This window comes from Bos taurus, chromosome 29 (assembly GCF_002263795.3).
Source record: "Bos taurus isolate L1 Dominette 01449 registration number 42190680 breed Hereford chromosome 29, ARS-UCD2.0, whole genome shotgun sequence".
Taxonomy (NCBI): domain Eukaryota; kingdom Metazoa; phylum Chordata; class Mammalia; order Artiodactyla; family Bovidae; genus Bos; species Bos taurus.
Genome location: NC_037356.1, coordinates 16,504,985 through 17,453,602, shown reverse-complemented (window position 1 = coordinate 17,453,602; position 948,618 = coordinate 16,504,985). Strand labels below are relative to the sequence as shown.

General features: G+C 46.9%; 2 protein-coding genes, 1 long non-coding RNA gene and 1 other non-coding gene across 13 annotated transcripts; 1 reads left to right on the top strand and 3 right to left on the bottom strand.

Moving 5' to 3' along the window:
* Nucleotides 1–31,219: 31,219 nt before the first annotated feature.
* Nucleotides 31,220–47,250, bottom strand: LOC100126230 (JY-1). Its single transcript, NM_001110098.1, is given in 3 exon segments — nt 31,220–32,619; nt 34,187–34,278; nt 47,226–47,250. Coding segments are annotated over 2 exon segments (255 nt in total). The 5' UTR covers nt 34,254–34,278; nt 47,226–47,250; the 3' UTR covers nt 31,220–32,431.
* A 2,324-nt stretch (nt 47,251–49,574) lies between these two features.
* Nucleotides 49,575–900,895, bottom strand: TENM4 (teneurin transmembrane protein 4). 8 transcript variants are annotated; one of them, XM_024987529.2, is made up of 34 exons: nt 900,604–900,894; nt 729,188–729,243; nt 640,136–640,237; nt 562,006–562,102; nt 496,053–496,340; nt 491,978–492,247; nt 374,558–374,767; nt 311,167–311,422; nt 301,391–301,489; nt 299,559–299,794; nt 269,278–269,448; nt 262,058–262,272; nt 260,196–260,406; nt 214,823–214,924; nt 212,721–212,915; nt 206,401–206,601; nt 183,705–183,890; nt 167,226–167,372; nt 154,744–154,960; nt 130,065–130,184; nt 124,388–124,649; nt 121,572–121,839; nt 119,447–119,590; nt 117,085–117,334; nt 114,831–114,851; nt 107,210–107,442; nt 102,912–103,066; nt 95,558–96,435; nt 79,430–79,602; nt 73,592–73,827; nt 69,982–70,278; nt 64,919–66,533; nt 58,036–58,178; nt 49,575–55,120 (listed from the first exon to the last, which is right to left on the bottom strand). In XM_024987529.2, exons 5-34 carry the CDS (start codon nt 496,273–496,275, stop codon nt 54,362–54,364), a joined length of 8,493 nt encoding a protein of 2,830 aa, XP_024843297.1. In that variant the 5' UTR covers nt 496,276–496,340; nt 562,006–562,102; nt 640,136–640,237; nt 729,188–729,243; nt 900,604–900,894; the 3' UTR covers nt 49,575–54,361. The 8 variants fall into 8 exon arrangements, with proteins under 8 accessions (XP_024843297.1, XP_015316629.2, XP_015316632.2 ...); XM_015461143.3 differs by lacking the exon at nt 562,006–562,102; XM_015461146.3 differs by lacking the exons at nt 301,391–301,489; nt 562,006–562,102 and having other exon boundaries at nt 900,604–900,895.
* Nucleotides 802,709–817,919, top strand: LOC132344250 (uncharacterized). 3 transcript variants are annotated; one of them, XR_009493439.1, is made up of 7 exons: nt 802,709–802,932; nt 803,034–803,124; nt 803,225–803,400; nt 803,501–803,604; nt 803,732–803,886; nt 809,629–812,709; nt 813,979–814,242. It is a non-coding gene; the product is annotated as an uncharacterized lncRNA (long non-coding RNA). The 3 variants fall into 3 exon arrangements; XR_009493440.1 differs by having other exon boundaries at nt 802,719–802,932; nt 809,629–809,707; XR_009493438.1 differs by having other exon boundaries at nt 802,720–802,932; nt 809,629–817,919.
* MIR708 (microRNA mir-708) lies at nt 857,433–857,541 on the bottom strand. The gene has a single exon (NR_030987.1). It is a non-coding gene; the product is annotated as a microRNA mir-708 (primary transcript).
* Nucleotides 900,896–948,618: the final 47,723 nt, after the last annotated feature.

Below are 948,618 nucleotides of genomic sequence, written 5' to 3'. Positions count from 1 at the left end.
GCCCAACGCAGGAGGCTCAGGTTCACCCCGGCTCAGGAAATTAGATTCCGCATGCAGCAACTAACGATTCTGCACAGTCGCCAGCGGCCACTAAGACCCAGCGCAGCTAAATCCATAAATTAAATAAGTAATTTTAAAAAAAAGACGTTTTACTCAAACTAAGTGAAACACTGATTTCATTTTTAAAAAAATAAAGCTTCCAGCTGATGCTTAGGAACGCAAAGTGGAAGACAAGGAGTGACTGATGGAAAAAGAAAGTGGACCAGAAGACTTGAATTATTGAGAGGATTAGCGTGACGGTATCAGTAGCTGAGCACCCAAGAATTGATGCTTTTGAACTGTGGTGTTGGAGAAGACTCTTGAGAGTCCCTTGGACTGCAAGGGGATCCAACCAGTCCATTCTGAAGGAGATCAGCCCTGGAATTTCTTTGGAAGGAATGATGCTAAAGCTGAAACTCCAGTACTTTGGCCACCTCATGCGAAGAGGTGACTCATTGGAAAAGACCCTGATGCTGGGAAAGATTGAGAGCAGGAGGAGAAGGGGACGACAGAGGATGAGATGGCTGGATGGCATCACTGACTCGATGGCCATGAGTTTGAGTGAACTCTGGGAGTTGGTGATGGACAGGGAGGCCTGGCGTGCTGTGATTCATGGGGTCGCAAAGAGTCGGACACGACTGAGCTACTGAACTGACTGAACTGAACTGATCAGTTCTGAGAACAGAGAAAAACAAGACAGAGCACCTGCTCAAGTTACAGATGGGTGGTATCAAACATCTAAATAGAAAACTGAATAAAAGGGTGATCAGTTCCCTGACTGCCTTAGCGTGCGATGCTAAAGATGGCTTGCTGGAGCTGGTAGCCCTTTGATGGGTAAGAGTAAGTGAAGTCTTCAGACAGGGTAGTCGGAGAAGGCATGACAGTGTGAAGCTGTTGGACAGTGTGTGGAGGAATTGCTGGGCACTGCCTGCCAGAATCATCAAGCCTCTCTCTTTCCTTTTTCCAACACAGTTATCTGCATTTGTCTGACCTGAAAACGACTCTTTCCTATATTGTCACCTTTTATTTAAACCTACACAAACACACAATTTCCCCCAGATAACTCACTGATACTCATGAATTAAGTTTTTCTACATAATTAAAAGACAGAAATAAGGGCTATTACTTAAAACTGCACTACTACTATGCCCATGTTTACAGGTAAGAGAACTTATTAGGCACAGAAAAGTTAAATGACTTACTCAAAGATATATGTCATATAAGTGCGAGATTTAAACCTGGAAATCTTGGCTCCATTATTTCAGTTCAGTTCAGTCGTGTTTGACTCTCTACATCCCCATGGACTGCAGCACGCCAGGCTTCCCTGTCCATCACCAGCTCCCAGAGCCTGCTCAAACTCATGTCCATCAAGTTGATGATGCAATCGAACCATCTCATCCTCTGTCATACCCTTTTCCTCCTGCTTTCAATTTTTCCCAGCATCAGGGGCTTTTCCAATGAGTCAGTTTTTCACATCAGGTGGTCACAGTATTGGAGTTTCAGCTTCAACATCAGTCCTTCCAATGTATATTCAGGACTGATTTCCTTTAGGATTGACTCGTTGGATCTCCTCGCAGTTCAAGGGACTCTCAAGAGTCTTCTCCAACACCACAGTTCAAAAGCATCAGTTCTTCGGTGCTCAGCTTTCTTTATGGTCCAACTCTCACACCCATACATGACCACTGGAAAAACCATAGCTTTGACTAGATGGACCTTTGTCGGCTAAGTAATGTCTCTGCTTTTTAATATGCTGTCTAGGTTGGTCATAGCTTTTCTTCCAAGGAGCAAGCATCTTTTAATTTTATGGTTGCACTCAGCATCTGCAGTGATTTTTGAGCCCAAGAAAAGAAAGTCTGTCACTGTTTCTATTGTTTCCCCATCTATTTGCCATGAAGTGATGGGACCAGATGCCATGATCTTCATTTTTTGAATGCTGAGTTTTAAGCCAGCTTTTTCCCTCTTGTCTTTCAATTTCATCAAGAGGCTCTTTAGTTCCTCTTTGCTTTCTGCCATTAGGGTGTTGTCATCTCCATATCTGAGGTTATTGGTATTTCTTCCGGCAATCTTGATTCCAGCTTGTGCTACTGTTAATGTATAATGTTAATATATTCTTCACATATTCACTCATTCATTCCTCACAATAACTCTCTAAAGTAGGGCAGAAGCATCATCTCCAGTTTCCAAAGGAGAATCTGAAGCTCAGAGAGGTTTCATAGTTTGTTCTAAGTTACACCAGCAGTTTGGCGATATCCTTTCCCTGGTTTCTTCTCTTTGCTTTCAGGAGTCCCTTACTTTCTTATACTACATGACCACAACAAAATAACCTAAAGTCCAGGCTGCCTTTCAGGTTTAGAGTGAGGAGGCATCAGTGGGTGCAGTGGAATATGACTTCAGAAATATAGAAGGAGCCTCTTCCTCAGCTGGCTCTGTTGGGACTTCAGGCCCTTCCTAGGCTTACCTCTTACCACTCAGCCACATCTCACCCCTCCTGGGCTAGGAGCGTGTTAGGAGCCTCCCCTTCTTTAGACACAAGGGCTAGAATCAAACTGGAGATAAGACCAATCTCCCTTAAACCAATGTTTTCCAACTGTGGTCATGGTGCAGTACGCTTGCATATTTAATAGTAAAACTAATGATGATTCACAAATTAACTTAGTAGGTTTCAACCAGAAGAATGGAAAGGAATAAAAAAATATCCATGTGTGCCTAGGCTAATAAGTAACATTTTGTGAAATTTCTAAGATGTAAATGAATTTCCTGGTATAGATGGGCAAGAAAGAGTTTAAAAACCACTGTCCTGAGCCCTGTAATGTAGGGCCAGTGATATGAATGGAATTAGGCCCCTGCCTGAGTCTCTTGTTAGTCCCCCAGAGAATGGTTAATTCCAGATGTTTGCTGCAACTTTTATATACTGCATATTTAAAGTTTACCATGAAACAGTGTCAACAATTTTTATTACTACTATTAAGAAAACCTAAGCACAAACATGAAAAAAATTTTAGGCAGGAACAAATGGTAAATTGAAGAAAGCAGGGAAAACCACAAGACCATTCAGGTATGACCTAAATCAAATCCTTTATGATTATACAGTGGAAGTAACAAATAGATTCAAGGGAGTAGATCTGATAGACAGAGTGCCTGATGAACTACGGACGGAGGTTTGTGACATTGTACAGGAGGCAGTGATCAAGACCATCCCCAAGAAATAGAAATGAAAAAAGGCAAAATGTTTGTTTGAGTAGGCCTTACAAATAGCTGAGAAAAAAAGAGAAGGTAAAGGCAAAAGGGAAAAGGAAAGATATACCCATTTGTATGCAGAGATCCAAAAACAGCAAAGAGAGATAAGAAAGCCTTCTTCAGTGATCAGTGCAAAGAACTAGAGAAAAACAATAGAATGGGAAAGACTAGAGATCTCATCAAGACAATTAGAGATACCAAGGGAACATTTCATACAAAGATGGGCATAATAAAGGACAGAAATGGTATGGACATAACAGAAGCAGAAGATATTAAGAAGAGATGGCAAGAATACACAGAAGACCTATACAAAAGAGATCTTCATGATCCAGATAACCACGATGGTGTGATCACTCACCTAGAGGCAGATATCCTGGAATGTGAAGTCAAGTGCGCCTTAGGAAGCATCACTACAAACAAAGCTAGTGGAGGTGATGAGATTCCAGTTGAGCTATTCCAAATCCTAAAAAATGATGCTTTGAAAGTGTTACATTCAATATGCCAGCAAATTTGGAAAACTCAGCAGTGGCCACAGGATGGGAAAAGGTCAGTTTTCATTCCAATCCCAAAGAAAAGCAATGCCAAAGAATATTCAAAGTAGCACACAATTGCACTCATCTCACACACTATCAAAGTAATGCTCAAAATCCTCCAAGCCAGGCTCCAACAGTACATGAACCATGAAATTCCAGATGTTCAACTTGGATTTAGAAAAGGCAGAGAAACCAGAGATCAAATTGCCAACATCCATTGGATCATTGAAAAAGCAAGAGAGTTCCAGAAAAAAAAAACATCTATTTCTGCTTTATTGATTATGCCAAGCCTTTGACTGTGTGGATCACAATAAACTGTGGAAAATTCTGAAAGAGATAGGAATACCAGCCACCTTACCTGCCTCTTGAGAAATTTGTGTGCAGGTCAAGAAGCAACAGTTAGAACTGGACATGGAACAATAGACTGGTTCCAAATAGAAAAAGGAGTATGTCAAGGCTGTATATTATCACCCTGCTTATTTAACTTATATGCAGAGTACATCATGAGAAACGCTGGGCTGGAGGAAGCACAAGCTGGAATCAAGATTGCCAGGAGAAATATCAACAACCTCAGATATGCAGATGACACCACCCTTATGGCAGAAATTGAAGAGGAACTAAAGAGCTTCTTTATGAAAGTTAGAGAGGAGAGTGAAAAAGCTGGCTTAAAACTCAACATTCAAAAAATGAAGATCATGGCATCTGGTCCCATCACTTCATGGGAAGTAGATGGGGAAACAGTGGAAACAGTGACAGACTTTCTTTTCTTAGACTCCGAAATCACTGCAGATCCTGACTGCAACCATGAAATTAAAGACGCTTGCTCCTTAGAAGAAAAGCTATGACCAACCTAGACAGTATATTGAAAAGCAGAGACATTATTTTGCTGACCAAGGTCCATCTAGTCAAAGCTATGGTTTTTCCAGTAGTCATCTATGGATGTGAGAGTTGGATCATAAAGAAAGCCGAGTCCTGAAGAATTGATGCTTTTGAACTGTGGTGTCACTGAACTGAATGACTGAACTGAACTGTGGTGTCGGAGAAGACTCTTCAGAGTCCCTTGAACTGCAAGGAGATCCAACCAGTCCATCCTAAAGGAAATCAGTCCTGAATAGTCATTGCAAGGACTGATGCTGAAGCTGAAACTCCAATACTTTGGTCCCTGCTGTGAAGAACTGACTCATTTGAAAAGACCCTGATGGTGGAAAAGATTGAAAACAGGAGGAGAAGGGGACGACAGAGGATGAGATGGTTGGAGGGCATCACTGACTCAATGGACATGAGTTTGATTAAGCTCTGGGAGTTGGTGATGGACAGGGAAGCCTGATGTGCTCCAGTCCATGGAGTCGCAAAGAGTTGCACAGGATTGAGTGACTGAACTGAATGGAACAAATGGTGTATCTATAAAAAAATCTCTCCAACCACCCTCTTTCCCTATACCATCCTCAGTGGTAGCTACTATTTTTCTGTACATACATTTTCTAGGCATAAAATTATATATTTTTGTAAAAACATATATGTATGTATATACATATATATGCAATTAAACAGTCCTTGTTCTATACTTTCTGCCTAATATGAAGATATTTCTACATAATTTACATAGAACATCTATATGACCTGTAATGGAATCATGTGACTCTACTTTAAGGCTGAATTATAGTTAAACAATTTTCCCTATTGTGTATATTTAAATTGTTTTTGATCCTTTTTCTCATGTCCTATGTATATAAAAATTGTATATGTAGAGGATAAACTCCTAGAAATAAGACCAAAAACTTGTTTTAAAAATACCTTTAATGTCATTAACTGTGTCCAGTCACTCTCTCCACCCCAATTTTGAGATCTTTCCCACCATGGTTTTACTAGTTCTGGTACTTTCTATGTTTTTGGTCAAGAGTTTGTGGAAAATTTACAAAATAAATTCCTGTAATGCTCTGTGACCACATTGCAGATTAAAGAAAACATACTTACCCCACAAAGTGCCTAAAGGGTGCATGACTCTGTAAAGTTTAAATTTAGCAGAGATTGGACACAGCCTGCCACTAGGTGGAGTGCTACAAATTCTGATTTTTCTCCACTGCTACTGTTGGAGTTTAATATTTGTTTATTGGCTGACCCACTGGTAAATGTTTGCATTTCCTAAAATGGGGTGGAAAGTAGATTGTAACAGCCTTTGCAAATAGGTAAATGGGTGAAGCATACCAATTTTATGCCATATTCTAAATCTAAGTCACTTCAGTCGTGTCCGACTCTGTGCAACCCCATAGACGGCAGCCCACCAGGCTTCCCCGTCGCTGGGATTCTCCAGGCAAGAACACTAGAGTGGGTTGCCATTTCCTTCTCCAATGCATGAAAGTGAAAAGTGAAAGTGAAGTCACTCAGTCTATCTGACTCTTAGCGACCCCATGGACTGCAGACTACCAGGCTCCTCCATCCATGGGATTTTCCAGGCAAGAGTACTGGAGTGGGGTGCCATTGCCTGGGGTCATTTGGCTTACAGGAATTGTCTGGATTTTTACTACTGAGGATAAAAGGTTTTAAAAAAAGTTTTTGTTATGAATCAAATAACAGAGCAATGCACAGATGTGTAGGTAGGAAATGGTTATAAAACGGACACCATCCAGGTTATGAAGAAGAGCACTGCCATCGCTTTTCTAGCCCCAGCCCCTTCTCCTTCATATCACAACTTCCCTACATTTCTGACCTCTGCAGTAATCTTTTCTTTATACTTTTACCATTTCAATATGTAGCCTAGACATTATCATTTAGTTTTGCCTGGTTTTGAACTTTCTGGAAATAGAAGCATACAGTATGTGCTGGTTTATGTATGGTTTCTTTTGGTCAATACTGTTTTTATCAGAATTAACTATATCATTGCTTGCAGCTATAGTCTGTTGATTTTCAGGGCCCTGTGGTATCCCATCTTGTGACTATAACTTATTTATCCATTCCGTTGATGAATTTTTAAAAAATTTAGCCTGAGTTTTTATTTGGATTTCCTGTATCATACATTTCCACATTACAGAGTAAATGCCAGAGTTTATCTTTTTTCTTGGATTATTTTATTTTTAAATTGAATAGTTGGTTTCTAGTATTAATTTCAGGTGTATACGACAGCAATTCAGTATTTTTATAGATTGTTCTCCATTGTACGTTACTACAAGATAATGGCTATAATTCCCTGTGCTGTATACAATATATCCTTGTTGCTTATCTGTTTCATCCATAGTAGTCTGTGTCTCTTAATCCTACACTCCTAGTTTGCCCATCCTTCCTCTTCCCTTCAGATAACTACTAGTTTGTTTTCTGTATCTGTGGGTCTGTTTCTGCTTTAAACCCTACATGCATTTGTAGTATTTTTAGACTCCATATATAAGTGATATCATAGTATTTGACATTTCACTAAGCACAATATTTTCTAGGTCCATTCATGTTGCTGCAAATGGTAGGATCTCATTATTTTCTATGGCTGAGTAATATTCCATCGTATAAATATCAATCACATCATCTTTATCCATTCATCTGTTGATGAGCATTTGGGTTGCTTCCATGTCTTAGATAGTAAATAGTGCTATATGAACATGGGGGTCTATGTATCTTTTCAAATTAGTATTTTCATTTTTTTCCAGATAAAAACCCAGAAGTGGAATTGCTGGTAGTTATATTTTTAGTTTTTTGAGGAACTTCCATTCTGTTTTCCATAGTGGCTGCACCAATTTACACTCCCACCAAGAGTGTATAAGGGATCCATTTTCTCCATATCCTCACCAACATTTTTTGTTTGTAGACATTTTTTTAAATGTATATATTTTAATTGGAGGCTAATTATTTTACAATATTGTGGTGGTTTTGCCATACATTGACATGAATCAGTCATGGGTAAACATGTGTCCCCCTGTCCCAAAACCTTCTCCCACCTCCCTCCGCACCCCATCCTTCTGGGTTGTCCCAGTACACCGGCTTTGAGTGCCCTGTTTCATGCATCGAACTTGGACTGATTGTATATTTCACATATGGTAATACACATGTTTCAGTGCTATTCTCTCAAATCATCCCACCCTTGCCTTCTCCCACAGAGTCCAAAAGTCTGTTCTTTATATCTGTGTCTCTTTTGCTGTCTTGCATATAGGGTCATCGTTACCATCTTTCTAAATTCCATATATATGTGTGGTAATATACTGTATTGGTGTTTTTCTTTCTGACTTACCTCACTCTGATTAATAGGCTCCCGTTTCATCCACCTCATTAGAACCGACTCAAATGTGTTCTTTTAAATAGCTGAGTAATACTCCACTGTGTATATGTACCACAACTTTCTTATCCATTTGTCTGCCGATGGACATCTAGGTTGCTTCCGTGTCCTGGCTATTATAAACAGTGCTGCGATGACCCCTGGGGTACACGTGTCTCTTTCAGTTCTGGTTTCCTTGGTGTGTATGCCCAGCAGTGGGATTGCTGGGTCGTATGGCAGTTCTATTTCCAGTTTTTCAAGGAATCTCCACACTGTTCTCCATAGTGGCTGTACTAGTTTGCATTCCCACCAACAGTGTAAGAGGGTTCCCTTTTCTCCACACCCTCTTCAGCATTTATTGCTTGTAGACTTTTGGATCGCAGCCATTCTGACTGGCATGAAATGGTACCTCATAGTGGTTTTGATTTGCATTTCTCTGATGAGTGATGTTGAGCATCTTTTCATGTGTTTGTTAGCAAAATGGATTAAAGATCTAAATGTAAGACCCAAAATTATAAAACTCCTAGAGGAAAACATAGGCAGAACACTCTCTGACATAAACCACAGCAAGATCCTCTATGACCCACCTCCCAGAGTAATGGAAATAAACAAATGGGACCTAATTAAACTTAAAAGCTTTTGCACAATGAAGGAAACTATAAGCAAGGTGAAAAGACAGTCTTCAGAGTGGGAGAAAATAATAGCAAACGAAGCAACTGACAAAGAATTAATCTCAAAAATATGCAAGCAGCTCATGCAGCTCAATACCAGAAAAATAAATGACCCAATCAAAAAATGGGCCAAAGAACTAAACAGACATTTCTCCAAAGAAGTCATACAGATGGCTAACAAACACATGAAAAGATATCTGTTGACATTTTGATGATAGCCATTCTGATGTGTGAGCTGATATCTCACTGTTGTTTTTATTTGCATTTCTCTAATAATTAGTGATGCTGAGCATCTTTTTATGTGCCTGTTAGCCATTTCTATGTCTTATTTCAAAAAGTCTCTTCAGGTCTTCTGCCCATTTCTTACTGAATTTTTTTATATTGAGTAGTATGAGTTGTTGATATATTTTGGATATTAATCCCTTTTTGGTCATATTATTTGCAAATATTTTCTCCTAGTCCATAGGCTGTCTTTTCATTTTGTCGATGGTTTCCTCATTAAGCTTTTAATTATACCTCACTTATTTTCTGACTCTATTTCTTTTACTTAGGAGACAGATCCAAAAAAGAAAAATATTGCTGGTTTATGTCAGTGTTCCACCTATGTTCTCTTCTAGGAGTTTTCCAGTTTCAGGTCTTACATTTAGGTCTTTAATCCATTTTTATTTTATTTTGTATATGGTGTAAGATATGTTCTAATCTCGTTGTTTTACAGTAGGTGTCCAGTTTTCCCAGCACCACTTATTTCCAAAGAAAGAACAGATATTTTTCCAAAGAAGACATCCAAATGGCCACCAGGTACATGAAAAGGTGCTCAATATCACTAATCATCCGGGAAATGCAAATCAAAACCACAGTGAGATATCATCTCATACCTGTTATTATGGCTATTATCAAAGAATAAGAATTAACAAGTGCTGGTAAGAATGTGGAGAAAAGGAAACTCTTGTGTACTGTTGGTGGGAATGTAAATTGTTGTAGCTACTATGTAGAACAGCATAAAGGTTTCTCAAAAACTATAAATAGAACTACTATATGACTTAGCAATTCTACTTCTGGATATTTATCCGAAGGTAATAAAGAGATTAACTTAAAAAGATATCTGAATCCCCATGTTGACTGCAGCATTATTTGTAACAGTCAAGACACGGGAGTAACCTAAGCGACCATCAAGAGATGAATAAAGAAAATGTGGCATACACACACACAGACACATTTACACATACATATGTATACACATATATTGGAATATTATTCAGTCATAAGAAAGGAAATCCTGCCATTGGTAACAACACACATCAACTTTGAAGGGATTATGTTAAGCAAAATAAGTCATACAGGGGAAGACAAATACCATATGACCTCACTTATATGTGGAACCAAAAAATAGATATAATTTTTGGTTCCAAATATAAGTGTGTATATATATACACACACACATATACAAATACATCATTGTCATCTAATCATTAGTACAGAGGTTAAGGAAAAACATACCCTTGAGCAAAATGAGTTGTTCTGTTGTGTGATCATTAGCTCTGAGCCCAAAGAAAGTTAGTCTTGAACACTGTTGTCATAACAACTCAGTTTAAGAAAAAAGTGCCTTATGTGACTAAGACAAAGCAACACGGAAAGAACACTTTTGTCCCTTTCTCCTCCTTGAGGGCACCGGACTCCTTATCAACTGACCTAAGAATTAACTCTCGCATTCCCCCCTTTTTCTTTTAGGAGAATATGGCTGCTGAGGGAAAGGGGGCTTGCTCTCATTCTGTAGCTATTTCCTGCTGGCTTGGGGAACACACTCTAAATTGTCGAAGCAGCACATTCTCCTTACCCTCATACTGAGGGTCTCTGATCCAGGGGCCCCAAGTAATAGTTGGAGGAGGCTATAGAAATTGTAGGGGCATGAACAATCATTTGTAACCTAAAAACTTTTAGACAGAAACAAATCCCATTATACAATTCCAGATATAAGGCAAAATAGTCACTAAACCAAGTTGAGATAATCAAAATTATAAGTCACATTATGTCCATAGTTAAAGTACAATGTGTTATACCAGTCCATCTTAGAATTGTTAGATATCATCAGCTCATGAAGAGACATCACATGTGATTGTTGTTGATGAAGGTATTCACACAGGTGAGTAAAGCCCTGTCCTTGAAGTGGAGAAACGCACCACGTGAAGCCATCCATTGATGAACCCCCCACCATGGTAGTGGACCGAGAGGAAAGTGGGCCAGGGGCTGCAGGGAGCACAGAGAAAATTGCCCCAGCGCGTCCAAAAGGAAATGGACGGACTGGCCTTCCACAGTTATTAATACCTGGGGTTCCTCAGGTGCAATTAGGACCGGAGCTTGTGTGGAGACCCCTGGGCACCTTCAGTCCCGATTGTTTTGAGAGTCCGACCCCTGGGGCCTAGGCCTTGGAGGGCAGTCTCTTCTCCAGCGTGGGCCTTTGCAGGACATGGAGCTGGGGGTGGCTTAGGTGCCTGAGGGCAAACCCGCTGGAGATGCCCCTCCTTTCCACAGTAGTAACAAGTCCCTCCCTTTTCACCTGGGTCCCTCTGGGCGTTTTTCCCTCAGGCTGTTTCTTGGCAGTGCTAACAGCCATTATTGAGGCTTCAGTCTTCAGCCTAGTTCTTTCCTATCTCCTAGTTTCCTCCTCGTATGCTCTGCCACAGTAAACTGTCTGATCCAGTTGCAACAGTGTTCTAAAGACTAATTTGGCCTAAATGCCTGTTTTTGTAACTTATGGTGAATATCTGGACTGACTGAATGAGGAATTTATCTTTTAAGATCATTCCTCCCTCTGTACTTTCAGGATAAACATCAGTATACCTGCAGAGAACCTCCAGGAGTCTATCTAGGAATTTACCAGGAGCTTTCTTCTTTTCTTGTTCTATGTCAGCCAGCTTAGCATAGTTTAAAGTCTTAGTGCATGCTCACTTGAGTCCTAAAAGAATACATCTGGCAAAGTGGCTCTTTTATGGGACCTGCTCAGCTCCCATCAGATCAGATCAGATCAGTCGCTCAGTCGTGTCCGACTCTTTGCGACCCCATGAATTGCAGCACGCCAGGCCTCCCTGTCCATCACCAACTTCCGGAGTTCACTCAGACTCATATCCATCACGTCAGTGATGCCATCCAGCAATCTCATCCTCTGTCGTCCCCTTCTCCTCTTGCCCCCAATCCCTACCATCATCAGAGTCTTTTCCAATGAGTCAACTCTTCGCCTCAGGTGGCCAAAGTACTGGAGTTTCAGCTTTAGCATCAGTCCTTCCAAAGAAATCCCAGGTCTGAACTCCTTCAGCATGGACTGGTTGGATCTCCTTGCAGTCCAAGGGACTCTCAAGAGTCTTCTCCAACACCACAGTTCAAAAGCATCAATTCTTCGGCGCTCAGCCTTCTTCACAGTCCAACTCTCACATCCATACATGACCACAGGAAAAACCATAGCCTTGACTAGACGGACCTTTGTCGGCAAAGTAATGTCTCTGCTTTTGAATATGCTATCTAGGTTGGTCATAACTTTCCTTCCAAGGAGTAAGGGTCTTTTAATTTCAGGGCTGCAGTCACCATTTGCAGTGATTTTGGAGCCCAGAAAAATAAAGTCTGACATTGTTTCCACTGTTTCCCCATCTATTTCCCATGAAGTAATGGGGCCAGATGCCATGATCTTCATTTTCTGAATGTTGAGCTTTAAGCCAACTTTTCCACTCTCCACTTTCACTTTCATCAAGAGGCTTTTGAGTTCCTCTTCACTTTCTGCCATAAAGGTGGTGTCAAAAAAAAAAAAAAAGGGTGGTGTCATCTGCATATCTGAGGTTATTGATATTTCTCCCGGCAATCTTGATTCCAGCTTGTGTTTCTTCCAGTCCAGCGTTTCTCATGATGTACTCTGCATATAAGTTAAATAAGCAGGGTGATAATATACAGCCTTGATGTACTCCTTTTCCTATCTGGAACCAGTCTGTTGTTCCATGTCCAGTTCCAACTGTTGCTTCCTGACCTGCATACAGATTTCTCAAGAGGCAGATCAGGTGGTCTGGTATTCCCATCTCTTTAAGAATTTTCCACAGTTTATTGTGATCCACACAGTCAAAGGCTTTGGCACAGTCAATAAAGCAGAAATAGATGTTTTTCTGGAACTCTCTTGCTTTTTCCATGATCCAGCGGATGTTGGCAATTTGATCTCTGGTTCCTCTGCCTTTTCTAAAACCAGCTTGAACATCTGGAAGTTCACGGTTCACATATTGCTGAAGCCTGGCTTGGAGAATTTTGAGCATTCCTTTACTAGCATGTGAGATGAGTGCAATTGTGCGGTAGTTTGAGCATTCTTTGGCATTGCCTTTCTTTGGGATTGGAATGAAAACTGACCTTTTCCGGCCATGTGGCCATTGCTGAGTTTTCCAAATTTGCTGGCATATTGAGTGCAGCACTTTCACAGCATCATCTTTCAGGATTTGAAATAGCTCAACTGGAATTCCATCACCTCCACTAGCTTTGTTCGTAATGATGCTTCCTAAGGCCCATTTGACTTCACATTCCAGGATGTCTGGCTCTAGGTAAGTGATCACACCATCGTGATTATCTGGGTTGTGAAGATCTTTTTTGTACATTTCTTCTGTGTATTCTTGCCACCTCTTCTTAATATCTTCTCCTTCTGTTAGGTCCATACCATTTCTGTCCTTTATCGAGACAATCTTTGCTTGAAATGTCCCCTTGGTATCTCTAATTTTCTTGAAGAGATCTCTAGTCTTTCCCATTCTGTTGTTTTCCTTTATTTCTTTGCATTGATCACTGAGGAAGGCTTTCTTATCTCTTCTTGCTATTCTTTGGAACTCTGCATTCAGATGCGTATATCTTTCCTTTTCTCCTTTGCTTTTTGCTTCTCTTCTTTTCACAGCTATTTGTAAGGCCTCCTCAGAGAGCCATTTTGCTTTTTTGCATTCTTTTCCATGGGGATGGTCTTGATTCCTGTCTCCTGTACAATGTCACGAACCTCATTCCATAGTTCATCAGGCACTCTCTATCTATCAGATCTAGGCCCTTAAATCTATTTCTCACTTCCACTGTATAATCATAAGGGATTTGATTTAGGTCATACCTGAATGGTCTACTGGTTTTCCCTACTTTCTTCAATTTAAGTCTGAATTTGGTAATAAGGAGTTCATGATCTGAGCCACAGTCAGCTCCTGGTCTTATTTTTGTTGACTATATAGAGCTTCTCCATCTTTGGCTGCAAAGAATATAATCAATCTGATTTCGATGTTGACCATCTGTTGAAGTCCATGTGTAGAGTCTTCTCTTGTGTTGTTGGAAGAGGGTGTTTGCTATGACCCATGCATTTTCTTGGCAAAACTCTATTTGTCTTTGCCCTGCTTCATTCCGTATTCCAAGGCCAAATTTGCCTGTTATTCCAGGTGTTTCTTGACTTCCTACTTTTGCATTCCAGTTCCCTAGCTTCCCCCAAAACTTGAGTTTTCAAGTCAAGAGTCAGTGTCTGTCCCAAGACATACATTACATTTCTCCAAGTAACATCATAAAGTAAAGTTAGTCCCATAAAGGCTTCTATGTACTTTTTGGATCCTCTAAATAGTCTCCACCGCAATTGGGAACATTTGAACTTCTACCGAGACTGAGGCAACCCCTCCTGGAAGGGTGCCCTCTCAGCCTGTTCAGTTGGGAGCCCTGGATATAGCAGAAAAGAGGACAGGAGGGAGCTGAAGTTTTCACACCCAAATTGCACCCTTAGGAAACAAGTCTGGCATGTCTCACAGAGATATAAAGAGCAACAGATATGGCACTTCTACCCATTTCTCTTGTTTTCTACAGATCCAACTTAAAGGGAGTGGTTCTTAGAACTGCTAGCTCCCATCTGTGAGAGAGAAAAAAGTGGCATCTATAGCCGTGACTTTTTTCCACTGGAGGTGTCCTTCCCTGCTCTAGATGGGGGTGGAGACAGACTGTTCACTGAAGCTTTCCTTCCCTGGCCAGACTAAGTCTGTCCCTGTGGCTTACTCACTGCCTTCAGCCCTCCTTGTAATACTATCAAGGTGGGGAGGAGACACACCAGGGGTGGACGTCACGGCAACCCAAATAGAGTTCTAGTTCCTACTACCAAGATCTTTGATTTACCTTTTTTCTCTGATTCCACCTGGGATGTAACAGTCATTTCCCAGAATGTTTCCCAAACTAGGACTGCTATGGGAAGCATCTGTCTTCCTGCGCCTGTGCATATTTCTGAGTACAGCCCTGACCGCAGTAGAAGTGGTGAATCATAAAGAACCACCACCAAGATGCCCCTTCTGAGTGCAGCAAAAGAGGTGCTGAAGGGTCGGCCAGTGAGGAAAGAGTGATTTTTGTCCTTGAGCTACTAGGGCCAATCCTTCCAGTTCATTTCCACAGATTCCACAAAAGGAGTATCTGGGGACGTGAGATAGAAGCCACTGGAGAGCTTTATCTAGTCCGCTAAGAGCTAGCACTACATCAAGGAGGAAGCCCACTGTACTTCCAGTTTGGGATTCCTGACCTGTGTTCTTAGAAACCTCATGCTTATTAGCAGTGCTTCTATCCACATAGTTTGGGGGGACAGCTATAACAAGGACCCTAGCCCCCAATGGGAACAGCCGAGAGAGAGATGCTGCTGGAGCTAGAGTTCCACCTAGTCCCCAAACGTGCTCTTAGCAAGTCTGGGTATCTCATGACTACCAAGCTTGGGGTCTCAGTAAAAGTACACTGTAATGGCGTGGATCACAAGTCCCTTCAAAGTCTGTGATCTGACAGATTATGTCAGTAGTTCTCATTCCCTAGGTAGTTACGAAATGGTCAGAGACCAGGAAAGTGACTGAGAAAGGGAAGTTCGGTCCACACGCTTCACTCATTTCTGGCCGCTCCCCTCCCAGGGACGCTGGGTGCCTCTTCACACTGGCAGGTCGGTGCAAACCCCCACAAGGCTCCTGTCTTGGGGCTGCCTTCAGCCATTACCAGGCACCTTGAAACTGCGGAGCAGGGCTCAACACTTGCTTTGTACTTGTTTCTGTATGTCTCTTTCATACGACATTCACACAGACGGGCACACCATACAGTTGGTAAAGTAAAAGGAGAAACGTGTGTATACTAAAAGAACAGACGCGTTAGAGCTCTGAGTGTCCTTACTTTATCTAGAAGATTCTGTATGAGGCCCCAAGATGATAGCTTATGGTGAGCGATGTCGGATTTCTGATTTCCAAAGGGAAGATTTAGCTTTGGGACCAGAGACCAAGCTTCAGACACTCAGAACTTCGTGTGTGGCAGAAGTCTTTATTACAGAGAAAAAGGACAGAGAAAGTTTCTGACATAGACACCAGGAGGAGGCAGAGGTCTAATAGTCATAGCCTCAGTTCAGTTCAGTAGCTCAGTCGGGTCCGACTCTTCGCGACCCCATGAATCACAGTACACCAGTCCTCCCTGTCCATCACCAACTCCCAGAGTTTACCAAAACTCATGTCTGTCGAGTCGGTGATGCCATCCAGCCATCTCATCCTCTGTCGTCTCCCTTTCCTGCTGCCCCCAATCCCTCCCAGCATCAGGGTCTTTTCCAATGAGTCAACTCTTCACATGAGGTGGCCAAAGTATTGGAGTTTCAGCCTCAGAATCAGTCCTTCCAAAGAACACCCAGGACTGATCTCCTTTAGATGGACTGGTTGGATCTCTTTGCAGTCCAAGGGACTCTCAAGAGTCTTCTCCAACACCACAGTTCAAAAGCATCAATTCTTCAGCGCTCAGCATTCTTCACAGTCCAACTCTCACATCCATACATGACCACTGGAAAAACCATAGCCTTGACTAGATCGACCTTTTTTTGGCAAAGTAATGTTTCTGCTTTTTAATATGCTATCTAGATTTCCTTTAAGGAGTAATAACTTTCCTTCCAAGGAGTAAGTGTCTTTTAATTTCATGGCTGCAAGCATCATCTCCAGTGATTCTGGAGCCCCCCCAAAATAAGTCTGACACTGTTTCCACTGTTTCCCCATCTATTTGCCATGAAGTGATGGGGCCAGATGCCATGATCTTCGTTTTCTGAATGTTGAGCTTTAAGCCAACTTTTTCACTCTCATCTTTCACTTTCATCAAGAGGCTTTTTAGTTCCTCTTCACTTTCTGCCATAAGGGTGGTGTCATCTGCATATCTGAGGTTATTGATATTTCTCCCAGCAATCTTGATTCCAGCCTGTGCTTCTTCCAGCCCAGTGTTTCTCATGATGTACTCTGCATGTAAGTTAAATAAGCAGGGTGACAATATACAGCCTTGATGTACTCCTTTTCCTATTTGGAACCAGTCTGATGTTCCATGTCCAGTTCTAACTGTTGCTTCCTGATCTGCATATAGGTTTCTCAAGAGGCAGGTCAGGTGGTCTGGTATTCCCATCTCTTGAAGAATTTTCCACAGTTTATTGTGATCCACACAGTCAAAGGCTTTGGCATAGTCAATAAAACAGAAATAGATGTTTTTCTGGAACTCTCTTGCTTTTTTGATGATCCAGTGGATGTTGGTAATTTGATCTCTGGTTCCTCTGCCTTTTCTAAAACCAGCTTGAACATCTGGAAGTTCACAGTTCACATATTGCTAAAGCCTGGCTTGGAGAATTATCAGCATTCCTTTACTAGTGTGTGAGATGAGTGCAATTGTGCGGTAGTTTGAGCATTCTTTGGCATTGGAATGAAAACTGACCTTTTCCCGTCCTGTGGCCACTGCTGAGTTTTCCAAATTTGCTGGCCTATTGACGGCAGTACTTTCACAGCATTGTCTTTCAGGATTTGAAATAGCTCAACTGGAATTCCATCACCTCCAAACTAGCTTTGTTCATAGTGATGCTTTCTAAGGCCCACTTGACTTCACATTCCAGGATGTCTGGCTCTATGTCAGTGATCACACCATCGTGATTATCTGGGTTGTGAAGATCTTTTTGTACAGTTCTTTTGTGTATTCTTGCCACCTCTTCTTAATGTCTTCTGCTTCTGTTAGGTCCATAACATTTCTGTCCTTTATTGAGCCCATCTTTGTATGAAATGTTCCCTTGGTATCTCTAATTTTAAGAGGTCTCTAGTCTTTCCCATTCTGTTGTTTTCCTCTATTTCTTTGCACTGATCACTGAGGAAGGCTTTCTTATCTCTCCTTGCTATTCTTTGGAACTCTGCATTCAAATGGGAATAGCTTTCCTTTTCTCCTTTGTTTTTCACTTCTCTTCTTTTCACAGCTATTTGTAAAGCCTCCTCAGAGAGTCATTTTGCCTTTTTGCATTTCTTTTCCATGGGGATGGTCTTGATTCCTGTCTCCTGTACAACGTCATGAACCTCCGTTCATAGTTCATCAGGCAGTCTGTCTATCAGATCTAGTCCCTTAAATCTATTTCTCACTTCCACTGTATAATCATAAGGAATTTGATTTAGGTCATACCTGAATGGTCTAGTGGTTTTCCCCACTTTCTTCAATTTAAGTCTAAATTTGGCAATGCCACCTTCCTGCAGTCATAGTCTAATCAAGGCTTTATATACTTTTAAGAGACCCTCTCCCACATAAGATAACAGGATTAGTCAGAGGGTCCTTGTTGACAATCATTAGTAGAGAGCTTAATGATCTGATCTGATATGAGAGAACTTAAGGAAAAACATACCCTTGAGCAAGATGAGCTGTTTTGTTATATAATCATTCAGTTCAGTTCAGTGGCTTAGTCATGTCCCACTCTTTGCAACCCCATGAATCGCAGCACACCAGGCCTCCCTGTCCATCACCAACTCCTGGAGTTCACTCAGACTTACGTCCATTGAGTCAGTAATGCCATCCAGCCATCTCATCCTCTGTCGTCCCCTTCTCCTCCTGCCCCCAATCCCTCCCAGCATCAGAGTCCTTTCCAATGAGTCAACTCTTCGCATGAGGTGGCCAAAGTATTGGAGTTTCAGCTTTAGCATCAGTCATTCCAAAGAACACCCAGGGCCGATCTCCTTCAGAATGGACTGGTTGGATCTCCTTGCAGTCCAAGGGACTCTCAAGAGTCTTCTCCAACACCACAGTTCAAAAGCATCTATTCTTCGGTGCTCGGATTTCTTCACAGTCCAACTCTCACATCCATACATGACCACAGGAAAAACCATAGCCTTGACTAGATGGACCCTTGTTGGCAAAGTAATGTCTCTGGTTTTCAGGGCTATCTAGGTTGGTCATAACTTTCCTTCCAAGGAGTAAGCGTCTTTTAATTTCATGGCTGCAGTCACCATCTGCAGTGATTTTGGAGCCCAAAAAAATAAAGTCTGACACTGTTTCCCCATCTATTTCCCATGAAGTTATGGGACCAGATGCCATGATCTTCGTTTTCTGAATGTTGAGCTTTAAGCCAACTTTTTCATTCTCCACTAATATAATCATTAGCTTTAGGCTTAAAGGATATTAGTCTTAAAGATTACTGTCAAAAGAACTCAGAGTTTAAGAAAAAAATGTCTTATGTGATGAAGACAAAGCAATGTAGAAAAAAAGATTGTCCCTTTCTCCTCATTGAGGGCCCCAGACTCCTTATGCCTATGCTAGAGCAGCGAGCGGCTGTGAGGAGATACCCCACATTCAAGGTCTGGAGCGGGGCCGTGAGGAGATACCTCATGTCCAAGGTCTGGAGCAGGGGCCAAGAGGAGATACCCCACATCCAAGGTCTGGAGCAGCAAGTGGCTGAGAGGAGATATCTGACATCCAAGGTCTGGAGCAGCAAGTGGCCGAGAAGAGATACCCCACGTCCAAGGTCTGGAGTGGGGCCAAGAGGATATATCCCACATTCAAGGTCAGAGAAACCCCATTAAGATGGTAGGCGTTGAGAGAGGGCATCAGAGGGCAGACAGGCAGAAACCACAATAACTGAAAACTAACCAAACTGATCACATGGACCACAGCCTTGTCTAACTCAAGGAAATGATGAGTCACGCCATGTAGGCCCCCTAAGACAGACGGGTCATGGTGGAGAGGTCTGACAAAATGTGGTCCTCTGGAGAAGGGGATGGCAAATCACTTCAGTATGCCTCCCTTGAGAACCCCATGAACAGTAGGAAAAGGCAAAAAGATAGGACACTGAAAGATGAACTGCCCAGGTCGGTAGATGCCCAACATTCTCCACTGGAGATCAGTGGAGAAATAACTCCAGAAAGAATGAAGAGACAGAGCCAAAGCAAAAACAACACCCAGATGTGGATGTGACTGGTGATAGAAGCAAGGTCCAATGCTGTAAAGAGCAATATTGCATAGGAACCTGGAATGTTAGGTCCATGAATCAAGGCAAATTGGAAATGGTCAAACAGGAGATGGCAAGAGTGAACATCGACATTTTAGGAATTAGCGAACTGAAATGGACTGCAATGAGTAAATTTAACTCAGATAACCATCATATCTACTACTGTGGGCAAGAATCCCTTAAAAGAAATGGAGTAGCCATTATAGTCAACAAAAGAGTCTGAAATGCAGTACTTGGATGCAAGCATAAACATGACAGAATGATCTCTGTTCATTTCCAAGGCAAACCATTCAATATCATGGTATTCCAAGTCTATGCCCCGACCAGTAATGTTGTAGAAGCTGAAGTTGAACAGTTGTACGAAGACCTGCAAGACCTTTTAGAACTAACACCCCCAAAAGATATTCTTTTCATTATAGGGGATTGGGATGCAAAAGTAGGAAGTCAAGAAACACCTGGAGTAACAGGCAAATTTGGCCTTGGAGTACAGAATGAAGCAGGTCAAAGCCTCATAGAGTTTTGCCAAGAGAATGCACGGATCATAGCAAATACCCTCTTCTGACAACACAAAAGACTCTACACATGGACATCACCAGATGGTCAATACCAAAATCAGAATGATAATATTCTTTGCAGCTAAAGATGGAGAAGCTCTAGACAATCAGCAAAAACAAGACTGGGAGCTGACTGTGGCTCAGATCATGAACTTCTTATTGCCAAATTCAGACTGAAGTTGAAGAAAGTAGGGAAAACCACTAGACCATTCAGATATGACCTAAATCAAATCCCTTACTATTAAACAGTAGAAGTGGGATAATAGATTTAAGGGATTAGATCTGATAGACAGAGGGCCTGATAAACTATGGATGGAGGTTCATGACATTGTACAGGAGACAGGGCTCAAGACCATCCTGAAGAAAAAGAAATGCAAAAAAGCAAAATGGCTCTCTGAGGATGCCTTACAAATGGCTGTGAAAAGAAAAGAAGTGAAAAACAAAGGAGAAAAGGAAAGCTTTTCCCATTTGAATGCAGAGTCTCAAAGAATAGCAAGGAGAGAGAAGAAAGCCTTCCTCAGTGATCAGTGCAAAGAAATAGAGGAAAACAATAGAATGGGAAAGACTAGAGATCTCTTCAAGACAATTAGAGATACCAAGGGAACATTTCATGCAAAGATGGGCACAATCAAAGACAGCAATGGTATGAACTAACAGAAGCAGAAGTTATTAAGAAGAGGTGGCAAGAATACACAGAAGAACTGTACAAAAAGATCTTCATAACCAAGATAATCATGATGGTGTGATCACTCACCTAGAGCCAGACATCCTGGATTGTGAAGTCAAGTGGGCCTTAGGAAGCATCATTATGAACAAAGCTAGTGGAGGTGATGGAATTCCAGCTGAGCTATTTCAAATCTTGAAAGATGATGCTATGAAAGTGCTGCCCTCAATATGCCAGCAAATTTGGAAAACTCAGCAGTGGCCACAGGACGGGAAAAGGTCAGTTTTCATTCCAATCCCAAAGAATGTTCAAAGTACTGCACGATTGCACTCATCTCACATGCTAGTAAAGTAATGCTTAAAATTCTCCAAGCCAGGCTTCCACAGTACGTGAACCGTGAACTTCCAGATGTTCAAGCTGGATTTAGAAAAGGCAGAGCAACCAGAGATCAAATTGCCAACATCTGCTGGATCATTGAAAAAGCAAGAGAATTCCAGAAAGATATCTATTTCTGCTTTATTGACTATGCCAAGCCTTTGACTGTGTGGATCACAATAAACTGTGGAAAATTCTGAAAGAGATGGGAATACCAGACCACTTGACCTGCCTCTTGAGAAATCTGTATGCAGGTCAGGAAGCAAGTTAGAACTGGAGATGGAACAACAGACTGGTTCCACATCGGGAATGGAGTACTTCAAGGCTGTATATTGTCACCCTGCTTATTTAACTTATATGCAGAGTACATCATGAGAAACGCTGGGCTGGAAGAAGCACAAGCTGGAATCAAGATTGCCAAGAGAAATATCAATAACCTCAGATATGCAGATGACACCACCTTTATGGCAGAAAGAAAAGAAGAACCAAGGAGCCTCTTAATGAAAGTGAAAGAGGAGAGTGAAAAAGTTGGCTTAAGGCTCAACATTCAGAAAACTAAGATCATGGCATCTGGTCCCATCATTTTATGGGAAATAGATGGGGAAACAGTGGCTGACTTTATTTTTTCAGGCTCCAAAATCACTGCAGATGGTGACTGCAGTCATGACATTAAAAGATGCTTACTCCTTGGAAGAAAAGTTATGACCAATCTAGACAGCATATTAAAAAGCAGAGCCATTACTTTGCCAACAAAGGTCCGTCTAGTCAAGGCTATGGTTTTTCCAGTGGTCATGCATGGATGTGAGAGTTGGACCATAAGGAAAGCTGGGCGCCGAAGAATTGATGCTTTTGAACTGTGGTGTCGGAGAAGACTCTTGAGAGTTCCTTGGGCTGCAAGGAGATCAAACCAGTCCATCCTAAAGGAGATTGGTCCTGGGTGTTCACTGGAAGGACTGATGTTGGAGCTGAAACTCCAATACTTTGTCCACCTGATGCAATGGATTGACCCATCTGAAAAGACCCTGATGCTGGGAAAGATTGAAGGAGGGAGGAAAAGGGGATGACAGAGGATGAGATGGTTGGATGGCATCATTGAGTCAATGGACATGAGTTTGGGTAAACTCTGGGAGGTGGTGATGGAAAGGGAGGACTGGCGTGTTGCAGTCCATAGGGTCGCAAAGAGTCGGACACCACTGAGCGACTGAACTGAACTGAAGAAGAATTAACTCTCAAACTCGTAGATACAAAGAACACATTGGTGGTTGCCAGAGATGGGGAGTAGGTCCATGGGTCAAATGGATGAAGGTGGTCATAAGGTACAAACTTTCAGTTTATAAGATCTGGGGATGTAATGTATCCCATAGTTACTCTAATTAAAAATACATTATTGTATATTTGAAAGTTGCTAAGAAAGTAGGTCTTGAAGTTTTCTTCATAAAACAAAACTTCCAACTATGTGATGATGGATGCTATTCAAACTTATTGTGGAAATTAATCATTTAAAAATATATATTCAATCATACTGGGGAAAAGGCAATGGCACCCCACTCCAGTACTGTTGCCTGGAAAATCCCATGGATGGAGGAGCCTGGTAGGCTGCAGTCCATGGGGTTGCTAAGAGTCGGACACGACTGAGCGACTTCACTTTCACTTTCCACTTTCATGCATTGGAGAAGGAAATGGTAACCCACTCCAGTGTTCTTGCCTGGAGAGTCCCAGGGACGGAGAAGCCTGGTAGGCTGCAGTCCGTGGGGTCGCACAGAGTCGGACACGACTGAAGCGACTTGGCAGCAGCAGCAGCAGTACACTTAAAAATGCTATATTGTTACATGTCAATTGTACTTCAATAAAACATTTATAATAAGAAATCAACACCAGTTTAACCCATAACAAAGCTGAAATGTAATATACTGCCAATAGAAAATATTCTTGAAAAACAAGTCAAAACAAAAAAGAAATCCAAGTTCAAATTGCTCTTTAGGAATAATCAATAGCTTTTGACATTTTTATAGTGAAGAGGAAAATTTAAAACTTACAGCCAGCTAGAATGCTGGGCTTGATGAAGCACAAGCTGGAATCATGATTGCTGGGAGAAATATCAATAACCTCAGATATACAGATGACACCACCCTTATGGCAGAAAGTGAAGAGGAACTCAAAAGCCTCTTGATGAAAGTGGAGAGTGAAAAAGTTGGCTTAAATCTCAACATTCAGAAAACTAAGATCATGGCATCTGGTCCCATCACTTCATGGGAAATCGATGGGGAAACAGTGGAAACAGTGGTTGACTTTATTTTTCCGGGCTCCAAAATCACTGCACATGGTAATTACAGCCATGAAATTAGAAGATGCTTACTCCTTGGAAGGAAAGTTATGACCAACCTAGATAGCGTATTAAAAAGCAGAGATATTACTTTGCCAACAAAGGTCCATCTAGTCAAGGCTATGGTTTTTCCAGTGGTCATGTATGGATGTGAGAGTTGGACTGTGAAGAATGCTGAGCACTGAAGAATTTATGCTTTTGAACTGTGGTGTTGGAGAAGACTCTTGAGAGTTCCTTGGGCTGCAAGGAGATACAACCAGTTCATCCTAAAGGAGATCAGTCCTGGGTGTTCATTGGAAGGACTGATGTTGAAGATGAAACTCCAATACTTTGCCCACCTCATGCAAAGAGCTGACTCATTTGAAAAGACCCTGGTGCTGGGAAAGTCTGAGGGCAGGAGGAGAAGGGGACGACAGAGGATGAGATGTTTGGATGGCATCACTGACTCGATGGACATGTGTTTGGGTAAACTCCAGGAGTTGGTGATGGACAGGGAGGCCTGGCGTGCTGAGGTTCATGGGGTTGCAAAGAGTCAGACAGAACTGAGCGACTGAACTGAACTGAACCATTTAGAGCCCAGCAGTCCCTGTGAATATGAAGTGTTCGTAAGTGCTGCAGTGATATAAGAAATAGTTTCCTTTTGAGTCCTTCTCTACTCTAACTGTTCCTGATCTACAGTCTGCATTGATAACTAAGTTTCCTTCTTTTCAGAAGACTAACCTGTTAAGTAAACTATCCCGCATCTGTGTGTGTGTGTGTGTGTGTGTTAGTTATCAGTCGGAGGGCTAATGCACAATGATTTGCCCACACTGCTAAGGGAAAACAAAGTGATCGATATTAAGTTCAATTATTTTGGGATAAGAAATTGTAACAACTACTAAAAAGGAGATAGATTTGGCAATCAGGGGCTGAAAAAACAAACAGCAAAAAGGCACACGTGTTTTTAGGAAGTCTGCCACTAAACTGCTGGCACAGCGCACGGCACGTGGTGCAGCCATGCGCTTCCTCCCCCTCGAGGAAGATGCTGAGCAGCAATCCATCCATTACTAAGGCACCCAACTGCGATTCTTCCACTCTGAAGTCTGAGACTCTTTCCATTAGTGAACCACCAAAGCTGTTACTAGTACAGCTGAAATACCCCAGCAGCTTCAAGGCTACACTTCTTTCATTTTGACTATGGATGTAGGCAAAAAGTTTCTAGAAGCTGAAAGCAATATAAATGGAGTCTGAGAACAGCCTTGTTCTCATGTTTTTATTTATTGAGAATTTAGGGAAGGGAGACTTTGTAATGAGAATAAGGTTTTTTTGTTTTTGTTTTTTTTTTTAATCAAATCAGCCTCGTATAAAAAAGCCAATGCTCTCTAAAGCCTACTTGTGTGTGCAAGCTCTGTCATGTCCGATCTCTGTGACCCCATGGGCTGTAGCCCACCAGGCTCCTCTGTGCATGGAATTCTTCAGGTAAGAATACTGGAGTGGGTTTCCATTGCCTCCTCCAGGGATCTTCCCCACCCAGGGATCCAACCTGCATCTCCTACACTGCAGGTGGATTCTTTACCACTGAGCTACCGGGGAAGCCAAAAGAGACTACCGATGAATAGAACCCAGGAAGAAGTCAGTTACAGTCCCTACCAAAGTACTATCCTATACTCACCCTCTTCCCGTTTGGAAAGTCACTATTGATGTAGATTAGTAAGCATATTCATGCAGAGGAAGTAAAATGTTTCATAATAACAATGTTAATACCAATAATTACCACTCACCACACTAAAGGCTTCAGATGTAGTATGTCATTTAATCCTCTCAACAACTCTAGTCATCTACTATTTAAAAAAATACGATGTGCCAGGTATTCTTACAGGTAATAGAGATACAACAGTGAACAAAACTAGACAAAAATCCCTGTCCTCATAGAGTGTTAACTTCTAGTAGTAGAGACAGGCAGTAAATACACAAATGGTTTAGACTGTGTGGATAAGAACCGAAGCAGGGGAAGGGCTTGGGGATGCTGGGGATAATTACAATTTTATATACAGCGGTTGGGGGAGCTCTTGTTAAGAAGGTAATACTTGAGGGAGGTGTAAGCTTTGAGGATATCTCAAGGATGTGCTTTAGAGGCAAAGGAAAAAGCAATTGCAGAAGTCCTGATCAGGCAGTGTGTCTGGCAGGCTCAAAGAACAATAGAGGTCTGTATGCAGCCGGAGTGAAGTGGGCAGGAAGACAGGGAGGGGGTCAGACAGGTGAGCAGGAGCCCCAGGACACGGGGACTTCTATGTCAGAGGATAGGCTTTGTCTTTTACTTTGAGAGAGATGAGAGCCACCTGAAGGTTTTCAGCAGGCAGAGAAACATCATTTGGCTTATATTTTAATAAAAATACACTGCGACTGTATTGAGCATAGATGAAAGTGGGAGGGGGCAAGAAAAGAGTCAGAGAGCAAGGTTATGGCTATAATCCAGAAGAGAAATGACCCTGGTTTGCACAGGGTTGTAGGAAAGATGCTTTAAGGAGTGCTCTGGGGACTTCCCTGCTGGTTCAGTGGTTAAGAATCCACCTTAAAATCCAGGGAAAACAGGTTTGATCTCTGGTTGTGCAACTAGGATCCTACGTGCTGTGGGGGCAGCGAAGCCCACGCACCTCAACTAGAGAGCCCACACACAGTAACAATTACAGGAAGGTCACACACAGCAACGAGCGGTCCTGCATGCCACAACCAAGAACTGATGGAGCCATGAATACACACTTATTTTTTAAAAAGTGCTCTGATTCTGGATATATCTTGAAGTAGAGCCAACAAGATTTTCTAAAGTACGTGCATGGAAGGTACGATGTTGAGAAACGGGTCAAGGATGACCCCAGGATTTTGAACTGAGCAAAGGAATCATGAAGTTGTTATTTACCAAGATGAAGATGACTGTGAGTGAAGTAGGCTTTTGTCGAGGGCGGAGGCTGGCAAGATTAGGAGCTTGCTTTTACATATGTTAAGTCTGAGATACCTTTATTTACCCAAGTGGAGAAGTTTAATAGGCAGTCGGGCATATAAGACTGAAATTCAGGAGATAACTTTAGGAGTAACTGGCATATGCTGCTGCTGCTGCTAAGTTGCTTCAGTCGTGTCCGACTCTGTGCGACCCCATAGACAGCAGCCCACCAGGCTCCCCCGTCCCTGGGATTCTCCAGGCAAGAACACTGGAGTGGATTGCCATTTCCTTCTCCAATGCATGAAAGTGATAAGTGAAAGTGAAGTCGCTCAGTTGTGTCTGAAATCACAAAACTGATGACATCTCAAAGAAAGTATAGCTAAAAATGAAAAAGGATTCAAGGACTCAGAATGAGGGCAGCCAATATTAAGAGGTTAGAGAGATGAGAAAGACCCAGCAAAGGAGACCAAGGAGAAGAGCACTGAGGAGGAGAAAGGAGAGTGAAGTGTTCTTGGAAGTCAAGTGAAAAAAAGTATTTTCAGGGGGAATGAAGGATTAGGCATGGGTCAAGTCAGATGAGAACTGATAGATGACCACTGGATTTAGAAACGTGGAATCTGGTGACAATGACAGGCTATTTTAGTGGAGTGGAGGTGGCAAAGGCCTAATTGGAGCCACCAATGACACTATGGCTGCTTGAAGAAATGATCAATTCCAAGTCTCAGGCAGAAAGTGTACAAAAAGAGACAGCTTGTTGTGCCGAAAAGTGAGGAAGCTATCACACTCTAATGAGGTCTTATCCAAAGAATGTGAAAAACAAATTTAAGGGGCTCCCAAAGGTGGAACACTATGCATCAAAAATAATACCTACAGTTTTTGGAAACATATCAAATATGTAAACCTCGAAACATCATAAATATAGTATATTAAAAACAAGTGGGAAAAAAGCCCTATTGGCCACCTCTGGAGATTTCAGAACACCAATTTATTTTTCTGAAAATTGGTAAATAATAAGAAAGGAACAAGCATTTGTCCTGCCTTTCCTGAACTGTGTTTCAGGGTAATCAAATAGTTATAAGAGAAAGTTATTCTGTATTGAAGATCCCCAACTAAAAAATGCAAAGGGGAATGAAATTAGATAACCAGCATTTTATAATCATTAATGAAATATCTTGGCAACAATCACCAATGGATGCTAAAACAATTAGGGGAAATACTGATAGGGAACTGTATAAGAAATGGATCAGACTGACACCTCCGAAATGACTGATTAATCTAAACACCATTTAAAGTGTGACAATGAGACATTATATGCCTCAGTAGGAAATAATTAGCATACTTAGAATACTATGTGAAACATCCTTGCAAATATAAACAAACACATAAATAAAACAAATTTGATGGGAATCTCTAAATCAGGGTGAGCAAACTTACCTTGTAAAAAGCCAGCTAGTGAATATTCTAGGATTTGTGGCCACATACAGTTTTTACCATTTATCCTTCTTTGTTTTTCTTATTTATGTGTTTCTTATTTATGTACAACCCCTTAAAATATAAATGATCATTCTTAGGTTTCAGGAATTACAAAAACAGGTCTGGACTAGATTTAGCCTGCTGGCCTTGTTCTAGATCAAATACCAGTTTATATGGGAGTTAGAGGAACAAATGAAAAACTATGATAAAGAAGAAACAAACCTCGTCCAGAATTGAGGAAATTCTGTAGGACAAAGAACATGTTCCTTCAACAATAAGAAACATTAAACATGATGAAGGGAAATTATGGATTAAAGAAAAATTGAGACGTATCACCCAAATGCACTGTGTGGGTCAGTATTTGGGCTCTGATTTAAACAAATCAGATGGAAAAAGATTATATATAATATGTATATGGCGGGAGAGAGAAACAGAGGCAGAAATTTCAACAGGCACAGGGTATTGTTTTTTGAACTTTTTTGTGTAAGATCGGTATTATTTATTCCTTAAATGTTTGACAGCATTCACTAGTGCAGCGAAGAAGGCCTGAAGCTCACCTCATGAGTAGGTTTTAAATTACAATTTTTAAGGCTTCCCTAGTGGCTCAGTGGTAAAGAATCTGCCTGCCAATGCAGGAAACACAGGTTCAATTCCTGGTCCAAGAAGATCCCACCTGCGGCAGAGCAATTAAGCCCGTGCTCCAGAGCCTGGGAGTCACAATGACTGAGCCCACATGCTGCAGCCACTGAAGCCTCTGCCCCCGAGAGCCTGTGCTCTGCAACAAGAGAAGTCACCGCAAACAGAAGGCCACGCACCGTAACAGTAGCCCTTGCTTGCCACAACTAGACAAAGTCCTTGCAGCAACAAAGATCCAGTGCAGCCTAAAAAATAATCAACTAAGTTAAAAACCTCCAATGCAATATTATTATAAAAAAAAAGACATTTCCTAGCTTCCCTTGAAGGTAAGCATTGTTATGTAACTAACCAGTGAACCAGTGACGTTGCTCAGTCGCGTCCAACTCTTTGCGATCCCATGGGCTACAGCCTACCAGGCTCCTCCATCCACGGAATTTTCCAGGCAAGAGTACTGGAGTGGGTTGCCATTTCCTCCTCCAGGGAATCTTCCTGACCCATGGATCGAACCCAGGTCTCCTGCATTGCAGGCAGACCTGGTAACTAGGTAACTAAATTCTGGATAACAGAATATAAGAGAAGAGGTTTGTATAGCCTCTGGGCATAATCAGAAAGGAAAGGGTTAGGGGTTCATCACCTGAGTGTAAGGATGGAGGAAAATAAGGATGATTGAGAGAGGAGAAATTGTGAAAAAAAAATTATTTGGGAAAGTGGAAGGGCAAATGCATTAGAGAACTATGTTATGATCATTACAGAGCTTTAGGGAGTTCTCTTGTGGGTTAGTGGTTATGGGATCTTATCTTATACATGGAAATACCAACACTTAGACTGAGATGGACTCCCAAAATCTCACATTGGGTGGCAATGATTCTGAAACTTTCTAGGCATATCCCCCTGTATTTCGGCATAGACAGTGGAAGATGCTGCTTATCTGCAAAGCACACCATGTGTCCATTCATCAGTAAGCAAGAATACATAACCCCTGAGTGAGCACTCACACAGTAAAGCTGCAGTTGCTATTGCAGGCCAGGCTGATCCCATGAAGCAGTCAGCAACTATCTCAGGGCACCTTCTACATGCTTGGTGAAGCGCTTGGAACTAGAGCTACAAAAGGGAAAGGCAGGCAACTAATACTCTTGTGCAGGTTTCTTTTGTGCCTGTCATATGCAAGAATACAAGCATGCATTCCAGTTATTATTATTATTTTTGTATTTCCTAAGTACTGAACTGCTTCTCTGGTGGCTCAGTGGTAAAGAATCTGCCTGCCAAGTAGGAGATGTGGGTTCCATCCCTGGGTCGTGAAGATCCCCTGGAGAAGGAAATGGCAACCCACTCCAATATTCTTGCCTGGAGAATTCCCTGGACAGAGGAGCCTGGAGGGCTACAGTCCATGGGGTCGCAAGGAGTTGGACACAACTGAGTGACTAAACAACAATAACAACAAGCACTGAGCTGGGCACTGTCATAGGTTTGCGGGATATAACACTGAACCCTTTGGGAAATTGATTTTGCTGGATCCTGTCCCCCAGCCCTGTTCTGATTCATTAAATAGTTCTTTCTCTTGATTTTGCTGGATCCTGTCCCCCAGCCCTGTTCTGATTCACTAAATAGTTCTTTCTCTCCTGGGACTGCGAGTCCTAAGTGGGGAAAAGAAAGAAGAAGGTCATTTTCCCTCCAGTGCTGTACTCTGATAGCTGAATAGCTCTTGTCCTGGTTCTGGTCCAGGTTGTAAGCCTGCTTCTCCAGCCTTCCTGTTGATTTGCAAAGTTCCAAGATTATTTCAATAAATCTATTTTTTTCTTTAAAGATCTTTTAAAATTTGAAATTATTTTAAATTAATTTAGAGTAATAAGAACAGTTCAAATAACTCCATACCCTTTACCTGGGTTCTTTAATTACTAATATTTTACCATATTTACTTCGCTGCACTCTGCGTTTTACATATATATTATATACATGATATATAATTTTTCCTGAACTATTTCAGAGTTGCAGACATCATGCTCCCTTACCCCCAGATCCTACCTTACTTATTTCCTCAGGACAAGCTGCTTCTCTTACATTACCACAATAGAATGATCAAATTCAGAAAATATAGGATTAACATACACTGTTTTATAATATACAATCCACTTTTCAGATTATACTACTTGTCCCAATAATATCAATTTCTATCATTTCTATCAATTTCCCTTTCTGACCCAGGATCCAATTCCAGATTATACACTGTATTTAGTTGTTACGCACTTCCCCCGCCCCAAATTAGCCAGTTATATTTGTTGCTTATAAGCAAAGAATCTTAATGATACAGCTTCTTTCTGTTAACAACCAAAGAACCTTTATAATATAGTAGATTACATCACAGTGCTAATGAACTCTTCCAGGTAGGTATTAAAATACCTAAAAACAAGGGTTTTACAGAAATAGATCCACAGACATAGAAAACAAACCTATGGTTACCAAAGCGGGAAGGGGGGATGAGAGATAAATTAGGAGTTTGGGATTAACATATACACACGACTATATACAGAGCAGGTGACCAACAAGGATCTACTGTATAGCACAGGAAACTGTTCACTAGGGAAGAAGAATCCGAAAACTAATATATATAACTGGATCCCTCTGCTGTGTACCTGAATCTAACACAGCATGGTGAATCAATGATACTTCAATTAAAAAAATTCCTGTTTTCAGATTCATATTATGAGGTCCAGAGTAGTTAATTTGCCCATGATGATACACAAACTTCTCGAGCCAAGATTTAGATCCAAATCGTTTTTTACTCCCAAGCTCCTACTTATGCCATTGTAGGCCTGGCAAACAGTAATAAAGCACAACCCCAGCACAGTCTTACAGGCTAGTATGGAACTGGTAAACAAATAATTAGAATAGAAAGCAGTAAATCCCAACCACAGAAGTATATACAGGGTGTAGATGGAACATAATCAGTGAACTTATCTCAAGTATGACAAGAGATACGGTCAGGGCTTCAAGAGCAATAGCAGAAAATCAAATCAGTTATTTTCTTTGGTGTCAGCTGGGTGTTTACAGACTGTCTACTGTCCAAAGTATGATTAATATCAGTACTGATCAGCTAACATCCAACATATGCTCAGGAACTGATATGTCTCGTTGGCTAACATTGTTAACTGACATCTGCTCATGGAATATTACCTCTTGAATGTTAGGGACCCAAGTAGTTCCTACATCACTTCAGTTCTTAGTTGGTCATTCCGATGAGAGCTGACATCATCTAGTTCTGATATTTAGCTGCAATGTATTGCAATGATCCTAATCTGTAAGCCTACTTAAAATCTGCCCTGTTCAGTTTGATAGTTTTAAAATGTAGACATTACAAAAAGGCATTCTCAAGGTAGAAGGGTCCGATCTCTTCAAGAAATCTAGAGCCCTTTTCTCTTCTCATTTTGGAAAAAGTCAAATGAAAAACAAGCACCAGGCAGGAGGAAAACCAGAGCGGCAAAGTCAGAGTAAATAGCATGTTTCATTTTGTGGCTTCCATTCTGAATCTAGTGACAAAGAGAAAACATGCAAAGGTCAGGAGCTGGGATGGCATTCAGGGAGCCGAGTCTTGGGACAGTTATGAGTATTCTCAGAGGACAGGACGGTGGCAGCAAATCAATGGACTCCTGGGCCCAATCAGGGAGCTGAGTATTTGCTGGTGATCCCAAGAGGGACCTGGGTGGTCTGTGAAGAACTGGAAAAACATAATAATAACATATTATCAATTATATGTTATTGATAAGAGTATCTTACTTGTTATTTAGCAGAGGTTTTCTTTTAAAAAATACTTGACTTTCATGTGAAGTTGGTCCTAAGTACCTTGCATAAGTAGGTGCTCAAGTAGTGTTGAACTGGATTAAGCTCAAAGAGGTGAGACTAGTGTACACACAAAGCTTTATGTTACTGGCAGCTCTTGCTATGCAGCTCCAGCCTGCTGTGCGTGTGCTCAGTGGTGTCCGACTCTGTGACCCCAATGACTGCATCCCGCCAGGCTCCTCTGTCCATAGGATTTTATGGGCAAGGATACTGGAATGGGCTGCCATTCTTTTTCCAGGGGATTTTTCTGACCCAGGGATGGAACCCACGTCTCCTGTATTGCAGGCAGATCCTTTACCCGCTGAGCCATCGGGGAAGCCCCCATCTTCAGCTTCAGTTCAGTTCAGTCGCTCAGTCATGTCTGACTCTTTGTGACCCCAGGAATTGCAGCACGCCAGGCCTCCCTGTCCATCACCAACTCCCGGAGTTCACCCAGACTCACGTCCATTGAGTCAGTGATGCCATCCAGCCATCTCATCCTCTGTCGTCCCCTTCTCCTCCTGCCCCCAATCCCTCCCAGCATCAGAGTCTTTTCCAATGAGTCAACTCTTCGCATGAGGTGGCCAAAGTACTGGAGTTTCAGCTTCAGCATCATTCCCTCCAAAGAAATCCCAGGGCTGATCTCCTTCAGAATGGACTGGTTGGATCTCCTTGCAGTCCAAGGGACTCTCAAGAGTCTTCTCCAACACCACAGTTCAAAAGCATCAATTCTTCGGCGCTCAGCCTTCTTCACAGTCCAACTCTCACATCCATACATGACCACAGGAAAAACCATAGCCTTGACTAGACGGACCTTTGTTGGCAAAGTAATGTCTCTGCTTTTTAATATGCTATCTAGGTTGGCCATAACTTTTCTTCCAAGGAGTAAGCATCTTTTAATTTCATGGCTGCAGTCACCATCTGTAGTGATTTTGGAGCCCCCCAAAATAAAGTCTGACACTGTTTCCACTGTTTCCCCATCTATTTCCCATGAAGTGATGGGACCGGATGCCATGATCTTCATTTTCTGAATGTTGAGCTTTAAGCCAACTTTTCCACTCTCCACTTTCACTTTCATCAAGAGGCTTTTGAGTTCCTCTTCACTTTCTGCCATAAGGGTGGTGTCATCTGCATATCTGAGGTTATTGATATTTCTCCCGGCAATCTTGATTCCAGCTTGTGTTTCTTCCAGTCCAGCGTTTCTCATGATGTACTCTGCATATAAGTTAAATAAGCAGGGTGACAATATACAGCCTTGATGTACTCCTTTTCCTATTTGGAACCAGTCTGTTGTTCCATGTCCAGTCTAGGCTATCCCAAACAAGGATACCTGTGACCTCCTACCAGCAACCTAAATCCCTGTTGCTGGGGTTGACTGATTTAATCAATGTTTACTGAAGAGGTGTTGTGGATCACACCTTGTCTCAGGTGCCAGGGACACAAAACAAAAACATCTTTATCCCTACCTTCAAGGAGCTTACTAACAAGGGCGCCCACAATGATGACTGCCAGCCGTCCAACCTGTCTCCTCATGGGTCGTCCATGGAAGTTCCAAAATCTGAGAGTACAGGACATCAGTTCAGTCGCTCAGTTGTGTCCTACTCTTTGCAACCCCATGGACTGCAGTATACCAGGCTTCCCTGTCCACACATAAGCATCAGTATAAACCACTGAGATAATTTCCTTCAACCCCTGCCCCGTTTTGCCACTCTAAGTTTAACCTAAACAATAAGGAGGCAGGTACTCCTTTTTAAAGCTCTCCTAAGCTAAGAGTCGGACATGACTGAGCGACTTCACTTTCACTTTTCACTTTCATGCATTGGAGAAGGAAATGGCAACCCACTCCAGTGTTCTTGTCTGGGGAATCCCAGGGACAGGGGAGCCTGGTGGGCTGCCGTCTATGGGGTTGCACAGAGTCGGACACGACTGAGGCGACTTAGCAGCAGCAGCAAGGTAACAATGAATTTACTGTGTGATCTAGTCTAGGGTCTCACAACTCACTGTGTGGAATTCCTTCCACAGAATAATGATGCTGATGCAGTGATGACAGCAACCACTATTGATCACGCACGTGGTACATTCCAATTCCTGTGCAAGATACTCTATGCATTTTGTTAGTGCATATTAATTGCATTTATTTTTGAAGCTAAAAGAAAATAGATGATGTGTAACTGAGGACTAAGTATCTAAGACTCCTGAATGTTTATAAGTGTATCATATTTTACTTTTCATAAAATATATCTTAATTTGATTAACAACATTTCCAACTTACTTGAAACTTACAAAATGGCACTGAATGTATCACATACTCTACACATCTTATCTCAGTTCAAACTCATAACAATTCTGTGAGCTAGGAACACTGTTCCTAATTTATATTTGGGAAATTTGAGGATCAAGAACTTAAGTGGCTTGCCCAAGGTCACCTATCTCGTGGGCGGCAGAACTGGTTTTCCATCTCGGGCCGTCTAGACTCCATGAAGCACTAAATCTCAGCATTCTTCCTCCTCGTCTGTGGTAGAGGTGCCGCTCGCCTCCCCATTGCACACTCTGATCACCCTATTGGAGCATGTGAACTGGCACTCTGAAGGCGGGTGCCAGGGTTGGGCAGTGTGGGTGGGTGTGGCCCAGGGAGGAGGGAGGCTAACTTCAGATCCCCAAAACTGAAATGTGGTCACACACGTAACACCCTCATCACAGCCCCATCATATCTACAGGGCTGTAAGCTGACTCCTGTGACACTGAGATAACTCAGGCCTTTTCTGGAATTTCTTTGTCTAAATTGTTTGAGGGTGTCCCTGTCCTCAAGGGTTACTTCAGCGAGAATAAACACTTACTGGAGGGCTCCCAGAGGGCCAGCTTCAAAGTAGCGACAGAACAGAGTTCGGTTTTCCGAGCTCACGGTGTGCCGCTGAGGGCACGATCACAGATGCTCAGCAAGAGTGAGGCCGGGAGGCCACAAACACCTTATGAGCTCACTGTCCTGAGCTCCCCGCCGCCTCCTCCACAGTCTCCCTGGTCCTCTGTCTCCTAGAGGCTCCTTGTTTTGGTTTTCCAGCCAGCTACCTGGGGCTTTACTTACCCTGCTTCTGCCATGCCCTTCCTGCATTTATAACACCTGTGTTGGGGCCATCTGGTGGGAAGATGGAGAGAAACAAAGGAGCAGAGACCCTTGAGACCATTACTCCTCTATCAAAGGGGGACAGTTCCCCTCCCTTAAGAGGCTTAGGTTTCTGTGGGTCTCTATAGTCAGGACACCCCTTTCTCATCCCTCCAGCCTGCCGTAGAGGGTTTCTCCTGAAGTGAGAAATGGGCACCTGAAGTGAGAAATGGGCATCTCCACACTGATGTCCATTTCTGAGTCTTCAGCTGTCTTGAGTCAGGTTGGCAGACACCAGAGGGGAATAAAAAAGATGAACTCACTGCCTATTCAGTGGCACCCCAAATCCTAGTTTTCCCCTCCCAATCCAGCTGCTGCTGTTCACTTTCCAGCCCTCAAGTACCTCCGCGCATTCCGTCCAGATTCTGTGGTTGTTCCATCTTACCTGAAGCCAGAACCTGAAAGGTCCTCTTTAGAGACCAGATCCAAAATAAAGAGAAAAAAATAAACACCAGGCCCATTTAATAAAGGAATAACAGACTCAGACAGTCAGCACTTTTTGTATTGCATTAACATCACTCAATCTCAACATCACAAGAAGTCAGACAATCAAACTTTAGGTGCCTCTTGATGGGATGGGATATAAAGCATACAGGAATTAGTCTTGCTGGAAGCAACTGAAGTGGGATTCCATTAAGCCTTTAGAGCTTCATGCCAGCTAATAGGAGACATGGAGTCAAGTGTAAAATGACAGTCTGAAGAACCATCACCCAAATCCGGGTTGTGAGACCTTCTGTAGTACAGTGACCTGGTGTCTCCAACAAATAAACAGCACGAAGAAGGTGAAACTATTACAGAATAAGGCAATTTCAGAGGCACGACAAGTAAAAGGGGGATAAATCTCACAGGATTCCTGAGACGATTCAAGGAGATAATTAACATAAGGTGCTTAGCAGAGTCTGCTGCTGCTGCTAAGTCACTTCAGTCATGTCCGACTCTGTGCAACCCCATAGATGGCAGCCCACCAGGCTCCCCCATCCCTGGGATTCTCCAGGTAAGAACACTGGAGTGGGTTGCCATTTCCTTCTCCAGTGCATGAAAGTGAAAAGTGAAAGTGAGGTTGCTCAGTTTGTGCGACCCCATGGACTACAGCCTACCAGGCTCCTCCATCCATGGGATTTTCCAGGCAAGAGTACTCATTGCCTTCTCCGTAGCAGAGTCTGGCAAGTGGTAAATGAGTTATTACTATCTCCTGTCAGCTCTCAAGAGTCTCAGCCTCTTCATTCACAAAACAAGGGAGATGACAGCCCTTCCCTCTCACGGCTGCTGGAGGACCAAAGGGTTCAGGTCCCTTTCCCTCTGCACCTGGGCAGGAAGGTCTGACTGCAGCACTCTCCCATGCAGTGTCTCCCGTTAGCCAGTAGATGGCAGCCCAGGCACGTTTATTTGGAACCCCGGGCTGACGCGGGAGCTAGTCTTTTGCTCTAAGAAGCCGGGTCCTGCCTCATCACCAGTATTCCCCTTCTCTTAGGTAGGAGGCCTAAAAATGATGAGAGAGAATCGGAGTTTCTGAGATACAATTAGGGTTCTAGTAGCAGTTTGCTGAGGATTCAGTATCTGCTGGACAGAGAGGTATTTCTGACCCAGCTGGATCAGAGTTCAGGCACTACTTGGCTGGCTGCGCCTGGACCCTGCTTCCTGTCCCAGTGCCATTCTGCTCCATCCTGAATCACCTGTGCACAAGTCCAACATGGTTTAGTTTCTCTTCCCCATCAGACTGGGGATAGTTTAAAACTATGCTCCTACCCACACCTGGAGCAAGATGTCCTTTGGGAAAAGTTTGTCAAATGAGTAAATATGTATACACACTCTGGAGATGTAATCACATATCCTCCTTTCCCAGAAAACTCCATATACCACAGGGTGTATGCATTTTCTTTTTGTCTATCAGTTGAGATAACTGGGGTTGTGATTAAAAGTGCATGCCCTGGAACAGGATTTGTTGTTGTTCAGTCACCAAGTCGTCCCAACTCTCTGTGACCCCATGGACTGCAGCACACCAGGTCTCCGTGTCCTTCACTGTTTTCTTAATCCACTTTACACACCACCCTTGTGGCCAGGGGGCTTGCGTAACTCAGTGAAGCTACAAGCTACACTGGAAGGGTGGTTATGAGCCACCAGAGACAGACGGTTCATAGTGGAGAGTTCTGACGAGATGTTATCCACTGGAGAAGGGAATGGCAAACCACCCCAGTATTCCTGCACTGTATTGCGGTGTTCATGAACTGTATAAAAAGGACCAGCAGTCCTTAGGTTCAAATCTCAATTTCTCCACTTACTAGTTGCATGTCCTAGGAGAAGGGCCTCAGTTTTTCTACCAGCAAAATGGGATAGGCAATAGTATCTTGTGGGTTGTTCTATGGTGAGGACTAAACAAGCAAATGCATTTTAAGTGCTTAGGAAAGTGCCTGGCACACGGTAGGCACCCAATGCATATTAATTACCATTTGAACACTGCCTTCCTCTGGGACAGATGGAATGCACCTGCAAAATAGGCGCTCAAGGAAGATATCGAATGGCCTGGGGTGGCTCTCTGGCGTGAGGTGAGGAATGGCTCTCAAGAAACAGCAGTACTGCTTCCAGCTCCCCCACCCCTTCCTCTTGTTATTGATGGTATCATTATTAATCATTTGACGAGGCCGAAGGGAAGTCTCCAACCCCACAAGTCATGAATGCTGTTTTGCTCACCTTCCAAACCCAAGCTCAGCAGTGGTGTCTGCAGTTGTCTGCATGTTGCTGGGGACAGCACGTTCAGGACTGAGGGACCCCCCTCCCTGTGGCCCAAGGCTGAGAAGGCACTGACTGAGGCAGAGGAGTAAGGGACTTCCAGGGCTATTTCCTATCTCTGTCCCCTTTCTGGGGTGGGTGGGTGGGTGTGTGTGTGTGTATGTGTGTGTTTGTGTGTGTGTGTGTGGTGCTTTGGGGAGCATCTTCCAAAGGTCCTTGTTCAGCTCTGGAGATGCTGTGTAGCTCAAAAGGATTCCTATATGATGGACATCTGTACCACACAAAGAGCAGGAGCAGGAAAGGGATTACTATGGTCCTAAAGGTTCATCTAGTCAAGGCTATGGTTTTTCCAGTGGTCATGTATGGATGTGAGAGTTGGACTGTGGAGAAGGCTGAGCACCGAAGAATTGATGCTTTTGAACTGTGGTGTTGGAGAAGACTCTTGAGAGTCCCTTGGACTGCAAGGAGATCCAACCAGTCCATTCTGAAGAAGATCAGCCCTGGGATTTCTTTGGAAGGAATGATGCTGAAGCTGAAACTCCAGTACTTTGGCCACCTCATGCGAAGAGTTGACTCATTGGAAAAGACTCTGATGCTGGGAGGGATTGGGGGCAAGAGGAGAAGGGGACGACAGAGGATGAGATGGCTGGATGGCATCACTGACTCGATGGACGTGAGTCTCAGTGAACTCCGGGAGTTGGTGTTGGACAGGGAGGCCTGGCGTGCTGCGATTCATGGGGTCGGAAAGAGTCAGACACGACTGAGCGACTGATCTGATCTGATCTGATCAAATCACTTATGATTATACAGTGGAAGTGACAAATAGTTTCAAGGGAGTAGATCTGAAAGAGTGCCTGATGAACTATGGATGGAGGTTTGTGACATTGTACAGGAGGCAGTGATGAAGACCATCCCCAAGAAAAAGAAATGCAAAAAGGCAAAATGGTTGTCTGAGGAGGCCTTACAAATAGCTGAGAAAAGAGAAGCTAAAGGCAAAGGAAGGAAAGATATACCCATTTGAATGCAGAATTCCAAAGAACAGCAAGGAGAGGTAAGAAAGCCTTCCTCAGTGATCAGTGCAAAAAAATAGAGGAAAACAATAGAATGGGAAAGACTAGAGATCTCTTCAAGAAAATCAGAGATACCAAGGGACGGTTTAATGCAAAGACGGGCACAATAAAGGACAGAAATGGTATGGACCTAACAGAAGCAGAAGATATTAAGAGGAGGTGGCAAGAAAACACAGAAGAACTGTACAAAAGAGATCTTCATGGTCCAGATGACCACGATAGTATGATCACTCACCTAGAGCCAGACATCCTGGAGTGCGAAGTCAAGTGCACCTTAAGAAGCATCACTATGAACAAAGCTAGTGGAGGTGATGGAATTCCAGTTGAGCTATTCCAAATCCTGAAAGATGATGCTGTGAAAGTGCTGCACTCAATATGCCAGCAAATTGGGAAAACTCAGCAGTGGCCACAGGACTGGAAAAGGTCAGTTTTCATTCCAATCCCAAAGAAAGGCAATGCCAAAGAATGCTCAAACTACCGCACAACTGCACTCATCTCACACACTACCAAAGTAATGCTCAAAATTCTCCAAGCCAGGATTCAACAATATGTGAACTGTGAACTTCCAGATGTTCAAGCTGGATTTAGAAAAGGCAGAGAAACCAGAGATCAAATTGCCAACATCTGTTGGATCATTGAAAAAGCAAGAGAGTTCCAGAAAAACATCTATTTCTGCTTTATTGACTTCGCCAAAGCCTTTGATTGTGTGGATTACAACAAACTGTGGAAAGTTCTGAAAGAGATGGGAATACCAGAACACCTGATCTACCTCCTGAGAAATCTGTATGCAGGTCAGGAAGCAACAATTAGAACTGGACATAGAAAAACAGACTGTTTTCAAATCGGGAAAGGAGTACCTCAAGGCTGTATTTTGTCACTCTGCTTATTTAACTTCTATGCAGAGTACAACATGAGAAATGCTGGGCTGAAGGAAGCACAAGCTGGAATCAAGATTGCCAAGAGAAATGTCAATAACCTCAGATATGCAGATGACACCACCCTATGGCAGAAAGTGAAAAAGAACTAAACAGCCTCTTGATGAAAGTGAAAGAGGAGAGTGAAAAAGTTAGCTTTAAACTCAACATTCAGAAAACTAAGATCATGGCATCAGGTCCCACCACTTTATGTCAAATAGATGGGAAAACGATGGAAACAGTGTCAGACTTTCTTCCAAAATCACTGCAGATGCTGACTGCAGCCATGAAATTAAAAGACATTTGCTCCTTGGAACAAAAGCTTTGACCAACCTAGACAGCATATTAAAAAGCAGAGACACTACTTTGCCAACAAAGGTCCATCTAGTCAAGGCTATGATTTTTCCAGTAGTCATGTATGGATGTGGGAGTTGGATTATAAAGAAAGCTGAGCGCCGAAGAATTGATGCTTTTGAACTGTGGTGTTGGAGAAGACTCTTGAGAGTCCCTTGGACTGCAAGGAGATCCAACCAGTCAATGCTAAAGGAAATCAGTCCTGAATATTCATTGGAAGGACTGATGCTGAAGCTCCCATACTTTGGCCACTTGATGTGAAGAACTGACTCATTTGAAAAGCCCCTGATGCTGGGAAAGATTGAAGGCGGGAGGAGAAGGGAACGATAGAAGATGAAACAGCTGGATGGCATCACCGACTCGATGGACATGAGTTTGAGCAAGCTCCCGGAGTCGGTGATGGACAGGGAAGACTGGCATGCTGCAGTCCATGGGGTCACAAAGAGTCGGACACGACTGAGTGACTGAACTGACCGGTCTCACCGTGTTTTTCTGCATGTCAGTTTGGACAGACTTGAAGATGTGACAGGCGACCACTAGGTGGCATTATCAATGTGAAGGTGCCATCTGTGTGAAAACGCATCGGCTGCCTTGTACAAGGAAAGTAAACCTCTGTCTGGAGATTAGACCCCCTCATCTCAATAAATTTCAGCCACCTGGTAAGACCTGGGTGCAAACGGAGGCTGTTCTAGGACAATGTACAAGTACAGTCAGTTCAGTTGCTACAGGAGGACAGAATTTGAAGGGGGGTGGGCGGAGAGGAATAGCCTGGCTCTGCCCCAAGGCCCACGCTGGATTCCTGAGGCCCCGCCCCTTTCGCCCAGGAGCCACGCCCAGCTGCTGCAGGACCACTCAGCACCCCTACCTCACCAGGCGCTCTGCCTGCTGTTCCCTACTTTCTTCCCTTGTTTTCAAGTCAGTCGAGGTGCTAGCTTCCCTGATCCATGGATGGAACTGGCTCGTGGCTTCTTTGTGCCCCACTGTCTCTGCACCTGCTTCTTTCCCGGGTCTTTGCCGCTTTAGTGGACGGGGCTGTTTTCCACTGACTGGAGATCCCCTGGCTTGGTGCTGGGAACAGGTCGGGCTGCTTCTCTTCAGTCCCCACACTCCCCCAAAAATGTGGCTTTCTCACCCACAGCACCCCTTGGGGGTCCAGGGACCACCCTCTGTCTTAGGGGTCCTAAGGATGCCCTAGAACACTGAAAGTGTGTCCACACCGGGCAAGCAGTTGTGGAAACAGAGGGCTGGTTATATAACCTGCCCTGCCCAGTGCATAATGAAAACACAGGACTCCTGATTTTAGAATTTCAAGATGGTGACAGCAGAGCATTAAGCGGGCTCTTCTGAGTACAGGGCCCAGGATGACTGCACCATCTGCATGCCCTGAGACAGTCCTGAGTTTGGAGTTGTGTCAAGGGATGGGGTGGCGGCTTGTGTCTGCTGAAGAGTTATCAGGGGACCTGCTGGCTACCTGAGAGGTGGCTGGCCATCTGCAGTCTTCACAGGAAGCCCTCACTCCAGAAATTCCCTTGCTCCCCAGCTTTAAGACATCAGAGAAACAGCCATTAAGCAAACCTAGATTCAAATTCTGAATCCATTTCCATAGCAGAAATCATGAACGTCTCCAGGCTTCACATGCCTCATCTGCAAAATGGGGGGTGGTAATACTTACTGTGAATACCACCATAGGCTCTAATGAGATCTAACAGGACAAGCCCTGGGTCTAGAGCCCACACCTACTGCACTTCTCTGAGCCTGCCCCTGCCCCCGCCACTAGCCAGCACTGCTTGTCCTCAGACGCACCCAATCAGGACAGAACAGGGGCAGACATCGGGACCTTCCAATTTGGGGGTGCCTGCTCAGTGAGGAGGTTTACCACGTGGTGAGGTTTACCATGTGGTGAGGTCCATGGAGCTCCTCCTGGGTGCTCCACGGGCCTCTGGCAGCATCGAGTAAGCAATGGAAGGGAAAACCCAGAAGACCCTGGAGCAGCTCTTGGAGCATAGGATCACTGTGGAGGAGTTCACTCATCACTCTCCTAACAAATGTGTATGAACACTTCTTGCGCCAGGTGCCAGGGGTATGGTGGTAAGCAGAACAAGGGGGGTCCTGCTTTCTGTCAGCCTAACGCTTGCATGAATGTGTCCCCTTCTCCTCGATGCACCCCCTCACCAGCCAACCATAAGCTAGCATTTACGAGGCGCCCACGGTGAGGCAGAAAATGAAAGCACAGCAGGTGCTGAGACACTCTACCAACCTCCTCTGATCGAATGAATAAAAGCTGTGTGCTTTGCTTCCAACAGCCAGCACCTGCGACTCTTTGTAGGAGGGCTGTCCTCCAGTTGCTGGGGCCCCCTTTGCTGAGTACACAGAAAGCCAGAGGTGCCTGGGAAATGACATCCCCAGGGACAGCCCTTACCCGATCTCCACCAGGCGCAGATGTGTAAATACTCCAGCCTCTGCCTGGCTGGGGACAACTCTCGGGTGTGACTTAGACTGTTTCCACAACCCCTCCCCCTGGACTTGGCCAGATTCCTCTCCTGGGACCCTGCCTGAGCTCACACTCTTGATGGTCCTCTTCCCTTCCTTGTCCCTCTTCTTCACGCATCCGTTTTTTCCTGAGACCCCTACATGATAACTTCAGACAGATCTTGGTGCAGGGTTTCCTTATGCAGAACTCCCCCACTCAAGACACAAAGAGAAGCAAAAAGGAGGTAGTGATCCCTCCTGGTCTTTGTGTTACTACCCACAGTGATGCAAGTCAGCTGTCAGTCATTATAAATAATAGAAGAATAATTCCTTTCACAATAAATTTGAGTGCATTCAAAATTATCCCTGTAATACTATGATCAGTCTCCCCTCACTTCAATTCTGGTTACTTTATGAGTGTGGAGAAAGAGGAGGCATTCCTGCTTGCTGGGGTTTGTACCTAACCTACACTTTTATTATTACATCAAATCTAGATAAATCCATGGGATTGGGTCTTGAACGTAAACATCAACCATCGGGTGTTTTGCTGTGTGAAAGACGTTGAGACTTCCGGGATCAGATCCCTGGGAACCGGGGGGCTTTTTGCCTGCCTGGACTAGGTTCATGGGAGTAAGTCTTGGGGGCCCAGGCTCCCCCAGGACCACGTGAATAGCACACCTTCCTCCCACCAGAAATGTCTTCTGCTGTCATCTAATAGCTTCTCACTAAAACCTCTTGCAGGAAATTCTGATTCTTCCCTCGTTCCAGCCAGCGTACCCTGGGATTTCCTTCTTTGGCACTATGGAAAATGGTTTTGCTGCAACCATGGTCTTAGCACTTGGCTCACCCCCCTTCCCTCCCCTGAAGCTAGCTGGAGTCTCAGCTTGTAGGCAAAAATCAGACTGTCAGGCAAAGGGTGCATGAGGGGCCTCAGTCAAGGCAGGAGGTGGGAACCAGGGCTGGTCTTGTTGTCACAGCATCATGATTAAGGCAGAGGGGGAGCTTAAGTTCCCCAGCCCTTGGTTCCTCCTACAACCAGATCTATGCCAGGAAGTGTGGATGCCAGGGCATCTGTCCAGCCCACCTGTCCAGACCCAGACACCTCCCTGGAGGTCTGGATCAACCCCTTGGACACTGATGGGGTTCTGCTCCCAACAGGCCTACACCATCCTATTTATATCCCCACACACCATAGTGTCTGGAACCCCTGGCTGCTTTGCTGTGCTTCTGGCAACTTCCTATCCCCAAAACTGATCTTGAGCTTATGGTGACTCTTGATTCCAGAGACTGGGCCCTGGTACCTGCCTCAGGGCAAAACCTCTAAGATTTCTGTTCTCCTTTACCAGACCTCTGAGTTCTAGCAAGCCTGGATGCTGAGGCTGCTGGAGTAGTGATAGAGCTTGTTGGTATCACAATCTAGTTTCTGAATCTTTCTAGACTTTCTGACTGGGTGGTGGTGTTTATAAGCAAAGGGTCCTGTGTTACATCTTTATGTCCTCTAAGGCTGCTTACATATGTGAAAGAGAAACATTGTCTGCTATAAGTAAATAAAGGCTGTTGCAGCCATCAAGCCATCGCATTACAGCTGCCCTGAAGGTGAACGCTGAGGGAACTAAGAACAGAAATAGGGTGCCTGCCATCAAGCAGCCGCTGCAGCCAACCCCTCCTTCCCAAAAGATGCACCCTGAGGAGACAGGAGACAAGGCACAGGATACTGGCCTCAGAGAGCTGAGGTGCTCATCAAAAGAATGATTTCATTGAGTCCAGACCCTTGCATATTCTCATATATAGAGAAGCGCTAAATTCCTTACTTGAGATATCTAGTCTTTAACAATTATCTTTTGATGTTCCAACTACATAGTTTTTGTTGCAAAAACTCCTATATATTCTGGCTCCCCCTACTCTTTACAGAGCGGTCTCTCAGAATTATTTGAAAATGCTGTGCCCCGGGCTTAAGTCCTCAGTTTTGCCTCCCAGATAAAACATAACTCATCCCTTTCAGGCTGTGCATTTTTTTCCCCCCAGTCAACATGCACATTAAATGCTCATTAAACATTTGCTGATTGACTCAATTTTTTCTCTAGGCCTCTTCAGGAGCCACCATGGCATTCATTTATTTAATCATGTTATCTTTCCATCCACCCATCTTATAACAAACATCTGTGTCTGAAAGAATGATTCCCTCTGTCCCCATCTCACAAACTGGGGAAGAGATTTTTACGCTACAAACTCAGTCCTGGGAGTGTGGAATAGGTATATTTTAAAGGTGTGGGAAGGGATGACAAAGCCAGGCCCAGATGCTCTGCATACAGTGTCAGGTGCTGACTTCTTCATTGGAGAAGTGGGCTTGCAGATTATAGAGTAGGAAAAAAAATGCTTCCATTCTTCCTGGTAGGTTTAAGACTCTACTGCCCCTAAGAGTTGATGTCAGTCCTTGTCAAACAGGAGGGAAAGAGGCAGGGTACAACCTTTTAAAAAATGACATAGCCACTGAGGATATGACAAAAACTGATTAGAACCAACCATCCAAGATGGCAGGAGATCTGACTTCCAGTAGACCTTGAGCCTCGTTATATGCTCATTATAGAATATCAGCATATGCTAAATGACACACCCACAGGCGCCATGACAGTTTAGAGGCTCATCATAAAATGCCAAAAGTGGCCAGTGGCCCAATTCTTGAAATCTCTGCCCCTGCTCAAAAATAGTTGGAATAATCCTCCCACTGATAGGCTCAAAACTCCCAGCCTGTAAAGACTAACCATGTCGTGTTCTGGGGCCTCTGGCCTTCTGAGATGGCCCACAATCTGTCTCTGAAGCGTGTGTCTCCCAGGGGCACTCTCACTTTCCAAGACCAACCCCTGACCTGGGGCTGTGCTCACCTTTTAAAAGGGGCCACATTCTGCCTGTGGAATGTGTCAGCTCTCCAAACAAATTCACTTCTTACCTATCACTTGGTCTCTCACGAAGTTCTTTCTGTGAGGAGATACAAAGCACCTGAGCTTCATTACGTCCTAAGACCAGGTGCCTAATCTCAATTAAAACATGGTGAGTTCTAGGGATTTCCCTTATGGCGGTTGACTCCGCGGTCCCAACGCAGGGGGCCCGAGTTTTGCCGCAACTAAGATCTTGTGTGCCATAGCTAAACAACCCTGAGTGCCAAGCAAGATCCCGCCAAACACCCTTCACAGAGAAAGAAAAAAAAAAAAAAGACTGGGTTTGAACCCCAATCTGGGTTCTCACTGGGTTCCAATTCTGGCTGGTGGGTTCGAGTTCTAGTCTGACTTGCAGGGTTTCACCTGCAAGGTGGGTGGGTCTTCACAAATATGGTTTGGGTTCTTGAAGGATTAAAAAATAATGTAACTTTAACTTCGATTACCCTAAGACTCTGAAAAAGGGGACTGGCTTGGGAATGGTGGCCAGAGACTACCATGGGGCCATTACTGATAGATTTGGACTTGAGAAATTAACGCTGGATGGCCTGATGGGGGCAGGGTGGGCACTCCTGCAGCAGGGCAGCTTTCCAAGGCGTGGAGAGGGATTGCCAGCGTGGGGCTGGAGAGAGAGATGCCTGCTGAAACGCCAGCATAAACCGGGTGTGAGGGCAGGGTGGGTAAGACTAAAAGCAACACCCTGTAAAAGGCTACACCCTCCTCGGCTAGATAAAGAAAAGGCTAATACTCCTCCATGAGTTTGAGTAAACTCTGGGAGTTGGTGATGGACAGGGAAGCCTGGCGTGCTGCAGTCTATGGGGTCGCAAAGAGTCGGACATGATGAGCGACTGAAATGAACTGAACTGAACAGTACTCACTGTAAAGCCTTTCTCCTCCCGCGTCGTGGCTTTTTCCACCACCTCCCCTCTCCGATCTCCCACACACCCACGAGGGCACGGTTATAGATCTCGGCAAGCACGTGACACTTAGGAGAGGAGACCCACCGCTCCCGCCCACTGCTTGTTCCTAGAGGCCCTCCCACCTGCAGCTAATTCAGAGGAGAGGCGGCCCCTTGCCTCTAATCAGAGGCACAGACGCCACACCCTGCTGTTTCTCAAATACATGAGAGAGGGTGGACCCCTGCGGCAAAGGCAAAGCTGAGCTTAGGGTGACCCACAGCTGGGCAGCTGCTTTGGGCTCTGGGGACGCACAGCGGATCAGATACACACAGGTCAGGCTGGGGATGCTCAGCCCAAGTCGAGTCCATCCTGAAGGTGCGTGGCTCATGGCATGGGCGCGGTGATTGCCTTCTGAGAGGAAAGGAGCTACCAGAGGGCTTCGGGAGCACGTTTCAGCTGGGCTTGAAGAAGCGCTGAGTGCAAAGGCCTGCAAGGTGTGAAAGGCTGGGTATCTCACGGAGGGGCACTCTCCCCTGCAACTGACTGTAGTGTGGTGGCGAAGAGGGAGGGGACGTCGCCGAGGAGGACATGATACACTGATACACTGGCTCTGCTGGCTGTAAGTGGTAGGTCTCCTTGAGCAAGGGCATCTGAGGGTCAGGCTGAATAGCTTATGGTGTCCACAGTGTAAAGAGTTGTTGGCAGCAGTTCTCAAAGCGTGGAGATTCTCATCCACATCATCTGAGAATACGTTAGAAATGCACATAGTGGGGCCCCATGCAGACCCAACCAATCCACCCTAAAGGAAATCAGTCCTGAATATTCATTGGAAGGACTGATGCTAAAGCTGAAACTCCAATAATCTGGCCACCTGATGAGAAGAACTGACTCATTTGGAAAGACCCTGATGCTGGGAAAGATTGAAGGCAGGAGGAGAAGGGGACGACAGAGGATGAGATGGCTGGATGGCATCACTGACTTGATGGACATGAATTTGAGTAAACTCCAGGAGTTGGTGATAGACAGGGAGGCCTGGTGTACTGTGGTCCATGGGGTCACAAAGAATCGGGACACACCTGAGCGACTGAACTGAAGCAGACCCATTGATTCAGAAATTCTGGGGGTGGGGCCCAGCAATCTATGGTTTGAGAAACACCAGCTGAGTCTGATATAAGCCAGAGTTTGAGAACTATTGGTGCAGTGGAAAGAGTACCAGACTTCGCAAGGAAGGTGGGGAGGGGCCTGGGGAGAGAGAGGTGAAGGGGAAAAGCTGCAGTCGGCCAAGAGCTGTTGTTCAGAGAGCAGCGGGCCACAGTACATACCTGCTTCTTTAAGGCGATCTGAGGAGGAACTAAGGTATGGGCCGCCTTGTTACAGATAGAAGACTGAAGCTTAGAATTTAAATTACTCACCTAAGATCAGCCTCCATCCCTGGCACCATGGAAGAATGGCAGCCTGGACATCGGTGCCTGGTCAGCCCATGGCTGCCCGGGTGGAGGGAAGAGGCCTGGAGCTTGAAGCTCCTTCCTGGGGGGCCTGGTGGTAAGCCAGACCCAAGGCTAATGGGAAGCAGTGAGCCTTCTGTTCTCACTCTTGTCCTCAATTATTTGAATTTTCATAAGGTTCACCATTCACACTAGGGAGCTGGGCTTAGCAAATGTATTTTCCTAAGTGACCAGCTGTCATCCCTGACTTCTGGACCTGAGGTTAAACGCGAGGTTCTTTGAAAAAGGCAGGGTGAAAAATTACCCGTCTGCGGTGACTACACCTACCTTAGATTTCTTTTTTTTTTTTTCAGAAAAAAAATACATATCATAGAGCAAAAAACAAAAATCCAAAACAATGCTAAAGGAATTTTCCTCCTTTTTCCCCCAAGTTGTATCATGTGGCTATAATAATTTGTATGATGAATATACATTTATTTTTGAAAGTGTAGCTAGTGACACCCCACGTGGAATGCAGTGACGTGACCCAGTGAACAAGTGGCAGAGTGTAGCTGTCTCCTTAGGGCAGTGTCGATCTGTCCGGCCACTTGGAGTCTGTCCCTGAGGCCAGAAAGAAGAGCCGCTGGGATATGGCCCCGGGGAACAGTGGGGCGTAGCTGGTGAAAGAGTTGCTTTGGCATTTGTGAGGTTAAGGCCCAGGGTCTTTGTGTCCTCTGGAAATGCCTGGCTATGACAGGCGTCACCTGGAGGGCTTAAGGGGGACTTTGGGGCCGAGGACCAGAGCTTTGGCAGTCCTCCTGAGAACTGAGCTTGCTTCTTGGAGTGCAAACTCAGAGCTGGCTCAGGCAGCCACCATTCTCCAAACAAAAGGCCACTAGACACCTTTAAACACAAAATATTCTTTTATTTGTCAACGAAGGCTACACAGGGTCACTTCTGGTTTTGTTTTTATGCCTTTTTCTTTTCTTTTCTAGAAGGTATCTACATCTGCATTTATTTACAGCCTTGTCGGTATTTACACAGTCAAGAATACAGTGTTAGAAACACAAAAGTGTTGAGAAAAAAAACTTCTCAAAATTAGTTCCAGACTTCAGGAAAATTATTTCCACATGGTAAGGCCAGAGTCTCCAGTGTTGGTCGTCCAGAGGCAGCTTGGGAGAGTCCCGTTGCCAAAGCTGCGGGTTCAGAAGTCTTGAAGAACATCAGGCGGGTCTAGAAAAGTGGGATTCTGGTGTTGGTGAATCCAGGGCTGCCGGGCACCACCAGACATCTGTGACTCAGCTTCTGCCAGGCTAGCGGAGCCTGCTGGAGCGTTCGTTCTCCATTGGCAGTTTGCCCTCAGAATCAAACACATGTTCCTGGGGACCGTGAGGTCACCTGGTATCATGCCTTTGGCATTCCAGAGAGGGTAAGAAACCCAACATCGGCCCGCTGTCTGGGGCGGTCGTGTACACAAGGCTGGTTTTTTGAGAATGTAAAGGTTGGAGAGGATCAAGTTTCTATCACCTGAGCAATGAGTCTTTAAAATGAGTTTGCTGTTTTTCGAAGGCTAAATGAAAGGGCCTTGAACTACAGAGTTCTTTAATTTCCTCCTGTCCAATAAAATACAGACAAGTATATAAACCTACCTGGGAATTATGAACCTTCAATAGAGGGCTTTTAGTCCTAAATGAGGATCCCAAGGGGAAAAGGAGACTGGGTTCTTTCTGGGAAGGAAAAGGAGATGGGCCCTAGCTTGGGACGGGAAGCCATGCCTGGGGCATTAGTGGCCACTGTGAGGGGGTAGAGGATAGATTTGACTTTGAGCACCGGGGGAACAAACCCCAAAATCTGAGACCCTGCTGAGGCCTGGCCGACTCCTTCCTCCTGGGCACCTAGCTCAGTGTCACGGTCCTCACCATGTGGCAACTGCAGGTACAAGGTTACCAATGTAAAACTATTCTAAGATTTCACGTGGAAATCTTGTCTTTGCATTTTGGAAACCCCTGCCATTGTTAAAGGTGGTACTTAAAAGTCATAGCTAAAAAGGTTATTTAAAAAAAACAAAAACAAATCTGATTCCTTGTTGTGCTAAGTCGCTTCAGTCGTGTCCGACTCTTTACGAGCCTATGGACTGTAGCCCGCCGGGCTCCTCTGTCCTTGGGATTCTCCAGGCAAGAACACTGAAGTGGGTTGCCATGCCCTCCTCCAGGGGATCTTCCTGACCTAGGGATTGAACCTGCATCTCTTGTGTCTCCTGCATTGGCAGGCAGGTTCTTTACCATTATTGTCACCTGGGAAGCCCCCTGTTATGTGTCTATGAAAACACTGCCCCGTTTTATTCACCTTCCTTATCTACATCACCTTCTGCTCCCAGCCCCACCTCATCCTGATTCATTAGAATCATATCCTCTGGCCATTTTCAACTTCTGGTCAGTTTCTTAGAAATGGTTTCAAATCCTCCATCCCTAGGTAGAAATCAGGTACTGGTCTGTTCCGTGGTTTAGTTCTCAGCAAACAGTTCTGAGTGGCAAGCATCAGGGGTCATTTACCATGGAGTTTCTTCGCCTTCTTCCTGTTGTCATAGGTCCCCCCTCCAGTGATGTCTGGCTGGTGGGTGGGTGACAAGGAAATCCCATCCTATAAAACCAAAGTTGGGGAATCACTGAAGTCCTATTTAAGGTGATGACAGAGAGGCAGCTGTGGAGGATACAGGAGGAAGTAGGAGCTCTTCTAAAGGAGCTTCCACAAACAGCTCTTCTGTCTTCTTGGGACAGAAGCTGTCATCCTACAGAATAATGGACCAGGGCCAGGGAGGGAGGGCTGTCTCTCAAGGGAAGGGACACATTTTGGCTGGTTAATGTCAAAAGGGCAGGTGCCATCAAAGATGGGATTTGATGCCTAGAGGCCAGTAGGCTGGCACTGGGAACGCTGGCTTATGCCTTCAGACTGTTGCTGTGACATTGGGACTGCTGGTCCCAGCGGGAAGACACTGCGAGGAGAGGCACTGAGTCACCTGCTGGCTCGAATGCGAACAACTCACAAGGGCTGAAGCCAGAAGCACCGTCTCCAGTAGCAACCACACAAGGCAAAACCGAGGTGCACGAGGCTGCCTGCCCCACACTTGAGACCCTTTCTCTACAGGCTGGGGGTGCTCCCATTTCCTCCCAGACAGCAGCTAGGCCTCCTTGGTGGTGTGTAGCCCAGGAAAAAATAGAACATCATTCGTTTAAAGAAATGGAATGTTCAGTAATTTTCCATGACTTTGATCTTTAAGAGTCACTATGACTTTGGGGTTGGAGAGTCAGAGGGTTGGGGAGGTACAGGGAGATGGTTCATTTGGCTCTGACCTCCAAGTTGACGTTCCCAGCAGGTCTGGACTGATGTCAGGAGGTCAGGGTGGAACTGATTATCTAGGCCAACGTTCAGGGCCCCATTGCTCAAGGACCCCTTCCATCAAGATGACATTTGAGAGGCATGTCTATTCTGGGTTGAAAATAAAAAACAAAATGTGTTCTTCAGGCCCAACTATCTTCCATCCTATTCAAGAAGGATCCTGCCAGATGGGCGCCGCCACCAGCCCCTGCCTCACACGGTGGGCGCGGAAGCCCTGCCATCTGACTCAGCTGAGCTCTGGACGCGGTGGACAAACAAGGCCAAGATGCACTGTCACGGCAGTGTCACTTTTTTTTTTTGGAAACAGGAAGAGCACTTAGCGAAACGCATCCTCTCGTCCCAGTGGAACGACGTCAGGCGAGACCTCCTCTCCCGAGCAGCTGCGGGGGCCTCCCTCTGCCAGGCAGGCTCCCGGCCCGCGCGCTTCGCCAATTCTCACGCGGCAAGAGACCGTCTCGGTTTCGTTCACTGCTGGAATATTCTGAAGACTCTGTGAGTAAGGCTATAAAGGTGCCGTGAGCTTGTCAGTCCAACAAGGTTTCCACGGGGAAAGAGCTCAGACTCAGAATTCATTTTCCACACTTAATGTAAAATGTAACCCATAGAAGTCCCATTTTCTAAGAAGCCCAGCTTAAAAGGGAACATTTGGCTTCCGCTCCTGGTCTCCCAGAGCCTCCTGTGAGAGGTAATGATGATGGTAATTAGGCAGATGAGACAGGAGCAAGGAGCCCCAGGCGCTCCCCTCCCTTCAGTACTCCCCTCCAGCCCAGTGGGGGCTGCCTCTCCCACAAGCCTTGCAGGTGTGGGCTGGCCACAAGCCTCTACCCACTGCCCTCAGGCGTGGGTCTTCACAGGGGCAACTGCAGCCTGGCTTCCTGCGTCTGCCGGCACTGCCCCCAGTCCTGGAGGGGCAGCTTGATGCTGCCAGGCCACACCAAGTTCTCTCTTCTCTCCTCCTTGCTCCTTCATCTCACTTTAAAACCCTGGCTGGGCTCCTCTAGAGGGGAGAAGCTGTCATCTGTTTTAGAAGAACTTCACAGAAGGCATTTCCTGCATCCCAAGCTCTGCAGTTAGCCCGACACTAACAGGGAAGCAGAGGTGCCTTCGGGAGCTGGTTAGAACCATGCTTGGTTCACGCCTTCCTCTCTTTGGCTGACTTTTCCTTAAACCTCTTTTCCGGAACCGAAGGCCACCAGGCACCTCTCTCCACACTCCTAGTTCTCAGTGGTGGCAGCTGAGCAATGGAGGGAAGATGCCCAGGGTCCTGGGGGAGAGGGCTTCACCTCGGAAGGCAGGCTGGTATCCTTGCCACCAATGCCATCCTTGTGCTGTGGGTGACCTTCTCTTCCGGGCATGGTGCCCACACTCAGGGCCGGCCGTGCAGTGCTGGTTCTCACATCTGGCTTTGGGAGAGAAGAGGAGCTGAATAAGGAACATCACGGGAGGACTGATCAACCACAGACGCCCTGGGTACCTCTGCCTCTTAGCCCCAGGACGAGGTTGCCAGACTGGGAAAAAGACCCAGGAGACACATGCTCCGTCCCAGCATGGGAGTGGCAACTGACAACTACACAGGGTTTGCAAAAGGGGTTGGGGGTTTCGTTTAGCATCAAAATATAAAGCTTGGACAGGAGTTTGGGGCAGCTTGAAAAAGGTGCCGTGAGATCATGAAATTCCCCAGAGCAAGATGAAACCATCCGTGGTTCTCCGGGGGCATGGAACACAGTGTTAAAAAGCGCCCCCACCTATCTGCGGGAGCTTGGCCAAAGATCCTTGGGTCCTGCAGACCCTCTTTCCAGGCCCTCCGGAAATCTGCTCCCGGCCCATGACTCTCCGCACCCTTCACTCCTGCCCGACCCCCGTGGAAGATAGCCTTGCACGTGGACAAGTTAGCACAGACACTCGTGTCTCACATCACACTGGGGACCTGGGGACAGACGAGGACACACCCCAGGGGCTGCATCTCAGGGAAGAGAAATGTGCCCCAAACAACAAGGAAAACTCCTCAAGGAAAAGGGAACAAAAGACAGTCAAGTTTTCATTGTGATCACACTACAGAAAAAAAAAATACCCTCTGTTCTTTGCAAAAAATGTGTGAAGGCCAAATCTGTGTTTTTCTTTTCTTAAAAAAAAGGATGTTGCATGAGTTACAATGCAACCAAGTATCTTTTTTGTTGTTGTTTTTTTGCACTTGTTAAAAAAAGGATTTTTTTTTTTTAAGTACAACACAGTCAGGTCCGCGGCCACAAAAGAGTAGCTGTCTTTGGCAAGAAGTCCCGGCCGTGGTCCTCTCTGTCACCTCCGGCCCATCTCACTCTGTCTCATGAAGTGGATGTTGTTGGCGCTGTCTGACAGTTCCGGGTACTGCTCGACTGAGATCACGAAGAAGCCATCGTAGCCTTGAACCCGCCCCGTGTTCAGCACCTGCTGCTTCTCGCCCTCGGTCCAGGCCCGCAGGCCCTCCTCCCCGTCCCGAAGTCGCTGCTGCTCACGGGCCCAGGCCTGGCGCACGGCTCTCTGCCGGGCCATCTCCAGCACCCGCGCCTTCTCCTCGTCCAGAGTGGTCCCGTAGCGCGTGTTCAAGCACAGAGCCCCATACTGGAGCTGGATGTCTGTGTAGCGTCTAGTCCTGCCGTTAAGCATCGTGTTGATCTGGGAGACGGTGACGTTGACCCCGTTCTCCAGGGTCCGGCGCCCGCCGCTGAGGCCCAGGATGGCCAGGTCACCTTCTGAAGGCCCTGGTTTCACGAAGTAGTGGGTGTCCACCCCGTCGATGGTGAAGTGCAGGTTCTCCAGGTAGTGGGCGTTGTTCAAGACGGCAGCCACCCGCCGCCCGTCCTCGTTGGCCACGCTGATGATGTCTGTGGCCACGCGGCCATCCTTCAAGGCGAACTTGACCCCCTTGCCGAACACGGAGCCGCTGGATGCAAACTTCTTTGTCTCTGGGGCCTGATGGCAGCTGGTGATGGTGGAGCCATAGAGCTGGTCAAAACGTTCCAGGGTGACGAAGGCCTTGAGCTGCTTCTGCACTTCACATTGCACCCCGAGGATAGACTGAGGTGGGGAGGAGAAAGAGAGAGTGAAATAAAGTGGGGAAACCACCAGGGAACTGGAGAACCAGCCTGCATGACCAAGTCTAACTTATACAAATACACTAACCTGTAGCACCTAGCTCTACTGCTGACCACCAGGACGCCCGGCCCCTGTGCGAGTAGCGTCTAGTCCTGCCGTTAAGCACTCTGTGGGTCTGGGAAGTGGTGACGCTGAACCCATTATCCAGGGTTTGCCGTAAAAGCACCCATGTATTTAACCCTTCCTTCCACTCAGAGGCTGCTCAGGGGGCATCTACTCTGAGCTCACTTGCTTTCTCGGCACTGAGGTCAGAACAACGAAGCAGACATCATCCCTGTCCTTGAAGAACTCCTTGTTTCGTGGGGAAAGACAAATGTACAGCGAAGAACTACAATCAAGTGTGAGGACTGGTGGCCTAAGAGAAGTGACCGTAACGGCTATAGCCAACACGTCTTGGTCTTTGAGCTGAATAGTTCACATTCGTTCTCTGTTGGATCTTCACAATAGCTTTATACAGTAGGGGTGTTATTATTCTGGTTTTACGTCTGAGAAGCTAAGGCTCAAAGAGGTTGAGACTGGCCCACAGTCATTCAGTAGTAGGTATTCAAGCCAACATTCGAACCCAGGTCTTTCTGATTCTAGAGGCTCAGTTCAAGGGCTACTGGAGTCGGGAGGAGCAAACACAGCTCAGGACACCAGTCTGGAGGCAGAGAGGCGAGGTGGAGAAGGCGGGGTTCAAGGACAGGCTCACACCTAGGTTGGGACTGGGAGGATGAGGGGGTGATGTCAGGTGTGGCAATGACGAGGGTGTACTCTTGGCTAGGGGCTTAGTAAGATGGAAAGCGGTGGTTTACGTGACCCTCTGTGTGCGCTAAGTCCTTCAGTCGGTGCAGCTCTTTGTGACCCTGTGGACTGTAGCCCGCCACACTCCTCTGCCCGTGGGATTCTCCAGGCAAGACTACTGGAGTGGGTTGCCGTGCCCTCCTCCAGGGGATCTTTCTGACCCAGGGATCAAACCCGCATCTCTTGTATCTCCTGCATTGGCAGGTAGGTTCTTTACCACTAATGCCACCCGGGAAGTCCATGAATCCTCTTAACCTGCTTTATTGCTCTCCGCCACATTTAGAAATGGTTTTCAAGGATGGCCTCTATCTCTACAATGCTTCCTGGAGGCCCTTTACGTGCCCCTGCTCTTGGCTACTTTAGGGAACAGGTTGGGCCTGTCTCCTTGGCATACCTGTCCCTCCCATGGCTCAGGGAGCTATGGGAAGCCACTCTCAGGCAGGCTGCACGGCCTTGTCAGCAACTCAGGCAAACAGCTTTAGAAACAGGTCCATCAGCTTCTCACTGAAATTAAGTCCTCTTTATAATTAATAGAACCCTGTCTGTGAACAATTATTTCCTAGAGTTTCGCGAAAGCCAGAGTGCTCAACAACAAAGATCTCCGATGCTTGCCAAGGGCAGAAATCAATAATTCATTGACAAGAGAGGCTGGCAAAGGGGCCGTCAGGGATTGTGGCTCTGGGAGTGGGTGGTGGAGGGAGCCTGGAGTTGGGGCGCAGCTGAGAGGCTGGAAGCAGCCCTGGGAAGACCGTGCCATGGGCAGCTGGGGGGACCTGGAGGGGAGGGACGGTGGGGCTGGAGAGGGCAGGCGAAGGCCATAGAGAGAGAGAGGCTTTGCGACCAGATGGGCTTGGGCTCTCATCGCCTTCTGCTACTTTGCAGCTGGCCTTGGACAAGTTTCCTCTCTCAACTCTGGTCTCTGTAAAGCGGGGGAAAAGACTGAACTCGCAGAGTTGTTTACCTCTTTCAACTATTTGGTCATTCAACAAAAAGTGTTCCTTCCAGGCACCTGAGAAATATGCAAGGTGGTAGGCCGGGTACCAAATAAGACCCACTACTTGCCCCCTTGGGGCTCAGGGTCTAGTGGAGATACAGAAAAGAAAGCAGAAATGAAAATAGAGTGTGGAGAGGAAGTTGTAGGTGCCATCAGACAACAGAGGTCCAGCACCATGTTCTCCAGAGTCTAGGGGAAGGGAACAGCCAGGCTGAGACCTCACGGAATCTGGCTGGAGTAAGAGATGCGGATGCGTCAGTTTCTGATTGCCAGCCGTATGCCACCTGCAACCCAGACTTCCTCCTGAGTCTCTTGTCCCCTTGGACAGGGGTCCCCTGGAAGGCCCAGTCTCGGCCTGATTCATTCCTGCCTTCCCTGGGCTCCTGCAGCATGGGGTCTGGAAGAGCCAGCTCCTTGTACAGATCTTATGAATGAGGGGGGCAGTGGGAAGAAATGAACAAATGGATGCAGGAAATGAGGGGGTGGGGTGCAACCGCTTTTATGATCTTTATAACCATGAAATTCTATGAGTCTTTGTGTCACGAATGGAAGATGGAGAGAGCAACACTGTTTTGAGGACCTACAGAGACAGATCTGAGTTTGAATCCCACGCTACTCCATCTTTGGTGGGTGGCATTTGAAAGCCTCAGGCATTAAATCTGTAAAATGACAACAATGATGCAAGGGGATATTTTTGTTGTTAATTTATAAAGAACACCTCACACAAGGGCAGGGGCATGTTGAGGGTGCTCAGGAAATATTACATTTGTATTTAGAACGCACCTTTCCTCCTTGTACTTTTGTTCTGGGTTGGGACAAAGGCTCATTGTGCAGAACTCCAAACTCAGTGTAACATACAAAACTCCTTAATTTGGCTCATGAGGATCTGTGTGCCATTATGGCTGTGTCCATAGTGACTTGCCGGGGTCACTAAGTTTTTTGCTCAACAGTTTCTGGTAAGCACTGCAAACGTACCACGTTGGTTTCTATTACTGGCCTAAGCTTTTCTGAAAAGCTGGTGGGACCCATCCTTGTAATGTCAGCCATGTGCGTGAATTACCTTGCTGTTGTCCCACTCCTGAGTTTTCATCTGTGTGTGGACGAGCTCATAGGATGGTTCCATAGCATCCATGTCTGGCTTGGGATAGCCGGGGATCACGTTGTGAAGCTGGAATCCGAAGGTGAGGAGCCAGCTGTTGACATCTGGGTGGGAGAGAAGAAGCAGAAACATCCCTGTGGAGTCAGTGGACCTCAGATGTGACACACCCCGAGAAGGCGGCCTAGAGTAAGGCTGCTGGGGTGGGGTGAGGATGTGGTGGGCAGCTGGTGGGAGAGTCAACAAGCACGCCGGAAACTGTTTCATAGCATGGAAGCCGAGTGTGCTCTTGGGACTAGTGATCCCTCCTGTGGATGTATCTGAGAGTGATGTCACACATGTAGAACCTAGGCTTCCCAACTCCTCTTTCTACTGTCACTCTACCCCAAGGACCTTCAGCTTCACAGCCTGGGGCAGCTGTTGATGGATGAAGACCGCTCTGCATCTACCTTAGACATCAACAGAAGACACGGAAGACAACCACACCCAAAGGGAAGATTTTAATGAATGACTTTCAAAGAGAAAATTCACTTAAGAAATAAACTCTTAAACCCTTTCCCAATCCTTTCTGCAGAGATTAGAATCTCAGGGCCAAAGTGCATTGGCCTGTGCTCAGTTGCTTCGGTCACATCCGACTCCTGCTCACTCTATGGATCATAGCCTGCCAGGCTCCTCTGTCCATGGGATTCTCCAGGCAAGAATACTGGAGTGGGTAGCCATCTCCTCCTCCAGGGGATCTTCCTGACCCAGGGATCAAACTCATGTCTCATGCATTCAGGAAGATTCTTTACCGCTGAGCTACCGGGGAAGCCCATGGAGATGGCCTGACCACAGATCAAAGAGTTCCCCCCACCCCCCGATCCTGCGTTTTACTTGCTCTGACAGCCAAAGGAAGTCACCTAACTTCCTGTGCTATCATTTCCAGTCTCTATATTGGGTTTGATGATCGAGCCCCATAGGCATTGAATTTATTGGTTTTTATAATATTCCTGGGGGGTTATTAATTAGAAAGTACTCAGTATAGATACTCAGCTGGGATATTGTCATAAGCATTTGGCTCACTGAAGAATGGAATCAGGAAGTCAAGACTTCAGGGGAAAAAAAAAGACTTGAGGAAAAGAAAGAGGGTGTGCCATCAGTTACTTGGCCCTCTGTGGCTGAGGGTCTTTTCCGTGCCCAGCACTGGTGTCACAGACCTTCAGCCTGCACCCTCAGGACCCTGGAGGGGAGACGAGACACAGGGCATGGATAACTCTGACACGAGAAAAAGGCCGAGCGGAGGGCAGAAGTCTTTTGGTCCTACAGGCTGACAAGTCTTCATGAAGAAGGTAGCCTTTAAGCCGGACACTGAAAGTTGTGTAAATTTTGTCAGACTTCAGTGGAGATGAGGGGGGCACTTCAGGCAAAAGCTGTTGTGTAAGGCAAGGCCTGAGTGGGCAGGTGAGTATTGGGAACTTTCGGGTAGCCAGACAGCAGTTCAGCAGGGCAGAGAGAGAATCAGAAAGGAAAATGGTGGCTGGGGCAGGAAGAGCCTGAGGTGGCAGGCCGGAGATGATCTGGGGTCTACAGGAGACAGACAGGGTTTCCTTGGTGGCTCAGATGGTAAAGAGTCTGCCTGCGATGCAGGAGACCCAGGCTTGACCCCTGGCAAGGGAAGAGCCCCTGTAGAAGGGCATGGCAACCCACTCCAGTATTCTTGCCTGGAGAATCCCCATGGACAGAGGGGCCTGGTGGGCTATAATTCATGGGGTCTCAAAGAGTCAGACACAACTGAGTGTCTAACACACATACACAGGAGACAGACAGACAGCCTGTGTCCCAGCATGGCTCAGCCTTCCTTGGGAAGGGGCAGCCGAAGATGCCAAGGCAGTTGGTGACCAGAGACTTGAATCTGAAGTCAGGAGAAGGCAGGATTCAGAATTTAGTCTCAGAGCCAGCAACTCTGGGCAGTGGGCATTCAGGTCTGCTTTTGGCTTCTTCCCAAGCAGACAGATCTCTGGTCAGGGAGGTTCTTAGGGTCCAGGCATTGGTGAAACAGTTCATCCCAAAGATGGGAGTGCCCTTTGGTGGTCAACAACCTCATCCCGTGTTGCCTGTACCCTAAAAGCCTCATGTTTGCCTTTTCGGGGCGGGGGGTGGGGCTTGTTTTTGCATTTTGGATGTTACAGAGTCCATCTCTTGGGTTTGAAGCCTGGAGGTACTGAAGCGAAGGGGTGGTAGAAAGAAGATTGGAAACCCAAATTCTACTTCTAGAGAGATCACTTAAGGGAAAGAATATGGTTAAGGCAAGACAAAACCCAGGTCCAAACGCTGGCTCCCCAACTCACAAACTGATCTTGGACATTTTCCTTAATCTCTCTAAGGTTTAGTTTCTTTGTCTGCAAATTGATGGGAGAAATAGTTTTCACCAAGTCATGGAGAAGAATACTAACAGTGTTACCATTTGAATTGGCCATCATATAGCAGGAACTGTTCTGTCTGTTATATAAATGATTGAACTTACTGTATTTTCAAGTGTTCAGCGTGATTCTGGCTCACAGAAGGTTTTCTGTGTTTCTTCTGTGTTTGAAGAAGAAACACCTATGCCTCCAAGTGCCTGGACCTTCATTTCCTCATTTGAAACACGAGGCGCTTGGATCAGTTTTCTCCAAAGTCCCTATATTCACTGAGTTTCTAAGTATCTCTGATTCTATGAATCATGGCAGATGGTTCTTTGGGAAATTAAAACAAACAGAATGGAGAGGGAAAAAAATGGCTACAAAGCCATTTTGCCTCAGGCTTAGAACTTGCATCTGAATTTGTAGTTGCAGAGGAAAGTTTCTATCAGGAGTACTGAGGATTCCCAGGAAACCAGGGGGCTGAAAAGAGGCCTGGGCCTTAATTATAAGTGATGGAAGGTGGGAAACTTTCCGTTATGCCTTTAGGAAAAACGCTGAAAACTGATTTATTCATTGGTTTTTCTACTGTGCTTTTCTAAAGAGTTGGGAATGTTCCCTTTCTTTCCTATGACATCAGAGGTAGATGTTCCCTCACATTAAATAGCTCTTCACCAATCCGTCTCAGACCTCAGCATGGCTGCCTGGAACAGTGATGGAGAATAACAATCCCTTTTACATGAACACAGCTGTGCACTTTACAGAGAGAACTCACCTAAGAATGAGGATCCTGGAGTCAGACACAGCAGCGGTCTAAGCTCAGCCTCGCCCCCTCTACCTGGGCTGGTTCCTTTTCTTCTCTGACCCTCACTTTCTGCCTCTGTAAATGGCATCAGTACTCCCCATCTCACAGGCAACAGGGATGGTCAAGTGCAAAGGTGTATATGAGGGATCAGTGGTGGACATTTTAAAGTTGCGTTCCTAGCATCCCATTCTGCCTTTTCTCTCTTTTTGAGGTACGCGTGTATTTTTAGGGATGCTGACTCCACCTAAGGATTCCTCATTGGAGCATGCGAATGACCTAGGCTAAGCCAATCAATCAGTACATTCTATCTCCCCAGCCATAGTGGCTGATTCAGAGGTCATCATGTGATATAAGTCTATCCAATACAGGCTTAAGACCCTATGCATCCATGTTCAGTTGCTAAGTTGTGTTCGACTCTTTTGTAACCCCATGGACTGTAGCCCACCAGGTTCCTCTGTCCATGGGATTCTCCAGGCAAGAATACTGGAGTGGGTTGTCATTTCCTCCTCCAAAGGCTCTTTCTGACCCAGGGATCAAACCTGTGTCTCCTGCCTTGACAGGCAGATTTCTTTACCACTGAGCCACCTGGGAAGCCCTAAGACCCTATTTTGGAGTCTATCTCAGGACCCTTGAAGACATTTTTGGAAAAAAGATGCCCTTTTTATCATTGTCATTGCTAGATGTGAATGAGGTTGCAGGTAGCCTATGTGGAAGCTAAATGTTTAGGTCTAATGAGAACTCGGAGAAGGCAATGGCACCCACTCCAGTGCTCTTGCCTGGAAAATCCCATGGACGGAGGAGCCTGGAAGGCTGCAGTCCATGGGGTCACTGAGGGTCGGACATGACTGAGTGACTTCACTTCACTTTTCACTTGCACACATTGGAGAAGGAAATGGCAACCCACTCCAGTGTTCTTACCTGGAGAATCCCAGGGACGGGGGACCCTGGTGGGCTGCCATCTCTGGGGTCGCACAGAGTCGGACATGACTGAAGGGACTTAGCAGTTAGCAGTGAGAACTAGTTGCATCTTGGCTTTTGGTAGTAAAATGGTTTTTCGCACCATTTTTTCTTCAGCTACAGTAACCTGCCAAGTCATCTACCAGGAACCTCACTGGAGGATGAGGCACAGGGCAAGCTTAATCCAGACAGATATAAGTTGAACATCCTCACAACCCACTAAGGTGTTCTAGGGCTGGCAGCGAGCTGAGCAGGGTGAACGATGGGCAACTTTGTTGGGATATTCCTGTGCATCCTCAGGTCCAAAGGAGGTTTTCATCTCACCTGCTTACCACTGTGTCCTCTCTTCCTGCCCACTCTTGGGACTCTAGCTCTCTAGAGGACCATCTAGAATTCTTCTCTGAATGAAGACTAATCCTCTAGGCCTCTGTCAGCAGAAACAGGTCCAGCCTGAGCCACCAAGTTTGGGGCCCCAGGAAGCCACCACATGCCTAAGGGGCTCTCGTGTAGGCTGTACACGCTGCCTTCTGCACTTTGGCATGCGCGGCCCCCTCTCCCTGGATCATCCTTCTTCCCGTCACCTGGTGGAAGTCCATTCGTAAGTGGACCTCATGCATCAGGGGTTCCCCGGGCAGAGTCAGCCATGTCTCCTGACATGTCTCCTGATGCTTTCACTGACCATCACGGCAAACGTTCACCACGGGCCTCTCATACTTCAGAGTGCGTGTCTATCTGGCCTCATGCAGGGTGAATTTCTGGAGGGCAGGGATGGTCTTTCTATTCCCAGTGCCTAAAACAGTGGCTACACAGAGGAGGCCCTTGTTGGATGAAGGAAACGGCCTTAAATTATGGGGCAGGATGGTGTTATCATGGGACAAAAGAGGGGGAAAGTTGGCATGCCCAACTTTTTGCCCAGTACATGTACTCTTCTATAAAAAGGGCTGGTTTTAACCAGACCTGAATCCCCATAGCCTCTCTGACTTGTGAGGTCTGACCTGGCTGTGGCTGCTTGCTGGGAGGAGTCTGCTGGAGGCATTTCTGGCATGAGTGACCTCTGGGGCACTTTACACTCAAGTTGGTTTCACAGTAGTGAAGACCAAAGCCCGCTTTTAAAATTGGATAGTAGAGGAACAGGAATGAACACAAGCCATAAGCTGTGCTAGGCAGATTGTCAAATGTATCTTGTTTTATCCCTGCAACCATCCTACTGAGAGGGTAACAGGCAGGAAAGCCAGGGGTCTCTAAACAGAGGAAATAGGGCTGCACGTGTCAGATTTTTTTCTCTTAAAATTCTGTGTTGCCATGACGACACCTGGTTCCACCCGAACTTAACTTTTCTCAAACCTTGAGCTCACCAATGCCTTTTTCTTATGGAAATGTTTCTCTTAAGCTATGTTAATGAAACCACGTATTTGCTTTGGAATTTGCCTTCAAAATGGTTCCACCTAAGACTAACTTTTTTTCTTTTCTCAAACCTTGGGCTGACAATGACTCAACAAACCAGTATTCGTATCAACTGCTTTATGGCTGGGGATGACACACCTCGTGCCATCCTATCTCAAAAATGCATATTGTGGGCGAGGGGCCGGTGAAACTCCGTCAGCCTCGAGGTGTCTCTCTTATCTGATTAACAGCTTCCTAACAGACATGAAACATCTGGCTAAAGACTAGCAGGGGGGCACTCTTTCTACTCCCCTCTGATGTCTATGTTAGAAGCTTTCTCTATCTCTCTTATACTTTAACAAAGCTTTATTACACAAAAGCTCTGATTGATCAAGCCTCATCACTGGCCCCGGCTTGAACTCCTCTTCTCCGGAGGCCAAGAATCTCAGCATCTTTCACAGCTCAACAACAACCTTTCACTACCAGGGTTTTTTTTTTTTCCCATTTGTCCATCTGTTCTTTGTTCCTTTTGCTCCCTCATCCCCTCCCCTCTTTGGATTATTATTTTAGTCTTCATTTTATCTCCACTATTGACTGATAACCTATGCCTCTGTTTTACCTTTTAATAGTTGCTCTATGATATACAATGTGCATATTAACTTATCAGAGCCAGGGTAGATATTCTAACTTCAATTTGTAGATCAGGAAACTGGAATTCAAGGGAAGTTAAGTAAATTTTGTGACTGTCATAGCTTAGAAATAATGGATCTTTCCTCTAGTTCTGTCTCCTAAGTTTGAATTTTCCATTCATATCATCCCAAATAAGACAACTGATTTCTTGTTTCTGATTTTTTTTTTTTTTCGGTCATACCTTCACTCAGTTTATCAGGGACACATAACCAGCTTGATCTTTGGGTCAGAAACTCTCAGAATACATCCCAAGGGATGCATCCAGTGAAATATTAGGGTTTCATGGTAAAAAAAAGGGGGGGTTCATGGTCAAACAAGTTGGAAAAACAGTGGGTGATTATATGAAATTATATGAAACAGTTCCCTTTGCTACAAGACTTCATACAGCCTTTCCTAAGCTGAAATGGATCATGAAAATTTTGGAATGGTGGTTATCCTATCAAACTGATTTGATGCCAAAACCAGTTTTTACAGAGCATTTCTCTTAACTAGTGTTTCTTCAAAAATACTTTGGAAAATACTACTCTAAGAGAAAGTAAATGTTTCCCATTATACCATACTGGCTTTGTCAAGAAAGATGGTCCAAATGACCAGAGCAATCGAGGTCCCTGCCCTCTGAATGAGCCCTGATCCTCACCTGTCATGAAGCACTTGATGTCCTGAGAGTTGCTGATGGGGTTGTTGTTTTTAAACATGTAGAGATTAAAGGGCATGATGTTGCTGCTACTAAGGTGCTTCCACAACTCGTGGTCTGGGCTAGTCCAGCGACCAGCCAGCACGTCGTAATCCCGCCGGCCCATGTGGACAAGCTTGGTGAGTGGATCATAGAGGCCGCCATGGTAGCCAATGATGATCTGGAAGTTGGGATTGGTGTCCATGTAGATCTCCCCATAGGCCGTGTACAGGATCTGCTTGATCATTAAGCCTGTTCCACTGAAGACAGCAAGAGGGGTCCCGATGTTGTCGCAAGCTATATAAAACTCATCTCCGCTGCTCAACTCCATGGCAAAGAGGTGCCCTTGCAGGTCGTAGTAGAGGGATGTGATCTCAGAGCTGGAGTGGTTGTAGAGGTGGGTGACCTTGGTAGGGTTGGTCAGGTCTGCATAGAAAAACTGCAGGTGGTGGCTCTGGCTGCTCTTGCTAGACACCCGTCGTCCCAGGCCATCGTAGCGGTACCTGACACTCCAGCCACCACCCCGGTTGTAGGCCTTGATGAGCAGGCCGGCTGAGTTGTACTCAAAGATATCGCTGCCCCGCTGCCTCAAGAAACCGTCCTCGTCCATCTTGTACTGCACGTCGCCCAGCCTGGTGATGCGGTCGCGGAGGTCGTACCGTAGTGGGGTAAGCCGCGCACTATTTCCAGGGCTCAGTAAGTGCAGGTTCCCATTGAGGTCATAGCTGTATCGCCAGAGTGGCTTGTCATTGATGGAGACAGTCTGCAGCTGGCCATCGGCGTCGTACTCATAGGAGTAGCGGGTGGTGTTGGCGTAGGGTCCCACCTTCAGCTCCTTCTTCACCACTCGCCCCATGTTATCATACTGGACGGTCATCCAGTACATGAGCGAGCGGAAGATCTCATATTGCACTTCCTTCATCCGGCCGTAGGCGTCAAAGTGCTTGGTGTGGGTCATGACTGTCGTGGTGATGATCTGGTTAATGTCATAGTAGATGACACCAAACTTCCCGAACTGCTCTGTCTTGCCCGACACGTCATCATAGCGATACAGGTCAATGGGCAGTGGGGTCTCATTGATCACAGCCTGCATGCTGGTCACCCGGAAGCTGTTGTCATAGTTGTAGTCAAAGCGGGCATTGACCATGCCTTCCTCGGTGAAGCGAAAGATCTGGCGGTCGATCAGGGGCCCGATCTGACGGTAGCGGATAGTGCAAGTGAAGCCCTCATTCTGTAGGTTGATGGTCTTTAGCATGCCAGCAGTCTCATCGTAGGTGAAGCTCACCTTGGTGGTGTCATACAGCAGCTCGGCCAGCTTGGACAGCTTGCCATACTTGTATATCACCCTGCGGCCAGTGCCCAGGTAGAAGGTGTGGAGGAGGTGCCCATCCTCAGTGAAGTCCTGGATCACTGAGGCATTGCCCTCGGGGGGCTGGTAGATGTTCCTGTAGTAACCCACTGAGCGGATGGTCTCCAGTGTCTGCCGAGCCACATTGGGCATGGTCACAGAAGAGAGGTGGTCGTTCTTGTCAAACTCAAAGATGTATTGCCTCTGGCTGTGGAGGAGCAGCACCATAGACTGGAGGGAGAGGAAAACCGAGAGGTGAGAGGAGGGTGCTGGGGAGGAAGGAGAGGTCTGTGAGCCCCAGACTTAAAGGAAAAGAATGAAAGGCCAAGGAAGCCAGTGGTTCTTCTAAGTTATGCCCAAACCAGAGCTTTCCAATCAGTGTGCCCTAGGATAATGCAATGGGGTATAGATGTGCTAAGAGAAGGCCTTCTTGCCACCCTTGGCCTGCCTACAGTGAGCAGCGTTGTCTGTTTGCCCCTTTGTGGGGTATAGAAATGATTTCAGTGTGGGATGGGGTTGAGAGAACTGGCCTAAAGTATAAATATTTGCAGCAGCCTCTCTCTTGGCTCCCTTGCTCCAGATTCCTTCTCAATCTTCCTACCCAAGCAAGAATGATTAAACACAGTCTGATAATGTCCATGTGTGTGCGTCACTTCAGTCGTGTCTGACTGTGCAATCCTATGGACTACAGCCTGCTAGGCTCCTCTGTCCATGGGATTTTCCAGGCAAGAATATTGGAGTGGGTTGCTGTGCCCTCCTCCAGGGAATCTTCCCAACCCAGGGATTGAACCCATGCCTCTTATCTCTAACTGTATTGGCAGGCAGATTCTTTACCATTACTGCCACCTGGAAAACCCCTGATAATGTCTATTGCCTGCTAAACAGCTTCTGTTGACTCCCTATGGCCTATAGGATAAGACCTGTCTGAGAAGGACATTTAAGGTTTTGCATAATTGTTTATGTAGTAACAGGTCATACACCCCCCCAGGGGTAGGGTGGGCTGTGATGGGAATGGGGAAACCTGGTTTCTAATAACGGACTCAGTGTATGGCCGTGGACAAATTCTTTCCCTCTGCGTTCAGATTTTCAGGTCATGTTGGATGACCTTCAGGGTATCTCTTAACACTGCCACAAATAATACTCTTGCAGATGTGAATGCTGCTGGTAGGGGAGACGGGTCACAGATCAAGCAGAGCCTGGGCCTGGACAGCTGACCAGGTGTAGAACACAAAGCCAGGATCTGGGTATCAGAACTGTGGCATGAAATACAGACTGTTTCATGAATAAGTCAGTAGGTAACAGGCCAAAAGACATCTGGGCATCAAAATTACCATTTCTCTTCTTTGAGACCAACTTTTGATTAGAGGCCTTTTCTGATTCCTAGTTCCTAGGATGAAATGAATGCAGAGTTCCAAAGAATAGCAAGAAAGCCTTCCTAAGTGATCAATGCAAAGAAATAGAGGAAAACAATAGAATGGGAAAGACTAGAGATCTCTTCAAGAAAATCAGAGACACCAGGGCAACACTTCATGCAAAGATGGGCACAATAAAGGTCAGAAACAGCATGAACCTAACAGAAGCAGAAGATATTAAGAAGATATGGCAAGAATACACAGAAGAACTGTACAAAAGAGATCTTAATGACCCAGATAACCATGATGGTGTGAACACTCACCTAGAGCCAGACATCCTGGAATATGAAGTCAAGCGAGCCTTAGGAAGCATCACTATAAACAAAGCTAGTGGAGGTGATGGAATAGCTCAAATAGTTGAGCTATTTCAAATCCTAAAAGATGATGCTGTGAAAGTGCTGCACTCAATATGCCAGCAAATTTGGAAAACGCAGTAGTGGCCACAGGACTGGAAAAGGTCAGTTTCATTCCAGTTCCAAAGAATGACAATGCCAAAGAATGTTCAAACTACTGCACAATTGCACTCATTTCACATGCTAGTAAAGGAATGCTCAAAATTCTCTAAGCTAGGCTTCAACACTATGTGAACCGAGAACTTCCAGATGTTCAAGCTGGATTTAGAAAAGGCAGAGAGGAACCAGAGATCAAACTGCCAACATCTGTTGGATCATAGAAAAAGCAATAAAGTTTCAGAAAAACACCTACTTCTGCTTCATTGATTATGCTAAAGCCTTTGACTATATGGATTGCCACAAACTGCAAAATTCAGAAAGAGATGGGAATACCAGACCACCTTACCTGCCTCCTGAGAAATCTGTATGCAGGTCAGGAAGCAACAGTTAGAACTGGACATGGAACAACAGACTGGTTCCAAATCAGGAAAGGAGTACTTCAAGGCTGTATCTTGTCACCCTGCTTATTTAACTTTTATGCAGAGTACATTACGTGAAATGCCAGGGTGGATGAAGCACAAGCCAGAATCAAGACTACTGGGAGAAATAGCAATAATCTCAGATATGCAAATGATACCACCCTAATGGCAGAAAGCAAAGAGGAACTAAAGAGCCTCTTGATGAAAGTGAAACAGGAGAGTTAAAAAGTTGGCTTAAAACTCAACATTCAAAAAATGAAGATCATGGCATCCGGTCCCATCACATCATGGCAAATAGATGGGGAAACAATGGAAACAGTGAGAGACTTTATTTTCTTGGGCTCCAAAATCACTGCAGATGGTGACTGCAGCCATGGAATTAAAAGATGCTTGCTCCTTGGAAGAAAAGCTATGACAAACCTAGATAGCATATTAAAAAGCAGAGAGAGACATTAATTACTTTGTCAACAAAGATCTGTATAGTCAAAGCTATAGTTTTTCCAGTAGTCATGTATGGATTTGAGAGTTGGACCATAAAGAAGGCTGAGTGCTGAAGAATTGATGCTTTTAAACTGTGGTGTTGGAGAAGACTCTTGAGAATCCCTTGGACTGCAAGGAGATCCAACCAGTCAAGTTTTAAAGTCAACCCTGAATATTCATTGGAAGGACTGATGCTGAAGCTGAAACTCCAATACTTTGGCCACCTGATGCAAAGAGCCTACTCATGAGAAAAGACCCTGATGCTGGGAAAGACTGAAGGGAGGAGGAGAAGGGGACAACAGAGGATGAGATGGTTGGATGGCATCATCGACTCAATGGACATGAGTTTGAGCAAACTCTGGGAGATGGTCAAGGACAGGGAAGGTGAAGGACGTGGCATGTTGCAGTCCACAGAGTCACAAAATGTCGGACATGACTGAGCTATTGAACAACAACAGGATGAAATGAAGCCTGATTTGAAGCAGAAAGACTTCCTAACGCCACTCTTAGCATGTGACATGCAGGATTAAGCACCTCTTGCTTAATACTGATCCCCTGGCCTCCGTCTTGTTCTCTGTGACCAGGTCACACCAGGTACCCTAGACCTGGGAGCAGACTCCAAATCCTGCTCCATAAGTCCAGATAGTGTTTGGGCCTAGCTCCCATCTATCAGGTGAGACTTTTACATTCTCCCACCCAGAAGCTTCCATATGTCATACCCTCACCATAATCCATCCAGACTCCACCCAGGAAGCCCCTGACCCTCTGATCCAGATTTTCCTGAACATTTCCTTTCGGAGACCACATGGGTCAGATTTATCCCATTGAGGTCAGCAGGCTGGGCCTGGGCTTAGGTTGAGCAGAACGAAGATCTTCTATATGGCAAGGCCAGTGATGGAGGGAGACAGACACCTGCCTTCTCTAAGTAGGTGTAGCTCCATGTCTTCCCGTCAGCGAAGATCCTGGATGTGATGCGGCCCGCCTGGTCGTATTCCATCCTCTCAGACATGATGCCCCTCTGGACACCGGCGATGTGGCCCCCCGGGGAATAGGTCACGTTGACGCCGTTCAGCCTGCTGCTGGGTGACCAGAGGCTGGGCCGCCCTGTCTGGTCATACAGGATGCGGAGGGTGAACTTGCGGTGGTCGTCATAGATCTTCTCCGTGCGTGTCACGCGGTCAAAGTCCAGGGACAGGAGGTTCCGGTTGTGAACCTGGAGAAGGGGTAGGCGGACACAGAGTCAGTCTAGACATCGAGAACTCGGTCTGAGAAGCCGCTGAGCAGAGGAGGCGGCACAGGTCTTGGGTGGCAGCAGACAAGGGTTTGGACTGTGGCTCTGTCGCTTGTCAATTCCGCCAAGTTTCCTCATCTGTAAAATGGGAACAGTCGTGCCAACTGCACAGGGCGCTTGTGAGGGTAAAGACAATGCAGAGTCTGGGTAAATAGTAGCACATATGATGCATGTAATTTCCTAGTGCGATTCTCCTGATGAGGAGACAAAGGCAGATCCTTCTTAACTCCCTCCTGGAAAGGGAGTGGCCATGTGGGCCCAGTAAGTCAGTGCCTGACCCCATATTTTATGTGCCCGGCGCTGCTCTTGTGTTTGACACCAGGGAGACCACAGTCAACAACAGGGCTCCAGACCCCGTGACTGGTGAGTGACTGGGCCTGGATTCGACTCTCACCACTGCAACATGCCAACGTATGATCTGTGGTCCTTCTTGGGGCCTTGGAGTCCCCATCCCCTCTGGGGTCTCTCCTGCCCTCTGCCACCACAATCAGGGCCTCCTGGTCATCTCAAGGCATCTTCTTCTTTCTGGAGGCCCTGGGAGGCAGTGTGTGTGTGTGTCTGGGATGCCTTCTCTGGCTGTGGGTCGCCTGGGGAACACTGTCCTAGGTTTTGGAACATTTGCTCCCGGCAGGTGGCACAGTGGTAAAGGATCTTCCTGCCAATGTGGGAGACATGAGTTCTATCCCTGGGTCAGGAAGATTCCTCTGGAGTAGGACACGGCAACCCACTCCAGTATTCTTGCCTGAAAAGTTCTACGGACAGAGGAAACTGGAGCCATTAAATGACAGCAAATGATCGTGGTAATTCTCAGAGGAAGTAGAGACGTGTGTGTCTCACCCTTCTCCCCAGACAAATTCTAAAGCCTTGAAAATCAGGATTTATACTGATGGTGCTGAGACGACTTTAGCTGTGAATGGCCTGGTTATAATAAGGTTGCTTTCCCAGAGGTAATCAAACACAATTGCAGAAGCAAAAACAGTATGGCAGACAATTTCCATGAAAAATCAGAGGTGTTGTTCTTTGCAGAGAGGGCAGAGGGAGAAGCAGCTTCTATACCACCAACGATGATGGGGGTCCTACAAAGCATCTTTGGGAAGGTCCCTTGTGACTCCCCTACAAGGTGCTACCACCTAGCCAGTTGTCCCCCTCTCCCCATGGAGGGCCCCCAGTGAAGAGAAGCTACAGCTCTGCAGCAAAATTAATAAAATTGAATTAAGCAGCTCACTGAGGAACTGCCTAACGCTTCCTGTGCTCGGCAGTGGCGGCAATGAGATTTTACATCTTTCTTTATGAAAAAAGTTCCCAGTTGTATAAAAAATGAACTGCATTACGGGGAGGTGCACCCAGCTAACATTCTCATTCCGTATGCCACCACTGTGGGTGGCCATTTATTTTGGGAGGACTTGGAGGTGGCGGCCACCCAACCGGAGCGTCATTCATCTCAGCCTAGGAGAGGGACCCATTAATGGCTGGGAAACTTTTGGTCCAGTTCGTGCGGCAGAGAGGAAATCCTAACAGCAGTAATGGCAGCTCTTTATTGAGCACCTGGGGTCTTCCAGCACTGGGCTAGGTGCTTCAGAAATATCATCTGGTTTCTGCAGAGGAATCTGAAGCTTACAGGGGCTGCTCAAGGCTACATACATGGCCCCCAGGCAGGACTCAAACCTGGGTCAAGCGTTCTACGTAGCCCGTTGCCTCCAATGTGTGTGAAGGACTCCGGGAGAATTCACACAGGGGGCTCGGTGAGTCTGCAGACAGTGTCCTATAAAGAACAAAGACAGCTAGACCTTCCTTGGGGAATCAGTGGAAGGCTGTTTCCTACATCAGATAGATAGCTGTTGAATTCTTGAGGACCACAGGAAGCCCTGTTTTCTGGGCTCCAGTTATGTGATACTGAATCAGGCACATACTTGTCTGCTACGAGAAAGGCACCATGAGACAGTGTGTGTATTTCCAGTGACTGCCTAACTATTCGAGTCTGGAAAACTCCCTCCTCTCTCTGGACCCTGGTTACCTCCTACGTGAAACAGGGCCTTAAATGAACTTTCTCTGCAAGAAATGGCTGGGTGGGGGTGGTGGTGGGTGGGATGCAGTACAAGACAGCCCTGGCCAGGTTGCATGAGGATGTTTCTGCAGCTTTGAGGAATCAGGAACATGTGGCCCAGTCCTGGGGTGCCCTGCAGCTCAGCAAGGCTGCATGGAGCACCTGTGTGCGGTCTGCGAGGCGCTGTGCTGAACGTCAGGACCCGGCCTTCCATTTCCCTCTCCCCATTGCCTGCCTTTTCTGAAGCTGGAGGGAACTGGAGCTAGGTAATCTGGCCCTGGGGCAGAGGCCACACTGCAAAGACATGTGAGTGAGGCAGTGAAAGTGCTCGTTCTGTGCATCCACATGCAGAAAAGTGCTCTGAGATGCCAGACTCCAGAAGCCAGCCCCCTGGCAGTGACAGCCATGGTGGAGTTGTTTTGCTCACTAAGGAAGGATAACTCCGCCTGGAAGGAGAATGTGGCTTAGGGTCCAAAGAGCTAAACTAAATCTTCATGCGTATTAGCAATGCGTGATAAGAATAACGACGACAACTAGAAAAGGTATTACTGACTACTTTTATGTGCCAGATTCCATCAGTTCAGTTCAGTCGCTCAGTTGTGTCCGACTCTTTGAGACCCCATGGACTGCAGCACGCCAGGCCTCCCTGTCCATCACCAACTCCCCGAGTCCACCCAAACCCATGTCCATCAAGTCAGTGATGCCATCCAGCCATCTCATCCTCTGTCATCCCCTTCTCCTCTTGCTCTCAATCTTTCCCAGCATCAGGATTCCATATGAGACACTTTATGTACTATTTCTAATCATTACAGCAACTTGTAAGTTGGTTTCATTGTCCTCATTTTATGGATAATGAAATTGAGGCTTTACGAGGTCATGGATTTGCCCAAAAGTACTCAGGAAACAGCAGAAGCTGGAAACCCGACTCAGAACTGACTAACATCAAGCCAGTGATCCTTTCTCTAGCACAAGTGAAAATACACGAGACTCTGATTACGTGCGCTTGCTTAACGTGTTCCCTTTTGCGGATGAAGAAACGGAAGCCCGGGAGCGCCTTCTCCCCTCGAGCGCCTTCTGCCCTAGAGCGCCTTCTCCCCTAGTGTAGCTTCCAGACCAGAGCCCAGTCCTCAGAGTCCTCCTCCTCCCTGGCCCCCCGGGACTCAGCCACCCCTGCTGGGAGGCCTTGCTCACCCGAAGCCGGCGCCCGAAGACGGTGACCTGGCCGCGAGCCTGCTCCTTGCGCTGCCGCCACTCCACCAGGTTGAGGCCGTTGTCGATGGGCAGCGTGACGTTCCTCTTGCCCACAGTGGGGTTGACGGTCCCGGCCAGCAGGTGGGGCTCCGTCTGCAGGGCCACCTCCATGCCGTTGGCCAGCAGCAGCCGCAGGGAGCCGTCGGCCCCGATGAAGTAGCTATTCCGGACCTGGTCTGAGGGACAGATGAGGGGAGACTCTGTTTAGGAGGGCTGAGGAGGGACGGAGCTGTACAGCAGAGGCAGAGGTGTGGTCTTCAAATGTGCTTAATGTTTCTGACCACAGAAACCAAACACTGTCATTGAAGAACACGAGAAAAATATATGGAGGTCCGTGAGCTCAGTCTCCAAAGGAAACTACTGTAAATATTTTGGTATGTTCCCAGATTCCACAATATTTCTGAATACATTTATGGTTAAAAATGGCTGCTTATAGAGTTCTTACTGATCGCTGTTATTATATTGTTGAATATGTTCATAACATTTTTCGTAATGAGTATATGCTATGCCATTATATGGAAATAACGGAACTTATTCGATTGGTCCTCATATAGATATTCTGATTAGTTCCACTTTTGCATGATTACAACCCTGCAAATAAATATCTGTTAATCATTATGCTAAAGTGAAAGAAGTCAGGCACAAAAGGCCTGATATTATATGAATCAGTCCATATTTATGCAATGTCTGCAAAAGGCCAACTTGTAGAGAGAAAGTAGTGAGGGAAAGGGAGAAAGGGGATATGACTGTTAATGACTATGGGGTTTCCTTTTGGGGGTGATAAAAAATTTTCTGAAATTAGATAGTGGTAAAACATCTATTTCTGCTTTATTGACTATGCCAAAGCCTTTGACTGTGTGGATCACAATAAACTGTGGAAAATTCTGAAAGACATGGGAATACCAGACCACCTGACCTGCCTCTTAAGAAATCTGTATGCAGGTCAGGAAGCAACAGTTAGAACTGGACATGGAACAACAGACTGGTTCCAAATAGGAAAAGGAGTACGTCAAGGCTGTATATTATCACCCTGCCTATTTAACTTATATGCAGAGTACATCATGAGAAATGCTGGACTGGAAGAAACACAAGCTGGAATCAAGATTGCCGGGAGAAATATCAATAACCTCAGATATGCAGATGACACCACTCTTATGGCAGACAGTGAAGAGGAACTCAAAAGCCTATTGATGAAAGTGAAAGTGGAGAGTGAAAAAGTTGGCTTAAAGCTCAACATTCAGAAAATGAAGATCATGGCATCCGGTCCCATCACTTCATGGGAAATAGATGGGGAAACAGTGGAAACAGTGTCAGACTTTATTTTGGGGGGCTCCAAAATCACTGCAGATGGTGACTGCAGCCATGAAATTAAAAGACGCTTACTCCTTGGAAGGAAAGTTATGACCAACCTAGATAGCATATCTAAAAGCAGAGACATTACTTTGCCAACAAAGGTCCGTCTAGTCAAGGCTATGGTTTTTCCTGTGGTCATGTATGGATGTGAGAGTTGGACTGTGGAGAAGGCTGAGCGCCGAAGAATTGATGCTTTTGAACTGTGGTGTTGGAGAAGACTCTTGAGAGTCCCTTGGACTGCAAGGAGATCCAACCAGTCCATTCTGAAGGAGATCAGCCCTGGGATTTCTTTGGAGGGAATGATGCTGAAGCTGAAACTCCAGTACTTTGGCCACCTCATGTGAAGAGTTGATTCATTGGAAAAGACTCTGATGCTGGGAGGGATTGGGGGCAGGAGGAGAAGGGGATGACAGAGGATGAGATGGCTGGATGGCATCACTGACTTGATGGACGTGAGTCTGAGTTAACTCCGGGAGTTGGTGATGGACAGGGAGGCCTGGCGTGCTGCAATTCATGGAGTCGCAAAGAGTTGGACACGACTGAGCAACTGAACTGAACTGAACTGAATGGTTGCACAACTTTGTACATATACTGAAAACCACTGAATTATACTCTTTAATAGTATGTTACAATAATATGTAATAGAATTATATATTTATTAAAAATATACTTTTTGGATAAATCAGTGTCTTCACTTTGGGTTATTTAATCAAAGTTGACTCCTAAAAGTAGGAGTCCTAGGGCAAAGGGTTGAACATTTTTAAGGCCTTCCCACTATGGTAACAACACTCTTTACAATAAGGTGAAAAATAGCTCCAATATGTAAATCAGTGACAGAATGCCAAATACACACGTTTTAAATCACTGTCATGTATATACATATATGACACATATATGTATACATATGACAATGAATTAAAAGTAGACTTAATTTTGAAATTTTAACCTGATTTTTAATTAGGATCTTTAGCTAATAGAACCTTCTGGATAAAATGTAAATTTCAGTTGTAAAATGCACACTGTGTTCTTTTCTAAAAATGGAAAAACCTGAGTTTTTACTGCAGTCACCTTCCTCTTGCCCATGGTCAGCTGCTGCTTCTGTCTGCACTGCCCCTCTGTTTAATAAATGCGAGCCCAAGCCCTTCCTTCAAGGCTCTGTGTAAACGTCATCTCTTCCCAGAAACTTCCCTTGTTCCTCCTTAGCCTCTTTCCAGGTCTCAACAGTGGTCCTGCAGCTAGTGGTGCAGAGGTTCACCACTCCGTGAGTGAATGAACCCTCAAACACTTCAGTGCAGTCGCTCAGTCGTGTCCGACTCTTTGCGACCCCATGGACTGCAGCACGCCAGGCCTTCCTGTCCATCACCAACACCACAGTTCAAAAGCATCAATTCTTCGGTGCTCAGCTTTCTTTATAGTCCAACTCTCACATCCATACGTGACCACTGGAAAAACCATAGCCCTGACTAGACGGAGTTTGCTGGCAAAGTAACGTCTCTGCTTTGGAATCTGCTGTCTAGGTTGGTCATGACCCAGCGGACAGTGAAACGCACTAGCACAGAGACTGAGGGCACAGACTTTGGGCCAGACCTCCTGGACTCAAGCCCTACCTCTGCCGCTCTCCTCCTGCAAGACCTTGGGCAAATTCCTTAGGCTTTCAGGCCTCTGTTTCTTTATCTGTACATTAGGGATAACAGCTGTACTGTTAGCTCTCGGGATTAAGTGGGAGGATGACCATGAAGATCTGAGAAGCGCTCAGCCTCTCGCGTGAGTCACGTAAATGTCAGTGACCACCAGCTGCGTGTGCCGGGCGCTGTGCTGGTCACTGTCACGTCTGTCTTTCGTCATCTTTCCTCCATCTCCTCTGCCCCATTTCACATACTTGTCAGAGTGAACTGTAGTACCAGTATGGTCCTTCCATAGCCCCCCCTTTGCCTGCGGATTCATGCTTAAGAGAATGTATCCTAGAGCCTATTTGTCTGGGTCCAAATACCTACTAGTTGTGTGACTTTGGATAAGCCACTTAACCTCTCAATGCCTCATTATCTTCATTTGGAAAAATGGAGATATTAATCATACCTCAGAGGGTTGTTGCGAGGATTTAAAAAGGATGATGAATATAAAATACTAAAAATATACTTCACACAGAATAAGTGCTCAAAACGTTAGCTCTCGTTGTTATTATTGCATGTGCTCAGTAAACATTTGCTGGATCAGACCAGATATACCCTGGGCTGTGTCAAGCAATGAGGATACAGTGGTTTCTACAGGGAACCCTCACTGAATCTTTCCTGTGAGAATGGCATCAGATTGGTCTCTCTCCCTCCCTCTCCCTCCCTACACCATCTTTCTCCCCTTCTCTCTCCCACACACGCAGAATTCTAAAATCTGCCTCAAACTTGCCATGCATTATTCACTGACAATCTGTATTTTACTCCCTTTGAACAGTGAAAGCCTGTGTCAATTTATCTTTTAAAGCTGTTCCTTGCTGAATCCACATATGTCCATTAATGGTGCCTGCGGATGGAACAGCATCTGCAGAGGCCCCATCTCAAACGATTCCCGTTTAATGTGAGCTGTGACTTCCCAAGGCTGCCGCTCATTAGAAGCTGCTTCTTATTTCTTCCCATAGTTCAGACATAAGATGAAACCGAACGAGCTTTTTTGACAAAGACTCTACTGAAGCAGCTGCAAAACCAAGCATCTGAACCTGGTATGAAATGAGGAAAGAGAGCTTGGCAGAGGTACCAAAGAGGATAAAGAGGTATCAGCTTTCCTGGTTTCCGAGATGGACTTTTCACATTTTAAGGTTTCTGAAATTGGAATGTGTCTTAAGTCCTCGTATGGATTTTGAGCAGTGCGTCTCCCGACTCCCTCCACCTGGAAAGTTGTTATTAAATTGATGGTACATTTTAAAACTGAGGAGATGTGTCACCTTTGAATTTTTAGAAGTTGTCTAAATATTAGAAGGCTTGCGTTAACTTTTGAGAAAAACGCTGCAAGCCGGCTTAAACGTATGGAGCAAAAGAGGCAATTCTTAATCATGGGGAAGAAAACAGGTTTGAAGGATAAGATGTTTGTATGTCATCAGCTGCCCTCTCTTCCTTGGTCGGCCAGAACCCTGGCTGGCTAGGAACTGCTACCTTTTCTCGGAAATAACCCAGTTGGCGCATAAATACCTAGGGTCTGTCCCAACCCATTGCTAAAGGTGCTTGGTGGAGAAGGAATTCCAGGGCTTGATTTCTCTTTCTTTGATTGAAAACTGATATTGTTCCTTGAGTTTTGTTAAAGGCATAGGACTACAGTTGGCGTAAAATGGTTGTGGAAATACATGGTCCTTCTCTTATGGTAAATCAAAGTGCCTGTTAATTAATTAATCCAACAAGCACTTCCCAAGCAGTACTATGTGCTGGCCCATGCCAGTCCCTCTGCTTGTTGTCTGAAGAAACTGTCTGAGCAACCCTAGGAAGCAGGACTTGTAATTCAGCCCCACTTTCCAGACCCAGAAACTGAGGATCAGAGAAGAGTGACTCCACCCAGTCCACTCTGGAGCTGGCACAGCAGGTGCAGAGGCCGGCGTGTCTGCCCTGGAACTGCAGGGCACCATCCACCACGGCTCTCGTTTGCCTTCTTTCCCCAGAGTAGAAACTTGAGTGCCACGGTGATGGGGTGGCAGTCAGGACTAGAATTCGGGGCTTTGACTCTCAGACCAAGACCCTTATTACGGCTTTGTGTCAAAGCTTTGGGGAGTACGCCAGGGAAAAACATCAAATAAGTCTTTCCCTAGTGACCCCTTCTTTTCTTTCATGCTTACCAAGCCCAACAAAGCGACAAGCTCCACTTTGGGTCACCATGCCCCGTGAGAACAATTGTGGCAAACAATTCACAGCAAGGTTACTTCTTTGTGATTTATCTGAAGCTACAAGATCAACTCATATCAGGGTTTATTTGATGGACACAGAGCAGGGTCTCTTCTCCATAGAGTCCTAGATGAGGAACAAGGCACTCTCACCCGAGATTCAGGGAGGCCTTCTCCAAGGCCCAAATCCCTTTCATAATTAGGTGTAATTATTCTTGTCCTTTGTCCTCGCCAGGCACCAGAGTGAGAGTCGGTCTTTAATCTGGGAGCCACTTGTATGGCCGAATAGCGAGGTCACCTGGATTAGCAGCTAATGGATTGTCTACCCTTTGTTCTGCTGATAATGGGATGAGACAATGACTATTACTCTGAAGCTTGGGGGAGAGACTCTACAGGGCTCAGGCTGGTGTGTTTTGCAAATGAGGTGGTGATACAGTGAGAAAGCAGTTGTCACGCTTTTCTGTTCTGGGCAGCTGCAGCAGTAGCAGCTTGTTTCTCATGTCATCCTTCTTCAAAGGGGGCCTCCCCACCCCACTGTCTCCAAGCCCCCAGGCCCCCGGCTGGCTTACCTTGCAGCAGCGTATAGAAGGCACCGGAGGCAGACAGGTTGGTGGTTATGGTGACGTCGTCCTTGCTGGAGGTCTCCACCTGGACGTGCACTGAGCTGTCTGTATCACTTCGGAAACTGCTCACCTGGCCGGTTGGGAAGGTCACATTTGTCAGGCGGCCAAAGCTGTCGTACCTGAAAACCGAGGAGTGGCTCTGAGTAACAGAGATATAATGGTGCCACTGCTGCAGCCTGGCATGTTCTACCTGATGGCATGGTTTTGCATGGTCCGCTTTTCTTTCTGCTCGGATACATTTCCACGTCTCCAGCATCTCCTTGGACACAACTCCACCTTCTGATATTCAACTGCAGACAGACAACGTCTCTCTCTTGAGTCTTCCTTCCTAATTCTGTAGAGTGGAGATACCCTCCTCACCCTCCAGGATTCCTGTGAGCAATGTGTGGAAGTGCCCTGTTGCTATGAACTAATACTCACTCACTAAGAGTCAGATGATGGTGCCCTGCCAATGCAGGAGACCTAAGAGACGTGGGTTCAATCCCTGTTATCAGCAAGATCCCCTGGAGGAGGAAGTGGCAACCCATTCCAGTATTCTTGCCTGGAGAATCCCATGGATAGAGGAGCCTGGTGGGCTACATACAGTTCACAGGGGGCCACAAAGAGCTGGACATGACTTAGAACGTGCATGTGTGCACACCCACACCACACCCACACACATTCACACCCGAGATGGATGATCAGAGGGAAGGAGTCAAAGTGGATGCTTGAATACCTTCTCAAACCTCCGCCCCCGCCCCTCTGCCAAGAACTGGTTAAACAGGTTTCTCCTGACCAGCACTGGAGATGGGGCTTCCTAGGAAGCCACAGAGCCTGGGAAAAGGGGACTTTGAGTTCAGACCAGGATTCTGCTGCCACAGAAGGGGGCTAGACAGATGGGTTCCCGTAGCCCCTTCACAACTGGATTTCACATCTGGCACCGAGCAGCGCTCAACACCCACAGCTTTGCTCTGGTGTGGTCTTTGTAAAGCATCACATGTGAATCTTAATTCTCTTTCCCATTCTCCTGAGGATAAAAGAAATAACCTAAAATTTTTCAACACCCACAATATGGCATTCAGATACGGTGCTAGTGCTTTTCATACATTCTTTCCCTTAACCCTCACAACTAGTCTAAAAGACATATATTAGCTCTTTTTTGGAGGACACTCAGAAAGTGAAGTCACTCGCTCCAGGTCACACAGCTAAGTGTGATAGAGCGAAATTCAAACTTAGATCTCTCTGCTTCCAAGCTGACCCTTGCTTCTCTGTCTTCAGAGTGTTTCCAGACCATCTGTTTGCAAGTGTCCACGGCGTGTGCTATCCTACCTGCTACACAGTGGCTGGCAGATGGCAGGGAGCTGGCTACTAACAGGTTTGAAGAGCCTTTCTGGACTTGCGTGTGAATGGGGATGGGTGTCTCAGGTGGTGCTAGCAGTAAAGAATCTGCCTGCCAATGCAGGAAGCACAGGTTAGATCCCTGGGTGGGGAAGGTCCCCTGGAGGAGGGCATGACAACCCACTCCAGTGTTCTTGCCTGGAGAATTCCATGGACAGAGGAACCTGGCAGGCTACAGTCCGCTCTTTCTGTCCTCATGGCTGGCTGGTACTGATCACGGAATGATAACAGTCCCGGGCACAGTCTGCCACAGAGGAGGTGTTGGTGAAGGTCTTTTGAGTGAATCATCCCAGTCCTCGACTCAAGACTGACTTTAGGGGGAGGGCCAAGGGGCTTTGGGAGAGCTGAATCTTTGGTGCTGAGGTCTGAGGAAGGCAAATGGATGCCCTTTCCATGACGGTAAGAAAAGCAGGGGTTGCAACCGTATACCTCAGGCCTGGGGGTGGTGAGGCAAGGCTGTACGGATGTATCAGTCCTTTGGGTTCTAGGAGAGGCAGTTCCCTGGTGGCTCAGCTGTTAAAGAATCTGCCTACAGTACAGGAGATCTTGGTTCAATCTCTGGGTTGGGATAATCCCTGGGAGTAGGGAAAGGCTACCCACTCCAGTATTCCGGCCTAGAGAATTCCACAGACTGTACAATCCATGGGGTTGCAAAGAGTCGGACATGACTAAGCAACTTTCACTTTCAGAGGCAGTTAAAGGGTTTGGAAAACTGTTTCCTGTCATGATTCTCTCATTTTTCTCTCTGTACCGAGTCAGGTTCTTGTAAGGGGAGGTCAGTCTGGCTCAGTGGGAAGCAGCGGTGAGCCCTGACCGGGAATGGAGGGTGAGAGGTGCAGAGTGCCCCTCAGAGTGGGTGAGGGCACGACTCTGAAAGACCACTGAGGGCGGTCTCGGGTTAAAGATCTGGGCTGTCTGTCTTAAGGCCTCTCTCTCCTGGAGGAGCTCACAGCTCTGCTCCTGTTAACTCTGGGCGAGGCTGGTGTGCTTTTTAGCCCTTTATGGCTGCTGGAAATTTGAACAGGAAGGAATTTCACAAAAATGTTTACAGCAGCTATCTCTGGGAGTAGAATTACAGGGGATTTTAGTTGCTTCTTTATATGCATTTTATAGTCTCAAGATTTTGAATAATTAACATGGATGATTTTCATCATTAGAAAAGTGCTGTGATGGGACTTCCCTGGTGGTGGTAAAGAATCTGCCTTGCAGTGCAGTGGATGTGGGTTCCATCCCTGGTTGGGGAGCTAAGACCCCATGTACCCAGGGGCGACTAAGCCCACGCGCCACAGCTACTGGGCCCGCCAGCTCTGCAACTAAGACCCCAGCCAAATACATATATTAAAAAACGAAGAAAAGAAAAGTGCTGTGACAAGGCAAGTATGCCTCATGAGCATGGTCACCTTGGGGAAGAGGACTTTTTTAATTGCTGGTAATTTTAGAAGTGTCTCATTTAGAGGACATCTGCCAATAACAACCTGTAGGCCAAATATCACTAGAGCATCCCAAATTTTTGAGCCCCAAATCAAGACTCCCCGCTCTCTAACTCCCCATCCCCCACCCCAACAAAAACCCCATTCTGTCCCTTTAACTGCAGTCTATGAATAAGCTGAGTGCTGTCAGATCCCCAGTCATCTTGGAAGGTAACAGGAAGATCCGTTTCAGTCTGACAGTTTCACGGGATGGGCATGCTATTCTAGTCTGGTTCTTTGATCACCTATGATCCATGTACACACTCTTTATTAATCTAATTTCCTGGCCTAACTGGATAAAAAAGATTTTATTACACCATGCAAAATACTTAAAAAGGAGTTCTGGAGTCTTACAATTTTGACTTGACAGATTATTCACTGGACTTCCCTGGTGGCTCAGATGGTAAAGAATCTGCCTACAATGCAGGAGACCTGGGTTTGATCCCTCAGTATGGAAGATCTCCGGGAGAAAGGTATGGCTACTCACTCCAGTATTCTTGCCTGGAGAATTTCATGTCACCTTGATGCTACTTCTGTCAAGGCCCTGCTCAAACGCCACCACTTCAGGTCTCCCCATCCATTCTTCTCCCAGTAATCCTCTGGAATGTGCCCTCTGCATCACAACAGCTGATGGACAACCTGTCTCCCGCTTTGGCCTTGGAGCGCCTGAGTTAGGACAGGATCGTGAGGTCAGACAGTCAGGCTGGGAATCTGGATTCCAGCATCTGCCAGCCACTGGACCCTGGAGGACTGGCCTTCAGTTCATCTCAGCTTCCCTAGCATGGGGACTGGGAGAGAGAAGATGATCAGGGGATGGTGGCTGAACAGATAAATGAATGCAGGACTGCACGTGCAAGGCCTCTTCCCTGCTTCTTCAGAGAAGAGAGACCATGATGCACTCACATGCCACTCCCTGCAGACCTACAGAGACCTGACACACAGTAGGTCCCTGATAAACATCTGCTGAATGCACAAATACGGAAACAACCACTTTCACTAAACGATACTTGAGCAATCTCTGTTGGCATCTCCCCAGAGTTTTAGCTTCCAAGCTAGAAAGAGGCTTTGCATAAAGGCAGACAATTGTAATTATTATCGAAGGTGGCCTGTAATACATAATTAAATTGAGCCTAAAGACGATACGATGAAAAGGCCGGATGCCGTCAAGATCTGGCTTTCTAGGAGATGGCCAAAAAGCAGTAATTTCCACTCTTCATATTTTCCATTAGAAGGACTGAATGTCTTAATTAAATGAACATCAAACAGCACAGCCCATTTATAGAATTTTCTTGTCTCTTATTCACTCATTTCACCGCTTTCTGGAGCTTGAGAAAGGCCACTGGCTCTCTCTGCCACCTGATCAATTCCTGTGATTATCCCATCCGAACGCCGCTGCTTCTGCCTCTGCGGGGAGGAGCTCGGGCTACCCATTCTCTGGACCTTGACCTTTGCCCTGTGGCCACCTCGGTGTCCCTTTCTCTTCCTGCTACCCAGTTGCTAAGGGAAAGGATGCGGGTGCTTCCCAGCAGGATGCTGGAGACAGGTCTCTATCTGCAGTACCTGGATTCCGACCGCATGAGGGACGACTTCTGGCCAATGGCTTAGATACATCTGTCGCAGCTTTACTTAAATTACTGGCCAATTTTCTTCCTCTCTATCACAGGAGGACAGAAGGAACAGGTCCTTGTGGGAAGGTCCTTGGAGCCAGGTGGTTTAGGCTTTGAATCTAGGCTCTACACTTGCCAGCAATGCAACCCTAGAGGCAGGCATTCAGTTCTGTTCCCTTGTTAACCATCCAACCCCCACCACGAATGCTATTATTTCAGGCAGGTTATACAGCATAACCTTCGTGTGCCTCTGAATTCTCCTCTGTAAGACGTGGGTAATAATACCTGTCTCAGGGAGATACTGTGAAGATCAAACAAGATAACATATTTCAATGCCAGTTCCTTCCAGCGACTGCGGGACCCCATGAGATCACCCTCACTAGACTGTCAACTCCCTGAGGGAAGTGCCTTTGTTCAGTCACTGGTGTATCCCTAGCACTTAGGGGAGTGCCTGGCATAGAGTTCAGTTCAGTCGTTCAGTTGTGTCTGACTCTTTGTGACTCCATGGACTGCAGCACACCAGGCTTCCCTGTCCATCACCAACTCTTGGAGCTTGATCAACCTTATGTCCATCAAGTCAATGATACCATCCAACCATCTCATCCTCTGTTGTCCCCTTCTCCTCCTGCCTTCAATCTTTCCCAGCATCAGGGTCTTTTTCAATGAGCCAGTTCTTTGCATCAGGTGGCCAAAGTATTGGAGTTTCAGCTTCAGCATCAGTCCTTCCAATGAACACTCAGGACAGATTTCCTTTAGGATGGACCGGTTGGATCTCAGTTCAAGAGACTCTCAAGAGTCTCTGCCAACACCACAGTTCAAAAGCATCAATTCTTCAGTGCTCAGCTTTCTTTATAGTCCAACTCTCACATCCATACATGACCACTGGAAAAACCATAGCTTTGACTAGACGGACCTTTGTTGGCAAAGTAATGTCTTTGCTTTTCAATATGCTGTCTAGGTTGGTCATAGCTTTTATTCCAAGGAGCAAGCATCTTTTAATTTCATGGCTGCAGTCAGCATCTGCAGTGATTTTGGAGCCCAAAAAGGTAAAGTCTGACACTGTCTCCACTGTTTCCCCATCTATTTCCCATGAAGTGATGGGACCAGATGCCATGATCTTCGTTTTCTGAATGTTGAGTTTTAAGAGGCTCTTTAGTTCTTCTTCACTTTCTGCCATAAGGGTGGTGTCATCTGCATATCTGGGGTTATTGATATTTCCAGCAATCTTGATTCCAGCTTGTGCTTCATCCAGCCCAACATTTCGCATAATGTACTCTGCATATAAGTTAAATAAGGAGGGTGACAATATACTCCTTTATGTACTCCTTTCCTGATTTGGGAGCCAGTCTATTGTTCCATGTCCAGTTCAAACTGTTGCTTCTTGACCTGCATACAGATTTCTCAGGAGGCATGTCAGGTGGTCTGGTATTACCATCTCTTGAAGAATTTTCCATAGACTAGATGCTCAATAATGTGAATGAGTGAGTGTAGGTGGAATGATCTGCTCATTCTTTTTTTTCCTGCTTTTCCCAACTTTACCTTGAAGCCTATTCGTTCATACTTTCTGCCTTCCATTCCATTTGCTTCTGAACACGTGAGTTCAAACTAGGCTTGGGGTGCTCGTGCTGACTGTTTTCTTTGCTGGGAATGCTCTTCCTTCTAACCTTGATAGGGCCAGTTCCTTTTATTACTCATGTTTTAGTTCAAATATTATTATTTCAGCAAGGCCTTCTCCGGTCACCCGTTCTGATGGGTCCTGCCATCTTGATCACATCAATCAGCAATCCGCAACCTTTTCAGCACGAGGGATCAGTTTCGTGGAAGACAGCTTTTCCACAGACTGGGGGCAGGGGATGGTTTCAGGATGGTTCAAGCATGTTACACAGATTGTGCACTTTATTTCTACTATTAATACATCAGCTCCGCCTCGGATCACTGGGCAATAGATCCTGGAGGTTGGGGACCCCTGCATTATCTTATTTTACTGTTTTCACTTTGCATCTTGTTTACCTGCTTACCTGTTTTTTGTCTCTTTTCCCACTAGAATATAAGTTCCATGAAGGCAGGGACCTTGTTTGTATTCTTAGTGCCTGTTGCAGGACCCAGCATGTAAAAGGCACTCAGTACATATTTCTTAGATGAGTGAATGAATAGTAGATATTTTTATTTTTTCAAGACCTAGGGTGAGAATAATTAAGCACTCCACCCCTGTTACCCCTCACCTTCTGTATGAGGAAGGGAAAGTTCACTAATACTCATATAGTACATTTTAGGTATGGAGCACTGTGCTCACAGCCATCTTTGGAGGTGAACATGATTATCATCATTTCACAACCAATGAAACTGAGGCTCAGAAAGATAAATAACTTGCTTAAGATCACATGGTTAATAGAGGCATATAGACTGTGTCAGGTCTGATCTTAAAGCCTGTGTTCTGTCATCAAGCTTCCTGGAAAGATGGTGCCGTTACAAATCAAAACCTTTGTGTTCAACTCTGGTAAAGAAAAGACTGCACTTGGAACTCTGAAGTGGGTAGAGAAGAGGGACAGCTTTCTCTTCGAGACGCTTTTCTTTGCTTCCATTACAGCTGATTTTACAGTGATGCTCAGCCCCCACCTGGGGGGTGTGATGGAGACAGCTAGGTGATCGGTTTCTCACTATTTCCCCCCACCGGCTTTTCTTCACTTGTTTTTCCAAAGCATCTTTGGATTACAGAGAATGAACACACACAGAAGATTCATAGAGTGGTTGCAAACTTGGCTCAGAAGAGGACCACTAGAAGCTATCTTCACACATACTGCAAGCGTTTCTTCTTCGCACTCGATACTTCACACCTTGATCCACTTCACTACACGCGCTTGGTGAGGAAAATGCCACACTGCCTTTCTGAGAGTAAACTTTTTGCTGATTGGGCACTTTTTAGTTGGAAAATAAAGATTTGATTTTTTAGGGCTTTCATCTATGATTGTTCCAAACACCACCATCATCAACAAGAGGAAATGGCCACTGTATTCTCTGTGAATAATTACAGTTCACAGCCCATGCACACCAACAGATCCCTTGACCTTAGGTCTCTGTAACAGAGCGGCATCTCTAAACAGTAGCTACTCCAAAACTGCAGCAGAGGCAGGCTCCTTGTTGGCTCTGCAATAAAAATTTGTCTTTGCTGCCCATTTCCCATAGAATTAACTCCCAACAATGAATTGTAGCCTTCAGCATTTCTAAGAGCTGGCCCACCCTACCTCTGTAGGTCTGAGCTCTCATTGATGTTATATTCGAGGCCATGCATCTGCTAGAAAGTTCTTAGGTAGATCTGGGATTGAACGCTGTCTGCTCTGCCATTCCCTCCTCAGATTCATTTTCTACCCTTCCCTGTGCCCTGACAGGCTGACCTCTGCAGACTGCATCCCTGGGGCCTCCCTTGCGGGCTTGCTTCTGGTTGGGTATAGCCAATGGTAGGCAGTGGTGAGAGACTGCAGGTCAAGAGGAGAAGTTTTCCCTACTCTCTCTCTCTCTTGGTCCTGTATTTCTAATAATGGGTGCATCCACCCCGAATTACAGCTCCTACCAGACGCCTTCTACATGGCTGCAACTCCCACTGGGCTTTAGTAACAATATCTTGTTACTTCCCTGCCTTGCCCTTCAGCCCGAGGGTTGGTAATGGTTGTTCAGTATGTTTAGTGCCTGGGTGCCTCACCGTCCTTCCTTGGTTACCTTATTCTTGCCTGTACCTCTACACCATTTTTTCATTGGAAAGATGTTTTCTTTGCAGGATATAGAAATCTGAGTTGACAGATTTCTTCTTTCTTTTAGCATTTCTGTTTTCTGCTGCTACTGCTAAGTCGCTTCAGTCCTGTCCGACTCTGTGCGACCCCATAGACGGAAGCCCACCAAGCTCTGCCGTCCCTGGGATTCTCCAGGCAAGACCACTGGAGTGGGTTGCCATTTCCCTCTGTTTTCTAGTTTATATGTATTTCTCTTTCCAAATTTCTTCTTCTGATGAGAAGTCTGCTATGATTCTTATCTTTGCTCCTTTGTAAAAAAAAAAAAAAAAAAAAAGCCCTGTATGGCACTGCTTTCGGGATTCTCTTTTTCTTTTGTATTCAGCAGTTTGAATATGATATGCATAGGTATCTGTGGGTGTGTATGTACTCATTTTGCTTGGTGTTTTCTGAGATTCTGGGTCTCCGGTTTTGGTGTCTAATTACATATGGATAGTTCTCAACCACTATTTCCTCAAATGTTTCTCCTGCCTTGCTCTTTCTGTCTTCTTCTGGAATTTCAATTAAATGTATACTAGAGCGGTTGATGTCCCCCAGTTCTTAGATGCCCTATTCTATATTCTTTCTTCTTTTCCTCTTTGTGTTTCAGGTTGGATAATTTCTATTGATCTATCTACTTTCCTCAGCTATCTCAACTTTACTGACATAAAAGACAATTTTCACCTCTATGTTCTTCATTTCTTGCATTTCCAATTGATTCTCTCTTACAGTTTCCATTTCTCTGCTGAAATAGCCATCTGATCTTGCATGCTGTCCACCTTTTCCACCTCAGTATTTTATTTTAGCTGCCTGGCATGCAGGGTATTAGATCCCTGACCAGGGGTTGAACCTGGGCCCTTCATAGTGAGCATGAAGAATCCTAGCCACTGGACAACCAGGGAATTCTCTACATAATCTTCCTTAAATTCCTGAGATACAGTTTCAACATCTGTGTCACATCTGAGTGTTCTTCTGATGATATCTTTGTCTCCTGGGAGAGTGCTGCTTTTTCTTGCCTTTTTGTAGATTCAGTTGAAAGTGTGACATCTTGTGTAGCACAGTAGAGACTGAGGTAGTAGATTTTGGGTATGAGTTTTCTCCTGCTTGTACTTTAGTGAGAGAGTTTAAGTTAATTTAGTTAGGATTTGGGCTGGCTTTGAAATGTGTTACTTCTACGGCTAACCCTAATGCATCACAGGCTTTACATTCCTTCAGCAATATCTTGTATTTAGTGTGTGAAACTAGTTTGCCAGAGGGTTTTTTTCCCCAATGTGCCTACTGTATTCTCAGTTTTAGGTCCCATCTTTGTGCCCAGCCTTAGAAAGTGTCTCTTTTTAGGCTCCTGTATTCTTCTTATTGGAGAAGGCAATGGCACCCCACTCCAGTATTCTTGCCTGGAAAATCCCATGGGCGGAGGAGCCTGGTAGCTGCAGTCCATGGGGTCGCTAAGAGTTGGACACGACTAAGCGACTTCACTTTCACTTTGTACTTCTATGCATTGGAGAAGGAAATGGCAACCCACTCCAGTGTTCTTGCCTGGAGAATCCCAGGGACGGGGGAGCCTGGTGGGCTGCTGTCTATGGGGTCGCATAGAGTCGGACATGACTGAAACGACTTAGCAACAAATTCTTCTTATCTCCTTCCCAGTAGTATTTCACTTTTCATTGTTATGTTTAGCTTTTTAGCTAGCAGTGGTGGGTGGTAAGCTTGAGAGAACTCTCTTTTGTTCTCATTGAGCCTCAAACTTATATCAATATTTGCATGTATCCCTGAATCTCAGGAGTGTGGCCTCTTCAGTGCTCCTGCCCTCTTTGGGCTGTTCTTCTGGGCCCATTAAGTATTCCTGCTTCTCTTCCAGCAGTAGTTAGAATTTTTCTTCCCTTAGGGCCTAAGTACTAGCGTTCACTGTCCTCTCCACAGATTAAGGCTTTTGTTCCATATGGGAGATCAGGTGAGAAGGATCTGAGTGAAGCAGGTAGAAAGTTGCACCCCCTCCCTTAGCAGCTGCTGTACCCCTCCTCCAGGTCTACCACAGGGATTATTTTCCTACTTTTTCTCTGTACTACCTGCTGGGGTTTGTGGAGAAAAGTTTTGGAGAATGTGGACTCTCCCAATTTCTGCAGCCTCCAAGGGCTACATACTCTCCTGCCAGGACACATTCAGTCTTCATAATTTCCCCAAGCTAAACGCTTTTTTTCCCCAGGGACTAGTTGCAACCCGGAGAAGGCAATGGCAAGCTACTCTAGTACTCTTGCCTAGAAAATCCTATGGATGGAGGAGCCTGGTGGGCTACAGTCCATGGGGTCGCTATGAGTCGGTCACGACTGAGCAACTTCACTTTCACTTTTCACTTTCATGCAATGGAGAAGGAAATGGCAACCCACTCCAGTGTTCTTGCCTGGAGAATCCCAGGGACGGCAGAGCCTAGTGGGCTGCTGTCTATGGGGTCACACAGAGTCGGACAAGACTGAAGAGACTTAGCAGCAGCAACAGCAGTTGCAACCACCCCAGGGAAGCTGGCACCCACATCTTGTCTCTGATGTGACACTCTGTAAAAGGCCTGTCCACTTGGCTGCCCTGTGACCTCCGAGAAGGAGTTCAAGGAAAACTCATGCATTTGCCATTTGTCTGGCTTATTTTCACTGTAAGGATAGGAACAATGCCTTTTCTGGCTCTTCTGTCCTCAAGCAAAAACAGGAAGCCAGGTCTCCTCACTGGAACCATTTGAACTGAATTCCGTGCCCTGCTAGGAGCACTGACAGTACTGTAGCTGCGATGGAAACCCAGCATTTTTCTCAGGACAGCATGTTTTTTTTTTTCTTCCCTTCTTGATTTCCCTTCCCTCCCGAATGTAAATTTCACTCATAAAATAATTACTGAGCACCTCCTAGTTGGCAAACCCCAAGCGTGTACAGAGAGGCATTAATTAGGGTCTCAGGGTAGAGAGCTTGAGCATAAGGGTGATGGGAGCTGTCACAGGGCTCTGAGTGCCACAGCCACTTGCCTTATGAAACTTACTCACGCCCATCTAATAAGCCAATTTTGGAACCTGCCTCCTTTTGTCAGGCTGTTTTCTTAGCCAGCAAATGCCACCAGCCCAGAAGCCCAAGTCTGAAATTAATGTTGCCACATGCTAGAGATGAAAGCATTACAGACCCCTTTTAGGTTTCCGACCGGCAGATCTCTGGGTTGAGGGAAGAAAAGGATCCTCGATTCCCCAGAATTATAAACACTTTAAGTCAAACTGCTTGCTCTGACACGTGAGATGTTTATGTTGGATGTATTAATCTGTTGAGAGGGTCGATAAAGCCAACTTAAAATTTGTTTCAGTAATAGCCTGTGTTATAGGCAAGACTGGGCTGATTTTTTTTTTTTTTTAAGTATTAGAACATTTTGGTTTGGAATCCATTAAGCTGCCCCATGGACCTAAAAGTAGGAAATTCACTGGAGCAATGTGCACTGGCAAAGTCTGTCCAAATCTGTATTGAGAAATACCATAATGATAATAATTTTGATACCATAACTTCTTGGGAGCAACAAAGGTTGCAAAGCATTTTCACTTTCAGCATGTACTTAGTCTTTTGATCCCTCTAATAGCCCTAAAATGGGGTAGGTCAGGCATTATTTCTGTCTGGTTGAGACATGGGTCTGGAAGCCAGCCTGCTCCTGAAATCACATGGCAAATGTCCAGTAAAAATAAGTATCTGGTATCCTTGCTATGTTCACAACCTGAATTGAACCATTCTTCCTGGACCCATCCTGTATAACTCTTTCCCGTCCATTTTGGGTATTCTCAGGAATCTGACCCCTTTCCTGGTTCATACCTTCATCCCTCAGACTTGACACCTGAGTCTGCTCTTCTGATCTGCCCTCTAATTCCTGTGTGTGTGTGTGTGTGTGTGTGTGTGTGTGCATGTGCGTGCACATGTGTGTGTTAGTCGCTCAGTCGTGTCTGACTCTTTGTGACCACATGGACTGTAGCCCACTAGGCTCCTCTGTCCATGGAATTCTCCAGGCAAGAACACTGGAGTGGGTTGCCATTCCCTTCTCCAGGGGATCTTCCCAACCCAGGGATCGGACCTGGGTCTCTTGCACTGCAGGCAGATTCTTTACCATCTGAGCCACCAGGGAAGCCCTCCTCTAATTTCTACTAACTTCAATTACAACTTTGGTCTGTTTGTTTGATTAGCTGACTTGAAACTGCTGCCAGGTAAATACCTTACATGCCCAAACAACATCTCTGCAATTACTTAATACTATGGCAACCCATTCCAGTACTCTTGCCTGGAGAATCCCATGGACGCAGGAGCCTGGTGGGCTGCTGTCTATGGGGTCGCACAGAGTCGGACATGACTGAAGCAACTTAGCTACTGCTTGAAATGCTAATACTAATGTTACTTGAAATAATAAAAACAACAATTGCTGTCATTTGAGTACTTATGATGAGTCCGATATTGATTTCCATATTTTATCTCACTGAAAATTTGAACCCCAGACTATCCCTATGAAACAGATACAACTTTAGTCCTTAACATACAGATAAGTTACAAAGAATTTAGGTGAACCCAATCAGTGTAGTTGAAAGAACGTGGGCGTATGTTCTGGTTCTGCTCAGTTCTCACTGTGTGATTTTAGACTAGTTACCTACTCTTTCTGTGCCTTGGTTTGATCATCTGTAAAAAACAGGACTGATAATCTCTACCATCTGAGGTTGCTGTGAAGATTAAATGAGAAAGAGCCTGGTACACAGTTGGATCTCAAAAAAAGTGACTTTCACTTTTTTCTTTTAGGGCTTTTATCTTCTGCTTCTGAATACAGCTATGAAGTAGATACTTTGGAATTCCAAATGCAATTTTCTAAAAAGTGATGGTACTAACTTTTCTTTCTTCATAAACCATCAAATATGGCTGTATAATTTCATCAAGGAAGACCGGGAGAGGGGCAGGGGATCCTTGCTGGTAGAGGTGTAGGAAATGCTTTTCAGTTTCAGGGCTGGTTGAGAGTAAGGGCTGCAGTGATGTGTAAGCATTTGGTCTTCGATTTGAGAGAGTGACCTTGAGAATGAATCGAGGGCACCGACTTGCTCTGACAAAGAAACCCCTGTATTGGCTAAATAATGTATAAGGGATTTCCATTGGGCAACTGGGGGAAAATTGAATTATTTAATGTATTTCCATTTCGATGAGTTAATCAAGATAATTGCTGTTTTCCTGGATTTTTGTCTTTTTTTTTTTGTAATTAACAAGGTGCCCGTATGGAGAAGGGAATTTAGCCAGTGAACTTTGTACAAACTGCTGTGACTTTTTCTTTTTTGGTGCAAATTGTATTCAAAAATCTATGATAGCTCCTTTTGTTTGGGAGCTATCTCTAGGATTGTGAGAAACTGATGCTTGATCAAGGTTGAGAAAAACTTAGGGTTCAAAGATTCAAGTTCATTTGGGATTAACAAACTCCGCACGGGGCAGCAGGGCAGAGCTGCAGGAGCATGAGCTCTGGTATCAGACAGATGTGGGCTGTGACCCCTGTTCTGTGAGGTCTCACTAGACAATAATGAACAAATGAGCCTCTCTGAGCCTCAGTGTCTCCATTTCTGTTTCTTCCAGAGATGATTCGTGGCCTGAATGCAGTAATACAGTTCCTAGCCCATCAGTGATGGGCAGCTAGGCTAGTTCCTTCCCTGTCTCCCATGTACTTGTCTAATATTTGACAGTCTCAGTTGTGTGGAACACGGCTAAAACCTCAAAAAGAAGCTAAAAAAGGATCTAAGTAGAAATAGATGTTACAAGTCTATTCATTAAAATACCTCATAGAGGAACACCCTGGAGATATAATATACATATTTAATTTTGGTGAGGATTATAATAAGCTTGAATGTCTGGTTCTCTGACTACACGTACATTTAAGAACCCCTACCCTGGATGAAGAGAAGGGAAGCGAGCTACTGAAGTCGGCCGAAACGACGATACGATAGCGCCACATGGAGGGAGGAGGTGGTAAAACTAAGGATTAGGCCCAGGAGCAAAGAGCTGTTTAGAATCACTTCAGGCAGGAATGGACGGGTCTATAGCCTCATTTCCCGGGAACTAGCTTCATATCGAGGTAGGAGACAGATGGGCCCCCGGGACAGACACCCGCTATTTGTCGAGTAGAGTAAAATTCAAGCTTTGTTTTCACCCAGACACTCCAAGGACAAAGCTAGTGGCAAAAGCTGAGCTCTGCTAAAGTAAAGTGGTAAGAGGCCCACTCCTGAGGCCAAGGACGACCTCCCTGCCTGCCCACGCGCAGGGAGGCTCCTCAGGGGTCGAAAGGGAGGGGACCCTACCCCGTAAGTGTGGATATGCACCCACAGGCCTCTGTGGTGGGATCCACCTTAGCGAAAAGTTGTGCACGCATCCTGGGGAGGGTCCTAGGACCGACCAGTCAGGGGTGAAGAAAGAAACTAGACAATCGGTCAAAAGTAAACAAAGACTAGGAAGGATGATGCTAGATAAGTGATTTAAATACCTTCTTACTGTGCGCCTCCTCATTCAGGATGCCCACACTCATCTCCGCATGTGTGTCTCTGAATTACCGCATTCCTCTTCATTACAGAGGATGACCATACCCTTTCTCTCTGGGTGTGTATCTCTGCCCTGCTTCTGAGTCAGATAAACAAACTCTTTTCCTGTGTGCTCTCCCAGACATTATGTTGTGTCTCTAATAATAAACTTTCTGTTTTTATAGTTTTTGCCTCCTTGAAACATTCTTGCTTTCAAACTGCGGCAAGAGTCAGGGCCACTGTACTTCTAGCCTCTAATCCCTGATTTTCTAGTGACTAGGATTCCTGGTTTTCATCCAGGCTACCCAGGTTCAATCCCAGGGCAGGGAGCTGAGATCTTTCTTCAGGACCTCACACTGCTGTTTCTCTGAGATCAATTTGGCAACATCAAATGCCTTGTTTCTTATTAATGACCTTGACTCATAAAAGAAAGATTTATGCCTGTATAATGAGAAGGGAGGCGTCTAATGCACTTCATAAATTCCATCCAAAATGTTAAAAGTGAAAGAAAAAGTTTTGAATCATAAAGATGTGGACGTGTGAAGTGAGTTAGAAAGAGAAAGATAAATACTGTATTCTAACACATATATATGGAATCTAGAAAAATGGTACTGAAGAATTTATTTACAGGGCAACAGTGGAGAAAGACATAGGGACAGACTTATGGACATGGGGAGAGGGTGAGATGTATGGAAAGGGTAACATGGAAACTTACATTACCATATGTTAACTAGATAGCCAACGGGAATTTGCTGTGTGTCTCAGGAAACTCAAACAGGGACTCTGTATCAACCTAGAGGGGTGGGATGGGGAGGGAGATGGGAGGGAGGTTCAAGAGGGAGGGAATATATGTATACCTGTGGCTGATTCATGTTGAGGTTTGACAGAAAACAGCAAAATTCTGTAAAGCAATTATCCTTCAATAAAAAATAAATTAATTTTAAAAAAAGATGTGGACTTGGATCATGTGGACAATTGCTGACACTTAACCAAGTATTTTCTATCTATGTCACCTCCCTGTAGTGAGTCCATGGGGGAAGGTTTCCATTTTACAGAGGTGGAAGCTGAGGCCTAGGGAGATTAAGTCCACAGGGAAAGCTGGATTCAGGCCCAGCTTCTCTGACTTCAAAGCTCATGCCTTTCCTCCTACACCATATTCCTTCCTAGGAGTAATCATCTGGGTTATTAACATGCAGAACATGTAATTGGTCATGGTTTGCATCTCAAGTGAATTAAAATAAAAGACATCCATAAATGAATGCTTCATCAGTTTACCTCTAATTCTACAGTGCAGCCATGAAGCAAAACCACCAAATACTTACTCATAAAACGTTGTCCATCCATTTTCATTGCTCTTGGTGGCTAGCAGGCCAGAGTTGCCATGGTACGTCATCATGGCCAACTCGTGTCCTTGTGTGGTTACACTCTTGAGTGCGCTGTTGGTGCCCATGGTCACCCAGTACACCTGGCCATCCGGGACCACCAGCCAGAGGGGCATCCCCGTGGAGTCTCTGCGGACGTTGACCATGTTGCCGTTGTTGTCTGTGATGAGCGTGACGTCACCATCTCCGGTGTAGGTGAAGTTGTACAGGTAATCTCCCGTGGGGAGGCTTTGGGTGTACAGATGCTTGCCACTGGTATCAAACAGGTAGAGCTCCTGGTCGATCGGGGAGGACAGCTCATACATGTTCTGGGTGTTGAGGAAAGGCTTGTTCTTCCTGATAAACCGGATTCGGATATTCCCAAGGTCGGCCACATAAAGCTCCCCGTCAGCACACACAGCCAAGGAAGATGGGATATTCAACTTCGCGTCTTTGGCGTAGCCATCATCTCCAGAGAAACAATCACAGTTGGCATCATTTTTACAGTCACAGCCACTGGGGGCCCCAGCAACCAGTGAGATTTCTCCGCTGGTGGTGACCTGCCTGATGCGGTTGATCTTCTTCTCGTCGGTCTCAGCAATATACAGGACCCCATTGTGAGAGACGGCCAAGGCAGTGGCCGACTCCAGGGTCGCGTGCACGGCCACCTTGCTCAGCAGGAAGTGGTCGATGCCGGGCACCTGGCAGTGCATGGGCCTCCCGGCGACGATGCGCACCTGGTGGTTTTCAGAGATCTGCAAGACCACGTTGTTGTCCAGGACGTAGAGGGAGTTGTCCATCGGGTTGACTGCTAAGTCTGTGGGCCATTCCAGGCGAACCTGATGATGGAGACACAGACACTCAGATGCCTGGCGAGGTGCCCACCACCGATCATCCCACACCCTGTAGAGCCCTGGGTCGCTGTAGAGTGGACCAAACGCCAGCACAGGCAGTCCTGCCTGATCAGCAGGCAGCAGCCTGTTATCACCCGCAGATATCAGCCCCTGATCAGACAGAAACTATGCGAGAGCCCCACCGAGACATCTGATGGTCTATGTTAGACTGACAAAACCCAGAGAAGGGGATAACAAACAAACAAACAAAAGGAACAGGTGAGAAGAGAGACTTCCGAGTCAGACACGCCTGGATTCAGATCCCCGTTCCCTCACTTACAGCCTTGGGCAAGTTACTTTGCCTCTCTGAGCCTCAATATCCACATCTGTGAGATAAGTAATGGCAATAGTCCCGAGGGTCTGACCCCCTCAGAAGTTCTCAAAGAATGGCAGCTAATGTTACTGAGGTGGGAGGGGAAGGCAGATGGAGTCTGGAGGCTGAAGGAGAAGTTGTTTAGAGGCTTAAGGAAGATCTTACGTGAATTGTTGCTAAACTCATAGCAGAGGATTTCTCAGTTCATGGAGTAACACATGGCTAGGGGCTGGGGATGTAAAGTGAATGCAACCCTGGCCCCTGTCTGACATAGTTGCAGACCTGTGATTCTCAAATCTGGCTACACAGGAAGGACCCGTGGTGATTTAAGAAAGTATTGACGCTAAAATTCCATCTCTGATCAATTAAGTTAGATACCTGGGTATGGAGCTCTGGGAAAGGCACAAAAGCATCCTGGATGATCCTAATATGTGCCTGGGAATCAAAACTGGATCTTTCTCCTTCAAGGGTGATCTCTGGCCTGAGAGCGTTGGCATCGCCTGAGAGCTGGTCAGTATAGCAGAATGGTAGGCCCCACCCCAAACCTACTGAATCTGAATTGGCATTTCAACAAAATCCCTCGGAGGCTGCTGCACATGCATATTGAAGTTGGTGATACGATGGTTTCTAGTACCTCAGAGAACAAGTCCACCTGGGAGAGATGAACAACGTCAGCTACGGGAATGGAGGGGTCCTGCGCCCCAGGTCTGAGCCTCCTCTGAGCCAGGCCGGGATGCCAGCAGGGATCACAGCGGGCTGGCCTGCAGGTGGGCACGCAGGGGACTGCAGCCTGGCAGGTCTAAGGTCAGGATACTCTTTCTTGCCTTGGTGGCCTTGGAGGCTGGGATGTTGGGTATCTCGCCCTGGGAGGTGCTGGCACTAAGGGAAGCCCTTTGCCAGCTGTGTTCCCCGAGAGATCCAGCCACAATGCATGTAGGCGGACAGCTGCTGCCTGCACTTGCCTTATCCACCCCACTGCTGGGGACTCTTCGCCTTAGGATCCTGAGCCTCCAACAAGTCCTTGACATTCCATCCAACTTGGGGCTTATTTAAATAAATGTTACACATTTGAGTGAGCAATTTCTCTTCCAGAAATTTACACTGTACACCCCTGACTACAGAGGTGCTTATCACAGCCATTTTTAATAACGCTGAAAGGCTGGAACCAACCCAGATGCTCGATGACAGAGACCTGGCCGAAGAAATTATAGTCCATCTCACGCACCCACAGGTTAGAGCACTCTGTGCAGCAGTTAAAGTGACGTCACAGATGGATACTTAACGACACGGGAGGATGTTTGCTATGTATTAAGTAGAAAGAACAGTTTGAAGATCTGTAATCACAGTGTGATCCCAACTGGGGGAACCAGACAACAATAAAGTAGATAGATGATGGACAGAAGCGGGGTTAAAAGCTTGAGGGTTATATACGGAAATGTTAACCGGTATTGGGAGGAGAGGGAATTTTAACTTTCTTCTTTGTCACTTAAAATTTTTTATATTTCCTGCAATGTGCAAGTGGGAGTTGACTATAGTGAAAAGAAACCCCAGAAGACAATACACCTCTGAGACGTGGCCACCTCCATCTGGCCCTTGAGCTCAGGGCCCTTCTCAGCACGGAGCAGGCCCTGCCAGCTGCACTGCTCCGAGGGTCTGCTTGCTCCCTCGTCCCCGGCCTGGGCCCCCTCTGCCCCACAGCACAGGGGGCGCCAGGCAACGCCAGCACCAGCGGCTGGGCTGCCTCCCTTCACACTTCCCAGCACTCCCCAGAGCACAGCTGCCTTCGGCTGCATCAAGAACACAGTTTACTCTCAAGTGACAGGGGAATTTTCAATTTCCTAAAGCCCATTTCTTGTCAACACTGGCTGCTAAATATTTTATGCCCTCTGGCCCTGTGGTGCCTTGGGGACATGCTTGCCGAGACCTTTCTGCCTGTCATTATGATGAAAAGACGGCTCCTTGATGGGTGGGGGAACCTGGGAGGGAGAGGGAGAGGAAGCGGGGAGGAGGGAAGGACAAGCCTCTCCTACTCTCTCCTGCGTGCACACGTGCACATAGCCACCCAGGAAAGAAGGCGAAAGAAGTGCGCTTGGAGTCATGGTGCGTGTGTGATGGTTCTGGACCAAGTACCTATGCTGCTCTGATTTTACCTCCCTGTTAGCGATGACCCTGTGGAGGCTTCATTTCCCATCACCAGAACGGAGGGACATTACAGTTTCTGAGGTCCCTCCCCTCCAGCTCGCACTTCTGTCATCCTGAGATGGAATCAAGCTCCCTCCCCCTCCCCCAGAGCATGCTGTGCCTTTATTAAAGCTCCCTGACTTGACTGCCTCATTGCAGAGTCATTTGCAAAAACGGATCATGGAATGGATGGACGAATGACTGACTGGTGAATGGCATAGAGAGAGGGAGGGATTGGGGGTCTGGATACTTTACTTCTTAGTTTAGTCCACCAGTGACCACAGGTGTGACCTTCCTCAAGTTACACAAGTGCTTTGAACTTCTTTCCTCATATGTAGATGGTGCTAATAAATCTTATATGAGTAGTCGTGAGGATCAAACGAGACGATGCACAAGGACATTCTTTGTAAATTACAAAGAGAATGAATACTTACAGCCCATTATTAGCTGCCAGACACTGTGTGGGGCTCTTATGTAATATTTATTACCCCCTTCTACATACGGGAAAGAAGTTCAAAATGCTTTACATGATATCATGAAAAAAAATTTCCTTTCTGCACCCCTGAGGGAACCTAGCACAGAGCTCTGCATTTATAATCACATTTTCCTTCACCAAGTCTGTTTCCCCATCTATAAAATGGGGTATGCAATACCTACCTTGAGGGATTATTGTTGTTGTTCAGTCGCTAAGTGGTGTCCGACTCTTTGTGACTCCACGTGGGATTACGGTGACAATTAAACAAGAAAAGTTGTCATATCCATCTCTGTGTCCCCATTTGTAAGAGTGCCTGCACACAGTACGTTCTCAGGAAATCATTTTGGACTATGGACAGGGTGATGATACTCAGTGTCTGTGGTGGCTGCAGGCTGCAGAGTTGAGAACTCATGCCTGGTTCTGAATGGATGCTCCGGACAGATGGCAGCACCTCCCATTACGTCTCTACTCTCTGCCTCCCTCTGTTTTCTCCTACCACCTGGTCTTCAATCCAAGAGAGCTCCCTGGTTCTCCTCCTTGCATTCTTATTTTTAAACTTCTGCTCAATCACTTTGATTTATTTTAAAATTCATTAAAGTACATGAAAAGTTTTCTAATTTATGGCTTTTTTTCCCCCCAAAATTTAAAGTTAATGCCATTTGCCTAATTTTCTTTCAGCCATGAAAGGTTTTCTTCACATTTCTAACAAGAATTTGTTCATTCCATTAGTTTTCTTTTTTTTTTTTTGTACACGTGTTCCCCATCCTGAATCCCCCTCCCACCTCCCTCCCCATACCATCCGTCTGTGTCATCCCAGTGCACCAGCCCTGAGCATCCTGTATCATGCATTGAACCTGGACTGGTGATTCATTTCACATATGATATTATACATGTTTCAATGCCATTCTCCCAAATCATCCCACCCTCGCCCTCACCCACAGAGTCCCATGCCAGTCAGAATGGCTGCTATCCAAAAGTCTACAAGCAATAAATGCTGGAGAGGGTGTGAAGAAAAGGGAACCCTCTTACACTGTTGGTGGGAATGCAAACTAGTACAGCCACTATGGAGAACAGTGTGGAGTTTCCTTAAAAAACTGGAAATAGAACTGCCTTATGACCCAGCAATCCCACTGCTGGGCATACACACCACGGAAACCAGAATTGAAAGAGACACGTGTACCCCAATGTTCATCGCAGCACTGTTTACAATAGCCAGGACATGGAAGCAACCTAGATGTCCATCAGCAGCTGAATGGATAAGAGAGCGGTGGTACATATACACAATGGAGTATTACTCAGCCATTAAAAAGAATACATTTGAATCAGTTCTAATGAGGTGGATGAAACTGGAGCCTATTATACAGACTGAAGTAAGCCAGAAAGAAAAACACCAATACAGTATACTAATGCATATATATGGAATTTAGAAAGATGGTAATGATAATCCCTTTGCATTCTTACCTCTGAGCAGTTTCTCATTTCTCTGCCTCACCTCCCTGCTCCACACAGCACAGTAAAGCAGCTGCGTGTTTGTGATAGAGGAAGCTCTGAGGATGAAAGCCAGGCCCCTTCCCATATGCATGTATAAGAGTTTATGGCTATGTCAGAGAGTGTGGTAAAAAGAATCCTGTGCTTCAATTCGGATGAGGGCGGTGAGGACCAGGGACATGGAGATTTCAGTCCAGGATTTCTGAATTTAAGCGTGGATTTTTTTTCCCCCTCCACAATATGCCAGTTGTCTTCCAAGACTTTGATCTGGCTGCTTGGCAGCACCTCCAGCTAAAGCTACACAATTTTCCAACGTGTGGATTGAAATTTTTCGGCACCCTGTGCTGGCTGGTGGAGGGCCCATTTGGAGAACTGAAGAGACTTGGACGTAACATCCTCAGGCTGTGGCTGCTTCCTGACGGGGTAAATCAAGCTTGCTCACAGACTGGAGAGGGAAACCCTCGAGCCAGAAAGGGGAAGCCTGCCAAATTGGAAAGACGGGTGGCAGAGAACAAATTCCCACTCGGGAGCATAACAATCAGTAGCTGGTGCAGAGGGAAACCACACCAGCACCGGACAGGGAAGCACGCAGCTGCGGGACGGCCGGCAGCAGCCCTGAGGTCCGGGTGAGGGGCTCGGCGACACGCTGGGAGCAGGGGCGGGCATGAGCCGGGGAGCCTCCCAGCCTCCGTCACCTGTTGAACCCAGGCAGCAGGTTGGCAGTGAGTGGCAAAGGGCCTGTATGCAGGCTCCCCTAGAAGTGAGGGTGTTTAAAAAGCCAAGTGTGCCCACTGCTAACACCAAATCCAAATTTAATGTGATTTGAACCTCCTTGTATCTCTGGCTTTGCTAATCTTGACAAGATGGATATTCACTGATTCAGCGCCAGCCAGGTTCTACTAAAGGATTGAGCAATAAAGGACACATCCCTTCTCAAGTCACTGTAGGACAAACTAGGGACACGCAGAACAGCAGCCAGAACCTTGTGTCTCTCTTGGGTCTACATGGGGCTCCTGGAGCCCACTCACTGAGGTTCAAACCCTGGTGTGGTAAGGTAAGTCCTTTCCTTATTGGCTGCAAAACACACTCCAGTTCCAACTCCTGCTTCTTCCTTCTACGAACCCTGTCCTCAGTGCTCAATCTTCCAATGTTCCTTGAATGTTTCCGGCCCACTAACACCTTTGTGCCATTGCACACGCAGTTTCCATTGTGTGAAATGTCTCCTTTCTTCCTGCCACCCAACAAACTCCTATTCAGCCTTCACAAGCTAGCAAAGTCACCTCCTCTGTGAAAGCGGGACTAGAATTTCTGTTTAGTGAGCCCTTCCGGAGCGCCGAGTGGTGCTCGGAGCTCTTGCATACATCGTTTCCGTATTCTCAAGGCAATCCTGCCAGGACAACATCAATTACTCCTATTTTAGAGACATGAAAAGCGAGGCTCAGAGGACCTCAGCAACTTGTCTAAAGTTATACAGCTGGTGAGTGGCAAAGATGGGATTCAATCAATCCACTAATGAATTAATCAACAAACGAGTATTGGGTGTGCTCCTGTGTACCAGGCACCCTGGTTACAGCAGAGGAAAAGATGGACAGAATTCCTGTCCTCACGTAGCTTACAGCCTAGAGGGAGAACAGGCAATATTCAAGTATCTGTGAGTTCATGAGGTTACGGATTTAAATTTACACTGTATGAGGCTCTCCTGCCTTCGAGGGCTGCATGGGGCAGATTTCTTCAGTCCTCTGGGTCTTCCTGTGTCACCCACTTGTCACCTCTGATGGTGACCATCCAGAGCCCCACACTGTGCTGGACTCACCTATGCGTCCTTAATGCTCTTAAGAGGCCCTGCACCAAGAGTGTGCTCACAAGCCTTGTGCAACATAAAGACGAACAGCCAGCAGGCAAGCCAGGTGCCCACAAGAGGACAAGCATGCTGACCCAGGGCCCCAGCAGACAAAACCTCCTTACCTGAGAGATATCCATCACAGAGTCACAGCTCAGGGGCCGGGCCGAGCTGAGATCGTTGGAGCCCAGCAGGGTGGAGATGACCCCGTTCTGATCAATGCGTCTGATCATGGTGCCGTCCACGAAATAGATCAGCCCCGACTTGTCCACTGTGATGCCTGGGGTGGAGAAGCCCAAACAGGACATCCAGCCTTAGAGGTGGTTAACAACCCGTGTACTCAGGGAAACATGCAGGGTGATGGGCACATCTCCTCTATGATTTGATTAGATCTTCCCCACGACATTCATCCCCTCTCTGAAGACAGCTGCCCAAGGGCTTGTAAAAGGGGATCAGCACAGGCCTCTGGTTGTTCTACCTTGCTGCCTCTGGAGATATTTACCTATCATCTCAGTCATCCACAAAACCTGGACTCATAACTGCCGGGAGTTAAGCACTAGAGGTAGTGGCAAGGAGGAACATTTTCAATGTCAAATGATGGACTATGTAAATTAACCTACTTCTGAAGACCTGAAATTATAATCATCAAATCCCTTTGATTGCAGTAATCTTTCTTTTCTTCCAGGACAATCATCCCTCACGCTTTTCTAGTCTATTACTATTTGATGTTATTCTATTCTAATTTTTAATGTCTTTGGCCACACCATGCAGCTTGCAGGATGTTAGTTCTCTGACCAGAGATTGAACCAGGCTCCCTGCAGTGGAAGTGTGGAGTCCTAACTACTGGACCTCCAGGGAGTTCTCTATTACTATTTTAGTTTCGTTGGTTATTTTCGAATTATAGAGCCTAAAAAAGAATCCTTTGGATTCGTGTAGGGAATACTGGTGAATTTAAAGTCTAAAAAAGGCACAATGAAAGGCACAATGAATTATCCAACGTTCCTTTCCTCCAGTTGCTAGACTATCCCGCCTGCTGACTTTCTCCAGGGCCACCTGTGTGACCTCAGGCAAGTCACTGGATGTCCTTGCATTTGTTTTCTTAGCTGTGAAATGAAAAGACTGTTCCAGATCTGTATTTGTCACGTTTGGATGTGTATGACAATCACCCGGGAGCTGGCTAAAAGGCACCATTCCCCTCAGGCACCTGGTTCACAAAATCTCAAGTGCAGCCTGAACATCTGCCTGTATTTTTGACCAGTGCCCTGGGTGATAATGACGTAAAAAGATATAAATCAAAGTTTGAGAACCACCCTAGTAAGGGAGGACTTCTTAACCAGTGATATGGATAAGAATCGCCTGAAGAATCTTTAAATACATGTATTTATACACACCCCTCTGCTTGGTCTCACTCCCAGAAACACCATTAATCAGTCACAGGTTGGCTGGGACTAGGACCAAGGCTCAGGGGTGATACTGACACTCCAGGTCTAGAATCACAGGAGTCAGACATACCCTATAGAAGTGTGAACCGCTGAGGGGTCCTGGGGCCGAGAGACAGACAGGGTGTGCCCCTGAGGAATTCTCGGTCTAGCTGAGGGAGCACAGGAATCACTTTGGACCCAGGGAGTGACAGAAGCCACAGCGGTTCATGGGGAAATAAAGGAGATTCTGGTCAGTTTCATCTTGTTTTTTCTGGGGCAGGAACTGAAAGAAGGGGTCAGGAAAAGCTTCACAGAGGTGGAGATGTTTAAAGTTAAAAATTCTCCCAGTTATATAACCTTGGGGTAGTCACTTCACTTCCAGGATAAACTTCACTTCACTTCATGGATAAAATGCGGGTAATAACATCTGACCTGTAATAGTTAGCCCTTGATTATTGGAGCGATTTAGAATTATGAGAACACGAAACCCACCCTGGGCTTGCTCTCAAGGGCCCACAGGTCTATGACCGGTCAGGAGGGTGGGGTTAAGACAGCCAAGGGCCTCTGCGTGGTGAACACCCACGGGAGCTGGGCTTCCTCCTGCCCGCTGCCTTAGGCTGTTCAGGGCTGAACACTGATTTCACGTGGAGGACTGGAGGCCTTAAAGCGGGGGCCGTCCTCCTTCTGTCCCTGCTTAGAATATAAACTAATTTCATTTTTCAAGCCTAGGAGCTTAAGACAGGCACTTTCTGTCTGAGTGGCTGCTCTTGGTCTTTCTCCTCCATCTGCTGTAGGACTGATGAATGCTCCGGGAACAATTGGGTTTCTTGTTTACAAAGTTGGCTGCACAGGCTAATAGAAGGGACATGCGCCCTGATTAATGACTTCATTTTTTTCTCCTTTTGTTGTGCTAAATAGATGGACATCTTTTCTCCTCCCTGTTGCACAGTGTCTGCACATCCTGGCACCCTTGTCATTTCTATCTGGGTTAATTACAGGCTTTGGGGCAATTTCCCTGTCACTACATCTGTGTGTGTGTGTGTGTGCGTGTGTGTGTGTGTGAGAGAGAGAGAGAGAGAGAGAGAGAGAGAGAGAGAGAGAGAAAGAGTGTGTGTGGAGGGTGGAGAACACACGTGTGCGGAGCAAATGAGAAAAGATCTTGAGAGAATAAAAATTCTCAGGAAAAACTGTTTTAATTTTAAGAGAATAGAACCTTGCCACCAAAAGGCTCTCACGGACCATTTAGCCCAATCTGCACGTTTACGAAAGGAAAACAGGCCCACAAGGGGAGGTCCCAGAGCCGGGGGTTGCAGAGCGAAATCATAATGCAGGCTCCCTGAGTGCAAGTGTAGTGTTCTTTCCACTCCAGGCTACTCTCTCAGTATTAGGATATTGTAATTCAGAAGGAGATTAACCACAAGTGTCACAAACTTTACCCCATGGAGTTACTACCTGATCACTTCAGGTATGTGGTAGAGACATACAAGTAATGATACATGATAGTCTGTACATACAATAAAACAGGAATAGGAATTACCATTTATGAGATGTTTATCATGTGCCTGGTACCACTGTCCTAAGCAAGTATTTACATTCCTGATAACAGTTAATCTGGATGACAACTGTACAGTGTATTTCTATTTAGAGGAGGAAAATGGGGCTCAGAGAGGTTAAACAACTCACACAAAGTCACACAGCTATTAGGCGGCAATGGCATAATGCTGGTGGTTTAGTCACTAAGTTGTGTGAGGGGTCACTCTTTGTGACCATGGACTGTAGCCCTCCAGGCTCCTCTGTCCATGGGATTTCCCAGGCAAGAGTACTGGAGTGGGTTGCCATTTCCTTCTCCAGGGGATTTTCCCAACCCAGGAATCAAACCTGCATCTCCTGAGTTGCAGGCAGATTCTTTACAGCTGAGCCCCCAGGGATTCCCATTAGGTAGCACTGTCTGAATGTAAATACAGGACTGCCTGACTTCACAAGTCTACAGCTTACATTTGAAACCAAGCCCTGAAATCTGGCTCTACTTAAGAAAATATCGCTCATGACATTTTTATAGGCCATCATATGAAACATATTAATTTTGACTCTCAGCACAATTCTAGGAGGTAGACACAGAAGATATTGTTACTCCTATTTTATTGATGAGGACCCTGTGGCTTAGACACCATAGGTCATTGGCTTTAGGGCCTACAGCACGGTGAACATGTGCCTATGGATGTCTGCTGACAACGATGGCTTCTCCTCCAAAAAGCCTTCCCGGTCTCCTGGGCACAGGGGCCTCCTTGGCTCTGGACTCTCAATGCACAGTTCTTTCTCCTTGCACCGCAGGGAGCACTTCTCCCCCTCTCCCATCTCCATGATTCACATTCAAGTCTTATTTTTATGCGAAAATGAGCTTATCTATGTACACACAGTACACTGTATACTCAGCAAATACTTGCTGAATAAGTGAATGGAAAGTAAGTGTGGGTGTGAAGAGGTCCAGTTTTTTGAAGGACTCAAAATTGAAGCTTAAGAGTTAACCCATCCTATAGGACATGAACATGTGCAAAGATGATATACTGCCACTTTTTTTTTAAATCAAACAATGACATGAAAGGCAGCATATATATCCAACAGGAGGGGACAAATAACAAGATATCCATTTGGTAGAATACTATATAGCCATTAAAAGCAAATTCATAGAAGACTCTTTAGTGACATGGAGAAATATTTGTGATATATCACTTAGGAAAAAAAAAAGTAGGTTACTAAAACAACTTGTTTAATGTGACTTAATTTTGTTGGTTTCTGGTGAGCATTAGAAAAAAGGCTAGGGGGAAAGACAGGAAATATTAACTGGGAATATTTCTGGCAGGTGGAATTATGACAGCTTAAACTTTCCTCAGTAGAGTTCTTAGCATTTTCCAACTTTTTTGCAATGATAAACAGGTTCACCTTTTGGAAATGGAACTACCCCTATGAATGTTACTGAGAGAGTTTTGAAAGCCAAGCCTTACCCCTGGGGTTGGTAAGTGTGGCTTCCGTGGCTTTTCCACCATCCCCACAGCGAGTGTCATCGAAGGGGAGGCACTGGTCACCTGTCCCCGCCACCACCTCAGAGTTCTTGACAAGGTCTTTCACCACCACCGTGGACTTGATCTTGAAGACCCGCCGGCTGGTGGTGTCCGAGAGGAAGACGGCCCCACTCATGGGGTCTGTGGTCAGGTAGTATTTGTGTGCTGGGCTGTGGCTGGAAAACAAGGACACGCCAGTTGGTGAGCACTTCCTTCTTTCCTGACAGGCAGCCAGAGATACAGAACTTGAGATTAAGCCAAAAAGGGGACAATGTCCCTCTTTGGGGTGATGGTTCCCCAATTTTTCTGACCTCTGTGGTTGGCCTTTGCTTCTCACCCAACTATGAATGCAAGAGGTTCTTGTTGATGACTGTCATGCCCAGCCAACAGTGCGATGCCTGTTTTCTTTAAAAAGATTATCCGTTGAGGCTGACCAGAGGTGGTCTGTAAATCCAGACCAGAGACACGAAAGGATCTGACTTTAAAAAACACTTCAAAACTAAACAAAACAACACAGAAGCTCTTCCCCCATGCAGCTTTTACAGCAGCTCCACCCCCTTCTTGGGACTGACTGCTAAGGTCCCAGCCACACTGGACCGCAGCCAGTGTCAACGGCGTCTTCTTTTGACACTCATATTACACTTATCAGGGGCCCCGTAGTCTCCTTCCTGCAGCCAGACCCAAATGAGCCACATGATTAGTCTGTGATTGGCAGCAACAGCCAAGGAAGAAGAAACAAAGAGGGGAGCTGTGCTGGTGATGGCTCTGTTTCTGCAAAACAGCCGCAAAGAGCAGGATGCACTAATGGAGGAGAGTGAACTAGACAGGGACGGTACAGAGAGATGACGGCGACGAGGCCGAATCTCCAGGCACAGGGCAGGAAAAGTCGAACAGGCTTTGGGTTCAGATCAGTCTGGGTTCCATGTCTAGCTATGCCATTTTGTGGTTCTGAAACCTGGGCAACTGACCTGGTCTCCTGAGCCTCACGTTTTCTTCATCTGCAAAATGGGCGTGTGAACCTTGCTGGTATATTGGGAACATTATATAAAATGTTACATAAATTATATGATAAATACTCAGCATAGTGCATGGCACACAGTGCTGTGTGTGCTGTGCATAGTCGCTCAGCCGTGTCCGACTCTTTGTGACCCCATGGACTGTAGCCCACCAGGCTCCTCTGTCCAAGGGGATTCTCCAGGCAGAATACTGGAGTGGGTTGCCACGCCCTCCTCCAGGGGCTCTTCCCAACCCAGGGATCGAACTCAGGTCTCCAGCATTGCAGGCAGATTCTTTACTGTCTGAGCCACCAGGGAAGCCCACAGTAGGCACTTGGTAATCATAATTATTATTTTAATTACTAGTCATTATGTCTGTTTTTGCCTTTGGAGAGGACTACAGAGTAGGTATCTCTTATTAAGCCTGAATTTTGCTATCATGTAGTAATGATTTACAATTTCTTCCCAGTCTAGGGCATTCCCTCACCACTTGTCATCAGCCATCCTGACAACTTGTCCCTCAAACATGTCTTCACACCTCTTTGCATCTGCGGTTCCTGCTCTGGGGACCATCCTGTACCCTCCCGTTCTCAGCCTCAGTTTCAGTTCAGTTGCTCAGTCGTGTCCGACTCTTTGGGACCCCATGAATCGCAGCACGCCAGGCCTCCCTGTCCATCACCATCTTCCAGAGTTCACTCAGACTCATGTCCATCGAGTCGGTGATGCCATCCAGCCATCTCATCCTCTGTCGTCCCCTTCTCCTCCTGCCCTCAATCCCTCCCAGCATCAGAGTCTTTTCCAATGAGTCAACTCTTCGCATGAGGTGGCCAAAGTACTGGAGTTTCAGCTTTAGCATCAGTCCTTCCAAAGAAATCCCAGGGCTGATCTCCTTCAGAATGGACTGGTTGGATCTCCTTGCAGTCCAAGGGACTCTCAAGAGTCTTCTCCAACACCACAGTTCAAAAGCATCAATTCTTTGGTGCTCAGCCTTCTTCACAGTCCAACTCGCTATTCACTCTTCAGGTGTCAGCTCAAATGGCACCTTTTCTGTCAAACCTCCTCCAGCTTTTCTTCCCTATGCACTGAGATTCTTATCTTATCATATCTGGGTTACAGGACACTGAACATAATGCTCTGGCTATTTACTTATGTGTCTGTCTCCCAGAGTCTTCCCTGGGGGCTCAGGTGGTAAAGAATCAGCCTGAAACTCTTTGTGTTGCAGAGAGTCCAGCATAACTGAGCAGATAACACGTTCACTTTCCACTGTCTCCCCAATTCTGTCCCCAATAACTACTTGATGGGAAGAGATGGGATTTTATTCTTTTCTGTGTTTCCAATGTTCAGCTTGATGCTTTTCTAGCCCACAGCAGGCATTAAGTGCATGAGATCTCCATTTTTAGTTTACTTAAACAGTATTTTCAATCAAATTACTTAGCTTTCTTGTAACTTCTCTCTTAGGAGTGGTGGTAACAGGAGAGATGTCCTATTTAGCTAGACATGTCCCCTTTGACTTGCCCTATAACATGTGACAGATTTAATTTTCCCAGATGACACTGATTCCGGCTAAATAAAATGCAGTGACCTTAGATCCTACTCTGCAATGCTGGGGCAGCCTTGAGCTTTCTGATTCTTGATGACAGCTGGAGGTCAATTTTTCATTTCTTTTCGTATCATCCATGATAAGCAGGTGCTATTCACCAAGGCAGAAACTGGGTCCTTGAGGAATATGGTGGGGTCCCTGTCCACTGAGAGTAGGCCCCCCATCCCAAGATTTTGGCTTATGTCTTTCTGCATCAACCCAGAGAAGTGCCACTTAGGTGACGTTTCTCAGATTGGTGAATTCCAGATGAGGGTGGCATTTGGCAGACTGTCCAGTGGCCCCCTCTTTTGTGCCCCAGAACAAATTTGAGGTTGGGGTTTCGTCAGCTAACCATAAGGGAAAGAGCACTAGTTTTGAACTGAGAGAATGTGGGTTCTAGTTTGCACAAGCCACCTAAATGTTTCAAGCAGTAGGTTCCTCAGCCTCAGATGATGGCGTCCCTGCCCTGCTCTGCTCACAGGCTTATCATCAGGATCAAATGAAATGATCCAGCTCAACGGCCCTTTCCAGTTGGCAGAGCTCTTGGACAGTCTTCCGCTCACTTCTTCCTCGGGCCACCTGCACTGGGAGCGGCACCCCGACCTCTCCCAGGAGATGCATCCTCAGTCCTGGGGGCAGAGCTGTGGATGCACAGGCTGCTGGTATGGAAGCATCGGCTGCCACCTCTGGGCGCCAGTTTGTCCCAGACATGGTGCCAGCCTTTTATATGCACAACCTCCTTTTCATCACAAATGCCATAGAAGGCATTATTAAAACACAACAACAGCTTTAGAAACCTGAGATGAGAGATGTTTAGAAAGCTGAAACTTGAGCAGGGCCGGAAAGTGCTAGGTGGCAGGATGGTATTTATCTCTGATCTGCTGGATGCCAGAGTCTGTGTTCGCTCTACTTCCCTGGGCTGCTCCTCAGGGCCTAGAAAGCTCCTCTGCCTTTCTCGCCCAGGGCGCCTGCTCATCTCTTAGGACTTAGCTCCAACATCAGCTCATCTGGAACCCCTACCTCTCCTGGATTCTGGGGTCCCTGCTTTCCCCTCCTTCTTCTGTTGTCTCCACCAGACCCTCCAGTACCCTTTCAGTACCTCCAGCACCGTAAGACCCTTTTCTGCTTGGCTGTCTGATTCCTCAAGGACATCTTGGACTCTTTAGGGGCAGGGCCAGGCTTCAAGTTCCTGGTGCTTAGCCCTGAGCTGGTACAGAGTCAGCGTTCCAGAAAGGCCTGCTGACTTTATGAATCGGTGAGTAAATGCCTATCGGCTTCTCTGGGATTGCAGACAGGAAACACCCACTGCTAAGGATCGTAGGGTGATGGTTCTCAACACGGCTGCACATCAGATTCACCTGGAAAACTTTTCTGTTTTTTGAAAATCCTCACCCATCACATCTGAATGGCCTGGGTATCTGTCCCTTGAAGATCACTTGGTTGCTCCTGAGGCCCAGCTGGCTTTGGAAACCATGCCTTCAGAGCAGAGCTTTTCAAACTTTGACGTGCTCATGAATCATGTTAAAATGAAGATTTCAGCTTTGCAGTTCTAGGTGTGGTCCGAGAGTCTGCGCTTCTAACGAGTTCTCAGAGGATGCTGATGTTGCTTATCTGTACTCGGAGGAGTGGGGCCTTCCTTAGAATACTTTGCAAACCATAGATGTGAGAGATGGGAGATGGCCTCCCGCTGAGACCGCAGGCCCGGTGCTGTGGACAGGGACCCTGTCTGATCTGGTTCTGATCAGCAGGATCCTGGGCAGGGCTGGGCACAGAGTGGGCTCACAGTTCCACTGCCGGAGTCTGCACAGGAGTTCCTGAGGACCTGCATTCTTTTCCACTTCCTTAAACACAACCCCGGTGCCTCTGGAAATTATGCAAAATCTTAGGGACTATAAGGTATTAATCCTGAAGTAAATGAGCTGCAGTGGGCCTCACTCTGACCTCCATCTGGACAATGTGGGGAATTTCCTAGTAGGAGCTGTGAGCCCAGGAGTCTGTTGGCACCAAAGGCAACCTATTGCCTGTTCTGAGTGGGGATTTTCCTTCTCCTTCAGAATAAGACCTGCCTTGTGCAAAGGGGTGTCCTTTGACCACATCAGGTAGCAGCCTTGGCAGACCTTGATCCGCTGGTTCTTGGAACTAGTAGAAAGAGCTTGAGCACTGGAACCACACAGACAGGGGTTCCAATACCAGCTCCGTCACCCACGTGATAGGTGACCTTGGGCAAATGATTACTCTGAGCCTCAATTATTTGTCATCTGAGAAACAGGGATAATCATAGCTGCTTCGAGGACAAAACTGTATGAAGGATGTAAACCTTTGAGGATAGTGCCCGCTCCATCAAAAAATAAAAAAGTCCAATTAATGGCAGCTGGTCTCCTTGAGAAACCTCCAGAACATTTATGTTACTGCACAATGAAAAACACCAGTATGTCATACTTAATACTGTCTGTCTAACCTGTTTTCTGAGGCAACTAAGGGCTCTCTTCGAGTTAACATAGCATGTGTAGCTGGGTTTGATGGAGATTTGAGTTCAGATGTACTTCTGAACAAGACTTCAAACATTCCTCCATGACCCTAGAGGAGAGATCTGGGAGGAGGTGAGGACCCTTAGTCCCTCAAGGAAAGCAGGGAGGACGATGCCCAAGGGACTGGGGGGTCTCTGTGCTGAGCATGCCCAGTGTGGTGGGCTGAATTAAGGTTGGAAAGGCAGAAGAGAGAGACACACACACAGGCTGAGTCCTAGCCTGAGCCTCTAGCTTCTCGGAGCAGCAGGCACAGTAAATGCTAATGGACTAAGAGGACGGAGTTTTAGAATTTCTTTATTCCATTTCTGGCATTTACTGATGGGAACACTAAAGCTCTGAGGGAGGGAGGGATTTGCCAATATCCAGGTGCCAGTTAAAATCAGAGCTGGAGCCCAGGTCTTCTCCCTCCTGACTGTCCTTAGAAAACTGGAAGGCAGAAAGAAATTCCATTTTTCCCTTCTACTTTGGTTCACTTTCAAAATAGGTTTTAGCACCTGAGAAAACAATGAATTGAGAGGGGGCAGGAAGCCAGCTCTGAAATCATACCATGGGTACATCAAAAGATCACTAACAGCACAAACAGGAGGTACTGAAATCAAGACTCTCAATTCACAGATGATGCCACCGGAAACCAGAAAAGCTGTGGGACCAGCCCAAGGCCACACGAACATGCAGCAAAGCTGGAAGAGCACCCTGGCTTCTGACTCTTGCCAGCTAGGTGCCCCCGTCTCCTAGCTGCGACCCAGGCAGTCACCACCACTGACTGGAGGTGTTAATGGGAAGTGCTAGGTTTCCATCCAAGATCTTCATATGAAAGGTACTATGTTTGCTAAAAAACCAAACTTGAGGGCACAGGTCAGTTCATAGTTCAGTAACATCCGTACTAAGCTCTTTGGATATCTCTCTCCTATTTCAGTGTCAGGAAAAATACTCCTCCTCTGAGAAGGGGGCATATTTTCCCATTTCTGGTAACGTAAACCCTGAAAACAGTTATGCTTCTCTGTTTAGTCTGACTGCTAGGAAGCTCCGAGTCTGATCTGATGTGTAATCACATGTATGTGTTTTCTCCTTTTTTCTTTTGTTCCCAAATTCTATTTAATTTACTTTAATACATGTGTCTTTGGTTGCAAGAACACTGAATTCCTTTTCAGGATAGACAGCGACATAATCATCATCATCTAATTGTTATGATGATGATGATAATAATAGTAAATAATAATAATAAAAATAATAACTCATTAGAGTGCCTGGCACAATGCTAGATACTTTATAAATATCCTCTGTATCCCTTATAACAGAGATTTTATTATCTTCAAATTAGAAACTAATGCTCAGATAGATTTAAACAGTTTTCCAAGGCCACAGAATTGAGAGCTTCAGTTTCCTCATCTGTAAATTGGATGTATCATGAAGAACTACTTCAAAGGCGGTCTGGGGGTGCATTGCTATAATCTGTAAAACGCTTAACCTGCTTTCCACTACACATTAAGTGCCCTCTATATACTACTATTATTATCTTAAAAGAATACATATGATTTCCATGTTATTACTATAATTATACAGACATGGACATAATCGCTGTTGGATTGGGATCTGTCTGACTCTCTACTGAACTTATCTCCAGTAAGTGCCCACCCACGTGCCAGTCTGATCTGCACCCACACAGGTAACCGAGAGCCACGTGGGTAGCAGTGCAAGCCACCCTCCATGTGCCATGGCTGCTGTCAGGCCACCCAGATGTGTGGGAGGCGGAGGGACTCTGAGGTGACCGTCCCCTAGGAGTCGGACGAGCGCCACAGCCCGGGGATGTCAGTGTGTCTGAGGAGGACCACTCCTGCTTGCTGCAGGGTCACTGGGAGCCTACGTAACAGATCTACTCTGTGCCAAAGTTCCTGTTTGGGGGCTTCTCCCTGTGGAAGGTGTGTATGGCCTGAATATCCTCCCTCATTCTGTCCTTGCTGACAGACCTCCTGGAGCGGTCCCTTGGCGTCCCAGCCTCCAAACCCAAGGCACCTGGCATGCCCAGAGACAGACGAATCTGAAGCCTGTTTTCTGCCAGGATCTCTGCCTGATTGAGTCCTTCTCACGGCCTTCCCACTGTGATCCTCCAAGTCACTCAACACGGTGGGGATAATCTCTTCCTTCATTATCAGGATAATCAGACTAGGGTGTGCAAATTACTCTGCCAAGGTTAAAATTTCCCCCTATTACTCAGCCTGTCATGTCCACAAACTACCAAAATAAATGCTGCACTGTGCCAGAGATGAAAGGAGCTCAGGCTCTCCCTACCCGTCTTCACCATTATTAATGACTTTCTTTCACTGTAGCCGAGGTACCCCCAATCAGATCCAATCACAGAGGAGTCATTTGCCACCGAGTGATCTGAAATTGACACGTGCAGCTTACCATACAGCATGCAACAAGGCAGGCAGAGACAGGAAATTCTCCACTGGTTGGCTTACCTATGTCTGAAATCTTTATTTCTGACAGAAGACAGGAGAGCAGGGAATAGAAGAAAGAATGAAGTGTTAGCAACAGGGTTAGAAGCATTATTAGCAGCCTGAAAACTTGACAGCAATGGTTCTGTACAATACTGTAATAAATAAAGACTTAGCAGCTCTGACACTGATATATTTCATATTGGATATTACTTGTCAGTGAGCTCACTTAGAAGCAGCTACATATCACGGAAGCAGCATGGTCTCACCTGCACCAACACTGCTGACTCTAGCAGAAGAGGATGCGGTTGACCCGGGTGGCTGCTTGCACCAGGGCTAAGCCAGAGGCTGGCACGGTCGATTCCTCCCCTGCCCAGAGAGGCGCTCTCAGAGACATGCTCACTGCTGTGTCTCTGTGTGCACGCTGCCCTACCGAGAGTGGCCCAGACCTGTGTGGCCCACCACGATCGTCCTCCCAATAGAACAGAGAATTGGAGCTACATTCTACTTATAGGGGAGAAGGTGACAGAGAAACAGTCCTGGGAAAGAGGACGGGAAGGAAATACACTGTGATGATAACCTATCAATAAATTATTTTTTCCCCTAATGTAATTTCCTCCTCCCTTCCTTACACACTATCTTCCATGATCTCTCTACAACTATGGCAGGGAGACAGGGAAAGTGGGGTCTCTAATTTAAAAGATGTGAAAATGGAAGTCCAGAGAGGGTAAGTGGTCCAGTTTTAGTTTCTCTGCCAAGGTGGGCTGACCCCGAGCCTATGACTCTCTCTGCATTAAGGCATAGGAAAGAGAAAGATAATATGAGCAGTTAGTCGACTAAAGCAAATACACTCAAGGGTTCCCGTTTCCCTGGCAGTTATCTATGATGGTCAAACTCATAAAAGAGAGAAAAAAAAAAACGGGCAGAGACTCTCCTGTCAATGGCCTGGTTCTCATTCCGCCTGATGTCTGATTTCCTGTGAGTCCACAGAATGTGAGCTTCTGCTTTTTTTTCATGGCCAAAGACCCTTCCCTTCCTTTGTCCCCCTTTGGTTGGGTGGGTGAACACAGTGCCCTCATCTGCAGGGCAGTGATGGCTGTGGCCAGCCGGCCAGCCGGCCGGCCTGCCCCGCCTCTCCCATGTGCCCTGCAGAGAGGGGTTCTCAGCGGGCACTCATCTCCGGGATATGTAAGCATGGCGCTCAGCCAAGGTGGTCCCCACTGGGCCCCCTGATGACACTTTGGCGAGGCAGAGCTGTGTGGTGGCCTTCTGGGTTTGGGTCTGCCAAGCTGGACCCTGGGCAGGTTCCTTAAATTCCCTAAGTCTCCTTTATCTTATTTGTCAAGGGCAATAGTAATAATTAATAGTAAATAAGAGCCAATAATAATAGCAAAATAATCTTGCAGAGCAGTCATATTAACACCAGGCAAATAAAAGAGGCCTTGCAAGAGAGAGTTTCCTTTTCCCCTGGTTACTTCCCAGCTCAAGGGCCCATCCTGCTCACATGGACCCCAGCCCAGGAGATGGGCAGAGTCCACTCTCTAAAATGGTCATGAGAAACCTGGTACAGTTTCTCCTGAAAGGGAGGGTGGGGCTCCCCCATCTCTAACCAACCACAGCTCCCCTGGAACCCACCCTGTGACAGGCCTCTGCTTCTGAAGTATCTCGTCTGAGGGGGTGTGGAGATGTCCAACACACCAGGCCCCTCCCTGTGCAGGGAGAGTGCCTGTGCTCTGTCCCTCATGGTCAGGATGGGGACAGGGAAAGGTGACAGCTGGCTCTGTCATCTATATACACCCGAGGAGCAGCCATGGGCCTTCTCTCAGCACCGGGCAGCTGCAGAGAACTGCCCCTAAGTCCCGATGCCAGTTAAGTAACAGGACCAGGCTTGGTAACATCGGCACTGGGGCCTAGTTCGTGATACCATCCCTTGTCCTTATAAAAAGACTCATGTGATGCATGTCAATGGGTTTGGTGCCAGGAAGCAGGAAAAAGATTGAAGGGCTTCCAAAGAGTCTAACTCAGTGGCTGGCCTCCTTCTCCATCATCTGACAGCAAGGGTGTCTCCCCATCCCCAGGGTGGTTTGTCTGCATCTCTGTGTCCCGTGGAGAGCGGCGTTGGCTGCCTCAGAGCCTCCAGCTCACAGGTCAGCCTCTGGGAAGTGACCGGGGAGGCTCTGTTCTGTCCCCTTCTCGGGCCAGTGGGTCCTGCCAGGTGGGCCCGTAGGGTGGCAAAGGGACATGCTAGGAACCGCTGGGGAGGCCTCACCGAACATACCTCAGCTCCAGGATGTTGGTGACGTTCCCGGAGGGGAAGATCCTTCGGATGTAGTTGAAATCTCCCACGTAGAGGCTGCCGTCGGCGCCACACGTGAGGGCCACGGGGGCCAGGAGCTTGTTGCCGTCGGCGAGGCCGTTGCAGCTGGGACAGGAAATGCTCCTGCGGCGCCCATTGCCCATGATGCTCCCGATGACGGGCGGCTGCTGAGACACAAACTGGTTCTCCCCGTTTCCCTTGTGCAGGATGCCTGGGACAAGGGCAGAGGAGCGGAGTCACTGATGGCGCTGGGGGTGGCTCTCCCTGCGGCTGCAGCGTTGTCCTGGTTTTGCAAGGGATGCCAGATCCCTGCCTACTGCTTCCAGACCCAGCTCCCAAGGCTGCCTCACCCCACAAGGAAACCCAGGCCATCCTGGACAGGACACGTTGCTCTGCTGATAGAATTCCCACGGCAAGGCTGTAAGACGGGTGCTGTTACCCTCCCGGTACTGACAGGGGACCCCTGACATCACGTATTGACGTACTGACATCACACAGATGACAGGAGAAGTCCCGGCTCTGAACCATTCAGCTTCACTGCCTCTCAAATAAACTGGACACACTGCGCGGGCCGAGTTTGTGTCTCCATCACAGCACAGAACTGTTTTTTTTTAAAGTGTGCAAATAGCTTTCTGTCTTAAAAAACCCAAAGTTACATACCTTATTTTAAAAAAATAGTTTACTACCAAAAAGGTAAGCATCACTGTATACTTCAGAAAGTAGTAATTTTTTTGTAGGTGGAGGCTCTTGGCTCGGTGTTAATGGCACAGCACACAATTCTTTATTGCACTTATCTGTCCTCTCTTTACCATTTCAGGTGTGGAGACAGTGTCTTCCCCACTCTGTATCTCAGTGCCTAGCACAGAACCTGACATAGAGGAGATATCGAGAGATGTTCATAGAAATGCATGAGGGAGACTCAGTCTAAAGTAGCCCTGGACTTCATTCACCTCCAGACTGCTGTTTGCAGTTATTTTGGCTTTTCTGACACTCATGACCAAAGCAAGTCCTAACTACGACTCACAGGTCAGTTTCTGGATGCCTCGTTCTATCCTATGGAATCTATTTATCTGTTCCTGTGACAGCACTACAGTTTTAGGTATTATGGTTTTCCTAAGATAGCTTAACATCTGGCAAGTGCCTCTTTTTTGTTCTTATTTTAAAGAGTGCCACAGCTATTTATAAATATTTATTTGATTACAGACTTCAGAATTAGTTTGTCAATCCCTGCCCCCCAAATGCAGTGGCTTTGATGGGCATTCTTGCATCTACAGATTAGGTAGGAGAGATCTGACATCATCCCCATATTTACTTGTCCAATCTTGAAACACAGTCCCAGGGAGCTGTCTAACATACAGCTCTGGGATTTCCCTGGTGGGCCAGCAGTAAAGTGTCCGTCTGCCAGTGCAGGGGACACAGGGTTCAGTCCTTGGTCTGGGAGGATCCCACATGCTGCGCGGCAGCTAGTCCATGTTCCAAAACTACTGAGCTCGTGAGCCTAGAGCCTGTGCTCTGCAACAAAAGAAGCCACCAAAATGAGAAGCCCGTGTGTGGTAGCAAAGAGTAGCCCCAGCTCGTCACAACTAGAGATAGCCTGCAGGTAGCAACTCAGACCTACTGCAACCGAAAGGAAAGAACTTTTAAAATACAGATCTGACAGTGTCACTCCACGCTGTAAACCCTTCAGAGGCTTGAGATTTGCCTCTGGGTGGAGTCGAAAGTCCTAATCTTCCTACCTGGGACTCAGGCTGCTCAGGCCCCCCACTCCGGCTTTTGCTACTCCCTTCATTTCACCCTTTGCTCAAAGCACAATGATCCTTTCTCTCCAATCACTCCTCTTTCAGGTTTCAGTGCTTTGGCACGGACTGTGCTCTCTGCCCAGAATGTTCTTCCTGCTTGATATACACGGCTAATGCTGTAGACCCCTGGAGACTCAGTTTGGAAGTTCTCTCCAAAGAGACAACCTGCTGAACCAAGAAGCTGAGTCAGGGGCTTCTCTTCTGCGCCCCCACAGTGTTCCCAGCTTCCCCCTGTGACGGCACCATCCATGGCATGCTGTGAAAATTGCCTGAGAAGTGTTTGTCTTGCCCAGAGTGTAAGCTCTTGAAGCCCTTCACTTCTGTATCCCCGGTGCCCAGTAGTGACGAGCACAGAGCAGGTTGCCAAGGACTATTTGTATTAACCCTTCTGACCAGTGGATCACACATGAGCCTATGGAATTTGAAGTGTGTGTGTATGTGTGTTTTTGCCTCACAGGGAACAAAGCACATGAGACAAGACTCACACCATGGCCTGGCTCCTGGAATTCTACTAATCCGCTCACCGCTTTGGATGTTGAGGGCATGGTGCTTGTCCAGGCTCCATCCTCCCAGCTTGGAAGCATCGATTTCATAGCCCTGCAGCACTGCGGTTCTTTTCTCCCACAGGATCAGATCTGGGCAGGATTCATACTCATAACCCACGGAAACTGTAGGGAAAAAAAGGCACAAAATGCACATGTGAGCAAAGCCTCTTCTTTGGCTTTAGATCTGCATGCAAGGCCCCTGCTTGTCTTTGGTTTGAAAAGAAAGAAGGATCAGATTCCTAAGTGGCAACAAGATCTATATGCAACACTAACCTAGGGAGGCTGAGCCTGAACATCCTTTTTTGGGGAGCGATGGTACATCATTGTGAAGTGAAAGTGTTAGTCGCTCAATCACGCCTGACTCTTCGAGACCCCATGGACTCTAGCCCGCCAGGGTCCTCTGTCGAAGGAATTCTCCAGACAATATCGGAGTGGGTAGCCATTCCCTCGTCCAGGGGATCTTCCCGACCCAGGGAACGAACCCATGTCTCCTGCATTGCAGGCAGACTCTACCATCTGAGCCACAGGGTAAGGCCTTGGTACATCATTAGGAAATGTTAAACAAATGTTCTAAATATTTTAAGGACCCATGTCAACTGATTCCAGGGAAATGATCTTTAGTATGCAAAGTACTTTAGGTACTAAAGTCTTCATGCACTGTTATTCGTAATAGTGGAAAGTTGGAAGTAATCTAAAGGTTGGAAGGGGATGAGAGGTTGAGCAAACCAAGTGCATGCACTCGAGGGATATGCAGCCACCGGAAGTTGTGGTTATGAAGATCATGGGTGACATGGAAGGTGCCTAAGGGGTAATGCTGAGTTAAAGGCCTGGTTATATATGGTACTAAATCTATGTTAAAAAACTATACATGAAAAAAGAAAATAAATTTTAATGTTAAGAAGTAGTTTTATTTGCTTATAGGACTATGCATAACTTTATTTCTATTTTTTGGCCCATTTATCACATTCTTATTGATGAACATGGAAATACTTGAACAAAGAAAAAAAAAATCCAAAATCACTGATAATGAATACATGGAAAAGGAGCTCCTTCAAGGTACTCTGAAAGCTGGAAGTTGCTTTGAGGTCTCAAAACTTGAAAATCTCCGGTTTCACTTCTGTTTCATGGATCCAGGCCTCCTTAGGGGATCACTGGAGAGCAGGCTAACCATGGAGGACTCCCCAAGGCTGGGTTTGGGAAAAGCCCTGTGACCGCCCTATAGGAAGGGACTGGCAGAAACAGGAATGCTGTTTCTTCCAAGTATCTTTCTGGGCAGACACTGCTTTCCAGGGGGCAATACCCTGCCACATGCTCAAGACGGGAATTAACACCTGGGCAGCTCTTTAGAGCTTCCTTTAGGTGCCAGGAGAGACTGCTGGCTCCCCATGGCAGGACGGAATGTGCTGGAACGTGCTTCTGTGGTCTCTTCCCTGTGACCTTGAGCCCCACAAGGAGCCACTCTCTGCTTTTTCATGGTCGCCAGTCATCTCAGGAAAGCAAGCCTCAGCCCCAGTGCAGAGAGGCCTTGACGGGCTGGAGAGCACTCAGCGCTCTCATATCACCTGAAAGAGGTGGCAAGGCTTCATTGCTTCTGAAGAGACCACAGAAGCAGCTTGGTTTCCAGAAGGGACTGTGAACAGCGAGGGACAGCATCTTGGCTCCCAGCGTGCCCAGTGGGGAGGAGGTGGAACGCAAAACTGCAAGGAAGCTCTGGGGAAAATCCGGCCCAGCTCCTTCCCTGTGTGGCCCTGGGAAGTCCCCTCACCTCTCTGGGCCTCAGCTTCCTCGTGCAGAATACGAGGATGCTTTCTGACTCACAGGGTGGTTGTGAGGATTAACTGAGATATCAACATACAGAGAGTTCACCCTCCGGAGCAGATTCTCAACAGACCCTCTTCTTGCCTGCCTGCCTTGCTTCCTCTCCCTTCCTCTCCTTTCTTTTTACATTACTTCTTCTCTGCCTCCTCACTCTGCCTTTGCTGAATCTAGAAAGGGAATGAAACTGGAGCAAGGATCAAACAAGGGAAGAGGACCAAGAGCCCTGTCCCCCCAAACCTTCCTGTCTCCTGAGGACGGCGCTGGGCCCTGCGGTGGGGAGGCTTACCAAAGGCTTCTGAGAGCCCGAACACCTTCTGGTTGTAGACGTCCGTCTTGTCCCAGATGAAGTAATAGGACAGGTCTGGGGCGGCAGCAAACCACTTCCTGAAGAGGCGGCCCTCAACCGCCACCATGAGGTGGACCTTCATGAGGTTGAAGGGGATGGTGGGGTGGGTGAGGCTGATCCTCAGGACAGATTTGTAGCCGGGGGTCCGGCTGCTCAGGTAGCTCAGCCTCATCTTGCAGCCGGAGATGGCGATTTCCTCCTGCAAAGCCTGGAGAGACAGATCACAGTGGGTGACGGTCACGGAATCACTGGCAGAGGGGAGGCGGCTGCAGCCTCACAGACTCTGGGTGTTGGAGGGGCAGAGGAGGAAGAGGGGGAAGGGGGAGGAGGAGAAAGCGGACTGCAAAAAGGAGCGGGAGGAGGAGGAGGGAGTGGGGGAGGAAGACAAGAGCCAGAGGCCTGCTGTCCGGGGCGCACTCTCAAGTGGCACATCCCTGCCTCGTTGAGCCTCTGGCTCTTCCCCCTTTCAACAGGGATGACGATGTTCAACTCACTGCATTAGTGAGAGGATAAGATAACGTGTGTAAAAAATACTTAACATCACCTCTCATTCACCTGCTGTGCCATCCCAGAAGACCCAGAAGAACCTCAGCATTGCAGCTTCCCCACTAGGTTAGCTTGCGGACCGGGAAGGCCACATATATAAATGGCCCAGCATATAACGAATACCCAGTAAATGTTTCTAAGCAGGATGATGGTACTATGGCTGTTGTGGCTGCTGCTGCTGCTGGAAGCAGGGGGCATTGTGAAGACAGACCTTGCCCTGGGATCAATGTGGAGAGCTGTCTCAACTAGAAGAACTGCTACTCTCTCAAAACCTTCCTAAGGTAAGATCTGTTACAAGTGACTTTCCTCTTCAGGAGGGTAAACAGAGGCTACAAGATGTTGATGGAGCCATTAGGCGGGGCTGGAAGTACAGGCTGCCAGGGACCGGGAGCGAATGGCCCCCAGCTCACCAGCAGAAAGAGGGCAGACGGGCTGCTCGGAGCCTGCGTGCTCCAAGGCTGTGCTGGAGGAGCAGCCTGGTGGGGAAGGCAGTGCTTCACCTGCTGGTTCAAAGGGCTTGGCTCCAAGACAGGACGCTGAAAATGAAATGCCAAGATGCTGAGGCACGTGGCTGAAGGGAGAACTTTTATCGGCTTGATGCTCTGGGCTCTGTTTCAAGAAGGGGACGTCAAATCAATTGAGGCTAACATATCCATTAAAAAGACAGTGATTATTTTACTCTCGTGTTCACGGGGGAACTGGGCCTTCACAAAGAAAGGCCTCTTCCTTTCTGTCTATGTCATAGACCGGAATGAATTCTCACTGGTGCTCCGTTCTCCCGAACACATGATGTTTCTGGGATGGGGCCTGTATGACAGCAATCTTCCCCAGCTTCGGCTCATAAGTTCTAGGCAAAGCAGGGCTCGAGTGCCATCCTGATGTGCTCATACATATTTATTAATACTTTCCTTAACACACCCTTTAAAATGCACATCTCCCTGTACTTGCAAAGGCTAGCCAATGACAGGACTGGGGAAACCAGATATCATGTATTTCATGATATCTGATAATAAGCAAGGTTTGTGACCCAGCCAGGCTTGTAGACATTCAGCCCAGGGAGCACTATAAAGAGGAGGAGGACCCTTCACCTCATTTGTTCCAAAGTCCCTGCTCCCGGGAAGCTGTCTTGCCGGAGCCAAACCAGGGCTGAGTAACAAACCACCCCTCTCCAGCAAGCTCCAACTCCACCGACAGCCATCTCCTAAGAAAGGTCAGCCTGGTGGTGGAGACAGGTGCTGCATCTCTGAAAAGGAGTCAGGTTTCAACCTGAGGGTGCAAGGAGAATTCCCAAATGGCTGCATTTCCTTCCTTTGGGCTGTGTCTGAAGCCACTCACCAGGGCACAGCAGAGAAGTGTGCCTGCTTAGCCAGGCAAGAAATACACACACGAACATGTCTAAACACCCCGTTGCCCTGACACTGGAGATCATTAAGGTGCAGGTCGCCAGAGCTCTCGTTAGGCTGGTGGGACGGCTGGGGCTTCTCCCCCAGCTTTCGCACCGTCATCCCTTGTCCTCCCCAGCCTTCCTTTCGGCCATGAGAAACAGGGCCTGGATGGCCAAAGAAATTCAACTCCACACAGCTATGTGAGGCAAAGAATCTATCTCGATTTCTATCAGATTAAAATGCATTTTTCCAAATTACTTCCTTTTAATGATAACGGAGTAAAGAACTTACGTGCATGGATTTGAGCCACAGCACTCACTAACTGGCCTGAAGGTGGAGCGTGTAAAATAATCTTCATAATAATACTGGTTAAAATCTGTCGAGCACTTAGTAGGTGCCAGATACTGTGTGAGGCATCTCATACACGTTTTCTCATTTAATCTTCAGTGTGATGTGAACATTTGGGACCTCCTGTCTCACTCCTCTTGGTGGAAATTATCATCACTATTTTTAACAGAAATAATGAGAGAGGGGAGACACTGGAAGTTGGGGAAAGGGGACGTAGAATGAAGTGGATGGCAGAGTGGAGAGGGCGTGGGGATTTATTACATCTTGGAGGATGCCAGGCACTTTAAAGGGCTCACGTGTATTAAATGTGTAAGGTGGTGGTTGTCATAGCCCGACACCACCCCGCAGTGGGGTCTTGGCCCTTGGGTTCCGGGTCGTGGGCTGATGGCTGTCTCTGTCCCCTGTCTCTGAGATCCTCCCCCACCCCCTAAATGAAATAAAAGCATGGAGAAATGCAACTCAGAAACCCGGGTGTACCTGGATTTCCGGGACAATGGGGCCCTTCTCTGCACAGGAGCTGGCGAAGGACGTCAGCGGGGAAGGAGACACGACAGGGTTGGGGCGGGCGAAGCTGCTCAGGTCACAGCTGGGGATCTCATTCTCCTCGTGCCGCATGACGATGGTTTCCATGACGAAGAAGCGATCCCAAGGCAGCCAGAGGGTGTGCTCCTGTGCGATGAAGGGGGCCCGCTCGAACCGCAGGATGATGGAGACGCCGCCGTTGGTGACCAGGTCAAAGCTGTTTGGGAGGGGAGGGTGAGAAGGAGAGGAGCGGCAGACAAAGAGGAGAGAGACAGAGAAAGGAGGAAAAATTACACCAAAGGGTCTCAGCACTTGCTGAGGGAGATCCTAACACCTCAAAGACCTGACCACAGTCACGCACAATGACCCAGATCCCGGGAGGCATTATTGTTTTGAAAGTGATTCACCACAGAGAATTTGCCAAGATCAAATAATAACCTGCTATGGAGAACCGTTTTCCAGGACACAGGACTGCTGATGAGCCTCTGCTGTGGTGCTTCAGCAGAGCAAACCCTGCCCTGGCGTTAGGAACCCTAAGCTTAGTCCTGGCTCTGCCATGGGCTACTGTGTGATCTTGGGTAAGTCACTTAGCCTCTCTGATTCTCAACTGTCTCATCTGTAAAAGGCAAAGGTTCCAATAAATTCTTCTTAAGTCATTAAGATTCTATGACTCCTCAGTAATTTTAGGGCTTCCCTGGTGGCTCAGTGGTAAAGAATCCGCCTGCCAATGCAGGAGACCCAGGTTTGATCCTTGGGTCAGGAAGACCCCTTGGAGGAGATAATGGCAACTCACCCCAGTATTCATGCCTGGGAAATCCCATGGATGGAGGAGCCTGGCAGGCTACAGGTCCATGGGGTCGCAAAAAAAGTTGGACGTGACTGAGCAACTAAACAACAATAACAATAATAGTAACTTTAACTCTGATTATGATACTCAACCAGGCTTCTGGAGTTACAAAACAGTGAAGTTTAGAGAAGGGTGCGGTTAGAATCACCGTAACTTAAGTGAAAGGGGAACCAGAAGACGGGGTCCCAAACTCTGAGATGAGATGAGATCTCTGCGGCAGTATCGCTGAGAGGTGGTCACCCAGCCCTTGTTCATCGCCCCTTGGGGATGGCCGGGCACTTGTTGCCAGCTCTGCTTTTGGCTCAAGCATCTTAATTCTCATCACCTGCAGACAGACCTGGCAGGGTACTTGCCCATTCAAGCCTTGGCATGGAGCTTTTTTTTTTTTTTTTAAATCCCAGGAAACTGAGTTCCCACTTGTACCCCATGTTTCTGACACTGCCTCATACAGTGTCTGAGCTGGGGGCTCTGCAGCTTTGTGGCCAGAGACCAGGCGAGCTCACGTTACAGAAAATGGCAAAGGAGGCCCAGCAGCAAGCCCAGATACATCCCTAGCTCTGCAGGCGGCATCTGCTTTGTCAAGTAGAGTGTGTGGCTGCTTCTTAAGACCTCACGTTCAATGTGCAACAAGATTAATTCAGACCCACCCCCATCAAAACAGGAAGTTCAAAATCAAGTAACAGCTGACTCAATGGAAGCGAACTTCACTGCCATCGGACCTAGTCCTCTCTCTGAATCTGATGTTGTACTTCATTCTACAGAATCACCTGCAAGGAGCCAAATTTCCAGTGATGATATGCTCTGCCCCCAGGAGGACTGTCTCGTCTCTGGTTAGTTCTGGCTGTTAGTAGACTTTTCGGGGGGTGCGGAGTGAGCCTGGCTCCCTCTCCTTATGGCGCCTTAGCCACTAGGCCTTTTTCTTCCGGCTGCAGTGACTTCAAACTAGTCTGCCTCTGCCTTGGACAGTCCTCTAGGACTTGGAAACGTTGATTCTGTCCACCTGCCACCTCCCGGCTCTGATGTCTCCTTGGACAGAGCCCTTCAGCTCTTACTCTCAGGATGCATTTCCAAGGCCTGTTCTCATCTTGCTCTTTTGGATGGAGGGCTTCTGCTAGCTCCTGGCCCCCTCAGGATTCCAGTCCCCTCCCCGGGTCCCCTCTGCACCATCACTGTGCACTGGGATCCCACATTCACTCTCAGACCCAGGGACACCGATCGCGCTCAGTCTCTCCAAACTTAACCCAGTGTTTCATGGTTATATGAATAGTTTATAGAACGAATGCATGAGTGAGACTGTCAACTTCTTCTGAATTGACTGTACACTGAACACCCTAAGTTCTTCCCTCCTTTGGCTATTACTCTAAGTCAATCCAACGTTTACCTGTGCAGCTGGTTTTTGGGACCCTACCCCAGGACCTCATTTTCATCCCAGATAAACGGCCCTGGCAGGATTAGCCTCATTGCTCCAGTTTGCTCTTCCCTCTTCTAGAAGCTGCAGGGGTTTTGCACTGAACTAGCATCAAATCTTGCTCTTGGTAGATGGTGCCCTTGGATTTGGGTTCCCAAGCTCCAAAGCCTGACTCTTCCGTGTTATGCTAAACCTTTTTATCTGTTTTGCCTGCTCTTCACTGAGCCCCTTCTAGGTTCATGTAACCTCTGTGTAGAGGAAGCTGGGTACCACCATCCTTTGATATTTGATGATAGAGAAAAACCAGGGAAGGTGTTTATTTTCAGCTAAGAGTTTAGGTGTTGGCTTTGTTTGGGGAAAACACCCAGGGAACAAGTTTTCTGTCATAGAAATGACAGCATTTGTACTTTGACAGGACATTTTTTTTTAACACCAAAAGCATTTTGTATTGGGGTGCAGTCGATTAACACTGTTGAGGCAGTTAGTTCCAGGTGAACAGCGTGGCGGAACATTTTTAACTGTCAAGCAGGACTGTGGCCTGACTTACACGCTCCCTTCACATGAGGATGAGTGTGCGGAGGGAATGAAGACAAAATGAAAAGACGCTTTCTCAAGGCCCTGAGCCGGCTGGGGTGGCTGCTGCTAAGAGCCAGGCCCGCTCATCTGAAGGGAAACTTTGCTGCGGACACGGCTGTGATTCTGACCTCAAAGGGAAGGCCTGCTTCTCACATGAAGCCCAAACTTAGTGATGGCTGGTCAGAGCACTGCTACTTAGCCCACAAGTGACTGACATCGCCTGTCTGAGCCTAATCTCCTCATGTGAGATGAAGTTGGTGATCACTGTTACTTGGCAGAGTTATTAATTAGATAGATGAGATAATGGATGAGGAAAGCGCTGGGCTCCATTCCCTGGGCTTTGTGCTTCAATGACTCTGAGCTGCTTCTCTTGTCTGCTAATTCCTCTAAATTTTTCTTCATGACTTCTATTTTCCATCTTTCTAATCATCTGTTTGGCTAGCTTCCCTGCTACTGTCTTCTGTTTGTGAAATCTTATGACTTGAGGTCTGGCATTTCAGCATGGTGTGTGTGTGTGTAAGTGTGAGGGTGTGTGTGTGTATAAGTGTGAGGGTGTGTGTAAGTGTGAGGGTGTGTGTATGTAGTGTGAGGGTGTGTGTGTGTGTAAGTGTGAGGGTGTGTGTGTACGTGTGAGGGGGATGTGGATCTGGGTATAGGCAAAGGGCCTGCAGAACAAGTGAGGAATACAAAGATGAATTGGACCCGGTCCCTGGACTTGCATACACTATTATCTCCAGGCTGTGTCTGTAGCCTTTCAGTTTCTCCTGGGTGTGAGAGGTAATAGAAAAGGTGAGTCAGGAAAACATGGGAGGGAAATTGGCAAGATGCTCCTCATTCGCATATAACAAACAGGGCTCTTCAGAGAATAAGTAACGCTTAGAGAATAAGTAATGACTTTCCCATGCATTATCTAGTGTCTGAGATGGGAAGAAAATGTAAGCCCCATAAATGCACTGGTAAGAACTGTTCTGAAACTCAAGCTCTAGATTATGGCAGAGTCTGGCCACTATGGTGTGATTTAGTTGGCTGGTACAGGACATACGACTGACACTTACCACCCAGGACGACCATGCTCTCATGCAGAGACTGCAGGGACAGCACAGCAGGAGGAGTCAAAGCGTAGAGGTGCTAAGCAGGCACTGCCCAAGGCCCACTAAACTTAGTGGACTCTGGTGTGTCTTATGGATCCATCCTAACCAAGCACAGTGAGCCGAGGATGGACGATTTGCTATCTCACAAGAACGATGGACAAGCTTTTTTTTTTTTAATTAAAAAAAAAAGTTTTGGCCATTCTGTGCAGTATACAGGATCTTAGTTCCCTGACCAGGGATTGAACCCCTGCCATCTGCAGTGGAAGCATGGAGTCTTAACCACTAGACCGCCCAGGAAGATTCCTGGACAAGTTTTATGGCAAAAAAAAAAAAAAAAAGCAGTCACCATGACTCCTTTTTGATGACTGTTTCACAGCAGGTAATAATGTGGTCAGGACACCTGTTACCTATAGTGCTCACATCTGCCGTTTCCATAAAGCAGGCAGCCCAGAGGTGGAAGGTGGGGAAAACACCAGGAGGGAGGAGACGTCTCTGTGCTGTAGCGCGAGTCTACACTGGGGGTCAGTGGCCTGGCCCGGGGAAGACGGCCCCTGGGGACTGGCCGCCAACCTCTTCCATTCACAGGGAGGGGGAGGAGGGGGAGTGGGCCTCCCATGCCGAGCATGCCAGTCCCATCTAAGAGGCACACATGTCTACAAACAGATGAGACTCTACTTCATTATCACCTCGACCAGGGCACGTTCACATCTGAGATTGGATTAAAGAGGTGCTAAAATCAATCAGGCTGGAGCATAATTTCCAACACAGAGTGAAAATCAACCTTATGGGCCCACACTTAGCCAGATGGACTGCCACCACCTGATTTTATTAAAAATAGAGGACTTGTCACCACTGACAGCCTAAATATCCCACTTTCCTCCTTTCCCTCCCCTTCTCTCTGAAATAGTCTTATGGCTTGCACTGGAATTATCACCTTCCCAATTTGTAATTTTAATAAATAGCTAATATTTATTGTATACTGACTATGTGTTAGACCCTGAAGATACAGGGTGAACCAGAGTGGGGCAGGGTACTAAAATTTATTAAACACCTAGTATGTGCATGGCGTTTTTCTATCAAAGAATTGAATACTTACCACGCCACTGGGTAAGACTGATAATATTAGGGACCACTTAACAGAGCAATTGATCTGATCTGAACAGATGAAGAACATGAGGCCAAGAGAGGCTTGGAGATAGGTCCAAGAACACATGGCCAGCAAATGGGGGAGCTAGAGTGATTAGAGAGACCTGACTTCATTCAGGCTGGTAAACTAAAGGTCCTCACAGGGATCTTAAGGTCAGAGCTCAGTTATCAATCAGCAGCCTCCATAGACCTAGGTGGTTGCAGATGGAACCATGCAGCAGGAATGCTAAGACTTTAGGAGCTGTCTGGTCTATAGAAAATGGTCCATGTGACAGTATTTTATATCATAAGCTATGAAACAAGAAAATATATATAAGGTACCTAGTGGTTACTCTGAGAACCAAATAAGAAAAAACTGCTTAATTTAGAGCCAAGATGACTCAGGACAGAGTCAGCTACAAGACCTCACTCACAGCAAGTGAGCTGCAGGGTTGAGCACGTGGATGCAGGTCCTCTGACTCCAGGTCCCATCCTCTCTGCACGATGTCATTCCAGCAGCAGCTATGTTGGCAAGACCATGAGTACAGGGTCTTTACTAGCTCTGGTTGCCAAAAGTCCTCTTACCTGCCATCCTGCCTGCTGATCGTGTATCCAAAGAGAGGGTTATTGACAAAACTGATATTCACACCAACCAGTGGGGTCCCATCTGATGTCATGACTTGACCACGAATGACACATGCATGCCTGTGGGTAGAAGAGAGAGAATAACATGACCTACTTATGATGGTAGAACCCTGGCTAGCAGGTAAGAAGACAGAAGGCAGGTCACTCAGATATATCTTGGCACCCAGGGCTCATGGTATCCACTCAACATGAGCACTACTTTTTTATTTACTGCCTCAATCTTTTTTAGATTAGTACAAAAGTTAATGTGGCCTCTGTCTGTGAATTTTAAATCATTATAACTAGGCTCAAATACATCTTTATTAATCAAAATAGGAACCATTACAATGAACACGTTTTGCTAATGAGAAATAAGTTTGTTTATTCCTTAGAGTAAAAATCTGTGCTTTGGGATTCGATGAAATATTGGAAAGCATTTTCTGTCTCCTGCTGGTTGTGGACGTGTTTTCCCTGCAAAAAGTTGTCAAGATGCCTGAAGAAGTGATAGTTGGTTGGCGACAGATCTGGTGAATATGGTGGATGATGCAAAACTTCACAGCCCAATATGTTCAACTTTTGAAATGATAGTTGTGCAATGTGTGGTCAGGTGTCATCATGGAGAATTGGGTCCTTTTAGTTGATCAATGCTGGCTGCAGGCATTGCAGTTTTCGGTGCATCTCATTGGTTCACAGAGCATACTTCTCAGATGTAATGGTTTTGTAGGGATTCAGGAAGCTCTAGTGAAGCAGACAGACCAGCAGCAGACCGTCACCAAACAATGACCAGGACCTTTCTTTTTCGGTATAAGTTTGGCTTTGGGAAGTGCTTTGAAGCTTCTTCTTAGTCTAATCACTGAGCTGGTCATCACTGGTTGTCATATAAAATCCACTTTTCATTGCACGTCACAATCTGATTGAGAGATGGTTCACTGTTGTTGTGTAGAATAAAAGAAGATGACACTTCAAAACAACGAATTTTTTTATTTTTTTTGCAGTCAGCTCATGAGGCACCCACTGATGGAGCTTTTTCACCTTTCCAACTAGCTTCCAATGCTGAATGGCCATAGAATGGTCAACATTGAGTTCTTTGGCAACTTCTCTCGTAGTTGTAAGAGGATCAGCTTTGATGATGCTCTCAACGGTCATTGTCAACTTCTAATGGCCGACCACTGTGCTCATCTTCAAGGCTCTTGTCTGTTTGCAAAACTTTTTGAACCACCACTGCCCTGTACATTTGTTAGCAGTTCCTGGGCCAAATTCATGATTGATGTTGTGAGTTGTCTCTGCTGCTTTATGACCCACTTTGAACTCGAATAAAAAAAATTGCTTGAATTTGATTTTTGTCTAACATCATTTCTACAGTATAAAATAAGGAAAAATGAGCAGCAATTAATAAGTCAGGAGCAAAATAATAAAGTGAGGAATATGCATTAAAATGATGTATAACAAGCCACTTTTATTTCAGAATGTATTCTAATATCAAATGGCAAAGTTCAACAATGTAAAACCCCAACTACTTTCACACTAACCTACTAAGTCATCAAACTTTCTCTAAAGAATTATTATTGAGAAAAATTTTCAGATGTCTCACTTACAGGTTATGTTCTATGGATACTGTACAGTGCTGTAAGGAGACGAAACTGATCCAAGGGACCCATACAGTACAGTTGTCTGTGTTGCATGATTGCTCAGTCATGTCCAACTCTTTGTGACCCCATGGACTGTAGCCTGCCAGACTCCTCTGTCCATGGATTTTTCCAGGTAAGAATACTGGAATTGGTAAATGGGTTACCATTTACTTCTCCAGGGGATCTTCCAGACCCAGGGATAGAACCCGGGTCTCCCACATTGCAGGCAGATTCTTTTACCACCTGAGTCACCAGCGAAGCCCTACAGTATAGTTATGCATATAAATTTGCAGTCATGTGACTTGGGTTCAAATCCTGGCTTGGTCACAGCTCTTTGATTCTCTGTTCTTCATCCATGTTCAGAGTAACTCCATACATGGCATTATGTATGGCATACATCCTGGCACAACAGTCTCACTAGAAGCAGACACTGAAGAAAGTGACCAGGATGGAGAGCACTTCCTCTCATCTGGCACAGGAGACAGGAGGAGGGCAAAAGCTGAGGTCCCCTTGGAGCGGGTTCTGGAACCCGGCACCTGTCCCAACACCACCTCCCTACTCTCCTATATTCCAGGCAACAAGCCATCTGCTTTTCCCCAGCTTGTCAGGCAAACGTTTAAAGCCTCTGTGTCTGTGCGATGTTCCTCCATCTTCCTCAGATGTCATTATCCTGCAACCCTCTCCCCACTTTCTCATCCTTAAAGACCCAGCTTCAAACAACACCTCTTCCCTGAAGCCTTTCTTGATGCCCGTAATTAGAACTGGTCACAGTCTCTTCCAAAACCTGGCACAAGCCCCGTGATGCCCTGCCACACATACACGTTTCTCCTCTCCATGGATCACCACCTCTTTTAAGGCCACGGTCAAGGTCTTTTTTTTTTTTTTTCCTCTCTCTAGAGAACCTGGAAATGCCTAACTAGTACTAGGTGATTGCTTGCATGTGTGCTAAGTCGCTTCCGTCGTGTCTGACTCTTTGTGACCCCATGGACTGTAGCCCACCAGGCTCGGGACTCTCCAGGCCAGAACACTGGCGTGGGTTGCCATGTCCTTCTTCAGGGAGGTGACTGTAAACAAACATAAACAGTGAACTGAGTAAATAAGTGGGAGAATCATAGATCATCCAAAATGATGTTTTTCAAATATTTCAGAAACAGTATCTTCTTAGCAGATGATATTTTATAAGGATCCCCAAGTGGAAAACCATTAAAAACAAGATCTCCGGATGAAGTAGGGGTGGGGTCCCCTTTTCTGCTTGGGATGGTCCTGAAGGCAACTCTGTGGAGTCTTACTGTTTGGAGAAGCCAGAGGAAGGCTAGTTTGAAAATCGCTGAGTTAGCGGAAGAGTAGGAAACTCGGTCCACAGACGTCATGGTGTTTGCTCCAAGCCACACAGGGAGGTAAGGGCAGAGCCAGCCCTGAAGTCCAGGCCTCAGCTCTGGGTCCAACTTTAGACCAGTCTGCACACCACTGCCAACGGGCGCATGTGGAGATGCTCACAGGTGTCAAGGTCCTAAGGGATCAGGACGCTGGGGAGACAACCTTAGGGAACAAGACAAATCTTAGGCAAAGATATAGGCGCTGATGTCCAGACCACCTTCTCCATTCACCTCAGTTCGGAAGGCTTTTTTCTGACCTGGGGAAGAGCTAGTGATGAGGCCTGTGGGCATTCATGAAAAAAAAAAAAAAAAAGATCTTAAACTCTGCCTCTGCTTTATTAGGTACCTACATCTCTAGCTTCCTGGAGTGATAAACTTTTCTCTGTTTGATGAGAAAAGCAATTAACACCAGGCTTGTAAGCAGCTGGGCTCGCCGGTGTGAGCTTGTCCTTTCTGAAGGCAGGGATGACTACCCACAATGCACTGACAGCCCCCGCCCCACCCGGCTCCCTCCCCTCCCCCCCACCACACACAATCTGGTTAATGTTAATTCAGTCAGTGGTTTCCTTCTGAGGCCCTTGGTCTAAATGCAATTACATGGCAAGCAAGTTAAGCAGGTGAAGCTCAGCAAAGACTCTCCGTTCCTGTTCTGAAGGTCTCCCAATATATTTAGGTAAAATTATCTCTCCGCTAATGGGAAAGATTTATTCCATCAATTGTATTCAGCCAGTACTGAGAGATGCTTTCTCTAATGGAGGAAAATTGGATTTCTTATTTGCTGGAACTCTGTCCTTCTAGAGAATTACTAACAGATCGCATCTCCTGGTGCTGGCTCCTCTCCAGCCTCCCCCTGACATCTGTGACTTCTGAGTCTGTCTGGACGATAACCAGCCCTCTGGGGATGGTTTTCTTTGGGGGGCTGCCCCGGCTGCTGCCCGTCATCCACAGGCAGGCCGGCCGCCTCTGATTTATCTCCCTTCAGGGATTTCCTGATAATTGGGCAACATTAAATCAGCACCATTTGGCCATCACGTCACCTCCACCTCGGCAAGCCCGAGCAGATGTAATTTTAGCCTGGGCTCCTGTGGATTGCCTTGGATTCTGGAGAAGATTAAGTGGACTCCCTGTACCCCAGTGGGCCACAGAGGCCTCCTGCCAAAACAGGCATTTGGCTCAGAAATTGAGTCCTGGAGAAAAACACTTCCATCCTCCTTCCATTTGACCATGACTTTCAGTTGTCACGAAAAACCCAGTTCAACACAAAGTCTTCTGTGGAACAACAGAGGCTGGGGGAGTCTGCTCCAGGGATGGTTCTTGGAAATGTGTCTCCTGCCATGTGTTTTTGTCTAGGGAGGTCTGAAGAGATGTGTGTGTTGGGCTCCCAAACACTTTCCTTCTTCATCCAGGTATTTATCAGATACCACCAGTGAGGCAGTGGCGAATGTTTAACAACTGGCTTTCCAAAGAACAGTGACTTTAACTTGCAGCATTTGCCTATTTCTGTGGTGTAAAGACTTCCACCATAGCCGATTCCATACTACCGATAAGATGTCACCATATCCAGAGTTGGGAAGAGATGGCCAATAGCATACCATGAGATAGCAGTATTTCCATCATAGAGACACAGGAGACCTAAATAAACTCTAGAACAAAGGTGATGAGAAAACAGTGAAATAACTAGGAAGTGGTAAGTTTTGATTATTTATTACCTTTGCTTTTAATATAATTTGTGATGTTATGTAGTTTTTTAAAATAATTATTGTGCTTAAGAACTAGCTTGCAGAATTCCTGAACACTTAATAAACAGTCCCCGTGAACTGGTATGAGCCAGCTTCGTCCACCACTGGAAGACTGACTCTCATACTAAGGATCAGTGCATCTCAGAAATAGGTGCTGCTCTGACTGTGAAATTCTGTAATGGAAGGTCGCCTTGGTGAGAAATCACTAATGCAGGGTACAAATCAGTGCCACCAACTTGGCTTCTTGGCTGGCTTATCTGATCCTGCCCAGACAGTGACCACAGAAAAGCAAAACACGTCAGCTCTAGGTCACTGTCTGGGCAGAACGGGGTTATTTTCTACTCATTCTTGGGGTCCCATCTAAGCTGTCATCACTTCAGTGAGGCTGTTGCCAGCTCTTCCTGGCACAGTTAATAACCCCTCTGCTAGGCTGCTCTAAACCTTCCAAGTATGTCTCCACGACGTGGCTGTCATCCAGTGATACTATTCACATTTGTACAGCTATCCCACATGCTTCCATCTCTGAGGGCTGGGTAAGCATGAAATATTCTCCCTGAGTGCTTATTAGGTGAGAAATGATCAAGTAACTGAAGTTCAGAGAGAGCAGACTTGCTCAAGGTCATATAACAAAGAGCTCAGCGGGCTCAAAGCTAGGTCTCCTAATACTTCCAGGTCCTTCTTCTTACCACTGTGTTATTCACCTGCGCTCACTGAAATTCACATAATTTAGAACACGAGGCATCTACTCAAAGCTAGGCACTGTGTTAGGTGCTGGGGTTATAGAAATACATGGATTATAGTCCCCAGTTGCTGGCTGGAGCTCAGCAAGGCCAATTTGAAATGTTTGAGTATAGTTGTCTGACACCAGTGAGTCAACACATGGGTTTGGCATATGTCAGGCAGCTGGGATACAAAACAAGCAATTAGGCTGGGTGAACTCTGCCAGAAAGGCATGCTTGTGCCAGGCCAAGGGTGGGGGGGTGTCAAACACTCTGGCATTGGCCCAACCATACACTCTGGGCCTGATTGAGGTGCCCTGGCTGATGCCAGTGATGGGGAAGATCTGCCTGACTGCTTCCCAGGGGACAGTGGCCAGGTTTGGATCATGAGAGGAAAGTGTTGGAGAGACAACACCACTGTGAAATAGAACCAAGCAAATACAAAGCTCATCCGAGCTGCCCATCAGGGAGAAGTGGAGGGCTGTAGTGAAAGAGCCCTGGGCAGGGCGTCAGATCTCGGCCCTGACTCTGGCATGACCCTGGAGTGCACCCGGTCTCTCTGGACCTCCATTCTCTCATCTGTTCACACAGGCTGAAGTTTTTCCCAGCCGGATGTAAAATGGGATGTATGATGGCTTTAATCTGGTGCTACTCAATCCAGCTCAAGCAGCCCTACTACACATGGCTTCAGAATCCTAATGGAGCTCATACAATGCTTAAACTTATTTCTAAATTTTTCCCCCTACAAGGAACCTTCCACCCATTCTCTTCACCTAAAAACCACCTGCTCATCCTCAACCCCACCTGGAGTGGTACCCTAGCACTCACATCCCTGGGCTGTCTCTGCTAATGTTGTCAGGCTATCGGGCAACCTTGTGATCTCCCAGCAGATCACAAGCTCCTTGAAGACAGGGACCACAGCGTCCTCACTGTTGGATTGCCAGCACCCAAGCATGGGTGATGCTCATTTCTGAGTGGGCAAAAGAAAGCCTCTGCCAACACAGGGGTTTGCCCTGGAATTTGAATGCATGGAGCAGAGTAAGCTCTTGATAAATTATTTACTGAATGAATAAAGAACTGATGTGTTTCTGTAATTGAAGGTGAGGGAGAGACCAAAGAACTCTAAGCTACATGACCTTGACAGCGATATGGCTAGGGCACAGAGGGCTGCTGAAGCTGGGCTTCCAAGGTGGTCACAAGTTAGCTGCGTCCCAAGGCCTGGTTCCCTCACGGAGAGCATCTGCCCACCTGTGCCTGCAGCCCTACTACTCTTCTGTACACTTACAATTTTGCAAAATTAAAAAAAAATGCTGGAAATTCAGTTAGATTTCTTATTCAATGTGTATTATACAAGAAGACAGGCAAAAGCAAAGGAAGAAAAACTGCAGCTTGATTTTTTGTTGTTGTTGCTGTTATTAAATGGAAACAGCTAATGAAGTTGGTATTCAGGAAAGTGGAATCATCATTCGGGATCTATCCAGGTGCAAAGACAACTCTGGCCTTTTCTCTGCTGTGGAGCGTTTGCTACTGTCTGCCACTGCTGGTTATGCAAATCACTCCTCTGCATTACCTACTTTAAACAGATTTATATGCTTGACTTCTACCAACACTTTAAACTGTTTTCTCCTAACTCATGCTGACTGATGGGGGATCTTTCCAGCACCCACTACACTTCATCTACCCTCTTGTAAGAACCTTGAAAAAAAAATGTGTTAGTTGCTCAGTCATGTCTGACTCTTTTGTGACCCCATAGACTGTAGGCTCCTCTGTCCATGGGGATTCTCCAGGCAAGAATACTGGACTGATTGCCATGCCCTCCCCTCCAGGAGATCTTCCTAACCCAAGAATTGAATCTGGCTCTCCTGTATTGCAAGTAGATTCTTTACTGTCTGAGCCACCAGGGAAGTCCTGTAAGAACCTTATGTGGGCCCAGATGAGAAGCCCCACCTCACAGCCTATCATATGACCTCCATCAAGGGGGTTCCCAGTCAAAGCCTGACCCTGTCCACCTGGTAGCCTCTGAGACTTCTTTCCAGGCTGGCCACATGGGCTGCTCTGCAGTTTTCTCTTCTGATCTTTCCATCTTGGGGCTCTGCCTCCATTTCTTCAACCAGCTTTTCTAGCCTGATATCTTCCACCTAGTCATGTGAGAAGAAACCATCCTGATCATCTCCTTCACACTTCTTATTGCAGAAGTGAGGAAATAAAGTCTAGGCAGGGGATGGACTTGCCCCTTCTCACAAGAGTGGCTGAAGAGCCAGGATTCAAATTCAAGACTTCATTTATGGGATTTCTCTGGTGGTCCAGTAATTAGGACTCTGTGCTTCCAATGAAGGGTGTGTGGGTTCAATCCCTGGTTGGGGAACTAAGATTCCACATGTCATGTGGTACGGCCAAAAAATAAAAAGTACATTAAAGAAAATATTTCATTTACTATCCATGAGGACTCAGGAAAGTTACTTCAACTCTTAGGCTACTCACCATCTGACACAGACACACAACTAAAAACTGAGAATCTCAATTTGTTTTAGCTGCCGAAAAAATCAGAGTTAATGTCATCAGAGCAGGGCTCTGAAAGCCCTTTTTGATCACATACCTTTTCTGTAAACATCTAGTGCAGGCTCCATGGATGCATTTATATTTATTAATAAGTTGTACACACGTGCTACCATCATTAGTTAATACTGGAAAGCATAATATATGCTTGGTACAAGGTTTAATGCACAAAAATGAATATTTCAACTAGTCTTGACAATTTTGAATCTTCTGCTTCCCTTTTTGTTAGATCTAATGAGAATGATCATTCCTGTTTTTAATGATCCTTCATAGTGGAGTTGAGGCAGACTTTGTACCAGGAGTAGCAATATCCGCTCTGCCATCTGACTGCCAGCCGGTATTAGGTTGGTGCAAGAGTAATAGTGGTTTTGGACTGTGAATTTTCAACCATTATAACCAGGTTCAAAAGTGAAAGTGAAAGTGAAATCGCTCAGTCGTGTCCGACTCTTTGCAACCCCATGAACTGTATCCCACCAGGCTCCTCTGTCCACGGGGATTCTCAAGGCAAGAATACTGGAGTGGGTTGCCATTTCCTTCTTTAGGGGATCTTCCTGACCCAGGGATTGAACCTGGGTCTCCCACATTGCAGGCAGACTCTTTACCTGGGAAGCCGAAGCACTAGGCTCAAACACATCTTTATTAATCAAAATAGGAACCATTACACTGGAATGTAATCAATAGGAATCAATACATTTTTGCCAATGAGAAATAAGTTCGCTTATTTCTGTAGCATAAAAATCTGTGCTTCGGGATTCAACGAACCCTTGGAAAGGATTTTCTACGTCCTGCTGGTTGTGGAAGCATTTTCCCTGCAAAAAGGTGTCGAGATGCTTGAATAAGTGGTAGTCAGTTGGTGAGAGGTAACCTGAATGTGGGATATGAGGCAAAACTTTGTAGCCCAATTCATGCAACTTTTGAAGCATTGGTTGTGTGACATGCAGCTGGGCGTTGTTGTGGAGAAGAATTTGGCCCATTCTTTTGACCAATACTGGTTGCAAGAATTGCAGTTTTTGGCGTATCTCATCAATTTGCTGAGCATACTTCTCAGATGTGACGGTTTCACCAGGGTCCACAAAGCTGTAGTATATCAGACTGACAGCAGATCACCAAATAGTGACTATGACCCGTTTTCTGGTGCAACTTTGGCTTTGGCAAGTGCTTTGGAGCTTCTTCTTGGTCCAACCACTATGATGAACCACTAATGATCACTGGTTATCATATAAAAGCTACTTTTCATCGCATGTCACAATCTGATCAAGAAATGGTCTGCTGTTAAGTAGAATAAGAGGACACTTTAAAACAATTTTTTTGCTTTGTGGTCAGCTCATGAGGCACTCACTCACTGAGCTTTTTCACCTTTCCAATTTGCTTCAAATGCTGCATAGAATGGTTGATGTTGAGATCCTGGACAACTTCTCACTTAAGGGTAAGAGGATAGGTCTCAATCATTGCTCTCAGTTGGTCATGGTCAGCTTCTGATGGCCGGCTACTATGCTCCTCATCTTCAAGGCTCTCGTCTCCTTTGTAAAACTTCTTGAACCACCACTGCACTGTAAGTTCATTAGCAGTTCCTGGGCCAAACGTGTTGCTGATGTTGGGGGCTGTCTTTGCTGCCTGATGACCCATTTTGAACTCAAATAAGAAAACTGCTTGAATTTGCCTTTTGTCTAACATCATTTCTATAGTCTAAAATACATATAAACAGCAAGTAATAATTCATTAGCAAAAACATAAAGCTAAGAAATGTATATTAAAATGATGTATAACATAACCACATTTAAGAATGTATTCCAATATCAAATGGCAAAGTTCAACAATGCAAAACCAGCAATTACTTCTGCACCAACCTAATATTTGCACTTAGCATCTTACTCTGCAAAATTCTCTTATGTCACTGGACCCCATTTTTTATGGAAGTTTGGTTTTACAGACACACACACACACCCACACACACACCCCCACATATACACAACACAATTATGGTATAATTTTGTTGTTTGGTGCTCAGTTCAGTTCAGTTCAGTCACTCAGTCGTGTCTCTTTGCAACCCCATGAATCTCAGCAGCCAGGCCTCCCTGTCCATCACCAACTCCCAGAGTTCACTCAGACTCATGTCCATCGAGTCAGTGATGCCATCCAGCCATCTCATCCTCTGTCATCCCCTTCTCCTCCTGCCCCCAATCCCTCCCAGCATCAGAATCTTTTCCAATGAGTCAACTCTTCGCATGAGGTGGCCAAAGTACTGGAGTTTCAGCTTCAGCATCATTCCTTCCAAAGAAATCCCAGGGCTGATCTCCTTCAGAATGGACTGGTTGGATCTCCTTGCAGTCCAGGGACTCTCAAGAGTCTTCTCCAACACCACAGTTCAAAAGCATCAATTCTTTGGTGCTCAGCTTTCTTCACAGTCCAACTCTCACATCCATACATGACCACTGGAAAAACCATAGCCTTGACCAGACAGATCTTTGTTGGCAAAGTAATGTCTTTGCTTTTCAATATGCTATCTAGGTTGGTCATAACTTTGTTTCCAAGGAGTAAGCGTCTTTTAATTTCATGGCTGCAGTCACCATCTGCAGTGATTTTGGAGCCCCCACAAATAAAGTCTGACACTGTTTCCACTGTTTCCCCATCTATTTGCCATGAACTCAAAAGCCTCTTGATGAAAGTGGAGAGTGAAAAAGTTGGCTTAAAGCTCAACATTCAGAAAACGAAGATCATGGCATCTGGTCCCATCACTTCATGGGAAATAGATGGGAAACAGTGGAAACCATGTCAGACTTTATTTTTTGGGCTCCAAAATCACTGCAGAGGGTGACTGCAGCCATGAAATTAAAAGACACTTACTCCTTGGAAACAAAGTTATGACCAACCTAGATAGCACATTCAAAAGCAGAGACATTACTTGGCCAACTAAGGTTCGTCTAGTCAAGGCTATGGTTTTTCCAGTGGTCATGTATGGATGTGAGAGTTGGACTGTGAAGAAGGCTGAGCACTGAAGAATTGATGCTTTTGAACTGTGGTGTTGGAGAAGACTCTTGAGAGTCCCTTGGACTGCAAGGAGATCCAACCAGTCCATTCTGAAGGAGATCAGCCCTGGATTTCTTTGGAAGGAATGATGCTAAAGCTGAAACTCCAGTACTTTGGCCACCTCATGCGAAGAGTTGACTCATTGGAAAAGACTCTGATGCTGGGAGGGATTGGGGGCAGGAGGAGAAGGGGATGACAGAGGATGAGATGGCTGGATGGCATCACTGACTCGATGGACGTGAGTCTCAGTCAACTCCAGGAGTTGGTGATGGACAAGGAGGCCTGGCATGCTGTGATTCATGGGGTCGCAGAGTCGGACACGACTGAGCGACTGATCTGATCTGATGGGACCAGATGCCATGATCTTCGTTTTCTGAATGTTGAGCTTTAAGCCAACTTTTTCACTCTCCACTTTCACTTTCATCAAGAGGCTTTTTAGTTCTTCTTCACTTTCTGCCACAAGGGTGGTGTTACCTGTCATGTCCAAATCTTTGTGACCCCATGGACTGCAGCATGCTAGGCTTCCCTGTCCATCATCATCTCTCAGAGCTTGCTCAAACTCACGTCCATTGAGTCAGTGATGCCATCCAACCATCTCATCCTCTGTCATCCCCTTCTCCTCCTGCCCTCAATCTTTCCCAGCATCATGGTCTTTTCAAATGAGTCAGTTCTTCACATCAGGTGGCCAAAGCATTGGAGCTTCAGCATCAGTCCTTCCAATGAATATTCAGGGTTGATTTCCTTTAGAATTCACTGGTTTGATCTCTTTGCAGTCCAAGGGACTCTCAAGAAGGAAGTTCTCTTGAAGACAGTTCAAAAGCATCAATTCTTTGGTGCTCAGCCTTCTTTATGATCCAACTCTCACATCCATACATGACAACTGGCATAACAATAGCTTTGACTATACGGTAAAACTCTATTATTTGTAAGAATAAACCAGTAAAGCTCTGTAAAGAGTAGATCCTCACCTGCCTCAGAAAACCTTGTGTGCTGGTTCAGACATAATCAACTAACACTGGTAGCAAGCAAATCAAAGAAAACCCAGTGTTCCATCCAAGGAAACATTTATACTTACTTTTAAAGGTAAGTAAATGTGGACAGATGTTCTAATATTTTCTTCATGTACTTCATGGGCCATGTTGGGTAGCCACCCTGGGACTGCTGTACAGCACTCGAGTTACAATGGTGTGAGTCTGCTTTCTTTGTATGAAATAAGCTCTAACATACTGTATAGTACTGTATGCAATAACTCTGGGTCCCTCCTGGTGGTCCAGTGGTTAAGAGCCCGCCTGCCAATGCAGTAGACATGGGTTCAATCCCTGGTCTGGCAAGATCCGACTTGCTGCTGGGCCACTAGGCCCATGCAACACAACTACTGAAGCCCACGTGCCTAGATCCTGTGCTCAACAAGACGCCCCTGTGATGAGAAGCCCTATCATTGCAACAAAGATAGCCCCCACTCGCTGCAACTAGAGAAAGCCTGTGCACAGCAATGAAGACCCAGTGCAGCGAAAAATAGATTGATTTTTTTAAACAGCTAACTTCTAGCTGTGTTTCATTCTTTAATACTTATTTCAATGCTCTTCCTGGGTTTACTATGTATGTCTTTCAATTAACTTGGCAGGCCCAAACCAACAGAACTTGATTTGATAAAATCCACACTCTTATAGCACATCCGCTGCTGCTGCCATGTTAAATTACTTCTCATACCCTTGTCTGGGCAAGCACTTCCCTGCCTCCCTGACTTTGTCTACATTGGTTCCTTTGCCTCAAATGATTTCTCCACTTTCCTGCTAATCTGTCCTTTAAGGCCTGCCTCTCAATAAAGCTCTTCTTGACTTTCCAGGACAAAGAACCCACTCCCTCCTTTTGTGAAGAAAGCACAATGTACTTATCCCACTGAAGTGTATTCATCTGTTCAAATACCTTATCTTCTCTAGATTGTGAGTTCTTTGTGGGGAATAACTATGTCCTTTTCATCTCTATAACGCCGTGCTTAGTGCAGCAGCAGCTCAATTAGTGTGCATTCATTAAATGTTAAGTAAAAAGATAAATGGAGATCACATTAATGGATGAAAAAATGGAAATGAAATATGAATAATATCAAAATATGAGAAATACGAATATAACTATTCCACATAGCCCAAAGTGAAAAATATATATGTGGGTTGTTTTTCTTGTTGTTTAGTTGCCAAGTCATGTTTGACTCTTTTGTGACCCCATGAACTGGAGCTCTCCAGGCTCCTCTGTCCATGGGATTTCCCAGGCAAGAATACTGGAGAAGGCTGCCATTTCCTTCCCCAGTGGATGGGTTGGGGGAAGAGAATCATAGACAAAAGGCCAGGTAAACGAGAATAGGGTTCAGTTGCTGGAAATTTAATTGAGCAGCTACTTTGCGCTATACACGGTTCTGGGTGATAGGGAAGATGCTTACGCATCCATTTCCTTTCCTGTGGACACTACAGCACTGCAGTGCCAGTGGTTTCTGGCTCATTTCCCATGGCATTCTAAACAGTTACGTTACTAACAGCAAATGAGACAAAATCCCTTTGCATGAGGAGCTCACCTTCTGGAATGAATACAATTTGACTTTATGAACAATCCTTGTATCTAGAAGTGAAGCTAGCATGGGGTTAAAAAAAAAAAAAAAAGGGAGCTGCCCACCAGGTCATTCTAGTATGACAGACAGACGCACCACAGCTAGCATCAGCGCCAGGCCCTGCCCAAGTACCCTGACTCTGTTCTTTCACTTGGACTTGGGCTCAGTTCAGACTCCACCAGAGGCTCCCAGATCACTTGCTGGGTATGTGGGTTGAATGTGATAGGGGCGTACTCCAGTTCAAGACAGAACATGTTTTTCCTCTTGGACTTTGAGTATGTCTGGGGAGAGCAAAGAAGAAATCCACAGACTTCTTCAGATGAGTTGGAATTTAACTCTGAATGAGAAGAGTCCTTTGGGTGAATGGGCCCAAGCCCCTCATTTACAGGTGAGGGACACAATCCCTAGAGATGGGCGCAGCTCCCCCTTCATCACGCACTGAGGCTGGGGCATGGGCAGGTCTGCTGTGATGCTCTGAGCCCACCTGAGGGCATCCGATGACAAGACGGCCCTGCAAGCACGCGTGTCTTCTGGGCCTTTAGACCTGCCTCCTGCAGAGCCCAGAAGACATGGTCCTGTGATCTCCTAACTTTCTGTGGCTGATGAGCTACTTCAGACACTCAGGGAGTGTGCGCTCCCAGGCCACAGATCTGATCACTCAAGCCTGGGGGTAACCTGGCTGTTGAAAGCTGATACTTTGGGCTGCGTCACCCTTCACAGGAATCCTCTGGAACAGTTCCTGCTGGCCCACAAAGGTGCTCACAAGAAGAGAGCCCTTGACTGTTTTCGACACTGTACTTCCAGAGAAGTGAGTCCTGGTTGTGGCAGAGGATGGGCAGGATGGAGAGAGACCGGCCAGTGATCACTTTGGAGGAGCAAGGCTCCTGATGCTGGGTGACAGGGCTGGTCAGGCAAGGGGACACGACTCAGAGACACCGGCCACGTGCCCCTGGGGTCAGGGAAGGTGAGAGCGTGTCCAGAGGGCCTGTTCTCTGGGCCATGTAGCTGGAAGCCTGCCTCTAAGAGGATTCCTCAGGAGATGGCTTGTGTTGCTAGAAAAGCTCGAGGTAGCTCTGCCTCGAGTCTCAGTGGACAAGGTTGTTTCATGACTTAGTGTCCTGTATTCCTGTCTTCCAGGACAGGCCTTGCTTCCCCTGCAAAAGGGAGGCTTTGCTACTTTACCCCGAAAGGAGAGACTACGATGGAGTGGACATTAGATCCACTTCCTGAGGTAGGACGGGGGCTGGGCAGAGACACGGGAAGGGGCTGCAGAAATCAGCTCAGCCGGACCTGAGGTGCAGAACCACACACAGGCGGCATTCCAGGGAAACGGTCCTTCTGGGGTGGGGCAGAAGATCAACAGGGCACAGGGCGTGGTGAGGGGCCCCCAGGGCCAGCTGGATGTGAGTGCCCCGTGCACCAGGGAACAAGGCCCAGGTTCCGACACAGAGCAAGGGAGGAGCTCCAGGCCCAGACGCGGCAGGGGTGGGATCCAGCCCAGGGGAAGCAAGACTCGAGGCGTCAGGGGTGGGAGGGTTGGGGGCTGAGCAGGGCTGCCAGGCTGCTTACATAGGAAACTTAGGGGTAGGAAACGAGGTTGGAATTCCGGGACCAGACGGAAACCCCTTGGGGAGAGCTGGCACATAAAGGGTCAGGCAGAGGAACAGTAGAAGGACTTGAGGCTGGGCACCTAGGCTTGCTGCAGGTCAGTCTCCTCAGCTTGGGGTTGATTCTAGACGCTGCAGGGTAGACCCGCAGCGGGGAGTCGCAGGACCCGCAGGGGTGGAGGGAGGACGAGGAGGAGGAGGAAGAGGCGGGGGAGGTGGGCAGAGCTCCTTCCTCTGTGAGAACACGGCCCACAGGTGTTGGGTTGGCCAGAACGTTCATTCAGGCTTTTCCTAGAATCTCACAGAACCAACCCCGTAGCATCTCCTCATCGCAGCCCCACACTGTGGCGCTCACTAAGAGCCAGCTCCCCACGCCCCCAGGACTGCACTGCAGAGCTGACCAGATTCACTGCAGAGACATCTGTTAAGTCCTGACCCTGTATTCTCCAGGGAGGACAATATCAGTAATGTGATACATGTCCCGCCAATATTTTAACTTCTCTGTGCTTGGAGCTTATAGTCTTGGATGAAAATGCAGACAGTCCCTGGTAAAGAACCTGCCTGTCAATGTAGGAAACGTTAAGAGATGTGGGTTCAATCCCTGGGTTGGGAAGATCCCCTGGAGGAGGGCATGGCAACCCACTCCAGTATTCTTGCCCGGAGAATCCCATGGACAGAGGAGCCTGGTGGACTACAGTCCATGGGGTTGCGAAGAGTTGGACATGACTGAAGCGATTTAGCACGAATACATGCCCTGACTTAACAGACACAGGAATTATTGCCTGAGAACCTCACTGAGGACTCGGTTCACCAGGACTCAGGCTCTGCTACTACCTCGCTGAGCCAAGGGTTTCCTCCGGCCTCAAAGGTTCCTTTTCTACCACAAAGGACTGCTGATCTTAAGGGTCCCTTCACCTCTGCCTGCTGCAATGCTCAGACCCTTGCATCAGTTATATAACCACATCAGCGTTTCAGGCTAAGATTTTCATTTCCCTCCCAGTTCTCACAGTGACACTGAAACCTATATGAATACAAAAGTCCTTGCCAATGTTCACATCGGCTGTATCTATGCTAACGCTTGCTCTAAGTGATAATGGCAATGAGCACTCATCCAATGCTTACTTGCTCTGACACATAAGTGTTTTATATCTCCTTTAATCCTCAGACATCCCCACGAGGTACCAATTATTGTCCTCATGTGACAGATGAGGAAAGTGAGGTCATGCAGCTGGCAAGGGGTGGGGCTCACAATCAAGCCCCGCTGCCTGCCTCTGAGGCCACACTCGGGAGCACGGAGAGCCGCTGCACAGTAGCCTCTGGTTGTGCTGCATGGGAGCAGAGAGAAAGGGCCAGCTGGGGTTGCAGAGTTGCAGCGGCCCCACCTTGTATACACTTCCCGCTTGAAGATGTGGAGGTGGGAATATGCAAGACCCAGCAGAGGAGAACAAAGGCTCGGTATGTGGGCTCCAGAGCCACTTGCCTTGGCTTCAAAGGCTGGCTCGGCCACTTACAAGCTGTCTGTCCTGAGCCAGGCTACTCACCCTCTCTGTGCCTCAGTTTCCTATCTGGGAAAGATGAATTCCCTAAGTCACATGATTTCAGGGGAGATGTAAAGATGTTTCCACTCACGAACCTCACCAAGCATTTCAAACAATGCCTGACACATAGAACATCCTTGGTAAATATTCGGTGCTATGACTGAACGTGTGCTGTGCACCAGCTACAGGGCTTCCTGGGAATTTTCTCTCATTTACTCTTCCGCACAACCTGCAGGGTGAGAATGAATAACCCCACATTCCAGATGAGGACGCTGAGCCTCGCTCACCCGTGGTGGCTTGCTCTCACTTGCCCAAGGGCTTGAACGTACGGCCTCTCCCTCTAAACCCCGCGTGGCTCCTGCTTTGGCGCAGCATCATCGGCTAATGCTTCCTGTGATGGACAGCTAGGAAAACGCTCAGGCTACAAAGCAAACAGATCGTAATTCGGTTTCGGAATCAATAAAGGGATGATCAAGTGGCAGAGGAAGAGTTGTTAGCTGCTTATCAGGATGATGTGAGAAGCTGCTGCCTGCATCCTGAATTAAATTCACCTAGTTGCTTTATCATCATAAACAGTCATTTCAATGTGGGGAGGGATTTGTTTTTTTTTTTAAACCCAACATGAATAATATATAATGGCTGACATTTTGGAGGAAGCAGGATCTTTACCTTCTTCCATCCGCCATCAGGGTAATTTATCATTGTCTTTCTCCCTGCCCCCCACCCCCCCACCCCCCACCCCCCACCTTTTAAACTGATGGGGTAGCCTGTCAGCTCAGCTTGTTCTGAAAAGGCAGGAGTATAATTCAATAATAAATTCGCTCAGAGGCCAGCTGTCAGGAAGCTGGTGTTTATTTGAACTCCATTAGATGATCTCTACTGCTCAGACTCTCTGAGGGCTATCTGAGGGACGTCTGAGGCCTGGGGCGGGGGAGGGGGGAGGAGTGGCCTGCAAATGCATTTCTGGACCGGCTCTGTCACTGACACCTGCATATGGCTTTAGATCTGCAGAGGGCTGACAAAAAATTGCATCACATGCATGATCTTTCCTTCCTTCTTTCCATTATTTTTTCCTCTTCTAACCTCTTACTTCCAAACTATGTGGCAACTTTGTGCCTTTATAAAGGGTCTGAGAGGAATTCTGAAGCTTTTTGTGGTATCAAAGTTATTTTACTTCTGTTTGTAGAAGTTTTACCTGAGGCGAAATGCCCCGGTCTGGTTTGTGAACCACCGAAGGGTGGATCTTTCTCAGTTCCTGCCCCAAACTGCTCTTCTTGCCTCAAAATCCTGTTATTCCTTTTCCTCCATGGCCTCTAAGACAGCAGGTCATTCACCCCGGGTTTCTTAACACTCTCTTGATTTCAAACACTGAAGCATGTCTCTTGACTTTTGACTTGGAAAATACTATCACTACAATTATGCTCCAGCCACATTAAAATTCTCTCTGTTCCCTGATCATCATGCAAAGCCATGCTGGTTCCTCAGTCTAGAATGCATTTCAAAATTCTGTTCAACAGAAACCCATAGTAAGCAATATAGCTTATTCAAGAGTACGCACATGCACACGTGCACGCGTGCACACACACACACACACACACACACGCACAAAGTGTCACGAAATACATATCCTTTCAGAGTGCTCCACTGATACTTTCTACACCATTGTACCCCTTTCTATTTAAATTTACTTCTTTATTCTTTAAAAAATAGTTTTGACCGACTACATTGATTCTATGATGTGCTAATGGGCTGTTGTGACCTGAAGTGGGATAAATACCGTTTCAATGGTCAACCCTCCTCACTGAAATCTTTGTCTCAGGCCACAGACCATGTCCTGCCAGAAGTCTTCACTCGTTAGTTCATTTGTTTGTTTGCTCATTCACTTGCAAAACCAGTCACTGCTGCCTGCTCTGAGCCAGGCCCTCTGCTGGTGCTAGAGACACAGAGGTGGGCCAGATGCAGACCCTGTGCTGTGGAGCTCAGGGACCTGGATTTGCACTGGGAGGGATGCCCCTGCCTTTGAACTCTGAAAACACTTTCTGCTCTGTTCAGGCATTCAGCAGTAGCTGGTTGGCTGACTCCCTGACTCATCTACCATTCAACGTGGTTTAGTCTATACCAACCCCTGCAGAAGCGCAAATACTCTGGCTACCTGATACGAAGAGCCAACTCATTAGAAAAGACCTGATGCTGGGGAAGACTGAAGGCAGGAGGAGAAGGGGATGACAGAGGATGAGATGGTTGGATGGTATCACTGACTCAATGGACATGATTTGAGCAAACTCCAGGAGTCAGTGAAGGACAGGGAAGCCTGGCATGCTGCAGTCCACGGGGTCGCAGAGTTGGACACGACTGAGCAACTGAACAACAACAACCCCTCTGCTAGGCACTAGAGGTCCAGTGACCAACGAGGCATGGGACACACTGGAAGCCCCAGTGTGATGGGGTCAGAGGCATATCTTCTCACAGGCCTAGTGCAGAACAGGTGTTGCTTAACAGTCAGCAAACAGAGCTTGGCAGTTCTGCCCCTCTCCATGCCTGCCCATTCTCTCCTCTCCATGGGATCTGACCCTCTCTATACAATATGATCCTCTGTCTCCTTTGGGATGAATGCTCTCATCCATCCCTACTTTCCTAAAGCTGCCCTGACTCCTGAAGTCTTCTCTCTTTGGGTTCAGTGTGTTCCGTCAGCTGACTTTCATAGAACCTGTCTTCGCCCAACTGCTTGCCTGAGTGAGTTGATAACCTATCAGGTTTTGAGGAGCCCAAGAAGGCAATGGCAACCCTCTCCAGTACTCTTGCCTGGAAAATCCCATAGACGGGGGAGCCTGGTGGGCTGCAGTCCATGGGGTCGCTGAGAGTCAGACACGACTGAGCGACTTCACTTTCACTTTTCACTTTCATGCACTGGAGAAGGAAATGGCAACCCACTCCAGGGTTCTTGTCTGGAGAATCCCAGGGACGGGGGAGCCTGGTGGGCTGCCATCTATGGGGTTGCACACAGTTGGACACGAGTGAAGTGACTTAGCCGTAGCAGCAAGAAGACTTAATGGCATCACATTCTTCCTCTCACCAATCCAGCGTTCTTGAACATATTCTAAACAGCTAGTCAAGTAACTTGGCGGTGGTTCTTCCTCTTCCCATAATCTGCTAACCTGTCCAGCAGCAGCAATCCACAAGTATTTGCAGAATTGCACTGTCTGCCCTGTGTCCAGTCCTTTTGACCCAGTCAGTCTTTCACAAGCTAAGGGATACAATCAAAGTTGTGTCGCAGGGAAATAGCTGCCTCAAGTGCTCTTAGAGGAGGAATTATCTCATGCTGTCCTCCCCTTCCCAGCTGTCTGATCCCCAGGTACTGTTATCCGCCCTCCTTGTATTGACGATCCAGCTAGGGATCCTTCTGCCTGCAGACCTGAGTGGCTCCTTCCTTCCCACAAAAGTCTCTATACAGGGCACCCTGCACTTTATTCTCCCCATGAGTCCAGGGGAGGGACAGGTGATCCACTAGGCTGAAGGGCCCCAGGCATCCAGGCCCAGATGGAAAGATGGTATTCAAGCCACCTAATCTGCTGAAGGGGGTTCCCCAGCCTGATCTGGGCCCTCCTACTATAGACCTACTTGAGGTCAGCTGAAGTCATTGATACCTCTCTCACTTAATATGGAGCTGAACACAGTGGAGGCAGAGTGTCAGTCTGAGCTACTGTACTCATAAAACCTGTAAGAAACACCTGCTCTGGGCCCGGCGTTGTGCTGGGCTCTGGGGATACAGATGAGCGAGACAGGGGCAATAGGCCTTCCTCACTCCCAGTCCATCTGGCAGCACTTCCACTTCAGTTCTGAGTCGGGCTCTGCGCTTCCCTCCAAGGAGACCAGCCCGGTCCAGCTCAGCATCTAGTCTGTTTGGCCGGGCCCCTCCTGTCAGTCCCCACGGGCCGCCCCTGTTCCTATGGACCAGCTGGGGCACTGTTCAGAGGCATGAGGAAGCGCCCGGGAACTCCTGGTGTCATCTCTGCACTGCAGCCCCTGTGGTTCCTCATCCCTGCTGTGGGCAGGCCTTGAGGAAAGGCGTTCAGGGGACAGCCCCGTGTACTGACGACTGGCTGGCTGGCTTCTCCCACAGGACGGTGTTCCTGTCAGTTCCGACCTGGCCTTGAATCCCTCTCCATCCCATAGTCCCAGCAGGCCTCATACTTGGATCTCCCAGAGTCAGTCACACAGCAGTGAATCTGCAGAGTGAAGCTCCTGTACCTCACAGGAAACAGCTGAGGCTCCTTGCCAGGCTCAGAAATGCCATTAGGTCACTGGGTGACAGCCTGTTTCTTGGAACCTCTTAGACGGGCTCCCGTTCAGACTGTACAAAGTGCAGTGTAGCATACGGCTTCCCTGGTAGCTCAGCTGGTAAAGAATCTGCAATGCAGGAGACCTGGGTTTGATCCCTGGGTTGGGAAGATCCCCTGGAGGAGGGCATGGTGGCCCACTCCAGTATTCTTGCCTGGAGAATCCCATGGACAGAGGAGCCTGGTGGGCTACAGTCCAGGGGGTCGCAAAGAGTTGGACACGACTGAAGTGACTTAGCACACATGTGTGCTTTGTGTTTGTAGGTTTCCAGTCACTTAGATTTGTTTTACATAAGAATCTGGGGATACTTAGTGAAAGTAGTGAAACATAGGAGCTGTTTCCCGCAAATCTAGATGAGTGAGGAGCTGGGCATGATGATTTAGGCAAACGTTAGGTAAAAGGAATGTTTGCAGTAACATTTGGAAGCTTCCATGATCCATTCATTTTAGAGCAAATACTCTATTCCAGGACCTGCCCTAAGTCATACAGGTTTGGAGAGATGAATGGTCTCTGCTTTCAAAGCCTCTGCTATTTAACTGAAGGTGACAGATACATAAACAATGACCTGGGAGCTGACTTCTACTCCTGCTTCTGCTACTAACTGGTAATGTGATTTCAGCAGATAATTGAACCTCTCTGGACTCTTGAATCCTCAGTAGAAAATTAAATAAAACAGACAATATATCCATTTATTCTCCGTCCCACTATCCCTCCCCACTCCTCCTTTTCTCCTTGTTTCCTTCCATCTTTTTCTTGTTCAAGGTAATATATATGCATATTTATCTTGAGCAGTTACCAAATGTGAAAGTGAGTAAGATGTGGTCCTGTCGTGGCAGACTCAGTGTAGAGGGTTGGCAGACATTTACATATTCACTATATTAAGCCCTTGCCCAAAGCCACGTGCATTCAGCAGTGGCAGAGCCCGGATCTGAGATACAAGCTGGCCTTGCTCCAAAGCCCATGCTCTCTTCTTTCTGCTGAGCAGCCCATCTCTTCCAGTATAGGTTTCTCAAGTTCCCCACTGGACAGGCTCCTTAAGGGCATGTCAGACTGTTAGAAATGATACCCAAATTCCTGGGTAGGTGCCACGTGATCTGTGACAATGTAAGCATCAGGCTTGGTGAAGCATCAGAGCACGTGGTCCCCACTGGCACTGATCAGGATGGCATGGTGAGGATACCCCTTAATCAGAAGAGCCATCAGCAGCCAACCAGTCAGAGCCCTAATCAGATCCCATGACAGTCCAGTAAAGAAGGGCTGAGCAAGTATTAAATAATATCCCCCTTGGTAGGAGTAATATTCCTACCTCCAGTTGATTAAAAGAACTCATGCCACGGGAAGGCCCACAAGCTTACATACAAAATCACACAATTGAATAAAAAGAGCAGAAAGCTTTGTACCTGGAGACAAAAGCAGAATTCCTGGCCAAGATAAATGAATAGCTTTCTCCTCACTCTGCTTCTGCTCCTGGCTCTGCCACTTCACTGGCCTATGCATTGGGGAAGATCACTTAACCTCTGAGGCTCTCAGTATTCTCAGGGTGAGCTGAAGGGGACTCTCACATACTTTCACCTCTAAGAAAGTTAAAGTTCAAATGCTCTGACACACTTGTATGATGCCGCGATTATTGGGCTCAGGGCACTCCCCTGACTTCTCTCTTCCCATCTTGTCGTTGCTCCCTGTGTGGAAGGGCTGGGGCAGTCTAGGCTTTGGAGTCCCAGGTCCATCACATCCCAGGAGAGGGCCTCCTCCATGGATTCCCAGCTCCTCTCTAAGGATGGTTAATACCACTTCCCAAGGTGACTCCCCAGGAGTCCATCTTAGGTCCCTGCTCCTCCCTCCTGCGACACTTTCCTGGATCACACACCTGTGTGTTCATGGTTTCATCTACCACTTGCTTGCTGACGGCACCTGAATCAAGATCCTCAGCCCTAACTTCTGTGTGAGTTTCAGGTTTGCTTCTGAACTACAAACAGACATTCTGGGTGATCTATTGAGGTGAGACTCCTCTTTGCCCTTGCCAGCCATCTCAGTAAGACAGTCCTCTCTCCAGCATTCCTCAGACCCCGCTGACGATGAAGCTGATGACCGGCTGTGTTGACTTCCCTCTTTAAATAGAACTGGGGGAATGTCATTCATTCTTCCTGTCTCTCCTCCCTACCCTTACCCTGTTCCCTTAGGGCAGGAACTCTCTGGCACAGAAGGCATGAACACAGAAGGCACAATCTGTGACTGCTGAGCTGAACTGGGCTGACGTTTTGAGAAAGCTCTGTGTGTATCTGGCATCACTACCTTGGAAGACATTCAAAAGAAATGATCACAATTCCCTCCTGCTTAGATATCTTTCCCGAGGTCAGAGACCCTGATCTGGGGAGCAGAGCACAGAGCGCTGCCTTTTGCTGGCTCCTGTATCCTTTCCTTGGAGAAGGAAATGGCAACCCACTCCAGTGTTCTTCCCTGGAGAATCCCAGGGATGGGGGAGCCTGGTGGGCTGCCGTCTGTGGGGTCGCAGAGAGTTGGACACGACTGAAGTGACTTAGCAGTATCCTTTCCTGGGCTTCCCTGGTGGGTCAGCAGTAAAGAATCTGCCTGCTAATGCAGGAGACCCAGGTTTGATTCCTGGGCTGGGAAGATCCCCTGGAGGAGGGCATGGCAACCCACTCCAGTATTCTTGCCTGGAGAATCCCATGGACAGAGGAGCCTGGCAGGCTATAGTCCATAGGGTCACAAAGAGCTGGACACAACTGAGCATGCGTGCATGTACTCTTTCCTGCCCCTGGGTCTTTGCAGAAGCTGTTCTCTCTCCCTGAAAAACTCTCCCTGGCTGAGCTATTTGTCATCTTTAAGACTCAGTTCTTAAATCTCAGGCTTCCCCCGCCCAGAAGCACCTTCTCTGTGCTTCCAGAGTATCCTGTGGGCACATATCTGGCCTATCACGCTGGAACAACTTTTTGTCTCCCTAGCGGACTGTGAGTGACCAGTGGGCAGGGACTGTGCTCCACTCAAGTCTGCAGTTCCGGCACAGTGCAGACCTCGGTACCAAACTGTCCAGTAGACGAGACACCACTGAACACTGGTGGAAGAATGCCTGGGCGTGTGCCTGGGTGCCAGCAGGTGCAGCCCCACCCCCGAGCCTACTAAAGTCTCCCAGCATCAGCTCTGAGGGAGAAGACTGTCAGAGCCTTCAGCTCATCTGGAGACAGTGGCATCAGTAAGAGCGGACTGCAAAGTGGGTATTGATCCAAGATTCCCCTTGGACCTTTGATTTCTTACTCTCTCCATCCATCACCCAGCGAGGACAACACAACTCTGCTCATAAAATTCCAGATGCCTTGGAGAGCAGTTTTCTAAACGTAGGTACCTGAGACTGCTTCCCTGCCTCCCCTGATGGTCCACCCAGAGCCTTCAGTGCTGTGTCCCCCTCCCAGCCTCCTCCCACTCCCAGCCACACAGATGGAGCCCTGGAAGTGGCTCATTCCCCTTTCTGAGAGCCACGGCCAGAGCTGGACTCACCCTCCATCAAAGGGGTTCTCCCCGGGGATGATGTGCGTGCTGTCCCTGCCCACGAGGAACTTGATTCGGTCGTAGAAGGAATGCAAGTTCTGCTGGGACACGGGGGCCTGTGTCTCCTGGATGATGTCCAGAGGGTCGGGGGAGCCCAGGCACAGCGGGTTGACGTGACAGAGGGGCTGGAGGCAGCAGTCGGGGTCCATGCAGTCCACCAAGGCGTCTGCAGGGGTGACAGAGCAGGGTGTTTGTAATGTTGTGTGCAATCCGCATCGTTTGTTCACACTGCCTTCATTCACTTCTCTACTTTCCACTCACTGAATGACGGTATAAAAGTGCCTGATACAAGCTGAGGCCGCTGCTGGGTGCCAAGGAGATTCAGGGGCTCCAGGTCCCACCCCCCTAGTCTAGTAGGAGAGATGGACAAGCAGTGTGCAGTGTGACGTGTGACGTGTGTTATTTCTTTTCTTTTCAGAGAGACAGAAGGAATGCTGTGCGTGGGGGCCCTGAGGTGACAGTTTGGATCACTAATTTCAGATGCTGGGCTCAGAAAGGGAGAAGAGCACAAGATCAGGCTGCGAGTTTTGCAGGAGCCGACAGCTGGGCCTCCCGGGCCAGGTTGGGGAGTCTGTATTTCACCCTCTGGACAACAGGAGTTACTGAAAGGTGCTAAGCAGGGGATGACTTCACTTGAAAGTCACTGTATTGCTGAAAGCACATCTCCTGCATCAAGGACAAAGGAGCTGTGGGAGCCGGGGGCTCCATGCAGCAGGAGAGACAACGGCCCCTGAGACTAGAGGAGGAACAGTGGGCATGAGGGAAGACGGTGGTGTGGAGAGACAACGGAGAGGTAAAAACGGGAAGATCTGGTGACTGATGGGATTTGGGGGTGAGGAAGGGGCGGCCGAGTTCCAGCCTCTCCCCCAGCTGCAAGGCAAGTGTGTGGGGAGCCACCTCTGCCTTCTGTGAGAGGGGCTTTGTGAGTTTGCTGGATGGTTTCAGGTCACTGACCAAGTTGTCATTAGTAGAGAATTCTCTTTACCACATGGGTGGATTTCTTTAGGAGTGAAAATTATATTGCAGCTTCCAGCTTCTCGAAGTGCAAAGAAAGAAATTCCACCAGACCACAGATTTTTGGTCTCGTTATCCCAAAGTGCTTTTACGTACACCCAATAGAATGGCTTAAAATAGACAAGAAGCCAATTGTAGGCAGCCTGTGCGCTCTGTAGGCAGAGAACAGCCTGAGCACATGTGTTCTTCTGTAGGCTGGAATTCTGCGTCTCCTGCTTTCAGCGATTCTGGGCAAACTTCCCCACCACCTTGAGGGCGTGGGTCCTGCTCTGGTTGTCTCTGATGTAGCCCCAGCCCTTAGCACAGGTGTTTAAGACCTGACTGTTAAATAAATGAGTGACGATGGAATGAGTTAAATGACATTTGAATCAAGTCCATAAAAGGCAGAAAAGCATTATCTTCACTCAATTCGCTTAAATAGTGTGGTATGGTGGGAGGATCCTGAGGCTCAGAGACTGAAGTGCAAGCCCCAGAACTGCCTGGAAGAATGGCTTTGAATGAGCTCCCATACTTAACCTCTCTGAGCTTCCGTCTCCTTAACACTGATATACTCCCTCACTTGTCTCTGTGGGTCTACAGTATAGAGGCTGGCCATAGGGTTATTGCACATACAATATGCACCCTTAAGCCTCTTTACTAGTTAGTCTCGGGGTGTTGTGGCCTCAGGCAAGCTCCATGACCTCCCTGAAACCCAGTTTTTTCCTTAATAAGTTGGGACAAAAAAATCCCTTGTCCTTCTCTCCCAACTTCGGCATGGTGTCTAAGGTCCATCTGCTCTGCCCTCCTTGAGGGCAGCACAGTGGTGCAGAGAATGGGCTCCAGAGGTCAAATCCTGGCTCTGAGACTTACTACTGTGTGGCCTTGGTCAGGTTCTTAAACTCTCTGGCCTCAGTTTCTCACATCTCTTACTGTGATTTATAAGAGTGTTACTAATGTAATTTTTATTTATGTGAAAAACACAGTATATGTCCTCAAATCTGGCAGAGTACCTGATACATCATAAGTGCTTAATAAGAGGTGGGCTTTCCTGTTAGCTCAGATGGTAAAGAATCCGCCTGCCATGTGGGAGACCTGGGTTCAATCCCTGGGTTGGGAAGATCCCTTGGAGGAGGGAACAGCCCACTCCAGTATTCTTGCCTGGAGAGTCCCATGGACAGAGGAGCCTTGTGAACTACAGTCCACGGGATGGCAAAGAGTTGGACTCGACTGAGCAGCTAAGCACAGCACAAGAGGTAGTTCCTCTTCCTGACCCTGGAACATGGCTCCCCAAACAGGGGAGCCAACTGTCCTGTGTGTGCCCACCAGCCAGATCCACCCAGAGATGCAGCGGAAAGGCCTCCCCTCACTTGGGCCGGGTCCTGGGTCCAGCTCCCAGGTCCACCAGCTAACTGCCGAGCCAAGCACCTGTCTTCTCCTGCAGTCGGCTGGCCCCATCACACATTCTCAGGCTGCCCCTGTCAGACATTGCTTAAACACATAATTACAGCCCGAGCTGAGGGTTATTTGCATTCTGCTATTGATGTTCGCATGACAGATTCAGCTGCCGCATCCATAACTCTGCAGAAATGCTCCATTATTCAATCCCAGTGAGCAGGGACGCTGACCATTAAATCAGCCAGCACAATTGAAGGGCCGTGAAAAGTCATGGCTAATTTGAAATTTTATTAGCTCTGCCTGCTCTTGTTTACCACCGAAGCAGTCCCTGGAAACCAGTCTTTCACCTCTTTATAAACACCCTGCTTCGTGGCACCTTGGAAGAACGGTTTCCTGTCCTCTGGTCCTGGCTGGAAGGTTAGACAGGAATGACTATTATTAATTTTTGTATTAAATGACGATGATGATAATCACAGCTGTGCCCTACTGAGGGCCAGGCACGGTGCTAAATCCTTTACAAGGAATGTTTTCAAGAAAAATGTCAGTGAATCTTCCCAGTTTTGTGAAGTAGCCACTGTCACCACCATCACCCTCATTTTCGACGAGAAGGAACCAGAGGTTCCAAGAAGTAAGGTAACTTGGTCAAGATCACACAGTTGGTCAGTAAAGAAGCTGAACTCAGTTCTTTGTGAAATAGAAAAAGGTTCTCTGTCCCTGAAGGGATGTAGGAACTATTTAAGTGGAAAACCCGACTTTATGAGTCTTGCTGGGCTCTTCCAGCGCCCTGGTGACCTCCACCACTGCACTCATCTCTCTGTATTGTAATTCTCATGTTCTCTGTCTCCTTCCCCACACAGCGAGCTCGTAGAGGCCAGGGCTGACTCATTTCAGGGTCCCCCCCCTGCCCCGGCTGCCTTAGCTTCCAGCTTCATCCATGCCTCTGGAATCTGGGCTTTTCCATACCCCTTACTTCTTTCCTTTAAAAAAACAAATTCAGCAATGAATCTTAAACAAAATTGCTGCTTCTTGTGGTGAGAGGGCCCTGGTGATGATCTAGTTGACTATTCAGGTAGAAATTTTAAAGTCTCCGTGAGGGCTCTGAGCTTTAGTTTACCTGTCTGTAACATGAACCTAGCTCAGAGGGACGCTGGGAGGATTAGGTGAGATCATGGACATAGCACACTTAGCGTGAAGGCCAGCACCTGAGTAAGGGTTTGACAGACATGAGCTACTACTCGCCCCTGGCTGTGTGCTTCCCTTGAACAGGGATCCCAGTAACAGAGCTGCCCTCCCTATACCCGCGTTTCAGGGCAGCTCTTTCTGCAGATAGTCTGGCCTTGGAGAACTGAAGCAGAGAAACACAGCCACAGCAACACACCTACGAGTTAGGGAAGCAGAGACCCCAGGGGACTTGAAGATTGGGGTTCTCCGAAATGGGGACATATCACACACTGTGCTCTTATGAGAGACTCTGGGACTGTGGAGTTGCTTATTGTAGGCTTCACAGCACACAGTGATTAATGTCTGGCCAAGAATGCTGCCTGCCTACACCTCCCTATGTGGAAGCTCCCTCATCATTCAATCGGCAAATATTTGCTGAGTTGTAAATGTGGGCTAAACCCCGTTAATAGAGACCATCACAGTTAAAGGAGATACATAACAATAGTTTTAAAATGAGCAGGGCCCACGAGATTCTCATCAGAGCCACAGTTTATGAGATCGGCTTCCAAGCAAACCCTTCTCTGTATTTTCAAATGCAGCGTACGGCAGCCTGCAGCAGGGTGTATAGCTGCTCACAGTAACCGAGACTCTTGCATGGTTTCAGCTTCTTCGGCATGGATGACAAATTTTAGAAGTCATAGTAAGAGGAAAAAGTATATTGTGGGGACAGAAAAGTGAATTTGGGGGTAGGTTAGAAACACAGCAATATATGGTTTTCAAGGTTCTCTGGTTTTGGCTAAAGACATTTAGATTTTCCACGCATTTCTTATCTCACTTAATTGTATGTTACACACATTGGTTGACTTATGTCCATGCTTCCTGCATTGCCTGTTCTCCTGGAGAGACCCTTGTGATCATAGCAGCAAAAGCAAAACTCCCAAACCCATCGGGAAAATAGGGAAGATTTTCCTCTACTTCTTTCAAATTCTTCCATAAAGCCCTCCTAAATCCTAAAACTCCAACTTGGGGGAAATTACACGTTTCCTCCAGAAATTCCCTTTACCCATATAGTCCTAAGGCCTCCTCTCTCTCCTTATATGGTGGAAGTTAAGAAGGGCAGATGAAGGGTCAGAGGCCGTTCAGGCTCTGGTCATTCAGCAATGCTGCTCCCAGCTGTGGCCTCTGGTGGGAGAGAGGGGTGCAGGGAAGGGAGAAGGAAACAGCTAGAAAAAAGGCAGAATAGAGATTAAAAAGACAGGCAAGAAAAAAAGGGAAGGAAGGGTAGGTTGGGAAAAAAAGAAAAAGGCGGCCACGTCTCCGGGGCACTAAATGAACATTCCAGAGTAGTTCTTGTTCTCCTGACCCTCGAACATGAAGTGCCATGGTGATGAGACGCCACGTGGGGACGAGACGCCACGTGGTGTGTGCAGCGAGGCTCTGCTAACACTTCCATGTATGTCCTGCGCTATCCCCTGGAGGATGGGGGCCGTGCTATCTCCTCTTGCATTCCTCCTCAGTGCCCAGCCTGCCATGGGTGTCCCTGACCTTGGAGAGGGGCAAGTGGAGAGAAAGAATCCAGGCTAAGAAGCCTGAAGACAGGGCTCCTTCCCTGTCACTTCCCATGTCCTTCCCATGTCACTCTCCAGCCATGAGAACGTCAATGAAAAAAGCCTTGGTGTCCATCACCCTCTGCAGAGAGGGGTGCTGCCCACAGGAATGGGTGAAGAGTTGTGCCATCAGTCGGAGTCCTGACCAGCAACGGCTCCCCGTTTGTGTTGTGATCTTCACAGCTGCCAGGGCGCGCTGTGACCTCAGGCGACCACGTCCCTCTCCGCTGTCAGTGTCCCCATCAGCTGCGGGGGCAGGGAGCGGAGGGCAGCCCCTGGGGTTAACCTGCCTAACAGTCACTTCATGGCCTTTCTATGCCACAGGCCCATCTCCCCTGGTGGCCGCCTGCTGGAACATTCACAGAAAGCGACAGGCGCTGAGGGTTCTGTAGAAGGTGGTGACGGAGCTGGCCTTCTCATCTTTACAAAGAGGATGCTGGGGTCAGGTTAGCTGATTTACCCAAAAATCATACCGCTAGTGCAGTGGCAGCTGGGGCCCTGGTCTCTTCTCTGTCTCCCAGTTCAGGCCCTACTCCACAGTCTGCATCTCTTTCTCCATCGTTTCTTGGACATCCTGGCTCCCCCGGCTCTGTTCCCCTTGTCCACAGAGGGCAGACGTGACTTGTTTCTTATCCCAAATGCATATAGCACAGTGCCCTGTGCACCGTCAGAATGTTTGTTGAATGAATGAAAAAATGAATAATGAATGCGTGAGGATCCCAAGTCAAACAGCTCCATCAGTTCGACTGGGCCCCCTGAGGGCTACGGGGTGTGATGGAAGTCACCCCTCCTCCCCCTCACCACCCACCCCAGGAAGAGCTTGTTCCTCTCCTTAGAAAGCAGGCACACAGGACAGGTCTGCTCTGACCCTTCAGCGTCTGTCCCATGGCTGGCAGGCCCTGCGCCAGGCACTGGACAGACAGGAAGAAAACCGTCACGCCTCCAAAGGACTCCCAAGTGTTGCGAGTCAGAGCGAGATAACCATGTGCAGGGGAAGAAGGAAGCGGGGGTGGGGGCGCTGTGGAAGCCCAAAGCGGGGACCCTAACATGGGGCTGAGGGCTGGAATATTTCCTGGAAGATGGAATGCTTAACTGAGAATAGAAGGATGGGCAAGAAGAAGCCGAAAGGAGAGCAGAGCTAGGGGCGGGTGTGGGCAATGCATGGCCTAGCAAACTCTTTTCATCAGAGTTGGCTGCATGGTCCCTTAGCCCGATGGGCCTGTGGACAGGGTCTAACCAGTCCAGCCAGCTCTCTCTGCAGGCTTAACTCCTCCCACCCGCCGACCTCATCTCGCGGCTGCCTGCAGTCTGGCCCGAGACGTGTTTTATAGCAGGCTGTAAGCAGCATCTGGGGAGGCCCCAGGGGGTGGAGGGTGGAATGTGCCTCCCTGTCTGTACACATCTGGGAGAAGTTTTTGTCATCTGCTGTAATAAATTCTGTGCCTTTGGTGAAAAGGCTTGCAAAATCTTTATCTGCTCCTCAGAACGCAGGATTTTTAAAGGTCAATTTCTCTCTTGTCTCTTATCACAAGAAACATGGTTTAGAGATAGTCTGAAGTGTGGCCAAACTCTATGGCTTTATGTGCCAATGGTGGGAGATGAGAAGGAGAAGGGAGGACAGAGAGCTTTGTTCTCAGTTTTCCTGAAATGTCTCCTTCCAGGTTGCATCTATCAATGCTCTGAATTGCAATCCATGATTGTTTTACAGGGCCAACAGAGTCTAAAGAGATGAACACACTTTGAAGCTGCTTAAAGATCCTTTATCACAAGGGGTATGGGTGCTTAAATTCCCGTGAATGTTTCCTTTCTTTGGCTTCTTTTTAAGCACGGCTTCCATTCGGATCCTAGCTTTCCCATTGATTCACGGTGTGACTTTGGGAAAGCCTCATCAGCTCAGTGAGCCTCAGCTTCCCAGCCTGTAAGCGTCTGCCTTTCAAGTGTATTGCAAGGGGCTGGAGTTTATGGACACAGAGTGTCCAGCCCAGCCCCTGGCCCTTAGAGATGCTCTCTAAATGATGGCTACTGTTTTCCTTTATGTATATTTGATTTTTCTTTTTTCCTTCTAGCAGTAAGCATGTAACAGTTTGGAATACAAATTTTAACTAAAAAGTGAAAAAGGTCTAGATACATTATGATATGGAAAAATACAATCTAATCATAATCCAAACAGAAGACTGTAAAATTTTATAGAGAATATAATTCTAATTTTTAAAAGTGATTTATATATGAATATATATTTATTTTATAATAAACATCACACTTCTGTGATTACAGGTGGAAAGGAGCAAGACAAAGAGAGATGACATTTTCAGGTGACGATCTGAGGCTCAGAGAAGTTGAATAACTCACTCAAGGTCATACAGCCAGCAGACTGGGGAGACAGGATTTGAATCCAGACAGTCTGGGTACAGATCCTGCTTCTAATCACTGTGGTATGTTGCTTCTCAGGCACTTTAAATACACCCTCTGTAATCCTCACAGTAACCCTGCAAGGTAGGCCTTATTATTCTTATTTTATAGTCACTTAGCATCTTTGGTAAACTCCAGAAGGTAGCAGAGGACAGAGGAGCCTGGCCTGCTTCAGTCCATGGAGTCAAAGAGTCGGACACAACTTAGTGACCGAGCAACAACAGCAAGCGTCTTTGGGCCACAGTTTTTCCATCTCTGAAATGGGCACAAATGCCCCCTCGAATGGTCAGTGAGAACATGTGAGAAGGTGCATGGGACACACGTCACAGGGGGCTTTCTGAAGGGCACAGAAGCATAGGGCACATCTTCTTTGTCAAACGTACCACAAGGAGGGACTGCCTTTCATGGTGAGTCAGGGTCTCTGCTTGCCAGCCTGCCCTGCTGTTGCCCTTCACCAACCAGGGCTTGGAGTGAAATCTGGAGGCAAGTTAGACTGACTGGGCAGCCCTGACAGCGGATTAAGAGACTTGGAGTCACTAACTCACATTCAGGATCTGTTCTCCGCTTTAAAATCTAGACAACAACCATAAGTGAAAACAGAAACAAACCAATAAAGCTAAACCCGACTCAGCCGTACAGTGAAACACGTTTTTTGGGGTCTCAGTTAAAAAACACTGCAACAGCTTTCTTAATGAAGCCTGAAGTTCAAATTTCATTTGTAAAGAATTGCGTTAAGCCTAGCAAATTGGGAAAGAAGAGAAGCCAGGAGTTTTCAGATGACTTGCAGGGCCATGGTTAGGTTTATGATGGAATCGTGAGTCTGAGGTCCAGGCATGCTGAAAAGCTCTTGTGTGGCCAGACCCCAGGGACTATACAGTTTCTGCCACCTGCCAGCTATGTGACCTGAGCCAAACGCTTCCCTTTGCTAAGCCCTAGCTTCCTCATCATAAGGACATAGTGAGGGTATCGGAATACCAGACGCCTCCCAGAGTTGTTGGGTGGGTGCACGATTGCTTATATGAGCTATCGCTGTCATCCTCTGGTCTTCTCTACGGCACTACTGTAGCCTCCTTAGATTGGACTAAGTACTCACACTACATGCCTGGGAGGAAGATGAAATACCAGGGGGCGGTGGTCCACGAGACCACACAGAAAGGCTCAAGGGTCTCGGGTCCGAGTCCAGCCGTGTTAATGACTTTCTGTGCGAATCTGATGTGTATGACATCACATCCCCGCTCCAGGCCCCAGCTTCCCTGTCTGTAATGGGCAGGGCAGTAGGAGGGAGCTCAAGTCTATGTTCTCTGTCTCCTCCAGTCCTGTTACTCACATTAACCACTGCGAACTCCTTCTCCAAGCCGCTGAGTCACATCAGCCAAAAGCACTCACTAAGCGATACTCTAACATTTTTTTCCCTCCACCATGGCTTATTGAGGGATTCCTGATGGCTCAGATGGTAAAGAGTCTGCCCGCTATGTGGGAGACACGAGTTCGATCCCTGGTTTGGGAAGATCCCCTGGAGAAAGAAATGGCAGCCCACTCCAGTATTCTTGCCTGGAAAATCCCATGGACAGAGGAGCCTGGTGGGCTACAGTCCATAGGGTTGCATAGTCGGACGTGAGTGAGTGACATCATTTTCACTTGCTGGCTTATTTATCTGAGATCCTACTGTGTCCCACATCATGACTGAAATAGAGGTGCTCATTTCATTCTGCCTCCATTAGATTTGGTTTGTGTGAAAAACGATTTCTTACAAATAACTGTGAGCTTCCCAAGGGAGAATAGGCTGGGCCATGTTCGCTGGTCTTTATATCCTCTGAGAAAGGAGCATGAGACCTGGGAGATAGCAGGAGCCCAACGAATGTGTGCCTGACCAAACCTCAGACAGCCAAGTGCTTACTCTGGCTCACCCCATGTTGCTGGGTAAAGCCTGCCCTGTTTCTCCCTCCACTAGGACTGCCCCTGTTTGGCCAAGACCCAGAGGGGCCAGTGAGGACAGTCTTGCCCCCTTCAGCACCTGGGGACAGCCTAACTCCTGCAGTTGCTTCATCTGTGCCATCTTTCAAAGCGGGGCAGACCCTTGCCCTTCCTGTTGGCTCCTCCAATGGGTAGAGAGCCCACCAAGCTGAGAGGGTCCTGAGGTGGGCTGCTGCCTCATTTCGCAGTTCAGAACCCAAGGCCAAGCTCCCTCAACAGTGTGCTCCCCCCAGCCAGTTGTCTTCCCAACCAGGATGATCCATGGGTGTCTTCCTGGCTGGACTGGAAGCCATGGGACATCACAGTTCCCAGGAGGGTACCAGGCATTTGATAACATCAGCTGCATGAGGGATGCTTCTTTATCACTGCCATGATTCTACTGCATCTGTGACAGGTGCTGTTTCTCTCTCTCTCTCCAGACTGTGAACATCACAAGGGTAGGGACTGTGTCTTACTTGTCTCTGAAGTCTCAGAACCCAGGAGAGGGCCAAATGCAGAGGAGACGTTCAGTTAATGTTTGCTGAGTGAGTGACCTCATGTTACAGCACTTGTGTGTGGCTTCACTAGAAAGTATGTAAAAGTTCACTCCAGTCCAAACATGCTCTGCAGATGGAAGAGGTATATTCTCCTGCACTTGGCGATTTGTTGACTGTTCTTTTCCACTTCCTGCTGGTTTGCCTCCACGACAGCTAGAGAAGGCTCTGTTCCCCTGGGGTCTGGCTCAGCCCCGTTTCCAATGATGAGACGCTCTTCCAGGGCTGTGGGGCTCTGGGCTCCTGTGTACCCACCCACCTTGTCAACCCTGGGCAGTCCGGGCCCTGGGAGGCTAGCTCTGCAGGACGGTGAACAGAGGGTACGTGGGCACTGTGCTTCATGTGAGGGAGTAAACGGACCTTGTTTTATGACCTATTCTGGGATGTGCATTTTGTACACCTTCTCCTGGCATTTTTCAAGGACACCCAATTCTTTTGCTGCCTGGATATTCAACAGCCCTCTGAAGGCTTTGGCCAAGACCCTGGATTCCTGAAAAGGGAATGACTTCATGGTATGGCTCCTCTCCCTTTCTTTCCTAACTACACGAATGTCATTGCTGGTCATGGACTTGTCTACACAGGCAAAGTGAAGGGGGCAGTTAGGGAGATAACCAGGTTGACATCTCCTTCCTATGAAAAGCAAACATGATTGTCCTTTATCTTCCCGGAAGGCAGGGCTACACGGTGCCCTTGCTCTGCCTGTGATGTTTTCTCCAAATGGAAAGCCCTCTCCTTTCCAATAAAGCCTGCCTACTCAAGCATGGCCTTCTTGATGAGCGTTTTCCTACCCCCACGACAGTCAATATGGAACTCTGCACCAGCCCGTCTCACCATCCACTAGCATTTCACTTTGGCTCTTGCCCTCATTTGAGTTCCTGGAGTGTGGGGACAGGACTTATTCATCCCCGTGCCTGGCCCCCAAACAGGGAACTCTGGATATTTATGCAGCAGAAGAATTAATGAGCTTTGCACGTTTCGGGTTAAGGGACATTTCAGTCCTGTGAGGTCTCAGGAGGACAGCATGGACCTGCTGTCTCTGCCTGTCTACCGTGGCCCAGCCCCAAGGGCTCCTTGTGGAAAATTACTCCACGGGGCCGAGGACTGGGTGCATCGGGTTTGGCCTCCTCCTGGATTCAGGCAGCAGATATAAGGTCTGAAAGCTGGGGGCTCAGACAAAGACCAGTGGTCTGAAACAGCCCAGAGCTGCTGGAGCCAGCTTAAGGCAAATGAACCAGAATAATCATGACAGCACACATTGGCCTTTCAGTCCTCTTGCGGCTCTGAGATTGTTGAACTGCACTAAGTAGAAGCTTCCCCAAGGTTGGGATGCTGAGTTTCTGGCCTTGGATTTTCTACTCTGTGCAGTTTTAGGCCAGAAAAGTCCCTTGGCATAAACATAGAAGATGCATAAACACATCTTTTTGATGAGGTCAACTGTTAGGCCATCATTTGAAAGGAAGGGCTAAATGTTTTGATCTTTTTATTTTTTTTTTCCCGTATATCTTTTTATACTCCAAATAACCCCCTGAGATTGGTAGAGGCATGAAGAATCATCCCATTTTCCAAGTAGGAAATGAAAGCACATTGCGGTTGTATTTATCCAGGTTTCACACAACAGATAGGCAAAGGCTAATCCTAGCACTAAGATAAAGACTGGAAGGGCTCTTATGATCCAAGGGCCTCATTTTGTAAGTAGGGAGTGTGAGGCCCACTGACTCAAGCAGCTTGCTTAGTGACACACAGAGGGCCAAAGACAGAATTGGGATTAGAACCTTGACCTATTCGTTCTCAGCTAATACATGTTCCACAAGAGAAGGCCTCTCTTCCTCAGGGTTCTGACTGCCCAGCACTTGAAAAAAACAAAAACCAACAGCAAAGATGAATTCTACTACAAACCCACAGGGACAGAAGGTGTGGGGGCAAAGGTGGCCCCCAGGACTCTTGGTGAGAGTTACCACCAGAACCAGAGGAGAAGGGACCTTGACCAAAGGTAACTCAACCTCCCTCCCCCTGGAGAAGCATCCTTTCTGGCACTTTCTGTGCTACAGAATTGGGGTGGCCTCTTCTTGTCCATTTCCAGTGGGGGAATCTCATAACTTTGCTAGGCAGCTCACTCCATTAATGCACTGTGAGGAAATTCCTTCATTCATGTGCCTTCTCCTCTGCACTTGCTGTCAGATGGCAACGGATTTTGTTTGCATCAGTTAAGTTTAATTAATTCCAATGGAACAACGAGTGATACGTGCTTATTCCTTAGATGACAGGTGCTGTTTTATGCCTACCCTGAGGGCCCCACCCTCCACTCTGCATCTCCCACTGCCCTGGAGACTCGCGGGCCCCTTGGGTGCCAGAGCCCTACCTCCATCGTTGTCTTTGCTGTCGCCACAGGCGGTTTCCATGGACGTGTCGCAGCCAGCTCCTCTCCAGCCCAGCTGGCAGACGCAATGCCACCCGTTTAGGTCCAAGGTACATCTGCCGTTGCCATTGCACAGGCCAGGGCAACCCTCTGCAAGGCAAAGCAGCCAGAATCAGGGTCTGATCAACCATGGGCACAGACTGTGCTCACACACACTCACACTCGACCTGTCAGCTCACAAAAGGCCTTCACATTCGTCAGCACACTGATGCCCTCGGTACCTGGGGGTGCCTATAGTTAGAACTGCCCCTTACATTTAAGGCTACTGAGACTCAGAGGTGGAAAGCCTGCTCAGACCACATGGTTAGCACGCGGCACTGTCAGGAGGTGGGGGGGCTAGGCCTGAAGCCCACACCTTCTGTACCCAAAACCCTCCCTTTCCAAAGTGATCAGGATTCTAGAGCCAGAGTCCACGGATGTGGGCTTATCCAAATCTGGCCAGTGGAGCTTTGGGGCTGATTCTTCACTCCTTGCTTACTCTTGCCGGTTGTTCCTGCCTCTGTTTTGTTTAAAACAAAGGAATGATCATCTCTCTGTTTACTCCTCTTGTCCCCTCAGCACACCTGGGTCTCCTTCTAAAGGGCTGTACTTTTCTCAGGCCTTGGGACTAGGTCCATTGCATGGGTCCTTAGGCTTTGCATTTGTTTTGTCCGATTTCCTCCTGAACAACTGTCTTTGCTTTGAGGAAGAGTCCTGGGGTCTTTTTCTTCCCATCTGATCCTCAACCACTCAGAGGAGCCTGGATGACTGCCACGAGAGCGCCTAACGAGGGCTGTCTGGGAATGCCAGTGCAGGTTCGGGCAGGCCACTCTCCCCTAATTGTGTTCATCTGTACATCTGTCTGCCCGCCTGTCATTTATTAGGCACCTTCTCTGGGCTAGCACTGGAGGTACAGACATGAATAAGGCCTAGTTCTTATTCTTGAGGAGCATGCAGCCTATCAAAGGAGACAGATTTGTATGAGTAAAATATTTCACTGCTAAGTGCCCTGAGGGAGATGTATAAAATATGGTGGGAACCAAACACGGGAGTGCCCATCTGTCTGCGAGGGCTGGGATGATTTAATCAGGGAGGGTCAGGCAATATTTAGACTCTGCCTGAATTCTGCTTTGACTAGATCATAAGGTGGGAGTTATTATTCCAGTAAGCTTGCAGATTTTTGCTTACCACCTTCTCAAGAATCTGTTAAGTTACATGCTTCACTCCTGCTTCTATTTTGCTGCTTGGTTTTCATCAAGTCCTCATTTTTAACAAATCTGCCAACTCCTTTCTTAGAGGGGCCATCAAAAAACACCTCACCAGGATGCCTTCCAAAGCTTCTTTCTGGCCCTGCTCAGTCTCAGAGGAAGGTATGGATGTGAAAGCACTCTGCAATCTATAAAACTTGTTTTATTATTAAGAGCAGCAAACTGCTACAAATACAGCTATAAACTGAATTTTCTATCATGAAATAACTGAAAACTGAGCCATTACTCTTAAATGAAACAAGTATGGATACGGCTGTCTGGTACAAGGCCTAGGCCAAGGCAGGCACTCACTAAATGGCAGATCAACTAGAATCTAAAACTGTAGTGTTTCAAGGCCTTTTTATCCTTGACTGGTATTACAAGGTAGAAGAAAAGAACATGTTCATTTATACTTGAGATGTTCAACACAGCCACCGGTCAATCTGGCCACTGTGTTTTCCATTCAAAGGAAGAAACATTTATTGAGTGTGTGCTCCCAGCCCAGGAGGGAGTCCCGCAGAAACTTTGAAGCAAATGTAGACTATGGGGGTTGCTGCCTGGCAGAAGCCTGTTGGGGGAAGCAGGACGACACCAGCATGGTCACCCCAGAAGAAATCGAGACAGCAGCTGAGAAGTGCAGGAGCAGTGCTGTGACATGCAGGCACTGTCTCAGAAGCTGACCTCAGCCACTCCTGATCTAAGCACCTAAAGGCTCCCTCTTTCTCCAATGAGTCCCATTTAAAATTTTGTCCATCCAGCTGAGACTTGCTTTAAATTAAGCCTCATATGTTGAAATTAGTCTCGGAGGAACAAGGGTCCAATTGTTAAGGATAGTAGTAGACTGCTTTCTCTTGCTCCAAGGTATAGCCACAAAGAATCTCTCTTGAATAAGAGTACAAGCTTGGGCTTCATATCAAAGGCTGGTTGTGTCATTCAGTGGCTGTAAGACCCAAACACCTTATTTAGTTCCTTTGAGCCTCAGTCTACTTATAAAATGGGGTTGTTGGGAGGCTTAAATAAAGTATGCATGATGCACAAAGCTGACAGACAGCTTGAACACAATATCTGAGTCTTCTACATGTCATGACTTTCTCTCTAGTTTGAGTAGAGGGACTATCATATCATAAGCTGTAACCATAACCCCAGATAGGGGCCATAGAAAGGCAAAAAGAAAACTGAGGCAATTACCTAGATCAAAGTCAGTAAAGTATTTTGTAAAGGTCCAGCTACTGAATATTTTGCCTCGTGAGCCATATGGTCTTTGTGGCTCTGTTATTACCAAATTCTGCCATTATAGCTTGAAAGGAGCCACATACAATTTGTAAATCAATGGGCATGGCTGTGTTCCAACAAAATGTTATTTATAAAGACGGGATGAGCCAGATTTGGTCTGTGTTCTGTAGCCTGCCAAACCCTGATTTAGATGCTTCAGGACAGTGACGACAATGACAGTTGCCATATACTGAGGGTCTACTATGGCTCACCACTGTGCTAGGCATTCTACGTATATTATTTCCAAAACTAAGTACCTTTTGGTTGTATTTTTCAGATCCTGATTGTCTAAGGCAGTGTCAGTTTCACACCATTTAATCCTAAATTTTTAATAAAAACCAAATCTTAGAATGTGGACTTCGGAATGGGACAGAACAGTTCAAATCCCAGTGCCACGATCTTACTTTGTTGTTGTTGCTAAGTCATGTCTGACTCTGCGACCCCATGGACTGTAGCCCGCCAGGCTCCTCTGTCCATGGGATTTCCCAGGCAAGGATACGGGAGTGGGCTGCCATTTCCTTCTCCAGGGGATCGTCTTGATCCAGGGTTTAAACCCGTGTTTCCTGCACTGGCAAGCAGAGTCTTGGGGAATCCCATGTAATGTTTGGCAAATCATTTAACTCTCCAAGTTTAGTTGTGTTATCTGTAAAATGGAGCTAATACCCAATCCACAGAGCTGTTAAGAAAGTTAATGGGATAATGTATACCAATTATTTAGCACAGCAGATAACACAGGTAGGCATTTAATAAATGATAGCTGCTATTATTATTATTGGACTTCTTTGTTTTAACATTGTATTGGTCCAACTTCACTACGAAACTCACGAATCAGAAAATAATACTTTGTCAGTCCAAACTGTTCAGCATTTGGGTCAAAAGCTATGGTCCTCATAAATACAAACCTCGCCAGAGAGAGCTGAAACAAACCCCATGCTGTGGTCATGGGGCCAACACGCCGCTCAGCAGGAAGCAGTAAGATAGATGGGTTCAGGGCCCCCGAGTCCCAGCCCAGGCCCGCCTGACTTCCCTAGTGCTCTGTCCTTCTCCTTGAGAGCAACTGTCCCAAGCGCACTTAAATAATTCATTTTGCAATAATTTAAGGTCTACTCCCTCCATTAGAATGTAACCTCCATAAAGGTAATTTTGGACCTAAACTAGTACCTTGCACAGAGCCAGTACTCCATATATTTGAGCTGAAATGGATCAATGGATGAGGCGGGAGACCTAGGTTCTGCCTGCCTAATTTGTGGCATCTTGGCAAAGTAATTTGTCCTTTCTTGACCTCAATTTCCTCATCTATTGGAGTGGCCAAAAAGTTTATTTGGGTTTTTCCATAACATCTTACAGAAAAACCCCAATGAACGTTTTGATTAACTCAATACGAAATGAAGGTTTGGATGAGATGCTCTGTTAGGCCCTTCCAGTACCACCACCCAATAGAGAAGGTCAAAATAACCTCAAATTGGATAATTCTGTTCTTAATTTCAACAAACTTTACTTAACACCTACTGCATACCAGGTATGCGTTAATTCTGGGGTATACACAGATGAGATATAGCCTCTGCCCTCAGTATTTTTATACTCTATTTATCTATACCTTTTGTTCCAAGACAATTTAAGACAGGATGGGGCTTCCCTGGTGGCTCAGATGGTAAAGAATCTGCCTGCAATGCAGGAGACCCAGATTCAATCTCTATGCCTGGGTTGGGAAGATCCCCTGGAGGAGGATATGGCAATCCACTCCAGTATTCTTGCTTGGAGAATCCCCATGGACAGAGGAGCCTGGCGGGCTACAGTCCATGGGGTCGCAGAGAGTCAGACACAACTGAGCGACTAACACTTTCACTTTTGTTCCAGGACAATTTAAAATGGGTCTTATAATCGCAAACAATGCTTCTCAAAGTGAATTCTTTGAACTACCAGTTCTATGAGTTCCTCAAAAACAAGCCTCTATAGTTAAATAAGTTTAGGAAACAATATATCATATACTCTCATCCTAGAAAGTCACATTAAACACAGTAAAGCCTCCGGGGAGTCTTACAACAAAGAAACCTGCGTATTTGATTATTGGAACATTTTCCAGTTTGACCTCAGAACTCCTCGCTGCCACCCCAACCATTTATAATCATGTGGAACATTCTATTCCACGAAACCCTCTTCGGGAAGCCCTGCTCTATTGAGCTCTGCTTAGCACACGGGGCCTGGTGCACACATTCTGTGCAGCTCCGAAACTGCCAGGAGGAGCCCGTGTTCTCAGGGAGGGTCCACTCTACGTGCAAAACCACAAGAACACTCTCCCCATGGTCAGTTTCTTTAAATGGACTAGTCTCTATCCCGAGGGTCTGCACTGTCCAGCTGGTTTCAGGGTTTCAGAGACACCTGGAGTGCCTGTGGCTTGAGTGAGGTTTGCTCTCATGTAACAATTTGCTTCTGAGATCATCACACCTCCCATTAGCCATTATGAAAAGGCCTCCTCTGGGGGGGAACCTGTTGACTTTCTTAAAGCAATATGCTCTTCCTTACCTGCTACTAAAACTTATTAATTCCACAACCCTGAAACACATCAATAATTCAGAGAGCCCAAGTGGCGTTAACAATCCCCTCTGGAAGGATTCATACTGGGTATTTTCCAGAGCCCAAAATAATATAATTTTAAGGTTTAGAGAAGGGCTAGGCTTTTCAAAAGAAAGAATGCCCTTTAAATGACAAGGGACTGCTTTATTTCCAACCTCCTGTTTAAGCCTACAAAGAAGACTCCTTTGAAGTTAGAAGACTTTCAGAATCCTTGAAGGTATTTAGTTTTTATGTGGTAGAGGAGCTATACAACATACCCATCCCATTTATGTTTCTCATTCTGGTCTTCTCGTATGTTTTCATTCCCACAGGCAGTTCTCTAGACAAGGGCACCGTCATCTCCTACCTAGATGACAGCAACAGCCTCCTAATTGGTCTCTTTGCCCCTAAATGTTCCTTCTCAACTTTTCCCACCATACGGCCAGATCCATCCTTCCAAATCACAAATGTCATCAAGTCATTTGCATGCCGTTCAGTCGCTCACTCATGTCCGACTCTTTTGCGACCCTCATGGACTGCAGCCCACCAGGCTCCTCTGTCCATGGAATTTTCACAGCAAGAACACTGGAGTGGGTTGCCATTTCCTTTTCCAGGGGATCTTCCCAACCCAGGGATAGAACCTGCATCTCCTGCATTGGCAGGCAGATTCTTTGCTGCCTGGGAAGCCCCATCAAGTCAGTATCCTGCTTTTAAAAGCCTTCAGTGGCCTCTTGTGTTATGTTACGGCCCACAGTTTGGGTCTGTGAGGCCCTGCCTAGGCTGGGGAGGCCTCTCATTGCTAAGTGGCCACGGGATGTCCTCTATGACAATCCTCATCATGTTTTGTTGGAACTATTTTTAGTGTTTTAGTGACAATATATGTTTACTGATTTCTCTGGGAGGCTGGGGCCTCTTCTGTCGTGTGGCTCCACATTTCCTCACACTTAGGAGGAGGTCAACATACTTGGTGAGTGGCTGTTGTTTCTTCAGTGTCTACCAAGGCAAGTGGACAGAAAGAACAAAAGCTGGCTTGTCTCTGAACTGCAAAATACTCTACTCTGAAAAGTCCCAGGCTTACATATATCAGCCTCTGAATTCTTTTTTGGGAATTACTAGCACCCATTATACCAGAGAGCCAGTCCGATGGGGTGCTTGGTGGAAAACTAGATTTTTGGCAAGAAACATTTGTCTTTTAAAGTGACTTATGATTCATTGACCTAATCTAGCTCAAGATTTGGTGAATATTTTCTGAACTACAGATCAGAACAGGTGGCTTGAGAGAGAATGTGGGTTACTTCCTGGTGAAGGTGTCAGCTTGGAAGATGAGGTTTGGAGGAAGAACATTGGAAATTAATGGGACATTCTTCATGACTATGACAGAAGAAAGAATATTGGAAATATGGGTTAGGCCAGGAAATAAAAAATCCTGGTTCTGCTACTTACTACAAGTGTGATCCAGGCTGGGACACTCAACTTCTTCAACTTTAATTTCCTTTTCCAATCAAATGAGTATAATTCTATCTGTTCCCTTAAAAAAAATTCACAGGACTCACTTAAGACTCATGGATGTGGAAAAACTTGACATAGTGGGAAAAACATTCACCAAATAGATGGTGACATTATTAAACTTAATCCATCTTGAGGATTCCCCTGATGATGATCATGTGTGAAATGCCTATTTTAAACAGGCTCAGAGGTGTGACTCTTTCTTGCTGCAATAATTTTATTCTTGGTTGAAGGCCAGTATGTAAAATTCAAGGAACCTTGCTTCTCAACACCAGGCATCCATTGGATGGGCCCCACAATCACCTTCGCTGTATTTGGCAGAGATATCCCAGTTGAAAAGCGTTCAGTCATTTAGGTTGCCCTAAAATCCTTTCCATGAATTTTTAAACAGCAGTTGCTATCTCTTATTAAAAGCCAATTTAGTCTTTTTCTTTACAGTTTCAAAAATTAGCCTGGCTAATGAAGTCCTTCTTCAAATTAAGGGCAAGGCTAAGAGTATGATGATAAAACAGCACAGCTAACATTTACTGAGCACCATTCCTGCCCACGTGCTGAACACTTTACATTCACTACTTTACTCAATCCTCATGCCAACCCTATGAGGCAAGTTCTGTTATCATGCTTATTTTATAAGGACTCTTGAAGTGAAGGGAGGGAGGTCGGTCATTGAATTCATTAAGTGTTGGAGTTTAGATTCAAACTCGGGCAGTCTGACCCCAGAGTATGTGTCCTTAAGCACTGAGCATATATTTGGTACCCAGTGCTGTGTGAGGGCTTAAGGATAAAAAGATGAAGATGGCACAGTATTTCTCCCCTGGGAGCTTGGAGCTTTTCTGGAGCACACGTATCTGATCATTCAGACTTCTTAGAGCTGCTGCTGCTGCTGCTAGGTCGCTTCAGTCGTATCCGACTCCGTGTGACCCCATAGATGGCAGCTCACAAGGCTCCCCCGTCCCTGGGATTCTCCAGGCAAGAACACTGGAGTGGGTTGCCATTTCCTTCTCCAATGCATGAAAGTGAAAAGTGAAAGTGAAGCTGCTCAGTTGTGCCGACTCTCAGCGACCCCATGGACTGCAGCCTACCAGGCTCCTCCGTCCATGGGATTTTCCAAGCAAGAGTACTGGAATGGGTTGCCATTGCCTTCTTCCCTTCTTAGAGCAGTGAGGCCTTTTTGCAAAATTAGGTACCATCAACTTAATGTAAATGGCAAGAATTACTTTGCCTGTAGGGAACACTCCGCAAAGATAAAACTTAACTAAGTCAGGCCTTCTCTGAAGAGGGGGAAAAATAAATCCAAACAAACCAACCATTTACTCCCTGAGGTCAGAGGTCTGTTTTCCCCTCATTTCTCCAGAGCCTGGTACAGTATGTAGTGGGAATGGAGTTCTTAAGATTTCTTAGGTGGCTCCAGGGTCTCTGTTGCTTCCTGTCTAAGACCACCCACCCTGGTTCCCAGCAACTTAATCCTGATGGACCAGGGGCCACAGGGATGGGCAGGGTGACATGAGATGGGGCAGAAAGGGTGTATGGGAAGGGAAGGATAACAGCACGATGGCAATGTCACAAACAGATTGAGCACTTGCGGGCAGGGAAGAAGGACACTCCAGGTATATCAACCGTCTCGTTATCAAAACCCTGCCCCCGGGGCAGTGGATGCTGTGACAAGTCCGGGATGTGGCAGCCTTGGGACGCCATGCTTAGAGGGTACATGTGTATTTCTAGATGTACATTTCTTCTGTTATGCCCATACACAAACACACACACACAAACACAACAGGAAAATAGAGGAAGACCATACCTTTAACTACCCTATCCAGATAGTGCGCTTGGAGAATAAAAGACAGCACATTTAAGGTAGGATCCAGAAAGTGCAATACTGCCTGTCATACAACCATGCCAGGTGCTAAGGAGACAAAGGGGCCACACCCCACATCTGGGACAGACCTGCCAGGGAGAGGAAAATAAAACCAAAGACAGGACAACACGAGAGAGCAGGAGGGAGAGCAAGCGCATTCTCCAGGAAGGGCCAAAAGGAACGTCAACCCACTCTGGGATCCAGGCGTTTGGAAATGTGATCATATAAACAAGAGGACATGTGGATAAGGAAATCGGGAGGAGGAGGAGGATGGGAAGCTGCGAAAGTGGCCATGCTCCTGATCTGTCAGCTTCATGGAAAACTAGCACTTTGTCTGCCCAGAGCATCATCCATCTTCCCTTTGCTGTGGGACGAGAGCGAGGGAATCCTGTCTGGGCAGAGGTGCCCGCAGAAGGTTGGGGTTCGGAGACAGGCAAGATGTGAGTTATCTCTGATATGCACTAGGGGACTGGGTTGAGTCTTTGGTCAAATATACTGCTAGCCTATATGCTTGCCACTCCTGTATTTTCCATGGACACATGTGCCCAGAGGAATGCAGAATGCTTGGTGTCCTAAGTGAGATGCGTCTCTCCTTTGTGCCTCTTACACAGAATGTGAGGTGCAGGTCAGTGGAGGTCGCTGTGAAAGAAAAGAAACCCTGACCCCTTCTCAATTCCGATAAACTCAAAAAGGTATTTAGAATGATGTATGCTTTGTTTTCCAACACATACGCCATTGTTACAATCATACAGCACCACTGGGGGGTTATATTCAAGCAGTGAATCATTTGGCAATCTGAGGTTTTGCTTATTTGTGAGTGTGTTAAATGTTAGTTGCTCAGCTGTGTCCGGTTCTTTGCAACCTCACGGACTGTAGCCCACCAGGCTCCTCTGTCCATGGAATTCTCCAGTCAAGAATGCTGAAGTGAGTTCTGTGCCCTTCTCCAGGGGATCTACCCTACTCAGGGACTGAACCCGAGTCTCCTGCATTGCTGGCAGATTCTTTACTGTCTGAGCTACCAAGGAAGCCTATTGGTGAGGATGGGTGTCCAACGAGGCTCTGAAATAAGCCTGCTGTGCATATATGTGGGTGCCTGGCTGTGTGTCTGGAGCAGGGCAGACCTCTTCATCCCCAGCACGCATCAGTCACAATATCTCACCTTCCCCATTAGGCTGTGGTCACAGCCTTTGGAGGGGCTTCCCTCACATCTCCCTCTCTACAGCTCCCTCACAAGTGCTCCCAAGAAACTTGGGGAGATGGCCACCTCCTGAAGGGTGGATGTTTTCAGCCAGGCTGGCCCCCACACTTAGCTTGATTTCACACGTGAACCAGAAGTCCATAGAGAGGGCTCAACTGCAGTGGTGAGGCCTTATCTGGAAGCCCTAGGGTTCTATAAACTGTAAGAACATTCTTACTCTCTTCATAAAAAAAAAGGCATAAATTTTATGTTTTCAATCCTCTGGACAGGACAGATACTGTTGCTGTTCATCAATATATATTTGCCTCTAAAGGCTCGTGGATGAAAGGCTATGTTCTTAGTTCAGGCCTCCTTGTGGTCTGTGCTTCAAGATGAAATACACTCCCAGAGGCTGCAGAGCCAAGTGGAAAATTGGGAAGAGGAGTTTAAAGGGGTCTGTGTTCTTCCCCCTTCATTCTCAAAGATCCTGCAGAGTCCATGAGCTCACAGGATGTCAGGAGGAAATGCGAAGGGGAGTGGTGTATTACGCAGGACCGAACAAACAAAACTGAGAACGGACAGACGGTGAAAAACAGGATCAACCCGCATGGAAAAACAAGCCCAGGAAGCTCCTCTGGAGAAGGTGAACTCTTTCTTGATGTTTGGTGCTTCTGCAACCTTCTTCTTAGTCAAGTTTGTTCATCTAAGTTTGCAAAGTGACCCAAAATTGCTTAGAGGTCATCTCCCGGGATACGCCATTAGAGAGCCATAACATACAGGATTTCTTGGCTCAGCTGGTGTTCTTAGCTTTCTGATCTGCAGAGTTCTGTGAAGGGTCCTAATCATATATTCTGGTCATAACTCTGAACCCAGCTACAGATGAGATGGAATGAGCCTAGACTTCTCTCATAGGGCTGGCAAGGATGACTCAGCTGGATGAGACACCACTGTTGGGATCCAAATGGCTATAGAGCTGTGCAGCATCCATGTGGAGGGAGCTCTCAGACCATGAAAAATGTTGTCTCCAAACTCAATGGTGATGTTGTGGCTCTGGTGATGAGTCAAGATTATATCCACTATGCAGACTAATCTCCCCAAGTTCAGGGGCTGACCTCAGAGAGCTCTTGTTCTCTCTTCTAATGTCATTTCATTTATAAGAACTATTTAGTAATAAGGTCCTCTATTAAGCGTGTTTTTAGTACCTTGAACAAATGCTTACTAATTTCTTAGATACAGGCAGGAATGGCAGCCGGTGTAAGTGACAGAGGCAGACTTAGGTTGCAATCAACATTGTGGGTTTCAGGAGACAAAAGTGGGCTCCACAAATCCTGAGATTCCTTCCCTACAGAGATAGAGACCTCAAGCCACACTGTGAATCCAAATGCTGATAACAGCCAGTCAACACCAGTCCAAGGGATGCAGAACAGAGCTTTCTAAATGAAAGTGGTACCTGGGTCTTTGAGGTCCAATGTCATTTACTTATAAAAGGCTTGTGCAGAAGTCCACGCTGTTGTTTCTTCTACTGTTTGAAAATCTTGGCGCATATGCCCTTGAAAAGAGTTAATTAAAATTTCATTGTGATTTTAAAGCACTAACTGTAAGAAAATATGATGTCAAGTCCCTAGGCTTGCACTATGGATGGTGGATTCAGGGCTTCCCCAAATTCCTTCATCTTTTTCTTCCAGATTTTAGGATGAAGACGATGGGAGTAGAATCAGTTTCCTCTTGGACGATGATTGTCTTTTCAACATTGCACACGATTCTCAAGCTTCTGCTATATTCCTGTCACTATGCAAAAAAACTGGAAACCGTGGAAGCACACAGTTATTTATAAAACAAGTTCTGGGCCTTTGACAGGCGGAAAGTCTGTGAGGTCTTAGTTCTCTTTAGTATTTCTATGACCTGTGACATGAAAGCTTCTTTCCTTTGCTTGCTTGTACCAATGGAAGTTTCTAAACATTTCTCTTGAGATAATCCCAATAAGCTTTGGGGCCCCTTATCAAAGGCTGTGAAGAACATGGCAAGAAGCTTTTTCACTCTTATCCTCCAGGAGCCTCAGCTGACTCTAACAGTTGTATTGTGGGTACGTGTTAGGTCAGATGAAACAAGGATCACTGTGATAGGTGATGACAACTGGGGTGGTTATAGTCATCTGAACTTCTTTCAGATGGATGACAGATCATCCAAGAGATACTCTTGTTAAGTTCTTGGATACGTTAATGCTCTTCTCTCTTTGGATAAAGGATCAGTGAGGAGTAAGTAGCGCATGGCACCTGCCCTGAGAGGGACTCACAGAGCTCACTAATTGGTCTCCAGTTTCCCACTCCTATCACGTGGGGGCTGAGAGCTCCCAGGAGCATCAACTAATCAAGCTCCTCTGCTGACAATGTGGGGGCAGATCCCTGTCCATGTCCTCTTTCTCCTTGTCAGCATTTGTCCTGCAACTCCTGGGTCCTGATGTGAGAGCATGCCTTTGAGGAGGCAGAAGGCAGGAGAAGAAGGGGACGACAGAGGATGAGATGGTTGGATGGCATCATTGACTCGATGGACATGAGTTTGAGCAAGCTCTGGGAGTTGGTGATGGACAGGGAAGCCTGGCATGCTGTAGTTCACGGGGTCGCAAAGAGTCGGACATGACTGAGCGACTGAACTGTAAGCACAGGATTATCTCACAGACGCAGAAATCTTATGAATGCTTGTGAGTCCTCTTGCTTGAGGACTGTCTGATAACACAAAAGAAACTCAAGAGCGAGCATTAAAAAATGGACAAAGGACTCCAGAAGATTGTGTGGCCTTCCTTTATAATTCCTCTGCATTGTGAAGTCTGGCTTTGTTCACTCCAGTAATTGCATCATCACAGTATTATTTTGATCTTTACTCCCAGAGGAGGATTTGTTTAAGAATCAGGATTTATAGGACTGGACAGCTCTCCTGAAGCCTAGTAAATAATTCTGTATATCTGGCATTTTGAACAATCACAGCTTTGGGGTCAAGGTTGGAATTTTACAAATGTAATCAGAAGCTAGCATTTCCCATATGTGTTTTGGGACTTTATAGTCAAGGGAAATGAATAAAGTAACCATCACAGAAGTGATCCAAAATGTTGATGTTTTCAAAGAAATAGGAAAAATTAAACACCTTCTTAAATTTAGCTATGATTTTCATCTTTCTCTAATGAAATAGGAGGTCAAGCCCCAGACTTAAAAGATCCATAAAATTCTTGGAAAAGATGTCCAAAAATATGTTTTTGATGACTCTGTCTTGACCACATACTTGAGAAATGAATCCATGTCACATCCTACCTTAACTTCTGGACTAGGGAAACTGGGTTCCCTTTACACTAGGGTGTGTTAGAAACAAGTAAGTGAGAGTGAAAAGGAAAATACCTCTTTTTATTTTTAGGAGCAGGTGATGCTGGATGTGTAGGTCTGTGGGCAGTGGAGGAGGGGCTGGAATATCAGTGTCCCTGCAGGCCTCCCCCAGTCCCCTGCATCCTGAGATCTGTGATTTGTAGATGGAGAAACTGAAGCCCCCAGAGACCATGCGGTCTGCCCATGGTGCTTCTTCACCAAGACCTTTCTTGAAGATGCAAAGAGATGGATAATTCCTAACATAAAGAATTAAGATTCAAAATACTCTTGTTTTCTGACAAAAATATAGTCATTAAAGAGATTGCCACTGCCAAATTTCCTTTCATTCTGAAACTAATCTATTTTATTAAAAAAAAAATCAAGTAGTTTCCATAAAAGAAAAGGTGTACCCAGATCTCCAAAAGGAGATACTTAATTCCTGCTATATAATCTACTCTGGGAAATGTCACTGGGTTAAGAAGGTTCTTATGCTGGGGACTTGTCACAAGGAGTTCAGGCTTGTCTAAACTCTTTTACGCTGGTTATTAGATAATCAAGTCATTCTTTCCTGTTTATGGAAGGCAGGAGTGTGCAAATAAACAGCTCTGCTCTCTCTGGCGCCCACTGCATGGAGGTGTCTGAATCAGCATTGTGGGTTCTGGCATTTTCTCTTGTATAAGACAAAACCACATTGTAACATAGGAACTAGCTGAACTATAATCAACCCTCATATAATAAGGAAGCCTGATTACAAGAGAAAATTTAACATTTTGAATTTCTAACTTCGCAGCAGTAAGTTTTTGCTTTTCCTAAATGATCCTCACAGGGAGTGTAGTTCCCTAGAAATAGAAGAAAGTGCTTCTTGCTGCCATTAAAGATTAAAGAGAGGCTTCTCCTTCTCATTTCTGTTCTGAAAAGAAAAAAGAAGGCACCACCATTGTTTCCCTCCTTTGTATCTCGCAGCCCCTTCCCTTCTACCGACAAGGTTACTGGAGGGTTCCTTTGGCACTACGGTGCTGAGTTTCTGGCAGGAATGCAGCTGGCCACAGGCGAGACGCACAGAGGGCAAGCTGCCATGCGGGGAGACAAGACAGGGACAAAGGAAACGCTCACCACACAATGACAGGTAATAGAATTCCGGGCCAAAGTCCTTTCATCTGAGCCACTATGACTAGCCCATTGCTTCTTCAATGTCCTGTGACATTTTCTGGTATTTATGACTGTCAACCTTCCTCTTGAATCGTGTGCACTTTTACCTTGATGTATTTCTTATCTGGAGGGGAAACAGCATCTGCAATCCCAAGGTGGAATTTGCTCTTACAGAGTGACAGCCGGGTGTGCAGGGGAGGTGGGAGGGCCTGCTTTGACTTCTTGGCATCCAAACAAAGGGATGCTCTTCAAGGCGGGCTGATGATCATCCACGAGACGCTAGACAGAGCACCGCTTGCCCCCAAGCCCTGCCATGAATCACCTGTGACTGGACGAGGGGAGACTTTCCCCAAATCCCTCGTCATTTGACTCAGATGAGATACTTTAATCTTATAAAAGTCTGACATCCATAAACCCTGTGCAACTTGGTGGGGTGAGCTGAGGACTCTGTAAGCAAGTGAGAGAAAACAGAAGGGTCTTTCTGGGCTCTGATTTTGGTTTTAATAAGCACGGGTCCCGTTCTGGGCTGGGAGCCTAAGAGGTCAGCCTGTCCTTAGTCATGCAGAAAAGCGAAGGTGAAGGGGGAGCCGAGTTTAAAGAAGCGGGCGGCCCTCCTGAGTGACTCGGGCCGCTTCTCTTTCAGGGGGTGTCCAGGGCTATCATGAGATAGGATGACTCTGACAGAAAGAAGCCACCCAGAGGCGCATAGGGTGGTAGCGCGGCACATTCTGCTATGGAAAAGCAGGCCGGGCTGCTGGCGTTGGTGGGAGCAGCTTTGCGCGCTGGTAAGAGCACTGGCTGGCAAACTAACCGTGGGACTCTGAGCGCCACTGGAACAGGAGGGCCCCAGCCTCTGGGAAGGACAAGAGCTGGAGGCCTCTGCAAAAAACCCAGGCTTTCACTGTGGCTCAGAAAACCAAGCCTCAAGTTCCCATTCTACTTCTTAACGGTTAAGTGACTGTAGGCCTCGGGTCCCTGAAAGAAGGGGATAATACACGTGCCTGCATGGGGTGACGGCTGGGTGTATGAAATGATGCAGTCAAAGCCCTTAGCACAGAACTGGCCACACTGTAAATACTCAAATATCAGAAGCCATTATTATTGATGTTAATAAGTATAAGGCATTCCAGACCCATTTATAAACAGAACGATGGGGTGGGGGCAGACATGATCAATAAAAACTAATTTCAGGCTATAAAACAGAAGGAATGAAGCTGTTAAAAAAAAAAAAACAAAAAAAAAAACCATGAAATAAGAGGGAGCTCCATTTGTTCAAAATTCCTTCATCCCTCAAAATCTTTGGGGCTTGCCTCCCAGTTTCTGTAAGACTCAGGAGGGGACTTTCAGAGCTGGAGAGGCAGCCAGCGTCCTGCCTCCTAAAGCCATGTGCTCACCATCTGATCACAGATCCTTTCTTTAAAAAAAACACACACACACACAAAAACATGGAAGGGGAAGAAGTTGAAACATACATACACAAACCAGTTGATTCAATAAAGACATTTTGGTGAGTGTTCATTCCAGGATAATAAACCAAGCAAACGTCTGGCTGTGTTTAAAATCAACAAAACCAGCAGGAAAGGCAGAAAGAAGGGAATGGAGTGATCAGCTTGTTTTAAAAGCTGCAAACAGTGCTGCTTCAGCAGGGGCTGGTGCTGAGGAACCCCCTGGAGAGGGGAAAGGAGACAAAGGCAGACAGGACGGAAGCCGAGGACAGGAGTGAGGGGGAGGACCCCAGGCCTAATGGGCTGCAGATGTGGCCTGGGACCTGCGGGAAGCTTCCTCCAGGACTCCAGGCCTCTCTGGGAGTTCAGGCCTAGGAGGCCGTGGTGGGGAGGGGTCAGTGCTAGAACCAAGACCTCCCAACCAGACCATAAATTTGATTGAATGGGCTACATGTAATAAGCAGTATGATGTGCCAGCCTGTGCTAAGCTCTTTACGTGCATGCTTGCCCCCATTTCATAGGTGAGCAAACTGAGGCTCCCAGAGACACTTAGACCTTGCTCACAGTTGCCCAGTGGTAGAGTCATCTGCCTCATTCTTCAACCCCAGCTCCTTAACACAAAGCGGTCATCCATTTGGCCTGGGCAGGGCGAGCCTCAAGGTATGCTACCAGCTGGTTGAGACCCGGGAAATGCAGGTTGGGAGGGAAAAGGTTCTGAATCCCCCGACTGTGAATTCAAATCCAACTGCTGTCTAGGACACGCTGACCATAATGTCGTCGGATGAAAGGACTTTCGGCCCAGCTCCCGCATGCAGTGGGGGCCCCCCAGAGTGCCCGGCAGACGCAGGCAGCGTGCAGCCCCCGGGGAGGCCCGGCCCGGCCCGCGTACCGATGGTGCAGTGCTCGCCGTTCCAGCCCGGGCTGCACTCGCACTTGCCGTCACGGCAGGTTCCGTGCTCCGCGCAGCGCGGGTGGCAGGCGCGCTGGTCGCAGGCCGCCCCCATCCAGCCGTCCTCGCAGCGGCACGTGCCCCCCACGCAGACGCCATGGCCCCCGCAGTCGGCAGCACAGATCTCTGTGGGGCGGGGGGAGAGAAAACAGGCACTGAGCAAGCTTTTCTGGGGAACAAGGGTCACACTCGGCTCCCCTCCGCAGGGCTCCATGAGCTGTCAGGGTTCCAAAGGCTCAGGGCTAATCCCTGCGGACAAGGACCCCCTGAAAGAATAATTCTCCCTGCGGAGGCCTGTCCCCAGCCCCCCTCCTCATCAAAACAGGATGGATTGCAGGCCTCTCCTCTCTTTGCTTTTCCCGGTGGCCAGCCTGTCCCCACTTTTGTGCTTGCCGCTTCCAAAAGGGACCGGCCTTTGGAACAGATGTGACGGGAAAGTCAGATTTAATTAAAACCCAGTTACGTGTGAAAACAAAGCGAGGATGAGTCCCTGATTGCCAAGTCAAGTGCTTGTGGGTTTGGCTGGGGTGTGTGAGGGGTTCTGGGCTTGTGTTTCACTCCAGCCTTGACTCTAACTGAGATGGGATGAAAGGGAGGTTGGCCCTCCAGCACCCCATGGGGGTAATTCTGGGTGGCTGTTCTGGGCTTTTGCTGGGTTTATGCTTTGTCCTCTTGCTCATGGGTTCACCCCAACTCCAAGTGCCATCGAAATGGCCTTTCCCATTCAAAGCAATACTGGCTTGGGGGTGGGGGTACTTCACAGCCAGAGTGGAGTTGCCCAGCCCTTCACAAAGGCCCGATTGTGAGATAGTGCAACACACACACACACGACCTGATTCACAAGCCCCTCGGGCTTGGGGCCAGTGACATCTTCACGGTTACGCAGGCAGAGGCTGTGGAGGCTCTGAAAACAACTGCTTTTTAGGAAACCGGTTGAACAACTGGAGCCCTTGATGCTCTTGGCCAGGGCTGTGAATGGAGACTCTAATTAGATTCTGTGCCTTGTGGCCCAATGTTCTTCAAAAGAAAATCCCAACACCTTAAATTTCTTTCCAATTAGACTGATTGACACCCACATCAAGTTGCATTTGCCTATTACCCCTTCCAAGCTGTACTTCTGATTTCAAAGTTACTAACAGTTTAAGTACTTTTGAAAAAGGAAAGAAAATAAAATTAGATCTCAGAGGCTCAGAACTTTCATCTTAATCTACGAGGCAATGGCTAAAATGTTCAAGTGAAAAGGAGAGTGAAAAAGCTGGCTTAAAATTCAACATTCAAAAATGAAGATTATAGCATCTGTTCCCATCACTTCATGGCAAATAGATGGGGAAACAATGGAAACAATGAGAGACTTTAACTTCTTGGGCTCCAAAATCACTGCAGATGGTGACTGCAGCCGTGAAATTAAAAGATGCCTGCTCCTTGGAAGAAAAGCTATGACCAATCTAGACAACATATTAAGAAGCAGAGACATTACTGACAAAGGTCTGTCTAGTCAAAGCTATGGTTTTTCCAGTAGTCATGTATGCATGTGAGAGCTAGACCATAAGCAAAGTTGAGCGCCGAAGAATTGATGCTTTTGAGCTGTGGTGTTGGAGAAGACTCTTGAGAATCCCTTGGACTGCAAGGAGATCAAACCAGTCCATCCTAAAGCAAATCAGTCCTGAATATTCACTGGAAGGACTGATGCTGAAGCCGAAACTCCAATACTTTGGCCACCTGATGTGAAGAGCTGACACACTGGAAAAGACCCTGGTACTGGGAAAGATTGAAGGCAGGAGGAGAAGGGGACAACAGAGGATGAGATGGTTGGATGGCATTACTGACTCGATGGACGTGAGTCTGAGCAAGCTCTGGGAGTTGGTGATGGACAGGGAAGCCTGGTGTGCTGCAGTCCATGGGGTTGCAGAGAATTGGACATGACTGAGTGACCGAACTGAACTGAAAAATACCCAAGAGTTAAAAAAAGAAAACAATAGTAAGAGTGTCTGTATCTGAGGTGTTCCTACACCTGACATCTTGGCCAGCAAACTAGCTAGACAGGGAGGGCGTGCCTACGGTACCACGCCAGGTTTCTTGGCTACCCAGAGGAGAGAGAGGCTGCTGGGAAATGTGAGGAGAGAGCCCTGACCTGGAGCCAGGGGATTTGGTCTCTACGCCAGGTTCAGGAGCAGAAGCTCTGTGACCCTGGTCAGGTTCCTTGACTTTGCTGGTGATGCTGCCTCTCAGCATTTCTACTGCCCATCAGGGCCAGTAGAAGTGGATAATGAGAAATGGTGTGGCAAGATCACTAACTCAAGAAAGATTTCTCAGGACAGTGATGGATGTCACTGGATGTCCAAGGACTGGGTTTGCAAGGTTCATGCCTGCTCAGCCACTGATCTGCTGCGTGACCTTGGGGAGGTCACCTATCATCTCTGGGTGTCAGCTCCCTCATCGACTGCAGGGGGAACCAGATGGCAACTGAGACCTGGGAGTCTCCGATGTAAACATCCTCCATGTTGCACAGCATCATCCATCCCCAGGGCTGGGCCCCTCCTCCTCTGAGAAGTCGCCCACGATTCACCCAGCAGCGGCTGTCTTGCTTCGATGCCTTTCCAGATGACATGGTAGACTGCTCTTCCATTTCTGTGTGTGTCACTGTCAGACACAGGACACCCTGAGGCTGGGTGAATTCTGATCGCCTCTGGGCCTGATACCCAGCATGGTTCTTGGCACAGAAAGACCCTTAATTAAGGTTTGTTGGATAACAAATCCATGAGTGCCTGTGGTTACTGGTGCCAAAGAATATAAAACAATTCAGGTGCACCCTGCTCAGCCTGGCTGTCAGTCAGCCCAGGCCTGTCTGTCTGCTGTGAAAACGCCCCGAGTGAGGGTGCGGCTGTGGAGCAGTGTCAGGACAGCCAGCAGCCCTCCAGGAAGGGGGATTTCTCAAGGTGTTCTTCAAGCTTCCTTCCCTTCTCGCTCCCATGGACAGCGTGCTGGACTTCCCTTAAGATGAAGACCAACAGTCTCAGGTCCCTGGGCCTCCCCATGTCTCGAGTCTGAAATTTCTAGCCCTACGGCACAGCGCTACAAGGACATCCACCCAGGTGCCTCTGGAGGCGGGCCCGTACTCAGAGACCTCCACCTGAGACCTCCACCTGAGAGCTTGAGGGAAGGTCAGCTTAGCCTTCGTTTGGGTTTACTCAGCGCATCTCCCAGGCGGCAGTTTATGGTGTGAAACTAAGCTGCAAACAACGCGTCTATTCACTGAGGTGTGAGCCTGGAGAGGGACAGGCTGCATGGGCCAGAGCCTTGGTGCTGGGGGCCGTGGGGCACTTGGGGTTCATAGTCTCGGTGCTGGGGGTCATGGGGCACTTGGAGGTCACGGGGTTGACAGCAGAAGAGGCAGGTCTTCCCCATCACTTCAGGTCCTCACAACTGGTTAGTTCATTCTTTTACTAATTAACCTGGAGGCAGTGTGCATGAAAGACCTAAAGACTTGGGATCAGGTATGACTCCAAAGCTTGGTTCTGCCCACTGTGGAATCTTAGACAGCAGATTCAATTGCTCTGAGCTTCACTTCCTTCCTCTGCAAAATGGGAATGGTGACAGCACCCACTCCAGAGGGGACACAGCCCTGATAAACTGATGTACAGTTTATCCTGATTTAGTCCACGCCTGCCTGCTTTGTGCCAGAGACTGTGCCTGGTGCTAGGAACACAGAGCTTTATAGGACACAGTCTCTGCCCCCAGGAGATCGCTGAGCAGAGAAAGCACAAACTGATTGCTATGATCATCTGAGTGATTTACAGCTGTTACTCACTTCGGCACCTTTCTGCTTATGTGCAATGAATAAAGAATCCTGGATCTTAGGATCAGACAGATTCGGGATCTGTTCTTGGCTTTGTCCCTCACTGGCGGGGTAATCTTCAAGGTGCCAGTTACGCAGTTCACTAAATCTCGATTTCATTTCTGTAAAATGAGGATAAATAACTCCCACTTCACCAATCTTATAGGCCTGGTGTTAGATCAAATGAGATAATGTGGGGGAAAGTCACTTCTGCTTAATACCGTAGCACTTAAATCAGGTTTCACAGTTCACAAAGCCCTTTTCACGTACAGTTCCTCAATTAACTATCACAGCAATGCTGTGTGAACACTTGGCTATTATCCTTCCAAGAGGTGAGGCTCCCGAGACCCAGAGCACATAAGGGATTCGACAAGGTCGAGTGTTCCTCTGGTCCTTTCGCCTCATTCTGACAATCCTCAGCACACCACTGCAGGACAGATGTTTCACAGACGTGGTCCCAGACTGGACAGGGGCGGGCTCTCCTCCAAGCGAACCTTCTGGTTCTTCCAGAAGATGTGCCCCTGTTTCTGGTCTTGTTGCTTATCCTTCGTTATGTTTCAGGTCAGACCGACCCTGGCTGTGTGTGAAATGCAATGAGATTCTTTACACAGAGTTTCCCCCATCAGTCGAGCCTACTTTTCTCCTCTGGAGACCGCAGGGCTGTCCCTCCAAACAAAATGGTAAACATCCGTTTACCACCAGTTTACACGAGACATGCTGCCCTGGCACGAAGCTGAGGTTGCCTGGTGGCTGGGTACCCCTCCATCAGTCCTTTTACAAGCTGGGCTGTGAGCTCTTGCACATTTTAATGGAAGGGGCCTGAACGGGGTGACCGTGATGTTTATGGGGTGCAACACAGTCTGTCGGTCTGAGGTTCTCTTCTGAAGATGCACTTCCCGCCTGAGTGCAGGAGACACGCTGCCTCGTGGAGGGAGCGGAAGCCTGAGACTACTTTCGTTCAGCCACAAGAGGCAGGCCCATTGTTATGCTTTTATATTCCTCAATTATTATTATTTTTTTCTCCTTGAAATAAAAGGAACTGCTTTGTTTTTCCTTTTTTGATTCTGCTTTGGCATTAAAGCAGATGTAACTTCCCGGAGTGGTTGGTGAAAACCAAACAGAATGATGCGAAAGAATGTGCTTTGAGCTCTCCTGCACCTTTTACATAATGTAAGTGGCACTCTGTGAACGTCCGGTCAGAGCTCCTACAGCTCAAGTTTCCTCAGTTGTAAACTGTGGATGACACTGACTACTGCAGAGACTTGTTTGCCGAATTTCTTTGCTCCCAGCGGGCACTGGGGGATCCCATGGTGAGCATGACAGACACGGCTCTTTCCTGACTCTAAGAAGTGACATCCTAGCATGGCAGATGCGTGTAACCTAATGCAGTTAAATGAGTTAAGATGAATGGAAGTGAAGCTTCTAGCGTGGAGCCTGGCACACAGTCAGGATATAAACTGCACACACATATTCATATAAGAAAGGAAACGGGGTGTGGTGCAATGCGGTTCAGATGTGAATTCTGACTTATGTAACGTATCTGACACAAGCAAGCATGTGATAAAGGCTAGGGGACAGTCACGTGATTCACATCAGTACTTTCTGACAAAATGCTGGAAGGCTGGGGCCTGGTGGAATCCTTTGATGTACTATAGGGTACACAATCCACAGAATAGACTTGGGTTCAGACTTCGGCTGCCCAGTCTCCTTGGGTTCTCGTGGAGTCCTTGGGAGAACTGCTTAATCTCTATGCATCATATATCTCCCCCTAAATGGGGAGAGCAGTAATGGTCCCCTACTGAGTGAGTGATAATGGAAGGAAAGGGCAAATGTGTAACTTGTTATGAAATGTGCTCTGTAAACTGTGCCATGTACATTCTGTTATGCACACAACTGATTGATGGGGACCCAAAGGCGTCCTGTTTTTCCAGTAGTCATGTACAATTGTGAGAGTCGGACCATAAAGAAGGCTGAGTACTGAAAAATTGATGCTTTTGATTTGGGGTGCTGGAGAAGACTCTTGAGAGTCCCTTGGACAGCGAGGCGATCAAACCAGTCCATCCTAAAGGAAATCAGTCCTGAATATTCATTGGAAGGACTGATGCTGAAGCTGAAGCTCTAATACTTTGGCCACCTGATGTGAAGAGCTGACTCATTGGAAAAGACCTTGATGCTGGGAAAGATTGAAGGCAGGAGGAGAAGAAGATGGCAGAGAATGAGATGGTTAGATAGTGTCACTGACTCAATGGACATGAATCTCAGTAAACTTTGGGAGACAGTGAGGGACAAAGGAGCTGGTGAGCTGCAGTCCATGGAGTTGCAAACAGTCAGATATGACTTAGCGATTGAACAAAGTCAACCAGACACCCAGTATCAGTCAGCTCTGAGTCGCCTGGAAGGGGTGCACCTCCCTCAACAGCAAACCAGTCTCTAGCAGGGGCCTCAAACTTTGGGTGTGAAGTTACACAGCACAGCACCGCCAGCCAAGACAAAACAGCCTTCAAAACCATCTATGCATGTCACTCGGCTTCCTCTTGAAATCAGGTGGAAATCCCTAACTGTCCCAAAGTTCTCATTCCAAGTCTGTAAAGCTCTTGACTCAACTGTGCAGGGCCTTGGGGACAAACCAGGTCAGGCCCAAGAACACCTTAGCTTTTCTGCTGGGAAAAGCCACACCCAGAGCACCTCCCCTTCCCCACCTGGCCTGTGCCCTGCCTCACTGGCATCTGTGTCTATCTCCTCTTTAGACTGGAAGCCTGCCTGCCAGCAGGCTCTAGCATTTATTCAATCTTGGGTCCCTGGCAGCAGGCACCAGACCTGGCACAGCATGTGCTTTCAATAAATATTTGCTGAAAGAACAGATGAAAAAAAAAAAAAAAAAAACTCATGGAAGAGATGTTATATCAGTTGGCTCAACTCTACCTCAGCACCATATTGTATCAAATTTACTTGGTTAAATATAGTCACACAGGGGTTCAGTCTCCTTTGTATTTAACTTAGAAACTTATCTTCTCCAACATCCGACTGGAGCTTGCAACCTTAAAGTGTCTCAGTTTTTACACGCTCACTCACATCTTCCTTCACACCAATGCCCACACCCATCCCCTTTCTATGATGCAGAAGCAGGTGGACACATGATGAAGAGGTTGGGGAAATATATATGGCTTGGCTGTTGGTTAACTGTGCTCCAAAGTGTATACATGAGAGAAAGGCTGCCCCAGGCTCCTCTCATTAAATGTTAATCCCCATATGAACCTGGACAAAGCCTGGGACCTATCACAGCTATGTTTTAATTTGTCTGGATTTACTTTACAATCCTCTTCATTAAAATAACTGGCAAGGGAAACTGTGTCTTTCCTCCAAAGGGAGAGACTTATATATAATTTTCCTGTAAAATTTTCTTCCACTTGGAGAGATGCTCAAAATTGACAAAAGGGGGAGATAGAGGGGACCTCATGCAATGATCTGTGCGCCTTCTTCCTGAGCAAGGAACAGATGTAGGTGAAGCTGTCTTTAAATTCCAGGGATGTGAAAGTAGAGCTGTGACCTCTCGGGAAGACTGTAATAAGTCTGTATGTGGCATTAAAAGGGATAATAGCGAGAACTGTTCTATTCTGCTTAGGATCTGAGTTTCTTAGAGTGATCTTAAGAAATTTTAGTAAGCGTTAAATAATTTTAAATGGCATCACTGACTCGATGGACATGAGTTTGAGCAAGCTCTGGGAGTTGGTGATGGACAGGGAGGCCTGGCGTGCTGCAGTCCATGGGGTCGCAGAGAGCTGGACATGACTGAGCGACTGAGATGAACTGAACTGAACTGAATTTTAAATGGTTTCCACTAGGACTTTCCGTTGCATCACTAGCTCATCTGGGTTAGTGCACAGTTTGGGGAATTTGTCTGAAATCCTGGTCCTTGAAAATTCCTTAGGGAATTTCTCATGAAGTCCTTGGATACTTTAAGTGTGTCCCCACACTAAACAGCATTTGGGGCAAAAAATAAGGGCAAATTATAGAACCACTGTTGATGGCACACAAATAGCATCTCACTAAATTCTCACAACACCCCTGCAGTTATATTTGTACTCCCTTATCATCACTGAGCAAACAGCTTGGAGAAATTAAGTGACTTGCTCAGAGGCAGTTAGCTAGAATGAAAGGTGACTATGATTAACACAACTCTTTTGGTCTGTAAGCAGCGGGATCTGGTTTAGGTAAAACCTCAGATATAATGTGACATATGTCCTTATTAATTACGTATTATATCATCACCCTAGCTAGACTAGCGAATCTCTGAAATCAGAATCTGAGTCTCCTTTTTCACCCTGACTCAATGTTTACATTGTGTTCAGTACTCTTCCTTTTGTTTGTCTATCTGTCTTTTCAACCTCCATTCATCTATCTGCCTGTCCATCAGCCCATCCAACTGTCCATCTACCCATCATCCAATCAGCTATTCAGTCAACAGGCCATCTAACTGCCCATTCATCCATCCATCTTCCATCCATCCATCCGTTCACCTATCCACCCATCCATCTATTGTGTGACATGGGCAAGTTACTCCAACTTTCTGTGCCTCAGCTTTCTCATCCGCAAAATAGAGACACCAACATCTCAGGCTCACATGGGGCTGAAACGAACATCATGTAATGCGCCTAATGTCACACACACCTTTTGTAGAGCAGCAGTAGTAGTAGTGTTAGTCGCTCAGTCGTGTCTGACTTTGCAACCCCATGGACTGTAGTCTGCCAGGCTCCTCTGTCCATGGGATTCTCCAGATAAGAATACTGGAGAGGACTGCCATTCCCTCCTCCAGAGGATCTTCCTGACCCAGGGATCGAACCCGGGTCTCCTGCATTGCAGGCAGATTCTTCACCGTCTGAGCTACAGGCAAGTTCTGAATATGGCAACTATTTTATGTTTACGTTCTAGAAGAGCCAGGGGAAGGGGGTGAAGTTTGAAAATACTGGGGAAAGCAAGTGGAGGGTGTGAGCAACTGAGGTGCCTCTCAAGAACTGGAGAGGACTGGACGTGGAGCCTAATCAGGAGGACAGGCTTCCTGTGCCTCGTGCCCTCGGGAGAGGTGAGCAACAGAGACCTGTGTGGGGCACAGGCAAGGATGATGAGAGAGCCTTAATCCATGGCCTCAGGATTCTCAGTGAAGGAGGACCCTCCACTGAGCAGGATGCTAATGGAGAGATATGGACATTTGAAAGAGCCCCTTGGGGACTGAGCACAAGAACTCACAAAGTACAGGATGAACTGCAGCTGGAAGGGCTCAGGAGAGGCTAAAGAGCGTGAGCACGACGTGATTTGGGTTGCGGCGCTCTGAGGCCTGGCCGTAAGATCAGGGACAGTGAGTAGCTGGAGTAACCCTGGGTTTTGCTAGGGGGATGTGGAAGACAGGGGCAGACATGGGGAGCTGAGAGTGATGGAAGAAGGCAGCTAGAGATGAAGGACCAAGGGGGAAACAGACGGGAAGGAGGGTGAGCCAGGAGATGCTGGGCAAGAAGTGGCTTGGACGTGGCCAGGGAATTGCCTTCAGGGGGGGTTAGGGGTAAGAGAGAAAAAGAGGAGGAAAACTTAGAAGGGCGGTTTTCACGGTCAGAGCATGAGAAGGCATCTTCAGTTCAGTTCAGTTCAGTCGCTCAGTCATGTCCGACCCTTTGCGACCCCGTGAATCGCAGCATGCCAGGCCTCCCTGTCCATCATCATCTCCCGGAGTTCACTCATACTCATGTCCATCGAGTCGGTGATGCCATCCAGCCATCTCAGCCTCTGTCGTCCCCTTCTCCTCCTGCCCCCAATCCCTCCCAGCATCCGAGTCTTTTCCAACGAGTCAACTCTTCTCATGAGGTGGCCAAAGTACTGGAATTTCAGCTTTAGCATCATTCCTTCCAAAGAACACCCAGGACTGATCTCCTTTAGAATGGACTGGTTGGATCTCCTTGCAGTCCAAGGGACTCTCAAGAGTCTTCTCCAACACCACAGTTCAAAAACATCTATTTCTGCTTTATTGACTATGCCAAAGCCTTTGACTGTGTGGATCACAATAAACTGTGGAAAATTCTGAGAGAGATGGGAATACCAGACCGCCTGACCTGCCTCTTGAGAAACATATATGCAGGTCAGGAAACAACAGTTAGAACTGGACATGGAACAACAGACTGGGTCCAAATAGGAAAAGGAGTACGTCAAGGCTGTATATTGTCACCTTGCTTATTTAACTTATATGCAGAGTACATCATGAGAAACGCTGGGCTGGAAGAAGCACAAGCTGGAATCAAGATTGCCAGGAGAAATATCAATAACCTCAGATATGCAGATGATACCACCTGTATGGCAGAAAGTGAAGAAGAACTAAAAAGCCTCTTGATGAAAGTGAAAGAGGAGAGTGAAAAAGTTGGCTTAAAGCTCAACATTTGGAAAACTAAGATCATGGCACCCGGTCCCATCACTTCATGGCAAATAGATGGGGCAACAGTGGAAACAGTGTCAGACTTATTTTTGGGGGGCTCCCTTTCACTTTTCACTTTCATGCATTGGAGAAGGAAATGGCAACCCACTCCAGTGTCCTTGCCTGGAGAATCCCAGGGACGGGGGAGCCTAGTGGGCTGCCGTCTCTGGGGTCGCACAGAGTTGGACACGACTGAAGTGACTTGGCATAGCATAGCAAAATCACTGCAGATGATGATTGCAGCCATGAAATTAAAAGACGCTTACTCCTTGGAAGGAGAAGGCATCTTAGAGATCCTCTAACCATCCTGTGGACAACATGGGCCAAATACAGAAGTGCAGAGTGACATGTAGGCTGGTACTTGAGCAAGAGCTTGATGGCTGCCTTAGGAAATGCTCAGGTATGGGGCCAGCCAGACAAATGCCTAAAAGAGGGGGTGGGCTCAGCCCTCTGTGGCCTCTCCTCTGTGCCTCTGGACAGGCTGCTTTCATGGTCCAGGTGCTCCTTTCCCCCAGTCTTCACATGTTGAACCGGGTTCCAAGGCTACCTCTTCCTTGAAGCCGCCTTCCCATTTCCCAGCTGGAAGGGGCTTCATCTCCTGCCTTCCCAAAGCACTCTATGCAAACCTTCCTTTATCAGGGTTATCAGTCTACCTGTCTTACCTCCAGAACCCTCCCATCATCAGATTAGTCTCTGCATCCCACACTGAGTCTCATATAGAAAATGTATCCTTAGACTGCATCCATCAGGTTCCAGTGCCCTGAGGCAGGGTACTCCACGTAACAATTCAAGGCCCTGTGATTTTGCATAGGACAGAGGCCTTGATTTAGGCAAGCTGGGTATAAAAGCCAGCTCTGATACTTCCCAGTGCTGGGAAACAAACATTGCACATAGCTAAGTCTTATTTTTTGTCATTTCTAAGACAGCAGTAAAGACAGAATCTGAAAACTGAAAATATATTGAGCATCTACTATGTGACAGGCATCCTTCGATGCTGGGGATTCAGAAATGGTATTAAATTACTTCAAGGAACTCAAGTCTATCTAGGTGTATAAATGGGCAGAAAGCTGGCCACCATGCCTGGCACACAGTAGGCTACAATTTAACCTTCTCTTCCACAGGCCAGAAATCCCTGCATTTTGAATGACTTGGCTTAAATATAGCATCTCTCTCCCTCTTTCCCTCCCCCACAAAATTGGGCAGATGGCTTTTTAGTCTCAGTGCAGGTTTCAGGAAGCAGCCAGAAGGGAGGGAGGCACAGGAAAAGGGCGTCGGACTCCTTCACAGTAATTAGTCTCCTTTTGACATTGAGGCCAAAGCCAAGTCACTCTCCTGTGCCTGTCACGGCAGAGGCAGAGCGGCTCCAAGCCGCACCTCGGCTCCTCAGGTCTAGATGGCAGGAAGCTAACGAGCCTTGGAGACCACATGGCCTTTCACCTCACTCAGGGAGCTCGGGAAGCTCTCAAACCAAGCAGAAAAGTGGATTCCAGTATGTCAGTGCAGAGCAGTCTCCAATCTATTCTCCCAGGACCAGAATTTCAAGCTTTGTGAAGCACCTATCACAGGAAGTAGGAAGCCACCACTACTCATCGTAATTGGAGGGTATCTGGCTTCCTGATTAGGGGAGTCTAAAGCTAGCACAGGGGAGGACTTCAGATAGTCTGACTTAGCTGAAGGATAACAAGCCAGGACTGGAGAGCAGAGAAGCCAAAAACGGTGACTGGGGTGTGGTTTTTTTTAGCTGGGGCTGAAACAATGCCCACGTAAAACGGCCCAAGTAGGTAACCTGAGAGACATCTGGTGTTGAGACCTCCAGCCCTGACACCCTTTTGTGAAGGCCTGCCTCTCCATCCAGTCATGTGCTCATCCATCTAACTCTGTCCTGATCATCTCCTCCTGGAAATCCCCTAGGCACCTCCAACTGCATGCCAAAATTAGAGAAAGCATGCTAAAGCCAAACCTGACCGTGTTGCAGATCTGCCTGGAACGTCCCAGTGGCTTCCACTGACAGACGAAATCTAAACTCTTTCAAGGCCATTCATGATCTGATGCCTGCTAACTTCCTCACCTCTGACTCCTCTCACTGCTGTCACAAACATCCTAAGCTAGCTACTCCAAGTTTCAGCTTCCCGGGTGGCTCAGTGGTAAAGAATCTGCCTGCCAATGCAGGAGATGCAGGTTCAGTCCCTGGGTTGGGAAGATCCCCTGGAGAAGCAAATGGCAACCCACTCCAGTATTCTTGCCCGGGAAGTCCGATGAACAGAGAAGCCTGGCGGGCTGCAGTCCACGGGGTCACAGGAGTTAGACATGATATTGTGATAAAAAAGCGGCAGCAAGCTACTCCAAACCACTTCTCTTTCCTAGAAAAAGCCACGATCTGTCTCATCTATGTACCTGCTGTAAATCTTTACTTCCACAATGGGCTGCTGCAAAGTGCTAGCCTTTCTTCCATCTCTGTCAACTCAAATCTAACCTCCATACCCAACTTAAATCTCACTTCCTCCAAGAAGCCACCCTGATCACTCCAGCTGAAAGCAACTGCTCTTTTCCTGAACCCCGGTAGTATCACCAGGTCCGCACTGGTCATGATCCAATTTATACAGTGTCACCAGATGAAGTGGCACCTTGTCAACCTGATACATGATCCTCAGACAGTATCAGTGTAAATCTTCGAAGAAAGGAGAAAGTGTTAGTCACTCAGTCATGTTCAACTCTTTGCAACCCTATAAACTGTAGCCTGACGGTCTCCATGGCCATGGGATTTCCCAGGCAAGAATACTGGAGTGGGTTGCCATTTCCTTCTTCAGGGGATCTTCCCGACCTAGAGATCAAACCCAGGTCTTCTACATTGCAGGCAGATTCTTTACTGTCTGAGTCAACCTTGGTAACAGCCAATGGCAGAGTTATGCAGGGGATAAGCGTGGGCTCTGAACCCAGAGAAGTCTGGATCTGAATCCTTTTTTTCTCCAAAGTGCCTTTGGGAAAGTCACTCAAGCTCCCTGAACCCTGGTTTCCAGAGAATAACACCATCTGCAATGTCAGAGGCTTATGTATTTGTTGTTGGAATAAATCATGAAGCACATACATGGAGAAGCTCTGTAAAATGTAAATAAAATTTCCATTCAAAGAATAGTCAATATTTTAAAATTACAAGTTACCATACCAGCAGTTTGATTTAGGAAGACAGCCAGAGATTCTGTACAAGGTTATCAGCTTGGGCATCCAAACCGAAACCTAATTCTGAAGCCCAATTTCAGGAGGGCTTATATTTGGATACTGAAGAGCTCCAACTGTGAACAGAAATGTTCCCGGGCTGTTGGGAAAAATTCTACTAAATTACTAAGCTGCCAGCTTCTGGTTTATCAACCTTTACCTCTGGCAGTATTTAGCAGCACACCTCTTCGGGCCCAATTTCCCAGTCTTTGGTTAAATTTTAGGAACCGACCATCTCCTTGTGTCTCAGCATCCACACTACTTCCCAGACGACTGGTGGGCTCTTCTCTGCCTCCTTCCAACATACCCTCTGCTTTCTCTGCTTCACTGTCAGTCTCTTGAATATTTACTATTCTGAACTTCAATTTTAGACTGTTGGGAAGGGGCACGGGAAATGTCAAGTCTCAACGGATACGATTCCTTGGGTGAAATTCTAACCTTGGGTTTCCCCTCCTATAACATACCTATACAGAAATAGCCCAGCCTGATCATTTCCTTTGGATGTTTAATTGGATGTCAGTGCTGTGCTTTCTAGGCTGAGAAGCTGATGCGTCTCAGAGAGGGAACAATTCCTGCTACACAAATGAGACTTGTAACTGGGGAGAATGCTCAACACTGAATCTAATTTTCTCTCCCATCCATGAACAGAAGACAATTTCTCTGGCATTAAAGCATTTCACTCAATCTTTCTGTCATTAATAAGAATTAAATTCTGTTCCCTCAAATCTAAACGTAATTATAGTTTGCCTCGTAAATAAAATTGAATTACCTTTTTCAAAATTTAGCACTAATGCAACTGCTATGTTTAGAGCTTTATTTGTTTTTTTTAAACTCTGTTGCTACTTTCAGCTTATTTTTTTTTTTTAAAGCATTGGGCTTATTTTACTGTTGACTGTGACTTGATTTGGTAACAGAGCTTTTCTGATCTGTATCTATCTGGTCACTATTGTTATTAATTATGCTTTCTGTTTTGCTTATCTTTTTGGTAGGGGAGGACAGTATTAGAGAAGAAATTTGAAACTCAGAGGCTCTGAATTTGAATTCTAGAAAGTCCCTGTGAGTTGAAGTAGGACCTAGGCTAAGCTGCACTGACAGAGTTCTAGAAAGAGTCTTGACGTGGAGTCTGCAAGGAAAATCTTCATTGGGAACTGAAACAGTTTTCAAACTGAGATTCACAGCAAGACATTCAGTGGACTCTGTGAATGGGACCCTGCCTACCTCTCTGGCCTCACTTCACCGTCTACCCCCAGGGCTCCTAGTCTCCAGTCAGGAGAGGAAGGACCAGTCTGTGCTTCTGCACAGGCTGCTCCCTCTGCCTGCACAGGCCTCCTCTCATTTGCCAGCAGGAGCCCTGCTTTGGTCCCCTCTGCCATCTGGCTTACAAGTCTCCATCTTGGGGAGGACCTTCCCAGGTGCACATGCCTGCCCTTGTGTGCCCCAACCCCGCCGCACACATGTCGGTCAGAGGTCTTAACGCCGTTTATCTAGGTACTGCCTCCTGAATGGCTTGAGGAAGGCTGAGCCTTGATGCCTAGGCCCAGCACGAGTGCAGGGCCTGAGGAGTGCGGATCCTTGAGGCCCAGCACTCGGGGAGGCCAGGAAGGGCCGCGAGAGGATGGAGCGGACGAGTGTGCCTCTCAGCAGTGGGCGTCCATTGGAGCTCTGCTGGGATGCTCCGCGGGGGCTGTGCTCCTCTCTCGGCCCAGTCCCTAGGCAGAGCCCGATGCTAGCACCCTGGCGCCCTTGTGCTGGGGTTTGGGGATAAATGTGTTGGCATCTTAGCGACTCCTTGTTTAGACTTGATGATCAGAGTGGGGCAGGGGCTGGGGGAAGCCGAGGGTAGACAGTTTCAGAAACCACAAGGAAACCAAGCTTCTGAGAAAGAGAGGTGTTCAAGGTCCTATAGACTCCAATCAAGGTTTGGCTCCAAACCTTCAGCATATAAACTTTCCTCAGACTTCAACAGTTAGTGTCAAAGGACTATTTGGCTAATTTAGCTTTAATCATGCATTCTAAAAATATACATTAATACTTTATTTATTGAGCACTGAGTGCCAGCCACCATGCCAGCTTTTTATATATACAAATTAAAGCTAATTTGAAAAACAGCCCTGAAAGGCAGGTATCATTAGCCATATTCTTTGGATAAGCTGGATCTTAAAAATCTAGCTTGGTCCCACTCCAAATCCCATGCAATTCTTTCTGAGTGTACATGCTACCGCCAAATCCGTACCACTGAATCTCTAAAAGATCCCCACCTGTTATTCTATGAAACTCAATTGCAATGAAATGGTAAGAATCATAAACCACCAGCATGAGCATTTTACAATCCGAATCTCTGCCATGTACGGCTTCTATGAGCCAGCAACCCAAAGGAATAAAATGTAGCGAGAAGGCCCTCTCAAATAAAAGTCATTTATGGAAGACAAGATTGGAGTGAGCCCACAGAGCAGTGGAAATGAGGAATGAATTTATGAGGCTGAGGACTGAGATGACTGGGCTGGGGTGTCGGGGAAGGAAGACACGAGGGAGAGCCGGCAAAGGGGCAAGTGATGGGTTTAAGGGATCGAATCGGAAATGATATTCTGGAAAATGCCGCAGAGCCTGAAATCTTCCTTAGGAGCTGTTAGGCTCCGAAAGAAAGGTAGGCTTTTCCAATTTCAAGGACCATCTCAAAAGAGGTTAAATTCCTCCCCTTTTAGGAAGCAGCTCTGAGCCAAGAGGCTGAAAAGCCAACTAAAGCACTTGGGGGTGGGGTAGGGTAGGGAGGGAGTCCTTCTGCTCAGCGGGGCTGCTCACTGTACCCCTTTATGCAAAGCTGAGGAGGCATCCAGCCCTGCAGGGCTGCTCCCTGGGGAAGAGGGCTGGAAGGAGGTCAGATGATGCCATTCTTGTCCAGGATGGGTTCTGCCTGGCTGGCCCTGCACATGAGTGAGATGAACGTGAGCTAGGTCTGGAAAGTGAAAAGGGGCTCAGGGACTTGATTTTAGCCTTGCCGAGTGTAATGTGTGTGTGTTGGCGGGGTCGACGGGTGGGGGTGGTGATGGAGCTCTCGTCGAAGGGATTAGACTGTCTGGCTGGTAGTGTGCTGGGATCTCCTTGGGCAGAGCCTTGAGAGGAAACTCCTCACTCTTCTTTGATAATTCCCTGCATGAGTCACTCATTCAGCAAGCACTGGAACCTATTGGCTGTCAGGCTGTGCACAAGCGAGAACCACAGACCTTGCCTTCACAGGGCAGACGGTTTGGCAAGAGAGGCGCATGTATAATACATCTCTCAGCACACAGAGGAGCTTAGGAGAGGCCCTGGAGCCGGATCTGGGTTGAATCTGTACCGTACCACTTACAAATGAGGGGGTGCTGGTAAGGAATTTAACTCAGTTCTGAGCTTCAGGTTCCTTATCTGGAAAATGGAACTACTGCACTGACATCAGAGGGTTCTTATGAACCTTAACCAAAATCATGGTTGAAAAGCACTTAATTCAGCAGCTGGTAAATGGTGAGCGTTAGTAAACCAATGACTCTTTAATTAATGCTTCATCCTGTGGCTTCTCAGGGGAAAAGACAAGATTAATTGCAAAGAAACCTCTTTGGATAGAAATAAGGCTTGACGTAAGAGCTGAGGACTTAGAGGGCCTACACTTAACTCAAACTCTGCCATGGATTAGCTGAGTTACTCTGAGCAAGTCATTTCCTCTCTCCAGCTCTTTCCCATTTGTAACACAATAGCAGTAGGAATCATCATCACATAATCATCACTAACCTCATCATTACCATCCTCATCATCACCATCACCACCACCACCACTGCCATAACCACCAACACCTCCATCAACACCATCATCACCATCACCACCACTAACACCTCCATCAACACCATCATCGCCACAACCATCAGAACAACTGCTCCCAAAGACTGAGGCAGTGAAGTCCCACTGGGCCCAGAGTTCAGGGCGGAGGTGTGTTGGGGGTAGGGGCTGGGACATATAACTTGTGCTCTTCTAGGCCACAGGGATCGATTTAAACAGTTATCTTATATGGTTTGTCAGGAGGGAAGACCACAGCAATGAGGCAGGATTTAAGGGTGAATTTCTGAGATGAAATGGCAAGCCAAGCTGCTGAGAACCCAGGGGCCTGAGTAAACACTTGTATAAAATCTGACTTCACTGTTTCCACAAACCTAACTGAAGTGCTGGGAAACTTGTCAGCTCACATTACACTACAGGCTGGTTGCTGAGTGCAGGGCGTGTTGATTTAAGCTGCTTTCATTAAATCCTGTTCTCTGTGCCAAACAGGCAAGACACTCATCTCAGGCACAAGATGGGTTCTCCTTCCTCGGGGGGCCAAACAGCGGGGGCTCACTTCTGCCAGCCCCACCACCTAGAGCCAGTCCTTCAGGATGCGTCTCCCGGCCTGCGGCTCCTGACGGAAGGGCTCCGGGCAGTGCCTATGTGGCCTTGCAAATAACACAAATGGAGTGACTTGAGCTACCCTTGTCGCGGGTCTGAGTTGTGCCAACCATGTGCTAACCATTTGCCCTGCGTTTTCTCACTTAATCTGTACAATAAGCTCATAGGTAATTTACCTAAAAGGAAACTTAGGGTCAGGGAGGTGAAGTGACTTCCTGAAGCCACTCAACTAGGGGGGACCAGGTCCCTTGAAACAAAGTTCAGTGCCTATTCACGGCCCTGTGGCCAACTCCCTGAGCACAACGAAGGCAGTCCCTCGGTCATGGGGCATCCTCTTAGTGAGGCCTGCCCTGTTTAGTTGTAGGGCCCAAACTCCATCGTTTTCAAACAGCTTCCACTCGGTGGAAGTGCTGGTGGAAGGGAGGGAGGCGGCGGCGTGAAGTGCCCCCTCTGCAGGCACTGTTCTTGTGCGCGCCTGCACTGCACAGCTTCATCCCTACATGGCCCTCCGAGGCAGGTATGGTACTATCTCCATCTTTTCTAAGGGAGTGACAGGCATGTCAAGTCCTTTTCCAGCGGCCCACTGCTTAAGACTCTGTACTTCCATTGTAGCACGTGCCGGTTTGATCCCTGGTCAGGGAAATAAGATCCCTCATGCTGCACAGCATGGTCAAAGGAAAAAAAAAAAAGTCAAGTCCCTTGCTAAGGTCAGGCAGTTACCATGTGCAGAGCCAGGATGGAGCCCAGGCATGTACGGCTGGGACAGAAGGGAGAGAGAACCACTGGCAACATCAGTTTCACTAGCCTTCAAACCAGCGTCTGTCAGGAAGTGGCAGCCGTGGGAAGCGGTGTGAGGTGCTGGGCAGCAGGGGCCAGGCTGGGCTTGGACTCCCAGCTCCCGCTGGGCGCCTCACATAAGTTGCTAAGCCTCAGTGTGAGGATGGGGACCATACCACACCTTACTCTGCCTCACCAGCTATTGCTGCTTCCGTGGGGGGGTGTGTGTGTGAAAAAGAGAAAGACAGAGTGATCTTGGCATGCTGTGAAGCACTCAACAAACAAATTGTTATCACTACTTCAAGGGAAGAGGGGAAATCTGAAGTCATCTTTTAAATCCCCAGCCTCGTGGCAATCATGACACTGTTTTAGTCAGTTATAGGTCAGAGATTTAGAAACTGTCATCCGCGTTTCTGAAAGGCCACATTTCATCTTGCCTCATTAATATCGAGGGCTCTCACCACCGCGTGTTTTAATCATACCCGTAACATAGCTGACCTTAACTGAGCCAATATCATGTGCTAAGTGCTTGTATGCATTACCTTAAATAATCCTCTGAATAATGATTTCCCAAATACTAACCCCACGAGGTAGGTACTCTCGTTATCCCCATTTTACAGCTTGCAGGGGTGAAGCCACCTGCCCAAAGTTACAACCAGTAGGCAGAAGGGCCGGTGTTTGAACTCACGGCCGTCAGACTCGGGGACTCCTCTTAGCACACGGAGCTCCATGCCTCAGATTGGAGGCCTTGTACTTGATACCAGCGGTGGGGAGCAGGAGGCACAGAGTTTAGGAAGACGGGCCCCCACAGCTGTATTCAAGTTCTTTTCAGTGGGATCTTCTCTCTCCCTCTAAGGGGCCAACGAAAAGAATCCTTAGTGATCTCATTCAAAGTTAAACCTGCCTCCATCAGATGCCGTGGAGTTTCACTGGGGATTAACAATGCACGGACGGTTATATTTCTATCATAAATTAGCTCTGTGGCCATATAATGAACAATACAACCCAGTGTAGCTGTAAGAGGAACATTCATTATATTGCTATAAACAGAGCTATATAAAAAGAATTATTCCTAAGACTCCATGCATCTGCATTTGTGATGTCTTTACATGAGCTTTGCAAACAAAGTCCAAATTAGACTGCATGTGTGTGTATGCCTGTGAGTGTGCTTAAGTCGCTTCAGTCATGTCTCATGCTTTGCGACCCTATGGACTATAGCCTGCCAGGCTCCACTGTCCTTGGGATTCTCCAGTCAAGAATTCCAGAGTGGGTTGCCATTTCCTCCTTTAGGGCATCTTCCTGACCCAGGGATGGAACTCACAACTGCTGTAGCTCTAAGACTGGCAGGCGAATTCCTTACCACTGAGCCACCTGGGAAGCCCCTTAGATTGCATTTTAAACAACAGTTCTTCATTCACTGGGGAAAGGGAACTCCAAGTATCCCAAAGGCTTGAATGCTGCACAGGATCTCATCTTTACAAAGGTGTCAACCCATCTTTCCTGACCACTATCAAAAGTGTTAGTACACAAGATGATGAGCTGATCTGACCTTCACTTTGTTTAAACAGTGTGGTGTGGTGGGGAAGGTGATTTAGGGTGAAGAAATTGATCAATACCCACAGCTAACTTCAATCTAACTTCTCACCTAGATAATTAAAGGTAATGATATACTCTTTAACAAATCTAGAATACCTATGACTAAAAACAATGGGGTGAATTTCAGTTAAATCATTTGAGTATAAATAAGTCAAGTGGGCCTTAGAAAGCATCACTACGAACAAAGCTAGTAGAGGTGATGGAATTCCAGTTGAGCTATTTCAAATCCTGAAAGATGATGCTGTGAAAGTGCTGCACTCAGTATGCCAGCAAATTTGGAAAACTCAGCAGTGGCCACAGGACTGGAAAAGGTCAGTTTTCATTCCAATCCCAAAGAAAGGCAATGCCAAAGAATGCTCAAACTACCGCACAATTGCACTCATCTCACACGCTAGTAAAGCAATGCTCAAAATTCTCCAAGCCAGGCTTCAGCAATATGTGAACTGTGAACTTCCAGATGTTCAAGCTGGTTTTAGAAAAGGCAGAGGAACCAGAGATCAAATTGCCAACATCTGCTGGATCATGGAAAAAGCAAGAGAATTCCAGAAAAACATCTATTTCTGCTTTATTGACTATGCCAAAGCCTTTGACTGTGTGGATCACAATAAACTGTGGAAAATTCTGAGAGAGATGGGAATACCAGACCACCTGACCTGCCTCTTGAGAAACATATATGCAGGTCAGGAAGCAACAGTTAGAACTGGACATGGAACAACAGACTGGGTCCAAATAGGAAAAGGAGTACGTCAAGGCTGTATATTGTCACCCTGCTTATTTAACTCATATGCAGAGTACATCACGAGAAACGCTGGGCTGGAAGAAGCACAAGCTGGAACCAAGATTGCCAGGAGAAATATCAATAACCTCAGATATGCAGATGACACCACCCTTATGGCAGAAAGTGAAGAGGAACTAAAAAGCCTCTTGATGAAAGTCAAAGAGGAGAGTGGAAAAGTTGGCTTAAAGCTCAACATTCAGAAATCTAAGATCATGGCATCAGGTCCCATCACTTCATGGGAAATAGATGAGGAAACAGTGGAAACAGTGTCAGACTTTATTTTTTTGGGCTCCAAAATCACTGAAGATGGTGACTGCATCCATGAAATTAAAAGACCCTTACTCCTTGGAAGGAAAGTTATGACCAACCTACATAGCATATTGAAAAGCAGAGACATTACTTTGCCAACAAAGGTCCATCTAGTCAAGGCTATGGTTTTTCCAGTGTTCATATAAGGATGTGAGAGCTGGACTGTGAAGAAAGCTGAGCGCCAGAGAATTGATGCTTTTGAACTGTGTGTTGGAGAAGACTCTTGAGAGTCCCTTGGACTGCAAGGAGATCCAACCAGTCCATTCTAAAGGAGATCAGCCCTGGGTGTTCACTGGAAAGATTGATGCTAAAGCTGAAACTCAGGCACTTTGGCCACCTCATGCAAAGAGTTGACTCATCGGAAAGGACTCTGATGCTGGGAGGGATTAGGGGCAGGAGGAGAAGGGGACGACAGAGGCTGAGATGGCTGGATGGCATCACTGACTTGATGGACGTGAGTTTGAGTGAACTCTGGGAGTTAGTGATGGACAGGGAAGCCTGGCGTGCTGCGATTCTTAGGAGTTGCAAAGAGTCGGACACGACTGAGCGACTGAACTGAACTGAACTGAACTGAAACTGAGGGTGCTAACATATTATCCCTTAAACTTTGCATGTGTAGACTCTGGGGTGAACCAAATACCACAACAAAGCGTGCACTCAGTCATGTGTGTCATTCATTCATCCATCAGTGTTTACCAGGCAGCTGCTGTGGGCTAAGGGTATGCTGAATTGTGGGGATGTAGGGGTAAGAGATGTTTGCTATCCTCCTGGAACTTCCCGTCTCGTAGAGGATCTGATCAGAAAGACAGGTGGGGGCCATATCACTGAGCGCCCTAAATATTATATTGAATCTGGACTTCATCCTGGGACGAGGTGAAACCAAAGGCCCATCCCTGCAGGACTCAGGGAGGTACACTGTTCCCTGTGGCCTTGCCTCTAAGATGGCCTCTGTGATGTGAAGGTGAGAAGTCAGTGAATCGCATCTACTGTAACTAACATGGTTAAGGGGAGACACTTTGACTTTCAAGGCCATCGCTATGAAAGGAATGGTATGAAGATATGATGGATGAATCCTCTGTTCACCTAAGAGTAGAAGTGTTGAGGCTGGAGTTTAGAGGAAGAAGAAAGCATTCAGGGATTTGGGTAACCACCTGCTGCACGACCAAGGTCAGGGTCAGGGCCCTGAACAGGACTGAAAGGTGCACAGGTCATAGTGAAACCTCCTCCCTCTCCATCCATGCTGCTCCCTTATTCCCCCCACACTTACCGATAGAACAGTCGTGTCCAGTCCAGCTTGGGTCACAGCTGCAAAGCCCGGTGTCTGGGAGGAAGGTTCCGTGGCCTGAACACTGGTCCAGGCAGGTGGCCCTGGGCGTCTCGCAGTTGGTGCCTCCCCAGCCCACAGAGCAGTGGCACTCGCCTCTCACGCAGACGCCTCGGCCCGAACACGTGGGGTCCATGCAGTCCACTGTGACACGTGGGGAGACAGCACTAGTGAGTACTGGACCGACCAGGCTGGAGGCTTCTTTAAACAAACTGCTCAAGGAGAAGGACCCAGATGTCCACGGAAGTGTTGATAACACTTGATAACAGTGAAGCAAATGACTCTAGCAACAGTAGACCTGGGTTCTTGACTCCACCCAGTGGTCAACTGTTTATCTCCCGAGTCTCAATTCCCATGCCTGTAAAATACGGATACATAGTCCCACCTCTTGGTTTGTGGGTGCAGAGAGGAAGACATATATGTCCCTAACAACTGCAACAATGTAGAGAAAGACTTTGTTTCCTTCCCTTCTGTAGCTCTGCCTCCTAGAATACCGCCAAACACAAGGGAGGCCCTTGAAACGTCATCAGAGAACAAACTATTTGTGTTTGCCACATTACGATGCAGTTTTATTTCTTTGAATGTGGGACTAAAATAAAGAAATTCCTTAATTTAAATGAGAATTTATTTTGCACTTAAATTCCCTTAGCTTGTGTCATCTTCCCCAGATTCTGGTGATTGAGACGAACTTTCAAGCCTCACTTCCCACACACATATTTGTCTGGAAGTGCATCCAGGCAAACATTTCAATGATTATTCAACATTACATACAGCGGCTGTGTTTAGCTTCTCCTCAAGTTGGGGGCGGGGCGGGTGGGGAACTACAAAGCTGTAGCTCAAACCAAGCAACTCCCCACAGGGCTCTTAGGGTGCAAGGCCTAAGGGGTCTCAAGAGACCTCCCCACCCCGGAAGGAGGGAGGAGAATATTGCGAGTTACCTGCTCTTTGCCAGTGTGCTAGGAAATGCTTCATAAACCTCATCAGGTTCCGTTTTCTCAGTGAGATAAATGATTTATAGGAGGACTTCCAGAGCGGAATCTGAAGACACGTCTGTCTGATTCTGAATCCAGTGGTAGCCCTGCCCCTGGGACTAATTTTCCTAAACCAAAGCTTTAGTTGTGGAGTTACACAAAGTTACCAGAGACCATTAATCCTCCGCAAAGCATTTCACAGAAAAAAGGAGAAGAGGCATATTAGGGGCTAACTTAGCATGTGGCTCCAGCGCACGTGAAAAGTGCAAAAAGAAGTAGAGATGAGACAGAATTGGCTAACGGCTGGTCCGTGTTCTCTAGTCAACCAAAGAGCTGTTAGATCACCCGTGCACTAGAGGGAGGGAGGGGATTCGATCTGTTTTGCAAGTGGAAGGGGAGAGTGAGGTCCCGGAGTGCGGTGGGGCTTATTGTGCAGCTGTTGTTAAGAGTGTTGATGGAGCTGCCTCTATGAATGTAGTCAGATTCTTCCTTACAGGGCTCATGAGAAAGCCATATGCTGCAGAGGAAATAATGTAGCCTTTGACCTCTGAAGTCCTAAGGTCAAAGGTCACAAGACAAACGGAAATGGGTCTATGACTATGGCTGTGTCACATATCTGCTTTGGGCTTCCATGCATAAAGCAGGTTTGGTAAAATTACCTACCTCTCAGGTTGCTATGAAGACCAAATGATACTGAGGCTTTGAAAGGGCAGTATAAACTGTAAACTGTTTCAAAGAATTTACCTGTCCACTCTACCAGGACATTCAGTAGCATGACTTGGGCAGATGGTGGTTAGCACTCATTTATAATTCAGATGTGCTTTTACTTCATCTATCAAGGGAAATTTTATAACCCTATGTACCTGACTTTTCCACAAGAGTCAGGAAATCAGCCGGAGTATATTAGAGTCACAGACACACGTGGACAGAGACTTTACGAAGAGCAGCATTCTGGGAACAGGTTGTTCATTTTGAGGGCTAGCTTATTAAGAAAGCTCTTTCACTGGGTTTTTAAAGGCACTCAGTGCAACTACTTGAGTGATAGGTAAGAAGATCAAAGGTCTGGAGCAACCACGGGATTAAAAACATGGCGACAGTAATAGCAACAGTAACAACAGTAATTAGTGTTGAGTGTCTCTTCTATGCTATATCCTACTATTAAACCTTTTATATACATTGTCTGATTTAACCCTAACAACAACCTTTTGAGGTAGATACCACTGTTACCCTCGTGTCACAGATGAGGAAACTGAAGCACAGAGAGGTTAAATGACTTGTCCAAGATTACACAGTGGTTAAGTGGAGGAATTTAAATTTGAAGCATTCTCTCCTGGTACAAATCTCTTGCTATTTCCTTTGCAATCTTACTGGTTCCAAAATACATGTAACGCATGAATACAGACACAAGCACACAAAATGGTTAAAAATAGAAATCAAAAGAAAACGAAACAATGAAAGAAAGGGGCAAAGTGGAGAATTAATAAAGCCACAGGAAGGCAAAGAATCCCTTCTCTTGCAGTCTCTGGACACCACTTAATAATGGTTTACACATGACCTGCTGCAGTTTCTGTTAATTAAAAATGATAAAAATAATAGCAGTGATAAATTTTCATGACCTGCCTCAGATCCCAGGACCTCAGAAGGATTATTCTGGCCCATTAGGCTGCTAGGATAATTCCCCAGACCCAGAGAATTTTCCAATTTGACGGGAAATGACTCAGCAGTTCCTATCCCGAGACCTGTAAAGGTATTTCCCGTTCTGTGAGTGCCCGGACCCCAGCGTGGGGTTGAAGCTGTCTCTGAGGCGCCCTTGAGGTCGAATCTATAAATCTGCAATGTTAGTGGAGCAAGCCGAGAGGGTGCCAAGTTCAGCAAGAGGCCCTTGGCGTCACAGTCCTGTTTCTCAGACATAATAAGTCTGATGGGGACCCAGGAACCAGCAAAGTGAATCTGAAGTTCTCAGAAGCTGGTCCAGGCAGGGAAGAAAGAGCAGAAAGAACTGATGAGGGGCTACCTCCAAGCAATTCATCATCAATTAATCATTGCTTCGGGAGGTCAGCTTGGTAAAGCAAGTGTGGAGCAGCACAAAGGAGTTCTAAGGAGGCCTGCACCAAGGGGGCATAGCGGCTCCAGGAAACCTTGGCTGAACTGACTGAGGTTCCTGCCAGAACACGGGCCCAAAGCCAGGGTGGTTATCTATGCCACGGTGACTCTCTGCCGAAGGTCCCACGTTGACTGTGCATCTGTGTACCCTGTCTGGGGTCTCTAGGGAAGCAGGAACCTTAGGATGGAATTAAAATGATCTCTCTCCATCACACTGGGATACTTTCCCCAATACTATTTATTTGGTAGGATGCTGGGTATAACATGGGAAGATCAGCAGGCTTGGGGTCGGGGAGATGAAGAAATACGGGAGAAGCTGGCAGGGAGGTGGGCTTGGCTCTGGGCAGAAGACAGTCTAACTTAGTTTCTTCTTAGAAGAGGAGCCAAGCAGTCATATTTTGTTTTCCCCTTTGCAGAGCCTGCCATTCAAGCCAAAATTTCTGGCAGATGCTTGGCTTACAAATGAGATGATGGGGCCTGCATGGCCAGGCCACAAACACAGCTCTTTTCCCCAAATGTTCCACGCTTCGGTGGCCACACAAGCTACCCGAGGCACTTCAGGACCCGAAACACAGTGGCTCACTTTTCACAGTAAAATGTTGAGGTCTGGCCCCTCTGCCCTTCCCCCAGGCCCCTCTAAGCGTCCTCTCGGTGCAGTTCAGGCTTTTTTAAAAAAAATAATGGGACGATAAACTTCAAAAGAAAGAAGGAGAGAGCGAAAGAAGTCAGCTTGTTAGCTGATGTTTTATAAACACAGTGAAACCTATTAGAGCAGACAGGGGATTGGGGGATCGGACGAAGGCCCAGGAAACCCCCACTCGAAACACAAGGAATCTGCAAGGATGCTTTAGCAGAGAAACAGAAATAAGAGGAATCAGGACCAGATGGCCCTTCTCAGAACAGAGACCAGGAGTGAAAACCCTTCTTTTCAAACAGTAATGTAAATCAAATTGCTAAATAACTTCTATCTCTCTGTAAGTGACCTGGCCCTCCAGGGCACTGCCCAGGGCTGGCTGATCAGGAGAAGGACAACTTCTCCTCCTTGACCCACTCGACACAGTGGGACCCAGGGTGGGACGGCCCCACGTTTCAGGAGGGATCTCTTCTTTGTTTCTCTTTCCTTCACAGCGTCTTCGCCTCAAGGGATGAAAATGAAAAGGGGAAGCAGACGAAGGTCAGCGTCATCAGGATGAGAAAGCCAACGCCTTTGTTCAAGGGAACCAGGCCCCTGGTTGAGCTCAGACAGCCCGAGGTAATCCGCATCAAAGTTAATAGGTCTGAATCAGGATCTCCAGTCACACTTGGGGAGCGCAGACAGCCTGTCTCTCAGAGGAGACGGATGCTTTCCAGACACTAATCCCTTCCCGCTCCCTGTTCTTTTAACATGGGCCCATTATGTTCTCTCATTTTAGGGGAAATGATGCTTTGAGAGGGGACTACTTATTATATCCCCAGTAGATTAGAAGACTAGCTCTCCCTGGAGCCTCTTGTACCCACTGGAGAAAGTGCCAGGGCCCTAGACAGTAAACAGTAGGAGGTTATGACCATTAACATCGCCCATCGGTTTCAAGGTCCATCCATTTCAAAAGGCCTTGGATACAGTGAATGGAGTGAAACAGGAAGCATGCTTCAGCTGTCTCCAGAAAGCTGCTAATGATATAGGAGCTAACGTTCAGGGAGCATTTCCTGTATGTCAGACACTGAGCTATGTGCTTCACATGAGTCATTTAATCCAGTCCTCACAATGACCTTCTGTGAAAAGGAATTCCCATTTTACAGATGAGGAGTCTGAGGCTAGTGAGTGTGGCAGAACCAGGACTCAAACTCACATCTAACGCCAGAGTGTGTACTCCTGACAGCTACTCTCTATTGCTCGTGATAAGACCCCTCCTCTCATCGGGAAATCCCATGTGGTAAGGAGGAGAGAGTACAGGGTTTGAGGTTGGAAGACCTGGGCTGAATTCTGGCCCTGCCATCAGGTAATGTTATGACCATGGGCGTGTTGATGCCCTTCCCCGGGCCTCAGGGTTCTCATTTGCGAGACAGACCAGTTTGGCTTATCGCAACTCGTTAGGTTTTCTGGGGAACAACTGACATCACTGTTGAGTTAGCAGTTCACTTTTAAACCTCATTCTGTACAGGCGTGTATTTACTTTATGAAGGAGGGAGACACGCCTATGAATACCTAGGAGCTACAGACAAGACCACACACACATATACATATTCACACGTGCAGAAGGGTGTGACAATGGAAGGCAACCTTTGGAGGTCTACAAGAGACTCAAATTCAGAAATGGAGAGCAAAGATGCTTAAAGGGGAGGAGAAAGACCTGAGACTGTGGAGCCAGAGAGACTGGGCTCAAATCCGGCTCTGCCATCCACCAGCCGTGGGACCTTGGGCAGGTCATCTGTCTCCCTGAGTCTCAGTTTCCTCAACTATAAAATCGAGATGATTACCCCTCCCTAGTAGGCATGTGTGCATGCTCAGTCAGTCAGTCATGTATGTCCAACTCTTTGTGAACCCATGGACTGCAGCCCGCCAGGCTCCTCTGTCCACTGGATTCTCCAGGCAAGAATACTAGTGTGGGTTGGCATGCCCTCTTTCAGGGGATCTTCCCAACCCAGGGAGCAAACCTGTGTCTCTTATGTCTCCTGCATTGGTAGGCAGGTTTTTCTTTTTTCTTTTTTTTTTTTTTTTTTACCACTAGCACCTGGGTGGCTCAGATGATAAAAGAATTTGCCTGCAATGCAAGAGACCTGGGTTCAATCTCCAGGTCGGGAAGGTCCCCTGAAGAAGGGAATGGTAACCTACTCTAATATTCTTGCCTGGAGAATTCCATGGACAGAGGAGCCTGGTGGTCTACAGTCCATGGGGTCGCAAAGAGTTGGATACGACTGTGCTTTCACTTTCAGCACCTACTAGTGCTGGAAGTTAAATGACACCAGGCTTCTGGCCCAGAACCTTGCACATGGTTAGTGCTCAATACACACCCTTCTCTTCCCCTCCCTGAGTGGGACCTGTCCTCTCGCTTTAGGTTAGTGACTGCTGCCAGTGACGTCCTGGCTTGGCGCGGGGGTGGCGGTGGCAGGCCTGCTCTGGAGGCTCCCTCTGCTCCCGGGGAGGCCCGCCAGCCATCTCTGTCTCACGGGCAGGAGCCGAGCTGCCGCCCCCCGGACCTGGGGTCCTACCTTCCTCGCAGTTCTCGCCCTTGTAGCCGGGGTTGCAGATGCAGGTGCCCATGATGCAGGTGCCGTGGTGGCTGCAGGCCACGTCGATGCACTGGTTGGTTGGCACGTCGCACTCGGCACCCTTCCAGCCGCTGTGGCACAGGCACCGGCCCTTCATGTACTGGCCATTCCCACTGCAGAGCACGGGGCAGGAAGCTGCGGAGACAGCGCCGGGAGCCTGGCGTCGATGTGCGCCCTGGTATACTCCGTCTGTCCCTTTCCACCCCGGGCTTCAAGTACTTTGCCATAATTCCCATATGTGTCCACCTGTCTGCTTCTCTTGCTTTACTTCATTCCAGTTAAAACACGTCTGGAACTGTCAGTTAAAGTATAGAGTGCAGGGCCTAAAGAATACAGCTGGGGCCCACTGAACGTTGCTTTCTCCTGTCCCCCTCATTACTGGTGACTGCATGGTGGTCGCCAGGCTCCTTAGACAGGAGGCTTCAATCTGTTCCTTGGGCTGGCTGCAAAAGACAGCTTGGCCTGCTGCTCGCCCCGCACCGCTCCAGCAGGACTCTCCTCCTAGTAGTGCTGCGTTTCGCTTCCTCCATCCTCACGTGCTGGACCACTTCGTGTCACCTTTAACCCAGCCACTCTCCAGCTTTCCCTGTCTTTCCAGCCTCCACTGAAGCCCCACACGCCACTGCTCCAAGAAGAGAATAGCTGAGCCCAGTGTGGGTCTTTAAAGTGTTATCTTTCTACTCTGCCACTTAGCGTAAAAGGTTTTGTGATCATCTGTACGAAGGACACTATATAAAAATAAATTACGTTGCATTGTGCTCTAAGTACCGACAGCCTTACCGAGATACAATAAGGCTGCTTTACACACGACTCTTAACTTTAAGTGCATATGGGATGAGACAGTAATTCATGTTAGGAGGAATGCCTCATTTTCTCTCTGCGCCACCTTCTCCCGGCTCCCACCTGGCCTCCTTCCTTTTTAAAGCACTCAGCAGGTAATCACTATGCTTCCTCAGGTCTGCTGGCTCTGCTGCGTCAGCCTGAGTCTATGCTGTTTCATGATAGGAAGAACAAGTAGAAGCCCCAGAGCAGCATCACGGCATGGCATTTGGAGGGCGCTGTGTCCTCAGCTTGGAAAGCCATCTCTGCCTTCCGCTGATGAACAAACTCAAGGATCTGGTCTGCGTTTCAGTGTCACTTCACCTGGAGAGCCTTTCCTATTCCTCATTCCACCCAAGCTAGGACCCTTCCACGCTGACAGATGTTTCTGCATCTAACTTGCTCTAGTCTGCTTCACCCGTCACTGACTGCTTTGTGATCATCATCTGTTTCTCTGTCACTCTCCCCGACTGAGAGGTCCTGGGCTTGAGTCTTGCTCAGTGTTGCAACCTTGGTGTCCAGCACAGGACCAAGTCCTAAAGGGCGCTAAGCAAACACCTGTGGGATGAGGCAAGAGGTGGAGAAACCAAAGGAAGGGGACTTTTCCTTTCCCCAAGAGGAGTGCCAAATTCTCAGGACCACCGATCATCCGGTAGCATTTTTCTTGTTAATTCTTCCAGGACAGAAATGGAACCTGAATGCTCAGGCAAATCACAGGCAGCCTTTAAACGCTCCCCACAGTGATTACCATTAGCATCGTACATGCCTGAAGAGGAGGCAGCATTAGGGTCCCGTGTGAAGAGAAGTCTCGCCTCCCAGTCCCTCCCCTCGGTGGTCTCTGCCAATACTCCGCTTGCGTTGTAATAAGACAGCAACGGAGCAGCAGCTCAGGCCCCTCCCCAAGGACAGAGACAAACCACATTCGCTGGAGATGCACGTCAAAGACGCTTGGCAAACGCTGATTGGTCCTCCAAGGGGAAATCTATTTTTGCAAAGGACCCCGTGTCCAGTTCCCTGTGGCTGCCCTTGCCTCCTGACCTCCCCGGGCATGCACAGTGGATAACACGACTGGGACAGGGCTCTGCTTGCAGACCTCCCCGCCAGGGCCCCGCCGGACCGGCCCCTGGGAGCCCTTCTCCCGAGAGGCGGGAGCTGGCCGGGATTTCTGCCCTTGCCCTGAGGATTGGGACCCGCAGGCCCACGGGGTGGGGCAGGGCTCTCACCTCGGCCGCAGTCAGGGCCCAGGAAGCCCAGGAAGCAGTGGCAAGTCCCAGAGATGCAGTCCCCATTGCCATAGCAGTTGCTGGGGCAGTTATCCACCGACTCTGTGGGAGAAAAGAGAAACAAAGCTGCAAACAGAGGCTTCTTTACCCAAACAGAGGGCCCGGGAATCCAGCCTCGGGTTAACCACGACCCACACATTCGAGCGCTTTTGACGCAGTCACTGAAGAGTCAATCAAGTTAAAAATGTATGTTCTGTTTACTCTTGCTGAGGTGCATCTCAGCTGACATTAAGAGATGTGTTTGGGGAAATGTGTCCCTAAACCAATTTTTTATAAATCAAATTTGTATCTACAAATGCAGAGAAATTTTTCGGCTAAAAACACTGGGAGCAAATGCATGGTTTAACTCGTTAGTGGTTATCTTTGGAGGCTGGGTGATGGGGTGATACCTATGGTCTTCACACTTTTTTGTGGTTTATATTTTTCTCATAATGGGCTGATAATCTGTGAATCCAGTTTGTTTGTTTGTTTGTTTGTTTTTCCACAAAGTTACTGGGGATTTGTAAATCGGTCTCTTCCCACCTCTGATTCTCCATCTCTCAGTCCAGACGCCACCATCTCTCACGGGGGCTAACACAACAGCCTCATGGTTGGCCTCCTCCTCCCACCCTGATTCATTCACCACCCAGCAGCCTGAGCCACCTCTCTGAAACAGATCTCAGCCTGTCCTCCTCCTAAAAACTCTTCAGTGCCCCCTGCCCCCCATTTGCCGAAATGAAAAGAGCCAAGCTCCTTCAAAAGGCATTGGGATTTTCCTTCACGCCCCCTCTGCCCTTCCCATATCCCCAGCCTCTGCAATGAGTGCCCACTTTCTGCAGGGCTGCTCATTTCTCTAACGCATCCTGGTACATTTGGTATCATCTGTGTGACATGTCAAGGAAATACAGGCTTCACTGCAGGAAGCTTTTAGTAAAAAAAACTAATCAGTGGTTTGTAGCTCCAGTTAGTACACATGCTATATAGAAAATCTGTTTATCTGGATTAGCCCGTTTCTCAATCATGCTAGATATGGCATAAAGGAAGAAGCCACTGTATTTTGAATGGCTTCTTTGTGCCACCTATTTCCACAAAGCTTATTTCATCTTGCTGCCACCAAATCTTCAAGTGTATCAATATTCCTACTTTACAAATAGCAACAACACCACAAGGAGGCTGACAAAGAGATGAAGGGACTTGCTGAAGGCCTCAAGAGATACTAATTCATGGATGCAGAATCTGAATCTAGGCCTTTGGACCCCAAGCCTGCTGTGTCAAGGATGCTGTGTCATCTGGACCTTGAAGGAACTTCTCAGCCACAGCCAGGAATGAACGAGGCAGATCTGTGACTCAGTGAGGCCAGTCCTGATGACAGCAAGGGACCAGTTGGAAGGCAGTGAATTCTAGGACTTGCAGAGCTTGAAGGGATCTAGGGAGACCTGATTCTGGGGCCCATTTTTCCAGAATCATGTTGGGAACCTAAAGCAACTTCCTCCCCACCCACCATTTCTGGGCCTCATCTTCCTCATATGTGAAATGAAGGCGATAGCAGAGATGATTCCCAGGACTGTTTCCTGTTCTAAAATTCTATAAGCTTCTGTGCAGAAAAGACATCCTGACAAGGGCAGCGAGTCTTAAATCACCAGGAAATCACTTAGGACCAATGCAACAGCAGCTGATATGGGGCAAAACCAGTGGAGGAAGGCTTCTGGGAGGAGATAAGCGTGAAGGATGTCTTGAGTACAGGTAGATGGTGGAAGGTGGGAGATGTTGAGGAGCTCATGGCACAGTGCGTTCCCCAGAAAGGTCTTTTCCCAGTTGTCTGCCATTACCAACTGGGAAATGACTGAAAAGGGGCTCAAATGTGCAAATGAGTGGGAAATTTCCTTCACTTGCTGTCCCTCTGATAATATGAACAGCATACTACACCAACACAGAGTTAAGAACAGGAGGGTCTAATCTAGTCTGTATTCTCAATTCAAGGATTCGGAAGCCATTTGGGACCCGGCAGAGCTGAGCATCTCAGCTCTCCACTGGCTTTGCCTGGAAGAATAATGCTTAGTCACTTGCGTCTGACTCTGCGACCCCATGGACTGTAGCCCACTGTAGGTCCACAGGATTCTCCAGGCATGAACAATGGAGTGGGCTGTCATTTCCTCCTCCATTTGGGTTGGGATCTTCCTAACCCAAGTCTCTTGCATCTCCTATATTGGCAGGTGGATTCTTTACTACTAGCGCCACGTGGGAAGAATCTACATGCCTTTAAGTTAAGCCTCTATGTTAGGAGGGGCTTCTTAAAAACTATTTTTTTATAAAGGATAACTTAGGATGTTTTCTCTTTAACATTCTTTTTAAAATAAGAGAGGCTTCCCTGGTGGTCCAGTGTTTTAAGAGTCCACCTGCCAATGCAGGGGACATGGGTTCAATCCCTGATCCAGAAAGATTCCACATGCCATGGGGCAACCAAGCCTGTGTGCCCAACTACTGAGCTCACACTCTCTAGAGCCTACGTCACAACCTAGAACCTGTTCTCGGCAACAAGGGAAGTCAACACAGAAGCCCGTGCATAGCGGTGAAGACCCAATGCAAACAAACAAAAACATAAATAAAAATAAGAATTTTAAGTAAAGTTTAAGGCAAGATTGTTTTCACTTTAAACTTCAGGCTAATGGTGCAATTTGAGGGTGGGTTCCATCTGCAGTCTTGCAGAAGGAATAAAGGACAGAGAGCCAAAGGCCTGCTTCTACCTCTTGTGCCACTACGGAAGGGCTCCAGGACCTTGGTCATGTCCCTTGATCTTCCTGCACCTGTGTCCTCGTCCTTGTGTTTGCTCTCCCCTGTTAGGCGACTCCTACTCCTACTCAAATCCAATTCATATGTCACTTCTTTGGACAAGTCTTCCTCATTTCTTCAACAGGCTAAGTTACTCCTGGGACTTTTTCTGTAGCTCCTATTGAAGGACCAGGCAGCCTACAGGGTTGACTGTGTACTTCTTGAGGACAGAAGCCGAGTTTATTCACCTATGCATTTACCCTGGTTTCCAAAGAAGGGCCTCAATGAACGTTTGCTGCTGTCCCTGAAAGAATTCAGCTAGATGATCTCAGAGATCCCTCACAGGTCTAAAATCCTATGGTCCAGGTCTGCTCAAACCCAGTGGTATAACATCTATCTCCCAACACCGTGGCCATAATTCCCAGCTGTGCTTTTAACAGGGTTGGCTGCAGGTAAGGGTCACAGACTTTCTAAATTTTGATTTATGAAGTCCGTAAGATACAAACCTGTTAAATCCAAAATGTCTTCCTAGTGAAAAGGTGTGTTTTCTGTGACTGAATATTGTGTTGGTTGCTGAATCTGACAGACTAGAAGCCTGTTTGCTACAAAACTTGCCGCAGGCTGTTGGTGTCAGCGAAGGCAGGAGTTTTAGGAGACATGGAGTAATTTTACGATGGCAACACGGAAGTAGAAGCGAGACATTTGGAGACTATTTCTCCTTGATGAAATGTTTATGTATACAGTCTTTCTTCTGCTTGGAAGGATTTCAACTACTTGGGGTCCACTTGGAATCCTACAGATAATGAGTCTCCATTGACCAAATATCTCTAAGCTAAACGCTAGTGCAGAAGTGACACCCACTGGCTTGGGAGAAGTGTGAACTTTATTGCATAAACATGTTGCTATGTTTCCAATTAGTGTCTGGTGAGTTTTCCCCCCTACAGTCCCTTCCTGCTTTGCTCACATTTAAACTGCAGTGGCCTTCATGTAGCAGAAGGTGTACCTTAGGTCTGCTCAGATCTGAATTAAAAGTTCAGCTGCCTGTACATAACTGATTTTCATAATTCGGTAGATGGTATGTTGGAGAACAGGGAGCTTTCTCCTAGCTTTTGCTTTTCTATCATAACAGTGGGTTCTGCTAGAAATGTGATTTTCAGGAACTTGTTTTTCCTTCCATCAATACTGGAACGCAGAGTTTAAATGTTTCCTGAGCTTGTTCTCTGGACATGTGTTCTGAGTGGGCGTGCTCTCTGAATGTTGAACAAAATATTGCTCAAAATACAAAGGGGCCTTTGCAGAAGGACAAAAAGACAACGATGCTCCTTCCTGGAGAAAACACAGGAGACGGGAAAACACAGAGGCCTTAGTGAGCCCACAGCAGTGCCTCATTTTGTCTGTTCATCTCCCTTTTCCATGGATAATCCAGTAGCATCACCATGTCAAGGTGAAAGATGATCACAGTTGGTGAGTATGTCTCCCGAGTCTAAGACTGATGCCTGGGAAAGCCTGCCTTCAGTTGCCACTTGTCCTGCTTTTCTCTTTTGAAATCCTGGAGCCTGATTTTATAGGAAACAAGGGGAGACCACAGGGGAACATCCTGCCTGTCAGAGGGCTACTGGGCGGCCTGAGCCCTGCTGTTTCACAGGGGGAATGGAGGGGAGAGGAGAGGAGGCCTGTCTCCTTCATTGGCTCGCTTCAGGCTCTGCTCTGAGCAGGCAGACCTTTGCGGTGACTGGGGCCTGAGGCTGGACCCCAGCACCAAAGACAGAAGGAACCAGCTGTGAACAAGGTCAGAGCCCACTAGTCATCCTTGTCTCGCTCTTCTGCTCACCCAGCACTTATCCCTCCCGCCCAGCACCTCCTCCATGCATTGTTCACCTGGGATATGTCCCAGCTAACAGAAGGCCACCCTTGCCGACAGCAGCTCCTTCCTCTACTTCTCTTGTCTCTGCTGAGGTTGTAAAAGTGGATGTTGGCAACTCTTTGAAAGCACTTGTCTAAAGAGCCAAGGTCCACCTACTGCCCAAGAGAGGTGTACTCTCTGATGCCTCCTTCTCCTTAGGAGTTTGGATGCTAATGCTTCAGGCAAGAGGGAGGGAATGTAGACTACAAAACACCCAACTGGATGACTGAATACATCACTTGACTACAGCTGGTGAAATATATACTCCAAGTTCCATCTATTACATCCTCTTTGATCCTGAAGAGGGGTTGGATTTATTACTGACAACCAAAAAAGGGAAAAAAACTAGATAGCACAGGCAGAGTGTTAATTCTACAGTTACTCTAATAGAGACCCTCTCATTCTGTCTCATGGAACTGGGAAAGGTCTCTCATATATTCTAATTTATTCCTTATAATTATGAGAAATTGGTACCTTTGCCACCATTTCACAGTCTGAGATGGAGACCAAGAGCTGAAGTCACAGAGCTACAAGGGTGAATCTGGTAGGTGAATCAAGTTTAGTCTGAAGTCAAAGTTTATGGTAGGTGGCCTGGACCATAAGTGTGGGCTTTGGTACCATACTAGTTGGACTTCCCAAGTGGCACTAGTGGTAAAGAACCCACCTGCCAATGCAGAAGAAGTTAAGAGACCTGGGTTCAATCCCTGGGTCAGGAAGATCCCCTGGAGGAGGGCACAGCAACCTACTCCACTATTCTTGTCTAGAGAATCCCATGGACAGAGGAGCCTGGCGGGCTGGGTCGTAAAGAGTCGGACAGACTGAAGAGACTTACTGGGTACGCATGTGCCATACTAGTTAGAAGCCCTTTGGCAAAGTTGTCTCTAAACACGTTTCCATCTGTGAAATGAGGTTAACGATAGCACCCACCTCAGAGGGTTAGTCTGAACAGCAAACAGTGTAACACTGTGCATGGAAAGAGGTTTGCCCAGCACTTGGCAGAGTTGGTATTTTGGTTTTAAGGGAGGGTCACACATGTCTTCTATTTCTGAACCAAAGCAACACACGGACTTGGTCTAATGGATCCAGAGAAGGCAACGTGGGTTCTTGGGGGTGAACACGCACACACACATAAAACACACAGAAACTCCCCATAGGAAAAACAGGAAAGCAGACAGGCAATGTGCTGAATGTGATGAAGGCAGGGTGTTTGGGTAAATTTCCTCCTGGGGAAAAGGACTGTCAAAGCAAATTAAACCTGCTGTCTCCCAGAAGCCCAAACACAGGCCAGCTCATGCCAATATCTGAGTGAACCTTTCTCCCTGAACACTCCAGACTGGCACTGGGCAGGTGCCAGGTGCTGGAAGGCTGTTCCATGGGCCTTGGAGACATCAGTCTCTGTAGGTGTCCCAGCTTTCTTTGCAGATGATGGAACTCAAAGGCCTCAGTCTGCAGCAGTCAAGGTCAAGGCAATGACAAACATTTGACAAAGCTCCTGATAGGCTGGGCTTGAAGCCAGTTCTGCACTGGCATTTGAACTGGGAGATCTGCTTTCAATCCTACCCAGAAATCTACCAACTGCTATTATTAGCAGCTCCAAGGAGGGGTCCAGAGGAAAGACTGTTCCCTTGATTACATTCTTTATTAATTATTTCTTGGGAGGCAAACCAAATTTCACCAATGAGACTGTGACTCCTTGAAGACAATAGTTCTCCAAAGAGGCTGATGAGTGTGACACCCAAAGCGAGTCCTCAGTAACGTTAGTTGTATTGAGCAGCTGAGCAGAGTGCAAGGGGGAAGTGGAAGAAAGAGGTCAGGGTCACGGGCATGGCACAACAGTCAGACTCAATAGAACAGTTGGTGGCCAAAGCAACTACTGTTTCCTTGCTCTAATTTTTAGATGTGTAATGCCTAGAAGAATGCAGGGAGTGACAGAAGTTCAACTTTGTATTGTACCCTCAGTCCGTATATGGAGCCCAGTTGTTCGAATCTAGAAGGACATTGAAGAGAGCAATAGCTGGAGCATGTCCACTGAAGAGCAACCAGGGGGTTAAGAGAACTTCAAATCACATTTCAAATAAAGAATTCTTGAGGGAATTGGTAGTTCAGCTGACTAAGGGAGTATGAATCCTGCTTAAAAATACCTAAAGCACTTTTATGTGAAATAAAGATTAACCTTTTGTTTTGTAGCCTTAATAACTTGGCAGAGGTCCAGTACCTGAGGATTATCAGTTCAGTTCAGTTGCTCCATCGTATCTGACTCTGTGCAACCCCATGGGCAGCAGCACATCAGGCCTCCCTGTCCATCACCAACTCCAGAGTGTACACAAACTCATGTCCATTAGATCGGTGATGCCATCCAACCACCTCATCCTCTGTCGTGCCCTTCTCCTCTTGCCTTCAATCTTTCCCAGCATCAGGGTCTTTTCCAATGAGTCAGCTCTTCTCATCAGGTGGCCAAAGTATTGGAGTTTCAGCTTCAGCATCAGTCCTTCCAATGAACACTCAGGACTGATCTCCTTTAGGATGGACTGGTTGGATCTCCTTGCAGTCCAGGTACTCTCAAGAGTATTCTCCAACACCACAGTTCAAAAGCATCAATTCTTTGGCACTCAGCTTTCTTTACAGTCTAACTCTCAAATCCATACATGACCACTGGAAAAATCATAGCTTTGACTAGACAGACCTTTGTTGGCAAAGTAATGTCTCTGCTTTTCAATATGCTGTCTAGGTTGGTCATAACCTTTCTTCCAAGGAGTAAGTGTCTTTTAATTTCATGGCTGCAGTCACCATCTGCAGTGATTTTGGAGCCCCAAAAAATAAAGTCAGCCACTGTTTCCACTGTTTCCCCATCTATTTGCCATGAAATGATGGGACCAGATGCCATGATCTTAGTTTTCTGAATGTTGAGTTTTAAGCCAAGTTTTTCACTCTCCTCTTTCACTTTCATCAAGAGGCTCTTCTTCACTTTCTGCCATAAGGGTGGTGTCATCTGCATATCTGAGGTTATTGATATTTCTCCCAGAAATCTTGATTCCAGCTTGTGCTTCAACCAGCCCAGCATTTCTCATGATGTTCTCTGCATAGAAGTTAAATAAGCCGGGTGACAATACACAGCCTTGACGTACTCCTTCCCCTATTTGGAACTAGTCTGCTGTTCTATGTCCAGTTCTAACTGTTGCTTACTGACCTACATACAGATTTCTCAGGAGGCAGGTCAGGTACCTTTGGTACCACTCCAGGATGTCTGGCTCTAGGTGAGTGATCACACCATCATGATTATCTGGGTCATGAAGATCTTTTTTGTACAGTTCTTCTGTGTATTCTGGCCACCTCCTCTTAATATCTTCTGCTTCTGTTTGGTCCATACCATTTCTGTCGTTGTGCCCATCTTTGCATGAAATATTCCCATGGTATCTCTTATTTTCAGGTATTCCCATCTCTTTCAGAATTTTCCACAGTTTGTCATGATCCATATAGTCAAAGGCTTTGGCATAATCAATAAAGCAGAAATAGATGTTTTTCTGGAACTCTCTTGCTTTTTCAATGATCCAGTGGATGTTGGCAATTAGATCTCTGGTTCCTCTGCCTTTTCTAGAACCAGCTTGAACATCTGGAAGTTCACGGTTCATGTACTATTGAAGCCTGGCTTGGAGAATTTTGAGCATTACTTTACTAGCATGTGAGATGAGTGCAATTGTGTGGTAGTTTGAACATTCTTTGGGACTGGAATGAAAACTGGCCTTTTCCAGTCCTGTGGCCACTGCTGAGTTTTTCGAATTTGCTGGCATATTGAGGGCAGCACTTTCACAGCATCATCTTTTAGGATTTGAAATAGCTCAACTGGATTTCTATCATCTCCACTAGCTTTGTTCGTAGTGATGTTTCCTAAAGCCCACTTGACTTCACACTCCAGGATGTCTGGCTCTAGGTGAGTGATCACACCATCGTGATTATCTGGGTCATGAAGATCTTTTTTGTACAGTTCTTCTGCGTATTCTGGCCATCTCCTCTTAATATCTTCTGCTTTTGTTTGGTCCATACCATTTCTGTCATTGTGCCCATTTTTGCATGAAATGTTCCCTTGGTATCTCTGATTTTCGGCATTTCCCATTCTATTGTTTTCCTCTGTTTCTTTGCACTCATCACTGAGGAAGGTTTTCTTATCTCTCCTTGCTATTCTTTGGCACTCTGCATTCAGTTCAGTATATCTTTCCTTTTCTCCTTTGCTTTTCGCTTCTCTTCTTTTCACAGCTATTTGTAAGGCCTCCTCAGACAACCATTTTGCTTTTTCACATTTATTTTTCTTGGGAATGGTCTTGATCCCTGTTCTCTGTACAATGTCATAAACCCTCATCCATAGTTCTTCAGGCACTCTGTCTATCATATCTAATCCCTTGAATTGATTTCTCACTTCCACTGTATAATCGTAAGGGATTTGACTTAGATCATACCTGAATGGTCTAGTGGTTTTTCCTACTTTCTTCAGTTTAAGTCTGAATTTGGCAATAAGGAGCTCATGATTTGAGCCAGAGTCAGCTCCCAGTCTTGTTTTTGCTGACTGTGTAGAGCTTCTCCATCTTTGGCTGCAAAGATGTAACCAATCTGATTTTGGTATTGACCATCTGGTGATGTCCATGTGTAGAGTCTTCTCTTGTTGTTGGAAGAGGGTTGTTATGACTAGTGTGTTCTCTCGGCAAAACTCTATTAGCCTTTGCCCTGCTTCCTTCTGTACTCCAGGGCCAAATTTGCCTGTTACTCCAGGTGTTTCTTGACTTCCTACTTTTGCTGAAAAGGACGTCTTTTTTGGGTGTTAGTTCTAGAAGGTCTTGTAGATTTTCATAGAACCATTCAACTTCAGCATTAGTGGTCGGGGCATAGACTTAGATTACTGTGCTATTGAATGGTTTGCCTTGGAAACAAACAGAGATCTTGAGATTGCATCCAAGTACTGCATTTCGGACTCTCTTGTTGACTATGATGGCTGCTCTATTTCTTCTAAGGGGTTCTTGCCTACAGTAGTAGATATGATGATCATCTGAGTTAAATTCACCCACTGCAGTCCATCTTAGTTCACTGATTCCTAAAATGTCGACGTTCACTCTTGCTATTTCCTGTCTGACCGCTTCCAGTTTGCCTTGATTCATGGGCCTAACATTCCAGGTTCCTATGTAATATTGCTCTTTACAGCATTGTACTTTACTTCCATCACCAGGCACATCCACAACTGGGTGTTGTTTTTGCTTTGGCTCCATCTCTTCATTCTTTCTGGAGTTATTTCTCCACTGATCTCCAGTAGCATATTGGGCACCTGCTGACCTGGGGAGTTCCCCTTTCAGTATCCTATCTTTTTGCCTTTTCATACTGTTCACAGTGTTCTCAAGGCAAGAATACTGAAATGGTTTGCCATTCCCTTCTCCAGTGGACCACATTTTGTCAGAACTCTCCACCATGACCCATCCGTCTTGGGTGGCCCTACTTGGCATGGCTCATAGTTTCATTGAGTTAGACAAGGCTGTGGTCCATGTGATCAGATTGGTTAGTTTTCTGTGATTGTGGTTTTCAGTCTGTCTGCCCTCTGATGGAGAAGGATAAGAGGCTAATGGAAGCTTCCTGATGGAAGGACTGACTGAGGGGGAAACTGGGTCTTGTTCTGATGGGTGGGGCCATGTTCAGTAAATCAGTATAGTGAGGACTATAGTCCTTGGGAAATGGAGTTGGTTCAATACAAGAACCAATAGAGAACACCACTTACGCTGTTGGGTTATATTCTATTGCTGTGTATGTATCTGCCCAAATATTGTAAGCTTTTGAGGGCAGGAAATGTGTTATTTATCTGAATCTCCAGTAAATAGTACCATCCTTGACTCATAGCACATGTTAAATGAACGTTAGTTGAATGACCAAATGAATAGACTAGGTGAGCTATAAGGTCACACATTTTCAGTCACTGATGTACTGAGGGAGGGGGCAAATGCATGACCAGGATATTGCAGGGAGATTAAGACAGACCATATGATATCTTCCAAATCCAAAATTTCATGATGCTATGAGTCATGGAGTAAGGGAACATGCATGGATTGGGTCAAGAAACTTGGGTTCTCTATTTACAAAACAGAAACAGACTCACGTATGAAAGGAACCTAAATGTCCATCAACAGAAGAACGGATGAAGACGATGTTCACGTGTACAATGGAATATTACTTAGCCATCAAAAAGAATGAAACAACGCCATTTGCAGCAACACGGATGGACCTAGAGATTGCTACACAGAACGAGGTAAGTCAGACAGAAAAACAATTGTTATATGATATCACTTACGTGTGGTGTCTAAAAAGTGGTACCAGTAAGCTTATTTACAAAACAGAAATAGAGTCACAGATGTAGAAAACAAACTTGTGGTTACCGGGGGGGAAGTGGGGAAAGGATAACTTGGGAGATTGTGATTGACGTATACACACTACTAAATATAAAATACATAACTAATAAGGACCTACTGTGTAGCACAGAGAACTCTTCTCAATACTCTGTAATGACCTAATAGGAAAAGAATCTAAAAAAGAGTGGAGGTGTGTGTGTGTGTGTATATATATATATATATATATATCTCTCTCTCTCTTCAGAGAAGGCAATGGCACCCCACTCCAGTACTCTTGCCTGGAAAATCCCATGGACGGAGGAGCCTGGTAGGCTGCAGCCCATGGGGTCGCTAAGAGTCGGACACGACTGAGCGACTTTCACTTTCACACATTGGAGAAGGAAATGGCAACCCACTCCAGTGTTCTTGCCTGGAGAATCCCAGGGACGGGGGAGCCTGGTGGGCTGCCGTCTATGGGGTCACACAGAGTCGGACACGACTGAAGTGACTTAGCAGCAGCAGCAGCAGCAGCAGCATATATATATCTCACTGATTTACTTTGCTATATAGCATATCTGCTATATAGCAGAAACTAATACAACATTGTAAATCAACTATACTCCAAAAATTTTTTTTAGAAAAGAAATAAACTCACAGACATAGGAAACAAATTAATGGTTACCAAAGGGTAAATGGGGAGGGATAAATTAGGAGTTTGAGACTAGCAGATAGAAACTACCATACACAAAACAGCTAAACTTTTAACAAGGATCTACTGTATAGCACAGAGAACTGCATTCAGTATCTTGGAACAACCTATAATGAAAAAGAATCTGAAAAAGAATCTAGATACATGTATATACACAAACACACATATGTATAACTAAATCACTTGGCTGTACACCTGAAGTTAACAAAACAGTGTAAACCAACTATACTTCAAAAAAAAAAAAAAAAAAAAGACAAAGAAACTTGGGTTCTAGTCCTACCCCTGCCAGCAGCTTCTCAGGCAACCTTAGCCAAGACCCTTTTACTCTCAGAAACTTTCTTTTCATCTACAAAATTCATTAAATTTATTCAGCAAAATTTATTGAGCATCTCCTCTGGCTTAGGAAGTTACCCAGCGCAGTGGATGACTTATATGATCTTTCAGGTCAAACATCCTGTGATCTAATGAATCAAATCAAATCGTCAGTATTTAGACAACTACACTAACAGATGAAAAAGATGAGAAAATAAATCATCATCATGATGTTTATGGCCTGAGGGAGGGAAAGGAAGTTTGCTCTTTTAAGAGCAGACCTCATGTTTTTAAACCTCTCTGCTGTGTCCTCAAATAACTAGCTTCACATTTTAATCTACCATGTGAGAGGCGTCTCCAGTGAGTCACTGAGGAAGGAGGGCCCAGGGTTGGGAACACAGAGCAGATGCCTCACTGGCTGCCTCTGGCTAAGAGCTCCCACCTCTGGCCCCCGGGCTGTTGGCAGGAACCTTCCCAGATGCCAGGGCCTGCAGATGGCCCGCTGCCTTTCCCAGGGAACTCGGCCCATGCGTAGTCTGCTGCCAGGCTCTGTGAGCATATGGCAGGGAGGCCAGCGAGACACACGGCAAGCAGTGATGAGATTGCCCAGTGCCACGCTGTTCAAGAGCACAAGGACCTTCCAAGGAGAGGTGCACGCCCTTGTGTGTGGATCCATGTTTCCTTCCTTTACAGATTTATCCATCCTTCATCCACGCCTCCTCCTGAGGGGCCATGCTCTGCCCCTAGTTCCTGCCTGGGCTGTAGGCACAGGTAGACCAGATGACTGGTCACTGCTGGAACCCAAGGAGATTCATTTTCACAGGCTGCTCAGTGCTCTCAGACATGGGCTGCTGCACAGAGGTTCTGGCCGGATAGATTCCCATTCTAGTATTTGAAATCAAATCTGCCCGGGGAATACAGCAGCTGGTGATGAGAGTGGAAGCCAAAAGACATGATCAGAAGAGAGGGGCTGGGGAGGTTTTCCTGGTCAGGGGGGAGCCCATGATCAGAAGCAGCAGTCATGGGTGATCAGAGGAAGCCAGCCTGTTGGCTGGGAGAGGTAAACAGAGTGGGACTTCAGAGCCAGGCATGAGTCCACTCTGCCCCCGGGGAGAGCAGGATGGGGCTGGGGAGCAGCCTGGCCTCCCCACCGCGTCTCAGAGCCTGTTTTAGTCCCAGGCCATGTGAAGCTTTTTGAAGCTACTTCACCACCACACCTGCCTTTCCTTGAGGTGCCCTGAGAGTGTTTTTGCTTCTGGCAACTGAAAATACCCTGATACATCCATTCACTTTGGACTTTATGATGAGCTCTACCTGAGAGTTATCAGGCTTCGATGATAACTGGTAAGTGCAGGGCATGATGTTTTTAAAGCATTTCTGCATACAGTTGCTCACAGTTTCATTTGAGCCTTACAATAACTCTGTATGCAGGAAGGGAAAGTGCTGTTTTTTATTCCCCATTTTGTAGATGGGAACACGAAGGCAGAGAACTCATTCAAGTTCATGTAGCTAATAAGTGACAGGGCTAGTATTAAAATCTGTATTTCTCCTCCCAGCTAAATGAGGGATTCTTCCCTACACCATAACTGCCAATTCAATAAGAAAACGTGCCGGTCCCACTCTCTTCGCCTCTGGTCTCAGTTATTGAGTGAGGATGACATAAGGGTGTTGACAGGACCAGTAAATTCCAAATGGTACTGATTTCTGGTTTTGTTCATCGAAATTCTGGTGTTAAAACATACCTGCCAGCATTCAAGACTCAGAATGTGGCTCCTACCACTCACATTGTAGCGTACTTGGACAACAATATGGTTCTGTCATTTGCTCACTGATCATTCACTCATTCATTCAAACAAGCTGGTTGATTCCACTGGGCTGGTGCCATCAGGAGGACCTGAAGAGTGGTCCTTGTTCTCAAGGAGAAGGAAAAAGGCTCCAAACAAGCCACTGAAGTCAGGCAGATCTGAGTCTAAATGTCAACTGGTGAGACTTACAGAAAGTCGCTGAATCTCAGTCTATTTATCTGTGGAAGGAGAAAACCGTTTGCCTTACACAAGTGTCTATATTATATAAAACTACTGTGTGTGTGTGTGTGTGTGTGTGTGTATAAGCACACACCTGGTACTTTGAAGGTGCTCAGGAAATACTGCTTTCTCCTGTACCTGCCGCTGCTGCTGCTAAGTCGCTTCAGTCGTCTCTGACTCTGTATGACCCCATAGACGGCAGCCCACCAGGCTTCCCCGTCCCTGGAATTCTCCAGGCAAGAACACTGGAGTGGGTTGCCATTTCCTTCTCCAATGCATGAGAGTGAAAAGTGAAAGTGAAGTTGCTCAGTCGTGTCCGACTCTTAGCGACCCCATGGACTGCAGCCCACCAGGCTTCTCTGTCCATGGGATTTTCCAGGCAAGAGTACTGGAGTGGGCTGCCATTGCCTTCTCCGTCTCCTGTACCTAGCACAGGTTTTTTTCTAACTTCATCCTAGATTAGTTCCCTCAGGGGCTTGTTAAAACATGGACTGCTGGGCCCTATCTCCAGAGTTGCAGATTTAATAGATCTGGGGTAGGGTCCCAGGTGACGCTGATGCCCATGGCCTGGGTACCACTTTGAGAACTACTGATCTCGAAGAAAGGCTGGGACTTGACACACAAGTTTATAAAAACAAGACCAGAGGACACAAAGATCTAAACTATGCAAGAATGCAAAAGAACTCGTGGACCACTTCCAAAGAGGAGGGCTTGGCCCTCCAGGAGGGAGTGTTTGAATAGCTCTTAAAGAATAGGCGGCCTTTTGAAATGCAAAGCAGTCCTGGGCAAGATGGGGCTCGGGTGAGAGCTGGATGGAGAATAATCATCTTTGCTGCTCCCACGCAGTGACCTGCTGATCATCATGCCAACTTCATGTCAAGTCTGTCTTTGGAACAAATTATTTAAGAAATCAGATTTTTTTTCCCCTAGTTTTTTAAAAGCTCAACTTGGCTGCTGGCTAGAGAGTTCCATCTAATGAGCATCACTTTGTGCTGAATTATGCTGTGATGACAGACAATGGAGGAACAGAAAAAGGCTCTGAGGAGGTGGGGGTGGGGGGAACTGTTAATTATTCTTCAATCTTTTATCCAGGCTTGTCACCAAGGTTGATACTGCTTATAAACCACACGGAAAACCAATCCCCTCCCGCTCTGTTCATGTCAGGATAGTCACGTCTGAAAATGCACAGAACTATGAAAGATGACCTAGACGCCTGCAGGTTAAAAGGTCCATGGTGGCCAGGTCTTGCTTGGAAAATGCCTGCCTGGCATCACCTGTGGCCTGAATCACTGCATCAGCCCTCCAAGGGAACTTCTGCCTCCAGCCTTGTCCCTGTCAGTCTGTCCTATACCTGGAGGCCCAAGCTGTCATCCTGAAATTGAGTCTCTTCAGGCCCCCGACAAAGACGCAGTTCCTTGGCATCTAGAATCACTATCAGAGAGGCCTATGAATGCTTTTGTTTGCGCGGTGTTTCAAAAAATTTGAATTAGTTGCCAGAATTTTTCAAAAAGGAGAGTTCACAGAAAAATCTGAATGGTGGCTTTTCTTTAAAAAATTGGAAGATCCAGCATGGCAGAAATCTCTCTTCTCATTTAGGAGAGGCCCAAATACTGAGATCACCCCCAACCCCAGACTATAGCTTCCACACCTCTGCCACCTGCATGGGCCCCACCCGAGCCGGGAGTCTCGCTTCCAAACGTCACTCACTTGGGTACTGCCTTTATGTTGCTGCCATAGCCACACACCAGCTGTTCTCTGAGTCACTTCGTATTTTTAGACTCATTTATCTTCTGAAACAAATTTACTTAAAAAAGAAATCCAGAATAATAGTTCGAGTTACCTAATTATATTTTTTCTAGTTGACTAAAATAAAAATACAATTTTTGAAATAGAGTCTATGTACAATATAAAATAATCTTGAAAACTAAGGTCTAGGAAACACCGGGGAGGAGAAAGCCTGAGTTTTTGGAACCAAGAGTTGACTGCTCCAGTTTCCCTTCCCAGCCTAAATCCTTTGCCACAAGGTTCCTTCTCACGTCCTCTCTGGGATGCAGCCAAACTACCCCGCTCCCCTCCTCAACCCACACCCCCTTGATGACTTCACCTGCAAAGCCTTCCCCTCAACCCCCTCCACTGTCCAAGTCCTACTTAACCTTCAAAGCCCCATTTAAACACCACCTCTTTCGTGACACCTCCCCAGATCCCTCCTAGCAAGAGTGATCTTACTCTCTCTCATATGAATCCAAACACCCACTTATAGCTACTTTTTGCTTATTACCTACGGCTGTCTACCTTGCAGTCTAGTTATTTATAAGCACTGGCTAGCTCCTTTTCTCTAGTAAGCAACAAACTCCTCTAGAGGAGAGAAGGAATCCATTTCCCATCCCCTTTCTTGTCCGTATCTCCCCAGTGGCTGGCACACTGCCTTGTCCAGAGTGGCTGTTCAGTCAACACTTGCTAAATATCAAAAGGCCATGTATGGTTGACTTCACGTCCTCTGGTGTGTTTGGCCTCAAATCCTAAGGCTGGGCTGCTTCTGTGGGGCTTGGACTGTTTATTTCCTTGCTGATTTCTTCTTTTTTTTTTTCATTTATTTTCAAATTTCATTTTTATAAATTTTTCCCAGACCCATGGCCTCATTTTCATTTCTATTCCTCTGGGCCTATTCCAGATACAATACTGGGGCTTTCTACCCCTCAAAACAGCACTACCCATGTGTCTGGGGAACATTTGGTAATAAAACTTTGTGGGGCCCCCATTCTTCTTTCCTGCAAGACCTGTCAAGATGGCATCTGTGAATTATGTGCTAGAATTACTTCCATTAGGACACAACACAAAAAAATGATTATTGACAAGATGGATACATTCTCAGACTCTGGTGGATTTTTCTTTACAATAAATATAATGCATGTTGGCCAGTCATGTCATGATTGGGACACTATTTCTTTCTTATTTATCTAGTGGGTAACACTCAGTGTAATAACTTGGGTCTATATCTTTGGGCCAGAGGCCAAGTTGGAGTTCTGCTTGACACCAAATCCTATTAGAGATCATGGTAATGTAATTATATGTTCAAGCTAAATATTTTATAGCTGCTCTAGCCACCTAGATATTATCACTCCCTCAGCCCCTGGGCAGAAACTGCCCGTGGCAAAAGTAAAAGCTACATGTCTTGCAAGGAAATGAGAAATAGTTGCTGCTGTTGAAACTTTATGGAAACTTCTGGCCACCTCTGATTCTCTGGCAACAGCAGGATTTTAAGCCACCTATACACTAGGCTATGCACTTCCCTGGTGACTCAGATGCTAAAGAATCTGCCCGCAATGAGGGAGACCCAGGTTCGATCCCTGGGTCGGGAAGATGCCCTGGAGAAGGGAATGGCTACCCTCTCCAGTATTCTTACCTGGAAAATTTCATGGAAAGAGGAGCTTGGTGGGCTACAGTCCACAAGATTGCAAAGAGCTGGACATGACGGGGCAACTAACTCACACATATACTAGGCTATAACACAAATGTTAGCCCCTGTCTGGGCCTGATGTGGAGGGAAAGTCTCTCAATTTCCCTAACGAAAGAAGCACTGCAGGCCATGTGCTAGGCTGTCTGCATGCCAGAGCACTAGACCACAACCCCTGTGGCTGGCCAGCCTTCCTCCCAGGTCCCAGGTTCCTCTCACTTGTCCACTGAACTGGAGTGTGAGCACTGCCCAGATGTGGTCGGCCGGGCCCTGACTCCCAGGCTGAGTCTCCAACCCTTCTGTTCCTCAGAGCTGGATCCCACCTCTGGCATAATTTTTCAGGAGCTCCCTGACCCAGGACTGAGCACAGACCATATAATCAGACAACCTGGGTATGATTTCCAGATCTGACTCTCACCAGCTGCACATCCCTTGGAAAACCATATAAGGCCTCTGAATCCTGGTTTTCTTACTTGCCTATTTCATAGCAGGGTTGGGGGTTAATGAGATAACCCATGTAAAGCAATTAGTGGGGCTGGCAGTAAACGTCTCATCATTCTGCGTGTGTGTGTGTGAGTTGCTCAGTTGTGTCCGACTATTTGTGACCCCATGGACTGTAGCCTGCCAGGCTCCTCTGTCCATGGAATCCTCCAGGAAAGAACGCTGGAATGGGTTGCCATACCCTCCTCCAGGGGATCTTCCCAACCCAGGGATCGAACTCATGTCTCCTGTGTTTCCTGCACTGCAGGCAGGTTCTCTACCACTAGTGCCACCTGGGAAGCTCCAAATGTCTCATCATTGGGAAGTAAAATGTAACCAAGCTAAAACACGTCAAACAAAGCAAACCCATTTTTGTTCAGGCCAAGTCAGAGGCTGAGTGCCACAACAGAGCGAGCCCAGACTTGAGAGTGAGACCCCTGGCATTCTCATCCACTCTGCCTCCTCCTGTGACCGTAAGCAAGTCACTTGGCCTCTCTGTGCCCCAGTTTCCTTTTCTGAAAAATGGGCATAGTCATACAGACCTGAATTCAATTCTCCTTCCTGCTGCACCTGCAGGTATGTGCACTTTATACCAACAGGACAAGAGGAACCTGGACCTCACCTTGGGGTAGCAGCAGTCCCTGCGCTAACGTCGCCTCTGCACAGGACGGGCTGATCAGGTTAGGACACAGTTATGTTTCTCCCACCTGCATGGCACTGCAGCCTATGGGATGCACCCACGTGGGGGAACGGGGCGCTGAATTCTCTCTTCCTTTCAGCTTATACCTCCAAAGTATGGATGCACACCCCACAGAAAGCATGCCCACTTTCTGTGAAAGATGAGTTGTAAGGGTCTGGTCTCCCCTAGAACCCTAGAGGTATTTCCTGGGAACCCCTCACTTCTTCCCCCTGCTATTCCTCACTCTGAGGACCCTGGCCGTGCCCACAACAGAGGAGGCCTACTCTGCAGACTGGCGTGATCCATTGCTCTAGCCTCGGTGTGAGTCTAGTGACCAAAGGCAGGATGTGTGGACACACACGTGTACAGACACACACATTGCATGTGCAAGTCCACACAAGAAGCGGCAGGAGCCGCACCTGCTCTCTGTTAACCTGAAGGGGCTGAGGGCTGGGTCTAGAGGCTTCCAAAGGAGGGAGTGGAAGCAGCCATAAGAGATCATCACCCTCCCAGGGCACAGACTCCCTCTGCTGTCTCCCGCCTCCTTCTGGGGTCGGGGTACAAGACCCCCTGAGCCCGAGTCCTGTGCCTGTGGAGGCTGCACCTCTGGCTGCAGAGCCCTCTGTCGCTCGGCCCTCCCCTCCTTCCTGGTGGCTGGCCAGGGGGACACCGGCGCGTGTCCTCTCCAGAGCAGTCTGCTTTGAGGGGGCGGCTGCTCTAGCCAGCTGATGCTTTGGGAGGCTGAGGGAGAGCAGCTTTAATTCACGAGGGCTGACTGTAATTAGCCTTCCATCCCAGACCCTGGGGAAATCCCAACCTTCACACTCAACTGCCCGGACAGCAGCTGAAGAGAAAGACATTGAGCAGAGAACACTCTCAAGGGCATCCTCTGAGAGTCCAAGATGGGCTAGCGCAGCGGTCCCCAACCTAATTGGCACCAGGGACCAGTTTTGCGGAAGACGGTTTTTCCACGGACCAGAGAGGGGGCTGTGGATGGTTTCAGGAGGCTTCAAGCGCATTATGTTTATTGGCACCTCATTTCTATTGTGATGATATCAGCTCCACTTCAGATCATCAGGCATTAGATCCTGGAGGTGGGGGACCCTGGGCTACAGGACTTGGCCTCTCTTTTTCACATCTAAGCTTCTTAGATTTCAAGTACAGATACAGCTTTTTAATAATAAATAAATTTAGACACTTAAGGTAACAATACTAACACTAGTCCTCACCACCACCCTTTACTGAGTCCTACTATGTGCTAGGCATGGCCATAAGCATGCTAATCTCATACATTATATATTGTTCTCATTCCTATCCAAAGGAGGGCAATGCCAAAGAATGTTCAAATTACCACACAACTGTGTTCATGTCATATGCTAGCAAGGTAATGCTCAAAATCCTTCAAGCCAGGCTTCAACAAGTCATGAACTGAGAACTTCCAGATGTACCAGCTGGATTTAAAAAGGCAGAGGAACCCAGAGGTCAAATTGCCAACATCCGTTGGATCACAGAAAAAGCAAGGGAATTCCAGAAAAAAACACCTATTTTGCTTCATTTACTATGGTAAAGCCTTTGACTGTGTGGAACACAACAAACTGTGGACAATTCTTCAAGAGATAGGAATACCAGCCCACCTTACCTGCCTCCTGAAAAACCTGTATGCAGGTCAAGAAGCAACAGTTAGAACGGGATATGGAACAATGGACTAGTTCAAAGTAGGGAAAGGAGTACATCAAGGCTGATTATCGTCACTTTGCTTATTTAATTCATATTCAGAATACATCATGTGAAATGCCAGGCTGGATGAATCATAAGCTGGAATCAAGATTGCTGGGAGAAATATCGATAACTTCAGATATGAAGACGACACCATCCTAATGGCAGAAAGCGAAGAGGAACTAAAAAGCCTCCTGATGAAGATGAAAGAGGAGAGTGAAAAAGCTGGCTTAAAATTCAACATTGAAAAAATGAAGATTATGGCATCCGGTCCCATCACTTCACAAAAAGTAGATGGTGAAAAAATGGAAAGAGTGACAAATTTTATTTTATTGAGCTCCAAAATCACTGTGAACGGCACCTGCAGTCCTGAAATTAAAAGATGTTTGGTCCTTGGAAGAAAAGCTGTGACAAATATAGACAGAGTATTAAAAAGCAGAGACATACATCACTTTACTGACAAAGGTCCATATAGTCAAAGCTATGGTTTTTTCCCAGTAGTCATGTATGGATGTGAGAGTTGAACCACAAAGAAGGTTGAATGCCCAAGAATTAATGCTTTCGAATTGTGGTGCTGGAGAAGACTCTTGAGAGTTCCTCAGACAGCGAGGAGATCCAACCAGTCAGTCCTAAAAGAAATTAGTCCTGAATATTCATTGGAAGGACTGATGCTGAAGCTGAAACCCCAATACTTTGGCTACCAGATGCAAAGAACCAACTCATTAGAAAAGATCATGATGCTGGGAAAGATTAAAGGCAGGTGGAAAAGGGGACGACAGAGGATGAAGTGGTTGGATGGCATCACCGACTCAATGGACACAAGTTTGAGCAAACTCCAGGAGATAATGAAGGACAGGGAATACTGGCATGCTGCAGTCCATGGAGTTGCAAAGAGTCGCGCATGACTGAGCAACTGAACAACAACAATATCTCATTTAATTCTTATCCTAAGACGAGTAAGAGACTGGTATCATTATCCCAATTTTTCAGATGAGAAAAGGGAGGCTGAGAGAAGTGAGATGCCTTGCCCAAGAATGCAGAGCCCAAAACTGTTAGGTCTCCCAAACAAGTAGTTACTGAAAACCTGCTACGTGCCAGTTGCTAGAAATTAATTGGTTCAACTGCTCCCCTCTCCACCCCTTTTCTCATGCTGTTCCAGCTATTGTGTGGTTCAGGTGAAACTGCACTGCAGTTGTCTGCACACCTGTCTCTTCCAGTGCGATCACAACTTGGAGTGCCAAGGTGGGGTCTAAGCTCCTTTGGAGCTCTAGCACCCAGTTCACGGCTCCGCGAAGGGCAAAGGCTTGATAAGTGGTTAGAGGAGATAGAATGAAGGCACAACCTCTGTCCTCATTTGATCCAGGTGACAAGAAGATGGGTGACCATGTGGTAAGTGCCTGCAATGGACAAATGTGTAAAGCCCATTGGAGGAGGCAGCAACACCTCTGGGCCCCTCATGAAGCACTGCAGCTCAGCTCCGAGGGCTGGGCAGACAGTCTGCAGGCAGAGATGGGCTCTGGGATTATTTAGAAAGAGAGGAATGCATTCAAAGGCAGGTGTTTTCAAGATCAGGTGGAGCAGCAGGGCTGAAACGTATGATGAGTGGCGGAACTGAGGCCCTGAAGGGCCGTCAGCTGATGGATGCCGATTACGGGGACCAGAGAGACGCCCCACAGTCCAAGCTGCAGGCCTGGAGGAGCTTTACTCTGGGCAACTCAAAGGGCCGGCTGGTGTTGGCATTTCTCCTCTCAAACTTATCCTCCCAACCATCACACCGTATGGAAAGGTTGGTCTATTTCTTCTAGAATTTACTCTAATATTTCTAAATACTGTGCTTATACAGCTAGTTTTGACTTATATTTGATGTCGTCTCCTACTACTGTTACCCACTACTTCTGTCCAGTATGCTATGCTATGCTATGCTAAGTCACTTCAGTCGTATCCGACTCTGTGTGACCCCAGAGATGGCAGCCCACCAGGCTCCCCCATCCCCGGGATTCTCCAGGCAAGAACACTGGAGTGGGTTGCCATTTCCTTCTCCAATGCATGAAAGTGAAAAGTGAAAGTGAAGTTGCTCAGTCATGCCTGACTCTTAGCAACCCCATGGACTGCAGCCTACCAGGCTCCCCTGTCCCTGGGATTCTCCAGGCAAGAACACTGGAGTGGGTTGCCATTTCCTTCTCCAATGCATGAAAGTGAAAAGAGAAAGTGAAGTCGCTCAGTCGTGTCCGACTCCTAGCGACCCCATGGACTGCAGCCCACCAGGCTCCTCCATCCACAGGATTTTCCAGGCAAGTGTACGGGAGTGGGGTGCCATTGCCTTCTCCGTCTGTCCAGTATAATCTGATGGAAAAAGCATTATTTCTTGCTGTCTTAATTTTCTGTGTTCTTATTAATGATTCCGTTCACATTAGGCAAGGAACTAAAGTGAAAGTCACTCAGCTGGGTCTGACTCTTTGTGACCCCGTGGACTATATAGTCCATGGAATTCTCCAGGCCAGAATCCTGGAGTGGGTAGCCTTGCCCTTCTCCAGGGGATCTCCCCAACTCAGGGATCGAACCCAGGTCTCCCGCACTGCAGGCAGATTCTTTAACTCAGAAACTGAGTTTCCCATGTGGTCAAACACACTGCATAGTCAGTTGGGTCCACTGTTTTCTTTCTGCCTGGAGACATCCCTCCTGGAGCCCTGTGCCCCGCTGTGGTCTGGCCTGTGTGTGTTAGGCCTGAAACATACCCATCACTCTGGGACTTCTCTCTCATTCACTGAGCCCCTTGCTTCCTGTCCTGCTCTTTATTATTTTGGTGGAGTGCATTTTCTAGAAGCTTCCTGAGAAAAGGTGGACAGGAGGTAAGGTTTTAGGACCATGCATGGCTTAACAATCTTTACCCCAACACTGGATTGGTGTTCTGATGGACTGTGTGAGATGAGGGAGGGAACCGCAGGGTCTCGCTGCTTGTGGTCTAGCTGCTCATGTCAGATGAACGCGTGTCCAGCCATGCTTGGCACCGGGCCTCACCCCTATCCTCTGCAGCAGCTGGTGCCTTGGTCCTGAGGTTTCCTGGGGCCCTGCTCCTCACTGACATCTCAGCAGACGCTCAGTATTCAGCTTTCCCCACACTGCTGACTCAACCTGCTCTCTGTTTTCCAAAAGCCTGCTGACATCTCTTGAAGGCTACCATCTCCTATTTTTTTTTTTTGTCTTTGGGGGTTTGTTCCTTTGTTTGTTTGAAGCCATTGTCCTTACCACGGTGGGACTCCAGGAGGGAGTTAAATGTGACACTCAACCACAGGGTCTTCTCAACAGCATCTGAATTATTTTCTAGTCCCTTCTTCCTAAAGCTTTCCCCCTCCTACACCTCTGGAGATAGTACACCTCAGATTTCTGCCACTCTACTCACTCACCCCGTCCCCTCCACTTGCCTGTTCTGACTCTTCCTCCAACCACTAAATGCTGGTGGTCCTCAGGCATCTGTCTTAAATCCTCATCCTTTCTCATCACTTGCCACTCACCTTGCTCTCCCCCTGTTTGATTCTTTGAGGTCTCAGCTTAGATGTTGTGTACTCAAAAGCAGCCTTCCCTGCCCCCACCTTCCATTAGGCTCGCTCCCCTGGGCAAGTGCTGCCCATGATCTCACCCTTGGTCTTCATAACTCATCAGGTCCCAAGCGCATCAGTGTCCTCCTCCCTGCTGCCTGAGGGAGCCTCCCAGCTCCCTGTCTGCCGTGTTCACAGCTGTCAGCACTGCCCAAGCAGAGTGCATGGCATATAGAAGGTGGGTAAGAAACATACTGGATGAATGCGTGCTTACAAGGATAAATGGATGCACGGGTCAATCAATCAAACAGGAGCACTGGATTCAAACCCAGGCTTGTCCATATACAGCCTGTGTGATCTTGGACCAAGAAAAGAGTCTAAAAGAGCTTGAACTTCTGAACCTCAGCTGCTGCTTCTACTATACAATAGGGACAATAATTCGAGTGCCATCCTGCCTCACTGGGTTGTAAAGATCAAAATAAGGCTGGAAAAACTGTATGTCATCATGCTCAGTAAGCTAGAAGTCCTCCACGACGTAAGGGATTATTACTGTCACAGGAAACTTTGCTACACAGAAAATTCTTGTCTGCTTTGCGTATAGAGGGTGTAGGAAACAACAGCGGGCTCAGGTTTCTAAATCTCAGGATTCCACAATCCACTTTCTTTCTTGAAGTGAATCCCACTAAACCCTCTCCAGGATCCTCTAACTCTAGGCATTCAGGATGGAGGGACCACCTGGGGTCTTGTCTTTCACTTCAAGCAAAGCTGATTTAGAAGACTGGGATGCCTTCACGGTTAATGGTTTTAACTTAATGCATTCTTTAAAAAGCAGAAACAGAAAACAGTGAAAATATTTACATACACACAGGTGCGTAATAGAGACCTGAAGACACACGTGTCCTGACACCTGCAGGGCTTAGAAATGACACTGGCCCCAGATTTAGTTCAACTCAAGTGCTTTTTCTGGCACTCAAATTTGCCCATTTTATCACTTGTATCAACCAGGGAGAGGAGGAAACTTTTAGAAAACTCTGGGGCTTAGAGTCTATAACAGAGACAAAAGTCTCTTCTTTCACAGCCCCATTGACTACTGCTTTGAAATAACGCATTAGGCTCAGTTTAAAAGTGCACCAGACTCCAAAGGCTACCCTGACAGACACTGCGATCGACACCCTCTAAATGTCACACTGATACTGCGCAGGGCCCCCTGGGGCTCCAGGGCACAAAGACTTTATGTGCCCCTCATTGCATTGATTATGGGAAACAGCCTTCATTCAGCCTCCATGACCTTCCCTGAGTTCCAAGGGGCAGATTCAAGCAGTTGTTAATTAGGGAAGGGAGGGGATACAGGACTGAGGAGAAATAAAACACTTAAGAGCAGACATGGGGCAAGGTCCTGGGTCCCCATCGACGGACACACACCACAATATCTTTGAGCTGTTTTGCAGATGCTGAAACCCCCTCCAGGTGGGAGAAGTTAACAGTTAGCGATGGTAGGCTGCCCACAAGCATGGAGACCCCAGACCCGTTGGACCTGAAGGTTGATGATGCTGACTCCTACTCACCTCACCGCCAGCCCATCAGAAAATGTCCAGGAGCTCATCACGCCCTTCTTGAACAACTACTATAAGTTTTCTTGCTGTCTTCCCCAATTGGGGACTCACAGTTTTCAGGGCATTAGCCCACTGTGGCCCCCTTTGCCCGGCAAAGTAAAAAGGCTGTCCTTTTCCACTTCACCCAGAACACTGCCTCTGAGATTTGATTCGGCACCAGTGTACAGAGAAGCTGAGCTTTCAGCATAAGGAGTACGTCAAGGCTGTATATTGTCACCCTACTTATTTAACTTATATGCAGAGTACATCATGAGAAATGCTGGGCTGGAGAAAGCACAAAATAGGATCAAGATTGCAGGGAGAAATATCAATAACCTCAGATATGCAGATGACACCACCCTTATGGCAGAAAGTGAAGAGGAACTAAAAAGCCTCTTGATGAAAGTCAAAGAGGAGAGTGAAAAAGTTGGCTTAAAGCTCAACATTCAGAAAACAAAGATCATGGCATCCGGTCCCATCACTTCTTGGCAAATAGATGGAGAAACAGTGGAAACAGTGTCAGACTTTATTTTTTTGGGCTCCAAAATCACTGCAGATGGTGACTGCAGCCATGAAATTAAAAGACGCTTACTCCTTGGGAGAAAAGTTATGACCAACTTAGACAGCATATTAAAAAGCAGAGACGTTACTTTGCCAACAAAGGTCCATCTAGTCAAGGCTATGGTTTTTCCAGTGGTCATGTATAGATGTGAGAGTTCGACTATGAAGAAAGCTGAGTGCCGAAGAACTGATGCTTTTGAACTATGATGTTGGAGAAGACTCTTGAGAGTCCCTTGGACTGCAAGGAGATCCAACCAGTCCATCCTAAAGGAAATCAGTCCTGAATATTCATTGGAAGGACTGATGCTGAAGCTTGAAACTCCAATACTTTGGCCACCTGATGCGAATAACTGACTCATTCGAAAAAACCCTGATGCTGGGAAAGATTGAAGGCATGAGGAGAAGGGGATGACAGAAGATGAGATGGTTGGAAGGCATCACGGACTCAATGGACATGACTTTGAGTAAACCCTGGGAGTTGGTGATGGACAGGGAGGCCTGGCATGCTGCAGCCCATGGGGTCACAGTCGGACAGGACTGAGCAACTGAACTGTTACTGTGTTGGTTCCAAATCAGGAAGTAGGCAGGTGGCAATAGCTGTGGTCTCAGTGTTGAAAGACTTGAGTTCAAGTCCAAATTCTGCTGCTAAACTGTGGTGGTGGCTTAGTCACTAAGTCGTGTCTGACTCTTGGAACTCCATGGGCTGTAGCCAGCCAGGCTCCTCCATCCATGGGATTTTCCCAGCAAGAGTAATGGAGTGGGTTTCCTTTTTCTTCTCCAGGGGAATCTTCCCAACCCAGGAATTGAACCTAGGTCTCCTGCACTGCAGGCAGACTGAGCTACCAGGATTAGCCAAACTGCACTGTTATTAATATATGTGTTCATTTTGTAAACATAACTTCCATGTCTAATTTGTGGGGCTGAAAATTACAAGCATTTCCCCATGTTTCATAGTCTTGATAATTTTTAATGGCTGAATAATATTAAGTGAATACTGCATAATTTTCTTATATGTTTTCTTATTATTAGACATTGGATTTTCTCCTAAATTTTCACAATTGTAAGCAGTGCTGAGACAAGAAAGCCATTTTTTCCCTAGTCTTCTAAGAAAGACTCTCAGAAGTTGAAAATAGGACTATTTTTATGATTTAATACGAAACCTTCATATGCTTTTCCAAAGGGTTGTACTGATTTACCATGAAGGTAGTAATATAAGTGGGCACAGTTTCATTGCAGTCCTTTTGGGGCTGGGTATTAACTTATTTGGGGGATTTCCTAATTTATTAGGTAAAAAAGATGCAAAATTATTTTAATTTGCCCTTTTTAGATTACTAATTAGGTTAAAAATATTTCACATATGTTGATAGTATACTACTGGGTGGCCAAAAAGTTCATTTGGGTTTTTCTCGACCATATTATAGAAAAACCCAAGAGAACTATCTAAACAATCCAACATATATTTTTGGAAGCTTTCCTACAGGAGTTTTAGCCATATATCTATGAAATCATAATTTTTTCATAGCATATGCATCTTAATATATATACATATTAACCCTTCCTTGGTCTCTCATTTTTACTGCAAGTATTTCCCCATTTTTCTTCTTATATTGAGGTCTTATAACACATATAGAAGTTTTACATTTTTATGTGAACATTTGCTAGTCTTTTTCCTTTGTGATTTCTTCACTGACTTTTTAAGCTTAGAAGTCCTTCTTAAGCCAGAGATATGCAAATATTGGGTTTTACCCTCTTTGAGTTTGACTTTTAAATATTTACCTCTTTAATCCATCTGGAATTTATTTTGGCATATGGTGTGAGATGAAGTCTGAATCAGAGGGTAAAAACTCAAATTCTTCCCAGGGTCCAGGCAGGTAAGTTAAAGAAGTAAAGCAGGTCAGGCAGAAGAGAAAGAGGGAAGTGGAGACTGGGGTGGAAAGACAGTATTTGAGGGGCAGAGGCTTGTTCCTGCAGGAGATTTGGCCTTCTAACTTTTCAAGGTAAGCCATAAACCTATAGTTTCACAGGATATCATCCAAATTTTAAATCCTGAGCCAACACTGCAGATAAAAATCTTCTTCTGGGTCTACTGAGCATGTCCATCCCTTTAAACGCCACTTGGTAGCCTCTGGTTGAAACTGATATTTTTTTAAAGTTATTCCAACAACATTAATTGACCAAGCATTTCCTTCTCCATTAATTTGAAGTTCTTTTGTTTTTTTGTTTTTTTCCTCGCACACTAAAATTTTACATATAACTGGTACTATTTCTAGGCAATTTTATTTCACAAATCTGTTCGACTCCTAAGATCTTTTATTTTAGATTTAGGGCATGTTAATATCTCTAAAGATGAGTGCCCTTTCATTATTCTTTTTGGAATCTCTTTCATACTCTCATCTGTTTTTTATTCCAGGTGAAGTCTTAAACCCTTCAATCAAATCTCCCAAATTCCCTTTAGGATTCTGTTTGGCATTTCATTAAGCCTATAAATTGACAGATTTAGAGTAGTTCACCTTCTCATCTAGGAACATGTTATATTTCCTAATTATTCATGTCCTGTTTTATAGCCCTCAATAGAATTTCACAGTTTTTGTCACATAGGTCACATATAATTCTCATTAAGATGATGTTTTAATTTTTATTGATTTTTTTTGACTGGGACATTTTTCATTATATTTCATAACTGGTTATGGCAAGTATATGGGAAATCTATTGACTTTTGAAAAGCTTTTTTGTACCCCAGTTGCTGCTGCTGCTGCTGCTGCTAAGTTGCTTCAGTCGTGTCCGACTCTGTGCGACCCCACAGATGGCAGCCCAGCAGGCTCCCCCGTCCCTGGGATTCTCCAGGCAAGAACACTGGAGTGGGTTGCCATTTCCTTCTCCAGTGCATGAAAGTGAAAAGTGAAAGTGAAAAGTGAAAGTGAAGTCGCTCAGTCATGTCTGACTTTTAGCGACCCCATGGACCGCAGTGCACCAGGCTCCTCTGTCCATGGGATTCTCCAGGCAAGAGTACCGGAGTGGGGTGCCATTGCCTTCTCTGGTACCCCAGTTACAAACTCTGAATTCTTATTAGTTTTTTGACTGATGTTCTTGTATTCTTTGGGAACACAAACACACCCTTTACAAATAATGAGAGCTTTGTCTTTGTCTCTTTTTTCTGTTTTTTTTTTCATTGCAATTTCCTTTTATTATTATTTCTGGTTCTTAGTGTCATTTTCTCAGCTTTTAGGATGATGATTTCTGTTTCTCCCTACACCTGCTATATCTTTCATAGGTCTCTTTCTTGTTATTTTTTTTTAATTTTATTTTATTTTTAAACTTTACATAATTGTATTAGTTTTGCCAAATATCAAAATGAATCCGCCACAGGTATACATGTGTTCCCCATCCTGAACCCTCCTCCTCCCCCCTCCCCATACCATCCCTCTGGGTCATCCCAGTGCACCAGCCCCAAGCATCTAGTATCGTGCATTGAACCTGGACTGGCATCTCGTTTCATACATGGTATTTTACATGTTTCAATGCCATTCTCCCAAATCTTCCCACCTTCTCCCTCTCCCACAGAGTCCATAAGACTGTTCTATACATCAGTGTCTCTTTTGCTGTCTCGTACACAGGGTTATTGTCACCCTCTTTCTAAATTCCATATATATGCGTTAGTATACTGTATTGGTGTTTTTCCTTCTGGCTTACTTCACTCTGTATAATAGGCTCCAGTTTCATCCACCTCATTAGAACTGATTCAAATGTATTCTTTTTAATGGCTGAGTAATACTCCATTGTGTATATGTACCATAGCTTTCTTATCCATTCACCTGCTGATGGACATCTAGGTTGCTTCCATCACTTAAGCCAGAACTTCTAAAATAATGCTAATAGATATGCCCTTATTACTAGCTTTAAAAGGAATCTGTCTAATATTTAACAAGGAAGCACTGACTTTTGATGTGAAATCAATGTTCTTTATTACACTAAGTATTTTTTTTTTTTTGTCTTTCTTTTTTTAATATCATTATGACCTAGTATCATGATCAGGGGTATTTTTATCATTTATTGAACACAAAAGGCAAACCTCAGCACAGTGTATTCAAAAAGTGTTGGAAATTTGCAAAGTAAGTGTGAATGAAATATACATGGATCTGAATCTTAGCTCTGATTCTAGGTGACCTTGAACGCAATCTGCTGCCTCATCTGGAAAATGGGGATAATGACTCTGATGGCACAGGTGGGTTCAGTTCAGTTCAGTTGCTCAGTTGTGTTCAACTCTTTGTGACCCCATGGACTGCAGCACACCAGGCTTCCCTGTCTATCACCAGCTCCCGGAGTTTACTCAAACTCATGTCCACTGAGTCGGTGATGCCATCCAACCATCTCATCCTGTCATCCCCTTCTCCTCGCACCTTCAATCCTTCCCAGCATTGGGGGCTTTTCCAATGAGTCAGTTCTTCACATCAGGTGGCCAAAGTATTGGAGTTTCAGCTTTAGCATCAGTCCTTCCAATATTTAGGACTGATTTCCTTTAGGATCGACTGGTTTGATCTCCTTGCAGTCCAACGGATAGGTGGGTTATGGGAATTAAAATGAGTTAATGCAAATAAACTGTGCTTAGTGTACTACCTGGCACCTATGAAAACTTCAGAGAGATTCACTTTGCCCCTCAGTCATTTAAAAGACTGAGACACAGTGGCACAATTTCCCAAATGAAAGCTTCCTAAGGAATGGCTTGCATTTGTAGGGTTGAGAAAACTCAAACTCTATTTGTGAAAAATGTCACCCTAGTGCCGAGGACTTTTTCTCACTTTTCTAAAATATACCGCCTATTCCTTGCACTCGTGCATGGATTCCTTGGCCTATGACACAAATGAAAATAAAAAATGTGGCTGACATGTAATGTGAACCAGGAATGAAACAAACCGTGCTTCTATTAGCCCTGAACACGAATGCCGCTCAGATAAAGGCATGAACAAGCAGCTACTCAAAGTGAAACCAGATGTGCAGAGGTTTCTGGCCTGCACTTTTTTTTATAACCCTTCATATAACACTCACAGTCCTGTCATTTCAACAGAAGGTCCTCTGCTCTGTTTAAGCAGCAAGAAACCCTCCCAAACCTCTGTTAGATTTGCATTCACTTAAGCCTGTGCTTGACTGTGGAGAAAAGAGAGCTCCTTCCCTCAGGAGAGAGCCTTAGGTGCAAAGTATTTGGCCCAGACGAACACTAAGACCTAACAACACACACACGCTGCACTGTCCTTCGAGCGGAGCCTCCGCTGCTTACTTGTTGCCACAGGAAATGGGACCCAAGCAAAGTGTAGAGAAGCCTGTGCAGAAAGAGTGTAGATTTGGAGTCTGATTGTTCTAGATTCAAACCCTCGCCCTGCCCTTACTCCTGTGTGACTGTGGGCAACTTCTCTGGACCTTATTTCTTCATCTATGCTAAGCAAATCATTTCTCCTGCTTCCCTGAGATTGTCACAAAATTTAAGTTAGATAATGCATGTACCACACACAGCTCCCTCCTGGAACCCTGTAAGCACTGAAAACTATTAGTGACTATTATTGCCAATAACAATGACATACCCTTGTATAGCACGGATAATGAGGCGCACCCTGTTCTTGGTATTTAACAAATATTGTTTCTTCTGAGAGTATTAGTGGGTATTAATATTATCACCGTTTGTCAGATAAGGAAACTGAGGCACTGATGGGTTATGAATCCTGCCCAGGGTCACACTGCTAAATGTGGATGCAAGCAAGGCTGTCTGGCTTCAGATCCGATCTCTAACCACTAAGCCACGCTCCCTCCTCGTTCCTGCTCTGTGATACAATATAGCCGATTTGATGCAGTGCCACCGCGAGGCTGCATTGGCATGGAAGGGAACACACACAGCGCAGGCCAGAGAGGGCTTCCCGCCCTGCCCTCCACTGAGCTCCACCTGCAGCCTTGTCTCGTCTTCACGGCCCTCTCCTTCCCACCGGAAGAGGCGTGTCTCCGCCTCTTCTCGGATGAGCCTTCTGCGTCTGCCGTCCGTTCGGTGCCTCCTGCCCCGCTTCCTTCCTTCATCATCTCCCCTCTCTCCTGAGCCTCCCACCTTCTCCCCTGGCTCCTTTCCCGCAGCTGACAACACGGGCTCCCCCCGCCTTGTGTAAACCTTGCCTTGAACCTGCCTCCTCCTCAGGTTACTCCCATCCGTCTCCTTCCCCGCTCTGTCTAGAAGAGGTCGTTTCTCCTCCACGCCGCTCGCTCGCTCCTGAACTCGCGGTGACCCTGCTTTTACCTGCACGGGGGTGGAAACGCTGCCACTGAAATTCCCAGTGACCCCCAAGGGACCGGTTTGCTGTCATCAGCTCCCCAACTTTTCTGGAAGGCAAATCTCTGTGTCTCTCTCTCCGCCGCCCACCCGCTCAATGTTGGGGTCCATGCTAAACTCCCTTCTCCTCGGGCCTCTGCCTTCTCATATTCACACCAAGGCACCTGTGGGGTCCATGTTTCTGGGTCAGGGGTGCCCCAAGTCAACACCTATTTATTTATCTGACCACTGGCCAACTGCAAACTGACCCCCACTTGGAAATTCTATGAGCAGCTCCAATCTACTGTGCACTGACCATGTTCCCACTTCTTCTCCCAACAAGCTCACATCCCCTTTTTATTTCCTAATTTAACTGACGGTATCACTAGGTACCTATTCTCCAAGGCTGACACTTCCTGCCTCTCCCTGACAGTAAAGTAGTCAAGAAAACTAGTCCATCAGTTCAGTTCAGTTCAGTTCAGTCGCTCAGTCGTGTCCGACTCTTTGCGACCCCATGAATCGCAGCACACCAGGCCTCCCTGTCCATTACCAACTCCTGGAGTTCACTGAGACTCACGTCCATCGAGTCAGTGACGCCATCCAGCCATCTCATCCTCTGTCGTCCCCTTCTCCTCCTGCCCCCAATCCCTCCCAGCATCAGAATCTTTTCCAATGAGTCAACTCTTCGCATGAGGTGGCCAAAGTACTGGAGTTTCAGCTTTGGCATCATTCCTTCCAAAGAAATCCCAGGGCTGATCTCCTTCAGAATGGACTGGTTGGATCTCCTTGCAGTCCAAGGGACTCTCAAGAGTCTTCTCCAACACCACAGTTCAAAAACATCAACTTTCTTCACAGTCCAACTATCACATCCATAAATGACCACAGGAAAAACCATAGCCTTGACTAGACGGACCTTTGTTGGCAAAGTAATGTCTCTGCTTTTCAATATGCTATCTAGGTTGGTCATATCTTTTCTTCCAAGGAGTAAGCGTCTTTTAATTTCATGGCTGCAGTCACCATCTGCAGTGATTTTGGAGCCCAAAAAAATAAAGTCTGACACTGTTTCCACTGTTTCCCCATCTATTTTCCATGAAGTGATGGGACCGGATGCCATGATCTTCGTTTTCTGAATGTTGAGTTTTAAGCCAACTTTTTCACTCTCCTCTTTCACCTTCATCAAGAGGTTTTTAGTTCCTCTTCACTTTCTGACATAAGGGTGGTGTCATCTGCATATCTGAGGTTATTGATATTTCTCCCGGCAATCTTGATTCCAGCTTGTGTGTCTTCCAGCCCATAACGTCCCTTAATATATCCTTTCTTTTATATAATACAGAGGCATTTGGCCCAATTCAGGCCCTACTCTCTCATCTAACCGTACTGGATACTGAAACAGTCTTCCAATTTGTCTCCCTACTTTTAGCCTGAGAAAGTAACCCATTTGTATATACCACCGCCACAGAGATGGCTCCATGGCACAAATTAAGTTACATCTTTGCTTACAAACTATCTCGTGCTTCTCACTGCCTTCAAAAATCAGACTTTCAAACCGGTCTAAAAAGTTCTTTCCAGGTTGGGCCTGAACTCATTTTCGAGGCTCCAGGCACCATCCCATCCATGCCCTCTGCCCACCTCCAGTGCATACACCAGGCCCTCTCACGACAAACGCCTGAGTGACAGAGAACAAGAGCAAAAGTGGAGGCATCGCAGCCAGAGAGACCTGTATTCAAACCCTCGCTGTTTCGCTGACTGGGTATGAAACTTCTGCCTCATCATCTAAACACGATAAATCCCACTTTTCTCTGGAGGAAAAAATACCTACTTTGCATTTTTTACAAATACCTGTTGTAAAGGGTCTGAAACAGTGTATCTAAAACATCCAGGATGATACTTTGATATACTATGCAGTGGATAAACAGTAGCTGTTAACATGAATTTTGCCAAATCCTTTCAGAGAGGCAGGAAGGAATTTATAAAGACTGACAAAACTTGAACCTAGAATGTGACATTTGAGAGGCTTCCTACTAAATCAGGGACTTCCCTGTTGGCTCAGACGGTAAAGCATCTGTCTACAATGCGAGAGACCCGGGTTCAAGCCCTGGGTTGGGAAGATCCCCTGGAGAAGGAAATGGCAATCCACTCCAGTACTATTACCTGGAAAAATCCCATGGACAGAGGAGCCTGTAGGCTACAGTCTATGGGGTCACAAAGAGTTGGACATGACTGAGCGACTTCACTTTCACTTTCAGTACTGAATCAGAAGACAGAACTTATCAGAGCAAGTAACAGGTTAGACATCCCTGGTGGTACACTGGGTAAGAATCTGCCTGCCAATGTAGGTGACACGGGTTTGATCCCTGGCCTGGAAGATTCTGCATGTCTAGGAGCAACTAAGCCTATGAGCCCCAACTACTGAAGCCCGTACACCTAGAGCCTGTGCTCCACAACAAGAGAGACCACAGAAATAAGAAGCCCAAGCATCTCAAGAAAGAGTAGCCCCCACTTGCGGCAACTAGAGAAAGTCCATGCAGCAATGAAGATGCAGTGCAACCAAAAATTTTAAAAATTATTCAAAAAATGAAATAACAGTTAATGCATTGGAATGTTCTGGAACCCGCATTTCCATTTTTGAGCTGCAATAAGGTCCAGCACAGAAAGGCTGCAGACTTGAACCCATTTCAGAGTTGCTATAGTCCATGGGGTTGCAAAGAGTCAGACACGACTGAGCGACTTTCACTTTCTTTTACTGAATCCAGCAGCCATGAAATGCATGAACTTCCCCAAACAGAAAGAACATTCTTCAGTGAAGTGCCTAGCAGTGCCCTGAACTGGCAGATGTGCCTTCTTTCCTTCAAGCTGTTCAGAAGTTAATGTCCACAGAAGAAGGCTCTAGGTGGCAAGAAGTATCTGTGACCTTTGACCTTTCACTTGGTACTCATTGGCCCTCTGGTGAGGGTCTGCCTTGTTCAGGGACCTGTGCCCACATCTGGGCTCCAGGAGAAGTCTTCAGATTGGATTCAGAAGACCTGGCTCCGTGTCCTGTGAGTCACTGCTCAAAGGCTCTTTCCTCTCATCTCTAAAAGCTAACAGTGGTTGTTTTCTGCCTGGTCCACAGTGACCACGTCTGTCACTGAGCAGAGGTGGTTACCATTTCGCCTTTATTATTATTATTCTTGAGTAACTCTTCAGAATACCTTTCTGGTTCTCACTTCGGCTCCAGCCCTAAGTTGGTAAATTACTGAGTATTTGTACACTGCCTTCCAGCTCTCTAAGCACTTTTCTCACAGTAAGTCCTTTATGCCTCCAACTTCCTTCTGCACCCCTGGCAGAGGTAGCTGCCTGCCTCTCTGCCCTCATGGGCGCTCGCCCAGAGCTCTCGGTGGGCACAGACCACATTCTGTTGGAATTATTTATGAGAGGGTCAGGTCTCCCAGGGGACTACAGGCTCTTCGAGGCTAAAGCTTGTTTTGTTCACTGATGAGTCTCCAGCACTTAACCAAGTTGAGGTTCAGCAAATGTTGAATAATTAAGAGACACTTAAAAACGTGCTGAGAATTTGTCATGAATCACCCAGCTTCATGTCACCGTCAGACTCTCTAAAGTGGGTTTTATTACTAACAACAGGTGAGGCTCAGATGTACCCAGCATCCGACAGCTCATAGATAGTGCAGTCAGAACTCAAACCCAGGTCTGTTTCACTCCAAAGCCTCTGGCCTTTTTCTGGACCACACTGTCTCTCCAGCCACAGTGACAACCTCAGCTATCTAACACCAATGCCGAGTCTAGTCGACCTGGTTGGGGGCTATTTCTCAGAGGGTGCCACAGAACAGGAGGCCATGCATTTAATCATGTCCCTCCTATCAGCCATTCCGAAAAGTGAAAGGAAAGGGTACCAGGTGTAAGAACCCTCTTAAGGCCACTGGTCTGTAATGGTAAAGCTAGCTGGCGATATGGGGAGGAGCAGCTGCCTTCATCAAATGAGGGAAAGGAGAGCTCTCAGAACACAAAAATTAATCATCTGTTATATAAAAATTAAACCATCGCTGCTGAAATATTTTCTATTGGAAACCCCACCTGAATGGGGGTGGGAGTGGGGTTCCCTCAGCAGGAGTGAGCACAGTATCAGGATAGTTTTCAGGACCAGGCAGATGAGAACCCTGTAGCCTTGGACAGTAAGCCCACTGCAGGCACCCTGTGAGCCTAGGAGATGCAAAGGCCATGATGTCTAAGACCCCAGCTACCTCGATGGTTCTCTGACTATGAGAGTGTATAAGGACACACACAGACGTCATCACACACCAGAAACCTGGTTGCTAAAATGTAAGAGAAAGAGCATGGGCTCTGGCTTGCTAACCCAGCTCTATTTCCTACTTATGAGATCTTGGCAAATAGCATCGGATCTCTGAGCTTCGGTTTCTTTATCTATAATGTGAAAACGCACGTCCTCTAACTTCCAGGGTGTTTGGGAACTGATACTACATCCTGTACAGTGCCTGGCATGGAGTCAGGGCTCAGTCAACAGACTGCTGTCATTACGATCTTGGCTTGGCCCCTTGGTGGCTGTGTGACCCGGGACAAGTCGTGTGACTTCTCCAAGCCTTGGTTTTCTTACCTTTAAAAAGTATGATTTAGATAAAGAAGAGGTTTGTGGAGGCTCCTGCCAGCTGTATCCCAAAGTGGTAGAAGCATAAACCAAAAGTGAAATGGAGACTCTGGGTGGAGGAAGAAGGCTGAAATGCTGACATGCAGGAGCCTGGATATATCTAAATTCTTTCTGTTGGCCCTCACCGCACTGTTTCTCCCAGTCACTTTTCCTCAGCTGCCTGTCTTCACGCCTAAAATGTTGTTGTTGTTCAGAGTATGTCATGACTGACTCTGCAACCCCATGGACTGCAGCACACCAGGCTTCCCTGTCATTCATTATCTCCCGGAATTTGCTCAAACTCATGTCCATTGAATCGGTGATGCCATCCAACCATCTCATCTTCTGTTGTCCCCTTCTCCTTCTTCCCTTCTCTTTCTTTCCCAGAATCAGGGTCTTTTCCAGTGAGGTGGCTATATGCATCAGGTGGCCAAAGTGTTGGAGCTTCAGCTTCAGCATCAGTCCTTCTGATGAATATTCAGGACTGATTTCCTTTAGGATGGACTGGTTGGCTCTCCTGGCTGTCCACTCCTAAAACAGACCATTCCTAAACCCTTTTCTCTTCTTGCCTTAATCTTTTCTCTTAGGAGACAGTATCCTACCAGCTGGGGTCTGCCAATAATCTCTAAGAGCAGGTAAATAACACAAAAGGATTCATTTATCTCCATTTCCAAGGCCCTCCATCCTGGCCCAGACCAGCCTGAGCCTCTGCTGAGACCTCAGACACAGCCCCTTAACCGGAGTCCCAGTTCTACAGCTTGAGAAACTTTCCAGTATGTAGATCAAACTAGGTCACTCCAGCTCAAAATTCCACAATGGTTTCCTGCTACTGTTGTTGCTGCTGCTAAGTAGCTTCAGTTGTATCTGACTCTGTATGACCCCGTAGATGGCAGCCCACCAGGCTCCTCCATCCTTGGGATTCTCCAGGCAAGAACGCTAGAGTGGGTTGCCATTTCCTTCTTCAATGCATGAAAGTGAAAAGTGAAAGTGAAGTCGCTCAGTCGTCTCCGACTCTTCACGACCCCATGGACTGCAGCCTACCAGGGTCTGTCCATGGGAGTTTTACTGTCAGGATCAATTAAAATACAAAACAAAATGAAACTTCACATGCTGTGTTAAAGCCCATACAACCTGGCTGCAGTATCTCTCCAGGCTTACCTGATACTACTCAGCCCTCTGATCCACATCCCATGTGTGACCATATCACAGTTCCTTGAACTCCCAGCTCGTGTCTGTCCCAGGGCCTCTGCACATGCTTTCCCCTCTGCTGGGTCTATTTTCTCCCCAAACCTTTATCTAAACAACAACCTTCCACCCCTGCTCCAGCCATCTCAATGAGGTCCCTTATTTGTTTCCTTAGGGCACTCTCTTCTCTTCTCTACCACAGTGAATGTATACCATTTACAAATGGCAACCCACCCCAGTATTTTTGCCTGGGAAATCCCACGGACAGAGGAACCTGGCGGGCTACAGTCTGTGGGGTCACAAGGAGTCGAACATGACTTGGCAACTAAACAACAAAAACAAATTATATATTTAGATGTATACTGGATGGTTGAAATTAAACTTAGTCTACATTACACTGTCTCAAGCAGGTCTGTAAACTCCAGAGGGTAAGAAGCATGGCTATTTAATATACCACGGACACCAATGCCTGCTCAGGACATGGCATGTAGAAGACAAACCAGCAAACGCTGGTCAGATGAGAACATGAACAGCTGTAGTGTCCAGATCTGCCTGCAACCACCCTGGACCTCCTGGCCAGCCTGCTGAAGGCATCATGCAAAGGGCTTTGAAGCTCTTCTTAATAAGAAAGTCCTTGCTGCCTAGGATGCTGTAGAGACTGAACCAAGTCTTTTTCCCTCCTCCTCAGGTACTAGGTTGGCCGAAAAGTTCGTTTGGGTTTTCCATAACATCTTCCAGAAAAACCTGAACAAATTTTCTGGCCAACCCAGCATGTAGGCAGCTTTGCCTTCCGCTCAGCCTCACTAACTAGCCTGTGAGGATGTCAAAGGCAAGCACCAGGTCTGCTTCATACTTTCTCTGTATCTCCGCCTTGGGAAAGCGCATGATCATTTGGGAATGCAATCACTGCTAGATGAAGAAAGGAAGGCAGGAAGGAGGGAGGGAGGAAGTGGGGGCGACATTTGCTTCTAGTCCTGGACACAGAATAGATCAACTTGCAGCAGCTGCCTGGGCCTGAACAAAAGGACTCTCCTCTTTAATGAGCATTAATGTCCTCAGACCAGGAAGACCAGGGCATGTGTCTCATAAATTACCAGGGTCTATATTGTCCAACCGGAGAAGGCAATGGCACCCAACTCCAGTACTCTTGCCTGGAAAATCCCATGGACGGAGGAGCCTGGTGGGCTGCAGTCCATGGGGTTGTGAAGAGTCAGACACGACTGAGCGACTTCACTTTCATTTTTCACTTTCATGCATTGGAGAAGGAAATGGCAACCCACTCCAGTGTTCTTGCCTGGAGAATCCCAGGGACAGGGGAGCCTGGTGGGCTGCCGTCTATGGGGTCGCACAGAGTCGGACACGACTGACGCGACTTAGCAGCAGCATATTGTCTAACAGTGATTCTCATTTCTTTTTTCTGGGTTTCTTAATCCACTGTTGGGCAGCTCTGTTATTTTTCAACTTGGCTCACACTGTCACAACGTCAGGGTGATCTGTCCTCTTATGCTTCAGCATCAACCAAAATGAAAAGATAAGATGCTCTCTGGAGACCTGAAGCACTGCAACACTGACTTGTCGTGTCTTAGGGTTGCAAGCAATGCATATGGAGGTGTTTTTATTTTTTAAGTTTTGGATGTTGTGAGATTTTTTTCCATTGTCTTTTTAATGACTTTTCAAGAAAGCTTCCTGTGTTGATTTACGATGCATACTTATATTAATAAGGGGAAGTTATAAATAATAAAGGGAAAGTTATATAAAGGGGAGGGGAGTTAATAAAGGGGAAATCATATTCCATATAATACAAATAGAAATAAAATATTTAATAGCATCAGAGCAAATAGTAAGACACTCTGGCATCATGGAGAGAACACAGGATTTGGAGACCAAGTTTCCATCCTGGCTCTGCCCTTAATAACTTTGGGCAAGTCAATCAAATTCTCTGAGGTTCAATTTCTTCATCTGTAAAGGTGAGATCAAAAGGCAAATTGTCTAAAGTTCTCGTGAGGTTCTTTCTCACATACAGAAAAAAGCTAAGCATGGTCCGCAAAACACAGTAGGCGTTCTCTAAATGTCTATTGAATGAACAGATAGAAAAAAAGTGTAATATCCAAAAAAGGAGGCTTGATCTTGGAAAAGAGGCATATGGCTAAAGAAGGAAGATCATGCGCTGTGGAGTGAGACAGATACAAATTCAAGTCCTAGCTTTCCTCTTAACATGCCTGAATCTCAACTCCCTCATCTACAATAGGGGGTGAAAATAAAAATAATCACCTTATGGAGTTACTGCAGGGCTTCAAGAAAGTATTTCAAGTCCTGTGTAAATGGTGATGGTGAATTATAGCTACTGGTATAATTCCCCTGGGCTTACCAGGTGGCTCAGTGATAAAAAATCTGCCTGCCAATACTGAAGACGCAAGAGACATGGGTTTGATCCCTGGGTCAGGAAGATCCCCTGGAGAAGGAAGTGACAACCCACTCCAGTATTCTTGCCTGGGAAATCCCATGAACAGAGGAGCCTGGCGGGCTACAGTCCATGGGTTCGCAGTTAGACACAACTTATCGACTAAACAACAACAAATAATCCTCCTACTTCATTCAGTACTTGGGGTCAGCAAGGTTACCTATCTCCAGACAGGAGCAGAAACATTGCCTTCAAATTATCCATCTCTGCATGTAGGGAAACGCCAGTCTTTCTGAAAACAGCTGCCATGTCTTATTATAAAACTTGCCTGGTGTCAGTGGTTTGTGTGCCTGTGTGTGTGTGACAGACAGAAACACATCCAGTTCACAGGGGGCTCTGTCAACAGCGTGTCTCCATATGTATACATTTGTATACACAATTTGTAAAGTGCTTTTAGAATTTTTTCAAGGCAAAAGATAAACTAATATAAAATCATCAGCTGGATTGCATTAAATGGAGGGAAAAGCAAAAACGTACACAATACAGCCATTTGTTAAATTAAACACAATTATTTCTCCCGCTATTTAATTACAAACAGATATAAATAATCTGGATTCTGACATCTCAAATCTTCTTAAATTCTAGCTCTGCACTTCAGCATGTAATGAAGGGAGGGTCGTTTTCCAGACTGTGTGTTAAGCAAACCTGAGAGTTACAATTGTATACTGGGACCATAATAACTTCACTAAAACAAGACCTAAACTTTTAATTAAGCTGCCAAGACAAATTACAACTCACGGCCCACAGGTAACGACCACAGACAGCAGAGACTCAACGCCAGGGAGTCTCAGGGAGAGAGGGATTAATAGCAACATCGGAGTCAGTCTGTTTCTGCATTAAAGTAAGAAAAGGTATTCATTAAACAATCACTGTAGCTTGAAGGAAGACAGACAAGTCAGCAAGGCAGCAAGAGAAAGGTGGACTGGGAAAGCAGCCGGGGAGAGAATGTTAACCACTTCCATGCATGGAAGCCTGGACTGGGCACTGTATATTCACTGTCTCCAATCGTCACAGCGGGGACCGCCAAGCACTATTACTATTTCCCTTTCTAGATAAGGAAGATGAGGCTCAGAGAAGCGACGTGACAGACTACATTCGCAGAGCTAACATGGATCAGTGGGAGAAGGAAGGAAGAGAAAGCAGAGCTCAGGAGGTATTTGTTTTCATAGCTAAGCTGACAGACTGCCCACCAGAATCAGGATCACCTGGGCTCTGCCTTAGGCCTACTAGGGGAAGGCCCAGGAATCTGAATTTTAGACTCGCTTCCCAGGTGACTGCTTTGCACAACAATATTTGAGACCCCCTCCATGAGATACTGTAACCCCTTGTTACTCAAAATGTGGGCCACAGATGAGCAGGATCTCACTGGGCACTGCACCCCAAATGCTTATTGCAGCACTGTTTACAACAGGCAGGACATGGAGGCAACATGAATGTCCATCCACAGAGGAATGGATAAAGAAGATGTGCTATATATACACAATGGAATATTACTCAGCCAAAAAAAGAACAAAGTTGGGTCATCTGTAGAGATGTGAGTGGACCTAGAGTCAGTCATATAGAGTGAGGTAAGGTACAAAGAGAAAAACAAGGATCATATATTAACGCATATAGGTGGAATCTAGAAAAATGTGCTGATGCACCTGTTGCCAGGACCTCCCGGATGGCGCTGATGATAAAGAACCCACTTGCCAATGCGGGAGACATAAGAGATGTGGGTTTGATCCTTGCGTCAGGGAGATTCCCTGGAGGAGGGCATGGCAACCCACTCCAGTATTCTTGCCTGAAAAATCCCTACGGACAGAGGAGCCTGGTGGGCTAGAGTCCATACAGTCACAGAGTCAGACACGACTGATGCAACTTACCACATACAGACCTATTTCCAGAGCAGAAGCAGAGACACAGACATAGAAAAAGGACATGTAGACACAGTATGGGGGAGGGGAGCGTGGGACAAAGTGAGAGAGTAGCAGTGACATAGATACACTGCCATGTGTAAAGCAGATCGCTGGTGGGATCCTGCTGTGTGACACGGGGAGCTCAGGGCGCTGCCCTGCGGTGACCGAGATGGGTGGGGTGGGGTGGGGTGGGAGAGAAGCTCAGGAGGGAGAGGATCTATGTGTACAGGCAGGGGATGCACTTTGTTGTACAGTAGAAACTAACACAGCATTGTAAAGCAATTATACTTCAATTAAACAACACCAAAAAGGCAGACTCTAAACATCTACCCAGACTGACTGAAGCAGAATCTGCATTTTAACAAGACGCCAGGTGGTGCCACAAAACTCTGAGAAGCACGGTACCACCTATCTGCTCTGAAAGGCATCACAGGGTAAGGAAGGTGAAGAAATTTCATCATTTAGGTGAGAATGGGAGAACCAGAGGGAAAAGCAGGACCGTCTCCTTAATTATGGCAAAAGAGGTCAGCAAGTTCTGACAAGCCAAGAGTTGGCAAAGGTACCTACCTGTACGACATTTTATTTCTCTGAGAGGCACTTCCTAATTAAAAGTAGTTTTCTTTGGGGGTTTGTATTAATATCCTTTCATATTTGTGCTCAGTTATTAAAAATATAGAATCCTGATTGGAGGAGACCTTAGTTCTGAGCAAGCGTGATGCTGCGCCTAAGAGGAATCAGGCTATGAGACTATGAAGCCATAACTCAGGGACCACTAATGACTTGAAAATCATGTCTCTGATCTGAAGCTACCGAGTCCAGAAAGAGAAAAGAGAGAGAGTCTGGAGCCGGGCAGACCCTGCCGAGTGTCAGCCTAATTGATGGTGAGGACCACGGCCGACCACGGCCGACTCGTCCATGACGGGGAAAGGGGTGCTGAGAGGCTTTAGGTCACCATTAACCACCAGGCTGGAGCCTCCAAATTCCAGAACCTCAGGCAACCAGGACCTGGAATTTGTGCAGGGCCAAAACTGGCTGGATGGCATCACTGACTCGATGGACATGAGTCTGAGTGAACTCCGGGAGTTGGTGATGGACAGGGAGGCCTGGCGTGCTGCGATTCATGGGGTCGCAAACAGTCGGACACAACTGAGCAACTGAACTGAACTGAAAAAACAAATTAGTGGTGGGGATTCAGAAGTGAGCACAGTTTCCACTCCACCTCAAAAGAAGGCATTAACGGAGGAAACCAACAACACAGCAGCTGCCAAAACTGGGCAACTACCAATGGGGGCCTGAGGGAAGCCCACCCCAACTCCCTCATGCGCTGAGTGACGCCGTGTGGGCTGGGCTGAGGGCTGGGGCAAGGAGATTACGTCCAAGTCCTTGCCCTCCAGGTACTCAGCGACCAGCAGCTAGGGCAGACAGGTGGAAAACAAGGACAGCACAGTCTTATTTCTTACCCCAGGGCTCACGCAATACAGCCCCACTTCCCTCATTTTGCCAAGAGGGTAGAATGTTGAGCCTGCAGTCACAGTCGAATCTTATACATTGTTCACTGTATTTAATGGGAAGGTATTCACTGCCTTGATGCTAAGGGCAAAATTGCAAGTAAGAGGAAAATGGCCTGAAAATGCTACTGCTGTTAAGATGGAAGTACCAGGGTCTTGCAAGAGTTTTAGGGACTAAGGACCAGATTTGGAGATTTTTATTCAAATTCCATTTCCCATATCAGATAGACTCTCAGCCAAGGACTGAGAGCTTTGAGGAGAACTCAAAACTTCATGGAAGTTTTCATTCAGCAGAAAATTCAACACCAAGCGTTCTGGTTAGCAGAGTTTTGTCTTCTGGAAGTTTTATTTTCCTGTAGGGGATTTTTATCTCCAGTCTATGTCAGTGAGCTTCTATATGAACTCAGATAAAATTTTTTCTGACCTGAACCAGAGACCACCATATCCTACATCACATCATGGTGGTTTGATGAGGAGGCAAATTCTTAGCAGCATGTGGGTACAGAAGAGAAATGCCTTAAAATAAGGATGCCAGGCTCCCGGGACACCCCCAGGCTTTTGGGGTGGCCAAGGGGCTTGCTCTGAACAAGAGCTCTTCCACTGCAAGGGAGATGATGGGGCTGAGAGCTCACTTAAATCATGGGGGCTCACTGTCCACCAGAGTTCAGGGCATCTCAGTATCTCAGTTCTCAACAGAACCCCCATCTGACCGAGCACACTGTTTATCCAGCCCTTTGCATGGCTATTCCCACCCTCTCTCCAAGCCTTTATCTATCTCTTTTTTTTTCTCATCTGCCAGGGGTTATTGGCTCTAAAAGCAAAATAATCAAGCAAACAAAATCACACATAAAAAAAAAATCCAAATAATACGTCAGTGATTTGAACCAAGATAGATTATGAGGATGGATACCGGTATTGGAGGGAAGTGACAAGAATTCCTGTCTCCTTGTCAGTTTCACCCTTCGGTGTTTAAATGAAGCAGCTGGTCTGCACACCAGGCCACTGATCAAAGAGAAGGATGGTGGGCAGTAGTATTGGGCACCCACACAGCCTTACAGCTCCTCCTGCCACTCCCTTCATTTCCCCGCATCTCACTCCTACCCTTTGTCCAGCAAGCCCGGTCAAGATGGCCTCATGCTGGATCCAGCTGGCCTCTGCAGCCCTGGACAGTATACATCCCGCTGTCAGCTTCAACCCCTAAGACCCCTGGTGTCCCCTCATCCAGGGAGACAATACCCCACGTGCCCCAGAGCGGCGGAGGTTCCTTACCGATGGCAGTAGTGAGAAAGGAAACCACTTCAGACTCCTTCCCGTCATTATAGAAAGCCAGGTGCCAGATTCCTGAATCCAAATACTGGATGAAGCCGGTCTCGTGGCTAGAAGGGGGGATGGCTCCCCGAGACTGGCGCTGGGGTCCCTCCAGGCTCCGTGCCTCCTGGGTCAGGAGCCTCCTTCCATCCAGCAGCTCCACAAAGTCAAACTGAAGCACAAAGAGAGCATAATTAGCAGCGGACCTGCTTCACCACCATTCTAAGTTCTTCAGGCTTCTCCCAGGGAGGACGCAGGGAAACACAGATGAAACAGGCAAGAGAGGCCAAAGCGATGCGGAGGTTGACCAACCCACTCCAACTCCTTCCCAGACCCCATTTTGCAAGGTGGGAATCTCCTGATCCGCTGGTGAGGGCAGCAGAATTAGTAGATTATTTTTAAGTGCCAGTTGGCTGTAATTTGGGGTGTGGAGAGTCTTCCTCTGGCTGACTCTACACCTCTACATCAATCAGGACAGCCATGCTTTTTTAAAAAATTTTTTTTAAGCTATGCTTTTCTGATGGGCATGTGATTAGAAACCCAGTCACTTTATGACTGAACTCCTCCAACTCCACGCAGGGGATGGCGGGAGGGAACCCTGGGGATCTAGGATGGGGCCCGGAGCACTCACTGGGTGTGCCTTAAATGTCAGTCAAGTGCAAAGGAAAATTTGATTTATATCTATCTTCCCTTTGTCAACGATCCTTTCTCAGTGCTCCAGTTTCAGGGAGCGGTTTTAGGGGAACTAAACTGGATTAGCACAAAACTCCATCAATAATTACATGCTGTGTCAAATAATACAATTTCCAATTGATCCAAGCCTGCTAGCATGAGAAACTCGAGGGAAGATAGTCACGCGGTGCTAACAACAGGCAGGTGGTGAAGTCCTGCTGGTGAGCAAACCGAGCAACTGTCTACCTATCTATCTTTTAAGAAAAAAAAAAGGGTATTTATCCTGTCTCATGTGACAATGTCTAGGGACAGGAAACCCAGGACCAGTAAATAAAGAAATCAGGGGTCCAGGCTCTCTCTACTATTCTGCAACTCCGTCCTTAGCAGATGTCTCTATCTAGCTTTTACCTAGAAATTAAGTACCTGCTGGGGGTCACAAAGGCTACATTTGGCCAGGGAATGTCTGAGGACGCCTGTGACTCATGTTACTCCAAGCCCAGGGCAGGGAGGACCTCACGCAAGTCTGCTTGTCACCCATCATGACTGGCTAAGTGTCAGTCATCCTGCTTGAGTTTTAAAGGTTTTCTGGTGCACCTGTGTCCGGGTAAATGTGAAACCCTGAAGGAGAGAAGGGATGCAAGAGATGAGGCGAGGAACCTTTATTCTGAGCCAGGTCCTGCACTAGCTGTCTTCTAGATGTGGTTATCCACTGTTCACAGCAGCCCTGCGCAGTGGGTATTGTTAGCAGCATCTGCTAGACTAGGAAACTTGTTCCAAGAGGATGTTACAGGCTCGAGGTTACACAGCTGATAATGAGAGGATTCAAACCCAGGTCCGTTTGACTCCAAGGTGCATGCTGTGCTCTCTGGATTGCATTTCCTGGATAATTTAACTTAGGAGACTGGGTACTAGTAAAAAGGCTATTGAGAGATTCCCTAGAATTCCTTCCTCTTAAAAAGCTCCAAGGATACAGCCCTACTCATCTGAAAGGCAGGGTCTGAGAGAGGGCAAATGGATGAATGGACTATAAAATTTGTGAAACTCCCTCCAAGCTCAGGGATCCAAGTTTCAGCATCAGGTTTCTTGACTTTGGTTAAGATTTGAGGTGGGAGCCCCTGGAGAGGAGAAGGGTACATAGGGTTCTGGTTTACCTGTGTGTGTGATGGAGGAAGGCCTTTTCTGCCATAAATGCCAACCAGAGCCGCCTTTCCCAGAGACACATTGAATTTCAGATGCACAGGATGGTCTATGAACACCTGAGATCTCCAGAAAGTGCCAGGAGGAATCTTCTGGGAAGCCCGTCTCCCCACGTCGATTTCTCCAGAGTCTATAAAACTGTCCTCTGGAAAGAAACTACTGGGCTTTCCTACCAAGACACAGGGAAGGGAAGACAAAAACATCACCGTTAGCCACAAGTGGAACCAGGGATCAGAGTATCTGAAGGAGCAGGGCTCTCCTCTGCCTCCCACCTCTTCTCTGCAACATTCCAGGGCCAGCCCACTCCCTGCCCTAGACTCCCCCATTGAGGAGTTAGAATGTCCAGAACATTTTTTTTCCCCAACGATGCTCAAATTGTTCTGCTAAAAATATGCATTCTTCCAAAGCAGAATGGGTCCTCTCCAAGGGCCATCTGTTTACTGCATAATTCTAGAGCTTGTTAAGATATATTTTGATCCTAAAAATAATCACTTGCAGTCATATGAGAATAACTCTGCACGTCTGAGCACCCGCGTGTGTGTAAAAGCATGCATGCTAAAAAAGAAAAGATAGAGGGAATGAGGTGCTGTTAATTTTTCAACTTAGAATGGTTTCCCTAGCAGTGGGAAGCATGACCTGAGCGGAGTCAGGTATTTTTCAAGTTCACTAGGATCTGAGAGACCAATTCTGGGGCTCAGACATGTGGATGAGGGGTTGTGTTGGGAGCAGGGGTAGGGATGGGGGTGGATGAGGAAGAGGGTACATCTGAACAGAGAAAACACTTCTGAAAAACGCTTCTTTGTCTGGGATGTAGGGCAATGAGTATCATTGTGCTGAAGGTGGGTAAAGCTGGGGAGATTTTTCAAGTTTAGGCACAAAACTTTTCACATACTTAGATTTCAACTCAGGCCGCCAACCCTGCAGGCCACAGGAGTGGGGGCTGGTTGAGAATAAGATCTCTCGCCCAATTCTGTCACCAATCAAGAGAGTGACAGCTTTCTGGGGGCACCTCAAGTGCCAGGAAGGAAGGCTGCTTATCAAACTTCCTCTACATAGTAATTAAACACACTCACAAGTGAAAAATATAAACCCTAACTTCCTGCCAGACATCAGCCCTCCGAGGAGTTGGCAGGGGGCAGGAGGAGAGAACGGGGCATTAGAAGACCACCCTTAGGACATGAACAAGCCAAAATCAAGTCAACAGGCTCCATCTTATTTGTCATCAGAAAGCACCCCCTGGGCATCCTAGTTTCAAGGTTTGTTGTGTTGCTAGAGATGCTGGAAGAGGCACTTTCAAGACCAAGAATCCATCTGTAAAGAAAACACATTTGTGGGAACTTTTTATAAAAAGCATTTGGGGAATAAGAAATTAAAGTGTCTTTTTTTCCTCCCCCAGCTTTGTAAGATTCCTTACAAAGCACATTTGATGCTGAAATGGAGCTTGGCAGGGCATTGTTGTAGTCATAAAATATTTTACTGTTTGAAATAATAAAATTCAATTTATATGTTAAACTTCTCCATATGTTATCATTCCCTTATAAACTCCTAGGCAGAAACATCAGGTTTTTAGCTTCAAACCGTTAAATGTTATTTTAATTAAAAATATGCCAACAGAAAAGTTAAAACGCACGCTCTCAGTAAAAGTACCAGTAGTATTCTGTCATTAGCATGGGAAAGAGCTTGCATTTAATTCCTTAATGGAAGGAATGTGCCCCAGACTTTTACCTTGAAAATGCAGACACATGCAAGCCACCACACTGTGGTTCAAAGTTCAAAGACAGAAGCCAAATTCACAAAGCATTAAGATGGAAGAGAATCATTTTCACATTCTTCCTTATCTGACTTTGGGGTTCCTAATTCCACAATCCTTTTATAGTCCAGGTAGAAAAACAGTTTACCCTTCAGCCTATAATTCTGTTAGGGAAGCAGAACTAAGAGGGAGTTATGGCACAAAAGCAGGATGAGTTCTGAGCTTTTTACTCCTAGAAACTGCATAAAAATAAGCCGGAGACTCCTAATTCCAAGACCTCATCTCCTTTGTGAGTGGGTGGGAGTCAGAGCTGATGGGATTTGAGAATTGTCTGCATTCAAATAATTCCTGTGTCTGAGAATAAAGAATGAAAACTTCTCCCACTTTTTGGCATGCTGTTGGAGAGCCCTGTAGTGTTCATTTCCCCTCCAGTGAGCATGTTTTTCAGAGACAGCTATTGAATTAGCCAAGCTTTTAGTTTCACAGGGCAGAGGTCAAGTCCAGAGACTCTCCAGAGGTCTGCAGGCCCAAGAGGCATACATAAATTGGCTCTTACCCCCAGAGGAGTGGCAAAAAGGGAATAGTCTTTTCTAGCACTCAACTATTTCACGAAAGCTGGCCAAAATGGGAACAAAAAAATTTACAAAATTTATATTTGGTGTGTATATCATGTTATAAAAACAGTAAATTCTGGTCTAGGGCACAGCACCCCACCAGGACCCTGACTTTCTTGGCTGAAAGAATTAGGAATTAGGAGTCTTGAGCTTATTTTCATGCAGTTTCTATGATGGAGCTTAGAATCTGGAGCTTAGGTTCAAAAGCGAGGCCTAGAAGTCACCCTGTCCAGATCCTTAGGGAAGGGGCCATGGCCCTAGTCTTTTAAGGAAAAATTTGAGAGGGGAAAAGACCATGCCCATCTTGGAAATTTAACCTTTATCATTCTTTCCCATCAGTGCCCAGTGGTCCCCACATTGACTAGGGATGAGATGAAAGTTTCTAGGAGGAGGGACCTGGAGCCTGCCGAGTACCTGTGGCTGGAGGGAAAGAGGCATGACACTGGCTGGGCTAAGTCAGAGTGAAACCACCTTCATCCTTTTCTGTCTTTCAGAAACCCTTACTGTCTTTCTCCAGATCTTATAACCTAAGAGTCTTCAGTCTTAATTCTGAGCACCAGTATGTGAGCACCAGGATAGAAAATATTCTACGACATGGCAATACCCACCAGTGGTGGTGTAGGGAGAGGGGGCAGAGGGTAGAGGCAGGTGGAGGTGAAAAGTCCTGTGTATATAACTCTTTTTATCCGTACCTATGTTCTGGAACACAATAATAATAACAAATATCAGTAGTAGCAATAGCAGTAAAGATAGAGGTAGCAGTACTAATGGTATTATCTATCATTCATTAAATTCCAACTATGTACCGGGCATTTTTACATATATTGGTACACTTAATCCTCACATTATTAAAATGTATATACTGAGGCTCAGAATGCGAAAGAAACCATTCAGAGATGAAGCCATTTGGGGTGCCTCTTTATTTATTAGAATATGGCTTCTCAGAACATCAAATTGATAAATTATTAATTAAAACTCTTCAAAGGTCTTTTCAATGGTAGCAGAGTATATTAACCCTCTTTAAGAGTAAAGATCTGATTTAATTCACAGTCTTAGAAGGCTAGATACCAAGGCTAGACCAGGAAGATCCAAGGCTCACTGGAGCACTTCCTGCCATCCTGGGATACAAAAAATTGACAGTTTTTATGAACTAGGATCCACACATAGACCCCAAAGTTAAAGGGAAACTATCTCAAAATATTCCTAAGGACACTATACAATGAGTGAGTGCCCCAGAGGCTTAACAAAGTACAAAGAGCTTAACTCAGAATTAGGGACCCCCAACAGCACAAGCTTCACAAGGCAGATTCTACTGGTAACCGTCATTTTCTTTACAAAGACATACAGATTCAGGCTTCCCAGAGCAATGTTCTGGAAATAAACAATCATGTCTAAAAGAATTTTCTCAACAAATTGCTGAAATGATTGGCTAGCTCAGTCAAAAATAAGGGAGAGTTGGAAGAACTAAGATCCCATGCACTTCCCAAATTCACAGTCTTTATTTTCTTGAACTGAGATTTATCCATATGGAGTCTAAATTCCTAATCAACCAACATTCTCCCCCTCCCTCTACCTTTTTTGGTTCTTTTCAATGCAATAACTCGCACAAAGAATTCTTTAGTTTCCTTAGCAACTGTTTGAAATTTATTTGGTTATCAAAATAAGCTGAAAGCCCAGCTGAGCCTGTATGCAGCAATTTGCATGGTTCAAACTGATGGGCAATTTTGATTTCATTGCAGAAAGAAGAAAATGCTAACCTAGCCCCCCAATTAAACCATCAGAAATGCTTGTTTATTCAATGCTTTTCCCCCTTTCTCCATTAATGCATAACATAAGTTCTTGTGGCTTTACTTCAGAAAGCTGCTGTATTTGGTTTCCATCCCATGACGGCTCTGAAATGGTTATAGCCACTTTGAAAGTACAGAATACATTGCAGTTTGATGTTATTCTCAGAGACATGATGAGCCTTTAAAATACTGGGTTCATCATATACTTCACTTGTAAAATTAAAAAATACACACCCTTTAAAAATATTCAAGCATGCCCTAAACTCTGTAGAATCTTTGAGGAAAGAATATTAATTAGTCTGGAATTCTGAGATTTCTAATGACAGACATGGAATGGCTGGGGATTTAAATGAATAAGAAGAAAAGGAACTCACATTTATTGAATACTTCCTCATAACCAGTCTTTGGAAAGATAGGTATGAGCCATCCTTGTTCCACAGATGAGGAAACTAAGGCCAAAGGAAATGGAGTGGCAGAGCCAATAAATGGCCAGACCAGGACACAAAGCCTGGACTGTCTGGCTCCACGGCCCATCTGTCCTCTTCCTACCACACTGCTTCCCCTATCACTGTGCAATGGGGCTCTACTCTTCATTCTGGAATCAGCTCTCTTCTCTGATACCCTCAGAAAGGACAGGAAATGTGTGCTCACATCAGGGTTAGAAGCTTTCCCCCTTGAGATATGTCTAAGGAACTAGATTTTTAACATCATAGTTAAAAACATAAACTGAGTAGACACTGCTTTGACCAAGGCAAAAGAAATTAAGAACCCTGTGACAGTCTCACATAAACTCTGGGAAGCTTTGTCCTCTGTTTCTCCAGACGGATGTATTTTTTTATCACAGTAATTGCTTTTGATGCTGACCACTTTACAGCATCACACTGCATTTTGGGGGTTTGTAAACAGGATTTCCAATTGCATTAGTAATGACAGATAATCCCTTTAAGCAAAAATATTCCAATGAGAGTAAACCAATAAACTGGTGCAATTTTATCTCTTATCTGCACCTCCTGCTCCTTAGGAAAAACAAAGCAAAATCCAAGCAATCCGCAAACTAATTTCATTAGAGTGGGAGATTTTAGATAGACCCAGGTCCTGTTTAAAGAAAGTTTGATAGAGATCATACAGAAAACTCACATTTTTCTAAATGAGATCTTTGAGGGTTACACATATCTTAAATCTGCATTGGTTGATACTAATCTAAAGACAGTTGTCATTTACGTATTCACCTATGGCATCTGACACTGTAAGCTGACATGGGAATCACAAGGCGACAGGCAGGACCATGGACAGAGCCAACCTGAAAAAACTTCTAAAGAAGAATCTGGTTAATCATGTGATGATGCTATTACTAATTTCACATGTAGAGCTTGTGAATTAGAACAGACTTTAGAGATAATATAGATCAATCACCTCCTTTTAATGAGGAGGAATATGAAGCTGAGAAAGTCTTTCAAGGGATTTGCTTAAGGGCATCATGAGTGGCAGCAGCTGAACTTGAACTCAGGGTTCTAGACTCCTAACCCAGAGTTCTTCCCATGACCTTATCCATGCTCCCTCCATATCCTACTAAGGTGCAAAGCAAGTGTAAGTTATTCAATGTCTTAAGTCTGAAAATCTTTATAAAGGAGAAGACTGGCTTTGCCCATCAAAATAGCAGGCAGAGGTTCTGATTTGGCTCTGTGGAAATGCCCTCAGTTTCCTTAAAGATGGTCATTGGTTAAGAGTTGATTTTGGACTTCAAGACCATTCAGAGGTCATGAATAACTGCTGTGACTAGCCATATGCTACTCTGTTAACCACACTGATCACTAGAAGACAAACTCTTAAAAGGACAGGGAAGCTCAGGAGCCACAACCCAAAGTTAGCTGAGATAAGAGGAAAGGCAGTGAAGGCTGGTGGCAGCTGTAACCACTTTGCTGACTAGGGTAACACCAGAAAATAAAAAGTGGTCACATGAGAAGGGATGGTCACATTCCCTAGAATGACAACCAGCCTGGCTCATGAGCTCAGACCTCCTCGCTAGTGCCAGTTCTTGTGGATCTGCCACTCCTGGCTGACAGTGACAGAATTTACCAATAAGTTGGTGGCATGTTAGAAAGACCCCTAAGAAATTCAAAAAATGGGTCTATGGATGTCCCATTCAAGAATGCCAAACCCCAAATGTCACCACCACTTCCATCATTAATACAGAAACATCTGTATCTCATTGTACAATGGGGTTCCTTATTCACATCTCCTTCAGGGTCTTATAACCATGAGGTGAGCCAGGTAGGGCAACTTATGGAGACAGCAAGAGCCCTGTGGACCACAGACCTGGGCCACGTCCCAAATTCCACTGGCAGTGTGACTCTGGCCAAGTCACTTAATCTATGTGGTCCTTAGTTTTTGCATCTAAAATGGCTGTAAACAATTATACTTACTTCACAGGATCTCTGTGAGGATTAAACATGAAATGTTCTTCACAAAAAGCTTTGAACAAACATACTGAACAAACACTAACAGTTACTGCGCCTGGAGATGAGGAAACGAGCTCAGGAAAATTAAGTGACTTGCTCAAGGCCACGTGGTAGGAAAATGCTAGAACAGTGGGAGTGGTGTTTCCCCTGAACCACAAGGTCCACGGGTATTTCATGTGCACCACACCCTCTACCCACCTTGCCACACACCCCACTCCAAGAGACGCCCATTCATGCCACGAGGCTGCCCCGGAAGGCGTATCATGATCCCACACCATCAAAGACGGCCGCCCAGCAGTGTGAAAGCCCACGATGCTTCCCCTGAGGTATGGGATGGGATGCCGCTGAGCACCATGAGCCCTGCCCAAGCCCCGCGATGAGCTCACAGTGACGAGGAACTGCGATGAAGACATGGGTGGCCCGGCAGCGGCGTGGAGTGCGGGGGGATGGAGGAAGCACCAGGGCATGGAGCTGTGAGTCAGGCACATGGCGCGCAGGATGGCGGTCTCCTCGCTCAAAGGCAGACACAGAGGACTCACGACACGAACAACACAGCGACCCTACCTTCTGCGGCTCCTTTGCCTTTCCTGTCAGGGATCTCTAACCCAGTGCCCCCTGAGGGATACAGGGAGACGTCCGTTGGCACAGGCCAACTGCTGGCTGTGTCCTCCGTGATCTCATACATCTGCCCCTCCATCGGCTGCAGGTGCCAGTTTAGGCCAAACAGGTGCATGGCTGTGGTGAGCAATGAGAAAAGTCATCTTTTTCTGCTGGAGGCGGAAACGGGACTCCCAAGCCATAGGGGAGGGCAGGTGGGGGTGGGGAACACGGGAATTCAGTTCAGTTCAACACAGAGCCCCTGGAGAGAGCTCTGGGTGCCACGGAGGGGACTTGGCCACAGGGATGACCCGGGCACGGACCCTGCCCTCAAGAGCTCACAGTGTAGGGGTGCAGGGAGAGGAGCAGGACGGGGGGACTTTCAGGAGGTCTAGGCCTTTTGCTTTAAAAGACTAAAAATAACAATCTACAGGGGAAAACGGCAACTTGTTTCATCAAGGCTTAATTTCCTTAATATAAAAATAATGCTTACAAATAATAAGCAAAGTCCAACCACCCAGTAGGAGAATAGGCATAGGAGATGGGCAGACAGTTTATAGAATAAGAAATGCACCCGGCTCTCGGCTGTATGAAAGGACTCTCTACACATTACTCAGGGTAGAAGAAATGGAAGTTAAACTTTAAAATACGGTTCTTCATATATGGTTTGGCAAAGATTTTTAGAAGGCTGAAAATATACAGTATTGGAAGAGAACAGGAAACAAGCACTCTCATACTCAGCTGGTTTGGTGTGAGCATAAGCTGGTACAGACCTTACAGAGAGGGCAGTTCGAGAAAAGCTATAAAATAAAATACCCATACCCTTTACCCTGGAACTCAGAGATTCCAATTCTCCTCCAGATATGCTCACATTTACACAAAATTAGGTTTGTGAGTGCATACAAGGTTATTCACTACAGCATTGCTTGTAATAGCAAAACATTGGAAAGTGAAAGTCGCTCAGTCATGTCCAACTCCTTGCGACCCCCATGGACGATATAGTCCATAGAATTCTCCAGGCCAGATCACTGGAGTGGGTAGCTGTTCCCTTCTCCAGGGGATCTTCCCGACCCAGGAACCAAACCCAGGTCTCCTGCATTACAGGCAGATTCTTTACCAGCTGAGCCACCAGGGAAGCCACAAACACTGGAAACCAGTCCACAAACAAGGAGCCAGATAAGTTACATTCATCCAATACACTGTGTGTGTGCTTAGTCACTGAGCTGTGTCCGATTCTTCTCGACCCTATGAACTTAGCCCACCAGGCTCCTCTGTCCATGGGACTTTCCAGGCAAGAATACTGGAGTGGTTGTCATTTCCTCCTCCAGGGGATCTTCCCCCACTCCCACCCGCCCCAGGGATTAAACCTGCAACTCCCGTGTCTGCTGCACTGCAGGAGGATTCTTTACCTGCTGAGCCACTGGGGAAGCCCATACAATATACTGTGCAACCATAAAAAAGAATGAGAAAACTTTTTTATACATTTTTTGGGAAGGAAAATGGTAACGTGCAGAACAATAATACACCGCCAGTATTCCTGCCTGGAGAATCTCATGGACAGAGGAGCCTGGCAGGCTATAGGCCATAGAGATGCACAGAGCTGGACACAACTGAAGCGATTTAACACATGCTCAGGACAAAAATACAAATGGAGGGACTTCCCTGGTGGTACAGTGGATGTGAATCTACCTACCGATGCAGGAGACGCAGGTTTGATCCTGGTCTGGGAAGATTCCACATGCTTGGAGCAACTAAGCCTGTACACCACAGATACTACAGCCCGAAGGCCTTTGCTATTCTACCTTTGGGTTAAGGAAAGGATTCTGTATATAGAGTCGGAGAGGATATGAAAGACACTGGTAACAGTGGCAGCCCTCTAAAGGAAGAGATGCTAAGGGCCTGGGAAAGGGGACTGATTCACATTTTACATTTCATCACATATCTGTTGCACATTTAGATTGTCTGCATTTTTGTGATTTGGGGGAATTCTGTGATTTTGATTCACGTGCATGCATTTCTGTTTTAAAAATATCTTTGCAATGTAGTAACTGCTAAATAGTCTTCTGCAGCAATCTAGAAGAGATCAGTAGACACTAAAGAATGGATACTGCGCCTTGAGATATACAGTGCTCTAGGCAGCATGTTTCCAAAAAGGTTTGTGATCTCGTACAAAGTGAAGGCGCTCAGTCATTTCTGACTCTTTGCGACCCCATAGACTGTAGCCTACCATAGACTGTAGCCTACAGGCGTCTCCATCCATGTGATTTTCCAGGCCAGAATACTGGAGTGGGTTGCCATTTCCTTCTCCAGAAATGTGTGCCTAAATCCCATTCAGGATCTAAAACTTGAGCCTTATCAACGGTCCATACTTACCCCTTCTGGGAGGCCTTCTCTGATCCCCTACATACAGAGTTAAGTACTACTCCAGTCCCTGACTCCACAGCACCTTGTGCTCAGTGTCCCTCCTTTGCTCAGTTGATGAACATTTTCTAAAAGCCAGGACCCGTGGCTGACGCTGAGAGCCAGAACCAAATCAGATACTCCCTGCTTCCAAGAGTTCAGAGGTAGGGGAGATGGACAAGCAACAAAGTACATTCAGAAGGACTGGAAGGCCCAGAGGCGGCGGTGGCTGACCCAGTAAGAGGGCCAGAGGAAGACAGCAAAGGACCAATCGACAAGAGATATGAAGGCCCACTGTAATTGTTTTCACAGAGGACCAAGGGCTTGCTAGGCAGTGTCCTGGGTAATTTGCATACATTACCTCTAATCCTCACCCAACTCAACCAGACCCAATTTACAGATGTGCATACTTAATTAACTCAGAAGGTTAATTAAAATTACGATAATTATGAAACTATGATTCCTTGAGTGTTTTCCATGTGCCAGGCATTGTGCTAAAAGCAGCAAATACAGTATTTCCTTTCATTCTCACAACAGTCCTAGAAGGTGATAATCCCATTTTTGCCGATGAAAAGACACTAAGACACAAAGACTTCAATTTACATGGCTAACAAGTGGCCTCGAATCCTAGCCTAGAATCCCAAACTCTTTGAATCCTGAAATCACAAACCATTTCCCTCTCTGGCTGGAAAAGTCAGGCTCTCCCGACTCTGCCATTCTGCCTCTCACTAGCTTTATCCAACAAGGTGGGTGGGCATTATAAAGACACCCTCCTTTACACAGGAAGCTGACTCTAAGCCTCTTACATGTCTTTTTAAGGCAGCAACAGAGGATCCTGTGAAGTAGACAGAAAGTTGTGTTATTTAGCCCCAGTTTGTGGAATGGTCACTGATGGTGGTCTTGAGTGGTTGTGTGACTGTCTTCAAGATGCAAAAACCTGTAGAGAAGAGCGGAGCGCAGCACAACCTTCTGACTCCTGGTCCAAACAAAACCCACTGAGGACGCACACAAGTTCGGCTTAACCAGGACCGTGTACACTGGTACCAGAGATGCGATCTGACCCTCTGCTTTCTCTTTGGTTACTATGACACAGGGGAAAGTGTCCTGGACTGACGGCAAGAAAACTGGCTTTGAATCCTAACTGCCACTTCCTAGCTAAAGTATTCTTATCTGAGAAGTGAGGATAAAAATATTTCAAAGAATTATTACATCATATGTGGTCATATAGGGCTTCCCTGGTGGCTCAGATGGTAAAGCGTCTGCCTGCAATGCGGGAGACCCGGGTTCAGTCCCTGGGTTGAGAAGATCCCCTGGAGAAGGAAATGGCAATCCACTCCAGTACTCTTGCCTGGAAAATCCCATGGATGAAGGAGCCTGGTAGGCTACAGTCCATGTGGTCGCAAAGAGTCCGAAAAGATTTCACTTTCCCTTTCTTCTTTCTATGTGGTAATATGGGCTCTCGGGTGGCTCAGATGGTAAAGAATCTGCCTGCAATGCAGGAGATCTGGGTTTGGTCCGTGGGTCGGGAAGATCTAGAAAAGGAAATGGCAACCCACTCCAGTATCTTTGCCTGGAAAATCCCAAGGATGGAGGAGCCTCGCGGGCTACAGTCCAGGGGGTTGAAAAGAATCAGACACGACTGAATGACTAACAATTTCACTTTGGGTGATAATATATGGCAAAGCATATTATAAACTGTACCCATGTGTGATTGCTGTATTTTATAACCATTATATTCATACTGTTGATGATACTGATAAAACAGTAGCTCACATTTATAGAGCACTTTTTAGGTACCAAGCACTCAATGAAGTGCTTCAGACTGCTCCTTACTGTCCCTGTGTAGTTTCCAATAATAATAAAATTCACCGGCCTGTTAGAAGTGACTATGCTGCTACTTCTGGGGCTGAATTAGCTCACAGTTCTGCTTACCTTCTTACTGTTTCAATCTATTTACTGGCAACTCCAAAGGTAGTGGAAAAATTGCCTGAACTGCGGACAACTCAGATATATGCAGTTAAATGAGCAGGGCTTCGTTGCCTGTTAGAATCAATTATCTCATCTAAGTGTGCAAAAAGAGCTGTCTTGTTAAAAGGTCAGGAGAATTAACTAATCCCACGATGAACAGACTCTCACAGCTTTGTGAAGAGAAATATTTTTATTGTCAAAGCTACCTCTTATTTTAATAAGATGCAAAAGCAAGTTCTTGCTTTAAAAAAAAAAAAAAAAAGGCGGAGGGGGAAGAAAAGCCAGTGAAAAAAGTATTCCAGGTGAAAACGCTAACAAGATCTGGCATTCCAGGGCAGTTAATTAGGGCACAGCAGCCCACCACTGGACGAGGGAGGATGTCGGCTCCCCTGCTTCTCAGCCTGGCCCCCCACCCCCCACCGGTGATCATAAATAGGGGCCCCCACAGCTGTGAGGCTGGCGGGTCTCTCGGTCAATCTGCAGACGATGTGCTCCTGGAAACCAGCAAGGGAAGCCAGGTCTGGATCCAGCTGTAACTGGACTCTCAGGAGACCCAGTCCTCCAGAAATAATTCTGGAGGCTGGCGGTAGGCAAGTGAGTATGGGGCCACCAAAACTGGGCTGAGAAATGGCCGGCTAGAAGGTAAGATATAGAGAGATAAGGATGCAGAGTCAGAGAAGCCAAGTTCCACAGGTAATGTCATCTTAGCGCCAGAATGAAAGGGACCTTCAACCTGCGATCCAGTCTTAAATATGTCATGCTAGGGGCCCCTCAACTCTTCTACTGTACTGTTTGATGGGTGGTCAATTTTACACTCAGTGGAAAGACAGAAGGAAGGAAAATGGTTTGCTCTGTTCTCTTCTCAAAGCACACAAAGCTTACTTGGTCAGAGACTGTCCAAAGAAAACAGAAGCTCAAGCAACCATTTTTCTTTGTCCTTGAAAACAATAACAACAGTAACTCAAAACCTGGTATAAACTGGAGTGCATACATGCATGGATGCTAAGTCACTTCAGTCACGTCCGACTTTTTGCAACCCTATGGACTGTAGCCTGCCAGGCTCCTCTGACCATGGGGATTCTCCAGACAAGAATACTGGAGGAGTGGTTTGCCATTTCCTCCTCCAGGGGATCTTCCCAACCCAGGGATCAAACCTAGGTCTCTTATGTCTCCTGCATTGGCAGGCAGGTTCTTTATCACTAATGCCACCTGGGAAGCCCACCTGGACTGCATCAGTTCAGTCACTCAGTCGTGTCTGACTCTTTGCAACCCCATGAATCGCAGCACGCCAGGCCTCCCTGTCCATCACCAACTCCCTGAGTTCACTCAAACTCACGTCCATCGAGTCGGTGATGCTATCCAGCCATCTCATCCTCTGTCGTCCCCTTTTCGCCCTGCCCCTAATCCCTCCCAGAATCAGAGTCTTTTCCAATGAGTCAGCTCTTCTCAGCAGGTGGCCAAAGTACTGGAGTTTCAGCTTTAGCATCAATCCTTCCAAAGAAATCCCAGGGCTGATCTCCTTCAGAATGGACTGGTTGGATTTCCTTGCAGTCCAAGGGACTCTCAAGAGTCTTCTCCAACACCACAGTTCAAAAGCATCAATTCTTCGGTGCTCAGCTTTCTTCACAGTCCAACTCTCACATCCATACATGACCACTGGAAAAACCATAGCCTTGACTAGACGGACCTTTGTTGGTAAAGTAATGTCTCTGCTTTTGAATATGCTATCTAGGTTGGTCATATCTTTTCTTCCAAGGAGTAAGCGTCTTTTAATTTCATGGCTGCAGTCACCATCTGCAGTGATTTTGGAGCCCCCACAAATAAAGTCTGACACTGTTTCCACTGTTTCCCCATCTATTTCCCATGAAGTGATGGGACCAGATGTCATGATCTTAGTTTTCTGAATGTTGAGCTTTAAGCCAACTTTTTCACTCTCCTCTTTCACTTTCATCAAGAGGCTTTTTAGTTCCTCTTCACTTTCCGCCATGCATACTACATGCCATATTCTTAATTTATAGTAATCAATGTAATCCTCATGGAAAGATGGGTTGAAAAACCACTGGCTCACAGGTACAATGGAATTGAGTCAGGAGACGGACAGACTCCAGGCTGCTCAGCTTCTTGCCTGTGGACAGAAACTTCCTAATAGCAGAAACTCCGCAAAGGCAGGATGATGGAGGAGGCTGGGCCCTGACTGGATAAGAGATAAAAGACCACATATTCCTCATTTTCAAAGTCAAGGAGACCGTCCCACTACACATGCACAGAAGGGCTCCTTGAAGGTCAAAAGAGAAGGGGTGCTACCCCATAGTAAGTGATGTCAACTACCCATAAGTCTCTTCGCTAGAGTCCATCTTGGTTAAGGGATGAGTATGCACACAGAGGAGGATCCTGAGACACACCAAATACAGACTCAGAGCCAGGCAAAGCAAAATGATGGGCCAAAGGAAACCAGGAAGGCATGCCCCATAAAAGTGATTCAAACCACCACCAGGGCATGACTCTCTCTCCGTATGTGTCTATCTGCACAGACTGTACTCTCTTTTCCTCCTAGTGAATGCTTGTTTCACTACTTTCCATCTTTGTGGGAGTTCTTTTTCTGCAAAGCTGAAGGGCCAGGGCCTTGTCACCATGGGCCTAGTGGCTAGGATTTGGTGCTCTCACTAACGTGACGTGACCTCAATCTCTGGCCAGGAACCCAAGCCCTGCTTCAAGCCACTGCAGGTTGGGACCACCAGAGATCAGAACTGAAAAGAAACTGAGCTATGGGGATATATTTTTGATATACTTCAGAGTAAGTTACCTAACACCACAGAGCTGGTATAAGTTTGAGGTGAAATTTCAAACTCAGGAGTCTGTGTTCCCCAGCCAAGATTCCTCTTTTATATAGTTTACTTTAAATAGATTAAAATGGGTAATAAAGGCTGAAATGAATCTGTGGGGGTCCCCATGGTGATAATATTTCTTACCCCACAGCAGCCCTCATTTGCAGCTGTGGACAGCAGTCAGTGCATGCTATCCAGAGGACTTGGAAGTAACCACCAAGTATCCCAAAAGGCTCAGAAGTATACACGGTCCTCTTCAGTCTGCTTTAAGACCAGGCCACTGAAACAGTATAAATTATAATCATCGTAATCCCCTTTTCCAGAGGAATTAATGGTAACCATCAATGTACATCACAGGATTATCTAAATTATACTCTGAGGTATTTATACAACTGTGTGTACAAAACTCTCCCAAGTACATGGGAAGTGATCTAAATAATGAACGTGATACTGGTGTTCCCTTTAAACTAGTTTGTAATTAAATAAAAAGGTGAAAAGATGTTAAAGAGTTCAGAAAAAGGCTGTGGAAAGGTAGTGAGTTCACAGGATCACCCACGTTGAAATGTTAATGATTTCTAAAAGCCAGGAGCTAGGGTGGGAGAATTCTCTTATTCCCTCAGTTGTGATCCCTCTGATCCCAGGGCTGACATTTTCCAGTCGCCTTTTCCTGCCCAGCAAGACATGAGAGAAGGCTGGGAAAGTGCAAGCTCCATCTTGACATTTTTAAGAAAAACGCCCAATAGATGTTCAATGTTGACAGTTCCCCCCTCCCAGCACCCAGCCAGCAGGAGGCAATTAACAAAGTCATTGTGCAGGAGTCACCAGTGTGCACAGGAGAGGTTCTACCGTCACATGACGCTTCCCTTCCCCAAATCGAAAGCACAAAGCCACTTGCATTTGTGAATCAGCAGCTCCAGGTAGTGATTAGAGATGAAGCTCTAATCAAGAAACTTGGCTCCAGTGGCATTTTTTTTTTTGGCTTCAAAAGGCAGCGGGACCCAACCAAGGTGCACGGCTACCTGCTTTTCTGTTTAAGTTAGTGCCCAACTGCTTGTTGCATCATTTCTGTAAGATATAACTCATTGGAGTTCGCCTATTTATGGTCCTGTAAGGTGGAAAGCACAAAGCAGAAAGGCGAAACAGTAACAACCACAAAATGACAGTTTCCTTCCCCGAGTTCTACCCCTGGTTTTGCACCAAAGCCACAACATTCAAAGGCTTCAAGCTTAGAAGTCATATACACAGAGCTGTACACTGCAGTGCATTATTAAGAAAATCAGAAGCAATGTAGATGTCTTAAAACAGGAGAATGACTGAGCTATATTATGATACAGGGACTGGATGGAATGTAAGCTAATCATTATGAAAAATAACTGATACTCCTGAAAGATGATGCTGTGAAAGTGCTGCCCTCAATATGCCAGCAAATCTGGAAAACTCAGCAGTGGCCACAGGACTAGAAAAGGTCAGTTTTCATTTCAATCCCAAAGAAAGGCAATGACAAAGAACGCTCAAACTACCGCAAAATTGCACTCATCTCACACGCTAGTAAAGTAATGCTCACAATTCTCCAAGCCAGGCTTCATGAAAATGAACTGTGAACTTCCAGATGTTCAAGCTGGATTTAGAAAAGGCAGAGGAACCAGAGATCAAATTGCCAACATCTGCTGGATCATCGAAAAAGCAAGAGAGTTCCAGAAAAACATCTATTTTTGCTTTATTGAGTATGCCAAAGCCTTTGACTGGATCACAACAGACTGGAAAATTCTTCAAGAGATGGGAATACCTGACCACCTGACCTGCTTCCTGAGAAATCTGTATGCAGGTCAAGAAGCAACAGTTAGAACTAGACATGGAACAATAGACTGGTTCCAAATTGGGAAAGGAATATGTCAAGGCTGTATATTGTCACCCTGCTTATTTAACTTCTATGCAGAGTACATCATGTGAAATGCTGGGCTGGATGAAGTACAAAGCTGGAATCAAGATTGCCGGGAGAAATAACAATAACCTCAGATACACAGATGACACCACCCTTATGGCAGAAAGCGAAGAAGAACTAAACAGCCTCTTGATGAAAGTGAAGGAGGAGAGTGAAAAAAGTTGGCTTAAAACTCAACTTTGAGAAAAATAAGATCATGGCATCTGGTCCCATCACTTCATGGCAAATAGATGGGGAAACAATGGAAACAGTGACAGACTTTATTTTGGGGGGCTCTAAAATCACTGCAGATGGTGACTGCAGCCATGAAATTAAAAGACACTTACTCCTTGGAAGAAAAACTATGACCAACCTAGACAGCATATTAAAAAGCAGAGACATTACTGTATCAACAAAGGTCTAGTCAAAGCTATGGTTTTTCCTGTGGTCATGTATGGATGTGAGAGTTGGACTGTAAAGAAAGCTGAGCACCGAAGAATTGATACTTTTGAACTGTGGTGTTGGAGAAGACTCTTGAGAGTCCCTTGGATTGCAAGGAGATCCAACTAGTCCATCCTAAAGGAAATCAGTCCTGAATATTCATTGGAAGGACTGATGCTGAAGCTGAAACTCCAATACTTTGGCCACTTGATGAGAAGAACACTCATTGGAAAAGACCCTGATGCTGGGAAAGACCGAAGGCAGGAGAAGGGACAACAGAGGATGAGATAGTTGGATGACATCACTGATGCAATGGACATGAGTTTGAGGAGGCTCCGGGAGTTGGTGATGGACAGGGAAGCCTGGCGTGCTGTAGTCCATGGGATTGCAGAGAGTCAGACATGAGTGAAAAGCTGAACTCAACTGACAATGAGCAATGAGGGCAAATGCTTATCATGTAATTTTAAGGGGGAAGAAAGTAGGACACAGAGTTGCATGTTTTTGCGTGCATAGTATGTTTATAAAAAAACATCTAGAAAGACATATGTAAAAACGACATCAGGCTTTGAATCACAGTGTAGGATGTGTGACAAATTTTCTGCACTGATTTCCAAACTCATTTCCATGCTGTTTACCTTAAAAAGGAAGTTCTACAACCCAGTCTCAGGAGGAGCAAGAGTACAAAAACGATGACAGAGCAGAGCGGGGAAATTCTGGTTTTGAGTCTATGCCACAGGTCAGACGTTTAGGCAAGGGGAATTCCATACGCTATTTCATTCAGTCCTTACATAAACTTTGAGAAAATGATCAGTATTCCCATTTCACAAATGAAGAAAGGGGAGGCTCATAGAGGCTTCATGATCTTCCCAAAGACACCTCCCAAGATACTTTCCATGTTTACACCCTGACTGCCATAGGCATGGCTGACCTCCACAGTCAAAACCATGCAAAATCAAGTGACTTTGGCAGGATCAGTTGTCAAATGGGGGTCTATCTGGAGCCTTCAGAGCTGTATCATTTCCTAGGGTCCTGATTCTGGATAAATGACTTTGCCTTTCTGAGTCTCAGTTTCTCTATCTGTAAAACAGATAGCAATATTACATTAAATGATTAAATGGAACAACACGCATGATTTGTTTAGAACTGTGCCTGGCACACAGTAGGAACAAAGCAAACGGCAGCTGTCATCATCGCTGTCATTTTGCTCTGATTTTCCTAAATTCAAGATCCCTTGAAAGACCTGTTTAAGCCAACTCTGCCCATCACCTTTCCTTCTCTCCATACATGGCCCTTAATTTCCCTCCCATGCCAACTGCAAAAATGCCAACTGAAAATTCCTTTGAGTTGAGGCCTTTGGGCAAAGGAGCTCGAGATATTTGCCCAATGGATAAAACAGTTTTTAAAAGTGGAATCAGTATAAAGCAGCCTGACAGGATCCTACTGGTGACTACGTGGGGCTAATTTTCAATCAAGTAAATATATTGCCTTTCTTCCCATCTCTGGATAAACCTGACTGCAACAATCAGGGTTACTGTCTCTCACCCCCAAATTAAGTGTTTTCTGGAGAATGGACTCTGGCACACTTAATCATTTTTCTGCACCACGCAATGCTGTGGGGAAAGGAGGCCTTTCAGCAAGGATTTGCTGGCAGCCGCTCGATATTTCTGTAAAACAAGTTGAAGAGGGGATGGGTGCTAGAAAAGGGGGCGGTGGGCACAGCCACTGTCAGTGCAGAGATGAAAGGTCAATTTAACTGGAGGGCATTGAAAACTGGTGACACAGCAAGTGGTAGGGGAACCGGGGCTGGAATCTAATTTGTGCAGAATGGAGTAAACAGCTATTATTGCAGTAATGGAATTAGAAAGCTGTCTTCTCAGGGCACCTTTCACCCAACGGGCTCTACTAAGACCTCTTCCGTGCATGACTAGTCTAGGGGTTGGCCACCTCCACCACCCCTTGGACGGACCTCAGCCTAGTAATCCAACCTCTTCCCGCCCTGCTGTGCTGCTTCCAGACACAAGAAAATGAAGGCGTGAAACACACTGGTTACGAGCACAGGCTTCATAGCCACGCAGCCCCGGGTTCCGTTTCTGGTTCTTGTGTTTACAGTTCTATGACTTCATTCCTGTTATTCAACTCCATTGAGTCTCGGGGTCCTCCTCTATAAAATGGTGATAATAGTGTCTAGCTTCAAAGAACTGCTGTGAAGATGGAAGAACGTGTTTCACGAGCTTATCGTGCTGCTTGGCATTCGCTCCAATCGACTACCAGAGGGTAAGCGTCTATGTATCATCATCACCATCATTTGCAGTGTATACTAAGGTTTTCACTGAGAAGGGAAGTAAGGAGATTTCTTGAAGAAGTGGAGAACTCTTGAGTTTTTGCTCTGGTTGGCGGCTGTAGAGGGGGACGGGTATGGATGTTGTTCTGACTGAACCTGAGTCCTGCTCACTGGGGAGATGGGACTTAGGCTTGACTGGGGCAGAGGCTAGAACAACGCTGAGCCCAAGTCTCTGAATTCATCACTGGGAGTCCTTTCCACTAAATGACACTGGGACTGAGTCACAGCAGAAAATGTTGTGAGAGCAGGAAAGCCCCGCTCAGGGCTTGTGCCTCCAACGGGGGCTGCACTCTCAGACCAGAGGAGTCATCTTCTTGAGCCTAAAGTAGAGGGAATGAACCCCTGGGGCAGGTGATGTCAGCCTACCAGGAGGCCCTCCCTCCAAGGCAGGGATCATGTTCTTGTCTCCACCAAGCCCCCAGCATCTGGCCCACAGGAGAGAAGGAGAAACAGAGGCAAGGAAGGAGACAGACGTAATTAGGACCATTACTGAGACGATAACGGCTTCCTTTATGAAACATCGCACCATGTGCCTGACACAGTGGGGGAGGGCGCACGTTCATTCCGTTGTTTAATCCCACCACTTTTTAAGCAAGACTGTATCTCCACTTTATGGATTGCGAGGACCTCAAAACAGAGTGACCAAGTAGATATTATTAACCTGATCTTGTATCTCTAGAAAACCAAGGTGCAGAATCATCCATCATTGTGCCACTTGTCATGGTGGCACCAAGACCCAAACCCGGGTTCTGGGTCACGGCACGCCCTGAGTCCTTCGCAGACCACTGTCAGAGCCCAGGGCAGGCCTCCCCGCCATCCTGATCAGAACAACATGCAGCTTCTGAGTAAATCACGGCCAACAGAGCAGTCAAGGAAGCGACGCCACTGCAACTCCATGCAGCGGAAGACACACCACCTCCCCTTCAAACTCAAGGTGTCACTAAGAATCCAGTAAGCAGAGACACTCCTGGGGTCACAAGCCCATCTAGCTGCTCCTGCTGGGGTGTGAAGCCAGCCCTGCCCTAGCAGAGCTACACAGCCGGCCTGGGAAACCAGGGAAAGTGCCTGTCATTTCCCCAGAGGAGGCAGAAGGCTGGTCTGGAGCTCTCTAGGTTCCCTTTCTTTATGGTGTTTGCAAGCAAGCACCAAGGCTATTCACTGGGCTATCTAAAGCATTTCTATAAAAGGTGTCTCAACTTAGCCAAGGACCAGCCTCTTATGTGTGAGGCCTTGTCCCCGCCACCGAACCATCAAACGGGGCTGAAGCAACCGGGGGCTTGGTTCTGCCTTGGGAGCTCCAGCGGGAGGATGTGCCTGTTGCTAGGTTCCGGCTCCGTGAGGCACCCACCCATCGCCTGGTTTCCTTTGGCAAACCAACCACGTAACTAGCTTGCCTTTTTTTTTTTTTTTCTCAGTGATCAAAGTCAATTAGGAGGTGGTCCCCGCTGTACCTCTAAATGGAGTTTTAATTTGTGTATATATTATTAGGATAGGCCTTTCCCCTCCGGAACAGTCAGTTCAGTGGGAAGAATGAGGGCGGACAGCTTAACACTGAATCTGCCACCTGGATTTGTAATGAGGGATGCTATTTCTTTACAATGAGAAGCGTTTTGAAAGAGTGTGGTAAACTCTCATGGAACAGAGTGTGCAAGTGTTCCTCTTTTATTCACCACAGCTTCCCAGGCTCCTGCCCATGGGAGTCTTTTCTAGCTCTTTGGAGTTAGACTACATCTTCGTGCCTCTCTGTCGTGTCTGAGCACAGAACCAGGCACTCAGTTCTTGGATATTCTAGGGACCCCTGGTTTGACTCAGCCCTTTGGCTAGGAAGTTTAGGACAGCCTGGAGCTCCAGGCACCGTGTTGATGATGATGATAACCACAGCTGCTGTCATTAACGATACCAAGCACTCTGCTTAGTGCTTGATAAACGTGTCGGTGTTAGTTGCTCAGTCGTGTCTGACTCTTTGTGACCCCATAGACTGTAGCCTACCAGGTTCCTTTGTCCATGGGATTTCCCAGGCAAGAATAGAAGAATAGGAGTGGGTGGCCATTCCTTTCGCCAGGGGATCTTCCCAGCCCAGAGATCGAACCCGTGTCTCCTGCATTACAGGCAGATTCTTTCATCTGAGCCACAAGGGAAGCTGTTATCAATTAATCCTTGCAAAGCCGTACACTGTAGGTACTACTGTTATCCTCACTTGCAAGAGGAGGGGACTAAGGCTCTAAGAGGTCCGACAACTTGCCCAAGGTCACACGTTTCATAAGCGGCAGAGTCACTTGAGATCTGAACTGAATCCAGACTGCCCAGAATCTGTCCCCAGCCACTATACATACACTGCCTTTCTGGTTAGATGTGAAACTGTGGAAATGACAAAAATGGAAAATAAAAGAGATCTCATTATTACATGGACCTGCCGTACTGCTCAAACTCTGTTGGTGATATTTCTCATGAGGCTAGAAAACTCCAGCATTTGGAAGGCTTATCAAGTACAGTACCTGACACTCCTCATGGCTTCTCCCTGTCCTGGAGCCTCTGTTTGTGTGGGTTTCTCCTGTTCCTTGAACACTCTTGTCCATCCAGGCCCCAGCTTTCGCTGATGCAATGCCTCTATGTGGAATGGCCACTACCTTCCCTACTTTTAAAATCATTCTCCCATCCTTCAAGGCCTACTTCAAACCTTGACATCTTCTGTGAGAATTTCCACCGTAGCCCATGGTCATAAGTGCCCTCTGCTCTCCCGTCCGTCCCAGTTCCTACCCATTACTTCAGCACCTCTCCGGTGTCCACTGCCCGGACAGCCTGTGTCCAGGTGCTCCCTGACACTTGATGGCTCTGCTGCCCACCTATGTGCCCAGTGGATCAGGTCTGTAGAGAAAGCCAGGCTCCCAGCTCTCGTCTTAACCAGCTATGCAACTGGAGGTAAGTCACCTAACCACTCTGATCCTCAATTTTTCTATCTGTAGAAAGGGAAAGGATATAAAATCATCTCCTGGGGTTCTTATAAGGATTAAATTTAAGGAAAGTCCTTCATAGATTATCAAGTGTATTGAAAATATAAGACATTATTATTATGTTGCTTAATCAATGAAAGGAAGAACACCCAGGTTTAATACACAGACTAATGCAAAGATTTACATGAGAAACTTCCTATGCAGCCCCAGACTGACACAAGTAGGGATATGCACAGAACAGTTTAATAAATTTAATGCTTTACAGAAAAGTGAGGATGCATAAACAAGTTTTGAAAGAAGAGTTTTCAGGTAAAGAAAAATGCTACTTCTAAAATTCTCATTTTGAGTCTTTGCTACCTCACCATTCTACCTCCTCTCAAATATCTTTTTTGCCTGCATAGTGGGCAGAGTCATATATGTGCTCATATGCACAGAGAGACTCGCACACTAACACACACACAAGTCCAAAGAGCCTGTCTTGCTGTAAAATTCTACAGATGGCCTGAATGGTAAAATTTAGGACAATGTGATGAAACGCAGGCCAGAGCACAATTAATGATACTGGCATTTTTTTTCCCTCTTCCCCCTCTGGAGGCTATGAGCAAAATCTAACTCCAGGCTCAAAGGTGCAATAAATCTAGCTGTCTGCCAAACACTAGCAGGAAAGGCCTCCTCTGAAATGAAATGTTACACTGGTGACGAGCTAATGCCACAGCCCCATGGAGCCTGGAGGACAGCGAATCAGATAACACGAGGGGCCAGGGCTCAATAAGCAATGTGTATCGAGGTCCCTGATGTCATCTGGGCCTCCTCTGCTCTCCAGTCCTGGAGCACTCTGCGTGCACACCACAGCTCCACTCAATGCCACGGATACCCGTGGCAATCCTGGCACAAGGCACGTCCCAGGGTGGGGTGGGGGCAGTCGTGAATGCTCCATTTTCTTCCATAAGAAAAGGTAATTTCTCTCTTAGTAAGGAGCTCCCTGCATCCTCTCAGCAGCTCAGATCGGTAAACCACGCCAGTCCCACCCCAGCCTGACTCCAGCTCTGGAAATCGCAGCGCACACTGTGAAGAGGGCAGGCTCTGCGGCAAATTCTGGCTCTCGCACTCACTAGTGATGTGGCCTTGGAAACTGGCTCGTTCTCCTCAGGCCTTAGTTTCTCATCTATGAGATGGAAATAAAAACAGAATGGAACCTAGCACATGGCTGTGCTGTGCTCACTCGCTCAGTCGTGTCCGACTCTTGCGACCCCGTGGACGGTAGCACACCAGACTCCTCTGTCCATGGGGATCAGGTCTCTCTCCTACATTGCAGGCATATTCTGTACCATCTGAGCCCCCCGGGCAGCCTAGCACATGGCTGGTACTTGACAAATGTCTGCTGGATGGGTAGGATCACTGAAAGCTTAAATGAGAGATACATGTAGCAGAACGTGGCTGGCACGTGGTTAGCTCTTGATGCATGTGAGCTGCCACCTCTGTTAGATCAGAGGAGGTCGTGGTAGGGAAGGGGGCAGAGGACATCCCTGGAGAGGATGGCAAAGTTCCCTTGTTTGCTCTGGGCCTCAGGGATGGAGTGTGGCAGCAGGGGAAGACATCGGAGGAGGGCTCTGAGAGCCAGCATCGTCTAATTACGGAACACAGGACCTGGAATCATAAAACCTGGTTTCTAGACCCAGCTCCATGACTTAGCTGTCCTTCCAGGTAAACAAGCAATTTAATTGCAGCAGGCCTCAGTTTCCATATCTGGGGTTTGCAGGATTAAAAAAAAAATGCAGTTAATAATCTTCTACAGTGCAGGGATGTTGGGGATGACTGATGGATTTGAAAGGCCTCATGTGAAGGCAAGGGATTCCTTGGGCATCTGTCCGGTGGAGCCTCTGCTCTAAGCGGGGAGGCAGTCTGCATCCTCCTGCAGTCCCCGTGGTTTCTGCAGTTCAGCACTGAGAGCCTTCAGTAACAGAGAGATCGAGGCCCATGCGAAGTCCAAAGCACAAATGGGTATTTTAACGCAGTCTTCTGAGACAGGTGCCAAAACAGCCAACATTTCTATCTAGCGTCCCTTGCCTTTGTTTGGACTGTTCCATCTTCCAGAAAGCCATTCCTAGCTTCTCTTTCAGTGTCTTCCTTGATTTATAAGGCTCAATGCCTTGGGGAAATTTTATCTGATCTTCCTGACTACAATGAATTGCTCTCTCCTTTGGACTCCCACAAGGATAAGGTTCAAACTCCAGTAACATGCTTTTATCATCTGTCTACGATTGCCTTCGGGTCCTTACACATCTGGCTTTCCATGAAGCCACGGAAGACTCAAGGCAGTGATGCTAGCTTATCTGGCTTTGTCGGTCCCCGTAGCCCAGGACAGAGCCCTGCGGATAGGCTCAGTGAATGCTCCTCGCTGTCTTGAACCTCAATCTTTGGAAGCTCCCTCTACTGCATCCCAGATTACCTGAAGTCCCTGCGTGTGCAGATGGCCCTTGGCTGCTGAATCTGAAAGGGGCTCAAATCTCTGGGTGATCTGGCTGCCTGGAAGAGTGAGACCCACATATCTTCAGCACTTATCAGGGACCACCCACCCGGCTGGACACTTTATAGATACTCTGCCTCTTAATGCTCAAGACACCTCTTGGATATTTATGGACAAAACTATCCGTGAGAAAACCAAGACGCGGAGGGATGGAGAAACCTGTGTGAGCAGGACTAGAAGGTAAAGTCTGTGGTTTTTCTCTTAGACTACATTGCTGTCTTTAGAAGGATGAAGCTGTTTAGCTGTGGTTTCATTATTTTACTGATAGAAGGAAGGACACACTGCGCTTTTTATGGCCAACTCACCTCCTCTCCCATTTCCTGCTCCTCCCCCACCCCCCACCGGCAATGAAGAGCTGCTTAGCTGGATTTCCCTCATCTCTGTCCCCAGCCTATGGCTCTAAGTCAGCCCTGAGTGTACCACCTCTTCTTTGTAACTAGGTGCTTGCAATAGTGGAAAAACAGTCATCAGGGAGCCCATTCTCACTTTCTCTCTGCATCTAAGTGCAATTAAATTATGTTATTTCACAGTAATTAGTTCAGAATAGAAACAAGGACTTGGGGACAGGTTCTTCCCGAGGATGCTAAAAATCTGGAAAAATCAATTCTTCTTCCACACGCCCAGGGTGCAGCTCGGGAAGGAGGAATCTGGACACACAGCTTGGTCCCTGACCAACCGTGAGATATGCTGCCTCTTCAGGGGCCTTGGAACTGCTCATGGGGCAAGCCCCCTGCCCCCCCAAGTCCTGGGAAGAGTGTGCTGTCTCTGTCAGTCTCTGTAGCTGCTGTTGCTACAAAACATGAATATCCTAATAAACTCAGGCCCTTTTTTGAGACATTTCCACACTGAGGACTGGTTGGCCCTCACATTCAACATACCTTGTTTGCTGGCGGGAGGGGAAGATGGACTTCATTCATTAGTGGCTCTTGTTAGAAACAAGCAGGTGCCCTGTTGTCACAGGCTCCTTGCAATAGCCTATTACCTGCTTTCACTGGAGGGGGAAACCGAGGCTCAGAGAGAGCGAGCTTCTCACTTCAGTCTCGCAGTTGGAAGGAACAGGCCAAGGCCCACCGCCAGGTCTGTGCCTCACGCCACCCCTGGCTGCCCCCCTTCCCTTCGTTTCCAGGAACTGCTTTTTACTCTCCTACGATCTTCCTGCCTCTAGACTTTTGGTCTCTGTTCCCTGTAAGAGCCTAAGCTTCTATGCTTACCATTTTCTCTCCCTCCACTCCACGCCTTGTGATATCCGTTGGGTTCTGGTTCCAACATCCTCGCCTCCTCTCTCTCCTTCAACACACTTTTGCTGAACACAGGCTACATCCTGCCACACGCTGGTACAAGAAGCTGTGGCCACAGCGCTGGACAAGACAGAAATCACTCCCGCCCCCACAGAGCTTGTCTACAGTGTAAGTCTTACAGTCTCAGTGGAGACAGAGCTGAGCTGGGCTAAGACCCAGGCCCAGCTGCAATGATGGTGAGGCTCCTGGCACTGTGAGCGCGGATGACTGGGTTCCTGGTCTAGTGTGAGGTCATCAGAGGAGCTTCGCTGAGAAAGGGACACGTGAGCTAAGCTTTCAGAAGAGACTGACTGGGAGAAGGCGGGTGGTTCCCTCCACAAATGAAGCTCCTTTACCTCTCTGGGTCTCAGGGCCACTTGTAACCTCCCTGACCTGCACTTGTTGGAGCAGCTGACCTAAGAGCAGACACAAGGCCCCAGACGGGCAGGAAACTGGGCACTTAGCTGGAGACCCAGGGATTCAGTCCTGTCCTTCTGAGGAGCCCTTAGCAGTTGAGTCGCGAGGGCTTTGAACTGTCTATACTTTGTGACCCAGAAATCCTGCTCAGGGAAACATCCCCTCCCCAAAGTCAGTGAAAGAAGGAAAAAAAGCAGATTTTCTTTCTTTCCGGTCATTGAAGTGCTGTTTATAACAGCAAACAGTTGGAAATAGAGGAAAGCAATGATATAATAACGGCACAAATATGACAGAGGTATCAAACCTGACTAGAACGAGATTTTTGTGTTAACACTTAGAAATATGTTCCTAAAAAGATGTTCCATGAAAAAGGGAGGAGGGCCTACGCTTGTGAATTCATGCTGACGACACGGTGGTCTCGGCTGCAGTCCTCTAAGGAGGTCAAGAATGACACACAGAGAAACCTAAAACGTTCCAGCTCTTTGCCTTCATATCTTGAATTCTAAAATTATATCTTAACATTTTCTCAACAACACTTAGAAGCCTTACAGTCTGAAGGTTATGGTAGGTAACACCTCATCTTTGAACCCAGTAAATACATCACTTCTTTGCTACACGTCTCAAAGACGGTACCTAAAACTATGGAGATGGGGACTAGATGCGTGGCTGCCGGAGTCCGAGGATGGAGAGAGAGGACTGACTTGACAAAGGGGATCTTTGGGGCAACGGAAATATTCTGTATGTTGCTGTAGTGATGGTCAACAACGCTGCCAGAATTCACAGCATGGGATGCCTAAAAAGCATTAATTTTCTATATGTAAATTGTATCTCAATAAATCTGATTTTAAAAACAGGCAGTCAGGGACTGGTGGCTGAGCGGGTGTACAGGTAAGCGAGCCACACCTGTGTGGCGTGTGGGTCTCAGTCCTAGTTTAGAGCCCTGAACGGTGCCAGGGCAAGAACTCTGAAGAGTGGGGAGGCTGGTGCCAGCCGTTCACCCTCCAGACCCACCCTCTCCTTCTCCCCACTGCGCTGTGCCCTGGGGGACCAAGCCACATGGTCCGGACGAGTGGGTTCCCTTAAGCTCTGGCTCCTGGTGGGGTCCTGCCAATGGGAGGATAAGCGGGGACGGGGAAGGAGGGAGCTCTGTAAAACGGCCAATTTTCTTTCAGGCTGAGCTGAAGCACGTTGAATGACTTACTTCAGCTAGTCCTGGCTGTTTATTCTGATTTAATAGGTGCAGAAACTCATCTGAAGGAGATCAGTCCTGGTGTGGGTGGCGTCGGAAGTCACGGCAGAAGGACGATGCGGATGGGAGCCACTGATCTGCGGAGCTGCGACACTTGAGTCTCCCCTCCGGCTGCAGACACAGGCAACCCACCCTCACAGGCTGTTGTCTCTGAGAGGAGTCTTTTCTCTTCAAGTCAGAGTCAGCCTTCCCACCATTCTCACCCTTAGTCCCTGTTCTACCCTCGTTAGTCCCACGGAGCAAGCCTGCCCTCTCCCCCATGAGCCAGCCTTGCACATAACTGCAGGGAGCCGTGCTGGCCTCCTCAAGTCCTCCTTTTGGGGGTTGAAGGATATGTGTCTGGGGTCTGTCATAAAGAGAACAATCTATATATATCTCGCTATTAGTAATTCCCACAGAGCAGCATGAAGGTATCAATCTTGGAAAGAAAGCCTTTAATACAGGATCCTGTATCTTTATCACTTTTTCCTCCTCCTAAAAGATCAAGTTCAATCATCTCTGTTTCCCATTCTTTGGGCTATAAAGCTAAATCTATGGCTTCTATCCAAAAGGCCTGATGTGAAGTCGAAGAGAAAGGGGAGAAAATGAGCCTTATTGCTTACTAATAACACCCAGGCCCAGAGTGCAGCAGACCTTTTCTTAGGAAGCCAATGGCATCTGAGATCCTGATATTGCAGGAGCAGAACCAAGTGGGCATAATTGTGGGGCAGCAGGGGCTACAATCGCCCTGGCTTTGATCTCTAATGCTTCCTCTATTCATTTCACATCCATTTCACCTGTACTCAAGGCCTGGGACATAAAATGCACATTTCTGCCACCATGCTTGTGCCCACACTATTCTGCCTGGAAACATCTCAGCAGATTTTACCATCTTGCAAGTCTTTGGTTCTCAATCATATCTCACGGAGCACAGCTACTCTGTGCCAAGCACTGTGTTGGGACAGAGTCTGCAGCCGAGACAGCCTAGATAGTATATTAAAAAGCAGAGACATCACTTTGCCAACAAAGGTCCTTATAGTCAAATCTATGGTTTTTCCAATAGTCATGTATAGACGTGAGAGTTGGACGATAAAGAAAGCTTAGCACTGATGAACTGATGCTTTCAAACTGTGGTATTGGAGAAGACTCTTGAGAGTCCCATGGACACCAAGGAGCTCAAACCAGTCAGTCCTAAAGGAAATTAACCCTGAAGATTCATTGGAAGGACTGATGCTGAAGCTGAAGCTCCAACACTTTGTCCACTTGATGCTAAGAGCCAACTCATTGGCAAGACCCTGATTTGGGGAAAGATTGAGGGTAGGAGAAGGGGACAACATAGGATGAGACGGTTATATGGCATCGTCAACTCAATGGACATGAGTTTGAGCAAACTCCGGGAGACAGTGAAGGACAGGGAAGCCTGGAGTGCTGCAGTCCATGGTGTCACAAAGAGTTGGACACGACTGACTGACTGAACAACAACTGCAGCAGAGAATAAGACATTAGGATGGGAGACCACACTACCAAACAGGAAGGGAAATCTGACTCCTCCTACTTGGACTGCTGCCATGGAAGTCACGTGTGTAGGTGTGCCTGGTCCATGCCTGCATGAGGGAGGCTGCCCAAGTCTGTGCAAGTCACACTGAGTGCCCAAGTCCACCTCTATCAATACTGCCCAGATGACTCTAAGAGCTGGATGACTCAAGCTCTTGCAGACCGCGAACTGCAATATCCCAACCAGCGATGCTCTCCAGAAGCTGCCTTTTGAAAAGCGGCAATTAAGCTCTACAACATTCTCACGTGTAAATTAAACTATCACCACTTTGAACAGGATTCTGATTTTTTTTTCCAATTCAGCCAGCTGCTGGTGGAGGTGAAAAATGCAACCTAATTTGAACAGAATCTCTCATGGTTTTGGAGCATGTCGGCATGTTCTGCAGTTACCGAGGCTGCTGCAGCCCACACTTGGGACTGCACCCTCAGAGCTTTGGCTCAATTTCCTATGAGCACCAATTTGCAGACTAGAAAGGACCTAAGAGGGGGTTACTCCCACCCCATCCTCGGCTGAGGTAACTGAGGTCCAAGGACAGGTAGCAGCAGTCTCCCGAGGCCACCAGCAAGAGACTCCTCCTTTGTCACATGCCTCATTTAACCTGCTTAACAGCCTCCACAGGGAAGTACTACTATTCTTCCCAGCAGTAGATGAGGAAAGCAAAGTTCAGAAGAGTCACACAGTTGGAGAGTGGCAGAGCTATTTCCACCGAACCCCATATTCTCTTCCAATCAGAATGCTGTTTAGTTACTCAGTTGTATGTAACTCTTTGAGATCCCATGGACTGTAGCTTGCCAGGCTCCTCTGTACGTTGGATTTCCCAGGCAAGAATACTGGAATGGGTTGCCATTCCCTCCTCCAGGGAACTTTTCCGACCCAGGGATTGGATCCACATCTCTTGCATTGGCAGGCAGGTTCTTTACCGCTAAAGCCAGCTGGGAAGTCAGATCAGAACACCTGCTCTCTTTAGAGAAATCACCCAAATGAGGCCCCACCCTCTGGAGGGACCTGGACCTGACAACAGAATAAACCAGCATCCCAGGGTAATCTCTGGGTCTCCATTTAAATGTAACGCTCTTCCTGGTTTTTGTATTATTAACAAGCCTTTAAAAAAATCTCCTGGTTTAAAGGCTGATCTGGCTAGACAGGTGCTTGAAGAGTCCTCAAGATATGACTCCACGGTCTTTTGCAGTCCTCAGTGTCTGCTTTTTATGCAGAGATTCAGAACTCAAGGGGAGCTGTTGGTTTTATCTGGATAGAGGTGACTGGCAGGGAAGCAAAAATCAACTTTTGTTCTAGTTAAAGAAATGACGCAAGGTGCTTTGGGGTAATGATTCTTGCGGCTGCTTCCCTGGAACAGAGAGACATCCCTACAAATGCTTTCTGACAGGTCCCCTTGGTTGGTCTGTCAGCTGCCCTTGTGACTAACACATGCTGGGGAGCCTTCAGGCGCTGCCGTGAGATGATGCTGGCCCAAGTTCTCTCTCAAGGCTTACTCTTTTCCATGGGATCCTAGCAGTACTAATGATCCTATTAATAATCATAACAGTATCTAACATTTCTTGAGAGCCCACTCTGTGCCAGGCAGTGAGATAGCTGCTTTACGCAAATTATCTTACCGGAACATCACAAAACCCTGTGAAGTGGCCACTATGATTATCCCCATTTTATAAATGGGTAAACTGAGGCTGCTGCTGCTAAGTCGCTTCAGTCATGTCCGACTCAGTGTGACACCAGAGACGGCAGCGCACCAGGCTCCCCTGTCCCTGGGATTCTCCAGGCAAGAACACTGGAGTGGGTGGCCATCTCCTTCTCCAATGTAGGAAAGTAAAAACTGAAAGTGAAGTCGCTCAGTTGTGTCCGACTCTTAGTGACATCATGGACTGCAGCCTACCAGGCTCCTCCATCCATGGGATTTTCCAGGCAAGAGTACTGGAGTGGGGTACCATTGCCTTCTCTAAAACTGAGGCTATTAGAGGTTAAATTAACTTGCCTGAGGTCTCAAAGCACATTAGGCAGCTGAACTGGGACTTGAAAGCAGTTAGCCTTATTTCATGGAGGAGGGCATGGCAACCCACTCCAGTATTCTTGCCTGGAGAATCCCCATGGACAGAGGAGCTCGGCGGGCTACAGTCCATGGGGTCGCAAAGAGTCGGACACAGCTGAGTGACTAAGCACAGCACAGCACAGCCTTATTTTCGAACTCAGGCTCTCAACCATAATGCTACCCTCGGTCTCCTCTCCTGTAAAAAGGGCCTAATCATTCCAGCCACATCAGCCATAGGGCAAGTGGAAACTGAAGTTCAGAGAGGTTGAGCCACTTGTTCAAGTTTACACAGCCAGCAAGGTATGGAGTCAGGGCCTGAATGGGGTTTTCTGATCCTCCATCATCTGAGCTACAGGGTAGTGGCTGAGAATATGGCCTTTGAAACCCTATGTCATTTACCAGTTGTGCGACCCTGGCAAAGCGTTAACTTCTCTGAGCTTTAGTTTCCTCTTCCAGAAGACACAGAACTGTCGTGAGTGTTCAGAGAGATGGTAACTCTTTAGTAATGGCTGGGACCAATGCTAGGCACATAGCAAAAATTTAGAATATTAGACACTACGATGGGCTTCTTGGGTGGCTCTGATGGTAAAGAATCCACCTGCAGTGCAGGAGACCCGGGTTTGATCTCTGGATCGGAAGATCCCCTGGAGAAGGGAATGGCAACCCACTCCAGTATTCTTGCTTGGAGAATCTCATGGACAGAGGAACCTGTTGAACTCTGTCCATGACGCTGCAAAGAGTTGGACATGACTGAGTGACTAACACCACACTGCTGAGATGGGAAAATTACAGCATAAAGATTAAGACTGTGAGCTCAAAAGAGAGGGGAAAAACCAGACTAAAAGCATCAGCTCGAGGCTGAGTGCACAGTGTAGCCATTGACTGTGTAGCAGTGGATGAGTTACTTCAGTTCACAGGGTTTCCATGTCCTTATTTGTAATATGGGGATAATAACCCACAGGCTGCTGGGAGATTTCAATGAGAAAACACAAGCAAAGCGCTTAGAAGAGTCAGGCCGAGTGGACAGGGTATGATGGAAGCGAACTGCCCTGATCATTAATCACAAAAAGTGACCCCTGTTATTTCTACTCCTCTAAACCACCCTGCTTCTTGGGGCGAAAATGTTTTTAAAATGATTAAATGCTATCAAATAAAGCATTACTGCCACGACGGCACAGGTCCCAAGGTCCGACTTATAACGCACCTTCCCCTCACACCCTTCTTTCCCCATTTTGTTCTGTGAATAGATTTCTTTTCTTTGGGAAAGAAAAGGCAGGGTATTCAAATGGAGACTGAACCAACCTGAAAACCTTCATAGAGAGAGTGGGTGACTAACGCAAGGCACCCACCCCAGTGGTGGCCTCTCTGAAAAGGGCGTCCTTCTGGAGGGAAAAATCACACATCTCTGTGTGGTCCTTAAGAGATCCCCCAGGCTCAGTGAGGGTCCTCCCTAGGTTCCCAGCCCAGGGCAGAGCAGACAGAAACATCCCAGGGGATGAGAAGACAGCCCGAGGACGAGGCCCTGGGTCCTGCAGCCTTTATAAGGGTAATCAGTGCCTACTCCAGCTTCTCCATCTTCCTATGAAACAGTGGCCAATGTGTTTACAAACGAAAGGTCACCAGTTGCTTCATTCTCAATAAACTTTCCAACTAAGAAACTGAAAGTCAAGTGGATCTTGAGTCCCATCCAGACGTGGTAGCCCTGAGCAGACCCCGGAGAAAGAACAACTCTTTCCTGCCCTCTGTTTTCAACTCCCTCTCTGCTGGTGAGGTGATGCAATTCTTTTCTGGAACTTGATAGGATGTAAAAAATAATTACAAATGAAAAGGTTATTCATAATTTTTAAATGAGTTAATTAGTAAACCCAGTCAGACTCGCTCATTACAGTAATTAATAATTGATTATACTTGAAATTAAACACAATTTTTCATCAAAAATCTAATTAAAGATCTGCGCTTCTTGCCTGTTGATGAGATCAGCTGGTCTGCTGGCAAAAGTCTTTGTGAAGGATATTTGTGCGCGGCAGAGACAATTAATTTGATTTTGAATAATTGATAGATCCTTACAAATTAGTCATCACGGCCTGAGATGATGGCCAAGCCAACAAGAGCTCACCCTTGGCCCTTGGAGAGCCAAGCAGCTGGAGAGCAAGGACCAGGCTGCCAACCCAGCCCTTGAGGACTCGTGGGACGCAGCTGGCACCTGTGATGCACTCACGGCCTTAGCTAAACTCTTCCTCCAAACTCAGAAGCATCCTTCCGAAGTAGTGGACTATGAGGGAAAAATCAGGACTCAGGGGGAGAAGTAAGTTGCCCAAGGAGAAACAGCTGCTCAGGTGGCTGAGCTGGGAATGGAATCCAGACTCTCAGGCTGCTGTGAGCTCTGCCCCCAAGTCTCCTTGCTGAGTCTCCAGGTTAACAGAGGGAAGCCCCCAGGCTTGCCTCTCTGATTTGGCCCTTGGATATGGATCCTAAACTCCCGTTTTAAGTTGTCTATATACCTCAGGCTTTGGCAGAAGGATGTATTTATTCTCGGCAGGAACACCTTCAGTGGACTGACCTCTCCTGACTTGAGACCCAAATTCTCCCAAATCAACCTCAACCACCCCCTCCCCCCCAACACTGTCACCCTCTGAGTTGAAGCCCTCATCTTCTCCTGACTTCTTTAGGCAGTAGGGCCCATTCTTTCTCCCTCCACCCTGAACTTTCTAAGACAAACGTGCCCTGCCCCTGCTTCAAGCCCTTCAGGGGTTCCCTGTTGCCCATCCAGTAAGGTCTTGAACTTGGCCTCCACAGTAATATTCAGAATCTGACCACTCTCTCCTGCGTTAGCTCCAATCGTGGCCCCCATGCCCCTCAAAGTCTTCAACCAGAAAATGTCTTTGCCACCAGATGGCCTTCTTTCAAGACTTGGAAATATCCCTTGGTGTGAAATTTCTTTCCTTCCTGTCTACTTCTGGCTGTGACCTGAAGACTCAGCTAAAACAGCACCTTTGCCAGGAAGCCTCCTCGGCTGCCTTCTGGAGGGGGCTGGTATTCCCGCTGCTGCTCCCCATGTCACAGGTAATATACTACGAGGTCACGCTGGATCAATCGCTGTTTCTAAGCCAGCAGCACCTCAAGAGTAGGGGACACGCTGTTGGCCCTCGCACAGCACAGTGCCTGACTCAAAGAAGGCACCTGCTTGGTTTGCTGAATGAAAAAGAATATTCACAAGATTGTAGATTCTAAGACTACTCTGAAATGGAGTATTTCCTGCCATATCAGTAAACAAGGATGTTGCAGCCATCAGCAACTTCAGGCCCCCGAGCGTGAATTTCTGAGCCCTGAGGGCACCCAAAAGGGAGAACAATGCTTGTGATCCAGCAGCTGCTGCTACTCCCAACTGTGAACAAGGAACTAAGGACGTGAAAAATCAAGAATTGGATGCCTACCTCAGATAGCCGAGATACACGAGAGGAATGATTTCAGTGAGCCCAGCCTCTTTCATCCCCCCATACACAGAAAAGTGCCAAATTTCTTGAGATACCTGGTTTTCCTTAATTAACAACAATCCTTTGATATTCAGACTACCTGTTCCTCGCTGCAGACTTCTGTATAACCTGACTCCCACCCTGTCGCCTACCTCCTCGGAGCAATTATGTCAGGGTCATTCAGAGTCTGTCTCCCAGGCGTGACGTCCTAAAAATTCCCACCAAATAGAACGTAACTCTCAGGTTCTAGGTTGTGACTATTTTTGGAGTTTGACATTATCAGTGCGGGAAGGGAAATGAAAGGTCCTCCAGTGATGAGCCCTATTCAGTGAATAAACCTCTGTCTTGCTTAGTCGTCATTAAGCACTATTTGCACCCTTCCTAGACAGGAAACCCACGAGCTCCCACAGTAGCCCCTACTTTTAGACAATTGATGATATAGTCTTACTGAATGGGAGAGGAAGAAGCCCACGGGATGGACGGCAGAAAGAAAGGTTATTTAATATATAGAGACTTAGACTTTCTTTCTGAACTAAGTTACACTGTGTATAGTATAAACCTTTCGACTTTAACACAAAACAAGTTACTGTCTCTCGATGAACAGTTGCACTGCTTGTTCAAAAGCCTTCTCATCTATAACCTGTTTGCAGGGCGGTACTGGAGATGTGGATATAGAGAACAGATGTGTGGGCACGGCGGGGACAAGAGGGTGGGATGGATGGAAAGAGTAGCATGGAAACGTGTACGCTGCCATATGTAAAACAGACAACCAGTGGGGACTTGCTGTATGACTCAAGGAACTCAAACTGAGGCTCCGTGACAACCTACAGGGGTGGGATGGGGTGGGAGGGATGTTCAAGATGGAGGGGACATGTATATACTTATGGCGGATGCATGTTGATGTACGATGGAAACCGACACAATATTGTAAAGCAATTATCCTTCAAATAAAAATAAACTAATTAAAAAAAAAACAAATTTATGGTTCTCAAAGGAGAAAGGTGGGGAGGCGGGTAAATTAGGAGTTTGGGATTAGCCAAAAAAAAAAAAAGTCAACTCATCTATGAAATATAATAATGTCAGTAAAAAGCAAGGGCTGTGCTGGTGGTCGGTGGGGTTACAGTACTGGTGACGCCACGGACAAACTGCTGTGCCAGATGGCCGTGCTTGGAACCCCACAAGCCTCCCCGGTAACCCAGACTATATCAATCCTGACGCTCTTGCAGAACCTGGCTGGGAGCTGACTGCTCCCAGTCTGGCTGTTTCTTTTTACCCAAAGACCCAGAGCAGGGGTGGCAAATACTTGGTTTGTCATCAATATTCTCCACTCCTGTGATCACAGCAGACATCAGCCATCAGTCACAGACTCTTCCACGGAGTCTGAAGGAAGCCTGGGGAGGCTTCTCAGCACCGCTTTTCAAGGCGGCCACAGCTAATCAATCAGACAGAAGAGCAGATAAACACATATGCCAACCTGATCTCGATGCCACGAGATTCTCCAACCCAATCTTCACAAGCGGAGAAGAGACCTGACATGCCAGAAAAGGCTTACTGCAGCTCCAGATGCTTAAGGAGTCTTTGTTCGGAGGGTTATCATCTTCCTGATTACTTGTTTTTACTTAAAGATCTTGAGAGCAAAGTGACTTTACAGCTTACATCACCCAGACCCCCATTCAGGCTTGAGTCTCTTCCTCCCAAACCAGCGGGAGCCGCGCACTATTCATCACTCCTTGAGACAGTGCTTACTACCTCTCCGGACAGTCCTCTCCCGTCCATGGTGACTTTGCTTGTCAGAGTCCTTTTCCACAGTGGGCAGCGCTCTGCCTTCCTCTGGCTTCTGCCAGTGAGTTTCATTTCTATTTACTGGGTTTACACAGCCAGGTTTCCTTTGCTAACAGAAGGATCTCAGACTGCCTGAGCGTGGATTCCAGGCCTTCTCAAGCTGGCCTCACCTACCGTACATCTTAGAATGATAGAATCTGAAGGTTGGGAAGGACAGAGGGTTAAGCCAACCCTGGTGGATGCCGTTACTAACAGGCTGATTTACAGAGAGGCAGCGGACTCTACGCCTCTCTCCAGAGTAACATCCTTCCTGGGAGCAGACCAGAGACCAAAGGCAGGGGTCGGAAGCAGGACACCCGACTGTGCTGCAAACATATCAGAAGAGTGCGCAGTGGGGGTGTTTCAGGCACGGCGGTGGGCCTAGAGGAGTGTGTTACACGGGAGGAGCCCTGGGGTCAGCTAGGCAGGCTGGTCTGTGCCGCCCCCCGGCCTGTGTGCCCCCTCAGCCAGTGCCAACCGCTCACGGGGGCTCTTCCCAACCACGGTCTCCCCCTGGACCTCGGCTCCCCCGGAAGGCCCGGCCAGACCCTCACCTTCAGACCCGCTTTCCTGGCTTGAGGTCACCACAGCCCACTCTGTGGCAGCTTCCTTCCAGCCCCAGGGCCCGCGGCCTCCTCCCTGCTCCTCGCTGCAGCTGTGTGGCACCCACAGGAGAGGCCAGCCTGCTGTCGAGCCTCCCAGCTTGCCACTTCATTTCTAGTGACTATCACCCGTGACAGTCATGTCATAGACGACCACCTCAAAAGCCAGTCCTGAGTGCTGGTGCCCGATGCCAGGCTTCCATCACACGAGGGGGCCGACAGGATGCACATCCAGGATGTGCACGCACACCACCTTCCTGGTGTACATGCAGGAGGAGGGGACGGTCCCAGAGCCCCCCTTAACAGTCTCGGGGTGCAGGGGGTGTCGTTACCGGCCAGCCCAGGGTGCCTGGCCCACACGGATCACCCCGCAAGCTCTGACTGCCTACAGGTGTCTTGGTCACTGCCCTCTGGGCCAAAGGGGCCCCCAGGGACCCCAGGGTGGGGGGGTACTTACCCACAAAGTACGCCAGCAGGATGACCAGCGTGGCCGAGATAGCAATGGCACTCAGGGCCGCACACTTCCAGTTACAGTACTTGGAGGGCTTCTTGAGGTTGAAGGCCGGGCGGGAGAAGGTGGTGCGGGGCAGGGGCCGGGGCGGCGGCGAGTACACCGTGCTGGACGTCAGAGGATAGCCCGGCGCCGTGCTGCAGAAGAGCGGGGAGGTGCCTCCCGGCTTGAAGAGGAAGTGCCTGTGGACGGAGAGAAGCCGGGGGCGGCAGGGTTAGCCGGCGCCCCGGGAGCCCACACTGACCTGAGGGTGGAGGCAGCGGTGGAAGAAGCATGCAGAAGAGCCTAGAGAGACGGAGAGAGAGAGAGAGCCACCAAGGAGGAGACGGAGGGACAGAGAATAAGGAAAATCATGTGCCGGACCACAGAACAGGGCACACGGAGACACGTTTCCACAAAAACACGAGTGGGACAGCCCTGCCCATGGGGAACCCACCCCAGCTGGACAGAAGGCTGGGTGCTGAGATCCTTTTCCTGGGAAGCCACGGGGGGCTGGGATGCTGTTTTCTTGGAGAAGGAACTAGATGTCTTCTAAAATTATTGCAGTAACTTGGAAAACGCCTAAAATCCTATTCTGCCCTCACCCCCCGCCCCTCCCCCGGAGATTATGAAACCGCCAGTTTTTCCTCTCCTCCAATACATCCTTTGCTTTTATACCATGGTGGAGGAATGGAATACCAACTTTTTTTTTTTTTTTTTTTTAGAGGGAGTTGGGCTTCCCTGATAGCTCAGTTGGTAAAGAATCTGCCTGCACTGCAGGAGACCCCCGTTGGATTCCTGGGTCGGGAAGAGCCTCTGGAGAAGGGATAGGCTACCCACTCCAGTATTCTTGGGCTTCCCTTGTGGCTCAGCTGGTAAAGAATCCGCTTGCAATGCGGGAGACTTGGGTCTTCGATCCTCGGTTTGGGAAGATCCTTTGCAGAAGGGAAACACTATGCACTCCAGTATTCTGGCCTGGAGAATTCCATGGACTGTATATTCCACGGGGTTGCAAAGAGTCGGACAGGACTGAGTGACTTTCAGTTTCACTTTCACTTTGGTAGGGGTGGGAACCAAGAAACCACTACTAAACTCTGCCAAGGTCAAGAGTCCCGTAGTGGCTGTTACACAGTGAATGGCAGCAAATGCCTTCAAAGAACTCTGCTCAGAAGCCAGTCTGCTGCCTTCCAGGCCCCTGGTAACAGCTGCAGCAGCGGACAGACAGGCAACTGTGTCCTGCAGCCTGGCCATAGCATTGAGGGCAGCATGGCAAGGTCAAAGCACATGGCTGTGGCCAAACTAGGTGCCGGGAAATCCTCCACAGCCTGCCTTTAACCACGGCCATGGGAAGACTGGGACACGGCCTGGGAAACGGGGTGCACTGGTTATACTGAATGCCCCCGAAGTCTTAGGGAAGAAGGTAAGACTGAGAGGGATCTTGTACCCTGCTGGGGTGCAAGAGGCCTCGGGCCACAGAATACAACACCAGGGCCAGCATACATACAACACAGGGCTTGTGCTGCATAGAGGCAGCTACACGAGATGGCTTCCGGATGTCAAAGGCAGCCAATGAGATGCTGGGAGCACCATATTAACAAGACTGCTGTTAATATGCTGGGGGATAGCGTACTCCAAGAATAAACTCTTGCAAGTTGAACACAGGCTTGGGGATGGGCATGCAACATGGCCTCATCACTTCCCCCAGGAGGTCCCAGGGAAAGGTCTCAGGGTCAGCATGCAAGAGCAGGAGCCACAGGGAGAGCACACACAGAGGGGAGGAGCATGGGAACGTCACGTACCCGTCATTGTAAGCCCCATCATGGCGGGAGGCGCTGAGAATGTCCATCTCAATGAGGTTGTCCTGCAATGTCCCTAGGAATGGCTGCTTGCCTAGGTTTCTACACACACATGGAGACATGAATGAAGCCATGAGTCATGCATCGATGAAGGGGAGAGTAGAGAAACACAGAGAGTGGCTGACTGGTGCAGCTGTGCGTAAGACCAGCGGGGCGTGGTTTCCAGGCGATGGGGCTGTGGGCAAACACCCGGTGCCCAGGGTCTGCCTGGCCCAGAGCATCTGGAGGGAGCACCCTCCATACAAACCTGTAGGTCTGCCAGCTGTGTGCATCAGCATCTCTGACTGGTGAAGACTGATTATGGCTTATGTGCTGAGCTAGGCGCGTGATATCCATTTATCTCAGGTCTTTAAGAGAGGCACGGTACAAGGAAGGCAGTGTCATCACCATTGTACAGAGCAGGGAATGGGTCCTTTGGCAGTGCGGGGACCTGGGTGATGACTAATTGGCAGGGACAGAGCTCCACAGAGATGGGGGGCTCTTTCGTCCCCCACATGCACTGCGGCCTTCTGGGACCCAGAATGAAGGTCAACACACTCGCCACTTTGGTCTCAACTGTGCCTGCTAAGTGACGCCACTCACACACAAGTGCGTGGGGTCTTGTTTCCCGATGTTTCAGGGTTGCTGCCACCTCATTTGAATTGTTTTGAGCATGCCCGTGGTAGATACCCTCTGCTGTCTGTGCCTCAGGGAAGGACTGACTGCAGAAAGTCACCTTTTGGGGCCAGCCCTGCCAGAGACTATCCTTCTGACTTTGACCAGATCTTGAGAACTGGAAAACTAAATTCAAGCCCCCTTTCTGCCGCATTCTTGCTGTGTGACTTTGTGTAGACACTTTAACCTTTTCTAATCTTAACCTACTGTATCTGTAAAATGGGGCTAATAATGCTAAACTCACAGGTTGCTATAGGAACAACTGAGGAATGTTGGAAGTGTTTTCAGAGTTTAGGCAAAGGTTACAGAAATAAATACCAAGGCTAGTCATAACAGTGGCTACCTAACCTACATCTCGGCTTCTCAGGCGGTGCTAGTGGTAAAGAACCCGCCTGCCAATGCAGGAGACGTAAGAGATGTGGGTTCGATCCTTGGTTGGCAAGATCCCCTGGAGGAGGGCACGGCAACCCACTCCAGTATTCTTGCCTGGAGAACCCCATGGACAGAGGAGCCTGGCGGACTACAGTCCACAGGGTTGCAAAGAGTCAGACACGACCGAGGAACTTAGTATGCACACACCCTAGATCCACTGTATACTTCCCACTGTCTAGAGCTGTGCAACTATTATCCAGTGTAAATCTTTCTTCCCCAACAACCCTGCAAAGTCTCCACTGCATCCTTGTTTTGTAGGCTGGCATGCATGGCACGGCCTGGAGAAGTCCCAGGGTTCTATCATAGAGTAAGCAAGTGGCAGAGCCAGACTGAAGACTGAGTTTGTCTGCCATCGGAGCTCAGGCCCGTTCAGGCCCTCTCTGCCCATAACCTGCCCAGCCTGTGGCTTTGCTCCTGCCCAGCCCCACAGACTCGCAAAGGAGGGGCTGTAAGTACTGTCTCAGAGCGCCATTCCACTGGCCTTCCCAGGGACTGTAGGGGCTCAGACAGCACTGTTTTGCAGCCGAGCCTCTGAGTACCACCGTGGTGGGGGATACCTAGCAATCTGGGTGGCAGCCGGTTCTGGAAGACACCCCTGGGGCATCCCACAGAGCCCAGAGTTCCCACAGGGGAGCGGAAGTCCCTTGGAGTCGCCCCATTTCTGCCCCCAGGCAGGGAGGCCTTCTGATGGGAGGTCGTGTGACCCAGTGGGAAGCACACAGGCCCTGGGGTCAGGAAGGTCTGCTTCTCTCAGCCCCTGGCCTGCAAGTGCCTGACAGATGGTAGAAAGAACTCAAATACTTGCTGACTACTGCGGGTGATGGGGTATACCAAGGGGAGTGTGCCTGGCATATCGTGAGCATGTAGTTGGTGTTTAATTGAGGGTAGCACAGGGGGTGTTCTATTATTATTCCCTCTATTCCCTGCATTTCAGGAGGACATCTGCAGTCTCTTCATAGTCTATACCGCCCAGCCTGGGCAGGCCCTCACTCCCCTGTCCAGGGACCCCAGAGCTGAGCTCTTGCTGCCTTCCTGGGGCCTGAGAGTGGCCACGTGGCACGCTCACCAGGACACACGGGGTCTGGCCTATATCACTAGCTGAGGACCGTGCTCTTAGACCGTCAAATCTAATCTTTAAGATGCATCACACACACACACACAACACAGAAGTCACTCAGTTGTGTCCGACTCTTTGTGACCCCATGGATTGTAGCCCACCAGGCTCCTTGGTCCGTGGGATTTTCCAGGCATGAATACTGGAGTGGGTTGCCGTTTCCTTCTCCAGGGGATGCATCAGTAGCAAGTAAATATATTCAGGGAAAAGGGACAAAGGATAAAGATCAAAACGTTAACAGTGGGGATTTTCCAGTGTCTGGAATAAGAGCCATTTTAATTTTGTAATTTTAAAGGAAACTTTTAAAGAGAGAGAGAGAATGGGCAACTACCTCCTGAAAGTACAGATCCATTCAAACAGGGGAAAAGGCAACACGACAGAAAAGGGTCTCTAGAGTGACAGAGTGCGTGTCATCCCCTGAGAGAGCGTCCAGATCCGCACTAACTCCGAGGTCAATCGTCTAGATCGCTCAGGAACTTGGGGGTACATGCGCACTTGCTGAAATGCTGCCCATTCAGAGGCTACTTTGCCTTGAACTGTGCTGTGTGTGTGCTCAGTCATGTCTGACTCTTTGTGACCCCGTGGACCATAGCCTGCCAGGTTCCTCTACCCATGGGGATTCTCTGGGCAAGAATACTGGAGTGGGTTGCCATGCCCTCCTCCAGGGGATCTTCCTGACTCATGGATCGAACCAACATCTCTTGCATCATCTGTATTGGTAGGCAGTTTCTTTACCACTGTTTCACCTGGGAAGCCTTTGCCTTAAAATAACAAGCCTTATTTCGTACTTTCAAAACTGAGTCTGGGTCAATTTATTAGGTCTCATCTGACTCTGAGAAAACCAAGGCCCAGAGAGACACATGTCCTACTCCCACCCACATAGCAAGTCAGTGGCAGAACTGGAATGAGAGCTCCGGTGACTCAACGCCCAGTTCAAGAGTCCCCAGTACATTTTGTGTCTACCTCTGCCCCCAACATCTGGGTTTCTGGTTCTTTTGAAACATAAATGTGATGAGAGTTTCCTGATGGGGACCCTGAGCTGCTGAGCCCTCCCTGGGTTACAGTCCTGCAGGGTCTCCAGCTCACTGCTGCTGGGAGCTCAGGTATGGCCGCCAGATTCATCTGACCCTCTCATTGCTGGCTGTTGTTAACTCATTTTACAGATATGCAAGCTGAGACCCAGAGATGTTAAGACACTGCCTGAGATCACACAGCAATGAAAAGCTAGAGACGGGACTCAAACCCAGATCTCTCCGAACTCATCAAGCTGCCTATCAGGAAAGAGCAGCCAAGGGCTTGGAGAGGGCACTGCAGAGTAATGCTAGACGGTACTGAGAGCTCCTCATAGAGAGGAGACTGGCTCCTTTCAAAGCCTGAGGGGAGGCCCTGGATCAGTTCCTGGGCTGCCTGAAGCAGGGTTCCATTTCTTTGACCCAGGGCCGGATGAGCTTGCCTCCCAAATGCAGAAGACAGGGCTTTGCGAGAGGAAGTGGCTGGGGAGCTGCAGAGGCCAGTGGTTCTTCTGGGACCGCCCCGTTCCACAGCCCATCTTCTCACCACAAGCCACTGTCCTGGACCAGGTTTCCACCCACAGGGCCCTGGGACAAAGCAGGACAGGCAGGGCTCACACCCCACACCCTGCAGCTGAGACCCTCCCACAGGGTGCTTGGGTGTAAGAGACTCAGCCACAACCACTTAAATTTAGTTACAGAGCTGGCATTTGAGCGGAAGGATGAACATAGAAAAGTGAACCAGGTCTTCATGCCATTCCCATGATGTCCCTCTCGATTTGAAAGATGTTGACAGCTACTCACCCTCACGTCTACCGCTCCAGGCCCCAACCCACAGGGTAAAGTGCGCCCTCCTGCTCATGGAACTCAAGGGTCACTGATCCCTATTTACTGTCATCTCCACAGGGAAGCCCTGCAGCTCCCACTTCAGCCAACTCTTAGCCCTCTCCCCCAAAATCCAAGTTCTCTCCCGGCCTTTGCACAACTCTCGTCTCGGAATTCCTTTCTCCCCTGAAATTCCACTCGTACACGCCCCAGGACACTACCTGTAATAATCAGAAAGGCAGCACTGGACAGTGGTTGGGGCAGAAACTCCGAGTAGGCTGGCCCGAGTATGGATCGTGGCCCTGCCCTTCACTGGCTGTGGCTCCTTAGATAAGTTTCTTAAGTTTTCTGTTCTTTAGATTCTTCACTTCTCCAGTGAGGAGGGTAATAAGAGCTAAGTGTAGAAGAGCTAAGATAGCAGAGGAGTGCAGAAGAACTGAGACAGCAGTACTGACAGCTATCCTTTTAAAGGCATGCTTATAAGGTTGGTGTGTCGGCTTGTCTGGTGTCTGGGAACTTAGGGTTCAGGCGGGTTCCCACCATCAACTGATAAGAGGGACTGACTCACTGGGCCTCAACTATTTGCATAAACACCAGGGTTTATGCTGAACACCTGCCTTCCTTCTGGGAGTCTGGATTTTGGATACTTGCCAGGCAGGAGGTGAGGTGTCCATGTGACCAGCCCTCAATAAAACCCTGGGCACTGAGTCTCTAATGAGCTTCCCTGGTTGGAAGCTCATTAGCACACTCAGTATGGACTCTCTGCGTGTTTGTTATGGTTATTATTTGGTGCTTCTAAGCAGGGGAGGGGGCGGTCCCACAGTCCTCTCTGCTGGGAGGCTTCCCTGGTCAGAGCATTATGCAGACAGCCCTGCCTCCCTCACTAGACCTTGTGCTTCCCGCGTGGGAGTGGCTGTGTCATGTCTGTGATCGAATCACCAAATGACAGAATCCGTGGGGTTCCGACAGCTCCCAGCAATGCTCAGAAGCTGGCCTGGAGCACCAGGAGACACCGTGCACCCTTCTGGGAAGCGCGTCAGGGCTGGGCTGGAGACCAGGGGATGGCCTCCCATCCCTGGGGGTGGGCATGGCTGTTCCCCCAGTGGAGTGTGGCCGCGGAGTGGACCCCAGGCTCCCAGACCAGGCCTGCGATCAGATGAGCTAGAGCTGAGGTCTGGCTGCCTTCTGCTCTGGCTTCCCCTTTATCCGACAGGAGCCCGTCGGGTTATTCATCAGGCAGGCCCTGTGAACTCAATCACACATCTGATGCCTCAGATGGTGAAAGAAGGGGATTGGGTTTTAGGGGACTCTCAACACGTGGTTCCCACCAGAATGGACCACAGACGCACCTGCGGGGCTTAAAGCAACATCACAGCCCAGCTCTGGGGAGCACAGCTAGACACCATCTCCTTCCTCCCTGGGGGCCTCGGTCACCCTGGGGGGTGCCAGTGGCATAGCAGGGCGGGGCAGGGAAAGGAACAGGTTAATCAAGTCCTTCCTCTTCTTTGTCCTGGTAGCCTCTTTTCTCCTGCCGGCATCCAAGAGAAACCCCTCCTGGTCACTCTACTAGCTGTTAGGGTATTTGGTCCGCTATTTATTTTCGCCCTCAACCAAGACTCAGTGCGACAATTAGGGAGGGGCCTATGGCTGTTTCTCTGGCATGGGGAGTGGCGAAGCTGTTCAGGGCAGCCGTCTCAAACAGGCCCTGCTCTCTGGGGCTCCCTGGGCTGAGCTCAGCCTGTGTCTCCCCCGGCCCGCCTCTCCTCCCTGCCTCTCCCTGGGGACTCCTGCTCTTCACCAGGGTGTCCCCTGGCACCAGGGCCCCTGGGACGTCTCCCCTGCGCCCTGCTCAGGCCTCAGGTGAGTATACATATCCATTCATTTGCTCCATCATTCATTCACACCATTTCGCTTGCGTGTTAATATTTATCAAACCCCCATCAGGCGGCAAGGCTATGTTGTGTGCTGGGGGATCCTGAGGCAAGGCAGTTAAAACACGTTTCCAGTGCTGATCTCTAGCCTACTGCTACAGTCTGTTCTCTGGCACACAGTAGGCACTGCTGAATATTTACTGGACAACAAATAACTACATGATAAGCCCTTGAGCGTGCATGTGTGCTAAGACCTACGCAGACATTATTTTTGTAACTGCTCCAACATCTTGATGAGGCAGTATGGTAGATTCAAGGAGGATGAAAATTCTCAGCTCTTCTTGCTTTGAGAAATGGGGTCTATTGTCTCTCCCTTGAAGCTGGCTGGCCCGTGACTGCTCTGACCAACAGAATATGACAGAAGTGATACCATGCCAGTTCCAGGCCAAGCCTAATATTAGGAGGATCAATGGCTTCTTGTCTCAGCACAGTGGAGCCTTGAGCTGCCATGTGGAGAGACACCCTGAGACTATACGAGAAGAAGAGGGTGCCCCCAACCTAAGTCCAGCTTCCCAGCGGTGTCCCTCAGGGTGTCAGGCACATGAGTGAAGCCATCTTGGATCCTTCAGACCAGCTCAGCCAACAGCCAGACACAACTGCCTCCCGTCTACCCCCTGTGGAGCAGAGGGCCAGCCCACCCGAGCTCTTCCTGAACTCTCAACTCACGCTGTGAAGTACAATCAACTGATGGTCTTTAAACCACTAAGTCTTGGGGTAGTTGGTTATGCAGCAGTAGATCATCAGAACAGGAATTCACTAGCACTTTCTCCCCTGCAGAGACGAAGACTTGTAAGGTTGAGGTCCACAGCTAGTGAGCACTGGGGTGAGGGTCTGATCATAGGATGCATCTGACCTTTAAACCTGTGCTTTGAACAACTTGTGCCCTCAAAATGTCAGGGTCAAACTCACTGTTTCAAAGTAAAGAAGAGAGAGAACCCACAATTTCCTCTCAACTCCTCTGGTGAGCAGCACCTTAATACATATTTTTGAATGGCTTTTTCTTCACAGGGTTGATATGGGCAGCAGATACACATGGGAGAAAAAGGGAAACAACTGTTATGGCATGTCTTTTAATGCCAGGCACTGTGCGGTGTGCTCATATATTAGCTCCCAAGCTAAGAGATATGACGTCTTATCCCAATTTACAGGTGGGGACATCAAGGTCCAAAGATGTTAAGGAATTTTCCCTGCCAGGAAGCGCTGAAGCCAAGGTAGGCGTCTACATCCATCTGATCTATAAAGCCTGCATCCTTCTCACCCCACCAAGTTGTTCAGTTACCTGTGACCCTATCTCCCAGACTTGACATGGCTCCCTCATAAACTCTACCTTGTTGGTTTTGTGCTGTTGACCAGCTGGTATTAAGAGCCAGAATTCTGATTGTCTTATCCACTGTACTAGGCAACTCTCCCAGCTTCAGGCTATTTTTAGATGCACAGAACTCTGCGGTCACAGACGAAGCCTTCCTCCAACATCTCATCTGGGTCTTCAAGGACAAGTAGGACTTTGATAGACCAAGAAGGAAGGAGGAGGGTGACTCTGGCAGAGACTTGTGCAAAGAATCTGTGCAAAGGCACAGGGGCATGTGAGGCCCAAGGTTTTGCTGAAATACTGATACACACACATATGTGTACACTCATCTATACACACAAACACTGAATATTAAATTTACAAGATTATGTTATATATGTGTATGGATTTAGATAAACAAGAAAATGTTACATAAACACAAGCATATGCCAACATGTTAATAATGATTACTGTCTGGTGGTAGATATGGGTAACTTTCTTTTCTTGCTTATTTCTATTTCCTAAGTGCTCTATAAAATATCAGTTGAACAATAAAGTGTTAAGAAGAGAGAAAACAAAGTTCCTGTGGTTTGAGCAGTGGAAGTGGGAGGACAGAGGGCAGATGGGCACTGGCTGACCAGGCAGGAGAGTTAAGCCGGGACCACCCTCATATCTCCAAGAGCCATCAGGAGACCAACCCTGCTGCTGGTCCTCTCCTCTATCTTCCTATCCCTCGAGAAACTTGGAGAAACACCTACGTTGATGCTATGTGAGAAACACAAACTTCTAAGCAGAGGGAGTGGCTGCCACACTCCCTTCAGAGAATGAGAGCCATTGATTACTTGCTGGCTTCCTTTGATCGTGTGCCGTCATTCAGCAAGCACTTTGGGAATACTGGGGATCTAATTAAGCTACTCTGCTCGGGAAGGCACACAATTATCTGACTCTGTCCATGAAGAGAGCAAATGAAGCACGCAGGGAAAAGTCACACATGATTTTAAAGGCTGTCAACAGACATATTAATTAAGAGACTGGGGAAGGGGTTGGGCCATACCTGTGAGAAATGTACTTTAGGAAAAAATGACTGTATGAAAAGACACAAAAGGATGCTGGTTTTCTCTCACTGGACCCACAAGTTCAAGGTGGGAGTATCACAGCCAGGTGCCAGGCACAGTCCGATGGGTCCGCTTCCCATGTGTGGATTAACTTCACTTCCTTAAATGTGACATGACTTTTGTCCTCTTCCCAGATAAGGAACAGGGATTTAAGAGGCTAAAATCTCTGTTTCCCACTACTTTGAGAAATAGGGCAGAAGAGTAAGAGGTTCCAAACATCCAGCCTGGGACACTTTGTCCTCGGTTCAGAGCAAGTAGAGAAAGGCTACGTCCCCCAAAGTCAAGAGCGTGTGTCTCAGAGTGGCAGGCTGGCGGGTGCGTCCAATTTTCATCTTTACATCTTTCTGCGCTTTCCCCAGTGGGCTTGTATGGTTTTCATAATCTTAAAAGAATCATCTCCACTTGGGAAAAATAGTGATGTAGCCAAGGGAAGGAAGACAGCTAGGAACTGAGGCTGACTGAGATCCTTGAGCTGAAAGGAACATCCTAGGAAGCTGGGAGAAAGGAGAGGCAGAGTCCAGCCCAGCAGCAGGTGGTGGGGGTGCAGGGAGATGGCCCCATACCCAGGAGCCGGGGCACCTGGGTTCAAATCTCAGCTGTGCGTGGACTGTGATGGGACCTGAACTAGTCACCTATCCCAAGTTTTAGCTTCCAAATCTGTCAGCTGGGATCACAATAATAATACCTACTTCCTCAAGTTGCGAGGACTACCATTTTATCACACAAACCCGTATACATCCATGTTAGGGCTTGTTAGGGCTTTGGGGATAGAGCGGCTAGGCCAACAGGGGAGGAGGAGAGGTGGGCAAGGGAGATGGTCACTGAGCAGCCACCTACCCACTGGCTGCTCCTGCCTGGTCCCCAGGTGGTCCCCATGGCACCACGCAGGTGCCACGCCAGGGAGAGGGGGACCGAATCACGGAAGGGAATGGCGGAGGTGTGGGCCCAAATCAGACCCTGGGAGCTTGCTCTCTGCCACATGCCAGCCTGCTTAGACACAGCAGCTCTCACCTACTGTTACAACAGCGCTTTCCATCCAGCAGCAGCCCTGTGGTGTAGTAAAGGGAGGCGCAGAGGGGGAGGCCGCTTGACCAAGCTCACACCTTCAGTGAGCAGCAGGGTAGCCCTGAACCTCAAGAGCTGCTTGATTCCCAAGCCACAGTACTCTCTCCCCTCCATCCCACGGCCCTTCTTTCTGGCAGCCAGAGAGTCGGATCCCTGGGACCCTGCTGCTCAGGACGGGCCAGGTGGTGGGCACGCAGCACAGCCCCGCCAGGGCCTCAGAGCCCCGGGGATCTCAGCCCGGCCGTCTCCTGTCCTCAGGGCCCCAGCCCGCCCCACACCCCGCACCTGGTCTCCAGTGGGATGTTACTGTTGAGCAGCCAGTTGTCCTGGGCGTGGGTCTGCTCCTGCGCACCGCCGGCGGGGGGCTCTCCAGACAGCGAGTGGTCTGTGGGCGCCGGGCTGGGGTTGCTCCTTGGAGTGAAGTTGCCCCGGTTCAGGGAGCTAATGGAGGCCGCATGGTGCTGGTTGGGGGTGTGGGCATGCGAGAGCGGAGGCGGCGGTGTCCGGAGTCGAGAATGGTTCTGCAGGCCGCCCGGGTGATCTAGGGTACAAACACGCATGGTCAGCGAGGTGGGGACGGCCCCATGGGGACCACACGGGGGCCACACAGGAGCAGCCAGGCCAGCCGTGAAAAGAGCAAGTCACTCAGACGTGTCTGACTCTGCGACACATGGGCTGTAGCCCGCCAGGTTCCTCTGCCCCAGGTTCCTCTGCCCAGGTTCCTCTCCCGGCAAGAATACTGGGGTGGGCTGCCATGCCTTTCTCCAGGGGATCTTCGCAACCCAGGGAGAGAATCCAGGTCTCCCACGTTGTAGGCAGATTCTTTACTGTTTGAGCTACCCAGGAAGCCCCATGCCAGCCGTGGGAACTGGCCAACGGGGCACGATCATGCAGTCAATAAACAAGTGCTCGACAGGCATTTACTGAGTATCTGCTACTCTAGGTGCTGGGGAGCAAAGCAGACAAAAGTCCTGTCCTCACTGAGCTTACATCTGAGTTAGAAAGACAGACAGAAAAGATTAAAAAAAGAAAACAAAGACCAGATAAATAGGCATGAATTTAAGTAAATTCTGGGAGACATTGAAGGACAGGGATGCCTGGCGTGCTGCAGTCCATGGGGCCGCAAAGAGTCAGACATGACTTAGAGACTGAACAACAACACATGTCACTGACTTCATACTGTTTCTTTGATACTTTTAGGCTACGGCCAGAACCCATAGCTTCAACATTACCTGGGAATTTGCTAAAAATGAAAATTCTTATGTCTTGACCCAGAGTTACTGAATCATGAACCTTTGAGTGGGGCCAAGAAATCTGACCTTACAAACCCTCCAGGTGACTCTGAGGCATGATAAGATTTGGATATCACTAGTTATATGTAAGATTAAACAGCAAACGAAACAAATGAGTTAAACAAATCATATACATACTTATCTATGTATGAAAGTGAAAGTGTCAGTTGCTCAGTCATGGCCAACTCTTTGCGACCCCATGGACTGTAGCCCACCAGGCTCCTCTGTCCATGGAATTCTCCAGGCAAGAATACTGGAGTGGGTAGCCATTCCCTTCTCCAGGGGATCTTCCTGACTCAGGGATCGAACCTGTGTTTCCTGCATTGCAGGCAGACTCTTTACCGTCTAAGCCACCAAGGAAGCCCATATATACATATATAGTCACCATCTCGGTAAATTATATTTATATTATATATATATATATATATATATATCACACACACACATGTATAGTTTGGGCTTCCCTGGTAGCTCAGATGGTAAAGAATCCTCCTGCAATGCAGGAGACCCTGGTTCAATTCTTGGGTTGGAAAGGCCCCCTAGAGAAGGGATAGGCTTCCCACTCCAGTATTCTTGGGCTTCCCTGATGGCTCAGATGGTAAAGAATTTGCCTGCAATGCGGGAGACCTGGGTTCCATCCCTGGGTTGGGAAGAGTCCCTGGAGGAGGGCACAGCAACCCACTCTAGTATTCTTGCCTGGAGAATCCCCATGGACAGAGGAGCCTGGCGGGCTGCAGTCCATGAGGTTGCAAAGTCAGACATGACTGAATGACTAAGCACAGCCCAGCAAATATATGTATATACATGTAGTTTACCAAGATGGTGATAAATCTGAGAACACACAAAGCCGGGAAGGAGGCTGTGGCCTGTGTATGTCGGGGCAGTGATGAAACTTTAGATCAGATGGTCAGTGATGGGCTTCTGAGTAAAGGGAATGAGCCATGCTGGTGTCTGGGGTGGGGGTGGCAGTTAAAAAGCACCACTTACACTTCTGGAGCACTAACTATGTGCCAGGCACTATTCTGAGCCTACTTGTGTTAATTCAGCTAATCCTCACAACCCACTACAAGCAGGTATTGTGTGCATTTCATTTTACAGATGAAGCAATTACTTGCCTGGAAAATCCCATGGATAGAGGAGCCTGGTAGGCTGCAGTCCATGGGGTCCTAAGAGTCGGATACGACTGAGTGACTTCACTTTAACTTTTCACTTTCATGTATTGGAGAAGGAAATGGCAACCCACTCCAGTGTTCTTGCCTGGAGAGTCCCAGGGACGGGGGAGCCTGGTGGGCTGCCGTCTATGGGGTCGCACAGAGTTGGACACGACTGAAGTGACTTAGCAGTAGCAGTATATATATTCATATAAATTTTTATTTATATATAAATATTTATATTTTATTTACTCCTTCTAATTACTTGGAGTGTTGGAGTACCATCTTAAAGTAACATCCGCTCAGCTATGCTCACAGGAAGGGTATTATGAGGGTAAAGAAGGTCAGGAAACTGGGTTCTATTCTAGATTTTGCCACTTATTAATCTCATAACCATTGTTGTGGACTGCACATTTAAACCCTCCAAAATTCCCTGGTGGCTCAGCTGGTAAAGAATCCGCCTGCAATGTGGGAGACCTGGGTTTGACCCCTGGGTTGGGAACATCCCCTGGAGAAGGCAATGGCTACCCACTCCAGTATTCTGGCCTGGAGAATTCCATGACTATTTCATGGGGTAGCAAAGAGTCAGACATGACTGAGTGACTTTCACTTTCAAAATTCATAAGTGGAACACCTAACCCCAAATCAATGGTATCTGTAGGTGGGGTTCTTGGGAGGTAACAAGGTTGAGATAAAGATACAAGGGTGGAGTCCTCACGACAGGATTAGTGCCCTTAGAAAAAGAGCCCAGAGAGCTAGCACTCTCTCTCTGCATGACGTGGGGACATCGCAAGAAGGTGGCCATCCTCATATCAGGAGGAGGCCTCTCACCAGACGCTGAATCTGCCTGCACCTTGATCTTGGACTTCTCAGACTCTGGAACTATGAGAAATAAATGCTTGTGGTCTAAATTACCTTGTCTATGGTACTCTGTTTTAGCAGCCCAAGCTGACTAAGACAGAAACTGGTAATCAACAGTATGATGATGCTGGAACAAATATCTAAAAAATGTGGAAGTATCTTTGGAACTCGGTAATGGGTAGAGTCTGCAAGAGTTTTGAGGTGCATGCTAAAAAAAAAAAAAGACTATGTTGCTGTGGGGGGACTGTTAGATGTGATTCTGGAGAGAGCTCAGGGAAAAAAAAAAAAAAAGATGTGTAGAGAAACCATCCATATTCTTAGGGAATACAGAAACACACATGTACAGAATGTTGATAGAAATAATGGACATTAAAGGCAATTCTGATGAGGCCTCAGAAATGAGGAGGAGCATGTTACTGGAACACTAGAGAAAAGGTGATCCTTGCTACATGGTGGCAAAGAATTTGGCTGACTTATGCTCACGTCCCAGTGTTTTGTGGAAGGTAGAAGTTGTGAGCCAAAAAATTTAGATATTTTGCTGAGAAGATCCTGAAGCCAAGTGTTAAAGAAGTGGCTTGGTTCCTCCTGGCAGCTTAGAGTAAAATAGGAGAACAGAGAAATGAAGAAAGAACTGTTAAGCAAAAAGATTTGAAAAATTCTCAGCCTGCCCATATTGCAAAAAAAGAGAAAGCACGTACAGAAGAGAACACCATGGGTGGGGCTGATGGAAAATTTGGTAAGAAGATGTATGTGGGTGTGAACCATGGACCTAGCCAGCCACCCCAGAAGGAACACTGCCAATCTGAGTCAACAGCGATTGAGACAGAATGAAGGATAGCTGTCAAAGTTAGATTCTACAGAATAGGACAATGAAGCTATTTGGCACATTAGCTTCATTGTCCTGTGAATGAATAGCACATTCTCCAAGAAGAGGGAAGACTGGCCTTGAAGGTAATTCAGAGGTCATCGGGGCTACTGCCTCAGTTTCAAAAGGCCTAAGGCTTTTTTATGGCTGAGTGATATTCCACTGGATATATGTACCAAATCCTCATGATGATGGGATCTCCCCTGCCAGGTAAGTATACGTACATCTTCATCCATGCCTCTGTCAAGGCACATTTAGGCTGTTCCTGTGTCTTGGCTATTGTAAACAGTGCTATAATCAACACTGGGATGCACGTAGCTTTTCAAATTATGGTTTTCTCCAGGTATATGCCCAGGAGTGGAACTGCTGAATCAAATGGTAGTTCTATGCTTATTTAAGGAAACTCCATACTATTCTTCATAAAGTTTGTACCAATTTACATTTGGGACTGACATACATACATATGTAAAATATATAACTGATAAGGACCTACGGTTTAGCACGGGGAGCTCTATACTCAAAACTCTGTAGTGACCTACAAGGGAAAGAGTGGATCCACGTACATGTGTAACTGATTCACTCTGCTGCACGCCTGAGATGAACACAACATTGTGAATCAACTATACTCCAACAAAAACGCTTTTAAAAAGAGAAAGATCTAAGACCAAGATAACCATGGGCATGTCACATAACCTCTTTGCACCTCAGTTTTCTCAACTGTAAAATGGGGAAAAGAGTTCAGTAAGGGAACCACAAAGCCACAGTGATATCAAATGAGCCAGTCGATGGGAAGGAAATACACCTGAAGTTCACAGTTTACAAAGCAGTCCACGTCATTCGTTCCTCTTGAGAATGCTGCACCTCACAGAGGGGACTGAGAGTTTGTGAGTACAGGATCCTAAACCCGGGTGGGTATGATATTGCAAAGGCTGTGCTTTTCCTTGGCTCAGGAGACAGCTTCCTGGAAACCATCACAATCAAGAGTGAGGCACTATCAGTGATATGACTATTCTTAGAAGAAGATGCTCTGCTTTTTAGGTAACCCGGTCCTTTAAGCCAACGAGTTACAAAGCAAATCTGGTGGGAGTGAGGCTGGGTAGCAATACAAGGGAAGAGAAACAGAAACCCATTGGAGCAGATAAGGATTCCTTACTACTAACTGCTATTTTCAGGATAAAACCCACACCCGTCTACCAATCTCTTTGGAATTTGATCCACACCTGTCTTTCCAGCTTCATCTGTCATCAGCTCCCTCCCCATACCCTCCAGTCTGGCCACACCTTTGCCTCAGAGGCCAAGAGCTCTGCTGGGGCCACACAGTAGCTAACATTTCAACTCCAGTGAAGATGGTCTCCAAGAAGGCCACAGAACATGAATGGTGCCCTCTGAAGACGTGCCATATGCGGTGGTCCTGGTCTGACAGAGATGCTCCTTGATGGGAAGGGCGAGATCCTGGGAGCCAGTAGAACAGGCAGAGTGTCAGACTCAGAGAAAACATGGCCTTGGACCAGAGAGAAAGCGAGAATGTGTATGTGGTGTGTGCATGCGTGCACGTGGGCTCATGTGTCTGACTCTTTGAGATCCCATGGACTACAGCCTGCCAGGCTCTTTTGTCCATGAAATTTTCCAGGCAAGAATCCTGGAGCGGGTTGCCATTTCTTACTCCAGGGGATCTCCTTGACTCAGGGATTGAACTGGACCTCCTGCATGGGAGGCAGATTCTTGACTGTCTAAGCTACCAAGGAAGCTGGAAAGCGAGACTGTGGAGGTTCATTTATTTTGGTCACCTGCTCTCAGGCAGCACTTTAATGGAGACATTTGGAGCCTGGATATAGAAGCCAGCAGGAGACGCAGCCTCCTGGGCGGCTTGAGTGCCCCTCCCTATCCCTGGCCTCCCAGTTCAGGGCACTTCTGCCCAGTGGTAATCAGGAGGCCAGCAGAGAAGGCTGACCTGGTCCTTGCCCCATCGTGTCCTTAGCAGTCAGCCTTCCCCTGGCATCTCACCTAATGGATATTAATAGTTGCTGCCACGTATTTGAGTACATACTGCGTGTCCTTTCAACACGGTAACTTTCCTAATGCTCACGACCGCCCCTAGAGGGCAGTCTCATTATCATTCGCATTTTACATGAGAGGAAACTGAGGCTTGCAAAACGAGTGAGTGGTCCTTATTAACCCATAGTCGTTATTCTGTCTACCAAACCATGGTGCCTTTGCATACAACACAGATAGCTGCTTGACCATCTCAGTCTGTAACCAAAGGCAGGAAAAAGACCCTCGGTGAAGAGAGAGCAAGCGTCTAACATCTGGGACAGGACAGGCTGGACTGTAAGCCTATAGACCCCAGCTTCGTGACTGAGTGGAATGCTGGGCTCTGGCTTGATAACTGTCAAGAGTCCTGAAATGATGAACTTTCAAGTGTCAGCTTCTAAAAGGAAATTCTCTTGTGGAGGTGAGGAATTCTCTGGTCCAAACCCACTCTATCTTTTGCAGCTCAGCTCAACTGCCACCTTGTCTAGAAACTCTTCCTTGATCTATCTTCCCCAAAGTTCCCTTTTCTTCCACTGAATGCTAACAGCAGGTAACCTGGACGGTGCACCTTTTCCTTATCTCCCAGAGCATGCCTACTTATGTCCTTCCTTCCTGTAGTGGGTATAAATTCCCTGTTCCCTCTGGGTTGTTGATCACAGTTCCATAAACAAACAGATGCTCAATATAGGTTTATTGAGCGAATGGCTTGTGTGAGTGGCCTGGACAGTCTATCCAGGGGGATAAGGCCAGTGTGAAGCTTATTTGCAGGCCAAAACTGACAGCAGACCACCTGAGCTCTCTAGACCATAGGGCAAGCCAGTCCTTGACTTTCTTGCCTGGAGCCAGAGTTCCAGCGGCTTCTGCTGGGGGCTCTGTTTCCCTTTGGTTCTGAGAACACTAGGAAAGGGGATTCTGACATTTTCCAGGTTTCCTATAGAAAGGCTTTGTGCTTGGGGCTTGGCAGTGGATGTATACTCAGAGACATGACCTTCCCAAGGAGCAAACGTTTCTCTGATCTGAACGGAGACTCTGGGCTGAGTGGCTCCCGTGGCCAGGAGGGAAGACAGAGGGGGAGAGCCTGCAGACAGGCCTTCTTCCCTTCCCTTATCCTCCCCATTTACACTCTCAGTTTTAGAGGGAACTCAGAACCCATTCACTCATTCAGCGTGTACCGAATCCTCTTTCAGTGGCTTGACTGGTATGAGACAGAGATGGCCTAAGAGGAGAACGCGTTCCTGATTCCTTCTCACCGGGGGATGCCCTCCGAAAACTCACGTCACCTTCCTGGCCTTGGTCTGCGCACTGTGAAGGATGTACACTTCCCTGCGTCACCCCTTTCTGGAGGATGCTCAAATGCACAGTGAGCCCTTAGCTGTGCCCGGAGGGCAAGGCCCATGTTCCACTCACAACCCCCATCCCCGGGAAATATTTGTGGAATGTGGGAAGGGGGAGGGGACAGCCAAGCAGGTGGGTGGACCCCTTGCTACCTGGGGGTAAGACTGGTACATTCGCAAGGCTGTGCTGTAATCCCAGTTTATACTGTCTCCTCGTAGATCCAGCCATCGAGTATGTGTCCAAATCAACCCAGATACAAGTCACTTTTACTGTTACATTGCACGCCTCTGTCAGGAAAGGCCACTTGCCTATCTGAGTTTTGCAAGCCTGAATTTCCGGGAAGGTTTTTTTGCTTCCCGTGAGTTCCCACAAATATTTACAGTTGCTGGTTCCTTCCAACACCTCATACATCTTTCATTTTATATGCACAAAATTCCTGAACACTGGTGCCTCCGGGCTGCACCTCCCTGAACTGAGACCACGATGAGGCTTCTTGAGGGCGCCGGGCAGAGCAGTAGGTAATAGGAGGAGATGAGGCTTGGATGTCAGACAGCCCTGGGTTCAGGGTCTGGCTCCGCCATGGGTAAGCTGTGTGACCTTGATCATGATACCTGACTTCTCTGGAGTTTCCCATGTGCTTTCCCCACTTTCACCATCTCTTTTGTCTCTGGACCTCCACAGATGCATCACCCAATGCCCAGGATACCCTTAAGACATAGGGCACAGGTCACGTGTCGTGAGCCCTTCCCGACCCTGACGGGCTGGCAGCCCACTCTGTGTTCCTTGGCGCTCCATCGGGGCTGCGGTGTGAGGTTAACAAGGATTCGAGGAGCAGACACCTGTGGGCCGCTCACCACTCGACAGACCTCAACACAGGCACTTCCCCTGTGTCACTACCTCCAGTTTTCGTATCAATTAAATGGAGATAATGCTCATCTTATAGGGCAATGATGAGACACAAACGAGATCACATATATAAGGTGCCTGAAACGCAATAATGCCAAAAAAAAAAAAAAGAAGAGCAACTATTAATCCTACCGTTACGGTAAAGTCATGCTGAATGGGTAAGTCATAAAGAGCTAAACTGTCACTGTGATGATTACAGCATTTACAACAGCGGTGCCCAAGCAGAAAGTCTTGAGAGAGAAAGAGTAGGCACATGCCTGGCAGAAACGTGGTTATCTTCAGTGACAGGAGGGGCCAGAGCAGAATTCTGGAGCCTCCCAGACCGAGGTTCAGCCTTTACTCAGTCTCTGACAGGCTACGTGTTTTGGGGCAAATCACTCAAGTTCTCTGAGCCTCTAATTCCTCACCTATAGAGTGAGTGTTTAATAGTAATGCAATGAAAGGAAGAGGAGAAAGGACTACCACAGAATGAATACACAGAGATCCAGGGCTGAAACAAATCCGGACCCTGCCTTTGAGCTGCTCACAGTTTAGTAAAAACAAGAGACACACCCACAGATACTATGCAAAACAGTAATTACTAGGAGATGATAACAGCTAACATCTATTGGGCACTTGCTATGTGACTTGCTCTAAGCGCTTTATTTATAACATCTCTGTAAAGAAGGTCCTATTATTACTCCTCAATTTGTAGATGAGGACACTAATGTACAGGAAAGCTAAGAAGTTTGTCCAAGATTACTAAACCACCGAGTGATGGAACCGGAATCTGAACTCAGGCATCTGGCCCCAGAGTCCACTCTCTTAACCACTCTGCTTTACATACACGGACGGAGTGGACACAGGGAAAGCCTCCGTGCCTGTCATGTGGCGAGCGGCCCCCAAGTGTCTGTTTCTCACATTCCTGTTAGCCCTACACCGCGGCCCTGAGGAGCACCGAGCAGGCTAGTCTATCAGGGTCGTGAAGGTTTCATGACAAGTGATGTGTGTCCTGTGTCTTAAGGGGTATTCTGGGCATTGGGTGATGCAGGTATGGAGGTCCAGAGTCGAGAGAGAGCCAGATGGGGGGCAGGGAGGAGGGGGCGCCAGCAGACACGCAGGAGGCTGCCTGGGGCACTTCTTTAACCAGTGTGGGGTGGCTGCAAGGGGGCGCTGGCAAGAGGCCAGGAGGAGACACTGGAAGGAGTTGTGTGTGCTGGTTGCCCGGAGATGCCAAACAGAAGCACCTGGCCTCTACTGGGAGGGTGAGAGGGCGCCCTGCTGGGCTTTGAGGCAGGGGGGCTGAGATCACACTCATGTTTGAGGCAGATCCTGTTTGCCACATGGAGGATGAACCAGGTGGGGCTAGCTGCAGGTAGGACCCAGATCAGCCTTGGGAATCCTGACAGCTAGCACAACTTCAGTGAAACATGCTGCTATCCTTTTATAAGAGCATGTTCATGAGACAAAGACATAAATTTCCGGAGTTTTGGCTCAGGCAAAGACTCCGAATGTGTCAACAGCCCTATGATCTGGGCCAACGGCGGCTCTGAGAAAGGGCGCCAGGCTGGACACCCACCTCCAACCCCGAGAAACAGCCGCCAGGCGTCTGAAGGTCTCCTGGCTGTGGAGTTAATGACGACCCAGTGTGTGTTGCAGTCATTCATCGGGCCCTAAAGACTGGCAGATATGAAAGATGATGGTATTTAATTATGATAAAACACAAAAACTCCAGCGGCCTGAGAATGCCAAGAGAAAGAGTGATTTGGCTTCCATTAAAATGCCATCAACTACCACTGACTCAGGCTGTACAGTAGCGGTGTGGAGAGCTTAGCTAATGAACCTTGACCTCCCCGGCCGAGTTAGACAGGCCACAGAGCTCTGTCACCACCGTCAGCAGCTGGGATCTGATGGCCTGACTTCCAGCCTCTGTTTCTGTCTCCTTCAAGCTATGTGCTGCTGCTGCTAAGTCACTTCAGTTGTGTCCGACTCTGTGCGACCCCATAGATGGCAGCCCACCAGGCTCCCCTGTCCCTGGGATTCTCCAGGCAAGAACACTGGAGTGGGTTGCCATTTTCAAGCTATGTAATCCTGGACAATTCACTGCACCTCTCTGAGCTTTGGCTTCCTTGTCAGATGTCTAGGAAATCGCCTTGCAAACCGTAGGGCCCAGCGTGAGAGTCAGAGATAACTATCAGCGTATTCTCATTGCCTCAGAAGGAATAAAAATTGCGACATCCAGATGGGAACTGCTGGTCTGAGCAAGGGGTCAGGGCTGCATTTTTGTGTGCTTCTCTCTGTCCATTCCTTCCCCTCCCTGAACACATGCTTTCCGTTCACTCCAACCACTGTGCTGACCATGCCGAGTCTCGGCCAGTGTGCAGGGACTCTAGGCGGTGCTCACAGATGGGGAGGAGGAGGAAGCACTGCCACAGAATGAATACACAGGGATTCAGTCATTCAGTTCAGTTGCTCAGTCGTGTCTGACTCTTTGCCACCCCATGGACTGCAGCACGCCAGGCCTCCCTGTCCATCACCAACTCCCGGCAGAGCAGGGCAGCAGGCTGAAGCTGCTCTCCGGCACTCTTAATGGGGAGTAAAAAAGAGTGCCCTCTTTCTAAATTCCATATATATGCATTAATATACTGTATTGGTGTTTTCCTTTCTGACTTACTTCACTCTGTATAATAGGCTCCAGTTTCATCCACCTCATTAGAACTGATTCAAATGCACTCTTTTTAATAGCTGAGTAATATTCCATTTGTGTATATGTACCACAGCTTTCTTATCCATTTGTCTGCAAAAACCACTACAATATTGTAAAGTAGTCTCCAATTAAATTAATTAAAAAAGTAAAACAAAAATAAAGGAGTGCCCTGAGGTCACACTGGGGTTGTTTCTGCTCTCTTGTTCATGAAGTCAGGACAGAACTTTGGGTGAACGTTCAGACTATTAAAGAGCTGGTCTGTGTGGCTCAGTGGTAAGGAATCCACCTGCCAATGCAGGAGACACAAGAGATGTGGGTTCAATGCTTGAGTTGGGAAGATCCCCTGCAGGAGGAAGTGGCAACCCCCTCCAGTATTCTTGACTGGAGAATCCCATGGACAGAGGGGCCTGGTGGGCTACAGGGCATGGGGTCACAGCACTGAGCACTCATGCACGTGTGAGAAACAGTCAAGAAAGGACAGTGTCTAAACTAATGCAAAAGCCCCGTTGTACAGGGTAGTGGTTTTCCAAATAGGGCTGTCTAGAAATGCGGGAGGGGCTGCTTTCTGTTCTTATAATGACTGGCAGGAGGGGCCAGAAAAGCTAGCCAGGCATGGGACCCGGTGACCCTAAAGGCATCCAGTCAGTGGTGAGTCTAGCTGCAGTTAGTCTAGGGCAGGTGAACAGTTAAGAGCAGGTTTTATTCTGTTTGCTTCCACCCCCATCCCCAGTTCACTCCCTCTCGGTCACAGGATGTGACCACCAAGGACTGAATCGCCTGAGGTCCCTTGCTGCTGGCTTCCAGGGGGGGTTGGCCAATTTTCAGCAGCGCAGGGCACTGACTGGAGGGAGGGAAGAGAGGCTGAGGCCACCCCCAGCTCCCATCCTCTGAGGCCCTGCTGCAGGACAGTGAGCCTCATCTCACAAAGTTACAGGTCTGGTGGTCTGAGGAAGCTTCTAGGAAAAGCGAGACCTTAGACTAGATGCTGAGGCGGGGACAGGGTGGAGGGGTTTCAAGGGGAGGGGGCTGGCACCAGCAGAGACCCACAGGTTGAGAAACATGGGCTCCTGAGGCAGCAGGATGGGGTGGAGCCCGGGCACCCAGAGCAGGGAGCTATGGGGTAGTGGGGGAGAGGATGGAGCCCCCCTCTGAGGGCCTGGGGCCCGAGGGGCAGCTTTCAGGGGGTTCAGAGGGCTGTCCCCCACTTCCTGCCTTTTAAAGTGAAGTGTCAGGGCGGTAATCAGGTGAACCAGGAGGCCCAGGCTTCATTCAAACGCACTCAGGGTTCCTCATCCCAGCGAGGAATGCTCTCTTAGGGCAGGGTGTGGGTGAGCAGCCCTCTGCTGCCTCAACCAGGTGTGGAGGGAGGCGCAGGGTCAGAGTCTGTCCGGGAGAGGTGTAAGCAGCTCTGCTAGGGTATTTTCAGAGTCACCGCAACTCAAGAGCTATCTGTTCTAAGCGTGCGAACGAAGGACTTGGCGGGGCCACCATCTGAACCTGCAAGAACGCTCTCCCAACATACGTTTGCCCAGACTGCATTCTTGTGCTCGTCTCTATTGGCTGCTAATTGCTGTGTGACCATAGGCAAGGCACTTAACCTCTCTGAGCCCCAGTGTCCCCAAGTGACAAACGGGAGGGGGAGGTGGGGAGAGTCCCGTCTTAATTCTAAGGCTGCATCATTCTTGGCAGATGAACCTGGGGTATGTGTCAATGAGCATCTGCCTGTGAAAGGTGTCCACAGCAAGCTGCGGCCTAGACTGTGCTGTGTGTCTGGGCACTAAGGCAGGCAGAAAGGCAGGCGGGAAGGAAGAGACACAGCCCTTCTTTTCTCCCTTCCCTCCTCCCTGCTTCTCTGCTTTCCTTCCCTTCACGGAGGTCATTCTCTATAGGGCCTGTGCATGACATGGAGACCGGAGATGGATTAGACGGAGTCCTGGCCTGTAAAATTCGAACAGACCGCTCAGAGATGGTTGGCCGCAGCCACAGTGGATCTTTCCTGGGTACACGGCTTTCCCCTCAATGTAGAGCTGTGTCCACCTCAGGGCAGAGCTTGTCCTGGGAAAGCTTTCTGCTTGTCAAGGAGCTTTTTTTCCTTCCATTATCACCTTCTTGCCCTTTTCAAAAGTGGTCTGACCCATAAATGGTTAGGTCAAGTCCCAGATCAACAAGGAACCTTACCTATCAGGGGGTGGGTGGGTGGGGGTGTGTGTGTGTCTGAGTGTGTGTCTGTGTGTGTGTGTGTGTGTGTGAGTGAGTGGAGGAGGTGGAATTCAGTTCAGCAGGAGTCTGCGGTGTGCTGGATGGGCTGCATCCATGGAAGGAAAGCAGGGGGGAGGAGGGGGGTGACGGCCAGGCTGAGCTGATCAGCTGGATTGGGTCCAGAGGAGGGACACGTGGAATGGGTGGGGGGGTCACACTGGTGCTACAGATGCTGAGCTTCCCCTGTCGCCTCTAGGGCTAGTCAGTACTCTCTGTGGCTTCCCTGGGTGGTGAGGGGTTTAGAAACTGTGCTCCTACAGGGGCAAGCAAAGGACTGATGCTGTAAGCCTGGGAAGGAGACAGGTGAGGGGAAGGGATTAAAGAAGCAGTGTGTGGCTAGGAGTCCAGCTGAAAGCCACCACATGCCTGATGACCAGCTTTCCTAATCTGCCCACACAATTCATAGCTCAGAAATTACACCCAACAGTACTCTTTCCTGGAAAATCCCATGGGCAGAGGAGCCTGGTGGGCTGCCGTCTATGGGTTCGCACAGAGTCGGACACAACTGAAGCAACTTAGCAGCAGCAAGTGGTGTAGTAGATGGTCCTAGACTGAAGAACTGTTCCCTGTTGGGTCATTAACTCACTCTGTGACCTGGGAAAGTCCCCCTTTCTGGGCCTCAGTTTCTCTGAAAAAGGAGGCTCCTTCATTTTATAAATGATCTCCCGAGGTTCCTTCCAGCCTTTGGCGGTCTGATTCCTCGTGGCTTCCCTTGCTCCTCTTGGGGAATTTTCTGGAAAGAAAGTGATGGGCAAAGCACTGCAGCTGCATTCAAAGGCCAAAGGATGGAGGAAGAAGGGGCACATTTACTCCATGGGGCTTTAGGAGGAAGAATGGGGGCCAAGACCAGGAGGGACCGAGAGGACCGTCGGTGCAACTCCAGGAAACCCTCCTTCCTGCCATGTTCTGCAGCAGACCGCCTTGCAAAATGGTGAGCTCCCTGACGACGAAGAGGTTTGAAAGAACCAGCCTCCACCTCCTCCCTGGACTTCAAGCCTCTGCCGCTCGAATGCAATAGGTATGGAGCTGAACCTACCGCCTCCCCGCCGCCCAGCCCACAATCAGGTCCCTCTCCTGTGCTCCTGATCTCGGCATCACCAGCTGCTGCCAGCACCACCCGCCCCATCCATCGGAGCAGGCGGCTGGGGATCACCTTTGCATTCTTCCGCTTCTGCAGGTTCAACAACTCAGCCAAGATCGCTAGACTCTGGCTCCCACTCTGCCCCCATGGGATTTTCACTGCTCCCGCTGTAACCCCCTCAGCTCAGGCTCTCATCAGTGGACATCCAGACCCAGCCCACGGCCAATCCTGGGGTCCCAGCCCACTTGCTCACCCCTGCTCCAGGTTGCTCCCCTGCCATCGAACCTTCCATGGCTCCCCTCGGCCCACAGGACAAGACCCTCACCACTGGACCTGAGCTCACCACCCCAGGGCTGTACCCACATGTCTTCACTGCCCTCTTTAAGAAGGTTCCAAGGTTAACAGGCTATTTGTAAACCTCTCCTGAAACAGCTCACTGCTCCTCTCACATTCACGGCCCTGCACCTGTTGTTTCCTTCTGCACGGAAGGAATTTTTCACCCCTTCACTGGTTAACTCAGATGAGAAGTCACCTTCTCCAGGAAGCCTTTCATGACCACTTCCTCACATCCCCGTGCCCCCAGTTTGGGTTTGAAGCTCCTCTTCTGGGCTCTTCTAACGACCATGGCTCACTCTGAGTTAGGATCACTTGCTTGATGTGCATCTCTTCTACCAGACTGTGTGTATCTTCCTACGTCACAGCCTTGATGCTAGAAGCGTGGCCCCTCCCTCTGGGGTGCCTGGCGGGCTCTCCCATCCAGTGCTGCCACGGGCTCTCAAGGGGCAGGGGATAGTTTGGGCTCTCTGGGTGCCCTGATCTTTCTCCTCAAACCTGACCTGATGTTCTCCAAAATGCACAGGTTAGACAGCAGATCACTGTATTTTTAAATAAGCTTTGTAGTTTTATCAACAGTTAAAGAAGCCATGAGAAGGAAATCAAGACCGTGAATCTCAAGGTTCCTCCCACAGGGAAGAGCCTATTGTGTTGAACCTGACGCCAGCACTGAAGGTCAGGCTGCCTGATCGGGTGTTTTCCTTATTCTACCCACCTCCCCAGCTGCATGGGCCCTTGTTGTTGTTTAGCCACTCAGTCGTGTCTATTTATGACCCTATACATTGTAGCCCACCAGGCTCCTCTGCCCATGGGATTTTCCAGGCAGGAATACTGGAGTGGGTTGCCATTTCCTTCTCCAGGGGATCTTCCCAACCCAGGGATCAAACCTACAACTCCTGCAAGTCTCCTGCATTGTAGGCAGATTCTTTACCGCTGAGCCATGGGGGAAGCATCGGCCCTGTTGGAGGCTAAATACCAGCACGCAGAGAAGCGAGTCTCTCCCATCATGTTCACATCTCTCTCTCCATTTTATATCCACCAGTATTTCTGAAGAGGGCTTCCCAAGTGTTTCAGCAATAAAGAATCCACTTGCAATGCAGGAGACCCGTGTTCGATCCTTGGGTCAAGGAGATCCCCAGGAAAAGGACATGGCAACTTACTCCAGTATTCTTGCCTGGGAAATCCCATGGACAGAGGAGCCTGGCAGGCTACAGTCCACGGAGTCACAAAGAGCTGGACACCACTGAAGCAATGCATGTGCACAGTTTTGAAAAAGCTGCCTTCTCCCAGAAGAGACCTCGACAGGCCTAGATGACGTGACAAGTTGCTGGAATCCATGAAGCATCACTGTGTGTGGTTAAGTGCTACGGCTGAGGCTCAAGCTGTCTTGGGTTCAAACCCACTTCTCTCACTCACCCTGGGCCACACCGCACACCTTTTTCAGGACCCCAGTTTCATGCCACCGCAGCCAGGAGGGTGAACCGGAAGGAACTGTTTGAGACCAGGTTCCACCACTTACTAGCTCTATGGCTTTGGGTGAGTTTTTAACCTCTGAAAGCCTTGATTTTTCCATCAATAAAATGAGGATAATAGCGCCATCGGCTTCCTAGTCTTATTTCAGGGGTGCAGTGGGACAGTGCATGTAGGGCTCTTGGCACAGGACTGTCAGATAGAAGGACTCAGTTGAGGTTAACTAGGAATTTCCTCTCAACGCTCCTTAGAATCCCATCGAATTACAATTCCCCTTGGGCTGTGGGGTCTGTGGAGGCAGAGATCCCGGGATCAGATCTGTCTTTTCACCAGGACCTGGTCTTCCCTGTACCTTTAGCTGTCTTCCCTCTAGAGGCTCTTAAGATGTCAGGAAGTGTTTGCTGAATGAAACGAATGAAGCCCTTGTCCAGTCAGGGTCTTCAGGTGTGGATACCAAGAGGCTGTCGGCAGGGAGGACAATGAATATTTACTGACACATGACTATAAGCAGGGCTCTCAGGAAACTCTCATCTCATCTTCAGAGCAACACTGAAGGTGGGCCTTAATTACCCCATCTTACAGACCAGGACACCGAGCTTCATTGGCCTGCTCCACCTTTGCCTATGACATTTTTCAAATGGGATACCTCAGGCCTCAGCATTCAGGGCAACTTTATGAAATGTGACATCTTGCTTTACAGAAAGCTGCCCAAGGTCAGAACACTAAGAAATAATAAAAGCCACGATCCCAGAGCAGACCTCTCTGTTCTTTATACTCGGGATGGTGGGGGCGGCAGGGACCGGGGGAAGGAATCTAGGCTCCTAGAGGCAAAGGAAGAAGGAAAAACAAATTTGGAAGTACTTAAGCTCTATGTCATGTCACTCAGTCATGTCCGACTCTTTGTGACTCCATGGACTGTAGCTTGCCTGCCAGGCTCCTCCATCCATAGAATTCTCCAGGCAAGGATACTGGAGTGGGTTGCCATTCCATTCTTCAGGGGATCTTCCCAATCCAGGGATGGAATCAGGGTCTCCTGCGTTGCAGGCAGATTCTTGACCGTCTGAGTCACCAGGGAAGCCCCTAACGACAAGGGATGTGATATTTACAAGCAACAAGGGATTGTGGATTAAACTTTGGGCCAGAGGGGCAGGTATAAATAAATAAATATATATTTGTTTACATATATAAATATTTGTTTATATAGTACTCTTGCCTGGAAAAATCCCATGGATGGAGGAGCCTGGTAGGCTGCAGTCCATCAGGTTGCTGAACCACTTCACTTTCACTTTTTACCTTCATGCCTTGGAGAAGGAGATGGCAACCCACTCCAGTGTTCTTGCCTGGAGAATCCCGGGAACGGTGGAGCCTGGTGGGCTGCCGTCTAGGGGTCGCACAGAGTCGGACACGACTGAAGCGACTCAGCGTGGATGAGGTGTTTGGGGACCACAAAAGCCTTACTGTGTGGTGACACACTAGAATGACAATCCTAAGAGGTGGGTGTTATCGTCCTTTCACACAGGAGGAAACTGAGGCCCCGCAAGGCTCACGGGCTTGGCCAGGTGCAGAGCCTGTAAGCAGCGCCCTCCGAGCCTCCAGACAGTGCATGCAAACACACACCCTCTACCTCGGCCCAATCCCAGCAAGTCACAAGCCAGCATGAGACCCCCGCCAGAGAGACTGTGACCTTTTTCCTCACGCCATAAAGGGCCCCCACTTAGAGGGAAAGGCAGAGAACCTCTACCTGATTATACAATCAGAAAGATATCTTCCATCATGTATGACATGACCATATGTGGCTTTGCCTTTTGATTCAAGTTCAGGAGATCTTAGCCAGGTATTCCATGCATCAACGTCCATGAATCAGGTCACACTAGGAACAGATAAAAGGAATGTGTCCTCCTGAAGTCCTTGGCAAGGAATCCAGCTCAACCCCTAGACCTCCGGAATGTAATCACAGTACAAGCCTCAGAGTCCTGGAGGCTTCCTAAGCTGCCAGCTACTCTGCTAAGCGTCTCTGATGCACTTTTCCCCTTTTCCTCTCCCCAGAATGCCCTGAGACCGGTGTGTGAGGACCACAATGCAGCCATTGTGCGCTCAGTGGCCAGGAGGCCTGGGTTTGAGTCCTGACTCCTGTGTGGTTCTTTTTCCTGACTTCAAACATGGAGACAGCACCCATGGGTGGCTGGTACGACTCGTGTAAAGCGTGAAGAGCATCATGGCACAGAGCGAGGGCTCACTAAACGCTAGCTCTTGTTATGTCTGTTTTCACAGATGAGAAAACTGAGGCTCAGAGAGAATTTAGCATTTGGCCACGCTCCATAGCTGCTCAACACCAAGCTTGGACTTCAGATCTAATTTCAACTCCTATGTTCTTCAGAAAGGCTATGGCTTACTTCCTACCCTTCCCTCTACCTCCACCAGCATGGCAGGTGCTCCGTAGATGGTATGATGATGATTATTCTGGCTGAGAATGCCCTGTTAAGTGCTACGCTCCTTCCTGGTCAATGCCCTCCCAAGGGGACCCACCCCCAGCTCCCACCCCTTCTCGTCCACGGCACCATATGCCACGTTCAGGGCAAGTAAGTCCTTGCAGCCAGGGCACTGATGGTACTGACTTCATTTCAATGCAGAAAGTGTACAGTCTGTGGGCGCCACCTGGGCTCACTCCCCAAGTTAATTCCTTCCTCTCGGCTGTGGAATCTTTTATTTTTCCAATTTCAGAATCTACTTATGTTAAAAGAGAGAGAGAGAGAAACCCAATCAGTCCATCTCAGATTTGTGAAACAAATAATGCAGCTAGCCTAGAACCTTAATCAAACAGTTATATTCATAAACCACCGTGATTACTGCTCTGCCTAATTTCTGCAGCCTGGGGCCTCCTGCAGAAAATGTCTCTTGACAATGTAGGATGCAATGCGGAGGCCTGCTGACGCTGCTGGAGGGGTGGAGAACCCCAGGCCTTGCGTCCTGATGAATCTGAAGCAAATCTGGATTTGGAGGCATGTCCCTCGGGAATTCTACCCACGCCCGAATGTCATATTACATTTTTTTTCTTTCATTTTTTTAAAAATAAGGACAGTGGAAGAAGTCAACTTTTGCCTGGCTGCATCCTCTGTTTTCTGGAAGAATTAAGTAGAAAGGCCAAGCTCAGTGTCTGGGAGAGGACACAGGCTTCAGAGTTTGGTTGACATTGTCTAAACTCTGACCCTGCCATGTGTTAGCTGTGTGACTGAGAGAACACGCAGCTCTGAGAGCATCTACAAAACACAGATAATTATACCTACACACAGGATGCAAAGTAAACGAGAGAACAGTGCGTTTCCTCCTAGACTGTGAGCTTTGCTTTCCCAGTGCTGAACACAAGTACTACTTTACTGTAAGTCTAACATAAGTGTTTACTGACTGTGCCCGCAATCCTACCGTTCATTGTTTACTGAGTGATTACCACGTCAGGGACAATGCTAAATTCTTTACATGTGTGATCTTATTTTATCCTAAAAACAACTCTGCAAACACATATTACTGTCCCCCTTCCAGCTCTGAGATAACCCTGAGAAGTTAGGAGACGTGTCCAGATAATACAGAGAGTAAGAGGGGAGTCGTCAGGAACCCCACCCGCAGTCACAGAGGCAGAGCTGGACCCAAGACCAGGCCTGCTGACTCTACGTCTCTGTCCTGCCCCTCCTTCCCAGGCAGCCATCAAACTTTACGCCCAGCATAAGAATAGCTATTTCCACATTCTTTCTCCTTTTGACCTCTCCTGTTTTGAGATTCCTTGGGGCAACTCAGAAATCAGAGTAATATTTCAGGATATTTAGAGGGACTTGCTCATCACTTTCAGCCAACATCTGTTGAACATTTGCAGCAGGCCTGCTCTGAGTTAGTTCCTGGGCAGAGGCTTCCCTCATTTCTGGACTCTGCAGATGAAGGCAAAGTAAGAGCGCTAACTCCCCTGAGCGACGTGAGGGGAGAGAAGGTGCCCGTTCAGGGACTCAGTGAGTCTGAGCCAGCCTACTCGTGCCCATTATCCTGAGAGGCAGAGGGAAGGCTGGGCCCTTGCCCAGCCCTGCCCCGATCTCGCTGGGACTGTCCAGTCACCCCACCTCTCTGAGTCTCAGTTCTTCCCTGTGTGAATGGAGAGTACCAGGCTGGATTCATTTGCTCAGCAAATATTTCTGTCAGTTACTTCCAAACTCTTCACTCCTAGAATTCTACTAGTAATCCCCTCACAACTAACCTGTTTGAAAATACTTTTTCACACAAGCTCTATTAATTAACTAATCGTTCATTGTTTCCCTATTTTTAATTGGACACACATAAAGCTGATCAGAATGCGTGAAAGGACGAAGAGCATGTAGTGGATGAATCCTTGGCACCTGGCTTACCGTTGACATGATGTGAATGGATGAAGGGACGGATGGATGGCTGGATGTCTGGTGCTACGCAGAAGGGCACGAACAGGTGGAAAAATACCGAGTCAGAAAGACCTGGATCTCAACTCCAGCTCTACCATCCACAAGGTGTTTGATCTTAGATAGGTCACTTACCTCTCCAAGGCTCAACCTTCCTATCTATGAAAAGAAGACAGTCAGCTATGTCTTGCAGGACTGTTGTAAAGTTAATTAATAATAAGGGCAATAATGATAAGAAAAAATAATAGGCAGTAACACATATATCGTGCAGAGTATGTGCCAGGCACTAGTCTAAAAGCTCTGCACATATTAACCCCATCTTCATAAGAGTTAGTTACTATTACATTTCTGTTTTACAGGTGGGGAAACTACAGTATGAGAAAGATGTCATGTTACTTCGGCCGAGGACAGACTTGCATGATGGAGACAGACTCCAAATCCAAGTGGTGTGGCTTCAGAGCCTGTGTTCTTTACCCTCCACTCTACTGCTTGAAGTAGGTCGCTGAAGTGCTGAGCACATAGCATGATAGCTATCTCATGATAGCTGCTCACTGAGCAGAAGCCCTGCAGACTGGCCAGTGCACTCTTACAGCAGGACAATGAACATGGTTTCTAGATTGGCCATTTGCAATAACGGCAATCACTCATGCTGCTAAGTCACTTCAGTTGTGTCCGACTCTGTGCAACCCCATAGACGGCAGCCCACCAGGCTCCCCCATCCCTGGGATTCTCCAGGCAAGAACACTGGAGTGGGTTGCCATTTCCTTCTCCAGTGCGTGAAAGTGAAGTTGCTCAGTTGTGTCCGACTCTTAGCGACCACATGGACTGCAGCCTACCAGGCTCCTCCGCCCGTGGGATTTTCCAGGCAGGAGTACTGGAGTGGGGTGCCACCGCCTTCTCCGATCACTCACAGCACCACTATATTTACATGATCTGTAAGGGTCTGGCAACCTGGCTTCCCAGGTGGTACTACTGGTAAAGAACCCACCTGCCAATATAGGAGACATAAGAGATGCAGCTTCAGTCCCTGGGTCAGGAAGATCCCCTGGAGAAGGAAATGGCAACCCATTCCAGTATTCTTGCCTGGAAAATTCCATGGACAGAGGAGCCTGGCGGGGTACAGTCCATAGAGCTATGAAGAGGTGGACATGACTGAAGCAACTTAGCAGGCACTTAGCATGTAATGGCCCAGCAACAGCAGTTGGGATGGAGCAGGAGATGCTGTCAACCACTGGCTCTACTGGGGACAGTATCACAAAGGCCTTCGTGAACAGGAGGAAGGAGGAGGCAAAGACTGTCCATGTAACCTCCCTTTCTGGAAGACACGCAGGATTCCTCTTGCTTGAGGCAGTTTTCATCCCCCATGCCTTTGTCTCTTTAGGGTACCTAGGTGGCTTTTGTTTGCCTGGATTTTTTCCTGTTGATAGAAATTCTCTTTTTGTTTTGGGGAGCCCCACTTTCAGCTTCTGAATTTGGATGGGACTGGCTTCAGGGAGGCCAAGGAGGTACCATCATTCCTCTGGCCAAGGTGTCTGATTCAGGCACAGACATATGACCCTGGTCAGGCCAATCAGAGTTGATCCTAGATTGACTCTAGTCCTATGGGGATTTTGTAGGTGCTATGGGCAAGAGGCACTTTCTTTTCCCTGGGTTTAAAAAACTGTTAGGTCTGTGTGTGTGTGTGGGGGGGTCCCTCTGTCATCAGAAGGGGAAAGCCTGTGTGAAACTGAGGCCAAAACAAAGAGAAATGGTCAGGAGGAAGAGATTCATGGAGACATATTTGAATGCCTGTATCTAGCTACAATGATGGGAAAATGACACCCATTACATTTTCTTTTCTTAAAAAAAAAAAAAAAGAAGAAGGTGGCATTGGATTTCCATCCTTTGCGACAGAGAATCCTGTCTAACCCTTTCTGACTGCTTACTCAGCCGAAAGTCCCTTTCCTGGCCCCCTCTTCCATCCATGAGGCTGAACCTCAACTCAACAGTAACGCTACTCTGAATCTTCAGACAGACCTGGCATGCCCTCCTTTGGCCCCATGGACTGCCATGACAGTGTCCCTTCTCCTGCACACCCAGAACACTGTGTGTGCACACACGTGTCCCCCACTGTGAGCCCAGAGCACCTTCTTCAGCTCCATGCCCCTTGCACCCAGCCCAGGGCTTGCCACATGGGAGGAGCCTATGCTCTGACATCGCCAGCGTTTAAGCAGATGACCACAAACATCCTAATAGAAGAATGTACCACTACTATAACATATGACCATTTCTACTTCATGAGAAAGTGTCCTGTAAAGATCTCTGGATGTTAAATAACGAGAGGACGTCTGTGTCCGGGTAGCAGACCATGACCTGTGTGGAAAAGCTGTGGTGCTGAGCCTGGTGGCAGAGAAGGATCATCCACCGGGAACAGTACTGTAGTTCCCGCCTCCTCTAAGTCCTCATCCTCCCGAGGCATTACTCATGGACACCGTTGCTAATCACTTTCACTCTCACTGATTCCTCTTTTCTCCCTGAGGACGAACTACCTCATCCCTTGCTAATCTAATGACCAAAATTAGGCGAAAGCAGCCATCTGATACATGTTAGGAATCACCCCAGAAAGGAAGTCATCAAACAAGATATTACCCAAAATACTTTTAATGTCTCCATTCTCTTAACTGCCCATGCAAATCAGGCAGAATAATTCCAAATGCAGAAAAACATGCCCGAGGCTGCAGCTGTTACTCTTGACCCCTCCTGGGTCGGCTCAGTCAGAGAATACATCTTTGTGCTGGTCTTTCTCCTCTCCCACCCCTCAGCCCCTGTCAGCAGAAGCTGAGCCTCCTGCATGCCAGGCAATGCACGAGGTATTGTAAATATATGCTCACTGATCCATGTTACAGCAAGTGAAGTCTGACCCCTATCGTCCTCATTTGTCCAAAGAGGCAACTGAGGCTCAGAGAAGTGGTGGATCAAAACCAGGACTCGGTAAGGTAGACTCCTCTACTGACCCCTCACAGACACTATGAATCAAAAAGATTCAGTGAAGTGGGAACAGCCAGTCCTGATGTGTTGTTGTTCAGGCGCTCAAGTGTCTGACTCTTGTTTGACCGCACAGACTGCAGCATGCCAGGCTTCCCTTTCCTTCACTATCTCCCAGAGACTGCTCAAACTCGTGTCCATTGAGTCAGTGATGCCACCCAACCATCTCACCCTCTGTCGTCCCCTTCTCCGCCTGCCTTCATTCTTTCCCAGCATCAGGGTCTTTTCCAAATGAGTTGGCTCTTTCCCTCCAGAGTATTGGAATACTAGCTTCAGCATCAGTCCTTCCAGTGAATATTCAGGACTGATTTCCTTTAGGATGAACTGGTTTGATCTCCTTACAGTCCAAGGGACTCTCAAGAGTCTTCTCCAGCATCACATTTCGAAAGCATCAATTCTTTGGCACTCAGCCTTCTTCATGGTCCAACTCTCACATCCATGCGTGACTATCTACGCATTACAACTCTCACGTCCATACACCTTTGACTATATGGACCTTTGTTGGTGAGATGATGTCTCTGCTTGTTGGGTCCCAGCTATAGGCTGGCATCACCTACATCTATACAGGAATGGGGGAGAAGCCTGGGTTGTTCCTTTTGAATATTCTGAGATACTGTGACCCAGCAGACGTCTTAGCTCCCAAGAGCTGAAGGAATGTCGTGTTATAGTGACTCACATCCAATGACAAGTAGACTCTCCCCAAAGGAACTTCAGATATACATCTCTGTTTCGCCTTCTCAAGAACCCAAATGTGGCCCTTAGGAGTACTTATTTCTAAATGTCAAAAGCCTCCATGAAGGGAGAGGTCACCTGCCCCTTTCACTCACACTTGAGGTCTGAGCCATAATTACAGACAGTTTTTCTTGACACTATGTTCGCTGTGTCTGAGCCCATCATGCAGCACGACAGGGCTGTAACCAACACAGGCAGGCATTGCCGGCAGGATCCCAGGGGGATCCTGCCCTCCCAGTGACTGATGGAAGGCCTGGAAATGGAAGAATGGAAGGCCTGGGCCAAGGCCAGGATGGAGGTGTCAGTGTCAGGGAGCCTGATGTCTGGTGGACAGCTCAAGGCAGGTCTTGCCCAGAGCCCATCACTAGGCTGAGTCACATGCCAACTGTTCCTCTCTGGGTCTCAGACTTCTGAAGATCATGAGCACTCCCACAGGGTGCTCAAGCCCACAGACCCTTCCCTTCTTGGAGCTCACGGTACAAAGTCAAGTCAACCACCTCTCACTGGAACCTCTTGTGCATAATGTCAGGAAATAAGCATAAAGTGAGGGCAGGGGAGGCATGGATATCATACTGGCCACCATAGTACTGGGTCTGCAGTGGAAGATGGTCTTCGAGAGATGAACCCTAACGGGTGCAGCAAGGGAGCTGCTGGTATCAGGGTGTACTGGAGCATGATGGGGCTGGAAGGGACTGATGTTCTCTTGCTAAACTGGGAGAGAAAGCCCAGGAGAAGGCAGCAAGGACTTTTCAGAGGCCAACAAGTAACAGACATTCTGAAGAACGTTCCTATCCCTCTTCTCAGAGGCAATCTCTGGAGGTCTTGGAGGATGGGTAGGAATAACTGATAGGAACAGTGTATAAAATATGCAGGGACAGTTTGAGCAAAGGCAGGCGGGCAGAAAAAAGGGAGTATGGCCTGTACCATCCAAAATGTGAATCCCCTGGACAGCAAGGAGATCAGACCAGTCAATTCCAAAGGAAATCAACCCAGAATATTCATTGGAAGGACTGATGCTGAAGCTCTAATACTTTGCCCACCTGATATGAAGAGCTGACTCACTGGAAAAGACCCCGATGCTAGAAAAGACTGAGGGCAGGAGAAGAAGCCGGTGACAGAGGATGAGATGGTTGGATGGCAGCATCGACTCAATGGACATGAGCTTGAGCAGACTCTGGGGGATGGTGAAGGACAAGGAAGCCTGGTGTGTTGCAGTCCATGGGGTCTTAAGGAGTTGGACATGACTGAGCAACTGAACAAAGTCTTGCCCTCATGATGCCTTCAGATCTAACAGTTCTTGTTACTTAACATTTCTGGGTTTTTGCCCAGTGTCTCCAACGAGGCACACATGTCTACACACTTCCTTCAGTCTCTGTCTCCCTGGAGCTCTCACAGTGCTCTTCTTGCTACAAAAGCTGACTCGGCTATTCCTGAGAAAATGACGACTACATTCCTGTATGATAAAAGAGCATCGATTAGCCTGATGCAAGAGCAAACAGCATTTTGAGTTGCAGGTCCAGAAGTAGGCTGTAACATCAAAAAGAAAATCCTTTGCACAGTGACTCAAGGACTAGAAGTGAATGGATGCAAGTGTGGAAATCTGGGTCAAGAATGTGACTACGGTGCAGCAAGGTGTCACAAAAGGCCATGGACTTTAGAAATCGGGAAGTAAGTTCAACAAAACTGTCCCGCAGGTACCAAATACAAATAGCAGCATGATGGCGGTTCAGTGGGGAGCAGAAAAGTCTCAGGGTCAACATCAGAATGGAGGGAAGGAGGCGGCGGTATGCAGAGTGTGTGGCGTGGAGCTGGTACTCAAGTCATCCTCCGCATCACCACCGTCATGATAGCTACAGCCTTGGCTGGGGGACGAGATCAGCCCAGAATCCCTTTCTGAAACACTGTATTTAAAAAAAAAAAAAAAAAAAAAAAACGAGCACCCACTATAATCCAGGCACTGAAGGAAGCACAGGGTACACAATGACAAACAGGAATGACTGGTCCTTGCTCTTGAATGGAAAACGGGGCAGTAAACAACTGAAGCCCATGGGCCGCAGGCAGCATGGCATGGCCAGGGCTGGCTTTGCGGGTGTGTGGTCAGCTTCAGAGGGCCCGTTTCATGTACTGCCGGAACCTTGAAATTCTTCAACATTTTTCAACAAGGGGCCCTGTATTTTCACTTTGCCATGGGTCCCACAAATAACACAGCCTGATCTGGAAACAGGAAAGGGTTTCTTGATCCAGCTTCCATTCTTCTCTTTCCCTACTGAGTAATAACACTAAAGTCTTGGGAACTCATCTCCACACAAGCGGCCTGAGAGACTGAGGGGCAATGCCACCCTGTGGGCCGGGAGTGGTTCGGGACTGAGAGTGTGCCAAAGCTCTGGCCAGTGAACTTTGATGGGGAGGTCTGCTGGAAGCTCCCAAGTTCTTCTTTGCTTTTTACTACTGAGCAATGGGAAGCTGATCTCTCTTGTCCAGTGAGTCAACAAGGAGCATGAACTCTGTGCTTCCACTACCAGCCATCGTACAACTATAAGGCGGAACCCAGCTTAAGGATGACAGAGCAGAAACGCGGAGAGAGCCCGAGTCCCTGATGGTGCTGTTGGTCCCTGGAGCAGCCAGTGCTGAAGCCCACCCTACCTCTGAGCTTCCTTGTATGTGACACAATCTAGGTCCTAATGCTTGGTGTTTTCTTTTACTGACAGCCTAGAGCATCTTGACGGACACTGACTTGACCAGCTTTGTTTTAAATCCCAATTATGCCATGCACCTACAGCACACTTTAGGGCAAGGCCCAGTCTCTCTCCTCCACTGGAAAAAGAGGGCCAGGAGTCACATTTGATGAGACTGCAGTGAAAACCAAGAGTGGTAAGCACTGATGAAGCTGCCTGGACAGTGCCTGGCACACAGCAGGGGCTCTGTCAACGACAGGTATGATGATGATGATGACAATGTTGGGACCTAATGGATACATGTCTGCCACTGCATTTCCTGCTGATGAGTTGGTTATGAGCTGAATTTCCTGACTGAAAGTAAAAGCAGCAGAAATCTTTTTTGTTCTAAAGCCCTTTGGGCATAAATAGCAATTTGTAACTATACTAATAAAATTTAAATAACTTGACAAGCAAATTCAATTACTTTGCACATTATGGAGACAGTTGGTGAGCTGCTCTTTCAGAAATCTGGACATTCCCCGATCACCATCACAGTGGAGTTTTCCTCCTCATGAATGCTAGCCACAGGCTCACCTACCCAGGCTAAGACAGCGAAGCTGTGATTCTGCAAAATTAGTTTCATACCCAATGCCACGGATACAAACCCTTTTTCTATTCTTATTCAAATAACCTTCCAAATCTTACTTCTTATTTGGATTATTTGTTCTCTTGACTATTTCCAGCCTTTCTTTTCTCTCCCAACAAAACAAAACGAAGCAAGAAGCACTCGCTGAAATGTGTGTGACTTCAGCTTAAGAGCTGCATTTTGGGTGTAGTATAAAGTCTAATTCAATGATGACGGGTGATGCACAAATTCTATACGTCAGCATGTCAGGTATTATTACTTTTTTAAAAAAATAGGGTTCAGGGGGAGTGAGCAGGAATAGTTTTCCTATTGTCCACAACTTGGACCACTTTATGAGTGTAGAGTTTCAAGTGAATCTTGGGAAATTCCAATTGGGGGCAGTCAGGGAGAGGATCTTTATCCTTCCTTACAATGTATTGATATATGTGGGGAAGAAAAATGCAGGAGAACTGGAGTCTGTTAGTGACTTGACAAACACCTTTCCAAGTGTGGGGGCTGCCTAAAGATGGCACCAGTTATGCTGGAGAGATGGGGAGAACGCAGATGCTTTCAAACACACTTCCATGTCAATTTGCAAACTGTTTCTATGTGGTTCTCTTACACAGTCCTCAGAGGAATGTCCCAGAAGTTCATTTCCCTGCCTAAAGACCTTCCATGGCTTCTCATTCTCTTTAGGAAAAAGTTCACGTTCCTCAGCCTGGCATTCAAGGTTCTTTAAGATATGAAAGAAACTTTCAGGCATTCAAAGTTCTTTAAGATATGAAAGAACCTTTCACCACATCCCTTAGCCACACCAAACCATTTGCCATTTCTCAAAAAGGCAATAAAAGGAAGGCAGTCAACAGCTCCAAGAAAAATAAAGGCATGCAAAGAAAGGAGAGATGGTTAGAGCACACTACTTGGCTCGGGAGCAAAAGAAACAAAAGCAAAACCCCGTTATTTTAAATAATCATAATTATATAACCAATGCCCACATATTTACCCAAAAGTGATTATAACAATCATCTTAGGACTGTGAAGAGATGAAAAGCAAGAGGGTAGGTAGCGTGGGAGTTCTTCGACTACAGGAAGTCAACAGATAATAGCTAAGACTGATAAATGAAGAAATACCACTATAGGTACCTGATTTGGAAACATGAAGATAAAAAAGAGCAGGGAAAACAACTGCAAGAGATCAGAGCTGTCTGCTGGGAGTGGGGAGGGCCGGGGCAAGGGTCTGCTGCTTCTTCATTATAAACAATTTACTAAAAGTTAACTTTAAAAATTTTGCGTACATATTATTTTAAGAACCATTACAATTGAAGGGTCAACAACAACAACAAAAGCCGTAGGGGAATGCTTTAACGTGAGGTCTGACGTTCAACTCTGAGAAAGGGCACAGTGACCAGAGCTGCAGGGTGGTATCTGACAGATCAAGTTCCCTCTCTTACTTTGTGAACACCACTAATTAGGAGAATCATCTGGAATCCACCAGTGACATGGCTTTCAATGGCTTTGGAAATGCTGAGTTACCTGGCTTCACAGATGACGGTTTTCTAGATTTGGGGGATTAAGATTAAAACCTTTATGATACTGTACATTTTTGCTGCCTCTCATAAAACGTCGATAGTCACCAAAATGTGATTTTCTTATAAACCATTCACATTCTGGGGGGTTGTGGTGCACTAAGATTAACAGAAGCATTTGCTTTTAGTCCATGTGTGAGCATGGTGTTGGAATGCCTTCACATGGATTATTCTGCTGTGTGCGTGGAGCTCATTTCTGATGAATTACATGCTTGTGTGCATCGTGGCTACTAGCGCAGACACTGATTTAATGTTAAAGCTGTTTGCAAGCCCCTGTGTGCCATTTTTTTTAAACTGATATATTCCCTTTGTCCATTGGGATTGCACAGGAATTTATTTTGGTTTATTCTCCAAGAAAAGAACCAATGATATATTACATTTATGTTAGAAAAAACAAACAAAATTTGTAAGGGAAGTCTACACCACTCCCTCTCCTTAAGAAACCTTAGAACACTGTCAAGGGAAAGGATGTAAATATAGAAGTTTATACTGATCAAAAATAAAAAGAGAAATATTCTAGGGAAACGGATGGGATTTGAATAGTGGCTAACTTGGCTCTGAGAGGTCTCCCTTGTAACATAAGGTAGGGCACACAAGTATCTTTCAGCTGTTCCCAGGACCAGACATGCACGATGACATTTAACAATACTCCTGGATTAAGGCGAAGGATACAGTATTTTTAAGGCTTAGAAGATGTGTGTAAAGTTTTCTGCCAACTTCTGCGATCAGCGTCCTTCAAGTCAGGAACCCCAGCAAAACACGGAACCTATCAGAGAGCTGACATTCAATCAGGCTCAGCTCTTTCCTTTCCATCCCAGGAGTAAGAAAAAAGAAAAAGTCCCACTTTCTCTCTCTCTTAATCATGTTTAATTCAAAGCGACCCTCAGTGATAGCCAGAGCTTTCATTTCCAGCTCCCAGGCGGCCCGAAAACCTTCCCCAGGGAAGCACCAAGCTGACACCCCCTGGCCCCCCGGTTGCTGTCATCTGCTGTCAGGGTCCTGGGGGTGTGGGGGCAGCTGCCTTCCCTGAAGCCGGCACATCTTTGCCACCCAGCCCCACGCTTCCTCAGCAAGCAGAGGCCTGGGGTCCCTCCTCTGCAGCCCTCCAAACAGAACAGCCTCTGGGCCTTCAGCCGCCCCTTCTGCTAAAGCTGCATCCCTTGCAGCCGATCCCAGGCAGGAGACCAGGAGCCCAGTGAGAAGCAAGGCCCCAGGCTGAGGCTGTCACCCCCCAGCTAGCTGGGAAGTGTCAGGAGGGTGACATGATGCTTTAAGAAGCAAAGAGGACTTTTTCCCCTAGCCCGAGAGGAAAAACACCACTCTGTCACTGCCATTTAATGTAACAACTCTCAACTTCTGGGATATGTAAATGGGTGATAAAGCTAAAACAATTAAAATGATGGGCCAATAGTTCAAACATCTGCAAAGGGCTTGACAGAAAAGATTCAGAGCCTGGAAATACTGCTCAGAGCACAGAAGAACTCACCACATAGTAAAAGAAGGAGCAAAATGTGGGGGTCCCAGGGTGGGTTTTGGATTCAGAGCCACATGCATTCAAATCCCAGCTCTCCTGTTTGCTGGCTGTGTGGTTCTGCACTTATTGCTTCACTTCCATTATGAAAATGTTTCTGTTTTCTACATAATTAATGGAAATAATTAAACCGAGTATATACTAATATAGTCAGTAATTGTTGTAAGGATTAAACAAGAAAATATAAGAGATGTACTCAGCACAAAGACAGGCACTCAGGAGGGAGTGCTGGCTGAATGGAACGGGCTCTGTTGTAAGGCCTGACTGGATTTGAACCCAGGTTCCATCAGCTTCCCTGGTGGCTAAAAGGGTAAAGAATCCGCCTGAAATGAGGGAGACCCGGGTTTAATCTTGGGTCGGGAAGATCCCTTGGAGAAGGGAATGGCAACCCACATTCCAGTATTCTTGCCTAGAGAATTCCATAGACAGAGGGGTCTGGTGGGCTACAGTCGATGGGGTCACAAAGAGCTGGACAGGACTGAGTAGCTAACACTCCATCACTATGGGCTTCCTAGGTGGTGCTAATGGTAAAGAACCCGCCTGCCAATTGCAGGATACTTAAGAGACTTGGGTTCGATCCCTGTGTTGGGAAGATCCCCTGGAGAAGGAAATGGCAACTGACTCCAGTACTCTTATCTGGAGAATCCCATGGACAGAGGAGACTGGTGGGCTACAGTCCATAGAGTCACAAAGAGTTGGATGTGACTTAGCATGCATGCATCCATCACTTCTAAGTTGGGACGGATTTGTCACTTTCCTCACTAGCAAGAAGACAATGGCCACCTTTACCCGGTACAGTGGTTTTAGGCACTTCTACATTTTTGTGTCTTCTATTTGCAGAATGAAAAATTCACCTGCCCAGAGACTGAGAGCTGAGCCAACTGTGAAGCTGACGGGGGAGACCTGGGGTACAGGGCAGGTGCGTGTCTACACCTGCAACCTCAAGCAGAAATGAACCTTCCCTGTCAAATGCTCATCACCCACACCTTTGCCCCCATTGGCCCCTAAATCCTGCCCCTTCAAAGGTTGCCTGTAAATTCAGATGGCTGCCTTCCTGCGGGATGGTCCAGATATCCAAGGAGGGTGAGCTCACTATCAGTTGAGGTTGAGACAGGCAGGACAAAGAAACAGCAATCAAACTGCTTCTGCGTGCCTGGCGAGTAATTACAGAATTTGCTAAATTACAGTGATTAGGCATCGCCAAGGAGAAGTTGAAAGAAGTCTCCAGCAACTCCAGAAGTGGGAGGGGGAAAAGTTTAATTAAAAGGCTCCTTGCAATGGACTTAATCTCTCCCTTGCCTTGGCGGGGCGGGGGAGGGGGGGGGGGCTGGGGGGGAAACAACAGCAGGTTCAGAAGAGACCAGAGGGAGAGAGGGCCAGGGGAGAGGACCCAGGGAAGTCATCCAGCAAAGGGGCTGCCTGGGTCTTTAAAGGGTTCTCCCGAGAGTAAGTGGAGAAATGGGAAACGGTGGCCTTTATTATGGAAATCTGAGATTTAGGTTGAGGATCTGGGCCCCTAGGGGGAGGTAAAGTGGAGACCCTGTTATAATAGCTGATAATGTCCTGCTGAGGCTGGGGCTGATTTGCATAAATACAGCTAAACCAAGCTTCAGGTGGCTGCAGACTTTCTCTTGAAGGAATTATTCTCCTTGTGTCAAAAGTTCACCACCCCCAGACTGCCATTTTGGGACGAAATGGGCCTTTTTAAGCCACCAAAGGTGGAAAACAAAGGCTGCTCTGTGGGGAGCCCATTTTACCAGCAAAGCTTCCTTTGAAGATTAATTAAATTGAGATTCTGGACAGAAGGACTCGTTGCATTGGTGAGGCAGGGGAGAGAGAGACTGAACAGCTCAGATGGGCAGCTCCGCACCTCTGTCCAGGCAGGATTTTAATTTTACCCTGAGAACTTTACAGAGAAGGCCCTCTATGAAGCCTGGAGAGGGGCCTGCTGAGCCAGCATTCCCCAGGGAGCAAAAGTTCTAGAAGGGACTATCCGTCAGCATCTGTGTGTGAATTTGGCAGTGACTTAACCTCTCTGAGGCTCAGTTTGGCAGCAAACGACAGAGCCTCAGTGCCAGGATCTTCGGGAAGACCAGATTCGCCCATCCCTGCGAAGCGGCCTGGGCCACAACAGGTTCTCAGCGAACGCTGTTGATTGTGACAAAGGTCACACTCTAAAGACTCCCAGGAAAAGGACAGGGACCTTATCCCCCAAAATCTTGACTGTAAACTCGAAGGACATCTCACGTATTTAAAAAAGGGAACAGGGTGGATAAGAGCCCTTTTTCTTGACTGTGGCAATGATTAAAACCAGGCCTTCAGCAAAGAAAAATTCGACACACTCTGGCCCTTCAGAGGCAGGAAGCTATCTTTAAAAGGTCATCTTTTCGGCCCAGACTTCATACGGTCCGGGGGAAGGGTTCCAAATGGTTCTGCTTTCATTTTGCAGTGTTGCCAAGAGGATTTGAGAATCCACAGGGCCTCATCTGTTGTTCCTTAAGCAAACATCTAATGTAATTTGAAATTTCACTTCATCATTCTGATGGCCGCCAGCAATTCTCCCCCAGCCTGCTAACCCTCCCTTTTAGGGGGGTTGGGGCACTTTTTGAGCAGCCAAAAAGGTGCCAGCTCTCCATGGATTCTCACTGCCCACCAGTCATCAAGAAAATTACAAAACAGGCTGTGGAGCAGGGACTTGCCTATGAGTTCCCCATGTGACTTGCAAAGTTTCTTTCCTCTTCTCTTTCTCTTCTCTCTCATTCTTTTTCCAAAAGCCAGTATTTTTTAAGGCATGTAACCTCGGAGTCCTAACAGAGGCCCCAGTACATATTAAAAAGCAAAGATCTGCACGGCCCTGAAAGAAGGCAGAGTAAGCAGGGAGTCAGCTGGGGCCAGGGGGTTGTCTGACTCTCAAACACAGCCTAAAGCACAGGTTTTCGAAGTCATTACATAGGAAAGATAGAAAATGGGTAGTAGGTACTGTATTTGCATCAAAGCATCTAAAAAATAAATCAGTAAACAATTACTGGCTACTGATCCCATAAAGAAGGAATGAAAGAGACTTTTTTTTTTATTAACACCCTCTGGCTTTTTTGGCAAACTGGCATCTTGTTTAATCCACTGGAGAAGGGATAGGCTACCCACTCCGTATTCTTGGGCTTCCCTTGTGGCTCAGCTGGTAAAGACTCCGCTGCAATGTGGGAGACCTGGGTTCGATCCCTGGGTTGGGAAGATCCCCTGGAGAAGGCAACAGCTACCCACTCCAGTATTCTGGCCTGGAGAATTCCATGGACTGTATAGTCCATGGGATCACCAAGAGTTGGACATGACTGAATGACTTTCACTACACTTTCACTCACTGATCCCATAAGGAAGGAAGGAATCCAAGAGATATTTTTCATTAATACCCACTGGCTTGTGGCAAACTGTGATCTCATTTAATCCTACATACATCCAGTGAGCAGATGCTGTTGTTCCCATCACAGAGAGTCTAGTTAAGTGACTGGCCTCGGGTCCCTGTGCTGCTAAGGGGTAAAGCCACGGTGTGGAACGGTAGTGAATGCTTTCTGAAGTCGGATCAGGATTCCAGCTTAGGCTGGATGTGAATTCCACTCCTTCCAACTGGTGCAAACTCAGCTGTTTAACAAACCTCTCTGCTTTCTGCATTTACAAGTGGCAGCGATAACAGTAATACCTCCGTCTTGGGTTACAGGTTGCTTTGCTGTTGTTTAGTCGCTACGTCGTGTCTTGACGCCTTTGTGACTTCCATGGACTGTAGCCCGTCAGGTTCCTATTCCTATGGGCTTTCCCAGCAAGAATACTGGAGTGTGTTGCCATTTTCTTCTCCAGGGGATTTTCCTGACCTAGGGATCAAACTTGAGTCACCGAGCCACCAGGGAAGCCCTGGGTTACAGGAGAATTTAGTAGATGATTCTGTAAAGCACTTAGTAGGCTACCTTGCACACAGAAAGTGCTCAGTAAAAGTTAGCACTGGCATCACGGTCAGCACCACGTACAGCTGAGTAGCCAGCACTGACAGTGGAAGAGGTCTCCAGACCATGGCTGGGACAAGAGGCAGCCCGGCACTTCTCCTCTGGACAAGGATTTCTGCATTTGCAAGAAGTGGGTAATACTTCCCTTAAAAGGCTGAGGAGACAAACGAAAGAGCGTATATAAAGAACTTCGCAAGGCTGGGACTAAGTAAACGGCAGCAATTATTACTATAATGCTTGTGAAGGAGTTTGGGAAATTAAAATGCTGCATAAACTCCAGGTAGCATTATTAGTCTTACTCTGTCGACTTCCTAGGTCCTAAATTAAGGCATAATTAAAGATGAGCTAAGGTGACAAGGTTGGCTGCCCACCTTTTCTTTCTTGGTTTGGTCTCCAGTGTTGCTTGTAACTTTTATTCAGGCTCCAGGCAAGACATAAAAATATACTTAAACACCCAACCACAATAAATGCCAAGGAGATTTTGCAACATCCAAGCTAGAGAATGCTGCTGCTGCTGCCTGGCTGAGTTTAAATCTCGGGAGCCTTGGGAGGCCAAGGAAGCTGGCCACCGAGGAGGGCAGTGCGGCGGGTGGGCAGACTCGCCCCAGTAGCCAGAGTAGCCGAGGGTCTCCCCTGCCGACCCAGGCTGCAGTTTCTGGAGGATAAAGGGAGGCATACTTGTCTCTGGAAAAGAACATGTGCTGCTCCTGACTGCTGCTCAATAAACCTGAGCTCCCCTCTTCCCTTCCTCACTTTGCAAGGAGCTCACGGCCCCCTTACACGTGACTATTTCTGTTTATCAACTGTAGACACACATTCCAAATGCACTCTGGGGCAAAGCAGAAAAGGACAGGACTGGCTTGTTGGTCTCCTGGTCCAAAGACACACTGGGAATTAGACCTTACTCCGTCTGTGTGAGTTACTCCTGGGAATTGAAGACATCCCCATCGCTTAGGCAAGTACTCAGGGCGGCACCCCTGGAGGAGGAAATGGCAATCCACTCCAGTTTCTTGCCTGGAAAACCCCATGGACAGAAGGGCCTGGTGGGCTACAGTCCATGGGGTCGCACAGAGTCGGACACGACAGAGCGACGGAGCAAAGGGCAGCATGTCTGCCAGGGAGGGCAGCCTGGTGTGTAAGGAGGGTGGTCCCTCAGTTAAGATGAGCCTGAGGAGATGCTGCAGGAGGGGAGTCTGCAAAGACACAAATCGGGGCTGTGGCCATGATCAGGAGCCCCAGTGCAGCCCCACTCATGCTCGTATTCACTTAGGCCCCTCAGAGATCCACCCAATCTTAGAATCTTCCAGTCTGACACATTCATTTTAGGAGGGGCGGGGGGACAAAGCTGCAGGGCAAAGGCACACATAAAAGCCACAAAAAGACCTCGATCATCGCCCCTCACTGTTTCACCCACCAAGTAGGGAGCAGAGGGGTCTCCGGAAAACAAGAGTCCCCTGGGACCTGTGCCAGACTCTGTCTTGCAGGAAACCCCAGCCCCTCTTCAGACCCCGGTATCTTCACCATTTTGGGGTTAGACTGTCCAAAGGTAACGTCCGTCCATCCAAGTCTATGGAATCTCTCCCAGAGTGCTATTAAGCATGCTTACACATAGCACCCAGACACTTTCTCTCTGCCCAGAGTGAATTTCAAACAATTGCTTCACATCAGGTCAAATTTCACATACTGGGGGGATTGGCCATTACCTAGAGCGGGCTCACCTGATCTGCTTTTATGCGAGTTCATAAAGGAGGCGGCGGGAGATGTGTTAATAGCTTTCATGAGGTGCTATGGCCCAGGATCTGGAGATGATATGAATTATGCTCGATGTTAAAGCCCTCTTTATCGTTCTGGGAGGAAAGAATGAGACATACTGTATGTGCATTTTTTTTTTTTTTTTTTTGAAGCAGAGGAACGTTTGATTTACTACTCAGGAGGGGGTTGTTCTTCACAGCCAACACTTATTTCGGTTCTATTTCATTACTGCTGTGCACTTTGCAGGTGAGGAAGTGTGCAATTTCCAAGAGTTTCTTGAACCCTTGGAAGAAAAGCTGGTGAAGGAGGGAGGTGAGCACTTCTTATGTTCCAGACACCTTTCACTCTTTGTCTGACAATCCCATGAGATAGGTTACTGTACCGGGCCTGTTTTGCAGGTAAGAAAACAAGCTCAGAGAAATGAAGTAATTGACCACAACTAATTAGCCCAGTAAAAATCTAACTATAAAGCTCCCAGAGTTTGTTCAATTTTATGACTGTGTGTGTATAAAGAAAACCAGCACAGTGCTTCTGAGGGTTGGAAATGACCCGAGGCGTTTGGGTAAAGGGGACTTCCTGGGGCTGCAGCAGCAGGAGCAAACCATCCCAGGCACACACCTGTGGGTTCAAAGGCACGGCTGTGTCCTAGCCTTGTGTTACAATGGTGCGAGTTATGAAGATAAGCCCAAGACATGCAGAAAAGTCTAAGATGGGAACCATCCACTTGACACTGATTCCAAAGAAACATGGACTCTTCATTAAGAAAACTGTTAACATATTTTCAAAGTCCTAGGCTGGAAATCAGAAGAGCTGGGTTCTAGTCTTGGTTTGACCATAGCTGACAAAGCCACCTTGAGCAGGTCATCCCATGTCCTTGAGCTTCCTCCCCCTTAAAATAAAAAGGGGTTTTGCAATGAGATCTCTAAGGTCCCTTTGAGTTAAAGCTCTGTGATTCCATCTGTAAAATGCACTTAATATAACAGCTCATTCCCCAGTGAGGGATAAATGAGGTGTTACCGGGCTGCCTTGTGAGTTTCCTGCACACATGTCATCTCCTTCAAGCAGAAGGTGAGTTCCTGGGGCACTGGAACGTGTCTTCTGTCTGGCACCCGGCACATGTCAGTAACTGTTGAGCTGACCATACGAGTGAGAGGAGGAATGGATCTCCTCATTCCTGGTGTACCGTTAAAGGACATGGACTTAGGGATCAGATCTGAATTTTCATTAAGTTTTACTCTGAGCTTCATCTTCCAAGTTTATAAAATGGGAACAATAATCCCTGCCTCGCAGGGTTGTATTATCACCAAATTAAGTGTTTTTATTGAAAGGAAGACCAGAAACAAAATATGTAACAATCTTAAAGGAGGCAATTAGCTTCTTAATTAATATCTTTGTTAGACCAGCAGCTACTGCATGGAGGTACCTTTGCTCACCCAATAAGCACTTCTGAGGAACTGGTAAGTGCAGAGTACAATGCCAATCACTAAAAACAGACCCTTGTAAAGAATACTTATATTGTACCTAAATATACTATGTGCCCAGTATTTTTCTGCTCTAGCTCACCAGGCTCCTCTGTCCATGGAATTCTCCAAGCGAGAAAACTGGAGTGGATAGCTAGGTCCTTCTCAAGGGGATCTCCCTGACCCAGGGATCAAACCCGGGTCTCCTGAGTTGTGAGCAGATTCTTTACCATCTGAGCCACCAGGGAAGCTCTAAATATACTACGTGCCCAGTGCTTTTCTGCTCTAGCTCTAGGTCAGGATTGCTCCTTTCATACCAAAGATAAGAAGGCCATGCTCAGAGAGGTTAAAGAACTCGCTGAAGGTCAAACAACCAGTAGAGACTAGTAGATGTGACAAAATCAGGGGTTGAATGAACTACAGTGAAAACGCTGAATAACCTGAGTATTTCAATGATCTTCAAGCTCAAGTCAACCACAAGGTAGAGTAAGGTGGGGAAGGACAAAAGGCCACCATAACTAATTACAGCACACAGGTTCAAACCAAGGTGGAGTTCATCTATAAGGAGGAAGGAGAGGAAAAACTCCCATATTTGTTCATTCGAATGCAAAAAAGGGAGGTTGGTTAAGGGACTTACTCAATTAGAAAATTACATTTAAAGGATCCTTCAAAAATGCTTTCTTGCAAAAACATCAAATGATTTCTCATTCTCGCAATTTAAGAAAAAAACTGGGTTGGAAGTGTGTCCTAGGCATCCGTGATACTATTATTCTCCCATTGTTACAGAACCCACAGAAGAGCCTCCCGGCATTCGGAAGGGTGGTAACCCCAGGGGGTCACCCGCCCACCCCCGCCCCCAAGGCTGACAGCTGGAGAAGGAAGGGGAGGTCGGGGGCACTCAGTACCCCGGTGCAAAGGGATCTGAGTATGTTTAGTGACGGTTTCCAGCTCGCAGAATACAGAGGCACATAAGGATTGTGCTACAGACACTTGCTCCTCTCGTTTTCAACGCCAGCTAGTATTCCCTGAAGTACTTTTTTCTGAATACAAGTCCTGAGAAAATTTCTTAAGAGGGTTCCATGGTGAAAAAGCTTTGGGAAACACTGGGGAACTTCTCTTTTTAGAGAATAACCAGGCTGTGTGCTCAGTCAGTCATGTCTAACCCTCTGTGGCCCCTTGGGCTGTACCCTGCCAGGCTCCTCTGTCCATGGAATTTTCCAGGAAAGACTACTGGAGTGGGTTGCCTCTTCCTATTCCAGGGGATCTTCCTGACCCAGGGATTGAACCCACATCTCTTATGTCTCCTGCACTGACAGGTGGATTCTTTACCTGTGATTTAGAGAACCGCAGGGCATATTTAAAGATGATCCTCTCCCACCTGGGTTATTTCCACTGCTTCCAGGCTCATTTCTTTACAGTTGGTCAGTCTCTGATTATCAGGTGCTTAGCCTTAATCAAAAACCTTCTGTGGCTCCACACTACCTACAGAATTGTGTGAACTCCTAGCCTGATGGTCAAGATTCTCTCGTATGCAGCTTTAAGTGACAAACCCAGGTGACTTCTTTCTATTACCTACCTTCTGGCCCCCTGATCATTCAGTTTCAGTACTAGTCTTTTTACAAAACTTATTTTTTTAAGTAATTTTAGATTTACCTACAAGTTGTGAAAACAGAACAGGGTTCTTGCGTACTTGCCCCCAGCATCTCCCCTGTGATAACATCCAGCTTTTTCTAAATGCTGCTCATCACTTCCTACCTTGGGTTACCACTTGAGATGGTGTCTTCAAGCGGCTGGTTCAACTTTGCATCTCTCCCAAAACCTGACACTAAGTATAGATCAATGAGGCACAAAGCCTCAGTCGTTCCCAGACTTTTGTATTTCATAGTAAAGGTTTTTAAAAAGTCAAAACCAAAAATAACAGAACCTGCTAATCAATGCTTCATTGAAAAGGGGGTATTTCCATAGGAAGGGCAATGTTAGGGTAAGAGACAGTCTTGATGACACAACATTCTGTTGCAAGCAGATACTTGTGCGGCGATCCCTGTGTTAGCTAAACCCCAGGCAAAGGGAACAAGGAGCTCCCGAGTTTTCAGCACTTTGTCAGCTCTCTGGTGAGGGCTGTGGGGACTTCTGCAATAAACGCAGATCCCGCTGAGCTTGGAATAAGTACTCATAGTATTGCCACACAAGACTTTCCCTTGATTTTATGGCAGAGACAGAAGTGTTTGGGGCTAATTAAGCACAGAAATTGCATTTGAAACTAAAAGTCCATTTGGAATTCCCACGTCTGCCTTCCGGTAGTAACACCTTTCCCCTGTCTAGATGGCTAACACACCTCTGTGCACATACATCTCTCCTCCTAGGGCTAGAGTCCATGTGGCTGCAGCGACTGTCTACAAGTAGATAAGGGTGAAGGAAGTCACACACTTGGTGGGCTCCCCCCGCCGCTGCTGTTTCCGTTCTCCTCCCCTGATGCCTCGGCTGGAATGGAGATGCATTTTCCTGCAACACCCGCTCTCCAGAGGAGCAGTGCTCTCTCTGCTCTCCCTGGTGGAGCTTTCCACGGGGTTGAAGAAGCCGGCACCATCTTTCTCCAGCGCAGAGCTGACCGTGTCAGGGCTCCTTCATGGCTCACCGCTGCCAAGTGGACTCATGCCCAGACTTTTCAGCACCATCTCCTATGCCGTTCACACGGTGGCCCTAACAGCCTCTCCAGCCCCTCTTTGGGGAGGAAGAAGTGCAGTGTTGGCCACTTCATAATAAGGTTGTGCTCCTCCCTGCCTTGTGCCTCCGTTGGTGGTGTTCTCTGTACTTGAAAACCTTCCCCTGGTCTGCCTGCCTGGAGAACTGGCATGCATGCTGTAGGAGTCGGCACAAGTACCAACTCTTGACTGCAGCCTCCCTGGCCACTCCCAAGACAGAATTAACCTCTCTGTTCCCATAGCAGCCTGGACTGTCAGTAAAATGGGTTAATAACTACATGCTTTGTGGAGCTGTGATGTTTAAGTGTAAATATACATGAAGAATTTAGAACATTCCATAGCATTTAACAAATGTGTCACTATAATTGCAGCTGTTGCTGATGTTAAAAAATATTTTTAAAAACCTGCTTATATATTTTTATGCCCTGAGCTACTATGAATTCATAAAGGGCAGGGGCTCAGTTCCTCTGAGTCTCTTATCCCTAGCACCTAGCACAATGTCGGCAATAAAATAGGAGTGAAAGAAATTTGTTTTGTTTTGATTCTGAAATAACATTTTCAGGACTTCTCTGGAGATAGAGCGGATAAGACTCCATCTAATAATGCAGGGGACAAGGATTCCATCCCTGGTCTGGGAAGATCCCACAAGCCGTGGAGCAACTAAGCCCGTGTGCTGCAACTGCTGAGCCCACGTGTCACAGCTCTGAAGCCCAAGCACCTAGAGCCGGTGCCGCGTAAGACGAGAAGCCACCACAGTGAGAAGCATCGCAACGTGAGTCACCCCCGCTCTCCACACCTAGGGAGAGCCCACGTGCAGCAACGAAGACTGAGCACAACCAGAAATATAAATAAATTAAAAAACAATAAAAAATTAACATTTTCACTAGAAAATGTATATATAAAGGAGTAAAGTACAAAGAAAAAAAAAAAAAAAACCCTAAGCTCTATCAACACCAGAACACTTAGAAATAACCACTGTTAACACTCCTTGGTCTATTTCCTTCTAAGTCTTTTCTTATACATATGTAAACATTTCCATATCAAATTAGGTTCAGACTGTATATACAGTTTTCTATCCAAGTTTGTTCCATTTAATGTTATACTACAAGAGTTTTTCAGATCTTTAAATATTATCTGAAAACGATTTCCATAAGCCACCTAAAACTTTATCATACGAACGGAAGATAATGCATGCGATTTCACTGACTTTCTATTCTTGGACATCCAAGCTGTTTCCAGTTTTCCTGCTTTTGAAAGCACTTCTCAGTTGCAAGCTGTGCTAAGGGGTAGACTAAGGCCCAGATTAAACAGACCCCCACCCTACCCTTGTCCCTACACTCCCTTAAGAGAAAAGGCAGAGGGTGAATCCTCTTTCCAGGGGCTGCTTTGAGTGTCTCTTGGAAGGAAACATGCTTGGATGAGCTCACTCCAGAGGCTGACCTCCAAGTGGGCTCAGGCTGAAGTCAACCTTCTCTCCCTTCCATCCCCCCTCCACTGTAGGTCCCATTAACATTCCTCCCTGGAGATGGCAGCTCCAAAGGACAAACAGGCTTTGTCGGGACTCAAGGGCCCTGAGAACGGCCCTGTAACTTGAGCCCCACCAGCTTGGATACCGTGGGGGCAGGTCACCCTGGGGACGCCTGGTGACAGATGAACGTGCATCTCAGAGCCCTGGATTGTGTTTCCAGGGCCCAGGTGTGGGGGGATTACCTTTCTGACAAGCCAAGCACTTACCCTCATCTCTACAGCTGCTTTCTCTTCTCTCTCGGGGCCCAGCACCAGAAATAGCACCCTCAAGCCACTGTCTGTTAAAGCCTCAAGCTGTCTTCTTCGGAGCCCTGAGCCCCTCTGCCGAAGAGCTACCGAAAGATCCCGACAAAGTGCCTCACTTTGTTAAGTGAGAGAGAGAATGCACAGCCTGCCCTGGGGGTGCAGGGTCAGGCGCAGCCCCTCCAGCCAGGGGAGCCATGGAACTCTTGCCCCCTACCCCCGGGGGCTTGCCCTGAGCTTGCCGCCCAACCAGAGACAAGCGGCTTGATCGCTCTGAGCCTCAGTCGCCTCACCTGTGAAGAGGGCATAATGCTGCATTATATACCAGCCTCAGAACTGCTGTGATGATTGAGAGAGACAAGACATGTGAAAGCACTTAGTACCACGTGTGCCTGGCAAAGGCGCTCCTGCAGACAACGGCAGGGCCGTGAGAGGGGCCAGGTGTGTTTGAGGAACAGGCAAGTGATACAGGCAGGTGGGCCCACGTGCCAAGGCCAGGAGACCTGCCTAAGATGCTTGATTGGGTTGCCAGGAGTGGAGGGTGGGCTAGACTGTTCTGTTCAGGGCTTGGCAACACCCACTGGGACACGACTTGAAAGCAGCCTGGCCTCAGGGCTGGGGGGCAGGAAGGTGAGCCCTAGCAGGGCTCTAGCTAGGATCCCCCCACCCCTGAAGCAGGTGCTGGGGCAGGGCAGCCAGGAGAATACGGACCACTCAGCTCTGGCTCTTGGCACCCACCCCAGCGTGTTGCACAATCCAGAGCAGGCTCTCCCCGCAGGCTGCAGCTGCCCTGACTCACTCTCACCTCACAAAGCTGTCCCCGAAGTGGGCAGGGAGCTGACTCTGACAGAACACAGACTGCATTCTTGGCCTGTCCGGAACCAGATTTCTTATTGAAAGACGCAGCATTTCCTGAGTGTCTACTACGGTGCCTGCACTGTGCCGACACTAACGTACACATGATCTCAGTAGGTCTCCAGCACAATCCTGTGAGGTCCTTGTTCCCATTCCAAGCGGGGGTGATGAGATCTTTTAAACATGGGCAAGCATGGGATTAACCCTGGGCTAGGGAAAAGTTATGACCAACCTAGACAGCATATTAAAAAGCAGGGACATCATTTTGCTGACAAAGGTTCATATAGTCAAAGCTATGGTTTTTCCAGTACTCATATATGGATGTGAGAGTTGGACCATAAAGAAAGCTGACCGCCGAAGAATTGATGTTTTTGAATTGGGGTGTTGGAGTAGACTCTGGAGAGTCCCTTGGACTACAAGGAGACCCAACCAGTCAATCCTGAAGGAAATCAGTCCTGAATATTCATTGGAAGGACTGATGCTGAAGCTGAAGCTCCAATACTTCGGCCACCTGATGCGAAGAGCTGACTCATTGGAAAAGACCTTGATGCTGGGAAAGACTGAGGGCAGGAGGAGAATGAGGCAGGAGAGGATGAGATGGTTGGATGACATCACCAACTCAACGGACATGAGTTTGAGCAAACTCGGGGAGATAGTGAAGGACAGGGAAGTCTCCTGTGCTGCAGTCCATGGGGTCACCAAGAGTTGGACATGACTTGGCGACTGAACAACAACAACACTAGGTGGCACTAGTGGTAAAGAACCTGCCTGCCAATACAGGAGATGCAGAAGACGTGGGTTTGATGCCTGGGTCAGGAAGATCCCCTGGATGAGAGCATGGCAACCCACTCCAGTATTCTTGCCTGGAGAATCCCATGGACAGGGAGCCTGGTGGGCTACAGTCCGTGGGGTTGCAGAATCAGACATGACAGAAGTGACTCAGCACACATGCAGGCACCCCTGGGGTGAAGTGATGGGCAGCCGGCCCTGCCTGCTGGTGCTGCTCTAAGGCAAAGGCTGATCTGTGTTCCCTTTCTCAGATCCCTTATTTGTCCATGAGGACAAGCTCTGTGGGCAGGACTCAGGGCAGCTGATCCTCTGGAAGCCCATGGGTGGAAGGAAGGACCAACTCGTTCTTGTGTCTCCCATGCACCAGGGTGCCTGTTCATCTTTCCACAAACAGCACCTGACTCAGTCCCGCCAACTACATGCCTGCTCCCTGATATAAGAACTATCACCCCTGTTTTGCAAAAGACAAAGATAAGGCTCAGAGAGGGACACAGACCATCCAGTGCTATACGGCTACAAACTGGAGAAGCCGTGACGTGAGGCCCGTGCTGGCTGACTCCAAAGCCTGTGTTTTTCCGAGAGAATCTCTGTAAGTTTGAAGGTGCCTGGGGCCTTCCAGGTGCCCGGGGAGTTCTGAGCAGACTCTCAGACCCAAGGAAGCTCTCCCCTCAAGAGCTGGCACAAGAACCTGTGAGGGTCTTGAGGACAGACTCTTTCTTCCCACCCCAGAAATCTGCATCTGCTGCTAGCCCCACAAAAGGGACCTTGGTTAAAGATCTTTATGAAGGGTGTACCTTTCAGATAACAAACACTCAGCTGTTCCCAGTTCCCAGCCAGCAGCCCCTAAGCTGGTATGGGAGACCCCAAGGACAGAGGTGACTTTGCACCCCAATTTCGAGGCAATTTTTTAGTCCTGGGAGAGGCATTTTCTGAAGTTTCCAATCCAAGAAGGACCCTGACTCTTGAAAGAGGGAGGGAGAAAAGGAAAGGAACCCCAGTATGGGGGTGAGGGGTTGGGGGCGGCGTGAACAGCAGACTCTTATCCCAAGGGATGCAGAGCCTGGACTCATTCAACCCATCCAACAAACAAAGAAGCAGGAAGTAAGTCTCACCCCTTTCTACCTTCATCTGCCCTTTTTATACATGACTTCCTCTGCTGCAGCAAGAAAAACACACATTTGGCAAAAACACATCATTTAATTGCCTGCTATAAATTCTCACCTGTCCAGAGGCATGGTGATTTTCAAGGCATATTTGAAAACCATTATGTTTTAAGTAGAGAAAAATATCTAGATCTTTAGTGATTAGTGCAGATGATCTGCTTGCAGGTCCTGTCGATCCAGATGTGCTACTTCAGTGTGGAAAAACGCAGTCAAGGATCTAGATGCTAAAGCCGAATAAATTAAGGGTAACAGATGGGAAGGAAATATTAATTTTCTTTATCTCCTAGGCTGTACTTACAATGTTCCCATTCACTAAATAGTCTATTTACCAAGTTATTTTAGTAAAAAAAAAAATCCTCTGTTTTCATTTAGCTTTTCAGGGAAATGCCTAGTGACCCTCCTCGCTGCAGAGCATGCTCCTGGGGTTGCCTCATATACAGGCTTCCACGTGCCTTATCTCCTAGAAGCCACGTGACAGGCTGCAGAGACCAGCACTGCAGGGGTTTTTTTTTCCCCCCTTCCTTCAGAGATAAGGAAAGTGAGGACCAAGGAGCTAACGTGACTTTCCAGGGTCACGTGGCTCGTGACGAGCAGAGCTGGGGCTGGAAGTAAAAACCTGCTTAGGATGAACTGGCTGACACTACAGTGAGTCAGATTAAAATGCTGAAGCAGTCCGGCACTCTGCATCCTCTTTCAGGCAGAAATAAAAAAAAAAAAACAAACAAATAAGCTGATGCTGGGCCCATCTCTAGCTCTGTTGGTCAAAAGAACAGGCCAAGAAAGGTTGTGTCCCTTGTCTGACCATATAGTCTGGGAACCCAGGACTCAGCTTGCCCTACCTGAAGGTTCTCTGAAATAACAAACTGAAGTTTCTTCACATCCTTAGTGTCCTCTCGGCCCCAACAAACCCCTAGTAGCTTGAAGGGCCAGGTCGACGGACAGCTTCAAAAGAGCAGAGATCACAGTGCGTTTTATCATCCATTGGAAGGTCTGCAGGGCAGGGCTTTTGATGTCAGCTGGCTGACCCTGGTCTGTCATTCCTGATACAAAAGAACAACACTTGAGAGGCAGGTTTGGGTATCAGGGGTCTTCCTGGTCATCTCAGATTCAGTACTGATTGCGTGTCTGTTCACTGAATGCTTATTATTTGCTAGGTGCTGGGCTAAGAGCGTTCTGTAAAGTATGCTGGTTCATCACTCACCCTACTGCTGTTGCTGCTGCAAGTCGCTTCAGTCGTGTCTGACTCTGTGCGACCCCATAGACGGCAGCCCACTAGGCTCCTCTGTCCCTGGGATTCTCCAGGCAAGAAGACTGGAGTGGGGTGCCATTTCCTTCTCCAACTCACCCTGCTAGGTTGGTGTTATTTCACATTACTGCACAGATGAAGTGACGGAGGCTCAGAATGGACTTCTAATTGGCCTGGTCACTCTGCCACTGGGTTCTGACCCTCAGCCTGACTTCAAAGCCTATCCACCTTTTTACCAAAAACTCTTAATAAGAGGATAAAATAAAATTCTTTTCCTGTGACCTTCCACGTGATTTCTCTTCCATGAAGAACTGTACTTTGGCTACCTTTTGGATAAAAATAAGAGTAATTTTGGATACATTTTTCTTCATGATCAAAATAAGACGATTCACTACAGATCTCTATACATTTGACACACTCTGACGTAATCAGTAAGACCATATTTACAGAAGCACCTACTGTGTGTACAGGCTCCATGCACTCAGTGACCACACACCTAGATGGGCTGGGCAACCCTGTAATAAATGTTGTCTATAAAAAACCGAGAGGCTGAAGCCCAGAGAGGGGAACCAACTTGCCCAAGGCCACACAGCCTCAGAGCTCAGACTCAGAAACTCAGGACCGCCTGGCCACAGCAGAAACCTCCCAACCACAGGATTCAGCAGCTTCTGCATTTGATTGGATTGTAGGAGGTGGAAAGTTGGGGTGTGGGGTGGAGCATGTGGGAGACTGGCCAAGGGCTGAAAAAGCAGAAGGAGATGGAGAAGGTTTTATTCCCAAATGCTGCCTCCTTAGAAAAATTTAAACAGAAAAGTTGGCCTTTGCAATCTGGAGGAGTTTTTCATGTTTCAACTCATGTTGAATTGTTTTATGCTTTAGCTATAAACCTCCGACAGAGAGGGTGCAGGGATAAGGCGGGCCCAGCTTTAACTGTGGCGGTGCCGCTGTAAAGCTCAGGTTACCAGAACCACGTCTGGTGCCAAGACAGTTTAACAAGTATGAAGGCACATAATTCCTTCCAGTTGTCTTGCCTCAGCACAGAAGGGCTAGTTCTGGGGTGTGGCCCCATGCACTCTGGCCAATGTGGTTCCCATTACCGGCTCCAGTGCCTCGCCGAAGTCCCCCTCCACGCCCAGGAAGGGCCTGTTTTATCACAACTGCTAAACTATCAATTCTCTGTAAACGTTCAGAGGGTTTCTGTATTCTGAGTCCCCAGAGTGTGTGAGGGATCTTGCTACAAAGAGTACCCACGACTCACCCATCCTAAGAATCCTTTCCGAAAATTAAGCTGTTGTTGTGTCATCTCTCTCCAATCCAAGTTAAATCTCTTCCATTTTTTATTTTGATTAACTTTAAACCCTAAAGAAAAGTCAAAATAATAGGACAAAAACACCCAAATACACTTTACCTATATCTGCCACTGTTACTGCCATGTGGGGTTATCTCTCTGCATAAATTTTTTTGATCATTTGAAAGTTGCAGAGATCAAGATGCTTTCTAGCAGCATGAATCTCCTGGGAATATTCTCCCATATAACCACAACATCATGATCACAACTAAGAAAATGAACAATTACACACCACATCACCTAGCCACATATACACCATATTTTAAAAATTCCCCGATTCTTCCCCAAATATCTTCTTTACAGTCTTAAGAAAAACTTAGGGTCCAATCAAGATTCACGTGTTACATCTGGCTGTTACCTTTTTCATGTGTCTCTTTTAATCTAGAGGAACATCCCACCCACCTCAACTGTTTCTATCCCTTGTTTCCCCCATGATATTAACTTTTTTGCAAGTTCAGGCCAGTTGCCCCTCGGACTATCTATCCTATATTCTGGATGTGTTGTTGTTCAGTCGCTAAGTTGTGTCCAACTCTTTGTGACCCCATGGACTGTAGCACGCTGGGCTTCCCTGTCCTTTATCATCTCCTGGAGTTGACCCAAGTTCATGTCCATTGAATCGGCGATAACCATCCAACCTTCTCATCCCCTGATGCTCTCTTCTCCTTCCGCCTTCAGTTTTTCCCCGCATCAGGGTCTTTTTCAATGAGTTGGCTGTTCGCATCAGTTGGCCAGAGAATTGGATGTGTTGCTTTCTCATAATTAGACTCAGGGTAAACGTTTCAGGCTAGTGTATCTCATGCATGGTGGAACGTACTTCTTACTGCTTTGTAATAATGAAGTTTGGTCAGTTGTTAAGGTGATGATTCCTGATCGCCTCACTGTAAAGGAATCTTTTTTCTTTGTAATTTGTAAGCAATCTGTCTCACAAAGACCAATCTCTTAGAATCAGATATCCAAGCTGTTTCTGCCCTCTGAACTCCCCTCCATCCTCCTCTGGCTTTAGCCTCTGCACCCTAAAAATGCCTTCAGCAAGGTCACCAGGGGCCATCGAGATGCCAAAGTCAGTGGGCATGTCTCACGCTTGCATCAGACCGGATGTTAGTACTTGGGCCCCTCTTAGAGGGCAGGGCCTTCATATTACTTAGGCCATACTCCGGGACCTACTTCAGTGTTAGGCACGCAGCAGGTGCTTAAGAAATCTCTGTAGAGTGCATCAGTGAGTCCAAACGCTGCAAGAAAAGTCAGAACTGGGAATCAGAAAACCTGGCTTCAAGTCCAGCTCTGCATCCCTTCACACAAGGAAGGGGTAGATTGTTTTAACTTTTTATTTTGTATTGGGATATAGGCAATTAACAATGTGGTGAAAGTTTCAGATGCAGAGCAAAACAACTCAGCCATACATACAGTGTATGTATGTATGTATGTAAAACTCCCCCATACAGTGGGGAGTTTTCATTCTCCCCAAACTCCTCTCAGGAAAGGGTTGATTTAAATCAGTATTTTTCATACTTTGAAAAAAAACATGTTTCATATTAGAAGTGTTTTTTTTTTTTTAAGAGGATATTTGTTGTTGCTATTCAGTCGCTAAGTTTTGTCTGACTCTTTGTGACCCCATGAAGTATAACACACCAGACTCCTCTGTCCTCCACTATCTCTCAGAGTTTGCTCAAATTCATGTCCACTGAGTCAATGATGCTATCTAACCATCTCATCCTCTGCCACCCCCTTCTCCTTTTGCCTTCAGTCTTTCCCAGCATGAGGGTCTCTTCCAAAGAGTTGGCTCTTTGCATCAGGTGGCCGAAGCACTAGAGCATCAGCTTCAGCATCAGTCCTTCCAATAAATATTCAGGGTTGATTTCCTTTGGAATTGAATGGTTTGATCTCCCTTCTGTCCAAGGGACCCTCAAGAGTATTCTCTAACACCACAGTTCCACAAGTAGCAATTCTTCGGTGCTCAGCCTTCTTCGTGGTCCAACTCTCACATCCATACATGACTGGGTAAGAGGATCTTGCTGCTGCTGCTGCTGCTAAGTCGCATCAGTTGTGTCCAACTCTGTGCGACCCCATAGATGGCAGCCCAACAGGCTCCTCTGTCCCTGGGATTCTCCAGGCAAGAATACTGGAGTGGGTTGCCATGTCCTTCTCTAATAAGAGGATCTTGCTCAGGAGCAAATGTAGGCATCTGATAAAAGGAAGCTGCTTTGGTTGAAGGACAGCGTGAACTGATGAAGCTACTGCAGTCAGAGCTCGGGGGAGGGTCAGAGAGGGTCAAGGAGGAGGGAAAGAGGCAGATTCTCAGAGGTCCTGACTGCTTCCCTAAGACACCTGAGCTCTAATCTGTAGTGTGAGGTTTCAGAGGTGAAAGGGGCTGCTGGCAAACCGTCTAGTCACTGTGGGCTCGATGCATCCGGGGGTGCAGAGCCGGGAAGGCACAGGCCGAGTGGGAAGCCAGATTTAAAGGCTCTCTTGTCCTGTCTCTGCCTCAGTTTCCTCTTCTGAAGTCCTCTGTCACTCGAATGCTCTTTGAGTCTTCCTCCCCATTATTCTGAGAGTTCCTCCCTGCTAAGTGGGGGTGGCTTCATCACGAGATGAAGAGCAGGGTTAGCACAGAGCAGAGGGGGCCTGAGGCCTCTGCGCTCCAAGGGACTCGGGCCATTTGCTGAGTGATTCGGTGACCTGAGAGGCTTACCCATTGTCCGGGCTTTAAAGGGCCACTGCTCCTTACCATCAACCCAACTCGGGACAATGGCCATCACCAGCTCAGACAAATAAGCTTCTTAGCCGGACCTCATGCATCATCTTGTCACCCATGCAGAAGCCCAACAGGGGCATCCTAAAAGAGCTAAGAGCGGGAGTGCAACTCAGCAGTTTCCATTCTGGGGGGTTCTGGCCAGGGGTTGGGGACTGCTGCCAAAATGTGTCTGCAGCCTCCTGCTCAGTGCGGGGGGTTGGGGGTAGGGGGCAGGAACGTGAGGGCAAAAGAAATTTCTGATCTCTTGGGGAGGTTTCCCAAGATCTCTGGCTTCCTGGGGACTGTCAGGAAAGAGGGGTGATGGCTGTCAGGGAGGAGGGGCAGCCTGTGGGGAAGAGGATGGCTGGGCCAGGCATTCCTGCTTCGGGATGCAGAATGCCTCTTCCTACCTACCTGTGTGGACTTGGGCAGGGGACCGAGCCTTTCTGAGGCCACTTTCCATGAAACAATAACCAGGACAATAAGGATCACAGCAACAGCAGTTTCCATTTACACCTTTTCTTCCATTTAAGACTTTGGAATAACCTAGTACTTTGCTAAGTACTTCACATACATGATTTCATGTTGAATTCTAACAACACTGAAGTAGATACTATTATGATTCCTGTTTCACACGTGAGGAAAAATAGAAACTGAGAGGTTAATCATGTGCTACACATCTCAGCTGGCTGTGGCAGAGTCAACATTCAAACCTATGCTCTTAAATCGTCTGTTCCAGAGCCTGTCAGCCGGACGGATTTGGGAGTGTGGGGCAGAAGCACCTAGCACAGCACCTGGCACCCTGCAGATGGGCTTTGTTCTTCCACTGCACAATTCCAAGGCATGTCGGACCTGTTCAGGTTCCTGAGGCTGCACCTGCCATGGCCACCCCCTCAATGGGCTCTGAATGAGAGGTGGGCAGAGCAGCACATCTGCCTCAGTCCACGCCACTCACTCCATGTCCACCTCACACCCCAGGAAAATTGAGTCTCGTAAAGAGGCTGCTCCCTGACAGTGGGAAGGCAGGTAGCGGGGCGGGGGGCCTTAGCTTGAGAAGAAGCCAGCCTTGCCCTCCACCACGGCCAGGTGCAGCCCCCCTCCTCTGTCCCCTACCTCGTGGCCACACATGGGGGAAACAGAACAGGTCTGGTCAGAACTCCCCAGCACAGGACCCCACGCACAGCACGTGCCTGAGAAAAGTCTGCTGGATGGATGGATGGATGGATGAACGAATGTTTGAGGAGAGAGTGAGTGAGCACGCTCTGGGGCCTCTTCCTCCTTTATAAGGACACCAGTTTCTTCAGATCAGGGCTCTGCCCTTAAGATCTCACAGAACCTCAGTCACCTCCCTACAGGACCTGTCCTCAATTCGGCCACATGGTGGGTTAGGGCTCATGAATTTGGGGGAGGGGACACAATTCAGTCCATTGCAGCCTAAAGAGCCATCCAACTACAACTCACTTCTGGGCAGAGCTCTTTGAGAGTTTCCCTCTTTCTCCAGGATGAGCCCCTGAGCCTGCCAGTCTGCATGAGAGCTCTGCAGCCCCACACCCTGGCACTCGGCCCCACTCCTTGCTGCCCTCACTGATGCCTGTTTTAGGGCAGAGTTGCTCAGACGTGCACCTCTTTGCTCAATATCCAACGGATGAGCCAATGCTTTCTATTCCCCCTGGGCCCCGGCACACAATAGGTCTTTAATAGTAATTTGCTGAACTGAATTGGTTCTGAAGGGCAAACATGCTTCATTTCTTCCCATATGATTCCAAATCAGAAAGAGCTTCAGCGGTTTCCCCTCTAAATCAATGAGTTGTGTTCTGAAGGCTTTGCTCCCAAGATGGTCAGATATTCATCACAGGCCCTGTTCTGGGGCCAGGATTGTCCTCTGTCCCCTCAAAAACCATTTTAGTGTGCTGTGGTTGCAGGTCCTAGTAGGACCACAGAAGTAAGCGGCCTGAGAGGGCAGGAGGGCCTCTGTGAAGAAGGGTCTTTGGGCTCCATCTGAGGAGATGGGTCCCGAGTCCTCAGTGGTGGGAAACAAGAAAAGTTCCTGCAGGCGCTCTGGAAAGATCTCCCTGGGACAGTAGAGATGGATTAAAGGAAGAGATGGGAGGCAGGGAGGAGACCACTGAGGATGCTACTGCAGTTAGCCAGAGGAGAGAGGACATAGTCGTAAACATTGTGGCAAAGGGGAGTAAGACCTTGCAAAACTAGCAAGAATCATCTCCACTTCCATTTTTTGCTTATTCTCGGGTTGAGAGCACGTGTGTGTGCGCACACGAAGTTGCTTCAGTTGTGTCTGACTCCTTGCGACCCCATGGACTGCAGCCCACCAGGCTCCTCTGTCCATGGGATTCTCCAGGCAAGAATACTGGAGTGGGTTGCCATGCCCTCCTCCAGGGGATCTTCCCAACCCAAGGATTGAACCTGCATCTCTTAAGTCTCTTGCACTGACAGGCGGGTTCTTCACTAGCACCACCTAGGAAGCCCATGACAGCAGGGAAGTGATTACAACTTCAATTCTGATCAGAAAAACTTCTCATCGACTGGAAACAAATTGCATTCTTTGCCCCAGATTAGAAGGGGAAACCAGTCAACACTCAGCATCCCTTGTAAGCTCAGTGTCTCAGATGTTATCCCATCTCATGGTTGCATCCACCCTAGACTGCTGTCCATATGCCCGCTTTACAGATGGGCAACTGAGTGAGAGGGGAGGTCACACAGTTAACAGGGGCAGGAACTTGGCTCCTATCAGGCATCGATGCTCCCACAGCCTCTGCTGTGGTAACCAAAAAGGGGTTTCTGGAAGTACAAATATATGTATTATTGTTAGCCCGTGCAACAGCTTCCCAGAGTTATTTGCAGAAATACGATCCATTCAGGAGAGAGGGAGTGAAGCGTAAATGAATTACCAGTCATTTCCTTCTCCTTTCAACTCGGGGTGGGGGATAGGGGTGGGGAAGGCCCACTGGCCAGAAGGAAAAGGCATCACTGTGTTTGATCTGGTACCGAGTATCACACGCAGTTCCAGGAACTCTGGGAAAACGGCGGCAGTGCAGGGAGCCCCACACGGAGGGTGGGGCCTCTGTTTCTAGGACCCCATGCTATGTTTGTTTAGCTGGTGTCTTGGGCTCACTCTCCCACCCTAAATCTCTGCAAATCATCCGGGAGGGGGAGGGGGATTAAAGCCCAGGCCTCCAGGACAGAGCTGTTCACTGTTGTACCTCCTCCGGGCCTGGGAGGGGCGGTGAGGGAGTAGGAATCTGCCTTCCTTCCAGAGATCTTCTGGGTTCTAGAGAAGAAAGTGACGACACGAACATGCATTGCGCACCTCTCGTGTAGCAATCACTATGTTAGAAGGCTCGCTCATAGTTTCCCACAGACACAACAATTCTGCAAAGTACTATTAAAGCCAATATCCATTTTTACAGAGCAGGGGACTGAGACCCAGAGAGGCTGGGCACGCTTCCCAAGGGCACACAGCCCACGATGGACCCGCAGGCCTCCATAGCCTCTTTCTTCCTCCCATGGCTCCATATGGCGCCATTTCTCTTTTCCTTTTGGCTTCAGTCCTTTTAGGCCATTTAAAGCAGAGGGAATGTTTTTTAAGTTGTTCAATCTCAAACACATATATCAATAATGACAGTTCAGAAGGAGAGGGAGGAGAAGGGAAAGGAGAGGAAGGGGAGGAGTGGAAGCCACTTGGGTTCCTGGTCCAAACTGGGAGCTATTAACCAGTAACGGGGAATCCAGTTGAGCGCAAACCACCCAGATCAGACCTGATGACAGGGGTAGAGGGCAGGAGGGGAAGGTGGGAACAGCTCGCTTAGAAAAGACCACACTTAGGAAGGGGAGGGACAGGGGGTTCTGGGAACAGCAAGAGATATTTACTCTCAAGGTGAGCAGGCCGTGGGGTATAGCATTGAAAGCCTACACAGAGTTCTGGGAAAAGCCACGGAACCATGGATCCCACGGACATGGTTTTAGGTGGTGAATGAGTGAGCTGACGTTTGCTCACATGTAGGACAGCCTCCATCCTCTTGCAAGCTTCTGATGAAGAGGAGGAAGTCTCTGTTTGGTACTGGTAGGTTTTTAACACCTAACACTTGCCAATGTCCCTCTTTAACAAACAGAAGCAAACCTCTGCTGGGCCTTCTAGAGCGGGCTTTATCTCACCACAGTATTTACTTTTTACAGCTACCCTCTATTGGGAGAAGGCAGTGGCAACCCACTCCAGTACTCTTGCCTGGAAAATCCCATGGGTGGAGGAGCCTGGTAGGCTGCAATTCATGGGGTCGTGAAGAGTCGGACACGACTGAGTGACTTCACTTTTCACTTTCATGCATTGGAGAAGGAAATAGCAACCTACGCCAGTGTTCTTGCCTGGAGAATCCCAGGGACGGGGGAGCCTGGTGGGCTGCCGTCTATGAGGTCGCATAGAGTCGGACACGACTGAAGTGACTTAGCAGTAGCAGCACCCTCTATTTATGGCAAGTAAATTGCCGCAGTAATATACAATTTCCTTTTTAAAATAAATTTACTTAGCTTAAGAAAAAGTTCAAGAAAGGAGGCAGTTTAAAGGCAAGGAGATGGCATGGAGGTGGGTACTGCTCTAGTGCAGCCTCTGACAGTGACACACAGAGGAACCAGCGGGGGAGTGCTGATCTAACCAAGTCCTCCCCCCACCCGATGAGACAGCCAAGGAACCAAAGGACCGGGCAGGTGGGGATCACACCGCAGGTAAGATGTAGATTTGGGCTCAGAAGGCAGGGCTGCTGTCCCAAGGCGCACACGTCTCCCCAAGCCGCTTTCCAGGACGACTCAGGCGAGATTATCAGGAGGCTTCTGCAGGAGGGGTTACAGCTGGAAAACTCAGCTTATGTGGATGGTGGTGGGCCTGAGAGTGTGGATCAACCAGCTGAGGGCAGATCTAAAACTGGCCCAAAGTTGCACAGTCAGAGGCATAACCCAGCTTCTTCCCTCTCTCCTACCTGGTGGTTCTCCACGTTCAGTCAACCTCACGCCCTGCGCTGTGGGTCCCGGGAGATGGCGGATGTGAATGCACTCGGGGAGTGCCAGGGTTACCAAAACGTGAGACCCACTACTCTCTCAAGCTCTCCTTAGCTTTCTTCCTGGCATCACTTCAACAGTCTGTGCTCCGAACTGTCAGGAGATGCCTGAAGATGTGGCCTACTGGCCACAAGGGCCCCAGGGAGCAAGCCACAAACATTCCCACAGGGACACAATCCAGGCTTAGTTTCCAGGTGGAGGGCTACCGTGCCTTCCTCAAGGGGTGGTCTAGGAATTCCTAGATCCAATCAAGCCAGACACCAAAAATGTTATTTCTGTACCTTTTAATGCAATGGTATTTGGGGAAATTAGTGGAAAGGGAGCTGCAAAGAGTCTGCGATCGTGTCACGTGAGTGACTAATTAGAGGGCCCTGGTTCTCCCAGGACGTTTGGTTACATTAACTCAAAATGTGACCTGTTTATTTTGCAAGGTCAGGAAGAAGCCTTACCTCCTAAGAAAGCCAACGTGGCGATTAAATTAGAGTCACCAGAGTCTGCCTGAGGTAACGTATGAATAAGGGCTTTGTGGACTCTACGAAAACCGGAAGTGACCCCTGTGTGGCCGTCCCCACTGCTCCCACTTGGGGGGGCACAGCCGCCTGCCCCTGGAGGGAGGCACCTGGTGAGGCGGAGAGGGCCCTGGAGGCTGGGGCTGTTCACTGACCCTTGACTCTGCAGTGGGGCAAATGCTCTCTGTGGGTCTCCGGTTATATCGCCCATGCGGCCCACTGCGCCATTCCTAGCAGGGTGGGTGCATGCGTGCGTGTGTGCGTGCGTGTGCGTGCGTGCGTGTGTGTGTTGTGTTGGGGGGTGGGGTGGGGTGAGGGGAGCTGGTAAAAGAGAAGACGAGAGGGTATCAACTTTTTTTTTCAGTTTTGACCACAACACCTATATATGCTCAGCTTTGAAGACACAACGTCAGACAAGGCCTGCCTCAAGGAATCGGTGGTTGAACCTGGAAATCAGACTTGGGAATAAGCAGGTCCATAGGCTGTCACGGAGAGGTTTATGTAGAAGACAGCAAGGCAGCAAAGAAAGGTGGGCGGGTGGGGGTGGGGGGTGTCCATACACCCGAAGGGGCTGTCAGGGAAGGTTCCTACTCAGAGTCACCGAGTTCTAGACTTTGGAGAATAGAGCAGTTGGCCTCTCACCTCCTGAATTCCTAGGCCTGCAAGGCAGCCAACCTGCTGGCACTGGCCTCTGGAACCCCCACATCTACATTTGAGTGGCTTGGTGTTTCCAAGCACTCATGTCAGATAAATATGGAGCTGCCCAGTCAGCAATCTGAACCTGTATCATGCCTTCTAAGAAAGTAAGTGTTAGTCGTTCAGTGGTGCCCGACTCTTTGCAACCCCAAGGACTGCAGCCCACCAGGCTCCTCTGTCCATGGGATTTCCCAGGCACGAGTACTGAACTGGGTAGCCATTTCCTTCTCCAGGGGATCTTCCCAACCCAGGGCTTGAACGCAGGTCTCCTGTACTGCAGGCAGATTCTTTACCGACTGAGCTACAAGGGAGGCCCTTGTAGCTTCCCCTCTAGTTACTAAGTTTTCTGGTTATCTCTATGATTGTCTGTTACTAGCCTTTCTGAATCATGGGACCCCTTCCACCCATTTAAGAAAAGGTACAATTCAGGATCACCATCGTAAGCCACCATTCCAAAAAAAAACCTCAAAACTCTGAAGGCTGAGAGGTTTTTCTTTTCTAAGACAAAGTTTTATCAAAACTGTTCTGGTTGTGAAGCCTGACCTGAACAGTCATTTATCTCAGAGTCCTTTTTTTGGTTTGTTTAAATCTCACCAGAGTAGCTGTTCATATGTCTGACTGCAGAAATATCAAGGTATTTGGTTACCGTGGGCTTGCCCAGCACTCTGAGAATGTTAGGAAAGACACAGTATGTGTACTGAATTTTATTCCTTAAATCTAAAAATTCCTAGATTCTAAAATGCAACTCCAAGGGCTTCATTTAAGGGATTTTTGACTCTATGAATTAAATGCCTATTTCAGAGGATATTTATGCTTAGAGTCAGTGCCTGTTACCCCTCATCCATCAGGAAAACATCCACAAACATTTCAAATGGCATTGTGGATGAAGGCAAGAGAGAAGGAAGAAATCAATTTGTCTTGTTCTTAGGAGTTAAGGACTTACATTCTTGACGTGGCTGGTGTAAGAATTTATTTACCAACAAGAATCTTTTGATGCAAGAGAGCTGGTGGTGAACAAAAATGCCTGAAAACTTCATATGGTCCTATGTCCTTAACCCTTGGGTCTTGGGCATCATACAGACCCCCAAGTACCTGCAGTTGGCATGGAGCAACTAAATCAGGTTCCATGAAATTCACAGAGAAAGGAGACAAAAGCCTCATTGCATACGTGTCCATAGTAGGAAACAGGCACAATTTTGCCTTATGATTTCACAAACTGACTTAACAGGACCCCGGCAGACTCCCTCAGGGGAATCTGGATAGGTTCTAAATTAAGTTGAATTTTTTGTTGTGTTTTAAGAAAACACTTTTGGAAGGAGCTCACATACATAGCAGTGTTTCTCATTTAGAAAGAAAAATAAACACTCCTCCGCCAGATTGGAAGTCAAAACAAAATAAGCCCAGCTGCTTAAGACCTGAGAAAGTCAATGAAACTGCCAAACAACAGTGATGTTGACCAGTGTGACCAGCCTGAGAAATCTGGTGAGGCCCGGAGCAGGGGGAAAAGAGGGAAAAAAAAAAAAGGCCACGGATCGCCCAGCATCCAGGGCTTGGCTTTCAAGGAGCAGCAGCAAAATTAGGTGTCCAAGTCATTGGCCTGATTCATCTTTGAAACTCCCATAGTCCTCACCAAAGAACAAGGGAAAGATTTCACTCTGGTTTCAAACAGACCTGGGAATCAAATCTGGTTCTGCGACCTAGAAGCTGTGTGATTTAGGGGAAGTTACTTAACCTCTATTGCCTGCTATTGCCTCCATGAGAGTAAAAATGGCCATGACACAAGATAGATAGGAAGATTCAGTGAGATTCCATGAATACCCATGATTCAATGAGATTACACATCTCTCACATAATAGAGGCTTCATCAAGGTTTGTGAAGTGAGTACTAGGAATCTAACAACTAGTAATTTTTTTTTTAATCAGCTTTTCTTTGGTGGACTTCCCCTTATCTTCTTTAGCTTCCTACTAAAAAGACACAGAAATAACAGGATCTGGTACTGAAAACAACACAAAAAAATTGGGGGTAAAGGAAGAAAATTGAGGCCCGAGAATCAAGTAGGCTTGGGTATGAGTCTCTGCATGCCCTTTAGGAGCAGTGAAGCCATGGGCTAAGCCCCTGACCCTCTCTGGGGCCTCAGTTTGCTGAACAGAGACAAATAGAAGCTCAATAAAGATAACGTGTGTAAAGAAAAGACACACCAAAGCTGCTCATCACATGTAAATTCTCCCACTGTTCCTATCTCACCTCAGCTTTGAGAAATGGACAACTTTCTCTGAGCTATTTATTTTCTGAGCCTCTTAAATATTAACCAACGAGCTTTTAAAGTCCTTCTACTTTAGACTTTGAAAAAAGTGAAAGTGTTAGTCATTGAGTCGTGTTTGAGTCTTTGCGACCCCATGGACTGTAGCTCGCCAGGCTCCTCCATCCATGGGATTTCCCAGGCAAGAATACTAGAGTGGGTTGCCATTTCCTTCTCCAGGGAATCTTCCTGACCCAGGGAGTGAACCTGGGTCTCCTGCATTGCAGGCAGATGCTTTACCATTTGAGCCACCAGATGACGGCACATTTAATATTTCCTTTGAAAAGTTTCTGTGGGGATAGGGACAAAGATCTACTTAATCCTAACCACTTCCTTAGCTCCTCAGCTGTGACAAGTTGTTATTTTAGTGAAATCTTTCTTTGTATCTATCAGTGACTTCTAGATGGTTATCCCTGGGGTGGATTAGGATTTTGATGACAGAGGAGAGCTGCTTCCCGGTTCCTTTCCTGTTCTGTGATGCCCCACGTGGCCTCCCTGCTCTTTACACGGGGATTTTAGGAGGGCGGTTCTGTGGAGCCCCGGGCCTGGGATCGCAGCTGGGGCAGGAGTTGACACAGCTGGAGGCAGAGGGCCTCCGGGAGCCCGTGGAGCACACAGCCTGGCTCCCAGAAGGCTGCCTCCCAAAGGGCCAGCCCGCAGAGGAGGGTGCTGAGTCAACTCTTGCCAGAGGAAACTTCATTTTCACCCTCCAGGAGCTTGAGGGGCTGCCTTTGTCATTTAAAGTACTTTCTCAAAGATGCCTCTGGGGAAGTAGGCCTCTAAAGGAGCCAGAGCAATTAATCTACTTTGTCGGGTGGTCTTTAAAGCCTTCAATTGGTGGAAAGTAATGGAGGTGTGCAGATAGGGAAGGGAGATAGTGACCCCAGAAGGGTTTCCCCATTTCACCTGCGCTGCAGCTGAGGCTCTGGGGGGTTAGGTCCTGCGCCCAGGGTCGCATCTCTGGGGCTCGATTTCAGAAGGCTTGACTACAGGCCTGCTCTCTTGGGCCTCCGAGGTGGCATCAGTGGTAAAGACCCCGCCTGTCAGTGCAGGAGACACAAGAGATGCGAGTTCGATCTCTGTGTCGGGAAGATCCCCTGGAGGAGGGCGTGGCAGTCCACTCTAGCATTCTCACCTGGAGAATCCTGTGGACAGTGGAGAGCCTGGTGGGCTACAGTCCACAGGGTCACAAGGAGTCAGACACGACTGGAGCGACTCAGCATGCACGCCTGGACTCTTGGCTGCACTGTGGCCCTCATGCAGTCTGTTCTGCTTGCTCCTCCCTTCATGTATTTACTCACTAATTTTCACTCCCTAAAAAGCATCTGTAAGGCCCTGCACCAAACTGTTAAAAGTGGATATCTCTGGGAGGAAGAGTTACCAGAGGACTTCACTTGTTACCCTTCCGCACTGTTTGAATGTTAGCAAGCAGTTACTTTTATAAATGACAGAAGCAACAGAGATGATTCCATTAAAATAATTTCACACTTTTCCATGAAAAAACAACGAAACAAAACTTAACAAGTATTGGGCCCACTATGGAGCAGGGCCCGCTCATCCTCACTTGCTGGGCTGGGTCCGTGCCAATGGCAGCAGGTCCTGGGGATCATGGAAGATCCCTAGCTTTGGGGTTTCGGGGGACAGGAAGGTGGCAGGCAGGGTGACACTTGTGACCCACCAAACCCAGAGCAGCGGATCACCAAGGACCGAGACTCTCCCTTCAGGCACGGGATACATTTCTTACCAACCTTTAGAGTGACTCCCAGCTTCAATCCCTGGGTTGGGAAGTTCCCCTGGAGAAGGGAATGGCAACCCACTCCAGTATTCTTGCCTGGAAAATTCTGTCGACAGAGGAACCTGGTGAGCTACAGTCCATGAGGTTGCAAAGAGTTGGATAGGACTGAGTGACTTAACACTTGCACTTTTCACTTTAAAGTGACACACTCAGAGCAAGGCCCCAGGGAAGGACTTTGAAGTGTCTCTAGGTCCCCTGGGAGCTGGAGTAAAGAGGAGCGAAGCTGAGCAGACAGCTGTAGGCTGAAATCCCCCGCGCTCCCTGCACATCAATAATGCAATAATGCCATCAGTCTGCTGCAGAACTTGCAACAGTATGATTGCTCTTGTTCAGTTAATTAGCAAGAGGAGAGATTAAGGACTTTAATCTCCTGCCTTCTCTTTTACCTACAAGGCTTATTTATCTAGAAATGAACAAAAAATATCCCAATGTATATACATATTTTTCCAAGTAAGCTTAAGGCTACTGACTGACACACCTGTCAGCACCCATACAACTCTCAGAAAATCAGAGTACCTTAGAAATTGCTCCATTGTTGGCAAGATGGGGAAACTGAGGCCTGAAGGACAGTGATTGTCCTGTAAGGATAAATAGCCAGTAAGCCATAGAGCTGGGCCTGAAACCATTCCTGGGTCGCTATTTCTCTGCATAGTTTAAAGCAAGGACAGCTAAAAGGTAGAGAGGTGCAATGATGCTGAACCACCAAAAGGACAGCGCCACTCTCAGGAGCACAGAAGGAAAAGGGCCCTGGAGGACGGCTTCGCTCTTGGTCACAGAGAAGCAGGGCTCAAGATCCTGCCAGAAGAGAACCACCAAGGCCAAAGATCTGTCTGGTTTTCACAGAGAGCAGAGGCTGGGAGAGATCCTGGTTAGGGGAGGGAGCTGGGGATAAAACACCTTTCTTTGTCATGGTGGTGGTGGGGGGTGGGGCCTTGGGTAATGCCTGAGAGCCTCAGTTCAGCACCCAGAGGAGCTCAGGTCACTTACCATGTGGCCTCCCACACCCTTCCAAAGTTAATGCCTATTTACTGGCCATGTTCCCAGGTATAAAAGAGCTGGCACCAGGATCCCAGCAGCTCCCTACCCTGGGTCCTTTGTCTATGTTTTCCCTCTGCCCAGCATATCCTGGGTTATTAAAGCCATTGGTTATCCCCATCTGACACACCCTACTTTTTCTTTCAGGCCCAGGGAAGGCCTCCTCTAGGAAACATTTCCTGATTCTCTTGGGCAGACTGGAGGCTCTTCTCCTGAGTCACCCCCACACCAGGTTCCTACCTCCTTTATCACCTTAGGCTGTAATGATCCTAAGAGATAAGGAGTCTGACTCTTCTGAGCATTACTAAGGGCCAGGCAGTGTGCTGGGAGCTTTCACATACAGGCTCTCTATAAATTCCTTGGAGGGAGGTGGGTGGTGACTGTGGCCATGACTAACCTTTACTAAACTCTATCCCAGGCCCTGTGATGAGCCCTCATCATGAGCTGGGTACCACAATGCCCACGTTATACTTGCTTGAGGAAAAGCTTAGAGGCAATGTGCCCTGTCTGAAATTCCACAGCAATAAAGCTTACGTTTAATGCAAAGATGTCTGATTGCAGAGCCCATTAGTCCTGCCTATTCTCTCTGAATCTTTGCCACCTTTTCCAGAATTGGACCAGAATTTAGTGCCAAATAGGCACTTACTAATAAATGTTTGCAAAATCAACACACAAGCTGCAATGTTAAGTGGAGAGTCTCATTTTCTTTCCTCTTCTTTGATAATCAGGACATACTGGTCCATCAGGGAGATCCCAGGTTATCTCATATATATCACCCACCTCCGTAGGCTTGACTCCCCTCCAGGCTTTGAATTCTTACAAAGAAGTGGACTAGTCACTGCCAGACACAGAGACTGCGAGTACACTGGCCCAGGTCACATAACACCTGACCAGACGCTAACACTTGGGTCTGCAAGCTCCTGGCCAGCCTGGACCTCTTGCACTGAGTCCTCCCATACCTCTTCTCCTTAAGAAAGTCAGGGCAGGATTTATAAGAGGAAGTTCCCTGCTCAGCCCAGTGGCTCTCTCTGCAGTCAGCTTTCAGCCTTGCAGCTGCCTGGGCTCCCAGGCCCGTCTCCAGGCAGCGTGAAACCTCAAGAACTTCCAAAAATGCCAGAAGCCTTTCTCTCGGCCTCCTCATGGTCAGTGGAGACACTACGAGACCGGTCTCTTAGGCAGGGTTGTGAGGAGGATGCAATAAAGCAACAAGTGCCAGTGGCTGGCACAATTCCTGGCACACAGCAAGCAGTCAATCGGTGCTATTTTTGACTTTTCATTTTCAGATTCTATCTTTGTCTCTCTGTCTTTGCCTGACTCAGGTTCTACCTGATTTTTTGTCTCCTAGTATCTGTCTGAGCATCTCTATTCTGCAGCTCTGTCTGCCCGACGTCTGTCACAGGGGTGGGAACAGCAGTCCCCCAACCGCGCAGTACCCAGCAGTGCAGCCTGGCAGGAGCGGGGCTTCCCCCGCCCATGGAGCCTGCCAGGTCCCCCCGAGAACCCCGCGCTCCCCATGCACCAGGCCCCTCCACCCCTGCAAGCAGCCCAAGCAGGCAGATTAACCAGCATCGCCAACGAAAGGGTAAAACAACACAAACCCACAGAAGTTAGGAAGAGAGAGGGACTTACCGTTTGCCGCGACCCCCAGGCTGGCGGAGCCACTTTTAACTAAGAATGAATTAGGGACAAACTCTTCCTCAGAGTCTGAGTCCGGGGTTGGCTGGGCCACACTGTTGCCTAGCAACCGCCTCTGGCTCTCATTGGCCGGAGGGGAGGGGGGCGGGGAGGGGGACTGCTCAATAGGGGTTGATGAAGCGGATGAACAATGCAAGGGAGCACCTGCGAACCACAGAGACAAACACAGACAGGAAAAAAAAAATAATGAAAATTGGTTTTGAGGCACACGGGGAGGGGGAGGGCGCAAAATAAAACACGCATCAACAGGGGGAGGGGGCTCCCAACACTGGGCGATCTACTGCACACGTGGCCCGGGGGCGGGGCTGATACCTCTGGCAAAGCGGGTGCAAACTCCTGAAGAGCTGGCCTCCTGCGCAGCTTGCCAAGAGCAAGACCCTCGGAAACACTTGGGAAGGCCTTCCTGCTTTGCCTGCTCTCTGAGAGAGGCCTGAAAACCTGAGGTCTAGTCCCGGGGGCGGGCTGTGTCTTCTATCACACAGCGGCCCCGCTCTGAGTTTCAGTGGCGTCTCTAATAAAATGAGCATCCACCCTGGGTGATCGCTGAGCCCCTGCGAAGAAGTTGGCCATTCTGTGATGTCAGCGAACTGAAATAATGTTCTTATTAGTCAGATTTTAATCCAGCATGCCTGGAACAGCCTCTAAGCCTCATAAAAGGTAGCGGGGAACTGGAAAGAATGATCTAGTGCCCCCTTCACTGCTGGCATTCTAGGATTTCAACACACTTAAACTTTTCTAAGAATCTGACACTTTTAAGATTTTAAGTACGTTCTCTGCAAACTTATTGAGAGAGCAAGAACTCTTAACAGTCTTTTTCACTTGCGTGCCTCTCCAGACTCTAACATAGTACCTAGCACACAGTAGGCACTATATAAATGTTGGCTGAAGAGATGAATTCTAAGTGTTTCGCAGACTAGCGTTCTTAAATTCTAATATTTCAGAGGAAAATACTGTATACCTTTTACGACACTAGCATCCTGTGAGTTTGGAAACACTAAGTTTTGGGGCACTAAGTCAGGAGGCTTGCCTGAAGATTTCTAACATGTCAGGGTCCCACGATTCTAAAATGCCAGCTTTCTATCGTTTTGTGGAAACACTCCCAACTCTTCAGAAGCAGGGGGTGACGACTGGGGACAAGAGCTTTGGGGACAGGCAATTTGCTGTCCTACACGTGTCTGGCCTTTAGGCATGTGCAGTACATCATCTACAAGAGAGGGGACATACACACAGACATGTAGGGGTATACAGTACAAGGCAAAGCATTCACTGGACAGCCAGGCCTGCTGCTTCTCTCCCACCTTGACTCACAGAAGGTTTAAAACATAACCGGACCCATTCAGTGTTTCAGAGACCAAACACTTAGGAAACAAAACGCAGCCCAGACACATCATCACAAGATTTGGTAGAGCCCTGAGGAAGAGGTGGTATAGAGAGCTGCTGATTCTTCATGGGGAGGGGCTGGGGGGTCTGTCTACCAAGAGAGGCTCACTCAGTTCAGTGACCGAATCCTGCAGGATTGTGCAGGTTCCATGATGCTCATGTCAACCCCTGAGCCCAACCACATGAGACATTTTATAGAGCTGCTGTGTATCCCACTTGGTTGGTTTGTATTAGAAACTCAGTAACAGCAACAGAGGCAGTAGGAATCCACAATCAAGGTCCAATCTCTGGGTAGCTTTTCCATCTGTGTTTTGGTTCACCTAAAAATTTGGGCTATGATTTACCTTCAGTTCAGTTGCTCAGTCGTGTCTGACTCTTTGCAACCCCATGGACTGATTTATCTTAAAATCGTCCAAATCAGGGTTTCCAATTTAGCCTAGGGAGACCCTTCCCTGACACCACTTACCACATAGCACTATAGGGATGATCATTTCTTTCTTTGAACTAACCTTTTAGTTCTGTTATCATATTTGCTCTGGTGTATTTGGAGTTATCTGTAGCTGTCTCCCATATAAAAGCATATGCACCCCCTTGGGATACAGTACTACCTTCTTGCAGCAGGCTTTGAAGTTCAACAGAATAGGAGTTTGTATCATGCCCTAGCCTCCTACTGACTATATGATCTTGGGTCAATGTGTTCCAGTTCCTCATTTGTAAGTTGGGAGCTCCTCCCCTTTAATAAAGTTATTGTAAGGACTAAAGATACTACATTCGAGCACACGGCATGCTCCAGCGAGCAGAATCCCAGGGTCAGTGCTTAACAAATGTTGACCAAACTGAATGAAACCACCCCATGAAGAATTCCATTCAAGATTTCCCTTCCCCTGCTGTCCCAGGATTGAAAAGATTTTGTCGGCCAGGCTGCATTAATTAAGCAAATATATATTCATTTCCTCATCTTTTATTAACCAAAGACATCTTCTAATCTCCAATCAGAGCTTCTGATGAGCTTGAGATAACCAGGACCAGACCATGCTGAGTTGTTAGAATTTCAGACAAAGGTTAAGAAACATGATCTGTTGTTCCAGGGTGCTTGTTACAGCCTCTTCCTGAGTAAATCTGTCAAGCTTTATGAAATAAACAGTTCCAGAACTAAGTAACTTGTTCCATCACAAACTTCAGAGATTCTGGGCTAAGAGCAGCACAGTCCCTCCCAGGCCTTATGCCTGTTTCTTCTCCCTTCCATGCAATCTCTAGGCCTCACCCCAGGCCTCTGGGGTTGCTCTGAATGTTCATACCTAACATTCAAGCACCTAACAAGGTGCCAGACCCTTAATAAATGAAGTGAAAGTCGCTCAGTCATGTCCAACTCTTGGTGATCCCAGGGACAATACAGTCCATGGAATTCTCCAGGCCAGAATACTGGAGTGGATAGCCATTGCCTTCTCCAGGGGATCTTCCCAACTCAGGGATCAAACCCAGGTCTCCCATGCTGCAGGCGGATTCTTTACCAGGTGAGCCACTAGGGAAGCCCAGACCCTTAATAGGTGCACAATAACTCATGAGGTTTCCGTGATGTACAGAAACTATTGGAACTATGTCAATTTCCTCCCTCTCATTCATCAGCATCTCTTAATTTAAGTGGTCCCCAGGCAGGGGCATAAAACCATCTCCTGGATGCAAGAACATTCTAGAAGTAATTTTTATGTCACTCTTTCCTAATATCTATTTTGTAAATGTTTTATAATGTACATAATACATTCCTGCTTAAAACACATGTAATAAAATGCACTGCTGTCTCAATTTGGCATCCTTGGCAGCAGTGCAGGATTATATTAAAAGAAAGGGCTCTGGATCCTACATCTGAACTCTACTGTTCTACTTGCTAGTTCTGTAACAGTGACCTCGGTCAACTTACCCCACCTTTTGTGACTTGATCGCCTCATCTAAGTAATCATGATCGTGAAGTTGTTCAGTAGTGTCCTATTCTTTTCGACCCCATGGACTGTAGCCTACCAGGCTCCTCTGTCCATGGGATTTTCCAGGCAATAGTACTGGAGTGGAAGTAATGGAGAGCAAAAAATAAAAAAAGAATAGCTACTTTACAGAGTCGCTCTGAGAATTAAAGGAGTTAAAACAAGTAATGTGTTGAGAATGGCATGTGTGTTAGTTGCTCAGTCTTGTCCGACTCTTTGCAACCCCATGGACTGTAGCCCACCTGGCTCCCCTGTCCATGGGATTCTCCAGGCAAGAATACTGGAGTGAGAATGGCATGGCAGCCAGTAAACACCCAATAAACTTTAGATGTCGGTATGCATAAACATGTATGTATAAAGTGAGGGGGGCTAACTTTATCTTTTCTTTATAAGAGCAGCATGTGAACGGAGAAGTATGGCGAGCACTGTTTCATTCCACAGACATTTCCTAAATGCCCCCTGAGCAGGTTAGAAGGTGAGGGGGGTACAGACTATGAGAGGCGTAGCCCCCAAGGAGCTGGTGGGAGGGCAGGGGGAGTGTCCCATGCAGCTCTCAGCACGGCAGGGGTGGGACCTGTCAGAGCAGAAGACTCCAAGCAGTGCCTGGAGGATGTGCGAGGGGGTGGGGAGCTCGCTTCAACTGGAGGCACCAAGGAAGGCTTTCTGGAGCCACAGAGGATTCCAGAGGGAAGAGATGAAGAGATGGGGGCTTGAGCATCCACGGCAGAGGGAGGAATATTCTGCCTCAGGTCCTTAGCCCCGACCTGGCCTCAAGCAACCTCCCTGGCATCACTCTGCCTCTCAAGTCTCGTAACTTCTCACTACATGTGCTGAGACTGGTTGACGTGCCCTGACTTCCACATACTCACCGACCCCTTTTCTGCCCAAGTCTGCAGATCTGCACAACTTCAGGGCACCACTGGCATAGAACTGATCTGAAGGGCACCCCCTGGAGCACAACTACAAAATTTTGCCTCTGAGGTTCTGTATATGCTGTTCCTTCTTCTTGAGTGTTTCCTTTCCTCTTCCCTTTTCTGCATCACTACCACCCTTGTGAGTCTCATTAGCCCCCAGTCAGCCTCTGGGCTTAATCTCAAGATCGCTACCCCCAGGAAGGCTTCCCAGATGCTCCAAACCTGGTTTTGGCATGCTTCCTGGGGGTTCCCTGCTGCAACACTTCCCATACTGTAGTGAGGACTTGTCTGTGGCCACCCCCTTGCCAGCCTGGCTTGTCCATTACTGTATTCTCCAGTGTCCAGCACAGTGTCTGGTACTTAGAAAGTACTACAAATATTTGCTAAATGAAGAAAGGATGGAGGGAAGGCAGAAGGGAAGAAGAGGACTTTGATTATGGCAGCAAAGGTCTATGTGAAGAGAGAAGTGGGAAATGAGTCTCTGAACAACAGGTTTAGGCCTTGAACACAAAGAAAGGGAAACCAGACCTTAGGTGGGGAGTCACGCGGGTTTTTAAAGCAAGAATGTGACAAGATTGGGACCGTACTTTAGAAGGATTTGATCTTGAGACTTCAGGCATCTGCTTCGGCACCCAGACTTCCTTTTTTAATTGGCTCACAGCTCAGCTAGGATGTTGAAAGTCCATATGATCTGGGCTTGCATTTTAGGTGGGGCCCAGATGCATGTATGTGTAGGCAAATAAGGATGCCTGATACCACGGGCAGGACTAGGGAATTGGGGTTAGGGGTCGCCTTGCCATGTATCCTGATCATCGGCTGAAGGGAACCTGGTACTGCAGAATTTTCCACTGTGTCTCTGCTAAAATGAGATGGGGTGTCTGGAATACCTCACCTCAACAACAGGGGGCCACAGAAGGGTAGGGGGTGGCCATGCATGTCTCTGGAGAGAAGGTCTTTGAGCCTAGCTTGCACTTATAGTAGATAAAGGTGGAGAAAGGAAAAAACCAAAGCAACAAAGTGAGAGAAGGCAGACACCCTATGGTCGAGGGATGGGGGTGGGAACAAGCATTCACAGAGCTCCTCCTCTGGGAGGAGGATCTTTTTACAAGATCTTTTCTTCACAATAACTATGGATTGGAAAACCCATGCCCATTTTCAAGGTCAAGAAATGGAGGCTTACACAACTGAATGCATTTGTCTGTGGTCACAGGACCTGGGGGAGAACCCACAATGGCAATGCTCTGTCCACTGAGGGGGTGTGAAATACATTTATCAGCCCTGGTTTGGAGTCTGGAGGGGGAGACTCCTGTCCATCAACTGAAACACATCTAAAGTGGAAAGACTACAGGATTCCTGTTGAACAAACCAGGGACCAAAGCCCCAGTTCATAACTGGCTGTACAACCTTGGGTGAGTCACTTCACTTCTCTGAGTCTCCATTTTCTCCTTTGAAAAATGAAATCACAACATCCACAGCAAAGAGCTTTTGAGGGGAGGATGGTATCATGCTTGTAGGAAGTCCCAATGTGAGGGCTCAACCAACATGGATCCCTTTACCATCCCTCCAGTTGTAGGTCTTTGAGAGGAAGAACAGGCTGATTTTGGGGAATAAACAATGACAGATCTGCAAGCCTGCCAATGACACCTTTATCAATATGCATCGCTTACTGACGTCGTACAAGAGGAATGTGTTAGGCAGACAGCTGTGATATATGAAAGGAACACATGACAAGGGAGTCCTGAGCTCTACAGGAAGAGCAATTTCAATCCCTCACACTTTGTGTGTATTGATGGCAGCTTTCCTTAGCGTTTGAAATGTAACCTATAACTAGGGCAAGCTGGTGCTCAAGAAAGAGCCTCCAGCACTCTGCATTCTAAGTTGTCTTTGGAATACGCCGGGAGACTAAAGTGTGAAGGGCTAGCTGATGGACGCATTTATTACTCTGCCAAAGAAAGGACCATTAACAAAATGTACTTTTTTACACTTTTCTCAGCAGTCCTGAGAAATCCATCTAAACGCCCAAATGGAACCTTATTGATCTCCGTTAAACCCCATCTAGGCTCCGGTGGGGAAAGTCACAGTCTGCTCACATAGTGGGGAAGTGTGAGTCCTACAGTAGAACCAGAGCACACGCTGCTGCTCTGGGGGTGGGGAGGGTGGAGCACTCTCGTCCCTGGATTAGGCAGTTCCCTGGATCCGGGTAAGAGCTCCTGATAACCTTCTAAGCAGCAGCCCTGCGTTTTAGAAGCTTGTATATAAAATGTTTAGCATAGTGTCCAGTAAATAGCAATTACTCAATAAATGACACCCTGAAAAGACCAAAACAAAACCTTGACACCTAAACAAGTAGCTCATTTCAATGGAACCCTGAGCTGATGGATTCATCCTTCCTGTGGAGCCTGGCTGTGTTTCATCTCCTCAGTGTCCCTCCTGGAAATACTCTAGCCCCTCCACTTAAAACCAAATGCAGGGACTTCCCTAGTGGTCCAGTGGCTAGGACTCCATGCTCCCAATGCAGTGGGCCCGGGTTCCATCCCCGGTCAGGGAACTAGATTCCTGCATGCTGCAACTAAAAAGATTCCACTGCAATGAAGACCAGCTGCAGCCAAATAACTAAATAAAACAACAAAAAACAAAACTCCAAACCGAATGCATTCATTCTCTCCTCATGAGCCAACCTCCTATCTATTTCCTCTTAACAAGGCAGCCAGTTGCTCCACTAAATAAGTAAAATCTTAGCCAGTGCTGAGCAGAGGATGGAGCATTAAGGAAAACTGGAATCTCCTTCTGATATGAAGCTCTGAGGTTGCTAGAGGACCAGGAACTCCATTGCAGTGACAGCATGCCCTGCTTCTGACAACAGTGAGTGTTCGTCACGTCTATTGATAAAACTGCTCAGCCTGCCCCACAGAGACCACAGCTGCTCATCTCTGTGGCCTGGCTCAGAGTCTCAGCTTAGAAAAGGTTTGCAGAACTGGTTACCATCGTTTTTTAAAATGGGTTGAAATCCAGTGTTGCCAAGCATTTCAAAGTGCTACAAATCTGAAGCCAGAGCACCAGAGGGACCTCTCGTTCTGGTTTGCCAGTGACAGCCTCAATGCACGTCTGTGATCCCACATCAGTCAATAATAGTGCCCTGCCTTTCCTCTAAAGATGTCCTGCTCTGGACAATCATGTGGCCACCCCATTTGAGGACAGTACTGATTCAGTTCCACATCAGATACAGTTTGCTGCAACAGACTAGAGGTCAAGAGGTCTGGGTGCAGGTCAACAGTGTGCTGTGGGATCATGGGCAGGACCTCTGACCTCTCTGGCACTCACATTCCCCCTTGGGGAGTTAGACCAGAACACCCTAAGTTTCCTCCGTAATCCAACATTCTACAAGACAGGAGTAACAGTAGTTCACTACCTCCATGGGTTATTCTGAGGGTTAAAGGAGGCTAGAAAAAGTGCTGGATAAAAATAATTTATAATGGAACGTTAGGTCCTTTCAGTATACTTAATGCTCATAAAACATTTATAGAATAAATACACTGGTATAAATGCATTCCTATACAAAAAATTGGCTGAAAAAATCTTTAGTGTTAGTTATCACTGATATCAGCTTTTCAAATATGCTTTTATAGCTTTAAAATTTTCTACAATGAGCACATGAAGTTATTTTTATACTTCTAAATATGATTTTTTCAAGCTACAGGAGAAAGTGAAATAACAAATGTGAAAAATCTGGCATTAAGTAGATGTTAAAATAGATATTGGCTTTAAATACAAACAAGATTTTATGCACTGATATTGGTAATATAATTTGATATAAATTGATTTTTAAAATGTGTAAACTTTTAATTGAGTAATTCCACTTCTAGGAATTTACTCAAGAACACAATTATGATTTTTGAAAAGATTTATTTATAAGGATAATCATCACAGCATTGTAATAGACAAAAGTGAAAATTTAAAAAAAATGTTAAAAAGGAAAAACATCCTGTAGGTTAAAAAGTGACATTATGTAAATTAAGGCACATCAATAGAATGTTAATATGCAGACATTATAAGCCATGTTTGTAAAGAATGTTTAAGGACATGGAAAAAATATTTTAAAAGCATGAGGCAAAACTGTATAAAAATAATTGTGACATTTGTTTACATATGTGTGTGTGAGTATGAATAATTAACAAAAATGTTAAGGCTTGTTACCTTAGGGCAGTAGAATTCCAAATAAGTTTTTTTTTCTATATTTTTCTAATTCTTTCAAGGAACAAATGTGGTAATGCAATTTTTAAAAAGCTTTTTTAAACAGAAGAAAACACACAGAAAGGCAGCAAATACAACAGCTTCTGCTTTGGGTTCCTCTTGGGATGAGCTTGGCAGAACCACAGTCTCCAGGGTCCAAACTGCCTTCTTTTCCAGTGCATTGATTCTGTGGGTCTTACTCCCCAAGCTGGGCAGCTCCCACTAAGTCAGCTCTCCTCTCCTCGACAGTAGCTATTTTCAGAAGCAGGTCTGGGGCCATCTGTCTCTAAGACTTATGCTGGGAAAATGGTCTCTGGAAAACAGGACGCAGTAAATTTCTCAGGCTCAGCTCATTTGATCTCCAGCTCTCCTCCTCACAGGTTTCTCAGGGTCATTTTTTTAAAAAGCATTCACCAGGAAAGGAACTCTGTGTTCACCTGTTCATCTGGGGAAGCTCAGTGCCTGGTGTACCTTCCACAGCAATACTGAGAAAAGAGTAGCTCGTGTCTCTCTGGTCTTCACATAGTCGACTTTTTTGATATAGATATACTAAATGAGGACATTCATTGATTTTTCTTTTTTTGGTAATAACAGCTTTTTATGTTGCTTAGTTGCTAAGTCATGTTTGACTTTTTATTGATCCCGTGGACTGTAGCCCACCAGGCTCCTCTATCCATGAGATTTTTCCAGGCAAGAATATGGGAGTGGGTTGCCATTTCCTTCTCTGGGGGATCTTCCTGACCCAGGGATTGAACTCATGTCTCCTGCATTGGCAGGAGCTCTTTTAAAAAAAAACAACAACAACAACACTGAGTTACCTAGGAAGCCCAGTAACAGCTTTATTAAGAGATAAATATATGCCATGAAAGTCACCAGATAATCATGATGGTGTGATGACTCACCTAGAGCCAGACATCCTGGAATGTGAAGCCAAGTGGGCCTTAGGAAGCATCACTACGAACAAAGCTAGTGGAGGTGATCGAATTCCCGTTGAGCTATTTCAAATCATGGAAGATGATGCTGTGAAAGTGCTGCCCTCATTATGCCAGCAAATTTGGAATACTCAGCAGTGGACACAGGACTGGAAAAGGTCAGTTTTCATTCCGATCCCAAAGAAAGGCAATGCCAAAGAATGCTCAAACTGCCACACAATTGCACTCATCTCACACGCTAGTAAAGTATTGCTCAAAATTCTCCAAGCCAGGCTTCAACAGTACATGAACCATGAACTTCCAGATGTTCAAACTGGATTTAGAAAAGGCAGAGGAACCAGAGATCAAATTACTAACATCCGTTGGATCATAGAAAAAGCAAGAGAGTTTCAGAAAAACATCTACCTCTGCTTTATTGACTATGCCATAGCCTTTGACTGTGTGGATCACAAATAAACTGTGGAGAATTCTTCAAGAGATGGGAATACCAGACCATCTGACCTGCCTCTTGAGAAATCTGTATGCAGGTCAGGAAGCAACAGTTAGAACCGGACATGGAACAACAGACCGGTTCTAAATGGGGAAAGGAGTACGTCAAGGCTGTACATTGTCACCCTGCTTATTTAACTTATATGCAGAGAACATCATGTGAAATGCTAGGCTGGATGAAGCACAAGCTGGAATCAAGATTGCCAGGAGAAATATCAATAACCTCAGATATGCAGATGACACCACGCTTATGGCAGAAAGTGAAGAACTAAAGAGCTTCTTAATGAAAGTGAAAGAGGAGAGTGAAAAGTTGACTTAAAACTCAACATTCAAAAAACTAAGATCACGGCATCTGGTTCCATCACTTCATGGCAAATAGATGGGGAAACAATGGAAATAGTGACTTTATTTTTTTGGGCTCCAAAATCACTGCAGATGGTGACTGCAGATGGTGACTGCAGCCATGAAATTAAAAGACGCTTGTTCCTTGGAAGAAAAGCTATGAGCAACCTAGATAGCATATTATAAAGCAGAGACGTTATTTTGCCAACAAAGGTCCATCCAGTCAAAGCTATGATTTTTCCAGTAGTCATGTATGGATGTGAAAGTTGGACTATGAAGAAAGCTGAGCGCTGAAGAATTGATGCTTTTGAACTGTGGTGTTGGAGAAGACTCTTGAGAGTCCCTTGGACTGCAAGGAGATCCAACCAGTCTATTCTAAAGGAGATCAGTCCTGAATATTCATTGGAAGGACTGATGCTGAAGCTGAAACTCTGATACTTTGGCCATGTGATGTGAAGAGCTGACTCATTTGAAAAGATCCTGATGGTGGGGAAGATTGAAGGCGGGAGGACAAGGAGCCAACAGAGGACAAGATGGAATCACTGACTCAATGGACATGAGTTTGAGTAGCCTCCAGGATTTGGTGATGGACAGGGAAGTTTGGCATGCTGCAGTCCATGGAGTCACAAAGAGTCGGGCACTACTGAGCGACTAAACTGAACTGATGCAAGTCACCCACATAAAGTTTATTCTTCAATGGCTTGTAGTATACTCACAGAGTAGTGTGACCATCACCACAATAAACTTGAGAATATTTTCATCACTCCAAAAGGAAACCACACAGTCATTTCACAGTCATTCCCCATTTCCTTCCAACACTCTGTAGCCCTGGACAGTCACTAATCTACTTCTCTATAGATAATCCACATCTCTACAGATTTGCCCATTCTGGACATTTCATATAAATGGAATCATAGGATATGTGCTCTTTTGTGATTATCTTCTTCTACTGAATATATTTCCAAGGTTAACCCATGTTGTAACACAGATCAAGATTCCATTCCATTTTATTGCTGAATGACATTTCACAGTACAGAAGCACCATATTTTATTTATCCATTCATCTGTTGGAAATGTGAGTTGTTTCTACTTTCTGGCTCTTCCAAATGATGCTGCTACAAACATGTATATACAAGTTTTTGTGTGGACATGTTTCCATTTCTCTTGGGTAGACACCGGGGAGTGGAATTGCTGGATTGTAGGGTAACTGTGTTCAATCTTTTGAGGAACTGCTGGGATGTTTTCCAAAGTAGCTGTGCCATTTTGTATTCCCATCAGCGGTGTTAGAGGGTTCCAACTTCTCCATATCTTTGCCAACACTTGTTATTGTCTGACTTTTGATGACAGCCATTCCAGTAGGTGTGAAGCAGTATTTCATGGTGGTTTTTGAGTTGCATTTCCTAATGGCTAACGGTGTTGAGCTTCTTCTCATGTGCTTATTGGCCATTTGAATATCTTTGAAGAAATATCTATTCAGATCATTTGCCCGCTTGAAAACTGAGTTACTTGAGTTTCCTGTTATTGAGAGGTAGGCACAGATTCTTTCATCAAACACTATTTTGTGCTTACCCTGTGCCAGGCACTGTTGTAAGCATTGCTGACGGGCAAGGAAGACAAAATCTTGCCCTCAGAAGCCTACCTTCTAGTGGAGGAGAAAAACCAATAAACAAGTAATTGAACCTGGACTGGCGATCTATTTCACATATGATAATATTGTAAAGTTATTAGCCTCCAATTTAAAAAAAAAAAAAGGTAAACAAATTGCTATGCAGAATAAGATCAGGAGATGATAAACGCTATAAAGAAAAGTTTACTACAATAAGAGGTTAGGAGTGATGGCATGAATGAATGTGTTGTTTTAAGTAAGGTGATCAGGGGAGGCCTCTCTGAGGAGGTGGCATTTGAGCAGAGACCTGAAGTAAGTAAAGGAAGAGCTTTCTAGCCAGAGTGCTTGCACCCAGCAACTGCAAAGTCCAAGCCCAGAAGCGAGTTCGTCTGAGAGACAGCAAGGAAGCTAGTTTAGCTGGAGGAGTGTAAGGAGGAGAGAGCGGGAAATGAACCTTGAGAGGCGGCCAGGGGCCAGGTTACAGATGTGCATGTTGTAAACCAAAGGCCACCATGCCTACGTGTTCTTAGTGAGTTCCTTGAGGGAAGGGACTGGTTTTGCTTACCCCTCTATGTTCACAGCCCACACAATGATCTCATATACAGTGGGTACCCACTACATATTGGAATCTATTTTAACTTACTGAGCTACTAATAAAAACAATGTCTACACGTGAACAGTGTTTACAGTTTACAGAAAAATTTCGCATCCATGATCTTATTTGATTCTTACTATATCCAAGTGTGGATGTGAGAGTTGGACCATAAAGAAAGCTGAGTGCCTAAGAATTGATGGTTTTGAACTGTGGTGTTGGAGAAGACTACTGAGAGTCCCTTGGACAGCAAAGAGATCCAACCAGTCCATCCTAAAGGAAATTAACCCTGACTATTCATTGGAAGGTCTGATGCTGAAGCTGAAGCTCCAATACTTTGGCCACCTGATGAGAAGAGATGACTCACTGGAAAAGATCCTGATGCTGGAAAAGATTGAAGGCAGGAGGAGAAGGGGATGATAGAAGATGAGATGATTGGATGGCATCACCGACTCAATGGACATGAATTTGAAAAAACTCCAGGAGATGGTGAAGGAGAGGAAAGCCTGGCATGCTGCAGTCCATGGGGGTATAAAGTGTTAGACATAACTTAGTAAATGAACAACAATCCAGGCCTCTGGAGGCTCGAATCAGCCTGGCAGAGAGAAGCCCCCTTCTGTGGCATGCAGGGGAGAGGGAGGGCACCAGGCAGGCTGGATTATCTCTGTCTGTCAAAATCTGTGGGCAAAACATGACCAAGGAGCCACTGAAATTTATGGCAGGCCTTGAACAACCTGCAGTCACAGAACACTCTGCTCAACAGGAAACCTTCAGTTTGCATTTCTGCAGAGAGATTTGATTAAGAAAGTGCTTCTCAACAGCTGTTCCCAAAGCCACTGCGTTTTAAAAATATATATATATACACACACACACATCTACATATACACCATACATAGAGACGTAATATATAGCACCCTCTGCCCAATTCAATTTACACAGCTGCAAAATTCCAGGCCCTGAGACACAGGAAGAGCACAACTTGATTGACAAGCCCCACCTCTGGTCAGACATTACAGGGAGGTGGAGGTATTAGGTCAAGAGGAAAGAGGCAGGAAACGGAGCTGAGGATGGAAGAGGGCCAGGCTGCTGGAAGGAGGGGAGGGCACTAACTGGGCACCGACTGTGTGTGCAGCACCATGGAAGCTTTATATACATCATATCACTGAAACCTCACACCTCCGTGAAGGCAGTAGGCTCTCTGCAGCAGACAGATGCAGAATTTGAGGCTTAAAGAGAGCCTGTTCGGGGTCACTCAGCTGTCGGGTGCAAGGCTGGGTTCTGGACCTTGTTTTGTTGGGCTGGAAAGCCCATACCTGTGCCACGAAAATCATCTGAGTAAGTGTGATAAACAAGAACGTGTGCTTTTAAATTCACGTCTACTCCCCTGATCTCGCACCAGCCATGGGAACAGGACAATCTGTTTAAAGAAGTTAAACAATATGCTCAAAACCCCAGAGCTGGGGAGAGTGGATCTGGCCTTCCAGCCCAGGCCACCTGAGCCCACGGCCAGAGTTCTTCCTAGAAAATCACTCTTTTAGAGTCTTATAGTGGGCAGGGGGCTGGGTCAAGGATCCGTGTAATCAAGGAACTGGGCAAATATTAACTAGGAAAAAACAAAGCTCCCTAAAAAATAAAGCCAGAATTGCATAGCTACTGTTTGTGTCGCTTTCTGAGTATTCGTTAATATTTCAACAAAAGGTTTTTAAAAAATACCAGAAAGCCCTGCAGTGTGAATGTATGGATACAGTGAGGAATTTTCCTTAAATAGTTTCCCGCATAAATGCCCTGATTCTAAACAGCTTTTCTCGAGCCTGCTCACTGTGCCAAAGCCTCCTTCCCATTAGGCTTCCAGAGAGCTTGTTGAAACATTTTTTTTGGGGGGAAAGCATGTATGTAGTTGAGAGCCAAGCTTTCCAGAGATCCCTCTAGCCCCACTCCAGGGAATCATGCAAAACCCCGGAAAGCTTCCGGGGGAGACAGCGCACAAGAAGAGAGATGGCTGCCAGAGCCTGCCCCCCAGGAACCAGGTCTCCCTCAGACTGAGTGGCCCCAGAGGAAGGCTCTCAAAGCCAGGGGCCCTTTAGGAGGTTTTAGGCAACAACTGGGAGAAAAACAGGGCTGTTTTTAATCCCAAACTCTACTCTGTACAGAAAGGAGCCTTTGGCATCGGAAGGGAAGGGAAAAGAATGAACCGAATGTCATCTGTGCGAGCACTTTACACGCTTTTCCGACATAACCTTCACAGAAGCGTCACTCCATCCCTCCCCAAATCACAGAAGCCCCCCATCCCACATCAGGCTCTCTGCTAGGAGCTGGGGACACCCTGATAAATAGAATCATGTGACATGCTTGCCTGTATTAATTTAGTTTCCAAGGCTATTGGAACCGGGTGCCACAAACTGAGTAACTTGAAACGAAAGCAACGTACAGCCTCATAGTTCGAGAGGCTACAAGTCCCAAATCCAGGTGCTGGCAGAGCCACGCTCCCCTGAAGCCTGAAGGAGGACCATTCTCTGCCACGTGCTAGCTTCTGGTGGTTGCTGGCAACCTCTGGCTTGACTTGCTGCTGGATCACGCCAACCTCTGCCTTTGAGGTCACACAACCTTCCCCCTCCTCCTGTCTCTGTCTTCATGAGGCCGTCTTCTTAGGAGGAAGGTCATATTGGGTTAGGAGCACCCCCCTCCTCCAGGTTGATCTCATCTTGACTAATTATCTATTTTCATTCAGGGTCACATTATGGGGTACTGGGGGCTAGGGCTTGAACTTATCTTTTTTTTGGGAGGGTGAGGTGCAATTCAGCCCATAACACTGTCCTTTTGGAGCTTATATACTACAGAAGCTCCCCTTCTGAAGACGAACATAGGAGGCACAGAGAGGTTGAGAGACCTCCTCAGGATCTACAGGTCGTAAATCACAAATCTAGAGCCGATTTCAGAGCCGGTATTCCAGCTGGCATACCGTCTTGCCAGCATGGGGCTTTCTCGGCCGGTGGTCATTTATATCAAATGCATATATCATCCTACCTAGTCCTTGTGGCAACTCTATGGGCAGGTACTATTGTTCCCACTTCACTGACAAAGAAAATGAGCTCCAGAAAGACTGGAGTCACTCCATTCTCAGGAGAAGGAGCAGGACTGAACCCAAGCAGGTAGACTTTACACTCAGGCTTCGCCTGCAGCCTTGGGGTGGGGAACTGGACACCAGAATGGAGCCAGAAATCAACACAACTAGCTATCGGCAAGTCTTATCTCCAAAACTGCCCCGGAGAGGACAGTCACCCTGATGGAGGGCACTGGATTGGAAAAGAAACAAAGATGTTGGCTCGTTTTGTTTCTTTTAACCAAAAAGGCTCATCTGGAGAGGGACGACTTTGTATTTTGAAAGCTGAAGACATTCAGCATCTTGAGCCCATGAGTTCAGATCTCACACTACTCCCTTGAGGAACAGAGGCTGAGCGCTGCTGGCAAATGGGATTTCTTGCTTCCTGGAGGGGAGGGCGCTGGGTGACGCTTGATCTTCTCAGGGGTTTCTTGGGCAGAGCCAGAGAAGCAGCGTCCCCATGGCTTCGTGCAGGCACACGTGGACTGCATTTGCCTCGGATGTCATGGGGTTTGGGAAATGAGAGGAGAGAGAGGTGCCTGTGGGGAAAGGCATTGGGGATGTTCCTACATGCCAAGTGCAGTGTTGTGGTGAGGCTGGGGGATGGGTTCTGTGTGATCTGTCACAGGTCCCTGGGCTATCAGAGGAGGCGAGCGCCACCTTCTTGGGGGAGAAGGCCAAGCATCCTTGTGAAGTGTCCTGCCAACTAGTCCTGCCCACTCAGTGCTCAGCAGGCCCACAGGAGATCCAACCAGCATCCCTATGGAGCTGGGGAGGAGAATCAGATTGGGTTCTACCCGCCTTTGAGGAGTTCCGCTGTGATGGCTGAGCAAACCCTGAATGGGCAATTACCCCACAGTGCTAGGAGCCTGGGGACACAAAGCGCAGGCCCTTAATTACTGGAGCCTCGGGGGACGGTGGCACTTTGCTGCAGGAAGTGATGTTTAAGCAGGAGCTTACAGGTGAACCAGGAGTTGCCCAGACGAAGGCGGCACTGTAGGGGGTGCTTGTGTATGGTGTGCATGTGCGGCTGCTTTCCGTGTCCCTGGCAGAGAGAAGGCATGTGCAGAGGCCTGAAATTAAGTAATGATGAGTATTAACTTGGGGTATGTCTGTGCTTCCTGGGTGGCTTAGTGGTAAAGAACCTGACTTTCAGTGCAGGAGATGCAAGAGATGTAGGTTCAATCCCTCGGTTGAGAAGATGCCCTGGAGATGGGAATGGCAACCCACTTTAGTATTCTTGCCTAGGAAATCCTAAGGACAGAAGAGCCTGTCAGGCTACGGTCCATGGGGTTGCAAAGAATTGGACACCACTAAGCATGCACGCGTGCACACACACACACACACACACACATACACGTCTGGAGTAGAGGTGGGGAGGTGGCAGAGAGTAATGAGAGAGAGAGTGAGTGAGCGAGAGTGACAGAGAGCTTCAGGTGCTAAAAAGCTCCTGGTGGTATCCAGGGCCAGCTCCCATACCGTGGGCTCTCGATCCACCAGTGGTTAGCAACTGGGCCACCTGAATTAAGTCACCCAACTGCTCTGGGTCTCTAGCTGAAAATTTCCAGGGTTACACAGGTCACTTGCTAAGCTCTCATAGAGCCCCAATGAGCCTCTTGATGAAGGTGAAAGAGGAGAGTGAAAAAGCTGGCTTAAAACTCAATATTCAAAAAACTAAGATCATGGCATCCAGTCCCATCACTTCATGGCAAAGAGATGGGGAAACAATGGAAACAGTGAGAGACTTTACTTTCTTGGGCTCCAAAATCACTGCAGATGGTGACTGTAGTCATGAAATTAAAAGACGCTTGCTCCTTGGAAGAAAAGCTATGACCAACTTAGCTTATTAAAAAGCAGAGACGTGACTTTGCCAACAAAGCTACATACAGGCAAAGCTATGGCTTTTCCACTAGTCATCTACTGATGTGAGAGCTGGACCATAAAGAAGGCTGACCCACCAAAGAATTGATGCTTTTGAACTGTGGTATTGGAGAAGGCTCTTGAGAGCCCTTTGGACTGCAAGAAGAACAAACCAACCAATCCTAAAGGAAATCAACTCTGAATATTCACTGGGAGGGCTGATGCTGAAGCTGAAGCTCCAATATTTTGGTCACCTGATGTGAAGAACCAACTCATGAGAAAAGACACTGATGCTGGGAAAGATTGAAGACAGGAAGAGAATGGGAAGACAGAGGACGAGATGGCTGGATGCCATCACCGACTCAATGGACATGAGTCTGAGCAAGCTCTGGGAGATGGTGAAGGGCAGGTGAGCCGGGCGTGCTGCAGTCCAGGGGGTCGACCGAGCAACTAACAACAACTACACAAACTAGCCAAGCTGACTTACACTGCTCCACTTAATCCTCATATCTGCTCTCCAAGTTTCTCTTTATTACTCCCATTTAGCAGAGGGGAGCAGAGAAGTTCAAAAAAGGTTAAGTGACTACATTCTGTAAGTCTATGATTTTCTGAAAGAAACTGCCCTCAGGCTTTCTGTCTTGAAAAACATAGTCTTTTGCTCTCAGAGGAATTTTATGTAGGAGCGAGAAGGAAGACTTGCTAATAACAACAAGGATAACAACAGCTACCATTGATTGGGAATCTTCTCTTTGCCAAATATTGTATCAAGCCATGTATAGACATGCATCCATTTTAATCTTCACAGCAAAATCTTGCCCTCAACAGAGATGAGGAAACTTCGACTTACAGGGATCAATCCAGTCGGCCAAGGTCACGTGGCTGAATAGGAATGGGAGAGTCAGGAGATGGCCCCAGGTGGCTGACTTTAACTGCAGTCTGAGCTCCTCATCACTTCTCTGTGAAGCTTAAAAGGAAGTACAGTCTTCTAGCCCAACTTGTGGGATTATACATGAGGGAACTGGGGCCTGGAGAGTTGAACAGAATGAACCCAAGGTCCATAATAAGGCAGCGACAGAGGCGGTTTTGTGCCACAGACATCACTGATAGTAACAGCTTAACACAGAGATCAAGAAATGGACTCGAGCCAACTGCCAAAGTTTGAGTCCTGGTTCCGCCCCTTATGAGCAGTAGAAGCCTGAGCGTGCTAAGTTCCCTGAGCCTCAGTTTCTTTCTCTGTAGAACAGTTTCTTTCTCTGTAGAAGATATACCTTCCTCACAGGGTTTTTTTGGGGGATTAAAGAGTCAGGTCATCAAAGCACCTGGCACAGCATAAGCTCTTTATCAGTGTCTGCTGCTGTCACTGATTGACTGCCTGCTCTGTGCTTGATGCACTTGACTTTAATTCTCACAGTACTGTAGAGAGGGGTTACCATCCCTGTGGTTCAGATGGGGGAACAAGTCTAGAGAAAGTTACTAACATGCCTGACATGACGCAGTGTGGAAGCCGTAGAAGCTGGGTTGGAAGTTACACCTGTCTGATGCCCAAGTCCATGTCATTTCCCATAACAATCCCACCCCCCCACACCAGGCATCCGGCCTTGCAGACAGCATTGAGATCCATCACCTCACCACTATGAAGTGTCCGTTTATTTTCAAATGCTGATAAGTCTTATATCTCCATCAGAGTTGTGTACGTGTGTGTGTGTGAGAGATTTCCATGAACAAGAAAGAATGGTTTGATGAACACAAGCAGAATGGATGGTTGCATTCAAGTACCATCTATTATCCTATGGTACTTGATATTGGTATGGTTCTTGACATGGTACTTGATATACATCGTTATCCTATGATGCAATTAAAATTATTCAAGGATAATAACAATCTATCCTGTGTGCCAAGTCTTCTAGGGTTCAGAAGACCCTTTCACACCCATTATCTCACTGCATCCCCTAACAGCCTTGGAGAAGGGGAGCAGAGTTAACTGTATCATTTTCCATTTATAGCAGCCACTCTGGATTGTTTACCAACATCAGAGGCCCTTATTAACAGAACCCTGACTTCGTTCAGCTATCCATGCCTCTGTGACGTGTCAGGTCACAGATCCTGATGTTGTAAATTACGATAGTCCTGTTCCTCAGGGGGGAATGTGAACCACCATCCAATCAGGTGTGAGGAGAGGTTGTGGGGTTCCCCAGACACTGTGCCATCTGCTGCAAGCCTTGACCTCCTTTCAGAGGGTCCTCCCGCTGCCAGTCCAGTTTGGGCAGGAGTCATCAAGCTTTAAGGAGATCAGCTGGACACTGCTCCTCGAGCCCTCCTCACACCCCCGCTGGCCCTGCTGCCTTGGGGGTGCTTTTACATCCCCTGGGGACCTGCCTCTCCTGGCTGCCAGTTTCCCTCCCAGCTGCAACGCCCAACAATCCAGCCAGGCCTGGCTAATGCACTTCCCTCAGAGGGGCTTATCCAAAGGCCAATAGATGGCTCTGCATGTCAGATATTATTTCCTGATGCCCAGCGGAGGCATGCCAGGCTCTGTATCACCCACTGGTATTGTCTCTGCTTCTCCTGCTCTTTGGAACCTCTGCTAATGCCACACGTCATTGGCTCAACTGCCCTCTGTGCTTCTGCTTTGCTTCTTTACCTTTGCTGTCTGCTCAACAACACATTGCTGATGCCGACTGTGTGCCAGGCCCTGCCCCAGGCCCTGGGGACGCTGATGGACGGCACAGCTCTGCCCCTGGGGAGTTCACAGTCTAACTGGGGATACTGATGAGCGACGTGTATGTGCGGATACCTGGGGCCTCCGGAAGGCAAGGAGAGGCCTTGTTTGAAGACTGGCAGACAGGAGGTATTCCACTCATAGAGTGTTTATCGACCCAAGAGATGTATCAGAATAAAAGGCAAGCCCTGCTCAGCCCCTGGATTTGGCCCATCTCTGTCCCAGGTAATTTCTGATCTTTGTGGGGGTGATGGGTTGAGGGGAGTGGGGGGTAGGGTAGGATGAAGTAGGTGAGGGGAATAGGGTGGTGGGATCAGGCACTGGGTGGTGGGAGTTGGGGAGTGGAAGCTGGGGAGTCAGTGGGTGGCAGGTTAGGACATGGAGTCAGAAGCCCTGGCTTTGAGCCCCAGCCTGTGACTTTCTTGGATGTTGAGCAAAACTGCCAGCCTAAGCAGAACCTCATTTTCTCAGTTATGCAATAGGAGACCTCAGGGAATGTTCTAGAAGAAGTGGCTGGTCATCCAACTATCAGGGACATGGGGAGGGGATCCCAGCCATGGGAAGAAGAAGGGGAGGTGGGCCAGGACGGGTCTCCAGGCCCTCCTGCCTCTGGATTCTTTGCACTGCTCTGAGGCTCAGATTTCTCATCTGGAAGACAAGGGGGTGAGGCTTGGGGATCAGACAGACAAGTTCAGCCCCATCTGTGCCTCTTGCTTTGTGATCTCTAATAAGCTACTTCATATCTCTGAGCCTTAGTGTCCTCAAGTGCAAAATGGGGATTTGCAACATCTGCCTTGTTATATTGGTGTAAGGCTTAGAATATTATAAACGAAGCCTGGCACGGTATTTGGCACAGGGTAAATATCAAGTAAATGTTAATTCCTCCTCCTCGGAGGCGTGAGATGGCCTTGAGAGTACTTGAAGAGGAAAATTTTGGTGACACAGTTTCTCACCTGACCTGTTAGTGGGATGATGGGTGTAAACTGCATCTGTCTCTTAGGATCAGGGTCTCCTGACTGGACTGGACCTTGAATATCAACAACTGCCCATCCCTTTCCTTATCTGCCTTCTCATATCCAATGCCCGAATCTCTCTCAAGACAAGGTTACTGCTGACGGACCTCCTGGCACAAGGAACTCACTGCTCACTCCAGAGGCAGCTGTTCCCCTCTGATTCAGCTCTGCCTAAAAGCCTTCCTTCTAACGACACAGAAGAGTGTTGCTGCTGCTTCTACTGCTAGTATTACTAATTACAACTAACACGGGCATAATTCAGAGACATGCAGTTCCAGATCAAGGCGCCGAAGTAAATATCACAAGAAAGCAAGTCACAGGGATGTTTATTGGTTTCCCAGTACATATAAAATTTATGTTTACACTCTACTATATATAGTCTTAATATGTGTAAAATAGCATTGTATCTAAAAACTTGTACCTGCCTTAATTAAAAAATACTTTATTGCTAAAAAAAATGCTAACCATCACTTCAGCTTTCAGTCTGTCATCCTCTTTTTGTAACAGTAACATCAAAGATCACTGATCACCAATCCCTGTAACAAGTATCATAATAATGAAAAAGTTTGAAATATTGGGAGAATTACCAAAATGGGACACAGAGACAAACAGTGAGTGAGTGCTGTTGGAAAAACGGCACCAAAAGCCGTGATCGATATAGGGTTGCCACAAATCTTCAATTTGTAAAAAAAAAAAAAAAAAGAAATGCAACATCTGATGAAGCCCAATTAAAAAAAAAAAAAGTGCAACAAAAAGAGGTATGCCTATAATGGCAAAGTGATTAAGAACACAGACTCTGGAGCTACTAACCATTTAAAATTTTAAATAAAAAAAACTTTAATTTTAATTAGTTAAAATTAAATTAAAAAACTCCAGCTCCTCAGTCACAGTAGCCCCCTGGACATCTGCCTTGCTATACTGGTATAAGGCTTAGAATATTGTAAATGAAGCCTGGCACAGTATTCGGAACAGAGCGAATATCAAGGGCCAGTCAGAGATGGGATCCTGGTTCTGCTAGTGATGAGATCTGTGATCTTACTCAAGGGCCTTAGTTTCTTTATGCCTCAGTTTTCTCATCTGTAAAATGAGATAAAAATGGAATAAAAACAGTGCTTGCATCACAGGGTTTCTGTGAGAATTAAATGAATGAAAATAGGGAAACTGCTTAGAAGCATGCTGGCTTTACGAGTGTTTGTTTATAAATAAAGTGTCACTGGTTTGATACCAGCTCTATGTCAAGTCCCATACTACACATCTGATGTACACATGTCACACATACATTTTTTTCCACACTCAAATGAGTATTTTTACATGCCCAAAGATAAATTACTGGGTCAAAGAACAAGAATAACTAACATTTCACAAAGATAGGGCTGAATCATCTTCCAAAAGAGAATGTAGATTTTATACTTTTACCTATAACATATGTTTCCCACAATCTGAGCAACCCTGCTGCTGCTGCTGCTAAGTCACTTCAGTCGTGTCCACAGACGGCAGGCACCAGGCTCCCCCGTCCCTGGGAGTCTCCAGGCAAGAACACTGGAGTGGGTTGCCATTTCCTTCTCCAATGCATGAAACTGAAAAGTGAAAGGCAAGTCGCACAGTCGGGTCCGACTCTTAGTGACCCCATGGACTGCAGCCTACCAAGCTCCTCCATCCATGGGATTTTCCAGGCAAAGTACTGGAGTGGGGTGCCATTGCCTTCTCCGTGAGCAACCCTGGATAGTCTTAAAATTTTTAACCCTTGCTTATCTGACGTAAGATATTTAAACTCATTTTAATATTCATGACTTCCAAGGGAACCCTCTGACACTGTTGGTAGGAATATAAATTGGTATAGCGACTAAGGAGAATGGAATGGAGTTTCCTTAAAAAACTAAAAATAGAGCTACTGTCAGTTCAGTTCAGTTCAGTTCAGTTGCTGAGTCATGTCTTACTCTTTGCAAGCCCATGGATTGCAACACACCGGGCCTCCGTGTCCATCAGCAACTCCCGGAGTTTACTCAAACTCACATCCATTAAGTCAGTGATGACATCCAACCATCTCATTCTCTGTTGACCCCTTCTCCTCCCACCCTCAATCTTTCCCCAAATCAGGATCTTTTCCAATGAGTCAATTCTTAGCATCAGGTGGCGAAAGTATTATAGTTTCAGCTTCAGCATCAGTCCTTCCAATGAATATTCAGGACTGGTTTCTTTTAGGATGGACTGGCTGGATCTCCTTTCTGTCCAAGGGACTCTCAAGAGTCTTCTCCAACACCACAGTTCAAAAGCATCAATTCTTCAGTGCTCAGCTTTCTTTACAGTCCTACTCTCACATCCATACATGACTGCTGGAAAAACAATAGCTTCGACTAGACAGACCTTTGTTGGCAAAGTAATGTCTCTGCTTTTTAATATGCTGCCTAGGTTGGTCATACTTTTCATCTGAGGAGTAAGCGTCTTTTAATTTCATGGATGCAATCACCATCTGCAGTGGTTTTGGAGCCCCCAAAATAGTCTGTCACTGTCTCCACTGTTTCCCCATCTATTTCCCATGAAGTGATGGGACCCGATGCCATGATCTTAGTTTTCTCTGAATGTTGAATTTTAAGCCAACTTTTTCATTCTCCACTTTAACTTTCATCAAAGGCTCTTTAGTTCTTTGTTTTCTGCCGTAAGTGTTGTGTCATCTGCCTATCTGAGGTTATTCATATTTCTCCCGGCAATCTTGATTCCAGCTTGTGCTTCTTCCAGTCCAGTGTTTCTCATGATGTACTCTGCATATAAGTTAAATAAGCAGGGTGACAATGTACAGCCTTTCCCAATTTGGAACCAACCTGTTGTTCCATGTTCAGTTCTAACTGTTGCTTCCTGACCTGCACACAGATTTCTCAGGAGGCAGGTCAGGTGGTCTGGTAGTCTCATCTCTTGAAGAATTTTTCACAGTTTGTTGTGATCCACACAGTCAAAGGCTTTGGCATAGTCAGTAAAACAGAAGCAGATGTTTTTCTGGAACTCTCTCGCTTTTTTGATGATCCAGCGGATGTTGGCAATTTGATCTCTGGTTCCTCTGCCTTTTCTAAATCCAGTTTTAACATCTGGAAGTTCATGGTTCATGTATTGCTGAAGTCTGGCTTGGGGAATTTTGAGCATTACTTTACTAGCGTGTGAGATGAGTGCAATTGTGTGGTAGTTTGAGCATTCTTTGGTATTGCTTTCTTTGGGATTGGAATGAAAACTGACCTTTTCCAGTCCTGTGGCCACTGATGAGTTTTCCAAGTTTGTTGACATATTGAGTGCAGCACTTTCACAGTGTCATCTTTTAGGATTTGAAATAGCTCAACTGGAATTCCATCACCTCCATTAGCTTTGTTCTTAGTGATGCTTCCTAAGGCCCACTTGACTTCACATTCCAGGATGTATGGCTCTAGGTGGGTGATCACATCATCGTGATTATCTGGGTCATGAAGATCTTTTTTATACAGTTCTTCTGTGTATTCTTTCCACCTCTTCTTAATATCTTCTGCTTCTGTTAGGTCCATACCATTTCTGTCCTTTATTGTGCCCATCTTGGCATGAAATGCTCACTTGGTATCTCTAATTTTCTTGAGGAGATCTCTAGTCTTTCCCATTCTATTGTTTTCCTCTATTTCTTTGCACTGATCACTGAGGAAGGCTTTTTTTTTTTAATCTCTCCTTGCTATTCTTTGGAACTCTGCATTCAAATGGGTATATCTTTCCTTTTCTCATTTGCTTTTCACTTCCCTGTTTTTCATAGCTATTTGTAAGGTCTCTTCAGACAGCCATTTTGCTTTTTTGCATTTCTTTTTCTTGGGGGTGGTTTTGATCCCTGTTCCCTGTACAATGTCACAAACCTCCTCCATAGTTCTTCAGGCACTCTGTCTATCAGATCTAATCCCTTGAATCTATTTGTCACTTTCACTGTATAATCGTAAGCGATTTGATTTAGGTCTTACCTGAATGGTCTAGTGGTTTTCCCTACTTTCTTCAATTTCAGTCTGAATTTAGCAATAAGCCTTCATGATCTGAGCCACAGTCAGCTCCTGGTCTTGTTTTTGCTGACCGTATAGAGCTTCTTACGTCCAAGGTCAGAGACTCCCCAGCAAGATGGCAGGTGCTAGAGCGGCGGCTGCATGGCGCTGGAGCGACTTTGAGGAGATACCCCACATTTAAGGGCAATGGAGAAGTGGCAGCAAGATAGTAGGAGGGGCGAATTTGCATTTAGAAGCAAACCCCATTCCTGCCAGCAATGCTCAGAGGCCTCAAATAAACCTTGTGTGCACCAGGACCCAGAGACTCCACAGAGACTGAGACAGAAATGTGTTTGAGCATCTCCTGTGGAGGTACAGGCCAGTGGTGGTCTGCCACAGGGGTGGGGGCTCTGGTGCAGCAGACTTGGGTATGGCATAAGTGCTCTTGGAGGAGGTCACCATTAACCCCACAGAGAGCTGCCAGAACTTACACAGGACTGGGAGATAGACTCTCGGAGGGCACAAACAGAACCTTGTGTGCACCAGGACTCAGGAGAAAGGAGCAGTGATCCCAAAAGAGACTGACCCAGACTTGCCTGTGAGTGTCTAGGAGTCTCCAGCCGAGGCATCCATTGGTGGTTGCCTGATGCAGGGTTGGGGGCGCTGAGTGTAGCAGTGCATGCATGGGACCTTTTGAAGGAGGTACCTCCACCACTGTTTCAGTTCAGTCACTCAGTTGTGTCCGACTCTGTGACCCCATGAATCGCAGCACTCCAAGACCAACTCCTGAAGTCTATCCAAATCCATGTCCATCTAGTCGGTGATGCCATCCAGCTATCCCATCCTCTGTCATCCCCTTCTCCTCCTGCCCTCAATCCTTCCCAGCATCTGAGTCTTTTCCAATGAGTCAACTCTTTGCATGAGGTGGCCAAAGTACTGGAGTTTCAGCTTCAACATTAGTCCTTCCAATGAACACCCAGGACTGATCTCCTTTAGGATGGACAGGTTGGATCTCCTTGCAGTCCAAGGGACTCTCAAGAGTCTTCTCCAACACCACAGTTCAAAAGCATCAATTCTTTGGTGCTCAGCTTTATTCACCATCCAACTCTCACATCCATACATGACTACTGGAAAAACCATAGCCTTGACTAGACGGACCTTTGCTGGCAAAGTAATGTCTCTGCTTTTAAATATGCTATCTAGGTTGGTCATAACTTTCCTTCCAAGGAGTAAGCGTCTTTTTTTTTTTTTTATGATAATACTTAGCTTTTATTTATTTATTTATTTTAAACATAAATGGCTTTTTTTTTTAAATTAATTTTATTTTTAAACTTTACATAATTGTATTAGTTTTGCCAAATATCAAACTGAGTCTACCACAGGTATACATGTGTTCCCCATCCTGAACCCTCCTCCCTCCTCCCTCCCCATCCTATCCCTCTGGGTCATCCCAGTGCACTAGCCCCAAGCATCCAGTATTGTGCATCGAACCTGGACTGGCATCTCGTTTCATACATGATATTTTACATGTTTCAATGCCATTCTCCCAAATCTTCCGTCTTTTAATTTCATGGCTACATTCACCATCTTCAGTGATTTTGGAGCCCCCAAAAATAAAGTCTGACACTGTTTCCACTGTTTCCCCATCTATTTCCCATGAAGTGATGGGACTAGATGCCACGATCTTAGTTTTCTGAATGTTGAGCTTTAAGCCAACTTTTTCACTCTCCACTTTCACTTTCATCAAGAGGCTTTTGAGTTCCTCTTCACTTTCTGCCATTAAGGGTGGTGTCATCTGCATATCTGAGGTTATTGATATTTCTCCCAGCAATCTTAATTCCAGCTTGTGCTTCTTCCAGCCCAGCGTTTCTCATGATGTACTCTGCATATAAGTTAAATAAGCAGGGTGACGATATACAGTCTTGACATACTCCTTTTCCTATTTGGAACCAGTCTGTTGTTCCATGTCCAGTTCTAACTGTTGCTTCCTGACCCTCATACAGGTTTCTTAAGAGACAGGTCAGATGGTCTGGTATTCCCATCTCTTTAAGAATTTTCCACAGTTTATTGTGATCCACACAGTTAAAGGCTTTAGCATTGTTTGGCCCCAGGTAAATAATAGGGAGGGAACATGGCCCCACCTATCAACAGAAAATTGGATTAAAAATTTACTGAGCATGGCCCTGCCCATCAGAACAAGACCCAGTTTCCCCCTCAGTCAGTCTCTCCCATCAGGAAGCTTCCATAAGCTTCTTATCCTTCTCCATCAGAGGGCAGACAGACTGAAAACAACAATCACAGAAAAGTAACTGATCTGATCACATGGACCACAGCCTTGTCTAACTCAATGAAACTATGAGCCATGCCATGTAGGGCCACCCAAGACGAATGGGTCATGGTGGAGAGTTCTGACAAAATGTGGCCCACTAGAGAAGGGAATGGCAAACCATTTCAGTATTCTTATCTTAAGAACCCCATGAACAGTATGAAAAGGCAAAAAGATAGCACACTGAAAGATGAACTCCCCAAGTCAATAGGTGCCCAATGTGTTACTGGAGATCAGTGGAGAAATAACTCCAGAAAGAATGAAGAGATGGAGCCAAAGCAAAAACAACACCCAGGTGTGGATGTGACTGGTGATAGAAGCAAAGACCGGTGCTGTAAAGAGCAATATTGCATAGGAACCTGGAATGTTAGGCCCACGAATCCAGGCAAATTGGAAGTGGTCACACAGGAGATAGCAAGAGTGAATGTCAACATTTTAGGAATCAGCGAACTAAAATGGACTGCAATGGGTGAATTTAACTCAGATGACCATCATATCTACTACTGTAGGCAAGAACCCCTTAGAAGAAATAGAGCAGCCATCATAGTCAACAAAAGAGTCTGAAACGCAGTACTTGGATGCAATCTCGAAAACAACAGAATGATCTCTGTTTGTTTCCGAGGCAAACCATTCAATATCACAGTAATCTAAGTCTATGCCCCGATCAGTAATGCTGAAGAAGCTGAAGTTGAATGGTTGTATGAAGACCTACAAGACCTTCTAGAACTAACACCCAAAAAAGATGTCCTTTGCATTATAGGGGACTGGAATGCAAAACTAGGAAGTCAAGAAACACCTGGAGTAACAGGCAAATTTGGCCTTGGAGTACATAATGAAGCAGGGCAAAGGCTAATAGAATTTTGCCAAGAGAACTCACTGGTCATAGCAAACACCCTCTTCCAACAACACAAGAGAAGACTCTACACATGGACATCACCAGATGGTCAATACTGAAATCAGATTGATTATATTCTTTGCAGCCAAAGATGGAGAAGCTCCATATAGAGCTACCATATGATCCATCAATCCCACTCTGGGGCATATATCCAGATAAAATCATAATTTGAGCAGATACATGCACCCCAATTCATTGCAGCACTATTTACAATAGCCTGGACATACAGGCAAGCTATATGTCCATCAACAAAGGAATGAATACAGAAGATATGGGACATATATACAGTGGAATACTACTCAGCTATTAAAGGAACAAAAATGCCATTGGCAGGAATGTGGATGGACCTACAGACTGTCATACTGATTGAAGTAAGACAGAGAAACACAAATATCATGCTACTGTGTATACATGGAATCTAAAAATATGGATACAAATGAGCTGATCTACAAATGAAATAAAATGCAGATCTACAAATGAAATAAGCTGCAGAAAATAAACTTATGGCTACTGGGGGTAAGTGGGAGAGGGGATAAATCTGAAGACTGGGATTGACCTATACACACTACTATATATAAAATAGGTAACTAATAGGGTCCTCCTGTACAGCACTGGGAATTCTATTCAATACTCTGTAATGGCCTATATGGGAAAAGAATCTAAAGAAGAGTGGATGTATGTATAGGCTGAGCTATTTAAAACTCTAAAAGATGATGCTGTTAAAGTACCACACTCAATATATCACCAAATTTGGAAAACTTAGCAGTGGTCACAGGACTGGAAAAGATCAGCTTTCATTCCAAACGCAAAGAAGGGCAAAACCAAAGAATGCTCAACTACTGTGCAATTGCACTCGTTTCTCATGCTAGTCAAGTTCTTCTCAAAATCCTTCAAGCTAGGTTTCAGCAGTACATGAACTGAGAACTTCCAGATGTACTAGCTTCATTTAGAGAAGGCAGAGGAACAAGAGCGCAAACTTCCAACATTCCCTGGATCATAGAGAAAGCAAGGGGATTCCAGAAAAACATCTTCTTCTGCTTCATTGACTACACGAAAGCCTTTGTGTGGATCACAACAAACAGTGGAAAACTCTTAAGAGAGATGAGAATACCAGACCATCTTACCTGCCTCCTGAGAAATCTGTATGCTAGTCAAGAAACACCAGTTAAAATCTCACATGGAACAATGGACTGGTTTAAAATTGGGAAAGGAATATGACAGGGCTGTATATTGTTACCTTATTTAACTTACATACAGAGTATGTCCTGTGAAATACTGGGCTGGATGAATCACAAGCTGGAATCAAGATTGCCAGGAGAAATATCAACAACCTCAGATATGCAGATGATACCACTCTAATGGCAGAAAGCAAAGAGGAACTAAAGAGCCTCTTGATGAAGGTGAAAGAGGAGAGTGAAAAAGCTGGCTAAAACTCAACATTCAAAAAACAAAGATCATGGCATCCCATCCCCATGGCAAATAAAAGGAGAAAAAGCAGAAACAGTGACAGATTTTCTTTTCTTGGGCTCCAAAATCACTGTGCACAGTGATTGCAGTCATGAAAATAAAAGATGCTTGCTCCTTGGAAGGAAAACTATGACAAAACAAGACATCGTATTAAAAAGCAGAGACCTCACTTTGCTGACAATGGTCTGTATACTAAAAGCATGGTTTTTCCAGTAGTAATATACAGATGTGAGAGTTGGACCACTAAGAAGACTGAGCACCAAAGAATAGATGCTTTCAAATTGTGGTGCTCAAGAAGACTCTTGAGAGTCCCATGGACTGCAAGCAGATCAAACCAGTCAATTCTAAAGAAAATCAACACTTAATATTCATTGGAAGGACTGATGCTGAAACTGAAGCTCCAATAAGCTGGCCACCTGATGCAAAGAGCCGAGTCACTGGAAAAGACCCTGATGCTGGGAAAGACTGGGGGCAGGAGAAGAAGGTGATAAGAGAGAATGAGATGGTTGGATGGCTTCATTGACTCACTGGACATGAGTGTGAATAAACTCTGGGAGACAGTGAAGGACAGGGAAGCCTGGCGTGCTGCAGTCCACGGGGGTCACAAACAGTTGCACAAGACTTAGCTACTAAACAACAAAACAACATACCAGATTCACTACACTGTATATCTGAAACTAATACAACATTGTAAATCAATTATACTCCAATAAAAATGAAAATAATATTCATCACTTTATTAGTCCCTTTGAGCATTTTCCCACGTTTATCAGATATTTATATTTATGTTTGGACTGCAAGGAGAACAAACCAGTCAATCCTAAAGGAAATCAACCCTGAATATTCATTGGAAGGACTGATGCTGAACCTGAAACTCCAATACTTTGGCCATCTGATGCAAAGAGCCGGCTCATTGGAAAAGATCCGGATGCTGGGAAAGATTGAAGGCAGGAGGAGAAGGGGACGACAGAGGATGAGATGACTGGATGGCATCACTGACTCGATGGACATGAGTTTGAGCAAACTCCAGGAATTGGTAAAGGACAGGGAAGCCTGGGGTCGCAAAGAGTCGGACACGACCGAACAACTGAACAACAACAGCAACATGAATTCATGTAATGTCTTTGCATTTTTTCTTATTGGGTTGTTTATTTTTTCTATTTATTGAGTCTAAGGCTTTCCATATGTTAAAAAGATTAATGCCCTTCATAAAATGCAAATATTTTCCCACTTTCCTTTGATAAAATGCTGATGTTGTTTTTTCTTGTCATGCAGAAATGCTTAGCTTCTACTCCTCAGTCTTTTTCTTGATAGGTTCTGGGTTCAGGGAAGGTCAGCCAACTTCCTCAATTGCCGTCAGATCTCCCTGGGCTCCTCAAGGTCTGAGCACTAGCAAGAAAGCTCACACAGACAAAACAGGGCACTGCCTTGCACTGCCCCACTTGCACTTAGGAGATCCTTCACATCTGATGGAGTCTTGCCTTTCCTCTCAAGTCCTCACTCTAGGGTGTACTAGGAGAAGGGTACCATCCCTGAGGAAAATTTGATTCTGACTCTGAATTCACTGGGAGTAGCTCTCTATTTCTTCTGGGCTCTTTGTCCTCCAGGAATGTCGAGGCAGACAGAATGTGATGAAAATTTTCGGTTCTTTTAGACCACCCAGTGAAGCCACTGGTGAATTCCTGACCCACAAAACCTGTGTGAAATAATAAATGTGGTTGTTGCTGTTCTAAGTGGCTAAATTTGGGGGTAATTTGTTACATAGCAGTTGAAACTAATACCTAAGAGAGGGGCTATTTGGATTAAATGGTGAGCAGCCCTCACAGATGAGCCTGAATCTTAAAAGGGAATCACAAGGGCAATCATCTCTGCCCTGCCTGAGGGCTAAGATTCAGGGGGTTTTCAGTTCTCTGGTTTTCATGATTCCCTTTAGCCTTTTTTCTCTCTGTGCTCCATCCATACCGCCCAGGCCCTAACCTGAGACACTGCATTCTTTAGCTGCATCTCCTTAAGCTTAATCTTCTACGCACGGCCAAATAATGTCAAATCTTACAAGGAAGAAAGAAAAGCCTGCAACCGGTTTATTAATAAATTAGCCCTATTGAAGCCTAGAGCCTATCAACAGCTGTGTTTGATATCAGCTCTTCATTAGAATGCTAATCATTAGTGTCAAGATTTGCCTGATTTTGTTAACATTAACGAGAGGGAACGTTTTGATCCGAACGTCACACTGAAAAGACTGTGGAAGGATCACAGGATGCAGGAAAGCACCCAGAAAGAGTTTGGGCCCCGTTCTCCTGTCTCTAGGCAGATGTTTTAACTATGTTTGAATACATCCAGAACGAGAGCCTTGCACAATATCCTTTGGTAGCAAATTCTGCTTTCTACTTTTTGTTTAATCCTAATCATCAAGTAAGTCCCTCTCCATCCCACGAACATTTCCAGGGCTTTCATTTCAGCTCCTTTTCTCTTGCTTCATCTTCTGAGAACATGAAGAATGAATGTTAAGAGCTCTCTTCAGAGAAGGCCTGCGATTTGTTCACAGAGAGTAACTAACCCGCAGCTCAGCCGTCTCATCTGCAGACTCAGGAGCTCCAGGGTCTCTGCGCTCCCCTCACGGGGTTGTTCCCGAGCCCCATGGAGGAACCTCCCTGACGGCTCCCTCCCCTCCAAGCTGAGGTGCCTCGGGAATGCAGTCGTGGCCCAGCGCAGAGTATAAAAATGATCAGCTCCCATTTCTGCCTCCTTTATTGGGTCATGATGTTTAGCCTAGAACTTATTTTCACAGTTTCAGACCACAGATATGTTAGAGGTATAGCTGTGACTTTTGTTCCACCCCCGAATTTTACAGCGGAGGCAATTATGGCCCAAGGAGGCCTGTCAAGGCCACAGAGGGGACAACAATGGCTGCACCGGGTCCAGGACCCAGGGAGCCCGACTTCCCGGCATGTGCTCGTCTGGTCTCTGCGGCTCAGGGTGGCTTCACCTGGGTGGGTCCTCCCCCCGGCGCCGGGTCTGTACCCTCTTAGTCCCACAGCGGGCCTTTGCAGCTGGCCCTGACCACGATCTCCACCGCAGCACTGTTTGGCACAGTGAAGATGGAAAAAACCAAGTCCTCTCTGCCATGGGCTATTCTGAGGCTGCTAAAAAGCATGAGTAAGATCTAAATGTGCTGCGAGGGAGTGAACTACAAGATATATTATTCAGTGGGAAACAGACCAGCACCAACCTTCAGAACAACACATGGAGTATACGATTCCACATGTATTTGGAAAGCGTATACACACATATGACACTGCCCAGAAATTTCTAGAAAGATGCACTAAAACTCTTCACAACAGGATGAGGTTCATGGTAAAGACTTTTACTTTTCATTATACCCTTTAGCACTGTTTGAATTTTTAACATGTGGCTTTATTACTTTTATAATAAAAATAGCATAAATGTTTAAAATGTTAATGCTGAGGACTCTCACTTTTCACTTGTCACACACTTCTAGTGTTCGACTTTTTCAACCACCATATATTACTGGTGTAATTATGAAAAAGGTGTCAAAAATAAACATAATGCTCCGCATCTGATTGCTGGTTCTACAGTAATGCTTTCAGGGCACAGGCCACAGAGCCGGTACACTCTGGACAGGAGAGATCCAGTTGTCACGTGGCGGGGTTTTCTCCCATGGTGCATGGTGTGTGTGTGTGTTTGTGTAGGATGTGACTGGAGTTGTTGGAGGTGGTTTTTGGTGGTCACCATGACTAAAAAAAGTGGCTACTGATACCTAGGACCCTGGAGTCAGGGGTGGTAACAACATCCATCCAAAATGCCAGTGGAGCCCTGCCAAGAAACACTGGTGGAATATTGAAACATAGAGTTTTAAAATATATCTATTTTCTCATTGAAACTGCACATCCCCTTTGGGGTTAAAAAAAAAAATCAGTATCACTTCCTGTTGACAGAGGGGAAATCTTCAGAATATAGGCTATCCAAATACCTCAGAAAGGAAGTGTTCTAGGAGGAAGACAGACGCACGTAGAGACAGTATTGTACCTAGCAACCGAGAGGCTGTTTGTTCATATAAGCTCTTTAGGCCTGTTATCTCTCCTACCATGGTTAATAGGGTGGCATATCCCTGTTTTACAGAAGAGCAAACTGAAGCCTGGAGATCAGACCACCAGCCCCAGGGAAGCTGGCTAGTAAACAGCTCAGCTCAAGCCCAGTCTGTGCTCTTCCAAAGCCCTGGCTCCTTGAACTTCCCCTTGTGGCCTCCCTCACTGCCGTGCGAGGAGACCAGGTGGCACCTGGAAGCAATTTCTCCTCTGGTTCCACCCCCGCAGGACTCATGCTACTTTGGTAGGAAATTCACAGTGGGAAATTAACCTCTGTCTGCAAGGGCCAATTATACAGTCTAGAAGAAAAAGAGCAATGTGGGCCTGGGCCCAGGCAAAACACTGGCTCCCCCTCCCTTCGCCACTGCCTGTGGAGGCGGCTGGGAGGAGCAGGGAAGGGGGCAGGGAAACCCCCACTCCAGTTTGAGAAAATAGTTGTGCTTGATTATCCAGTAATACCAAGCTATAAAGTTGGGACAACTATGGATTTTCCCTAAATTTGAAAAATTGTGAGCCATTAATGTCTCACTCTTAAACCAGGTCCATTCAAAAGGAATTTAATTCTTTGTGCCTTCCGGTGAGCAGGAGTTAAGATTCACTGCAGACTTCTCTTAGGAAAACAATAGGAATTCAGGCCTACAAAAACCTGCTGGAAAGAGGGAGAGACTAGGAAGAAAGAGCAGCTTTTTAGAGGATTTCTTCCCACCATTCCAATGACTGGCCTCTCTACCACTGTGTTCTCTGATGTAGGCACAAGGATTTTTTCCTTACTGCAGTATTTTATACTTTGGCCAGTCCTCATATCCTTGAGATTCATCTTGGGTATCAGTCTTCCAGGAAGCCTTTCCTGATCACCCCAGGCTGGTTTGCATGCGTGCTAAGTTGCTTCAGTTGTGTCCAGCTCTTTGTGACCCCACGGACTGTAGCCCGCCAGGCTTCTCTGTCCACAGGATTCTCCAGGCAAGAATACTGGAGTGGGCTTCCATGCCCTTCTCCAGGGGATCTAACTGACTCAGGAATAGAACCCACATCTCTTAGGTCTCCTGCATTGGCAGGTGGGGTTTTTACTGCTTGCGTCACCTGGGAAGCCCAGGCTGGTTTAAGGTCCTGCGAGTCCCCACACTTCCCTCCTGTCCTGTATTCATCTCACTTGTCATGGGACTTTCTATCTGATTGGATTGTGTGGTTCTTTAGGGGAGAAAACATCTTTTCATCTCAGAATCCCAATGGCTTAAAACAGCCAAGGCATTCAGTTGGGTTCAACCTTACAGATTCTCGGTGGTACATAAACCTACTTCCTGCCAAAGTCAGCATCTGATGTGTCCTTGAGCAAGGAACTGGGCTTTAACTGGTGGATAAGAGAAAAGGCGAAGAGACGAAAGGAATACCGTGACCAAAAGCACAGAAGTATGAAAATATATGATTAAGAAATGGGGGTATAAGGAGCACAGCAAAATGGTGAAAAGCACCATTAAAAAAAAAAAATCAATCTGGAGAGGATATCCTAGCAACACCATTACTATCTATGTAATAGGTAATTTACTTAACTGTCTATCCCTTAGCTTTCTCATTATAAAACTTAGGTGTGTATAAAGGAATCACCACAGTGCCATGCATTCTGTGAATACTTGATGAATTGCAGTTTTAAATATATTATTCTGAAGGGGGAGTTATAATTCCCTTGTAGGATGATCTGAACCCTATTGCTTATTAGCAATTGTTTGCTTAGACGTACAGGATTTGATAAACAATCTGCATTATTCTTATTTTTATTCACTCAAGTCCTTCATTCACTCACTTTACAAACATTCGCTGAGCAGCTACTATTGGCAAGATGTAGTAATACACTGCAATAGCATCAGAGTAAGAAGAATTCCTAGGCATCAAAAAGTCCAAAATCTTGGAGGGGAGATGAAGCTTAGCACAAAGATAACAGTCTGAAGATGAGGCAGCATTATAGGTGGAGACACCAGCTTACAGAAAAGGAGGACTTGTGTCCTTCCCTGGCCACTGTAAAGAGTTTTCTTTTTATAATTGATTTTCAACAAATGAATTATGATTTTCATTATGTTTATTCTTTAGTTTTGTTGAACTTCTAGGATCAGTGGGTTTATAACAAATTTGGAAAAACTTCAGTAATTATTTCATCAATATTTCACAATCCTCATCTCGCTCCTATTGCTCCTTCTTTGATCCTAAAAACTTCTAATCAAATATTAAATGGACCCTAATTACATGTTGGATGGCTGGATGGCATCACTGACTCAATGGACATGAGTTTGAGTGAACTCCGGGAGATGGTGATGGACAGAGAGGCCTGGCGTGCTGTGATCATGGGGTCGCAAAGAGTTGGACAAGACTGAGTGACTGAACTGAACTTAACTGAATTACATGTTGTGGTACAGGAGGCAGGGATCAAGGCCATCCCCAAGAAAAAGAAATGCAAAAAAGACAAAATGGTTGTCTGATCACTGCAGATGGTGACTACAGCCATGAAATTAAAAGACGCTTGTTCCTTGGAAGAAAAGTTATGACCAACCCAGACAGCATATTATAAAGCAGAGACATTACTTTGCCAACAAAGGTCCGTCTAGTCAAGGCTATAGATTTTCCAGTAGTCATGTATGGATGTGAGATTTAGACTATAAAGAAAGCTGAGCACTGAAGAATTGATGCTTTTGAACTGTGGTGTTGGAGAAGACTCTTGAGAGTCCCGTGGACTGCAAAGGAGATCCAACCAGTCCGTCATAAAGGAAATCAATCCTGAATATTCATTGGAATGACTGATGCTGAAGCTGAAACTCCAATACTTTGGCCACCTGATGCAAAGAACCAACTCATCTGAAAAGACTCTGATGCTGGGAAACATTGAAGGAAGGAGGAAAGGAGGACAACAGATGAGATGGCTGGATGGCATCACAGACTCAATGGACATGACTCTGAGTAAACTCCAGGAGTTGGTGATAGACAGGGAGGCCTGGTATGCTGTAGTCCATGGGGTCGCAAAGAGTCGGATATGACTGAGGGACTGAACTGGACTGAATTACATGTTGAACCACTTGATATTGTCCCACAGGTTAGTGAGATTCTATTCATTTGTTCTGTCTTTTTTTTCTTGTCTTCCTCTGCTTCAGTGGGATAATTTTTATTTTTCTACATTCAGGTTAATGGATCTTTTCTTATACAGTATCTAATCTACTGTTAAATCCATCTGAAAATTTTCATTGCAAATATTCTAGTTTTCGATTCAAGAATTTCTATCTGGCTCCACTAACCTATTGAAATTCTCTATCTGTTCGTTCACATTCGTATTTTTAACTCCTTAAACATATTTATAGTAGCCATTTCAAAGTCCTTGTCTGCTAATTCTATCATCTTTGTAATTTCTATTTCTATCAACTTACTTTTCTCTTGGGCTTCCCTCGTGGCTCAGTGGTAAAGAATCCTCCTGCCATGCAGGAGATATGGGTTCGATGCCTGGGTTGGGAAGATCTCCTGGTGGAGGGCATGGCAACCCACTGCAATACTCTTGCCTGGAGAACCCCATGGATCGCCCTCCCATGCCTGGAGGGCTACAGTCCAGAAGATCATAAAGAGTGGACATGACTGAAGCGACCTGGCATGCCTGCACTCACTTTTCTCTTAGTTTTGGGTCCTGTATCTACCTCTTTTGCATATATAGAAATTTTTGATTGTACACTGCACAATACAGATGCTAGGATGTTCCGTGTCTGAATTTTTGTTGTCTTCCTTTAAAAAGTGTTGAGTTTTTATTTAGGTAGGCAGTTAATTTACTTGAGATTAGCTTGATCCTTTCAAAGCTTATTTGGGCTTCATTAAAATAGGCTTAAAGTAGACTGTATGTGTATATTAACACTATTCCTAAGGCATGGTCTTTTGGGGGTCTCAACAGAAAGCCTGGGATGTTTAACAAGGTCTCTCCACTCTGGATGCTTAGAACGTAAACATCTCTCAGCTTTGTGTGAGCTTTAGCATGCAGCTGCCTGGTGGTTGTTTTATCCCCCGATAGCTGCTCTTTCCCCAGTAGATGCTCTTTGTCCAGCATTCTGGGATCTTTCCCTACATATGTGAAGCTTACTATGTGGCCAGAGACTCAGAAGGATGTCTATGTAAATTTCTCAACTCTCTCTTCTTACTACCCTGTCACACAAATCCAGACTTGTCAGTTGTCTCTAACTCAGTAAGAAAGCTGAAGTCTGTCTGACCTCTCCTCCCCTCTAAGTTTCAAAAAGTTTCTCTAAATTGAGAGCTGGGGCAACCACCAGCTCAAATGGTTTGTTTTATTTCTCTTGGAGACCATATTTTTGTGCTGCCTTTCGTCCAATATCTGAAAACAGTAATTTCATACATTTTGCCCATTTTCACAATTGTTTATGGTAGCACAGCTAGTCCAGTTCCAGTTACTCCATCAGGGCCAAGAGCAGAGGTGTGGAAAATGGGGAATTGGAATAGTTACTTGAAGAATAGGTAGGATTTGGACATAAGGCAATGAATGAGGAGTCTTATTTCAGGCAGAAGAAACAGCATGAGTAGCAAATATTTATTGAGCGCTTGCTGTGTGTTATGCACTGGGGGTTTTGTGATGAATAAGACAAATGCAGCCTTGCCCTAATGGAGTTTACAGCTTGTTCCAGTCTGTGTTCATTTCAACCATTCTCTGGATGCCTGCTCTGTGAAAGACTGCACTGGTACAGGAAGGTGGTGTGAGAAGAATGAAACACAATTCTTGTCTTCAGGGAGCTCACAGTATTTGCAAGGAGAGAGATAAATAGTTACTTTCAACATAAAGTAGTGAGTGAGATGACAGTGTTATGCCTGAGGTGCTATGGGAGGAGAGACACAGACTTTTAGGTCTAGCTTCCTTTATGATATACGCACTGTGTCTTCAAGAAAGAGTAAGCGTTAACTAGGGATAGAAGGAGTGGAGGGAGGCTTTCTAAGCAATGGCAACAAAGGCAATAGAGACACAGGTACCTACAGGAAGCCGCAGGCATCTCAGTGTGACCGTGTGAGATGAGACGGGAGAAGCCAAACAGACCTTGAGAGGGCTTGTGGGTCAGGTGAAGGGCTTAGATTTTGCCCTGATGGCAATGGGGAAGCCAAGGAAAGCTTTCAAGCAAAGGAGAGATACCCTGAAAACTCCGTGACTGAGCTGGCAGGAAACGTACTGAATATTCAAGGCATTAATGGGACTAAGAGCTGTGAGAATTTAACTCTCTTCCACCAGGAATTTGAAGGACCTCTGTGTAAGAGGACTTCCCTAGTGGTTCAGATGGTAAAGCATCTGCCTACAATGCAGGAGACCTGGGTTCGATCCCTGGGTTGGGAAGATCCCCTGGAGAAGGAAATGGCACCCCATTCCAGTAATCTTGCCTAGAAAATTCCACAGACGGAGGAACCTGGTAGGCTACAGTCCATGGGGTCGCAAAGAGCCGGACATGACTGAGCGACTTCACTTTCACTTTTTTGTTTAAGAGTCATTTGGATAAAAGATAAAACAAAACAGTAGCAGATGCTTACAAACAAATCCTATGGGGAGGAAATCTTGTCAACAGAGATGCAGAAAAGCAAGAATGGCAGCTGGTGAAGACAGGTCTCCGCAGGAAGGTGATGCGTGTGTGCATTGTGCTAAACTGCTTCAGCCGTGTCTGACTCTCTGTGACGCTGTGGACTGTTCTCTGTCCATGGGATTCTCCAGGCAAGAACACTGGAGTGGGTTGCCATGCCCTCCTCCAGGGGATCTTCCCAACCCAGGGATCAAACCAGAGTCTCTTACATCTCCTGCATCGGCAGGCAGGTTCTTTAGCACCACCAGGAAGGTGATAGGAGGGGAAGAATAATAAAATTTTAGGGCTGTAATGCTTCCTGAAAGACATTCTGTTCTTCACTTAATTTCATAACTCACACTGGAGACAACTGAGACCTGGAGATATAAGCAGCAGAATGGAGTAACAAAAAGAGCTTTGGGGCTTTTTAGGCTGATCTGAGCTTGAGTCCTGACTTGGTCAGTTCTTGCCTGGAGAATCCCAGGGGCGGCAGAGCCTGGTGGGCTGCCGTCTATGGGGTCGCACAGAGTTGGACACGACTGAAGCGACTTAGCAGCAGCAGCAGCTGTGACCTTGGGCAAATCACCTAATCTTTCCGAGTTTAGTCTCTTCATCTATAAACTGAAGAATAACAAAATCCACTTCTCTTGACTGAGTAAGACCTTATGAAATCCCTGGTGTGGTTCCCCCTGAGAGTAAACTGACCTTGTTCATGTGGGATCATCGATTCCTCAGGCATTCAGCTGCTCAACTAATTTACATGGAGAGTAGAGTCCGCAAGGAGGAAAGTTTCCTTTGGGACAGCCTCAGGAACTTCAGGGATGACAGTGGATTAAAGATAGCTGCAAATTCTTTGTCACTAACCTCATTTCAGCAAGTGGGGTTTATTTTCTCTCCCTTGAATCTTGGCTGGCCCTGGGACTACTTAACCAACTGAAATAGCCATCACAGGGAGTGGGACACTGTGCTCATCCTGAGCCTAGACCTTAAGAGAACCAGTAGCTTCTGCTTCCTTCCTACTGAATATTTTCTCTTGAGATCCAGCCATCATGAAAGAAGTCTAAGCTAGCCAAGGGGAAAGACCATTTGGGGAAGAGAGAGACGCCAGCCTCCCAGCTGACTCTGTCAAGGCACCGGACATGGGGGCACAGCCATTCTGGCTTTTCTGGCCCCCAGCTGACCATAGCCTCACGAGCACCCTGGGCAGGACTCACAAAGCTGCTCAGCCAGCCGTGTGAAAAATAACACCTGGCTATTTTTCTAAGTCGCTGAGTTTTGTGTAGTTTATTATACAGCAAAGGACCCCCTGCAGAAATAGGGAGGTTAGCTTTCCTGCCTGAGCCCGGGGTCAGGTCTGAGCCTTTCTGGGAAGCTGAAGGAATATTACATTCTGAACACCAGCAATGCTACGTTGGTGCCTCAGGGCCAAGCTTTAGCACAGAATTAGGGTGAGGGTCCGTCCTCCTCCTTCTCGAGGGAACAGAATGTTTATGATGCAGTGTGGGTGGTGTGGAAGTCTGAGGGCCTGCAGCTTTGGGACACCTTACAGCTAGGCCCCTCGGGTAGAAGAATGGTGCTGTGTGGACTCCAGCTTCAAGGCAAGAGGCATGGTGCCGCCTTCCTATGGGCTTGTGGGAAGAGAGAATGTTAACAAGGAGTGTGATGTAAAGGGACCAGAGCGGACTTCTTGTTGAGAACATGTGAGGCCTTTGGAGTCTCACAGAAAGTCCTGAGAAAAGACTAGGGGAGAGTTTTTCCCTCACAAGTCATCGAGGGAAAATCCAGAAAATTTGGATTACTACAATCAATGAGATTATAGGCCGAGGACGTCTGGGGACATCCAGGTTTTATATGTCAAGCTCCTTGCATAATATTTAGTCCATGGTAAATGCTCAATATCACCATCATTAGGCAGGAGCTTCCCAGGTGGCTCAAGGGTAAAGAATCTGCCTGCCAACGGAGGAGACACAGGAGACCCAGGTTCGATCCCTGGGTCTGAAGATTCCCTAGAGGAGAAAATGGCAACCCACGCCAGTCTTCTTGCCTCAGAAACTCCATGGACAGAGAAGCCTGGTGGGCTGCGGTCCATGAGCTCTCGAAGAGTCAGATATGACTGAGCATGCACGCATCATCATTAGGGAATTGGCTCTAATATCTAGAGTCATACAGCACATTAACAATAGAGCCGTCCAGGACTTTCTCCTTGTGAGAACCTGCCCGTGCTGACGGCTCTGGGGCTATTTCAGAAGTAGCTGCAGTCATTTCCAAGAGTACCGAGCTTAGACTACTCTCTGGAGAGTCAGGCAAATCCTGTCGGGCTCCGAAAGTTTGCAAATGTAAGCCTTTGTTGTGGCACAGAAGATAATATTCTGACTCAAGGGGCTGTAAATCCATGGATCTTAAAGCAAATGTCACCTTTGTCTGCGGGACAGTTCAACAGAGGAAGCTGGAAAAAGAAAATGACTGTTAAAACCTTAACATCAAACTAAATATGGGCCATAGTTATAATTCAGGGGCTACCTCCAGAAAGAGCACAGGGTCCCTCAGTATGATGGCTGGAGGAGGAAGAAGTTCCACTATCAGCTCTCATCTTAATGGTGAGAAGAGGGACAGCCCTCAGCTTCAGCATGCAAGGCTGGTGTTATACTTTGTCTCCTGAAGTTTAGCTCCTGAAAAACTTGAGGGACCAATGGAATTCTCTAGGCTTTGAAAGAAAACAAAGAAAGAAAGTGAAATTGCTCAGTTGTGTCCGACTCTTTGTGACCCCATGGACTGTAGCCTGCCAGGCTCCTCCGTCCATGGGATTCTCCAGGCAAGAATACTGAAGTGGGTTGCCATTTCCTTCTCCAGGGGATCTTCCCAACTCAGGGATTGAACCTGGGTGTCCCACACTGCAGGCAGACTCTTTACCATCTGAGCCGCCAGGGAAGCCCTTCTAGGCTTTGAGGCAACAAGATAAAGATCTGAGTTAGCTTCCATATGGGCTGAATACTCGCATCCCCCCAAATTCCTAGGTCAAAGCCCTAACCTCCAGTATGACGGTGTTTGGAGGTAGGGTTTTGGGGAGGTAATTGGGTTTAGATCAGGTCATGTGGGTAGAACCCTCATGCTGAGATTAATGCCCTTGTAAGAAGAGAAAGACAGCAATCCCTCTCTCTGTGCACACACACTGAGGAAAGGCCTTGTGAGAATCCAGTGAGAAGGCGGCTGTCAACAAGCCAGGAGGAGGGCCCTTACCAAAAACCAAATCTGCTGGAACCTTGATATTAGACTTCCTGCCTCCGGAACTGTGAGAAATAAATGTCTGTGTTTAAGCCACCCAGTCTATGATAGGCATTTTGTTATTAAAAGCCTGAACTAAGATAACATCTTTGCTCAGGGCTCAATGGAGCCCCACTCACGCTCCATGGCATAATAGAAAAGGCCCTGAAAGATGGAAAGCAAGCTGGAATTCTGGCTCAGACAGTTTCCAGCTGGGTGATACTGGGTGAATTATTTAACCTCTCGGATTTTCATTTTCTTTATCTTTGAAATGGGACTAAGAATAGTTGTTCTGTCTATCTTGCTTAGGAGTCAGGATCAAATGAGGCCATGAATGTAAAAGGACTTACAAACTATAGGGGTTATTTCTGGCTATGGCAGAGTAAGGATGTCGACAAGCTCTTTCCCCTCGAAAGGAGCTATAAAATTGAACAAAACTGACAAAATCACCATTTTAACACTCCGGAAATTGACGAAAATGATATATCAGTCTCACAGGTGCTTATGCTTAAGAAAACTAACTTCAAGAACAATGGGGTTCAGTGATGTCGTTGCTTTGTGTTCTTTGCATCTCCTCCAGCTCAGTCAGCACAGAGGTCCCGCCAGGGTAAGGCTGCATGAGGACTGGCAACCTGGCTGCTGAGTCTGAAGGGGCTCAGTTGATTTGGAGAAGTGGGTGGTGACTTAGGTTGGTGGCACTGTCAGTGGAATTATAATTGTAATTATAATCCTTGGCAGCAGGCAGGTAGGAAAGGCCAGTGGCTCTCCTAGCACTAGTCATGGTTGGGGCAAGCCTGTTCTTGGCTGAGATGTAAATGAAAGTGGAGTTCAGCATGGGCCCAAGCTATCTACATACCTCTGGTTGACCCCTGGTCAACCCTGAAGGTGTGTATAGGCATCGAAGACATGCAAAAGGATCAAATGGAAAGCAAAAGCCAGAACAGACTGTAAAAAGACCTGAACTTTGAATGTGCTCCTTGTCCACATACAGCTCCACTGGCAGAACACTTGGCTTGATGTGTTTGAGTACAATTTCTAGCCAGTCATTTGTTGGCCACTAAGCTATGCAGACTGGAGAAGGAAATGGCAACCCACTCCAGTGTTCTTGCCTTGAGAATCCCAGGGACAGGTGAGCCTGGCAGGCTGCCATCTATGGGGTCGCACAGAGTTGGACACGACTGAAGCGACGCAGCAGCAGCAGCAAGCTATGCAGATCTGCAGTAGGCAATGGCTACCCACCCCAGTATTCTTGACTGGAGAATTCCATGAACAGAGAAGCCTAGCAGGCTAGAGTCCATGGGGTCACAAAGAGTCGGATGTGACTGAGCAACTGAACACAAGCTATGCAGACAGAAGCTTAAAGGCAAGAATAAAAAAAAAAAAAATAGACAAGTGATCAAATTGTGGGACTGAAAAGATTTCACTGATTCAACCTATGCACGTTCTATACAAAGAAAAAAACAAAAACAGAAAAAAAAGAGTAGTAACAACAGTCTTCATGAGGGAACATCAGAACCCAGAGTCGATACAATATAGTAACTAAAATATCCAGTTTTCAACAACAGAATTATAAGACAAAGTAACAGGACACTATAGCCTCTAACCAGAAACAAAAGCAGTAAATAGAAACTGAGAATGTCCCTAAATGTTGAAGCTAGCAGATAAATGGAGAAGGCAATGGCACCCTACTCCGGTACTCTTGCCTGGAGAATCCCAGGGACGGGGGAGCCTGGTGGGCTGCCGTCTATGGGGTCGCACAAAGTCGGACACGACTGAGCAACTTAGCAGCAGCAGCAGCTAATGTGAAAGTGAAGTCGCTCAGTTGTGCCCGACTCTTAGCGACCCCATGGACTGCAGCAGCAGCAGCAGCAGATAAATATTACAAAGCAGCTATTTAAAAAATGTTCAAAGAAGTAAATAAAACCAATAAAGTATGACAACAATTGACAAATAGACAATCTCAAGAGACAAAAATTTTAAAAAACAAAGGAAAATTCTCGAGTTGAAGCACAGTAACTGAAACAAAAATTCACTAGAACAGCTCGAGAGCAGACTCAAGATGGCAAAAGAAACATCAGTAACCTGGGAGATGAAGAGAAATTATCCAATGGAAAGAATAGGAAAACAAAAGTTTGAAGTAAAGTAAACAGAGCTTCAGAGACCTGTGGGATAACATTAAGCACACCAAGAGACATACACTAAGGGTCTCAGAAAGAGCAGACAGAGAGAAAAGGCAGAAAAACTACTTGGAGAAATAACAGGTGAAACTTCCCCAAACGGGATGAAGGACATTAATTTACATATCTGAGAAACTCAATGAACCCCTGATAAGATAAATGCAAAGAGAGTCAAACACAGACACATGACAGCCAAACTGTTAAAGAGAAAATCCTGAAAACTATAAGAGAAAAACGACTCTTTTTTTTTTTCATAGCAGAACACCAATACAATTAGTAGCTAACTTCTCATCTTAAATAACAGAGGATAGAAGAGCTGAAAGAAAAATAGCTGTCATCCAAGAATGCCATGTCAAACAAAACTTAACTAAAAAGCGAAGGCAAAATAAAGATGTTCCCAGATAAACAAAGATGGAGAGAATTCATTGCTAGAAGAGCTGTCTTAGGAAGTCTTTCAAGTTGAAAGGAAATGATATTGGATGTACTCAAATCCACAGGAAGAAATGAAGAACATTAGAAATGGAAAATAAGTTGCGTAACATGGCACCCCACTCCAGTACTCTTGCCTGGAAAATCCCATGGACAGAGGAGCCTGGTGGGCTGCAGTCCATGGGGTCACTAAGAGTCAGACACGACTGAGCAACTTCACTTTCACTTTTCACTTTCCTGCATTGGAGAAGGAAATGGCAACCCACTCCAGTGTTCTTGCCTGGAGAATCCCAGGGATGGGGGAGCCTGGTGGGCTGCCGTCTATGGGGTCACACAGAGTCGGACACGACTGAAGTGACTTAGCATAGCATAGCATAACATAAAAAATTATGCGTATTTTCTCATTTCTTCTCAACATTTCTTAAGAACAAAAGATTATGTACAGAAACACTGAATTTAGGTTATATGTATAGTATATATAATATACAATATATATATAATATGCTATATATACATGATATATGTACAATACAATAATATACATATACTGTATATTATATATATTAATAATGGCATCAGGAAGGAGAAAGCAATAGTCATCTTGCAGCAAAGTTTCTAGGTTTTACTGGAATTTAGTATTAATCTAAAGTGGATTATGATCATTTAAGCCACATAGGACAATACCTAGAGCAATCACTAACAAAACCCTTAAAATGTGGTTAAAAATCAACAAAGGAATTCAAATGCTACACTAAAATTTTTTATTTAAACCCAAAACAGATGGTAGAGTGCATGCATGCTCAGTTGCTTCATCATATCTGACTTTGTGACGCGGTGGACTGCAGCCTGCCAGGCTCCTCTGTCCATGCAATTCTCTAGGTAAGAATACTGGAGTGGGTTGCCATGCCCTTCTCCAGAGGATCTTCTAGACCCAGAGATCGAACCCATGTCTGATGTGTCTCCTGCACTGCAGGTGGATTCTTTACTGCTGAGTTACTGTGGAAGCCCAGTAGAGTAGTGACAGAGAAATAAAGACAAAGGACATATAGAAAAGAGCTAACAAAGTGACAGATATAAATTGAATAATATCAATAGAGCTATTAAGTGTGACTGGTCTAAAAGATCCAATTAAAAGGCAGATATTGTCAGACCAGATAAAAAGCAATATCTAATTATACACTATCTAAAGAAGACATACCTTAGATTGTAAGACACAAACAAGTTGAGAGTAAAGGAATGAGAAAGATTTATCATAAAAGCATCAACTGTAAAAAAGCTGGATTGGTCCGATAATATCAGATAAAATATATCCAGGACATGAAATGTTTCTAGAAACAGAGAGTCAGTCTACTAGGAAAACATGACAGTTATAAATGAGTATGTGTTTAATGACTCAAAATTCATGAAAAAAAAAAAAACAAAACTGACAGAACTGAAAGAAAAAATAGACAATTTAACAACAATAACTGGAGATTTTAATACTCCTACTCTCAACATCTGATAGAAAAACTAGCCAGGAAATCAGTAAGGATATAGAAGACCTGATCACTCTATAACTAACCCAGTAGACGACAGAGGATGAGATGATTGGATGGCAACACTGACTCAATGGACATGAGTTTTGAGTGAACTCCGGGAGCTGGAGATGGACAGGGAGGCCTGGCGTGCTGCGGTCCATGGGGTCGCAAACAGTCGGACACGACTGAGTGACTGAACTATCTGAACTGAGACATGTATAGAACATTCTCTACCCAAGGCCTGCGGGACACACATACGTTCCTAGTGAATGTCGAAGACTCTGCCAGATAAGACCATATGTGAGGCCACAAGACAAATACCAATAAATACAGAGGGACTGCAATCATACAAGGTGTGCTTTTTGTTACCAGACATTGTAAATCAAGAACATAAAGAAACATGAGGCTTCTTCATCCCTCTCCTGATTTAGTAAAGCATGGCATGCAGTAACCAGAGGATAGCCAGCCCCCTCTCAGGAAAGGGGATACTTTCCAAGGAAGTCAGAACACTGTTCTGATTCTCCTTTTCCTTCCCTAATTATTAATAATCTATATCTCTCAACTCAATTAGAAGTTGCAACCCCAAGAAAATAAATGGCACCATATCTATTGGGAGAACTTTAAATAGGCTGATGTTCAATGTCAGAAACCATAAAAATGGAGGATTCACTTACATTACCCTGAACACTCAAAGGATAGTTACAGCACACACGGGTCTAGAAGTGGTGCTCTGAGCAGTACTCAGAAGTCTAACTCACACTCAGGGAAGTACAGGGCAGGGTTAGTGACTGAACTCCTAACCCAGATCAGGTATTACATTGACTCTTTACCAAACACTATGAGAGAGCCATGATTCTCATTTTACAGATTAGAGAACCAGGGCTCAGAGATGTTTATTCAAAGCCACATGAGATGCGTATGGCTTGAGATGTGGATTTACCAAAGGTGGATATATGGCCCAGGCCTTGAGTCCTACATTAGAGGGAAACTTGGCTGTCTTTTGTTACAGAAAATAGAGTTGCAGGGAATTCAATACAAAGACACAAATGAACCACTGAGGGCTTTTTTTTTTTTTTTTTTTTTTTTAGAACCTTAACAATGAGTTTTTCAGTGATATTTGAGTGATTTTACTTGATTGGAGCACTGAAGTATCTGATGACACATTGTAATACAATGGGTAGAGAGGGTGTGTCCTGGGAAGAGGGGAAGATAGTACTTTTATTATTTTCATTCTACTGAGAAGAAAACCAAAGCTGAGAGACCACATAAAGTGACTTGGCCAGTGTGACAAAGCTAAGTAGGAGCTAAGCAGGGGCTAGAACCCAGGCATCCTGGATCCTTGTGAGGGAGGAAAGAGCAGCTGTATTGTGCAACGGGGCACAATAACTGAGAAAGTGCAAGCTGTCTGCAGGCATGGAGAAGGTCATCTGGCCACTGCCGGAAGGATGCTGAAACCTACCATGTAGTTGGGAGTCAGGGAGGTCCCTCCAGAGGGCAGAGGGCTATTGAATAGCCTGTGCGCTCCCTGTTCCCTTCTAGGGGCAGTCAGGAAAGGGGATGTCTCCGTCCCAAGTGAACTGAAGTATGTATGGGAGGAGGATGCCCCCTCACAACTCACCCCTCCACCCACACAGCTCATAACCCCTTTCTCTTCCCAAACAATAGCCATCATCCCTACACCCTCTCCCGTACTCTGCCAAGCCCCCTTCCCCTGCCCCAGAGAGCAGCGAGAAGGTGCTTTTTAGTCATGACTGTACACTGCACAATTTGCACAGGCCCCCCTTTCTCGTGTTCTCCCCAAGTTCTGCCCCAGATCCTGTCCTGACTTGCTGTGTCGAGTTCTACCAGGCATCGCTTAGCAGTGCGCCGCGCCGCTGGGTTTAAAACAGCAGGGGCCTCGAGAGTTTTAGACCTGCAGCTCTTGCTGGGTGAATGGGATTTTTATGAGGCCTCTGCAATCAGTCTTGCATACAGGGTGCTAAAGATTTTTTATGGCTGGCTGGGATTTGTTGGAAGCACCAAGCTGGAACGTGATGGAGTTCCCCATTAGAGAATGTCCCCAGGAAAGCGGGCGTGCATGGTTCCCCGGTACTCGGAGGTGTCAGAGAGCTGGTTTTATGGAAAGCAATTTCCTCAGTAAAGAAAAAATATGCTCCAGAGACAGAGCGATTTCAGCACCAGGGCGCTGCCACCCTGGGTTTAACAGGCTTCCTTAGCAGCCGGGTTCTGGTGATTGCAAAGACAAATGGGTCCTGCTCGCTCTGGCTGCCAGAAAACTTTTCTTCTCTTTCATTCTTTAAAAACACGCATTTTGAAATAAAATAATAAAAAGTTTGAAAAATGAGTGGTAATGACATCATCCACTCAGTACTATTGTTAACATTCTCTTATGCATACCCATCTGTACTGATGGATTTGTGACATAGTTTGGACATAGCTATGATATGGTCTTAAAACTTTTGTTTCACATTTTTATGATAAACATTTGAAGTCATGAAAATTGCTTTGTGGACTTCATTCTAAGTAACTTTATAATATTCCATTAGGTTGATATACCGTAAATGGTAGTTCTATTTTCCATATTGGATATGGAGCTGATTTCTGGGTTTTTATTATAAATAATGACATTATGAACATCTGGTAACGTAATGCTTTGCTTATATTTCCTAGGAATTCTTTGGAATAGGTTTCTAAAAGAATTACTGGATTGAGGGATGCCACGTTTTAAAATGGCCTGATACATATGGGCAACTTGCTTTTCATAAAGGTGTTACACTTCTAACCACCTTACACAAGAATGCCTCGGTTACTACACTCTTCCCAACACTGCGATCTTTAATTTTTAACATGTCTACTAATTTGCAAAGTTCAAAATGCCATCTCATTGTATTTTAATTTGCATTTTTGGATTAATAGTAAGGTTGAACATTCTACCCATCTGTGTGTCATCTGTTTGCATTTCTTTTGCTTTATGAGTGTCTTAGTGCTTTCCTGTTTACTACAGAATAAAAGGCTGCCATATTTGCTACAAAAAGACCATTTTTTAACAGATTTGTTATTCCTGGCAAACATTTTAAGCAAAACCTAAAATGGACACATGTGGGTTTCCAGTTACTTATGCTATAGAATGGTCACTCCAAGAATGTCCAGGTCCTACCCTGTGGTGTGTATATTGGGGTGTGGGTGGTATTTACGCTTTAGCTAGGTAGAAAGGGGTACCCAGGCAGGGCCCAAATCTAGCTCAATCAAGTATTGGATTCTTTTCACTAGCCTGACCCTGCATGTCCAGATCTTGGGGAGATGGAAATGAGTAAGACGCAGCCCCTTAATGAGCGTGCAGCCTACTTGGAAACTGAACAAATACATCCTCAAGGAGAGTCCAAGGCAGGGGGTCATAAATGCCCTGTCTTAGGGGTTTGACACCAGCACCGGAGATTCAAGTTCTTAAATCCTATGAAGTATCATGGTCAGTCCTTGGACCCAGGAATCCTGACTCCTAGGCTACAGGAGCATGTAATATTTTTGTTGAGGGGATCTTAGCAATCGTTTACTTGAACCTCTCTGTTTTACAGATCAGAGGCTCAGAGACTTGACCAGGGTCTATGGGGCAAGTCAGTGGCAGGGATGGTCTGAAATCCAAGTCTCCCATTTCCTAGTTACGCTTTTTCTGAAGCACCTCAATTTGCTTACACACCACTGTCTCCTGGCTCTTGACTCACCTGCTTACTTTTTCATGATCCCTTTTATGTGCCAGGCACCGGGACGTGAAGTTAAAATTACTGTTTCTGCACCATAGAAATTCCCAGTCAGTGAGCAGGGGGATTTAGAGCAAGCACTTTGGGCTGCTGGGGATCAGAGGCAGCTTGGGGTGATCAAAGTAGACGTCCTCTTTTGACTCACGTTGTCCCAGGGAAGTTTCCCTCGGTCTGCCAGGTGATAGCACAGCATGGAAAGGCCAAGCACAGACCCCAGGAGAAAGCGCCACTACGGTGCCTTGCCCACAGTGGTTTGGAGAAAAGAACAGAAGCTTTACAGTTAGACTGTGTCCTTGACTAGCACCTTGGACAATGTACCTCTCCTTTCTGACCTTAGTCTTCTGACCTCTATACTACGCCTCAGAGTTGTCCATGAGAAATGAAGAAAGCCCACAGTAGAATGTTTGACACATACCGTAGCTGTGCTCCCCTCCTTATTAAGCTCCCCCCCATTATTAAGGATGTGCTAATATTCTTTTTTTTAAACAATGTCTGCCCTGACTCTGAACAAATATCAGATAATGCCTCATCTTCTGGCCTCTGCCTGGGGGGTTCATCACAGACGGGGCCAGCCATGGGCTCTGCCCTGTGCTGCTCCTGAGAGGGTGCTGCCTGTGCCCCCTGGCTGTTCCTCTCTGGCTGAGCACTATTCTGACTGTAGGTCTCATTAGACTGACCGTGGGCCCCTGAATGATTCACTGAATCAGAATCACAGCTGTGTTCCTCTCATCTGCTAACAAAGCTCTTACATGGGAGGTTCTCACTCTCAGTTTCCAAACTTGTTTTGGCCTTGATGTGGCCATGGTTCCACAGGACTGGAAAAGGTCAGTTTTCAATCCAATCCCAAAGAAAGGCAATGACAAAGAATGTTCAAACTACCACACAATTGCACTCATTTCATACACTAGCAAAGTAATGATTAAAATTTTCTAAGCTAGGTTTCAACAGTCCGTGAGCTGAGAAATTCCAGATGTTCAAGCTGGATTTAGAAAAGGCAGAGGAACCAGAGATCAAATTGCCAATATCTGCTGGATCATAGAAAAAGCAAGAGAGTTCCAGAAAAACATCTAATTCTGCTTCATTGACTATGCCAAAGTCTTCGACTGTGTGAATCACAACAAACTGTGGAAAATTCTGAAAGAGATGGGAATACCAGACCACCTTACTGCCTCCTGAGAAATCTGTAAGCAGGTCATGAAGCAACAGAACTGGACATGGAACAACAGACTGGTTCCAAATCAGGAAAGGTGTACATCAAGGCTGTATTCTGTCACCCTGCTTATTTAACTTATATGCAGAGTACAGTGAGAAATGCCAGGCTGAATGAAGCAGAAGCTGGAATCAAGATTACCTGGAGAAATATAAATAACCTCAGATATGTAGATGACACCACCCTTATGGCAGAAAGCAAAGAGGAACTAAAGAACCTCTTGATAAAGGTGAAAGAGGAGAACGACAAAGCTGGCCTAGAACTCAACATTCAAAAAACTAAGATCATGGCATCTGGTCCCATCAGTTCATGGCAAGTATATGGGGAAACAATGGAAACAGTGACAGATTTTATTTTCTTGGGGTCCAAAATCACTGCAGATGGTGACTGTAGCAATGAAATTAAAAGATGTTTGCTCCTTGGAAAAAAAGCTATGACAAATATAGACAACATATTAAAAAGCAGAGACATTACTTTGCCAACAAAGGTCCGTATAGTCAAGGCTATGGTTTTTCCAGTGGTCATGTATGAATGTGACAGTTGGACCATAAAGAAAGCTGAGTGCCAAAGAATTGATGCTTTTGAACTGTGGTGTTAGAGAAGACTCTTGAGAGTCCCTTGGACTGCATGGAGAACAAACCATTCAATCCTAAAGGAAATCAGTCCTGAATATTCATTGGAAAGACTGATGCTGAAGCTCCAATACTTTGGCCATCTGATGGAAGAGCTGACTCATTAGAAAAGGCCCTGATGCTGGGAAAGATTGAAGGCAGGAGGAGAAGGGGACGACAGAGGATGAGATAGTTGGATGTTATCACCAACTTGGTGGACATGACTTTGAGTAAGCTCTGGGAGATGGTAAAGGACAGGGAAGCCTGGCGTGTTGCAGTCCAAGGGGTCACAAAGAGTCAGACATGACTGAGTGACTGAACCATAACAAATGGTGACGGTTAATTTTACGTGTCTACTGGACTGGTTCACGGAGTGCTCAGTATTTAGTTAAACATTACTTTGTGTGTGTGTGTGTGTGTGTGTGTGTGTGTATGAGGGATATCAGCATTTGAATCCACAGACTGAGTAAAGCAGATTGCCCTCCTCGGTATAGGTGTGTATGCACCATGCAATCCATTGAGGACTTGAATAGAAGAAGGTGGAGAAAGAGAGGAAGAGAAGATACACTCCCTCTGCCTGAGCTCGGACACTGGTCTTCTCCTGCCTCTAAAGTGAGAATTATGGGCTCCTGGTTCTCAGGCTGTGCACCTGGACAGGAACTGTACTACCAGTTTTTCTGGGTCTCCAGCTTGCAGATGGCAGATCAAGGACTTCTTAGCTTTCATAACTGCATTAGCCAATTCCTGTAATAAATCTCTTTATATACATCTATCCTGTTGCTTCTGTTTCTCTGGAGAACCTGACTAATACAGTCCTGTTTTGAGTGCCCATTCTGGTGACCTGACCAAGGCTCTCCTAGGCCAGTCCTGCCTAGCTTCTATGAGAACTTCTTCCAAGGCTAATTTCCCCATGGTCTTTGGCCTATGTGCCTAGATTTCTGAGCATGGGATCTGGGGCCAGATCCTCTGCCTGCACCCCTCTTCTTTCCCCAGGGGCCAGCTGCCCTGGCTAGGGTATGATCCCCCTTACTCAGCCCCTGCCCAGCCCCAGGGAGCTGGCTCAGTGCCCAAAGCCAATCTAACTTCATGGATTTGACAGAAACTCACAGTGAGAAATGAATATAATTTTGAAGGTAATCACAAGTGAAATCATCAGCATGATCACTAAGCATGGAGAAGAGAAGACAGTTCCTCCAAGAAAGGATCATCTTTTTAAAAAATTTTTATAGCCTTTAAAAAAATCCAGTGACCTGATTCATCATTTTGATTTATGAAACCAAATTCTAATCAAAGTTGTTGACTCAATTTCTTTCCTTTTGAAGCAACTTATTTCTCCTTCTTACTTGGACAGTGACAACAGTCACAAAATTAAAAGACGTTTGCTTCTTGGAAGAAAAGCTATGACAAATCTAGATAGCGTATTAAAAAGCAGAGACATTACTTTGCCAAAAAAGGTCTGTATAGTCAAAGCTATGGTTTTTCCAGTAATCGTGTATGGACGTGAGAGCTGGACCATAAAGAAGGCTGAGTGCCAAAGAATTGATGCTTTTGAACTGTGGTGTTAGAGAAGACTGTTGAGAGTCCCTTGTACTGCAAGGAGATCCAACCAGTTAATCCTAAAGGAAATAAGTCCTGAGTATTCATTGGAAGGACGGATGCTGAAGCTGAAACTCTAATACTGTGGCCATCTGATGCAAAGAGCGCATCATGGGAAAAGAACCTGAGGCTGGGAAAGACTGAGGTCAGGAGGAGAAGGGGGTGACAGAAGATGAGATGGTTGGATGGCATCACCTACTCAATGGACATGAGTTTGAGCAAACTCCAGGAGATAGTGAAGGACAGGGAAGCCTGTCATGCTGCAGTCTGTGGTTGCAAACAGTTGGACATGACTGAGCAACAGAACAATAACAACCTCTCCTTGAGAAGGGTCTCCAGCTGATTTCCCACTTTCAGGTATTCATGTCTGTATAAAAGTTGGCAGGCAGTAGCCCAGTGGCCTGCTGAAGCCCTCCTGACAAATGGGAACCCGAGTCACTAACCTTCGGAGGAGCATGGATGAGCACAGGTTCAATGCATAGAAATAAAGAGAAATGGGATAGGGAGAATGCAACTGAATTCCATCAGCACAATTTTCAGATTTTTGACTCACAGAGACCCAGAGAAGCCACCATCAGGGTCACCCCTAACTTTAACCCCTATGTATCAGCTTACCCCTGATGGTCGCCTTCCATCAGAAGACTTTCTCCCCTGGTGGGATCAGGTTTTCCAAGCCAGGATCCTACAACAGTTCAGTTCAGTTGCTCAATCATGTCCAACTCTTTGAGACCCCATGGAGTGCAGCATGCCAGGCTTCTCTGTCCTTCACCATCTCCTGGAGGTTACTCAAACTCATGTCCATCAAGTAGGTGATGCCATCCAACCATCTTATTCTCTGTCATCCCCTCCTCCTCCTGCCTTCAATCTTTCCCAGCATCAGGGTCTTTTCCAATGAGTCAGTTCTTCACATCAGGTGGCCAAAGTATTGGAGCTTCAGCATCAGTCCTTCCAATGAATATTCAGAACTGATTTCCTTTAGGATTGACTCGTTTGTTCTCCTTGCAGTCCAAGGGACTCTCTATAGTCTTCTCCAACACCACAGTTCAAAAGCATCAATTCTTTGGCACTCAGCTTTCTTTATAGTCCAACTCTCACATCCATACATGACTACTGGAAAAAACGTAGCTTTGAATATAAAGACCTGTGTTGGCAAAGTAATGTCTCTGCTTTTTAATATGCTGTTTAAGTTGGTCATACCTTTTCCTTATTTCAAAATTAAATTGAAGAAAGTAGGGAAAACCACGAGACCATTCAGGTATGACCTAAATCAAAACCCTTATACAGTGGAAGTGACAAACAGATTCAAGGGATTAGATCTGATAGACAGAGCTCCTGAAGAACTACGGATGGAGGTTCGTGACACTGTATAGGAGGCAGTGATCAAGACCATCCCCAAGAAAAAGAAACACAAAAAGGCAGAATGGTTGTCTGTGGAGGCCTTACAAATAGCTGAGAAAAGATGAGAAGCTAAAGGCAAAGGAGAAAGGAAAGACATATCCATTTGAATGCAGAGTCTCAAAGAATAGCAAGAGAGAGAAGAAAGCCTTCCTCAGTGATCAATGTAAAGAAATAGAGGAAAACAATAGAATGGCAGAGACTAGAGATCTCTTCAAGAAAATTAGAGATGCCAAGCGAATAGTTCATGCAAATATGGGCTCAATAAAGGACAGAAATGGCATGGACCTAACAGTAGAAGATATGAAGAAGAGGTGGCAAGAATACACAGAACTATACAAAAAAGATCTTCATGGCCCCGATAACCACGATGGTGTGATCACTCATCTAGACCCTGATGACTCTAGGTAACATCCTATCTTCAAATGTCCCCGCCTTAGCGGGGCCCTCCCCAGGCAGAATCAACATCCCTGTGTCTGCAGTGTTTATCAGACTTGTGTTGTGGTTATTTTCCTGATGATTCCTTCCCCACCCACCCCTCTGCTGATCCCCCTGGGACAGGCAGGCCCAGGGCCCGTGTCTTTCTGCTTGCCCTGTTGGTGCAGGTCTGGTGCAGACTCCGAGGGGAAGTAACTGGAATCTAGTGCTTCCTCTGGAGGGATTGGTGGATCTCCTGAAAGGCTGGGTGGCCAAGATGTCAAGGCCAAATCAGCCTCACTGGGGCAGAGGGCTGTGATCAATTCATGTCATCTGCCAAGGGGGCCGGAGGAGGTCCTGCCCCCTGCATGATGTGCGTCTGCCATGCCAGATCAATTGCACCCTGCCAGTCACAGATGAGGAGACACCCCGAGGCTCCTCACCTCACTCCCAGCCACGACCCAAGCCTCAGTGGAGGTCCCAAGGCACCACATGATCCAGCTGCCCTGCCCATCTGGCCCCCCTGTTCGCTCTCAGACCCATCAGACTCCTACTCCCCGTCCCCCGGCCTCTGAGTCTCTGCACCGGTGTGTCCTCTGCTGGGAAATTTCTTTCCCATTTGACTCACCCCTCACTGCCCCTAACCCTTTGCTTAAGTGTCATCTCCTCAGTTACTTTTCTAACCACTCTATTTAAAATTGCAACCTCCCTCTCCACTGACCCCCCTACCTTATATTCTCGATTTCCCTCCTTCCTACCTTTTTCTCTATGGCCTTTTTTTTTTTTACTACCTAGCATACTCTGACAGCCTCATTTACTACTCTGTGCTGCGTATCCCCAGTGCCCAGCACAGTCCCTGGCACATGGTAGACAGTCCATACATATTTGTTGAATGAACTGATAGCAAAGAAGTGAGCGAGTCTGGAACTCATGCTCTGTACCATTTCCACATTATAATGAAAAGCTGCCCTTTGCTTCAGCATCTAGTTTAAATGTTATCTACACAATGCCAGAGCCGATTGGACTTGATGAGCCATTGGCAGCCGCTCTATTCTCTCCCACACAGCCCTCCAGCAATGCAGGAGGAAGTCTCCATCTCCCCAGTGGCACTGGCAAACGAATGGGGGAGGCCACTGGAACTTTGGGATCCATTTATCTATTAATTTATTATCTAATTAAGGCCCACAATGGCAAAGCTATTTGTTCCAAAATGCCCTCAAACTAAACCCGTACAGCACACGTGCCTTCTAATCAATTAAAATGGTTCTCCTTAATGTCTGCCTTCAGCAGCCAATAACTGTTGAACACCCAGGTCCAGGGCAGAGAAATGCCTTGTCGCTTCATTAGGCCCCAAATGGTATAGTCAGCTGCACATTGGCCACCTTGGCTCTTCTTAGAGAGTGGGGGCAGCTGGATTGGGGGCCCGGTGATGAGTGAGTGAGCAAGACCCTTTTCAGGGAGAACTGCCTTTTATTTGTTGTTTGCAAATCAAGCCCACAGAGAAAGTGGGCTCTGGGAGATAAGAAGATGGGCAAAGGTGGGCAAGAGAGCCTTACTGCAGCCTTGGCCGAGTCCCATGACTTTTACAACCAGGAAGGCTAAGGGTGGCGGATCTGCAGAGGGCTCTCCAAGCAGCTAACTGCCCTCCCACACTTGAACCATACCCTGACCATCTCAGAGAGACTCTGACATCTGGACACTCTGAGGGACCGCACATCCTTTGACACATGAGCACACTGGCACACTCGTGCATCCCACGACACACTCAGGCACACTCTGACCCTACACTTTTTCATGGTTTCACTCTCCAAGAGCTGTGTGATACTCCCAAGAAGCAGGGGGGGCCCCATTAGGATCAATTCATCCCTGTATCTCAGGCTCTGGCAGAGGGACACAGGGAATGTTTACTGAACAGAACCGAAATAAAAATACCTCATTAGACTGTGGGAGAAAATATATGTAAGAAGTTCAGTACGTGGCAATGATGCTCATGACCACAAACACTCGCTAAGTACTTCTGGCCAGGCAGGCACTAAATACTTCACACGTACTGATGCATGGAGTCCTCACAGCTACCTCTCATGGTAGGACTCTTCCTACCAGCTGGGACTCTTCCTACCAGCTGGGACTCTTCCTACCAGCTCAGTAGAGAGATGATGCAGTGAGGCAGAGCTGGGATGGGAACTTGGGCAGTCTGGCTCCTGAGTCCTCGGTCTGAGCCACTACGATTGCAATGCCTTCAGTTGCACTGAGTGCTGCCAGGAACCACAGTAACTGCAAGAGCCTCTGCTGCCTACATAGGTATAAGGAACGCCAGTGGCCACCTCTTTCCATGTCGGGTGTGGATCATCACCATACGGGAAAAGCTACACTGCTGATTCCTTAAGAAAAGGAATGTGCGTATGTGTGTTCTAAGAGACATCGCTAGAGTTCCACTACCCCACAGTGCAAAAGCTATTCGATTAAAACAAAAGGTAAGAAAAATTTATACTGCAGCTTTCTAGTAAGGTATATTATGAGAAAGCACCAAAGAAAAGAGGAGAAAGAGTTCCATAACATTTGAAAGTCTGTTATGCATTGAGGGCTAGGTTCACTGCTGGAGATACTATGGTGAAAGGAAGAGACATGTCTCTTGCCCTCATGAGGCTTATGGCCTGGTGAGAAGATGACCAATACACACGCAATCAGAATGAATGACCACAGTGCTATAACAGGTGTAAATACACTGGACATCTGAGAAAAGACATCAAGGTATTAACTCAGATCGGCTGTCAGAAAAGACCTCTCTGAGAAGGTGACTGTTAGGTTTAGACCTAAAGAATGAGAGGGGCAAAAAAACGCCAGAGGGAGACAGAAGACGTTCCAAGCAGTGGAACAGCAAGTTTACAGGCCAAAGGCAAGATCAAGCTTGATGTGTCAGGAACCCGCAAGTGTGGCCAAGGCAGGGTAGGTGGAGAGGCAGGAAGGAGCCTGAATCACAGATGCTGGAGAGTCACGCTGACAGCGGCAGATGCTTTGGATTTTATTCTAGGCACGAAGGGAAGTCGTGGAAGGGCTTATGTGGGAATATAATAATGTTCTAATTTATATCTTCCAAAGATCTGCTGTGTGGGAGAGAAGAGTGGAAAAAGGGAGAAGAGTGAACAGGATACCCCAGTGGTTCAGGTGAGAGACCAAGGGGTCTTGAATCAATGAGCTTAGGGTTAGAGATAAACATGGACTGTGGACACAATTTTAGAGGTGGAACCAATAGGATTTGTGAATGATTTGGATATGCGAGTTGAAAGAAAGGCAGGAAAAAAGGAGATTTCCAACTTGAGCAAGTGGGTGGATAGTGTCATTTACCGAGATGGGGAAGACTTTGGGGAGATACAGGATTTTGGGGGTCATGATTATGAATTCTGTTTTAGTTTTGCTAATTTGAGAAGCTCACTCACCACATATCCAACTAGAGATGTCAACAGTCAGTCAGAGGTAGAAGTACGGAGTTTAGAGGAGAGACCTGGGCTGAAGATATGAATTTGGTTGCTATTTAAAGCATAGAAATGGATGAGCTTACCTTGAGAGTCAAGGTAGAAACTATTAAATGACAAGACAGATAAGGAAAGAGATAGCACTTACCAGGCCCAGGAAAAACTGCTGCTGCTGCTGCTGCTAAGTCGCTTCAGTCGTGTCCGACTCTGTGCGACCCCAGAGATGGTAGCCCACCAGGCTCCCCCGCCCCTGGGATTCTCCAGGCAAGAACACTGGAGTGGGTTGCCATCTCCTTCTCCAATGCATGAAAGTGAAAAGCGAAAGGGAAGTCACTCAGTTGTGTCTGACTCTTAGCGACCCCACGGACTGTAGCCTACCAGGCTCCTCCGTCCATGGGATTTTCCAGGCAAGAGTACTGGAGTGGGGTGCCATTGCCTTCTCCGAAGAAAAACTAGCTGAATGAAATTTCATTGTTAATATCACGTGCATAAGGGGTATGCATGTGGAGACTGCATTCGGCTGCCAGCCTCATACTGGGGGTCACCGAAAGACCCCAGGATGACTGAGGGGGGAGGTGCAAAGACCTGAGTTTGGATCCTTCCTTTCACTGTCACTTGCGTGAGCTTTCTCAGCCTCAGATGCTTCATCCGTAAAGGCCTGATCACACCACCTTCTACAGAGAGCTGTCATGAGGGTGACAGTGATGCGCCCAGCTGCACACATGGTTCCTGGCACAGAATAAATTCCCATTTATTCTTGGAACCCTTATTACTACCAAGCTGGGTGACAAGAATGATGGGGGGGTCAACGTCGCTCTGCTCTGTGCAGGGCAGACCAGTTGGCCAAATCTGGGCCCCCCACACTCAGAAAGTCACAGAGGGAAGCCCAGACCTCAGACACTGTGCGGAAGGGCTGAAGGAAGAGTCTGGATAAAAGAAGTTGAGGCTGGAAGAGGCGGAGCAGATGCAAAACTGGTCTCTGTGTTCATATCTCTGGAGGACTTTGCCAGAGATGAAGATCTGACCTTGCTTTGTGTGGTTCTAAAGGAGGCAATCAGAAGGGGCACCTTTAGCCAAACAAACTACTGTGAACAGTTAGTGGACACCAGGAAGAGTGCTCTAGACAAGGCACAAAAGATCTGTTTAGTGCTCAACATTTGGGTTTTAAAACAGGGAGAAATGTAAGAATGTGTATTTATATTTCCACAAAGAAATCCCGGGAGGATAACACATAAACTAAAACGCGGTCACCTACGGGAAGGGGATGAGCAGTGTTGTGAATTGGGTGGGAAGTTGGGAGGGGGAAGGGGTAAGAGAAAACCTTTTTATCATATACCATTTTATGCTGTTTGATTTTTGAACCACGTCAATGTATTTCATATTCACAAAGTTAAATGAGAAATATAACTGAAGCAAGAAAGCAGGCTAGAGCAAAAGTATCTATCCTTTGTCAGCTACTCAAACACAGGACCGGCTGCCTGGGGAGCAGGGCCAGCTTCATGGGTGTGGGGGCCTGTGTGACCCCACAGGGCCCTGGGCTTAGGAGATCAGTGCTCAGCTGCTACTGCCTTAAAATTATTAACCATCTCTGCACAGGGAGGCCTGCATTTTCATTTTGCATTGGGTCCCTCAAGTTATGTAGCACGTCCTGCCTGGGGGAATGGGGGTCCTCCAAGGACCACCACCTTTGGGAACTATGTGCTGTGCCTAATTGCTCAGTCATGTCCAACTCTTTGTGACCCTAGGGACTGCAGCCCACCAGGCTTCTCTGTCCGTGGGGATTCTCCAGGCAAGAATACTGGAGTGGGTTGCCATGCCCTCCTTCAGGGAATCTTCCCAACCCAGGGGTTGAACCCAGGTCTCCTGCATTGCAGGCAGATTCTTTACCAGCTGAGCCACCTGGGAAGCCCTAGGGCTAGAAAATCCCTGGGCTGCCTGCTGTGAGGGCAGTGCCAGTTCCAGGGTTGGGGAAGAATGGGTCGTGTGACCTTGAAATAAAATCCTGTTGGCTGGCTGCATGCTCGAACTCCTAACACTAGATGTTTCTTCTCCCTGAGCCCTATAGCCAGGATGACCATGTGTTCCTGTTGGCCTGGGATGCTTCTGGCTTGTGTCTATTCTCCCAGTGTTATTAACAGAGATGCCATTCACTCTGAGAAGTATCCCAGTTTGGACAACAAATTATACAGCCACCCTAAATTAAGGCTATCCTGCCAACAGCCTCCTTGGTGAGACACACGGGGGGACGCCTCATTCATTTGGGTCAATCAAGGATCAAACTGCTGCCTGGACCCCAAGTGCTACCCTGACACACATCATAGGCCTTTACAGACACACACACACACACACACACACACACACACCTGGCATGGCTCACCAATAAGCTGATTATTTATAATGTGGCAGAAGATAGTTTTAAGATAAGGAAATGGAACACAGGCCTGATTGAAACAATGTGCTTATCTCTGTCTTGAGAGGCAAGAGCAACTGGAGAGAGATTACTTGGAATATGTTTACTTGCTTCCTGAGACTTTCCATCCACCTCCTCTTTATATTCAGAATGGGTTTAATATGTGAAATGTGATTTGAGCAGGGCAGGGTGTGGTGATTCACTCCAGCCAAGCTAATCCACATGTTCTTCGTTGACTCTTTAAGCGAGACTTAAACTGACAGCAGCCTTAGACTGACAGGGTTGGCAGGACGGTAGAGATGAGCTAGTGCAGCTTCCTCACTGGAGTTTCTTCTGGAGAACTCTTATCTTCAGCAGCTGGGGTTTGGAGGTAACGTCCGGGGAAATAAAGCGAAGACGTTACACAAAATATCCAGAGGCATTTTCTGGACTTCCTCTTTTCCTGGCACACCTCCGTGTCTTTGTCGGGGCTGATGCCTCCGCCTACAGCGCCACTGCCTGTTCCTACGGAAGATGGCCAAGTCTTCCAAGGGCTGGACCCTTCGCTCTGGGCGGCCTAGACCAGAGCCTGGCAGAGCAGGGGGGGCGGCAAGGCAGGAGGCCTGGATGGAGTCAGTGCAGAGGGCCGGCCACACCTGGGCCTCATACTGAAACTTAGAAGTGGGTGAGGGAGGGCTCCCCTGGTGGTCCAGTGGTGAAGAATCTGCCTTCCCACGCAGGGCACGGGGATTCCGCCCCTGGCAGGGGAGCTAAGATCTGGCCTCAGGGCAACTAAACCTGAGCTGTAACTAGAGAAGCCAGAGAAGTGCACCTGCTGAGCCCATGCGCCAGAAGCCCGTCTTGCCGCCAGAGAAGTCTGCACGCCACAACTAAAGAGAAGCCCTCACATGCTGCAACAAAGAACCCACACGCCTCAGTGAAGACCCAGTGCAGCCAAAACAAAAAAGGGCGGGAGGTAGGGGAAAGAAAAAGGTTATCAGTGGCGGACGCAGAGTAGGCAGTCTGGCCCCTCCAAAGCCCACCTCTTGTACGTTTAAACCACCCAGGCTACCATTTCCCATCAACTGCTGACTCTCTGGGAAAGGCAGAATCACCTTCCCTATATTTCAAGCTCCTAGTCAAATTCCTCTTCCAGAAAGCCCTCAAAGAGGAACTCCCTTTTCTCTGTTCATCGAGAATGTTTGGTCCATTTTCATTTCTTTATGATTTCAGCGAATATTTGCTGATCACCTTGTACATACCGTGTTCTGTACTATAAACAGATTCCATGCTGCTGCTGCTAAGTTGCTTCAGTCATGTCTGACTCTGTGCAACCCCATAGATGGCAGCCCACCAGGCTCCCCCATCCCTGGGATTCTCCAGTCAAGAACACTGGAGTGGGTTGCCATTTCCTTGTCCAATGCATGAAAGTGAAAAGTGAAAGTGAAGTCACTCAGTCGTGTCCAACTCTTAGCGATCCCATGGACTGCAGCCTACCAGGCTCCTCCATCCATGGGATTTTCCAGGCAAGAGTACTGGAGTGGGGTGCCATTGCCTTCTCTGAGGCTCCATGCTAGGAGCAGAGAAGACAGAGCCCATGAGATACAACCACTCTGCTTACATTCTCAGTCTTGGGAGAGGGGGAATCGAGAGAGGTGGAAACAGAGACGGCACCCTACTAACATGTGGGATTAGAAGGAAGTGCTGGAAGGTGAGGAAGGCCAAGGGCCTCAAGGCTCAAAGGGGAATTCTTAGAAGTGAGACTTGAACTGCAAGATGGGCTGAAGTGGTTGTGCTGTGGGGAATAAACGTGAAAGGGAAAGACATGGGATACAGCCCCCGGGCACCAAGCAGTGGGCACTGCACAGCATCACTATCTCAGGGCCCTACCAGCCTACCGGCCTCTGAGCTTTTTGGGGACCCCATGGTGCCCTCATCTTTTCACACCCCATACCCCCAACCCTTTCTCGTGACTCATCAATTTGGTAGATTAACAACAGCCCTCACTTGGGCTAAAACAAAGCTTCTTGCCTTCTAGGTACAGACACCACCAGGCTCCCTAACAGATCCAGAGGATTCAAAGAGAACCCCCATACTGGACAGGAGAGCAGCTGGGACTGGTCTCTCCTGGAGGCTCAGTTCAGTTCAGTCACTCAGTCATGTCTGACTCTTTGCGACCCCATGGGCTGCAGCATGCCTGGCCTCCCTGTCCATCACCAACTCCCAGAGTTTACTCAAGCTCGTGTTCATTGAGTTGGTGATGCCATCCAACCATCTCATCCACTGTCGTCCCCTTCTCCTCCTGCCTTCAATCTTTCCCAGCATCAGGGTCTCCTGGAGGCTCAGCCACTAATTAACGCTGCAGTAAAGACTGACACGGAACACTAATTTTGCAGGCATAAAAAGTGCTATTAGAAATTTCCTTCCAAATGTTGAGCTCATGTTACTAATTCTGTCTTAATATTAACTATCACATTTGGCAATTATATTTCAATAATGAAAAGGTTATCGCTACTGTAAGATAAATAATAAGGAAGACTCATTAGTTTTGGCTTGATCGTTGGAATTTATGTGTCATTGGAGCCGTATTCTCAATTAAGACCCAACAAACTGATTAAATATCAGCCAAGCATGAACAATAGCCCACAGCTCTGACTTCTCCTCCCCACCCCACCTCTAAATGCTTTTAAACCTTGGAATATAAACGTGAATTTTTCTGGCATTAAAAAAAAAAAGTATTTTTGACCTAGTTATCTGCCAAGACTGATAATATTCAAACCACCTGGGCCTCAAGATCAATGATCGAAGGAGAAAGGTGTTTCTCAGTTGGGCAAAAGAATCATGTGGTCAGAGGTCTTGTCCTCCCCCTCACTGAACTGCTTAGTTCAATTCAGCCAACATCAATGAAGTACCTACTCTGTGCCAGGTCTCAAGCTAAATCTACATCCGTAGAGATGATTCCACAGGGGAAGAAAAACAACTATTGCTAAGCACGTGCCTTGCTCGTCTGAGCTCCCATGATACCTTCTGCAGCCAGCTGCACACCTCCACCAATTATTCATCACTCGGTGCTGAAATGACCTTTCCTGCTTACATCCCCTCCAACATACAGCGAGTGCCTCAAGGGTAGAGGATGCATCTTATTCATCTTTGCATCTCTGCTGGGCCAGCCCAGAGCCCGGCAGATAACAGATAATGCAACAAATGTTTGTTGAATTTTAATTAATCACTTGAAATTTTATATACATTATTGACTTCTCACAGCAGCTCAGAGAGTAGCCCCTTCCAGAGCCCCTTATCACAATGAACTTGAACGTGTCCAAGTCTTTTCCCAAGAATATAGGCATCTGAAGGCAAAGGCCATTCTTTGATTCACTCACGGGCCTTCTAGAAACTCTTGTTGAGTGAATGGTCACGTCTCCCCTTGTATCTAAGACTAGGGTCCGACTGTTTATATTCCCCAAGGGGCAAATCCCAAAAAAGAGATCCAGGAGCAAGTAGCATCTCAGAGTAAAAGCAACATGGGTGAAGAAGGGGCAGGGCAGGGGAGGCAGCCAGTAATGGGTATATCCTCTGAATTATCCCACCTGCACAGTGAGGCAACTGAGGTATTTATACATTGAGGCCAATCAACCAGCTTCCCACGTGGTGCTAGTGGTAAAGAACCCACCTGCTTGCCCGTGCAGGAGATGTGGGTTTGATCCCTGAGTTGCAAAGATCCCCTGGAGAAGGGCATGGCAACCCACTCCAGTAATCTTGCCTGGAGAATCCCACTGACAGAGGAGCCTGGTGGGATACGGTCCATAGGGTCTCCAAGAGTTGGACACGACTGAAGCCACTTAGCAGGCACACACACTCCTCAACCACTGACTGGGAGCTGCTTCCGGGGGGTGCTAATTCCTTGTCTCTTCTGACCTGCCCCATGCATAAGCAAAGCTGGCTTTTCAGGCCAGAGGAAGCCTCAGCCTTCCAGTACAGTTGGAAGTTAAGCTGACGGTACTGCAGGGGTCAGAGGGTATGGACAAGGTATACTTACTCTGAAGCAGCTGCAGATGAGGAATTCTGACCATACGATGACACTGGACTCCCCAGAGCATCCAAAAGAGGAATGTGGGGTTTAGACATCTATCATATACATAGAGATCAGGAGTAGAGGGCATCTAGCAGTTTAGAATGTTGTTGACTCCATGTGCCCCTTAGCTTCTAAAGGCCCAACCATCTTTAGAAGAAGTCTTTTGTCTTTAGATTGAGAAAGTAACAGAGGAATGAGTGTAACAGGAGGGTTATGGGGGATATTTAGGTGGCGTGGCTCAACCATTCTTAAGTGAAAGAAGATGTGCAGAGAAACCCAGGGTCACTGACGTGAGAAAACCCACGATGACAGAGATATGGTGGCCAAGAGTCCTAACATGAAGCTTGAGTGGGATCCAGTCACCATGTGGGCCTCCACCAAACCACTGGACACTCACCAACCACCTCCTCTGAGTCAGGCACTGCGCTGACTCTCTTTGTCCACCCTAATCTGTACCATTAAATCGTCACACACACAAAAACTTGGAAGATGCTATAAAAACACCATTTTGCAGATGATGAGACTGAGGATGAGAGAGGCCCAACAGTAAATGCAAACCCCAGGTGGGAATGAGAATCTGCCCCTCGTTCTGTGACCCCAGGGTGCCCTTCCCTACAGCTGTTCATCCACAGACCTTCAAAGGATGTGCCACTGGGCTCAGCTATGCAGTAAACAGACCCAGCAAAGGATCTTTGTGCTGATTTGTGATTAAAGGCAACTGAGATAATCAGTCCCAGGACCCCAGGGGAGAGCAGTCCTCACTCCCATGCATTCCTCCATTCACACGGCCCTGGAAACCTTTCAGCGTGGTAGTGGCTGCAGCAATTACTCTGCAGCCTGCAGAATAAAGGGTCCTGTCTGGAAATGCAATTATTTCAAAGGCAAAGGTTTCTAAAAGACACACACAGAAAAGATAGCGCTTTGTTTTTCTGAAACTGATATTCCCTGCAAGGACAAAGATGAACTCTGATCAAAGTTCTGTAAAGCTCTGTAAGAAATAAGGATGAGGAAGACAATGAGGGTGGTGGTGACGATGGATGAAGAAGATGCTGATCACAATGATGAGCATATTGAGACGGTGATTACAATGAAGGCAGTGGTGATGAGGATGGGGATGACAGCAACTGCCATTTCCTGAGCGTCTGCATGAGTCAGTTACTATGCTGAGCACTTCATGTGCCTCGTCTCTGATTATCACAGCACCCTCATGAGATGAGGATTAGCATCCCTAGTTGACACACGAGAAACTGAGGCTCAGAGAAGCAAAATAACCTGCCCAGCCTCAGAACTCCAGCACAAAAGGCACTGAGAGAGATTGTTGCTTGAACTGTAACTCCAAATCCTGTGCCTCTGACCACTCCCCTATCTGCTTCGCTCATGTACTCCTCCACTTGCCTAACTATTTAAAAAATCCATTCATCTATTCAAAACATTTATTCAGTTCCAAGTATACCTAAGATAGCTGTTAGGCCCTTCTAATCCCCAATGTGTCAAAAAAAAAAAAAAAAAAAAAGCCTCTATTCTCACAATCAAAATAAATGAAAATGAGGATGAATTGGATTCAAATCAAGATTTATCACAATGAATGCCCCCAAGACTAGTGTGAAAAGGGCCATTAATGATTTTTCAGCTCCTATAAGCTAATGACAAGGATCTGCTTCACGGTTAATTAATGTGGCAGTAAAAAGCACTCCTTAATTGGCTGGTGAGGAGAGAGGTTGTCTTACTTTCACTGAAACCTGCGCTCCAGGCAGGGGTCCAGGGCACCAGGGTGGACCAGCACCTAGGAACAGCTCCTGAAGGGCTGATGGTGTGGGCTGACCCCCGGGAGACAAGCAAGGCTTGAAATCTGGGCACCACTCACTGCCCCTCTGTTCCCTGGGGTGGCCTGATTCTCTAGCATTTATTACTGACTGCCACTGCCAGAGGCCTCATCTGTACAATGGCACCATGAAAGAAGCTTCTGGCATTATTATTACCATTTTACAGTTTGGGGAAGTTAAATGATGTCTCTAGATCATTTGGTTAGTAAATGGGGCAATTAAGATTTGCCTCTATCTGTCTATGAGGTTTGTAAAGTGAAGAGGAACTAAAAAGCCTCTTGATGAAAGTGAAAGTGGAGAGTGAAAAAGTTGGCTTAAAGCTCAACATTCAGAAAACGAAGATCATGGCATCCGGTCCCATCACTTCATGGGAAATAAATGGGGAAAGAGTGGAAACAGTGTCAGACTTTATTTTTCTGGGCTCCAAAATCACTACAGATGGTGACTGCAGCCAGGAAATTAAAAGACATTTACTCCTTGGAAGGAAAGTTATGACCAACCTAGACAGCATATTCAAAAGCAGAGACATTACTTTGCCAACAAAGGTTCGTCTAGTCAAGGCTACGGTTTTTCCTATGGTCATGTATGGATGTGAGAGTTGGACTGTGAAGAAGGCTGAGCACCGAAGAATTGATGCTTTTGAACTGTGGTGTTGGAGAAGACTCTTGAGAGTCCCTTGGACTGCAAGGAGATCCAACCAGTCCATCCTGAAGGAGATCAGCCCTGGGATTTCTTTGGAAGGAATGATGCTGAAGCTGAAACTCCAGTACTTTGGCCACCTCATGCGAAGAGTTGACTCACTGGAAAAGACTCTGATGCTGGGAGGGATTGGGGGCAAGAGGAGAAGGGGACGACAGAGGATGAGATGGCTGGATGGCATCACTGACTCGATGGATGTGAGTCTCAGTGAACTCCGGGAGTTGGTGATGGACAGGGAGGCCTGGTGTGCTGCGATTCATGGGGTCGCAAAGAGTTGGACACGACTGAGCAACTGATCCGATCCGAAGCTGACCTAAGAGATGTCACAGTGGGAAGGACTAAGGAAGGACCTGGGGAAGGCTCAGAACAGGGTTGGCGGCCAGGGAATCTGGGTTCTAGGGTCCACTCTTTGACTGACCTCGGCTGTGAGGATGCTGGCGACACCTCTGTCCTATTGGATCTCGGTCTGTAAAGAGGAGTGGCTGGTCTGTGGGATGTCTTGAGTGTTTTCCAGCCTCCCCAAACTTCTAAGACTCTGGTTTCCAGATTGCTCACCTAATTCTTCAACTCATCTGGTCACAAGGACCCCAGGAGACAAGACAGGCAGGGTGAAGGGGGTCTATGCAGCTTTAACAGAGAGAATTAGGATGCCATAAAATAATTCACATCCAAGAAAACACAGCCCTGGAGTAAAGAGGTACCTTAATGGAAAAGTCAGATTCAATATCTAGAAAACTAGCTGACACCCTAAAGCCAGATCTGTTTCCCTGTATTCTCTCACTCCCTGCCGAGATCACCTGGGTTCGTTTTTCTCTCCATTAAGGTGGTGAGTGGCTGAGGGCAGGGACTGCATCATCTGCTGCTTTCACATTCCCCAGAGACCCCAGCACAGCCCTGCATGTGGAAGGGGATTGATAAAGCACCGTTGCTTGTTTTCGTGAAAAGTAACATCTTGGCCCATGTGTGTGGCACCTTCTTGTACTACAACAGAGGTCATCTCGAACAACGTTTTGAGTACTCTCTCCAGTTTCTACAGATGGAAAGTGGGCTCAGAGGAGCCAAAGAGGCCATACAACCAAGAAACAGTGGGGTTGGGGGTGGTACTGGGCCTCTTGATTCCCAGGCCAAGGCTCCTCACCAGCCCTTGCCAGAGGGACCAATTCTTCTCAAAGGAGAGGGGTGAGGATGTTAGGAACTGCCTCATCTGAAGACAGAAGCCCCTCCTCTGGAAAAGCGTGCCAGAGGTGGCAGTATGATAATTATCATGGATGCTTTGGGAACTCTAGGATGACGCCAGGGGAAGGGAAAAACAGGGGTAGGTTGACTACTCTGTCTAGTTCACAGAACTGCCACTTCCTGCTAGAGGGCTTGGCTGTTGAAGTGCCTCTTTGTCGCTCGAGTTAGTCTGAGTTCCTGGGCTCTGGGTCACGTGCATGTGTACAACTCCCACCCCCCAACCAACACCCAGGAAGATCTGGCAGAACATCATAATAAACAAATGGATGAATGAATTCAGCCAATACACTGGGGGACAGCTGGGTGCTTTCAAACAGCAGGTATGGTCTCACAGTCACTAAAGTCAGTCTGTGCTTTTTAATGGATAATAACGCTAATCAATGTCTCCGTGTCTCTATGAAGTTTTGTATATGCTTCCACAAGGCAAGGATTCTGACCTCAATTTGGGAGATTTGCCCAAGACCACAGACACAGTATAAGTAGCAGCTATTTACCAAGCTTGTGTCAAACCCTTTGAGGGTAAATAGCTCATTGAGTCAACAACCACTTTCCAGGATAGATATTATTATTGGGATAGATACTATTATTATCTCCAATCTTCCAATGAGAAAACTGAGGCCTTCAGAAGGTAACCTGTCTAAGGTCACCTGAGCAGTAACTTTATTTAAAGCCAAACTGATCTGACTTCCAAACCTGAGCATTTTCTACTTAGGGTCAAGCTGCTGGGATGAACATTCCTGAGGCTGGGGGTGGATGACCTAATGAAATGCTGTCAGGCTGAATGCAGGCTAATTGCGAATTATATAGAGAGAGCAATGACAAACTCTATTAATAAATTACAGGGAAAATGAATCTGCATATGACCATCATGGCTAGCCCTAGGTCACGTGCACATTGCTTATGAGTGTATGTGTGCAGAGCATGTGTGTGTGTGCACGTGTGTGAGTTATCTTCCTTGAGGCAGAAATAGAATGGACCCATTCAGATCTCCTCCCTTACAATAACCTGGGTGCTGCAAGCCTTCTGGTCCCTGTGGGACAGCAGCAGAAGGTAACTCTATTATGGCGTGTGTGAGCAGGACTCTGGGCAGGGCCTGACCAGGTGTGAACTGGAGGGTGTATCTTGGTGCAGAGAAGAATCACAGGTAGGTTGACAAAAAAAACAAACAAACAAAATAAAAAACTGGGTAGTGTATTTATTTTCTTAAATGAAAACTGTATCTATTTCAGGGACATAACAATGATTTTTATATACACATACAGAATAAAATTATCACTATGGTCAAGAATGTGACAGAATGTGGTCCACTGGAGAAGGGAATGGCTAACCACTTCAGTATTCTTGCCTTGAGAACCCCATGAACAGTATGAAAAGGCAAAATGATAGGATACTGAAAGAGGAACTCCCCAGGTCAGTAAGGACCCAATATGCTACTGGAGATCAGTGGAGAAATAACTCCAGAAAGAATGAAGGGATGGAGCCAAAGCAAAAATAATTCCCAGTTGTGGATGTGACTGGTGATAGAAGCATGGTCTGATGCTGTAAAGAGCAATATTGCATAGGAACTTGGAATGTCAGGTCCATGAATCAAGGCAAATTGGAAGTGGTCAAACAAGAGATGGCAAGAGAGAAGGTCGACATTCTAGGAATCAGCGAACTAAAATGGACTGGAATGGGTGAATTTAACTCAGATGACCATTATATCTACTACTGCGGGCAGGAATCCCTTAGAAGAAATGGAGTAGCCACAGTGGTCAACAAAAGAGTCTGAAATGCAGTACTTGGATGCAATCTCAAGAATGACAGAATGATCTCTGTTCATTTCCAAGGCAAATCATTCAATATCACAGTAATCCAAGTCTATGCCCCAACCAGTAATGCTGAAGAAGCTGAAGTTGAACGGTTCTATGAAGACCTACAAGACCTTTTAGAACTAACACCCAAAAAATATGTCCTTTTCATTATAGGGGACTGGAATGCAAAAGTAGGAAGTCAAGAAACACCTAGACTAACAGACAAATTTGGCCTTGGAATATGGAATGAAGCAGGGCAAAGGCCAATAGAGTTTTGCCAAGAGAATGCACTGGTTATAGCAAACACCCTCTTCCAACAACACAAGAGAAGACTCTACACATGGACATCACCTGATGGTCAACATTGAAATCAGATTGATTATATTCTTTGCAGCCAAAGATGGAGAAGCTCTATACAGTCAGCAAAAACAAGACCAGGAATGGGAAAGACTAGAGATCTCTTCAAGAAAATTAGAGATACCAAGCGAATATTTCATGCAAAGATGGGCTCAATAAAGAACAGAAATCGTATGGACGTAACAGAAGCAGAAGATATTAAGAAGAGGTGGCAAGAATACACAGGAGAACTGTACAAAAAAGATCTTCACGACCCAGATAATCACGATAGTGTGATCATTACCTAGAGCCAGACATCCTGGAATGTGAAGTCAAGTGGGCCTTAGAAAGCATCACTACGAACAAAGCTAGTGGAAGTGATGGAATTCTAGTTGAGCTATTTCAAATCCTAAAAGATGATGCTGTGAAAGTGCTACACTCAATATGCCAGCAAATTTGGAAAACTCAGCAGTGGCCACAGGACTGGAAAAGGTCAGTTTTCATTCCAATCCTAAAGAAAGGTAATGTGAAAGAATGCTCAAACTACCTCACAATTGCACTCATCTCACATGCAAGTAAAGTAATGCTCAAAATTCTCCAAACCAGGCTTCAGCAGTACATGAACCGTGAACTTCCAGATGTTCAAGGTGGTTTTAAAAAAGGCAGAGGAAGCAGAGATCAAATTGCCAACATCCACTGGATCATGGAAAAAGCAAGAAAGTTCCAGAAAAACATCTATTTCTGCTTTATTGACTATGCCAAAGCCTTTGACTGTATGGATCACAATAAACTGTGGAAAGTTCTGAAAGAGATGGGAATATCAGACCACCTGACCTACCTCTTGAGAAACCTATATGCAGGTCAGGAAGCAACAGTTAGAACTGGACATGGAGCAACAGACTGGGTCCAAATAGGAAAAGGAGTACGTCAAGGCTGTATATTGTCACCCTGCTTATTTAACTTATATGCAGAGTACATCATGAGAAACGCTGGAATGGAAGAAACAAGCTGGAATCAAGATTGCCAGGAGAAATATCAATAACCTCAGATATGCAGATGACACCACCCTTATGGCAGAAAGTGAAGGGGAACTCAAAAGCCTCTTGATGAAAGTGAAAGAGGAGAGTGAAAAAGTTGGCTTAAAGCTCAACATTCAGAAAACGAAGATCATGGCATCTGGTCCCATCACTTCATGGGAAATAGATGGGGAAACAATGTCAGACTTTATTCTTTGGGGCTCCAAAATCACTGCAGATGGTGACTGCAGCCATGAAATTAAAAGACGCTTACTCCTTGGAAGGAAAGTTATGACCAACCTAGATAGCATATTCAAAAGCAGAGACATTACTTTGCCAACAAAGGTCCGTCTAGTCAAGGCTATAGTTTTTCCAGTGGTCATGTATGGATATGAGAGTTGGACTGTGAAGAAGGCTGAGCATCAAAGAATTGATGTTTTTGAACTGTGGTGTTGGAGAAGACTCTTGAGAGTCCCTTAGACTGCAAGGAGATCCAACCAGTCCCTTCTAAAGGAGATCAGTCCTGGGTGTTCTTTGGAAGGAATGATGCTGAAGCTGAAACTCCCGTACTTTGGCCACCTCATGCGAAGAGCTGACTCATTGGAAAAGACTCTGATGCTGGGAGGGATTGGGGGCAGGAGGAAAAGGGGACAACAGAGGATGCGATGGCTGGATGGCATCGCCAACTCGATGGGTGTGAATTTGAGTGAACTCTGGGAGTTGGTGATGGACAGGGAGGCCTGGCGTGCTGCAATTCATGGGGTCGCAAAGAGTTGGACACGACTGAGCGACTGAACTGAACTGATGGTCAAGCTAGTTTACATATCATCGCCTTACATACTTATTTACTTATTTTTGCGTGGAGAGCACCTGAGGTCTACTCTCTTGACCTTTATTTTGTTTCACATTCATCAAAGGTAGTCTGGCAGTCCTGCATAACCCTGGGTGTGAGGCCAGAGATAGTTACACGTAACCTTAGGTGAGGCTGCCCCACTGACCAGGCACTGCTGTCTCAGGGAGGAAGAACAACAATGTTAGCGGACAGGATTCAAGGCAGAGCCCTATGTGACAGTAAGCAGGCAATAGAACAAATGATCATCACCCGCTGAGTAGAAGGAAGGTCTATAAAGAGTACCACGGACATAGTGCATATGACTATTCTTTATCAAGGAAATCTGGTAGAACTGAGCAGGAACTGAACATGAGCACAAGATCCTCAAAGACTGAACGCAGACAGTTCGGCCCTCCTGGGACCCCAGCAATGGTATTGGGAGGAATACTTCAGTGCTTCTTGGAATGCCTACCATGGGTCAGGCAGGCTGCGGCTCTTCTATGGCTAGTCACACCTAATCTTTCTAACAGCCTAGAAAGGTGATTATTATCCAGCTTTGCAGTGAAGGGAATCCAATGACTTGTTAAGCTAACTAAAATACCGGGTGGTCTGATCCCCGAACACTACAGAGTGGCTGTGGGCTTCCTTGACAGGATGGATTAATCAGCGTGATTGTGTAGGAAAAGGGACAGAGCTTCTTGGGCCTTGTGAAGAGCAATGCAGTTGGAGTTTCTTGGGACCCTTCCTTTCAATTGAGAGGGTAACAGGCAGGAAGGCCAGGGGTCTCCAAATGGAGGAAGTAGGCTGCAAGTATCAGATAATTTTATCTCTCTTAAACAGCGGGAGGAAACAAACTAGCGATATTTTTTTCTTCTCTATACAAATTTAAAAGGTTTCTCTTAAAATACTGTGTTGCCATAATGACCTCTGGTTTCACCTGAAGTTAACTATTCTCAAACCTTGAGCTAACCAATGCATTTTTCTTATGGAAATGTTTGTCTTAAGCTATGCTAATGTACTACACATTTACCCCAGACTCTGTCTTCAAGTCAGTTCCGCCTAATGGCTCAGAACCTACTTGACAAACCAGTATGTTATACCCAGATATCATTCCCCTAATTTATGTAAATGAAACTATTTGTATGGTGGTCTGTCCTTCTACAAGATTCAAGTTATCATTTTATGGCCTGGGATGAACCTTTTGGTGCCAAGATTATCCCAAAATGCATCTTATGGGTGAGGGGCCTGGTGCCATTCTGAGTTTTAAGACATTCCTTTCTTTCATTAACAGACTGCTAGTGACTATATAATTGGAGACGGAAATGGCAACCCACTCCACTGTTCTTGCCTGGAGAATCCCAGGGACGGGGGAGTCTGGTGGGCTGCCGTCTATGGGGTCGCACAGAGTCGGACACGACTGAAGCGACTTAGCAGTAGCAGCAGCAGTGACTATATAACATCCAGCTGAAGACTATCAGGGGGTATTCTTCTGTCCCCTTCTGATGCCTATGTCAGAAGCTCTCTCTATCTCCTTTATACTTTAATAAAACTTTATTATACAAAACCTCTGAGTGATCAAGCCTTGTCTCTGGTCCCGGATTGAATTCTTCTCCTCCAGAGGCCAAGAATCCTGGCGTCTTTTCGTTCAACAACAACCTTTCACAATCAACCTTATGGAGAGCTGGCCATTCTGTACAGATTCTGGTGCCCTTCTGCATGTGTGATGGATGTGTATCTATCTAAGCATTAATCTATGGACCTATGTGTCTTTGTATCCGGAGAGGGAGAGAGAGGGAGAGAGGTGGGAGTTGTGGGGAGGATGCTGGGGGTGGCAATGAGACTCTGTAAGTCAGAATTCTAGATATTCTGATTGGATGTTTCATCCTGAGATCATCACCTCCTCCCACTACTTTAAAAAAAATCTGATACAGAAACAGGAAGAAGAATTAAGATCTTTATCTCAAAGACGCTGAAAGATGCATATAATGCAAGAGGTTAAGTGGTGAGTGAGGAGGTGGAGAAGCAGTGAATGTGAACTAGAGACTTGAACTTAGAATTATCTGGACATAAAAGTTCTAAAATAGAACTCTGGGCAATTCAGGGAAAGAGGTTAGGGCAGAAAATGCTTCTAACAGTAGGTTTGTGGTTTCCTTCTGCAAACCACAGAGGGCTAGCAATTCTCGCTGAATTAAGGGACTTTTATGTAGAGATTCATGCAATCGCCAAGTTTCTGAGCTAGGAGGGTCTTGGAGATCATGAGTTCTGAGTTCCACCTCCATTTCCAAATAGGGCATGTGACTTGCTCCAGTTCACACAACTACTTTGTGACAGAGCCAGGATGAGATCCTCATCAAGTCAAAGTTTAGTGGTTTTCGGTTGATGATTTCTTGGGCTAGATGACCACAGAGCCTGGATCCCATCAGAATACCCTTCCTCTCCCATGTCACAGTTCTTATGAAGACCTAGAAGCCAGAATTCTCAGCCTCATCTTCAGCCTCCTGAGTTGATGTTCCTGCCTTCTCAACAGTTACAGATTTGTGTGACTTATTTCTCCTTTTCCTGCATCTTAATCCACATTCACATCTTTCCTTAAATTCACGTCTCCTATTTTCCTGTCCATTCTTTTCCGACATTCCTTGACCTCAACCATCTCAGGGCTTCCTGTGGGAGCATGCATATTCTTCATGCATCTTCTGAAGAGTATTTACTGAGTAACTATCAAGGCTGCAGGATCACTAGGCCTAACTGCCCACCTGGTACCTGTGGGCCAAGACACACTAGTACTTCATACAGATTGAGCCTCAATTCAGCCCACAACAGTCCTACAATGTAGGTATTATAAACCCCATTTCACAGATTAAGACACCCCAGCTCAGCTGGGTTCTCCAGCACAGAAGAGCCCAGCTACTGATGGGAAGAGTCTCAATTTCACCCCTGGGAAGTGGTAGAACTGAGGTTCTGCCACCATCCAGTCTGGTGGATTTGACTCTCAGTTCAACCACCTAGTAGCTATGCAATCCTTGGGTAAGGCACCTGACTTTTCCGTGCCCCTGTTTCCTCATTAGTGAAATGGGATAGTAATCACGTTGTTGTTGGGATTTTCCTGGTGGGCACAGTTGGTAAAGAAACCACCTGCCAATTCAAGAGACATAAGAGATGAGGGTTTGATCTCTGGGTCAGGAAGATCCCCTGGAGGAGGAAATGGCAATCCACTCCAGTATTCTTGCTTGGAAAATCCCATGGACAGAGGAGCCTGGCTAGAGTCCATGGGGTTACAAAGAGTCAGACATGGCTGAGTGTGCATTCACACACACACACACACACAGGCAATCAGGTTATTGTAGAGATTTAGGGAAAAAATAAATATAAAGCACTCAGGACATAGTAAGAACTCAATACGTAGGAATTGCTGCTGTTGCCATTTAATTACTACTACTACTACAAGGGATCAGATCAGTCGCTCAGTCCTGTCCGACTCTTTCTGACCCCATGAATCGCAGCACGCCAGGTCTCCCTGTCCATCACCAACTCCCAGAGTTCACTGAGACTCACGTCCATCGAGTCAGTGATGCCATCCAGCCATCTCATCCTCTGTCATCCCCTTCTCCTCCTGCCCCCAATCCCTCCCAGCATGCAAAAGTAGGAAGTCAAGAAACACCTGGAGTAACAGGCAAATTTGGCCTTGGAATACGGAATGAAGCAGGGCAAAGACTGATAGAGTTTTGCCAAGAAAATGCACTGGTCATAACAAACACCCTCTTCCAACAACACAAGAGAAGACTCTACACATGGACATCACCAGATGGTCAACACTGAAATCAGATTGATTATTATCTTTGCAGCCAAAGATGGAGAGACTCTATACAGTCAGCAAAAACAAGACCAGGAGCTGACTGTGGCTCAGACCATGAACTCCTTATTGCCAAATTCAGACTTAAATTGAAGAAAGTAGGGAAAACCACTAGACTATTCAGGTATGACCTAAATCAAATCCCTTATGATTATACAGTGGAAGTGAGAAATAGATTTAAGGGCCTAGATCTGATAGATAGAGTGCCTGATGAACTATGGAATGAGGTTTGTGACACTGTACAGGAGACAGGGATCAAGACCATTCCCATAGAAAAGAAATGCAAAAAAGCAAAATGGCTGTCTGGGGAAGCCTTACAAATAGCTGTGAAAAGAAGAGAAGCGAAAAGCAAAGGAGAAAAGGAAAGATATAAACATCTGAATGCAGAGTTCCAAAGAATAGCAAGAAGAGATAAGAAAGCCTTCTTCAGCGATCAATGCAAAGAAATAGAGGAAAACAACAGAATGGGAAAGACTAGGGATCTCTTCAAGAAAATCAGAGATACCAAAGGAACATTTCATGCAAAGATGGGCTCGATAAAGGACAGAAGTGGTATGGACCTAACAGAAGCAGAAGATATTAAGAAGAGATGGCAAGAATACACAGAAGAACTGTACAAAAAAGATCTTCATGACCCAGATAATCACGATGGTATGATCACTGACCTAGAGCCAGATATCCTGGAATGTGAAGTCAAGTGGGCCTTAGAAAGCATCACTACGAACAAAGCTAGTGGAGGTGATCGAATTCCAGTTGAGCTATTCCAAATCCTGAAAGATGATTCTGTGAAAGTGCTGCACTCAATATGAGAGCAAATTTGGAAAACTCAGCAGTGGCCACAGGACTGGAAAAGGTCAGTTTTCATTCCAATCCCAAAGAAAGGCAATGCCAAAGGATGCTCAAACTATCGCACAATTGCATTCATCTCACACGCTAGTAAAGTAATGCTCAAAATTCTCCAAGCCAGGCTTCAGCAATATGTGAACCGTGAACTTCCTGATGTTGAAGATGGTTTTAAAAAGGCAGAGGAACCAGAGATCAAACTGCCAACATCTGCTGGATCATGGAAAAACCAAGAGAGTTCCAGAAAAACATCTATTTCTGCTTTATTGACTATGCCAAATCCTTTGACTGTATGGATCACAATAAACTGTGGAAAATTCTTCAAGAGATGGGAATACCAGACCACCTGATCTGCCTCTTGAGAAATTTGTATGCAGGTCAGGAAGCAACAGTTAGAACTGGACATGGAACAACAGACTGGTTCCAAATAGGAAAAGGAGTTCGTCAAGGCTGTATATTGTCACCCTGTTTATTTAACTTCTATGCAGAGTACATCATGAGAAACGCTGGACTGGAAGAAACACAAGCTGGAATCAAGATTGCCAGGAGAAATCTCATTAACCTCAGATATGCAGATGACACCACCCTTATGGCAGAAAGTGAAGGGGAACTCAAAAGCCTCTTGATGAAAGTGAAAGTGGAGAGTGAAAAAGTTGGCTTAAAGCTCAACATTCAGAAAACGAAGATCATGGCATCCGGTCCCATCACTTCATGGGAAACAGATGGGGAAACAGTGGAAACAGTGTCAGACTTTATTTTTCTGGGCTCCAAAATCACTACAGATGGTGACTGCAGCCAGGAAATTAAAAGACGCTTACTCCTTGGAAGGAAAGTTATGACCAACTTAGACAGCATATTGAAAAGCAGAGACATTACTTTGCCAACAAAGATTCGTCTAGTCAAGGCTATGGTTTTTCCTGTGGTCATGTATGGATGTGAGAGTTGGACTGTGAAGAAGGCTGAGCACCGAAGAATTGATGCTTTTGAACTGTGGTGTTGGAGAAGACTCTTGAGAGTCCCTTGGACTGCAAGGAGATCCAACCAGTCCATTCTGAAGGAGATCAGCCCTGGGATTTCTTTGGAAGGACTAATGCTAAAGCTGAAACTCCAGTACTTTGGCCACTTCATGTGAAGAGTTGACTCATTGGAAAAGACTACAAGGGATAAGAAACTGTAAACTGCGTCTGAAGAACTGTGGATGGAGGTCCATAATATTGTACAGGAGGCAGTGAACAAAACCATCCCAAAGAAAAAGAAAAACAAGAAGGCAAAGTGGTTATGTGAGGAGGGTTTACAAACAGCTGAAGAAAGAAGAGAAGCAAGGGAGAAAGGGAAAGGTGCATCCAACTAAAAGCAGAGCTCCAAAGGACAGCACGGAGTGACAAGAGGGCCTCCTCCAATGGACAGTGTACAAAACCACAGATGGGGAAGACTAGAGATCTCTTCAGGAAAACCTGAGATGTCAAGGGAACATTTTGCCCAAAGATAAGCACAATAAAGGACATAAACTGCAGAGACCTAGTAGATGGTGAAGAGATCAAGAAGAGATGGAAAGAATACACAGAAGAACTGTATAAAAAATGTCCAGATGAACCAGATGACTACAGTGGTGTGGTCAGCCACCCAGAGCCAGATATTCTGGAGAGTGAAGTCAAGTGGGCCTTAGGAAGCACTGCTGTTAATAAAGCTAGTGGGTGTGATGGAATTTCAATAGAACTATTCAAAACCCTAAAGGATGATGCCATCAAGGTGTTGCATTCAATATGTCAACAAATCTGAAGACCCAGCAGTGGTCACAGGAGTGGACAAAGTCAATCCTCAGCCCAATTCCCAATAAGGGTAGTATAAAGAAAAGGAAGAAGAACCAGAGATCAAATTGCCAACATTCACCAGATCACAGAGAAAGCTAGGGAATTAAAACAAAAACAAACATCTACCTCCGTTTCATTGACTATACCAAAGCCTTGGACTGTGTGGATCATAATAAACTGTGGAAAGCTCTTAAAGAGATGGGAATACCAGACTGTGTTACCAGTCTCCTGAGAAACCTGTATGTGGGTCAAGAAGCAAGAGTTAGAACCCTGTATGGAACAACAGACTGGTTCAAGATCTAGAAAAGAGTACAACAGGGCTGTCTGCTGTCACCCTGCTTGTTTAATCGTTATGCTGAGCACATCATGAGAAATGCTGGGCTGGATGAGTTACAAGCTGGAATCAAGATAGGCAGGAGAAACAACAATGACCTCAGATATGCGGATGATACCACTCTAATGGCAGAAAGCGAGGAGAAACTAAAGAGCCTCTTGATGAGGGTGAAGGAGGAGAGTGAAAGAGCCGGCTTAAAACTAAATATTAAAATAACTAAGATCATGGCATCTGGCCCCATTACTTCACGGCAAATAGAAGGAGGGAAAAAAGGTGGAAGTAGTGACAGATTTCCTCTTCTTGGGCTCTAAAATCACTGAGGATGGAGACTGCAGCCATGAAATCAGAAGACGTTTGCTTCTTGGCAGGAAAGCTATGACAAACCTAGACAGTGTGTTGAAAAGCAGAGACATTACTCTGTGGACAAAGGTTCGTAGAGTCAAGGCTGTGGTCTTTCCAGTAGTCACGCACGGTTGTGAGAGCTGGACCATAAAGAAGGTGGAATGCCGAAAAATTGATGCCTTTGAACTATGGTGTTGGAGAAGACTCCTGAGAGTCCCTTGGACAGTAAAGAGATCAAACCAGTCAATCTAAAGGGAAATCAACCCTGAGTATTTGTTGGAAGGACTGATGTTGTAGCTGAGACTCCAGTAATTTTGGTCATCTGATGCAAACAGCTGACACATTGGAAAAGTCCCTGATGCTGGGAAAGATTGAGCGCAGAAGGCGAAAAGGGCATCAGAGGATGAGATGGCTGGATGGCATCACCAATGCAATGGACAGGAACCTGGGCAAACTTTGGGAGATAGTGAGGGACAGAGAGGCCTGGCATGCTGCAGTCCACAGGGTCACAAAGGGTCAGACATGACTGGGCGACTGAACCACAAGCACAACTACTATTACATATCAGATTGTCTAATTCACGAGACTATGCGCTCTCCTCCATCTAATGTTTCCCTGTCTGTCTTGGGTCAGGATCCCTGAGAAACGGGCTCTGGGATGGAAAGTTCCTGGCAGGAGGTTTCTTGTTCTCAAGATCACCTCCTAGAAGGGAGTGAGGGGAAGTGGAACAGAGCAGAGAGACACCTGGAGCTGCAATGCAGTTGCAAAGCCGGCCTCAGCCAGTCTCATTCAGAGCTCTGAAGCTGAGCCTGCCTTTTGGAGTTGTCTCAAATCAGACAGAGGAGTCTAGACCCTTTGACAATCCTCACTCCCAACCCCCTTCTCCATAAGGGACTAATTGGATGCTGGCGGCCTCCAGGGTCAACCTGGGCTGGGTGAGGAGCTCCCTCAGAGAAGGCAATTCCCTGCCCCGTCCCACCCCCCCAAATTAGCATGAGCCGTGAGCTGCCAGCACTCCCTGGCATCTGGGAAAATGAGTGCCTCATCTTCCAGGGTATCTGGGTAAGGCCTGACAGCATCCACCACCACGTGAAGAGCAGAGGGCAAGTGTCCTCCCGCCCAGACAGGGCCTGTGTGTGTCGCTGCACTGAAGTTGCCTGGGCACTAAGAAATGTGCCCAGGATTTTTGAGTTCACCTTAAAACTGTTGTCAATCATAATCTCTGGGTGGGGAGCCCTGGATTCTGCAAGTTGAACAAGTATCCCAGCTAGTATGTGCGTACCCTAAAACCTGAGATCCACTGTCCTAAAGAGTATGAGAGAGTGGCCTGACACGGTCAGCTGCCTGACATTTCATTAAATTCTCTTATTTCATCTTAAGAATTCACTCCAGCTGTGCATCCTCCTGCACGATATACACATGATCTGTTTTCACACACAAATATCTTCCCCTAGTATCTTCAGAAATACAGGTCACCCTTGTCTTCTCTGACAACCTCCACTCAGGCCCAAGGATACTCACACCCCAGGTCTGAGCAACTCAGCTGACTCGCTGTGTACCTTCACCACCTGCTGGGGATACACAAAGATTAAGACCCAGCCTCTTCCCTCAAGAAGCTCAGAGTCTAGCAGAGAGGTATCACACAGGGCATCTTCCAGGGCTGCAATCCCCACCTCCAGCCTCCCCTGTCTGCTGCATTCAAATCTGTGTTCTGAGTGCTGATCACAACACTCTTTTGATGTCAGCAGAAACTTGTTTTGCTTGGGCCTGCTACCTTCCCCCATGCATAATCAATGTCTTTCTCTCTGAAGGCAGTGTACGGCTGGTTTAGTTTCTCCCCTGCCTATGTTCTCTGCTTTCTGGATCATTAAACGTCTTGTCCAAATGCAGCCATCTATTTCATCTTAGAGGTTTGGCTGTCTTGGAAACCCAGGAGGCCCGGTGGGAGCAGAAGGCCCAAGAGAACTGAAGGGTTCAGAACTCCTCCAAACCTGCAGGCATCCACGTTTCTCAGTCCCACCCCCAGAGGGCCCTTCGCAGTCGGGATCTCAGTTCAGAAAGGACTTACAAAGTTGAAGGGTGAAGGAGAAGGGGCCTGGGCATAAAATGGGACACGAGTGAGCTGGTGTTTGTGACGGGAGGCCTCTCCATCCAGATGGCTTCTTTCCAGGAAGCCCTATTAATAACACTATGCACTTTGGTAACAGCTTTCATGTTGAGAAATCCCCAAGTCCTTTACGGGGAGAAGTCATATCACTCGACAGTGAACTTGATCTCCTGAACAAAGGGAACAGCTGTTAAACAGCTGCACTGCTCCAGTGAAAGAAAGGGAGGTTGAGGGCCTTGGAAGAAGTTAGCGAAAGACACTAGCAGAGCCCCACCAATCAGAATGCACCCAGGGTTCCAAGCAAGCACTCTGCCTCCTCTGCATTAAGCAATCAGCAGTCATCAGAGGAAGAAACTGGGCAGAGAGTAATGCAGGGCCCAGAGCTGGCACTTAGAGAGCACTTCTGGTGCCAGGGACTGTGCAAAGCCATCTACAAGCATGATTTAACAGACTCCTTGCTCCTGCTGAGTGATGGGGCTTCCAAGGTGACTCCCATTTTGCATAAGTGGAAACTGAGCTTCCAAGAAGTGAAGGCACCTGCTCAGGCTTACCTGGGCCAGTACGTGGAGCCCAAGTCTGGGTTGGGATGGCTGGGTTCCCAAGTCCTCACTGTACACCAGGAAGTCTCAGAGACTCTCTCTCACCTTGGCTGAGATGCTGGCCTTGGAGCCACCTTGGCCTGAGGATGGGAAGGCTGTGCCTCTTTCAATAAGTGAAAGAACCGTCTCAGTTGGACATGCTACCAAGCAAAACCTGGCAGGGAGGGGAGAGGACCTCACACAGGTGTCAGAAGCCATCCTTCTCCACGTGATGCCCTCGATCCGCCTCCATGTCAGGGAACATCCTCAGTGGCACAGTGAGCAGAATGGAGCTGTGTGCTGCTCGGGCCAGTTCTCAGCGATGACTGATGGGGCTCACACGTGCTACCACCCCCTGGGAGGAGCGATTCTTCTCTCCTAGCATCCAGCCTGGCTGACTCCTGTCAAACAGCCTTGGCAGACCCCTTAAATGACAATAATTCTCCCACCAGGATGAAGCCAGGATACAGGGATCTGAATGAGATTCAGTGCCCATGAGAAGGCACTCAGCCAGCCCCAGCAACCACCACTGGTTATGGATGGGGATGAAGGATGGAGTGAGCCAGAGAGAGAAAGGAGACTGGGGTCAGAAGGGAGAGGCAGAGGGAAAGTGAGAAGAAGACACAGATGGAGGCAGAGAGGTGGGAAAAGGACATTTATGTGGGCGATGCTTCTGCAGTGAGAAGCTGCACCTCCCACCGCACTGCAGGGACCACATCTGGATTTGCTCACTCCTGTGCCACTGGAACCCAGCACGGTGCCTGACACACAGGAGATGCTCCTAAGTACTAACTGAATGAGACTGAAAATAAAGAGACATAAGAGTATTTTGTTGTTCAGTCGCTCAGTCGTGTCCAACTCTTTGCAACCCCGTGGACTGCAGCTCAGTCCTTGACCATCTCCCAGAGCTTGCTCGAACTCATGTACATTAGTCAATGATGCCATTCAACCATCTCCAACTTCTGTCACCCCTTCTCCACCTACCCTCAATCTTTCCCAGCATCAGGGTCTTTTCCAATGAGTCAGCTCTTCACATGAGGGGGTCAAAGTATTGCAGCTTTAGCATCAGTCCTTCCAATGAATATACAGGATCGATTTTCTTTAGGATTGACTGGTTTGATCTCCTTGCAGTCCAAGGGTCTCTCAAGTCTTCTCCAACATCACAGTTCAAAAGCATCAATACTTTGGCACCCAGCCTTCTTTATCATCCAACTCGCACATGCGTACATGACTACTGGAAAAGCCATAGCTTTGACTATAAGGATCTTTGTTGGCAAAGTAATATCTCTGCTTTGAGACTCTACTGAATGAGACTGAAAATAGACATCAACAGTGTAGAGAACACAGGTCTGGGCATATATGAGCTGCTCAGTATATCCTTGTTGACTGACTGCATACATGCCTACTTACAGACAGTATTTTAGAGGGGTTGGAGGGGACCCAATTTGTAGGACAGATACATTGTAGAAGCACCAAATGGAGAATATATTGGGGGCTGAGGGCCAAGGGCTGCCCCTGACCACAGCCTAGGCCTGGGGCCTCAAAGCTGGCAGGGTGGGGAATCGGAAGAGAAAGGAGCCTCTTGATAGGCAGCAGGAACGTGGCAGCAGCAGGCAGTAAGCTCTGGAATGGGGGCGGGGGGTGGTAGGGAGTCAGAGATTGAGTCTGGAGGTCATCACCGCTTTCTCAGAACCCAGCATGAGTCCAGGCCTGCAGTGCACACAGCCTTTGTTTGCTGAATGGACTGATGAGAACAGGATCTGGGGCTGAGCAGGTCAAGGTGAGGGGTTTAGGGCTCCACCTGCAGAAGGACAGTGTGATCTGTGAGATGGGCACAGAGGCTCAAAGGGGAATGCTGGGCTGGACAAGACGAGCCCCGGCTTACGACTCAGTGCCTGCGGGTCAACTTGAGTGAATGCTGCTTCCGCCTTCATTCTAGGCCTGCGGTTTCTCAACAGTGGCGGTTTTGAGCCCCAGGGGCCATCTGGCAATGTCTGGAGACAGTTCTGTCATAGTGAGGAGGGTTGCTACTGACATCTTAGTGGGTAGATCCAGGGATTGTGGTGAGCATCCTGTAATGTGTGGGACAGACCCTGCAATGACGAACTGTCTGGTCCAAATGTGATGATGGCTGCGAAGCCCCACATGCTACAGCTCTCTCTATGGGAGTACCATGGTCCTCACCCTCCACCCTGGATCCCAGCTCTCATTTCAAGGTGCTGTTGTCACCATAATTAAGACCACTGCCATCAATAAAGATGTATTGAGCCCCGACAGACAAAAACAGATATACTTGTCATCCTGTTTTTCCTTAAAAGATGACAGTGGCTCAGGACTCAGAGAAGCGCAACGGGAACACAATCCGCTGTACCACCCAGCGAGGGACCTGGGAATCACCACCACCACCACGCCCACGGGGAGCTAGCTCTGTGCCTGGGACTTCCCGTCATCCTTCTGGAATGCACAGACCCAGACCTCAGAACAGGAAGGGTCATAGGAACATCTGTTTCCACCGCCTCCTTTCACAAATGAAGTACCGTGAGGCATGTGACAGCTGACATGTCCGGGGTCCAGGGAACGTGAGTGGCAGAGCCATGCCTGGAACCCAGGTCCCCAAACTGCCAGTCGAGTGCTCTTCCGATGAGAAAGAGCCTCTGGTGACTGAAGTTTCCCAAAAGGGTCTCCTGCAATACTGCAGAGTACATGACATGTGTAAGTAGACTTTTTGAAAGCCTTTCAAATGTGCAGGTTATCAGGTACTGCTCAGCTGAGGCTCACTGTTGTTCAGGGACCAAGAGCCTGAGAGAAGGTTCTGGTAGAAGTCTGTGTGTTTGATGAATAACTCACCTTGGAGAGAAAGGTAACTGCTTGAAGATGTCCTTAAGCATTTGCGAGGGACCCCAAAGTGGCTTAGCAGTAAAGAACCTGCCTGCAGTGCAGGAGACACAGGAGATGTGGGTTCAATCCCTGGGTCAGGAAGATCCCCTGGAGGAGGGCATGGCAACCCACTCCAGTATTCTTGCCTGGAGAATCCCACAGACTGAAGAGCCCCGTGGGCTACGGTCCATAGGGTCGTAAAGAGTCAGACATGACTGAAGTAACTAAGCACGCAGGCACGCCAAAGACTGAGAGGACTTTATAAATAATTGACCATTTCCCCCTATTTTCCCAAGGAAAGGTGGTGCTAGGAAATAAAATTTTAGCACCAAAAAACAGACATTAATATATCCTCCCCACACTGCAGGCCCTCCAGACTTATTCTGATGACCAAAAGCTGCTCTTCATTTGTCCAGGAAGAACATGCCAGCAATTAGCTCATTTGGAGTAAAAATTACACAGTGCAGGCTCAGTGGGAGAAGCGGGATAGAGCTTAGCAAGTTATGGAGCAGTAACTGCCTTTGCCCTCCACCTTCCATCCATCTACACATCTCTGAAGACTCTGTTCCGCATCACCCACCCTCTAACGTGTTTCTCAACCCCCTCCTCAAGGAAGAATTATACCTGCAGCATGTGATGACCCACTGACCCTTCGCACGTATCTATCCCAGCCCCCTGATGCATTAGTGAACTTGCATATCCCTCTACTGCACCATGAGACCCGTCCCAAGTGGCTGCCGCAAGGGTAGACACAATAGTGGGTGTGCAATAAATATTCAATTTACTGATGTAAAATAGGGAGAAGGGGTACCCCAGTGGAGAAGGTATACACCAGAGGAGGAATGAGCGGCAGGAGTTGGGGATGGAGGGTGAAATACTGATGTTCAGATTCTACCAAAGGAAGGAAGGATGCTACAACTTCCTGATGCCCTACAATGTAGCACAAGGCACCTACGATCACAGGTTTAGTCTTCCTGACAAGCCTGTAAGTAAAGCATTATCATTTCCCTAGTTCTCTGATAAGGACAAGACTACTCAGAGTGCCACGATGATACGGCACCAAAGCACAAGCTTTCCTGGTCTATCAGGCGGCCTCTCGCCACACAATGTACTTCCTATGCTTCAATAAAACTCCGCTGACGCCTATGTGAACTGGTAGGAATTTGTTACATCAGAGTTTCAGCCCATGATATTATTAATCTAACAGACATTTAATAAAAATAGCTGTTTTTGTTATCAGAGCACTAGAAGCTTATCCCTAACCCTAAATAAATAAACCAACCGATTTGATTTGTGGACTTTTGATTTATGAAGCTATTTGAAAAGTCCTACAAAGATACAAATAAACTACATGCTGCTAAGCACTTAATGAATGGATTTTAGTTTTTTAAAATCCCCTGAAATCGAGTCTACTCCAGGAAACCTAGGGTGTTGCCATAATCATTAACAATAGAGGCAACTTAGCATTAAGAGGTGGACAAGGCAATGGCACCCCACTCCAGTACTTTTGCCTGGAAAATCTCATGGATGAAGGAGCCTGGTGGGCTGCCATCTATGGGGTCGCTAGAGTCGGACACGACTGAGCGACTTCACTTTCACTTTTCACTTTCAAGCATTGGAGAAAGAAATGGCAACCCACTCTGGTGTTCTTGCCTGGAGAATCCCAGGGACGGGGAAGCCTGGTGGGCTGCCGTCTATGGGGTCGCACAGAGTCGGACACGACTAAAGTGACTTAGCAGCAGCAGCAGCAGCATTAAGAGGAAAAAATATAGGAGGGAGAGAGAGAGGAGTAGTGCAGGGTCACACTCCACCAGTCTCTAGTGGATGTTCAGTTTTCTTATCTGTAAAATGGGCATAACAACACCCAGACCAATCAGGTCTGTTCTAAGGACAAGGATTTGAAAGCAGTTCTGTAAACTGCAAAGGCATTAGCAATTATAGCTGCTCCGGAAATTTTGGCATTTGATGCATTCATGAGCACTTGATCTCAAAGCAGCTTTAATTATGTGCGTTGAATAAGTTAAAAATAGAAACCACCACGCTGCAGAGAGTCCAGTGGTCGAGCTGGCTCATGAATGTCAGGTTTTTGAGTTCACCTTTCCTCTCCCACCGCTGCGAGGGCTGAGAAAACCTTATAATTTGCAGCATAGTTGGTGTGACCCCACATGTTATGCTAGTGCCTCCTTGTTAACCTCCAGCCCTGAGAGGCACAGACTGGAGTTCCCACTCTCCTTGTGGATATAATTAAAGGCATTTCTAGCTCTCTAGAAATTTCTTCAAAGCACAAAATGTTCTCTGGAAATCATAAACCAGCATGTAGCAAATACTATGGACGTTTCATTAAAAAAATTTTTTTTTAAAGTTAGGTCTTAATAGGGTTTAAAAAGAACCTAAAAAACTGTTTTTCAGAACACTATTCCTGTTAAGGGGCATTCCATAAAAAGATCATCTAAGGTCAAAAAAGGCCTGGAAAAGGCCCGCTGACAAGGTTAACGCAGGGCTGTGGGACCTGTCAGGGCACAGGCCCTGCTGGTGCACACAGCGCACCTCCACGAGTGAGACCCAGCCGGCAGGGGTTTCCATGTATGTTAAGGAACCCTTTTTCTCAGGTCAACTGGGGGACTAGCTTTTCATAGAACAAACTTTCAGACGGAACCTCTGCTCTGAAACAGATTTTCACACTGTGCTCAGCAGAATCCCAAAGGTTCCTAGAGGAGATCTCAGGAGCTCCTGAGGGCTGGAGCTAAGGCTCCTGCTGTTGTCTGAATGTGTGTGGCTGTTCACACCACCTTTCCTGCCAGTAAACATGCTGAATCCCTAATGCCCAACCTGATGATATTAGAAGATGGGGCCTTTGGGTTGATTAGGTCATGAGGGTGGAGCTCTCCTGAATGGGATTAGTGCCCTCTTATTAAACTGATGGGAGATCTCAGAGGGTCCTCCCTCCTTCTACCACATGAGGATGCAGGAAGGCGTTGGTAATTGGCCAGGGAGAGGGCCCTCCTAAGAACCTGACCATGCAGCACTTGGACTTCTAGCCTCCAAAACTGTGAGCAAAACATTCCTGTTGTTTATAAGCTACCCAGATGATTGTTTCTTGTTACAGCAGCTCAAACGGACTGAGACAGCCCCCATGTGCTTGAAGAGCAGCTCCCCTAAGACGTGGAGAACCACTGCTCTAGAATAGATGAGGACATGAGGTCTTTTGTTCAGCTTACACCTACGTGTTAACCTTCAGACTACCATGACGCCTTTCCTGTTCTGAACCAAGGGGTCCAGAGCACAGAGTGACAGCTGTTGCCTGAAGACCAGTTCACTCCCTCCTTGACCTCAGGGCAGGTACTGGACCTCCCCCAAACTCTTCCTCTCAGCTCTGCAATGGCAATGATGCTCCTGGCAGGCTACGTGCTGGCACCCAGCTGGCACACAGCAGAGGCTCTAGACAGGACACCCAGAACATCTAAAACATTCTTTTGCTGCCTTTATCTTTTACACTGAAAATCTCTGAGCTCACCATCAGTTGTAGTCATCCGAATCGCACAGATCTCCGTCATTTCCCTGTGCATCCCTGTTAGCTTTATGTCTCTTTATCCTGCTTCAATAATTCTTCCTGAAAACATTTTTGGGCAAATTTTCTTATTATATAGGGATACACAGTCAATGCAGAAGTTTAAAAATTCAGACCAGAAAAAGATAAGAGAACAAGAAAAACAACAAAATCACCCTGTAATTCCACCACTGGGAAGTAGGCTGTTAATGTGTCCCTTTTCAATTTTGGCTCATCTGAGAAATGCCTGTGCTTCCTGGGGTTATTCTTTGCTGTGCTGTCAAACTTACATTTACCAAAATCATACATCCATTTTTTGTGTAAGTTAATTTGCATACTTTTTATCTCCAAAGTAACACTTAAGTGTATTCACATATTTGAATTCAAGGAAGCAAGCCGAAAACAAATGTAGGTCTTCCTTCGCTCCTTCCCACCCTGTCCTACCTGCCTCCTGAGGAAATCACTGTTGTATTTATATAGATGTTTTCCTATTTATTTCCACACTTGATGTTTAAAGACATAAAAGATGGTCTTAACGCTGTTTTATTTCTCAACCCTCCTGAATCATCTTTTCAAAGTGTCTGGCCTTCAAATGCAAACTGGTATTTACTCGTAAGTTTCTGAAATCAACTTTCTTAAAATTCTAGGGTAGTGCTTCTCAGCTTCAACATGTGGATGAACCACCTGGGGATCTCGTTAAAAACCGGATTCTGATCCAGCAGGGATGGAGCGGGGCTGAGAGTCTGTCTTTCCATCTAGCTCATGCTGCAGGTCCAGTCTGAGGAGCAAGGCTTCAGGGTACGTAACTACTCAAATTCTTCATGCTTCTCCTTGATTTGTACAAACTCCAAGACGGCCATTTCTCTCAAGCATCCTACAGCCCTGGCACCACCGGCTTTCCTTGACTGGCCAGAACTAAGCCTAATGCACAAATCTCCCTCAAGAGGTGGGGTAAGTGGTGGTATGGAGTTCCTGGGGATCTCAGTCTCACAATAAAAAGGCAACTCAGGGTTTAGGTCTTTTCTGCAGGGAAGTAAGAGCCAAAGGATCAGAAGACACAATAACTGGAGGGCCGAACTCCCAAAAGATGGGACACGGATGCTTGACCAAAACACATCCAAGGGGAGCAGAAGTGAGGAGGAAGTTCTGACCTCAACGGAGGAGAGAGCCCCAAAGAGGCACAGTGAGATTTAGATACCCCAGTTTAGCTAAAGCGGTCATATATTTTCCAGCAACTGAGTTGAAGTGGTGGATGGAGGTTGAGGAATGGAAATGCCGAGACAGTGAAAGCATCTTGTTTCTGCTCTCTCATCAACTTGTTACTGTGCCTTCAAGAGTGGCCCCAGTAGGATCTCCTGCCATCAGCTGCTGCACATCTGTGTGCTAAGTTGCATCAGTCGTGTCTGACTCTCTGTGACACTAGAAACTTTAGCCCGCCAGGCTCACTGTCCGTGGGGTTCTCCAGGCAAGAATACTGGAGAGGGTTGCCACTTCCTCCTCCTGGGGATCTTCTTGATTCTGGGATCGAACCTGCATCTCTTATGTCTCCTGTATTGGCAGGTGGTTTCTTTGCCACAAGCACCACCTTAGGATGCTGCACATATAAGGGAGCCCTAAACAACACAGCCCTGGTGACTCAGATGGTAAAGAATCTGCCTGCAATGCAGGAGACCCGGGTTCGATCCCTGGGTCAGGAAGTTCCTCTGGACAAGGGCATGGCAACCCATACCAGTATTCTTGACTGGAGAATCCCATGGACAGAGGAGCCTGGTGGGCTACAGTCTGTGAGATCGCAAAGAGTCAGATGTGACTGAGCGACTAACACACACACACACACACCACACCACAGTTCCACACAGTGCGGTTCTTAAATGACAGCCCCGTGGCAAGTGCTAGTGACCCCAACACTGGTTTCAGAGGTGGGGCAGGGCCTTAGGAATTAACTAGGTGCTACCAGTCTTAGAAGTCTGATGAGAATTTCCCCCTGACCGCTATATTCTTAGAAAAGAAGAGCTGGGATTTCTGCCTGGTTAGTAACAGTACAAGAACCTGGAAAGCACATCACTTTCAGTTTCTCCAGTTAAGCACACCATTTTTCATTCTGCTTCATGTTTTTTAAGGCCGTGGGCTCCTAGAGAATAGCTTAGCTCAAACCCTCAAGGAAAATCCCTTCCTTAATTGACCACCATGTCTCTCACATTTTCTTTGCTGTTGCGAGACTTTTATCCCTGACTTGTATGTAAATATCGTTCCTCCCAAGTAACTGAAACCTGCCCAAGAAAGCCAATGGACACTTCTGCACATGGTTTTCATTCAAATCCATCAGAATATCCAAAGCAAGGAATGCAAGGGGCAAGGGAACTACATATGCATTTGTAATACCCCTTTTACAACTCTGACCTGTGTGAAAATCATCAGAAAAGCTTAGTTCTTTCCTAATCACATCAGAACAAATGCTGCCAGAAAACTACTCATACAGTGGAGCAAAGCAAGAGGACTTGTGCCTGAGAAGCAATGTTTGAGTCAGCCTTAAAGCCAACAGGCCTTCATCTTAGGAGGCATCTCCAAGGTTGTTATTGTTTATGCCCTGGACATGGTCACAGGGAGGTTCTGCCTATGTGTTGCTCAGAGCATCTGTTGAGAAGGTCACAGTCTGGTTGCCAGCAGGGCTGTTTTTCACTTTCTCAGTCTTTTCTATGAAGCTACTTCATATTTTATGCCAGGGCTTATTTAATGCCAGGCACTGTTCCACTCACTGTATATGTCAATTCATTTATTCTTCATAACATAACTTTATGAAAGAGGGAGGTGTTGTAGCCATTTCACAGATGTGAAAGGCTTAAAGGTGTTGGTAACATGCCCACAGGCATAGAGATAAGTAAATTTCAGAGTCAGAACATGAATTCAAGTCTAAAGCGTCAGTCGTTCAGTCATGCGCGACTTTTTGCGACCCCATGGACTGCAGCCCACCAGGCTCCTCTGTTCATGAGATTTTCCAGGCAAGGACACTGGAGTGGGTTGCCATTTCCTTCTCCAGGGGATCTTCCCAACCCAGGGATCAAAACCAGGTCTCCTGCACTGCAGGCAGATTCTTTACCGACTGAGCTACAAGGGAAGCCCAGAACATGAATTCAAGTCTAATCAACTCTAAATCCTGTGATTTTACCTTCTATTAATACATGAAAGCAGTCTCCATTTCATCACTATCAGTCTACTCCATTCTCTCATGTGAATACTATTGAGCCCATGGTAGCCACTGTACTAGGCATTGAGGACTTGGGTGTAAGTCTTGATCCTTGCCCTCAGAAAACTGGAAATAGACTCCTGATTCAAAAGCTGTCCTGTCCAAGATGGTAGCCACTAACTACATATGGTTATTTACAGTTATATTTAAAATTAAATCAATTAAATAAAGAAGTCCTTCCCTCCATTGCACCAGCTGCATTTCGAGTGCTGGATAACCACAGGTGGCTAATGGCTACTGTATGGAACAGTGCAGACACAGGACATTTTCATAAGCTCCCTTGGACAGCGCAGTTCTAGAGGAAGTGGGTGACTCCTTGACTCCAGCCTAAAAAGTAGTGTCTCTTTTTTCAGTCCTGTCCCCTTTGTCCTAAGAAACAAGGTTTCAGACTCTGTCAGGAGCTGGAGTGTTTTCCTGATTCCCCCTGTCTGTCTGTTCTGGTTCCTTTGCTGAGTCATACCCACTTGCCTTAGAGCCCCAGAAGGGTTTTGGAGCTGTGATGACAGCTGACTGAATGCCACAGAACAGAGGACAACCCCCAGCCTGACATTTCCCCAGCACCATCAGCCTGGCTCACATTCCAGCATCTTTCACTGCTCAGGAAGCTGTGAGAAGCAAAAAGAAGCCAGAATGATTTTTAAGCTCTGGAAGCAAGAAGAGAAAACATCTTTTGACTTGTAAACTGAACAGATTTGGATGTGGACATTACAGGGAAAGAGTGCATAAGTCCCAGACAGAGTTCCTTCATAGAAAAGAACTCCGTTTACCAGCGGGTGGGCAGGAGCAGGACTGCCTCAGATGGAGACGCAGGCACCCAAATCTTTCGTGAGGCCATTTCTGTAAAAAGTCCACAGGCAGCAGAACAAACAGGACCTCTCTGCATCTTTACACTCTTGGTTCTTCCTCTGTATCCGCCTTTTCTGAGGACTGCATTGCAGGTCCAGCATGAGAGGACAGAAAAACCAAGACGACAAGATCTTTCTTCTTCTGGAGGGAAAAGTCCAGAAAGGGGCCTTATGGGGCAAAGAGATCACCTTGTGCTTGGCCGCCCATGGCCTCTTCCCAAGCAGGCAGCTTACTTCCGGGCCTAAGTTGCCAAGGTGTCTATCACGTGACTGCCCTGTCTGACTCCACCCACTTACGTTTGACCTATGGTTTGATACGTAGAGATGGGTTCAGCCAATCAGATTCTTTCTCTCGGAAATTGAAACAAGAAGCAGGAAATGCCTCTCCAAGAAACAAGAAGCCAAAACACAGCCAAGTGCCCGGAGCAGACAAGGGTGTCAGGTAAAGCCTTATTTCCTCCATCTCCTATTCAGAACCCAGAATGCTTTGACACCTACTCTTGATTTCCATGCCAACTACTTTATCAGTCCACCTATAACCCTCCTATAAACTCTATTCCTTGAGCTAGCTTGAGAGCATCCCTGTTTCTTGAGCAACCCAGTGGGTGTTTCACCTCTGAAAAAAGTGCCACTCATTCTGTGACAGGAAATGGTTTAGGTGACTAATGTGGAAGTACAAGGGAAATAATGTTCCAAGGATCTACTGTGTGTCCAGCCGTGTGTGTGCTGTGCTTAGTCATGTCTGACTCTTTGCAACCCCATGGACTGTAGCCTGCCAGGCTCCTCTGTCCATGGGATTCTCCAGGCAAGAATACTGGAGTGCGTTACCATGCCCTCCTCGAAGGGATCTTCCCAACCCAGGGATTGAACCCAGGTCTCCGTATGGCAGGTGAATTCTTTACTGTCTGAGCCACCAGGGAAGCCCAAGCCATGTCTGAAGTGTTCCCATGTAAGAGGTCAGATTCAGTACTCACAGCAGCCCTGCCACCTGGCCACAGTCAACATCCCATTTCACAGGTGAGGAGCCAGGTTCCTCAAGATCAGTTCTCACTGTTCCCAACTATCCTTGGGTTGCCTGCTTGTCAGAAGCTCTTCTGACTCTAGCTGCTCAGAGAAAGGAAAGATTACAGTGAGGAGGCAGTAAGGCTGCCTGAAGAAGCTGGAAGTTGGGAAGTGTCTTTGTCTTTCTGAGCTTCAGGTCTTTTTCTGTGAAAGAGGAACAGTAATATTGACCAAAAAGAGCTGTGTGGAATTGGTGAAATGAAGAATGTAAAACTCTGAGCAATATGTTGAACATGTACAAAAGGTGCTCGATCTCAACCAGCAGTGGTCCCCTCTCCTCCTCCATCTGCTGCCTCTGTGCAGCCTTGAGGACCTGCCAGCCTCTCGCCTCCTGCCTCCTTCCTGCACCAACCCAGCAACCTTCGTCATGCGCTGGAAGCAGTCCCAGACTCCTTGGCTGGGACCTAGTATTCACTGCACTTATTATTCCAGGCATCCTGTGATTTACTTTTCTAGTGAGTTAATTGCAAAATCCATATGGAGCAGAGAAAAAAACATCAACCCAAGCTTGCCATGAAAAGCAGGGGAACAGAGACAGCTTTCCATCTCAGCCAGTGCAGCCTGGGAGGGCGGGGATGGAGGGGTGGGCTGGGGGAGATGTTGCTGCACTTAGTGTGCAGAGGCCAGTGCTGCCAAGCTCAGTGGAAGGCACAGGGCCTAGATTTCTCCTTTTTTTCTTTTTTTCCTGCTCATCGCTTTAGACAAAAATCTAAGTTTTAGACTCCCACTACGGGTATAAAATGTAGGTTATCAAATCTCAGTGTGCATAAGCAGCACCTGGGAAGTTTATTTAAAATGCAGATTCCCCACTTTGCTGTATACATGAAACTAACACGACATTGTAAACTGTACTTCAGTTACAAAAACAGGTTAATAAAAAATTCATGTTTATAAAACTAAAATACAGACTCCAAGCCTCTCTCTCTAGAGTTTCATCCAGTGAAGTTTGGTATGGGGACCCAGAATCTATATCCTGTGCGTACCTACTACAGGTAATTTGCAGACCCAAGTTGAGAAATAGTGATGCAAAGGAAAGGTCAGTTGTCCTGGAGTTAGAAGAACTTAAGATAGGTTCTTAGTTCTCCCTCTTCCCAGCTATGTGTCCTTGGACCAATCACTGTGTGTCTCTGGCCTCAGTTTTCTTATCTCTTAAGTAGGAATGAGAGTACCTACATCATAAAAACATTGAGGGAATAACATACTGAAAGCCCTTAATGCAACCCTTGGAACACGTGAAGGCACTCAAAAAAATCAAAGATTTGCTTTTCTTTCCTGGAAAAAGTTTTCTCTAAAACTGGCCTGAGGCATCTTTGCCCCTGAGTGTTAATACATTTCTCTATCTGTTTACAATCTAAAACTTTCAAAGAGGGACCTCTGAGAGAAGCCACCTCTTGGTTTGAAAGCACTTTGAAGACGAAAAGGTGTCAAATCCTCCAGAGACTTGGTTGGTAGAAGTTAAATGTTTATTTTAATTTGGCAAGTTATAATTTATTAAAGGCTTTTGGAAAATGGAAGTACTATTTATGTTCCAACCAGGGACCCAACAATTTTGCATGGTTGGTGGTTAATTCATTCATTTGTTCAAGAAACACTGATTAAGCACCTGGGTGCCAGACCAGATGAACAAGAGTTAGCCCTCTGGGGACTTGGTGACTCAACAATGATAGCAGCTTGATAGAGACCATACTGGGGGCTACAAAAGCTCAGATCCCGCCATGCCAGGCTCCTCTGTCCATGGAATTCTCCAGGAAAGAATACTGGAGTGGGTAGCCATTCCCTTCTCCAGGGGATCTTCCCAACTCAAGGATCAAACCCGAGTCTCCCACATTGCAAGCACATTCTTTACCATTTGAGTGGCCAGGGAAGCCTCACAGTTGATGGTTAATTCATTTGTTTGTTTAAGAAACACTGATTAAGCACCTGGGTACCAGGCCAGATGAATAAGCATTAGCTAGCCCTCTGGGGGCTCGTTGACTGAACAATGGTAGCAACTTAACAGAGACCATGATGGGAGCTGCAGAAGCCAGAGACCAGTGACTTCTCTCACCCTAAGGAGCTGGGTCTTGGGAAGCTGACCAGCCAGAAATGACTCCATCTTGCAAGCACCCAGATTGAAACACAATTTGGAAAACAATTCTGGTCCCCACAGAAGTGCAAGGTGAGATCCCTGGAGGAAAGAGCTCTGCTTGGCTGAGGTTACCCCCTATACCTGTAATTTCTTAGATGCTCCGAGAGGTGGGTGAACTCTTCTCTACATTTCAGGCCCAAACATCCAAGTGTATCATGGACATCTTGATTTGGAGGTTCACAGGCACCTCAGATTCAACAGTGTCTACCACTCAGCTTATACATCTTTCTCCACACACGTGCTCCAGCATTTCCACACTCATCCACGGCACTACTCCAATCAAATACAGGCCTGCATCCGTTTCCTCTCCCACAGCCCACATTTAGTCAGTCACCAAATTCTACTGGTCCCTCCACCTAAATACCTCTCCATTCTGTCCCCACGACCACCGCTCTGACTTTGGGGGCCATCACCCATCTCTTCCTCTCCACCTTCAGGTGGAACCTAGGGTGATCTTTCCAGAAACATATAGAGGGTGGCTCACATCCCTGCTTAAAACCCTTTACTGGCTTTCCCTCTCCCCCAGAATAAGGTTCAAATACCGACAGGTGATGCCCAAGGCCCTGCCTCTCTAAATTTACCACCCGGCACACTAGACACCCTGATACACTTCAGCAGCCACATGATACCTGCACGCATGAATGTGCCATGCACTTCCTGGCCAGCCTGCCAGCAGCCCCGTCTCCCGCCTCTCAGATTTCACATCACAGCTCCTTTCCCCCTCTCCTGACTTCCCTGAGCTGTTGCGTCTCTTTACTCTCCCTTCTACTGAATGGAAACATCTCAAGGGCAGGTATTGCACTGTGTCCATACCCCAGCCCTTCTTACGCTAGGTGGTGTAGGGGCTCCTGGTGCTTACCAAGCTGGTTCTCTTCTTTTTCTGGGTACATGGGAGGTGTATATTTCCCTGCTCCCTTGCAGTTAAGAGGAGCTATATGACTAAGTCAGGCCTATGGGCTGTGAGAAGCAGGCAAAAAGGCTGTTTGCTCCAGACAATGCAGCTACAAGATCGCAGAGCCCCTATGCCTGGGTCCTGGAGAGACCCTGTGGAGAAACCCTTTTCCCTGACACCTCCGATGTGCTGAGTACGTGATGTGAGAAATAAACTCTGCAAAGCCACTGAGATATTAGGGCTACTTGTTATTGTGACATAATTAACCTATTTGACTGCTACAGAAATCATGGAAGTGTAAAAGTGAAAGTGTTAGCCGCCCAGTCACATCAGACTCTTTGTGACCCCATGGACTGTAGCCTGCCAGCTCCTCTGTCCATGGGATTTTCCAGGCAGGACTACTGGAGTGGGTCGCCATTTCCTTCTGTAGGGGATCTTCCCGACCCAGGGATGGAACCCAGATCTCCCACGTTGCAGGCAGACTCTTTACCATCTGAGCCACCAGGGAAGCCCACATTTCTGTCTATAATCACTGAAACAGGACCTGGAAGCATCAGGTTCTCTATGAACATTTGATGAATGAATGAAGGCAGGAATGGATGAGTGAACAAAGAAGCCTAGGGAAACGAATATGAGATCTAGCGTCAAAAGAAAATCGCCTACAATAACCACCCCCATAACCCTCTTTCCCCCACACCAGTGGACTGTTCTTTATCTCCATTTGGTTCCAGAAGAGGGATTTAACCTTTTCGTCCTCTCTCTGAAGTGTCTCTGCACTGAGGCCAACCAAATCTACGTGCAGATCCTAGCTAACGCGCCAGTGTCTGAAGGAAGGGCAACGGTGATATATTTGTACCGGTTTCGCACCAGTCCATAATCCCGCTGTCTTTGAACTTCATGCTTCCAGGGTTACATCTGGGCTTGGCCTCCAAGATGGGGATTCCTGAGCTTCCTGAACCAAACAAAGGCTTCTAATTCTAACACTCCCCCCACCGCACCCCAACCAGGTTAAAGAATGGCCTCATTAGAGCAAATATCTTTTTTACATGTGGGGAAAATATTCAGTAATTATCTCTAAGTCTTTCAACACATTTCAGCTAAGCACAAAAGCAGAGGCTGTGAGATGGGGATTGAGTCTACATGTTTTCAAAAATAAACACAACCATAAAGGACATCATTCCAAAGTCACAGGTTCCTGAAAGTATTGCTTAGGAAGAAGGCTGGGGCACCGATACAAACATCTAGCAGGGAGCAGCTAGCTAATCAGATTAGAAAGATCAGCGTGCTGCAGTGCTGATGATGGAGTGGGGCGGGGGGCCTGAGGAGGAGAGAGGCGAGGACCCTCAACCCACGGAGGAGGGGGAAGAACTGAACTTGGCAATGTCTGGCTTGCCATCCACACGGGCTCTCCAGCCTCCGGCTGTGTTGTCCTTAAGTTAGATGGTGAGCACCAGGCCTGAAACTGGGAGGAAGAGGAAGCATATGACACTGGAAATATGATGGGTTTGCAGCAGATAGACTTGGGTTCACATCTATCTAGGCGCTGTGTGACTTTGGCCAAGTCCCTGCCTTTGTGATTCCTAGTTTGCTCACTACAAAGCCGGGGCAAGCACAGCAACCTCCCAGTGTCTTAAGGGTGCACAGTTTGCTGTTAAAACAGGAAGCGTCAATCTGCTGCGTGTCTGTCTGCTTCCCCTAACCCCAAACACTTCTGAGTCTCCAGGCCCTGATGCTACAGGTGCCTTCAATGACTGTGTGCTGAAAGCGTGGATAAATAAGGTGCTCTAGGTTGGCTTTTTATTATAGAAAATATATAATTTATCATTTGAACCATCTGAAAGTGTACAGCTCAGAGGCATTTTATACATTCCCAATGTTGAGTGCATGCATGCTAAGCTGCTTCAGTCATGTCTGACTCTTTGTGACCCCATGGACTGTAGCCCACCAGGCTCCGCTGTCCATGGGATTCTCCAGGCAGGGATACTGGAGTGAGTTCCCATTTCCTTGTCCAGGTGACCTTCCTGACCCAAGGATCAAACTTTCATCTCACGTCTACCTGCGCTGGCAAGTGGGTTCTTTACCACTAGCGCCACATTACTATTATCTATTCTAGAACATTTTCATCAACCCATCCCCGCTACCAAAAGAAAAAAACAAAAAAAAAAAACCTCTGTACCTACTAAGCAGTTACTCCCTTTCCCACCCTCTATGAGAGAGTCTGTGGTGGTTTTAGCTGCATTCAATACTTTAAACCATTGCTTTGGTGAGGAAGTTGCCAGGGGCTGGTCTAGCAAGGATGTATTTCCTGTGTACGCACTGCTTGCTCCCTTCTGTAAGCGACACAGGTAGATGCCTCATGACACCACTGTCAGGCACGTGTGTGGCTGTTATGATGATACCCTTAAGCTGGAGCACAAATCAACACTGAAAGGCAGGAGATGAGGCTGGAAGGGGCGGGATGGGGAGATCTTGATGCGTAGAGACTTGCACTTGAGTCCATGAGCCAGTGAACGGAGGCTCAGCCCTGTCTTCTTGTATACCCCGGGGATGCTCCTAGAATGGAGGACTGGACAGTATGTACCCCCGCCCCAATTCTGATGAGCCTACAGTGGCCGGGCCCTGGCCCAGCTGCAGACGAGGCTCCAGCTGCAGAGAAGCAGGCACGGAGGCGGGCGGCCACGGGTAGTTAATGAGTGATTTATTGGAGCTGCTGCACGGCAGCTTTCCTGGGACCTGCTCCTAATTAACAACCACTAACTGGATGATGCTGCTTTTCCTTTTTTTTTTTTCCCAAAGCGAATAAAAGCCCCCCAAAAGCCTTTCTTCCCCATTTCCATAGGAAGAAAGACTTCACCTCTGCTGACTGCCTGAGTCTAAAATACAACAGGTGTTTGGTGGAAATCCCCACCTGTTCCCTCACTCGGGTACACACACACACAAACACACCCTCGTGGACAGCCAGACCCACACACCCTTGTTCACGTGATCCCCACACTGTCATACATTTATTTCCCCCTCCCCCACCCTCCGCCAATATAATAACACAGACCTTGTCTTGCAGCCACACTCCAACACGGTCATGGGTATGCATCCCTCACACTTGAACCTCATATACACACATGGCCCTAAGCCCCACACACTGAAAGCAGGAGGTCTTGCGTGTTGGGTCCTTGCACACAGCCACGTGTGTGTACTCTCACGTACTCACACCCCTTGTTGTTACAGGCAAGGCCACAGGGTCTCCCACACAGTCTCATCCATCACTCACTCAGAAGCAGCCCTAAGACCCGGTGCCCTGATCTGATGATCCCTTGGCCGTGAGGTGGCGCACGCCAGGGAGAGGAGGGGGACACCGCAGCAGGACTCAGGGGCCCCGAGGTACAACTGCCATAGCATTCAGACCAAAATGGTTCCTGTAGGCCCTGAGAAGCTGCAGACTCACTTAAGAGCCAGGCTGCTGAGGGGTGGTGGGGCCCAAGATGGTGCCTGGAACCTAACAGGCATCTCTTATGGACTGAAGTGTTTCCCCCTGAAAAGATATGGCTGATTCATGTTGAAGTTTGACAGAAAACAGCAAAATTCTGTAAAGCAATTATCCTTCCCCCCGAAAAAATTAATTAATTAAAAAAAAAGGTATGCTGAAGTCTGCTACAGAATGCTTCTGCCCCCTCTACCTCCAATTCATATGGTAAAATTCTAACCCCCAAGGGTGATGGCATTAGGAGGCGAGGTCTTCAAGAGGTAATCAGGCCTTGAAAGTAGAGCCCCCTTATAAAAGAGACCCCCCAAAGAGCTCCCCCACCCCTTCTGCCGTGTGAAGACAGTGAAAAGCAGGAGTGGGTCCCCCCATCAAATCTGCAGACACTTTGATCTTGGACTTCCAGCCTCTAGAACAGCGAGAAATAAATGCTTGCTGTTTAAGCCTCCCAGTGGATGGTGTTTTTGTTACAGCAGCCCAAAGAGACTGAGAGTGTCCTAACCCCCAGTACCAGTGCCTTAGCCTCAGAACGTGGACCTCGTGTGGAATAGGGTCATATTCGATGTAAGAAGTTAAGATGGGGTCAGATTGGAGTAGGATGGGCTGCTAGCTCAGTGTGACCAGTGCTCTGATGTGAAGATGGCCACTGAAGACAGAGACACGCGCAGACAATGCCATGGACGATGAAGGCAGAGACTGGAGTGTGCCGCACAGGCCAGGAAAGCCGGTGATTGACAGCAGCCCACTGGAAACCAGGAAGAGACAGGGAAGGATTCCCCTGCAGGTTTCAGAGGGAACATGGCCGTCAATATCTTGATTTTAAGCTTTTAGCCTTCTAGAACTGTGAGACAATACATTCCGATTGTTTTAAGGCACTCTGTGGTAATTTTTGCAGCAACCCTAGCAAACTAACACAGCATCCAATAAGCATTAGTCACACTCTTCTGTTGGCTCTTTCTGGTCTGCAGTCTCTTTGGGACACCATGGACTCTAGCCCACCAGGCTCCTCTGTCCGTGGGATTTTCCAGGCAAGGATACTGGAGTGGGTTGCCATTTCCTATTCAGGGGATCTTCTCAACCCAGGGATTGAACCTGCATCTCTTACACAGGTCTCCTGCATTGGCAGGCAGGTTCTTTACCACTAGGACCACCTGGGAAGCCCGACTTGTTACGAATGCCAGGTCCTGATTACACTGAGATAGATAAATAAACCACGGTCTTGCCTAGAGATACGTAGTTCTGAGAAAAGGTTTTTAGATCAATACAAAACAGACCACTGAAAGAAGAATGATGCTTCTGGCTAAGGGACCGATGTCAACAGGTTTTCCAATTGCTGCCATGCCTGTCCCCAAGCCGTTACACAGTGCTGAGCTCTGAAGAGGACGGCAAGGTTAGCCATCACTGACTTCAAAGTTTTCCCCCAGTTTTTGAGCTGAAGATGCTAAGTTTCATTAAGACATTGTCATGGTGGAAAACAATCAGTAACGGGCAGCTCTTTTTCTTATGGATCAGCCAACTCTTCAGGAATGAAAAATAGCTTCAGCCCCCCTTTCCCCTCTGGGGAGGCTGGGATGGGTTCCCTGTGCTGGTGCTGTGACTCCTGCTCCTGGGGACCACCACACTCTGCCAGGGTCTGGGAGTCTGTGACCTGGGACATTTCAAGGGTTGCCCAAACTCCCCGTCTGTGAGCACACTTCAGATCTGTTTCAGAGATACTCTCAGTCATACTCTCAGAGATGCTCTCAGATACTCTCAGTCATACTCTCTGAACCAACACTGGTCTCAGCTGCAGCTTGGCAAACCATCCCTGTCAGTGCCCACATGTCCCCACGTGTCAAAGACACCCCGTGGCAGAGAGAAAAGACAGGTTTTGGAGTTGTGCAGATCTGTGTGTGAATTTTCTCCACCACTTCTTAGATGGATGGTCCTCAGGAAGTCACTTTACTTATCAGAGCCTCTATTTCCTTATCTACCAAAAGCCAAAATACCAATCCTGCCGAGATAGCAAGAGGATGAAACAAGACTAAATATATTTAAAGAGGATCATCTACTTCCTGACTTATAATAAATATCCAATAAATAATTTTTAGTATTTAGAGCACCATATACTACCAAGTAAGTAATTATTTGATAGTAATTAAGTAATATAATAGTTGTTGTTTAGTTGTGCCCGACTCTTTTGCAACCCCATGGACTACAGCCTGCCAGACTCCTCTGTATTTTCCAGGCAAGAATACTGGAGTGGGTTGCCATTTTCTCCTCCAGGGGATCTTCCAACCCTGGGTCAAACCTGCATTTTCTGCATTAGCAGGTGGATTCTTTACCACTGAGCCACCTGGGGAGGCCCAATATAATAGTACTTCTTATTAAATAAGTCATTTCCATTACTATTTTCCCTGGGTGCTGAGATTTATCATGGGACAGCCCACTCAAGTGCCTTGAGAGCCGGCTGCATCCTGGGACAGTGGGTCTTGGGATGAGGAAGACAGAAACAGTTCTTAACAGCCAGGACTGCCTGGCCCTCACAGCTAGGCAGTAACTTTCTAATTATGAACATAGACAATTTCACATGCCAACTTCAGACAAGCAACTGTTCGACTGGGCCCAGACAAAGGCAAGGCCACTCTGTGATCATGTCTGAACTTAGACAAAAACAAAAAAATGGTCCAAACCACAAAATGACCAAAAAAGTCAAGCCTTCCTAATCCCAGCTAATGTAACCGCTGCTGCTTTTCCAAATGCAACTGTAACCTCACTTCATTCTTCCTGCCTTCTGTATACATATGGCTTACTAAGATACTCAGGCACAGACTCACCCCTGCTTTCTGACAGTATCCACAGCAAAGCTCCCCACTTCCTTGAACCCACCTGTCCCCAAATCACCCAGTACAAGGCCACATCCTGTACTTCCTTTCAGACACCCCTTACTGAGACACGCAATGAACCCCCCAGGGTGCGTGTCCTCCACTGCGGCAGAGAATTAACAAACTCATCTTGGTTCAACTGTACATGAGTTCCTGGTCGTCTCTGGCTGCAAGGCACAGGAGGGACTTGGGTGTTGTCCTGCCCTAGCGGAGGGATCCTGGGACTTTTTCACACCTGACCACAGGTAAAGGTTTCTCCCCTCACCTACTTTCTGTATCACACAGGCACACTGGACCCACAGCCTTCAAGGTGCCTTTTGCCACTGGAACTCTTGAGCACTGCATTCTAGCACGGCATTCTAGATGCCGTCGTGGCAGACGTTCTTCCTGTGGTCCTGGCCCAGCCCCCTCGATGAGCGCTCAGAGCCACAGGTCTTACAAATCACCTTATTCAGCTGCCTCAGCAGGGCCAGGTTTCTTCTGCTGGTTCTCTGCCTGCTGCCCCCCTCGGGTCACTGATGGCACTCACGTGACATTCTGCAGGACACTGCCTAGCTTATGTGTCTTTCTTCTCTACACCAAAAACCCCAGTAGCCAGAGAGCATGCCTGCTTCACCTCAGTGTTCGTGCAACACTGACTGCCTGCCGCGTGCTACTGAAAGGAGATACACATGTCCACAGCACCTGTCCAGTCACTCAGCTTCACAACCTCCTTACTCCCCCCCGCCAAACCATCAACAGAGCTATAAACCAAGCAGCGTTGCCCTGCTGTCAGGGCAACCTGTTTGCTTTTTCCCTAAGATCCATCATTTTGTTTTCTCTTGTTTCATCATCAGCACCAATAGTGAGCTTTATTTATCAAGCCATTTCTTATCCAGAATGTTTATAATCACTGTTACCACCTGAAAGACAGAGTAGAGAAAAGTCTACACAGCTGACCCGAGAGGTATGTATACATACGCTGGGTGGGCACTCAGGGTTACTCATTAGGAAGTAGAAGGGGAGGACCAGAGGCTCGTGCGGAGAAGTGTCAACACAGCAGCCCGAGGTCCTTAGAAAGGTCTGCTTGCAGGGCTGGCTCTTGGCCGGCATCTGGGAGCTTGGCTGGTAAACAATTCTTGCCTGATATAAAATCTCTAATTGAGAAGGGTGGCTGACTGTGCCTAGCCTGTGCAAATAATGAGGTTTATGCTAAATACCTGCTTCCTTCTGAGAGTCTGGCATTTTGGCCCATGCTAGGCAGAGGGTGTCTATGTGACCCAGCCCCTGATAAAAATCTGTGACCAGGGGCCCCCCTTGAGCTTCCCTGGTAGAGAGCACTTCTGTCATCACAGCTGCCTGCTGAAGGACCTAAGCATGTCCTGAAGAACTCTGCTAGGGGAGGACCATCGGAAGCTTGAGTCTGGTGATTCCGCCCTGTGCATCGTTCCCTCTTGCTGGTTTGCTGTTTACTCTTTTCCTGCAGTAAATCTTAGTCACAACTCTCACTATGTGCTGAGCACCGTGAGTCCTTCCAGTGACTCACAGAGCCTTAAAAACCCTATGACACGGGCTCCAAGTTCGAAGGTCCACTATCAGGGTTCAAAGATAGGGTGGGGGTTCAGGTGTCCTGGACTGAAGAAAGCCACGTGATAACTGATGAAATGTCAGGTATTCATGGCGTCGTGAGCTCTGACGCGTTTCCTAAGCGTGAAGGAGAACAGCCAAATGCCAGCGCAGACACTTGAAGAGCTTGCTAGATCTAGCGGGGGGGAAAAATGACATGACATTTTCTCCAACTAAAATGCATCTTTTAGCACTAGCTCTAGGGCTGAGGTAATAAATTGCTGCAAGCGGTGGATGCAGGTAGGAAGGGTAAATCCTTTAGGCTTAAGCAGCTTCTCTCCTTTTCCTCCCACGTGGGGCCATAGGGAGAGAGGTGCTCAAGGAGCCTTGCTTGGCCCAGGCTCACTTCTGATTTGGGACTTCCCCGGTGGCTCAGTCGGCAGAGAATCTGCCTGCAATGCTTAGCCATTTGGTTCCCGTTTGCAGAACTTCCTTGGCCTTTTCACAGCCCACTTCACATGCATGAGGATTGCTCTTTCCCTCCTCGGCCATTCTTCCAGCAGCTGGACCGGCGCACAATTGCCCTTTGTCGACAACACACTTTGAATCTGGTTTGTTCCATACGATTATTTCCTTCTTGGAAGCACATTCTGGAGAGTGATTTGTTTGCATTAAAGAGCCTACAAAGCGAAGAGCCTCACACTCATTTAGGAAGCCAGGCTGCTAAACGGTCGTGGAAGGAAAAGCCCTCTTTGGTGTTTGGAATATTCCTCCGAAGGGAAGTTTCTTCCAGAACAGAGAGTGTGGGCTGAGATCCTTCCCATGGAGCTGACTGGGAGATACTGGTCTGAGGAAAATCAGGCCTGCTGGAGTCTTTTCACACTTGACCTTGGCAACTGGGGAGTTATCTTTGGCAGAAAGACAGGCTGACCAGCTGCCATATGTTTGGGCATTCCTCATTTTATTGCCCTTCCCAGACATATTTATTTTTTGTGTGTGGCAGGGTTGTGGCAATCCTGCACTGTCAGATGATAGCATTTTTTAGCTACAATTTTTTTTTTTAATTTAAGGTATGTATATACTTTTGTTTTTTTTCAACATAATGCTATCGCACACCTAATAGGCCACAGTGTAGCATAAACATAACTTTTAGATGCACTGGAAAGCCAAAAAAAAAAAAGCATGAGTCGCGTAATCCCAGTATTATCTTACGGCAGTGGTCTGGAACCAAATCCACAGCGTCTCTGAGGTGTGCCTGTGGTTGTGAACAGCGGCACGTGGGTATGGGGTCAGAGAGACCTGGGGTTGAATCTCTTCTCTGCCACTTTCCAGCTGTATGATCTCAGAGAACTTCCATGCAGTGATGAGACACATCTACCTCAAAGGCTGTTGCAAATTTTAAACAAAATGTGATGACGCTTTGTAAATCACCAAATGCTGTAGGAATGATAACAACAACACTGTATGTTTATATATCACTACCCATGCCCCAGGCACTATTCTAGGTGCTTATCCTCTCTAAGCTTATTTTAATGTATATCCACACAATCAAGTATCGCTTTTGCACTGATAGAGAGATTCAGCTGGTTATGTGAACCCAGATTACGACCCTTCTAGGCACCTATATCTTCACCTATATCCTTCTAAGTCAGCTCATCCTGTTGGGGTGCTTTTCCTGCTGATCCTAGCTACCCAAGGGCTTACCAGTCACCCCAACAGCCATTCACAGAAGAGGAAGCTGGGGGAGGAGGGGGCGAGAGGGCCAACTCCTACAAACCAGGGATTTGAGCTCTGTCATTATATAAGCCATGTGACCTTGGGCAAGTCCATCTGATCCCAGAGCCCAGCCTCTTTCAGCTGAATCATGGGGGCCCTGCCCCAATACACACTTATTTTCCATAGGGGAGCCCTAGAAGTACTGTGTCAATAGTTTTTAGGTAAGACTATGATATCATCTGATGTGAAGAGCCAACTCATTGGAAAAGACCCTGATGCTGGGAAAGATTGAGGGCAGGAGGAAAAGGGAAGGATGGAGGATGCGATGGTTGAATGGCATCATCGACTCGATGGACATGAGTTTGAGCAAACTCTGGGAGATGGTGAAGGAAAGGAAGCCTGGTGTCCTACAGTCTATTGGGTTGCAAAGAGTTGGACATGATTGAGTGACTAAACCACAATGACATCATGAGGGTTTCCCAGGTGGCTTAGCGGTGAAGAATCTGCCTGCAATGCAGGAGACCTGGGTTTGATCCCTGTGTCAGGAAGAGCCCCTGCAGGAGGGCATGGCAACCCACTCCAGTATTCTTTCCTGGAGAATCCCATGGACAGAAGAGCCTGGCGGGCTACAGTCTATGGGTCGCAAAGAGTCAGACACAACTGAAGTGACTTAGCATGCGTGCACACATGACATCATGAATCATGGAATCTTCAAGCTGAGGGGTTTGAAGGAAAGGAATTAACATTCATCAGGTCCTGGTATGTGCCAAGTATCATCTTTTAAACTTATGATTATTATTTTTTTACTGAATTACAGAGTAAGAAATATATTACACATGATGACCTAGTACAGGTGCTGTGTGTAAAGTATAACTAAAAAAAAAAATTCACAAAATAATACTGACTTCACTATGTTTGATATACTCTGTTCTGCTCCTCTCCCATCCACTTATGACCAGTATTTTAAATGATGGTGCTGAGCTGCGCCACTGATTTCAGGGTCAGGCTTGGTCCACAGGTGGGAAATGGAAGCCTTCACCTTTCATGCGCACACGTCTTTTGTGCACATTACAACGTTAGGAGGTATTCGTGCCCACGTTACAGGTGAAGCAACTGAGGCTCAGTAAGATTCAATCACTTGCACATCATCATCCGGTTCCTGAGTGGCTGAGCTGGGATCCTGAGACCGACTCCACAGCCCATTCTCCTTCCCAGTTATCTTGCTGCCTGAGAGTCCAATGACTCCCTTTGGCTGGTGAAGAAACTGATGCCCAGAGAGGAGAAGTAAGTTGCTCAAGGTCACCCTGGGAGTCTAAAACTGAAACCAGATGCATCCCTGGATTCCACACACCCCAGCACTGAACTAGGCTCCTGTGGGCAGAAAGCTCTTTTCCCAGCATTGGTTACTCCCTTTCCTCCCTGAAGTCATCCGGGGTTATATGAAGCTGAAACAGACCAAGAGCCACTCTCCTTGGACAAAGCTTCGCTTACAATAGGAAATAGTGCTTTGCAAATAAACGTCTTTTGGTAGGAACTTTGTCATTGAGCACATCATTGCTTCCACAGGAATTGAAAGTCACGTTGGCTAAAATCAAAAGCAAAACTCTGGCTTACTGTACCTCTCTGCACACACAGTGGGCCTTAACCTAGTTTCAAGAATGCAATCTATCTTAATTTACAGTAGCTTTGGATCTCCCTGTCTCTTTTCCCCGCCTGCCAGATCAGCAGGATGCATGTGTATTAGCACATACTGCCCACCAGGGAGCGCTGCAGTGCACACCGAGGGGGAGTGAATTTGGGGTGTATTTCAAGTCCTCTCCCAAGGAACTCACAAGAACAGCCACATTAGTGTCTGTCAGATACCAGCTCCCAGATCACAGCAAATCCATCAGAGGTGGTGCTGTGGTGAGGAGGCCCCAGGCTGATTTGACCAAGGCAGTTTGAGGCAGCTGAGCAGAAGAAAGGGCTGGAATCAGGGACACTGAAGCCAAGATAGAAAAAAAAAAAAAAAAAAAAAGATGAGGCAAAGAGCCTCCCGTGGGCGGCACGGCGAGGCTGGGAGCGGGAGTCGGACAGTCAGGTTCAGAGATCCGGGCGGTCAGGATGCAGGGAGTACGGGGTGAGGCCGGGACAAGGGGTGAGCTCGATAACGGAGGCCGCGAGGAAGTGGGGAACGGCGTGGGGCCGGCCAGTGCTCAGGGATCCTGCAGCCGGGATGAAGGAGCTGCGAGGCCAGGAGGACCAGGTGAGAGCCTTCCACACACCGAGAGTACCGAGACCCCATTTCAGCCACTGGACTTAACGAAATGGCAGTCTTCCTCTCTGCTTAAGAAGCTCTGCGGTGGGGCAGGGCAGGGCAGCGGGGCCCCCTGACCAGGCTCATAACCCCTTCCCACGGCCTCCATGCCCCGACCGGAACTGAGCTCCCGTCCTCTCTCCTGGACTCCTGCAGTAGCCTCCTGCTCTGATGCTCCAGTGCTTCCAGAATGGCCGTGCCGCCCCGCCCCACCTCCCCTCTCTGACCTCCTCTGCACCCGAGCCGCACTGGCCTCCTTGTCTCTGGACCCTGGTACCTGCCCTGTCCTCCGCCCGGATGCCTTTCCTCCAGACAGTCTCACTGCCAGCTTCCTCCCCTGCCCCACAGGTCCTCCTCTCAGGGAAGCCTCCTCTGGTATTTAGAACTGCAAATGGCACCTCTACCCCCTCAACACACACACACAGCCTGGCATTCCCCATTCCCTCTCCTGTAACACTTATCATCCTGAAACATCCACTATCATTTAGTTTTTAAATCTGTTGATCAGTTTCCCCACTGATGAGCAGACTTCTGTCTGTCCCGAGCAGGCTGGAAACATAATAACCTAAATCAGTAGGTGCTCAACAAACATTGTTAAGCGACAGGCGATCGGCCCAAGTCTCCAGATGTCCCCCCCAGAACACTCTGCCCCCATATTCCCATGAACACCCCATGCTCCAGCCCCAGGGGACACACCAGACATGTGTCCTCGCCCATGCCTTTATCCTCTGACCTTGGGGGTTCTCCAGGCAAGAATACTGGAGTGGTTGCTGCAGTCCGTGGGGGTCGCAAAGATTCAGACATGACTGAACGACTAAGTACCAGCACACACACATTCCTTCATCCACATAGAATGCCCTTTCTTCCCCCTTCCTTACCTGGAAGAGTCCCTGGCAGCCCTCCAAGCCCAGGGACCAGCACTTCTTCCACAAAACGTTCTCTGATACCCGCTGGTTGGAATTTTTCTCTTAAACTTCTATGACGTCTTTTATCCAGTGTGTCACAATTAGAGGGCGACCTGGTATGACGATCTCTAGGCCCTGATTAGCTCTAACAGGTTAGGGATTCAATTTAAGTTTTGGCAGTTAAAAGATGCTTACTCCTTAGAAGGAAAGTTATGACCAACCTAGATAGCATATTCAAAAGCAGAGACATTACTTTGCCAACAAAGGTCAGTCTAGTCAAGGATATGGTTTTTCCTGTGGTCATGTATGGATGTGAGAGTTGGACTGTGAAGAAGGCTGAGCACCGAAGAATTGATGCTTTTGAACTGTGGTGTTGGAGAAGACTCTTGAGAGTCCCTTGGACTGCAAGGAGATCCAACCAGTCCATTCTGAGGGAGATCAGCCCTGGGATTTCTTTGGAAGGAATGATGCTGAAGCTGAAACTCCAGTACTTTGGCCACCTCATGCGAAGAGTTGACTCATTGGAAAAGACTCTGATGCTGGGATGGATTAGGGGCAGGAGGAGAAGGGGACGACAGAGGATGAGATGGCTGGATGGCATCACTGACTCAATGGACATGGGTCTGGGTGAACTCCAGGAGTTGGTGATGGACAGGGAGGCCTGGCGTGCTGCGATTCATGGGGTCGGAAAGAGTCGGACACGACTGAGCGACTGGACTGAACTGAACTGAACACTGACTAAGAAGGAAGTTTATGTTCTGGATACAGCTAGATTCACCTCCCAGATTATGTATATTATTATTAACAGCATTGAGCTAATGAAAACATGGGCTTCCCTGGTGGCTCAGATGGTAAAGAATCCACCTCAATGTGGTATTCTGTTTCTATAAAACAGAACAAGTAGGAGAGGATGGTGCTCAGGAAAGATAACAAACGGGCAGTGGTGTGAGGCAGGCATGGACTCAAACCCTGGTTTTGCCATTTATTAGCTGTGCAACCTTCAGCAGGTCACCTAATCTCTCTGAATCTTAGATTTCTTGGCTAGGAAATGGGAAAAAAAGTTAAGAATCAATGGACTAGTTGTCTCCAAGTCCCTTCTAGCTCCCAGATTCCCAGATGCTTTGACTCTTGCAGGCCCTTCTAAATCCTGTTTGGAACGTGGGTAACTGTCCAGTAAGAGACCCTCATTCCTGGGCACCTCTGATTTCTAGGATGGAGTGCAGGCTGCTCATGGGGCAGAAGGGTAGTCAAATATAGGGGTGTAATCTCTACCCCAGTGCAGGAACCCAGTTTCCTGTCCTAGAAAAGGGAGCCTTGTGTATCATGGCTGGGTAGCTGCAGTACTCTAGGGAATTAGTGATAGCTATTCTTACAAGATTTTTAAAACGAAGTCTCATGAGCACAGGCCATGGAGGGCAGAGGATAAATGGAGTTAAACTGGTAATGAGCTTTCTCATCCTGCCTGAAGATGCTCACCTAATCTACTGACTCTCAATAAGCAATTTGGCTGCCTAATTGGGTTAACCGGTAATTTCCCTTTTGACACCCAGGCTGCTTGATAATTTGGGGGGTAACTGTGATTCTGTTTCATTGTTTCTTTTCCATGTGAATTTCTCACTTTGCCTCTGGGATTAGAGCTAGGAGTAAATTCTCACTATGTCCCAGGCCCACCACGCCTCCTTATGCCTCCAAGCCCTGCTCGAGCAATTGCCTCCACTGGGAACAACTCAGAACCCTCACCTTCAGCGCAATCCTGCTCGTGTGGCCTGCAAGCCCAGGTGCGTCGTGTGGGTGGGATGGAGGAAAGAGCCTTCGGACACGCAGGGCAGAGTGAACGGCTCCTTCCACAGTCATCCCACAGCTCTTTCAACAATGAACATTAATAGCGAGCAAGCATTAAGGACCAGCACAGACCAGCCGCTTTGCCAAAGCTGTGGTGCAGGCTCACAGCAACACTTCAAGGAAGAAAGATGGCATGCTGTTTTTGTACTTTTTATTACTGTGGTAAAACACAGATAACCCTTTCAACCATTTTTAAGCATATGGTAATGGCGGCATTAAGTGCACTCACTTTGCTATGTAACCAGAGCTATTCCACCATCCCAAACTGAAACTCGGTACCTGCTAAACCCTAACTCCCCGTTTCCCTTCTTATGACCCCACGTGGCCACTGGCACACAGTTTTAGAAATTGCGGGAACTGTTGGGTAGGGAGGTGAGGTGACGTGCTCAAGGTTTCAGAGCTGGGTCCTGGCATGGCCAGGACCTGGGACCAAGGCTCCTCACTAGACGCCGGGACTGTGTCTTTTCCACCCTGCCTGCAACAGACAGAGCGGAAAAGCTGTCACAGCTCTACCTCCCCTCTTGAATATTTGCCAAGATTCTCAATTCTAGAATGATGCCTGGTCCACGGAAGGAGCTCAGCACAGCTACAGAACAAATCACAGAATGAAACTGCTAAAGAGGCACTGCGTCCACCTGACCCTGTGGTTGGAGCGCAAATGCAACCTCTGCTTTCTAAAAAAGCATTTATGGAGTGCCAACTGTGTGCCCTGGCATGACGCCAGCTCCTCCTTGCTGTGGCCCAGCTCAGCAGGAGGGGCCTGAGGGCTGGTTCCACCTGACGGCCCTGAGGGGAGAGATTTGTGTTTACATTACCCAGTCAATTCTGTATTTATTTTGGATATTAAGCAGTGACATAAAAGCTGCTGACATTAACCTTCAGGGGCAGAAATTGGCTTTAATGGACCCCATAAAAGTTATTATTGATGGCAGCTGCCTGCAGCTTCACCATGACCTCAGCAAAAGCCTCCACCACTATCAATACTGTTGACAATTACTATTGACTAATGCGAGGCTGGGCGTGGAGGCAGTCAATGTTCCCATGGCTGGAAGTTGCTAGGGATCATGCTTTGGTGTCCTCACTTGCTGATTCAAGTAGAGGTGGGCAGAAGGTTCAACCTATAGTGGCAGAGAGACCTGAGTTCAAACTCAGGCTTGGCCCACCTGCTGAATTACTGGCTGAACAATCTCCAGCCAAGTCAGTAGACCTTCTGGAACCTCAGTTTTCCCATCTGGGAAAGGGGAATGCCATGCTGTTTCATGAGGGTTGAAGGCAGTGGCCCACATGCAGTGTCTCGACACATGGTAGGCCCTCAGTTTGGCCTCCTTCTGTCCCTGAAAACTGGCCACACTGAGATGCGTTGGCCAACACGTCCAGTGGAGTCAGGCTCTGTTCTGATGGTAAGATCAGACTTCTCATCACAGATAAAGGAGAAAACTGGGACCAGGAGGATGAAAGAGAGAGAAGGAGAGGAGAGTACCGGGGAAAGAAGTGAGAGCAGGAGAGCCAGGAACAAGAGGAGGGCAGCCTCGAAAGAACAGAGACACCTGCGAAGAGCCTGGGGGCTCCAGCTCAGCTAGACACACGGCTGCAGCACGCCCTTCCCCTCTGAACCCCAGTCCTTGGCTGTAACTGAGGTTGACGAGAATGTTATCAACTCTTTGGGGGATAAAGGGGAGTCACTCCTATGGCTCATTCACATTCAGCATGAGCCACTGTCATTATTTAAACTCCAGTACAACAAAGCCTGCCCATGCCAGAGACGCACAAGATGTGGGTTCGATCCCTGGGTCAGGAAGATCCCCTGGCGGAGAAAACAGAACCCACTCCAGTATCTTTGCCTGGTTAATCCCACGGACAGAGGAGCCTGGTGAGCTCCACGGGGATCTCAGAGTCAGACACGACTGATGGACTGAGCACGCACTCACGTCAATTAGGTCAACCTGGCCGACAGTGTCGTTCAGATCTTCAGGTAACAAGGACACTAATGTCATTTTCCAACCTGGAGCAACAGGACAGGGGCCGGGGCACCCGAGGGATGTGTGGGTTTGGAAGTCCAGGCCTGGAAGGGAGGAGGTGTTGGATCTGCCTGCCCATCTTCCCTGAGCACAGAGCTAGAGTGCTGTGGCCCGGCATGGAGATAGACGTTCAGGAGGCAAGCGTGGTATGGCCAGGGAAGAAAGAAGCCATCCCCCTGCCCCCCATCAAAGGCCGAAGCTCTCCAGGCTTGTTGATTATGTCATTATCGCCCAACAGAGGCTTAATTCAGCAGCAATTCAGCTCTCAGGGAATACACAATAATGTGGGTGGTATGCACTTCATTCTGTCATGACTTTATGGAAAAATGATCATTTGTCACCATGGCGAGAGCCTTCCAATGAACAAGCAGCCCGAGTACTTTGCTGCAGAGGAAATTCACTATGACTAGGGCTACAAGGGTAAAGATTTCAGAGTTACACAGGCCCGAATTCAAGTCGCGAATTCGGTGACCTATACAGGTTTCTTAAACCTCTCTGGGCTACGTGCTTCTTATTCTGTGCAGTGGGGATGATAAAACCTACCCTGGGCAGAGAGGCTGTCCTGGTCTCTGCCACCCTCCCTAAGTCTTAGCTGCCAGACCCTAGCAGGACCCTCCTCCATGTGGACCTTGTCCACAGGCTGCCCACTCCTCCAACAAGCTGTAGCATGAGTAAATGAGACCAGACAGTTAAGTACTTGGCATTGTGCTTGGGGGCCTAATAATCAGCAGCAGGTGTTAACTATTATGTTTATAATTTTCCTCTTATACACCTTCACCTCCAATGCGAGGACTTCAAATCATAGAATCCTACATCTAAAAGGATCTGCAAGTGATTTGGTTCATTTATTCCCCCTAAGTGTTCACTGGAACACTGCTTTTATTGGATCTTTTGAGAATAAAGGGTTCTTTATTCTCAGGTCAATTTGGGGGATGCTGCTTGCTAATATATCCATCAGCATGATTAATAACATGTTAAAGGTTCTGAGAAGTCCCGCAGTAAGGAAACTGGTTCAAATTCCTTGAACTTAATGTTTCCTACACTATTTGACCACAGAGCACTCCCTTCTACCCACCCCCACCTTCAATCTAAGAAATATTAACATTCTAAGAACACCAGGAATGCTGATTTCATTAAAACTGCTTATTTTACAGATGAGGAAACTGAGGTCCTCATCTATAGTGAGAAAGGATCTACACTCCAGGTCAGTGATGGACCCGAGGCTGCCTGCCTCTTTGTTGGACACCACTTTCTCTGTACCGGCTTCACACATCAAATTCAGTGCGTAGTCAGGAAGAGAGAGGAGGGTTTCTGGCTGGGCTTGGGCCTAGATGGGAAGGAGGATAAGGGGGTGTGGATGGCTCCCCAGCGCAGAGAGGGCTGGTGGTTTTGTCAAGGGAGGGTGAAACTACCAAGTTGGGGCCCATCACCTTCTGCTGTCCCCATCCCCTAAACCCAGTGCACAGGGTCCCGAGGAAACACCCCGAGTTCTCCAGCGGCAGGGGTAGAACAAGGATTTGCAGCCCTGCTGCTCTTGACTCTTTTTGGAGATCACATCTCTCCACTGGACAGTATCCTTACCTAGACTCCTGCACGATCCCAAACCTGGGACTGTGTTGTGCATATAACTCACTGGAGCATCCTTGTTAGAGGCGAACTGCCTAAGCCTTCACCGCTGACCTGGTGTCCACCCTCTCCCCACCCCCGACACCCTGGCTCCCCAGATCCTGGGCAGGAATCACACAGGATGCTGCGTTTAGAGCTGGAAACCAGTAGGGGGCGCTGGTTTGCAGCTTGCCCTCCCCACGTCACCCCTCCCACGTTTGGTGTGGCGGGGGCCAGCAGAACCCCTCCTTGGACTTCTGAGAGAAAAAAAAAAAAGTCCAGCCTCCTCCTCCGTGGGGACCTTTTTTGCCCAGAGACCCAGGAGCATGAGGCATCGCAGAAAGAGAGCTCGCCTCGGTGGCCTGCTGCAGGCCTATGTTCAACTCGGAGTCCCTCCGAGATCAGCCAAACAAGCCTCCAGAGACAGGCAGAACAGCCTGAAACCTGGCTCCCTTTCCTTCCCCCGCACCAAGGAGGCGCGCGAACAAGCTGTCATCTCTTTCTCCCCCAGCATCTCTCTGGCCTTGGAACAGGGCTGCGGAGATGAGAGTGGACTAGAGTCCAGAGCCAGCACTTCCTCAGATCTGCAGATGAGATCATGGGAAAGCTGGGGGAGAGACGGGAGTTTTAAGCTACTCCAACATGACAGCTCTTGCGTGAAAGCCATCCTCCCATCAGCAGAAGACCCTGGGGTGCAGCAGCGCCCACGGCGAGTGCCCAGGGTGGCTGCAGGCTTGTGAGCAGAGTTCTGGGGGGGAGGGGGCACAGCTGAGGCCACAGAGGATGGGCTGTAAGGGGTGGGTTACGCTGCCCTCTGGCCCCTCCGCTCCACCCACAGGCAGCCTGTAAGCCATAACCCTGTCCCTTAGGCACCCCCTCATCTGGAAGAAAAGAGCAGTGACCCATCTCTGGCCTGTCACCCGTGGGTGGGGTTATTTCATGTGACTCTGTGAGAGGTTCTGCCTTCTGACCACTGAGAGCAAGGCAATTTTCCATCGCCTTCACCAGTGCCCCCAGGTAATGGAGCAGAAAATCAACACTAATTAAAATGCGAGGCCTGGAAGCCCCGGCTGGCGGCGCGGGCTGGGCGGGCCACTCACCGGTCTCCGTGTTCTCGTGCTCCGTGTCAGTGAGCGTGAGGTTGGAGTTGGCCCGGCTGGACAGGCAGGAGCTGCGTCCTGACCGCGTGCTGCGGCCCCACAGCCGCACGGGGTGCTCGGGGGACAGTGCGGCGTCCGCCTCCAGCTCGGCCTCAGAGCTGGCGCCCAGGGAGTAGCCGCAGTGGGGCAGGCCGATGTCCGTGCGGTACAGCGTCCCGTGCGGGGGTGTCACCTCCCCCAGCCCCAGCTCGCGCAGGCTGAAGTTGGTGCCTAGGAGGGAAGGCAAAGGAACTGGGTTAGGGTAATGGTGGGGGTCACCCCCCAGAGGCCTGACCCCTGCTCCAGGACTCACCCTTGTCCTTTGACTCACGGCGGTGGTCAATGTGCAGGCCTTTCCTCCGCGTCCTCCCCACCAGCCCAAAGCCTCCACACCTTAATGGAAGGTCCAGCTCAAACAGCCCCTCCTTGAAGTCTCCCCTCATCCTACACTCTGTGCAGCAATGGTCACTACTTTTTTCTGAGCCCCCTCTGAGAGTCCTCAGCTCTGGGCATTTTGCAGAGCAGAGCTGTTTAAGGGCCTGGACCCTCTGCTGGAGATGGCTTCACTGGGGTGGGGGGGTGAGGACTGTACCCCATTCATTTGTAAATCCCTGGGCCTAGGGCACAACCCAGGACCCAACCCTTGGGGCTCAATACACATCTGCTCAGCTGACAGAGGGCTTCTGCTCTCCTCGTCCAGGCCGGGGAGGGCCGGCCAGCAAGGAGAGCTCCTGAATAAGGCAGAAGCCTCGCCCATGAGATGCCAATGGGCTCCCCAGGACCCAACGCTCCTTTCTGGCCAGGTCAGGAAGGCCTGACAGAAAGTGAAGAAGATGGTGACAGGCTGAGAAAAGTGGGCTTTGCACAAGGGAGGAGCCTCTGCCCTCTGCTTTGTCAGCCCAGTGGGCTGCAACAGGAGTTAGCAGGCTCTGGGGCAACCCAGGGAGCCAAGCACACAGCCAAGGCTCGGGGCTGCTGGCAGGTCTCTTGAGCTCCTGGGAAAGCCTGGAGGTGTCCAAGACAGAGGCCAGGAAGACATGGATGAGGGCAGCTCATTCAGGGATCAGTGTCTGTGGGACAAACGGGATACTAGCTTCCACAGGAAACAGCCTCCACATTCCGCAGTGTCTATCAGGCACGGCTTCTTCCTGATTTCTAACATTCTCATGAGTATTTTGGGAGATGGGGAAGGACAGGTGGATGCAGGCACTGAGGACCATACTCCAGTTAAACCTGTGGGAAATGGACTTGCAATCAGGGAGCACCACATTTCACCCAACCAAGCCGGCCCTGGGTGTTTCCTGACAGGCAGCAATGAGCAGGGTGTGGTTCCTGACTTCACAGAGCTCACAGTCAGTGGGGAGATGTAACCCAGACCATGATGAAGGGTTAAGGCCCTAAGTATGGGAGGATGCAGGGAAAGAGTTCTAGGGGCACAGAGGGTGGGAGTTTCAGAGGAGAGGTTTGTGGATCAGAGTAAATGTGAAGAGTGGAGTAAGAAGAGACAAGGGGAGGTTGTACGTGCTTTGAAGGGCATGACACCCAGGAGCAGTCCTGATGAGGTCAAACTGGCAAAGGAAGGGAAAAGGAACTGCCTTCGAGGCAGGAGGGGAGCCAGCAGAGATGGCCTCCTCTCCCAGTCGTGGCCATCACTCTTACCAAGAGTTCCTGTGCCTTCCCCCCGCCACCGCCCAGGGTCTTGGTCAGTTCTGTGTCCAGACTGGCATAGAGTAGCTCAGCAAAAGTTAGTTAAATAATCAGACAGACACACTTTGGTAGCAAGAACTCTTGGGGGTGGATAAAGGTGGGAGGAGAGAACTTAGCTAAACATCATAGGATTTTTGAGGCTAATCCGCCTGCAATGTGGGAAACCTGGTTTCGATCCCTGGGATGGGAAAATGCCCTGGAGAAGGGAAAGGCTACCTATTCCAGTATTCTGGCCTGAAGAATTCCATGAAGTGTATAGTCCACGGGGTCGCAAAGAGTCGGACACGACTGAGTGACTTTCACAGGAAGGCAAAGGGAGGAAGAGAACTTTGTAGGCTGCAGTGCCCATGCCTGCCTATGAGCTGAGAATGCTTTCTGTTTGTTATTTATGAAGACAAGAGCGGCTCCTTCTGGTCCTGGCAGGGCTCACTGAACTCCACCAAGCGTGGCAGCACAGAGTTGGAGGAGAGCTTTGGCACCACTGGTCGCTTCCTCTCACTGAGACCCAGAGATGGCAACCAGAAGCAGGCAGCGTTTCTGAAGCATCTGCTTCATGCAAGTGTCGCGTGGTCCATCTACAGTCCTCCTCGTTCTCCCCACCACTCTATAATTAGGAAGCATCGCTGTGACCGCACCATCCAGGTGAAGACACTTAGGATAATAAAAATGGCAGAGTCACAACTCAAACCAGGTCTGTCTGATGTCAGAGTCTGAGCTGTTAACCACAAATGGGAAAGAGCTGAAGACCCTTTGCCTTTAAAGCACCAGAGGCAGTCTTGCTAACAGGTCAGCTTTCCATGTGGATAGAAGCCTGGGGGAGAGGCCAGCTGGGCGGTCAGGCTCTATGGGTGTGTGTGTGTGTGTGTGTGACCAGCTCCTCTTGTCTCTATGATCTTGGGCAAATGAATCATTGAGGTTGTTGTAAAGGTTAACTAACATCAGAATGCATATAAATTACACGGCACAGCCCCCTGCTAACCTTGTCCATGGAAGGGGAGTGGGCAGGGCAGAATCAGGGAGGGCCGTGTGAACTGTCAGGGACTTGTAGAGGCCTACCCAGCATTGAAGAGGCTCTGCAGGCAGAAAAACAGGAATCACTGAGGCACCAGGGTAGGCGACTTATATCACAGCAGGGGTGGGAATAACGAGCAGCCCTGCAGGGCTGGATGTGGGTGGTGGGGTGTGGAAAGGCAGGGGATAAAACAGCCCAGAAAGACAAAGACTTGGGGAAAGCCCTCTGGTGTTGAGGAACTCACGGTAGGGAACAACGGGGAGTCAGTCTCTACTTCGCTCTAGCTGCAGGGCTGAGCATGGCCCAAAAGGCGGCAGCACTGAGTGAAGAGGGGTTGTGGTCAACCCCCTGAGAGAGATGATAGTGGCCGGAACTGGGACAGTGGCTGATGGGATAGAGAAGAGGGATGGATTTGAAAGGTATTCTGGAGTTGGATGGCTAGGCTTTCATGACAGTGGTGTGTAGGGATTGAAGGAGAGGGAGTCAGGCACCAAGATATCCCCCCAGATTACTAAATTCTTAGGTCTGGGATCACCAGCGTCTTCCTCTCAAGGTCAGTGAAAGTCGCTCAGTCCTGTCTGACTCTTTGCAACCCCATGGACTATACAGTCCATGGAATTCTCCAGGCCATAATACTGGAGTGGGTAGACTTTCCCTTCTCCAGGGGATCTTCCCAACCCAGGGATCAAAGCCAGGTCTGCCACACTGCAGGCGAATTCTTTGAGGGAAGCCCACAGAGCTACTCATAGCCTCAAGGTCAGGACAGTGCTTAATGCAGAGAAGCTGCTAAGATATGTTCGCTGAATGAATACACATAGAACAAACAACAAAACCAATAACTAGGACTTACTCAGCACTTCGTGCTATCACACTTACCTCGTAAACGCGTCCTCTCATGAATCCTCGAGACAAATCAGGGCAGTAAAGAATGCTCACGGCCTCTCACCGGAGAGGCTTGGAGGAGAGCCGGAAACTGCTCAGAACTCAACGCCAGGCAGGCGCTGACACGGAGCCAGCACCTAACCGTCTCATTAAGCCCACAAGAGGGGTGAGCAGGCAAATGAATGAACCAAGAGCGTACTATAGCCGAGGCTCTGAGCAGAGTCAGGCTGCCAAAATAGCGGAGAGCTGGAGTTGACCAGGAGCGCTAGACCCCACTGGGCTCGCGTGTCAGCTCACCTGCCGCCCCAATGTAAACCACGTGCGCCTCCCGTCCCAGGGCACACCTGTGTGCATGCGTGACCCAGCCGGGCCCCATTGCCCCCTGGGCACACTTGTGCGCAGGCGCATCCTAACCCCCTACCCGGGCGCCCTCACCTGCGCGGCAGAACTCCTCGGCCTCCTGTGGTACCAGGTCCTTGACGCGGCTGCCGTAGGTGAGGCGCGCGTCCTGGTCGTAGGCCTTGAGGGTCTCGCTGGAGCTGTAGGACTTCTGCGGGGCCTTGCCCTCTTCGCTGTCGGCCGACGAGCTGGTGTAGCGGCGCTCGGCGTCGCGGCGCCGGGTCAGCGAGCGGTATGGCTTCCTCTCCTTCACGTCCATGGCCTCCGGCCCGCGCTCCTCCACATCCACGAACAGGGTCCTCGCTGCGCTCAGGGCCGAGTGGTCTGGAGCCCGAGAAACCAAAGAAAGGGCGTGAGCTGCGGACCCAGGAGGAAAAGGAGAGCCCGGGGTCCATCCCGGACTTCGCTTCACCCCGCAGCGCTGTGGATGAGGGTCCTCAGGCTCTGCAGACTGAGGGCTCCATGGCCACGCAGCCGTAAGTGGCACAGGAGGAACTTGCACCCAAAGTCGGTAATGATGAACCCCTTCTTGTCCTGCTCGGTGACCTCTCCACCTGTGAAGATGCCTGGAGCCTCTCCTTCAGTGATGGGTATCAAGAAAGCTGATATCGAAGGCCAGAGAGCACCGGTTTTTCAATCGCCCTGGATGGGAATCACATGTGTATAGGGGCCCTGGGACAGGGCCTCACACAGACTAGGGGCTCCTTAAGAATATGTGAAATAATGACTACATTCAGGCACTGCAGTAAACGCTTTACATATATTATTTTATCAAATGTCATATGTCCCCAGATGTTTTTATTTTCTCCAAACTTTTCTGGAAATGAGCAAAGGTGTAAGCAACCAATCCACAGTTATCACCACTAGATAATTAATTACCTGCTTATTGTCTCTTTTCTTGCACTAATATGTAAGCACCATGAAAGCAGGGGCCATGATACTTTTGCTCTCTCCTGATTTACTGCACCTCGGAGAAGGCAATGGCACCCCACTCCAGTACTCTTGCCTGGAAAATCCCATGGACAGAGAAGCCTGGTAGGCTGCAGTCCATGGGGTTGCTGAGAGTTGGACACGACTGAGTGACTTCACTTTCACTTTTCACTTTCATGCATTGGAGAAGGAAATGGCAACCCACTCCAGTGTTCTTGCCTGGAGAATCCCAGGGACAGGGGAGCCTGGTGGGCTGCCATCTATGGGGTCACACAGAGTCAGACACGACTGAAGTGACTTAGCAAGCAAGCAAGGTGAAGGCTGGTGCCTCTCATACATATTTAATAAACCAGCCAACCAATCTCCATCTGACAGATGAGAAAACTGCCATGTCAAACCTCCTTGAAGATGACTTGGGTGTGAGTATCAAAGCCAAGATCTGAAACCAGGTCTGTTTGACTCTAAAGCCCCAGTTTTCCTATTTTATTATTCCCAGGTGAGTCTCCTCCCTCCCACCACACAAAAGTGTCCTTACAGGTAGGCTGGTCCTGGCAACCATGCCAATCAGAGAACTCCCTCATCTCCAGACTTGTCCATCTCATTGGAGGCGCCACAGCACCTGCTGTATACATCTGGGGTTTGCCAGGGTATCTGATTGATGGGAAGCTCCTCATCTCCTATTCTCTTTTCCGCATCTTGACTATTTTGCCCTGCTGCTGCTGCTGCTGCTAAATCACTTCAGTCGTGTCTGACTCTATGCGACCCCATAGATGGCAGCCCACCAGGCTCCCCCGTCCCTGGGATTCTCCAGGCAAGAACACTGGAGTGGGTTGCCATTTCCTTGTCCAATGCATGAAAGTGAAAAGTGAAAGTGAAGTCGCTCAGTCGTGTCCGACCCTCAGCAACCCCATGGACTGCAGCCTACCAGGCTCCTCTATCCATGGGATTTTCCAGGCAAGAGTACTGGAGTGGGGTGCCATTGACATTTTTAAAAGCAGTTATGTCACCCTCTTTCTCTTTCCATATGTCTTCCTTTGGCGTTGGGGTCCAAACGTAGCCAGCCCCCTGCAAGAGTCAGGAGGTCAGCACAGGAGGAAAGCAGAATATCCTGCACAAAGTATGATTAGAGCTCTTTCCTGAAACATACAACCTTCTCAGGCCTTTCATAGTTCCACTTTTCAGAGCAACATGGGCATACAAAATGTGCTGTTGTGTCATGGTCCTAACAGAGAAGCACCAGAGCAAGAGCTGTCATCAAGGAGTCTCAGTGACCAACAAGGAGGGTGGTAGGTCTGTCCAGTGGGGCAGTGGTGTTCAGTGCCTGCCCATGCTGTGACACAGGAGTTTAGGGGGTTTGTGACTTTTTAAGACAGGCTGGAAATTTAGACTTGGATGTAAAACGTCTGATTTTTAAATGTTATCCATTATTATATGTAGGCCAAACTAAACACACTGATGGAAACCACTAGCCAGAACAAAACTGACCCAAGTTCTGCCTCTGATCATGAGGTATCAGTATCCCTTTGGCCTGAGGAGGCACTCTTCCTTCCCAAGTCCCCCAGGGCAGAGCTTAGCTAGGTTCCAAAGCAACCTTTGTCTGTCTTATTAAAGGGCCCTCTGGACCCACTCAAATGGGGTCATATGTCCTAACCCAGAAAACTGCACCACTTTCTCTGCAAGAAAACATCTGAGGTTACCACTAGATGCCTTTGGGATTTATCACAGATCCCGAGTGTCTGCTGCAGACTTCCCTCTACATAGTTCTCCATGATCTTCAAGAGTGCAAGTATTTGTGACTTTACTGGTGCCTCAAAATAACCACGAAGTATATATGACAACTATATTCCCCCCCCCCCCCGTTTTATACATGAGGCCACAATAACCCAGAGCCCTACCATCTCCTACCCAGGGGCATATGGTGAGCTAGTGGCAAAGCCAGCATTACTAGGTAGACTACAGTGCCTTAGAGTTATAGTTAGAGCTAGTTGAAATGAATAAAGGACATTTTGGGGGGTCAGTTTTCAACATGGCCCTGGAAATTAGTGCTGGGATGAGGGAGTTTGATCTAGGATACACAGAGATCAAATCATCTTCCTGGGGCCTCAGGGTCCTGAGCTCTGCTCTCTTGCTGCTAGGCCTCCTGACACGAGCTGTCAAGCAATGATCTTCCGAGTGCCTGAGGGCCAGGACCACAGGGAAGACAGGGCATGATACTTTCTACTCCAGGGTCTGCAAAATATTTCTGTCTAAAATCCATAATTTGAAAAATATCTTCTGTTGTGAGTTGACACACAGATATATGTATGTGAGTGTGTTTGTATGAAATGGAAAAAAAAGATATAAAAGTTACTACCATGAGGGGCAATACACTCTCATATTTCCTATTTCATTCTCTTTCATTTTTTGAAAATGGCTGATTATAACTCTCTAAACTGAAATCATAGCCCAGTGCTGGCTTTTCACTCAAAGCAGTGGAGGTGATGGAATTCCAGCTGAGCCATTTCAAATCCTAAAAGATGATGCTGTGAAAGTGCTGCGCTCAATATCCCAGCAAATTTGGAAAACTCAGCAGTGGCCACAGGACTGGAAAAGGTCAGTTTTCATTCCAATCCTAAAGGAAGGCAATGCCAAAGAATGCTCAAACTACCGTACAATTGCACTCATTTCACATGCTAGCAAAGTAATGCTAAAAATCCTCAGTACGTGAACTGAGAATTTCCAGACGTTCAAGCTGGATTTAGAAAAGGCAGAGACACCAGATATCAAATTGCCAACATCCATAGGAAAAAGCAAGAGCATTCCAGAAAAACATGTACTTCTGTTTCATTGGCTACATGAAAGACTTTGTGTGGATCACAATGAATTGTGGACAATTCTTAGAGAGATGGGAATACCAGACCACCTTACCTGCCTCCTGAGAAACCTGCATGCAGGTCAAGAAGCAACAGTTAGAACCGGACATGGAATAATAGACTGGTTCCAAATTGGGAAAGGAGTACATCAAGGCTGTATATTGTCACCCTGCTTATTTAACTCATATGGAGAGTACAGCATGCAAAATGCCAGGCTGGATGAAGCACAAGATGGAATCAAGATTGACAGGAGGAATATCAACAACCTTGGAACTGCAGATGACACCACCCTTATGGCAGAAAGCAATGAGGTACTAAAGAACCTTTTGATGAAGGGGAGTGAATAGGAGAGTGAAAAGCTGGCTTAAAACTCAACATTCAAAAAATGAAGATCATGGCATCTGGTCCCATCACTTCAAGGCAAATTGATGGGGAAACAATGGAAAAAGTGACAGACTTTATTTTCTTGGGCTTCAAAATCATTGCTGATGGTGACTGCAGCCATGAAATTAAAAGACACTTGTTCCTTGGAAGAAAAACTATGACATAGAGTATTAAAAAGCAGAGACATTACTTTGCTAACAAAGGTCTGTATAGTCAAAGCTATGGTTTTTCCAGTAGTCATGTATGGATGTGAGAGCTGGATCATAAAGAAGGCTGAGTGCTGAAGAATGTTTTCGAAATGTGGTGTTGGAGAAGACTCTTGAGAGTTCTTTGGACTGCAAGGAGATCAAACCAATCAATCCTAAAGGAAGTCAACCCTGAATATTCACTGGAAGAACTGATGCTGAAGCTCCAATACTTTGACCACCTGATGCGAAGAGTTGACTCACTGGAAAAGATCCTTATGCTTGGGAAGACTGAAGACAGGAGGAGAAGGGGATGACAGAGGGTGAGATGGTTGGATGGCATCTCTGACTCAATGGACAACAGTTTGAGTAAGCTCCGGGAGCTGGTGAAGGACAGGGAAGCCTGGCATGCTGAAGTCCATGAGGTTGCAAAGAGTCAGACATGACTGAGTGAGTGAACAACAATGGCTTAGCCTAATTTGGATAAGGATTTATGGGGACTGCCACCTCAACTCGGTTCTCTCTGACTCCTTACCTCCAACCAATTACTTCAAGTAACAATAATGATGGTGGTGATAATAATAAGCACTCAATTAATTTTAATGTTAATTGGTCACTAATAGTTCATAATATGAATAATGGCATTATTAATATCCAATATACTGTTCTATTTAGTAGCTATTAGGGAGTGTTTTAGTTCATAACTTTTACTATAATTTTATGTGATAACATTTTAATTCTCACTTCGATCCAGTGTTATAGGTACTAGAGTTCTCTGCAAAGTACAGATGAGAAATTAATGAGGTTAAGTGTCCTGCCCAAGGTTATACAGCTCTTCAGTGATGGAGCCACAGTTTGGACCCAGGTAACTCAGCTCAGCACATGGATATAACCCCTGAATGGGACTGCCTTTATGGACTGTGCCAGGTCATGCCACTGCCTGCCTTTGTCCCTCTAGCTGCCCTGTGGAGCCTTCCGGATGAATTCCATTTTCTTGGTCAAAATGGAAAGCTCTTCTCCATCTGGCCCACCTTCTGTGGCCTTCACACCTCTGTGCATGCCTGCTGCATCACAGGACATCCAGCTGACTGGATGGTCTGTGTTCACGTCTGCATCTCCTCCTGACTGCAGGAGGCTGAAGGCGGGCCTGGCCTCCTGAGTGTTCATGAAACGTCTGCTGAGTGAATGAATAAGTAAAATTACTTGGCAGCTACTTTATCCCTTCTTACCAATCTTAAGCGATATAAACTGTGGGTAGTTACATTTAGGCCATGTGTGCTAGGAACAACTAGGATTGAACTAAAGGCATTGCTTGGATGTATGATTTTTAAATTTCAAAGGCAACCTGGGTTTGAAGTATATGTCTACCACTTCCCAGCTGTGTGACCTTGGTCAGGTTATTTAACCTCTCTGTGCTGCAGTTTCCTCATTCAAATAGTACCAATCCCTGAGGTTGTTCTGAAGATGAAATGAGTTAATACATAAAGAAAAAGGTCCTACTGTATAGCACGGAGGACTACAGTGAATACCTGTGATAAACCATAATGGAAGAGAATATATATATATCTCTGAATCACTTTGCTATACAGCAGAAATTAAACGCAACATTGTAAATCAACTATACTTCAATAAGATTAAAAAAAAGAAATACATGCTAGTCGTTATTATCATCATAAAAGTCCCACATTTTAGTTTTAGAAGGCTCCAGTTACACGTCAGTTATAACTGGAGAGGGAATATGCCCTTGGAAACATATGTTAAAAAGTCCGAGATGCAGTTTTGGCTGTTAAACTGGTGGATGACTATGTCTCTTATCACCATGTACCTGTTGACTGAAGACACTGGCTTTGAGGCAAAGGCTCAGTAATTACAAATTATTAAGAACACAGTTCTCAAATTCATGGCTTCCCTGTTCCAAAGGAGAGGCAAGGAGAACATTTGCCTTGCTCTCATTTCCTTTTCACTTTTTCCATTTTAGTCTTAATATAGTAATTCAGTAAATATTTACTTCTTTTAAACAGATGGGAGATTGGTCATGGTTCACACTGAAGCTGGCATTTAATCGAGAGAAAAAGAGAAGGTTGGGATGAAAGAAGTGATGGTGGAGAAAAGCTCCTGATGGAGCAAGGGTGTGCAGTAGAGGGATGCAGAGACCCTGGAGGGGTGGGGGCAGTGCCGGGGAAGGGTGTCAGCTCAGCCCTGCGGCCCCCAGCCATGGGCTGGAGGACAGAAGCACCCGCACACGTCCATGCCTGTGCAGTCAGTCCCTCCTTAGCCTGCTGCCCTCCGAGCTCCCCACCTGACCCTCCTGACCCTTCCTCTGCTGCTTCTCACTGACTGCAGAATAATCCACAGCCCAACTCACCTCTACCAGAAACACCCCTCTTGCCCACTGAAACTCTTCTACAGGTAAGCCCTGAGCACACAAAGTTACCTTTGCAGAGGAGTTCATTTCCACAACCTGTTAGAGACCACTCTTGTGCTAGAACTCATGTCCAGAGATGAGCAGGACATGAGTTCTGTGGGGGCAGCTCCCCATCACTCTGGGGTGTCAGCCATAGGTACTATCAACGAAGGGTGCTTTGAGAAACCATGAACCACAGTTGTATAGGAGAAAGAAATGGCAACCCCCTCGAGTGTTCTTTCCTGGAGAATCCCATGGACAGGAGCCTGGCAGGCTATAGTCCATGGGGTTGCAAGAGTCGGACACAACTTAGCGACTAAACCACCATAGTTGCATGACCTTCTCCTCACTTTTGGTCGGTCTACAGTGAAGGAGTGTGGGCTCTGGACAAAGGTCGGGAAGAATCAAGTCTGCACTGAATGCTGTGCTTGGTGCTTCCCACACAGACCCACGCGAACCCTAGTTACTTCTTATTTTGGTGGCTGTGCCTCACAGCATGTGGGATCTAGTTCCTTGACCTGGAATCAAATCCATGCCCACTGCACTGGAAGCACAGAGTGTTAACCAGTTAAGCCCCCTGATCACTTCTCAGTTTAGAGACTGGACTCAGCGAGCCAGGTGGTTGATAACATCCACACAGCCAGTAAGCCAGCGATTCTAAAATCAATATATATATATATACATTTTATTTTCTTTTCCTTGGAGCTGGATGCAGATGGATCTGAAGGTTTGAACAGTGTATGAATGTGGAGACATGTGCTGATGACAGCAAAAGAGGCAGCGACGATAAAACAGCGGTTAATTGAACACCTACTCATGCCGGAGCTTTGTAGGTGTTGTTTCTAATCCCCTGCAACAACTCTGCAGGTTAGATGTTATCCTCTTATTTCATATTTTCTCTTATTTACTCTTAGTTTACAAATGAGATAACAAGCTCAAAGAGATTAAGTGATTTACTCTTAAATCACATGGCTTCCAAATGTCAGGGTCTAGATTTGAATCAGAAGAAAATGTTTAATCCTGAAGAAAGGTATTGCACACCTAGAGCCAGAGGTTAAGTTGTTTAGTAAATGATTGCTAAGGACCCTTCCTGCTAAGTGCTGCGGAAGATGCATGGCGGCGAGGTATGAAACTGCCTTCCTGCCTCCCCTCCTCCCCTCTCCTCCCATCCCTGCCTCCCTCAACACTGACTCCCTACCCTGCTCTGCAAGCCTTGTGTGAGGCTTCAGTGGACAAGGCAAACGAGTTTCCTACAGCTTGGAGTTTCTAGACAAATCAGGCTGGGGAGGCACACCAGAATGGCTGCGAATGTAGGTCGGGTGGACAAAGGTGCAGAGGCGAGTCAAGGACCACCGCCCAGAGAAAGCGACGTCCAAACCATGACCAAAGAAAGTCACGTAAAAGTGAGCCAGGCCAGATGGTCTTCAGGTAAGGAGAGAACGAAGTCTCGATCTGCGATTTTCCCATTTTCTCTGACCTATAGTAAAAAATACTTTTATTTCACCCACTTGAATCCACAGATTTCTAACAAAAACAAAAAACTTCAAAAAACATGCCTAATCTTTCCTCAAGAGTGGAATCTGATGTTTTCTATCTTATTCTAGACTACTAAAATAGAAATATGGACGGGTTGCCAACCTAGAGTCTGAGGAAGAGCATTCTAGGTCACAGCCTGGATGAAAGGGGGGGGGCGGGGGTGGGTGGTGAGGGAGACTGGGAACAGACCGAGTTCAGACTTCAGAGAGGGAAAGAGGTTTGAGGTCAAGCTTGAGAGGTGAGGAGTGAGCAGGCTGGTAGAAGAAATAAGATATTTCCATGAGTGATTATAGCGTAAGTGGACAGTACAAAGTGAAAAGGCAAGTGGTAGGAAACCTGGGCCTGGAAACCCCAGCAGAGCATGCCCTCTGGCTTGGCAGTCCCCAGCCTCTGTGGCACCAGGAGCCGGTTTCAGGGAAGATAGTGTTTCCATGGACCCGGGCTTGGGGTAGGGAATGGTTTCGGGATGATTCAAATGAATTACATTTATTGTGCACTTTATGTCTGCTATTAGAACATCAGCTCCACCTCAGATTAGCAGGCCTTAGATCCTGGAGGTTGGAGAACCTTGCTCTAGCTGGTTTTCTGGCGGCGGGAGCAGACCTCCAAGAAAGGCAAGGATGTGGGATTCAGGAAGAGAAGAGGAGATGGGGAAAGAAAGCTTTTGGTGTTTGGAAAAAACTCACAAAGCCAACCTGGGCCCTGCACATGGGCTCCAGCAATATTTATGAGGGCAGGGGCCTGGAGCATTCACACAGAGTCCTCATCAGACGTACAGCCCTGCCGAGGACCCTTTGCCCCTGCCAGAGCCTCAGGGAAACGGGGGCTGTTACCACCCTGGGTTTCCCTGCAACCTCAGAAACGACCAGAGACGAGCCAGGAAATTGACTGAATTCCTACTGGACTAAAGTTTTATAAGTTTTCCTTAACACAAGCACACGGTGATATTTTCAGTTCTTAGTGTGTCAAAAAGTGCCCATAAATATTTCAGAGCTAAAATGTGTTCTGCAAAATGTAAGTCCTGGGCAGCATGTGTGTGTGTGTGTGTGTGTGTGTGTGTACATGCAGAAAGTCATCATAAATTTTAACTTTGCTTAGTCCTTCAAAGTCTGCTCTGGCGAGTCCTTTGTTTTCAATTCCAGCACGATATGAAGGTGAATGCCAGGGAGAGAGGCACCTCCTCTGTGGCAGGTACTGTGCTGGTTCATGCACAAGCCACAGAGGCAGGCACCAGTATCCCCACTTTACAGATTTGGAAACTGAGGCTCAGAGTAGCAAAGGGATGCTCCATTCACACAAAATGCCACGGCTGGAATCCAGGTGCTCTGTGCTCCCTGTGGCAGCCCCCAGAGCACATTTCTCTGACCTGACACATTAGGGAATCCCCTGCCTTTTAAAGTGCCGAGACAGTGGTTACGACAAGGGCAGGGAAAGGCAAGGACTTGGTGTGCATTACCTCATTTAGCCCTCACCACGCCCCAGAACTGTTCTCTTTTAACAGACGAAAGAAACTGGGATGTTTAGAGGTTAAGTGCTTTGCCCAGAGGACCACAGCAAGGAAGGGGAAGAGCCAGGATTCAAACTTGGGTCTCTGTGACCCTCGGGCTCAAGCTTTTAATCAGAACCCGTACTGCTTCTCACATCACCCCTTATCCTAATGTGCTTAAATGTTCTATCTGTTCTTCCACCTTGTGTTTTAAGCAACGTTAATTCTTCTGATCAACTAAGTTAGCACCTGACCTGGACTTGTACAGTTTCACCTCTAAGTGTTCCCGCCCAGAAAGCCAGCACTGTGGGCCAGGGAAAGGGCTTCCTTGGGGACATGGTGGACTGTGGCCCTGTGCCCAGCCTGGCTGCGGGGACATCCCTCATCAGCGGCTGACAGGCAGGTGACAGATGGTCCCGCTGCCCACAAAAGCCATGTCGCCCTTCTGTTGGAAGGCTTGTCACAGGTCAGGCACCAAAGGGCCCATGGTTGCTGTACGGGCACAGCTCCTCTAATTCCGGCTGGGGGAGCTCCCACCAGGGCGTCCCCAGCCCTGAACCCCCAGGGCTGAGCCCATGCAGGACACAGAACAAAGTCAGTCCTCAGCCAACGGGAGCTATCACTGGGGCTGTAGTGTCTGGATTCCTCCAGCTACAGTCTCCTCTCCCAAAGCTATTTGCCTGCCAATGATTCCCCTTTACAAATGGTGACATCTCAGAGTCAGAAAATGTGGCATTTATTGTCTTAAGAGTGAAAGCACCAGCAAAGGTCAGCACGTCCATGTCCCACCCACACCGGGCGGTCGCACCACCTCCAGAGCCGGGGACTTGACTGCCTCCAGAGACAGCTGTGGCTGTGGGACTGTGCTTCCTGCCATGGAGCCACACCTGCTTCCTTTCAGCTTCCTTCCACAGGCCTCAGCTCTGCCCCCTGGGGTCTCAGGCAATGAGTGTAACAATTTGTGCTGGCAGCCTTCCGGGCTGAAGAGGGACCAATCTGTGTGTCCTTGAGTCTTCTCGTCAGATGGAACATCTCGGCATCCCAGTCACCTCTCCCCAGGTTCATCCATCTCACTCCCTTTTCCCATCTGACGAGGCTTCATCAGACCTAGGGTGAGGTTTCTCGCCTTCTGAGATGGCCCCCCTCTGTGGAGTGTGTTTCTTCTGGGGTCTCTCTCGTCTTTTGAGACAGACCACTTTCTGTCTATGGAATGTGCAGCTCTCTAAATAAATCCACTTCTTATCTGTCACTTTGCCTCTCACTGAATTCTTTCTGCCATGAGACATAAAGAACCTGAGCTTCAGTAAGTCCTGACTCTAGAAGCTAAGGTCCTCATACACTCAAATGGAAGATGGGATGAAATCCATCCTCCTGACCTCAATCAAATAAAGCTTGGGCTCTGTTCACCTCTGCCCCCATTCTATTTTCAGTTCTCCTCTGCTCAACTCCTTTCACGAATAGCATGTACCCTTAGTTTAAAACTTCTCCAACTTTGCTCTTTGGGGAGGCACTGCTTTAGTAAAAGGAGGATAAGGGGATGGCAGAGGATGAGATGGTTGGATGGCATCACCAACTCGATGGACATGAGTTTGAGCAAGCTCCAGGAGTTGGGGATGGAGTGGGAACCCTGGTGTGCTGCAGTCCGTGGGGTTGCAGAGTCAGACACGACTGAGCAACTGAACTGCTGAACTGCTTTGGTAAAAGATCCCATTGTTCTCCTTACTTGCTGCAAGTAATTAATCCTTCCTTCTCCACAACCCTCCTTCCCCTAAAACAATCTAGGGTGAGACTTGGGGGACAAGTAGTTTGACCAGAGCAGTCAGAGGACAGACGTGTCTACGGTGATTCCAACACAGTGAACACAAAAGAGCAGCTGACACAGACACTTGGGCGAAGAGGGTCACCAGCTCAGGTGTCCTGAAGGAGGTGACACCTGAGCTGAGGAGGGAGGGCTGTGTGCTGTGCTTAGTCGCTCAGTCATGTCCGACTCTTTGAGACCCCATGGACTGTAGCCCGCCAGGCTCCTCTGTCCCTGGGATTCTCCAGGCAAGAATACTGGAGTTGGTTGCCATTGCCTTCTCCAGGGGATCTACCTGGCCCAGGGATTGAACCCAGGTCTCCTGCATTGCAGACAGATTCTTTACCATCTTTACCAGGGAAGCCCAAAGGAGCTACCTGGGGGACAGGGGGAAGAGAGTGCTCAGGATTGCTCACATGCCTCTCTCACGGGGCACAGTCTGCATGTCCCTCACCCTCTCTTCAGCACTGGACTCCATATTCCCATGGGGAATGCAAACCTGTGTGGCTTCTTTGAAAGGGAGGTACCTTGTGTGCTGAGACTCAATATTTCCATGAACACCACCTTGAGAAACAGTCTCTTCTGCAGTGCAGCACCCCCTGAAAAGGGTCCTCTTTCCTTCTCCCTAGAAAACCAGTATAAGCGCTGAAGCCCTCTCGACTCTCTGTAAAATGTATACGATGGTCCCGCACCGATTTCTCATTTTTTAGGGGTTTGTTCTGAGACCACACTTTGAGATATGCAGGAGTGGGGAGAGATAGGCCGATTAATCGCACATCCCCTGTGGTATTCAAGGCTTACCCTGTAATGACCTGGGGTTCCAGAGTCAGGCCTCCACTCTGCAAGCAGGGGAGCCCTGAGTGGGGAGATCTAGAGGGGAAGACCAGCCCCACGGAGAAGCAGGGCTAGTTTACGGCTCTTGGAAACAGTGAGACTCTTGGTTTTACCACTAATTCCCTTGACCCCAGAATTTAATACGGACTCTAAGATGTGCAAAGATTGCAACTGCTGTGCCCTCTGAGAGCAGCCCAGGGCCTTGTGGTCATGGAGAGGTGGAGATGGGGCTCAGAGGCTGTGACAGCCCACGAGTGAAGAGCCAGGCGCTCTCAGCTTCCTTGTGTTTCTGTCCATGGCCTCTGTTTCCTTTTTTGCAACATGGGGTGGGGATGGGGCAGGCCCCACATAATCCATGCCTGAGGTTTGCCTTTATGTTCCCAGACAGACAGACACACACAAACACCACACAGACAGAGTGCAATTCAGAGCGCTTTGTCAAGGGCCAGGGGTTCTGGAAAAGTGCAAAGCCCCCTGTGGGAAGTGCCAGGAGGGGTGCTCCCCACAGACAAAGCTTATCAGCAAAGGTGCCCCAGAAATGGATGTCCAGGTGGGAAAGCAAGGGAGACAGAAGTGGCTTGGGCAGAATTTTGCTTCTATCTCTGTGTACTCAAGTCTCAAAGAGGTGGAGGAAAAGGCTTGTAAAAATGGGGAAACCCCAACTGCCTGAAGCTGCCGCCATTTCCAATAATTAAAGGCAGACTTAATAGATATTAGGGCCCTCTTTCCAGCAGCTGGGTGGTCAGGCAATTTTTACTTCAATAATTAGCTGCTGTAAGTCACACAGAACTGGAGACAGATAAAGGCAGGGCCAGTCTCTCATGGAGTTAATTGTGCCCAGGGTTCTACACACCTAATCAAGCTTGCATGGCTCCCATCCCTTTCATCCAAGGCCTCAAAGGACTTTGCTTGTGGTAATTAAGTCTCCTAAATAAAGAAAGCTGAGCACTGAAGAATTGATGCTTTTGAACTGTGGTGTTGGAGAAGACTCTTGAGAGTCCCTTGGACTGCAAGGAGATCCAACCAGTCCATCCTAAAGGAAATTAGTCTTGAATATTCATTGGAAGGACTGATGCCTAAACTCCAGTACTTTGGCCAGCAGATGCAAAGAACTGACTCACTTGAAAAGACCCTGATGCTGGGAAAGGTTGAAGGCAGGAGAAGGGGACGGGAGAGGATGAGGTGGTTGGATGGCATCACCGACTCAATGGACATGAGTTTGAGTAAATTCCGGGAGTTGGCGATGGACAGGGAGGCCTGGCGTGCTGCAGTCCATTGGGTTGCAAAGAGTTGGACACGACTGAGTGACTGAACTGAACTGAACTGAAATGCCGTAAAGAAAGGGATTCTCCTTGGCAGTCTGAGTGAAGAAGAGGAGGCTGGGGTGAAGGTAGGGTGGTTGGCCTTGCCAACCAGGCTTGGGGACAGAGGACAAGGAAGAGGCCCCAATCCTGACGCTGGGCCTTTTAAGCCTCTGGCTGGTGCGTTCGGCCCTGAGACAGGACAACTGCAAGCCTTATGGCATCACTGGCTACCTCCTGTGGAGCCTGGTTCAACCTGCCCCAATGTGGTCCAGATGGGCATCCAAAGCCTTTCTAAATGTTGCAAGCTGGACGGTCTCTGGGGGATGTATTTATTAGATGCATCACATCAGGTAGGGGTAACTCAAAGAACACTCTCTATTTTCAGAGTTAGAAGGGAGCCAAAGGATGTAGTGGGCCAGCCCATCGATGTTTGCTTCTCTCTGCATCCTCATGGAGCCCAGCCTTTGCTTGATCTCCGATGACACTGCTTACTCATAACATATTTCAGACCCTAAGCTTGACCTTAGTTCATTCTGATGGTTGATGGTGAGCTGAAATTGCCTTCCTTTGGGAGACTTCCCACTGACCTTATCTCTACCTTAAAATCTCACAGAGAAGCCCTACCCCTCCGCTCCAGATAATGCTCTCTCCCCCTCAAGCTCCAGAGGAGCACAGTGGTGAAAAACACAAGCTGTATGTCAAAAGCCCACTCCCTCCCCAAAATGATACAACTGGAACTCATGGAAACTCCAGCTCATGCTCTGTGGAAGACTTGTCAAAAAGATGAAAGGACAAGCTACGGGGTGGGAGAAGATATTTGCAAACCACATATTCAACAAAAGCTTAGCATCTAGAGTGCATAAACAACTCTCAAAACCCAGTAGTGAAAAAAAAAATTACCCAATTAGAAAATGGCCCAAAGATGAACAGACATTTCACTGCAGAAGATATGCAGATGGCACACGAAAAGATGTTCAACATCAAGGGCCAGCAGGGAAATGCAAATGAAGCCCCAGCATCACCACACACCCATCAGAAGAGCAAAGGTGAAAAATTGTGACACCTCTGAACGCTGGCGAGGGTGCAAGACTCTGGATCACCCACTCATACATTTCTGGTAGGAATGCAAAACAGTAGAGCCCCTCTGGAAACCAGCTTGGCAGTTTCTTATGAAACTAAATACCCAATTACTATACAACCAAGTGGTTTCCCTCTTGGGCATTTGTCCCTCAGAAACAAAAACATATGTTTACACAAGGATCTGTACAGAGATGTTCACAGAAGCCCTACTCATAAGAGTTAAAAACGGGAACCAGTCCAGATGTCCTTCCATAGGCGAATGGCCAGGTAAATGGAATGCCATGGGAATATTACTTGGTGAGAAAAAGGAATGAATTGATGATACTAATGAATCTCTAGAGAATTATGCGGAGTGAAAAAAGCCAATCACAAAAGCTACGGACGGCATGATTCCATTTATAGAACAGTTTTGAAATGACAGCCTTTTAGCAAAGGAGAACAGATTAGTAGTTGCCAGAGGTTAGGGACGGGGAGGGGTGGGAAGAAGGCAGTGTGGCTAGAAGAGGGCAGGCAGAGGGGTGCTTGTGGTGACAGAAATGCTCACTGTCTTGATTGGATGCAGATGACAAAATAGTGTAGAAGTAAACACACATACACACACAAATAAGTACAGGTAAAATTGAGGAAATCTGAATAAAACGAGTAGGTTGTACCAACGTCCATACCCTGGTTGCAATATCTATTCTCTTACTGTATTTTTGGAACATGTTACTATACTACTGGGGGAAACTGGGACTAGGGGACCCTGGATATCTCTGGACTATTTTTTACAACTGCACAGAAAACTACAATCATCTTAACAAAAATTTCAATTAAAATTGGTACAGCCACTGTGGAAAACAGTATGACAATTTCTCAAGAAACTAAGAATAGAACTACCATGCTGCTGCTGCTGCTAAGTCGCTTCAGTCCTGTCTGACTCTGTGAGACCCCATAGACGGCAGCCCATCAGGCTCCCCCGTCCCTGGGATTCTCCAGGCAAGAACACCAGAGTGGGTTGCCATTTCCTTCTCCAATGCATGAAAGTGAAAAGTGAAAGTGAAGTCGCTCAGTCGTATCTGACCCTCAGCGATCCCATGGACTGCAGCCTTCTAGGCTCCTCCATCCATGGGATTTTCCAGGCAAGAGTACTGGAGTGGGGTGCCATTGCCTTCTCCTAGAACTACCATATGACCTAGCAATTCCTCTCTTCTCCCCTCCCATCAGTTTTATATCCAGAAAAACAAAAACACTAATTTTAAAAGATACATGCTCCCCAATGTCCATAGCAGCGTTATTTGCAATTGTCAAAATATGGAAGTACCCTAAATGTCCACTGACAGATGAATAGATAAAGATGATGTAATGGAATACCACTCAGCCATAAAAAGACTGAGATTTTGCAGTTTGCAACAACCTGGATGGACTGGTAGGGTATTTGCTAAGTCAAATAAGTCAGACAGAGAAAGACAAATATTGCATGGTATCACTTTATATGTGGAATTAAAAAATACAGTAAACTAGGGAATATAACAAAAAAAGAAGCAGACTCACAGACATAGAGAACAGACTAGTAGTTAACTAGTGAGGAGAGGGAAGGGAGGAGTATCAGAGAAGGGTAAGGAATTAAGAGGTGCAAACTAGTATGTATAAAATAAGCTACAAAGATATATTGTATAACATGGGAACAAGGCTAGTATTTTATAATAACTATAAATGGAGTATAACTTTTAAAATTATACTGTACACCTGTAATTTATATAATATTGTAGATTAATATAACTTATTTTTTTTTTTTTTAAAGGTCAGCCTGGAAGAGAAACCTAGACTTAAGCCTGGGATCTACTATGTGCTTCCTGTACAGTTTTGGATGAAGAAACTGTCTGAGCTTCACTTTCCTCACCTGTAAAATGGGAATAGTATATACTGTCTTCCAGGGTCTTCTTGAGGCTTAAATGAGGCTATCTGTGACAATGCTTAATTCTATGCATGGCACATAAATAAGGGCTCAGTAAGCACCAGGAGTAAACGTTACATTATTGTTGAGGATCAGTACCTCTGTGCCTTCTCCTAATTCAATTCCCATCGGCCTTGCCTCTAGCCTGGTTGCCCTTTGAAAAGGTTCTTTTTTGGTCATTGTCACTTGTGAAAACACTAGAGTTGAAAATTCAAAAGCCTGATGCTGTCTCAATATCAGAAATGGCTCTGGCATCTTATGATTTCCAGCCATGATGCCGTATTTCACATGTCGTTTTGACTAACTGCTTGCTACTTGTTTCCTGTGTGAAGTCTTTTTTTACTCCAATGAGGCAGCAAACTGCTCAGATTCATATTCATCTACCAATTCTTAGGGCTTCCCTGGTGGTTCAGTGGTAAAGAACATACCTGCCAATGCAGAAGATGTGGGTTCTATCCCTGGGTTGGGAAGGTCCTCTGGAGAAGGAAATGGCAACCCACGCCAGTATTCCTGCCTGGGGAATCCCATGGACAGGACAGCTGTCGTGCTACAGTCCACGGGGTCGCAAAAGAGTCGGACTCGACTTAGCCACTAAACAGCAACAAGCAGCTACCTGCAGGTGCTAGTGCTAAGACAAAGCCCACCAGTGGGGGCGCTGTGTACCTGCTACAAAACCCGCAGGACGCCTCTGGAGTTTAGAACTGGGGGCACACTGCTCTTGTAAGGACACCTCTCTGTACCACACCCTTGAAGAGTCTCCCTGCTGACTCCAGGGTTGGCCGTGATTATTGACCAAGGGGCCAGAGGGACACTGTCAACCAGGAACCAGAGGCATGAAAAACCTGTGAGTGTCTGGCCTTGATTTCTTTTGCTACATTTGTTATACCATGTAACGAGGCCTGGGTTGTCCAGCTTGTTGCTAGAGATACAAGGTTGAGGCAACCAGCCCCTGGAGACTGTGCCAGAGGAGTGAGCCCGGAGGGCAGAAGCCAAACCATCCAGCTCCGCCCAGCCCAAATTTCCAACCCCCAGAAGTAGGAACCAATAAGTGATCATTTTAATCCCAAACTCCTAATTAGTTGAGGATTAAAACATATACTCCACTATACATAAAACAGATAACCAACAGGGACCTACTGTCTGGCCCAGGGAACTATACCTAATATCTTATAATAACCTATAGGGAAGAAAATGTAAAAAAAAGAACACACACACACACACACACACACACACAGGGCTTCCCTGGTGGTGCTAGTGGTAAAGAACCTGCATGCCAACGCAGGAGGCATAAAAGACATGGGTTTGATCCGTGAGTTGGGAAGATCCCTGGAGGAGGGCGTGGCAACCCACTCCAATATTCTTGCCTGGAGAATCCCATAGACAGAGGAGCCTGGCAGGCTACAGACCATAGCGTCGCAAAGAGTTGGACACGACTGAAGCAACTCAGCATGCATATGTATTTACTATATACATATATATTTATGAAAGTGAAAGTCACTCAGGCATGACCGACTCTTTGCGACCCCATGGACTGTACAGTCCATGGAACTCTCCGGGCCAGAATACTGGAGTGGGTAACCTTTCCCTCCTCCAGGGGATCTTCCCAACCAGGGACTGAACCCAGGTCTCCGGCATTGCAGGTAGATCCTTTACCAGCTGAGCCACAAGGTAAGCAAGCCCCTGTATACAATATATATATATATTTATATACAGCAGAATCACTTTGCTGTATCTCTAAAACTAACACAAAATTGTAAATTAACTATATTTTAACAACTTTTTAAAAGATCATTTTAAGCCACTGTATTTTACAGTGTTACGTCACGAGGGCTACCTAATACAGGTATTATTATAATTTCTATATTATAGATGAGGAAACTGAGGCTCATATCATTACAGTACCTTAAAAAATGAAGAAATGTTATGAGGATAGTAAGAATAACACCTAATGTTTAACGAGTATACTTAAGAGTTTATACATTTTCCCATTTTTGGGGGCAATTTAATCCATCATTTTATACCTACTTATGGGGTAATTTTTCAAAATTACATTTATATTTGAGTGGCTGCTTAATTATATGCTCTAAGCAGATGAATATCAAGTCTAGCTTGTTTAGCACCGAATCTCAAGCTTTGAGCCTTGTGAAGAGTAGGCACTTAATAAATAATGACTGGCTGGATAAATGAACAAATACCTTTGAGAGGCCATATCACGATCCTGTATTATACAGAAAACTGATGCTCAGAGAGGTGAAGTGCTTGTTTCAGAGTCATACAGCTAGCAAGAGGCAGTGCTTAGAGCAGCCCAGGTCTTTGCCTCTAAGTGCAAAGGTCTGTCTTAAATTCTCTGTGCATCTCGAGGGTGAGACAGACAAGGAAATGAATTACTACCCCACAGTTAGGGAGGAATGTTGTTGGATGAATTCCATATGTTTCAGGAATGCCAATCCCCATGCTAAGAGGATTCTGATCAAACCAAGATTCCAGCTGGACAGAAGTGTGCTGCAGCGTGAACCCCAGGGCCTGGGATCAGAGGTGCCTGTTAACACTAGTCTCACGTTTGTACCACTCAGTCCCAAATCCCCATGGGGCATCCCAGTCAAACTGGTAACACCCAGCAGACACGGGGCCACTGAATAGCTCTGCTCTCAGCCTTTCACAAGAGACCCCCAGATGTGAGCACTAAGCTCTGCATCCCCCCTGCTCCGGGGCCCCTTCTTTCTTCTCGGTCTCTCCCCGCTGCTCGGTACACAAAGGTGAAATTCTCACAATGCTCTTAACCACTCTGTCCCAGATTCTAGCTGAGAAGGCTCTGTGACCCTCACAGCCGCCACCAGGAACAGAGGACAGGGCCGCCGGGCTGCTCAGAGCTTCAGTGGGCTCAGGTGGGCTGAGCAGAGGCCCCCGTGGTGGCTGCAGCTGCCTCTGCCTTTCAGGAGGGCCCGAACCCTCTCTGTGGGGGAGCTCTGGCCCCTGGCCCCTCTGCTGGCTTATATTACGCCTGGGTCACTGCAGCGTTGCTCCCTGGGGCCAGACCCTCACTTTGTTCTCCTGACTGTAGCCCTCAATTTGTTTTCATTAAGAAGCTCTTCCTGCCACTCCATTAATTCTGCCTTTTTTGAGGGACTGTTAAGCTCAGTGGTTAGGGACTTCCCTGGTGGCTCAGATGGTAAAGCGTCTGCCTACAATGCGGGATACCTGGGTTCGATCCCTGGGTCAGGAAGATCCCCTGGAGAAGGAAATGGCAGCCCACTCCAGTACTCTTGCCTGGAAAATCCTGTGGATGGAGGAGCCTGGTAGGTTACAGTCCATGGGGTCGCAAAGAGTTGGACACTACTGAGCGATTTTAATTTAATTAAGCTCAGTGGTTAATGGTGCCAGTCTTCAAGGTTGACTCCAGCCCGGAGAGGACGCGGGGTGGGTGGGGCTCTTTACTCCGCAGGGGGGTGGGTCACGCTCTCTAGGACCCAGCCTGGCCTCTCCTAGGCAGCTCCTCAGATCTGTCCACTGTCCTTGTGCAGGCCTTTCACATCTCAGAAGTCACCAAGACCTGTAAAGCTGTGACAGGGAGAGTGTCAGTCATCACCGTCTCAGCTTACAGAGGAGGACATTCTTTGGTAGCAGTGCAGAGCCATTAAGAGCATGGACCCTGCAGTCAGATGGCTAGGGTTCAAATCCAAGCTCTGTCACTCCCCAGCTATGGAAGCGGGGCACATTATTTAACCACTTCATGCCTGACAGGTAAAGCGGAGAGATAACTGTACCTGTAAGATCAGGTTGTTGGGAAGACTGAGTTAACATACGCAAAGAGCTAAGAACACACTTAGCCCTTGGCTGCCATGGTGGTGACTACTACTATTGCTGCTACTGCTATTATAAACAACCAGATTCTGTAAAGCAATTATCTTTCAATAAAAAAAAAAAAAAAAAAAAAACGAACAAGAGGAACCATCAAAAAAAAGAAAAAGGTATTGCATTCTGGCCTGAGGTTTTAGATTTCTCCACCCCAGCCACACTATTGCATCAGGATACCGATATCTCCGTTTATCATTATTTATCCACTCACCTACTCACTGAGGAAATAGTTACTATAAATGTACTACTGTGTGCCCAGAGCTGTGCTGAGATGCAAGGCCCGATGTCCCGGAAAGATAGGAAGGGTATCCATTTTGAACAATGTTCCAGTTTGGATCTCAGCCCTGCATTTACGAGGGATGGGCCACAGGCAGGTCATCCTTGGCCGTTCTTTCCTCATCTGTAAGATGAGGCGTTATCTGTAGTGCTGCCACCCTGCCTCTTCTGAGGACCCACAGGCTCATCTAGCGGCATGGAGAAGTGGTGTGTTCTGGAACCTTTCCAGAGCAGAGCCCCAGCCCTCCTCCGGCTCTGCAAAGCCAAGAGGAGAGGAGAGCGATCTCTAAAGCAGAGGCCTTGGGAAACCTGAACCCCCTTCAGAGAGAGGGCTTTGCTTGGCTCCGACTCTGTACTCACCCTGAGGAAGCATCACAAAGCGGGGACCAGCCCCCAGGAGGGCCAGGCCCCATTGAGAGGCCAGATGGCTGGAAACCGGCCCCTTGGCCTTAACCCTCTTGACTTGCACGCCCTTCGGCCTGATGCCAGAAGAAGGAGCCTGTTCCCTTTCCCTTCTTCGCCTGAATGCAAGAGAAGGGTGTTTAAATCAGAGCCTTGAACTGAGAAGCAAATGGGAAAGGCTTGTGGAATGATGTTGAACACCATCTAGAGAAAGTCCGGGCTTATAATTTATAGTCTCTGACAAGCAATTGGATTGACCTTCCCAGAGGGAGAGGCCCTGGGGTCACAGAGAGAAAACAGAATGCCAGAGCATTTCCTAACTGGCCCTTCAGAGTCTACACAGCCCTGATAATCAGATGCCCTTCACTCATCCTCTGCTGCCCTGAGAAGCAGGTTTTACATCCTCATTTAAGCAGGGAAATGTGGCAGGCAGGCAGGAATGTGGGGTTCTGGCTCAGAACCCCACTCTGCGATCTGGCTTTGTGATCCTAAGTAAATGCCAATAATATATAAAGGGTAAATACAAACAGTGGCCCTCATCTACTGGGCACCCGGGATGCACCTGGGGATCCCTGCTGGCCAAAGTGTTGCCATTTCATATAAACTGAGGTTCAGAGGGGGCGTGGATTTGCCCTAAGTCACACAGCTCTTTTTTTTTTTTATTTTAAGGTTGAGATTTGGGAGCCCACATGAAGAGGTTCAATTTCTGGACCATATCATGAAGATGATCAGATCAGATCAGTCGCTCAGTCGTGTCCGACTCTTTGCGACCCCATGAATCTCAGCACGCCAGGCCTCCCTGTCCATCACCAACTTCCGAAGATGATGGCTATCAGTTATATCCAGACATTGGAGTGTCACAGGAGCAGGTGGATGTAGCTCTCGACAAATATTTGTTCCCATTATTGAGAGAATCAAGGCTCCCCAGAGGTGAAGGGTTGTATTCAAGGTCGCCCAGCCGGCAAGGAGCAGTGCGGGGACTCGATCTCCTTCTGCCGTCCCTGGTCCCTTCCAAGAGGCTGCAGCTGCCGTCTGGAACACCCGCCGGCACAGCACAAGTTACAAATCTCTAGAAGCAATCAGACTGATGATATTTAAATACTCGGCTATTTGAAAAATATAACAACAAGCAGTTGAGAATAAATGCCAAACCTCTAACTGGTTAGGAACACCACCTGGGGGCACAGAGATTTGTCGGCGTGACTGATGCATCCCACTTAAATGCAACATACAGACACTTGCACACAAGAAAGGCAGGCTGTGGGCCACAACAGCGGTGGCGTGCAGGAGGGCTGCCTGGGTTAGAAGGTGCCGCTTGCACCCGAACCCATTCATTCTCCACTGCATCCCTCCACTGGAGGACCTGTTACTTCTGTTTGATTGATGAGAAGCCAAGGCCCAGAGAAGCCTGTGACTTATCCAGGGTTGCACAGTAAGCAAGTGCCTGCGTGGGATTTTAACCCAGAACTGTCTTACTCTACAATCTCAGCTCTATTCTCTGTACCTCTCCGCTGCCCACACTATCTTTGCTGCCTGGAAGGGACAGGGTTATGTGTCTGGAGCCCCGAGAATTTAAGCCCGTTCATTGGGACTTGCTGGGTCACCTGTCCACCTCTGCCCATCACTCTTCCCTGAGTGCCTCGTCTGATCAGGTCCCTGTGCCAGGCATGAGGATTCTGAGGTGGTCTTCTTGAATGGTCCTTTCCTGCAGGTCTATACTGTCCAGTAGGGGAAACCAAGCCAGAAACAGATAACCTCCATCCATAATCTTTCTGAAGGGCCGCCTCACCCAGCCTGAAGGCAGGGGAGGTGTTGGGCTGGCTTTGTGGGGGCACCTGATGCTTTCCAGAGTCTGATGATGCAGCAGGAATCTGCCAGCCACGGAGAGAGGAAAGAAAGAGGAAAGAGTGAGGTGTGAGGTCCAGGGTCCCTCGGACCAATCAGAGCACTTAATTATTTTTTATCTGACACACATATTGGGGCTCCACTTAGGGTTTCATTTAAGCAATCAGATCCTTGGCCAGAAACAAGGTAGAAAACTGCTGCCTTAAGACACATTCCCAATCTGTTGGCCTGAAGGAGTGTTTTATATAATATTGGCTTATTGGCCTAGGACAACTCGAGTCATCTGTTCTTTCTGTCTTCTCATGTAAAAGCTCTATCATAAATGGCTAATCTACTCCTTTACATATATCTATTGATTATCCGATATGAGCCAGACACCATCCTAGGTGTTACAGATATAGAAAAAAATAAATCTCTCACCCCGTCTGCATACTTCTACCTTGCTGAAGCCTCCTCACTGCTTTTGGAGTGATTTTTCTAAGAAGCAAATCAGATGACAGTCATGTTGCTGCTCAAAATGTTCAGTGCCTCTCTATTGCCTAAAGCATCACTGCTCAAAGTAGCTCGAGCCACAGAGTAGTGGCATCGGCATGATCTGGAGTTTACTAGAATTCAGAATCGCAGGCTCCACCTCAGACCTGTTCAATGAGAACCTGCAGTTAGGTCCCCAGGTGATTCCTATGATACTGGGATCTGAGAAGTACAGGAGTGTAAGACGTCAGCACCACCCCTCACATCCTGATACTTGCTGGTACCTGTGTCATCTCCACCCCCTTTTCTCAAAAACACTGGACTCAATGCCAGTCTTCCCTGCCCACCCGCCCCCTCCCACTTCCAAGCCTTCGTATACATGGCACACATGGGGCCTTCTATCCAGGCTACCTTTCCCCTGCTGGCTGCCAGCTGCAATGCCCTCCTTTCATGGAAGCCAGACGTAAAGCCTCCTGGAGCATCCTCAGATTGCTTCTCCTCTCTTACCTGCAGCCTGACTCTCCTACTTGTGGCCCTACTTCCCCACCCAGCCCAGTGCCTGCATGTCTGCTAGAGGGCTCAGTGTGCTGGAATCTGTGTTTGTCACTTAGGCGAGTGTCTGTCTCCTTCAGGGCTTCCCTGATAGCTCAGTTGGTAAAGAATCTGCCTGTAGTGCAGGAGACCCTGGTTTGAATCCTGGGTTGGGCAGATCCTCTGGAGAAGGGATAGGCTACCCACCCCAGTATTCTGACCTAGAGAATATACATGACTGTATAATCCATGGGGTTGCAAAGAGTCGGACACGACTGAGCAACTTTCACTTCACCTCACTTCACTTCACTGTCTCCTTCAAAAGACAATCAGCCCTGGAGGCAAAGGCTGGTCCTTTTCTTTCTTTATAGCCAACCATGCTATCCCTGGTTTCCTGGTGGCTCAGATGGTAACGAATTCGCCTGCAATGCAGGAGATGTGGGTTTGATCCCTGGTTGGGAAGATCTTCTGAAGAAGGGAATGGCAACCCACTTCAGTATTCTTGCTTGGAGAACTCCATGGACAGAGGATCCTGGCGTGCTACAGTCCACGGGGGTTGCAAAGAGTCAGACACGACTGAGAGGCTAACACTAATCTATTACCCCATCCCTGTGGTACCACTCACTGGGAATGCAGTCAGGATTCAGTCTGCTCTGAGGAGCACCCAATCTGGCCGGCCAGCCTGGCTTTCAAAGTAACGAGTTCAAGTTCTTAACACAGGTTTGTGGTAACGGATGTGATGTTTACTGAGCTGAATCATTATCAAGGTCGACAGAGCCAGGCAGCTTTACTCTTTAGGCACATGGTTACTGGCTCCTGCTCCCTATCTCTTTCCCAACAGACTTTCTCACTGTCCCCTGAGGGAGTATTCATGGCCTCAGGAGTGAGTTGTCAGGAGGCTGAGTCACGTGTGTGACCCGTTTCCCCATGAGAGGGGTGCCCTCAGCCTGGCCTCAGTCTCTCACAGGCCTTGCATTGCTGCTAGGAAGTGACATGCACCAGGCCTGGGAAAGGACGATGCTTCTTTATTTTGAAGGAAAAGTAGGTGGCCAACTCCCGTTACTCCCATCCCACGCACTCTGGATCTAGTTAATGAATTAAAATCCTCAGTAACAGGCATGAGGACTAATACATTAAAGTGATACATTCATGAATGCATCCATGAGACAGTTACAGAACACCTAACTTGTGGCTGGCCATTGAGGTAGATGTCTGGGGTACAAAGATCAGTGACTTTTAGTCCCTGTCATCAGTGGGGGTCATTTTTCCAATCCACAGGAGACAGGTGGAGGGTCTGGACAACTGGAATCTAGTGCTTACTGGCCCACTAAGCCACCTTACCTCTCAAAGCCTCATTGTCCTCATCTGTAATAGGGAGGTTCCAATCCCTATGCTCTCTCACAAACTTGAAAACTCACAAATCAAAAGTCTTGGTAAACTGTGAAGTGCTGTACTAACTGTGGAACGTTACCAAGGCAGGCAGTATTAGTGGCCCACCCCAAGACCCTTTTTTTTCCCCAGGCTAACGCAAGCCCAGTTTTGTTTGGGAAAGCCACGTGCTCAGCCCTAAACAACAAACCATGATGTGGCTAAGGCCATCAAGATAAGCCTGTTTTCTCTTTGCCATTTCCCAGCCTCCCTTGCAGCTAATGATAATCATGTGACCTACTTCTAACCAATCAGATGGAAAAGGAAGTCCTTTGGCAGAGGGAGGTTTGGGGAGGGTTGCACGTAACACCACTTATCTCCCAATTCTCATCTTAAATGTGGTGATAGCACGTATGCTCTGGAGGCCACCTTGGGACCATGAAGTGACAGGTATGAGGACTAAAAACCACCTTGAAAGGATGGTGGAGAGGACCCACTTTCCTCTCCCCCACCCCGCAAACCTGGGGCACCCTTCAAGGCCCCATCCTCTCTCTCCTGCACGGTGATACAGCCTCTAACAAGATGCTGTCTGATGATAAACTCTGGGAGTCAAGCTGCTAAGATGGAAAATCATGGGGAGGTGCTGACCCTGAACACAGTTATGGTCCCTACCGGGAAAGTCTTCAGAGCAGAGAAGAAGGAGGGCCCAGCCAGAGTGGGACTAGTTTGCGTGCTAAGTTGATGTAGTCATGTCCAGCCCTTTGCGACCCTATCAACTATAGCCACCAGACTCCTCTGTCCATGGGATTCTCCAGCCAAGAAACTGGAGTGGGTTGCCATGCCCTCCTCCAGGGGATCTTCCAGACCCAAGAATCGAACCCACGTCCCTTACATCTCCTGCATTGGCAGGCGGGTTCTTTACCCCTAGCGCCACCTGGGACTTAGACGTCAGCAAAAGCTGGGGGAAGGACTAGAATCGCCCCCTCATCTCTGCATCACACCTGCACAATGTCCCAAAGACAGGGGATCACGCCTGCTCCTCTCTCAGTTCTCAGCTCAGTAAAGACTAAATAATCATAAAGATCATGTGTGTCTATGAATGAGGCACAGCTCTCGGCTTCATGTAGTTGTAGCGACAGTCCATATGTTACAGATGAGGAAACGAGAAGTGCAGAGAGGTGGCATGGCTTGCCCAAGGTCACAATTATGTAAGTCAGTGCCATGCAAGTCAGTCTTCCTCATGGGCCAGGCTCACGCCGTCCAACATAGTAGCCGAGAGCCACGTGCAGCACGTTACCTTTAAATTTCTAATCCAAAATGAGGTAAAAGCCAGTCCTTTGGTCACCCTGGCCATATTTCAAAAGTACAGCAGCCACATGTGGATAGCGGCTCCTGGACGGGGAGTGACAGAGAGTTCTAGAGACTGATCCAATAGAGTCATTCACAGATCCCTGCCTGGGGAGCACAGGCCTACACAGTGACCCAAGCGTGGAGCTGGGCCCGCGAGGAAGGAGAAAGGAGCCGGGAGAACCTTTTTGGAGAGCGGAGGATATGCCAGTCATGGTGCAGAGGGCCTGACATCTGCTGGCTCATTTACCCATCCCTCCAACTCCACACCAGTGCCGTTTATTAACCTCAAGTGACAGAAAAAGAAACCGAAGCTCAGGAACGTGAGAAGACCTGTCCAAGGCCACACACCTAGGAAATGCTGGAGCTGGGGCCCGGGGCCCTGGATCGGACTCCAAATCCAGACCCCCTGCCTCGCCTTCTCTCCTCCAGGAGTCAGCTCTGGAGCCCCTTCCTTCCCCCTTCTTGTCTGAAGGGACGCCAAAGGGAAGAGATGAATCTTTCCAGCAAGGAGGGCCAAATTCCAGTAGGGGTGGGGGGGTGTCGCCCACACAGGCCCAGAGGGAGGTAACCCCCTTTCAGGGTAGCTCCCACGGTCTCCCTGGACCAGAGACCAGGTCACAGGGCAGACTTATTCTTGCCTGGGCCTCCTCTCCCAGGCCGGCCTGCTGCTCTCAGAGACCTCGGTAAATCACGCCCCAGTCACCCTGCAGACTCCAGACCAGGGGTGGGGGAGATCCTGCGGCAAGAAGATCAAGCTTCTCAGGCTCTCCCAGGAGCCTGCGGGAGCTTCAAAGGCCGGGGCCTGATTTACGAGGCTGCCAGTGGCTCCAGGCTGCCCCAGAGCAGAGCCTGCACCAGCTCCAAGCTGTGCATTAGCCCAGAGATGGGTGGGTCAGAGGATCTGAGCCTGAAGCCAGCTCGGGGCTACATCTATTCCCTCTCCAACTGCAGCAGGAGGGCTTAGAGCCAGCCCCGCCTGGAGGGAGGCGAGTCATCTCCAGGATCTTGGATCAGCCAGGGCACTGTTGGTCCAGCCTGACGGGGGATGGGAGAGCAGTAAGGAAGCAGGGCCAGGCCACTCTTGGGAAAACGGGCTCCGGGCTGCAGTGAAGAAGCTCCCGACAGCTGCAGCCCTAGAGCCAAACTTCAGTCCTGCTGGCAGCCCTTCCAGGGAGCCAGGACTGTCCCCTTTTCACAGGAGGACATGGAGGCCCAGGGAGGTCAGGTGAGGTGCCCAGGACAGAACGGGAACCGAGCTCCAGTACCAGCGCCTGCTTGTCACACCCTGCCTCCCTGGGCAGCACCCCGCACTCAGCAAGTCTTTCTTGACCAACAAAAATAAAACTTACAACTTCTGTCTTTAAGAGGAAGTACACATTCCTTTACACTCTTTCGAGCTCTTTCATAAACTAGAATGAGTGATGAGAGGAGGCGGTTATTATCCAGCCTTGGGAAGTTTATAAAACAAGACGAGTTGCCTTGCCAGGGCCAACATCCGGGCTGCAATCTGCCAGGAGAGCTATGGGCCTGGCGACCTCTGGAGTTTTCTTCCTGCCTGAGGCTGGTCTTCCTGATGGGAGGGGCGCAAACTGCTCCTCACTGCTCCCTGAAGCTGTAACTTCCCAGGGTCAAGCAATTCTAGTCCTGCTTGCTATTTAAAGACATCTACCTAGGAGGTACCAGAAAATATCCACTTATGACAATTTATTTCAGTATTCTGGCAAAGTATCTTTATCTGACTTGCAGAAGCTCAGAGGGGCCCCAGCTGGCGATATTTGCTTCTCACCTGCTGTGTTCCCATCACAATAGCTAGCCTCTAAGGCAGGCCAGCCTGGGTTTCACCCAGAGACGGCATATGAAGTGCCCTGTGAGTGCCATCTCTGCTCCTCTACCAGATGTTGCCAGGGCAACCACGCACATGCTAGAGGTTACAAGTGTGGATTTAGAGTCAGAGCCTGGATCTGGATCCCAGCATTGCTTCTTCCCAGCTGTGTGACTTTCCGCAGGGGACATGACCTCTCTGGGTCTCTGTTTCTACTCTTCAAAGTTGGGGGTACAGCCTTCCTACTGTGACGAGGACCATCCCCAGGAAGCACCCAGCACCAGACTGGCTTGTGGGAAGAAATCAACGAGCTGTTTATGGTCACGACCACCCTGTTTCCCCCGGGAGCCAGCCCAGGGCTGACCCGGAGTCCACAGTCACTAAGAAAGGCCTGCCAATGCAACGAGAAGATGAACTGGGAGTATGTATCACCAAAGTTCTGGGTAAAACTTTTGGTGCTGTTGATGCCGGGGAGGTTCCCAGATGGAGCTCGTCAATACTGACTTCCAGTGCAATGGGCGCCAGCCCCTGGGAGCCCCCTCCCCCTCCATGGCTTTGGGATCGCTTGCCTTTGGGTTTGGGATCCGCCCTTCCTCTGGTGAGTCTCAGACCTCCCCTGTGTTCGGTTTTTCAGCAAAGCAGCTGTTTGGAAGGCACCCAGGACAGCCGCTCTTGGGGACGTGCAACCCCCCGCCCCCAAGGCGAGGATGCCAGAAGGACAAACCCAGCCAAACATATGGATCCTGGGCCCTGTAAAGCCAACAGCTGGGCCACTGGCTGGCTTCTCCTCTGTTCCCTGGAATATCTTGGCAGGGAGAAGACATGGTCTTAGCAACTTATAGGAAATTTCCCAGGGTATCCCAGTCTCTAAGGGAACAATTTGTTCCTTTCTCACACATTTAAATTTTTTTTTTTTTCTTTTGGAAGACCAATTCTAAGATGCACACACACACATACTCTTTTAATTTGTTCCTGGGTATGCTTAAATACAATTTCAGTGACAAATCTAATATTAGCAATTATTAGTATTTGTTTAGTATATGCTAAGTAAAGAGCATATTTTTATATGCTCTTGCATATAAAGGGCTTTCCTATTGGCTCAAGTGGCAAAAAAAATCTGCCAGTAAAGCAGGAGACCTGAGTTCAATCCTTGGGTCAGGCAAGATCCCCTGGAGAAGGGAATGGCTACCTACTCCAGTATTCTTGCCTGGAGATCCCCATGGAGCCTGGCAGGCTACAGTCCACAGGGTTGCAAGGAGTCAGACACGACTGAGCAATTAACACTAGACAAAGAGTAACTCATCATCTCATAGAGTCCTCACAATGATTCTTGAAACAGGGCTCTAAGTATTCCCATTTTACAGATGAGGAAACCAAGGTGGGCTGGCATTTGAAGGGCAGGCTGCATCACTGGCACAAGTCTAGAGGCCTGGAGCCCCATCAGTACCTTGTGCTGCCTTCTCCAACTATGCTGAAGGAGTTAACCGGTTGGAGAGATGTTCTTTCCTTCGGGCATGGCAGGTTGACTAAGACAGCATCTCTCTCACTGCTGGAGTCCACGACCCTGGAGGCCCGGAAAGGAGCCCCAAGTTGAATTTTCTAGCATAAACTACCTGCTGACTTTCCAGTGCAGCTCAGCACCTACCAGCTGTTCCCTTCTCTGGGTCCAGGCTCCGAGGAACCAAGACTCAAAGTTCAGCCTGCTTCCTCCAGTACAGACACTCAGAAACTGAAATTTCCCACATTTTCACCACACAAAAGTCAGGTTGTATTTTTGTCCTCTTTGAAATATGCCAAAGGAATTTCTCCTTCCTTGCTCCTGAACTTTCTCCAAAAATAAATAGTAAAAGTGAACGCCATTTTGCCCTGTAAGCTGAGAATAGAAAAATCAACACTCTGCGTGGCATTTCCAAGACATTACAGGAGAGTGAATGTGTGGATCTGGCTCAACACCGTTTGGCAACTTCAGGTTTTACAGTAGATGATATTTCTCACCCAGAAACTCCTCACTGGGCTTACATGACAAGTTCCTTTGCCTTTCAAATCTGATATAAAACATGAAGAGGCTTTCATGAATGAACACCGCCTGGACTGCAATTATAAGTTAGCAGACCAACCACAAGCAAGTTAAACCTCAATTTATGCAGATAACTTAGTGAAACCAAGAAGACAGTGACCCAAGGTAGGCTGAATTGGTAGCTACAGGCTGAGCCCAGAGAAGAAGGGAGGTGTTTATTCTATAACTGATGAAGGCTGCAAAGAACGAAGCATGATGACCAAGACTCAGGGTTTATTCTCAACTCACAGGATCCACTGTCCTCAGGGTTGTCCGCCGTCCTTACAGGCTGCACAGACCCCTGGGTCTGCACCTTCCAAAGCCTCCGTGTGGGTTTCCCACGTCTCTCCCACCCTCCCCAGCTCAGTGAGAGTCATCTTTCACATAAACTGTTTGATCACATCACTCCCTGCTCTGCTCATCTCTTGTGATTCCCCTCTCTCCTCAAAGCCAAACATGGTTCTGCCCCCAGGACCCTTCACCTGGCCTCTCACTCCTGGCAGCCTCCTCCCCCAACTGCTCATCACTCCCTAGGAATTTGCTTCAAGCAAGGCACCTGGCTGTGTGCTGTTCTCCACTCCGCACAGCCAGAGGACCTCCAGGTAGGAAGCAGGGTCCTGGCTACCGTCACCTCTGGACAGGTGTCCTGGGAGCAGTCACTCTGCAGGTGAGCTGGTAGACAGTCATCTCAAAGTTGCCCCCACCCCTCTAGGAATGAGGAGCTCTCTCACTCCCATTAGTGACATAAGCAGAAAGAGGCATTAACTGGCTTGTGGACTGCTGCCTGCATTCATCCCCATCTCTCCCAGTTCCAGCTGTGCTGTGATGGGCAAGTGACAGGTGGGTCCCCTCTGGGGCTCAGATGCTCCATCTGCAAAATGCAGTTAACAAGTCATATCTCGTAGCCATTGAAAAACATTATGAAGCCCATCCTTATCATCTCCAGGCAATTTCAGCATGAAAAGAATGTGGTATTCCAGCTAGAAAGACCTGGTTTCTAATCCCAGCTCCAAAACTTGGGAAATGGGTGAACTTCTCTGACCTTCACCTTCCCCATCCTTAAACGGAGATTAAAAACTCTCCCTCAAAGGATAACTGTTTGGATTGAATTAGATGATATAGATAAAAAATAGTTTATTAAACTGTTTAATTTGTATAATATAAGCAGATCACCATGATGGTGTGATCATTCACCTAGAGCCAGACATCCTGGAATGTGAAGTCAAGTGGGCCTTAGGAAGCATCACTACGAACAAAGCTAGTGGAGGTGATGGAATTCCAGTTGAGCTATTTCAAATCCTGAAAGATGATGTTGTGAAAGTGATGCACTCAATGTGCCAGCAAATTTGGAAAACTCAGCAGTGGCCACAGGACTGGAAAAGGTCAGTTTTCATTCCAATCCCAAAGAAAGGCAATGTCAAAGAATGCTCAAACTACCACACAATTGCATTCATCTCACAAACTAGTTAAGTAATGCTCAAAATTCTCCAAGCCAGGCTTCAACAGTATGTGAACCGAGAACTTCCAGATGTTCAAGCTGGATTTAGAAAAGGCAGAGGAACCAGAGATCAAATTGCCAACATCCGCTGGATCATGGAAAAGCGAGACTGCCACTTATACCCCTTTCCTGAGACCCAGTTTCCTTGTCTGTAAAATGGGGATGACAGTTTCTGTGAGCAATGCTTAACTCTTGCAGTTTTTATGAGCATTGAATGACATAAAAATATAACTGATCAGCAACTAGGACACAGTAAGCAGTTATTTTGCACTTTTCACAACTTTAGTCTAAAAGCGCATCACCCTAAGATCCCTGACCCCCTCCGACAAGGCACTGACATCTAGTGGCAGAGCAGAGTAACTGCAGGTGTGAGTACCCAAAGTTCCAGACCCTTCCTGTGACGCACACACCTCATTTCAGGGGTTGCACTGGTTACAAGCAAGTCAGCCAGGATCTGCCTCAGGTCTTCCAAGCACTTTGATATTTATCAACAGATTTTATCCCCACCCCAAGATTTGAAGATGAGTAAGTCAGTGACAAAGGGAGAATGGAGAGACAGTGGTGGAGCAGGGACAAGACCCCCGAGGTCAGGGTCTTTCCCACCACTTCCCTGTACCTAGGACACTGCTTGAAACACAACAAGTGCTCAGTTAGAATCTTTAGAATAAATGACAACCATAGGAAACCCCAGTCCCCTCCAAGCTCAGAAGTCCACATGGGGAAGAGGCTTTGCTTCAGGTGACACGGTGCAAACTGCTCCAGGAATAAGCTTACCAGGACTTCCCTGGTGGTCCAGTGGCTAAGACATTGTGTTCTCAATGCAGGGGGCCCGGGTTCAATCCCTGGTCGGGAAAGTAGACCTCACAGGCCCCAGTGAGGACCCGGTACAGCCAAAAAAATAAATAAAAGTAATAAAAAAATGTACGCGGAAGCTCCTCCCCACTTCCTCTCAACGTGTGTGCACTAATGCCCCTAATCTTTTACTCCTTTTAACTGAAAAAAGATTCCACCTGGGCCCTCTGAAAGGGGTGGAAAGTGGTCCAGGACCATATTATATTTACTTTTTAAAAAAAATTACAGAACTACATTATAAACCAATGCTGCTGCTGCTGCTAAGTCGCTTCAGTTGTGTCTGACTCTGTGCAACCCCATAGACGGCAGCCCACCAGGCTCCCCCGCCCCTGGGAATCTCCAGGCAAGAACACTGGAGTGGGTTGCCATTTCCTTCTCCAATGCATGAAAGTGAAAAGTGAAAGTGAAGTCGCTCAGTCATATCCGACTCTTTGCGACCCCATGGACTATAGCCTACCAGGCTCCTCCATCCATGGGATTTTCCAGGCAAGAGTACTGGAGTGGGGTGCCATTGCCTTCTCTGAAACCAATGCTAATGTCCCTTAAAATTCATAGTTTGCAACCAGTGTGATGGAATTAGGTGATGGGGCCTCTGGAAGGTGATCAGGTCATGAATGGGGTTGGTGTCCTTACAAAAGAGATCTCAGCTCCCTCACCCCTTCTGCCACGAAAGGTTAGAGTGAAAAGAAGGCTGTCTACAAACCGGGAAGTGGGCTCTCCCCAGACACTGGGTCTGCCAGCGCTCTGACTGGAAATTATATCAGCTTCCATAACTCTGAGAAATAAAATTTCTGTTTATAAACTACCTAGTCTATGGTGTTTTGTTGAAGTGGCCGGAGCTGACCAAGCCAGACCAAAATGGCAACACCCGCTGACAGCAGTTCCTTGGGATGAGGGGCTGAGAAGGAGCCCCCAGGACTTTGAAGGCAGCATCACGTTCTGTTGCTTAAGCTAGCTGGGGAGGACATGAGGGTTTATCATTATTCTTTAAACCACACACATTTATTATAAATACTCTTCACTATGAAAGAGCATTATTACTGAAAAATTTCATAGAAAATATTGTAAAAGAGGCATAGGAGAAGCTATTGTATGTCAGTGCAGTGGAGGGAATGCAGAGAAGGCAGGCTTTACGTAGTTTTGCTGTGTCTTGCAACATCTCAGAAATGTAAGTGGAGGTTCTGAGTTCTTCTGAAATGATTTCTGCTTATTAGACTGTGTCCTGACCTTGGCATACTACAGTGTTGGCACCCAGGGTCATGGCTTTCCAACTCCTATGCTGGCTTGACTTTGAAACTTTGACCAATGGTAGCAGAATTTGACGGAGAAGGCGATGGCACCCCACTCCAGTACTCTTGCCTGGAGAATCCCATGGATGGAGGAGCCTGGTAGGTTGCAGTCCATGGGGTCGATAAGAGTCGGACACGACTGAGCGACTTCACTTTCACTTTTCACTTTCATGCACTGGAGAAGGAGATGGCAACCCACTCCAGTGTTCTTGCCTGGAGAATCCCAGGGGTGGGGGAGCCTGGTGGGCTGCCGTCTATGGGGTCGCACAGAGTCGGATAGGACTGAAGCGACGCAGCAGCAGCAGCAGAATTTGAGAAACAACTACATCCCAGAGGGACACAGGGATCCCAACCAGGTGCCTTCATTTCCCTGGTCTCCCTGTATTAAACTAAATAAACTGTAGTTCTCGCCTCACTTTCCTCCAGGGTTGATGTGAGGAGGAAATGAGAACATGCAAATGAAGGTGGTTTGTAAACCAGAAAACGGTATGACTACTCCTGGCAGAGAAGTAGTCAAAAGATGACATAAAGGGCCCTCCAAATGTGAGGCATTTGTGTTATGACTGGGCATAACACTCAGCCAAGGTTTCCTGGCACAGAATCAAGTTCTCATACCACCCCAGCCAAAACAGGTGGAAAGACCCTTAGCAGCTGTCTTCTAGCTCCATAAGATTGATGATGGGAGCGCCATGGCTACGAACTGGACTCCAGGGCCAGACAGTGTCTGTTCAAATCCTAGAACCACCACTTACTAGCTGAACAAAGGCTGACTTTAGGCAAGTTATGGCACCTCTCCAAGACTCAGTCATTTCTCTTACGTGTAAAATGGGGGAAGTAATAGAAAACTCATAAAGTTCTTATGAGGATTAAATGAGTTAGTCTGGAAAGTGCTTGAAACAGTGCCTAGTACAGAACAAGCCCATATTAGTATGTTGTTGTTGTTATTCAGTAGCTCATTAGTGTCCAACTCTTTGTAACTCCATGGACTGCAGCATGCCGGGCTGCCCTGGCCATCACCAATTCCTGGAGCTTACTTAAACTCATGTCCATAGAGTAGGTGATGCCATCCAACCATCTCATCCTCTGTCGTCCCCTTCTCCTCCTGCCTTCACTCTTTCCCAGCATCAGGGTCTTTCCCAATGAGTCAGTTCTCGGCATTAGGTGGCCAAAGTATTGGAGTTTCAGCTTCATCATCAGTCCTTTCAAAGAATATTCAGGACAGATTTCCTTTAGGAGGGACTGGTTGGATCTCCTTGCGGTCCAAGGGACTCTCCTGAGTCTTCTCCAGCACTACAGTTCAAATGCATCAAATCTTCAGTGCTCAGCTTTCTTTATGGTTCAACACTCACATCCATACATGACTACTGAAAAAACCATTGTGTTGACTATACTGACCTTTGTCGGCAAAGTAATGTCTTTGCTTTTTAATATGCTGTCTAGGCTGGTCATAGCTTTTCTTCCAAGGAGCAAGCATCTTTTAATGTCATGGCTGCAGTTACCATCTGCAGTGATTTTGGAGCCCAGGAATATAGTCTCTCACTGTTTTCATTGTTTCCCCATCCATTTGCCATGAAGTGATGGAAATTCATGCCATGATATTAGTTTATTGAATGTTGAGTTTTAAGCCAGCTTTTTCACTCTCCTCTTCCACCTTCATTAAGAGGATCTTTAGTTCCTCTTCACTTTCTGCCATAAGGGTGGTGTCATATGCATATCTGAGGTTATTGATATTTCTCCTGTCAATCTTGATTCTATCTTGTGCTTCATCCAGCCTGGCATTTCACATGCTGTACTCTGCATATAAGTTAAATAAGCAGGGTGACAATATACAGTCTTGACGTACTTCTTTTCCAATTTTGAACCAGTCTGTTGTTCACGTCCAGTTCTGTCGCTTCTTGACCTCCATAGAAATTTTGCAGGGTGCAGGTAATGTGGTCTGGTAGTCCTGTCTCTTGAAGAATTTCCCACAGTTTTCTGTGATCCACACAGTCAAAGTCTTTAGTGTAGTTAATGAAGCAGAAGTAGATGCTACAACCTCTACTTAGTATGCTACAGCCTCCATTTCCTGTGGGGGAAAATATTAAACAGGAGAAACAGGACAACAGCTGTTGTCATTAATTGGAAACCTGGGTTAGATACTTGGAGATACTTCCTTTCGAGGATGCATGGCACTCATGAAATGTGGGGGATGCCCACCTAGCACCTTCTTAGCCAACCATGAGTTGTTGAGTTGGTGACCTTTTTAGCAAAGCTAAGGCTCCAACACTCTTTGAAAACACTAGCAATAGGAGCCAGGATTCAGAAGAAGCCAGAATCTGATCAGGGAAAAGGTGGGTAAAAGCTGGTATCAATGGTCCCCGGAGTTGCCTGCTGAGTGGACCTGTGTATGTTTCTGGGGGGCGTGGTGAGGGTTCAAGGAAACACACGTGAGAAACAGGTGGGTGGTCCCTGGCACACAGTAAGCACCATGGTCGCTGCTACTTCTTCTGTCTGTCCATCTGTCCACCCACCCACCCAGCCCCAAGGGAGCCTTTGAAAGCAGTACCGTCCAGAAGAAATTTCTGTCAGACCCACGTTCTGTATCTGCACTGTCCATATGTCTAACCAGTCACATGTGGCTGCAGAGATTTGCCAAGGTGACCAGTGTGACTGAGCAACTGAGGTTTGAATCTAACTTTTTTCTTAAGTATTCTCATGGCTTTTTAAAAACGCTATTTAATTTTAATTAATTTAAACAGCCTCCTGTGATGGATAGCTACTATATTGGACATCACGGCATGTCGCCATGTCACTTCTTGGCTTCATATCTCTCCAGGTCTCCAGTTCCTCTGACACGCATCCAAGGTCCAGCAGAGCCTCCAGAGGAGGGGTGCTGTACGTGTACACCCTGCCTGGCCACCGACATTCCACACCATTAGCTGCAGATACTGGTGTGTGCCTTCATCCCTTTGTCTTGGATGCCCTTCATGCCTTGTCTGCCCACTAATCTCTTCAGAAGCTTTCCCCTCCCACCCAAGCAGTCAAAAGCTCTGGCTCCCCCAGCTTCCAGAGCTTCTCCTTATCCTGGTATTTACACGGTACAGTTGTACTTGCCTGGTTACAGGCCCCTCTCCTTTCTAGCTGCTCCCTGAGAGTCCACCAGGGACACGCTGTAGGCATTTTTGCATCCCGGGGCCCTGCACAAGGCATGGCTACGGCTGGTGCCTGGAGGTGGGGCACAGAGATGGAGAAGACACAGTCCATCCTTGTGGTCCCACCAGGCTCCCCCTCTAGGAGGAAACATCGACCTCCACCAAGGTCCTTCCACTTCCCAAGGCTGGTCTTCTTAGCATCCCCTGCATATACCACAGTTATTTCATCAGTCCAAAGACACCAGCAGTTGTAAGGACATCATCAATTCAGTGGTAGCCTTTTTGAGAAAAAGAAAAAAAAGCACAATGTGTCTAAATGACACATTGATTATAAGACACCTTCTGCTTTCAGAAATGTCAAAATGTAAAGGGAAAACATGGCCTCAAGGAAAGCGAGGCAAATGTGAGTTGGCCTCTTGGGAGAGTCCCCTTTAGAGCATCATTCACCATGGTAGCTGGAGGGCCCCTCCCTCAGCGCCTCAGTCTTCTTCCTACGGCTTTCTGATCAGGCCCCTGGCACAGGAAGATTACAAAATGTCCTCTGCTTCCTTGCATGGATCGAACAGATCTGAATGATTATTTTTCTGATTATAGAAACAATGCATGGTTATTGTACAAAATTCTTTTCCATCTCAGGGGCTGTGCATTAGTTGTTCCCCCTTCCTAGAACACCCTGGCCCAGATTTCATCTCGGGGCTTCTTATTTTTCAGGTCTCATTAAGCGGCCTCTCTATAGAGCCGCCTTCACCTCTGCCAAGTTTGGTCTTATCCTCCCCCAGTCAGTTTCTCTCACATTAACGATCTCATTTTCTTCCCAGCGCTCATCAGCACTAGGAATTAATTGTGTACTTGTTGATTCTGTCTCTTCCCAACAACCCTGTAAGTTATTCCAAAGGGAGGATGTTTTTCTAGCAGGTACTTAAGCAATTTTTGTGAGTAACCTAAAACACAGAAAAGCATTAAAGGAAATCATAAAGATCCTTGTGTCCCCACTACTCAGAGAATCACAATTAATGCCTTTCTGGGTGTTTTCTGCATGTGTGTGTGGTCACACGCTTTTTTTTTTTTTAAGATGCCGTCTATTTATATTGCCTTCTAATCTGCTTTCCCCCCTCTACTTACAACATCATGGATACCTTTCACATCCACATGCCTGGATGGCCACCCCTGTTTCTAAAGGGGACATGCCATTTCCCTGTATGGAGTGACCCTACTGGCTTTAACCAGCCCTTGCAGGTAGCTTTGAGTTTGTCCCCATCCTTTGGTTATAACAGACAGTGCTGCAAAGGAGCATCTTTGTACAAATATCTTTGCTTATGTCCATTCAAGTGTTACTATTGGGCCAAGCAGTATGAACTTACTATCGGACTTTGGGTAGATAGTAAGAATGGAACCCCTTTTCAGGCGAGGAATCCCACTGTGCACAAGGACTTTGTAAGGTTCAGAGGGGGCTGAGAGAGAGACTGGCTTCCCTCCATCCTTTGGGCAACTCCTGTCTACTTGGAGAGATTTATAAAGTCCCCCACGGCTTTAGCACCCCTGCAAAGGCCCGAAGCCCCGCTTTGATAGCCCCTCAGAGCTAGTGGTCACGCCATTTCAGGCTTGGTTGTACCAGTGCTATGGTAGACACTTTTTTTTTTAATTGACTATCTTGCGAGGCTGAAGTACCTTGAAAGGTTGTCTCTTGAAATAAATATACATTCACATGCCAGTGAAGTGCAATTTATAATTAAATTTTGTAATGATACCTAACTGAACCCACAACTTAATACAGCACAGGTGTGAGCCTCTAACCCCAATTTCAGTTCAAAAGGGGGAAATCACTATTTTCTCCCTCTCAACATATTTAATAACTAGTGTAAAACCAGTGAACAGAATTTGGTTTCATTTGGAACTCTCATTTCTGTCATCGCTTCCCTACAATTCATGTCACCCATGTCCCCCACAAATCCAGTCTGTCATTGGGTAAAACCCTCCAGGTTGGAAGCCCGGGACAAAGCATGTGTGACAACATGGACTTCACCATCCTCTGGGGTTCACACCCTCAAACTCTGATTCTGCCCTGGCCCCTCCCAGCTCTGGCCTCGGCGGCCTTCACTGCAGTCAGATAGCAGAGCGGTGCTGACCCTTCACGTGTAGGCAGCACAGCACAGGCTATCATCTGCATTCCACCCTTCGTGGCGCCCAGCCTTCACAGTGACCTTGAGAGGTTGGCCCAGCACGACTACTGCAGCAACCCTTATTTAGGAGAGGAGTCAGCTGGGGCTCACGGCAAAGAAGGGACATGTTCAAGGTCACATAGCAAATAGGAAGGAGAGTTGAGGCTAACTAGTTCAGATACATTTCCATCTGGCAGAGCTGGAGGGTCCTGCTAAGTAGGCCAGGCTGGTCAGCACCTATCTCCTGCCCTCCTCTCCCAGCTAGTTTCAGCCTTTTGGTGCTGACTTAAAGGAGTTTCCAAACTTCACTTTGGCAAATGTATATCTAAACCAGACAGGTAAAGGGCTGACCCTGGCAGTTCTCTGCAAGAGTGAGGTAATCAAGCAGCTGGCTGGTTGTGAGAACCAGCTCAGTTCTGGGCAGACTCTAGTTACCGTTATCAATTAACTGTGCGACAATATGCTAATTGTGTTCTTTTTGGCTTACTTAGCAAAATACAGCAGAGAAAGCAATGGCACCCCATGCCAGTACTCTTGCCTGGAAAATTCCATGGATAGAGGAGCCTGGAAGGCTGCAGTCCATGGGGTCGCTGAGGGTCGGACACGACTGAGTGACTTCACTTTTACTTTTCACTTTCATGCATTGGGGAAGGAAATGGCAACCACTCCAGTGTTCTTGCCTGGAGAATCCCAGGGATGGCAGAGCCTGGTGGGCTGCCGTCTATGGGGTCGCACAGAGTCGGACATGACTGAAGTGACTTAGCAGCAGCAGCAGCAGCAAAATACAGAGTTGGCAGCTTTTCTTTTGAAATTTGGCTTTTCCTTGACATTTCAAGATCTGAAAACCACTGACTTATACAACCACAATCAAGAAGTTATATTATTTTTAGAGATTATCTAGATTCTAGTCACTGTACTAACATTTCATACATGCTCTTTCTTCAAGCCTCGAGATAGCTGTATGAAGTAGGAATTACTATCCCTCTTTTAAAGACTAGGAAACAGTCCCAGAGAGGTTAAATAATGTGCCCCAAGTCACACAGCTAGCATGTGGCAAAGGCAGGATTCTAACCAATCTGTCTAGCTCCAAAGTGTAGCTACTTGAAAGACAAGATAGAGGAGAAATTTCCCCAAGTATAAGTGAGCAAGGATGCTTTTGTTCACTCGCTGACTCCCTCCCTCACTCCTTCATTAAACCTTTGTGGAACGCCTACCAAGAGGCAGCCAGTCTAACGGGAAGAGAATGCTTGGAGACAGGCAGTCCTGCTGGAGTTCTGGCTGTGATCCCTATCAGCTGAGTGACCAGCTGGCCCCATCTCCCAGAGCCCTGGCACCTCCAACTGCAATGTGAGAATAGAATTCCTGCTTTACTAGGCTGCTGCGAGGACCACCAGCAGATGGCATGTGAGGAGAGAGCCCAGCAGCGCCTGGCGTGTAGTAGGTGCTGGTCCCCTGCCTGTCCCTCTAGGAAAAGCCACTCACAGGTCACCAGTACTCGGGGCTTCAGGCTGGAAGAGCTCTTTGACATCATCTGTTCAACTCTCTCACTTTACAGATGGGAAAATCGAGGCTTAGACAGAGTGACATGTTCAAGGTCACAGCGCAGGGTAATGGCAGAGACAGGACCAGAACTCACATCTCCTGACCCTCCCTACCCCCATCGTCTGCATTTTCTATGACAGCAGTGACTTGCTCTGCAGTGGAGCAGCCAAGTAAACTGCAATGTAAGTAGACTGGAGATAAATGAGAGCATTGATAGCTTGTTGTTGAATAGCTGGAAGGAAAACAATAACTTTCTGAGCAAATATCTAAAATATACTTCCTTATTTATCCAACAAGTAAGCACATTGCTTACTCTGCGCCTGCCAGTTACCATGCTAAGCTCTTAAGAAACATGAACTCACTTAACTGTCACTCCAATCCTGGGAGGAAGCGACTATTACTGTCACCTCCATCTTACAGAGGAGGACGCAGAGGCTCTGAGAAGTTAATTTTGCTCACGGTCCTGTAATTAGTAAAATGCAGAGCTGGGATTCAAACCCAAGTATTCCGGCTCGAGTCCATATCATAACAACTATGCCATGCTGCTTCTCCCCCAGAAGACCGAGCTGCTCTCTAATGTGTGTACCAGAGTGTGGCTAAATATTACTTAAGAATAGCGATGCTAATCATAATAGTAATAACAGGAGAAAGGACTATACGAATAGGCAATTCCCTCTGTGATTTTTTGGGAGAACTTACTAACACCTGGCTTGCCTGGTGGCTCAGACGGTAAAGAATCTGCCTGCAATGCAGGAAATGCTGATTCCGTCCCTGGGTCAGGAAGATCCCCTGGAGAAAGGAATGACTACCCAGTCCCATTCTTGCGTGGAGAATTCCATGGACAGAGGAGCCTGGCGGGTTACAGTACATGGGATCACGAAGAAGCAGACCACTGAGCAACTAAACCTACCCAAGTTTCCCAGATGACCCCTCGCCCTGTCCCCCACCCACCTCCATTGCCCAGGTTACTCCCTCCACCAGGAGCGTTTTTCCTCCCTTTGTCCTTCGGGACTCAGCTTGAATGTAGCCAGCTCTGGGAGCGCTTTTCAGATGGTGTCTCCTGTCACAGCTGGTCAAGGTTGCTGGGTCAGTGCTAACGGTGGGGTTTGACACTGCATCCCATTTGGCTGAAGGGACTTTTCCACTGGTCTCAGATCCCTTGGCTAACCAATGTGGCTCAGGGACAAGTCAGCCGCGTCTACGTCATTTCAATGCCACAAACTCTGGGGGAGGCCTTCTTGGTATCTGTTATTGCATTCAGTAAGCACTCCAAGCCTTTAGGGTAAGTGCTGTCACCTCTATTTGAGCAGAGAGGACCCTGGCTCGGGAGGGTCGGGTAACATGTCCCAGGTCCCAGGACCCACTGAGCTGGGGCCTGAAACCAAGTTCCCAACCCCTCCCCCAAGGAAAGCTCTTTATGTAACTGTAATTGTAAAAATGGATTCCAGCAAAAGTCATTAATAGATGCCAAACTGAGGGGGAAACGGTTTGATGAGAAACAGGATATTTACCTAGTCCTGAAGTATCTCCCTAAAAAATATTACAAAGGAAAAAATAGGGGCACTGGAGACCATGTATAACAGTTTTATGCGGGATCCTGGCTGGGCTATAACATCCAGTCATTCGATCAAATGCTAATCTAGGTGGTGCTGTGAATGTGTCCTGTAGATGTAAGTGAACATCTAAACATCAGTTGACTTAATAAAGGAGATTATCCTCAGTGCTATGGGTACACCTCATCCAATCAGTTGAAAGGCCCTGTGAGCAAACACTGAGGTTTCTCAGAGAAAGAAGTGCTGTGTCAAGGCTGAAGCATCAACTCCTGCCTGCACTTCCAGCCTATCCTGCCGATTTCAGGCTGGTCAGCCCCACAACTGTGGGCCAATTCCATTCCTTAAAGTCTATCTCTCCTGCACTCCCTCTCTCCAAATACATATGTATAAGTCCCTTTATATACATATTCTATTTGTTCTTCATCTCTGGAGAACCCTGGTACACCATCGGAACAAAGTGATCCAAATGAACGCCACCCGAAAGGGCCAAAAGGGTGTCATGTGCCTCCAGATGTTATGTGCTCAGAAGGACACGCCATTCAGGTCAGTCACTCAGTCAGCTGAGTCGCCCAGTCATGTCCGCCTCTTTGCAACCCCATGGCCTGCAGCACGCCAGGCTTCCCTGTCCGTCACCAACTCCCGGAGCCTGCTCAAACTCATGTCCAGCAAGTCGGTGAGGCCATCCAACCATCTCATCCTCTCATCACTCAGGTATTAATACATTTGTAATTGGAAAATGGCAAACTCTGAGTCAAACAGTAAAACAGATCTGCCCTCGTTCCTCAGATGCTCCCCGGCCAGCGATGGCACTGGCCACTGGCCCTGGTAACCATGGTGCCCCAGAAACGGGCCCACATCTGATAACAGTGTCCAGATGAGGATCTCCTGTCTGGCTGTCCTCCCCTTCTCTCTGGCTCCCTTCCCTTCCTCCTGCCCTAACACATACAGACTCAGACACACTCATAGTCATTTCCTCTCTGCTGCCAGCAGGCCCAGGAAAACTCCGTCGCCTCAGTTTTACGATGCTGGGGTAGCAGGGAGGCAGGGGCACATGTGTGGATTTCTGTTGGAGCCAGCTATCTGTCTAAGGAGGGATGTCAACATTTACAGCAGAGAGCAGGGCCGTGTGACAGTTTGGGAGAGCAAGGTGCCAGCTACCTGGTGGAGCTGCAGGTGGCTTATTACGGAAGCAGAAGATTGCCAGTTATTATTTATTTCACTTTTTAGTTTTAAAACGTGAGTAATATTGCTTGCCAATAAATTTGGCTGAGCACAGGTATTTATGAAGCCCTCTCAGAAGGCTTGGTGTGACAGGGCCTAATTGTTACGAGGGCAGTCCTGTGAAGTGAGCTTCCTCCAGCCTGCCCGTGAACCAGCCTCATTGTTATGGGTATCTGAGGCAGTGATCTCCTCCGTGAGGGGGTGAGCCCAGGAGGCCTTCTAGCCAGGAAGCAAGAGGTGCAAAACACTCAGGGAACCAGAGGCTGGTTCTGCCATGCAGTGGAGGGAGGGAGGGCGCTTTGGAGCCAGGCAGGAGGCTGAGGTTCCAAGCCTGGAGCAGGGACTTCCCTGGTGGTTGGGTGGCTAAGACTCAGCACTTCCAATGCAGGCGGCCGGGGTTCTGACCCTGGTCAGGGAATTAGATCGCACACGCTGCAACTAGAGATTTTGCATGCCACAACTAAAGATTCCACACGCTGCAACTAAGATCTGGTATAGCCAAATAAATAAAAATTAAAAAAACCCCAGCCCAGCTGTGGAAGGTGGACACGCTGGGCAAGCCCTCTAAGCCTCTGTTTCCCCACAAGTAAAATGGGCATGAAGGGTTTCAAAAGGCCACTGAGAGGCTCTAATAAGTTCACGTCTGGAAAGAGCCGGCCAGTGCCTTCCAAATATAGCACTCAGACACCTGGAGTACAATGTTCCTAAGAAGGACTGTGGAACAAAGCCTGGTTTTGAACCCCAGCTCTGCCACTTCTAGCTGGGTGACTCTGGCCGATTACTGAGCCTCTCTGTGCCTCAGTTTGCTCAGCTGCAAAGTGGGGGCACCTACAGCACTGTAGCAAGGACCACTAAATGAGAGAATCTATAGCTGGCACTCTGTCGGTAGCTGATACAGCTGCTCTTATTATTGCTTTCATTTCTTCACTTACTTTCTGCCTATCTCCTTCCACAGTCTGGCCCAAAAGACATTTCCTGCTGGTGAATTTCTTCTTATCCTTTGAGGCTTAGTTTAAATATCACCTCTCCCATAAAGTCTTTCCTGATCCTTTTCATAGAAATAATAACATCCCCCTGTTTGCAGCTGAGACACTTTGTACATCTCCATCATGACTGCTCTCAGAGCCCGTGCCTACCCTCTTTATAGGAGACCCTCTTAGCTGCATCGCCTTCAGGGTGGGACCAGGTTTTATCACTGCTGCAAACCTGACATGCAGCGGCCCGACCCTTATCAAGTTATCCCTTCATATATAAGAAGGACTGGTTCTAGGATCCCATAGATACCAAAATCCATGGATGCTCATGTCCTTTGGTCCCTGATTCGATCCCTGGGTGGGAAATATCCCCTGGAGAAGGAAATGGCAACCTATTCCAGTATTCTTGCCTGAAAAAAAATCCCATGGACAGAGAAACATGGCTGGCTACAGTCCAAAGGCTGGCAAAGAGGTGGACTTCACTGAGCGACTGAGCACACAGCAAAGCACACAGTCAGCCCTCCTACGTGCAGACACAGAACCAGGGCTACAGGCAGCAGGGCTGTCTGCGTTGGTCGGGCAGCCCCCTCCCTAACCACGCTGGAGCAGAGGAGACCCCTGGCTGCATTTCCCTGTTAAGTCACTCACTCACAGTGGGCATCTGGGGTGGGGAGTTCCAGCCTGGGGCCTAGAGACTACGGCCCAGCACTCAGGAGCTGCTGGGACAATGTGTGCTGCGGAGAGAAAGAAGGGAGAGGTCACGCGGATCTTCTCGTGGGCTTCCATCTCTGCCTGTCAGTGGCTTGAGCAGGGCCAGGTCATGGTGCTGGCCGGGGAGAGGAAAGGACTGTCTGTGGGAGGCTCCTGGATCCACACGTTGAAGTGGACACCACAGACCTAGCAAGGTACGTGTGTGTGTGTGTGTGTGTGTGCTCAGTTGCTCGGCCCTGTCCAACTCTTTGTGACCCCATGGACTGTGACCCCGGAGAAGGCGATGGCACCCCACTCCAGTACTCTTGCCTGGAAAATCCCATGGATGGAGGAGCCTGATGGGCTGCAGTCCATGGGGTCGAGAAGAGTCAGACACGGCTGAGAGACTTCACTTTCACTTTTCACTTTCATGCATTGGAGAAGGAAATGGCAACCCACTCCAGTTTTCTTGCCTGGAGAATCCCAGGGATGGCAGAGCCTGGTGGGCTGCCATCTATGGGATCACACAGAGTTGGACACGACTGAAGCGACTTAGCAGCAGCAGCAGCAGCAGGATTGTGACCCTCTAGGCTCCTCTGTCCATGGGATTCTCCAGGCAAGAATACTGGAGTGGGTTGTTATTCCCTTTCCCAGGGGATCTTCCCGATCCAGGGATTGAAACCACATCTCCTGTGTCTCCTGCATTGGCGGGCAGATTCTTTACCACTGAGCCACCTGGGAAGCCCAGGTAGCAAGGTACATGGCGATGTACGTGTCAGGTAAGTTTAAAAGTTCAGGGCAAGAAAGAGCTTGTCCTCTCCACAGGCTCCCCCTCTGGGATGATGGGTGGCATGGGTCTACTTTGGAAGGGTGACACTGGACTCCAGGGCAGGCTATCTGAGACAGGCCTTGTGCCAGTCAAGCGCGTGGCCCAGCCTTCCCAGGTGATTCAGCTGCAGCTGTTTTCCTGGGCCTGTGCGGTGAAGGGCCTCCCTTCCTCTTCAGGGCTGACTCATCCAGCGCATGGCTGTCAGCTCTGTCTAACCGGGAGCATTCTGGGCACCTCCTCAGTGTGCTGGGATGCATACTGGGCACAGGGGTCACAGAGATGGGTTAGATTGCAGGCCATCCAGGGGAGCCCACTCTCCAGTGGGGAAACTGCCATGGAAACCCAGATACGATAAGGTGCCATGCAAGCAACAGATGGCTCAGATGGTAAAGAATCTACCTGCAGTGCATGAGACTGGGGTTCGATCCCTTGGTCAGGAAGATCCTCTGGAGAAGGAAACGGCAACCCACTCCAGTGTTCTTATCTGGAGAATCCCCATGGATAGAGGAGCCTGGCAGGCTACTGTCCATGGGGTCACAAAGAGTCGGACACAACTGAGAAACTAACACACACATCCTGGGGAGTCTCCCCGCCCACTCTAGTGGGGAAAATGCCATGGAAACCCAGATACCATACGGTGCCATGCAAGCAGCAGCCCCTCTCTGCTGTCCTTCTCCAGGGATCCCACCACGATGCTCCTCTAGGAAGCCTTCCAGCCACCCCCTCCCACATCCCCGCGCTCCACTCCCAGGTCACATTCTTTCAAGTGTCCTCAGAGCACCAGCCAGCCCTCCCTGATCCAGTGTAAGGTAAAGAGTAGATCTCGCTGCCGACGAGAACCAACTTGTCCTAGGAAAAAAGATGCTGCAATGGGCATTCTTACACCTCGCTGGTTTCAGCGACCTTCAGGCCCCTATTCAAAGCAAGCCACCCTTTTAGACGGGAGCAAAGGCCGATTGCCAAAGTAAGTGAGACACACTTAACGACTGTACAGAAGCAATGAGGAAAACCTACTCCTTGTTTTATGATTGCTATGAGTGAGAAAGCTGCCAGCCCTGGGGGTCAGAGTTGGCTAGGGGTCAGGGAGGTAGCTGGACTTCACTCAGGAAAGGGAGGAGGAGGAAAAGGGAGTACGCTGTCTGGGAGAAGAGCCAAGAGCCAGGGAGGAAGAGCGTTGGGAAGAAAATTCATGTCCTCACATCCTGAGTCTCTGAACTTCATGGGATTCTGGCCTGAGTTACTCCCCGCTGCCTACTGGACTGCTGGCAGTGGCTGTGTGTGTGTGTGTGTGTGTGTGTGTGTGCTGGTGGTGGCTCTGTGTGTGAGTCTGTATGTGACTGCTGGTGGTGGCTCTGTATGTGAGTGTGTGTGAGTGTGAGTGTGTGTGTGTGAAAGAGAGAGAGGGAGACAGAGCAGAGCGGGGGAAGGTGGGGGGCTTCAGATTTCATGAAATCCATTTTAATGACCCTCTGCAATCCACAACACTCTGTAATTACAAGGCTCTTATGCTCAAGTACAGAAAAACTCACCAAGAAAGAGACATTAAGCTTGCAAGCGGAAACATGAAAATTCATGAAATGCACAATTAAGGATCCAATGACAATGTTAACTCTCCCCTTTGCCAGCCCAGGCACTGGGGATTACCGACAAAACGGGCAAATCTAAACCCCCAGGCATCTCCTGACCCCTGGGAACCTGGACCCCACCTGCTCTCTCCCTGGATTCCCATTTGCTATTGTCATGGGCTGTCGGGTGCGGGTGGTGTGTGGCAGCGGGTGGGCCCAGCTTTAGGAATCTGAGCCCTAGGGGAGGGGGATGGGCAAGTCTAGCTCTAGAGGGCAAGACCAAAGACTTGTGTCTGAGAAATGACCCCAATGCTTGTCGTAGCATGCATAATCCCTGAAAGACAGGGCTAGATTCTGATGCCCTTTCCAACTGGTCAAGGGAATTCCAAAAGTCTGGGGGCTGTAGTCACCTCCCATCAGAGTGACTCCAGCTCCCGAACTGTCCTTCCACTCTCACCTCTGTGACGTGAAGTGAAGTGAGAGTCGCTCAGCTGTGTCTGACTCTTTGGGACGGCATGGACTACGTCCATGGACTTCTCCAGGCCAGAATCCCTTCCTTAATCCAGGGCCTCCTTGGTTCTCTCTTCCAGGACCCTTAAATGCCTCCATCTCAGTCCTTGGTGCCAACAACTCTGTACCCCCAGTCTGCTCTGTAAGCTGGCTTCCAGGCCCGTCTCCCCTAAGCACGCATTTAAGAAGTCCCTCTCCTCTTCCTCCACGGTCACGTGAACAAAGCAGGACAAGACGCTGTAGCTGAACTATGATTCTAATTACATTACACAGAAAACAAAAACAAACCTCAAAAGGAAGGAAATTAACCAAACAGTCACTGGTTACTTTTAGGTTTGGTACCTTCAGGGAAGGAGGGTGCAGGAGGAAGAGATTAACAGGGCTTTATACCTGTGCAAATTTTCACCAAAAACCAAAACTTAAATGTCACCTCTGTTCAAAATCCTTCTGTCATTCCTTATTTTCTACATGACAAAATAGAAACTCTGAGATTGGTATGCACAACCTTCTAAGATCTGGTCCTCATTGTAGGGCCAGCCACATGGATGTGTGTGTGACCCGTGTAGTCACACAAAGACCAGCACTAATAAAGACCCTTGTGTGTGTGTGAACCCGAGTTTCTTGCATTGCAGGCTGATTCTTTAGCTCTGAGCCACCAGGCAAGCCAAAGAAAATGTTAGTTGTTCAGTCGTGTTCAATTCTTTGTGACCCATGGACTTTAGCCCACCAGGCTCCTCTGTCCATGGAATTCTCCAGGCAAGAATACTGGAGTGGGTTGCCCTTCCCTTCTCCAGGGGATCTTCCTGACCCTAGGATCAAACCTGTGTCTCCTGCATCACAGGTGGATTTTTTACTACTTGAGCCACCAAGGCAGACAAGGAAAGGTCCGTGCCTGGTTAAATGCTCTGCTATGGCTATCTCGAAATTCTTAATTTTAAAACAAGGGATCCACATTTTAATTTTGCACTTTCTCCCACAAATTATGTAACAGTACCTGTTCATCAGAGTATGTTCATCAAGAGAAATCACAGTCTAATTATTCAGGGCAGAACAATGCAGACAGTCTTTGGGCTGTTGTGTCAAATAAGGGCCTCCAGGCTATGACTAGGGTGGTTATGAGGATGGGACATATTCAGCTTGGGCAAGTAAGGAGCCAAGGGACACTTAGCTACTGTTTACCAAGCACCTTAAGCTGTCTCTGGGCTCTAGGTACAGAGTCATGAACAAATTAGGCCAAGTCCCCACTCTATCAAGCTTCAGTGCCAGTCAGGGTAGACAGACAATAAACAAATAATCAATTACCTTTGTAGGATAGAGCTGTGAAGAAAACTGAATCAGGATGAGGGAGACAGAAAGGGGCTGGAGGAGCGGGGCATACTCCCATCTGATTCAGGACTTGAGAGTAAGTGAAGATACACCTGGATGGTGGAAACTTGGGGGATGTTGACACGCACATAGAGAAAATCACAATACACCATGGGGTTTGCCGTGAAGAGACACGGTGGGAGCCTCAGTGGGGAGCAAGCTTCTCAGCCTGGAGAGGGCTGAGGAAGGGGCTGGGAGTTACTCAACTTTGAATCATCCCCATCTCTGTTGCCTGGCTCTCACACCAGCAGAGATCGCATCCTACTGACTGTATGTTCATAGCTTTCCTTTCATTCCCACTGCCGTGGACTAGCTCAGGTCTTCATTTCCCCTGAATCACTGCAGTAAACTTGGTCTTTCACCTCCTGCTTCACCCTCACACCTCATGCTACCTGGGCAACTGCCTCTACTCGTGGGCCTGCAGCCTGAGTCTTCGTCTCTAGCCCTGACCTATTTCTTGAACTCCAGATCTCAATATCCAACTGCCTTTGTTCCTGAGGATTTCTAGTGTCTGAAAGAAGGCGAGGCTTTCCAACTTTCCACCTGGTCTCAGAGGCTGTTTCTACTTGGGCCTTCCAAAGTGCTTGCTCAGGACGCCAGAATCCTGTGAGCAGGGTAAGAAAACTAGGCACAGAAGCAGAATCTGGGGAGTTTTCTGCACCCTGGGGTCAGGATATTGGCCTGACTTTTCCAGAAACTTAAATTCATCAGTGTCTCAGTTCAGTTAATGAGATCTGAAGATCCTTGGAAAGTATACACAAGACTGAAGTATGGCAGAAAGTCAGTAGACTGATTGATACTGAGAAATGAACCCATCCGCATTAGTCTGATCAAAGCTTTCTATGTAGGAAGCCAAATTATCTTCTGAAGGTCATTGGATGAACATGGTAGTTTACAAGTGACATTCCTCACTTGTTCTGTGATGCTCTGGGACAAGGGCCTAACATTCCTCATATAAAAATCCTCAGTCATTATGTCTACTTCGTAGATGATGGGCTATAGATGGGCTTCCCAGGTGGCGCTAGTGGTAAAGAACCCACCTGCCAATGCAGGAAACATAAGAGACATGGGTTTGATCCCTGGGTTGGGAAGATCCCTGGGGGGAGGAAATGGCAATCCATTCCAGTATTCTTGTCTGAAGAATCCCATGGACAGAGGAGCCTGGAGGGTTATGGTCCATGGGGTTGTAAAGAGTTGGCCATGACTGAAGCAACTTAGCACGCACGAATGCACATAGATGAAGAAACTGAGACTCAGAGAAGCTAAGTAGCTTGCCTGAGTTTGTACAGGCAGTATGCGGTAGAGCTGGGATTCAAATTCAGCACCAGAGCCTGCTGTTCAACCACTGACAAAAACCGAATACGTGCTATGGTTGTAGAGGAAAGAGTGACAAGCCTTTGTCTAAGTCAAATTGACGCTTAACATAATACCTGCGACAGTGCTCTGCAATACAGTATTACAGCCACCCAGATGGGAAGGATTATTCTAGGAACCACTCTCCCCAAATGAATCTTTATAATCAGGGTTTTATGTTAAACGCACAGTATAAGAGTTGCCTTTCTAAGGACTCCTCCTGTAAAACAAGTAAATGATTTTGTTTCTGAAAATGAATAATCAACTCTGATTTACCTACTACATACTAAATCTGCTGGAGTAAAAATGATATTATCTGGGGCCAGGTAGACCTTGGGTTCCAATTGTAGAGCAGCATTAGCTGTATTGCCTTGAACACCTAAGTCCCCTGGCTTCAGTTTTCCTCATCTGTAAAACAGTGATAATAGTATATGCCTCAAAGGACTTTTTAGGGGAAGATGGAGGAAATCAGCATAAAATGCTTAGCATGGATTCGGGTATGATAAATACAATTTTAATTTTTAAATTTTTTTTTTTTTGGCGATCCAATTTACTATCCAGTTCAGCTACTCAATTTACCTCTATCATTCTCATCATCATGATGTTTATGTATACTCAATATATATTTGAGCATCCAATTTAGTTATTTACTTTGCTATGATGATGATGTTGAAAATGCAGCTACTCAGCTTGCTGTCTAATTCAGCTCACGCATTTGTCATAAAACTTTACCCTTAATGTTGACTTTGGCAGTAACCACATGCCTGGTGTCCCGCCCACACGATGCCCACACTTCTCTCCTTCATCAGCTCTCCCTCACTCTCTTCATCTCACACCAGATGTGCTGCATGGGAATCAGCATCCCTTTGTCCCTGAGGGGCACACAGCTCTCCTGCTTGGGCTAAGGGGCCAGGTGGCTAGTTTCGAGGCTGATTTACACTCCACATGATGTCAGAAAGCCCTGATCTCTGGAAGAGGCCGTTCTTTAGGAGTGCTGAGCAAGACTGTGTCTTGCCTAATAGTAGGACAGGTAGGGCTGTCGGGAGCTCGGCTTTGAGCAAAGGGCCAACACACGTTGGGGCCAAACACATCCTCGGCTCAGTCAAGGCTCTGCTTCCTCTCTGGAGGAGATGTCCAACCAGATTTTGCACTGCCTTAACTGACATCACAGTCCATCAACAAGAGTAACTTTATGCATATTCTCCTTGGAGAGCGGCAGCCAACTTCTTCAGCCATCTGTAGGTTAAAAGCTGCTCAGAAGGGTACAGTGAGGCAAGCTTAGCTCTGCTGTGTCTCAGTTTTGTGATCTTAGGTAAGTCATTTACCCTTTCTAAGCCTCAGTTTCTTCATCTGTAAAGTGGGAAGACCCACTTCTCAAGGGTAAATAAGGGTCAAAAACTCATAATTAGCTATCAACAAACATCAGTTCCCTCTTCCCCTTCCCTTCAGACATATCTTTGTAGGGAAACAAAGATGAAAAAGCTCTCAGGGAAGAAAATGTTTATGAGAGGAATAGGTAAATGATGAAGAGAAAAGAAACCTTTTTTTATGTGTGTGCTGTGTGTTAGGTTTTTTAACAGATGCTATAGCATGCCATTCTCAGAATGACTCCGGAGGGAAGATATTAACTATATTCTTTTTAAATTGAGGTGAAATATGTATAACCTAAAATTCACCATTCTTACCACTAGTAAGTGTATATATAGTTCAGTGGCATTAAATACATTAATTCATCTCGTTGTGCAGTCATCACCAAGATCCCACTATAGAACTCATTCCATCTCATGCAAAACTGAAACCCTTGTACCCATGAACCTCCTTTACTCCTCAAGCCAACCCCTGGCAACTACCATTTTACTGTCTCTATAATCTGGTGAGGTGCCTTACAGTGGAATCCTGTAGTATTTATCCTTTTGGGACTGATTATTTCACTTAGCCTAATACTGTCAAGGCTCATCCATGTTGTATATGTGTCAGGATGGCATTCCTGTTTAAAGGCTGCCTAATATTCCCTTGTATGTCTATGCCGCATTTTGTTTATTCAGTTATCCACTGATGGACACTGCAGACACTTGGGTTGCTTCCATCTCTCGGCTATTGTAAAAAATGCAGCTATGAACACGGGTGTGCAACTACCACTTCAAGTCCCTGCCCTCAATTCTTTTATTATGGCAGAAAGTGAAGGGGAACTCAAAAGCCTCTTGATGAAAGTGAGAGTGAAAAAGTTGGCTTAAAGCTCAACATTCAGAAAACGAAGATCACGGCATCCGGTCCCATCACTTCATGGGAAATAGATGGGGAAACAGTGGAAACAGAGTCAGACTTTATTTTTCTGGGCTCCAAAATCACTACAGATGGTGACTGCAGCCATGAAATTAAAAGACGCTTACTCCTTGGAAGGAAAGTTATGACCAACCTAGATAGCATATTCAAAAGCAGAGACATTACTTTGCCAACAAAGGTTCATCTAGTCCAGGCTATGGTTTTTCCTGTGGTCATGTATGGATGTGAGAGTTGGACTGTGAAGAAGGCTGAGCGCCGAAGAATTGATGTTTTTGAACTGTGGTGTTGGAGAAGACTCTTGAGAGTCCCTTGGAGTGCAAGGAGATCCAACCAGTCCATTCTGAAGGAGATCAGCCCTGGGATTTCTTTGGAAGGACTGATGCTAAAGCTGAAACTCCAGTACTTTGGCCACCTCATGCAAAGAGTTGACTCATTGGAAAAGACTCTGATGCTGGGAGGGATTGGGGGCAGGAGGAGAGAGGGACGACAGAGGATGAGATGGCTGGATGGCATCACCGACTCAATGGACATGAGTCTGAATGAACTCCGGGAGTTGGTGATGGACAGGGAGGCCTGGCGTGCTGTGATTCATGGGGTCGCAAAGAGTCGGACACAACTGAGCTACTGAACTGAACTGAACTGATAGTGGCTGTACAATTTTGTCTAATCCCTTTTTAGAGATGATGCATCTGAGGTTAAGAGCTGAGCAACAGGCCTGAGGCCACAGCTTCGGAAGGGAGAGTCTGATGCCAGTTTGGGTCCAGGGTGGCCTCATTCTACAGAGTTACAGTTCCTGAGGCCAGGGCTCAGCTAGAAGTATCAGAATCATCCAGTGTACTTGTTAAACATATAGATTCCTGGGTCTCCAGGCCTCAAGAAAAAGAACCTCTAAGGATAGGACCCAGGAGTCTGTATTTTCAAAATAGCAAAAATCAAACAACAAAGAAACAAACTAACCCTCTGTGTTTCTGGTAGGCAGCCAGGTTTAGATAACCACTGTTTACTCTTGGGATGGTGGTTTAGTCACTAAGTTGTGTCTGACTCTTGAGACCTCATGGACTACAGCCTGCCAGGCTCCTCCGTCCTTGGGATTTTCCAGGTGAGAATACTGGAGTGGGTTGCCATTCCCCTCTCCAGGGGATCTTCCCAACCCAGCGATCAAACCCTCGTCTCTTGCATTGCAGGCAGATTCTTTACCGACTGAGTCACGAAGGAAGCCCACTATTGGGGTAAAAGTCATTATTGTTGTCCTTGTCATTATCCAGATGTCCTTGTAACCCTGCCTACCCAGATCAGCTTATGATTTGTAAACATCTGGAAACAGTGGGGAATGTAAGGGTTACCGGGAAATCTCAACCCAGGGTTTGTTCTCCAGCAAATGCTGGCTTTCAAAGGGTGACACATTTAGCGCTCTAATCAACAAGGCATCAGCCAGGCGCCTGCCCAGGCCTTTCTTCGATTCCTGACTAACACTCATTAAGCAGCTCAGGCCAATGTGTTCCTAAGTGTGTGTGTAGAGGCAGGCTGTTGGCATTTTAATCTTATTAGTGAATTGAAGCCCTAAGAGGCTGCAGCCACAGCAGCCCCTTGTGCCGATGGGGTAAAATTCTTCACACCGTGAGACTGACTCCCCATCCCTCTGCCATCTCCCACCCATCCTCCCCAGCTCTGATCCTCGCTCTGACCCTCCCCCGGGCATGGAGCAAAAGACTCCAGGAAACCAGAGCCTGATGATTCCCAGGGCACTGGCTGCAGATAGCTGGGTGACCAGCTCAGGTAACCGGGCCGCCTGTATCCCAGAACAGATAGGGAGTTGTCTACCCTGGCCTGACTTGCAGAGTTGGCACCAGGCCATAGGCACTGCTCCCTGAATTCAACTGTGTCCCTCCCCCACCAACACTCCTGAGAGAAGCCAGAGAAGGCTGTGGGGCCTTGGGAAAGAGACATCTAGAGGCAGTCTTGCCAGCACAAAGCCCTCATTGTTGGAGGAGGAAGGCTTGGGAGAGGCAGAGGGGGTGCTTATCTTCTGTCAGGGCAGAGAGCTGAAATGATTCCAGTGAAAAATGACCCTATAAACTACAAAAGAGGGGAATATGCAAACTGACTATCTTCTTCCTCAGGACAGAAATAGCTTGGGCTTTCTCTGAAAATGTTCATAGACACATACCCACATGAACACAAATACACACTTATTATTCTGCTCAAAGTAAATCTAGAGGCAAATGAACAACAAAGTCACCCATCCATCCATCCATCCCTTCACTCACTTGTTCGTTCAAACATTAACTTTGTGCCATGAGTTATGCTGGAGGAGACCGCAATGATCCTAGATCAGAAGTTTCTAATTGAGGGCATATTATTCCTGCAACAATCTAGGAACCTGTATGTTGGCTCACCGAGGACTGTCTGTAACGGAATTGATGTTTTGCACAATATATGTAGGGGTGTTATGAGGAATATACATTGTGTTCGAACGTTACTGAATCCAAAGCAGCTATCTGTCACTGTAGTTTTCTCTGCCAATGAAAGCTAAAAGTGTGACTACTAACCACTGGACATGGTCTAGACAAACGAAAGTGCAGAATCATAACGTACCGTTCCATGAGTGGAGGCAATTACAACCACCACCACAACAGCAAACTCAGCTAGGAATGACGTGCTGGCATCATTCTAAGTGCCTTACTTTTTAGTCCCCACAATAAACCTGTGAGATAGGCATTATCACTACACCATTTTGCGGGTGATAAAGCTGACCATGAGAGCCTTCATAACTCGCCCAAATTCACACAGCAATAAGAGCGGATCTGGGAAAGTAGAGGAGGAAACTCAGTACTTTGAACACTTCTTGCCATGGTGGGCAAGGGCATCTTGTCCAAACATACTCATTGTAAAGATGGGTGAGGAAGCTGAGACTTAGAGAAGTCACGTGACAAGTCCAAAGGGAGTCACGTGGTGAGTTCTTGAGGCAGCCCAGGGCAAGATCTCAGCTTTCTCTTCTTCCATTCTGTTTCACTGCTGTTTAAATAAGCCAGACTTTACCTCCAAGTTAAAGTAAAAATAACCTGGGCATGAGGACAAAGTAAAGGAGAGAGACACTAAAAGTTCATGGTAAGACACATGTTGTCTTCTTGTAGAATCTAGAGCAGTTTTATTTTCCTGGGTTGTTACTTTGTCCTGGACATCCCTGGGAGAAACTCCTGACACAGGGGAAGTAAGACCCAGGTGTGGTGAAGGTATCGGGGACTCAGAGATCCCAGCTCAAGTCACTTTATTTCAGGCACAAAGGACCATTTGGTGGAGCAGCCCAGCTCTCGCTTGGCTTTCACAGCATCCATTTCTCTCTGCCTAGCATCTTAGAGCCCACACAGCCAGGAAACCCTAAGAATGAAGGTCCTGTCCTTCTGAGCAAGCAGTGCCCAATTAAATCCCAACAATCTGTCTCTGGCCACATGGTGTGCCAGCCGGAGAGGCTGGCTTGGGAAGCCACTGTTTCCTGGATGATGGATCTTGGAGAGGTAGCAGGTGGCAGTGGAAAGAGTTTGGAGTCTGACCATACCAGATAGGAATTCTGGATCCACTAACCACCCTGGCCGTGTGATCACGGACAAGTTTCCTAACTGCTCTGGGCACCTGTTTCTGCATCTCTGAAATGAGGATAGCACCTTCCTTGATTGTAAGTGAAAGTGTAAAAGTGTTAGTCACTCAGGCATGCCTGACTATTTGCCATGCCATGGACTGTAGCCTGCCAGCCTCCTCTGTCCTGGGATTCTCTAGGCAAGAATACTAGAGTGGGTTGCCATTTCCTTCTCCAGGGGATCTTCCCAATCCAGGGATCGAATCTGGGTCTCCTGCACTGCATCTAGATTCTTTACCAACTGAGCCACCAGGGAAACTCTGTTTATGAGTAAACATTCAAAACACTTGGTACATTTTTGCTCTGAGAAACGAGAATATACGAACAGATCAGCATTTTCAAAAACTTTCAGCACAGAATAACCACCTTACTTGCTCTAAAGAAAATCTAAAATAAGACTCATGTCTAAAGGAGATAAAGGGTCACTTCTGGGTTGATGAGGGGTTGGGGGCTCAGGGTCCTGCCTGTTTTGCTTCCTTCCCTCCCACTGTGACCTTGGGGTTCCTCTAGGGAATTTGACTTGGTCACTAGGCTCCCTTTAACTGTAATTAAGTGAAAGAAAGGAAAGAAGAAAAAATAGAAGGGCAGGAGAAAGGAAAAGCACAGTCTTATCTGTTGCTACCTGGGAGGAGATTTATATTTGTTAAGAAGATGAACTCAATCTCTGGTCTTATGGTTCAGCAGAGAAGCCAGACCAGAAACACGTAATTTAAAAATTGGAAGGTGATTGAAAAAGAATTGGAGTTGGGGAGTCTTACTGGGAACACAAAGCAGGGGTCTGAAGTAGCTCAGCCATCGGGGAAGCTGGGACCTGGAAGACAGGGAAGACGCAGCTTGGACTAGCTGACGGGGGGCAGTGCAAGAGAGAAGGGATTGGACTGTGAGGTTCTGGAGATGGCGCCACTAAGACTTGGTGACCAACTGGACAAGAGGCCATGAAAGGGAGCATGCTCTCAAGGATGACCCCCAGGTCTCCAGGCTGTATGTACAGCAGCTGCGATACTGAAACTAGCAGTGTAAAGCACAAGACTCCACCAGCATCTTTGTCCAAACTACCCAGGATCCAGCATGGACCCCAGGCCCACTGCTCATACAACTGCCCGTCCTTCCCCGGGGAGTCAAAGGCTGCAGGGACAGTGCCAGCACACCCCTTGGAAAGCGTTTAAGATCAGGAGAACTCGACAAGGCCAACAAAACAACTGTAGGCAGAGCTATTCTGGAAAGTACAGCAACTGCTTGCAGTAAATTAATAATAGATGAGCTGAACTCCATCTGAAATATTTACCCAGCCGGAATGGTTGCAGGCTAATAACCAGGAGTGGAACCCAAGCCTTCCCTCAAACAGCCCCGATGCTCATGGAAGGAGAACAAATGTGCAGGTTGCCTCCCTCAGAAGCATAAGGATGGCAAGCTCCTGGGAAATGCTGGGGAAGGGAGCTCGGACAAAGGCCTGGGAGGCAATGATAGAAAGCAGCCAACACAGGAGGACTGCTAGCGGTGATGGGGTGCTTACTGCACGGCCCTGTCTAAAGGCCATGCCTAGAGGAACCCCGTGAAGCTGAACGCTACTTTTAGGCCTGTTTTACAGATGAAGGTGATGAGACACAGAAAGGTTCTGTCAGGTTGCCTAAGGAACCAGCGAGGAGGTGATGGAGCTGGGATTTGAGGCAATCTGGCCCCAGAGTACATGGCCTTAAGCCCCTTTGCCTTCACTGCCTCCTGTTGCCTTTTCCAAAACAGTCAAGAGAGAGGTGCAAGTGTGAGGAAAGAGACGGTGCATCCAACTGCCAACGCCACATTTGCACAGCCCCAGGGCTGTGTGGACTTTCTGCCTCCAGCGTCTGTAGAGGAAGCTGAGCTCTTTTCACCAGAGCCATTCATTCATTTCTTTCTTTTTGACTGTGCTGGGTCTTCACGGCTGACCACAGGCTCTCTCCAGTTGCAGCAGGGAGGGGGAGGACTACGCTCTAACTGCGGTACACAAGGCTGCCCATGGTGGAGGCTTCTCTTGTTGCGGAGCGCAGGCTCTACGGCATGTGCACTTCGGTAGTTGCAGTGTGCAGGCTTAGGTGCTCTGCGGCAAGTGGGATCTTGATGCAGTTTCCTGCACTGGCAGGCAGATTGCCAACCCCTGGGCACCAGGGAAGTCCCCTTTCATTTACTAATTATTTACCCAGCATCTGCTGGGGCCCAGAGCCCAGGCTGGGTTCAGATTGGGCCTTCTACAGTGTACCCCATATCTACCTCTTCCAGGGAGCTCTCTGTGTCTGCACCCAGGCACAGCCCATTTCTCCTTCCTCAGAGCTCCCCACCAGCCTTCAGGCCATTTGCTAGAACAGACTTTCACCAAATCAGTTTGGAAATACAGAGGGATTTCAACAGACATGCAAAAAGGTGTTTTGGAGCAAGTAAGTTTGGGAACCATTAGGAGGGCATCCTCCCTGCAGGGCTTCTCAGCGCCTTTAGAGCAGCAGAGGCCGTGAGAACCCCCAGGAGTGGGGTCAGTATCCAGTACTTTCCAGATTGTTCAACATGGAAACCTTTTTTTTTTTTCCAAACAACATTGTGCAGGGCTGATGTATCATAAAACACTGTTTGGGATATTCTGCCCTAGAATAATAACACCACGTCAAATCTGTGTTTGGGTTTGACCCATCAAGCCACTGGCAGGAAGATGAGGCTGGGAATTCTGTCTTTCTCATCGCTCCAGCTTCTGACATCAGCCAGGCCTGGCTCAGAAGTGTGCTCAGAAAAGTTTTTTCTTTTTGCAAATGGCACAAGCGAATGCTGTAAAACAAAGTTCTGCACTGCACCAATATTCATACCTGTGTCTGTCTACATCTCTGAGTCCGTCTCCAAGGCTACAGGCATGTCTTGTGTGTATGAATCTCAGGCAGTGCTTCCTTTTCTCCCCAGGCATGCCCGGTCAGGGCACAGAGGCCTTCAGCTGGCCCCTGCCCACGTCTTCTAGACCCTCATCTTCACTACACATTTCTTCAACCCTATGGAACTTTCCAGAATGCAAGATGGCTTCTCTCAAATGAAGTTCTCACCCACTGGCCAGCCCTGAGAAACCTTGCCTGGGCAGTTTCCCTTGCTTCGATCCTTAGCTCAAACCTCTTGGCTTCCCTGAAACCATCTCTGAGGCCCCCTCCGGCACCCCATCTCCAGGATCCAGCTAGACGCCGGTCCTGGGGAGGCCCGGGCTGCTGTACCCCACACTGTGCCCGTTTCCCTGTTTGGGCGGGGTTGGGTGCCAAGTGAGATGCAGCAGGTGTTTTGTGCTGAGCCTCATAGCCAACACAGTTGGAAAGCCCCTGATGTTACTTGACCCTCCTACTGCAGATGGTTCTAGGCCCTGTGCAAGGTTCACCCTGAGCCTTTTGAAACCCGCAGGATGCTCTCCTCCTCTGTGAAGCCCTGCCTGGCAAGGACAGGGCCACCCTGCTCCTCCATGCCCTCAGGGGCCGGCCGCCCCCTGGCCCCTCGCAGGAGAGGTCTGCGGAATGGACTCACCATTTTGTAACAAGAGCACAAAGCCAGGGCTGACTCAGCGCTTTGTTGAATCGTGCTCTCTCTATGTATTCTCTTCACAGTTTTCTAACTTCCACAGGCGTGAGCTAGCTTTGGCACGGCAGCTGTTTTACACAAATGAAGCGCCACTGAGTGCGGTGGTGTTTGCGGGGCTCTGAGGGGGTCAGTTCGGGCAGGAGAGGCAGGAAGGAGCGGGGAGGGCCTGTGGGGAGCTGGGGTCGGGCCCCTGCCCGTCTGTGGTGGGAAAACAGCCGCTCCCCTTGGACCGAAAGCACAGGGCTGCCCCCGGAGACTGCGGTGCCAGACGGAGCCCAACGCGCCATCCCAGCGGCTAGCAGTGGAACCGGGAGACGTGGCGTCGGGAGGAGTGCTGGAGTCAGTGTTCTTCCCAGCTGTCTCTCAATTCCCTCGTCTCTGGGCCTTAGACTCTTCGTCTTTAAAAGGAGAGGGTTCGACACCGTCAGCGGCTCTCTGGTTTTTGGTCTGACTCACTGGAAGGAGTATATTGGACATCTCAGCTCGGCCTGGATGCACGTGTAACCCAAGTTTCACTTAGCAGTGCTTGCCCTTACTACCTGCTGTGTTCTCTAGTCCTCTCTGTTCATTTATAATTTATTATAATTTATGGAGAAGGCAATGGCACCCCACTCCAGTACTCTTGCCTGGAAAATCCCATGGATGGAGGAGCCTGGTAGGCTGCAGTCCATGGGGTCTCGAAGAGTCGGACACGACTGAGTGACTTCACTTTCACTTTTCACTTTCATGCATTGGAGAAGGAAATGGCAACCCACTCCAGTGTTCTTGCCTGGAGAATCTCAGGGACGGGGGAGCCTGGTGGGCTGCCGTCTATGGGGTCGCACAGAGTCGGACACAACTGAAGTGACTTAACATAGCATAGCATAATTTACACATTCATTTTATAAACTGTTATTGAAGCACAATGTTATTGAAGCACTGATATTGAAGCACAGTGTGTATATTATGTATCATAAAGAGCTGAATAAGCTCTCACAAATTGAAAACACCCATGTACTCAGCTCTAAGACCAAAAGACAGAGCATTATCAACACCTTGAAAGCCCCCCGTGTGCCCAGCCCATTTTCTAGCCCCTCCCCCAAGGATCCTGATTTCTAACAATATAGATTAGTTTTGTCTGTTTTTATACTTAAGATGAGGAGAAGGAAATGGCACCCCACTCCAGTCCTCTTGCCTGGAAAATCCTATAGACAGAGGAGCCTGGTGGGCTACAGTCCATGGGGTCGCTAAGAGTTGGACAGGACTGAGTGACTTCACTTTCACTTTTCACTTTCATGCATTGGACAAGGAAATGGCAACCCACTCCAGTGTTCTTGCCTGGAGAATCCCAGGGACAGGGGAGCCTGGTGGGCTGCCGTCTATGGGGTCGCAGAGTTGGACACGACTGAAGGGACTTAGCAGCAGCATACTTAAGATGAATGTTGTCACAAAGTTTCTTTGCACCTGGCTTTTTATTTCAATGTTATACTTGTGAGAGCCATTGATACAGCAGGGGACAGTATTCCATTGTGTGGCTGTACCACCGTTTATCTGTGCTGCTGCTGATGGTCATGTTTATAGGTGGAGAGGTGTGTGCATGTCCCACGTGTGTATCTAAGGACGGAACGGCTAGTTGTATACGCTCTGCGTTAGTTGATACTGCCAGGCTGTTTTCCAAAGTCATCATTCCAAATTACTCTCCAATCAGCCATATATGAGGGGTCTAGTTGCTTCGTGCACACGTGCTCAGTCGCTCAGTCATGTCCGACTCTTTGCGACCCCATGGACTGCAGCCTGCCAGGCTCCTCTGTCCCTGGAATTTTCCAGGCAAGAATACTAAAGTGGATTGACATTTCCTCCTCCAGGGGCTCTTCTCGACTCAGGGATCGAATTTGTGTTTCCTGCCTTGCAGGCAAATTCTTTACTGCCTAGTTGCTTCACGTCTTTGCCAATGTTAGATATTGTCTATCTTTTTCATTTTAGCCCTTCTCATGGGTGTATAGTGGCATTTCATTGCTGGTTTAATCTGTAATTTCCTGATAACTGATAATGCTTTCATATGCTTATTGCCTATTTGGATATCCTCCTTTGTAAAGTGTCTGTTTGAAGTATTTTTTGATTATTTTTCTATTAGGTCACTTGTCTTTCCCTTACTTATTTGTTGGAGTTTCCTCTTTTTTCTACTACACAGCTGACCCTTGGGTTTAGATGGCGTTTAGATGGGTTTAGATGGCGTAGGTCCACTTAGATATAGATTTTTTTCCACAGCAAATGCTACAGTGTTATCTAGACAATGGTTGGTTGAATCTGCAGATGCAGAGCCTGGAATATTGACAAACCATGTAAATGGAGGGGCCACTCTAAATTATACCAGAATTTTCAACTGTGCAGAGAGAGGGTCAGTGCCCCAATCCCTGCATTGTTCCAAGGTCAAATGTATATACTTTGGATATGAGACTTGTGTTGAATACACATAATGTAAATATCTTCACCCACTCTATGGATACCAGACTACTTTGCTTCACTTTAATGCACGATGATCTTGAACCACCAAATTAAATTCATGACCCACTAATGGGTCACAACCCATAATTTGAAAAACACTGCAATACGCAATAATGCAGTTTTCCTTGGATCTAGAAACCCTGAAAGGGACACCTTTGGCCAGTGGCTGCCACTGAGGTGTTAGCCTGGGGCAGGACCCAGTATGAACAGCCGGCAGGTGTCTGGAGAACAAAGGCCATGCTATCAGCTATCATAATTTCCCAATTTAAACAGCAACCTTGTTCTACACCTTCAATGACAACACAGTTCTCAGTCCTCCTGAATTTAAGAGTCACCAGCCCCACAGCCCAGACTGAGGCAGGGGACTCAGAAGGGTGGTGTGGGAACACCTCTGGAATGAGCCTTTGCAGAGAGCAAAGAGTGTGCTCACCCACGTGGGCTTTCCATCCACCAAGGTGCCCAGACCCTCGGGGGAGGGTCTGGTGGAATCTAAGATGCCTTTGGAGGTTCCTTTCAGCCAACAGGTCAAGAGGACTTTCCCTAAACTCTGACAAATTTCGATAACCATGTGAGAAGGGCACACACACATTCCAGGTGCCTTCTTTGTGTGAAGGGTACCTTCTACGCAGTTCCCTCCCTCAGAGTAGCCCGGCATATACGCTCTTTAGGCTCCATGAAGACAGAGGCTGGGACACTCACAGAAAAACATGGCCAAGGTCACCCAGTTACAGAGCAAAGCTGACCAGCTCCACAGCCTGTTTTCATTCCTATGTCATTCACTTTCTGGGCTGCCAGTCACCATGGAGAGTGTTGACACACTCAAAGGGCCCAAAGGGGCTCTCACACGTGCACACAAACACACATGTGAGCACACACACACAGACATGTGCATGCATATACACACACGCTGTCCTGCTCAGGAATCTGTGGGCTGGACCCTACTGCTTCATTACATGTGGAGTTTTCCCCCTCTCCTGATGTCCAAAGTAGTGAACCATCTCATAATACACGAATAACAGAAACATAGATGTGGAGGGTGCTTTAAAAATACATGAGGATTCTCCAGCCCTCAGGTCTACTGGGGGTCCAAGGACCTTCCTTCTGCAGATACCAATCCTAACTCTCCATGACTAGGGCTGTGCCAGCTGCCAGAGGTGGGTAGAATTTTGCAGCTCCTCAGATCCTCTCTACAAGTTTCCCATTTAACTGTATATTCCACAGCAACCAATCTTTCCTTGTCTGATTCTGAGCAGAGTTTTAATTTCATGAACTTTCCAAAGTTGGCCTTGTGTTTGCAGGAGAGTTTACAGGATGTGGCCACTCCTCCCCCATCCCTAACAAGCACGCCCACAGATTCACACTTCTCTCTTGTTAGCATCTTTGCCACCTGCTGTCTTCTCCTCCAGCGGGAGGTAAGGCACACCATCACCACTTATGTGACTACTACAAGTTTACTGAACACTTCCTACGCACCAGGTACCAAGTGCTTTATGTGCATTATCCCAGCACACCTCACACGAATCCTTTGCTGTATGTGTTATTAACCTGCCTTCATAAATGATGAAACAGGTTCAGGGAGAAGTGACAGCCTAGGACCCCAAGGTCAGCAAGTGACTGGACTGGGATTGTACCTACATCCCTGGACTATCTTATAAAATACTTGCTTATCACAGTATTTTTTACTGATCCCCAAGTCCTGGCCTGTTCCAGTGCCTGGGACAGAGAGAAGCCACAGCTTCTTTACTCTGAGTCAGCAAAACTATCCACATGGAAGGAGACAGCATCTTAGGACCATCTTGTCCTACCCTCCTGTTTTCTTCAAGCTCAGAGAGATGAAGGGACTTTCTCGAAAGCATCATTGCAGCAGAACTGAGACTGGAACCCAGGTGTGGTTCCTCGAGTTTATCTTCCTCTGATTCTCATGGATCTCATGGAATAAAAGACGCTGGTAGAGCACTGTCTGTATTCCAGGCCATCGGCCCCCAACTTTTTTGGCAACAAGGACCAATTTTGTGGATGACAAATTTCCACGGACTGGGGATGAGGGGGTGGTTTTAGGATGATTTGGGTGCATAACATTTATTGAGCACTTTATTTCTAATCTAATGCTGCCACTGATCTTACAGGAGGAACCAGTCCACAGCCCAGAGGTGAGGACCACTGTTCTAGGCGACGCTTCTTTTCAAGGAGGCATTAACAGTGTTGGAAAGAAGGTGACCAGGGAAGAAACTGCTCTTAAAATCAAATTATAAGGCATTATTGGAGGGACAAAGAATACGAAAAGATCTCAGGGAAGGGTATGATTTTTGTCCTCATCCATTGTTAGGGCTGTCTGGTGAAAAACAGGCTTGGCAAGATGTGAGGGGCAGTGGGTATAGTGGATACCAAATCCAGATTTTTATGAATAAAAATTCCGAATGGGGGAGATAACCACTTCCTCATTAGTCCCTGGAGCTTTCCAAGCATAGGCCAAATCTATCTATCTATATCCATCCATCCATCCATCTATCTCTCTATCTATCAAAGGTCCACACCTCTAAGACCCTTTCATCTCTAAAATTTCTCAAGCCTTTGAAATGTACTAAAATTGTACAGGGAAGCCACGCAGTAATTCTGTACTCCCTGCTCATTGTTTTTAGGTAAAAAAAAAAGAATCTCTTATAATATAAATGGATATAAAGTCTACCTATTAACACATATTTAAGGGGTAGAGTAAAAAAGCACCCATATCATTAACTTAAATCATGAATACTCTGAAGTGTAAAAAAAAAAATCAACTCACTTTTCTTTAAATCTTCTTAAAAGGGTCTAAGAATAGTCCTTCAAATAATCCTTGAAGTATGCAATTTTAATTTGGACACATGGTAATTTCAGTCTACCTGTTGAAAGAGACAAGACAGAAATCAGTCACTTCTGACGAGGCTGCTGTTCTGACAAGCAGCAGCTGAGGTTCAGGCAGCTGGGGGGCGAGGCAGGGATGGGGTTTGGGTGGGCAGCAGCAGCAGCTTTGGCCCAGGCTGAAGACTGGGTTTGAACCCTCAGAGGAAAGGCGACTAAGACAGGGATTCCAGTGCTTGGCACATAGCAAACGCTCAATAAGTATTTAATCAATGAGTGAAGAAAAGGATGGGTGAGTAAGTGAGCATGATTGATCATCAACCTGTGGACACAGGGAGTTACCCTATAGCCTCAGGTCTCGGACTCTTAGGGAGAAACCTAATTTCCAGGCACTGGGCATACTATGGAGAATGATACAGAGCAAGGCTCATGCTATAGTGGAGAGAGTGGGGGTTTTAGAAGCAGCCATATGTGTGTTTGAATCCAGGCTCTACCACCTGTAACTGCGCAATCCTGGGCTATCTCATTTTTTGATGTTTACTGCGTGTATGCATGTGTACTAAGTCGTTTCAGTCACATCTGAGTCTTTGCAACCCTATGGACTGTAGCCCGCCGGGCTCCTCTGTCCATGAGGATTCTCCAGGCAAGAATACTGGGGTGGGTTGCCATGGCGTCCTCCAGGGGATCTTCCAGACCCAGGGATCTAATCAGCATCTCTTACATTGGCAGATGGGTTCTTTACCACTAGTGCCACCTGGGAAGTCCATTTACGTTTACTACTGTTCTTAAATTCAATACTTGGCCCATTTGTCAATTTTCAGTGCTTCTTCTTTCTGAATACAAGCATTTAAGTTCATACATTTCCTTTAAGTACTGTCTTAGCTATAATTCCACTTAATTTTTTTTTTCTTTTGTATTGGGGTATAGCCGATTAACAATGTTGTTCATGATAGTTTCAGGAGAACAGGGAAGGGACTCAGCCAAACATATACACGTATCCACTCTCCCACAACTACAGGGAAGGGACTCAGCCATACATATACACGTATCCACTCTCCCACAACTCCACTCCCACGCAAGCTGCCATGCAACACTAAGCAGAGCTTCATGTGCTATATAGTAGGTCCTATACAGTTGGCTCAGAGACATTACTTTGCCAACAAAGGTCCATCTAGTCAAGGCTATGGTTTTTCCAGTGGTCATGTATGGATGTGAGAGTTGGAGTGTGAAGAAAGCTGAGTGCTGAAGAATTAATGCTTTTGAACTGTGGTGTTGGAGAAGACTCTTGAGAGTCCCTTGGACTGCAAGGAGATCCACCCAGTCCATTCTAAAGATCAGCCCTGGGTGTTCATTGGAAGGACTGATGCTAAAGCTGAAACTCCAATACTTTGGCCACCTCATGCGAAGAGTTGACTCATTGGAAAAGACCCTGATGCTGGGAGGGATTGGGGGCAGGAGGAGAAGGGGACGGCCGAGGATGAGATGGCTGGATGGCATCACCGACTCGATGGACATGAGTTTGGGTAAACTCCGGGAGTTGGTGATGGACAGGGAAGCCTGGTGTGCTGCGATTCATGGGGTCGCAAAGAGTTGGACATGACTGAGCGACTGAAGTGAACTGAACTGATACAGTTGGCTATCCATTTTAAATATAGCAGTGTGTACATGTTATATCTGATATTTCTTTTATCATTTATAAGTATTTTACAATTCATATGATCATTTCTTGTTTGACTCATGAGTTAGTTAGAAGTGTTTTTGTGAATCTCTCTCAGTGCATTTTTTCTCCCCAAACTATTTATCCCCTGCCCAAAGCATCTTTTAAAACTCATCTTTCTGTTATTGATTTCTAGTTTAATTGTCCTGTGGTGGGGGAATGTGGTTTGCAGGATACTGATTCCTTGAAATTTACTGAGATGCATTTTATAGCCCAAGATGTAGTCAACTGTGAATGTTTCATGTGTGCTTAGAAAAAAGTGTATTCTCTAGTTATTAGGTGTAATCTCAGGCTAGTCTTTTAAAAACCTCCCTGCCCCTCCCATTTCCTTATCTGTAAAAAGGTACCTGAGCAATACACATTAGTTCCCTCCTGCCATTTAGAATTATGCTTCCTGACGAAGAGGTTGTGCAGATAGAGAGAGAGTACAAAGTAAAGAGAGCCAGATGTGCCGTTTCTAGCTTATCACAATATTAATAAGAATAGCCTAGATTTATCAAGCATTTGAAATATTCCAAATGATGAGTCCACCTACCATTTGATTTCTTACTCTCTGTAAGCCTGTGGGCTGCTGCCCAGGCAGGTGGAGGTAAGGACCCCCGAGGAGCAGGGACACGCCCACCAGCAGGCATGGCCGTTCACTCAGCCCTCCACGCTGGAACCACAGGGCCCCTCGCTGACTCCCCCCGGCTCACTCCTTACATTCGCTCAGTTCAGTCTACTTGCTGACTCTCAAATCTATCTCCTTCTCAATGCCAACATCATTTCTTATCTGCTTTATTTAAACAGACCATTAAATTCCTACTGTTCTTAGAATGCGATTATAAGAAACAAATCCAGGCAAAATCTTGGCGGGCACAGCTCCGCAGTGGGGCTGGGGTAAGTACTGGCAGATGGGTACCAGAGCATCAGAATTGGGAATGGGACAGTGATGTTACATTGATCAAACAGAGGCATGGGTTTAGAAAGACAAACAACTGAGTTCAAATCGTCTTCCTCTAACTCAGCCCTTCTAGTGACCTTGCTTCCATCCCACTCCAAGTTCTTCCTCTCCTTTGAAAGAATTCCTGAAAGAGCCATCTAACTACTTCCCCCACACCCACACACCCCACAAATTACTGTGGTGGGGCTCCACCTCCAGAGAGTTCTTTTTAGATCATAATCATGTTGTCACTGCAAATTCCAAAGACTTCTCAGTCTGCAGTGGCCTCCCTGGGTCACCCTCCAGCAGTATCACAGGCTCCTCTGGAAACCCTTCTGCCTTGGCATCTACAACAACAATCTCTTCTGATTCTCCTTTACCTGCAGGGATGTTCTCTGCTTCCTGATAGTTCTTTTTTCTTTGTCTCATCCTTATATGTGAAAGAGTAAAGAGCCCCCTCTTTCTTCAATTCTGTGGCTTCAATTGGCATTTCCATAACTTGTTATTTGTTGATGCAAAACTGGTATATAACATTATTAGTTTCATAATTTAATTAGAATTGTTTCAATAAAACAAGAAGCATAAACTGCTATTTATTAAGTGCACATTAAGTGTATGCCAGTCAGTGTGCTAAACAGTATTTCACTTAATCGTCACAATAACCACCTGGGGGGCATAATTTTTGTTAATACTCCCCCCTTTTCTTTACGGATGAGAAAGGAGAAGCTAAGAAAAGAAATATAATTTGCCCAGGATCGCTCAGCTACTATGCGCCGGAGCTGGGATTCAAAACACCATCTGTCTAATTCAAAGCTTGTGCTCTCAGCTACCACATTTACTCACCCTCCCCTCCTAAGCCCTGGAACTCACCCTTCTCCCACAATGTCATGCACTTCATGCTTCCATTTTGCTGCCCTTGGAATGGAAGACCTTTATCTGCACTGTGAGCTGAGAAAAGTCTATCCATTGTTCAAGGCTCAGCTCCACGGCCCTCTTCCCCTAACGTTTCCCACAAGTCCAGCCAGCTTAATTGTTTCCATCTCCTTCCTGTGGCAGCTCTATAATGATACCAAACCATCCATTCATCCATCTGACCGCGCATCCATCTATCCACCCAAGAATCACACAAATATGGGAGAAGATTGTTTACCCAGAAGCATCCAAACACAGAATGTTTTATGCTCAGCCTTTGGAGGAAAAAAAAATAAAACATATCATACTTTGGTCAAAATTGAAGAAAATTTGCTGGAGGTCATGGTGTCTAGGGAAGAAAAGTGCTCTGCTAGGTATCTGGGAATGCTGACCGGTCAGGGACTGCCATCCCTGTGATCTGGCCAGGGTGGTTTCCAAGGTTACCAAGGCAGGTCTGTGCAATTTCCCTTACCCAGTCCCTACATTTCTAAATCCTATTGATACACCAAGACCGGCTCAAATACTCCTTCATCCTCAAAGCCTTCCCTGATTCTCCTCTCCCATCAGGCACGAACAAACCAGGATCTGCACACCACAGTGAGTCTGTGACATCGCTGATGACACTCAGCACTTTTATCATCCGTGGCTAATACTGCCGTTCAAAAAGCACTTCAGCATATTCATTTCCTGCTTTACCTTCCCTGCTGGTCTCCTTGGAGCTCGGAATTGCACCCACTTTCACCTTCATGATGTTTTCAGAACCAAGTCCAGTGCCTGGCACACAGACACTCAAGTGTGACTGCCCAGCTGAGACTGGTGACCCTGGCCTTGAATGGAGAAGGCCATTCAACAGCCATTCAAAGGCAAGCACCTAGCTGTGGGCACAGCTGGTGTAAAGTACACATAAGATCCTATACAAAAATCCTACCTTTTTCCACCTGACCCCCCCCCAAAAAAAAAGGATCAGGAAAGGGGGACCATATACCCACTTAACCTGAGGTTTCTGAGGCCTGTGTCCCATAGTTCACATGTTGGGGTGATGGCTTCTGATATTCTCCAGGATGACCTAGGCAGGGAAAGATGACGTCTGAACACATTCTAGTTTCCATAGTCAGAAAATGAGACTTAGACCTGAGAGAGAGACAGTGCTTCAATATCAACCATGACAGTCACCTGCTTTACCAAGGAGGGCAAAGGAGGTTCACTGACTCCATCCAAGTCATGGGACAGAAAGGACCGTGCAGACAAATTTTCCCTGTCCCTCCCAGACTTGCAAATGAAGCCTCTAGGAAACCGAGTGCTCTCTGCATGGCTAAAAATAAACTCCCTGAAACTTCATCTAGCTCTATCACGGCTGCAATTTACAGCGTCTCGAGCTTCAGCGTGGTGTAATTAGCAAATGGATTATAATAATTTATTTCTGGTTTGAAAGCTCGAATGAGCACGACCTTCCAGCAGAATGGGAAAATTAAGAGGCTGGGAGCCAGCCACGCTCCTCCAGCCCCTTCCGATGCCACAATTTTGACGCTGGCCAGCATCCATCTACTGATGTCTGATGGATGTGCCACAGAGAGGGGACTGTAACTCTGGCCTCCAGGCTGCCTGGGAAGCAAGACTTCTAGAATACAGCATCCCCCCGCCCTGCACCCCATGAAGGATCCATGCTCATTTTTGCAGGGGCTGGGATGGTGTTCTAAACCATCCTTCCAATGAGCAAGAACACCTAAGGGCAGGGAACGTTTGCTGTGATGTCTCTGAGTAGGCACTATTGAAGCCTGGGCCAAGGAAGGCTAAAAAAGGCTGGGCGGGGGTCAGAGAGGAACTGTGTTTGGGTTTTGTTGTATGTGTGCCTTGAGTGACAACCATGTCAAGTCTCTTTTACAAAATGCTGACAGATATGTATCTTCCTCACAAGATTATCATGGTGATTAAATGAGGAAAATGTATCAAAGGGGTTTAGTAAGTGAATGCTAGTGATTCTTCTTGAGTGAATACATTCCCAAAGTAGCTCTCTCTGATGAGGGATGCTCCTGGCCAAAGCACTAGAGTATGCTGTGGTAAGGCACCAGGGCTGGGGCAGCGGAAAAGCCAGAGGGTTGTCTCCTTGAGTTTCCCTCTGCAGAATCCAGGCAGAGGCCGATCCATTTACCTTTCACAGTATCTTCCTGGTGGAACATTGTGATGCTGGGAAACAGGGATCCTGCTGTGGGCAAGGAGTGTGAACAACTTTCTCCTTTCTCATGCACGTGCCAAACACCCGCCCAAACACATACTGACACGGAAGGTGAGGGTGGTGGCCAGGTGGTGTGCAAAACCAAAGTGATGCTTGTAGCCTCTTTGTTAGAGGCAGGGGAATGAGCATTCACTGAGCAATGACCAAGTGCCAGGCACCGCATTGGACAGCTTCGCTTCTGCAGGGACGCAAAACTTGCTCTCTTCTCCCTCCCCCAGTGTCTCTTTAGTACGACAATTATTTTGAACTGAAAACAATCGAGGCTCGAAAGACTCAGGAAGAAACTCTGACCTTCCCCCTAGTTGCCTAGAAAATTTAGATAGAGGGCCTGCTCCCAAAATAAAGCTATCACCAGAGATACTGATGCCAAAATCTTGGCTCTCTGTGCACTGATGCTAAAAGGAAATACAGGGTTTTGGAGGCACAAGAAAAAGGAGCTTTATTCTTTGCCAGGCAAAGAGAGAACATAGTAGGCTAGAGTCTTAAGAACTGTGTCCCACTCCCTGGGGAATAGGGGAAGGTTTTATATCCTAATGAAGGTCTTGTGGCTTATTTTTCTTGTGCAAAACTTCAAAATGGCCACAGTTGGCATCAGGCAACTTGGCAACTGGGATTGGTCTTTTCTGAAGTTTATCTGGCCTGTGACCTTCTTTCTGATATGCAGAATGCTATGAGGGTGTGTAGGGAGAAAAGAATGCCAGGTGCAGAGTGTAATTCATACGGAGTCAGAGAGTAATTAGCTTTGTGAAGGACAAGTCCAGCTACAAGTGTTTGTTGGTAGTAACAGCAAAAGAATAACCGAGACTGCTTAACTCTCGCAGGTCTGTTTAGGCTGTTTCCCCAGTCAGTTCATTGGTTCCTTATTTTTCTTTTCTATCAGAAAAGTCATTTCTATTTAAGAAAAGTAGTCTCATTTCTATTTTTTGCTGCAACAAGAATATGGACTGGGGATGGTGAGGGGAACAGGACCTATGAATCAAAGGCCACACTCTGTCCCACTGTCTCTGCATGGCCCAGCAAACATTTATTTACCAAATATTTTCTCTTTCTTCTCCATTTGCCTTCCTTCCTTTTGAAGTCTGAAATCACTATCCCCAATATTCCCTTGCGACTTTAGCTGAAGATGGTATTTAAGGTGGGGGTTTCAGCCATTTTGGTGAGTTAGTTTTCCTGGGTGAGTTAGATTTCTTTCTCTCCCATGAATATAGTAATTATACTTTCCATTTTCTCCTGTTTATCTGTCTTATGTCAATTCAGTTCTCAGACCAGCCAGAAGAACCTGATTAGAAGGGAAGAGGAAACTCTCTTCTTCCCTGACACTTCCCAGCTCCACTCACAGCCTGCGAGGGGACCCCTGGCCACAGGGTCACAGGGCACCGAGGCTGTCACTGTGTACGGCCTGCGAAGCCTCCTCTCCCATCCGCCTCCCCAACCGGCCCCTGAGTAGGAAGACGGGACCCTCATTCTCACGCTCTCAGTTCTTAGGGATCATTTCAGGGGAACTTCAGTGTTCTGATCACTTATGTTGGGACTTCACCCACACTTGCCTACTTCACCAGACTGCTTTCAGAACAAAGAGCATGAGTGTGAAAAATTTTGGAAACTATGCCAAACACTGAGTGACCTGTTGCTCTCATTCAGACCCTCGCGCGCTTCCTAGTTTAAATTGTTTTTGTTCCCAAGTCACAGAAAGATACACTGACTGTATCTTCCTGTCTCTTCCCTTGTTCTCTTAGCTCTGTGCAAGCCAGCCATCTTTCAGGCCATTATACTCAGGCAGCAAATTCTGTTTCCCCTTCCAGGAGTTGCCTTTACCATTTCGGTCTCAGCTTAGACTGGAAATCACTTCCAGGGGTAGGTTTTCTCTGCCATCTGTTCTGTAGGGCACTTGTACTTCTTTGAATGACAGTTGATGAACGTCTGCCTCTCCAATTAGAGCGAGGTGGGCCCACTTTTGTCTCGTCACCAGGATGTCCTGGGGGGGATGTCTTCAGGGGGCCAGGCATACAGCATCCACTCAATTAGCGTGTCTATTTTGTTTACTTGTGTACCCCAGCCTCTGGAGGCTGTGCGGCACACAGTCAGGTCAGTGCTCAATCAACACTTGTTGGAGAAATGCGAGCGTAAAGGTTGGTTACAAAGGATGTGCAACAGGGGGTGAAAACCATGGATGCTGGAGCCAGAACACCCAGTGTGACCTTGGCTTCTCCACTCAGAAGTGTGTTACTCTGGGAAGTGACTTCACATCTGTGGGCCTCATTTACAGTTTCCTCATTTACTCAGAAAAAAGGAATCATAGCCATGCCTACCTCTGAGAGTGGTTGTGAGGATTAAATAATATATTCTAAGTTCATGAGCAAGGTCAGGCATGGGGTTGGCACTATGTAAGTGAGGCTTGGACTGCAAGGAGATCCAACCAGTCCATCCTAAAGGAGATCAGTCTTGAGTGTTCATTGGAAGGACTGATGTTGAAGCTGAAACTCCAATACTTTGGCCATCTGATGCGAAGAGCAGACTCATTTGAAAAGGCCCTGATGTTGGGAGGAGAAGGGGATGACAGAGGATGAGATGGTTGGATGACATCACTGACTCAATGGACATGAGTTTAAGCAAGCTCCAGGAGTTGGTGGTAGAAAGGGAGGCCTGGTGTGCTGCAGTCCATGGGGTCGCAAGAGTCAGACACGACTGCGTGACTGAACTGAACTGAACTGAAGTGAGGCTATTCTTCTTATCAAGACCGCTCATCATCTTTCATCTTTCTCCCCTGACCCAGCTCACATCTCTCTTCTTCTCCGAAGCTGGTCCAGCTGGGTCCTTCTGCTCTTTCTCCTAGCTCCCAGGGCCTGTTCTCTGCACTGAGGACCCTTCCATGCACTGTTCTCCCTGACTCCCCCGAGACCACAGCAGCCTGGAGAAAGGCCTAGAGGGGTGAACCAAGGAGGACTCTAAAGAGGGAGAGAGTGTGCTGGAGGGTATGGGTGAAAAAGTGGGGGACCCCTGGGAGGAGTGGGGGCTGTTTGTGGCAGCTACTTGCATCTGCTTGGAGATTCTACCTCAAAATTCATTTCGAGGAGCAAAGCTTCCAGCCTTGAGTGCCTGCTTCATGGGCTAGGAAAATGTCCCTTTTTTGGAGAGAAATAAATGGTTCGCCATTAAGATATAAAATGCAGCTGTTACAGTCCATAAAACAACAGACAGGTTAATATGGGTGCTTAAGAATGCTATTTCCTCATATTAACCTCAGCAAGAGCAACCTAACCAGATTGATTCTGGAGCACTTTGGAAACCTGCTGATTATCTCTAATATTTATCTGATGTGTAAGTAATGGTGGGTGTTTGTTTCCAAAAGAAGTTGCCTCGCTCGCCTCCCTCCCTCTCTCCTTCTGCCCTTTTCCTCTTCTTCCTTCCTACCTAAGAACATCTGGGCCTTAGTTTTCTTCCTGGGACAAGACCACGCAGATGTGTATCTGGGGGGCACTTCTAGGTTTCTGAACTTGCCTCCTGATGGGGCTCAATGACTCACATCATTCCTTTCCATCCACCACCTCCTGCTCCTCCCAGCCAATCCATTTGACCCACACGGTGTTGACCAGGGGACTAATTCAACTTCAAAAATGTTCATATTTTAAAACTGGTTTTAAGCTATTGCTCACAAAGAGGTGAGATTCAGTTCCAAGAAAAGTGCAAACTGCTGTGACTCGTGGCACACACCTGTGCAGAAGAAAGGCCAGCCAGGGGTGTTCAGTCAACGCACAGGCTCTGGGTCAATGGGGCTTCAGCTCTGGCTGTTGGCTGGCAGCTTGGGGAAGTGACTTTAGAGTCTGCGCTGCATGCTGTACATCGTAGCGGAAGCCAGCACCTCAGCCCCATTCTCAAAGTCCTATGTATAAGGGCTTTTTCCCCAGCTGCTTGTCAGTGCAGACAGCTCAGAGCTCCCCTCCAGCTATTGTTCCTACTGTGCGTAACAGATAGTCCTCAGGAAATTCTGGGGAGGGGAGAGGTGAAGTGGGTGATTTCAGCATCATCAAAAATTACCAACAGATGGAACTTCCTTGGTGGTCCAGTGGCTAAGACTCTGAGCTCCCAGTGCAGGGGGTCCAGGTTCGATCCCTGGTTGGGGAACTAGATCCCGCATGCTGAAACTCAGAGACCACGTGATGCAACCGAGACCTGGTGCAGCCAAATGAATATTTTAAAAAAACTGACCAGCAGATCCTCAAATGGGCAGGGCTCTCTCAGGCCTCAAGCACTCTGTACACGCCGTTTCCTTTGTCTCTGTCAACTCATCCTCCCTTAATTCCTTCTTCTCCTTGAACACTGAGCTGAAGTCCATCTCCTCTGGAAGCCTTTGATACCCTCTGTCTAGATCAGGGGCCCATCTTTTGAGCTTCCACATCCCCCAGGCTTCCCTTGCTGGTGTAGTTCTCATCCGGATGAAATTATCTGCTTATTTGACTGTCTCCAATGAATATCTCCAGTGGATGCTTACAGGGAAAGGAGTTTTTGGGTACAAAAAAGTAACAATCAATATATTGTTTAATCTATGCATCAACTTTGAGCCTTGCTCCAGGAAGAATTTAAGACAGCACAAAAATGAAAAATACCCCTGGGAAGCTTTGAGTAGAATAGCAGAGACATAAGCATAAAATATATATATAAAATACGACAGGAGCTGAGATGATGTTATGTGGGTGGAGGCCTGGTGTGGGTTTGGGGATTCTTCCCTCTGGTCTAGCCCAGGGTATAGCACAGAACCTGACTTGTGGGGAGGCTCAGTATTTGTGGAGTGAATGAGATGAATGGGGTGCAGGATCTGAAGGGGCCTTAGAGATCTCTCATGTCAATGAGGAAGACTGAGGTCAGAGAGAAGAGAGAGGAGATGGGGAGGCCTCCTGGTTCTTGGCTTCACAGGAAACAGAATCCAGGCCTCTAGAACTTTGGTAATTCTAGATTCCACTAGAAGCGGAAAATGCAGAAGGCCAAGCCACTTTCCTTCCCTGGGCCTCAGTTTTCTCACCCACAAAAGCAGAAGCTTAGAGGTCACTCTTGAAGGCTGTTCCAGTTTGTAAACCCCACAGAGACTGAGGTTACCAAAAAAAGAAAAGAAAGAAGCTGAGGAGTAATGTGGTCAGTGTTCATGTGATGTCATCTGATCTGTCTTATCCTGATACAAATTCAAGAACCTACTCACAGGGAATAGCCCTTCATTCATTTATTCAAAACAAATATACTAAATGTCAGCTGTGTGCCGGGTGCTGACCTGGGCTCAACCACAGGGCACCCAGGAATCAACGCCTTCCTCTGGACCTGCTCCCTGCTCTCTGAAGTCCTGGGCTGCCCTCCAAGGATCTGCTCTACAACTCTGAGTGAACTTCTCTCTCTCCCTTCCTCCTCCCTGCTTTGTGTCTTCTTTCATACTTCATTCATGCATCCCACAAATGTTCACGAAGCACCTCCCCGAGGACGTGCCTTGTGACCTCAGCAGGCCCCTTTCCTGGTGCTGAGCCAGGCAGTTTTCAGAGCTGAGGATGTCACCAACATTCACTATGCTCCCAACCCACGATTCAGTTCAGGCTGCATGTCTGCCTGGACTCTCTCAGTCTTCTCACCCCCTTCCAAGGCCTAGTCCTCAAGCCCTCTATCCTGTGACACCTTCTCTGACCTCCTTCTGCTGGGGTCACACAGCCTCTCCTTTCCACAATGATCCCACCATCTCGCACTGGTGGGTTTGTCTAGTGGCCCTGCTGCTCTGAACTCCATGAGTCCCGGGACAGTACGTTCATCATCCCATCCACAGAAGTGTTGACCCAGAAAGTGCTGGAGAGGGCCTGGCTGAAATGGACTGCCATCAAAACTTCCTGACCAGCACATTCTAACTCACCCAGGCTCGGAGAAAAGGCATAAAGTGTCTCTCTACCTGTCCTACCAGCAAACCCAACACGACCATGCTCTGCAGCTTCCCTCTGCTTCCAGAGGCTATTCTCAGCTCATGTGGGGCCCGGGGACTCTGCTCCCAGCGCCCAGGCAGTTTACACCGTATCCTCTGATGTCCTGTCTCAACTCTTCTCAATACATTCTGTGAATTTGCTGGGAAATGTGCATGCATTCATGATCCAAAGAAAATCTACCTTTAACATACTTTCACAAATAAAAAATCCCTCTAGAAGCTTAAGTTTTTCTAGCTGTGCTTGAATTTTGCTAAGGTTCTTTAAGAAAGAGAGGATTATTTTTCCTTCCAAAGTATTAATACAGTCACACCAGCTAAAGCATAGTGGGGCTACAGATACCCCTTGGTACAAGGCAGCCAGGGTTGGAAACTTGGCTCTGCCATGCTAGCCCTGACCTTGGGCCTCCAGCTAGACTAGACTTCTGTCTTGCCCCACAATTCCAGTCTTGCTGCCCAGAAAAAGAAGAGTAATCCAACTGCTGGCTCACTCAAGCATGGACCCAATCACTTATTCCATCACGTATCATCTTCCTTAATTACTCATTCATAATGATTCATTCATTCACTATATTTATTTCCTCCAGCGTGCACTTATTCATTCACTCAAAATTAGACACATTCATTCATTCATTGGTTCATCCGCTCATTAATTTCTTCACTTATTTACTCATCTACTCACTCATTCATTTACTAACTTCTTTGTTTCTTCATTTGCTCCTCATTAACTCGCTTGTTTGCTCACCCTTTCATCCATTTTTCCCTTCATGCACTCACTGCCTCTTTCCATGCGGTCACTCCCTTGGGCCCTCACTCACCTCCGACACTTATTACTCCCTATTTCCCAGCACAGCACCCTTTCCAGGAAGGCCAGCCTCCATCACGGAGGGGTCCATCAGTCCTCACTCCCAGAACATTCCCTTCCCTTTACCATCCAGCTTGCTGAACTGCGTAGGCATGTGTCCTGGTGTGCAGAGGCTATGCTTGCCATTCAGGAACAGATGTTCTTGGAATGACTGTTTTGACTTTCACCCTCTAATGCCAGAGAATTCTCCAAACTCCTCCAGCATGCAGGAAGGCATCCACTTAGCATGGGCAGGGCCTGCAGCGCCCAGGGTTCAGAGTCTAGGACACGGGAGATTGCTGGTGGTCAGAGACACAGGGAACTTGGAGAGCCTCCCTGCTCTAGGGATCTGTGATCTGGGGTCCAGGGACCAGCTGGAGAGGGAGACGGGCCCAGAGAGCAGTGGACTTTGTGAGGCAGGTTAAGGAGCATGAAAAGGAGTGGACTGTCTTAGGATTATGGACTCACGATCGGTCTGAGTTCGGGTTACTGTGATGACAGGTGACACAGTCAATGGACAATGCAGAGGTTTATTGGCGGCAAGGCCAATGAGAAGTTATTAGCAATGTCATGGCAGAAGATCAAACTTACAATTTGTTGAACTAGCTTCCCAGTGCCAGGGGCTTCCCATCTTTATGCTAGCATCCCTTAGTAATCCAGCTTCCTATCTTCTAGAAATAGAATCTCCTGAGTTTTCACTGGTCACATGACCTCACAGCCAAAGACTAGATTTCCCAGATCCCCTTGCAGTGAGGCATGACTGGCTAACCCCTGGCCAATGGGTGTGAGCAGAGGTGCTACATGCAACTTCTTGGCTGTGTCCTTAGGAGGAAACTGGCTGACCTCCACTCCTTACTTCACTACCTGCCAGCTAAAGAATGGACCTCTCCAGTGAGCCATCTCTGCCTTTGGAATTGAGGTCACATCCTGGTGTACAGTAGAATCACAAGACAGAGATGCCTCAGTCCCCGCAGAACTGCTTGAAGCAGAACTTGTCTATGTCCCCAGCTGAGATTTTATATGCAAGAGAAACAAGCATCTGTTATACTTTGGACAATGTTGTTTTGATCTCCATTAAAGCAGCCAAGCTAATATTTACTAAGACGAGAGAAATCTCCTGCATTGTGTTTCCTTATGGAGAAACTTCCTTTAGAGGAACACTCTTGGCTTCTCTGGCTCCCTCACTTAATCCTCTCTGGTGTGGTTGAACAGCTTCCCCTCAAAATTCATGTCTGCTGGGAACCTCAGAATATGATCTTGTTTGGAACTGCAATCTTTGCAGATATAATTAAGGTAAAGATCTAATGAGCTCATGTGGGATCAGGGTAGACGCTGCATTCAATGAGAGAATGTCCTTAGCAAAGATGGAAAAGGACCCAGAGACGCAGAGGAGAACAGCAGGTGACGATGGAGGCAGAGACTGGAATGATGCGCGTATAAACCAAGGGACACAGGAAGCTATGAGAGAGGCCCGGGTTCTCCCTCAGAGCCTTCAGGAAGGACTGACCAACCCCACTGACACCTGCTTTCAGAACTTCAGCCTCTAGAACTGTGAGAGAATACACTTCTGTTGTTCTATCTCCAAGTTTGTGGCAATTTGTTGCAGCAGACCCAGGAAACTAACACAGGCTCTGAGAGGAGGGATGGCTGTTGGATGGGTGGGTTTGGCAGACAGAACTGGATCTGCCTTCCCCTGCAGCCCTGTGCCCCCAAAATGGCCCCCAGAAAGCCAACCTCTCTTCTCCTGCAGGGAATGCAGAGGGCTGTCTCTGATTCTAGAATGCAGGGTTTAGCACGCCCCTCTGTCTACAGATCTGCAGCTGTATTGCTTCCCATCGTTGGTGCAGTGCGGTCATCAAGATCATGGCCTCTGAAACCAGGCTACCAGGACCCAGTCCTACTTCCCCATCTATTAGTTGTGTGGTTTTGGGTAAATTAACTAAAATGCCATTGGCATCTTCATCCGTTAAAAGGGGATAATGATAGTACCTACCTCACGAAACTGTTGAGAGGACTAACTTAGCTATATCAAGACATGCTTACAACACAGACTGACAAACACTAAGTGCTGAGTCAGTGTTAACATTTAACTAGTGGTGATCAGCTATGTTATTATCTGACTCTGCTATGTCTCAGTTAATTTTTAACTTAAACTGGGAATGTAGGTATTATTTTCTGACTCCCCTCAACCTCAACCTTTACTGTATTGAATCTTCATTAACCTCCTTCTGCAGACAAGGAAACCAAATCTGAGAGAGATGAAATGGTAGCCCACAGTCACCTTCTGGGTCCTTCTTCTCCACCTACCCTGGCAGCTCAGACAACCCTGTGGTCTGGTTGTTGGGGTCCTAGGCTCTGGTTAGCAGGCCCTGGAAGGTCTCTTTCCTGGACCCAAGGTAACAGGGCTGGAGCCTGGTAGGACCTCCTTGGGCCAGCAGTCCTGATCGGCTGCTTAGTGTGCTGAGCTACGCAGCTTGGGGCCACGTGAGGATCCCGCAGACCATGTCCACACAAGACTAGACTGCTCTTCAGCCCTATGGGGCCATCTCTGCAGCGAGAGCTGTGCTCCAGGGAAAGCAAGTTGTCTCTGCAGATGTGCCCCTCCGTCTGGGGCTCCCAGACCCATCCTGGGTGAGAGCAGCAGGTTTAGTCTCAGGAACCAGCGGTTTACCACATGCTGAATGAAGCCCTGTCACTGGGAGGATGGAAGTCCTTGGGCCCAAGTGTACAGATGGTGGGGAGGAAAAGTCTCAAAGGGACAAGGGGAAGGGAACTAGCTGAGGATCTATTGTCTGCCAGGCGCCGTCCGAGGTGCTTCATGTTTGATGTTACATCTGATCCTCAAAACAGTCCTCTGCCATAAACCCATTGTAAGAGATGTGGAAACTGAGGCTCAAAGACCTGAAATCACTTATCTAAGCTATGTAGCCAGGAAACATTGGAGGTACCCAGGTTTGCCTTAATTTTTTCTTTGACAACACAGGAGAATCAGACATGCCGTCTTCACTCTGAGCAGGGAGAGTCTTTTGGGGTCCGACCTGAGCCAGAGGGGCCTGGAGCCCCGGAGCAGGTTCCCCTGGGTCATGCTCCGTGCACACTGCAGCCATACATCTCCAGCATCAGTGGTGCTGCTGCGTTTGGATGGCCCTCTACACTCCGTGGAGGACTTAGACCTTGATTCTCTCCTGTGAGGTGATGCAGGTCGAGACAAGCTCCACCTGTGATCTCACTGAAAGATTCCAGATCAGGAACCTCTTCCAGGCCTGAGCGACTAGAGTGTGCTCTGCTTGCTAACAGACTTTCATCAGCAAATTCAGCCACCCTTCCTCATGTCTGCTGTGTGTTGCCAGGCATGATGCTAGGGGGAGGGTCTCCAGAGAGGAATCAAAAAGCCCCTGCCCTTGAGAGTTTATGAGCAAGAGGGAATGAGAAGCCTGGTAGCATAAGAATGACGAAGGGGATGGGTGCTAGCACTTACTAAGCATTTACTATTGGCTGTTCTGAATGACTGATGCTTATCATCTCATTTAACCTTCACAAAACCCTATTATTTTATTCAAGAGGAAACTGAGGCACGGAGAGATTGGAATTACTAGAAAGAGGCAGACAGGAATGCAAACTCAGACAATGAACTCAATTTTATATGCAGGCAGTAACTAATTTGCCCAGGATGTGTGGAGAAGTCAGTTCCATCTTCACAGAGGAGTTAATACCAGCGTAGGGTTTTGCAGGATGCATAGGAGTTTGCCAGGCAGAAACTAGGTGAGTGTGGATCAGGAAGTTTTAGAAGTAAAGAGAGAAAAGCACACTCAATGGTGGAGAGGTTCAAAACAGAGTGGTGTGCAGAAGGAATCCCAGGTAGTTCAGTATGTCTAGAACACAAAATCAAGGAACAGGAATGCAGGAAGGGATACAATTTCAGAAATGAGGTTGCAGAAGGAAAAGGGACCAGCTCTTGGAGAATCATGAATGTGAGGCATAGAAGCTAAGATTCTCCACCCCACTATTAATCAAACATGGGGTTTATTCATTTCATGCAGTGACGTTTGGGGGAAAGTATTCCAGGCTGGCATAGCAGTTGAACAGTGTCATCAAGGTCCCAGGTTCCTTTTCCCTTACAGTTCCGTCATCCTTAACATTTTCCTCCAGTTGCAAGATGGTGGCTGCACCCCCAAGCAGTCTATCTGTGTTCAAGGCAGGAAGAAGCAGAAAGGGTAAACAGCAGAAGTCTGATCTGTGTGATAGGAGCTCAAACTCCATTCATTTTGTGCCCACTGGGGACCCACTGAAGAGTCCAAGGCAGGGCAAGAGATGATAACGATGCTGGTTAATGCATACTGAGCACTAACCACCCCAGGGAATGTTCTACATTATACACGTCACCTTACACACGTCTCCACAGCTAATCCTCAAAGCACCCTCAAGACACACAGGTTCGTGTCCATCCGTGCTCAAGCTCAGTCATGGCCAACTCTTTGTGACCCGATGGACTGTGGCCCGCCAGGCTCCTCTGTCCATGGGGATTCTCCAGGCAAGAATACCAGAGTGGGTTGCCATTTCCTCCTCCAGAGGACGTTCCTGACCCAGGGATCCAACCCGTTGTCTCCTGTGTCTCCTGCATGGCAGGTAGATCCTTCACCTGCTGAGCCATCAGAGAAGGAAGACGCAGGTACGTCCCCATTTAAAAATGGGGCAACGCAGAGAGGTTAAGAAAATCACCTACTGCTGCCCAGGCAGAAGAGGCAGAAACTGAGAGGTCTGGCTTTGAGTCTTGCTTTTAATCACCATGTTTGCCTGCATTTTAGAAAGTGTACTACTTGCGAGTGTGGAGGCAGCGAGTCCAGTGCAGAGGCTGAACTCTCCAGGTGGAGAGAATGGGACCCTTGCAAGGATGAAGAATGGAGGCAGGCAGGAGGGGAAGGGGAGGACCTTACGACAGTCTGACTCTCTCCTCCCTAAACCAGGCTCCTCTGTGTCCGCAGGGCCCACAGGAGCACGGAGGCCAGGGGCACCAGTGCTGGGCAGCTGCAAGGACTCTTCAAAAAGAGTCACAGCGTGGCGGCAGGCAGAGCCTGCCACAGGCCTGACTTTCACGCTGACACCCACATCACTGTTGTCGTTTGTGTGCAGACTCTCACCCCAGACAGTGCCAAGGCCCAGAAAAGCAGGAAGCGGTGTGCAGAGGTGGGGCCACAGTTAGATCACTGTCTTGTGCCTGGCAGATGGGAGCAGGGTGATGCTGATGTCTGCAGCTGATGGGGGCCCATGTGGAGGGGGCAGGACAATGACTCAGGGGCTCAAAAAGCCCTGGGCTCCCGTCCCAGCTGGATCTTCAGTTAGTGGTGACTTCAAGCCACCTCTCCAGCATGCATCTCCCCTGCCTTCGGTGAGCTGCCAGGATGCAGAGGCGAATCCCACCACCCTGACATCAGGGAGTTCCCAGTCTCCACAGCACTGGCACCAGTGATCAGTGCTGAGATATGGGGAAGCATAGAGGTCATAGTGGGGGTCCAGGGCAGTGAGCAGATGCTAAACCAGGCTGGGAGGTCCAGGTGGGCTTCCTGGAGGAAATAACTACCAACCTGCATTCCATAAGATAAGAGTTGGCCAGGCAAAGAGGAAGGGAGGGTATTCCGTTAAATAAGAACCAAATGGGCTAAGGCGAATGGACAGAAAGCAAGGCACATAGAGGAGTCTTCAGGAGGAACCAAGCCTCTTCTGTTTCACATCACACTTGCGGCTCCTAGCATCCCAGTGGCTGGTACACACAATATTGGCTGCGGAAAGCAGGGCTCCTAGCGCTTGCGGCAGATTGATCACAAAACTGTCACAGGTCTTCCCCTCCTCGTATTCTTGGCCATTTGCACTGTGACTGCAGATCCTGTTATCAAGAGGCGAAGACTATTTCCCCCTCTGTTAAATCTGGGCTGACAGTGTAACTTGCTTTGGCCAATAGGATGAGGCAAGCTGGTGACACATGAGTTCGGAACTCACATCTTCCCTCTCTCTTGGCGTTGGGCTCAGCTGCCCGCTTACTTTACTGGATGACAAGAGGCACATGGCCCAGTGACCTTACCCCCACCCCTCCATGGCCCCAGACGACTATCAGTCCTGGGCCCCTCCACCAGCTGACCCAGAGTGACCAAGTCACACCTTTTTGCCCGGGACTTTCCTAGTTTTAAATGAAATGGTCTATATCCAAGAAGGCTTTCGGTCCCAGGCAAACAGGGACGGCTAGTCATCCTAGCTGACTCATTTGAAAAGACCCTGATGCTGGGAAAGATTGAGGGCAGGAGGAGAAGGGGACGACAGAGGATGAGGTGGGTTGGATAGCTTCACTGACTTGATGGACATGGGTTTGGGTGGACTCCAGGAGTTGGTGATGGACGGGGAGGCCTGGTGTGCTGCGGTTCATGGGGTCGCAAAGAGCTGGACACGACTGAGTGACTGAACTGAACTGAACTGAACTGAGTCATCCTAAGCGGACCTTAGATGCATGAACAAGCCCAGTCAAGTTTTACGCAGATCAGCAGAGCTGCCTGTGACCCATAGACGAGGATGCAGTCATAAATGCTGCAGTTTTAAAGCACCAAGTCTGTGGTTTTTAAAGTGCCAAGTTTGTTACACAGCGATGGATAACAGATAAGCTGGTTCACTGGGGATGAGGCTCAGGTTCTCAGCTTCCGTAGCAGTTGGGAACCAACTAAGCTTCTCTCCGGGAGTGTGGTATCGAGTGGGTCATGACAGGGAAGACACTGACACTCAGAGAGGTTAAGTCACCTGCTCAGGATCACAGAGCCAGTGGGTACTGGCAACGGAATGCAGCCCCAGGCCTCTGACCTTCCCCTTCCACCATGCTTTCTCTGTGTAATCAGCACATTTGTGCTGCAGTAACCAGAGGCCCCCCAGAGATTGTTAATTTAACAAATCTCTGGTCATGCTACAGCTCTTGTGATGGTTTTCTTTACTAGATCCAGTGTCAGACCACGTTATACGCTCTCTCCCACATGAAGGATGATGGGACTCACACTTAACCGCAAGCCACAGCCAGTCCGACCATGGTCAGATGCCAGGGCAAAGGCAACACTGTCAGGCAGCAGAAGACATGTGTTCAGAACATCCTGACACGCAGGTGGAAAGCCACACTGGCTTTTTATCACACACACGAGGAGCTGGGGGACACTGATTGTAGTTTTAATTCTGACACATACCTGCTGCATGACCTTGGGCAAGTCCCTGCCCTTCTCTGGGAGACTGGGTACCAATTGATCATTTGAAACTGGTACCATTCACTGTAAATTGAGGGCAGAACATGGGGTGGGCACCTTTGAACCCAGGACCAAGTACAGCGCATTACAGCTGCTCAAAGAATGCTCACCGATCACATGTCATAGCAGGATGTCTTCTTTTCTGCTGATAGAGCAAGAAAGCCATCTTGCAGAGGGCAGGGGGCCCTGACATTAATTTGGAAAAAATGTAAGTTTCTTTCCCGTTATTCCAAGGAAGAATGAGAATGAGACAGGACTTTGTTTCTTGGGTCTGGGGTTTGGCCCTAAAGAGAACTGGCTGGCCTTGAGGGCATGGCAACCCACTCCAGTATTCCTGCCTGTAGAACCCCCACAGGCAGAGGAGCCTGGTGTGCTACAGTCCATGGGGTCTCAGAGTCAGACATGACTGAGCGACTAAGTACGCACACATTGCACTCCCATGAGTGCTTCATGTTCACTTCTAAACACTTCTGGGATGGTGGGACTTTGGCAGTGTTAGGAGGAGAACGCTGCTAAGGGACCTAGTGGTCTCAGAAGTCTAGTGGGAAACATCAGAAGCAAAATTTAGCACCAAGAAGACCCCTCTCCTTCCAAGAGTCTTGTAGGCTTGGTTAGGAAGCTGGGCAAATGAGACTTTGCTACCCTGGGAGACCTAGGGGCCAGTACCTATTCATAAGGCATAATGGTACTAACTACAGTAGTGGATTGAACGAAACAGAGCTTTTCAATACCTGCATGGTATTACAGGCTGAATTGGGTCCCTTCAAATTCAGATGCTGAAGTCCTGACCCTCAGGGCATCGGAACATGACCTTATGTGGAAATAGGCTCACTGCAGATATAGTCAAGATGAGGTTATATCAGAGTAGCTTGTGTTAGTCACTCAGTTATGTCCAGCTCTTTGCAACCCCATGGATTGTAGCCTGCCAGATTCCTCTGTCCATGGGATTCGCCAGGCATGAATACTGGAGTGGGTTGCCATTCCCTTCTTCAGGGGATCTTCCCAATCAAGGGATCGAACCCGGGTCTCGTGCACTGCAGGTGAATTCTTTACCATCTGAACTACCAGGAAGTCCTGATCAGAGCAGGGTGGGCTCCAAATCCAATATGACTGATGTTTTTATAAAAAGGAGAAATTTGGAGGCAGACACTCACACAGGAAGAATGCTATGTGGAGATAAAGGCAGGGACTGGAAAGATGCTTCTACAAGGCAAAGAATACCAAGGATGCCAGCAAACCACCAGAAGCTGGGGGAGAGGCAAGCAGATTCTCCTTCACAGCCCCCTGGTCACTCCTTGCTCTCTGACTTCAAGCCTCCAGACAATAACTTCCTGTTATTGAAGTCACCCAGTTTGTGATACACGGTTGTGGTAGACCCAGCAAACTAATCCAGGAAGCGCAGTGTGAGACCACCGAGCGGGGTGGGGTGGCAGAGGTTGTAGAAGTGTCCTTGGTGCTAGGATAAGCTGGGAAGGCAAACAGGGGAGGGAACCATAAGAGAACAATCAGGACTTGCATCAGTCTGTGTGTGAAGGCTCAAGTCAGTTTAAACTTGTCTCGAGAAATAAGGGCTGTGATAGAACTCTCCCTGGCTTCAAAGCATCACTTTTTCATACAACATTATGAAAATAAGTGGTGAGTTGGAAGGAATTACGAAGGTCAGAGAGACCCCCTGCTCTGTTTTACAGGTAAGGAGATGAAGACCTCAATGGTGGAGTATTTTTGCCAGCATCCACAAAGGGATAGAGTAAGGACCAGAACCCAGGCATCCACAGCTGTCGTTCTCCAAATCTCGACGTGCAGCATCCAGCCAACATACAGAGGCTGGAATTTGTGTGAAATGCAAAAGCCTCTGTGGGCACCACTGTATATTTAGACATTCTCAAGAAGGGAAGGCGGCTGCAACGTGGATATTTTCATTTTCACAAACCACTCCAGAAGCCAGGATGAGTGAGGACTGTTTTTTAAGACTGTCTCCCTTGAGGTTAACCTAGCCAAGGAAACGCTGTAGAGCAGGGAGCCACTGTTTAATACCTAACAAAGTTCTGATCTGTGAATGCATTAACCACTGGGTTTTCCTAAACGGAGAATCCCCACAGGGCTATGAAGTCTGGTGATTTAGAAATCACTGAAGACTGGGGGAGGGTTGGAGTGAGGAGGAGGAGGAGGAGGAGAGAGGAGGAGGGGAGAGGGGTACAGGGGAATGGGGGTGGGGATGGGAACTGGGGGGAGGACATTATGGGAACAGAGTCCCATTCTGGAGCTTCAAAGCACAGAAGGTGAATCAGACAGCACAAGAATATAATCTAAAATAATCATGCAAGTTAATGAGCAGAGAAGATTCAGTTTTGGGACAAGTCTTCATTAACATAGCTAATGTTGATTGATGCTTTACATTCGTGTACTATTTCACACATTGCAAAGCACTTTCCCAACAGTTCTCAACAAGCTCAAAACTTCTAAGTTTAGGTGACCTGGTACTTTATCATCCGAAGCGTGTCACCTTTGAGGTTGAAAGGAAGCATTCTGAACAATTATGGTGGGTCAGCAGGTGTAAACCAGAACTGTCCCAGGCAAACAGGAATGTATGATCAGTCCATGACAAGCCTCCAAAAGAGACTGAGTACCCCAGGGACATCATCATTCATCCATTCACCCCAAACCTGCCCTTCTCTGTCTACTTTACCTCTGTCTATTCAGTGGCTCAAATAAAAACCCAGATCCCCCACAATTCTTCTTCCTTCATCCCTTGTCTTCCTTCTCCACCCAACCCCCTGCCCCAACTCTAATCCATCAGTAAATCCTGATAACCCCAACTACAAGTTATCCCCCACTTGTTCTCCTGTGTCTTTCTCCTCTGACATCACCCTGATCTTAGCATCATCATTTCTCACGTGGACAGCAGCAAAAGCTTTCTAATCCATCTCCCTACTTCCACACATGTTCTTTTCACAATCCATTATCTGAAAGGCAACAAGAGCAATTTTTCAAAAATGTAAATCTGATATGTTTCTCCCTTTCTCAGAATCTTCTAGCAGCTCTCTACTATGAAAGTGAAAGGTGCTCAGTTGTGTCTGACTCTTTGCAATCCCGTGGACTATACAGTCCATGGAATTCTCCGGGCCAGAATACTGGAGTGGGTTGCCTTTCCCTTCTTCAGGGGATCTTCCTAACCCAGGGATTGAACCCAGGTCTCCTGCATTGCAGGCAGATTCTTGACCATCTGAGCCACCAGGGAAGCCCAAGAATACTGGAGTGGGTAGCCTATCCCTTCTCCAGTGGATCTTCCTGACCCAGAAATAGAACCGGGGTCTCCTGCACTGCAGGCAGATTCTTTACCAACTGAGCTATTATAGAATAAAAAAGCTAAACTCCTTATCTTGACTCTATGTCATTGTTCAATAACTATGTGATAAATAAACAAACAAACAGTCAAGAAGTATTTGCTGAGTATCTTCTATGTACAATTAGCCCTCAACTGGCAGGTTTCACACCTGTTAGTGGATAAAAAATTTGGGGAGGGATTCCAGAAAGTTCCCCCAAACAAGACTTGAATTTGCTGTACTGACAACTATTTACATAGCATTTACATTGTATTTACAACTACTTACATAACATTGTTGTGTGTGTGTGTGTGTGTGTGTGTGAGTGTGAGTGGCTCAGTCGTGTCCAATTCTTTGTGAGCCCATGGACTGTAGCCCGCCTGGGTCCTCTGTGCATGGAATTCTCCAGGCAAGAATACTGGAGTGGGTTGCCATTTCCTTCTCCAGGGGATCTTCCTGACCCAGGGATTGAACCCAGGTCTGTCACACTGCAGGCAGATTCTTCACTGACTAAGCCACTAGGGACTATTATTTACTATTGGCTCAGTGGTAAAGAATCCACTGTTAATGCAGGAGACAGAGGTTCAACCCCTGTGTAGGGAAGATCCCCTGGAGAAGGAAATGGCAACCCACTCCATATTCTTGCCTGGGGAATACCATGGACAAAGGAGCCTGGCAGGCTACAGTCCATAGGGTCCCAAAAGAGTAGGACATGACTTAGCGACTAAATGACAACATAACATTTCCATTGTATTAGGTATTATAAGTACTGGAGATGATTTAAAGTACAGAGGAGGATGCGGTAGGTTATACTGCAAAGACTACACCATTTTAGATAAGGGACTTGTGTATCCTGAAATTCTGGAATCCACAATGGGGAGGTGGTCTTGGAACTGACCTCCCCACCACCTGTCCCCTCGCAGATATTGAGGGACAGCTGTGCTAGACTTATGCAAGGCATACCTTATAGCTTCTGGGTGACCCATGTCACTGTCGGGAAGGAAACATCTCTCTAATTCTGGATATTTCTTTTCCCATGAAGGAGCCTCCTAGCCCCTCTCTGCCCCTCTACTCACAGGGAGTGGAATGAGTCACACTGGTGGTAAAAACTGAGGCAGAAGGAACTGGGCAAGCTCAGCTCAGTGCCAGTCTTCCTCCTCTTGGCAGCTTGCAACGCTCTTTGCGAACCCTCCAGGGGTCTGGCTCTTCCTCTGCCCCCACCCAGCACTGCCCGTGACCAGGTGGGTCAGTCTGCCTAATCCTGGATCCAATTATCAAGTCAATTTGGCTCTCATACCAAGCCAAGTAATTCATTACCAGTAATGAACATGATATTTTGGCTTCCATCTGCCACCCTCTGTTTATTTCTCAATTTGTTCAGAGCTCAGATGGAAAGAAGGGTGCTATTTACTGGCTCCCCCTCAAAGACCTTGAGTATCCTGTGAGAAATCGGAGAAACTGACTGCATAAAGCCTGGTACGGAGCCCCTGGCAACCCAAGGGCGTTACAATCTGGGACTGGAGAAATAAAAGCTGTAACAGTGCACTTGGCGGCTGAGCAAGGATCATGCGGGGCTCATGGTGAAAACTGAAGTACAAATTTAGTACCAGCATTTAGCCCAGAAAAACATCTTCAGGAATGAATCACAAAGGGACTATCGTCATTTGTGCAAAGAGACAGAGGGTTATATGGGAAAAGGTGGCTAGAGATTCTAGTTTGTGTTTACGAAAACAGATGGCCTTTATGAAATACAGAAAGCCCAAACAAAAGCATCATTTAATTCCAGGAGTCAAGAGATTTTTCTATTGACATCTCATCAAAAACCCACCTTTTAGGCTTTTTAACCCCCTGGAGAATTCATAAATAGCACTTCTTGAAATAAAGGCAAAACAGTTTTCATAAGGATGTAAGTTACATAAGATTATCTTGCTTCCTCCCCCGCTCCCACCTCATCCTCCCTGTGTCTGTTCTTTGCCCAGATGCTACTGAAAACCTTCAGAAACTGCGCTGGGAGAGGCTTACAGAGGTGCCAAATGTGAAACCCAGTTCACAATGCTCCCAGGGGAGGGACTTCCTGACTCATACATTCTTATGTCTTGGATACTTCCAGAGCAGGCAAAAGACAGGGTTAGAATTTTGATTTCATTTCCTTACCAGCTCTCCCACCCCCCGCCCGCCCATTTTTCTGCGGCACAATCTGGCACGCAGAACTTCCCCAACCAGAGATGGAACTCACGCCCCCTGCAGTGGAAGTGTGTAGTCTTAACCACTGGACTGCCAGGGAAGTCCCTCATTTCCTCACCATCTTTAATTTCTTTTTCCTCAATCAAGGCTTCCCTCAGTCTTCAGAGCCTGATTTGAAATAAAAGCTTGATGTCCCTGCTTCTGTCCATGGCTCTCCCGGTCAGATGTTTCAGTGTGCCTGTCCAGAGCCTTCCTGCCGTTTTCCAGCCTGTGTGATGCCCTGGGAGGCCCCTCTTTTACCTGCATCAGTGGCTGCAGCTGGGTTCAACCAACGGGAGCCCTGGCAGGAGGCAGAGGTTGGGAAGCGAGTGAGGTTGGGGTATTTATTCTCCTGGCAAGCTGGCTGCAGGGCTGTGGGTTGGCAGTGGCTGTGTTCCTGTGGGGGCGGGCACAATTCTTTGGGGTAGCCCTTTGCTAGAGCTGCAGCTAGAGCTGCTAGACAGCTACAGCTGTCTCCAGGTCCCAGGGCCGGCTCCCTCCCTCCACCCATCAGGCTATGCCAGGCCACAGCTCCCAGCTGTTGCTAACCCCAGGGGGCTTCACCACCCATCGTGGTTGCCCCCAATCCTGCCATATATAAGAACAGCCCCTTCCTCACACCCCTCCCTTAATTATCCCTTAAAACAAATGCCATTGTTTCTTGCCAGGACCCCAACTGATAACACAACAGCTCTATGTCAGTATCTATGTGGTCTTTGACTCCAAGGCAAAACTTATTTCTTGCTTCCCTTCCTCATCAAACTGCTTGAACAAATGCCCCAGAAGGTTTGAGCTCAGAAGGGCTTCCTAGACTGTCCAACCGGCTGTTACCTATGACTTGATTTTTAGAGGTCAGTTTCTCAAAATACAGCAAAAACCTGTGAACATGTTGAATTCCAATAACCCAGAAATTCTAACAGTTCTAAAAACTACCCCAAGGAATCCCTTGATTTATATAAAGATGTTTCCAAGAGTGATATTAAAAGTACATAATGATATGAGCATCCCTTAATGGAAACAGAGCAGACTGGATTACTGTATCAGTGCCAACTGGCTGAATATTGGCACTGGGCACTCACTGCAATAGTGAACACAGAACAGAAGAAAAGCAGGAAACAACCTGAATGTCTAACAGCAGGAGAAATGTAAATACACTCTGGTGTTCTGTAGGATAAAATACTACACAGCCTTTCAAAATGATTCTGAACATGAATATTCAGTGATGTCTGTGCTGTGCCGTGCTTAGTCACTCAGTTGTGTCTGACTTTGTGACCCCATAACTGTAACCCACCAGGTTCCTCTGTCCATGGGGATTCTCCAGGCAAGAATACCAGAGTGGGCTGCCATGCCCTCCTCCAGGGGATCTTCCCAACCCAAGGATGGAACCCAGGTCTCCCGCATTGCAGGCAGATTCTTGACCATCTGAGCCACCAGGGAAGCCCAAGAATTCTGGAGTGGGTAGCCTATACCTTCGCCACGGGATCTTCTCGACCCAGGAATAGACCGCGGTCTCCTGCACTACAAGCAGATAGCAGATTCTTTACCAGCTGAGCTATCTGGGAAGCCCATATATTATACACATTGTTAAATGAAAAAAGCAGATCACAAAATTTAATACAGAGTGTGGTTCTATTTTTAGAAATTAACAAAAGGTGATGTGTGTCTCTGTGTGTGTGCTTACACAGCAGAAAGAGCAACAGTCTTTATTCTGATGTGGTTCAGTTCAGTTCAGTTGCTCAGTCATGTCTGACTCTTTGCGACCTCATGAACTGTAGCACGCCAGGCCTCCCTGTCCATCACCAACTCCCGGAGTTCACTCAAACTCATGTCCATCAAGTCGGTGATGCCATCCAGCCATCTCATCCTCTGTCATCCCCTTCTCCTCCTGCCTCCAATCCCTCCCAGCATCAGAGTCTTTTTCAATGAGTCAACTCTTCGCATGAGGTGGCCAAAGTATTGGAGTTTCAGCTTTAGCATCAGTCCTTCCAATGAACACCCAGGACTGGTCTCCTTTAGAATGAACTGGTTAGATCTCCTTGCAGTCCAAGGGACTCTCAAGAGTCTTCTCCAACACCACAGTTCAAAAGCATCAATTCTTCAGTGCTCAGCTTTCTTCACAGTCCAACTCTCACATCCGTACATGACCACTGGAAAAACCATAGCCTTGACTAGACAGACCTTTGTTGGCAAAGTAATGTCTCTGCTTTTGAATATGCTGTCTAGGTTGGTCATAACTTGCCTTCCAAGGAGTAAGCGTCTTTTAATCTCATGGCTGCAGTCACCATCTGCAGTGATTTTATGTGATAGGATAACCTAATTTTTTCTTCTCTTCCATTTGCTCATCTGTAGTTTCTAAATTTTCAAGAATAGATAATTTTTAAATAAGAAAATACGACACTGAATGTTTTTAAATTCACCCACCCAGTTATATAGACGAGCCTAAAATATTGGTTAGGAGTCTCTGATTCTTAACTGTTTGCTGAATGCACTGCCCACAGGACTGATCATTTAAATGATGGCTTCTGGTCTCCCTAGACGTGCTCGACATTTCAGCACAGCAAGATGCAGACTCCTAGGCCGTCTTACACTCCACCACCTCCAGCTCTGCGCCACGGCCACTGACTCTCTGCCAAGAGAAAGACGAGCCCCAAGCCGAGACTGTTGCCTGAATTCTTGGCAGCCATTCTCCGACATTCTCTCTCCTGAACACTTAATATATTCCTAGCAGATTGACTGCATGTTATTAATAACTATATAGTCTGTCAATCAACACATCTTCTGAGAGAAAGTTTCCAAGTCAGTCATGTTAAAAACCCAATTTAAAAAAAAACGATTTAAAAGACATTCTTTCTCAACAGTACTTTTAATTATTTGACACCTAATTATTTACTCCTTCATTTTTACTCTGCCTCCTTCTCCAAGACTCAAGGAAGCTAATTAGCCAAGATGAAGCTGCATGCGCATTCACGGATACGTGCAGACAAGTTTCTATACACGCATGTAGATGTAGGGTTTAGTATACAGTATAAATAGTGGAAGGGGCTTCCCTGGTAGCTCAGTTGTAAAGAGTCCGCCTGCAATGCAGGAGATAGGGATTTGACTCCTGGGTCAAGAAGATCCCCTGGAGGAGGAAATAGCAACCCACTCCAGCATTCTGGCTTGGAAAATTTCATGGGCAGAGAAGATTGGCAGGCTACAGTCCCTGGGATCACAAAAGAGTCGGACGTGGCTTAGCGACTAAACAACAACAACAAAATAGAGTATATAGTACACATTTAGTAGTAATGGTATAGTATTAGTAAACGAAATACAATCACATCCATTTTATTCATCCAAGAAGGGAAGGCATGGGCTAAAGGAAGCTGCTAGCATCCTTCTCCCAGATTAGAAATATAAGTGGGAGTTTGCTGGTTCCTTGCTTGAGAAGTTCACTGTGTCATTATCTTCCACCTTGACCCTGCTACTGAATTCTCTGCTCTGGGTCTCAGCCATATACTGCTCACCCCCACACCCATGCCAGGCTCATCTTCATGATAAGCAGACATAATCATGCTACCTCCATGCCCTCAGATGGCCATCTACAGCCTAGAATGGTTGCTTTTAATTAATTGCTTAAATACCTTTTTTTTTTTTTTACCAGTGGGAATTTTCCCCCTAAAATGGAATTTATATTGGTGCTCAGTATACAGACAGATACAAGAAGAATTGCTCTAATTAAAATAAGAGTGAGGGGTTGCAGCCCCCTTGGGCTTCCATGGTTTTCAGATCTACCGCATCCACTGTCCTACACATAATTGCCTTAGTGCTAAGCTCTAGTGGATATTAGACCATTTTTCTTTTCGTTTTTTTTTTCCCCTCCTCAATTCCTTTGTGAAGCTTCAGTGAGCACCTATTGGTATTGTTTCAGGTTTAGAGCATTGAATGAACAAAGCTTCAATGTGCTAGAATATAATGTGGAAGTCAGACAACAAATATATGACATATTACATGATGGTTAATGTTATGAAGAGAAATAGAGGGGAATAAGAGGGGGAGAGACTGGTGGCAGTGGTCTGCTTCATCCAATGAGGTCAGGGAAGGCCTCCATGAGTAGACGACATGGCTCAGACACCTGCAGGAAGCGAGGCAGTGAGCTCTGCAGTAGCTGGGGGCATTACATGTCCAGCAAGGGCCAGGGGGCTGTGGCTGAAGAGTGCCTGGTGTGTTAGCAGCGAAGCAAGGAGACTGGCATGGCTGCACTGGGAGGAGCCAGGGAGACAGCGAGATGAGGTCAGGGCATCAGGGTGAGATGCTGCTGTGACAGGTGTGTAGAGCCCTGCCGGACACTTTAAGACTCTGACTTTTCCTCTGAGATGGGGACTCTGGAAGGTTTTGAGCAGAAGAACGATGAGAACAGATGGGAGGGGAGCAAAGAGAAAGCAGGAAGTCCACGTAGGATGCTACTGCAAGAATCCAGGTGAGAAATGACCAGGTGAGGGTGTGAGGGTGATGGGAAGTGGCTCGATTCTTTATTTGCTCGTAAAGGTGAAGCTGACAGTACTTGCTGATGGACTGGATGTGCGATATGGTACATGAAAGGAAAAGAAGAGGCAATAAATCTCTCAGGAAATTAGCCTGAGCAAAGCAAGGAATGGAGTTGAGTTGCCATGGGAAGAACAGGTTGGTGATGGGGAGGGAGAAAACCTGGGAACGGGCTTGAGTGTGTTGGGTTTGAAAAGCACTATTACCCATTTGGGTAGATGTGTGCATTAGGAGTTCAGGACAGAGCTCCAAGCTGCAGATAAAAATCTGGGAGCCATCTACATTTAAATCCCTTTCACCTGCTTATTTAACTTATATGCAGAGTACATCATGAGAAATACTGGGCTGGAAGAAGCACAAGCTGGAATCAAGATTGCCGGGAGAAATATCAATAACCTCAGATATGCAGATGAGAAGGAAATGGCAACCCACTGCAGTGTTCTTGCTTGGAGAATCCCAGGGATGGGGGAGCCTGGTGGCTGCCGTCTATGGGGTCACACAGAGTCGGACACGACTGAAGCGACTTAGCAGCATGCAGATGACACCACCCTTATGGCAGAAAGTGAAGAGGAACTCAAAAGCCTCTCGATGAAAGTGAAAGAAGAGAGTGAAAAAGTTGGCTTAAAGCTCAACATTCAGAAAACGAAGATCATGGCATCTGGTCCCATCACTTCATGGGAAATAGATGGGGAAACAGTGGAAACAGTGTCAGACTTTATTTTTCTGGGCTCCAAAATCACTGCAGATGGTGACTGCAGCCATGAAATTAAAAGACGTTTACTCCTTGGAAGGAAAGTTGTGACCAACCTAGATAGCATATTCAAAAGCAGAGACAAAACTTTGCCAACAAAGGTCTGTCTAGTCAAGGCTATGGTTTTTCCAGTGGTCATGTACGGATGTGAGAGTTGGACTGTGAAGAAAGCTGAGCACCGAAGAATTGATGCTTTTGAACTGTGGTGTTGGAGAAGACTCTTGAGAGTCCCTTGGACTGCAAGGAGATCCAACCAGTCCATTCTGAAGGAGATCAGCCCTGGGATTTCTTTGGAAGGAATGATGCTAAAGCTGAAACTCCAATACTTTGGCCACCTCATGAGAAGAGTTGACTCATTGGAAAAGAGTCTGATGCTGGGAGGGATTGAGGGCAGGAGGAGAAGGGGACGACAGAGGATGAGATGGCTGGATGGCATCACTGACTCAATGGATGTGAGTCTGAGTGAACTCCGGGAGTTGGTGATGGACAGGGAGGCCTGGCGTGCTGCAATTCATGGGGTCTCAAAGAGTCAGACACGACTGAGCGACTGACCTGACCTGAACTGAACTGAAACCCTAAGAGTGGATAAAATGTCCAAGGAAGCAGAGAGTAGAATGAGAAAGGTCCCTGGACTGGACCCTGGGGCCTCCCAGCATTTAGAGGTTTGAGATTCAGTGCAAGGAATAAAAGAGGCAGAAGAAGCAGTAGGTGGTGAGGTGAGAAAGACCAGGAGAGTCCGGAGGCCCTAAGAACACATGAAGGAAAAACTCAAGAAGGAGGGTCATCATCTGAGTCAAATGGTCAAATCATGCGAGGACCTTGCAATGACCACTGGTTTTAGCAACACGGAGATCCCTGGGGACCTTGACAGGGGCAATGCTGGATGGGAGGAGGGGAGAAACTCCTGAGTGGATTCCTCAAGGGCAGACAGCACCTCTCAGTCATTTCTGCCCCCCCCCCCCCCCGTGCCCCTCTCCCACTCAGCACAGTGCCTGGCATGCAGAGGGCAAAAGGATCTAGTGATGGACAAGCCACTTCCTTCATGAAGTCACTAATCTTTTGTATGTCCCTGCTCATGACCCTTAATTTTCACAGAAAAGACCTTGTCCTTTCACATGTGTGTGTATCTGGACCAGGTGAAGGGGTTAGAAGTAGCTGAGAAAGAAAATCAAACAGAAAAATCTCTCTCCTTTGCAAAGGCTCAGTTAGGGCTGCTCTTGTTTACCCAAGACTCCATATTATGCCTACATAATTAGGTCAGTAAAAGGAAGCCAGTGTCTTTGCTCACTTATGTCTAAGAAAATGTTTAATTTTAATAGTAACAGTGATGCTGATCAGAATAAAATAGACTTTGTACGTTTTAGAAGGAGCTATCACATGCATCACCTAAAATTTTCCTCTTTACCAATTATCTCACAACATTTGCAAGTGCTTCTGGTTTGGGCAGTCCTTTAAGCAGCAGGACAAACTGTCTTAGAAAGAGGCCTGCAAGCTGTGGCCAACACCTGTTTTTGTAAATAAGGTTTTATTAGAACGCAGCCATGCCCATGTGTTAGCATATTGTCTCTGGCCGTTTTGGGGCTACACAGCAGAGTTGAGTAGTTGCATCAGAGAATATGCAAAGATGAAAATCTTTACTATCTAGCCCTTTACAGAAAAAGTTGACCAATCTCTGTCTTAAACAAGCTAAACCAGAGGTTCCCAAAACAAAGTGCTCAAGACCACCCATCCCATTGGGATTTGGGAAGAAAATATCTGAACATCTCTCTTTCTCTTTTCAATTTTACAAAAAGAAACATTGTGATCCAGCAATCCCACTGCTGGGCATACACACTGAGGAAACCAGAAGGGAAAGAGACACATGTACCCCGATGTTCATCGCAGCACTGTTTATAATAGCCAGGACATGGAAGCAACCTAGATGTCCATCAGCAGATGAATGGATAAGAAAGCTGTGGTACATATACACAATGGAGTATTACTCAGCCATTAAAAAGAATACATTTGAATCAGTTCTAATGAGGTGGATGAAACTGGAGCCTATTATACAGAGTGAAGTAAGCCAGAAGGAAAAACACCAATATAGTATACTAACGCATATATATGGAATTTAGAAAGAAAAAAAAAAAAAGAAAATATCTGAACATCTCTCTTTCTCTTTTCAATTTTACAAAAAGAAACATTGAAGTTTCTTAATGGTTAGTACATAGATTGAGAGCATATCATGGATATAATTTATAAATAAAGATGAAAATGCTAATAATGTACAGTCAAAAACCATTTACTATTAGGGACAGACAATGAACTTATCTGAAGATCAAGCAGGGGATACAAGAGAGGGCTTGACATATAGTAAGCCAAAGGGGCTTTCTTTCCTGGTGGCTCAGACAGTAAAGAATCTACCTGTAATGTAGGAGAACTGGGTTTGATCCCTGGGTAGGGAAGATCCCCTGGAGAAGGGAATGGCAATCCACTCCAGTATTTTTGCCTGAAGAATTCCATGGACAGAGCAGCCTGACGGGCTACAGTCCGTGGGGTCACAAAGAGTCGGACATGACTGAACAACTAACACACACACATACACACACACACAGACACACACAACTAACAGACATACACATAAGCACTCAAAATGATTTGGAGTTAACATTCATTACATGTCCAGCCTGTTTTAAGTGCAGTGCTAAGAGCTTCATATGCATTATCTCACTTAATTCATACAACCCTCTGATGAATTCATTATTATTACACTATCCCATTTTACAGATACAGAAACGGAGGCTTAGAGAGATTAAGGGTCTCCCCCATGGGCAAACAATGAGGAAACAGTAGCTTTGGGAGTTGAATCAGGATCTCTGACACCAAAGGCTAAGGTCTGAGTTTGTGGATTGCCATGCAATTCAATGGTGCCATCTTGTATAAATATATTTAGGTACAGACTGATCATTAACCAAGGGAACATGCAAAGGAAAAACAGTGATTTTGCTTTTCAAGCTTCATTACCATGGTTCTAAAAATGCATCTATGGAACCAAAGAGAAGGGGGGATGGATGACCAGAACTTCCCTGTATTGTTGACTGTATCCTATACTTAAACATGCCTGAGTGTGGAGCTACCATAATAGGAATGTGGCCACAGGGGAGGTGATCAGAGCCTGAAATCAGACATGGGTCTTCTCACAGGGGCCTCATGGTACATAAAAACTATTTATCCTCAAGACTGAAGAAGCACTATGGTGCGGTGTCTAGAACACTAGTGAAGTAACCAGGCAGAACTAGATGTTGCTTGATACGGACCCGCAGTGTTGCTTGGTGAGGGCCTTTAATCTCTCTAAGCATCAGGTTTCCCGTTTGCTGACTGAGAATAGCAATGCATGCTGCACAGTGAAAGCCTGCCCGCGGGCGCACTTAACGAATGGTGGTCATGCTGCTTCGTCATGGCTACGCTCCGCTTTGTTTCTGTTTCCAGCAATTTGTATTGTCCTAATATTTTTGTAACAATGCAGTTAAAAATAAATAGGACTAATAGAAAATCTGAATACACTTATATCTATGAAAGAAATTGAATTAATACTTAACAACTTTCTAAATCAGAAAGCTCCAGACCCAGATGGGGTCACTGGTAAATTCTACCAAACATTTAAGGAAGAAATTATACCAGTTCTCTACAATCTTTTCCAGACGACAGAAGCAGAAGGAGTACTTTCTAATTCATTCTACGAGGCTGCTGCTGCCGCTGCTGCTAAGTCGCTTCAGTCGTGTCCAACTCTGTGCGACCCCGTAGATGGCAGCCCACCAGGCTCCCCGTCCCTGGGATTCTCTAGGCAAGAACACTGGAGTGGGTTGCCATTTCCTTCTCCAATGCATGAATGTGAAAAGTGAAAGTGAAGTTGCTCAGTTGTGTCCGACTCCTAGTGACCCCATGGACTACAGCCCACCACGCTCCTCCATCTTGGATTTTCCAGGCAAGAGTACTGGAGTGGGTTGTCATTGCCTTCTCCAAAATTGAATCTAGTAATGTATAAAAAGAATTATACAGCACAACTAAATGGAATTTGTCCAAGGTATGCAAGGTTGATCAAACTTTCAAAAACCAATGGATAGATGTAATCTATCACATCAAGAGGCTGAAGAAGAAAAGTCACATGATAGTATCAATACATGTGAAAAAATCTGACAAAATCCAATAGCAATTCAGGATTAAAATTTCTCAGCAAACTAGAAATAGAGGGGAACGTTCTTAACTTGATAAAGAACACCTACAAAAACTCTATAACTAATGTCACACTTAATGATGAGAAACTTGACACTTTTCTGTTAAGATTTGGAACAAGATGAGGACATCCTCTCTCATCATACCAGAAGTTCTAGTTAATGTATTAATGTTAATAAGAAAAGGAAATAAAAAGTATATAGATTGGGAATAAAGAAATGAAATTGTCTTTGTTTGCAGATGACACAATTGACTATGTAGAAAATCCAAAAGAATTCACACCAAAAAACTTCTGAATGACTTCCCTGGTGGTCCAGTGGTTAAGAATCCACCTGTCCACGCAGGGCACGTGGGTTTGATCCCTGGTCCAGGAAGATTCCACAACCTATGGGGAACTAAGTCCATGTGCAATTAGTGAAGCCCATGGGCCCTAGAGCCTGTGCTCTGCCAGAAAAGAAGCCACCACAATGAGAAGCCTGTGCACTGCAACTGGAGAGGAGCCCCTGCTCACTGCAACTACAGAAAGCCTGCACACAGCAACAAAAACTCAGTGTGGCCAAAAACAATAAACAAATATTAAAACAAAAACTCCTGAAACTAACAATCAATTACATCAAGATTTCAAAACACAAGGCTAATATACAAAAGTCAATCATTTTCCTATATGCCGAATGAATGAACAAGTGAAATTTGAAATTAAAAACACATTGCTATTTACAACCACACATCTGAAAAATGAAATACATAGGCATAAATCTAACAAAATATGTACAAGATCTATATGAGGGGGCTTCCCTGGTGGTCTAGTGGTTAAGAATTTGCCTTCCAATGCAAGGGACACCAGTTCGATCCCTGGTATGGGAAGATTCCACATGCCACAGGGCGACTAAGTCCATGTGCCATAACTACTGAGCCCACGTTCTAGATCCCAAGCTCCACGGTAAGAGAAGCCACTGCAATGAGAAGCCCATCACAACAAGGACTGGCTCCCGCTCTCCACAACTAGAGAAAGCCTGCACAGCAATGAAGACCCAGCACAGCCAGAAAATAATCTTTTGTAAAAGATCTTCATGAGGAAAACTACAAAATTCTGATAAAAAATATTAAAGAAGAACTAAATAAATGGAGAGCTATTCTATATTCATGGACTGGAAGACTTAGTATGGTCGAGATGTCAATTCTTCCCAACTTGATATACAGATTCAACAAAATCCCAATCAAAATACCAGCAAGTTATTTTGCAGACATGCATAAACTGATTCTAAAGTGGAGAGGCAAAAGTCCCAGGATAGCCTGCTGCTGCTGCTGCTGCTGCTAAGTCACTTCAGTCGTGTCCGACTCTGTGCAACCCCATAGACGGCAGCCCACCAGGCTCCCCCGTCCCTGGGATTCTCCAGGCAAGAACACTGGAGTGGGTTGCCATTTCCTTCTCCAATGCATGAAAGTGAAAAGTAAAAGTGAAGTTGCTCAGTCGTGTCCGATTCTCAGCGACCCCATGGACTGCAGCGCATCAGGCTCCTCTGTCCATGGGATTCTCCAGGTGAGAGTACTGGAATGGGTTGCCATTGCCTTCTCCCAGGATAGCCTACTAGATACTAAAGGAGAGTAACAAAGTTGGAGGACTGACATGACCTGACTACAAGACTTAACTTAAAGCCACAGTAATTGAGACAGTGTGGTATTGCTATAAAAGAGACAAACAGATCAACAGAATAAAACAGAGAGCTGAGAAACAGGCCTACATAAACACTGGTCTTTGACAAAAGAGAAAAGGAACACAATGGAGCAAAGATAGTCCTTTCTCAAATGGTGCTGGAACAACTGGACATACACATGCAGAAAATGAATCTAGATACAGCTTTTACACCCTTCACAAAAGCTAGCTCAAAATGGATACAGACATACTTGTAAAATGCAAAATCACAAAACTCCTAGATGATAATAGGAGAAAATCTAGGTGAACTTGGGGATGACAATGACTCTTTAGATACAACTACAAGCACACAATCTGTGAAAGGAAAAATTGATAAGGTGGACTTCATTTAAATGGAACACCACTGTTTTGTGAAATACAATGTCAATCAAGGAGAAAGACGAGATATAAACTGGGAGAAAATAATTGCAAAAGACACATCTGATAAAGGACTGCTATCCAAAACAGACAAAGAGTTCTAAAAATTCAAAAATAGGAAAATAACCAATCCAATTAAAAAATTGTCCAAACACTTGGACAGACATCTCAAAAAGAAAATACACAGATGAAAAGTCAACATATGAAAAGATGTGCAACACCATACGTCATTAGAGAACTGTAAATAAGTTGCAAGATACTATCACACATTTATTACCATGGCCTATATTCAGGACAGCGATAACGTCAAATTCGAGTGAAGACGTGGAGCAGCAGGAACTCTCATTCATTGCTAATGGGAACACAAAAGAGCACAGCCATTCTGGAAGACAGTTTGGAGGCTTCTTACAAAACTATGTATATTCTTATCATACAATTTAGCAGTTGTGTTCTCTGCTATTTACTCAAATGAATTAAAACATATGTCCACAGAAAAACCCGCACAGGGAGGTTTATAGCAGCCTTATTTATGGTTGCCAAAATTTGGAAGCAACCAAGATATCCTTCCGTAGGTGAATGGTTTAATAAATTGATTCATGCAGAAAATGGATTGTTATTCAGTGCTAAAATGAAATGAGCTATCGAGCTATGAAAAGAAATGGAAAGAAAGTGAAAGTGTTAAGTCACTCAGCCGTGTCTGACTCTTTGCAATCCCTGCCAGACTTCTCTGTCCGTGGGGTTCTCCAGGCAAGAATACTGGAGTGGGTTGCCATTTCCTTCTATGCTTATTATTTCCTTCTATGCTTAATGCTTATTACTAAGTGAAGGAATCCAATTTGGGAAGGCTAAATACTGTAAGATTCTTACCACATGACATTCTGGAAAAAGCAAACAACTAAGGAGAGAGTAAGAAGATCAGTAGTTTCTAGGGGTTGGGGGAAAGAGGGATGAATAGGTAAGGCAGGAAGAATTTACAGGACAGTGAATTCATTCTCTTTGATATTATAAGAGTGGAAAGATGTCATTAAACACGTGTCAAAACCCACAGAATGCACAATGCCACGAGTGGACCCTGATGTAAATGGACACTGGGTGACGACGATGTGTCAGTGTTGCTGCTGCTAAGTCGCTTCAGTCGTGTCCGCCTCTGTGCGACCCCATAGACAGCAGCCCACCAGGCTCCCCCGTCCCTGGGATTCTCCAGGCAAGAACACTGGAGTGGGTTGCCATTTCCTTCTCCAGTACATGAAAGTGAGAAGTGAAAGTGAAGTCGCTCAGTCGTGTCAGACTCTATCGACCCCATGGACTGCAGCCTACCAGGCTCCTCCGTCCATGGGATTTTCCAGGCAAGAGTGCTGGAGTGGGTGCCATTGCCTTCTCCGTGTGTCAGTGTAGGGTCATCTATTGTGACAAAGGCATCAGTGGTGGAAGACGCTGATGAGAGCCAAAGAGGGTGTGCACGTGTGGAGGCGGCGGGGGCGGAGCACACAAGAACTTAATTTTCTCCTCAATGTTGTTGTGAACCTAAAAGTACCCTAAAAATGAAGTTTGTTAATTTTAAAAAGGAAAAATTGAACAAACAAACAAATCTCTATACTCATTAGGGTACCAAAACCAGAATATACCAAATGTTGGCAAGGGTGTAGAAAACCTGGAAACCCCTGTGCATTGCTGGTGTAAATATAAAGCGGCATAGCCATTGTGGAAAATGGTAAGGCAGTTCCTCAAAACGTAAAAATAGAATTACCATCTGATCTGGCAGTTCTACTTCTGTGTTTATAACCCAAAGACTCAAAAGCAGGGACTTGAACAGGTAAGTGTAGACCCATGGTCACAGGTGCGTTATTCACAACAGCCAAAAGGTGAAAAGCAACCTGAATGCTCATCAACAGATGACTGGATAAATAATATTCAGTATGCATATACAATAAAGTATTATCCAGCCTTAAAAAAACAAGAAAATTCTGACACAATACTAGGTGGATGAACCTTGAGAACATCGTGGTAACTTCACTGTGCTTCAGTGTAAGTCAGTCACCAAGGAACAGATAACATACGATTCCACTTACAGGAAGTACCAGACTCATCATATTAGAGATAGAAAGCAGAACAGCGGTTGCAGGGGGCTGGAGAAAGGGCAGAAGGGGGAGTAATTGTTCAGCAGATGTAGAGTTTCCATTTGGAAGGTGAAAAGAGTTCTAAACGTGGGAGACTGAGGCTGCACAATAATGTGAATGTACTTAAAATCACAGAGCTGAGCACTTAAGAGTGGTTAAAATGATGAAATTTATCTTAGGTATATTTTACCCCCATTTATAAAAATTTTTAAAATAAATGAGACTCAATATCTCATTCTAAGGTATAAAGGAATGCTTATGTCTTATATCCTAGCCAAACCAATCTATATATTTCTTTGAAATGAAAAAAAAAAAAACTTTAAACATATATGAATAAAATCAAAGAGTTCTTTACCTCTTGGCCCCTGACTCGAAAAGTGACAAAACAGAAGCTTACGGCCTCGTATCTGAAGCAGTGGCTAATAGGTTGACTGTGTGTGTGCTAGTCGCTCAGTTGTGTCTGACTGTTTGTGACCCCATGAACTACAGCCTGCCAGGCCTCTCTGTCCACGGAATTCTCCAGGCAAGAATACTGGAGTGGATTCCTATTCCTTTTCCAGAGGATCTTCCCAACCCAGGGATTGAACCCTGGTCTCCTGCATCACAGGCAGTCTCTTTACCACTTGAGCTACAGGGAAGTCCTAATAGGTTGGCTGGGTCCAGTTAAATGGTCAGTTTCCATACTGCATCAGGAGAAGCTGGCTTGGTACCATTTGACTCCTGGTGCCAGAAGGAGCCAATCAATGTTGGATTTTCCACAGAGAGCCTATTCACCTTGAGTACTGCCTACACCACTTAATTTTCATGTTTGGACCATTTGAAAAATGACTAATTAATTAACCAAGGTTTGGGGCACAACTGGCCATTCTCATTGCCAAATGTTTAGTTCTGATGGAATTGCAAACCTTAGCAGTCCTTGGAAAAAGTGCTTTGGCTTAGAAAACAGCAACAAGGCAACAGAGAGTCCTTCCTTTTTCAGAATTCTTCTTTTTCAAAATTCTTCCTGATGTGATTTCACAAAATCTCCAGAAACAACTGCCAATGAGGTAGTATTCAGAACAATGATGATGATGATAACAATGTAGTCACCAGGTTTGAGTGTCTTTTCTGTGCCAGGAACTAAAGGGTATACTCAACATGTGTAGAAGATTTAATTGTCCCAACCATCTTTCCCAGCAAACAGTATCTGCTGCTGCTGCTGCTAAGTCGCTTCAGTCGTGTCCGCCTCTGTGCGACCCCACAGACGGCAGCCCACCAGGCTCCCCCATCCCTGGGACTCTCCAGGCAAGAACACTGGAGTGGGTTGCCATTTCCTTCTCCAATGCATGAAAGTGAAAAGTGAAAGAAGTCTCTCAGTCGTGTCCGACTCTTAGCGACCCCATGGACTGCAGCCTACCAGGCTCCTCCACCCATGGGATTTTCCAGGCAAGAGTACTGGAGTGGGGTGCCATTGCCTTCTCCGAAACAGTATCTATCTACCTTTTAAAGATGAGGAAGCCAAACCTCATGGAAATTAGGTGCCCAAGATAAGGTGGCAAAAGCTAGGATCTGAACCCAAATCTTCCTAACAGCAAACCATATTCTTTCTTCTATATCACAAAGTTAATAATGCTCTCACGTCTTGGATGAGTTCATTACTGCCATCTTGCCAAGCTTCATTCTTGTAGTTGGCTAAGTTAATAATAGCTTCAGTGTCTAGGCTGGCAGTTGTAGCTCAGAGTGAGGAGCTCTGGGTAACAGAGAGGACACAGGATTCTGGGGTCCTGCTTGCCCTGAATGCCTCCTCCACCCCTCTATACCATCTACAGAGCCTGGCAAGAATAATTGCATTTATTTGTCAAGCAACTGGTACACCAGGCACTACAGAGGAGGCTTCACATGCTCTCTCTCTAATCCTTGTAGCAATTCCATAAGCAGGTATCTTATCTTCATTTCACAGATGAGGCTGGGAAAAGTAAATGACATGCCAAAGCAAAACAGCTAATCAGGGGCGAACCTTGCCCTTCACATAGTAATGCCTCATGGCAGGAATCCAGGGCCAGTCTGAACGACAGAGAAAAGCAGAGGGTAGCGAGGTTATCGACTAGTTTACTATCCATGAGGCAGGCAATCTGGGAAAACTAAACACTGGACCATGTGGTGGGACAATGAGAGGAGAGAGACCCTTATCATCTCAAATTTTCAAAAGAAATCACCTAAGGTCATAGAATTATGCAAACACACAGCATGGGTTATGGTTCCTGGAATAAACGACTTTGAATCTATACTTGAATGCACTGAGATTATTGATTCATTTGCATCCAATGTATATTATTAAGCACGTAGGTCTAATTCATTGCATTTGAAACAGCTCCATGGAGTCTGATTCTCCAGCTATTGGCTTTGGCAAAAGATTCTCTTCAGATCATGTAGTTACATGGCAGGTAATGTTACAAGAAGGATTTTGTTAACCATACTCTCACAAGAGAGGGGCGTATTCATATGAAATCTTTAAATAGGCTTTTTAGCTCCAGTGCCCCTGTCCCTTCCCACTCTCCCCTCCCCTTCCTGTTCTGGATGTTAAACTTTTACACACACAGCTCTAATGATCCGCTAATGCATTTGGGTTAATACACCCAGGCTCCTGAACTCCAGGGCAATGACCTGAACCCCATCTATTAATTTGACCATGAGAGGGGTTCAAGATAGAGCAGTTGCAATAATTCTTTCCACTGGGGATAAAGGGAAGTACAAGACTAAGAATAGCTGCATACATAAATAAAACACAACCTCTTCCTATCTGTCAGGAAGACCAGGCCGCCATGTGAGCCTGCTCCTTGCTCACGTGGTTGCCATGACTCCTGCCAGGTCCATGGATGGGTCCTTAATAATTAATCCTGGGCCTACTCAGCCAGAAAGTGCTTCCTAAATAACCTTCTGTCAATAGTGGTTTGAATGAAGACCAGGTTCTAAGTGCAAGAGTTTCCAGTTGATTGCCTTTGGCCACCCCTCCCCTCGCTGTGCCTGCCTCCTCAGCAGGGCTCTGGTGAGACTATACAAGCGAGGGATTCCACCTCGTTGGCTATGGGCTAAGTGGTGTACCCTCTCCCCCACTGGCCCAGAGGTAAATAATCCACCTGCCAATACAGGAGATGAGGGTTCTTTCCCTGGGTCAGGCAGATCCTCTGGAGAAGGAAGTGGCAACCCGTACCAGTATTCTTGCCTGGAAAATCCCATGGACAGAGGAGCCTGGTGGGCTACAGTCCATGGGATGGCAAAGAGTCAGGCATGACTTATCGACTAAAACACCACAACCCCAAATTCAGGTGAAATCAAAGTTCTAATCCCCATGATCTCAGACTGTGACTTTATTTGGAGATATGGTTTTAAAGAGGTAAAATGAGGTCATATGAGTGGGCTCTAACCCAGTGGGGCAGGTGTCCTTTTAAGAAGAGGAGATTAAGGGACTTCCCTAGTGGCCCGGTGGTTAAGACTGTTCTTCCACCGCAGAGGATGTGGGTTCGACCCTTGGTCAGTGAACTAAGTCCCACATGCTGCACGGTATGGCCAAAAGAAAAAACGGAGAGAACAGGAGGCTGGAACACAGACTCATAGGAAGAAAGACCCTGTGAGGACACTGAGGGGAGACAGCCACCTACAGCCAAGGAGAGAAGCCCCCGAAGGAACGCACCCTGCCGACACCGTGATCTGGACTTCCAACCTCCAGAACTGCAGTAAAATACAACTCTCCTGTTTGCGTGACTCAGTTTATTATAGCAGCTCTAGCAAACAATAAATAATTCTACTCATCTGCAGAGAACAGCGTTTCAGTGTAGACTCGGGGTGCTGCTGCTGCTGCTAAGTTGCTTCAGTCGTGTCCGACTCTGTGCAACCCCACGGACAGCAGCCCACCAGGCTCCCCCGTCCCTGGGATTCTCAAGGCAAGAATACTGGAGTGGGTTGCCATTTCCTTCTCCAAGGCATGAAAGTGAAAAGTGAAGGTGAAGTCGCTTAGTCGTGTCCGACTCCCTGTGACCCCATGGACTGTAGCCCACCAGGCTCCTCCATCCATGGGATTTTCCAGGCAAGAGTACTGGAGTGGGGTGCCAGTGCCTTCTCTGACTGGGGGTGGGGACGGAAAGTAACCGTTATTAAGCACTGATAGATACAGAACACTGATCCATGAGGTCTCATTTAATCCACCCAATGGCTGGAGGTGCTCATACTTCTGTAGCAGTTGCAAAGTTTTCAATCAATTATACGTACATGGCGAATTTCACTTGTGGGATGACCAGGAAACAATGACCTGGAGACTAAGAACTGAAAAGAGAAGCAATGAGCCCGGGTCCAGGAATCTCAGAATCTAGTCAAAGGTGCGCAACTTCTCCCCAGGAAAAGACATCTCTGTCCATGAATGCAGGATGCTGAATTCCACTTCCAGGGTCAATAAACTCTTTAAACTCATGTACAGACCTGGCAGGGAATTAAGAGCCTCAGTTTATAAGCCACTAGATTGGAGGGTTTCAATGCAGTCCTGGTAGAGAAGAGATGACAAGAAGAAAGAAGGGAAAACAGAGGTGGGGGAAAGGGAGGGAGAGGAGATGGGGATGGAGAGAGGAAGACAAAGGAGGAAAGAAAAGAGGTTGAGGAGTGAGGAGAGGAGAATGAGGGGAAGAAAGAAGGCAAAAGAGAAGAGAAGAAGCAGAATAGCAGACAGGGAGTGAAGGTGGAAAGGAACAGGAGAGAGGAGGGGAGAAGGAGGAGGAGAGAAGGGAGAAAGGCCTTGGAGGAGGGGCGGGGAGAAGGGAGGAGGGGCCGCCTGGGGCTGAGCTCTGTCTGTGTCTGATCCAGGCCGGTTTAACACAGGGCGGCTGGCAGATCCAAGTCCTAACCTTAGAAGTGTGGTCAATACTTGGAGGCTCAGATATGAGGACATTTAGCACATGTATTTCCTACAAACATGCAAAATAAATATTTAAACCTCTTATTGACATTTTGAGGCAGGATATCCTAAAGAACTCCTAGGGCTCAGGGAAATTATTAGTGTGAAATCCACAGGCATTAAAACAGATACAACTGCCCTAGTTCCTTACATGGGATTCCTTTTTCGTTGTTGAATTTTAGGGAATGTAAAAATACTTGTCCAGGTATTTGCATAATTCCTCTTGACCTTGATAATCCTGCTACTTTCTCAAACTTACTTCCTACAAGGGGATGGAAGAGGAAGGAGGGAACACATGAGGTAAATCCCAATGGGCTATCAGTTTCACTTATCAGCAAGTCATTGAAAACATGGCTTCGCATGAATGTAAACATGGATATTTATGTGGAATGCAAAACTTTATGTATTCATAATTGGTTATCTCGGGCAAGTTACTTTAACTCTCTTAGTCTCAATTTCCACATCCAAAAATATCTATTAAGAGCAGCTGGGAACTGATATAACATATGTAAACCCTTGGATTTAGGAGGTTCTTGACAAATACTAGGTCCTTTCCCTTCTTCCATTGACAGTCCTCCTCTGAGTTCCCAGTTTTCCCCTTCTCCTTCATCTCACAAATATTTTTTCACAGTTGTATGCATGCTCAGTTGCTCAGTCATGTCTGACTCTTGGCAACCCCATGGACTGTAGCCCGCCAGGCTCCTCTGTCCATGGGATTCTTCCAGCAAGAATACTGGCGTGGGTTGCCATTTCCTTCTCCAGGGGATCTTCCTGACCCAGGGATTGAACCCTTATCTCCTGTGTCTCCTGCATTGGCAGGCAGATTCTTTACCAGTGAGTCACCAGGGAAGACCCCTTTTTTACAGTTACATGTCTGTGTTTCTAAGTTTTAGGAAGTAGGGTGTGTGTTTCTTCAGAGTAGGGACCGGGAAGCCTGGGTGTGCTGCAGTCCACGTGGTCGCAGAGTCGGGCACGACTGAGTGACTGAACAAAACACGAAGGGACCATAATCTCCTCCTTTCTGGTTTCCAGGCTGTGGTACCACGAGAGGAAGACGGAGGGTAAGATAAAACAGAAGCAGGGAGGGGAGCAGAAAGAGAGTGAAGACAGGAAAAAAGAGAGGAGGGGAGGATGCAGGAGGAGAGGGGGCATCAGAGGAGCGGGCAGGGAGCCAGCAAGTGCGGCCGTCCAGGGCTGAGCTGGGAGCAGGCGCTCCTGAAGCAGCGGCAGGTGAACCCATCAAACAACTCTTTTCCAAATGGTCCTGTGATGCCCGTGACAGCTTTTGTAATAGGAATTAGCTCTCTTCTCCCTCCTCGATTGAGAGCCCCTTTAAGTCCAAACTTTCGGTCTTACCCGCCTTTTCATACCCTGGGTACATAGTGCCTGTAGAAGAAGTGGTAGGGTCTCAACAAATATTTGTGAAATGGATTTTACTTTGATTTGAGATGGAACCAAAGCTAATGTTGACCAGTTTCACAGTTGGCATGAATAACAGAAGAAAGAGGCCTAAGAGTGTAACATCGGAAATTGCTCAGAATTGCTCCAGCTTGGCCGGGTCCAGACTTGTGTGGGCAGACGCTCCTGGTCTTGGTGTCTGATCACAGAGCATGGTGGGACGTCCAGACCACTGGTGCTCAGAGGAAAGGCCACAGTAGGTAGTCAGTCACTTACTATGATGGAGGCCAGGTTCCCCACACCTTGCAGGTTTTAGAGATGATTTCTACTCTACTCCCTGGTGGTTCAGCTGGTAAATAATCTGCCTGCAGTGCAGGATACCTGGGTTTGATCCCTGCTTCAGGAAGATCCCCTGGAGAAGGGAATGGCATCCTGTTCTAGTCCTCTTGCCTAGAGAATCCCATGGACAGAGGAGCCTGGAGAGCTACAGTCCATGGGGTTGCAAAGAGACTCAACTGAATGACGAACAGTTGCACTTTCTAATTCACTGAAATGGGGCCCCCTCTGGGCAGTCTTCTGGAGTCTTCAGTCCTGGCAACATTGGTCTCTCCCTTCTCTGTGCTCCTGCTATAGCTGGAGACAAAAAGTCTCATAGCTTTATCCCCATCACAGGATGTTCACTGTTTGTGTGTTTATCTTACTTGGTAGATGCCACCAGAGCTTTTAAAAAGATGATCAGGTTTTCCTGCAAAACAGGCACAAGCTCCCACTTCTGGGAGCCGGCCTCTTGCCAGCTACCAGTTACACTGCCCTAGGCACTGACTTTACCTTGGGGTCTCAGCTCAGCCTCCTCATACGTAAAATGGGCTAAGAATCCCTGTTTCCACGAGATTACATGTATAAAGTGCTGGGCATCAGGCTTTGTGCATAGTAGGTGCCCCATAAACGCAACCTACCTTCTCTTTCCTTTCCTTGCCCTCTTTGGAAGTCTGACTTTTCTGTAAGACTCTCAAGGACCTCAAACAGAGCCTGATAAAGGGTAGATGCTCAGGATTTATTTTTATAACAAATGAGTGTCAGACTCTCTAGACTACTCTCCCCCACGCCTCCCCACCAAGCATACAGAAGACCCTCAGACAGACTGTACAGACTGTCCCTGCAAACACAGATATAGTCTGTGTTAGAATAAACGTGGAAGGAATCAGAAAAGTGTAAATAATTCACATAGGTGGTACAATTCAAGGAGCATGATTTTTTTCATGTTGCAAAGCAGGTTTAATTATAATTATGGTTTAAAAAAAGATTTTCAGTACAGAGTCTGCATCTGAGTATCTCAGGCATTAAAAACAAAAAAACACGTTTTGGAGAAGAATCCAGGAATGACGTTTACTTTCTCTATAGGGAAAGAGTGGCAACCACCCCTCTCAGTCATCAGCTCCAAGTTCCTGGCTTGTGACCCTTTCCCAGTAAGCTGGGGGTCAGGGTGGGGGTTCCAGGATGGTGCAGAAGGTACCAGAAGCCACACATGCATGCATACTTGCTAAGTTGCTTTGCTTCAGTCGTGTCCAACTCTTTGCGACCCCATGGACTGTAGCCCACCAGGCTCCTTTGTCCCTGGGATTCTCCAGGCAAGAACACCGGAGTGGGTTGCCATGCCCTCCTCCAGGGGATCTTCCTGACCCAGGGATCGAACCCATATTTCTTATGTCTCCTGCACTGGCAGGCAGGTTCTTTACCACTAGCGCCACTAAGAAGCCACACAGGCTGTCACAGGTCTGCTTGTTCTCCACACCTCCCAGCTCCCAGGATCCTGCGCAGGCCGTGAGGGGGCTGGACATACAGCCAGCAGAGACTTCCTACCTGCTCCCCGCCAACACCACCAGCAGCACCAGGACGCTGCCGCCCACCAGGACGGTTTTGATTTTAGGGTTTAAGGTTTAAGGGGATCTTTCCCAGAATCTGGTCCCCTGTGTCGTCCATTCTCCAGGGCTAGGGCGCTATCTGCTGTGGTGTGTGGAGTGCTGGACTAGGGATCAGGACACAGGAGTCTGAGCACCATTCAGCCTGGCCTCCGCTTGCCGTGTGACCCCGGACAAGGCATCGTCCCCTTTGGCCCCCAGTTCCCTCCTCTAAGTGAAGGGTTGGGTCAGATGACACTGTGCGAGATGAGTTTCTCTGATCCAGTGAGCACCCAGTGGCCCACAGCAGGAGGCCTGGCCATTTCCCAAGCAGGGGCCCTGTGGGAGGTACCTGGACGATCACCTCATTTGTTCTCTAGTGACCCTGGGAAGTGGGCTCTCCTGTCCCTCTTTTGCAGGAAAACGAAAATTGAGAGGGGCCGGGGTAATCAGGCTGTCCAGGGTCATACAGCTAGAACACGGTCACCAGGGTGGGTTTCAGGAGAGGATGAAGAATGGCAATGTCTGGCACCAGGGGCAGCTTGGCCACGGAGTTGTCCAGAGGGGGACACGGCTGCTGGAGAGCAGGGGACGCACCACACGCTGGGCTCCGGGGAGGGAACACGGATCTGAACCCCCGGCCCGGCCCTGGGGCTCCTATGTTCCTGGTGACACCTGGAGAAATCACTGTGTCTCTGAGCCTCAGGTGCCCTCAGTGTGCGTGCGTGTCACCCTGCGCAGCACGCGGGATCTCGGGTTCCTGATCAGGGACTGAACCTACGTCCCTGCAGTGGAAGCATGGAGTCCTAGCCACCGGACCACCAGGGAAGTCCCTTCCTCATCTTTAAAGCAGGGACGACCACCTCTCCTCCACCCATCTGGTAGGCTTGTCGAAAAGATCAAATGAGAAGAGGGTCTGAAAGCAGCTGCCCACAATTCTCAAAAGCATAAGTCCCACCACTGACTGGTTCTGTGGTCTGGGTGGGTGTGTGTGTCCGGGTGTGTGTGTGTTGGGGGAGTGTTCTGTGGCGGCGGGGGGGGGGTAGGTGTGTGTGTCAGGGGAGTGTTCTGTGGTTCCTTGAGCCTCTGGGTGTGTGTATATGTGACCGGGTATGTGTGTGTGTGTGTGTGTGTGTGTGTGTGTGTGTGTCGGGGGAGTGTTCTGTGGTCCCTTGAGCCTCTGTGTGTGTGTGTTGGGGGAGTGACCGCATCTGAGGGGTCAGGTGTGTGTGTGTGTGTGTGTGTGTGTGTGTGTGTGTGTCGGGGGAGTGACCGCGTCTGTGGGGCCATGTGTGTGTGCGTGTGTGTGTGTGTGTGTTGGGGAAGTGACCGCATCTGAGGGGCCAGATGTGTGTGTGTGTGTCAGGGGAGTGGCCGCGTCTGAGGGGTCAGACCTGCCTGGTGCTCCCAGCGACAGCCACCGTCACTGGGAACGCGCGGGGCTCGGGAATCGCTCTCCACGTTTCCTGAAAGTGCAGGCCCTCAGGCACCTTGTTCTCAGGCTTCCTCCCCCACCACAGCACTCAGCAAACAGAAGGCTCTGGAGGCCGGAGAGCTCTCTCTGCCTTCTCCTCAGGACCTGAGGCTTTGTCTCTCTGCGTGATAGGCCTGGCCCACAGCTTGCCTTACCCGGATTTCTAGAACCTTCCAACCAGCCTCCCTGTGGCAGCAGCCTAGGTCCCTGGAATGCAGGAACTTTCTGCCTCCCAGGGCCAAGCCACGTGTGTCCGGGGTGTGGTCCGATGCCAGGGGTGATGGGATTTCAGCCAAAAGAAGCAAGGCTCTGGGTCTGGGGGATTCCATGCTGATCGAAGGGCCTTTCCAGGGACTTTTTTTCCTCCGCCAACTAGAAAACAGGGCTGGCTCTGGGTCCTCTTTGCGGCCAAGTTGTGACTGAAAACAGGCTGGGTCTGTTCCCAGTTGCTCCCTAGTTTAGTGAGAGCACGGCTGTGTCACCCCGAGTGTTTTGGGGACTGCTTCCTCACAAAATGTCATGTGCATCTGAGAGCAGAGGAGCCCGGGACCCTGAGTGCACAGAGGGTGAAGGAGGGCCGGGAACCGGGCAGTCAGGCAGGGCTCCTCAGCTCTGGTTGTTCACATACTGGGGCCCCATTATTCCCATGGTAGCGCCCCCACCACCACCATGTCCCATAACCTCCTGAGATTTCATTTTCCCATTTGGCATTTAGTTTTGATGTTCAGGGCATTAAGGGCCCATAGCTTCCCCCAAGCTATTTCACTCTGAAGCAGTGAAATAGCTTAGCAATTTGGGAGCCACATAAAATGAATTGTTTTCCTGGGGGAGGCCTGTGAGGGGAAACTTGACTTTCTTGGTTCCTAAATCGGAGTGTAAATGTAGCAGGCTTCCCATCAGGATGAGGCCAGAAGCCTTTCCTATGGACTGTGCTCCATGCAGCAAGACAAAGATGGACGTTGTAGACCATGCAGGTCCCCCGGAGCACACGCTCGGGGCTCGCAGAGACCCAGGTTCAAACTTGGGCTCCACCCCTTCCCTGTCGCGGTTGTGTGGTCTGGGCATTCCCCTCCAGAAAACCTCCATCACCATCCGATTGTAGCACTCACTATGGCCACCTAAGAGGATGATGGCAAAGGTCTCACACATTGTTTACTCAAAACCAAAACTGGTAGCTGTTATTATTAAATGTTGGAGATGTGACTCCGCCCTAATCTCTGTGACTGCCGCCCTAATCTTTGACTTCTGCAAGTTCAGGTCCTTTGACTGGACCTGCGATGTTCACAGGAGTCCCTGGGGCAGTGAGGACCACACTGGCCATTCTAGGAAAGTCTTCTCTCTGGACAGCCTGGCCTTCAAACACCATCTGTGAGCATCAGGCTGAGGAAATGGAACCTAAAATGTGTTGGTGCCCATGTCTTGCTGTCAGAGGTGCTGGCTCCACTGGCCAGGGGTTGGCACAGGCCAGGGTGTCTGTTAAGCTCCCCAGGGGATTCCAGAGACCAGCTGGGCTGAGAGCCTCTGCTTAATTCTTCACTCTTCCCTTTTCTGTCTTAGTCTTCTCCTCGTTCAGATGGATGACTGGCACCTGGAGACAATCTTCAGACTGCTCAGGGCAACACAGATGTGCTCTCAGTACAATGGGATGAGTTGGTGAGAGCTGACCTATCTGTTTTCAGTCACATCTGTGCCTCCCCGTTTTCTAGCCCCACCTTCATACGTTTAATGACAATTATTTACTGAGCACCTACTTTGTGGCCATCACTGCAGTGAGGCTTGTGGTGATACCACCCTGGCCTCAGGGAGCTGCCACTCTGAATGCAGGGCTGAGAGTGGGAATTTGAAGATAGAGTATGGTGTGGGAGAGACAAAAGGAGGAAGAGTGGTCAGGATGAGAGCAGAAAAGGAGGCAGGATGACATTTGTGACACAAAAATCCATGGAGAGGCAGGTCAAGGAACCACGGCCTTGGTCAAGGAACACCGCTGCTGGAACTGAAGTGCCAGGATTCAAATCCTGCCTCAGCCACTTACAAGCTCTGTGACTCTGGGTTATGTACTTAATATCTCTGTGACTTGGAATCCCCAACTGGAGATGATGCTAACTTCCATGAATTTTTGTGACAATTCAATTAGTTAATTCACGCAAGGGCTTCCCTGGTGGCTCAGATGGTATAGAATCTGCCTGCAATGCAGGAGACCCAGGTTCGATCCCTGAGTCGGGAAGATCCCCTGGAGAAGGGAATGGCTACATGCTCTGGTATTCTTGTTTGGAGAATGCCATAGACAGAGGAGCCTGGTGGGTGGTCTACAGTCCATGGGGTCACAAAGAGTCAGATACAGCTGAGCGACTAACACTTTCACTTTGTCTCAATTCATGCAAACCACTCAGAAGAGTACCTGGAACATATTAAGCAGTACATAAACATTTGATATTATTATTATGGCATTGGTTCAGCCTCATCTACAAAATAGGAGTGACAGCGTATCTAACTAGAACACCCTTGTGAAGGTTAAAGGAGAGGGTAGAGCTAGAATACGTGTGACAATACCTGACATCGTGGTCAGCAGGCCATTCAAGTTCACTGTCACCATTTTCATGTTTAATCATTACCTGCGCTGGGCAGAGGATAAGCCACTCGGAGCAAAGCTGTAAACAACCAACTCTCTACAGGAAATGGGACAAGCTCTCCCTGGGGAAGTGCCCTGCTCTGCAGGAGTACAAGGCCAGGGCTGAGCAGCGCCCCCTGCAGGACGGCCAGATGAGGTGCCCTCGCAGGCCAAGAATCTATGATTCTGTGCGCTGTGCTGGGCTGTCCTCAGTCCTGTCTGATTCTTTGCAACCCCATGGACTGTAGCCCGCCAGGCTCCACTGTTTCTGGGATCCTCCAGGCAAGAAGACTGGAGTGGGCTGCCATGCCCTCTTCCAGATCCATGATTCTGTCTGTCTAATCTCTATCAGTTTCAGCCCATTGATAAAACTTTTCACAAACAGGCTTTGACCCCAGACACTAATCCTCCTCTTCCTGTTTTCCTGCCTCTGCAAGTGAAAGTGAAAGTGAAGTCACTCAGTCGTGTCCGACTCTTTGCGACCCCATGGACTGTAGCCTACCAGGCTCCTCTGTCTATGGGATTTTCCAGGCAATAGTACTGGAGTGTATACACCAAATCCAGACATCTCCTGCCCCAGGAGCTGATGACACTTGCAAAGAGCGTGTCATTCAAGGGTGTAAAGTTCCCTTGGATTGGCTCCCCAGCCCACCCTCACAGCGGAAGGGACACCAGGGGCCCTGTGTACCTACCGAGGGTCCAGCGGGGCTGGTGGGCAACTTCCCAGGCACGCACCTCTGAAGACGGGACTGAGACCCAGCTCAGGACCCGCAGGGTCTGCAGAAGCATCCAGTCTCTCCTCTCCCCCATCTCTCCCGGGTGCAGTTCATTGGTGCCCGGTAAAAATAGCAGCGGTTATTTGGGGAAAACACACCGCACTCCGTCTCTGGGGATGCCAGTGCAAGAAGGCTCTTTCAAAAATAGAACCCTAATCAGGTATGCTGCCTAACTCCTCACCTCCCCCACCAGTCCCAGAAAGATCCCTTCAGAAAGACCCAGAGACAACAGAGCAGGTCCGCATGTGGGAGAGGGTCAGAGCTGAGGGGCTCACCCAGGCTGTCTTCTTCCACATCCCTTCTCCTGTTCCCACTTAAAAAAAAAAAAAAATCCATTTTCCCTTGATTTAAAAATATAGATTTATTTTAGATATGGAAAACACTGAAAAGTAATCTCACCAACTAGAAATAACCACTGATATTAGTCTGTTCTTCCTCATTTCTCTCTTCTCTGTAACACACACTCACAGATGCATACATTTATAGAATCGAGATACTGCATTTTGTCCTTTGTTTTCCCACTGACATCAGAGGTATTTTCCTTTGTCATTCAATATACTTCTCCGACTTGATTTTTTAACTTCAGCATAATATAGTGGTTAAGTATGTATGTTTTGCTTCCGAAAGATCTGAGTTCAAGACCTAACTCTCACTTACAGGTTTTGTGGCCATGGGCAGCTACTTACACTCTGTAAAGCTCAGCTTCCACTTTTACACAATGGGGTCGGTGGTAGTACCCACCCTGCGATAGCTAGGAAGGTAAAGTGCAGCACTTTCCTCAAAACGACTCAGTAAGTGCGGATAATAATGATGCCACCACTGACAGCAAGCTCTACTGAACTAGCATTGAGTTAATGATGCGCCTGTTGATACGCAGTTCGCTTGTTTCCAAAGCCCACGCTCTCCTGCCACTCCTCCCTTCTCTGGGAGGCTCTGGAATTCACAGAGGGGGCTAAGATGGTGGCCTCCTGCTTAGAAGCCTTGCAAATGAGTAACAGATTAGCTGGTGAATAGCGGTGGGGTAGAGGTTGGGGTGAGGAGGGGCACGCTGGCAAAGATTTACCCAGGTTATCTCCCAAAGAGACCTGCCTCTCTCTCGCCTCCACCACCAAGCCCTGCAAAAGCTCTGGAATGCTGGGGCCAAACCAGGCTCCCTCTGCAGACTCCCTTCCCTGGTGTGAGTCAGGGCCCTATGCCTCCAGCCCAAAGTAATGCCTGGACAATGGGCTTCCTCTTCTGATTCCCAGCCAGATTCCATCCTGATCATCTTTCTTCTCTGTTATCCAATTCCCTAGGAAGCTGAGATATTTTTTACCCCACTTATATCCTTTCACTGTGCCTAGAAGTATTACAAGCTGGGTCTTGATGAAGAAAACAAGGCTCAGAGAGGTTTGGTGCCATCTCTGTAGTCACAAAGCTAGTCATTAATCAGGTTTCATTTAGAAGTTTGTTAAGGGTTGAACTGTGTCCACCCAAATTCACGTGTTGACACTTTAACCCTCAGCACCTCAGAATGTGACTGCTCAGTCATGTTTGACTGTTTGTGACCCCGTGGACTGGAGCCCACCAGGCTCCTCTGTCCATGGGATTCTCCAGGCAAGAACACTGGAGTGGGTAGCCGTTTCCTCCTCCAGGATGCCATGTGGGTGGATCCTAATCCAATATGACTGGAATAAGGAGAGATTAGGACAACACAAACATAGGAACAATCAAATAAGGACACAGTGAGAAGGCACCCACCCGTAACTCAGGGAGAGTGGCCTCAGAAGAAACCAAACCTGCTGGCACTTTAATCTTGGACTTCTAGTCTCCACAGTTATGAAAAAAAAAAATTTCTGTTGTTTAAAACACCTAGTCTGTGCTATTTTGCTATAGTGGCCCTAGCAAATTAATATGAAGCTTAAAAACAAAACCAGAACTCGTCACAGTTTATAAGGTTCCAAAGTACTTTCACATTTTTGATTCTTTTTATTTTTACAGTGATCCTGGGAGGCAGGAAGAATATTTTAATCCCTGTATAGTTGGAGGGGATTAACGAAGTTTTGTCTGTAAAGCACTTGGCCTACTGCCTGGCAAGCGGAGGTAACTGATTATTCTCACCTCAAGTATTTGTACTTGCCATGGATTCTGAGACTCAGCAAGAGTGGGTGTTACAAACTCCATGTAGGGAAGGTCTGCCCAAGGGCTGGAAGGGCCACCGGAGGAGGCGGAACTCCCATCACAGGACACGGAGAGCAGAAGTACCCCAGAAGCTGCTGGGTACCACACTGCGGAGCAGACGTCCTCACTGCGATGCCAGAGGAGCAGCAGCACCACCCGGAAGATGTCGGAAATGCAAATTCTGGGGCTTTACCCTGCTGCTGTGCTGTGCTGTGCTGAGTCGTGTCCGACTCTTTGTGACCCCATGGACTGTAGCCCTCCAGGCTCCTCTCTCCATGGTGATTCTCCAAGCAAGAATGCTGGAGTGGGTTGCCATGGCCTCCTCCAGGGAATCTTCCCAACCCAGGGACTGAACTCACGTCTCCCATGTTGCAGGAGGATTCTTTACCATCTGAGCCACTAAGGGAGCCCGGGGCTTTACCCTAGACCCACTGAAGCAGAGACTGGGGCGGAGGCTCAGCAGTTTTTGTTTTGCCAGCCTTCCAGGCAATTCTAGTGCACAGTGAAATCTGAGGACCAGTGAGCTGGGGACACTGAGGAATGGACAGGCAGACCGGAAAGGACAAGATGACCTTCAGAGCGAGAGACAGAGGTTCAGGAGGACACTGACCTCCCCCCTGCCCTGCCCCTTGTCTTTCAGAGGCCACGGCCACACAATTTCAGCGGAAACAGCTGGGGTTGACTTGTGTTCTTTAGTATCAGCTGATTGCTCATCCGTGAAGTTGGGAGAAAGCCACCCACTGCAGTTAGTGTCCCCCAGAGATGCCATGGGTGGCACATCAGTGCTGAAAATGGCCTTGGACATTTAGCACCTTAGCAGACCTGGCCCAGAGAGGGCAAGGGTCATCCAAGGCCACACACTAAGGATGCAAGCCAGGCCTTCTAGGCTTACTCCTCGTCATCATGCGGCCATGCTTGGTGTCCTTAAGGGATGTGAGCACCCAGCAAAACCACCGAGAGAGATGTCTGTGTGCATCCCACCTCTCTCTTGCTCAGCTGGCACTTGGATGCCTTTCAGTTCCAGGCTGATCATTCTTGACAGATGTTTCAAAGTCAAAGCAGTGCATGAGAGGACAAAGCTGTCGCTCTAGGCACAAGCACAGTCTCTGAATTTTGTGCCTGTCAATGTAGTTTCTGTTCACGTTGCAGGATTATCTTGCCTTGGAGACACTTCACTCGGGGCATTACAAGGGACTCATACTCTGGCCGCCTCAACACTCAGAGTCACTCCAGAGAGACATTTATCAGACCGGGTTAATCAGTCCTGGTAGGAAGTATGTTCGAAGTGTGGGCACTACTATGCCCCACATTGCTTTCTGACTTTATGGGAAGAGGCCATACTGCAGAGGGCCTATAGGAAGAAGCTTTTCTTCTAACTGGTACAGCAGAGCCCACGACTAGGGCTGAAGGATGTGAGAAGCTCTAGAAGTAGAACACATCAGACAACATAGAAAACACTATCTTGGCTGGAAGGCAGCTGGCAAGTTTGGGCAGGGCCACTTGCTATTCTATCATCTTGTGCCTGGGCGCCCAAATTTGAATTCTCAATAGTAATACCAATGCTGGTGGTCAAGGGACCACACTTTGAGAACCACCAGCAATAGTAACATGTCTGGCCTTCTTCATGGCGTTCTAGTGCTGGCTCATTTGGAGTGCCAATACAGTTCTGCCATCTGCAGAACTTATCATCAGATCATCACTTCTCACCTCTGAGCCTCAGGTTTCCTATCTGTAAAATGGGAACAACAGCTGCTGTCTGCAGCTCAGAGTGGTCAAAGTCAAACAGAGAAACAAATAAGGCAAAAGAGTCCCAGAAATTGTGAAGATTATTCAAGCACAAGAGGAAGCAAACATTTAGGGCATGCCTACCTTAAGTCAGAAGTTCTGTTAGATGTCAGAATATTGACACAAATAAACCAGAATATCTGCTCTTAGAGAGCCCAGGGCTGCATGGGGAAGACAGATAAATGAACCCCTGTCATAGCTGATGCAGTCACGGAGATCACGGTAAGCTGTAGAAGCGTGGAGAAGAGATGGGCAAGTGGCTTAAGTCTGACTTTATCCTCAAGGCAAAAGGAAGCCTTCATGGGAGTTTAAGGTGGAAAGCAACCTCATCTTATTTGTTTTATGGGAAGATCACTGTGGGCTGGAGCATGCATTACCCATTGGGAGAGGCATGTCTAGAGGCAGAGGGGCAGGAAGACAGTGAGGAGGCTGCTGCAGTGATGCAGGAAAGAGATGATGGAGAGACGATGCATTGGAGGAAAGAGATGATGGAGAGAAGATGCACTGGAGATTAGATGTGCAGGACCAAAGGGGTGGTAGAATCAAGAGAGTGCCCAGGTTTCTGGTTCACTGAGTGAGGTGGGGAGGACTGGGCAAGTGGATTAGGATGGAGTTAATAAGCCTCTGCTTCCAGGCTATGTCCCCGATGGCTCAGAGGGTAGAGAATTTGCCTGGAATGCAGGAGATACGGGAGATGTGGGTTCAATCCCTGGGCTGGGAAGATGCGCTGGAGGAGGGCATGGCAACCCACTCCGGTATTCTTGCCTGGGAAATCCCATGGACAGAGGAGCCTGGCGGGCTCTAGTCCATGGGGTCGCACAGAGTTGGACACAATTGAGCGACTAAGCATGCACGTATCCTGGCTGAGTCACTGCCATGAATACCTTGTCCTGTGTAGCAATGAAACTCTGATTGCCAGGACCAGGACTCCCCCACTGTGAGGAACTGTTCCCCTCCCTTCCCTCCCCATGCCCTGGCACTCCTGAGCTCTGCTCTTCTCTACTGCTCTGACATGCAGCTGTGTCCTTGCCATCCGGGGAGTCATCACCAAAATGAACAACAGTAGCAATCAGCAAGCAATTTTTTTTTTTTTCTTATACAATGCCTGGGAGTGCAGATAATGTTTGTGATTGTTGCAAAAATAATGGAATGAAAAGTGGGGCTTCTGCCAAAGAAAAGAAGGAAAATCTATTTAACTAAACTCAAGTGGTTCAGACCTAGTTTGAGGTTTCTTAAACTGGGCCTCCTAAGGTTCTCTGCCCTTCTAGCCTGCCTGCGGTGGGGAGCTGCTCGTGAGACCCAACAAGCGTGGCATGGCACACAGCGATGGCCCCTGGAGGCTTGGAGAATCACTGTCACAGTGGAATTCTTCTGGCATCTGCTCTGTGTGTTAGAGATAGGCAGCTCTCTGGGCTTCTCACTCCCAGCTTAGCTCCCAGCCAGTGGAAAAGAGGTGCTCACGGAGGTTCTAAGTGAGTTTAAGAACATCCCAGGCAGACAGTGGACTAGAGGAGGCTCATAATGATAAGAGAGCTGGCTGCATCCCTGCCTGTGCTAACACAAGCCTATTGCTTTATTGATAATCCATCCTCTCAACCGTCCTGAAAAGTGGGTATTATTAATCCCATTTTACAGAGGAAGAAAATAGAGGGGAAAGTTAATGATGACCTCACAGCTAGTAAACAGCAAAACCGGGATTCTAGCCCAGGTTACTTGATGCAACAACCCATGACTGAGATAGAATCAAAAAGACATAACAATAAGTGTTGGCGAGGGTGTGGAGCAATCAGGACTCTCATACATTGCTGATGGGAACACAAAATACTATAGGCACTTGAAAACAGTCTGGCAGTTCTTCAAAGGGTTAAACAGATTTGCTATGTGCTCCTCTAATTCCTCACCTAGGTATTAATATATTCCCAAGAGAAATGAAAATACGCATCCACAAAGAAATCTGCATATAATTGTTCATAGCAGCAAATTATTCATAATACTAAAAAAGTGAAAGGAATCCAGATGTCTGTCAACTGATGAAGTGATAAATAAAATGTGGTATATCCATTCAATGGAATTCACTTAGCAATAAAAAAGAAATGAAGTTGTGCTGGCCAAAAAGTTCATTATGGGAAACCTGTATGAACTTTTTGACCAACTCAATACTACACATTCTGCAGCCTTGAAACCATTATGATAAGCGCAAGAAGCCTATTACAAAAGAGTACATAATGTATGATAATATTTACATGAAATGTTTAGAATAGGAAAATTCAGGACAGGAAGTAGTTAATGGTTGTCAGATATGCAGATGACACCACCCTTATGGCAGAAAGTGAAGAGGAACTAAAAAGCCTCTTGATTAAATTGAAAGAGGAGAGGGAAAAAGTTGGCTTAAAACTCAACATTCAGAAAACGAAGATCATGGCATCTGGTCCCATCACTTCATGGGAAATAGATGGGGAAACAGTGGAAACAGTGTCAGACTTTATTTATTTTTTTGGGCTCCAAAATCACTGCACATGGTGACTGCAGCCAGGAAATTAAAAGACGCTTACTCCTTGGAAGGAAAGTTATGACCAACCTAGATAGCATATTCAAAAGCAGAGACATTACTTTGCCAACAAAGGTCCGTCTAGTCAAGGCTATGGTTTTTCCAGTGGTCAGGTATGGATGTGAGAGTTGGACTGTGAAGAAAGCTGAGCACCAAAGAATTGATGCTTTTGAACTGTGGTGTTGGAGAAGACTCTTGAGAGTCCCTTGGACTGCAAGGAGATCCAACCAGTCCATTCTGAAGGAGATCAGTCCTGGGATTTCTTTTGAAGGAATGATGCTGAAGCTGAAACTCCAGTACTTTGGCCACCTCATGCGAAGAGTTGACTCATTGGAAAAGAGTCTGATGCTGGGAGGGATCGGGGGCAGGAGGAGAAGGGGACGACAGAGGATGAGATGGCTGGATGGCATCACTGACTCAATGGACGTGAGTCTGAGTGAACTCCGGGAGTTGGTGATGGACAGGGAGGCCTGGTGTGCTGCGATTCATGGGGTTGCAAAGAGTCGGACACAACTGAGCAACTGAACTGAACTGAACTGAGGGCTGGAGGGTTAGGGAGAAATCTGGAGTGACCAGATTTCTAATACCAGTAATAGATGTGGGTATTTTGGAGGAGGGGTGATAAAAATGTTCTAAAACTGAATATGGTGATGGCTGCACAACTCTGTGAATGTACTAAAAATTGTTGAATCATATACTTTAAATGGGTGAATTACGTCTCAACAAAGATGTTGCTTTTTTTTAAAGCCCATGATTAAATATTTAAAAAGAAAGAAAAAGAAAGTCATGATCCTTCCAAGTAAGAGTATCTAGAATTATTTTTTCATTCATTCAACAAATCTTTAAGCCCCTATTATGAGTTGGCATATATCTGGGAAATTTTGACTAGGAGCTCCTAGTCTGGGTAGAGGAGATAGGATGTGGGCACAGATAATCATGATTCATGGGAGAAGAAGCCAAGGGATTTTAAACAGGAGGATACTATTTAATATCCAGTGGGTTGGCAAGATTTAAAAACTCTGACATTACCACACCGGCAAAGATGCAGAGCCCCAGATATTCTGATATATTGTCTAAGGGAGAATAAATAGGTATAATTTGGAAATAATTCTGGTAGTGTTTAGTGGAACTAAAGATACACATACCCTATGACCCAGCTATTCAAACACAACTAGGGATGCACATGCCCTCTGACCCGACATCCCAATGCTCTAGGGTATCACGTGGATAACCTCTTGCTCAAGGGAACGTGAACAAGGCCCATGGCTACCCCACTGACACCGCAAGACTGGAGATAATCAAGCCCATCAATAAGAGAAAGAGTAGATAAACTCTGTTATAGTCACACATAGGATTAGATACAGCAGGTAAACTCCAATAAAATACAATATATACAGAGTTTAAAATATACCAAACCATACTACATTATTTATGCATGGGTACAAACACAGTCAAAGTCTACAAACAGGTGTCAGAATGATCAATATGAAATCCTGGATACTGGTTGCTTCTCAGGAAACAGAGTAATAAGATTGGGGAGCACCCTAGGGTCTTCAATTATATCCATAATATTTCTTTTCAGAACGGACTTGCAGTATCTTTTATTTTTTTCAGTGAAATCTTTTATTGAAATAATGGTAGATTCATGGGCAGTTGTAAGAACAGTACAGAGATTCCTTATGTATATGCCCAGTTTCCACACTGGTAACATTTTGCAAAAGCATAATATACTATCACAATCAGCAGACGGATATTGATACAATCCACTAATCTTATTCAGATTTCCCCAGTGCGACTTGTATTCCTCTATGCACCTGTCAAATTCTACCCAGTTTTATCTCCTAAGTGTCAGTATCTACCATCACAATCAAGATGTTAAACCCTGGCAACCACCACCCTGACCTCGACTTCTAAATTTCAGTCATTTCAAAATGTTCTATCCGTGGAATCATATGTATGTAATGATATGGGATTGGCTTTAATTTTTTGGCACAGCACAGTTCCCCAGAGACCCACCCAACTTGTTGCAGGCATCAATGGTTCACTCCTTTCCACAACTTGTTTCACCATTCAGTTTGTGAAGGACATCTGGACTCATTCCAGTGTTTGGCCCTTACAATATCTATAATGTTTTAGTCCTTCAACTGGGAGGTATTTGAGTTTTTACTGTACTACTGATCCTATTTTTTGATGCAAAGGAGATTCAAATTTGGAAGGGAGGGAGGGAGGGAAGGCGGAAGAGATACTGCCTGTCCAGCTTTGTGCACAGAGAGGGTGGCCTCAAGTGCAAGACTCTGGGTGACAACTGAGGCCAAGGCAGGTCTGGTGTTTAGGAATCAGGAGCCGGGCACCGACCAGCATCAAGGTCCCAAGCCTCCCATGGGTTCAAGGAAACCCGTCCAAGACCTTCAGCCTCTTGGGCAAGTGTCTGAAGAATCCCGCCACTGGTCACAGAGGTCCTTCTCCAGCCTGTGTGTGTGTGGGTGGTCTGCCCCCAAATGGGAAAATTGCAGAGACAGAAGAAATGGGGGTAGCGCTCAGGGAGGCAGGATGAAGTCTGGCATCTCCTGAGACCCTTGAGAAAACTCCAGAAGTGCAGCAAATTGGCTGCCGGAACAGTGCTGGAGTCGAGGGAGCCAGTTGGAAGGAAATAGAAGACGCTGGGAACTTCCTTTCAACCTGAGGTCAAAGCTGTGGGGGATTTTCTTTCCCGTGGGTGGATAATGAGGCCCCGATCCTATCTGTTACTGCCAGGTGCAGGGAGACAGGTGTGGCCCCGGCCTCCTGGGTGCTGCCTACACCCCCGCACAGGTAGCTGAAACCTGCTTTGCTTAAATCCCCACAAACACCAATTATGAGCCACTTAGTCATGGGCAGAGTGTGGGGTAATGACAGACTCATGCAACAAACACCCCCAGGGGGCTGCCTGGTGCCCAGACACCCTACCCTCAGGAGGCCCCTTCTGGGACACCTAGGAATGTCCTGTGCAGCCCAGAGAACTACAACCAGTGTGCTGAAAAGCCAGCAGGGCTCTATGATGACCTACCATGGGAGGGAGGCAGGAGCAAGACTGCAGCCCAAGTCAGAGAGGGCTACCACAGAGCTTACCTTCCAGGCAGGTCTGGGAGAATGAGACAGTTTCTGACGGTGCAAAAACATCCCAAGGGCTCCTCACGCCAAAGGAAGAGCATGTGCAAAGGCCCCGGGGCTGCAAGGCACTACAATTACAGCTACAACCACTGCTGCTAATAATAACAATATCACAACTCACACTGGTTGAAAATGCTATGGACCAGGCACCGTGCCCACAGCTTTATGTGTAACGCCTCACTTGGTCCTAACAACCACCACCACAATTCACTGTCATGTCAATTTCTCATGTGACTTTATAGAGGCATGGGGTACTTAAGAAACCTATTCCTGGTGACTCAGCTTGGAAGGAGGAGAGTCAGGATCTGAACCCAGAGCCTGAGCTCTTTGCTGTTGATGATCAGCTCTTCTGAGAAAAGGGATACTACCAGCTCGTCTATGATACAGTGAGAAGTCTGGGCTTCCTCTGGAGGCCAAGGGGAGCTACAGACAATCCCTAAGCAGAGAGGGTCATAGCAGACCTCTATTTCGGGGATGCTACCTTGGAGGCTGCTCTGAGCTCTTTCCTCACCACCCTTGGAGGCTCAGCTCCTCGGTTTCATTGCTTTCCTTCACTATTTTGCAAGTTAAACTTTCAGCGTGCTAATATTACACTTGTTTTAGAGAATAAGGCAACACCTCTTCTATAATTGTAGGTACCTGGTGAGGTTGCTAAACCAGCACAGGAAGCATCTCTCTCGAGTGTTCCAGACCCACAAACTCAACGCCACCCTCTTCAGCTCATCTCCCCACCCTAGGCCACTGCTGGGCATGGCTGGACCAGAACTCGCCCCAGAGCCTCCAAGACAAGCCATAAGCACAAGGAAGTCTCTTGGCCAGTATTTCACCAAACTTGGATGCTATCCTCTTTGCTGTTGTTCAGTCTCTCATTGTGTCCGACTCTTTGCGATCCCACGGACTGTAGCCCGCCGGGCTCCTCTATCCACAGGATTTCCCAGGCAAGAATACTGGAGTGGTTAGTCATTTCCTTCTGCAGTCCTCCTTGAAGGTCACCCTATTTTACCCACTGCTCTGGGCCAGTGGCTGTCCAGGGCCTCTCCCCCATCTCTGAGACATCCCCCACACAACAGAGGGGAAGGACTCTGCCTTTGCAGTCAGTGGGTTCCAGGTACAAGCCAGGGTGCTGCCATTTACCACCCGTGTGAGCAGCTGAACGGTCCCTGCTCCAGCGGTCTCAGTCGGGAGGAGGTTGGCTGAGAAGATGTCAAATGTCCTCCAGGCCTGCGATGCCTCCTGGAGGACCCACAGTGCCCAGGGCAGAGCACGCCCAGCCCTGCCCGGCTGAGACGGCAACAGCAGACCCCTACCCCTGCCCCAACTGTTGTGCAGATGAATCAGAGAACATACAGGCAAATACCGGTCAACCAGAACATTCTTTACAGAGTGAGAGACGATTTCATTACTTCATGTCCTAGTTTATCCCAGGGTCTCCCAATCCCCTGCCTTTCTTGTGCGTCTGTGCGTTTCATTTGGTGGCGAGGAGGAGAATGATGGGTGGTGTCCACTGGGGCTGGAAGAGGCGGGGGAGCTGCAGAGAAGTCCCCCAGACCATGCCTGGATTTGCTCGGTCCGAGCCCTGACATGTTCTGGGCAGAGATAATGAACCCTCTCAGACACTGTTCATCACTGCAGAAGACAGGCCTTGTGGGGAAACAGCAGGTGTCAGAAAGAAGGCACCTCCGCCTGGCTCCCTGCAGCACCGCTGCATTTCCTGCTTGCGGCCTAGTCTATGTGTCAGCGATACGGAGGCCGCTGCGCTCTGGTCACACCTGACTTCGGTAGGCCTAGACAGGAATTGGGGCTGCAGAGGGCCCTGGGGAGATGGCAGCCAGTCCACTGCTGCGAAACAGGGCCCTCTCCCTTTCCTTTACCAGACGCTGGGATTCTTAATTGCACCAGCCTCTGACCTCGCCCTCAGGAAGATCCAGAAAACAGCAGAGTGGACGTGAGCCCAGGGTTGGAGGTCAAGTGGGGTGAGCCACTGCTGGCCCTGGCTCTGCAGTCTTGGCAACTGGGGCAACATTCTAATTTCTCCCAGCCTCAGTTTTCTCATCTATAAAAGGGGATGATGATGGTGGTGGAAAGAACAATTGAGCTGCTATGAGGGTTAAGTGAGATAAAGCAGTAAACCAACACATTACTTAATAATGATGCTAGTTATAATTGTTAGGGGAAGGGGAGAAAGTTAATGACTCTTTCAACATGTTTGTGATAAGGGCCTGTTCTGTGCCAGGCTTTACGCAGGAATCTCTGCAGGCCCTCACTGGGGAGGATGCTGATGGAGGGAAGCGTGGAGTCTTGGAGCAACAAAGAAGAGCCACCCAAGCCTCCTCTCCTGACTCCTCCTGCAATCCTGCCTCCCTCCCACGTATAACTCCCTTCCACTTATACCCAACTTGGCTGCTCCTCCTGGATCAATAGTTTCTTCCCTAACTGGTGGTATAGAGGCCAGGAATCCCCAATGAATTACGGACCCCTGGGAAAATCCCAAACTCTCTCCCTTCAAAAATAGTCACTCAAAAGGTTTGACTACACCTGGATTTCTGAACTTCCCTGATACCAATTGCTCCAAGAAGGATGAATATTAATTGTGTCTCAGAAGAAGAACCAGGAAATGTTGTCTTTGATAACTCACATGCATCACCAGATCTCTCTCTTGGATCATTCCAAGAGCTCCCAGGACCTCGCACAGTCACGTGGTCTCAGAGGGGACTTCTTCTACACAGGCTGCAGTTAAAACAACGTTTGCAACAAGTCTCTGTACCTCTGGGCCCTCTCTTGAACATGTGTGTCAGGTTGGATGGGAGCAGGGAACTCACGCCTAATAACATTTATGGAGCACCTGTTACATGACAGGAAATTTACACATAGGATTCATTGGATCCTTAGAACAGCCTTGTGGTGGGAGGTATTCTTTCTCATTTAGGAGATAAGGAAACTGAGGCACAGAGAGAGGTATACCTTTGCCCAAGATTATACATCTTGTGGGGCTTCCAAACTGTTTCAACGGTAAAGAATCCATCTGCCAGTACAGGTGACGAGGGCTCAATCCCGGGGTTAGGAAGATCCCCTGGAGAAGGAAACAGCAACCCACTCCAATATTCTTACCTGGAAAATCCCATGGACAGAGGAGCCTGGAGGGCTACAGTCCACAGGGCTGCAAAGAACTGGACATGACTTAGCGACTGAGCACAGTCACAGCCACACACAGGTTGTGAGGGAGGCAGCTTTGAACAGGCATATCTGATGCCAATGCTCTTGCTCATCCAGTTACACTAGTGGTTCTCAGTTTTTTACTCATTACAATCCTTCCCAACATCACTCTGCACGCCCCCCCAAACCCATTGCTAAGGAGACTTTATAGACTTTCCCCTCCACAAACTCCTCTACCTCCTGTGAAATGTTAATACTGAACATATAGTGTATTTCTGCTTATGAACTTGGCTCTTCAGAGGACCACAGTCACTATAACTAAGTTTTTTTTCACCCCCAAGAACCAATCTTGCCCTCTGGGGGATGACAGTGTCCCTGCAAAGGATATGTAAATTACACCAGTGGTTCTCAACGTGTTGGCCCCAGGGTGGATGAAAGCAATATCTACCCATAAACCTAGACCAGGAAAGGAAAATCAGCTGGACCATCAGTTCTCAAGTGGAATGTTTGTGTTTTCTTTAAAGGAGCTGGTGAGTCATGGTCTTTTCGTTTTCAGATTTGCTATCGGTTCTCATACTTTATAGACTCACTTGTCACTTCCTATGAGAAGCCTGCCTAGGTTAGTCCCTATCGGAAGCTGGGTTAGTCCCCTTCCACCTCCAGTTTCATTCTGCCAAAGCAATGGTCAGACAATGGTCGCTGTCCATGTAAACGTCCTTGTCCACAAGGACTCTGGCTTCTCCGTCTCTGCATCCCAAGGTCTAACACGGGCGCAGCATGGAGTAGGTGTTCAGTAAGTGTTTGGGGAGTGAATGAACCGATGGGCAAATGACATTAAGATTGCTCGTGCTGCCTCTGCTGTGCTTGGCTAAAGCCTTTCCAGGACCACGCTGGGCACAACTGGATCATAGCCATGACGTGTAGGCCTGCCTTCAGAATGCGGTACCCCCCGGGCACCTATCACCAAACCAGAGTTTTCATTTGACAACTGCTGCTGCTGCTGCTAAGTCACTTCAGTTGTGTCCAACTCTGTGCAACCCCATAGACGGCAGCCCACCAGGCTCCCCCATCCCTGGGATTCTCCAGGCAAGAACACTGGAGTGGGTTGCCATTTCCTCCTCCAATGCATGAAAGTGAAAAGGGAAAGTGAAGTCCCTCAGTCATGTCTGACTCTTAGCGACCCCATGGACTGCAGCCTACCAGGCCCCTCCATCCATAGGATTTTCCAGGCAAGAGTACTGGAGTGGGGTGCCATTGCCTTCTCAGTCATGTGACAACACCGATAGGTAGTGTTCTGGTCAAGGCACCTGTGGGGCTGAGATGAGCACGGGGTGAGATCTCAGAACGGTGATGGCAATGGCACTGAGATGGATTTGGCCTGTGGCATGGAAACTGCCCCTCAGTGTTCTTGGCACACTCCATGGACTCTGGACCAAAAATACAATAAACTGCCAACCCGTAATAATCAGGAAAATCTTAGCCAATGAAGCCCCATGTTCACACCACAAGAAAGATAGAGGTGACCACTTTCAACTTCTATTTCCACCAGTATGTCTGCTTATTCACCCTAAGAAATTTCCCTAATGTAAGACATGGAAAAATACTAGATTAAACAAACATACAAACAATTTTTTAAAAATATAGAGAGCTGACCTGTCAAGAAAGAGAAAGCAAACTTTCAGAGGTCAAGATGACCACAAGATAGCACGAATCTCTAGAGGTTCCCAAGCAGGGAGTGGGGGACAGCCTTGGGGGACAGTCTCTGTCTGTCCTTGGTGGTCTGGGGATTTTAGTTTTAAAGAGTCAAGGAAAGAGGCAAAGTCAACGTCCTTGAAAAGGTAGAAGTCAGACTGAGACCTCACTTAGGGTTAGGATTTCCAAAGGAGCCATGTGTGCCATAATGAACAGGTGAGTCAGAAAAAAAGACAAAACCCTACCCCACCAAAGAAGACTGCAAGGGAAACTTGGTTGTGGGGATAAGTGAAGAGAAAGGAAAAAATTTTAATGTTGCTTATGAGGCTTCCCAGGTGGTGCAGTGGTAAAGAATCCACCTGCCAATGCAATAAACGCAAGAGATGTGAGTTCAATCCCTGGGTTGGGAAGATCCCCTGGAGAGGGAAATGGCAACCCCCTCCAGTATTCTTGCCTGGAAAATCCCATGGGTGGAGGAACTTGGCAGGCTACAGTCCATAGGGTTGCAAAAAGTCTGACCCAACTGAGCGCACATGTGCTTTTTTCAGTGAAAATTCCCAATCACAAAGTGGTCCTCACGTGGATCTGGTGCTTGACTACATATTACCTTATGCCCAGAAAAGAACCCTAAGTCCGAGCTGAGTATTGAATTTAAAGGAATCTCAAGTTGGTGATTCCTCCAGGCATCTAGCTTAAACAAATGTAAATTCTTTCTGGACTAATGAAGGTTCAGCTCAGGCCTCAAAGGAGCCCCACAAAACAATCATGAACACGTGATTTGAAAATTCACAGAACACGTGAAGCAACGAGCCACCATGAGCAAGAGACAGCAAAAATAATGAACAAAAGAATCAGACCTATGGGTACCGAAGTTATCAGATTCAGAAAAGAAATGTATACAATATTTAAAGAGATATGTAAGAGTAGTCAAAGCATAAACAAAGAATAGGCTCTTAAAAAAAATAAAACAGGTTGAAAGATAACTAGATCTTCTAGAAGTGAGGCTGACATACAGGCTTCCTGCTGCTGCTAAGTCGCTTCAGTTGTGTCCGACTCTGTGCGACCCCACAGACGGCAGCCCACCAGGCTCCCAGTCCCTGGGATTCTCCAGGCAAGAACACTGGAGTGGGTTATCATTTCCTTCTCCAATGCATGAAAGTGAAGTTGCTCAGTCCCGTCCTGAGGCTGCTCTAAATATAGTCTATGTGTGGTATCAGAGGGACTTCCCAGGTGGCTCAGTGGTAAATAATCTGCTTGCCAATGCAAGAGACACAGGAGTTGTGGGTTCAATCCCTGGGTTGGGAAGAGCCCCTGGAGTCAGAAACGGCAACTCACTCCAGTGCCCCTGCAATATCAGAAAGCATTTTGGCACCGGAATCAGAAAACTAAAACACTGTGTGTCTTGGGCCGATCGCAGCCCGTCTCTGGGTCTCACCGTCCTCATCAGCAAATGAAAGGGTGGAACTAGATCACCTCTTAAGTCCAACTCTGTCAACGAACATTCTACAATACAACGGTTCAGTTACTGGGCACCTGATTTCTGAGTTACCTCTGATTATAAGCATCTCATGAGACTGTGAACCCTTACAATAGTCCACTGAGATATGGGCTCTTATTACGACCATTTCAGGTATTAGGAAACTGAAGTGGAGGTTAAGTACCTTAGAATCCAGAGCAGGTAAACCAGGCTTGGACCCCATCAGTATGACCGCAGAGCTGGCTCTCTTCCACTATATACCCTTCTATCTTGCTTGACTCCTCACATCTGCAATTCCACCTCTGGGATCCTTTGACCTATTGAAAGTCTCCCAGGGCAAGGGGCAGCTAAATGGCTAGCCCAGGCTGTTAAGAGCAACAAGAATTCCCACTCCAGTGGGTGGCAAGAGCATCGTGGAGTTAATTACCAGTAACCAAATATTAATGTTATTTAGTACATCCTATGAACAAGGTTTGTGCTTATTTTAGACAAGAGGTATTTATGACGGAGCAGCCAACTGTAACAGATTGCTGGGGCTTATGTTCCGAACACCCACTTTTGGACAATGCTTCGCTCCGAAAGCACTACTCTGTGACTTGGTTTCCTCATGGGTAGAATCTGAACCGTAATAGTACCTGCTCTCACTGGGTTGTTGCTGTGATTCGGTGAGCTAATACAAGTCAGGCGTGTAGCGAGCATGCCGCCAATGGTGGCTCTTGCTGCCGTCATTCTTATTAATTTCAACCCAGTGGGAAGGAGTCGGGCTTGGCAGCAGATGACCTTGATTCATTTCCAGCCTCCCCCACTTCCCAGCTGTGTGACTTCAAGCCATTGACCCTCTCTGAGGCTCCATGGCCCCATCTGCGAATCAGAAATAACAGTGCTTACCTCACTGGAAGTTGTGAGGGTTAAATGGACTGTGAAATGCCTAGCGCGGTGGTTGACATATAATAGGTATTCAACAAATGTCTGTTCTCACCCCTGGAGCATTTGCTGCACACTTGGCTTCTCCATCAGGGTTAGAATCCAAAGAGGCAAAGGATTCTGTGCTGAGAGATGTTGACGGGTTGCTCTCTCCCACCTAGGGAGTTTTCACAAAGCAGCAGGTAAGTCAAGGCAGCATAGTGAGAGAGGTTCACAGCTTCAGAAGAGGCCCTTCAGGCCATGACCTTGGCTGCTTTGGCTAAACTGGCTACCGAGACGTGCAGCTAAAGATGCCATGAGCAGCAAGCCCTACCTTTATGAGGATCTGGTCTTTGAACACACTGAGGGAAACTGACCTTCCTCTTTGGAAATGAACCAGGGATTCAGCTTATAAGTCATTCTGTGATGATTCTGTGCACCCAAGATTGCGCCATAGCACTGCCCCAGGGATGGGGGACAGGCAGACGAGGACTCCATTAAAGGAGGTGCAGAAGGGCAGGAACAGCGGCAGCAGTGGTTATGCGACTCTGTGAACTGTGACTCCAGCAAGGCCTCAGGGAAGGATAGAACTCCACCCCTGGTTTCTACAGCTGCCTGGTTGTCACTCTCCAAAGTCCTGGCAGAGGCTGTCCAGAAATGGTTCCCTAATCAGGATTCCTCTTCTGAATGAACAGGGAACTTCTGGGTTTCAAGCTCCATCTGGGGCACCTTTTGGATTTTATGTTAGGTCACCAGATCCTTCCTCCTCCTCCTCCTTAGACCATCTGTGTGTTTACTGAATCCAGACACTGATTAAGCAGACACTGGGCATGGAAAGAGGATGGTAGGATGGCAGGACGGTGGGTATCCCAGATGCCTGGAGTGAAGACGAAGGTGCCAGCTCAGGGAGGGAAGGAGTCTTGGAGGACAGGCAGGTGGTCTGGGCAGAAAGAGCCAGAAACCAGCACGAGGGTATGGCGGCCACGGCAGGAGTGTCTGCACTGCTGTACCACACAAATGGAAGCAGGGCGCCTCCCCAGGACCAGACCCGGCAGTGGCTCCCCAGCTGGAGGATGGCACGGGGACCCCCGAGGACGAGGCACACGGACCTGGCTTCAAAGCCCAGCTCCACCCAGAACTAGGACATAGGTGTCCCTCAGCAAGCGTCTTCTCTGCGTCTCAGTTTGATTGCTGGAAAATGGGACTGTCCCTAGCTCACAGAACCCCAAACGCATAGGTTTGCATAATGAGAATAAGACATGCTGTGTGCCTAGCACAGATACTAACCCACAGAAAGTTCAATCAATGTTCATTTCTCTTTGCTTCACTGCCATAATTGGCACCAAATGTGACAACACATTCTTAGCCGCATAAGTCATGTTTGCTTTATTCAGTATTTACACAAGAACCCGGGCTTCCCAGGTGGCGCTAGTGGTAAAGAATCTGCCAGCCAATGCAGGAGATGTAAGAGACATGCGTTCGATCCCTGGGTTGGAAGAGCCCCTGGAGGGGGGCACGGCAACCCAGTTCAGTATTCTTGCCTGGAGACTCCCATGGACAGAGGAGCCTGGCGGGCTACAGTCCACGGTGGGTCGCAAAGAGTCAGACACAACTGGAGCGACTTAGCACACACACATACGAGAATTAGTGTGTCCCAATTAGGATCATTTCTCCAACCTGACCCTGAGCAAAGTAACTACCCTGTCTCATATTCTCTGAACCCCCAGGTTCCCAGTGCTAACCAGATGGATGGTTCTGACAAGGCCTGACCACTCAGTTGTCTTTGAGTCACCAGTAACTCTAGTTAATTGTTAATATCTCATCTGTGGCCATGTTGTCTATGAAAAGTAACAGATACAAAAGTGAGGACCGCTGACTGTCTGCTACATGCGGGGCAGCTACCATGGCGGACTCCAAAAGGATGGGACAAAGAACCATACCTGAGGTTCTTGTTCAATATTCCCAAAGCTAAAAAGCGTGCCTGAAAGATAGACACGCACTTTAAAAAGAGCAGGCTGTAGCAGTAAACACGCTGGTTCAAATGAACAATACCAAGCCCAGGTGGGGTGGTGGGAAACGTAATCGTGGGCTTTAGAAGCAGACTGACTTGGATTTGAATCCCAAGTCTGCATCTACTAGTAAGGCATCCTGGGGCAGGCAGGCTTCCCTGGTGGCTCAGTGGTAAAGAACCCACCTGCCAAGGCAGGAGACCTGGGTTCAGTCCCTGGGTTGGGAAAGAAAAGGAAATGGTACCCCACTCCAGTATTCTTGCCTGGAAAATCCCGTGGACAGAGGTACCTGACGGGCTACAGTCCATGGGGTCACAAAAGAGTCAGACATGACTCAGTGACCAAACAACAACAACAACCCTGGGGTGGGGTGGGGTGGGGGTGGATGCCTGTTTATACATCTGTCAGATGGAGAAAGTACTCCCTCAGCGCTGCGATGATTAGGTGATATGGTGAATGCCTGGCACGCCAAGAGTGCTCACTGTTACTTCCCTTCCTCTTTCTTTTTCTCATTTCCCCTTCTCTTCTAGATCACTGACATTATTCTATTTGTGACTGGCTTTGAATGAGTAGCGGATGACCTCTATCTGCCTATTGGTGATCACAGTCTTCTGCACATGTAAGTGTTCTACCGTCAGTTCAGTGTCTGTGCAAAAACTTCCAATGGCTTATCATTTCTTAAACAAGAATCACAGGGCATCTCGGCCTCCCTGTCTTGCATCCCACGCCTTCCACCAGGAGGCCGTGACCTTCCAACCCTCTTTCACGGCAGCATTCACCTACTGGTACCCACCAGGATGCTGGACGGATGGTTCATGTTGAGCTAATATTTGTATATGGTGTGAGGGAGGGGTCTAACTTCAGGTTTTTGTATGTGGATCTCCAGTTGTCCCAGTACCATTTGCTGAAAAGATGACTCTATTTCTGAGCCTTAATCACCTCATCCCTAAAATGAGCTTGAGAAGGTAATTCCACTGCTGGGCATATACCCTGAGGAAACCAGAATTGAAAAAGACACATGTACCCCAATGCTCATTGCAGCAGTATTTACAATAGCTAAGACATGGAAGCAACCTAGATGTCCACTGACAGATGAATGGATAAGGAAGTTGTGGTACATATACACAATGCAATATTACTCAGCTATAAAAAGGAACACATTTGAGTCAGGTCTAATTCCGTGGATGAACCTAGGGCCTGTTGTACAGACTGAAGTAAGACAGAAAAAGAAAGACAAATACCATATACTAACACATATACATGGAATCTAGAAAGATGGTACCAACAATTCTCCATGCAGGGCAGCAAAGGAGACACAGAGGTAAAGAACAGACTTTTGGACTCCGTGGAAGAAGGCGAGGGTGGGATGATTGGAGAGAAGAGCATTGAAACATAGAGAAGGAAATGGCAACCCACTCCAGTAATCTTGCCTGGAGAATTTCATGAACAGAAGAGCCTGGCAGGCTATAGTCCATGGGGTTGCAAAGAGTCAGGCATGACTGAGCAACTATCACTCACACTCACTCATTGAAACATATACATTACTATATGTAAAATAGGTAACCAGGGCAAGTTTGATGTGACACAGGGTACCTAAAGCTGGTACTCTGTGACAAGCTGGATGGATGAGAAGGGGAAGGACGTGGAGGGGGTTCAGGATGGAGGGGACACATGTATACCTATGGCCAAGGCATACTGATGTATGGCAAAAGCCATCACAGCATTGTAAAGTAGTTATCCTCCAGTTAAAATAATTAATTAAAAAAAAGACTACCCTGTGAGGAAAGATCACTGCTGTGAACATTCAAGGAGATAGAGAGAAAAGAGTGTGCTGTGGTGGGGAGTGGGGTGGTCCCTGGCACACAGCAGTCAGCCGATGCCTATAACTGAAGACAAGAAGAACAGGTTAGCAGGTATTGAGACAGCAGTTGTCCTCACTTCCCCCGGACCACAGGTGCTCCCTAAAGATCGGTCACGGCTGCAGCCCCCCACAGTTGTCACGAGAGCCTGTGCCATCCTCAGGACAGCGGTGTCCAACCCCCCTTCCCACGAACCTCCTCTTCTGACTGGCCCCGATCACCTTCTCATCTCCATTTCCCTTTTTCCTCCCTCACATTCTATCTTAATTTTGCATTAAATGTTCTTCATCTTAATTAATCAACTACAGTTTTGCTAGCCCACTCAAATCTTTTTGGGCAAGGTGGTGGGAAGGCATGAATGAACGAATGAGTCAAGCAAAGGAAAGGCCCCTAATTTAAAGCCAGAACAGTGAGGCCCCTGCACTAAAGGGATGGGCAGGCCACCCCAGCTAGAGGGGTCAGAAGTGGGCCTGTGTGAGGCTCCCTCCAGCCCAGCACTCTCTGCACACACACCCCCACTCCCCCTCCCACCCTGGAGCGAGAGAGCAAGCCTTTTAAATCACATCTCCCTCCTCCACCGTGTTTGCAACACCTCCCAATTTAGTTTTCTCTCTGAATTTCATTAGTGTCCCATTTGCCTCGTCTTCCTGATCTCTGAGGCAGGCGTTAAGCAGGGGGAGACTCAGTTGGCAACAAGGGCTCCTGCCTCCTGACTGCGGGTGAGGGAAGGAGGAGGAGGACAGGCCCCGGGGACGGAGTTCCTGGTCAACTCAGCTCAGCCCAATGAACTGTTACTAGACGCTACCTGTGCGCCAGGCTCCAGGGGCCCCCAGATGAGGATCTGAGCTTGCCCTGGAAACCCTGGGCTCAGGGGAATGGAGGAACAGCACCTGGGTGATGTGCTGCAGGGGAGTGGCCCCACTGGGCTGGCAGAGTGAGTGAGAATGAGGCGGGGAGGGCAGGGAGGAAGGCAGTGGGGACCTTCCCGGAAGAGGGGACAACACATATAAAGGCAGGGTGCTGAGAACAGAAGAGTGTAACGAGTCACGCTATGGAATCTCTCGTTCAGTTGTTTACACAGTCATCCAGTGCGGATTTCTTGAGTGCCTGCTACATCCCAGGCAGTATTCTAGACATCAGAATACGGCCGAAACAACACAGAGTGACCCCCTGCCTTCACGGAGCTTACATTCCAATGGGGGAAGAACAGAAAACAGAGTAATGCACAATGTGCCAGGTGGAGATAAATGCTACCTAGGAACATTCAAAGGGAAGACGGGCACAGGAAGACCTGGAGGGTAAGGACTGCCTTCCCTTCTCACCTCCTCTATGTCCACCTTGCTCACATCACGGGACCCCAGCTGCATCTTGAAGAGCAAACACAGTGCTTTGCTGATTCAGCCCCATCTATGCTCTGCTCGCTTGGATGGCAACCTTGAGGTCTGTTCCCTCTGCCTGAAGAGTTCTCCCAAAAGCTGGAAAAGGGATTCGATGCCTTATGCTTTGAGATGGTAATGTGTTTATGGTTCAAGGAAAAGCAGAGGGGCCACTGGTGTGAGGGAGGGATAGATAAAGACGGGGTAGGAGGGGACAGGGGCTGGCTCAGGTGAGTCCTGGGGGTCAGGGTGAGGTCTGTGACTTTTCCTCTGCATGAGCTGGGGAGCCACAAGTGAATTGTGAGCAGAGGAGTGATCTGATCTGACTGAACCCATCAGATCAGATCTGTTCCCTCCCCCGGGGAGGGAATGGTGGCAGCAGAGTCTCCCAAGGAGGCGACTGCAGGAATCCAGGTCCAAGAGGGTGGCTCAGACCAGGGATGCGACAGAGGAGCTGGTCACAGGTGCTGAGGAGGGGAGAAAAGGGCAAATGCAGCACTCAGTGTGAGTGGAGGGACAGGGGGAAATGAGACAGGACAGAACAGGAGGAACATTCTAGACAGAAGAATCCCCTAGTGCCAAGGCTGAGATTCAACCCCATCCAGCCAGGCTCAGATCCTGCTACTGAGGTTCCTGCAATTTTTCCTCTGTCTCAATGGACGTGGGTTCAGCGAGCCTTGCTCTGGGCCCAGGTCTCTGGGCAGCATCAACATGGGAATGAGAGATCCCATCTCTGGCCTCCAAGGGGCCCCTCTGTCAGAGCCCAGAGCTGCATTCACATGTGACACTGCAGGATGTTTGGGGAACCAGTGAGAGAGAGGCCTGGGATGGGGGGATTTATGGGAGGAAGAGGAGACCACCTTTCTTGGGTTTAGATGCAGTGAGGGATGAGATTTAATTTTTAACTTTAACATTACGTCCTTCTTACAAGTGAGCCTGGATGGGGAGGAAGAGTTCACCTGGAGCCCAGTCATCTCCTCTTGCCGAATGAACCTCAGTTTTCTCACCTTCAGTTCAGATCAGTCGCTCAGTGGTGTCTGACTCTTTGTGGCCCCATGGACTGCAGCACACCAGGCCTCCCTGTCCATCACCAACTCCCGGAGTTCACCCAAACTCATGTCCATCGAGTTGGTGATGCCATCCAGCCATCTCATCCTCTGTCATCCCCTTCTCCTCCTACCTTCAATCTTTTCCAGCATCAGGATCTTTTCATGATTCAGTTCTTTGCATCAGGTGGCCAGAGTATTGGAGTTTCAGCTTTAGCATCAGTCCTTCCAATGAATATTCAGGACTGATTTCCTTGAGGATGGACTGGTTGGATCTCCTTGCTGTCCAAGGGGCTCTCAAGATGGAATTATAAGAACTATCTCTTGGGGTTGCAGCTATTTGATGAGATGCATCAATCAAGTACTTGGCACAATGCATCAATAAATGTCACCCCATTTTACCTGTCCCTCTCTAAAAAAAGCAAAAATCTTAATAGGTATCCTCAGAGAACTATGGCTTCCCAGGTGGTATCAGTGGTAAAGAATCTGCTGGCCAATGCAGGAGACATAAGAGACATGGGTTCCATCCCTGGGTCAGGAAGATCCCCTGGAGAAGAGAATGGCTAACCATTCCAGTATTCTTGCCTGGTAAATCCCACAGACAGAGAAGCCTGGCGGGTTACAGTCCATGGGGTCGCAAGAGTTGGACATGACTGATTTGACTTAGCATGTATAGAAAACCACTGTGTCTCCACTGGCAAACATTTATCCCAGCTTGGAGTTATAGACATTCACCAGGCAGAGAGCAGAGGCTACATCTGTTTTTGTTCCCTGTTATATTCCCAGAGCCTAGTGTGGTGCTGGGTCTACTGTCAATATACAATATGTTTTTGCTGAACTGGTAAATAAATGATTGAATCTAAGGTTATGTATGATCTAGGCTCTGGTAGATCATACATACATACATACAATTAGCTGGGAGACCTCAGATCATACATACATACATACATACAATTAGCTGGGAGACCTCAGATAATTAATGTCTCCAGGTTAAAAAAAAATACTGATAATCTCTTTAGAATGTGTCAATGTCACTAGTTCTGAACATGAGTTATTTGGTTGGAACACCAGATTAAAGCACTTCCTAGGTGGATAAGGAAAAGGAACCCACTCCAGTATTCTTACCTGGAAAATCCCATGGATGGAGGAGCCTGGTAGGCTATAGTCCATGGGGTCAAAAAGAGTCAGACATGACTGAACGACTTCACTTTAGGTGGCACTAGTCATAAAGAACCGATCTATCAATACAGGAGACATAGGGATGCAGGCTCGATCCCCAAGTAGGAAGATACCCTGGAGAAGGAAATGGCAACCCACTCCAGTATTCTTGCTTAGAGAATCCCCGTGGACAGAGTAGGCTGATGGGCTACAAGTCTATAGCCTTGCAAAGAGATGAACACAACTGAGGTGTCTTAGAACGCACACACACCAGATTAAAAAACCAAAGAAATGTAAGAAAACAAAAAAAATGTCTCTGAGCCTCAGTTTTCTTACCTGTAAAATGGAACTCATAATATCTACTATGATAGAGGCAGTTACCGCCCATCAAATATCTATATTTCCCAGAGCCCTAGAAACCGGGTAAGACCACGTGTTAGTTCTGGCCCACAGGCTGTGCCACTTTTGAGCCGAAGCGTTTAAGAGCCAGTGCTTAACCTTCCGCCACCTCTTCCCCTGATGACCAAGGTGGCCCCATGTTCCAGGGGCTACACCTAAAACACGGCAGAGCTGTCATCAGCTTGACGCCTGAGTCACTGGGTAGACCAGAGCCCTCCACCCTTTGGTTAGATAGGCAGCATGAGCAAGAAATAAACCTTCACTCTGTTAAGCCGCTGAGATTCCAGAGTTCATTTATTGCTGCAGCACAACTGAGCCTAGAAAGACTCAGGCTTCTACCCAGCACGACCGTCCACAAGGTAAGAAGTGGTGCTTGGTTCAGTTTGTTGTTGTTGTCCAGTCAGTCGCTCAGTTGTGTCTGACTCTTTGCGACCCCATGGACTGCAGCACGCCAGGTTTCCCTATCCTTCACCACCTCCCGGAGTTTGCTCAAACTCACATCCCTTGAGTCGATATACCATCCAACCATCTCAGGCGCATCCCCTGGGTCCTGACCTTTCCCCCTGATTCTGTAGCCTTTCTGATGACCCAGGCTCCCTTCATGATTCTCCCTTTCTCTCTGCCATGTTCTTTCTCTAGTTTGAAACATCCCTCTACTCCCTACTCCTCCCCAGCTGTGTTCTGGTTTTGCCATTGCACAGCAATATCAGAAAAGCCTCTGGAAAGCCATTCTGGCCAGTTGGACCTGGCCTGTGGACCACCTATCCTCCGGGCAGCTGCCCACACACTTCCTCCTACCTCATTCTCGACTACGCCTTCAATTCCACTCCAACTCAGCTTGAAAGGTAACCACCAAACTCTGGATCCTGCCCCTGGTGCCTTGGCCCCGGGATGACTGTCAAGGCTGGTACGGCCTCTGAGGACCTGGATATGCACTGTGCTCCTGGGTGCCAGCTCCCCGCTCACACCCGGCTGGATGCCTTGCCTTTGCCCGCCCTGTCCGCCCACCAAGCTGGCACTGGCTTGGCTTCCAGCAGCCACCAATCCCGCCACTGCATCTGCTCTCCAAGAAGGCCACCTCCACCCTGGCCTGACCTCTGCACTCCCTAGGCAGCTTAGTTGGCAAAAGCCTTCAACCTGTTTTCAGATTCTAAGATGCCATTTCTCATCAAGACCATGGGTTTGCAGTCGATGACACAGAAAATCAGATCGGACAAGGGACTGACCTGGCTCCATGTCAGCACGTTCTGAAGAGTCAGCAGTGTCCGTGGGCCCTGAAGCCCTGTCTCCAGGGCCATCAGATCCTGGAGGATGGGATGGGATCCTTCCTGTTGAGGCAGAGAACAGAGAGTCAAGTGAGTGTGGGGGCAAGGTGTCCTTGACCCCGTTTTGCAGATCTCTTGCCAGCAAATGTGCACCAGTAGGGAGAGGGGACAGGTTCCTGGTCCCCAGGCATGAAGAAAAGCAAGCAGGGTCTCAAGTACCCTGGGAATCCTGCACAACACCCTGTCTGCAACCTTTCTTTCTTCTCCCGTCTCATCTGGCCTTGTGTGACAGCCACTGTTGACACATCAGGCTTACCAAACCCCTGGAGGGTCAGAACTACAGATCAGCCCTCTTTATGAGCCTGGCAAAGGCAGCTTGGTGTAGAGTAGACACCACATGTTCTGTGAAGGACTGACTGTGCTGTGATGGAAGCAGGGAGCAAGAAGAGGGCAGAGCATGTGGCCAAGGCACTGGCTTCTGCAGCAGTCCTATCATTGATTCACTGGGCAAATAAATACACCACTTGGCATCCTGCCTGATAGAATGGCCCACCCTCCCTGCGCTATATCATCTGGGAGTCACAGGGGCAAAGCTCTTCACACCCAAGAGTCTGGCTCTGGTCCACTTGCTTATCATTCTGCAACTCTAGCAAATCACTTCCCCTCCTTGAGTCTTTGTCTGAAAGAGAAAAACTCTGAGCTAGGCTACATGTAAGGTTCTTTATGCCCCCAGAATTCTATGACAATGTTGATTCATCTCCACACATCCAGTGCCCAAAGAGCTATCTGTCCACAATAAAGCTTTGTGAAATGAATAAAAGAAAATTCCATCTCACTCCAAGGAGGGTGACAAGAGAGTCAAAGGTTTTAAGCCATTTGCGGGAGATCACTGCAAGAGGAGGAGCTGGGATTTGAACACAGGTCCTCATAGACTCGAGGACTTCAAGTACACTTGAGGCCTCTGTATTTTCCCTGCACCAACTGCTGTACTCACCCACTGAAGACACTACAAAGTGCCTGTTTATATGAAGGACACACTAAGCTAAAGGACAGTGCACGAAGGATGCATTCAGGCACCTCAAGTACAAAGTCATCGTTTGAGAAATTCCCTGAGTACATATTTGCCAAATATACCTAGGAGCCTAGCTAAGAAGACGTTATTGACTATTAGAAGGTGAGGAATTACTGGTAATCTTCATTAAGACAAAACTCCCCTAAGTGTGAAATTTTGCTAGCTTCATCTGCATTTCCTGTTTCTTTATTGTAAATTCTCAGTATTCTAAACAGAGTGACTGGATTAGGTGGGAACATTCGCCAGGTTCTGCCCAAGTGTGGAGTACCCTTCCCTCAGGGCTCAGGCTCCCAAACACTGCCAGGTACAATCAGCAAGACTAAGTTTGGAGGTAAACTAGAAAAGTCTTTATAAATCGTATTATATTCACTAAAACAAAACATAGGCAGTAATCACAGGAAATGTCTATCATTTTATGAATCTCAAATGAGCGGTAATGGTTACTGTGCCCTTAATTTCTATTTACTATGCCTTGTTCATTACAAGGTTACCCTCCACCTTTCAGAGGGGAGCAGGAAATTGTTTTGCTGTAACGACGGACGTGGTTAGAGGCCGTTCCTCTTGTGTGTGGCCCTCTTCTCCCGTGCCCAGCGCCTTGTAGATTTCAGGACTCTGCGATGTCGGCTTGGCCTGCAAGGGCCGCCCTGTGGTCCTGATCGTACCCAGTGACTTGGATGAAGCACTTAGTGTCTTTCTCAAACCCCTCTCCTTTGTCCAGGTCACACAGTCTCACTCTGCCTCCAGAGATCTGGGCCAGGGCTAGTACTTGGGACCTTTATCTGGTCCCTCCATCTTGAAGAAGCCGCAGAACTACAGCTTTCCTTCTATTCCACCTTCACCTTTGCTAAGCTTCCAGGGAAAACCTTTACTCCTTTTCTTCATTTTACATTTTCAGTTTGTATCCCCGAATTCCCTTTTTCAAAGTAAAGTCATCACTTGGTACATGCAGGATGATTGGTTCCAGGATCCCTCATGGGTACCAAATTCCATGGATCCTCAAGTGCCTTACCTAAAATGGTATAGCATTTGCATGTAACCTACACATACCCTCCCATCTACATGAAATCATCTCTAGATCACTTATGATACCTAACACAAGGGAAATGATACGTTCAGTTCAGTCACTCAGTCATGTCCAACTCAATGTAAATGCTATATAAAGAGTTGCCGGTGGGGCAAAGTCAAGTTTGGTTTTGGGAACTTTCTAGAGATTTTTTTTTTTTCCCCTAGAATATTTTCAATCTGTGGTTGTTGAATCCACAGATGTGGAACCTGTGGGTATAAAGGGCTGGCTATACCTCCAATAAGCACCGCATGATGGTTAATGAAACCAAAATACCCAAGGATTGACCAAAGGCTTTAGGGCTTCCCTGGTGGCTCAGATAGTAAAGAATCTGTCTGTAATGCAGGAGACCTGGGTTCAATCCCTGGGGTGGGAAGTTCCCCTGGAGAAGGAAATGGCAAACCACTCCAGTATTCTTGCCTGGAGAATCCCATGGACAGAGGAGCCTGGTGGGCTACAGTCCATGGCTTCGCAAGGAGTCGGACACGACCGATCGACTAAAACTTTCCCTTTCATGTACGAGCAGTTTATGAAGGGCAATGCAGTTAGGACTGGATGAGGGTGTTCATTCCTTCACTTGCTCACTTGCTCACTCACTCACTCCTATTCCATGTTTTAGGTGTGATACAGGACAAACTGAGGACTCAGAAGCAAACCGTGCCCTCAAGGACTCACAGGGTGGTAAGGCTGCAAGTAAGGGGAATGCTGGGCAGTTTGGGAGGTGGAAACAGAAAAACAAACAGTCAGAGGAGGGAGGGACAGAGAGGCCATGTCAGCAAACCAGGGAGCACTGACTGGACAGCATGCCATCCATGCCCAGCTGGGCACTGGGGACAGTGTTGGGGGGTTGGCATGGGGACAGGGCGGGGCGCTCGTGTGAGGGAGTGAAGGCACGGGAGGGGAAAGTGTGGATGAAGAATGAGGACTGCGTGGAGGGAAGCAGAAGACACCCGACAGATGACACGGGCCCTCAGAAGCAGGGCCCTGAACGTCAAAACAGAGAAGGTGGCCATCATTCACTGAGTAATAGAGCCACCAAGGGCTTTTGAGCAGAGATGTGACATAATTAGAGATGTGTTGCAGGAAGATGGATTTGGCAAGCTTGCACAGTACGGATCGGAAGGGGAGGAAGCTAATTGTGTGCCAGGCACTGGGCAGTGTTCGAGGCTGGTACATATTGGAGCTCAGTTAACCTTCTAAACTGGAGAAGGAAATGGCAACCTACTCCAGTGTTCTTGCCTGGAAAATCCCAGGGACGGGGGAGCCTGGTGGGCTGCCGTCTATGGGGTCGCACAGAGTCGGACACGACTGAAGCGACTTAGCAGCAGCAGCAGCAGCAACCTTCTAAACAGCCGTAGGAAACAAGCCTATTCCTTCCAGACTTGCAGATGAGAAAATGAGGCTTCAGGGAATTCCAGCAGTTTGCCCCTAATCCCCCAGCTAGGAAGCGTAGCAGATGAGATCTGGATCCGGTTCTTTCCTTTCCCAGGTGAGCCTTAAAGCGTGCTGTGATCTGTGTGGACACTTGTACACTGGACAGCCCAGTACACCTTCTGCTCCCAGCATACCTCCCGCCTGCCCTAGGAAGCGGGTGGGGGGAAGCAGGATGGTTTCCTGGGCTGCCTTTTGAGAGGCTGAGATGGAATGAAGTGCCAAGTGCCTTTGTTCCTGTTAGCTTTCCCCTGTGAGTGCATACATGCTAAGTCGATTCAGTTGTGTCCGACTCTTTGTGATCCCGTGGATGGTAGCCTGCCAGGCTCCTCTGTCTGTGGGATTCTCCAGGCAAGAATACTGGAGTGGGTTGCCATTTCTTTCTCCAGGGGAATCTTCCTGACCCAGACAGGAACCCGTGTCTCTTACGTCTCCTGCAATGGCAGGCAGGTTCTTTACCTCTAGCGCCACCAGCTTTCCCCCAGGTGACCCCACTCTAGAAGATAATACCTTGAGTTGCCTCCCAAACAACACGGACTACAGTCTCTTGCAGAGAATTCCAAAGGCAGCAGGGAACCTCCTTATTCTCTTGTAGGGAATGCTAACTTCTGTCAGCTAAGTTTAATAGGAGCAGCAGACCAGGAGCCCAGGGAAACACACTTGAATACCCAGGCCTCCTCTGCTGGGCCATGGAGAAAGTCAGTGAGGAACCCAGAGTCTCTGGGCTGACGTCACTGTCTGGGAGGACTGCTCGGAGGGCTCAGTGCACTCCATCTGGATCGGCACACCTGCAGCCTGTAGAGAACGGTCATGAATCACTCCCATCAAGATGCCTGCTGCAAAAACTTGTTTTTTTTTCCCCAAGGGAAAAAAGAGTTCCTCATTCTAAATATGGGACATGGTGATGGCTGTGCTATACACTGGACAATCCAGGGTGTAGGTTTTCTTCAGGGAAGCCTGGCATAGTGGCAAGAGAAGGGACTTAGGAAGCAAATAGGTTGGGTCCTAATCACATCTTCCAACCGCCCCCAGGTTACTGGCTATACCTATGGGGCCTTGGGCAAACCACTTAGCTCCTTGTGCATGCATGCTAAGTCACTTCAGTCGTGTCTGACTTTTTGTGACCCTATGGACTGTAGCCCACAAGGCTCTTATGTCCACGGGATTCTCCTGGCAAAAACACTGGAATAGGTCGCCGTGCCCTACTCCAGGGGATCTTCTCGATCCAGAGACTGAATCTTAAGTTTCCTCATTTTTAAATGGGAATGATAATAATGACTTAGAGAAACTAAATGCCAGGCCCTGGGCACATTCATGAGAATGTGTAATAATTTCTTCTTGTCTTTTTATTTTCAACATTGTGGCTATGCCCTCCCAGTGAGGTTGTTCTCCTCACAAATTTACCAACTGAAGTCATTGATTTTGGGAGAAAAAAATGCTGCAACTATAGCAGGTTGTTAATACCCTTGACCCAGTGCTTATTGGGCTTCTCTGGTGGCTCAGATGGTAAAAAAAAAAAATCTGTCTGCAATGTGGGAGACCCAGGTTTGATCCCTGGGTTGGAAAGATCCCCTGGAGAAAGGAATGGCTACCTACAACCGTATTCTTGCCTGGAGAATTCCATGGACAGAGGGGCCTGGCGGGTTACAGTCCATAGGGTTGAAAAGAGTCAGATACAACTGAGCAACTAACACTTCCAGCGCTTATTACCAGCATCTTGGAATTGTCAGCATGTCTTTCTCCTCCACCATACTGAGACCTTCTTGAAGAGGGTGACCACTGTGGCTTCAATTCCGGGCACACAGATGTCCCTTTCTACCTCAGTTCCCTTCAACTGACATCCAATCAGACCACAGAGTCTATGGTTCTTCTGGGGTTTTATTTTCCCAGCCTGGTTTGAATAGCGACTTCTAAGCAACACCTTCAAGAACAAATCCAATTCTCTGAAAACCATCTCATTAGCATGGAATCATTTAGCATGGGATGCTTCACTTTGTTACTCTGCTAAGAGCTTTGGTTTCTAATCCAAGACAATTATATGTGCCAACATATTCAATAACATCTTAATAATACCAAACCTCCCAGGTCTCCGGACGGAATCAGATCAGTATGAGAGAGCTGGGGTCTAATAGGATAAAAGAATGGCATGCGGCAGAGGAGAAGGAGATGAAGCATTAAAACTGGGTTCAAACCCTGGCTTGTGCAGCTGGGACAGCCTTGTGTGGTATCCCTGGGACAGGGATAAACGCGCAGCAAAGGATCACTCCTTTCTCTTCCTCTGGCTCCAGAGAAAAGCAAACCCATGAAACGTTTCAAGTGAACAGGGAGAGAATAAAAGATTCACCACATTCCTGAGTCCACTTACAATATGGATTTTTTTTTTTTTTTCTTAAGCTTTTCTCCCTGAGGACTGGAGGAAGTGGGTTATTTCATTTTAATTATGGCAGCTGCAGCTGCTGCTTGTGAACCCAAAGACCAATTTTCAGATCAAAAAGAAAAACATATACACATCCCCACAGACAAACTCACCCAGAGCATCAACTACATACGTGAAGGACAGCTCCTTCAGAGAGCACATAGGCGGGGGTGTGCGTGGAGAAATCTGGGCCGTCATGCTCAGAGACACTCAGATCCAGGCAGAGATCCCTGGAGGCGCTTCCCCGCCGCTTCCCTCCCACCTGGCTTCCTCTCTGCCCCGAGCATCCACACCCAGCCCATGAGCCACAGGGCAGCGTAAAAGAATCTTTCATGTCCAGCAGCTGTGCACTTTTAATGTACACGGGGGAAATAAAGGCAGAAAATGGTTTTCTGTAGTCTTCCTGTGGAGTTTTCACTAGGCATCCTCATTCAGGAAGGCCTGAGTTTTTTTTTTTTTTTTAAACAGGTCCTCCATGTGTCCAGAGAGCCAGCCCCAGACTTGTGGCAGTGAGGATCTCTCATGCAGGGATGATGGGTGGAGCTCGTTTGCCATTTTCTGGGTCACGGGCTGTATCCAGGTTTCCACTCAGTGTTCTCTTGTGTGGTTCGTCTCCCGTGTGCTCCCCAGCGGCTCTCGGGTTAGCCATGGCAGGCAATGGCACACGAATCCTCCCCAGGTGAGCAGCCCAAATTCGCAACACGTGCAGGTGTATCTTTCAGAGGATTGAGGAGGAGCCATGCTAACGCAGGGACGTTTGTCAGGGAGGAGACTGTGTACAGCAGGTGGGGCATCAGCGTTCACCTGCTGGTGAGTAAGATGAGAGAGACTGGGCTCTCACCAGAGAAAGACCACGTGCTGCCGGGGATACACGAGAACTCTGCCTGGAAGACTTGGCATAGAAGGAAGCATCGTGTAGGGGTGGGGTGGAGGAGTTAATTGTTCTCAGCTGCCACGAAGCAACCTGAGGACCTTAGTGGAGTCAGTGGAAAGTTTTCTGTTTTCTGAACCTTTTCTTGGGTCGGGCCAAAGAGCGCTTTTTGGTCCGACCCAATACTTCACCATGGAGAAGGAAATGGCAACCCACTCCAGCATTCTTGCCTGGAGAATCCCAGGGACAGGGAAGCCTGGTGGGCTGCCGTCTATGAGGTCACACAGAGTTGGACACGACTGAAGTGACTTAGCAATACTTCACCAATGCTCACCTTGAAGCCCTTCCAGCACAGCATCAAAAATTCTGCAATTTGAATGTGCGAGACAAATGCTCAGTCTTGTTCTCAACCACCTGAGTGCTCCCAGACCCCAGGCCTCTGGTCAGCTTTGTCATCAGCTTGTAAAGCCTCTGCTTCCTTCAGGAGCCAGTTCTGAGGCATTTCCACAAAGCCACTGCAAGAGACGTGGGTTCAGTCCCTGGGTTGGGAAGATCCCCTGGAGAAGGGAATGGCAACCCACTTCAGTATTCTTGCCTAGAGAATTCCATGGACAGAAGAGCCTGGCAGGCTGCAGTCCATGGGGTCGCAGAGAGTCAGACACGACTGAGCACACACACACACTCCTGTTGTATGTGTCACAACTGCACTCCCACGCCAAAGAGCACCAGACCTGGTGTTTCTACCACAAAATCTCTGTGCAGCTCCAGCGCTCTCCAATCCCTTCCTTCACATGACTGGAAGGCCACTTGCTCTTCCTAAGATGCAAGTCTGACCCTGCTGTTCCTGGCCTGAAATGCTTGCTGGCGCCTCACTGTCTTGGGGACAAAATCCAAAGCTCTCCCTAGAAGACACGCTTCTCTTCATGCCCAGCCTGGCCATCTCTCCTGCCCGGTCCCTGCCACTCTCCCCTCAGACGTGCCATGCTGCAGCCAAGTGAAGTGAAGTGAAAGTCGCTCAGTCGTGTCCAATTCTTTGGGCCGCCATGGACTATACAGTCCATGGAATTCTCCAGGCCAGAATACTGGAGTGGGTAGCTGTTTCCTTCTCCAGGTGATCTTCCTAACCTAGGGATCGAACCCAGGTTTCCCTGCATAAAGGTCGGATTCTTTACCAGCTGAGCCACAAGGGAAGCCCAAGAATACTGGAGTGGGTAGCCTATTCCTTCTCCAGGGGATCTTCCGACCCAGGGATGCAACCGGGGTCTCCTGCATTTCAGGGGGATTCTTTACTAACTGAGCTATGAGGGAAGCCCAAACCCAAGTGTTTTCAACCCTCACTGTCTTCCGGTTGCCGCTCCTTGGCGGGAAAGGCCCCGGAGTGCTCCTTCACGAGCTGGCGGTGCAGCGCCCCGTCTTATTCTGGGGAAGCGTCTCCCTGCTGCTGGGAACCCCTTTTCCCGCTGCTCCCATCGTGTGGGTCGTGAGCGCCGACGCTGCTGTTCCGCAGCCATTTCTGGTGCGCTGCCTTCCAAGCACCGGTGGGTGGCGCACCGCAAGAGGTTCGTTCACTAATTGAGGCCGGTGGGTGTGAGCACAGGTGCCCCACTTGCAGGTAGAAGATTTAACTGCCAGCGCAGGACTCTCTAGAGCTCTTTCATTCTGGCGCGGAGTTCACGGAGATCGGCACAGTTGGGGTGACTTGTCAGCCTGGGTCCCCAGGGGACCTCAGAGCTAATACTCCTCCCCACCCCACCCCTCCTTCTGCCCTTTGTGAACGCGAGAGAGTGAACCCTTTGCTATAAACCATTATGATTTGGCGATGATGTGTACCCGGCATTAACTAGATGATCTGACAGATTCATGGGTTCTGTAAAAAGTGTCATATTCTTTTTTTTTTTTTTTAATTTACGTACGGTTGATTTACAATATTGTGAGAGTTTCAGGTGTACAACAAAGCGATTCAGTTATATAAATTCTTTTCCATTATAGTTTATTACAAGATATTTAATATGGTTCCCTGCCCTATACAGTAAATCCCTGTTGTTTATCAATTTTATATAAGGTAGTGTACATCTGTTAATTCCAAACTCCCAATTTATTCCTCCCCCCACCACTTCCTCTTTGGGAACCATCAGTTGGTTTTGTATGCCTGTGCGTCTGTTTCTATCTTGTAAATAAGTTCATTTATATTGTATTTTTTTTAGGAGGAATTGCCACATTCTTAAAGGGCCCTGACTCCCTGGCCATCATTGATTGGTTCAGGGTTCAGTTCAGTTCAGTTCAGTTGCTCAGTTGTGTCCGACTGTTTGCGACCCCATGAATCGCAGCACGCCAGGCCTCCCTGTCCATCACCAACTCCCGGAGTTCACTCAGACTCACGTCCATCGAGTCCGTGATGCCATCCAGCCATCTCATCCTCTGTCGTCCCCTTCTCCTCTTGCCCCCAATCCCTCCCAGCATCAGACTCTTTTCCAATGAGTCAACTCTTCGCATGAGGTGGCCAAAATACTGGAGTTTCAGCTTTAGCATCAGTCCCTCCAAAGAAATCCCAGGGCTGATCTCCCTCAGAATGGACTGGTTGGATCTCCTTGCAGTCCAAGGGACTCTCAGGAGTCTTCTCCAACACCACAGTTCAAAAGCATCAATTCTTCAGTGCCCAGCCTTCTTCACAGTCCAACTCTCACATCCATACATGACCGCTGGAAAAACCATAGCCTTGACTGGACGGACCTTTGTTGGCAAAGTAATGTCTCTGCTTTTGAATATGCTATCTAGGTTGGTCATAACTTTCCTTCCAAGGAGTAAGCGTTTTTAATTTCATGGTTGCAATCACCATCTGCAGTGATTTTGGAGCCCAAAAATATAAAGTCTGACACTGTTTCCACTGTTTCCCCATCTATTTCCCATGAAGTGATGGGACCAGATGCCAGGTTCAGGGTTAGGAGCCTTAATAAAGCCAGATTAACCACAGTTCTGGGGGGTGGGGTTGGGGAGATCAGAATCTGATCAAAGCTGAGTCATCTGGAATTCTTCCCTGGGATTTCTGAAAACAGGAAGTGAAAAGGAATGTGGTCTCTAGCTATGATGATTGTAAGAGGTAAAAACTCACTAGCTATCAATGAAGACCCAGTGCAGCCACAATAAAAATTAGTAAATTTTAACATGCACTAGCCATTGGTGGCCGTGTGAGTGTTTGGGCTGAACTGTGTCCTCCTCCACAAGAGGTGTTGGTGTCCCAATCCCTCGTGCCTGAGAATGGAAACTTACTTGGAGACAGTCTCTTGGCAGAGGTAATCAAGTTAAAATGAGGTCACTGGGGTAGGCTCTCATCCGATGTGGCTTGTGTCCTAAAAAAAGTGGGGGGGGGGTGGACACAGACAAGATGGGAGTTATGCTTCCACAAGCTAAGAACTACCAGAGGCAGTGACAGAGGCCTGGGGAGAGCCTTCCCTTCAGAGAGGACACGGTCCTTCTGACCCCTTGATTTGGGACTTGTAGCCTCCAGAACTGTGAGGCATGGCATTTCTGTTGTTTTAGCTTCTCAGTTGGTGTGCTTTGTTATGAGAACCCTGCAAACTAACATGGAAAAAATACAGAGAGCTATTGCAGGGAGAGAGAGAAGCTCACAAGTAAGAGAAATGACCAGAGGAGCAAAAAGAAACAGAACAAATCTTAACAGAATTAAAACTATGAACCCGATTCTACTGCATCTCCCTGTGTCTCCGGCTGCAAGTTCAACTCCTTGGATTTGATGAGGTAGTTCTGAGGTTTCTGTCACTTTGAATCAAGAGTCCTAACCAGCACTGTTATTCATATTTAATAGTTATCATTAATGCTAGGAAAAGGAACAATTCAGACAGCTCCAAGTGGTGCCAGATCAGTGATGGATGGACAAGCAAGCCACAGCTTCCAAACACTGTCCAAACATGTCCCAGGAGGAGACAAGTTCCCCTCCTGTCTGGGTACAACTGCTTTCATATGTTCACACAGTTTAATCCTCTTGGTGTTTTTTGTAATCCAGTAATGGCCAGACTAAAATCTGAAACGGATTTTCTTCTGCACAGTTATCCCTTTCTTCCCAATCCAAACACAACTGCGTGCCTGGCCCCTTGAAATGCTCCAAAACAAAACAAGTCCAGCCCGAGTCCCTCATCTTGTTTCACGTTATGTTCTTGGCTGCACAAACTTAGGTCCCTTTGTTTCTTCTGCTCTGCCCTTGGACGCTTCCTGTCCACATTCCCCTCTGCGTGTGCTCCTACGTCAGCAGCAAGGGCTCCAAGCTAGCAGAGGAGAGACAGTCAGAGGGAAGGCAGCCTGGAAAGGATTCACCACACAGACAAGAGCTGCGGTCCCCTGAAGCAACTCACCCGCCCTCTGGAGTCACCAGTGCACACAGGCCCTCCAGGGCAGAATGTGGCTGCATAGCGGGGGTCTGGCCTATGAGTTTGGTCTTGAGGAATAGAAGATAATTGCTCAAGCTGTCCTTGAGCCTCCAGGCTCCACTGTAAGAATAAGCAGAACCAGTCTACCTTGATGGTCCCACAAAAAAAGAGAGACACTGCTCTCCTGTAAAGGACTGGGGACAGCAATTATCCACATGAGCAAGATTTGATGACTACAGATATTATGGAGCTCAGCGCTCCCACCCCAAAGTAATGGAGGATTCTGTTTTTTTTTTCTCTTCCTTCATCTGTTCAATCCAGGAGAGCATACAAAAATATGATGCCTGTATCAAGTTGCCAGATGTCTTCATGAGAGAAATTAGCAAAAAGCAGCTATCTGGAAGGGATGAGGGCCAATTCAGCCTTGAACAAAGAGGGTGGGGAGGGTGGAGGCTGTGCATTTGCTCTCAGGCCCCTTCCCCAGACTTGCTACTCTGCTGCATCTCGTGGAGAACCACAATGCTCAGAATCCTTTTCTCTCTGGCTTCTGGGCAGGTGGGCTTGTGAATGGAGGACCACAGCCAGAAGACTGGAGGTGAGAAGTAAAGAAGCGAGGGTATCTCTCCCTCTCTTGCTTGTCTTAGACAGCACCCTTGGCAGTGGCCACATACCGTCAGTTGCTTCAGGTCCTGACAGGCACTCTATACAATGATTCTATCTCCTGCTGGATTGTCTCAGCTTTTGGACTCTAGAAACATCACCTTCTCTCATTGCCCCTCCAGGTCTAGGAGCGATAGTGGTTGCTTCTTCTTGTTGATCTCTGGACTGACTCAATTTGTACCGTTTATCTTCTCAGTTGCTTCATTAACTGTGCAGCCAATTCCCTGTATTAAATTCCCTCTGCTGAAAGACCTATGTTGGTTTCCATTTCCCTGCGTAGACTCTGATGGATAGAGGTGCTAAGAAAGAATCTGCAGGTGGAAGTGCCCCTCTGCAGCCTTGGGGACAATGAATATATGAAGACTCTCAGTGCTTCAGCTGGGATAGGGAGCTGCTGCAGAACCGAGCATGTAGTCAAGCCCAGGAGGTTATAAGTGATTGATAAGCGACTTAGCAGCAGCAGCAGCAGCAGCAGCAAGGGACCTGTTATACATCTGGAAGAAGGGTAGTTAGATCTGTTCCTCCCCCCCCCATGAATTTAACTAGGTTTAATGTGACTTCCTTTATCAATTGGTAAGCTAATATGAGAAAAGCCAATTACTGATGCAAAGGATGCCAAGGAGCTTAGTTGTGAAGCTTCAAAATCGTTTGGAAGATTAGGGTGTCCAGCATCTCTATAGGGAAGCTAGGAGTTAAACAAAACTGAGATGGACCAAGAAAGACATCTCTTAGCAGATTCAATGAGATGTTTGAGACTTAAGGTGATGTAGCTGGATCTTGTCTTTATTGACATCTACAACTGTTAAGGGTTATCACTGGTCCTTCCAGACGGAGAGGGGAGAAGCCATGCTTTACTGAGAGAGGATGGGGAGAGAAATAAAACAGAATATTTTGGGGACTGCTGAGAGACAGAGCATTCTTTGTTACTAAAGAAGAATTTAGATGTGAGAAAAGTATACATATGAGATGGTTTGATGGCATCGACGACTCAGTGGACATGAATTTGAGTAAGCTCCGGGAGTTGGTGATGGACAGGGAAGCCTGGCGTGCTGTAGTCCATGGGGTCGCAAAGAGTCAGACACAACTGAGCGACTGAACTGAACGACTGTAATATACACACACAGTCAGACACAGGCACGGACAGAGTAGGAGACAACGGAGAAAAGTGCACCAGAAACGGAGGGACAATAGGTTCGCTTTGCACACACTCCACGTTGAGCCAGCCCCTGAGGGGCAGGCAAGTTTCCTAGTAGAGGTCACCTTCCCACAGGTGGATCAGGGGGTCTGGTCCCTGAGGCATTTGCTTTCTGCTGTGGCTCAGGCCCTCTGTCACAGGTGGCCTTTTATTGACTGATCCAAGTGTCCCAGACCAACGTCCCACACAGGAACTGAAAGCACCACCAGGTGTGGAACAGCAGGATGTTAATGAACTGCCACATGCCTCACCTCCCTGGAAGCCTCTGTTGGTCCTAGAGGGGAGAAAAAGCAGTATTGCGACTTCAGTACAGAGGTGGTCTCAACCTCAGCATCCCCAGCTTCCCCAACCTCCCGTGCCCACCTACACAGACACACGTACTTGTTTCCATGTTGGTGAAGCTGAAAACATTTGTGGGGGGAGAAACTGAACTGGAAAAGAACCAATCCTTCCAGAGATAAGGAAACCCAAGTAAATCTGGGAGTTACAAAGGTTTTCCCACTTTAATTGCATCCATATTATCACGTCTGTTTTTTTAAATAAAATATATTTTAGAAGAGTTTTGGGTTACAGAAAAATTGCAAACAGTACAGAGAGCTCCCATATACCCTGCCTCTATTTTCCCCATGACTGACATCTTATAGTATGTTTTTTGGTCACGGGTAACGAACCAATATTGATACATTATTAGTAACTGATGGTTGGTTGCTCAGTTGTGTCTTTGTGACCCCATAGAATGTAGCCTGCCAGCGTCCTTTGTTGATGGAATTCTCCAGGTAAGAATACTGGAGTAGGTAGCCCTTCTCTTCTCCAAGGGATCTTCCCAATCCAGGGAGTGAACCCGGGTCTCCTGCATTGCAGGCAGATTCTTTACCATCTGAGCCACCAGGGAAGCCCCCATTATTAACCGAAGTCTATAGTTTATTCAAATTTCATTAGTCTCTTTTGTTTCAGGATCCCACGCAGGACACCATATGGGATCCTGAAACAAGTCATCATGTGTTCTTACGCGCTTCTTGGCTATGATGGTTTCTCAGACTTTCCTTGTTTATGATGACCTTGACACTTTGGGGAGTACTGGAAAAGTATTTTTTGGATGCCCCACTAAGGAAATTTGTCTGATAAGACTCAGGTTACGGGCCTTTGGGAAGAAATATCCCCTTTATTAACTCTTTCTTGGTTATAAAGGCCATGCCTCCAGTCTGGCTGGGGCCACTGATCACTCGCTCAGGAAGGCAGCCACGGCAGACATGCCCTGGAGTCACCCCAGCATCTACAGAGTCAGAGTGTACATCACAGAGCCCTCCCAGTCTGGCCACAGCTGACCTCTCCAGCATCAAGTCTTGCATTTCCCTTCTCTTTTTTTCTCTAGCCATACCAGACGTGCTTACAATTTCGCAAACGTGTCCATACCTTCACAGCTTCATGCCTATGCATTTGCTGCTCCCTCTGCCAAAAATGCATCCCTCCCCTTGGCTGCCAGGAAACCCTCACTTAGAAGTCAGGACTAAGCACAAAAAAAGCATCCTCTTTGATCCCACTCCAAACAGAATTCAAGGTCTTCTTCTCTGGGCTACTCTGTGTTCCTGTGCATTCCTGATCACCCTGCTCAGACATGTGACACCCCTTCCCTGTTTCTTTCCACAGTACTCTTCAGCATTGGACATGCTCTATGGTCATTTTTCACTCTTTCTCTCCCCTGCCAGAATATAAGACTCGTGATGTTGGTCTGTTGTGTCTACTGCTATTGGACAGTGCTTGGCACATAGTGGGTGCTCAATTAGTACTTTCTGAATGAATGAAGGATATTGCTAGAGCATTGCAGGCACTTTCTATAGCTGTCTGGGGATGCTGCTGTCTCTTTTGGTTGCTACGAACTTCCAGGGGAATGACCAGATCCTATTTAACAAGGGAAGCCTTGTGTTTGTTTTAGCTGTGACTTGCAGACCACTTCAGGACAGCCTGCTTATCATTAGCTGCTGTTCCTTCTTTCAGAACCTCCTCCACGCTCTCTAGAGTACCATCTCCATGTGGCTAGAAGGGACAGACTGTATTATGGAAGATCTTCTCCAGAAGTTTACAATTTAACAGCTTCTAAGCAGGGATGAGGCCCTTCTGTTTCCAGAGCTGTATTGCTGGCCTGGAACACCACCCCTGCTCCATTACTGTATGGTCGGGACCGCCCCCAGGAGCTCACTTTGCAAAGCGGAAACCACAGGAGCCCTGACACCTAAGGAGAAGGCTCTAGTCTCTGCCGGTGATTAGCATGGGGATATGGACAACCTCCCTGAGCCCCTGTTCCCTCAGCAGTTCATGGAAATAATAGTATTACCGACACCACTTATTGGGCTTCGCAGGTGACTTAGATGGTAAAGAATCTGCCTGCAGTGTGGGAGACCCAGGTTCGATCCCTGGGTTGGGAAGATCCCCTGGAGAAGGGCATGGCAACCCACTCCAGTATTCTTGCCTGGAGAATCCCATGGACAGAGGAGCGTGGTGGGCTACAGTTCATGGGGTCACAAAGAGTGGGACATGACTGAGTGACTAAGCACAGCAAAGAGCACGCCACCACTGGGCTTCTCAGGTGGCACTAGTGGTAAAGAACTCACTTGCCAAGGCAGGAGACGTTAAGATACGCAGGTTTGATCCCTGGGTGGGCAAGATCCCTTGGAGGAGCACATGACAACCCACTCCAGTATTCTTGCCTGGAGAATCCCATGGACAGAGGAGCCTGGTGGGCTACAGTCCATGGGGTTTCCAAGAGTTAACCACAAATGAATCGACTGAGCACACACGAACGCACACGTGCACACCACTACTAGAGGGCTGTTGTGAGGATCAATGGAAAAACAGGTAGGAAAGCACTTTACAGTCTGTCAGACCCAATCTAAAGCACTTTTGCTGACATCAATAACAACTGGCCCCAAGAGTCAAGCTTTTGGAGCCCGTGACGCTGCAGGAGCTTGTCCCACCCCCCAATCTATAATGCTGACAGGCAGCAAGTCGGGGGAGGGGAACACTAGGTTAAACAAGTTGTTGGATCTTTTGACTCAGGTCAAAGTCAAGTGTTTACAGTAAAACACACACATAAGGCAATCATAAGTTTACGGTACAAAAGATTTGTCCTCTGGCTGCTTATCAAGGGGTCTTGGGCTTAGGGCTGAACTTCTGAGTCTTCCTTTGATGTTCCTTTCAACTCATTGGACCCACTGGGGTGGGGAAGCCGTATGTGCTGCCTGGGGAAACCTGCTTCCCCACCTTGGCTGGGGTTTTAACTGCTGACTATACAAGTTAACAAGAATGGAAATTAATTTTACTTTACAATTTTACACAGGGAAAAGGAAAGAAAATAAAGTGAAAAGGACATCAAGCTGGAAAAATATCTGTAGCATAAAGGATAGAAGAGGGCTAATGTCCATTCAAACAAGTTCCCAAACTGATGTGGGAACAAATTTAAGGACACCAATAAATAGATTGGAACAGATGTGAGAGTGTTCTACATGAAGTATGTTAAGTGAATACACACATGGAAAAAATATTGTTACTCTAATAATCAAAGAAATACAAATTAGAACCAAAAATAAAATGCCATTATACCTAAATTAGTAACTTGTTTCCCCCCCCCCATAATTCTTTGAAGCCAGTTATTTAAGTATTTATTTAGCACCTACTGTATACCAGCTGGGGCTTCCCAGGTGGCTCAGTGGTAAAGAATCTGCCTGCTAGTGCAGGAGATGTAATAGGTTCGATCCCTGGGTCGAGAAGATCCCCCGAAGAAAGAAATGGCAACCCACTCCAGTATTCTTGCTGGGAAAATCCCACGGGCAGAGCCTGGAGGGCTACAGTCCCTAGGGTCACAAAAGAGTTGGACATGATTTAGCCACTAAACAACAACAATAAACCAGTCACAATCCACTTTCTAGCTGTGTGACCTGGGGCACGTTATTTGACATCTCTGAACTTTCCATTTCCTTATCTGTGCAATAGAAATGATAACTCTTCCCAGGGCAGTTGTGACAATTATAAAATGTATTCACATTGATGCTTTTGATTCACTGGGCTCTGAAATTGGCCAGCGGGGGGCATTAGCCCTGAACTTAAGTGTGGAAATCCACAGTTGATTCACCCAAAGTCCTATAGCCAAGGCCTCCAACCCATTTCTTCCTGCTTCCTGTAGAAGCAGGAAAGTGTAAGGGGCACAGAAGACAGGCTGGTGGGGGCATCACCTTGGGTGGCACAGAGGCTGATGGGAGGTTAGGAGAGAGGGCCAGGTGGAGTCAGGGCTGTCAGTGGGGGCAGGTTCTCAGGCACAGAGCCCTGGCACACAGGTTGGTCCACTCCCTAAGCCCTTCCTCTTGTGCTGTGCTTAGTCGCTCAGTCGTGTCCAATTCTTTGTGACCCCATGGACTGTAGACCGCCAGGCTCCTCTGTCCATGGGGATTCTCCAGACAAGAATCCTGGAGTGGGTTGCCATGCCCTTCTCCAGGGAAGCCCTTTCTCTTACTTGTCCCTAAACTGAAGATGGGCTTGTGGATCCAATCAGCATTCAGGGTCAGTGAGTGGGTTTTCCATTTCTCTGATAGATAATTAGAAAAGCAGGAGGTGGCAGCTGGCCTGTGTATTATCTGCTCCTACTAACACTCTGGAGTGACAGGCAGATGCGGTGAAGCAGGAGTGACTGAGCACATCCGCAAACAACTCGCTCTCCACACACTCAACAGCCAGTGGCCCAGGAAACTGCAATACATTCAAGACACGTGTCTGGAACAGAGAGAAAATGAAAAGGAATTTCTATGAGTGAGGTTCAGAACTCTTATGGATAAGCAGTGTCTGGGAAACCACATGTGTCCTTCAGGCAGAACCCCAGCCAGCCAGAAGAGGAGACTACTCAGTGATGAAGTCAGAGGTCGGAGCCTGGACAAAAAACTCCCCAGGACGCCCAAGTGAAGTGTGGAGAGTGGGTGGCTGAGAGCTCTCTGCTCTTTTCCTGAAAACCATCCACGAGGAAATTTCAGACTCATTGAACAAGGCACTTCATGATGCAGTGACCACCGGTCTCTCTAACCTTACCAGGCACTCGTGGCTTCCCAAAGGTACAAGGCAGTGTCAAGCCTTTGTAAGGGCACAGCAGCTCTGCCTGGACTCCTTTTTCTCCACTCTCACCTTAAAAATTCTGATCCCTATCAGTTCTGCCAGAAACCTCTGCTGAAGATTTCACCTGATTCAGACATCACTCCTTTGGGTTCCCTTCACCTGCAATGGAATTTGTTAATTTCTCTCTCTCCATCTCTAGAGACCAGACCACTTCTTATCTAATTTACATCCCGAGTCTAGCAGGAGCCCTGATGTATAGCAAATACTCATATCCTACAAATAGCTATTGGATGGATGGAAGGTTGGGAGGCTGGTTAGATGGATAAAATGTTTTAACAAAGCTCACCTGTATGGAAGATGTGGGGGTGGTGGTGGTGGAAAAAGATGTGAAAAACCCCAGTGGGGTGACTGGTGCAGTATTCCAGAGGATGGCAGAGGCCAGAATGAAGAATGAAGAGGACTCAAGAGATTTTGCTAGAGGGACTCAACAGAACCTGATAAGCTCATGGAGAGGAAGGGTTGAGAGAGATGGTGCAGAAAGGCTGATCCCTACTTCCAGATGGAGCAGAGTGTGATGCATTCAGGCAAAATAGGGACCCAGTGGTAACAATGCATATTGGGCATAGCGGTGGTAAACTGGGAAAGGAGATGGTGAGTCTGGTTTTATCAGCAAGGAAGGAGGCATATGGACTGGCAGAGCTCCGATAAATATTCTTCCCCGCCTCTGGTGGCCCCTTATGGACTTTCATTTGGTAGGCCTTGGTCAAAATGGCGCAAAGACAGGGTTTAGATGATTAGAGCAAACAGAAGGCTCTTCTGATTCAGCACAACATCTGGGGACCTTCCAATGAGCAGGGAGAGAGGGGCTCTTTCAATATGACTGCAGAGAAGAGCATGGCAGCCCTGAGTTCACTGCCCTCACAGCATCCCCAAGGGGGAGCATGCAGTCACCTCTGCCATGTGGTGGATTCCATGCAAGGACATTCAACGAGTACAAGAACTCGGACTCTGGAGTCAGACAGACCTGAGTTCCAATGCTATCTACTAATTAGCCAAGCAGCCTTGGACAATTCTCTTCACCGCTCTTAGCCTCAGATTCCTCATCTATAAAAGAGGGTGACAATTCCCATTTTTGATTGTAAATGTCTATTTAAATAAGTCTACACATGCCTGGCACTTTCTTCCCTTTGATCTTCTTTCCCTCTGGGAACCTCATTCATCATTAGAGCAATGGGAATAAAACTGCCACAAAGAAGCCCAATAAATATCTACTGGGCTTCCCTAGTGGCTTAGATGGTAAAGAATCCGCTTGCAACACAGGAGACCTGGGTTCGATCCCTGGATTGGGAAGATCCCTTGGAGAAGGGAAGGGCTACCCACTCCAGTATTCTTGCCTAGAGAATTCCATGGACACAGGAGCCTGGTGGAAGTGACTTTCACTTTTCAAATACTTACTGGGCATGTGCTTTATGCTGGGCACCATGAAAGCTAGAGCAGAGTCTAACAGAGGGTTTGGGCCTCTCCGGGCTTAGAGGAAATTGATGGCTACACACACGCCATTCCCTGTGTAGGCATGTGCACCTCCTGCCCTGTGGACTCATCCTTCCTGGACAAGTGACCTCAGGCAATGCACTGCAAGCTCAGTTTCCTCACTTGTTCAAACAGGGCCTGTTAACCTCTACACCAGGGCTGTCCCCAGGCTGTGATGAGATCACTTATGGGAAAGAGTGCTGGGGTGTCGGGCGGTGACTGCTCAGGAAAGTCAACATTTACTTTGTCCCCTTGGCAGCTTTCCTCGCCTCCTCACAGGCTCCTTTCTGCTTCCTCGTTTGAACACTTAATGGGCTTCACCCTCTTAAGTGACACCTGCTGGAAATGTAATTGTGCACATAATTGCTACGTGGGAAGGGAGGCAGTTCTATTTCCCACCTCTGGCTTTTCCTTGAGGAAAAGAAACAGTGAGCCCAGGAGGCCTTTCCTATACTCTGAGCACGGGACCTCTGCCCTGAACTTCTTTCCTGGATGCAGGGCACCTGCCTGGATGGCTGGTCAGGCAAGAAGCAAGTATCTGCTGAAGCGTTCAGATTTCCAGACTACCTATGCCTGGAGCTCTCAAATCTCTGAGCAGCTGACAGAAGTGCTGGGAGCCTGTTAAATCTAAAGATGCTTGAAGGCCACCCTCAGAGTTCTGATTCCTAGGTCCGAGGTGGTGTCCAAGAGATTATATACTTTTTATATGCTCCCAGATGCTCGGGAACACCCTCAGTGGAGGTTCTCAGGTGGGCTGCACATAAGGGGGGTCTTGGTAGTTTTAAAAACACCAATGCCCAGGCCCATCCCTGGCATGGGGGTCAGGGAAGCAATGGAGCCATATCCATGTCATCACATGAAGGGGAGAAGCCTAAAAATTCGGCTAGAATTTCCCTGACAAATTCTAATGAATTTCACAAGCCAGAGTGGCCCTGCAGTACGGCAGAAATGAGAGACGTGGGGTTAGGACCTGGGAAGGGGGTCCTGCTTGCCTCTCTAGTTATGGGGCCTATTACTGATTTTCTGTTACTTCTGGTAGTGTGATACCAATACCCCTCATGACAGCTATGTCTGTAGGGGTGGATGTGTGGGTGCTCAGTCGTTTCAGTCGCTTCTGACTCTGTGACTCCATGGACTGTAGCCCATCAGGGTCTTCTGTCCATGGGATTCTCCAGGCAAGAATACTGGAGTGAGTTGCCATACCCTCCTCCAGGGGATCTTCCTGACCCAGGGATTGAACCTGCATCTCTTATGTCTCCTGCATTGGTAGGTGGGTTCTTCATCACTAGTGCTAACTGGGAAGCCCCCTCTGTGGGGGTATTTGCTCCTAAATGAAATGGCCCCAGCGTTTCATACTTGTGAAGTTTCAATGCTGGGGTCTCCTCCCAGGTCACATCTCGTGTGGTGCTCTATCATTTACCTCGTCCATGAGTTAGCCCTAGAACAACTGGGCTGCAGTTATCAGGCCCCATCTCAGCAGATTCCACAGACTGGCTCTCCCAACACCCTCATCCATCCCCACCCACTCTGCCCAGTGTGCTTTCTGTCCAGAGAGGCTAGACAGCTGGAAACATCACACAGACTCCCTTGTAGCGATGCCCAGGTTCTCCTGGATCACACAGGCAGTTGCTGGCTTGGGAGGTGGTGGCTGGACTCTGGTGAATCAGGGCTTCCCATAAGCATGGCAAAGTGATAATGAATCTGGAAGCTGCAGTCTAGTTCCTAGAGTTTTGAGTTTCAGGGGGTGGGGATAAAGAAGACTCCAGTCCAATCGCCCTGTGCAGTGTTTTGGGTACTTCTCTGGTTCTATGTCATCCAAACTGGGCCCCTGACATTCCTGAAAGTTTGCAAGCCACCTAATATCCTGTTTGAAATCCTTTTCTGTTTGAAGTATCCAGAGTAGCTTCCCGTGTCTGAAATTAAGAATTTTGAGACAACATCTATCTGCCTTCAAACTGTAAGCTCCTTAAGAGCAGGGATTCTCCTGCGTCTTTATCTCCCCTGGGGCCAAAACATACTCTGGGCCTTTAAGATCTCTGTTGAATGTGGGACTGAACTCAGGAGCGGGTGGACAGACAGGCATCTCCTGAGGCCCCGCCCATGACTGCGAGGATGCTTTGCTGCTCTTCTGCTAATGTTTGGGAAATCAGATCACCTCCTTTATTAAGATGTGTGCAAAGGAGGAATAAACAAATAGGTTGTGATGTGGGTTGAGAGGATTTCTTATCAGAAAAGCGAAAAGACTGCGGCGCACAGACAAATTGAAATGTGTTCTGTTGCCTCAGAGGCTTTTTTCCACTTCCTGCCTGGCTGGCTCTCTGCCGTGTTCCAAGTTGTAGAGGGACTTCCAGATAATCAAAGTTCTCTAACCATACATACTGTTAGTAACTCCTTTCAGACCCCTTCCTGTCCAGATGTACGAAGAGAATAGCACAGGGAAATAAATCCAACACTTCCCTCGCTACACCCACTAAACCGCTAAATCTCAGCAGTTCTGAATCATCAAACCTTGCGTTTCTCATTAACTGCCCCTCATATGCAGCATTTTCAATTAAGCCGGGAGCACTGCTATACTAATTATGTTATGATATTAGCCCCTGCAGATTAATATGCAGCTAACAGTTTGGGAGTGCTGTCTGGATTGTATTCCTCTATCTGCTTGAAAATAAACATTTCTTTGAAAGCTGTCCTTGACTTAGGGACTCAAGGGAGTGGGACCCCCAAATTAGGTGCTCTCAGATGAGTTCTCTGCAGAGACAACTCTAATTGCACCAGAACCTGATCCCATGGAGCTACCGGCAAAACATCACAGGACCCCCAGGGCAGAGAGGCACATTTATATTTTCTCTGTATACCCACATAGCTCTGCACTCATAGTAGGTGCTCAGTTAACACTTTCTCATCAGACTAGCCATGAAATACTATCCTACTAAAAAAAAAACACACAGAAACTCTGCAGTATGTCTTCTTTTTGTCAAAAACATGGCTCTGTTCCATGAAAAACACAACCAAGGGAGGGAAAGGAAGTCATATATGCCGCCGCACATTCTGAGCCAGACACTTTCAAAATGCAGCAGCTCATTAATCCTCCCAAGTACCCTGGGAGGCAGATGTTGTCATGCTCATTTCACAGATGCAAAAACTGAGGTTCGGGGAGGTCAGTCACAGAGTGTGGGACCAACTTAGGAGGCTGCAGAGACCCCGAGGCATTGCATCGACATCCTGGGTTCTGTACAGGCCCACTGGCCTCTGTTATTAACTCTGTCATTAACTCTGTTATGATGCACTGATATGCACTGCAAAATGGCAAAGGGAATAACAGTCATGTAATAATAATCATAATAATTGCACTCAGGATTGACATTCACTCAGCACTCACTACACGTGGGCTCTCTGCTGAGTGCTTTGCCTATTTCATGCTCACACTAGCTCTGTATGTTAGGTGTCGTTATCCTCCTCCCAGCAATGAGGAATCTGAAGCAAAGGGTGCTCGGTATAAAGATGGGGAGGCTCACACCCAGAGCTAAGATACCATCCCGTGTATTGACACCATGATGACAGTTTTAGGAGAGTGGTGGCACTACCCTCGTTTCACAATGACTCTTACTTTCACTGCTAGAAAGCAGAATGGTATACCTGAGCGAACCCAAACAAGGTAGGGCCTGAGCATGTGATATGCAAATGGTAACACCAAAGGGTTGCTAAGGAACACTGGGGCTACAGGATATCAGAGAGGTGAGAAATTCTCATGGGATGCAGCGGTTGGGAATGTTTCTGGAAGGTGATGGGCTTGAGGGGTGCAGAGAGGAGGCCCGAGGCAAGTCCTTCGGGGGGCAAGTATTGCGCACTGCTGCCTTGGTGGTAGAATGCAAGTTAACCTAGGGACACGGATATCTTACCATGAACCCGTATCCCCCACAGTGGTGGGGCCTCCAAAAGCCACCGGGAAGCCTTAGTGGTGGATCCTGGATCTATCACTTTTCAGCAGTGACTTTGGGTAAGTCATTTCAGAGCTCTCCAGGCCCGTCTCTTCCTTTGTAAAGGGGAGAACACCTGATTGTTGCAGTGATCTAATGATCTATGATATCATGCCATTGACGGTCAAAGGCTGTACAAAGGAAGACACTAAAATCAAAGAAGAGAACTGTGGTGGTGAAGTGCTCTGGAGTTGATGGCCTGAGTTCCAATCCTGGCCATTTAATATGTTATTTAATAGCATGACCTCAGGTAAGGCATTTTGTCTCTGTTTCATCTTTTTGTTGGGTGAGGGGGAATGTGCCATGTGGCTTGCAGGATCTTAGTTTTCTGACCTAGGATCAAACCCGGGCCCCCCCTGTAGTGGAATCACAGAGTCCTAACCACTGTACCATCAGGGAATTCCCTGGTGTTCTTCAGCTTTAAAATGGGGGCAATTATAGCAACTACCTCATAGGGTTGTTCTGAGGATTAAGTGGGCATGTAGAATTCAACATCGTTCCTGGACACAGGAATCTGACTCATCTAATCAGGGTGTTGGAAGTTCTACTACAGATATCCAAGAAGTAATAAGACTTGTGAATCTTCAGCTCTTCCGTGACATGGACTCTACCCTAACTTTGGCCAGGCAAGTTATAGGTCCATCCCTTAACTATAGAGAGTCTGAGCAAGGATGTGAAAGACTGCTGATAACTACGGGTGGTAAATCAAATCCATTACAGACTAGCTTCTCCAAAAAGCTCACCTGGACCTTTCTGTCTTACCAGGACCACTTCCTTTGTTGAATTTCCATGGAAACTGAGATTCAGAGATTTTAACTCATCCATGACTGTGCAACTAATAAATGGTAAACTAGGATTTAAACTCAGGACATTGGATCCCAAAGCTTGTCCATGCAAGCATGGGAATCATTTGAGCATTTGTGCCCCGATACTTGGAGGGGTTCAGCATGAAATCGTCTTAACCTGGGGCCTTTTAAAAAACCATCATTTCATTAAAACTATTCTCAGTGTTCCTTTTGTATAGGATCTTTTTTTCTTTTTAAGTTTTTCTACTTTTTCTTGAGTCAGTTTGAGTAGCTTATGCCTTCCCAGGAAAACAGCTTGACTTACGGAGATTTGCAAGCTTGGTGGCTCAGAGGTTAAAGTGTCTGACTGCAATGTGGGACACCCGGATTCGACCCCTGGGTCGGGAAGATCCCCTGGAGAAGGAAATGGCAACCCACTCCAGTACTCTTGCCTGGAGAATCCCATGGAGGGAGGAGCCTGATAGGCTACAGTTCATGGGGTCGCAAAGAGTCGGACACGACTGAATGACTTCACTTCACTTAGAGTAAAATGGAGCACTGTATTGTGACCAATTTAAATCACATCATTGCTTTCTGTCGTGTATTTAGTTCTCCTTTTTAATAAAAGATATTTTGCAGTGCTGTATCTATTTTGCAGCATACCAGAAACACACACACACACACACACACACACACACACAGTTATTTTAAAATGCTGGCCACACAGAAAGCTGCCTGGCAGAATGTATCTTTGAGAGGGAACTCTTTTAGTGAGGAAAAAACCATAATAAGACTGTTTGGATCCAAAAAGGGAGGCCTTCTGGGTTTAAACAAAGCAGTGAATGAATCTGATCATGAACTGCTACAGGAGGGGTTCTGGGGGAGACCCAAAGGGAACAGGACAGTGGGGGAGGGCCAAGCATCAAGGTGGCAAGCAGGGGAAGGCTGGCCAGGGAGACTCGGGATGACAAGGGAGGCTGCTTGGCTGCCATGCAGCCCGTGAGTTAGGGCCTGGACTGTTTGCTTTCAACACGAAGAAGACTGGTCCCTTAAAATTGGAGGAGACCTCAGGTTGGAGACAAGGCTCACCCCTGAAATCATAGGAATTTCATCATCAGGTGGAAGGAAGAATGAAATTATAATTGAGTTTTTTTTATATTTGATGATAATGCACAGGGTCCTGAAAGTGAAAGTCCTCAGTTGTGTCCTACTCTTTGCGACCCCATGGACTGTAGCCCACCAGGCTCTTCTGTCCATGGAATTCTCCAGGCAAGAATACTGGAGTGCGTCATTCCCTCCTCCAGGGGATCTTCCTGACCCAAGGATTGAACCCAATGTTTCCTGCATTGCAGGCAGATTCTGGAAGCCCAATTACTAAATGGTTTTTTTTTTTTTTTTGCACTCTATTTTTTTTTTTTTTCCAATTACAAAATGTTATATACCCTCTGTAGGGGGACAGACACATGAATGATACATGCAAACTTGAATGAGTGTGTGGTGGGGCAGGGGGATGTTGGTAGGGCTGAGGGCGAAACTTTCAACCACAAGCCTTCTAAGAATCCTTGTGGGCCCAGGCAGTTTAACACAACACCGACTCAGTCCTCAGCTGGTTAAAACAAAATGGGACTTTCCAGTGGTCCAGTGGTTAAGAATCTGCCTGCCAATAAAGGTGACACGGATTTGATTCCTGGTCCAGGAAGATTCCACATGCCGTGGGGCAACTAAGCCTGTGTGCACAACTACTGAGCCTGGACCCAAGAATCCCTGCTTCACAACAAGAGAAGTCACTGCAATGCGACGCCCACACGCAGAAAATAGGCAGCATTCCCTGCTTGCTGCAATTAGAGAAAGCCTGTGCGTAGCAATGAAGACCCAGTACAGCCAAAATTAATTAGTTAATTAAATTAAAAAAAAAAAAAAAAAACAGATTTGAAAGCAGCCAATGGATGGTGGGACCCTGGAGTCATTTGTGAAAGACAGTAGGTGAAACCTCGTCTTATGAAATAATCTCCCGCTGGCTCATCTGTGACCTGGGATTTGCAGGCCCCCATCACTGATCTAGCCCATGGGGCAGTCCTCCTCACTTTAATTTCTGAGCCTTGTATTTGGGCCCCATCTCAATTTAAATCAGTTAGAAGTCAATTTCACAGTGGTTGGTTTTATAAGATCCCCAAAAAATGATAAGCTAGAAATGGGCAATCGCTTCTTGGGGGAGCAGAGGCCTTCCTCAGATGCCTTATTTATTTATTTTTATTTGATTTTAATTTGGTCAATAATGTTTATGTAATGTTTTTCTTCGATCCTAACAGCAATATACGGGTAGGAGGGAAAAACAGCTGTCGTAGCCCTCACCAGATCTCAAACTAATGGTGATTTTTCCCTTCATCGGCCATGAGGCTTAAATAAATACAGTTCCCAAAGCTGACGAGCAATCATTTTCAAATGCAGAAAAAAACCCAGAAAGGTGGAAAGAAAAGGCGGGGGGAAAAAAAAAAACATCCATAGTCTCGTTATGAAGGAACAACCATGGTTAGTGGTTTGTGTGTGCGCTTTTCCATCCTGAGATTTTCCTCTAATTGTTTTACATGGCTGAGATCACACTGCGGGTGTGATTTTACATCCCGCCTCTTGCATCCACGGTACACCATAGCATTTCCGCATGTCGTTAAAAGCTCTGTAAACATCATTTTTAACGGTTACAAAATATTCCATTCTATGAATGAACCGTCATTTACCTACCTAATTCCCCAAAGTGGAGCATTTAGCGGTTTCCAATTTTTCACTCTTATAAATAAAGCTGCAGGGAATACTCATGAGTATACATTTTTGTCTGCATTTCAGATTGTTTTCTTAGGACAGATTCCCAGAAGTAGAATTACTGGGTCAAAGAATACAGACTTTTTTTGCAGCTCTTGAATCTTACTGCCAGACTGATTTTCTGAGCAGCAGTCCCAATCTCCACGCACCCCCCACACACACACCCCCTGGCAGTGTGTGAGGGCCCCTCTGTGCATGCATGCAGGCAGCCCTGTCTGATGCATTTTTTAAACCCTACACCCTGGGAAGGGACACTGCCATCTGTCTGCAGCCCGGAGCCTGGGGAGGGCTTTAATTCCTCTCAATCCCCTCTGGTGGCCCCAGGAAGGGTCAGTGGGCTTCTATTTCCCTGTCCCCTCCCCTTGTGTCTGGCTTCAGGGCCTTTCATCTGGGGCACTGAGAGGCCTCTGTGAGCCTCTTGTTCCCAGCAAGGAGCCATGACTCAGTGGGAGGCAGGGAATGGGCAAAGGGGAGGTGCCTGTGATTCTGTGGTCATTTTTTTAGCACTTCTCAGCAATTCATCAGACTCAAGGTGTCCTGTTTTTCTCCTTTTTTTTTTTTTAAGTATCACCACTGTGTGTGTGAGAAGACTTTGCTGCCTAGGTCTAATTGGCTGTTCTCAAACCCTTCCTTGCACACTGTGTTTTGGGGTCTGTTTTGGAGAACCCTGGAGAAACCCTCTTTCTGATTTGTACTAGAGAGGTCACCAGTCATGCCCTGATTGGAGGGCACTGCTGAAGTTAAAGGGAAAAAGAAAAAAAATGAGGCACTTCAAACGGGAAACCACGTGAGCCTTTTCGCAAGCAGAATCAGAGAGCTCCAGCCAAACGCCATGGGGGGTATTTAATCACCAGAAAAACAGAAATACAAGGGGAGGGAGGGCTGCAGGAACAGAGTCCCTGGAATCCAGCGAGGGTGAGTGTCAGCAGGCTGTGTGCTCACAGGGAGAGGGAGGCAGGAAGAAAGGTTCTAAGTGACTCCTGGGGAAGCGGGGCTGTGGGAAGCTTTCTCATAAATGCTGGCACAGCTAGCAGAGCTAAGACTTCCATATTCACCCATCGGGACACGGAGGCTGGGAGGAGTCACGTGTCCGGCCATAATCACACAGTTAGTAACAGGACCAGCTGAGGTTGGACCCAGCAGTGCCCTACAGTGCTGTTTCTCAAACGTTCACATGGATGAGGTCCAGCTGTGGGTCTCTTGTTAAAAGGATGATTCTGATTCAGCGGGTTTGTGGAGGGGCCCAAGAGTCTGCATTTCCAGTAAGCTCCCAAGTGATGGCTGCACCACAGCCAGTGACTGCAGCCATGAAACTAAAAGACGCTTGCTGTTTGGAAGAAAACCTATGACAAACCTAGACAGTGTATTAAAAAGCAGAGGTCCATATAGTCAAAGCTATGGTTTTTCCAGTAGTCATGTACGGATGCCAGAGTTGGATCATAAAGAAGGCTGGGTGCCGAAGAACTGATGCTTTCAAACTGTGCTGTTGGAGAAGATGGCTGAGAGTCCCTTGGACTGCAAGGGGATCAAACCAGTCAGTCCTAAAGGAAATCAACCCTGAATATTCACTGGAAGGACTGACGCTGAAGCTCTAAAACTTTGACCACCTGATGTGAAGAACTGACCCATTGTAAAAGACCCTGATGCTGGGAAAAGTTGAGAGCAGAAGAAGAAGGGGGCAACAGAGGATGAGATGGTTGGATGGCATCACCAACTCAATGGACATGAATTTGAGCAAACTCTGGAAGATGATGATGGACAGGGCAGCCTGGCATGCCGCAGTCCATAGAGTCGCAAAGAATTGGACACGACTTAGCGACTGAACAACAACCCAAGTGATGCTGACGCTGTCAGTCCAGGGACCACATTTGGAGCAGTAAGGCTCTACTGCTGTGGTCCCCAAACTTGAGTTAGCATCAGATCACCTAGAGAATTCCTTAAAATACAAATTGCTTGACCTCACCTCCAGAATCTGTGAGGCAGTAGGTCTGGAATGAGGTCTGAGAATCTGGTCCCAGGTGTGATGTTGCTGCTGCAGGTCTGGATACCACCCTCTGAGAAGCCTGACTTACACTACAGTTCTATGTGGGGGGTGGGGGGGTGGGGGGGTGGGGAGCAGTTCTCAGCCTGCGCAAATGCTGCTCTGGGGGCCTTTCTGTGTTCTGGAGAACCCCAGAGGCACTAGTTCTTAGAAAGGTTTGGATGTGGGACTGCAAAAAGGTGCTGCTTTTGTTTTAAGACCCTCAGCACTTGGCTGTGGCAAAGCGGGGGGACAGGAGGTGTGTGTGTGTGTGTGTGTGTGTGTGTGTGTGTGTGTGTGTGTGTGTCTTGGGATTGGTATGATGAGTCTCTAAGGCTCTTATAATCTCCTTCCAGAACCAGGCAGTGAGAGGAAAAGCCACAGTGTTTCTGGAACAGCTTAAAGACTCACCCATTAAAAAAGCTCCCTTTGCAGGATATCAGTTATATTACGTTGTTGAACAGAGGAGCTTCCTACTTGTTGGGTCTTGGAGTTTAATAAAAAATATATATTATGACTCAGTCCAAACTTTATAGAAGTCCTTGGGGAATCTGAAATGAATCATGTTAAGCTCCTGTTTTATTTTTTAATTTTTTTTAAGCTCCTGTTTTAAAACAGTCCTCTCTTTCACAAGCCTGTATCTGCAGCTGCCTCCCGGTAGGAGGAGGGGTGTGGTGTGGGGGCAGAGAAAAGGAAGACAGGGAAGGAGACTCGAGTGAGGGGTGAACTCTTTGTCCCAGGCCTTTCTTAATTAACCAGAGACTTCTGGGATGGAGGAAGGCAGAGCCCAGAGAGGCTGCCTGAGGAAAAAGCCTTCTTTAATGGTGGGCTTACTCACTAAGAATAGAGGTAGCTTGAGGAAGGAAGATCTTGGAGGTCACCTCCTCCAGACAGCCTTCCTTGATTTCTCCAGGCAAACGTGCTCTCAACTGCATGGCCCTTTATCTTTGCCTCTGAGCACAGAAGACCAATTCCTTCTGTGTCATCTGTTTATGGCCATGCTCACTCTTCAATGGCACTGAATCTTTGGCGTGGCAGAAGGCAGGTACATGTTTTCTCCAGAGCTTCCACTCTGCACAGGGCAGTCCAAGAGAGCAGCAGGAGCCCCGAGACCCTGCATGCCTGACTGGCTGACTCTGTGAAGATCCTCAGGCTCCATGTCTGTCTTCAGACACTGAAGGAGGAAACCGCCTACATAGAAGTGAGCTCAGGTTGTCCTAACAAAACCCAGACTAGGAAGCGGGCCGGTGGGCAGATGTCAACTGGTTGTTAACTGTCACCAAATCTGTTCCTCCATGCTGCGTCCCGGCTGAGTGACCTCCATGGAGGTGGGAGGCGAGCCTGTGAACCCCGGCTCCACCTCACACAGACTGGGAGACTCAGGGAAAAGCCATTCCCTCTAAGTGCCACAGTTTCTTCATGCGAAAGTTGGAGATGATCACAGAACTGGCATCAAGATGATTGAGAAGTTTAAAGCAGATGACACCCGAGAAACACGAGCACACAGTCCAGAACAAAAGAAGACAAAGGAAAGGGTCTAGTTAATTAGAACTCTGAGAGAGAGAGACAGCAATGAAAGAAGTGAACATAATTTCAGACCCAAACCCACAGGTATGTGGTGTGGAAAATGTATTCCTTCCTCCTGTGTTTTATAGAAAAGGAAGCCAGGGAAGGGACAGGAGCTGCGGAGTGGCCCATACCTTTGTCTGGAAGCCCTGTTTGCCCTGAGGGCTCATGCTTTTTACAAAGGCACAAGGCCAAGCCTTCTGTCTTGCTGAGGATACAGATACAAGCTGCTATATTTAAAACGGGTATTCAACAAGGACCAACTGTATCACACAAGGAACCCTGCTCAGTGTTATGTGGCAGGCTGGATGGGAGGGAGTTTGGGGGAGAATGGATACACGGATATTGTATGGATGAGTCCCTTTGCTGTCCATGGGAAACTATTACAACACTGTTAATTGGCTGTACTCCAAAAAAAAAAATAAAAAAAAAAATAATAATATTGAATAAAATAAAGAGAGAGAGAGAAAAAAAAAAGCCTGAGATTACATGGCTCTTCTGCAGCTTGCGGTGACCTGGTGGAACTTTACCAAGCTTCTCTGAGGCCCAGATCCCTTCAAAGTGAGGTACCATCCTTCTGAGGCAGAGTTAGGTGGGCTACCAGTGCAAAGCCCCTAGTGATGTGCCTGGCACACAGTAGGCATTTAATAAACACCTATTGACTCAATCTTCACTGAATGACCTAGATGATTCAGAGGATAGAGCAAGGGTCCTGCAAACCTCTCCTTTCCTGGGAATTTACACAGCTATGGGTATCTGAGCAAGCAAATTTCTCCCTTCGTGGCTAGAGACAACCACGTGAGAGAATTCCCACCAGGACCAGAGGCAGGTATCCTGCTGGCACTCAGGGTAAATGTATTGGAGATTCTTCCAGGAGTGTCTGCCATGCCTCAGAGAGAGCCTATTTTGGGAGTCTCAACTGTATGTGTAATTTCACCCTTAAAGCCATTTTGCACATCTTTCCAAGTATTCAAAAATAAAACTCCTGCCCAATAGAGGCTGTAAGAGGATTTTCAGTTTAAAAAAAAAAAAAAAAACCTTCAAATACTATTTTTAAAAAACCACATACCCTTTCTCCCTTCCCCTCTTCTATCTTCACCAGAGACCTTTGAGTTATGGAGTGCACTTAACACCATTAATTGCCATGGAAACTAAAACATCTTCTGCTGAATATGGTCAACTTTTTCAGCAGAGGATTTGTTGCTGAGATTTTGAATAATGGGCTGTTTTTGTTCCTTTTGTGCGAAGACAAGGTTCCCCTCCTCCGCTCCATTCCTTTTGATGTGTTACTTCTCTAGGCCACATCTCTGTGAGAGCATAAGCTGGTTACTATGTTTCCAGAAAGCTGAGAAAAAGGAAGAATGTCCTTGGAATTCCTGCTTTCCGAGGAATGCTACCTGCGGGATCCAGGTGTTCTTCCCTGTCTTCAGCAATGATTTGTTCTCTGACAATTTTATTCGGTATCATTAACAACAACACTAGCAGCATGCAGTGACAATTATTAATAGTCCTGTTTGCTGGGGAGCTTATAAGGAGAATGGTAGTTTTTATACAGTACACACTATCTTTAGGGACTAGGAAATGGACACTGTGTGTGCCTCATTGGGACTGTGTGGTTATTAAGATCACCCCCACTTTACAGATGAGGAAACCAAGGCACAAAGAGATTAGTCCACCTGCCCATGGGCACAGAGCTAATGACCACTCTAAGCAAGATTTGGACATGGGTCCCTCTAATTCCAGGGCTTCCCAGGTGGCTCAGTGAGTAAGGAATCTGCCTGCAATGCAGGAGATAGGAGTTCGATCTCTGGGTCAGGAAGATGCCCCAGACAAGGGAATGGCAACCCATTCCAGTATTTTTGCCTGGAGAATCCCATGGACAGAGAGGAGCCTGGTGGGCTACAGTTCATGGGGTCACAAAGAGGCAGACATGACTGAAGTGATTAAGCACCCACCCTCTAATTCCAAACCTAGTCCATGCATTTTCTACTATGCTTCTAGTCTACCTTAAAAAAAAATGACGGTATAACCCTCAGTCAGTAACTAAATTATTAATGAATTGATATTAAACTTCAATTTTATTTATTAAACTTCAATTTATGCCAGGCACAGTACTGGCTCCTATTCATCTGCCTAGTAAACTCAGCCATCTGCAACTGTTATAAGAAAAAAGAATTATACAGAAGTCTCTGAGCCACCCAAATATAACATTCACACACTATACTTATTCAAGAAATATTCCCCCAACTTCTTTACTTTCTGTATACATAATGTAACACAATATAAATAAGCTGGTCATCTGCAATTAGAAATCTGGGTTTGGATTCCAGGTCCATCACTCCCTAGCTATGGGGCGCTGGGATGATTTACCTAACTCTTTCAAGCTTGTTTCCAATATTTAAGACAGGAGTAATAGCTCAGAGGTAGTTTTGAAGACTAAATCAGAAAATGGATGTTAGGTGATTATTCCAGTGACTAACACCTCCTGCTGCTGCTAAGTCGCCTCAGTCGTGTCCGACTCTGTGCGACCCCAGAGATGGCAGTCCACCAGGCTCCCCCGTCCCTGGGATTCTCCAGGCAAGAACACTGGAGTGGGTTGCCATTTCCTTCTCCAATGCATGAAAGTGAAAAGTGAAAGTGAAGTTGCTCAGTTGTGTTCGCCTCCTAGGGACCCCATGGACTGCAGCCCACCAGGCTCCTCCATCCATGGGACTTTCCAGGCAAGAGTGCTGGAGTGGGGTGCCATTGCCTTCTCCCAACTAACACCTAGCAGGGGCTGAAAACCCAGTGATTACTAGCAGTGGCTGCAGCATTATTAATTCACTACAGAGACGCTTACTATGCACTGATGATTCCCAGCACTCTGCTCTGTACTAATTTTCATCTCAGAAAATACTCTGGAGGTCAGGTGTGAGACTCATGAGATAATCCATGCACAGGCCAAGCAGGGTGCCAGGCACACAAACAGGGTTAGCAGTGTCCACTGAAGGCTCTTCTCTGGTGACGGGGCCACTGTTTGTGTTGGAGCTAAGGACACAAGGCAGGAAGTGGCAGAGCTAGAACTGAACACACATCTGGTGGCTTCCAATCCTGTACCTGGGAGTAATTAGATTGGGATATTTGCCCCAATGGGAAATAAATTCCCACACATTCCCAAGTCACTGAGGCCAACTCAGCTGTCCTGCACTCCTTTTTTGCATCTTTCCAAAGTCCTATCACAACTTTTGCTCTTCTCATTGAGCGTGTCTGGTTTCCAGGCACTAAAGAAAGGAGTGGTCCTGGGGAAATATTGCCTTCTATCAATTCAACATTAGACATAATTCAATTTCTTAATGACATTTCTAGTCATCATGCCATGCTTCTAATTGAAAATGAATAATTGAAACTCTAATTATTACAAGAGTCAATAGAAGGCAACTCTAGACAGCAATTTGCTAGGCAAAAGCTTTAATTCTCATTCACTTTTAAATTCAGTATGTGTCTGATTATTCAATTACTTAGTGAACATGCATTTTGGGGACTATATTCTAGGAAGAAGTTTAAAAATAAAAGGACCTAGATTTTTTTTTTTTTTTTGATAAGCTCTAAGTGTTGGACTTCTGGTTCTGGTAATTTGGTAGACTGAATTTACAGAGAGAATTCAGTACCAAAACAAAAGCCACACAGAAATGCAGAACAAAATAAAATGAAAAATAATTGAGTAAGAAACTTTTAGCCAGAGCATTGAGTGAAAGAACTGAAGTTGGGATGGCCCAGAACTTTATAAGACATAAGCATGAACCTTAAGAGCTAGGAGCTGGGGTTTGAACATCCATGTGGGGGAAAGAAGATGTGGACCCAGGCCCACATGAGGCAGGGACTTAGAACAGAGAGCCTGAAACCCCTGTGAAATGTCAGGACCTTGCAAGAATCTCCTACATCCACGCATGAGACTTCTGCCCATTAAGTTATGGAGAAGGCCAAGAAGCTCATTTTTACTCAGGTCTTTGGATAGAAAAAGAAAAAAAAAAATACCCCAGGATAAAGAAAACTCAAATCTGTGGCACATGCAAGTAAGAAATCTAAATTTGTGCCACCTATGGGTTATGAGAATCCTAAACCAAGAAATTAATGTAAAAACTGGCCCAGAGCCAATGAGATCTCTGCAGTGCCTGGTTAAATCCAGCACAAAATAGCTCTATCAGCCTTGTAAGGGCTCTTCCATAACCTTGAATGCAAGAAAATCCCACTGGAAAAAATAAAACAAAACTAGAACAAAAACCACATAACCTGATGATGCGTTCACCAAAAAAGTCACAAATCACCCAAAACAACATTCTACCAGCAGGTGCAATGATAAGGCTTACCACCCTTGAAATACTAAAATAGTCTGAGTGATCACAAATGTACTTCAGTGACTAGGAAGATAAATGAAGGGATAAAAATCATATTAAAAGGACAAGACACTATGAAGGCAGGATTGAAGAAGAAACAAATAAAACTTGAAAAATGAAAAAAAAACAGTCATTAAAATTAAAATTCACAGAGTGAATAAAATGACAGATTAAGTATAGCTCAAGAGAGATACAGTGACTCAGATGGGCTGGTGGAAATTTCCCACATTGTAGAGCAGGGAGATAGATGGAAAACATGAGAGATCTGTTAAAACAAAGGAGAGAATCAGAAGTCCCAACACACATCTAATGGAAGTTTCAAAAGGGACGAATGGGGGAAGGGAAGTATTTGAAGTGATAAGAGAGGAGAACGTTTGAAAATGATGAATGATATGAAGCAATGGCACAGTTAAGGCAAAGAAAAAATTATAAAGGCTCTTAAGTGTTGGTTTCTTTGAGTTTGCTCAAAAGGATCCATCTTTGGCCAGTTAAAGAATTAAGAAATAAGAACATTAAAAGCATTAAAACCATGGATTAAAAGCAGCACAAGACTAGGACATCATCACTGGGAAAAATGGTGCTCAAACAAGCAATTCTGTTCTCCACCATACCAGCCAGAAAACCAGAGCAACTACTGTGTACCAACCAGGTACTCTACAGAGTGGAAGACTGCATTATCGGTCCTCATTCTTCACCCCTCACTTCATGCCCTTGGCCTTGAACTTTTCAGCACTTTCCATTAATGGCAGAGGGGAAAAAAAATATGCCCTAGCTACCCTGTGAGTTCAAGGGAGATCAGAGACTCACACAGCAAATGTGGATCCAATCTACAGATTGGAGTCAAACTCAGTTGAGCCCAGTTTAGTTCAGCTGGTACCCAGTTGAGCCCTAGCTACAACAGTGGGAAAGGAATAAATTATCGTTTTAAGCCCCTGAATTTTCCAGTGGCTTGTCCATGAAACACGACTGTGGAAACAGTTGCCCAATGCATATATGATCTCAAAAAACTTCACAACTCTGGTGTAGGCATTATTGCCCCTATTTTACATTAAATTATATCCAACACGACCCCAAGGACTGTTGTAGCATGCCAGGCTTCCCTGTCTTTCACTATCTCTCGGAGTTTGCTCAAACTCATATCCATTGAGTCAGTGATGCCATCCAACCATCTGATCCTCTGTTGCCCTCTTCTCCTCCTGCCTTCATTCTTTCCCAGCATCAGAATCTTTTCCAGTGAGCCAGCTCTTCACACCATGTGGCCAAAGTACTGGAGCTTCGGTTTCAGCATCAGTCCTTCCAATGAATATTTAGGGTTGATTTCCTTTAGGATTGACTGGTTTGATCTCCTTGCAGTCCAAAGGACTCTCAAGAGTATTCTCCAGCACCACAGATCGAAAGCATAAGTTCTTCAGTGGTCCAGCTCTCACATCCATACATGACTATTGGAAAAACCATAGTTTTGACTATACGGACCTTTGCTGGCAAAGTGATATCTCTGCTTTGTAATACGCTGTCTAGGTTTGTCATAGCTTTCCTCCCAGTGAGCAAGTGTCTTAATTTCATGGCTGCAGTCACTGTCTGCAGTGATTTCGGAGCCCAAGAAAAAAAAAATCTGCCACTGTTCCCATTTTTTAACTCATCTATTTTACACTTACTCTTGAGAGTCCCTTGGACTGCAAGGAGATCAAACCAGTCAATTCTAAAGAAAATCAGTCCTAAATATTCATTGGAAGGAATGATGCTAAATCTTCAATACTTTGGCCACCTGATACAAAGAGCCAACTCACTGGAAAAGACTCTGATGCTGGGAAAGATTGAAGGCAGGAGGAGAAGGGGATGACAGAGGATGAGATGGTTGGATGGCTCTCACAGCAAGCTCTGGGAGATGGTGAAGGACCAGTAGCCTGATATGCTTCAGTCCATGGGGTTGCAAAGAGTCAAACATGACTGAGCAACTGAACAACAATTCTATACTTAAGGAAACTCAAAGGTTCCAAGAATCAAGAAGTAATGCAACGTGCCCTGGGTCACACAAGAGCAGGTTTAAGATCTAAGGCTTATTTTGTCTGTACAGCCCAATCTTTAAGCTTCTAATTGAACTGCTTTGTAACTGACATTTGGTTGAATGAATGAAGGAACAGATAAATACCATTCCATCTACTTGGGCCAAAACCATCAACTGCATTCATGTGTATTTTTATACACTCAGGGCCTGATCACCTTAAGGCCAGAACAAACTCATCAACGTACCCAAAGAGGCTCATTTTCCTTTTAGAAGGTGTCTGCTGCACAAAGAGCTTGCCCAGGAAATGAATCCCCTCATGCCAAGGGGGAAAAAAAAAAGCACTGGAGTGGAAGATAATCACAGCCTGTCAGGCTTCCTGGCGAGCTGATGGTCTTCATGGTCCAGCAGATGGTGTCAAGGATGTGACCTGTGGAGGATCACAGCAGACAGCTGACAGAGGCCTCATCTAAATGGATGACACGGAGGCCCACAGCTGATCCGTGTCTTAGAGCGTGCTACTTGGCAGCTGCGGAAGCACGGTCTGACCGGAATAGCTCCCCTTCTGAACCGCTGGGGTGGTAAATAATTAACTGCCTTGTTCTACTTGGGATGGGAACAGGCGGACCCTTCTGAGGGGTGACAGAGGGTCCCTGTTGAAGTAGCCGAGGATAAATGTGTTTAGACCCTCATCCCTCCCGGAGATTCTGCCATCTCCATATAAACGAAAATAGAATTGATGATAGCATTTAAAAACTTGAGATTTGGATCCTGCTTTTGGTTTCACAAAATAGTTTAAATTTATTTCTGGTTCAGTAGGGAACAAAAAAATTAGACAAAGGATAGGAACAATCTATTCAGAGAAGCACAAATAAACAGCTAATAAACATATGAAAAGATGTTTGGCCTCACTAATAATTAAAGAACTGCAGATCAAAACAATAATGAAATGCCATTTTTTTCCCCCATCAGGCTGACAAAATTGGAAAAGCTTGATAATTCTGAGTGTCTACCCCCAGGGAAGGAGTGGTCTCATATGCTATTGATGGAACATTTTGTGGGATGCCTTGGCAACATTTATCAAAATTTAACCATATAATTTTCAGCCCAGGAAAAATGAGAATTTACTCTCTAGTTATACCCACCTCCCCAAATGGGTCAAGATGGGCATATAAGGGATTCACTAAGAAGTTATCCATAACAGCAAAAATCTAGAAATACTTAAGTGTCTATGGACAGAGGATGAGGTTAACAATCTCAAGTGCACTGACATGATGGATGAATACAGAGCAGTGAACGAGAGTGAGTTCTGTAGGGTTGAAAGTGAAACATCTAGACATATTAAGGGAAAAACGCAAGGTGTAAAGTAATACGTGAAGGGACTTCTTTGGTATAAATAAAACTTGGGTCTTTTTTCCTCCAAGAAGAAAAAGAAATCTTTTTCAGCAGGCACCTTTGTAGAGAGACAACTAGGACCCTAAGATGAGTTATATGCTTTGTTTCATCTTTCTGCACACTGTACTTTCTTTCCATGGAGGTCTATTTAAAGGTCTTATTAAAGGCCTTTCTGTTTCTTTGTTTTTGTTTTTCTCACCCTCACACACATTAAAAATCTAATACATGTTGCAATTTATTATAAAATGACGTGTTAATCTGAGCGTACTCAAGTGCCAGGCAGGTGGGGGTGAAGGAAGTGAGGAGCTGAGGCTGAGTGCGTGGACGTGGCCTCGTGTATGGGGAAGTACCCGCAGGGGAGACTGAATCCTCTGAAGGGGTTTCTTTAGAAGGCCTGAGTTGCTCTCTCTGGGGAAAATCACCAACTGGGGCTTCGGAGATGGAAAGAAGCTGGTGGTTGGCAGAGATAGATAGCTGCTTCCATATGCAACCTTGAAAGCCACGAAGGGGACAGAAGAAAGTCTCACCATACTGCAAGGGCCCAGCTTGCCTTCCAGGCAACAGGGAGGGGAGGCGTCCCAGGAGGGCCATGGGCAGAGTCCAGGAGGGGAACCCCTGGGTTGAGGAGCATGGGCAGTAGCCCCATAAATGACTGGTAAGTTCTGGAGGCCCCTGGGGAGGGGGTGGGCATGGTGCAAATCTTCCCAGTTAGTCAGTCAGGGTGGGGGGCGGAAATAAAGGTGCTTGCTATTAATTCTCTGTCAAGTGTCCACGTTTATTTCCCCCCTGGACTCTGAGAAGCACAGACAGCCCCTCTGTCTCCTTTACCACTCAGCACACAGTAGGACCTCTTTGTGGAACCAATAGGCTGCTGACACCCTCTGCTTAGTCTGGCCTTTCATTTTTCCGATGCTTTGTCCCCCAGGATTGCAGCCAGGTAGCCTCCAGAACCCAGGCTCTGCTGCCAGAAGTTACTTATCCATGCAAAGAAGTTTGGGGAACTCCTGGAAAGCCTGACCTATTTCACCAGTTCAACTAAATCTAAACAATGAAAGATTCATTTGACTCTATTAGATCAAATGTAAAAATAAAATTAAAATTAATTAAAAACTACAGCAGACAGCTCCTTACAAAAACACCTTTGATGTGCGTTCAGCAGACTGAACAGCTGCAGTTAGGGAAGGCAATGAGGTTTCAATTATCCCGGCTACTGGCGGAAAGAGATAACTTGGATAAAAGAAATCCACAGATAATCAAAATTAAAAATCCTTTACTCTTTCTCTCCATTTCAACATCGTCCCTAACACACTCCTGTGAGGACCTTAAGGAATGTTCGTATTTGTTGAATCTTCTACTCAGCCTCCCCCCCTTTTTTTATAGAGGTAGAGGTGTTGATAAGATCAGGGATGGAAGTGGTGTGTACTGAGGATGTGCTGGGTGTCAGGCTACAGCCGGGCTGGGCTGTCTCCATGTGGCCCTCTACCTCCTTTTTCTGCCTTTCCCTGCCTTGGTCTGGGCTCCAGGAGGCTGACCTCTGAACATACGGCCACTGATGTTCCTTTCCCTCTGACTTCCAGCTGGGTTTAGCCAATGGGAGGCACCAGCCTCCGAGGGCGAGAGGAGAGAGGCTGGGACATTCCCTCCCCGCAAGCCTTCTGCTAGGCTGTGAGCTGATGGGGGCTTTCGTCTTTTGAAGGCCGGGATCCTGTCCAGCATCCTCTTCTGTGGACACAGCTCTTTCTCAGTAGCTGCTCCCGCCCTTGCAGGCCTCGGGGTGGTGAGAGCTCCCTGCTGTTGCTAACCTAGACTGCTACACCATCCCTTTCTGCTTTCCTGACAGCTCAACCTTAATTAAACTCTCTTCAACCACCCCATCAGCTCCTTGCACTTACCACTCATTGTCTTATGCAGTGTCCCCCTTTCCAAGAGGAGAGTGAATCTCTAGGAGGAGGACCCACTTGCCTGCGGTCACACCTCTGGGAATTGGCAGAACCAGAAGTCCTAGCCAACACGTCTAATCCTAAAATGTAGTGATCTCACAGCTTGATTATACTGCTGAGAAACCCAAGCCATCAGTGAGACTTTGCAAAATGATGCTGACTGCAAGAGAATCATTGGAAAGTTGTATCTCGGAGCTGAAAAGATTAGAATGCTGGTCTTTAGACTGTCCACGAGAAGCGTGCCTGGGTCTGGTAGGAATCCTGCTTTTTAGCAATCACTTTGCCTCTTGGATTTCAACTCCTAAAGCCTCTTGTTTCTAGACTCCAAACCCCACATTGGTCAACTTCAGATTTTGTGACTTCCGTTAGGCTATGGAGCTTTCTGGAGATGGGACTTGGGAGTGAGGCAGATGCTCAGTTAGGTAACTAATCAGTCCTCTGTGTCTTCACTCATCCATTCGTCTGGTCACTCTGATTACTAAGGGATGGCTGGGAAGTTGCTAAGGGGAGTGAGACAGAACATCCAGACACTATCAGATGACTGTCATAACACGGTGGCAAGAGATCTGTCCAGGATATAGCATGAGCACACAGAGGGCGCTTCAGCTGGCCGGGGTCAGAGGCAGAGGCTTCCTGAGAAGCAACCCCTGAGCTGCGTTTTAGAAGCTGGGGTGGGGGTGTGGTGGGGGTGATGGGAGGCCAGGCAGGGAGGAAGGGCAGGGACAGTCAGTCCAGGCAGAGGAGGGAGCCTGAGCCATGGAGGAGCACTGGGGAGTGCCAGAAGCTCAGCATTTCTGAACACAGGCTGCATCCAGGGGTCAGAGATGGGCTGGAAAGACACACAGGGCCAGCGTGGTGGGTCCTGCCCAGGGTACTAAGGAACTAGGCCTATGCTCTAAGACTAGGGCTCGGTGTCAAGGCCAGCCTAGAAGCCCCAAGAACTGGAAGGCATCTCCCCAAAGGCTGCTCTGCCTTCTCAAAGCAATCGTTTAAAATGCTTTCAAACCTGGTCAGAAGTAAAGATGACACTTTAATGAACCCCTGCAGACCTATGACTCAGGATGCTGTTCTGTAATCTCCTCCAGTTTTAGGTCAGGAGTAGACCCGGGGCCTGAAGCTCACCCAGCCTGCAGATGCAAAGATCGTCAGCTACAAGAACAGGACGGCGGGAGGCCTCAAGGGCCAGCAGGCTGGACCCCAGCAATAGGAGCTCCCTGAATCCTGACAGCCATGATGCCAAGCAAACCCTGATCCGCTTGCTTCTCTTCACTTTCCCCTGAGAAGGGTGGAGGGTGAGGGGCACAGAGCTAATGAAATAAGAGTTATAAATGAGAAAGAGCTGACTTGCGTCTTTGGCACATGGGCTGCCAACTCCCCCAGATAGAGGCTTTTGGAAAAAAAGAAAATATACAGGCTACCAGAGCGGGTCCCACAGAATCTCCACCCAACCCATTATTAAGGCCACTGCACATGCTGTTCAGAAGCAGGAACTGCAAACTGAACTTGAGACCTGAGAGGATCCCGATTCCACAAATGCTATCATTAAGAATCATCACAGATAATGTGGTTTTAATTAGAAGGGTTGAGATATTGGCAAGTGTTCAAAAAGCTCATCATCTGAGGCTCTGCCAGCGTTGTGGGTACAGGCCGCCTGCATAGTGTGAGTCTGCTCAGGTGAAAGAGTCTGAGCCTTCTTCCTGCAAACCTTGGGGGTGAGGGGTCCCCGCATTCGTGGTACAGACAGAGGCGACGGAAAATGCCTCACATGAATGAGGAGAGGGGGGTAGGACATGAGTTTGAGTGAACTCCAGGAGTTGGTGATCGACAAGGAGGCCTGGCGTGCTGCAATTCATGGGGTTGCAAAGAGTTGGACACGACTGAGTGACTGAACTGAACTGAGTACCTGGCTCTGTGCTAAGGCCTGTGCCCATGTATTCCTTTATTAACGCTTATCATCATCCCACGAAGTGCTACAGGGAAGAGGGGGGATGGGCTCTCCTTGGGGTGATGAAAATGTCCTAAAATTGATGGTGCTGATGGTTTCACAACTTGGTAAATCCCACTAAAGGCTGCTGAATTGTGCTTTGTGAATAATATGCACATTATTATATGCATAATATGCATAATTCACAATATGCTTTTGAATTATATTTCAATAAAGATGTTATCAAGAAAAAAAGAAGAAAGAAAAAGAAAAGATGTATCACTAAGAGAATGTTATCTGAATCCATATTTTCTAATTCCAGGTCTGAATCTCTAAATAAAATACAGTTCCTGCTCTCAGGTTTCTCTCTCTCTCTCTTTTTTTTCTTTCCAGTTTTATTGAGAAATAACTGATATACAGAACTAAGTTTAAAGTTCAGCATACAGCATAATAGTTTGAGTTACACACATTATGAAATGATTTAGGTTTATTTTCTAATAGGGAATATGCTGTGCTCAGTTGCTCAGCATCTGACTCTTTGTGACCCCAGGAACCATAGACCGCCAGGCTCCTCTGGGCATCGGATTTTTCAGGCAAGAACACTGGAGTGGGTTTCCATTTCCTCCTCCAGGGGATCTACCTGACCCAGGGATTGAACCCAAGTCTCCTGCGTCTCCTGCATTTCAGGCAGATTCTTTACCCACTGAGACATAGGGGAAACGCAGTCTAAGGAAAATACTCAAATTATTAAAAATATAAGATGGAACAGGATAAGTGTTCCATGGAAGGTTTAAGCAGGAACACAGGAGTTTGTCGGAACCAGCTCACACAGGTCACTACTTTGAGGTTTTCTAAGTTGCCCTAGGGATGTACACTTGCCCCAGTGTCCCCACGGGCACACACGCCAGATCACACATCCAGCTCCAGAACAAGGAACCAATCACGGCAGCACAATCTTTACACAGTCGCGGTGTTTTTGATATGCCAGATACTCTTGTAATGCATTCAAATATAATAACTGACTTAGGCCCACCACAATCCGATGAGGTAGGTACTACAATCCCATTTAGGCCTGAAGGTCAGAGGAATGGTCTAACTTGTCCAAGGTCCCACAGCCAGTAAGTGGCAGAGTTTCCAGCCCTGGTTCGCCAGCTTGGGTTAATGCTCACCACCTCTCCACTATGTCCCTCACACCCCCACTTACATACCTCTGATTGCTCCGTGCTCTCCTGGAGATCAAAATTCTATAAGGCTGCTGGGGTGGGAGTGACCCTTGGGGGAGTGTGACAGAGGAGTGAGAAATGCGGACTCAAAACAAAATTCGGTCCTTCAGACGGAGCACAGGGAAGGGAAGGGCCCTGGCCTGGGAGCCGAGGACCTGGGATCTGAACGCAGCTCTGTCGCTAAGCCCCAGTGCACCTTGATTCTGTCTGGGCCCTGGGTTCATCCTTTGAGAAATGAAGGGGTCGGAGGAGGACCTTTAAGCTGCCTTTTGCCCTAAAATCCTAAGATTCTCAGGCTAAGGTCTTTTGTTCTTGTTCAGTCACTAAGTTATGCCTGACTCTTTGTGAGCCCATGGACTGCAGCACACTAGGCTTCCCTGTCCTTCACCATCTCCCGGAGCTTGCTCAAACTCATTCATTGAGTCAATGATGCCATCCAACCATCTCATCCTCTGTTGTCCCCTTCTCTTGCCCTCAGTCTTGCCCAGCATCAGGCCTGGTTCTTGCTCAACTTGTCTTGGGGCTGCTCACTGGCTATGAGACCTGGATGCATGCTGGCCCAACCTGTGACCTCCTTGATCTCAGCCATCAAGGAGGCACCCTGACCACACAGAGCTGGGGTTATGTGCCCCAGGAACCTTGTTAATTTCTGACTCCATGTGCCCTCTTGTCCTGCCCATGCAGGATGGCCACTCCCTCCTAAAACATCACTATCTCTGTTTCCAGTATCAGGCTCATGATAGTTGCCAAACTGTAAATGAATGAATGAATGAATGAATGAATAAGTGAATAAGTGAATGACTGAACTCCTGCCTGTAATAAACCCTTATCACAAGGCTGTAATGACTGTTAACTCATCTGTCTTCTTCAAAGACCTATGATTTCACCCGTACCTAGGGCTTCTACAATGCGGGAGACTTGGGTTCAATCCCTGGGTTGGGAAGATCTCCTGGAGAAGGAAACGGCAACCCACTGCAGAATTCTTGCCTGGAAAATCCCATGGATGGAGGAACCTGGTAGGTTACAGTCCATGGGGTCACAAAGCTTCGGACATGACTGAGAGAGTTCACTTTCACTTTCACTCACTCAGGGCTCCTGTGCTAGGTTCTTGTTCTGGACATAGGATAAAATGATTGGGATGAAATGCTCTAAAAAGTGCAGTGACACCCAGTATAAGACCTTGGAGCTGACCCTGGGGGATCTGCAGGACACGTACAGCTGATGCTGACCAGCTCGGCCACAGGAAGCAAGGTGCTGGACATGCAAGGGTCACAGGACTTTGAGCTCCAGAGCCACCAACAGCTCCTGGTGGAGGGGACAGGACTGTTCAGGCCCCTTTGGGCCAGGTCTAGGTTGAGGTTCAGACCCAGAGGTGGTTCAATCTGTTCGCTTTTTTATCATTTGTATCATTTCTAAACCCCACTAGATCAGGTCTGTCCCATAGACCTCTCTGCAGAGACAGCATGTTTTACACACCTGTACTAATACAGTACTAGTAACATGAAGACTAAAATAGTGGAGATGTGGCTCATGCAATCCAGGAATGAAGTTTTTATTTTAATTTAATGAACTTAAAATAGCCTGGGTGGCTAGTGGCTACCATGCTGGACAGCACAGGTCTGGACCTTTAATACATATAGCATGCCTGAGAAGACCCACACCTGACTTCATGATCACACACTTCCGACCTCACACCATATACGAGGTCGGACACAGGAGCACTGCCTCCTGCTGTGTTAGCAAGCCTAGATCCTCCTTGATCCCGTCTCCAGCTCTGGCGTCAGAAACCTGTGCTCTGGTCTCAGTTCTGCCTCTGACAAGCTATGGACATGTTGTTGGGACTCTGAGCCTCAACTTCCTCATCTTGCAAATTCATGTGGTTGGGGAAAAAGAGGAGAATGTGTATGGCAACTAGCTGGCCCACAGAGGGCACTCCGCAAGCACTGGTGCCCTCCTCTGGCCCTCTCCTCCACCCAGCTCCTCAACCCTGCTCTTGATTCTGATGGGTCCCATTATCTGGATGGTTGAGATTCAAGGACTCTCAACCATGCGATGGTTCCCCCAGAGTCCACCCTGCCTTTTCCCCCTGGATGTGGCTTGGGTCTGAGCCCTTAGCCCACCCTCAGTGCCCCCTTGCACCCCACACCACTGACCCCTGAGAAGAGCTCTCCCCTCTTCCCACGGGGTCTGGGGGCCAGGCCAGAAATACACAGGCAGAGAGGGAGCTGTGGGCACAGAATATGGTGGCTTACACATTTTGTTTGGATTGTTTGTTTTTTTTTTCCTTTAGGAGGAGGGATGTTATGGGTTTGGGGATGAAACTGTTTAAAAAGCACAGATCTTGACAAAGCAAAGCCAGTGCCTTCTTCCTCCACAGCCTCTCAAATTTCTTCCCCGACCCCCAGAGACAAATCCTGGGGCAGCCTTCTGTGTCTCTGAAGAGAGATGTTATGCTGCCAACGTTTGCTTTCTTATAACCTCTGGATGGATGAAAGTTAGTCACATGCATGGTCCGTGGAGACGCCAAAGGGGGCTGTGAGGAACGTGAGATCACAGCCCAGCAAGGGTTTCCTTACATTTGGAAAAAAACAGCCTTCAGGATAGACTACTTTTTCTCGAGGCAGAGACAGTGTGATGGAAGGAAAAAGCCTCAGAGGTGGGAATCTGAAGTTCTAATGGTCTGTGAATATCCAGATGTGCCAGGTACCAAGCTTGCGTCTTCCTACACAGGGTGGGTCCCAGCTCTGCACTTGATCTGGGAAAGTCTTAGGGGCTCAGTTTTCTCATCCATAAAATGGGGCCAATAATGAGCCTGCATTACAGGGCTGCTGTGAGAGAGCCCCGGAGAGGCTAGAAGTTGTAAAGTGCCGTGACACACACCATTTATGGGAGGTTTCCCATGGTCTTCCATGAGCTCTATTCACAGCCACCAGCCCTGACCTTTCTTTGAAAATTACCAGATTCAACAAAAAACATCTGGCTGAAGACAAGGAGCCCCCCAGGAAGTGGATGTCAGCCCTGACGATTAAATTACTAACTCCCCCCACCCCACCTAGAACCGAAGGCAAATTTTCTAAGTGTAAACGGCTCCTTCCACCCATTTCTCCCAATGCTTTGAAGATCAGTCTCTTTCCCACCACTATTTCCTCACTATAGCAAGAAGAGATGCTTCGGAAATGAGACCTCAAGATGCAACCCTGAAAACAATTTCAAAAGGAATGTGTGACACGGCGAGTGGTCTTACAGCTTGGAGAAGCAGCATGATGCATGAGGTTTAAAGAGAGGGAGAGGTTTAGGTTCAAATCCCAGCTGAGTTCTAGGTTGGCTGGGTGATCTTGGCCAAGTTACTTAACATCTCTGAGCCTTTTAAGTTGCTGAGCTGTAAAATGCAGATAAAGATAACTACATAAAGATAACTACACGGAAGAGCATTCTGGAAGAATACGTTGCGGGTGCGGTGATACCTAAAGGTGACTAAGGTATGAAGCGCTTAATAAATATTCACTGAATTGAGATGAATCGCATCAGTGCACACTGTTCTCGCCTCCTCGCTTCTCCCAACACCTCTGGTGAAAGCTCAGCTTTTTTGAGCTCTCCCTGCCCCACCCGCCCAGAGCAACATTCTTTTCCAACGACTCAGTGGCAAAAGGAAGATGGAGAGCATTTGGCCAGAACGCCGACCTCATTAACTCCCTCGTCTCTCCATCTGTTATCTATCAGGAGCCCTGTGCACGGAGGCAGGTGACCAATAAAAGCCCTCCTGTTTCCCTTTGTCTCCCGGCCAGTGCGTGACAGTGCAAAGCCGTCTACAACCGTGGGCCCCTGTCAGGGCTCGGCTCTGGCCTGTGATTCGTCGCTAGGGTAGGGGTTTTTCTGGGCTCAGGAAAAGAAAGCTAAGTTCACAGCCAACTTGGAGGCAGCAGCCGGGCCCAGCTGGCCTCCTCTGTAGGTCAAGAGAGAGTCTGAAAACCAGCAAATGACACTGCAAACATGGTGGAGTAGGGAGGTCATTACTCACAGCACTGGGATCTCTGATTTAAATGAACCAGTTCTTTATTCCTCTGGGGCATTGAAAACATTACTTGATTTATAAAAGGGAGAGCTGCACTCTAGTTTTTCAGGAACCTTAAGTTTGCAGAAAGTAAGTTACCGGGGGTTCATGCAGACGGTAAATGCTCAACAAATGTGAGCTGTTATTACATCAAACATTTGCTGAGGATTTTATGCCTGTTGCTGGCTAGACACCGGTTTGGCTCTGAGTTTCCTGGTGTCCAGTGGGAAACAGCAAACACGATCAATTTCACAATTGCCAGTGTCTACAAGTGTGCATACAATACTACCAGGATGAGTGCAACCATTATTGCTGTTATTGAGTTGCTAAATCGTGTCTGACTCTTTGCAACTCCATGGACTCTAGCCCAGAGGCTCCTCTGTCCATGGAATTTCCCAGGCAAAAATACTGGAGCGGGTTGCCATTTCCTTCTCCAGGAGATCTTCCTGACCCAGGGATAGAGCTCACATCTCCAGCATTGACAGGAGGGTTCCTTACCACTGAGCTACCTGGGAATCGAGTACAAGCTTGACGGGCACTGAAATCAGAGAAATATTCCCCACAGGTCTTCATAGGACAGACGCTGTTGACTATGAAGAAGATGGTGTTCAGGAATAGCCCTTCAGGAAAATGCAGGGACCTGCTTCCTCAAACTTCCTGCAGCTTTTATTTATCCATATCTGACTGCATTGCTACCCTTCTCTCCCAGATTCAGGAGCAGCAACTAAAAAGTGGAATGGTTGCTTCGCATCCCAAGCTACTAGCACCCAGCATCCCTCTTTTGGCCTTCGTGTTTTGTCAGTAAAGAAATTAGAGTCTTATTAATCAACCAATCAGTCAAATAAGCCTCATTACCATTAAAGAAGAGAAAGTAAGCTTTATTTATGCAATTATAAGGCATTTAAAAAACAAAGAGATTATTATTAATACTTGAGCCTGGCAATCTTCCCAGAGTGGTAAACTGGCAAGGGCTTTGTTCTTGAAGAGGCAACACAGCAGTTACAGATTCCTGCCTCCCCTGCTCCAAGCTGCTGATGTGCGGGATGCCTCTTGAATATTCAGGAAGGTTCTGAGGGCCCCTTTGCCTTCAGTGCTGTTTGGGGAAAACAGCAGTGGGTTGCAAGTTAGGAGGATGGTGTATTTTATGAGTCTGGCCAAAACAAACTGCCTCTCTGGGCTGTGGTTTTCCAGCAGTAGCATGTTAGAACTAAAGTAACTGGTAGAGCTTTAAAAAAGACTCAGTCTCCAGTCCATGTCAGACCAACTGAATCAGAATCCCTGAGGGTTGTTATTGTTCAGTCGGGTCCGACTCTTTGTGACCCCATAGACTGCAGTGCACCAAGCTTCCCTGTCCTTGACTATCTCCTAGAGATTGCTCAAACTCACATCCATTGAGTCGATGATGCCATTCAACCATCTCATTCTCTGTTATCCCCGTCTTCTCCTGCCCTCAATCTTTCCCAGCATCAGGGTCTTTTCCAATGAGTTGGCTCTTTGAATCAGGCGGCCAAGGTATTGGAGCTTCAGTTTCAGCATCAGTCCTTCCAATGAAAATTCAGGGTTGACTTCCTTTAGGATTGACTGGTTTGATTTCCTTGCTGTCCAAGGCACTCTCAAGAGTCTTCTCCAGCACCACAGTTCAAAAGCATCAGTTCCTCAGTGCTCAGCCTTTTTTTATGGTCCAACTCTTACATCCGTACGTGATTACTAGAAAAACTATAACTTTGACTATACCAGCCTTTGTTGCCAAAGTGATGTCTCCTCTTGTTGAAACACTGTCTAGGTAGGAAATGGTGTATTTAACAAGAGAACCAGATGATTCTAGACTGCAAGTGGGAATGACCAACCATGACCTGTGGTTCTCTATGTCTATCCTACCTTTGGTATCATCAATGCTTGGAATTTCTTAGAGATTTCTCATCCAGAGTTCTGAGACACAAATACCTTCAGTGGGTCTACAGGTAACCTGATGAGTGATGAAGGCCAGGTATGTGAAAAAGCCACAGACAGCCCACAGGCCGCGGTTTGAAATCCCTGGTAAATGGACAGACCTCAGGTCCCTATAAATGGCCAATTCACTGGCCTGGGAGTCACAAAACTGCTTGCTGGTGACCATACTACGCCTTGTTTGACTTCCTATCAGAAGCCCCAGGTGCAGAAGGGACATTCAAGAAATGCTGTGTGCACAAGTGGGCCTGTGAACAGTGGCATACGATGGGAATGGGCGGGCCCCGGATGCTCCTTAATTCCTGAGGTTCGCACTGTGTACTGAGCTAAGAAGTGTAGGTGTCTAGTATGTATCCATGTTTCCCTGTGCATGCTTTTTTCCCAACATTTTCCTCCCACCAATAAACTTTATCCTTCTCTCTTCTCCTCCTCTCCTAGAAGGATGCTAACATGCGGAGTCGGGAGGGAGTGGGGAGTTGGGAGGGAGTAGGGATTTGGATAACAATCTAGCCTTTCTCAAGCACTGGGAGGATAGACCATCTATAGCCATCTCCAACCTACTGGCAAGGTATTTCCTTGCAAATGACCAGAACAACTGTCTCAGCTCCCTTCCCAAAAGATTTCCTCTGTCTGGATACCTCTCTCAGTTCCCACTCAGAAAACTCTTACTCATCCTTCAAGACCCAGGTCAAATGCTGCCTCCTCTGTGAAGCATTCCTGGTCTCCCACCTGGAGTCAGGGTTGCCACTCCCCACTTGCTTCTCTTGGCACGCAGTTCCTACTGCTGTAGGGACACTTCTCCCAAGAACAATCATGATCTTCTGACTGGCTGGTCTCCTGCATAATACTTCTTGAGTGCCGGGTTGGTCTACGCTTCTGCGTGTTCCCATGGTCTGACTCGAGATCTGACACATGGTGAATAAATGCTGGATGACTGAATTGATCTTCTGTGTCAGCAGGAAGTATTTTCTTTCACTTGTTTATCCCCTCATCAAATAACTTCCTGAGCACCTACCATGTAGCAAGCATACCGAGCACAGTCTAGGCCCAGACAACATAGCAATGCATCAAACAGACAGAAATGTCTGCTCCCATGAGCTTCCATGCTACTGCTGTGAAGTGCTTTGCATCACTAATGCCCAGATGTTCGATAAATACTCATAAATGTTGCTGCTGGAGAAGAAGAATTAATGCAGGGGAGGGAGTTAAATTCCTGTGCCCCAGAGTCCATCCTTCTGAAAGGCACAGGCCCTTATATTTGCTACTGGTCTCACCAGAGACTTCCTTAACAGTCTTTACAGCCTTCCACTTATGCTATGTACTAAAGAGTTTAGGAGGTGCAGTTACAGGGTGACAGCAGGTATTTATTGGTTCTGATGGAGACAGAGGAGGTTCTGAATTGACCAAAGCACAGCTTTCCCCTTTCTTACAAGCACAAAGAAATGAGCAAGAAGACTGGTAAGTCTTTCAGAATCATTTACAAAGAGTAACCATTAAAAAAAAATAAAACACTGAAGCCTTCGTTAAACAAAGGCTTTCTGCCTTTCAATACCACAGTTTTGAAGAGGGAGAGACATACATTATGAGAAATATATATATATATATATGTCAAAATATCACATATCACATATACCAGAGTGGGACAAAGGCTCCCATCATTGTAAGTGGGAATTTCCTCTGAGTATCTCATGGGGGCTCAAGCTCAGCCTGTACAGAATGAGTTCTCCATCTCCTCTCTAGCCCCGGATAAGGACCCACCATCTACCTAGTCATGTCAGCCAGAAACCAGGAGCCACTTATTTCACCTTCTACCCATACATGTGCAGAATCAATCACTGGATTTTGTCAGTTCTGATTCCTCCACGCGTCTTGCCAGTCACTGCCAGCACCAGTGTCTAGCCACCACCATCTCATCCCTGAGCTACTGCAAGGCCTTCTCACCAACCTCCATCAGTCTACTCTGGACACGGCCCCCTCTCCCACCCCACCCCCAGTGTTCTATGGAGGACACCCACCCTGTTCAAAGCCAAAGATGAATGTCCCAACATGAGGAGAATGTCAGAAACACCTCACTGCCCAACCCACAGCCCTGATTCTGAGAGCTGGGAGGATGAAGGTTGAGGCTGGGTAAGGCGGGATGGAGTGTAGGGAGTAAGTTCTGGAGACAGACACACCTGGCTTCAAATCTCAGACCTCCCACTGCCTTGCTTTGTGACCTAGAACACATTAACATCTTTGGTTAAACATCTTTAGTCCTTGGTTTCCTAGTCTGTAAAAAGGGTTAATGACACTGAGCTGTGTGGCATAGGCTCTCTTGGCCTAAATACTACATACCATAGAGAAAAAAATGATGTAAGTTGTGTATAGTGCTTGCACATAATAAATTCTTGGTAATTGGTAGTTAGCTATAAAGATTATTTTCAGATAGTATGCCTTTTTCTTCTTAGTGAAAACAGCAATTTCTGTGGAATCCTGGTTCTGCTCCACGTGAAACCCTTCATTACTGGAAAGGCCCAGATGCCTATATATAACCTCTAAATTGACCACATTTTTGTGTGGAAATAATCTAACTCTCTTCTAGTGTAAAGGAGATGGAAGATCCTTTCTGTTCCTATCATGTGAGTGCCAGGTATCTCTGGCTCTTTTAGGCTTTGAGCCTCTTTCCATTGTTGTAAAGAAGGAAACATAATCAGTTATAAACTTCCCATTGTTCAAGAGAGGAAACACAATGTTTAGGAAAAGCACTGGTATTAACACCAGAGAGAACATTTGCCCTCTGAACTAAAAAAGAGAGAATGTGGGATAACACAGTTTTCCCCTAAGCTGGATCATAACTATACCAGGTTTTGTGGGCTATCTGATCTCTGTTGCAACAACTTAACTCTGCCATTATGGCATAAAAGCTGCTGCACAGACAATATGTAAACACAAGAATATGGCTGTGTTTATGTGTTTCAATAAAACTTTATTTATAAAAACAGGCAGCTGGCCCCTGGGCTGCAGTTCATTGACCCCTGGTGCTATATCATGAACCACATTCCAGCTATCTGATTTTGAACACGTCACTCTCACTCTTTGAACCTTAGTTCAAAACACCAAAAGATGGAAGTTGCTGGCTTGATTGAGAACTAAGTGCACTAAGAGTTAGCCTACCCTCATTTGTGGAATATGTATTTGCAAATTTGCCTACAATTTATTTGTTGTCCCACAACAATACTCATGGTGTTCTTGTGATCATCGTGGGACGACGACAGAATGGGGGAATTTGAGTCTCCTGATGCTTGAGATCCCAGCTGAGGAGGAGCCAGGCAAGGCTCTGTGGTCTAGTTTCTGCTCTCATCCTGTAAACAAGTATCCTTTTCGCGGTCTATTTAGCGCCACATTTTTTACATTTTTGTTGATGATTTTGCTGTTTAAAGTGGCCCCAAGCATGGGGCTGAAGTGCTATTTACTGTTTCTAAGTAAGAAGGCTCTGATGTGCCTTCCGAGAAAATACATACATTAGATAAGCTTCGTTCAGCCATGAGTTACAGCGCTGTTAACTCCGAGTTCAATGTTAATGAATCAACAATATATACTTTAAAAGGCGCTTTGACACAGAAATTTCCATGAAAAAAAGATGATGCGTTGATCAGATGATGAAATGTGACCAGAGGCTCACAGGACCCTAACTACATATGAATATTTCTCTAGGAGAGGTGGTTCAGCATTCCTTCATTCAGTGTTCATGGCTACTTAGAACATGACTGCTGGGAATACTGAGGATCGCCTGTAGAGGAACATGTTGTCCAAAGTAGTGGCTGACAATCATGCTGTTAAGAAACTCTAAATTCATAATAATGCTGTCACTATGCTATTCTTACTAGTGAATCACAAGTCTTATCCTCTTACGCTGCAACAATGTTATTGCTAATTAACCATGCTATGTTAATTCTATTTGTATTATTTAACATGAGAGCTGTATTGTTGTTATTAAGTGGTCGTATCCAAAGTCAGCCAGACAATGTGCTCATGTCTACTTTTTCCCTTGATGTCCCCCAGGCAAAACACCAAAAAGAAACTCTACTGACTGTGTTTCAGGGGCTTCTGCAGGCAGAAAACAGAAATCCGGCTCTCTGGAGCAGCGATTTTGGGTAAAGATCAGAATGGGTGTGTCCAGGAGAAAAACTGGGAGCTGTACCTGGCGGGGGCTAGCATCTGGGGCCTCCTGGAAAAGACAGGCTTCTCCAGGACCTTACCTGCTGGGAGCGCCGAGCAGACTCTGGAAGGCAGCGCCCCTCTCCTTGCTGCCCTAGTTAAAATGCCAGCCTGGTATTTATTTGTTTGCTCCCAGACAGATGCCAATTATGGAGGGCTGGGGAAAGAGACAATGGCCTCCATCTGACTGACAACGGCTGCTGAACAAGGGGCCTCTGTGGCATGTTTAATGAAAAGGCCACTGTGTTTCTATTGCATCTATTTGATTTTAGAGTGTCGTTTATAAAAACAGTTCAACCAGCAGGATTAACTGCTTCTGGGTTTTCTCTCCTCCCGGCAGCTCCGTGGGAGCCCCCTCTCCCCTCTTACCTTCCCTCCTCTCTGCCCAGCAGGTTCCCTTCCAGACATTCACAGGCCTCATGGGGAGCGCCAAGGGCTGCACACAGCCCACCAGGCCAGGCTTCCCCTGTGGCTCCTGGACTCGTCCCCTCCTCGCCCCCTCTGCCCAGCACCACCTCTAGACGGGCCACCTGCAAGAGCCTCTCTAGTCTGCTTCCCACAGTTGCGCATGATCCAGAAGCTTCCTTCCCCTACGAGGCTTTCAGAAGCCAGTAGGGGCCATTTTGGGGTTCTAAGCAACAAGTCAGGGAATGTAACTGGTGCTTAGGGCTTAGAGGCGAGCGTGCCACAGAATGTGCTATCCAAAATGACCCCTCGATGATTTCATTCCCTTTGCCGCTTTAGAGCCAAAGTGATTTAGTTTCTCATCCCACAATCTAATTACCAACTCGCACAGTATATGAATTATATCCAAATAAATCTGCTATATACATTTTGAAAATCCAGTGACCACAATTCCCTACTCAAAACTCTTAAATGACTTGGTGTCACCACATAGAGCAAACGCTTCAAGTTCTAGGCCGTCTAACCCCTCCAGTTATCTCTTTTCACTGCTCCCCACTGATCATGGTCCCCATCCCCACTCCCACACCCCCATCGCTTAGATTCTAGCTCTGCCTGCTGTTTCCAGTCTCTCTCTCTTCCAGCGCACCTCCTCCCCAGACAAATGCCTCCCCATCCTTCAAGGCTCTCTTTCGACATCACGCGCTACAGGAAGCTGGCCACGACTCCTCCAAGCCTCAGGCTACCTCTCTCTGCCCCCTTTGTATCATCTGTATAATTGGCAGGGCAGTTACCCTACTAGACAGCCCCAGGCAGAAACAGGTGGGATTCAGTGCCCAGCAGAGAGCCAGGTTTTCAGAAGCAGCCCATCAGGAGAGAAAACAGCATCCCACACCCTCTAACAGAAGCAGTTCTGCCTCTACAGCATCCCCCGCCACCGCCCCTAATGGAAGCAGTTCTGCCTCTACAGCATCCCCCGCCACCGCCCCTAATGGAAGCAGTTCTGCCTCTTCCTGTTGTGTGTGTTCAGACTTCATGAGCGAGTTCGTTTGACAAGAACTTCCACTGTCACCAACATTTTGGAAATCCCTCAAGTCACTGAGTTCATCTAATGTGGAAACTGAGGCACTGAGATCTCATGACGGAGTTGGGTCAGTCCGAGGATAAAAAGCCTGCAGGTAACTGTACATCTCACTGGCCAGGGAGGACCCTGAGGTCTGGAGTGAGAGAAAGCTGGAAGGGGAAGGTTCAGACAGCCCTCAACAGCACCTATTCTGACCCATAGGGTTAATTCCTTCCCAAGAAGACTCATGCCTTGGAAGAGGCCAAGGAATGTTGACCATGAAGACATGTTTATGCTTGTAGACCTTTCTCGTATCTTTCCAAAGGACTTCAGAGATGGAAGTCACTTGCTCCTGATTCTCGTGTGCCTGTGCATTTATCTGTACTTTCCACACCATTCCAGAGTGTTCTACTAACTGGCCCTTTATCTGTAAGAGACCATGGCCTCTGTCTGGGGAAGAGAGGATGAACTGTGTTCACATTTATCCCCGGAGGGACACTGAGCCTGCTGAGGGCCACCTCCTCATCTTATCATGGGGACCCCAGGTAGAGCCTACCAAGGGCCCTGCCCGAGGTGCCCACCGTTCAATGTGGAGCTGGGTGGAACCTAAGTCTTCAGACTTTCCCTGCTCACCCGCAAGTCCTGGACTTGCCGATTGGCACCAGCATGGGCTCCTAGCACACAAGGTCCCACCCTGGGCTGGGAGCAGAGGGAGTGTGGTGTGCAACCTGGTACTGCCTCTTGGGGAAGACCACCTGGGAACTACGCCCCCTGGCCCAGGAAAGGGGAGCAGGGAGGCACATACATATTCACTGTGTACTGAGCGCTGACTATGGACCATGGACCTTGTCTCATATACATGTGTGAGCACATACACACACACACACACACACACACACACACACACCACAGCCTAGTGCCCAGCAGTACCATAACACAGGTTATCTCATGTGGTTCTCATAACAACTCCAGGAAGTAGCGAGTTCTGTTCCCATTTTCCAGATGACAAAACCAAGGCCAAGAGTAAATGGCCAAATAGGAGTTTTCAGACTCAAGTCTTCATGACTCCAAAGTCTGGGTGCTTTTAACACCACCTGCATCCCTGGCCTTCTGGGCTGACTCACTCCGTCCTGAGCCTCGCTCCACAGCCACATAAGGTCCAGCTGGCGCAAGTCTGGTCCCATTTGGTAACTGCTCCCTGAGAGCTGACTGTATGTGAGCCCCACCCCAGGGCCATGGGGACAGAGATAATTAAGTCCCTCCCGAAGTGGCAGCCTTCCTTTCAGCAGGAAGTGCTGTGTCCTAGGGAAGAGTGCAAGACTTTTGAAAAGACTTCTCAAAAGAAACTAGCATCTACTGCATGCCTATTGTATGCTAGACATGTTCTGAAGGCTTTTTATTGATTCTTCATAGTGGCACCGTGGAGATGTTCTCTTGTTATTCCCCATATTACAGTCAGAGGGATTTGAGACTCAAAGTGATTTTCTCATCTGTCCATGGGCACGCTGTTGTGAGGATGAGGGCTTGGCCAGGTCAGCCTGAAGACCAAGTCTGTGCTAGACTCATCCTTGCATTATGCCCAAGGGTACAGAAAAGCTTCTTGGGAGCAGCAGCTTTCTAGCCCCAATAGTATCCCAGGCTCTTTCTTCCATGACTCCTCACAAAAGCAAAGATAACTTGCTAAAGATTTTAAAAGTTCCACCCTGGTTTTGGTCCCAAGAAATGTTCCCCTCTGGCATGCCGTAGGCACTGTCTGCCCATTCCCTGGCCCAGCCCCTATCCACTCCCTGGATTCTCCCATCTCCCTCACCCTGCAAGGTCCAGATCACCCCCAGACCTTCTGGAGTCCTCCCCTCTCCACCTCGTACAAATGATCACCTCCTCCTCTAAACTCCTCTAGCAAGTCTCGGATCTGGGGGTTGGGTAAAAAGGGGGACTCGACTTCTGAATGGTCTAGCATTTATAAGGCATTGGGTTGAGGGGTTCACATGCTATTATTAAAAGATAATCTCACTTTGCTCCCACACTTCTTACTGCAAGAAGCAGGTGTTTACCATGACACAGGAGAGAAAACGAGTCACAGAGAAATGCCATGACTTGCACAAGGTCACTTAACTCGTGAACACCAGAGTGCGAATTACAGGCAGACCTCGGAGATATTGTGGGTTTGGTTCGAGACCACAGCAATAAACTGAATATCGCAACAAAGTGAGCCACACAATTTTTTTTGGTTTCCTAGTGCATATAAAAATTATATTTACACTATATTGTAGTCTATTAAGTGCGCAGTAGCATTATACCCAAAAGATCAATGTACATACCTTAATGAAAAAATACTCTATTGCTGAAAAATGCTAACTATCATCTGAGCCTTCAGCAAGTTATAGTCTTTTTGCTATAGGAACATCAAAGATCATGATCACAGACTCCTTAAAAAAACCAGGAATAAAACTACCAGATGACTCAGCAATCCCACTACTGGGCATATACTCTGAGAAAACCAGAAATGAAAGAGATATGCACCCCAGTGTTCACTGCAGCACTACTTACAATAGCTACGACATGGAAGCAACCTGGATGTCCATCAACAGATGAATGGATACAGAAGTTGTGGTGCATATGCACAATGGAATATTACTCAGCCATAAAAAGGGAGGCATTTGAGTCAGTTCTAATGAGGGGGATGAACTGAGATCCTATTATACAGAGTGAGGTATGTCAGAAAGAGAAAAACAAATATTATATATTAACACATATACATAGAATCTAGAAAGATGGTACTGATAAATCTATTTGCAGGGCTGCAATGGAGATAGAGAACAAACATGTGGACACAGTGGGGTAGAGGGTGGGACAAATTGAGAGAGTAGCATGGAAACATCGACATTGCAATGTGTAAAATAGATAGTCAGTGGGAATTTGCTGTGTGATGCAGGGAGCTCAAACCTGGTGCCCTGGGACAACCTAGAGGGTTGGGATGGGGTGGGGGGTGGGAGGGGGCTTCAAGAGGGAGGGGACATACGTATACCTATGGCTGATTCATGTGGATGTATGGCAGAAACCAACACAATATTGTAAAGCAATTATCCTCCAATTAAAAATAAATAAATTCAAAAAGATCACAATCACAGATGATTCTAACAAGTATAATGATCATGAAAATATCTGAAATATGGCAAGAACTATCAAAATGTGACACAGAGACAGGAAGTGAGGAAGCACGATTAGAAAAGCAGTGCTGATAGTCTTGCTCCAGGCAGGGTTGCCACAAAATTCCAATTTGCCAAGGGTGCAATCCAGTCATCCCTCTGTATCTCTGGGGGATTGGTTCCAGGAACCCCTGGGAACACCAAAATCAAAGTCTACTCAGGTCCCTTATACAATATGGCATAGTATAATGAATACAGTTATAAACTCAAGGATATATTGGCCCTCTATATCCTTGAGTTTCACATCCACAGATTCAACCAACCAACCAATGGAAACATCGGTGGTTGGTTGGTTGATTCCATGGATACAAACGGTACTAATATGGCGAAAGTCACAATATCAGTGAACCACAGAGCTCAAACCCACGTTATCCAAGAGTCACCCATATCTGTGAGCACCACAAAGTGAGGTATATCCATAATCTGTCTGTCTGACCCTCAGGTCCATACTCTTAGTTTATTGTGCTGGCACGGTCCTTTTTCTGTATGTCTGTCCACCCGTGAACAGATGGGGCACTCCTTGAAGGCAGGAAGAGCATCATTGCCTTATCTTCCAAGCCATACATTACCTTTGGCATGTCCCAATACTCTTGCCTGGAAAATCCCATGGACGGAGGAGCCTGCTAGGCTGCAGTCCATGGGGTCGCTAAGAGTCGGACACGACTGAGCGATTTCACTTTAACTCTTCACTTTCGTGCATTGGAGAAGAAAATGGCAACCCACTCCAGTGTTCTTGCCTGGAGAATCCCAGGCACAGGGGAGCCTGCTGGGCTGCCGTCTCTGGGGTCGCACAGAGTCGGACACGATGGAAGCGACTTAGCAGCAGTAATTATTTACTAAAATGTTATCAAAGAAATATTTTAAATGTTTCTATGTCTTCAGTGTTCAGCATAGTACAGTGCCCTACATACTGTAGGTATCTAGTGAAGGATATTTTTTTATTTTCTAACAGTTGATACAAATATTTTATTAGCCGTTAAGCTTAGCATTGATGATTTTGCAGTCCCCAACCCCCACCCACACCCCCACCCACACACATACACTAAGTATAAGACAGTGCTCTTCCTACTAACATTTCATTGCTATTTCAACTTACTTATTATGAAAGTAAAAGTGTTAGTCACTCAGTCACATCTGACTCTTTGTGACACCATGGACTGTAGCCCACCAGCTCCTCTGTCCATGGGATTCTCCAGGCAAGAATACTGGAGTGGGTAACCATTCCCTTCTCCAGGGGATCTTCCCCACCCAGGGATCAAACCCAGGTCTCCCACATTGCAGGCAGATTCTTTACCATCTGAGCCACCACCCTGGTTAACTCCAGACCTAGGTCGAAAGTTAATTCAACTTACTCTGAATTTTGTGCTTAGCCTTTTCTGTGGTCCAGATAACTTTAGAGTCCCAGGCTTATGGAGCAGCGTAATGTGATCAAAATGCATTACTTTTTATATTACATTTGGAAGACCTAAGTGGTTTATAAACCTGATTCTATCTAGTTTGTCTCTCTATACCTTAGTTCTTGAAAAATACAGCACAATCAAGTTCCAACTAAAGCTGTGATGTTCTATGAAATCAGGCAAGAGGATCTGTGAGGTTCTAGGGAAGAGTTTTTTTTTTCTTTCAATGATGGAGATGAGTAAGCATTCTTAACCACAATCCCACATTTGGCAAGATGTGTTCCAGGGCTGTTTCCCAACAGCCCTACAACAATCACCACTATCCTCCTGCAAGGCACAAATTCAAATTGTGAAGCATTAATGAGAAACACCCATTTCAACTGAGGTGCTGGAGAAGACTCTCAAGAGTCCCTTGGACTGCAAGGAGATCAAACCAGTCGATCCTAAAGGAAATCAATTCTGAATATTCATTGGAAGGACTAATGCTGAAGCTCAAATGCTTTGGCCTCCTGATGCAAAGAGCCGATTCACCGGTAAAGACCCAGATGCTAGAAAAGATTGGGGGTAGGAGGAGAAGGGGACAACTGAGGATAAAATGGTTGGATGGCATCAATGGACATGAATCTGAGCAAACTCTGGGAGACAGTGAAGGAAGGGAAGCCTGGCGTGCTACAGTCCATGGCATCGCAGAGTTGGACATGACTGAGTGACTGAACAACAACCACCTATCTCAAAATACTAAGAATAAGCACCCTTAGGGTGCTCCAGAACAATTCTTTCTATACGGGGGCCCTTTTTCCAGAAAGCCGTCTTATGGATGGAAGGCAAGCTTTGAAGAAATGCGTCCAAGGGAAGAAGTGACCCTTCAGAACCATTGTCTTAAACATATTATTTAGAGTTATAAAGGTGACCAGAGGAAGAACTAAAAATGTGATAATACTGATTCCTGATTGCAAGTGCACCCTGGGAGGAGGTGGGAGAGGTGGGGTGTTAGTAAGCTAAGCCTTCACTTAACCCAGCAGGGAGGCAATACATACCCTGTAAAGCTGAAACATCACTCAATAGCAGTTTAAGCAAATGCTATTTAATGATGTGGAAGCAACCACCGAAAGAACTAAAAACAAAAGTACTTCAATGTGGTTGCCTTAGAGGAGGGCAGATGAGGTTAGGGAAGGATTCTGCTTCTCACTACAAGACCTTCTGCACTATCTTAGTTTGTAATCATCCGTAAGGGGATCTTTGACTTTAGAAAATGAAAACAAAATTCTGCTCACCAGGAAGGCGCTGTCCTTTAAAGTCTGGAACCACTCCTGTGCCTCTGTTCAGCCACCTCTCAGCCCCACGGCTTGTGGTGAACAGGATGTGGTGCTAATGGAGAAGAGGGTTTTCGTATATGCTCATGCCAAGGGGGTGCAGGGGGTACAGAGCAATCTTTCTAGACGTGGTGGTGAATGTTCAGAAGTGCACCGCGTTCTTTCAAGAAGTACATTTCCTGAAAACAGTTATGATCTAAACAATCAATAATGAAGTTGGGGAAATAGCCAGGCATCAGAGCTCATTTACAAGGAGAGTAATTGCCAGGTATCACATCTTCGCTAATTGCTTGGAGTAAGGGACCGAGGCAAGCATCTGCAGAAGGGAACCCAATCATAGGGATGGTATGAAAAGTTTAGGTCTAGATGACCTAGGTGTCTGTGTCCTAAGCTGCATGGTTACTTTCAGGCTGGCAGCCAGAGATGGGGCATAGAGAGTGGGACTGGTGCCAGGCTGGACTCAGAAGGCCTGGGTTCTGGCTGTGCCGCTGGCAGTATTGGGCAGTGGGTTCTGAACTGCTTCTAGATGGCCGTGCACACACTGGGTCACTTGGGTCAGCTGGCTTAGCCATCCTCCTCTCCCAGCTTCTGTCTCTTTAGCTGAACACACAAATTTAACAATTTCTACTTCTAGAGTTGCTTTGGGGATTACATGAGTCAACCCGGCAAAAGCACTGGAATTCTGCAACTCCTTCACTTCTTACAATATCCTTAGCTTTATCTTCCCCAGGTTACAATCCTTTAATAACTTCCCATTTCCTGGTGCATTATGTCTCAAAATAAGTGAGCTACAAATCTGGGCCACATATGTGGAATGTTCCAGAAGCCACTCTTTAGAAAAAGTAATACAAAATAACTGTCACTAGTTTTAACAAGATATTGTCTTTAGTGTATAAAGATATTTTATCTAAAACATTATTAAAACATTGTAATTTTAATGTTTATATCAATATAAATAATCAATATATCAATAAAAATTATTAATAAGACATTTTACATTTTTGGTCATGCTAAGCCTCTGAAATCCAGTGTGTATTTCATACAGTCCAGTATGTACTGTACACTTACCATACATCTCAGTTTAGACTACCCACATTCCAAGTACTCAACAGCCTCAGTGGTTTCCGGATAATGGAGATCTAGATCTCTTTTCAGTTTCTCCAATAGGCCACGCATTCTCTGGCCTCATCTCACATGCTCTTCCCTTTGCCTGGAACGTGCCCCCCATTACTCTCAGCTCTTTGCTGGGCCAACTTTCAAATCAGGTCACTTCCTTCGAGAAGTTCCCCATGGCTTCATTAGCCTAGGTAAGGGCCCCTTCTATATGCTTCCACAGCATTCTGTAGAATCCCATTAAAACCCTTCTTAAATGGGTTGAACTTGCTCAGATTTCTTGGACTTTAAGCTCCACATAGATTTTGTTCATCACTGAACCTCTGATGCTTGGGTTGCATGTGTTCATAACAGGCATCCAATAAAATGCAAGTGATTTTGCTTGTTAAAGTAAGCACCCTCCAGACCCTGGACATGGATCCACTCAAGGATGGCCCTAAGAAGCAAAAAGAAACTAGCTTTTAATATATGCATCCCTATGTTTCTAGTAGCATTACTTACAATAGCCAAGATGTGGAAACAACCTAAATGCCCATCAACAGATGAATGGATAAAGATGTGTGTGTGTGTGCATGCACTCGTGTGTGTGTATACACACATATATACACATTGAATACTACTCAGTCATAAAAAGAATGAAACGATGCTATTTGCAGCAACATGGAGGAACCTAGGGATGATCACACTAACTGAAATAAGTCATAAAGACAGAGACAAATACTACATGATATCTCTTATATGTGGAAACTAAACTATGACACACATGAACTTATCTATGAAAGAAAAACAGACTCACAGACATGGAGAACAGACTTGTGGTCACTAAGAGCAGGTAGGGAAGGGCTGGATTGGGAGTTTGGGATTAGCAGATGTAAACTATTATATGTAGAATGGATAAATATTAAGATCCTACTGTATAGAACAAGGAACTATACTCAATATCTCATAATAAACTATAATGGAAAAAATGAAATATATATGTGTGTGTACATATATGTGTAACTGAATCACTCTGCTGTACAGCAGAAATTAACACAACATTGTATATCACCTATAGTTCAACGAAATAAATTAACAACAAAAGAAAGTAGATTTCCTCTCTATACACCTACCAACCTACCCGCAGATCCTAGAGTCAGGTAGTCTTCAGCTCAAATTCTGATTCCACAATTTATTAATAATAAGTCTGTGTTCTGGCCAAGTCCTTTCACCTCTTGGAGCCTCAGCTTTTCCATCTGTAAAGTGGAAAGAGTCACACACTGCTCCAAGAACGCTTGCTTGGAGCATTCTCTTACCCTACCTTGCAAGGTTGTTGCACAGATTAAGCAACTGATGTAAAGTGGTCTAGACTGGCACCAGGAACATGGTAAGTACCTAACACCCAGTTTCATCACACCGAAGATGCTATCAATCACAACTGCTCTGGTCATGAGACACATCATTACTATATGAGCCACTAAGAAAACAGAGACAAACCTCAACCACGAGATCAATTAAACTCTGACATCTCAATTTCAGAGACGGTAAAATGTTAAAGTGCAAGTGTCTTTACATCGAGGACATATGATCAAAGCTTCCCTCTGCTCCTGGAGAGTCCCATGGCAGACAGAACTCTGAGGCAGAAGACGCTAAGCTCTGATTTGTGTCAAATTGCATGGAGTCATGAGACTTGGGCTTCACTCGAGGGTGAGAAATGACTTTTTACTGAGTGCCTGCTATTATTTTAATTCCTCCTCAAAACAGTCTTCTTTGGTATACTGCTCAATTTTAAGAGGACGAAAGAGTAGCTCAGAGAGGGTAAATTACCCAGCAAGCAGGCCCAGCTAGTGCGCTGCAGCCCAGGCCTGTGTTGGCAGAGCCCTGCTGTCTCCAGCCGGCAGAGCTTGTGAGAAAGCCCTGGGCTCCTGAGGCAGAGACGAGCTCCCCAAGCCTTGTCAACAGCATTCTGTTAATGTCCTGTAAAGGCCTAACCTTCCCAAACAAGCTCAGGATCAAACCACCAGATGTTGAGCTTATTAGATTTAATGCCAGGAACAAACCATGCAAACAACAGGTTAAGGAGACCCCTGCAAAGATCTGAGACAGGAGCGGAGCTTGCTGCAGCTTTGTTCTCCAGGGGCTGCAGACTGGCAGAGATAGGGGTTTGCACAGCTCTGCTTGTTCCAGTATCCTGTGGAAGAGAAGAGAGAATGCTTGCCTCCCCGCTCCATGGCCTCTGCATGCCGCAGCATTCTTGTGCGCAGGGAGAAAGGTGAAGGGTCCACAGGGCTGCGATGGCCCGACATGGTAAATCGGAGGTATTGTCAGAAGGGAGGCGCTAGTGTGTGTTTAGGAGTGGGGGGTCACCTGAGGTCATCAGTGCTTGAAACTGACAGGTCAAATGCCAGTGTCTAACTGGTACAGGGGCAGAGGACAAAAAACAGAAGGCTGCAGCTGGCCAGGTGGGACCGGATTTGCTCTTTAATCCCCGAGAGGGTCTTTCGCAGAAGGCATCAGCCTTTTGCTCTTCCAGGCTCGCAGAGGGTGAGATGGATAACAAACGCTGCTCCTGCAGATTGAAGATACAGGGGTTTTGCTCCCTTAATTCCCTTGCCTTTGAAAGTTAAGCCTCTTTCCACTGCATCAACTAAGTCAGGTTGCTGATTTCCTCATCTGAGAAAGTTGAGACTTTATGAGAATTTCTCTGGCCTTTTCTTTGTTTAAAGAAGGTCCTTCCATCCCCATCATATTTTTCCAGAGCCCGTCTCGGGAAATCAGGTAACAGGGGAGTTAGTCTGGCCAAGTGTGCAGGGCAGGGCTCTCCAGGCCACCCATCACACCCGCCTCCCCTCCCATCCTCTGCTGAAACCCCAGAACTGGCAGAGGAGAGATTAGAAACCACTGAGCTGGCACTTGCAGCTGTGGCATTCGATGATTCTGCTATAAATTATGGGAGAAAAAGCCTAACCATGTGAGAGTGGCAGCCTGGTGGAGTAGAAAGATGGCTGGTTTTGGATCACAGAGGAAAGCGGTGTTTTCATCTTAGCTCAGCTGTGATGACCTGCCCTGTGCTTTGCTGTGGGTTCATTCTAGGTACCGCCATTCACGTGGATGTGAGCTTGGCCCAGGGTACTTCCCTCTGTGTCTTCCTACCATTCTCAAGGGAGTCCAGAGCCCACCCACCTCCTTTCTCCCACTTTATCCTGCTTCCCTCTATTCCATATGTTGTGTGTGTGTCAGCTGCTCAGTGAGTCCCACTCTTTGTGACCCATCGACTGTAGCCCTCTGTCCATGGGATTTTCCAGGCAAGAATACTGGAGTGGTTTGCCATGCCGCTGAACTCAGGTCTCCCGCATTGCAGGCAGATTCTTTACCGTCTGAGCCACCAGGGAGCCCGATACATTGTGGGTCCCTATAAAATACCCTATGAAGAGAGGCTTACATGGCCAATAAAAGTTTGGAATCCGCCAGACTGAATAATCTGGTACCTTGCTTCCAGCCTCGACATTCTCTGATTCTAAAAATCACCAAGTTACAATCTATTTGCAGGAACAATGCCCAAAGAGGTCTGAAGCTGCCGGTTACAGGTGAGCCGTGTGCTCGTGTGACCGTGTATGTGTGTGTGCTTGCAAACCTTCCTTTTTTTTTTTTTTTTTTGTCCTGATTCTTCAGCCTCTCAGTCACAAGCCACATGCAGACATATCACCTGGAAAGTCTGGCTGCTCTCTAGTTATTTCTGTGCACAGAATGCCCACAGGCGACATGAGGCACGCGCACATCTGTGCCCAGGCCGGCTCTCTGCTTTGCCCTCTGCAGGTGCAGAGGATGCTGCTGCCCCACAGCTTACAAACAAACAAAACCCATCGACAGAAACACAGCTCTGCCGAGCAGGTACTCACACCCTGAGCTTTCTTTTCCTGCTGGCCTGCCTCCATCCCCCAGGCCTTCTCCAGTTCTTACTGATCTCTCCAAGATGGAGAAAGGAAGATAGAAAATGCAGTCTGGTAACTATTTCAAGATGGTGATGTGATACTAGGAAATCTGCACAGAAATGGCTGCAGACTTAAAGTTTCCCCGGGGCGTACTGGGTGAACCTTCCAGACCTGGGCCCATCCCAGCACCACAGCTGCAGAAACAGCCTGAGGGAAAATAAAGATTTGAGGCTGGTTCTCCCTAGGTGACAGGTAATCCTCAGCACCCTGCACAGACAGGCCTTCTGGTCCAGCCTAAGACTCCAGCAGAGGAGCAAGTGACAGGGAAGCCAGACAGTGAATAAATCAAAAGTAACTTCTATTTCTCTGGATCATGTGGCTTTTATTTGGGGGAAGGGCAGAGAACACATGCTTTTCTGATTATACCTTCACTATGCCACCTAAAAATGAGCAGAAACATAGACTGCAAAGCTGAAAGAGGACTGGAGATCATCTAGCTTACCTGCCGCATTGGAAGGATGAGAAAACTGAGACCCTGTGTAAAGAAGCTCCTTTCTGGGAGTCATCCCACTAGTCCGGACCTCAGGCCACTGGTCTTTTTATTCACCTGCCAAGGCTCAAGTCCCCTGCTCTGGCTTCCATTTGGTCACAGTGCATGCTGGTAAGATAGGTCAGGCTGTGCACAGCACACGTGGGGACACATAGCCGTATGCAAGAGGAGTGTCAGGGCGGCCATGTGTGGTTGGGCAGGTTGTGCCCTGCACAAGGGCATCCACCCTGAAGTGAATGAGACCCGAAACCTGGCTCGCACTCTGCCCGCCCAGCTGTGTGCTCTGGTGCAGGGCTGTGTCTGTCTGGAGAAAATGTGTCTTTTCCTCATTCTCACACAAGTGCTCCAGGGGCTGGCAGGGATTCCGGGGAGGAGGACGTGTTTACAGGGAAAGGACTGGAGCAAAGCCCTGAGATGAGTTGATGAGGCAGAGACGGGGAAGGCAGACCCTCTGTGGGAGGAGGCTGTGCAAAAGGATGTATCAGATTCTGCAGCCTCTGAGGCTCTCCCCTGGCCCATGCCCAACGCCTGGCACACCTGGGTTCTCCCATCTCTAGGAGGATCAGGCCAGGAGAATCCCTCCCTAGACACCCTCTCAGACTAGAAGGCCACAGACCATGCACGTCTGACTCCACTTCCCAGTTCCAGTCACTCTGGGGTCCTGATGGGACCTCAGTATCACACTCCGTGCTGCTCTGTGGGGGACCCTCTGGGGTCATCCGCCCTCCCCACTGGCTCTGCTCTCCCCACTTCCCAAGGAGAGATGAAGGGAGAACCAGCCCTGTGGCTCTGCCAGCCTCATGGGGTCAGCTGGCTGCAAACACTCCTCCCCTCCACCCCCCCCCAACTTCTGCTGCTTCAGGAAAGGGCTGAAGACACAGATTCTAAATATAGGCACATCCCCTCTCCTCCTGCCCAGCTAATATTAGCACGTTTGTGGAATCCACTGATAGCATTATTCCCTTTTTTTTTTGGCTGTGCTGGTGGGAATTCTGCTGCTTACAGTAAGGCAGGCTGAGCCAGCAAAAGCCTGGGGACCACACTGAGCCAAATACGGTGAGGGCTCCAGTAACTGGGGGCCCGCGCCAGATGATTTATGGAGCTCCGTTCCAACACAAGATTTATGAGTCTGTGAACAGGGAGGCTTGGGAAGCGGGGGTGGGGGGGGCGGTTCTGGTTAATTGAATTTGTCAGCTTCCAGATTGAGGGGGCACTAACAATTGTTGATCGTTTACCCTGAGCCAGGGGCGCTGCTAAGGACGGCAAATACGGCATCTCCCCGAATCTTCACAACAGCCCTATGAGAGGGTAGAACGGCTGTTGTCCTGATCTTACAGATGAGGACCTTGAGGCTCAAAGAAGCGGAGGTAACTGGCCCTGTGAATAACAGTTGCTCAACGTAAAGATGAGACATGAACCCGGGTCTTGGGAACTGCAAAGCCTGGGCTTTTGGTCACACTGTCAGGACTACAGGCTTCAACTCTGGCAGAAAATCTTCTGAAAATAGTATGGTGGCCTCCCTCTGTGTGGTCTGTAATTGGGGTCAGAGAAGTAAACTGCTGACTTTGGAGTCAAGGGACTTGAATTCTAGGACTGTCTCCATTAGGCCAACCAGGAGGAACTGGTTAAGCCTCTCTGAACCTCAGCTTCCCATCTGGAAAAGAGGGGTGCAGGAAAGGGACACCAAAGGCTCTCTAAGTCCTGGCCTTTGGAGTCTGTGTTGCATTTTGTGGCAGGGAAGAGGGTCTTCTTTATTCTTATGGCCCATTTTCGTTCCAATCTCAAAGAAAGGCATTGCCAAAGACTGCTCAAACTACTGCACGATTGCACTTATCTCACACATTAGCAAAGTAATGCTCAAAATTCTCCAGGCCAGGCTTTAACAATACGTGAACCGTGAACTTCCAGATGGTTTTAGAAAAGGCAGAGGAACAGAGATCAAATTGCCAAAATCCGCTGGATCATCGAAAAAGCAAGAGAGTTCCAGAAAAACATCTATTTCTGCCTTATTAACTATACCAAACCCTTTGACTATGTGGATCACAATAAACTGTGGACAATTCTGAAAGCTATAGGAATACCAAACCACCTGACCTGCCTCTTGAGAAACCTGTATGCAGGTCAGGAAGCAACAGTTAGAACTGGACATGGAACAACAGACTGGTTCCAAATAGGAAAAGGAGTACGTCAAGGCTGTATATTGTCACCCTGTTTATTTAACTTCTATGCAGAGTACATCATGAGAAACACTGGGCTGCAAGAAGCACAAAGTGGAATCAAGATTGCTGGGAGAAATATCAATAACCTCAGATATGCAGATGACACCACCCTTATGGCAGAAAGTGAAGAGGAACTCAAAAGCCTCTTGATGAAAGTGAAAGAGGAGAATGAAAAAGTTGGCTTAAAGCTCAACATTCAGAAAATTAAGGTCATGGCATCTGGTCCCATCACTTCATGGGAAATAGATGGGGAAACAGTGGAAACAGTGGCTGACTTTATTTTTGGGGGCTCCAAAAGCACTGCAGATGGTGACTGCAGCCATGAAATTAAAAGATGCTTACTCCTTGGAAGGAAAGTTATGACCAACCTAGACAGCATATTAAAAAGCAGAGATATTACTTTGCTAACAAAGTCCGTCTAGTCAAAGCTATGGGTTTTCCAGTGGTCATGTATGGATGTGAGAGTTGGACTATAAAGAAAGCTGAGTGCCGAAGAATTGATGCTTTTGAACTGTGGTGTTGGAGAAGACTCTTGAGAGTCCCTTGGACTGCAAGGAGATCCAACCAGTCCATCCTAAAGGAGATCAGTCCTGGGTGTTCATTGGAAGGACTGATGCTGAAGCTGAAACTCCAGTACTTTCACCACCTGCTGAGAAGAGCTGACTCATTTGAAAAGACCCTGATGCTGGGAGGGATTGAGGGCAGGAGGAGAAGGGGATGACAGAGGATGAGATAGTTGGATGGCATCACTGATTCAATGGACATGAGTTTGGGTAAACTCTGGGAGTTGGTGATGGACAGGGAGGCCTGGCGAGCTGCGGTTCATGGGGTTGCAAAGAGTCAGACACGACTGAGCGACTGAACTGAACTGAACTATCACCTCCCCTGCTCAGAAATGCAGTCTGAAAAGAGCAAGGGGTGGGGGGGATGAGGTGGGGGCCAAGGCCAAATTGAATATGTTATTGACCAGGAGGCCCCCCAAAACACCTTCCTACAAGACTTCAGCTCACTGTCCAACAATGCTTCTCGACAAAGTAAAAGAGACCAAGAAAAGCAAACTCTGTCTCAGGCAGCGTTAACACAAATGAGGTCCTCTTAGAGTCTCAGACACACTTGGAGAAGAGAAATAGAAGGCAGATTAGAGAGAGTACATGACTGACTGTAACACGTGGGTGGGGGAACAGTAGGTATTGATTTCATTCGATTGCTTCTTTTCTCACCTTGTTCCAGCGAGGTTTTAAAGCAGGGAGATTTAGGAGCTGGTGATGCCTGAGAAGATGGAAATGCCATTCACGAAGAAAGGAGTCCATGAAGATGGCTGAGGCTAGAAACAAAGTTATAAGCTCTTGTCTCCACTGGTAAAATGAGAATGGTAGGATAAATTGACTCATAACTGCTGGATAACTCTCTGGCATCTGCAGAAATGCACCCTTTAGGGCACTTGGTCTCAGAGTCAGCATTTTGACTGAAGGTTCAGGACCAAAACCAGGACCTGCTTGAAAGCTCCCCAGAACCTCATGGAAGGATTCTCTTCCCAGACTCCGATACTGGAGAAGCTTTTCCACCTAGCAGAGTCAGAAGAAGTTCCCAAATCCTTGCTACTTCATCTTCGTTGTATCTTACTGAAGTTAAACCAATACTGAAATTTAATTTCCAGAAATGTTTCCTGGACCTGCTTCTCCGAGGAAGGAAAGAAGCCCATTAGTGAGTCACTCAAGTGGCCCATGGCAGTCTCTCAGGGATTCCCAGAGCCAGCGCCTCCAGAGCGCTGCCAGCTGTGTGTGCGTGTGTGTGTGCACAAGTGACAGGCGGGCGCAGTGACACTGTCACCATCGGGAAATCACAAACAACAGGATCGTTTCCGAGGTGAGACAGGGGCTCCTCATTCTCACAGAAACAAACAGAGCCTGAAGGGAAATCGCACAGGCTTGCCAACGTGCATGGACCCAGACAAGCGCATGGGGTCCAGGAACACAGATGCATCCAACAAGCACCTACGTGGGCCCAGACACACACGCCCGCACAGCAGACACGTGCACACGCATCTCCACCTGCAGAGTTCCCAGACACACAGGCATTCAACTGCGGCTCAGCCCTCCAAGGGTCCGGAGACTTTGTTACTGGAGCCAGGGAGGGTGGTCCCTCCAGGCTGAAGTCTGCCACCTTAGGGACTGGAGCATCAGCTCCAGAGGGAACCCCCCGCCCCTCCAAAGTCTCAGTAGGTTCATTTTCAAAGCTGTTTCCTCATCGCCTCTGGCCAGAAGATCTTGGAGTGAGTGCTCCAGGCAGAAGATGAAGGGTAGATTTGAGGATGCTTAACATCTTAGGAGTGGGACAAGGGTTAAGATCAGATGGTGTTAAGAGATAGCAGCAGGCAGGGAGCTAGAGAGTGAACCTCCTCAGCCAAGTCTGCTTCTGTTCTCTTAGATCCCCTGAGCCCAGCAAGGCGGGGGTACTTGGTAGTGCTTCATAGACGATTAGTGTATAACTTCAGGGCTATTTCAGGCTGTTCTCTCATGGTCTATATACCTCACCTCCCCACTTCCCAGGGAATCAAGCCCAAGTTCATTACAGTCCAGCTCACAGGATGCTTCCTAACCAGGCAGAAATGCCCTCCACAGCATGTCTGCCCTTCACTCGCTGCTCCTGTTCCAACAAACTTCTCTCCACTTCTCCAGGTCCATCAGGTCTCAGAGCCTTTGTGCAAACTTGCCCTCCTCCAGGAATATCCTCCGCTTCCTCCTCTGTGTGGTGAACGCCCATCCTTCAAGATGCATATCAAATATCCCCTGCTCTTCCACAGCTTTCACCGTCCTTCCCCCACCCCCTTCCTCTGTACAGATTCACTGCAGCCCCCACAGGGATCCTGAAGACATTTCTTCATTCCTTTGCAGCTGACCCCCAACAGTGAGCAATTCTAGGTGGAGTCGGGGGAGCCCTGTCTCCCTCATCCAAGAGCCCAGCACTCAGTAAGTGACACTGCTGGGGACTTAGGGTGGTGGGTACCATTGCTGCCAGGCTTGATTATGGGTTTTATTCAGGCCTGTAGCTAGCCCTACAGGAAAAGACTGATGCTGGGAGGGATTGTGGGCAGGAGAAGGGAACAACAGAGGATGAGATGGCTGGATGGCATCACCGACTCAATGGACGTGAGTTTGAGTGAACTCCTGGAGTTGGTGATGGACTAGGAGGCCTGGTGTGCTGCAATTCATGGGGTCGCAAAGAGTCGGACATGACAGAGCGACTGAACTGAACTGAACTGTAGCCAGCCCCCACCTCATCTGGGGGTTGGGGACAGAAGAAGCAGGGAATGCCAAGTATGGAGACCAGACTGGAGATAGGAGCAGGTCTAGGGCACAGACTGTACTCAGCCCGCTTCTCCGGATGCTGCAACCACGCATGCCCTCCCCCGGGGCACAGTCGAGGCTGTAATTCCCATCGCTCCACACCCTTGCCCCTTGGCAGGTGGCTTCTGCAGCCTCCTGTCCCACTTACCTTTCCCAAAGCTCTCTTCTCCAGAGGCCCCTGGGTATGAAACATCATTAAAGACACATCTCTCTCAGGTTAAACTTCCTAACTCTTCAATGCACAAGAGATACTGCTCTGCCGTTTGGCTGGAGAAACTGGGGCAGCCACACTGGGTCTGTGGAAGCAGGGGCAGCGAGCTCTTTCTTCTCCCTTAAGGAAGCCCCAAATTGACCAATGCCTGCTTAGTCCACTCACCAAAATAAACGTATAAAATGAGATGATTTAAAAACCCCTTTTCTTTATCGATTTAGTTGTATTTCCTAAAGGTCACAGTCAGTTCTTTTTTCAATTGGACAGAAACCTGGATTGAGAGGAAGAAGTAAATCCGACTGCAGAAACACTGAAGTGTCTTCATATGCCGAGCACGGTTATATATTAGGCTCCGCACACAGAGCCAATAGGGAGATGTGTGCCCAGCCCTCCAGAAGCCCCCAGGAGGAGCAGAGCTTCCTGTTCACATTCAGATTCAAAAGGCAATTCTTCAGCACCTTTGATGTGCTGGGGGATGTCACCAGGGGCTGTTACATCCTTGCCAGTGCAATCCCGAAAGGCAGCTACTGTGATTATTTCTATTTCACAGGGAGAAGTGCAGGGTCATAGAGCTAGATAATTTGTCCAGGCCAAGCAGAGAGCACACTGGACTCTGAACCTTGGCCTGTGCGCTCTCAACAATGTTGCTCTTTACTTTCATAACAGATTGGCACATCTTTGGTCTAGCCTGCAGTGGAGATTTCTGAGGATGTTTAGAAACCCTTTATTTCATTTCACTGTCACGACAACCATAGGAAGGAGGCATCAATGTCCCTATTTTACCAGTAAGCGTGATGTGATTTAGTATTATCCACTCCAGCCTGGAGACAAGAGTCAGGATCAGAATTCAATAATTTTGAGTCTGACCTCCTAGTGAGCTGGGACGGTTCTTCTAGGGCCATGGAAGGGAAGAGAAAGTCTAGGAGGTGGGGGATGCTGGATGAAAGACTCCAGGAGACCTGAATTCTTTCCATTCAGGGACAATTCTCCAAGGTCGAGACCTGACTGTTACTCTCAGATGCAGTTTCAGCTCCGCTTCTCTGGGACCCATGGCCTGCTGTGTAGAAAAGGTCCAGAGTCATGAAGACCTTTCCCACTCCAGGATAAAGTGCAACTTCTTCAAAAAGCACACAAGCATTTTGGATTTGGGATTTGCCTCCTGGGGTCTCTCCAAGTCATCTTTCAGTGCTTTTCCTTCGAGCCCTGCTGAATGACTCTGAAAGGGGAGACACTGCTCTCAGTGACCTCCTGGTTCTTCTTGGGTCTCCACTAGGCCAATTCCTACGCATCCTTCCAGCTTCCCTGTGGACCATATCTCCTCTGACACTCTACACCCCTAGTATCTTTGCCCTCTACATTCCTGTGACCTTCTGTTATGCTTCTGTTATGATCATGATCATGCATGGTAGTAACTGCTTGCTTAGAGTCTGACCTTTCCCACCAGACTGGGTATTCCCCTGGAACTGAAATTCATTTCCATCTGTGTGTCCTGACAATTCAGCACAGGGCCTGGCATTGAAAAGGAGTTCAGTATGGAATTGTGGAATGAATTAATGAGGTGACTGAAGGCATGATTGAATGACCACCATTCAGAGTGTTTTATCTTTAGAAAAGCTCAGGGATTGAACATCATCATTATCTGCCCTACAACACAGTGAAGTCTCAGACTCTTGATTCTTGTCCCAAGCAATTTCAATCGGGAGTAGTCTTTCCTCACTTTCACATCTTAAAAAGCTACAGAAATAAACACTCAACTCTTTTGTTAACCTGGATGCCAGGCTATTAATAATATGTGTGGACATTTTGATTTTTTAGGAGGACAAGGACAGGTTCCAGGGGAGATAATGATATAAGCATAGGTCTTATTCAGCATGTGGTCCACAGACCAATCTGCTGTTTCAGAGGAAAAGGTTTTGCTTCAGTGGAGTATTCATCCAGCCATTTGTGCAGAAATGTTTAAGACAGTAAAGAAAAAGAAAAAGGCAGGAGCCACGTCTGTCTGTCCACCCATTTCCCACTGAATGCCTTGGCTGACATTATGACAGGAGACCCACTCTCCTACTCAGAGGGAAATTTTCAGGCTTTCAACTAACATCAAGCTTCTGGGGTCATAGACTCATCCAACATAAGCACATGAGAAGGCAAAACTGTGAGCTGTCATAAGTTTTGTCCTCATCATGACTTTCTAAAGTTCTTAAAAAAAAAAAAAAAGAGGCAAGATTAACACAAATCCTTCATCAACTCTTGGAAAACACGGAATGATGAGCCTTTCTCAACTCATTTTATGAGGTCAGCATGACTCTCAAAATCAGTCAAAGATATCACAAGGAAAAAGAAAAAAGAACTATGATTACAGACAAGATTCCTCAATAAAATACCATTGAACTGAACCCAACAAATATGAAAACGATTATATACTATAATCAAGTGGGGTTTTCCTAAGAATGCAAAGTTGGCTTAACATAAACCAATCAATGTAATACACCACATTCAGAGAATAAAGGAGAAAAATCTCACAATCCTGTCAATAGATACAGAAAAGCATTTGGCAAAATCCAGCAGCCTTTCATGACAAAAATACTCAACAGACAATGAATACAAGGAATCTTCAACCTGACAAAGACTATCTTTGAAGATCTTGCAGCTAATAGCATACCTAATGGTGAAAGGTTGAAAATATTTCCCCTCCGATTAGAAACAAGACAAGGTATATGCTCTCACCACTTCTATTCAGTATTGTATTGGAGGATCTAATCAGGGAAATTAGTCAAGGAAAAAAAAAAAAAAAGCATCCAGTTTAGGGAAGGGAAAAAATAAAACTCTCTACTTATAGATGACAAAATATCATATATAGAAAATCCTAATAAATGCACAAAAACTGTTAGAACTAATAAACAAGTTCTTTTTGCAGGATATAAGATCAATGTACAAAAATAATTTGTTTTCTATATACTAGCTATGAGCAGTCAAAAAATGAAATCAAGAAAATAATTCTACTTGAAACAACATCAAAAAGAATAAAATAGGAATAGATGTTTTAAAGTTAAAGACTTCTTATTAAGTGCAAGAATTCTTTATATATCATATGCATAATAGTATTGAATATTACAAAATACCACAGAAAAGGAGAGAGATACCACGTTTATGAATTGGAAGACTTAATATCATTTAGGTGCTGTGTGTGTGCTAAGGAGCTTCAGTTGTGTCTGACTCTTTGCAACCCTATGAACTGTAACCCACCAGGCTCCTCTGTCCATGGGATTCTCCAGGCAGGAATACTGGAGTGGGTTACTATGCCCTCCTCCAGGGGATCTTCCCAATCTAGGGATTGAACCTAGGTCTTTGAACCTGGTTCTTCTGCATTGAAGGCAGATTCTTTACTTCCTGAGTTACCAATATCATTTAGATGGCAATACTCCCAAACTGATTTACAGATTCAATGCATTCCCTATTGAAAGCCCAAGTAACTTAAAAAAAAAAAATTGGTAAGTGGATTCTAAAATGCATATACAAATGCAAGAGATACAGAATATCCAAAGGAGTTTTTAAAAAGAACACAGTTGAAGGACACACACTTTTTAAAATTTCAAAACTTATTCTGAAGTCACAGTAATCAAAGCATCAGAGGTTGATATTGGCATCAGAATAGATACAGAGATGAACCAAAAAGAATTGAGAGTCCATAAATCAAGCACAATGAGATAGCACTTCAAATCCGGGATGATGGCTAAAACAAGAGAGAGAGAGAATGAAAAGGGTTGGAAAGGATGTGAAAAAATTGGGCACTTCATACATTGCTGGTGGGATTGTAAAATGGTATAGTTACTTTTGAAAACGAACTGGCAGTTCCTGAATACACTTCTCATAGAGTATGACCTAGCAATGTGATTTACAGGCATGTAACCCAAAGAACTAAAAATATATGTTTACACAAAAATTTGTACACAAATGTTCATAGCACCATTACTTATAATAGCAAAAAAGTATATATAAATAACTCAAATATCCATCAACAAACAAATAAAATGAGGTGTGTGTGTATGTGTGTGTGTGTGTATTATTAGCCATAGAAAGGTATGAAGTACTGGTACATGGATGAATCTTGCAAATGGTATGCTAAGTACAATCAACCAGACACAAAGGCAACATATTATATGGTTCTACTTATATAAGTGTCTATAATAGGCAATGGCTAGAGAGAGAAAGTAGATTAACTGTTGCCAGGGGCTAGGTGTGGGGGGGAGCAGAGAATGGGGAGTGACTAGTAATGAGGATGAGGTTTCTTTTGGGTGTAATAAAACGTTTTAAAATGAGAGAGTGGCAATGGTTACACAACCCCGTAAATATTCTATAAGAACTGAATTGTACAACTTAAAAGGGTGAATTTAATGGCATGTGAATTCTATCTTAATAATGCTGTTATTAAAAAAGAATATATGCAAAAAAGAGACAGCAGGGATGTGGAAAAATGGAAACAGCTGACTTGCTACAAGTGGGGAAATGGAAGGTAATTTTATTTTTTCCCTGTTATTGTTGTTTTAATGATGTTTGTGCAGTAAAATATGGAAAGGAGAGAGAGCGCGAACATGCAAGCTCAGCATAAAGAGGACTAGCCTTGGAGTCGAGGGCTGTGAATGTGGTGTCCCTACTCTGCTAGTTACTGGCTGTGCGGTCTTGAGTAAGTGGCTTCACCTCTCTGGGCCTCAATTTCCTCTTCTCAAGAGTGGAATAGTATCAGCCTCCTAGAGTTGCTGCAGGATTACATGAGACCTTACATACCCAGGGTGGATATGTAACAGATACCCAGTGTTCATCAACTTTCATTTCTTCAAACAGTGATGACACGATCTGTTACTTCCTGGAGATAAAGACGAATTAAGACCAGACCTTGCTCTTAAATATCCTGGAGTTTAGACATGTCAATAAGCATAAATAACTAAAACAAGTTCTTTGGGAAGGATCGCGAACAGATTGTTGGAGAGTTATCTGCATAGTCCAGATAATTTGGCAACTTGTACTGGGAGCTGTTGGTGAAAGGGCCAGACCAAGAGGTGGAAACTCATGAGGAAAGACGCCATCCATAACCACAAATCACGTGTGTGTTTCAAAACCTGCTCTCATGTGTGTTATCACATGCCATCCTCAGGCAGTGCCCGCAAAGGAAGTATTATTACCCTACATTATAAACAAGAAGACTTAAGTCTTAGGGCAAAAAAGTGTTCTGTTTTCATAGAGCCAGCTCCTGGCACAGGGACCCCTTCCTCTTGCCATCACTACTTCTTCTGAGCAATCTTGGTGACATCCCACTCAGAAGGAGTATTGGGGTGGTGGTGAAGAATCGGAAAATGAAGGAGTTCTCTGCAAGTCAGGGCTGGTAGGAGGCAGTGAAGGTGTGCCCGGCTCTCTTAGGGTGCAGTGAGAAAGGATATCAGATGGAGATCAAAGATCCCTTCAACCCTGGATCATCCAGCGCAGACTGGAAGCATTGCTGGAGGAAACTCTCCTGCTCTAGAGGTCATCGGTGTCCAGAAAAACTTCTCCACTGATCTTGCTAAGGAAGTGGGGGTGAGGAAGGAAAACATGATATCATTATCTAGTGCCTACTGTGTACAGGGCACTATACAAGGCGCTTCCCCAACACTTGAGGCATTACAGTGGCTACGTTCTACAATGACTTGGAGGTAACACTCAGGCCCAGAGAGGTCAAGTGCCTGGTCCAAGATCACACAGAAAACCTGTATCATAGAGAGGAGTGAGGACTCAAGTCAGACTTTCTTTCCACTCACTCTGAGGATGGTAAGGTCCTCCCTGCACAAAGAAGTCGCGGTCTCTAGGTCGGAGGGCAGAATCAAGCAACGGACCGTAAGAGCCCAGTAGCCTTACAGCATCGGGAGGTGGTAGGGGGCCCGCATCTTCCATCCACACAGTCGTTAAAAACACCAGCCCACATATTAAGGGTGAGGGGACGGGGACACAGGTTTCAGTTTTGTATCTCCAAGGGTTTAGCTTCATACCTGGCACAGAATAGGAGCCTCTGCAGGTGCTCTTTAACCACAGCCTTTCGGTTCTGATGGAACCAGCTCTCAGTTAAAAGCAAAAAAATCTTCCTTTACCAAATGCATCTTCCGTGAAGGCAGATGACAGATCAGAGCATAAGCGTTCGGACCCACCTGGGTCCTCGGTGATGCTGCCAGGCTTTTGGCAGGTGGCCAGCTGGACCGACTGAAGTCTCATTTATCAAGAGTCACAACAAGTCATTTGTTGGCTTCAGTGTCAGCCACATCCCATCGACCCTGACAATGAGTTTATAATCTCAAAGGTTCCCCACCATTGGAGCATCTCCGGAATTCAATGACATGGATAGGTAGTGGACCCAGAGGCCAGGCTGCCCCAGCACTCTACAGTTACAGAAAGCAGAAGGGGCACCACCCACCCAGTGGTGCAGGGTGGCTCCCCTCACTCTGCAATGGTTTGGAATGACCAACAGGATTAACAACTGAAGTCTGTAGAATTCTGACAGTTGAGACTCAAATAGGAGAACCTGGAGTCATCCAGAGATCACCTTGACAAATATCTCAAAGGCGGAGAAAAGAGGACAAAGACTTTGGGAGTTAACAGACCTAAGAAAAAGCACACCCCCAGTCTCTTGAAAGGTGTCTCTTCTTCAAAAAATATCTTAACCTCTCCAAGCATCTGTTTATTCATGGGCTAAGCATGGATATCATTTATTGTTGTTCTGGATACTAGAGAAGTGAATCGGATGGACTGGTTTGGCAAGTGACCTGGGTGAAGAAATGATGTCTGAAGTGGATGATAGTCAAAATAAAAAAGGATGAGATGACAAGAAAGTATGTAGTAAAAAATAATTTGCTGCTAAGTTGCTTCAGTCGTGTCCGACTCTGTGCGACCCCATAGACGGCAGCCCACCAGGCTCCCCTGTCCCTGGGATTCTCCAGGCAAGAACATTGGAGTGGGTTGCCATTTCCCTCTCCAATGTGTGAAAGTGAAAAGTGAAAGTGAAGTCACTCAGTCATGTCCGACTCCTAGCGACCGCATGGACTGCAGCCTACAAGGCTTCTCCATCCATGGGATTTTCCAGGCAAAGTACTGGAGTGGAGTGCCATCGGCTTCTCCAAAAAAAAAAAAAACCCAATAATAATAATTTAAACAAACTTAAAAAGAGAAAGAGAAAAAAAGGAAAAGAATCATGGGGAAAACTGCATTTAATAAAAGAAAAACAAAATAAAAATACTTGTCGCTCAGTCATGTCCGACTCCTAGCAACCCCATGGACTGCAGCCTACCAGGCTGCTCCATCCATGGGATTTTCCAGGCAAAGTACTGGAGTGGGGTGCCATCGCCTTCTCCAAAAAAAAAAAAAAAAAAAAACAATAATAATTTAAACAAACTTAAAAAGAGAAAGAGAAGAAAAGGAAAAGAATCATGGGGAAAACTGCATTTAATAAAAGAAAAACAAAATAAAAATACTTGTCGCTCAGTCATGTCTGACTCTGCAACCCCATGGACTGTAGCCTACCAGGCTCCTCTGTCCATGGAATTCTCCAGGCAAGAATACTGCAGTGGGTTGCCATTTCCTCCTCCAGGGGATCTTCCCGACTCAGAGACCAAATCCAGGTCTCCTGCATTGGCAGGCAGATTCTCTACTGTCTGAGCCCCCAGGGAAGGCGGAGCTCAAATAAATGGAATGGGGTCAAAGGGAATAACATGAAAACATATTTTAAAAATCACATTTTCCACTCGTCATGTCAGGGAACTTGTCTAAGGTTTGCCTACCGTCCAATCTTGAAAGAGCAATCATGACACGAGGCTCATTACTACACCATCACTGAATGTCTCCTACAGATGGAGGGGCCAAAGGGAGCCACAGGTTCCTTTGCACAAGCCAATTCCAATTGGTTGATAACATTTATCTGGAGTACGGTATCTGCAAAAATCCTGAGGCCACATGTGAACTGTTTGAATGAGTGATGTGTGCAGTGGGATGTAAGGAAAGGGCTGCCTGCACGCCATGTGCAGAGGATGCTGTGATGTGCTGCTCAAAGGAGCTCTCGGGACGAGGCACTCGGTCCCCCAGCTCTGGGCAAGTTGGTCCTGCTTGCTGACAGCTCTCAGCAGAGTCCCACTCCAGGGACGGTCCTCTGCCCAAGGGAGCTGCCTCACCCAGGTGCCCTGCCCAGCTGCTGCTGCTGCTGAGGGCACTAAGGCCAACTCCTCTTGACTCAGTGCAGGGCACTTAAGAACTGTCCCAGCTCCAGAGCTCCCTGGGGGATAGGCCGATGCCTCTGCTGGGACATGAAAGTGAAAGGGAAAGTTGCTCAGTCGTGTTTGACTCTTTGCGACCCTGTGGACTGTACAGTCCATGGAATTCTCCAGGCCAGAATACTGGAGTGGGTAGCCGTTCCCTTCTCCAGGGGATCTTCCCAACCCAGGGATTGAACCCAGGTCTCCCACATTGTAGGTGGATTCTTTACCAGCTGAGCCACCAGGGAAGCCATTCAATTCCTCCCTTGATCCAGTCTCACTTCCCTTACTCCTGCACAAGTGTTGATCCCGAGGGCAAGCCCAGTAAACTTTCTGCACGCAAATCTCTGTCCCAGAGTCTGGTTCCAGAAGCCAAGTTAATATATTATATACGTGCCATTCCTGCACAAGCTCTGCCTCTCTCTGCCTAGCTAATAGCTTGTCATCTGTACTTCCTTACTCCTCAACAAAGACTCAGTGTTAGCCACTGAGAACACATAATCCATCAGCTTTCCCTTTCCCTTTGTTTGCAAGTAAACGCAAAGGTAAGTTCTCCATTCTTTCCTCTTTTACCTAGGTTAGAGGTTCTGCTTTAGGCTTGGAGGCTCTCTAAACTAAAAATGATGAGTTGGCTATATTTCTCTCATTTTTCAGTCTCTCTTCCTCCTGGGCTCTAGCCCTAGAAGAGATAGAATTTCCCTTGACTCACTTTTTGGAATAAAGATTGAAGGTGTTACCAGGAAGAGAGACAATATATGCTAATAAATCTTATTGGTATGGCACTTCCAACTTATATGCATGTGTTACTCTTTAGACATAGAAAGTCTTTAAAGTTATTATATCTCTTTTGAACAAAAGGTACAGAGAGGTTAAATGATTTCCCAAAGAATTGCAGAGCTTATACTAGAATCTGGGTTTCTTAATTCCCAAACATATAAATTCCAGACACAGGCAGAAACTGCTTCGCTGGCCTCTGCTGCTCGGTTAGGGTCAGTGTATAATTTCTAGAAGACACCGAAGCACTGGAAACAGCTCAAGGGACTTCCTCTGATCCACTCTTTTTTTACTTTGTCAAAACCCAGGGAACTGATCAGATCCTGGACCAAGCAATGAAAAGTACCTTGTAAAGAAAAATCCCAAAATCCAAGGCTAGAATCCCCACCACAGCCCTGACAAAGGCCATCTTGTTCCTATTTGTATCCCTATTTGTATTTGTATTTGTATTCCTATTTGTATCCCTCAATGGGGAGCTCACTACCTGTCGGGGCTGCTCATTCTATTGTCCCCTCATCTGAACACCTGGAACAATATTATTAATAAAAAGGGAAACAGTACATTTACATAAGATAACACATACAAAGCACACAGAGTAGAACCCTGCACAGAGTGGTACTCGGTGAGAGGAAAGATTTCTTTTTCTTCTATTTCTCTTGGACACAGAACAAGAGAAGAAAATTAGCTTGTAAGAAGAGCATCCTCAACTCCAGTCATTTACTTGGGAGCTACTCGGTTCTCACACAGGCCTGAGAGAGAGCTGGAGAAGTCTGGAGTGTAGACTCTGTAGCCAGACCACCTAGGTTTGAGTATGGGCTTCGCCATTTAGCTGTGTGACCTTGGAAAAGTCACTCCATCGCTTTGTGCTTCAATTTCCTCATCTGAAAGATGAGGAGAGGATAGGGTTCCCTACTGCAGGGGGTCAGGGAAATGCTTACAACTCTGCTAGGCACATGGTAATGTAGTTGTCATTTTTTCCCAACATTCCCACCTTACACATAAGGAAACTGAGGCCAGAAGATTGAGCCAGTTCTCCAAGGTCAAACAGCTAATCAGGAGCAGAGCCTAGATATAAATTGTGGTCTGCCTACAACTAAAATGCATGCACTTTTATTGAACATTACTTCTGCCATTTCATTTGCCTTTCTTTTTTCTTCCCCCAAGACAAGGGGAAAGGAAAGAACAAACGTTCATAAGGAATTCTGCCAGAAAAGTTGGCACATCCTGCTCGTTTGAGAAAGCAGCCTGTTTGGAAAGGCACAGCTGAGTGGATCTGGGAATCATATCCACAGGCAGGCAGTAAAGCCTGCTATCTGCCAGGGCCTGAGATGAAAAAGCCCAGCTCCTGCTCCCAGGTCTGCAATGGCAGCAAAACCAGGGCTTCTGCTCTGGTGGCCGTGGGCAGGGTTAGATGAATCGTCAAGCCTCACGTGGGCACGTGGGCCGGTGACATTCAGGTGACTCTGTGGCCCTAGGATGAATGAGAAAGCTCAGCCAAGCACTTCTCAAAGAGAGCAAAACTGTCTTGGTTCTGTGAAGCCTATGGTTCATAGGCTGGTGGCTGGGACCAAGTGTCCCTGTTGGGATGCAGCTGGTATGGGCATTCTGGCTCTGCACAAAAGGGACGCTTGCAAGCAGGAGTGACATTCAAAATATTTAACAATGGATATGGCACAGACAGCAACCAATCCGAACAGACACAATGGCCAATGAAAGCAAATGTTGGCCGTAAACAAATGGCGCGGTCACGGAGTGCACCCAGCCAAACACCGGTCTTGGCAACAAGGAAGCCCAGTGAGCAACAGAGAGAGGAGGATGAGCAAGGCGGGCTTCCAGAAGCCAACAGGGAATCGTCTGCCTGTCTCCAGAGGAAGTCTCAGAGAGGATTCCACTAAAGCCCTAGGGCTCTGCAGAGCATGGTTAAAAATCATTGCCGTGGGGAAAAGACCAAGTTCCCTCAAGACCCAGCTGCAAGAGCTGGTATCGCCACTGCTTTTGGGGTGCACAGGGCCAAGCTTCAGAAGAGCGAAGCCCGCGGCCACCCAAAGCCACGTCCATGAAGGCTTTAACTGCTGTGTCACCATGTCATCACACTGCTTACTTTTCTCTTGGCCAGGGAGTGTTCACGTGTGGTCTCCCAAGGCAGCTGTTCTGACGTAGCATTTAGATGAGGCAGCAGTGTACCTCCCTGGAGTCCCAGGACACAGAACCTGCCTGGATTCATGCCAAGTGGGCCCTAGTCGAGTGGGACTAGTCAGAATCCTAGTCCCACCCAGGCAGCCTCCGGGGTTACTGCAGCCCCCTTTCTTTCCCAGCTCAAATCCTTCTCCCCGCTCCTTCACGCTCACTAAAAGCACATGCTTCTGCTCCCCTCTGAACAGAGTCACAAAGGGTCAATTATCTTGTGGCAATGAAGGCGGAGTACCATTTCTTCGGCTTGCATAAGATGAACTCCCCATGATGAAATAAATCATCGGTTCATGAGGTCTTGTGGGAAGGTCTCAGAAGGGAAGGCCCTCCCCGGGGATCAAGGCACCGAGGCCTTTCCCCTCGCCTGACCTCACCCCCCACCAGGAGTCTGCAGCAGCCTCCTTGCCGAGCCTAAGAGATGCCCCCAGAAAACGCTGCTGAATCACTTCACCACTGTTCTCAGAAGCTACCTTTTGATGTCGACTTTGCCCCTGCTTGTGTCTTATAAATCAGATGGTTTACTCTCCAGGAGGAAACCCTTTTCTTGTCTATTTTATTCGTGGCTCTTCACGCTGTTTTTCACATGTGACTGTGGCCCCCCCAGCCTTCACCAGCTTTGCCTCTTCTGGATGGAGAGCTCACACAGATTCGGATAAACAGGCGCTGGATTTGAGTGACAGCTTCACAGGAAGCCACTGGAGGAGCCCTGGGCATCGGTTACGGCTGTGAGGGATGCTGGGACATCCCGGGAAGGCCAGAGCATCTGGACGAGACACGACATCACAGGTGGCAGTCGGCCAGGGTCCCGTTCCCAGCTCTGCCACTTAGCAATGGTGCAACCTAGAAAGGTTACCCAAAGCTCTGCAAGCCTCTACTTTCTTTATTATGAATATTACAATAACAGCATCTATCTCACAGGGTTGTTTTAAGAATTAAACAAAATAATATACATATAGAGCACTTGGTACTTCGCACAACCAGCACAAGGAGATATTCTGACTATTTTTAATCATTCAAACATTTATTGATCAGTTGCTCTAAATCCTGTACTTTGCTAGAGGCTGGGGCTCCAGTTTTTCTTCTCAAGAAACTCACAGTCCAGTGGGAGAGGACCACAGAAGAACCATCAATTAGGGTACAATGTGATGAATGCTTTATCAAAAATTACTTTAAAAAGAAGTATCACTAATATGTGACAACTATTTTCTGCTAGCCACTGTATGCTATATGCTTTACAGAAATGCAGAGTTTCTGTTTTCTAATCCAAACACCTGGGTTCAAGTCCTAGCAAGATCACTGACTACTTATACATTACAGGTATGTTAATGTCTTTGAAACTTAGTTATCCCATCTGGAAAATGGGTATAAAATTAGAAAAAATATATCAAATATGTTATCACAGAGCTTTGCATAGCAGGTTCTTAATAAAACGGATGTCCCTGAAAGCAATGACTGAGGGTATTTGGAGAACTGACACTGAATGGCTGTGGCCACAGCTCTGGAAGGCTGGCTGGGTCAGCCTCAAGGTCAAGGCAGCATACCCATCTGGGAGGTGTAGCAGGACTTTAATGTTCAGCGGTTTGTCTGGTTTGAAACCAGTTTTGAGCCAATGATTGGGGCCTTAGGGACCAGAGGTTGGCCACTGCAAAAAAGCTGCTGATAAGAACTCAATGCGTGTGTGTGGGTGTGGTTTTAGTTGCTCAGTCATGTCCGATTCTGCCACCCCATGGAAGGAAGCCCATCAGGTTCCACTGCCCATGGGATTTTTCAGGCAAGAATACTAGAGTGGGTAGCAATTCCCTATTTCAGGGGATCTTCCCAACCCAGAGATTGAACCCAGGTCTACTCACATTTCAGGCAGATTCTATACCATCTCAGCCACCAGGGAGGCCCAAGACCCTGTAAGAACTTGATAGAACATTTCAGATAGGGCAGACCCTCCAAGACCAACCAAGGCACAGAGAAAATGAGTAGTTGGTGCAGTAAGAGAACTCTAATGAGGGCCTGATATATTAATTGAGGCATGAATACCCCACCCAGGACCAGTCTGCTGCCTGGAGCCAGTGGCTTCTATGTAGACCACAAACACCTCACACTCAGCCCCAGGCCAGGTACCCCTGGGCTGGGTCCCGTGGGGGGAACAAAGACAACTGAAGCAGAACTCCACACCCTATGGGGGGGCACTGCCTCTGAGAAGGACCCGGGCAAATCAGAACACACCAGTCTCAGAACAGAATTGCACAAACCCAGACCTGTTGACATGAATGAACATTCCTGCAGCACAGCCTGATAAGCCTGTTGCTAAACCTACCGGGCTTCCTGTCAACAGAGCACCTTGCTCTCAGTTCAGGAAAGATAATCGCTCTGGGAACCAGCTTCCTTTGGAGACCTGGCGGAGTGCTTTCAGTTCAGAGAGAAACCTGTCTTTCAGCACAGCTTCTCATCCTCCCGTGTCAGACAAGGGGAAACCCAATCCATGCAGGAAAGGGTCTGTACGCACTCACAGTCCTGCTGGGTGGCAGTGGCTGTAAGTGACCCTGGGGGGAAGGAAGGGGCCCCGGATCTCTGGCCTCAGAGCACCTCCTAAACAAAGACTCTACAGTTGCCTGCTGGGACAGGGCGAGACACGGGACGCTCAGATTCCAGGCGTACCCGCGGCTATCATCTGTCAGTCCTGACACCAGCCCTGTCTGCGTCGAGGTCCAAGCGGAGAGATCAGAAAGCACAGGGTAGGGGCAGGGGCCGGGGAGGGCAAGAGAGGGGAGGGGCACTTTGGAGAGACCAGTATGAATAGTAGGAGTTTTCATCTGACCCCCAAGAACAGAGCCAGGGAGAGCTGTGTGATCTAAGCCAGGATGAAAGCATGCTGGCCTCCCCTTGTAATCAAAGAGTTTAATGATGCTTATTAAAAGCCCATTTCTGAGTCCTGTTGAAAAATTACACCCGTAAGTGTTTTCTTTTTTTCATATGAGAATTGCTTCCTAGAGATTAAAACACATACACACGTGCACGCACACGTTCCTTAAGAACCCCACGCCCCACACAGGCACACACACATTCGCCACAAATCCTGCAGCTCCCAGACATCACACACATCGTCTTCATCAAAGATGGCCACAATTCACAATGTACACACACACTGTGAAACAGAAAAGCCAGGCCCAGTCTCTGAGGTGATTCACGCACTCTTTGAAATTCCAGACTGTGAGGGAGTCCAAGAGCTTCCAGCTCCAGAAGCTGTCATGCCCACAAACAAACAGCACAGCCTCTAATTTCTATCAAGTCTCCATGTCTTGCCCGAGGCCAGGCAACTCTGCAAAAGCAGAAGCTCCCAGGATCATTAAGCTTTGGTGGGAGGCAACAGCACTCAGGACGGTCCCGCAGAAGAGGGGGTGCTGCGCCTCTCTGGACCATGGTGGGCACGCTCTGATATGCTGAATCGCAGTCTCCCGAAGGAGGCGACTCTGAGAGCGCAGCATATCTTCCTCTGATTATCAGCAGACCTAGAGCTCAAGGCTGACTCACTCTCAATCAGAGAAGACATTGGTTTCTGGAATATCCAGTTAGATGCAGGAAAGTACTCCTTGCATTGAAGTATCTCTCCACCAGGGTAGATTCCTTCTGGTTGCTGATCTCCCCAACATTTTAGTCCCGGCTTGGAAGCTAGTATATGTAGATTCAAGGGCAGCTCTAAGCCTCACTCACTGTATGGCCAACCCTCTAAGCTGTAGTTTTCTCCTTAGCAAAACGGCAATAACAAACTTCTTTCCATCTTACAGTGTTTCAGGGAAGATCACAAAATGCCCTGGAGATTATAGACTCCAAAGCAGATGTTAGAAATTCTCATGATCAGACAGTAATGAGGAAATGGAGGAGCTCATAAATTGGGCTGTGAGTGCCTCCCGGGCAAAGCTTGTGTTGTATTTATCTCGTTAGCCTCAGTGCCTGGCACAGAGGCCAGCAACACACATTCTGGGGGAAAAAATGGTCTGAAAAAGAATGTATCCCTGAGTTAAGTGGCTTGTTCAAGGTCACAGAGCAGCTCGCTGTGTGACAGGAACCCCGACCTCCTGCCGCCCCTAGTGCAAGGCTCTCTGTTCTCCACGAACCAAAGTCTTGGGTGTGTTGAAGAAGGGGCAGTGATGTCCCATTAGGCACACAGCAGGGGCCAGGTTTTAACCCACCCTACTGAGGCAGGAGATGGGTGGGCTCCAGGCTGCACAGCTTCTCCCCTGTGGACAAAAACTCAACAGCAGAAACTCCGTAAAAGGAGGAGGATGGAGGAGGCTGGGCCCCGCCCAGATAAAAGACCACATACTCCTCATTCCCGAGATCAAGGAGACCTTCCCAACTACATGTGTGCAGAAAGGCTCCTTGGAGGCCGAAAGAGAGGGGGTATCACCTCAGTGTAAGTGATATCAAATGCTCATAAGCCTCTTTGCTAGAATCCATCTTGGTTAAGAGATGGGCACACACACAGCGGGGGACCCTGAGACACACCAAATGCAGACTCAGGACCAGGCGAAGCAAAATGATGGGCCAAAGGAAACCAGGAAGACATGCCCCATAAAAGTGATTCAAACCACCACCAGGGCGCAGCTCAGCAAATCTCTCTCTCTGAGCCCGCCTGTGTATCTGTCCACATGCACCGTCCTCTTGCTCCTTCTAATAAAGACTTTACTTGCTTCACTGCTTTCCATCTCCATGCGGAAATTCATTTCTACCCAGCTGATGGGCCACAGTCCCTGCTGCTCTAGTGGCTAGGATTCAGCGCTCTCAATGCCGTGGCCCGACCTCGATCTCTGGTCGGAAATGAAACCCTGCTTCAAGCCACTGCAGGCCAAGGCCACCCAAGATCACTGTCATTCCCAGGATGGGCCAGGAGACACTTAAGAAGCCTTCATACAGCTACTTGTTAATCATTCCAACTCAATAGTGGGAACAAACAGAAACCACAAGTGCAAATAATACCCAAATGCCTCAGACCGACTCATCTTATTTCCTAACTTGAACTGTGCAAATCAGAAAAATCGCAAGATTGGGGAGACGGGCCTGCAGAGACTGAATCACAGAGACTAGACATAGACCTTATTTCAGGCTCGCTTTCAGCATTGTCACTTACCTACTGACCAGGTATCCAAGAGATCACTAGCCCTCTCTGATTCTCAGTTTTTCCATCTGCAAAACAAGAAGATGATCACAATTAATCCCTTGAGACCACTGGACTAAAAGGCAGCACAGGTTTTTATACACAGTATTGGTTACAAACCACGTATGATCCCATGTAACTGGGGAAGTTGCTAATGATTAGGAGCTGGAGGAGAATTTCAAAACTGAAGTGTGATAGTCAAAAAATGAAGTGTGATAATAGTCACAGGCTAAGAAGTGCATCAACATCTCCCAACTTGCAGTACAGAAAACTCAGCTTTCTAATATTTTTGGCATTTATTTTTATTTTTCATAGATGTCAAAATGCAAGCAATCATGAATACCAGGAGAAACAGAGCAAAGAAAAATGCTACTATATTAATACACTCCCAACATCTGGGGGTATTTTTCCAGATTTTTTCCCTCTCTACAGAGTTTCAGTTCAGTTCAGTTCAGTCACTCAGGGGTGTCCAACTCCTTATGACCCCATGGACTGCAGCATGCAAGGCTTCCCTGTCCACTCCTGGAGTTTACTCAAACTCATGTCCATCAAGTTGGTGATGCCACCCAACCATCTCGTCCTCTGTCGTCCCCTTCTCCTCCTGCCTTCAATCTTTCCCAGCATCACAGTTTTGGCCAATGAGTCAGTTCTTCGCATCAGGTGGCCAAAGTATTGGAGTTTCAGCTTCAGCATCAGTTCTTCCAATGAACATTCAGGACTGATGTCCTTTAGGATGGACTGGCTGGATCTCCTTGCAGTTCAAGGGACTCTCAAGAGTCTTCTCCAACACCACAGTTCAAATGCATCAATTCTTCGCTGCTTGGCTTTCTATACGATTTCCAACTCTCATATCCATACATGATGACGGGAAAAACCATACATTCGACTATATGGACCTTTGTTGGTATAGAGTTTATCATTACAGAGTTCACCATTTTGCAAAGCAGGGGCTATGAAGATGTACTACCCTGGAAAGGACCATGCAGATCATGACTACCCTTTCCCCACCACCATGACTGCGGCCTGTGCAATGAACTCATTTGCATTCCCATGCCTTTTGTCAGTTTCTCAAAGACCTGTGGTCACATCTGCCAGGCCTTTTGTCAGTTTCTCAAAGACCTGTGGTCACATCTGCCAGGCACTGCACACGCCTGAGACCAGTGGAGTTAGGAGCATGTGACTTTAGGAGCTGGTCTTTCCCCAATCGGGCTTCAATTACATCACATGGAAAGTAAGGGAGCCAGTCTGGGCAATCTCAGAGATCACTTTCATTGTTATTTTATTTTTTTTGGCCACGCTGCAGTGCATGTGGGTCTTAGTTCCCAGACCAGGGACTGACCCAAGCCCCCTGCATTGAAAGCACTGGCGCAGTGATCCCTCAGAGATCACTTTCAACCTAGAAAGGTGAGGCTAAGGAAAAGGGAAAGAAACTCATATATTTGAGTCCCTACTATGTGACAGCTAGTGAGCCAGTGATGTCTATGGATATTATCTTATGATCCTCATAACCACCCTGAGATATTACAGGTGAGAGAACGGTAACGCAGGGAGGTTTGGCCATCTGTCCAAGGCCTGCTGCAGTCACGTTGGAACCACCTTCTGGATTTTCGGTGGCTCACTCTACTACCACATACTAATCTTTCCAAATCAATTCACATATTTTACTTAACTCTATGTTTAATGGATTTTTTAAAAAAGCTTCTCACACTAAGTAAGTGTTAGTCGCTCAGTCATGCCCAGCTCTTTATGACCCCATGGACTGCAGCCCATCAGGCTCCTCTATGTAGGAAAAGAGTATAAGAAAGAGTGTCTATGTGTATATGTGTAACAGATCCACTTTGCTATACACCTGCAACTTCACGCAACATGGTAAATCAATTATACTCCAAAACAATTTTTTAAATGTTTCTGAGTTCTTTGTTTCTTCGTCTTTTCTCTATAGCCCAATGGAAGACCACCTTTCTATTAGGATGGATTCTATAATTGCAAAAAAGAAAGTTGTTAACAATTTAAGGGAAATTTTCATCACAATCACGCTTTGTACAAATACCTATGCAGTCACAGGTTTGCTGCACTGTTTATATATTTGTGTGTGTGTGTGTGTGTGAATGGGTTAGTCGCTTAGCCGTGTCTGACTTCTTGCGAATCTGTAGACTGTGGCCTTCCAAGTTTCTCTGCCCATGGAATTCTCCAGGCAAGAATACTGGAGTGGGTTGTCATTTCCTATTCCAGGGGATCTTCCTGACCCAGGGATCGAACCTGGGTCTTCCACATTGTGGGCTGATTTCTAACTGTATGAGCCACCAGGGAAGCCCATACTTTTTTCTAATTGTCATTAAAATAATTGATGTTTGAAATTGTAAATGCTTATCCATGTCTACGCTCCTCCCAGCAGGATTCCTGCCTTATGTTGGGAAGGCTGTTTTCAATTCCCTCACTTTGCTGTGGCCAGACCTTGGAATCTAAGACCATCCTGTTTCAAAGCTGAAACAGGAAAAACACCTGATGCTTATTATGTGTCAGGAAAGCTGTTGGAGGTCACACAGCTGGTAACTGGAGGACCCCGGGACGGGGGCCCTCACGGCCTACTCCTGACCCTGGGCTCTGTGGGTGTATTCAGTTTCCCTTCTGGCCTTCCTCAGACCCCACGTTTTCAATTCCATGTCATAAGGCCACCAATTAAGTTCTGTTTGCAAACCAAGGCAGGGTCATCCTGTTCTGTTGGGTCACCAGTTTTTCCACAAAGTAACTAGACCTATCAAGGCGTATTTAAGCTCCCAAAAGGACCTTCTGGTAGGAAGCTGCATAATTTCTAAAACCAAGTTTAGAACATGTGACGTGAAAGCAATTCCTTATTCAAAGATCCACGATAGTAACCAAGGAAATAGAGCTGATGACAAAGGATCCAGGAAAGCCATTGCTGCTGCAAACGAGAATAAAATCCAACTGAGCCGGGGGAGGTGGGAGACAGCGGCACAGTGACTGTATCGGACACCGATCGAAGCTGTTGTTGAGTCTTTAAGCTGCCATTCCCTGTCATCAGGTTTTAAATTAATTGGCATGAATTTTTTATGACCAGGGAGCAAACAGACAGAAAGGTTTGCAGAACCAGTTCAGTTTTTTCCTTTCTGGGGAGTTCCCTATTTCTTTTGAATACGAGCTACAAAGCTGTGTAGAAACCGGAAAACAAATGTCGGCCTGATTATTCATTCTCAGTCCAGTGACACCGCTTCTGTGAAGCCTGCTTCCACCCCCCGTCAGAATTAGTTACTCCCTTCCATGGTTTCCTTATAGCAACACTTTAACTACAATACACTAAAGTTATTGTCTTCTCTTCCTTTAAAGTATCATTTTCTCTATTTACCCAAATACAGTAAAAACTCATCTATCACTAGCAATATGATTTTAGATTTCCTTCTAAACCACTTGGTATATGTATCCACATGTACAGCTATTCAAATAGATACACATCCAGGGAGTTTACACAATGGATCACTTTATACACACTAATTTTAATCTACTTTTTAAACAATTACATAGATGTGTAATTTCCGATGTATGGACATCTGGGATGTTTGCAATTTTTCACTGCTGTAAATAATATCTCTGCACATATATCTTTGTGTGGTTGTTAAGTACTTACAGGATATTTTTTAACAGTAAAAAATCTTAATTTACCCCATGCTCACCAACACGCCCAAGACACATATCACTTTCAACTTCTACCAGCAGTATACCAGCATGCCAGTTCCTTGTACTCTCGACAACATTAGGCATTAGGGTGCTCTTTTACCACTGTCAGTGTGATAGGTAAATGTAGCCTCGTTATTTTAATCTGCAGCTTTTGAATACCAGCTGAGTATCTTTGTCTATTTCTTGGCCATTTGCACTTACGCTTTGAGGGACTGCAAGTTTGCTGTCTTTTCCCCACTTCTTGGTCAGTGTTAGATTCTTTCTTGTGACCTAAGAGTCTCCTAGTGTTTTGCTTTGAGCATTTTTTTTTTAGCTTTCTTCCAGCACATTCAATCACAGTAAATGGTACTACCACCTAGCAGTTGCCCCACCAGAAGCCTGGAGGGCTGGCTGCCTTGGCACCGTCTGTGCCTTACTACCCACAGGCAGTGAGTTACCAGGCCCTGTCTGTCCTACCTCCTAAGCAGACACCTCTTAAAGTGGTTTTCTTCCTCTCCAGCGCCTCTACCCTTACCAAGCCACCACCATGTCTCACCTGGACTCCTGAAGTCATCTCCTAACTGGTCTCCCCCATCCTCTACTCCTATCCTCTCACTATCCAGAAGCTAGAGGGAATTTTAAATAATACTCATGAAATCATCTCCCCCATCTAAAACCTTTTGACAGCTCCCTATTCCTTTGAAGGTCAAATCCAAAGTCCACAAGCAGCCCTGAAAGGCTGCTTCTAGGGCCCAGTTTCTGCAACACGTGGTTTCTCAGTACATCCATCTACCCCCAGTCTCTGCTCTCTGCATACTGGCTTCCTTTTAGGTCCTCTTCTTCCCAACCTGAGACCCTGGACACGCTGGTCCTCTGCCTGGAAACTGGTTTGCTCTCCCCTTGGCTGCCTAATCCAAAGCCATCCTGCCCCACTCTCGGCTTAAACACCATCTCCTCAGAGAAGCCCCGAACTGCCAGACCAAGTGAGCTCCTCTGGCTGTTTACCGGAGATTTCCGTTGTGGCACATCTCAGGTCTGTAATCAAGTACTGTCTGGGACACTTTGTTGAGTGAGTCCCACACTGCAGGTTCCCCAAGGGCAGGGATCGGGACTCTGCCCAGCACCATCCCCTCAGATCTCAGCATGGTACCCAGCAGAGCAGGCCCTATACAAATACCGCATTCATTTTTTTCTTAAGTTAAAAAAGAAAAAAATCAAATAACCTGTCTATTCCAAGGACCAGACAATCAACTCTAGGTTTTAATGAATAAACTAATGTGGTTTTTTATACAGAAAGCAGATGACATAAAAACCAGGCCTGTTTTTAAGGGCAAAGTCTCTGGCTGAATTAAGCCTAATCATGAAGGACTGTCTCATCTCTTTCCATGTTAAAAAAAAAAAAAAAAAAGCCGTGGCTTTGGCAACCACAAGATCACTGGGGTGGAAGGGTTTGGAAGCAAAGTTCACATCTTGGGGCTTCTTTGTAGCTCCCTTCTCTCTTTTCCACTTAGTGCTTTGCCCAAACTCAATGTATGTCTCTTAAATGGATTTCAAGTCAAATTACATAGTAATATGACTAATTCACTGCCTTTTCTACTGTCTAACATTTAAAAATAAATTTGCATTATCTGGCACAATTGACTTGATGGTTTTTACCTCTATAGATCAATACCTACCTTTATGAGTATTTTCTTTCAGGTTACTAAAATTTAAACCCTCAAAAAGTAGGTCATCACAGGCCAGAATTGTAGATGAGAGAACCTCGACTCTCCTGTAGCTACAACTCCACCCTGCTCCCTAAGCCTACCTTGTACTCAGTTCAGCATTCTGTGCTCTGAGTCTGGTGAAAGTATACACCCTCTCCCCTTTCCTGTAAGGTCTCTGCAATGGAAGTCTGAAATCAGGCTAGGGTGTGGAGGCATCACCTCCTTGGCTGAATTTAAACTCTCCTTAAGTTCATCAGATATGCAGATAATACCACTCTAATGACAGAAATCAAAGAGGAACTAAAGAGCCTCTTTTGTTTTGTTTTGTTTTTTTTTTAATGTCAAAGATTTTATTCAAGCCTCTTGATGAGGGTGAAGGAGGAGAGTAAAAAAGCTAGCTTAAAATTCAACATTAAGACAAAGGAGCCCAGCAGGCTACAGTCTCTGGGGTCGCAGAGTTGAACACTACTGAAGCGACTTAGCACATGTACAAAAAAGCCTAAGATTATTTTTTGGCATCCAGTCCCATTACTTCATGGCAAATAGATGTGGAAAAAGTAAAAACATTGACACATTTTATTTCTTGGGCTCCAAAATCACTGCAGATAGTGACTGCAGCCATGAAATTAAAAGACACTTTCTCTTGGGAGAAAAGCTATGACCAACCTAGACAGCATATTAAAAAGCTGGGAGATATTACTTTGCCAACAAAGGTCCATCTAGTCAAAGCTATGGTTTTTCTAGTAGTCATGTATGGATGTGAGAGTTGGACTATAAAGAAGGCTGAGCACCAAAGAATTGATGCTTTCAAACTGTGGTGTTGGAGAAGACTCTTGAGAGTCCCCTGAACAGCAAGAGACCAAACAAGTCAATCCAAAAGGAAATCAACCCTGAATAGTCATGGGAAGGACTTATGCTGAAGCTAATGCTCCAATACTTTGACCACCCAAAGGTCAAAACTAACTCATTGGAAAAGACCCTGATGCTGAGAAAGACTGAAGGCAGGAGGAGAAGCAGGTGAAAGAGAATGAGATGGCTGGATGGCATCACCAACTGAATGGACATGAGTCTGAGCAAACCCCAGAAGACACTGAAAGACAGGGAAGCCTGGCTGCAGTCCATGTGGCCACAACCAGTTGGACACGACTTAACAACTGAACAATAAGAACAAGTTCATCACGAGCAAACCTTGGGCATTACCACAGCTAATGTACAGTGCCGATGGACTCCGGTCAACTCTGGCCACTGACATCCTGGGTGAAGTAGCTGTAGATCAAGGACTTGCTGCAGTGTGCTGTGGAGGGCTCAGATGTCCATCCATTCTAAAGGAGGCACAGAAGAAGAAAAGCTTGTCTCCTGTCCTGGGGGAGACTGGGTTTCAGCTGGGAGATAAGACCCAAATACCATGATCTCGGCCCCACCAGCATCTGAAGCCTCATCCCACCAGTGTCTTCGAGCCTACTTACTGCTCTGAGTTTACTTTTCTTGAACATTCCTCTATCAGAAGTGCCGGTCTCCATCTAGAGATTCAAAGAGGAGTGATTGGGAAACTTACTGGAGCTCAGTAAGTCCTTATTGAAGGTTCAGAAGCACTGGTTCCGAAATCAGAGTCTGGCTTTGACCTCTGGCTCTGTTTCCTCCCAGTTGGTGACCCTGGGCTGCATCCTTAACCTCCCCAAGCCTCTGTGTCTAAAACGCAGGGATACCAAAAGGCCCCACATCTTGGGTTGCTGCAGTGCTTATGCACCTGTCATGTAGCAAAGGTTCCACAAATTGTTGGTGAAGAGGATTATTATTGCTACTATTGTAATTTTAGTCAGTAATGTAGTAGTTATAGTGAGCTAGGCATCGTCCTAAACACCCTACAAATATTAACTCATTTAACCCTCATAAACAGTTCTGTGAAGTAGGAAAAATTATCTTTCTCTGCAGTATTAAGAGTCCAATGAAAGTGAAACAGCCCTGTCTGACTCTTTGCAACCCCATGGACTAGAGCCTAGAAGGCTCCTCTGTCCATGGAATTCTCCAAGCCAAAATACTGCACTGAGAAGCCGTTCCCTTCTCCAGGGATCTTCCCAACCCAGGGACCAAACCCCACATTACAGGAGGATTCTTTACCATCTGAGCCACTGGGAAAGCCCAAGAATACTGGCGTGGGTAGTCTATCCCTTCTCTAGCAGATGGATCTTCCTGACTCAGGAATCGAACTGGGTCTCCTTCATTGCAGGTGGATTCTTTACCAGCTGAGTTACCAGGGAAGCCCACAAAATTGCCCAAAGTCACACAATAAATAATGGAGCCAGAACTTTGAACCCAGGCAGTCTGGCCTGGAAATCATGGTTAAATCACTAGTTTATTAACCATAAGAACTGTTATTTAAGGAATCATCATAATCCTTAGTCGTCAATAATAATTATTCATTGCTATTAATGATGGGTGCCTGCCTACTCATACAGGTCCCCAGACAGCTGGAGTGAGTATGATGGGGTTCAGGTCTGGCAGCCAAGCTCACTGAGCTTCAGAACAGTCATCCAGTCCCAGGTGGGAACCATGGGCCAGAAGAGGAAACTGGGGCAGAAGCCCAAGCTGTGTGCTGGGCCTTCATCATGTGGACGGGAGAGGACAGTGGGCATCCACAGTCAGCCCTAAGGACTCTGTGGCTGGAAAAACTGCAGTGAACTTCCAGGCCCCACTGACTAGGAGGGCCAGGGTTTCTACTATATCCAGATGGGGTCCAAGCCTGAACGGGTCAGGACCTGCAAGGGAATGGGCACCAGGGACTCCGCCAAGCAGGGATGGTGAAGGTTCAGGGTCACACCTCCTTTCTGGGAGTCCCTGCTGCCCCTGCTCGAGGGGTCCCAGAGACCCTCGGCTCAGAGATGCCTTTAGAGCCTTAAGCATCTCCTCTTCAGACATGGAGCCTGTTGATCCAAGCTAAGCTGGTCATGTTGCTCCCAGACGTATGAGCAAAGAGGAGCTCTACCCCAAGGATTGTGGTCTGTAATTTCCAACCTTAACACGGTTGTGCATGGATTTTTTTTTTTCTGGACTTCTGCTGCTGATTATATCTTTGAAACAGGCTCGCTTGAGCTTTCTTCTGGGTATTTCAAAGTTTCTGTCCTTCCTCACTCCCTCTTGGTTGGATCTCCTTTCTTTTTTTCTCTTTGGTGGGGAATAACAAAAGCAAAGCATTTTCGGCATGAAGCAATTCAGGACAGAAAATTGGACTCTAGCCACAGGGACTCTGCCTACACAACCTAACAACTCACCATGGTTGGGCGGGGTAAAGAATAACACCCAATGCCTTAACTGGCTTTCCAAAGACCAGCTGTGTCCTTCTCTATGTACCCTCTCCTTGTTGTCTGCTAGCTGGGGACATTCAACATCAAGCTGCTTTCAGAGTGAGGTAGTTTTCCACGCTGTACGGCAGAGATAATGATGGTCTTATGATCTGCTTAAAAATGTGGACAGTCCAAAAACAATCTAAGATGCTGCATGACACCATCACTTTTTTTCAACTATGTCCATAGAACTATAAGAGAAAGCCTCTTTTATTTTTAAAAGACCAAGCAAGCCAGCCCTCCTTGACACATCGTTTTTTTCCATTTAGTAGCTTCATGCTCATTCTTTCATCAGCAAGCAGTTACTTACTGCCTCCTGTGTGTGTCAGACCCAGACTAGAACTGGTAGCTGGGAAGATGGAGCTAGCAGGGGCCTGACACATGTGCAAATCCCAGCTCTGATTCAGAAGAGCTGTGTGACACAGAGCAAGCTAATTAACCTCTCTGAGCCTCAGCTTCTTCATCTGCAAAGGGAGATCCTTATACCAACCTTCCAGGGCTATTGCGAGCATTCTAAGGAACAGCGTTTCTTGGGGCCACTCAGGACCTGTGTGTCAGTCCTGAGCAGCACGCACCGTTTTTTATAAAGTCCACCGCTAACGATGGTTCACGAGACGTGCTCCTTGTATTAAAAGGTACCAAGTGTTCCAGGTAGGATGGGACAGTCTGTGATCCACAGGGGGATCTAGGCAGGGAGGGGTCAGTTCTACCCTGATGGAACTAGGCGAAGCAGGCTCCAAGCAAGATTTCAAGTGAGCATAATGTTTTCAAAACAAAAAGATCCACGGCAGGAAGTCTGAAATGTAGCCCTATCCTTAGAAATGTGAGAAGCAGCAGGAACAGTGGACACTGAGAGCCTGGATGCTATGAAGGATGCAGGGCTGGAGCCTGGAAGGCCTCCGGGGCAGGTTCTAGCAATGGGTTCGTCCATCAGAAGGTTTGAAGCTGTGTGATCATAGGCAAGGTTTGTCCTGGAGATCAATCACTGGCTGGAGTGAGGCTGGATGGGAGGGGTGAGCCTGGGGCAGGAAGAGCCATGGAGCCAGGGCTGACCCAGGCCCAAGAGAAGGGTCCCTAACTTCACTATCAGGTAGGGCTAGATACCCCTGTCCAGCTCCTCAGAGCAGACTGACTGCAATGGACCAGCTACCAGAGGCGGTGGGCACGGCTGCTCCGTAGCTGAACTGAGGAAAGTCCTTTTGACATCATCTACAAAACCATCTGCCCAAAATGGTACTGATGAATCTATTTGCAGGGGAGGAAGAGAAACATAGAGAGATATAGAGAACAGACTTGTAGACACAAGGTGGGGAGGAGAGGGTGGGGTGAATTGAGAGAGTAGCACTGACATACATATATATTTCCCTGTGTCAAATGGATCTCTGGTGGGAAGCTACTGTGTAGCACAGGGAGCTCAGCCTGGTGCTCTGTGATGACCTAGATGGGTGCGATGGGGACGGGTGGGATGGAGTGCGGGCTGGGAGGGAGCAGAGGGAAGGGCTATATGTATACTTACAACCGATTTATATTGTTACAGCGGAAACTAACATGTTATAAAACGATTATACTCCAATTACGGCTTAGACGGTAAAGCATCTGCCTGCGATGCGAGAGACCCAGTTTCGATCCCTGGGTCAGGAAGATCCCCTGGAGAAAGAAATGGCAACCCACTCCAGTATTCTTGCCTGGAAAATTCCATGGATGGAGGAGCCTGGTGGGTTACAGTCCATGGGGTCGCAAAGAGTCAGACACGACTGAGTGACTTCACTTTCTTTCACTTTCACTCCAATTAAAAAACAAATTAAAAAAATAAATAAATAAAAACATCCGTCCCAAACAACCTGTTCCTTTCTGACGTGTCTGGGACAGTGTCTGCTCAGCTACAGGCCTTTCAGTCCCCATGCTGACTCACAGCCCTTGCCTGGAGCCACGGACAAGGTGTCAGAGCTGCTGTCTGAGCCTCTATCAGTCAAGTTAATTCAGTTCCACCTAGTTAGGTGATTTCTGTGTGTGAACCCATGCTCAGTGTTGAGGATCGTATGAGATTGTAACAGACAAGGTCACAGGCTCTAAGGCTTACAGTCAAAGGACACAGGTCTGCACTGTACCCCAAGGCTGAGCACTGGATGTGTTCAAGGGAGGGCAGAGTGACATTGCTGGGGGGAACAAGAGAGACGGAGCTGTGAGCTCTCCTTGGCAGCATCAGAAAGGCTCCCTGCAAGAGGTGGCACTTGCCTGGGCCCTGGAGACAAAGAAGACGTTTGACAGGCAGAGGGTGAGAAAAGGGCATGCCATGCTGAGGGTAGGTGTGTGTAGAGAAGGCAGTGTTGCTTTCTAGGGCTGGATCACAGCAGGAGAAGGGGAGGAGACAGGAGGCAAAGGCCAGAGGGGGCTGAGGTCCCGCTGGGAGGGGCTGGATGTGACTTTCTACTTCCTTTCCTAAGCCACAGGAACCGTGGTCACGTAAGAAAGAACAAGAGCCGTAACTTTTACTAAGCACCACTCTGCATTCCATTAACTCTGCGCAAGTCATTTGGTTTGAATGTCATCACCATCCTGAGAGGTACATATTGTCACCCAAACCTCTTTTACATCTGAAGATACTAAGGTTGAGAGAGACTACGTGACCTACCCAAGGCAGGAACAGAGCTAAATATCTGAATCCCAGCCCAGTGACCCTTCCTCTACACAAGACCAGCTCCCTAAATGAGGGGGACCGATGTCTGACCCACTTCAAAAAGCCAGGGAGGCAGTCATCACCACCACTCCCATCTCACCATCATCATCACCACTGCTGGCAGGGACTCCAAAACTGCATGTCACGAAGAAGAAGAGGTACCATACGTGCCTCCTCTTTGTAACAGGATCTTGCAGGATTCCTGATCATACACATTTAATCAAAAGCAACGACTACCACTGACCACCTATGGTCACTGCTGGCTTATAGTGGGTGAGGTGCTTCCTGACGTGTTTGTAATGACATTTACAACTCCATAAAGCAGGTGTTACTTCCTGGGTCTTAGAAGTGAGCGCGTGAAGGCTCAGGAACTAGGTGCACACCACCTGCCAACTTCGAACTCAACAGTCCACAGCACGGCCTCTGCCTCCAAAGGGGCCTCCTCCGCTGGCACATCCCAGTGAGCGATGCAGCACCAGCAGCACACGCTGGACACCAAGGCCCCCTCTCAGGACCCCTCCCCTCTGCCTCACCCCCATACTCACCCCTCATGGAATCCTGCTGGTTCTTACTCTCTCCTCATCCTGCCCGCTCCTCTCCCCCTCTGTCCAAGCCACAGCCACATCTCACCTGAGCTCCTGCAGTGATACCCAGACCAGTCTCCCCGCACCCCACACGCATGGAGATGTGAGCCCTTCCCCGGCTCCAGGGCCCAGAGGGCATGTCTCCTGCTGGTCACTCTGCTTCCTCTCACTACGTGCCCCGCCCCTTTCATGCCCTCAAATACCCCACTGTCTGGCCCACTTCGGAGCATTTCCACAGCTGTTTCTCCTACTGCTGCTCCCGGCTTCACAGGTCCTGCCTTCAGATCTCAGCTCAGATGTCACCTCCTCCAGGAAGCCTTCCCAGACTCCCTTCTAGATCAGTAGGTAGACACCAGGACCGTTGTGCCTGAAATACGGAAAAACTCCCACCTTGGTTGCTATGTAGTCAGTACCTTGAGCCCTGGGATGCTGCCCTCCATGACCTCAGCTCCTCCCCAGGGCCCTCCAGCCTGGCCCATAGGCCAGAGGCTAAGCCACGTTGTGACAAGCAGAAGGCTCTGCGGCCCTGTCTGAGAGTTATGGCAGAGGCCCGTTCTGAGTGGCTTGTGCATGTGCTGTCCAGGTTGTTAAATATTTTGAATGCCACCTCTGCTCTTGACCCTGTAATTCTCACAGCTCAGAGTCACGTATCTTTCTGAGTGACTACTTTTGTCATGAACTCTGGGATGGCAGGGAGCACAGAAGTTTGGTTTACTGTGTCCAGGCTCAGTAGAGAAGGCCTAAGAGACATAATGAGTTAAAGGAACAGAGAGGGCTGCCTCCTTCACCTTTCTGGCTCTATCTGCTCAGCTTTTCCAGCAACTTCAGGGACCACATGATAAAGAAGCTGGGCTGATACAACCGAATGCCAAGATGTGCTCAGCGGCCAGGGGTGGGGGCTACCTGTCCCACCAGGGTGAAGCTCTGATCTCCACTACCTGCAGACACTGGGGAGATAAGAGAAAGGCAGTCTCTCTGAGCCTCACTTGCCCTGTTCCTTAGCCACTTTATCCTTCTTGTAAAGAGCTCTCAAACCTGGACCAGATCCTCATCAATCAGGCAATACTTAGACCCAAAGGCTATCTTCTCTCATGGTTGCTACTGCAAGAGTCTCTTAGCTAGTTTGCCCTGTCTCACTTCTCACTCCAATTCTTCTCCTGTACCAGGTGTGATCTTAAAAGGTGCTTCTGATGGTGTCTTTCTTCTGTGGAAAGCTCTGTGGCTTCCCACTGCCCTCAAGATACCTTCAGACCCTCCCCTAGTATACAAGGTCTTGCTCTCTGAGTCTTTTCTATCCCTCTAACCTCACCAACTGCTCCCCTCATTCTCTTTGCTCCATCAACACGTCTCCTGGTCTCAGGGCTTTGCACGTGCTGTCCTGATTTCTAGAACTCCCCTAGCTCATTCCCATCAACCTTTTCTGTTTTAGCATAAAAGCCACCTATGTTGAAAAGCCTTTGTTGACTAACACCAGCTGATCAGTTCCTCCTATGACCCACCACTCCTTCTGATACTCAGCATGCCTGAACTAGCTATTCAATGTCCATCTTAAATAGAAGCCCCATGAGGTCAGGATCATCTGTCCATTGCTGTCTAGCCCATTGCTCAGCCTAGTTCCTGACACAGAGGCTCAATCAATAATCGATGAAGGAATAGTTAATATGGTGAGGCTTTACGCTTGGTCTTTGTCTCTAGGATCAAAGTCGAAACATAAATTCTGATGATTATGATAAGGATTTCAAAAACTAGTCCATTTATCTCTCTTCTTTTGAGATGGTGAAGGGATCTGAAAATTCAGTGACACAGCTCCTTAAGCGACCAGACTGAACTCTTAGGAGAGAACCTGAACTGCTGATAAATAAATAAATAAGAGAGACAGGTGAGGTCCCCGAAGTAAAAGGTTGAGTAAATGTGCAGAAAAGGACTCCTTGAAGACCCCCTTCACAGTAAAGGCACCCCCCTGGCAAACTGAGGTCACGCTATTCTAGGACATGGCCCCCACACTGGATGGGCCCCGTCCCTCCTCTGACCCTGACAAGCTGTGTGGCCCTAGACCAGGCCTTTGCTCTCTCTACATCTCGGCTTCCTTCCCTGCAAAACAAGAAGTGCCCAGGTTTCCCAGATCTGGGATTTCTGCACAGGAGCCTCAGGGAAGAACCAGTGTGAGGAGCCTGGAAACCCCGGGGGTGTGGAGCCCTAGAGGTGGAATAACCACAGTGCTCTTCATGCTGGACGCAGGGGGAACCCAGGTCCTCAGGGGACAGGAAGGCCTCCATCCCCTTCCCTCCCACCCCATTCCAGGCTTCTCTGATGTCCTCAGCCACCAACAAATTGGGAGATGTTGGTCTGATGTAACTGAGCATCAACCAGGCTGCACAGCGCCCAGGGAACTGCCTCTGACGCTGCTACTGGTGTGGAAGCAGAGAGGGCCAGGATGACGGCAGGAGGCAGGGGCTGCATACTGATGGGTGGCCCCAGGCCTGATACCCTTGGATCCTGAAGTCCCAGGTGTTCAGGTGGCCTAGAGACCAACTGGGACAAGGGTCTCAGCCTTCTTGTCTCATGGAGCCCTCTGGCAGTTCCTTGAAGTTTATAGACCCTTTCTCAGAAAACTGTTTCCAAATGCATAAAATAAAATCTGTAGGCTTACAATGGAAACCCCTTATTCTAAAATGGTTTGTTGTTACTGTTCAGTCGCTAAGCTGCGTACAACTCCTTGCAACCCTATGGACTGTAGCCTGCCAGGCTCCTCTGTCCATGGGATTTCCCAGGTGAGAATACTGGAATGGGTTGCCATTCCCTTCTCCAGGGGATCTTCCTGACCTAGGGATTGTACCCGCGTCTCCTGCTTGGCAGGCAGATTCTTTACCACTGAGCCACCTGGGAAGCCCATTAAAGTAGTAACTGAAATGTTAAATTGATAAATTTCTGATACAGTAATATTTTTATTTCTTTTAAAATTCAAGACGTATAACAAAACCTAGTGTCAGGTCTAATAACTCTCATAACCTGGGAATAGTAATGAGTACAAATAATATTTCTAAGTATCTCCAACAACTTGAATGGGATACAAAAATATCTGATCCTCTTGGTAACAAAGTTCTAGAGAATTCTAATGCTATTGTGGTTTATTGCCTATACTTACAATGGGAGGAAATGTTAACTTTTTTCCCAGCCATGTGTTCACATCAAGAACCTCTACTTTAAGGCCATGACCTGACTTTACAGAGGAAGAAACTAGAGCCCCCTGAGGGACTGGGAGCTGAACAGAGCTAGCTAGCAAGTTAGAATTAACAGCAGACTACAGCACGGGTCTCCTGCTGCCTCTCAGCCAAGCTCGGCTCACTTCGTAGAGCCATCTCCACATGTGTGATTTTCCAAACATCCCTACAATTCCCTACGCCTCGGTTTCCTCATCAGTAAAATGGGAGCAATCATACCGACCTCTGCAGGCTGTTGTGGAGGACAGAATGAGAAAATGAACAGGAGAGGGCCCTGTTGCCTGGACAGGGCTCTGCTCACGTGACACAGGAGTAATTACTATATGCTGCCTCATAGGAAATCCAAGGATATGAACTTTGGGTTTCAGTGAGTGGGCAGGTCCAGAGCGGCAAACCCAAATGCCTATGGAGGTAAGACAAGAAGGAGGAGTGGGGACTGTGGCAAAGTCAAGAACGCGTGCCCATCTGAAAGGGGCAGCCGCCATTCGCTGACAGTGGAGGATGCCACCCGAAAGGTGGGCCTACTGCTGCCAAAACTAATCTTCTAAGAGATGGAGGAAATCTGTATTTTTGGCAAAACGTCCTGGTTTTTATAGTAAGCATCTTGATAATTAAAACAGGATGAGGGCCCCAAAACATGTCTACAGGCTGTCAGTTTGCAACCTCTGGGGTGCACAGGTATAGGAGTTTCACAGCCTGGAAGAGAAGACCAAACAGGTCAGTGCTTTCCATATAAGCTAAAGGATCCTCACGCCAACCCAGCTGGGGAGGTCAGGGGGTGCCTGTGCAGGGTGACCTTTCTCACCACAGCAACTGAGGCCTCCCCAGCAAAGACAGCTGGCCTTAAAACTGTACTCCCCACCCCTCGCTGCTCTGAGACTGCTCTGTTTTATTAATAACCCTGGATCGTGCACACAGCACATCAAGGTAAACAGAGATGCTTCCAGGGTGGGTAATGCAGGAGGTTCTAATAGATGAAGAAACAGGCTTCCAAATATAAATAGGAAGATAAGATAAATAGAGATCCAAGTCTGCTTCATGCTGATTGGCAGGCTGTGAGCCACCAACGTGGAGAACTGTGGATCATTTGGGACCTTTTTTTCAGAGGACGGGGAAATAGGCTCAGAAATGGGAAAAGACTCGCCAAGGGTCACATTCCTTAGGTGAATACTTGTGATTTCTCATGGCAACCGTTCCCTCATCTGAAGACTCTAACAAGCCATGCATAGTTTCCTGAGTGTGTCGTAATCTCTCCAGCCCAATGCAGCTCTCCCTGCTGTTCCCTCCTTCATCTGGCCATCTCCCACTTGACCTTCAAGAGCAGCTTGAGTCTGCCCTGCCCTTGAGTCACCTAATTCCCAGACTCTTCCTCCGTGCCTCCACCAACCACAGCACACGCATACTGGACTGTCACTGCCGGTGTATGTGTCTGCCCCTCCAGCCAGCTGAGAACTCCAGAGGGCAGGACCCTGCCTTATCCAGCTCTGTCTACTGAGGACTCAGCACAGGGCTGGGCACACAGGAGATGTTTTCCAAACCTCTGCTGAGTGAAGCATAAAACAGTGTAAGACCTTCTTACAGAGGGAGAAGGAGGTTGCATATAAAGACAGTTGTGGGAGAGCGCACCAGACACCACCTTGATATCAAGTTAACATGCCAATGATCCTGAGCTCAAGATAGTATGCAGATTTTGGTCTATAACATCAAAGACCAGCCAAAACGTATATAAGGAAAGTACATCGTGACTTTAATGGTCACTCTTGTGAACCAAAGAGATGCAAACAAATTAGTTACTGAGGATCCAACAGGTGCCAGGCTCAAGGATGGATGCTTTCCTACATCAAAGAAAGAAAAGAAAGAAAGAAAGAAAGTGAAGTTGCTTCTGACTCGTTGTGACCCCATGGACTGTAGCCTACCAGGCTCCTCCGTCCATGCGATTTTCCAGGAAAGAGTACTGGAGTGGGTTGCTATTTCCTTCTCCAGGGGATCTTCCTGACCCAGGGATAGAACCTGGGTCTCCCACATTGTAGGCAGATGCTTTACCGTCTGAGCCACCAGGGAAGTCACCTAATTCCCAGGAGCTTTAGAAGTAGGTGATATACCTATCTTGCAGGTGTGGATTGAGAAAAGCAAGGTCCACCCATGACAGAAAGGACAGAGGGTAGGACCAAAGGCAATCCACTCCACTCCAGAGTTCCTCCTATTCTATCAAAGTCATCACTATAATGAAGAACGGAGTCCTCACTCTGCCTGTCTAACCACAGCTTATCCCACGCAGGGACTGGGTATTTGAATAAATGATTTCCCCACCCCTACTCCCTAGCCCTGATATTTCAGAGCTGCCATTGCACAGGTCTGGGGGTCTTAGGGGGGGTGAAGTCAATGTGGGGTCTTTCTAGTGCTCTTAGCAGGGAAAGGGGAAAAAATAAAATGCCTAAGGCAGAAGCCCAATCCCCTTACTGCCCTCAGGCAATAACTACAGCCATGAAGTGGACAAGAGGGAGAGGGTTCTGTTCAGCTTTCTCTAGATTTTAAAGTATTATTTATGTTTGTGGATTACCTCCAGAAAGCTTTGGTTTAGAGTACTTCCTCAGAGACAGAAGTCCTCAGGTTCACACATTCCTTCAGCAGCCTACCAGTAACTGCACAGGTAGGAGAAGTCTGGGCAAGAAAGGGGGTTTGTAAATGTCACGGAAACCATTCTGATTGCTCAGTGGGCATTTCCACAGGGCGTTTCCAGCTTCTAAGTGGACAAGATCCTACATCCAATAGTGCCCAGTAGGTTGAGTTCCCTTATGGCATAAACGCTGAGGCAGAAGCTTGAGTAAGAGACTGAAACCCCAAACTAAACTAAGCTCTCCGAGTCCGTTTCCATGCTTAGACCTCACAGGGCTCTGGTGATGGCGATTAAGTGCAGGATGCTGGGCAAGTGGCCAGCATGGTGCCTGACACGTGGCAGGCTGGCGTCCCGTTCCCCATCACTTTCACTTCAGAGCTGCTGGTGCTGAGCACTGGGGGCAGCTGACGCACAGAGGTGAGTCAGGACAGAAGATGTGCTATTTATTTTCACAGGCTTCACCTCTATTGGAACTTGTTGCTCCTACTTTGTCATTTGGACTAATATTTTACAAGGCCACAATATAGCTTTTTATGAGCCCATAAAAGTCTTCAGAATGGAAGCAAATTCACCTGCCACTCTCTGGCTTGAAGTACCCAACACTTGCGCTTTGCCTCCTGGCTTCTCTGTTGTCAAACCCGCCAACATTCCCTCCCAGCGTGCACTTGGGGGCCACTTTGCCTCCTGGGTACTCCGTTGTCAAACTGGCCAGCATCCCCTCCCAGCATGCACTTCGGGACCACCACCCCAAGGCACTCACCCTTCTCTCCATGGGTTCTGCCCTTTCCAGCTGCCACACCTTTGCTTATGCAGTTTCTCTTCTGGAACAATCGAAACCCTTTCTTCTCTCCCCACCCCCTGTGAGAAGCATCTCCTCTCCCTCCCCAGTATCCCACGATGCTCAGAGAAGTAGCGTTGTTTGTACTTTCTACCTAGCGACTATTTTCCTTACTGCAAAGCCCCGAGGTCTCTATATACTCTCTTAAGAAAGAAAGCTCTTCTGAGGCAGGGCCAATGCAGACCCTCCCTCTAAATTCATTCATCTTCAAATTCCTAGTGCCTAGCAGAGAATCAGGCAGGCAGGGAGGGCTCAGTTAGCAAGTGTTCCCAATGCCCCCGGTTGGAAAGCCGCCACCAGTCATGGTGAGACACGAGATGGGGTGAACACCTGGCAGAGTGGAGACCATCCCTGCCAAGCCTGCCCCAAGCACATTCTGAAGTGGGCTGTTCTCCTCCTAATGAGATGCACCAACCTCCCTGCCCCCCTACACATAGTGGGAGAAGGCAAGTTCATTCTTAGCAGCACAGCTAGATTGAGTGTCTGTGCTTTGTTACCACCGGGACTAGCTGCCCACCTATTTCTACATCCATTCAGGTTTCCACACATTCGATTTGTCTTCCAGAAGCCCCCATCCTTAGCCACTGTTAGAAATGATACGTTTGTGTGACTAGTGATGGTCTCCCCACTCCAAACTGGAAGGCAATGGAAGTAGCCCCTACATCATACTCTTCTGACTTTGGTTGTTTTTATAACCTTAAGCCGCTATTCATACAAGCAATGTTGACTTTTCCACAGATTACAAAATGAGGGGTTTTTCTAGTGTTTCAGAATATGATTCCAAAGTCAAGTGAAAATAATCCTTTGGCTTGTTTATCTCCAGACCTTGTGCAAAGGAACTAGGGCTCCAGACAGAAAAAGAAAACCCAAGTTGATGAATCTGAAACTACTGGTCCAGGTCTCCCCATCCCAGTTCTTCACCACAAAGAACAGTAAATTACATGCACTAGGCCCTCTCTCCCTACCAAATTACATCCCACGTAATGCTTTTCAAACGAATAATCCTCTACTAAATCCTACACAATCGTCTCCAATGTTTGCTGGTAATGGACACCAGGACGCCATCAAACTTGCCTCAGCTCTAAATACATTTGTGCTCATAACTCTTCTACAGAAAGAGCTCCATTGCTGCCGATTTCAAGGCTCTGGAAACCAGACTCCTAACAAATTTCCTTTGGCTTTGTTTCACATAATCCCGCTTCTGTCTGCTTCCATGCTCTTCTCCAAATGTGTTGGGTCCCAGTGGGCCATTGTCCTCCATGAATGATGGCTTCAGGCTCGACAAACGGCCCTCCATCTATCATCGTGGCGCTCCAGCAGCAACAACAGAGGCTGCTCTGTCTCCCTTGCAAACAGGCAGAGTGATGGCCCTGCCGTGGACTTGCCTCTCCCGCTGTTTTGGGAGGGATACCAGAGTTTCTGGGCACTCTGGGGAAGGGGGTCAAGGCTGCGTCGCTTCCCCTTTGAAAGCATAGCCCTCCTGGTCTGGGGGTGTGGGAGACCCCATTTATGATCTCCCCTCCAGGTGGCCAATCCCTGAGGTCATTCACCCTCTGTTTTGTAACCTAAGCGCTTCTTCCAATCAAGTTGCTCATCTTCCTGTGGGGCTCTGGGACTCGAATGAGATAATCATGCTGAGAGTGGTTTGCAAATGCAGAATGGGCAGAGGGGTTAAAGGGTGACTAGCTGTACTGTCAGGAAAGCCTGGGTTTGAATCTGGTCATCACTTTTATGCTGAGTGACCTAGAAAGAGCCACTTAACCTCCCTCAGCCTTGGTGTTCGCATCTGCAAAGTGGGAATAATAATGCTTGCCTCATAATATCAGCATGAAGCTCAGGTGGACACAGAGGTGACAGAAATAAAGCATAGCACCAGGCAGCCTGGAGGCACTTAATAAGGTGCCCTGTCATTTTAAAAATTAATAGTATCTTAATATTAAATATAATTCAATATTTCCCCTAAAATGCTAGAAAAGTGGATGCATGGGGAGAAATAATCATGTTGACTGTGGCTTTGGGTCCTTGACCAAAGATGCTGGGACCCAAGCCTGAGAATCCTGGTGGTGCGAGTCCCAAGCCACTCCAGCACATCCCTGGGTCAAGCTCTGCCACTTGCTCTGTGACCCTGACTAAGTGATTTAAACTTTCTAAGCCTCAGTTCTTTTTTGTGCCACCTAGGATAAAGTCTACTTTATAGGGCTGCAATACCAATGAGGTAATTCAGGGAAAAACATGAGCCTTTAGTTCCTGGCATACAGTAGGTGCTAAAGAAACTTTAGGCAGCCACTGATTCTCTGGACATGTAACAGGAGCCTGGAGCACGGTGCTTGGTGCTGAAAGAGAGAAGGAAGAGGCAGAGAAGGAGGGTGAGGGTAGCAGAGGGAGAGGGAAAGAAGTGATTGAGACTTGATTCTTACTCTGATGGAGCTCAAAGACTAGTGCAGTGATTCTCAGCCCCGGCTCATCACAGTCACTTAGAAAATTTGAAGAAAAAAAAAAGGAAATATATATTATTGAGCGGGCTCTATACTCAGAGATCTTGATTTAATTTGTCTGGGATGAGGTCTGGGCATCAGTATTTTGTAGACGTTCCCCAGCATCCTCTCAGTGTATCCAGGGCCAAGAAAGACTGGCCTTGTGGGGGAAGATATGAGCACATAATTGGTTTAATAGTATATGCTTAGGGCTCCAAAAGAGTTATATACAGACAGTGATAGAAACACAGATGAAGGCAAAGATAATCCCTCACCATTTAAGCTCAGTAACAGCATGGGAGTAGGGCTTCATCAGAAGCAGGACCTGAGAGAAGGGCGTTTTAAGACTTTCTTGCACGATCTTAAAAAAGTCAGAGCTGCAGCAAGTCATCAGGCAGGGCCTGGAGCAAACCAGGGCAGCAGGAGGAAAAGTGAGAAAAGCTCGACTATTTCCCATGAGCAGAGCTTCTTGGGGACCCCAGCCCTGTGCTCTGTGTCCCAGTGCTTTGCAAGGATCTTGGTTCAAGAGTTTCATCAGAGAGAGGGAGAGAGAGAGGAATGGGCACTTCTCTCTGGTCAGATAGCTTCTGGGATGTCCCTTTGCTTCTCCATCAACAGCATCACAAGCCTGACAGAGAGGCCAAACACTTAGGGTGACTCAAAGGTTTGATGGTTTGTTGGTTTGATGGTGTTTGATGGGCTTCCCCAGTGGTTCAGATGGTAAAGTGTCCGCCTGCAATTCGGGAAATTTGGCTTTGATCCCTGGGTCAGGAAGATCCCCTGGAGAAGGAAATAGCAGCCCACTCCAGTACTCTTGCCTGGAAAATTCCATGGATGGAGGAGCCTGGTAGGCTACAGTCCATGGGGTCGCAAAGGGTCCAACACGACTGAGTTCACTTCACTTCACTTGGGAGGGTCTCCTGTCCATGGTGCTGAACATCTCCCACACTGGAGAACCAGGCTGTTCCAGGTGTGGCTGTGGTCTGTAGACAGGCAGCGTCAGTGCCACTTGGGAGCTCATTAGAAATGTAGGACTGTGGGCCTCGCCCCGTCCTACAGAATCAGAACCTGCCATTTATCATGTCCCCAGATGACACAAGTCAAGAAATGAATTTAATGCTTTGGAAATAGCATTTTCCCCCCAAAAGAATGAAATGGTACAGAAAATAATTAAAAACATGTCAGAGTTCACCACACTGAAGAACAAGTGTTGTTATGACATATATGGGTATACTGAGCAGGATCCAAGAAGTATTTATTACTATGAGTTGTGTTTTAAACAATATCTGAAAGACACTGCTTGTATCTCTTCAGTTCACTTCAGTTCAGTTGCTTAGTCATGTCTTTGTGACCCCATGAACTGCAGCACACCAGGCTTCCCTGTCCATCATCAACTCTCAGAGCTTGCTCAAACTCATGTCCATCAAGTCGGTGATGCCATCCAACCATCTCATCCTCTGTTGACCCCTTCTCCTCTCACCTTCAGTCTTTCCCAGCATCAGGGTCTTGGCCAATGAGTCAGTTCTTTGCATCAGATGGCCAAAAGTATTGGAGCTTCAGCTTCAGCATCAGTTCCTCCAATGAATATTCAGGACTGATTTCCTTTAGGATTGACTGGTTTGATCTCCTGTCTGTACAAGGGACTCTCAAGAGTCTTCTCCAACACCACAGTTCAAAAGCATCAATTCTTTGGCACTCAGCTTTCTTTATGGTTCAACACTCACATTCATACATGACTGTAGAAAAACCATAGCTTTGACCATATGGACATTTGTTGGCAAAGTAATGTCTCTGCTTTTTAATATGCTGTCTAGGTTGGTCATAGCTTTTCTTCCAAGGAGCAAGCATCATTTAATTTCATGGCTGCAGTTACCATCTGCAGTGATTCTGGAGCCCAAGAAAATAAAGTCTGTCACTGTTTCCACTGTTTCCCCATCTATCTGCCATGAAGTGATGGAACAAGATGCCATGATCTTAGTTTTCTGAATGTTGAATTTCAAGCCAACTTTTTCACTCTCCTCTTTCACTTTGGTGCCATCTGCATGTCTCAGGTTATTGATGTTTCTCCTGGCAATCTTGATTCCAGCTTGTGCTTCATCCAGCCCAGCATTTTGCATGCTATACTCTGCATAATTTAAATAAGCAGGGTGACAATATGCAGCCTTGACATACTCTTTTCCCTATCTGGGATCAGTCCATTGTTCCATGTCCAGTTCTAACTGTTGTTCCTTGACCTGCAAACAGATTTCTCAGTAGGCCAGTAAGGTGGTCCATTATTCTCACTTCTTTAAGAATTTTCCACAGTTTGTTGTGATCCATATAGTCAAAGGCTTTGGCATAGTCAATAATGCAGAAGTAGATGTTTTTTCTGGAACTCTCTTGCTTTTTTTATCATCCAGTGGATGTTGGCAACTTGATCTCTGATCCCTCTGCCTTTTCTAAATCCAGCTTGAACATCTGGAAGTTCTCCATTCATGTACTATTGAAGCCTGGCTTGGAGATTTTGAGCATTTCTTTGCTAGCGTGTGAGGTAAGTGCAATTGTACAGTAGTTTGAACATTCTTTGGCATTGCCTTTCTTTGGGACTGGAATGAAAACTGACCTTTTCCAGTCCTGTAGCCACTGTTGAGTTTTCCAGATTTGCTGGTATATTGAATGCAGCACTTTAACAGCATCATCTTTTAGGACTTGAAATAACTCAGCTGGAATTTCATCACCTCCACTATCTTTGTTCGTAGTAATGCTTAGCTAACATCTTCTAGGATTCTAAGCCAGATGAGAGGGCCCAGAGAGTTGGAGAAAAACAGGACACAGATAAACAGAGAATGAGAATGAGAAAGAGAGATTGAACCTGCTGAAGATATATATGCTGAGAGAACAGTGGAGAAAGTGAAAAAATAGGAAAAAATGAAAAAGAGCTCCTCCCTCCAAAAAAAAAAAGGCAGAGGAGACCAGATTTGAGTACTAATGTCTGTAGAGTTTCTTCTTTAAAGTGCTTTTGACTTCCAATGCTATTTTGTAAAATTTTACAACACCCTTAGAAAAAACACTGAAGCTTCTATTTCTTAACTCACACTTGAGAAACTTGAGAAATGTCTCACATTTCTGATGGTTTGCTCCTACTGACCCCAGGGAAGCTGGTGGGGTGGAGGGCAATGGGATGGGGGGCACCCATGACTTGGAGTCCATGGCTCCGCCTCGCTGCCAGGTTTCTCAGATTTCCCACTGCTCACCCTCAACCAAAACATCTAGAGGCACAGTCCTAAAGAACTTCAGAGAACGAAATGGAGGCCTCTTTAAAATGCACAGACATCCTGCTTGCTTCAAGGGCTGACACAGAACAAAATGTCAAGAGTAGAAATGACACTGTGATTTTTCTTCCTTTAAGAACCAGGCAATGGGAGTGATTAACCTCTTGCCATGAGCCTGTTATTTCATTTATACAACAGTGTCCTACATTTGATTTTGCTTAGGAAATTGGTGCCTAACGGAAGATGACAAAAAATGACTTTTAAAATAATTTTCTCTCAGGCTAGTAGAGTTGGTAAAACACTGAGCCCAGTATTCCCACTAAGGGAAATTCCACCTGGAGATTACAGTGTGGGTCAAAAGTTTGTCAACACCCACACATGATTTTGGCACCAAGGAAGACATAATTCCACATACTGACACTTGTGTTTGTTCTGCAACATGGCAGAATCAAGACCATAATCTCCTCCTTAATCAGCTATGATAAGGCCAACGGGGACAGCTTCAGGTTATTTTTCAAATAAAAAAATGACAAAGTAATACATATCTGCAGTGTCTAAAGACTACTTGTTTTTGATACAGAATACCTGACTCTGCAGGGGCATTGTAAATCCCTCAAACTCTGAGTTAGTTGGCATGACTTTGATATAAGTAGAGTAGCTTACTATTAGTAGTACCTACTATGTTCTGGAGCCTTCATACCTTTATCTTATTTAACCCACTTGACACACAGTGGAGTGAGTATTACAATCTCTATTATCAGAGGTGGTAAAATGGAAGCTCAGAGAGGTTTAGTGACTTGCCCAAGGCCACACAGCTCATCAGAGCAACACAGCCAGAAACTGAACTTCAGAATGTTGACTCCTAAGCTTTAACCAAGTTGACCAAGTATCAGCTTTTTCAGCTGCCTTTCTGCCTCAGTTTCAAAAGATCAAGCATTTCACAATAATGTTCTTCCCCAAGGGCTTATGGTTATTTTCCCAACTTACTACTTGCAACTTTCTGAGTCTTGCTTCTGAGCAGGCTGACATTTCTCTCTGGTTTCATCCGGCACTGAATAAACTGTCCTGGGTGGGTGGCTGGCCACTCACAGAGATGGATCTCTGGAAGGGCACTGGGTTTCCACAGTGGCTCCAAATGAGACCTGCTTCCTCTTTATTTAGTCAGTGATTTTACAGTCAAACAGTATTTACTCCACATGGGAAAATTTAACTACATTTTGGCTTCAAGGCTGGATTTCTACAACATCACAATTTAAGCATTTATAAAACTGGTTAATGCTTAGAGGGAAAAATCCCACCTGAGAAATGACACTTTTAAAATCCTGATCCGAATACAAAGACAGTCAGCTTCAACACAATATTTTCTCTAGGGCCCCCCCATGTTCCATGTACTATGAGTAGGGTGGATACAAAAAGGCACCAAGATATCATCTTAGACCAGGGTATTTATTGACAGTATTTTCACCAGTTAGAAAACTAGTATTTTTTTACCAGTTTAAAAAAAAAAAAAAAAAAACTAAAGAATTCCAAGTAGAATTAAAACAAGGAGGGACACATTCTAGCCCAATACAGTAGAGAATGTTCTGATCATCAGCGCTGTTGAACAAACAATGAAACGGCTGACTTTATTAGTAAGTTTTACCCAAAGTGTGCTGATAAATATTTAACAATTGGCTCTTTGGGAAACAAACAACCCTGATTTGTAGCATCGGCTGATTTCTGTGGTGTAAATACTCTTGCCATGGCTGATTTCAAGCTCTCCAAGTGGAGCCACTGCAAGTGGAGTGGGGAAGGGATGAGGGACGGCAACCATCAGGAATATTTCTATCACACAGATGAAACAGATGTAAACAACCTCGGCACCAAAGTAGACTATACTAAAATAATCAGGAAGCGGCGAGTGTCAAGTATTTCTCCCTTTTTAATGTAATCTAAGTGTAAATTTACATAATTTAGTTTTTTAGTAGTGGCTCTGTTGCATAACTGGCTCACCACATCCCTGAGAAATGAACAATCGGTGCTCCTGAGCCAGGCTGGGGGACTCTGCCACTCCTTGAAGCGTCTACCATAGTGGGGTGGGGGAACAATCAGAGGGTGGATTTGTCAAGGATATAATTACCTAAGTCTTTAAGCTTATCCAACTGCAGCAGCATCATTGCTGGTGGCACTTCACCACCAACTATATGCTGAGAGTTTTCTGTACATTGTTTCACTTATCTCTCAAAACCCTCAGGAGGTAAGACTAGGACAAACATCATCCCCATGATAGAGTTAAGGAAACTGAGGCTTAGAAAGTGACTCACCTAGAGTCACAGAATAGTAAGAGGCACCATTGATACGACTGACTCCAAATCCCTTTTCCTTCGACTAGGACATTACACTGACACCATGAGAAAGGCACTATGCCTACTGGCTCCTGGACTCCCATGATCCCTCAGGGCACTAGGATTTGTGATATGAGAAAGGAAAAGATGAACTGACTCCAGGTGCAGATTTCAGAAGGGCTGGCTCATGCTTCTGAATCCAGAGACTTACACCAAACCTAGCCCACACCAAGGAAGTGTTTGGAAGTGTTTAAACAAACAGCATCTTCTTTTCAACCAAAATCTGAAATTAAGTAGATCCACATAAAATCAGGGCTTGCCTGCTAGCTCAACAGTAAAGAATCCATCTGCCAATACAGAAGATGTGGGTTTGATCCCTCAGTCGGGAAGATCCCCTGGAGAAGGAAATGGCAACCCATTCCAGTATTCTTGCCTGGGAAATCCCATGGACAAAAGAGCCTGGGGGTGGGGGGTGGGTACAGTTCACGGGGTTGGAAAGAGTGGGACACAATTTAGCAACTAAGCAACAACGATAAGAAGTAGAAAATCACTATCTCTGTAAGTAAAAATAGTCAGTCTCTACAACTTAATTTTGTTCCACCAAATGGGCCCTTTTGGATATCATTTAGGGACTTCCGGCAACATGCAGCCTGATCTAAACCATGCTAACACGTAACAAATTCTTTCCTTTAGTCACACTAAATAGCTAAGGAGACTGAGCAGGACTCATGTTCCATATCACAAAGGTGCCGGTGAGCACAGACGTCTTGCTAGACCGCTACCTCATCTTCTACTGTACGCTCAAAGTCCCCGGCAAAGCCAGCAGCCTCCTGACTGACCCCGCAGGAAGCCGCAACCTTCGTCCCTGAGTCCATTCTAGGTGAGCATCCTGACAGGGCACACAGTGGGCTGATAAGATGTTCCCTCTGAGGAGAGGCTCCCCAGTGGTGAACAGGCCTGCAGGGTCACTATGGGTTGCCCACCTACCTGCTACTGTGATTGATGGTCTCAGCAGGGCAGGAAGAAAGAATGCCACTCACATGTGGTGGGGCAGCTTGGCCCCAGAGTCCACGGGGAGGCTCTGCACAGCCCACTGGCTCCCTTTCCTCCCGTCTTCTGGAGCCTCTATCTCTGCTAAAACCCCAGGGCTGCAGCTGAACGTCAGTGTTTGCACTCCGTGTTTACCTGCAGAGGCTTTAGTCACTGGCTTAGCCAAGATCCCCAGGCTGCGTGTGTTGGCTGCGTTTTCATCATGCCTCCATCGCCTGGAATTACTGTGGTACCGCGCATGATGCAAACAACCTAAACTGTGGGCAACAGCTCCCGTACCAACACACGCAGGGTATGGGGAGGGCTACCAGCTCTTGGCCTGGAGGAATTTTACTTTAAAATCAATCAGAATTGCAGTTGAGAAAGATATAATCACCACTACAAATTTGTGAGCACAGACAATATGACACGTGAATTATCTGTAGTCCTTACAAACAGCTCAAGGTGACCTCCTGCTACCCTACTTCTTGGATGGGGAAATTAAGGTTCGGGAAAGCTGAAAAGCTTGTCCAGCATCACACTGGCAGGAAATGGCAGAACCTGATTTTAAACTCATGTTCCTTTACATCCAGAAGCCTTATTCTAGGTATACTGCAACTCTGCCTATACAAAAGGGAAAATACAATTCTCTAGAGGCTTACTTACTCCATGCTGATGGGGAGGATAATGATAAAAATGAGAATAGCTAATATTTACATAGTGCTAACAAGGCTCCAGGTACTGTTGAAATTCGGGGGTTTAAATCCCCACAAGAGCCTTCATTTTAGAGCCGCAGGAAACTGAGGCTTTGAAACGGCCTATAACCTGCCTCTGGTTCTACCAATGTCACAGTTGAGGACTGAGCTAGACGGCTCTGCACAATATTTGCTTTAGCATCCTCCTGTCAACCTTGAGGAAAAGGTAGTTAGCATGCCCAAGTCACAGATGAGAACAGAGAGGCTCAAAGTCAAGAGACTTTCTCAGAGATACCCAACTAAAGAGGTGGGAACCATTTATCCCAGCGGTGAGTACATCTCAGGAGCAGGAGATGTGGCTTGGAGCTTAGCTTACCACCTGCTAGCTGCAGCACTGAGAACAAGTCTCTTGGCCTCTTTGAGCCTCAGTTTACACCTGAGGACAGTGAGGGGTTTGAAATAGGGGCCTTCTGATCCTTCCTGTCTGGATGCACCAGAGCCCCCAGGGCTGCAATGACCTATGTGAGATATACTCTCAGCTGAGGGGAGGTGAAAACTTTCAGACTCAACACATGTGTCTCCCCCACCTCTGTGGCTGTTACATTTTCAGGCAAATAAACAGCCGCAAATGCTTTCCAAATTGCTGCTTAATGCTCTCCTTAGAGCATGATCTCGTTTATGGAACTGTAGAAAGGGTTTATAGCATCACTGTTGATACAGCAACGTCCCAAATGATTTATCAGCGAAGGTAATGTAAAGAGCAGCAAGAAACCTCAGGGGGCGAGGAAGGGGGTTAACTACCCGGTTCTTGCTGGGAAGGTGAGGGGCAGACAGCGCTGGAGGGAGCAGACCATCTGTATGAGTTCAAACAACTTGTCACAGGGCTGCCTTTAGGCGACTTCTCGTATAAGCCAGGAACTGCAAAACATGGACAATTGAGAACGTGCTGAAAGAGCTGACTGAAGTTCATGGTGCCTGCTGATGTCTCAAAGTCACAGACAATGTGGGACACTGAGTATAAAACGTGTCTCAGAGCTTTCCCCATCATAGCAGCTATGGAGCTCACAGCCTGGTAGGGATTTCAGAGTAACAGTGACCAGTTAGCCTGCCCCAGTGCATTGTGGGAATATCAGGCTGCATGGCAGGGATGGGCAAAGGGCAGCTGAGGATGTCCTGGGTGATGTGGGATTAGGGCTAGTATAAATTATAGGTAGCATGCATAGCTCTCGGTGATTTACACAGTCTGGATGGTCTCACCTACTTCCACCTCCCCTGCATCACCTCCTGCTACATCCCCTCTCACGACTCAACTCCCACAAACCCCTGTCTTAGGACCAGCTGTTCCCTCTGTCAGGAAGGCCCTCCCCCAACCCCCAACCATGCTCTGCCTGCAAAGTCCTACCCTTCCCTCCAGCTTGTTCAAACGTCACCTGACTTGGGAAGCCTCCTTCCTAACCAGGGCTGGATTCATGGGTGTATAATGTGGGCAGCAGCACACGGCTCATACTTAGAAGAGCTCTACACTTGGCTTAATGCTCTGCTAGTGCTAGCTTCAAATTCTTAACACTGTTTGAACAACAGGGGCTCTGCATTTTTGATTTGCACTGGGACCTGCAAATGACTTACTCCCATCCCCTGAGATCAGAGAAAGCAATGGCAACCCACTCCATCCTCTTGCCTGGAAAAATCCCATGGATGGAGGAGCCTGGTAGGCTGCAGTCCATGGGGTCGCGAAGAGTCAGACACAACTGAGCGACTTCACTTTCATTTTTCACTTTCATGCATTGGACAAGGAAATGGCAACCCACTCCAGTGTTCTTGCCTGGAGAATCCCAGGGACGGGGGAGCCTGGTGGGCTTCTGTCTACGGGGTCGCGCAGAGTCAGACACGACTGAAGCAACTTAGCAGCAGCAGCAGCAGCATCCCCTGAAATGAAGTCAGGGGCTCCCACCCTGAGGTCTCAACACCTTAGACATTCCTAGACTGTGGAACCTGACATTGTGCTTAATTATTTGTCTCTTTCACCCCGCCTTGTTGCCGAAAAAAAACAGTATTCAGACAGTTAAAAATGATATGACAAATAAATCCAAAAAAAAAAAAAAAAACCAAAACACAGCAAACAGCAGTTTGGCATACACTGGTATTAGGTGAGCAATGAAACAAGGAAAAGAAAGGCAGGTAACCAAAATCAAGCCAGGAATGAGGTGAATTTTCTTAACAGGCAGACTGCAGATTTGGCCCTGTGCTCCCTAGCAGTCTATAAAGCAAATGAAACAGTATTGTTCACACAATTCCGTATTTAAGAGATTAAAAACAAGCCCACTTCTCTGGAGAAACATGTTTATTCTTAACATTGAGAAAAACTGAAATTTCTCTGAGAATCTTCATAAAAGGGGCCTTGTCAACCAGATAAGTCTCTGGCCTGGTATCTATACCTAACGAAACAGTCATATTTGGTGCATCTTGAGGGGAGCACTGTTTTGAAGGAAGGCTCCATGGCTTGGGCTGGATTCTCCAAAATGCCCACAACTCACAAAGGATTAAGATTAATTGGGGACTGTAAGGATAGGCACAGTAGATGCTTTCTCATAACAACCCTCAGTCCAGGCTGATGAAACTTCCATCAAGCACAGGTTCTACAAGTCAGCAGTTTGGTAATGAGAACTTACTCTGATGGGATTATTTACGGGTTGTCCCCATCTGTTCTTGGGAAAAGCCCTAGAAAGAGCAAACAAGGCCAGTGACGGGTTTTCTGGGGGAGGAGGAGGCTGATTGGCGACGACATACCTGCCCCATCTACCTGTCTGAAGAAGTCATTGCGATGTGTCCGATTTAGCATGTGATGCGGGGAGAAGCAGGGAGAGGGCATTACAGGGAAGAGCTGGTTTAGGCCAGCCCTAGCCCGTCCTGAGAAGTGAGGGGGCTGTCCGTGCCAGGGGTGGAGATCCCAGCCTCCTGTCCTTCAGTGACGCCCCAGGAGCAGCTCACATCTGTGGACGCCTAATGGGGGCCAGATGAGCCCCTTTAACCTTGTCACAGACATTATGAAGGAGGAATGGCCACACGCATTTTACTGTCGAGGAAATTAGAGAAGTAAGTTGGATTTGGGACTCACAGTAGAACAGAAAGACCGTGACAATTCCCTCTGTTCTGCCTTTGGTTGGCTCACACTCCGCTCCAAATAGAACCCCTGGTCAGTGGAATTCTGACTCCACCGCCCAGCCATTCAGTGACCAGCTGTGTGAGCATGAACATGGACATGCTGCCTCTGGATAGCAGTGTCCACTGTCAAATGCCTGCCTTTCAAGATGACGCAAAGTATGAACTGAAGCCATGTTGCCCCGTCCATGGCGGGCACTCAGTGAGCACAGGTCACTGTGTTGCCTTTCCCTCAGTCAGGGATGTGGAGGCCCAGCAACTGACTTCGATGCCTACGAGGCTGCACCCACATGGCTCCCTAACCCCCAGCAGAGGTTACACTGCCACCTCCTGCAGCTCCTGCTGTCCTCAAGGGATCATGAGATACCAGCTCCATCAGGGGATTTTTGCACAAGGTTTTTGGGGGGGGGGTGAAAATTAGGAAACAAAACCGCTCTGTGACCTCATTAAACGTGTGCCTGCCTGCCTCTCCGCGTGCTTCTCCTGTTCCCGCTGTGGGTCCTGTGCCTATTATTAACCACCACCCTTGGAGAGGAAATGTGCGCCTCATCCCAGGAACATATTGTGGGGGAAGAGCCTGCTTAATACAGTGTAATCGGTAAGCTTTTTTTTTTTTTTAATCCCACCTCTCTGAAGTAGAAGCTGGCTCAGAACACATCTTGGGCTCCCCATTGCCTAGAGAAATCACCATAAGTTCCTAGACAGACATTCAAGGCCTTTATGACTAAGCCCCCCTCCCCCCACTACCCCCACGCCACCCCAGCTGGGTCTCCTTTGCACTTCCTTGTACATAACCCAGCCCATGGGCCACCAAGATTAACTTGATTACCTTGCCCACGTGGTGTCTTACTTAGAGTCAAGGCTGCCTGAAGCCCTTCCCTTCATATCCTTGCCCATCAGGTATCTATTCGGTCCTGACAGCCTTCCCCAAAGGCTTCCTTTTCTGCCAAGCTGGTCTGGACTCCTCAGTCCAAAGTAAACCCCCTCACCCAAAGTCCAATAGCTCTTGCCTCATTTGTCTTCCACAGCATTTACTGTTCACTTCAGTTCAGTTGCTCAGTCGTGTTTGACTCTTTGTGACCCCATGGACCGCAGCACGCCGAGCCTCCCTGTCCATCACCAACTCATGGAGCTTGCTTGAACTCATGTCCATCGAGTCGGTGATGCCATCCAACCATCTCATCCTCTGTCATCCCCTTCTCCTGCCTTCAACCTTTCCCAGCATCAGGGTCTTTTCTAATGTGTCAGTTTTTTGCATCAGGTGGCCAAAGTATTGGAGTTTCAGCTTCAACATCAGTCCTTCCAATGAACATTCAGGACTGATCTCCTCTAGGATCAACTGGTTTGATCTCCTTTCTGTCCGAGGGACTCTCCAGAGTCTTCTCCAACACCACAGTTCAAAAGCATCAAAATTACTGCACTAAGTGTACTGTGCTTACTGGACTAAGTGACAGACTGTCACTTTCCTGTATGTTTCTCATCCCCTCCTCCTGTGCCGCCTACTGTCAGATTCAGGTCAAATTCTCCAGCAACAAGTATCCCCCAGGCGTGGCATTTATAAGGCATCCTTCTCCCATCAGAATCCCAACACTGGCCGAAAGCCATGAAACTTGGTGTCCTGTTTATGGTTCCCACTCAACTGTGTCTCTTTCCCTCCATCCCTGGAGCTTTTTCACATCCATTACTATCTCCTTAGCCAGGCAGACACCTCCTTTTGGGAAGGGTTTGGGTCTCATGTCTCTCTGTCCCCACAATCCAGTGCTAGGAATATGGTAAGCTTTGAAAAATACCTATTAACTGTGGAGGAAATAGGAAGCAATATAATAAACTAAAAGAAAAGAAAAACTGGATCTCAAACTCCTCAAGGGCAGGGGCCCCATCTTAGTTTTCTTTTTTCCCTTTAATGCTCTCTGGCTTCAGCAGATGCTCAATAAAAGATAGGGGTTGATCGGAACTGAACTATATGCAGGTCTTAATACTTAAAACAGATCATTAATCTTCACAAACTCTCAGTTATTTTCCCGCCAGCCTTAGTGAAGTGAGGTTATGTAAGTCAGCCAGAAGGTGAGGCAGAAAGACTATGTTGACAATTTCAAGTGCCACAGAAATAGATAATTTTAATGGGTACAGTATTTCTACAGAAATAAAACACTATGATTGAGATAGAGGCCAAGGGTTCCACCACTGGATGAGAGTGAAGTTTAATTGGAATCAATGAAGAAGGTCTACAGGTCAATTACCTTTCATTTCACTCCTGTGCAGTAAATGAAAGTTTAGGGGCAGTGGCAAAAGTATCTTGGAAAGGAGCATTTTGCAATTTATCAGTTCATATATAGTCACTGGCACAACAAACATTTTGTAGAAAATACTTTTGTATTGATTAGCCCATTGAGTTTAAGTCAATCTCAATTGAAAGTTCACAGTCAGTGAAAGAAAACTGTATCTAGTCCTATTATTATTCCCATTTTACAGCTGAGAAAACTGAGTCTTGGTGGATTTGTGCATTTTGTCCAAACATAAATCCAGGGAGAGCATAGTTTAACTTTGAAATAAGACTTATTTTGACTCCACCGCACCCCCGTCTCCAAGCCCTGTGACATATGCACAAAACCAGATCTACCTAAGAAACCAACGGAAGGAGCGGTGGGGGTAACACAGAGCTTGGGGAAGGAATCCAAGTCCAGGGATCTGCATCCAGGTACCTCAAAAGCTGATGTGGGTCTCCAAAGAGGCGAGTCCACCACTGTCCTTTAAAGGTCATTAAAGTAGGACAGTGCCCGAAGCCTAAAGGTTTTCAGGCTCTGCCCGTGGACTAGGATGGAAAATGCTTCCCAGGCACATAATTTAGGAACGAATGCTTCAGCCAGTGCCTTAATGATCAGTGCCCACAGCCTGATCAAGCCCCTGTCACCCAGAGGGACTGTAAACGTGGGGAGATGGCTTGAAAAACTTCTTTTTCAATGTCTCTTCCTCCCATTTTCTCTTTCAGACCCATCCCTACACACTGCCAGAACTTCCATCACAGTACCCTGAGTGGGCTGCTCAGCAGTGCTGGGAGAAACCATCTCCAGAACGTCTTCTCTTAGGAAAGTGAGACGCATCCCTTCATTCATCAAATGTTTGCTAAGCACCTCTGATACCCCAGCCTCTGTCACAGACAAAATGAAGCTTTTGTTTCAATGGACAGAGGGTGAATTACATAGGAAACAGAAGACCTGGGAAGCTACCACAGAAACTGACATGGGGCAGGAGGAGCAGGATGCACACAGGTGGACTTGTCTATCCTGGGGAGGGAGGGGTGGTCAAGGAAGCCTTCTCAGAGGAGGTGGGACTTAAGTGATGACCTGGAAAACTAGAAGAAGCAGCCGTGCAAAGACCTGGGGGCGGAGCGCTCCCAACAGCAGGAGAAGGGCAAAGCCTTGAGGCAGGAAGGTGCTGGCTTTTTCCAGTAACAGTAAGGCCAGTGCTGGAAGCCAGGTTAGTAGGAGAGATGAGGAGATGAGATCAGAAGTTGGCAGGACAGACAGAGTAGGCTCGGTGGGCCTCAGCGAGACATTTGGTTTTTATTCTGAGTGTTCTGGGAAGCCACAGGAAGGTTTTACAGAAGAGAGTGTCAGCAGCTGACTTACATTTTTAAAGGTCTCTCCAACAGCCCTGTAGGAGTGGGTATAGAAGGGCAAACGGGGAGCGGGGGGCGGGGGGGGGGGCATGTAAAGTCTGCTGAGTAAGAAGAGGTGAGAGTGGTTTGGGCTAAAATGGCAGAAATAGAAATAAAGGAAAGTGGGGAGATTCGGGTAATGGCGTGCTGGTAAATGTTTAATACGCGGCTCTCAGGGGAACAAAGCCTGCTTTGCCGATTTCCGTGGTGTAAATACTTCCACTATGGCTGATGTCAGTGTGACATTAAGGAAAGCAGAGCTGGAAAGAGCCACGTGGAGTTCTCTCTTGCGAGCTGGGGGAGCCGGCCAGCACACCCTGGGCTTCCAGGAGGCCTGAAGGGCTTGCTAACAGCCTGACCGTGGGCTAAGGGAAATGGAGGCATGAGAGGTGACTTCTAGGATTTGAACTCCAGTGATGGGAAAGATGGAGCAGCCACTTCTGGAACCTCCAGCTTCTGTCCGTTCCCTGGCCTCCCAAGCTCCTGAAAGGCAGGAGGCTTTGGGGGGATGAGGGCACCCACCAGGCTCTGGGGATCCTTGAGAGTTGACTGCAGGCCTCGTGCACAGATGGAACATATGAAGGACAAACCCAAGCAGGTGTGACCTTGACCTCCTGATCTGCAAAATGGAACAGTGATACTAACACTCCTCAAGGGTCACCATGAGAATCAAACGGGAACTGATGCAAGAGCCATCAGAGTCAAGAGCAACGGAACCCATTGGCGCTACATCATGATCCACACTGCAGCCTGTGACCTGTTCCTACCCCATTTGACAGATGGAAAAATGAAGCTCAGAGCCATTAAGCCACGAGTCTAAACCCATTCAGCTTATAAGTGGCAGAACCCAATTCAAGCAGTCCCAGGCAGTCAGCTGACCTCCTCAGCTGCTGGGGCCACCCAGCCAAGGGCTGGTCAGTGTCTTTTCTCTCACCAGGGACAGCAGAGACCACACAGAGTCACGGGACACATCAGCTGTCCTGGCTTTGTCAAATCCTACAGGGAAACTACATGAATGAAACCCAGGCAAGAGGTGAGAATCAGGGCATTTCCTCTCCCGACCAGGAAGGAGGGAAAGAAGAGGCCCACCTGGATGGAAGAGCATTTGCTCATCGGTTTAGGATGAAGGATTCAACGTGAGGCAAAGTGTAGGGATGGAGGCATGGCAGCCGGGCTGGAAAAAGCCCTAATTGTGCTCAGCACAATGGTGAGGGTGTTCCCCTAGTGGAGATGGCATGTCCTGTCCCTGCCTGATAAGTGGATATTTTTACCCTTTTGCACGGCCAACATTTTTTTTTTTTTTAACCTAATAGACATTTACAAGCCCAGGCTTGGGGTCAGATTCGTGAGTACTGACTCTGCTCTTGCTACTTAAGGACTATGAGCAAGTAGAGTGCAGGTAAGCTCCTTGCACCTCCACTTTCTCATCTGTAAAATGGGGACACAGCGGCATCCTCATCTCCAGGGGCTGTGGTGAGGATGGCGCAGGCTCACAGGGTGGGTCAGGAGGAGAGCTGGGGTACAGATCATGTAATGAGGCATCTCCTTCCTCCCCAAGGTCTGCTGCTCACAATGTAAACAAACAGAGCAGAAGGGGAAGTCTCATCCACTCACTTGGAAGTGTTATACAAACGGGAGTGACGTATTATTTCCCTCTCACCCTGGGAAGGCTACAAATTGTGGGATGTCAAACAGAGCCTAACGGTCTTGGTAAATCACAGCGCTTCCTGCAACTACTGGGAAAGGGAGTCTCATGGGGGCTGAGGAACCTCACAGTGGGAACCCAGCCAGCCTCTCCTGCTCAACTGGAGGCAGAGGGGGCTTCAGGCAGAATCCCCGCTTTGCCATGCAATGACCGTAGCGTCTGCTACTCATGTGGAGAGGACACTTGTTCTGAACTCTCTGTTGTTGAGAAATTTGTCAGATTTTGGTGTTCAGGGGCCCCACAGCAAACACCCAGTCAGTGTCAGGAAAGGATGATTCATATTATAATGGAATATTTTGCTTTCACAATAGATGTGGTTTGCTTACTGAGAGCCAGACATATGTCTGATCCTCACACAACCTGTAAAGTGGGTTTGATCATTATGCCTATTGTAGAGATGAAGACACTGAGATCAGAGAGGTTAAGTGACTCATCAGGATCAGCACAGCAGGAAAGTAGCGGAGCTGGGATATGACCCCAGGCAGCCCAACGGCAGAAGCCACGCCCTCTGCCACCACTCCAGGCTGCCTCTTCGGCTGCTGCGGTGCTGGAGCGCTTTATTCGCAGGTGAGAGGCTGAATTTCGAAGCTAAGTCCAGCATTCAGCATCGAAGGCTGAGGGCACAAGTCAAATGTCTTTCAAGACCAGAAAGGTCCGGTCTGGGTTTCAAGAGACAACCTGAAATGGTATGGAGTGTGGCAAACTATAGAAGCGTGCCATGTCTCAGCTCTAGGTGATCAGATGGAAATGAGGGCCTGGTGCCCATATCCTCTTTTTTCAAAAAAGGTGAACAGCCTGAACGTTCATGTGAAATCTCTAAGAAAAGAATAGGCTGACATTATGTAGGTCCACCAGAACCCAGCTGGAACCCCGAGTGGCCTTAGGGTAGTAATTTACACACCTCCTTCAGAGCCAGGGAGTGCAGTCCTGTTACAGCACCTCGAACCATTTTTAAGGGGTTCTAATCTCGAGGAAGTCATCTGAACTTCCACCTGTCCATCCACTCTGGAATGCTGGAGGTGTATGCCCCATTCCTCATTCACACAACAGGTTGTACCAAGTAGACAGCAGTGAATAAAGAGGAATTGTCACTAAACATTTCCAGGGCAATAAGCTCAGTGTTTAAAACCTAACACATGTTTTCACTGAATCCTCAGAAGAGCACAGCACAGTAGGCTTCCCTATTGCCAAGTATTAGAAAGGTAAAGGGAGGCCAAATACCATCCCCAAGGTCACAGTTGGCATATGATGCCAAGGGGATTCAAAAGGAGATCTGCCTGATTCCATGGCTACCTTTCTACTCATCCATCCATCCAACGAATATTTTTTGAGAACTTACTGTGTTTCATGCACAGGCTCTAGATACAGAAGCCTTCACCATACCACTTGCCATCGTCATCTTTTTCAGGCTAAGACACCTGCACTTTTTCACCTGCTCTTTATATAGTCAAGTTTCTGGGCTCTTTTCCTTCCCTGACTTGTTAGTACCAACAAGTGTCAACATTCCTGTTACAATTATTGCCTGAAATGGAAGGTGATCCTTGGACAGAACCTGAACAAGCCCGTGGCTGGGAGTATCCCCTCTCTGACTTGTGTTCTCTCCTTTTCTTGATGGAGCCCATGCTCATATCAGCTTTTCTGGCGGCCTTCCCACAAACAACTTTTCAACCAAAACCGTGAAAATTGTTTTCACAGCTGCTGCTACTAAACCATGTCTGGGTTTTTGGATATTGAATTTAAAGACCCAAGAAAAATGGAAGCATCTCTGACATCTATTGAGCCAATTTTGCGTGCAAAACATCTTACAAACATTTTAAAATTCATATGACTATTTCCATTTTCCATCAAGAAAAGTGAAGCTCAGAGAGGTTAAGTGACTTGCCTGTGATTACCCAGCCAGTAAGTCATGGAGCTGGGATATGAGCCCATGGCTGTCTAACTCCAGGGCTTGTTTTCCCAGTGGGTTTCACGTTCACACCTATTAAATTTCCTCTCCTTTGAACAGGACGATTGCTTTGGACTACTGTCTTTCATGCAATATCCTCATGATTCTTTCTGCCTTTCTTAGCACAAAGAATAATCTGTCTAAGTCAGCTATAGTTCCTGAGCATATCAACACTGAGCACAGCAGCACCATTGACTACCTAACTGGGCTTGTGGCAGAAACTAAACAGAGTGACAGCCCTAACGAAACAACACCAGATCCAATGAGCAGATGCCAGTCACCTTCCAACTAAAGAGCTGCTGCTAAACACAGGGGGCTTCCCTGGTGGCGCAGATGGCAAAGAATTTGCCTGCAGGGCAGAAGACCCTGGTTCGATCCCTGGATCAGGAAGATCCCCTGGAGAAGGGAATGGCAACCCACTCCAGTATTCTTGCCTGGAGAATCCCATGGACAGAGGAGCCTGGCACAACAGTCCATGGGGTCGCAAAGAGTTGGACATGACTGAGCGACTAAGCGTGCGCAGGACAGCCTGTGCACACACACATATACACATACACACACACAACAAGGGAATGCCTGTGCATACACACGCATACACACACACACACACACAAGGCAATACCTTACAGTGTCACACGCAGCCCAGCAAGACTCAGGTAGACCTCAATGTGGGCTCATTTGGAGGTCCTCAACGATCTCTCTGAAGGTTATTGTCTTGGATTAGGGCTAAATTCCCTGACCTAAACCAGATGTCAGGGGATGCCTACATGTCCACAGCGACAGACACCAAAAAGTAACTATCACACAGCCTCCAACCTGGAATCCCAGCCTCCAGGCTTCCCTTCCTGGCCCATTTTCCCTCTGTGCCCTGAGTGCTTTATAATACAGGCCCAGTTGAAAAAATCCTTCCTTGGCTACTCATCACCCATCCTCACTCTATGCCATCAGAGACCTCTTAGGGGTTGGCCTTGCGTCTCTTCAACCATCCCCAGGAAACAGCCCAACAAGATAGCTTAGCATTTTCCAAGATATATTCCAAGGAACCCACTCTTAAAAAATGCTCTCAGTGTCCTGCAAAATCATTAAGTCAAGGAAATGCAACAATTTCATGGTAGCGCTAGTGGTAAAGAACTTGCCTCCCCTAAGAGACGTGGGTTTGATCCTGGGGTTGGGAAGATCCCCTGGAGGAGGGCATGGCAACCCACTCCAGTATTCTTGCCTGGAGAATCCCTTGGACAGAGGAGCCTGGCAGGCTACAGTCCATGGGGTTGCAAAGAGTCAGACATGACTGGAGCGACTGAGCATGCATACACATATGATTTTGAAAAATCAAAATAAACATAAGTGAGCTGTGCATGGCTGTGAAGTCCTGTCATTAACAAGATCTATTTAACTCTAAGCCTGAATTTCTTATTTGGTGACAGAACCTCATATTTGAATAGTAGCCATTAAAGTCCCAGGGGAAAGACTTTTTGATTCACTGGTGATATCAATTTCCCACTGCTTCTTTTATGCCTTTAGGGTACTGCATTGTGCTGTTCTCTCCAACAGATATGGGCTTTCCTGGTAGCTCGGTTGGTAAAGAATCTGCCTGCAATGCAGGAGACCCCAGTTCAATTCCTGGGTTGGGAAGATTCACTGGAGAAGGGATAGGCTCCCCACTCCAGTATTCTGGCCTGGAGAATTCCATAGACTGTATCATCCATGGAGTCACAAAGAGTCAGACACAACTGAGCGACCTTTCACTTGACTTCCAACAAATACCTTATTCCTCTTTCAATACCTGCAATAGTTTTATTCATATTTCAAAGCCTAGTTCAACTCACAACTCCTCTGAAAAATATTTCTGTAAACTCCAGGTTTGATTCTGTTCTTGCCGTGATAGCATGCATCTCAGAACCTGTTACAAGCCTGCCTCTCCCCAAGGATAGGAACCAGGCATGGGTTTTTTCCCCTAGAATCACCAGGGTCTGGCAGAGTGCCTCCAACAGTGGACCACAGTCACTGTGTGATGGGATATGCAAGTCCCAGAATAAGCGAGAAAGTAAAGGAGTCCATATTCATGATGGGGATGTGGTTCGGCCTGGCCCAGCTACAGAACCCTGCCAGGGGTCCCCCTGCCATGATTAAGGACAGCCCCTCCTCTTGGCAAAGCAACAGGGTCTCAAGGCCATGGCTGCCACTCTCAAAGGGAGTCAACAGGTCACATCAGGAAGATTCAAAATAGATGCCATCCTGCTACCTCACTTGGCGTTGCTAGGAAACAGCTAGTTTGCTACAAGGCAAAGTTGATTAGCATTACGAAGAAACAAACTAAGAAATGGCTGCGTCTTCCTCCCCTCCCTAAACCAACCACCAGCGCAGTTGCATCTCCAGCCTAGTTCTTTCTCCAGCCTAGGTGTAAAGGCAAAATTTGAAGTCAGGTTAAAATTAAAGACCTGCGAGTGCTTCTCAGAGGAGTCTGAGGAGCACTTCTTGAAGAATGGCAGTGACTCTGTAAGCACTGAGCCCTCAAAGGGATCGCACTTAATTCTGCCCTGGTCCTTCATGGAGACCCCTTGTGCATCTTAGCCTGGGAGGAGCCTGGAGGAGACACAGGATGGAAAAGAAGAACCTCCAGGGAGAAGGAGGGGTCCTAGGGCCCTGCGGCTCCCTTTCACGACGCTCAGGTACAGACACCTAGGGGTTGGTGTGACTCATTCAACCTGCAAGATTGAGACTGGTTTCCTGAGGCTTTCAAAGTGCAAGTAGGAATGACTAGCCCATTACAGGATGAAGTCTTAACAGGCAGCTTCCTTTCAGGAGGCCATCTTAGGAAGCACTTTCTCTAAGAAGCCCTCTTTGCTGACTCCGTGTCCAAACCCAGAACCATCTGCTAGGTGCTGTCATGAGGATTATCACTTGTTTATGGATGAAAACCAGACACTCAGAGTGATCACACTACAAGTTATCAGCAGGCCAGGACTTCAGCCCAAGTCTATCATATATGCAATATCAGTTAAATCTAAATGAAATAGGAAACAAACGAGTGCGATACTTTATATTTGGATATTTTCCTTCTCCTGGGTATGGAAGAGTGTCTTGAGGCGTGGGAGGAAAGCACAGTTTGGTCCACAGAGGCTTGCACGTGTATTCATGGGGTTGGGTTGCAGACCCAGCTCTGCCACTAACTATATATGTTGCCTTGAGCCTCCTCTGGGCCTCTAGCTTCTGATATTAAATAGGGATAACAAAAGTCATCCTGTAACTCACTTTTCTGGGTATTAGAGGATAAGTGGGAAAGAGCTTTAAAAGGCACAGCACTATGAATACTTAGCACACAGTATGTGTTCAGAAAGAATCAGCTGGCTGAATGCTTGTAAGCTATTACTGCAATGCTCTGAGGGGCCCAGAGAGCCAGGAATGGTTCCCACTTGGTTTCCACCATTTTGAGCAAATTACTTAATCTTCCTAAGCATCACTGCTTCCATCTGTAAAATGGGGATTATAATGTTCCCTCAACAATATTGCTAGGAAGATACAGTAAGTTAAGGTGTGAAGATCCAGGTCCTGTCGGGATGCAGCATATCTGAGTACTCTCCACCCATCTGTCCTCTGGAAGACAGAACCACTGGAAGAAGGCAGAAGTGGCCTGGAGTTGCCTGTCACTCCACTGGCCAGCTGCCCGGGAGGCCCCTAGCTGCTGGGATCCGCCAGTACGCACGACAGCACTTACTCAATCGTGCCCAGCAGGATGAGACAAACTGTAATTTCCAAGGCTGAGCCCTAGCCCCACGCAGGGGCACAGCATGGAGCCACTTTGAGAAATCCACATTTGAGGCACACTCGCACCAGGCCCCAGGGAAATGCAATAGCTTAGGGAACAAGAAGGTTACCAAGCTAATCGTTTCCCAATTAAAGCAACTGGCTGAAGCCAGCCAAGCCAGCTTTGGCAAAGTTCAAGTTCAGCCGGTAACCTATGGTGATTCTCACACTTCACACCTGCACAGCATCTTACAACTCACTCAAGTGAAAATGAAGTGAAGTTGCTCAGTCGTGTCCGACTCTCTGCAACCCATGGGCTGTAGCCTACCAGGCTCCTCTGTCCATGGGATTTTCCAGGCAATAGTCCTGGAGTGGATTGCCATTTCCTTCTCCCGGGGATCTTGCCAACCCAGAGATCAAACCCGGGTCTCCCGCACTGTAGACAGATGCTTTACCATCTGAGCCACCAGGGAAGTCAACAATTCACTAAAGGTCACTGCAAAGAATATTCATTCAATACGTCATTTAATTGGTCAGAGCAGCCTGAGAGGAGTAGCTGAGCACCAGATGTTTTACGGTGACTACACATACCACCACTGCCTTCTAAGAGAAGCTGTCCCATCTACAGTCACACGTTTTATGCTATATGACCTGTGCCACCCATGTTTTTTAAATCACGTGACCGGGTCCCTCACAGCTGATTGGACCAGAGGTGGGTACCTATTCCATGCACGCTCCAACCATTGGCTTGTTCAGTAACCTGCTGCTTGTCTCACTTCAATTCCTCCTTCAAGGACTGGGACCTGGATTTGAGGAACAGAGACTGGGTAGCTAGCTAGCAGAGGGGAGAAAAATCCGAAGGAGTTACTATGAGTTGTCAGGTCATGGAGAAGGCCAGGGTGGTGGGGATGGGTCTCTGCAAAGCTTTGTGGGACTGTGATCTAAAAAAAAAAAAAAAAAAAACACAACGCAAAATAAACAGATGAGCAGAGAGGAAAACAGAGTAGAAATGCAGAGAGGAAAAGGGCCACCAAGACAGACCACATGGATGCCTTAGCTGTTAGCAGCTTCCGATTTGGGGTTTCCATGAGGTCCTGCTGCATCATGCTTCTTGCCTTGGGACTCCTGGAAAGATCTTGCTAGTATCACCAGCCACCCTCTCCCTTTCCCTGAGTTGGCGTGGGTGGATCTCTGTTCCTTGTCATCAAAGACGCTGAGCAGGAAAGGACTAAGGGGGTACTTCTGTTCTCCCTTTACATACTAAAACCCTGAGACACAGAGAACGGATGCTGCCTGGCTTCTCACCGCTAGATCAGGGTGTCAGTCCTCAGAAAGTTCTGCGACCTTTCTGCTGTTCTTCAGCGCTTCTCAGTCTGCAAGGAGCCATGAGACTGTTCTCTGAGCCTCAGAGGAAAGAAGAGACAGCTCTAGACAGGCAGATACCGTGAGGACGTTTCTCGGCTGCCTCTTCCACTAGATGTGAGTGCCGAGAGGGTGGGGACGGTGTTCCCTTGTTTACGGCTGGCTCCCCACAGCCTACAGGAAGGCTGACTGCAGAAGAGATGCTTAAGATTGCTGAACGAATAACTGAATCAATATCAGTCCCAGGATTTTCCAGCCATGATGAGTTTTGTGCATCCTCACCCACAGACAGCAATAAGTGTTGCTTCCTTGGCAATTTCATTCTTCTAGAGGAAAAAAATTCCCTTCCTACTACTCCTTTGGGAATTGTTTGTGAAAAGCAGCTGCTGTGAGCTTGGGTTCAGCTCCCGGTCAGCTCTGGGAGTAAGAGGCACAGAGGACCGTCGCATCCTTGGAACAGGCTGGCCTGTGACAGCCAGCCAGACATCAGATGCAGGAATTCCCGCCATAGCCGCTCCAACAGGTGACCCGTGGCCCTGCCTGAATTGCTGTGTTAGGGAGCAGACCATGAGAGCCGTCCCTTCTACCTCAGGGCCACTCTGGCTGGTGCAAAGTTGGCTTAAAACTCCCTGTAACTTCTTTCCACTTGGTCCTGGCTCTGGGCCTCAGGGTTTCATACAAGAACCCTAAACTGTTGCAAGTGGAGTATGGAATGAACAAATATTCTGGAATGGGGTCTAGGGACATGGTTTCCAGATTTGCTGGATGACTTGGGCCAGTCGCTTGACATTCTGAAACCAATAGTTCAGAGGTCTGGTAGAGGTACCTGGGTTCTCATCTCAGCTGAGCCTCAGGCTATTCGCTTTAGCTGAGCCTGTTTCCTCAACTCTAGGAGACTAAGGCCAGCCAGCTGAGTGTAACATCTGCCTGCTCGGAGCATTCAAATGGGCTGTCGAGTCAAGGCTACCTTGAAAGTCAGATTTATTCTGGAGGTAGAGTCAGTCCACTTTAGGGCCACAGGACCCAGGCTGCGCCTTGACGTGGGAGATGATGGAGGCTGGCTTGCAACCCCTTCCCAAATCTCAAGCAGGATACAGTAACAAAGTCGAGGCTCAGAGTGGCTAGGGAGACCTTGGATAACTTGGTTTTCCCCAGACTCTAACTCCAGGGTCAGGAGAGAGGCAGGAGGCCAAGTGGGAGAGGCTTGGTTGGATGGACCTTCCTTGCAGTCCATTTCATGATCCCAGGAGAGAAAAGTGCACAGGCTCAGGGGGCACTTGATCTGAGTTGCGTAACACAGGATAAACCACAAACATTTATTTAAAGACCCTCTATCTCCTCATTTCCAGGCCAGGCTGCGTTATCTGCTCTGTCTCCATCAACTGGCTCAGAAAACTCTTGGTAAACTAAAATGTGCGATTCCTTTGAAAAGCATCATCCTAGAGCAGTCTGGAAGCAGCCCTGTGCCCTCTTCTCCCGGTGTGAAGCTCAGGTTCTCCCGTGCAGAGCTGCCAGGCTAACACTAGCTCCTTTCACCCCGTATATCCCTCTCTCCCTGGGATCTCCTGAACACCTAAATGTGGGATCTTTCTCACAAGCCTGTGAAAGGCACATTATAATCCCCCCCTTGAAAGATGAAGAAGCTGAGACCCAGGGAGACTGAGTAACCTGCTGGGTCCCATGGTTGTCGAGCGATGGATACCACTCCAGGGAAAGAGGGTGGGGTGGGGGTTGAAGAGAAATAGAAGAGGAAGGCAGGGACAAAAGTGGAAGCATGTCAAGAAAAGAAGAAAGGAGGTGAAAAGGCAGGAGGGGAGGAGGGGAGATGAAGCACGGGGAAGGAAGCGCAAAGGAGAACAGGTCTCCACATTGGGGGCAAGCGTGGACGTGAGGGGGGACCTGGTCAGCCAGCCCCTGGGGTTGGGTGTGGGATTCGAGGCATCCCCCGACCCACCCCATCCCTGCCCCAGCCTTGGGTCTGAGGAAGTGACAGATCAGCAGAGCCATTCAGCTGAGCTACAAAAGCCTTCTGCCAGGGTGGCAAAAAAACATTAAACGAGACTTCCTCGGGCTTTAGAAATTGCTGAAATACAGAGGCCGCAATGGAAGATGAAGTGTCCTACAAAGGGAGCTCCGAATGGAATCAATTTCCCTGGGCCGACTTTTATGTCCTATTATAAGAAATTGAAAAATTATTTCTGTGGGAATTTCGCTTTGCCGCTCCATCTCTCCAGAAGATATTGGGAAGGAAAATGGCTTCCAATAAAGGGGCCCCGGGTCTGGTTCTCCATCACCAGAGCTGATCCTCTGTTCTGCGGCTCAGGAGCCAGGGGAGGTGGGGTCAGGGGGAGTCTGGGCGTCTCTTCTGTTAGGGGGTTGGGGGGGTGGCGCAGGAAGGGCAGGGAGATGGAGACAAATGCGACAGCCCCAGGGACACGAGCTCCTGATGGCCCAGACACACACGCTGCTTGGCTGGAACTTGATACTCTTGAGGCTGGCTAGACGGGCCAGAGTGGAATGCCAGAGTCCCCTGGGCGGGACGTCACACCGCAGAGAGGACTCCACCAGCTGCCGCCCCACCACCCACGTTTGCATCCAGGGTCACGGCCTCAAAGGCCTGCCCACCCCTCCTTCCTTCCCTCACACATGTTCCTGATGTCGCAAGCTTCTCACCTCTCCCCAAACATGGAATACTTTTCCTCCACGCCTGGCGTCTTCACTGGAGGGCTTTCCTCACCTGGATGCCCTTTTTTGCACATCAGTCTGAAAAACTCCCACCCATCCTACAGGAACGAGCTGAAATGTGCCTCCATAGGAAGTCATCCCTGACCTCCCTCCCTTGAGAAGGGGACTTCTGTTCCCTGGTACCGCAACCTGGATAATGCCCTCCCTGCCAAATGCCCATATCCTAATCCCCAGAACCTATAAACATGTTACCTGATATGGCAAAAGGGCTTTGCCAATGTGAATGAGTTAAGGATGGAGAGATGGGAGGCTTAGGCTGGTTGATCCAGGTGGGCCCACGGTAATCACAAGAGTTCTTGTAAGAGGGAGGCAGGAAGATCAGAGTCCGTAGCACATGACACGGAGCGAGAGGCTGGGGTGGTACAAGGAAGGGGTCGCAGACCAAGGAAAGCAGGCAGACTCGTGAAGACGACCAAGGGGAGGAAACGGAGTCTCTTCTCAGAGACTCTAGAAGGAACCAGCCGTGCCAACTAACTGAGCCCAGTGAGACTAATGTTGGATTTCTGACCTCTGGAACTGTAAGAGAAGCAACCTGGGTTGTTCTAAGTCACTCGGTGTGTGGTGATGTGTCGCAGAAGCCAAAGGAAACCAAAGCACGTGGCGGTTCCTCTCCTTCCCAGCACTCCTGGGACTTCACCGGCCAGGCCTATTCTAAGTGCCACACACGCATTAACTCAATCTTACCACACCCTGCTGGGAAGGTTCTACTACCCCACTTTACAGAGGAGGAAACTAAAGCCCAGAGACATTGCGCAGCTCGCCTACATAAAATCACACGGTGGGGGAAAAAGAAAGAAAATCCTGCAGGTAGTACGTGACAGAGCTGGGACTTGAACCCAGGGCACACTGTATAGAGATCCGAGGTTTAAGGTTTGGTCTCTTCAGTCAGAAAGCAGGCTTTCCTGCAGTACCTGTAGGATGCCTGTTGGATTGTGTCTGCATCCCCGGAGCCTGGTCCAGGCCTGATTTAACGGAGCCTCCAAGCACTGCAGAATGAGCAAAGAGCTCAGTGGGGGCCTCCCTGACCCTACCCAAGAGCTCTTTTTATTCATCGAATTCTGTTGTGTGAAGCAGGTAGATTAGAACTGAACCTTCTAATCGAACTAGATTATTTGTAACATTAGCATAAAACACCTTATGGTGGGTATACTTTCTATGAGAGTTCCCTCTAGGTGGCATGGTAAAGCGGGAGGAATCTGGGAATTGGAATTGAGGAACCTCTGGGCCAGGTCGCACCGCGTAGACCCTCAGTTTCTTCATCCATAAAATGGGTACCATAATACCACTGATGGAAGAGGCACAGGAGATGATATATGAGACGTGCATAGAATAGCGCTCTTGTCCTCTGAGCCTCATAACAAAGCTGGCAGCACCTGGGCAGGTGGTCTTATTCACCAGCCACAGATGCAGAAACTGAGGTCCCCACCCCCACCAGGCTGATAGAGCACCCCAGCAAACGCATCAGGTCATCAGGCCTGAAAACCAGGAGGGCTGTCCAAGTTAGGTGCTGCCGAAATGCAGACGTGACAAAGGTCATTTTGAGCTGGGATGCTCGGACAGTTTTCCGGAGGTGCCAGCCTGTGACAGTCAAAGACCATCACGGGGACCTTGAGGGACACAGTGAAGAGGAGGGCTTGGATGAGGTGCATGTGGGCTGAGCAAGGACCTGGAGAATAGGAGCCCAAGGGGGAAGGGGCACTCTGAGGCCCTGGGAGCATGGGGTACGTGGCAAAGGCCATGGGGTCCCACAAACAAGAGCTGGTAGCCAGACTGGAGTGGTCAAATGTAGGTGGGAAGGGAGAGAGGGGGCAGGGCGGGTGTCTGGGAGAACAGTGGGGCCACCAGGAAATGAGGGGCTCCAAGGGCCTCTAGAAGTCTCTTCGCGTGACCAGACATTGGAAGTCCGAGAGTCTCCCAGTCCTGGCTGCAGAGAATCATCTGGAAAGTTTTCAAAATCCCTACGTCCAGGCTGCACTCCAGTCCCAGTAATTGAAAGTGGCAGGGACCGGGAGGGGGCAGTGACCTGGGCATCACGGCATCAGTCAAAGCTCCCCATGTGCCACTGCTGCACCCGCAAGGCTCAGAAGCTCTGCTCCTCGGGCCTGGGTCCAGGGACCGGATGCCTGGAGTCTCCCGGGCTCCAATTCTGCGAATTACCTTCAGCAGTTGTGTCCAGTGATGTTTAAATGCGTCCTTTCCCCCTTTCCCCCTCAAGCCCTGCAGCTTTGCCTGAACATGCTACTTCACTTTCTGTCCTTGGTCTGAACTGGAGTCTTTGGGGGTTTGCAGGGTTTGGGACAGGTGGGTTGGGAGAGGTGAGGGGGGTGGTGTCAGTTGTTTGAGGAGAAGGTTCCAACTGCCCCATTTCCTGTGGCCAGGACAATGGTTTGGTGGCCCTGCCCGGGGGCACCCCCCTTGCTGGGGAGATGGGGGCTCTGGATGCCTCAGTACTCCCAGCTCACTCGGAGCATCACTCAGTGTCTCTGTGGCTGACCCCTAGCAGGAGTGGCCTGGGGACAAGGGGATAGAAATGAAGAGCTTTTTCCTACTGGCCCTGGAGAAAGAAAGAGATAGCATGCACTCAGCCCTTGCTCTGTGGCCAGCGTTACGCAAGGTACATCTCATGCAGTTAATTTATCCTTATTCTACCTTATGACACAGATACTTGAGATCATCCTGTTCTACGGATGAGAACACATGGGCCCAGGCAGGTCGGGTGACTCGTCTGAAGGTTTCACAGAAGGGAAAGGTGAGGGCTGTCTCACCCCCACATCTGCTGACTCCAGGGCCTCTAATGCTCACGGTCCCAGTTTCCCACTTATAAAATGGGAATCACAGTATTTCCTCCTTCATAGGGTTATTGTAAGCATTAAAAATGTGGCATGTTGGAACTCCCCTGGGGGTCCAGGGGTTAAGAATCCATCTGCTTTACAATGCAAGGGACTCGGGTTCCATCGCAGCTAAGATCCCACATGCCAGGGAGCAACGGAGCTCATGCGCCGGAACTACTGAGCCCACGCACTCCGGAGCCCACGCAGTACAACTAGAGTCTGTGCACAACTACGAAAGTTTCCACATGATGTAACAAAGATCCTGTGTGCTGCAACTAAGATCTGGCGTAACCAAATAAATAAAAATATTTTTTTAATGTAGCATGTTAACCTATATAAAACATAGACTAGACTGTTTAGAATTCAGTTTATGCGTCATAAAAATGGCCTTTTTAAGAAGGGACTCCATCCTAATGTGTATGTGGTTTGACGAGATAGTGTAGCTAAATCTTAAAGGAAAAAAATATTGGATGGAGACCAGAGAATTCTTTTTTCCCATTCGCACCTCTAATCTCCCTTCTTTGTGTTCTTTGGAAAACTAATGAGCTTGTTACCAATGCTAATTAGCTCTCGTCCTGGCACTCAAGCAACAGGAAGATATCCAAGGTCAGCCACCTGGCGTCCTTCGGGTGCAAGGCTGAGAGAGGAGAAGCAGGACTGCTTCTCCAGGCCTGTGCCTGGACCCACTGGGGCCCGGGTCCTTCGCGCCCCTCTCGGATGGCACTAAGACCACATATTAGGTCTAGGGCATCCCCTACAATGCCCAGCTGCATTCACAGAGATGCCATTTCAGTGCTTATCCCTTCCGATTACCAGTATCTTCTTCCTATTCTAAGCCAGCCTCCTATCAGTGGGGCATCCCAGACCCCACAGAGAGAAATATGTTTCAGACAGTTCCAGACCTGGGGCAGAGGAGGCACCTAATAAATGACTTGAATGAAGGAACATGTGAAAACTCAGTTATGTTGCCGATGACTCCCAGTCTCTAGACTCAGCACTTCTGAGGTCTTACTTACTCATGGGGGTGGTAATGGGGGGCCACTCAGAGCATGAGGCCTCCATGAACCTGAGATCAAGGAAGAGCTGACTCTTTCCCAAAGTTGGGGGAGGTGAGGTCAGGAAACCAGGGAAGAGAATCTGACCTGGGCACACGGGTCAGTGCCTGGGAAGAAGGGGAGGGGCTGAGGGTCAAGCCGGGACATGAAAAGGACAGAAAGCCGTGAGATGTCTCAGATGGCCGAGCTGGCTGCAACTACAGAGCTTTCGAGAACAGATGGCATGGGAGGATTGTAGTCAGATGCCCACAGAAGGGGCTGGTGTCAGACCATAGTGGACTGGCACTGGAGTATTTGAAAATGAAACTCCTCTTTGACCGACACTCGAGAGCGCAGCCTGCGTTTCCCTGGTGGCTCAGTGGATAGGAATCCGCCTGCCAATGCAGGAGACATGGTTTAGATCCCTGGTCTGGAAGGATCCCACATGCTTTGGGGTGAAAGAGCCTGTGCACCACTGAGCCCATGTACCACAACTACTGAGCCTGTGGGCTCTAGAACCTGCGAGCCACAACTCCTGAGACCACGTGCTGTAACTACTGAAGCTCATACCTTTGGGGCCTGTGCTCCACAACGAAAGAAGTCACCACAAGAAGAAGCTCGCACATCGCAACTAGAATGCAATCCTGCTCCCCGAAACTGGAGAAACGCCCACACAGCAACAAAGACCCAGCACAGCCCAATAAATACATGAATAAAATTACTAAAACAAGAAATAGAAGATGAATCCTTTAATTAAAAATAATAAAAAAGAATGCAGACCACTTTGAAAGGCTCAGAATCTTTCTCTACCTTCTCCCACCCCTCCTTGATCCTGACCTTTCCAGAAGAATCCCATTTCATTTTTCCTATGAAACACCATCAGCACAAAGCAGGAAGCAGAGTAGACAGGCCACCTTCCCAATTCTACCTAAATTTTCTTCCTAAATTACTAAGACAAATATTTCGGGAAACTGCATTTGGCTGGAATGGTTGGATAATTCATTTTATTTACCATCTAAACGCACTTGAGAGCTGAGAAAGATTCATTCAAGTTGCCACGACTTAGTCAGATGCAATTCACAGCAGAAACCGCTGCCATCCAAAGCCTCCATAACTTCCAAAGGGTAATGGATTTTTTTTCAGCCCATCTTTCTTCCCAGCTCATATTTGCTTGAGGATTCCAAATGGATTCTATTTACTGTAATTACTGTTCTAACTGCAGCTCACTTGCAATGTATCAGGTTAATGTTAACAAGATCCCCAGCTGATGCTGGTAATGTGTATTCATTGTTCAAACTCTTTATCCACCCCCTTTGGTGTTGTCTCAATTCTATTTTCTGAACCCAAAGGGGAGGGAGCGAAGCCAAGCAACGCTGGTGTTTTTTTCTGTTTCATTCTTCTCTAATGCCACGGGCTTTTTTCTCAATGGATACCCATTGTTCCTGGGTTTTCCTGCTCCTGTATTTACATGGCATGATTACAAATGTTATGCTTTGCTTAAATCCTGATTTACATGCTTATCCTCTTAATTTTTCATGTTATTAGTGTCATTAAATTTCCACTTATTGTTATTTGATTTTTGATGATAAGAATTAGCATCAACAAGGGTCTCAACAATTTGAAAGACACATTTCTCCACTGTATCTCTACAATAAAGCAGAGAAACAATGGCCTAGTGCATCAAGAGCCTTCATCTCTCAAGTACTGAGTAAGCTTATATTCATGTGTAGAAAAAGCACATTTCAGAGTAAGGAAGACTTACTTCGAATTCCAGTCTCACCACTGATTTGCTATACGAGCTTAGGTGAACTTACCTCTCTATGCTTGAATTTCCTCATCTAGAAAAGAACAAAACTAACACAACAGTGAGCGCATTTTGTTGGGATGTTTCTTGCACACAGTTTTTTGAATTGCATCTGTTATTATCAGAGTTTATCAAGAACTTCAATCATGTAGCCAGATATTAGGACCACAGCACACACAAATATTTTAATGGGTGTATTTAGGACTTCCAAATGGACTTATTGACCTCAAAGGATTTTAGAGAGAAACGCCTTACTACTCAAAATGTGGTTCACAAACCAGCAGGTCAGCATCACCTGGGAACTACCGAAACGCAGGCTCTTGGTTCCTTTCCCAGGAAAAAAATAACAACATAACTCCAGGTGAAGGTGAAAGTGAAGTCGCTCAGTCGTGTCCGACTCTTTGCAACCCCATGGACTGTAGCCTACCAGGCTCCTCCGTCCATGGGATTCTCCAGGCAAGAGTACTGGAGTGGGTTGCCATTTCCTTCTCCAGGGGATCTTCCCAACCCAGGGATCGAACCCGGGTCTAAGGCATTCCAGGCAGAAGCTTTAACATCTGAGCCACCAGGGAAGCCCAGGTAGTTGACAGAAAAGAGATTGTCCCTAGAAAGTGTCCTGACTTTCTGGACAATTTGTTTCAACCTAGATGTCTTAGGAGATGCCAAGAAAAGACAATCCTAAAGAAAACCCTGAAGTCCATTCTGGCTTATTCCATTATGCAAGCAGCTGTAACCCCCCAGGGAACCTTTTACCCTCTTCCCAAGAGCAATGATCATTAAGCATAATGAAAAGCAATGCCATTTGTTGATTCAGGTAGAGTCTGAGACACATTGTTTTGATATAAGTGAAACAGTTCCCTTCAAACTCAAGGTAAGTCTCTTTTCCTTTCCACCCGGGTCACCTCATCTGTAAGGCGAGAAGAGCAATCCTTACCTCCAGGGTTGTCTGAGAATCAATGCAAACAGATGTCAAGCCTGATGCCTGGCACATCATAGGCACTTAATTATGGCTGCAGCAGTAGCAGCCTTAGTAATAATGTGTATGGATGGAGGTGGGTGTGGGGGTTGGAGCTGCTGCCGTCATTATTACCACATCTGCAAAAGAAGCAAACACATCCCAGGTTGCAAAGACAAATTCTTAGTGTCAGTCACCTCCTGCCATGAGGGGAGGCCAAGAATAACCAGAGATGGAACAAACAAATTCAACTTCCCTCTCTGTCTCCTAGTAACTTCCTTGGGAAAGCCACTTAACCACTGACAATATCACTTTCCTCATCTATAAAATGGACATAATATCATTTCCTCTGACTCCCTCAGGGCCAGAGTGAAGAGCTCATAAAATGAAGCATCTGAAAGTGATTTGCACCTCTATAGCCACACAAAGCCCGCTGAACAAATGGAGACGATCCCCATGACCTCTGCTTCCTCCCGGGCCCCAAGCCCTGGTCTCCTGATGATTTTCATCCATTTTTGTCTCATTCTTCTCTTTTCCTCCCTTTCCCACCAAATCCCCTGCCTTTGAACAGGTCTCCACGACTGCACAGGTTCCCCAGAGGCTCCATCCTGGGTCTTCCTTTCTTCCCCCTTCAATTTACCCATCACCGGATGAATGTGTCTCAGAGACCGCCTTTCTCTTTCAAAACCAGAAGTGGCATGATCAACGATGGTGGTATGCATGTGTGTGTGGTGGGGGGGTGGTGGAGGGGTTGTGATTTAGCCTCCATAAACTCCATTAGTCTTCATGATGTATCTCCTGCTATGCCAGTGAACTTCCAAGGCAGGGCCTGCAGCCCTCTTCGCGCCCCGTCTGGCCCTCTCAGTGGAACTTCTGCTCTGGTCCTGCAGAGACGGTGGGGCTACCTTGTGCCAAAGCCTTGTGGCTTCCTCTCCACTCTCTGAACAACCCCTGCTATGCTTAGGTCTGAGGGCAAGGCTCCAAAAACTGATGTTGACTCGTCTCTTCCCCACGGTGAATTCAAAGATAATGAAAGAGACCAAGGTGACCGCCTGGCTTTAGGGCCAGGATTCCTTTCACACTAAAGGAGGTGCGGGGGTAGGGGCTGGCTTCGGTGCTCCCCCAGGAAGACCCTGCTCTGCCAGCACTTTGGAATCCACTCTGCTTGTAGGCGGGGCCTGCCGGCAGCCACACCTTCCAGGTGTGCACGTGACCTTTGGCAAGTGGGGCTCTGAGCGTCTCTCAGTCTCTGTTTCCTTGTCTATAAAAAGAGGAACTTTATCTCAGGGTTGGTGTGAGGTTTGAATGAAGTAAAATATGTGAAAAGAAGCTGGGAGAATGTGGCATATATCAGATGTTTACTGCTATTACTTCACTTTCTTGATAAAACCTCAAGGGGCCCATCTTCCCAGGATATATGAACAAATTCTTTTTTTGCAGGGGGCCATGTGGCACAGCTTGTGGGATCTTAGGTCCCTGACAAGATCTTACTCACACTCCCTGCATTGGAAGAGCAGAATCCTAACCACTGGGTCGCTAAGGAATTCCCCAAAACCATTTTTGGGGTTTTTTTATATCCAACCATACCTACCAGTCTTTTATTTCTATAGTGAATATTGATTATCTCTCCCAGGTACGAGGCTGCCTGCTAAGGACATAGCGGTGAACGACATTCCCGTGTCCTCCGAGCTCACGGAGGCTCTCCTCTGACTGCAAACACTAGTGGTGTCCCAGAGGACCGTCCAGTCCAGGAGAAACTCCTTGATGGGTATCTGGTATCTAAGCGGAAGGATCATGCAAGATGCCTCAGAGTGAGAATGAGGGGCCAACAAACGACTGCAGTTAAGTTCTATCACTTGCTAGCTTTGTGACTGTTAGGGACCAAATGTTTATGTCATCTCACCCCAAATCCCTATATTGAAGTCCTAACCCCAGTGTGAAGGGATCTGAAGATGGAATTTGGGAGGTAATTAGGGTTAGATTAGGTCATGAAGGTGAGTACCTCAAGACAGAGTTAGCAGGTTTCTAAGCAGAGAGAGAGAGAGAGTGTGTGTGTGTGTGTGTATGTGTGCAGGATCAGGAGGGCTCTCTCCATCTGCATGCACAGAGGAAGTGTGAGACGAGGCCATCGCAAGACAATGACCGTCTGCAAACCAGAGCCCCACCAGAAACCATATTAGCTGCGACCTCGATCTTGGACCAGTCTCCAAGACTGTAGGAACGACATTTCTGTTGTTTAAGCTACCCATGAAGTGTTTTGTTATGGCAGTCTGAACTGATTAATGCAGTGACCTTAGTTTCTTATCTTCTATATGCCTCAGTTTCCTCACCTGGAAAATAGGGATAATTACAATCCTATCTATGAATTAAAGTAAGGAGTAGATGATATAAGGTAAAATTCTTAGCCCAGGGACTTGCTCAGTAAATGGTAGTTATTACCATATGACCCAGCAAATCCATTCCTGGCCATATATCCAGAAAAAAGGAAACCACTCATTTGAAAAGATGCATGCATCACAGTATTCGTAGCAGTACTATGTATTATGATAGCCGAGACACGAAAGCAACCTGAATGGATTGAGAAGATGTGACATGTGTGTGTGTGTCTATCTATATACATGTATATGTGTGTGTGTGTGTGTGTGTGTATAGAATAGAATATTACTCAGTTCATAAAAAGAATGAAATTCTGCTATTTTCAGCAATAAGCACAGACCTAGAGAATATGCTTGGTGAACTAAGTCAGACAGAAAAATACTGCATACCGCTTACATGTGAAATATAAAGTAAGTATAAATGAATGCATACACAAAAAAAGACACAGATGCACAGATAACAAATTTGGGGCTACCAAAGGGGTGAGGGAAGGGAGAAGGGACAAATTAGGGGTTTAGGATTCATGGCAGAAATGATTATATGTAAAACTGATAAGCAACAAAGATATACCATGCAGCACAAGGAATTATATCTATTACTTGTAATAACCTATAATGCAGTATAATCTGCAAAAACACTGAATCAGCATTTCACACACCTGAAATTAACACAATATTGTAAGTCAACTATAATTAAAATTTATATTTTAAAAAATTAAATGATAATTACTATCCTCTCTGTGCCCAATTGTAAATGTAAGCCCCAGGATGGCAGAGCTGGAAGGGGTCTTGTCAGTCCCCTCAATGTATGGAGGAAATGAGGCTCAGAGGGGAATGACTCGCCCAGGATGCATAGCAAGGGAGATCCTACCCTGGGCTCTCTGCCTCCAGCTCCAGGTCTGTCCCCATCCACCCGGGAAGGTCTCATCCTCCGTCCTCACCATCCATCCCTGTCTTCATCCCTGTCACTTGGCACACCCACTGGAAACTGTCACCTTTCACGTGGTGAGTGACTCCTGGGTAAGGTTGCTAGGAGATGAGGATCCATCACTGAATTCCACACCTGGAAATTCTCTTAAAGTTAGGGTGCTGGAATTCTTCTCTTTGAAGTAAACCAAATAGAAAAAAAAAAATTCTCATCCATGTTTGGCTTGAAAAATGTGGGTGGCGTCAGGGTTAGACTAGAGTGAAGCACATTTATAATAATAGCCCCATTACCTTTCACTGGTTTTGTCCCTTTTAGTCTGTAAGGCATCTCTACAAACTCAGAGATTGTTGGGCTAAGCCTCTATAATCATTCATTCATTCATTTATTCATAAATACAAATTTAGCTCCTTCCAGGTACCAGGCACGTTTTTGGTACCAAGGGGTTTAACAATGTATAAACGCATAAAACCCTCTGCCTTCATGGGGTTTCTGCTCTAGCAGGGGAGACAGACAATATATACGTAAATAAATAAAAATGTAAGTAAAGAAATACTGGCAAATGTTAAGAAAAAATAAAGCTGGAAAAGGGAAGAGAGAGAGAATTGTTGTGAGCAGCCAGGAAAGCTTTCTCTGAGATACATTCTGGGCAGGGAATATTCACATTGCTGGGGGAATGACTGACCCTCACTTTATAGATACGGAAACGTGGCCCAGACTCACAGGGTAGGTAGATGGTAGACCAGGAAGAAAATTCATATTCTATCCATCCTAGCTCGAGAATTGCTAAGTCTCAAGTCTGGGTCCAGGGACAAGCAAACCCAGTCTGCATGGAGATCAAGCTCTTGTGTCTCATCCAACCTCACCACGCACTATTACTGTGCCCTGGGCCCTGAGCTGGGCACTGGGACTAAAGAGACGAGGTGGACATGGGCCCTGCCCTCAGGGAGCTTCCAGGATATTGAAGAATATAAGACAAGTTCATGGGTAACTGGGACTTGTGTTAGAAAGGACATGTCTACTTCAGATCCTTCAGAATGGGGCTGCTTCTCCAGCACACACTAAGAAAAAGTTCTCCAACCTTCTGGATTTTCCTCTCTTTGATCAACAAATGTGAATTATGTGCTGGTCCCAGATGCCTCACTGAGAGCCATCACTTGTGTGGTGTCAACCATCCAGGCATCTCTGCAGGTGACCCCCTTTCTCGACACCACGGCCCTTGCTCGGAATACTGTGAAGTGAAGTCACTCAGTCGTGTCCAACTCTTTGCGACCCCGTGGACTGTAGCCCACCAGGCTCCTCTGTCCATGGGATTTTCCAGGCAAGAGTACTGGAGTGGGGTGCCATTTCCTTCTCCAGGGGATCTTCCCAACACAGGGACCGAACCCAGGTCTCCCACATTGTAATCAGACGCTTTTACCCACTCACTGTAACCGCCTCCTAACTTTTGCTCCTCCCCTTGGCCATGATCAGCACACCTTTCAGCATGTTCTTCACTCAGTAGGCAGAGTGATCATATTAAAACTTCTATCAGGCATGACATTCCTCCACTCAGAGACCACCAGTGGTACCCAACTCATTCAGAGGAAAAGCTAAACCTCACATCGGCCTACAAGGCTCTATGTGATCTGCTCCATCTCTCATCTAGGACCTTACTTCCTTCTTACAACTCTCTTCCTTGCTTCCATCCCTTGGTTATACTCACCTCCTTGCTCTGCTTCCCATCCATCAGGTATGGGCCCACCCCAGAGCCCTTATACACTTGACCCTTGAACAATGCTGAGGCTAAGTCACGTGTAACTTAGAGTTGGTCCCGTGTCCCAGGTTCCTCTCTAGCTGTGGATTCAACGAACCACAGGCCCCATCTACAGTAATCTTTACTTCTGAAAAAGCTGTGTAAGTGGACCCATGCAGTTCAAATTGTGTTGTTCAAGGGCCCACTCTACTTGCTACTCTGCCTGGAATGTTCTTCCTGCAGGTATTCACTAAACTTTCTCTCTTACCTCCTAGGAGTCTTTGTCCAAAGCTCTATTTTGATTTGTAGACTCCAGCCCATCCCCTTCCCAACATTCCTTGTTGTTGTTGTCAGTCACTAAGTTGTGTCCAACTCTCTGAAACCCCATGGACTGTAGCATGCCAGGCTTCCCTGTCCTTCACTGTCTCCCAGAGTTTGCTCAGATTCATGTCCATTGAGTCTGTCATGCTATCTAACCATCTCATCCTCTGTCGTCCCCTTCTCCTCCTGCTTTCAATTCTTCCCAGCATCAGGGTCTTTTCCAATGGGTTGGCTCTTTGCAATAGGTGGCCAAAGTACTGAAGCTTCAGCTTCAGCTTCAGCGTCAATCCTTCCAGTGAATATTCAGGACTGATTTCCTTTAGGATTGACTGGTTTGATCTTGCAGTCCAAGGGATTCTCAAGAGTCTTCTCCGAGACTGTAGTTCAAAAGCATCAGTTCTTGGGCACGCAGCCTTCTTTATGGTCCAACTCTCACATTCATACGTGACTACTGGAAAAACCGTAGCTTTAACTATATGGACCTTTGCTGGCAAAGTGATGTCTTTGCTTTTTAATACACTGTCTCCTTATTTCCACCTTTTTCTTCTTCTCATTTATCACCTTCTCCTACATGGTATCATTCATTCACCTATTTTGCTTACTGTTTGTCTCTCTTACTAGAACAAAAGCCCCATAAAGATAGGGATTTCTGGCACATAATGGGAAAGTGCCAGGAATATCAAAGGTGTCTGATAAATATCTGTTGAATCAATAAATATCTAGAGAAATCACCTTCCCCACACCAAGACTATTTCTCCTCTGATGTCTGTTTTTCTGTTGATGGTAGGATCCCCCAGTGGCTCAGCAAGCCTTGCTAAGTCTAAGTTGCTTCAGTCGTGTCTGACTCTGTGCGACCCCATAGACGGCAGCCCCCCAGGCTCCCCCGTCTCTGGGATTCTCCTGGCAAGAACACTGGAGTGGGCTGCCACTTCCTTCTCCAATGCATGAAAGTGAAAAGTGAAAGTGAAGTCGCTTAGTCGTGTCCGACTCTTCGCGACCGCATGGACTGCAGCCACCCAGGCTCCTCCGTCCATGGGATTTTCCAGGCAAGAGTGCTGGAGTGGGGTGCCACCTTGGTTGGAGCCAAACAGTGATGAAACTATTTTGTCTATACTGTATTGATGGTTTCAAGACTATATGCCTTTGTCAAAACTAATCCAATTGTACTTTATTATATGTAAATTATATTTTAATAAAGCTTGATATTAATAATAAAAAAAAAGGTCCAACAAGCTTTGCTTGCAGCCAAGAAGGTGATGACCTTGGGCTGGCTTCATAGAAACAAAGTTAAACCTTCTGCTTCCTCTTCTTTCCCCACCCGTCAAATTCAAGTGAAACCTCAGTTTTTTCATCTGTATGGTCAAGGTAATACTACCTATTTCATAAACTGAAGTGAGATCATGTGAGTTAAGATTCCAGGAATATTTGCCACAGAGCAGATGACTAATTAAAAAAAATCCTCCAGCTGACACTGAATTCTGGGGAGTCTTGCTTCTGAACATCTCTGAAATATGTCAATTTCTCGCCCTCCTTCCCAGTCCTGCTGCTGCCAGGATGAGTCAGGAGGCTGCAGCAAGCCTTGCCTGGAGGAGCGGAAAGCACTAAGGGGTGGGACGGAGAGGCACGTGGTGAGGGGCAACCCCAGCTGCCAAAAGGCGCTCAGTTTTAGTTGAATCTCCAACCCAAACGTGATCGGCAGCAGTCAGATGTACCAGCATCACAGAGCTCCCAGGGCTCCCCGACCCCCTGAACTGAGTGCCCTCCTCCCTCCTGTCTCCTCTGCCCCAGTCAGGCCCAAGCTCCATGCAACAGGCCTCCTCTCTCTAAATGGGTGCTTTACACTGCTGCCCAGGCGACATCTGTGGGAACAGAGAAAGCCACAGAGCGTGACTGCCTGCAGCTAATTGATTTGTTTGAGCTGCTGACAGAAGGATGTGCACAGTCCCCACTGAAGATTAGGGGTGGGGGGCGTTCCAGGCAGAGAGGGCTGGACCAGACAGAGAGGCGGGGGGAGGGGGAGCCCACCTTGGCTCTCCTGGATGGCCTGCAGGGTAGTCCGGTAGCAGACTCCCTGTCGGCCTCTGTGAGTTTCCTCTAGGAAGAAAAAGAGACAAGCAGGAAGGGAAGAAAGGGCACAGGGAGGGAAGGAGAGAGAGAAGCAAACAGCAGGAAACAGACATAAAAAGGGACTCATAACACATTAAGGTTTTTGAGCATTTACTATGCACCAGGACCAAGTTCTCACTTAAAGAAGCAGGTAAGATAAAGGCAATGTGAGGGAAGAGAGGGGGACCAGAGAAAGAGACACAGGCAGGAAAATGATGGAGGGACCCAGGCCATTGGGTACCCCGGCCCGGCCAGGCTGGTGATGGATAAACAAGATCAGCTCCTAAATCCTGGGATAAACCTACCTCTGACTTAGAGGTTAATGAGGGGGAAAGGGCATGGATCTCTCTGGGCCCTAATGACTTTTACCTTAGGCGAGGGGAGACCAAGGATGAGCCAGCAAGAGGGCGCAGACGAGGATGTCCACCGTGGGCAGGAGAGCGGGAGGAAACAGCATGAACGCCACACAACTCCCTCCCGGGACCAGAGCATCTCTGCCTCTGACATCCCCCAACCTGGCGTTTCAACTGAGTTTACTTTCCAGATCTTTCTCAACTTACAGTGGCTCTATGTCCCTATAAATCCCTCATAAGTTGAAAATATAAGCCAAAAATGTACTTACATATCTAACCTTCCAAACGCCACAGCCTAGTCTCGCCTACCTTAAGCGTGCTCAGAACACTTACATTAGCTCACAGTTGGGCAAAATGATGTAACCCAAAGCCTATTTTATAATAAAGAGTTGATGTTGAATATTGTACTGAAAGGGAAGGACGTCTGTATCTGTTGTTCACCCTCATGATTGCGTAGCTGGCTGGGGACCGCGGCTGCTGCCACGCGGCACCACCAGGGAGTATATCACACAGCACATCACCTGCCTGGAAAGGGTCAAAGTTCCAAGTTCAAAGTATACTGAATTGCGCGTTGCTTTCACACTATCGTAAATTCAAACCATCTTAAGTTGAACCACTGTAAGTGCGGACCATCCGTAGTTTAAATCTGTTTTCTTTGGGGGTTTCCTTCCCTTCAAACCTACCTGCTCGAACAACAGTACAGGGAAGGCTCCTGGTGATGATTTGTAGACAGGGAGTGTCTTTGCTCTGATGGTCAAGCCCAGAAAGGTTTTCTGAGCTAAGCAATCTCGTTTCTAGACTGGATTTTAATGTGGTTATTGGGGAAAAAATAGTCTTTGCCTTGAACCTGACACCCCAGACACTGAATTGCTTAGACTTGCTAAGCCTCATCTGTTACTCTGCAAACGTGCCATCCTGGAGCTGTGACGATCTCTAATGCATCATGGTTTATAAATGAGCCTGACGTGCCGCCTGGTACATGAAAAACACTTACAATCCATCAGGTAAATCAGAAACACTGCAAAAATAGCTTACAGGTTATATACCTACTGCCAAGAAAAGCTACAAAGGAGATACGCATGATCAACCAGCCAGAGATGTGCAATTAAAATAAAAGAAGGAATAAAGAGGGGGATTGAGAGAACAGTGCAGTAGTTTTTACCAGGGGTTGCCAAACTCCAGCCCATGGACCAGATCCAGCTGGCTGGCTTTTATGAATAAAGTTTTATTGGCACATAGACACATTTGTTTACTCATCCTCTAAGGCTGCTTTCCTCTACAAGGCAGAGTCCAGCAAGTTATGATAGAAATTGTGTGACCTGCAAAACCTAAAACATTTGCCATTTAGGCCTTTATAAAAAGTAGCTTGCCGACCTCCAGGATATAATATAGGTTCATACTTTTGTGTTCACAGCAGCTGAATCTAGGGTATGATGTTTTCCACAACCTCGGTTTTTCTGCTTACAAAATGGGTTTATAATAACCATCCCCCAGACTGAAAATTAAAGTTCTTAAAAAGTTACATAAAAGCAGTCTACCCTGCTTGGAACATAGGGAGCTCTCATCAGATAGCATCTCAGTGTTATTGACATTGTTTTAGCAGATGCTGCTTCCAGGAGACAGGGAAGTTCAGGGGAGGCAGGGCTGGTTGACAAACTGCACCATGATAAAATGAATTCCGGGACCTCTGAAGGAAGGTGAGGGAAGCAAGCGCTTCGTGAGTGACACTCTCTGCCAAGTTTGTATTATTTTGTCTCTGATTTTCAGAAGAACTCAGTGCCATGTAACAAGGGAGGATGTTGAGGTTCAGGGAGGTCAAAATCACATAGGGCCAGGGAAAGCAAGCCCAGCTCTGTGTGCTTCAAAGCTTAAGCCCATTGATCTGAGTGTTTGATGAAGCTGCTGTTATTTTACTTAGAAGAAGATGAATTAGTGGTGACACAGTAGCCTTTCTCCAAACGTTTGTGTTTCCGGATACAAAAGGGCCCTGATTTACAGGAGCTTCGGAGGACAAAACCAGGACAAAATCTGTCCCTTTTCTGATCTCATTCTGTCTCAAGGATACATGATAATCTCCACGTGAAATGCACAAAACACAAAGAACAAAACAGAATCTGAAGTCCAAGAGGTTTAAGCCTGTCCTAAAAATAATACGCCAAGAAGAAAATAATATTCTGCATGCACAGAGTACTGGTGAGTTATTAAAAAAAAATCACAAGAGGGGATGGTATTTGATAATACTATGTGGTATGCTTGTAATTTATTTATGAGAATAGATGGTAAATCTTCTCACCACACACACGCATATATACACACACACACACAATGGTAACGATTCAGAAGTAGTGGATCTGTTAATCAGCTTGATGTAGTAATCATTTTGGGCTTCCCTAGTGGCTCAGATGGTAAAGAATCTGCCTGCAATGCAGCAGACATGGGTTCAATCCCTGGGTCAGGAAGATCCCCTGGAGGAGGGCATGGCTACCCACTCCAGTATTCTTGCCTGGAGAATCCCATGGACAGAGGAGCCTGGTGGGCTACAGTCCCACCAGGGACTGTAGGGTTGCAAAGAGTCTGACACGACTGAGCGACTTTCACTCACTCAAGTGATCATTTTACAAAGTATGTGTATACTAGACATCAAGCTGTATACCTGAAATACATACAAATTTTATGCCAATGTTATCTCAACAGAGCTGTTAAAAATAATTGATAGAGACTTCCCTGGTGGTCCAGTGGTGAAGAGTCCACCTGCCAGTGCAGGGGACACAGGTTCGATCCCTGGTCCAGGAGGATTCCACGTGCTGTGGAACAGCCAGACACACGCGCCACAACTACTGAGCCCGCGTGCTCTAGAGTCCGCAACAAGAAGCCACCACAATGAGAAGCCCTCACACCCCAGCTAGAGTGTCACAATTAGAGAAAGCCTGCATGCAGCGACGAAGATCCAGCACAGCCAAAAACAAATGTAAAAATAAATAATTAAAAAAATAATTTATAGCACAAATATACAATAATATGAAAGAGATCTAAAAATTAAAAAAAGTAAAACACAGAGAAAAGTAATTTTAAACATTCCTATAAGTGTAAAAAATACAACAATCACATGAGGAAGGTGAGACGCATGTCCTATCCTCCCATTTTACAGAGAAGGGAAACCAAGATGTAGAAAAGTAGGTGCCCAAGTCACAAGGCTTGCTGGCTATAATCAGGGCTTCGGCTCAAGCCTGAGTTCTCTGAGCCATGAGTGATAAATCACGGGGCCACAGCAGAACAGATGTACACAACTGAGTGTTTGTCAAGATGAGAAATGAAAATTACTCTGCTCCTTTTAGTATCCAGAGTCAAAAACTTGCAGGGGGAAAAGATTTTAAAAGCATTTTCTAAAAAAAAAAAAAATTAAAAAAAAAAGCATTTTCTACCCCGGGAGGTCTGAGGGGCCCAAGTGTGGCAGAATCTCTCATATGCCTTAGACCTACAGCTTTGGAAGTGCCCCCAGGGCACCCACGCAGGGGTGACCACCCGTCAGTGGTCAGGGCATCTGGGCAAGATAAGCACACAGTCTGGTGCCTGCCACCCCTGCATCTAGACACAGATCCAAGGAGAGGAAAGAGAACTTTCTGTCCTGTATTTAACAGCTTCTGCAAGAGCATGGGTAGCAGTAATAAGGGGGCCATGGAGGCTGGGATTCAAGTCCTCCTAACTAGTCGAGTGACTGAGGAAAGTGATGACCTTCTCCACCCTCAAGCTCTTCATCTACTCAAGAGGGATACTACTTGTATCTACCCCTTGGGTTTCTGTACAGATCAAACAAATGCGTGTGAAGTAAGTGTCCAATGCCCACTACAGAGTCTGTAGTAAAGTGTGGGGGTTATCACCATTGCCCCCACCACCACCGCTACAACAGCACGCTGGAAGAGAAGGACCACTTCTGGGCCTCCCAGTCTGACTCTCCTCACTGTTTGACCCAGGTTAAACCACATAAGCCCTCCAAGCTTTAGTTTTCTCTCCTATCAAATGGAAATAAAAGCCCTGTAATATCTGTCCAATGGGGTCATTAAGGGGATCAAGGAAGATAAATAGATATGAAAGGGCTTTGTAAACAGTGAAGAGGTGTTCACAAACGAATCAAGGTCATTACCAGCATCCCTATTGTTAGTCTTCAATGATGGAAGAGTCACTGCATTGGGTAAGGAACTAATCTGCGGAACCATTCCTATTCATTTTTATATCTAATAGAACAATACCTTTTTTTTCCTCCCCTTTTGGACTTTTATTGCATGATCTGTGCTTGCTCTCAGCAACCATTTCCATACTATATATTCATAGTGGATATTATGATGAGACCTATCTATTTTTCTACTACTGTGTCCCAGGAAGAGAGACTTCTTCTGTGAGAGGCAAGCATTATCCTCATTTTACAAAGCTGTCCTGGGTCCTAGGTCTTCCTCTCTCTCTCTCTCTCTCCACTCACTGCCACAGCCCACAGGCCAGAAGACAGAGCACATGGGGTGTTGGTTACACATGTTGGGAGCAGTTTCATCAAGCGACCAGGGGCAGCCCTTTTAAAAAGGTCCCACTAAAGAAGACAGTGACTGACATTAGTTAGGGAAGCCTGGTGGCTCAGATGGTAAAGAGTTTGCCTGTAAAGCAGGAGACCCACGTTCAATCCCTAGGTCGGGAAGATCCCCTGGAGAAGGAAATGGCTCCCCACTCCAGATTCTTGCCTGGAGTATTCCATTAACAGAGAAAGCCTGACGGACTGCAGTTCATGTGGTTGCAAACTGTCAGACACAACTGAGCGGCTTTCACTACTCACTCAACAAGGCAGTAGCTAACATATACCTTGGCTAAGGGCTACAGTCTCTTACCTAGAAGTTTCCAAAGAAACGGCATGCTCTTAAATGCTGCATGCTCTCTTAAAGTGTCTCCAAAGGCACACGTGTTGCAGATTCAGGTCAGGATGTTTCTCCCTCTGTTCATGGCCAGCTCTGACATCAGCCTGCTTCAGCGATGGCCTTGTTGATAAAGATGGAGGGTGAGGAAGGCAACCTCTAATCAGTCCCCAGGGGATAGGTGGTGGTTTAGTCACGAAGTTGTGTCCGATTCTTGCAACCCCATGGACTGTAGCCTGCCAGGCTCCTCTGTCCATGGAATTCTCCAGGCAAGAATACTGGAGTGGGTTGCCATGCCCTCCTCCAGGGGATCTTCCCGACCCAGGAATCGGACCTGCTTCTCCTGCATTGCAGGCAGATTCTTAACCCACTGAGCTGCGAGGAAAGCCCTCAGGTCATTCAAATATTACCTGGAGACATTCTCCACTCCACCTTGAGTCCCAGCTCAACCATCTAGGAGTGTGATAAGTGTGGGGTGGGCAGTTCATAATCCTTAGTGAGGGACAGAGACAGTTATCAAGAGACCAGGTCTCGCTCCACCAACCATCCTTCTGGCACTGGCCCCTATCACAGAGACTGTGCTGAAGGGGAGATCGCAGCCTTCTCCCAGGTCCTCCAGGCTCAACCCAGCAGGTGAGCTGGAGGACCCGGGGGACAGGCTGAGGACTGTGTCCAGCAGGGCTCCAGGGTCCAGGCCACAGCCACCCACAGGTCGGGCGCAGGCCTTGAAGCAGCAGCGAACCTCTCCCCCAGCCCCACCTCCAAGACCTAGAGGCAGCGGCATCTCCGTGGGTCACAGTCCACGGGATCCACACGGCAGCCTCAGGAACCTGGGGGCTGGCTGGGTCCTGGGCACCTGGCCCCCTCAGTGATGATGACTGAGCAGGGTCTGAAGACCTGGCCAGCTGAGATCTGCCTCCTCAGCCAGGTCTGGGCACTAGCAGAAAGACCCAGCCTGGGTGCTGGACGAATCCTCCAGAGCAGGCTAACAGGCCATGCAGGACACCCTCCCCTTAGCCAGGGCCTGGACCTTGGAAGGGGAATGTTGAGCCTTGGGACATTGCCCTTTCTTGTCAGAACAGACTGTAACACTTGTTTTGGTGGAAGTTCACAGGAACATGGTTACCTGACCATGATCTGACCTCTAGAACAAAGGCTCTGACACCAAGACATTTGCAACCACTAACCACGCCCCTCCCTCACCTTTCCTATAAAAGGGCTTGGCTGAAAGCTGAGAGTTCAGGGTTTCTAAGGCATGAGTTGCCAGTCTTCTTGCACGGCCCTGCAATGAACCTTGCTCTGCTCCAAATTCTGAGGTTTTGGTCTTGTTTGGCCTCACTGTGCATTGGGCACGTGGACCTGAAGTAACACGAGGACCCAGGGTTTTGCAGACGTGTTTTTGTGAAGAGTTGACTCAATCATTCTTGCTTTGCCCACCCTGACGGTAACCCACTGTCTTGGCAGTTCCTTTGGCATGTCTAAGGAGGACATTTTAAACAGCCAAGTGACGAGACTGATAACAGCATCATCACAAATGCCCTCCATAGTACAGCAGGTATAAGTCGTTCCTCAAAAACCAATCACTTTACATCAAGTTCTCCCATCCTGCCAAGTTAAAAAAAAAAAGAGTAGGAAATGAGTGTAGGTGATAACATTTCTGGGGCTCAAATTTATGCCTGGGGTTGATAAACCCTAAATTATCTCACCCACTTCTACCAACAATTACCGGAGTTTAATATATCCAAGAGTGGTGTGTGTTTATAGGTAAACAAGCATTGTAAGACACACCACAAGAACATTTGATTCCTGGAACATCAAAATAGCTCCTGTACTACTATGCATGAGGTTAACTGCGAGATGGAAACAGACTAAATGGAATGGAAATGTCTCCCTGTTGATGTTAACACAGTAATTACCACGCCCAGAGCCTGATTTGCCATGATCTAGGGCTACCCGGGAAATACTGTTTCTTTACAGCAGTCCCATCCTAAAGGCTTCTGAGCTCTGGTAAAATCTAGGCTATAATCATCGCCGCAGTCCTGCGAGATAAGAATCCTCCAAGATGCCTTAGAATTTTTAGGTCTTTATCCCCTTAGCAAATTTCCCTCCTCCAACATGGGGCTGACAATTTCAGGAATTAAACAGTAGGTGTTTCTAAAATGAACTTTAGCACAGCACCCATTATGTGAACGCCAGCACTGAATCATGTTTGTTTACAGGCCTGGGCAGCCTGTGAGATGAAGGTCTCTCCTTGGGGAGCTCTGGCCAGATGGGGCTATTGTCAGGGCTGGGGATTCTCGAGATAGGATATATGTCAATCCCTTGTGGGCCCTGTGAAAAATGTTTAGGTCACCATATGCAAAAAAAACAGGATAAATAATTGAACATGCAGTATGATCAGAGGACTACCAAATTATGCATTTGTAAGTTGCTGCATTCAAAAACTGATGTGAGGAGTGAGCGTAGGAAACGCCTTCTTCCTTTCCTTTTTTCCCTTTCATTTCCTCTCTTCCTTCCTTCCTACTTTCTGTCCTAATTTCCTCTAAGCCTCCTTTCCTCCTTTCTCTCAATAAATACCATGGGCCAGGCATTGTGCTAGATGGTGATGATAATGCAGTAAAAACAAACAAACAAAAAAGCCTTACCTTTCATTGTACATTATGCATTTTTGCAAACCATTTTTAAAAAATAATAAAAAGGCACGCTGCTGCTGCTAAGTCGCTTCAGTCGTGTCCAACTCTGTGAGACCCCATAGACGGCAGCCCCCCAGGCTCCCCCGTCCCTGGGATTCTCCAGGCAAGAACACTGGAGTGGGTTGCCATTTCCTTCTCCAATGCATGAAAGTGAAAAGTGAAAGTGAAGTCGCTCAGTCGTGTCCGACTCTTCACAACCCCATGGACTGCAGCCCACCAGGCTCCTCTGTCCATGGGGTTTTCCAGGCAACAGTACTGGAGTGGGGTGCCATCCATCACCTTCTCCGAATAAAAAGGCATATTTTGACATAAAAATAAAAATACATTATTAAAAAAAACAAAAGTTGTGAAACTTTCCAAGACAATCATGGAACCTGGCATATTGACTGGATTGCTGACGCTACTAAAGATTTATTGGCAATAGTTACCCATGATCAAGGTTTTCTGGTTTTTGTTTTTTCAGGTGGGGAAATCCTAATTTTCTAGAGATATGTACTGAAGTATTTACAGATGAAATAACATGATGTTGGGAATTGTGACTCAGTATCCCAACAGCCAGGTATTGATAATTGCTGATGCTAGGTGGTAAGTACATAGGGGGTTATTACATGAGCTGCTAGTTTTTGCATAAGTTTGAAATTTTCCATAATAAAAGCAAAACAAAATCAAAATATATGTAAGCACAGTGGGACAAGTCTGATGGAAAATGCTGAGGTCCTGGGGGGCGTGGGGGTGTGGAGGGGGGAGGGATGAAGAAAAGGAGAATAGGTACCTAGGCAGAAGAGAGACGATCTAAAAAAAAAATTTACCTCCTTCTACTTCTATCATCATTCAATTTCATCAAACACAAACACATCCCTCCAGTATTTAGGGCGTTCACTAAAGAACCACAGCCTCTGCCTCCGTGGGTCCCCAGTGTACTTTGTATGGTTTGACGATAGTATTTATTCTGCTATATTATCATTCATTTATGTGTCTGACTTCTCTGTTGACTCCAGGAGGGCAGAGGGTTACACTTTCCCATTCTTGCGTCCCAGTTCTTTATACTGGGCTGGGCATACAGTGAATACCTTGTTAAACTGATCTCACAAAATCCTGGTACAATAGGTAAATTTGCAAATGTTTCCCCTAAAATTGCGATAACTGACGTCACAGGTCAGAAAGAATCTGTATATGAAATATAAAAGTTAGATTGGCATCTTGTCCCAGTTCAGAGCAGCGTGTTGATTCTGCCCACACAAAGAACCGCTCCCTTTTCAGCTGGAGTAGGAATCTGCCTTGGGCCAAGTTTGTAGTCAAAGGAATTACCAGAGAGCATGCAGGACTGTGCTACCCCACTACCCATTCTCAAAATCAAGGAAATAAAGCCAAAAGTTGGCATTCATGCCAGGAGAAACCACTTCAACCATAAAAGCAAATTTCATTTCCAGTGATCAAGTTGAATACCACTGTTTGGGACTTGAGTGACTAGATGTATTGTCAGATATTTAGCCATCTCAAGGCCCAATTCCCCTAAGATATTAAGGGTCATTTTTATGAATGAACAGGCTAGCAATGAGACCTTCTCATTATTTATGAGGTACCTTTAAGTGAGAAGGGACATTTCTTAAATCTCACCCTCACTTCTACTTACAGAATGTTTTGTAGGAATCTCAACTCCACCATGTCCCGAAATGAACTAAAACCATCCCCAAGTGATGTCTTCCCCCTGCGAGCCTCATCTTGCTGAAAGGTGACAACCAGCCTTGTTGAGTAGTAGCCCTCGCCAGGCCTGCCCTGCCCAGTACCCCCAGCAGACCAAACCGCCAGGCATGCCACAGCCTAGTCACAAAACACAACTTGATGCAACTGTGCATGTGTGATGCCTCACAAATATCATACAACCTGTGACAATGCAGCAAGGTGGCACCGGGGGCCCTGACTGCAGAACCAGATGTCAGATTCAGATGAGGCTGAAGGCAATCACATTAGACTCTGGGAGTAATAGGGATGGAGGTCTAAGATCTGAGAGACGTGCATCTGTGTCACCACCATTAGAGTCTGGGGAAGCCTGAGAAGCTGAATCAATGACATTTCTCAGACTCACCTGATGTTTTTAGCTATAGAGGGATCCTTTGCATTTATTAATACCCTGGTGGCTCAGATGGTAAAGAGTCTGCCTGCAGTGTAGACAAGCCGGGTTCAATCTCTGGATTGGGAAGATTCCCTGGAGAAGGGAGTGGCAACCCACTTCAGTATGCTTGTCTGGAGAATCCCACAGACAGAGGAACCTGGTGGCTACAGTCTATGGGGTCACAAAGAGTCAGACACTACTGAGTGACTTTTACTTTTACTTTCTTGAGTTTATTGCAGTAAAATGTCACCTGTATCAGGTTTATGAGTTTAGAGAGCTCATTTTTGCCAAGCCTCAAGCCTCTGCCTATTTAAGCCTCTGCTGGGCTAGTTCCCAAACCCACCACAAGGTCAGAGTGATATATTTTAAGCTTGAATCAAGTCACGCTATCATCCCGTCAAACCCTTCCATAGCCACATCCAAGGAGCTACTTTCTCTGAGTTCCAGTCCTTGGGCCCTCCCCTCCCTCTCTGGGCCCAGGGTGGTAAGAGCTCCCCACTGTTGCCAGATTCTGGGAACTTCATCATCACCTGGCCAGCCCTGTCCTTGCCTAAACCTCTATAAATAGTCCATTCATTAAACCCTCTTTAGTTATCCCATTTGAATGTGCCATCTATTTCCTGCTGAGAAATACACAGACTATTTTGTAAAATAAGAATAAAAAAGGGAAGGGACTTCCCTGGCAGTCCAGTGGTTAAGAATCCATCTGCCAATGCAGGGGACATGGGCTCGATCCCTGGTCTGGGAAGATCCACAGGCTGTGAAGCAGCTCAGCCCATGAGCCACACAGAACTACTGAGAAAACGAGCCTAGACCCTGTGCTCTGCAACAAGAGAAGCCATGGCAATCAGAAACCCACGCACAGCAACTACAGAGTAGCCGCTGCTCGCCTCAACTAGAGAAAGCCCACATGCAGCACCAAAGACCTGGTGCAGCCAAAAAAAAAAAATAACGAAGGGGAAAAAAAGAAGGGGCCGTTGCTTCTCCAGATATCAAGCTATCCGCTTTCAGTCGTGTAGAACAGATGAGGAGATAAACAAATATGTCAACAGGAGAGGATCAGAGGCCTTCTCTATGTGGGATGTGACATATGCTGGACGTGACAATTCAATGAAAGTGGAGGAAAGAACAGGCTATTCAATAAACAATGTCAGGACCACTATCTAACCACACAGAGAAGTAAAGCTTGTGCCATACACACTGGGGAGATGCTTACTTACAAGTCAAGTCTCAAAACTAGACACTAAGTTCCTCCATACTTAGCACATATTCAGAGACTCAAAGAATCACAGAAGTTGGGATAAAAACAGATGTACCTCAAGAGATCTTCTGCACCAGATCCCTGCATCCTGTTAGGAAAAAGGATCATTCCCATTTAATAGATGAAACAATGAAACCAAGACTGATGGCTTGTCCAGGCTCACCTAAGCAGCAGCAAAGAGGACACAATCCATAGGCCCAGATCTTACACAGCTTTGAGTTTAAAGGCAAGACATCTAACTGCTGAGTTTTGCATGTTTTTCCCCACACCCAGTTTTATGTGCAGAGGCTTGAACACAATGAGTGCAGACAGCTGCTCCATGTCAGCAGAGGGGGAAATAATACCTGTTCATCAGGGAGCTAATTCTGCAAAGCGCACCATCTAATCGGTACCATATACACGTAAATAGGATGCACTAATCAGCAGGAAGACATGAACTGCAATCTATCCCTCATGGACCCAAAATATAATGGAGCAAAATTGAAGGTTTTACGATGCACAAAGCACTTTACTTGGAAGATTGATGCTTTTCTAAGCAAGGTGTTCATTTCCAGAACAAGTTCCCACACTTTCTGACATCCAATCCCGGGAAACCATGAGCACCAAACAAAGAAACGTCTGGGGCAGTTTTTCCATATTTTTGGAGTCTGTGGGAGACAGCACAGTGCAAAGATTAAAAGCACAGATTTAGAAGCCAGGCACACCTGGGTTCAAGCCCTGGTCTACTATTTCATAAGTCTGTGACCCTAGGTGAATCTCAGCATCTCCAAACCTGTTCTCTTACCAGTAAGAGAAGGGTAATAAAATCCTATTAGAGTGCTGGGATATTCAATAAAATAACAGAAGTAAAGTGTCAGCACATCCTTAACAATCAACGAGCCCATTACTATTAGGCTGATTTCCTTGTGCGACCCATTGTCCTATACAAACAACATTCCCCAGGGAGGGTTCTAAAGTGTTAGTAATCTAACCCTGCTGGATTGAACGCACTGGTTCTTGGAGCACAGCCCTGGTATATTTTACTGGCCGGTACATTTTTTCTTTAAATTTAATTGACAATAAATTAATTCTAACATTTCCCATAAAAATCGGGGTTTCCACTTTCTCTTGGAAGAGTAAAAGGTGTGGTGACCAAACCTCTGCATTTCCTTTTAGCCACATTGAGATGTATTTGAATGGCAGCTGCCCCCTTTCGAAGGGCCACCATGGATTCTCCACCAACACAGCCCTATTGCCCCACCAGCCTGATCCCTCCAAATATCTGAGTTTAGGACTCATTCTGATGTGAAGCTTTCTGTCCCCAACCTGAAGGAAAAAAATGTGGATTCAGCAAAGGTAACGCATTTGGCAAATGGCAACTTCTGATGTCATAAGTGAATTTTGGAATTTGGATTTTGGAACTTGACAGAACCGAGTTTGACGTGGGGCTCTGACACTTCCTAGCAGTGTGGCCTTGGGAGTGTTTGTCTCTGAAACTCAGTTGTTTCTGAATTAACCTGGAATTTCACATTTCTTCATCTGGAAAAAGGGGGCTCAAATCCTGATCTCCCAAAGCAGGTGTGAGGATTAGGTGAGATGATGGGATCAGTGCCATGATGGGACTTCATTTGCTTAGTTGCACTTAGTACATAAGTCAAAGGAATTGTGTTTTTTTTTTTTTTTTTTTCCCAGATCTGGTCCTTCATCTTAATGAATCTGAAGTTTTCACCCGGAGCCACTGGCTTCTACCTTCCGAATTCCATTGTGTTCCCAGAGATGAAAGGTAATTTCACTGATTGAGACTGAAAAATGCTTTCAGAAACCCTTATTTTACCTACGTGACTTAGCCAAGAAGTGTTTTTCAAACCCTTTCCATAAAACAGAAAGCTACGTAATCTTAACTCTGGCCTTGGAAACTCTACTCGCCAAACACACATGATCCACATCGACCCAGGTCAGACGCTGCACCTGCTGGACACCGGGGATGAAGCAGTGAATGGGACAGACGTGGTCCTTGAACCACGGACCACATGGACGTGACTGGGCATGTGAGACCCTGGTCAGCTTCCTTACATCCAGCTCCTCTACCCGTCCCACATGGATGACAAGACCTTGGAGGTATAGTGAGAGTTCCTCTTTCCATCTCTCTCTGCCTGCAGCCTCATCAGTCTTATCTCTTCCCTGCCCAAGTCGGAAACATCTTTTTCTGGTTATCTGCATCCAGAGTGATGTCAAGACTCATATGTAACTAAAATCCTCACAGGTATGAAAAAGGTATCATAAAATATATGAATGAGGGAAATTTACTGGTGGGCAACGAATTACAACATGACCATATTAATAGTCACAACAAAGTAGAGAGCATTTGTTAAGCACCTGTTTCTTGCCAGGCACTGCACTATCTCATTTCAGCCAGCAACAACTCAAGGCATCAGAATCCATTTTTCAGACAAGGAAACCGAGACTCAGATCACACGGAGGCCCAAAGTCACACAGCTGCCAATTTCAGAGGGAAAGTTGAACCTCAGGCCAGTCTGAGTCTCAGGTCAGTGGCCCAACAATATAATTGTCTGTTATCTGCTTTAAAAATGAGCCTCTTTATAATTTACTACTTTATAAATCTCTCTTCTCAAGTGGATATAATAGGAATCCTTAAAATCACTCAGCATGAGACTGTACAATACAATAGATAGATTGCTTTTTCTTTAAAATTAAGTCTTTTTTTAAAAAAAAGGAAAACAAAAACCTTTGGGAGACATGTTTTAAAATCTTCCTAATGAGGTATTTAGCTGATAATCCACAATGGCTTTGATTGTGGGATAAATATGGGATTGCCACTCAGACCTTCCAGAAAATATGTGTAATTACAAAGATTAAGCAAGGTATGACTAACAAATTGTTTTTCAACTCCTGGCATGGAAAACTGAAGCATCAAGAGGCGTTAGGCTGGAATGTTAAGCATCATATCTGCCCCCCAAATACCCTCAAAGGTCTTTCTGTTGAGCGAACTCTCTTCTCAAAGATTGGAATGAGGTGTAACACGGTCTGTGATGAAGTAGAAAGCCAGCCCTTTGGCCCTCCCCGCTTCTCGGATCCACCACTGCTCCTTTATGAATCACAGCCTCAGAGGTCTCAGCAGCAATTATATTATGAATGATTCCAGGGTTCGTTTTATTGGGAAGGTTTTGAAGTCATGAGATTTGAAAGCAAACAAGACCCTGGGTGTTTAAATCCTGCCAGATGGGAGGAAAGTTCCAGAGGTGATGGATAAGCTTGCTGGCATTGATAATCATGATGTTTTCACAAGTCTATACTTAATCTCAAACACATCAGGTTGTATATATTAATTACCTACAGCTTATTGTATGCCAATCATATCTCAGGAAAGCAGTTAAAAACTGTTACATTGATTAGTTACTTGGATGTGTAATAACGGATTCAAGGCCTTCATCCTAAGGATTTTGTTCAGAAGGCGTGGGTGAAAGTTGTGACTGTCTTACTTCTTCCCTAAGGACAGTTCAAAAACCAACCTCGGGTGGTCTCCTGATGAAATATACTCTGAGCAGTTAACAAAATATACCCTGTCAGAGGCAAAAGTCAAATACCCATATGAGGCTGACCTCTGTTGCCCTCCAACCATGCTCTCTAAATTCTATAATCTGCTCCAGAACCCCATTTCACCAAGCTCTGTGCCAGGGGCTGAGGACACGCTGATGAACATGACAACATGGCTACTGCTGTCTGGAGTTCATATGCCAGTGTAGAGACAAATATTAAGAACCGATTGCTGAGTTAGTGACAAGTGCAGAGAGACACAGTAGAAGTTAAGAAAGCAGAACAAGGGCAGCTCTGCCAGATCTTGGGAGAACTTGGGAAGATCTATGGGGGAAGTGACACTGGAGAAGCAAAGTATGTTGAGTGAACTTGAGGATGCCGAGCAGGGGTCAAGGCAGGGAAGCCCGTAGTATGGATAAGGCTGCTGAGGCTGCAGGGTTGGGTCTTATGTGACTCAGATGCTCAATCATGTCCAACTCTTTGTGACCCCCATGGACTGTAATGCACAAGGCTCCTCTGTCCATGGGATTCTTCCAGCAAGAATACTGGAGTGGGTTGCCATTTCCTTCTCCAGGGGATCTTCCTGACCCAGGGATCAAACCCGAACCCTACAACGGCAGGCAGATTCTTTACTACTAGCGCTACATGGGAAGCCCTGGGTCCTACAAGGCTGAGAAGCACCTTAAGGACTTGGGACTCTATTTCTAGGTCAGTGGGAAGCCACCGATGGGCTCTAAGCATGGAGTCCACTGTGAAAGGTGACCACAGCAGCGGAGTGGATGGTGAGTTGGAAGCAGTGGTGCACTGGAGTGAGCTTGCATGACACAGAGAGAGCCTGTGTGCATCCCAACTGTGTGCCCAGGCATGGTGTTGGTAGCAGGATTTCGGCCATGGTGGGAATATTTACACCACAGCAATCAGAAAACACTTCAAATCCAGGTTCTCCCTGCCTCAGAGAGCCAATTGCTAAATACTGACCCTCATGCACCACTGGCTCAAGTGGACAAGGATGGTGGTGAGAAGACCAGTTAGGAACAGGAACCCAACAGAAGAGGAGGGTGTGGGACCAGGGTGGTGGCACTGGGGATGAAGAAAAGGAGGTGAGTGTGTGTTTGTCTATCAGCTGTATATGATGAAAGAGAGACAGAGACACAGAGGTGTCACAAATATTTCTAAGCACCTCCCACGTCCAGGTTGAGGATGCGGAAGGGAGAGGACAGGCCGCGTGTCCACAAAGGGGATGCAGCCCCACCACTGCCCACCCCCAGCTCTGTGAGTGTGGCAGGCTTGTCTCTAATGACGCGGGGCAGCATTCCTGGAGGTACGGAGCTTTCCGGTCACTCTCCAAGACCCTTCCTAGGAACTGCCCTCTTAACGTCACCTTCCAGATAAGGGTCCTAGTCAGACCCTGGCAGTTTACTATGGCATTTGCAGGCTAAGTTTACCCTGCATGGGGAAGGTGCCTCATACAGGCTTGTTTCTTTTGCAAGTTCTACTATACAGTTTGTAGGGGCTGGTAGAAAGAGAGAGACTCGAATAGTCTAAGAAACCTACCAGCCCATGAAGCCCACCATATACATGATCTGGATTGAAGGGGGACTTGGAGTGATATGACTGGAATGTAAATTCACTGCTTTCTCAAGCTTCTCATGGTGTGATCATCTCTCTACTTCAAAGACAACCTAAGGGGTTTTCAAGAGTAATAATGTAACCTGCAGATGGTGACTGCAGCCATGAAATTAAAAGACGCTTAATCCTTGCAAGGAAAGTTATGACCAACCTAGATAGCATATTCAAAAGCAGAGACATTACTTTGCCAACAAAGGTCCGTCTAGTCAAGGCTATGGTTTTTCCTGTGGTCATGTATGGATGTGAGAGTTGGACTGTGAAGAAGGCTGAGCGCTGAAGAATTGATGCTTTTGAACTGTGGTGTTGGAGAAGACTCTTGAGAGTCCCTTGGACTGCAAGGAGATCCAACCAGTCCATTCTGAAGGAGATCAGCCCTGGGATTTCTTTGGAAGGAATGATGCGAAAGCTGAAACTCCAGTACTTTGGCCACCTCATGAGAAGAGTTGACTCATTGGAAAAGACTCTGATGCTGGGAGGGATTGGGGGCAGGAGGAGAAGGGGACGACAGAGGATGAGATGGCTGGATGGCATCATGGACTCGATGGACGTGAGTCTGAGTCAACTCCGGAAGTTGGTGATGGACAGGGAGGCCTGGCGTGCTGAGATCATGGGGTTGCAAAGAGTCGGACACGACTGAGCGACTGAACTGAATTGAGCCTACAGGCAATTTTTTAAATTGAAGTTAATTTACAATGTTGGGTTAGTTTCAAATGCACAGCAAAATGATTCAGCTATATATATATATATACACATATATATTCTTTTTTTGGATTCTCTTCCATTATTAGTTATTATAAGATATAGCATATGGTCCCTGTGCTATACAGTAGGTCCTTGTTTATCTATTTTGCATGTAGTAGTGTGCATGTGTTAATCCCCAAATCCTAAATTATCCCCCCATATCCCCTTTGATAAGCATAAGTTTGTTTTCTATATCTGTGAGTCTATTTCTATCATATAAATAAGTTCATTTGTATCATTTTTTTAGATTCCACATATAAGTGATATTATATGGTATTTTTATCTTTGACTTACCTCGTGTAACATGATAATCTCTAGGTTCATTCATGCTATTGCAAATGGCATTATTTCATCCTTTTTTATGGCTGAGTAATATTCCATGTGTGTGTGTGTGTGTGTGTGTGTGTGTGTGTGTGTGTGTGTACTGACGTATAAATATATATACACATATATAAGTGTTCATCTGTTGATGACCACTTAGATTGCTTCCACATCTTAGATCCTATAAGTAGTTCTTCTACGAACACTGAAAATTGCCTGTAGGTTACATTACCCTTGAAAACCCCTTAGATTGCCTTTGAAGCAGAGAGATGATCACACCATGAGAAGCTTCAGAGAGCAGTGAATTTACATTCCAGTCATATCACTCCAAGTCCCCCTTCAATCCAGGACATGCGTATGGTAGGCTTCATGGACTGTAGCTTTTTTAAGACTATTTGAGTCTCTCTCTTGAATGTAAACAGTGACAGACATTATTTTCTTGGGCTTCAAAATCACTGCAGACAGTGACTGCAGCCATGAAATTAAGACACTTGCTCCTTGGAAGAAAAGCTATGACAAACCTAGACAGTGTATTACAAAGCAGAGACATCACTTTGCTGACAAAGATCCATCTAGTCAAAGCTATGGTTTTTCCAGTAGTCATGTAGGATGTAAAAGTTGGACCACAAAGAAGGCTGAGTGCCGAAGAATTGATACTTTCAAACCGTAGTGCTGGAGAAGATTCTTAGGAGTCCCTTGGATGGCAGGCAGATCAAACCAGTCAATCCTAAAGGAAATCAACCCTGAGTATTCATTGGAAGGGCTGATGCTGAAGCTTCAATACTTTGGCCACCTGATGTGAAGAGCTGACTCGTCGGAAAAGAGCCTGATGCTAGAAAAGATTGAAGTTGGGAAGAGAAGGGGACGACAGAGAATAAGACGGTTGGATGGCAATACCAACGCAAGGGACATGAGCTTGAGCAAACTCCAGGAGATAGTGAAGGTCTGGGGAGCCTGGCGTGCTGCAGTCCATGGGGTTGCAAAGTCATGGGACATGACTAAGAGACTGAACAGCAACAACAGTGAACATTTCGGTGCATGGATCTTTTTCAATTAGAGTTTTCTCCAGATACATGCCACATACAGGACTGGTACTGATGGATCACATGGTAACTCTACTTTCAGTTTTTTAAGGAACCTCCATATTGGCTGCACCAATTCACATTTCCACCAACAGTGTAGGAGGGTTCTCTTTTCTCTACACTCTCTCCTGCATGTATTGTTTACAGACTTTGGTGTGAGGTGGTGCCTCACTACAGCTTTGATTTGCATTTCTCTAAGAATTAGTGACATTGGGTATCCTTTCATGTGCCCGCCAACCAACCTGCAGGCGATTTTCACTTCTGATTCTGACATTAGATGTTAATTCCACCCCCACTACTACACAGTATCGTGCCCCAGCGGTCAAGCTCCCTGTCTTCCCTATAAAGTTCCTTGAGGACCGGAGACGTGTTCTATTCCCCCTGGGATCTCCAGGCCCTAGAAGCGTAGACAGCAGTTGAAATACATTTACATGCAGGGAAATAACATTAAGGTAGACAGTTGAGGAATGAATGAAAGATACAAGTCCCTACAGAAAGGTTCTATCACTCATTCCATAGCTCTGTCAGAAGGCACAGGCCCATAAATCACTCAGTGACTAGTCACCCATTCACAACTTTCATCTGAGATTTATCCATAGTTCTTCTCCCTCGGATCAGAGAATAATAATAATAAAGTAAGTATCATTTTACATAGCTTAGGTGGAAAAAGGACTACCGAGGGTAGAAACAAGACTTTGGGATTTTCAACCCTAGGTTCACATCCCGACCCTGACACAGATCAGCTGGATCGCCTGAGACAAGCCTTTCCTTGGACCTTGGGTCTTCATTTCCTTATTTGTACAACAATGCGATTGGGTTCTAACCAGCTTGGCAAAATTGGGAAGACAAAATGAGCAAATCTGTGTGAACATCTGCAAAGGAATTCTTGCTCAATAAATGTGTTTTTTTTTTTTTTTCCCTTTCTTTCCTCCTGACCTTAATATATGCATTTCTGCTAGAAGCCCCGATGTGCTCATTGAGGGTTCCTTTACCAGCAGCTACTTCCCGTGAGTCAGCCAGAAAGAGGACGTCTGCACGGTATGGTGCAAGATTATTTTCGTTCTCTCTCTCTTCCTGCCTGCCTCCCACTCTCTCCCTCTTTCCAGGAGAGTCTAAGAAAATGGTTCCTTTAAACATCCCTTCCTCCTGCCAGGAGCTAATACACATCACACCTTCTCTGATGCACATCTGTTACTGATTAGGTACAATGGAAGAGCTGCCATCATTATGTCAATAGCTACTTGTGAAAAAAATGCATATAATTATTTATTTGCTTATAATTTTCTTGGCGATATGAATTGGGGCTTTGGAAATAACTTATTTTTGCTAATCCAATGTGTCAATGGCCTGCTGAAATTGCCTAAAATGGAGCAACTTTATGATCATTTTGATCCAAATTATTGGAAGAAAAGAAAAAGGAGATAAAACAAATGTGACATGCAAATGGCCTGCTTTGAGCAAAAAAAGAAAAAAAAAAAACCAACCTCTTCCCTTGAAGCCTTCAAATAGCCACAATTTGGATGATTACTGATCTTTCTTTTTGGGGGGTCTTTTATTCCTCAGAATCAAGAGTTTCAAACCTTCTCTACATCAGATTAATAGCAATAATAAAATAGCCTCTTGCTGTAACTAGATCCGACTAAACAGGTGGAAGCTGCTGTTTCTTTAGTCAAAAGAGAGCCAGTACGGTGTTTAGAGAGGCAAAGTCCTGCCTGTCCAGGGCGTGTAGGGGGAAGAACGAGGTGGCACCAAGGCCAGAGCTCCTCCCACTTCCAAGCCCAGGGGCTCCTCCAGGCCGGGACTACCACACAGGTGCCATCTCTTGTCCCCCAGCACTCAGCCTCACCCGGAGTCAAGAGCAGACACTCACTATTTGCTGAAACACCGCTCATCCCATAGATAAGCTTCCAGAATGATTCCCTGAAGGTAATGCAATGAGCCAGCAAGTGAACCCCTCCTGTTTAGAAAGTGGCCCAGAGCCACCATTAGCGGTGTGACCTTGGGCAGAACACGTGGCCTCTTTGAGTTTCAGTCTTCACTTAACGATAGATGGTAAGACTGAAATACACAGCAACGGGAAGCAACAGGCACAGTGCCCATTCATGCTCAGCACTCATTAAATGGTATCATTTATGAGAGCAGCATCCTCATCAAGCAGCAGGGTGACAGGCACGGTTGAAAGGGCAAGGATTTTTCAAGTGTATCAGACTTGCTTTCCAACCTCCACCCTAGTGGTTAAAGCATGAGAACTGGAGCCACTCTCCCTGTCTCAATCCCAGTTCTGCCATTTACTAACTGAGGCGCTGTCTCCCAGGCTGCAGTCCTTTTGCCCCCAATAAAACTTAACTTGCAGCTCTCATGTCACGAATGTTTCTTAGTTGACAGTTATGGTGACCACCAAGTGACCCAGAGAGGACTTGCTTCCTTTGCCTCAACTCCACAAGGACCTGGAGCTTTGGTACCAGCAGTGGCCCCCTGTGCCCATCTACCTCCTCAGGGAGTGTGGGCAAATTTGGGGCTCATGCACCAGACTGTGGAGAAGGCAATGGCACCCCACTCCAGTACTCTTGCCTGGAAAATCCCATGGATGGAGGAGCCTGGTAGGCTGCAGTCCATGGGGTTGCACAGAACCAGACACGACTGAAGCGACTTAGCAGCAGCAGCAGCAGCAGCAGCACCAGACTGGTCTACAGAGAGAACTGCTGACCTCAAATTCACCTTAAAGCAATGCTCTGATAATAAGAAACACCAACGCCAGAAAGAGAAGAGAAGAAGACATCAGAAGTAGACAGCTGATCCAAGATGCTAGGCCTGACTCATATGATTGTTCATAACATTTCTTTCTTGGTTTCTTGGACTCTTAGATGTGAATCAAGTGTTTTTCTATCACAGGCATAATATTATGCAAATTTTAGAAATCAATCAAATTGCTGGGTTGTGGTCAGTTACCTGCATCCAGTACTTCTGGTTTACCTTGGTGGGTTTCTCCTCTCCAAGGCTCTGACTGGATGGCTCTTAGAAAGTTTATTTTAGAAGAAAGGAATTATTACAGTTCTGTCTGGGCTATGACCGATAATCATTAGATAAGACCTATTCACTTGGCCAAACATACTTATTCTGACTCTGGCCATAAATATGAATTTTCCTTTAAGGTTACTCAAGTTCAATAAGAGCAACAGGCTAAATTCCAGTCAAAAAAAAAAAAAAAAAAAGTAAACTCTAGAGTGCAATGCAGGAGCTGCAGGAGACCCAGGTTTGATCCCTGGGTCCGGAAGGTCCCAAGGAGGAGGAAACAGCAACCCACTCCAGTATTCTTGCCTGGAAAATTTCATGGACAGAAGAGCCTGGCCAGCTACAGACCATAGGGTCACAAAGAGTCGGACATGACTGAGCGACTAAATACTAACACCACTGCCATGACTGTTTAAGGGCAAGACTCTCAACCTTTTCATGCTTTACTTTCCTCAACTGAAAAAATGTAGATTATACCAGCTCCTGCCCTACAGAGTTTTTATGAGGATTAAATGAGTTACACGTGGCAAGAGCTTAGCACGGCGTCTAGCATATGAATATGAACTGCTATCATCATCATTGTTGTCACTGTATTGGGCATGTTAATTAGCTTAGTTTCCCCACCTGCAAAATGAGAATGACAACACCTCCCACGGAGTGTGAGGAGTCCGGGACAAATACCTAGTACACAGCAAGTGCCAAATAAATGTTAGTTTTTTTCCCCTTCTTCCTTCTCTGATTCCAGCAACAAGAGAGCTTTGTCAGAGGGGCTGTGGCATCTGTAATGGCCACTTTTGCCTGCTTTTGTTTCTCTGCAGAATCCCTTTCTCACCCTCTTTTCCCTTAACAGTCTCAGGTTCCCCAACAAATGAACAGACCACGTCCTGCGTCGTGGTCTAATGTGAAATCTTTTTTCGAGTGGGAACTGTCCACACCCTGGCTGGCAGGGCCAGAAGTCACTGGAAAGAATGCCAACATTACCAATTGGTCTCCAAGAGTTCCAAGAGAGGCTTAAGAACCTGGGCAAGGTTTGTAGTACTTAACTCGCTGAAGCCTCTTCAATTGCAGCCTGTCATCCCCTGAGTGAAGTAATGGATGAAATCAGCATGTAAATTTCTCATCTTCCAAGGTTCAGAGAGGAGCGTTACATTTCAGCATGATTAACAATGCATTTTACTCTTTTTTTTTTTTTTTTTGCTTTTGCATTTTCCCTTCCCAGGGATTAGTGATAGGGTTCAAAGAAGTGTATAGGGACAGAGGTAAGTACTTCAAGGGAACAGCTGCCCAGCTTTAAGTTAAACACTCAAAGGACTGACACATTTAGCAATTTACCAGCAGGCCTCCCTGGGCCAAGAGAGAGAGTTCACAGTGGGGAAACAACCAACCTCTTAAACTCAGGCTCACAGTCATCCATCCACCCGTCCAAGCTCTCCCCTCTCTAGTAGGTTAAGCTCAATTCAACTGTAGACTTCAGCCCATTTCCTTCTAGAACCTTCTCTGAAGATCTGAGACAAGGTCAGATTCCTCCAAGATCTCACACCCCTGAGCATACCTCTTTAAAGCACTGGCCACAGTGGCAAATACATCTATTTATGCAATTATGAAATGAACAATGAGGTTCAAACCCAGGACTCTCTGTCTCCACATGATGGAATCTTTCCAAGTGGAGCAGTCAGAGCTTCAGCCTGGTATTAAAAAGCCTGGGTTCCAGCCCTGGGTCTCCAATTCACAAGCTGTGTGATGTTTCATAAGCTCCCTCACTCTGGGTCTGTTTCCCCATCAGTAAAGGAAGGAGGTCAGACAGGGTGACATTCAAACTCCTCCATCCCAATTTGATTTTCCAGGATTTGTTTTCATGTTGAACTGATGTGTACAAAGAAGCGGCCCCAGGAGTGAAGTCCAGCAAATGTCAGAGGCGCCTTGATCCCTGGAACCAGGCTCCCACTCACATCCCACAGAGGTCTTTCTGTCCACGTGGGCCCATTAAAGTGGAGGCCTGGGCCCCCACAGCACTACCACAGTAGCACAGGCCAGTCTCCTCCCTCTTGCCCTCTGACTTTGAATTTCACAGACACCTCTGTGCCAGACACCAGGAGTTATCCTCATGACTGGGGATGAGGTTCCCAGGCCTCCTCATCTCAAGATGTTAGGGCAGCAGAGGGCCATAGGGACAACTCCACTCACTAACTATTCTAGCCTATGTGATGTGAGGGATGAGCACCCCTGAAGTTCAGAAAAATTAAAAAGCAGAAAATTCAGTTAAAGCCCTCTCTAACTGCTTTCCCGTTGGCTTGTAGGGCCCTTTGAAGGAAAGAAAACAAAACGCTCTACCCTCCAGATCAGCAAGGGATTCATAAGCCTGAGCCTTCTGCTAACAGGAACACAAGACTGATGCCCCCTCTGCCCATGTGGGCTGTTAGAAGAAAATACTGAAGAATGTCTTTGTGACCAGCTGATGGAGATGGATTTCTCAAACCACCAATCCCATGCCCAAATTCTAAGATGAAAAATACAAAAAAAGATGAACTTAATAACCCCAGAATTAAAGTTTTTGCTTAACAAAATTAATAGATGGATATAGTCTGGGAGAAGATACTTGTCTAAAAGTGACAAGGGAGACATCCCTGGTGATCCAGTGGTTAAGACTCTGCCCTCCCAATGTAGGGCGCACGGGTTCGATCTCTGGTTGAGGAACTAAGATCCCGCATGCCAGACAGCACAGCTCCCCACTCCGGCAAAAGAGTGAGAAGAGATTAGTATTTATAACACACCAGGAACTCCTTATGAGAGTGAACAAGAAAATGTCAGGAACCCTAACCAACAAATGAACACAGGATATGGAGAAGTAATTCAGTGAAGAGAAATGCAAAAGGCTGACATGCTATAGATACTCAGACTTATTTACAGTCAAATAAAAACAAAGTTTCTTTTTTTTAAAGTTATGTTTGCACCCATCAGATTGGCACAAATACAAAATCCTACCCCAAGTGTCAGAGGCTATGAGGAAGTATAGGAAAGAGGAAGCATCACGTCAGGGTGACGGCACATGGGGACAGCCTTGGAAGAGAGCCGTCTGGAACTACTTAGCTAAGTTACATACACATGTGCTCTCTACCCCAAGTAGCCCAGAATAAGTAAGCAATTCTCACACAGGTATATTGGGGGTGTATAGGAGGATGTCCACCATGGTGTTGTTAATAAGAGCAGAGAGCTGGAAACCACCCTGGTGTGCCTCTCTGGAGGCATGCATGTGTAGAACATCAAGTGTGCACAAAGGGACTATTTGCAGCAGTTAGGAATAATGGGCTAGGGACTTCTCTGGTGGTCCAGTGGTTAAGAATCCACCTGCCAATGCAGGAGACACAGGTTCTATCCCTGGTCAGGGAACTAATATCCCACATGCCCCAGAGCAACTAAGCCTACGCACCTCAACTGCTGAGTTGGCGTCCATGCCTGCGAGCTGTAAGATTCTGCATGAGACACGACAAAGATCCTGCATGCCACAGCTAAGACCTGATGCAGCCAAATAAATAAAAATTAAAAAAAAAGAAATAATGGGTTAATATGTATACACAGCAACGTGGATGGATCTTAAAATCGAAGTGCAACAAGAAAAAAGTAGGAAACAGAGGTCTACAGGACAATGTCATCTGTGTAAATTAAAAATATTTGAACACAAAACTATATGTGTTTTAAAACAACACACATAAACAAAAGGCTCAACTTCAAAAATATGGGGGGGGGCAATAAAAGTGGGGGATGGAGATAAAAGGGAATTATTAGCTCAAAAAAATGTACCTATGTTCAAGGATGATGTTTCATAATAGGAAGAGAACAATGAACAGTCAGCACCTGAAGTCTAAAAACAGTAGCATCCTTGACTTGCCTCGCTGATTGTGGCTGTTGCTTTGCCCTTCTCACCCAGCAGAGGCAGAGATTTATACTGAGATACTGGCATGGCCTGCCAACAGCCCCCATGAGATGGTCCTAAACACCTCCTGGGACTCAGAGGAACATGATAAGCCTGGAAATCAGACTGACCTAGTGCCAAACCCTCTCTTTCACATAGCAGCTGCGGGACTCAGTCAAGCAACAGAAGCTTCTCTAAGCCTCAGTTTCCTCCTTGTGAGATGTATTGACCCCAAACTTCTTTGAGTAATTGTGAGATTTTAACTGGATGCATATGAAGCATGTGACCCCCGGGCCGCATTTGGTCTACAGCAGGTACTCATTAAATGGTAGTTTCTCTTCTATCCCTTCTAAGGTGCCCAGTGTCCCCATGGTTTCCTCCCCATTTCCATCCCTAGCAAACACTTCTTTCAATAGGTATCTAGAACCCACACTAATCACCTCTTCTAGGCCAGTCATTGATCTAAGCGATACAAAAACATCACAAAGTTGGTAGTCTCACCTCTACCCTCTGGATGAAGAAACAGGACCTTAGAGCAGTGAACTCACAGACTTATTTAGACTTTGTGACCAACTCTGCACTTCAGTGAAGTTCATCCAGGAATAAGGCTGAGAGTAAGAAGCCACTTTCCCAAGATCATGTAGCCCAGCCTGCATGACATGTGTTCGTAGTTCATGAGGCCAGTGCATTATCCAGATTAAGCCTGTCGAGGCCAGGTTCTGCCTTGTTTCCTAGGGGATCATTTTTCTTCTCAAAGCAGGGCTTCTTAGTGAAGGCAGAACAACAATGTAGGTATTCTTTCACATCACAATGAGTGCTGATTGCCTATTGTATGCTAGCCGAAGCAGTTCTGGGCAGTGGGGGATAGCAATGAACAAATGAGACCTCACCCTTGTCCTCAAGAAACTTACATTCTAACGGGGCAGGATAGACCACGGAGAGCAATGAATAGATAACAATGTCTGGGAGTGATGATTGCTAAGAATAAAACTAGAATAGGGAGAAAGAAGTCAAAGGAGGCTCGGGATTGGGTACTATTATAAAAGTTAGGAATAAATTAAAAACAGTAAGGATCGGGCATGTTGACTTGAAGAAGGGTGTGCAACTAGATGACCCAACCATTAATTGATTTAATAGTAAGTCTTGCAAGGAATTGTAAACATGCCTCTCAGGATATTTTTCTCCTTCATCTCAAGAGTGTGCAGAAAACACAATCATACAAAATCTATGAGGTGCAGCAAAAACAATCCTAAGAGAGAAGTTCATATCAGTATAGGTCTTTCTCAAAAAAAAAAAAGAAAAGGAAAAAAAAAATCCCAAATAAAAATCCTAACCTACCACCTAAAAGAATTAGAAAAAGAAGAACAAACACAACCTAATGTTAGCAGAAGGAAGGAAATAATAAAGATCAGAGAGGAATAAATGGAGATTAAAAATAGAAAAAAAATCAATAAAACCAAGAGCTGGTTCTTTCAAAGGACAAACAAAATCCATAAACCTCTGGACAGGCTCACCAAGAAGAAAAGGTAAAGGACCCAAATAAATGAAATAAATGAAAAAGGAGAAGTTAGAACCAATAGTGCAGAAATACAAAAAAAAAAAAAAAAAAAAAATCACAAGAAAATGCTATGGACAGTTACACACCAACAAAATGGACAACATACAAGAAATGGACAAGTTTCTAGAAACACATGCTGTGGGTTGTGCTATGCTAAGTCACTTTAGTCGTGTCTGACTATTTGCGACCCTATGGACTGTAGCCCACCAGGCTCCTCTGTCCATGGGAGTTTCCAGGCAAGAATATTGGAGTGGTTGCCATTTCCTCCTCCAGGGGATCTTCCTGACCCAGGGATCGAACCTGCATCTCCTGCACTTCCTGCACTGCAGGCAGATATTTTACCTCTGAGCCATGGGGAAGCTCTTCTAGAAACATAGAGCCTGCCAAAACTGCATCAAGAAGAAACAGATAACCTGAACAGACCAATCACTAGAAGTAAAATACAATCTGTAAAAACAATAACTCCCTGCAAACAAAACTCCAGGACCAGATGACTTCATTGGGGAATTCTACCAAACATACAAAGAACTTAGACTGACTCTTCTCAAACTCTTCCAAAAGACTGAAGAGGAGGAAATGCTCCCAGAGTCATTCTATGAAGCCACAATCACCCTGATAACAACACTAGCAAAGATACTACCAAAAAAGAAAATTATAGGCCAATATCTTTCATTAATGTCGATGTAAAACTCCTCAAAAAAATGTTAGCAAACCAAATCTGATAACACATAAAAAGGATCATACACCACATTCAAGCTGGACTCATTCCAGGGTCATAAGGATGGTTCAATAAATGCAAATCAATGTTGTCATCAATGAAAGAAAAACAAAAACCACATGATCATACCAATTGATGCATTAAAAGCATTTGATAAAATTCAATATGCATTAAATGGTAGTTTTGGTGATACAGAATTTTATTTCTGTTGACCAATCATGATACAATGGTATTAAGTGAATAACAGTTACATAATCACAATAGGAATGTGAAGTCAAGTGGGCCTTAGAAAGCATCACTACGAACAAAGCTAGTGGAGGTGATGGAATTCCAGTTGAGCTATTTCAAATCCTGAAAGATGATGCTGTGAAAGTGCTGCACTTACTATGCCAGCAAATTTGGAAAACTCAGCAGTGGCCACAGGACTGGAAAAGGTCAGCTTTCATTCCAATCCCAAAGAAAGGCAATGCCAAAGAATGCTCAAACTACCACACAATTGCACTCATCTCACACGCTAGTAAAGTAATGCTCAAAATTCTCCAAGCTAGGCTTCAGCAATACATGAACCGTGAACTTCCAGATGTTCAAGCTGGATTTAGAAAAGGCAGAGGAACCAGAGATCAAATTGCCAACATCTGACGGATCATTGAAAAAGCAAGAGAGTTCCAGAAAAACATTTCTGCTTTATTGACTATGCCAAAGCCTTTGATTGTGTGGATCACAATTAACTGTGGAAATTTCTGAAAGAGATGGGAATACCTTGACCTGCCTCTTGAGAAACCTGTATGCAGGTCAGGAAGCAACAGTTAAAACTGGACATGGAACAACAGACTGGTTCCAAATAGGAAAAGCAGTACATCAAGGTTGTATATTGTCACCCTGCTTATTTAACTTATATGCAGAGTACATCATGAGAAATGCTGGGCTGGAAGAAGCACAAGCTGAAATCAAGATTGCCAGGAGAAATATCAGTAACCTCAGATATGCAGATGATACCACCCTTACGGCAGAAAGTGAAGAGGAACTCAAAAGCCTCTTGATGAAAGTGAAAGAGGAGAGTGAAAAAGTTGGCTTAAAGCTCAACATTTAGAAAATGAAGATCATGGCATCTGGTCCCATCACTTCATGGGAAATAGATGGGGAAACAGTGGCAGACTTTATTTTGGGGGGCTCCAAAATCACTGCAGATAGTGATTGCAGCCATGAAATTAAAAGAAGGAGTTATGACCAACCTAGATAGCATATTCAAAAGCAGAGACATTACTTTGCCAACAAAGGTCCATCTAGTCAAGGCTATGGTTTTTCCAGTAGTTATGTATGGATGTGACAGTTGGACTGTGAAGAAGGCTGAGCACTGAAGAATTGATGCTTTTGAACTGTGGTGTTGGAGAAGACTCTTGAGAGTCCCTTGGACTGCAAGGAGATCCAAACAGTCCATCCTAAAGGAGATCAGTCCTGGGTGTTCATTGCAAGGACTGATGCTAAAGCTGAAACTCCAATACTTTGGCCACCTCATGCGAAGAGTTGACTCATTGGAAAAGACTCTGATGCTGGGAGGGATAGGGGGCAGAAGGAGAAGGGGACGACAGAGGATGAGATGGCTGGATGGCATCACTGACTCAATGGACATGAGTCTGGGTGAACTCCGGGAGTTGGTGATGGACTGGAGGTCTAGCGTGCTGAGATTCATGGGGTCACAAAGAGTCAGACACGACTGAGCGACTGAACTGCACTGAACTGAATCACAATGGTAAAAGATGTTTATCAGTTTTCACAATCATTGCCAGACAAAAAAATAAATGATAATTACAGGTGCAAGCCATAATGGAAACACGATTAATCTAACAATATAAAATAATTACATACAACTTAGGGGGTTGAGTGATGTGGTAAGTGGAAGCGCATACATGCATGTATTTTCATCCACCCAGCCAGTTTATGTCTTTTGGTTGGTGCATTTAATCCATTTACATTTAAGGTAATTATTGATATGTATGATCCTATTATTTTCTTAACTGTTTGGGGTTTATTCTCTATAGGTCTTTTCCTTCTCTTGTGCTTCCTGCCTAGAGAAGTTCCTTTAGCATTTGTTGTAAAGCTGGTATGGTGGTGCTGCTTGTCTGGAAAGCTTTTGATTTCTCCATCAAATCTCAATGAGAGTCTTGCCAGGTATAGTATTCTTGGTTATAGTTTCTCCTCTTTCATCAATTTAAATATATTGTGCCATTCCCTTCTGGCTTGTAGAATTTCTGCTGAGAAATCAGCTGATAATCTAATGGGAGCCCCCTTGTATATTATTTGTTGTTTCTCCCTTGTTGCTTTTATTTTTTTTTTAATTTTATTTTTATACTTTACATAATTGTATTAGTTTTGCCAAATATCAAAATGAATCCATCACAGGTATACATGTGTTCCCCATCCTGAACCCTCCTCCCTCCCCATATTTTCTTTAATTTTTGTCCATTTGATTACTATGTGTATTCCTCCTTGGGTTTATCCTTCCTGGGACCATCTGCACTCCTAGGACTTTGCTGACTATTTCCTTTCCCACATTAGGGAAGTTTTCAGCTATTATCTCTTCAAATATTTTCTCGAGTCCTATCTCCTCTCTTCTCCTTCTGTGACCCCTATAATGTGAATGTTGGTGCATTTAATGTTGTCCCAAGGTGACTCAGGCTGTCTTCAGTTTTTTTCATTCTTTTATCTATATTCTGTTCTGCGGCAGTGATTTCCACCATTCTATCCTCCAGGTCACTTCTCTGTTTTGCTACCTCATTATTCTGCTATTGATTTTTTCTAGTATATTATTCATCTCTGTTTGTTTGTTTGTTCTTTAATTCTTCTACGTTTTTGGTAAAACCTTTAATCATTTTTTAAAATCGAGATGCATATCAGAATTATATTGGAATTAAAAAAAAAAAATGCCCAGATACTTCTTTTTCTCGCCAAAGCTCCAGATGTGTTTCTAATGAGCAGCCATGTTTAAAAACAACCAGACTGTGTGATGATCTTTTACTTTTATCTACTTTGTTTCACTTTTTCTATTTCACATTTGGTGCTCCCATGTCATTTAGCTTATGTTTTCCAGTTTCTCCCTCTCTTCCTTTTTTTTTTCTTCTGAAGCCTTTATCAAGTTTAGCCGCCTCATGGACTTTAGCCCACCAAGCCCCTCTATCCAGGGGACATCCCAGGCAAGAATACTAGAGTGGGTTGTCATTTTCTTCTCCAGGGGATCCTCCTGACCCAGGGATTGAACCCATGTCTCCTGCATTGACAGGTGAATTCTTTACCTCTGAGCCACCAAGGAATCCCATTGAGGAAATAGATCGCAACATAATAAATAAAAGCCATTTATGACAAATCCACAGCCAACATAATATTAAATGGCAAAAAGATGAAAGTTTTCCCACTATCAAATAAGCTATGACATTTTTCACAGAACTAGTTCATATAATTCCTAAAGTTTATACAGAACCACAAAAGACCCAGAATTGTCAAAGCAATTCTGAGGGAAAAGAACAAAGCTGAAGGCATAACCTTCCAGACTTTAGACAACACTACAAAGCTACAGTAATCAAAATAGCATAGTACTGGGAACAAAACACACATAGATCAATGGAACACAATAGAGCCCCTAAATAAACCCACACACCAACAGCCTTTGGGTTAATCTTTGACAAAGAAAATGAGAATATACAATGGAGAAGACAGTCTTTTCAGCATGCAGTATTGGGGAAGCTGGACAGCTGCAAAAATCAATGAAGTTAGAACACTCCCTCACACCATACACAAAAATAAACTCAAAATAGCTTAAAAATTTAAATATAAGACATAACATCATAAAACTCCTAAGAGAGAACATATGCAAAATACTATCTGACAGAAATCATAGCAACACTTTCTTAGGTCAGTCTCCCAAGGCAAAACAAATAAAAGCAAAAATAAACAAATGGGACTTAATTAGACTTATAAGTTTTTACCTAGCAAAGGAAACCATAAACAAAATGGAAAGACAACCAACAGACTGGGAGAAAAAAATATGCAAACAATGCAACAGACAAGGGCTTAATTTCCAATATGTACAAACAGCTCATACAACTCAATATCAAAAAACAAACAACCCAATCTAAAAATGTGGGCAGAAGATCTAAATAGACAATTCTTCAAAGAAGACATCCAGATGGCCAACAGACACATGAAAAGATATTCAACATCACTAATTATTAGAGAAATGAAAGTCAAAACTACAATGAGGTACCACTTCACACTGGTCAAAGTGGCCATCATGAAAAAGTCTATAAATAATAAATGCAAGAGAGGATACAGAGAAAAGGAAATCTTCCTATACTGTTGGTGGGAATGCTAATTGGTACAGTATGGAGGTTCCTTAAGAAACTAAAAATCCCACTCTTGGGCACATATCTGGAAAATATGAACATTTCAATTGGAAAATGTTTATCTTTTTAACACCAAAATCATTTTGTACTGGGGTATAGCCGGTTAACAATGTGATAGTTTCAGGTGAACAGTGAAGGGACTCAGCCATAGGTACGTATATCCAATCTCCCAAACCCCCTGCCCCATCCAGGCTGGCACATAACATTGAGCAGAGTTGTATGTGCATAACAGCATTATTTATAATAGCCGAGACACAGAAGCAACCTAAGTGTCCAACAACAGATGAAGGCATAAAAAAGATGTGGTATGTACACAATTGACTACTACTCAGCCATAAAAAAGAATGATATAACATCATTTAAGCAATAAGGATGGACCTAGAAATTATTACACTAAGTGAAGTCAGATAAAACATTATCTTATATCACATATATATAAATCTAAAAAATAAGACAAATCAACTTATTTACAAAGCAGAAACAGATTCATAGACATAGAAAACAGACATATGGTTACCAAAGGGGAAGTGGCGGGTAAGAGGCAAATTAAAAGTATGAGATTAAAATGATCAGAAAAGAAAAAGAGTGTGCAAATAAACCTCTACAGTATACAAAACACCTTTACTCCCATCTCACTCTGATCTAGTTAGAAGTGGCTCCATTTTCCCAATACAGGAAAGATAAATGACTTGCCCAGGATTATCCAGCAACTGAGTACCAGAGGCAGGAGGGAAATTTCAGTCCCAGAACCCCTGCTCCAGTGCCATTTCTACAAGATAACACTGCTTGACTTGCTGATCAATTAAACAAGACTAGCTTGTTGGCATCAAATACAAGGATGTGAATGACAATCATGTTGCATGATCACTTTGGGGCATTCCTGATGGCTCAGATGGTTAACAATCTGCCTGCAATGTGGGAGACTCAGGTTTGATCCCTGGGTTAGGAAGATACTTTGGAGAAGGGAATGACTACCCACTCCAGAGGGTCCATCTAATCAAAGCTTTGATTTTTCCAGTAGTCATGTATGGATGTGAGAGTTGGACGATAAAGAAAGCTGAGCACCAAAGAATTGATGCTTTTGAATTGTGGTGTTGGAGAAGATTCTTGAGAGTCCCTTGGACTGCAAGGAGATCCAACCAGTGCATCCTAGAGGAATATTCATTGCAAAGACTGATGCTGAAGCTGAAACTCCAACACTTTAGCCCCCTAATGCGAAGAACTGACTCATTTGAAAAGACCCTGATGCTAGGAGGGATTGAGGGCAGGAGGAGAAGGGGACGACAGAGGATGAGATGGCTGGATGGCATCACCCACTCCATGGACATGAGTTTGAGTAAACTCCGGGAGTTGGTGATGACAGGCAGGTGATGGACAGAGAGGCCTGACGTACTGCAGTCCATGGGATTGCAGAGCTGGACATGACTGAGCAACTGAACTAACTAACACTCTCCAGTATTCTTGCCTGGAGAATTCCATGGACAGAGGAGCCTGGTGGGCTAAAGTCCATGGGGTTGCAATAAGTCAGACATGACTGAGCGACTAACACACACACACACACATACACACAGGATCACTTTATAGTTGCAAGGTGTTTTCATGGCACAACTTTATTGGATACTTTCAAGAAATGGGCCAGAGAAGAGCCAGTCTTGATTTTGGTCACATGGCAGAAAGCATTGTGCGCTCAGTTCTAGGGCTCTGACATACAGAAAATACCACCCTCACCAGCACAGGACGAGCCTCATTGCCAAGACAAGAGCATAAAAACGCTTAAACACAGGGCTCACAGCTGGTTCGAAGTTCTCCTAAGACTCACTCATACCCCCTGCCCTGGTTCCCAGGGGCTTTCTCACCTCCTGTTCCTGAGGGAGAAAATTTGCATGAAGGGTCTGCCCTTCCCAAAAGTCTAAACCTTTTCACCCCTGCTGTCCTGGCAGCACCCCTCACTGCGATGGGCTTTGAGAAAAGCTAGGAAACTGTGGTCCCTAATTCTGCTGTGTTCCCTGAGAAAAGGCACAAAAGAAATAGGAGCTGCTGTTAAAACAATGCTGGTTATTATTCGCAAAGGCAAGAAACCTCCAGGGAATATATATAATATATAATATATATATATACACACACACACACACACACACACACACACACACATACATACACACACACACACAGCAAAAGTGATCACCCACAGCCCCCAACTCAGTAATTCTGAAAAAAAGGGGGGGCATTTTTACCTCCCAAGCTCAGAGTAACACTTTTGCACTGGTGGGTGGGGCAAATGGTTCCTAAACAGCATTTAGAATGCTTATTCGGGGATGAGTGGTCATGAATGCATGACAGTTGCCATTAACTGGTTAAGAGCTCAAGATGTCTGGGCTAGAACATGGATTTGGAAACGGGAATGGGTCCTTTGAGAGCCCTATCCGCAGAGCTCCTGATCTGCTCCCAACCCCTCCTGGAGATGAACTTCCTGGACTTTTATAAGGGTCACAAAAAGTGGTGTAGACAGAATGACTTTTGTGTCATTATGCCAGCTGATGAAATATGTTTTGAGTGGCGATTTTATTTTTATTTTTTCCAATCTCGATCTCAAAAGGTCAATCCAATACTTAATAGATGGACATCCCAGGGTTTGTAATAAAGTCAGGACCCATATGATGGGATTTGGATGTCAGGACCATTTTCTTTTGCAGAAAAAAAAAAATGTAATAAGAGAATCCGCAAAAGGGGAGGCTAAAATTATATATTGGGGGGTAGAGAATCGTGCTGTTCTGTCAGAAACGTAAAAGCCCTTGCCCTTCTGGTAGAACCAGGCTTCTCTCTTTCCGGGGTGCCTAATAAAATCAGCCAGGGCAGGGGGCTACGGGGGTGGGAGATGGGGCCAGTTCCTCCACTGCCCCATCTCATGCTGCAAATTTCACTATGTGTGAAATTAGAACTGATCTTTTCCTCCAAGCCAATGATGGAAGAAGTTATTCAGTCACTAAATCATGTCCAACTCTTTGTGACCCCATAGACTGCAGCATACCAGGCTTCCCTGTCCTTCACTATCTCCTGGAGTTTGCTCAGATTCATGTCCACTGAGTCGGTGAAGCAGAGAGGACTGTAACAGAATCAGGCAGAACAGGTGTGAATCCTGGTCTGCATCCACCAGCTTTGAGAACATGAATGAGTCATTGCCTTTCCTAAATCTCAGTTTCCTCTGCTATAAAATGGGAACAAAATGCTTGTTTGGGAGGACACAAAGCTTCTGAAGTTATGAGGCTTAGCAGGCAGTAGGTCCTCAATAAATGTCAAGTTCCACGCATTCTCTTTCCTTTTGTCAAACTCACTTATAGTATTATAATGATATGTAAGGGGGATGGATGTGAGCCTGGGTGGGGCAGATACGAGCTGACTTGTGCAAGGGCCCTCTTCCACAGCCTGGAGGGAAATCAGCCATGAAGCCAATAAAGTACATTAACGAAGGCATCTTCAAAGCCCTGAGGAAGAGATGACTAAATGCTTTAGAACAGGAGGTTTTTGTATGTTTTGTTCATTAGTGCAAATTTTTTAATTGAAAAAAAAAATACATGTATAACAAAAGACATTTACGCGCACACACACACACACACACACACACACACACACACGTGGAGCTTCCCAAGTGACGCTAGTGGTGAGGAATCTGCCTGCCAATTCAGGAAGTGCAGGAGACCTGGGTTTAATTCCTGAGTTAGGAAGATCTCCTGGAGTAGGAAATGGCAACCCACTCCAGTATATTTGCCTGGAAAATTCCATGGACAGAGGAGCCTGGTGTGCCACGGTCCATGGAGCCTCAGAGAGTTGGACATGACTGAGCAACTAAGCACATACACATATACATGCATCTATCTATATACATACACATACATAAAAAGATGTTATTATTATTCATTGCTATATCTTCAGTGACTAGAACAGTATCTGATATATAGTAGATCCTCACTAAACTATCCACTGGATGGATGGATGGACGAATGGAGGTGTGGACAGATGGATGAACGGGTGCATGGGTGGGTGGTCTCTCCCTTCAGAGAGGAGGTGAGGAGGAAACCAGCAGTGAGACACAGTGAAGGAAAGACGAAGGAGGGAGCGAGAGCATGTAAGATCACCAAATTCCTCTATTTTCTCCAACATTACAAATTATCATCTAAAAAAGTAAAAACCTTTTTGTTACTGTAAAGTGCAAAATAGGGTGAGGTGACTGATTGCTAAAGTGATTGTTTTATATAAAGGCCCAGCGTACCAAGGAGGTCACAGTAATCTCCACGAAGCCATCATGTTAAAGGCCATGGTGTTCATTTCCAAGCTTAAGGTCTGACGACTAGCAATTACTTTCAATTCCACGTATATCCAGCAGAGGAAAGCAAGTACTCCACGATATTCAGGGTAGGGGGATATCTAAGGGGGTTAATTCAGATCAGATCAGATCAGATCAGTCGCTCAGTCGTGTCTGACTCTTTGCGACCCCATGGATCGCAGCACGCCAGGCCTCCCTGTCCATCACCAACTCCCGGAGTTCACTGAGACTCACGTCCATCGAGTCAGTGATGCCATCCAGCCATCTCATCCTCTGTCGTCCCCTTCTCCTCCTGCCCCCAATCCCTCCCAGCATCAGAGTCTTTTCCAATGAGTCAACTCTTCACATGAGGTGGCCAAAGTACTGGAGTTTCAGCTTCAGCATCATTCCTTCCAAAGAAATCCCAGGGCTGATCTCCTTCAGAATGGACTGGTTGGATCTCCTTGCAGTCCAAGGGACTCTCAAGAGTTTTCTCCAACACCACAGTTCAAAAGCATCAATTCTTCAGTGCTCAGCCTTCTTCACAGTCCAACTCTCACATCCATACATGACCACTGGAAAAACCATAGCCTTGACTAGACGGACCTTTGTTGGCAAAGTAATGTCTCTGCTTTTGAATATGTTATCTAGGTTGGTCATAACTTTCCTTCCAAGGAGTAAGCGTCTTTTAATTTCATGGCTGCAGTCACCATCTGTAGTGATTTTGGAGCCCAGAAAAATAAAGTCTGATACTGTTTCCACTGTTTCCCCATCTATTTCCCATGAAGTGGTGGGACCGAATGCCATGATCTTCATTTTCTGAATGTTGAGCTTTAAGCCAACTTTTTCACTCTCCTCTTTCACTTTCATCAAGAGGCTTTTGAGTTCCTCTTCACTTTCTGCCATAAGGGTGGTGTCATCTGCATATTTGAGGTTATTGATATTTCTCCCGGCAATCTTGATTCCAGCTTGTGCTTATTCCAGCCCAGCGTTTCTCATGATGTACTCTGCATATAAGTTAAATAAGCAGGGTGACAATATACAGCCTTGACGTACTCCTTTTCCTATTTGGAACCAGTCTGTTGTTCCATGTCCAGTTCTAACTGTTGCTTCCTGACCTGCATACAAATTTCTCAAGAGGCAGGTCAGGTGTTCTGGTAAGCGGGTTAATTAATACATAGTTAATTCTGACATCAGCAGAAAAGCCCCTCATGTGCTTTTGAAGGGATTGGGGTGGCTGTGGGGAAAGACATCTGCATCCTTATGTGACAAAGTCACAAATCACATAAATTTTTATACATATATCTACATATACCCACACACCTATGCAGAAACTGAATATATAGCAATAAATACTCTACGTACATCTCCTATTATTTAAAACCATCCTTTCAAAGACAGCCCACTGTGTGAACACAGTTATTGGAAATCCCATTCCCTTACTGCCAGAGATTTAGTTCACCTTGTTTCCAACTTTCCCCTACTGCAGTTGACTGAGCAATATTTCCTTTTTGTTGTTGTTGTTCAGTCTCCCAGTCGTGTCTGACTCTTTGAGACTCCATGGACTGCAGCACATCAGGCCTCCCGGTCCCTCACCATCTCCTGGAGTTTGCCCAAGTTCATGTTCATTGCACTGGTGATGCTGTCCAGCTATCTCACCCTCTGACACCCTCTTCTCCTTCTGCCCTCAATCTTTCCCAGCATTAGGGACTTTTCCAATGAATCATCTGTTTGCAAAAGATGACCAAACTACTGGAGCTTCAGCTTCAGCATCAGTCCTTCCAGTGAATATTCAGGGTTCATCTTCCTTGACTGGTTTGATCTCCTTGCTGTCCAAGGGACTTTCAGAAATCTTCTCTAGCACCACAGTTCAAAGGCATCAATTCTTTAACTTTCTGCCTTCTTTATGGTCCAGCTCTCACAACTATACGTGACCACTGGGAAGACCATAGCCTTGACTATTAGGACCTTTGTTGGCAGAATAATATCTCTGCTCTTCAACACACTGTTTAGATTTATCATCACTTTCCTGCCAAGAAGCAATTGTCTTTTGATTCCATGGCTGCAGTCACCATCCGCAGTTCCTTTAGGTGTATACATATATATTCATCTTAGATCATATCCTTAAGGTAAGGACTCAAAAATGGCATCATTGAATCCAGAACATGTGCATGCTCAGTTTCTCAGTCGCATCCCACATTTTGCGACCCCCGTGGACTGCAGCCTGCCAGGTTCCTCCATTCATGAAATTCTCCAGGCAAGAATACCGGAGCAGGTTGCCATTTCCTATGCCAGGGAGTCTTTCCACCCCAGGGATCGAACCTATGTCTCTTGCACTGGCGGGTGGATTCTTTACCACTGCACCACCTGGGAAGCTCAGGATATAAGCTTTCTCAAAATGTTTTTCAAAAGGGTTAGAATGATTTATTTTATATGAAGATGCTAGTTTTGCCACAGACTCACTAACAGAAATTATTACTAAAATTCTCATTACGTAGTTTCATAGGTTGGAACTATGATGACAGGTTAATTTCTAAACTAGCTGTAATATATAGAAAAGCATAACAGCATAATAAAGTTTTAACAAACTCGAGAATGCATTATGGAAAAGGTAATGAGTGTGAAAGTCTGGGAAAATCAGTAAACACACACACACACACGCTTGATGAGAACTCTGCTCTGCCTGTGACTAAGGGCACGCCTAGAACTCAATCTCCTTTTAAAGACACTAATACCACTCTCCCCCTTTCTGGGCATTAGTCCCTGTGGGAATTCCATGAGACAGGCTGGACAGGAATGAGAGAGAAGGATTTCAAATATTCCTTTTGTCCAGCCCATAATAAGGATTATTCTAAATCTTTTGTCCAGCATATATAAGATACCATGGCAGTTAATGAATAAGTTAATTGGTTAAATCATTCTAGTGGGGACCGCCAATTCATTCTGAGTAAGCCTGTAATGTGTGTATAAAAGATTAGGACTGCGTACAAGAAAGGACCAAGACACCAGATGGCTCAAAGGAGCCTCACTGATATTTTAATTTCATTTGACAAAAGTGGTATGTTCTCATTAAAGAAAACTTGGAAAAAATTAAACAGCAAAACAAAACAACATTTATTCTAAATCTTCACAATCCATTGATAGATTTTCTAGCAAATATACATGCATTTTGTAAAATTAAGATCAGATTGTATGTAGTTTTTTTTATCTTGCTTCTTCCATTCAAATTATAAGCATTTCTAATAAAAGGAATTCTTTCAATATGTCTTTAAGACTAAAGATTATTATCTAATATGGACATATCATGAATGCTAAACCATTTTCTTTGTTTAATACCTCTGAAGTTTTCTTTGATTTTGATTTTTCTTTCATCCACTCAACATATATTTGCATATGTTTGCTGTGTGGTGTGGACTGGGTCAATGTAACAGTCTTAGAGCCCCACCCTCAAGAAGGAAAATATTAAGCACTTACACACACATATTTAATCAAAGCTGTGTAAATACAGTCAGAGGTGTATCCTCTAAGCTGAGACAGGAAGTGGACAGTGGACAGCAGGGTCAGATAGGAGTAAGCACGTCCCATCCCAGTGTAACACACGTGCAAAGACCGAGGCAGGAAAGAGCTGGTGCGCTGGTGGAAGGACTATGGAAGCGCCATGTGAGGGGCGGAAAACCTCACAGCCAGCGACTCCATTCTAAGAGCACTGAAAAGCCATTCACACTGTGAGAAACCCGGGATGTGCTTTTACATTTTTCAAAGAAAAGGTGCATTAACACTGAAATCACTATGGGACTGGATTGCTTAGACCTGACAAGCCTCTAATTAGCAGCCGATTTGCATTCAGATTTCATGGCCGGCCAACCTGCCCATCTGCCCACTGCAGGCCACCTGGACAGGACAGAGGGCAGTCATTCAACGGGCGGCGAGCCAAATCCCCCTGCAGAGACTCCAAGAGTCTGTGCTTTCCCTTTGGGAGGTTTCACCCAGGATGAAGGCTATGAGGGGCAAAGAGACCAGGCACACTATAAACCATAACAAGACGAAAATCTGACTCCGGGGTTTTCATCTAAGATTCAATTAAAGATGCCTGAAACAGGGCAGGACTCTAAGATCCTTACCCTCCCGTTCTCTGCATGCCTTTTGTCTATAGGAAGACTTGAGTCAAAGAATAAGTTTAATCAGAGAAGAGAGAAAATGCAGAAGCAAAGGACAACAGTCAAACAAGATAACAATTATTAAACAAAGTCAAGGAGTTCTTAGTTTTTCTTCAAGGACTATAGATAATATTCTGAGCCATATCCTGTGAGCTGTCTTACAGATACTGAAACCCACATCAGGTGGAAGAAGTTATTTACATGATGACCAGACTGTAACCATGACATAAGCTGCCACAATCTTGAGAACTGGCCTCAAAGAAATGGGAACAAACTGATCCTGGAAACAAAGATTAACTATGCTCAAAACAATGAAGATGACACTTTTCAGATGACCACACGACCAGTTTCCAGAAGCCTGTCAGGGCTGACTGTGCTGTTTCACATGTACATGTACACGTGCTGCCCCTGCCCATAGATCCCTGAAACGCCCCTTACAAGCTCTTGCCCACTGATTGTGCCTTTGGACATGAGCCCACCCTCTCCCCCATAGTTGCCAGCCTCCAAAATAAGGCAAACTTTCTTTTCCAACAAACTGGCCTCTTAAGTATTGACTTTTGAGGGAGCAGCTGACCTGCCTTTCAGTAACATGACCACTGGGCAATCTTGGCAGGCAGAAGGCTGATTCAGTCCTGATCACATAGCTTTGTGATCAAATGCTGCTCTGATAACATGCCCTGTCCCTCTCTGGGGCCTCCATGGCTAACTCCTTCATCATGCAGCCTCAGTTCAAGTCTTGCCTCCTCCCAGAAGCCTTCCCAGGTGGGGCTAAAATACCCCCATCTGGGGCACATCCCTCTACTCCAGTATTGGCTACAATACATACAATCATCTCTTTACCCATTTCCTTGTCTAGAGTGTGAGTTCCAGAAGCCTGGGCATAAGATATCAGCTCAGTAACTTTTTGATAAAAGAATGAATGAACACTGGTCCCAGCATCTCACATTTAATTCGTGTTAAGAGTTGGCCAAAGTGCATCTCCTTTCCCAAGGACAACAATAATTCCCCTGCTAACTGCTCATCCTGCCTTTGCCTGGGTGGTGCATGCCTGCCGAGGGCCTCACATTTAGCCCTGCCTCTTGCCCACCCGTATCTGCTTTCAGCAGAGGATCTGTGCTTTTTCTCTGCATCCTCCAGAGCAGGTGTGGCAAGCTAAACAATGGCCCCCAAAGACACAAGGTCCTAATCCCCAGAACCAATAAATCTTACCCTCTTTGGAAGAAGGGTCTTTGCAGGTATGATTAAGAATCTTTACAACAGGGGATTAGTCTGGATTATTTGGGTTGGCACTAAATGCCACCTAAGATGTCCTTAGAAGACAGGGCAGAGGAAGACTGGACACACACATGAGAAGGTGATATGAAGATGAACAAAGGTTGGGGTGATGTGGCCATAAGCCAATGAATACTGGCAGCCACCAGAGGCTGGAAGAGGCAGGGAATGGATTCTTCCCTAGAGAGAAACCTTGATTTCAGCTGGTGAAACCTTGATTTCGAGTAAGTGGTTACTGATTTTAGACTTCTGGCTTCCAGAACTGTGAGAGAATAAGTTCCTCTTGTTGTAAGCAGCCAGATTTGTGGTCATCTGTTCTAGCTGTCACAGGAAACTGACACATCTGAGCAGTGGGTGACTCTGAGGTTAGGACACCCAGCACGACGTGCCAGCTCTGAAACTCACTCAGCAAGCCTCGTTTGGAATGGGGATTCTTGCCCAGGCTTCAGTTTGACTCACAGCTAACCCTGGGCAAGCCTTTAGTTTCCTGGCCAGTCATGTGGGAGCACAGCAGTGACCAGCTGGCAGAGTCTCTGGGGATTGAGTGGGACATATAACTGTACAATGCCAGGCACACAGGAGTCACTCCACGTGATTGCTTCTGCTCTGCCTTGAGTATGGCAAAAAAAAATAAAAAACAGTCAGTGCTTGCTGAGTCCTCACCGTGTGCCAGGCAGGAGCAAAGCCTTCACTTGAGAAGGATGTAGTGGTCAGCATTTCCAGGAGCGGGGCTGGAAGGATTAAGTGTGCACCTAAAAGAGAGACACTGAGAGCTCCCTCAAGAGAGGGATGACAGGATGGGATGTGCTGAAAAAGTACAGGGTCCCAGAAATAAGCACAAGGCAAAAAGAAAAAATAAAAAAAACATATAGCCCAGTCACGAAATAGAGAATTCTTTACTCTGCCAGGCCACCCTTCCCATCCTCTGGGGATATCATGCCCAGGATACTTCCTTAGGAAATATGTCTCTTCCATAGTACAGAGGTCAGACTCAAACACCAAACACAGCTGGATATCACTTCATTTGTCAGCTCTACTGGCCATGCCTTCCTTGAGAATTGACTTTTCTGGACTCACTGGTCTGAAATGATGGGAAAAAATGGTAAACAAAAACAGAAAGCTGCTGGTGTCACCTACGAAGCTGAAGACTAAAAGGATGGCTACTTTCTCCTAAGTGTGAATACTTTGCTCTCTCGTGGGAAAGCTCACCCATACCACGGATCCTAAAGATGCGGAAAAAACCTATGAAAGCCCACAATCCATCCTGTGCCTCTGGGGCCAGCTGCAGGCTGGAGACAGAGAACTGGGTCAGAAGGCCCCATCTGGTGCCTTCTCCTGGCCCCTGGCCGGAGCCTCACAGCCTGGATGTGGGATGAAGGCCTCCCACAGGTCTGAATCCTATTCCCAGCACTGATGAACTAGGAGACCTTGGTAAAGGATCTCAACCTTCTCATCCATCAAATGGAAACAATAAAAGATGGGGACAGCACGGCTCAGCCCGGCTAGAGCTTGTTGCTCCTTTCTCCCTCCTGTCACCTTCATCCTAGAAACACGATGGTCAGGCAGAGACCCTGTCCTCAAGGCGGGTACAGGGCCAGGAGGGCTGCCTGACAATAAATGAGAAACAAGACACACACACATTTTGGAGGAAACACACATTTTGTTGATGTGAGAGACAGTTAAGGGGAAGGCCTTTATAAGAGAGAAGGCTGACCACGTGCACTGGGTAAGAATGAGCCAGCAGCATATGCAAATTCTGCAAAGGGCTGGAGGGGCTCAAGAAACACAGCAGGGGCATCAAAGAGCCTGGGACAATGCAGAAGGCTGAGAATGGCACAAGAAAGGCCAGAGAACGACTTCACAGGCCAGGGCGTGTCGGAGCTGTTCAAATTTCATTTCAAACAAGTGATATAAAACCTACTTTGAAGGCTTGATGCATTTGAGTGAAGCTGTTCCTAGCTGTGTTGTTAAAAAAATCAGTCTGGCTGCCATGCAGAGACCATCCGAGAACGGACTGGCAATGGGAACCTGCTCAGAGGTTACTGCAGTGGCCCAGGGAGGGATGACTGTGGGCTGGGCTGGACCGGGGTGGCACCACTCAAGACACACCGAGACAGACACGTCCAAGAGGAGGATAGGAACGGCTGATTTGACCTTGAGTGCTGTCAGCACCGATAAAGCACTGCACACTCACTGTCTCGTGGGATCCTCCTGGCAGCTCTGTGAAGTCTGCACTTTCATTTTCTCCAGGAGAGGAAACTGAGGACCGGAGAGGTTAGGTAACTTCCTGACGACCACGCAGTGAGGAGGTGGTAGAGGCAGGCTCTGAACTGAGTCTACAGGGTTCCAGCGTCCACTCACCACAAGACTCTTCCTTTAACAGCCTGGCCCGCGGGTAGGCTGGGGTGGTGATGGGAAGGAAAATCAGAAAGGTTTCTAGGCTTCAGGCTTGAGCAACTGGACCCGTGGTGGAGCTGTTTATAGACAGAGCTGAATGGAGGAAGGGGCCGGCTGGGGGAGGCAGGGTGGGGTGCCTGGGAGTAGATGATCCCTGGGTTCAAGAGCTCTGTTCTGGACTTGGCGAGGCCCAGACACCTCCGTGTACTCCTCGCCCCTCTTCCATTCCCTGCAGAGCAGTGAGTGCTGGGGGCAGGGACAGAGGGAGCCAGGGCCACTGTCCCTGTTCTATGTGACCCTCCCTCTCCCAATGTCTGAGAGCCCCAGTGTCCTTTTATAGAAGGAAGTTAGGTGGCAGCCATATCCAGAAAGGCAGAAAATATTTAGTGAAAAGATAATTTAGCAAAATTATCCAAATGAATTTTGTTTTCTCGTTAAGTTACTGGTAGTTCTTGGGAGGGGTATTTGTGGGCATTTTCCATATCAAGGCTGCGTGAAAAAGAAATGGGAACGAGGGACAGTCCAGGACGATGCCGTTTCCAAATCCTGGAGGCAGGAATCCAGAACTAATTCAGGGACTGGGGCAACATCAAGGGAGGCTCTCCATCCTCAGAGGCCCGCTTGCTAAGTCAGGTCTTGGGAAGAAAGCTGACTCATCCATTTCAGTGTTTACTTGGCTCTGTGGGGCGTTAATAGCATTAATAAGACAAAGGTTCTCATTCACATAAGCTGAGCAGAAGCTAGCTTAATGAGCCTTGTTTACTGCAGGGCCTTCTCGGAATCTTGAACCTGGGAATGGGCACTGTGACCCTCCAAAAAGAAGGAGACCCATTTCCCAAACATATCTGATTCCAGGATGCTTCTGTCATTAAGCATCTGCTCCAGGGAAGAGATTTTGAGAAACGTTCATCTAATCCATTCCCTTCTTAAGGGAAAGAAAGTGCTGAACTTTCTAGAGCTTGTGATGGGAAGCTTTGTAGGGAGAGTTGAATGTTAAGAGACTGAGTAGGAAGACCTGGGGCTGAAAATGTGCTTGTGACCATGAACGAGCTAATGAACCATCCTGAATCCTGGTTTCTCAACTGTCGGTTGCAGTTAAGAACACTGACTGTAGACTCCTGTGAGAATCACAGGGGTTAATTTAGACTAAGGCCCAATGGCAGGAGACAGGCACACAACAGGCCCCTCTGGAGGTCAGAGATGCTGAGGTTAGAAAGCCCTGCTGACTCCCCTACCACACCAGCTCCACCTTCCCTTGGCAACAGCCCTCCTCGGGTGGCCCCATTCCTGGCTATTATCAAGCCTCTCAAGTGGTCAGGGGACAGCTAAATCCAACCTGGAACTGCAAAATAAGCCCCCCTCGGGTATGCGGTAATTGCAGCCAACGACGCAATCATGCCCCACAGCTTAAATGGCCTGAAAAACCTCCAGGAGGAGAGTCAGTGTGCCCAGCTTTCTGAATGCATCGGGTTTCTGGAACACTCCAGGCCTCCCTATCTACGGCAGCCATGGCTTCTGCAGTGGCTCAAATAGGCCAGACCTCTCCTTGAGCTTCGGGAATCCTTATCATTTGTTCACCACTCTATCATTCATTCACCACATCTCGACTGGTCCTCTCTAGACCAGACCGAACACGGATTCAAAGACTTGCTAGTCTAAGTGGAGAAGGTAGGCGAGTGAGTCTGTAAGCGTTAGGACAGCTAGGAACAATGCTGTATGAGAAGGAGGCGGCTTTGGTTCACTGCATAAAGAGCTTAGACACAATTACGATGCCCTTCACTCCAATATTCTGGCCTGGAGAATTCCATGGACTGTATATAGTCCACGGGGCTGCAAAGAGTTGGACACGACTGAGCAACCTTTTCACTTTCACTTTACTAAGGAGTAAGTCAAGAATCAGAGAGTACAGGGAGTTACTCAAAGCGTCACAGCTCATTAGGAGACAGCTGAAATTTTAAGTCCTCGGTCTAGGTGCCCTTTCTTTCATAGGCGACCCCTGCACTGATTCAGCTGAGCAGACAGTTCCCATGCCAGGGGGCTCTCTGCAGATTAGAGGAGATGGTCTCTGGGAACATCTTTCCTTAACTCAGAGGTTTCAGACACATGCCCTTGTTTCCTTGGCCTACTTCTTTCTTTCCCCCTGCTGTGTGCAAGCTTTGCTTTTGATGGAATAAAAGTCTGCTACTTAGGCAAATGCCACTCTCAGTCTAGAGTTAGAGAAAATGAGCAAACATGGATTCCCAAAGAAGCTTTTTATCAGCGCCCACACGTCCCCAGCCCTGAGAGATCAGATTCAGTAACCACTGCCAGCTCCTGGAAGACTTCCTGGAGGAGGCACCCCAGGAGGCAGGATTGAAGGGATTCCGAGGTCCAGAGCCCCTGCTGCTCGTGTTCCTGAGCCCTCAGTGGACTTGGGGTAGAGGTGGGACCAAATATGAGATTTTTTTCCTCCCAAAGAGGCTGAGAGCCTCATCTCTAAAGGCTCAGGGATAGCTCTGGGTCTGGGAAACCATGCCACCCCTTCTTGTGGGTAGTACCCTTAGAGGAATATTTATGAGACATTAAAACCACTGCCACCGACTCTAAAAAATTCCTGTACGTGTAATTACGGGTCCAGAAGGGGATTCCTGGATTCAGTATAATTACTTCCCTGAAGCTTGCATTCCCCAGGGACCCAGGTCAGGAACGCTCTCCTGCAGATCTGCCTCCTCATCTCCTGGGTCCCCCTCTCTCCCTACAGACCCTTCTCCTCACAAGAGTGCTGTTGCTCCCCCCAGAGCCACCCTGGCCCCTCTACCCATTCCTCAGCCCCCTCTGCCCTGCTCCAAGTTGGGGAGAATGACACCCTGGCCTCCTGCAGACCAGCACCCAGCACCAGTGGGGGGCGGGTAGGGGGCAGAAGAGAGATGGAGGGCCTCCCACCTGCTGCCCCTGGGCTCCGGTGCCGCCCCCTGAGCAACCACAGCCCCTGCCCATGGCATCTTCACTGGGCACCCTGTCCTCCTTGGGTTCCCGAAGTACCACCTTGTCTCCTTGCCCCTCCGACCTGGGGTGGTTTGGGGTGCACCCTCCCACGTGAATCGGTGTCCTTGTTTATTCCCTCAACCCTGCCGGGCCCACTTCTACTAAATAGGCCCTTCATTAAAGCCATTTAGTGTGAATCTTCTGGGATAAATTATCTTTTCTGATGGGAACCTGACTGTAAGCCAAAGAGAAGAGGACCTCGATATTCCGGGCCCAGGCCACAAACTAGGTCAGGATGAAACTTGCTCAGTTACCACCTTACTGGTGTGTGCTGTATCCATGCCACATGCGGGCACTGGAGCTGTAGGGGTGCAGGGCAGGGCAGGGGGTCCCACAGCCAGGGAGGAGCACTGCTCCTGTGTCTCTCCTCTGCTCCCCTCCCTGCTCACCCTGTGTGTATGTGTGTGAAATACAACTTCATACATGCGTATGTATATATATATATCATTCTTTTTACCCTAGTCTGAAACAGATCACCACATTACCCATGCTCTTCACTAACAAAATATTAGAATAACAGATTTTTTCAACTCTTCACTCATTCACCCAACTTGCCTGAGAAGCTTCTGTAGGTCAAGCTCTGTGTCAGAAGCCGTGAAACTGAACTGAATGGCTACATGAGGCATGACCCCCTGCCATTCAGCACTGCTGGATTTCCAGAACATTCCTACTGAGCAACCAAGGACACCTTCTCCACTGGGATAAGGACAGCCTGTGTTGGTCCTCCCCTACCCCACCACCACCACTTTGGTTCATCTGGTCAGACACAGTCAGACACACACACACACACACACACACACACACACACACACACACATTTCAGCCTCATGACTGGGAACTCTCATCAAATGCCACAGCAGTACTAACATGCAGTGTTCAAGCAAGAAGAACGATGTGGCCATAGCAGACGGCCCGGGGGCACGTGATTCCTTCATTTTCCTGAACCGACACATAGTCTTTTCCACGTGAGTCACAACACGAGGCTTTGCAAGTGAGCCGGGTTCATGCACCAGCACTCACGGGGCCCAGCCTTGCACTCGAGCTACACAGCTTCCCTGTTTGGGGTCCTGCTGCTCCCGACTCGGGGCTCCGACCTTCCTGTCCTGCTCGTCCCCTCTGCCCCTCTGTGGATGCTGCCAGATCATCAGCTCCTGCTCTGTGACTCGGGAGGCCTGGATTTCTGTCCTGGCCCATCACTGACTCACCTCCTATTATGAACATGCTCTTTCTGATCCTCAGATTCCCCACTTGGGCAATGAGGCATCATTGGATGGTCAGGAAGGACCCCTTAGTGAATGATCGCTGTGCATCCCAAAGCCCGTCATCACCGAGAGATGAGAGGGATAAGACAAAGCTGCCTAAAGACGCAAGGTGGGGTTGCTGCCCAAGGAGGTACTGGAGGGGCTGGAAGGCAAGTCCCAAGAAAGTGAATTCACTCTCTCTGGGCTGGTGGGTTTCTCCTTAGCTGCAGAGGGGAGGTCAGAAATCCTGACGCCCACACTGCTCCCCAAAGCAATCAAATCAGAACCTCTAGGGCTGAAGCCCAGGCATCCATAATTTTTTTTCAAAGTCCCCTGTGTGATTCAAGCGTGCAGTAAAGACTGAGAACAGCTGATGGACAGTCACTGCCCATATTTTGGGCAACTTCTACCAGATGGTCAGTAATGCCCACTTAAAACACATATTTTAGATTCAGAGGGTAAGGGGTTTTTTTAATCATAGAAAATTAAAAGCAGCTAGGTTGTTAAACACTCTCTATTTACTTATGCCTCATCTACCAAAATATAATCCCCTGTTAAGAAGAAAGCATGTATGGATTAACTTCCATAATCAAAAAAGGTAATTAATAACCCAGTTAGAACAAGATTCTGAAGGGCTAATAACTGCAAATTATGTACTCTCATTAAAATCTAGCTGTTACAAACTCCACTTATTCAACCAATAACCCCTTGTCTAACAATTTGCTTTACTTTAGAGCTATTAAAAAAGCCTAATTTTCCCCCTGTCCTTACAGATTACCTCCCAGAGCTTTTCAAAGGTCGTGGCCCATGGGTTTCCGCCTGTTGCCAGTACTTTTACCTATACCACCCACTTAGTATAGTGTGCAGTAACAGGCTCTAATTGTCCCTCCTCCCTCCAAGTTACCCCAAATTCCCACCCAGCCAAGCCCCATTTGCCATTTGGGACTCTGAGTACTTGCCACATCTCTGCTAGATAGTACAGAACAATTCCTCTCACACGCAGTATATTATGTCCTTTTGTCCTTAGCTTGTTCCAAAACCACTTACTCAAAGTCTTTCCATTATAAAATAATGAAAAGAAGATACAATTTGAAATCAGATAGCTTTGGCCTAAAAATTTGACTCTAGGATTTCATAAACAGACCCCCCAAATGTGTCGTCACCTGACAGCTGACACAAATGATGAAAAGGTGAGTGAGGAAAAGGGAGTCTTTTCAATAGACGTTGTTAAGTCAATTGGTTATCCATATAAAAAAATGAACCTTGACCTCTATTTCACAATACATAGAAAAATCAATCCCAGATGGACCATGGATCTCAATGTAAAAGGCAAAACCATAAAACTTTTACAAGAAAACACCAGAGACCACCTTCATGACCTTGGTGTAGGCAATGCTTTCTTACACAAAATATAACATGTGCTAAGCGTCTGCCTACAATGCCGGAGACCCAGGTTCGATCCCTGGGTCAGGAAGTTCTCCTGGAGAAGGAAATGGCACCCCACTCCAGTATTCTTGCCTGGAAAATCCCATGGGTGGAGGAACCTGGTAGGCTACAGTCCATGGGGTCGCAAAGAGTCAGACATGACTGAGTGACTTCACTTCACTTCAACCATAAATGAAAAAAAAAATTAATAAACTAAACTTTATCAAAATTAAGAACTTCTCTTTATCTAATGATATGCCATTAAGACAGTAAACATACAAGCCACCAAACGAGAGTCACTACTGACAATATCTGACAAAGGACTTGTGCCAGAATATATAAAGAATTTCTATAGATAAATAAGAAAAGCAAACAATCTCATTTTTCTGAAAAATGTCTTGAATAGGTACTTCACAAAAAAGAATATCCAAATGTTCCAATAAACACATAAAAAAGGTGCTTTGCTTCATTAGAGACGGGAAATGCAAAGCAAACCACAAGGAGATATAAGTATATAACCATCAGAACGACTAAAACAGAAAAAGCAGTTGATACGGAATAGACTGAGCAACCAGAACCCTCATACACTTCTGGTGGGAGTATAAGATAGTGCAATCACTTTGGAACACTGTCTGGCAATATCTACTATATCAGAATATACATACATCCTACAAGCTCTAATTCTAGGACCAAATTAACACCCAAAGACATGGAAAGAAATTTCACTGAAAAGCACCACGGTAACAGTCCCAAACTGGACAATAACTGAATGTCCATCAACAGCAGAGTATATAAATAATGTATACTCACACCAGGCGATACATACAGAGCCTTGACAATGAACGAACTCCAGCTCTGTGCAACAACGTGGCTGAATCTCACACACATGAAACCGAGCGAAAGCAGCAGACACAATTGAGCCCATGCTCTATGACTCCATTTAGATTAAGTTAGAGAACAGGCAAAACAAATCTATAGTACAACAAGTCAAGATAGCAGTTACCCTGGCAGGTACTGAGCGGGGGAAAGAAAGACTGAGAGGGGTCAGGAGGGAACCACGGAGGGGTAATGCTCTGTTTCATGATGAAGGAAGGTTCTGGTTACGTGGTATGTTCACTGTGCAAAAAAATTCACTGAGCTATGCATTTACGAGTGGTGTATGTCGATAAAAAGTTTATACACGCACACAAAACTTGGCTGTTCTACCTTTTAACTGTGTGTGACCTTGGGCAAGCATTTACTCTATCTGGTATTAAGTTTCCTCTTCTGTAAAAATAGAAATTATAATACCACCTACCTTGAAGGGTTGTGGCAAGGATAAAATCGGGGGAGGGGAGTGTATCCACACGAATAGCACCTGGCACACAGAGATGCATTCCGTAAACGAGCTTCCCCACCCTTCTTTAATGCAGCTCTAAAAGAGTCTCTTGTAAACCTGTGACCTTAAGGAATCGTCTCTTTCCTTTTTGTACATTTAAAAATAAACAAACAAAAACCAAGACAAAACAATGGATGTCTAGGGCGTTACAGGGCCCTTTATAGATCATCGTAAATGTTTGGAAGGCATGTCCATGGGTGGAAACAAGCCCACCTCCAGTGAGTTCAGAACCAGGCATGGTCACATCAACAGGGCTGTGAGTCAAACACAAGTATGTGTGTGTGTGTGTGTGTGTGTGTGTACATGCACGCATGCACGCATTGCTCACTCATGTCCAACTCTGTAGTCCCATGGACTGTAGTCCGCCAGGCTCCTCTGTCCATGGGACTATCCCAGCAAGAATATTAGAGCCAGCTGCCATTTCGTTCTCCAGGGGATCTCCCAGACCCAGGGATTGAACCAGTGTCTCTTGTGTTAGCAGGCAGATTATTTACTACTACGCTACCCTGGAAGCTGTTTAACACAAGGATCGTCCCCAGATCTGGTTTATCCATAAACAGTGACAGCGAGCCCTGCACTAAGAGGTCAGAAAGAGCTCAGCAGGAGGCCACTTGCCAAGAAGGCAGCCACCATGTTTTAACCACACACAGGCTGAATCTTCCAGCAGTAACACTCTTCATAGGCAGGAAAAAAACAAGAAAAGAATCACTCTGTTTCTTTAAAACAAGTGCCAACTCACAATGTGAGAAAGTGCAAGTCACAGAAAACATGAGATTTCCCAGGAAATAAACTTGTGATCACCAAGAACTGGAAACCAACCATCATCACACCCACATCCCATCCCCACGGTTGCAGACATGGCTCCTTTGGGTGGGGGGAGCCCTCTAACCCCCATGTGGCCAGGGCGCTGCCCAGGCCACTGAGTTAGCTCCTTAATTCTTTAATTTGCCTAGCAAATATTTACTGAGCATGGATGGATTGGGGGTGGGGGGGGGGTGGCCTTGTATTAGCTGGATACAGGACATCCAGAGAAGAATATGCCTGGACCCTGCCCTCCTGGAGCTTACAGCCTGTGGAGCACTTCAAGAGGTGAATGGGCAAATACAATGCAAGGTGTTATACGCTAAAATGCAGAGAAACACAAAAGACCAGAGAGGAGAGGACACCTTCCTAGAGGTGACACTGGAGCTAAAGGTCAAAGGATGAAGTTAGATCGGGCATCCCTAAACAGAGGGGTCACGGTGAGCAAAACCCAAAAGGAAGAAACTGCCATTGGTATTGCTGGAACAGAGACTAGAGATAAAGAGGGCCAGAAAGAGCAACGGGGAGGCTGGCAGAACCAGATCAAGGAAGGTCTTCCCTTGGACTCTGTCCTGTGGGCCCAATCTACTTCTTTATGACTTGGTTTTTACAGATAAACCTTTGTGGTCAGTTTCATGGTAGGAAACATTAACTCCAATTAAGCGAATGCTGCCCATCTCAAAAAAAAAGAAATTTGAAATTCCATTCCTAACAGCTGAACTGTATGGCAAAACATAATTATTATTATATTCTGAATTTCATTAATAAAAAACTCATGAAATTTGTCTTCTGTCCTATTATACAAGTGCTCCCCTAACACCCTCAGTTTTGCCTCTAGCACTGCAAGACCTAAAATGTTTACTATCTGGCCATTTACAGAGAACGTTTGTTGACCCCCTGATGTAGCTGATGGGGAGAGATGGATGGAGTGGTTTTCAACAGGAGAATAACATGGTGGGTTTGTGTTAAAAAGAGGACCTTGGAAGTTGTATGGGGACAGACTTAAGCAAAAAAGACTGGTGAGAGGGAGGAGGTGTCTCTTGTTTGGCCTTGGCCCAAAGACTCAGCAGATCCTGGTGCAGTGGAATGGAGGTGGGGCGGCAGGTCTGGATCTCACAGGTTAAAGAAGTAGGTGACACTCACGGGCTCGGTGGCTGATGCACGTGTGAGGTGAGGACAAGAGGGAGGTCTCAGAGCATCTTTGGGACCACCAAAGACCATTCAGGGGGCCAGCACCACCAGGTCCCTACCCTGGTAGGGGAGAGGAGCCCTGAGGCTATCCCAGCACATCTAGAGGGGGGTGACTCTAGCCTCTTTGTCTCTTATTCTCTAAAGATGCTATTTTGTTTTTGTAGCCCTTGGAGACAGTTCCCTTCCTGGTACATCCAAACACAGACAAAAAAGCCTCAAAGAACACATTGTACTACAGTACCCTTTGGCACCCTGAATCCCAGTGACCACCCAGCATGGCAGTGTGGCCCCATTTTACAGACAGATAGTGGGGGCCCAGAGAGGAGCTGCACCTGGACCTAGGGGAGTCTTTATGTCCCCCCTCGATGTGCTGATATGCAACCAAGACTGCATTCCTGGCCCCTAACTGTTCTCAGGAGGTCCTCCTCATCTCTGAGTCACACATGCCCCTGAAGCTCCATGGAAGCTCCTGGAGGCCAGCGCCTGTGACCTCACTCCCTGAGATCCTGACTCCTGGGCTGGTCGGCCCTGGGCTCAAACCCTCGCTCTGCCATGTCCTTCCCACTCTGAGTCTCCATCCCTTCACCTGGAAATGGGGTTGAGACTCCTGCATATGTGGTAGTTGAAAGGCTTAAATGGGATCCTACAAAGTGCTCAGTCCAGTGTCTGCTGCTGCTGCTAAGTTGCTTCAGTCGTGTCCGACTCTGTGCGACTACATAGATGGCTGCCCACCAGGCTCTGCCGTCCCTGGGATTCTCCAGGCAAGAACACTGTCTAATGCCTGGTAAATACTCAGTCATGCATAGTATTTTCCTAGGTTGGTTGCCTCTTGGCAATCTGAATTTTTCTGTGCCTGAGTCTGGCTGGAAATGACATATGCAGAGAAGCAGCAGAGTTAAAAGTGTTAACTCAGGTGCCAAAAAAGCTGGGGTCCCAAGCTCAGCTCTGCCACTGAATAGCTGTGTGATCTTGAGTGAGTCAATCACAAAAACAGTTGCTGCCTAATAGTGCAATCAGGAGAATTCAGTGAGTTACAAGATGTGGGGCATCTGGAAGAACGCCAGTCAATAGTAAGGGTTCTATGCGTGCATGCGTGCAAAGTTGCTCCAGTTGTGTCCAACTCTTTGTGACCCATGGATGGTAGCCCGACAGGCTCCTCTGTCCATGGGATTCTCTAGGCAAGCATACTGGAGTGGATTGCCATGCCCTCCTCCAGGGGATCTTCCCCACCCAGGGATCAAACCTGCGTCTCCTGTGGATCCTGCACTGCAGGTGGATTCTTTACCACTAAGCCACCAGGGGAAGCCAAGGGTTCTCTAAGTTCAGCTATTAATGACTAACAGCTATTTTTACTTTCCATGGTAATGTGAACACCAGGCAAAGTGCAGAGACCCAGCAGAACGTGTACCAACAGTGATCCTGGTGGGTTAATTCACCCAGAATATTCTAGGTGCTGCCTCAGTGCTTGGCCTGCACTAGCCTTTGGGATGGCAAGTTGAATCAGGCTCCCCCAGCATATCTGAGGTCCTCACTTCTTTATGGACTGCTAAAAATTGATTTACACAGCCTCACCCAGGCGGTCCTCATCTCTGTATGGATTTATACAGGAAATAGAAACATTCACCATATAGAGTCAGAGGCTCTTATCAAATCTTGACCCTCAAAAAATTCTAAAGCCAAAAGAGATTTCTTTCTTTTAAATAACTCATTTGCTGGCAAAACCTGACCTGAAGTGATGGGAAGCTATTTGTTGTCTTTATTTTTCCCACTTAGTGTGAACAGTTCGCTGCAGAGAAATGAATGGGCTTGATTACAGAGCACTGCCCCAGACTCCAGGGGGTATCACATAATATACAGATATATGCCCTCACTCCTCTCTAAAATCTAAAAATCCACCAAGTTCCAAAACACATCTGACCCCTGAGGGCTTCGGATGATAGAGCGTGGACATGCACGTATTCTTTCCACGGGACAGCTGTAATCACTCTTTTCATCCCCTTCAACCAAAAGATACTGCAAAAGCAAACTGGTGTTTGCCCATAACCAAATGACTTCTTATTTCTCTCTGAAAAAGAAATCAATACGGGGTGTGTTCAAGAGTGATCTGAGAAATGAAACTGGCTTTCCTCTTTTTAATGCAGTTGATATTTCAAAAACAAGTACTTTGTAACCAGCACAAACTCCAGCAGACTGTTCTCAGACAGGAAAATCCAGGTCTGAGGTCAAGGACAGCCCATGTCTCAGGTGGCTTAGCCCAGGAACAGGACAGGATGGGTGTGGAAATGGAAAAGAGTCTCCCTGAGCAGAAGCCTTAATCCTCTGTCTCAACCCAAGATAACACTCTCCTGATGATGTTTACTCACTGTGAAATCCTAGGCGGGAGCAGAAGGCGAGTGCTGAAGCTGGACAGGAGAGAGGCGTACAGTGAAGGCAGAAGGAGCAAGGCAAACTGCGACTTGGTAGCCTAATTGGGAGAGACCCACTTTGTAAACTGCTAACAGCCTTGGGGCACTGGAGTGACAGGCTAAATTAGCAAGCAGAAGGGCTGGTTTCCTTGCTAGTGAAAGCCTGCTCAATGGCTCAGTTGTGTCCGACTCTTTGGGACTCCGTGGACCGCATCCCATCTGGCTCCTCTGGCCATGGGATTCTCCAGGCAAGAATACTGGAGTGGGTTGCCATTTTGTCCTCCACAGGATCTTCCAGGCCCAGGCATTGGATCCACGTCTCCTGCATTGGCAGGAGGATACTTTACCACTGAGCCACCTGAGAAGCCCTGCTAGTGAATATCCCCTCACTAAAGGAAAATCTCAGAGAGGAAATGCACCCATATGATGTTTCTATATATGTGCTCCCAGGGTGCAACATTTGGGTAAGGAAAGCAGGAAGCAGCAACCAGCCTACAGGGCTCCATTTCCCCCAAGCATCTGTGTGCCATCCCCCCTGGTCCCAACCCTGTGTGGCATACAAGGGAACAGGGGACCGAGCTGGCGATGAGCAATGTGAGTACTGATCTCTATCTACGTGCCAAGCAACTCAGGGTCACCCTCCGAGCCTTCTAGGTGTCACTTTCCAGACTCCTTAAGCAGGAGGCACAGACCTTTAAAGCTCTTTCCTCACCAAACAGGTTTTGATTCTTGGGTGGCTTCAATCACCCATCTGCCTTTTTTTCCTCTCTTCTCACCCAGAATGAAATATGGAATTCCCAGCAATTGAACATTGTGAGAAAGAACGTGGGAGAAGGAAATGGCAACCCACTCCAGCATTCTTGCCTGGAGAATCCCAGGGATAGAGGAGCCTGGTGGGCTGCCGTCTATGGGGTCGCAGAGTCGGACACGACTGAAGTGACTTCAGCAGCAGCAGCAGCAGCACATTGTGGAAGGACAGAGTGATACACACACATTAGGGAATGAAGAGACCATTAAGAATTCAGTGAGAAATCCATGCTGGCCCCAGGGTTCTCCACGGAATGTTATTCGGTTGGGATCTGGCTTCTCCTTTACTCCTTGCCTCCCCACCCCAGCACCTAAGCAACGCCTACTCTTCTTCTTGCACACCCTCCAGCACCCTGACCTCTCTTCCCTGTAGCCATTTTTTCCCTCATGATTCCCTCCCCCTTCCACTCTAAAATGCAGCTATGACCAGCTGAGTGCCTACCTGTGTGCTAGCTTAGTACATGCGCAGAGATGATGGGGTTTAGTCCTCCAATCAGCCTGTGGAATAGACAGGTCACCCCTTTTTGGAGAAGGGAGGTTGCAGCTCAGAGATGAAGAAACTCGCCCAGAATGACATGACTGGAAGGTAGTGGAGGAAAGAAGCAAACTCACGTCCCTGGGCAGAGCTGGGCAGAGCTGGGAATTCTTGGGCCTCCACTGCCTCATCTGACAAACAAATACTACCTTCTTCTTCTTCAGGCCTGCTTGGTGCTCAGACAGTAAAGGACCCACCTGCAATGCAGGAGACCCGAGTTCGATCCCTGGGTCAGGAAGATCCCCTAGAGAAAGGAATGGCTTCCCACTGCAGTATTCTGGCCTGGAGAATTCCATGAACAGAGGAGCCTGGAAGGGCGACAGTCCATGGGGTTGCAAAAGAGTTGGACACGACTGAGCAACTAACACTTGGGGGCTTCCCTGGTGGCTCAGACGGTAAAGAACCTGCGTCTTCATGGGATGCTTTTAAAGACTAAATGGCACAGCCAAGCTATCCATCAGTCCTCAGCAGCTATCTGAGCGTCATTACATCCCAAGAAGCGGTGAAAGCACAGCTTCTGTTTCCCATCTGCGGTCTTTACATGACGGGACCGCACCAGCCCTCCCGCTGACTCCTGCATTTTAACAATGGCAGATGAGATGGGAAGAGGCAGGATGAGGAGATGGAGGCGAGGGAAGAGCCTGCCCAAAGGAGGAGAGGTGGGACTCCGAGACATGTGCGGGAATAAGAGAGGTGCTGAGTCTAACTGCCAGACGGAAGGAGGAGGGAATGTTCTAGAAGGTGGTGGAGCATCGGGGAGCTGAGTTAGGCAGTGAGGATCCGATGTCTGGCTCTGGTAGCCACTAGGTGGGGGAGGGAAAGAGGTGAGGGTGGGCCTGAAGGGAGGGGGTGAGGCTAAAGGAGGGAGAGGGATCAGACATGAGGAGAGGTGGCTAAAAACTTTGGCAGATGCCTCAGGCTTGTTCTCTGAAAGGGATACAAAGTAAGAGCTGCAGACCTGGGTCCCCCAACCTGAAGCAAAATCAGCACCTCCCCCACAGAATCGCTTGCAGACTGACTAAAACCTCGTTCTGCCCAGATCTGGCTTGCACTCTCAGGCGTGTTCAGTACTGATCACGTTCGCTACCTCTGAAGGCTCTCTCCAGGCAAGAGGGAACCCTCAAATGCATTCACAGCACGCCCGGCTCTCCCCAGCATCCTCTGAACCCCACCTGCCTCTGCACCCCAGAGGTTGCCAAAGGGCAGATGCACAAGATGAAGGGCTGGCTTCCAGTCCACGTCCCCGTTTCAGGTCCTTCTCCTCTGTCACTTCCCAGCTGTATGATTTTGAGCAGATCGCTTTTTGAATCTTAGTTTCTATATCTCTAAAGGGCCTGGAGAATCCCAGGGACGGGGGAGCCTGGTGGGCTGCAGTCTCTGGGGTCACACAGAGTCGGACATGACTGAAGTGACGCAGCAGCAGCAAAGGGCCAATGAGGCTACCTACCCTTCAGATTTTTGTGGTTTTTTAAATGTGATAATCACTGCTTTGTGCTTACTTAGTACTGTCCAACTCTTTTTCGATCCCATGGACTGCAGCCAGCCAGGCTCTCCTGTCCATGGGATATCCCAGGCAAGAATACTGGAGTGGGTGGCCATTTCTTCCTCCAGAGGCTCTTCCCAACCCAGTGATGGAACTTACGTCTCCTGCGTTGGCAGGCAGATTCTTTACCAGTCACTGAGCCACCTGGGAAGCCCCCGAATCAGTGCTTCATGATCTATAAAACACCATATAATTGTATTATCCTGTTTACCACTAATACTTGATGACCGACTACTGAGGGTTGGATTTGTGTCCCCTAAAAGACATTTTTGAAGTCCTTACCTCCAGTACCCGTGAATATGCCTGTATTTGCAGGGTCTTTGCAGGTGCAATTAACATGTAAATCAGGTTGAGAACGCACTGCATTAGAGGGAACTCATTCCATTATGCGGAGAAGACAATAGCAACCCACTCCAGTACTCTTGCCTGGAAAATCCCACGGATGGAGGGGCCTGGTAGGCTGCAGTCCATGGGGTCGCTAAGAGTTAGACATGACTGAGGGACTTCACTTTCACTTTTCACTTTCATGCATTGGAGAAGGAAATGGCAACCCACTCCAGTGTTCTTGCCTGAAGAATCCCAGGGATGGGGGAGCCTGGTGGGCTGCCGTCTATGGGGTCGCACAGAGTCGGACACGACTGAAGCGACTTAGCAGCAGCAGCAGCATTCCAGGATGACCAGTATCCTTAAAGAAGAGAACATACAGAGAGAGAGAGAGAGAAAGAAAGGAGAATGCCCTGGAGACACGGAGATGTACAGAGGGCAGATAGTCATGTGAGGACAGAGGCAAAGACTGGAGTTAGCAGCTGCAAGGCAAGGAACACCAAGGACTGCTGGGGACCACCAGAAGCCAGGAGAGAGGCATGGGACAGATTCTCCCCCAGGAGCCCCCAAGAAGGAACCAACTCTCCTGACACTCTGATTTTGGGCTTTTAGCCCCTAGAACTGTAAGACAATAAATTGGCAACAGTTGTGAGCAACTGGGGCTGGCAACGGATGTGAGCATCTGGGAAGGAGTGAGTACTTCTTTCTCGGTGCGACACGCCTTGTTCTTCTGTTAGGGCACTTTCTGCATGGTAGAACTGTTGGTGTGTTCGTTTCTTAGAGCTGCCATAACGAAGTACCGCCAAGGAAGCGGTTTGAATCAACAAGAATTTACTGTCAGTTTGCTCGTCTGTAAAATGGAGGCATAAGATCCGTCCTACCTTAAGTGTTTAAGATGTGCTGAATGCTCTGCAGGGGTGCGATAAAAACAAGATCCTTATACACCTAATTTCCTGGCTGTATCTTTGCCCAGACCCTCCCCATGCTCGCGTCCTTTCCTCTTTGCTTCCCTGTGGACAATACATTTTTAGGACTCGGATGAAATCCTGGTCCTTCTGCAAGCTTTTCTTGACCAGCCTAACCACTCCTCCATATCCCACCCTCTGAAACCACATGAATTTCAGTACTCTCCCAAGGTGTACAGTCCAGTTAGGCATCTTTTCCTCGGTTTGGGACTTAATCCTGTCCCATTCCTTGCCTCTCTTAGTTCTTTATATCATGCTTTCTATCTAGTTCTTATTCAAGCAGTTCCATAGATTGGTTGCTGATTGCCTCTTTTTTGCAAACCCCAGAAAAAGAGGGTCAAAGTCATACAACCCTCACCCAAATATTGAGTCACTCTGTAGCCCAACCTGCCTCAAAGTGGAGACAAGGGGTCTGTCTGCAATAGAAGTCTTGTGATCCCCAGACTTGAATAGCCTCTTCACATCTGCCTTCCTGGCTCCCAAAGCAGCCCAGCTGTTCACACTCGTGCAAGGGCCCCTTCTGCCCAGGGGCAAGGAATTGGCTGCCAAACTGCAGCCCTAATTGAGAGGCATCAGTGGCTGAAGCATCAGCCTCCCTGCCTTTTATGTGGTTCCCAGCCCAGTAAAACGTACAGATTCCTCTGACCTTCAGGCACAGTGGCTGTAGGGTGTCCCAACCCCTCTCTCCTCTCTGGTTCACACTGTGGGGCCATCTAATTTCTCTGGGGCAGAGAAGCAAGAGGGGTGGGGATAACTTCATGAGTCACCGAAGCCCAGAAAGCCACACTCAAAGGAAGCTGCCCTCTGGGTCAGCAGGGGCAATGACAGCTGGGAACCGGGCCATCGACAGAGGGACTCTGCCCCTCACTCCTTCTGCATGTGAGGTTTTTCCCAGGCACCGCGTCGAGGGCCTTCAGAACCAAGATAAGGACACAGGGGTTTCAGCAGGCACTTTATATTCAGACAGCAGATCTATGGAGCACAGAGAAAAGTAGCCGCTGACTTTGAGGAGTTAGGGAAGGATTCAGAGGGCTGATATCCAGGGGCAAGCAGAAGCTAAGAAAGCAAAGTCCACCCAGCTAGCCAGGGCTGGGGACATAAGATTCATGGTCGCCTACCATGTACCAGGCAGTGTGCTCATTGATTTTCACTCACAAGTTTATTTTGCCCTTAAAGTAGCCCCACAGTATGGGTATTACTCTTATGAACATCTCCATTTTGCAAAAGAAGAAACTCAAGCCCAAGGAAGCTGAGTGACCTGAACAAGCTGCAAGCCGGTAAGGGGCAGAAGCAGGATTCTAATTCAGGCCCGAGGAACCCCAAAGCCTGCCTCCTCAGGATTCTAATTCAGGCCCAAGGAACCCCCAAAGCCTGCCCCCTCTGCCATGTGCCACAGAACTACGGGGTGATGGTACACGTGGTCCCATCTTGCTTCTTCTCCAGATGCTGTTTCCCGAGTTCATCTGCTATTTCCAAACATTTGGCATCTGGATAATCCCTTTCCAGGCCAGAGGTAGGTGCCATTCACCGTCTGCAAGAAAGGACCTGTCCGCAAGCAGACACAAAGTTAGAGGGAGTGCGGCAGTGTAGACAACGGAGCTGCACTGGGAGCCGGAAGGCAGCGGGGAGGAGGCCATTCAGGTCTGCAGATCACAGCACTTCCACTGAGAATGGCCCTCTTGTCCCAGACATTTTAAGGACGCCTAGCTTCTGGGTGGTCCAATACTTGGGAAGGGGCCTATACAACTTTTTTTTCCCTCCCTTTCTTCTGAGGCTTGCAAGCAACCAGCCCAGCCCACCAATCTATAGATGCTGTCAAAGACATGCTGCACGGTCGAGTTAGAAAGAAAAGTCTAGCATTTAAAAATGCCAACACTCCACCGCCACGCAAGACCTGTTTATAAGTGGTTTCTCATTAAATCTGCATGACAACCTTGTATGGGAGGTATTATTGTTCTCATTCCTATAGAAGAAAAATTAAAGTTCAGAGAGACTGGTTTTTAAAGTAATGAATTTACATATGTGTGTTTACTTACTTCTCTCCCAAATCGTGCAAGAAAAATTATATGGAGTCCGGTGCAGACAAAAGGTCTAAAATCTGAAATGTGGACCCAGGTTGCTGTAAGTTCTGTGTTTTCCTCTCCCCCGCACCATGCTCTGTAGCACCCCACCACGGGGGTCCTTTAATCTAGGACACCGCCAACCCTCACCCCCCAACTCCATGGCTCCAAAATAGGATGCAATATACAAAGGTTCCCTTTGCCTGTGAAATTTCAGAAGCAGCAAGCGGAAGCGGGGGTGTCTCATTTGAGCTGAGAGTTTCTTTAGGGGCTTGTAAAAGTCAGCAGTGCTCACCCAGCCCTACCTCCTAGAGCCCTGAGAAGAGACATGAATTTGAAGCCACTGCTGTACTTACAAACTGCACGATCCTGCTCAGAACGTTTACTCTCCTAGTAATTTTGTTTTTCATATCATGAGAATATTAATAGCCCTGACTACTGCTCACTGACAGAGCTTTTCAGGGGTGTGAGTGGGGAGATGGGTGCAGACAGCCTTTGTCAGCCATAAACTGCTGTACAAACGTGAGAACTACTTTCATTCCTACCCAGGTCACCACACAGAAATATGGACCCAGTGAGACAGAACCTTAAATTAAAGACGCTCAGAAATGACGGAAGAATGTATTCAGCTATATTCAACAGTCGTACTAGAGTACCTTGCTCTGGGATGGGAGATCAAAGACAGACTGAACAGGACTTCACTGGTAGCCCAGTGGTTAAGAATCCGCCTGCCAGTGCAGAGGACATAGGTTTGATCCCTGATCCAGGAAGATTCCACATGCTGCAGGGCAACCCGTGCACTGCAACAACTGAACCCTTGTGCCCTAGGGCCCATGCTCTAGAACAAGCGAAGCCACCGCAATGAGAAGCCTGCACGCCACAACTAGAGAAAGCCCTGCCCAGCAATGACCACCCAGCAAAGCCAAAAATAAATATATAAAACAGGTAGCTCAGCTGGTAGAGAATCTGCCTGCAATGCAGGAGACCCCGGTTCAATTTCTGGGTCGGGAAGATTCCCCTGGAGAAGGGACAGGCTACGCATTCCAGTATTCTTGGGCTTCCCTGGTGGCTCCAATGGTAAAGAATCCACTTGCAATGCAGGAGACCTGAGTTTGATTCCTGGGTTGGGAAGATCCCCTGGAGGAGGGCATGGCAACACACTCCAGTATTCTTGCCTGGAGAATCCCCATGGACAGAGGAGCTTGGGGGGATATAGTCCATGGGGTCACAAAACGTTGGCATGACTGAGTGACTAAGCACAAATAAAATAAGGACCACGGTGTGTTAGGTTCTAGAACTGACAAGGAGGCCCAGGCTGGATAGACAGGGCAGGAGCTACTGATGAAAGGATACTGGAACTGTGTCTTAAATAAGTAGATTTGGCCCAAAAGACACAAGGAAGGCATTCCAAGCAGAGAGAACAGCACAGGGAAGACACAGAGGTCTGAGGAGGGCAGTGTGGTACTTCAGTGGGGGAGTGACCTTCCAGGTACCAGGTGGGCAGGAACCCGGCCCCTATACTTCATAAGAAGGGAACAGCATGTATTCATCAGGGGGACATCCCTGCACCTGCCCTGAGTGACTTTTCACAGCCAGACACAGGGGGACAGCCCCAAACCTCACTGACCCACAGGACTGTCAGCGTTTCTCTGGCCATTTGTTACCCTCATTTGCCAGCAATTTTCTGAAGTCAAGCCAATCCATCAGGCACATGAGTTCCTAGTGCTTTAGTGAGCAGAAATCTAATGGTTCCATTTTCTTCCCTGGGAAAGGAGAAAAGGTTGAAATGAGTAGTTATTTCCCATATTTACATGGTTCCTTTCTTCTAGCATGAAACAACTTATGGACAAACAATCTGTTAGGAAGGCAGAAAAAAAACCACGATCCCTGCCATCATGGCTAAGGAAGAGGCACTGGGGGTAGGAGGGTAATATTTCTGCTTTGTCAGAACAATTAAAGACTTTGATTCTTTGAAATCTGAGATGAGGACTTAAAGCTAGAGCAGATCTTGAACACTACCTTATCCAACATACAAGTGTAAAACTCCCTGATAAAACAGCCTGGCCAAGCAGCAGGCACCAAGCCTTTGCTTGTTTAACCTCTGTCTATTAATTTGATGGTTTTGATGAATCTTACTTCTGATGGGAACACAAGCATTGCACATCAAACACTGCACATCAGGGCTTTCCTGGTGGCTCAGTGGTAAAGAATCTGCCTGCCAATACAGGAGACGGGGGTTCTGTCCTGGGCTGGGGAAGATCCCATATGCTGCGGGGCAACAAAGCTCATGTACCACAGCTACTGAGCTGGTGCTTTCAAGCCTGGGAGCCGCAACTACTGAAACCCGAGCGCTCTAGAGCCTGAGAGCTCTACAACCCATTGGCTTCACAAGAGAAGCCAATGCAATAAGAAGCCCACACACGGCAACTAGAGAGTGGCTCCCACTCGCCACCACAAGAGAAAAGCTCGAGCACCAACAAAGACCCAGTGCAGCCAAAAATAAAGAAACAAAATCATTTTTTTAAAACAGCATTGCACATCAAGACTTCCCTGGTGGCTCAGTGGTTAAGAATCTGCCTTGCAATGCAAGGGACATGGGTTTGATTCCTGGTCGGGCCACTAAGCCCATGCACTGCAACTAGAGAAACCAGAGCACTGCAACGAACAGCCCAGGTGGTTCAACAAGACCCAGCAAAGCCCCAAAAGTTTTTTTTTTTTAAGTAAAAAATAAATTATAAAAAGAAAAAGAGGGACTCAGAGGGGGGGAAAAGTGGAGATTTTTGGAAAGAGACCTAGAGTCAAATTTGGATCTTCTCCTTCCATAGAAGACTTCTTAAGCGACTATGACCTTAGGAAAAGACATTGAAATGCTTTGAGCTTCCTCCTCTGTAGAGGATGGGTTGTAAAACCTTCCTTGCTGGGGTTGTTATAAGGATCAAGTGGACTAGTGTATATAAAGTGCCCAGTAGAGTTGCCTGGCACGCAGCCGACACTCAATAAATGGTAATTATTATCATCTCATTAGCCCAAATTCCCACCCAAGGCAGAAATCCTTCTTTAAACAACCCTGACACACTAAAGAGCTGTCAGGTCTCTACTTGAATAAATATTAGTTGATTGATTTGGTAATCAGTTGGTTCTAAGTACCCAGGACAAACACACCTTACTTTATTACTCCAAGTTCTTAGATATGCTTTAGTAGCAAGACCTCATCCCTCTCCACAGGCTGGTACTTAATGGCTAACTCCTTCCCAGCACAGGGCCAGACTCTACTCCCTACAACTCCTCTCCAATCCATGCTTTGCTTTCTTAGCCATGTTTTTGTTTTAAACATGCAGACTCCTTTCAAGAACGTCCCAGAAAGCTGCACATACATGGAACCAATTGCCTACAACTTGATGGGTGTCTCAGATCTTGCCAAGGACTTACTGTACTCCAGGCTAAGCACTACTATTCTGGAACCTCCCGAACAAGGTGCAGACACTACTGCTCTGGTTCACCAAACATTCTTCTCATCCTCTCTGCCCAGCACTTTCCCTATAACTTCAGAAGAGGAAAGAGATGCCATACTCAAGTTCTGTAATCACTAGACCACAGTTCAAATTTGAGTTTCCCTATACAGTTCATCATTCAGCCTCAGTTTCCTCATCTACACAATGGGGATAATCACAGTACCTACCTCGTAGGGCTGTGTTTGAGGGTAGAGGGGGATCATGCATGTTGATGCTTAGCACAATGCCTGGCACAGAGTAAACACACAACGGCAGTTAGCTATTGCTATTTTTCCTATTACATCTGTTCCCTTGCTCCCATTCCCACCATAGACACTGCAGCTTGCCACTGTTCTGCTTAAAAGGATGCTTCAGAATATATATTCAATTCTAGAACTCAAGATGGGCCTTCCCTGGCAGCTCTCAGCTGGTAAAGAATCTGCCTACAATGCGGAAGACCCGGGTTTGATCCCTGGGTCAGGAAGATCCCCTGGAGAATGGAATGGCCACCCAGTATCTTTGCCTGGAGGATTCCACAGATAGAGGATAGAGTCCAAGGTGTGTTGCCAAGAGTGGCTAACACTTTCACTTTCACAGGACTCAAGACAGCCCTGCATGTCATGCCTGGGCTGTTGGGCAGGGTGCACTATGCTCAAGTCAGACTCAGCCCCAGAGGCACTCTGATTGGCATGTACATGGCCTTTGATTAATAAAAATGAGACAAATTTGAAGCCCTGATTTAAAAATGCAGCAGTTCAGAGCCTTCCATGGTGCTACAGGGGCTAAGACTCCAAGCTTCAAATGTAGGGGGCACAGGTTTGATCCCTGGTCAGGGAACTAGGATCCCACATGCTGCATAGTTTGGCCAAAAAAAAAATTTTTTTAATTGTAGTAGTTCAGTAGATTAAAATATAATAAACAAATGATCTTGGATAAGGGAAAAACTAAGTGGGATCCATGGAGATTTAAAAAAAAAAAAAGCAAGAAAATACTGATGGCCTTTCCGTATTATTCTTCATCCTCCTTCCCTCCCTCTCTTCCTTTTAAAAAACAAACATGTACTGAGTGGTTACCTGTGTCAGCCTTGTGCTAAGCAGTGGGAATACAAGACAAATAAGCCCTGGTTTCTGCCCTCAAGGAGCTCACAGTCTGGGGTTTTGGGGTAGGGGGAGACTTGGGAAGAGAATGCAGTGGGGCAAGTCCCCCAGTAGGATAAGCACAGGTGTTGAGGCTACAGAGGACAGAGCCTTGGACTCCAACGGGGATACAAAGGGATAGGGATATTTCCCCAAGAAGGGGACATTCAAAGTGAGACCTTTTAACCATTTCTTATGAGACACTTTTGCTGGTTATAAAAGTAATATAAATTTATGGCAAGAGATTTAGAAAGCACAACCATACCAAAGAAAAAACATCAACGATTTCTCACCAGAGAGAGCAACTCATTCAGAAACATTTCTCCATCTTTCAACCTGTATGTTTAACATGAATGAGTTCACGATGTCTCAACAATTTGATAAGCTCACTGTTTTGCTTAGCATTCAGGTGTAAGCATTTTTCCATCGAGCTCAGTCTGTAAGAGCGACCTCTGGGTCTTTGATTGAGGGGACAGAGCCCCAGAGCCCGGGAGCCAGGGCAGGCTCAGAGGAGACAGGACAAGTTGGGTTTCGGCGACCAGGTGGAATCCAGCAGAGCATCCCGCATCTCACAACTCTGGATGGCTGGATGGGCCGTGGCACGCAGGAGACAGTCCAGCTGGGAGGGTCCTCGGAAACAGGCGGTGGTCGATGCCATGGGATGGATGAGGTCCCTCAGGGAGGGTGTGCAGGGTGAGAAGAGAGATGACTTAGGGTAAGGTCCCTGCCCTCTAGAAGCTCACAGTCTAGATGCGTTCATGTGCAAGTCGTTTACCCCCAGCTAGATTGTAAGCTCCTTGAGGGCAGTTACCACTTCACACACAGCAGTCCCTCGCCAACCAGGGGGGCTGGGTTTCTGAAAACCCCTGGGGAGGAGAAGTCAGGCTTGAGGAATTTAGGACCTTACTGGGGAAAAAACAGGGTTAGGGGAATGAAGTCAAGAGTGAACTTAGGAAATCATTACATTTTTTTGCATCGAAAGAAAGAAAAACAGTAAGAACAGCATATTCAAAACATTGAGTAACAATGACACTTCAATTATCAGTGTGTTTTTCAACAACACAGAAGACTTTGCAATTTATTTTCATTTACCAGCCATCCCTTTCATGGGGCTCTCCCCTTCATAGTTCTAACAATATGTTTGTACATCCTTTTTTTTTCATTGCTAGAAAAATACACTGGCCAAGAGTCATCTTCTTTGGTATATTTCCCCATGCAAATATTCAATGTCTTTTGGGGATTTTTATAACTCTGAACTACTGATTCCTATCTCTTGGTGCCCCCTGCAAGCACATGCCCATATCTTAACAGGTACGAGTGGGATTCTGGTCTCGTTCCCCTGCTTCTGCAAACATCTCTCCACTAGACTGCCCTCCACTTTGCCTAATTCCCTCTTTTCCATCCTCTGGACAGATTCCATCATCCCCCAGGAATTACCTCAGATTCTCCAAGGCTTCTGAAAGACTAGACCAAGTGAAGGTGTCAGTGTTAGAATTTTGGTGTCTGTTTTCCATAGCACCTGGTACATTATGCACTCACTAGCTCACAGGAGTTGCTCAGAGGGTTCTTGCTGAACCGAGCAATCTCCTAACCCGAAGGAAAGGATGTGGATTTTATCTCTTTGCACTCACTGCTCCAGATGAATATTAAACCTTGCACACAGCATAAATATTGAAATATTTGTAGGCACATTTAATTTCCCTTCTGACAGGCCATGATGACAAGAAGGAACTAATAGATGCAATCTATCTGCATTCACGAAGGCAATTTTGAGTTTCACATGACATGCTGTCAATAGACTCAAAAGATATGGCCCTTTAGTGAAGGAATTCTCCATCTTTTCCAGCCCAGAGACCACTTGGATAAAGCAGGAGACACACTAACCTGCAATTCCCCTATGCACGTTCATCACACCAAAAAGTGATCAGCAGCTGACTATAGGGGAGAACCAGCTCTATTTTGCATGAGTACCAACAAAACAATACCTTTTAAATGAAATGATAGTCCATTACATTTACATAGCACTTTACACTTTACAAAACGCTTTCATGTACATTTTTTTAATCTCATTTTTTCTTTGCAGCTACTCTGTGAAGTGGTCAGAGAAGGTACCCATATCTTCATTTTGCAGATAAAGGAACTGAGGCTTATTTATTCTCAAGAAAGGGATCAAAAAGGAAAACAACTCACTCATTCAATCTGAGCCCCCACCATGCTGTTACCAGCTGGGTTACATATGAAAAAACAAAACTCAATTATAATGCTATTTTCCATGCCCTATAATTGCCAGTTCCCAAGATAAGGCCTCCCCCAATTTACTCCCCTACCCCACCTGTCTTCTGCTATTCTGGCCACAAACTAACCAGCCTGGCCCAGGAGGACATTTGAGTCCATTACCTATGAGGAAAGTAACAAACGCATGTCCAGTACCACATGCCCACACGTATGAGAATCAGCGTTCAGCGCTTCTCTGCATGATCCGTTATGTCCACACAACAGCCCTGCAAAGGAGGGTCTGCAATGCCCATCTTGTAGATGAGGAGGTTATGAAGGAGCGTCTTACACAACTTGTCCACCTCGCAGGGCTGTTCGTGGAAGAAGCGAGGCTGCCCACCCTCAGCCTTCTTTTCCATTCTTTCCCATAGGCCAGGGACTGATAAGTAGCAGGACCAAAACTTAAACCCAGGTCATTTGATTCGGGATTCTTGGGTAATCTTTCTAACATACTCCTCTGCCTCCAAGAAAGCCCAGCAAAACTATGATGGACATAGATCCTCCAGAGCCTCTCACAGTCCTTAATCTGTTGCTGTTGTTCAGTCGCTAAGTCATGTCCGACTTTTTGCAGCCTCATGGACTGCAGCACTCCAGACTTGTCCGTCCTTCACTATCCTCTGGAGTTTGCACAAACTCACGTCCATTAAGTTGGTGATGCTACCTAACCAAATCATTTAATCCTCTACAGAAAACTCACAGCAATCAGTCCTTTAGAAATGCAGAAAGTGAGGCTTAGTGAATGCCTTGCCTTGTGACCAAGGTCACAGGCACAGAGACTTGCTGAGCCAGGATTGGAAACCAGGTCTTGTTCTGGGACAGCAGGGCAGCCCCAAGGTCTAGCCTTAACAGCTGGAGAGCTGGTGTGCTCCACCCCCACCTCCCAGCTCAGCACCAGCGAGGCTTACAAAGACGTAACCCCAGGAGGAAGCGGCTGCCCCACAGTGAGGTCTCTGTACAGCACACGCATGGAGACTAAATCACCTGACATTTAGGATTCAGTCCCCGAAACCCCAAATCCTCGATGAGAAGAAAAAATCTATTTTAAATGAATTCACTGGGACATTTTCGTTTTGAGGAAGTGGGGGTTGAGCCAATTGGAGAAGAAGAGAGACCTATGAGCACCAACCAAGAGAATGCAAGGTTCAAGCTGGACACATGGTTCCAGGGGAAATGAAAAGCAAAGCTGCAGAGACAGGGAGGAGATTGGTGATTGCCAGCGGGTGGGGAGGGGTAGTGAAGCGTGACTGCTTGACGAGTGAGGGGTTTCCTTCTGGGGTGACAATGTCTTAGGACTAAATAGAGGGGACGGTTGCCCAACATTGTGAATGTACTAAGTGCCACTCAACTGTACATTTTAGACAGGCTTATGGTGAATCTATAGTAAATTTCACCTCGATTTTAAAAAAAGGGGAGGGAAAAAGGGCAAGCTGTGTTTGCCAAGCAGAGTGCCAGGTGAACGATGCCTTTGTGCTTGTAGCTGAAGTTGGTCCTCTTGTAAAGAAGCTGTAGAGTCATTTTGCATACAGGGTGCTCAGCACGTGGGTAGGGGGTGTGCGCTAGGAAGAAGTGAAGTTGCTCAGTCCTGTCTCACTGTTTGCGATCCCATGGACCGTAGCCTACCAGGCTCCTCCGCCCATGGAATTCTCCAGGCAACAGTACTGGAGTGGGCTGCCATTTCCTTCTCCAGGGGATCTTTCTGACCCAGGGATCGAACCCAGGCCTCCCGCATTGCTGGCAGATGCTTTACTGTCTGAGCCACCAGGGAATTGTGCATCTGTTCATTTAGCAAGTGTGTGCATGTGTGTGTATTTACACAACAGGCAAAGGGGACTGCTTCAGGATTAAATTTTCACAGCTTGATTCTTTGACACTGTAACACGTTACACTGTCCAAATTTACCAGCAGTAATAATAGTAGGAATAATGATAACAGTAACATTATTATGACACGGTTGTTATTAAACAGTGGCAGGTACTATTTACTGAGAGGTTGCTATGAGCCAGGCACTCTGATAAATATCTCACATGCATCATCTCATTTAATGCTCACAACATCCCATGGAAAAGGAACTCCCTCCACTTTTCAGGTGAGGGAACTGACACAAGGTTAAAGGCTTGTCCAAGGTCACACATTGATAACAACACAGTCAGGATTGTAATCAGGTCCATGTGACTGACACTCGTGACTGGAGGGACACATAATCACATTAGCCAGAAACAACTCCTATTAACACTCTAATAAATTTCACTTTGAATTGTTTCTGTAGTTCATATAGTTAAAGCTACAGATGTGCTTACATTTCTGGGTTTTTTTTCCTCCTTACAATGTCCTCTTAACATTTGCCGACATCTCTGCAAGTCCCCATATGTTTAATTTTGAAAACTTATATCTATTCTGTCCCAGGGATGCTGCTAAATAACTTTCATCTTTAATGTTGACCTGGAAAGTGCTTTCCAGCCCTCTGTGCATATAAATAATGTTGTGCTGAATATTTCTGTCCATCCACTTTCTCTGCATTCCTGCTTTTCCTTAAGGATTTTTGTATTCGCGACATTTTTGTATTCTCGATACTTTTGTGTTCTCGATGTGCACTGAAACTCACGTCTTCATCTGAAACCCTGCCTGGCAAGAGCATTGTCTGTGGAGGTTTCTCCAAAGACATCCCCAGAGCCAGGACTCTAAATTCCTGAGTGGGGTTGGGGCCCACGCTGGTGGCTCTGCTCTTCCCACTGTGCCTGGGCCGATGCTCCCCAGCCCCCTCCTGCAGGGACATCTGTTCTGACCCAAAGGAAGTTTCCCTGCCTCACTGCACTGACTCCTGACTGGTAGGGCCTACTGGCCATCTTCTAGGTTCTAACCTTCTTGCTCCATTTTCGTGATTTCCACCACACCTTTAGGCTATCTGCACTATTATTAACCTATTTTTTTTATTCCACTTACTTTTTGTTTCTTGAATCCATTTATTCAAAATAAGGAAAGTGCATTTCATTATGGTAAATTAAAATGATCATTTCGTCACGTACAGAAGAAAAAGCTTAAAAATAAACACGGTGAGTATAAAATCAGGTAAAGACAGTTGCCTCCTTATCCAGACTCAGACTTTTGTTAAAATGGGAGATTAGCAAGCGTCACAAAAAATATTAAATTCCTACCAGCACCATAATCAGGCTCTTTCCTCAACTCAATCAAAAAGACTGAACAGAAATGGAATGGACTTTTTCACCATTGTGCTAAAGTAACACACCTACAGACACCTGTCTAGCCCCCCAGTGGAAAACGCTGACCTAGTCCAACCTTCTCAACTTACACACAGATAAAAGATGCTAAAAGCTCAGTGACCAGCCTCTGTCACATCCAAGCTAAGCCGGCAGGAAAGTATAACCAAGAATCCAGGTCTCCTGGCTCCTAAGTCTTATTTGATCACTCTTTGAAAATTTCATTTAAAAAAATATTAGGCAGGAGAGTATATGGGGAGAAAAACTGTATTTTTACTTTGATCTTTGCTTATAAGATCTTGAAGCATGTTATGATAGAAGAGATTAAAGATATAAGCATTTCTTTTAAAAAATTCAATCAACAAGAATTATTGACCACTCACTTCTGAGCCCCATTCTACTCTGTGTGCTGGGCTCACACTAGAGAACAGGAGATAGCTTTCAGCCTCCTTCCCCCGAACTGACTTTATGTGGGCAACGTTCAGACTTAGAAGTAGTGTCTGTGGATGGATCATTCATTTCTTATTCCACAAACATGGATGAGCACCTACTGTGTGTCAGATTTCCATAAATGATTTTTAATGGCACAGTGATGCTCTCTTTCAGACAGTTACACTGATAACCCTACTAATTGCTAAGATTCAAACATAAGAATGGCAGGCTTTAAAAACGTCACTAAAGTTAGTTACAGAAAACTACTTCATAAAACCTATGCCAAACTTCTAAACGGAGGATACGATTTTAAAAATGTTACATCAGCTTAGATATTATTACTAATAATAGCTAACACAAGCAAGCCAACCATACAGTTATTAACAATTAGCTAATATTTACTGGATCCTTATGATACAGTTGGCATTATGCTCAACATTGCTATAGACACTGACTCATTTAATCCTTGCAAGAATCCTGCAAAGGATTATTATTATCTGTAACATACAGGCTTGGGAGCCAAGGATTATAGAGGTTAAATAAGTTTCCCCAAATCACACAGTTAATAAGTCATGAAACCTAGATACAAATCCAGATAGCTGGCTGAAAGTTTAAACCTTTCCAAATTTGAAAGACATGCTTACTAAAGGAAAAATAAATGTTGGGATTTTCCTCACTTTAATGATACTCCCAGAGAGGAGGGGGAATTTCAAAGCTCCTTCAAAGTTTAACCTCTAGTTGAAGCATGCATCAGCAGTTAACAAATGGGCAATGACAGTTTTTGCCAGACTTTGGAGTACATCAGAAGCACCTGGCTGGCTTTATAAAACACTGAGTACAGGACTCCACCGGAGAGTCGCCTGTTCCGTAGGTCTGAGAGGAACCTGAGGATGCACGTCTCAGGTGACACTGCAAGTCTAGGGACCACACTTTGAGAACTACCTGGTTTGGCAACCACAGGCTTTAGAATTAGTTACTGTGGCTGTTCTGCACTCAATATGCCAGCAAATTTGGAAAACTCAGCAGTGGCCACAGGACTGGAAAAGGTCAGTTTTCATTCCAATCCCAAAGAAAGGCAATGTCAAAGAATGCTCAAACTACTGCACAATTGCACTCATCTCACACGCTAGTAAAGTAATGCTCAAAATTCTCCAAGCCAGGCTTCAGCAATACGCAAACCGTGAACTTCCTGATGTTCAAGCTGGTTTTAGAAAAGGCAGAGGAACCAGAGATCAAATTGCCAACATCTGCTGGATCATGGAAAAAGGAAGAGAGTTCCAGAAAAACATCTATTTCTGCTTTATTGACTATGTCAAAGCCTTTGACTGTGTGGATCACAATAAACTGTGGAAAATCTTCAAGAGATGGGAATACCAGACCACCTGAACTGCCTCTTGAGAAATCTGTACGCAGGTCAGGAAGCAACAGTAAGAACTGGACATGGAACAACAGACTGGTTCAAATAGGAAAAGGAGTTCGTCAAGGCTGTATATTGTCACCCTGCTTATTTAACTTATATGCAGAGTACATCATGAGAAACGCTGGACTGGAAGAAACACAAGCTGGAATCAAGATTGCCGGGAGAAATCTCAATAACCTCAGATATGCAGATGACACCACCCTTATGGCAGAAAGTGAAGAGGAACTCAAAAGCCTCTTGATGAAAGTGAAAGTGGAGAGTGAAAAAGTTGGCTTAAAGCTCAACATTCAGAAAATGAAGATCATGGCATCCGGTCCCACCACTTCATGGGAAATAGATGGGGAAACAGTGGAAACAGTATCAGACTTTATTTTTCTGGGCTCCAAAATCACTACAGATGGTGACTGCAGCCATGAAATTAAAAGACGCTTACTCCTTGGAAGAAAAGTTATGACCAACCTAGATAGCATATTCAAAAGCAGAGACATTACTTTGCCAACAAAGGTCCGTCTAGTCAAGGCTATGGTTTTTCCTGTGGTCATGTGTGGATGTGACAGTTGGACTGTGAAGAAGGCTGAGTGCCGAAGAATTGATGCTTTTGAACTGTGGTGTTGGAGAAGACTCTTTAGAGTCCCTTGGACTGCAAGGAGATCCAACCAGTCCATTCTGCAGGAGATCAGCCCTGGGATTTCTTTGGAAGGAATGATGCTAAAGCTGAAACTCCAGTACTTTGGCCACCTCATGCAAAGAGTTGACTCATTGGAAAAGACTCTGATGCTGGGAGGGATTGGGGGCAGGAGGAGAAGGGGACGACAGGGGATGAGATGGCTGAATGGCATCACTGACTCAATGGACGTGAGTCTCAGTGAACTCCGGGAGTTGGTGATGGACAGGGAAGCCTGGTGTGCTGCGATTCATGGGGTCGCAAAGAGTCGGACATGACTGAGCAACTGATCTGATCTGATTGTGGCTGTTCACTAGCTGTCGTGTCTGACTCTTTGCAACCCCATGGACTGCAGCATGCCTGCCTTCCCTGTCCTTCACTATCTCCCAGAGTTTGCTCAAACTCATGTCCATTGAGGAAGTGATGCCATCCCATCATCATTCAGTAGAATTATTCATTCATCCAACCATCATTCATTAGAATTAGACTTGGGTCCAGATCTTGATTTTTCTCCTTGCTTTAGGTATCACCTTAGGCACATCACAGAGGCTAAGTACCTCATCTCTAAAGGAGAAGATCACTATTGGATAAGGTCATCATGAGGATTACATTAAATGAAATTATGCCTAAAATCTGCCAAATACCTGGCATATAATGGGTATTCAATCAACCAGCTCTATCGGTATCATTGATGAATGATCCATAAGAGAGAATGGATACTCACTTCTCCACCAAATGCCCTCTTGAAGTGAGAAAGGAACAGAACTGCAGTGGGGGAGAATGATACTTCATCCCAAGTAATCATGTTTGTCTCTTCTATGCATAATGATGTTAGAAACTGTCAGCAGATAATAAGGGAAGATGCATGGGGTGGGCAGCCCATCAAAACGAAGAGTCACCAGGTTAAGAAGGACCACGCTTGCCCAGGAGCCACCCTGGAGTAGTGGCATCGTGCAGAACTCACGGATGGCCTGGGGGCAAAACCAGAGGGGTGTGAGGGCATCTGGGCTTTCCCTGGAGCTCACGGCAGACTTAATGATTATAAAATAACAATATAACTGCATGGGCTTTGTAAAGCACTTTGCTGTCGAACGGAATAAACGGGGAGTGTTAAGTAGACTTTTATCTTCTTCTGCCTGATTTATGTTAAGTGTTGTCTGTGGGGGATAGTTCATGTGCATGCATCTGTGTGTGTGTGTGTGTGTGTGTGTGTTGTGTTGTCGTTGTTGCTCCTTGTTGATTTTAAAATAAATCATACAGACACACCTGGTTGTGAGCTTCTCTTCTAGAAAGAGTAGAATATATTAAGGGCTGGAAATTGGCTTTGGGGCTACGTATAACTCAGTGAGAGAATGGAGTGGAAGGCATGCTGGTTAGTGTCTGAAACATTTCATGGTAGAGCCTGGTGTGATGGAGCGAGACTTAAATCATCTGAAAAGAGATGTCTTTCTAAGGCCATCTGTAAGCTCTCTGGCTAGAGAATGAAGCGTGGGGACTTCCAATGCCCTTCCAAGGCAGGTGATGAGGATTCGATCCCTCGTCAGGGAACTGAAACCCCATATGCCATCAGTTCAGTTCAGTTCAGTTCAGTCGCTCAGTCGTGTCCGACTCTTCACAATGTCATGGCCAAAAAAAACAAAAAGTGAGGCATACTGTGTGACCCAGAAAAAAGGGACAAAAGAGGGATGTGGTCGGCAGAGCCCCAGCCTGGCCTGAGATTAGTAGCTGCGGGGCCTTGGCCGACAAGCTTTCACTCCTGGAATTCAGGGTCCCACAGACGATAGTGGAAAGACGGCTTCCCAGGAATCCTGTGGCTTTCACTGCTCTGGCTCCCTCTGAGCCAGCCCAGGGTACTCAGGCCTCAGCTCCCAGGCCGTCTCTCCGACCAGAGCACCCGCAGCAGTGACCACAGACGCCCTCAGTCCGCCTGTAGTGTCCACCAACCGTCTCCAGGCCACAGGGGCCTCCCACCTCATTTCGTCACTGGGCCCTCTGTCAGTGGAAACCCACACACAGAGCTGGGTGCAAGCACCTGGATGCTAATATTCCCAGAAGCAATCTACAGCCAGCGAGGAGCGTACCTTGGTAGACGGACACCTCAGCTTCCTTGGCCCCTGAGGTAACAACTGTCCGGCCCGTACATCGGCATCTCTCAGAGAGCCCCCAAAGGGCCAAAGATGAAGGACTGAGCCGAGCCCCACGCCCATGGTGGTGACCCAATCACCAATGCACCTGCTCTTAGCTTTCCTCCCTTCTTCCTCCCCCTTCCCTGATCTCTCACCAACCCCCCTGGAATCACCACACAAATAAACTTTCCTCCGGGTCTGCTTTGGGGAGAAAATGAAAGTGTTAGTCGCTCAGTCGTGTCCAGCTGTTTGTGACCCCATCGACTGTTGCCTGCCAGGCTCTTCCGTCCATGGAATTCTCCAGGCAGGAATACTGGAGTGGGTTGCCATTTCCTTCTCTAAGGGATCTTCCCAATCCAGGGATTGAACCCAGGTGTCCCGTGTTGCAGGCAGACTCCTTACCATCTGAACCACCAGGGAAGCTTTGGGGAGAACTCAAGCTCTAAGAACCAAGACACTATCTTAGCCTCCCACCTGCAGGCTATCATACCCTCTGGTCCCATGTTCTTTCTGACCACTCTCTGAACTGATTTACTTTCTCTTCTTATTAATACTTCTCCACGAGGGCAGGGCCAGGCTCTGCTTCATCTGTAGCACCTGGAACTATGCCTGGCCAGTGCTCAGCAAACATTACTGGTTAAATGACTAGTATTTGTCACTTGGAAATGGCTACCTCCGGCTGCTGCTGCTGCTAAGTCGCTTCAGTCGTGTCCGACTCTGTGCGACCCCAGAGACGGCAGCCCACCAGACTCCCTCGTCCCTGGGATTCTCCAGGCAAGAACACTGGAGTGGCTTGCCATTTCCTTCTCCAATGCATGAAAATGAAAAGTGAAAGTGAAGTCGCCCAGTGGTGTCCAATTCTTTGCAACCCCATGGACTGCAGCCCACCAGCCTCCTCCGTCCATGGGATTTTCCAGGCAAGAGTACTGGAGTGGGGGCCATCGCCTTCTCCGCACACAGGGTAGAGGAGTGCTCAAAGCCTCAGTGATACGAGGATGCACAGACTGCCTGTTCCTCTCTAAACCACACCACATTCTTCAAGTTCCTATCAAACTCCAGAGACTGCATGGCTATGAATAAGTAACGCGCAAAGGACCTGCTGAGGTTTGCAGCAATATATACCCTTGTGCCAAATGGCCCTCCCCTTGCTTTTATTTAATGAAAATTGATGCAATGTCCTGGGTGCTGTCCTGGACAAACCAACTGAGATAGGTATTAGGAGCCCATTTTACATTCAAGGAAACTGAGACTCAGAGAGGTTAAGCAATTTACTGTCCATCACAGAGTGAATAAGCAGTGGAGCCAAGAATCAAATCTAGGTGTGGCCCTTAGAAGACCTGGCCCCCCTCTCTCTGCTCCTGTGTTCCTTGAGGCTGCTCTCCCGGTGCTTTCCTGTCTCAGCCCCACTCCCTCTCAGCTCCCCTTTGCACAAAAGGCAGGAAAGAAGACCATCCGCCACGCGGCAAGCTCCCTGAGCTTTCTTTCATCTCATCTCCAGGCACCGTCATAAGCTCCGGAAAGATGTGTCCAATTGAAGTGATCAAAGTTTCAACAGGAGCTGATTGGAAGATGTCTCAGCATTCTTCCAACTCTGGGAGGCTCCTCCTTGCTGGTCCTAGTTCAGCTCCGTTGACACGCAAGGACAAGCATTTGCAGCCTTTGAAACCACCGAACAGCATCGTTAAACACCAACAAATGCTCAGCCTTGAGAGGGAATGCCATGACTGTGACAGCCACTGCCTCCGGGGACTGCTCCTTTGTGGGGAACCAAGAGGAGCAGAGGCTCTGTTTGGCTGCATCGTGTCACCACAGAGCTCCACCGGCTCAGCCTTCCTGCTGGGGGATGAGACCCTGTGATCAGGCGAGGTTACAATGAGGAACAGGTGGGCTGGCCCAGCCACCATGACCACCTGGGGCCTTCCCGAACACCCCAAGACAACACAGCCTCCCCAACCCCATGCACCACTTAGCTGGCTAGCCCAGTCCAAGGGCATCCTCAAGGAATGGGCAGGCTCTCTGCCCCATGAGGGTACCCAACAGGGGGTGAGGTATCAGGCCCCAGGATTGGCAGAGAGTCTGGCTCCTTCCAGATGGCCTAGCTGGGTGGCAGGGCCTCTGCTTATCTGGTCACCCAGGACAGCCTTAATGCCACCCCTGGAACACACCTTTGGGCTACCAGAGTGACTTCCTGAGCTTGGAACATCTAATTCCACTCAAACACATAATGAAGCGGCTGAGTGGACCCTGAAACTGGATTGAAAGTGAAAGTGAAAAAGTGTTAGTCATCCCATTGTGTCTGACTCTTTGTGATTTCATGGAACCTGCGAGGCTCCTCTGTCCATGCAATTCTCCAGGCAAGACGACTGGAGTGGGTTGCCATTCCCTGCACTGCAGGCAGATTCTTTACATCTGAGCCACCAGGGAAGCCCAAACTGGATTATGTGGGATCAAGTCCTGGCTCCACTGCTTATTCCCTACCTGGGACAAGTCACCTAAGCTTTCCATTCTCTGCGTTCCTCAAACATAAGGCTGGGGAAACAACAGTCCTGACGTCATAAGGGTTGTAAGAAAATTAAATGAGTTATTCATAAGGCACTTCTATTAATAACAGTGCCATTGCATAAACACTTTATAAGTACTTATCAAATAAATAAACACTCATCCCATTTCCCAATAACTTCCGAGTGCTAGCCTTCTGGAAAGCATACCTAATTACTTTGCTTTCACACATGTGCCCTCCACTCATTCATTCTTCTATGTGCTTCCACAGAGTTCTGCCCGGTCCCAGCACATGCCACTCTGAATCACCGTGGTCTACTCCACAAGCATCTTCACCCGACCACAGCCACACGGTGTCAGAGCTAAGAACGCAGCAGTCAGTCCAGAGGGGAGGGGGATACGGGGCAGGGTCACCATGCAATGAAGGCGAGGGTGCAGCTCCTTAGGGAGCTATCAGGTCAGACTGTGCCTTAATGATGCTGTCACAATTAAGAGGTATCTGGTCCATCCACAGCAAGGAGGAATCTAGATTCCACACGTCTCTCCATACGACACGTTCATCCTCAAGAGGGATGAAGTGAGAAGCAGAAAAAGAAGTCAGAGGAAAAACACATATTCCAGGCCCTCTGTGTTCCAACTCCTTTCCTATTTCACATAGGGTTCTCAAACACCCTGGCAATTCTCCCCCATCCCTGAGGCTGGCCGCCATGGGCTCACACTCCAGGCAGCTTACAAAGTCCTGCAGCAACTCCCTGCCTCTTGAGCAACTGGCCATGGATTCTGGTCACTGTGGTTTCAGCTCCCTTGGAACCCACAGCCTTCCTGGCAGGCAGCGAGCTCACACTGCCTGTCCCCGCCTCACCGGGGCTCTCCACCCCCGACAGGGTAATTCCAGCTCCTCCCACTGATCGGTCCACGGACATGGGAGGGAAGTCATGGATGTTCCCAAAAGAGCTTCAAGGCCAACCCCTAACAGCTGCCTCAGCTGGAGAGGTCTTTTTCACTCTAATTTGGAGATGATTCTAGCTCATGAACACTGCTTATTAAGAATGCTGGTTCAACATACCAGCCAAATATAATGCATAAATTTTATGTGGATCCTCGATGAGAAGGGGAAAAAAAAAAAGCTATGAACACATTTTTTGGACAATTGGGGCAATCTGAATATGGACTAGACATTAAATGACAATTATAAATTATTGTCATTTTTCTTAGCTGTAAATATATCACAGTCACATACAAAATCCTTACTTTTTAAGAGAAGCATGCTGACGTATGTACAAAAAAACATATCTGCAAAAGTGAAGAAAAATATATACCTACATATATGCACACACACAGATAAAGCATATATAGCAAATATTTTAAGAGAAAGGGTGATCAATATCTTGTGGCTCTCTATAGATGTTATTCATGCACCCTATACTGACAACAGGAAAAAAAGAGATGTAGAAAGACACATATAATTTATCTCCAAATTTCAAAATTCAACTTGACTTTGCCCTGGAAGGGAAAAGAAATCCCCTGGCTCTGCCCCTACTCCCCACCCACCATATACACACACACACACACACACACACACACACACACACACTGCAAGATACTTCCTTTGAGTTCAAAGCCTTAAGAGAAATTGTAGAATAGTTGGCCTGGAATAGTGAAGAGCTGGGATTCTACACTAGGAGGCTTAGGTTCAAACTGCTGCACAGGAGCTGGGGATCTTAGAAGTCACGAATTTCTGACTCTCCATTTCCTAAACTTCCCATATGCTGAGTCCAAGGACCAGGAGAAAGGAAGGCTGTAAACGCAACCTCCAAATGTTCCTTATTAGTGCCGATGTTCACGAGTAAGAGATGCCGAGAACTGAAGGCATGGAGGGGTATCTCTGCTCTGTCTACAGCTTCCCTTGTCGATCTTCTGGAATTGGGCCTCCAAGAACTTACTTTTTCAACCCGTTCACTACTGCAAACAGATATAATTCTTTTGGCCCTACATGTTATGGCCCATGCAATGAAAATGTAACTGGCTTTCAATTTTTTTTTTTTAACAGGCATTCCCAAAGCAATCTTACATAAATGGTTCTGAAACTCTAGGAGTAGACACACACGGGGGCTGAGTAGAGAGACAGAGCCCAGAGCGTCCTGTCTGGGTCATGCACAAAGAATGCCAAAACCTTGGCTGTTGTCCCCTGAGCTCCTTGAATCTAAGATCTGGGCAGAAAACCTCATTCATTTAAAATCCATTAAATCTGATCACTGGGACATGACCTCAGCCGACCTTGCCACTGTTCCATCTGTGAAGTGCAGTCTGGCTTAGAGGCAGGTGGTAGGGGCGCACAGGCAAGCTGGCTAGCTGGGTGGCCAGGAGACTGGGTTCACTCTTTACCCCACCACTTTGTAACCTTGGGCAAGACTCCATCCCCAGCCTCAATGGCCATCCCTATCAAATGACAGTGTTGGATGAGAGACTGTCCCAGTCTCATCCAATTCTAAGATGCCGTGATTAGTCCCTTCCTTTGGGAAGTCCTCCCAACCCCTCAAAGAATGTTTGCTGAAAGGAACTGAGATTTGTGAGATTCAGGCATGCCTAAGCAACCGAAGAGAGCAAACTACTTTACAGCACCCTGGAAACACTCATTTCTGTGCCCCAAGGAAGAACAAAGCATTAACTCAGCTTGATGCATAGGAATTTGTACCTGCTTGCTATGGGTATGGGGTAGTTAAGTACTTTACAAATCTGAAAGTAGTAAATACTAACATTTTAGAGAACAACTGGGGGCATTCACCATGGAGAGCCCAGACTCTGTGCTAAGACCTTTGTATATCACAGCAGTGATGTGATACAGGCTCCACTTTCATATGAAAAACTGCAGCTCAGAGCGGTTAAGTAACTTGCCCAACACAACACAGCAAATGGCAGAACTAGGAGTCCAACCCTATTCACCATGGCAGCATCTGAAGTTAACCCATCGTTTTATAAACACACTCTGATTTATGAGTATGTCATCTGTCTTTCCTTGGAGTGGACATTAATTTCAAAACCACTTTATTGAGCTACAACTGATATATAATACTTTACATATTTAAATTGTGTAATGACTTTTGGTATCAACATTCAAGTTGGTATCACTACACATCACTAGCATCACTACTGTGACTACATCACAGTCAAGACAGTGAACATATCCATCACCCCCAGAAGTTTCCCCATACCGTCCTCCCCTCACCCCTCTCCAAGCAACCACCAACCTGCTCACGATCACAAGATAGCACTTTGCATTTGGTAGAATTTTCTATACATGGAATCAGCCTGTACATATTTTTCTGGCTAGCTTTTTCCCACTCAGTATAATTATTTGGAGACTGATCCGTGTTATTGGGATTATCAAGAACCCATTCCCTTTTCACTGCATAGTATTTCACAGAAAGGGCTACACCAAGATGTGTTTATTGTTCACCTGCTGATGGACATCTGGTCCATTTACAGGTCTTGGCTCTTACAAGCAAAGCTTCTGTGAACATTCCTGTACGGGACTCTGTATGTAAATATGTTTCATTTCCTTTAGGGACCTATCTAGTAGTGGATTATAAGCCAGGTGTATATTTAACTTCTTAAGAAACTGCCAAACTTTATTCCAAAGTAGTAGCACCATTTTATGTTTCTGTTGCTTCATGTCCTCACCAAAAATTCAGTATAACCAGTCTTCATTTTAGGCATTTGAATAGGTTGAAGTCAAATCTCATTATGGTTTTAATTTGCATTTTCCCTAAAAATTAGTGATGTTAAGCATCCTTTCACTTGTGTATTGAAAAAAGTCATTAGGTATGATAGAACAACTTGACAAAAGCAGCGGTGCTAGTCGCCATTTGTTACACTGTTACCTTGCTACAAGTATATCTTAGAGGTATCAAGAGTCAGTTCCCAACCATGGCAATACAGCAAATATGGCAAGAAAGTGAGTCACATGAGTTTTTTGGTTTTACAGGGCATATAAAAGTTCAGTTCAGTTCAGTTCAGTCACTTAGTCGTGTCCAGCTGTTTGCAACCCCATGAATCACAGCACACCAGGCCTCCCTGTCCATCACCAACTCCCGGAGTTCACCCAGACTCGTGTCCATCAAGTCGGTGATGCCATCCAGCCATCTCATCCTCTGTCGTCCCCTTCTCCTCCTGCCCCCAATCCCTCCCAGCATCAGGGTCTTTTCCAATGAGTCAACTCTTCACATGAGGTGGCCAAAGTACTGGAGTTTCAGCTTTAGCATCAGTCCTTCCAATGAACACCCAGGACTGATCTCCTTGCAGTCCAAGGGACTCTCAAGAATCTTCTCCACACCACAGTGCAAAAGCATCAGTTCCTCAGCGCTCAGCTTTCTTCACTGTCCAACTCTCACATCCATACATGACCACTGGAAAAACCACAGCCTTGACTAGACGGACCTTTGTTGGCAAAGTAATGTCTCTGCTTTTGAATATGTTGTCTAGGTTGGTCATAACTTTCCTTGCAAGGAGTAAGCGTCTTTTAATTTCATGGCTGCAGTCACCATCTGCAGTGATTTTGGAGCCCAAAAAATAAAGTCTGACACTATTTCCACTGTTTTCCCCATCTATTTGCCATGAAGTGATGGGACCAGATGCCATGATCTTACTTTTCTGAAGGTTGAGCTTTAAGCCAACTTTTTCACTCTCCTCTTTCACTTTCATCAAGAGGCTTTTTAGTTCCTCTTCACTTTCTGCCACAAGGGTGGTGCCATCTGCATATCTGAGTTACATTTACACAATACTGAAGTCTATTAAGTGTGCAATAGCATTATGTCTAAAAAAACAAATATATGCACCTTAATTAAAAGTATTTAATTGCAGGCTTCCCTCATGGCTCAGTGGTAAAGAATCCACCAGTCAGTGCAGGAGACACAGGTTTGCCTCCTGATCCAGGAAGTTCCCATATGCTGTGGAGCAACCAAGCCTGTGTGCATAACTATTGAGCCTGTGCTCTAGAGCCCGGGAGGCAAAATTCTGAGTGCATGTGCTGCAGCTACTGAAGTCTACATGCCCTGGAGCCTGTGCTCTGCTTCAGCAGAAGCCACCTCAATGAGCAGCCTGCCAACCACAGAGAAGAGTAGTCCCTGCTGCCACAACTGGAGAAAAGCTCACACAGCAATGAAACCCAGCAGAGCCATAAATAAATAAGTAAAATTTAAGAAAATATTTAAATAGTTTTATATAAAATATTAAAAATATTTTATTGCTACAAAATGCTGTCACCTGAGCTTTCAGTGAGTCGTAATCTTTTTGCTGGTGGAGAGTTTGAAATACTGTAAGAATTACAATACTAACTGCAATTAGTATCTACATATTAATTACAGCTATTACACAGATGTGTTTTTCCAGAGCTTACAGCCTTTTTCCCAGGCTCTCTTCTCTGCCTGGGAGTCCTTCCATATTTCCCCACTTGGAGAGCTCCTAAACGCTCAGGGCCCTTTAACAAGCAAACTCCAAGGCACATGGTGAACAAACGCTGTTGGAATAATGGTGTCAACAGACTTGCTCAATGCAGGGTTGCCACAAACCTCCAGTTTGTAAAAAATGCAATATCTGGGAAGCACAATAAAGTAAGGTATGCCCGTATGTGACAGGCATGATGCTAAGAGTTTAAATACATTATAGCATTTCACCGTCATAACTACATAATGAAGACAGTATTCATATCGAGTTTTATAGATGGGGAAGCAGAATCAACAAGGTCAGCTAGTTAGGCCTACTTTCCACAGTAAGCTGGGGGCAGGCCCAGGTTCCCTTCCAGGTCTTTGCCCTACACCCTGGAGGGCAGTGCACCACTCAAACTGCTCTTGTGCAAGCCTGGCATCCATCTCTCAGGCAAAGTCAGGACTTGGGAGCATGACCCAAGAATGGCAAAAAAAAAAAATACAGACTCTGCAGACAAATGTAATACTGACATTGTTACCCCTCATGCAGTCATTCCCTATTTGCTAGAAACACAGGACAGTTTAGCTAAGGTACACTGTAGCTGAGACCTTGATCAATATATTGATATTGTGTAACATTAAAGGCAAAACCGATATGTGGAAAGGAGTTAACCGAAAGCCTCAAACCTGACACTGGCATCAGAACACCAATACTGAGCACATTGCGAGTGTACTGACGGGATCACTACAAAGAACTTTATTTTTGCTCTGCAAAAGCAGGTGTACTTTAAGATGCTGACACTTATTACATAGGCACTGGAAATGTGTCTGGAGTTCTCCTTAGCCCAGAGACCAAGTTCTAGAACCCAAGGCTCTGTGCTGCTAGGGAAAGATGAGCATCCATGAGCAGGCCAACCAGCCTCTCTGGCCACCAGTTACTCTTCTCTGCGCTGCCGGTGGCTCACGTGGGACTCCTCCTTAATAGTCTTCTAGTGCCACATGCCGGAGAAGGCAATGGCACCCCACTCCAGTTCTCTTGCTTGGAAAATCCCATGGATGGAGGAGCCTGGTAGGCCGAAGTCCATGGGGTCGCTGAGGGTCGGACACGACTGAGAGGCTTCACTTTCACTTTTCACTTTCATGCATTGGAGAAGGAAATGGCAACCCACTCCAGTGTTCTTGCCTGGAGAATCCCAGGGACAGGAGAGCCTGGTGGGCTGCCATCTATGGGGTCGCATAGAGTTGGACACGACTGAAGCCCCTTAGCAGGAGCGGCAGTGCCACATGCTGTGGCTCAAACTTAACGACTTGAAGGAAAACTCCAAACATGAAAGTGGTACCAAATGAGACAATATACCAAGGAGAGCCATGACAAACCTAGACAGCATATTAAAAAGCTAATATATCACTTTGCTGACAAAGGTCTGTATAGTCAAAGGTGTGGTTTCTCCAGTAGTCATGTATGGATATGAGACTATAAAAAAGGCTGAGCACCCAAGAACTGATGCTTTCAAACTGTGGTGCTAGAAAAGACTCTTGAGAGTGCCTTGGACTGCACGGAGATCAAACCAGTCCATCCTAAAAGAAATCAACCCTGGATATTCATTGGAAGGACTGAAGCTGAAGCTCCAATACCGTTGCCACCTGATGCAAAGAGCCGACTTGTTGGAAAAGACTCTGATGCTAGGAAAGATTGAGGGTTTAAGGAGAAGGGGGTGACAGAGGGTGAGATGGCTGGATGGCATCACTGACTCAATGGACACGAATTTGAGCAAACTCCGGGAGATACTGAAGGACAGGGAAGTCTGGCGTGCTGCAGTCCATGGGGTCACCAAGAGTCAGACACAACTTCACGACTGAACAACCACAACCTGGTAGAAGACAGTCTACTTTTGCATTCTGACCTCAAATCCTTGGCTTTGAATTGTGATGTTCATGTTCCCTGTCTACAGAATTACATGGCCCAGTATTCACATCTCCTGCCTTCTTGCATGATGCCCGTGACTCTCCTGCTGATACTCAATGTGATAGCACACAATATGTTTGGCTCCCCTGCCCCATTAGAATAAAGTCCAAGCTCCCTAGGGGCCTTCCTTCTTCCTGAGGTCACGCCATCCCACCTGGCTTCCTTCAGAGATGCACTTTTGCAGAGTTTACAGCCTTTTCCCCAGGCTCTCTTCTCTGCCTGGGGAGTCCTTCCACATTTCCCCACTGGGAGAGCTCCTAAACTCTCAGGGCCCTTTAAGAAGAAGACCTCTCCTCTCTAAAGGCTTACCTTGGTGGCTCTCAGGCAGATTAAGTCATCCCTTTCCTGCATTCTCCCTGGGTGGAGTGCTCACCTCGAAGGAGGCCCTTTTCTCACTGTATATCACACCTAGGGAGATATACAGCATCAGCAATTATACACAGCAGTGTGTGTGCGTGTGTGTGTCTGGCGTATATGATATATAGCACTGCATTACAAGTGGGCTTCCTCCCACTTGACCAGCCCAGACCAATAGAAAGGGAATATACATATAACATGGGGCTTTCCAGGTGGCTTAGTGGTAAAGGATCCACCTGCCAACACAGGAGGTGTAGGTTCCATCCCTCGGTTGGGAAGATCCCTGGGGAAGGAAATGGCAACCCACTCCAGTACTCTTGCCTGGGAAACCCCAAAGACAGATGAGCCTGGCAGAGGACAGTCCATGGGGTCACAGAGTCAGACACGACTTAGCAACTAAACAAGAACAACAATACATTCAACAAATAATTCTGCATTATAAACAAGCACTATGAATGCAATCAAGTACCAAAAAATTTTTACAAATTTCTAGCCACATTTCAAAGACCCAAGAGCAACATGTGACAAACAGCTACGATATTGGGGAACACAAATACAGGACAGTTCCATCCCTGGGGAACTTCTACTGAAAAGCACTGGTCTAGAATCTCTCTTTGGGGGAAGTCTGCTCAATGGTGGTGAAGTGCAACTGATTCCTTACTGGGACTGCAGTATGGCGGACATGAACAACAGGAATACTGCTACTGCCGGTTGCAAGATGCCGCTCCTGGCTGATGAGTCATAGCCAACTGTGTTGCTTATAAGCTGACTCTGAAGGTTGGCTTTGAAGGTCCCTGCTGGCTTTTAGGAACCCTTCCAATCTATTCTCCCTCTTACCACATCACCCAGTATGACGTCTTTTGCTTGAGTCTATTTGAAATACCTTGATCTCCCATTATCCTGTTTGTACTTGGTATGTTGTTCTTGCACACAAAACATCCTCTCCACTTACCCTGGCTGACTCTTGATGCCCTTCAGCACAGTTCAAGCTCCACCTCCTCTGTGACACCATCCCTGAAGGCCTCTATGCAGAAGTGGGAGAGCCTCTTGCATGCCCCCTGAACACTTACACCCTTCTTCAATCACTCCTTCTCATGCACGTGTCTTGAAGGTTAGCAGTTTTTCCCCGATTTGGCCAACCACAGTGCTTCAATTGGACATGCTTGACAAACACTAATTGACAGACTTTGTGAATGAGCCCCTAAACTCCAAAAGTCCCAGAGAGGAGTGCAACCCGGCGTCCAGCAGTGGAGGCATCACTTGAATGCAGGTCCCCCCAACCAGGTACCATCTCTGCAGGCAGCCCTCCTTGTTGGGACTGTGCATATTCCAGGCCGTATCTATAACAGGCTTGGCTTATAAAGGTTTGAAGCAGAGGATGGAGGGAAGGCAGCTGAGCCATCTCCCTGTCTTAGTAACAAACTCACATCCAAAGCAGTCAAGAAGATAAAAACCTACCTGGCTTTTTACAGAATTCAAACCAGCCCTGGCGAGCCATGGCGAGGTTGAATCAAGGACCCGAGGGCACCTCCCTTCCTGGGCTGAGTCAGTGGCTTTTGTCTGCTCCGTGACTCACCCTGCTGCTTATAAACCACCTGAGCAGTTGGGAACAAGGCTGCTATGCAGCCCACGCCCACGGGGCCGTGTCTGGCTCCCTCCCTCTGTGTCCGGCATCCATAGTGACAACCACAGCTCGGGGATGGACATGATCCCTCCTGTCTCCCTAGAAGGCAACGGGGGCAACCAACCTCCAGTTCTTCCTGTGAGCCAGGGGCAGGTAGATAGTAAGGTTGTGAAATTAGTTTGGGAGTCAAGAAACTCGAAATTTGGACTTGATGCTGCAATATGGACTTAAATCCCTCTGCAGGACCAGTTGGGCTTCCTTTGTGGCTCGGCTGGTAAAGAATCCACCTGCAGTTCGGGAGACCTGGGTTCGACCTCTGGGTTGGGAAGATCCCCTGGGGATCTATTCTGGCCTAGAGAATTCCATGGACTGTATAGTCCATAGATGGTGTGTTGTGGATCCTATCCCAGCCTTATTTCCTCCCCTAGAAGTGAAGCTAATGCCCTCCTTCCAGGTGAGTTGTAAGGAGGTAGGGATTAGCATCTGCATCCTAGCAGGGTTCAGAAGAGGTTAGACACCATCCCTGTGTCCTTCCCTTGGCGGGAAGTCCCAGCAACTGATTGGCTTTGTGAGTGGAGGTCAGAGCCATCCTTCTGGGTCTTCGGTTTCTCCAGCTACACAGGTGAGCCAGACTATCCCTCAGTTCAGATCCAAGGTGTGGGGGATTTGGGTGTGAGAATTCCTGTGTGACTGTGTGTGTGTGTGTGTGTGTGTGTGTGTCTGTGAATGAGAAAAAATGAAAGAGAGGAGAGCCACATTTTTTTAAGCTCCTTAATGGAATAAGGCAGATTTAAATATTTGCTTCTAACCCACTGTGTTCTCTTTGTTCTGCATATATTTTTAAAGCTTATCTTTGTCTTTAAGCTCTTTCAGTAATGCAAATCCTTCTCACAAAAGGTTTTCTCCCTCCTGATGACTTAACATATAAAAAAATGCTAAATCCTCACTCTCCGCATTCAAATCTTCTTCGATGTTTCTGATAAAACAGGTTGGAAGGGGTTGGAACAGAAAATCTGCTCCGTTTATCTGAGGGACTGATGGAAAGAGGAGGCAGGCTTGCAGCCTTCTAGAGAAGAGTGGACAGAGTGCTTGCTGAGCAATCTGCCTTGATCACTTCTCAGAACCTTGTCTCTTCTGGAATCCATGGGGTCAGCACTCTCCAAGGAGTTTCTGAAAGAATTTGGCTCTCAGGGGGGGTTCTGCAAACATTTTTGAAAACTCTTCTGTTGGGAGTGCAAGAACATTTACGTACTCTTTCCCTCTCACGGAGATTCACATGGGTCTCGTCAAGGCTCTGAGAATTCCTGCAGTGCACAGGCATGTTTAACCTGTCTCATTTGGCATTTCCCAGATGTATCTGGACACCAGTGTTTTTGTGGGGTTCTTCTCCTTCATGGAAAAAAAATGCTTGAAATCCAGTTCCAGGAGCCAGTATGGGGCAGAGGTTAATAGCACCCACTTGGGAGAGAGATGAAGTCAAGTTCAACCCTAAGTCCACCAGCAGAGTAGCCTTAGGGATGTTACTTAACCTTCCAGGTTATCAGTTTGCCATCAGAGACAGGCTGATAATATCTACTTTCAGGGCATCTGTGTGTGCGTCAGATGAGATAATCCCTGCACAGAAGCTTCTGGTACACGCAAGGAATTTTTAAAGTGGGACTCTTTCTCCCTCCTCTCCCCCTTGCAAAATCACATGCAGAGACATCTGAAAACACACTGGTCATTTTTTAAATGTTCCTAAAACTTTAAATCAAATTATTTCACATAAGAAGTCTTCTTAGAATGTCATTCCACTTCCAAGTCTGCAAGTTTTCATAAATAGAGTCATCCAGGAAAAAAAAAATGGTACATTATTTTTGCTTTATGCTTTCATGCATATATATATGAAGGAGACCAAGTACTTCATACAGCTCTCTGGAATTTAATATCAAAGAATTTGCATGCATCAAATAGTACTTTATTTAACTGAATGTGGTATCACTTGATATCCTCATAAAATGCCTTCCTATCAAAATACAACTGTTATTAACATTACTAACAACTGCTTTAGCCTGGCACATTTTATTGAAATCCTAACGATGGGCACTTTTGGAATAAGTGTCCCTGGCTGATTTTCAGAGGCCTGTCCCCCCCAGAGAGTTCATATGGTAACTCCACCAGGGTTTTCACCAAGGTAGAGTGAAGAATTTAAAAAAAGAGAGTCATCTCCAGGTCACCAATAATTAAATACGCACTTAAAGAACAGAATATGGAAAGAGCATAATCTTCCCTGGCTCTGAAATAAAACAGGTACCAGGGGGACAGCACTTCTGCAGGGAGACCTGATCTCCCCTCACAGTAGCATTCCTTTCAAGCCTGGATGTCTATTTCAAAATACCCATTAAAAAAGTCTCTGATGGACTTTAATTATGAGAGGCAGGTAATAAGAGTCTAGTTCACTCCCTCCTGTTGTTTGGGGTGGTTTAGAGCTGCCAATCATCACCCCCTTCTAAGAGGCCCAAGGTACAGACACTGCTTTAAAGAGGATGCTGCGAGGGAGGGAGGCATTCCTACCCCACAGGTGATGCTGACAGAAGCAAGTTAACCTACCGGCGGGGGCCTGCTAAGTGTACTGATGGGACCGCCTGTGAAAAGCAGCGAGTTTTCCCATTAATATACGGTTGTACTGAGGGGTTCCCTCACCCCTGGCTTCTCATTTCTGAGCCTCTGAGGTCCTTCTTCCCACCTCCAGTCACCTGCAAACTGTTTTGGGGTGACTGGATGAGATGCCCTGGAAGCTAACAGGTTATATTAGTCTAAACACACACACACACACACACACACAGGGTAAAGGACAGCTGGGAAAAGAGCCCATCTCAATAGAAGCAGCCAATGCTAGAGGTCAGAAAGACCGGAACTTGAAATCTGACTCCCTCACTCCCTGCTGTGTGCTCTCAGGTCAGTTGCTTAACCCTCCTGAGCCTCCAATGTCTATCTATAAAATGCAGACAGGAATTCCTGCCACCTACATTTTACGAGCCCCCCGGCTTCATAAAAGGATACCTAATACTGTCAGGCCACCCTAGGAAAGCAGAAGCCTTAAGAGTTGGCGTTTGTCCGCCTCCATTGTTTCCTGAATAACAACTCCTCCGCCCTGAGAGAGAAACTTGCTGGAGAGGCCAGCTGAGAAAGAAAAATGTTAAATAATTCAGAGGCACTAACATCAAGTCTGATGTAGGTATAAAAATAGTTACAAAACACCACACTCCTCTTGTTTTCATTACAGCAAGCTTGACTCCCTGGGTGGAACAGGAGGGGCTGGGGTCTGGCCCGGGGCTGGGGCCTGGGCCTGGGGCGGAAAACCTCATCAGGCTTCTATTTTGCTGTTCTAATTACTCTTCTTTGAATAAAGACCAGGAAGGCATTTGCTTGTCACCTTTATTTTAAACCAGCCTTCCAACAGGGTGGCTTAGTTTGGAACTGACAGCAAGCTCAGTTATTGGAGCAGCGAGAATTCTTGACATCCTGCCTTCTGAGAGCTCTCCGAGGATGCCAGGCCTGATCTCAAAGCTCGGGTTCAAAGGAGCTGGCTGGTAGGCTGCCCTGAGCCTAAGCCCTCTAGGGACCCCGTAATGCGGGCCTGTGTCGTTCAGGACGATGCTATTCCCAAAAGCACATATTCTGGGAAAAGAACAGGAAGGATCCGACAGGAGAATGAATGTTTACTAAACACCTACAATGGGCCAGGCACCCTGCCAGACACTTCATCTCTATTACCTCCGATCGCCCTCCAAGACCCCAGTTAGTTGAAAGACTACATTTCACAGGTGAGGAGACTGAGATGCAGGAAGTTAGGGGACTTCCCCCCAAAACTCCAGGCTCTCGCCCCCACCCCACCCCCTCCAAAAGAGCAGAGCATGTGGTATGAGAAGGTCTTCATGAAATATTCAGCTGCATTTGCAGCTTCTGTTGCCTCTAAGCCAGATTTGAATGCTTACTCAGGGCATTTGTTTTTTTGGCAAGGGAGCTACATGGAAACAAATTTCCAATTCATACTTAACAAGTCAGGGAAAAGGGCCTGTTCTTGGCCTGCTCCAGGTATGGGGGGGAATCTATGCCAGCCCTAGGGGCAGTTAGGCATGGGGCAGGGGTGGAAGGAGGGTTAAATGGGAGGCCAGAATCAAAGCTACTGCTTCCAGGAGCGGAGGATTTCAGAAAATCTCTTTGGCCGATTTTGCAGGAGGGAAGAGGGGAGTGATCAGCAACAGAGGAAGGAGGAGGAATCTGATCGCAATATTTCTTGTCCTCTTAAAAAACATGTTCTCATTCTTCACATGCATACTTAGTCGCACAGTCATGTTCTACTCTTTCTGACCCCATGGACTGTAGCCCGCCAGGCTCTTCTGTCCATGGGATTCTCCAGGCAAGAATACTGGAGTGGGTTGCCATGCCCTCCTCTAGGGGCTCTTCCTCACCCAGGGATCAAACCCACATCTCTTAAGTCTCCTGCACCTGCATCTCCTACACTAACGCCCCCTGGGAAGCCCCTCACACCTGATCCCGGACACTTCTTTCTGTCGGAATCTTGTTTTGCCTCCTCCAAGCAACCTGGGTATGAGAGTTCTTTCTCAGATGTGTCTCCTTGGTGCCAGGCTGTGCTGGATGCCTGATTACTGTTATTCCATTTCCTCCCCAAAGCAGGACTTGTTACTCCATATTAAAGAGGAAGGAATTAAGACTAAGAGGTTATTGTATCTGCCAAAGGTCACACAAACTAGCACAGTGGACCTCAACGAGGGACAGCCCTCTCTATCAGAGTCATCTAGTCACTGGTGCCAATGTGGGGACCACATGGGCTAGTGATGGCTTCGCTAGGATTTAAACAAGGTTGGCCTGACTTTCCAACTCGAGATGTCTGATAATATCTTTCCTATATCCTAAGAACTCTGAGGTCTGAATGGACTCCCTTGCCCTTCTGTCCTGAATGACACCTGCTGCAGGTCACGACTCACTCACCAAGCTTTAATGGACTGATTAATCAGGATAGTCCATAATCGTGCCGAAGATCCAGATGAGCAGCCCCACCAAAGGGAGCCAGTCATTCTGTAACTGAATGTTTAAAGAGGACAGTGAGTCCATTTTCCCATGCCCTGCAAACCCAGACAGCCCCTGCTTGTACTCTTCCCACTTACAGGGAGCTCACTCCCTCCCCGGGCCGTGCAGTACTTGGTAGGATGCTCTCCCTCATGCTGAACTGAAGTAACTCCCCACCCAGCCTTGGCTTCCGGAGCCCCTGGGGAAAGACTGCTGGTTAGCTCCTATGAGACCAGCCCCAGAGACTTGGTCAGCTTTTCCTGATTGATGAAACGATGAAACAGAAGAAGACAGGCATGGAGCCAGAAAGACCAGATTCAAATCCTGGCTCCATTGCTCACAGAGTTGGTGACCGAGCACCCTAAGTCAGCCTGGCAGAGTTGTGATGTTCAGCTCACAGTAGGGGGCTCAGCACACAGCAGGGATCAAATGGCCTAACTCCCCTAGCTGGACCTGGTTCCCCCTCTGCTGGGAGCTGTGACACCTGCTGACCTTCCCCACATCACAGCCTCTCTCTGGCCTCTGCCTCTGGGGTCCACTTCTGAACAAGTGACCTGGATTCCATGATTCTGGAGGGGATGGGGAACAGAGATGAGTGGCAACATCAGATCAAGAGATGACAACCATGAGAGTTAACACTTTAACTTGAAAAGTTCCAAGCATGTGCTGTAAATGATAGACACTCCCCACTCCCTGCCCTCACACTCAAACACACATACTCCCTAGCTCAAGTGTGGGGGCCTCAGAAATCTGTTTGGTGCCTGAGACAACCACCCAAACTCTGGTGTAGAATGAATTTTCAGCCTATTTCCACATTCTAGAGGTATTATCAGGGTTAGGTAATAAAGGGAAATTCTCCTTCTAGGAGCCTTAATTAATTTTTGCTACCAGGCACTGGTCATCAGTGCGGGAAGTTGTCAGGAGAGGCTGCACATCTTCTATGAAAAGTTTTAGCTCAAAATTCAGAGACCTGTGAAGCTGTGTGTACCTTGCTCCTGCCGCAAGGCAGAGTGGACGAGTCCCCCAGCCCTCGGTTTTCTGCAGATGAACCACGAACAGCTCCTGGAAGCGACATCTGCTTTATGGTCAGGTAGATCTGGGTAGGAACCCTGGCTCCCTGACTCACCAATGGGGGGTGACCTTGGCTAAGAAGTCTAACCTCTTTGCGTCCCCTTTCCTCCTCTGGAAAATGGGAAAAGTAAGACCTCAGCTTGTTGCGAGGACTCAGTGAGGTTATGCGGGCCAAATGCAACACACAATTCAGCAAGGATTGAGCGGCTCTCATTGGCAGACACTCTCTAAGCACAGGAGTTACCTCAGAGGACAAGAGACAAACATGGCTGCCTCGTGGAGACTCACCACAGTCATGAGAGGCCAAACAGATGCAAAACAGCCAGAGCAGATGAAAACAGAACTCTCACCCCCAGCTCTGCAACAGCCAGCCCCACACAGTCAAGACTTGGTCCGTCACCTGCCAGCTTTCCTGATCTTTGCTCCCTGCTGCCACCTGAGGACCAATGAGAGTGAGTGAGAGTGCTGGTCGCTCAGTCGTGTCCAGCTCTGCGACCCCATGGACTGTAGCCCTCCAGGCTCCTCCGTCCATGGGATTTTTCCAGGCAAGAATACTGGAATGGATTGCCATTTCCTTCTCCAGGGGATCTTCCGGACCTCAGGAATCGAACCCAGGTCTTCTGCATTGCAGGCAGATTCTTTACTGAGTGAGCCACCAGGGCTCCCTAGGAAAGGACCAATGAGAAACAGGCAAATAGGTTTCCTAAACCAATCACAAAGGATAGCCCACCCCCAGCTTCCTCAAGCCAACAGCCTTCAACCAAAGCAGCACTGCGGGGCCTCCCTTTTTCCCACTGTTAACCTTTCCCACTGCTCTACCTGCCTTTGAGTCAAACCCAAGGTGAGCGATGGTGGCTGACTCCCTTGTTGCAGGCTCTGAATAATCAGCCTCGGCTTGCTCGAAGTTGGGCAGTCTTTATTTATGTCCACAGCCCACATGCTTAAGGAAGGAGTAAATTATATAGTATGCTCTGCCCTTGAACTGCCCCACAGCCCCTCAGGTTATTCGTAACACAGCAGTCAGAGTGATCTTGCTAAAATCATAATACATAGTATTTAACACCATGGAAAGAAAATATAGCAGGGTAGGAGAGGTCTGAAAAACGAGGGGCAGGGAAGAGGGATGGCCACCAACACAGGACTGTTAGGGGGGGATCTCGTTGAGAAGGCGAAGGTGATGGAGGAGAAAAAGACCTGGAGGTGAGCACCCAGCCGTGCAGACGTCCAGGAGAAGAAGACTCGGGGCGGAAGGCACAGCCCTGAGGCAGGAGTGGGCCTGACGTGTTCCAACTAAGCAAGAGGTGGGCTTCGTTGGACCATGGAGGAGCTATTTGCACGTCCTGTAAGGACTGTGACTTACTCCAAGGCAAACAAGGAGCCGCTGCAGAGTTCTGAACAGAAGGGTGATGTGTCCGGATTCACATTTTAATGTGATCACATCTTAAACAGGATCACTCTGGCTGCTGTGCTGAAATGCTGGGGGGCAAGGATCGAAGCAGGAAACCAGGGAGGCAAGCTAACCGTACCAGAAGATGGTGGTGGGGATGGTCAGGATCTGGATATATTTTGATTCGGAGTCTAAAGTTTGGGAGACACTGTGTTAGTACTTTCTTCTCCCTTCCCCTCTTCCCCCAAAAATGCAAATGCCTTCACAGATCCAGGAAGCAGTGTGGTCCTGGTCACCCTAGCAGTCCAATGACCATCTCATCCAGCACGGATACCACTCCACACACACTGGCCAGGAGCTGGGGTGCCTGCAGGGCACGTCTGTCCTGGGTGATACCCTGATACTGCTGGTGAGGCACAGCTCCCCACATAACATGCAGACAATGACAACTTCCTGACCTAACTCCTAGCAAAACCAGAGGGAACTCAAACGGGGCTCAGTCCTTCCTGAGGACTATTGAGCATCACATATTAAAAGCCTTAAAAAGTTGCATAACCTCTGACCCAGCAATTTGAAGTAAAGAAACTGGGCTGAAGGAAATAAAGAGACAAGCACATTAAAATGTTGATCTCAGCATTATTGACAGTGGTAAAAAAAAAAGCTGAAAACAACAAAAGGAAACTGGTTAAACAAATAATGACATATTCTTATGAGGGAGTACTGTGTGGCTATTTTAAAGTCATTTTGGAGAGAAAATGTGATGTATTAAGGTTACAAAACGATGAGAACTCTGCTACAACTGCTGGGGGAGGGGGAGTAGTATTATATGTAGACTCAATACTGGACAGAAAACCAAAACGCTGGGAGGAGCCACCGCTACACGGCAGGGTTACGGGTCATTTTCATTTGTTCTCTGGGTTAAGTTTTTATGTTTTCCTGTTGCTTACGTGTACTACTGGTACCATCAGAAAGAAATCACATTAAATAAAAACATGATAAATGTTACAAAATTTTTGGAGTGCTATTTATCCTAGCAATAAAAGTCAGTACCTGTTCCACAACGTGCCGTGCGGTTTAATTCGTTTGAGGACCTGAAAATAAAACCCTGAAGAGGACATGGTAAGACTTCAAACTGCAATCTTTCTATGATGAAAATGACCAGTCTCTACTGTCCCTACTGTGCCACTGCGGCTGCCGCCACCAAGGCCACCGCAATACCAACAAGGAGATGTGTGAATCTGACAAGACTCCACAGGCCCTGGCACTCCACTGAGCCTGGGGAGATGAGGCAGAGGCAGAGGGCAAGCAGGAGCAGGAAGGAAGAGCAAGGTTGTAGAACCTGTGGACCTCGAACCAACAGCATCAGCAGCTTCTGGGAGCTTATTAGAAATGCAGAGTCTCAGGCCCATGCTCCCACCAACTCAGTCAGAGCCCATGCTTGGACAAGTCCCCAGGCGGTGCCTGGGCTCGTTAAGTTTCAAAGGCCCTCTCCAGAACACAACATGTTTTCCCAGCTTGGGGTGGGTTTGAGATTATCTCAAGTTAAGAGGGTTTCTCAAGAAAACAGTCATTATTTGAAGATGTAAAAATCACCCAAACCTTCCAGATGTGCAAGGTCTCCAGGTCCTCAGATCGTGTCAATTCTCGGGCACCAGCCCTGGTGAGCTACTCCCATCTCAGCCTTCTCTAGGAAGCAAAAAACGGCTCAGACATTCCCTCCTCTACTCAGGGAATCCCGAGGCCCTGCTGGCCGGGTGGAGGGCCGTGCATGAATAGTTAATAGGGCTCTGCCCAGAAACGAACATAAAAGCAGCAAAACCAGGTCAAAGCAATATCACCACATCCCCCAGCGAGGGCTAGGCCCTTCCCGGCACTCAGAACACAACTGTGTTGGAACGAGAAGACAGGCTGAGAGGAGGGCTACTTTTCTGACCCAGATGCCCCAGTTCGCCCAGAAGGCCCAGGGAAGGGGTGGGAAAGAAGCCTTGATTGCTATATCTGTAGTCCCTTGGCTCAAATAAATTAGGTCACCCACCTCATACATAAATTCCTCAACACTTCTTTGAAGAAGAGAGAGAACAAATATGTCATGAGGCTCTATAACTCTGCACCATTTCTCAGTCTGGGTTATACTTTCACATCAGCTGGGGAGCTCTGCAGAGCTCTGTGGCCAGGTCGCAGCTAGAGCCATTCAGAGCGCTCTAGGGTGGAGCTGGGCATTGATAACAGCTCCCGGCTGATTCTGAGACACAGTCAAGCCTGGGACCCACTGTGCAGGGCGCTGAGCTGGAACTCAAAATCCAGCATCTGACAGCAGCTGGGAGAAGCAGGTGGAACAAGACTCTGACCTGGCTGGGCAGACTGGCAAAAGGCCAGAGCTGGAGTCAGAAAAAAGGACCGTGGTCTACATCCTGAGCCCCTTGGCTTTTGCATTTCTACAGACACCTCCATTTTCACAAGGCAGGGGTGCCAGAGTTCCTCTTAGAGTTTGACCTGCAAACGCCAGAAACAAGCTGGCTTGAACCCTTCCAGCACCCTGCCCAACACCCCCACCAACACACACATAGGTCCACTGTGAACTGTGATGACAGTTCAGTCAAGACTCTGCAAGCAAGAATCAGAAGGTCAAGAGCCAGGTGGGCGAGGGGGTAACAGGAAGGAAAAACAGCAATGGCAAGAGCCACCATTCACACAGAAGACGCAGCCCGCCAGGCACTTCACCAGCTTTACTGACCCCACACCAACTGTTTGGGGTAGAGACTTCTATTTTCCATTTTAGAAGTGAAAAGCTGTTGAAAGCTCAGAGAAGTTACTTGACTTCATACAGCTACTAGGTGACAAACAGAGAATTCAACCCCAAATGCACTAGAATTGACTACTGTCCTACATGGCTTTGAAAAACACTTAACTGAAGTACATGGGAGAACTATCCATAGTGGAGGGAAAAAAAACCTCATGATTCAGGTGGCCCTCAAAAAAAAGATGCTCATTCAACAATGATAAGGACTCACAAAAGTGCCACATTCTTTCCTGATAATCCTCTCAATAATCCTACCAAATCATCATCATTATCCCCAACTTATGGATAAGGAAACTAAGGAGTGTAGACATTAAGCAACTTGTCAAAGTCCCACAGAAATGAAGTGTCATAACTGGTAGTGGGGCTGTCCACAAATTCGGGGTCTCTTACAAGCTACCAAGATAGGAAGTGTGGGCGGCGGTTTCACAAGATGGCAAAAAAGTGAGCTGAGCCACAGGGTTCTGGAGACCTGGGAAGGGGTTCCAAGCTGAGCACCCCACCTCTGTTACTCTATCAGGGCTACTTTTGAATTAAGCATCTTTTTTTGTTTGTTTGTTATAATCATTCATCCTGCAATAACAGAACAGTCTGCTTTATTTATTCCTTGAGAGGGACGGAGCACGTGGCTGGGAAATATTGAGGGGTTTACACAGGATTAGGATGAAGTGCATCCCAGGAAACTGATAAAACAAAAGAAAATAGACCAGGCAGCAACAGAGCTCGCCAGCCTGTACCTGAGAAGGCCCACGACTCAGCATCGGCCACAATCCATCAAGTCCCAGCTCTGCAAACCCAAAGCCGTGTGTTGGGGACGAGTCCTGCAACCACCAGATGCCCATCTCCATCAGGAAAGTGGGGAGCCTACCAACCTCCAGGGAGGATCCTGGCAGACAAGGAGCTGACGTCCTCCATGGGTCATCTGCCCCCTTGTGCCAGGTGTTCTCCTGAATGAACACTTAATCCTCACAGCCACTCGATATGAGATGAGCTCACCTGTGTTCCCAATTTTGCAGATGAGAGCTTTGAGGCTCAGAAGGTTGCCCAAGGTCACACGGCGAGGTAGTGGGTGTTAGGGTCTGACCCAGTTCTTTCTGGCTCCGAAGCTGATGCGCTTCCCAATATTCCACGCTGGTTAGTGGGAACCACCTCAGAGCGCATACACAGAGAAACTGACTTCAGGGGCCATAAGGAGCAGTTCAGGTTGGATGCTAGGAAGCACTTCCCGGCCTTGGAGGTAGACAAACACTGGATGGGATAAGCCAGAAATGCCAAACTGCTAGAAAGGGCAGACAGGGAGAGCTGAGAGCGCTTGACGGCACAGCACTGGGGAGGGCACAGCGGGGCACGCGGGGCCAAACATTGCAGGTTGGCTTAGTTAAAAAAAATTTAAAAGAAATCCAAACTTCACCGGTGCTCTAGTAGTTCCCTGGTGGCTCAGACGGTAAAGCATCTGCCTACAATGTAGGAGACCCGGGTTCAATCCTTAGGTCAGGAAGATGCCCTGGAGAAGGCAATGGTACCCCACTCCAGTACTCTTGCCTGGAAAATCCCATGGACGGAGGACCCTGGTAGGCTCTAGTCCATGGGGTCGCAAAGAGTCAGACATGACTGAGCGATTTCACTTTCACTTTCCAGTAGTCAAGAGTCCAGCTGCCAATGTAGGGGACAGGAGTTCGATCTGGTTCGGGAAGATCCCACACGCTGAGGAGCAGCTAAACCCTTGCACCGCAACTACTGAGCCCATATACCTAGAGCCCATGCTATACAACAAGAGAAGCCACCACAGTGAGAAGCCCACGCACTGTGATGCGTAAAATAAGAGAAAAAATAAAGTACAAAATGCAGAGGAAAAAGCTAAAGTGATTCTCTCAAAATCATCAAAAAATTCTATTAATTCACAGGTTGCAACCTTTACTAGCTTGTCTATTTCTTCTTAGCTCTGTTTCAACAAATGCCTGCTTTGACAAATATATTTGGGTTTTAATAGGAGAGCATTTGGTATTTTTCTAAACATAAATTTCTTTGTGGCTTTCTCCCATGTCACAAAAAACATGTCAGAAACAACCCTTAATCTTTGCATGATATCCCACTGCTTGGCTCTGCCATATTTAACTTGTCCGATCCAATTCCTATTCTTCTTTTTTCACCATTATAAATAACACTGCGATGAACATTTTTATTCTTCATCTTTTCTGCCCATCTCTGATTATTTCCTTTGGCTAGATTCCTAGAATCGGAATACTGGAATAAAGGGAATAAGTGTTTCTAGGACTACTGACAGTTATTGCCAAATTGCTTTTCTAAAAGGGTAGGTTAATTTGCATTTCTACCAGCAGCAAAGGAGAGTACCTTTCTCCCAGCATCCTCTCCAGAATCCAATGTTGTCTGACAAATAATCTTGGCTAGCAAGTGAAAAATAGTAGCACGGATCTGCAAAGAGGCTCAGAGTATGTAAATACTCGTTCAATAACCTACCTCTAGTCATTCAACGAGTATGTGGATGAACAGGGACTTGAACTAGGTCCCTACCCGCCACCCAGAAGTACTCAGCCACAGCTTGGGTTATAAAATTATAAAAATACCAAACATCAGGTGTCCTTTTAGGAAATTTTGCATGAGAGTTTCACGGGGTAAGGACCTTTGCATTTGTCAGATGATCCCAAGCTTCTAGATCAACACTGTCCAAGAGAACTTTGTGCGATGGATGATGGAAATGATCTGTATCTGCACAGTCTGATATGGTAGCCACTCTCCTCTCCTGGGCACCTGAAATACGGCTAGAGCAATGGAGGAGATGAATTATTAGTTTGATTTAAACTTTAATTAAATTGAACTCAAATTGTGACTGGTGGCCACATTGCACAGCGCAGCTCTGGAGTACCTAGTGTACCACCCAGGATTTTCTGAGTGACACACTCATAGAGTCCCCCAGTGCCTCTGCCATCCTTCCTGCAAGGCAAGAGTCTGCCTCTTCTACCCTCATCGCTGGGTGTCCATTTGTTCTCTCAGATGCAGGGTTAATGCTATTAATCTGCCATCTGGGGGTGATGTAAAGATCAGCTAATGAATGTTTTTGCAAAGAGCTGCGTTGCTGACTGGTTCTCAGAATAATTACACGTTAATAAAACGTTTTAACGACCAATACTCATCCAGAGGCCAAAGCAAGGCTGGGTTTATTTAGTAAAAGGCTGATTTCTCTGACTCACCCTGCACCAGATCCTTCCACCGTGGATCTCATCAATGCCAGGTTCTTTTGTTTGAAAGGTTCCACCAATCGGAAGATACTGAAATTTACATTTGCAATGGTTTTGATGTCACAGTTTGATGAGTAAATTAATAAAACAAACAAGATTGGGGAGGGCGGATATTTAACCAACTTGAACAAATTGCTTTTAAGCCCTTAAGCACTTTAATTGCTTGCCTGACAATGATGCAAATTTTGAAATGTCTGGATCCATTCTTAAAGTAGGCCCAGTAAAAGCACCTCTAAAGGGAAACACTTTGCTAATAAGCACTCAGTTTTAATTACCTGGCATTCTAGAAAGCTACAAAGTTGCCATTCTAAGAAAAATAAGGTCTGGGGGTCAGAAAGGTGTGCAATCAAATGCTGAGCCTTGGTGTGTGTCCTGGACAGATGGCTCACCTTATTGAGCTTGTCTCCCCATAGAGAACATGGTGATAACAGCAGCTACCTGACATACAGAGGCACTCAGTTTGTTTTGTTCCTGCCCCATTCTTCCACTTCCTGAACAACCACAGGATGAGAGAGTTGACAAAGTCCCTCCCCAGCCTGTCTGAGAAAATGAAGATGCCAATTCTCAAAACTCAAAAGGCAAGAACAGACACATGCTTTACAACACCAGACTACAAGTCAGCTCCTCCTGACGTCTAGCAGTCACTATTATTACTTTCTGTAATAAGGTCAGAGTAGGATGTAGCTTGAGATCTTGCTTCTCCAAGTTGGGCCATGGACCAGCAGCAAAGTACCTGCTGGGAGTTGGTCAGAAATGCAGATTCTTGGGTCCTAAGGATCTTTAGACCTACTCTGCTGCTGCTACTGCTAAGTCGCTTCAGTCATGTCCGACACTGTGCGACCCCATAGACGGCAGCCCACCAGGCTCCTCCATCCCTGGGATTCTCCAGGCAAGAACACTGGAGTGGGTTGCCATTTCCTTCTCCAATGCATGAAAGTGAAAAGTGAAAGTGAAGTCAGTCATGTCTGACTCTTCACACCTGCATTTTAACAAGATTCTCCAGTAACGTGGGTTAAAGTTTGAGAAGCACAAATTTATAAAACATCAAATCTACTCTCGTCTCCCAACCTAGTTTTCTAGAGAGGGAAACTAATTTCAGGAATTGGCAAGTGTTTCACCAAACTCCAGCTCTCTGGTTTGACTTTCAAAGATGTCAAAGATCAGACTTAGAAATCAACAATCATTCCACAGTGAGAAAATGGGGTCTTTTGTGAGACAAACATTCTTAAAAACCTAAGGTTCTTGATGATCATAGTGATTAATCAGTTGCCTCTGACACCCTTTCCTCACTGTAGGTTCAGGCCACATTTACCATCCACTGGCAAAGCAAATGCAGGGCTCAAGGGACAGGGAGGAGAGGGCAGGGCATACTTGCTCTTGAGATCCTGCTACATCGATGTGCTGTTTCCTTTTTATTTCACAAATGAAAGAAAAGCCCCAATTTGATGTTCGGGATGTGGCAAAGGACAAAAATACTCCCTCACCTCCCCCAAGTGAAAGTGGAGTGTGTCAGTATCAAGGCAGCATCTAAACACTTGTCAGAAGTCAGAGTCTGCGACCAGCAAAGCAGGTTTCCTTTATGGTGACCACGACATCAGACCTCTCCATCCGATCTAAAGGAACTCCTGATGTCTCCTGCTGAGCCTGGGGACACCTTGGAAACAGGAGGACTGGACTTCCCCCACTGGCTCTACACAATACTTTGTCAGAGGACGAGTCCTCTAACCACAGGGAACAAATCTTTTCTGGGTCACAGAAATCTGATGCGTGAAAGACGAAGGAAGGCTGGCAAACACATCTGGGGACTGAAACGGCCCAGGCAAGGATGGGACAAGAGTAGAGACCAACTACCACCTTAGGAACAGCAAGTAGGTGGTTTTTGGTTGTTGTTGCTGTTCGTTTGTTTTTTAATTGTGCCCAGGGATCACAAAGTGAGACTTTTAGGCTGTTTGTCCCAATAAATGCCATGCAGTGGACAGTGGGGTTGGGAAAGGGAGGATAAGCTTACCTTGGGGTGGCTTCCTTTGCAAACTTTTCTAAGGCCTCTGAAGCAAAAACGGGGTGCAGGGAGAGGGGAATCCAAATGCAAAGACACACTCAATTCTCTGAGGAACGTCTGTCATTCACCAGGGAACCAGCCTCACCTACAATACAGAGACACATATCTACATATTTTATCTCCATTGCTGGCTGAAGGGCTACAGTGAGTGATGATTCCAAGACAGCCAGAGAAGGAAAATGTTCTTGGAAAAAATGATTTGCCTATCAGTTTTGCAGAAAGGCTCAAAGTTATGCAAATCCCCTGCTTGAGGTCTGATTATCACCCCTACCTCCCTCTCCTACCTAGTCCCTCATGCCTGCAAAGAACTGCAAAGTAAGCAGCCATATTCTGGTTTAAAAGATGAAGTAGAAATCACAAGGGACCCCACTCCTTTTCATGTGTGACAGAAGTCTCACCATGGCATATGCCTCTGACCCTGCAATCCTGCTTTCTGGGGATTTATCTCAAGGAAACGCTAAAATTGCCCAGTGTGTATAAGAATAATCACTGCAGCTTTGTGATAATAATAAAAAACTAAAATAAAAATAAACCAAAAGTCAAAATTTGTGTACTGTTCTACTAAATTATGCCATATTAAAATGTTGGGGTTCTATGTACCCATTAAAAATGTTGCCATGGGGAAAAAGTCATAACATGGAAAGATTTATCAAGTAACAAAAATAAGCACTGAAAATACTGTAACTATGATCTCATTTTTTCTAGTCATAAAGAGAAGTCACAAGGTACAACCCCGAACATGGTGAAACATTTTCTTTTTGCTTTTCTCTGCATTGGCTTACTTTGCTACAGTGAACATATATTACTTTGGTAATTAGAATAAAGACAAAAGTTAGAAAAAAATTGTGACAAAGTAATAAATATATAACCCACAGAGGACTAAGCCTCTACATTTACAGTTTCATTAGCAGCCTTCCTTATGGAAAACTATAAATTCAGGGATCCATGCATGCCTGGTTCCCTGGGAACTGGGGCATGTGTGACTTTCAAAGTGGCCCCCATAGCAGCCTTTCAGAGCAAAGCCAAGATGGAGTGATTTAGTTTTCAGTTACAATAAGCCAGGCTGATAGACCATGTTAGAAGGCAGGTAAAATTCAGCTCTTTAGATCTGAAATTGATGTGGATTTACCCTGCTAGGCTCTTGGAATCAAACCTGCATTTATGGATGTGGGAGAGTGTACTGGGACAGGAACATCAGGAGAGGCTGGGGCCCAGGCAGAGTCGCCACCTGTTAGAACCAGACAGGCAGCTAAGGACCCAGTGAGGGTCTGTACTGTGTGCTTGCTGCTGCTGCTGCTGCTAAGTCGCTTCAGTCGTGTCCGACCCTGTGTGACACCATGGATGGCAGCCCACCAGGCTGCCCTGTCCCTGGGATTCTCCAGGCAAGAACACTGGAGTGGGGTGCCATTGCCTTCTCCAATGCATGAAAGTGAAAAGTGAAAGTGAAGTCGCTCAGTCGTGTCGACTCTTAGTGACCCCATGGACTGCAGCCCACCAGGCTCCTCCGTCCATGGGATTTTCCAGGCAAGAGGACTGGAGTGGGGTGGCATTAGTAGGCCTCATTCTCCTTCAACCTCTAATACACTTAAACAGTGTGAGCAAGCGTCTCAAACTCAGTCCCTTGCTTGTCTCATCTCCCTTGCTTGCCTCATCCAACAGTACCTTAAATTCTTAATCACCTTTTCCCCCCCATTATTCGTAACTTTTGATCTGGAAATATCAGGTTATGTAACAAGTCAATCTGCATGAGGATGTAATTCTGTCAGAAAAAAAAAAAAAAGGGACTCGATGAGGGAGAAATTCTAACAAAACTGGAAATGACTTTTCTAAGAAAAGAGAAGATATTTTTGTTTCAAGCATTTGAGCTGGTTTTAAATAGACTGTGGATGCAATATTGCTGGTTTTTCTGGGGTTGTTGATTTCCCTGCCCATCCCCTACCCTCAAAGCAACACGTTGTAAAGGGATGAACGAGGTGGGGGGTAATGACCATCTGTGAATGGCCTGCAGTATGTCAGAGGCTCTATGGACCTTAATCCTTACAACGCTGGAAACTAGAGAGTATCTTCCTATTTTACAGGCAAGGGGGCTGAAGCTTCAAAGGAAACTTGCCTAAAGCCATAGAGTCTTGACTCCAGTCCAGGAAATTAAGGGGTTAAAGTCACATCCTCTGGATTTACCGCCACAAAACCACGGAGGAGAGCCTACCACCTAGAGTCAGATCTATGGGAGGAGAGCCTTTGGAGATCCAAACCAACCGCCCACTCCTACAATACCCAGCCTTCAAAGGCAACATGTGTTCCTACAGAGCTCACTACCTCATATTCCAGGTCATTCCACTCGCTTGCAGAACTGTCTTCTGGTAGTTCTTTTTAGGGTTGAGCCCTGGTTCTGTCCTCTGGCGCCCCGCACTGAGCAAGACCGACCCTTTTCTCCCCACGGTCCAGTAGGATGCTTCATTGGCCTACTGCCCACATTCCGCCCACCACCCTCCTCAAGAGAGGCTGACGGATGAATCCAAGAGATCTTTCTGGAAAACCTTCCCATCCCTGACAACTTCCCCACCACAGACTTGGCGAGTTCGCACACCAACCTGCCCCCTGCCCCCTGCCCCCACGCACTGAAAGACAGGTGGTAGGAATCAAACCTTCCCTGAATTAGTCCCCTAAAACTATGTGAACGTCTAAGTCCTGAGGGACGTGGGGACGGCTAAACCTTCAAACATTCTCAAAGCACCGCGGTGGAGAGGAGACACACGATCGCCTCGGGAAATCTGCTCCAACAGGTCCAGGTCCACCAGGTGCGAGGACTTCCCACCCTTTCCGTCACCAGGGAAAACAGATTCTGCCGCAGCGTCCCCTTACAACGCCCACAAAGAGAGGAATCTGGTTTTTGCGAGATGACTGGCCTCCCGCGTACCTCCCCTCCAAGCGCACTTCCCCTCCCAAGCGCGTGCGCGCGAATACACACACACACGCACACGCACACACACATAAAACTTGCTTCCACCGCCACCACCTGTGAAAACATCTCTTGTAACTTTGGCGAAGAAAGCTCTCGGCGAAGCTGAGCGGCAGGGCGCCCGGAGCGCGCCGGGGGTGGGGAAGATGGAGGGCAGGGAGGGGAGAGGGGAGAGACGCGGGACGCGGACTCCTCGCCGCGCCGGGGGCGGCAACTTGGCCGGGAACGCTGAGATCTCGGATCGGGTTTCCCACCCCGACCCCGCCTACCCAGCGGCCCAGCTCCCGCGGACTGCGGCTCTGTTGGCCCAGGAGCCCCACGCCGGGGACCACGGGCAGACGTCGGGGGTGGGGGTGGGGGGTGTGGAGCGCGATCGGGGCTCGATCCGCGTCTCCCACCGTGGACCCCTGGAGGTGGCCAGAGGTGGGCGGGGAGGAGGGTAACGCGGGGCCAGCGCCGAGGCGAGGGGCAGGAATGCGTGGCCCCTGAGCGCAGGGAAACAGGTTGCTGCGGAGCCCCGTCCCCTCCCCGCGGCGGCCCAGCGGCGACCCTGCCCCGGGGGTGAAGCTAGCACCTCCGGGGCACACCCCGCCCCTCCCCAGACCCCCGCGGGCCCGGCCCGATTCCCGCCGGCAGCCGGGTTAAAGGCGCCTTCAGCAAGGTCAAGGCGAGGCCGGCCGGCACCTGGGGATTTTTCCCAGCCGAGCACGAGCTTTGCAATCGCATTGTTAAGGATCATGGCAGCGGCAGGAAATCCGAACAGCCCCACAGGTCTGCGAGAGGGAGGATTTATTTTACAGCGCGGAACACACTCAGACAAGACCCGGGATTTCGGCGGGGTGGGGGCCGCGGGGGAGGGAATGCGGGGTTTCTGGACGCTGGAATGTGGGAAAAACAAAACATTCCCCCTCCGTGCACGCCGCCACCCCCACGGCTGAGCGAGGAGGTAGCTCAGAGCTGCTGTGCCCCAGACTTCAGCGGTCTGCAGGGCACTGCCAGGTCTGGCTGCCTAATCCCTCTACAGGCGAAAAACAAGATTTAACAAAAAAAAAAAAAACACACAACTCCACTACTGTGGTTTCTCTATCAAAGCCCATCAACGTGCTGCAGGCGGCAAAGGGAAGCAGCGAGATGCGGAGAAGAAACACAACAGAAGCAAACTGCCGTCTACGAGGCAGAGAAGCCAGGCGAGGGGAAGCCGCACTCGGCACCCATGGGATCCGCGCCGGCCTGGCCCGGGAAGCCAGGAATAGGTACCTGGTGCTGGCGGACTCCCTCTCTCTCCAAGCCCGCGCCGGAGTGGGCCTGCATTGCCGGGATGCTTGGCCTCTCCGAGGGGGGACCAGGCATCGCGGGCAGGTTTCTAAACACATGAAGGGCACTGCGTATGGAAGATGGGGAGGAGGCGCTCGGAGAAGCAAAGAAGAGGGCCTTTGGGGTCCCCTAGGACACAACGCCGGTTTCTTAATACAGCATTCCCTGGAAGGCCTCCCTCACCCCCCAAGGTGGAGCCTTGGTCCCCTGCGAACTCAAAGGACCCTGAGTTCTGACCGGCTTTTTCTCTCTCATCAATCCCAGATCCTTTCCCGGCCCCTGCCTCGATCTGCGGTTCTTTGGGGGGAGGGGGAGGACAGTGGCATCGGCACCCAACGCCCATCGCGGGGGTGGGCGCCGTGATGCGGGGCGTCGCTCTCCTCTCTGGTCCCGGGGTGGGGGCGCCCGGTACTTACATTCCTCAAGCTAGCAAACTTTCGGGCTTGTCCTTCGCCAACCTGGGGCTCCTATCAAGGTTCCGGGTAATCACTGAGGCAGTTTATATAATTGCCCGCGATGCCGTTCGGCTGATCTCCCGGTGCGCGTGGCCGCACCGCTCAGCACATGGACATCGTCTCAGCCCCGCGCTCAAACACCGAGCGTCCCTCGCCACCGCCTTCCACAAGCGGTAGGGCGCTCTCCTGGGCTAGTCAAATACCAAGAGTGCGAGCAGGACTCGGCCAAACCCCGGCTGCCCCCGGCGCCGCTTTCGCCGCATGGGTGGCTTACAGAGAGCTGCGTCTCTACAAACCTCGCCGGGGCTGGTGGTTGGAGCGGATAAGGGACCGAGCAGGGGACTGCTGCGGTTCTAAAGAAGACTCCGTAACCCAAACGAGTAATAATACCCTCGTCCCCATGGACCAGAATGTATACAAATCGCCTTAACGTTTCGCCCTGAAAGGGGAGCCAGTTTCCAAAGTTACAGACCACGCAGTTGAATTTCCAGTACTTTCCAACCTCGCCTAGGCGGAGGCAGGGCAGAGAAGGGCGGGCAGCGGCCAGCAAAGCCCACCCTACTGCCCCGCCAAGGAGGACTCACCAGTTGAACCTACCTTCACCCCAGTAGTTGACTGTATTCCCTGGTTGCCTGTACACACACACACACACACACACACACTCCTCGAGACCACCTTCCCCTTCCCGAGTGCTCCTAATATAGACTGCATTTTTAAACCGCGAGGATAATGACTAAGGAGCTCACTGATCACATTTCATCCCAGAGCACATTTCCCCGAAGCTGGGGTGCCACCTCTCTCTCTCTCCCCCTCCCACACACACACACACTCACACTCACACTCACACTCACACTCACACACAGGAGCGCTCCGAGTGTCCACCCAGGGGCTGCAGCCTCAACTCGCTCCGAGGGGAACATGGACACCGCGGCAGGGCGGCGGGCTAGAGAGGGGCGCCGCGTCGGCTGCAGAGGGCACGGGGCTGGGGTCGCGTCTCCTGGTTCTCGGTTCCAATCGCAGGGCGCGCGGGGTCGCCGCAGCCGGCTCTAGCCCGACAGGGCAGGCTGCATGCAGCCCGGGAGCCCGGCGCCGCCTCGCGGGCTTCTCCAGCGCCCGCCCTGTGGCGGTCGGGTCCGCAAAGGGGCTGCGGACGCTGGGGCCAGGGCGGGGAAGGGGACCCGGGCAAGGCCGACGAACCCCAGCATGCGCCCAATCTCGCAGCTCTCCCCTAGCCTTGGCTTCCAGGCTCCACTCTGCGGTGGGGTTCCGGGGGGCTGCGCGGTGGAGGCTCGGGGCTCCAGACCCACTCGCCTCCCCGGAAACCCCAGCCGTCCTCGCTGCCTCACCCGGTGCGGGCCGGGGAAGCGAGCGAGCGTCTCCGGGAGCCCTGGGCATCCGCGCGAGCTGCCCCGACCCTTCCCCGGCTAACGAGCGCCGAGAGGAGAGAGAGCAGGCGAGGCTCCACCACGGTGTCCCCAAAGGCGCTTTTCCGTAGAGCGGATCGCGCCGCCTTACCGTGGCTGCAGGCTGCCGCCGCCGGGGAAGCGAGGAGGAGGGCGGCAGAGAGGCGAGACGCCGCACCGGTGGCTCCTCTCACTCTAGGCGGCGGGGCTCCGCGGCTCCGCGTGCCCGAGCAGGCAGGCGCCCAGGAAGGAGCAGGTCCCGGCTCCGCGCTCAGCTCCAGTGAGACCAACAATAGCTCCCGCAGGGAGCGGAGCCCCAGCGAGTCTCCAGCCGCGCGCGCACGCCCGGCCGCCGCTCCCGGCCGCTCCCGGCCGGCGTCCCTGCCAGCACTGCTGGCCCACATTAAACAGCTGCAATCCCGAGGCTTGGGGTGGGGGTGGGGGGGGCGCGGAGGGGGGTGTTGGGGCGGGGGTGTGCGCGCGCGCGCGCGTGTGTGTGTGTGTGTGAGTGTGTGTGTGTGTGTTTAATAGCTTCCCTCCTCGTCTTCCCCTCCCCGCCTGCTCGCCTGCCTGCCTCCGTCCCCCACCCTCGCTCTCTTACACACAGAGAGGGCGAGCGAGACACACACACACACACACACACACACACACACACACGCACGTACACACGCACACACGCAGGCTACATGAATGGGAGGCGGGAGCCAATCCTCCCCGAGGCTGGGCGAGCCGCGGCGCTCGGGCGCTGGGAGCCGGGCCGCACCGCGGCGCGCGGGGGGCGCCACGCAGGTGATGCGCGCGCGTCCTCCCGGGACCCCTCACCCGCCTCCTCGTCAGCCCGGTCCCTCTGTTCTGTCCGACATCCTCCCCTCTCCCCTTCCCTCTTTCCTTCCGCTTCTATCTCCGTCTTTTTTCCTATTTCCTCCTCGTTCTCGAATTCTGCGAGTTCTTTCAGTTCCTTTTCTCGGTCTCCTCTAGTCTTACACCGTCCTTGCTTGCTTTCTCGCCCCCTTTCTCAAACTTTCTCCTCCCTTATCCCCGACTTTTCTTGACTTCCTCTCCTTGCGTCTTTTGTTCTCTTTCCTCCCGCTTTGGCTTTCTGCCGCGTCTCTCTGCAGTGTTGTCTGGTCTCCTCTCCCTCCCCCCATCGCCTGTCTCGGGGGTCTCTCTGGGGGCGCGCGAGACCCACCCCACCCCGCCCCCAGCCGACTCCTCGTTTGTTATTTCAACGCCCGCAACACTTTTCCAGGGACGATCTCTCTCGCCCTTGCTGCTGCAGCGCAGCCAGAGGTAATTAAGAGCTGAGAACTTGAGTTCCTTCCTCAGGCATGCAAGATGCCCAGGGAAAGGCCCTCCTTCCTCGGACAACTTCCCCAAAACCATGGTAACAGCCATTGAGTCGTGATAACAATCATTTAAAAAATAACTGCAATGACTGTGGTCCAAGAGATTCCTGTCCTTCGCGTGTCCGGATCGTGATCGCCAGCATGTTTCCAAGAGAAGGACATTTTTCTATGATGGGAGAGGCAGCTTGGTGCAGTGGCAACTTACTGGTGCTTAGGGGAGAAACCAGAAAGATTCTCACTTCAGCCCTGCTGCATGCTAGCTGTATGACTAGAGCAGGCCACTACTCTTTCTCTAGCCTCAGTTTTCTCACCTGTAAAAAGGATTATTACCCCCTACCTCACCAGATATGGTGAAGAATAAAAGCGAGAACAAGGCGGAGTGGGGGTGGGGGGGCGCGGAGCTCTGGACATACAGGAGATGCTCAGCTAATGTTAGTTTTTCTTCCCTCTCACCCCCTTTTAAAACTCCCTTCATGATCTCCTGCTACATTATATTGCCATGATCTCCAGTGCATAATGAAGGAGGAAGTGTGACAATACTAACGTCATATAAATGTGAGAGAAGGTCGAGTGTATTTTAAAATCTCGATTGTGTGATCAGGAGACGAACTAGCCAGTTGCCACCCATTGATTTCAAAGGCATCCCAGAGATTACAGTATAAACTTGGGGAGCTGGCGTGCCCTTCAACATCTCCTAACAGGAGGGGTGAAGATAGGAGTAAGTGAGAGATTTCCATACACTGTGTCCAATCTATTTTTTAAACATTCATGATCACTGAACACTGACCAGTGACAAAGCCTGTGAGACTAACTGAAATGTCAAGTCTCTGCCTTTGAATTACATTTATCAACTTTGTGTCCTCACCGCAGATATCAAATGCCGAGGATAAGCTGTGATTGGCAGTCAGATTCAGTCCTTTGACAAATATATGTTGACCACCTACTCTGTGGTTGGCACTCTGGCTCTGTGCACCCAGCAATGAGGCAAGCAGGCCTTGCCTTTGTGGGTGTGCAGTGCAGTAGATGAGACACAAGATATTTGGCATAGTCTCAAAGTATCTTTGATTAATTTCAAAGGGGAAAACATTACAATTGAAAAGCCTGGCCAACTCCCCCTTAATCAAGCAATTACTACATCATCATCATCAGGAATATGGCAAATAGGCATCATATGCCCCAAGACGTGATGCACTGAGTGGGATAACACATCATTTTTGTGGAGTTTCTGCCAAAAATGAGTAACCTGAGTCGAATCCTGAAGATACATCAGACAGATGTAAACTGAGGAGCATTCAGTGAAATAACTGTCATGTACTCTTCAAAAATACCAAAGTCTTAAAAGACAAAGATTCCAGAACAGTTCCAGATTCAAGGACCAGTTTAGTTGTGACAATAAATGAAACATGTGGTCCTAGATTGGGACAGCTGGTAAAATTTAAATAAGGTCAGTAGATTAGATAATAGTTTGTATCAGTGTTAATTTCCCAATTTTGATAATTACTATGGTTATGTAGGAGACTATCCTTGTTTTAAGGAAACACATAACTGAAATATTTAGTGGTTAAAGAAGATGAACAAAGCCCAATCCCCACCTTCAAGGAGAAGCACAGTGTGGTCTTGCTCTGCCTAAGAAATGGGCAGAGTGTGAGCACAGAACCTCCGGCCGCCTGAATCCTGTAGGAGGTGGCATTCAAGCTGAGTTTTGAAGGCAAACAGTTTGCTACATCACATAGAGAGAGTGTTTGTTTTTTTTTTTTAATTGAAGGATAATTGCTTTACAAAATTTTGTTGTTTTCTGTCAAATCTCAACATGAATCAGCCATAGGCATACATATATCCCCTCCCTTTTGAACCTCCCTCCCATCTCCCACCCGTCTAGATTGATACAGAGCCCCTGTTTGAGTTTCCTGAGCTATACAACAAATTCCCATTGGCTATCTATTTTACATATGGTAATATAAATTTCCACGTTACTCTTTCCCTACATCTTACCCTTTCCATACATCTTACCCTCTCCTCCTCTCTCCCCATGTCCATAGGTCTATTCTCTATGTCTGCTTCTCCATTGCTGTCCTGTAAATGAATTCTTCAGTACCATTTCTCTAGATTCTGTATATACGTATACACAATGCAGTATTACTCAGCCATAGAAAGGAACGCATTTGAGGGTATTGTTTTTTAGGTAAAGGTAACAGTAAAAGGAAATGAACAAAAACAAGAGGCTCTCATTCAGGCTATGGGACTGGCATATGAAGGCAGTGCCTGGGGTAGAGTCTAGCACAGTAGCTAGGATTAGTTTCTGAAGGGGCCTCAAGGAAGCTGAGAATCTCAAACATCCTGAAAGCTCAGGAGCTGGGTGGATGGGTAGCAAGGAGTTATCAGAGGCTTTTAGTTAAAGGAGGTAGGTGATCTTAAGTGTACTTGGAAAAGGTGATGTTAACAGCACTGAGGAGAAATCGGTTAAAGGGAGTGACCAGAGAAGACCAGAGAGTCTCCTTTCGGTCATTTAAGGCAATTGCAGTGAGGCTGGAGAGGGAAGGAGATACTGGAAAGAGATGAAGGGTATAAAATGAACAGATTTTGGTGGACGGCTTGGCAAGGTGAAATCCAAAGTGACTCCTAATTCTCAAGCCTGGGATCCTGGGTAGAAGGTAACTTTAGTCACTTTGCTGTCCAGAGCATTCAGGAGGAAGTGGAGGTTTTAGAGGAGAAGGTAACGTCAGTTTTTACCATGTTGTAATCTAACTCTACAGCTAGCTTGAGATTTTCCTATATGGCTGCTCTGTGCCACAGGAAACACTGCTATAGAATTCAACCTGACATTCTGAATGGCCAACCCCATCTAGTACTCAGAAAAAAACAAAAAAACAGTGGTAGCAGCACATTATTTGTAATAAAGGGAAAAAATTAAATAGCCTAAAAGGTCAATAGGATAAGCAAATTGGAGGACAGCCTAGTTGGAATATTATGAAGCCACACTAAAGTTTTTCTTTTTTGTAGAGTTCTTTATGCCATGGAAACATGCCAGTGTTAACATGTAAATTTTTTAAGAAGCAGACTTCAAAACTGTTAACTACATAAAAATCATTGGGGAGAAAAACCTGAAACGAAATCATGCCAAATATTAACAATGGTTGCCTCTGGGTGATAGGATTATGAGTAATACATTTTCTTCTTCATGCTTTTTTGAAACTTTCTAGCTTTTCCACAGTGAACATTCATTACTGTCATAACAAAAAATAAGATGTCATTAACAAAACAGAAAACGGCTGGGACCCCCGCCCCCCAACCCTTCCACTTTATTCCTTTGCAATCCACCCTTTCCACTTGCCTGGCAGACTAACTGCCTTTTAAGCTTTATCTTTGAGAATGAAATAAGAGAGCATTTAACAAATCAGGGGAAATTATTAGCTGGGCTGGAGAAGGGGAGAAGGTGTCTTAGGCAGCCAGATATGTTATTAGAGCTGTTGAAACTGTATATATTAAAGATGTTTGCATTGCCCTTATTGATTCCATGATATGTTACAAGGAAAAGAAAACCTATAACGGGGCCAAGAAAATGTGCGTCTTTAAAGGGCAAGTTTTAATTAGGAAATGTATTTATTTGCAAAAACACTTCTTGTCATAGTCCAGCAGTTACTGTAAAATTGTTTTAGAAAGCAAGTATCTCAGGTAAGGAGGCAGGTAGGGGCAAGGGGCAATGCTTTGTGCTTGGTGTCTGGTATTAGATCAGCCTAAGATTTGGATGCCCACTGATAAGTACCATCAAATGTTCATGATTAGAGAGAGAAAGGAAAATGCAGGCCAGAAAAGCTGCTGTAAACATCACCTCAATTAGGTTCCCTCGGCATCTGTTGATTTTTCATCTGTGGAAATATTTACTATGTGGCTAGGTTCCCCAACTCAATGCTCATAACACCTTCCCCAGCATAGCCCTTTTGCCTCTGGAAAGGCCCTCCATGGCTGTTGATTCACTTAAGCCTTGCACGCACCCTGGCCGAGATCCCATTATTTGAAGTTTATAAGGGAAGGAAAGAGACTCAGAGAGGCAGAGCAGCATGGAGAATAAGAAAAGGACAGGGGCATTCTTGGAAAGCCCTCTTTGTGGCTCTGAGGCTTCAGAGATTTGTTACCTTTTAACATCCTCAAGATACCTTGGGAGAGAGGCGGCGTAAATGGAGGCGTATGTGGTTCTGGTTGAACAGAATCCGAATGGAAACCCAGTGCTCAGAATTTCCAGGCCAGTGCCTTTCCCTGAAGGACTCCATGTTTAAAAGTCAATTGTTGAGGCTGGGTGTTATTCTCAGTTGGCTCAGTTTCATTTGTGAGCTGTTTTCCTGTCTGGTCTGAAAATTAAAAGCTGGTATGTGGAGAAGGCAATGGCACCCCACTCCAGTACTCTTGCCTGGAAAATCCCATGGACAGAGGAGCCTGGTAGGCTGCAGGCCACGGTGTGGCTAAGAGTCGGACACGACTGACCGACTTCACTTTCACTTTTCACTTTCATGCATTGGAGAAGGAAATGGCAACCCACTCCAATGTTCTTGCCTGGAGAATCCCAGGGACGGGGGAGTCTGGTGGGCTGCTGTCTATGGGGTCGCACAGAGTCGGACACGACTGAAGTGACTTAGCAGCAGCAGCATGTGGGGGTAAGTGATGACTTTTGAATGTGTCTGCTAGAAAATAAGGGGAATTCATAGACATTTTCTCTTCTAGAGAAATGGTTGACTCTTGTCTCTTTCTCCCCACCTCCACTGCAACATTCAGCAGAGTATTTGGCAGTTAAAGTTTCTTTGTAAGTATGAGTGCAGAAACCAATTCTAGTCATAAAATAGCTGCTGCCACTGCTAAGTCACTTCAGTCGTGTCCAACTCTGTGCGACCCCACAGATGGCAGCCCACCAGGCTCCCCCGTCCCTGGGATTCTCCAGGCAAGAATACTGGAGTGGGTTGCATTTCCTTCTCCAAGGCATGAAAGTGAAAAGTGAAAGTGAAGTCGCTCAGTTGTGTCCGACTCTTTGCGACCCCATGGACTGCAGCCTACCAGGCTCCTCCGTCCATGGGGTTTTCCAGGCAAAAGTACTGGAGTGGGGTGCCAGTAATAGCTAGCATGTATTAAGTACTGTGCCCAGGGTGGAGCAAAGGGTATGATCTCATTTAAAGTTTAGAGCAACACCATGTGGTATATATAATTATTACCTCTATTCCATAGATGTGAAAACGGAGACAGGGAGAAAGCAATTTGTCCAAGGTCACCTGGCTAAATATCTCCTACTGCTTTACTGACTATGCCAAAGCCTTTGACTGTGTAAATCACAACAAACTGTGGAAAATTCTTAAGGAAATGGGAATACCACATGACCTTAACCTGCCTCCTGAGAAATCTGTATGCAGGTCAAGAAGCAATAGTTAGAACCAGACATGAAACAACGAATTGGTTCAAAATTGGAAAGGGAGTACGTCAAGGCTGTATATTGTCACCCTGCTTATTTAACTTATACACAGAGTACATCATGTCAAATGCTGGGCTGGATGAAACACAAACTGGAATCAAGATTTCTGGGAGAAATATCAATGATCTCGGATATGCAAATGACACCACCCTTTTGGCAGGAAGCGAAGAAGAACTAAAGAGCCTCTTGATGAAAGCGAAAGAGGAGAGTTTAAAAGCTGGCTTAAAACTAACATTAAAAAAACTAAGATCATGGCATCCAGTCCTATCACTTCATGGCAAATAGATGGGGAAACAGTGGAAACAGTGAGAGACTTTACTTTCTTGGGCTCCAAAATCACTGCAGATGGTGACTGCAGCCATGAAATTAAAAGACACTTGCTCCTTGGAAGAAAAGTTATGATCAACCGAGACAGCATATTTAAAAGCAGAGACATTACTTTGCCAACAAAGGTCCGTCTAGTCAAAGCTATAGGTTTTCCAGTGGTCATGCATGGATGTGAGAGTTGGACCACAAAGAAAGTTGAGCATCAAAGAATTGATGCTTTTGAACTGTGATGTTGGAGAAGGCTCTTGAGAGTCTCTTGGACAGAAAGGAGATCAAACCCATCCATCCTAAAGGAAATCAGTCCTGAATGTTCATTGGAAGGACTGATGCTGAAGCTGAAAATCCAGTACTTTGGCCACCTGATGTGAGGAACTGACTCATTGGAAAAGACCCTAATGCTGAGAAAGATTGAAGGCAAGAAGAGAAGGGGACAACAGAGGATGAGATGGTTGGATAGTATCACCAACTCAGTGGACATGAGTTTGAGCAAGCACCAGGAATTGATGGACAGGGAAGCCTGGTGTCCTGCAGTCCATGGGGTCACGAAGAGTTGGATACGACTGAGCAAATGAAGTGACAGACTTGTCTAATACATGGCAAAGCCAGATTCCATCTTGGATTCTTCTGAATCCAGGTTCTTAGCCACCATCCAGTATTGGATGGATGGATGGAATTATTGATACCAGCAGAGAATTGAATCTCCATGAACTGCCATACATTTTACAGTATGGTTAATCTTGTCTAGAATAGGTCATCCCATTGTTCTCCATGATTGTTGCTACTGCTAAGTCGCTTCAGTCGTGTCCGACTCTGTGCGACCCCATAGACGGCAGCCCACCAGGCTTCCCCATCCCTGGGATTCTCCAGGCAAGAACACTGGAGTGGGTTGCCATTTCCTTCTCCAATGCATGAAAGTGAAAATTGAAAGTGAAGTCGGTCAGTCGTGTCCAACCCTCAGCAACCCCATGGACTGCAGCCTACCAGGCTCCTCAGTCCATGGGATTTTCCAGGCAAGAGTACTGGAGTGGGGTGCCATTGCCTTCTCCATGATTGCACCCCATTTATTTCTTACAGCATGTTTCCCAAGCTGCAATTATTTGTGCGTGCATTTATTTTACTTAGATTTTTGAACATTTGTCCCACTTGCAATGTAAGAAGTCCCATGAGTGTCTTGGTCACTGTTACAATAACCAAGCACAATGCTTGGCACAAAAGTGGTGATCAGTAAGTACTTGTGAAGTGAATGAAGAAATGAATGAATGAATGTGGGCTCCCAGCCCATTAAAGTGGTGGAGAGCTTATGAATATGTATACACACACCCTTGTGAAAGATGGGTATTTTATATGCATTCAGTTCAATTCAGTCACTCAGTCATGTCCAACTCTTTGCCACCCCATGGACTGCAGGACACCAGGCTTCCCTGTCCATCACCAACTCCTGGAGTTTACTCAAACTCATGTCCATTGAGTCAGTGATGCCATCCAACCATCTCATCCTCTATCATCCCCTTCTCCTCCCGCTTTCAATCTTTCCCAGCATCAGGGTCTTTTCCAATGAGTTGGTTCTTCACATCAGGTGGCCAAAGTATTGGAGTTTCAGCTTTAGCATCAGTCCTTCCAATGAATATTTAGGACTGATTTCCTTTAGAATGGACTGGTTAGATCTCCTTGCAGTCCAAGGGACTCTCAAGAGTCTTCTCCAACAGCACAGTTCAAAAGCATCAACTCTTCAGTGCTCAGCTTTCTTTATAGTCCAACTCTCACATTCATACATGACTACTGGAAAAACCATAGCTTTGACTAGATGGACCTTTGTTGGCAAAGTAATGTCTCTGCTTTTTAATATGCTGCCTAGGTTCATCATAACTTTTCTTCCAAGGAGCAAGCGTCTTTTAATTTCATGGCTGCAGTCACCATCTGCAGTGCTTTTGGAGCCCCCCAAAATAAAGTCTGTCACTGTTTCCATTGTTTTCCCATCCATTTTGTATGAATTTACTCCATCCCATACCAACTATACTTTCTGCCTTGAAGTCATGTGGTTCTGGCAGTGGGGCTGAGATGCGGATGAGCATGTAATGGTTCAGATTTTTCCTTCACTGACACTTGCTCTGAGATAGCAGGGAAAACACTGATCAGGAAAAACGTAGCATCTGTTCTGGTCAAAGGTGACTAGCTGGCCAAATTCCACAGTGGAAGCATCCTTTCTGATTAGGTCAGCCTCCACTTTCACAGCAAAGAGACACTGTGTCACCTGACATCTCTTGCATAACATTTCCTTTCTGAGAGTTAGTGACAATAGTTTTCTCAAAGGGAGCTATCTGAAAGCTTTCCTCCTGCCTGCTGAATGCCGTGTGATACTTTCCAAAGAGGATGCCTTCTCCCCTCTTGACAATTTTTGTCTGTTTCCTCATCATTTGTCTATTATACTTCCTTGCCACTCCTGTGGATTTGCCTTTTTGTTACAGCAGGTACATCAGGTGGCAGCTGCTGGTGTTCTGCAAAGCTAAATCCAATCCATTTCTTAGTCTTGGATGTCTGCAGCCGTTGCTAGAACTGCATACTGGTCTGGAGGGTAGTGGCCATTGGTCCAGGGATAATCAGGAATGTAACAAACAAAGCAAGCAAACAAACAAAAAAAGCAATCAGAAAGGCTTCCACTAAATAACCAAAGCCTCTGTAGGGTGATTCTAATCACTGTGATGTCAGACAGTGACCCAATTTTTTATGCAAATCCATACACTTACGCCTTATGACAGTCCTACAAAATAAATTCTATGACCACTCCCAAATCAGATTATAATCTGATATTTCTAGGGATTATTAGCCTGTGGAGTGAAAAGAGTAGCATGAATGTTAATTCACAAATAAGCACACACTGTTCTGTTCTGCATACTGCTTTTTCCATTTAACAATATGTCTTGAAATAGCTGCCTCCTTTTTTATGGTCGCATACTGTTTCATTTTAGGGATGGTCCCTTTGAATTTAACCACAGCGACCACAGTGATTATGCTATATTCATTTAAATAAATCTCAGAAATTAACATAAGATCGGGCACTTTCCCATTAACTTTAAATGAGTGAATTAAATTATATTCTCACTATCAAGTCTGTTCATTATTAAAAAGAAGCAATCCAAAGGATGCTGAAATTTCATCAGTTGGAAAAGGATGAACATTTCATATAACAGTGCTGTGGGAACAGACAAACCATTTGAGGGGTGAGGGGAGTTAAATCTCTGTCCCTCTTAAAACTTCTCACCCTGAATATTGAAAAAAGAAAATATGAAAGTTCTAGAAGAGAGTATACATGACAATTTACATGATTTTGGAGATGGATAGAGATCTTTTTAAGTGTGTCATGAAAAAGTCATAAAGGAAAATGTTAAAAATTTGACTATATAATAATTTTGAAATGTTTATATATTTATAAAACCAAGAGAAAAATCAAAAGAACAATAATATGTTGGGGGAATATTTGAAACATACATGAAAAAGTGCTATTTTCCTTAATATATAATGAGGTTTTACAAGTATATATGAAGAAGACATCTCAATAGAAAAGTAGGCAAAGGACATAAAAAGCTAATTTACTATAAAAAAAAAAAGTAAAAAAAAAAAAAAACTAAACAAATGATGTATACTTAAGTCACTTGTATCTCCAAGAAATGCACAATATGAGAATATTGAAAGTTTTTCTTTTCACTTATCAAATGAGAAAAGTATAAAAGAAAACTTACATACTCAGAAAATAGTTACTCTCCTTATATTGCCAATAGTCATATGTTGACACACACTTTCTGAAAGATAATTTAGTGGTATTTAACAAAAGCCTTCCATGGTGTGAGTTTTCAACCCAGGAATCTATGTCTACATTCAGTAGAGGTAATTAAAAGAAAAGAATTATGGATGGACCCAAAGAGTTATGTAAAAGAATTTCGTCAGTGTTAGTATTAATAGTGTCAGATTGGAAAGAATCTCAACTGTCAAACAATTAGTAAATGATCAGTTGTATCATGGTACATCCCAGTATGAGGAGCTGTTACACAGCTATCATAGGTTATGGTGTAGGAGAATATGTAATGACTTGGAAAGGATTTACAGTTAATATTTTTGTGACCTTTCTTCAACTCATTAGGCAAAATTCCAAACAAAGTTTGGTGAACAGACGGTACCCATTACCTATTAATAGTTTCAGTGATTATCAATAAGCAGCCGATCTTGTTTTACTTATACCCATCCCCACTTACTGCCCACCCTCATTATTTTGGAAGAAACACCAGGCACCATTTTGTTTTGTCTGTAACTATTTCAGTAGATAGCTCTAAAATACATAAACTATTTTTTAAAAACCCACAATATATCATATTTTAAAATACTAATAATTTCTTAATGTCATCAACTGTCTAGGCACTATTCAAATTGTGATGATTATTTCATAAATATTTTTTCTAGGGTTTTTTTTTTTTTTTTTTTTTTGCATTAGGATCCAAATAAATTTCATGCACTGCAATTGGTTGAGCTATCTCTTGTCTCTCTTGATCTACAGGTTCCCTGCATCTATTTCCCTCCCACTTTTATACTACTTGTGAAAGGAAACAAGTTATTTATCATGTATTTCTTGTAATCTGAGTTTACTGATGGCACCCTTCTAGTTTAACATGGTTTTCCACATTTTATATTTCCTACAAACTGGTAGGAAATTCTAGAAGAGTGGCCGAACCCAGAGTTCATTCTTCTGGAAGGACACTTCCTAGATGGTGCTGTGTACTTCCATCTGTCTTTGTGAAGTTGGCTGTCTTTGATGTTCGTTGGCTGGATTCATCATTTCATTAGGGGTTATAAACTGGTCACATTCTAATTTGAGCATTCCTTCTTCATTTTTAACTGGAATACTTTGATAATAGAAGCTTCCTGTCATGAATTATTTTCTTACCCGAAAGTGTGGGATAAATGTTTGTTTCTTTCCTTTGATTTACCAGGTTTCGAGCATCCTACAGAGATAAGCAAGGAGGCGTTTTTTTTTTTTTTTTTTCCCCCAAGAGTCATTATGAGGTCATGTATTTAAATCCATTTGAAGTATTTTTATTCATTTCAATTATTATTCATATTGGTGTTCAATTACTCCCCATCTCTTGTCACTGGGAATATCTTATTCATTCCCAAGTCTTTGAAAGCCTCCTTTTTTTCCTGGAGAAATGAGGTGTTCAAGGCCCATTTTGTATCTATTCTAAGCCAGACCCAAAATTATTCATTGTTTTTCTTTTATTTTTTGAGGACCCCTGGTTCTTTTTAGTGGGAAGTGGTATTTAGAAGCCATACTATTGCTATTAGGAGATGCTCATTGCTACTGGGTTAATATTGTTTCTAGCTTTATTTTTAATTGGCAGGTTTAGGAAATATGTGTTTTTTTAAAGGAAAATTCACTGTGAGTTTATACAATACTTCTAATCGAGTTTTTCCTTAACTTATTCAGTCTTCTATCTGTATCTCTTGCACATTACAAATAATAAATGATGGCACAGAAAAATATTTAATGATTTGGAAAATAGCCATGTATATTTTAGATAATCATCTATGTATAAATATATAAGGTATAAATCACATGTATATATCAAACATATGCAAGTTAGTAGTGATTATTTCTTGATGATAAAATTAAATGTAATTTGAGTTTGCTTTTTTTCTGCTTTTTAGTATTTACAAAATTTCCATAATAAACCCATTTTATTTTTGCCATAAGAAAAAATTTGCTAAAAAACAAAAATTAACCAGATGGTATAAATTAAAATATAGTAAACTGTCTGCCAATCTTATACGTGGGTAGAATAATGATATTCTATTAGATCTGTGGAGTGCTTTACAATTTACAAATCATTTTACATCCATTATCTTTCTTTTTTTTTTTAATTTTTAAACTTTACATATTTGTATTAGTTTTGCCAAATATCGAAATGAATCCGCCACAGGTATACATGTGTTCCCCATCCTGAACCCTCCTCCCTCCTCCCTCCCCATACCATCCCTCTGGGCTGTCCTAGTGCACCAGCCCCAAGCATCCAGCATCGTGCATCGAACCTGGACTGGCAACTCGTTTCCTACATGATATTTTACATGTTTCATTGCCATTCTCCCAAATCTTCCCACCCTCTCCCTCTCCCACAGAGTCCATAAGACTGTTCTATACATCAGTGTCTCTTTTGCTGTCTCGTACACCGGGTTATTGTTACCCTCTTTCTAAATTCCATATATATGCGTTAGTATACTGTATTTATGTTTTTCCTTCTGGCTTACTTCACTCTGTATAATAGGCTCCAGTTTCATCCACCTCATTAGAACTGACTCAAATGTATTCTTTTTAATGGCTGAGTAATACTCCATTGTGTATATGTACCACTGCTTTCTTATCCATTCATCTGCTGATGGACATCTAGGTTGCTTCCATGTCTTGGCTATTATAAACAGTGCTGCGATGAACATTGGGGTACACGTGTCTCTTTCCCTTCTGGTTTCCTCAGTGTGTATGCCCAGCAGTGGGATTGCTGGATCATAAGGCAGTTCTATTTCCAGTTTTTTAAGGAATCTCCACACTGTTCTCCATAGTGGCTGTACTAGTTTGCATTCCCACCAACAGTGTAAGAGAGTTCCCTTTTCTCCACACCCTCTCCAGCATTTATTATTTGTAGACTTTTGGATCGCAGCCATTCTGACTGGTGTGAAATGGTACCTCATAGTGGTTTTGATTTGCATTTCTCTGATAATGAGTGATGTTGAGCATCTTTTCATGTGTTTGTTAGCCATCTGTATGTCTTCTTTGGAGAAATGTCTATTTAGTTCTTTGGCCCATTTTTTGATTGGGTCGTTTATTTTTCTGGAGTTGAGCTGTAGGAGTTGCTTGTATATTTTTGAGATTAGTTGTTTGTCGGTTGCTTCATTTGCTATTATTTTCTCCCATTCTGAAGGCTGTCTTTTCACCTTGCTAATAGTTTCCTTTGATGTGCAGAAGCTTTTAAGGTTAATTAGGTCCCATTTGTTTATTTTTGCTTTTATTTCCAATATTCTGGAAGGTGGGTCATATAGGATCCTGCTGTGATGTATGTCGGAGAGTGTTTTGCCTATGTTCTCCTCTAGGAGTTTTATAGTTTCTGGTCTTACGTTTAGATCTTTAATCCATTTTGAGTTTATTTTTGTGTATGGTGTTAGAAAGTGGTCCAGTTTCATTCTTTTACAAGTGGTTGACCAGATTTCCCAGCACCACTTGTTAAAGAGATTGTCTTTAATCCATTGTATATTCTTGCTTCCTTTGTCAAAGATAAGGTGTCCATTATCTTTCATGATCATCACAGCAGCACTGTGAAGTAGACAGAATAAGCATATTCTCTTATAGTATAAAAAAAAATTGAGGTTTGAAAGGATCGCATATGATGGAATCAAGGCTGGAACTCAGGGTTCCTGACTTCTTGGCCACTGTTTATCTCCTGCATAACGTCTGTCTCTAGATGACTGTTACTATGCTGTCACTTTATAGTAAGGCGAGAAGACCATGCAGGTCCTGCCTGCTGCTTAGCACGTCAGCCTTAGAACTCGCTTTCTTCAGACTGAGACTTGAAGGTCCATAAAAATTCCAGTACTTATTTTTCAATTTAATTTTTATTTTTATATAAAGTGATTCATTAGCCTAATTTTAGAAGTAAAATATTCTACAAGGATCTTAATGCAAAAGAGAAGCTCCTGCCCTACTGTTCACCACCCCAGTCCACCTATAATATTCCTTCTCCCCAGAGGCAAGCACTTTCAGCTAGCTTTTTTGAGCTGCTTCGGCCAGATCCTTTACCGTCTGAGCTACCCGGGGAGTCCCCTCTTATTTTTATTTCTGTAAAATCTGGTTTTCTATTCTACTGCAAATCCTAGCTTTTCCAAAAATTGTGTGAATTTTAAAAAAAAACTTTTTTTCTTCCAGTTTTGTTAAGATATTGATATACAGCACTGTATAAATTTAAGGTGTACAACATAATGATTTATATATACTGTGAGGTGATTATCACAAGTTTAGTGAACATCTATCATCTTGCACAGATACAAAATTGAAGAAATAGAAAAAAACACATTTTTTTGTGACCAGAACTCTTAGGATTTACCCTCTTAACAACTTTCATATTAACATACAGCAGTATTAACTATTTTTATCATGTTGTACTAATACTTATTTATCCTATAACTAGAGTGTGGATTTTTAATTATTAGATATTATCAATATACTTTCTGTTATTCAAGATGATAATTTAATGGCTGTGTTTTTTCCCTTTACAGAGAAATTCTATTTTCCCCATCCTCTCAATGTACTTACATCATAATTTTTTGTTCAGTTCAGTGGCTCAGTCATGTCCGACTCTTTGTGACCCCATGAATCTCAGCACGCCAGGCCTCCCTGTCCATCACCAACTCCCAGAGTTTACCCAAACTCACATCCATTGAGTCAGTGATGCCATCCAGCCATCTCATCCTCTGTCGTCCCCTTCTCCTCCTGCCCCCAATCCCTCCCAGCATCAGGGTCTTTTCCAATGAGTCAACTCTTCGCATGAGGTTTTACTTCACCAAAGTATTGGAGTTTCAGCTTCAGCATCAGTCCTTCCAACACCCAGGACTGATCTCCTTTAGGAGGGACTGGTTGGATCTCCTTGCAGTCCAAGAGACTCTCAAGAGTCTTCTCCAACACCGCAGTTCTAAAGCATCAATTCTTCGGCGCTCAGCTTTCTTCACAGTCCAACTCTCGCATCAATACATGAACACTGGAAAAACCATAGCCTTGACTAGATGGACCTTTGTTGACAAAGTAATGTCTCTGCTTTTTAATATGCTATCTAGGTTGGTCATAACTTTCCTTCCAAGCAGTAAGCGTCTTTTAATTTCATGGCTGCAATCACCATCTGCAGTGATTTCAGAGCCCCCCAAAATAAAGTCTGTTTCCCCATCTATTTGCCATGAAGTGATGGGACCAGATGCTATGATCTTACTTTTCTGAATGTTGAGCTTTAAGCTAACTTTTTCACTCTCCTCTTTCACTTTCATCAAAAAGCTTTTTAGTTCCTCTTCACTTTCTGCCATAAGGGTGGTGTCATCTGCATATCTGAGGTTATTGATATTTCTCCTGGCAATCTTGATTCCAGCTTGTGCTTCTTCCAGCCCAGCGTTTCTCATGATGTACTCTGCATATAAGTTTAATAAGCAAGGTAACCCTAATTTTTGGTTAGAGGTTAGTATTTTCACTATAACTACTGTGTAAATATTATTCTCAGCTAAACCATGTAGTATACCAAGATGTGCTTTCTTATTTTAGTTTTTGTTTCCTCTTGAGTTAATCATTGGCTTTTTTTTTCATATGTCCTTATTAGCATTTTAGATATCTAGGTAACTCTCTGCCAAATAATAAATCTTCTCTCAGTACTTTCCAATTCATCCAATCACAAAAAAGTCAATTTCTTTTTTTACGTTTTCTTTTCTTTACTTTCTCCTTTCCTTTACTTAGCAGTGTAATTCCCCTTTGTCTGAATGATTCCAATACATACTAGTTTCTTTCTAGCTTGTCGAATAGCTCGTGTTCTAGGATCTCCCACCACCGTATTCCTGGAAATGTTATTGGCTCTCATTCCTGTAATTGTATCTTTTATTTACAGGATCCTATGTCTTCCTCCTCCTTTGTTTCCTATTCATACTGAGAATCTGTCAGAGGTAAAGCTTTTGAGAACTGATTTGGCTGGATGTAGAATTCTAGATTGGAAATAAATTCCCTATAATTTTAAGAACATCGAGGGTTCCATTGTCCTCTTGCTTCTGGTGTTGTTCCTAAGAAGTCTGATACAATTTTGCCTCTTAATGGCAACCTACTCCAGTGTTTTTGCCTAGAGAATCCCATGGAGAGAGGAGCCTAGCAGGCGACAGTTCATGGGGTCGCAAGAATCAGACATGACTTAGCGACGAAACCACCACCACCTCTGAAAACTTAGGATCTTCTCTTTTCCCCAGTGTTCAGAAATTGTGTGATGCTTGGTGTGGGTCTTGTTTCTTTCAATGGATCTGGATCTGAATTCTTTTACTTTGGAAATGGAAAGATTTGTTTGAAATGTTTTATTGCTGATTTTCTTGTTATTTCCAAATCTTTTTATTCAGATATGGGACCTCCTATAGTGTTTCTTTTGTTGACTATGAGGGCTACTCCATTTCTTCTAAGGGATTCCTGCCCACAGTAGTAGATATAATGGTCATCTGAGTTAAATTCACCCATTCCAGTCCATTTGAGTTCACTGATTCCTAAAATGTCGATGTTCACTCTTGCCATCTCTTGTTTGACCACTTCCAATTTACCTTGATTCATGGACCTAACATTCCAGGTTCCTATACAATATTGCTCTTTACAGCATCGGACTTTATTTCCATCACCAGTCACATCCGCAAATGGGTGTTGTTTTTGCTTTGGCTCTGTCTCTTCATTCTTTCTGGAGTTATTTCTCCACTCTTCTCTAGTAGCATATTGGGCACCTACCAACCTGGGGAGTTCATCTTTCAGTGTTTTTGCCTTTTCATACTGTTCAAAGCTATGGTTTTTCCATTAGTCATGAATGGATGTGAGAGTTGGACCATAAAGAAAGCTGAGCACTGAGGAACTGATGCTTTTGAACTGTGGTGTTGGAGAAGACTCTTGAGAGTCCCTTGGACTGAAAGGAGATCAAACCAGTCAATCCTAAAGGAAATCAATCCTGAATATTCATTGGAAGGACTGATTCTGATGCTGAAGCTGAAGCTCCAATACTTTGGCCACCTGATGCAAAGAACTGACTCACTGGAAAAGACCCTGATGCTGGGAAAGATTGAAGGCAGGAGGAGAAGTGGATGACAGAGGATGAGATGGTTGGATGGCATCACTGACTCGATGGACATGAGTTTGAGTAAGCTCTGGGAGTTGGTGACGGACCAGGAAGCATGGCATGCTGCAGTCCATGGGGTCACAGAGTCAAACATGACTGAGTGACTGAACTGACTGAGACTGTTTCTAATTTTTTAATCCTCTCTCTCTCTTTTAATATTTGTGTCTTTTGTGTTCTACTTTCTGGGAGATTTTCTCAGCTTTGTCTACCAACCCATCTGTTGGCATTTTTATTTCTGCGGTCATATTTTTTAATTTTCAGGAGCCTGTTTAAACCATTTGAATGTTTCTCTTTAAAAAGCCTCCAGTTCTTGTTTCATCTACATAATATCTTTATTTCTCTAAGGATATTAATGATGCATTTTATGAAATTTTCTACCATTGCCTTTGTACTCTTTAGGGTTTTAAAAAATTGTCATTTTGTTTCTGTGTTTAGGGCTTTGCTCATCAGATACTGGTGATCTAGGGTTAGCCATACCCAATCAACTAAAAACTAACCAGAGATTTCACAGCCAGATGTGTTGCCTGGTGGACTTCCTTATAGGATGATCTGGCTAGGTTATTTTACTGGTGATTCCCAAACAGTATCTGTAAGTCTTTTCTCAGGGGCTACTCAGTTGCACAAGAATTCTCCAGTCTCTTCCTGGGGGCCAGGGTCAACAAGAGGGTCAACCAGACTGGCTGCTAAGATTTTCTAGAAGCTTAATGGGGGAAGGACTGGAAGGCAGTCTCATCATTTATATACAGAGTTCGTTTACTCCTCTTGTTCCTATTTCCAGCACAGACTATATACTTTCAGTGATGCTGCTTTCCAAACATCCAGAGCATCTTGGGCTCATTCGTTCTCGACAATAGATTTCCATTCCTGTACCTGCTGGAGCCCAGGAGAGCAGGGCAGGGAGGGAGGGACTCTTAACACATTCAACCCATCTTTCTGTTCTCAACCCTTCCCAGACCCCTCACTTTCAGAAATGCCTGAGCTTCTAATTTCTGAGCCTTCCTGGGGCTCAACAGTGAAAATGAGATAGATTCTGAGCTTTTGCCCCTGGTCATTTAGGTTTTACTTTCACAGGTTTGCCTAAGTCAATTATTTCTTCCCCATCTGCTTGAACGATCCAAAATCCTATTCTCTCCTTTCCAGTTTTTTTTTTCCCTTTTATTCATTTCTTTCTCACTTTAGTAGGTGCTGAGAAGGGAGTGGGGATGAAAGTGGCTGGTAATGACCCAGCAATCCCACTGCTGTGCATACACCCCGAGGAAACCAGAACTGAAAGAGATACATGTACCTCGGTGTTCACTGCAGCATTATGTAAAATAGTTAGGACATGGAAGCAACCTAGGTGTCCATCCACAGATGAATGGATAAGGAAGTTGTGGTATATATACATAATGGAATATTACTTAGTTATAAAAAGGAACACATTTGAGTCAGTCCTAATGAGGATGAACCTAGAGCCTATTGTCCAGAGTGAAGCAAGTCAGAAAAAGAAAGACAAATACTGCACATTAACACATATATATGGAATTTAGAAATATGGTATCAATGATCCTACATGCAAGGCAGCAAAGGAGACGCTGATGTAAAGAACAGACTTTTGGACTCAGCAGGAAAAGGTGAGGGTGGGACGATTTGAGAGAATAGCATTGAAATATGTATATTACCTTATGTAAAATCCATGACCAATGGAAGTTCGATGCATGATGCAGGGCATCCAAAGCCTGTGCTCTGGGATAACCCAGAGGGATAAGTTGGGAAGGCAGGTGGAAGGGGGAGTTCAGGACTTGAGTTCAGGACTTGTGTACCTGTGGCCGATTCATGTTGATGTATGGCAAAATACATTATAATATTGTAAAGTAATTATTCTCCAATTAAAAAAAAAAGAACATGCTTGGTAAGCCCTCCATGTGCAACAGAAGTCCACAGCCCTAAGGCCAGCACTTTAAGGGGTTTGCAACCTCTTCCTGGTCTTGAGCTCCTTCCTGGGGAAGAACTCTGTCTCTACTCTTTACTGTTTCCAGGGCCCTGGGTGAGCCTGGGACCCTGAATTTCCTCACCTTTCAAGAGCAGATAACCTTACTGGTTGTAGTGAGGGTAACTGGGATGTTATCTGGCTTGTATTTTTAGTCCCTAGTCCTCTGAAGAATATCAATAAAGACCAGCTACATGTTTAATATTAAAATTACTGGTAGGCTGTGTTGAAGTGAGAGGAAAGCTCACTGGATTACTAGGGAGAAGGTAATGCACAGGAGAACCAGAGAAGCCTCTCTTACAAATGCTTTGATGACAAGTTCTGGATTATCAAAAGTAATCATAGTCATGATGATAATCATTATTTACTAAGAATGTATAGGCATCAACCACAAGCTTTACACAATATCTCAATTAAACAACACAATAACGCTATAAATAGATATCATTATTATCTTGATTTTAAAAATGAGCAAGGAGAGGAGTGGAGAAGTTGGTCAATATCACAAAACAAAAACGGACAGTTCTCAGATTAGAACCTGCAATTTGCCTGGAGCTGTTGATACCACGGCCAGAGCTTCTCAAACTTTAATGTCCTCACAGATCACCCAGGCTCTGGTTACACTGCAGATTCAAGTTCAGTCGGCTTGGCACAGGGCTGAGAGTCTGCTTTTCTACAAAGCCCCCAGGTGACCCTGAAACTGCTAGTCCCAGGACTGCGCTTTGACTAGGCTCCAGACTGAGATCTCTCTGTGGCAGCCGTGTCATATGGAACCTAACTTCTCAGGGTACAAAGGAGCCCATGTGAACAGTAATGGTACCATATCCCTGGTGGTTCAGAGGGTAAAGAATCTGCCTGCAATGCTGGAGACCTGGGCTCAATCCCTGGGTGCGGGAGATTCCCCTGGAGAAGGGAATGGCTACCCACTCCAGTATTCCTGCCTGGAGAATTGCACGGACAGAGGAGCCTGGCGGGCTACGGTCCATGGGGTCACAAAGAGTTGGACACAACTGAGAGACTAACACATTCACGTTTGCATTTTTTCCATAAACAGTAATAGTACAACTTTCATTATCCGCCTTCCATTTTCCTACCCGAGAAGGACTGGCAGGCATTCACATCTCCCACCATACACATTTTCCAGGAGTACCAGTGTGTCTCATATGCACTCACATCCCTCTCTACAGCTGTGGTTGCAAGATACTCTCTTCTTCCCACCACCTATGAAGCCCAAGGGTATCTTCTCACTGTTACCACTGCATTTCGTGCCTTCTCTGAGCATTCCACCTGCAGTTCTAGTTCCAGGCATTCTGAAACTCAGGATCCTCAAGGTATGGAAAGGCCTCATGCCTTCCTATGAGCCCTCAGCAGAGTTGTGATGTGTTTCTTGCAGAAATAGGGAGAAGCCCATCTCCCACGCAAAGTCACATGGACCCCGGGTAACAGGACTGAATCTCACAGGTTCTTTATGAAAACAGCTCTGCCAGCTGCCACCTGTAAGCTTACTGGCCTGGGGAAATAAAACTTCTGTCCTTCTGTATCCCCTTTCCCATCATTAGTCTTTACTCCTAGCTCACCTAGAATTCACCACCCTGCAAGCAAGTCAACTCAGGCTAGCTTCCAACATGGGTGGAAGGAGTGAGGATCCATTTAATTTGCTAGATGTTCTAAGCTGTGCCTTTTTATACTGTTATGCACAAGGTTGTATATTGTCACCCTGCTTAATTAACTTGTATGCAGAGTACCTGATGTGAAATACCAGTCTGGATGAAGCACACACTGGAATCAAGATTGTGGGGAGAAATATCAATAATCTGAGATATGCAGATGACCACCCTAATGGCAGAAAATGAAGAGGAACTAAAGAGCCTCTTGATGAAGGTGAAAGGGGAGAGTGAAAAAGCTGGTTTAAAACTCAACATTCAGAAAGCGAAGATCATGGCATCTGGTTCCATCACTTCATGGCAAATAGATGGGGAAACAGTGGAAACAGTGACAGACTTTCTTTTCATGGGCTCCAAAATAAGTGTGGATGCTGACTGCAGCCATGAAATTAAAAGATGCTTGCTTCTTGGAAGAAAAGCTAGACCAACCAAGACAGCATATTAAAAAGCAGAGACATTACTTTGCCAACAAAGGTCCGTCTAGTCAAAGCTATGGCTTTTCCAGTAGTCATGTATGGATGTGAGAGTTGAACCATAAAGAAGGCTGAGTGCCCAAGAATTCATGGTTTTGAACTGCGGTGCTGGAAAAGACTCTTGACAGTCCCTTGGACTGCAAGAAGATCCAATCAGTCAATCCTCAAGGAAATCAATGGTGAATATTTATTGGAAGGACTGATGCTGAAGCTGAAACTCCAATACTTTAGCCACCTGATGTTAAGAGCCAACTCATTAGGAAAGACCCTGATGGTGGGAAAGATTGAAGGCGGGAGGACAAGGGGACGATGGAGGATGAGATGGTTGGATGGCATCACCAGCTCAATGGACATGGATTTGAGCAAGCTCCAGGAGATGGTGAACGACAGGGAAACCTGATGGGCTGCAGTCTATGGGGTCACAAAGAGTCAGACACGACTGAGCAACTGAACAACAACAACCCATCTGTGAGTGAATTTCAGCATAGGCTCAGCTAGAACCATGCTCATGTGTTACACAAGGCATAATAAAGGAGATTTTGGAGAGACATCTGAAAAATTCAAGTCCATCAGAAGGTCAAGCAAAAGCACTGGAATAAGTCTAGGATCTGAGGTCAGAGACCCATCTCCATTCTTAACTGTGTGACTTTGGGTTTTTCAGGAACCCTCTCTGATTGTTTTCCAAAACCATAAAATTATGAGGAAGAGGCTCCAGATGATCTTTAAGCTGTACCCTTCAGGTCTGTCTGAACTTCTGTTATCTTCTTGTAGCACTTGGTGATTTTTTGTCATTGTTCAGTTACTAACTTGTATCTGACTCCGTGACCCCATGAACTGCAGCATGCCAGGCTTCCCTGTTCTTCACCATCTCCCGGAGTTTGCTCAAACTCATGTCCACTGAGTTGGTGATGCCATCCAAGTATATCATCCTCTGTCACCCTCTTCTCCTCCTGCCCTCAATCTTCCCCAGCATCAAGGTCTTTTCCTGTGAATTGACTCTTCATATCAGGTGGCCAAAGTATTGGAGCTTCAGCTTCAGCATCAGTCTTTGGTGGTTTAGATAACCCTGTGTATGAGACAGCAAAAGAGACACTGATGTATAGAACAGTCTTATGGACTCTGTGGGAGAGGGAGAGGGTGGGAAGATTTGGGAGAATGACATTGTAACATGTAAAATATCATGTAAGAAACGAGTTGCCAGTCCAGGTTCGATGCACGATACTGGATGCTTGGGGCTGGTGCACTGGGACGACCCAGAGGGATGGTATGGGGAGGGAGGAGGGAGGAGGGTTCAGGATGGGGAACACATGTATACCTGTGGTGGATTCATTTTGATGTTTGGCAAAACTAATACAATTATGTAAAGTTTAAAAATAAAATAAAATTAAAACCAAAAAAAAAAATAAATAAATAAATTCTCTTAAAAAAAAAAAAAAAAAAGAAATCATTCCTACTTCCAAACTATCTGTGGTACCAATTAGAAATCAGAGCAGTGCTCAGGAGAGAGAGCTCATATAATAAAATCAAATGATTTGGGTTTTGCCACTTAATAGTGCTGTGATCTTAGTCAATTCACTCTTCCTTTCCAATTTTCAGTTTTCTCACTGTTAAGCAAAGGGGTTGGAACAAATGAACTCATAATAATATGCACTGGTTTCAAACTGTAGGCTCTTGGGCTACATTCAGCCCACAAGCCTGTTTTGTATGAACCATGTAACATTAAATAAACTTTGAGTCTGGTTGGCCAGCCTTTGGAAATTAGGAGATTTTACATAAAAATCTGGCTTCCTGGCTCTCCTTGAAAGATCAGAAAATTAGTAGCATGGGTCAGTGTTCTTGGTGAGTCATCATTGGCCTGAACTGCACTGCAGCTGTCCTTTGGAAAGGCCATGTCACCTCTGTATTGTCACAGCCCCTCCTGGGCCCATGTATTCACTCACATTATCTGCCCAAGTCCTGGAGATAGCGGAGTTTATGATCCCTGGGTAGTAGTTACACTGACTAAGTGGGTAATATCAGATGAGTACTTATCCTTTTTAAGATGCAGGATCCAAATTACAGAATGGGGACAATAAATGCTCACATCATTTTATTGACTGAATTAATAAGATGAAGCTGGAATCAGCATATTTTTCTATAAAGGACCGGAAAGTGAATATGTCAAGCTTGGTAGGCCACATACAATATCTGCTGCATATTGTCTTGTAATTATTGTTGTTGTTCTTTTTTTAAACAATCTTTTAAAAATGTGAACATTCTTAGCTCTCAGGTCCTGGGTGTATTGGGCCTATGGGCCTTGTTCCCTGAAACGAAGTGTATGAAGTGCATACAGTAATGCCTGACCAACCGAGGATGAAGAATGCACTTCTCCGTACTGCAATGTCAGGTCTCGTGTTCCCTGACTCTGGGACACGGGTGGACACTGCGGGGCCCCTCTGAAGTGCTCGTGGCTGCTCTGATTCTCCACTGACAATACAGAGGGGGACAGCATTTTGTCTGCAGAGACACGCCTTGCTAAACAGGAAGCCCTGCCTGGCATATAAATAGCTTCAGAGCAGCACAGAAGTACAGTGTAACTGTGTCATCACCATGAAATCAAAGCCATTGTTTAAGCCATTTGCTAAACCACGTCTCCATTCCAGTTATTCTGCTTGAAACGTTACTGAACAATCACCGCCGGATGGAGACTTGGAGGCCCCTGAAAGTCTGACGAGAGGTCCCTGTGCTCACAGACTTTCTCCTTTGTTTCGGTTCCTTCACTGCCCTCCTCCCTACCGCCCCAAACACCTTATCAGTCATTGTTTAACTGGAATGACAGGGATGCAGCTTGTGATGAAAGGCACTTGACAAAATAAAATTGCATGGTGTTGCAGGACTCTCACACACGCGGCTTGGCATAATTAAAAAAAAAAAAAAGACATGGTGTTGTTTTCTCTTTCAAAGAATGTGATGGCTGAAGCTAAACAAATGCTAGTTATTTTTCACGGTGTCCAAGGAACCAGAGGAGAGTCTTCATTGAAATAAAGGAGCCAAGGAGCACACCAAGGGTTGGTTCAAAAGATCTAGTTACTTTTCTTTCCTTACTGGTTCTTCACCAAGAAATGGAACAAAATCATATCAGGCAGCATAAGCCAAGTTCCTAGAATGACGTTGACCTAAATTCCTTTGACGTGGGCCCTGAGCATCCTGTTTGTGGGGACTCATCACTCTTCCATTCATTTAGCAGGCTCTGCTTGTAGCCTTCCTGGGTGCCAAACCCTGTGCTGAGAGCGAGAATAGAGGGACAAATAAATCAAGGACCCTGATATCTAAGCATGCATGGTCTAAGGAGGCAGACAGACAGATTAAACACATAATCTCAACATAAAGTATTCATTAGTGCCGTGGCAGCACCAGCCAACACTGAAAAAGCAGTTATTATCTGCCAGGCATTCTTTTATGTGCTTTTTATATGAGTAATTCGTTTAATCCTCCCAACAATCCCAATAGTTATATGACATTTTAAGTCTTCATTTTACAGATGGTAAAAGTGAGGCGAGCGGCTACATAATTGTTCATTGTTTAAGTCCACTTAACTAATAAGTGGTGGGGCTCTGATTGAAACCCAAAGACTCTGACTTCAGGGCCAGAGTACTTGAAAGGCACCAAGTAGCCTCTTGATAAAAGCACCTGGACCATGTTCTGGGAACACACTACTAAAAAAGCCCTAATTCTGCCTTCAGAGGCCAGGAACACATGAACTAACATGATACTTGCCTGGTTCTAGGCAAAGTAGAAACACATGCTCAGAGAGTGATAGCTGTGACAGGCTCCAAAAGAGAATATTCAAACCTGACTGTTACACTTGACTCTTCTCTTTAAAAAAAAAAAAAACAACACTCACCATTACCAGTGGTGGCCTGTCCAACATTAGTCTTTCCTGCAATTCTGGAACCTTCAAGAGGGCAGGTGCCTGTCCTGTTGACTATTGTCTGCATAATGCCCAGTACAGGCTTAAAAAACATATCTTGAGACAAATGAACAAATCTAGAGAAGGCCAGACAGTAGGATGAGGAGTAAGCTAGTATTATATCTACTATGGACAAGGATTACTGCTCAGGTTTATTTTATACTCATAAAGTAGAAATTTAAAATTCTCATTTCACACTGCTTTTTTTTAGACATGCCCATGATATTCTTAAAAAGGCTTTAAAATCTGTTATCATCAAAGCTCCCATTACTATCTGTATCAGTGACACCTGTATCAGTACATACACCTGAAACAATTACTCTGTGTGCAGAACTCTAAGCGCAGTGCTGTACTTCACCCATGATAGCCATTAATTCAGTTAGTTTATTCAGCCATTAATTCATCAGTGCACTTCAGTCACTCAGTCGTGACCGACTCTTTGCGACCCCATGGACTGCAGCACACCAGGCTTCCCTGTCTATCACCAACTCCTGGAGTGTACTCAAACTCACGTCCATTGAGTCGGTAATGCCATCCAACCATCTCATCCTCTGTCATCCCCTTCTCCTCCTGCCTTCAATCTTTCCCAGCATCAGGGTCTTTTCCAGTGAGTCAGTACTTCACATCAGGTGGCCAACGTATTGGAGTTTCAGCTTCAGCATCAGTCCTTCCAATGAATATTCAGGACTGATTTACTTTAGGATGGACTGGTTGGATCTCCCTGCTGTTCAAGGGATTCTCAAGCCATTAATTAGGTGAAATGCAATGATGTTATATTTGCATACAGCACATTTTTAAATGCAAACCCATCCACGACAGGAAGCAAACCTTATTTTCTTTCTCCAGTAGATGAAAACCATGCCAATGGCCAAGTAGAAACCTTCCAAGCAGTCAGACTTTCTTGTGGAAGCTGGCAGGATTGTTTAAAGAAAAGAACTGTTTTGACTTTGCTAGTCAAATCAGCAAAAATGTCTAAGGCTGGGGATAAGAGGGAAAAGATGGGATCCATTTGCCAAGATCTTAGAACTAGGATTTTAGAACAGCATCTCCAGCCTTTCTGGCACCAGGGACCAGTTCTGTGGACATCAATTTTTCCACAGACCAGGGGTTGAGGGGAGACAGTTTCAGGATGATTCAAGCACATTACATTTCGTGTGCACTTTATATCTGTTATTATTATATTGTGATATATAATAGAAATAATTATACAGCTCACCATTACTTGCCACTCACTGATAGGGTTCTGACATGAATCTGCAAGCAACTGACTTATCATGGTCTCTGTGCAGTCAAATCTCTCTTGTTAATGCTGATGCTGATGCTGCTACTGCCAAGTCGCTTCAGTCATGTCCAACTCTGTGCTACCCCATAGATGGCAGCCCACCAGGCTCCCCCATCCCTGGGATTCTCCAGGCAAGAACATTGGAGTGGGTTGCCATTTCCTTCTCCAATGCATGAAAGTGAAAAGTGAAAGTGAAGTCATTCAGTCATGTCAGACTCTTAGCGACCCCCTGGACTGCAGCCTACCAGGCTCCTCCATCCATGGGATTTTCCAGGCAAGAGTACTGGAGTGGGATGCCATTGCTTTCTCCGCTCGTGTTAATGATAATCCACATTTTCATCCACTCCTCAGTGCTAGCATCACTGCCTCAGCTCCACCTCAGATCATGAGGCATTAGATTCTCATAAAAAGTTCAAAACATAGATCACTTGCATGCACAGTTCACAGTAGGGTTCATGCTCCTATGAAAGTCTAATACTGCCACTGGTCTGACAGGATGCAGAGCTCAGCAGTAATGCCAGTGATGGGGAGTGGCTGTGAATACCCCATTGTCCACCTCCTGCTGTGAGACCAGGTTCCAAACTGGCCGGTCCGTGGCGTGGGGATTGGGATCCCCTGCTCTAGAAGGTTTGGTGATTTCATGATTTCCTTTTCAGACATCTTTACAAGTATCACGCTGAGTGTAGATCAGTCTGATAGGTTATTCCAACACTTACAGATCTTAGAAAAACAGGAGGATGCAGGTGCATGAGTTGAAGGGGAAATTTTTTATGTAATCTGTTCTTCTAACATCTACAGCTCTGTGACTCTTTCCTGGTAATTTTCTGCTCCAAATAAAATTTTTTGATGAGGAAATTATTGTAGAGGAATGATTCAGATGCTTAAGACAATATGTGACTTTCCCCTGAAGTAATTTCCCAAGGTGGGCCACAGAGAGATTTTTACCTACAACCATGCAGGACGGCATGTTATAATTCCTATGCATCTGGTATAAGCTGTGAAGTGTTGAAATCCTAAAGCCATGTCCTTTCCCACCTCCAGTGGGCACAAACCTCATAAATGAAGGCAGAAGTTTCTCCAAGTGGGCTTCCTCTGGATAACAGCTGCTCTTCAAGTTGTTAAGTATACCCACACAGACAGAAAAGTGGAGAGCTCTGGGTTAGCCTGACCTGAGTTCCAATTCTATCTCTGCTACCAAGTAGCCCTATGTCTCTGGGCAAATCCTGAGGCTGGCATGGAACAGTGCTTTCTCCCCTTTCTGATGACATTTCCAAATCAGAGTGGAACAGAAATGGCAGCAAAAGTTACATGTCCCTTTAGAGATAAAACACAACAAGCTGTGATTTGCCTAACCCTGGAACTGGAAAGGCATTTATAGTTGGAAAAAAATATGTATCTCCTGACCCTGCTCTGAGCTCTGAGACAATATGAAGCATGAGAATCATATTTTCTTTTCATTCCACAAATAGTTATTTGCATTTACATTGTTCCAGCCACTGTGCTAATCTCTGAGGATGCCATGAAGAGAAAATGCAGACTCTGTCCCTTTGGAGTCATTCGTATATACGCGTGACCTTCCGTACACATTATCTCAGTGAGGTGAAATTTGCAGTGTTGATGACTCCATAGTACAGATGGAAACACTGAAGCCAAGAGCCAGGAAACTGGAGCTAAAGCAGGGGGTGGAGTCAAGAGCAACAGTCAGGTAGCCTGGGTCTACAGCCAGGAGTCTTAGCACTGTACGTGTGGCCCCCATTTCTATACCAACACCACCAACACCAGCGTCTGTTTCATGTGGGCAGTGCATAAGCCACCTTTGTCTACTCGATGTCAGTGGTCATACAACAATGCTGTAATGTCAGTATTTTTATAATTATTATTTTCATATTTCATTGATGAAATTGACTCAGAGTGGTACCATAGGCGAAGGTCATCCAACTATCTATTTCGCAGCAGAGCTGAGATTAGATTTCAAGACTTCTGATGCCAAGCTGTGTCTGCCATTGGTTGACTCACAGTTTAAGTATTTCTAAATTCAGAATTCTGAAGCCATGCTTTCCCTATTTTAGCTTATTTCCATAACCTATGTAAATTAAATTCCTGCTAACAGGCCATTTTGTGGCAAATTCTCAATAATCAGGGAACCAAGGCCCCGCAGGCTTGCAAAGTTATTTATGGCTAACTCAGAGGGCTGCTATTACTCAACCTGGGTGTGCTACAGCAAGCTCTTTCCTCCTGTATGCAAGCTGGCTACTCCGCTATATTTCTCTTCGTTCATTCTTCATTCCCCCCTCAGCAAAAACGGAGACACCGGCTTCTAGCATAGAAGCATTTCTATATGCTAGATTTTCTGATAAGGGTGTGGTGGGCTGGCAGAAGTGTGATTTGCAACTATGTGTCAGAAGAAAGGCACTTTTTTTTGGAGTGAGGCTGATTGGACCAGGTTCCAAGTGGTAAAAGCTGTCTCCAGAAAAGAGTTCTTTACCCACAGTTCACCATTTGTGAAAATAAATACTTTCGGAATCTGCTTACGATGTGTAAGGACACAAAATCCAGGAAATCCAGGTGTTTCGTTCTTGTGCTAATACCGTTGTTTTCTGATGGGCTCAGGTTTCTACTGGCTGCTTCTAAACAGGATACAAACAGGGAGCTCAGAGCTCTCTTCAAATTCAGCAGCTCCGTGGGTGACCACACTGTAATTTTTTTCTGAGTTAAATTACTAAATGTGTAAGTACTACCTGAATGGATGGTCCCTTTAAACTCAGAATGCCCAACATAATTATTTTATTAATAAATCTCTACATAATACATTATTCTAGTCTCGAACCAACAAAAGGCTTCTAAAGCTGCAAAGGACATGACAGTATGACACATATTTTCAATGTTCTAAGGAATATCCATTTTTTTCCCCTTCAAATAATGCTTTTTTCCCCCATTTATTTGGGTTGAAATTTTCTATGGCTCTAGTCTAACGCATCAGCTGAAGAGAGACCTCTCCACTGCACAGGTCCTTCCCGACCCACTTCGCTATTTAGAAACCTATGAATAAAGAAACCAGAGGTGGCGTCTGCATGACTTGGAAGAATTGTGGAATATTCTAAACCAGAGGATTTGACTCTTTTTCTTCTGCTTCGTCATTTTCACAGTCCCTTAAAAGTAACTAAATTTGTGGTTCTCCTCCACCTGGTACAATTTTACTTTTTTCTATTAAAGGCAATTTAGTCAATGTATGGGACTCTACCTTTTTAACATTGTGAAGTTTTTCACACATATAAGTTCATACAAATCCTTTCTCGGCTGTGTGTCCTAATTTTTAGATGGCGGAGATTAGGTCCCTGTAGCTTGGTGGCCCATGAGAAGCCTGTTGGGTAGACGGGTAGCCTGTTGGTGACCCTCTGCTTTATAACGTGGGCCCCAAAAGACAAACACTGCAAGTCAACTCATTTTCAAAGCTTCCAAAGGATGAGTGTTTAGCATGTATGAAGTTCTGTACTATTCATAATAACCTTGCAAGCTCATTATACGGATTACTAATATCATTAGTAAACTCTTATTATCCCCATTTTATAGACAAGGTAAAGCTCTAAGTCACACTGCTGGGAACTGGCGGAGCAGAGTCTGATGGTCTGCAGAACCTGAAACCCACGCTCTTTCTGCCACCAGCACCCAATCCCTGCTGGGGCCCTGGACTTCCTCCACTATGCAGAAAACCCTGGCTCTAGAGCTCCCAGCTAACAACCATACCCTCGAAACAAGAGGGGACAATTGAGCTGGTCCGATGTGACCCAGAGCAAAGATCTAATTCAGAATCATTTAGCTTCATACCTGCCACCTGAGACCGCAAGTGTGTTCCTCCAGTGGCAGGGCCTTGACCAACAAGCATATACTTCTTTAGACGCACAGCAAGATTCTCTCTGACTCACTTCTTAGGACCAGCACTTATGGAGGTCCTGCTGTTAAACAACTTCTCAGCAACTATCATTTAAAACCACATTTGGTACACAACAGGAGGAACACCCATACCTACTGAGAATTCTCATTCTCTGGTTTTTCTGCAGATCCCTTCTCGCTGTTCCATCCTTGGTCTGTATCCCCAGAACCATTTGCACATTTCAAAAGCAAATGCTCAGTTTGTTCTCATGATGCAAAAGATAGAAAGAGCATCTCGAGGCCCTAGCTACCTGATAAAATTCACAGAACTCAACTCGTCTTTTGCTGCAACTCACGCTTGATTTTTATATTAAAAACAAACCAATTCGAAAATGCTGAAAGTGAGTATCTGATCTCTGAAATAGAAAGCACTTCTAAGGATAATAAAGGGAAGAAACTGCAATGAAAGACATCAGTAGATGGACTACATAAGACTTAAATGACTGCACGTCAGAAGAATTCATTAAAAAATAAAAGGCAAATAACATTGAGGAGATATTTTTAATAGAAGTGGCAAAGGTTTAATATCCTTAATGGAGATGGGTCTTTTATGAATTGATGAGGAAAAAAAATCAGTAGAAAAATGGACAAGGGGCACGAAAGGATAATACATAGAAGAGTAAAAAACAAACGGCTAATCAACATGAAAAAGAGTTTTGTCTCACTAATAATCAAAGAAATGCAAATTAAAATGATATTAAAGGACTGGTTTTTGTGTATCAATATGTCAAAGGTGAAAAAGAAAAATAATTCCCAATGTTTGTAAGCTTGTGAGAAACAGTTTTAGTTTTTCCAATTGGATCCAAGCACACTTGCCTCTCATTACTGTTTTTGCATTTCTTTGACTATAAACAATTTTTTAAATGCCAATGTTCTTTGACCCATTAATTTCGATTCAAGCAATCTATATTAAGGAAATACTGCAAAAGATGGAAATAGGAATTATGACTGTTTGGCACAGCATAACTTACACTAATCGAAATTAAAAAAGCGGGAGATCTGAATGCCCAGGAAAGAGGACTGGTTGAAAAAGTTATGATACCTGTGTTACAATGTGGCACAAAAATTGTTATAAACAAACAGCTCTTATGACACACGTATCATACATGTGCACACACACACACATGTACACAATGCAGTCCCACTGCTTAAAATGTTCCCCAGACACATACACACACACAGAGGAAGGGAATCCTTAAGTGTGCGACAGACATCATTTCTAGGGAGAGGAAATATAATATTGTGGGTATCTTATTTTCTTCTTTATGTTTAACTAACATTTTCTGTAAGGACCATGTATTCCTTTTATAATCAGAAAAAATAAAACAGTGTTATTAAAAATCAGAAAAAAAAAATACTTGTAGGCAGCCTATGTTGGAAGTCCCAGCAGGGAAGTCTAAACACAGACACCAGTCCCCAGGAGCTCTACCCACAGAGCCCTACACAGGGCAGCTTCTGAGTCAGACTCTGGGGCAGTAGGCAAGGGGATGCACCTCCTACAGTTAAGCCTTAACCCAGAGCTGAAGGCACGACGAGCCAGTCAGAGCATGCCTGCATATTGTCATCACACCCTGGAAGTGGTAACATGCAGACGACATTCTGGTACGTGCTTAAAAGTCAGGTATAAATGCCAGTGAGACATTTGCTAGCACAAAGGTGAAATATTATTAGCAACTATTTAACTTGAAACATGTTATACTGAAAAAGCACCATTATTTAATATAAAATTCCTTTAAAAGTATTAAAATTTTTTACTTAAAAGTAATACACGCACATCATGGAAAATTCGAAAATACAGAAAAGTGGGGCAAAGCAAGAAAATTATATTTCTGCCATGCACAGATGCCTACCACTCAAATTCTGTTATCTTTCTGCCCTTAAGAATGGTATTTAAAATTTTTTATTGGTTTCTTTTTACTCTTTTTTTGCCTACCTCATAATTGAGACCACAGTATATTATGTTTTTAGAAAAATAACTTGCGAGCTAGTTATTTCTCTTTTGCATGGGAGGAAAGATCATCAGAATTTAAGGGGATTGTAATGCATTGAGCATGTACATGAGAGAAAGAGCTAGATACTATATCCATGCCTGTGATGGAAGAAGAGGCCATATGAGAGGTTGACAGGACAAAACAGACAAGCAAAGACTATTGCAGGTAAATCTGAAAACATGTAAGAATGGTATTTTCATTTTCCAACTTTGATCCGTATATTTTATGACTTTGAAACTTGTTTTAGTCTCCTTTTGAAAATGAGAGCTTCAGTTTCAGAATATTCATGAACTCATATCCTCAGGCCTGACATGAGGCCTGGAGTTTAAATAGTAGTTTGAGGCTCTGAAGGTGTTATATTATATCCATTTCTATGCCAATAAAAATAAGAATGGACCAAACATGGTCTTTATTTTCAAGGGATTTGCGGTGCTTGTTTGAATCATCAAATGCTTTGTCAGACGTTCTTGGGTCTGTAATTGCCATACACACAATCATAGCCTGCAGAGTCATGTCAGCCAAAGACAGTTCACCCTTAAATTTCACCACTCTCTGGCAAGGGGATTCTATTCCTGAAATAAGCATTGGGGCCTGATGTTTGCAACACAGCTAAAGCCTTGAGAAATGTCTAATACTTGAATAAAATCCAGATGATATTTTCAGTTATCTCCACCCATCACTTTACAAAACAATGAATGAAGAAGTAAATGAAAGAAGAGAGTCACTGAAAAGCTTTCATGCAGAGAAAACAGGGCCCAGTAATCAGAAACATTATGTTTAAAAAAAAAAAAGATATAGGGTATTTTTGTTCTTTGGTCTTTATTTTTTTAATTATCAACTTTGAATAATAAATACTAACATAATAACTGGTACCATTTATCAAGTGCCTCAAGCTCTATGTGACACTCCTGTGAAGGTATTACAACATTTAATTCTCTAAGAGCCCTTGGTTTGTTACACCCATTTCACAGATGGTAAAATCAATGCATTGTGGAAAAGACAGAATTTGGATACAATGCTTTTGGTTTATCTGTTTTGGCAGTCCATATCGTAATGCAGTTGTTCAATTGTACTCATCATGAACTTCCAAAGGGATCATTTTGGTCTCTGATATAATTAGGTAGGATTTATTAGTTGCTTTTTGCAACCATCCCTGTAAGTGCTTCAGCAGTAGGATACTTTGCTAAAATGTGTAGTTTCCTTTATTCATTTTTATAGCCGACATGTATCTGATGGGACAAGCACCCTGGTGTGCATTACTATGTTTCATCCTCAAGGCAACTCCACTATGGATGGCGCACAGGTAGAGCTAGCTAGCAAAATCATTTTTCAATTGAAGAAATGGAAGCATAGGAAAGTTCACTGACCTGCCGAAGACACATGGCTATTAAGTGACAGAACAACAATTTGTGCCCCTCTCCGTCCAGACCCCCTCTTCATCACAACAGCATTGTTTCTACTAATCAATAAGACCTTCTCATCATAGCATCACAGGATTTAGAGCAGGAAGACATCTTCGGGGGCTCCTTATCACAAAGAATTCAGACAAAGGAGCGGGAACCCAGAGAGAGCAGTCATTTGCCCTGGGTCACACAGCAGAGGACTGTGTCGCAGAGCAGGCTGTCTGGTTCCCAATTCAGCCTCTTAAACATCAGTTCATTCTCATCTGGTAAAGAATTTACAGTCACAAATAGGAGTTTTGCTGGTAGCGTCTTGGCTATCAATCTATGATCTTCTAAAAGTTCTACCTAATTTGCTTGACTTGTGATTCTTATTCACTTCTTCATGTTAAAGACCTTCAGCAATAGTGCAATGACAAATGCTTGGCAAACAGACAGGTGCCCCGGCTGTTCCTATGCCCCACCTCGGCCCCTTGTTCAAGGCCCACAGAACCCACTTAAGAGTGCCAAGGCCCTGCTTATACTATGACTGAAAACTCTTGAGCCACTCAGACAAGGTGGTGTTCCTGTCTCCTCCCCTGCAACATGCTCTATGGCCTCTCAACTCCCCCGGGGGGCCAGCCCATCTGTGAGAGGGACTCAAGGCTCAGATCCGCTAGATTGGAGCCCACAAACAGGAAACCAGAGACAGGTCTAGACTGAAGACTGTTCTGCAGCGTGAGGTTCTCAGCATCGCTGGGAATACCTGAAGTGCAGCCACCCATGACCTGCATCATCTCATGCCCCTTGGGCATTTGTCCAGGTGAAGGAGAGTAGCAGTCAACAGCAACTTGACCTTTCTGCCCAACCCCCTTGCCTGTACTTATGGATTTCTCTGCCTCCCTTTGAGCTTGCTAGAATTGTCTGGAGAACATTCCTTGACTCCAGTAACTGAAAAAATATACTTAACACTGCATTGATTTTCCATATAATTTTATAAGCACAAACATTCTCTTTCATTTCCTGACAAACAACTGTATTCCCCAAAGGGTCCAATAAAAATCAGTAATTTGCACATCACTGTCTTCATCAGTGACTGTTGTTTGGAGTTTGGCACCAAGGCCAGAGTCTTTCTGTAGCCACTTTCACCTTCTGCCATCCCTCCTCCCAAACCAAAGTGTGTGTATGTGTGTGTGTGGCGGGTGGGGGGATAGGTAGTGGTGGGTAAAGTTCTACAGATCTCTTTGACTCTGTTCAAAGCCCTTTGTGGGAAAATACATAGTTTTCAAGCAGTCTTTCACAGATAAAGGAAACCAGAGTTGGAGCTGAAGGATGTCACGCAAAACACCATAGCATTGCCCCCTCAACTCTAGAGATGCATTGGACGCCCAGGCCCCTCCGCCCACCCTCTCAGGTGTGGCTGGTGAGGCTGTGATCCAGGACATTTCTTCCAGGTATCTGTGTACATCTAAGATGACTAATTCAATAACTGACAAGCGTCTGAGGCTGGATGGGTCCCCTGGCCTTCAGTGGGAGGTGTTACTCTATGGTTGCATCATAAGAAAAGCAGGGACATAGTGAGACTTGAAGTGGGAGGTGGTGTTCCCAGGAATCTTTCAGTCGGCCCCTTCCCCCATCACCTTTTACCTACCCATTCCTAACTTCCAGGACAGCCTTTCCTCCCAACCAACCTCACTTCTCTTCGAAACAGCAACCCAGCCTGAATGTGGCAGCAAAGAAACAAAGAAGAAGGTGTTGATTCTCACCCAGAAGTCTTGTCTCCACGAGGTCCTTTAGAAGCACAATCCTCAGGAGATAGAGTGCCAGGAGGTTGCCAAGGGGACCTGAAATACCGGTTTACCACGATCCTGAATGAATCCACTCCCAGGGCCAAGAGAGGAGAAAGTGTCAGTCACTCAGAGCTGGCTGAAGCTCGGATTCTGAAGTAGAAAAAAAAAAAAAAAGAAGCAAAGAAAAGCATCGCTCAGTGATGGGCAGGCAGGGGAGTTAGGATGCTGAGCTCTTGGATGAGAAATGCGGCAGTTCTTTCAAATCCTGGTGGAGTCCGGACCCCGGGGCTGCCTGTGTGGAGAAGTGCTTGGTGTTCAGGGGTGGTTTTCCCTCCCTCTTTCCCTGAGCCCTGGCACTGGGGAGCGTGAAATGGCTCAACCTGTTGTAACGCAACACAGGAGTTGCCGCTAGTTACAAAGCTATTGCAGCAGCCTCTTCATTAAAGGAGGCTGTCCTTGGATGCTGAGAACTAATTTCCTTTTCTCTGGTTGCCTTGCCCACTTGTGCTCTTGTCTGGAGGTGGAGTGGGGTGCTGGGAGGGAGGCAGTGTGGGGAGTAGGGCAAAGGGAACTCTGGCCAGAGGGGGACTGCCTGTGCCTTGATGCCTCCTGGAGCAGCCACCTACTGTTCCACTGGCTGGAGCCAGTGGCCGCCTCTGTGTCCAGGTCTGAGGTGATGTGGCAGCTGTTACCAGGGACTCCCAGCAAAGGGATATACTATGCACAGTTGGGCCCTAGCCCTTAGTCCACCCTCAGACCTTTAGCCTTGAACATTGCCTCCTGAAATCTCAACTGACCCTCTGAATCTTAGGTTTTCTGATCACCAGCACACTCAAGGGGATGGGGAGGTCCTGAGGGAAAGAGGGAAGGCATTCATTCACCCATTTGTTGGCTCCTTCTCTCATTCATTCATTCCTGGATGCATGCATTCAACAATTCATTCATGTATTCATTCACTCCTCTATGCATAAGTTCCTTTATGTATTCATGTACTCATATGTTCACTTGTCTAATATTCATTCACATATGTGTTGTTGAATTATTCATTCACAGTTCATTGATATACTTCCTCACCTCTTAAGCCATTCATTAATGGATTAATTGATGCACTCCATCAAGGTACATGCGTACATTTTTGTGCATGTACAACATGTACTTTTTCTTACATGTGTTTGTTCCTACATATATTCATTCATTTATTCATTCAATCACTTTCAAACATTTATTCAGAGATATGCTGTCTATTAGCTGAGCTGGTAAAGAATCCACCTGCAATGAAAGAGACCCTGGTTTGATTCCTGGGTCGGGAAGATCCACTGGAGAAGGGATAGGCTACCCACTTCAGTATTGTTGGGCTTCCCTTGTGGCTCAGCTGGTAAAGAATCTGCCTGCAATGTGGGTGATCCCTGGGTTGGGAAGATCCCCTGGAGAAAGGAAAGGCTACCCACTTCAGTATTCTGGCCTAGAGAATTCCATGGACTGTATAGACCATGGGGTCACAAAGAGTCAGACGTGACTGAGCAACTTTCACTTTTACTTTCATGCTGTCTATTAATTTACATGTTCATTTATTTAGGAATTCATCTGTTTAACTCTCCATTCATTGAGCATACATCTTAAGTGCTTACTGGATGCTTGGCAGTGTGGGGGATGTGAGATGAAAAAGAACCAGGCAAAGCCCTTGGCTCTCAAGAGTCCATGAGAGTCGATAAAGCTACAAGGAACCATAACACAAAGAAGATATGATGGATGCTAAGAGTGGGGAGTAGGAAGGTTTGGGAGAGATAATCCTGGGGAAGGGCTTCTCTGATGGCTCAGTGGTAAAGAATCTGCCTACAACACAGGAGATGCAGGTTCAATCCCTGGGTCGGGAAGATACCCTGGAGAAGGAAATGGCAACCCACTGCAGTATTCTTGCCTGGAGAATTCCATGGACCGAGGAGCCTGGTGGGCTATAGTCCATGGGGTCACAAAGACCTGGACATGACTGAGTGACTAAGAATGTACAATCTCATCCTGGGGGAAGTCTGATATCAGGGGCCTCACATTTTTAAAAAATATGGTCAGTAAATATTCATTTTCTTCCTCCTCTAAATTTTTTAAAAACTTTTGCCAGCAAGTTGATATTTCCCTTCCCTGGGAGCCAGGGAGAGGCAGAAGAGGTGCTTTAGCTCACACAGGAGCTGGTCTAAGGGCTGGGAGCTAGTGTTAATCCTGAGAGGTTCCTAGATCTTTCTAGGGCCTCTGAGAAAGACTGAATGCAACTCGCAAATAAATACTCTTTCAAATCCAAACCTGTCCAGTGAAATGGCCAAAGGAATCTATTAATGGGATTTGCACAACCCTCTTCATTGGGTGAAAGGGGACAAAGGATTTTACAAAGAACCAGTGAGATTTGGGGCTGGGAGCCAACCAGGGAGGGATCTGATGGAAGGGGTGCTGAGTATACCAGTGTTAAGACTATGGGTCCAGTCCGGGGTAAGAGGGGGTGGGGGTGGAGTTGGGGGTGTGGGGGTGTGTGGAGTTGGGGAGGGAGCTACATTTCTGGAGTAGCCCACTCTCTAGTTGAGGCCTTGTGTAGACCTTACTGTCTGTAAGGTACTGTTTGTACCTTATCTGGTTTGTTCTGAAAATGGCCTCATAAACTACATGTTATTACAAATGAAGAAATGAAAAGGCTCAGTCATTTGCTTGCAGTCACACAATTAATCAGTGATGGAAGCAGAATTCAAATGCAGTTCTGAGTCCAAAACCTTGACTTTATTCTGCAGTAACATGCTTTTCCATGAAGATTTTCACCCTCTGTGGACACTTAAAAGATCCATATAACTGCGGTATGAATAGCTATTGACCGAAGATTTCTTACTATCTTTGTAAACTGGCTTCCCTGGTGGCTCAGATGGTAAAGAATCTGCCTGCAGTGTAGGAGACCTGGGTTCAATCCCTGGGTTGGGAAGATCCCCTGGAGGAGGGCATGGCAATCTACTCCAATATTCTTGCCTGGATAGCTCCATGGACCGAGGAGCCTGGCAGACTCCAGTCCATGGGGTCTCAAAGAGTCAGACGCGACTGAAGTGACTAACACTTTTCACTTTCTTGTAAACTGACGCTTGAAATGTGGCCAGAAGCAGGCCACACCTTCAAGGGGATAAACGAGAATCTTTATTTTAGAACCACACACAATATGTGTACACAGTATCTTGTTTTCATCTTAAAAATATTTTTAGCAGCAAGGAAATAAAAATTTGATGCTGAACACAAAGGGTTTCCTAATTTCCCATCACGCTCCAAGGGAGGGGGTCTGGGTCCACAGCTGTCTTGGCAGGACTGGTCACACAGCCCAGGCTTGCAGGGGAAAAAGAAGAAAGTGGTGGGTTCGGAGCTGCTCTTGTGGATATGTGAGCGTAGGTATGGCAGGGACACCCAGCAGTCAGAATCCTGGGGCACAATCAAGGAGGGCCAGTGTCCTGGACTCAACTGTGTCCCCCGACAATTCATATGCAGAAACCCTCACCTCCAGGACCTCAGAATGGGACTGTATTTGTGTTAGGGAATTGGTGACCCAAACTGCCTTCCTTGGCCAGGCCTGCTTGCCTGAGCTGTCTCGCGACAGGACATCCCAATAAGGGACATAAACTAACTGCTGCCACGAAAAGCTAACCAGGAGAATTCAGAGGGGCCCAAAAGAGGGAGGAGATGACCAACCTCCCAGAGTCCTTCTTGCTGGAATCCTTCCTGGCTGAGACATGTGTACACCACCAGGAAGGACCCTGAATTAGACTATGGACCAAGCAAGATAATTGGCCAGAGACAAGCTGGAAACTAACCGCATCATCACAACCCCTGAGACTGTGAGCCACGTGGCAGTGAAGCTCTCCTGGTTTCCCTTAACCCTGCTGCTCTCTGCCTGGGCGCCCCTCTGCAATGAAGTCTTCTTGCTTTTTGTCAGCATGTGTCTCCTTGGACAGCTCATTTCAGAGTGTTAGACAAGAGCCCATTCTCTGGTCCTGGAAGGGGTCCCCCCTTCTTGCAACACTTGGAGACAGGGCCTTCAGAGAGGTAATTAAGTGAAAACGGGTCCTGATCCAACCTGACTGGTGTCCTTACAAGAAGAGGGGATCAGGACATCCAGGGAGACACCAGGGGTGCACCCAGAAGGATGACCATGTGAGAGACAGCAAGAGGGTGGCCACCTGCCAGCCAAGGAGGGGCACCTCAGAGGAATCCAACTCTGCTGACAGCTTGATCTTGGACTTCTCCAGAACTGGGAGGAAATGCTCTTCTGCCGTTTCAGCCTGTGACATTTGTCATTTGTTATGGCAGCCCTTGCAAACTAGTGTATCCAGGGAGCATCTGTGTTTGGGGTGATTAGGAAAAGTTTACTGTTCATAATGAGTAGGGAAGTACTTCAGCATTTTAACGATTACTGCAACATTCTGGGGCTTACTTGTGGGTCTGCAGGAGCCACAGAGATACAGATTAGAGAGAGGGGAAGACCCTGATTAATGGTCAAAAGAGACATTCCAAGACGCTAGAGACCCAGTGTCCCTGGGAGAGAGAGGGTGTGAGGTGTGAGCTCTGGCTTCCCCAAAGGGTTCTCAGAAGGCTGAGATCTCATGAGTGAAGGAAATATGAAGGTGCCACTTCCTGAGAAAGCCATCGGACAGAGCCATGTATCTGGTCTTACTCCCTTGGACTAAGCTTCACAGAAGTTTTTATTTTATTTTTTGGTGGTGCATGGGCTCAGTAGTTGCAGCATGTGGAATTAGTTGCCCTGCAGCCTGTGGCATCTTAGTTTCCCTGCCAGGGATTGAACCCGCGTCCCCTGCACTGCAAGGCAGATTCTTAACCACTGGGCCACCAGGGAAGTCCCTCTATAGGAGTTTTTGTAAAAGTCATAATCTGATGACGACAGAAAGAATGGAAGAGAAGGTAAAAGCTGCATGTGAGCCACTGGAAAGCAGGGGGAAAAGAGGCTGCAGGAAGCCTGACCCCGAGTCAGCGGTGGGGAGACTTGCCCGTCAGCATGACTCCCAGCAGAACCTGCAAATAGCCCAGGGACTTCTGGACCCAAGCGGAGGGGAGCAGTGAGACTCCTGAACCCCCTCCCCCATCCCTTGCTTCACATTTCTGGGAGACTGCTCCTCCCTCACCTGGCGCATATGCAGGTATCTGGAGAGAAGTCATGTTCAACAGAGTTTCTCTGATGAAGGACACCAGGTAGGTTGAGGCATAGCCCCACACTGAACAGAAAGACATGGAGGGCATATCTGTACAATGAAAGTCAACATCATACTCACTGCTAGCTCCTAATGCCAAGCTGCTATATAAATAATTACCAAGCAACACAGATTTATTATTTTACAGTTCTGGAGGTCAGAAGTGTGCAATTGCTTTCAGACTAAACTATGATCAAGGTGGAGATAGCCCTGTGTTCCTTCTGGATGCCCAAGGGGAGATTCTATTTCCTTGCTTTTTCCAGCTTCCAGAAGCTGCCCACATTCCTTGGCTCAGAGCTCCGTAAATTGGTCCCTTCTTCCACAGTCATATCTCCTTTTTTGATTCTGAGCCTTTTGCTTCCATCTTCTAAGGACCATTAATATGAGAGTGGGTCCACTGAATAATCCAGGTTAATCTCTCCATCTCAAGATTTTGAATTTAATGATACCTGCAAAGTCCCCTTCAACATGGAAGGTAACATAATTGCAGGCTTAGCAGTTGGACATCTTTGGGGGCCTATTACTGTGCCAACCACCCAAGGCACTGGAAGGATCTTCTTTGGAGAGTCTCACTAGTTCCCAGACGAAAGAACTAGAAGAATTGGTAACAGGGGTTCCCAACACATGGCTCAGCTGGCTCTCCCAGAGTGGCTTTCACTCTGGTTTGCAGGTGGCAAATCCCACCTGCATGTCCAGCCAGCCTTTTATCTCCAGTTCTTAAAAACTGTTAGACAGCTAAGAAGAGCCTCTAGCATAAAAGATGGAGATCAAAACAAACAGAGAAAAAAGGTTTGGAGGAGATGGAGTCCATGTAGTGAGTACAAAGCATAAGGACAAAAACTTTTAAGGAAATTGTACTCATCAGGAAAAAGATAAAGTTGAGGAGCTCTCCTGTAAAGTACAGCAAAAACAAAAAGTCTCAAGGAAATGAAAAGTATAGGAGAAAAGATAAGAAGATTAGAAGACAGACTTAGGAGGTTCCATATCTAAATAATAGGAATTCCAGAAAGAGAAAAGAGAAAATGATTATGGATATCATCAATAAAATAATTCAAGAATATTGCCCAAGATTGAAGGACATGAGTTTCGAGATTTAAGGGCCCACTGAGAGCCTAGAACAGTGTGTGAAAGTACATTTCCTTGAGGCAAATCACTGTGGAATTGCACAAGACTGGGGACAAAGACATCTTACAGCTTGCAGCGAGAGTGAGAGCCAGGGAGAGTGAGATGAGGGACGTGAAGGTCTTTGCGTTGCTCAGTGGCAGCCCTGGAAACTGGAAGAGAGAGGAGCAATGCCTTCCAAATTCTGAAGGAGTTACTTCCAACACAGAACTCTCCTGGGAGGGTGGGATAAAGACACTGTTAGATACTCCAGGCTTCAGAGCTTTTCCCCCTGCCATGTACCTTGTTTCAGAAAGTTACTGGAGGATGTCTTTCCTCCAAACAAGGAAGGAACCAGGAAAAATGAAAAGATGTGAAACTAGAAATAGGGGATCTAGTAGAGGAGAGGGGAGCGGGGTGAGGCCAGAAAGGCGGCAGTGCGCCAGGCACACAGGAAGACAGTTCAGAGCAGGGAAGGTTCAAAGATCCAAGAGCGGGTCCGCAACCTGTTCTCAGCCCCTCGCGGCCAGTGGGGTGCAAGGAGCCATTTCCCACCTGTCGAAGAGTCTAGAGTGAAGTTTTGCTTCCAGAGGCTCTGGCAACAGCTTTCCAGGGTAAACCCAGGCCTATTTGCCTCATTCTCTCAGCCTTTCTCCACTGTCCAGCCCCCTCTTACTGCTCTGCCTCAGTTTATCGTCCCGCGTCCTAGGTCCGTGAGAGCCCACACGCTACACATTTGACTGGGACCCTGCCTCCCTGACATCCTTCCCAGTTATTACCCATCTCTTTCCCAGGGAAGGGCTGGAGGCTGCTTCCTGGGTTCCCAGCCAGGCCCGGGCAGCCTACTGGAAATTGGGATGTTGCTACTGGGGGCTGGCGCTCACCCACCCATCTGCCAAGGAACAGCTCATCTATCTGACAGCCTTTGGCTCATTCACTCTCTCTCCCTCAGGACTATTCACTACAGACAAGTCTTCCAAGCCCCTACCCTGCATTGTCTAGGTGTCTTCCTTCATCCCCTGACTCAGGATGCTGACAGGGGAATGAGCAGGGACTAGCCTGGCCCAGGCTGTGTTGTGCCAGAGCCTGTCAACGTAGAACACCACTGCCTTTTTGGACTGGTATCCTCCTCCTAGTGTAGAGAATTAGTCGCTCAGTCATATTCGACTCTATGCAACCCCATGGACTGTAGTGCACCAGGCTCCTCTGACCACGGAATTCTCCAGGCAAGAAGGCTGTCGTGGGTTGCCATTCCTTTCTCCAGGGGATCTTCCCAACCCAGGGATGGAGCCTGGGTCTCCAGCATTGCAAGCAGATTCTTTACCCTCTGAGCCAAATCCAGGATCCAAAGATGAGGCTAAGTGAGCAAATGAAGAGACTCAGCCCACTGTTGCCTGGCTGTGCCTTCACCTTTTGCCTCCTACCAAAAAGTACATGTGAATGCGAGTGAAAGCGACATTTGTTATAGGAGGAAACTTGAAGCTACTTTGAAAAGCAAATCTTTGGCAAATATCAATCCGATGGTGCTATGAGCTATCATTAGTAAAAATCACTTACACACACTTCACTGCAGACCATGACATACTAGTGCAAAGAGTGGGCAACCAGTGGTCTATCAGGAAAAGGCCAAATACTCTTTCTCCTCTATACCTTGATTCTGTGGTTTCCCCAGAAAGACACCCATCACTTGAAAAAAGGGTTGGGGATTGCAGAATGGTATTCAAAATTGCAAGTGGAAATCAGTTTCAAGAAACATTCATCGCACACCTGCCATGCACCAGACGTTGAGCTGCAGGCTTTTAAAAAACCCCATCTGATTCAATCAGGGAGATGGTACCAGCCAGAATTCTTATTATGAATTATAGCCATCTATAAGCTGGGCATCATGGGAAAGTCCCTTGGTCACCCCTCCTTTTCTGCACCTGTAAAATGGGGATGGCATTTTCCAACCCAGCCCACCCTATGAGACAAAGGGCCTTACCACCCTGCATGAACCCTAAGGTGCCTCACAAGTATTGCTGCCAAAATGATTCTTCCTCACGAAACAGCACTTCACAGGTTTGAAAGAATTTCATACCTGTTGTGTATTTTCTCCTCCAAGTATTCCAGGGAGGCAGCTTGGGATTAGAACTTTTCTGGTATTTGGGGCAATGCCATCAGAGAGGGAAAGTATGGTGCTGACTCAGTGTCATCAGCATTTGGAATCTACCAGGTATGACTTGGGTTTTCTCAGTGTAAATGTTATTCTTTAAACTGTGGGCTACATAAGGATACTAACAGATTGAGTAGGGTTGACCTGTTTTCTTTGGAAGACCTTGGGTTCCGTACTAAGAACTGTACCTCACACCACTCAGTGTCCCCAGAGACTAATGTAACACCTGGGGAAGAAGACAGCTCAGGTGAGCTCCCGAGTTAATGAATGAGTGGGTTCCCATTCATTCTCATACAGGAGAGTTCCTTGGTGGCCAGGAAAGTGCCATTGCAATCATGTGAGACTGGGCTGCCTCCCAATGTAATGAATACAAGATAAGAAGTTCTCAGAATAAAAACTGGAATTGCAAACTGGAAATGGAATAGATTAAAGTATATATGGAATTTAAACCTATGAACATATGCTGTATTTAATTAAGATCAACAATAAGCAAATGAGAAGTTGTATCTATGTTGACATCTCAGTTTCTATCATAATTTTTGATGAATCTGTATTTCCTCACTGTGATGCTTGTGATATGAAAGGGGCTTCTGAAAAGGAAATAAACCCTGAGAATTTTGCAAGTAAATCAATAAACACAACACAATTTTCCACTTAACGGAATTTAAATAATATCATTTTTACTTAGCCAACTGAAGAGGAATCAGCTGCCTTAATTAAGCACTCAAACATGGAATGACCAATAGCAGGATCAACATAGACCCTTTCCCTACACTGGGGGCCATAATGGGCTTTTCATCTGATTGACATTAGTGAGCATAAAGCAAATAACAGCAAATTTCACTATGGCCTGCAGGCCAAAAGTAAATTGTACTCTGGATTTCTGGTTAGAGGATGTAAATACAAAATCAAATTCTTTTCACAAAAGCAAATTCTTTCCTTGACCAAAATTTTTTTTTTCATCTATTTTTTAAAAAAGTTTCTTATTGGAGTGTAGTTGATTTACAATGTTTTGTTAGCTTGAGATATACAGCAAAGTGAATCAGTTATACATATATAAGTAATACTTATTAAATGGCAACGAATATAATTCAGTACTACTGGCAACGAGGAGTTGCTCATTTAATAAAAGTTTATGTGGAATCTGCTTGATGACATTGAACAAGTTATTAAATCTCTCTCAGTTTCAGTGTCCTCACCCATAAAATGAGCTTCCTAGGTGGCTCTAGTGGTAAATAATTTGCCTGCCAATACAGGAGACATAAGAGATAAGGGTCTGATCCCTAGGTTGGGAAGATTTCCTGGAAGAAGGCATGGCAACCCACTCCAGTGCTATTGCCTGGAGAATTCCACGGACAGAGGAGCTTGGCAGGCTATAGTCCACACAGTCGTAGAGTCCGACATGACTGAAGCGACTTAACATGCACGCACACACCTATAAAATAATAATAATACCTGCTTACCAGGGGGGCTCTGAGGATTATAAATTTATAGAAAATGATCAGCAGATTTCTGTCATGTGTTAATTATTTGATCAGGGTGTGTATGCTTTTTTTTAAAAAAAAAATTAATATGAAGAAAGTAATTCCAGTTCTCACAAATATTATTCAAATAAAAATTGCTACTCATTCTTGGAAAGGTACAAATGCAAAATGAAAAAAATTAAGTGGGGTGATAGCTAGAACCATGAGAAGAATATTTACCAGCAGATTCATTAGTTATTTTGGATCTAGAACTTGGTTTTGTTTTTTAATAGTGATAAGAATGGTAGAATACCAGGAAAGCTCTAGAAGATGTTGTCAGTTTTACCTTAAAATGAGAAATTGGTGTTTCTGTATTTTATTGTTTCCAGTAAAACTTTTTTAAGTGTTAAAAATGAAGTGTTGAGCAAACATGGACATTGTTTTTGTTACTCCCCTCCAAGTTAAAGACGAATTTTAAAGCTTTTCCTATTGCTCAAAACTTTGGCGTTTCCTCTTTGGCAGTAGCATGCAAGGGGCTCATTTCTAAAGCTCTCGCAGAAAACCTCAGGTCCGCTCCCCTTCTTCCAGCAAAACCTCAAGGAGAATTCACTGCTTCTGTTTAACCTTTCGGTACAGTCACTAGATTTGGCCTCAAATGACTCAGGATTATTTTAAAATTTCAGCTGAAAAGGCAAAAGACTTGCCCACATTGAGAAGCCTAGAACCAATGTTTTATTGACAACTTGGTGGTAGTGGGGGACAGAGGAAGTACTTTCTAGAAGGAAGCTTTCCTCATCACTGGCTAAAAGAGGCTTCCCTTTAATTTGACTACATTTCTTTTAAAAGATTTTTTGATGTGGACCATCTTGAAAGTCTTGATTGAATTTGTTACATTATTGCTTCTGTTTTATATTTTGTGTTTTTTTTTGGCTGCAAGGCATGTGGGATCTGAGCACCCTGAAGCCCCTCCACTCTAAAGTGAAGTCTTAACCACTGGACCACCAGGGAAATCCCATACTTTTGACTACTTTAGAAGAGCTATTTTGTGTGTGTGTGCATGTTTATTTCATCTGTCTGGTCATCTAGTAAATTTCTGCAGGGGGGAAAAAAAAAGAATGGTCATGAAAAATGTTGGAAGACTGGTGAAAAGGCACATTTTTGATATTTGAGATCTGATCATTAGCATTTCAGGAAACAGACTGGGGAGAGTGGAGATACACAAATCTCTAAGGGACAGAACAAGGAACATTCATGTTTGCAACAGGGTCACCAGGGATCTTAATAGTCTGATGCTATAGTTTTGCAGTGGCCTTCTAATTAGACATGGTCTGTATATAGGAGCTGGGAAGGAAGCCAGAAGGCGACTGGAAGCCAGAAATTTCTAGCCCTGCCTCTGTCCTCCTGCGGTGCAGTCTTGGAGCTCACAAGTTCCCCTTTTTGGACGTCAGCTGAATCACATTTGTAAAACAGTGAAGTTCTTCATACCCATCCTTTTCATCACCAAGGACCCTCTTTTCATTATGTTTCCCCATGAGACTGTATGTTTTTGCTGGACTTTGCCTACTAAACCAACAAGATTGGGAGGTTTACTAATACGGAGCTTGTGCAAGGACCACTGATGATGGTCAAATGATCATCGTGGGCAAATGATCTGGGAAACAAACTAGCCTTTGGAGAGTAATTCTGTCCCAACAGCAGAGATGATCCTAATAATAATTCCA

Excerpts from the sequence above, each read along its gene's own strand:
- TENM4 (XM_015461143.3), bottom strand. Across the intron at positions 130,185-154,743 it reads GAGAACCCCTTTGATGGAGG|GCATGCATGTGTCATTCGTG; the intron begins GTGAGTCCAGCT and ends TTCTACCCACAG. Across the intron at positions 58,179-64,918 it reads CATCAAGTGCTTCATGACAG|ATGTCAACAGCTGGCTCCTC; the intron begins GTGAGGATCAGG and ends TCTCCCACCCAG.